Source organism: Stegostoma tigrinum, chromosome 2 (genome assembly GCF_030684315.1).
Source record: "Stegostoma tigrinum isolate sSteTig4 chromosome 2, sSteTig4.hap1, whole genome shotgun sequence".
Classification (NCBI taxonomy): Eukaryota; Metazoa; Chordata; class Chondrichthyes; order Orectolobiformes; family Stegostomatidae; genus Stegostoma; species Stegostoma tigrinum.
The window spans coordinates 109,321,622-110,453,422 of NC_081355.1; the positions used below are offsets into that span (position 1 = coordinate 109,321,622).

The 1,131,801-nt window shown below is 42.0% G+C and overlaps 6 protein-coding genes, 3 long non-coding RNA genes and 1 pseudogene across 35 annotated transcripts; 2 read left to right on the top strand and 8 right to left on the bottom strand.

Moving 5' to 3' along the window:
• Positions 1-4,043: 4,043 nt before the first annotated feature.
• LOC125448570 (uncharacterized) lies at positions 4,044-58,750 on the bottom strand. The gene is made up of 4 exons (XR_007246735.2): positions 58,658-58,750; positions 29,828-29,968; positions 12,090-12,228; positions 4,044-6,800 (listed from the first exon to the last, which is right to left on the bottom strand). It is a non-coding gene; the product is annotated as an uncharacterized LOC125448570 (long non-coding RNA).
• Positions 58,751-141,223: 82,473 nt separating this feature from the next.
• On the bottom strand, positions 141,224-200,860 carry LOC125447454 (frizzled-1-like). Of its 7 annotated transcripts, XM_059638444.1 has the most exons (5): positions 200,695-200,860; positions 198,935-200,615; positions 194,914-195,033; positions 165,552-165,710; positions 159,527-161,791 (listed from the first exon to the last, which is right to left on the bottom strand). In XM_059638444.1, exons 2-5 carry the CDS (start codon positions 200,559-200,561, stop codon positions 161,742-161,744), a joined length of 1,956 nt encoding a protein of 651 aa, XP_059494427.1. In that variant the 5' UTR covers positions 200,562-200,615; positions 200,695-200,860; the 3' UTR covers positions 159,527-161,741. The 7 variants fall into 7 exon arrangements, with proteins under 7 accessions (XP_059494440.1, XP_059494427.1, XP_048377770.2 ...); XM_048521813.2 differs by having other exon boundaries at positions 198,935-200,860; XM_059638457.1 differs by lacking the exons at positions 159,527-161,791; positions 165,552-165,710 and adding an exon at positions 141,224-141,270 and having other exon boundaries at positions 198,935-200,860.
• Positions 200,861-229,140: 28,280 nt separating this feature from the next.
• Positions 229,141-821,260, bottom strand: cdk14 (cyclin dependent kinase 14). Of its 12 annotated transcripts, none has more exons than XM_048521834.2 (15): positions 820,691-821,260; positions 820,142-820,173; positions 669,317-669,562; positions 637,723-637,817; positions 624,574-624,653; positions 604,270-604,364; positions 587,028-587,090; positions 551,038-551,161; positions 500,839-500,959; positions 486,771-486,864; positions 438,459-438,522; positions 413,107-413,155; positions 381,275-381,414; positions 369,879-370,024; positions 229,141-232,715 (listed from the first exon to the last, which is right to left on the bottom strand). In XM_048521834.2, exons 1-14 carry the CDS (start codon positions 820,779-820,781, stop codon positions 369,909-369,911), a joined length of 1,410 nt encoding a protein of 469 aa, XP_048377791.1. In that variant the 5' UTR covers positions 820,782-821,260; the 3' UTR covers positions 229,141-232,715; positions 369,879-369,908. The 12 variants fall into 12 exon arrangements, with proteins under 12 accessions (XP_048377791.1, XP_048377849.1, XP_059494466.1 ...); XM_048521892.2 differs by lacking the exon at positions 820,691-821,260 and adding an exon at positions 820,407-820,477; XM_059638483.1 differs by lacking the exon at positions 820,691-821,260 and adding an exon at positions 820,279-820,341.
• Positions 255,313-255,413, bottom strand: LOC125449221 (U6 spliceosomal RNA; annotated as a pseudogene).
• Positions 821,261-875,124: 53,864 nt separating the features above from the next.
• Positions 875,125-928,817, bottom strand: LOC125467091 (pituitary tumor-transforming gene 1 protein-interacting protein-like). The gene is made up of 7 exons (XM_048562509.2): positions 928,641-928,817; positions 927,476-927,528; positions 925,076-925,184; positions 918,399-918,528; positions 911,186-911,251; positions 899,316-899,359; positions 875,125-876,511 (listed from the first exon to the last, which is right to left on the bottom strand). Exons 1-7 carry the CDS (start codon positions 928,735-928,737, stop codon positions 876,462-876,464), a joined length of 549 nt encoding a protein of 182 aa, XP_048418466.1. The 5' UTR covers positions 928,738-928,817; the 3' UTR covers positions 875,125-876,461.
• Positions 928,818-929,015: 198 nt separating this feature from the next.
• Positions 929,016-935,535, bottom strand: LOC125467098 (uncharacterized). Of its 3 annotated transcripts, none has more exons than XR_007250570.2 (3): positions 935,359-935,535; positions 931,842-932,086; positions 929,016-929,117 (listed from the first exon to the last, which is right to left on the bottom strand). It is a non-coding gene; the product is annotated as an uncharacterized LOC125467098 (long non-coding RNA). The 3 variants fall into 3 exon arrangements; XR_007250566.2 differs by having other exon boundaries at positions 935,287-935,424; XR_007250567.2 differs by lacking the exon at positions 929,016-929,117 and adding an exon at positions 929,653-930,084 and having other exon boundaries at positions 935,287-935,424.
• Positions 935,465-969,429, top strand: dus3l (dihydrouridine synthase 3-like (S. cerevisiae)). 8 transcript variants are annotated; one of them, XM_048562424.2, is made up of 14 exons: positions 935,465-935,566; positions 936,146-936,257; positions 941,199-941,532; positions 943,634-944,359; positions 945,285-945,326; positions 950,191-950,343; positions 950,814-950,930; positions 951,343-951,408; positions 951,507-951,617; positions 957,903-957,999; positions 959,451-959,553; positions 964,871-965,059; positions 965,164-965,292; positions 965,611-969,429. In XM_048562424.2, exons 2-14 carry the CDS (start codon positions 936,181-936,183, stop codon positions 965,681-965,683), a joined length of 2,217 nt encoding a protein of 738 aa, XP_048418381.1. In that variant the 5' UTR covers positions 935,465-935,566; positions 936,146-936,180; the 3' UTR covers positions 965,684-969,429. The 8 variants fall into 8 exon arrangements, with proteins under 8 accessions (XP_048418381.1, XP_048418410.1, XP_048418439.1 ...); XM_048562453.2 differs by having other exon boundaries at positions 935,471-935,566; positions 936,149-936,257; XM_048562482.2 differs by having other exon boundaries at positions 935,471-935,561; positions 936,149-936,257.
• On the bottom strand, positions 965,490-1,012,035 carry LOC125467078 (sorcin-like). Its single transcript, XM_048562504.2, has 8 exons — positions 1,011,896-1,012,035; positions 993,934-994,098; positions 982,986-983,055; positions 980,568-980,611; positions 977,844-977,991; positions 974,281-974,394; positions 970,545-970,603; positions 965,490-969,189 (listed from the first exon to the last, which is right to left on the bottom strand). Exons 1-8 carry the CDS (start codon positions 1,011,917-1,011,919, stop codon positions 969,163-969,165), a joined length of 651 nt encoding a protein of 216 aa, XP_048418461.1. The 5' UTR covers positions 1,011,920-1,012,035; the 3' UTR covers positions 965,490-969,162.
• On the top strand, positions 993,023-996,360 carry LOC125467111 (uncharacterized). Its single transcript, XR_007250572.2, has 3 exons — positions 993,023-993,139; positions 993,689-993,754; positions 996,270-996,360. It is a non-coding gene; the product is annotated as an uncharacterized LOC125467111 (long non-coding RNA).
• An 82,870-nt stretch (positions 1,012,036-1,094,905) lies between the features above and the next one.
• LOC125465537 (metalloreductase STEAP4-like) lies at positions 1,094,906-1,115,954 on the bottom strand. Its single transcript, XM_048559175.2, has 5 exons — positions 1,115,822-1,115,954; positions 1,109,390-1,109,862; positions 1,108,692-1,109,219; positions 1,098,383-1,098,547; positions 1,094,906-1,096,507 (listed from the first exon to the last, which is right to left on the bottom strand). The coding sequence occupies exons 1-5, from the start codon at positions 1,115,859-1,115,861 to the stop codon at positions 1,096,259-1,096,261; spliced, it is 1,455 nt and encodes a 484-aa protein (XP_048415132.1). The 5' UTR covers positions 1,115,862-1,115,954; the 3' UTR covers positions 1,094,906-1,096,258.
• Positions 1,115,955-1,131,801: the final 15,847 nt, after the last annotated feature.

A 1,131,801-nucleotide genomic window follows, 5' to 3' on the forward strand; every position in this document is an offset into this window, starting at 1 on the left:
GTATCAAGGAGACAAGTATAGGTTTGGGATCAGCACTTGGCAACTCATTTGGCTGCAAGTGACGGGCAGCCAGACTAGAGAAAAGGATTATGTATGTGTCAGCTCCCCAGAGAATGAGACTGCAGAAAAAACAAAATGTTTATAGGGGTCTCAGATGAAGACCTTGATGGGATGGCATGAACAGAGTGTGTAGCTGGATGTGGCAGGACTGCAGGGCTTAGATTTGATCCAAAAGGCCTCATTCCCCAGAACAGTTCTTGTGAATCTTTCCAATGCCTTCACATCCTTCCTAAATTTCGGTGCCTCATACTCTGACCCCTGATTCTGGGCATCCACATCGGGAACATCCTGCCTGCATCTACCCTGTCCAGTCCTGTTAGAATTTTATAAGTATCTATGAGGTCCCCCCCCCAATTCAACTGAGCTCCAGTGAAAACAATTCTAACCTAGACAATCTCTCATCATATGTCAGTCCCGCCATCCCCGGAATCAGCCTGGTAAACATTCGCTGCACTCCCTTGAGATTGAGAGCATCTCCAGATGAGTTGAAGTTATGCCTTTTAAACTCCAAAACAACTTCCTTAGTCTTGTATTCTGTGGCCTGTTAATAAAGCCTACAATACTGTATGCTTTATTAATGCTCTTCAAACCTATGCTGTCATCATTAATGACATTTGGATACTTTGCCTCTGCACAGTAATCCAGTAGAGTGGTACACTTCATTTTGTATTGTCTTTTTATGGTATTCCTTCCAAAATGTATCATCTCTCACTTCTTCAAATTTAACTTCATCTGCTATCAATCTGCCTAATCCACCAAATAGTCTATATTGTTTTGAAATTCTCCATTATCCTCCTCAGTGTTTTCAATGCTTTTTTTTTCCAAACTCCAAATCATTGTTGGCAACATCATCTAAAAATATAGTATAACCCTAAACATGTCTAGTGGTAATGTCGCCGCTCTTGATCCTCTCACTTCATCTATTCTAATGGACTTCTTGTCCAACATCCACCCCTGTGCTACACCTTCAACTCGAAAAGGCTGACACCATTGACTTTGCCGTAGAACATGAACAAAGTATCACTGCCAGATTGCATCTGTGCTCAAAACCTTCCCAAGCTGCAGTGCTGTTCCACATCGCTTGCTGAGTCATCTGAGCCCATTTTCTTCAGAAATGCAGGGTACAGTGCCCATCAAAGAACTTCATCATAGTGCTGCAGTGCTGGGGATAAAGCTGGCCCATCCCACTTTTTATGGCATTACTTACCATAAGGTGAGTATACAGGTTCAGTGTGGACGTTACCAAATGGATGATATTAGTGAAAATTTGAGTTAGATGAATGAGCAATAGGCTGCATGATAGGGGGTTAGGTAGAGAGGTTAGTGGGGAGTGTTGGATGAGATGAGTTGATAGGGTGGAAGCTGGATCAGTAAGGTCAGAAGAAGTCAGATCAGGTTGGTTATGGAGGGTTAGTCAAGTCAGAGACTGGTCGGGTTGGGATTGAGAGGCAGGTTGGCGCTAAAATGGTTCAAAGAGGCAGTCGGGTAGGGGATAGCTGGAGTGTTAGGAGTTAGGGAGGTCAGGGGGAATAGACTGAGAATTGAAAGTAGTTGGACAGATATTGTAGGGAGAGTATTTAATGGAACCCAATCAGTTGGCTAATGGATGGGAGGTAGTTAAGGATCTGAGGCTACTGTTGGGAGTTTGGGAAGTAGTCAGCAGACCATGGCAGATAGCAAGAGAATCATAAGGGTGGCCAGGTGATTGAGGCTATAATTGAGAGAAATAGGCAGCAGGAGATTGGGGGTTGGAACTTCAAGCCTCTTGGGCGATTCCTATAGAGTTGAAAGCAGCACAGTCCTGATGCATATCATTGGTGATGAGTTCAGAGGCTGACTTGTCATCATCTGAACTTCACAAACATCAATGTTTCCAAAATTCTGCCTTTTGCATGCTATCCCCTGCCAAGTGTGACTCTCATATTATCTTTGCGCTTGCTCTTGGCCTCTCTTTACGTTTCACATTTTCATCCTCAGGTTTAAATTGTTCAACACCTTGCCTCTCCATGCTTCTCTGTATCACTGCCTCCTGTTCTAATCTCTACATCTCTCAGAATTAGCAGATGTGTTTTCATCCACTAGAAATTATCCAGAATTATCATCTTCCCTTAATCCTACCACTCTCTGCTTCATAGATACTACATTATAATGCACAAATTTGCTCCAGCTTATCGCTCACTCAATAATTCTGTCCTTTTGTCATTATATCACTAAAGCATCTTGTATGCATCTGTTTCTGGGAACTTTCCCAGAACTGATCCTATTCAGCCTCCTGAGCTTCCCTAGATTCAAAGTGAAAATTATGATTTTAGGGGGTTTCTGCTGTATCGCCTGTGAAGTAGTGACAATGAAATGAAAGTAACTCAGACAACATTTTTAGAACATGTCAAAGACACAGTACAAAGCAAATCACTGTTGACAATGGTTTATGACCAATTAGATCAATGTGTTTTTCATTCACTGCTGAATTATGTGCCGTATCATGCTGTGAACTCACAGCCAATGTGTTAACACTGCCCGAAATGTTTTGGATTTGGACATTCTTAGCAATAGTGATTGTTCAGTCATAGAATTCAGCACTGAATCAGAAACACATTGCACTAATTGGTCCTGTCATCCTAAATGTTATAGTAGGAGATATGTGTATATCTTTCAGCATTATTGTGCTGTGTTAATAATTAAGAACCATCTGAGATCAAATATTTTATATAGAGTGTCTCCTGGTGGAATATTAGACAGCTCCCTGATATGCGTGGTTTTCAGAATTGCAAGATTCTGCTGTAATTTGAAAAAGATCATTATCAGCTTGGTGATGGACCGTTTAGATAGTTAACCATGATCTCTTTGGGATCAAGGCGGTTCCACATGACAAACGTAGTGCTGGAAAATAGGCAAGTTTGGAAATTCAAGGTTCGAAGCGTATATGTGCAACTTTGGTTCAGTTTTAACATTTTTAACTTAGCTGCAGTTCAAGACGTAAGTGCTATTGGAGGAATGCTATGTTGCTGAACAAAAATATCCTGTTGAAGTAATTTATCTTGCATTCATCTGGATAGGCACGAGAATGCTGAATTTCAATGCAAGTAACTATTTATATTGCAGGAGAAAAGATCATGGATTGATTGCCAAGTGAACTCTGATTGGTCAAGGTATTGCCATGGAGAATGCACTAGAATAGCACTTATTATTTCTATGCTGATTGTGTTATTAATGTTAAAGATGTTCAAATGGAAGGCATTAAAAGTTCAAGTATTTTGAGGACATATAAAGGGAGATTTCTGGGACACTGAAATTTGCCTAGGGAGAAAACAAATATTTGTAATGTTAGATTCTGAAAATTATTCTTGTAAAAATTACACCGTTGGTGTCTTGTTTCCTCCTCCATCAATTTCAGAAAAAGCTTGCAGTGACTTTCATGCATGGGACTTAGTTAATCAAAAACCACAATCACAAGGAAAGGATTGCAAACTCCTGAAAATATTAAAGAAAGAGCAGAGCATACTTTCATGATAAAATTTTAGCCTCAGCTACAGCTATCATGAAGATTAAGAATAAAATCCATAAATGCAGTAAGGATACAATGTGAAGAACGTTATTACTTATATGTATTGTGAGCCAGTAATGCTTTATGTTTACACTGGATATAAATATAGAAAAGAGTTTCATTTCCCAGCCTAGACATCCTTCGCCTTGATGAACATTCAAAAAAAGTTACCAATATGGAAATGACAGCAATATACTCACAATTTTGCAATGGAGAAATACTTTATTGATAAGCTGAAGCTGCAAAAACCTTGGGTGTAGCATGTCAGTTTTGGGACCATGTATTACCTCAGAGCTGGGCAATTGGGCCTCCTCTCCATCAACACCAAACTGTTAAACTCTTTCTACAATCTACAATGTAAAGTATGCTTCTGAGAACATTATTTACATTGAACCTAAATGTCAAAATCTTGTTTCAGCTCCTCCTAAGTACCATTGGAAATTATTTTATTTGTGAGACTCACACCAAAGCATTATTCACACCACTCTGTTTTAATGAGCTTTTAATTAACGGCACTAAGCAGAATAGTGATCATAAGTAAAGTCAGAGTCAATCATCCACACTTACTGTAAATATTTCATTGGTAATTGCTGAGGCAAATTAACTGTTAGTGCTGTGAAAGCTACTGAATCGAAAGAATGCTAGTAACAAAACCAAGGTCCAAACTTCTTTGTTGAATTTCTTTCTCTTAGAACAATGGAGCTAAGATTGACAGATTTCCATGACTACCACTGCCCCATAGTATCAGCATGTACAACATGTGGACTGTGTGGTTTGAGCAAGCTGTTCACTACCATCTTATCACCACCTTCTCAAAGACAATTAGGGATTGGCAATAACTACTGATCTCTCCAGTGATGATCACAACTCATGAATAAATCAAAATATTTTTCAGTGCATGTTACTTACCCTTAGTCAGAACATCTTTTAAAATTTGTTTACAGTATAATGTAATATTGAAGTGATGAAGAGGATTGATGAAGCTACAACTGTGGATATTGTCTATAGGGGCTTCAGTAAGGTTTTTGACAAGGTTCCGCATAGTAGACTGGTTAGCAAGGTTAGATCACAAGGAATACAGGGAGAATTAGCCATTTGGATACAAAATTGGCTCAAAGGTAGGAGAGAGAGGGTACTGGGAGGGGGTTGCTTTTCAGACTGGAGGCCTGTGACCAGTGGTGTGCCACAAGGTTCGATGCTGGGTCCACTGCTTTTTGTCATTAATATAAATTACTTGGATGTGAATGTAGAAGATATCGTTAATAAGTTTACAGATGACACCAAAATTGATGGTGTAGTGAACAGTGAGGAAGGTTACCTCAGAGTACAATGGGATCTTGATCAGATGGGCAGATCGGCCAATGGGCCAAGAGGTGGCAGATGGAGTTCAAGCTAGATAAATGTGAGGAGTTGCATGTTGGAAAGGCAAATCAGGGCTTGTATATTTAATGGTAAGATCCTGGATGGTGTTGCTGAACAAAGAGACCTTGGAGTGCAGGGTCATAGTTCCTTGACAATAGACTCACAGGTAGATAGAATAGTGAAGAAATAGTTTGGTATGCTTGCCTTTATTGGTCAGCACATTGAGTATAGAAATTGGGAGGCCATGTTCCAGCTGTACAGGACATTGGTTGGGCCGCTTTTGGAATATTATGTTCAATTCTGGTCTCCCTGCTACAGGAAGGATGTTGTAAATCTTTTCTGAACTCTTTCAAGTTTCTCAAGGATGTTGTCAGGGTTGGAGGGTTTGCGCTTTAGAAAGAGGCTGAATAGATTGGCTATTTTCCCTGGAGTATCAGAAGTTGAGGATGACCTTACAGAAATTAAAACCTTGAGGTGCCTGATAGGGTAAATAGCCAAGGTCTTTCCCCAGGGTAGAGAAGTCAAAAACTGGAGGACATATGTTTAAACTGGGAGGGGCAAGATTTAAAACGGACCTAAGGGACAACTTTTTTAACACAGAGTGTGGTGTGTGTGTGGAATGAACTGGCAGTGGAAGTGATGGAGGCTGATACAATTACATCATTTAAAAGGCATCTGGATAGGTATATGAGTAGAAAGGGTTTAAAGGGATTTGGGCCAAATACTGGCAAATGAGGCTAGATTAATATAGAAATATCTGCATGGCATGGACAAGTTGGACTGAAGGTCTGTTTCCATGCTGTAAATCTCTATGATTCTATCAGGAGATCCAACAGGATGAGCTGTACCAGATGTGGGCAGACCATGGAAATCTAGTAAACAGGGACCCCTTCTCATACTACCACCACACCCCTCCTCATCTGTTTCACTACACAGACATTTGAGCTCTGTTACTATCCGTTGGCAATCTGGGGGTTGGATCATTATTCTTTCCTTGCCAAGGATTTTATCGAGGAAAAGCATAAATAAAAAAGAATGAGAATTTAAATGATTTTGCTTTGAAGCTGTTTGAGCAAATGAAAAAGCCTTGAAGAAAAAGCTAACAACTTTCTGAAAATGCCAAACAGCTGTTACTAATTTTATCCACAGGGGGCCCATTCTTATTTTTCTGAAGCCTATGGATAGCCAAAACCAAAGTGCTTCAGGTATATTTGTAAAATTAGTTTTTCATTTTTTTGTCTTGCCTGTTGATCAATTTTGAATGTTGTTGTAACTTTTCATATGGTTCAAACGTTTATGACATTTATTTAATAATGTTAAAAGCTACTATTTCAAAGGGAGTTCAGCAAAGTACTGCTAGGGAATGTAGAATGATTCAACAGAAGCCCTCGATTATGCAACGATATACATGAAGAAGTTATTGTGTATTTTTTCTGGTCTGTCACAAAACCTATCAATCTGACATTGCTATAACTGTTATATTATCAATCTGTACACAACTTCCAGGTTTTCTGATAAAATACTGGACCATCTGTTTTAACAACTTATAATATTTCCTGCTCGTTATTACAATATCAGTAAACATCTGTAAATGTATAAAATATGCAACAAGAATAACCATCTATATGATATATTTAAACAGGAATCCCAGTTGTTTCAAAACCCTTGATTAAGAAAGTTTCCATTGTATTTTTCTCGGAAGTCTGGATCCAAAATGTGATTAATGAGCAGATATTTTTGGCTTCTGTTTCAGCTTACTCTTGTAAGTAAATTTTCACTCTCTTTGTCCTGTGGCTGTTTTCATTTGTCCCAAAAATGTCATTTCAGCAGAGCACTGCAAGAATGAACAATGCAAAGACAGGCATTTCCCAGTTACGGTTCTGCAGAATTAAGTTCACCAGACATTGGAAATTGATAGATGCTAAATTTCAAAAGGCACATTTGTAACCTTGTAGAAGATCTGGGTACAAATAAATCTTTGTGATTAGCAGCACCTGGCTTTTGTATTTTACATCACAGCTTTTCAAAATTCATCACCATAAGATGCATGGGTTACATAACAATTTTTCTCAGGTAATATATTTTTCTGTAACCTGTATACAATTATGTATAATTTCAAGAAGCTTAGACTTCCAACTGACAGCACCTTTGGTTAAGCCTCAGTTGGAAAATCAAATGTACAAGAGATGATAAGAAAGTACCAAATATTAACAGTTTTAGTTGGAAAGAGAGAAAGACTGAGCTATTTTCATTAGGTTAAAGAGATTTGAGATATGATCGAATAGAAATATTTAAATTTGTTAGAAATATTTTCATTATGATTAAATTTATCAGCAGATTGTCTTTGATATTGTTTAATGCTTTCGAGGTTTTGTTGAAGATCTCAATCTGGGCTTTGAGTCACAGAGTCATGCAGAGCACAAAGAAACTCCTCAGTCCAATTAATCTGGAGCCCAAGTTTCCCAAGTTAAATTAGCCTCATTTGCCTTTACTTCTAAACCTTCATATCCTTCCAAACCTTCATCATTCATGTACCTATCCAAATGTCTCATAGATCTTGTAACTGTACCTGTATTCATTACTTCCTCTAGAAGTTCACTCCACACACAAACCACTCTCCGTGTTAAAAAAAACTGCCCCTTATGTCCTTTTTAAATCTTTGTCCGCTAACCTTAAAATTAAGCTTCCTTGTTTTAAATTTGCACACCATAGGTGGTTGCTATTCACTCTATCTGTGCCCCTCATGATTTAAAAAAATCTTTATAAGATCATCCCTCAACCTCCTACACTCCAGTGGAAAAAAGTCCCAGCATGTCCAGCTTGCTTTTTAACTCAAACCCTCCAGTTCCAGTTACATCCTTGCAAATTTTTTTGCAACCTCTCCAATTTCCTAATATCCTTCCTATAGCAGGGCATCCAGAACTCTACACAGTGTTCCAAAGGTGGCTTCACCAATGTCCTTTACAACCGCAACATAACATTCCACTTCCTATACTTAATGGTCTGAGCAATGAAGCTAGTGCAACAAATGTCTTCTTTACCACCATGTCTACCATGAAACAACTTTCAAAGAACTACAATAATAAAATGTGAGGCTGGATGAACACAGCAGGCCAAGCAGCATCTCAGGAGCACAAAAGCTGACGTTTCGGGCCTAGACCCTTCATCAGATGAAGAGGGTCTAGGCCCGAAACGTCAGCTTTTGTGCTCCTGAGATGCTGCTTGGCCTGCTGTGTTCATCCAGCCTCACATTTTATTATCGTAGTTCTTTGAAAGTTGTTTCATGGTAGACATGGTGGTAAAGAAGACATTTGTTGCACTAGCTTCATTGCTCAGACCATTAAGTATAGGAAGTGGAATGTTATGTTCTAGGCCCGAAACGTCAGCTTTTGTGCTCCTGAGATGCTGCTTGGCCTGCTGTGTTCATCCAGCCTCACATTTTATTATCTTGGAATCTCCAGCATCTGCAGTTCCCATTATCTCTGATACTACTTCAAAGAACTACGTACCTGAAGCCCTAGGTGTCTCTGTTTGACAACACTCCCAGGGCCCTATCATTAACTGTATAGGCAACCTTGCATTCATCCAAATTAAACTCCATCTGCCACTCGTTGGTCCATTGGCCCAATTGATTAAGATCCTTTTGCAATCTTAGATAACCTTCTTCACTGTCTACTACACCACCAAATTCAGTGTCATCTGCAAACTTATTAAATTCCTAAATTCTCATCTAAATTATTACTTGTTATATTTGTCCAGAACTGTGTCTCTATGTTGAATTTCGATTATGCAGTCTGAAAACATGCAAAAGATTGATTAGTAGTTATTAAAATCATTAAAACATGCTCAATAAATCTACTTGAAAATCCAGATTGAATGAGCAGATTTTCATCATTACCTACAGCAAACTGCTCACATTGTAGCTATTATTGAAGGTAATTAATTAAATCTGCTGGTTTGTTGAAAAGACACAAACTATATATTGACATGACTATGATGTCATCAATCTCAATTAATAATGACTTACAAATTGTACTGTAAAGAGCAGTGCTCTTAGTTTAAATAAATATCATTGTTTCCAATCTGTTCACAATGTGCAGAATTGCTGGTGAAACTCAGCAGATCCTGCAACATCTTTGAGGAGAAAGCAAGTTAATGTTTCAAGTCCAGTGACTCTTTATCAGGAGTTCTGATGTGACCTAATGAAGAGTCATTGGACTCAAAACATTAACTCTGCTTTCTTAACACAGCTGCTGCCAGATCTGCCGAGTTTCACCTGTTTTTCACAAAAACGCCTGTTTTTGTTTCAGACCTCCAGCATCTGCAATTCTTTGTTTTATGTTCACAGTATAAATGCCTGCATTAGTTTTAAGGTATGCAACAAAAAAAATCTTGCTCTACAATGTAAGCCTAATTGGACGCATGACCTGTGAAATATGTAGTTATCTTTGGGAGGAACCAGTCACTCTCATTGTATAGTTTCAAAATATGACATAATTGGGGTTTTTATTGTGCAATTTTGGATCTGTTGTAAAAGATCAATAATTTTAATACTACCAAGTCTTCAATACAGCTGTCAGAAAGTTGCTGGAATAGCCTTTGCTATATCCAATGCCTTCTGCTATTTCTTGAGATTTCATGGACCAAATCCAATTGGGTGAAAACTGCCATCAATGATGTTCGAGACCTGGAAGGAAATTGAGATGGACAATCCACATGATAGTTCTGGTTGAGGATGGATGCAAATACTTTAGCCTGGTCTTTTTCACTGATGTGCTGGTCATCCACTTAATTGAGAATGGGGATATTTGTGGAATCTCCTTTTCCTGTTAGTTGTTTGGTTATCACCCACCATTCACAACTGGATGTTGCATGATTTCATAGGTTGATGAACCACTTAGTTCTGCCTCTTGCATGCTGCTTCCTCTGTGTGACATACGAATAACCCTTGTTGAAAGTTCACTAGATTGACACATCATTTTGAGATGTGTTTGGTGCTAATCCTGGCACGCCATTCTCCATTTTTGGCTATATTATGGTTAATCTCTCAGCATGATGATAATAGTAATGATACAGTGGAGTAATATGCCATACCAGATTATAGTTGAATACAATATTGCTGCTACTGCTGTTAGCTAACAGAGCTTCATGAATGCCCATTGAGACCATGTCATGACAGGGCCTGTCATGTTGGTATGGGTAAAGAACTAGGTCATGAACTCATGGACGTTCATATCTTTGCTATAAGGATGACAGTAAATGTGGCTGATTATTGACACTGACAACTGTGAGGTGATTGCTGATGGCCAGAACTTCTATAGGTTGTCTATTTTTAATGGTATTAAAAGCAGTGAGCATTAATAGAAAGCTAGGCTGAATATGAAGGGGACCCAAAGAAAAATAGAGGAAAGTAATAATACACTTGCTCAACCCTGTATCTTTGCAGCAAGGTGCCAGTGGCCATTATGCCAGGTGGGAATCCTGAACCACACCAAATAATGCATAACACAGAGTTGACCACTATGTCACAAACGATGGATGTGCAAGACAAAAGGCTGGCAGAAGGTTTGGTGTGAGTTTTTTTGAAAATATCTGGAAATAAGAATCTACTGATGGCCATGAAATCATTGCCAACTGTTGGAAAAACCCATCTGGTGTGCTAATGTCCTTCAGGGAAGGAAATCTGCCATCCTCCCCTGGTCTGGCCAATGCGTGACTTCAGATCCACAACAATGTGGTTGGCTCTCAACTGCCCGTGAAATGGCCTAGAAAGCCAATCAGTTCAAAGGCAAAAAGAGCAACAAAGGACAGGCAATAAATACTGGCTAACCAGCGAAGCCCATGTCCCACAACTGAATTTAAGAAAAGGTTTTGGCAGGTCCGACAGCCAGCAGTGCATTTTACGTCAAAGTTTAACTTTGCAAACTGCAAAGCCAACGTTGCCTGTCCACACAATCTATTTAAAATCTCTATAAGCCATTACCACAGATAGAACAGATTAGGGATTTTGTGAATTCTATGAATAACTGAAACAGACGTAAATTCTCAAAACACGATAACTTCTCCAAAATGCAGTAAAGGTGTTACATACCCTATTACTTCAGAAAAATCAATTCCAGTCACTTACTATCAAGATTTGATTAACAATCATTTTTATTTTACCTGGAGATATTGGTGACCGTGTATGCAGCCATTTCTTTCTCACAGTTCTTTGCTCGTGTACATTTAATCAGAGTGACTAGACCACCAGACATCACAGAAGATTTCTATCAGGGACATCAGGACTCAAGACTTCAATTTATTAGCAGCAAAAATCTAATTTAACCTTCAAAGCTGACAATTTCCAGAAATGTAAAGCCTGGCAATGCAACCTGTTCTTTGGTTCTCCCTTAAATCATAAATACATAAACTCAGCCAAACCTGTGGCATTACCTGATGTGAATATCTATCTCAGAGAGAAGAAAAGAGAAATGATGGACTGTGACAAGCTATTTGCATACACAATGGGGCACTGGCAGATGCCTGGAAACAAATGTTTCTCCTCCAACCAACTGGCTATTTTACAGTTTGTTGAGGAAGAATAAAATGGAGAAGAAACCTGAATCCAAGAAAGTAACAGAGATAGTAGGGACTGCCGATGCTGGAGAATCTGAGATAACGCAGTGTGAAGCTGGATGAACACAACGGGACAAGCAGCATCAGAGGGGCAGGAAAGCTTGACGTTTTGGGTTGGGACCCTTCTTCAGAAAAGCTTCACACTGTGTTATCCAAGAAAGTAATGGCAGGTTTCGAAAAACTAATGAGTATCAGCTGGTATGGATGTAAGATTCATACAATTTGCCACATATTTCTATATCCGGGGAGATAACGAAAGGAGATCAAATATGTCTCTTAGGGGAAAATGTGGAAAAATCAGACTGAGAGATTCTTCCTTCCCCATTTCAACCAAATCATTTTCTCACTGCCTCAGTTAAAGGCTGCAAAGTAATCTCTAATTATCTTTTTTTTTCTTAAAAAAATGGAAAAAAAGAAAATTAGAATAAAATTACACATAAAAAGAGAAAATACATAATAACCCACATGTCCAAGTCCTTATTAACAAACTGAAATGATTTATACATACATTTGGAAGTGTTTAATTTTCCTTTTGAATTGCATCCATCCAGTTGTTGATGTTAAAACTCTGGGACTCTTGTTCTGCCAACAAAGATGTGACAAAGCCGATCTCCCATCAAACCATGGAGTATGTTGCAAATCCAAATCTGTTCAAAATTTAAAAAATTTAGGAAAGGAAGTGATTGATATTTTAAAATGTATCAGTTCTTTTTCTGAGATCAGTTGCTTTTCTGTGGGTCCTCCTTGGGGCATCAGCAAACCCATGCTAGCTCACAGTGGAGCAAGGACTTTCTTGCTGCCAGGCAAAGATATAAACAGGGAGACTGTGAATTCTGCCCCTTTCACCAGGAGCAGCTTGGAGCCACATCACCTTCCCACAACCAAACTTCATTTAGCATAGAGCAAACATCTTGTGAATGCTTTTCCATCTTACCCAACTCAAGTTGTACAGTATTTACCAAAACCACCCTATCGAATATGTCACAGGCTCAAAGGGGTCAAGAGTCAATCAGACAAAAAGAATGATGGTTGACTCATAGCCAACATCTGTTAATCGGTTCATATTTCATCAAAGAGGGTGTAATTGATTAGATCAGTGACCTGGGAAATACTAAGCCAAATAAATCTCTCTCTTTTCTCAAAGCTGGCAGCAAATGCTATAAAATCAAACAACTAAACTACATTCTTCTTCAGTGGCTTTTACCATCACTGACTTCTTGATTGGACTTTCCTCATCTATCCTGCCTTAATTTGGAAAGTTTCGAGATAGTAAAAGAATGGTACTGGGATAGGTTGGTCTATCAACAGACACCTGCCCATCAGGAATAAAAACCGAAAGAACAGCGGATGCTCTAAATCACGAACAGAAACAGAAGTTGCAGGAAAAGCTCAGCAGGTCTGGCAGCATCTGTGAAAAAAAAAATCAGTGTCAACTGCTACTAATCAGTAGCAGTGACCCTACCTACCCCTCAGGACACTGGTTTGCTGCAACCATCAATACAGCCTTGATCCCCTTGCCTATCTAACTAGGGTGGACTGGCAATCAAATGTTTACATTTTTTTAAGAATTGTATAGCAACCAAACAACGTTAAATTTAAATTCACAGACGAATATATCATGAATAGTAATCCAAGAACCTAAGGCAGAGATTGAACTAATCAGAGCTGTATCTGGTTGACAGCCATGCAGTACAAACATTTTGATTGGTTCTCCTTCCACTTTTCAAACGTTATAGGGATTCAAAGCTCAGGCAGCTAAGCTTCTGCTAAGGGCAGGTGGAAAGGAGGGAGAAAACTCAGCAATGTCTGGGTTCACTGACACCCTAAAGCTAAAGCTGCAACTGCTACACAAAGGTACAAACACACAGATAAGGAGCATGAGTATGTCCTTCAAACCAACTCCATCGTTCAACATGATTACTGATGAACTGATTTACTCCAGTTACCTGCCTATCCATGATAAATATTCACCTCCATTTCCTTCCGACCAAGAACCTGACTCAGCAACAGATGGAGGTGGAGGTCATTGATTTAGGAAGCTGAGCAGCTCACCAGGATCTTCACCAGCATTGACAATGGTGAGGGAAGGCAGTGGGTGCAGTCAAACAGATTTTCACTGAAATAAGAGGGTGTCTTTGGTGGAAGGCTACAGGCTACTAGACTAGACTAGGTGGGATTGAGGTTCACAAGGAAGAGGTATTAGAAATCCTACAGAGGGTGAAGATAGATAAGACTTCTGGGCCAGATGGGATTTATCCTAGGATCCTTTGGGAAGCCAGGGAGGAGATTGCCGAGCCTTTGGCATTGATCTTTAACTCGTCATTGTCTACAGGAATAGTGCCAGATGACTGGAGGATAGCAAATGTGGTTCCCCTGTTCAAGAAGGGGAGTAGAGACAACCCTGGTAATTATAGACCAGTGAGCCTTACCTCAGTTGTTGGTAAAGTGATGGAAAAGGTTATAAGGGATAGGATTTATAGTCATCTAGAAAAGAATAAATTGATTAGGGATAATCAGCATGGTTTTGTGAAGGGAAGGTCGTGCTTCACAAACCTTATTGAGTTCTTTGAGAAGGTGACCAAACAGGTAGATGAGAGTAAACCGGCTGATGTGGTGTATATGGATTTCAGCAAGGCGTTCGATAATGTTCCCCACAGTAGAATATTGTACAAAATGCGGAGGAATGGAATTGTGGGAGATATAGCAGTTTGGATCAGAAATTGGCTTGCTGAAAGAAGACAGAGGGTGGTAGTTGATGGGAAATGTTCATCCTGGAGACCAGTTACTAGTGGTGTACCGCAAGGGTCGGTGTTGGGTCCACTGCTGTTTGTCATTTTTATAAATGACCTGGATGAGGGCGTAGAAGGATGAGTTAGTAAATTTGCAGACGACACTAAGGTCGGTGGAGTTGTGGATAGTGACGAAGGATGCTGTAGGTTGCAGAGAGTCATAGATAAGCTGCAGAGCTGGGCTGAGAGGTGGCAAATGGAGTTTAATGCAGACAAGTGTGAGGTGATGCACTTTGGTAGGAGTAACTGGAAGGCAAAGTACAGGGCTAATGGTAAGATTCTTAGCAGTGTAGATGAGCAGAGAGATCTCGGTGTCCATGTACACAGATCCTTGAAAGTTGCCACCCAGGTTGACAGGGCTGTTAAGAAGGCATACAGTGTTTTAGCTTTTATTAATAGAGGGATCAAGTTCCGGAACCAAGAGGTTATGCTGAAGCTGTACAAAACTCTGGTGCGGCCGCACTTGGAGTATTGTGTACAGTTCTGGTCACCGCAATATAAGAAGGATGTGGAAGCTTTGGAAAGGGTGCAGAGGAGATTTACTAGGATGTTGCCTGGTATGGAGGTAAGGTCTTACGAGGAAAGGCTGAGGGACTTGAGGCTGTTTTCATTAGAGAGAAGAAGGTTGAGAGGTGACTTAATTGAAACAGATAAAATAATCAGAGGGTTAGATAGGGTGGATAGGGAGAGCCTTTTTCCTAGGATGGTGACGGCGAGCATGAGGGGGCATAGCTTTAAATTGAGGGGTGAAAGATATAGGCAGATGTCAGAGGTAGTTTCTTTACTCAGAGAGTAGTAAGGGAATGGAATGCCTTGCCTGCAACGGTATTAGATTTGCCAAGTTTAGGTACATTTAAGTCATCATTGGATAAGCATATGGACCTATATGGAATAGTGTAGGTTAGATGGGCTTGAGATCAGTATGACAGGTCGGCACAACATGGAGGGCCGAAGGTCCTGTACTGTGCTGTGATGTCCTATGTTCTATGTTCTAAGATGGTGAGAAGGGGGAGCAGATAGAAAAGGATATTGTGCAGCCCAATATAATCCATAGGATCATTCCATGTGAATACTGTAATTAATTCCTTGTTTGTCCTTAATTTCCCTTCCTCTTGACAGTGTCCTTTCGCTACTGGAATAAAAATTCCCTGTTTCATGATTGTTGGACCTTCCATGTGTTCAAATTTCATGTTGCATCTGTCTTAAAAATGTTCAAAATCTCAGATTCCACCAATATTTGAGAAAGAAAGGGAGATCCAAAAGCTCCCAACCTTCAGTAAGAAAGAAATTCAGTCTAAAGTGGTGATCCCTTACTTTTAAATGGTGACCCCAATGTCTAGATTCTCCCACAATAGGAAAAATCCTTCCCATATCCCTCTGTCAACAGCCCTCAAGATCTTGTATGTTTTAATAATGACGTACCTTTATTATAATTGAGGAATTACAGGAAGTTATGGTATGAGGGACATAAGCCATTTTGTACGCCACTCCATAATTAGTTGGTTAAACACAGAAACATAGAAGATAGGGGCAGGAGGAAGCCATTTGGCCCTTCGAGCCTGCTCCACCAATCTCACGATCATGGCTGATCATCCAACTCAATAGTCTAATCTTGCTTTCTCCCCATAATCTTTGGTCCCATTTTCTGTTGGCCTGTTCTGTGCTGTACTGTTCTATGTTCTATAGGGTGCATACATGAGGATCAATGGTCGGCACAACATTGTGGGCTGAAGGGCCTGTTCTGTGCTGTACTGTTCTATGTACTGTTCTATGTTCTATTTTCCCCAACTGCTACATCTAACAGCCTCTTGAATACATTCACTGTTTTAGCATTAAATACTTCCTGTGGTATTGAATTCCATGGACTCACCACTCTTTGGTGAAGAAATGCCTCCTCATCTCCATCTTAAATCATCTACCCTGAATCCTCATACTGTGACTCCATGGTTCAAGCCATGAATGGTGTTGTATAACTGAACAACATATATGGAGGAGGAGGTTCCACAAATATCCCAATCCTCCCAATGGGGGAGCCAAGCACATCAGTGCAAAAGATAAGGCTAAAGCATGTGCAACAATCTTCAGCCAGAAGAGCCAAATGGATGATCCTGCTGTCTTCCCCAGTATCACAGATGCCAGTGTTCAGCCAAATCGATTCACTCCATGTGATATCAAGAAACACTTGGAGGCACTGGACTTTTGTCAAGTCTATGGGCCCGATCTATATTTCAGCAATAGTACTGAGGAGTTGTGCTCCAGGACTTGCACCACCCCTATCAAGCTCTTCCAATACGGTTACAACACTAATATTTACTTAACAGTGTGGAACGTTGCCCAGAAATGTCCTGGACAGAAAAATCAGGACAAATCCAACCCAGCCAATTAATGCCTCATTGGTCTACTCTCAATCGTCAGTAAAGCGATAGAATGTGCCATGAACAGAGCTAGCAAGTAGCACTTGCTCAGCAATAACCTGCTCAGTGATGCCCAGTTTGGGTTCCACCAGGGCCACTCAGCTCCTGATCTCATTACAGCCTTAGTTCAAACATGGACAAAAGAGCTGAATTCCCGAGGTGAGGTGTAATTCCCCTTGACATCAAGGCTGCGTTTGTCTGAATGTCTAGGAGCTCTGGCAAAACTGGAATTTGGGAGCAAACTCTCCTAAGTCAGAGTCATACCTGGCACATGGGAAAATGGTTGTAGTTACTGGATGTCAATCATTTCAGCTCCAGGACATCTCTGCAGGAGTTCTTTGGGGTAGTGTCCTAGGCTCAGTCATCTTTAGCTGCTTCATCAATGACCTTCCCTCCATCATAAGGTCAGAAGTGGGGATGTTTGGCAATGATTGAACAATGTTCAGCATCATTCATGACTCCTCAGACACTGAAGCAGTCCATGTATAAATACAGCAAGATCTGGACAATATCCAGGCTTGGGCTGAAAAGTAGCAAGTAACAGTCATGCTATTCAAATAGCACACGATGACAATCTCCAATAAGAGACAAACAATCTAACCAACATCCCTTGACATTCAAAGGATTCAATACCATCACTGAACACCCAATTATCAGCATCCTGTGGTTATCATTGACCAGAAACTAAACTAGATTATTCACTTGACTGCAAGAACAAGTCAGAGGCTAATGTAGTGAATAACAGATGCAGATGATACTAAGATTGGTGAAGGGGACCATCAGAAATTACAGCAGAATATAGATAGATTGGAGAGTTGGGCAGATAAATGGCAGATGGAGTTCAATCCAGGCAACTGCAAGGTGATGCATTTTGGATGATCAAATTCAAGGGTGAACTATACAGTAAATGGAAAAGTCCTGGGGAAAATTGATGAACAGAGAGATCTGGGTGTTCAGGTCCATTGGTCACTGAAGGTGGCAACACAGGTCAATAGGGTGGTCAAGAAGGCATACGGCATGCTTTCCTTCATCAGACAGGCTATTGAGTACAAGAGTTGGCAGGTCATGTTACAGTTGTATAAGACTTTGGTTCGCCCACATTTGGAGTAGTATGTACAGTTCTGGTCGCCACATTTCCAAAAGGATGTGGACGCTTTGGAGAGGGTACAGAGGAGGTTCACCAGGATGTTACCTGGTATGGAGGGTGCTAGCTATGAAGAGAGGTTGAGTAGGTTAGGATTATTTTCATTATAAAGACGGAGATTGAGGGGGGACCTGATTGAGGTCTATAAAATCATGAGGGGTATAGACAGGGTGGATAGCAAGAAGCTTTTTCCCAGAGTGGGAGACTCAATTACTAGAGGTCATGAGTTCAAAGTGAGAGGAGGAAAGTTTAAGGGAGATATGCGTGGAAAGTTCTTTACGCAGAGGGTGGTGGGTGCCTGGAACACGTTGCCAGCGGAGGTGGTAGACGCAGACACATTAGCGTCTTTTAAGATATATTTGGACAGGTACATGGATGGGCGGGGAGCAAATGGACACAGATCCTTAGAAAATAGATGACAGGTTAGACAGAGGATCTCGATCGGCGCAGGCTTGGAGGACCGAAGGGCCTGTTCCTGCGCTGTAATTTTCTTTGTTCTTTGTTCTTTGTTTCAACTCACCTCCAGACCCCCCCCCCCCCAAAGCTTGTTCCTCATCTGGAAGACATAAATGAGGAGTGTGATAGTATCCTTCATATTTGCATGGATGAGTGCAGCTTTAACAACACTTAAAAAGCCTGACACCATCCAGGACAAAGCAGCCCACTTCCACAAACAGTCACCCTTTCCACCACCAATGGTCAGCAGCAATGTGTACCATCAATTAGATGGACTGCAGAAATTCACCAAATATCCTCAGTTAGCATCTTCTGAACCCACAACCGCAACAATCCACAAGGAAAAGGGTAGAAGATTCTTGAGGACAACACCACTTACAAGTTCCCTTCCAAGCCACTTACCATCCTGGCTTGGAAATACATTATTGTTTCTTCACTGTTGCCAGGTCAAAATCCTGGAATTCCCTCCCTAACAGCATTGTGGGTCTAATTACAGCACACTGACTGCAGTAGTTTAAGAAGGCAGCTCGCCACTGTCTTGTCAAGGGAACTATGGAAGACAATAAATGTTGGCCCAGCCAGTGATGCCCATGTCCCATGAATGGTTTTTTTTGGAAAATCCTATTTGGCAAAACAACGAAGTAGCACAGCCCTGCTCCATTGCAATCAATGATAAATTTGAATTTGTTGAATTCTCACCACTGTGATCTTCATGGTCCTTTGGACCATTGCAGAATGACTCAGGAGATCGCTGTAAACATTTCAAACACTCAGTATCTTTCAGCACAGTTTGCATAATATTTCTGTTAAACACAATTCTAGTGCGAACGTTTGAATGGAGGCTTTTATTCAAATGTTTTGGAAAAAATTGGTTACATGTCGAGAGTTTGTGCTGATTTCTTTAAAAACATTAGTCGAGTAAACAATGGTGCAAGGGATTCCTGACATCATTTAGAACAAATCAAATGAATCTCCTTTCATAATGGCACAGCTCATTATCAAGAAAGGAAAAATAAACTATTTTACTAAATGCCTTCAGTCTTTGTTGGAGCTACAGTGCAAAAAGAAATGGTTAGTAAGTTTGCAGATCAAATCAAAATTGGTGGTGTAGTGGACAGTGAAGGTTATCTTTGGAGTACAGCGGGACCTTGAGCAGATGGGCCACAGAGTGGAAGATGGAGTTTAGTTCAGATAAACATGTGGTGCTGCATTTTGGAAAGGCATATCAGGGTAAGAGTTGTACACTTAATGGTACAGTCCTGTAGAGTGTTGCTGAACAAAGAGGCCTAATGGTGCAGGTTCGTAGTTCCTTGGAGGTTGAATTGCAGATAGACAGGGTAAATGAAGAAGGCATTTGGTCCACTTGCCTTTATTGATCAAATATGAGTAGAAGAGTTGTGATGTCATGTTGTGGCTGTACAGGACAGTGTTAGGCCACTTTTGGAAATATGTGTTCAAGTCTGGTCTCCCTGCTATAGGAGAGATATTGTTAAACTTGAACAGGTTAAGAAAAGATCAACAAAAATATTGCCAGATTTGGGGTTTAAGCTGTAGAGAGAGGCTGAATAGGCCAGGTCTATTTTCCCTGGAGCATTGGAGACTGAGGACTGATCTTGTAGAGGTTTATAAAATCATGAGAGGCATGGAGAGGGTGAATAGCCAAGGTCTTTATCGCATTGTAGGAGAGTCTAAAACTAGAAAACATAAGGTTATGGTGCGAACGGAAAGATTTAAAAGGGGCCCTTTGGGGGAACATTTCTACACAGAGGATGATGTGGGTATGGAATGAGCTGCCAGAGGGAGTGGTGGAGGCTGGTACAATTACAGTATTTAAAAGACATCTGGATGCTAAATGCTGGCAAATGAGACTAGATTAATTTAGGATATGTGGCCGGCATGGATGAGTTGACCCGAAGGGTCTGTTTCCAAGCTGTACATCACTATGACTCTATGATTCTACAATTGAAACTGCAGCATTCAACTAATAAAATATCTGGCACAGGATGACCCTGAGTCAGGGATGGAATGGGAGTGACATAAGCTGGCATCTAATGGAGCTGTGACTTGTATGCATGAGAAGATAGCAGCTCCTGTCTTGCTCTATCAAGCTGGCCTTACTTTCATGTCATAGCATTGTTTAAAATAAAGCAACCAGCCACTTACTGACAAGACAGACTGACTGATATTAAAATAGACTGCACCAGAATTTACAACAATAGTGACTGGACTTTATTTTGGCTGACTGCTGCTGTCTGGCACCATCCTGACTGCAAAAAGGAATTACAACAAATATAAGTAAAGGCTTAACACCATTTATACTAAATAGATTTTTACATTTGAAAATGAGAAACCTGTACAAATTGTTTAACTCAGCCACTTCTATGAAAGTTTTAAATTTTATATCAGGCGCTGTCAATAGCTTGGATGTGTAGGAGACATTAATTGTGTTGCTCTTGCTGGTACCGACCTTTTGTGACTAGTTTGGACTATTTTCTCAACAAATTAAGGTGGACATTCATAATTGGAGTATCCAGAGAAATTGTGGTCCCCATTGACCTCATTTGCATTTGTCAACGTGTGAGCCAGTGACTACTACAGAATTTATTTTTAATATTTATCAATGGGATGCAGCTGTCACTGGCTGGAGCAGTAATTGTTGCCTGTCCCTTACCCACAATAGTTGGTGGTGAGTTGCGTTCTTGAACTGTTGCAGTTCATCGAGTAGGTAAATTCCATTTGGGACAGAATTTGACCCAGTAACACTTAAGGAATGGCAATCTATTCCAAAGACAGTGAATGACTTGGAGGTGGTGGTGTGCCCATGTGTCTGCTCCCCTTGTCCTTCTAGATGTAAGTGGTCATGATTTTGGCAGATGCTGTCTGAGGAACCTTGGCGAATTTCTGCAGTCAATCTTGTACACACTAAGTGTCAGTCATGGAGGGAGTGGATGCTTGCTTCTTTACGTAGAGGGTGGTGGGTGCCTGGAACACGTTTCCAGCAGAGGTGGTAGAGATGGGCACAATAACATCATTTAAGATGTATCTAAACAGTTACATGAATGGGCAGGGAGCAGAGGGGTACAGACCCATTTCCTATCTACTAACCTCATCCCTCCCCTTTGACCTGTCCATTCTCCCTGGACTGACCTATCCCCTCCCTATCTCCCCACGTATACTCTCCTCTCCACCTATCTTCTCCTCGATCCATCTTTGGTCCGCCTCCCCCTCTCTCCCTATTTATTTCAGAACCCTCTCCCCATCCCCCTTTTCTGATGAAGGGTCTAGGCCCAAAACATCGGCTTTTGTGCTCCTGAGATGCTGCTTGGCCTGCTGTGTTCATCCAGCTCCACACTTTGTTATCTTGGAAAATAGGCTTCAGTTTTAGATAGAGGGACTGGGTCAGCGCAGGCTTGGAATGCTGAAGGGCCTGTTCCTGTGCTGCAATTTTCTTTGTTCTTTTGTTCTTTGTTCAGATGTGGTGCAAATGAAACAGGCTTCATCCTGGATGGTGTCAACCTTCTCAAGTGTTTTTGGAACTACATCCAACTGGGCAAGTGGGGAGTTTTCCATCCAGCTCCTAACTTATGCCTTATAGATGGTAAACTGGTTTTGTGGAGCCAGGAGGTGACTTATTTCCTGCAGTATTCCTAGCTACTGATCTGCTCTTGTAACCATTGGTTAACCATCCATCCATTAAATGGATAGTCAAGATCAGAATGTGGTCAATGGTAACCCACAGGAAGTCGATAGTGGGAGATTCAATGAAGGTAACACCATTGACTATCAAGGGGTAATAATTAGATTATCTCTGAGTGGAGATGGTCTTTGCATGGTACCTGTGTAGTCTGAATATTACTTTGCATTTTTCAGCCCAGATCTGGCTATGGTCCAGATTTTGTTGCACTTGAACATGAACAGCTTCACTACCTGAGGAATCACGAAAGATGCTGAACATCAGCAGATATCCCCAGTTCTGACTTAAATAATGGAGTGAAGGCCAGTGTAGCTGCAGATGGTTGGGCCAAGGATACCACCGTGAAAGAGTTCTGCAGCTGAGATGGCTGACATCCAGGAATAATAGCCATCTTCCTTCTGCCAGATATGACATCAACTAGCAGAGCTTTCGCCCCAGTTATCATCAACTCCAGTATGACTTGGGGTCCTTGACACCACTCTCAGTCAAATGCAGCCTTGATGTCAAGGGCAATCACTCTCACCCCATCTGTGAAAATTAGTTTTTTTGTCGGTGTTTGAACTGAGACTGTAATGAAGTCAGGAGCTGAGTTGCCCTGATGGAACCCAAATTAGGCGTCACTGGGTAAGATATCACAAAATAAGTGCTGCTCAGTGATGTTGTTAATGATACCTTTCATTACTTTGTTGATTCAATTTGGATCAGTAATGCATTTAGGAAAATTTAGACTGAGATTTATAAAATCTCATAGTTAAGTTGATCAGGGCAGAATGAGGTGACCCTGACAGAAAATCTAGAAACTCTGAATACACATAGTAGCAGATTTTTAACATTTTAGTTTCTATTTTAGCTAATTTGCCTAAAGACACCATACAAGATCACATGGTCAGCGCTGTTTCAGATATCAATTTCCCATCCATTTTCAGAGGCTTCTCAGAATCTGGTCCAGCCTGTGAAAATCTTTGTATTTTATTATCATTGTGGCGAATGAAAGAACCAAGAAGTAAATGGATTTCCAATATGTTATCACATTGTCACTGACATCTTCCTTTGGCACAATAGCCTTATTTACATATTTAAATAGAGACTTTCTCTCTATTGACCACCAACACATGAACATGAAAACACTACACTGTCTTTCGCCTACATAAACCTGCCAATAATCTCAGTGATGGTAGCATCACCGCACTGGTACAATCTTTATAATAGATACATAATTACATAGAACATAGAACAGTACAGGCTCTTCAGCCCACGATGTTGTGCCAACCTATTATTCCATTAAGGTCAATCTCCCCTGCATACCTTACATTTTACTATCCTCCATGTGTCAATCCAAGAGTTGCTTAAAAGTCTCTAAAGTGTCCGACTCTACTACCACTGCCGGTAGCGCATTCCACACGCCCACCACTCTCTGTGTGAAGAACCTACCCCTGACATCTCCCCTATATCTTCCTCCAATCACCTTTAAATTATGCCCCCATGTAACAGTCATTTCCATCCTGGGAAAGTCTCTGACTATCCACTCTATCTATTGCATCTCATCATCTTGTACATCTCTATCAATTCACCTCTCATCCTTCTATCGCTTCAGTGAAAAAAACCCTAGGTCCCTCAACCTTTCCTCATAAGACCTGCCCTCCAATCCAGGCAGCATCCTGGTAAATCTCCTCTGCACCCTCTCCAAAGCTTCCACAGCTTTCCAATAATAAGGTTTCCAGAACTTAACACAATATTCCAAGTGTGGTCTAACCAGGGTTTGAAAGAGCTCCAACATAACCGCATGGCTCTTAAACTCAATTCCCCTTCTGATGAAAACCAACACACCATACTGCTTCTTTACAACCCTTTTAACTTGGGTAGCGACTTTGAGGGATCTATAGACATGGACCCCAAGATCCTTCTGAGCCTCAACACTGCCAAGAATTCTGCCATTACCCCTGTATTCTACATTTAAATTCGACCTTCCAAAATGAATCACTTCACACTTTTCTGGGTTGAATTCTGCCACTTTGCCCAGCTCTGCATCCTTTCAATGTCCCATTGCAATCTACAACAGCCCTCCACCATGTCCGCAACTCCACCAACCTTCCTGTCATCAGCAAACTTCCTTACCTACCCTTCCACTTCCTCATCCAAGTCATTTATAAAGATTACAGAAAGCAGAGGTCCCAGAACAGATCCCTGCAGAACACCACTGGTCACTGAGTTCCAGGCTGAATACTTTCCATCTACTACCACCTTCTGTCTTCTATTGGACAGCGGGTTTTGTATCCAGGGATAGTAGGAAGTGCAGATGCTGGAGAATCTGAGATAATAAGGTAAAGAGCTGGATGAACACGGCAGGCCAAGCAGCATTAGAGGAGGAAGAAGGCTGACATTTCAGGCCTATACCCTTCTACGTCAGCCTTCCTGCTTCTCTGATGCTGCTTGGCTTGCCGTGTTCATCCAGCTCCACACCTTGTTATCCCAGTTTTGTACCCAGACAGCCAGAATTGCATGCCTCCTTACTTTCTGAATAAGCCTACCCCGTGGAACCTTGTCAAATTCTTTGCTAAAATCCATATACACCACATCCACTGCTCTACCTTCATCGGTGTGTTTTATCACATCCTCAAAGAATTCAATAAGGCTTGTGAGGTATGGCCTGCCCCTCACAAAGCCATGCTGACTATTTCTTCAAACTCTGCTTTTCCAAATAATCGTAAATCCTATCTCTCAATGTTCTCCAATGATTTTCCCACCACAGAAGCAAGACTGGCTGGTCTGTAATCTCCACGATTATCCCTATTCCCTTTCTTGAACAAGGGAATGACATTTGCCACCCTTCAATCTTTTGATACTACTCCAGTGAAGATGCAAAGATCATCGCCAAAGGTGCAGTAATCTCTTCCCTCATTTCCCATAAAACCCTTGGGTATATCCTGTCTGGTCGAGGGGACTTATCTATCCTCGTGTTTTTCAAAATTTCTAGTACATCCTCCTTCCTATTATCAACCTGTATGAGCATATCAGCCTGCTTCACACTGCCTTCACAAACGACAAGTTCCCTTTCACATAGTGAATACTGAAGCACAGTATTTATTAAGGTCCTCCCCCACCTTCTCTGACTCCTTACACAAGTTCCTTCCATTATACCTGATTGGCCCTACCCTCACTTGGCTATCCTCTTGTTCCTCACATAAGCAATTCAAACGTCCATCTGATGAAACTACATTCTCGTAAACTTTGGGACCCTAGCACCTCCACATTATTTTCTTTTGATTAAATTGGATCGGAAATTGGCTTGCTGAAAGAAGACAGAGGGTGGTAGTTGATGGGAAATGTTCATCCTGGAGACCAGTTACTAGTGGTGTACCGCAAGGGTCGGTGTTGGGTCTACTGCTGTTTGTCATTTTTATAAATGACCTGGATGAGGGCGTAGAAGGATGGGTTAGTAAATTTGCAGTCAGTGGAGTTGTGGATAGTGACGAAGGATGCTGTAGGTCGCAGAGAGACATAGATAAGCTGCAGAGCTGGGCTGAGAGGTGGCAAATGGAGTTTAATGCAGACAAGTGTGAGGTGATGCACTTTGGTAGGAGTAACCAGAAGGCAAAGTACTGGGCTAATGGTTAGATTCTTAGCAGTGTATATGAGCAGAGAGATCTCGGTTCCATGTACACAGATCCTTAAAAGTTGCCACCCAGGTTGACAGGGCTGTTAAGAAGGCGTACAGTGTTTTAGCTTTTATTAATAGGGGGATCGAGTTCCAGAACCAAGAGGTTATGGTGAAGCTGTACAAAACTCTGGTGCGGCTGCACTTGGAGTATTGTGTACAGTTCTGGTCGCCGCATTATAAGAAGGATGTGGAAGCTTTGGAAAGGGTGCAGAGGAGATTTACTAGGATGTTGCCTGGTATGGAGGGAAGGTCTTACAAGGAAAGGCTGAGGGACTTGAGGCTGTTTTCATTAGAGAGAAGAAGGTTGACAGGTGACTTAATTGAAACATATAAAATAATCAGAGGGTTAGATAGGGTGGATAGGGAGAGCCTTTTTCCTAGGATGGTGACAGCGAGCACGAGGGGGCATAGCTTTAATTTGAGGGGTGAAAGATATAGGACAGATGTCAGAGGTAGTTTCTTTACTCAGAGAGTAGTAAGGGAATGGAACGCTTTGCCTGCAACGGTAGTAGATTCACCAACTTTAGGTACATTTAAGTCGTCATTGGACAAGCATATGGACGTACATGGAATGGAATAGTGTAGGTTAGATGGGCTTGAGATCGGTATGACAGGTCGGCACAACATCGCGGGCCGAAGGGCCTGTACTGTGCTGTAATGTTCTATGTTCAATCCTGAGCATATAGAAAGTGCAGGAAATATGTGCTGATGCTTTGTTACTCGTGTTTATGGCATTATGGGTCTATGGCCCTTGACACTGTGGCTTGTGCATGAAAGGACACCACTGCTACAGAGATCTCTAAAAGTAAGCTTCTATATCCTTCATCCAATGTCCAATGAGTGAGTATTGGGGGGAAATCAACACACTAAATAATCTCCAAGAAATTGATTAAGAATTGGAAAATAAACTATGAATGAAAAATAGCAAGGAAGATAAAGGTGGACTGAATAGTTATCGTATATCATCAATACAAGAATCACCACCCATTCACCATCATGGCCACCATCAGCATGATCAACACAGTTTGATCATAATCAAAATCATCTCGATCATCATCAATATTATCTTCATTACCACCATTATTATCACTGTAATCATCATCATATAAATGGATAAAGACAGCAGAAAGATGCAGCACTGAGGAATTTGGATCCTTGTGCATGAATTGCAAACAACTAGCAACCATTTCAGAGAATAATAGGGAAAGTGGATGGAATGTTGGCCTTTATTTCAAAGGGAATGGAGTATAAAAGCAGAGAAGATTTGCTAAAGCTAAATAAGGTACTAGTCATTCCACAGCTAGAATAATGTGAATGAATTTGAGCCCCTTATCTCAGGAAAAATATACAAGCACAGGGGACAATCCAGAGAAGGTTCTCCAGTTGGTCCCAGAAATGGAGGAGAGGTTGAGCTTATATTGATTGGAATTTAGAAGAACGAAAGGAAACCTCATTGAAACGTTCAAGATTCTTAAGGCCCTTAACAAAGCAGATTCAGAGAGGTTGATTCCATTTGTGGGAGAGTCCAGTATCAGAGGGCATAATGTCAGAGTAAGGGGGCACACATTGAAGACAGAGATGAGGAGCTTTTTTTCTTTCAGAGGGTAATGAATCTGTGAAAGTTGTAACAGAAGAATGCAGTTGAGTCTGGGCCATTAAGTATATTCAAAACTGAGATCTACAGACTTTTGTTTAGTAAGGGAATCAGGCGCTACAGGTAAAAGGCATGAAAGTGATAGATTATCAGATTAGCCATGATCTCCTTGAATGGTAGAGCAGATTAGAAAGACTAAATGACCTACTTCTGTTTGTACATCTTATTGTCTTATCACTAACATCATTGCCTTGTGTCTAAGATTTGCTGTGGTGGATCTGCAGGAAATTATAAAAGAGGTATAAATGGTGAAGAATGACTTCCTCTGGATCAATGCTGCTGAGTGAATATGTGAAAGGTTCTGTCGTTGTGATCTTTCAAGGTGACCAAATGCTTGTCATCTCCTCTCGGTTTGTCTCCCTGGATCTGATGCTGGAGACTGAAGTTTGAGATTCAACTGACTGGATAAGTTTATTTTGAATAATTGACATCATCACAACTCAATTCAAAGATATTCTAAGTCACAATTTTACTGTTTTTTTTTGGTTTGTGTGCAATTCCAGACATTGGGCTAAATTATGAAGAAATTAAGAGGCTGCGTAAACTGTGAGATTAATGACAGTGAACATGGGCACTGACATCTACGCTACAGTTGCTGATACTGTGACTTCTGGAGGCCAACTGTTTGGAAGTTCATTGCAAGAGGAAGCAGAATCATGAAGCTCATCTGTCCAAGAAAATGGGTCGGAGAAACAAAGGATGGTAAATGGCACTTTTTCAGCCCACCATCTTCCTCTACACTAAAAGCAGTAAGAATTACTGTGCCGGGGTGCGACACCCAAATCATACCATATGATGTTGGACACAGTTGAACTGCATAGCACAAAGCATTGGCTTATGGGTTAGAAGGCCTGGCCCTGATTAACTCTGTACATTGTATATAAACTGGAATGTTATTCCAGCATTCTAAAATAATATCTAATTGGAAGAAAGCGATAAATGAACCACTGGTTTCGCTGAAATCCTGAAATTTTATATTTATTCACCACATTTGCATCAACTTCTTTTTTTAACAGCCATACAAATGAGCACAATAGTTTTTTCATGCAGGGAATTGAATATATTTCAATTATGTATTTGAAAATTCCCAAAAGGAGGAACCAATTGCAAATTAGATTTTTATTGTTGAATCATAAAATACATGGCAGTTTCACGACACAGTGAATTTGCAATGTGTCTCTCTCACAATACTATGATTAATTATCACTTAAATGAGTAACTTATCTTTACCACCTGCAGACTGCACGGCTCCTACATGCTTCCTGCAGTGAACCAGAAGCATTCCATGCATTTTAATTTCTATTTCATATTCACCAGCAAGCAGCAAGCGAGAAAGCTTGAAATCATTTCCAGTACTTAGTGGATTTGTATTCTAGGTGCAACAAATATTTTACAAATAAAATCTGCACTTCAAATAGTATGCAACCAGACCACATCAGATCATTAGCTTCCGATATGATGGAAACAGTAATGAAATTTAACAATTAACCTTCAAAATTTGTTTTAATGATTCTATTGTAGCTGCAAATATAATATAATTCAGGTGTAGGAAAGACAAATAACTCAGAATTAACGAATTAAAGAAAATTCAGAAATAAAGATCCTTCAGTTCATCAAACGTACTCCACATAAAATTTATGTTTGGCTGTGCGATCAACTATCTTGTCCACAATATCTACTGATTGATCTCTCGTTTTAAGAAATACCAAGAAGCTAAAATTCCATTGTAGAAATTAGAGAAACAAACATTTGCTGCCTTAAGGAAGGATATAAAACAAATATCAGTGGCCTTGCACCTGATTTGAACTTGCTCCAACACCTCCTGAGGTTATACTCAGAACAGGAATCCCCTGCTCTCTCTTGGTACAGCCCTCTTTGCAGCATTTATTTGATTGCCACCTCATCAATTCAGATGTGTTCTGTCTTTAGCGTGATATTATCATTGTACGCCTGTAAAATCCGGTCATCTCGTATTCCCATGGGTATGCAACCAGCAGAACTATTATTAAAGTGTTGTGTCTGACCTCATGGGATGATTTCAGAGAACTTTGCGTAGAAACGGAGCATCACTGCATTCATAAAGCAGGCAAGATGAGCTCAAATGCTGTACCAAATGCACAGCAAGATAGTTTGCATAACACAGTTTTGTGTCATTTTCTAACATCCTTCGTGGTTGCTTAAAAATATCTTGTATGGCAGTGAAAAGATTTCAGCAACAACTCAAACGCACATAGAGAAGAGAACTTTTCTATAGAGAATAATTCGGGTAAGTCCAAGTCACGTATGCGCCGGGCTGAGACATTAAATTCAAGTCCTTCACTATCATCCAGAAGAATTTCCAGAATTGCATCCTCTATAATTTGGCCATCATAACAACAAAGGGTTTTCTGAGCAAAAAAAAAGGACTATTATTAAACAAATTCATTGCCAAGCTTACCAGATGGCTTTGTAAGCTTCACCAAATTCCAGCTTTTGCAGTACCCTCCTCCTCTTTGTAATCACTTTGCTGTCCACCCTTTCCATCTCTTCATGATGATGCTTATCAAACTCCTGAAATGAATTTCAGATTGCCTGAGATCTGTTCAGAGACATGGAGCACTGATTACAAGAGGCAGTTGTAATATCCAAGTTATTATTACTACTGGCTGGAAAACAAACATTGACTTGTGGTGCTGTTAATTACAAATAAGCAGTAGAAGATGAACACACACGTACACACATACATCCCAAATGTATACTGGGTGGCCTTCTAAAGGGGTCAAGAAATTTAGCAGAGGATTCCAGGATAAACGGGGTTTATAGTTCATGAATGAACCAATTGACATCTCATCGTCAATTAAATAAACTATGAACTGCCAATGGCTTCCGACTTAATCTAGGAAGATTGTCTCACAGCCAGGAGATGAGCCTCTTCCACAGTAAAGTGGGCCCAACTGCCGTGGTTCCTGCTACAATGAGTCACATTAAATGCAGACCATTCCCTTCCATTTCATACAGGTAGGACATGAGGCTGTGTATAAACTGTAAATCCAATGACCTTTCCAAATCTTATAATTCCAGAAAACTGCTGCTTTCTTTCCTGGTGCTGCTGGTTGCCGATGGGAGGGGGGATGAATGCAGTGGCTTGATTAATTAAACTGTCCATCACCTACTTTATATGTCTTCTTCTTTCTTTGTGAGATGTGGGCATCATTAGCAAGGCCAGAATCTGTTGCGCATCCCCAACATTGCTGTTGCCTGGAGTCACATGTAGACCAGACATAAAGGAATATAGACTGCCTTTCCTCAGGGGCATTTGTAAAAATCCACCCTGTTTACAACAATGGTGGTTGTTATGGTCACTGTCTCTGAGACAAGCCTTACATTCCAGACTTTTATTAATTGAATTTGAATGACACTAGCTGCTGTGGTGGGATTTGAGCCCATGGTTCCAAAAAGCATTAGTTTGGACTACTGAGCCAATGATATTACCACTATACCACCATTTCCCCCATTGATTGATATGCATATTACTACTGGTGATACTGCAAAATTATGTAAAGCCTAAGCAGTTAGACATTACAATCTTGACAGCCATTCTCATATGGGCCATCTGATTGGTGGTTATATATATGAATATGACTGTTACTTCACATTCTCCCTTGTGGATTGCAACTGTGAGAGGTGTGTGCTTTTAAATATCATGTGATAGACATGGTAATGATAGCTGATGATTTGCAACTATCACAGTGTGATAATTAAACTAACACCCAGAACATAAAAATGAGATGTGGGTTATATAGTACTGAAATATTCAATTAAATCTTGTTACAGCACCTGATGTCTGCAAATGTATATTATAATCATAGATACTTCCTCGTCCGGGCTCCAGCTAAATAATTTGGATGCACAATACATGCTTTCCTCTTCATGTTATGTTGCAAGAGGTCTTGGCAAGAGAGATACTGAGTCCTTCATATTATTAGGTCACATGCCATGTTATAGTGATAGCATCAAGAACATGTCTTTTAAAAGTATATTACATATTTGTTGAGAGAAATAACACATCACCTTTCTCCAAAAGAGTAGAAATCCATGTGTTTTAATTCAATAGTTGTATAGATATTTAAAAAGTGTTTACAAGTTTAATCATTCAAAACTGCAATACAATGTTTTGGAGGTTGGGCAACTTGTGATCATCATGCAAATGTATGTATCATTTTAGATCGCTCTTGGCTGACAGAATCAAATATTAATTATTCAAAGTGAAATTGTAAACAAACAACTTGGGACCAACAGTAGGCCACACAACAAAACCCCCAAACCGTTCCATGATATAATTAGTACATGGCTGATGTACCTCACTTACACTGACCCACCTTTGATTCATGTCAGGCAATGTCCTTACCAAATAAAAGTCTTTTGATTTCAGCCTGTAACATTTCAATTAACTCAGCATTGGCAGTCACATAGGGAAAAGGGTTTCATCTTTTCACCATCCCTTTGTAAATGTGGTCATACCTCCAATTTTAAAACTATGGCCCGTTATTGCATTATGTTATGCTCCTCATGTAAATTCTATACCCACAGTCATAGCCAATCCCTTGACATCGACATTTCATGTGGCCTTGCTGGTCTCATCCCATCAATTATAGGGAAGATGATTTTAATCACTTGTGTATCACTATCTACTTTGTCTTTTTGAATCTGTTATGGAAAATATGATCCTCCAATAAAAGACATTACAACAATTGACAATAGTTTCATGTGACAACTAATTGAGCTTTTAATTCCAAAATTAATTGAATTCAAATGTCACCATCTGCCATGGAGGAATTTGAGCCCTGACCCCAGCGAATTAGCCTGTATCTCTGAATTAATAATCCAGTAACAAAACCACGATACAGTCACTTCCCCTCTTCTGGCACAGTCCCTCTTTCATTCACATCAACGGGCATCACACTTCGCAAAGATCCAAGCCTCATCTCCTTTGTCCTTGCAAATGACTCTGATCTCCAGAGTCTTTGAACGTGTTTTCCATTTCTTAAGTCTCCGAACCATTCCCTCCAACCAGGTTTCAACCCCAGCCACAATGCTGACTCATCAATATCCTGAATGACTATCTATGAGACTGCGAAAAAGGTAAGCTTTCCCTTCACTTCCTTCTCAAGCTGTCTACAGTCTTTGAGAAAGTTGACCTCATCATCTGATTCCCGTATCTGTGCACTGTCAACCAGCTCGGTGAGACTGATCTTACCTGTTTCCGTTCTCATCTAACTGTAGCCTGAAAAATCTCTTACAATGGCGCCTCTTCATGCTCTCAGCCTGCTACCTCTGGTATTTTTCAAGCACCAGTGTTTGACCCCCTTCTATTTCTCACCTACATGATAACTAACGCTCCCTCCCAGCAGTGTGGCTGCTCTGAGAGTCGGCTCACAGCTAGCAACATGCTGCTGCTGTTTGTGGCATTGCCTTGTGCCATGCCAGAGAAAACCAAAATTAATGGGAACACTGATGATTATCATCAACAAAATCATCCAAAGGCACAGGTTTTGCATGTACCCAGCAACTACGTTTACTTCAAGTATGGTTCTGTAATGGATTTGGTGAGATGTAACAAAACTCTATGGATTAAGTGATCCAAATTGACATGTTTATTGGCAGTTATGAATATATCTATGTGTAAAGTAGCGATGAAAATAATAAGCAGAAAATTTATGTATTGAATGTTAACTATATGTTAAACAGTAGATAACTATTTGCATATATGCAAACACACAAAGCAGTAAACGTATATTAACAATGAGCTTCACACAATTTGTGTAATAAGAACCCTGCTTTACAACAGCTGGTCTCGAGGACTTGAAGTTCCTGGCACCGTTCCCAATCCCGGTCCAAGATGAAGTCTGACAGCAGGTAACACTCGTATAGAAAAAACAAAGTAAACGCTTCGGGATCTGAGGAAGGGCCACTGGACCCGAAACATTAACACTGTTTATGCCTTCACAGATGCTGCCAGACCTGCTGAGCTTTTCCAGCAACTTTGTTTTTGTTCTGGATTGACAGCATCTGCAGTTCTTTTGGTTTTTAACACACGTTTGGAGTAACAAGTCTCACTGCCTTCATACAGTCGCAAATCCCAGCCTGAGGTAAAGTCTCTGAATCAGGCTAAGTCTCTGATATTAGTATTATTCTGTATCTAAGGTTACATACTGTTTCATCATCCTGTGGCACTTTCTTGTACTTTTCCAGATTTTCCTTGGTACAGAAAAACATCTCCAGGTGGCTCAGTGTGATGGCCCAGCACAATTCTCACAGGCAGTTTAGCATCATGTATTAAAACAGGCTGTTTTTGCATCAGGCCTGTTTTCCACGTACTTTTCCACTTTATTTCAATTGCTCATTGTCATGTCCAATTCGCCCTCAACAAGCTGTTCTCAAGCGATCCTTTTCAATCCTGCCACTACACCTCAACACCTTCTCTCTCCAAATTTCTGCTGCCTGTATGGCAACTCAAAGGAATTCCTTTCTCTAACACCGCTCTGTTCACTAACTGACATTGCATGAACAGGTGCCAGTCAGGTTCTGAAATTCTTATCCTCTTTCTGGAATCCTTCCACTGCCCATCCCTAACCCTGTAATCTCCTCCAGCTCCACAGCAATCCAATACATCTGAGCTTCTCTAATTCCAGCCCATGTGTCCTGAATTTTAATTATCTCACCACTGTTACCTTGATTAGCATAGGCTTCAACAGCTGGAATTCCCTTCCAAAACATCTTCACTTCTCATTCCCTTTGAGAAATCCTTGATACCTAACTTTTTTACCAAGCTTATGGGCACCTATCAAATATTGACTTCTGTGGTTAAATGCGATACCTCATTTTTTTCATGCCCCTATGAAGAACCTTGGGACTGTGCATTATGTTAGAGGAGCAAGATGAATATTTGTTGTTTTAGAATGTCCAGAAGGAAGCAATTTTTTTGTATTGGCTCCATTGAATCCTTTTATCATTTTGAACATGTCAATTAGATTACTGAGCTTCCAAGAGCCCAGGTTAAGTAATAAAACTCAGAAAAAATGTGGACAAACTGGACAGCAAAAGAAATAAATACAGCTTGTCTGAACTAGTAAGAAATAATCTGACTGGAAGCTTGAACAAAAATAACACCAACATGATTGAATACTTTTGATAAGCCTCCTCTTTAAATGTTAAAACACTTTAAACATCAAATCTGTCATCAGTCACATTAACAGTGACAAGTTTCTTGTTCATTCTGCTGACTTTAATTTGTAACTTGTTAAAGTACAGCAATCCTCTACAAAACAAACTAAACCACCCAGCATTAGGGGAAGAAATCCTTGATAGACGAGTATAATTTAATGTTTGTTGCCACCTTCAATATCATATTGTATGTGTCTCATTCCCACAGACTGAAAGAAAAACCCAGTGCCTACAAAAAAAGGGATACAAAATACAAAAGCACAGATAATGTAAGGTCAATTTTCTATTCAAGATTGTATTGAGTTCAAATTTCATTATCTGCAATGGTGGAGTTTGAACTTATATGCCCCGACATTACCTTGGTGTTCTGGATTAGTAACACAGTGGCATTAAGAACAGAAACAGCTCATCTATTCAGTCACATAATAACCTTATTTTTGTTATTTGCACTGAATTTTATTTTAGGGTTTTCTTTTTTCATAAGTTAGGACAGCACAAATACCAAAGATCGTATACATACATTTCATTAAATCTTTTAACTTGGAATTTTTCAATAAAGTTTTTTTCTTAATTCGTGATAAATTATATATTCCATTTTCAATTTCAAAACGTATCACATACATATTGTAATTTATCCCACTTCCCCCTGAGTATGCAATATTGTTGCAGAATTTTGCATTTTTTCAGAAACACCACCAATGATGAGAATTTTCCTAAGTTTGGATCAGCAATACATTTTAAACTACTTTAATGAGGGCTTGTTCAGCTAGTTTTCTTAATGGATCAAAAATAAGTGCCTTTTGGAGCATTTGGTCAGCTTTTTGTTTCAGCCACCTTGGTAACACCAGTATGCTGTGACTTCACAACATGACCATTGATGGCCTTGTTTAATGCAGTAAAGCCATCTTTTGAAGGAAATTTGAATCATTCCCTGAGTTTAAATTTTAACTCAGCGTTCTTGAAAATACTAAAATTGTAGATGACTTGGCTCTTTGTATGTGGATGAATATCAATTGGGGCATCCTCAAAATTTCGGGAAGTAGAAAAGATCTTAACAGGACTTTTATGTACAGTAATGTAGCAGCAATTTGTAAGAATCCCCTCTTCCCCCACCTTTCCAACACTTGGGGCTTTGCTTTACCATCACATTCCCAGTACGCAAGCTCTTCTTCCCTCTCCCAACACTCCCGAGAAAAAATAAGCTGCACTGCCTCTTCTACCTGAAAAAACTGCTTTCCCCTCTCACTTACACCACAACCTGATTCTTTCTATCCATCCATTATTTCTTCCTCAGTCCACCGAGTTGATACTCGGGTTCAATACAGCCTCAATTGGTACATACCTCTTTGCTCTGACCTCCTGAAATATTGCTGCATTTGATTTGACAAATGGGAAGTTCACTCTGTTTCATCTTTGCTGCTTCTCCAATCACAGCAATTGCTTCAAATGGAGCAACAAGAGTTGGCAGAAGGGAACCTGTGATTGGTAGGGCTGAGCAGCGTAATGAAGAATATAGAATTTGCTCTGAGGAGGGGGTCACTCAAGCCGAAACGTTAACTCTGATTTCCCTCCACAGATGAAGTTAGACCTGTTCAGTTCTTCCAGCAATTTCTGTTTTTGTTTGAGACAGAATTTGTGATTTGGAGGAGCAGCTTCTCAGAGATTCCAACCCTGCCACATTTCTCTGATTGGTCTGATTGAAATTTTAAGGACAATTTCAAGAATACATTCACCCCCTGTTTTTTTTAAAAACATTATTGTGAAATATTGTTTGTCCTTAAAGAAGAGAAGATTAAGGGAAGACTTGATGGAGGTGTTGAAAATCAGAAGGGGTTTGGACAGAGTAGATAAGGAGAAATTGTTTCAGTGATGGAAAATTCAAGAACCAGGAACACCAACTTAAGGCAACGTAAGCAACGGTGTCATGAGGGAAAAATTTCATTACACAACAGGTAATTAGGATGTGAAATTCACTGCCTGAGAGTGATGTGGAGGGAGATTCAATCATAGCCTTCAAAAGAGAATTGATGATTATGTGAAGAGAAACAAGAATCCTGCGGGGTTAAGGGGAAAGGCAGAGGGCAGATCCAAGATGAGTAGTACTTGCAGAGAATCCATACAGACTTAACAAGCCAAATGACCTCCTTGTGTGCTGTAACCATTCTGTGCTTCTGTGAACTTATGAGAAAAAAAATGGCACGTGTTCAGATTACTCTAAAAACAGGATGTTTTTTTCAGTGAAGGGGAGACTGTGTGGGTGACAATGCAGGTAGGAATGAAGTGCTACGGACCTTTAGGAAAGTTGGCATTACTTGAAAGTACAGTAGTGCATTTAGAAGCCAAACATGTGTAAAACATTAGAATAATAGGAATGCTTGCAGTATGGGACTAATATGTAATCTGAACATTCAGCACAAAACAATATACCGATGTTTGATCTGCAAGCGACAAGAGATTTTTATGATTAATCAGGCATATGCTAAGATTACTTGTTGACTATTAGACAAAGTCAACAAAATATTTTACATTTCCAGCTTCCAATGAGAGAAAATAACATAACATCTGCTAGTGGCATGCATGAAATCAAAAGCTCATTGGATTAAAAACAATATCAAGATCTTAAAATTGTCATGAAACTTAAAATGAATATGATTTTATAACTTTGAACTAACTTAGAATTGAGAACTAAATGGATTTACTTTGACTGCCTTAAGTGAATCACAACCATTTTCAAAACTTTGTTCACCAACTCAGTCATGGATCCCTATGTTTTAAACATTGGAGGAAACAAAAAGAATTTTCAGCATTCCAGCCTCAGGAAAGGAAGCAGATTCTGATGAAGTGGTTTTTAAGGGAGGGTTTGAGCCTTGGTTTGAAATCTTGATCCAGTGGACATCCCACCTAATTTAAAGCTGCAAGGTAAATGGGGACCTATCTTTTTCCCCTGGATTTTGATTGCCCACAAGGCGCCTGTCCCTAATTCAACGGTGCAATGGGGTGAGCTCCTCGGCTGGGCCCCACTCATTCTCAGGTTTGGTCTGTGTGGGGTTTTGTTCATAGCAAGATATATGGCAGACCCATTGCTAAGAATTTCAATGGATTTATGAAGCTCCAGGTTAAACTGTAACTGATGACACAACAAATATTTCCCAGAAATGTCATTAAGGGTTTTCATTGTCTGATGTAATCTTGGCAGGAGAGTGGTAGGAACCTTGACCCAATTTTCCTGATGGAAAAATGGTCATGCAACTGTGTAAACTAGAGCTATGCATCAGGACAATTCGGAGGATTGAATGCAGCTGACTCCATGGGAATTACCTAGGGAGGTAAAATTTACTTAGGACAATTATTAGCATTCAAACCCTGTGAAGAAGTCCCAGGACTTGAATCAAAGTCAATGATTTGGGATGTTTTTCCAAGCTTAATAGTTTATAAAAGGTTAATAATGAGGATGATAGAGATCAGAAATAAAACTGGAGATGCAGGAGAAGGTCAATGGGTCTGGCAGCATCTGTGAAGAGAAAATTGACAATATTTCAAGTCCAGTATGACTCTTTCAGAGCAGAAAGTCATTGCAAAATTATCCTTATTATGCCATGGATAGAGGGAGATGCTTAATTAGTGGAATTGGATTGGAAGATGCTCAGAGCCGAAACCAAATTGGTTGCTAACGGTAATGAAAAGAAGATAAAAATGTAAAAAGTGTGTTAATGAAGGTATAAAAAGGAATTTTGTGTGTGTGTGTGTGTGTGTGTGTGTGTGTGTGTGTGTGTGTGTGTGTTTGTGTGTGTGTGTACGTGTGTGTGTGTGTGTGTGTGTGTACGTGTGTGTGTGTGTGTGTGTGTGTGTGCGTGTGTGTGTGTGTGTGTGTACGTGTGTGTATGTGCCTGTGTGCGGTGGGGCAATGAAGGGGGATAGTGGCCCAAGAGGTGGAATTTTATGTGTAAGAAAAATTGAGGATGCAGGCTCGGAAGGTGCGGAACTCAGAATTGAGTTTGTATGGTGGCTAAGTGGAAAATGAAACCTTGTTCCTCTCGCTTGCATTGCACTTTATTGGAACAGAGTAACAGGTCCAAGATTCTTTTTAAATCTAGAACATAGAACATTACAGCACAGTACAGGCCCTTCGGCCCGCGATGTTGTGCCGACCTGTCATACTGATCTCAAGCCCATCTAACCTACACTATTCCATGTACGTCCATATGCTTGTCCAATGACAACTTAAATGTACCTAAAGTTGGCGAATCTACTACCGTTGCAGGCAAAGCATTCCATTCCCTTACTACTCTCTGAGTAAAGAAACCACCTCTGACATCTGTCCTATATCTTTCACCCCGCAATTTAAAGCTATGCCCCCTCGTGCTCACCGTCACCATCCGAGAAAAAAGGCTCTCCCTATCCACCCTATCTAACCTTCTGATTATTTTATATGTTTCAATTAAGTCACCTGTCAACCTTCTTCTCTCTAATGAAAACAGCCTCAAGTCCCTCAGCCTTTCCTCGTAAGACCTTACCTCCATACCAGGCAACATCCTAGTAAATCTCCTCTGCACCCTTTCCAAAGCGTCCCCATCCTTCTTATAATGCGGTGACCAGAACTGTACACAATACTCCAAGTGCAGCCGCACCAGAGTTTTGTACAGCTTCAGCATAACGTCTTGGTTCCGGAACTCGATCCCTCTATTAATAAAAGCTAAAACACTGTATGCCTTCTTAACAGCCCTGTCAACCTGGGTGGCAACTTTCAAGGATCTGCGTACATGGACACTGAGATCTCTCTGCTCATCTACACTACTAAGAATATTACCATTAGCCCCGTACTTTGCCTTCTGATTACTCCTACCAAAGTGCATCAACTCACTCTTGTCTGCATTAAACTCTATTTGCCACCTCTCAGCCCAGCTCTGCAGCTTATCTATGTCTCTCTGCAACCTACAGCATCCTTCGTCACTATCCACAACTCCACCGACCTTAGTGTCATCTGCAAATTTACTAACCCATCCTTCTACATCCCTCATCCAGGTCATTTATAAAAATGACAAACAGCAGTGGACCCAACACCGACCCTTGCGGTACAGAACTAGTAACTGGTCTCCAGGATGAACATTTCCCATCAACTACCACCCTCTGTCTTCTTTCAGCAAGCCAATTTCTGATCCAAACTGCTATATCTCCCACAATTCCATTCCTCCACATTTTGTACAATAGCCTACTGTGGGGAACCTTATCGAACGCCTTGCTGAAATCCATATACACCACATCAACAGGTTTACTCTCATCTACCTGTTTGATCACCTTCTCAAAGAACTCAATAAGGTTTGTGAGGCACGACCTTCCCTTCACAAAACCGCGCTGACTATCCCAAATCAATTTATTCTTTTCTAGATGGTTATAAATCCTATTCCTTATAACCTTTTCCAACACTTTACCAACAACTGAGGTAAGGCTCACTGGTCTATAATTACCAGGGTTGTCTCTACTCCCCTTCTTGAACAGGGGAACCACATTTGCTATCCTCCAGTCATCTGGCACTATTCCTGTAGACAATGATGAGTTAAAGATCAATGCCAAAGGGTCGGCAATCTTCTCCCTGGCTTCCCAGAGGATCCTACGATAAATCCCATCTGGCCCAGGGGACTTATCTATCTTCACCCTCTGTAGGATTTCTAATACCTCTTCCTTGTGAACCTCAATCCCACCTAGTCTAGTAGCTTGTATCTCAGTATTCTCCTTGACAACATTGTTGTTTTCTAGAGTGAATACTGTTGAAAAATATTCATTTAGTGCTTCCCCTATCTCCTCTGACTCCACACACAACTTACCACTACTATCCTTGATTGGCCCTAATCTTACTTTCATCATTCTTTTATTCCTTAAATACCGATAGAATCTCTATATATAAATCTTTACCTCAGGAGATAAAGCCTTTGACAAGATTCTGCATGGAAGGCTAATTCATAAAGTTAAGTCATATAGGATTCAGGGTGAGCTTGCCAATTGAATACAAAATTGGCTTAACGGCAGGAGACAGAGAGTAATGGCGGAGAGTTACTTTTTGGACTGGAGGCCTGTGATCAGTGCTGTTCCACAGGGCTCAGTTCTGGGTCCTCTTTTGTTTGTCATTTATATAAATGATTTGGATGAGAATATAGAAGACATGGTTAGTAAGTTTGTAGATGATACCAAAATTGGTGGTATAGCAGACAGTGAAGAAAATTTTCTAAAATTACAAAGGAATCTTGACAATGGGTCAATAGCTGAAAAATGACGGACGGACTTCAATTTGGAAAAGTGCGAGATATTGCATTTCGGTACGACGAACAAGGGTAGGGCTAATACAATTAAAGGTAGGGCCAGAGTAGTATTGTAGAACAGTGGGAGTTATGGATGAAAGTACATCATTCTTTCAAGTTCGTGTCACATATAGACTCCCTATGTATTTCAGAACCCTCCTCCCCTCCCCCATTTCTGATGAAGGGTCTAGGCCCGAAACGTCAGCTTTCCTGCTCCTAAGATGCTGCTTGGCCTGCTGTGTTCATCCAGCTCCACACCTTGTTATCATGGGCAGGTTGGAACCTTTTTTCACTGGAGCATAGGACATTGACAGGCAACCTGATAAAAGTTTATAAAATCATGTGAGGTATAGATAGAGTTAATAGTAGTTGTCTTTTCCCTAGGATGAGGGTTTCAAGACTTGGGGGTGCATTTTTAAGGTGAAAGGAGAGAGATTTTAAAAAAAGATAAGTGGCAAATTTTTTTACACAGAGGGTGGTTCGCGTTTGAAATGAACTTCCTGAGGAAGTAGTGGATGTGGGTACGATTACAGCGTTTAAAAGACATTTGGACAGATACATGAATAGGAAAGGTTTGGAGGGATATGAGCCAGGAGCAGGCAGGTGGGACTAGCTTAGTTTGGGATCATGTTCGGCATGGACTGGTTTGACTGAATGGTCTGTTTCCATGCTGTATGACTCTATGTGCAGGTTATATGGATTCGACATGGTAAATGCGGAGTTACGGGAATAGGTCTGAATGGGATACTCTTGGGTGGGTTGGTGCAAGTCAAATGGCATCTCTTCATACTGTCAGGATTCTATGATTCTATGGTCAGAGGACACCACTACAGTCTTTCCAGGCAAAGGTCATAATGATCAGCAGACTATCTCCATTGTAGCTTGAAGGAAGGGTGTTGCACACATTATAGCACTGGGAATGGACAAAAGGAATCTCACATTAGTTACACAGGGACTCATAAGAGTGATTGCTTCAATTTGTTAGGTCAATAAACAGTTGTTCCTTGCAACCGAGGCTACTTATTGTTTTGCCTCACTTGTATCTCATGTCTGATATCTGCCACATCAAACCACACACTATTTCCACAATAACTCACCACTCAAGATATCCATGGAAATACAGGCATCCCCTGTGCCATCTATAAAAGCCTGTTGTACACAAGTATTGTCAGTCTGGAGCTGCACTGCACAGTTTCTGATATTTGCCGTGGACACAGCAGACCTAGGGGGTGGAGGGGTGGGCATCAGCGCCCGCTTTTCAGGTAAGGGTTGGGAGGTCCTCCTGGAGGCAGGATTTCCTCTTCCACCAGGACCAGCAGTGGAGACAACAGCAGCAAACCATCCCAGGCAAGTCTGAGGTTAAAGCGCTCTTAGGTGTCTGGAGAAATGCTCAGCAAGCTAGGAAGAGGATCAATGCCCACTCTCCACTCTTCCAGGGCATGGTCCATCAACCCGAGGCAGTTCCCACTGCAATTTCTGATCCATTTCTTTCAAAAATGTTACAATCAAATGAGGATCTTGCATCATGAAGGGCTTTCCAGATTTCGAAAACAGGACAAGAGCAAAATGAAAAGAAAGCTAACCGAACTCAGAATTTATCATCATTTCAAGGTACAAAAAAAAGGATAGACCAAGACAAAATGTCTTTAATCATTTGAAGTTAGAAGTCACTGTTATAGATTTTGAGCTAAAAAAACACAACCAGAAACAAAGTAGTATGGCACACTGACCTCTATATCGCCGAGGCCAGACGCCAGCTCTCTGAACCCCCTCCCATCACCCCGTTGATCATGACCCCACCCCCAAGCACCAAACCATCATCTCCTAACCATCCACAACCTCATCACCTCAGGTGACCACCCACCCGCAGCCTCCAACCCCACACCGACTGCTTCTATCTCCTTCCCAAAATCCACAAACCTGACTGCCCTGGCCGACTCATTGACTCCATCTGCTCCTGCCCCAGCAATCCTATCTCCACCTACATGGACTCCATCTTCTCCCCCTTGGTCCAGGAACTCCCTACCTATGTCCGTGGCACCACCCAAGCTCTCCACCTCCTCCAGAACTTCCAATTTCCCGGTCCCCAACACCTCATCTTTACCATGGACATTCAGTCCCCACGCAGATGGCCTAAAGGCCTCCCGCTTCTTCCTGTTCCACAGGCCTGACCAGTCCCCCTCCACCGAAACCCTCATCCGCTTATCCAAACTCGTCCTCACCTCAACAATTTCTCCTTTAATTCCTCCCACTTCCTACAGACCAAGGGGCTGGCCATGGGTATCCTCATGGGCCCAAGCTTTGCCTGCCTCTTTGTAGGATACATGGAACAATCCCTCTTCCAAAGCTACACTGGCCCTATCCCCCATCTCTTTCTTCGTTACATTGATGACTGTTTCGGCGCAGCCTCGTGTTCCCACGAGGAGCTCGAACAGTTCATCCACTTCACCAACACCTTCCACCCCAACCTTAAGTTTACCTGGACCATCTTTGACACCTCTCTCTCCTTCCTGGACTCTCTGTCTCCCTCTCAGGCAACCACCTGGAAACTGATATCCATTTTAAGCTTACTGACTCCCACAGCTACCTAGAATACACCTCCCCTCACCCACTTTCCTGTAAAAAAGCCATCCCCTATTCCCAATTCCTTCGGCTCTGCTGTATCTGCTCCCGAGATGAGGCATTCCACTCCCAAACATCCCAGATGTCCTCCTTTTTCAGGGACCACAACTTCCCCTCCACTGTGATGGAAAATGCCCTCGACGCTGTCTCCCGCATTTCCCGCAACTCATCATTCACACCCCCATCCACAATAGTAACCAAAACAGAATCCCTCTCATCCTCACATACCACCCCACCAGCCTCCAAATCTAACGCGTCATCCTCCGACACTTCCGCCATCTGCAATCCGATCCTACCACCAAAGACATTTTTCAGTCCCCACCCTTATCTGCCTTCTGGAGGAACCATTGTCTCTGTGACTCCCTTGTCCGCTCCACAGTCCGCTCCAGCACCACGCCCCCCCCCTCCCTGCCCCACACCCTAGCACTTTTCCCTGCAACCAAAGCAAGTGCTACACCTGCCCCATACCTTCCCCCTCACCCCCATCCCAGGCTGTAAGAAGACCTTCCACATCAAACAGATGTTCACCTGCACATCTGTTAATGTGGTATACTGTATCTGTTGTTCCTGTTGTGGCCTCCTCTACATTGGGGAAACCAAGTGGAGGCTTGGGATCCGCTTTGCGGTCAGTTCGCAACAAACAACTACACCTCCCAGTAACGAACAATTTCAACTCCCCCCGCCACTCCTCAGATGACATGTCCATCCTGGGCCTCCTGCATTGCCATGACGATGCCACCCAAAAGATGCAGGAACAGCATCTTATATTTCGCTTGGGAACCCTGCAGCCCAATGGTATCAATGCGGACTTCACAAGCTTCAAAATATCCCCTCCCCCAAGCCCGGCTGGACCCTGCCTCCCTAACCATTCCTCCCACCTCAAGCCCCACCCCCATCTCCTACCCACTAACCTCATCCTGCCTCCTTGACCTGTCCGTCCTCCCTGGACGGGCCTATCCCTCCCCTAACTCCCCACCTACATTCACCTTCACTGGGTCTAACCCTGCCTCTTTGACCTGTCTGTCTCCTCTCACCTTATCTTCTCCTTTATCCATCTTCTATCCCCCTCCCCATCTCTTCCTATTTATTTCAGAATCCTCTTCCCCTCCCCCAATTCTGAAGAAGGGTCTCGACCCGAAACGTCAACTTCCCTGCTCCTCTGATGCTGCTTGGCCTGCTGTGTTCATCCAGCTTCACACTGTGTTATTTCAGATTCTCAAGCATCAGCAGTTCCTTCTATTTCTGTAACAACCAGAAACACAATGTCCAGTTTTATGATGAAAGTGCCTCTAAACTGGGTACCAGATTGTGTACTTACTCTGCAGTTAACTTTTATTTCTCACAGGAGACTGTCATCTACCTCCGACGTAATATAACTAGTTACTAAGTAATAAGTCATAAACTTACTTTGTTTATCAAGACTCAGACTATCTTCTGCCAGAAACTCTTTCATTGTTTCCTTCCCTATTTGGTATCGATAGACTGATAAGGCAACCCAGGATGACCGCAACAACATTGTTACTTTTAACTGCTCTTTTAACAAAGAGCCCTATTCAAGCAGATCCCCAGTCTTACTTGTTTAAAGGTTTTACATCTGGTAGACAATTATGAAAAAATGGAAAGGTCTTGAGGTGATAAAGTGAGTTTCACATCCCCAAGGCACCTGCACCGACAGGACTTCACATGGAATGAAGTACTTTTTAACCTGTCTTAAGCTTTTAAAATTTGGTCTTTGTTGCTAGAGGTTTTGAGTATAAACACAGGAAATTCTTGTAATGGCCATACAGGGTAATGGTGAGGCCACACCTGGACTGCTATGTACAGTTATGGTTTGTGTATTTAAGAAAGGATGTATTTAAATTGGAGGCAGTTCAAAAGGGATTCACTAGACTGGTTCCCAGGATGAAGGAGTAGACTTCTCAAGAATGGTTAAACAGTTTAAGATGTTATTCATGAGAGTTTAGAAGAATGAGTGGTGGTCTAGTTGAAACATACAAAATCCTGAGAGTTTGACAGGTTGAATGTTGAGAAAATGTTTCCGCTAGTGGGGGAGTCTTGAACTAGGGGACATTGTTACAGAATGAGAGGACACTTACTTAAAACTGAGACGCAAATGAATTTCTTCTCTCAGAGGTTAGTGTACGTCTGGAATTCTCTAACCCACAGCGATGTGGTCTTGCAGTTATGGAGTGCCTAGATTACTGGAAGTCTTTAAAGAGGAAGAAGATACTTTTTGAAATATAAGGAACTTGAGTGCGATGAAGAGCTGGCACAAAAAAGGAGTTGAGATCTGGAGCAGATTATTGAATGAAAGTGTAGGATTGAAGGGCCGAACAGTCTACTCCTGCTCCTGATTCTTGTGTTCTTACGTATTTGCTGCTATAAGAAGGAGAAGACTAATTTAGTTTGATTACAGCCAAGTTCCATAAACAGGAACAAAATAAGTGATCAAATGGTCTACTTTTAATGAGGTCCGTGACAGATAATGGGTGACTAGGATAGAGAGGGACTCCTGTGCCATTCTTTACTTGTGCCACGAGACCTTTTATACCTATCTGAGAAAACATGTAGATCCTTTTCTAAGCTTCCATCCAACAGGCAAAACATATGAAAATGCATTCCTTTCATGCTTAAAATATGATGCCCCGTTGTGTACTCAAATTCTGGCATTGAGTTTGAATCTACAGTCTTCTGCATTAAACATGAAATTGCTATCAATGAACTTAGGCTAACAATGATCAGATGATTTTCATGGTTCTATTTCATCCAGAAGTGTATGAGGTACACTGACTACAGTATTGTCCAATGATGAAAAATACCACAAAAAAATCATAATTTTCCAGTGGTGCATTGAATATTTCACATTTTCATTTTTAATTTCAGTTTTTTTTATTTTCAATTTTACTTCATGGATGTTGCTGATTGTGTGTCTGACTGCCTGCTCACATGTTAAGAGACTATCCTGTGCAAGGTGAAAATTTTATCAGTGATATCATTCAGTCACCTCGGAGAAGTGATTGATATAAACTAATGTTGTTAAAACTGAGCATGAAATGATTCATTTAATCCTATCAATTGTTGTTTATTCATAGCGGCATCACTGGTTATTGGCATTACCAAGAACATGAGTGAATTGACATAATCAATGGCCATTGTTTCAGAAGACTTGTTCTTCCCTTAAATGAGAGGGACGATTTGATGAGTACAAAATATTATGAGTAGTGCCTTCCTGGGATTCTGATTTCTACTGTTGGTTGGTGAACCTCTAATCATTTTGTGCAATTCACTCTATGACAGGTTCCAGCCACAGCCCCTGTAAAATTCACACTTATCTGCAAAAGCAATTTAAGCAAAGCCAAATACTTGTCTAAACGTCTATCTCAGATTTACACCCATATGCACCCTAAACAGATTTACAGGGCCCTCGTTCTAGTGGTTCAAGTACCAACTTGTCAGCATTACATTCAATCTTGTTTCTTTTCGACTTACATAACCTTCACTGCTTTCTTAAATCAGCTATTTATGCAATTCTTCCTTAAAAGAATTGACAAATGCATGATTTAAATAAATTAGCTGAGCTTCTTACCTACAACTGTACGCTCTTTTTATTTCTGAGAACAGATCAAACTTTGGGCCAGATATGATATATAATGTAAGTTATTATAATGAACCTTCTAGACTGTTCTGCTGTATTGCCAACAAGAGCTCAGTGAAAATTGTTTTTATTTCAGAAACATTATTGGATTTGCTCTAAGTTAATAATTGCTTCTGATGGTTCCCTTTGTTGTTATTTATTTGCATTTAAAAGAAACAGGCAAATCAAGATGAAAATAAAAAGCAGACTTATTTTATTGTAGTTTTCATGCTTTGGATCTGAACTGAACAAAAAAGCAAAAACTGGCATCTTCAAAGTTCCAAAAGTATTTTAGATGTAAATCCCTGCTGTGGAGCACAGTACTGTACATATGTTTTCATTGTTAATATGTGCCAAACATTACATAAACCTGCATTATTTCATCAGGTATTTTTCCTTGCCTATCTTATTGTAAGAACAAAAGGGTTTTTTGCTGAAGAGAATTGAATCTATCTGTTCTGGTATTCCCAGAACACAAATAGTAAAATAAATAGTTCAGTTTGGCTGCTCAAATTGCTAAGTGGCTCTGTGCCATTAGTTCAGTGGAACACTTTGGAGTTGGTTCCAAATAAAACTACCAAAAAACAGCTTGTCAAGATGATGGATAATATGCCCACATGTACAAAAGTAAAACAAATAAAAATATAAATCTTCAATATACATCATATTTAGTACATTATTATTTGCATAAAGCTATTTTTTCTTGTTATTTCCTTCTTCTACAAGACTTAATTGAGATTGTTAGCCTGTGCATTTGCAAGGCATTAAAACTCCAAAAATGTAAAATAGTTTATTAAGTGCATTTGGCCCTCTCAGACTTCTGAGCTGTGGGGTAGTCATGATTTTGTGCTTTGAAGTTAATGGAAATTAAAATTGGAAGAAATATATTGAGCTGCCAACCAGCTACAACTAATTTAATCGGATAGAGTCATAACCTATCCATAGAACCTTGAACGCGCATAATCTGTATTAAATTATTTTGCTCATTTTCCCACTATTTCCTCTTTATCCCATTAGTAGACCTGGTGGTGATCAGAAGGCAGAATCCCAGTGAATTCATGGGTTTTATCAGCTGAAAGAATGCCTTTTGCCACATTAGCAGTTTTAAAATCTGTAAATGAATAAAATAAAAGATATTTGGCCAGGGTTTTCTCTATAGTGGATGTCATGCCTGAAGTGCATTGGAACAGAATATCCAGCAGTCCACGTCCTTTATTCCCTGACCCCAAGGGATTCTGAACCCAGGTTCTGCTTTTCCTGTTCTTTCATGAGATGGGGGTGTCAGTGACAAAGCCAGTATTGACTGCACATAGCCGTTGCTGAGCTGTGATAATAAACTTGTACCACTGCTTTGTCCATCTGCTTTAGGTAAATCCATAATGCTATAAAGAAGAGAGTTCATCCAACAACAGAAGGAATGTTCCAAATCAGGATGGTGTGCAGCTTGAATAGGAATTGCAGGCTCCTATGCAATTTGCTGCAGTATCAACTAGATCAAAGAGACTGGGGATTTGAAAGTTGCTGCTTTGACAAATTGCTGCAGAGCACCTTGTACACGGTATACACTGTGCCACTCTGCATCAGTGGTAGAAAAATGAATGTTTAAAGAAGTGAATGGATTACCAGTCAAGTAGGCTGCTTTTTACTTATATAGTGTTGAAATTCTTGAGTGTGGTTGAGCTGTGGGCAAGTGGGCAGTACTCTCTCATACTCCTGACCTGTGCCTTGCAGACAGTGGAAACGCTTTAATGAATCAGGAGGTGAGTTCACTGCAAAATACAAGCTACTAAGCTGCTCCTGTCAGCACACTTTTTACTTGACAGCTGTAGTTAGATTTCTGTAAAATGGTAACACCCAGGACGCTGAGAGTGAGGGATACAATGGTGATAATGCCACTGAATGTCAAGAGGAGATAATTAGGCTCTGTCTTGTTGGAGATGATTATTACCTGGCACTTTTAAGGCATGAATGTTATTTGTCACTCATCAGCCCAAGGCTGAACCTTTTCTAGGTTGTGTTGCATAACACAGAAACATGGAAAATAGGAGCAGGGGTAGGCCATACAATTCTCCAGGCCAATGCCACCATTCGTTATGATCATGACTTATCATCTAAATTACATAATTTACCCTGTTCTTGCTCTCTCCCGTACCCTTTCATCCCTTTAGCCCAAGTCCTATATTCAACTCATTCTTAATATCACACAACGATTTGGCATCGATTGCTTCCAGTGGTAGCAAATTTCACAGGCTCACTACTCTCTAGGTGAAGAAATTTCTCCTCATCTCCATGCATCTTGAGACTGTGGACTTCCCCACCATCAGGAACATCCTTCCTGCATGTATCCTGTCTAGTCCTGTTAGAATTTTAAAGGTTTTCATCAGATTCCCCCTTATTCTTCTGAACTACAGTGAGCTTAATCCTTACTGATTCAACATCTCTTCATATATTCGTCCCACTATCACAAGAATCAGTCTGATTAACCTTCACTATACTCTCTCTAAGAAGAAAACACATTCTCAGATAAGGAGACCAAAACTACACACAATATTCCAGGTGTGGCCTCATCAAGGCCCTGTATAACATGAATTGTTTCAGTATTTGAGGAATTGCGAACGGTACTATCATTACACAATCACTGAACATGCCCACTTTTGATGAATGATAGAGGGAAGATCATTGATGGCGTAACTAAGAGATGGTTGGATCTAGGACACTACGTAAGGAATTCCTGATATGAGGGCTTGGGTCACCTTTATTTTTGTGCTAAATTCTGGAGTGAAACTTGAATTAGGAACATTAAGGTGCAGCTGAGATCACAAGATAATTAGTAAGAAGAAAACCATGCTAGCCTCATTAATTCAGTTATTCTAAAATTCAAAATATGTACGCTAAAGAATATTTACAGGCTGCTGAGGTAAGGAAAACATTAACTTTATTTAAGAAACGATGCAGTTTATGGCTTTCTGTATCTGTTTAACTTTCCCACAGATAGTCAGGTTCATGTTGAGATGATGTCTTAAAGCTTATTTACAGCACTGTTTTATTGGCTACATTATTATGGTTTTACACACAGAGTCTGGATTGTGTGCTGACTCTTGCTACTGTACATTACATAGGCATAGCCCACTGAGTGAAGACACTGCATTAACTCCAATACTGACAGAGTTAATGATGGTGAGAAGGGTACTTTTATACTTGAACCACCATGTAGAATCCCTACTGTGTGGAAACAGGCCCTTTGGCCCAAGTCCACACTGATCCTCACAGCATCCCACCCAGACCCATTCCCCCATAACCTACACACCCCTGAACACTATGAGTAATTTAGCATGGCCAATCCACCTAGCCTGCACATCTTTGGACTGAGGGAGGAAACCAGAGCACCCAAAGGAAACCCATGCAGACACAGGGAGAATGTACACACTCTACACAGACAGTTGCCTGAGGGTGGAATTGAACCCAGGTCCCTGGGGCTGTGAAGCAGCAGTGCTAACCACTGAGCCACCGCACTGCCCCAATATATTAAGATATCATGCACTTATCTTCACGACGTGTGTCTGTCTGGTCAGGAATCTTCTGTAATATAAAAATAAACAACTTACTGTGGATCTATCTTGACAAGAAGCTTCAACAAGACCATGTGACATTACATCGCATCCTATGATATTGTTTACTGTGTCCCTTAATATTACTGTGGTCATGCTTAACCCCTAATACTACATTTCCCAGATCACCCCAACGTACAAATCTCTGATTTTACTCATTTTATTACGTTAACTTCCTGTGTTCCATATCTCAAGTCTCTAATTTTAATTTAGTTTTTTGCAGGGATAACCACTGTTGCACTTTCACTATATACTCCTATATGCATTCAAATCATTGGGAGGAGTTTGGGATTATGAAGCTTCTTGAGATATCTCTGACGCTGCTGGGCGAAGGAGAAACTGTGGACGTCTCCAATTCAGCTATCAGGATATTAAGGATCCCTCAGTGAATGAAACATCTTGAATCTGTTTGAATGCTGATGAGTGCTTGAACTGTGTAGAAGGTTGCTTCCTTGTAGAAACTAGTGTATGTCTGTTACATCAGATTGCACTGCTTTTGGTTTGACTGAGGGACCATTGATGTGCTGTTTGGTCAACCACTTCAGACCATAAGAAACAGGAACAGGAGTAGGCCATTCAGCCCCTCGAGCCCGCCCCACCATTCAATAAGATCATGGCTCATTCAATTGTACTCACATCCACCTTCCTGCCTTCGATTCTTTTACTGATCAATAATCTATCTCAGCCTTAAATATATTTGCTTATAAGGAGCTTGTCTAGAATACAAATTATGTTTCTGGGTCGGAGGTCCGATTGGCTGTGTACTTTGTAACATTTGTCATAGTCCCAAATATGAATGGAAACATACTCCTCTTTCTCCTTCACCTTTTCAAGCCATTAACTTGCACATCTTGAGCAGATATTGGAGAGTAGGAAGTTACATTCTCAGTCTTCTTCCCCTGAGGAGTTCACATAAAGCTAGAACCATTTCAGAATTGATTTGAACCATAGCTCAATGGAGCAAATTGCGCAAATGGGACAGCACAGTGGCTCAGTGGTTGCAATTGCTGTCTCACAGCACCAGGGACCCAGGTTTGATTCCATCCTGGGATGACTGTGCAGGATTTGCACATTCACCCCATGCCTGTGTGGGTTTCCTTCAGGTGCTCCGGTTTCCTCCCACAGTCAAAAGACGTCCAGGTTAGGTGGATTGGCCACGCTAAATTGCCCATAAGGCCTTGGACATGCCGGGTTATAGGGATAGGAGAGGGGGCGGGTGGGGTGGAACACTCTTGGGATGGTCCACGTGGACCTGATGAGCCAAATGGCTTTATTCCACGCTTTGGGGTTTCGATGACACTATGAAAATGTTGATGTGCCTCAAACAATGCTTTCATGTACTCATTCCTGTTTCTGCTTCACAGTGGTTTGAGAATATCTTGAGTAGCCTAAGGATCTATCCACTTGATGTTAATACATCTTTAATGTACTCGCTGGTAAACCATAGCCCATTGTCTGAGATTATCAGCTCTGGGGTACCATATGTCCTTTATTTATTGCTTCAAATGTGTACCCTACATTTGCTTGATTTCTATTCATCTGGCACAATAATCCAACATGATCACAAACACTTTACTTCTGTCTTTGAAAAGACTCTTTGCACGACATTTCCATAGTCTTGCCACAAAGGAAAATGAAATCAACATTTCGTTTGCCTAATAATGATGACTAGGGTAACATGGTGCCTCAGTGGCTAGCACTGTTGCCTCACAGCACCAGGGACCTGAGTTTGATTTCAGTGTCGCGTGACTGTGTGGAGTTTGCATGTTCTCCCCATGCCTGTGTGAGTTTACTACGAGTGCTATGATTTTGTCTCACAGCGTAAAGATGTGTAGGTTAAGTGGATTAGCCATGCTAAATTGCCCTTTAGTGTCCAGCGGTGTATAGGCTGGTTGAATTAGCCATGGGAAACATGGAGATGAGATGGGTCTGGGTGGGATGTCCTTTGGAAGGTTGGTGCAGTCTCGATGGACTAAACGAATTCTTTCCACGCAGTAAGGATTCTATGAATAGCACATACAAGACAGTTGATCATCGCTTAATTTTGAGAGGCCTGGCCACCAAACTCAATGTTTTGTGACACTTAGATGCACTTGGTACAACCTTTGCAGTATATTGAGGATCGTAGTCGTACGTGTGCAAATCATCTGCTACACTGAGGTGTCCCCATTGCTTATAATACTGTCAGAGAATGGGATTGTGTTGCATGTATGTAGGCCATCCTTGTTTTGAACACAATATTGAGCCTGGAGGTCTGTAGGGTCCCCAAGCGGAAAGTGAGGTGTTGTTCCTCCACTGAGGTCTCCTCTACACTGGGGAAACGAAATGTAGACTTGGCGACTGCTTTGCAGAACATCTACATTCTGCACGCAAAAAAGACCCTGACCTACCTGTTGTCTGTCATTTCAACGCGCCACCCTGCTCCCTGGCCAACACCTCTGTCTCTGGCTAGCTGCAGTGTTCTAGTGAGGCCCAATGCAAGCCAGAGGAACAACACCTCATTTCCCGCGTGGGGACCCTCCAGCCCTCCGGAATCAATATTGAGTTCAATATTTTTAGGGCCTAAACTCTCCCACGTCTCAGCCCCCTACCCCACACACCAGGCCTTGTTACCACATAGCCTGCCACTACACACCCCCTGTTGTTAGTCACTAACAGTCCCCATTAACAACTAGTCACCCTCCCAGCCTGATCGTTAGCAACTCTTTTGTCTGACCAACTGTCTTTCTTTCTCTTTGGGGTCTATCCTATCGTTTACTCCCTAACCCATCCACCTCCCTATTTTCCACATATAAACTAATGTTTTCCCAGCCACCATCGGTTCTGAGGAAGGGTCACCGGACCTGAAACAGTAACTCTGACTTTTCCTTCACAGATGTTGCCAGACCTGCTGAGCTTTTCCAGCAACTTTGTTTCTGCTCCTGATTTACAACATCCGCAGTTCATTTGGTTTTCATTCAGTTGCTAACCTGTGGCTAGTAGGCATGTGATTGTTAACGATATAAAGATTTCCACTTCTTCAAAGAAACATAACTTCTTTTTCAGGCTTGACAAAGGATACAGGACAGAGTAGCTCCTTCATACTGCCATTTTCCTGGAACAAACACTGTCGCTACATTAAATTTTATCACCCTCAATCTGGTTCATTGTAATTATCTAGGCATTTTTGTTAACTTAGAACTTAAAAGTGTCACCAGCATTTTGTGGCTTGTCTCTATCTTAAAGTGGAGACCATGAGCATAACGTGTAAATTGTCTACAAACCCATGAAGCAGTATGGCTTCTTTCTCTATTACTGCATATCTCTGAGTTCTATCCGTGAACAGGATGTGTATTTATCTGGACCACATTCTCATCCAGCTGTATACAAAAGAGTCCTATAGAAGATGCATCTGCAGCAGTGAATGGTTCTAGGTTACTGCGGGTCATAGCACATTACACCTTACTTTGCCATCTCCATGAATTTCTGGAGATTAATCTCAGTTTGAGGTGCTGGAAATTATTTGATTTCTCTCATCCCCTACAGATCAACTCTGGCATATTATAGATGCATCCATAATATGCCCAAGGAACATGACAGTTGGCTGAGTGAATTTGTGTTTGCAGTTGAGGGTAAGTCCTGCTTCCCGTAGGTCTTGCAGCATAGTTCACTGCCATTCTTCATCTGAGTGCATCTAAAGAACAGGGTATGTCATGTGACATATGAATCCATCCACTCCCTCTAGGCAGTTTGACATTATCCACTGCAAGATTTCTGGTGCTGATGTTATACTAAAAGTTAATACATTGAAACAAAACATTCAAAACAGTATGATGAAGGTTATGAGCAACTTACAGTCTTCATCAAGGAGTATTGCCTAAAACAATTATTTATATCTGGCCTCAAATGACTAAACCCTTTCCCAATTTTAATTTGATAATATTGCCAATCTTTCATCCACAGATAACATGAAATGAATTTTCAACAAGTGTTCAACTAATTTGTTCAACCTTTACGAAGATTATGTTTTGGATTGTGTTTGTGTTGGGTTTTGGAAGTGAGACTATCCCTGAGTTCCAGATTGTTGGTTCTGTTATCACTGTAATAACACTTTACTTCAACATAGTCAATTTCCCTCTTTACTTTTGACAAGATTGGATGAGGAAACTTTTGGGTGTATTAATGTACTGTCTTTACTTCAGAATATTATGTGATACAGTGTGCAGTTTTCAGATTTCCTACTTCTGTGAAGACCTGTACAAATTCAGCTCTTCAAGCTTTTAGGCTGATCTTGGCTTTCCAGTTTCTCTACTGTGCCAAACAGATGTAGGTGGGTACAGACTTCCATGCATGACAGCGAGCAGCTCTGGTTTAGGATCACAAATGTTTTCACTGATTTGTTTTCATTCTCTATGCTGAAGCATTGCATACATTGTCCTATGACCTTGAGTTCTAGATCTTTTTGGCCCATGTAGTTTGATATGTAATAGCTGAAGATTACTTTTTTCCAGCCATAGAGGATAATATCAGAAATAACTAAAACCAGAACTGGTCACCAGACCCGAAGCATTAACTGCGAGTTTTCTTCACAGATGCTGCCAGACCTGCTGAGCTTTTCCAGCAACTTCTGTTTTTGTTCCTGAATGGCAAGGGTCTTTTTCCTTGGGTGGGGCATTTCAAAACTAAAGGGCATAATTTTAAGGTGAGAGGAGAAAGATATAAAAAGGACCTGAGGGGCTACATTTTTACACAGAATGGTTTGTATGTGGAATAAACTGCCAGAGGAAGTGGTGGATGCAGGTGCAGTTACAACATTTAAAAGACAATGGGATAAGTACATGAATAGGAAATTCTTGGAGGAACAAGGCTGGTTTGTTTTGGGAAAATGGTTGGTGTGGACTAGTTGGACCGAAGAGTTTGTTTCCACACTGTATGACTCTATGAATCTATAACTTCTGATACCTAAAGTTAAAAGAATAATTATTTAAACTGAATTTTCAAACAGGAATTGTGCCAGATGTCAACTATTAAAACAGGCTCAGATCTGTAGTTTCTAATTCTGCATCTTGAAAATAAGTAACTATGGAAAATCAGACATGCTTATTGTTAAATATTGCAAAGCATACATAAACTATCAAAATTTGTTATTTTGACCCTTTCTAGTAACTGTTCCTTTTAGGAATATTCAAATTGCATTAAAATGATCAAATAATCTATTTGTGCTTCTTCCTAATATTACATTCTTTGTCATTTCCATCTGTATAGTCATTAATGTTTGCAATCTCAGAAAAATGAAGTTATTTTAAAATGGCTGACTGTAACCCAGCTCTTGACAATAAAAGTAATTCTGTTTTTATTAAATTAGCCGCAGCTGATGTCCCTCATATTTTAGTATATTCTATATTCAGAATGCTCCAGATGATGTTTCCCTCAAGTTGATAGAATATCCATGGAAACTCAATTCCTACAATATTAAAAACATTAAAAATACCAGAATTCATCTTAAAGAATCAGTAAATACAACCAGCAAACAGACATTAAGACTACTGGCATGACTCACAGGAAGAAATTTGACATTTGGTAGCAATTATATCTCACTTTATAGTAAATAACAACTTTTACACTAAATAAAATTCAAAGAAAAGCCATAGTTCAAAGATATTTCAAAACACAGCACTTAAACATATAAAAGAGGATAGCAGAAACAAAAAGCATTAGCACTCAGTATTTTAATTTAACTGATGTACAAGCTATTCAGAACAATTTATTGGAATGTAACTCTGGTGGATCACAATAACCAGCAGAGTTGTATAACATGCAGATGTTTAAGTTAAGGAGTAGAAATGAGTTGGGTTGGAATTCAAGTGATGGTCATACGAGCACAGGCATCTAATACACATGGGCTGCCTAATTCTCCCCTAAATAACATGCCATATGACACTACCACAATATGACTGAATCATGCAAGCACATGAACAGACTGAATATATTTCAGCAGTCAATCTTCAGTGTTGATGCCAAACTTTCCATGGAGACTACGTTATTGTTGTAGGCTGCTAATGGAACAAATTTACAGTAAAGTTCAAGATAGTCAAATATTGCCTTTGGCTGAAGGGCTTTATAAATGAAGGGCTGGGAGAGAAATGAGGCTGGATTTGACAACAATATACAAAATGTAACATGGACTTTTCAGTGATCATAAGACCATAGGACATAAGAGCAAAAGTAGGCCATTCAGTCCATCAATTATGGTCCTCCATTCAATGAGATCCTGGCTGATCCAGTTGACTGACTGCCTTTTCCCCATAACCTTTGATTCCTTCCTAATTAAAAAAAAAGTCTATTCCCTTCTGTCACCAGCTGTTGAATTTTAGACAGCTCAGTCCTGAACTTTCTGCACATTCTTGGAACTTCCTGATTTCGTCCTTTGTTTCAATACCTTACAAATCAGGTTAAGGACAGAAGTGTCTTCTTACTGCAGGTCCAGAAGGATTCTGTTATTGAACTTAAAACTGTGGGTGTCAATGATAAAATTGTTTCAAAAATTGAAATCTTACACAACTGGGAAGTTTGGAAACTTAAGAGGCCAAATCTCAGATCATTTATGGTCATGCACTTATAGTTAGCAGCAACCTTCTTAGTTGACAAGCCAATACACATTAACACAGAGATCATAATTCATGTTTCTGACAAAGAAGAAATATGTTGTACATATTAGTGCAGAGATAGTAGGAACTGCTGATGCTGGAGAATCTGATATAACAAGGTGTAGAGCTGGATGAACACAGTAGGCCAAGCAGCCAAAAGTCTAGGCCCAAAACGTCAACCTTCCTGCTCCTAAGATGCTGCTTGGCCTGCAGTTTTCATCCAGCTCTACACATTGTTATATTGTACATATTGATGCTTATGCTCCAGGTGATGTTTCCTTCAAGTTTGTAAAATATCCATGGGAACTCAACCCCTTACAAGCATGCATAATTTTGCTAGGTTTTATCTAGTCTGAATAAAAGATTTATTCGCTATATAATTTTTATTGTAACCAAATTTCCAAGATTTTTGTCAACTATAGGTTTATAATTAAATTACTGGGATGTTTTGGTAGGAATGGGCACACTGATACCTTTCTTTCAAACATTTGAAAGAGAACTAAATCAGCCACTTTCAACAACATCCTTTCATCAAACAGCTAAGACAATTAAATTCTCTGGTATTTGTCAATAATAGAGAATGGTAGTTAGAATCTGATCAGACAGCACAATTTAGGCTTATTTTGCTGAATTTTCTGGCCGGATTATTTCTAATGCCTTGTGACATTGCAGTGCCAGAGCTGACAATCATGAATATTTGCTTAAGGTAAATAAAACCTACTCCAGCTAAGGCATATCATCTTAACATAATCTATTAAGCTATGTTGACAGATGACATTATCTAAATATGACTGTGCATGATCATTTCACATCTGTATGTTTTGAGAAACGCTCCGGCTAGTTTATCACGTATTCTGCTCATTACTGCTACATTGATTTCAAATAAAAAACTGGTATTTTCTATGATGGATAGTTAACCTATGACAACAATTTCACCTCCAGACAGCAGGTTGAAATCTTATCTCGATGTTTACTGTTAGAGGCCTGAATTTTTATGGGAAGCTTTAATCTTAAATTCACTGTATTCTCCAAACTGTCCCCTCATCTGAGCAGACTGCTGATTGTACTATATGCCTCTAGCTTGCAATTGTATCCAGAGCTAGCAGCCTTGTTAAATGATTGACAAAAAATTGTTATTTTATGACTTGCTGAACACTCCACCTTTTCTGTATGTTAAAGGAAATTATTACTTATGAAATTCTCCAACAAGCTGTTTTAGAAGCAGTTAATAGACTCTGAATTTTCTTTTGCACAGGGCAAAGTAAATTTGCAAAATTGTACCTGTTATATGTTCCTTAGCCAACTCCCTTGAATCACCACTTCATTACAGTGAAGCTACTCCCACAATGATGAGTACACTCAGCTTTGCACTGGTGATGATGAGGAATGATTAACTATTTCAAAGAGTTGGAAGGGAATTTTAAAGTGATAGTGTTTCCATACACTTTTAGGACAAGATAAAACATTTGGCTTTCTTCCCTTAAGGACATTTGTGACCTGTTGGGGTTTGTAATAAAAATCTGAAAGATTCCTTATTGGCACGAGCTTTTTATTACTCATTTATTTCATGAACCAAGTCCAAGTTCACTAACTGCCATGGTGGGATTCAAATGACATCTCTCAGATTATTGATCCAGTCTCAGGACTAGTTCACTCACTTAAATACCACAGTACCCTGCCTGTATATGATATTAATCTGTAATAACGCCAGCAGCTCTGTTGTAATCTGTTGGCTTGTTTATGAAACCAAGACAGAATAACGGGAAAGAGTTAAAACAATCAAAGCTACAAAGGTACATTGTTTCAGTAATAAATCAAACTATAAATCAAGTCATGTATGACATAAGGGTGGAAAGTTACACTGCAAATATGCAACACTATAAATTCTTTATCTTGTAGGGTCATAAAGATCTGTCACCTTCATATCCTATGCACATCAATCGAAGGGTTCAATTCATTGCTTGAGGATGTTTTGCCTTTTGCGGCACAGCAAATCCATATGTGCAGTTATTAAACCCCAGCCCGGAGGCATCAGTCCTATGTATATCTTTCTCTTCAGTCTCTGTTGGAGTTAGAGTCATGGAGGTTGACAACACGGAAAAAGGCCCTTTGGTCCTTCAGCTCTGTGCTGGTCAAAAACAAGCACGTAAGTATTCTACTCCTGTTTTTTAGCAATTGCTCCATAGCCTTGTATGCCTTGGCAACTCAATAAATATACATATAAATAAACATCCAAATATTTCTTAAATATTATGAGGGTTTCTGCATGTACCACCTTTACAAACAGTGTGTTCCAGATTCTCAACATCCTGTAGGTTAAAGAATTCTACCTCAAATCCCCTCTAAACCTCCTGGCCCTTACCTTAAATCTATGCCCCCTGGTGACTGATCCCTTCACAAGTGGGAAAAGCTCATACAAAGCAGATCTATGCCAAGGCATTAGTAAATCAATTAGACTTTTCTGACAAGGTGGGAGAGTCCTTGTAATGATATTTCCTGGTGTCTGCCAATAAATAATTAAATTTAGTGAGTTCAGTTTTGTTTAGTTCATTCACAGGACATGTGTTTTGCTGACTAGACCAGCATTATTACCTGTACCTAATTCTCCTCGAGGAGGTGATGGTGAGCTGCCTTCTCGAACCATTGCTGTAGGTCGACACACAAAGTTGTTAAGGAGGGAATTCAAGGATTTTGACTCCATGACAGTCAGGAATGGTGATTGGCATAGCAGGGAGCTTGCAGGTGGTGATGTTCCCAGGTATCTTTTTTTAAAGGAATCCCTGCAATGTGGAAACAGTCCATTCGGCCCAACAAGTCCACACCGTCCCTCTGAAGAGCATCCCAGCCAGGCCAATTCCCCTACCCCTGATTTCCCATGTCTAACCCACCTAACCTAAACATCCCTGGGCACTATGGGTAATTTAGCATGTCCAATTCACCTACCCTGCACATCTTTGGGCTGTGGGAGAAAATCGGAACACCCAGAGGAACCCCACGCAGATACGGGGAGAATGTGCAAACTCCACACATACAGTCACCTGACGCTGGAATCGAACCTGGTCCCTGCCTGCTGACCTTGTTCTTCTAGATGGAAGTGGCTGTGGGTTTGGAAGATGCTATCTAAAGAGCGTTGGTGAATTTCTGCAGTAGATTTTGGAAATGAATGATCAATGCAGATACTGTCCTTTGGTGGTGAAGGGAGTAGGTGTTTGTGGATGTGGCATCAATCATGTAGGTATCTTTATCCTGGAGTTGTCAAGATTTTTGAGTGTTGTTGAACGAGCACTTATCCACGCATGTCGGGAATCACACTCCTGAATTGTGTCTGGTTAACGGTAGATAGGCGGTGGGGAGTCAGGAGGTGTGTTACATGCAGCAGTATTCCTAGCCTCTGACCTGCTTTTCTAGCCTCACTATTTGTAAGGCTAGTTTAGTTCAGTTTCTGGTTTTTGTTCAAAGTCTAGAAAGCATATAAAATAAATGAGATGCAGTAAAATGAAACCACGAACAGCTGAATTTACAAGTGGTGCGTGGGGATTTAGTTTTGACCATTGCAAGCAGGGTTTACATATGGAAAATAATTCAGTGCAAGTCCCTGGAAGCTTTGTTTTGAACTTGGCAAATAATCTGTAGAAAGGAATTTTTAATCATATATGTATATTGTAATTCTATCCACTACTTCTAACGTTTTCTTCTAGAACTAACTTCTAACATTCATTTTTTTAAAAAATTCAGAAAATTTTGGGAATTTGAATAAGGTTCATGGCTCAGTCCAAAGATGAAGTGAGATATTCCCTATATCAAAGAACAAAAAGCCAAAAACAATACAGCACAGGAACGGGTCCTTCAGCCCACTAAGCCTGTGCCCATTCTTAATCCTTATTTAGACCCGTTACTTATTGCCCATGAGCAGAATCTATCCATCTGTTCACCTCCTGTTCATGTATCTTTCAAGATACACTTTAAACATTGCTAACATGCCTGCTTCCACCACCTCCGCTGACAGTGTATTCTGCGTGAAATCTTTTTCCTTCACTTCTCCCCTAACCATTCTCACTCTCACCTTGAACCTGTTCCTTCTTGTAGTTGACTTTTCCACCCTGAGAAAAAGCCTCTAACAATCCATCCCCTCAATGCTTCTCATAATTCCTCCATCAGGTCACTCCTCAGCCCCTGACATTCTGGTGAAAATTATCTGAGTTTGTCCATCCTCTCCTCATAACCAAAAGCAAGACCACACCATACTTCTCTTTCTATTCTGCCACAAATCCTGCCATAGCCCCTGTCATTCAGACCCCTATAGAATACAGCTCAATATATTTGTTACAAGTGACTGGATGCAAAAATCTATTGTCTACATTACCACAGTGATTAGAATTCAAAACTATGTCATTAACTGCAAAACATTTTGGGATGTTGTGAGAATGTTGAAGACACTTTATGAATGAAAGTCCTTTCCTTTCATTAATGCCAAATATTTAACTTTGAAGCTTGCCTGCTTCAGGACTCATGGTTCGCAGATAATCAGATTTGGTATTGTCACAGATCTGTTATTAGCAAAAGATCCATGGGTTTTTAGACATTTACATTGAGTTGAATTTTCTGTTGAATCCTATTGCAATTCTTCTTGTAAACAAAGTTGAGTTATCCCTGTGCAAGTCTTCAGAAAAGAAGTAAAAGACAAGTCAATTTTATCTACTCTACACTACCATTGAAAAGATTTGCATTTTAATCCGTGGAGTTCCTTCAAATCCAGTAATGAATGCTACCAGCTCACAAATTTGCCATCTAAAAAGAAAATATTTCCCAAGGGTTAGGAGATTGACTTCACATTTCAAGCTAATTTAAAAGATTTCCACAACCAGCTCAACTGATAGTGGCAAGTGATTTTATGTAATTTGATAGAAGTCGACTTATACTTTTCTCTCCTAACCAGATAAGCTACTGGCAAGGTACAGTTTATTTTATTTTTAAGAAAATAAAATACACTCACCATTATAATCTGCTGAAACAATCTGATGAAAAGAAGACTGTACATTTCTAGAAGTTTAAAGTCAGTGTTTACTTGATACTTTGAAGATCAGTCACAATAGAATTTTCATTATAATCATTATTTAAGGCACATAATGCATGCAATCTTCTTTTAATCTGTGTACCCAACTTTTATTTCCAAATTCCTTAAAAATCAGAAATTACTCCAAACATTGTTTGGATGCAAAAGCACAGTGTATTCATATTTGTACAACGAATTGGTTGTCTAAAGCTTGCACTAGCATTTCTTCAAACAGGATCATATAATTATATAATAGTTAGAGCCAAAAAGAGGCCATTCAGACTGTTTGTCCCATGCTAACTCTCTGCAAGAGCAACTCAGCTGATTCCTCTCCTGGTTAAGGACAAACAACTGCAGATGCTGGAATCCAAGGTAGAGAAAAAGGATGCTGGTAGAACACAGCAAGTCAGGCAGCACCTGGAGGAAAGGAGAAGGGTAATACCTGAAATATTGATTTCTCCTTTCCTCCAGGTGTTGTCTGGCTTGCTGTGTTCTTCCAACCTCCTGTTAATTCCTCTCCGGCACCTTCACCCTAGAGCTCTGTAAAGTTGTCTGCAGGTGCTTATCTAGTTTTGTTTTGAAAGCCACTTTGGAATCTGCCACCAATGCATTCTGAAACGGTGCCTTCCAATCACTCTGTCAAAAAAAAAGCTTCTCCTCTTCTGGCATTTGTTTCCTTTGCCATTCCATTTCAATCAATGTTGCCTCTTCTGCCAATGGGGACAATTTCTAATGATCTTCTCATCTCCAGATTCTGTGGTTCATCCAAGTAAATGACGTTCTTCAACTTTTGAACAATTTTTGTAAACCTTTTCTGTATCCTCTGTAATGCCTGCACATCTTCCCAGAGTGTGGTGCACTGACTATTACATAGAAACATTGAAGATATGAGCAGGAGGATGCCATTCGGACCTTCGAGCCTGCTCCGCCATTCATCATGATCATGGCTGATCATCCAACTCAATAGCCTAATCCTGCTTTCTCCCCATAACCTCTGATCCCATTCTCCCCAAGAACTATATCTAGTTGCCACCCAAATACAATCAATGTTTTGGCATCAACTACTTCCTGTGGCAATGAGTTCCACAGGCTCACCACTCTTTGGGTGAAGAAATGTCTCCTTATCTTTGTCCTAAATGGTCTACCCTGAATTCTTGTATTGTGACCCTTCGTTCTGGACACACCCACTATTGAGAACATCCTGCCTGCATTTATCATGTCTATCCTTTGAGAATTTTATAAGTCTTTATGAGATCGCCCTCAATCGTCTGAACTCCAGCGAAAACAATCCTAACCTAGTCAACCTCTCCTTATACGTCAGACGCTATTGGCACGCATGATAATCATCGAAGAGAGAAGGTAAATAAAAGGACTAAAATGCTTTCACAAACAATACCAATGTTAATATTGAAGGATTATAAAACATTCCACACTCCTTTAGAGTATCTCAAAGCCATTGAGATAAAGCCACAGCTAACAGTTTGTCTGCTTACTCAATTTGCCGTGGAATAAGGGTGCAATACAGCAAAGGAGATCTCAAAAATGAGGCAACAAATCAATAAAAAGATGTTTGGAACTATGGCTCAACAGGAATGGGTTTCTGTACTTTCAACTCAGTTTGAATCTGGCAGCAGAATTAACCTCCGTTTTCATCGCATAATTTTAATACATAATGACTACAAAATTAATTTTTCATGAGGAGCTTATGTAATTAATAACATTACAAATGAAAACAAAAAGCTCTCTTCTTCTCGGTTGTCATTTCAGTTGGAAATTATAGAAAATTACTTTAATTATTTCCATTAATTGCAACCTGTTAAGTGTAGCTCATGTCAGATTACTGCAGCATGGGTTGAAAGATGTCTGAAATGGTATGACTGAAGAAAATTTATTTCTTTATGTTGCAATTCCCACACATTCTCAATACCAACATTGAAAGTGCCAAAGCTTGATGACAGGCCTAACTACAATTACAAAATACTGTCTTTCATGTTAACTGCAGCTTGCCAGGAACAATGGAATCTTTGCTTTCATGCTTTACCTTTTTTTCAAGAAGAATAAATGTAAAAGAATTTCTTCAAAAAAAAGCACAAAATTCAGCAGTTTAAAAAGGGCTATGAGATAAATTCAGCAACAAAGGCTACTGCCTAGCTTCCTCTTTATGTTGTCACTAAAACCAATCCCACTCTTTGGTAAAGTATGAATATTATTCAAAAATTGAATGTACACAAATTTTAAAACTACTTTGAAAGATTAACTTCATAACAAATAACAATCTAGATAGTGTATTTCTATCATAAATTTGTCTCCATAATTATTAAAAATTCATAAAATATACCTGTAAAATAAATATGTTCTTCTTGACTTCTCTTTGGTCATATGTATTCACAGGGAAATTTGAGCACTCTGGTGTTTAATTATCAGTGAAGCAGTGACCATATATATCAGCAAGGCGGCTAAACCCGAGACTCTACAACTGTAGTGTCTCCCACCCGCCCTCCTCCTCTCACCTAGTTCATAAGGTAAGGTTCATTCTAAACTTTCTCTATTGAATATAAGTTTGATATTAATTTGTTATTATTACTTGAACTAAGCTTTCTACTTTAGTACTGAGTGGGTGTTCAGATAAGTGGGGTATGGATGCTAGGGCAGTTGCTTGCTCCTCCTGCAGAATGTGGCAGTTGGGAGATGTGGCACATGCCTCCGCTGGCTACATCTGCGGGAAGTGCACCCAACTACAACTCCTTGAAAACCGTGTTAGGGAAATGGAGCTGGAGCTGGATGAACTACGGATCATTCGGGAGGCAGCGGGGGTAATTGAGAGGAGTTACCGGGAGTTGGTCACTCCTAAGGCTCAGGACAAGGATAGATGGGTTACAGTTAGGGGGAGGAAAGGGGACAGACAGACAGTGCAGAGATCCCCTGTGGGCATTCCCCTCAGCAATATGTATACCACTTTGGATACTGCTGGGGGGGATGACCTACCAGAGGAAAGCCATAGTAGTCAGTTCTCTGGCACTGAGCCTGACACTGTGGCAAAGAAGGGAAGGGGGCAGAATAGAAAGGTACTCGTGGTAGGGGACTCGATAGTTAGGGGAAAATTGACAGGAGATTTTGTGGTCAGGATCGGGATTCCCGGAAGGTATGTTGCCTCCCTGGTGCCAGGGTCCGGGACGTCTCCGATCGGGAGTATAAGGTTCTAAAAGGGGAGGGCGAACAGCCAGAAATCGTGTTACATATTGGCACTAATGATATAGCCAGAAATAGGATTGAGGATATAAAAAGTGATTTCAGGGAGTTAGGATGGAAGCTGCAGAGCAGGACGAACAGAGTAGTGTTCTCTAGTTTACTACCGGTGCCACGAGATAGCGAGGCGAGGAACAGGGAGCAGGCGCAGCTTAACACGTGGCTACGCAGCTGGTGTAGGAGGGCGGGCTTCAGATATGTAGATAATTGGGATGCCTTCTGGGGAAGGTGGGACCTGTACAAGAAGGACGGGTTGCATCTGAACTGGAAGGGGACCAATGTCCTGGGTGGAAGGTTTGCTCGAGTAGTTCGAGAGGGTTTAAACTAGTATGGCAGGGGGGTGGGAACCTGAGCTGTATACCGGAGGTGAGAGTTGATGCAGGTGAGGCAGTAGCAAGAGGTAGACCAGCTAGTGGGAAGGATTTTCCTGGGAAGGAACCAAGGGATCAGTTAAAGTGTGTTTGCTTTAATGCAAGGAGTATCAGGAATAAAAGTGATGAACTTAGAGCATGGATCAGTACCTGGTGCTATGATGTTATGGCCATAACAGAGACATGGGTTTCTCAGGGGCAGGAATGGTTGCTGGATGTTCCAGGGTTTAGAACATTTAAAAAGAATAGGGAGGGGGGGAAAAGAGGAGGGGGTGTAGCACTACTAATCAGAGAGAGTATCACAGCTACAGAAGCTTCTATTGTCGAGGAAGATCTGCCTACCGAGTCAGTATGGGTGGAAATTTGGAACAGCAAGGGAGTCGTCACCTCATTAGGGGTTTACTACAGGCCCCCCAATAGCAGCAGGGAGATTGAAGAAAGCATAGGTCGGCAGATTTTGGAAAAGTGTGGACGCAGTAGGGTTGTTGTAATGGGTGACTTTAACTTTCCTAATATTGATTGGAACCTCCTTTGAGAAGAAGATTTGAATGGAACTGTTTTTGTAAGGTGTGTTCAGGAGGGTTTCCTAACGCAGTACATTGACAGGCCGACGAGGGGAGAGGCCATTCTAGACTTGGTGCTCGGAAATGAGCCGGGGCAGGTATCAGATCTTGTGGTGGGAGAGCATTTTGGTGATAGTGACCATAACTGCCTCACATTCTACATAGCTATGGAGAAGGAGAGGATTAGGCAAAATGGGAGGATATTTAATTGGAGAAGAGGAAACTATGACGCGATTAGACATGAGTTAGGAAGCATGGACTGGGAGCAATTGTTCCATGGTAAAGGCACTATAGACATGTAGAGACTGTTTAAGGAACAGTTGTTGCGAGTGATGAGTAAATATGTCCCTCTGAGACAGGCAAGAAGGGGTAAGATAAAGGAACCTTGTATGATGAGAGCGGTGGAGCTTCTTGTGAAAAGGAAGAAGGTAGCTTACATAAGGTAGAGGAAGGTAGGGTCAAGTTCAGCTAGAGAGGATTACACGCAGGCAAGGAAGGAGCTCAAAAATGGTCTGAGGAGAGCCAGGAGGGGGCACGAGAAAGGCTTGGCAGAACAAATTAGGGAAAACACAAAGGCATTTTACACTTATGTGAGGAATAAGAGAATGGTCAAAGAAAGAGTAGGGCCGATCAGGGATAGCATAGGGAACTTGTGTGTGGAGTCTGAGGAGGTAGGGGAAGCCTTAAATGAGTTTTTTGCTTCTGTCTTTACGAAAGAAACGAACTTTGTAGTGAATAAAACCTTTGAAGAGCAGGTGTGCATGCTGGAATGGATAGAGATAGAGGAAGCTGATGTGCTGAAAATTTTGTCAAACATTAAGATTGACAAGTCACCAAGCCCGGACCAGATTTGTCCTCGGCTGCTTTGGGAAGCGAGAAATGCAATTGCTTCGCCACTTGCGAAGATCTTTGCATCCTCGCTCTCCACTGGAGTCGTACCTGAGGACTGGAGAGAGGCAAATGTAATTCCTCTCTTCAAGAAAGGAATAGGGAAATCCCCGGCAATTACAGACCAGTAAGTCTCACGTCTGTCGTCTGCAAGGTGTTAGAAAGGATTCTGAGGGATAGGGTTTATGACCATCTGGAAGAGCATGGCTTGATCAAATGCAGTCAACACGGCTTTGTGAGGGGCAGGTGATGCCTCACAAACCTTATCAAGTTCTTTGAGGATGTGACTAGAAAAGTTGATGAGGGTCAAGCTGTGGATGTGGTGTATATGGACTTCAGTAAGGCATTTGATAAGGTTCCCCATGGTAGGCTCATTCAGAAGGTCAGGAGGAATGGGATACAGGGGAACTTAGCTGTCTGGATACAGAATTGGCTGGCCAACAGAAGACAGCGAGTGGTAGTAGAGGGAAAATATTCTGCCTGGAAGTCAGGGGTGAGTGGTGTTCCACAGGGCTCTGTCCTTGGGCCTCTACCGTTTGTAATTTTTATTAATGACTTGGATGAGGGGATTGAAGGATGGGTCAGCAAGTTTGCAGACGACACAAAGGTCGGAGGTGTCGTTGACAGTATAGAGGGCTGTTGTAGGCTGCAGTGGGACATTGATAGGATGCAGAGATGGGCTGAGAGGTGGCAGATGGAGTTCTACCTGGATAAATGCGAGGTGATGCATTTTGGAAGGTCGAATTTGAAAACTGAGTACAGGATTAAGGATAGGATTCTTGGCAGAGTGGAGGAACAGAGGGATCTTGGTGTGCAGATACATAGATCCCTTAAAATGGCCACCCAGGTGGACAGGGTTGTTAAGAAAGTATATGGTGTTTTGGCTTTCATTAACAGGGGGATTGAGTTTAAGAGTCGTGAGATCTTGTTGCAGCTCTATAAAACTTTGGTTAGACCACACTTGGAATACTGCGTCCAGTTCTGGTCGCCCTATTATAGGAAAGATGTGGATGCTTTGGAGAGGGTTCAGAGGAGGTTTACCAGGATGCTGCCTGGACTGGAGGGCTTATCTTATGAAGAGAGGTTGACTGAGCTCGGTCTCTTTTCATTGGAGAAAAGGAGGAGGAGAGGGGACCTAATTGAGGTATACAAGATAATGAGAGGCATAGATAGAGCTGATAGCCAGAGACTATTTCCCAGGGCAGAAATGGCTAGCACGAGGGGTCATAGTTTTAAGCTGGTTGGAGGAAAGTATAGAGGGGATGTCAGAGGCGGGTTCTTTACACAGAGAGTTGTGAGAGCATGGAATGCGTTGCCAGCAGCAGTTGTGGAAGCAAGGTCATTGGGGTCATTTAAGAGACTGCTGGACATGCATATGGTCACAGAAATTTGAGGGTGCATACATGAGGATCAATGTTCGGCACAACATTGTGGGCTGAAGGGCCTGTTCTGAGCTGTACTGTTCTATGTTCTATGTTCTAAAGCGGATCCTGCTCCTATTGTATTCACTTTCATACGCTGCCCTTATATTTTATTCACCATTTTCAACATTTTCTGCCCTTCCTGTCACCAGATTCTTTCTTTGGTCATACTAAACTACAACTCAATATTTCACAGGGTATGAACGTAACTGGGAAGAACTGAATTCCAGCTTATCTTTGATGTGGGAAAACTAACAATGTAATTCTGCTTCGTAAAGCTATTTAAGATTTTCAAGTAAATTGAACCTGCAATGATTACCAATCCAGTTTGAGAGTGGTAACTCTCAGTTAAGAAACGCAACACAAGTGCACAAAATACGACACGGTGATCAGTGTGATGTTGCCTAAAAAATGAAGGCAGCTATTTAAATTTGAAGACCACAGGGAAAAGAAAACTTGAGAGACAATAGGATGCATTTTAGAAGTTACATTTACACAGCACCTCCAGAATGCTGGAAGGGTAGGGAGGAGGGATTTAGTGTGTGTGGTTAGGGAGAGGGTGTTTATAGAAGATCACTATGCAATCAACACTGGCCAGACAGCAAGTATTTGGTTTCTGAACTGGTCAGATTGGTAGTAAATCAGATCTCAATCAAACTGGAGAAGCTACAGTGCTTTCCTTGCAACCTTGGGTGCCATGCCCTTGACTGAATAAAACAAGTGGAACCACATCGGGTTGAGAGATGTATTTTAAACTTTAGGTGGGTAGGAAGGAAATGGGAATACTGTCTTTGGGATAGCCCTAATGGACAAGGGGCACCATCCAATAACAGTGCCATCTACTTCCTTCCTGCCAATTAAGGAAACATCTTTAACAAATGGACTGCCTACCCCACCTGCCCACATCAGCCATAATGGATTGTAGGCAGGGTAAAATTGAGGTGAATCAAGGTTTCAACAAGCTTCATAATGACCTGAAGTTATTTATTTATGTACTTGTGTGCGTTGCTGTTTTCATCATCTGTACATCCTCCACATTTCATGGGTGAGATCAGGGTTGCGTGAGAAACTGATGAGCTATTCATCTATCCTATTTTGCACAACCTCACACTAAAAGCTCATCTATCAGAGAATTGTGAACTCTGGTCTGACTTTGTGATCTATCTGTTAGTCAAAATCTTTTCCTGCAGCATACAGGCTGAATTACAGAAAATACTCCTGGATACTGATGTAAATCAATGATATTACTGTGGTAGGGAAAAGCAAAGAAAAGCATGACTAAAATGGCACTGTACATATTAACTTTTCCAACAGATTTAAGACAGTGCCTAAGGAAACATCACATATGTGTAGGAGGATGTCTAGGAAAATGAATGTTCAGCAGCAGCCTGTATCCTAAAGTAACACATCCCAAGAAAGAAGACAATCCTGTCTGTTTACATATCTTGGAAAGCACTAGAAGCATACATCATAATTGCAAGAGGCAAACAGTTGCATTTGGGTTCAAAAATATCAGTTGTGAGCACAATCCAATTATTCCAATGTAAGGTATGAAACATTGCTCTGTTATTCGATATGACACAATTTGATGTGTACCTGTTTGATAAGCAAATCACTGAAGAAATCAATCACCAAGCACTCGAAATGATTAGATGCAAACCATTCACAAGCATGCCATTTAGACTATGTCTGAGCAGTGCCTCTAACTGCTTCTTAAGTTTCTTGATAAGCAAGCAAGTGAAAGGTTGTAGGGGTCAGGCAGAATTGTGGAATTGTTAGATCAGTAATAATCTTACTGAATGGCAGAGCTTGCTCAATGGGCCAAATGGCCTATTCCTGCTCATAATTTGCATGTTACTGTGTTACTAAAACCGCATGTTACTAATGTGCATGTTGGGTGGCACAGTGGCTCAGTGCCTCACAATGCCAGGGACCTGAGTTCAATTCCACCCTTGAGTGAACGTCTGTGATATTCTCCCTGTGTCTGCATAGGTTTCCTCCAGGTACTCGGTTTCTGCTCACAGTCCAAAGATTAGATTAGATTAGATTCCCAACAGTGTGGAAACAGGCCCTTCGGCCCAACAAGTCCACATCGCCCCTTGGAGCATCCCACCCAGACCCATCCCCCTATAACCCACACACCCCTGAACACCACGGGCAAATTTAACATGGCCAACCCATACAGCCTGCACATCTATAGACTGTGGGAGGAAACTGGAGCACTGGGAAGAAACCCACGCAGACATGGGGAGAATGTGCAAACTCCACTCAGACAGTTACCCGAGACTGGAATCAAACCAGGTCCCTGGTGCTGTGAGGCTGCAGTGCTAACCACTGAGCCACCATGTTGCCCCCTAATGTGCAGGTTAGGTGGATTGGCCACATTAAATTGTCTATGGGTTATATAGAATGGGTCTGGGTGGGATGCTCTGAGGGTCAGTGTGGACTTGATGGGCCGAAGGGCCTGTTTCCACATGGTAGGAATTCTATGAAATGACTTCAGGTAAAAATGTAGGCATATTATTTTAACATCTGCTCCTAAACTGGCACTGAATGTTACCTTGGACACAATGAGCAGATTGCCAAATCCAAATAAGAAAACTGAAATTTGAAATACGCTCACAAGCAGGCAGCATGGACTTGGAAATGGAAGATGTGCTTTTTTATTTCTTTATTCATTCATCGGATAAGGGCTTCGCTGGCCAGGCAGCATTTATTGTCCATCCCTAATTGCCGAGAGGATGGTTCAGAGGGCAATCTGAAGAATTCTGAGGAACACATTTGCAACCGGCTTCGGGAATGAACGGTTAAAGATCTATGACTGAAGGAGAAATAAAGTTTATAATAGAAGGATGCCCTGACATGATACAAAAAGTGCCAGACATCCTCTAACGTTTTTGACTGTTCAAGATGAATAGATATGTCTAGAGGTACAATTTCCGAAGGGAAATGGGCACCTGTTCCCAAAGCTTTTCTTCAGGAGATTTTGTCACAGTCACATTGAGGAGATACAGGCATCCAGCAAACAAGATGCTTGGCCCAGAATGCTGTGTATTGACCAGGGATTAACAATGACATTGAGAAGGCAATGAGGATGTGTGAGGTGTGTCAGAGTGACAAAACAGAGCGACAGAAAGAACATCTTCACCCCTACAAGAATCATGGCAGTAGTTCTCTGAGTAACCAACTATTTCTCCAAATTTCCAATTGTCAGACAGTTAAAGGTCACTTCAGGTGCATTCGGGATATTTCAGGTGCATTTCTGATGAAGAGCAGGATAAATATCTATGGGGAGCAGGCAGGAGAGTGGAGTTGAAATCAGGATAAGATCAGCCATGATCATGTTAAATGGCACAGTGATCTCAAAAGGCTGAATTGTTAACTCCAGGAGTAGGGTCGCAGCTCTACACTTTGTTATCAATTGCTGACTCCAAATGCTTGTTGCTATGTTTCCATATTGTACTCTTAACTTACATAAACTATTTTCACTTTGTAACTTACTCATGTACGTGAATTCTTGAATGAATTTCTTTGTGAGATTCAGAGAGTTTTTTTTATTTCAGTCGAATCTAATAAATAATCTCTTTTCATTTTAAAATGTACAAGAAAGCATGAAACATGGTGAAAATTATCGAGAAGCATAACAATTGGGAACGTTTTAAAAACCAGCAGAGGGTAACTAAAAAAAGTAGTAAGGGGAGGGAAGATGGAACATGAGAGTAGGTTAGCTAGTAATATAAAAGAAGGTTGCAAGAGTATTTTTTTAGATGTATAAAAGGCAAGAGAGAGGCAAGATTAGACATTGGTTTGCTGGAAAATGAGGCTGGAGACATAGTAAAGAGGAACAAGAAAATGGCGGAAGAATAGGCTCTTTGCATCAGTCTTCACAGTGGAAGACACTAATAGCATATGAGAACTTCAAGAGAGTCAGGGACAGAGGTACGGGTACTGGCCATCATGAAGGAGAATGTATTGGGGAAGCTGAAATGCCTGAAAGTGTATAAATCACACAAACCAGATGGACTACACCCCAGTATTCTGAAGGAGAGAGCTAAGGAGATGGTAGACACATTGGTGGTGATCTTTCAGGGATCACTGGAGTCAGCGAGGGGCCCAGAGGACTGGAAAATGCCTAAAGTAAAACTCCTGTTGGAAGGAGGGGGAGCAGAAGACAGGAAACTATTGGTCAGTTATCCTGGCTTCAGTCATTGGTAAGGTTTCAGAGACCATTATTAAGGATGAGATTGCAGAGGACTCGGAAGTTCATGGTAAGATAAGACTGAGTCATCACAGCTTCATCAAGCTTCATCACCATGCCTGATGAATACATAAGAATTCATTGAGGAGGTAATGGACAAGTTAGACAAAGGAGAACAAGTGTATGTGGTCAATTTGGATTTCCAGAAGGCCTTTGACAAGGTGCTACATGGGAGGCTGATAAATAAGATAAGAACTCAGGGTGTTAGGGGCAAGGTCCTGTCATGGATAGAGCATTGCATGTCTAGCAGAAGACAGAGAGGGTTTTTTCTCAGGATGGCAGCTGGTGATTAGTGAAGTTCCGCAGGAGTCAGTGTTGGCACCACAAGTATTCACATTATACATTAATGATTCAAAGGAGGGACAGGTAGTAGTGAGGAAATGGGAAGGCTGCAGAAGGACTTGGACAGGCTAATAGGGTGGGCAAAGAGGTGGCAGATTGAATACAACATAGGAAAGCATGAGGTTATGTACACCTAGGAAAGCATGAGGTGTAGATTATTTCCTAAATGGGGAAAGGCTTTGGAAACCTGAAGCACAATGGCACTTGGAAGCCCTAGTTCAGGACTTCTTTTAAGGCTAAAATGCAAGTACAGTTGGCAGTCAGAAAGTAAATTCAATGTCAGCATTTATTTCAATTAGGCCAGTGATCAGACTTTAGAATGATATTGAGATTAGAAGCAGGCATTTAGCTAAACCTGAATGAAATTGTCTTATAATTGGGATTTTGGGTTGAAACACTCAGCTGGCGAGACAATTTTGATGTTCCATCATCAGAATCATTGTGTTTTGTAGCAGATAACTGCAGAGACATTCGTACTAACTCAAGTTAGTGGATTTCAGTGGTCTTCTTTGTTCAGAGCTGCCTAAGGTAGACATCTCGTCTACTGCACCAGTCCTGTGTGTTGGCTTGGTTAGAATGTTCGTACAATGTAACAAGTGTCACATTCCAGGAGGAGATAAGCTTGCTTTTGTCCTGATAATTACTGGAAATTTCTGAAAGCAACACCTTGCTCATTCTGGTTTGATAGCAAATGCTTAAAACAATCTTAAAAAGATTAAAGTTTCTGAAAAAGTTCAGAGGATAGTCGTCAGAAATCTGAAGCACAAAGGGACCGGGAAGCCTATGTTCAGAATTATCTTAAGGTTGACTTGTGGGTTTAGTTGGCTGTAACAAAGGCAAATTAAATGTCAGCATTCACTTCAAGAGCGCTAGAATACAAGAGCAGAAATGTGCTGCTTAGGCTGTATAAGGTTCTGATCAGACTGCATTTGAAATATTGGGCAGCACACAGCTCAGTGGTTAACACCGCTGCCTCACAGCACCAGTGAACCGGATTCGACAGAACTGAATACAATTCAACCAGTCAGACGTCACTTCTGGGAGTTTTATTCTTTTCGAAGGATTCGAGGGACTTGATCAGCTCATCCAGAGATAACTGGTCGTCCAATCTCTCCTCTGCATACTTTCTCATAGATCAAGCTACACAGGCCCCAAACCCCACCTCTTCCTCCGTTACATTAATGACTGTATCGGCGCCGCCTCGTGCTCCCACGAGGAGCTCGAACAGTTCATCCACTTCACCAACACCTTCCACCCCAACCTTAAGTTCACCTGGGCTATCTCTAACACCTCCCTCACCTGCCCGGACCTCTCTGCCTCCATCTCAGGCGACCACCGAGAAACCAATATCCTTTTCAAGTCCACCAGCTCCCATACCTAACCAGAATACACCTCCTCCCACCCACTTACCTGCAAAAATGCCATCCCCTATTCCCAGTTTCTTTGCCTCCGCCGCGTCTGCTCCCAGGATGAGGTATTCCAGTCCCGGTCATCTCCGATGTCCTCGTTTTTCAAGGACTGCAACTTGCCCCAACAGTGGTCGAGAACACCCTCAACCATGTCTCCCGCATTTCCCGCAACACATCCCTCACACACCGTCCCTGCAATAACAACCAAAAGAGAATCCCCCTCGTCCTCACATACCATGCCACCAACCTTCGGATCCAGCGCATCATCCTCCGACACTTCTGCCATCTACAATACGACCTCACCACCAAAGACATTTTTCCCTCCCTACCCTTGTCTGCTTTCCGGAGAGACTACTCGCTCCATGGCTCCCTTCTCCGCTCCACACTCCCTTCCAGTCCCCACCAGACCTGGCACTTTACCCTGCCACTGTAGGAAGTGCTATACCTGCCCCCACACCTCCTAACCTCATCCCCATCCCAGACCCCAAGAAGACTTTCCACAGCAAGCAGAGGTTCACTTGCACATCTGCTAATGTGATATACTGCATCCACTGTACCCATTGTGGCTTCCTCTACATTGGGGAAACCAAGCGGAGGCTTGGGGATCGCTTTGCAGAACACCTACGCTTGGTTTGCAATAAACAACTGCACCTCCCAGTCGCGAACCATTTCAACTCCCCCTCCCATTCCTTAGACGACATGTCCATTCTGGGCCTCCTGCAGTGCCACAAGGATGCCACCCGAAGGTTGCAGGAACAGCAACTCATATTCCGCTTGGGAACCCTGCAGCCCAATGATATCAATGTGGATTTCACAAGCTTCAAAATCTCCCCTCCTCCCACTGCATCCCAAATCCAGCCCAATTCATCCCCGCCTCCCTAACCTGTTCTTCCTCTCATCTATCCCCACCTCCCACCTCAAGCTGCACCCCATTTCCTGCCTACTAACCTCATCCCGCCCCCTTAACCTGTCCGTCCTCCATGGATTGACCTATCCCCTCCCTACCTCCCCACTTACACTCACCTTTACTGGTTCCATCCCCGCCTTTTTAACTTGTCTGTCTCCTCTCCACCTATCTTCTCCTCTATCCATCTTCAATCTGCCTCCCCCTCTCTCCCTATTTATTTCAGAACACTCTTCCCCTCCTCCATTTCTGATGAAGGGTCTAGGCCCGAAACGTCAGCTTTCCTGCTCCTAAGATGCTGCTTGGCCTGCTGTGTTCATCCAGCTCCACACATGGTTATCTCCTGCATGCTGTCGTTAAACATATCTCACCCTAGTCCCTAACTCCTAATGCACGCCTAATGCCATTCCCTCACTCCTATGTCCCTCATTATATTTACTCATTTACTCATCCATTTAAGAAACAGAACTCACAAGCCCTCTTTAACAGTTGGAATTCTTGGAAACATCCTTAGGCTTCTCCAGGTAAACAAAAAAGACTAAAGGGTTAAGAGTTAATGTTAACAGAGTGAAATACAGTTGGGCAGTTCAATTGCTGCCAAGAGATGATAAAAGCATTTTAGAGCATAAACAGGTAAGCAGACTTCAGAATTGCTATTACAAAGATCATATTTGTCATGATACTATGGTGGTAAGAGGTGTATTTTGGCCTTTTTTTTAATGAAGAAATTTTGAAACAGAGGTGCTGAGTGGTCTTCTCAAATAAAATAAATTAAACAGCTTATGAGGCTTTTTTAAAATTTAAGTTGGAACAATAGAAGCAACCTGAATGGATGGGGTCAAGTTCCCACAGAACCAGAATTTTTAGCTTTAGCTTTCAGCAGTTGCTGGGCTCTTGAAGCTGGATGTGGAAACTCTTATTCCTCCTCTGTTACGCCTAAAAGCTGGGGGCCTCTTCCTGTTGTTAGAAGTCCATGTGAGACAATCTAGTTTATTGAATTTGCCTTTACCAAGGTTGTTTCTGTGGGACATTACTATATTGGAATATCAGTAGCTATTAATACATATGTATAATTTTGTTAAGCATTTTGGTAGAGTTATAGTTAAGCCAATTCTTTTCTTCTTTTTTCATATTTTCCCTATTTTAACTGTAGTGTAAGAATAAAGTGTGTTTAGCTTAAAGCCGAGTAGTTTGACCAATCAAATTACATTTGGGAAGTAACACGTTACACCTTTCTGAGGAAGGGTCCAGACACAAAACATCAGCCTTCCTGCTCCTCTGATGCTGTGATAATGGGAACTGCAGATGCTGGAGAATCCAAGATAATAAAATGTGAGGCTGGATGAACACAGCAGGCCCAGCAGCATCTCAGGAGCACAAAAGCTGACATTTCGGGCCTAGACCCTTCATCAGAGAGGGGGATGGGGTGAGGGAGCTGGAATAAATAGGGAGAGAGGGGGAGGCGGACCGAAGATGGAGAGAAAAGAAGATAGGTAGAAAGGAGAGTAGAGGTGGGGAGGTAGGGAGGGGATAGGACAGTCCAGGGAAGATGGACAGGTCAAGGAGGCGGGATGAGGTGGTAGGTAGGAAATGGAGGTGCGGCTTGAGGTGGGAGGAAGGGATGGGTGAGAGGAAGAACAGGTTAGAGAAGCAGAGACAGGCCGGGCTGGAGTCCATTAGGGATGATCCAGTTCCGTAGGCAGGTGCTGAGGAAGGTGAGGTGACTGTGGTACCTGGTTTGCTTCAGGACATGGTCAAGCAGTTTCAAGGCTGAAGAGATTACAAGAGAGTTGCAGTGGGAGAGAGATTCCCTGAGGTTGGAGGGTCTCAGCCCGAAACGTCAGCTTTTGTGCTCCTGAGATGCTTCTTGGCCTGCTGTGTTCATCCAGCTCCACACTTTGTTATCTTGGATTCTCCAGCATCTGCAGTTCCCATTATCACTGATACAATTTTAATCCCACTGCGAAGCCTCTTCCAGGGATGCCTAACCTGAAGAAGTTACCCTCCTCCCTCCGGACCAACCTCAGGGAATCTCTCTCCCACTGCAACTCTCTTGTAATCTCTTCAGCCTTGAAACTGCTCGACCATGTCCTGAAGCAAACCAGGTACCACAGTCACATCACCTTTCTCAGCACCTGCCTACGGAACCGGATCATCCTCAATGGACTCCAGCCCAGTCTGTCTCTGCTTCCCTAACCTGTTCTTCCTCTCACCCATCCCTTCCTCCCACCTCAAGCCGCACCTCCATTTCCTACCTACCACCTCATCCCACCTCCTTGACCTGTCCATCTTCCCTGGACTGACCTATCCCCTCCCTACCTCCTCACCTATACCCTCCTCTCTACCTATCTTGTTTTCTCTCCATCTTCGGTCCGCCTCCCCCTCTCTCCCTATTTATTCCAGCTCCGTCTCCCCATCCCCCTCTCTGATGAAGGGTCTAGGCCCAAAACATCAGCTTTTGTGCTCCTGAGATGCTGCTTGGCCTGCTGTGTTCATCCAGCTCCACACTTTGTTACCTCTGATGCTGCCTGGCCTGCCGTGTTCATCCAGCTCTACACCTTGTTACCTTTCACCAACCTTTATAATAAGAAAATGTCAGATCTCGGCTACTTTCTTACTATATTTTGACAGGGTTTGGTCTGGCCCATAACAGACTGAATACGTAAAACCAAAGGGAAAAAAATTCTAAATAATTACACTTAGTTATCGTAGAAAACATATCCTTTCAAAAATGTGACCATTTTCTCCGTTAGCATCCTTTAAGTCAAGGGAAAGCAAACAGAGGCTCGAAGACTCCTTTGTGGACAACCTACGCACGGTCCACGACAAACAACACCTCTCAGTCGCGAAAAACTTCAACTCCCCCACCCACTCCTTGGATGACGTGTCCATCCTGGACCTCCTCCAGTGTCATTACGATGCTACCTGAGAACTGGAGGAACAGCACCTCATAATGCACCTTGGAACCCTATAACCCAATGGTCTCAATGTGGACTTTACGAGCTTCAAAATCTCCCCACCCTACCTCCTACCTACACTCACCTACTAGCTTCAATCCCACCTCCTTGACCTGTCCGTCTTCTCTCCACCTATCTGCGCCACTACCCACCCTCTATCACTGCCTCCCCCCTCTCCCTATTTATTTCAGAGCCCCCTTCCCCTCCCCCATTTCTGAAGAAGGGTCCAGACCTGAAATGTCAGCTTTCCTGCTCCTCTGATGCTACCTGGCCTGCTGTGTTCATCCAGCCCCACACCGTGTAGTCTCCATTAGCTTAATGTTTTCAATTTATCTGAAGACTATATCAAATTTATAATATTGATCCATTTCTTGAACCCCGACCAACTGGCAGGATTAACTAATCTGGAAAACACATTAAAATGTAGTTACATCTTCTAATGACAGTACTGACATAACTAATTTTACCAATAATGGGTACAACGCATGCTACAGCATTGAATAATTAACTGCAACAAAGGCAAATACAATTACTTACCTATTCTCATCACCTATCCATGGCTTATACATCCATGCAGGTGACATAAAGCCTAATATTTGCAAAAGTCTTGCTGACTCCATGAAAATTAACATCAAGCTTAACTGGGATGGAGTCTCAATATTGTCCCTTGCCTGGTTATTGGTTATTAGGACCTGGCTGATTCGAGGGCATGTTCCTTCCACCAGCCTCAGGAAAATAACTGAAGACAGGAATGGAGGCAGGACCTGTGCCACTCCAATTCAGTCGATATTTTTTAGTCTCTCTTCCATTGGTGCCAATCGGACTCATGAAAGTCTGCCTCTATATTTTTGTATTCACCATAGAAGATACAACATAAGCATTCAGAAGTATAAGAAAAATCAGGATCTCATGAAAATAAGGAACTTATGGAATAAAGAATTTAACTTTGTACTATTAGAGAAATAGTACTGGTCAAATGAAAGGGGATAAAACCTAACAAATGTCCTGGACCTGATGACCTATACCCTAAGGCAACTACTAAGATAATGCAATAAACACTTTGACTTTAACTATAGAAACAATGAATACTGTGTCCCTGAAATTAAAACGGATTACCACATATTATGGAGTTTTTCAATGACCTATTCTTGTACTGAAGGAATCATACAGTGCTTACTGCACAGGAGGAGGGCATTTGACCCATTGAGAGTGTGCTGTCTCTAAATGTAAACTTATTGAGCTTTCAAAATGGGATCTCATTGTCCTCTCTGGAATACATATCCAAGCCTTTGGATAATAGTTGAGAAACATTGCCACAATGCTACTTAAGCGCTCCACAATTTTGATGCATGTAACTATGTACTTTTAATTTTCTTGATCCTTTTGGTCCCTATTGGCTGAAAACAATTTACAACATGCACTGCAATAAGCCATAAAGGTTCATTTGACAACCAACCTTCCAGCCAACATGTTCTCCTCTTTCCCCAATTCTCAACCGTGCTCCTTTCCTTCCTGAACTCGCCTCCTCTTCCACCAAGAGACCTGCTCCTCAGCTGTGGCAATGAGCCATAGGTTTTCTCATGTGGCTGTTAGCCGGGTTGGCTACCTGTCTGATAGGAAGGCTGACGGAAATGTTTAAGATGCGTCTAACAGTGTATGCCCAGGAAATCTATACTTCCAGATTTTTTGAGTTCTTAGCACCACTGACAGCTCCCTCCCTACTTTCCTACAAATAATTGGGCCATCACTGCAATTGCTATTGAACAATCATCTGCAAGTGCAATCAGCGTAGGATGTGTTGCTTCTTTAACAAGAATTTTTTTCCATGATTAATTGATCTTTTTGCATTATTCTTAACTGAAATATCATGGAGCAGAAATAAAATTTCAAGCATACAAAGGAGGAAAGCATTTCAGTAAATGATTACATAAAGTAGCTCATTGTGTGCTAATTTCTCTCTGAGTTGTTTTTCAAACCGTCATCATTTCAGGCCATAACAAATGCAAGAAACAAGCACTTTGAAGAAATTGCTTGGAACACATCAATGGATGTGCTAAACGTAATGCACAGATGCCACGAAATCAAGCTGGCAGTAATCCAATATGAAGAAACAATATGTGCTTGGTATTTAAGTGGTTGCCATTCAAAAGATTCCAGAGAAAATGTTACATATGTACAGTGTGTTATTTACCTCTGAGTGAAGTAGATCATCAACATTGCAGCGGCAAAGTTGGAATTAGATTTGAGGATTCCTTTGTCAACTTGCAATGCAATGTTCTTTTTATAAAAATTGTGCTTTACAATTCCTTAGAATTTTAAGTAGTTTTTAAAAGATATGGAATGTTATTGTCATATTGTCAGTTTTTTTTCTCATGTGAGAGAAACACTATGAATTAAAATCATGGCTACCATGGTGACAGGCTGAATGCTTGTACATATTGAAGGCCAGTGTGAGGATATTTGATTGATACTCTTTTCAGTGTTTGAAGTCACAGCTTCACGTGGGCAGCTCTTCAGTACATCACACAGGGGCGCCTGGCTAAGTTTCATCCCAGGGTTATTCAATGACTGCTAACATGTATCTTCCAGCAGGGCTCACTCAACTTGACATCTTGACTGATTTTTCTTTTCCTCTTCCATATCTGAGCAGTACTGGTCTCAATTATAGCACTCCAGCTAAGATCAACATGTCAAAGTATGCTGGAACTGAACTCATAACCTTACTGGTCTGTGTGCTTTGCATCGCAAAATATAACAGTGAGACAGCACGCAAATGATTTACCCTTTGGTCAGCCATGTTATTAAGCTTGACCCTGGGAAGCACTGAGGATCAGACAGACTTTGGTGTGCTGGTTCACCAGTTGCTTAAGATATCAGGACAGGTAGATAAAGTAGTTAAGAAAGTATACGGGATACTTGTGTTTATTAGCTAAGGCTTCATAATGGAAAATATTGAAGTTGAGTCTATAAGCAGAAGGGTAGGTTTCTGTGATGATGAAAGGATCTGGATATGAAAGGATCAGTGGAAGTGATTACGGTGCGAAGATGTAAATAAATAGTCTTTGGAATGGAAAAAGATGTGCAGTTTGTTATTCATTTTCTTGTTTGCCCGATGGCAGATTTCCCTGTAGTCTGAGACAGTCATAGAGGTTAAGATCATAGAGACTGTGCTGGAACTGTATAAAATGCTGGTCAGGCTACAGTTAGTGATAATGAGAACTGCAGATGCTGGAGAATCTGAGATAGCAAAGTGTGGAGCTGGATGAGCACAGCAGGCCAAGCAGCATCTTAGGAGCACAAAAGCTGACATTTTGGGCCTCGACCCTTGGGTCCACATTTTGTTATGTAGGCTACAGTCAGTGTTTTGTTACAGTTCTGGAATCCACATTATAGGAAGGATTTAATTGTGTTGGAAAGGATGCAGAGGAGATTTACCAGGATGTTATCTTGGATGGAAAATTTTAGGCATGAAGAGTGATTGGCTAGTCTGGAATTGCTTTCCTTGGAGCAGAGGAGCTGAGAGGAGACATGTTTGAGATGTGAAAAATTATGTGGGGCATAGACAGGAAGAAATCTTTCCTTTTTGTGGAGCAATCAATTACCACAAAGTATAGATTTGAGGTAAGGACCAGGAGGTTCAGAATGAATATAGGAAAAATCTTTTCACCCAGAGGATGATGGGAATCTGGAACTCACAGCCGGTAATGGTGGTAGCAGCAGAAACACTCATAACTTTGAAGAAATATTTACATATGCACTTTCGATGCCAAGATATAAAAGGCAACGAGCAATTGCTGGAAAATGAGATTAGAATAATTAGCTGATTGTATCAGAGATAATGGGAACTGCAGATGCTGGAGAATCTAAGATAATAAAATGTGAGGCTGGATGAACACAGCAGGCCAAGCAGCATCTCAGGAGCACAAACGCTGACGTTTCGGGCCTAGACCCTTCATCAGAGAGGGGGATGGGGTGAGGGTTCTGGAATAAATAGGGAGAGAGGGGGAGGCGGAACGAAGATGGAGAGAAAAGAAGATAGGTGGAGAGAGTATAGGTGGGGAGGTAGGGAGGGGATAGGTCAGTCCAGGGAAGACGGACAGGTCAAGGAGGTGGGATGAGGTTAGTAGGTAGGAGATGGGGGTGCGGCTTGGGGTGGGAGGAAGGGATGGGTGGGAGGAAGAACAGGTTAGGGAGGCAGAGACAGGTTGGACTGGTTTGGGGATGCAGTGGGTGGAGGGGAAGAGCTGGGCTGGTTGTGTGGTGCAGTGGGGGGAGGGGACGACATTCCCCCCACAGTGATCGAGAACGCCCTTGACCGCGTCTCCCGCATTTCCCGCAACACATCCCTCACACCCCGCCCCCGCCACAACCGCCCCAAGAGGATCCCCCTCATTCTCACACACCACCCAACCAACCTCCGGATACAACGCATCATCCTCCGACACTTCCGCCATCTACAATCCGACCCCACCACCCAAGACATTTTTCCATCCCCACCCCTGTCTGCTTTCCGGAGAGACCACTCTCTCCGTGACTCCCTTGTTCGCTCCACACTGCCCCCCAACCCCACCACACCCGGCACCTTCCCCTGCGACCGCAGGAAATGCTACACTTGCCCCCACACCTCCTCCCTCACTCCTATCCCAGGCCCCAAGATGACATTCCACATTAACCAGAGGTTCACCTGCACATCTGCCAATGTGGTATACTGCATCCACTGTACCCGGTGTGGCTTCCTCTACATTGGGGAAACCAAGCGGAGGCTTGGGGACCGCTTTGCAGAACACCTCCGCTCGGTTCGCAACAAACAACTGCACCTCCCAGTTGCAAACCATTTCCACTCCCCCTCCCATTCTTTAGATGACATGTCCATCATGGGCCTCCTGCAGTGCAACAATGATGCCACCCGAAGGTGCAGGAACAGCAAATCATATTCCGCTTGGGAACCCTGCAGCCTCATGGTATCAATGTGGACTTGTTGAGCTTCAAAATCTCCCCTTCCCCCACCGCATCCCTAAACCAGCCCAGTTCGTCCCCTCCCCCCACTGCACCACACAACCAGCCCAGCTCTTCCCCTCCACCCACTGCATTCCCAAACCAGTCCAACCTGTCTCTGCCTCCCTAACCTGTTCTTCCTCCCACCCATCCCTTCCTCCCACCCCAAGCCGCACCTCCATCTCCTACCTACTAATCTCATCCCACCTTCTTGACCTGTCCGTCTTCCCTGGGCTGAGCTATCCCCTCCCTATCTCCCCACCTATACTCTCCTGTCCACCTATCTTCTTTTCTCTCCATCTTCGGTCCGCCTCCCCCTCTCTCCCTATTTATTCCAGAACCCTCACCCCATCCCCCTCTCTGATGAAGAGTCTAGGCCCGAAATGTCAGCTTTTGTGCTCCTGAGATGCTGCTTGGCTTGCTGTGTTCATCCAGCCTCACATTTTATTATCTTAGAATAATTAGCTGCTTGTTTTTGACTGTAGACTTCTCTGACACTATGACTACACCAGACTGTATTGCAATCTGCCATCGGGCAAACAAGAAAATGAGTTATAAAACTGCGCATGTTTTTCCATTCCAAAGACTATTTACTTACATCTTTGCAGCATAATCACTTCCCCTGATCCTTTCATGTCCCATCATCATAGACACCTACCTTACTGCGGTTGTAGACTCCACTTCAGCATTTTCTATTCCGACTCTCACATCCCACTGTCTAAAAACTCCAAATTACTCAAAACATAGCAAGACTTATCCTGTGCCACTCATCCACTATCCCTAATCATGTTGAACTACAGAAGATTCACATTGAAATGAATTTCAAAACTTTACCATGGTCTGTAAATCTTTTCATGCCACACCATCTATCCTTACTGTCTGCATCTATAATTCCCTTCCAGTCAGCCTCTCATCATCTCATTACTCAGTTACACTGGCAAAGCTTTCCACTATCTGTGTCTTAGGCTGGAATTTTCCCCTCCCAAGCCAGGACAGGAACAGAAGCAGGACCACAAATAAAAATGGCCCCTGCAGCTAGTCTACTGCCTCCATCCTGATTCAGAGAAGTTTCCTGAGGATTGAAAGGGTTTGGGGGTGGTGTTGGGGTGGGGTGGGGGGGGTGGTGTTTAGCGCTGCAGAGTGAACACCTAGCTGGTGCCTCAAGGTCATTATTGAGCTTGTTATGGGCTGCCCTTCCAACCCACTAACATTATTATGAAGTAGACAGGTATAAGGGACTCTCCGAGAAGTTGTACACTGACAGAAACATGGGTAACAGGACTGAGACAGTTTATCAATGCTAAAAGAATGAATATTCGGAAAAGAACATGCAGAGCATTGATCGCATTTTAATTACCACCCTCTCCCTAGTCTAACCTGGATGCCAACTCTCCATTTCCCCAAACCACTTTGAACATGAAGATCCTCTCATATTGCCACACACATGCAGCAACCACAGGTTTGATCCAGAAAACAGGCCCCTTCCCTGGTAGCCTACTTCAATTCTCAACCTCGTAAAAAGAGCCATTTAGAAGTCATTGCCTCTTAGTGCAGTTTCTTTTAAAGTGTATCATTTCACAATTAACTGTATTACACTGTGGGCCCCTTTTCACCATATTGTCAATGCTTTCTTAAGGCTTGCTGTTCTCCTGATCATTATCTGCTGTGGTGCCAGGTTTCAAATCATCTATAAACTTCAAATTATCCTTCCCATTTCCAAGACCCATGAATTGCCAGTATTCCTGAGTCTACACCCTGTGAGACACCACTGCATTCCTTCAGTCAGCAAAACAAACATTCATCATTTCATTCTGCTCTCAATCCTTTGACCAATTTTGTATCCAATTCACCAGCATTCCCTTAACACCCTGTGCTTCAATCTTCCAAGTAAATCTGTTGTAAAGAAGTTATTTAAGTCATCAGTAAGAAGAAATAATAACGTGTGTTTTGTTTGTGCTGTTTTTCGGCAATGTAGGTTATTTGAATTTATGATCAGAGATAATGGGAACTGCAGATGCTGGAGAATCCAAGATAACAAAGTGTGAAGCTGGATGAACACTGCAGGCCCAGCAGGTTTGATGAAATTTTAGAAAAAGGATTTGACTACAAGCGTAATGATTATTTAATTGCATAAAACTTTGGTGATTCTGCAACTGGAGTACTGTTTAATTTGGTCTCTTTAACTACAAAGGATATACTTTAAAATTTATTCTGGGGTGCATGTACCACTGGCTAGGCTAAAATTTATTGCCCATCCCTAATTACCCTAAAAAAGTGATGGTGAAATGCCTTTTTGAACCGCTGCAGCTCAATTAGTTTGGTATGTGCACAATGATGCTGGAAACCGAGTTCTAGGATTTTGACCCAGTGATAATGAAGCCTAGATGGTGTATGCCTTGAAGAGAAAGTTACATGTATTTGCTGCACTTCTTCTAGATGATTGCAGATGTGGGTTTGGGAGTTGCTGTTGGAGGAGCCTTGGTGAATTTCTGCAGAGAATTTGTCTAGGAGAAAGTATACGCAGCTGTTTCTGAATGTTAGATGTGGAGTGTGTGAATCTTTGTGGATCTGGTGTCATTCAAGCAGGCTGCCTTTTACCTGGATGGTTCCAAGCTTCTTGAGTGCGGTTAGAACTGTACTCAGCCAGATAAATGGGGAGTTATCCTGACTTGTACCTTTAGATGGTGGGCAGGTTTTGAGGAGACAGGTGCTAAGTTATCTTGAGTTTGAATGAATTTTATTATCACACATACTTGGGAAAACACAGTGAAAAGTGTTGGCACCATTTTGGATGACAAAATGAACAAAAAGTAATTACTTAAGTAGTGCTTCAATTTCTATTCAATTGACAGAAAAATATAAAGGCAGGAAAGTAAGAAAGAATGTTTAACTTTACAGTCCTTCTTGTCAAGCAAAGCTCTAGATTTTCTTGAGGTCTCCAGGGTTTCTGTAAGATATCTAAGTCTCTGGGCAGCAATGAATCCCCATTCCGGGACCAGCCGGTGTCCCAGGATACCCAGCTCCACTGCTGCCACCTCACCGACATCATTGGGAGCCCCAGTCTGGGCCCACCACACAGCTAAACCTGCAACCACCACCTCACTGACACAGCTTGGAGTCCTCGTTCCAGGCCTACTGCAACCATGAGAAACTGCTGAAGCCACCAGGATTCCTAGCTCTTGTGGCTATAGTATTTATATAGCTGGAGTAACCCCCAAGATGTTAAGAGTGAGGGATTCAGTGATGATAAAGCCATTGAATGTCAAGGAGTAATGATTTGATTCTATCTTATTGAATAATGGGCATTGCTTCGCACTTCTGTGGTGCAAATGTCACTTACTACTTGTCAGCCCAGATCCGTAAACTATTTTTAGGAATTCTAATTTAAATTGCCCCAGTTTGACTGGGTTTGCAATTTGTCCACCCTTGTATATGAGTTGAAGATCTGAGCGTGCTCTCTCTGACTTAATAATGAATGATCTTGACTTTAAATGTTTCTGTAGTAGTACCCTCTTTGAACTGGAACATAGCAGTCTAATGCCCCTTTACCTTCAGGTGGTTGCCCCATACCTGTGAAGTCAAGTTATTAATACTGGAGAATACAGACATTGGTTGCCATACCATCTCTGAAAGAACTAAGACCCCTGTTCAGTGTGCAGTTTAAAATTTGCTTTGTTGCAACTGACTATCACATCCACAAATCTGACATTGTCCCCAGCATCACCCACTTTTCGGGCAGTACTAGATCCAATTGGTCTCCTTTTAAGTTTCTGAGCTGAGAACTTTTATTTCTGTGGCACACTGTTCTAAAATAGCCTCTGAAATGTCCAGCAGTGATGATAATCTTTGTTTATGGTGAGTAGCCCTTGCTCTTCTCCTATGACACCAGGGACAATAGCAGCTATTGTCCCCTTCTGTTTTTCCCTTTGCTTGTCAGCCAGAAAGTATCTGTGGGTCTACTAGTCATCGGATTGTATGTGTGCTCAAAGACAGATATGGAGCAAGTAACCAGATCCTTTTATTGCACTATATACAACATACACATAGCAAAGATGGCCCTTGACAGTAAATTCTTCTGCACATTACCTATCACATGACCTAGCATCATCAAGAGTGATGTCATCAGCTATTCTACCGATGACCTATACTGCACTAAATCCAAAGCCATTCATATCTGCAGCCTTAAAGATTTTGAATGTTGCAACTGATGTCAGGCTAAATAATTTCCTCCATCAACGCTACGAGCTCAAACCCTTCCTGCTTAGAGAGTCCCAGTAGCATCCTTTCACATATTAGTAACAGAGTCATGTGGTGGGGCTAATGTAACCTCCCCTAAACTTCTCAGTGACCCAAACTCACAAACGAGAAGAGAATTCAGCCTGTAATGTAACACTAAAGGTCAAATAGACTCCTTGCAGTTTTACTTCATTGACCTCTGGGGTGAGAAGAAAGAATCTGCAGAACATTTCCTCAGAATATCAAATAGATTATGGAGAGGCTCCATGGGTGTATCACGTATGGAAGAAGTGGAACTGATGGCTGAAGTGTATTTTTTTAAATCATTTTATATGTTCTGACAGTTCTACTCTGCACAACTGAGGTCCCAGCATTACTTTTGGTGTCAGAAGATCAAAGAAATGACTGATATCCAACAGCTGCTCCACTTTTATCAAATCTAGTATATTATTTCTCAGGACAGAAGGAATTCAAGAAAGTCTGCTATAAATAAACTTGATAGCCAGAGACTCAGTGAGTGGAGTGCACATAAAGTAAAGCTCTCTGTAGTGTTTTAATCATGCTGGATTTTCTAGGCTAATACTATTTTGCCATCTGGATTTCTTTGTAAAATAAGAATTATGGCCATAACTCTGCACAAGGTAATGACTGCGATTCATTTACAGATGTAGAATAGCGTTTAATCACATCCTGTAATCTGATCTAAAGCAGACAGTGACAGCTGTTCTCACAGAATTGATGAACTGTATACATCACAGATCACTGCTTGGCTAAACTCAATACTGATACATGCAGGCAAGTTTCAACAGTACTGAAAATAACTTAAGAAAGTGTTAAATAGCAAGGATCTAACGTCATGGAATTACCTGCCTGTAAAATACCTGTTCATCTTCATTACACCAGCTTTTACAGACCAGAAATCTCCAAACAGGAACTGACAGAAAAAATTGACACATCTGTCAGTCTAACAACACAAATGTTTCCTCATTCAGCAAGTGTCAGAAACTTGTTGTAAAGTGAACTGAGGCAGTGAACAAAGGGAATTTAATTTTATGTAGCGAAGGAATAATGCACCTGAACTAAAACACCTGCAAATATGCCAATAGTTCAATGAGGATTAGCAATGAGCTACATTGAAATAACACATTTTACACAAGCATTGGAAACTACGGCTTTACAGGAGATTATCATGCACCACTAAAATTTGTGTGTCAGCCCAAATGTTGTGGGGAGTGTTGAACAATACCTTTTTTAAATATGTTGTCGTTGACTACTTGTTTACTGAAAATTGTCAACAGAAATGCAGCACTGATCTGCAGTATCTAAATGGAGCAAAAAGGAAAGATTTAAATACTGATCTGAATTTACTGCGGGTGTAAGACTTGGCCCAGTGGATGACATTCTAACCTCTGAGTCAGCAGGCTCCAATTCTACTAAAGCAATTTGTATGTATAATCTAGATTGACACTTTTGTGAAATATTAAGGGTATGCTCCATCGAATCTTTTCCTAGGCCTCAGTATCACTCACCATGCAAGGAGTTCAAATCTGGACTCTGGAAGCACATTGAGGAACCAGACCAGTACATTGTCAACCTGAGCTCACATCTAGCAATGCTTCTGAGAGGGTGATAATGGGAACTGCAGATGCTGGAGAATCCAAGATAATAAAATGTGAGGCTGGATGAACACAGCAGGCCCAGCAGCATCTCAGGAGCACAAAAGCTGACGTTTCGGGCCTAGACACTTCGTCAGAGAGGGGGATGGGGTGAGGGTTCTGGAATAAATACGGAGCGAGGGGGAGGCAGACAGAAGATGGAGAGAAAAGAAGATAGGAGAGTATAGGTGGGGAGGTAGGGAGGGGATAGGTCAGTCCAGGGAAGACGGACAGGTCAAGGAGGTGGGATGAGGTTAGTAGGTAGGAGATGGAGGTGAGGCCTGGGGTGGGAGGAAGGAATGGGTGAGAGGAAGAACAGGTTAGGGAGGCAGAGACAGGTTGGACTGGTTTTGGGATGCAGTGGGTGGAGGGGAAGAGCTGGGCTGGTTGTGTGGTGCAGTGGGGGTAGGGGACGCACTGGACTGGTTTTGGGATGCGGTGGGGGAAGGGGAGATTTTGAAGCTGGTGAAGTCCACATTGATACCATGAGGCTGCAGGGTTCCCAAGCGGAATATGAGTTGCTGTTCTTGCAACCTTCGGGCGGCATCCTTGTGGCACTGCAGGAGGCCCATGATGGACATGTCAACTAAAGAATGGGAGGGGGAGTGGAAATGGTTTGCGACCACGAGGTGCAGTTGTTTATTGCGAACCGAGCGGAAGTGTTCTGCAAAGCGGTCCCCAAGCCTCCGCTTGGTTTCCCCAATGTAGAGGAAGCCACACCGGGTACAATGGATACAGTATACCACATTGGCAGATGTGCAGGTGAACCTCTGCTTAATATGGAAAGTCATCTTGGGGTCTGGGATAGGGGTGAGGGAGGAGGTGTGGGGGCAAGTGTAGCATTTCCTGCGGTTGCAGGGGAAGGTGCCGGGTGTGGTGGGGTTGGAGGGCAGTGTGGAGCAAACAAGCGAGTCACGGAGAGAGTGGTCTCTCCGGAAAGCAGACAGGGGTGGGGATGGAAAAATGTCTTGGGTGGTGGGGTCGGATTGTAGATGGCGGAAGTGTCGGAGGATGATGCGTTGTATCCGGAGGATGGTGTGGTGGTGTGTGAGAACGAGGGGGATACTCTTTGGGTGGTTGTGGCGGGGGGGGGGGGGGGGGGGGGGGGGGTGGGGGGGTGTGAGGGGTGTGTTGCGGGAAATGCGGGAGACGCAGTCAAGGGCGTTCTCGACCACTGTGGGCGGAAAGTGCAGTCCTTGAAGAACTTGGATATCTGGGATGTACGGGAGTGGAACGCCTCATCGTGGGAGCAGATGCGGCGGAGGTGGAGGTATTGGGAATAGGGGATGGAATTTTTGCAGGAGGGTGGGTGGGAGGAGGTGTATTCTAGGTAGCTGTGGGAGTCGGTGGGCTTGAAATGGACATCAGTTACAAGCTGGTTGCCTGAGATGGAGACTGAGAAGTCAGGGAAGGTGAGGGATGTGCTGGAGATGGCCCAGGTGAACTTGAGGTTGGGGTGGCAGGTGTTGGTGAAGTGGATGAACTGTTCGAGCTCCTCTGGGGAGCAAGAGGCGGCGCCGATACAGTCATCAATGTACCGGAGGAAGAGGTAGGGTTTGGGGCCTGTGTAGGTGCGGAAGAGGGACTGTTCCATGTAACCTACAAAGAGGCAGGCATAGCTGGGTCCCATGCGGGTGCCCATGGCCACCCTCTTTGTCTTTTTCCCCCCACAGTGGTCAAGAACTCCCTTGACCGTGTCTCCCGCATTTTCCGCAACACATCCCTCACACCCCGCCCCCGCCAAAACCGCCCCAAGAGGATCCCCCTCGTTCTCACACACCACCCTACCAACCTCCGGATACAACGCATCATCCTCCGACACTTCCGCCATCTACAATCCGACCCCACCACCCAAGACATTTTTCCATCCCCACCCTTGTCTGTTTTCCGGAGCGACCATTCTCTCCGTGACTCCCTTGTTCGCTCCACACTGCCCTCCAACCCCACCACACCCGGCACCTTCCCCTGCAACCGCAGGAAATGCTACACTTGCCCCCACACCTCTTCCCTCACCCCTATCCCAGACCCCAAGATGACTTTCCATATTAAGCAGAGGTTCACCTGCACATCTGCCAATGTGGTATACTGCATCCATTGTACCCGGTGTGGCTTCCTCTACATTGGGGAAACCAAGCGGAGGCTTGGGGACCGCTTTGCAGAACACCTCCGCTCGGTTCGCAATAAACAACTGCATCTCCGAGTCGCAAACCATTTCCACTCCCCCTCCCATTCTTTAGATGACATGTCCATCATGGGCCTCCTGCAGTGCCACAATGATGCTGCCCGAAGGTTGCAGGAACAGCAACTCATATTCCGCTTGGGAACCCTGCAGCCCAATGGTATCAATGTGGACTTCACCAGCTTCAAAATCTCCCCTTCCCCCACCGCATCCCAAAACCAGCCCAGTTCGTCCCCTCCCCCCACTGCACAACACAACCAGCCAAGCTCTTCCCCTCCCCCCACTGCATCCCAAAACCAGTCCAACATGTCTCTGCCTCCCTAACCTGTTCTTCCTCTCACCCACCCCTTCCTCCCACCCCAAGCCGCACCTCCATCTCCTACGTACTAACCTCATCCCACCTCCTTGACCTGTCCGTCTTCCCTGGACTGACCTATCCCCTCCCTCTCTCCCCACCTATACTCTCCTCTCCACCTATCTTCTTTTCTCTCCATCTTCGGTCCGCCTCCCCGTCTCTCCCTATTTATTCCAGCACCCTCACCCCATCCCCCTCTCTGATGAAGGGTCTAGGCCCGAATCGTCAGCTTTTGTGCTCCTGAGATGCTGCTGGGCCTGCTGTGTTCATCCAGCCTCACATTTTATTACCATGCTTCTTAGAGGGAATTGGTTTTCAAAGTATTTCCCCTTTAACGTCCTTACAGAAGGTTTCTTGCTTTGACATTTAAATTAATATAGCACCTTGAACAAAGCAACGCTGTCTGTGCTGGACAAGCATCTAAACCATTCCGCCAACATAGAAATCTTCCTTTTATCCTTGTTTCAATGTCACCTTATATAGGATATCCATTAGCATATTGCTCCATAGCAGAGCAACTACAATTTGAACTTCACAAAGCCATATATCAATAGATTTTTAAAAATATAAATGAATACCCACCTGCTTTGTGTCGTTTCATACAATTACAGGACTACCTTCTGAAAAAATCATGCTATTTGACACAGTACTTCATCACAACATGATGAATGCAAGCACAGGCACGTTTTGTCTAATTGCTTAATGTGATGCTAAACATATTGACATGGTTTCCACTTCCAAAACCTAGTCTTCCACAAATTTGAAATTTCTTTTAAAAGCAAAATTTTACAACAGTTTTCATTAATTAAGACACATTGACAACAATAACAGCTTATATTGATAGTCTCCTGTAACACACTGAAACAGCCTAAGGCACTTCACAGGACCATTGTAAAACAATGTATAACCACACCAAGAGTTCTTAGATTGGATGACCAAAATCTCAGTTAAAGAGGTTAAAGAGGTAGGTTTCAAACAGTTTCTGAAAAGAAGAAGGCAACAAGGGGGTGATGGAGAGAGGAAGGGAGAGTATTCCATTGGTCTAGGCTTAAACAAAAGGTAGAGGTGGAGCAAAAACAATCTTGGGGGCACAAAGTGCGAAAATTAGAGGAGTGTCAATATCTTAGAGGTTTATGGGGATGGAGGGGATTATAGAGGTAAGGAAAAATAAGGTCAGAGAGGATTTGAAAACAAGGTTAACAATTTAAAATTAAGGCTTTTCTTTACCAGGATCCAAGGTGACGTGAGCATGAAGGTCAGAGATAATGGGAACTGCAGATGCTGGAGAATCCGAGATAACAAAGTGTGGAGCTGGATGAACACAGCAGGTCAAGCGCATCTTAGGAGCACAAAAGCTGACGTTGCGGGCCTAGACCCTTCATCAGAAAAGGGGGATGGGGAGAGGGTTCTAAAATAAATATTTATTTCAGAATCATCTCCCCATCCCCCTTTTCTGATGAAGCGTCTAGGCCTGAAACGTCAGCTTTTGTGGTCCTAAGATGCTGCTTGGCCTGCTGTGTTCATCCAGCTCCACACTTTGTGAGCATGTGGGTAACAGGACTTGCTGCAAGTTAAAACATGGGCAGTAGGCTTTTGGATGCTCTCAAGTTTACATTAGACAGAATGTGGGAAAACAGCCAAGAGCATGTTTTAATAGTCAAGTCTACGGGTATCATGGTCATGAATGATGAGTGGAAAGATCACTGTATCTTATTATGATTTGGAAACATAGGTTCTAAAGCATACAGAACCATATATGGCATTAATTTTGAATTGTATTTCTATATTGTGTGTATTAAGAGAAGGGCCTAATTTGAATTTCATTTTTAGGTTCAGAGAATGATGTTGGGATGCCTGAAATTTTGTTTACATACACAGTGATGGCAGCCGTGGAGGGAGTGTTCTGGCTCTCTGCCCATACTCTCCTGCTCACCATGTTGACTGCATTATTGTTTGTATTATTTTTGGTTTTATTTCTTCATTTCTGTTTTGAATCAAAGTTCATGATTTTTTTGTGGCTGTGGTGGAGGAAGGTGGTTGCAGGGGCCTCAGCTTTATCAAGGCACCATGATAACCATGAATCGATTGTCGATTGTCAGAAAAACCCATCTGGTTCACTGATGTCCTTTAGGGAAGGTAACTGCCGCCTTATCTGGTCTGGCATACATGTGACTCCAGACGCACAGCAATTAGGGATGAGCAATAAATGCTGCCTGGTCAGTGGCACTCTCATCCCATGAATGAATAAAAGACTCACTGTCACTTGTAGTTATGAAAATACAGTGAGATGTGTATAAGTAGCCACAATTTGGCACCATTTTAATTAGAGAAATTATGAAAGGAAATAATTGAAACAAATTTGGAACAAAGTTTATCTTTTGTTTCCTCCTCAGCAACTTGCACTTATGGATTGGCTACGGGATGCCACTGCCAAAGCCGCTCCTGAGCCAGCAAAGCAAAGATTTCTGGACTGTTCCCACTACGCTGCCACTGCTGAAGCCAACACTGAAGCCACTGCATTGCCACCATTTCAAGAAGGGACAGACTGGAACCACCAAGTCACCGACACAGAAGCCGTCGCTCAAGCTATCTCCGTTTCAGAGATGTGTTATGACATCTCTGAACAGATCAATTAGAAAAAAAAATGAGGCAGCTAATTCCCTCATCACAAACACCTGCAAGTAGTAATGTAATGATGACCAAATCCATTTTGTGATACTAATTGAGGAATCAGTATTGGCTGTCTTTTAGAATAGTGCCATGAGATCTTTCACATCTATATAAGCAGACAGATGAGGCATCGGTCTCATCCAAAAGTCACCTCCTGACTCCCCAAGCCCTGTCCATCATCTACAAGGCACAAGTCAGGGCTGTGACAGACTACTTCTCACTTGCAAATTCAACAATATTCAAGAAACTCACCACCATCCAGAATGCTTGATTAGCAAGACAGTCTTTTTGATTAGCGCCACAGCCATCTCCTTAGTGCCTAAATTCATTCATCACCCGTGCATCACGCCTGTGTTGTGTGGCACCTAAAAGATGCTCTATTGCACTCAAAGGCTTCATTGACGACACCTTGCAAATCCCGAACCTCTATTAGCCAGAAGCACAAGGGAAGCACATGCTTGGAATTATGTTGCTGTTCCTTCACTGTCATTGAGTCGATATCTTGGAACTTCCTAAAAAACAGCACTGTAGGTATACCTATATGACACGGACTTCAACGGTTCAAGTTGGGAGTTCACCAGCTCCCGAGGGTGATAAGTACAGGTTTTGCCAATGGCATCCCTAAAAAATTAAAAATTAAATACTTAGTAGGTTAGCCGCTCTGACTTCTCTTATTTGGGATTCTCAAACTCCGATTATTCATAGTACCCATATAATGTAGAAAGAGGCCATTCAGCTCATTGAGTCTGCACAGACCCTCTGAAGAATATCCCAACTACTCCATACAGAAATTTTACCATGGCTACCCCACCTAAACTTCACACCCCTAGACAAGAGGATGCTTCATCTTGTGGGATCTAGGCAGGTCAGTTTAACAATTAGGAGCTTCCCAAATTACAGCGACATGAGAAGGAATTTCTTCTCCTCAAAGGTCAATTAGTCTTTGGAATTCTATTCTATAGGGAGCAGTGGAGGCTTGGTCATTGAATATGGTGGATTATCAAGTTTGAGGCCGAATATGGTGGCGATGCAGGTAAGAAAATGGAATTGAGACCACATTCAGATCAGTCATGAACTTATTGAATGGTGTGGTATGAACATTTGCAAGACTAACCTATTCATTGCTTCTACTTGTTACAATCTTATGAACCAGACAGAAGACAGTATTTCAGTTTGTAGAACAAGGTCTAAAGTAACAAAGAGCAGAGGAGAAGACTGGGCTACAGTGTCAGGAGAGTGATAGTAAGACTACATGAACAGAAAAGAGCATGACTGTGTCTAATTGATGGGAATAATAATGAAAGCGGTAATGATGGGTTCTCATTTGTCAGGCATAGAAACTTTTTGATCGAAAAGCTAGTTTGGGAATTTAAGGTCAAGATGTGTAAACAGAAATTGAAAATTCTTCTTTTAAATTGAATTATCTGATACAGTGAGTGAAAATATTGGAAGCTCATAGAAGTTAGTAATTTTGCTTCTGTAATGGGGAATCTGGCCCAACCATCTGTTACTGTTATCAATGTCATTTTAATCATATCCCTGGGCAATCAGAATCTGTGCAGACACAATGAGCTGAATGGCCTCTTTCTGCATTATATGGGTACTATGAATAATCGGAGTTTGATCGAATAATCGGAAAACATTCAATCTGGCCAAACTGGATGTCAATGTCCAAACTAGTGTGTCAAATTCTTCATGGCTCATTGTACCACAGCTCCCAGCATATTTGATATTTCCCGGGTCACTTCATAAACCAGCCGTGAACTGGTCCTAGCTTAAACCTTCCTGTCCCATCTGACTGTTGCTGTAGTAACAATCCCAATTTCTGATCCCTGCGTCAGCCATTGCACCATTTGTTTAGTACAGCCTGGTTTTCATTTTTTTTAGTCAGCTAGCAAAGAAAAATGGTAAAAGATGAAACGGGAAGAGTTGAATAAATAAGAAATGAATCAAAACTTCAAGGGTATGCTTCATGATGATTAAAGGGATAAATTGAACTGAACAAACTAATGAGCATCATGAAATGATGGGACAGCAGTGTAACATATGATATAAGAGGGAGATATAACTATAACTGAGATATTTCATGACATTTTATATTGTATAATGAGTATAATTAAGCATAACAAGCATGTAACATTCATACACAGTGCTGCAATGTCAATTTAGCAAATTGAGGGAGTGCTTACTCAAATACTTGTTATTCCATAAAATTATATTACATTTAATTTCAGATCTTCTAGACTACTGTGAATGGATAGTCCAATGTATGAAGCATTGCTTTGATGCTGACCTGCTAATCTGTCCTGTCTCTTTAAAATTACTGCTCAACTACTTATTTCTGGTATAGTACTTTCCACCATGGAGCTCTGCAGGTGGAGGGTTTTGTCAGAAATCATCAATAGGCTCCCCCCATGATACCCCATCTGTTACAATTAAAAGATTGAAAATCCAGACAGGTTCACCTACTATTTCCCCATTTGTGCTCCCATTAGGCAAGACTTCTTTGTGGGAATAAATTTTCATGAAATTAGACTTATATTTCACAGACAAAAATCCATTTACTTTCAATACCAACTACTAAACTTCAAGCTTCAGGGCAATGACTGATGTTACTTGTCTCTTTCCAAGAGTGGTTTTCAACTGCTAGAAATTGTATAATTTCTCATGGATGGTATCTGAAATTTAACATAACACAATGTCTTCAAGGTGACAGGTATATAGTAGTGCAAGTATTTAATTTAAAGTTGTGGTGCTGCTAGTGTGGCACGGAGACTAGGCAATTGTGTAACGGCAGGAAATAGGTATGATTTAAGAAAATATATTATGTTTTTTAAAGGCTGCTATTTAAGTGAGAATGTTGGTTAAATGATCATAAAATAGAAAAGTAACAGAAAATTTACACAGAAATCAGAATTAAACCAATTGAAAATTGAGATTTGATTATATATGAGCAGGTTTAATTTTTTTAACATTTAGGTATACAGGAGATAAGTAGAACATGTCACTCAAAAAGAAGTTGTTTATCTAGAGGTATTTATATATAGCATAAATTACACACACATTTTGATGTCATTAATTTGGTCTGAGTTTCCTGCTCACTTAATGGGAATTCTTCAAAGATCTATCTCTGAACATGCTGCTGCTGGCTGTCATTTTTCTCCAAATTAGCTTTCATTAGCATTCCCTATTTGCTTCTGACTTCTGTTTCTTCATAGTATTTATTTTTATTACACTTCACTTCATACAATTAGACAAACTCCCCCAGCTTATTTTGATATTGCATGCTCCTCAAAGCCCTCAATCTGTTCCACAGACCTTAATAATGTAAAAAATAGGAGTAGGAGTAGGTCTGTGATAACGGGAACTTTAAAATCTCCCCTTTCCCCACCGCATCCCAAAACCAGCCCAGTTCGTCCCCTCCCCCCACTGCATCCTAAAACCAACCCAGCCTGTCTCTGCCTCCCTAACCTGTTCTTCCTCTCACCCATCCCTTCCTCCCTCCCCAAGCTGCACCTCCATTTCCTAACTACTAACCTCATCCCACCCCCTTGACCTGTCCGTCTTCCCTGAACTGACCTATCCCCTCCCTACCTCCCCACCTATACTCTCCTCTCTACCTATTTTCTTTTCTCTCCATCTTCGGTCCGCCTCCCCCTCTCTCCCTATTTATTCCAGAACCCTCACCCCATCCCCCTCTCTGATGAAGGGTCTAGGCCCGAAACATCATCTTTTGTGCTCCTGAGATGCTGCTTCGCCTGCTGTGTTCATCCAGCTCCACACTTTGTTATCCTGCAGCTTTATAAGACTTTGGTTAGGCTGCTATTAGAGTATTGCATTCACGTTATAGGAAGGAGGCTTAAGAGAGGGTATAGAAGAGGTTTACCAGAGTGCTCCCTGGATTAGTGGGTATGAGCTAAAAGAAGCAGCTAGAAAAACTCAGGTTGTTTTCTCTGGAGTGGTGGAGGTGGAGGGAAGACTTGATGGAAGTCTATAAAATTATGAGATGCATGGATAGGGTTGACAGTTGGAATCTTTTTCCCAGAGTTGAAATGTCTCATACCAGGAGGCATGCATTTAAGGTGAGAGGGGATAAGTTCAAAGAAGATGTGAGAGGTAAGTTTTTTTACACAGTGTGGTTGGTGTCTGGAATGTGCTAACTGGTGTGGTGGTGGAGCCAGATACGATAGGGGCGTTTGAAGGGCTTTTAGATAAGCACATAAATTTGCAAGGAATAGAAGGCGATGGACCACAAGCAGTCAGAAAAGTTTAGTTTAATCTGGCATCATGTTTGGCACAACCTCACGGGTCAAAGGGCCTTTTCCTGTGCTGTACTGTTTTATGTTCAATAATATCACTGCTCATTCTTCTGAACTCAAGTTTTACATATAAGCTCAACTTTTCCTCACGACACAAGCACTTCACCTGGATAATCCTAGTGAACCCTCCCTAAACTACTTCTAATGCCAATGTATCCCATCTTAAATAAGGAGACCAAATTCATACTCTACATGTAGTCTCACCAGTATGCTGTATGATTGGCAAGATATTGCTAAATTTACACTTGATTCCCCCTTTCAGTTCCATTTGCCTTCCTAATTACTTGCTGCATGAGGATACACAAATCTTTCTGTACTGTAGAATTCTTTTTACTGAATAATCTGTTCTTCTATTCTTCCTACCTAGTTGATTACCTCATATTTTCCCACATTATAATCCAAGTGCCAATTCTTTTGCTCACTCATTTAACTTACTTACTGCAAGGAGCCACTCATTGAGCTATTTGCAATGATGGAAGAGTATCTGAGCCTATAACAAAGTAATGGGCAGCTATTCTCTGTGACATTGGAGGTCATAATGGCGCTGAATTTCTAAGCCTCAGGATTTGTGGGTTTTTAGGCAATAATGGAGGGACTTCTGTCATCTCTGGCTTATTGCTGAATCGAGATGGTTATCACTGGCATGGTTGAAAGGACCAGTCAATATCTGGAGGTTCACACTGAGCCAGATAGTCAAGCTAAGAGGGCTGTAGAATTCAGTGCTGATTAACTATCTACCTCTTGCTATCTGCCTTGGGAGCAAAATTCTAGTCATCCATGTCCATTTGGGTGTGTTCCAAACTCATGGCCATCACTTTTATTCCCCCATTTTACCTCTTCTTTGTCCATTCCCCCTCTTTAACAATCAGTTACGTTACCACTGATTGCTCATCTGTTAGATAATTTACCTCCCTTATTCATAGCCTAATATTTTGCTTTTCTCCTGCCTTTCTGCTAAACCGCCATCATCCCTGCATTACCCTCACTTTAATAAGGCTACATCTACCCTCTGAACCTCTCTTAATTTTTTCCAAATGGCCCATTGAACAAGTCCAATGTTTGGCTTACTAACTTCAATCCAATTTCACAAAAGATGTGGAATATTTTTTCCAAAATTGGTCCTTGCTCAGCTGTTTTATTTCCATTAATTGTTGCAAACAAGTTCAATTTCCACTCTAACAATAACAACAATAACCCCAGATAAAACTAGATCTTTTGGATCCCTTGTCAGTTACTTACTTCATTAAAGTTTCTGCCATGTCTTTCCCATTCACAAATGCATAATGAATTACATTTTACATATAATCTTTCACAATCTTTTTAAAACATGTGCATCACATTTTCTAAAGGCAGTGTTTGTTTACCCTATGGAACCCCATGTGCATCAAAATTAATTAGTTAAATGCTAGGCATAAATAAATGATAACATAACATTTTATTAATTGGATTCAATGCATTGCAATACTGCATTTTGGTAACTTGGGACAGTCAATGTTTTGTACAAAAGATCCAAACGTTCAATTTAAAATGTTGTACTATTTTCTAATCTATGGGTTCAGCACAACACAGATAGTGTCCATTCCTTAAATAGATGACTAAATATGAGTGCATGCCTTTGTTGCAAAATGAACCTAGATGTGTAGAAGATAGTATAATCAGAATATATTGAAGAAAGGGATCAAGACAGTGTGAATGAAGATTAGACTCAAAATGTTTTATCCTTGTGTCAATGCATGCTAGGCAGAATAGGGGGCCAGGCAATACCATGATATATCCAAGGCTGTGGTGTATCAGTGTTTTGCTAAGGGATTAAAGGGTGGAGAATATTTCATTTAAGTTTGATAGTGATAGAATGTTTCTGACGTTTTTTCTTTTCACCATCTTGACATACAAGTATAATGTAAATATATAATTTTGAGATTCCCAATGCAAACCATTTTTCAGCCTATTCATGAACTAGTGGATTATTTGGCAATGCTCTGGACTTGTGAAGTTGAGTTCGCATTCAGGGCTAGAGCCCAACTCCACAATGGAGGTGGTTTGTAATGAACAGGCCAGTTAGAAGCCAGGATGCGTATTTGACATCCACTCAAGGACTGGACATGTGCTCCCAAGACTGACAATAGGAAGCAATTCAACATTGACAGACTAGCAATCCCTCAGCTGGTAGGTAAGAGAGAGAGAGAGGCTGCCTCAAGATGGAGGAATTTTCCAAAGAGCTTTTATAATTTTTTTTAATGAAGGCCGCAGGGCCAACATAATGGAAGGGCAAACACCACACTGGATGGCCGATGGCTACAGCTCACAGAATCAAAGAATTGTTACACTCAGTGCAGAAGGTGACCTTCCAGCACATCACATCTGGGCTGGCTTTCTAAGCATTTTGATTTAGTGCAAATAGTCTGTTCTTTCCCTGTATCCTTCACATAGGGCTAAACTTTATGAAAATATAAAGTGCTGGAGATCACAGTGGGTAGGGCAGCATCAATGGAGAGAGACCAGGGTAACATTTTGAATCTAGATGATTCTTCATCAGAGCTGATGAAGAGTGATCTAGACTTGAAATGTTAGCTTGCTCTCTTTCCATTGATGCTGCCCGACCCACTGTGATCGCCAGCACTTTTTGTTTTCAGTACAGGTTCCAACATTTACAGTCATTTGCTCCTACTATGGCCTGAAATTTTTGTTCTTCTTTTAGCTAAGTTTGCGTTGCGTTGAGTTGGGTGGTTTGATGTTGTGTTAATGGTCAATGGTTGAGTTGGATGGCTTGTCATCATGAGTTCTCTTGCTGGATCTTTTTAAACTCAATTCATTAATTGCCTATCTTGCTCCTATGGTGTCTCTCCTGTCAGATTTATGTTCCATTTTACTATGCTGTCTCCTCACAACTTACCACTCAATGGGCATCCAAAAAACACCAGCTTTCCTTAAGGCTGCAATGAGATAAACGTGAGGAGAATGCATGACATTACATCTACATCCAGTCTTGCACAGGTATTCAGTGTTGCCCTGTTTGGTCAAGGGCATGTCAGTGAGATGTTGAAGAAGGGGAAGATAGCACTATGGTTCACTCACAGGGATCTGGAAGTTCTCACTTTGTACTTCAGGTTTCATCTATCTTTGCCACTGCACCCAGCTCCTTTGAAGGTTCTTGCCCTAACACTCTCATTGTTGATGCCAACATCCTCCCTCACTCACTTTCCCCCCTCGGACTCTCGTACCACTACTCCTGTATGGCTTCTGCACTGCCTCCTCAATCCCTCGGCAGATCGCTCCACCTTTCCCCCACATGTAGCAGTACTAACAGCTGTGCCACCCACTGTCATGTCACTCATTCTCCCCACTTTTATTTCTTTGTGGGGGAAGGAACCCCTGGTGGTGCGGAGAGGTCCTAGATGGTCATTCTGCCAAAGCTCCAGGGTTAACTGCCTCTATATCAGGCAAGCTCCCTCTACCCCAGCTTGGAACCCAAAGAGATGTAGTGGGAGAGAAAGAAGAAAACAAGCTGAGAATTAGTAAACTGTCCTTTTTTTTTCAAAAATTACACATAAATGGTGCTGCCTGGAACTTTTAGATTAGATTCCCTACAATGTGGAAACAGGCCCTTCAGCCCAACAAGTCCACACCGCCCTTTGAAGCATCCCACCCAGACCCATTCCCCTATAACCCACATGCCCCTAAACACTATGGGCAATTTAGCATGGCCAATCCACCTAGCCTGCACATCTTTGGACTGTGGGAGGAAACCGGAGCACCCAGACGAAACCCACGCAGACACAGGGAGAATGTGTAAACTCCGCACAGACAGTCACCCGAGGCTGGAATCAAACTTGGGTCCCTAGAGCTGTGAGGCCTCAGTGCTAACCACTGAGCCACCATGCTGCCCTAATAGGCATTTACTTTTGAGTCTTTCTGTGTGGGTGCTCAACACATTGCTATACCAACTAACAGCAGTTCATAGATTGAGGGATTTGCACTGAAATGACAAAAGCAGCAAGAATCATGGGGAACAATGTGTAGATATGACTTTCTGTGCTGTTAGCATCTTTGGACTTAATGGATGAAAGTCTGCAATGTTTGGATCCCTCTTTGCACAAACATGGAACATACAAAGATTTGTCCAGCAGTGGCTGTGCTAAGGGAGTGCCATCTTCAAAAAAGATCAATGCTGTAGAATAGCCAGGGAGTATGTACCTATAAAACTCTGTGCTAGGCCTTTCAGGGGCTCTATGATGTATGGTGCTCTCCTTAATGGCCCTGTGTGGAGAAACCCCATGCTCACAGCTCGAGTTACTTACCCATCCACTCCCAGTGTGGTCACTTCCTTCCTACTGTGCCCTTTCAATTTCCAGAGTGATGGAAGGCAACAGTAAGCATTCATCCTTCTCCAGCAAATTACAGCTTCAGCACAACTGTGTCATTGAGCCTCCAGACATCCACTTCCACTTCCTAGCAACCCATTCATCAATCCTAAAGGATTCACAATTTCACAAGCCTCCACCACCCAATCCATCAACATTCACCTACACTGACCTAGGCATATGAGGTGAAAATGCCAGGTCAGTCACCTGGCCCCTTGAAGGCCGGGGTGCTTCTGACTGATGGCCAACACCACCTCCCTCATGACACCCTTCCCAGCCATGCTTTGTAGTATCGCTGCCTTTGAAATCCTGCTGTACTGACCCTGCACTTCAAAATTGCACTGTGACCTTGTCCAGATCCAAAGGCTCCAATCCAGAAGTCTAGCCTGGCAAGGCTAAATTGCTTGTCTACAGTCATTATTTCATTCCCCAGAACATGTCCTCAGATTGAGGAAGGGTTGCCGGACCCAAAATGTTAACTCTGTTTTTTCCTTCACAGATGCTGCCAGACCTGCTGTACTTTTTCCAGAAACTTCTGATTTTGTTCCTGATTTACATCATCTGCAGTTCTTTTGGTTTATATTCTGCTGGCATATGGAACAGATGTAAGATTAATGTAGCACACTGCCGTATAAGAAGATGTACTTCCCCAAGACTGAGGATATTTATAGCAGCAAAGCAAGTTCCAGTTCTCCTCAAACGAAAAGTGCCCAGTCAGGAACAAGGTGGGAAGCTGGTATGCTGATCAGTTATGGAAATTTCCAGGTCACTTACCTCAGATCTTACCTCATCATGTAAATGAAAAATCTAAAAGTTCAATGTTACTGCAAGAATAATGTCATAATGTTTGAGAAAAAAATTTGCCTTCAGTACTCATGTTTTATTGGCTGCAAATACATTCCTGTATTTACATAGGATTGTTATGAAGATTTTCTGAATGAAATTTTGAATGAAATGAAATTTTCTGAAGAAGGGTCTAGGCCCGAAACATCAGCTTTCCTGCTCCTCTGATGCTGCTTGGTCTGCTGTGTTCATCCAGCTCTACACCTTGTTATCTTTGTAAAAACAATTTGATTTTTTCTCTAAAGTGAGCTCAAGCAACCAAGATGAGCACTTGTCTGGAACCATATGATTTCTACGTAACATCTTGTTGAAAAGAAGCTGCATTGTGTCTTTTAAGTGTCCTTTGAACAAAAATTATCCACAATCCATCAAATATCAGTTCACAAAAAACATTAAATATTCATCAGTTTATTTGAGAAACCTTCAAACAACTCTAATGTATTACAAATCATCAGGGAAGTGATAGGGAATTCAATGGAAGCCCGGAAGAACTGTCACAAATTTTTGTTGGTATCCTGTAAAGATAATTGCAGACTAAGCATTATAGGCAGCAATTGAAGAGGATGTCAACCCCATGCCAAATCCCGGGGTTGGTTTCATTTTAATCTTAGGAGGAGGCTGTCTTCACCTCTACCTATGCAACAGCAAGGTCCACCACGAATCCACAGATGCAGCTAGTCCCTCCAGCAGGATGACCTAGGCCGTTATCAAAGTAAAGAGTTAGACAAAGATTAGTCAAGCTTACCTTAAGGGAAACTGAAGTCTTCACCCTAAAGAGACAGATTGCAGCTATCAGGAATTAGGTCTGGGCCCTTGGTAAAAGAAGCAAAAGATTTGCTTGAAGTTTGTTGATTGAAATTTGGAAGACAGATGTCTAAAGAAAGAACCAGTGGAAGTGGGATCCCACCAAACTTTTGACCTCATAAGTATGTCCTACTGCACCTCGGAACTTGAGAGTTCCACATTCCATGATCATGTTCATGTGGCACATCTCCTGGGGTTTAAACATTTAATCAGCTGCACATTGAGTTTTTTAACTTATTGCATATTTGTCCTGCAGTTCATATTTTATTGTTTTGCTGCCCAATATTAATTTTCTTCTTTGCACTAAGTTGGAAACATATTCTACTTCATTGAATTTTCTTGTTGTTTCTGCACTTTGAGTCTTCAAAAGTACGTAATTTGAATAAACGTGTTGGAATTGTGGAAGCATCAAGACCTAATTTCTGCTGCAAATGCTTTAATGAATTTTCCCCTCAATTTCATGATTATGGCTGAGTCAATTTTGGAATAACCACATGCGCCACAATTTTCTTTTGCCCAAGCCATTGCATTCATGTGTTCCAATGAGTATCTCTATGTTCAGCTTCCAGTATCTTTATGATGGTTATGTGAAGCAACAACTAAAGAGTTTTAGGAAAATTAACAAAAGCATTGTGCTTCTATTCAACAGATTATTTATGGAGAGATTAGATTTATTAACTCTGCAGAGAACCTCTATTTCCCCATCTACCAATACTGGCAATATTTTAGAGCTATTTTTCTGGTATTAACACTGGGTCTGTAAATCAGAGTTTTATACATTTTTGAACATTTGTAATACATTAAGAGTGAACTGCACACTCAATCCATAATAAAGTTACTGTTACCCATGAATCCACCTTAAAAATGTCGTGCATTGCCATCTTAAGATGTGCATCCCAGACCTTATGTCAATGTAAGTTAAAATGCTCCTTCCTTAAGGAAAATACTTTCAGCTGTTGTTATGAAAACCATCACTTATGTATTTATCAGCAGGAACAGAGTGTACTAGCCTTCCAGCTTTCTGTACTAGCCTTGTGTAAATTAAAGCAACCTTAGAAATTTCTACGTACTTTTAATCAAAAGAAAAATCTACTTTGATTTCTTGGTGAGACTCCCTTATCCAGAGATCTGTACAGTTCTCTGTACTCACATAAACTAATGCTGCCTTAAGGTGAGAAACTCTCTGCCTCAATTCTCTGTTGTCCAAAGATGCTGCCTGGTTAGTCTTCAATTAATTTTTCAAACAATTGGCACCAAGGTGCCAGAGCATTTTACAGATGCTTACAGCTGTTACCATGTGTGATCTTGCATCCAGAAAAGGCCTGATATAAAAATACTTAGGTTATCTCACATAACATAGGAACCTGATTGTGGAAGTCACTGTATTGAAGAATTCAACACAAATTTGTTACAATTAACTATTATGTACAAACATTACGTACTTCAGGCGTATTAGTGTCTTGCTTTATTCCAGTACAGTGATACACTTCAGATGATCCACAGAATGATGCAGTATGATATATTATAGTCTCAGGTCACGTGCTATGATATAGTGATGATGCCATGAGATACTTATTAAAGGAATACAGGCTTACTGACTGTGAGACATTACACAATATCTGACATCAAGCACATTAGAAGGATTTGCAGGCTAATTATCAGCCTATTTAACAATGTTATAAATGCACCTACTACAGTCATCAAATGCCTAAACTGTGACTTGAACCCAGAGCTTCTGACTACTACTATGTCACCAATTACCCCCACTGCTATGCTTTGATTTTGTTTTCCTCTTTTTAGATACATACACTAGGTTTGAAGTTGGGCAGGTGAACTATTTGTAGTCTTGTGATAAAGAACGACCTTAACCTAACAAATCAGATTTGCAAATCTTGAATACCAAGGAATAGGTTTTTTTCTTTACCACTTGACCACTAAGCATCACTTAATTACTTAGGTTCATTTCATTTAAGCAATTCTAAATGGCCAGGTGATGTGAGCAAAATGCTATATCCAAGGTTATAAATCCTGAAAACTGTCAGAACAAAGCAAGATCATTTTGTCTTACACTCATTCAATTTAGGCTTTGGATAAAACTAGCATGTATTCCTAGTTTTTTGAAATGGAAACATAGTTCATGCAATAAAAAAGGGCCAGACCCTATATATTAACCTGAAAAATGTGACTTGAAAAGTGATGGGCTATTTCTCCACTAGGCTGTAGTTATTGGTCTTGTCTCAAACCTCTCACTGTTCCAACAAATGTACCCTTCTTTTGCTACTCAATGTTCCTCATTCAAAAAAACCAATAGCTCTTAACAATATTTTTAAACATACTTTATTGCGCTTAGCCAAATATGTTCGTTTCACAAGAAAATGGTGAAATATTGAGGACTAAAACTGCCCTTTCCCTATCAAGAAATACTATTGTTTTATTTACAAGTCTCATTCCTGTATTTTCTCTCAATCTCTCTCATTAGTGTCTCTGATTTCACTTTTAGCTCCAGTTTTGTTTCTGCTTCTTTCACCTGAATGCTTTTACTCTTGTATCTCACAACTATCTTTTCTTTGAAACACACCTGACACATTATAGCCTTTTCTTCCTACATTTTCAAAATTCTGTGCCTGCCTGCCTCCGGCATTTTTCTCTCTCACTGATTTGCCATTCTCAATCCAATTCTTTGCAGACCTCATAAGTTTCTTTTCTTTTTCATGTCTGCAAACACTGCAGCCAATCCAACCATTACTGAACTTGATGTACAAAATTAACATGCAGTGAGTCATGAGATATCCACATCAGAATCAATGCTCAGGTGCCCAAAGTTATAAATTGTTATTATGCTATCCTAACTTCGTGAACTTAACTCACAATTTTATTACCAATCGTACATCCGACCTGAACTTGCTAGATTACTGAAAAGAAGCCTAATTGGAAGAGATATAGAATGATTCAATGCAGAAGGTAACCATTTGGCTCACTATGCTTTTTGATAGACCTGTCTAATTAACCCCATATCTCTGCCTGTTTTCATTCAGATGGCAAACATTTGCTTATCAATTATTTATTCAATTTTTCTTCTGAAAATTATTGTTAAATCTGCCTCTACCACTCTCGCAGGTAATTGCATTCCAAATCATAAAATATGCTGCCTAAAAATATTCTGTTCACCTTGACACCAATTCTTTTGTTAATTCACTTAAACGTGTCCCCAGTTAGCAACTCTACCACCACTGAAAGCAGTCTCCCTTTATTTACTCAATACACCACACAATTTTGAGCATCCATGTTAAATCACTTCATGACTCATGCATGCTAATCACAAGTCAGGCATGGACTATGTCTTCACCATCTTCACCATCTTCACCATCCCCCCAGACCTCCCACTGACTGAGGACGAACGGTCAGTCCTGAGCAAGGGGCTCACCTTTGTCCCCCTACAACCACACATCAACGAATACCAGTCACGGTCGGACATAGAGCAGTTTTTCCGCCATCTTCGCCTCCACGCCTACTTCTTCAACCGGGAACCCAACCCTCCTTCCACTGACCCCTTCACCCGCTTCCAACACAAGTCCTCCTCCTGGACACCACCCCCAGGCCTCCTACCCTCCCTCGACCTCTTCATCTCCAACTGCCGTCGAGACATCAACCGCCTCAACCTCTCCACCCCTCTCACCCACTCCAACCTCTCCCCCGCAGAACGGGCAGCCCTCCGCTCCCTCCGCTCCAACCCCAACCTCACCATCAAACCCGCAGACAAGGGTGGCGCAGTGGTAGTATGGCGCACTGACCTCTACATCGCCGAGGCCAGACGCCAACTCTCCGACACCACCTCCTACCGCCTCCTCGATCATGACCCCACACCCGAGCACCATACCATCATCTCCAACACCATTCATGACCTCATCACCTCAGGGCACCTCACACCCACATCCTCCAACCTCATTGTTCCCCAACCTCGCACGGCCCGTTTCTATCTCCTTCCCAAAATCCACAAACCTGCCTGCCCTAGTCGACCCATCGTCTCAGCCTGCTCCTGCCCCACCGAACTCATCTCCACCTATCTGGACTCCATTTTCTCCCCTTTGGTCCAGGAACTCCCCACCTATGTCCGTGACACCACCCACGCCCTCCACCTCCTCCAGGACTTCCAATTCCCTGGCCCCCAACACCTCATATTCACCATGGACGTCCAGTCCCTGTACACCTGCATTCCGCATGGAGATGGCCTCAAGGCCCTCCGCTTCTTCCTGTCCCGCAGGCCCGACCAGGCCCCCTCCACCGACACTCTCATCCGCCTAGCTGAACTCGTCCTCACACTCAACAACTTCTCTTTTGACTCCTCCCACTTCCTACAGACTAAGGGGGTGGCCATGGGCACCCGCATGGGCCCCAGCTATGCCTGCCTCTTTGTAGGTTACGTGGAACAGTCCCTCTTCCGCACCTACACAGGCCCCAAACCCCACCTCTTCCTCCGGTACATTGATGACTGTATCGGCGCCGCCTCTTGCTCCCCAGAGGAGCTCGAACAGTTCATCCACTTCACCAACACCTTCCACCCCAACCTTCAGTTCACCTGGGCCATCTCCAGCACATCCCTCACCTTCCTGGACCTCTCAGTCTCCATCTCAGGCAACCAGCTTGTAACTGATGTCCATTTCAAGCCCACCGACTCCCACAGCTACCTAGAATACACCTCCTCCCACCCACCCTCCTGCAAAAATTCCATCCCCTATTCCCAATTCCTCCGCCTCCGCCGCATCTGCTCCCACGATAAGACATTCCACTCCCGCACATCCCAGATGTCCAAGTTCTTTAAGGACCGCAACTTTCCCCCCACGGTGATTGAGAACGCCCTTGACTGCGTCTCCCGCATTTCCCGCGACACATCCCTCACACCCCGCCCCCGCCACAACCGCCCCAAGAGGATCCCCCTCGTTCTCACACACCACCCTACCAACCTCCGGATACAACGCATTATCCTCCGACACTTCCGCCATTTACAATCCGACCCCACCACCCAAGACATTTTTCCATCCCCTCCCCTGTCTGCTTTCCGGAGAGACCACTCTCTCCGTGACTCCCTTGTTCGCTCCACACTGCCCTCCAACCCCACCACACCCGGCACCTTCCCCTGCAACCGCAGGAAATGCTACACTTGTCCCCACACCTCCTCCCTCACCCCCATCCCAGGCCCCAAGATGACATTCCACATTAAGCAGAGGTTCACCTGCACATCTGCCAATGTGGTATACTGCATCCACTGTACCCGGTGCGGCTTCCTCTACATTGGGGAAACCAAGCGGAGGCTTGGGGACCGCTTTGCAGAACACCTCCGCTCAGTTCGCAACAAACAACTGCACCTCCCAGTCGCAAACCATTTCCACTCCCCCTCCCATTCTCTTGATGACATGTCCATCATGGGCCTCCTGCACTGCCACAATGATGCCACCCGAAGGTTGCAGGAACAGCAACTCATATTCCGCCTGGGAACCCTGCAGCCATATGGTATCAATGTGGACTTCACCAATTTCAAAATCTCCCCTTCCCCTACTGCATCCCTAAACCAGCCCAGTGCATCCCCTCCCCCCACTGCACCACACAACCAGCCCAGCTCTTCCCCCCCACCCACTGCATCCCAAAACCAGTCCAACCTGTCTCTGCCTCCCTAACCGGTTCTTCCTCTCACCCATCCCTTCCTCCCACCCCAAGCCGCACCCCCAGCTACCTACTAACCTCATCCCACCTCCTTGACCTGTCCGTCTTCCCTGGACTGACCTATCCCCTCCCTACCTCCCCACCTACACCCTCTCCACCTATCTTCTTTACTCTCCATCTTCGGTCCGCCTCCCCCTCTCTCCCTATTTATTCCAGTTCCCTCCCCCCATCCCCCTCTCTGATGAAGGGTCTAGGCCCGAAACGTCAGCTTTTGTGCTCCTGAGATGCTGCTTGGCCTGCTGTGTTCATCCAGCCTCACATTTTATTATCATGGACTATGTAAGCTGTTTCTAGATTGCTATACAATTACTTGAGGAGCTGTACTTTCCTGATCAGGGTGGGGTTTAAGTGGGCTGGGTCTTCTACCTTCAGTTCTGACACTGTCTTGGATCAAGAGTCTTGCCATATGCATTGCTGTCCAGAACAAGAGAAAAGTCCTGACAGTGCTGCAGAAGTGCCACCATTGCAACTTTTGAACAGGTGGCAAGGGAATTTTTAAGGGATAAAAGATCCAATGACAATATGACAGACCTTTTTTTCCTAGGCTTTGCCTAAGGTTTAGACTTAGTTAATATTACCACTTGTTCCTAGGAACAGTGAAAAGTGCATAATGTTGCCACATTCCGGAGCCATCTTGGATTACAGGATGAATTACCGAATAAATTGTCCAAATGGTAACATACTGAATAAATGAATGTTAAATTGATATTATTAAAACTGAAACAGGTTCAAAATTCATCTTTCCCTCTCCTCAGACTTCAGTCTCTCTAGTCCTCCAGTCGCCACTGTCCGACATTGTCCCTGCGGTCCCGGTAATGTGCTCCTTCTCTGCCACCACTGGCTTGAGACCATAAGACCATAAGACATAGGAGTGGAAGTAAGGCCATTCGGCCCATCAAGTCCACTCCACCATTTAAATCATGGCTGATGGGCATTTCAACTCCACTTCCCTGCACTCTCCCTGTAGCCCTTGATTCCTTTTGAGATCAAGAACTTTTCGATCTCTGCCTTGAAGGCATCCAACGTCCCGGCCTCCACTGCACTCTGCGGCAATGAATTCCACAAGCCCACCACTCTCTGGCTGAAGAAATGTTGTCTCATTTCAGTTTTAAATTTACCCCCTCTAATTTTAAGGCTGTGCCCACGGGTCCTAGTCTTCCCGCCTCACGGAAACAACTTCCTAGCGTCCACCTCTTCTAAACCATACTTCATTGCTTCTGTGTCCTCTGCCTCCGAGCTGGCCACGGTCATGCTGTGTGAGTCCCGCAGGCTCCTCTGATGCAAGTCGGGCCCTGGGTCCGGGGTCAGCTGACCAGATCCTGGCTCATCTAATGATACCGCCATCCAAGATAGAGCGGGGATGGAGTTACGCAGCCCCAGCCTCCTGCAGGAGGACAGCAGCAGGAGGCCCCAGGGCACTAAAACCAAACAAAACACAGCCCCGCTGGAAAGACAACAATGAAGCCATGTGGATGCAGCCAGTCCCATCATATGAGCCCACGAGCAGCCAAATGACATGCTCAGGAGCTGAATGCTGCTGTACCCACTGCTACCATCATGGATGGGATGGATGAGGGACAGCCAACCAACAGTGAATTGGTTATGCAGAAGGAGATTTGAACTTGTAACAGTCAGAATTCAACATTTTTTTTCCCATTTCAGGTGGGATTACGAAGGAAAATGGGAAGAAAAATTTGAATTTCAATTCCATATTACATTCTGAAGGTATATGCTTTGCTGAGGTGTGCCTCTGCACGAGTTGCAAGGAATGGCTGTAAGACTCTTTGAGGCTTGGCATGGCATTGAGTATATGTGAAACAGTCAATTTTTTGTTGCATATAGTCTTTGGGTTGGGTGGTCACTGAATGTGCCAGTTTTGTTTAATTATGCAATCTTCTCCATCTGTTCCGAGGTCCTACAGGACAAAGTTTCCAGCCTAATTACTAAAAATAGTGCTCTGCTGTTTTGAATTGCAAAATTGCGTAAAACAGAGCCTTTTTAATTCTTTACCGTACTTGAATGCTGAATTTCAGTGACATATGTAGATGGGTTAATTTTGGATATCAGCACTTCACATTTTACCTCTATTCCCCCTGGCAAACCGGATGATACAGCATTTATACACATTATATTCCACCTTCCTGCTTTTTTGCCCATTCATTCAGCCTGTCCAAATCCCTTTTAAACTGTTTTGCATTGTCCTCACAACATAATTCCAGTGCAAGATGGTGGCAGAGTAACGGTGCTGTGCGTGGGGTCTTGCCAGGAATCTGTTTGCTCCCATCTGCTTGCCGTCTTTGCTTTAGTTTCCTTTTCTTTTGGCCTTTATTTTCTTCTTTTCAGTGGCGGGTTGGTTGGCAGCAGTAGTGTGGCAGCGAGGCGGGATGTGTGGGGAATGGCTGACATGGCTTCTCATGACAATAAGAGGCAGCAGCAGTGAGGACATTCTCCCAGCACTCAGGGCTGGCAGCAGTGTCAGCAAAGCTCCTCCAGCGATCAGGGACAGAGGACTCTTCAGGATGGTGGCACCATCAAGGCAACATCGGCAGCCGAAGCGGAACTCGTGGCCTGGCAGCAGCCTGGCCTGGCAGAGGATCCAGGGACTCTTGGTTGCTGGGTGAGTGTGGGTTCAGCAGCATCAGTGAAATGAGTCCAGCAGTCAAGCAATGGCACTTAAAGTAGGCAAAGCCTATGTTGGTGGGTCGGATGCCAGCGGCAGCAAGGCAGTAGAGGTCTCCCTTGAGACTAAGTGCTGGCATGGGCAGGGTCAGAAAGACTGATGTTCTGAACTTTTTACTTCTTTCTTTTCCTAATTTATTCCTGTGATTTATAATGGTGGACAATATCTTTATTTACGTCTCTAATTTTTTTTTGTTTCCTAAGAATTTGATCTGAAGTCTTTAGGTCCTTTTGTACCTAAGATCGTGCTGCAAGTGGCAACTGTAAACTTTTCACTGTACGCACCTGTACCTGTGACAATAAAGCTAATTCAATACATCTACAAACTTGAAGTGAGGCTATAAATTGTGTTTTATTTAACAAATTAAATGTCAAGTTTAGAATTATCACTCAATTATCTGCAGCTATTTTTAGTAGTTGAGCTGTAAATTTAATGCACCATTTGCATCTCTGCATCACTGGTTCATACTTCTGTCCTTAATTAGAGGGTTAAAATTTGAAAACTAATCATCAATCATATATCTGTGCACCTAACCAATGTATTTGAAAATTCAGCAGCTACTGGAGATTGATGGAAAAGTATAAAAAACAGTTGTTGCTGGGAATGCTCAGCAGGTCCGGCAACATCTGACAAGAAAAAAAGTCAGAGTTAATATTTCGGGTCAAGTAGCCCTTCCTCAGAACTTGAGGAAGGGTCTGAGGAAAGGTCACTGGACCTGAAATGTTAACTCTGTTTTTACCTTCACAGAAGCTGCCTGACTTGCTGAGCTTTTCCAGCAGTTTCTGTCTTTGTTCCTGATTTAGAGCATCCACAATTCTTTCAGTTTTTGTAAAAAGCAATTTCCCTATTCCCCCTTCTGTGAGGAATTCTCACCGGCATCATATTTGAAGTTAGCATTTACTGTTCATCACACTTAGGCTTGCTGCCTCCACATCGTGCTCCCATTCTGTATCATCAAAAATCCTACCAAGCTTTTAGACACCCTCCTAATAATGCTTTCTTTGATTTGGTGTCAATAATATTCCCCAGTTACACTGTTGTTAAGTGACTTGGAATGTTTTACAATGTTAAAGGTCCTATATAAATGTAAGTTTGTGATGAGATAATTCCCACTACTTGCTGACTTTAATGAATCCAGTATATTTGTTTTCTTCTGTTGCTTCTTTCAGTTCCACTCTTTCTCTAAGTCAAAATAATACTATGTTTGCTCTTAGCTTTCCAACTTTCTCCAGTTTTTTTTCCTGTCTGCTCTATTTCCATCTGAGATCACCCTATCCAGAACTATTTTTACGAGACAGCTGCTACCTTAACTGATATTATTAAACACACTCTCTCATCTAGTCCTATCTCATTCTCCTTTGTTTCCTTGGCTCCATCCTTTATCCCAGCTATTTGCAATTTGCTGCACCTCAGCTATACATCCAAAAATCATGGGCAGTTTTCATTTCTTATGTATGCTGACTATATCCACCTCCACCCTTCCTGTATCTTTTCTTGTCTGACTGCTTGCCTATAATGGAGCATTGGCTTTTAGCAGAACTTTCCTTCAATTAAATATTAAAAATATTTTGTCTTTGATACCTGTAACAACTTAATTTCCTCACCACCACTTTCTCCCCTCTCCCCTGAAACTGTCTGAGCCTGATCCAGACTGACCTTGGTGTGACTTAGAACTGAGATTCCACGCCATTACTGAGACACTCAACTTTCATCCTCCTCAAATCACATGATTTCTATCATGTCTCAGCTCACTTGCCGACATCTGGCCTCCCTGCACTTTTTATTTCTGTCGTCTTGAATATTCCAATGCAATCCTGGTCGATCTCCTGCATTTTACCCTCCACAAGTCTGAGATCGTTTAAAGTCCTAACATGTACTAAGTGACATTTACATAGTTCTGATGAAAGGTTGTTGACTTAAAACATGAACTTTATTCATTTCTCCAAGATTTTGCCAGACCAGTTGAGGATTTCCAATATTAACGCTTTTCATTTCAGATTTCTAGTATCTACAATATTTTGCTTTGGTATTAAAAATTACATTTTGGATGCCACCAGTTACTGAGACCCACTTGTTGGAGACCAGTTGCAATACCCTGCTGTTAAATCCAATATGAACCATGATTAAAATTTAACAAAGCTTAAGCTATACTTCAACAAAGACTTCAGTGTCTATTTGATTTCAGTGATGCACACTAGTAACTGTAACAGCTAGATAGATAATGATTGATTTAACGGGGGGTTATGCATCAAGATTTCGAGCCATACTCATTGTTTGGATTTAAATTCTTGAATGAAGGCATGAATGACATCCATTGATTAAGTAATATAGTTGAATAAGTATTGACTGACATGTACAAATATGTCAAATAAAGATGAGCTACTAACAAATCTTACTGCATTCCACACCATATAAGTCTCAGAATAAGTTATCAAGAATTAATTAAGAAAGTAGAACTAGGATTCATGATGCTCCTGCATTACTGGCCCTCAGCTGGCGGCATGCAAATGAGATCAGGCAGGACACCAGCATGATTTTCACCCAATTATCATGTCTGCAATGGCACTCAGTAACTATTGTATGGGTGTAATGGCTCAGTTCACTGTATGGGATGCTGCTGATGATGAAGGTTGCTGCCACATATCCTCTTTAATGTAGGAAACTACATGACTTGCATGATAGAGGAGATCACTTCCTGGCCTGTCCAGAAACATCTCTTATACTTGTTATAATATAGTTTATTGAGGATTACATAAATATGATGGATATTGTTGCAGAGGTTCTGAGGAAAGCCAGATATTATGTATCAATCCTGCAAGATCATAAGTTGTTTGCCCACAAATCTATACAACATCATCTTGGAAGGTAATATTTCTGGCACTTCTCAGCATTAACACTTTCAAACCCATACACAATGTCTATGAGATGTTGGTTTTCAGCTTGGATAGCACGAGAAAGGATATTTCAAGGAAAGACAATGGGTGGAATTTTGCAAAATGAATTAAAAACCGAAAGGACTGTGGATGCTGGAAATCAGAAACAAAAACAGAAATTGCTGAGAAAGTTCAGCAGGTCTGGCAGCGTCTGAGGAGAGAAATCAGAGTTAATATTTTGGGTCCAGTGACCTATTCTCATAAGCTTGGGACGATGAACAGGCACCACCAAGATTGTGTAGTAACAAGACAAATTCACGGTGATGCAAACAGGCCAAAACTGACTTCACTCCACATGGGATTTGAAACTCCAATTGCTAACTTAGGACGCCGAGTGCCTTAACTATTAGGCCACTGGTGCTATGCTTTTGCCCCAAGTACTTTGTCAGTTCAATTGTTCTTCGCTCTCCTGGAGATCTGTCTCAGAAAAAAAGATTCTGAGGAAGAGTCACCAGACCCGAAACATTAACTCTGATTTCTTCCACAGGCGCTGCCAAACCTGCTGAGCTGTTCCAGCAATTTTTGTTTTTGTTGGAGTGGAGTTTTACATTCCCTTGAGCTTCATGGGGAATGGTGAGAAATGTTGGAAAGTACGGCAACAATGAACAAATCAGAATCTCAAAGTCAAGAAAACATTTTCCAATTTTCCTTTAAAGTTTTAAACAGTGAGTTCCAAGTCTTACTAGTGAGTGACAACCACGTTATTTCTGTACTTTTACATGTTATGAATAGACCAATTCAACCAACTTCTATGTAGTTTTCAAATCTCCATTCTATCGCCAATGAATTAGACAGCACTAATTCCCAATACAAAAGTCAGAACAGTAAAGGGAAAGTCACCATAGTCTTACCAGAGTAGAAGGCTTCTCTCTGATCAGAGAGAGGTGGCTGGTGCTGGTTTTACCTAAGGGTCACCATACCTCAGGCAAGGAGAGACATTGGGAAGCAAAGCGCTTCATATTAACCTCAACCAGTTTGGGAATTGAACTGTGCTGTTGGCATCACTGTGTGTCACAAACCAGCTAACCAACCCCTCTCCTTCTGCCTCATAACACATCCGTCAGTCCATGATTCTGTGAAGTGGGGTGCTTTGCTGGTCATCCAGACATAGAACCACCCTACGGTCTACCATCCTGTCTACTAGCACCTCCAGGTCCCTGTCAGTGAATCAATGAGCTATCTTGCCTTTCTGAGCATTATCATTCAGGATGATGCTGCAGGATCACAGTGTGAAGGGAAGATCCTGGCTTGGAATGTGAAAATCAGTGATCATTTGGGATTTAGATATGGTTCTAGCAGTGTGCATATCACAAAGAACCGAGATTATGTCCACCTCACTTAATGCAAGACTCCATGAGATGGGTAAGTGGAAATTTGTGTGAGAAAAGTCAACCGTAGACCGTGGAAAACCAAGTGCATGAATTTTACTCAAAGAAATTTTGCAATAAATGGAAAAATTTTGCCCAATGTGAGAAATTTGGTACCCAAGTTTTAAAGAGGTGTCCACAGCATCCATGCACATTTACAGTGCAAAGCAGGTCAACCAGAACATTATCCAGCGGACACACAATGATCTGTTCCTGGAAGGACACAGGGAAGGGGTATCATATAGTCAATCAGCATGCAAGGTTGATTTGACATCAGCACTTCCATATTGCAGCTCAATTGTCTGACCATGTCTTGTGTTAGCCTTGCAAAACTGAACTTGTATTAAACAGCAGCAAGGGCCTCCAAATATTATTACTGAAAGAGGCTTGGGGAAGATTTAAAGGATGGTCGGGTTTATTGATCCACCACAGAAAATACCAGCAGGAAGATCAACCTCATTCTGGAAGGCTTCCCCAAAACTGTTTAATAGACTTGGAAATATTAATTCGCTGGAGGTTTGTCTTCTTCCTTCCCTTTGTGTAGGTGATCCTACTTCCACGAACTACTGGCCATCTGATTGGCTGATAGCTTTCTGATAGCAGCAATACACAATATACTTCCCATTTAAGTACTGCTGGTATGGTTGAAGTAATGTTAGCAAATATCAAATTTTAGCCATCCGTAAGCAATCAACATATTACATTTTTGCAAACATCTAGATCATAATCTGAATGTTTAAAAATATAAATTTCATAAATGGAGAGATCTGGTTAAGGCAGGTTTTTTTTATTGGCTTCAGGGACGTGGATGTTGCTGGCTAGCTAGCATTAATTGTTCATCCCTACTTGCCCTTGAGAAGGCAGTGGTGAGCTGCTTTCTTAAACTGCTGCAGTTCATGTCCCTTAGTGAGTGAATTCCAGATTTTAACTCAGCAACAGTGAAGAAGCAGTGATATATTTCCGAGTCAGGATCATGGGTGTCTTAGAGGAGAACTTGAAGGTTGCATGGTGATGTTCCCATGTACCTGCTGCCCTTATCCTTCCAGATGGAAGTGTTTGTGGGTTTGGAAGGTGCTATCTTTCATGAATTTCTGAAGTGTATCTTGTAGATAGTACACACTGCTACAACAGAGTGTCCGTGGTGGAGGGAACACATCTTGAGTAAATGGTACACACTGCCATCACCGAAAGTTGATGGTAGAAGGAGTGGGTGCTTGTTGATGTGGTACCAATCAAGTGGGCTGCTTTGTCCTGGATGGCTGCAAGCTTCTTGAGTATTGTTGGTACTATACCCATCCAGAGAAGTCAGGAGCATCCCATCAAACTCTGACTTGTGCAATGCAGATGGAGAGGCTTTGGAGAGTTAGGAAGTGAGTTACTCGCTGCAGTAATCCTAGCACTGACCTAGTCTTGTAGCAATTGTGTTTATTTTGTGAATCCAGTTGAGTTTCTGGTCAGCGGTAGTCCCAAGGATGGTGATAATGGGGGATTCAGTGATGGTAACACCATTGAATGTAAAAGGGCAGTGGTTAGATTCTCTCCTATTGGAGATGGTCGTGGCCTGGCATTCGTGTGGCACTAATGTTACATGCTACCTATCAGCCCAAAACTGGGCATTATGCAGATCTTGTTGCATTTGAAAATGTACTACTTCACTATCTGAAGAGTCACAAATGGTGCTGAACATTGTGCAGTCATCAGCGAATGTTCCCACTTCCAACTTTATGATGGAGAGAAGGTCATTGATGACGCAGTTGAAACAGGTTGGGCCTAGGACACTAACCTGAGGAACTCCTGCAGAAGTTTCCTGGAGCTGAGATGACTGACCTCCAACATCCACAATCATCTTCTATGTGCCAGGCATGACTCCACTCACTGGAGAGTTTGTGCCCTGCTACCCATTGGTTCCAGTTTTGCCAGGGCTTCTTGATTGAATGTGGTTGAATGTGGCCTTGATGTGAAGAGGTGTCACTCTCACCTCACATCTGGAATTCAGTTCTTTTGCCCATGTTTGAACCAAGGCTGTAATGAGGTCAGGAGCTGAGTGGCCCTGGTGGAACCCAAACTGGGCATCACTGACCAGGTTATTGCTTAGCAGGTGCTGCTTGATAGCACTATTGATGACACCTTCCATCACTTTACTGATGATTGAGAAAAGACTGATAAGGTGGTAATTGGCTGAGTTGGATTTGTCCTCAATTTTGCCATCAGGAAATACCTGGGCAATTTTCCACATTTTTGGGTAGAGACTGGTGATGTAGCTGAACTGGAACAGGTTGACTAGGGGAGTGGCAAGTTCTGGAGCACACGTCTTCAGTACAATTGCCAGAATGTTGTCAGGGCCTGTAGACTTTGCAATATCCAGTGCCACCAACTATTTCTTGCTGTCACATGGAGTGAATCAAATTATTTGAAGACTGGCATCTCTGACGCTGGGAACCACTGGAGGAGGCCAAGGTGGATCATTCACTTGTCATTTCTTGCTGAAGGTTGCTATGAATGCTTCAGCCTTAGCTTTTGCACCAATGTATTGGGCTCTTCTGTCATTGAGGATGGGGCTATTTCATGGAGCCTCCTCCTCCTGTGAGTTAATTAATTGTCTACCACTATTCGTGACCAGAAGTGGCAAGACTGCAGATCTTAGATGTGATCATTAATTGTTAGATTGTTTAGCTCTGTCAATCACTTGGTAGGCATCTTGAATGAATACACTTTAAATGAGTTTGAAGTTAATTAGAGTTTAAAGCTAATTTACAGGTCAAGATAGAAGTGCAAAACTTGAACAATTAATGATCCATCTCTGGGCTTATAATGGAATCAGAAGTTCTATACTTAATTTGATAAAATATTTTTAAATTATGTATGTAGTTCCTTGATCAAAAAATGATATGCCCAGAATATAGATGAGACAGTTACTTAACAAGACCAGAAGGGGCTTGAAGCTCATCTGGCAAAGTAAATTATTCATTTGGCTATAGAATCAAAACGTTGTGCTCAGAAAAAATAATGCATTTGCACTTGTGTTTGAAACATCCTCAAGCATGCCACATTGCCAGAGAGATTTTGATTCAAGTTAGAATGTTAAAAGGTCTTTCATTTAATTTGAGTGTGTATTTTTGCCAACAGGGGTAAGCAGTATGGTATGGGAGACCAGACAGAAGGGTTGTGTCTCTGTTGTGGTGTAGACCATATTGCATTGAATTAAGGGCAGGAGAATCTGAGATAACAAAGTGTGGAGCTGGATGAACAGAGCAGGCCAAGCAGCATCTTGGGAGCACAAAAGCTGACGTTTCGGGCTTAGACCCTTCTGTGTTCATCCAGCTCCACACTTTGTTATCATTGATAGTCAGTTCCGATTGCCATTCTAAGTAGAGAAAGTACTTCATCGTTCATTACATGGAATGTGGGTAGAGGTTGTACATTACTTTTGACTTCATGAAGGAGCATCACATCGAAAATTTGTCCTAGGTTGCTACTAGTGGAAAAAAATCTATAATTATCTTTGTAGAGCTTTCCATCTGTCAACAGTGGAAGCTTGAAATGTGATAATGGGAACTGCAGATGCTGGAGAATCCAAGATAATAAAATGTGAGGCTGGATGAACACGGCAGGCCCAGCAGCATCTCAGGAGCACAAAAGCTTTGCGGCTTGGGTTGGGAGGAAGGGATGGGTGAGAGGAAGAACAGGTTAGGGAGGCAGAGACAGGTTGGACTGGTTTTGGGATGCAGTGGGTGGAGGGGAAGAGCTGGGCTGGTTGTGTGGTGCAGTGGGGGGAGGGGATGAGCTGGGCTGGTTTTGGGATGCGGTGGGGGAAGGGGAGATTTTGAAACTGGTGAAGTCCACATTGATACCATTGAGCTGCAGGGTTCCCAAGCGGAATATGAGTTGCTGTTCTTGCAACCTTCAGGTGGCATCATTGTGGCACTGCAGGAGGCCCATGATGGACATGTCATCTAAAGAATGGGAGGGGGAGTGGAAATGGTTTGCGACTGGGAGGTGCAGTTGTTTATTGCGAACCGAGCAGAGGTGTTCTGCAAAGCGGTCCCCAAGCCTCCGCTTGGTTTCCCCAATGTAGAGGAAGCCACACCGGGTACAGTGGATGCAGTATACCACATTGGCAGATGTGCAGGCGAACCTCTGCTTCATATGGAAAGTCATCTTGGGGCCTGGGATAGGGGTGAGGGAGGAGGTGTGGGGGCAAGTGTAGCACTTCCTGCGGTTGCAGGGGAAGCTGCCAGGTGTGGTGGGGTTGGAGGGCAGTGTGGAGCGAACAAGGGAGTCGCGGAGAGAGTGGTCTCTCCAGAAAGCAGACAAGGGTGGGGATGGAAAAATGTCTTGGGTGGTGGGGTCGGATTGTAGATGGCGGAAGTGTCAGAGGATGATGCGTTGTATCCGGAGGTTGGTGGGGTGGTGTGTGAGAATGAGGGGGATCCTCTTTGGGCAGTTGTGGCGTGGGCGGGGTGTGAGGGATGTATTGCGGGAAATGCGGGAGACGTGGTCAAGGGCGTTCTCAACCAATGTGGGGGGAAAGTTGCGGGCCTTGAAGAACTTGGACATCTGGGATGGGCGGGAGTGGAATGCCTCATCGTGGGAGCAGATGCGGCGGAGCCAGAGGAATTGGGAATAGGGGATGGAATTTTTGCAGGAGGGTGGGTGGGAGGAGGTGTATTCTAGGTAGCTGTGGGAGTTGGTGGGCTTGAAATGGACATCAGTTACAAGCTGGTTGCCTGAGATGGAGACTGAGAGGTCCAGGAAGGTGAGGGATGTGCTGGCGATGGCCCAGGTGAACTTGAGGTTGGGGTGGAAGGTGTTGGTGAAGTCGATGAGCTGTTCGAGCTCCTCTGGGGAGCAAGAGGCGGCACCGATACAGTCATCAATGTAACGGAGGAAGAGGTGGGGTTTGGGGCCTGTGTAGGTGCGGAAGAGGGACTGTTCCATGTAACCTGCAAAGAGGCAGGCATAGCTGGGGCCCATGCGGGTGCCCATGGTCACCCCCTTTGTCTGTAGGAAGTGAGAGGAATTGAAAGAGAAGTTGTTGAGGGTGAGGATGAGTTCGGCTAGGTGGATGAGGGTGTTGGTGGAGGGGGGCTGGTCGGGCCTGCGGATCAGTGTGCTCCTGAGATGCTGCTGGGCCTGCTGTGTTCATCCAGCCTCACATTTTATTATTAAGCTTGAAATGTAGTGGGGCGGAAATGTGTAACTGCCAGAAACACAACTTTTCATTTGACTTCCCTCCCTATCCTTGGTTGCAGCCCATAGGATTTTGTGGCTGATTAATTGATTAATTGAAGTGATTAAAATTGAGGATATTCAACAGTCCAAAACTGAAGAAGTGCAAATATGTCAGGGAACCAGAAGACTACACTGAGTAAATGAATGAGTGAGAACCTGGGGGGGTTTGGAAACAAGGATGAGAATTTTGAACTTAAGACATTGCTTAAACAGGAATCAAAGTAGGTGAGTGAACACAGGTAATTGAGACAACATGATGTGATATGCGTGAAAATCCAGGCAGCAGTATTCTGGATGATCTTTAGTTTATGGAGGATAGAAGACGGGAGCTAAGTTGGGAATAGGTTAGAATAGGAAAGTTTAGGTATAACAAAGCCATTGAAAAGGGTTTTAGCAATGGATGAGCTGAGACAATGGCACAGTAAGGTGGAAATAGTCAGTTTTAGTGGTCAGAATCCACCTTTGTTTTTAAGATGATGTATATGTTGTGAACAGCTCAGTTTATCTTCAGACAGTTGACAGATGGAGAAGGATGGAGAGTGTGTCCTGGATGCAGATTTCAAAGAGGGAGGAAAAATGGGATTAAGAGTGACATAAAAGCAAGTTGAATGTCTGTGTTTAGACTTGGTGTGTAGGTGTGAGTTTTAGCTTTGTTTCAAAAGTCCCTCAAAATCACACACATCTCAAAGAATTTGTCAAAAAGGATATATATTAATAATGGAGGCTAGCTGGGCTAATGGAAGTGCAGAAAATTGATGTATTGACCAGCCAGTTTACCTGTCTAGGATCCTACAAGATTTTGCCTGTTCCGTTGCGACGTCAGGGTAGAAACATCAGTCATTAAGATCACATTACATGGAAGATGTAGAGGTATGGTGACAGATATATGAATTCACTACATATTCTAGGAATTGGGGCGGGGGAAGTTCAGCTCTATGGAAAATTAGAAAATCAAAGATAAAGAATTGCAGGTTAGTAACGGGCTGAATGTTACCAGAAGATAAAAGGAAGAAATAGTATATGTGATCCCATATTGCATCAAGGAACCAGAAAAGTGTGGCAAAGTTGTTAACAGAACAAATTTAAAGGCTTTATAGCTTACTGCATAAAGCATTCAGAATAAAATAGACAAACTGACAACATAAATCGAGGCTATCAAGTTGAAACAAAAGGCGTATAAGCTTGCAAAAATCAGTGATAATTTTGGAGACTGGGATAAATTCAAAATCCACCAAAGGAGAGCTAAAAAGATAATAAAGACAGAGAAAATAAACTGCAAGGGCAAACAGGCAAAGAATATTAAAACTGACAATGAGAACTTCATTAAATATATTTATATATTATATATATAAAGGAAGAGAGATGTCAAATGAACATAGACCCTTTAGAAAATGAATTTGGGAAAATTGTGGGGTAATGAGGAACAAGGAAATTGCAGAAGCGTGAAACACATATTTTGTATCAGTTTTTACAGTGCAAGACACACCAAATATAATTCCTCTTCCACATTCTTTAGCATTAATGAGTACCATTACCGTCAGTAGAGAAACAGTATTAAACTTAAAGATAGGGCTAAAGATGGATAAGACCCCTGACCTTTATGGCTTGCAAACCTAGAATCCTAAAACAGGAAGCTATGGTGATAATGGGCATATTGGTTGTAATTTTCCAAACATCATCAGATCGTGGAGAAGTAGCAGAGGATTGGAAAATGTGGCATCGCTATTCAAAAAGGGAGGGAGGCAACAATCAGTAACTACGTGCCAATAAGCCTAACGTTAATTGTTGGAAAAGTATTGGAATGAGTTATTAAGAAAGTAATAGCAGCACATTTGGAAAATCATAACAGAGTCTTGAGTTACAGATCAGGTGTGATCTTGCTGAATAGTTATATAGGTTTCAGACGTTAATGGTTTCCTCCTGAATTTGTATCTTTACTATGTTGGAAGTACTTATAAATGTAAGTTGTTGTTAAGAGGCTCCTGCCAGTCTGCATTTGTTTTCTGATTCCAAATGTGGTTGCATTTATTATTCTAAAGGGAACTGCTCCTTGCTAAAAGTACAAATTATTTGTTATTGCAGTAAGATGTGTTTCAGATATTTAGTCTGTGGTCTGATAGCAATCAATTTATGGGGAGTGACACTCTCAATAGATACAAAAGGTGTTTGCTGTTTGTGACAAGCCTGTTGATCACTTCTTGCCCTTTCCCATACTTTCACCTTCACAATAATGAAGCAGGATGAACACAAGAAAAACAAAAGCCTGACATTTTAATAATTACTTTCACTACAAGACACTCCAAAGACCTTGGTAAACACATATACCCTTCTTAGAACAGTAGCAGTGAGATCATTATCATCTAACAAGAAGGGAAGATTGTGCATCATCAATATTATGTCTGTCTCTGATGTTTGTATAGGCTTTATTCATATTTGTGTTTAATTATTGTTGTTTCAATCTCAGTGATGGAGTTGAAAATAATCTGAACCAGTTGACTCAGGAAATGTTCACCTGCACTGGTGCTTTCAATGTCCTCAGTATTAATGGACTGGTCTTTACAAAAACAAGGGATTTGCCTCTCTCATCACCTATACTCAGAATGGACATATATCATGTCTCACCTGTACACACATTTGAACTTGCAGCCCCCACCTCAAATCTGTACATGTATTAGACTACTGATTCTCCAAATGTATACATATTGAATCTAGCTACATAACATCTGTCCAGAAGTTCTTTAAAATTTATTCCTTCATGAATGTGGGCTTTACTAGCTGGACCAGCATTTATTGTCTGCCCCTACTTACCCTTGAGAAGGTGGTGATGCGCTGCCTTTTTGAAGCTCTGCAGTCGACGTGATGTAGGTAGACCCGAAATGCCATTAGTGAGAGTATTGCAGGATTTTGACTCAGTGACACTGAAGGAAGGGTGATGTGTTTCCAAGTCAGGATGGTGAGTAGCTTCGAGAAGAAGTTGCAGGTAGTGTTTCCGTGTATCTGCTGCCCTTATCCATCTAGATGATATTGGTGAGACTTCTGGAAGGTGTTTTTAATAGAGCTTAACAAGTTATTGCTGTGCAACTTGTGTATATTCCCTTTCAGTGATAATGGGAGCTGCAGATGCTGGAGAATCCAAAATAACAAAGTGTGAAGCTGGATGAACACAGCAGGCCAAGCAGCATCCCAGGAGCACAAAAGCTGACGTTTCGGGCCTGGACCCTTCATCAAAGAGGGGGATGGGGAGAGGGTTCTGGAATAAATAGGGAGAGAGTGGGAGGCGGACCGAAGATGGAGAGAAAAAAAAACACCTATCTTCTTTTCTCTCCATCTTCGGTCCGCCTCCCCCTCTCTCCCTATTTATTCCAGAACCCTCTTCCCATCCCCCTCTTTGATGAAGGGTCTAGGCCCGAAACATCAGCTTTTGTGCTCCTGAGATGCTGCTTGGTCTGCTGTGTTCATCCAGCTCCACACTTTGTTATCTATAATCCCTTTCAACCGCTTTTACTGGGTGTCAGTGGTGGAGGGACAGAATTGGGTGTCAATCAAGCAGGCTGCTTTAAATTGGATGGCGTTGAGCTTCTTGAGTGCTCTTGGAGTTGCACTCAGCCAGGCAAATGGGAAGCAGTTCATTACACTCCTGACTTGTGCCTTCTCGATGGTGGACAGGCTTTGGGGAGTCAGATGGTGCATTACTCCTTGCTGGATTCTTTGCTTCTGACTCGCTCTTGTCTCCATTGTATTTACATGGCTAGTCCACAGAGCTATACAGCACAGAAGAGGTCCTTCAACCCAACAGGAATGCAGTGACCTATCTAAACTAACCCCACTTTCCAGCTCTGAATATGATGGCATTTCAAGTTCTCATCCAAGTATTTTTGAAAGGATGTGACGTTTCCTTCCTAAACATCTCTACCAAGCATTACACTCCAGATTCCCATCACCTTCCTGCCTTTTGCCTCAAAATTATGTTCCCTTGTTATTGACCCTTCAACTAAGAGGCACACTGCTTCCTATCCTGATCGCGGCCTTCAGAATCTTATGCAACTCAATCAGATACCATTTCAGCTTTCTCTGCTCTAAAGAAAATATTGTGGGTATGTTATCACAATCTACCTTTAATTCAGCTGCTTATAAGGAAATCTTACAGACAATCAAAACTAAAGGAGGTATTTGAACTTTATTGCATGTCGCAATCAGAATAAGATCCCTCCTGTAAGCAACTTAAGCCTCACAACCAAATTGGGTATTAAATGATTAATGATGGAGTTTAGCCATGATTCCCATCAACAGTGTCTCATGTCTCATGGATTCCCAGGGTTTGTTCCTTTGCAGTATGTTCTTCAATGTTCTACTGTTGTAGAATCCTGAAATTGCACTCTTATGGTATTTCCTATCCGTCAAGTTTCTGCTGTGACATAATTAACATTCCTTTTGATTCTTATGTCTACAGTATTAATTACTCTTCCGGAATCCTCAAGTCTGTAGCTTACATCTTTATCAGAAGTAATTTTCCTCTTCCTTATCATATTTGGTGTTAGCTCTCTGTTTGAAACACTGACTGTCCTGTTATTAATTCATTCACCTCAGTACCTTCCTTCTGCTGGCAATCTTAAGTATCCTTGTGACATAAGGCAGCCAGTTATCAAGCATGTTTGTTCATGTAGCTTTGACTCCTTCTTTTCCCAGGGATGGCTGATTACTTTGGGGAGCGACGTACAGGCCTCCTAGCAATAGTCAGGATGTGGGAGAAAATGAATCAGGAAATAGAAAGGTTCTTGATCAGATAGGTCAATGGACCGAGGAGTGGCAGGCAGAGTTTAATTTAGATAAATGTGAGGTGTTGCATTTTTGTAAGACAAATCAGGGCAGGACTCTTACACTTAATGGTAAGGTCCTGGAGAGTTGTACCAAACAAAGAGACCTGGGGGTGCAGGTGCATAGTTCCTTGAAAGTGGAGTCGCAGATAGAAGGGGTGATGAATAATGCTTTGGCACACTTCGTTGGTCAGTGTAGATTTTTGGAGTGGGATGTCATGTTGCCATACAGGACATTAGTAAGGCCACTTTTAGAATAATGCTTTTAATTCTGATCTCTCCGCTACAAAAAAGATGTTGTTAAACGTGAATGGGTTCAGAAAAGATTTACGAGGATATTCCTCGTCTTCCAGTTTCCTCTGGTCTTCAACGCTTAAGCCAATAAAAAATGTTTTTCCCTGTCTATAAATGAGAGGTGCTGCATTTTCGAGTCAGAGTTCTACAGCATGGAGACAAGCCTTCAGACCCAAACTGGCTCATGCCACACCAACTCCAATTCCCTGCACTTGGCACATTTTCTTCTAAACTTTTCCTGTCCATGTATTTGTCAAAATGCCTTTCAGAGTGGCACAGTAGCTCAGTGATTAGCACTGCTGCCTCACAGCCCCAGGGACTTGGGTTCAATTCCACCCTCGGGTAACCGCCCAAAGATGTGCAGGCTAAGTGTATTGACCATGATAAATTGTCCGTAGTCTTCAGCGTTGTGTAGATTCGGTTGGCTGCGATGCTGTTTTGGGTCGGTGTGGACTTGTTGGGCCAAAGGGCCTGTTTCCACACTGTAGGGATTCTATTCTATTCCTAGGTTTGGAGGGTTTAAGCAATGAGGAGATGTTGACTAGGCTATGACTATTTTCCCTGGAGTATCAAAGGCTGAGGGATGATCTTATAGAAGTTTATAAATTCATGAGGAGCATGAATAGGGTGTGTGGCAATGGTCCTTTCCCAGGGTAGGAGAATCCACAACTAGAAAGCGTACTTTAGTTGGGCCAAACATGGAATATTAAGTATAGTTCTGGTCACCACGCTACCAGTAAGATCATAAATCATAGAATCTCTAAAGATGTGAATGCTATGGAGATGGTACAAAAAAGGTTTCTAAGGACATTGCCTGGTGTGGGGGATTTTATTAATGAAGGAAGGTTGGATAGACTGGATTTGTTTGACATGAATGCAGGAGGTTGAGGGGTGATCTGACAGAAGCTTATAATATTGTGAATGGCGTAAATAGGAAATTATGAGGCTTTTTCCCAGGGTGGAGGGAGGGGTCAATTACTTGGGTCACAGGTTCAAGCTGCAGGGAGTTGTAAGTTGAAAACAGAAGTGAGACAGGTTTTTCACACAAAGGGTGGTGAGTGCCTGGAATGCCCTGCCAGAGGAGGTGGTGGAAACAGACACAATAGCAGAGTTCAAGAAGCATCTAGACGAATACATGAAAAGGAAGGGAACAGAGGGATACGGACCTTGTAAGTGAAGACAGTTTTAATAAAGAAGGGCAAAATGTGTTGGCACAGGCTTGGAGAGCTAAAGGGCCTGTTCCTGTGCTATCAGAGATAATGGGAACTGCAGATGCTGGAGAATCCAAGATAACAAAGTGTGGAGCTGGATGAACACAGCAGGCCAAGCAGCATCTCAGGAGCACAAAAGCTGACGTTTCGGGCCTAGACCCTTCATCCGAGAGGTTCTAGGCCCGAAACATCAGCTTTTGTGCTCCTGAGATGCTGCTTAGCCTGCTGTGTTCATCCAGCTCTACACTTTGTTCCTGTGCTATTTTGTTTTTTGTTGTTTAGGGTGAGAAGGGAAAGATTAAGAAGGGGCCTAAGGGGCTACTTTTCACACAGAGCGTGGTGTGTGTATGGAGTGAGCTGCCAGAGGAAGTGGTGGAAGCTAGTACAATTACACCATTTAAAAGGCATCTGCATGGGTGGTATGTTGGCTCAGTGGTTAGCAGTGCTGCTCCACAGCACCAGGGATCCAAGTTCAATTCTAGTCTTGAGAAACTGCCTGTGTGGAGTTTTCACATTCCCCCCATGTCTGTGTGGGTTTCCTCTAAGTGCTCTAATTTCCTCCCACAGTCCAAAGATGTGCAAGTTAGATAGATTGGCTACGTGAAATTGCCCCCCGTGTCAAGGAATGTGTAAGCTAGGTGGTTTAGCCATGGGAAACGTAGGCTTTCAGGGATAACTTGGGGGGCCTGGCTCTGGGTGGGATGATCTTTGGAGGGCTGGTGTACACAAGTGCCACACTATAGGAATTCTATATCAATAGGACGTGTTTAGAGGGACGTGGGACTAGATCAGTTGTGGATATCTGGTTGGCTTGGACAAGTAGTTTTTTTTTGCTGAATTAGTCAAGCAGAGTCAGCATGGTTTCATAAAGGGACTGGGAGGTACTTGTGCACAAAACACTGAAAGCTTGCACACAGGTGTAACAGGTAATCACTAAGATTGGTGGAGTTGTGGACAATGTAGAAGGTTGTCAAAGGATACAATGGGATATAGATCAGGTGCAGATATAGGCGGAGAAATGGCAGATGGAGTTTAATCAAGGTAAGTGTGAGGTGCTGCACTTTGGGAAGTCAAATGTTAAGGAAAATTATATAGTAAATTGCAGAACCCTGAACAGCATTGATTTCCAGAGGGGTCTTGGAGTTCAAGTCCATAGCTACCTGAAAGCGGCCACACAAGAACATAAGGTAGGAAAGAAGTTACATGGCATACTTTCCTTTATTTGTCAGGGAATTCAGTAGAAGAGTCAGGATGTCATGTTGCAGCCTTATAAGACTTTGGTTAGGTCACGCTTAGAGTATGGCATTCAATTATGGTTGCCACAGTATAGAAAGGATATGGAGGCTTTGGACAGGGTGCTGAAGAGGTTTACCAGGATGCTGCCCAGATCAGAGGGTATAACCTATTAGGAGGGGCTAGAAAAATTTGGGTTATTTTCTCTGGAGCAGCGAAGGCTGACAGGAGACTTGATTGAAGTCTATAAATTTATGTGATGCATATAGATAGAGTTGACAGTCAGAACATTTTACCCAGAGTTGAAATGTCTAATAGCAGGGCAAATGCATTTAAGGTGAGGTGGAAAGTTCAGAGGATATGTGAGGGGATAGTTTTGTACACAGAGAGTGGTAGGAGTCTGCAACATGCTGCCAGGTGGTGGAGACAGATACGATAAGGGTGTTTAAGGGACTTTTAGGTTAGCACAAGGACATGAAAGGAATGGAGGGATATGGACCAAGGGCAGGCAGAAAGGATTAGTTTAATTTGGCATCACCTTCAGCACAACAATGTGGGCTGAAGGGCCTGTTCCTGTGCTGTTCTATGATCAGTGTTCTAAGACTAATAGAATCTTGACACTTATTTCAAGGAATTTGGTAGATAAGAGTAAGGAAGACTTATTATAACTGTACAAGGCGCTGGTGAGACCACTGTGTCTAGTTTTGATCCCTTTATTTGAGATATTATTTCATTAGAGGTAGTTTAGAGAAGTTTCACTAGAATCATTAGCAACTTGGAGAGATTGTCTTGTGAGCAAAGGTTAAACAGATTGGGACTATACTCATCGGAGTTTGGAAGAATGAAAGGTGTTCTTGTTGAAACATATAGGATTCTTAATGGGTTTAAAAGGATAAATACTGAGAACAGGTTTCCCCTTGTGGGAGACTTTACCACTAAAGGGCATAGTCTCAGCATCAAGAGGCATCAATGTAAGATTGAGATGAGGAGGAATTTATGAGTCTCTGGAATTTCTTTTCACAGATAGCCGTGGAACAGAATCCTTGTATAAATTTAAGGTCAAGACAGATAGATTCCTGATCAGTAGGGGAATCAAGCTTTCTGGGGAAAGAGCAGGTAAGTGCACATGATGGCAGCCATTATGTAATTAGAATTCATGGGACAGTCCAGCACCTATGAAAGATAGGTTTGATGACCTTAGGTCCGTAGGAAGCCAGGTTAAATGAATAGATTCACAATATTATTCATAATTGTTATTATGTCATTGTTGTCCAAGAATAAGTGTTCATTTAGAAAACCTGGTCTTGCCTAAAACTTGAAAAATAATTTAATTGAGTTTAAATAAATTTCTTAACATTCATATGGAAGGCAAGCTTGGAGGAGATGGGTTGTTCAAATGGATGATTCTGAGTTATAATTTTGAATTTGTATGTAAAACTATAATTACACTCTCATGTTGTAACAAATCTATGAATACAAAAAGACAACATAGTTTTGTTACATAGGATACTGGTCCACAATATTTGCAAACCTGTCAAATTTTACTAGTTCAAAAATTGGCTGAACTCAGAAGCAATGGATGATGCAGGTTGACCTAATCAGCATAACTGGAGATAAATAATGGAGTATCTTAGTGATAGTGCATAGCAGTTGTAGTACAAACAGAAACAAAGCTCTCCCAAGACTAAAACTAATGACATTGTGACTGGAACTGCAAATGACTGGGAAATTTCTGATCAAATATCGAAAAATCTGGAGAAATTGAGGAGCTTGACTAAAGAGCAGTGAAAATCATTTATTGTTACCAAGTACAAAGTCATGGATTAGGCAAAATTAATAAACTGACAGCATAAGGTATTATTCTGCAGGATATAAGAAAGAAGGGTGAGTTAAGATACTAGCGAACTGAACACAAATGTTACCGAATAGTGTAAGGCAGCAGTATGGAGAGTAAACAGAATTTTTGGCAGTATTACTAAAGGAGTAGAGCCCATGTGTAGAATTAATTTTTAGTTTATATAAAGTGGGAGTTTGATCTGACCTGGAGGACTCCGCACAGTACATCTGGATTAGCATTAGGCAGGGTTCTAGGGTCAAGAAAAAGAGCAGCAAGAGGCTACACAATTAATAGCAGAGGCATTCTACTCACTGCCTATGTTGTGAGAAGATAGTCAATGTTTGCACTTGAGAAGCAAAAGCTTGGAGTGACATTATCACAATGTTCATGGTTTTAAAAAATATGGATTAGCTAAATAGGAAATTGGTGGGCTTCACTATGGGCATGCCATCTGCTTCAAATTTCATCCATGGAATTATTTGCAGCAAAGCACAAATGAAGTAAGTTTGTTCCAATCTACTCAGCAAAGTCACAGATTTGACCACAAAAATGAATATCTTCACACTTATAGCAGAATGGGTAAAAAGAAAGCTTATATTTAATTATTGTACACAAAGGGTTAGTGAATGTATGGAATGGATTTCTAAGCAACATGGTGATCTGGGTTATATCAGTAATTTTAACAAAGAGTTTTATAAGTACCTGAAAAAACTTTATTCAAGGGATATAAAATTATTGTGAGGAATGATACTAGGGCCGGCTAGCCGGACTCCAACTGCCTTTTCCTGTCCTCTTATTTGCTATGCTCCAATCATTTACTTCTGCTTTGGTGATTTGAGCCCTAATATACATTATTAATATTCCTTTCATGATAAACTGGTACTAAGCATGTTTCTTGTTTCTAGACTGCTTTATCTTTCTATACAGCCTTGCAACCTATGACTGTTCCAAAATATCTTCCTTGAATTGGATTTTGAATGGCTGCACTTCAGCTACAAAGATTTAAGAGTTTAGTCTTTGCATATCAACAGCAAAGGGAGCTCACATATTGGAACAGGAAGTCATTAAAACCCCAAGCATTCAAATGACTAGCTCATTTTAGGGAACCACTGGAGAACTCTGCCAGATGAGCGAGTGTGAGCATCAGGCTAGTCACAAATGCTGACTTTGTCAGAGCACCTCCATTTATATAGTTCAGCGGCAGTTCCAGCAAAATTTATGAGTGGTCAATCCATTTCTGCAGTCACAAAAGTCCCCATGGGTTCAGGAGCTATTGATTATACCCAACTGGTAACACATATCCTAAATGTGAACAGATAATGATCACATCAAAGACTTTAATTTCCTGAGCATGAAATTATTACCATGAAAAACATGAAGTGCAATCATAGGCACAAATTCCTTCATATTAATTTGCATTGTGATTGGAACTGTGATGGTACTATTGTCACAGACAAGACCGACAGGTGAATTGATTTTACTTATTTATTTTTACGATCCTCCTTTCCACTACAGAACAGTTTTCAATTTTCTTTTCATTTTCCCTGTTGAAAATATCCTAAGGTATTTGTTTCTCCAAACCCTGTTTGTGCAGTTGAACTGAAAATGACTCACAGTAAAATCATTACGGTTAAAACCTGGAGGTGTGGTTTGTTACACTCATGGACATTTACACGTGGGGAGGCAATGGGGTAATGGTATTGTCACTGGACTAATCATTCAAAAGTCCATGTTATTCATCCAGCCTCACATTTTATTGTCTTAATTTCCAGGATATTGGTTCAAATTCCACCATGGCAGATGACAAAAAATGGATATAAATCTGGAACAAAGGTTTTCTGAATTAGGCAGCCTAGTTTATTTTCCTTTCATTGTCTATGCAGATTTCCTTAAGTAGGAACTCAGATGCTGCTGAATTGCTGATGACAGTGCAGTAGATGGAAACTGGGAATTGCTTCACTTTGCAGGTGATGCACAAGTTTCATTTCAGCAATCAGACTTTAGAAGGATAATAAAATGTGAGGCTGGCTGAACACAGCAGGCCCAGCAGCATCTCAGGAGCACAAAAGCTGACGTTTTGTGCCTAGACCCTTCATCAGCTTTTATGTTCCTGAGATGCTGCTTGGCCTGCTGTGTTCATCCAGCTTCACATTTTATTATCTTGGATTCTCCAGCATCTGCAGTTCCCATTATCACTGAGACTTTAGAAGGATATCAAGATTAGAAGCAGGCCCTAAGCAAAGCCTGAAGTTGCCATGCAATTCGGACTTTGCGTTGAAACACTCAGCTAACGAGATGCTTTTGTTGTTGCTTCATCAGAACCATTGTGTTTTGTAGCAGATAACTGCAGAGGTATTCATATGAATGCAAACAATAGTATGTGTTGTTGGTGTCCTTTGTTCAGAACTGCCTAAGGTAGACATCTCGTCTACTGCACTAGTCCTTTGTGTTGGCTTGGTTAAAATGTTCTTACAATGTAAGAAGTGTCACATTCCAGGAGGAGATGAGCTTGCTTTTGTCCTGATAATTACTGGAAATTTCTGAAAGCAATCACTTTGCACATTCTGATCTGATATTTCTGAACAAGGGTCTAGGCCCGAAACATCAGCCTTCCTGGTCCTCTGATGCTGCTTGGCCTGCTGTGTTCATCCAGCTTCACATTTTATTATCTTGCCTGTGGTCTGCCTTGTTTATTTTTAACTTTATTCTTTTAATTTTTTAAAAATAACTCCTATCAAATCAGGGATAACGAAGTGTAGAGCTGGATGAACACAGCAGGCCAAGCAGCATCTCAGGAGCACAAAAGCTGACGTTTCGGGCCTAGACCCTTCATCAGAGACGGGTTGGGGATAGGGTTCTGGAATAAATAGGGAGAGGGGGGAGGCGGACCGAAGATGGAGAGAAAAGAAGATAGGTGGAGAGGAGAGTATAGGTGGGGAGGTAGGGAGGGGATAGGTCAGCCCAGGGAAGACGGACAGGTCAAGGAGGTGGGATGAGGTTAGTAGGTAGATGGGGGTGCGGCTTGGGGTGGGAGGAAGGGATGGGTGAGAGGAAGAACAGGTTAGGGAGGCAGAGACAGGCTGGGCTGGTTTTGGGACGCAGTGGGGGGAGGGGATGAGCTGGGCCGGTTGTGTGATGTAGTGGGGGGAGGGAACGAACTGGGCTGGTTTTGGGATGCGGTGGGGGAAGGGGAGATTTTGAAGCTGGTGAAGTCGACATTGATACCGTTGGGCTGCAGGGTTCCCAAGCAGAATATGAGTTGCTGTTCCTGCAACCTTCGGGTGGCATCATTGTGGCACTGTAGGAGGCCCATGATGGACATGTCATCGAAAAAATGGGAGGGGGAGTTAAAATGGTTCGCAACCGGGAGGTGCAGTTGTTTATTGCGAACCAAAACCAGCCCAGCCTGTCTCTGCCTCCCTAACCTGTTCTTCCTCTCACTCATCTCTTCCTCCCACCCCAAGCCGCACCTCTATTTCCTACCTACTAACCTCATCCCACCTCCTTGACCTGTCCGTCTTCCCCGAACTGACCTATCCCCTCCCTATACTCCCCACCTATACTCTCCTCTCCACCTATCTTCTTTTCTCTCCATCTTCGGTCCGCCTCCCCCTATCTCCTTATTTATTCCAGAACCCTCTCCCCATCCCCCTCTCTGATGAAGGGTCTAGGCCCGAAACATCAGCTTTTGTGCTCCTGAGATGCTGCTTGGCCTGCTGTGTTCATCCAGCCTCACATTTTATTATATTGGATTCTCCAGCATCTGCAGTTCCCATTATCTCTCTCAGACCACAGGCAAAGCCCGACATTGTCTGGAAGCTTGGTACAGATGTAGGCTGGGTTGGAAGGACTGTTTTTGAACTTTTTATTTTTTTTTAGCTTTTGATTATTTTGTACCTAAGATGGTGTGAAAATCTGTAATGTTGGACTTTCTTTAATTTCCTTATTCCTATTTTTTTCCTATAGTTTGTTCTTAAGAATCTGTACCTCAGTACCTTCTTTCCTAAGGTGGTACTGTAAGTGGCAACTTGTAAACTTTTCACTGTACACATGTGAATATATGTGACAATAAAACTAATTCCAATTTTAAGTCAAGGGAAATGGTTCAGAAACCTGGAAGTCCTAGTTCAGAGATAATAAAATGTGAGGCTGGATGAACACAGCAGGCCCAGCAGCATCTCAGGAGCACAAAAGCTGACGTTTCGGGCCTAGACCCTTCATCAGAGAGGGGGATGGGGAGAGGGAACTGGAATAAATAGGGAGAGAGGGGGAGGCGGACCGAAGAAGGAGAGAAAAGAAGATAGGTGGAGAGAGTATAGGTGGGGAGGTAGGAAGGGGATAGGTCAGTCCAGGGAAGACGGACAGGTCAAGGAGGTGGGATGAGGTTAGTAGGTAGCTGGGGGTGCGGCTTGGGGTGGGAGGAAGGGATGGGTGAGAGGAAGAACAGGTTAGGGAGGCAGAGACAGGTTGGACTGGTTTTGGGATGCAGTGGGTGGAGGGGAAGAGCTGGGCTGGTTGTGTGGTGCAGTGGGGGGAGGGGACGAACTGGGCTGGTTTAGGGATGCAGTTGGGGAAGGGGAGATTTTGAAACTGGTGAAGTCCACATTGATACCATTGGACTGCAGTGTTCCCAGGCGGAATATGAGTCGCTGTTCCTGCAACCTTCGGGTGGCATCATTGTGGCACTGCAGGAGGCCCATGATGGACATGTCATCTAAAGAATGGGAGGGGGAATGGAAATGGTTTGCGACTGGGAGGTGCAGTCGTTTGTTGCGAACTGAGCGGAGGTGTTCTGCAAAGCGATCTCCAAGCCTCCGCTTGGTTTCCCCAATGTAGAGGAAGCCGCACCGGGTACAGTGGATGCAGTATACCACATTGGCAGATGTGCAGGTGAACCTCTGCTTAATGTGGAAAGTCATCTTGGGGCCTGGGATGGGGGTGAGGGAGGAGGTGTGGGGACAAGTGTAGTACTTCCTGTGGTTGCAGGGGAAGGTGCCGGGTGTGGTGGGGTTGGAGGGCAGTGTGGAGCGAACAAGGGAGTCACGGAGAGAGTGGTCTCTGCGGAAAGCAGACAAGGGTGGGGATGGAAAAATGTCTTGGGTGGTGGGGTCGGATTGTAATGGCGGAAGTGTCAGAGGATGATGCGTTGTATCCGGAGGTTGGTGGGGTGGTGTGTGAGAACGAGGGGTTCCTCTTTTGGCGGTTGTGGCGGTGGCGGGGTGAGAGGGATGTGTTGCGGGAAATACGGGAGACGCAGTCAAGGGCGTTCTCGATCACTGTGGGGGGAAAGTTGTGGCTCTTGAAGAACTTGGACATCTGGGATGTGCGGGAGTGGAATGTCTGGTCGTGGGAGCAGATGCGGCGGAGGCGGAGGAATTGGGAAAAGGGGATGGAATTTTTGCAGGAGGGTGGGTGGGAGGAGGTGTATTCTAGGTAGCTGTGGGAGTCGGTAGGCTTGAAGTGGACATCAGTTACAAGCTGGTTGCCTGAAATGGAGACTGAGAGGTCCAGGAAGGTGAGGGATGTGCTGGAGATTTCCCAGGTGAACTGAAGTTTAGGGTGGAAGGTGTTGGTGAAGTGGATGAACTGTTCGAGCTCCTCTGGGGAGCAAGAGGCGGCGCCGATACAGTCATCAATGTACCGGAGGAAGAGGTGGGGTTTGGGGCCTGTGTAGGTGCAGAAGAGGGACTGTTCCATGTAACCTACAAAGAGGCAGGCATAGCTGGTGCCCATGCGGGTGCCCATGGCCACCCCCTTAGTCTGTAGGAAGTGGGAGGAGTCAAAAGAGAAGTTGTTGAGGGTGAGGACGAGTTCGGCTAGGCGGATGAGGGTGTCGGTGGAGGGGGACTGGTTGGGCCTGCGGGACAGGAAGAAGCGGAGGGCCTTGAGGCCATCTGCATGCGGAATGCAGGTGTATAGGGACTGGACGTCCATGGTGAAGATGAGGTGTTGGGGGCCAGGGAATTGGAAGTCCTGGAGGAGGTGGAGGGCGTGGGTGATGTCACGGACGTAGGTAGGGAGTTCCTGGACCAAAGGGGAGAAAATGGAGTCCAGATAGGCGGAGATGAGTTCGGTGGGGCAGGAGCAGGCTGAGACGATGGGTCGATGAGGGCAGGCAGGTTTGTGGATTTTGGGAAGGAGATAGAAACGGGCCGTGCGGGGTCGGGGAACAATGAGGTTGGAGGATGTGGGTGTGAGGTGCCCTGAGGTGATGAGGTCATGAATGGTGTTGGAGATGATGGTTTGGTGCTTGGGTGTGGGGTCATGATCGAGGGGGCGGTAGGAGGTGGTGTCGGAGAGTTGGCGTCACGCCTCAGCGATATAGAGGTCAGTGCGCCATAGAGGATCCCCCTCGTTCTCACACACCACCCCACCAACCTCCGGATACAACGCATCATCCTCTGACACTTCCGCCATCTACAATCCGACCCCACCACCCAAGACATTTTTCCATCCCCACCCCTGTCTGCTTTCCGGAGAGACCACTCTCTCCGTGACTCCCTTGTTCGCTCCACACTGCCCTCCAACCCCACCACACCAGGCACCTTCCCCTGCAGCCGCAGGAAATGCTACACTTGCCCCCACACCTCCTCCCTCACCCCAATCCCAGGCCCCAAGATGACATTCCACATTAAGCAGAGGTTCACCTGCACATCTGCCAATGTGGTATACTGCATCCACTGTACCCGGTGTGTCTTCCTCTACATTGGGGAAACCAAGCGGAGGTTTGGGGACCGCTTTGCAGAACAGCTCCGCTCAGTTCGCAACAAACAACTGCACCTCCCAGTCGCAAACCATTTCCACTCCCCCTCCCATTCTTCAGATGACATGTCCATCATGGGCCTCCTGCAGTGCCACAATGATGCCACCCGAAGGTTGCAGGAACAGCAACTCATATTCCGCCTGGGAACCCTGCAGCCTAATGATATCAATGTGGGCTTCACCAGTTTCAAAATCTCCCCTTCCCCCACTGCATCCCTAAACCAGCCCAGTTCGTCCCCTCCCCCCACTGCACCACACAACCAGCCCAGCTCTTCCCCTCCACCCACTGCATCCCAAAACCAGTCCAACCTGTCTCTGCCTCCCTAACCGGTTCTTCCTCTCACCCATCCCTTCCTCCCACCCCAAGCCGCACCCCCAGCTACCTACTAACCTCATCCCACCTCCTTGACCTGTCCGTCTTCCCTGGACTGACCTATCCCCTCCCTACCTCCCCACCTATACTCTCTCCACCTATCTTCTTTTCTCTCCATCTTCGGTCCGCCTCCCCCTCTCTCCCTATTTATTCCAGAACCCTCACCCCATCCACGGCTCTGATGAAGGGTCTAGGCTCGAAACGTCAGCTTTTGTGCTCCTGAGATGCTGCTTGGCCTGCTGTCTTCATCCAGCCTCACATTTTATTATCTTGGATTCTACAGCATCTGCAGTTCCCATTATCTCTGAGTCCAAGTTCAGAATTCACTTAAAATTAACATGAATGTTCAGTTGGCAGTTAGGAAAGCAAATACAATGTTAGCATTCATTTCCAGAGGACTAGAATACAAGAGCTAAAACTGCATAAGGGCCAAGTCAGACTGCATTTGGAACATTGTCAACAGTTTTTGGCCAAACATCCGGGGAAGGATATGCTGGCATTGGAGCATGTCCAGAGGAGTTTTATCGGAATGATCATGCGAATGAAGGGCTTATTGTATGAGGAGTAGTTGAGTTTAGAAGGATGAGGAGGGATCTCCTTGAAACTTACAGAATGCTGAGAGGCCTGGATAGAGTGGACGTGGAGATGTTTCCAGTCGTAGGAGAAATTAGTGAGGGGGTGGCCCTTTACAACAGAGGTGAGGTGCTCTATCAGTTCAATGTCTCTGTAAAGCATGTCAAAGGACGACTATCTGGTGAAAGATAAGAACTGATTTCTGTGCATATCACCATTAGCAGAATTACCAGTGCTTCAGCATACATCTTGCAACCATTACTATCTCATTTAGAGCCAGGCTTTGCAAACTCATGTCCTCCTGTGGAGACATCCAAAGAGAACAGCAAAAATGTTGCCTGTGTTAGAGTCCTGAAGGAGTGATCTGAGGAAGGGCCACTGAACCCAAAACGTTAAGTCTGTTTTTTCTTCACAGACGCTGCCAGACCTGCTGGGCTTTTCATGCAACTTCTGTTTTTGTTCCTGATTTACAGCATTTGCTGTTCTTTCTGGTTTTATTTAGTATTTAACTCACTGCCACATCTCTTCTAGGTGTGCCCATCTTGAAGAAGTTCTGCTCCTCTCTCCAAGAGGATTTCCGTTCCAATCTTTCTTCTTGCCCACTGACATTAATTTCACTGTCACTCCTGGTGTTTGACCTGGTATTTGCTAAAACTCGTTTTCACAGCCATATCATGTTCCTCAGTGATAATAGGAACTGCAGATGCTGGAGAATCCAAGATAACAAGTTGTGGACCGACACAGCTGGCCAAGTAGCATCTTAGGAGTAGGCCTGTTCCTAAGATGCTGCTTAGCCTACAGTGTTCATCCCGCTCCACACCTTGTTATCTCACATTCCTCAGTGACTGCCTCCGGCTCAGACTCACCCCACGTGGATTCCAACTAAAGTTTCATCCCTCATGTTTTGAATCCTCCCAGATAAAAAAAAGTTCTGAGGAAGGTTTACCAGATCCGAAACGTTAACTCTGATTTTATCTTCACAGATGCTGCCAGACCTGCTGAGCTTTTACACCAACTTCTGTCTTTGTTCCAGTGATCCTATTGGGAATAAGATAACATGCTCACTAATTTGTGGCAGAATCAATCTAATAAATTCAGAGCTCCTTAACCATGTATCCTTTAAAGCCTTCCAAAATACCACCCCCATATATTTTAAGAGCTATTATCTATTTTGCCTTGTCCCAGTGGTCCCTCCAGACCAGCAGCTCTTTATTCAGTGGCTCTTCACTGACTGACTGTGAATAGTTGGAGCCCTTGATATGCATGATTGCAGAAAGATGGTCCTATGGATGCCATGCCTTCCTGGGTATAACTCCCACTCAAGATGGACCACAAAATGTTACTGAAATCCCAGACAATAGTCACAAATCTTGTGCAAAGTTGGGCAATATTTCCACCTAGATGTGATGCTCTACTTATATCCTGATGTTGGCAGGTTTCTGGACAAGGTCACCTACAAGGCTAGAAACACAGCCTGTTACCACCATTTTACACTTTCACTGTAATTTCTATTTGCCAGTGTTCCCTTTACTTGAAATGTTATTCCCCCCAGGATATGATCTATAAGTAAGCCAATATGTGCCTGAGCGTAAATGAAGTTGTGGGTGAATCAGTGGCCAGAGTTTGAGGGTGTTAGGCTGCACCCCAGGGTTCTGTAGGAGATAGTTGAGGAGATTGTGAAAGCATTGGTCGTGATCTTTTGAGAATCACAGGAATCAGAAGACTGGAAAATGGTTTTTCAGGGTGGCAGCCAGCAACTAGTGGAGTTCCACAGGGTTAATGTCAGTGTTGGGATGCAGCTTCAATTGGCACTTAGGAAGGCAAATGCAGCATTAGCATTCATTTTGAGACTGATAGGCAACAAGAGCACAAATGTACTACTTAGGTTGTATAAGCTCTGGTCAGAATGCATTTGGAATATTGTGAGAAGTTTTGGACTACATATCTAAGGAAGGATGTGCTGGTTTTGGAGTAGATCTAAAGGAGGTTCACAAGAAATTCCCGGGGGTGAACAGCTTGTCATATGAGGGATTGTCATTCAGGATTCTGGGTTTGTACTCAATGGAGTTTAGAAGGATGAGGGGGATCTCATTGAAACTTAGAGAATATTGAAAGACCTGGAAAGAATGAGATGTGGAGGAGACGTTTCCACTAGTAGGAGAGACTAGGAACCGAGGGCACAGCCTCAGAGTGATGGGATGACCAGGATGAGATGAGGTAGAATTTCTTCAGCCAAAGATTGCTACATCAGTGGAGCTCATTGCTGTAGAAGGCTGTGGAGACCAAGTCATTTAAGTCAGACATAGACAGTTTCTTGACTGGTAAGGACATCAATAGCCAAGGAGAGAAGGCAGGAGAATGGGGCTGAGAAACGTATCAGCCATAATTGAAAGGTAGAGCAGACACAAAGGGCTGAATGGCCTAATTCTTCCACTATATCTTATGCTCTTACCGTCTCTGGTTTTATCTTCAATCTCTTGCTTCCTGCATTGCAACATTTGGAACTTATGACGAGAAAGAAATCAGGATTGCAATAGGTCTGCAGTTATAGTAGGCATTCTTCATCGGTTCTTTTGATAATTTCAGTATAACACATTAGTTGTATGAACATTCCTGGAAACATATTGGCAAAGCTTGGAAGATTGACTGTAGGCTCACTGTCTCCCACTTCGACATCCACAGCTGCAAGGGCAAGGTTTGTACCAAAAATTCCAGAGTTCTTTCTTATGATGCATTATTGCTCCTACGTCTGGAGTCTTTCTATTACAGTTGTGACTTCTTCGCATTCTGTGCATGAAGAATGATTATTCAGATTGACAGCAACAATTCCAAGATCTCGTTATAGCATTCTGCGAACATTCAAAGAATGATGACTACCAAGATAACAAAGTGTGTAGCTGGATGAACACAGCAGACCCAGCAGCATCTCAGGAGCACAAAAGCTGACATTTCGGGCCTAGACACTTCATCAGAGAGGGGGATGGGGAGAGGGCTCTGGAATAAATAGGGAGAGAGGGGGAGGCGGGCCGAAGATCGAGAGAAAAGAAGATAGGTGGAGAGGAGAGTATAGGTGGGGAGTATAGGGAGGGGATAGGTCAGTCCAGGGAAGACGGACAGGTCAAGGGGGTGAGATGAGGTTAGTAGGTAGGAGATGGAGGTGCGGCTTGGGGTGGGAAGAAGGGATGGGTGAGAGGAAGAACAGGTTAGGGAGGCAGAGACAGGCTGGGCTGGTTTGGGGATGCAGTGGGGGGAGGGGATGAGCTGGACTCGTTGTGTGATGCAGTGGGGGCAGGGGACGAACTGGGCTGGTTTTGGGATGCGGTGGGGGAAGGGGAGATTTTGAAGCTGGTGAAGTCCACATTGATACCATTGGGCTGCAGGGTTCCCAAGCGGAATATGAGTTGCTGTTCCTGCAACCTTCGGGTGGCATCATTGTGGCACTGCAGGAGGCCCATGATGGACATGTCATCTAAAGAATGGGAGGAGGAGTTAAAATGGTTTGCAATTGGGAGGTGCAGTTGTTTATTGCGAACTGAGCGGAGCTGTTCTGCAAAGTGGTCCCCAAGCCTCCGCTTCATTTCCCCAATGTAGAGGAAGCCACACCGGGTACAATGGATACAGTATACCACATTGGCAGATGTGCAGGTGAACCTCTGCTTCATATGAAAAGTCATCTTGGGGCCTGGGATGGGGGTGAGGGAGGAGGTGTGGGGGAAAGTGTAGCACTTCCTGCGGTTGCAGGGGAAGGTGCCGGGAGTGGTGGGGTTGGAGGGGAGTGTGGAGCAAACAAGGGAGAGAGTGGTCTCTCCGGAAAGCAGACAGGGGTGGGGATGGAAAAATGTCTTGGGTGGTGGGGTCGGATTGTAGATGGCGGAAGTGTCGGAGGATGATGCGTTGTGTCCGGAGGTTGGTGGGGTGGTGTGTGAAAACGAGGGGCATCCTCTTTGGGCGGTTGTGGCGGGGGCGGGGTGTGAGGGATGTGTTGCGGGAAATGCGGGAGACGCGGTCAAGGGCGTTCTCGACCACTGCGGGGGGAAAGTTGCGGTCCTTGAAGAACTTGGACATCTGGGATATACGGGAGTGGAATGCCTCATCCTGGGAGCAGGTGCGGCGGAGGCGGAGGAATTGGGAATAGGGGATGGAAATTTTGCAGGAGGGTGGATGGGAGGAAGTGTATTCTAGGTAGCTGTGGGAGTCGGTGGGCTTGAAATGGACATCAGTTTCTAGCTGGTTACCTGAGATGGAGACTGAGAGGTCCAGGAAGGTGAGGGATGTGTTGGAGATGGCCCAAGTGAACTTGAGGTTGGGTGGAAGGTTTTGGTGAAGTCGATGAACTGTTCGAGCTCCTCTGGGGAGCAAGAGGCGGCGCCGATACAGTCACATTGCCTTCCTCAGCCACCTCCCTCAGAACTCTAGGATGTAGCGCATCAGGGCCAAGAGATTTATCAATTTTTAGACCTTTTAGCTTTTCTTGCACTTTCTCTTTTGTAATGCCTACCATACTCAACTCTGCCCCCTGGATCTCCCTAATTGTTGGCATACTACTCATGTCTTCCACTGTGAAGACTGACGCAAAGTACTTATTAAGTTCTTCAGCTATTTTCTTATCTCCCATCACTAGCCTTCCAGCATCAATTTGGAATGGCCCAATATCTACTTTTGCCTCTTGTTTGTTTCTTATGTATTGAAAGAAGCTTTTACTATCATTTCTAATATTGCTAGCTAGCCTACCTTCATATTTGATCCTCTCATTCCTTATTGCTCTCTTTGTTATCCTCTGTTTGTTTTTGTAGCCTTCCCAATCTTCTGATTTCCCAGTGCTCTTGGCCACTTTATAGGCTGTCTCTTTTTCTTTGATACATTTCCTGAATTCCTTTGTCAGCCATGGCTGTCTAATCCCACCCTGGATAATCTTTCTTTTCTTTGGGATGAACCTCTGTACTGTGTCCTGAATTACACCCAGAAACTCCTGCCATTGTTGCTCTTCTGTCTTCCCCGCTAGGCTCTGCTTCCAGTCGATTTTCGTCAATTCCTCTCTCAATCCCCTGTAATTACCTTTATTTAACTGTGATACCATTACATCCGATTTTGCCTTCTCTCTGTCAAACTGCAGACTGAACTCTACCATATTATGATCGCTGCCTTCTAAGTGTTCGCTTACTTTAAGGTCTTTTATAAAGTCTGGCTCATTACATAGCACTAAGTCCAGAATAGCCTGCTCCCTTGTGGGCTCCATCACAAGCTGTTTTAAAAAGCTATCCTGCAAACATTCCATGAATTCCTTTTCTTTGGATCCACCGGCAACATTGTTCATCCAATCCACCTGCATATTGAAGTCCCCCATGATCACCGTGACCTTGCCTTTCTGACATGCCCTATTTATTTCTCGGTGCATCTTGCGCCCCTGGTCCTGATCATTGTTCGGAGGTCTGTACATAACTCCCATTATAGTATTTTTGCCTTTGTGGTTCCTCAATTCCACCCACACAGACTCCACATCTTCTGACCCTATGTCATTCAGTGCCGTATTTATTTCATTCTTAACTGACAAGGCAACCCCACCCCCTCTGCCCACCTCCCTGTCTTTTCGATATGTTGTGAATCCTTGGATGTTTAACTGCCAGTCCTGAACTCCCTGCAATTATGTCTCTGTGATGCCTATCACATCATAATCATTCAAGAGGATTTGTGCTGTTAATTCATCTACTTTGTTGCAAATACTATGAGCATTTAGATAAAGTGCCTTAATGCTAACTTTCTTGTCATTATTAGAGAGGTTGGAAATCCCAAGATGTCTTCAGCTATCCTTCCTTTTTGCTGTATTCCTAGTCTGCCTCGAGCTAAAATCCACCTGTAGACATGGACTCCAGCAGATTTAATACAAAAGTCATTGGAAAAGTCTTTATTGTTTGTGATGGATTAAAAAAAGTCTTGAGATTTGTCAGTGCTTGGAGATAGTAATGCAATGCTACCACTCTGTAGAAAATGGAATTAATTGAAAGCTGGAAATTGCTCATAGAATCTCTACAGTATCTCTCCTGTTGCTTATCTTTCCATTTAACTTCATACTCCCTGTCTCTTTCACTTATTGGGCTGAAGGGCCTGTTTCCATACTGTAGAGATTCTATGAGCATTTCCAGCTTTCAATTAATTCCATTTTCTACAGAGTGGTAGCATTCCATTACTATCTCCAAGCACTGACTTAAATCTCAAAGACTTTTTAAAATCTATCACAAAAAATAAAGACTTTTTCAATGATTTTAGTTATAAATCTGCTGGAGTCCATAGGTGGCTGCAGGATGCATACTCTCAATGATAGACTCTCTCCCTCTTACATCTAGCTGTGATAGCTCAAAGCCTAAGCAACATTCTTTTTTTATTCATTCATGGGATGTAGACATCATAGGCCAAGCTAGCATTTATTACCCAGAGGGCAGTTAAGAGTCAACCACATTGTTGTGGATTTGGAGTCGTATGGTATTTTCCCTCCCTATAGGATATTCATGAACATTAGTGACATTAGCGTTGTCTCACAGATGGCCACAGAGAGGGTCTCATACTTATTGTTTGGCAGGGAAACTTGTAATTTGATCTCACCAATGTCTTCCCCCGCACTCTTCCCGTGGCAATGTGAAACACATCAACTTTGCATCAGTGGTGCAATCCTTGCAGAAATGCAGTCATTAATGCCAATTCCCTCTCTCCGCAGATGTTAGTGGACAGTTTACAAAACAACTCCTTACGTTCAATACAAAAACATCTTGCTGGAATTTTGGGAAACTCAAGAGTTTTATTCAGAAAAGTTAGTGAATGTTGAAGTTGATGGATGGGTCACTAAATCAAGTGAACTGCTTTCTCCTGCATAGTGTCAAGCTTCTTGTGCTTTTTTTTGAAGCTGAACTCATCCAGACAGGTACAGACTTCCCATCACACTCTTGCCTCATTGATGGTTGACTTCTCATTGAGAAGACACGGGGGTGAATTACTCACTGCAGGATTTCTAACTTCTGACCTAACAGCAAGTTCTTTAAGGACCGCAACTTCCCCCCCACGGTGATTGAGAACGCCCTTGACCGCGTCTCCCGCATTTCCCGCGACACATCCCTCACACCCCGCCCCCGCCACAACCGCCCCAAGAGGATCCCCCTCGTTCTCACACACCACCCTACCAACCTCCGGATACAACGCATTATCCTCCGACACTTCCGCCATTTACAATCCGACCCCACCACCCAAGACATTTTTCCATCCCCACCCTTGTCTGCTTTCCGGAGAGACCACTCTCTCCGTGACTCCCTTGTTCGCTCCACACTGCCCTCCAACCCCACCACACCCGGCACCTTCCCCTGCAACCGCAGGAAATGCTACACTTGTCCCCACACCTCCTCCCTCACCCCCATCCCAGGCCCCAAGATGACATTCCACATTAAGCAGAGGTTCACCTGCACATCTGCCAATGTGGTATACTGCATCCACTGTACCCGGTGCGGCTTTCTCTACATTGGGGAAACCAAGCGGAGGCTTGGGGACCGCTTTGCAGAACACCTCCGCTCAGTTCGCAACAAACAACTGCACCTCCCAGTCGCAAACCATTTCCACTCCCCCTCCCATTCTCTTGATGACATGTCCATCATGGGCCTCCTGCACTGCCACAATGATGCCACCCGAAGGTTGCAGGAACAGCAACTCATATTCCGCCTGGGAACCCTGCAGCCATATGGTATCAATGTGGACTTCACCAGTTTCAAAATCTCCCCTTCCCCCACTGCATCCCTAAACCAGCCCAGTTCATCCCCTCCCCCCACTGCACCACACAACCAGCCCAGCTCTTCCCCCCCACCCACTGCATCCCAAAACCAGTCCAACCTGTCTCTGCCTCCCTAACCGGTTCTTCCTCTCACCCATCCCTTCCTCCCACCCCAAGCCGCACCCCCAGCTACCTACTAACCTCATCCCACCTCCTTGACCTGTCCGTCTTCCCTGGACTGACCTATCCCCTCCCTACCTCCCCACCTATACTCTCTCCACCTATCTTCTTTTCTCTCCATCTTCGGTCCGCCTCCCCCTCTCTCCCTATTTATTCCAGTTCCCTCCCCCCATCCCCCTCTCTGATGAAGGGTCTAGGCCCGAAACGTCAGCTTTTGTGCTCCTGAGATGCTGCTTGGCCTGCTGTGTTCATCCAGCCTCACATTTTATTATCTCTCGTACTATCAACAACCTGTTCCACGGTTTAGCTGAGAGTCAGCTGATAGGGTGGAAATTGCTTGGCTTGAATTTGTCCTACTTTCTGTGGACAGGATATACCTGGCCAATATTCCACAATTCTGCCATTGATGATGACTCACACCATCTCATGAATGGTAGTTCTCAGTTACTAGTTATGTTCAAAGGCTATCACACTTAGCATGATGGCACTGCCACACAACATGATGAAGGGTATCCTCAATGTGAAGAATGGATTCCATCTCTATAAGGACTATGTGGTGGTCAGTTCTATTGGCACTGTCATCTTGGATGCATCTGAAGCTGGTAGATTGGTGAGGATGATGTCAAGAAAGTCTATCCTCTTTGCTGCTTCCTTTGCTGTAGCCACACACCCAGTCAAGCAGCTATGTCCATCAACACCCAGCCAAAACTGGTGCCATAAAGCCACTGTTGACAATGGACATAGGATTCCCCTATGCAGAATACATTCTGTGCCCTTGTCATCCTCATGTACTTTCTAATTAGTGTTCAACATTGAGAAATACCACTTCATAAGTGAGAGGGCTATAGTAGGTTGGAATGAGCAAGATCTTGCCTATATTTGATCTGATGCTAATAGACTTCATGGCATCCAGAGTCAATGTTGATGAGTCGGTGAGCAACTGCGTACCTCTGTACTGCCACTTCTGGTGTGTTTGTCCTATTGGTGGGACAAGAAACATCCTAGCTTGGTGATGGCCTTTTCAAAGTCATGGTCTGTAAGGTATGATTCTGACAGTACCATCATGTATGGTTGAACGAAGAACAATACAGCACAAGAACAGGTCCCTCAGCCCTCCAAGCTTGTGTCACCACATTTTGCCCTTCTATACTAACTGCCTTCACTTACAAGATCTGTATCTTTTTGTTCCCTTCCTATTCATGTATTTGTCCAAGTGCTTCTTGAAAGCCACTATTATGCCTGCTTCTACCACCTCCTCTGGCAACACGTTCCAGGCACTAACCACCCCTTGTGTGAAAAACCTCATTTGCACATTCCTTTTAAACCTTCCCCCTTGAGCCTTGAACCTGTGTCCCTGAGTAATTGACCCCTTCACCCTGAGAAAAAGCCTCATACTTTCCACTCTATCTATGACATCCACAACCTTATAAACTTCTATTAGGTTGCCCCTCAATCTCCTACATTCCAGTGAAAACAAACCCAGTGTGGCCAACCTTTCTTTATTGCTGAAATCACCCATACCAGGCAACATCCCAGTAAACCTTTTCTGTACCCTCTCCAAAGCAGCCACCTCCTTCTGGTAATTTGGTGACCAGAACTATACTCAATATTACAAAGTGTGGCCTAACTAAAGTTCCACAGAGCTGCAGCATAACTTGTCTATTCGTGCACTCAATGCCCCTTCCAATGAAGGCAAGCATGCCATAAGGTTTTTTTACTCCCTTATCTACCTATGCTGCCACCTTCAATGATCTGTGGTCTTGCGCATCCAGATCCATCTGCATATCAATACTCCTAAAGTTCTGCCATTCACTGTACAATTTCCACCTGTACTTGACCTTCCAAGATGCATCACCTCACATTTGATCAGATTAAACTCCATCTGCCATTTTTTCTGCCCATGCCTCCAATTGATTTATATCCTGCTGTGTTCTCTAACAATCCTCCTCACTATCCGCAACTTCACCAATCTTTACATCCCCTGCAAACTTATTAATTAGACCAGCTACAACTTCATCCAGATCATTTATGCAGTTTACAAACAGTAAAGGTCCCAGCACTGATCCCTGTGGAACACCACTAGTCACAGACCTCCATTCTGAAAAGCACCATTCCACCGTTATTCTCCGTCTCTTATGATGAAGCCAACTCTGTATCCATCTTACCAACTCATCCAATACCATGTGGCTTCACCTTTTGTACCAGTCTGCTTGGGAGACCTCATCAAAGGCTTTATTGAAGTTCATGTAGACATCATTAACCATTTTTTCCTCATCAATTATCCTCACCATCTCCTCAAATAACTCAATCAAATTAGTAAGGCACAACCTCCACCACACAAAACCATGTCACCTATCGCTAATACGCCCATTTGCTTCTAAATGCATTTAGATCTTGTCCTTGAGAATCTTTTCCAATAATTTCCTTACTGCCGGCGTGAGACTCATAGGCCTGTAATTTCCAGTATTATACCTGCTACCCTTCTTTAACGATGAAACAATGAGAGTGTTGTGGATAACATGTATGGAGAGGAGATCACACTGCAGACTAGGATCCCACAGGCAGGAAGGGAATGGGTGACCACCAGGCAGAGCAAGAGGGCTAAGCAGGTAGTTTGGCTATTCCCCTGCAAAATAGAGACAGTGCTTCGGATACTATTGAAGGGACTGTCATCTTAGGGGATAACAGCAACAGGAAAATTCATGGCACCATGGTTGGCTCTGCTGCAGATGGAGAGAAACACAGGCATAGAAATGGTTATAGGAAATTCAATTGTCAGGGGAACTGATATGCATTCCTGTGGCTGCAAACGAAAGTGCAGGATGGTGTGTTGTCTCACTGGTGCTGGGGTCCTGGATGTCTCGGTGCAGTTGCAGGACATTCTGGAGGGAGAGGCCAAACAGCCAATAGTAATGGTACACAGTGGTACTAACGACATTCGTAAAGAAAGTGATAAGGTCCTAAAAACAGAACATAGAGAACTAGGAAGAAGTCAAAATATAGAACCTCAAAGGTAGTTATCTGAGGATTACTACCAGTGCCACCAGCTAGTCAGAGTAGAAACAGCAGATATATAGGATGAATACATGGCTGTAAAGATGGTCTGAGGTGGGGGGTTTCACATTCAAGGGGAATTGGGACCAGTTTGGTGGACATGGGACCTGTACAAATCGGACGGGTTATACCTGAGCAGGAGATGTCCTTGTGGAGGGGGAGGGGGCAATGTGCTAGCCAGAGTGATTGTGGAGGGTTTAAACTGGTGTGGCGGGAGGATGGGAAACAGAGGAGTAGGGCAGTAGAGGCAGAAATTCAGGGAGAGGTAGAAACCAGGGCAAACATGACCAAGAACAGGAACAGGCAAGGAAGCTGCTGAAATCAGCAGGGGAGGTGGTCAGAAATGCATGTTTCAATGCAGGAAGTATAATAAGCATGCTAGATGAACTTAGAGCTTCAGTTAGTACTTGGAACTATGACATTATTGCGATTACAGAGAATTGGCTAAAAGAGGGACAAGCCTGGCAGCTGAATGTCCCGGGATTTAAATGTTTCAGGTATGATAGAAAGTGATGTAAAAGGGGTGGGGTAGTTGCATTACTGGTAAAGGAGCATACTCATCCAGGCAAGTGGGGAGTATTCCATCACACTCCTGACTTGTGCCATGTAGATGGTGGACAGGTTTTAAGGAGTTAGGAGATGAGTTACTCACCGCAGTATTCCAAGCTTCCGACCTGCTTTTGTAGCCACTGTGATTATCTGATGAGTGCAGTTGAGTTTCTGGCCAATGATAACCCCGGGATGTTGATAGTGGGGATTCAGTGATGATAACACCATTGAATGTCAAGGGGTGGTGGTTAGATTGTCTCTTATTGGTGATAGTCATAACGTGACATTTGTGTGGTGCAAATGTCACTTGCCACATGTCAACCCAAACCTGGATATTGTCTAGATCTCGTTGCATTTGAACACGGACTGCTTCAGTATCTGAGGAGTCACTTTGCGTTGGTATTCACCAAAGAGACGGCTGTTGCTTGATGAGCCTGTGGAATATTTCCCCAAGTTTTGGCTCTAGTCTCCAGATATCAGTAAAGAGGATTCTTCAGGCTTGGATTTAGCCATTATTGATTCAGGTGCCTTGGTTGCTACCAAGAAGTCTGTTTGGTTTTAATATAACAAAGTGTGGGGCTGGATGAACACAGCAGGCCAAGCAGCATCTCAGGAGCACAAAAGCTGACGTTTTGGGCCTAGACCCTTCAGCATCTCTGATGAAGCCGATGTTTACACATAATCACTTCATCAAATCAATGAATACTAATTCCATACACAAACCTGTGCCAATATTTACACTCCCTAGTGCCTCAATCATCACTCTGGCTGAGTTCAACATAAATAAGATTGAGCCTAGGGTTTCCCTGATTCACTCACTCACTTACTGGATCAACAATCTGATCTTTAAAAGTACTCCTATTTTATTGAAAATATATCCATTGGGTGCATTGTCTTGTCCTTCCTTCTAACATAGACTAGTGACTATTTGGAATGTAAATGACATATTTGAATGCTGTGTCCCAGTCCTTTAGAGAATTACAATGATGTGAGAAAGTTACATATGGTGAGTGTTAGATAAGTGCTTGGGAGATAGGCTACGTTGTTGTAAGGTATTAAGAAGGAAGGAAAGCATTGAGTATTGCTTTTTAACAAGTGTCCACTTTATGAATGAATGAATGATTTTATTGTCACAAGTATTTTACAATAAAGTCCAGTGAAAAGCTTTCATTCATTGCCATAATATGGCACAATTTTAATAGTTATAATAATACAAAGACTAGATTAGATTCCCTACAGTGTGGAAACAGGCCCTTCGGCCCAACAAGCCCACACCGCCCCTTGAAGCATCCCACTCAGACCCATCCCCCTATAACCACACACCCCTGAACCACTATGGCCAATTTAGCATGGCCAGCCAATCCACCTAGCCTGCACATCTTTGGACTGTGGGAGAAAACTGGAGCACCCAGAGGAAACCCACGCAGACACGGGGAGAATGTGCAAACTCCACACAGACAGTCGCCTGAGTCTGGAATCGAACCGGGGTCTCTGGCGCTGTGAGGCTGCAGTGCTAACCACTGAGGCACTGTGTCGCCCCAGTAAAAGACATTGCTGAAAGAGCAGTCAATTAATGTTCAAGTTCTGAACCGGCTCAGAACAATGACTGCCTTGCCACCGTCTATGCCGGACCCAGCTAACGTCAAAACTGCTAATAGCCAGGTGCCATCTTTCGCTGCTGGGCCAATTCTCCTCTGAAACCTTCTCACCACCATCTGCACCAGTCCGACCAATGTCATAGTCGTATCTCTCATCACTGGGCCCATCTCATCGATGTCACTGTGATGCCCTTCTGCCACCATTTCATCACCACCAGCACTGGACCCAAATAATGGCAAAGTCGCCAATCCTCATGTGCCATCTTTTGCCAATGCACCTACCTCGCTAATGCCACCTTCACCAATGTAGTAGCTACTGATTCCAATGCTGGGTCCTGTGCTTGCCCCAGAAATGTAGGGATCCATTCACTGCTGCAATGAGATCTGCGCTGGGGCCACTCATTCCTGCCATGAGGTCCATGCTGGGCTCACTCTCTGGATTTCTATTTCAGTATGAAAATCAACTGTTTTTTTCAGTCATATTATCTATTGGTAGGAGTTTACATGATGTGAGTTCTTATCTTGGGTATCCTCATCCTGGTAACTAGACTTCCCTCAGTGGATGGCAGTCTGAGCACAATGAGCTGCAATGGCACTCATTCCATTGATTAGCAAGAGTATCATTAATAGTCGGATGTCTTGTGCTCTGATAATGAAAAATGGCAATGTTCTGCTGCTGGTTCAACATTTCCAGCTTCAGGTTATATTAGGAGATGATGACCTACTGGTATTATCACTAGATTATCAATTTATCAATTCAGACAGCATCTTCTAAACACACAACCACATCCATCTCGAAGGACAAGGGCAGAAGATACATGGGAACACCACCATTTTCAAGATCCTCTCCAAGCCACTCACTACCCTGACTTGTAAATATATTGTTGTTCCTTCACTATCACTGGGTCAAAATCCTGAAATTTCCTCCCTGATGGCATTGTCGGTCAACTCACAGCAGAATGCCTGCAGTGGTTCAGTAGGCAGCTCACCACCACCTTCTCAAGGGCAACTGGCATAGGCAATAAAATCTGGCCAGCCAATGACACCCACATCCCACAAATGAATAAAAAAAAAATCCAGAGTCCCAAGTAATGTTTGGGGGACTCAGATTCAAATCCTGTCAAGGTGGAATTAGGAGTGTAATGATGTCCAAGAAACCATTGTAAGTGGAAAGCCTCATGTGGTTCACTAATATCCTTTCAGGAAAGAAACTGCTGGCCCACATGGGATTTCAGACCCAGAGCAATGTGGCTGACTCTTAGCTGCCCTCTGGGCAATAACTACTGGCCTCCTCATGACATCAACATCCTATGAATGAATAATAGAAAATGTACACACTTCTTCATATATGCTCACAGTATTTTCATGCATGAAGAATGGAAATGATTACATAAGCTGCAAAACTTGATTTTAAGTACACTTCAACTGAAAGTCGATGCACCTGGAACTTCCAGAGGTAGTTCAATTTTCATCAACGCTTGAAAGAAATGGTCCACATACTCAACCCAGATGCTGGGAAGATGGATGGAAAATAATCTTGGAAATTAAGAATGTGGTAATCTTGATCACCGTAGGGTTTGTGTTTACCGTACCTACTTCTCTTTCTGTTTAGCTCTCTTATACATCATTCATATTCATTCATATCCTGAGCATAACCCTCCGCAGCATTGCCAATTGCTCGGTAACAAACTCCACATGAACTCTTGTCCCTCACTTCGACATTCATGTGATCAAAAATTTCATGGTTACTTTAATACATGAATACATATCATAGAGTCATAACCAGTTGTCCAATTGCTGATTCGCTACTATCATCTTCTAAAACAGTAGAATTACAAAAGAACTAGCAAAGGAGAGCATGGTTTCTGCTGAAAATACAACAGCAGATTGGGTATTGCTTAATGGAAATACTTTACCTCTTTGCTCCAAGAGATTCTCAAGGATACTCAGATGATGTTTTTGTTTAGTAAAAATCAAAAGCACTGTGGATGCTGTAAATCCGAGTTGTTGGAAAAGCTCAGCAGGTCTGGCAGCAGCTGTGAAGGAAAAAACAGAGTTAACATTTCGGGTCTGGTGACCCTTCCTCAGAATGTTCTGTTTTTACCTTCACAGATGCTATCAGACCTGTTGAGCTTTTCCAGCAGCTTTGTTTTTGTTCATGTTTTTGTTTAGTCAGATTATAAATGCTTCCAAAATATTACAATTCCGTCCAGCAACAAGCAGGGAGCTTTGGAATGCCATACCTCATCTGGGTGCACAGAGACATTTTAAAGATGATGGAGATGCAAGGGATGCTGGGCTTTCAGCAGATCTCCATCGAGCTGCGAGTTGTTCCAGAAATAGCACATGCTAAGATAGAGCTATGTCAGAGATGCCCTAAAGTGTGATGGATAATTAATGAAACAGAGTGAGAAACCTCACTAGGCCTTGCAGTAAGAAACCCTCCAAAAAATTCAACACGATTTGGAGTGAGACCAAAAAAGTGTAACATTCAGCCCCAAGACATTGATTAATATCACAGTTACTTTGGCTATTGCTAGGAACATCAGCATTCCTGAATATTGCTGCCTTGTAATTTCTTCAATTCCAGTTTCAAATTATATTCATCACAATGTTATTCATTACAAATACAGTTGAATTGAAAACACATAATTCTCATGCAGAATTGTCAATATAAAGTGCCTGGAACATCCTACAGCCTCAGGGATTTCCAATGAGTCAAGCAGCACTTTTTACACAAGTCTAGGCTTGCCTAGCAATGGCACCTCAACTAGTAGTGGCTCTACTGAACTCCCAAAACAAAAATGCATCTCCTTAAACAATGAATAAAAGAGAGTTTTGTCCATTTCAATTTAATGGGTACTATTTTCAAAAATAGTTTTATTTTGTTCTTATCTAACCCATTTTAACACAATCAACTTTAAAAGAATTCAGTTTTTCACAACAGTCGCAATTTAATGTACTAATTCTAAACTGACATATATAAAGCTGATAACTATAACAGTTACAGACGAGACAAGTGTTTACCTCAATTCAATAGAAGGGTAGACTTTCTGCAAGGGTAAGCACTAACGTCAACAGGTCATTGACGAACAGTCCAAAGATGTGCGCGCTGGGTGGATTGGCCATACTAAATTGCCTGTAGTGTTCAGGGGTATGTGGGTTATAGGGGGACGGGCCTGGGTGGGACGCTCCGAAGGGCGGTGTGGACTTGTTGGGCTGAAGGGCTTGTTTCCACACTGTTGGGAATCTAATCTAGTGAACAACACAGTTTCCGTCTCCATTTTTAACTGCTGGGGTGAAGGAGCAAGAATGGCATGTGTGAGCCAGAAGTACACAGCAGACCTGGAGAGTCTACATCAGTAGCCTTATCTCAACATTAACCTCTTCTTTTGAGCAGATGAATGTGACAATATTTGAAAGAAATCAGAAATTTGTTAATAATGCAGATTGTATTCTATTGATGCATTATTATTTGGAGGCACTAGTGATGCAGCAGTGATGAACCCCATCCCTGCCCACTATGCTCCACACTCCACCGACCGTTGGCAGACTCCTAAGACCAGGTCTAACAAGGGGTAGATCATGGGCTAGAAGAAGCTGGGAAGGTAAGTTTTAAGACATAATTTGATGTTTCCTAACATGTTTGGAGGAATAGGAATGCAGGCAATAAAAGCTTGTAGACAATCAGAAGAAGCATCATTGGTATATTTGTTAATTACTGTAACTTCAGAATTCCCTTATCAAGGTGGGGTGGAATTTTAAACTACTTCATATTACAAAACAGCAATTGGCACCTCCAAAACTTTCAACACCTACCATCTTGTCCTACCAACCTGTATTATTTGAGAAGATTCCAATCAATCAAGCACTTTGCTCTTTTTTATAAAATGACTTAGAAAATGCCGTGTATCCAAGTCATTGTTTATTGAGTTCTAAGCAACAACAAGTGACCAATATCCTCTAACTACAGACCTTAAAACAAGCCCAATTGATGATACAGCATAATAACTTACATTTCTATGGTGCCATTTACATAGTAATGGGTTCCAAGTTGTTCATAGGAGTCATTATCATTACCTTCATCACAATGGTAGGTTTTGAGAAGTCTATATTAAAAGAGGAGAGGGATGGATGGTTTAGGGGCAGAATGCCAAAGTTTACTTGTCAGCTGTGGGAAGTGTTGCTAATGAAATGCAGAAAATTAAACCAAGAAATCAGAACTGTGGGACTACAGTGATCTTGGAGCTACTGTAGAGGTGAAGGAGGTTACAACGCTAGGAAGGAGCAAGACTATGGAAAGAAAACAAGAGAACAGTACAGTAAATTCACCATAGAGCTTCCCATAATTCTATGTTTTTAAATTAATCTCCATAAGTAAGGAATTTTGGAACTGATGGTACTGATTTCATCCCTTACATGTTGATTCTGGCCCTATTATAGCATAATTTTTCACTTTGACACTCTTCTTCAAATGCATTTTCATGTTGCTATTCTAAACTTATTTTAGATAAGCTCAGATAAGATAAACTTATTTTAATTCAAAATCCATCTGCCATTCCTTGGCCCAAACACTGAATTAGTTTGGATTCCTTGCTATCAGTCACCCTCAGATACATTAAAAGGCAACATGGCTTGTTGTCACGATGAAACTTTATAGTATTACAAGAATGAATAGGATGAACAACAGGGATTTGTTGTTCAGGTCTCTGTGGTATTCAACTGTATACTATTCCGCTGAGTTTTTTCACTTTTCATCACCTTCCGTTTCTGCTGCTGAGTCAGATTTGAATCTAATAAGTTGATGTACCAATTGTTGTTGTCAGTTCCAACCAACTATCACTTTTTGCAGCTGCTACATCCAGGAGTACTAACATCATTTTACAGTACGTTCACCCAGTGATTCAGCAGGTATCAGCCATTCTTGAAAACATTTCTTTTGGCACATATTAAGTTTTTAATTGTATACTTTAAACAGAACAGCTTGTTTTGTGAGCATTTTAATTTGCAAATGTCAATTAGAGACTATCAATAACAGATTGAACACAATGAAACTGAACTGAGTGGATTTTAGTTTTTATTTTCCTGTGTAACATATCTTTAAAGCCAGATTTCCTACAGGGTAACCCACCAAATACATCTTAACCAGTTTAAAAGTCTTGTAATCACGACTTGCACGAAAATGATTGCAACGCCATATCGATACAGATTCTTGAATGATTGTGCTGCAAAGTAATTAATATTAAATGTTCTGTTGGGCATAACTGAATTCGTTTTAGTATCACAGCTTGAATGTGCACAGATAGAATAAATTGTCTTGAAGATAGTTGTCTTGAAGTCTTGTTGGTTAGCATTGCTGTCTTACAGTGCCAGAAGCCAGGGTTCAGTCCCATCCTTGGGCAACTGTGTGAAGTTTGCACATTCTCTGGGTGTTCCAGTTTCCACCCACAGTCCAAAGACATGCAGGCTGGGCAGATTGCTCACGCTAAACTGCTCATGATATGCAGGCTAGATGGATTAGCTGTGGGAAATGCAGAGTTATAGGGTGAAGGGGTGGCCCTGGGTGGGCTGCTCTTTGGAGGATTGATGTGGACTCAATGGGCTGAAGGGCCTGCTTCCATCCTATAAGGGACTCTATGATGAGGTCACCTTTTCTTATAATAACCCATGTTATGCTAGAATCCTTACTATTTCAAATGCAATCTATTAACCACTGCAATTTGGAGGATCAGGGATGATCCTGAATTTACGTTTGGACGTGTATGTGCAGTAGTCCCCTTCAATGAGAATGCTGCTTGCACATGACAACATCCTGTGCATGGAATCTCTTAATGTGGGGAGTTTGTTATGCTATAGTAACCACACAATTCTGAGCAGGCAAATCTCCCACTTTTACAGCATGCTACATGCATGACGGAAAGATTTTACAAATTGATGTTTGACCAGTTTGGCCACATAATGACATTCTCACTGCAGCACAAGCTCAGAACTGGGTGTAGAGTTATGGGGATAGGAGATAGTACTGATGTGGCAAAGGGGAAAGAAGATCCAAAGAGGATAGCTAGGAGTCTAACAAATAATTTAGATAAAACATTGACGGGACAACAGTTGATAAATTTTAATATTGTCAAGTAAAAAGTATTGTAAAATGGACAAAAATGTGGATAATATGAACAGTAAACAATACCAATACATCAATCAATAAAGTTAACAAATTTAGGAATATTTGGTAAAGGTTTCTTGTAGAAAGTGTTCAACTTTGAGCAATCTAGTGGAAGCAAACCATTTCAGATTCAGTTTGTCGTTGTAATAGGGGTTTATAGATTTATTCTGGACTGATAAGCTGAAACGGATCAAATGCCTTTCATTTAGCTTGTGGTGTCGCAGCATTTGAGAAACCACCTCTATGAAACTACTAATTGCTTTTGACTACTCATATATTCAATGAATGTGTTAATTATTCAAACACACTTATTAATTTAAATTTATGAACATTTAATTCAGAACTGAGAAATGAATGTTTAGAAATTCAAGTTAGCCACTCTCAATTGCACATACAAATGTTCTGTGTAGTTGAGTGAAATGGTAGAACTTCTCACACTAAATTATAGAAAAGGCCACAGTTCAAGTATGCACACTAAGACATCATAAGGAATTTACTGCTGCATGCATAGTTATATATGCATCAATATCTTATAGTGAAAACTGACAAGATGCTAATATTTGCTTAACTGGTTAATTTCCATTGTCAACTCACAACAGTATTTCATTAAACAGAATTTTCTTCTGCTACACATGAACATGCAGGCTAAATGGTAACGACATATTATACATAATATATTTCAGGTCTGCTAAGGATTGGGAGAAATCAAATTGTAAATTGCAATGACCCAGGTTGTAGAAAACTTGGAACAGGCACAATATATAAGTTTTTTAACTGGGCTTCCCATCATTTCACTTATTTTGTGAATTAAGAAATTATAAATTGCCCAAATAATCTCAAAATTGGTGTGAAGATGTTGGTTGTGTTTTTTAACACGTGAGATCAGGTGAAGGACTCACTATTTAATTAGGAGTGGTTTAGAAAGATCAGAATCATGGGTAGTTTACATGGTTGATAGAAAAGAGAAATATATTACCCAGCTCACTCGCCCCCATGCCATGATTTTGTGCATAGGGAAAGGGAAATCAAAGTCAGTAAGGTTGTTAATGAATAGAAAAAAAAGGAAAGAAAAGGAGGAAACATATATGACACTAATGGCACTTTAACATGACAATCCAAATAGCCGTTTGTGCATAAGGTAGAATATCCATGTAGCAAGGCAATTTGTCCACTGCCTGTGATTCACTAATGCATGCTCAAGACATCATGGTGAAAACCTTAAAAAAACTTTAACTGTTAAGTTTGATAAATTGAATGAAAAATATTAGTGCTATTTTAATTACATTTCTTAAATTCCTATTCCAAGGAGGAGAAATTCATCTTGTAGTGTAAAAAAAATCAATGAAAGTACAAAGTTCTTATTTCATATTTAAACTGATTCATCTGGGGAACAAGTGAGGCAGTCTCTAAGAAGTGAATATGAAGGATCTAAAATTCCTTAAATCACATACAATTATATCAGGGGCTCAGAAATCTGGACGTGTTTGTGCGCAAGTCTTTGAAGTGACAACTCGTTTTTTAAAATTCATTTTGTGGGATGTGCTTTACTGGCTGGCCACCATTTATTGCCCATTCCTAGTTGTCCTTGAGAAAATGGTGGTCAGCTGCCTTCTTAAACACTGCAGTCAACCCACTATGGGTTCAGCCACAATGCACTAAGGGATGGAATTCCAGGACTTTGACCCAAGTTAAAACTCAAGTTAACAAAACATAAGGGGTTCAAGGATTGATGGACAGAGGCACAGCAACTTATTTTAACTCTGTACAATACATGCATTTTTATTTGTTAGAATTTCACAAAAGCCCAAACAATATAAAAGAGAAGTTTTACCCCAGTAGTGGTACTGTTTCATTTGTAATATACTTTTGAAGGATGCAAAGTCTTTGAATAATTTGCAGAGATGATTTACTAGAATGACCCAGGTTTATGTTTTGGGAACATCCCAATCATGGCAGCTGATCTGGAGTATAAAGTTAGCCTCAGTAAATGCAGCCATGACAACTAACATCATTATCATAAAACTCCAACTGGTTTACTAATGTTCTTTAGAGAAGTAAACCTGACCTCTCTGATGAAGGGTCTAGGCCCGAAACGTCAGCTTTTGTGCTCCTGAGATGCTGCTTGGCCTGCTGTGTTCATCCAGCCTCACATTTTATTATCTTGGAATCTCCAGCATCTGCAGTTCCCATTATCTCTGACGTCCTTACCTGGTTTTTCCTACATGTGCCTCCAGACCCAGAGCAACGTGGTTGACTTTTGACAACTCTCTGAAATAGCAAAGTAAACTGCTCAGTTCATGGAAACAAATGCTGGCCTTGCCAGCAACACCCACGTTTCACATAAAAACAAAATGTTAACTGGAATATCTTAAGTCCTGAGGGCTTACAGATACATAAATAGATTGAAAAAAATGAGGATGTTCTTATAGAAAGGCTAAGGGGAGATACGACAGATATATTTAAAACCATGAATAATTTAGACAGAATAAATAAAGAGAAACTGTTCAAATGAATTAAACCGTTCACATGAACATAGACTGAACGTGGCTAGTAAAAGAAGCAGAAACAATGCCAGGAAAACTGTTTTTGATGCAACAAGTATCATGAACAACCTGAAAAGATAGTGAGAACAGCTTCAATAATCGCCTTCGAAAAGAAAACTGGAAAATTAATGGAAGGCATTAAAACTGCAGCAATATTGTGAAAGGGCAGAAAAGTAGGACCAACACGATGGTTCTTCAAAAGACCCAGCACAAACTCAATCAGTTGAATGACCTCGTTCTGTGCTGAACTCTAGTAGCATACAGTAGCTGTTTACCTGGCTTCCCTTGAAGTTCCACCAGTCAGAAAATTGATTTACTTTGGAAGATCAGAGGTATTATTGCAGTATTTCAAACAGTACACAAATTCTTACTTGTTTCCATCAGCGCTCAGAAAAATAATAGCACATTTCAGACTCATTGCCTCTAATGCTGATGCTAAGATTTCTGCTATAGCATAACCATGGAAATAACATGGTGTAGAGCTGGATGAACACAGTAGACCAGGCAGCATCAGAGGAGCAGGGAAGCTGATGTTTTGGGTCTGGACCCTTCTTCAGAAATGGGGAAGGGGAAAATTGCTAGGGGTGGTGGGGCTAGTGGGGAGTGTGGAGTGGACGAGGGAGTCACGGAGACAGACAAGGGTGGGGAGGGAAAAATTTCCTTGGTAGTGGGATCAGATTGCAGCTGGCGGAAGTGGTGGAGGGTGATGCATTGAATCCGAAAGGTTGGTGGGGTGGTGCATGAGGACAAGGGAATAGGGGATGGCATTCTTGCAGGACGGTTCATGAGAAGTGTCTTCTAGGTAGCTGTGGGAGTCTGTAGGCTTGAAATAGATATTGGTTTCCAGGTGGTTGCCAGAGATGGCAACAGAGAGGTCCAGAATGGAGAGAGAGGTATCGGAGATGGTCCAGGTGAACTTAAGGTTGGGGTGGAGGGTGTTAATGAACTGGGTGAGCTGTTCGAGCTCCTCGTGGGAGCAAGAGGCGGCACCGATACAGTCATTGATATAACAGAGGAAGATGTGGGGGCTAGTGCCAGTGTAGCTGCAGAAGAGGGATTATTCCACATATCCCTCAAAGAGGCAGGCTTTGTCCCGTGGGGTACCCACGGCCACCCCTTTTGTCTGTAGAATGTGGGAGGAGTTGGAGGAGAAGTTGTTAAGGGTAAGGATGAGTTTGGCTAAGTGGATAAGGGTGTCGGTGGAGGGGGACTGGTCAGGCCTGCGGGAGAGGAAGTGTGGAGGAAGGACCCTTTAGGCCATCTGTATGGGGAATGCAAGTATATCAGGATTGGAACTCCATAGTGAAGATGAGGTGTTGAGGATCAGGGAATCAGATGTTTTGGAGGAGGTGAAGGGTGTGGGTGGTGTCACAGACATAGATGCGGAGTTCCTGGGCCATGAGGAGAAAATGGAGTCGAGATAAGTGAAGATAAGTTCAGTGGGGCAGGAGCAGGTAGAGACAATGGGTCGACCAGGGCAGGCAGGTTTGTGGATTTTGAGGAGATAGAAGCGGGTGGTGCGGGGTTGGGGAACGATGAGGTTGGAGGCTGTGGGCGGGAGGTCCCCTGAGGTGATGAGGTTGTGGATGGTCTGGGAGATGGTGTTTTGCTGGTCGGGAATTGGGTCATGATCAAGGGGATGGTAGGATGAGGTGTCAGAGAGTTGGCACCTGGCCTCGGCGATGTAGAGGTCAGTGCGCCATAAACAACTGCACTTCCTTGTCCGTGGGTTTTATAGTGATGTTAGGGTTGGAGCAGAGGGCTGCATGTTCTGCGGGGAGAGGTTGGAGAGGATGAGAGGGGTGGGGAGGTTGAGGCAATGGATGTCACGAAGGCAGTTGGAAATGAAGAGGTCGAGGAAGGGTAGGAAGCCTTGGAGTGGTGTGCAGGAGGGGGAGATATGTTGGAGGTGGGAGAAGGGGTCAATAGATGGCGGGGGGGAGGGCAAGTCTAGGCTTGCAATTAAAGAAGTAAGCGTGGAGGCGGAGGCGGCTGAAAAACTGTTCGATGTCTAGGCGTGTGCAGTATTCGTTGATGTTCGGGTGGAGGGGGATAAATGTGAGTCCTTTAGTGAGGACTGACTGTTCATTCTCAGTCAGGGGGAGGTTTTGGGGGATGGTGAAGACCTGGCAGGGCTGGGTGCAAGTGTAAACTGTGGAGCTGCTGGCTGTGGGGGCAGTGGGCGGAGTTGGTGTCAGCGATCGGCGGAGAAACATCGGTGTCGGACAGACCATAGAAATATGCTTTTAATTAGGTTAAAGAGGTGCAATGGTGTCCACTTTGTGCCCAAGTGACATATACCAGCAATTCCGCAGTTATTATTTCATAGGATATGGGTATAACTGCCTGGCCCAGCATTTATGGCCCACCCATAGTTGCTTTTGAGAAGGTTGTGGTGAGCTGTCTTGAACCACTACAATCCATTAAGTGTATGGTAACCAACAGTGCTGTTAGGGAGAAAGATCCAGGAATTTGATCTCGTGAGACTGAAGGATGGTGATATATTTCAAGGTTTGCATGATGTGTGGCTTAGAGGGATACTTGCATGGGGTGGTGTTTGCATGAAATTGCCACCCTTGTCTTCCTAGATGGAAGTGTTTGTGGGTTTGGATATCACTAGCTAAGCTGCCTTGGTGAATTGGTGCAGTTCACCTTGTAGACGGTGGACAGACTTCAGGGAGTGAGGATGTGAATTACATGCTGCAGGATTCCTAGTCCATGACCTGCTCTTTTAGTCATTATACTGTTCCTTCTCTGGACAATCATAATATGTTGATAATGGGAGATATAGTGGTGGTACTATCATTAAATGTCAAGAGCCAATGGTATAGTTTCTCTGTTATTGGAGGTGGACATTGCCTGGCATTTGTGTGGCACGAATGTCATTTGCCACATTGCAGCACAAGTCTGAATATTATGCTGGTCTTGCTGCATTTGAACATGGACTGCTTCAGTATTTGAGGAGTCATGAATGATGCTGAACATTGTGCAATCATCAGCGAGCATCCCCACTTCTGACCTTATGATGGCGTGAAGTCATTGATGAAGCAGCTGAAGTTGGTAGGGCCATCTGAGGAATTCCTTATTCCTTACTTAGATAACTGACTTCCAACAACTCATTTGTGGAATTCAGCTTTTCACTTCATGTTTGAATCAAAGCTGTAAGAAGGTCAGGAGTCGAGTGGCCCTGCAGGAACTGAAACTGAGCGTCACGGAGCAGATTATTGCTGAACAGGAACTGCTTGATAGCACTGTTGATGACACTTTCCATCACGTTAATGATGATTGAGAATTGACTGATGGGACAGTACTCTGCTGACTTGGATTTGTTACATTATGCATTACAAGCAGTAACCATCACTCCTCTGATGAAAATGAGGAGCTGCTCTGTTTGATTGGTCAGCAGCTCTTAGTGGATGGGACTAATCTGCAAGGCATTCAGTCCTAGTGAAAGGCTAGCAGTAGGCAGTTAAGTCACTGAATACCTTCTGGGCTCCTCCACGGAACTGGCAAGATTTCTCTGGAGTTCTTTGAAGCTCCCATCAAGCTGACTACATCCAGCTGGAGGAAGGTCATATATCCTGTACAAATGGCTGCACCTCGTTTGGGATTATGGATGATCATGACACTTAGCGTGAAGATCTCTAAAAAAGGAAGTGAAAATTATATGGATTTATATTCCGAATGGCCACACAGTGGCCTTGGATGGAATAGGACCTGTTAAAATTACAGGGGAATACAACAGACTCAGTTGTGATGGCTTCTACCGAGGTCAAACAGTTAACTATCATTTCATTGTCAATGCACCCATGTACATGATGGTTAAAGCTGACTTCCTTAACTTTAACGAGCTGATATTACAAATAGCGTGCCCCTGGATAAAGCTTCCACAATTCTGAACACAAAACTGGAAATTACGGGTATTTCTCAATTTTCTGTCTATTTCTAAATAAGAACTTTCATTGGATACAGTTTTTTGTACACAGTTTTAGTTCCTCAGGTTGGCTTTTAAAATCTAGTCTGCATTCCTGCAGCCTAATTTCTATTCTAGTCCAGGGTTAGGAGGGTAGACAGGAAAGCGAAATTGAGACCATAACCAAATCAGTCTTGATCTTACTGAAATGCACAGCAGTTTCAGGAACTTATGTTCCTAAGGTTCATGATCCTGTGTCTGATGTTGCAATTAGGATAACACAGCAGGGTGAACTTCATGTCTGAAAATGTATTTTTAATCACATTCAGATTAATGGAATGAACACTATTCCTCCTGCTTAGTTCTATATTGTTCTCTATATTTTTTGTAATTTAAAATTCCATACTGGTAAAGCAATTTAAAGGTTAGCCTTCAATATTTTCTGTTCAGAGATGCCATGGCACATCTCTGGAGCTTGGAACCCAGGCCTTCTGGCGGAGAGGTAGGGACAAAGGTTATCCTTAGATATTTTCCTAATCAACCTGTTCAGAGATATTATTACACACCTCTGAACACGTGAGGCTTGAACCCAAGTCTACTTGTCCAGAGGCAGGGATGCTACCACTGTGCCACAAGAGCCCGAAGGTAAGCTTTAGTTTTTCTCTAATCAACCTGTTTAGAGATGTTTTTACACACCTCTGAAACTGGTAGGACTTGACTCCTGCTCCACTCGTTGGTACATTATCACTGTTTCACAAGAGGACCCAAGGTTAGCCTTAGTTGTTTTGTTTTATTTAAATTAACCTATTTTTCTAATTAACCTGTTCAGAGATGTTATTACATAACTCTGGAGCATTTGGGACTTGAACCCAAGGTTAATGTTAGTAACAATTGGGCGCATGTATTCCAGATGAATAATTGGCTGACGATCCTTCAATAAGAAGCATTGTAATTAATTCTGAGGACTAAACGAAGTTCAGCAAGGATAATGAAAACATAGTGCAATGGGAGAAAAAAGCAGTAAACAGAATTCAATGTTGTTGTAATGTGGTATATTTTGGTTTTTTTATACAATTTGAAATTAGAAAGAGTTCTTTCATGTATCCCCTTTCAGAGCTCTAAGACATTGTGATACCAATTACCACCAATGAAAATCAATTTTGAGTACCAGAGCTTGATTCTTCGCTTAAGCATCCATCTGTAACAAAAGAATATCCTGCAATAACCTCTTCCCACTGCTGCACTATTACCTCTCAATTACCTCAATGATTTAGTCTTGGTTCCCTCCTTTTTCTCAACTACATGTTGCTTTTTGATTCGATCAAAAAAGACAATATCATGTTCCTGTGCTCAACATAACAATATCTCTCTCCATCCACTGCAATGTTTCTGTATTGTCAGTCTGCTTGTCCAACAGACAGTCCTTAATTGCGTGAAATATCCTTCAATTAAACATTGCAAATATAGAAACTGTTATCTTTGGCCACTGACCAGGCTCTGTTCCCTGGATACTGATTTCAACCCACATAACTGGCTAATGCCTCAGGCTAAATAAATTGGTTCACAAACTTTTCATCCCTGAGTTGAACTACTAACCCAAAGTCCTCAACTTTATCACATTTCTCTGCCTTCATTTCAAATCCATCTGTGATGGAACTGTCACCCATACTTTTATCATTTCCAAAATTGACAATTCTTATTCTCTCCTGGCTGATCTCAATCTTCCTAAATTTGAACTCACTCTGACCATTGCTGACAGTATCCTAACTCACATTATACTCTATTCAAGATAATAAAATGTGAGGCTGGATGAACACAGCAGGCCCAGCAGCATCTCAGGAGCACAAAAGCTGATGTTTTGGGCCTAGACCCTTCATCATGCTCTATTCATGTGTTAAAATCCTTCCATATCACTGTAACCACATTCAGATCTACAGTATCCAAGACATTTAGACACTTATGCATCCCACTTCCTTTGCATAAAAATTAACATTGAGCTTTTAATTATCAAGGCCATAATCTCTGAAATTCCTAAATATCCCTGCCACTCCACCTCTCTCTCCTTCTTTAACATGCTTCTTTAAACCTACGAGTTTAGCTAATTTTCTGACTATCTATTCTGACATCTGCTTTGACATAGTGTCAATTTTTGTAACTGACCTTGAATATTTTATCATATCTAATATACTGCAGAACTTCAAGTCTTTAGTTTCATTAAGATATTTGAAATTATGCAGAGATGGGACTTAGTAAATAGAAAGGGGCTGTTCCCAATAATTGTGGGTCTACGGACATAAGATTACATTTACAAGATTTAAACAGAGAGTTTTGCACAGAAGAGTGTGAAGCTGTTGAATGTAATTAGATTGAAGTAACAACCATTTCACCATTTAATAGGTCAAAGGTGTAGTAAGTCCAACATCTGCTGAAGCGAATTTATTGCAATCTATAAATAAGGACAGAGTGGTTCAGACAGAAATTTGATCTGATTAGAGAGAAACGGGATGGGTTTTCTAAAGGTTAGATAGAGACTAATCGGATGCCTAATCAAAATTCTTGAGAAAGTAATTAAAGTAGAAGACAGGGAAATGTCTACAAATGTAGTTTATACAGATATTTAGAAGGCATATGATAAAATTCAAAATAAGAGATTGTTAGCTAAATTCAACGTCACAAAATTGAAGATAAATGTTGACCTGATGAGGGGCTTACTTAGGCAGAAGTTAAACAGTAAGGATGTTGAGTATGAACTCAAATTAGAAGGAAGAGTTAGAGTTATTCTAGAAGGCTCTGTCCTGGGGCTTCAATGATTCAGTATGAGTTTAATGGCATTCATGATGTTATTAGCTCAATACTGAGCCCCATGTCCAAGTTTGCTAGAAACAGAGTTTCATAAAAAACGTCAATTCAAAGGGACTATTGGCTTGGGCCAGCAATTATTGTCTATTGTAACTGTCATTGGACTGGCTGGTAGCAAATTAAGTAAAATTGATGGAACACAAAATTACAAACAACCATTGTTAAAGTAGGAGTGTAAAATTTACAGGAGATTTTAATCTGTGAGCTCATCCATTTTTCAACAATAGAAAGTGAATCCAATAATGAAAATCAAGGAATATCAAAAATCCAAAGATATTTAGGGCCCATGTATGAAGATTAATAAAATGTAGTGATCATGTACAAAAGTAGTCAATGGTCTAATGGAATATTAGCCTTTATATTTTTAGGACAAGAATGTAAAAGGAGAATATTTTTCTATTGTTATACAAAGCCTTAGTTAAATCACCTCTAAGACAACCCATATAATACTGATCACTGCCCCAGGGAAAAGAAAATCAGCCCTTGAATATCAGAGATAATGGGAACTGCAGATGCTGGAGAACTCCAAGATAATAAAATGTGAGGCTGGATGAACACAGCAGGCCAAGCAGCATCTCAGGAGCACGTCAGCTTTTGTGCTCCTGAGATGCTGCTTGGCCTGCTGTGTTCATCCTGCCTCACATTTTATTATCTTGCAGCCCTTGAATATGTTGAGTAGAAATTCATAAGAATGACACTGAGGAAATCTGCTTCTAACTGTCTATAATGTGAACAACTATCTTTGGGGAATAAGTTGTTTTTCTTCTTCAATCCTGAAGGAAGGTGTGAAACCAAGTATTATCCCTTCTTTTTATCAGGTGGTAACATGGTACTGTGTAATACCATCATTTTCTGCTTTGTTGAAGAATTAGTCGCCACTATTCATCAGGTGAGTTAGGTGTAGCAAATCATTGATCATCAAATAAATGCCAGAGAGTTCTCTCTGAAGCGGTCCTTTCTTTCCTTTGTCCAACAATGTTCAGCATATTATGTTGGAGTCTCTTTCCCTGATTTCTGAAGATAGCTGCACACCTATAATTTCCTATACTAATTCACAAACGATTTCTTTATATCCCTTATGATGTTTTTTTTTAATTCAATCACAGAACACAGGTGTTCGTGACTTGGGCAGCATTTGTTGCTCATTCTAGCTGCCCCTGGTTAACTGCCTTCTTGAGCCACTATAGTCCATGTGCTACAGGCACACTCACAATGCAGCAAGGGCATTCTACATTTTTCCCAGACCCTCTAATAGTCCAGATACCTACATCTGCAGAGCTAAATGACTGCTCCCATACTGATGATTCATTATATTCTGGAGCAGTCAGCATCTCCAACAGTGCTGATTAGTACATGGTCATTGTGAGTGGCTTTGGCTAGATTTTGGTCAAACATTTTCTGTTGAGAAAATGAGCTGGGAGTTGAACTACAGACACTGCAATGCATCAGAGAAGGGGCACGTTACCTAGATTCTTTGCACCAGGAGGCAGTCATGCCTGGAGACAGTAAGGACTGCTGATGCAGGAAGCTAGAGTCAATAAATGTGGAGCTAGAAAAGCATAACAGGTCAGACAACATCTAAGCAGCAGGGAAGTCAACGTTTCAGGCTGAAACCCTTCTTCAGTACTGGGGAGGGGGAGGAAGGCCCAAAAATAAATAGAGGGAGTGGGATGGGGCTGGGTGGGATGGAGATAGGTGGATGCAGGTAGAGGGTTATTGTGGTTGGTCAGTGGGAAGGGTGGAGCAGATAGGTGAGTAGGAAGATGGACAGGTTGTGGGTGGAGAGATTTGGAAGCTGGTGATGCAGGTAGAGGATTACTGTGGTTAGTCAGTGGCAAGGGTGGAGCAGATAGGTGATTGGGAAGATGGACCAGTTGGGGGTGGAGAGGTTTTGAAGCTGGTGAAGTCAATATTCAGGCCATTGGGCTGAAAGCTCCCAAGGTGAAATATCAGGTGTTGTTCCTTCAGTTAATTTTTGGTCTCACTCTGGTAGTGGAGGAGGCCAACAATGGACATGTCACCAGGGGAATGGGAGGGGGAGTTAAAGTGGATGGCAACTGGAAAGTTGGGTTGGTTGCACGTGCAGAGTGCAGGTGCTCTGTAAACCAGTCCCTGGGTCTACATTTGGTTTCCCCAATATACAGGAGACCACATCAGGAGCAGCAAATATAGCAGATGAGGTTAGATGAAGTGCAGGTGAATCTCTGCCCGATCTGGAATGATTGTTTGGGGCCTTGGATGAAGGTGAGGGGAGAAGTGTAGGGAAAGATGGTAGGGATCGTGGGGCTGATGAGGGAGTCATGGAGTGAATGGTTGCCCCCAAAAAGCAGACAGACGTGGAGAGGAAAATATCTTTTTGGTGGTGGGGTCTGATTGTTAGTGGTAGAAATGTCAGAGGATGATGCGTTGTATTCAGAGGTTGATGGAGTGGTATGTGAGGACTAAGGAGGCTTTTTTTTTGGTGTTGTGGGGAGAGGGTTTATGGGTAGAAGCTTGGGAAATGGGGCAGATGTGACTGAGGGCACCCTTAACAATAGAGGATGAGAAACTATGGTCCCTAAAGTAGGAGAATAGCTGTGAAGTCCCAGAGTAGAATGCCTCATCCTGGGAGCAGATGCGACAGAGGTGGAGGAATTGTGCGTGTGAGATAGCATTTTTGCAGGACGGTGCATGAGAGGAGGTGTATTCGAGGTAATTGTGTGAGTCAGTGAGTTTGAAGTGGATGTCAATGGTGAGTCAGTTACCAGAGATGGAGACAGAGAGGTTCAAGAAAGAGAAGGAGGTGTCAGAAATGGTCCAGGTGAATTTGAGGGCATGATGGAAGGAATTGGCAAAATTGATCAGCTGTTCGAGTTCCTTGCGGGAGCGTGAGGCAGCACTGATACAGTTATCAATGTAGCAGAGGGAGAGGTGTGAAATGGTGCCAGTGTAGTTGCTGAGAAGGGACTGTCCCACGAATCCTACAAAGAGGCAGGAATAGCCTGGGCCCATGCAGGTTCTCATGGCCACCTCTTTGGTTTGTAGAAAGTGGGAGGAATCAATGGAAAAATTTTTGACATTGAGGACAAGTTCCGTCAAGCAAAAAGGAGTGTCAATGAAGGGGGACTGGTTGGGCCTGTGGGAGAGGATGAATTGGACGGCTTTTAGGCCATCCTCATGGCTGATACAAGTGTACAGGGACTGAGCGTCAATGGTGAAGATGAGGTTTTGGAGACTGGGGAATTCAAAGCTTTGGAAAAAGTGGAGGGTGTGGTTTGTATCCTGAAGATAGGTGGTGAGTTCCTGGAACAATGAGGAAAGAACAGAGTCGAGGCAAGAAGAGGTGAGCTAGGTGGGGCAGGAGTAAGCAGAGGCAGTGGGTCGACTGGGGCAATCAGGTTTATGGATTTTGGGTAGGAGATAGAAATGGGTGGTGCGTAGTCAGGGAACTATCAGGTTGGAGGCTGTGGATGGGAGATTTCCCAAGGCAGTGAGGATGTTGATGGTCTGGGTGATGATAGCAGGGTAATCAGAGGTGGGGTCGTGATCAAGGGGGCAGTAGGAACAAGTGTCAGAAAGTTGGCATCTGGTTTCAGTAATGTGGAAGTCAGCTCATTGTATTACCACTGTGAACCCCACCCCCGACTTGGTTGGCAGGTTTACTGGTGAGTTTTGGTTTGGAGTGAAGGGAGCGTACGGCTATGCATTCCGATGGAGAAGGTTGGAGTAAGTGAGAGGGGTGGAGGGATTCAGGCGGTTGATGTTGAGTCAGCAGTTGGAGATGAAGAGGTTGAGGCAGGGGAGGAGACCAGAAAGATGGGAGTTTGGTGGAGGTGGGAGAAGGGGTCATCAGAGGGTAGGTTGGGTTCTCATTCAAAGAAATAGGTGTGGAGGTGGAGGCTGCTTGACATCCAGGCATGAGTGGAATTTGTTCACGTGTGGGTTCAGGGAAATGAAGGTGAGTCCTTTGCTGAGGTCTGACTGTTCAGCCACAATGAGGGGGAAATCTGGGAAAGGGGGAGGGGGGGATGTGGTGAATACCCAGCAAGGCCTGGGGCTTGGGCCAGGGCTGATTGTTGAGCTGGAGCTAGGAGCAGGGACGGAGACTGCAGCTGGAGGGGGTGTGTGTTGGGTAGGGTGTTCTGATATGGTGAGTGGTCAGACGCATATGATTGCAAATGAGGCAGATAGGGTGGGGTAAGAAATATGGGAGCATGTCAAAAGGCTATAATGATCATGGGGCATTTTAAACCACAACAGAAGAAATAGTCTCAAGGAATTCACAAAATACTTTCAGGACAATTTCTTAGACCAGTATGCTATGGAGGCAGCAGAGAGCAAGCTATGAACAGACCTAAAAACAGGATCTCAGGAGCACAAAAGCTGCTGTTTCGGGCCTAGACCCTTCATCAGAGAGGGGGATGGGGTGAGGGTTCTGGGCTAAATAGGGAGAGAGGGGGAGGCGGACCAAAGATGGAGAGAAAAGAAGATAGGTGGAGAGGAGAGTATAGGTGGGGAGGTAGGGAGGGGATAGGTCAGTCCAGGGAAGACGGACAGGTCAAGGAGGTGGAATGAGATTAGTAGGTAGGAAATGGAGGTGCAGCTTGGGGTGGGAGGAAGGGATGGGTGAGAGGAAGAACAGGTTAGGGAGGCAGAGACAGGCTGGGCTGGTTTGGGGATGCAGTGGGTGGAGGGGAAGAGCTGGGCTGGTTGTGTGGTGCAGTGGGGGGAGGGGACGAACTGGGCTGGTTTTGGGATGCGGTGGGGAAGGGGAGATTTTGAAGCTCGAGAAGTCCACATTGATACCATTGGGCTGCAGGGTTCCCAAGCGGAATATGAGTTGCTGTTCCTGCAACCTTCGGGTGGCATCATTGTGGCACTGCAGGAGGCCCATCATGGACATGTCATCTAAAGAATGGGAGGGGGACCTGAAATGTTCACGACTGGGAGGTGCAGTTGTTTATTGCGAACCGAGCGGAGGTGTTCTGCAAAGCAGTCCCCAAGCCTCCGCTTGGTTTCCCCAATGTAGAGGAAGCCACACCGGGTACAATGGATACAGTATACTACATTGGCAGATGTGCAGGTGAACCTCTGCTTAATATGGAAAGTCGTCCTGGGGCCTGGGATAGGGGTGAGGGAGGAGGTGTGGGGGCAAGTGTAGCACTTCCTGCGGTTGCAGGGGAAGGTGCCGGGTGTGGTGGGGTTGCAGGGCAGTGTGGAGCGAACAAGAGAGTCACGGAGAGAGTGGTCTCTCCGGAAAGCAGACAAGGGTGGGGATGGAAAAATGTCTTGGGTGGTGGGGTCGGATTGTAGATGGCGGAAGTGTCAGAGGATGATGCGTTGTATCTGGAGGTTGGTGGGGTGGTGTGTGAGAATGAGGGGGATCCTCTTTGGGCAGTTGTGGCTGGGGCGGGGTGTGAGGGATGTGTTGCGGGAAATGCGGGAGACGCAGTCAAGGGCGTTCTCGACCACTGTGGGGAGAAAGTTGCTGTCCTTGAAGAACTTGGGCATCTGGGATGTGCGGGAGTGGAATGTCTCATCGTGGGAGCAGATGCGGCGGAGGCAGAGGAATTGGGAATAGGGGATGGAATTTTTGCAGGAGGGTGGGTGGGAGGAGGTGTATTCTAGGTAGCTGTGGGAGTCGGTGGGCTTGAAATGGACATCAGTTACAAGCTGGTTGCCTGAGATGGAGACTGAGAGGTCCAGGAAGGTGAGGGATGTGCTGGAGATGGCCCAAGTGAACTGAAGGTTGGGGTGGAAGGTGTTGGTGAAGTGGATGAACTGTTCGACCTCCTCTGGGGAGCAAGAGGTGGCACCGATACAGTCATCAATGTAACGGAGGAAGAGGTGGGGTTTGGGGCCTGTGCAGGTGCGGAAGAGGGACTGTTTCACGTAACCTATAAAGAGGCAGGCATGTCCCAGGCTCCAAGATGACTTTCCATATTGCTGCTTGGCCTGCTGTGTTCATCCAGCTTCACACTTTATTATCTTGGATTCTCCAGCATCTGCAGTTCCCATTATCACAGACCTAAAAACAGACCTGGTTTTGACCAAGGTAATAAAATGTGAGGCTGGATGAACACAGCAGGCCAAGCAGCATCTCAGGAGCACAAAAGCTGACGTTTCGGGCCTAGACCCTTCACCAGAGAGGGGGATGGGGACAGGGAACTGGAATAAATAGGGAGAGAGGGGGAGGCGGACCGAAGATGGAGAGTAAAGAAGATAGGTGGAGAGAGTATAGGTGGGGAGATAGGGAGGGGATAGGTCAGTCTAGGGAAGACGGACAGGTCAAGGAGGTGGGATGAGGTTAGTAGGTAGCTGGGGGTGCGGCTTGGGGTGGGAGGAAGGGATGGGTGAGAGGAAGAACCGGTTAGGGAGGCAGAGACAGGTTGGACTGGTTTTGGGATGCAGTGGGGGGAGGGGAAGAGCTGGGCTGGTTGTGTGGTGCAGTGGGGGGTGGGGATGAACTGGGCTGGTTTAGGGATGCAGTAGGGGAAGGGGAGATTTTGAAACTGGTGAAGTCCACATTGATACCATATGGCTGCAGGGTTCCCAGGCGGAATATGAGTTGCTGTTCCTGCAACCTTCGGGTGGCATCATTGTGGCAGTGCAGGAGGCCCATGATGGACATGTCATCTAGAGAATGGGAGGGGGAGTGGAAATGGTTTGCGACTGGGAGGTGCAGTTGTTTGTTGCGAACTGAGCGGAGGTGTTCTGCAAAGCGGTCCCCAAGCCTCCGCTTGGTTTCCCCAATGTAGAGGAAGCCGCACCGGGTACAGTGGATGCAGTATACCACATTGGCAGATGTGCAGGTGAACCTCTGCTTAATGTGGAATGTCATCTTGGGGCCTGGGATAGGGGCGAGGGAGGAGGTGTGGGGACAAGTGTAGCATTTCCTGCGGTTTTGACCAAGTTAGGATTAATTACTGACCTCGTCGTTAAAGCGCCCGTGGGTAGCTGTGACCACAATATGATTAAATTTTACACTCAATTCAAGTGAGAAAGTTGTAGGTCCAGTGCTATTATTTTGAATCTAAACAAGAGTTATTATGAGGGAATAAAATCAGAGCTAACAAAAGTGAACTAACAATTTAGGTTAAGGGATAGGTTAATACAGACGTAGTGGTAAATATTTGAGGGGATATTCCAAAAAGTGCAGAATAAATACTGTCCAATAAATAAGAAGAATTCTGAAGGAATTCTGACAGACCCAAATCCTGAGGTTGACTAAAAAAATTCAAAATCAGCATCAAACTGAAAATACATGTAATTGTGCAAAGATATATGCCAGGTCAGAAAATTGAACAGAATACAAAAAACATCAAGAAATGCTAAAATATTGCTAAGGAAGGAAAAATTAGAGTATGATATAAGAAACACGGAAACATAGCCAACAGCAGGAGCAGGTCATTTTGCCCCTTGAATTTGCTTTGGCATTCAATATGATCATGGTTGTTCATTGAGCTCAGTACCCTAATCCACCCCTTGCTTATATCCCTATATCACCACATCCATGGGCACTCTCAATCAACTCTACTAGTTATACCCTTGAAGAATTCTGGTAGTTTAGTCAAAAATATTTTTAAAAAGTAAGAAAAGATTCCTCGGATATTTAAAACGTTAATTAGTAGGTGTTAATCTGAGGATAAAATAAGGTGGGAAATTAGTAATAGAGGAGAAAGAAATGGCACATGAATAGAACAGACATTTTTAGGTAAGGTTGGTTTCATTCCTAGCCTGACCTCCTCCTATCTTCCTTGGACTAAGGTTGAGCCTTTGGCTTGATTGTAATGTAGTTGTAAGTGAGATATGCTAGGCTATGAGGTTGAAGATTGTGGTAAAATTCAATTCTCTGCAGCTGATGGCCCATGGTGCCTCATGGATACCTGGTCTTCTTCATTTGCAGGATCTGTTTAAAATCTATCCTATTTAGCATGGTGGCAGTGCCACAGATCTTGAAAAAAGAGGATCCTCAATGTGAAGATGCGACTTTGCCACACTTACCAATATTAGAATTAGAACTAGCTTTACTGCCACATATACTCACATGAGTTCAGTGAAAAGCTTACAAATGATTTCTGGAAATTGAGATACCACACGTGCAGAATGTAAACTATAACCTTCATGGACTTCAGTAAGGCATTTGATAAGGTTCCCCATGGTAGGCTCATTCAGAAGGTCAGGAGGAATGGGATACAGGGGAACTTAGCTGCTTGGATACAGAATTGGCTGGCCAACAAAAGACAGCGAGTGGTAGTAGAAGGAAAATATTCTGCCTGGAAGCCAGTGGTGAGTGGGGTTCCACAGGGCTCTGTCCTTGGGCCTCTACTGTTTGTAATTTTTATTAATGACTTGGATGAGGGGACTGAAGGATGGGTCAGCAAGTTTGCAGACGACACAAAGGTCGGAGGTGTCGTTGACAGTATAGAGGGCTGTTGTAGGCTGCAGTGGGACATTGACAGGATGCAGAGATGGGCTGAGAGTTCAACCTGGATAAATGCGAGGTGATGCATTTTGGAAGGTCGAATTTGAAAGCTGAGTACAGGATTAAGGATAGGATTCTTGGCAGTGTGGAGGAACAAAGGGATCTTGGTGTGCAGATACATAGATCCCTTAAAATAGCCACCCAAGTGGACAGGGTTGTTAAGAAAGCATATGGTGTTTTGGCTTTCATTAACAGGGGGATTGAGTTTAAGAGTCGTGAGATCTTGTTGCAGCTCTATAAAACTTTGGTTAGACCACACTTGGAATACTGCGTCCAGTTCTGGTCGCCCTATTATAGGAAAGATGTGGATGCTTTGGAGAGGGTTCAGAGGAGGTTTACCAGGATGCTGCCTGGACTGGAGGGCTTATCTTATGAAGAGAGGTTGACTGAGCTCGGTCTCTTTTCATTGGAGAAAAGGAGGAGGAGAGGGGACCTAATTGAGGTATACAAGATAATGAGGGGCATAGATAGAGTTGATAGCCAGAGACTATTTCCCAGGGCAGAAATGGCTAGCACGAGGGGTCATAGTTTTAAGCTGGTTGGTGGAAAGTATAGAGGGGATGTCAGAGGCGGGTTCTTTACACAGAGAGTTGTGACAGCATGGAATGCGTTGCCAGCAGCAGTTGTGGAAGCAAGGTCATTGGGGTCATTTAAGAGACTGCTGGACATGCATATGGTCACAGAAATTTGAGGGTGCATACATGAGGATCAATGGTCGGCACAACATTGTGTGCTGAATGGCCTGTTCTGTGCTGTACTGTTCTATGTTCTATGATATTTCACAGCCACAACAGGGATGGTGTTGAACTTGGGCAAGGTCGTAAGTCACTAATTGTCCTTTATTTTCCTTTATTATTGAAGTCAAGCAGAGACTGTAAGCTAGAGGCTAAGCTCCTGACATGTATCTGGTGTCCTTTCTGACATTGAATTCAGCATGCATTCACATAATTTGGCCATAACAGCTGAAAATTCTCCAACACCCAGACCCCAGTGAACTTGCAGCTGAAATTTCAAGCATGAGGGCAGATGCCTCAGTAAAGCATAACCTGTTTGCCTGCTCCCGTGGTGCATGTTAAGGTTATGTAGTACTCTGTAACCCCAATCCAATCCATGCATCAGAATCTTATCTTTGGCAGGCCTAATGTTTCCTCCACGATGGCCCCAGTGGAAGAATGCACTATGTTCTAGTTATTTTTGGTATCAGCCCAGGGGGTTGTGTATGAAGTCACCAGCTAAGGTTGCAAAGGCTTGCCCTGGCCTCCCAGTAACCATTCTTTTAAGGCATCTTCATTTAATCAAATGAAGCAGGAACATAGAACATAGAACATTACAGCACAGTACAGGCCCTTCGGCCCTCGATGTTGTGCCGACCTGTCATACCAATCTGAAGCCCATCTAACCTACACTATTCCATGTACGTCCATTTGCTTATGCAATGACGACTGAAATGTACGTAAAGTTGGCGAATCTACTACCGTTGCAGGCAAATCGTTCCATTCCCTTACTACTCTGAGTAAAGAAACCTGTCCTATATCTTTCACCCCTCAATTTAAAGCTATGCCCCCTCATGCTCGCCATCACCATCCTAGGAAAAGGCTCTATCCACCCTATCTAACCCTCTGATTATTTTATATGTTTCAATTAAGTCACCTCTCAACCTTCTTCTCTCTAATGAAAACACCCTCAAGTCCCTCAGTCTTTCCTCGTGAGACCTTCCCTCCATACCAGGCAACATCCTAGTAAATCTCCTCTGCACCCTTTCCAAAGCTTCTACATCCTTCTTATAATGCGGTGACCAGAACTGTACACAATACTCCAAGTGCAGCCGCACCAGAGTTTTGTACAGCTGCAGCATAACCTCATGGTTCCGGAACTCGATCCCTCTATTAATAAAAGCTAAAACACTGTGATGAAGGGTCTAGGCCCGAAACGTCAGCTTTTGTGCTCCTGAGATGCTGCTTGGCCTGCTGTGTTCATCCAGCTTCACACTTTATTATCTAAAACACTGCATGCCTTCTTAACAGCCCTGTCAACCTGGGTGGCAACTTTCAAGGATCTGTATACATGGACACCGAGATCTCTCTGCTCATCTACACTACCAAGAATCTTACCATTAGCCCAGTACTTTGCCTTCCGGTGACTCCTACCAAAGTGCATCACCTCACACTTGTCTGCATTAAACTCCATTTGCCACCTCTCAGCCCAGCTCTGCAGCTTATCTATGTCTCTCTGCAACCTACAGCATCCTTCATCACTATCCACAACTCCACCGACCTTAGTGTCATCTGCAAATTTATTAACCCATCCTTCTACGCCCTCATCTAGGTCATTTATAAAAATGACAAACAGCAGTGGACCCAACACCGACCCTTGCGGTACACCACTAATAACTGGTCTCCAGGATGAACATTTCCCATCAACTACCACCCTCTGTCTTCTTTCAGCAAGCCAATTTCCGATCCAAACTGCTATATCTCCCACAATCCCATTACTCTGCATTTTGTACAATAGCCTTCTGTGGGGAACCTTATCGAACGCCTTGCTGAAATCCATATACACCACATCAACCAGTTTACTCTCATCTACCTGTTTGGTCACCTTCTCAAAGAACTCAATAAGGTTTGTGAGGCACGACCTTCCCTTCACAAAATCGTGCTGACTATCCCTAATCAAATTATTCTTTTCTAGATGATTATAAATCCTATCCCTTATAACCTTATCCAACACTTTACCAACAACTGAGGTAAGGCTCACTGGTCTATAATTACCAGGGTTGTCTCTACTCCCGTTCTTGAACAGGGGGACCACATTTGCTATCCTCCAGTTGTCTGGCACTATCCCTGTAGACAATGACGAGTTAAAGATCACTGCCAAAGGCTCGGCAATCTCCTCCCTGGTTTCCCAGAGGATCCCAGGATAAATCCCATCCGGCCCAGGGGACTTATCTATCTTCACCCTCTGTAGGTTTTCTAATACCTCTTCCTTGTGAACCTCAATCCCACCTAGTGTAGTAGCCTGTATCTCATATTCTTGACAACATTGTTGTTTTCTAGAGTGAATACTGTTGAAAAATATTCATTTAGTGCTTCCCCTATCTCCTCTGACTCCACACACAACTTCCCACTACTATCCTTGCCCTAATCTTACTTTTGTCATTCTTTTATTCCTTAAATACCTATAGAAAGCCTTAGGGTTTACCCTGATCCTATCCGCCAACAACTTCTCATGGCTCCTTCTGGTTCTTCTGAGCTCTCTCTTTAGGTCTTTCCTGGCTACCTCGTAGTCCTCAAGCGCCCTAACTGAGCCTTCACATCTCTTCCTAACATAAGCCGCCTTCTTCCTCTTGACCAGAGATTCCACCTTCTTCATAAACCACGGCTCCCACGCTCTACAGCTTCCTCCCTGCCTGACAGGTACATACTTATCTAGGACACACAGGAGCTTTTCCTTGAATAAGCTCCGCATTTCTAATGTGCCCATCCCCTGCAGTTTCACTCCCCATCCTATGCTCCCTAAATCTTGCCTAATCTCATTGTAATTGCCTTTCCCCCGGCTATAACTCTTGCCCAGTGGTATACACCTATCCCTTTCCATCACTAAAGTAAACATAACAGAATTGTGATCGCTATCACCAAAGTGCTTACCTACTTCCAAATCTAACACCTCATTACCCAGTACCAAATCTAATGTGGCTTTGCCCTTTGGCCTATCTACATGCTGTGTCAGGAAACCCTCCTGCACACACTGGACAAAAACTGACCCATCTATAGTACTTGAACTATAGTGTTCCCAGTCAATATTTGGAAAGTTGGAGTCCCCCATGACAACTACTCTGTCTCTCTCACTTCTATCGAGAATCATCTTTGCTCTCCTTTCCTCTACGTCTCTGGAACTATTCGGAGCCCTATAGAAAACTCCCAACAGGGTGACCTCTCCTTTCCTGTTTCTAACCTCAGCCCATACTACCTCAGTTGACGAGTCCCCAAACATCCTTTCTGCAACTGTAATCCTGTCCTTGACCAACAATGCCACACCTCCCCTCCTTCTACCATCATCTCTGTTCTTACTGAAACATCTAAATCCCAGAACCTGCAACAACCATTCCTGTCCCTACTCTATCTATGTCTCCGAAACGGCCACGACTTCGAAGTCCCAGGTAATAACCCATCTGCAAGTTCACCCACTTTATTCCGGATGCTACTTGCGTTGAAGTAGACACACTTCAAACCAAGATAATAAAATGTGAGGCTGGATGAACACAGCAGGCCAAACAGCATCTCAGGAGCACAAAAGCTGACGTTTCGGGCCTAGAACCTTCACCAGAGAGGGGGATGGGGACAGGGAACTGGAATAAATAGGGAGAGAGGGGGAGGCGGACCGAAGATGGAGAGTAAAGAAGATAGGTGGAGAGGGTGTAGGTGGGGAGGTAGGGAGGGGATAGGTCAGTCCAGGGAAGACGGACAGGTCAAGGAGGTGGGATGAGGTTAGTAGGTAGCGGGGGGTGCGGCTTGGGGTGGGAGGAAGGGATGGGTGAGAGGAAGAACCGGTTAGGGAGGCAGAGACAGGTTGGACTGGTTTTGGGATGCAGTGGGTGGGGGGGAAGAGCTGGGCTGGTTGTGTGGTGCAGTGGGGGGAGGGGATGAACTGGGCTGGTTTAGGGATGCAGTAGGGGAAGGGGAGATTTTGAAACTGGTGAAGTCCACATTGATACCATATGGCTGCAGGGTTCCCAGGCGGAATATGAGTTGCTGTTCCTGCAACCTTCGGGTGGCATCATTGTGGCAGTGCAGGAGGCCCATGATGGACATGTCATCAAGAGAATGGGAGGGGGAGTGGAAATGGTTTGCGACTGGGAGGTACAGTTGTTTGTTGCGAACTGAGCGGAGGTGTTCTGCAAAGCGGTCCCCAAGCCTCCGCTTGGTTTCCCCAATGTAGAGGAAGCCGCACCAACTTCTTGCTTGCCGGTGCCATCTTGTGTCCCTGAAACTTTATTTCAGACCTCCCTACTCTCAACCTTGTCTATACTCGAAACAGAGGCGTTCTTAATTATATCAGTTCACAGGGTTCTTGGCATTGACTCCCAAGATGTGCTACTGATGTTCGCAGAAGACTGTTATATCGATGGAATGAAATCTACTTCTGTTGATGAAGTCTGCTGTATTATGATTTGGCTTCTCAGTACAAAGTATACATTGTCTATTGGCCCCTGCACCTGAAGTACGCCAGCTTATGTTGGCAAAACCTACCATTGTGGTCTGGAGCACTGACCTCATGATGGGGTAATGAAATGAAGCAGTGTCATGTGACACAATTGGCACCATGGAGTCATAAGGTTGAACAGCACAGAAACAGACCGTTCAGTTCAACTCGTCTATGCCAACCAGATATCGTAAATTAATCTAGTCCCACTTGCCAGCATTTTGTCCATACCCCTCCAAATCTTTGTATTCATACACCTATCCAGATGCCTTTTCAATGTTGTAATCGGACCAGCCTCCACCACTTCCTCTGGCAATTCAATCCATACACGTGCCATACTTTGTTTGAAAAAGTTATCCCTCAGGTCCCTTTTAAATATTTCCCCTGTCACCTTAAACCCATGTCCTCCAGTTTTGGACTGCCCTACCCTGGGGAAAAGACCTTGGCTATTCACCCTATTCATGCCCCTCGTGATTTTATAAACTTCTATAAGGTTACCCCTCAGCCTCTGACACTACAATGAAATAGCCCCAGCCTATTCAGCCTCTCCCTTTAGCTCAAACCCTTCAACCCTGGCAACATCCTTGCCAATCTTCTCTGAATCCTTTGAAGTATAACAATGTCCTTCGTACGCAGGAAGACCACAACTGAATGCAATATTCCAAAAGTGGCCTAACCATTGTCCTGCACAACCACAACATAAACTCCCACCTCCTATACTCAATGCACTCTCCAAGAAAGGCAAGCATTCCAAATGCCTTCTTCACTATTCTGTCTACCTGTGACTCCACTTTCAAGGAATTATGAACCTGCACTCCAAGATCCCTTTGTTCAGCAATATTCCCCAGGGCCTTGTCATTAACCATTACAAGTACTGCCCTGATCTTTTTCTGCCAAAATATATCACTTCATAGTTATCTAGATAAAACTCCATCTGCCACTCCTTGGCCCATTGGTCCATCTGATCATGGTCCTGTTGTATTCTGAGGTAACTCCTTTGCTATCCACTGTACCACACATTTTGGTGCCATTTGCAAATTTACAAACCGTGCCTCCTACATTCACATCCAAATCATTTATATAGGTGACAAATGGCTGCAGACTCAGCTTCAAGCCCTGTGGCACACAGCTAGCCACAGGCCTCCAGTCCAAAAAGCCACCCTCCACTTCCGCCCTCTCCCTCCTACCTTCAAACCAGTTCTGTATCCAAACGGCTAGTTCTCTCTATATTCCATCTGATCTGACCTTGTTAACCAGCCTACCATGAGTAACTTTATCAAATGCCTTACTAAAATCTATAGAGACAACATTCAATGCTCTGCCTTCATCAATCCTCTCAGTCACATATTCCCAAGCACAAAGCCACGTAGACTATCCCTAATCAATCCTTGCCTTTCCAAATACATATGAATCCTATCCCTCAGAATCCCCTTCAACAACTTGCCCACCACTGATGTCAGGCTCACTGGTCTATAGTTAGCTGATTTTTCCTTACAACCTGCTTAAATAATGGCAACCTCCAGTTTTCCAGCATCACACCCTTGGCTATCGATGACACAAATGTTTCAACAAGGGGCCCAGCAATCACTTCCATAGTTCCCCACAAAGTTCTAGGTACACCTAATGTGGTCCAGGAGATTTATCCACCCTTATGCATTTTAAGATATCCATGGGTTCCCAGCCCATAAAGCAATCAACAAACATATACAAATATGGATCCCATATACAAACCCATACAGAACAAAACCGGAAGTGATACTACTCACCGTAATGTACCGAATAATATAAATTCCAAGCAGAGGAGAACAACATCGCATCATCGAAGGCCGCGCTGATGACATTACTTATCGTGGTGATGAAACGGCTTGAACAAAACCAAGCCAGCTCGGCAAGCAAGTCAACCTCACCCACAACCCAAGCTACAAATCTTTGTTAAAACCTTAAATACTTCTACTTATACTAAGTAAGTACACTCCTCTAGGCATTCACTTGATTTCTGCTGTCTGTACCTGACATATGCTTTCTTCTTTTTCTTGAACAGTATCTCAATTTCTCTAGTCATCCAGCATTCCCTACACCTACCAACCTTGCTCTTTATCCTAACAGGGACATACTGTGTTTGAACTGTCTTTATCTCATTTTTGAAGGCTTCCCACTTTCCAGCCATTACTTTACCTGTGAATATGTGTCTCCAATTAACTTTTGAAAGGTTCTTGCTCAAACATTATCAAAATTGGTCTTCCCCCAATTTAGAACCTTCACTTTTAGATCAGATCTATCCTTTTCCATAACTAGGTTAAAACTGATTACGATCACTTGGCCCAAACTGCTTGCCAATTGACACCTCATTCACTTGCCCTGCTTTATTTGCCAAGTGCAGATCAAGTTCGCTCCTTCTCTCATTCATCCACATACTGAATAAGAAAATTTTCTTGTACACACTGAACAAATTCCTCTCCATCTGTTCCCTTAACACCATGGCAGTCCCAGCCTATGTTTGAAAAGTTAAAATCCCCTACCATTGCCACTCTATTACTCTTACAGATAACAGATCTCCCCACAAATTTGTTTCTCAATTTTACATTGACCACTGAGGTAATCTATAGTACAATCCCAATAAGGTGATCATCCCTTTCTTATTTCTCAATTCCACCCAAATAACTTCACTGGACATACTCCCCGGAATTTCCTCCCTAAGTACAGCTGTAATATTACCCCTAACCAAAAATGCCACACACTCTTGCCCCCACCTCTCTTGCCTCCTTTTCTATCCTTTCTATAGTATCTACACCCTGGAACATTAATCTACCAGTCCTGTCCATCCCTGAGCTATGCTTCTGTAATAGCTATGATATTCCAGTCCCATGTTCTCAACCATGCCCTGAATTCATCTGCCTTACCTGTCAGACCTCTTGCATTGAAATAAATGTGGTTTAATTTATCAGTCTTACTTTGTTTTCTGCTTTGCTCCTGCCTGCCTTGACTATTTGACTTGCTCCTTTTCCCAACTGCACCAGCCTCAGACTGATCCCTTTTCTCAATATCTCTCTGGATCCACAAATCTATCCCCTCAAAATAAATGGTGTAAATGCTCCCGGGTGTTCCTAGCAAATCTACCAGTGACAGCTTTGATACATCTGGATGTGAGTTTGCTCGCTGAGCTGGAAGGTTAGTTTTCAGACGTTTTGTCACCATTCTAGGTAGTATCATCAGTGAGCCTCCGACGAAGCGCTGGTGTAATGTCCCGCTTTCTATTTATCTGTTTAGATTTCCTTGGGTTGGTGATGTCATTTCCTGCGTTGGTGATGTCATTTCCTGTTTTTTTCTCAGGGCATGGTAGATTGGCTCCAAATCAATGTGTTTGTTGATGGAGTTCCGGTTGGAACGCCATGCCTCTAGGAATTCTCGTGAGTGTCTCTGTTTGGCTCTACCTAGGATGGATGTGTTGTCCCAATCAAAGTGGTGTCCTTCTCATCTGTATATAAGGATACGAGTGATAGTGGGTCATGTCATTTTGTGGCTAGTTGATGTTCATGTATCCTGGTGGCTAGCTTTCTGCCAGTTTGTCCAATGTAGTGTTTGCAAGAAAAACGAACGTCATTTACAAAATACCTTGCAAGAACTGTGACAAGCATTACATTGGACAAACAGGCAGAAAGCTAGCCACCAGGATACATGAACATCAACTGGCCACAAAACGACATGACCCACTGGACAAACTGGCAGAAAGCTAGCCACCAGGATACCTGAACATCAACTGGCCACAAAACGACATGACCCACTATCACTAGTATCCTTACATACAGATAAGGAAGGACACCACTTTGATTGGGACAACACATCCATCCTAGGACAAGCCAAACAGAGACACGCACGAGAATTCCTAGAGGCATGGCGTTCCAACCGGAACTCCATCAACAAACACATTGATTTGGAGCCAATCTACCATCCCCTGAGAAAAAAGAACAGGAAATGACATCACCAACGCAGGAAATGACACCACCAACCCAAGGAAACCTAACCAGATAAATAGAAGGCGGGACATAACACCAGCGCTTCGTCAGAGGCTCACTGATGATGTTACCTGGAATGGTGACGAAACGTCTGAAAACTAACCTTCCAGCTCAGCGAGCAAACTCACATCCAGAACCTCAACCTGAGCTACAAATCTTCTCAAAGCTTTGATACATTTGTAGAAAGGACCTAGTGGATCCTTGGAAGTAGCCAAATGCTTAAAAGTGTAGTGCAGCTGTCAACTTGACGGCCATTGAGATAGGAAGTGCTGTACGATTACTGATATTTTGTCTCCCCACCTCCATCTTTCACATCACAAAGAAAGGTTTTGATTGCCAACACATGTTGGTGAATATGTAAAATTCAAGGTGATATGAAATCAGCTCCAAGCTCTTGCACAGTCTATGAAACCTTGCATTACCTTTGGTGGTCCTTGTACGCACTTTTAAAGTTGCCTATGACTACTCCAGCTTCACAAAAGTGACTATGGTCGACGTGTAATGACCAATGACATGGTCAAGATTGTCTGTGACAAGGTCTTATATCCACACAATTGGGAAATGCACAGATTTGATATTCAGTATAGTACATTTACAGATGTCTTCAACCTATACTGTGCAAGTGCCTAATTAATGCAATTGCCTTTCAAGTGCCTCACATCACTCACAAGTAGAAGCCAGATGACAGAAGAAGAGCTTATCCCACCCACTCTGTTCACAGCAATTTTCTATTTCCTTTGCTCATTTATAATTGTATGAGTATGGAAGGCAATGGAAATTGCACTTGACATCTCCAGTCATGGGCTCAGCCGTGTATTCAAAGAACATCCCAAATCTCCATGTCCTTTTCCCTGCTCACCCTGTTGAGACTATCAGTACTGAGCTTCCCAATGCTTCACGTACCCCTTTGAATTATATATTCATCTCCCATCATTGCTCCATGAATCCAGGCCCTACAGTCCATATCATCCATTGTGCCGCATTAATCCCAATCAATGCCAGGGTGCTTGTGGCTATTGATCAGATTCTCCTCTGCCTGCAGTAATCCATGTCCTCCAAGGCACCATCATCTATCACCCTTTATGTTGGGAAACCCCTTTCACAATAACTCCCAACTCTGAATTCCAGCATGCTGCCTCCAATTCCCACAATCAACTTCTACAAGTTCCCTACCACAGTAGTGGCATCTGATAGCCACCCTTGACTTTGACTGACTAGGTCCCTGGACCGAATGTGCCCACCCTCTGGACCCACTTGGATGGCCAGCCCTGACTGACGAATGATTGGGCCTCTGACTGATCTCTGTGCAGCTCACCAAAAAACTTATTATAAATCTTCATGTTGGTTGCATGGATCTACTGGAGTGACTGTAGCCCAATCCCCAGATTTTAGTGAAACAGACTCTTTGACTCCTCCTGCCCAAGGAGCCAAATGACTGTATCCAAGCTGTTAAACTGAAAGGAGACACTGTCTTTGACTTATTGTGCTGGTACAGTCTGACTGAAGGTTCTCTCCCTTGACTTGACCAAGGATTATTCCTCATAGGCTTTGAGACATGGCCATTTGGTTGAAGTAGTCACAACATGTTTGCTGCAGAACAAAAACTGAAGTTTCTGGAAAAGTTCAGCTAGTTTTGCAGCATCTGTGAAGAAAACAATCAGAGCTAACGTTTCGGGTCTGGTGACCCACTGAACCCGAAACATTAGCTCTGATATTTTCTTCATAGATGCTGTCAGACCAGCTGAGCTTTCCCAGCAACTTCTGTTTTCATTCCTGCTTTACAGAATCCACAGTTCTTTGAGATTTTACATTTGCTGCAGAAGCTGCTGGTGTGTGGTGTAGGTTTGACATTGAAGAAGGGTAATACCCGAAACATTGATTGCTCCTTTCCTCCAGATGCTGCCTCGCTTGCTGTGCTGTTCCAGCTTCCTGTCTGTCTGCCCTGGATTCCAGCATCTGCAGTTATTTTTAAGCAATAACATTGAGAAGTAACAGGGTAGTAGCTCACCAATGTGTCCACCCCCTTGTCTGCTCACTGACAACCATGACAAACTGCCTGACTTTGTTCTCTGCATTAAATGACAAGGTGACACAGAAGTACTTTGAGTCTTCATTTCAGAATGATGGAGCAAAACATAAACCAGAAGACAAGGCAGAAAGGAAGTGAGTGTGCAAGTAGCCATAAAGTGAGTGACTATTAGCCGAACAAACAAGTAGCCGTGAAAGACATCATCGTCCAATTATGAGGTGGCTTTTTGTCCTGTGCACAAAGTGACCTAGCAACTGTATTATAATGAAAGATGCCAACACATCCAATGTTCAGCATTGAACTGGAGAGCTATATATTAATAGGTCAGAGTTGTGTCATAAGGAAATGAAGAGGCTGTTACATGTCCAATGCCAACCTTTGTGGAAAGGGACGGTGGGTGGTCTTTGCCCATGGGCTGTGCCAGAGTTGTTGAGGACTGCTGTGCAAGATGGAGGCACAGGAAGTTGGAGTAACCAGGTACCCACTCTTGACTTTCATTTCAGAAATGTTTATTATTTAGCTTCAGTCCAGTGCATAGGAGAATGAGAAAATGTATACAATGAAGCAAGGTTAGGAACCAATGGCATGGAAAGGGATGAGATTCTCGTCTCATTGTTCAAATCATTGCTCTAGAATTGGACATGTTTCCTTGACCCAAGACATTCTTCTCCATCAATCTCACTGTTATTTCCCAACTGACTTGCCAGCACCCACATTGTTCAGGGTCTGGGATAATTCTACTATAAGAATTGTATTATTCGAGATCCTTTGGTGAAAATTGACTGAAAGTTGTCACAGCACGTGCATCCACCACTCTGAACTCATACCTTATGACCAATGGAATAATAAAGTGAATATTTGAACACAATTACTTGTTAGCATACAAGAGTATGCCATTCAGCCGCATCAGTGTACTCCAACATTCAATAAGATTATGGCTGGTCTGATTACCCCACCTTTCTGCCCAATGCCAAAAACCTTTCATCCTCTTCTTATCAAGAATGTATCCACATTTGCCTTAAAAATACTTGAACAATTTGCCTCTGCAGTCTTTTAAGGATTAGAGTTCCAAAAACTAATGATCCTCTGAGGGAGAAAATCTGTACTAAAGACAAAAGAAGGGTATTGGCAGTGCTAACAAAGTAAATCAGAAACGGATGACAAAGCGTTTTGAAACTGGATGCCTGTCAATTGAATAATGATGAACATTTCTCTTATATTAAGCTTACAGGATTAAAGTTACATAACTGATTTACTAGGAAGAGGTATGAAGTATGGTCAGACAAAGATTTTGACAGACACTCCTAAGAGTCAAATCTGTTTTTGGTTTGTTAATTGTACTACTAATATTAAGATTATAAAGATAGTGGACACTGATTTACTACACAGAATCATTGAAAAAAATAAGAATACCAGTAGGTCATTCCACCCTTTGAGCTTGCTCCTCAATTCAATGTGAACACGGCTGATTCTTCTACTCAGTACCTTGTTCCCGGTTTTGCCCCATATCTTTTGGTTCCTTTAGACCAAACTGTTCTCTGTGGCAGTGAACCCCACAGGCTCACTACTCTGTGTGTGAAGAAGGTTCTCGTCTTCTCAGTCTGAAATGGCCTACCCAGTAAGCTTAAACTGGTTTCTGCTTCTGAAATCCCTGGCCATTGGGAATATCCTTCTTGTATTTGCCCTGCTTAGTCCTTTTGGAATTATACAGGCTTCTAAGTTACTCTCTCATTCTTCTCAGCTCCAGCAAATATATTCCTAATCAATCCAGTCTCTATTCATATGTCAGTCCTGCCATCCTGGGAATCAATCTGGTAAACCTTTATTGCACTCCCTCCATGGCTACGCTGGTTCCCGGTGTGTACATGCTTCCTCAGATAAGGAGACAAAAACTGCCACAATACTTCAGTTGTGTACTCACCAAGGCCTTCAACAATTGCAGTGAGAAAGCTCTGTTGATTCACTCAAAGCCTTTCTTGCTGTGAAGGCCAATATACCATTTGCTTTCTTCATCACCTATTGCAACTGCAAGTTTACTTTAGCATCTGGTGTCCAAGGACACCTAGGTCTTTGGACCCCCCCTCTTCCCCATTCTATTGCTATTCAGATAATAATGTCTTCCTGTTTTAGCTACCAAAATGGAAACCTCACATTCATCCACTTTATACATCATCTGCTATGCATTTACCCACTCACTGAACTTACTTAAATCACACGGAACCATCTCTGCATTCTCCTCATAGTTTGACCTTCAGTACTGTGAACACATAAAAATACAGCCTTCTGGAACATTGGCTAGAGGAAGCAGGCAATTGCAATGTTACAGACTGTAAATAGATATAATGTCAAGTGAAAAGGTTGGATGTGCTTTTCTAAGTCACCAATGCATGTGGAATGAATTAACAGAAGATCTCATGGGCAATTCCTAGTAGAGATCAGGGAGGAGTTTCTCATGTTCTGGCAATCAAAAGATCCCTAGGCCACAAACCTAAAATACATGATTTGGTCATTTGTTTGTCAGAACTTGCAATGCAAAAATGGAGTGTTACTTTCCCTGTATTAAAGGTGAATACACATCAAAGGTACTTTTATTGATTTTAAAGCACTTTGGGATGTCATGAGATCTTGAAAGATGCTACATAAATCTAAAATTTACTTTCCATTCTGACTCAGTATGTTTCTTGTACTGTAGCAAAGTAGGATTAGCCATTATAAGCTGCCTGTATAAAAATCAGGAACCAAACTGAAGGCCCTTGCCTATTCACAAGCAACACCATCGGGTATTTACTCATCTTATATGGATGTTTTACTGCTATTATTTAATTTTAAAATTCTTATTTTCAATTTTGTGACCTAAGATATATTGACAACGTAGCTACTTTTTATAGTTTATCACTACCAAATTAGTCATGTATCACATAAACAAGGTACTGCATTTATTCAATAGTATGAACAGTTTTCCGATTGGTTTAAAATATTACTTTCTTCCTATCAAGTCAAGTATAATGGCTTCTGTCATTGTTAGTGTAAGCCATGATGTTGTAACTCTTCAAAAAAATTGGAAATATGTCAACATTTGCAAATACAACTTGATTGGGTGAGTGGATGCATTTCCTGGTTCACAACCTTCATGTTCTGATGACTGCATTGCTTTGTTTATGCATTGTTATTTCAATAACTGATCTGAAGTGCATAACAAGGCAGTTACTGATAAATTTGTGTCTAAGGTTGAAGCTGAAGAAATTGACACATGTACCTCTGATGCTGCGCTGTAGTTGATTAATCACTCTAGCCTTAATTCAATACTTAAACAGAATGATCCTCCTCCTTTCTAGCTTTATATGTGAAGTTGCAGCATTTCAAGAAAACAATGCAACCAAATTTAAGAACACAAGTCACTAGTTGGCCAGATCACACATACCATGAAATTATGTGGAGAGCGTGTCAGGTTTCCAAAGTATGCAGAGCTACCAGGTGTGGCTTCCTTTTGGGTTTTTAAAAAAAATTGATGGAAACAACCCACAATAATTTTTCCGATTTGATTCGCCATCTTAAATCCTTGATGTGGTATGCCAGTTTAAGTTCACATGACATTTTTCCTACATTCTTTTTAGAACAGAAAGAAAGCCATGCAGCTTCTGTCGTATGGCACAATGCTTTATAAATGTCACCCTTACAGTATGTGACAGCAAATTCCATGGCACGTAGATAGCATACGCTTCAACTAAGCGGTTGTCTGAAAGTCAAAGGGGAGTAGTTCTTAGTCCAGTCAAGGGGAATCATGCTTGATCAGGAGCTACTCGCTCCTCAGTCAAAAAATGGAGTGAATTGTCCCAAGTGAGTAAATAGTAAGCACAGAGGAAGTGGTATCAATGAAATATCTTGGAGAGTAAAAGGGAGGCAGGGGAATTCTTCAGCGGGAAATCCGAAGGGCAGAAATAATCTTGACAGATAAGGTCAAGGAGAATCCAAAAACATTTTATAAGTACATTTAAGAGCAGCTAGGGAGAGAACAGGGTTCCTTAAGGATCAAAGAGGTCATCTATGTGTGGAACTACAGAAGATGGGAGAGATACTAAACAAATATTTTGCATCAGTTTTTACTGTGGAGAAAGAAATGGAGGCTGGGGAACTCAGTAAAATAAATATTCACATCTTGAAAACGGTCCACATTACAGAAGAGAAGGTGCTGGTGGTCTTTGAAAGACATAAATCCCCAGGATCTGATCGAGTGTGACCCAGGACATTGTGGTAAATTAGGGAAGAAATTGTGGGACCCCTAGCAGAGAGGTCTGCATCATCTACAACCATGGATAATGCCAGAGGACTGGAGGGTGGCTAATGTTGTGTCTTTATTAAAGAAAGCTGTAAGGATAAACCTGGAAGCTACAGACCAGCCAGTCTTACATTAGTGGTGGGTAAGTTGTTGCAGGGAATTTTGAGAGATGGAATTTATGTGCATTTGTAGAGGCAAGGAATGATTAGGGACAGTCAACATGGAAAATGGTGTCTCTCAAACTTGATTGATGTTTCTGAGCACATAAGCAAAAAGATTGATGGAGGTAGAGTGGTAGACATTGAAAGCCTTGTTAACATCCTTGTAGACAACAAGGTTCTACATGGTAATCTGATGAGTAAAGTTAGATTACCTGGGATTCAGGGAGAGCTTGGCAAAGATAGAAAATTGGCTTGACGGAAGGAGATAAGTGGTGGTCAGAGATAATGGGAACTGCAGATGCTGGAGAATCCAAGATAACAAAGTGTGGGGCTGGATGAACACAGCAGGCCAAGCAGCATCTTAGGAGCACAAAAGCTGACGTTTCGGGCCTAGACCCTTCATCAGAAGGGGGGGATGGGGAGATGATTCTGAAATAAATAGGGAGAGAGAGGGAGGCGGACTGAAGGTGGATAGAGGTGAAGATAGGTGGAGAGGAGAGCATGGGTGGGGAGGTAGGGAGGGGATATATCAGTCCGGGGAGGTGCTGGAGGGTTGCTTTTCACACTGGAGTCCTGTGACCAGCGGTGTGCTGCAAGGAAAGGTGCTGCGTCCAATTGCTTGTAATTTATATCAACGACTTTGATAAGAATTTAGGAAACTTTGTTGCTATGTTTGTGATGATACCAAAATTGGTGGTATAGTCAACAGTGAAGAAGATTATCTAGGATTACAATGGAATCTTGATCAATTGGGCCAATAGGCTAAGGACTGACAGATGTAGTTTAATTTGCATAAATGGTAAACGAAACAAAGGCAGACCTTATACAGTTAATATTAGGGCCCTAGGTAGTGTTGTCGAACAGATAGACCTAAGTGTTCAGGTACATAATTCTCTGAAAGTTGCATCATAGGTAGACAGGGTAATAAAGAATGCTCAGACCATTGGATACAAGAGTTGGGGCGTACTATTGAGGTTGTCCAGGACATTGGGGGGGGCCACTTCTGGATGCAACGTACAGTTCTGGTTACTCTGCTCTAGGGAGGGTGTTATTAAATTGGCGAGGGGCAGAAAAGATTTATCAGAATATTGCCGGGGCTGGGGGATTTGAGAGACTGGATAGGTTGGAACATTTTTCATTGGAGCATAGGGGATTGATGTGATAGCGATGGTCACAGGTCATGAGCCTTGGATTGTGATGGGTGCAATAACAGATTAAGTGTCAGGTAGCAGAGAAGGGGCTGCCCTTATGCTTAATGCAGTATGTCATTCATTTTATTAAGGCACTGGTACAAATTCCCAGATGTACCTCATCTGGGTAGCAACTTCAGATCAGGAGGGCAGCATCTGACATCATGGTCTCTTCTGATTGTTGTCAGAGAATGAAAACAGCCCTCTTCTCCACCACCTGGTCTGCCAGGATCTTGAGGCTCTTGTCTGTGAAGTGAGGTGCCAACCTGGTTTCTCTCAGCCATGTTGTTTTGATTTGCACTGTTAAGATACTAAGGGCTGTTACTGGCTGGCAATGTTTAAAATGGTTCACAGCTGGTGTTTAAACATGTGGCATAAATGGAGCAATGTCCCAGTACAAGACAGTGCAACAGCAGCACTATGGAGATGAGGCGCATATTCAATGAGGTGAGATATAGAGAATTGTGACTTCAACCTATAATTGTTTTTTCAAAGATAGTAACTGATTACAATCCCAAATTTTTGGACTAATACTGTTCTTGACGCATGGCTTCCAGGATTTAACAACTTTATTTTGCAGCCACCAAAAGCCTTGAGTTTATTTCTATGTGAAACTGCCCTTTGGAAAATTTGGTCTCCAACGGACCTAAAAATAATAACGATCAAATAAGTCATTTTATAGGTAGAAAACTAAAAATCAATAGTCTCTCTTACCACATATTACTATATCTATTACAAAGTACCTTTGCTTTGTAAGTGAATTCGTGGAATTCCAAGGCAGCGACATAGTATTCCTCCCTTGTCAGGAAAACAGCATGCGAACATTCTTGACCTAAAACAACCTCTGACAGTCTTTTTAAAAGCTGATAAAAAAAATTATAAAACGTAGATTAGCTATTACTTCGCTCATAAGAAGTATTTCATCTGTGGAACAAAAAGCCTGACAATTATTGATCAAGTAAGATCATTTAAAACAAAATGATATGTAACATGTCTGCAATTCAGTAATTTGCAAATTAGAATCTGGTTTCTGGAAGATCCCACGAGCCAGAATATTAGTAGTAGTGAAAATACATCTTGGCGTCAGTTTTTTTTTAGTCAATGTTATTCCTACCAACAGCGGCCGAAGATTGAGTGGAAGTGAAAATATAAGTTAACAATTTGCCTTTGGTATAATGAAATAAAACAGCCATGCATCAGGTATTTAACAATGTTTAAGATTAATATTTTGAACTAAATGAAATATTTTAATATTCAGACATTTGAAAATAATGTAAATCCTGTACAGTATTCTTCGATTTGAAACCTTATAAAAAATATATACTTACATTTGGATTAAAATTTTAAATTCAGATTATTTTTGAAATGGGAAGAATCAATGATTTTTTTTAAAATTATAGTTAATCAATAACCTGTTTTAAACTTGATTTTTGAGGATCTGATTCTTTAAATTAATTATTTTTACAATTTGTACAAATTTTACCCATTATTCAGCTAATGTGCACGTCTCGGAATATGCATGACACACACATGGAACAATTTGCAGCTCAGTAATTAGCTTTGGACAGACTTAAAACTGTACAATTTAAATGCAGAAAGACACCTCTGTGTGCCTGACTATTTGAAGATGAAGGAAAATGAAGCTTTGCAGTACTATTTAATGACAAACTTCCAAATATAGGATCTTAGAACTAAATGACAAACTAAAAATTTATTTACTAAAAATCTAGTGACATGCTTGGAATAATCTGCCACTCCCTTAGGAAATAAACAAGGATTAGAGTGCCCATTCTGTATGGGATATGCATAAATATATCTACAGATTAATGGAGTCAATAATGGTCTATTACTTTTGGAAAAGCATCACAAAACAGCTGGTGTGTGACCTTGACATATGCATACATTTATCTTCATAAAACCATAACGATTGCTGCAATGAAATTAATTACACAGACTTATGAATTGCAGATTTGTAAAGGGTTCGCGTCATAAACTTGAGATTCTTAAGCAGTCCGAGAAGATTTTATGTTTAAACGGGGAACTTTGAGTTAATAATTTTGGTGACAATTGTGATTTTAAATATTCATTCTCAATAGTATAAATAATTTCCTTTAAATACATAACCTGCAATCCTGGTGAGATCACTTAGCTAAGTGCCATTCAAATCTATATTTGGAAACTGTCAAGCCAGGGTTAAATTTTGTCACAACTGTGATGTATAGGTTTTCAATAATTTAAATGATTGAGTTGGTCATATATAAATTACTTACCTCCAGAACATTTGGATTGCATACATATTGTGTAACAGAGACAGAAAAACTTGCAGATCACAGCATTTTTAAAAATATGTAAATCAAACAATGCAGACAAAACTCTTGATACATAGGGTTCCTATAGCATTCATCTGTCCACTCTAAAATTCAATCTAGCGACTGACATTTTTGTTTCTGAAAATAAATGTCTGCTGCATTTAAAGCTTCTATATTCACCTGACTCTGGTGGGAACAGTGCTTTATATGTATACATTCTGAAATCAATTTATTGTTAGAATGTGTTCCTAAGTACTTGAAAAGGCTTAAAAACATCAAGTTACACAGACAGAAATGCAATCCCAGAAAAACGTTTGTTTCATTTTAAATTGTTTGATGAACAAAATGCATTGTTTTAAGTCATATAAATTTGTGGGGGAAAAATGTTATTTAAACAGAATGTCCCAACATCATAGGGTAATGTATGACATTATGAATGACAATGCAACATTATAACCAAAAAGGTTTACTATTCATGTGCTCTGGTTTCAAAGAGCAGATACGTACATGTAAACACAGCCAAGAGAACATTTCCTAATAGCAAACCAAGGAGCATTCTGTTCCCACCCACCAGAAAAAATTAATACCACACTGCATAATACATCATACCAGTGTGTTCCTTTTTTTTAAAAGCACGCAAACTTCTGTAAAGGCAGACTCAATTTAATTTTTGTACAAAAAATTGGAAGTTTTATTTCAAAGAAATTAAAAATATGGAATATATAAACTTTTCTATTGCTCTATAAATATAAAGGATTCTGTAATGGTGAATAAAAATAAATGAATACCAAGTTCAGACATTTTTTTTTGCTCATCAGGGACTTGAAGACAATAATGAATTTCAACCATGTGTACAGGCTTGTATGATGTTATGGCTACAGACTCCTATTCATTATTTCATGACATTCATGCAAATTATTTAAAATGCAGTACAATAAAAATGCCTGTAGGTGCAGTTATGGTGTTTTTAAAACACTTGTACTAAAAATGCTTGTAATATAGTACATGAAAAAAGTGAAGGCTCTTGCTATTTTCAGAGAGAAATGGCCCACATTTCAATAAATGGATTAAATGTGATGTGTATGCTACTACAGATTATTTCGACACACCATTTGATTTCTGGACCATTCATTTGGAATAGAATGGAAGTAGGTTCTTCTTAGCACTAATAAAACAGTCTTATTATGCTCTACCCTAACCAACACCAACTCTGGGCTTTAACATTAGTCTCAGCTCAACCTGCTCAGTAATGCTCACATGATCTTGAAGGTCATCATTCCCCTGTTTTCTAAAAAAAAAGTTACCAAGGATATTAATTTTGATTATTCAGCTGCTTAATGCCACTAAGTACAAACTGTGTCACCTATTCTCCGGGATTTCAAACAATTCCTTGCAGTCACCATCCACAAAACCTGTATTTTGTCTCTCCAAAAAAATGTTCAAAGTCAAGTCAAAACAATGAACAACAAACTTGTACCTTAGGTGATCTTTCAATATAGTTAAATTAAGATTATAGTGGAGAGATTTTTCCCAATACACCAGGCAATAAAATTACTACTGACAATAATGAGCAGTTAATCAAAATAAATAGGAAAATTAAGTGCTCCCATGCACTGAAAATTTTCAGATTTCAGGCTAATTTTAATCCGAATTAAATGTATAAATCCATTTGGGGTGGATTAACATTGAAGACTAAAACAGCTAAAAAATAATTAATTTTTTTATTATTTCGAAGCAGGGTGCCCATCAAGTGAGATCGTGCTAGGTTGAACCTGGGCGTCCAGTGGTAAAGGTAATGCATAAAGCCATTGTTTAATCAGTTTATTTTGTGTACCCTCGCCCTCGAATCAATTGTTTTGAAGTTGTGTAACGAATAGCGATGTTAACTTAGTTGGCGTTAGGACCCAATGGAAGCCTTTCGTTCCGGGGTAAGATTAATCGTCCTATTTGCCTCCGGGTCCAATTTATGTCTCGAAAGGTTCAGCATTCAAACATGCGAGTTGGCAGGCACCAGGATTAACTTGAGAGTCTGACTCACTTGCAGTTCCGTCTCGATTTTCGACTACAAGCTGAATTACAACAATCCTTGGTTTCCGAGCACTGAAACAACCAGTGCGTTCCCCCCTCCCCCACCCCAATCAAGAATTTTTTTAAAAATCCTCCACACATTGGGGAAACAAGACACACCTCTGGAGGTGATATTTTAAATACAAATATATAATTACAAAAATCTTACAGATGCTATTTACAAGGTACAGTACTTGAAAGAGTCTGTCACATTTCAAAGTTAGGACTTTGTGTGTGTGTGTGTGTGTATAATCTCCCTCCCTCTCGGAGGGAGAAATGTTTTTCTTTGATAAAATAAAAAAACGTTTTTGTTTTCACACCGTCGTCTCGCCGTGCTTACTGTTTGTGAGTCTAGTGTAGAACTTGCGCCATGAATGTAAAGTCTTACCGGACCAGATCCAAAAGCCTGAAGTGATGCCCACTATAAGTGTCATGAGGTATTTGATCATGTAGACGGTGAAATCCGGCCTCATGTGGGGCTGCTCGCCAGAGGGGCAGGGGATAGCGTAACTTTTGCAGGCTTGGCTGACCCAACTTTTCTCCCACTGCTGGCGGAAAGCCTGCTCGTAGAAGTAGCAGGCGATGACGATGGTGGCGGGCACGGTGTACAGGACGCTGAAGATGCCGATGCGCACCATCAGCTTCTCGAGCTTCTCGGTCTTGGTGCCGTCGTGCTTCATGATGGTGCGGATGCGGAACAGGGACACGAAGCCGGCCAGCAGGAAGGAGGTGCCGATGAACAGGTAGACGAAGAGCGGCGCCAGCACGAAGCCGCGCAGCGCGTCCACGTTGTTGAGGCCCACGAAGCAGACCCCGCTCAGCACGTCGCCGTCCACCTGGCCCACGGCCAGGATGGTGATGGTTTTGATCGCCGGCACCGCCCAGGCCGCCAAGTGGAAGTACTGCGAGTTGGCCTCGATGGCCTCATGACCCCACTTCATTCCCGCCGCCAGGAACCAGGTCAGCGACAGGATCACCCACCAGATCGAGCTGGCCATGCTGAAGAAGTAGAGCATCATGAACAGGATGGTGCAGCCTTCCTTCTTGGTGCCCTGCGCCACCGTCTTGTAGCCGTCCTCGGCGAACCTCTCGTTGCAGACCACCCTCTCCTCCAGCAGGAAGCCCGCGATGTAGGCGGTAGCTACCATGGTGTAGCAGCCCGACAGGAAGATGATGGGCCGCTCCGGGTAGCTGAACCGCTGCATGTCCACCAGGTAGGTCAGCACCGTGAACAGGGTGGAAGCGCAGCACAGCACCGACCAGATCCCGATCCAAATCCGGGAGAACTTCAGCTCCTGCTCACTGAAATACATCAGGCCGTTGGTGCGGGAGGGCTCGCAGGGCGCCCCGCAGTCCTTCTCCCCCAGGAAGTGGTAGTTCAGGTAATTGGGCACTTTCAGAACCCGCGGGCAAATGAACTGCCCCCTGCCAGAGGAACCCCGCGGGTGTATGGTCCCGGTGTTCGGTAAGGACTGTGTGGGATCCAGGGTCGGACTGCCCTTCTCGGTGTTGTTCTGCCCCACGCACAAGTCAATAGATCCGTGGACGGGAAAGTTTTCGCAGCGCAGGCTCTCGGGCCACTGGAAGCCGAATTTGTTCATGAGCGCCTCACAGCCCTGCCTGGCCCGCTCACACAGCGATCGGCACGGGGGGATCGCCTGCTCCAGTACCGTGCACACCGGCGCGTACATGGAACACAGGAAAAACTTCAGCTCGGGCGAGCACTGCACTTTCACCAGCGGGTAAAACTGGTGAACCTCCAGGCCGGCATCTTCCTGGTTCGTGTGCCCCAACAGGTTCGGCATGATGGTCTGGTTGTAGGCGATGTCTGTGCACAGGGGGATCGAGATGGGCTGGCAAAAGCCGTGGTCCGGGATTGAGATGCCCCTCTCGCTATTGTACTGTCCCTGTGGCCGCACAGGTCCCAGTCCTTGGAGAAACAGATGCAGCACAAACAGCCACCGAGCGCTCGCAAGTTTGCACAGATCCAGATGGAAACAATTAATCACAGCCATACTTTTCTCTCGTTCTTCCCCTCTCTTCAAACTACTTCGATGCAGGAAATGATCCTACGGCATTAAATACACAGAAGTTTTGTTTGTTGTCGTTCTTTTTCAGAAAACAAAAAAAAAATTGTTGAGCACTTACGTTTGAGAGGGGATATGATTTTCACACTGGAAACGATTCGGATGCCAAAACAGCCCCGAACCGAGCAGCAACCCAGCGCCAACTCCACTGTCCATTTGTGTCACTCCATCAGCTCCCTGCTGCCTGTTTCTAGGAGCCCCCAGCCGCCTGGTTCTGCGCAGTGTCGGCAAGAGACGCCTTGAAACCGGCTCGAGCCTCTGCGATCTACAAATCGGAGCCAATCACGATCTGATTCCAGCCCAGCCCCTGTGAGAAGGAGCGCAATGATTGGTTGACATCCGTATGGTAATTTGAATAATTGGCAGCTTTTGGGGGCGGGATTGAGGAGAATTTGTACAGGCGTCCCCGGGGAGGCTCCCTCCTGTCTAGCCAGTCAGAGGGAGGCATTCCAGGTTCCTTTGGTCAGGATGCTGCTTACCCCCCCCCCCCCCCCCCAACACACACACACACACACCCCAAGGCAACTGAGAGGTTTTGGGAGGGAAGGGGAACGGATGAGGAGGATACTGAGCGCAGCCACAGTCAAAAGAATGAAAGAGCCGGGAGTTTGTAGAAAGGAATGTGAATGCAACTTGTCCTGAGCATCAAAACCTAGAGGGAGCTGAGCTTTGGAGTTTACTGGGAAGGTGAGAACCAGGAAGCTACAAACTTCGGGGACATGGGGCTCCACAGATGAAGCTCCGAGATTCAACTAGGCGGTCTTCAGGAGTGGAAGGCGTAAACTTTGAAAGGGGTAACAAGGGCGTGTCTCAGGAACTGGAAGTGTTCGGAACTGGAGGGTGAAATATTCGGCACTGCAACTTTGCCAGATGGTGTTTTGAAACTTCGGAACTGAACAGCAGGGGTGGGAACTTAGGGGAGCATGGTACTAGGGAAGAAGGGCGCACAATCGAAATAGCATTATCTTAGAACCTTTATTTATCCAGGGAACGTAAATAGAGAATTCGGCCACTTTTGAAAGTTCAGGTTTTAGATACAGTCGCCTAAACTACTACACGAATCTGGCAGTATGGCTGCAACTATGACTGAACTGAGTTGTTACAGTCTTTGTTTACGAAACTATCAGAGCCGATTTTTTTTTTGTTTAAGTGGATATTGAAGTAAGTCACTGCGTGAAATAACAAACTTTAAATCCTATATGAAATTGGAAAATACATTTTTTTCTTGTTATAAGCAAGATAGAATGAGAGAATTATAAACCATAACCCTACTATTATTTCGTCTACCAGATGATGCAACAGATGTGCACAAAATAATTCAATTAGATTGCGCTAAACCGATTTTTAAAAATGATGCAAGTAGCAACACGTTGCTGACGATTACGTACATTCCTGTTGCCTCTAAATATTAAATCTCGTTTGCCAACATCTTCCAGCGATTTAACAGCAAATGTTTTGATAGCCAGTTTCATTCACTGTCATACGGTACTATCGAAATAAGGTAGTAATGCATGTATAATCGTTGGGTCTTTCCTCAACTATGAAGAGTCACCGCCTCGAAACGTTGAGTTTAGTTTCTTCCCTTAGATACTGGCAGATTTGCTGCGTTTTCCTAGCAATTAGTTTTTGTTTCAGCTCTGCATCGTCCGCAGTACTTTTTTATTTTACTGTCATCAACTCTTGTTTCGCAAGCGCACCTTTGAGGAAACTTGTGCGTTACGGTGACGAGGCCAGAAAATACGGTCTTGCGGTGATCATTGTAAATACTTCGATCGATTAAAGTCACAGTGGAACGTAACCATTGCCCTGGCAATTAACTCATCCGTTATTAGTACTTGGATATATTCGCCTCCCGTTGTAAAGATGGCAGTGGTGAAAGACATGCATTTCTATAGTGTTATCACGACCGCTGGACTTGTCCTGTTGCTTTACAACGAATGGAATACTTTTGGACGGTAGCGGCCATCATAGTGCTGTCAAAGTGAGAAGGAGCTTTCACAGTCAGCAATATGACAGTCTTGACTCGGGTACCAGGAATAATACCGCTGTTGTTGAAAAGGATTGTTTGAGATTTCCTTTTGTCCATTGGAAGGAGCAGATGCTATTTTTCAGATTAGGTGTTAAACCACACTTTGAGAAGATTTAGATTGTTGAAAAATCATGAAAGCAAGTTCTGAGTTATGACAGAGAATAGTAATTTTTCATTTAGGGCAGTCACTAAAGTATAAGATAATGAGCAATCATCCTTTCAGCAGAGAAACATTTACAAAGATAGAGCATAAGAATTAAGAACAGGAGTTGCTGTTCAGCCCCAGAGTCTGCTTTGCCGTTCTACACAATCGAAGCTGATCTGACTTTCTTCGTGTTGCTGTATTGATCAATAATTCTTCTACCTTAGCCTTAAATATGCACAAAGGTTCTGCCCCACAACTCTTAATGGCAAGGTATCAGTCACTCAGCTCTCGGAAGAAGTTCCTCCCCATCTCAGTTTTAAATGGGTGGCCCTTTACTCTGAGATTATGTCCTGTGATCCTAAACACTCCCATGAGGGGAAACATCCCCTCAGTATTTACCTTGTCAAGCCCCTTATGTATGTTTCAATGAGATCACCTCTCATTCTTCTAAATTCCAATGAGTCTTAATCTCAAACTTTTAAACTTGCAATCTGTTTAGCTTTTGCTCGTTATACAGTTCCTCCATACTGGGAATCATCCAAGTGAATCTTTTCTGTACTGCCTCCAATGAATTGAAACCTTTCTTAAATAGGGAGACCAAAACTGCTCTCAGTACATCAGATGTAGTCTCACCAGCACCCTGTGCAGTTGCAGAATGCTTCCCTATTCTCCTACTCCAACCTCCTTAAAATAAAAGCCAACATTTCATTAGCCTTACTGATTTAGCTGTTGCAATGGCACAAGCTGTGTTTTGTGCATAAGAGTCCCTAAAGTCCTGACAGGTTGCAGCTTATTTTAAGTAGTATTGTTATTTTGTTCTTCCTCCCAAAATGAACAACTTCATATTTTCCCATTTTATATTCCATTTGCTAACTTTTTGTCCACGTACTAATCTGTTAATAGCTCTCTAACTGTTTGCATTCCTTTAACAGCTTGCCATTCCACCTACTTTTGTTTCATCTGCAAATTTGACTACAGTTTCCTCCTTCCAAGTCATGAATATATAATATAAACTGTTGCAGTGCCAGCCCTGATCCTGATGGAATGCCAGCTGTTACAGATTGCCAACCTGAAAATGAACCCCTTATCCCCACTTGGTGTTTCCTCCCCATTCGAGAAACAGCAATTGATATCAGTATACTACCTCCAATACCACCAGCTCTTATTTTAGACTTAATCTGTGAGGTACCTTGTCAAGTGGCTTCTTCTCAAATACAACACATGTACTGGTTTGCCTCTATCCACTCTGGATGAAGCTTCCTTGAAAATTAAAAAAAAATCAACCATGACTTCCCTTTTATAAAGCTATGCTGACTCTCCTTGACTCAATTTACAATTTTCCAAACGTTATTGAGGATAGATGATAAACTTCCACATCCCTTGAACAAATGACATGGATTAAAACGTAATATGTTACAAAATGCAGGCCTCCTTAATTTACAGAATTAAATGTCTACTGCATTCTGAATTTTGTAGTAAAGCCCCAGGACCATTTGTTTTCAGGTTAAATTTCATCACAGTCTTAGTTGTTTACATTCAATTTAACTTTAGAAAGCATTGGAAAAGGCTGTCTTATCCTTTAATCATTTTGTCTTATTTGTGGAATGATGCGTTTTCTTCTTAAACCAATAGCAAATGCACTTTTATACAGCTGTTATAAGAGGGTGTGGCAATGGGTTAAAGAGTTACTTATTGAAGTCCTAACAGCCTATTCCACCTGACAGCAAGGAAACACACATTTAAGTGGCTTGTTTGATTGTCTCAAAAGAAGCTTTGTGTGTGTATTATCCAGGATCAGTCAGATTTAGCCATAGAATCCCTACAATGCGAAAACAGGCCCTTTGGCCAACAAGTCCACACTGACCCTTGGAGCATCCCACCCAGACCCACCTAATCTACAGACCATGAACACTATGGGCAATTTAGCATAGCCAGTCCATCTCACCTGCATATCTTTGGACTGTGGGAGGAGACCCACACAGACATAGGGAGAATGTGCAAACTCCACACATATTCGCCGGAGGGTGGAGTTGAACCCAGGTCCCTGGCACGATGAGGCAGCAGTACTAACCACTGTGTCACCCTATCAATCAGCACTAATTCAGTCAGGTGCTGTGGTGTCAGCTTGGACTACTTATGCTGAAGACATGGACTGGAACTTGATTCTAGTAACTTGTTGCTGAGTAAGGAACATATCACATAACCCTGGAAGACTCACCTGGTTAGCAATTCCCAGGCTATTTTCCAAAATGACTTCAATTTTCTGCTGTTAGATTAGCAGGACTTGGGGTGCCAGCAAAATAAGCAAGTTATTTGTTCAGGGGATGTAGTTGTTGGGGTTAGGCCAGCATTTATTGGTCATCTCTAATTGCCCTTTACAAGGCTCTCTCCCTGAATGGCATGGTGGCTCATTGGTTACTGGTGCTGCCTCACAGGACCCAGGTTCAATTCCAGCCTTGGTTGACTGTACAACCTTCACTCAGACATTCTCCCCATATCGGCTTGAGGTTTTTTTTTGGTGCTCCATGTCTTCTCAGTCTAGGGATGTGCAAGTTAGATGGATTGGCCATGTTAAATTGCCCCAGAGTATACAGGGGTGTGCAGGTTACGTAGATTAGCCACAATAAAGGCAGGGTTATGGCAAATATGGTGGTGGATGTGATGGTCTTTGGTGGGTTAGATCTGATAGGCCAGACAGCCTCTTTCTGCACTGTAGGGATTCTGTGATTCTAAGGTGAGGCCCACTCTACATAACATAGGTACAACCACAATGCCATTAGGAATTTGACCCATTAATAGTGAAGGAAAGGTTATATTTGGGAGGTACTGAACAAGGGGCTGGTTGAGTGAAGTAGGATATACAACATATTTGGATTTTCAGAATGTGTTTGATAAGATGCCACACATTTGACTAATTAATGAGACAAGAGCCCACGGTGTTGGAGAGAGTATGTTAACATGGATAGAGGACTGATGAATAAAAGGCAGAGTTGAGATAAGAGGGGCATTTTCAGGTTGATAATCTGACTAGTGATGTGCCACAGAGCTCAGTGGTGTGGCCACAATTATATATATTATGTATACCATTATACATAATATATATAATTATACAATTATATATAATATGTATTAATGACTTGGATGAGGAATGTGAATGTGCTATAGTCAAGTTTGCAAATGACCCAGATATAGGTCAGAAGGCAAGTGGTACGGATGACGCAGAGTCTGCAGAGAGATGTAGATGGATAATGTGAGTGGGCAAGAACTTGGCAGATGGAATAAAATGTGGAGAAATATGAGATAAGGCATTTTGGTAAGGAGAATAGAGGAGCTGAATATTATCTAAATGGAGAAAGATTGCAGAAAGCTATAGAGCAGAGAGATTTAGAAGTGCTTGTCCATGAATCATAAAAGGCTTACATCTGAGATCAGTGGATAATAGGAAAGTCAAATTGAACATTGGCTGTTATTTCATAAGATGTGGAATATAAAAGTTGGGAGGTTTTGCAGAAACTGTAAAGCACTAGGGCCACAGCTGGAATACTGTGAACAGTTTTAACAAAGATATACTGGTATTGGAGGCAATCCGGAGAAGGCTCACTCAGCTGATACCAGATATGGAAGGATTGTCTTATAAGGAGAAGTTGTGTAGGTTGGGCTGTACTCATTGGAATATAGAAGAATGTGAGGCAACCTTATTGAAACATACAAAATTCTTAAAGTACTTGGCAGAGCTGATGCAGAAGGTTGTTTCCCTTTAATCTCAACTTCAGAATAAGAGGTTGCAAACAGCTGAGGAGGAATTTCTTCTGAGGTTTGTGAATCTGTGAATTCTTTACAATAGACAGTTGTTGATATTGGGTTATTGTCTATCTCAGCCTTGAATAGACTTCAAGTTTTAATCAGAAACAAAAACAGAAATTGCTGGAAAAGCTAAGTAGGTCCAGCAGCATTAATAGAGAGAAATCAGAGTTAAAGTTTCAGGTGGAGTGACTCTTCCTCAGAACTGATGATAGCTAGGCAAATATAAGTTCATTTGCAGAAGATAGGGTGGGGGGAGGGATCAGGTAGAAATTAATAGGTGGAGGTAGACCCCAAAGAGAGAGAGAACATTTGGACAGATAAGGGAGTAGATAATGATCTTACTAATAATGCTGTGTGTGTGGTAGCAGGCTTTGTGATAATAACGTCTGATGTGTGGGGTTCGGGTATGTCCGTAGGAGAGCTCAAGCCGAAAGTTGTTGAACTCAATGTTGAGTCCAAAAGGCTGAGAGTTCCCACGTGGAAAATGAGATGTTGTTCATCCAGTTTCCCCTGAGCTTTACTGGAGCACTGCAGCAAGCCTGAGAGATTTTGGTCAGGGTACAGAGTTTTAATTAGTAAGGGAATCAAGGGTTATTGAGAAAAGGCAGGAAAGTGGACTTGAGGATGAATCGATCAGCTGTGACCTCGTTGAATGATGAACAGACTTCATGAACGGCCCACCTCTGCTTTTATGTCTTAGGGAATTGTTGCAATGTATCTTGCAGATGATATAAACTGCTGCCACTGTGCATTACTGGTGGAAGGGGTTATCAGCCACTTTTCCCAATTTTGTTTCACTTCAGCATGCTCACTCAGTAACCCTTCTCCTTAAGGCCCACTCATTCAGCAGCCTCTGATCCTAATTCCACTCGTCACTGTGATCTTTCAAAAGTCACTGGAGTCAGGGAAAGTCCCAGATGATTGGAAAATTGCTGTTGTAACCCCCTTGTTTAAGAAAGGATCAAGGCAAAAGATGGAAAATTATAGGCCGATTAGCCTAACCTCGGTAGTTGGTAAAATTCTTGAATCCATTGTCAAGGATGAGATTTCTAAATTCCTGGAAGTGCAGGGTCAGGTTAAAACAAGTCAGCGTGGATTTAGTAAGGGAAGGTCGTGCCTCACAAACCTGTTAGAATTCTTTGAAGAAGTAACAAGTATATTAGACCAGGGAAACCCAGTAGATGTTATCTATCTAGACTTCCAAATGGCCTTTGATACGGTGCCTCACAGATGGCTGCTGAGCAAGGTGAGGGCCCATGGTGTTTGAGGTGAGCTACTGGCTTGGATTGAGGATTGGCTGTCTGACAGAAGGCAGAGAGTTGGGATAAAAGGCTCTTTTTCGGAGTGGTGTCCGCAAGGTTCAGTGTTGGGGCCACAGCTGTTCACCTTATATATTAATGGTCTGGATGAAGGGACTGGAGGCATTCTGGCGAAATTTGCTGAAGATACGAAGATAAGTGGACAGGCAGGTAGTACTGAGGAGGTGGGGAAGCTGCAGAAAGATTTAGACAGTTTAGGAGAGTGGTCCAGGAAATGGCTGATGAAATTCAATGTGAGTAAATGTGAGGTTTTGCACTTCGGAAAAAAGATTACAGGCTTGGACTATTTTCTAAATGGTGAGAAAATTCGTAAAGCAGAAGTACAAAGGGATCTGGCACTGTTAGTCCAGGATTCTTTAAAAGTTAACTTGCAGGTAGAGTCCGTGATTAAGAAAGCAACTGTAATGTTGTCGTTTATCTCAAGAGGGTTGGAATATAAAAGCAGCAATGTGCTTCTGAAGCTTTATAAAGCTCTAGTTAAGCCCCATTTAAAATACTGTCTACAATTTTGGGCCCCACACCTCAGGAAGGACATACTAGCCCTGGAGCGTGTCCAGAGGAGATTCACACGGATGATCCCTGGAATGGTAGGTTTAACGTATGATGAACGGATAAGGATCCTGGGATGGTACTCATTAGAGTTTAGAAGGTTGAGGGGAGATCTAATAGAAACTTAAAAGATAATGTATGGTTTAGAAGGGGTGGATGCTGGGAAGTTGTTTCCGTTAGGCGGGGAGACTAGGACCCGTGGGCACAGCCTTAAAATTAGAGGGGGTAAATTTAAAACTGAAATGAGATGACATTTCTTCAGCCAGAGAGTGGTGGGCTTGTGGAATTCATTGCCACGGAGTGCAGTGGAGGCCGGAACGTTAGATGCCTTCAAGGCAGAGATCGACAAATTCTTGATCTCACAAGGAATCAAGGGCTACGGGGAGAGTGCAGGGAAGTGGTGTTGAAATGCCCATCAGCCATGATTTAAATGGCGGAGTGGACTTGATAGGCTGAATGGCCTTACTTCCACTCCTATGTCTTATGGTCACTGTAACTCACTCAGCCAACAGCCTCACTTCTTTTCTCCCCTTTTGGCTAAGCTGATAGTGCCTTTTAAGTTGAGCCCACAGCCCAGGATAAGGTGCCTTTATAATAGGGAGGAGCAGTAATACTGTAAAGCTTGAAACTGCCACTCACCTTCTTGTACCTGCCATCAGATTTTTCCACATCTGGAAGTGACAGAGTTACTGTTGCTGGCCTTGGCCTACGCCAAGTCAACACTTAGACATTCCTTTTTCGCTTGTCCCACTGAGGGAGCCATTTCATTTGTTCAAGGATGATTTGGGCTCACCATCTCTTTGGCAGCATCAATCCAGCAGATTAAAGGCCGTGGAGCTAGAGCATCCAGACTGAGCAGTCTCCATTGCTGACCTGGAGGATCTCTGTGACCTTGTTGGGGTTGTGACCCATAATTTGTGGACCTTTGCAGGGGTATAGATATTTTAAATAAATAAGTTAAACAGGATCTCCCTCCCCACCAAGCCATGTTGGCTCTACTGAATGGTGTTACCTTAAATCTTTCCATGTTGGATACTCAGGCATACATTTGAAAATGCACGTTGGGGTCATGCAGAAGCCCTTATGCGTTGAACATGTGATAGCTGCCTGGGAACTTAAAACCTCTAATGGGCAATTACCCAGCATCTGGAACCCTTGTAAAAATCCCCAACTTTTCACTTTGAATAGTTTCAACTGACTTAATTGTATGGTGAACAGTCAAGAATTGTAACAGGAATGAAAATTTGCCTTAAATCCTGTTAACTATGAAACTGACTCTCCAAATACTCATGTTGACCTCCCTCTACCTCTGCCACTTCTCCACGACTACCTAACATCCTTCCCTCTGACCTTGTAGTCAACTCAGCCAAATCATAAATGATTCCCAAGACAACCCTCCTTGTCCTAACTGGACCTGCCCCAGCATCCCCTGACTGCTGTCCTGTCCCAACTACCTGAGTACTTAATCATCTATATGCCACCCTACTCCCTGTCCTTACTTTCTCTTAACAACTCTCAAAGTGCCTTCAGGACTTTATATCTTGGATTATGGTGTCAAATGTCAAAGAGAGGCCATGGTTTCAACACTAATCCACCCCACAATGTGCTGCATGGATTTCCTGCCAGACTATAATGCTTCAGCTTGGAAGACTCCTGGTCCAGAAGTTCACATATAGAACTGCTCCAAAGGCAAGAATATACTTTTTGTTCAATCAGCATTGGAAATTATCACCATGTTTGGAAGGTCAAGTCAAATATGGTATTTTGTTTTCTGCTATAACATTCTTAACAATGGATTCTCACAATTTTTTTGATGTTAGTCTGACTAGCCTGTAACTTCTGCTTTTGATTTTCCTTCTTTCTTGAAAGAAGTTTTCAATTTCTTAATTGTTAATCTACTGGAATCCTTGCAGAAGCTTGGCTATTTTGGAAGATATAACTAATGCTTCGATTGTCACTGCAGTCACTTCTTTTAGCTCCCTCAGACCCCAGGTCTTAGGTCTAATCATTTTCCCAGCACCTTCCCCTGGTGTTGGTCATTGTTTTAAGTTTTCCACTCCCATTTGTCTCTTGATTTTCAAGAATCCTAGTGAATTTTCTAAGGCAACTATAGTACAGACAAACACAAAATTCCTGCCTAATGCCTCTGACATTTCCTTCTTTTCCATCTCAGAATCTCTAGAGCATCAAGATGAACTTTAGTCACTCTTTTCCTATTTAAACACTTACAGAAACTTACCATTTAAAAAATAGCTTCTCATTCTTTATTTTTAGTCAGTCTTTGCTAGTTTTTGAAATCTGTCTAATTTGCTCAGATATGTACTGTCTCTTCCAATTTTATTCTATTCTTACCCTCCTTATTCAGTTCAGATGATGCATCTTTTTCTAAGAGTCTTTCATTCTCACTGAGATGAATCTTTGCTGACAGTTAGGTATTTCCTTAAAATCTGCCACTCTATCTCAACTGCCCTGCCTTTTAACCTAGTTTCCTACCTCATTTCCTTGTTGTTACCATTATTCAGGTTCAAAGCAGAAGTCTTAGACTACTTTTCTCACCTTCAAATTGAAAATGAAATTCTATCAGCGATGATCATTGTCACTTAAAGACTCCTTTACCATTTCATTATTGACTTATTCTACCTAATTGTTTATTACCTAAACTAGAATAACCTACTCTATATTATACCTATAGTAGAATAATGTACTCTCTCATTGGCTGTAGAATGTACAGTTGTTAGTTTCCAAGATTTACATGTAGACTGAAGATCCCGTGATTATTTAGTACCCTTCTTACATGCACCATTTACTCCTATTTGTATACTTTGTACTACAGTTACTACTGTTAGGTGGACCTCAAATAACGCCCTTAAGTGACCTCTTACCTTGACCCAAATTGATTCCACATCTTGCTGGCGTCCTTGCAGAGGATTACAGCTTCCATCCAAAACAGATTTGCTCAGTCTGTGGTAACAAAGTGTGGAACTGGAGGAACATAGTAGGCCAGGCAGCATCAGAGGAGCAGGAAAGTTAATGTTTCATATCAGGACCCTTTTTCAGGGAGTGGGGGGGGAAGGAGGATGGGAGGGACTGGGGAGGGTAGGTGAGGTGGTGATAGGTGAGTGCATGTAGGCAGTCGTTGGGATTGGTCAGTGAGGTGGGGGGGGCGGATAGGTGGGAGGGAAGACGGGCAGGTTGTGTTAGGTGAAGGAAGCGGGGTGAGAGAGAGGGTTGGTCATGGGATGAGGCTGGGGGTGGGGAGATTTTGAAATTGATATAATCCATATTTACACCATTGGATTGTAGGTTCCCGAGGCAGAATAAGTGGTGCTGCTCCTCCAGATTTTGGGTGGCGTCATTGTGACACTGAAGGAGGGCTAGGATGGACATGTCACCCTGGGGGCAGGAGTTAAAATGGTTCACGACCGGAAGGTGTTGTTTGTCAAGTACAGAGTGTGGATGCTCTACAAAACAGTCTCCGAGTCTCTGCTTGGTCCCACTGATGTACAGGAGGCCACATCAGGTGCAGCGGATGCAGTATGTCGCATTGATGGATGTGCATGTGAACCCATGTTTGATGTTGAAGGTTTTTTTTTGCTCACATTTACAGCCATTTATTGTTTTATAGTAAATTACCCCTTATATCTGTGAAAAAGTTAAGCTTTCTTCAGTCATCCTTTCTGTTTGCAACTTCTGAAATGGTTGACTACACCATCTGCTCAAGCACCTCTCCACTGCTGTCTAGCTTGGTGTGATTGGACCTTCCTGGATCCATTCTTATACAGTTGTTGTCAGAGAATCACTTACAATGGCTGCTCATCGTACTCCTACACCATTACTTCTGGTACTTCCAAGGAACTCGCATTGGCTCGCTGGCTATTTCTCATCAACATACTACCTTTGTGTGATGTCATCTGAAAGCAGAGCATTTATTTTCATGTTCATTGATGACACCCCATCAGTACCTCTCTTGATGCCTTCACTGAGGCTAAATTACCAGACTGCTTATCTGACATCCAGCAATGGGTGAGCACAATTCTACAATTAAATATTGGGAATGACTGAATTTTTTTGGTCTCTGTTCCAACATTCCTTGGCAATAGTTTGAAATCTAGCCAACATTGAAGTTACATTTAACTATCACTAAGGCTGTCTATTTCTATTCAGTAACATCACCTGATTTGGGCCGTGTTGGCTTGTGTTACAGAATTAGCCACAACTCTAGTCAAGGTTTTCCAGTACAGCCACAACAATGGCATCTATTTGACAAGTTTGAAAAATTACTCGGGTATGCCCTTTCCACAAAAAAAACAGAACAAATCCAATCCAACCAATTACCACCCACCAGCCACTTTCAATCATAAGTAAAATGATATAAAGTGTTGACAGTGCCAGGAAGCTGCACTTTATTAAAAACCTGTTTGTCACTGTGACAAACACTACATTGGACAAACTGGCAGGAAGCTAGCCACCAGGATACATGAACATCAACTAGCCACAAAACGACATGACCCACTATCACTTGTATCCTTACATACAGATAAGGAAGGACACCACTTTGATTGGGACAACACATCCATCCTAGGACAAGCCAAACAGAGACATGCACGAGAATTCCTAGAAGCATGGCATTCCAACCAGAACTCCATCAACAAACACATTGACTTGGAGCCAATCTACCATCCCCTGAGAAAAAGAACTGGAAATGACATCACCAACCCAAGGAAACCTAACCAGATAAATAGAAAGCGGGACATAACACCAGCGCTTCGTCAGAGGCTCACTGATGATGTTACCTAGAATGGTGACGAAACGTCTGAAAACTAACCTTCCAGCTCAGCGAGCAAACTCACATCCAGAACCTCAACCTGAGCTACAAATCTTCTCAAAACTCGATGGCAGTATATTTCAGTTCACGGATGGCATTGCCATTTGCCCACTTCAATCAGGTAGTAACTCTAAGATTAACAGTTGACATTCAGGGTATTCATGTCACCCTTGCAAACATCATTGAGGGAGTCTTGTATAGCACCCGCAAATATGTATCTTTCATATTGAATGTCATGTTTTCTACAAATTTCCTAAATTTCAAAACAGACACAGGCAATAGTCCCTTGATGGACAAGACTAGTACACAAAAGACCCATTTGCATACTACCTTCTTAAAAGAAACTTGGGTGCAGTTTGGTGCAGAACTTGCTCTAAATTTTAGGATTGGAAAGCAATTGGTACAATCACCTGAGATATCCAACTAAAATTAACTTATTTATTACAAAATTACAGTGATTTTCTAATAAAAAAACAAAAAAGAAAAATAAAAAAGGAGTATTTACTGGTGTGTTTAGATGTGTGAAGATTTCTGACCATCAGGGATTCAAGATACTTAACAGTGCAATTCAGGACATGACTTTCTGGAATGCAGAATAGGTGACATTTATTAATAAAAATGGCAGCACTACAGTACAATTTGTTTTAAGACAATTATCTATGGATGATTTCTGCCCTATTGCTTTAATCCAATGGCATTACAAAAATTTCTACTTCTCTGTCAAGGTTGAATAATTGAGGAAGAATTGTTAATAAAACAACCACAGATCTGGAACACAAGCCTAGATTTTTTTTTCATCAGTGTTTGTTTAACATTGGTGGCAATCCAGTTAAAATAATATAAATTAGTAAATCCATGTTCTAATGTTCTGGGTCATTAACTCAGCCTGTTCCATGCATCAATCAGTTCCATTCAAAACATTGCTACATCACTGGAGGTTTATTCTGTACAAACCCATGATTTGTAATCAATTCCATGACTGAATTGCAGGTCATATTTTTGACATGATTTTTCCACAGCAGACAGAGAAAATTTAGTACTTGGTAATTTATCTAATTGGCAGTGAGATTGTGCTCCAGCATGTTCACTAAAACTGAATATAATCAACGTACAGAAATAGCATCTTATCCATTGGTGAGATTCTATTTATATAACTTCCATAATCATAACTTATTACAGTCCTCATGGAGACTAAATTCAATCTTCATGTGAGAATATCACTATTACTGTGCTCACTGGATTAAAATTAAAACAGATTCAGCAACACCATACTGGACATCCATGAGACTCTGGGCCACTAGCAGCAGCAGAATTATACTCCGAACCACAATCTGCATAGCCCAGCATATCCCCCATTCTATCATTACCTTCAGGCCAGGGACATACTGTGCCTGGTCAAAGAAGAGTGCAGCAGGACATGCAAGGAGAAGCCCAAGGCATATCCAAAAAAGAAGTGTCAAAGCAGTGAAGCTACAAAAAAAGACCTCTTGCATATCAAACCACATAAACTGCAAGTGGTGGACAGAGATAAGCAATTCCACAACCAAAGGATCAGATCTGTTTAGATCTCTGCAGTCTGCTACGTCTGCCATGAATAGTGGTGAACAACTAAACAACCCACTGGAGGAAGAAGATCCACGAATATCTCCTTCCTCAATGATGGAGGGGCCCAACATATAAGTGTGAAGGGTAAGGCTAAAACATTTGCAGCGGTCTTCGATCAGAAGTGCAAGCAGATGATCCGTCTCAGCCTCCTCCAGTGTTCCTCAGCATCACAAAAGCCAGTCTTCAACCAATTCAATATTCATTCCACGTGATATCAAGAAATGATTAAAGGCATTGAATGTTTCAAAGGCTATAAATCTTGACAACATTCTGGCAATAATACTGAAGACTTGTGCTGTTAAATTTGCTGCACCCATGGCTAATCTGTTCCAGCACAGCTACAACACTGGCACCTAGCTGACAATGTGGAAAATTGCCCATAGAAAACATTAACATAGACAGCAAGACAAATCCAAACCAATCAATTACTGCCCCATTATTCTAGCCTTCGTCAGCAATAACATGTTCAAAGTATTGGCAAAGATCTGTAGCTCGGGTTGTGGATGAAATTGCTGACTTGCTCGCTGAGCTGGCTCGTGTTTGTTCAGATGTTTCATCACCATGCTAGGTTATGAATGAACTCTCCTTAATATCGGTACAATGAAGGCCATCAGTTTAACTGGGAGAAGGTAACCATAGGAGTTCAAGCCAATCATAGACACGCATGGGAACTCCAAGAGTTCTCCACCCATATTTCAATCAACAAACATATAGAATTGGACCTCATACATAAAGTCAGACAGCTCAAAACTGGAAATGACAGTACTCACCATAATGGACTGGACAGTATAAATTCCAAGCAGAGTAGAATAACATTGCTTCATCGGAGGCTCCACTGATGATGTCACCTAGCATGGTGACGAAACATCTGAACAAAAACAAGCCAGCTCAGTGAGCAAGTTAATCTCATAGCCTGCTCACTCATGCTCAGATTGGCTTTTAATTCTTCATTCATGAATGAGATGAGGGCGTTGCTGGCTAGGCAGCATTCGTTGCCCATCGCTAATTGTCCAGAGGGCAGTTTAGAGTCAGCCATGTTACTGTGGGTCTGGAGTCACATGTAGGCCCGACCAGGTAAGGATGGCAGTTTCCTTCCCTGAAGGATATTAATGAACCAGATGGGCTTTGCCAACAATCAGCAACAGCTTCATGGTCATCATTAGATTCTTAATTCCAGATATCAAATTTAAAGTCCACCATCTGCCGTGGCGAAATTTGAACCTGGCTCCCCAGAATGTTATCAGCGTCTCTGGATAATACCACAAGGCCATCGCCTCCTCTTCTGCCAGGACCACTCGCTCCCTGACCTTGTAACACCTTTGGGAGGAAGAAGCACAAAAGAACTGAATACCAGAGGTAACGTGGGAGTCATTACCCTTGACATCAAGGTTACATTTGATTGAGTGTGGCATCAAGGAGTCCTACAAAGATGACAGTCAATGGAATGGGAGGGGGTGGGATCTTTCTGCTGTTTAGTCATTCCTTGCACAAAAGACGCTGGCTGCATTGTTGGAGGCAAGTCAGCTCAACTTTAGAATATCTGCAGGAATTCCTGAGAGTAGGATCCAAGTTGAATTGTCCTCAGCTACTTAATGACCTTCCCTCCTTTATAAGGTCAGAAGCGGGGTTGCTGACTGATGACTGCATATGTTCAGTACCATTTCAGGTTCTTCAGATGTTGGAGCAGTGTGTGTCCAAATATAGCAAGTTCTGGACAATATTCATGTTTGGGCTGATGTGTGGCAAGTAATAGTCATGCTACACTTGCCAAGTGAGCATCTAACTAACACATCTGACATTCAATTTTATTATCATTACGGAATCCTCAACGTCTTCCTGGGAGTTTAACGAGAAACCAAATTTACCCAGCCATTGTAAATACAGTGGCCAGGACTCATGCAGAAAGTAACTCAAATATTGAATCCCCAAAGTGTATCCACCATCTGCAAGGCACAAGTCAGGAATATGATGGAATACTCCTCACTTGTCTGGATTAGTGCAGCTCTGACAACAATCAAGAAGCTCAACATGATCCAGGACAAAGCAGTCCACTTGATTGGCACCACATTCACAAATATTCACTCCCTCCATCACTGATGCTCAGTAACGGTAATTTATTAGAACAAAGGAAACTACAGTACAGGAACTGTCCTTTTGGCTCCCCAAGCCTGCACCAACATGCTGCCTGTCACAAATAAAACCTCCTACCTTTCCAAGGACCGTATTCCTCTATTCCTATTAATGTATTTGTCAAGATGCCCTTTAAAAGTCACTGTAGTGCCTGCCTCCCCTACCTTCCCCAGCAGCGAGTTCCAGGCATCCACCACCCTCTGTGTTTAAAACTTGCTTCGTACATCACCCTTAAACGTTGCCCCTTGCATCTTAAACCCATGGCCCCGGTAACTTGCTCTTCAACCCTGGGAAAAAGCTTCTGACTGCCCATGCCCTTTATAATCTTGTAGACCTCTATCAGGTCGACCTTTAACTTCCATCATTCCAGTGAGAACAACCCAAGTTTCTCCAATCTCTCCTCATAGCTAATGCCCTCCATACCAGGCAACATCCTGGTAAATCTTTTCTGTACCCTTTCCAAAGCCACTACATCCTTCCAATAGTGTGGCAACCAGAATTGAACACAATATTCCAAATTCGACCTAATTAGAGTTCTATAAAGCCACAACATTGCCTGCCAATTTTCAAACTCAGTGCCCCAGCCAATGAAGGCAAGCATGCCGTAAGTCTTGTTGTGACCAGCTTTTCCACCTGTGGTCCACTTTCAGTGACCTGTGTACCTGTACACCCAGATCCCTCTGCCTATCAGTACTCTTAAGGGCTCTGCCATTTACCGTATATTTTCAATTTGGATTAGACCTTCCAAAATGCATTACCTCACAATTTTCCAGATTAAACTCTAACTGCCATCTCTCTGCCCAACTCACCAACCAATCTATACCTTGCTGTATCCTTTTACAGTCCTCATCCTTATCCGCAATTCCACCAACCTTTGTGACATCAGCATACTTACTAATCAGACCAGTTACATTCTCCTCCAAATCATTTATATATATTAGAAACAGCAAAGGTCCCAACATTGATTCCTGAGGAATGTTACTAGTCACAGTCCTCTATTCAGAAATGCACCCTTCCACTGCTACCCTCTGTTTTCTATGACCATGCCAGTTTTTATCCATCTTACTAGATCACCTCTGACCCCATGCAACTTTACCTTCTGTATCAGCCTGCCATGACGGACCTTGTCAAAGGCCTTACTGAAGTCCATGTGGATAACATCTACTACCTGACCCTACTTCCTGAAAAATACTCAACCAAATTAGTGAGACATGAGCTCCCCTTCACAAAACCATTTTTCATCTGGCTAATATGCCCATTGATTTCCAGGTGGGAGTAAATCCTGTCTCGAAGAATCCTCTCCAAAAAATTCCCTACCTTTGACATAGGGCTCACTGGCCTGTAATTAGCTGGATTATCCTTGCAACCCTTCTTAAACAAAGGAACAACACTGGCTATTCTCCAATCCTCTGGGACCTCCCTGTAGCCAGTGACGATACAAAGATTTCCCTCAAGGCCTCAACAATTTCCTCCCTTGCCTATCTCAGTATTCTAGGGTATATCCCATCAGGCGGGACGTGTCTACCTTAATGTTTTCAAGACCACCAATACTTCCTACCTTTTGATCTCAACATGACCCAAACTGTCTACACACCCTTCCCCAGACTCATCATTTACTAAGTCCTTCTCTATGGTGAATACTGACACAAGTACTCATTTAATACCTCATCTATTTCCTCTGGCTCCACACATAAATTCGCTTCCCTGTCCTTGAGTGGGCCAACGCTCTGCCTGGCTACCCTTTTGCTCTTTGTGTATGTATACGGCCCCTTTCCTCCTTTGACCATCTGTTGCAAGAAAATATGTGGATAATGTTAATTCAGACCAAGTCAGTAGGCAGTGCTAGTGAGGTGCAGTGTTGTCAGAGGAGGTGTCAAGAGAATATGAGAAGTAAATTAGGCCATTTTGAGTGTCTATGAATTGGTACCAGAAACATAGCGACAAATGTTCAGAAATATAAGGAAGGAACAATTTAGATGTGTCAAGTTTGAAAGAATTAAACACAGCAACTTCGATATTTGGGAGCATTAAAGATAGAAAAGGCTTATGAAGATCTTAGATTATTCTGCTGAAGGAGTTCAAAATCTCAGTTCCGCAGATAAGAGTTCATGTTGAGGAACAGAAAGTTATCAAAGTAAGTACCTAACTTGTAGGAGAATTCTACTGCCATCTGAAGATACACAAAGCCCACACACCTGGACATCCCATTGTATCAGGCAACAGGACCCTGTGACCCACTCTGGCTATGTCGAGGGCATCTTGAAACTTATCATACAGGGAATCACCAGCTTCTATCACGACACTACAGACTTCTCACAGAAACTCAGCACCCACAGGCCAGTCGAACCAGGAACATTCCTTGCCACAGTGGATGTTTTGACACTCTACACCAGCATCCCCCACGATGACGGCATCACCACAACAGCCTCAGTACTCAGTACTACCATCTGTCAATTTCCAGAGGCCATCCTACAACTCATCAACTTCATCCTCAATCACAACATCTTCACTTTCGACAACCAGTTCTTCATCCAGACGCATGGAACAACCATGGGGACCAGATTTCTTCCCCAATATGCCAACATTTTTATGCACAGGTTCAAACAAGACTTCTTTGCTGTGCAGAATAAACACTATACACCAGATACATTGATGACATTTTCTTCCTTTGGACTCATGGCAAGGAATCACTGAAATAACTACATAGTGATATCAACAAGTTTCATCCCACCAGCAGACTTACTATGGACTACGCTTTAGAATCAGTTTCATTCTTGGACACACACGTCCCTATCAAGGATGGACACCTATGTACCTCACTCGACGACAAGCCCACTAAGAACCTCACAATGTTGCACTTCTGTAGCTTACACCTGAAACATATTAAAACAGCCATTTCCTATGGACAAACCCTACACATACCCAGGATCTGTTCAGAAGAGGAGGAACAAAATGGACAGCTGAAGGATGCCCTCATAGGAGCAGGATACAATGTTTAACTCATCGATTACCAGTTCCAACATGCCACAGCGAAAAACTGTAATGGTGTTCTCAGAAGACAGACATAGAATACGTCCTATTGGGTACCCTTCATTGTTCAGTACTTCCCAGGAGCAGAGAAACTACACCATGTTCTCCACAGCCTTCAACACATTATCAATGACAATGAGCACCTCGCCAACATCTTCCCTATGCCTCCACTTCTCACCTTCAAACAACCGCCAAACCATAAACAGACCATTGTTCGCAGCAAACTATCCAGCTTTCAAGACAACACCAACCACAACAGAATACCACCCTGTCACAGCAACCTCTGCAAGACATGTCAGATCTTCGACATGGACACTACCATGTGCACAGCAGATACTCACAATTTCTCTAACATTGCCTATTTCATACGCTGCAGGCAAGGATGCCCCGAGGCATGGTACATTGGTGAAACCATGTAGACCTTACGACAACAGATAAATGGACATCGCACAACAATCAGCAGACAGGAATGTTCCGTCCCAGCAGGAAAACACTTAGGGGGTCAAGGACATTCGGCCTCAGATCTTCTGGTAAATATCCTCCAGTGCAGACTTCAGGATACAGAACAACGCAGAGTCACCAGAGGTTGATAGCTACATTTGAGAATGCCCTAAAATGGGATCTTGGGTTCATGTCACACTACAGGTGACTCCGCCACACTGTACACTCTCGCACATGCAGACGCAGTCTGTCCTACGCTCTCACTCTCTCTTGCTCTCTCCCTCCCCTTCCCCCGCCACGCATACACTCTCATCGACCCCCCCAAACACACGTACACACATGTGAATCTATGGAGTGAAAAGAGAAATCCAAGAGCGTGGAAAAGAGGTGAAAGGCCTTCGGTGTTTCCACTGTAATACTGAGGTGCAGACAAAGTCTCAGTGGAGGGGGATTAAAAGAGGCACTGGCAATAAGAATGTAGTAAAAGATGCTAAACCAGTGGGATTAGTTGAAGTAGTAAAGGAAATTCCAAGAGAAATCCAGGATCTCCAGGAGAGTGTACAGCCTAATCACAGGCTGGATAGTAACATAATAAAAATCGAAAGAACTGTGGATGCTGTAAATCAGGAACAAAAACAAAGTTGTTGGAAAAGCGCAGCAGGTCTGGCAGCATCTGTGAAGGGAAAAACAGGGTTAATGTTTCGGGTCCGGTGAGGGGTTCGGGTTCGGTTCTGAGGAAGGATCACCGGACCAGAAACGTTAACTCTTGTTTTCTCCTTCACAGATGCTGCCAGAACCGGATAGTAACATAGTCCCCGATATTCTTTTCAAAGACTTCAATTCTATGGGTAAGATTTACTCAAGTGGAATAGGATGAGAAGGTAAAGAAGTTAAAATATTGAGAAATATGGGAACAGGTCAGTCTAAAAAGTAAGATATCAAAATATTTACACGGAAGAGTGATGATCAGTGGAATAAATGAAGAGAGATTTAGCATTCCTTTGTGTAAGATAAGGCTAGAAAGTCCAATTAAGACTCGGGGAGTGACTGAATGAGGAGCTATCCCAGGAATACAGTCTGTTCTTGGAAACAACCAGCAGGATCAAAGGTAGGAGTGATGCCCCTTGTAGTGGAGAAGCAGAACAAAAACCAGGGAACTAAGGTGTTAAAGCAAAAATACCGTGGAATTTTTCCAGACTGTGTGGTGACAAGATCCCACAGTAACAGGTTAAAGCAAACTGGGAAAACCAAAGAGAAAGAATAAGGAGTTGTGGTCCAGTTATCTGACACCATATTTGGCAAAATGGTAAAGGAAAAATCTAAGCAGGTAGAGGATCAGGCAGAGGTATTTAGTTCTGAAAGACTAATGGAGTTACAACAAAAAGATGAGACAGGAAAAGATTTATATGACAAGACCTACTCAGAAAAGGAATCAGAATATATTCCCAAATGTTAGTACCTTAAGGCAAAAATGGAGACCTTGGCAGGTTTGTGCAGAGGAGAAATGGGTGGAAGCTCACCAGATTGTCCGAATGCTACTGACAACACAGAAAGCGTTGCAGGTATCACATGAATTACCTATAGGGGGTCATCCAGGAGTGAGGAAGACTCAGGCTAAGATAGAGAAGCATTTCTGTTGGCCTGGATTACATAAAGATGTGGTTCAATTCTGCCATACCTGTCACACACGTCAAATGGTAGGAAAGCCACAGGCAGTAATACAATCAACTGCTTTGATGCCAATTCCTGCATTTGAATAATCTTTCACACAGGTTATGATTGATTGTGCAGGGCCCTCCCTGAGACCAAAAGTGTTTGATAACTATAATGGATGCATGAACCAGATTTTTGGAGGGAATTCTATTATAGAATGTCAAGGCAAAAAAAAAGTTGTGGAGGAGTTGCTCGGTTTCTTTACATGTTATGGACTATCCAGGAAGATTCAATCAGACCAAGGGTCCAATTTTACTGCCAGATTATTTGAAGTAGTCATGGATAGTTTAGGCATCCAACGCTTTGAATCAAGTGTGTACCATCATGAATCCAAGGGAGCGTTGGAAAGGTGGCATCAGACCCTAAAGACTATAGAGACGGCTTATTGCCAGGATTATCCAAATGACTGGGACAAAGGTATCCCATTTATATTGTTTGCTACTAGAGATGCTCCAAATGAATTGACTCAGATTACTCCATTTAAACTGATACCTGGACGCTAAGTAAGAGGGCCTTTAAAATTAATTAAGGCAAAATTGATAGGTCTGAAGCCAGAGATCTCTCAGTTGGATTATGTATCTGATGTGAGAGAAAGATTAAACAGAGAAGGTGAATTAGCTATACAGCGTCTGAAGGTGGCATAGCGTCTAATGAAGCAAGAATCAGATAAGAAATCTAAAATCCATACATTTGCCCATGGGTATAAAGCATTGGTGCTGTCACTAGTGTTACGGGATCTCTTCAAAGCAAGATTTAGTAGTCCCTGTCAGATTGAGAAGAAGTTAAGTCAGGTGAATTATCTGGTACAGATGCCAGATAGGGAAAAAAAAAAACTTTATTGGGTATGTCATATGAATATGCTGAAACTTTACTATGATGGGGAAAGAAAACTGGAGAAACAGGTATTAGTTACTGCCACTCAGAGTGAGGAATCAAATCCAGATGAGTTGGATTTTGATGTGCTTCAGAAATAAATTGCATAATAAGGAAGTCCTGAAAGAGTTTTATAGAGTAGTTAGCTATGTGTCTCAAGAACAGAGAACTGAATTACAAGGCTTGTTGCAGCACAATGAGGTTGTATGTAGCAATAGAGTGGGGAGAACTTATACTTTTGTACATGAGGTTGATGTAGGGAATGCTGTTTCAATAAAGGAGTGATCCCAAACAAGGCTTAATCCCTCAAAGCAGCAGAGGTACAGAAGGAAGTGGAAGTGATGCCCCAAAATGACATTATCGAGTTGAGTCAAAGCCAGTGGATTTTGCCGGTCATATTGTTTCCAAAACCTGATGGTACTCAATGATTCCGAGTGGATTATCGGAAGGTCAACAGTATGACAATATTAGACTCAGACCCAATTCCAAGGCTGGAAGACTGTGGAAAAAGTTGAACTTACTGGCCAAGACCTTTGTCAGAGAGCATGAAAGAGGTTTCTGTGGTTTGTAATCCCAAATAGGCTGAGTCAATTTAAAGTAATGCATTTGGAATGAAGAATGCACCAGTGACATTTAGAAGACTTATGACCAGGAGTTGTGATAGGATTGACTATTTGTGCTGCCTATACAGATGACTTAAATGATCTTTAGCCGTTCATGGAAAGATCACATGATGCATTTAGCAGACCTCTTTGAAAGACTATGGAAGGCAAAACTAGTCATAAGTTGAGCAAAAACTAAATTTGCACATGTGGAAGTAATGTCCATAGGACACACATCTGTCATGAAAGGATCACACCAAGGAACAGGAAGAGAGGGCCATTGGGAATTTCCATGACCATACTTGAAGAAGGAAGTGCTACACATTTTGTAAAAAGAACTGCAGATGCTGTAAATCAGGAATAAAAGCAAAGTTGCTGGAAAAGCACAGCAGGTCTGGCAGCATCTGTGAAGAGAAAAACAGAGTTAAAGTTTCAGGTCTAATGACCCTTCCTCAGAAATGATGGTGGCTGGGAAAATGTCAGTTTATATGCAGAAAGTCGGGAGGTGAGTGGGGTAGGGAATAAATGATAGGATAGAGCCTAAAGAGAGAGAAGAACAGTTGGACAGTCAAAAGGAGTTGATATTGATCAGGCTGGGAGGGTGAATAGTTGTTAATGGTGACTATTAATAACTAACTATCAGCTTGGAGGCAGAGATGGGGGGAGATCAGCGGATAAAATGAGATCAGTTACTTAGTGGATACAATGGCCTGATGTGCCATGGTGGGGTCATGGTCCAGGGGAAGGTAGAAGGAGGTGTCTGAGAGTTAGTGCTCAGCCTCTGAAAGTTCAAGGTCAGGCTGAGTGCCAGCTCTCAGACACCTCCTACTACCTTGCCCTGGACTATGACCCCACCGTGACACATCAGGCGATTTTATCTACTACGGTAACTGATCTCATTTCAGCTGTTGATCATTTTTCTCCTAGGCTTGTCTTGTGTTAAGGCAACCAGCTTGAATATCAGCCAATCAACGTAATCCAGGCATTTAAAGACCGAAAAACAATTTAATTTAAATCTGACGGTGTTGACAACCTGGGAGCAATTCTGTTATAAGAAAATTGGTCATCAAGGGTATATAACATGACAGTTTTTGAACATCAGTGTGAGAACAAATTTCCATTGGAGGAATAAAACTCTGGCTCTTACAGAAATCTTTAAGCTCTCTGATTAAACATCAACTAAAAGGTAACATGGCACTCTTAGCTAATATTCCTGATACAAGGATTCAACGATGAAAGAACTCACGACTGAAGAATAGCAGAAAAGGCATAGAACATTCCAGAAGACACATCCTGACTGCAGTTTTGAGAGTCCAAGTTTTAATTTATTGTTCTTCATTACTTTGGTTTTTATAAGTGGAACTTACATTTATTGGAACAGCATACCATTAGAATTTTGTTTTATTTGGGAATTGTTAGCAGTTAGGGAGGAATTGTTCAGTTCGTTAGTAGTTCTGTTGATTGATCAATGTTAGAGTTAGATAAATAAATTGTAACTTGCGGATTGTAGATTGACTGTCGGGGAGTTCATTTCATTTAACTAGCCCCTCTGTAACTCATAGTATTATGACACTTGCAAGAATAGCCTGGTTGAGTATGATCAGCATCCGACCTGGTGCAAAGGGTCATTGGGACATCTTGTTTGACACAGCCCACCAGTTCAAAGTACAAACTCCATTCCCAGCATCACATTAGCATGGGGACCAAAATTACATTATTCTTCAGTGTGGAAAGCAAAGAATATTTTTGGTTTGTTGGCAGCATCTGTTACTGGAGAAAACCTACAATCTGCCAAGTAGCAGTGAGAGACTGCTAGCTTCACCTGTTGTACAAATTTTGTAAGATTATTCCCTGGTAATCTGAGGTAGACTGATCATAGTTCAAGGTTAAACATAGAGGACAGAGACTCATTCATGAGTTTGACCAATCTACAGTGAGCACTGATTTGCTCATGGTTGCTACTTTTGTGATCTTGGCTTCCAACTTACAACATGAGCAGATGGCAAGGACCCTGGAACAAGGTTGCCAATGAAATTGATCTTGTAAAGTATGGAATTGTAAGAATCCCAACGTATAGATACAAAATTAATATAGGGCAGGTGCTGAAAATAAGAAATGAAGCAGTCTTTATTTCTCTCCATAGATGCTTCCTAGCCTGCTGAGTAGTTAGCATTTTGTTTTTAATTCAAAATCTGTAGATGCCCTTTACAGAATCTAAACAGCTTAATCTCAAGGCAATTAAATAGTTAATTGCAAACCTATTACAAGTGATTCAGTCTGCATGTTGTTTATAGTTATTTATTTTTTGATGTGTTTCTCCTAGGTATTGTTTTGCATTGACAACATCCCTCCCACCTTCATATTCTGGACCTGACTATTCAATATTGATGAATTTCTAGACTTGCACAGTGATTTCAAATGTCAGTAATATTTAAGAGATAATGGGAACTGCAGATGCTGGAGAATTCCAAGATAATAAAATGTGAGGCTGGATGAACACAGCAGGCCAAGCAGCATCTCAGGAGCACAAAAGCTGACGTTTCGGGCCTAGACCCTTCATCAGAGAGGGGGATGGGGAGAGGGAACTGGAATAAATAGGGAGAGAGGGGGAGGCGGACTGAAGATGGAGAGTAAAGAAGATAGGTGGAGAGAGTGTAGGTGGGGAGGTAGGGAGGGGATAGGTCAGTCCAGGGAAGACGGACAGGTCAAGGAGGTGGGATGAGGTTAGTAGGTAGCTGGGGGTGCGGCTTGGGGTGGGAGGAAGGGATGGGTGAGAGGAAGAACCGGTTAGGGAGGCAGAGACAGGTTGGACTGGTTTTGGGATGCAGTGGGTGGGGTGGAAGAGCTGGGCTGGTTGTGTGGTGCAGTGGGGGGAGGGGACGAACTGGGCTGGTTTAGGGATGCAGTAGGGGAAGGGGAGATTTTGAAACTGGTGAAGTCCACATTGATACCATATGGCTGCAGGGTTCCCAGGCGGAATATGAGTTGCTGTTCCTGCAACCTTCGGGTGGCATCATTGTGGCACTGCAGGAGGCCCATGATGGACATGTCATCTAGAGAATGGGAGGGGGAGTGGAAATGGTTTGCGACTGCGAGGTGCATTTGTTTGTTGCGAACTGAGCGGAGGTGTTCTGCAAAGCGGTCCCCAAGCCTCCGCTTGGTTTCCCCAATGAAGAGGAAGCCGCACCGGGTACAGTGGATGCAGTATACCACATTGGCAGATGTGCAGGTGAACCTCTGCTTAATGTGGAATGTCATCTTGCGGCCTGGGATGGGGGTGAGGGAGGAGGTGTGGGGACAAGTGTAGCATTTCCTGCGGTTGCAGGGGAAGGTGCCGGGTGTGGTGGGGTTGGAGGGCAGTGTGGAGCGAACAAGGGAGACCACTCTCTCCGTGACTCCCTTGTTCGTTCCACACTGCCCTCCAACCCCACCACACCCGGCACCTTCCCCTGCAACCGCAGGAAATGCTACACTTGTCCCCACACCTCCTCCCTCACCCCCATCCCAGGCCCCAAGATGACATTCCACATTAAGCAGAGGTTCACCTGCACATCTGCCAATGTGGTATACTGCATCCACTGTACCCGGTGCGGCTTCCTCTGCATTGGGGAAACCAAGCGGAGGCTTGGGGACCGCTTTGCAGAACACCTCCGCTCAGTTCGCAACAAACAACTGCACCTCACAGTCGCAAACCATTTCCACTCCCCCTCCCATTCTCTAGATGACATGTCCATCATGGGCCTCCTGCACTGCCACAATGATGCCACCCGAAGGTTGCAGGAACAGCAACTCATATTCCGCCTGGGAACCCTGCAGCCACATGGTATCAATGTGGACTTCACCAGTTTCAAAATCTCCCCTTCCCCTACTGCATCCCTAAACCAGCCCAGTTCGTCCCCTCCCCCCACTGCACCACACAACCAGCCCAGCTCTTCCACCCCACCCACTGCATCCCAAAACCAGCCCAGCCTGTCTCTGCCTCCCTAACTGGTTCTTCCTCTCACCCATCCCTTCCTCCCACCCCAAGCCGCACCCCCCGCTACCTACTAACCTCATCCCACCTCCTTGACCTGTCCGTCTTCCCTGGACTGACCTATCCCCTCCCTACCTCCCCACCACACTCTCTCCACCTATCTTCTTTACTCTCCATCTTCGGTCCGCCTCCCCCTCTCTCCCTATTTATTCCAGTTCCCTCTCCCCATCCCCCTCTCTGATGAAGGGTCTAGGCCCGAAACGTCAGCTTTTGTGCTCCTGAGATGCTGCTTGGCCTGCTGTGTTCATCCAGCCTCACATTTTATTATCAGTAATATTTAAGTTGCTTTTTTATATCCTTGGAGGTCTGTTCAACAGCACATCAAGAACAAAACTCTCACTTTCATGGTAATGCCAAATATCTTATCAACAACAGACACCTTGCATATTTCCAGACCCCAGTAAATGCCCACATTTATGATCTAACCTCCTGGGCGTAGTAGGTTCGCACATGCAAGCTGCCAGCAGTGCTAAGGGATTACAAAGTGAATGATCCAATTTGTTTTTTTTCCTGGTAATTGGAATCATATCGATAAGAACATTCAAATTTAAGACAGACATGACGTACGGACGGTAAGGAAGAAATTTTCAGAGGAAAAAAAAGCCTAACCTAGACACCACTTACTGATGCAAACAAACATTTTGAATTCCAGCGGTTATTACAGAGCTGATTAATGGAAAGTGGCAAAGAAGAATCTTGCCTGCCCACCATAGATCTGGTGTAAAGCTGCCAATTTGTTTAATCATATTCAAATAAAGCTCATTAACATGTGCTGATATGACATATAAATCCAAGTAAGTCTCTGAACTGGAACTTTGTGAGAATGCAAAAAAATCCTGCAGCATGACATCTTTGTTTTGCATTGGAGGGTCACTTCATTCATTTGTCTCTCACACAGTAACAATTACTCATTTTATGTAACATTTTCTTTTACAAACACTTACTAGCACCCCACACCCTTTCAGTATTTTTTTCTCCCTGGCATGAAGCTCCAAAGGTTGCCCCTTACAACTGAGAACTTTGACAATCAATTTCCTCCATCCTAGACAAAGGACCATTTGTAAGTGACAGTGGTGAGATTGGCTGAGTCAAAGCCTAAGAGTCATCCTGGTCTTTGTTATTTAGTACCATAATAGGGAGGGTGTTTAGACAATAGAATAGCAATTCAGTAGATTTGCATATTTTATACTACCAGAAATATATCAAACTCATTGAAAATAAATCAAATGTAACATGTATTTTGCGTATTAATCTTACTAGTTATGTTGAAATAAAAGCTCAATATGGAACAGCAATTATTGCATTATGTCATGAACTATTAAATATTAACACCTGTTCTGCCTATTAGCATGTCAAAAGCATTAACATATTGTACTTTTTCAAAGAAGGCAAGAACTAATTCTCACTCATTTAAAATACAGACATATTTTATTTTCATGTACCAAGAGACCAACAGTTACAGAAGGACATACCATCAATACATCTGTAATAGTACATTACATATAATTTGTAACAAACAATGCAACATATATACTATTACTACATTCTAGGTTTTCTTAATGTTGGCCATTTGTTTGTATTTCATGAATATTTTTGTCTCTGTACCAAACTACAGCATGTCAAGGAGACGGATTGAAGAGATACGTCACACACACACAAAAAGTCATTGAAGCGTACTTGTGCAGTTTCTTTGAACAACACATCACAGATGCATATTTGGGATACTTGCCTTTACCTCTGTGCTCAAGGAATTTACAAGACAGTACAGCATAAATATTCAAAGATCTTAATATAAATGACTATGGGGAGACGTTCAAAACTGAGATACCTTGCATACTGGGTTATCTCAATCACTGACCTATCATTAGACTTGAGAGGAACAGTTTAATCTTTTGCTCACCTCTTTTGTAAAGATTTGTCAGGGAACATAGTTCTTCAAAAAGTTACAAAAAATAAATATTCACAGGACATTTTAGCAGTTTAATATACGAGACTGCACATTCCATGATGCGGACAAGTGAAGCGAACAGATTAACTAGACTGATTATCACACAAGCTGCACAGTGACTGCTTAAATGTTTCTCCATTCTTGCTGTTTACCAAAGTTTAGTTGACTGAGAATTAGTTATCAAATAAAGCTCATTAACATTTGTTGTCACATAAAATTTCAAAAATAATATTGTATGCCCAACATAGTATCACTGTGAAAGCATGTAAAATAATATTTACAAAGATAGTTAATAAACGTGTTCACTTCATAATATATTTCCAAAGTTTCTAACTCCTAGAGTTTGCTTTCTTGTGCAAGTACCAACATAATTGAAGTACTCAGTGCACCATTAAATTCCTTTAAATTCTAAGCTGTATATTTTCAGTGATTGTAAAGTCAGCAAAACACAGTGCAAACTATTTTATAGAAAAATCAGGTTGATAAATAAAAAGAGCACACTTCAATCAACTATCATAACCACTGTTACAAAGTAACTATGCTACAGGACAGTCAATTTGCTTGATTTTTCGGTTGATTTTAATACTTACAGAAAACGTATTCATGAAATTAACATAATGTCTCATACACATTGTATAGGGATCAAATTACAAACAAGTATTGTAAATGTGTAATTTACCATTGATAATGACCTTGAAAAGACATATCTATATTAACAGACGATTTTAAAAAAACCTTCAGAAGATACTCTCAAATATTTTTGCCTTTTAACTTTATTTTAAAAACATTTATACACTAATTTTTCCAAGACCTTCATACGTAACTAATAGTATGTTGCATCAGGAAAATGTGCTGAAATTTGTTCATTTAATAACTGTTAGAAATTGATGCATCCAAAATAAACTTGCAATCAAAGGGATGGTTAGAGTGGAAGTTATGCATATGAAACTGCTGATGCTGAGTGACATTTGGGAAGGTGAAGTAAAACATTACAAATTGATGTCATTCATCACATTACACAATGTAAAAACTGCAAAGAAGATTTTTACTTCAACTCCCACTATAACTTTCCTTTGTCAGGAAGGATTGAATCTAAATTTAAATTTCTGTGACATCTTTTATTTTCTCACAGACATATAAGCAAATGAGGCTAACTGTTCTAAGGACATTTACAATGTTGAAAGTTATCAATCACAACAGTGAATGCAAGTATGTATGTTCTTTTCACATTTGGGGTCTGCCAAAAACAGTATTAAGTAGACAGGCTGCAATTTTATGTTGAAAAAGATCACGGAAAGAGGAATTTTGATTGGGATATAAAAGAATTATAAAATAAAAATAAGCCTTCTTTGGTGTGAAACTAGATATTAATTGGAAAATCTGAGAAGTTCCCTCATTTGTTTTGTTCAATTATTATGGAAAAAGAAACAAAATTAAGTCCATCTGTCTTCATTCTGAATCTTTTAACTACTGTCCCATTTACTGCTACACATTTCTGGATAAAATAATCAAAACAATTTTTAACAGCAAATTTGGAATAGTTCACAGTCCCTCATATTTTTCTTGGCCGATAAGCAATGAAACACTATAGGCGTGTGCGTGTTTAATGTACAATTCATACAATATTTATTCTACAGACTCCAATTATGTTGTTGCAATAATTGAATATTCAGAATGCTAGTATCTTTTTCTTTTCTCGGCTGGACATAAGAAAATAGGATTTTGTCAGATGGCTTAAAATGAAATAAAATGCAACTGTTATTATGTTGCAGAATTAAATATATTTAAGCTCAACTCCAGAACATAATCCCTTAGAGATTTTAAGAAAGAAAATAGCAACCAATAGCCTGTGAAATGGCAAAGAAAAGGTTTAGAACAGTAAGCAGAGTCTTAAAATGCTGCAAATAAAAATTTGGACATTAAAACACTTGTAGCTGAAGGTATCTATTTATAGTTATAGTGGGATCATGAGTGTAAATGCAATGTGTTTACAATTTCATTATGAACTGAAATAAGCAGAAATTTTACTGCAGCATTTAATCAGTATTACCAAGTGTAATTTTTTTTTGCGTATTACACATTTAACTTTATATTAGAATTTGTTCGGTGTTGTTACCAATACTGAGAAAAATAGATGGTCTGAGGCCACAAATTAAAAAGGACAAAAACAGTATTTGAAGAACACATTGGTTCCTGTCCAGTACATGGTTACAACCTCACACATTTTAGATATATTTTTCGAATGAGTCACTCCATCACAGAATGTTTAAACTGAATAGACAGACAGCAATAATGCTTTTCCAGGATCTGAATTGACAAAGAAGTGGGTTTAAATTTAAGGCCAGACCTCATAGGAACTAACGAGATTCCATTAAATACATGGTTTTTGTATTCTTCTAAAAAACTAAGCAGATGATCATCACGATAGTACAAACCATTTTAAACACTGCAGCTCACCCCATCAGCTGTGGATTTATCTATGTTCCTTGCAAGATCCCAGCTGGAGCACTGTCAGAAATGTTCACAGTGGTTCACTAGCTATTTCATTTCAACTGTATACAAAAGTATGCTGATTTTTGTAAAACATATGCAATGTCTTTCATGCCACTGTTGATTGCTTTGTAATCCTGACATCAGAGGATTTCCTGGCATGCCCACAAAAGTTAAAAAAAATCTTCAGAATTTCAGCGTTAACAGTGAAATCTGAATGAGCTTTACAAAAATGCTACCCTAGTATAGAAAATCAAAAGACTGACAGACAAGAGCCTGTAAAGCAGCATGGATCATTTATCAGCAAAGTGGATCTCTAAACAAACTACATTTAAAAAAGGTGGTTCTTGCATGCCGTGGTTTAGCATTCAAGATGTCAGATTCAGAGTACAAGCACACGTAATCCCACACAATGCTAATGTAAAGAACTGTACCAAAAACAGCAGCCATTTGCTAACATAACTACAACAATAGGAGAATAGGTTCTTGAATTCCTTTGCTCTTCTGCTTCTTTAGCTGCTCTTTGGAACAGGCGATGGAGTTAACCTTCAATAAAAAGAAGAAACAATCACACCACGGTCATTATCAGAGTGAACCTTTCAGGTTTATCTTTACCAATTTAAGTCAATATAAAGAAGTATTACAACGACTTTATCGAGACTGAGAGGTTTGAGTTATAAGGAGAGAATGGATAAGCTGGGACTTTGTTCCCCTGGAGCATGCTGGCGGGTGACCTTATAAAAGGTTTATGAAATTATGAGGGACACAGACAAGGTGAATAGTCCAGGTCTTTTCATAAGGGTAGGGGTGTTCAAAACTAGATGGCATAGGTTTAAGGTGAGAGTGAAAGGATTTAAAAGGTACCTTAGGAGGAACTTTTTCCACAGAGTGGTGCATATATGGAATAAGCTGCCAGCAGAAGTGCTAGGGGTGCTAGAGGTGGATACATTACAACATTTAAAAGGTATTTGAACAGGTATACAGATAGGAAAAGTTTGGAGAGATCTGGGCCAAACCAAGGCAAATGGGACGAGATGAGTTGAGGAAACCTGGTCGGCTGGACAAGTTGGGCCAACAATAAATTCTAATTCTAATTCTAGAAGGGTCTGTTTTCATGCTAAATGACTCTATGATGTTGGGAACCTTAGTGTTCTCTAAAATGCAGGAAATGTAGGACTGACAATGATGAAATTAAAACAATATGCTCATGTTTTGGACCACAATTTACAAATCATTCACATTGGACACATGGTTGAAAAGTAATAAGTTCTGACTATTTTGACAAGCTCTTGCAAAACAGGAATAACATCATATATTCCTCCTCCTTCCAAAAGGTGTTGATTTAGTCCAGTGTAATAAAGAATTGCTGTTGAACTCAAATATATCTGACATTTTTACTAATGTATATTCACTGTGGTTTCATTACAGTGAATGAATAAGAACATTTGAATAAAGCAAATAAGTATAGTGTTTGGTTTCTCTTGTTTATATTTTTAAATTAACTATCATTTTGCTGTCCCTTTTAATTCTCCTCTGTCTTTCCATTAGATTCTATGAATCTTTGCAAATATGGTACTTGAAAATTAATATTTATGAAAATCCAACTAATTATTTTCTGCCAATAAGCCTACATATTAATGATTCAGTTATTCAATGATTCTTTTGAAAATTAAGGACACTGTATTTGTAAATCCACCCAAGTTGAGGTGAAATTATATAGATCACAAACAGCTTCAAACTAGCTACCATAAATATCAATGCTTGAGTCTTTGAAGCCCCCAAAGATTGTTCAACAATAGCACTTGACTTATATGTCAAGTATGAAATACACACCATTGGTGTGGGGATAGCCATGTTGAAATATAAAGATACAATGTATCTGTAATTGATATAGTAATGCAGCACCGTTCATTGAATGTATCAAATGTACAAAGAAACCTTTGAGAAGATTTGTAGCTCAGGTTGAGGTTCTGGATGTGAGTTTGCTTGCTGAGCTGGAAGGTTAGTTTTCAGACGATGTTTCATCACCATTCTAGGTAACATCATCTAGAAAATACCTTGCAAGAACTGTGACAAACACTACATTGGACAAACTGGCAGAAAGCTAGCCACCAGGATACATGAACATCAACTAGCCACAAAATGACATGACCCACTATCACTCGTATCCTTACATACAGATAAGGAAGGACACCACTTTGATTGGGACAACACATCCATCCTAGGACAAGCCAAACAGAGACACGCACGAGCATTCCTAGAAGCATGGCATTCCAACCGGAACTCCATCAACAAACACATTGATTTGGAGCCAATCTACCATCCCCTGAGAAAAAGAACAGGAAATGACATCACCAATGCAGGAAATGACATCACCAACCCAAGGAAACCTAACCAGATAAATAGAAAGCAGGACATAACACCAGTGCTTCGTCGGAGGCTCACTGATGATGTTACCTAGAATGGTGACGAAACGTCTGAAAACGAACCTTCCAGCTCAGCGAGCAAACATACATCCAGAAACCTTTGAGCACTATTAAAGCATTTTAAATGCTCTCAAATTTAGAGTGTTTGATATTCAATGTAAAGACTTCTCTGAATTTATTGAGTCCCTTTGATCATGGAATCATTGTAAGGATTCTACCCTCTATTAGATATGGTAGTTTGCACCTTTACGTTCCACAACAAAACATCCACCTTTCTATCTTCAAATTCATTAAAAAAACACACTCATCTACTAAAAATATAGCGTAATTTAATGATGAAATCTCACAAAGCATAAAACGGGGCAGTGCAAATATCTCCAGTCTTTGTGAAGTTATTTTGTTTGTCACTATGTATCTACTTTACTCAACACAAACAGAATCCTTGAATAGTTGCTAAAACACACATTTAAAGGTTGAACTGTGGATGGTAGACACCTATGATTTGGGAATTTTTTTTTGCAGATGCCTCTTGATCTCTGTGAATATGTGGGATTTCAATAAGCCCCACACTAACAAGTTTCATTCTTTATGTAGGCTGCCAGGATACCCATTCCACACATTACTGATACATTAATTCACCCCAATCTTGGTTGTGGACACGCACAAGAATTCTTGCAGGGAATTAGATTTTCACCATGGTTTTACAATTGAAAATTAGCTTAAGATTTAATTTCATTCCATTGGCCTTAGAAGCTAGTCGGGAAATTTAAATGGTTTCTCATGTCCATGGTTTTCACCAGAACTGCTTTTGAACCTTTTCTCTCCATAGACTGGTTTTTGGCCACAGAGAAAGGTCATGGGGACTTCATTTATGTGGGCGATTTAGCAGAATGTGTATTATGTTTTTGTCACAGTCTGAAGCCAAATCGGGATAAAAATTACCAGTTTCGAATGAGGTATTTTGATCTTCTGCAATACCAGGCATTTATCAACTAGCTGTTATTCTGACATTGTTGCTGAATTCAGGGGTTGATTCAGCCTACTTAAGTGTGTAAATCAGTAAGGTCTTACTGGTGACAATTAAACCATTTGGACGACGCTTTAAGACCCATTCTGATACATGCTCCAGAAGATCAGGCGAGCAGTTGGTCTTTGTTTGAATGGCACATGAGTGTGTCTTGGGCATCCTTTTGATTTAGGGTGGGTTCCATTTTCCATGAGGCTTCCTCCCCCCACCAACAAACACCCAAATTCCTTTCCGCTGGTTCAGCTGTTTGGTGAATGCGCATATGCTATGACTTTTAGCTTGACACCAGCTTCACGCTCAATTCATTTTTGTTGGAGGACTCATTTCTCTTCACCATTTACCATGTGGGGTCAGTTCTCTGTGGCTGTGTGTTAAACTTCCATACATCTTCACAACACACAATTATGATTATTATGATGAGTCCTCACATACAGGAGTACAGTGAATAGTATACAAAGTCATCATTCTTCAGTGCCATTTTAGGTTCAGAAACAGAAATTTTAAAAAACCATCTTAGATATAAGAACTAAAACAACCATCTAAGATACAAAAACCAGCATTAAAAGAAAGCAGCAATACAAAACCAAAAAAATCAGCCACGAAGCAAGAGTGAAGCGTCCAAATCTAAAAGTCTTAACTCCATAAAGGTGGTCTTCGCTCCATAAGGTAAAACTCCGAGGTAGACTCACAGCCATGTCAGTATAGCATGTTGTGGCTGAAATTTGGGGTGGGGGGGCCCTTTGACTTGGATGCAGAGAATATGCAAAAACACAATTTGTGGCTTGCAAAGAAGGGGGTAAAATCATATATACCACAACCTCTGCGCAATCTCAAAACTAGTCACAAACCTATGTGGTCTTTAACTGCAGCAGTTGTTACCTACACTTTCTAACATTTGTATTCAGCTGTTATCCTATTGCAACTTGACAAGCACAAAGTGCTGAATAATTAATTGGCTCATCAGTACCCATAATGCATTCCCATCCTGACCTACATGCACTTTGAACTAAATATTTTTTTTGTCGCCTCTTTTCTTAGAACCAGCTGACAGCACCACATGATGGAAAAGATGAAAAATTAAAACGAGCGCTCCTGTAGGGTAGGTGAGTGACCTGTGGGAGAAAACTCAGCCGGAGAAGATTTTCGCACCTAGCATCAGACAGCTACAAATTGATTAGTTAGTCTGAGGAACTGCCACCAACCAGGCTCGCGAGACTAATTAAAGAGAGTACTGCCTGCACAGACACCCCATTGACACTAAATTTGCTCAGCTGGGGCCATGAGGGAGTCTGCATTATCTCTACAGCTGTGGTTTCTCTTGTCTGACTTACATTATGGATACGAGAGGAGCACTGCTCTCTTCGCTTTCCCTAAAAAAATTAAATTGTAAATATCCTTGTCAGCGCTTTTGAATGCCTGATCCAGGTTAGTTAAATATGTAAAAAGTTAATTGGGTGACAGGTGCTAACGTCAACCTGTATGAATCACCAGAACAAATTACGACATTGAACAAAAGCATACAGATTTTAAATTCAATTTTAAGGAGCATTTATTCAGGGCACTTTTTCCCCTGAGGCAATTGTGCCGAGTTAGGAAATTGCCCAACTCTGCACACGTGCCTTGGAAGCTAAAATCAGGCTTTAACATCGGCCTGTTTCTTTTCTTAGAGCAATAGGAAACACTGAGAAATATAGGATTCTTTACGGGCTAGACAGGGTAAATGCTGAGAGGATGTTGTCCCCCTAGGGAGAGACTAGGGCCAGAGGACACAGCCTCAGAATAAAGGGCATCTATTGAAGATTGAGATGAGATCAGGAGGAATTTCTTCTCTCAGAGGGCCGTGTGTCTCTGGAACTCCTTGCCACAGAGAGCTGTGGGAATAAATACCTTGTGTATACTTAAGGCTCAGATAGATTGATTCCGTATCAGAAGGGAACTCAAGGGTTATGGGGAAAGGGTAGATAAGTTGGCAATCCTATTAGATGGTGGAACAGGCTTGAGGGGCTGAATGGTTTCCTGTTTCTATTTTTTACAATCTTACGGAAAAATAAATACAAGTATCAATGATCAACAATGATACTGAAATCAGACACCCTTATATGTGCATGCATTTCGGAAGATTTTCCTGAGTTTGAGGAAGGGTTAGCTACAGAGCATAAGTGAAGAGATTAGTAAATAACTCTCAGGTAATGATCGCAGTTTCAGCGTGCTTGAGTTTTTACTGAAGTTACTGAAAAATGTTAGAAAACATGGCCTACCTACATTGAATTGCAACTTCACAGTTGCAGAAGTGTTATGGTGCTGATGGAGGCCACTCGGCCCATTGTGCCTGCGCCACCTCTACAAGCGAGCATCACGACCTAATGCCAATCTCTTGTTTTGGCCCTATATGTTGCAACATTATTTTTCTTCAAAAGTGTCATCCAATGCCCTCTGAATGTCTGAATTGAATCTGCCTCCACAACACTTGCAGGCAGTGCATTCCATTCCCTAACTACTCACTGAGTGAAAAAGTTAGTTTTAATCTCATTGCCCTTGCAACATTCTTCTGCTAAAGATCAAGACATTGCAATTTGACGTTAAACGTATGTAAGCATCAATAGCAACTTGAATTATGCAGATAGCAGTCAAGTATATCACTTCAATATGATGCCATGGTTTCCATGAAGGTTTTGAAATCCATCCTCAAACAAATCATACAATCATAGAGATATACAGCACAGAAACAGACCCTTCAGTCCAACTTGTCCATGCTGACTAGACATCCTAAATTAATCTTGTCCCATTTGCCAGCATTTGGTCTATATTCCTCTAAACCCTTCCTATTCATGTACCCATCTAGATGCCTTTTAAGTGTTGTAATTTATCACCTCCAGCACCTCCTCTGGCAGTTCATTCCATACATGCACCATCCTCTGAATGAAAAAGCTGCCTGTGCCCTCTAGTTTTGGATTCCCCTACCCTGGGGAAAAGCCCTTGGCTATTCATCCTACCTCTGCCTCTCATGATTTTATAAGCCTCAATGTTCCAGGGAAAATAACCCCAGCCTATTCAGTCTCTCCATAAAGCTCAAACCCTTCAACACTTGGCAACATCCTTGTAAACCTTTTATGAACCCTTTCAAGTCTCACAACATCCTTCCTCAAGCGGGGAGATCAGAATTGAATGTAATATTCCAAAAGTGACCTAACCAATGTCCTGTATAGCCGCCACATGACCTCGCAACTCCTATATTCAATGCACCGACCAATAAAGGCAAACATACCATTTAGGAAACAGCTGCATCTCATAGCTATGCAAAGTTCTGTGCTTGTACTAATCTGTAAACGGAAGAAATTCTCTTGGAATCAGAGTAGCACAGGACCAGTTGCTGGTCTTTATGACCTCAGCAGGTTTGTGCTATCAGCTGACATGCCCAAAGAACAGCAGATGAACTCTTTAAAAATGAAGAGCCACAGCCAGACTGGAATAATAAACCTGTAAGGCTAAGGTTAGCTGCTGTTTTATCTGCAACTGGTCAATTAGCTCTGCAATTTCCCCTCCAGTGGTGCTCCAGGCAACAGTTGGGCAGATAAACAACCAAGATGGGGAGGATCACAACACAAGAGTCAAAATGCAGCAACATAATACACTAAACCCTGCATCAAGATGAGAAATTGAACCTGATAAACCTGGTATGTTATGGGTTAGTGCTAATATAAGAAATGACTGTGAAAGTTGCTAAATTGTCATAAAACAAAACTGATTCAATAATGTCCTCAGGCAGGGCAACTTCCTATTCTTACATGTAACTCTAATTTGGCACAACATAATTAACCCAATTCCCGAGCAGAAACAAAGCCAATAAATATCGTTAGTGTGCCAGCATCCTGAGAACATATGAACAAGTGCATAAATTAAAATGTACTAATTGAATATGGCTTGGAAAATTTTACTCTAACAGAACAGCGAAATATACTTACAGGGAGACAACAGCCTACTGGTATTATTAATATTAAATCTGCAGACACATATAATATTCAGCACATTTGCATTTGAATCCTGCCACAGCCGTTGGTGGAATTCAAATATAATAAAAATCTGGATTTAAGAGTTTCGTGATGACTGTTAAACTATTGTCAATTCTAATCAAACTTATCTAGTTCACTACTGTCCTTCAGGGAAGGAAACTGCCATCCTTACCTGGCTTGACCTACATGTGACTCCAGACCCACAAGAAGTGCCTCTGAAATGTTTTGGTGATCCACACAGTGGTAATTGTTGGTGTGTCTCAAAACATAATAAAATTGGACGGACCATCAAGCTGGGCAAATGACAATGGCAAAGACTGTCAATCTTGCAAAGTCTTCCTGGTTAGCATCTGGGGTTTAGTGCCAAAATAGGGAGAACTCTCTCTCAGACAAGTGAAACAAGAGCCTGACATAGTCACACACTTGGAACCATACCTGACCAGGTATAACCCATCACCACGGCTGGAGATCCTGGCCCTCCAGGAAGACACATCTGTGTGCATAGTGGTATACAGTCAGGAGGAAGTTGCCCTGGGAACCCTCAATATTAGTCCTGGATATCACAAACTATTAGAGCATCAGGTCAAACACATCCAAAGAAACCACCTGTTCATTACTGTTTACTGTCCTCCCTCAGCTGATGAATCAGTACTCCACGTTGATCAACACTCAGAGATAGCACAGAGCACGGCAAGGGTTCAAAATGTACTCTGGGTAGGGGATTCAATACCCACCGTGAGTGTTTCAGCTTCAGCTGCAGCATCAACAATCAAGCTGGTGAAGACCTAAAGGGCCTTGCTGATTGAATGGGTTTGTAGGAGGTGGTGAGAAAACTAACAAGAGGGAAAAACATACTGTGACTGCCCTAAACATCAAGGCCACATTTGACAGAATGTGGCATCAAAAAAGCCCAAACAAAACTCAAGTCAATAGGAATTGGAGGGAAATGTCCAATTACTGGAATCTTAACTACATAAAAGAGGATGGTTATGGTTTTTGGGGGTCAGTCATCTCAGCTTCAGGGCATCTCTGCAGGAGTTCCTCAGGGTAGTGTTCTAGGCCCAACCATCTTCAGCTACTTCAATGGCCTTCCCTCCATCATAAGGTCTGAAGTGGGGATGGCCGCCAATGATTGCACAATGTTCAGCCCCATTTGCGACTCCTCAGATATTGAAGCTGTCCATGGTCAAATGCAACAAGATTTGGACAATATCTAGACTTGGGCTGACAAGTGATTAGTAAATTAACACCACACAAATGCCAGACAATGACCATCTTCAACGCAGACCATCTAATCATTGCCCCCTGGCTTTCAACTGTTGTTACTTTCACTGAATCCTCCAGTATTAACATCACGGGGATTACCACTGAACCAAAACTGAAGGTGATTAGCCTTATAAATACAATGGTTATAGCAGGCCAACGGCTAGAAATCCTGCAGCAAGTAACTCACCTCTCGACTCTCCATAGCCTCTCCACCATTTACAAGGCATAGGTCAGGAGTGTGATGGAATACTCCTACTTGCTTGGATGGGTGCAGCTCCAACACCACTTTTCAGGATAAAGCAGCCTGCTTGATTAGCACCACATCCACATTCACTCCCTCCATCATCACAGTACTATAGGAGACAGCCATTCAACTCATCATGTCTACATCAGCTTCCAAAAGAGCTACCCAACTGGTCCTATCCTCCAGCCCCAAATCCGTAGCCCTCTAACTTCATCACTTTCAAATATACCTCCAGCCCTCGTTTGAAACCTCCTATTGAATCCGCCTCTATCACTCTCCCAGGCAAAGCATTCTAAATCCTAAAAGCATTGAGTAAAGAAGTTTCTCCTCATCTCACTCCACCTCTCCCCCTAGAATCTTGAAATTGTGACCCATAGTCACTGCCACACCAACTAGTGGAAACAAAATGTCCCTGTCAAACTAATGAACAATCTGTTCCAAGAAGCTTAAGCCCAATTTCTCTAATCTTTCTTTGTACCTAAAAGCCCTCATCATTCAAGTAAATCTCCTTTGCAGTCCAGGGCTTTAACATTCTTCCTTAAATATGGTGCCTAGAACTGAAGACAATATTCTAAATGTGGTCTGACCAATGATTTGCAGAGGCACAGCATCACTGTCTTGCTTTGAAACTGTATGCTGCTATTATTAAAAACAAGGATCCTATAAGACTTCTTGACAACTGTTTCAACTTGCCTGACCATCTTCAAGTAATAACATACATGAACCCGAGGACACTCTACTCCTGTACTCCTCTCATAGTTGTACCATCGAGCCTACATTGTCTCTCCATGTTTCTTCTACCAAAATGCATTACTTCACATTTCTCAGCATTGCAATTCATCTACCAGGTGTCCGACATTTGGCCAACTTGCTAATGTCCCTCTGAAGACATTCATCATCATTCTCACAATTCACTATTCTCCCTAGCTTACTATCATCTGTCAATTTAGACATTTTACCCTCAACACCTGTCTCTAAGACCTCCATAAAAAAATCAGAAGCAGCAAGGGTTCCAACACCAATCCCTGGGGAACAATTTTCAACTCATTTCCAGTTTGTGAAATGCCCATACATACCTATCTTATGTCTCCTGTCTTTTTGACAACGTTTAACCCATGGTGCCAAGGACAAATCAATCTCAAACATTTCTAATATACTAACCAACACGCAGTGTGGCACTGTATCAAATGTTCTCTGAAAGTCCAAACTTGCACAGCGTTATCTTATCCACTGCCTGTTAAAATCAAAGAACTCAATTTGTCAGACACAACCTGCTCTTGACAAAGCCACGTTTACGATCTAGTATTAACTTATTTGCCTTCATAAGTAAATTTACCTTATCCTATATTATGGTCTCCAACAGCTTTCCCATTATTGACATCAAGCTGACAGGCCTGTAGATTTCTAGGTTATCTTTGGCCCCTTACTTAAAGAACAGTGTCACATGTGCAATCCATCAGTCCTTGTGTCTGATCCTTATTCGGAGGTTGGAAAATTTCTGTCAACATCTCCACAACTTGTTCCTTTACCTCTGTCAGCAATCTAGGCTGCATCCCATCTGGGCCTGGTGACTCCTTTACCTGGAGTTTCTTTTCAGCACTTCCTCTTTATCTGTCACTAAAATGCTCAGTTGCTCAATACCTGTGTTTTCAACTAAGCAATAATGACTATTTTCTAAGTCAGTAAAGAAAGAAGCAAAGTGTCATTATTACCTCTGCCATATCCTTTGCTTCAGTGAGTATCCAACCCTACTCATTCCTTATGACTGCATTCTATCCTCACAAAGCTTTTACTATTATTACGTTGGAAGAATATGTTACTACTTGTTTTGGCACAGCCAGTATCCATTCCTCATACTTCCTCTTAGCCTTTCTTATTCCAGCCTTCAGTTCCTTCCTGCATTTGACGTGCTCTCCCTGATTTCTATTGCTATTATTATTCTGACATTTCTACCTTATTTTCTCATTAATATCATGGGTCCTCTACATTTGAATACCCCATATTTGTTTCTCTTGGGTACATACTTACCTTGCACCCTATTCATTTCTGCTTTGAATGTCTCCCATTTTTCATCCATAGTTTTATCCACCAAGACACATTTGTAATCAACCTGCTCCGGTTCAACTTTTAGACTCCTAAAATCTGTATTATTCCATTATGGAAAATGAACCATTGACAATTTGTGATAGTGATAATGGGAACTGCAGATGCTGGACTTCACCAGTTTCAAAATCTCCCCTTCCCCCACCGCATCCCAAAACCAGCCCAGTTCGTCCCCTCCCCCCACTGCACCACACAGCCAGCCCAGCTCTTCCCCTCCACCCACTGCATCCCAAAACCAGTCCAGCCTGTCTCTGCCTCCCTAACCTGTTCTTCCTCTCACCCATCCCTTCCTCCCACCCCAAGCCGCGCCTCCATTTCCCACCTACTAACCTCATCCCACCTCCTTGACCTGTCGGTCCTCCCTGGACTGACCTATCCCCTCCCTACCTCCCCACCTATACTCTCCTCTCCACCTATCTTCTTTTCTCTCCATCTTCGGTCCGCCTCCCCCTCTCTCCCTATTTATTCCAGAACCCTCACCCCATCCCCCTCTCTGAAGAAGGGTCTAGGCCTGAAACGTCAGCTTTTGTGCTCCTGAGATGCTGCTGGGCCTGCTGTGTTCATCCAGCCTCACATTTCATTATCATTGACAATTTGTTCTCTTTTTCCAGCTTAGTACTGCTGGCACAAAAATTGGTAGAGTTGTGGATTGTTAGGAACGATATCAAAGGAGGCAACAGGATATTAGATCAGCTGGAAAGTTGGGTGGCCAAATGGCAGATGGAATTTATTCTGGACAAGTGTGAGGGGACACATTTTGAGAGATCAAATGCAAACAGAATGTATACTGTAATGGCAGGACCTTTAGGAGCGTTGATATATTGAGGGATCTTGGGGTCCAAGGCCATAGTTTTCTGAAAGTGGAAACACAGGTGGATAAAGTGGTAAAGAAGGCGTACATCATGCTTGCCTTCATCAATCAGGGCATTAAGTAGAAAGGTTGGCAAGTCATTGTGCAACTGTATAAAGACTTTGGTCAGGCCATATTTGGATTAATGTGTGTAGTTCCACTTGCTGCACTATAGGAGGGATATGGAGACTTTGGAGCGGGGGCTGGAGGTTTATGAGGATATTGCAAAGATTGAAGTGTATTAGCTGTAAGGAGAGGTTTGACAAACCTGGATTGTTGGCACGAGGGTCAGAAGCTGAGGGGCGATCAGATATAAAATTATGAAAGGCATGGATAGGGTGGATAGCTGGAGTCTCTTTCTCAGGGTGGAAATGTCAAATACTAGGGGACATGGATTTAAGGTGAGAGGAGAAAAGTATAAAGAAGGATCGAGAACCAATTTTTATTTTATTTTTAAACAGAGGCTGGAAGGTGCTTGGAAAGGATTGCCAGGGGAAGTTGCAGAAGCAGATATGACAGCAAAATTTAAGAGGCATTGAGGCAGATACATGAACAAATAGGAAACAGAGGGGTATAAACAATGTGTAGGCAGATGGGATTAGTTTAGAATCATGTTTGGGGCAGATTTGGTGGGCCAAATGGCCTGTTTTGCATTCTTTTTATATTAAAGCTGCTATTTCGCAAAAGCTCACCCATTTTGACATTCTCCACTTGGCCTGTGTCATATCCTTGGGCTAGATCCCTCCCTGGTAGGATTAGAAATGTACTGTTCCAGAGAGTTCTCCTGAGCACATTGCTGGAATTTCTCCCCTTCCATGCTCAATGCTCCACATTTTTCCAGTGTACTGTAGGGTAACTGAAATCACTAATTATCACAACCAATGATCAGTGGCAGCAGCGTATACAATCTACAAGATGCATTGCAGAAATTCATCAAAGTTCCATTCAAACAGCTCCTTCTAAACCCATGACTAGCTCTATCTAGAAGGCGGAGAGCAGCAGGCACATGTGAACACCATCACCTGCAAGTTTCCTCCAAGCCACTCGCTGTCCCGAATTGGAAATATATTGCCTTTCTTTCACTGTCCCTGGATCAAACTCATGGATTTCTGCTCCTAACAACACAATCAATCTATCTACACAAATGTACTGCAGTGATTGAAGCCTGCAAGTCACCATTACCTTCTCAAAAGCAATTAGAGATAGGCAATAAATGCTGGCCCAGCCAGGGACATCCACATCCAATGAATGAATTAAAATCTTTTAACATACATGACATTCGAAGGCACTTTATTAAACTGGGTGTGTCAGAGAGGAATCAGGAATGATAATGAAACATTAAACATTGGCATAAAGATGAGTAGGGTTGAGTGAAAGCTTGGTTAAGATGGTTTGTAAATGTTGGAGCAAGAAAGTGACCCGAGGAGGCATTTATTAGGGAGTTTCCCTGTTTCAGACCAAGGAGACTCTATCTGCTAGTGGTGACAGGACAAGAAAGGGGATGCACTAATGTTCAAAGAGGACCAACGGGTGCATCAAATTTACAAACTGCAAATTTAGTTTACAAATACCGATACAGAATTGTGCATGTCACTTCTTTTCTTTATCCACTTTCATGACTTACCTTTGAAGCTTTATGAAGATGCAGCTATAGTTTTCTTTGTCCAACCTTTAATAATTTTTAAAAACCTACTTTTTGAACAGCCACAATTATCAGAGGAATGCTTTCTACCAGACCAACAACACTGTTTATCTAAGTGCACATTTTAATGAATATGCCACAGCTCATAATTAACTAGTCTGCTGTTTATAACTATTGAAACTGTAAGAAAAACTTTGTTTTTTTAGGATCTTATCATAGGCAAACTTTATGTAGAAAGCTGTACATTTTGGCAAAAATCGTTATTTGAGATCATTCTAACAAAAACGCAGATGAATTCAGTTAAAACTCTCCTCCTTATATATGCATTGGTGATGTGAATTATTTCTCAGTCAGAATTCCCATATCACCCCTCTCCCTCCTTCCCCCGATGCACCGCCTCATCTTCCAGCAATCCAAGACATTATCAGGCTTCAGCTGTGTTTAAGTGGTCATTCATAATGAAACATAATACACTGTCCAATGCAGGCTTGAAGAATCCTTTCTTTCCCAAAGGCTCTGACAAGAATCTCTATATTCTCCCACTATTGCTGAAGACAAGTATTGCCAATGACAGAAAATTACAAAAACAAGTAAAGGTTACATCATAGCCAAAGCTGAACATGTGTACCCTATCAAGAGATCAATGAACACCTTAAAATGATTAATCAGAGGAATCATACTGCTGCCTTTGAAAGTACAAAGGTGAACAAAGGTATTCCCACATAACAGTGACTTAAATTATCACAGATCATGAAAGTTGAGCTAATTTTCTTCGGATGGGAGTGGTCTCATTGAAGTTTTCACAATTTTGAAAATGGTAATATATCATGCAAATAAATTGTTCACTGACTTAAAATTTAAAATGTTTTATACAGTTACAAACTTGTATATTAAGAAAGCAAAAGTTTGATCTTGTTCACAAAAGACAAATGTAGCATTGAGACTTGGTACTATCAACATCCTGGGTGCTACTATGCACCAGAAAGTCTACTGGATCAACCAGTGCTCTGAGAACAGTTCAAAGGCTATGAGTTCTGTGGTGAGTAATTTATCACCTCTTCCCAGTACCTGTTCACCATCTTTTCGTCACAAGTCAGGAGTGTCATGGGATATTCTCCATTTGCCTGGATGGGTGTAGCTCCATTAGCATTCAAGAAGCTCAGCATCATCCAGGACAAAGTAGCTCACTCGACTAATAGATTCACTCTCTACACCATAATGCACCGTTGCAGCAGTGTGTACCTTCTACAAGATACACAGCAGTGAATCACTGAGCACTTTCCAAACTCATCGCCTCTAATACCTAGAAGGACAAGGACAGCAGATGCATGGGAACATAACGGCCCAGAAATTCTCCACCAAACCCTCACCATCCTGACTCTGAATTCCTTGAAATTGCCATTCTTCACTGTCACTGGGTCAAAATCCTGGAACTCCCTCACTAATAGCATTGGTGGTAGTCCTATACCCCAAGAATTGCAGCAGTTTAAGAAGATAGTGGATGCTCAATAAATCACTTGCTTAACAAATGATATCCATATTGCAGGAAGGAATAAAGAATTGAAGGCCCTTCATATGAATGATCTCCCTTCATATGATATGCTTTCTCCTAAAATCATGCAAGGGGTCCTACTGTAAAATCTTCTGTCCAAATATTCATCATTACTTGCAATTCAGTATAAATGATTAAACTCCAGAAGTACAGGAAAAAACATTCAGACTCAGAATATTAAAGTATGGTTTTCAGATGAAGGCTGTTGTATGAGGATAATGTTGAAGTTTTGGCATCTTGAATTAGGAATAAACGACTGCAGATGTAATTCAGCATTGTATTCTAATCCCCAAGTAACCGAGTTGGCCGAGAGCTTTAATATTTCTTGCGCACTCTGCTCCTATAAAGTTGGCATAATATTTCTCACTTATCAGACTTTTGAAAGGCCATATACAAATACTTACTCTTAATTCAATGACAAAATTTACTTCAACAGTAGCCAAATCTAATACTTTTTTTTCACCCTCAAGTAAGATCTGATTTAATATCTGTGCTGCTACACACCAGAGTTGCTCAACACTGTCAATGTCATTGATGGATCATGCTGGTCTTTTCAGAAATTCCATTCACTACTGGCTGTGATTTGGAAGCAATGAGTGTCCCTTCAATATAAGAGCAAATTAAGTTCAAAACAGGTTTTGTACACGCACAAATCATTAACAGTATATTTTACCTTGCACACTGGAGAAAAGTTCCAAAACAGAGCCATGAGACAAGCTTAAAGTCATATTCCATTTAGCACGATTTTAATTACAAAAGTTTGGCAAACCAATAAAACAACAGTAGTAATGGCCTCGCGGTATTATTGCTGGACTCTTAATCCAAAGACCCAGATAATGTTCTGGGGAGCCAAGGTCGAAACCCACGACAGTAGATGGTGGAATCTGAATTCAATAAATATCTGGAATTAAGAATCTAATGATGACCATTAGTCCATTGTCAATTGTCGGAGAAACCCATCTGGTTCAACTAATATCCTTTAGGGAAGGAAACTATTATCCTTACCTGGTCTGGCCTAAATATGACTCCAGACCCACAGCAATGTGGTTGACTCTCAACTGCCCTTTGGGCAATTAGGGATGGACAATAAATGCTGCCTGGCTAGTGATTCCCTCATCCGAAGAAAAAATGAAATCTGACTTGATTTAGCTTCTCTGAGTTGTGAAACATGACTGCATTCAAGGATGGTCATGTTATCAACAAAACAAAGAAAGATCAGGAAAATAAGATGTAATAAACCCCACTGACTTCAGACCTCTAGACAGACAACTTTAACTGTACTATCTTTTTGAAGACACTCAGAATATGGGACCTACATCCTCAAGAGATTGACTAACATTCATTTTTAACGCGTATAGGATGCACTCAACAGTGAAATGATAGAATCCTATCAAACTACAAATCAAGTCAACACAAAAACAACTGCCCTAATTCAAGCAAAACAGTAAAATCAAACTCATTTTCAAAATAAAATTGCTCACAGCATAACATATATTCTTTACAACTCCTAATTACCTAATAAAACAGCGTCAGACATCTACTGGCAAGTTGCAAAATGGGAAGGGTATGTGGTGAAGAGAAATACAGTAGTTCACTTTGAGGAAATTGACAATGGAATTTGTTGTTTCAGGGGCTAACTTAGTAGGAACAGATGTAAATTCTGTGCTGCAACGTGATCAAAGTAAAGCATAACTTCAATCCAGATGGAATCAGTGGGAGGGATTGTGGAAGGATTTGGGATGTGGTGTGCCCAATTCAGCCAGCTGGCGTTCACACCAACAAACAAGCAAGAGGTGCCTCTGGTACTTAAAGAAGATAGAGTTCCAATAGAGACTGGGGAAGATTCAGTGCCATGGCCAGTGAAGGGGTTGTGAGGTTGCATATGAAAAAGGAAAGCCTTGCATTTCAAATTAATCCCAGATCAGTTGGCTATTGCTCACTAAGTGAGCTGCTTCTGAAATTAGCTGCATAGCCATGCATCTGGATTTTGTTAAGTGCATTTCATGGCCACTCCTGCTGCAATTACAAAAATCCGACATCACATTTTCCATAACCAATGATATCCTCACATTGGTATGTCTTGCCTGGGTCACATATTATTAAAACTGAATTATCATGGTGTATTGCCTTTAAACTTTTCAAGTTCTGAGTCTTATTTTTACACAAAAAAAACAAGTAAGCAAACCAGTTTAAGGTACAACATGCTAATTTATCTGTTCAGAAAATGCTATTTAGATGTTGATGCAAGGCTGCATGACAGTGCCTACCCAATGTGCCACCAAGTAGCAGGATTTAGGTTTAAGTCTAAACCAAGCCATCCAATGTATCCACTGAGCAGAGGTCATGAAATTAATTATGTTATTTCAGTAGGTTTTTCCATCCAGGAGTATTCTTCCATTGCTAATTTTCCTTGTTATCTTGCTCTGCACCAGCCTTTGATCATTTGGGTTAGATTGTGGAGCAAATCACAGAGGAAGGGTCACTGGACGTGAAACGACAACTCTAATTTCTTTCCATAGATGCTGCCAGAATCTGCTGAACGTTTCCTGCAATTTCGCTTTTTGTTTCTGATTTACAGCATCTGAATTTCTTTCAGTTTTTATAAAAACAAAGGTCCCGGTTATGAATTTGTAAATAGACGTCTTGTGGCAAAATGGTAGGGCTCCTACCTCTGGGTCAGGAGACATTGGTTCAAGTCCTATCTGCTCCAGAGGTCCTGTAACATGTAGGTTGATTAAAAATGTTCATATTTTTGAAAATCAGCACATAAAACATCTCTTTACTCATTCCCCATGAGAACATGTTCCCAAATAAATGGGCAGAAATGAAAAGGATTTTTAATGTAAAATGCTAAAAAAGAATAACCTGGGCACAGCAACACAATTTATTTTATTGTAATAATTAAAACATTAATTCCATGGAAGTTATTAAATATCTAATGAAGATAATGAAAAACAAAATCTTAACTGGTGGAAAAATGAAAGGTAAACAGAAAATGCTGGAACTGCAAAGGAATCAAAACATCGACTGAAAGAGCAGGATAGGGTTATGGGGACGCGGGGGACGGGGGGACGGGGATAGTGTGAACATTAATCAGAACCAATCCATGACACTCCAAATATCAGCTGTCTTTCTCTTTCCAGTGAATCTGCTACACTTTGCAGTTTTTATTAAAAAAAAGAATTCCCCATTGTGATAGTTATGGCCTACTGAAAATATCTCAATTTATATATTATTCAGTCTTGTGAAATTTCTGTGTCAAAAAATCCATAACTAAGTTAAAAAAAATCATGAAACTGAGGACACATGAACAGCACTGGGTAAAATGAAGAAGTATATATAGCTCCTCTAGGATTCTTTTATCTTAATCCACAGGATTCATTAAAACCATACTTACTTACCCTTCACTGCTGTAGAATTGCGATTAGAACACATCACTGTCAGTTCCAGATAAACACATACCTGATGCTTGCACAATAATGACCAATACATTCCAATTCATCATAGCTCTCCCACTCACTTACCTTGTGTGGATTTGTTGACACAAGCATTACAGTTAAACACAAAACGATCATTCACACACAATACTTTATTCAATTATCTAGTTGCATCTATCTTCCTGGAAAAAGAGAAATCTACGCATTATACTCACCCATAATTTATAAAAGAATTGAGGACATTTACAAGCTGTCTAACTGAATAATGAAGCATTACATCTGTACAATTTTCTCTTTAGTTTTTCTGTTGGGAGCAGAGGTATTAGTTTATTCCTGTTTCCATTCTTTGGCCTCGCTCCGATAACAGTGGCTTGCCTATCAATCTTCCTCTCCAGCTTGTGTAGTCCTGTCTTCCAATGTGATGCCTGCATATCGCACTGGAAATTGCGGACATGAATGCACCATGTACCTGTGACACAATATCCTGCTACATTAACACCTCCCACTATGTGGTAGTGTGTTATTTTGACCATTGCCATTTTCTTCAAAGCTACATTACAATGCAGTGTTTTCAAACTGATGTTTAGACCGCAATAGTTAGTTACTTTGATTTTTGCCCAAACTGGTTAAGCTTTTTAGGAATTTAGACAGAGGCAGCACAAAGATCCGGTGGCTCGAAAAGTCATTTTACAAAGCTAAAGCCTGCACTAATAGCCTAGAAAAATGAAATAGATCGTGGGGATGTGCCCTGTTTGCAGAAAGGTCCTGTGGGATATGGCTGGAAGGACAGTCAATGGTGGGGGAGAGCAGAGGATGGTCAGAGATGCGTTTGGCAGTGCTAGGAGGGGGTAGGGAGGACACATGGTCAGGGAGGAAGAGCACACAGTAGTCATGGGGAGATGGTGATCCAATTGTTGGCAAGGTGGTGATAACAATACAATTCAATTCAAAACAATGCAGGAACCGGCCCTGTGACCCAGCAGGCCTGCACCAACTCAATCATTATTTAGACTTGCTACTTACTGCCCATGTGCAATTTCTATTCCTCTGTTCACCTCCCATTCATGTATCCTTCAAGATGTGCCTTAAATGTCACTAACATACCTGCTTCCACCATTTCCACTGGCACTGCATTCCAGGCGCCTACTGCCCCCGGGGAGAAAAACTTTCCCTGCACTCCTCCCCTAAACTTTCATTCTCTCAACCTTGAACCTGTCCCCTCTTGTAGTTGACCTTTCCACTCTGAAGAAAAAGCCTCTGACTGTCAGAGCTCTACAGGTTACCCCAGCCCCCCAAGCCTCCGTTTTTCCAGTGAAAACAATCCGAGTTCATCCAACCTCTCCTCATAACCAAAACCATCCAGACCAGGCAACATCCTAGTGAACCTTCTCTGCACCCTCTCTAAAGCATCCCTGTCCTTCTGGTCAAGTGGTGACCAGAACTGCATACAATATTCCAAACGTGGCCGAACTAAAGTATTATACAGCTTTTCCCTAACTTTTAGATTCAATGCCCTGGCTGATGAAAGCTAGCATGCGGGGAGAGAATTTAACAAGTTAAAACATAAAAGGCTGGGATTATACATACCTCCTCCTTCTCAACCTACAAGTGACTCTGTGAAGACATTAACACAACCTCATTTCAGCTGCCAAATTTCTCAAGGTTTGGGAAAGTTAGCTACCTCTGGTTAAAAACAGAATGATTGTTAAAATGAAGGCACAAAACCTTATTATTGTAATGAAATTGCCAACCTGCTTCTCTCCCCTTCTCCTACCTCCATCACAATTGGAAGTGGCTAAGTTCAAAATGCGTTCAATTCTTGTTCCAGTGCAAATGCATAAACTCTATCACATCTCCACACTATCCATTTTTGGGATCAGAGATTCTGCCAACTGGATGCAAGCTCAAAACCCTCTGAAGAAGGGTCTAGACCCGAAACGTCAGCTTTTGTGCTCCTGAGATGCTGCTTGGCCTGCTGTGTTCATCCAGCTTCACACTTTATTATCTCAAAACATCCACTGATTTTTCTAACTGATTGTTGAAAAGCTTTCTTAGTGTAGCATTAAAAGTTTTTTGTCAGCAGTTTATTTTATATGTCTACAATACCACCGATATGTATGCTATAAATAAGTTTCCCTGCAAAGCTATTGGCTTATCTTACCTGGCATCAGCTGAATGAATAACTCATCAAAGCAAGCAAGGAGTCATTCATTAGTGTGCAACATTCTGAGGACATAAAGGATGCCAAACTGATGCAACTTATGCCAAAACATTGAATGTATTCAAGGGGCGACTAGATATAGCACTTGGGGCAAATGGAATCAAATATTATGGAGAAAAAGCAGGATTAGGTTATTGAGTTGGACGATCAGCCATGATTGTGGAGAATGGAGGAGTAGGTTCAAAGGATCAAAGGCCTCCTTCTGCTATCTTCTACGTTTTTGTGTTAATACTTGCCAGAATTCTTTAAGGGCACAGTATCTCATACAGGTTCTAGAAAACCTGCCAAGGTATGACAACTTGCATGGATCGGCGGTGTTGTGGTTACCTTACTGGGCAAGTAATGCAGAGGATCAAGAGACACACGTTCAAACCTCACCAGGTCAGCCGGAAAATTTAAATTCAGTTAATAAAATAAACTGGAATGAAAGGACAACACTTGGCGTCATGAACATGCAACAGCCAGATTATTGTAAAACCCATTTGGCCCAATCACTGGCTTCCTTTACAGAAGGAAATCTGCATCCTCACCTGGTCTCATAGCAATGTGTCAACTCTTAACCATCTCCAAAGTGGCTCCATAAGCCATTCAGTTAATTCAGAATTTAAGGATGGGCAATGAATGTTGACATTGCATGCCAAGCCCATATCCTGTGAATGAATTAAAATAAAATCCTAATACTGTAAAACAGCTGGCAAAGTGGAACCAGGGAATAGATAGGAAATCGATTAAAGAATGTTAAAAAGCTGATATTCAACAGATGAATTGGAAGTCGGAATTGGGATCTCCCAGATTTCAAATTAATACAACGGTCTAGATTCAGAAATACAGTGGAAATTGGTAAAATTAATTTATAGGAATCTAGAACAGGCAATTTGTCAGAGAAGACCGAAGTAACTAAAAAAATGAACAGGAAAAGTATTTCAAAAGGCCCAACAAAACAAAATCTCACCAAACAGATTAATGTTTGGCTTGAAATAGAGTGGACGTGGAGAAGATGTTTCCACTAGTGAGAGAGACTAATACCAAATGGCACAGCCTCAGAGTGAAGGGGGTGACCATTTAAAACTGAGAAGCGGAGGAATTTCTTCAGCCAGAGGGTGGTGAATCACAGAATTCATGGCTGTAAAAAGGCTGGAGGCCAAGTCATTGGGTACATTTATGACAGAAAGAGATAGGTTCTTGATTAAACCTGGAGGGCATAGGTTTAAGGCAAAAGGGGAAAGATTTAAAAGGGACCTAGAGCGAATTTTTCATGCAGAGCCTCATGTGTGTATGGAATGCAAAGAAGTAGTGGAGGCTGGTACAATTTTAACATTTAAAAGGCAAGTGGATGGGTATATGAATAGAAAGGGTTTAGAGAGATATGGGCTAAATGCTGGGACTAGATCACTTTAGGATATCTGGTTGGCATGGACAAGTTGGACTGTTTCCATGCTGTATAACTCTATGAATCATGCTAAAGCATGCCATGTTACCATAGGCAATGATTCAGGGTGGAGCCTTGGTTAGAAGATTTTGTTCAATCTATTTTATTTGTTTGCTGACAAAAATAAGCAGTTCACTTCTAGGAACAGACAGAAGCAGCTGTAGCTTTGCATTTGTATGCATCAACTATTACTGGCTAAAGGGCAGAAAGCAGATGAGAGTCAGGTCAGCCTTTGCATTAATAGAGAAAACGGTAATTTAATCATTCACCTCATGCAGCACTGGTAGGATAAAAAATCTCAGTTTTGATTTTGGAAGGGAAGAACAGGTGATAGATCTGCTGTATGGAGTAGCTAGTGCAAGAAATCTATAGTGGCCCTCAAAAGGCCTTATGGCAGAAATCCAGAGGACAGCTAACCTGCAAAGTTGTGAGAAAGGTAGCTGGGTTATACTGGCATATTAACAAGGGATCACAGGTATGCACAGTCAGAAATCAGCGGTGGATCACACAGCCAAAATGCCAGTGAAAGGACCCCACAGAATCTTGCCTTCCAGGGGCTGGAATGCGGGGCATAAATAAAATTATTTCTGGAGGGCTGAGACATACCTTTGGGTTGGGAAAAGTGAATGAATCTTCAAGATTCATAAGATAAAGGACTCTTGGAGGAAATGAAAAGGAGAACTGACTTTAGAGCTTCAGCCATGAAATGCTGTAGTATTGTTAGGGTGCTTACATAGTTTGATTTCTCTTTCTTTAATATGATGGTTTAAAATGTGAAATCTTGAAGCATTGCTCTGTCAGGTAATTGCTGGGTGCTCAGATTTCTTCCTTCAATATTAACTGTCCATTATAGGATCATAACAACTGGCAGAGTGACGGGCTAACATGTTACCAATATTAGTGTTGTGTTCTAACCCGCTGAGCTAAGAATCCACACAAAATAGGGTGCATCACTTCAAAAATGTACATCATTCTTGTGCAGGTGCCATGCTCATCCATATTATTCCAATTTTATAGTGTACGCACTGTCACAGCAATGGCACAAACTTGAGAAGCTGGATATTTTATTCACTTAGTGCTATGAAACTAAAACGGTGAATATTAGAATTCAAAGCAAGGTTAGGTATGCAATAATAGAAATCTGTATATGACACACAAGATAAGAACAGAGGTGGGGTAAGCTTTGGTATCAAAATATAACTCTATTAAGTGAATGAGTTCAACATTTTAATAATCTTAGAAGTGTAATATCCTCACTTTCATCAATAAAACTCTTGTTGCTAACCTTATGAGAGTGTGTGGTCAGTTCTCCCAATGACCTTCTCTCACATTGACTTCAAAGTAAACAATTCATCCAAAGCCAAAACAATGTTGACATAGTCAAAAAGAAACATTCAGTACCCGAAGCCTTCTTCCCCCTCCATCATCCCACTCCCCCTGCAATATCCCTTTAAACTGAATTTAGCTTTTAATTTGTAGCCTGTTGCCTGACAAGAGACTCTGTTGTGCAATACATTGGCGAAGACCAAGAGAAGCTTCAGTACCTGATTATGGATAACAAGGTAAATAGTTAAAATAAAACAAAATCATATGGCTCATCTAATTAGAATCTGCCTTGAAATACACAAAAGATGTCCTGGATCAAATGACAGACACTCCACAGTACAGACTGTATAGAACGAAAATACTAGAAAGGTAAAATATTGATCATATATTCAAATAAAACCCTCTGGTAATTCTCTTGGATAACCACATATATTTGCAACATGAACTGCCTAAAGTCAATGAATGCTTGTCGACTACCAATAAGAATACTTCCATTGCCCTCACACACTGAAATGCATAAAAATCACGACATGGATATGGAAATGTGTTATTTATTTCCTGCTGACCCAGCAGGCTTTTTCTGAAACAGAATAATTTTCCATTTGTCAGGATTTCTTTTATTCCAAGATCAAATATTTCTGGCTGTAGAGCATCATTAGCAGAAAAGATGTTCTTCTCACCAATTGCTTTGAGAAATATTGCTAATTCCAGTGCCTCTTAACTCCAACTCCACAAAAAAATTATGCCGCACACAAAACGTTAACAATTTTTGGCAAAAATAACTTTCCTTTCCATCTAAACTTCCAGATTCTTAAAAATAGCCTCTTGATTTTCAAAAAGCTGAATGTGAAAGCCCATGGCATTTCATATATTTACACAGTTCCATCAAATATTTATATTTCCTCTTTCAAGGATATTGGCATAATTAGAGACCAAAATATGGGACTAACTGTAAATAAATGATCATGCACACAGCTGCGCAACCATATTAAAAGGCTGGCTGCATTGAAATCTCATGAGATTAGTTCTGCTATTGCCAGTTCATTAATCAACCTGGGTGACCACTCATATTATGCTTAAATTTGAGCGGGAGATAGTAAGTTTTTTGTAGGATTGTAAAATCAAGGAAAAGTTTATTGCCAGTTGTAGAATTTGCTGTGGAACTTCTGCAGCTGATGATAGCAGATTGACCAACTTCCCCTCTCACTTCTAGAATAGGCATCAACGCTAAACAAAACTAACAGGACATGGGGTGGGGTGGACTGGGTTGCGGCAGAGGTGTGGAGCCGCACATGAAGCAGCAAAGCTTTAGGCTTCAGACATAATTAGTCATGATCCTAATTAGAATAGCATGTTTCTTTATCTGCAATTAAATGAAGCACAGCAGTTGGAGTTTAACGGATTCCATACAACTGTACAGCTAACATTCCAACAGTGAAGGGAGATCTCATCCCTTTCAAACATGATTTATATTTCATACTGAGGGAAAACAATATCTCTGGTTACTGCTGATGTTGAAGCAACATAAAATCACAATGTTACAGCACAGGACCATTACACTCATTGCAATGGCTTTAATACCCTGATTTCTTTGCTAAACTCTGCACAATTACTGGACTCTGGCAGCTGTCTCGAAGGTGTTGATCGATTCACCCATGGTTCTGGGCTTCACCAGGGTGGCACCCCATTTCGAAACAGTGCTTAGTGCTGCACCTGACAACATCTTAGGCCCACAGTGCCTCAAAGCTGTCCAGATTTTAGTTGTTATATCTCTTCAAAATCTATTCAGCATGGTGTTCGTGCCACTCAACATGATGAAAGGAATCCTCAATATGAAGATGTCTCCACTGAACTGTGCACTAGTGACTGCCATCAGTACTTTCATCGATGGACACATCTGCTACAGGGTAGGTTGGTGCCAACAAATCAAGTAGATTTTGCTTTTTTTTGCCATTTCAGAAGGCATTCATGAGTCAAATATGTTGCTGTGAATCTGGGGTCATTTGGAGGCCAGACTTCTTCCCTGAAAGGACAAGAGTGAATATGATGAATTTTTATTGCAGTCAATGTTTATAGGATCACCATGAGGCTAGCTTTTAATTTCAGATTTTCACAAATTCAAATGTTACCATCTTCCAGGATGGGATTCGAACCAACAGCCCCAGGCCTTTAAGCCAGTGGGTTTGGACTACTAGTCCAGTGATACTACCAATATATCTCCAACTTTCATTTGCAGATAGAGAACAGAAAATAAATGGGATTAAATAGGAAACAGCTATTGGGCTATAGACAGACTAAGAGGTAGGCTGACGAAAGGGTTGCCCAAAATGAGAAAGTATATAAAGTTTGAGAAAGAAATCAATGGGACTCAGTGAGATAGTTTCAGACAGTGAGGCCAAGGGAACTGAAGGCTCTGAAATCAACAGCCAAGTATTGGGGGAAGAAAGGATAAATACATAGAAAGCCAATATCAGAATGTGGGAGAGCAAGACTAGAAGAATTTGTAGAGGAAGGGCAGAATCTGTACTTGGAAGGATTTAAAGATTTTAAGATGGTGAATGGTACAAGGAGTGAATGTACATCAGTCACACAGTACTCACTGGCAAACCAAGGTGAACACAGCAGATATAATCTTGTGTCATGGAATCCTTGCATATTTACCTCATGAAATAGAACAGAATTAATCAGTGTACTGTACAGACCGTCTTAGTACAAGACACATGTTGGACATCTGAATTTACAGACAGTGAGGGCTAAGATACCAGAAATGAGGAGATTGCATTTTTTTCCCAATGTAGAAGTTAAAAAATGTATGAATGTGTTTTAATACTTAGAGAAGCTAAGTGTTGTACGAGTAGAAGGAACGTGGAGTTTGAAATTCATCTCGAGGCAAAAAAGGATGCCGTGGCTTTGCAGCATCTGATTGCGTCTGAGAGAGTCAGCAGGGAAGGCTGAACTCAGTGCAAAGGAGAAGAATTTACAACCCGCGCAAGGTGCTGCCTTTCAGATGAGACATTAAACTGATGTCCTGTGTGCCCCTTTGTGTCAAAAATCCAATGGCATTATTTTACAGAAAAGTAGACTCACCCACCACCTCTGGTACCTTGGCCAACATTTACACCTTTAGTCAACAATCATGAAAAAAAAACCTCTCCTGCTTGTATCACAATGCTGTTTGGCAGAACTTGTTAGCAAACTAACTCTCAACTTTCCCACATTACTTTTAAAATACTGGGTTATTCTATGGTTATGAAAAATGCTAAACATATGCACATCTTTCCTTCTGTTAGGACTTTCTAATGTTTGGTTGGATAAAGCCTGGGCTTTTTTTTGCTTTCGCCGCTCAGAGATTATATGTTGCACTGAAGATTTACTTTAACCTGGATGAGAAAACTACTGGTATCACTATCAGACTGATCCTGCAATCAAGCATTTCTGATGAGAGCACAGCTTCATTAATGGATGGAAAATTCAAAGCTGCAATTTGCAATTTTCCATCAGTGCTCCCTGCGAGTACCACTCCTCACTGAGAGCTCCTAATTGTGGAGTTTGGTCAAATGAGGCACACATTCAATGGAATTCCAGGTGGAGTTTAAAACAGAGATACTAATTTGGTCTACTGCCAAAGATGAATTATACCTCTGTCTTTTCCTTGCTAATACAGGGCTTTTGTTGAATTTGTACCAAAAGGGATTGTAAGAAATTATTGTAGATATTTACAAAACTATAACAATTGATGATACATTTAAAATTCACTGCTAAGAATGCAAATATGTTTCTCCTTTGCTTCTACAATGAAACAGTGACAAGTCAGGTACAGCACAAGTTGAATACAGAATATCACTTAAGAACCGTACAAGCTTAGAGGCAAATGGAAATAGTTTACTCCCTCAATTTGAGCCATATTGAAATGCAGGTCCCAAATACTGGCATGGCTGATGTGCTAGGCATTCTGACTTTGACTACTTATTCATAGCTAAACTGTAGAAACTGCCACAGAAGTTTAAAATTCAATAATAGGAAAGCAAAAGAAAGTTGTCACCAGATTACAATCCCTAATCTCCAGATGCAGTTGAATAAAACATAAATAGCGGCATTATAATGGCATAATAAAATGTTTATCTACTGTACCTTAGTATGTAACTTATCGCCGTATTTAAAAAAGCTCAGTAGAACAGATGTTCGAGGTGTAGCACTTAACAATAATGGGGCAGCACGGTGGCTCAGTGGTCGGCACTACAGCCTCACAGCGCCAGGGACCCGGGTTCGATATCAGCCTCGGGTGACTATGTGTGGAGTTTGCACATTCTCCCCGTGTCTGCGTGGGTTTCCTCCGGGTGCTCTGGTTTCCTCCCACAGTCCAAAGATGTGCAGGTTAGGTGGATCGGCCATGCTAAATTGCCCATAGTGTTCAGGGGTGTGTGGGTTATAGGGGAATGGGTGTGGGTGGGATGATTTAAGCAGCGGTGTGAATTTGTTGGGCCGAAGGGCCTGTTTCCACACTGTAGGGTATCTAATCTCAGTCAATCAGTAGAATTCAAGGCTGATTCCCATTCTATGATGTATTATCTAATTGCAGCCTGTGAAACATTGAAAACAGGAACAGAAGTGGGTCATTCACCCATGAAATCTGCTCCCCTCTTCACTACCATCATGGCTGAGCATCCATCTCAGTGCTCTGTTCCCATTTTTTCCTTATTTCCATTGATCTCTTTAGTCATCACAACTATATCCAACTCCTTTTTGAAAACATTCAATATTTTAGCTTCAACCATTTTCTACCAAGTCCCCAGGGAAAAGCAAGGTCAAAGACTGCAGCTTATCAATGAAATGTACAGATGATTGTTATTTGTGCATCTGCATGGGTGAGGGCTCAAATTAGGCTCAGCTTTGTTACTTCTCCACATCTGAATAACTTGCTGTAAGTTACTGTCTAAAATGGTCTGCATCGTTTTTGATTTGGGTAAAGTACTGCAGCATTGCAGACCATACAAAACTTTATCCTAATAAAAGAACTAAAATAATTTCCTTTGAGACTAGGGAAGAAGGAATTCCTAGTAAAAAACCCAATGATGAAATATTTTGTTTCTTCTTTAAGCATCAGTGTACCATATATTTCATTGTATTTGTTTAAAAGTGATGTGCTTGAGATGACCTTTAGACTTTCAAAAACATCAGCCAGGGAAATTGTTTTAGTATCCAAGGTAACTGATAAATGCCTGAGCCTTAAAGTTCAGCTGCATTGTGCCTGCTATAAACGGCCATTGATGTCCAAAATGACATCCGTGGCACATGGGTATATTTCAGACTGAATTGCACTAGATGCCATTTGGCAACAGGGTGTTAGTGTGGGCAGTAGAGGTTCAGAGAAAGTATGCCGAAGTAGGCAGTTCATAATATTGGACAATGTGGAATGCAATTCCGGGAGGAGACTTCTCCTGATGCAGAAACTCACTTGGTGAACAATATGCTTCATCTCTAAAAGGATTTCACTCCCTCAACATTCACTTAGTGTGCAACCATACACTGAAGATCATACAGATTAATGATTAGCATCCCTATTCTGGAAATTGGTACGCTGCTTTCACTCTAAGCTAGTTCGCTGCATTTGTGCCGCTGTGATAAGCGGAAAGTTGGCGACCGGGTAAACATGCGTATCAGGAGCTGGAATAGGCAGCTCTTCGAACCTGCTCCACCATTTTAGGAGATCATGGCTGATCTGGTTGAGGCCTCTACTTTCCTGTCCACACCCCATACCCTTTGACTGAACTGAGGAAATTTTCTATGCAACACATGATTATTTGCATGTTGAAATGATCATAATCATTCATTCATTATTTTATGCTTCATTTTAATGGTTTTCCATAACCATTTGGATTACTTGGTTTATTTGCATTGACATCACAATATAGCACCTGCTGCCATGGTGATTTCTGAATAAAATAATTACCTATATAATGCATCAAATATCCATTAATATATGTCCACATCCACGTTCATGATATCATGCTGTATGCAGACGTACGTGCTTTCCTCTAAACTATATTCAGAGAATAACCACACTGCCAACTGTGGCCGTGATGAAAAAAGTAGGAGAAAGCAAGAGGAAAATGTTACCTGCACATTGTAACTCAGAAGTGATTTGGGGTAAGCAGATGAAAGAATAATATACGAAGGAGGATTTGGGAGGAAGATATCACCATCTTCATCTTCAGCCACCAACTACACCCTCAATGCTGGCTTCTTCAGTGGTATCATGACCCTCGCCAGGAATACGAACAGGTATTCACAACTGCTCTGCATTTTTCAATGTATTTATTGGATGTAGGCATCGCTGGCTAAGCTAGTATTTGCTGCCCATTACTGTGTGCCCTTGAGAAGAAGCAATGTGCTGCCTTATTTCATCACTGGGCTCCTGACAGTACCTTGCCGTTTAATAGAGGGGAGTGTGTCAGTGAGTGTGGTACAGTGTGGTTATCACTGTTGAATTGATGGCAGCGTGTGCAAGCTGTTGTGTTTGGGGATAAGGCTTGGAGCAGTGCTAATTGTTTGAAAGTAAGGTGAAGCTATGAATGTCAGTTTGAGTGGTGATCAACAGATTGTTAGTAAGTGAGTGAGGGGATCTGGTATAGCAGGTGAAATAATGGTATCTGAGGATCCATTCAATGGCCGTGACCATCCCCAAGGGGTTAGCAGTATTGCATCTGGATCCTCAGGGCTCGATTCCTGGTATAAATCTCGGTGGCTATCTGGTCTCACCGCCTTCACAAAGTTTGGCCAGGGAATTTCCTGGGCTCTGTGAGTCGGCGATATTTCTTCTTTTCTTCACCTCCTGCAACATGACCTCCAATACATAGTTGGAACATCCTGAAGCTTGTTTTCTGCCATGTTCTGTCATTAATGAACATTCTCCATGTTCAAATCAGTTTTAGAATGACTTTCAACACCTCATCAGATATCACCTCTTCTTTAAAAAGTACAGGTTGACTTTAATTCATGGCAGTATCTCACAATCTGCATCCCTTGCAACCAATGAACAGCAAGATTAGCAGTAGTTGCATACCCCAAGCACTGAAATTGGCGTCATTAGCAATCCAGTATCCATTTTTGGCTCCTGTTCAACATTTTCTCAACAGAGTTCCTTGGTCAGTTTTCATTTAATTTTCCATGGCCTCTGCAAGTCTGAATCAATATATTTTCCCTTTACAGCACTTCAGTTGTACAGAACGTTCAGTATCGATCATGAAAAAGCAGCTTGAATGGAAACATTTACATTCATGCATCTATTTTTAAATTAAGGTTAACTGTATGAAAACCAAACAATTCATTTCCGGCAATACTATTAATATGTGATTTGACAGGATCAATATGCAAGTCACCTTATGCATTTACTGCAAGATCTCAGAAATTCGACAGATTTAAAATCTGACAATCCCTCTGGTCCTCTCTCTTGGATAATCCAAGTATCACTGTCAAATGGGAGCTACAATTTATGACCTAATTAGCTTTTAGATTTGATTGGATGATTCCACCTACACTCCCTTTTGATTTTTCCATCAAAACTGATAAGCACAAACGTGCAGATTATAATCAGCAGCTTTTTATTTTGTTTAGCAGTTTGTTGTTTCTTGGTATATATTACCAGCAGCATTTCTAGTGCAACATTGCAAAAAGAGAATAAAGATTAAAGACTCAAACGAACAGGTTAACTCTGAACAACTGCTTTGCTGCATTCACAGCCACATAGTCCATTTTGTCTATTTATCTCTGATCTTTGTTTTCTGTCTGCGAGGTTTCCTTTCCACATGGCAGGCAGCTGTCAGCATCAAGAAGGGGGAGGTAAGGGTCAAAGGCCAATACAGCTGTCTTGTGTAATCATCAGGCTTCATCGACGAGCCATGAATTCCAGCAGAGAGGCAACTAGCTAGCGATAGTACACATAAGACCACCTCTTTTCTCAAGTGTGCAAGGCAATGAACATTGAGGCCTCTTCTGCTACCCAAAGCAAAACTGATCTGAAATTATTGTGCAGACAGTCAGAGTGGGGAGCTGACCTGGCTTGAGTGGGTCAATGGCTTAAAATTAATTATATGTGCTCCAATTTCCCTTGAGCTCAGATAATACAATAGCTGCACATGAGCTGCTAATAAGGAGAGCTGCAGGTTTTATTTAAGCAAGTTATATTTTGTCCTGTTGCCAATGGTAGTATTTCAACAAGCAGCTGACATCAGACTTAACCTGTTCCATAAGTGCGCACTGACCGTTTTGGTAGAAGCAGCAAGACAGAGGATGACACTATATTTGGGGCGGAAAGAGTCTGCCCGTGACCAGTCTGCACAAGGTATGCCAACAGTTGGTATCGTGAGTGAATGTCACGTTCCATCTGTAATCCAAGCCAGCAGGCAAGAAAATGATTCTCTGGATCTAACGAGAGCATCAATGTTAAAATGCCTGTAATTTATGCCCATTGTATGAGCAACACATGCTGGGGGCCTCTAGTATGATGTAACATCATTGGATCAGAATCCTTCCTCAAATCTCTCATGCTTAAATTTCCAGGTTTGTAACGCTTCACTGTGTACTTTGCAACTGCCTAACAAAATGCCTCATAGTGTGCAGCTGAATGCCAACGATGAGTGCTGTGGTCACTGCTGAACAAGCAGCTGCTGTCAACAGATAAAACCTCTCTACAGGAGGCCTGATTGCCAAAAGGCAACAGTAAACACCAACACAAAGTAATGCAGTCACAATAATGCACAGATTGCAGTTGCAAAGAAACTCACAGCTGACACACTGTCAAATTGTCAATCACTTACTTAAGAATCCAAATGTCCAGACCAGTGCAATCAAGCCTTAAAAATGGTGAACAAAACCACTCATTTAAATTTCATGGACAAACCTGTACATGTTCTTAGCATGATCTTCAAAACCATCAGAAAAATATCAAATCAGTGTCCAGCAAATGATCTGATCAGATCTACTTATCTTAACATGCAATGCAGGTTTGTGAAAAGCATTTTTCAATGCACTACAGTGGATTCTAACTTACTGTACGAATATGCAGACACACGCTCAGTAAAACCCATAGTTTATTTTATCCATATCCCATGTTAAGAAATCCAAACATCTCCTCCATGAGGTTGAAGGAGGCACAGCACTACAAATCAGGACATGCAAGGATGTTCCAGCATATGCTTGGTCCAGTATTCCTTATTATTTTAGCAACTGTAGAGATATAGTAGGGTTTGGCTAATCTCAGCGTATTATTCCTCTGTGGTAGTGGGGGGGGGGGGGGCAGTGGTTGTGGGGTGGCAGTTGAAAGGAAACATAACTGTGGGACCTGCGACAGCCCCGAGAGTGAGCACCAAGACAGTTTAGTGATTGAGATACAGGAGGAGGAGGAGGAATAGACTTTATGCAGGACAGTGATGCTGTTAGCTATGCTGTTAAACTGAACATCACTGACGATTCCCCGGCAGTTAAGACTCCACTGGGAAAATGGCAGACAGCTGGTAGTTGTTCTGGGGAGAGTTGGGGTGCAGAAGCAGTATTCATTTGGCGCAGATGAGAAATTCTGAAGCAACCAGTGGCTGTGTCAGCTTAGTGAAGTTAGCTGTCTATGGAACTGTACTGAGAATAGAATGTATTCTCAGGAGAAGTGACTGAGCTACCAGGATATGAGCAATCATTGAGGCAGTCCATGGTGGAGCAGCTTTTGAGAGATTTCTAAAGCTGAACCGTTGAGAGTGAAGAACTGAAATCCTTTGGAAAGGACACAAAGTTTTAATGACATTTGGTGTCACTAGCGATCTTGTGAGGGGCTACCGTAGTGTTGCTGAGAATTCTACGGGTCCATCTTGACTGCATCTGCCATTTACTGTGCTTCGTGGAGTCTTCAGCCATGATTTGTATGCTATCCTATAGTTACTTTGTGTTAAATCTGGCTGTTGGAGTACAAGTTATATGTATATAGTAAATTGTTTTACTGTTCTAATTTTGTATGGCAAACTGTAGTATGTTTGCTCAAAATCATGGAAAATTATGGCTTTATTCTCAAAGTATGTACCCTCAAACGTCAAATATCTTCAACTTAAAATAAGAAAAGTTACCAGTCTCAAACCACTAACACAAATTTGGCAGTCTCATCTGGGATTTTAACATCTTGTAAAGTTAAGGTATACAGAGGAGTGTAGTGAAAGCAAGTTTCCATATTATGTCTTTATTTACTTCCAAGAAATGTCCATGTGATCTGGGGTTGCCAGGGGATGAATAAATATGGAGCAACGGGCAACTAGAAAGCAAACTGAAGTGGTGTTGGGTGAGCCTGTGTTTGCTGTTTGGGAATTCAAAGCACACAGAGAATTCATGCAAGAGAATGCAGGTAAGAGAAAATAAGCAAGGTGCTGCTCTCTAATGAAATAGCTTTCGCATTGGCAGTGTTTGAAGAGATCCTCGAGCTGAAGGTGGTCTCTGAGAATAATGCAACAAACATGTGGCCATGTGAGTTCTTCAGCTGGAAAGGATAGACAGCTGAAGACAGAAAAGGCACGTGATTATGGACTGGACAAGCCCCATGAATTCTCTTTTAGGCCCTTTGCCAGGGCCTACCAGATCATGGAAAGGGGTAAAAATAGAGAGTTTCTGGGAATTTGGAACTGTAATGTCTCAGCTGAGAGAGGATTTGTATACTCGTGTATCATCAGTGGTAACAGAGTCTTCATTGGAATACAGCTGCACGTGAATGCAACTCAAGGGCCAGAACAATTTCATGGTAAGATATCCTTCACAGTGGAAGTTGCATTGGAACAACAGACATTGAAAGGATGTAGGTGGTGCCATAATTTTGCAGGAAGCAATACAGCTATGTTTGCAATTACAGGGAGCAGAGGGTGGGCATATCTTTGTTGTATGGAGTTTTTAAATGCTCAAATTTTACCCACATCTATAATATCCTTCATTTGCTAATTGATCTGTGGATGACATTGATTTTAATTTGTTATTCCGGTAAAAGTTTTAAGTGGGATTCTTTTTGTTGGCATCATTGTATCTCTTTCTTTTAAACTGTTGTTGATCTGTACAGGTGTTGAAACGTTGTTTTTAATGATTGTATTTATTATGTATAATTGTTGTAATACATCACTGTGCAGTTCACCATGTCCTCACATTTGCTTTCTTAAGATCACTGCAAATACATGAACTTCATTAGCTATTAGGTTGACTGCACGGCACAACCTCTGGCACCTGCTGAGAATTCCAAGGGTGAACTAAGAACTACAAACGAAGGAGCTCCTCTGTGGCACAGTGGTAGTGGCTCTATCCCTGAACCGGGAGGCCCGAGTTTAAGTCCCACCTGCACCAGAGGTGTGTAATAACATCTGTGAATGGGATAGTTAGAAAAATAGGTTAAATTAGAAAAAAACTGCAAACTTGATCACTTGTGGTGCAGAGGTAGTATCCCTGCCTTTCAGCCAGGATTCTAGTCCCACCTACTCCAGAGGTGTGTGACATCTCTGAACAAGTTGATTCAAGAATATAAGTAGAAGCAAGGTTAACAGATCACTTCATTATGAATGCGTGGCAAAGCTCCAAAAAAAAAACAAAACTGAAAATTACAAACTGATTTAAAAGAGAAAACTGCAAACAGAGGGGGTTTTTATGGCATAGTGGCAGTGTTCCCTATGCAGCAGACCCAGATTCAAGTCCCATCCTGATCCAATGATGTGTAACAACACAGAGTGATAGACTTAAGATATTAGAAAATGTTTACAATCAATAACCTTGAGGAACACACCCAAACACAGCCTAGTTGCTATGTTCCAAAATTACTGTATAAAAGGAAAGGGCTCTTATGCCACAGTGCGAGTGTCCCTATCTCTGAAATAGGAGACCCGGGTTCAAATCCCACCTGCTCCAGAGGTGTATTTTTATTGATTTTTAAAAAACTACAAACGGTTGCAAACGCAAGCAACTTAGTGCTGGAAGATATAAGGGAAAAACTGAGATGATTGAAAGAGAAATGTATTTGTGCGTGAAAGCACTCTGGGTAAAGAGGAAAAGGAAAGAAACTACAAACTGCAATTCAGACTGCTTACTGTTCACTAACACAGCAGCCCTGATGGCAGCCACTAAAATTAGACATTGCAAGGCCAACTGAGTTAGGTGTCAGCTGTTTGAGAACATATTTCCAACTTACTGTCAAACAATATGCCCCCTTGGTCAGTTTACTCTGTTCATGCCACGCAATGAGTAAGCTGTGTCAGAAAGCCTCAATGCAGGCAGTGGATACGTTTAAGGTGACACATTAATGCAGTACACAGTCGCTTATTGTGATACTTCATTGCTACATATGCTGGCCTTCACACTAGATGTCGCATCGAGATCCCATTCAACTGGACTTGAAAGACCCCATGACACTATTCACAGAAAAGCAATTCTTCTCACCAAGGTAAGGGAACTTCAACAGTGAAGACATATCTTCTACAATGAGGCAAACAGATCGTAAGCATAGCAACTGGACTGCTTAAAAGTAAAAACCCAAAAAGAACTGCAGATGCTGTAAATCAGGAACAAAAAACAAAAAAACATGTTCTGAGGAAGGGTGACTGGATCCAAAATGTTAACTCTGATTTTTTTTTCTTCACACATGCTGTCAGACCTGCTGAGCTTTTCTAGCAACTACTGTTTCTATTTCTGCTTAAAAGTAAGGCAAGAAATCTACCCCTCCTTGCTGAAATGAATTAGGCAACCCTCCACCTAAGATTATGAATCAACTAGTCATTCCTTTCAGAGCTGTTTGGTAGAAGCTCACTGTAGGATTATACCAATGTTTGCAAACAATTAACATTTTCTAATTCAAAGTAATTCACTGTATATTCAGTGCTTTGGAATGTTTTCAAAATACAGGATGATTTGTGAAAAAAATTCATGAGTTATCATTTTACAGTATACATTTAATATTAACAACCCATTGGGTTTTCTATAGATATATTAAAGTGCAGGAGGCGGCCATTTGGGCCATTATATCTGTACTGGATGTCCCAGTGAGCATCACAGCTTAGTACTATTCTCCTGCTTATTCCCCACACCCTTGCACATTGGCTGGTGAATTAAAATGAAACAATGACCACTTGAATGCCTCAGCTGAACCTGCCTCCCATCATATTTCCAGGCAGTGCATTCCAGATCCAAACTGTTTATATGAAAAAGTAGCTTCTCACATCACATTTTCTTCATTTTCAAATTACTTCCAACCTATGTCCTCTTGTTTTTCATCTTTTTAGAGCACGAACAATTTTTACTATCCATTCTATCTCACTCTTCATGATTGTGAAAATCTCAAACATATCATCTTTTAGCCTTCTCCTCTATAAAGGGGACAGTCTCAACCTCTCCATTTTGTCCTAATAACTGAAAGTCCATTCATTTTACACTTCTGGCTTGAATACAAAAATTATTACGAACCTCTGGTGTGACATATGCTCATACTACATGTAGCAAAGTGGAGAATTTGGTCTTTGTAATAATGGAGAAACTTTGCTCGATTCAATAATATTACTGACAAGATTGGCAATGCAGCAGACCTTTTGCTTTCTAATGCAACAGAATGAAAGAACATATGTTGCATTGGGACATCTATCCAATTCTGGTATTACATTTAAGGTGTGTGCACATAAAAGCACTTATTTGTTTCAACTCTAGTAAGTAAGTACATACAAAGACCCAGGTAGTGCTCTGGGAAACGCAAAAACTATACAGTAAAAGATAAATTCTGAAATTAAGTTTAGTTCCATATTCAATCATCTACAGCAATCATGTAGTCTTTACTGATTGTTAAATAGGAGATTTGGGAAATAAGAGTGCCGAGTTCACATTTCCTCCCAAGAGATAAAGAAAGGATCGGCCTCAGCAACTACAATAGTTAAAAAGTAACTGCAATAGGTAAAAATTAGGCTGACTGATAGACCAATGTGACATTTCGGTCAGCTTGTTTCTTCAAACAGACAGCACTCCCCACTGTACACCCAAACTCTGGAAATGCTATATAGATGACACCTTCAAGATCATCAAACACACAGAAGAAACCCACCGACACAAACAACTTCCTCACTGGAATAAAATTCACAACAGAAGAGAACAACAACCATTTACCCTTCTGAGACATAGCAGTAGAACGTAAGAACAATGGGGAACTCCAGGCTACTGTATACATAAAGACCACACATGTGGACCAGGTACTTAATTACACCAGCAACCACCCCACTACCCATAAATGGAACTTCATCAGGACATTATCCAAAAGAGCGACAACGCACTGCAGCAATCTGTAATTGCACAAAGCAGAACAGGAGTGCTTATGTGGAGTTTTTAAAGGGAATGAACAACCAAAAAGCACAAACTGCCATTACCTCCAGAACAGGCCACAACAAAACGACACACCACGACCAGACGCTAGTCACCCTACTGTACATCAGAGAATATCAGAGATAACCACAAGACTACGCAGGCTCCTAGGTAACATTGTAGCCCACAAACAAATAACCACCCTGCGACAGCTACTGACGAACATAAAGGATCCCATACCCACAACCTATAAAACTAATGTAATATACAAAATATCATGTAATGTTTCTCACAATCCTTACATAGGTCAAACCAGAAGAAAACTGACAATGAGGATACACAAACACCAACTAGCCACCAAGAGACACAACCAATTCTTACTGATCTCAGTACACACGGACAAAGGACATGAATTCAACTAGGGCAACATATCTATAATAGAACAAGCCAAAGAGAGACATGCCAGGGAATTCCTGGAGCCCTGACATTTCAACTGGAACTCCATCAACAAACACATTTATCTGGATCTGATATAGAAACCACTGAAAAACAGAACTGGAAGTAATACCAATCACCCCAGCAAACAGAGGCATATGAATAACAAGCAGGATAGAACACCACCGCTTCACCGGAGGCACACTGGCAATGTTACCCAGCAGGGTGATGAAACGTCTACAATCAAACGCACCGGCTCAGCGAGCAAGTCTACAACCTCATCAACAACCTGAGCTACAAATCTTCTCCAAAACATTTTGTTTCTTAGTTATTTTCAGGGGCATGAAACTGGGTAATGAGTTTCAAGAGGCAATTGTTGGTTCTGGTACTTCATGATTCTTTTTATGCCTACATAGTGTATAAATTTACACAAAAAGTACATGTATAAAATATCTACGTCTCATAGATACATAAAGAAAAAGCTAAACACAAAACTGCAAAATGTGATTTTTAATCAGGTTAAACACAATTGCTTACATTTCACGACAAACACATTTTCAATTGTGGTCATAAAACCGCATCATGTGCTCCCTCCGAAAAACATTAATGACTTGTTTTTAATGCGTGGCAAAAAATAAGCAATTACAGTCAATTACAATGCTCATTAAAATTTTACATTTATGGCATTGCAACTGAGTTTAAGGGGTAATTTGAACAACTTCATTTCAGAAAATGAGTGCAATTGGAAATGTCATCTAACCTTCCAACTGTTCCCAAAACAGCAGCTCTACTTCAGTGTCTTCAATAGTAGTCAATACCTCCCTCTTAATATAGGCAGCAGATAGAATGGGAGGTTATTAATATCTGCAAGGAATGCTATTTTTATGTATTCTGCAGTAATTTTGAAGTCAGTGCCTTCTAACATTGTTTGAGACATTGCAGTAACTTATTTTACTGCAGCTCAGTGAACAGTTATCAAAACTAGAAATGAATCATTTCGGTGACAACACTTAAATTTGAGGCACGCCCAGAAGAAAAAGCGAATGTCACTGCAAAAAGCAATTTTTTTTCTTTTACAATCCTACTGCGATTTCTTTTGAAATGCAGACTGCCAAGTCAGAACAAAATAAATCATCCTGAACTGGTGATTGTGGTTTATTGAAAACTTAACTCATAATGGAAAAGTTATGGGATAAGCCTCAAGCGTACTATATAATCATTTGCAGTTTGATAGAGAGTAATGGATGGTCAGGGCGAATTACATTTGCTTTTGTGGCTCTGATTTGGTTTTTGCTTTAGTCTCATATGCATTCATAGGTCCCAATTCAACAAAAGAAATGTTAAAATTATCTCTAACCATTATTTTTGTCAGATGTAGCAAAATGCTTTTGTTCTACGTCATAATGGGCACCAGGATAAACAAACAAATTAGACAATCACAACTATTAAAATCAGAAAGTGTTGTGAATGTTGCAGTATTACAATTGGTGGATGTCAGAAATCTGCATTTAACATGAGAAAGTGCACAACCTAGACAGGATTTTCAGTGAGTAGCATGACAGGAATAAACATAAATTCACATGTTTTTACACAGTTAACATTCAAGCATCACAAGAATTAGTAATGATCACACACTCATCTGCTAAAGTTGCTCGCTATGCTGTTATCCTGTAATATGAGAATAAATCTTATTTTCATGTCACAACGGCAAACTGTCTCATTAAACACCTGATAGCGTCAGATCATATAGCATGGAAACACACGCTTTGGCCCAATTCCATGAAGATATTGTCAATGCTTAATGATTAAGCTCTAGCCTCCAACATAATGGACAGTAGGATGTTTGCACAGCACCTTTCTCTCCCAATTAGTTGTGTATTGCTCCATCATTATTCATGACAAGAACTGACAGCAGGCCCTTGATCTGATCCAGTTTTTGTGGTATTGTATAGGTCCACCTATAGCATGTTGTTTCTTGTGTATAGTTTACATGTTGGAGAAGCAGCAGGTTGAAACATTGCTTTTAGATGTACTTGGTACTACGGTGGGTAGGATATGGGCAACGCTAAATAAGCCGGCATTTATTAACAATCACTAATGGCCTACAGGGCAGTTAAGAGACAACCAACTTGCTGTGGGTTTGCAATCACATGCAGGCTAGACCAGGTAGTGAGAGCTGATTTCCTTTGCTAAAGGATATTAGTGAACCAGGTTGGTTTTTACTGACAGTGGTTACATGATTATCATTAGGTTCGTTTTTATTCTAGTCTTTTTTTTAAAAAGAAAAACACTGAAATCAAATTTTACCATCTCCCATGATGGGATTCAAATACATGTCCCCAGAACATTAGCCTGGGGTTCTGGATGACTAAGTCCAGTGATGTTACCACTTTGCTATTGCGCCCCCACCCACGCATCGCCCCCCCAGCCACACCCACGCACCCCTACGCCCAAGGCGCTTCTGGCTGATTGAAGTGTGTACTGTCCTGGGTATTTCAATTAGGTTGGGAGTGATTGAAGAAACCAGAGCCTGCAGGTGGATGTCCAGGATGGGTTTGTAGGCATCAGTGATGCCTACACACCTCAATAAAAATATTGGCTACACCATGGGAACTTAATAACATTTTTTAAAAAATGTTTAAATACATAAGTGTGATATTTGGGGGTTGTAGTGGGTGGGGGGGGGGGGGGGGGAGCGAGGGGGTGGGATTTTTCCAATGGAACAGCCCAAAGGAGCAAATAAAAAGACTTCGCTGCAGAAATATATCTGCTCTTTTAAGAGTAATGGCATGGAAAAGGACACATGAGGCAGAGGTCGCAAGAGGGACATAGTGAGTGATGAGAATGGGTGAGAGACTGAGGAGGTGCACGAGAAACAGTGCAGGAGAGAGCGCGTGCAACAGGGGGAAATGAGCAGGAACGATAGGGAATAAGAGGGCACACACAAGGGCGAGAAAGAGAAAGAGAAAGAGAGGGCACACACGAGGGCGAACAAACCCGAGAAAGAAAGAAGAGGGTAAGGGTGAGGGTGGGCAAGGGTGCGAGAATGAGAGAGATAGCACGAGAGAGAGAGAGAGAGAGAGAGAGAGAGAGAGAGAGAGAGAGAGAGAGAGACCACTAAGTGTGTGTATGTTTGCTTATGTGTTGGTGTACGTGTGTGCATCTGTCTGTCTGCACATGCAAGGTTGAGGGAGTTGGCTGGTAATGTTTGAAAGACATTTGGACTAGTTCAGCTTCCCAACTGAAAAGGAAAAAAGAAAGTCGTTAGCTGTGATGATTGTCACATTATATCCATAATGTTTTATTAATTACTCATTTAAATTTATAAATTATTGCTTTGGATTTTATTCTAGAAATTCACATTTACTGCTGCTTTCCAAGTGCGAGAGAAATGGAAATATGGCCCCAGATGCAAACTGTTTGGAAGGTCCTGCTACATCGCCACTTTGGTGAAAATGGTTAGTAATCCAGAAGGGGTAGTAGGAAATGCCCATGCTGGAATCTGAGATAACAAGGTGTAGAGTTGGAGGAACACAGCTGGCCTGACAGCGTCAGAGGAGCAGGAAAGCTGATGCTTCGGGTCTGGACCCTTCTTCCCTACCCCAACCTCATCCCAAGACCAGTAGCCCCCCTCATTCCCACCTCCTTGGCCCTTCCATCTTCTCTCCCACCTATCCGCTCCTCCCACCTTACTGGCCAACCCCTACCCCCACTTCCTACCTACACTCACCTTTACTAGCTTCATCCCCGCCTCCTTGACCTGTGTGTCTTTTATCCCACCTATCCGTTCCTCCCCCCTCACTGACCAGTCCCCACCCCCACTTCATACCTACACTCACCTTTTCTCTATTTCCTCCTCTCCATCATTATTGACTGAGCTTTAATCCACTACACCAGAATCAGGAACTCTCTCATGCAATCCCTTTATCACACTAATCCTGCAGAAACAGGATTCAGTCACCTCCGTACATCTCTGTCCAGCTTCAAAAGCATCCTTAACATGTACTTCTGTCAGCTCCATAATCCTTCTAATCATGCTCAGATCTTACCCCAAAATTCTGTAGCATAGTGGAATATTTAGCCAATTTTAAAGGTACCAAGTAGAAAATGCTGGAAATACTAAGCAGGTCAGGTAGCATCTTGGAGTTTGGTAATGGGTTACAGCCCTGAGACCTGCAGTGTTTCTCAGATACAACTAAACCACACTAGGTGACTGAACTCCCAGATGCTGTCTAATTTGTTCACTATTTCCACCATTTTCTGTTTTAATCTCATATTTTCAAAGTACTTTATTCTTCTATGACATAAAAGTGTGGTTTTTGGATAAGCTCAATTGTTGTTACGCTAATGCTGAAGTGTTTCGTTCCTCACCATGTCCTTTGCACACTATATAACTAGCTTTTACAACTGAGCATATTGCTCTCTGCCGAAGGTAGGGTCAATGAACTAATTATATAATGTATCTGTGTTGTAACACTGCAAAGGCATGATATCATTTTCAATTAAACAGAGTCATCACACAGGAAGGATGTGATTATGACTGTGATCCAAATAGATGGAAGTGTTTGCAAGCTTCATCCTTCTTTTACATTGCTTAACTCTAACACTCACTTAGCAACTGAACTTTACCTTCCTTAGTTATTGTTCTTTTCTCATCCTACAGGGCCTGGATACACTTTGGCACACTACTGAGTGGTTCTTTTCATTTTACTAGTTCTTGTTTTTACCTATTAGCCACAAACAACATCATGTAAGAAAGTACAGGTTTCACAAAGATGATACTGTACATCAGGCCATTTCCACATAATGAATACCTCTCGTACACCCATTCATATGAATATCTATCTCATACTCCTGTACATTTTTACACTGTGCCTATCCACTGTAGACCTTCATAAACTTTTATATACAACGGACAAATCAAAACCATTCAGAAATGTCATCAGATATGCATCTTCTCTCTCTCCCCACAATATCCTAGAGGTTTCATCATATACCAACAACGTAATGAGCTACAGCAATGCAAGTCTGCCAATTTTAACCACTGACAACAGCAAACACAACTGCCTTAATGCTAGTTCGTCCTGCAATCCTATTTCCATTTATAGTGCACTACATTTCGGATGACACAGGAGACAGGAGCTTGTAATTAATGAAACGCCATGACACCCACGATTTATATTTTAGAACAAAAACTAATTGCTGGAGTAATGCTAGAGGTCTGGCAGTGTCTGCGGAGACAAAGTCAAATTAATGTTCTGGGTGACCCTTCACCTAGTGATCTCGGAATCTGAACTGCCTTCTCTCCACAGATGCTGTCAGACCTGTAGAGTTTCTCCAGCAATTTCAGATTTCCAGCAACAGTAGTTCTTTGTTTGATTCATATCTGAGAGTTACATTAAAAGTTCTCTCAAAACTAAAACTGGCGCTCAGCAAATAATAGAATGAGTTCAGTACTCTCTATTTATTGGAAGTGTGTAACTATTGGAATGGTCCACAGACCAACCATTCTAAGAGCCACCCTAGATTGCAAAACAGCCACACAACAGTTATATAAACAGCTCCCACATACATAAACTCGTCAAGTCAAAGGCTCCAGAAAATTGAAATCAAAAAGTATGTTTTGTTGTGAACAGAGACTATTCATTAAATAAATTAACAAGTTCAACAGTTTAGTGATCCAGACAAAATAGGATAAGAACCTTTAAAAAGGTAAAATGCAGATGAAGTCAAACAATGAAGAATTTCTAACCTGACAGCATTCTTCAAGTGGCAAGGAAATACATCAAATCAATACTTCCTCACTTCTAGAGCTGCTAACCTCCAGGTGATGCAATAAATCAGGCTGAGCTAAATTATGTAACATCTTTTGAACATATAATTTTGTCAACTTCACTGCTGATTAACATTCAGAAAATATATCTTACCACATCAAGATAGTTATTTCCATTCACATTTTGAAAGAACATTACATGTACCTTTATTTGCTAAACATTTTGGATATAAACTAATCTTTAAAATAAATTAATTTATGCACCATTTAATAATGTTTCAGAACTTTTTTCTCTTCAATATTTCAAAGCAATGCACAAAGTTACGTAATCAGCAGGACACTGCATCATATAACTGAATGCAGCAAATCCATTACACAAAGAAAGATCCCAAAAACAGCAATGAGATCAACACCTTCCACATCAACCTTCAGTTCACTTGGGCCATCTCCAGCACATCCCTCACCTTCCTGGACCTCTCAGTCTCCATCTCAGGCAACCAGCTTGTAACTGATGTCCATTTCAAACCACCGACTCCCACAGCTACCTAGAATACACCTCCTCCCACCCACCCTCCTGCAAAAATTCCATCCCCTATTCCCAATTCCTCTGCCTCCGCCGCATCTGATCCCACAATAAGACATTCCACTCCCGCACATCCCAGATGTCCAAGTTCTTTAAGGACCGCAACTTTCCCCCCACAGTGATCGAGAACGCCCTTGACCGCGTCTCCTGTATTTCCCGCAACACATCCCTCACACCCCGCCCCCGCCACAACCGCCCAAAGAGGATCCCCCTCGTTCTCACACACCACCCCACCAACCTCCGGATACAACGCATCATCCTCCGACACTTTCGCCATTTACAATCCGACCCCATCACCCAAGACATTTTTCCATCCCCACCCCTGTCTGCTTTCCGGAGAGACCAGTCTCTCCGTGACTCCCTTGTTCGCTCCACACTGCCCTCCAACCACACCACACCCGGCACCTTCTCCTGCAACCGCAGGAAATGCTACACTTGTCCCCACACCTCCTCCCTCACCCCCATCCCAGGCCCCAAGATGACATTCCACATTAAGCAGAGGTTCACCTGCACATCTGCCAATGTGGTATACTGCATCCACTGTACCCGGTGCGGCTTCCTCTACATTGGGGAAACCAAGCGGAGGCTTGGAGACCGCTTTGCAGAACACCTCCGCTCAGTTCGCAACAAACACCTGCACCTCCCAGTCGCAAACCATTTCCACTCCCCCTCCCATTCTCTAGATGACATGTCCATCATGAGCCTCCTGCACTGCCACAATGATGCCACCCGAAGGCTGCAGGAACAGCAACTCATATTCCGCCTGGGAACCCTGCAGCCTAATGGTATCAATGTGGACTTCACCAGTTTCAAAATCTCCTCTTCCCCTACTGCATCCCTAAACCAGCCCAGTTCGTCCCCTCCCCCCACTGCACCACACAACCAGCCCAGCTCTTCCCCCCCACCCACTGCATCCCAAAACGAGTCCAACCTGTCTCTGCCTCCCTAACCGGTTCTTCCTCTCACCCATCCCTTCCTCCCACCCGAAGCCGCACCCCCATCTACCAACTAACCTCATCCCACCTCCTTGACCTGTCCGTCTTCCCTGGACTGACCTATCCCCTCCCTACCTCCCCACCTACACTCTCTCCACCTATCTTCTTTACTCTCCATCTTCGGTCCGCCTCCCCCTCTCTCCCTATTTATTCCAGTTCCCTCTCCCCATCCCCCTCTCTGATGAAGGGTCTAGGCCCGAAACGTCAGCTTTTGTGCTCCTGAGATGCTGCTTGGCCTGCTGTGTTCATCCAGCCTCACATTTTATTATCTTGGAATTCTCCAGCATCTGCAGTTCCCATTATCTATGAGATCAGTGATTGTTTGATTGTGCGTGTATTCACAGGGGAATGTTGATCAAATGCCACAAACAATCCTGTTTTGTTTAGAGTTAAGGAGGAAGTTTGCAACCTATGTAGCTAAAGACAAAGGCATACACGGTGGAATAATTGTGGCTGGGAAACCACAAGATGTCAGAATTAGATGAGCACTGTTTACTGGAGAGCTGCAGGGTTGAAATTAGAGGTAGGGAGGGGCAAGATTTGAAAACAAAGAGTTAATTTTAAAAATCAAGGCATTGCATGACGACAAGTGGGTGACCACATGGGCGACAACGAAACAGGATGTTCTTCAAGTTAAGACAAGTTTAGTTTAGTAAGTGTTTTTTGGCTTTTCAATGTCTCGCTGAAAAATTATTCAGTCTCGGTGTTTTATTTTACATTTGAGCTGAACTTTAAGACCTTTGCCAGTGCAGCCCCTCCTTTGATACTTCACTGCAGTATTAGCCTAGATTACATGCTCACCCTCAAGTGGGTCTCAAGTAAACAACCTACTAATTCAGTGTCACCTACTGACCCAAGCTGCCATGGCTTGTTAGTAAATATTCGTCGTCACATCAGGCCATTTGGCTATCAAATTAAAACAAAGCAATGCATTTCATGCAACTGAGGGAAAATAACAATGTATATTCCCAGAGCATCCACAGGGAGTCCACAGGAGAATTATAAAAGAAAGGATGGCACTCACCCACAAAGGAGTTAGGTCAGATGACCGAAAGCTGAAGCATAAATAAGTTTTATTGGTTTGAATAAAAGGTGGAAAGCAAGGTACTGAGATGGAGAAGTAGGGTCACGGTTACAGTTAAGGAGGAAGTTTGCAACCTATGTAGCTAAAGACAAAGGCATACACGGTGGAATAATTGTGGCTGGGAAACCACAAGATGTCAGAATTAGATGAGCACTGTTTACTGGAGAGCTGCAGGGTTGAAATTAGAGGTAGGGAGGGGCAAGATTTGAAAACAAAGAGTTAATTTTAAAAATCAAGGCATTGCATGACGACAAGTGGGTGACCACATGGGCGACAACGAAACAGGATGTTCTTCAAGTTAAGACACTCGAAGCACAATTTTTGGATGAACTCAAGTGTAGGCTAGGATATGGGAGGCTGGCCAGGAAATAGCTGAGTTTAGAGGCAGTGGAAGCATGGTTGAAGATTTCATCAATGTGGTAAATGATGTTTTGCAGGTTGAAATAGGTGCTCCTCGCAATCACTCAGTAATAGGCCATTTCAGATCAAATGGGAAAGGGAACGAAAACAACATTGCTGGAAAAGCTCAGCAAGTCTGGCAGCATCAGTGAAGGAAAAACAGAATTAACGTTTCGGATCCGGTGACTCTTCCTCAGAACTGAGGGAACTATTTTCTCCTCACAGAGGGCTGAGGACAATGTTTCATCTAAGCTGTGTGCATGACCAGCCATGCCAAAGTCAAGGCACCAATCATGGCATTGACTCCTGGTCCCATAAGTCACTGCTGTGCCTCAACCTTAGAGGTTCATGCAGTCAGGAAGAAAATTAGAAGGAGTGCTGATTAAGTGTCTTTGGAACTCCCTTTCTTAAAAAGGCAGTTTGATGTAAATCTTCAAGGCTTTTTAAGATAATGGTAGATACATTCTCAATTACTAAAAGGGATGAGCGCCTATCAGGAACATGCAAGAATGTACAATGGAGGTTAAATTCAGATCAGCCATGCCTTTTTTGTCCCATGAAGCAGGCTTGAAGGGCCGAGTGGCCTGCTCTTGTTCCTTGTTCATATGATTGGCTACTTGGGCGTGTTACTGCTGTCTGCAGCTGAGACAGAACCTCAAAGGCCGCATTGCCTACCTACCACCTCAGTTCAAGATCTCTCTTCTGGGCTAGACAAGAACTTGAGAGTGGGAGGGGATGGATCCTGTTGTCACGGTCCACATTGTTACCAATGACATAGGTAGGACTGGAAAAGAGATTCTGAAGGATCACAGGCAGTTTGAGGCTAAATTAAAAAGATGAAACACAAATGGTACTAATCGCAGCGTTCAGAGATAACAGGAACTGAAGATGCTGGAGAATCCGAGATAACAAAGTGTGGAGCTGTATGAACACAGCAGGCCAAGCAGCATCTTTGGAGCACAAAAGCTGACGTTTTGGGCCTAGACCAGAAAAGATGAAGGGTCTGATGAAGGATCTCGGCCCGAAACGTCAGCTTTTGTGCTCCAAAGATGTTGTTTGGCCTGCTGTGTTCATCCAGCTCCACACTTTGTTATCTCGGCTAATCGCAGCATTACTACCTGAGCCACAGGCAAATTGACAAAGGGTAAACACAAGTAAAGAGGGAAATGCATGGCTGTCAAAGATTGGAGTGTGAGAAATGGATTCCAATTCATGGGGCACTAGCACCAGTACTGGAGAAAGGATTTCATTTAAACCATGAGATGACCAGTGTCCTGGCAAATGCAGATGGGGCTTTAAACAAATTAGAGGGGGTAAGGTTCAATTAGAGAGAAGGTTAAACAAATCAAAAATTAACAAGATAGCACAGATACAGGGTAGCAAAGAGGCAAATGATGAACAAAGTGTGACAGGAAAGGGCAGAAATAACAAGCAGAAGAGTGCAGCAAGAATTAGAACCAACATCAACAATAATGGTATAAAAGTCAAAGCATAAAGCCCTTTACCTGAAGGTATGCTGTAACTAGATAGATGACCTGACAGCACAAAAAATAATAAATGAAGGCAGCTTGCTTGTTGTGGTAGAGACATGGTGACAAAGAACTCAACATTCAAGGAATTCGACTCTCTGGAAAAAAGCAGGCTAAAAAGGAAAAGAGTTGGAATAGTTTCAGAGACAGTAGGAACTGCAGATGCTGGAGAATCTGAGATAACAAGATGTAGAGCTGGATGAACACAGCAGGCCAAGCAGCATCAGAGGAGCAGGTAAAGGATGGTATCAGTATGGTGATGAGTAGTGATATAGGAGCAATAGATCATGAAGTGGTATCACGAGTGGAAATTAGGAATAGTAAGGGAAAGAGGTCACAGTTGGCAGTCATCTATAGGGCCCCAAAGAGTTGCCTCACTACAGTACAAAGCATAAATCTGGAAATAATTGAGGTGTGTAAGAAGGGCACTCCAACTGTCATTGGTTATTTTAATCTGCATTTGAATTTAGGTGCTTTTACCATGCAAATATAGTGAATTTAGCTTGTTTGTTGCATTTCAATGGGTCAAACAATAAAATCATGGAATCCCTGCAGTGCAGAAGCAGGCCATTCAGCCAATTGAGTCCACACCTGACCTTTCAAAGAGCAGACCCCACCCAGACTCATCCCTGTAACCCCACATTTTCTATCGCTAATCTAGCTAGCTTGCAGATCCCTGGACACTAAGGGGCAATTTAGCATGGCCAATCCACCTAACTTGCAAGATAACAAAGTGTGGAGCTGGATGAACACAGCAGGCCAAGCAGCATCTCGGGAGCACAAAAGCTGATGTTTCGGGCCTAGACCTCTCTGATGAAGGGTCTAGGCCCAAAACGTCAGATTTTGTGCTCCCGAAATGCTGCTTGGCCTGCTGTGTTCATCCAGCTCCACACTTTGTTATCTTGGATTCTCCAGCATCTGCAGCTCCCATTACCACCTAACTTGCACATCGTTGGGCTGTCAGAGGAAACTGGAGCACCCAGAGGAAACCCACAAAGACGCAGGGAGAACGTGCAAACTCAGACAGTTGCCCAAATTTGGAATTGAACCCAGGTCCCTGGAACTATTACGCAGCGGTGCTAACCACTGTGCTGCCCCAATGAGATGTTGTTTTCACAAAGTTAATGGATGGTAGGCATCTCTCTATTGACAAATTTATGAGCTTTTTTTTATATTTAAGCACACGTCTTTGATCATTAACATGAATTCATTTTGAGAATAATTAGCCATTATTTTTAATCTAAATATTTCATAAAAGCAACTGTAATTTGTCATTGTTTCCTCAACAGAATTTTCCTAGTGCAATACATTCAGCTGAGAGGCAATGATAGATGACCTGTGTTTTAACTATTCCCAGCAGTAATCTACAGCCAGCCACTTAGGACTCAGAGCAGTGACTTAACTTCTAATTAATAATAGGTCAGAGCAGAGTGATGTAATATCTGACTTGACCTTTCTTATGTCACATACATCCTATGGAATTCTTAGGTGTCTAAGAATTTAAAGAAATACTCGTGATATTTTCCAGAATCTGAGTAATGTGGAATCCTCTGCAAGATATTTTAAAGTGGAAATATTACTCAATGGAAAAAGTAGAAGGTGAATGTTTAATTCCTTCACCTGAAATGGGTCCCTACACCTTATCTGCACACATATTAATATGTTTATTTTGAATTAATAGTACCAAAATAGCAGAAAGAAATTTCAAATCATTCTATTAACTTTTTGTTTATTTCCCACAAGGCATTTTCAGAGTTCCAAGAGATTTTTTGATTGAAGGTGAATTTTGACGTAAAATATAAAAGGATTAATAATGAAGAAATGTTGTGCAAAAAATTGCCAATTTAGCAAACAGTGGCTACTGACAGATTACTTACAAGGAAAGAAAGATTGGGTTGCAATGCTCTTTATAAAAAGTGTTTACCCATCACAACATTCTTAAGAATTAAAGCCATCTCCTACCTATAAAGTTATTCCTTTTCTTAAAAAAAAACTAAAGTAGCTGTCTTAAAAAGGTAAGTATTTCATAATGAGTGAAATAATTTGAAGCTTTAAAAATGATGAAGAACAAATCCAGAAATTGCCCTCATTAGCAGCGGCAGGGGTTTAACTGAGTTACTCCGGAGGCTCAGAGCATTTATGTTTATATTGCAATACAACAAGTGCTTCTTTCAGTGAGTGCACATTGCTGGGTAAACTACATACCCTGAACCTTTTTATTAACCAGTGTGGGATTCTGCCACCAAATTAATATTCAGCAATATTCTGCTATGCCTCTGGGCAGTAGTTTTTAAAAATGTTTAAAGCACAGAAAATGTGATGCCCTGGAAGGGTTGAAGAAATGGTTCTTGACTTGTCTGCCACTTCCCTCTGGCACTCCAGATCATGAATCTTAGCGTCTGTGTAGCATTAAATAATTTTACCACTATATGTAACGTTATGAAAAATCAGATTTTCACTTTGCAACTGGCGGCAAAAATAGCACTTATGTGACATTACAACCTCTGGCTTCACTAGTTATATAACCAGCAGCAGCTCAAAAAAAGTTGTGCAAGCTTTAGTTTTATTTATGGACGCTCAGCTGTGGAATTATTATAGGTCTGGGGCTCATTTACCGTGAAATTGTTCACAGATTTGCTGTTATGTCAGGAATTTGTTTTGAGAGTTATTCAGGAAAGAATGGTTCCCTTTTGTACATCCCTAAGAAAAGTGCTAAAACCTCAACACTGAATGAGCACCTGCTGTGGAAGAAGAATTAAACATATTCTTACCACACTTATCAGAATATGCAAAGAGGATTTTCTGCAGAAGGTTAATGTTTTCACAAGGTAGGTAGCCACAGTGTTGCTAACAGGCAGCTTCACCAGGGGCTTTGCTGCTGCAATGCATAACAGAGTACAAGGCTTTGAAGTTGAAGTCTTTAGACTTTGAACTATGCAAGGCTGCCCACTGCATATAGATTAACTGTGCTGCCAACAGTTTCAACTAGCTCTGCATACAACTGAAAGAAGAATATTTTCGAAGTCTATTCTCCCATCACAAATATACACATCAGTACTAGTATCATGACCATAGATTTATGACACCAAAATTCCATTGTTAATAGCAAAAATTACTGATGTAATTTAAAGGCAAAACATTTGGAAGGACAAGGAAAATTTTATTTTCATATTATAGGCATGTCACCCTGATATCAATCCTTGTGGATGATTATTTTTATTCTTAATGTCACTTTTCTTAATGTTGTAAATTATGTAAAGTTATTTCTGCAATTATCTTTTTGTTCTTAATGATGAAACTTTATGGTGCCCTCAATTAATAGGTGAAATAGTGACTATGCTCTTGAAGCTATACTTGCATGTAACAGGAACATTTATTAAGGGTATTCTTAAATACTAATGTAAATCAGTCATCTACATCCCCTTTAAAAATCTTAAGTCAATTTTTAATTGGAGAGTTGTCATCACTTGGACATAGGTGGTGTGAAGAAGTAGTTTGCAGATGATACAAAAATTGGCTGTATGGTTGACAATGTAGAAAGAAGGTATAAACTGTGGCAAGGTATCAATGGATTAGTCATGCGGGTGTAACAGTGGCACATGGAGTTCATTCTGTAGCAGAGAAAGTTGACACATTTGGAGAAGACGAACAAGACAAGGAAATACATAACGAATACAATGACACTGCCAAGTGTACAGTATCAGCCCACGGATTTCTGAAGCTGGTAAGTAGACAAGGTCATCAAGGTGGCATATAGGATTCTTCCCTTTATTAGCTGAGGTACAGGATAGAAAGGCAGAGAGGTTTTGCTCGATAAAAACTAAAAGAACTGCGGATGCTGTAAATCAGGAACAAAAACAGAAGCTGCTGGAAAAGCTCAGCAGATCTGACAGCATCTACGAAGAAAAAAAATCAGAATTAATGTTTTGGGTTCGGTGACTCTTCCTCAGAAGTGATTGTAGCTGGGAAAGCATTGGTTTATATGCAGAAAATAGGGAGGGGGATGGGGTAGGGAGTAAGCAATAGATAAATAGAAAAGGTAGAGCCCGAAGAGAGAGAAAATCAGTTTGATAGACAAAGGAGTTAATAATGATCTGGCTGGGAGGGTGAATGGAGACTATTAGTGGCTAACAATAGGTAGTGTGTAATGGCAGGCTATGTGGTAACAAGGCCTGGTATATGCGGTGGGGAGGGGTTGCTGGGACAGGGGAGAATTTAGGCTCTAAAATGATTGAACTCGATATGGAGTCTGGAGGACTGCAGGGTCCCCAAGTGGAAAATGAGGGGGGAGGGGGTTGTTCCTCCAGCTTGCGTTGGGATTTGCCGGAACACTGCAGCAAGTTAGTGGCAAACATGTCGACCAGGGTGTGTTGAAGTGACAGGGAACTAGAAGCTCAGGGGTCTTTTTTGCAAGCAGAAAGCAGAAATTCTGCGAAGTGATCACCCAGTCTACGCTTCGTTTCCCCAACGTAGAACTTCGTAGTTCGGCCGGCTCAGGTAAAGCGCATGATGTTCCACTCAAGTCACTGCAGGAAAGATATGATTGCACTAGAGAGGATACAGAGGAGATTTACAATGACAGTTGTGTCCACTAAAGAATTTTAGATTTTAAAGTCAGACTGAGTATGTTAGGATTGTTTTCTTTGGAACAGAGAAAGCTAAGAAGAGAGCCATGTGATGTATACGAAATCATGAAGGGTCATTTCAGAACAGACAGGGAGGCTTTATTCTCCTTCGGTGGTGTGTCCATGCAGGGTCATTTATTTAGGGTGAGTGATAAGAGGATTAGAAGGGATTTGAAATGTTTTCACCCAGAGGTTGGTAATGATCTGGAACTGTTGCGTGTGAAAGAGGGTAGGACTGGTAGGGGCCCTTATGATGTCTGTTAAATAGTTGGATATGTCTTTGAAGTACAGTAACCTGTCAGCCTAAGGATTAAGAGCTGGACAGTGGCATAAGGTTGGGTTTGTCCGTTTTGGCTAGCATGAACACAGTGGGCTGAACAGCCTCCTCCTGTGTTGTAAATTTCTGTGATTCAGTTCTCTATAACTTGAGGGGCAAACCATGCGGGAGTCATAGAACTTCAGACTCCAATCCCAACATTGGGAAGGTGGGGTCACTGTATCACAGTCACTGCCCTGTCTTTGAAGCCACTTGTTGATCTACCCGTGACCTCCCCATCCCATCCTGACTGGACTGTGCCAGCGATGGTCCTTTGTGAACTCCCTGCAGCAACATCTCCAGTAATATCTCACCTGGTTGTGTGAGCGTACAGGCAGAACACAAGTGTTTTGCAAAGTGGGGACACGGTCTGCGTATCATTTCCCCTGCGTAGAAGAATTTGCGTTGTAAGCAGTGAATACAGTAGGATAGATTGAGTGAAGTACAGGTAAATCATAGCTTTACCTCGAAGGTGCATCTGGATGGTGAGAAACGAGGAAGTAAATGGTTAAGTATTACATCTTCTGCAATTGCACGGAAAGGTGCCTTTCGGGGTGTGGGGAAGTGTTGGCAGTGGAGGAGGAGTGGACCAGAGTGTCCCAGGAAGAACAGTCCCTGCAGAAGGTGGGGTGTAGGGCGAAATGTGTGGCTGGAAGTGGTAAAAATATCAGCGTATGATATTTTGGATGCAGGCGCTGGTGGGATGGATAGTAAGGACCAAATGGCAGCACGGTGACTCAATGGTTAGCACTGCTGCCTCACAGCACCAGGGATCTGGGTTCGATTCCAGCCTTGGGTGGCTAAGATTACCTACAGTGCCATTTGGTCCAACAAGTCCACACCACCCCTTGAAGCATCCCACCCAGACCCATACCCCTATAACCCAAACACCCCTTAACACTGCGGACAATTTTCCCATGGCCAATCCACCTAGCCTGCACATCTTTGGAGTTTGCACATTCTCCTTGTGTCTGCGTGGGTTTCCTCCGGGTGCTCCGGTTTCCTCCCATACTCCAAAGATGTGCAAGCTATATGGATTGGCCTTGCTAAATTGCCCATAGTGTTCATGGATGTGGAGCTTAGGTAGGTTATAGGGGGATTGGGTCGGTGTGGACACGTTGGGCCGAAGGGCCTGTTTCCACACTGGAAGGATTCTATGATTCAAATAAATACGGAGTTAAAAACTGTTTCTTATTGTTAACTAACATAATCCAAATGATGCATTTAATCCAAGGCACATTCTGTGGAAAAAATAGTTCTATACAAAGTTCTTGCTGACAAAGACGGATGAATGTGCCTTCAAGTCAGGCAGCCATATCAGCAGAAACAATATTAGCCAAAGTAAAATTATCATGAGGCAGAAAACCAAGCAATAAATTTCAACCCACACGATAAAGTGGACGAATACTGCAAAGCCGTGGGAGCTTTGATGCCAATAGCTGGCTGCCAAGGAAACAAATGCAAACAGACAGTATAGATCAATGAAAACATGAAGGTAGTAATTGCTAGACTATGAATATTGGGAAATTAGGAGATTAACTTTTTTTTCCAGCTCATCTTCTCTTTACGTAGTATTTTACAATTCCACAAGTCTGATTTGATTTTCTTTCCAGCTGAATGACAACCTTGTAGGATACAGACATGTTTACTGCAGAACCTAATTAGCTATGTGTTTTACAGTATTAAACAGCATATTGATCTCTGTAGATTCAAATCAGCTCATGGCAGCATGAAGAATTGCTGCTGACAACCAGATATCTGTCTCCCAGCAATGGCAAAACCCTCCCCGATTAAAAGGGTGAAAGGGGCTTATGTGGGATTCTTGGTTACTGCCTGCTGAATATCAATTAGGCTCATCGATTAGCCAACTGACATCCATTATCTACATTATCAGTATCTAACATTCATGAATAGGAAGGGCCATAAAAGGTAGAAGTTTTAATCAAGGTTGCAACTGGTGCAACAGTTAGAGCTGATCTTGGTTCAGGGCATCCGAACGTGGAATTGATTTGGGTGGACACAAGGAATAGTATGTGTAAAAAGTCACTAGTGGGACTGGTCTCTCGACCTAACAGCAACCACAATGTAGGTTAGTGTACACAAAGAGAAATAGTGGGTGCTTGAGAGAAAGGGACAGCAATAATAATGAGTGATTTTCATCTACATGTAAACCGGAAAAAGTCAGATTGGCTTTGGTAGTCTGGAAGAGGGGGTTCATAGGATAACTGAGGTAGTTTCTTGGAGAAGCATGTTCTTGAAACAGAAAGCAGGTTATATATACTTGGTATTGTGTAATATGGCTGATTTTAAAATATAAATAAGGGCATGTTGGCATTGAAGCTGCACCAACTAAAGTGAAATGGAGGCTAGACTACAAGATCAATCAATTGGGAAGCAATGGCTGACTTTTAAGGGTATACTTCAGAACAGTAACTATATCCTCACTCGAAAGAAAAGTTCCAAGGGAAAGTTAGGGGATGCATCACATTTCAGGAAAAAGCATAACTGCACAAGGATGTGTGGCAGTCAGACAATTGGTCAGAAGACAAAAAATGACAAAACAATTAAGGTTAATCAGAAGGAAAAAGTTTGGATATGAGATGAAGCTAACTAGGAATATACAAATGGATATCAAAAGTTTCCCCATTTGCTGGAGGTTGGTAGGAAGCGTAAGGACTGACCGCTATCAGTCCAGAAAATGTAAGGAGCAAGGGGAGATGTTATTAAGGGCCTGAATGATAGGTTGGGTGTCAGTTTAAAAGCTACCTAGAAGAAAGTCAAAGTTTTCAGTTATCTAACCTTTTCTTGATAAGTATTAACAGAAGGGAAACTCTCAAATCACCAATGTTAAGGGATTTTTAAAAAAATTGGATGCATCCAGATATAGAGGACTGTCCATTGGAATCTTCCAATTCTTGGGCAATTCCCAGGGAGTCTGCTGCATTTTCAATTCCACATGGTCCAATAAAACAACTCTAGTCTGTGTTGCCATGGATATCGAGCCACTGAAATATCCAGGCACGTTTCAGTGATTTGGATAGCGACTTCCACTAAGAAGGCAATGGTTTGTAATTAATTCACAGGTATTGAATGATTTTCCAAAGATGAGCAGAAATTAATTTTGGAATGTTATCTTTAAATTTTTCTGCTTAGTAAAAGAACAAGCTAAGTCTGACAGAGTGCCCACAATGCAGCAGCATCAGCCTATTTTCTAGTTCTTTGAGATGGCAATGTGACAATATTATGGTTTTAAGAGGTGTGTTCAGTCTTTTATTCTTTAAATGGAGAGAAGTTGAGACAGAGGGAGGAAGTGGTCTGTTCCAAGCCAATAAAGTAAACAGCTTGTTAGGCCTTGAGGTTTTTTTTAAAAGAAAAAGAGGTTAGAACAATTGAAGCAGCATGAGTGGGTGGGGTCAAGCTCCTACAGAACTAAGATTTACTTTCAGTAGCTGTTGGGGTTTGTAAGCTGCTATACATCTCTCCTTGCTAGAGCAAAAGGTTTGATTTCTCTCTCTCTCCCCTTGCCCCTGCAACCCACCACCAACACCCCCCCTCCCCCCCCCACCCCCGAGTTTGGTCATGATGTTCTTTCTACCTGGCCTGAGAAATTGCATGTGAAACAATTTATTTTACTGAATTTGCCTTTGCCAATGGTGTTTATGGGAGGTTACTATATTGGAACAGTTGCTGTTTAGAAGTTAAATAATCTATTTTTCTGCTACGTTTTCCAACAGAGTTAAGATTTTCCAAACCTTCCTTCTTTTGTTTGCATTTTTACTACAGTATAAGAATAAAGTGCATTTTGCATCAAGCCTGGTAGTTTTACTAATCAAATTGCATCCAAAACAAGGCCTTACATTTGCCTTGAAAAATAAGAACAAGTTCGGGTCTAAACTTTCTTCTTAATATATTTTGAGGGCATTGATCTGGTGCATAACAGTAGGAGTCACAGGTTTGAAGGCACTATCAAAGAAGCATGGAAAAGTTGCGGCAGCACATCCTGTGGGTTCACAATGCAGACAGTGGTGTAGGGAGAAAAAGATTATGGTGGTGGATGAGGGATGCTTCCATGCCATTTTCCTATGAATGAGCATACACTGAAAACAAAGCCTCAAACAGACACCTAAGAGTCTGGGCACATTTGCATATTCTCATCCTTGAGTGCTTCACTCAGTTGCTTTAATGAGCACCATTACACACATATTCAAACTAGATCCTCAACTGCAAACCAGCTCAGCTTTGAAACAATTCTAGATATTGACTGAATGAATTTAATTGACACTAAAGACAACTGAATGCATTCTTTAATTTGCACCTAGAATGATATTTTGTCCACAAATTAAACATGCCCACATAGAAATGTTTTAGCCTTATCCCCAATTTTCACAGCTCCCTCTTTAAATGGTTTATTCCACTCTGCGCACATTTTTATGGGCACTGACCTCCTCCAGCTTCTACAAAACTGTTTTTAACAGGTAGTGAGTAGCATTATGCCTATCTTTAATATTTTCTCTTATACTTTTCAACAGAACCTATTAGTTTATGATCACACTCAAATCTTTGTCTTTTCTCTAGAACATTAAGACCAATTGCAATTCCCTGCCAAAATTAGCAAACACACCACAAATCAGGACTCAACTGATAGTGTTTTAGTCTGTGAGGTTGAATCCTCACAATTGACCAACAGGATATTAACTGAGGGCTTTGGAAGGAAATCCAGCATCCTTACCCAATCTGGCCTATATGTGACTCAAAATTACCGGGTCCTCCGAGCAATTAGGAATGAACTTAGCCGAGAACACCCATATCTCTCAACTGAATAATAAAAATATTACATCACCATACAAGTACAGTGAATGATTTGTTTTACGTTGGCACTAAAAATACTCAAAATACGCTGTTTTAAATTATTCTTTCATGCCTGGCAAGCATTTGCTGCTCATTCCTAATGGGAAAGTGATGGTGAGCTGCTGTGGCCCATCTACTATTAAGGAAAAATAATATCGGTGATAATGGGAACTGCAGATGCTGGAGAATCCAAGATAATAAAGTGTGGAGCTGGACGAACACAGCAGGCCAAGCAGCATCTCAGGAGCACAAAAGCTGACGTTTCAGGCCTAGGACCGAAACATCAGCTTTTGTGCTCCTGAGATGCTGCTTGGCCTGCTGTGTTCGTCCAGCTCCACACTTTATTATCTACTATTAAGGAAATTGGATCCAGTGCCAGTTAAACATTAGCGAAATTGTTCCAGACGACAGTAGTTTGTTTCTTGGAGGGGAAGCTGCAGGTTTTGGTGTTCCCGTATACCTGCTGCCCTTGTCTTTCTAGATGGTAGAAGTTGCAGTTTTGGAAGCTGCTGGCAAAGAAGCCTTTGCGATAGGTGTTATGTACCCTGTACATGAATGGATGTTATTATGCTTCTATAGTAATCTATCATATTCATGCTGAGCCACTATGGCCAAAAAAAAACTACTGGAGTTTACGTTCATCTTAGTTCATCTCTGAAGTGCAATGCTGTTAACCGCCCTTCCACATGGTCTGATTATTTTGTGTTTAGATGTGTGCAAGTCCAATACATCAGGGTAAAGCAATTATGTTCTAAATAAGACATTCACAGCTTAAACCAGTGCATCTCAACAAATCTTTTCCAAGGCAAGCAGAAGAAATATTTGTTAAGGTGAGGAGAGATATGAAGTCTTAGCCTTTTTTTTGGTACAGGGACGCAGATGTGATTGTAATTATACCAACTTATTTTACCAGAATCACATTTCTGGATAACAAAATAATAACATCCTTTGCTACCCCACATTAATGCAGCATTGTGCTTGACCTAACACAATATTAATTCCTATCCACCATGCTGCATCTAAACAGTCTGGTCTCAGTGAAAGCTTGTGCTTGTAACTGCTGTTTAAAATCTGACTGACTGTGCCCACAGCCTATCTGTCAGCCAACCCTTTCTACGTGCCAGGATGAAGCATTCTCCCAGGAAGAATTTATGGAATTTCCAAGTTAACTTGATTCAGGTTACCATTTAATCTTTATGGATGGGCATTTAAAAGGCAGTTTGTTATCATATTAACCAGCTTCCTCCCTAGCATCTTTTCTTCCAAATTGTGTGAATACACAATGCTTTAAAATACAGAAAAGTGTTCTTGATAAAAATGTTCACAAACTTCTGCAATGAGACATACCTGGAGGTCACAGCAAATCAGCTCGCTGGAATTGCATCTTGTAACAGATTATGTTAAATAATACTGTCTCAGTGAATTCATATTTTCTTTAGTTTGTTATGCCGTTACTGTTAAAACTGTTCCTCTGCCTCCAGCTATTACCATGAGACTTGTTTAATGACTAGGAATTTCTAGGCCAGCATCAAAATGTAAGCAGTAGTACTGCATTCATTTCAGACTCAAATATATAAAGACAGATGAATATTTGCATGTAAATTTAAGAGTGCCGGATGGTTCAGTCATTCTTCCACGACCAAACCTGCAACATGAAAGCAGATTTACACTGTGGGAGCAACTGTAACCCTGTATAAATGAGTGGATATTGAGACTTTAAATCCCACACAGTGTTCTACATAGTCCTCTAAACACAAACTTATGCTATTAATTTTGGTGTCCTTTAGTGATCATTGAAAATGTCAGAATTATGAAACAAACATTCGGCTTAAATTTAATGAATTTTAAAACAATTTCGAACAGCTGTAATGAGTTAAGAAATAAAATTTTCACACTTTTTTTTGTCAAGGTAACTCAGTAGTAATAAGTTGTGTATTATAAATACTCCAGTAACTGACCAATGATATTTTTTATTATTAACAATAAACACTTGAACCTTGTCAATTTGTCTGGGTGAGAAAACATTTACAGTTTCTATCCAGAGATAGCAAGGGCTGCAGATGCTGGAGTCAGAGATAACAAAGTGTGGAGCTGGGGCTACAACTGTTATCACTACAATTTCTGCTGCGGTTTTCTTCACTGTACTACCACTGGTTGGTTAAACTTAGCCTGTAATTGTATATTCAGTTTTTCCCTAAAGCAGCAGATTGCGAGAAATGTAAAACAAAATGACACAAAGGCACTTCACTTTCTGGTCGGGGACTATATTTTGTTATGAGGGATAAGGAAGGTTTAGATTCTCTCTTAGGACTGTTTGGTTTGCCTTTCAATGATTCAAGTTTGAATTATTATATTAAATATCTGCCAGTAAGTTAACAAATACCTGAAGTAGTGCAGGTTTGTGCTGCCGGTCAGCATACCGAACTGATTGTCACCACATATTTTAAATTACACAGGGTGTACCCAATCTGTTCTGCCAAATGGTTTACTGGGCAGCATATGGGACAAGAACGGCCGTACCTGGATGACATTATATTTGAATTTATTTTATATAAACACTGTCTATGACTCAGATAACATCTGTCCATAAAGCACAGCAAATCATACCATCGGTTGGTGCTTCGTGATTGAGGATGACTCCTTCCACTCTGGTTCAAATGGGTTCTGAGATGATTGATAAACTCAATCCCTGCAGATGAGCTATTCGGAGATTCTACATTCTCTCTGACATGAGTTCATCTCCATATGACCCCAACAAAGTCTCCTTAATGGTTTGATGTCTTTCCGAATGAAACCTTTCCATTGTTGTCAGGCATAAGCCTGACTCTCCCATACCTTGGCAGGTATAATGACCTCTTCAAGGAAGTTTTGACAACATCCCCAAAGAATTTTTTGTTTTCCTGGTTTTGAAGGATTCCCAAGTGGAGCTGTGAATCTGCTGTCAGGCATAGGAAAAACATGCCAAGTCCGGGAGACTTGCTTTTTGAGTGATTAGTGCCTTGATGCTGGATGTGTTGGATTGGGAGAGGATGAAAAGGTTTGACTACTTTTCATCCTACTAGATTTTGGGGATCTTAAAGGCACTACTGATGGTACTTTTCCAGTGTTTTGTGGTGCCTGGTATAGTTTAAGACAGTGAAGAATATCAGAGAACAGGTATCACAGCTGCCAAGTAAACCTCCATTTTAGTTTTGGATTTGAGATTCAGGTCCTGCAATTTCATTGTTTCAGACAGCCAGAGGCTAAGAGATCTTTAATAACAGGGTTCATACTTCTATGCAATCCAAGGGATAGTTTCAGCCATTGATCTGATAGAAATTCCCAAACTGTAATTTAGGTAATTGTTCTTAGACCTGGAAAATTGATTTCCAAATTCATTGAGTTCTCATTTTATTTTTAAAACAAACAACATTCATTTCTAACAGTCAGAGGATTTGGTATAATTTAAAACACGTGAAGAATTTTACATACATGAATTGTTTCTGGGTATGAAATTAGTAGCCAGTATGTTGGAGATGACATTACTACTTCTGAACATTTTGTAGATTCCAGATGAACCCCAATTTAAAAGTTAAAAATCAAACTGGATACTTATGTCCTTTTCTTATCTCTCAATTTTCCATCATTACATCTCTCTCTCTCTCTCCTCTCTCTCTCTCTCACACACACACACTTTCATCATTCACTAAGCAAGACAGAAGGTACCAGACTTCCAAGCATATATAGCTGTCAAAGAAAATTCTAACTCTTTGGGACTCTTGAGGCACAATGACAGTATCGCTGCCTGAGAGCCAGGAGGCTCAGATTCAAGTGCCACCTACTCCAAAGGTGTCTCACAATACATCTGAACAGACTGTTTAAAGATAACTCTACACACTGACAGTCTATAGAGCAGCCACCTGGAGCCTTGCCTGCTCCACTTATGGACATAAACAGCATTCCGTCTTCTGGCCATATTCTCCCTTAGAACAAAACCAATGCCTACAGGAGGGAGAGGAAGAAGAGACAAAGGGAAAAGCAAGAGGCAAAGAATGTATGGAAATACATGGAGTATATGAGAAGTGCAAACCCAAATCACCATGACACTGATTCCTCGCACTTGTTTGAGTGCTTTTGTAGAATGTGCGCGCAGAATTAAGCAAAACATACAAGAAAACGTTATTGTTCTACAACTTTTGAAATAAGCAAGGAATTCTGACTGGTTAATGCTAGTAATACCACTTACATATGATAAATAACTCCATAAGTCAATGATGACAGCACAGAACCAACATCCCAAATGATTGCGACCATATGCAAAAGTGAAAGCAAAAATCCAAGGTGCACCTTTTCACAAATGAAAAAAAATCCCTTTGAGTTCGCGTCAAATTTTTATTGCCCCAATAATGCCATTTTAAAAAGATGTGTCAATTTGATGCCTTGCTCACTACAAAAGTCTCGCTGACTTTTCAGCAGAAGTACAATTTTCTCTGACCTTTGAAAGTTTCATGTTAAAACTATCGAAATTAAAATCTCTATGCTACCTCTTTGGACACTATGGATGGCTTTGCTAGAAAACACAGTCCTAAGATGACTGAGAAAATCACAGTTTTAATGGAAAATCACAGAAAAATTTCAAAACTACATAGCAACTGCAAACAGTTAGATTTAGATTGTTTCTATCACTGTTCAATTAGACACCAGTTGGATAATATCCCTTTTATACAAGTCCTTCTAAAGCTTAAGTAACAAATTAGAATATTTTGTTTATAAATCCACAAAAATATTTCATATCCAACCTCAGTAGGATCGAGGTATACGAACGCAGATGATCACGTTGCTGCCAGTGACTGAATCACAGAAATTGCCAATTTCAGGAGTTGACATTTGATCAGGATGTCATGGAAAGCTAGGACATTATTGTCAGAGATTCAATCATCCATCAGATAGTGAACCACTGAGTCTTACCAGACTTTGCTCAGTATCCAATCCCGAAGCAGTCAAATGAATTTTAAAAAATCAGTTGTTTTTTAAAATCGGGCTTGATGTAAAACATTCAAAAAAATTATTCCTTTCTGAATGAGATGCATCTAGATTTTTAAACTAAGTTCTTAAGTACTGCTAGATACCAACACTTGTCCTGACATGCAAAGCTTACAATACGTAACATAAAATTTATCCAATTTGATATTTAAAAATTGAATATTTTGTTTTAAAATTTTTAATTAACTGTTAGCATCTATCCAGCATAGATGTGATCATGTTGCTACCTGGAAACCTACATGCAAAATGACAGATAATCAACGCTCTGACCTTCCTCTTTTGTAACAGGATTGGTTACTTATTCAGTTTGTTGACATTGCTGCTGCTGTTCACCTGGAGATCCCAATGACTTAGTGCCAGATTTAAACTGCCAACAAGAAACGGGTAATCCACGCCTGAGATCATTAGATTTTTGTGGACAACCTTCTTACAGTTCAGAGTAAATACCATTGCTTTGCTGCTGCTTACAAAATTCAGGCTATTACGCAAAATTCTCAAGAAAATTATGAAATAACTTCTTATTAAAATGGCCTGTATTGATTAAGTTAATGGTTACAGCAAAACACCTACATTCCCTGGGATTACACTGCATTAAAAACATGTATCATTAAAATAAGAGATTACAGAGACAGAACATTAAATCAAAAAAGAACTTGTAGCTATTCTCTGAAATTTATGGCTTCAACATTCCCCTACTCTTCCCAGCTAAAAGAATATTTGTGAAGTCGTCATATCTAACAAGCACACGCAGCTCAGAAATGGCAATTAAATAACTGAACATATTATTTGTTTTAAGGTGCTGGTTGGCTGATAAATATTGATCAGTACACAAACAGTATACCATCTCTGCTTTTCTTCCTGAGTGCCAAGAAATCTTCTGCATTCACCTGAGTGGCAAAAAGATCATGATTTAGCACAATGTACAAAATACAGCGTCTCAGAGTGTGATATTCACACAGTACTGCGCTGAAATCCCAACATGGTTATCTATGTTCCTTGAGATTTTGCAATGTGGAATAAACCCAGGATCTTTGGTTCAGACACATTAATGCTATCACTGGGCCAAGACTGACACTCATCAAGCTAACCAGTAAGTATCAGGATACGTCTTGCATTCACCCAGTAGGCTGTAGTTGTGGCAATGGACTGACTCTGTTGGAATGCACTGTCTACTCTGCAATGACTCCATGTACTGTCTACTTTTTATTAAGTTGTTTTTCCACCAATTCTAAGTTTGATGGTGCAGAACTTCCGTGTTGCAGAAAAGAGATAAGCTGTTGAAGTTCTCTGTCTTGCTCTAATCAAGACAGACTTGGAAGAACACCAAATCTCAAGGGAAACAACAATTTGTATTGCTTGTAAATAGAGTGCTGATTAGTAGGCAAATGGATTCTATTTGGTCAAGGCATTTCCAGGGAGAATACAGGTTTACTCAGTACCCTCTTCTCATTATACAATTTGCTGCCATGAGGTCCATACCATCACCTTTTACATAGGAAGGGATACCTCTAGTTATTGTCATAGAGATGTGCAGCAGAGAAACAGACCCTTCGGTCCAATTCATCCATGCCAACCAGATATCCTAAATAAATCAAGTCCCATTTACCAGCATTTGGCCCATATCCCTCTAAATCGTTCCTATTCACATAACCATCCAGATACCTTTTAAATGTTGTAATCGTACCAGCCACTAACACTTCCTCTGTCAGCTCTTTCCATGTATGCACCGCCCTCAGTGCAAAATTTGCCCCGAGTTCCTTTTTAAAATCTTGCCTCTCTCACCCTAAACCTATGCCCCCTAGTTTTGAGCTCCCCACTCTGGAAGGACGACTTTGCCCATTTACTCCATCCATGCCTGTAATGATTTTATGAACTTCTATAAGGTCACCCCTCAGCCTCCGACACTCCAGGGAAAATAGCCCCAGCTTATTCAGCCTCTCCCTATAACTCAAACCCTCCAAACCCGGCAACATCCTTATAAATCTTTTCTGAACCTTTTCTAGTTTCACAACATCCTTCCTCTCGCAGGGAACCAGAATTGCATGCAATACTACAAAAGTGCCCTAACCAATGTCCTGTGCAGTCGCAACATGACCTCCCAACTCCTATACTCAATCCCTGACCAATAAAGGCAAGCATATCAAACTCCTCCTTCACTATCCGATCTACCCGTCACTCCACTGTCAACAAACTAAGAACTTGCACTCCAAAGTCTTTGTTCAGCAACACTCCCACCTATCATTCTCAGCTGATGAATCAGCACTCCTTTATGTTAAAAACCAGCTGGAAGTTGTACTCAGGGTAGCAAGGGCACTGAAGTCTACCATTGACTATGTTCAATGTCCATCAGCAAGACTGGCCCAGGAGTAGTATAAAGGACTGAAAACATCAGATATGCTGCCAGACTGGGCTGTAGAAGATAGTGAGAGAAACAGCATCAGGTATAAAATTTCCTTGCTCTTGTTCTCATCAAGTTGCCTGTCACATTTATATCTTTCAATAGCAGTTTTTATAAGAGCAATCCCAAACAATTCTTACACAGACAATTATCAGTCTTCATACTAGAATATGTGCGATTATGTTATTTGACAATACCATGCTACATAGGATAAATTCAGAACAGGTTTAACAACTCAGACTAAATATCTGTGCTTTCAGCCATCCCCAGAACTGTGCCCCACAACTGCTTGCCTCTTAATCTTGCATGAGCTTGAAGACAAGCAACCAAACCTGGCCCCATCAATTGTGTGAAAGAGCATGCAAGGAGGAGCACCAAGCAAGAGAGGTGCTACCCTTATGAAGATAACTCACAGGACAACATGGATGTTTAGCAGAAGTAGAATACTGTACTGACAGGGAAGGTTCGGTAATGATGTCAAATTTCTCACTTTCATTCTCTGCAATCTGAAAAGGTGAAAATCAGGATTGTGATGGAATACTATGCTGTTGACGGAACATGAGCACCTGCAATGACACCGATGACGTATGACACCTTCCAGGGTCACAGGAGTTCCCTTGACCAGTACCCCATCCAATCCCTTCGCTGGCCATGCACTGTCTGCTGTGTGCTGTCTAAAGAATACACTGCATCATCTCACCAGGGCTCTTTTGACAACCTACTAAATGTGCAACTGCATATTTAAACAGATGGTGCACAGGATTGCCACAACCTATAACTTCCTCTCCAGGATATGACTCACCATTTTGAATTAAAAATATAACTCCATTCTTCAGTTGCCATTGAGTGAAACCCTTGGAACACCTGATCTAATAACAGTGTGCAAGCACCTTCACTACAGAGTCAGTGGTGTTTAAAAAGGATGGCTCACCAAGCTCAACTGCAAGGCCCACAAACAGGTGGCTGGAAGGACACAGCAAGCCAGGCAGCATCTGGAGGAAAGGAGCAGTCAACATTTTGAGAATCACCCTTCTTCTGGTTCTTGCAGTTTTTTTTGTCAAAACTGCAAGGCCCCTCTCATTATGAGCTAGTGAAATTCTACACGTGCAAACTCCACAGAGCACTGTCGGGGACACCTAAAGATTAACTAAAGTGAATGAGACAAATGTTCGACTTGGCTAATTGTAAACCCTTGTATTTTGTTTCGTACTGGTTGAAGTTACAGATATTTTCTAAACAACCTGTTCAGAATTGTTAATACGCACCTCTGGATCCTCTTGAGGCTTCAGCCCAAATATGTCATTTGGCAATGGCCTAGTGATAGTAATACTTGACTACTAATCCAAAGTTCCAGGGCCTCTGAATCTCAACCATAACAGATGGTGAAATTTGAATCCAATAGAAATCTGAAATTAAGAGTCTTACGATGACCATGAAATAACTGTCGCCTGTTGGAAAAACCCATCGGTACACTAATATCCTTTAAGGAAGCAGCCATCCTTTGCTGGTCTTGTCTACATGCAACTCCACATCACTGTGGTTGACATTTCAATTTCCCAGAGGGCAAACTGAGATGGGCAACAAGTGGGCTGACCAGCAACAACTACATCCCATGAAAGAAAAAAAGCTTTCACACTATTTCTTTAGCTTGTCAACACTATCCAATACTTTTTATGGTCATTTGCACCTTTTTTGTCATTCACACCTTTTTTGTCATTCATTCATGGGATGGGATGTGGGCATCATTCACGATACTGGCATTTATTGTCCTGGAGATGGTAGTGGTGAGCTGCTTTCTTATAACTGCTGCAGTCCTTGAGGTGTAGAGATGCACTCATTACTACTAGGGAGGGAGAACCAGGGTTTTAAACCAGCACAGTGAAGCAACGGCAAAGTAGCTCCAAGTCAAAATGGTGTACGAATTAGATGGGAATTTCTCGGGTGGTAGTGTTCCCAAGCATCTTCCTGGTAAGTAAGACAGTTTTGTGCATTATAATGAGCTGTCAAATGAAACTTTGAACATTACTGCAGTGCATCTAGGAGATAGTACCTACTCCCACCACTGTGCATTCATTGTGACAGGAGTAAACATTGAAGGGTGGTTGTGGTGCCAATCAAGTCAACTACTTTGTTTTGGATAGTGCAAGTTTCCCGAGTGTTGTTGGAGCTGAGCATTTAAGGGGAGACTTGTAGATCTTAGATAGTCTTTGTGGACATAGTAGGAAAGTCACTCACCACAGAATTCCTCGCCTTTGACCTGCTCTTGCAGCCACGATATTTACATGGTTGGTTCAGTGCAGTTTCTGGTCAATGGTAACCACCAGGATGTCAATAGTAGGGAATTCAATGAGCACAGTGCCATTAAACATTGTATGAAATGCTGGATTCTCCCTTGTTTGAAATGGTCATTGCCTAGCCCTTGTGTGGAACAAAATTTACTTGGCAATAACGTTCTCAAGTCTGGATGTCGGCTAGGTCTTACAGCATATCTTATGGATTGTTTCAGTATCTAAAGCACTGTAAATTGTGATGATTGTTACTTAATCACCAGCAAACAATCTCATTCTTGACCTTATGATGGAGGGCAGGTCATTGATAAAGCAGGAGGGGATGCTTGGGCTTACAATACCACCCTGAGGGACTCTTTATTGAGACATCTTTGTACAGAGATAATTAACCTCCAGCAATCCGAACCACCTTCTTTGTACTAGATATGACTCCAGCAAATACACAGGCTCCTCCTAAGTCTCTGAATCCATTGTCTGGTAGAGCTCCTTGATGCCATATACTTTAAAATACTGCGTTAGTCCAAAGGAGTTGCAGTTTAGCTCTTTTCTTCATGTTGAGGTCAGGAACCAAATGGTCCTGACTAAATCTAAACTGACAGTCAGTGAGCAGGTTATTCTTTCATAAGAAATGCTCAATAGCAAATGTTATTATGCCTTCCATCACATTACTGACAATCGACAGTAGACTGATGGGATGGTAACTGGCCAGATTGGATTTATCCTACTGCTTGTGGACAGGAGATACCTGGGCAATTTTTCACATTGTTGGGTAGATGTCAGCATGGTAACTGTATTGGAATTGCTTGATGAGGGGTGCAGATAGTTCTGGGGGCAACGGTACTATTGCTGAGATATTGGCAGGGCCCATAACTATTTCAGTATTCAGTACAATTTACCATTTTGTGATTTAATTTGGAGTGAAATGGCTCTCAGGAGGAGACCAAGATGAATCACCCACCCTGCAACTCCCTTCACACCTTTGAACATATTTCAAGATCACTGCATAATACACTTGTACTACTTACCAAAGAAAAATCTACCTTAAAAAAGCATCAGTATATTTTGACATGTTCATCGATCTATTTCAAGCTGCAGCATGCAAAAGTGTATTAAGGGTTAATGATAGCCACTGGCTGCTCGATTTCCTGGATGGGAGTAAATGTTTTAATCTATCAGCCTTATGAATTGGTAAAGGCAAGCCAACATCTTGTGCACAGCATCTTCAACCCAGATCCAATCCTCACCTGCTGGGCAGAGACAATCCCCCTCACACTCAGAATCCAGCATGCCCTTAAGCTGCATGCTCTGTAACCTTGGCAGCCCAAGCCTTACACTGTTCTGAGCATCTTGCAATCAGGCATTGCTACATAAAGGCTGCAGCATCTTATTAGCCAACAACTGAGCATGAAATCACTACACTGCCATCCTCATGCTATGAGTCAATCCAGCCTTTTTTGTATTTGAAACATGTACCTGGTGTGGGCGGGGGGAAGAGGGGAAAGTCATAGGTTTTCTGTTTATTTGTACTCCATTAACTACCTACAGGATGGGTTTTCTCACAGGGACTGTCTCAGCAGGAGCAACATAACATACAACACTTTTTGTTCAGACTAAAAAGAATGGAATCCCAATTATATTTACAGATCAAGTATTACAATGTCATTCATTGATCATTCAAAACAGCTTATTATTTTTCAGAACAAACATTTTGCAGTTTTTCAAGCTTTTACAAAATCAGGAAATAACTGAAGTCTAATCGTTCCGGATCACTGAATACATACTTAGTAAAATTGGCTTTAAATGACCTATCAACCTATATGCCTCAAGGATTATTAAAATTGAGTTTCCATAAACAAATTTGTTAGCGTATTAATCAAAATTTATAACTCTCATGAACATTTTAAATTGCCTCAACCACTGGAAGATGCAATCTCACTAAATTGAACCAAAGACTTGTCACCAACATACTCACAGATTCTGGCAGCTTTGCCTCTGAGCAATTATTTCCTCTTGCTCACCCGCACACTGTATGAACAAAAACTTTGTGCCAGCTTTGATTGCTGAAGCATAGCCAGAATGAATAAATTGTACACTATGGAAAACAAGTGCATTCATTCCAATCACGGTGGTGAGGGGCAGCTTTAATTAAAGCTTATCAAAAGCCACATAATGAATAAACTCAAGCTCCATCCCAACAAAGAATATTTTCATCTATTTAGTTTCAGCTTGTAATTGCCAGGCAATAATTAGCCACTGTTTGTGGGTTAAAGAGTTCAATTGTACTAGGGTTGGTGAAGATTTCATTACCTCTATTATCTGGAGACTGTTGGTTGTATGCATATCAATGATAGGCTTGGTTACTTTCACCCTTGGTTCTGCGTGTGGGTGTGTGTACGCGTGTATTTATTTAGACTTGCTCTCCTTGAAACCAAGGTCTCTAACTGTATATCATAGGCTCCATAATGAATGCACACAGTGACATGTGCAACTGTTGTTTCAATTTGGTGTAGCAGCTTGGACAGACAGTAGGGATCGTGGCAGAAAATAGACTGGACCTCAAAAGTTTGACCTTCCTGGTGGGAAAGTGAACATGGCACAGTGCTCAACAAGACTCACAAAGAAACATATTTAGTCCCCCAAAATCAGACACGCTTCTCACAAGAAAAAGAAGTCTAAAAAAGGGTTTACCCCTTTCCAGCAGGCAATAGATTAGAGCGAATGTTGGAACTGAACAATTCTTACAAGTTTAAAAAAGAAGAGCTGAAGCCAATGAATTCATTGCTATTGAAATGGGAAAGTAAAGGATTGTGGACTTTTCCAGCAAGATACATTGTCTGCAAAGTTAACAAACTTTCAAACGTCAGATTTACAAATTAAAAGTGATTTCCTTTGTTTTTCACATCTATAATGAAATGTGTGTGCAAATAACCTGTGCAAACATCTTGTACAGTCAGCAACATCCATTGTTTGGAGAAACCTGCAATTCTAAATTAAAAGCAACCAAAGTGCTGCTGGTAAGCCTTTCACAATATTAACATAATTGATAAATTGAGTAAGATTTAAGTACTCAGGGTGGCCCAAATATCGTAAAGCAGGAAATTTTTATGTGGCTAGTGTGTTTGGATTTTATAAAGATTAACAGAAATTAAAGCTAAAACTGAGAGAATAGAGTATTTACATTGGATTGAACCTTCGTTCATATTTGATTGAGGAATCTTTCATCCCTTTTTCTCCCCCACCCTGTGAGGTCTCTGCTTGACAAAGGCTCCCCTTTCTTCAGAGGGGGTCTCACGGACACTATCCATCTCTCGTATTCAATGTTCTCCAATAACATTGCCACCTACTGCTGGAGATGCTGTTCCACGCATCACTTATTGAAACTGGTCTTCCTAACAACTGCACATAGCACGCAGCAACTGTTCAGTAAGCAATAATGTCTTCAGCAGATTTGGTTGTGTCATGTTGTCTAAAAATCTACGGGTCATATTAGTGATAGCAAGGTGTGGAGCTGGACAAACACAGCAGGCCATGCAGCATCAGAGTAGCAGGAAAGCTGACGTTTTGGGTCTAGACCCTTGGGTCCAGACCCAAAACATCAGCCTTCCTGCTCCTCTGATGCTGCTTGGCCTGCTGTGTTCATCCAGCTCTACATCTTGTTATCTCTGATTCTCCAGCATTGGCATTTCGTACTATCTCTGAGTCATATTAGTCACAGCATTCTCTTCCAAAATTGCTGATTTGGACAAATGGTAACCTTAGGGTGATATCCTGCAATTTCTGGAAAGGACCTTCTCAACGTCTTCTCTGTTCTGGTACTTTCCACGTGATCCAGCCTCAATGTGGATCACCCAGGTTGGTTAGGTCTCCAGGGGTCAGAGCAGCAATAGCATGACTTGTTTCAGTTTCCCAGCAGGTTGTCCCCACCTTTCTTTCAGGGCTGGAGTAGGTCTCCTCACAGGCTGGATGCACCACCTGAGATTCACAACACAGCTCATTCCACAATTCCTCATTGCTGTCCACTTCTTTAAGTCATCATATACTGACATTTTGGTTCTGAATACAGCTGAGTGAGCTATTTGTCTCCATATTATTCACTAGATTTTGAGCCTCACGCAAATCAAAATGGTGAAGTTGTCTTTTGCCCACTGGTTGAAGAAAGATAGATAGATATTCCTGCTTGTGTCCTTTTCCTTCCAATCTGTCCTGTATGCCTCTCAATCTTATACAGCTCTATCAGATCCTTGATGACTCATGGGATTCAGAATCCTAGCCATCCTGTATGTTATTGCAATCCCAGATATTCTGCTTCTAAGGAAAATGCCTGTGCCAATTGGAACATCAGTTCAGTGAGCAGTACAATCAGCCCATGGCAGTGGGCTGGGTTCCATAATAAACATAAACTTGCTCCGAAGATATTCAAACCAGTTATGTTTGCTTTCAGGAGGCAAGATGAACAAATAAACAGTCATACAGAATACAAATGAATTATTCATACTGTCCACTAACCTTTGGATGATAGGGCACCTTGCAATTTCTGATGATATCATGACCTTGCAAAGTTTCAAAAGGATCTTGCTCTCAAAGCTGCACCCCTGATCACCATGGATCTGACAGAAAATACCAAAACAGATAAACCAAATATGATCACTGTCGTTGAATCCTTTTTCTCATGGGTGGCAACCAGAGAAAATGAGAACACAAGTCAGTCATTTGGCCTAGTGAACCTGCTCTGCCATTCAACTGGCTGATCTTCTATCTCAACTCCATACTTCCACATACTCCGTTTAATCTTGATGCCTTTGCTGTCTAGCAATCTATCAATTACACTTGGTGAAGACATCCCTGATGGAGAGACATGCTTGGTCCCCATTGCTGCTAGAGTCAAGATTGGAGAAACCATTGCAAGGACATCTACAACTCTTTAAACCAGGCATCCCATGTTTAGGTGAAGTCAATTTTCTGGTTTGAGCCAAAGTACCACTCCCACAATCTCAACAGTAATTATCAGTTTTAGCAGCCATGCCTGGCCAGTCATGCTGCTCTCTGGTTAAGCCACTTCTGTTGCTGGATATCCTACTTGATCATGAACTGTTAAAAACACGAGACTGTCAGGAAGGTTGTGTTGCTTCATCTGCCTTTCTCTCATGATGACCCAGTCAATAGAAGACCCCCCCCCAGCCTCACTGATCCTCTTCCAGCACCTCAACTGGTTTTGACGCCCTGACCAACAGCTCTGAGCAAGTGGATGTTGAGCCTTCCAGCAGTCAATGTCAATGTCAGCATGTCAATTAGCTGAATGCCTGAAGTCATCTTATGAGAGAGATAGCAAAGATGAAACCACATCTAACTCTGCTCCTGTGGACCTGGTTAGAATCTCACTCAGAAGTGCATCATTGATGCTTTGCAAAACCTTTGCCTAAATACCCTAAGGAATCAGGTTTGGAATGCTGCCTGTGACTTGGGGCATCAAAATAACATAGCCCTCTCCAACCAGGCAGGGGCGGGTTCCCTCCTTTGTTCTTGGTCAGATGACTAAGCATCAGAGTTTCTATTACTTTTGCCAAACATGTACTGGATCTGGAATCAAAACCGTGCAACTGACTGCATTTCAGCAGTCCCACAGTCTCTGTTACTCTGGATTCTTGTAAGTAGCTGACTGGTTTGGCACCTCCAAACAGTTTGAACTCTACTCCAAGCAGGATGTCTCTGAACTGGGAAATAGTCTGCCTCAGTTCGAGCAATTTGAGGTTGATGCTGCTGTAACTCAACATATTCCTCTCGTTCAGATTGAGAATGACTGCCACTCGTGATAGCCACTCTTTACTGCCTCTGAGCCTGTGACAATCACCACTCCTATCCAAGGAGATAGTGTCATTTCCCAGTGTGGAAGGGAGCTGGGAATCACAAGTCATCAGACAGGCTTCTGCTCAAAGACACAGAAGTCTTCAAATGCTGAAACTTGTGATGCTCTGTAAAATGTCATGCTTTGTGCACCCTTTTCCAGCAGTTCCTTCAGCATTCTTTGGCTTCCTCAAAAGTCATAGAGTGGAGCAACCAACTCTGTATGACTTACATAACTATCCCATCATAATGAGCAGCAACACATTGACCTCTACATTGCTAAGGCCAGACGACAACTCTCCGACACTTCCACCTACTGTCCCCTGGATCATGACTCCACGCCCCGAGCGCCAAACCATCATCTCCCAAACCATCCACAAACTCATCACCTCAGGTGACCTCCCACCCACAGCTTCCAACCTCACTGTTCCCCAACACCACACCGCCCGCTTCTATCTCCTTCCCAAAATCCACAAACCCGCCTGCCCTGGTCGACCTATTGTCTCTGCCTCCTCCTACCCCACCGAACTCATCTCCACCTATCTGGACTCCATCTTCTCCCTCTTGGTCCAGGAACTCCCTACCTACATCCATGACACCACTCACGCCCTCCACCTCCTCCAGGTCTTCCAATTCCCCGGTTCCCAACACCTCATTTTCACCACGGACATCCAGTCCCTGTACACTTGCATTCCCCATGCAGATGGCCTTAAGGTCCTCTGCTTATTCCTGTCCTGCAGACCCGACCAGTCTCCCTCCTCCGACACCCTCATCCGCCTAGCTGAACTCGTCCTCACCCTCAACAACTTCTCTTTCGATTCCTCCCACTTCCTACAGACAAAGGGGGTGGCCATGGGTACCCGCATGAGCCCAAGCTATGACTGCCTCTTTGTAGGTTACGTGGAACAGTCCCTTTTCTGTACCTACACTGGCCCTAAACCCCACCTCTTCCTCCGTTACATTGATGACTGTATCGGCGCCGCCTTGTGCTCGCAAGAGCTCAAACAGTTCATCCACTTCACCAGCACCTTCCAACCCAACATCAAGTTCACCTGGACCATCTCCAACACATTCCTCACCTTCCCAGACACCTCTGTCTCCATCTCAGGCAACCACCAACAAACCGATATCCATTTCAAGCCCACTGACTCCCACAGCTACCAAGAATACACCTCCCCCCACCCACCTTCCTGCAAAAATTCCATCCCCTATTCCCAATTCCTTTGCCTCCGACACATCTGGTCCCAGGAGGAAGCATTCCACTCCCATACATCCCAGGTGTCCTCGTTCTTCAAGGACTGCAACATCCCCCCCGCAGTGAAAAACACCCTCGACCATGTCTCCCGCATTTCCTGCAACTCATCCCTCACACCCGTCCCCGCAATAAGAGGATCCCCTCGTTCTCACATACCACCTCACCAACCTCCGGATACAACGCATCATCCTCCAACACTTCCGCCATCTACAATCCAACCCCACCAACAAAGACATTTTTCCATCCCCACCCTTGTCTGCCTTCCGGAGAGACCACTCTCTCCGCGACTCCCTTGTCCGCTCCACACTCCCCTCCAATCCCAACACACCCGGCACTTTTCCCTGCAACCGCAGGAAGTGCTACACTTGCCCCCACACCTCCTCCCTCACCCCCATCCCAGGCCCCAAGATGACTTTCCACATCAAGATGATGTTCACCTGCACATCCGCCAATGTGGTATACCGCATCTGCTATACCCATTGTGGCTTCCTCTACATGGGGCGAAACCAAGCGGAGGCTTGGGGACCGCTTTGCGGAACACCTACACTTGGTTCGCAATAAACAACTGCACCTCCCAGTCGTGAACCATTTCAACTCCCCCTCATGTTCCTTAGACGACATGTCCATCCTGGGCCTCCTGCAGGGCCACAATGATGCCACCCGAAGGTTGCAGGACCAGCAACTCATATTCCGCTTGGGAACCCTGCGGCCCAATGGTATCAATGTGGATTTCACAAGCTTCAAAATCTCCAACCCCCCGCCCCCACTGCATCCCAAAACCAGCCCAGCTCATCACCGTCTCCTTAACCTGTTCTTCCTCTCACCTATCCCCTCCTCCCACCTCAAGCCGCACTTCCATGTCCTACCTACTAACCTCATCCCGCCCCCTTGACCTGTCCGTCCTCCCCGCACTGACCTATCCCTTCCCTACCTCCCCACCTATCTTCTCCTCTATCCACCTCCCCCCTCTCTCTATTTATTTCAGAACTCTTTCCCCATCCCCCTTTTCTGATGAAGGGTCTCGGCTCAAAACGTCAGCTTTAGTGCTCCTAAGATGCTGCTTGGCCTGCTGTGATCATCCAGCTGCACATTTTGTTATCGCGGATTCTCCAGCATCTGTAGTTCCATTATCCCAGCAACACAAGCAACTCAGTCTTAGGCCAGGTGCAGCTCCTGGTCCACTTGGACTTACGTGTTGTCAAAAGCCGTTCTTGGTAATAAAGTACTCAAGACAATATTTGCATGGCCCCTTGCTCAAAAGGCATCCAAGACTTCCTGCCCAACATTAGGGCGTAATCCGACAACAAGGAAATTTGGATTTACCTGCATTTGACAAGTCCATATGCCTCCCCCATAGTCTTTGTGAACAAGAAGGGCAGAAAGCTGAGGACCTGTGTTGATTACCAGATACTCAGCACAATGATTCATTGGGATACTTACTCCCTCACTAGAGTCGAGTAGGCATTACAGGTTTCCAAGGTGCCAAGCATTTCAGTGACCTTGATTTGACCCAAATTTATTCTCAGTTATCCACTGCTGACAAGATGTTGAAAACATAGCACTTCAAACATTCACTGGGGCCATTTATGAATCAATGCAAGTGTCAGTTAGTTCTGCATTGCCCCTTGCTATCTTTGTCTGTGAGATGGACAAAGTGTTTGGTCTATTTTTCCTTTGCTCTTATCACAATATTATATTGTATGCCTTACGATACCAGCACTGACAATAGCAGCCCTCCTAATACCCCCAGAAAATAACTTCGATGGAAGCGGACGGCACTAGGGATTGGTGAAGTGTGTTGCACTCCAGTTTATTCTGAACTTCAATTTTATGCATCCTGCACTATTTCTACATATAAAGGTGCATCAAATTTTATACAAGCACTGTCCGACACTGACAGTCAATACAATTGGTATAATTCAATGTTCCCTTGCTGAAGTAATGAAAAGGGTTAACAACAGAAGGGTCTAGGCCCGAAACGTCAGCTTTCCTGCTCCTGAGATGCTGCTTGACACGCTGTGTTCATCCAGCTCCACACCTTGTTTTCTCACATTCTTCAGCATCTGCAGTTCCTATTACCTCTGTGACAGTGAGATTGTTTGCTGTACCAATGCACCAGTGTTTTTCAGGTTCTGTTCAAAGGGTTTTTTCAGACCTTAATCAGCCAGATGAGGAAAATCAAATAGCTCAAAAACAATCAAAACTCAATGCTTTTCCAAATGCTGCACATTGAAGAATGCATTCAGTAGGAATCCAGACATTGAGAGCCCCACACATTTTTTTGATGAGCCTGGACACAACTACAGGATTTTACTTAATAAACTTACAACTTGTTCGACATATCTAAAATCCATGTGACATATTATACGTTACTACACAAGCCCAAATAATCCTTCATTCACTTTAAATAGAGCAGGGCTGTCAACAACAAAATGATGAGCCTGAGTCACTCAGATTTTGTTGGCCAATTCTATTCAACCCATTGCAGTCTACATTCCCTGCTCCTCAGCTAAACCCCGTTGCTGTTCTGAAAGTCCTATAAATGGTGAGTGGTTCAAATTTGTGAACTCTACTCCATGGGTTTCGGGGGCGTACTTGCAATGTATCACCAGGTTACAGCTTAGTAGTATTATCACATAGTACTGGTTAAAGTTACAGATATTTTCTAATCAACCTGTTCAGAGGTGTTAATGTGTACTTCTGTAGCCTCTTGAGACTTGAACCCAAGCCTCTTGCATCAGAGATACAGGCACTTCCACTGCATCACAACAGCCCTTTGCACATTATAATGCAAAACTACTTTACTTTCTTCTTCTCTGTATTGTTTGCCTGACAGCAATATGGGGATCAAATATTTCATATGGGCAATGGCCTAGTGGTATTACCACTAGACTATTCATCCAGAAACTCAGCTAATGCCCTGGGGACCCGAGTGCAAATCCCACTATGGCAGATAATGAAATTTAAATTTAATTTAAAAAAATCTGGAATTAAGAGTCTATTGATGACCATGAATCCATTGTCAATTGTTGTAAAAACCCATCTAACCCACCTAATGTCCTTTAGGGGAGGAAACTGCCATGTTTACCTAATCTGGCCTATATGTGACTCCAGGGTCTCAGCAAAATGGTTGACACTTAACTAACGTGTCGGTAATCAGAGATGGGCAATAGATGCTGGCCTAGGTCAGAAGCACCCTCATCCCATGGTTGAATTAAAATATACTTACAAGTAACTCATGTAGATTACCCAAAAGATATAGAGGGCCAGAGGAAATATCTAGTTTCATTGGATTTTTAAATCTATAAAATTGGTCAGTTATGAACCATGTGTGTTTTCCTACCTAGGAAAAAAAACACATTATTGTACTGCACAGTGTAGAAACAATGAAGCTTAGCCAGTTATGGAACAGTCAATGAGCTATTTAACATGTCAATACGGGTATGGAAAACATATGGTTTAATCCAAAACCTATATTAAAGGATTATCTCTCTGCCTCTCCAAAATTACACTGCAGAGAAAAGGGAACAGTATATTAGTATATTCCCTGTTGCTAGAATCATACTATTGCAATCATGCTGATGATAGCAGCATGCCATGGCTGATGCTGGTAGACTCCTTGACTTGAACGGCCAAAGTAAATTTGGTAAAGTAATAGGTCTTCAATATATAGTCTTGACAGTAATGGTGCAATACGTCTTGACACAAGAGCTCAAGAATCAGCACTTGCTTACCTTTGTATATTATCTTTCTCAACCACTCTAATTCATCCCCATACAGTCAAAATGTACTTGTTCATGAATTGCTAAATATGTCCAGTTCACCTGCAAATGATGACATGTTTCAGCTTTTGCAGCTGGTCACCCTCCGATGTAACATGTTTAAGTCGTTCTGCTTGACTACGACCAAAGTGGATCAGATCAATTTTTACGTCTGTAGTCCATGGTACCACAGCAGACATTTTGCTACCTCGTGGATCATTCAAATGCAGAAGCACCGTAAACTATGAGGAGGACAATGTAGAATTTAAAAGGAACATTGATAACTTGATGGAGTACATGGACATATGGCAAATGAAGTTTATTATGGAGAAGCATGTAGTGATACACTTTGGTGGAAAGAACACACAGAGACAGCATATAATAAAAGGTAACCATCTAAGAGTGTGCAGGGCAGACAGACCTGGTTGGATAGATATGCAAGTCATTAAAGGTGGCAGGCTAGGTACACAGAACAGTTAATAATGACATACAGTATTCTGGGGGCAGAAATTACAAACACAGGGAAGTTGAACTGAAATTACATAGGACACTAGGTAGGTATGAACTAGAATATTGAGTAAACTACTCAATTCTGAGGATAGACTGGAGAAATTGGGGCTGTTGTCTTGGAGATAAGAAGCTAAAGAGAATTTTGAAAACTTCTAACAGATCTCAACAGAGTGGAGAGGGAGAAACTATTCACACTTGTAAGATAATCAAGAACCAGAGGGAATGAGCACAGAAATTGCTGGAGAAACTCAGCAGGTCAGGCAGCATTTGTGGACAGAAAGATGAGCTAACGTTTTAAGCCCAGTGACCCTTCTTCAAAACAAAGGGTACAGGTTTGAACTGTTTTGGAAAAGAATCAAAAACCTTTTGCACGCAGCAACTAGCTAGGACTGGGATGCACGGTGGAGGGAGGTTCAACTGAGGGGACTAAAGGTTTGTTTTAATAGAAAAAAAACAAGAACTACTGGGGGGAAAATGCAGGAGGTTGGCATAAAACTAAAATGCTCAGATCTAGTGCAGATACCGATGGGCTGAACTGCTTTACTGAAAAAATTCTGAGATTCTGTTACAATATGGAGATTTGTGCACCACCAGCAACACAATGGATGAAAAACCTATTTTCATAATGTAGGAAATTTCTGGCATCCATCCAGCAGAATCATATTGATAGTTGGGTGAACAACATTAAGACATTGAATCTTAGCTCCAATAACCTGATCACAAGAGAGCTTCATCTCACAATACCATTCTCCTGCATGCAACTCATCTGAGACTTGCAAAAGGATAACCTTAGCACTCATATCTATAGATTTTGGCTGATCATTGAGTTCACCATTTTTCCTCGAATACATAATCTTGATTGTAGTGGACACATCACCTCTGCTAATATTATCACCATTCTCACATCATCACAAGATGCATGACTTGATTGGCTTATCGACTGTCTTTATTGTTGCTATTGTTGCAGAGTATGGGCACTTGGAATGATGGGCACAAACTTTCATCTATCTTCCAACTGCCCAACAATAGACTGTCCTTTAGTCTTGAAATGGCTTAACTAATGTTGGAGCTGTTAACAATTCCATAAATCTTTCAGCCAGTTCTTCCTCCTTGAAGTCATAGTCACTGTCTTTGCACCAACATCTGCCAACAAAACGGTCAACCGCTTTGCTCCACTGTTCCTAGACATAAATTTAAGTTTCACACGTCTTCTTTGCAAAATCTAAATGACAGAAATTGAGTGATAATTTGATGAAAGGCAGCTTTGAAAAGCACAAAAGACCTTTGCTGGCAGGCCGCTTAATGCACGTAAGATGTTTTTTCTGAAGGAGGGTCTAGGCCCGAAACGTCAGTCTTCCTGCGCCTCTGATACTACTTGGCCTGCTATGTTCATCCAGCTCTACACCTTGTTACATCAGACCTCAACGTGTTGATTAGGAACTGTACCATTAATCAAATGCTGCTGCTTTTTCCAGTAGGAATGCATTGTTTCAGCTACAATTCTGCTTATTGTTTAAACTAGTGGGATTGATACACTGAAGCACATTAACTGGAGGTTAATTAATCATCAGATCTTTGAAACAGAATTTACTCATAGACCTTCCTACTCCCAAGGGGAAAGGCAGCTGAAGTACTTTGAGTTGATTGGCCCTCACTTTCATCCTGGAATCATTGATGTCGTTACCATGATGACATTGGTCATCTAGAGTTAATTCATTTTTTTTAAAGAAGAGCACTAGCCATGGAACAGTCTTCCAAATTTTTTTCCCCAATGCTGCGCCATTAACTGCTATCATGCCATATTCCTTACAGTTATTACGGTGACTCTGACAACATTGACAGAGTGGAATTTTAGTGAGAACAAGCATCAGGAAAATTATACGTAGAGCAACCAAATACATTACAACATAGTTATAGACATTGACATTGTTAACCAGCTTGAACCAAGCCAAAGTGATTGCCCTGATGCTTACAATGCACTACAGTAGCCATTCAATACGGAGTTGATACATTTACACAAGAATAACACGTGGCATAATATAACCCTGATATCATCATTTATTTTTCTTAAAGGTAAATACAACATCACAACACAAAGAACTTCACAGTGAAAATGTACATATTAATGCTTGCATTAGGAGTTCTGGCTACTTACTCCAACTACCCAGTTAATAAAAAGCCTCTGAGTTAACAAAGAAAAATCTAAATATCCACATTTAATGGCGTGATTCCACTAAAAGCAACAGCTTTCATCCATCAACTATGCTGCTTAACATGTTTGGCATTCCCTTCAGTTCAGGAAGTTAAGTGATGATCTAATTGAGGTGTCCTCAGGAAGACGATTTGATGGTGCAGATACAGAGATGTTATTTTCTTTGGTGGGAAGAACAAAGTGGCTTAACATAATGGCTTAATTCGATTTCAACTATTTAGGATGAAATCAGGAGGCATCTTGTCATACACTTGCACACAGGTTGAGTCAGTAGTCAGCAAGGCAAATGCAATGTTGGCATTTATTTTGAGAGGGCTTGAATATAAAAGCAGGAATGTATTACCGAGGCTTTATAAGGCTCTGGTCAGGCTACATTTGGAGTATTGTGTGCAATTTTGGGCCATATATCTTAGGAAGGATGCACTGGCCCTGGAGCGGGTTCAGAGGAGGTTCACGAGAATGGTCCCCGGAATGAAAAGCTTAACAGATGGAGGAATATTTGAGGACTCTGGGACTAGACTCATTGGAGTTTAGAAGGATAAGGGGAAATTTGATTGAAACTAACAGGATACTGAATGGCCTGGCCAGCGTGGATAACGGTGTAGAGCTGGATGAACACAGCAGGTCAAGCAGCATCTAGGGTCTAGGCCCGAAATGTCAACTTTTGTGCTCCTAAGATGCTGCTTGGCCTGCTGTGTTCATCCAGCTCTACACCTTGTTATCTCAGATTCTTCAGCATCTGCAGTTCCTACTATCTCTGGACAGAGTGGATGTTGGGAAGATGCTTCCATTGTTAGGCGAGACTAGGACCTGAGGGCACAGCCTTAGAATAAGGGGAAGACCTTTTAGAACGGAGATAAGGAGAGATTTCTTCAGCCAGAGAGTGGTGAATCTATGGAATTCACTGCCACAGAAGGCTGAGGAGGCCAGGTCATTGAGTACATTTAAGACTGGGATAGATGGGTTCTTGATGATCAAGGGGATCAAGGATTACGGGGAGAAAGCAGAAGAATGGAGGTGAGGAATTAATCAGCCATGATTGAACAGCGGAGCAGACTCAATGGGCCGAATGGCCTAATTTCTGCTCTTATGATCTAAAGCTGTTACGAACATCCTGTTCAACTGAAATCTATACTGATTCAATAGGTTTTGTTTGGTGGATATAATTGGATATGGACCAATGATTGGCAAATGGAGTTAAAATACATATCAGCCAATGATCTAACTGAACAAGTAGTAAATAAATAACGGAATTGCTTCATATTCTTACAAATGTTCATGCACATCAGAATGACATCTGAACACAGTAGGTATCATCACCCCGTTAGGCAGATACATTCCACGCTTGGGCAGTAGACAAGTAACTCAGAAAAAATCTGATGCCAAAATCAAGCTGGTGTTGAGAAAGGAGAGGTGGTTCTGGGATGAGGAATGACTATTTGGGTTGAAGGCGGGAATTAGTGCGCTTAAGTAAAGTACAATGAATCACTGATTTGGAAAGTACGTTATTTATTTGTCTGTTTCCATTTTGTATTATGCTACAAATACAAGTTACATTGTTCAAACTAAGGAAAAAAAAAATTTGTAACTATTGCACTGCATATTTGCATGTAGTGAACAGTTTAATCATTCCAATCAAGTTTCCAATTGTTTACTTGGTCACTTTTGGAGAGATTGAAGCAGAACATATGCAAGACTATCCACACATGAAAGCACGGGGATGTCACTATTAGTTTTGAATACATTATTGCATAAATGGACAATGAACCATTTGAGGCAAATGCTGTAAAATGTGCGATGCACAGATCATGTTTGGGAGTGAATAGTGCCATTTAACCCACATACCTATTGATGGGAGACTTGAATTTTTAACAACAGCAATGAACCTCTGTTTTCAGGAGGAGGAAAACTATTGGACCGAAGAAGCTATATCTCACTCAATTAATAATTTCCTACATAAAACGATTCTATCCTCTCCAAACAAGCAGATACATGTGCGCGCACACACAAATACACCGACAATTGCAGGGATGGAAGTGGTTGGTGGCAGTGGGGAAGGGTGGAGAGAAAGATTACATTAATTTTCTGCCTCTCATCTCAATTTGGTAAAGAAATGATAACCTGCAAAGGAGCAGATTAAGTTTATGCCATTCAATTAAACAGAGTTAACACTGTCTAAATGCTTACCTGAAGGAAAGGAATTCAGCCATTCGAAATAGAAAACCTTTTCTAGTTACTCCTACTGCACAAAATGTGATCTAAGCATAAATTTAAAATGCAAATAATTATACTTAAATATTCCCCAGTTACTTCTTAAACAATTTCCACACAACTATAATCATTCCATTGTAAGACTGCAACTGGAGACAGTGCAGAGAGCAGTACATCAGAAGTCTAATCACGTTTGCTTAACATGTATATTTTGAGAGTATTTCCTGTGTTCTGATTCAATCGCTGAATCAACAATTAAATGGGCTGCTAAACCGTGATTTGCAAATTGGCCATTTTTACCCTGAATTTATAGAGATCCTGAAGCAAGCATTACAAATCCCGTAATCTAGTTGCATGTTTATCAGGATTCAGCTGTACTTGACTTATTCCTTCCATCTTTCTGTGGCTGCATACCTTCCCCCACCCTCAATTGCTTTGATCTTTGCAGTTCTTTCTCTACTGCCCCCTCCTCCTCACAGTTTCACAATCTGCATTTTCTATTCTCACTGAAACCTCTGACCTCTGTTGCTTTTTCTTTTACTCTAACAGCTTTGATATTTGTCAGTTCATTGCTCTTCAGAAAGCTCCATTTCTAACCAGTATAATTTTGTTTATGTACCATCCTGAAAATTACTAGTAATTTAACCTTCACTCTGATAACTTCCCCAGCCTTTCTCCTCCAATCTCTGATGCTTTCTGACTCAAGTTTTGAACACGGGAATACAGGTGTATAGGAATAAAGATTGGAAGGAAAATAATAATAAAACATAATTAATTTAAACAGTTTCTACCAAATAATTATCCCCACCACCATACTTACAAAGTTTGAAAAATATTTTAAAAATGCACGCTGATGATTGGAAAATATGTTCAACATTATTCACGGCTCCTTCAATACTGAAACAGTCCACGTCCAAATGTAGTAGAACTCAGACAATATCCAGGTTTGGGCTGGCAATAGCAAGTGATGTTTGCACAAGTAGTGAACAATGACCATCTCCAATACAAGGGAATCTAACTAACACCTTCTGATCTTGAGTACACACGATGACAAAATGTAAATCGAAAATGTGATTTTCAAATGGTATTATCATCACTGAATCCCCAACTATAAACATTCTAGGAGTTTACCACTGGCCTGGAACTGAACTTTGCTAGCTGTACAAACACCAAGGCTACAAAGGTAGGTAAGCAGTTGGGAATTCTGCAGCAAGGAACTCACCTCCTCACTCCCCCAGCACCTGTTCACAACCCACCAGGTACAGATCAAGACTGTGATCCAACATTCCCCACTTCCCTGGATGAGGGAATTTTGCCAAGGTTGGAGGTTTTGAGCTATAGGGAGAGGCTGAATAGGCTGGGGCTATTTTCCTTGGAGCATTGTAGGCTGAGGGGTGGCCTTATTGAGGTTTATAAAATCATGAGGGGCATGGATAGGGTAAACAGACATGGTCATTTTCCTGGGGTGGGGAGTGCAAAACTAGGTTTAAGGTGAGAGGGGTAGCTTTTTCCACACAGAAGGTGGACAGCACATGGAATGAGCTACAGAGGAAGTGGTGGAGGTTGATACAATTACAACATTTAAAAGGTATCTGGATGGGTATATGAATAGGAAGGGTTTAGAGGGCCATGGGCCAAATGCTGGCAAATGGGGCTAGATTTATTGAGGATATCTGGTTGGCATGGATGAGTTGAACTGAAGGGTCTGTTTCCATGCTGTACATCTCTATGACTCCATAACAGCATGTCCAAGAACACTGGAGAAGCTTGACACCAACAAGGTCAGATCAGCCTGCTGGATAGGCAACACAGCCACAAACATATATTAATTCCCTCCACTACCAATACTCAGTAGCAGCAGTATATACAATCTATGATGACCTGCAAAAATTAACCGAGGCTGCTGAAGCAGCACCTTCCAAAGCCATGACCGTGAGTAAGCAAGCAGGATAATGACCTGCAAGTTTCCCTCCAAGCCAAAAGCCATCCTGAGTTTGGAATATATTGCCATTCCTTCATTATTCCTGGGTCAACATCATGGAATTGTCTCCCCAATGATAGTGTGGATCGACTTGCACCAAAATGGAATACAGTGGTTCAAGAATGCAGCTCAGCACCACTTATAAGGGAAATGAAAGATGGGCAAAAACCACAGGCCTCGCCTGTGATTCCAACACCAAATGAATTAATAGAAAAAGAATGTTTATATGTTGGCTCTGCAACATCACCTTAGCTCAGTGTCATTATAGCACAAACGGACACCATTCACTCTTCAAAAGCCGGCTTTTTAGAAGAATAATCCAGTTTGTTCCAATCTCCTGCTCTATACTTATAGCCATGTAAATCTATTTCCCTCATGCTCTCATACAATTTCCTTTTGAAGTCATTGATTAATTTTGCTTTCACCGCCCTTAGAAGGAGAATGTTCTAAACAATTGTTGTGTATGGTGTAAAAATGTTCTTCCTTGTAATGCTCCACTTCTCTTGCCAAAAGCCATGTTAACAACAGATGCCAATTGTAGGTAGTTACCCACTGTTTCACTTCAGCATGTAAAATAGATAGTTCAGACTCTCGTGGAACAGTTGTAGCGTAACACACGGAAAGCCTGGGTTCAAGTGTCATATCAGGAGACGATAGTCATGGAAGTATATCACAAGACGTGGAAATAGATTGATAACTTTTTTGGCAATACAGACACAAAACAAAATAGTGGAAATGGCTGAGATGGAAGGTATACGCTTGTAATGTTTCGCTTTGTAAATAATTGGGCGACAGTACTGATTAGCTCCGGTATCCTTCATCTGCTCACTTTCTAGAACAGAACACCTTTACTTCCATCAACTGACGGAAGCAACTTTTTGTTATCTAAGTTAATTGAACCAGTCATAAACTTGTAGATTTCCATCAGATTTTTGCCTCAATATCCACCTCCAAGGGGAACATCCAAAGCTTCTCTAATGTAATCTTGTAACTAAATGCCTTCATTGCTGCAACCATCCAAGTTAATCTCCTCTGCACTTTCTAAATGATAGTGACCACAACTGGACACAACACAATAAGCCAAGACCTAACCAGAGCTTTATATAGGTTCAGTATAACCTATTTGCTCTTGTGCTCGATACCTCCAACTATGAATAAATATCTCAAAATGATATGCAAGCCTTTCTCTTAATATGTTGTTCCACCAAAGTTTGAAGCATATGCACCCAGAGGTCATTTAATCCCTGAAGTCTCATACATAATGCTTTTCCTGTCCTTTTTGGCAAACATAGTACTGAGAAGTGAGAGGTAGTATGTTCCATTTTCCACTTGTCTGCCCATTCTTCTCGTCTATCTAATATATTCTGTTGCACGTATTTGGTGTTATTACACCACTCAAGTCCTGTAACATCAAATTTTGAAATTTGCTCTCTAATCTGACATCCAACATCAAATCTATCAAACAAAGCAGTGGTCCAGCATTTAGATGACAAATTGTGTTAGTCACCTTTGTGACCATATCAGGATGCTATACTGTGCTGAAAATGCTACACAAGCTCTCACCACAAATTTTAAAACAATGACACAATAAGGAGAAAGTGTGAACAAGTGACGAGCCCAGACTGGGCAATGAAGAGATAGCATGGGAAGAGGCAGTGAGTCTGGTGACAGGGAAAGGGATGGGAGTGGGAAGCCACATGAATGCCAAAAGTGGGTGAAAGTAGGAGACTGGTGCAAGTTTGTGGGGCAGGAGAAGAGATTGGTGAGATGGGTGTGGCAAGTGTGTTAGTAGTTTGAGAAAACACTGTTGAGATGGGGTATGGAGGAAAATAAAAGGTGGGGGCTATTTAGAGTGGGTGGAAAGAGACCACTAGGGATAGTAAGATGGGTTGTATGAAACTTCAAAGAAATTCACAAGAACAGGGAAGAAAGGAAACCGTAAAGACTGGCTTAACAGAGAGCTAAGGTTTTGGGTGACCTGTCCCTTTGAATTCTGCTCTGCTTCTCTTTTTTTTAAAAAGACTGATATCCAACTCTCCGAAATTTACAAGGTTTCATTGTAGATTGGAAAACTAGTATAATCATCAGACATCAGTATAATCATCCCTGACCAGAGGCCAACACTCCACTAGAGGAGAACCTAGTTCTTTTTAAAGCAACCCACCATTGTATGAACCAAATAATCCAATTCATTAAATCGCAAACATGGCCCACCAGGGGCAGCGAATCATCCAGCTCTTTTTTATTTTGAAAATGCCACTGCCAAGTGATCTGAACAATATTCATCAAATTTATCAAACAACGTAGAGAAACAGGGCGGGAAATAAGCCAAATGCACTACAGTCGTTTTGATGCTCAGCTATCTCAAAAGGCCTCAAGGTGGATACTGCATGCTTCCTCTCCACGGACACACAGGCACAAACGCAGATGCTGAAGCAGCAGACAGCTGGGAATTCCAAACCCCTCCCTGGCCCACTGCTCGAATCTGTTGACGGCTACTTTAGCCAGGTCTAGGAGCATGCCATCAAGGATGTACACCTACCTGCCCACACTCTCTATGCTCTTTTAAAACATAGGTGCTAATTAACATGTTCGGAGAGGTTATTACACACCTCTGGAGTACAACTGACTTGATTCTGGGTCTCCTGCCTGAGAAGTATGGACACTACAAGTATACAGTACCTTCTGAATGCCCAAGCATCCAGCTCTTGATTTTTAACATTTATTCTATTAAGACATGTTATGACACATCTCTGGAGTAGGTGAGACTTAAATATCCGGCCTCTGGAATATGAACAAAATCACAGTTTATTTTCAAGGATTCCCATCAGCAGCTAAAAGCAACACATAAGAGACCTGCTGATCTGCTCAGAAGAGAATTCTTTTTTGGAAATTATGCAAACACAATAATTAAGGCTCTAGAACTTCACACTCAAATGGTTTCCTAATGCTGACCCAACCAATAGTTTGGAATTCACATTATTTTGAACAACGTTTTGTTCTTACAGATTAAAAGATATAGGATGCTCTTACGGAAAAAAAGTAAGCCAGCTTGGAAAGACAATACTGCAATGCATGTGTCAAATAAACAAGTTTTCTGATTTCTACTCTCGGGCTCATTGATTTTGAATATAAAATAAATCTTATGATGGCTTGTGCTTCACCACACTGATGTGCATGCGTCTTGTGATATAACAACACAACACATCAGGTGAATAACAATGTAATAAATACTTTTACTGAACCAAAACAATCTTCCAAAACTCATTTGAAATTATCTTTCTGCAATAAATCAACCAAAATGCAGGCAAGGTAAACACTATCTTTTCTCTCATAATTTTTAAAAATGTTGCTGCTTCAAAAATACACTGGTATGGAAAATCTCATCAGGAAATACTTCTGCTTGTCGCATTCGGCATTTTAAACGCTCTTTGGAAAAAGAAGCATGGGTGTGTAATGGCAAAAAGCCTGACAAAGAGTGAGAGGGATAAGGTTCAACAATCCCTGAGCAATATTAAAATGTTCTGAACTTCGATGATAAGAAGATAAGGTATCAAAGATTTTTAAATCTATCTCGAGACTGGAGCAACCTGTGGGCGAAGACAGAGGCTCCAGGTCCCTTCAACAGATTTTTTTCCCCTCTCTCTCCACACTCTTCATCCCTTAACAAAGCGTTAGCTAACAATATGGAAATCTCTTTCCCTCTTTGGATTAAATCCTTTAGAGAAGTATGCAAATGTTTTGCTCTGTTCCCTCAACTGAGGCTGCTCTGAGAATAGCTATCTTTTCACTGTCTTGTTTTACATCTCAAACGGCCCATCCCACTGGCTGACAAGGAGACCAGCCTTCCAATTCAATATCCTTCATAGCATTGACAGTTGAAACCCTGAGCCTGGCACTGACTCTAAAAGAACTCATTTAGTCATAATTAACTATTCCTTGCATATTCCACTAGGTATGGTAATTGTTAAAATAAAAGCCAACAACTGAAGCATTCATTCCGTGTTTCTTTTAAATGTTTCACAGCAGCTTTATTTTTTTCTCTCTCTCTATGCTTCTTCCCTAGTAACATTTCAGGCTCTGTGGTGGAATGTGGGTGGAGACAAGGCGGCACCAAAACCCTGGATGTAAATACTTCACATGGCAGATGGGCCAAAATAAATCTCTGCCATAAGAAATGCAAAGTTGAATCAATCAGGCATGATTTTATAGCACAGCATGGAGTCAGCTAAAAAGTCATCACATTTTATCTGATCTTAATATGAACATATGTTACTCAATATACTGGTCCTCCCCTTCATCTCGATAGCCTACGGCAACAGATTTTCTGTTTTATATTTCCTAATACAACTTTTCTGTGCACATTCGTAAGCTATAAAGTCATTTGGCAATTAAATAGGGACCCTGTCTCGCAACTGCAGCGTGAAAAGGAAAGAGAGGCCACAATGGGGTTGTTCTTTTCAGGCCCGCAGTGCGAGACACAACACAAATACACAGCCATAAAACGTTGGTCCTTCTCAGGATGTCTAGGCAATATAAATCATAAGCCTAAAGGAAAAAGGTTGCAGGGATTATGCAAGTGGAAGAGAGTCCAACTATCAGTAATACAATTCAACACAAAAAGAAAGTAACATTCAGGAGCCTGCCAGTTGTTTAAAAAGGGTAGATAGCAAGTTAACTGAATCAAAAATTATGCATCACATGTTGTTACATTTTAAAAGCTGTTTCCCGTTAAAATTCTGAAGGATCTGTCTCCTATTGCTACACCCATTGTTTTTTTTTAAAATCATGGTTTGGATATTCAAAACTTTCTTAATATGGTTTTGTACATTCCAAACGTGCTGCTTTTGTTTTTATTAAGTTATCACTTGCAAAGCTTTCTCTTCCTGCTACTTTATCATTTCCTCTGGTATTCTCCAGGGATCTATCTTTGCACCCACCCCTTCTAACATCTCATCCAAATGCCACCCACAGCATAGTTTTCACATGTGCACTGACAACACCCAGCTGTAATTCACCAGTATCTTCTTCTGACTCCTCCACTGCTGCCAAACAATCAGGCTACTTATCTAATATTGAGTACTAGATAAGCAGAAAACTCAAACTAAAAATAATAAACTAAGACAGAATATGTTAGAAATATTCAGCAGGTCTGGCAGCAGCTGTGGAGAGAGAGGCTGATTATGACGTTTGATTAGAACTCAAAGTTAGAAGCATCGTCATGATACAGCAGAAGACAGGAGCCTTAAATGACAAATGACTTGGTAGAACAGAGTCAAAGAGAGAAGTAAAAGGACAAATAATGCAACAAAAGATCAGTTCAGAGCAGTTGCAAATAACTGAAAGCAAAACCAAGAAAAACAAAGTTGAGACTGATGCATGCTAAGGTAAAAGAAACAGAAGTGACAGGGAGTCCAGTCTGAAACAGTTGAATTCAATGTTGGTTCTATTTGGCAGAAAAGGGCCTAAATGAAATATGAGGTGCTGGTCCTCAAGATTGCATGGTAGGCCATAGACAAATGTCAATGAGAGAGCAAGATGGAGAATTAAAATAATAGGCCACCTGAAGCTCAAGAGCACACTTGCAGATTAAAATGGAAATGTAGAAAATAGGAGAAATAGACCCTGTGGGCCTTTGAACCTGCTCTACCATTTGATATGATCATGCTTAATCATCCAACTCAGCACCCTGCAGCCACTTTCTCTTGATAGTCTTTGATCAAGTTTGGCCTAAAAACTAAATCTAACTTCTTGAAAACATTCAATGTTCTAGCTTCAATCACTTCCAGATGCAGAGAATTCCACAGGCTCTGGGTGTAAGGATTTCTCCTCCTCTCAATCCTAAACAATCTATCACATGTGCTTAAACTGTGGCCCTTGGTTCTGGACTTCCCAGACATCAGAAACATCCTTACTTCCTGTTTGCATTGTCTAGTCCCATGAGAATTTTACAGGTTTCTGAGTTATTCCTTATTCTTCTAAACTCTAGTGAATATAGTCAGAACAAACACAGTCTACCTCCTTGCTTCAGTCCTGACATCCCAGTAATTAGTCCGGTAAACCTCTCTTGAATAGGCATTACCCTCAGAGCATTCACTCAATCTGCATCAATATCACTGAAGGGAGAGGGGCCTTGGATGATGAGGAGAGAGGCAGTAAAGGGACATGCTTAATATATTCTGCATTTGTATGGAATGGTGCTGTAGGAAGAGCACGAGGTGTTGATGGTGATAGAGGAGTGCAGTAGATTGCCACAGATGAAATATAGTTTCTTCAGAATGCTGAAAGGGGCGAGGATGTATCTGGCAGTAGCATCATGCTAGAGGTGGCAGAAATAGCAGCACATCATCTGTTGAACGTGGAAGCTGGTGAGGTAGAAGGTGAAGATGAGGGGAACCCCATTCTGGTTCTTGGAGGGAGAGGAAAAGGCAAGAGGGGCTACGTGCAGAATTTGAGATTACCCTATCAACCATAATTGTAAGTTATGGTTGGGTATGTGAAATCCTCAGTCAAGGAAGGCATATTTAAAACACAGGTGTTTGGTGGCTGTATTGTCAGAACAGATGCAATTTGCACAGACATACCTGGAGAATGGAATGTAATCCTTACAGGTTTTGGGGCATGAGGTAGCATATTCAAGGTAGTATGGATGTTAGCAGGTTTTGAATTTTAGTTGATCCCCAAAATGAAGACAAAGCAGTTGCAAAAGGAAAGACTAAAGTTTTGGCAAAGATCTGTAGCTTGGGTTGAGGGTGAGGTTGTTGTCTTGCTCACTGAGCTGGTTTGTTTTTGTTCAAACATTTTGTCACCATGCTAGGTGACGTCATCTGTGGAGCCTCCAATGAAGCGATGTTATTCTACTCCACTTGGAATTTATCTGGTCTGTTATGGTGAGTACTGTTATTTCCAGTTTTAATCTGTATGGGTTGTTTGTATATGGAGTCCAATTCTGTATGTTTGTTGATTGCTTACAGGTGGAGAACCATGCCTCTAGGAACTCCTGTGCTTGCCTGTGTTTGACTTGGGCTATTATGGTTACCTTGTCCCAATTAAACTGATGGCCTTCATTGTCTGCGTGTACCAATAGCCCAAGCCAAACACAGACACGCACAGGAATTCCTAGAGGTGTGGCTCTCCACCTGTAAGCAATCAACAAACATACAGAATTGATCCCCATATACAAACCCATACAGATTAAAACCAGAAATGACAGTGCTCGCCATAATGGACCAGACAGTATAAATTCCAAGTGGAGTAGAATAACATCGCTTCATCGGAGGCTCCACTGATGATGATACCTAGTATGGTGACAAAATGTCTGAATGAGAACAAGCAAGCTTGGCAAGCAAGTTAACAAGCTCAGGAAAGGAAAGAATCAGAGATGGATCATGTCATTGTGAGAGAAAGGGAAGAACTGGAAGCAAATTCAAGATGCAAAATGGCACCAATACAACCATCACTCTACCTGGAAAGGATTGGGAGTGGGGTCTCTCCAGGTAGCACTGGAGCAAGAAATATTGCATAAAAAACAGACATAGCTAAGGCCCAGATAATGAGGTGTAGAGCTGGATGAACACAGCAGGCCAAGCAGCATCTTAGGAGCAGGAAAGCTGGCGTTTTGGGCCTAGACACTTCTTCAGAAATGAGGGAGGGGACGGGGATTCTGAAATAAATAGGCAGAGGCAGGGAGGCAGACAGAAAATGGATAAAGGAGAAGATAGGTGGAGAGGAGACAGACAGGTCAAAGAGGTGGGGATGGAGCCAGTAGAGGTCGCTGTAGGTGGGGAGCTATGGAGGGGATAGGTCAGTCCAGGGAGGACGGACAGGTTGAGGGGGCGGGATGAGGTTAGTAGGTTGGAAATGGGATGCGGCTCGACGTAGGAGGAGGGATAGGTGAGAGGAAGGACAGGTTACAGAGGTGGGGACGAGCTGGGCTGGTTTTGGGATGCGGTAGGGGGGAGGGGAGATTTTAAAGCTTGTGAAATCCTCATTGATACCATTGGGCTGCAGGGTTCCCAACTGAAATATGAGATGCTTTTCCTGCAACCTTCGGGTGACATCATTGTGGCACTGCAGGAGGCCCAGGATGGACGTGTCAACCAAGGAGTGGGAGGGGGAGTTGAAATGGTTTGTGACTGGGAGGTGCCGTTGTTTGTTGCAAACGTAGGTGTTCCTAATGCTTAGCTGATGGGTTCAATACCACCATTTTAAATGGTGGAGTTTAATTTCAATGAATCGATCTAGAATATAAAGCAAGAGTTGTTTTGTTTTTACATAATCTGATTCACCTAGTGTCCTTTCAGGAAAGGAAATCTGTCACGCTTACCTAGAGATTTGGCCCACATCCAACTCTGGACCCACAGCAATGTAGATAACTCTTAATTGCCCAAAACACTCAGTTCTAGGGTAGTTACAGCTGTGGATCTTGCCAGCAGTGACCACATTCCATGAAAGAATGAATAACAGTCTAACTTTCTTAACAGATAGAAATTGCTCTCAGTAGATATCTGTAATGTGGCGGAAATATTTTATAAGTTGGCCAAACAGATGACCAAATGAAACTTCTTTTTCAACAACTTTGGTGGAAATGCATATTCTTCGTTCATTTTGTTACATAATGACAGTTGCAATAAGATTGGAGAATACTGGAAATTGAAACATCAGTCAACAACTGGAGAATGGGCATCTATCTAGATTCATTAACCACCTTACAGAAGTCCAACTGTTTCACAAATAGCAATAGGGAACTGCCCAACACATGCACATTCTATATTGACAGACTACAACTGAAACAGGCATTGGAAACATTAATTATACAAGTAAGGAAGCTAAAGCCTGTTACGGTTCCCTTTGTAAATAGAATATAGGATATAGAACAATACAGTGCAGAACAGGCCCCTTGGCCCTCAATGTTTCGCCGACCTGAGTGTTAATCTAAGCCCATCCCCCTACACTATCCCATCATCATCCATTTGCTTATCCGAGGACTGTTTAAATGCCCCTAACGTGGCTGAGTTCACTACACTGGCAGGCAGGGTGTTCCACGCCCTTACCACTCTCTGAGTAAAGAACCTGCCTCTGACATCTGTCTTATATCCATCACCCCTCAATTTGTAGCTATGCCCCCTCGTACAAGCTGACATCATCATCCTCAGAAAAAGACTCTCACTGTCCACCCTATCTAATCCTCTAATCATCTTGTATGTCTCTATTAATCTGTCCATATGCAGGCTAAACAGTGGCCTATAACAGGGAACTGTCAATAAGATTTTTAATAAAGAAACCATTGCGCCAGAACTTCCTTTTGGCTCAGGTGCATTGCCAGCTCCCATGCAACCTCACCTGTGACGTGACATGACCATCCCACATTTCTCAAAGCATGACTCCAAACCTCCATAAAATGGATAAATGCAGATATTTTTTCCAAAAAAAAACAAAATGCTAACTGGCAAATTGTCCACACTCTTGCCATTTGTTGTTACAGTTTAATAGACTTTTATTTCAATTTAATTCAACTGAGCTTTAGAAAAACAATATAACCATAATGTTGCCATACATCAGTTCTTGACGATTCCTTTTCAACTGCTTCACTCCTACACCAATTGTTCAAAATGTAGGTGAGAAATCTTTCTGTAACAAACCTAAACATGAATAGCATTTTCTGTTCATGTTTATGGCTACTGGAGTTCATGTTCTTTTGAGCAAAACCTCATTTCAGAGATTATGTTAATCAGTCCCACTTGCTGCCAACAATCCCCCATGCTCGCTTCACATTTGGGAATGGCAGTTTTTAGCCCTTGTAGTGATCCACAAATTATACATGAAATCAATTGCTGCTCACAATAATTTTCCCCTTTGGGTATTACCTTCCTCTCCTTCTCTCTTCAGTTAAACTTGCATCCTGTACCTTGCAAATGAGCCAAGGGACTTCCATTCCACAGAACACCAGCTGCCTCAAAGTCATGACACTTTCCATTTTGAATGCTGTTGGCATTTCTCAGTTGCTCCTGTTAACTAGCCTTTTTGACCTACAGATAAGAGAAACTCATCTGATCGAATACCCCAAACTGTCAATCATCCTTGCATAGATCTTTTACAGTTGTTCCCAAGACTGGTGCTCCAGGGAGGAAGGACAGAAGGTGGTGGCAGAGAAAAAGGAAGTTTAAAAATTGGTTGTATTTAATTATGAATTAAATCTCAAATTAAATCAGCTTTGGTGTAGGAAATAATAGTCGATGATAAAAAAACACACTGAAGCCAAGAAATCAGCAGCTCCATTTAGTAACTGGTGAGAGTTAATTTGCTTCAAAAAGGCTAAAGCAACAAGGTAGCAAAATTATTACCTTTCAACTTCTTTATTGTTACATTTTTAAGATTATTCCTCTTTCAATCAAGGTATATTTACAAAGAAAGAAATCAAATGATCATTGCCCATCTTGTTACAACTTTGTTATTCAGCTTCCAAATAATCCGATAAAACTAACACTAATCTACAAGTAAAGGGAAAATAATGCCACAGTGAATGCCGGAGAACTTTAAGAGACACTAGATCAAACAGGTGGGCAAACACAGAATTTCAGTCGAAAAGGAGGCATGCAGGGAGGGGGAGAAAAAAAGCCAGATGCTAACATAGAAGTAAACTGGAGAGCAGCCAAGTGTTTTAAATAAATCATTGCACAGCAAACATTAAGTGATTTATAAAGGAAAAATAAGCCATAAAGGAAAATAATCCTAGAAATATTAGTGAAAGTAAATCCTCAATCTAAATTACTAACAGCAAAATTCTAAAATAAAAAATGCTTTATTAAAATTATAATTTTGGTTTAATCATCTCAATTATATGTTGATCCGCAGCAAATTCCGGTGTGCATACAAAATCCCTTCACTTATTTCAACTGTCTGTGCAATTTAACCAAATTATTCAAAGGCAAAAACAGTATCCCTATTTTACAGAAGAAATATTAAAGTACCAGAACCTGGCTCATTGCTTTATTTGAAAGGGATTATGTGAATAAAAAATACTTCATATATATAATATACATATTTATATATTTAATACACTTATATACAAAGTCAAGGGTGGAATGATTCTGCATGTATAATCTCAGTTGTGTAAAGCACACCTTGGGCTCCATCAGACATTGAGTCAAACATGATAAAATTACCTGAGGAAAGGGAGTTCCAATTAATAAGAGACAATGGTTATCAATCTGAGATAACAAGATGTAGAGCTGGATGAACACGGCAGGCCAAGCAGCAGAGGAGCAGAAAAGCTGACATTTCGGGTCTGGACTCTTCTTCAAAAAAATGGGGGAGGGGAAGGGGTTCTGAAATAAATAAGGAGAGAGGGGGAGGTGGATCAAAGATGGATAGAGAAAAAGATAGGTGGAGAGGAAACAGACAGGTCAAAGAGGCGGGGATGGAGCCAGTAAAGGTGAGTGGAGGTGGGGAGTTATGGTGGAGTTTGGTCAGTCCGGTGAAGACGGACTGGTCAAGGAGGCAGGATGAGGCTGGTAGGTAGTAGGTGAGGGTGGGGCTTGAGGTGGGTAGAGTGGAAAAGTGGGAGGAAGCACCAACAGGTTGGGGTGGCATGGACAAGCTAGGTTGGTGTGGGGATGCGGTCGGGAGAGGGGAGATTTTGAAACTTGTGAAGTCCACGTTGCAGCCCAAGGGTATCAGGGTTCCAAAGTGAAATATGAGGAAATATGAGATGATGTTCCTGCAACCTTCAGGTGGCATCGTTATGGCACTGGAGGCGGCCCAGGCTGGACATGTCGTCCAAGGAGTGAGGGTGGGGGGGGGGCGCGGGAGAGTTTAAATGGTTCACAACTGGGAGGGTGCAATCATTTGTCGCAAATCAAGTGTAGGTGTTCCACGAAGCCGTCCCCAAGCCTCCGCTTGGTTACCCCGATGTGGCCTCCTCTACATCGGGAACAGCAGATACAGTATACCACATTAGCAGATGTGCAGGTGAATGTCTGCTTGATGTGGAAAGTCTTCTTGGGGCCTGGGATGGGGAGGTGTAGGGGCAGACTAAAATCTTATTATCTTATAACAAATTGATAAAACCATCAGGACATACAAATGTAAAAGGTCCTGATTTGGTGCTAAGTTAGACAGTATCTGCTGAGGCATGTATAAAGGACACTAAAATTGACTTCAGTATCCTGGGCAAGGATATAAAACTTAATGATTCACTTCATTCTTTTAGTCAATGGTAATTATGTACTGAGTTTGAGAGAATCAGTCGAAACGTTTACTTGTCCCAATTATAAAATCCACTCCGGGTACAAAAATGTTTTCACAAATTTTTTTGAACAGATTTTAAGTTTTTCACAAGTCACAATGAAACAAACATGATTAGGGCAGAGATTTCACAGTTGATCCACTTTGGGGCTCTGGTTTTTTGCACTGTTTGACCAGGCACAGGTCCTTTGCTTTTTTCTGTTGAATGAAGTTCTCTTGCTGTCTTTAATCTTCCTTCTGTGCATTGTTTAAACGTTATCTGTTCTTTCTATCTTGTCCTTATAGAACTAACTTCTATCACTAATTTTTAAATGTTGTCAGCTTTGCGATTCAGTCCAGCTCCCCCCTGCACTTGGGAAATCAACCTTGGGGGCAGTAGCAATCAGCACAGCTTGGGATTGGCTGCTGATTGGTCACCCCCTCTTCATGCCCAACCAACATTGCAGTATGAGCCAACCCAAAGAGGGAGTTAAACCCATGACCACAAAACAGGGGCAAGAAAAAGTTACAATTTTGAGTGAAAAACGAGGAGCCAGAATTGTAAAACTAGGAACAAAAACAGAAGTTGCTGGAAAAGCTCAGCAGTTCTGAGGAAGGGTTAACTCACCCAAAACGTTAGCTTGGATCTTTTTCTTCACAGATGTTGCCAGACCTGCTGAGCTTTTCCAGCAACTTCTGTTTTTGTTCCTGATTTGCAGCATCTGCAGTTCTTTCAGTTTTTATTGTAAAGACAGGCTCTGCAGCCCTGTGTGGGGAGTTGGAGATTAGAGAAAGGATTGCTCCCAGAGAGAAAAGTTACGGTGAGTGACCGTTTGATAGGGAAACATGGAGAAATTGCATGATGAAAGAACAGAAAACTGTGCCTGGAGCAGTTCAGGTTGACTGGAAAACCGTTTCTGGCAAGAAGCTGTATTGTGAGTACCCAATGAGTAGGGTACCATGAGAAGATTCCCCAGAAGGGACAAACCTAACTCAAACTCTTTCAAAGACTTAAGCTCTTTAATCACCAAATTGTCGGAGAGCAGCTCAGAGGGTTTTGGCACATTTGGAGGTTGGAACTGCTAGCCAGAGGTTCAAAAACCGAGTCTAGCCACATGTCACATCACCTTGCTCTCTTTCTATCTTTAACTTAATATCTAACCTCCACTACTAACTTTTTGTCTTGTCTGTCAGCTTTAAGTGCCATCATTGTCATTCCTAGAGTTTCGTAAAGTACTTTTCATTGGTAATAAACAGTATTCCTCTTATACATTAAACAAATGGTGTCAGAAATCTTTGAAGTAAGTATAGCTAAGGGGCAGTAAATTAAAGGACAGTCAATTGAGAGGAGTTACTGCGATAACTTCACAAAACTTTCATTGCATGTTACAGACCTGCAGTTCTCTACTTTGAGTTTGTCTATGTAGTTAATTCAGTGTCCATGACAGCAACAACCATGATTGACCATTTCTCCTTAACTCTTTCTAACCCTTGACCACAATTAGAGACATCTTGAACATTCATTGTCAATGCATTGTCAGCCTCAGAATGGCTAGATGGTTTATAACCAATTCCAAATTGTTTTCATTAAAAGTAAATGATCATCTTACTAAAATAATTTTTGTCTCCCGTTTCATTCTTTGGCATGCCACTCACTTTGCAAAATTAATGCTATTGCAACAGATCATCTTTCTTGACTTATTGATTCCTTAGATCATAATCTAGATAAGTAGTCTTGAACAATAGGGTTAGTAAGAACTGCAGGCACTGGAGTCCGAGATAACAGTGTGGAGATGAAGGAACACAGCAGGCCAGGTGGTATCAGAGGAGCAGGAAAGTTGACATTTTGGGTCAGGGCCCAGCTCCACACTGTTATCTTCACCAATATGTGCCTGCTTAGAGTGAGTAGTGTCTCTTCTTCATAGTTAACTACCATCCCAAATGTTTCAACTGATGGATCTAAAAAAAGTCAAGTTAGCCACAAGACTCCAGCATAAAATTCAGTGCACAAGGCGGCAGGCTACCTAATTCCAAGGTAATAGTTAAACACCTACTCAAAAAAAACATGCAGCTACAGATCTGTTGCATACTTTACAGTACAAAGCTAACCCAATTTGAAGCACTGCAATACGCTTAAGTCAAAGCCTTCAACCTCAAATCATTTTCACATTTGTCAGCCCAAGTTTACACTATTAAGAGCTGTAAAATCATTCATAAACCATAAACTAATAACCTTACTTTAGATCTGAGCCATATATATTTGTTCTTTCCAGAAACTGTTTTACAACTAACCAAAATATGATTTTAATTCCTTACTTACTGAGTCAAGTCAAAATGATTAACTACTGTTAAGACTAAGATAGGAAGAATGTGCTGGTTATCAAATCTCACTACTGCATGAATAACACCATTAGGATATATGTTTTCATTCAATCCCCAAAATTTCCAGCTGTTTCCTTTTTGTTACTGCCATCCCAAAACAAATGTTATCATCACCCGGTTGTTCAATGAGCCCAAAAATATTTTGTGTTGTAAAGCAACATCTATTTCTAAAAAAGAAAACATCTCAAAACTGTTTAACATCCAAATTTTAATCTGGAATTTGTTCTAAACCCTCAAAATCCCAAGCCATGAATAATACAAAAGACATGCGTCTGTAGAGATTTTTTTTTATGGAAAGGCGCAAAAGTAATAACACACTAATTGGCTAATAGTCTGAGAAACAAAAGTGAGAATTTGATGAATTTTCTCAGTCCACTGGGTTTCTTGTTGATTAAATTGAATTGCAGATAACTATACACTGATGGAAGATCTTCCAAGAAAGCTCTGTTTCAGATGGGAGACTTGTTCCAGATCATTGGAAAGTGATTACAGTTTGGCTTCTCAGTGTTCACAAGGATGTTAAATGCTGAGATATGGGAAGTTTATCAGCTTCTCAGGGTGGGATGGAGGGGAGGGGAAGAGAGACCGCATGCATGAGACACTTGCAGGTTCATTGTTCTTTCCTCATGATTCCTTAGATTTTTGAAACAAAAACCAGGATCAGAAAGGGCTGCCAGGCAACAATCAGCAAAGGTCCTTCCCAGCAATCACAAGCCATAAATATTAAATCCCTAAAACCTTTTCTCAGCCATTTTGCCCAAGCCACTTGACTTTCAGTAATGAGCAGATTGATCATGTTGACATTAAACTGGTGACCTAATTTTGAGGCAATCACACGGATTCCCTTCGCCATCCAGTACAAACCCAGAGTCCTCAATTACTCCTCATATACCAAGCCCATCATCCCTGGATCATTTTTGTAAACCTCCTCTGGGCTCACCAATACCAGTGCGGCCATCCTTCAATACAGGATATAATATTCCAAATGCCGCCTGACTAGCGTCTCAAAGACTAGCCATGATCTTATTAAGTGGCGGGGCAGGCTTGAGGGGCCAGATGGCCTACTCCTGCTCCTTATTCTTATGTTCTTACACAGCCTCAGCAGTACATATCCACTCTTGTATTCAAGCCCTCACAAAATGAATGCTAACACTGCATTCACCTTCTTAAGTGCCAACTGAACCTGCATGTTAACCTTAAGAGAACCCTGAACTAGGACTCGCAAATCCCTTTGTGCTTCAGATTTCTGAAATCTTTCTCCATTTTGAAATTAGTCTATGCCTTTTTTCTACCAACTAAAGTGCGTAATCTCACACTTTCCCCATATTGTACTCCATCTGCCATTTCACTGCTCACTCTCCTAGCCTATCCCAAGTTCTTTTGCAGACTTTCAACTGCCTCAACACTAACTCTTCCTCCACCTATCTTTACGTCATCTGCAATCTTAACAATAGTGCCCTCAGTTCCTTCATCTAGATCGTTAGTATATATTATGAATAGCAGTGGTCCCAATACAGACTTCTCTGGAATTCCAACGATCACTAGCTACTATCCTGAGAAAGACTCCTTTGTACCGACCCTCTGCTTTCTGCCAGACAGCCAATCCTCTATCTATGCCAGTACCTTGCCTCTAACACCGTGGTTTCTTATCTCACTGAGCAGTCTCCGGTGTGACACCTTGTCAAAGGCCTTCTGGAAATAAAGACGGAGAAAAGCACCACAGAGTCAAAGTAAAAACAATCTTTGTAATCTTGTCACATCCAATAATAGATAATGGTCACCCAAGGTACAAAGAACAGGAGAAGGCTTAGATCAATCTGTTGACGATCTGCATCCTAAATCATCAGGGAGCACAGCATGAGAGAATGCACATATCAAGGTTGGAATATTTGTTACACTGAAGCATCCATCTCAGCCTCCTCTTCAGTGTCATAGCCTCCTCTTCAGTGTCATAGAAACCATCTTCAGCAACATCAATTCTTTTAGTTCTCCATATTTAGCATTTTCTGAGCAGCATGACATCTCAAGTACCCGTGTAACTAATCTTCTAGAAATTTGGATAAGTCTTTGACAAATGAAAAGAAAGGGCGTTAAGAATCACGAGAATCAGAGAGGTTATGATCTATTGGACTGATGTGAATGACTTATTAGTCTCAATCTGCCTTATTATCAGTATAGTGTTTGACAAAATAAGATGTTTTGATCTTGAAAGGAATAGCAGCTGATTTCAAATGGAGGTTTGACCTCTTTGGGGCCAGAGGCATTCCTCATCAAGGGTCCTTGTAGATAGGAGTCATCAAGCAGCTGTTTTCTGTAGATGGAAGACAGACCAGACGAGGAAGAGGAAGAGCCGGAGAAATGTCCCTAACCCCTCGATTAGAGTTTTGGATACTGATTTCACAACTTGAATAAGACCGACACATCCGAGACCAACAACCTGTTTGCCCTCCAGTACCACTGAACCTGCCACAGCTGACAGTTAGATACTTTCATTTCCTAATTAACCAATGCATTATGTCTAAACTGCTGCTTCTCAACAAGTTCAACAAAATCATTGAAAATTGTCTACTAATGGTCTCCCGCTTATATTGTATAGTTGTGATAACGAACCTCCAAAATCTGACTTGATACCAAGAAATGGCTGAGTGCACAGGACACAGCAAAAGCCATGGGCTCAACAACATTCAACCTTCAATGCCATGGACTTTAAAAAAAAAACTAACTATACATTTAACCAAGCTGTCGGCATCTACTTGGCAATGTGCAGAATTGCCCAGATATATCCTGTCTCTGATAGGCAAGACAAATCCAAATGAGTTAACTGCTTCCCCAGCATCAAAAATTAATATATTGCAAACAGCATTGTTACAACAATAACAACCTGATTACTCATTGCTCAGTTTGGGATTTGCTCGTGCCACTCAGCTCTAGATCTCATTAAAGCCTTGGTCTAAACGCATAAAAACAGAGATCCCTGACATCAAAGGTACATTTGGCTAGAAGACCAATCATCTTGGTTCCATATCACGGCAACAGGAGTTCTTCAGGGTAGTGTCCTAGGTCCAACCATCTTTTGCTGCTTCAGCACAAGTGGCAATGGTGGCTAAAGACTGCTCAATGTTCAGTACCATTCATAACTCTTCAGGTTCTAAAACACTCAATGTCAATAAACAGAAAGGCCTGGATATCATTCAGGTTTGGGCTCACAGGAGGCGAGGAACATTCAGGTCACACAAGTTGTAGGAAGAATATAATCATCTCCTCTTTACATTCAAGGGTAGCATCATTACTAACATCCTGTAGTTTCCTATTGACTAGAAACCTAACTGGTCTCGCCACATAAATACAACAGCTACAAGTGCAACCACAGGATGGGAATTCTGCTGTGATTAATCCACCCTGTGAATCCCTAAAAGCCTGTCTATCTAAAAGGCACAAAATCAGGAACACAACAGAATATATTCACTTAAATAACAAAGTGTGGAGCTGGATGAACACAGCAGGCCAAGCAGCATCTTAGGAGCATTCACTTATCTGGATGCATGAAGCCCCAGTAATGCTCAAGAAGTTTCATAGCTTCTGGGACAAAAAAGCCTGCTTGATAGCCATCCCATCCACTAACTTAAACCATCTCCACCACTGGCAGAATAAGGCTGCAGTCAGTGCTAGCTTTAGAATGCAACAATTCAATCAGGCTTTTTTAACAGTGCCTTCACAACATGCAACCTTTCCCACCCTGAAAGGCTAGGACTACAGACAGATGGAAACGTTATCACTTGCAAGTTCCTCTCCAAGAGATAAACCATCCTAAGCTCAGAAGGATAATTGTATTTTGTTCATCATCACTGGGTCGAAGTTCTGAAACTCTTTTCCAAATAGCTCCTACTCTACAGGGACTGCCACACTTTATGATGATCGCTAACCATCACCTACTTGATGGCTTTCAGGAATGGGCAATAAATGCTGGACTCAGCAACGCCCGCATCCTCCAAATAAATTTTAAAATGCATCACATTAGTAACTCAGCAATTAGAACATTGCAAGTGATTGGAATAGAACTACCACATTGTATACTGCAATTCCACATACAGCAAGTAGATAACATGTACATCCACCTGTTGTTTATGCACTCAATGTACTGGTGAACCCATAGGTCATTTATTACTTTCTTTTCCACCACTGGCCAGACAACGAAGATGACATTAGTGAAGTGGTGAGGGTGAACATAATGAATTGTTGGAAGATTTGAAGAGAAAATGACGATAGTGTCCTGAGCAAACAAAATAGAGTCATTATATAGTCCTAGAGCACAGAGACAGGCCCTTCATCCCAAATGGGTCCATGCCAACCAAAATGTCTAGCTACACCAACCCGAGTTCCCACACTTTGTCCATATCATTCTAACCATTTCCTATCCACGTATTTGTCCAAATGCCTTTTAAATGCTGTTAAATTACCCGCCTCAACCACTTCTGCTGGCAGCTCATTCCATTTGCTTACCACTTTCTGTGTAAAAAGAGTTTCCCCTCAGCTTCCCATGTATTCTTTCCCTTCTTATCTTAAACTGATGCCCTCTAGTCCTGAATTTCCCAACCCTGAGACAAAGGCCGAGTACATTCTCTCTATCCATGCCTCTCAAGACCTTGTGCACTTCTATAAGATCTCTCCTCAGTCTCCTAAGCTCTAAAGAAACAAAAGTCCTTGCTTGTCTCTCTGTAACAGTCCCTTGATTCCTGGCAACATCCTCGTAAATTTCTTCAGCACTCTTTCCAGTTTAGTAATGTTCTTAGTAAAAACTGAAAGAACCATACATGCTGTAAATCAGGAAAACAAAGGAAACCTGCTGGAAAAGCTCAGCAGGTCTGGCAGCATCTGTGATGAAAAAAGCAGTTACTGTTTCAGGTCTGGTGACCCTTCCTCAGAACTTGGGCCCGAAACATTAATTCTGATTTTTTCATCACAGATGCTGCCAGAGCAGCTGAGCTCCCAGCAACCTGTTTTTGTTCTATGTTCAATGCCCTGGCTGATGAAGGCTAGTGTGCCAAAAGCCACCTTCTCTGTCCTGTCTACCTGTGACTCCACTTTCAGAGAACCGTGCACCTGAACTCCAAGGTACCTGTCTTCCACTATACTCCTTAAGGCCCTACCATTCACCATGAAACTCCCACTTTAATTTGACTTTCCAAAATGCAACACCCTCACACTTATCTATATTAAACTCCATTTGCCATATCTCAGCCCACTTACCTAGCTGATTAAGAGGTTGCTGCTGTAATTTCTGATAACCTTCCTCACTGTCCACAATATCATTTATTTTAGTGCTATCCACAAACTTACTAGCCACGCCTTATAAATTCTCTTCCAAATCATTAATATGGATAACAAACAGCAATGGGCCCAGCACCGACCTCTAAAGCACACCACTAGTCACAGGCTTCCAGTCTGACAAACATTCTTCCACAATTACTCTCTGCTTCCTACCATCAAGCCAATTATATATCCAATTTGCCAGCTCTCCCTGGATTCCATGCGATCTAACCGTCCAGAGCAGCCTACCACGTGGAACTTTATAAAAGGCCTTACTGAAATCCATACAGACTACGTCTACCACCCTGCCCTCATCAACCTTCGAGGTCATTTCAAAGAACACTAACAAATTTGTGAGGCATGATCTCCCACGCACAAAGCCATACTGACCACTCCTATTCAAACCAATTTTTTCTAAATGCATGCACATCTTATCCCTCAGAATCTTCTCAAGTTAAAATAGCATGTTACTTGGTTTATGTCAGCATTAAGCAGTACAACACAAGTACTATATCTGAACTGGCAGAAGCACAACTTTGGGGAGGCATTTCAGTTTGTAACTGTTTGTATGTGACATTTATAAATCTGATCATTTATAAATGCTTGAAATTAAACACTTGGCTATCTGTCCTCTATTTCTCACTTTAAACTAGGAGGTTGATCAATAGTCAGGAAGTTGAAGTGAAATGACCACTTTCCTCTGAAACAGCACTACAAATGAAAGTTAGCAACCTGCCTTTGCAGCTGTCAAGTGAGATCCTTGATGCCTCTGAGGCACGAAGAAATGAAGAAACTGGCAGGGGAAAACATTTGAACTGAATGACAATGTGTAATTATTGGCATGATTCCATGCCACGATAAGTGTGTATATGACAGTAATTAAGTGTTAATCAGATACGCAGACATATGGGCACCTCAAAATAAGATCTGGCATTAAACCCAGCTGTATGTTCCCTAGTTAGTTCTCAAATTTTCACGTTACCTTTATCTGCAAAAGGTGCTATAAGTCTGAACAGAAGACAGCAGCTCATCAGACAGCCCGTCTCCATGGGTACGGGTCCTGTTTCAGCACAACAGCATGCGCTTTGTTCATGGCCTTAGATCAGTTTCTCCCCTTCAGTGATTTCACTTTTAAGAATAGGGTAGCAGGCATCACATGACAGATGCTCCCAAAATGAAGTGACCAGTCTTCAGACACGAGGACTGATGGGCTTTCTCAGTAGAAACAGCTCATTGCGGTCATTATCATCATGATATAGTCCTTAGTGCATTCATGTGTTGTCGCAGACTGTCAGCCACTTCAGCTGAAGGAGGCTTTTATGCTGAGGCACTTCTCACACAACAGCACACAAAAGGCTGATGCTCAGTGCCTACAGGGACTTTGCAGTGAACCTTTCTTGGCTGATGTCTTCGTATAAATAATACAATAAAACACTCTGGGTCGCAGCAGAATTACAATCTGCTTTTCCAACTCCCACTGCATAGCCAAGTATGCACATGCACATCAGAATAAAATAAAAGAACGATTCTGTACTTGTATGAAGCTTTATCATATCTTTGTGATTTCCCAAACCATACAACATCCAATGAATTACTGTTGATACAATGTCATTAATATGTTGGCAGGTTATTTGCATACAGGAACTTAAGAAGCAAACATGATTTTTAAAAATGCATTTTTTGGGACGTGGTCATTGCTAGCTAAATCAGCATTTATCGTTTGTCCCTGGTTGCCCTTGAGAAGGTGACGGTGAGCTGCCTTCTTGAACCGTTGCAATACACCTGCTGTAGGATGACACACAATGCCATCAGGGAGGAAATTCCACGTGCTGCACTTGAGCCCAAGCTACAATTCTACTCTAAAACATTAGGGAATTCCAGGATTTTGACCCAGTGAAGATACAGCAACATATTTCCAAGTCAAGATGGTGAGTGGCTTGGAGGAGAACTTGCAGGCAATATTGCTAGGTATTTGCTGCCCTTGTCCTTCAAGGTGGAAGTGGTCGTGGGCTGGGAAGGTGTTGTCTGAGGAGTGTTGGTGAATTTTTGCAGTGCATCTTGTAGATAGTACACATTGCTGCTACTAAGGGAATGGACGCCTGTGGATGTAGTCACAATCACACGGGCTGCTTTTCCCTGGATGCTGTCAAGCTTCTTGAGTGTTGTTGAGCTGCACTCATCCAGCTAACTGGAAAAATTCCATCACACTCCTGACTCATGCCTTGTAGATGGTGGACAGGCTTTGGGGAGTCAGGAGGTGAGTTACTTGTCACAATATTCCAAGCCTCTGACCTGCTCTGGTAGCCACTCTGTTAATGTGGTCAGTCCAGGAGACTTTCTGGTCAATGGTAATTCCAAGATGTTGACAGTATGAGACGATTGACAGCAAACTGAATGGGCAGAAATTGACTGGGTTGGATTTGCCCTGCTCGATGCTTTAAAAAATTGGACACAGAAAAGCTGCATGCTCTCTCATGCTATGTGGCACTATCACTGCACTAAATGGGACAGACTTGCAACTCGAAACTGAGTATCCATAAAATACAGCTGACCATCAGCAGCAGCAGAATTGTATTAAACTTCAATCTATAACTTTAAGGCTTGACATATATCCACTCTTTTGTTACCATCAAGTTGGGAGATGAACCCTTGTTTAATGGAGTGTGCAGGAGGACATGCCAGGTGCAGCATCAGACATACCTAAAAATGAGATATCAACTTGGCGAAGCTATTTGCATGTCAAAGATCAGAAGTAGCATATAATGGACAGGGCTAAACAATCTTACAACCAACAGGTCCAGGTTAAACTCTGCAGTCCTTTCATGTCTAGTGATGAATGGTAGAAGACAGTTATACAACTAATAGAAAGTGGAGGCTCTACAAATATCCCTGCATCCTCAATATTTGGGAAATTCACTGAATTAGTGCAAAAGGCAAGGCTGAAGCATTTGTATCCCTTTTCAGACAGAAGTATCAAGTGGATGATCCATTTCAGTCTCCTGTTGTTATCTCCAGTTTCATAGATTCAACTCTTCAACCCATTTTCTTCACTTTATGTGGTATCAAGAAATGGCAGAAAGCAGGGGATCCTGCAAAGGTTATGGATCCTGATAACACTGTGACAATTGCGCAGCAAACTTGCGATCCCTAGCTAAGTGCCACAGTTGTGACATTGGAATCTATGTGACAATGTATAAAATTACCCAGCGACAGACTGTCCGCGACCAATTGTAAAATCCAATCCAGGCAATTACTGACTATCTCTCAATCCCACACTTAAATTCAAAGATGTTATCCTAGCCGAATCACCCACTAACAACATGCTGGGGTGCCACCGACCAAACATCGAGCAGTATTAGCCTTATCAATGCTGTGGCTACAAGAGTAGGTCAGAGGTTAGGAATGGGTAATTAACTTCCTGAATTCCCAAAGCTTGTTCACCATCCACAAAGCTCAAGTCAGGACTGCAATGGAATGCTCTCCATTTGCCTGGATGGGTGCAGGTTGAACAATAACCAGCGGAACTTGTTTCTTCCAGCACAAAGCTTCCTGCTTGATTAGCTCTGCATCGCCCTTCATCACTGACCATAGTGGAAACTGTGTACACCATCTGCAAGATGCAGTGCAGCAACTCACCCAGACTTCTCTGGCAGTACCTTTCAAACCCGGGACCAAGACGGAAAAGGGGAGCAGATGTATTGGAATGCTGCCACCTGCGAGTTTCCCTCCAAACCACGTACCATCCTTATTGTTGTTGGGGGCATATCCTAGAAATCACTTCTTAGCAGCATTTGATCTGATTTGATTTAATTTATTTAATGTCAACTGTATTTTGTAACTAAGTGAAAAGTGTGGTGTAGCTCACCACTCGCTGGTGCCATCTTAAAACACAGAAAAATAAACCAAAATATAGAATATAAAGGCAGAGAAATTAAGAAACAGGAAAAAATATTGAACTTTACAGTTTTTCTTAACTGATCCAAGAGGGGCCACAGGCCTGGTGGCCATGCACGAGTCCCTTTGCCATGCTGGAACAAAATGCATCAGTGCTATCCTTGCCTCCATTGCCATAATGAGTCCATGTTGGACCTCACCAATGCAAATGCTACCAATGCTGCTGGGTAATGCACCAGCCCAAACTTGCCCCATTGCCATGAGTCTGCTTTGGGCCTAACTTGCTGATGTGGCTGCTTCTGATATTGCTGGGTCTCGTACTGAGTCCAAACTCGCTCCCCACATCCATGAACCTGCACTGGACACAAATGCAACCCAGGAACCCAGACCCACCTTCGCCACAGCAGCCACAAGTCGACGCTAGGACCACCAAATTCATTGGAGTCAGTCTGGAAGTTAAATACATGTGCATGTGGCCTTAATGTTGGGAGAAGCAGCTGGGAACGCAAACTAACCTCCGATGCCACCGCCACAAGTCCATGATGGGCCTACTTGCTGTCGCCGTGACCACGTTTTTAACAAGAGGTAAGTAAAATAAAAAGAGAAAAAAAAATTAAATGAGAAAGGAGAGGGGGAGGCGGGGAAATGAAAATTAAAAGAAAAGCAAACGGAACGGATGAGCCCTGAGCTCAGAAACCCCTCCACTGCCATCTTAACACAAGTCCCTGCGCCTGAATGACTCAGCAGTTCATGATGACAACTCAATGCCATTTCACTCCCAAAGCAATTCGGGATTGGCAGTAAATGCTGCCTTAGTTAGTGATGTCCACATCTCCTGGATGAACAAAATAAAAGCTCTTTTAGATTAAAGCAACTTCCCTTTCTTACAGGGGAACTAAAAAGGACTCAAAATTCATGAGTCAATATCTTTCTATAAAGAGATATCGTCAGCTTTGAATGGGTCATCCTAAAATAAGGATACTGACTGTCTCACACCTCAGATGCATTTACCTACAAAAACGGACATGGGCTCAATGCGACTACCACTCATTATTTGGAATAAAAAACCCTTCAGCTTGCAAGCAACCATACTGCACGACAGGCAAACTTCCTTTACTTGTTTAAAGACCAGCTCAAAGCTGTTTGGACGGGCCAACGATTCTGCCAGTCTGTGAACGAGATTTGGAAACAAGCTGTGATGCACCAGAGACAGTGCACCAGACAGCTAAAGTACATATCCTGATCCAGTAAAGGTTCCGCTGAAAAATTAACCTCCCAGAATCTTCACTATAAGAACCTCACCACATACTGTGAATCCTTCACTCTGCAAGACTTTCATTTCAACCTCCATTTGAAGACATTGAAGAGAACACAGGCCTGCCACGTTGGAAACTGAAGGTTGTAAGTTCATGCTTAAGTTTCGAAATACCCTGAAGGTGCTGGATCGGCAGATCAGACAGGCAATCAGGAGTTGGCTTAGTCTCCCAAAGGATGCCCCCATTGGGTTTATACACTCTACTCTAAAAGATGGTGGGTTAGGGATCCCTTGTTTGTCAACTGTTATCCCGATTGAAAAAAGGAGGCAACTGGAACGTCTCTTGGCCAAGGATATACCCTGGATGCGCACGTTGGCGACACTGGGTTCCTTCCAACCGGTTTGTAGAAAGATGACCAAATTAGGTAAGGTTGGAGGGATGGAAGTTTCCACAGTAGAAGAAGTTAAGGAAGGATGGAAGAGACACATGTTGTCCCACGCGAACTGCAGAATACTACAGGGTGCAACAATAGACCAGGTGTCGCATAGGTGGATCTCAAACGAGAGGATGTTCCCAAGCCTATTCATAAGAGTGACCCAACTAAGAACAGGGTCGCTTTCGAAGACGCGGAGATCGCGGGGAGCTCGTGGAGGGGGCGACTGTAAATGCCGCGGTAATTGTGGCAATCCGGAGACTCTACATCATGTACTGCAGAGCTGTACGATTACACACGACGCATGCTGCACACGACATAACCGAGTGGTGAAACAACTGGTGCGACAGCTGCGTCAGGTGAAGGAGGCGAAGGTGATGATCGAGCCGCGAATCCCATTGGAGACATCATTCTGCAAGCCAGACATCGTTATGATCGAGAGTGAGACTGCCTATGCCTGTGATGTGGCAGTGCCACTGGAATCACGGCTAGAGGAGACCTGGAAAACGAAGATGGAAAAGTATGGATGTGAAGAAGTGGTAGCTGCCACACACAGGTATCTGGCAGCGATTGGCCACAATGTTTCAACGATAAAGCAAATTCCAGTGGTGATATCCTGCCATGGTCTCATCTATAACAGAAGTGCAAATTACCTCAGAAGGTTGGGTATCTCCAAAATATCGATAGGAGACCTGATCACAACAACAATGGCGGGGAGTGTCAAGTGTTATGACCACTATATGCAAGGTGCATATGGTTAAAGTGGTGTCCATTTCAGCGCTGTACCTCGATCTGTACCGTCCTGTTTCACAGATAATCTCTATGATGTGCTAACCGCCTGATTTCGCATTCCTCTGCGACAATAGCACTACGGTGCAATTTTAGGTCAGGATCGTCCGGCTGGACAGCCCTTCAAATAAATGTTATGCTAAACTTTGCATGTGAGTGAGCGAGTATATATATGAGAGAGAGAGAGAGAGAAAGAAAGAGAGAAAATTAGAATTGGTACAGTAAACAACCTTTGTCGGTTTTAAACGCACTTCGGTGGCAAACATTTGCATTTGATTAGGGTTACACGCTTCATGGGTAAAATGATCCTTTTCCTCATAAAACACCCTAATCATGGGCAGTAAGACAATACATATATTCTGTCCATGTCTGTGTTCAGTCAGAAGTTCAGGTCAAAGTTCTTTCCTCAACATGTTTAGAATGTAAAAATAAGGACTATATGGTGTAGTTGAGACCAATTGCACAGACATATTTAAGAAAAAACAAGATCAATGTATGACACAAAGTAATTGAAGGATATGTTGAAGTAAAGTGGGAGGACAGGGATGTGGAACATGTGACAAAATAGCATGTTTCAGTGCTATAAATTCTTAGTACATGTGAATCAGCTGAAAGGGAGGTCTTGTAGAAACAGTTATCCAAATACACCTGTCAGAGATACAGCTGTTTTCATCACTTGCAGTGCGTCAAAGGAAGGCTGATGCAAAGTGATACTTGATCCATTCTTCCAGATTCCCAAACTGTTGTTCTTAACAACCCCAGAACTTTGAATTTTGAATTCCAATTTTTGGCAATGTTTTCAAATTCACTGCTCCCATTACAATGAAATCATCTACATGCATCATTAGGCTGCCTCTCCTGATGTCAATAAAACATGGCAAAGCCTGCTTTTAACTGAAGCCATCCCAATTTTAGCAAAGATAGAAGTACCAAATCTAGCAGCAACACTGAGGCCATATACACATCTATTTAACTTCCAACAAACTCCAATGAATTTGATGCCTCTTTGGAGGCCAAAGAAACCACCTTTTTGAATTGATCTATCTGCAGAATGCTGCTTTAATATCAATTGATTTATGTTTCCAAACATTTGCTGCCAAGAAAGTTTTCAAAATTGCTTCTCCTGCTATTGGTGAATCTATACATGCCTTGGTCACCAGTTTTTCTTCAAAACGTCATGCTTGCTTTATTCTTTTATCACATGAAAAGAAATCTTTTTCATACTCATTCACCTGTGCTTTAGGGCTGGTTGACCCCATCTGCCGTTTCTGCGTACACCATAAATTCTATTCGGCTTTTGTGCTCTTGTTGTTTGACAATCTTCATTCACTTGTTTTCTCTTTGTTTGTTGCTGTAAGATATCCCAATGACAAGGACTCTGCTCCTGGTGGTATTCCTCGCTCGTAAGATTGTGGTTGATCATGAAAAAACTATGCCCTTCATTTTGTTTTTTCTGCCTCTTTCTGGACTGCTATTCAACTTTCCTCCTATCAAGAGGGTTCCTTTCAGGATCTCTTTCTAGGGGGCAGGCTCATTCCCAGACCCACCATTTGAGATTAACATGTCTTTGGTTGCCTTCCAACTATGACTGCGTTACCCAAACCATGCACTCAACCTTCTGCCCTCACTCTGCATATTCATCTGCTTTTTGTGTAATTGTTCTATTTCTCCATTGACTAGCCCCTTCTTTAGAAATTTCTCCACCTCCTACTTAACCATCGGAACTCATTTCTCCATCATCAGATAGCAGCATTTGATATATCCCACCTTACAATATTTAGGGTGGCGTTCTGAAAGGCTACTTGCTATTTTCTATCACTTCTTCAGAATCTGCAAATATATAATCCATACCAAGTAACCTTGAGAAGTGTACCTGAGATGTTTTGTTTACATGGTCACAATTTTTTTTTCCTGTCTTTCTGCAGGTTTTGCCGTTCTTTAAGCCCCTGTCTTCTAATGAATCAAATCTTCCTGATTTCAAATGACTTCTGATGGCCTCACTTTAATTCATTTGTGGGACATGGGCATCACTGCCCGGCCAGTATTTATTGCCTGTCCCTAGCTGCCACCGAGAAGGTGGTGGTGAGCTGCCTTCTTGAATCGCTGCAGTCCAAGTGCTGTACGTTGACTCACTATGTTGTTAGGGAGAGAATTCCAAGGAATGGTGATATATTTCCAAGTCAGGATGGTGAGTGGTTTGGAGGGAAAGTTGCAGGTGGTGCTGTTTCCTTGTATCTGCTGCATTTGTCCTTCCAGGTGGAAGTTGAATTCGGTTGGGAAGGTGCTGTCTCAAGATTTTTGGTGAATTTCTGAGTATGTCTTACTAGTAGCACACAACTTCAAGCCTTCGGTGTAGATAATGGATGCTTGTGGATATGGTGCCAATCAAGCGGGCTGCTTTGTCCTGGATGGCACCAAGCTCCAAGTGTCATTGACGGTACACACATCCAGGCAAGTGGGGAGTATATTCCTGACTTATGCCGTGTAGATGATGGATGGGCTTAGGAGAGTCAGGTGGTGAGTTACTCACCGCAGTACTCTTGGACTTTGACTTGGTCTCGTAGCCAGTGTTTATGAGGCAAGTCCAATTGAGTTCCTGGTCAATGGTAACTCCATAAATGTAGATAGTAGGGGATTCAGTCATGGCAACACCATCAAATAGAGGAGTGGTGACTAGATTGTCTGTTATTGCCCTGATCTTGTTGCATTTGAATATGGACTGCCTCAACACCTGAGGGGTTGTGAACAATGTTGAATACTGCACAATCATTGCCAACATTCCCCTCCTGACCTGATGATGGAAGGAAGGTCATTGATAAAGCAACAGAGGATGGTTGGACACTACCTAAGGGACTCCTTCAGAGATATCCTGGAGCTAAATGACTGACAACCATGACCATCTTCCTATGTGTCAGGTATGACTCCAATCAGAGTTTGCATCCCGATACCCATCAAATTCCAACTTTGCTCAGGCTCCTTGATGCCACTCTTGGCTGAATGCAGCTTTGATATCAGGGGCTGTCACTCTCACCATCCCTCTGGAATTCAACTCTTTTATCCATGTTTGAACCAAAGTTGCAATGAGTTCAGGACCTCAGTGGCCCTGAGAGAACCCAAACTGGGTGTCACTGAGCAGGCTATTGTTGACTAAGTGCTGCTTGACAGCACTGTTCCTTCAACCTTCCATCACTTTGTTGATGAACAAGTTTGATATGGTAGTAATTGGCTGGGTTGGGTTTGCCCTTTGTGTACAGGATATGCCTAGGTAATTTCCCATATTGTCAGGTAGATGCTGGTGTTGTAACTGTACTGGAAGAGCTTGGCTAGGGGAGCAGTAAGTCTTTGGCACTGTTGCTGGAATGTTGTCAGGGCCCGTAGCCTTTGCACTATCCAGTGTCTCTAACTCTTTCTTGATATCATGTGGAGTGAATTGAATTGACTGAAAACTGGTATCTGTAATGCTGGGAACCACTAGAGGAGGCGGAGATGGATCAATGACTTGGCATTTTTGGCTGAAGTTTGCTGTGAACACTTCAGCTTTATCTTTTGCACTCATGTGTTGGGCCCTTGCATCATTGAGTCTGAAGATATTTGTGGCGCCTCCTCCTCCAGTGAGTTAATTCTCTACGATCATTCACAACTGGATGTGGCAGGACTGCAGAGCTTAGATGTGATCCGCTGGCTGTGGGACCACTTAGTTCTATCTATCAATTGCTGCTTAGCATGCAAGTAGTTCTGTATGGTGGGTTTACCACACTGACACTTCACTTTCAGGTATGCCTGTTGCTGCCTTTGGCATGTTCTCCCATACTTTCTACTGAACCAGGGTTGATCCCCTGCTTGATGGTGATGGTTGAGTGGGGGATATGCCAGGCTGTGAGGTTACAGATTGTGGAGTATAGTTCTGCTGCTGTTGATGGCCCACAATGCCTCATGGATGCCCAGTCCTAGATCTTGTTGCTAGATCTGTACGAAGTCTGTCCCATTTAGCACAGTGATAGTGCCACACAACACTATAGGGAGGTTGTTCTCAATGTGAAGGCAGGACTTTGTCTCCACAAGGACTGTGCGATGGTCACTCTTACCGATACTGTCATGCACAGATGCAACTGCAACTGGCAGATTGGCAAGGATGATTTTTCCCATTTTTTTGAGTTCCTGCTGGTGGGAAAGGGATAGTGATTTCAGGGGCACTGCCTGTAAGGTATGATTCTCAGAGTATAAATATGTCAGGCTGTTGCTCGACTGGTCTGGGAGACAGCTCTCCCAATTTTGGCATGAGCCCCCACATGTTAATAAGGAGGACTTCGCATCATTGGCAGGTCTGTTTCTGCCATTGTCTTTTCCACTGCTTAGGTTGATGTCAGGTGGTCTGCCAGTTTCATTTCTTTGTTGAGGCTGTGGCAATTGACACAACTGAATGGCTTCTTAGGCCATTTCAAAGGGTAGAGGCCAGACCGGGTAAGAATGGCAAATTTCCTTCCCTGAAGGACATTAGTGAGCCAGATGGGGTTTTCCTGACAATCTGCAATGGTTTCATGAGAAGATCAGTAGGCTCTTAATTCTGAATTTTGTTTTTGAGTTCAAATTCCACCATCGGCTGTGGTGGGATTCGAACCTGAGTCCCAAAAACATGAGCTGAGTTTCTGGCTTAATAGTCCAGCAATACCACCATTAGGCCACGGTCTCTGTGTCATAAAGTTTACTGAGTACTCTGAGACACTTCAACTTTAATGAAAGCCTTTCGGCCTGCATGCAGTGCATTTAAATACACCGAGAAAAGTTGAATTAATTATAGCCCTGTGGTGGGGCCTAATCACTTACTAATAATGGAACTTTAGGATTCTGACCGAAAACTAATTGATATGAACCATGTCCTCCTACCATCTGCAACAAATTCTTATCATCCACAGCCTATATTATGCAGATGATTTACAGTTTGGCTTTTCTGCAAAATTTTTACGAACTATTTTGTCTGTTACTGCAGCATTCTATTCATGTACCCACTAATAAAGGAGTTTTCTCTGCTGCAATCATAACTACAATGTTCATATTCACACACGTGAGAAATTTTGTCAGTGATCCAAGTCAGGTCCCTATCCACTTTTCCATTAACTAATTGAAAATTATTTTCTTCTCTTACTTAGTATTATTGCTGACTGACAACACCAGATTGCCAAATATAACACCATTTCTTTATTTCTGTCTCCAATATCTATAAGTCCATTGTCACTACCAAGTTGAAATCTCTTACTAAGAGCAGGCTTACTGTAGAAGACTGTCCTTCGTTACTTCTTACAAATCTCACAACTTTCATTTGACGCTTCCTTGAGTTTATCATACTGCCCTCCCTCTATTCCTGCATTCTTTCGCAAAATATTTAACTATTTAAGAGGATGGTTGGGCCTTTGTAATTGTAAGACAATTGCCTTTTTGTCTTCCAAATGTGTACGCCCTGACGTTAATAAGACTTCTTTAATTTGTGGAGAGACACTAAAAATCCAAGGATTACAACAGTGGCCCAATTGTATATACTGCAAATTCACAACTTCCATAAACAACGTCTTTGTCAGTTTCCATATCCAGTTTCATCTGTACTTTCGTAAAGTCAACCCAATAACAATGGTATTTCACTGGACAGTACATCCATGCTGATAAGAAGATTGATTTTCACTGTTTTAGAAGGAATAACCACACTTTTCAAAGAATTTTGTGCATCATCCAAAGCTGAAATTGGTGAAACTCTCAAATTCATTAACATTAATTGGATCTTTCTTATTCAGAGTAGAGGTCACATTTTAACCAGTCTGTTTCACAAACCATAGACATGTATGCATTGTTTAATACTCACCCAAAGACTCCACCAACACATTTATCATTGGGCACAAACTTCTTGTGACCAAGATGCGACGTGCCTGTGGTGGACTGTTCTTGTGGCCAATACAATGCCCTCTCTTCGTTCTGTATCCTCCATCTCCTTCTTCCTTTGCTTCATGATTGATTTTGAATATTCTGTCATTCCCTTTGGGTTAGTTCATGTGGTACTTTGTTCAGTTGTGATTCATAGCTTGACCACACACTGGGCATTTCTAGTGTTTAGCTTCTTACTGGAAAACCCAAATTTTCTTCATTTACCAAAATTACCAACAGCGTTTCTGTCCGAATTACTTTTAGCGACAGATCTCCTTTAACACTGTCACCTGTGATCTATATTTATTCTTGCAAATTGGATAATATTACATTCTCCACTTCTTGTTGCATTGCCAATTTGCTATTTTGCAATACAAATATTGCCAGAAAAAACAACTTTTCCAGTGCTTCCAATATTTGTTCAAGAGATGTATGTTTATCTGCAAATTTAACTCCTGTCAAAAATAGAAGTTTGTCCATACTTGATACTTGAATACTGTCCAATAACTGAACTTCCAGCACAGATTGCGACATTTCTGGCTGAAACTTCTGTACGCCAGCATGCAATCGACTGAATTTCGTTCTGGCCCCTCCCATGGTACTATCCACAGTCCAGAACCAACACATCAGATTGAAACTCTGCAGTGTTGCCAAATCCAGTCACATATGGGTGGGCAATTAAACAACTTGATGGAGGAGACTGCTCCACAACTTTTTCTATCCTCAATGATGAGAGACCCCGACACATCGATACAGAATACAAGTCTGAATCATTCACAAAAACCTTTGGCCAAAGGCTGAATGGATGACCCATTATGACCTCCTCCAAAAGTCGTCAACAAAACAGATCCAAGTCATACATGGCGCATTGGAACATGGTTATGAGTGTGGTGGTTGGAGCGCAGTCATCTCAGCTCCAGGATGTCTCTCAGGAGTTCCTCATGGTAGTATCCTAGGCCCAAACATTTTCAGATGTTTCAATGACCTTCCCTCCATAAAGTCAGAAGTGTGGACACTCGCTGATAAGAACATAATGTTGAATACCATTTGTGGCTCCTCTGATAGCGTAGCAGGCAGTGTTCAAATACAGCTAGATCGGGACAATACCCAGACTTGGAGTGAAAAGCAGCAAGTAACACGCACATTATGTAAACTTCAGCCAACAGCCGGCTCCAATAAGAGACTATCTATCCATCACCCTTTGACATTTAATGGCATTACTATCACTGAATCACTCACTGTCATCCTCCTGAGCATTACCATTGAGCAGAAACTAACCTGGACCAGCCATATGAATATAGTGCTGACTCCCCAAAGTTTGCTCAACATCTGCAGAGTACAGAGAGACAGACGGTGTACAGAGAGAGAGTGTGTAGAGATTTACTCAGAGTGGTAAGGATGTGGAATGACCTGCCTGCCAATGTAGTTAACTCAGCCAAATTAGGGGCATTTAAACAGTCCTTGGATAAGCATATGGATGATGGTGGGATAGTGTAGGGGATGGGCTTAGATTAGTTCACAGGCAGAGAGTAGAGAGAGCACGTGTGGAGAGCGAGCGTACAATGAGAGAGTATATACATGTTAGAGAGAGAGGGAGAGGGGGAGGGGGAAGAGGGGGAGAGGGGGAGAGAAGGGGCGGGGGGAGAACGGGGGGGGAGAAGAGAGGGGGGGGGAGAAGGGGGGGGAGAAGAGAGGGGGGAGAGAAGGGGGGGGAGAAGAGAGGGGGGAGAGAAGGGGGGGGAGAGAAGGGGGGGGAGAGAAGGGGGGGGAGAGAAGGGGGGGGAGAGAAGGGGGGGGGAGAGAAGGGGGGGGGAGAGAAGGGGGGGGGAGAGAAGGGGGGGGGAGAGAAGGGGGGGGGAGAGAAGGGGGGGGGAGAGAAGGGGGGGGGAGAGAAGGGGGGGGGAGAGAAGGGGGGGGGAGAGAAGGGGGGGGGAGAGAAGGGGGGGGGAGAGAAGGGGGGGGGAGAGAAGGGGGGGGAGAGAAGGGGGGGGAGAGAAGGGGGGGGAGAGAAGGGGGGGGAGAGAAGGGGGGGGAGAGAAGGGGGGGGAGAGAAGGGGGGGAGAGAAGGGGGGGGAGAGAAGGGGGGGGAGAAGGGGGGGGGAGAAGGGGGGGGAGAAGGGGGGGGGAGAAGGGGGGGGGAGAAGGGGGGGGAGAAGGGGGGGGAGAGGGGGGGGGAGAAGGGGGGGGGAAGAAGGGGGGGGGAAGAAGGGGGGGGGAAGAAGGGGGGGGAAGAAGGGGGGGGAAGAAGTGGGGGGAGAAGGGGGGGAGAAGGGGGGGAGAAGGGGGGGGACAGAGAGTAGGGGGAGAAGGCAGAGAGTTGGGGAGGGGGAGGCAGAGAGTTGGGGAGGGGGAGGCAGAGAGTTGGGGAGGGGGAGGCAGAGTTGGGGAGGGGGAGGCAGAGTTGGGGAGGGGGAGGCAGAGTTGGGGAGGGGGAGGCAGAGAGTGGGTAGGGGGGGCAAGAGAGAGTTGAAGCGGGGGATGGTTTCAGGACAGGAGGCGGGGGGGGCTGGAGAGACACAAATGAGCATGTCCTCTTCTCGCAGCCCAAAAGCTGCCTGTTCTCTGCTGGCAAAATCCATTGTAAACTTGAAGAACATTAGTTACCTTTCCTGCTGCAGTTGATTTAAACTGTGGCTTTGAATTGTTAAATCAGAGATATTTCCTAAGTCGTTAAGTAACTGAGTTTTTCTACAAAGCAATGGAAGCTTCTAGAGAAGACAACTGGAAAGCAAGGGATAACGGGAACTGCAGATGCTGGAGATTCCAAGATAATAAAATGTGAGGCTGGATGAACACAGCAGGCCAAGCAGCATCTCAGGAGCACAAAAGCTGACGTTTCGGGCCTAGACCCTTCCTCTCTGATGAAGATGCTGCTTGGCCTGCTGTGTTCATCCAGCCTCACATTTTATTATCTTGGAAAGCAAGGGATCTGATCAGCTGAAGATTCGTCATCTCAACATCATAATTGGGAAACAAAGAGCACTAAACTAACTTTCCAGTTTTTCCACCTCTAATAATAGTTAACTTTCCTTATTTACTTATCTGTGCATGTCTGTGCACGTGTGTGTATATAAGGGAAAGTTTGAGGAAATTAGAGTTTCACTTAGGATTGCTAATGGTTTGTATCACTGATTACTCATCGCTGTAGCCGAATGACTTAAGTTAATTAGTAATTAGTGGTTAGTGCAGAAACCTAACCCATACTTCAACAATCCTTGGTTTGAAAGTCTGATAAATTGTGGTAATGTGCATACTTTAAAACACGGGAACATTCTGAATGATTCTGCGAATAGCAGGGCTCAGTTTATGGTGTGCTACCTCAGTGAGTCACAGAAGATAGGCCATACCTTGTTTCCTCTCGAGAAGAAACAGAGATATAACCTAGGTCCGTGCTGTAACTTCATTCTTCCAATAGTCACTTGGCTTATTTTCAAACAGGCAGGGATGGGCAATCGTGCCCCAGCGCTTCACCTTTTAACTCAACCACCCTCTGCTTCAATGAGGTGGTACCGGTATTAAACAGAGATAGAAAAAGTCAGAAGTCACATGACACCAGGTTGTAGTCCAACAGATTTATTTGAAATCACACAAGCTGTTGGAGCATCATTTCACTTGATGAAGGATCAGTGCTTCAAAAGCTTGTGATTTTACAGAAATCTACTGGACTAAAATAAAAACACAACAAAAGCAGGTGCTGTAAGTCAGGTAAACAAACCGAAGTTGCTGGAAAAGCTCAGCAGGTCTGGCAGCATCTGTGAAAGAAAAAACAGAGTTAGCATTTCGGGTCCGGTGACCTTTCCTTTGTTCTGAGCATTGCAAAATCAAGTAAACATACTCAGCTGGTGGCAAAATCCACATCATTTCCAAGCAATTACTTTATTATTTACACTTTTACTTCAATGTAATTTATTTTAACTTCTCCAGCTTTGAGTATTTCATAGTTTGGCACACATTTTTTGCACTACGAGTTTTTCTTTGAATTCCCTTAGGCAAAAACAGATTGAAAGCAGCAGGCCCCAAACCCCACCTCTTCCTCCGTTACATTGATGATTGTATCTTACAAACCTTATCGAGTTTTTTGAGGATGTGACGAGAAAAGTTGATGAGGGTCGAGCTGTGGATGTGGTGTATATGGACTTCAGTAAGGCATTTGATAAGGTTCCCCATGGTAGGCTCATTCAGAAGGTCAGGAGGAATGGGATACAGGGGAACTTAGCTGCTTGGATACAGAACTGGCTGGCCAACAGAAGACAGCGAGTGGTAGTAGAAGGAAAATATTCTGCCTGGAAGTCAGCGGTGAGTGGAGTTCCACAGGGCTCTGTCCTTGGGCCTCTACTGTTTGTAATTTTTATTAATGACTTGGATGAGGGGATTGAAGGATGGGTCAGCAAGTTTGCAGACGACACAAAGGTCGGAGGGGTCGTTGACAGTGTAGAGGGCTGTTGTAGGCTGCAGCGGGACATTGACAGGATGCAGAGATGGGCTGAGAGGTGGCAGATGGAGTTCAACCTGGATAAATGCGAGGTGATGCATTTTGGAAGGTCGAATTTGAAAGCTGAGTACAGGATTAAGGATAGGATTCTTGGCAGCGTGGAGGAACACAGGGATCTTGGTGTGCAGATACATAGATCCCTTAAAATGGCCACCCAGGTGGACAGGGTTGTTAAGAAAGCATATGGTGTTTTGGCTTTCATTAGCAGGGGGATTGCGTTTAAGAGTCGTGAGATCTTGTTGCAGCTCTATAAAACTTTGGTTAGACCGCACTTGGAATACTGCGTCCAGTTCTGGTCGCCGTATTATAGGAAAGATGTGGATGCTTTGGAGAGGGTTCAGAGGAGGTTTACCAGGATGCTAGCTGGACTGGAGGGCTTATCTTATGAAGAGGGGTTGACTGAGCTCGGTCTCTTTTCATTGGAGAAAAGGAGGAGGAGAGGGGACCTAATTGAGGTATACAAGATAATGAGAGGCATAGATAAAGTTGATAGCCAGAGACTATTTCCCAGGGCAGAAATGGCTAGCACGAGGGGTCATAGTTTTAAGCTGGTTGGTGGAAAGTATAGAGGGGATGTCAGAGGCAGGTTCTTTACGCAGAGAGTTGTGAGAGCATGGAATGCGTTGCCAGCTGCAGTTGTGGAAGCAAGGTCATTGGGGTCATTTAAGAGACTGCTGGACATGTATATGGTCACAGAAATTTGAGGGTGCATACATGAGGATCAATGGTCGGCACAACATTGTGGGCTGAAGGGCCTGTTCTGTGCTGTACTGTTCTATGTTCTATGTTCTATGTATCGGCGCCACCTCTTGCTCCCCAGAGGAGCTCGAACAGTTCATCCACTTCACCAACACCTTCCACCCCAACCTTCAGTTCACTTGGGCCATCTCCAGCACATCCCTCACCTTCCTGGACCTCTCAGTCTCCATCTCAGGCAACCAGCTAGAAACTGATGTCCATTTCAAGCCCACCGACTCCCACAGCTACCTAGAATACACCTCTTCCCACCCACCCTCCTGCAAAAATTCCATCCCCTATTCCCAATTCCTCTGCCTCCGCCGCATCTGCTCCCACGAGGAGGCATTACACTCCCGCACATCCCAGATGTCCAAGTTCTTCAAGGACCGCAACTTTCCCCCCCAGAGTGGTCGAGAACGCCCTTGACCACGTCTCCCGCATTTCCCGCAACACATCCCTCACACCCCGCCCACCGCCACAACCGCCTAAAGAGGATCCCCCTCGTTCTCACACACCACCCCACCAACCTCCGGATACAACGTATCATCCTCCGACACTTCCGCCATCTACAATCCGACCCTACCACCCAAGACATTTTTCCAACCCCCCCCTTGTCTGCTTTCCGGAGAGACCAATCTCTCCGTGACTCCCTTGTTCACTCCACACTGCCCTCCAACCCCACCACACCCGGCACCTTCCCCTGCAACTGTAGGAAATGCAACACTTGCCCCCACACCTCGTCCCTCACCCCTATCCCAGACCCCAAGAGGACTTTCCATATTAAGCAGAGGTTCACCTGCACATCTGCCAATGTGGTATACTGCATGCATTGTACCCGGTGTGGCTTCCTCTACATTGGGCAAACCAAGCGGAGGCTTGGGGACCGCTTTGCAGAACACCTCCGCTCGGTGCGCAATAAACAACTGCACCTCCCAGTTGCAAACCATTTCAACTCCCCCTCCCATTCTTTAGATGACATGTCCATCATGGGCCTCCTGCAGTGCCACAATGATGCCACCCGAAGGTTACAGGAACAGCAACTCCTATTCCGCTTGGGAACCCTGCAGCCCAATGGTATCAATGTGGACTTCACCAGCTTCAAAATCTCCCCTTCCCCCACCGCATCCCAAAACCAGCCCAGTTCGTCCCCTCCCCGCATTGCACCACACAACCAGCCCAGCTCTTCCCTTCCACCCACTGCATCCCAAAACCAGCCCAGCCTGTCTCTGCCTCCCTAACCTGTTCTTCCTCTCACCCATCCCTTCCTCCCACCCCAAGCCGCACCTCCATTTCCTACCTACGAACCTCATCCCACCTCCTTGACCTGTCCGTCTTCCCTGGACTGACATATCCCCTCCCTACCTCCCCACCTATACTCTCCTCTCCACCTATCTTCTTTTCTCTCCATCTTTGGTCTGTCTCCCCCACTCTCCCTATTTATTACAGAACCCTCACCCCATCCCCCTCTCTGATGAAGGGTCTAGGCCCAAAATGTCAGCTTTTGTGCTCCTGAGATGCTGCTTGGCCTGCTGTGTTCATCCAGCTCCACACTTTGTTATCTTGGATTCTCCAGCATCTGCAGTTCCCATTATCATTGAAAGCAGCAGGCAGCCACTTGACCAAAGGATAAATCTGGGTGCCTGTTGAAAATAACTCTGAATAAAAAGGTTCATTGCATTGTCCCAAAGTAATAACTGTTGCATAAAGCCAATTAATACTGATCCTGTGCTATGTTTAATTACTCTGCATCAGATTTTCTAACTACAGTAATTTGAAATGGCTTGTTAAAGTAAAACAACTTTGACCAAATAGGCAACATAAGAAAGCAAACAAAACTACTGCACAAAAGATCATTTTGATAAGAAGTGATAATATGGTGTATTAAATAATAGTTGCAATGAAAAGAAAACAATTTCTAAATACATTTATAGGTCTGACTGAGATACAGGTTTAGAAATTATTATTGATCACAGTAAGTACTGAATTCACTAAGACAGAAGTAAATCATGTGAAACTGTTAAATTACTTCAAATTATTCATTAGTACCTTTGTTAAAAACAACAGGCAGAGTGATATAAATAAATGCACTAAGTGCTCATCTGCAATGCTTGTCAATAATAATTTCTAGATAGAGTGCTGACATAAAGCTAAATTTTGAACAACACATATAGCATTTGTTTTTGATTTTCCAGCGATTGAAATTCATTTGCAAGGTTCTGCTCTGGGAGCAGAACACAGCCTTACAGAATTGATCCTTTTGTCTAAAACTAAATACACAACAGCTGCTGACCTGCATGATGATTTCTAACACACAGAGCGGTTCGTCAAACTCTGCCAGTGGCAATGTAATTGATAGCTATTCTTGACTCACAATGAACTTTTAGATGTCTCAAGTTCTACCATTACCTGATAACTTTAACAGAATATATCAACTTTGCTGCAACCTGAGGAAATGCAATAATCACAATATCATGACTGGCTATTCCATAATTTTTTGTGTGACAGGTTGCTTACACGTAAAATGACATCTATTTCAAAGAAAAAAAACTGCTTTCTATAATCAAAAAGTCTTTATTCTCTGAACATTCAAGTATTTTGATATGGCAAAATACCACATTGTTTGCTGGCAGGTTTCCCAGTATCCTGTTGTGATTCTTTCATTCAGTCTCAACATGCAGTTTATACTCAAGGTCTGAAACAGATCTGAGCCTCGTGCCTGGAGAGGTAGGGGCAGAAGATGACTAGCTTGCATCAATTCAGGTTATTGGCTATCAATCAGAATCTACTCCATCTTTGGGAAAATGATAGAATGCACATTATTGCTTTATTGAGTACATTGCAGACCAGGTCAATGATTTTGAAAGATCCAAGGCTGTCATACATCTGTGCAAAGTTGTGCTCTTAATTCTGAAATTGTGATTCAACCTTGCAGAGATAAAACTAATGAAACTGATCATTAGCAACAGCCCAGGGCATTAGTGAGTTCAAAACCTAAGCTGGCTAGGTATAAAACTGACTGTTAATATGCTTTAAGAAAAAAGCCAATTATTGCAGATGTCAGGAGTTCCTCAGGGTAGTGTTCCAGGCCCAATCATCATCAACGTTTCATCAATGACCCTCCCTCTATCAAAAAGTCAGAATTGGGGACATTCACTGATGAGCATACAATGTTCAGTACCACTTGCAACACCTCAGATACTGAATCAGTCCATGTCCAAATACAAGAAGACTTTGACAACATCCAGGCATGAGCTGAAAAGTGGCAAGTAACACTTGCACCACATGAATGGTAAACAATAACCATCTCTAATAGGAGACAATATAATCTCCACGCTTGACATTCAATGACATTTACCATTACTGAATCACCCTCCATCAAAATCCTTGGGGTTGCCATTGACCAAAACTGAACTGATCAAGCTGTAGAAATACAGTGGCTGTAAGAGCAGGTCAGAGGCTAGGAACAATGCATGGAGTAACTCATCTACTCCCCAAAGTCTGACAACCACAAGTCAGGACGAGATGGAATACTCTCCACTTGCCTGGATGGGTGCAGCTCCAACAACAGTGAATTCCTCTAGAATAAAGCAACCAACTTGATTGGCACCGCATCCACAGGCATCCACTCCCTCCATCACAGATACTCAGTAGACACTACTGCTACTATCTGCAAGATGCACTGCAGAAATTCACCAAAGATCCTTGAGCAGCAACTTCCAAATCCATCACCACTTCCATCTAGAAGGCCAAAGGCAACAGATACATCAGAAACACCAGCACCTTCAAGCTTTTCTTCAAGCCACTCACCATCCTGACTTGGAAATATAGCACTGTTCCTTCATTGTTGCTAGGTAAAAATCCTGGAACAAGTCCATTATTGACACTGTAGGTCTACCAACAGCACATGGACTGTAGTTCAAGGTTGCAGCTCACCACATTTCTGAAGGGCAGCTGGGGACAGGCAATAAATACTGGCTAGACAGCAATACCTACATCCTGCGATTAAGTTTTTTTAAATACTGCAAGACTGAAAATTAAAAAAACTAGAAAATGCTGGCGAAAACTTAGATGTTTGGCGTCATCTGAGGAGTGAGAATCAGAGTTTACATTGAGTCCTATATGAATTTTTTTTATAGATACTGAATCTCACCAATTTTTCTGAAGAAAAGAAAGAAAAACACGGTCCGATAAAAGTATCGGATCCTGCTGGAGTAACAATAAGCGAAGTCTCAAAATACATTACACCTCTTAACCTCATGTAAATAAAAATACATGGACAAATGAAATCACAGGCAGAGCAATTTATTACAATCACTAAAAGATATTAATCAAGTAAATCAATTGTTCCAACATCCCTGAAAGTGGCAACACATGTAGATAAGACGGTAAAGGCGGTATACGGCATGTTTGCCTTCATCAGTTGGGGCATCGAGTATAAAAGCTGGCAAGTCATGTTGCAGCTTTCATTATGCTACGTTTGGAGTAGTGTGCGTAGTTCTGGTCACCAGACTGTGGGATGGATGCGAAGGCGTAGCCGAGGGTGAAAAAGAGGTTCACCAGGTTGTTGCCTGGATTGTAGTGTATTAACTATAAAGAGAGGTTAGGCAAACTTGGACCGTTTTCGCGAAAGCACAGACTGAGGAATGGCCTGATGGATGTATATAAAATATGAATCTGGACATGGTGAATACTCAGAGTCTTATTCCCAAGGAAGAAGTGACAAATATTAGGGGACATAGGTTTAAGGTGAGAGGGGGCAAGTTTAGAGGATATATGCGAGGTAACCATTTTACACAGAAGCTGGTAGATGCCAACAATGCACTGCCAGATGAGGTGGTAAAAGCAGATATGGCAGCAACATTTAAGATGCATTTAGACAGACACATAAACAGGGAATAGAGCAATAAGTGCAGGGGATAGGATTAGTTAAGAATGGCATCATGATCAGCGCAGATATGAAGGGCTGAAGGGCCTGTTCCTGTGCTGTACTGTTTGATGTGGAACCCTCTGCTAATAACTAGAAGATTGTAAGAACTATTTCAAAAGTAATAGAGATCTTCATTTTACTGGTTTGGCTGAGATCTCAAACTCATAAAAGAGCTTGGTCATACAAGGAGCATGAGTTGACATTGAAAGTACAAAGGGTCATTGTATTTGATAGCAAGCTTGGGTTGGCATGGACACATTTTGAGATTTTCTTTTAGAATCCAGACTATATAGTTTATTTCTTCTCAGAGTGGCTGTGAATAAACAGTCTTCCCAGATCTGGGCCTGACTCTACAAGAATGTTTGGTTGGAGCATGGGTTCTAGATGTCTTCTATCTAGACCACAGCACCAAAGCCAGGAGTACAGGATGGGAATCCCAGTGTCATGGGTCTTAAAATGGGTTTGCATTTGTTCCAACCTCGCAAAGATGTTGGCCATGCTGTTACCCAGTTCCATTTCTTTTTTGTTTGGAGCTGTTGGTCTCTTATACAGAGATAACAAGGTGTAGAGCCAGATGAACACAGCGGGCCAATCAGCAGAGGAGCAGGAAGGCTGACATTTCGGGCCTAGACCCTACTTCAGAAATGGGGGAGGGGAAGGGGATTCTGTTGACGCACAATGCCAGAGACCCATGTTCAACATGTATGTGGAGTTGTCATGTTCTCCCCGTGTCTGTATGGATTTCCAGCAGGTGCTCCGGTTTCCTCCCACAATCCAAGGATGAGCAGGTTAGGTTATTAGCTGTGGTAAGTATGGACTTACAGGGATAGGGTGGATGACTGATTCTGGGTGGGATGCTTTTCGAAGTATCAGCAGAGACTCAATGGGTTGAATGGCCCCCTCCTGCACTGTAGGAATTCCATCAGATCAAGTGACGTGACCTGATGCTGCCTTAATTCAGCAAAACTAGCTTGAACTGAACCTTAAATGCAAATGTCAAAATTGGGTGGTGTTTTAAACCATATTTTTGTCACGTTTTAGCCAGTACAAAACACCAATTCTCAAAAAGATTGTGATAGAATTGTGACTTGAAGCAGGGGTTGCTTTTCTGATTTAAAAATTATGGATTCCCAGTGTAACAATCCACCTTAGTATCTGTTCCTGGAATTAAGCTGTGGATGTCTTACCGAATTTTGGCAAATAATGACTGAAAAGTTTTTTTTGAAGAATAATATAGCACCCTTGCATGTTTAGAAGTCTCAATTACCTTAATAATGCACTTTTCCTCTCAAGAATTAGGTTCTGGAAACCTTCAGAAATTTGTCATGAAATCTATTACTTCTTACCGCTTGCAGTTTGATCTCTATGATCAGGAAGCAGAGTTCTGCTTTGCCCAGCGATAGGACTGGGACTTGTTGAAAAGGTTTAAACAGCTCACTAAAAAACAGTTCAAAAGTCATTTAAGGCAGTTCAAAAGGTACAACCAGTTAGAGGAGACAGGCAGAAACAGAAGCAGGCTCCAGGCACAGAAGAACAAAGTAAGCTACATTACTGTAAAGATAGCTGAATGACGCTCCATCTGTGTACTTAGCAGTTGGATAGCTGACGTACTGTTAGAACCTAGATGAACATTTGAAGTGTCATTACATTCAAGGCTATAGGCCTAGTATGAGAAAGTGGAACCACTGCAGATAGCAGCACATTTTTAATGGTACAGACTCAAAATGTGCTGTATGATTCCATGAACTTAAGTAATTGTTTTAGGAGTTAGTGGACAGTGAAGTGTTGGAGCCAGGCTGCCAGTAAAGTCTTGGTAGCAGGGGGGAGCTCAGAAGCAGTGCACCATTTATCGTTCAATTTAGTAACAGTGGAGAGTAGGGTTTGAACACTCAATGCCATAATCGTTCCTTGCAACTGAGCCAGATTAGAGCTCTGATAAAGAAAATCTAGTGGCAGAACTAGTTTAGTGAAGGTACCCATGTCAAAAGCTGGATTCGTGCACACATTGTCTACTTTTAAAAAAAAGTTACTTGCCCTCAGGCAGGGTTGAAACTAAGTTTGGCTGCCTGGTATGGAATTATAAGGTCTAATTGGACAAATGTCTTTAGAGTGCCATTTATGGCACATTGTTTCAAGCAAAAGAACACAACATCAAGCTCATTATCATTAAATTAAAAGATCGTGTTTTTATCTTTATCTCATCCACAGTACAACTTGGAATTTTTGGATGATCACTTGGGTAACTAGGCACCATTGTGGATGGACAGGCTGCTTGCAATATATGAGTTCTTTTTTGTGACATTATTTACAAGCTTGCAGTCCTACATATATCATTTTCTTCTAACTACAGTTATGTAGTCAACTGGTATGAATATCACAAAACAATTTGGCATTCCTCAGCTTGTGCCCCATCCCATGAATAAAGTACTAGACTGCAGTGAATTTTTGAACCAGGTAAACATAAGATTTTATTATTAAATAGTATCCCTTGAGTGTGGAAGCAGCCATTCAGCACATCGAATCCACTTTGACCCTCTGAAGAGCATCCCACACAGACAAAGGAAGAACATGCAAACTCCACACAGACAGTCGCCCAAGGGTGGAATCAAAGCTGGGTCCATGGTAAGTTAGCCAGCAGTGCTAACCACAGCCATCAAGCTGAAGAGAAGCAAAGATAAATACTATTCTGGTAGTTGAACAACTTTTGTTTTCCCAAAAACCAGAATGTGAGATTACAGCAAGATAACAAAGCCGTTTCCTCACCACTCTATCAATCTCTATGCTCAGAAAGAACTGCATTTGAAAAGCTGGTCTGTTCTTCAGCAAATGGGAGCTGTCGGTCTCAGTGAGCTTGAGTTTTAAGACAATTTGCTGCCAACTCACAATTTACGAGGTTTGTTCAATTAAAATTTCATAAATAGCCATTAAGGAAACTGAATTGCAGCCGCTATTCTCTGCCATAACCCCTTACTATCATACACGTTAATAGTAATGTGGGTTTTAAAAGGAACTGGCCTACTATCATTGCAGACATATTATTGTCCACTTTTGTTTAAAAAGCTCCCAACCATTTTTCAGCTTGGACACCTTGTAACATGGGGAGGTGGAGGGGTTTGGCGTAGCAGTAGTGTCATCAAATGCAAATTCCAGAATCACTAGTGAATGTTCAGAGTTTGATTCCCATCATGTTAGACAGTGAAATTTGAATTACATTTTTTAAAAAAATAATCTTGTATAACAAGCTAGCCAATCATCAACAGTGTTCATCAACCGGTTCTTCCTCTCACCCATCCCTTCCTCCCACCCCAAGCCGCACCCCCAGCTACCTACTAACCTCATCCCACCTCCTTGACCTGTCCGTCTTCCCTGGACTGACCTATCCCCTCCCTACCTCCCCACCTACACCCTCTCCACCTATCTTCTTTACTCTCCATCTTCGGTCCGCCTCCCCCTCTCTCCCTATTTATTCCAGTTCCCTCCCCCCATCCCCCTCTCTGATGAAGGGTCTAGGCCCGAAACGTCAGCTTTTGTGCTCCTGAGATGCTGCTTGGCCTGCTGTGTTCATCCAGCCCCACATTTTATTATCTTGGAATCTCCAGCATCTGCAGTTCCCATTATCTCTCAATCATCAACAGTGCTGATTTTTGTAAAAACACATCTGGGTCACTTAAGTCCTTCAGGGTAGGAAATCTTCTGCCCTTACCTGGGCTGGTTTACATGTAACTCCAGGCTCACAGCAATGTGTTAGAATCCGAACTGCCTTCTGTGCAATTCAGGATAGCCTATCAATGCTGGCCTAGCCAGCAAAGTCCACAATAAGGATTTTCTTTTTCAAAAAAATAAATCACAAAATAACTGGATTTCACGATTCCGATATGAATCACTACCTGCTACACACACACACACACACACACACACACACACACACACACACACACACACACAAGAAAAGCCAATGAGGAGCTGCCCAACGGAAAGAGTTGACAGCTATTAGGTTGGGGACTGGATTATTACCCCTGAAAAGACAGGAAATCCACCTCAAGGAGCTGCTGGACAATTGGCTGGATGGCAACAGTAAAGCCAATAGTTCCAGGCAGCACAGTGGCCTCTGCTTGAAGTATGGGAAGTCCCCAATACATAAAACTTGAAGTGGGGGCAATGGGTGAATTTGGCCAGGATCAGGTTGGCAGCCTTTCGAGAGAAGAGGTCAGGCACAATGTTAGAGAGGCCAGAGACAGGAGGAAAAGGGAAATTCTAAGGTGCGCCTTCAACTCGGCCTGCTTGGGGAACAATTAGCACTGGCACTTATTAGTTGGGCTTTTTAGAGCCTCAATAGGCCTGATATGTGAATCTATTGTGCCAGGCAATTTGATGACACCACATCCTATGGTAAAACATCACCGAATGGGTACCCTACAGAAAGGCTGGCATTAAATGTGATCAAGACCCCTATTTTTAATACTGCATAGCAGGGGAGCATAAATCTACCCCTATGACACACTATGGCTCAGAAGAAACCAAAAAGGGAACCCAGATCATGGTTGCTAATTACAGTAAGGGGGCTTTCTATTTGATGCAGGTAGCACTTCACTCATGTCAAACGTACAGAGGAAAAAAAAACAAGTGAGTAACATAAATGTTAAGCAAAAACACCATATTCATTTGCTTTCAGAGATTATTTAAATACATTTCAAGTTGACAAAGAAAGTACCAGAATTGAAAGGTGACCCATACCGAAGCAAAAGAGCTTATACAAGAAGGGAAACTTAAGTGGAGTATCATAGAATCCCTATAGTAAGGAGAGAAGCCATTTGACTCTTCACGTCTGGATTGACCGTCCAAGCAGCATCCCACCCAGACCTAGCCCCACCCACAACCCCACATGTACTTTGGCTAACACAAGCACTGCTGCCTCACAGCACCAGGGACCCAGGTTCGATTCCAGCCTCGGGAGACTGTCTGTGTGGAGTTTGCACATTCTCCCTGTGTCTGCGTGGGTTTCCTCCGGGTGCTCCGGTTTCCTCCCACCATCCAAAGGTGTGGGACTTTGGTTAGCTGGATTGGCCATGCTAAATTGCCTGTAGTGCTCAGGATGTGTAGCTTACGTGGGTTATAGGGGGAATGGATCTGGGTGGGATGCACTGAGGTTCAATGTGGACTTGTTGGGCCGAAGGGCCTGTTTCCACACTGTGGGGGTTCTAATTCCAGTTTTAACCCAAGTAGCCTGCACAACCCTGGAAACTATGGGCAATTTAGCACGGCCAATCCACCTAACCTGTACATCTTTGGAATGTGCGAGTAAATCGGAGTACCTGGAAGAAACTCATGCAGACATGGGGACAGAATGTGCAAACTTTACACAGGCGGTCACCCAGGGCTGGAAGCGAACCCAAGTCCCTGGAGCTGACAGGCAGCAGCGTGAACCACTGTGCTGCTCATCGGTAGCTTGAAAATCTTCCTCATTTCAGAGCAGACAGAGGAATTCTCACTGTTAGAATCACAGCATCCCTATTGTGCGGGCAGAGGCCTTCAGCCCATCAAGTCTCACCAAGCCTACAAACAGCATCCTGCCCAGACTGATAAAGTAGGGTCCGATCTTCAAAATGGCCCTGGCTGGGACCCATGATATGGTAACAGACATTTGGCTACCGCAATCTCCTTGTTTTTCAATAGTTTATTTTCTCTGAAGATTTCACTTTTATTCATCAAACAAAACTGATTCAGTATTACTGCTTGCGTACCCACCAGGTTTTCGCTGATCAGCTTCAGAGAGCTCCTAACAGCTGTCCATAACTGTGGAAAATCTCAGTCAGATGGTGAGTTCTTAATTTGTTCTCTAATGACTTCAGTATATCCAATTAGTGGAACGGACAACTTCCCCTATCCCCGGAAACGTCAGAGTTGAGAATGGAGGTAGCAAACCAGTACGCAGGCTCCTAGCACCATTTCTTCCATGTTCTTGCCTCCATTCCATCCTGATTGGGACTGGAAAATCTAACTTTCAATTGCAGTCATTTTGACACTAACAAACCTATTGGATTAAAACAGCCAGCAAAAGAATTTCAGGCCTAGTACCCAAACTGAAGTTGGCATTTACAGGATTCTAGGAACTTTATTCAACAATCATTTTACAGAGGGAGAATATTATCATCAGGTGAGACACAACACAGACAGAGGGTTAAGGTGGATGGCAAAATGCCTGACCTTCCATAGTGAGGTAAAAGGGAGATTTCAATCTTTAATTGCTCTGCCAAAATTTGCACAAGGTGATTGCGCAGCCCCGAGTAGGATTTTGAGACAGGAGGCTGATACAGAGCACCCAGACAAACAACTCCTGGCTCCCAGCAAAGGCCCCGCACCAGCCTTGTAGACTGTGTGCAGAGGCAGAACTAATGCGCCTCAGGTCAATGACCCATCTTTGTAAAATTCTGATAAAACAGCATCAAACTGAAATCTGTCTCTCTCTCTCTCTCTCTCTCTCTCTCTCTCTATATACATATACCGGGATACTGGATGTGTTACCAACATTTTTTGCTTTTAATGAACAAAATGAAGGTTCTTGTTCAAATGAACAGATCTGAAAGGATAGTCGGAACTGCAGATGCTGGCAAATCTGAGATAACAAGGTGTAGAGCTGGATGAACACAGCAGGCCAAGCAGCATCAGAGGAGCAGAAAGGCTGACGGTTTGGGCCGAGACCCTTCATCAGAAATTCTAAAGGACCTCGATTTGGAATGGATTGTGAACAAAGGTCAATATACAATGAAAAAACACAGATCATAACGCTGTCAGTACACTTTTTACAGCCTGAAAATAGATTTAAAAGTGACAAAACTAATTTGTTTTTTTTTCACGTTTTGCTGCTACAGCAGATCCCTGATCCAAAATGGTGAATACAGCACCAAAATATTAAACGGTCGCACATTAAAAAGCCATGACCATAGAGTAAGAACTAGTCCATTAACACATTCAGATTGCACCCTTAGCATGCAAAACCCCTTGGATATTTGATCAAAAACTTGCAAACATGAAGAAATAACGCATTTCAGACTTGTAATACAAGTCGTGTGGAACAGGACACATTTTGTTGATTAACACAAATCTATAAGCCTCATCTTGCAAGTATTTCTCCCATTTGCAGGGTATTTTTTTAAAAAATCATTCCTGTTATAAATAAGACGTCAAATAGCAAATAACTGCAATGGTTCAGCCCAATAAACTAAAAGTGGCCTCTCCAGCAAGAGCATTCCATTTCATCTCTTGTACGGTGTTGTTTTAAAAACAGAAATGTTCATATAAGCAATGGCATCCTTGGTATAAAGCTTGATGTTCCACCATTCAGTGCCAAAATGTTTTGACAGAGAATCAATTAAAGCCCATGAATTGGCTTACTTAAGTTGAAAAACAATTTTTGTGGTAGAGTCAGGTGATATCTAGTGAATAAGTCATGGCTCCACTGAAATCAGAGCGTTGATCAACGTGAGGAACAATACAGTTTATGGAGACAAACCAGCAAAACAGTGTGTTGAACGTATTTTGTTTGTCATTACATTTGATCAAAGAAAATACAACTGCCATTCTACTCCAATTTGTGATTCACACTATTTTGTGAGAAAGTAAGTCCTTAACCATTTTTTAAAAAATCATTTCAATCACACTACTTCTATTAAGTTAGCAAAATGATAGGTAATAAAATGTTTCTAGTTCTGACATGATTTGCTCCTTTTTTAAAAATCCTCCTCCTCCATCCTAACCTTTGATTTTTTTTCCTATGGAGGTTATTTTGCTGGAAACACATTAGGGCAGAACACCTACGCTCGGTTCGCATTAAACAACTGTACCTTCAGTTGCTGACCGTTTCAACTCCCCCTCCCATTCCTCAGACAACATGTCCATCCTGGGCCTCCTGCAGTGCCACAACAATGGCACCCAAAGGTTGCAGGAACAGCACCTCATATTCCGCTTGGGAACCCTGCAGCCCGATGGTATCAATGTGGACTTCACAAGCTTCAAAATCTCCCCTCCCTACTGCATCCCAAAACCAGCCCAGCTCCCCCTGCCTCCCTAACCTGTCCTTCCTCCCACCTCAAGCCCCAACTCCATCTCCTACCTTCCAACCTCATCCCGCCCCCTTGACCTCTCCGTCCTCCCTGGACTGACCTATCTCCTCCCTAACTCCCCACCTACACTCACCTTTACTGGCTCCATCCCCGCCTCTTTGACCTGTCTGTCTCGTCTCCACCTATTTTCTCCTCTATCCATCTTCTACCCGCCTCCTCCTCTGTCCCTATTATTTCAGATCCCCCTTACCCGGCCCCATTTCTGAAGGAGGGTGTAGGCCCAAAACATCAGCTTTCCTGCTCCTCTGATGCTGATTGGCCTGATGTGTTCATCCAGCTCTACACCTTGTTATCTTAGGGCAGAACAACTGTCTTTCAGTACAACCCTGGCCATGGTCTCTTTTACATCACTGGATTCACTAGTGGTCTATAATGGCAAGCCTCAGCTAGAGGTGAAAAATTTGGGGAATTCCAACTCTGCAACATTTTAGAAGGATAAGCTAGCATTGTAAGAAGAAACACATTAGACACATGTCTGTAAAAACAAGTTTGAAAATGTTACAGCACAGCTCAAATTCTCTACTGTCACAGTCTTCTCTATATTACACTAAATCAGGGAAATATAGTTGGAGATTAGTTGGGGCTGCAGGAATGCAATCACCAAAAGAATAGTTCAGTTACAGTGGAAGGAAGTGGCCTTAAGAATAAAAGGTGCACACTCAGTAATTCAATGTACCAGTGTTCAACAGCTTCCAGCATAGCAATCTCACTGAACTAAACGAAAGTATCGCCAATTACACTGTGTAATATTGCAAATCAGAGTTCCAGCTTGCACGTCTGTGTTGACCATCATCTACAACTGCACAAATATGCTCAGTATTGAAATCTTTCACAGTCAATTCCAACACTTGGATATGTCATTTTACTCTTAGCCCAGCATGAAAGGGAGTTGTAAAAGCCCCACATTACAGAGGTACTGTTTCCTCAAATTAATATCTTCAAAATGATTTTCGCACAGAGGATGCAGAATGCATTGCCGTAGCATGCAGCTGAAGCAGAATGTGCCAATTTTGATTTTTGCCTGGAGGTGGAGGAGGTCAAATAATACAAATAATTTATTCACACTGCCAAAAATCAGACTGAGACTATCGTGAGAAACTGAAACCAAAGGTTTTGCTGCAACAAATATTTGTAAAGATTGCGCAGCCAGTGAGTTTTATTTACTTATAAAGTCATAGCTATCACAGTTCCAAATATCAAAGATACAACAGAAAGAAGGACAGTGCAGCCCATTCAAATAATTTGTTGATAGGATAAACTTTTTTTGAATGAATCATTGGTAGTGTTATTTTCTTACCTTTGTACTGTAGGTGAGGGCAATAATCCCTCAGTGTTTGTGGTTCAAAAAACTTTTGCCATGATTGCTGCTTCTTCCATAAACCTTTGAACTGTCACCTATCTCAGGCTGCAGCTTCACACCGGGCACAATGAAAACAGAAGACACTGGTGAAGGAGGAAAACACATGGATGAAATTAGTATTACTGCTACAGAGATGATTTACATATTCTAGTTCAAAATTGAGTTGAACAGATAGCCAATTCAGTTTTTCCAATGTCGTCTTTGAGATTCCTGGCTTCAATAAGGAACCATTGACAAATATATTCAGGGTCTCTCTACAGGGAAACAAATCATTTTTCATGAAAAAGTGTAACTTCTATCACCTTGTCACTCGTTTGTAATACCAATGTACTCAAAAAACAAAGGCTGAAATGTACTAAGAGATATTGAGAGCCCATTTTAGATTAATACAACTCTATTTTTGTTAATGTTGCAACCATATTTGGAAGCACATAACTTTTACAAGATTTACGCTGATAGCTTTCTTCATCATTTAAAATACAGGCTTGATACTCATTTTCCTTCTGTAAATATTCTAGCTTATTTTCACATTCAGCAACAACTCAATCACATCAGTCAGCACTCTTCACTATAGAGTGATAGGACAGTTTATTCCTGTGGACGTTCACACTAGAAGGTGATGGTTTCAGTCAGGGTCCTTGGAGAAAGATTCATCCAGAGGCAGAGAGTTGTGGAAGTAACAGAATGTGCATTGTCTACCATTCTCCTTTACATGAAGCATATTGTTCACAGGAGTTGCCGACTATCAGACGTTTTAATTGAGGAATGGCAAATAGTGTCAACTTAAAAGTGTGGCAGCAAAACAATGAACTTTTGACACCGGATTAAGACAAATTGCTTTTCCCTTTTTGAAGGCATAAACTAGTTCTAGAATTTATGATCTGTAGAACCATATCAGTGTTAACTGCCTGCGTGTGTAGTCTTATCAGACGTGTTGCATTATGTACGAAAATATTTTTAAAATTCTAGGACACCACTAACTAGACAGGAATGTAGACCTCTCATTCTATGTGTAGGGCAGTGAATTAAATAATATCATAATTAAATGCCAAGTCAGTTTGGCATCTAGACAGTTAAAAATGGGCAAGTTTCATTTTCTTGCCATAATTATCTACAGAAAGCAGAATGTTACTTCACTACATCTAAACATTTCTCGAGGCTCATAGTACTGCTTTTATTCAAAATATGTAGATTTTCATCTTCAGTCTGGCCTTCAAGAGGATTTGCATCAGTCACTGTTTAGAACTCCACACAGACCCATTCTGGAAATGAATATCACCTAACGGTTATGCTTGTGCAAATAACCTGCTGAGTGCTGATAAAAGGATTAATACAGCAAGAATCTTAATATGGAAAATAACAAATTAAATTCTTATATTAAAATTACCACCCTTGAGGTATTTTCTCTCCCAATTTTAATTCCCCTCTGGTGTTCTGTAGAGATTGTGTCTGTTAATGATTGGAACAAGCATTTCTCTGCTGGCAGCCTGTTACAGTGCGATAATACGGAGCATTAAAAAATATATTATAATTATATACGGGCAGATCTGGGCTTATCCGCATGATAACGAACTGGCAACTGATTAATGACAAAATTAGCTGACAAGTCCCACTATAGTTTTAAAATGTGTGGGGCACCACACGATTCTCGAAATTTTGGCAATTCTTAACCATCTCCCTCATCCCTTGAGAGAAGAAGATTGAGATGTCACCACACAGCATGAATCTGGTTAATTTATTTTACCCAGCAAGGGGCGACAGTCTAATACCTCTCACTATCTTTGCTATTTATGAGTGAAACATTTCAGCTCAAATGCCAATGACCAATATAGCTGTTTAAATGGGAGGTACAACAAAATCCCAGAAACTGCCGTGTTAGGCCAGCTAAAATGACAAAATGCAAAGCTTATTTTGTGTATTAATGAAATCCTAATTAATTGATCATATTGCTTAGAAGAATTTGTAACTTCTGTATCAAATATTCTAAACAATCTGTAATGTACCTAACTATACACAGGCTAACTAATATAATCTTCAAACAGCAACTAGCACAAAATACACTCCTATGAATGCAAAAGAATATTGTATGTGGTCACAATTGTTTCTAAAATAAAATGATGGATGAATAACAGTCTACAAGAATATAAATGCTGATTTGTTTTATATTTTAAAATTAGGCAGGTGTTGATAAATATGAATGTCATTCATCATGTTGGTAGTCAGGCACACAAATGAATTCTGAAATTATCAGATGATATGGTCTGCATCACTGATTGTATTAATATTTATAGGATTAGAGAGGTGTTATACAATTTGAATGGCTTTAAAAGCACAAGGTATGCATACCTTTATCAGCCAAAGAAAACAAAGTCTGCTGAAGAGTGTCAGGCCACAGAGTGAAAACCTAGCTCATAATTCATCTGTTTTAAGATAAGGCTTCCAGTTTCAGAAATAAAATTTTCAGATTCAAGGTTGAAGTTTTAAATAGAAGCGAAGTAGACACCAAACTGAGAAGAATTGCAATGTAAATACAATTTTAAAAGTCTCAGTTTATCACACTTAAAGGATAGCCTATATTTATCTGACAACGTCAAAGCTAATAACACAAAAGCATTTTAGAAAGTGGGTGGCCCATTTGTGGACCAGAACCAGGACATTTATCATTATCGCCATAAAAGCCCAAACCTGGAAATTCTGAGAAAAAGCTTGGCAAAAGCCATTAGAAATAAAATCTTGAGGGGCATAGATAAGGCGGCTGGCAAAGGTCTTTTCCCTAAGGTAGGGGAGCCCAAAACTAGCGGGCATATTTTTAAAGCGGAAAGGAAGAAGATTTAAAAAGGCACCCAAGGAGTAACTTTTTGTTTTACACAGAGGGTGGTTTGTATTTGGAATGAACTGCTGGAGGAAATGGTAGATGCAGGTATAGTTACAAATTCTAAAATTCATTTGGACAGATAAACAAATAGGAAAGCTTTAGAGGTTATAGGCCAAAAGCAGGCAAATGGGGCGAGTTCAATTTGGAAAACTGTCACCATGGATGCTTTGGACCAAAGGGGTCCATGACTGTGCTGTGTCTCTATGAAAGAAAAATAATTTGTTTGCAGTTTGAACCATCCCAATGCATGTCACAAACAGAAGAAAAATTGCTGGGAAAACTAAGTGTGGCAGCATCTATGAACAGAAGCAGAAACAGTAACTCTGCTTTCTCTCCACAGATGCTACTAGGCCTGTTGAGTTTTTCCAGCAATTTCTGGTTTCATTTTTGGTTTCCAGCATCTGCAGTTGTTTTGTCCAATGCAAGTCACGTTGCCATAAACATGGTGATTCAGGATGGAGCCTTAGTTAAACAGTTCTTCAGTTGAAGTTACCTGTGCGTGTTTACTAACAGAACCAAGCAGCTCAGTTTGGGGAGTAGACAGTTGTGGCTTTACATTGACATGGGCTTTCTCAGTCTGGTGAGAAACAGGCTACAAGAGATGAATCAGTGACGACTGCCCGCAGGCAAAGAAAATGCTAACTTCCTAATTCATCATGTGGAATACAGCCTGGATGGGGTAGTTGAGGGGTGGGGTGTAAATTGCTCACAATATGCGAATATTTGAAACAGAATGTGGTCATGCTTTGGCCTGTCGAAGTGCCAAGAATTTTGTCGTGTTTACCTATTAGCCTTTCTCTGTTCCCTGTTTACTGAAGTGGTTGTTTTGAGGCTCTGTAACAGAACATCTGTGACCTCTCTATCTAGCAAGCATGTGCTTGAACTGTCCTTCTCTTGGCTGCAGTAACTTGTGCCCACTGTCTCACCACATGCGGATCCTGTCTCTGAGGTATCCTCAAAAGGCATATGCAGTGCCTGGATCTAAACTGGTGGGTGCGACAGTGAAAGCCAGTGATGCTGTCACTTCATCAGTTTCCTCTTGTTCTTACACCTCTGATTGGCCAGCTCACATCTTTTGGAAGACTCCAAAAAAGAGGCAGGAGTCTAGATCTGTGGTGAAAGGTGGGGAATGTAGAAGCAAAAGTTAAAAGCATCTACAGATAGAGGACTAAGGTATGACAGAGAAATGTGATGTGAGGTGGAAGATTAGGTATGAAGATGCCCCAAGCTCCATCACTTCTTGGGGAACGTTCTAATGGTGGATACAACCTTCCCCAACATCACAAAAAGATAATTACTGTACTACACCCAATCAAACAAACAATCTGTTTGGGATCATGGAATTTCCACAGAGTTGGTGGGCTGTGTACACACAGCAAGAAGTAGGTGTGATGCTCACAGTAGTGCTTAGGTGAGATGAAACAATAGAATTTAGAAATAAAATTGTGATTGATGTGAGTTGTTGGTGACAGGTTGGTATATTGAGCAGAGTGAGAGGCTCGTACTGCAGTCATTGGAAGCCTGATACTTGAAGACATCTTCACTGATGACCGCTGGTTTGAGATTCTTGCAAACACTGTATTTGGGTCTTTGAGGCTGGATCAAGCACAACAGCAACATGGGTCCCTTGCCTCAGCAAAGTTAATCTGCAGTGCCTCTGAAACCCCATGTAGATAACTGGCATTGATCCTGTTTGCGGTCTCCTGCAACAAGGTCTCCATGTACAGTGTTAGGAAGCTTCAGAGCCCATACTCTGCCATGTTGGTCCCAGATCATTGTTTGTTGTATAATGACTTCCAGCATATATTCCAGCTAGAATGCACCCCCCTTTAAAGCCATCCAACCTCTATTACAGGTTAATGGAACTAATACTAGCCTCATGATTTTGTGTCTCCTGCCAAGACATGCACCATGGCGTTTGCCTGCTACATACATTGGAAGCAATGGGTATCAAGGAATCCTGCACTGTGATTCCTACAGCAATATTGATTCAGTGAACCCATACCATGCGAATGGGATTCAGTCTCAGCAGCAACAAAAAGCACACAAATTATAAAAAATTGCACAAAATGCCCTGCATTGTCGAGGCCTGCAGACCGTCTTCAATTTCTGAATGTGCTGCTTCATTGCTAGTGGCAAGGATGGCTGCACTGGGCCATCAGCGATTACTCGGGAGCCCCATGGACTGGATTTTACACTCCCCAGGCAGTGGGTTCGAAAGCTGTGCAGGCAGGCAGGACTCACTACCCTCTGTCCCCAGCACAATTTTAGCAGCAACGGTTGTGGTGTTGTTGGCTTGTCTACCTTAAGTGGGCAATTATGTCCATTTAGGGCCTTATCTTGTCACCAAAATGGAAGTGATGGGGGGACAGGAGATGCCCATGTCACCCAGCCAGCCCATTAGTTTACGTTGTGTCTTATTCCCTCTGCACAGTCTGTGTTTCTCTTTCCCCTTGTTTGTGTCTCAGATGTAATGCACTTTGTGGCAGCCTGTCATTGGTCCAATCCTTGCAACTGGCGTTGAAACAGTACTTTTGAGAATGTGGGAGGAGGCAGTAAGGCTCAGGCAGAGTAGTTTGACTACAACACGAGGATTCTGTGCTCACAGGTCAAGCATAAAAGGGGTTTGTCAGGGTTGAAGGTAGATTTTGAAGTCTATCTTACAATGTCTTACCAGCTTTGAATGAACAATTGCATTCTCTTTATTGAAACAATGCACTAAATTAATTTAAATTAAAATTTGGCAGATGTGGAGAGGGCTGGGAACAGTGTTTGCAAGCAGCCTTCCGAACATAGCAAAAAGCAGATTATATGATATCCAAACTGGAATTGTACTGAAAAGTAACACACCACAACTTCCTGCAAAGCAAAAATAATATCATCATGAATAATACTTACCTTTTCCCAGCAAAACACTACAAACATTTAATTTATCATCTACTCTCTGCTATCTCCTGAATGCCACATAAGCTCCACTGGTAAAATCTGTCTGCAGGAGCTGTCAGTCAGCTTACAGAGCGAACCTTAGGAACTGACAACTGAAAATTCACACAAAATAACTACAATGATGATTGATGATTTAGATTTGTGTTCCCTACATCCAATTTTAAATGAAATGTGTCAATTTTTCCAAAGTTTGAGATACCAGTAGCTGGTTCCAGTATAAATAAAACATATTCTGTTGTCAGACTAATGATGTATATAGTATAAAGCTTAACTGCTCCATTCTTCAAAAGAATGAAACATACATCACAGAAAACTTAAATATCTTCTTTAGCTAAGACTTTAATTAAAAAAAGGTATATTTGTTACAATGTGTAACCCCATGCTCCTTTGAAAGCTAAACGCTGAACTGCAAGAGATCTCTCTATCGGCTAACATACCGTCAACTTCGAATTGAAGCAGCTGGACTACGTGGGTCACTCTGTCTTCTAGTGCTCCAGGCAAACAATTAGAGTGACAGGAAAGAGGGACATGACTGATGAAATGCTGTACTTCACAACAGAAACATCAGGAGCACGATGCTGATTCCTAAACCTGGCCTGCACCATACAAATAAAAAACAGGGACAAACAAAAAGAGCCTGTGAATGTACAGTAGCTGTCCAAAACGGGGGCTTACTAATGAAAGTCCCGAAATACCACAGATTTGATGGAACAATCCAATGTTAGTTTAAGGTTCACTCATTAAATTTGATGCAACATTATTTTTGATGAGGCACACAGATCCAAGAGCACAATAGTCTATTGTGTTAAAAAGCACAGAGTAGATTCTACAGGAGTAATTGTTTGCCATCATTGTAAGTTCAGGCAATGCAGCATCTTCACCTGGAGCTTTGCCAAAGGGGAGCAAGTTTAGTAATAGTTTTACAAAGTTCTTTCACTGTTGGTTCAATTTCGAGCTGCTCCATTTCAGGCAGGCTCTAAGGTGTTGAGAGCTTTCCTGGTGATGCTGTGTTCCTTTCAGTTTCTCTTTTCCAGAAGGAGGAGGCAATGCATCAGGCTGTGTGCACAATACAAAGATTATAACCTTGTACAAGAACAAGGGCAACCACAACTACTGTACCGACTACCGTGGTTGATTCCTTCCAAGTACTGTCCATATTGCCCTTGAAAGACTGCTGATCATGGCTGAAAGGACTACCCCGAATCCCACTGTGGTCTTAGAACTGGAAAATCAACAATTTACAATTCTCACAACTGCAAGAGAAATAACATGAACAATGGAGATATCATAAATTGCCTCAATTGACTTCAACAAAACTAAGTCACACAGCATACAATAATTATTAAGGGCAAAACCAGAAATTGCTGGAAAAGCTCAGCAGGTCTGGCAGCATCTGTGGAGAGAAATCAGAGCTAAAGTTTTCAAAACATTAATGGAGCCAAGTCACATTACTGAACCTCCCTGAAACTGAGCACAAGCCCTTTATTTACTGGTGGGAAGTCTTAGCAGATTGAAGTTCAATTCACATAACCATAGAATGATTACCAGCAGAGGATCAGGACGTTTTGGCAGGGTACATTTGGTTGATTATTCCCACAAAAATGCATCCTGCCTCATGCATCCAACTGCCTTGTATCTTTTAAAAAGCAGCCATTACTTCAGGTTTGGCATGGATTAATACTAATGATTGATGATAAACCACAAATTACAAACGGCCTTTTGGGTGATCCAATCAATTCTACCAGCAAAGAAGATGCAGCTACTGACATCGGAGTCATTCCATAGTAGCAAGCTTCATTGGGCTATGACCAAAGCTACTGCTTGCAAGAGGAAAAAAAGGGAAAGTGTTGATTAAGTTTCCACTGAAAGAGGAAAATTCACAAGATATGTTTTGTTGAGAAAGACAACAGAAAACCAGCCTACCCAATTTGGCTTCTTGTGGCACTAACTAACAGGTTAGCACAATTTTCTGTGGAAAATGGAACCTTATCTAATTATTCAACAGCAACGCTTAGCCTGACAAAGGATATTTTAAAATTCATTCGCGGGATGAGGGCTGATTAGGCTAAAATTTATTGCACATCCTCAATTGCCAAGAGAGCAGTTAAGAGTCAAACACATTGCTGTGGGTCTGGAGTCACATGTAGGCCAGACAAGATAAGTATGGCAGCTTCCTTTCCTAAAGGACATTAGTGAACCAGATGGGTTTTTCCTGACAATCAATGGTTATATCATTATCATTAGACTCTTACTTCCAGGCTTGTTTTTTATTGAATTCAAATCTCATCATCGGCACCCTTAGCATTTTGATTTCAATGAATAGGTCATGAAAACAAGCTCTTTGTTGCTTTATGCTAAACTGTAGAGAAGCCTGTAGTTAATTTTGTATTACTTTATACATATGTAATATTATTCTTCCATCATGAAAATAAAAGACACAGTCTCAAATCTAGACCTTGTACTGAATGTACTAAAAAGAACTGAGGCAGGGGATGTATTCAATGGGACACAGGGCCCTTTGGGGTCTAGGCAGGGGGCTGCCTCCTATGCTCAGGTTGGGGATGGAGCTGCTGAGGTTGAGTCAGGGTGAGGCCAGTCTATTTTTAATTAATTGTCTCATTTTACTCGAGGCAGATGCCTGCAGCCCTTTGTGCAGGGCCAGTCAGGAAAAATTTCTTGCTCACAGTAAAACCCAATGAGTCAAAATCCAAGGGAACCACCATAAACTTGTGTAAAGTAGAACTTAACTCCTAAACTGGTATGTTAAATAATCGGGCTTACGTTTGGGTTCATGAATCAAAAGGGATCCAAGTTTGCCTCACTATTTTGCTACTTCAGATTTGCTTATCATTTATGGCCAGGGCATATGCAACTCTGTCTGTAATGCTTAAATTGCTGCAATTCATATTTGCACATAGCAAGGGTGATACAAGCAGAAAATCTTTTTCAAAGTAGCTAGGTTATAAATGAGCCACTTGGAAAATGTGGTGGAGAAAGGTTAAATAAAGCCATTCAAGAAGCTGTTGGATGGTTATTTGGATACTAATGGTGTTTGGGTCATAGTGGCATAGTATGTGAGGGAAAAGGCAGAAAATTGACTGTGGTTAATGGACCCAATGCAGGAATGATGGGCTGAAAGGTCTCCTTCACTGTAATAATTCTGAGGTTGTTCTTCAAAAAGATGAGCCTTTTTCAAGGGGAGGGGAGGGGAGAGACCAAAGGTGTATGAAATTGATCTCTGTCTTGTTATAGTCAGCCTTTAGCAAGAAAGAAAACGGGATAAGATGCAAAATACCTCATTTTATAATCCAGCAAAAGACTCCATTTTTACCCTCTGTCGTAAACTGGGAGATACAACCAAAGAGACAGAACACTTGCTGATCTGGGGAAGGAGGTTAATTGTTTGGCATGGGGTGTTTTCTTAAATGCATAATGAACCACTGTTCATAAATATTATCTTCAGAGCTAACTTGGAAATGATTCATCCCCCACCCTTATTAATTGGGACAATTCTGGTGAAATGAGTGACACCATGTTTGTACATTTGGTAGCCCTGATAAGAATTACTGCTGTTATATTGCTGACAACTCAAATACACAGTGAGCTGAGATGACATGTCAGCGAAATTACCAATAATATATTCAATCCCGTACTCTGGTGGATCAGCGATAACATGCAAGTTTTGCTGTGCGGTCAACTGTTCCTTATGTCCCTGCAGAACTGAATTTGCCAGGTCTCTGGAACTGTGTTGCAGTCATCACATGCATGCTGCTAGACATGCTGCTTTGACTTTCTGGAGGTGGAATCACTCCCTGCTGAGCTTTGAATGACCAGATAACTAAAAAAAGGTTAGAATTTTGGCAATCACAACCAGAACAGCTGGAGTCACCAAGGACCCATCTAAATCAGATTCTACTTGAGCCTAGACGTAGGAGTTGTGTCCTCCCCCAGAGGGAGTCAGGTAATTGATCCTGGGCCAGTACAGCTGTTTCCAGTCCTGGCTCTTCTCCTCCTCTGTGGTTGCATCATCCTCATCCTCCTGATCCTCATTTGACAGCACAGTTGTTGCTGGAACTAATGTAATATGTATTTGCTCAAAATCATTAAACAGGCAGTGTTTAGACCTGCAGCAATAGCAAAACCTGGTTTCACATGGACTGAAGACAGAAACAGAATTAAAGCTTCTATAATAGCCAAACATTTTCTTCCAGCTGAACTGAATGGAGTCTGTTTCCCAATATTTGGCATTCGTGTTTTTAGTAAGGATTTAATACCATCTTAAGTCCATAACTGAAAATTCCACATTCAAATTCCTCACAGTGAAGGACTGTTTTTCTGACTGAAGGTCCGTGACCACTGCTGTTCTGCAAGAACCAGTGCTGGGACCTCTGCTGTTTGTAATTTCTATAAATGAAATGTCCACAGTGTAAGTTCACAGACACAAGAATTATGGGAGTTGTGGATACTGAGGAAGGTCGTCAGAGGATACAGGAGGATACACAGCAATGGGAAAATTAGAGGAGGAATGGCAGATGGAGTTTAATCTGGACAAGTGTGAGCTGATGCATTCTGGGGTGAGTAAAAGGGAGTGCATGGTGAACTGTAGGATCTTAGGTAGTACAGAAGATTAGAAGGACCTGGGTATGTATGTCTAAAATTTCTTAAAGGTAGCAAAACAGGTAGAGGTGGTGTTTAGGAATGTACTGGGGAAATTGTCCTTTATTAATCTAGCATTAAATACAAGAGAAAGGACATTATGATGGAGCAGCATACAATGTTAATGAGGCCACAACTGCAGCGTGTACAATCCTGGTCTCCATGCTACAGGCAGATTGAGGAGGATTTGGAGAGAGTACAGAAGAGGTTTACCACAATGTTGCCTGGATTGGAGTGTATTAGCTATAAGAGGAGTTTTGCTAGTGTGTCAGAGTTTCAGAGGCGACCTGGTAGAAGTATATTAAATTATGAGGCAAAGATAGGACGGATAGTCAGAATCTTTTTCCAAGGGTGTAAATGCGAATACTCAGGGGCATAGGTTTTAGGTGGGGGGGGGGGGGTAAAGTTTAAGGGAGATGTGCCAGACAAGTTTTTATTTTTACAGAGAAAGTGGGGAGGTGCTGAACGCACTACCAGAGATGGGAGAAGCAGATACAATAGTAATGTTTAAAGAGGCATTTAGACAGAGAGACAAATGGTCAGGACATAAAAGGGGTACAGACCATGTGCAGACAGATGGGATTAGATCAGAATGGCATCATGATTGGTGCAGACACGGTGGGCTGAACGGTCTGTTCCTGTGCTGTACTGTTCTATGTAAACTGACAAGCAAAATGGTAACTTGAAGACTGCTATTTTTGACTCGATAATTGATGTTAGCGCCAGAACTTTTCAAATCCAAGGAGCAAAGAAAAATTTTTAGTAATAAGAATTCAACTAAAATAATACCCAATGTACGTGCATCTTGTGTAAACAGATTTAGTAGAATCTGGATTAAAGCTGGAAATATACTCACTGTCTGGGAGCTCCCAAAGCCGCGGAGGAAGATCACTGAAGTACTCATGGTTCAGGGCAGCATGAGCTGACAGTCTGTTTTTTGGGAAGCACTGCAGAAGCTTCGAAGCAAGATCTTCAGCATGGGGCACATAATCTAGTCTGAAATGCAAGGTTGTAAAAGGATATAACATCCATTTCAAAGGCATCACCCAAAATAAGATCAGCACTGTACTAAAAATGAAAATAGCAGCAGAGACTACAAAGCACAGCAATAATTAGTTGCAACATGAAAGCACTACTTCTGTTGAAATACTATGCACTTTTTGCATTCATGAGAGCAAAAACATGCTACCAAATAAAAATACTGTAATCAATATAAATTCACTAAAATGCCTGAAAAATAGATAAAAGGGAATTGATGCCTATATCAAGGTAAATAGCATATTGCAGCAATGGAATCGGCAATGATTCTTAGAGGTTTCTCAGTGTTAATGGTCATAAGGTATCTAAGAATATAGAATGCTTACAACCATGAAAACATTAAAGCAGTTTCATAATTCATTCTCAGATTCCACAGATATAGTGAACCAAATTTTCAATCAGGAGTAATGGGAGCACTCTGATGATAAAACAGTCCTGCTTTATTCTTATAACAAGATGTAACCTACTTGACAACCCCGCATAAACAATATAGCCCAGTTACAAGTGTGAAGGTGCTGCACATGGCAGTTTTACTCAGTAGAAATGCATCCTCAGGAAACAGTAGAACATCCAAAATTTTCCACATTTCACTAATCAATGAAGAGCTTCCTGCTCTAGTTTCTATAGTTTCCTTGCCCTATAATGTACTCAAATCAATGATAAAATTATGAAGCTTTCTCAAATAATGTGTCAACACAATTTTAATACTTCATTGACTCTTGATATATACATTCAGGTGGTTTACATTCATAAATTTAGTTCAGTCTGACAGAATCCTATAGAACAGAGATCTTTCAGCCAACCAAATGTGCACATCAAAAATACATAATCAACACTAGGCCCATTGCCTTGAATGTAATGACACTTCAATTGTTCATCCAAGAACTTTTAAAGATTGAGAGGTTACCTGGCCCAACTACCCTCCTGGGCAATGCACCACTCTCTGGGAGAAATTGTTTTCCCTCAAGTCTCCTCTAAACCTCCTGCGTATCACCTTAAAAATGTGCTCCCTTGTTATTAACCCTTCAATTGAGGGGACTAGCTGCATTCAAGCCACCCTGTCAATGCTGCTCATAATCTTGCACATCTGTATCAGGTTCTCTCTCAGTCTTCTCTGCTTCAAATAAAACAACCTGATCTTTTCCAGCCTCCCTTCATAGCTAAGATGTTTCACCCCAAGCAACATCCTGGGTGAATCTCTTCTGCACCTCCTTCAGTGCAAATACATCGTTCCTATACTGTGGCTGTCAAATCTGCACACAATACGTCAGCTGTGGTCTAACCAAAGTCCAGCACAGCTTTAACATGACCTCTCTGCTCTTATAATATATGCTTTGGCCAATTACCTTCTTAACCACACAGTTAACCTGTCCTGCCATCTTCGGGATCTGCGGACAAGCATCCCAAGATCCCTCTGTTCCTCTGAGCTTCCTAGTTTTAAATGTATCCATGTATGGAGCTTCTGTCATGTTTGCAGTTTCATAAAGGCCCTCTGAGTGACAACTCCCAGGAATCAACAACAACAATAATCAGACTATTTCCAAGTATTGTGATATTATTTATGATTTCAAAAGCCAGCAACTATGCACTTAATTCTACTAACTGCAGCAACGCACTCTATTGGGGAAGTGCTGTTGTCCTCACATCCTAAGAAGCACTTTTGCAGGATATGCATTACTGGCTTCCATGTCTATTACTATTCAGCAGTTGCAAATTTGCGAAAGTATTTATTCCTTTTGGCACTCTGTTGTTGTATACACTCTTAAGCAAATTAAAATGTTTTTGCATTGACTATCCTTTTGCTAAACATCTGCCCCTGGTGAGTTACACTGAATGCTTGTTTTTCAGACTTGTCTTGCAAGGGTGAAAAATTCCATTTCAGAGAGTTGGATATTTATTGAAGCCCACAATATCCCTTTAACATAACCAGCAGGACGTCACCATTTATATTGAACAATTTACATGATATGACTACAAAGTGGATCCAAAAGTCAGATCATGGGTGACCTCAAAAGAGCAAGTACAAATCACTGAGTTAAGATGCTATTGGGAGTTTTTTTTTCGGAGGAGGGTTGGAGGGACGGAGGGTCGGAGGGTCTTATAGAAGCTCATACAATCATAAGTTGCATAGTTAGGGTGAATGTACTCAGTCTTTTTCCCCAAGGTCAGGGAATTGAGGACTAGCGGGCATCAGTTTATGGTAAGAGGGGGAAGGATACATGAGAAGCTGAGGGACAATTTTTTAAATGCAGAGGGTGGTAAGCACATGGAATGAGCTGCCAGAAGTGGTTGAGGCAGGTACATTAACAACATTTAAAAGACATTTGGATGAATACATGGATAGGAAAGGTTTAGAAGGATATGGGCCAAGCGCAGGGAAATAGGGTTAGCGTGAATGGACATTTTGGTCAGCATGGACCAGTTTGGGCGGAAGGGCAAACTTCCGTGCTGTAGGGGACCCTGACTCTGAATGCTCAAGACATGTCATGACTCTGGTTGTCATGTGGTTGTCACAAAATGGATGAAGATGGTCTAACAAGAATGATAGCTAAAGCAAACAAGTTTCTTGGAAGAACAATTGGGAAGGTGGGGGGAGCGCAATCACTAGTTGATAGTTTTCTGTAGTTTTACCGTGGAGGCAGTAGTAACAGACCTATTCCTTAAGATTCAGGTGAAACAAAGCAGTCCACTGGTCTAATTGCACTGTGACTGACAAAGCTGACTGCTGTATTAATTATGGGCCAAAGGTAGGCACCTAGATGATCACCCCTAACTGATACCAGCGATAAGTCCTGGTGTACAATGCGCATGCATTCTATCTTGGCTCCTTCAATGCCCTCGTCAATCCAACTTCTCAGCCATTTTCTCTTAATTCCAACACTGGCAAGGAGATCATAAAATGCTTATTACAAAAAAAAGCATGAAGGTTGAAGAGCATTTTTTTTGCTTATTTTGTTTCATTCGTGGGTTGTGAGCATGACTGGCAAGACAAATACTCTTAAATACCCTTCAGAAATCTCATTCTCACTTTGCAGTGAATTTATACGACTCCCCTATCTGTTCTGCAGAAATTTTCAATTTATCCAGAGTTTGTAAGAAGCAGCTTCATTTTCCAAAATGCTGCAGAAAACTAGTACAGAAACTCATGAAATAGAAGGTGTATGTTGCAATACAGACAACAGGTTTTGGTGCCTAAAAGGGAGTATAACATCCTGATTCAGTTAGTCCGAACCATGAAGAGTGCACAATTCCAGTGACCAAAGGTTGAGAGATCAAACATGGAAATTGCACCAAAAAGCTAGAACATAATTTTAAATCAGGTGGTAAAGGCCATCAAGTTTTTGAACATATGCCAAATGGTTCATTACTTCAAACCGCAGAATATTTACTACATAAAACTAGCCAATAAAAACAATTACCTTTAATTTTCGAATACGTTTATAATACCACAATCCTCTTTACAACAGCAAATAACACTAAGTCCAGATGCAGATCCTGAATATTCTCTCAAGATGGGTTAACTATTTCTGGAAGTAGCCGCCTCTCGTAGCACGGACTAATCACTGTATGGAGTCCAACTTGTGGAACCAAACTCAGATGAGTGAGAAATTGGGTGGTCTGTTTAAATTTGCCAAGAGCATACTTAAAATATATTGGCAATAGGCACTCTGCTTGGGCTCTGAAGAGTTTTAAAAATTTAATGCCTACGAGCAGAGCTCTGCTTGTTCACGTACGTGTGGAGCACTCTGCTGGATTACAGCTAGGCAGTACCAACAAGATTCTGTCCTAATACTACTGGTAGTCAGCAAGTAGCGATATCTACGATCCTCAATTTATCCATTACAGTGCATTAGAAAAGGGAATAGTTAAGACATGTTTTGCCAAATAAAAAGCATCTAATTAACAACGGATACTTTAAACCACAAACGAATCACTTACTGTTGTTACAAATTTTGGGTCTACTTTCACTATTGATGTTCAGAGATACTTGTTGTACTTATAAAACGACACACATATTCACCCACGCTACCCAACATCTACTCGTACAATGATATAAATTGCACGACAATGGGCCCCTGGTTGTATGAATTGGATGGTAGATCTTTCACACATCCCTACACAGGTGTTCCTCCAATTTCGTACAGGTGGACTGATTGCAGGTAACTATATGTTCCTACACAAGTTTATCAATTTTTGATTCATAATTACACAAACTAGGAAGCATTCAAGGAAAACCTCTGAAGTAAGTTTTCAAAATGGACATGTGTTGTAATCAAATAAAATGTATAAATATATCTTAGAGATAGTAAGAACTACAGATGCTGGAGTCAGTGATAACAAGATGTGAAGCTGGAGGAACACAACAGGCCAGGCAGCACAAGAGGGGCAGGATGGTTGATGTTTTGGGTTGGAACCTTCTTCAGAAATGGGAAGGGGGAAGGGAGCTCTGAAATAAATGGGGGGGACAGGTCGGGCTGTGGAAGGTAGGTGGGATGGTGACAGGTGAATGTAGGTAGGCAGTAGTGGGGATTGGTCAGTGTGATGGGGGGGGATTGGATGGGTGGGAGAGAAGATGGACAGGTCAAGGGGACAGGGATGAGAGGGAGGGTTGGTCATGGGGTGAGGCTGGGGGGTGGGGAGATTTTGAAACTGGTAATATCCACATTTAGGCCATTGGGCTGTAGGCTCCCAAAGTGGAATATGAGGTGCTGCTCTTTCAGTTTCCAGATAGCATCAATGTGACACGGGAGGCAGCCCAGGACAGACATGTCACCCAGGGAGTGGGAGGGTGAGTTGAAATGGCGTGCAACCAGAAGGTGTTGCTGTTTGTCGTGAACAGAGTGCAGGTGCTCTACAAAGCTGTCTCAAGCCTCTGCTTGGTCTCACTGATGTGGCCTCCCCTGCATCGGGAGCAGTGGATGTAATAGACCACATTTACAGACGTACAGGTCAACCTTGGTCGAATATGGAAGGTTTGTTGGTGCCTTGAATGGAGGTGAGGGGGAGGCGTAGGGGCAGGTGTAGCACGTCCTGCGGTTGCAAGGAAAGATGCTAGGGGTGGTGGGGCTAGTGGGGAGTGTGGAGCTGATGAGGGAGTCACAGAGACAGCGGTCCCTACAAAAGGCAGATAAGGGTGGGGAGGGAAATATTTCTTTGATTGTGGGGTCAGATTGTAGGCGGTGGAAGTGGCAGAAAATAATACATTGGATTGAGACGTTGGTGGGGTGATATGGGAGGACAAGGGGGATTGTGTTTTTGTTTTGTGGGGGGGGGTGGGGAATTCGAAGGCAGAGGTGCGACAAACGCAAGAGATGCGGTTGAGGGCGTTTTCGATCACAGGAGGGGAGGGGAAAGAGAGTGGTGGTCCTTGAAATACGAGGACATTTGGGACGTGCAGCAGTGGAATGCCCCATCTTGGGAGGTGATGCGGTGGAGGTGGAGGAATTGGAATAGGGGATCGCACTTTTGTGGAAAGGTGGGTGCAAGGAGGTGTAGTCTAGGTAGCTGTGAGAGTTGGTAGGCTTGAAATAGATATTAGTTTCAAGGTGGTCACCAGAGATGGAGACAGAGATCCAGAAAGGAGAGAGAGGTTTGCGAGTTAATGATTTGGTTCTCAGGGGTGGTAGAAGGTGGTGTCAGAGAGTTGGCACCTGGCCTCAGCAAATATAAAGGTCAGTATACCGTACCTCTACTGCACCTCCTTATCTGCGGCTTTGATAGTGAGGTTAGGGTGGAGCAGAGGGCTGCATGTTCTGTGGGGGAGAGTTTGGAGTGCATTTCTTAGCTTTCTCTGGGGATTGCTCTTACCACGAAGTTTGACCAGTTAGCTAAGTCTAGCTGCGCTTTCTTTGCTAATGAAGCATATGTACCTCGCTCAGCAGCCATCATTGAATGTTGGCCTCGAACATTTGCTTCACTTTCCTCTGATCTCTGTGTTTCCAGGAAACAAGGGATGCCAGGCACTTGACTGCCAATTCTCCTCTGTCCAGAGTTTGGTCAGTAAACCTCCTGGTTAAAGTAACTCTTCACCATCAGTCCCACCATAGTGGTGAAGACTTGGTCAGATTATCCCATGTTGCACATCAATAGATGACTTCAGTTTCACCAAGCCTTGAGTGTGAATGTTTACCAGAATATCTGACCAAAAGACAGCAAGTGAGGGACTTAAAAAAATATGAAGAAATGAAGATAATTACCAACAGCTGAGAAAGAGGATTAGAGAAATTTAAAGGGTCAAATATATCAATTCTCTGGAACTTGATTGTCTACACCCTGGGTTTCTAGATGGTTCTCCTATATTCCTTTGATTTTAGAACAGTTTGATCTGATTGGAAACTAAAGGTAATTGTAACAGCATTTTCTCTTTGAAAAGCCTTTTTTTGAGAATCTAGCCATTAGTAAAGTAGATAAAAGGGAACATATTAAAATTAGATTTAAAACACTAGGATTTACAAAACAAAGTGTGAATCAAATGTTGATTGTCAGTGAGACCTGGATGTGTTTGTACAAGGACCACAAAAAGTTAATATACACGTACAAAAAGCCATTGGGAAGATAAATGAAAAATTGGTTTTTATTGTAATGAGATTGGAGTATAGGAATAAAGTCATCTTGCCACAATTACAGAGGGTTTGGGTGAGACCAAATCTGGAGTATGAGATGGTAGGAACTGTCGCTGCTGGATAATCCGAGGCAACAAGGTGTAGAGTTGGATGAACTCAGTAGAATGAACTCTAGACTACAAGCTTCTCAAGGGCAACTAGGGATCAGCAATAATTCATTCCCCAACCACCCATATTCTCCAAATCAATAAAAAAAATCAATCCTGCTATATGACCTGTTATTAACCAAATGAGTTATGAAGAATAAACACAGATTATGAAGTGCTAAATAAAAACATGTTGCCTTGCTCAACCACTATGGCTGCTCTGGGAGAATTAATTGCCAAAATATCGATGCCTGTAATGAGTTAAACATCTCAAACGTCTAACATTAACTGTAGTAGCATTCAGTGCGGAAGTACCATCAGCTGTCAGTGATGTGTCACTGGATTTGGAAAGGAATCTGAGTTACAAGGGAAAGGTCCAGAGGGAACTCTCAAAGAACAGGACTATTAACCTCTTTGGTTTGTTGTTACAGGTGGCATGACAAGGAAAATGGGAGAAATTACACGGTAGGAATAACAAAATAGCAAGGGAGAATATAGAACATCATGTTGGAGGGTAAAATTACAAGATAGATAGAAGAAACCCTTTCCTGCTAGCATCAGAGATTCTTGTTAACCTAAAATTACAGGAAGGGCCTCATATTGGATTGTCCTCGATACCAAGAGGGAATCGCTTGTGTATCACTTGCTGCTTATGCTGTTTGGCACGCAAGTAGATTTGTCTGATGGCCTCACCAGCCTCATTTTTAGATGTACCTGATGCTGTTCCTGGCATGCCCTCCTGTACTCTTCACTGAACCAGGGCTGATCTCCTGGCTTGAAAGCAATGGTTGAGCAGGGGATATGCCAAGCCATGAGGTTAAAGACGCTGGTGGAGTTTGATTCCATTGCTGTTGATGGCCCACAGCATCTCAGAAATGCCCAGCCTTGAGTCACTAGATTTATTCGAAGTATAACCTTTTTAGCATGATTTATGGTGTTATGTGACAACACACAGAACATTCTGAAATGTGAAGGTGCAACTTGATCTGCACAAGGACTGTGCGATAGTCACTAACTGATATTGTCATAGACAGATGCATCTACGCAGGCATATTGGTAAGGCTGATATTGAAGACCCTCGTCCAGAGTACAGTACCCTTGCAACCTTCAATGCTTCCAAGGACTGCTCAACACGAAGCACAAATGGTTCATCAGCCAAGGGATGGTGGCATGTGGTATTCAGCAGTAAGTTTCCTTGTCCATGTTTGACCTGAAGCCATGAGACTTGAGGGTTCAGAGACAGTACTGAGAACACCCAAGGCAAATCTTACCAATTTTATTCAATTGTGCTGCCACGTCAACTGGCTGCCTGTTTCCTGGGTGGTGTAGGTCAGAGACTGTGTTGTTGTCTTGGACATCATCCATAAGGCACAAGCCTGAGAGTATGACTATGCCAAGCTGTTGTTTCACTTGTCTGTAAGACAGCTCTCCCAACTTTGGAGCAAGATATTAGTAAGGATGACTTTGTAGGGTTGAGAGGGTCTTGTTTTCTGATTTCCAGTTCCTAGGTTGATGCCAGGTTGTCCGCTTAGTTTGTCTGCTTAATGTTATATTTTAGGGTCAGGTAAATAGCATCTGCTCCTAAACGATCCTGGGTATTGAAGACTATAGACTATGGACTGTGTGTTGAGTACTATCAGAATATTAAATAGGGAACCTAAGGAACAATGACAGGTTAAGTAAAAATTAGATTAAGTACTGTTAGCTGAGCTGGTGCCTGCATGTCTGAAACCTGTATTGATTTATATTGATTTATGTCGATCAAATCTCCATGGCAGACTGATCATATCACAAACACAATCAAGACTGGAAACTGATGGAAATGTGTATGTGACAAGGACAGTATATAAATTAGCTTGGTTTTGGGTTTGGGGTAGATGACTTGCAGACCAGTCTCACCAAGTGAACAATGCCCAATCAGGTCATTCAGACTCAACATTACCAATGAAATGACCATGATTCATAGTTATATACTCTACTAGCAAGAAGGGAAAGGCAGCTAGAAAAAAAAAAGGAGTGATGAGGAGAATTTGCTGACTAAGTTTTGCTGCTTCAAAATACAAAACAACAGAGTTAAGCACACTAGATTAAGCTCCTCCTTGTTTTGCTCGGGTGTAAACTCACGATAATTCCTGAGCTTGTTGAAAGCAATCCTTGGCAGTAAAGCTCCTTACAGCAGCGACATCCATTAATTACCTATTTACTCTTCATACTTTGCATTTTCAAAAAGTGGAAAAGATTAAAATATTTCAAGTTTGAACTATCGTATATTTATGCCAATGTAAATTGGTAATGCAATAAAACCAATGATTTCATTGCCAAGATTTCTTTTATGCATTGGCAATGACTTCTTGTTGACATCATCTTCTTGCAACATGGAGGTATTTTGCACAAGACTTAAAAATGTAGCTATGTGTAATTCAAATTCAGAAAGCAATATCTTTCAATTGTATGTCATATCTATTATTAAATGTTTGAATAAGATCATCCAGATGGAACAGTGAAGGAATTTTGACAGTTTTTCCAAACAAAAATCACTCAACCATTCTTCATCATATTATACCATGGCAACACTAAATAAACACATTTACGGATGACATAGTGAAAATAAACATGTAAAAGACTGAGATTTTGTAGGCAAAGGTAAAACAACAGCACTAGCTGCTGACCTCAAAACAAAGCTGCCTACAAAGATCCAGCAATCTCGATGGTATGTGTATCCCCTTTCCCAATACCAGTTTGAATCTAGTGCTAAAACATGGGGACCCCCAGGCATCGCACAACAAGCTGCTCAACCAGCCGGCTAAGGAGCAGATCAGACTGAAATATTCTCCTACTAGCTAGGAAGTAAAATGCACTGAATATCCCTCACTACATTTATGTTTTATAAATGGTAGCCATGATGTGGAGGTGCTGGTGTTGGACTGGGATAGACAAAGTCAGAAGTCGCCCAACACCAGATTATAGTCCAACAGGTTTATTTGAAATCACACAAGCTTTCAGAGTTCAGCCCCTGATGAAGGCACAATACTTGGAAAGGTTGTGTGATTTCAAATAAACCTGTTCGACCATCACCTAGTGTCGTGCGACTTCTGACTATATCTTACAAAGGACAAAATGTATCATTTGGAATGGACATGTTGGAAGCTGAAACATCTGAAGCAAACTGTTAAAAATGTTCACAAGTTTCAAGTTATCAGAATAAAAAGTGTGACATTAAATATATGAATTAGTTTCTTAGATCCAGAATGATTTTTCAGAATAGGTATGACTAAGTATACCATTAAAAATTCACAGCAGCTCACTAAGCAAGACACAGCTTTTTCAGGGGTTTTTTTAAACAATGGCATTAAGTTTGTAGGAATTCAAAGATTTCTGATTGATTGCAGTCTGTAGGTACTTCAACTGTGCCATAAAAAGAAGGAAAGTTCTAGATCTGGAAACAACTGGAACTGAGTGGACTACTGCATAAACTAGGTTCAAATAATGACATCAAAGAGATGCTCATTGTAATAGGTCTGGGTAGGGATGACAGATTTTTCTCTCATGTGGATTCTGGTTTCATGGGCACCTTTACGGACACTTTTTGTTCCAAGTTTATTTAGTTATTTTGTCTCATTATACTTTGTGAAACCCCTCAAGATTTTTATGACAACCAGATATAAATGAGGGGCAAGCGTGGGGCGAATAACCAAGGTCTTTTGCCTAGGGTGGGGAGTCCAAAACTACAGGAAATAGATTTAAGGTGAGAGAGAGGAAAGCTTTCGAAAGGACCTGAGGGGTAACTTTTTCATGCAAAGGGTAGTGCATATATGAAACAAGCTGTCAGAAGAGGTGTGGGAGGCAGTTACAATTACAACATTTAAAAGATATCTGGATGGGTATATGAATAGGGAGGCTTGAAAAGGAATATGGGCCAAATGCTGGTATATGGGTAGAGGTCAGGTTGGTTGTCTGGTCGGCACAGGCGTGTTGGACCGAAAGGTCTAATTCCAGGCTTCATGACTCTAAACACAAATGGTCGTTAGAGGCGCTTGGGAATTTCTGTTGCAGCCTGCCTCTACCATTCCAAACATGAGTGCTTAATGCTGTTAGATGATCATGAAGTTGTGCAATGTATCTGTTGGGACAGAGCTGTTAATATTTCTGCAGCACTGTCAGCTCAGCACTGTGGAGAAATAATCTGTTTGTGCTGTAGTAAATGAATGCCGAAGCAGCCGACATTTACACTCAAGTTCAAGCATAAGGTGGTGCTTCACTGATTGCTCCTCCTTTCCAATTAGGTAACAAAAGACCCAGTTCAAGTTAAAATGAGAAGACATCACTATTTTCTATTTCTATGAGTAACACTCCCGACTTTATTGCCTAGCAGCATGCACAACAGCTGTTGTTTACCAAGTGTGCACCAAAATTCTTAGTGCATTGCCTGAGGCAAACATGCAGCATAAACAACGATTAATTATTCCACAGTTATCTAGAGTGTTTAAGAATATGCTCATAGTAAATAAAGTTATTTTCTTTCGCAGATATTCCAAAAAGAATTTACAATTAACAAACAGTCTGATCAACATTTACCAGGCCAAAACTAAAACACAGTGCATCAGATCATTAGGGGAACTTTAAATGGCAGTGTTCAGTTTTCTGCTTTGTCAACCTGCCAAAAGCTCACCAAATACTTCAAATTGTTATGCAGCTATCATTCTACAGAGCTATATTATCTTATCTTCTCAATCATGCTCCTTACCAGCCCAAACTTGATTTTATAAAAGCTGCCCTCAACACAGCTATTACTTGAACACAAGGCTATCCTTCGGTTACAAACATAGTTAGACCCTAATGGCTTATATGAACTCTTGTACAACCTGGCACGTGATAAAAAGAAAACTTGTCACTGTAGTTGACATTCCACAGCATTCTTTCTTCACATATTTATTTCCTCACAGATTGGGCCCGAGCCAGAATTTACAAGGAAGGCAGAAATAAAAGGCTGGCACGCAATGCAGTCAGGTTCTTGTTGTTGTCAGTGGTTGCAATGGCTGATCTCAAAGAATTTTCACAACCTTAAAAAGAATTTTTTTTGAGAAAATGATCATGGAGAACAGCTGCTGCCTGTAGTAAACATGGTTTGTCCCATTAGATCACTGTAAAATGCAGCTGTCTGCAGAGCAATTTCTCATCTGGGTTTTGAAAGCATGGTAGGACCTATAAAAATTTCAATAACGTTGTGTAAATCCTGTTCCTCTGACAGAGATGTTTCATTTAAGAGTTTGAAAAAGGCTGTCTCTCTCTCTCTCTCTCTCCCTCTTTAAAATGTAAATAAGAGCTTGAGAGCTGCTGGTCTGTTTGTTCAGCCCTTCATCAGAAATTTGCTGGAATTCTACAAAATGCTGCACTAAATAGTTTGCAGAGATGACCTCTGGGAGCCAGGAAAGTCAAAGATCATTTATCACAGTTAACCTCAAAATCAATGCTGCAGGGGCCTCACATCTGTCAGCTGCCTAACAGTAACTACTTGTCTTGAAAGGATTCTGCTTTCTTGCTGTTGACCTGTCTTTGCACCATACAAATACAAAAGGCATAAGCAAGAAAGAAACTATAATTAGGTGTACGTATTTGAGAAGGACTCGATCCCATCTGACTTTTACAAAAGCCTATGTTGAGGCTACTTTCTCTGCAACCCCCCCTGCCCCCACATGTAATTTTAAGGTTAATTTTCCCTCGATGGTACTGTTGAAAGAAATGGACATTTTTTGTACTGCAGCAGTTCTAAGTGTGTACTGCAAGAATACTCCAGCTAATTTGCAGGCTGGCTTAAATACAAGTTTCCCTGGCATGCAACATCATAGCAAAGACCAGGCCTGAACTTTCATTCCCATTGGTTACCCAATGTGCAGCACTTCTACGGAGTTGGTTCATTAGATGTGGGCATCCCCAGCTAGGCTAGTGTTTGTTATCAATGAAAAGGTGGCAGTGAGCTACCTCTTGAACTGCCTCAGTTCATCTGGCATCCAGGATCAAGAATCCGCTTCCCTGATCCAAATACGAAAGATTGCTGTTAGAAAGGGAGTTTCAAGATTGTGACCCCCAAACAGTGAAGGAATGGTGCTATATTTCCAAGTTAGAATGGTGCATGCCTTGGAGGGGGACTTGCAGGTAGTGCTACCAAAAATCTACCTCCATTGTCCTCCTAGGTCAGTGGAGGTCACAAGTTTGAAAGTTGGTGTTCTAACAAATGGCTGAGTTACACAGAGCAAATGTTGAGGCTGGTGGATGAGGTGCTATTCATGCAAGCTGCTTTGTCCAGGTTGGTGCTTAAAGTATTGGGTGTTGATAGAGCTGTACTAATCTGGGAAACTGGAGAGTATCTGTAGCATTATCAATGGTCCCTTCCATCACTTTTCTGATGATCAAGATGAAACTGATGTTACTAGATTGTATTGTCCAGCTATTTGTGTACAGATCTTATCTGAACAATTATCAGGTAGATGCCCAATGTTGTAGTTGTATAGGAAGAGCTTGGTGAGTGCACAAGTCTTCACTACTATTGCTGAAGTGATGTGAGAGTCCTTAACATTTGCAGAATGTAGTGCCTTCAGGTGTTTCTGAACATTCCTTGTAAGGTGAATTGACTTTTTTAGAAACTGGTACCAGTGATGCTGGGGACCTCTGAAGGAGGCCACAGTGAATCAACAACTCCGTACTTCTGGCTCAAGGCTGTTTAAAATGCTTCAGCCTCATCTTGTGCACTCGTGTGCTGGACTCCCCGTTCAGTGGGTCATTCTATCATTCACAACTGGATGTGGCAGAACAGCAGAGCCTAAATAAGATCTGTTAGTTGTTAAATTGTTTCGCCATGTCTGTTACTCTACTGTCTGGCATGCAAGTAGGTTTGTGTTTTAAGTATACAGAGCCTTGAGGTTACAGATTATCGTTGAATACAATTGTGCTGGTGACGGCCTCATGAATTTCCAGTTTTGAGTTAAAAGGTCCAGGTCTTCTGTTTGGCATGCTGTAGGGCCACACGATGTGATGGAGGGCATCTTCAATGTAAAGATGGAATTAATCCCGACAATAACTGCATGGTCATTGCTCTGACCTATTTTGACAGGGAGATTACAAAGTCAAGACAGCCTTTCCTTCATGTGGGCTTACTCACCATTTGATAATGATTAGTCTACCGGTCACCTGTTAAGACTCATCCAGGTCAGTCAGTAGTGTTGCTAATGATAATAAAATGTGAGGCTGGATGAACCCAGCAGGCCAAGCAGCATCTCAGGAGCACAAAAGCTGACGTTTCGGGACATTACACAGAGTACACTCTCCACCTGTGCTACCCTTGACGCTCCCTCCAAGTGGTGCTTAATATGGAATAGACTGAATCATCAGCCAAGGTACCTGCAGAAGGTGGTAATCAGCATAAGGATTCCTTGTCCATCTTGCCATGAGAAATCATCATTGTTCAGAACTCCCAAGGCAAATCCCTCCTGACTGTGTGCTATTGTGCTATCACCTTTGTGGGTAAGTCTGTCCCGCTGGTGAGAAAGGGATAGTGATTTCTGGAACATTGCCAGTGATGTATGATTTTGTGAGTATGATTATGTCACGCTGTTGCTTGGATTAGCCTATGAGACAGCTCTCCCAATTTTGGCACTAGCCACCCACCCCCGCCCCCAATATTGATAAGGATTTGGCAGGGTTGACAGGGCTGGCTTTGCAGTTGTGACTTCCATTGTCGTAAGCAATGTCAGCTGCTAGTCTGGTTTCATTCCATGGAAAGAATGAGTATCCATAACAGAGAATAATAAGATTAATCATGCTTCTAAAACTTTAAATGTTGATTTTTTTTTGTTAAACTGATGCATTAGTTCTCACAAATTATTGGAACAATATTGACTTTTTTTCAAATCGACATGTTTTCTCATAGTATTAACATTTACAAGAAAATATCTATACTTAGCTCCTGCCCTGAACTCTGATCATATTTCAAAAACTTGCACAATACATTTTGGAGAAAAGCAGTAAATGTTTCCTCTTGTGAGTCAGTCTTTAAATGAAAGTTCATCCTTTCAGGATAGAGATGTGAAGATTTTTTTTATGTACACAACTCAGAGTTGCATAGGTTTGGAACACTGTCACAGAGGGGGTTGAAAGGGGTCATTGAAAATTTTTCAGGCAGAGGTGGATAGATTATTGCTAGGCAGTAGAAATAAGGGTTTGTGGGTGGTGAATGGGAATGTGAAATTCAAAACTCAAACAGATCAGCTATGATAGTATTGAGGAGCAGAGCAGGCTCAAGAGGCCAGTTTGATCTCACTTCACACATTCATTGCGTGCACATGTCTATAGCATCTTTATATCCTTCTTTTCAAGTCAATTTTCTGTAAATATTCACTCCTGTTTAATTCAATTCCAGTTCTAGATGTACCTATTACCCTCTGGTACTTATATTAGTTCGCAATTCCTTACTCAGCGAAAGCTGCCAGATTGTCTGACAAAGACCTGGATAAACTCAAATGGCTGATTTTCTCCTCAACTCTGGGGCTAACTGTATTAGCTTTATTAGTGTCCCAGTTAATAGCAGCAAACCAGGTGCAGGCTGGTAAAGGGAGTTGTAAAGATCTCGGCTGACAGATTACTTACCAGCTCAACCTGAACAGCTCTCTGTATAGAGATAACAGGAACTGCAGATGCTGGAGAATCTGAGATAGTAAGGTGTAGAGCTGGATGAACACAGCAGACCAAGCAACACCAGAGGTGCCGGATAGCTGACGTTTCAGACCTGGACCCTTCTTCAGAAAAAGGTGAAAGGACCTATCAACGTCATTTTCTGAAGAAGGGTCTAGGCTTGAAACGTCAGCCTTCCTGCTCGGCCTGCTGTGTTCATCCATCTCTGCACCTTGTTATATCAGCTTTCCTTTGAGTATTAAAAGAAGCTGCTAAATAAATTCACTAGTCTTCATGAGTGTAAGTGTAAAGCAGAAATTATAAAGTATTATTTCCCCAGGATTGAAAGACTCAAAGGAACAGCATTAACTACTTAGAATCAGTAGCAGAGCTCAGCTGAATGCCAATATAGAGGTAATCACAGAGCCTAATTAGAATAAGTAGCCATGTAGCTGTCTTCCAAATTAAGTCCGTGAGAATACTTCTATTCTCTAGAGTTGTTGAAAGGATCAATTGATCTTAAAAAAATTACCAAGTGGACAGAATCCACAATTGGAAATATTTGTTACCTAATGTCCTTTGCAGGGTGCACAAGTTGCTCACTATACCAATGGCTGGAATTATTTACACTGACACCATCTGTACTGTGTGTCAGGGCTATCTCTTTGCTGTCCCTCTGCTACCACAGATTTGGTGCAAGGAGCACACCTTACCATTTTGAGGATTCTCCAACATCCAAATTTTGCTTCTGCCTCTCGAATGATCTTGGATTGCAAGTTGAAAAGGAGAACAGCCGGCTTCGCCTCCACGCTTACTTCTCTAACCATGAGCCTAACCCTCCCTCCACTGACCCTTTCACCCGCTTCCAACACAAGTCCTCTCCTGGACACCACCCCCAGGCCTCCTACACTCCTTCGACCTCTTCATCGCCTACTGCCGTCGAGACATCAACCGCCTCAACCTCTGCACCCCTCTCACCCACTCCAGCCTCTCCCCTGCAGAACGTGCAGCCCTCCGCTCCAATCCCAACCACGCCATAAAACCCACAGACAAGGGAGGCACAGTTGTAGTATGGCGCACTGACCTTTACATTGCTGAGGCCAGACGCCAACTTTCCGACACCTCCACCTACCGCCCCCTTGATCATGACCCCACCCCCAAGCACCAAACCATCATCTCCAATACCATCCATGACGTCATCATCTCATGACCTCCCACCCACAGCCTCCAACCTCACTGTTCCCAACCCCGCACTGCCCGTTTCTATCTCCTTCCCAAAATCCACAAACCCACCTGCCCTGATCAACATATTGTTTTCGCCTCCTCCTGTCCCACCGAACTCATCTCCACCTATCTGGACTCCATTTTCTCCTCCCTTGGTCCAGGAACTCCCTACCTACATCCATGACACCAACCACGCCATCTACCTCCTCCAGAACTTCCAATTCTCCGGTCCCCAACATCCCATTTTCACCATGGACATCCAGTCCCTATAAACCTGCATTCCCCATGCAGATGGCCTAAAGGTCCTCCGCTTCTTCCTGTCCCACAGACCCGACCAGTCCACTTCATCCACCTAGCTGAACTCGTCCTCATGCTCAACAACTTCTCTTTGTATTCCTCCAACTTCCTACAGACAAAGGAGGTGGCCATGGGTACCCACATGGGCCCAAGCTATGCCTGCCTCTTTGTAGGTTATGTGGAACAGTCCTTCTTTCGCACCTACACTGGCCCTAAATCCCACTTCTTCCTCCTTTACATTGATGACTATATCGGCGGCACTTCACGCTCTCAAGAGGAGCTCGAACAGTTCATCCATTTTGCCAACACCTTCCACCCCAACCTCAAGTTCACCTGGACCATCTCCAACACATGCCTCACCTTCCTGGACCTTTCTGTCTCCATCTCAGGCAACCACCTACACGCCGAAGTCCATTTCAAGCCCACCAATTCCCAGAGCTACCTGGAATACACCTCCTCCCACCCACCTTCCTGCAAAAATTCCATCCCCTGTACCCAAATCCTTCGCCTCCGCCGCATCTGCTCCCAGGATGTGGCATTCCACTCCCGTACATCCCAGTTGTCCTCGTTCTTCAGGGGCCGCAACATCTCCCCGGCAGTGAAAAACACCCTCGAACATGTCTCCTGCATTTCCCACAACTCATCCTTCACACCCCGCCCCCGCAATAACCACCAAAAGAGAATCCCCTTAAGTCCTCATATACCACCCCACCAACCTCCAGATACAACACATCATCCTCCGACACTTCTGCCATCTACAATTTGACCCCACCACCAAAGACATTTTTCGATCCCCACCCTTGTCTGCCTTCCGGAGAGACCACTCTCTCCAGGACTCCCTTGTCTGCTCCACACTCCCCTCCAACCCCACCACACCCAGCACTTTCCCTTGCAACCGCAGGAAGTGCTACAGCTGCCCCACAACACAACCTCCATCACCCCCATCCCAGGCCCCAAGATGACCTTCCACATCAAGCAGATGTTCACCTGCACATCCGCCAATGTGATATACTTCATCCGCTGTGGCTTCCTCTACATTGGGGAAACCAAACGGAGGCTTGGGGACCGCTTTGCAGAACACCTACGCTCGGTTCGCAATAAACAACTGTACCTCCCAGTCACGAACCATTTCAACTCCCCCTCCCATTCCTTAGATGACCTGTGTATCCTGGGCCTCCTGCAGTGCCATAATGATGCCACTCGTAGGTTGCAGGAACAGCAACTCATATTCCACTTGGGAACCCTGCAGCCCAATGGTATCAACGTGGATTTCACCAGCTTCAAAATCTCTCCTCCCCCCACTGCATCCCAAAACCAGTCCAGCTCGTCCTCGCCTGCCTAACCTGTTCTTCCTCTCACCTATCCCCTCCTCCCACCTCAAGCCACACCTCCATTTCCTACCTACCAACCTCATCCCGCCCTCTTGACCTGTCTGTCCTCCCCGGACTGACCTATCCCCTCCCTACCTCCCCACCCACACTCTCCTCTCCACTAATCTTTTCCTCTATCCATCGTTGGTCCGCCTCCCCCTCTCTCCCGATTTGTTTCAGAATCCTCTCGCCATCCCCCTTTTCTGAAGAAGGGTCAAGGCCCGAAATGTCAGCTTTTGTGGTCCTAAGATGCTGCTTGGCCTGCTGTGTTTATCCAGCTCCACACTTGGTTATCTCACAGCCCAAAGTACTTCAGTTTCTGTTTGCCCAACTGACCTGGTTGGGTTCTTTCACCTAAATTACTTTCTAAGAACTCCATCGTCTTTCTCAGTTCAATTGTATGTAAAACATCAGAAAAATCTTAAAAAAAAACTATAAAACATCTTTAGTGACATTGTCGGCCTCTTTGACTGCATAGACTACCGTTTTTTTACGATACCAATAATCATTTAATTTATGATATTTAGTTTAATATTGCCATATCAAATAAGAGCGAATCCAATACTCTATGGTAGTCAGTGAAGAATCATTTTCTTCTCTTAAACCTCAAAATATCATGGGAGATTTATTTGTGCTTTTTATTGAAAAGGAAAAGTTGTTTTACACAGTGTTATAATTCCATTGGAAAGAGTGATCAGAGGATTTCTTCTCCCAATAGATACAATTGTCACTCTTACATTAGTGTTAGCCTACCATACACAATGATGATGTGTTTTTGGACTAGATACACAGAATTGCTCAATCAGCTTTACATCATACCACGTTGACGATGGAATGCCAACAGCACTCTAGGCAGGGCTCAACTAGTTACCACTCTCAATCTTTTTTATTCTACTGCATTTTTTTTTAACATATGGAACAGTTGCTGTTATGTCAAAGTTCAATTTCAATTCTGAGGAAGTATCACTGAACCCGAAATGTTAACTGATTTTCCCTTCGCAGATGCTGCCAGACCTGATCTTTTCCAGCAACTTCTGTTTTGGTTCAGTTTCTGTTGGTTTATGAGATACCATCAAAACAAACAGAACATAACCCAAAAAATGATGAAATTGTTATTTCCATAGGACGGACCATTCAGTAAGAAAGCACCAATTAGGAAACTGAACAATATCAAAGGGTTAGAATATGGCCACTTTAAATAAAATTTGCAATTCACATCCAGTCCAAAAGGATCAGGTGAAGCTTCCAATAACTCAAAAGAAATCATCCTACAACAAATTTATGAAGTCTCAACTCTAACCACACCAGATGCCTGACACTGGTCAACATGAATTGGAGACTGTGTCAGGATGGCAGTTGTTGTTAACTGAGAAAAGGCAAGAGATCAAATTGTGTCCAAAACCAGGACAGAAATATATCATTAAAAACAATCTTAGTTGATTCTGAGAGAGCAAGTTTCCATATCTACAAACTTAGACAAAGAAATAAATTTTATGCCTTCACACACCAAAGCTTATTTGGGGACAACAAATAATCAAAGCATTGCTCAATATGTGGTACAAGTCTAAGAGGTCTGCACAATCGGGAGAAACCTGGCATTCTATGTGGAGAGATCCTGGAACAGTGAACAACAGGTGGTGAAGGCAGGATAGGGTATATTTTATTTGTCAAGGCATAGAATGTAAAAACAGGGAGGTTATGCTATATCTGTATAAAACACTAGTTCGGCAACAACTGGAGCACTCTGTTCATTTCTGATCAATGTACTACAGGAAGGCTGTGATGACACTAACTAGAGGAATGCAAACTCTTTGCTTGTACTGCACCATTTTGCTCAAAATGCAATATTTCAGCTATTAGCAAAGGCTAGATAAGTGAGGGTTGTTTGGTTTGGAAGGGAGCAGGTTGAGGGGAATATTTCCGGGCCTTTTAAAATTCTGATGGGGGTAGACAGATTTGATAAGAAAGACCTGGTTACCCTGAGGGACGTCAATAACTAGGGGGTGGTGATTAAAGTAATTGGTAAAAGGATTAGAGGGAATTGAGCATTGTTTCTGTGGCTAAACGTGTAGGCATCTGAAATGCTCTACTTAAAAGCATGCTAGTTGGAAAAACCCTGTCACATTAAAAGACATTTAGATATACTCCTGAAGTGTCTAACCTCTGTGATGTAACATGGAGAAGGGCACATCAGAACCATCTTTATTTGTACAACAGAATAGTGTATGGGTGGTATGCAAAGTAACAACATCTGCAGTTAACTGATCAGGCTTAGCAAAAATGACAAAACCGAGGCTGAGAGATGGCTCTAGGTTACAGCCTATCCAAGTGTTTCTTAAAAAAAATGTTGGGAAGTGGATTACCAAAGTTGAGAGCAAATTCTGTAACAGCTTAAAAGAGGGACTGGTGAATTATTTAAAATAACAATAAAATTCCGTAACTGAATCTAAAGGGAAAGCTCAGAACCAGTACAAATACCAAGAACAGACTAGCTTATTTTCATACTATGAAACATTACAATTATACAATTTAATCCAACATTTTGGTAAATTAACAAGAAAGATTATTTCAGTCAGTTAATAACTTTTACCCTTGTGATAAATACTCATGACCCATGCAGATATGGCACTCTGAAGAGTGTCTGACACTCACCTTTCCAAGTGTGACATCTTTGCAAATGATGGCACAATGGTCATATGCTTTAAGTAGCTGTACTAATTAGGAACCTTCATAAGAGGTGATAAAGATAGCTAGTGCAGATTACAAGCATCACACATTGGAGAAATGGAGGGGCACTACTGGAAAATCTCTTTTGGATGTTGGTTTGCCGTTCTCTCTGTACCACAAGCTGAGCAAAGAGCTTGTTTATTCGTCAGCTCTTATACTAATCATTTCACAGAACACACATATTAATAAATATAAACTTGGTTCTCATTTCATTACAGTTTTCCACGCAGAGCACCTAGCTAAGAGGGCTGGCTAGCAGATCGTTCATGCTTAGTATCACCTTTCTCTTCAACTTTGCTGTGCAGATCAATCTGTCACAGTTAAAATATTAATAATGATATCAACAATAGCAATTGTGCTAGGTTCATTGCATCACCGCCAGTCAGAGCACTAGGCTGAATGTAATTAGACCATAAGACATAGGAGTGGAAATAAGGCCATTCAGCCCATCAAGTCCACTCCACCATTTAAATCATGGCTGATGGGCATTTCAACACCACTTCCCTGCACTCTCCCCGTAGCCCTTGATTCCTTCTGAGATCAAGAATTTGTCAACCTCTGCCTTGAAGGCATCCAACGTCCCAGCCTCCACTGCACTCTGCGGCAATGAATTCCACAAGCCCACCACACTCTGGCTGAAGAAATGTCGTCTCATTTCAGTTTTAAAATTTACCCCCTCTAATTTTAAGGCTGTGCCCACGGGTCCTAGTCTCCCCACCTAACGGAAACAACTTCCTAGCGTCCACCCCTTCTAAACCATACATTATCTTGTAAGTTTCTATTAGATCTCCCCTCAACCTTCTAAACTCTAATGAGTACAATCCCAGGATCCTTAGCCGTTCATCATACGCTAAACCTACCATTCCAGGGATCATCCGTGAGAATCTCTGCTGGACATGCTCCAGGGCTAGCATGTCCTTCCTGAGGTATGGGGTCCAAAATTGGACACAGTATTCTAAATGGGGCTTAACTAGAGCCTTATAAAGCCTCAGAAGCACATCGTTGCTTTTATATTCCAACCCTCTTGAGATAAACAACAACATTACATTTGCTTTCTTAATTACGGACTCTACCTGCAAGTAATTGCTTTTTAAAACACGTGATATTATTATTACGTTGATGAATTCATCTCACAGTCTTATTTACAAACACACAGCACTTTCCTGACAAAGGCAGTGCTCTCTTTTCAATGACCAATTCAAATAAAATGACAGTGTTCAAAAGAAACAGAAAGACATTGATCTCAAACTGGCCTGAGACCCAATCTTCCTGTGGGAGAAAGATATATCGAAAGTCAGGAGCATACGTGACTCAGATTCTACCTGTCTCTCCAGGCTGCTGGAGTATTGTGATTTTGTGGCCCCCGAGACCTGACTGGTCTGGAGACATAGTGCTGCATCAACAAATCTGACCTGGAACTTAGGGCAGAGACAATGAGCTTGATCTAAATCCCACCTCAGCTATCACCTTTCTCGAAAGAAGAAAGTTTGTTTGATATCCATTCTGACAGATGCTGAAATAGCTGCAGCTTAGAAAATGCATCTGATTTTCACAGTGCAACACTTGAATGCTTCTCTGAAAGATGGCCCAGCATCATTGGAGACCTTATGAAATTGTTGAATCTTTGTAGACTTTCCTCTGTTGTGTCAGTTGCTCCCACATCCTAAATGTGGTTGCATATTTTTAATGTTAAAATGCCTCCCTTTCCAACTCATTACTATAATAAACCAAAAGCTGATCACACCCTTCAGACAGGGAGACACCAGATGCACATTGCCTTGTCACGCCAGGCCAATGGAAGTGTCTATCCCAAGAACTCATTCCTCAATGGCCTGTACTTATGAATAGCATGATAACAAAGCCTTTACGCGGCCCACCTGCTTGTAAGAAAATCACGACTCATTAGCTCCTCACATTCAGTGGCTAGTACTGTTGCCTTAGTGCCAGGGACCTGGGTTCAATTCCCTTGGACGACTGTGTAGAGTTAGCACATTTTCCCTGTATCTGGTTGAGTTTTCTCCCACAGTCCAAAGATATGTAGGTTAGATGGATTGGCCATGCCAGATTGCCCTGTAGTGTGTAGGGTGGATTGACCATGGGAAATGCAAAGGTAGCAGGTGGGTCTAGGTGGGATGCTCTTCAGAGGGTCATTATGGACTCGATGGGTCAAATGGCCCTCTTTTCCATTGTAGGAATTCTATGATTCTCCACAAAACCCGACTTTTGTAATTTGTGCACTCCAATGCCAGAGTAGCTTATGTCCTGACTGCTGTCTGATGCTAGCTAAAATATGGTGCTCTAGGTGCTCATCGATGAGGTCACGCACATAGGGAACATCATATTGTAATGACCAAGGTCGGAGGGCTGCACTTATTTTTTAAGTGCCCCATTTTATGACTAGCTGTACCAAATTAAAATTTACCAGAATGATGATGAACCCACATATAAAAGGCGAAGGCTGTATCTGGTTTATTGGTAGAAATAATTCAGCCACGTTTGTTTAAAGAGTGACGAGATTATTACAAGTAAAACCTCCACAAACAGGCAAATATCACTAACACAAAAACATTTAGACTGTTTAAAAATAGTTATGATTTATATTTTGACATCTCAAACATGACATGAGGCAAATATGGGTAACGTGCAAACAGTGCTTGAACCCTTCGACCCCATCACTGGCCATATCAAATAGCTAATACCGTGGAGACAGGTTGCATATATTTTGCAGCTATTCCCCCTCCAACTTAGTGACACTATGGGTCACCAAATCCTATCAACACTTCATGAAGCATTTGGATGTTTCACTTTTGACAAATTGACCTTGATGTTCCCCTAAGACCCACTCTGGCATGGCTCATCTCAATAACGGCCCTTATTCAGGTGGCTCACCTTCTTTTCTTGGGACTATATTTCTGTGGAATCAGAAAACTGCACTCTAGCACTTACTCTCAGCGTTTCATAGATAGCTGACTGTACCGTGCCTATTCTGCACCTGAATTGCTTTTTGATCGAAAACTCAGGGGCACCAAACAATGAAATGTGAGGCTGGATGAGCACAGCAGGCTCAGCAGCATCTCGGGAGCACAAAAGCTGACGTTTCGGGCCTAGACCCTTCATCTGATGAAGGGTCTAGGCCCGAAACGTCAGCTTTTGTGCTCCTGAGATGCTGCTGAGCCTGCTGTGCTCATCCAGCCTCACATTTCATTATCTTGGATTCTCCAGCATCTGCAGTTCCCATTATCACTGGCACCAAACAATTACTGTTTGCAGACTTTCGAACCCCAGTTTCTGCACACTGATCTATTCATCATCATTACAGCTCAGAAGAAGGCAAAAACTCCTTGAAGTCTTCCTGAACCCTCACTTCACCAGTGAGCTATACCTATCAACTCCTACAGCTTCTTCCCAAGTTCTGACTATACAGAGCCAGTCGCTGTAAACGCCACCTCAGCTGCACAGCTCAACAGATTCCCACAGCACAGATCCTGCTGTTAGAAGACCTTCATGTCTATTTGTGAGCAATAAGGAGAAACTAGACTGCATCATTGGAGACTGTTAATATTTGCCACTGAACATATATGTCTACGCTAAACAATCATTTCCTTAGTGCTGGCTGCCTCTCCTTTAAACGTATAAAGTACAATTAATATCTACCTAATGTCTGTCTACATTATTACCGCCAAGAACTTAATAACAATCAACAGAAACTATTAAAATATTAACTTCCCCTTTTATGTCTCCTAAATTAAGGATGCAAACAATAGAGGACTCCTGGCCTCAAAGTGAAGCCCAGTGTGGTGTCACTACTTTAAAAGGATTAGAACACTGAACTTTCGTGTTTTTTTCCAGTTTTCTAATTTATACTGAAGACTTTTTATCTAAGTATCCTTGTCTCCAAGTTGGTGCCAGAAATGGCAACTTTGTATACTTCTCACTATACTCATGTATCTGCGTACTGGTGTATATGACAATAAATCTAATTCTAATTTAAATTATCCCTAAGAAAGTACACAAAGTTTTGCAATGTTCAACTTCCAATCTCCAACACAATTCAAATGTTGAAAACAAAATAATTTCAATAAGGTTACATTAATATTCTCATTTTCTCAAATTTCATTATAACACAAGATCACTCTTCAAGGATATCCAATAATTTCTTTGACCAACACTTGGAAATAACCTTACACCAGATGACTTCTATTAACCCATACTATTTCACACTTCTGGGATAGGTGGGATTTGAACTACCGAGACACTATCACCGCACCTCAAGAAAATGTACACTTTGATAATCGAAAGGACATGGATCAAAATTGTACCAAGTGTCAGGGTCACGGTTAAGCATTGCTTGATATCGTTTGAGTGCTTCTTTAACTTCCTGCAATGGTGGAAAGATCAAGATCTCAGAAGTAGGCTAGGCCCTTGGCCATGCAGCCTGCAACATGCCCTGTCACTGATCCCAGGCTGCATGGTGCTGTCAGTTTCAGAGACACTTAGTTGCCATTGAATACTTGGCTGCATTGTTATCTGTCCTCAGAGAGACTACTTCAAAATGCTGCCTCCTGTATGTGCATCATGCTCTTGATCTTGCAGGAGAAACTGATAAAATATCCACAGGAAATGGTTCCAGTCCAGATGGTGGGTGTGTGTGTGTGTCAGATCCTGGAGGAGACAGCTACCCCTCCAAATATACAGATGGGGCATTATCAGTAGAGTTCACAACTAGCCCCTCCAAGATGAGGACACCTTGTCTTCTGAGCTTCAAAGCCAGATGAGCCAGTACCTCCATCACTTGTGAACAACACCACATTAGAATGCCCAAATATGGATTAGAAGGCCTCCCTTCTAATCCTTCTTTAAAATTACTTGAAATCCATGCCCTTAGTTCCTGCCCAGACTGGTCATGGAAGTTGGTTCCTCCTATCCACACTCTCGGCCTATCATAAATTTTATATAATGTAATATTTCATGAAGCAAATCAAAGCACAATTTCAAGGGCGCCTCAAGTAAATCACCCTTTAGATTCTCCAATCATCCTTCATAACTGAAACTCTTCATTTCTTGTAGCATCCTTCTGAATCTTTGTAGTATCATCTCTAAAGTTCTTACATCCTTCCCGTAATGGGAGGAGTTGAACTGTGCATTGTGCTGGAGTTGCAGTCTAAGTTTGTCTTACACATTTTAGGAAAAACTACCTGCTCTTATATTCTATCCCTTGACCAAGAGAGAGAGTATCCCTTGTGCTTTTATATTCAAATTATCAGCCAATCCAGTTATTTGCAGAGATGTGTAAGCATGTACTCCAAGGGTTCAAGATAATAAAATGAGAGGCTGGATGAACACAGCAGGCCAAGCAGCATCTCAGGAGCACAAAAGCTGACGTTTCGGGCCTAGACCCTTCCTCCAAGGGTTCCTCTGTTCCTCTACAATTTTCAGACTTCCTTGATCATTTCTTTCCAAGTGCACTATCACACAATTATTGAATTCTACTTGCCACTTCTATGTCCACCTGACCAATTCATTGATCTCATTCTGTAGTCACAGCTTTCTTCTTCCCTTTTCAACCACACAGCCATTTTTCCAACTATCGATAAATTTCTTAATCATGAACTTACACTCAAGTTTAAATCATTGTTATATATCATGAAGCGCAGTAAAGAGCTTTGGGAAATCCAACCAGTAATAGCCTTCCAAACACAAACCCATTTGATAGCAAATACCAACAGTTTTGTACCACTGAGCCAATTTTGGATTCAACATTAAATTTTCTGACCAAATGGAATCTCATCCATTTGTCTTGCTAAAATGCATGTAGACCACATTAAACAGGTTATCCTCACTGATCTTTTTTCTTCCCTTGTCAAACAAATCTAATCAAGTTAATCAAACACAACCTTAAAAAAATGACAAAAATTGGTGGTGCTTTTGATAGTGAGGAGAATGGCCCCGGGCTATAGTATGATATTTATCAGCTGATAAACCGGGCAGAGCATGGCAGGTAGAATTTAATCCTAAGAAACGTAAAGTGGTGCATTTGGGGAGGTCTACTAAGCGAAGGATATACACAACGAATGGCAGGTCCCTAGGGAGTACTCAGGAACAAACCTTGGTGTACAAGTCCACAAATCCCTGAAGGTGTAAGCCCAGGTAGACAGGGTAGTGAAGTAGAAGGGAAGCTTGCCTTTATTAGCCGAAGCATAGAATACAGGAGCCAGGAAGTCTTGTTACAACTTTATACAACATTGGTTAGGCCGCAGGCAAAATACTTTGTGCAGTTCTGTTCACATGATCATAGAAATGTGACTGCCATAGAGAGTGCGCAGAGGAAATTCCCCAGGATGTTGTCAAGATTAAAAAGAAAACTCAGTTATGAGGAGAGCCTGGGTAGGCCGAGTTTGTTTTCCTTGGTGCAGAGATGAAAGTGTACAAAGTAATGTAAATTATCTAATTGGGGTAAACAAAATTATGACAGGCATAGAAACATTATCATCATAGAATCCCTACAGTATAGAAACAGGCCATTACGCCCAACAAGTCTACACCATCCCAACTCATTCCCCTACCCTTACATTTCCCCATGTTTAACCCACCGAACCCAAACATCTCTGAACACTACGGGCAACTTAGCATTGCCAATCCACCTACCCTGCACATCTTTGGACTGTGGGAGGAAACCCACGCAGACACAGGGGGAATGTCCAAACTCCACACAGACAGTGCTGAGGGTGGAATTGAACCCGGGTCCCTGGCACTGTGAGGCAGTATTGTTAACCACTGAGCACTGTTTGAGCAGGTAATGGAGGCAGGTACTCTCGCAACATTTAAGAAGTGTCTTAACGAATACTTAAAATGCCAGGGCACAGAAGGTTATAGACCAAGTACAGATATATAGTATTAACGTTATTTGGTGTTTGTTGATTTGCATTGACATGGTGGCCAAATGGCCTGTTTCTACATGTTATGACTAGGAAATTCTTGCAGACTTTCCTTGATTGTTCTGTGCCTAAGGCAAAGGACTGAAGAGGAGGATATCAAATTCCACTGTTGTATGGAAGGAGTTAAATATTTAATGATTTACCCACATTATTAAAGTCCATCATGTTTTGAGGGATTCACACAGATACACGTACAAATGGCAAGAGATAATAAAAACTTGTATTTTGCAATGTCCGTCACAGCTCGACTGTTATATCTCATTGAACAGAACAGAAAAAGGCTGTCACAATGCAGTATTCACGTCTAATTGACACAGACAAGTATAGTAAATGAAGTGTGACTAGTCTTTAGGAAACACATGGATGGTTCGTAATGTGTGGAGTTCAGAAATCCTAAATAATTTAAGTAGTCAGAACCTCATCTAAAGAATGCAACTGCATAATTACGGTGATTAGATCAAGTCATAATTTCAAAACATTTACTTTTTGTCGCTAGCAACAAAAAAAATTGATGGATTACTGCATCACTTTGACAATGTGGAGTATGACTTTTGGAATCTCACACCCATTGCTAAATTTCTCACTTCAAGTGTTACAAACATGTGCTTTCCGAATACATGTAATAGATATTCAATACATTAAGCCATTAAAGCATTTTATATTCCCTTCATACTTAGGGCTAATTTTTTTCCAATAAGAAAGTCAATGAATTCTAAAACCCTTGGTATATTTTGTTAAGTGCAAAATTTAATTTCCACCACAAACAAACACCTTTCTATTTGATTTTTAAAACCGTTCAGCAGTGAATTACAAACCTGGCCAAATCTCATCCCAAGTATGGGTTTACATATTATATGAAAAAGGTTTATCATTTGCACTATCATTGCAAAAGAAAGCCATATGGCTGTGTCATCTTCCTCCACATCAATACAGAAACTGTTCTAGACTATGCACTTGATTCTATGAGCAAGCAAACTTTATCAAGTTTCTAATAGACAGTGCTGTCAAGTATTCAAATGTTATAATTTCATGATTGCTAGTTTAGTAATACAAATATTGATCTGTTCTGGACTTTAACTTGTAATCGATTAACCTCTTCAAATAAGTGAAGATATGCACGCTTACTGTAGGCAATTTGAACGTGTACATAAGTTGTGAACTGTATCTTTAAAGAAATTGCTGATTAGGTTTCAGAGATCCTGCATTTTCAGTTCAGCCCACAAAAATTCCTCGCTGTCAATTTTTAGAGAAAGCAAGCACAGAACTGAAGAATGCATGTGTCTTGGAAAAGAGAATTCATTACTTAGCAAGAAATGTGGGCTTGACGGTTCCCAGGTCAGTCTTGCCTGGTCATGGGCCTACACACCACCAAACAATTTCTACAGCTTAATTAAGATGTTCACCTACAGATGTGATAGCAAAATATAAAACTGCTACTCACTATAAGAGCAAGGGAGAAAAAAGAGAATTACAGGCCAATTAGCATGGCATCATTCTTTGGGAAATGTTAATATCTATTATTACATGTCATCAAGATGCTTAGATAATCACATTGCTAAAGTCAGAAAGTTTTTATGAAAGGAAAGGAGGGTTTAACAAATCTATTGGAGCCTTTTGCAATACAACTCTCAGGGTAAACAAAGGAGAACAAGGTCTACAGCATGGCAAGATTGCAACAAAGTTATTGCGCACAATAAGGGTTCATACTATCACAGATTGGTTAACCATCAGAAAGCTAACAATAGGAATAAGCAGATAATTTTTTGGCTAGCTGACTGTGACTAAATGGGTGTCAAAGGATCAGGGCTATTTATGACTTAGCTAAAAGGGGACCCCGGAATATATCCCAGTTTGATGGTGATACCAGTCTAAGTGGAACAGCAAGCTGTAAAGCGAACACAAAATAATAATTAAATGGGTTAGTGGATGGACAATAAATTGTTGGATGAAGTATTTTGTGAGGAAAGACAAAGGTAGAAGGAAAAACAATAATGAGGAATTATTAAATGTTAATGTTGAGAGATATTTGGATATTTTCTTACGAAGGGGAAAAAGGAAAGTTAGCATTCATGTACAGAAAACAAATGATGTTTTGTTTTGCTGCAATGGCTAGTGTGTAGGAGTTAAGAAACTGGCTATGATCGTACAGGGCTTTAGTGATGCAAGTCATGAAGTACTGCACACAGCTTTGGTCTTCAGTTCCAAAAAGAAATCACAAATACTTTGAAGGCAGTGCAGCATATGTTTGCCAGATTGGTTCTTGGGATCATTCTGCTTTCTTATTATGACAGGCCGAACTATTGGATTTATACAATCTGGGCTTCATAAGAACGAGAGGGAACTTCATTGAAACAAAAGATTCTGATGGTAGATGTAGAGTTGATGCAAAGATCTTGATTTTCCTGGCTGATGAACCTAGAGCAAGGGGATACATTCTAGATATACCAGGTTGATATTATATGATTAAGGTGACGTGGACTTAATGGAATCAAGAGATAGGGGGATTGAGTGGGCAAGTGAAATTAAGGTCAAGGATCTGCCATGATATTGAAAGGCAGTGTAGGCTCATGAGGTGGAACAGCTTAATTTGGCTCCTCCTCCTCTATGTCCTAACATTCAAAGATAATCAAAACATTTTCCATCTATTATGCTCTGTTAACAATTTATGCCTGACAAATGCCCTATGTACCAGACAAAGCAAGGAAGGTGTATGAAAAAGTTCACTAACACAGCACATTACTCTAACTGCTCATAACAAATTGCTTAAATGGGAAAAACTTCAAGAGTCCAACAGATCGAAGAGCTTTGCCATTCATTTTCTCACAAATGAAGTTGGTGTCAATACATATCATTTGCTCCTAACATCAATATTTATTAGTTACATAATAATAGATAAATATTTTCACATGTATACGGTTTTCAGGCTCCTCACCAGTTATCTTCATCACTATTTCATTTTACATTCAAATTACTTCATTCAATAAAACAAAGAATTGATCCTGAATCTCAGTATCAGATTCTGCTGGAATGCCATTCTCTGTTCCATGAGCTTGGCCACATAATGTACAAGGCTCTCCCCTTGTTAGTGTAACTCTTGATTTGTCCTTGCATTAGAAAAGCATAAACTGTCAGCTATGTAACCATCAACACACCTCTAATAAAGTTGGTTTGTTAATCAAGGATTACCACTAAATCATAAGTCTTTCAGCAAATGATTACTTCAAACAAAATGAGAACTATATATATAAGACCACTGGATGTACATTGTTATTGTTTTCCCCAATCTATTCACTTTAAAGGAGCCATTTCTATCTGCTGTACGATTACATAATTAAAGTTGGTGAAATTTGGAAAATATCAATATAAATATGACATAATTCGAAGTATATCTAAAGGGTTACACTTCTGATGTTATATTTGGCAACTGCGTTGCCATCTATGTATGTGAAAGTGTCCTCTTCAAAATGACAGCATTAACTGTTTCACTGAGGAAATTGATTCCAATTTACAATTGTATAGACTTTCAATATTCATCTTGCCATTGCATCTATGGTGACTAATGTAAGATGTGTTTCTATGAAAATAACTTATTGCCAAATATACGCATTGTATCCATTTTCCACAACAAAATGAAACAAAGCAGCAAAAAGTACAATTGATGGAACCGGAAAAGACAAAGATAAAGATAAAGGTATAAAGGAACTACAATCTATAAAAGACTTACTTATTCCATGCATGTCGAAGTTTTTTAGAACTATACTGTGCGAAACGATCTGCAAGAAAAAGAGATGGGTTACGTGTTTTCTCACAATCAACTATTTAACTTAATCAATATGCCATTACCTTGAATATAAAGACAGAGTTTCAGATAAGATTCAGAAATTATCATGAGATGCTCATATTTGTAATGCTTTTCATTTACAAACATATAAGTCTATATAATTACAACATTTATGCAAACAGCATAAAGCATAAGACACTACACAGGAAACATCAGACAAATTTTCTCCTGCATCTGAAGGTGCTTCATTCAGCACCTTTAATGATTGAAGGCATTTAGATCATTGTTCATTCACTATGTAAATCTTATTAATTTATCCTGCAGAATTTACCTGAGCAGATGCAGTTGGATCATTAAATCAGGACTACACACCGATATTCCCAGAATTTTCGCTTTTTTAAATTACCACAAATCTAGCATTTTGCAGAATGCAATTTGTGTTCGCTGTAATGCTAGTCGATAGCTAACTATACTAATTACCTTGGAAAGACTCGACAGTATAAAGTGATAACAGGTAACACAAGCCTGCAGCATTACTAGATAGTACAACAAAGTGGCTTAGTGGTTAGTCCCTGGCATTGTAAAGCAGCAGTACTATGGTTCAATTGCAACCTTGGGAGTTTGTGTGGAGTTTACATGGTCTCCCTGTGTGTCAGTGGGTTTCCACCAGGTGCTCCAGTTTCCTCCCAAAATGTAAAGATGTGGAGGTTAGGTGGAATGGCAATGCTAAGTTGTCCAGTGATGTACAGGTTAGGTGGAATAGCCATGGTAAATGCAAGGTTACGGTGAAAGGGTAGGGAACTGGGTCTGGGTGGAATGCTCTTCGGAGGGCCAGTGTGGACTTGTTGGGCTGAATGACCTCTTTCTGCACTAAGAGGATTCTACGATTACTCCTATCCAATGTACATCACACTTACGAAGAAACAATCAAATTGCATTTGCAGAGAGACGAAATGTGAATTGCATGAAGTTGTACTTCTGCTTTTTGAGGCCTGGGCCAGAGCCCGCTTGTATCAAATGACTGCAAATTCAGTCACCTCATCATGAAAAGGACTTGACTGTCTTGAAAAGACATGTTCAACAAGGAAGGCTTTGATGTATGAACAGTTAGAGTGTATATGGAGGACGCTAGACTGTATTATTTAGAAAAGTGATACAATTGAAGTTTTCATAAATATGAATGACATTGACAAATTTGATGCTGTCAAAACTTCACTCTAACCAGAAATTAGTAACCAGGGAAAGTCACTGAAGTTGACAAAACAAATTTGGGACATAATTTGGTGGTGTCTAAGCAGAAAACGTTGACGAGTGAAATGAGACAGTGGGAATTTGAAACAAAAAACAGAAACTGGTTTGTTAGACCTTTTTCAAATTTATTCTCAAGGTATTTGAAAAAGGCCGGGCTCTTTCCAATAGCTACCCCATGCTGTTGTTGGACTTTTCTTTAAGTGTTGAACCTTTGCAGTAACAGGGTTGCTTGATTAGTTAGGTATGAAATTATTAGATACTAATCCAGTCATAATGAAGGAAAAAGATTATATGTCCAAGTTAGAGTGATGTATGACACAGGAACTGCGGGACTCATGACATTAAGGCTCCTGATCTTCAGAAGAGTAGACAGCATGGAGCTGAGAAATGTTGTCAAAATATCCACAGCACACTACTGCAATCCACAGTCTTGCATCACAGTAGCAGAACTGCTGATCAAGTTTGTACTGAATGTGCTCAGCTTCTGCAAGCTGCTGCAGTAGCCCCTACTAGGGCAAATAACAAATTGTCAAATAACATGTCCTGAGACATGTAGAAGGTTTTAAATTGTGGAGAAGGCAGGGTAGTTAGCTCAGAACACCCAACCTCTGCCTTTCTCTTGTAAACACAATTTTCTTATGATCAATGGAGAGCTCCATATCAATGGTCAAGGTTTCAGCAATGATTAATCCACAAAATATCAAGTTTTTTTTTGGTGGGGACAGTTTGCAGCTGAGGTGTTTCAGATGGTCATAACTTGACATTTATATCATGCAATTTGCCACTTGTTGGCCCAAGCCTCAACATTGTTCAGTTTCTGGTTACAACTTGTGTGGACCACTTCTGTATCAGATGGTGATGTGAATGAAGTTGAATACTGTGAAAAATGTAACTAACTGGCCTACAACTGACCCTTGTTTCTGCTTCTTCTTTAATTGCAAGGCACAAACAGTACCCATCACAATTCCACCAACGTCTAGCAGAATCCATTTTCACTTTGGGGTCAGAAGCAAAGTTGCTCAAATGTGAAAAATTTAATCAAATGTATTTCCAATTTCAAACCTTCTGTTAGTTTCACTTGGCCTATCACAACTCTTACCTTCTCTTTATCAACTTCAGTCTCTATCTTGGAAATAGGCTTTAGTACAATACCCACGATAAGTCCAAGGGCTCTCACACGGTTATCTAAGCTACATTTCAAACAAAGACTATTTCATTCTCTTAGAGTCTGTCTCCAACATGTCTGTCATGATGATTTCACATTCTGCGTCACTGCTTCCAATTCTTACAAAGGAAGAGCAGAGGTTGGGTGTTCTGAGCTAAGCACTCTGTCTCCTACAGCCTTTAAAGCCTTCTGCATGTCCCAACACATTATTCCAAACCAACAATTCCACTTCCCACAACCAAAAATGGCAGACCCCTCAACCAACTGTTCAATTTTGCACTCCTACTTTGACCCCTTCCCCTCTTCTCAGTATCACAGTAACGTTTCCTTGTCCTCATCTTCTCCCACAACCAAACATCTTTCCTTCTAATCTGTGTCCAGCAATACAGAGAAGTCATTATTCACAATACACTTTCCCATGCCTCAATCATTACTGTCCCAGGGGAACTTCTAGACAACTGCAAATGCAATAGCATTGGTACTTTCTTACCTTCTCTTTTCACATCATTTAAAGCATCACACTCTTCACAGTCAAATAGTGAATTGCCTCTATTTCTCCGCTTTTGAATTTAGAATACTTTATTCAGAGCTTACAGCACTCCGAGCCAACCAAGCCAGGCAGTCAATTTCTGGTTGTCATGTTAACTCTTCATCCCACTACCAATCCAGCATCTCTGTCTTTGAACTCGAAACTTAATTCCAATGAGATTTCAGGAAAGCCTGAAAAATGACACTGCCTCTTTCAATTAGAAACTTAGGAACTTTCTAGAGTTGGCCAAATAAGCCAGAATGAGGAGGAATGTCTTCTCTCAGAGAGTCGTAAATCTGTGGAATTCCTAATTGTAGAAGGCTCTGAAGCAGATCCTCAAGTAAATTCAAGGCGGAGATATATGAATCAAGACTTGTGTGGAAAAAGCAGGAAAGGAGTTGAGCATTATCAGATTCAGCCATGACCTCATTCAACAGCAGACTCAATGGGTTGAATAACCCACTTCTCCTTCTATACCTCATGGTCTTATGGACTCAACACTGACTTCAACAATCTCAGATCACTTTTTTTCTGAAAAACAACTATCGAAGATGATTCTATTCTTTTTATTCATATGCCTCTGCACCAGTCCTAACCTTTACTCCTTCAGGTCCTTTATCATCTCGATTTGCCTTAAGTCATCACCCTTTGCGTCACATCATGGGCGGCACGGTGGCTCAGTGGTTAGCACTGCAGCTTCACAGCACCAGGGACCCAGGTTCGATTCCAGCCTCGGGCAACTGTGTGGAGTTTTCACTTTCTCCCCGTGTCTGCGTGGGTTTCCTCCGGGTGCTCCGGTTTCCTCCCACAGTCCAAAGGTGTGCAGGTTAGGTGGATTGGCCATGCTAAATTGCCCGTAGTGTTCAGGGGTGTATGGGTTATAGGGGGATGGGTCTGGGTGGGATGCTTCAAGGGGCAGTGTGGACTTGTTGGGCCGAAGGGCCTGTTTCCACACTTGAGGGAATCTAAAAAAAAAGTTATTTCTCTTGCTTTCTACTTTATCAAAAACTTTATTTTATTTTCCTCCTCTGCTGCCCACTTTCCCGGATTCTTCAAAACTTGTTACAACCAACATTTTACATTTCTGCCCAACAGTTAAATAACTAGAAACAGTGGTCAAAATTTAAGGGCCAACATTTCCAGTTGACATACGAACTCCTAAGCAGAATGTAGATAGCCATAGAAGCCAGGGTCATTGTTCAGTAGTAGACAAAAAGGAAACTGGAAGAACACAGCTGGTCATGAGGCTGCATCTGGAGGAAAGGAGCAGTCAACGTTTCAGGTATTGCCCTTCGTCATTCCTCCAGAAGCTGCCTGGGCTGCTGTGTTCTTCCAGCTTCCTGCCTGTCTACCTTGGATTTCAGCATCTGCAGTTTTTTTGTCTAATCATTCAAAGGGACAGACACCACTGCAAAACAAAAGTGGTCACAATGCAACAGTGGCCATTGTTGTGGGTGGGTGGATGGGGGCAATGAATCCTCCTCCTCAATGCCCTTAATCTGATCTCACCCACTTAGGGCTGAAAACTTCTCCACATACTTCAGCAGCATCCATTTCTGACAGCAGGGCTACCAATCTTGCAATGTTAAAGGACTTCCACTGGACCTCTAGACCTGGAAGCCAGCACACTGCCCCGAGTTGGACAGACTCCAGGAGTCACTTATTTGGACGCCTCGTCCATCACTCTTGCAAGGTCCTGCCACCAATATTTTCTGGTTCATGACCCACAGTTCATCCTGACAATGGAATCAGAGCTCAGTTAAAAAATCCCTTCCCACTGATTGAACTTATCTCTACACAGAACCCACCTTAGTTGTAAGGTATTTTTTCCCCCTTGTTATTGCAGATTTCTAGTGCTTTGTTTTTACATTATAAAATGCAACATTTTGTTTTGCCAAACAAACATCAGTTTAGCAAAGTGGGTCAAAATGCGTTGGATTATTTCCTCAAACAATGTTACTGGCACAAAGTACAACACTAAAAAAATGTTTTACAATTTGGAATTTACTTAGTTATGTAGTTAGTTTTAGATGAACAATTAATAATTTAGCAAGTATTTGATATGCGGGATGAATTTGTCTCTATTTAAAATAGGTTTACTGCATAGAATCAGAATGCTAAACCACAGAAACAGGACATTTGGTTCACTCAATTAAGAGTAAGATGGCATTTCACTCCATAAGAAAGATTTAGTAACAATTCCACTCTCGCTTGCTCCTTGTACTTTTCAAATATTCCTTTTTCCAGTATTGACTTTTTTTTTTCAGGATACAGCTTCAACACGTTTGCAGGAGAAGAAATTCACATCCTGATCAGTGTGAAGGAAGTTTCTCCTCAATTCCTTCTTCAATTAGTTTATCATCTCAAATGGTATCTTACCAAGAAGGAAAACAAGCTATTAGTCCTACGCAACTTAATTCTAAATGACCTTGATGACCTTAACAAGTTCACCTCGTAAAAACTGAAAGAACTGCAGATACTGTAAATCAGGAACACAACAGTTGCTGGAAAAGCTCAGAAGGACTGGCAGCATCTGTGAAGAAAAATATCAGAATTAATGTCTTGGGTCATTGACACTTCCCCAAAACTGATGGTAGCTGGGAAAATGTCAGTTTATATACAGAAACTCGGGAGGGGGATGGGGTAGGGAGTAAACAATAGGATAAAGCCTGAAGAGAGAGAAGAGCAGTTGGATGAACAAAGGAGCTGACAATTATCTGGCTAGGCGGGTGAATAGTTATTAATGGGGACTGTTAGAGACACCTTGAGATATGTCTCTCTAAGTGATGCAGAGCATCAAGTGTGCTATTGTAGTGGCCAGTCTGCTTGTCACCTCTTGCTTTCAACTCTAAGTGCTGGTTAACAATATAAACTACGATGGGAAGACAGCTGAGTTTGTAAGCCTCTCTCACCAGTATGAAGCAAGCTTTATGTAGTGTCTCGTCACAATGACACGCTTTAACTCTGAGTCACTTGCAGATCCAGACAAATCTACAGGGACCTGGAATCTGAGAGCAGGCCACTGCCACCACCATCATCCCTAGATTTACCACTCGGAATCTGGGATGGTACATGGGTGCAGAGGCCTAGTAAGCCATTCAGTTCTTTCAAAACTGCTACAAAGTTTAAGGGAAAAGAATGCAACCAGACAGACCATTTGACATTGCCCTATGCAGTAGAAATGAAAACAAACTTAAGCCTGTTGACTGAGTAACATATTACCAACATCTGGGGATTCTGCCAAAAATTGGAAAAGCTATCCCATAGACTAGCCAAGTAACAAATTAGCTATAATCATACTCCCACGATCATTTCTCACAGACGTCCCAGATATCACCACCTCTGATTATATGCTGTCACACCTGCGGGCCAGATCCAGATATAGGAAAAGTACAGTGGTACATAGTCAAGAGGGAACTGTTCTGGGAATCCTGAACATTCACTCTGGACACCGACCCAACAAGTCTCTAACATCCTGCGGCTTATAACCATTGATTAGAAACTGAACTAGACCAGACAGATAAATAAATAGTGTGCCGACAAGAACAAGTCAAGAGTGGTTAGAAATTCTAAACTCCTGTCTTCCCAAACTCTGTCCACCAAACAAGGCACAATCAGGACTGAGGTGAAAACTTAGCTGAGTAAGTATAGCTACAACAAAACTCAAGAAACTCGTCACTGTTCAGGACAAAGTAGTCAAATGATCGAGAGACAGTAAGAATGGCCGATGCTGGAGTCTGCGATAACAAGGTGTGAAGCTGGATGAACACAACAGGCCAAGCAGCATTCGAGGAGCAGGAAAGCTGATGTTTTGGGTCTGGACCCTTCTTCAGAAAAAGAAGGGTCCAGACCCAAAATGTCAGCTTTCCTGCTCCAGTCAATTAATTGACATCCTAACCCTCAACATTCATTCCCTTCACCACCACTGCACCGCGGCAGCTGTATGTAACTCAGTAAGCCTCCTCTAAAACCAAATTCAAAATCAGTGATCCGTATCACCTTGAAGAATGAAGGCAACAGATGGAGCAGAATACCTGCCAGTTGACCAACGCAGCAGCCTGACTAGAAATTTATCACCATTCCCTCAGAGTCACTGGGTCAAAAACTCTCTTCAAAACAATACTATGGCCAACTCTACATTCTAAGTTCTGCAGCTGTTTGAGAAGGCCACTCACCACTGCCTTCACCAGAGCATTTAGGGATAGACAATTAATGCTGATCCAGCCAGGGACACGCATCTTCCATGAAAGAATAACTAAGTTTGAATGAGTAAGGGGTGTAACTGGCTCAGCAGCAACCAAATCAGCTCCCTTGAAGACAAAAATGATCACTGCATCTGGGAAGCAGCTGGAAAGATGGACAGAGCAGTACCTGGAATTCCAAACAATGGAGAATGCAGTCACTGAAGAAGCTTTCAGTGCCATTCCAGACTTTCACATCATGGAGGTCACAGACATTGCTCTCACCAGCTCAATTCACTCACTAGGAAATGACAGAGTTCTACGTGAAATGATCAAAGTGACTCTGGATTTGCATGTTTTTGCTTTTGTAATGTCTCTTCAGATCGAAGAATTTGGTCTGTTCTTCATACACCATATCTATTAGCATTATATGTAAGATTAGATCCTTAGAACAAATGGCATAGTAACAGGGCCAAACAAGGCACTGCTCCTCAAATCTCCTCCCATCATTCCTCGTAAGCCTCAGTTTCCCATTATCCTGATCTGATTGTCTAGCTTCCCTGAATTCCATCTATACTACCTGGCTGATCGGATTGTGGCCTTAATTTCACTTTGCTGCCTCTCCTCCACAACACTCAACTCCTTTATCAATTAAACATCTGTCAACTCCACCCTGAATATATTCAGTGGCACCATCCTTAATAACAGATTCCAGCATTTAGTAACATCAGATGCTAGGCCAATTGGCTCATAATTTTCCAATTTCTGTCTCCCTACTTTCTTGAATAATGGTGTAACCTTTACGTTTTTCAAACTGTTGGGGCCTTTCCCGATGTCTCACAGCTTTGGATGATTACAATGTACTCACTTCCTCAAACCACATTTTTTTAAGTTCCTGGGACACAGGCTAATTGGTCCAGTGGTGAACAGGGAACGGTACAGACCCTTTGGCCCACGATGTTGTGCTGACCAATTATCCCCCTCTAAGATTAATCTACCCTGTATACCCTACATTACACTATCCTCCATGTGCCTATCCAAGAGTCGCTTAAAAGACTCTGAAGTATCTGACGCAACTGCCACTGCCAGCAGCGCATTCCACACGCCCACCACTCTGTGTGAAGAACCGAAGAACCTACCTCTGACATCTCCCCAATAACTTCCTTCAATCACCTTAAAATTATGCCCCCTCATAATAGTCATTTCTGCCCTGGGAAAAAGTCACTGGCTATCCACTCTATCTATACTGCTCATCATCTTGTACATCTCTATCAAATCACCTCTCATCCTTCTTCGCTCTCATGAGAAAAGCCCTAGCTCCCTCAACCTTTCCTCATAAGACCTGCCCTACAGTCCAGGCAGCATCCTGGTAAATCTCCTCTGTACCCTCTCTGGAGCTTCCACATCTTTCCTATAATGAGGTGACTAGAACTGAACACAATACTCCAAGTGTGGTCTAACCAGAGTTTTATAGACTAAATAGTTTTCTCAGTTCTTTTTCTTTAGTGAACATCATTTATGTAGATGTTCCAATCTTTCACTTCTCTTTTTTTGAGATTTTGGAATTTTTTTTGCAGCCTCTCCTGCAAAGATGGATTAAAAATAATGTTCAAACACTTCACTAAATCCTTATTTCCTGTAATTAATTCAGTCTCAATTATCAAGGGCCCCAACACTCACTTTAGCTTCTTTTATTTGATTTATGCAAATATAGAAGCTTACACATTTATATATTTCTCACTAACTTTCTTTAAGACTTGAATTTCCCCTTGTAGTATTTTTTGGTCACCCTTACACTTTGGCTTCTGAAACTGCCCCAATCTTTTCACCACCACTAGATATTGAGAGGCAGAGAGGTAGATTTTAAAAATCACGTTACATGGATAGAGCCAGACGAATAAGAGAATTTTAGAGGACTGGGTATATGCAACTGTAACCACGGCCTTTTGATGGTGGAAATGAAGGGAACTGGGAATGTTAACATACCTGCAAGATGGATAGGACTGAAGGATAACATAGCAATGCAGAAAAGCGAGGAAAAGGAGAGAACTGAAGACAAGGATGAGAATTTTACAATTGTGGTGTTATTCAACCAGGAGCCAATGTTGATTAGCGAGCACTGGGTCAAGGTATGGATGTTATTTCTTTGGAGGCAGCTCAGAGAAGGTTCACAAGTTTGATCTCTGGTATGGAGGAAATGTCTTATGAGCAAAGGCTAAAAACTGGTTGGAACTCTACTCACTGGAGTTTAGAAGATTGAGAACTGATCTCATTGAAACATATTGGATTCTTGCAGAGGTTGGCAGGATAAATTCTGAGAGGATGATTTCCCTGATGGGAGAGTCTACGACCAGAAGCATAGTCTCAGAATAAAGGGGTGCCATATTAAGACTAAGATGGGGAGGAATTGTTTCTTCTCAGATGGTGAAGAATCTTTGGAACTCCTTGCCACAAAGAGCCATGGGAGTACAGTCCTTATACATATTAGTTGGGGAACCAAGAGTTACAGGGAAAATACAAGAAGGTGGACATGAAGAATATCAGAACAGCCATGATCCTACTGAATGGCAGAGCAGGCTCAAGGCCTGAACGGCCTACTTCTGTTCCTATTTTAGTTGGTCATATGGATGGAATTTGTGAAGTTATCAGACCACCTTCTTGTTTTGGAGCTATCATAGAACCTCTGCTGTGTGGAAAGAGGCCCTTCAGCCCAATAAATTCAAACTGACCCACCCCCCTATAACCCACCTAATCAACTCATCCCTGGAGACTATGGGCAATTTAGCATGGCCAATGCACCTAGCCTGCACAGCTTTGGACTGTGGGAGGAAAGCCACTCAGATACGGGGAAAATGTGCAAACTCCACACAGATAGTTGCCAGAGGCTGGAATCGAACCCTACAGTTCCTGGTACTGAGAGGCAGCAATGCTAACCACTGAGCCACTGTGCTGCTTAGGACATAAATTCAACAATGTTATGAGATGCTTGAGCCTTCATGTTTTATTTATATAGCACCTTTTGAAGTAATAAAATGTTTCAAGACATTTCATAGAATAATAAAACAAAGTGTGTTATCAATCCAGGTAGGGAGATAAGTCAGTTGAAGAAAAATTAGATATTGAGGACTGTCTCAAAGAAAGGTGAGGCAGACAGAAGTAGGGAGAGCATTCCAGAGTGTCTTAGTAGTTAGCACTGCTGCCATATAGTGCCAGGGATCCACCTTCGATCGGACCTTTTGCCACTGTGTGTGTGGAGTTTGCAGATTCTCCCTGTGTCTGTGTGGGTTTCCTCCCACAGTCCAAAGATGTGCACGCTAGGTGAATTGGTCATGAGAAATTGTCCATAGTGTCCAGGGATGTGGAGTTTAGGTGGGTTAGACATGGGAAATGCAGGGTTACAAGGATTGCAGAGATGGGATGCTCTCCGGAGGGCTGGTGTGGACTCAAATGGGCTAAATAACCTGCTCCCACACTGTGGGGATTCTATTCTATGATTCCAAAGCTAGGTCCATGAAAACTGAAAGCAGAATCTTTCAAGTAGCAAACTAGTCAAAACTGGGGATTCATGAGAGGTGAGAATTAGGGGAGTCTGGATATCTGAGAGCTGAGAGCTGGGGACAAGGAGGGGGAAGGCCCCAAAGTGTTTGCAAACAAAGTCGAGTGTTTTAAAATCATGGTGTTGTTTTACTGGGAGCCTTTGTAGTTCATTGAGAACAAGGTGATAGGACATGGCTTGCTGCAAATTAAGACATAGGCTGCCAGAATGGCTGCAGGTGTGCGGAGGATAAGATGTGGGAGACTAACTGGGATTGTGTTGAGCCTTGTGATGATAAAAGCACAAATGAGGGTTTCAGCAGATGACAGGATGTTGAGCAATGTTATGGAGGGTGATACAGCTGACGATAGTGATGACACCGATGGGGTTGGACGGTCACCTCCAAGTAAGATGTGACACTAAGGTTGTGATTAAACTGTTGCCAGGGAGATGGATAGAATTGGGAATTAGTGACTCAGGGTAGCATCGCTGTCTTCAGCTGGACTAAAACAGCCTGGGATACATGTGAAAGTAGATACTTATACATCATCTCAATACTCTTGGGTAACTCCTAACAATGAAGCAATCTTTAAGGAAAGGAAAAACTTCAAACATTCATTATCATAGTAGATGCCGTAGTGCAGTAGCATCAGGGTTAGGCTAAAAGATTTATATTCCTGTTTGGTGTAATGAGAAGCTAAGAAAGACATCCATCAGCTTGTATTTTTAGCTGATGTCACGAGCAAATTCACAAACTGTAGACCTTAGTGAGTTTCTATGAAAAGGTTTACTTATTTATGTGGCTCATAAATGAAAGTGGTAGATTGTTAAACTATATTCGCACTTTGACAGTAGTTCATCTTTAGTCTAATGATACAGCTTGTTAATCTTTGCAAATTAAAATTCAGAGCACATTTAGCACTGATGTTGTTTCCCACAGTGTATCGTCACATGCCTTGAAATTGAGAGAAATAAAAAAAATTGCAACTGTAGAGAAAGTAGTTGCGTGCCTGTGGTTAATAAAACAAAAATAATTCTTTTCATCACAAAATGAAATTGATGGATTATTACTAGCAGCTTGTTATTGAAGGTCTCCAGTTTGAGCCTGTCACTAGTACATGGAGAATGTGTTTGCATTTACAATTGTGATACTTGAAGTACAGACCTGTTTCAGATATCTAGTTATTATTTCCATTCAGCTCAGTGTGTAGGTCTCATTGGGTTTGCATTGCTGACAAGTGTCAGAGGCTAATATAAAATTAGACAACTATATTTTTTCATGACATAAATAATGGTAGGTCTTTAGATCTGCATTGGGTGGGTGTGTGAAGGAGGTGGAAATTCAGTTTTAGGGCACGGAATAGGTAAAGCAGATTAGCCAATTGTGTATCAATCCCAACATTTTCCTTTTTTCTGAATTTACAATTTAATTCAATTCTTAAGATGGCATGGCAGTTTAGTTATGGTTTTCTGAAAGTGTTGTGGAATGAGATCAATTAACAGCAATCAATACAACTGCAATTAAAATTGTTTTATACACTAAACTTGTCAGGTTTTAAGGTTCAAAGAAAGGAAAGGTACTTGTGAAGCAATATTGTTCTTACTCTAAACATAACGTAATTAAAGATTGGTAGGTTGAATGTAGGTGTGGATAGTTTGCAAGCATCAAGCAACAATAGAAGATCCTTTGCCTTGTATTTGATGACATGGTAATTTGGAATCCAATTTTATTTTATTGTTCACTGTGTTTAATGCTTATTTATTAGTTACATATGTTAACACATACTTTGAACGTAAGCTCAGCAGTTTGTTCTCGTATGAGATTTATTTATTAACTATCATTGAAATACATATATATGTGTAGCTAACAGACATACTGATTATAAATTGATTTGGTGCGTTTGATTATTTGCTAAGTTATTGATACCTCACGATAGTCATAAAAACTGCATTTTGTCTTCATTAAAATAGAGTAGAATCTTCAGCTTTTAAAAAAATAATTGGCAGGATTTTAATGTGGCGATGAAACTAATAAATAGTATTTTAGAATATGAAAGTGTTATTAAATTGAAGTCTTAGATAGGATAGAAAACCCTGATTGATACTTGTTTTGGCACTTTGGTTGGTAAAATTAACAGGGCAAATATCAGCTCCTAAATCATTACCACATCTCTCCACTGAGCAACTAGTGCAAACAACAAGTTGCATTGTAATTGCAAAGTTGTTTCTTCAAAAAATTGTTCTGTTGATTAAACTAAATTAAATTCTATGAAAATCTTCGGCAAAATTTAAGTCACTCTCACATATTTGTATTAATGAAGTGCTTTCATCTGAGGATCAGTGGCTTAGTGGCTTGAAACCCGTTGACCTTCCTGAAGATTATTTACTGTGGCAACCTAACTCAGCAGTACATAGCAAAATCCAAACTTCATCAAAGGATATTTACATCAATAAAACAGGTTTGTTTCTGGGTTTTTTCTGAACCAGTTGAAAGTCAATGACCATGTGCAACACCCCCACAGAGTCTTTCACATTGCACTGAAGTCTAGTGGCTTACACATAGCTTGGGATGAAACCGAACTGTAGCTGCTGCTGAGGTTGCAATCATAATTTTCACACTATTTTACTTAATAAAAAAAGTCAGTTGTTCAAACCTTCAGTTTTTATCCCCCCAATTGGAATCCAGTAACACTACTGAAAGCCCCTCCTGCATTCTGTGTGAAGAGCCCCTGAACAAAGGAGTTAGCAGATTGTCTGTGTACAGACATTTATTAGCACTGTAGCTAGGTACTCTGAGAAGCAAACTGACTTGCCTTCTGATGGCATTCGTTTCTTAGAAAATCTCCATGTTCAGCTGCAATTAAAATCTGTGACAAATTTTAGTCTTTGCATTCATTCGGCTAGCTTGCTTACAGCTGAAACTGATAAAATTGATGTAAATTTATGCTTGGGAGTAAAACTTACTTTATAATCACATTTCAAGTGCCCTTCCTGACTGAAATTCAGTATATTGGAAGAAGAAAGAATAGCGAAAAGAAAATGAACATTTTTTGGGCAAAGGTAGCAGGAACTGCAGATGCTGGAGAATCTAAGATAACAAGGTGTAGAGCTGGATGAACACAGCAGGCCAAGCAGCATCAGAGTACCAGGAAGGCTGAAGTTTCAGGCCAAGACCATTCTTCAGAAATGCGGGAGGGGAAGAGGGTTCTGAAATAAACAGGGAGAGAGGGGGAGGTGGACAGAAGATGGAGAAGATAGGTGGAGAGGAGACAGACAGGTCAAAGAGGCAGGGATGGAGCCAGTAAAGGGGAGTGTAGGTGGGGAGGTTGGGAGGGGATAGGTCAGTCCAGGGAGGACAGACAGGTGAAGGGGGCAGGACAAGGTCAGTAGGTTGGAGTTGGAGGCGGGTCTTGAGGGTGGGAGGAAGGGATAGGTGGGAGGAAGGACAGGTTAGGGAGTCTGGGATGAGTTGGGCTGGTTTTGGGATACGGGGCAGGGGAGATTTTGAAGCTGGTGAAATCCAAATTGATACAATTAGACTGCAGGGTTCCCAAGCGGAATAGGAGTTGTTTTTCCTGAAACCTTTGGATAGCATCGTTGTGGCACTGCGGGAGGCCCAGGATGGACATGTCATCTAAGGAATGGGAGGGGGAGTTGAAATGATTTGCGACTGGAAGGTGCAGTTGTTTAGTGCGAACTGAGCGTAGGTGTTCTGCAAAGCAGTCCCCAAGCCTCCACTTGGTTTCCCCGATGTAGAGGAAGACACAACTGGAACAACGGATGCAGTATACCACATTAGCAGATGTGCAGATGAACATCTGCTTGATGTGGAAAATCTTCTGGGGACCTGGGATGGGGGTGAAGGGGGACATGTAGGGGCAGGTGTAGCACTTCCTGCGGTTGCAGGGAAAAGTGCCAGGTGTGGTGGGGCTGGAGGGGAGTGTGTCAGCGGACAAGGGAGTCCTGGAGAGGGTGGTCCCTGTGGAAAGCAGATAAGGGTGGGGAGGGAGAAATGTCTTTGGTGGTGGGGTCGGATTGTAGATGGCGGAAATGTTGGAGGATGTTGCATTGGATCTGGAGGTTGGCGAGGGGGATTCTGTTTTGGTTTTTATTGCGGGGAAGAGGTATGAGGGATGAGTTGCGGGAAATATGGTGGAGGGCGTTCCCAATCACTGAGGGGCAGACGGGGTGGGGGGGGGGGGGGTGGGGGGGTGCGGTGGATGTTGCGGTCCTTGAAAAACAAGAACGTCCGAGATTTATGGGAGTGGAATGCCTCGTCCTGGGAGCAGATGCAGCCGTGGCAGAGGAATTGGGTATAGGGGATTGTATTTTTGCAGGAAGCCGGGTGCTAGGTGGTGTATTCTAGGTAGCTGTGGGAGTTGGTGGGCTTGAAATGGATATCGGTTTGTAGGTAGTTGCCAGAGATGGAGACAGAGGGGTCCTGGAAGGTGAGGGATGTGCTGGAGATGGCCCAGATGAACTTAAGGTTGGGGTGGAAGGTGTTGGTGAAGTGGATGAACTGTTCGAGCTCCTCTTGGGAGCATGAGGTGGCACCAATACAGTCATCAATGTAATAGGGGAAGAGGTGGGGTTTAGGGCTAGCGTAGGTACAGAAGAGGGATTGTTCCACGTAACCTACAAAGAGGCAGGCATAACTTGGGCCCATGTGGGTACCCACGGCCACCCCTTTGTCTGTAGGAAGTGGGAGGAGTTGAAACAGAAGTTGTTGAGGGTGAGGACGAGTTCAGCTAGGCGGATGAGGGTGTCAGTGGAGGGGGACTGGTCGAGTCTGTGGAAGAAGCGGAGGACCTTTAGGCCACCTATATGGAGAATGCAGGTGTATAGTGACTGGATGTCCATTATAAAGATGAGGTGTTGGAGACCGGGGAACTGGAAGTTCTGGAGGAGGTGGAGGGCATGGGTGGTGTCACGGATGCAGGTAGGGAGTTCCTGGACCAAAGGGGAGAAAATGGAGTCGAGATAGGTGAAGATGGTTCGGTGGGGCAGCAGCAGGCGGAGACAATGGGTCGACCAGGGTAGTCAGGTTTGTGGATTTTGGGAAGGAGATAGAAGTGGGCGGTGCAGGGTTGGGGAACGATGAGTTGAGTTTGGAGGCTGTGCGTGGAAGGTCTCCTGAGGTGATGAGGTTGTGGGTAGCCAGGGGTGGGGTCATGATGGAGATGAAGTGGTTGAGGGAGGGTTGGAGGCCGTGGGGTGGCGTCCAGGAGGAGGGAGTGTGTTGGAGGCGGGAGAAGGGGTCAGTGGAGGGAGGGTGAGGCTCACGGTTGAAAAAGTAAGCGTGGAGGCAGAGGCAGCGGAAAAATGCTCAGTGTCCAAACATGACCGGTATTCTTTGATGTGGAGGGGGGCAAAGGTGAGCCCTTTTCTTGAGCAACATTTGGAGGGAGTAATAGTCAACTGTTCACTGAAGAGGTATCTGGACTATAGAATGTGCAAGTTTGAGAATAGCTGGACCACCCCACTCAGACAAGCCAGCTCAGTTATTAAGTTGGAGGGCAAGTTGCAGGGACCTACAAGATCGGAGAGGTTTTATCCTGAGTAAAGTCATGTCCCAGAGGGGGAAAAGAATACAAGCTCAGGAACGGGAAGATCTGACTGTTAGGGAGCCAGCTATCAGCGATTTTCAGAGAATGTTGAGATGGAGGTCCTGCAGACACTGATCCTGCCCATCAGGCACAATGTGCAGACTCTTTCCAGGATCTGAGCAACATGGGATGCGACAAGATGTATGGCAGAATCGGTCAAGATCTCCTATAAGGCCTTTCTCACGTTAGGCGTGTATCACTCCATCTTTATGCTTTTCACAAAGGGGTGAGCTGAGTTTCTCACTACACAGTGGCAATTAAGGGGGATTATTTCTTCTTAAATGCTTTGTTGATGGCCAACTGGCCTCATTACTATTCAATTCTCCATTTAACTAAACTTGCCAAACCAGCTAGATGTTGACAGTTAAACCAGAACAGGAGTGCTGATGAATTCAGTTTCCTGCTTGCTCTGAACAACCTCAGTATTGGACACCAAGCACTAACATCTCCAAGCACACTGCATGGGCACATGCAGCTCATGTCCATGGACACTGTCTTGTGAAAATGTGCCAGCTTCTAACAACTCTCATGGCATTTCCCCAATTCACTGAGGGGACACTTCTGCATTTTAATGGTACACTTTTGCCTGAGCTGCATTGTAATGCTGCTGCAGGGACACACATCCAGCTCATTGCTGAGCAATTCCCCACACAACTGAGACTGGCCTGATCCACATGGCATCCTCAGACTAAGCTGGCATCATCTCCAGACAAACTTCAGGAACTGTGCAGGGAGATGCAGACTCACTTTGCTTATTCGGATGCACAACGAGCTTTAAAAGAAGACACAGGCACAAGGTATGCTGGTGATCTCTGGGATATCTGCCAGGTGGCAAGCTGTTCTGGGACACTGTGTGGTCAGAAGAGTGTGTGATTAAACATCAGACAGGACCTTGGAGCAAGGCAGGTAATTGCTGAGGTACGGCAAGGGAATTCAACTGGCCCCATGAGACAAACACCAGCCCCTAGCAAACCCCATCCCTCCCAGGGGCACACAGGCACAACCAGACATTGCAACATAGAACTTTGTCATTCAAAAAAGAAAGATTCAGTCCCGTGTAACTTGTGAAGACAAAAGGAAAGACTGCAAGGAAGATAGTCACAATGCAGCCCAAAGCACAATGTTTCTGAACGCAGTCCAAGGGAAAGCAGCATGAAACAGAAATGTGGTAGTAATATGGGGCTCTATAGTTAAAGGAATAGGTGGAGTTCTCTGTTGTCAAATGCTGTATTACCAGTGTAAGGATGTCTCATGGCACCTGGAAGAGAACTTGTAAAGGGAAGGGGTTAAGATAACAGAGTGTGGAGCTGGATGAACACAGCAGGCCAAACAGCATCTTAGGAGCACAAAAGCCGACGTTTCGAGCCTAGACCAGGGGTTAAATTCAGTTGTCAGAGCCCATATTGGAACAAGCTAATAATTCTGCTAAAACAGCGGTAGGAGTTGGGTAATAAATTAAAAAGCAGGACCCCAAAGGTTTTCCCAAGCCATGTGAAAATTGGTGGATCAGGAGGGTTAGCACATGGTTGAAAAGCTAGCGTGGGAAAGAGGGGCTTCTTTTTGTGGGACATTGACAGCAGTTCTGGGATAGGATGGAGCAGTAATAATAGGATATGCTCTTCCTGAACCAATATAGTATCCACTTTCTAACAGAAAGCGCAACTAAGAAAGTCCAAAGCCTTTAAAAGGATTGGGGGAGGGGAACTTACAAGAAATGTCAGTCGGGTAAATATAGAGAAAACTGCAAAGGAGAGTAAGGAAGAGCAAACATACATGGTACAGAAATAAACTGTTATAAAACTGGAGTGCAAGAAGTCCCTTAGACATGAAATGAGGGGTACTCCGATTAAAAATTAATGGAAAAGTCTGTACATCAATACACACTATCTACATTAAACAAAGGGAGCTGGAGGCACCAGACATACTGAAAATTGTTGAGGTTGCTACTGAAAAATCAGCTGTGAATTAAAAATTCCAGGATATCCCATACTTAGATTCAACAGAAAAGGTGAATGTGTAGATAGAGTAACTATACTTCCTTCCCTGGCATTATACAATATCCATCAGCAAGATTAAAACAGAACTCCCTGTGGATAGAGGTATGAGATAATAAAGAATCACTAAGAGGTGCAGTCTACAAACCATCTAACAATCGAAGGAAAATTCTCATGGCATTTCCCCAATCCACTGAGGGGACACTTCTGCACTTCAATGGTACACTTTTGCCTGAGCTGCATTGTAATGCTGCTGCAGGGACACACATGAACTCATTGCTGTGCATTCCCCACACAACTGAAACTGCCCTGATCCACATGGCACTCTCAGACTAAGCTGGCATTATCTGTTGATAAATTTCAGCAGCCCTGATATTGGATGAACAGAAAAGTTTTGTAAGGAGGGTAACTGGAATGAATTCCAACAATGGATGCAGGATTGCTCACTACTCGAATATGCTGAAAGCCCAATAAGGCAAGGTTGGCTATTAGATGAAGGAGGAGCTAGAGAGGTGAGACAGAAACAGACTGGCTGCAGACCTGAGTGACAATGAGGTTAAAATCAGCAGTGAGTGTGGAGAGGTCCCAAATGAAGATAGACTGGTGGTGGACCTGTGGGGGAGTTGGGAGCGGCAGCTGTGAGAAAGGCTGCAGAAAGCTACGGCACATTTTCCTTGAATAATCACAAATGTTTAACATTTTATAAAGTGAGAAAGACAACTAAAGGAGATATGGGATGAACACAACAGTTCCCATTATCTCCAAAGGAGATATGGGTAGTTCTGTAAATGAAGGAGAAATGATCTTGTTTCAGAAGTTCAAGTTGTAGAATAAATTTGGATAGACTTTAGTAATTGGAAAAAAGACAATTTATAGACCACTGATAGTAGGTACATTGTGGAACAGAATGAGTCATTATTTAATGGGTCTTGTAAAATAAGGAACTGCAAAAAGTGTAATTGATTTTAATTTTCTCATACACTGAATGAATCAGATCAGCAGAAATAGCTCACAGAATATATTCAGGGTTGTTTCGTAGAACAGGGTGCTCTGGAACTAACCAGGGTTGCATTATTTTAAACCTAATGAGAAAAGATAAAATTAATAATCAGAGAGAAAAGCATCCTTTAAGCGAGATTGATCATAAGAGTGGGATTTCATTTTAGTTTCAGACTAAGAAATACAGGTCCATTACAAGTGCCTTAAACTTAAGGCTAATTCAAATGTATGAAGATAAATATTAGCTAACTTGACTGGGTGAATCAGTTTAAAGGTAGGATGGTGTCATATACAATGGAGTTGTTTAAGCAATGAAAATCACCTTTCAGAAATACAATATCTCAGTATGTGGTGGGGGGGGGGGGGGGAGAGAGAGAGAGAGAGAGAGGAGGTGGTGCGGTGGATGTTCCATCACCGAATATGTTCAAGGCTGGGACAGACACAAGGTTGTTCTTAGGGGATCACAGAGCAGGTGAGAAGGTGGATTTGAAGCCGAACGGTGGGGCCGGCACAGTCAACATTATGGACTACTCCTGCTCCTGACCCTGGGGTTGTATTTCACTGTAAGAAATGTTGAAATTCAAATGAAATATCAAATCAAGCTCCAATCTTTTCTCTCAGGTGAGCATGAAAGGTTTAAAAGAGGAACAGTGGTGTTCTCCTCATCTCCTCATTCTTTAATCAATATCACCAAGGCAGATTAGCTGGCCATTTATCCCACTCTTGTTTGAAAAACGATACTGTGCACAACTTGGCTGCTACATCATAGAACCTACAGTTCCAAGTATTGACTGTAAAGTACTTTAGAACTTTACATGGTTAATCAAAACTTGTCTTATGTTTTAGTGTTTTTAATGTTTCTTTTTCCCCCAGTAGTTCAATAAGAACCAAAGCCCGGTACTAATATCTGTAGAAGGGGGTAAATAATCATGGTAAAGAAACATAACTATAAGAAACACCATGTCAGGAATGTGAAGGATAGTGAAAGGACAAGTGGGATCCAATGCAAGAGACTAAGTTGCAGAATTTATTTTTCAAAGGTATACATTGAACAAAAAGATCCAACGTTCAAAATAACTTTCATCTTCAGCTCATTTAATGTCAAAGCTACATTTCTGAGAATATTCAGCCATGAAATTGGAAAATCTTGAAGTTACATTTCAGGGTTTGAAATGTGATGGTATCTATTGCCACCTGCTGTTTAATTTTGGGTATACATTTAAATACACATTTTGCATATGGCTAGCAATAAAATAAATACATTTTAAAGTATTCTCATAAAGATGCATTTGCTTAAAATATTTTGAAGGTACGTTAAATGTTATAAATACAGCCAATATGCTTTTGTCCTACACACTCAAAACATTGATCAATATTTTTTCTATTTTCTGCTGTTGCATCAAATAATTCCCCACTGGCGTAGATCACCAAGGCTTTAATTATTATGGCAACTTTCAACACTGAAATTCAATACAGTGTATTGAGATGCAAAGTAATTCACGGGAGATCTGATAAGAGTAAATATTGTGCGGAGTTTACACATTCTCCCCTTGTCTGCCTGTGTTTCGTCTGGGTGCTCCAGTTTCCTCCGACATTCCAAAGATGTGTAGGTTAGGTGGATTAGCCATGGGAAATGCAGAGTTATGAGGATTAGACAGGGGTGCATCTGGGTGGGATGGTCTTTCGATGGTTCACATGGATTCAATGGGCCAAATGGCCTGCTTCCACACTTGTGAGGATTCTATGATTCTAACAAGACACTTGGGTGTTTGTATTAATGAGATGTGCTGTAGATTTACCTTTGCTAACTTAGAGAAAGGAATTGATTTAGCCAGCTTTAGAGCAGAATTGCTCACTTCCTGAATCTGTTTTATGCGGTTGGAGATGTTTTAATTCATATTGCATTTCTTGATAGGCCAGTTCAAGTTAGTTCTTGTCACACGTTGCCTGTTTTTACATTGTCCACTTCTCGTGTTTTTAATCTTTAGGTGCATTCAAATGATTTCACCTCAGTTTGGGTCTGGAAGTCATAAATTTGCTGAGTACACATGCAGTTTGTGTGCTAGTGTTCGAGAATGTGAAGGATGTTGTTAATGGCTTGAACAGCTTGCCAACACACGAACACACACGTCAACCTACTGTCAATATACCGAGATAATAAAATGTGAGGCTGGATGAACACAGCAGGCCCAACAGCATCTCAGGAGCATAAAAGCTGACGTTTCAGGCCTAGACCCTTCATCAGAGAGGGGGATGGGAGAGGGTTCTGGAATAAATAGGGAGAGAGGGGGAGGCAGACTGAAGATGGAGAGAAAAGAAGATAGGTGGAGAGGAGGGTATAGGTGGGGAGGTAGGGAGGGGATAGGTCAGTCCAGGGAAGACGGACAGGTCAAGGAGGTGGGATGAGGTTGGTAGGTAGGAGATGGAGGTGCGGCTTGGGGTGGGAGGAAGGGATGGGTGAGAGGAAGAACAGGTTAGGGAGGCAGAGACAGGTTGGACTGGTTTTGGGATGCAGTGGGTGGAGGGGAAGAGCTGGGCTGGTTGTGTGGTGGAGTGGGGGGAGGGGACAAACTGGGCTGGTTTTGGGATGCGGTGGGGGAAGGGGAGATTTTGAAGCTTGTGAAGTCCACATTGATACCATGGGGGCTGCAGGGATCCCAAGCGGAATATGAGTTGCTGTTACTGCAGCCTTTGGGTGGCATCATTGTGGCACTGCAGGAGGCCCATGATGGGCATGTCATCTAATGAATGGGAGGGGGTTTGGAAATGGTTTGCGACTGGGAGGTGCAGTTGTTTATTGCGAACCGAGCGGAGGTGTTCTGCAAAGCGGTCCCCAAGACTCCGCTTGGTTTTCCCAATGTAGAGGATGCCACACCGGGTACAGTGGATGCAGTATACCACATTGGCAGATGTGCAGGTGAACCTCTGCTTATTGTGGAAAGTCATCTTGGGGCCTGGGATAGGGGTGAGGGAGGTGGTGTGGGGTCAATACACCAAGCTAATCAAACATTCACTAGAAGTTACTGTGCACAGTGGCTTATGAAATGATTGACTGATTGATTTATTTATTTTCAAGTATAGCCATTGTACAGTGAAAAGCTTTGTTTACCAGCAGTACAGGCAGCTCACACCAAGCAAAGGATGTCCAGATTGAAAAGACTTAGAGGCAGACAGGTCACATTGCAGGTTAAAAGAACATTATTAGTAATTTTTACAGGTTTAGAACTTCTGTTTAAAAGTGTGGAACAGTTATGAGAAATGTTAGAATTAGGCCTGGTCTGGGAGCTAGCAAGGAGTTTGTCTGGTGTAACAGCAGTTTACATTACTTGGAATCAAATCATTAAATGAGGAACTGCAACATCTCTGCTCTTGCTCACATTTAGAGGGAGATGGTTATAGTTGTTGGGGGTCTATCATCTCAGCTCTACAAAGTCAGATCAGGGTAGATATTTTCTAATCAACGTCCTCCGAGATTTCATTACACATCTCTCGAGCAGGTGGACTTGAACCTGGGCCTCCTGGTTGACATAAAGATACTACCACCACAACACAACAGCCCACATGCAATGACCTGGGGCCAACCAACTTCAGGTGTTTTATCAATGACCTTAGAATGACAAAGGATGGGGAAATTATACTTGGAGCTGCAATGACATTGGAAAACCACCATTAACCCAGGTTCCAAGGAAGGGTCATTTCAGACATGAATTGTTAACTCAGTTCCTCTCTCCATAGATGCTGCCAGTCATGGAGTTTCACCAGCACTTTGTTTTTATTACAGGTCTCTAGTATGCCAAGTACTTGGTTTTTATTTCAATGATAAACATTCTTATTGTGTACAATAGGTAGGTTCCAGAAAATGTGTCAAAGTAGTTTACGGGCATAGAAAAGCGAAAGGTTAAAAGGACTGCCCACACAAATACATAAATGAGTTTGAACAATCTTCATCCAGTCGAAGATGCATGCAGATTTTTCTCTCAGGGAAATCACATCAAACATTTTGGCATGCAGACATTTATGCCAATGGGTGTCTGATAAGTTTCAAATTAGACAAGGGACCAAGTATCATAGTGTTGTCAGCTTTAGTCGACAAAACTCTGCTTACAACTGACAGAACTTCACACACAGAGTCTGGAGATGTCACACTGAACATTAAAGGCATGGTGTAACAACTCTACAACACAGGGGATGCCAAGCAATGGAAAACCTCAATACGGTTCACAAACAAGTGTGTTTCCTCCTGGGTAGGAGAGTTTGTCATTCATTGTCAATGTCATTAAAACGGTGCGAGACACTAAACAAAAGGTCAAATAAAAGCTGGTAGAAAATTTAGCCAAGCTCCATAAGCTAATGATAGATTTTAAACAAGAATCAGAATCTTCAGAGATTAGTGACGTTGGAGCGAAAATTAAACCAAAAGAGTTGGAAAGGCCTGATTGGCATAGTTTGGCTGAGATTTTTTCCCACTGCTTTCAAAACTGAAGGAAGTTCTGAATCCGAGTGGAAAGATCAAGAAGTGGCATAACAGGCAGCAACTGAATAGTCTACATCATTGAAGGGGATTACAGTAATGGAAGCATCTGCAGTTAAAAGGAGTCAGAACCCCATGCAGCAGAGCGAACAACCACCTATCTCAAATTCAACTTTGCCATGAGGGGATGAGGTGATTAGAAAGGGTTGTGTTCAAGCAAAATGTTTGACTGCTCATCTTCCAAGGAAGAATTACCAATTATATAGAGGGACATCAAACTCAAACTTATCTCCTTGTAACACAAAAGCATGTTTCATGAATAATTCAAATCACTGCGAGGGAAGGACAAAACCTAAAATATTCGAGAAATTAAAGTGATAAGTCCATCTAATTCAGCACAAGCTAAAGAAGAATGATAATCAAACTCTACTGGCAAAACTTGCTCCAAAGATACTGCTAAGAAGAGATGAAAAAGATATAAAGATCCAAGGTACTGCTAAGAAAATAAAACAAACAATTGTCTGCCACAGCAGGAACCATACCAACAGTTATAAAGAATAAGCATACAAAGTCCTCAGCGAAATAAATGCAAAGTCCCTCCAGCTCAAGAGAGAACTACAGACGTGAGACTGTCACAAAGACACTCCACAGCTTCTATCCAACAAGCTAGCATTCTAACTCAAGGAACATGTAGCTAATCCATGACAGAATGTCAGGCAAACTACCTGGCTACAGAGTGGATCTGTTGAGAGGGGTATGGAGGGTGAAGCTGTATGTTATCAGGGTACATGTGGCACCTGGTCGATCAACTTTAATGTATCCATTAATTCTGCTGTCAACATCCTATCCTGCATCAAGCATTACTTATTCATCAGCCCTCCGTGCTGATCCAATTGGCAGCCTACCTCCTAAATCTCAAATTTACAACTTCTAGCAAACCCCTGCAAAGCCTCTCCCTTTTGTAATCTCTTTCAACTCCTTCCAGAATTCCATGTTCATCCAATTCTGGTCACTCATGCAATTTCACTTCTTTTACCTCACCAATAGGCATCAGCCAGGCCTTCTCCCATCTTGGTCGTATGTTCCATGATTCCCTCCTTCACCCTTTCGAAATTTGTAGCAAGACATTTCATAAAACCATATTGTGTGAGAGCTTTTAGCCATCTCTTATAATTTCCCTTCCTTTAACTTGATAATGGTTGCTGCTGAACTACACCTTGATGAAGCATCTTGACATTTGTCATTCAGTGAAGCTATGTAATTAACGCAAACACCTCATCACTTTAGTCAATCTGATTTTATTTATTTTGCAACCCAGTAAGTCCTTTCTCTAACTGTTGATTTTCAGCCCCCTCGTGTTTTCAGTTATGACAAAGACACAAGAGATAGCGGCTGGTGTGCTATGAACTTCCACCTTTTTAAACCACCAATTAAGTTTATACAACACCTGTGCTATTAAAATATTTAACAGGCTTAGAAAAAAATGACCAGCTATTCTTACTTTGAATTTTTCTAAAAATCTCAAGTGCATTTTCATTTGCAATGTAAATTCCAAAGAGATTACCTGTTTTCAAATGTGGTAGAGAGTGAACACCAGGCCAAGTTTCCTCTGTTGGAGTGCCCAAAACCTGCAATTAAATGACAGGGTTGTAATTACCTATAATTACATTGTTTACAGTTGATAACGTTGGTTAACGGCACGTACTTAACTTGCATGCAAAAGTATTTGATTTCCAGTACAGCTGTAAATAGTCTTTCCAGAGACTAACTTCCACAATAGAATGTGTATTAGTTTACACTGTTAGAGAGGCAGACCAAGCAAGAAAGGGAGACTACAATATGGAGAATGGGGCAGGTGAGTGAGAGTGAAGGTGGAGAAAAGGGAAGTGGTGAGACAGGTAGGAAGAGGAGAGTGTGGACGTGTAAAAAGGAGTAGGCAGAAGGTTGTTAAGATGTAACGGAAGAGAAAGAGAGACAGGGGGTAGGATTTGCTGGCAAGGTGGGATGGGATGGGGAGGGAAGATGGTGCAGGGAGAATGCATATGAGCAAAGAGCAAATGTAGGCCATTCAGGCCTGCTCCATCATTCCACAAGATCAGAGCTAATGGGTTTCCATTCTGAATTCTATATTCTCCTCTACACCAGATAACCTTGGATTCCCATGTCTAATGCAAACCCACCCACCTCCACCTTGAAAATATTCACTGACCCTACACTTTATTACCTAAGGCACAGAGTTCCAAATGTGCACAACCTTCAACCACAACTTCCCACATCTCAGTCCAAAGTGGCACTCATTCCAGACTAATGAACGAGAGTAAATATCCTTTCTACATCCACCCTGTCAAGACCATTCAGAATCTTTTAACTTCAAATTAAAATCACCCTTCACTCTTCCAGACACTAGTGAAAACAAGCTCAGCCTATCCAATCTTCCTTCATAAGACAACTCACTCATTATAGATAGCAAACTACTCAACCTGTACAGCCTCCAATGCATTGGCATCACTCCTTAAATAAGGAAAGCAAAACTGCACACAGTAAGAGAGATGTGGTCTCACTGATGGCTATTTGGATGGGTGGGGCTGATCTTGCCTGCAGTCCCAGGCTAGGACTAGAGGTGACCTGTGTTCTGGGTCTGGGGAATAGCAGCTTAGCCCAAGTCACAGACCTACCTGGGAGGAACATTCCCAGGTGGAAGAGGAGAGATGCTGCAGATGGGAGCAGGCTAGAGGAACAATATGGGGAGTCCGAGGAGTGGGGCACGGGGTATCGGGTAAGTTGAATGTGGGATGATGAAAGCGGCCTGGTTTTGTAGCTGGGTGACTCCCAATTTCCCTGGACAGCAACTCGGAGTGCCTGACCCTGGGCAAAACCCAAGGCAGAATGAAGAAGGGTCTAGGCCTTAAACGTCAGCCTTCCTGCTCCTCTGATACCGTGTTCATCCAGCTCTCCACCTTGGTACCCTTAATTTAGTTCCTTATTTAGTCACCTTGGACAAGCAAGCCAAAATAAATCAAATGAATTCTGGAAATACATGGCAGATCAGGCAGTCTCTGTAGCAAGAGTACCAGTTTTTGCATTTCAGGCCAACAAGCCTCAGTTGGAACTGCAATATGTTAGTGATTTAACAGGTCTTGAATAAGCACCGGGAAGATAGTAGATAAGGGGGATGAGAAAGCAAAACGGAATGTGTGCGCTAGGCAGGATTGATTAACAACAAAAAAAGTCTCAAACCAAAGTGAAAGACAAAAATCAAAATCAACGGTGCTGTCCTAAAAGATGGGAGCACAGGTTAGAGCCTGAAATTTTGAACTCAATGTTGTGCTGAGTAAACATTAAAACATGAGATGCTATCCTCCTCACTTCCATTAAGCTTCATTGGAGCAACATCTGATACCAAGAAGCAAATACCAAATATAAAATACAATATATGATTCTTAAAATTGAAGCAGTGTCTGGGTCCTTGCGAGTTGGAAGGGAGATGCAAGAGCAGATATTGCATCTCCATCAAAGAGGCTGACAAACTAGGAAGAGGCACCAATCAATTTTTTTTAAAAAAGCAGATAGTACTTTTGAGCTGGAGACACAAGATTGTAGAATCAAATCCAATTCTGAGGTCTCGAGTTCAGAATACTTCAGAGTAGTACTGATGGAGTGCAGCATTTCCAAAGACACCTGCCTTCAAAAGGTATTGTTACATGCTCTGTCCTCTCGGGAGGACACTAAAGATCCTAAAGCACATTTCAAAGAAGAGCAGAAGACTTGTCTTTGCGTCCTCACCGATTTTTCTTCTCTTATGCAATACAGAATTGTGGAGTAGTTTTCATCTATTGAGTGAAGCTTTGGTCTCCTTGTCGAGGATAAATTTTCTAGCTTTGGAGGAAGTGAAATAAAGGCTTGGGATTCCTGGGATGATGCATGTTACGAGAGACTGAATTGGTTAAAACAACATTCACTCAAATACCAGAAGAATGAGGGAAAATCGTGTAGAAATCTATAAAGTTCTCAACAGAACTACTCAGAGTAAATGGAGGAAGAATTTTCCTGATGACTGAAGAGTTTAAGGATATGGGTTAGGACATTTGGGGCCAACGATGTGGTGATTCTGTGGAATTCTCTGCTGCAGAAAGCAGCTGAGGCCAAAACAAGCGGAAGTTACTTGTAATTCTTAGGGTTAAAAGGGATCAGAGGTACGGCATTAAAGTGGGAACAGGAGACTAAGTTCGATGATCAGCCATGATCATACTGAATAGCAGAGCCGGCTCCAAGAGCAAACAGCCTACTCCTGCTCCAATTCTCTATGTTTCTATAAATACAGACGATCATCTGTTTGCATTGCTAGAGGTTGCTCAGTGCAGATTTGGCTGCTGTGCTTCATACTTAACAAAAGTGTGAACTCTTCAAAGACCTTATACCCATTGGCCTTGAAATAGGTGTTGGGTAAGTTTTTTTTAAACAAACAAGTACAAGTGGAGCAAAACACAAGGTGAGGTAGGCAATAAATTAGGGTGACAAATTATACTCATTAGAAACAAAACAAAACCAGAAGAGACAGAGATCAGTATCTTATGTTTAAGCAAAAGATTTAGAATCATGTATATGAAAACCACTCATGTATACAGACATGTTGGTGGAGAGGGCAGATAGGTGGTGGGTGAGGTTCAAAACCGAGAAATGAGAGATAATGTACTTTGGTCAGAGATAGCATAAAGTAGGGGATACAATTCTGGAAAAGAGTTGCAAGAGCAGAAGGATCTGAGCGTATATGTGCACAGATCATCAAAAATGATAGGACAGGTTGAGAGAGCAGCAAATAAAGTATGCAACGTTCTTGGCATAGAGTGCAAGAGAAAGAAGGTGATGAACTTGTACAATATACTTGTTGGTCCACAGTTAGAATGTTGTATACAGTTGTAGGCGCTACATTTTAGGGAAGATGAGAATGGATAAATGCGAGCTCAGAAGTGAATCACTGGAATGGTTGCAGGTATGAGAAAGTTAAGTTAGGAGGACAGATTGAAGTTGGGAAACTTCTGTGGAAAGAAAGCCGACAACAGGAGATCTGGTTGAAGTTTTCAAAATCATGAGCAGGCTGGACAAAGACAGGGTGAAGCAGTTTCTGCTTGTAAATGAAAAAAGAACAGGTGAGCATGGATTTAAAGTGATGTGCAAAAGAGCAAGGGTGATGAGGGGAAAACAAAGTACTTTTCACGGAACGAATAATTTGGGTATGGAAACGTACGGCCTAGAAATATAGTAAGAGCAGGTTTGACTGAGGTATTCAAGATGGCTTTGCATGTTTTCTTTGGATAGATATAGCATGCAGGAATCTGGGGAAAAGGCAGTAGGTTGACATGAGATGATAGAGCTAGTGCAGGTACAATGGGCTGAATGGTCTCCTTCTATAGTGTAACAAATTCTGCAATTCTGTAAGCATATGGAGATGATGCTACCAGTATCAGCTAATAATGAACGAACATGAAATTGAAAATAGATCTTTCCATCCAGCCATGCAATGCTTTTTGTTTAAATAGTTGAATGTTAGTATTCAACTACATTTTAGCTTGATCTTTAAATGGATTTATCTGGTGTCTACTGAAGAATAAGTTAATGAATACAACTCCACCAATTTCAATCCATATGCAGAATGGTTAACCCATCCATAGAGGGAGCCACCGCACCATATACCAAACACTGCTTTCTATAATTTACCATCCCTACCTTGCACACAGAAACATGACTTCTGCACAGGAAATGTCGCAGAAATTCCAGGTGTTTAACAGGCACATTAGAATATCAACATAAGCTAAAAGCAGAGCAAGCTTTAAAAGAATTACTGGATGTGGAAAATATGAATACACTTACATGTGCAACATCTTACATGTCACCATGAGCTAACAAAATAGGAGGCGGTGGGTGTCATAGATAGTAACTCCAGGGAGGTAGTTATGCTGCAAGTTCAGTCAGGTGGATGGGTGACTGCCAGCAGGGGCAGCCACGTGCTGCAGGAATCTCCTGTTGCTATACCCCTATCAAACAAATATACCATTTTGGAAACTATTGTTGGGGCGGGGGATGCGGGGGACAGAATATCCTCAGGAGAAACCAGCAGCAGCAACCACCAGATCTTTTGGCACCATGGCTGCTTCTACTATAGAGCAGGGCATGGCAAGCTCTAAGTGAGAAATTGATGGGGGATTCTCTCATCAGGGTCACAGACAGGCACTTCTGTGGCCATGATGCAGACCTTAGCATGGTGTGTTATCTCCCTGGTGCCAGGGTCAAGGATGTCTCTGACTGGTTACTGCAAATTCTCAAAGGGGTACATTAGCAGCCAGAAGTCAATGTACACATTGGTACGAACGGCAGAGGTAGGAGGAGGAATGAGACATTATGGAGTGAATGTCAGGAATTAGACAGTCAAAAAGCAAGACCTCAGAAAAGGCAGTAGTCTCTCAATTACTGCCAGTACCTTGTGCGAGGTGAGTATCAACAGGAGGATAGGAGGGAACAGGGAGTCTGATTTTGGACCACTGGGATCTCCTCTGGACAAAGTGGCCTGTACAAGAGGGACAGGTTGCACCTAAACAGGACAGGGACCCACATCCTGGGGGGAGATTTGCCAAAGCTATTTGGGAGGGTTTAAACCACTCTGGTGGGGGCAGGGAACCCTAAACAGTAGTGAGGCAAGAGAGAAAGTTGAGGCTGGTACACAAGTTAGAGACAGCAAGTTAACTAGATAAGACAAGCAAGTGCACAGCAGAAAATTAGGGAAGAGTGATAAATTAAAGTGCATTTATTTCAGTGCATGAAGCCTGACAGGTGAGGCAGATGAACTCAGCATGGATGGGAACATGGGACTGGGGTATCATAGCTGTTACAAAACATGGCTGAGGGAGGACCAGGCCTGGAAGCTCAGTATGCCGTGGCTAAAATGCTATAGGAAGGATAGAGGGGAAAGTGACATTTTTGACTATGGAGAACACAACACTGTATTTTGAGAGCATATGCCTGAGGGATCAATGAAGTTATAGGAGCAGAACTCCCCAATAGGAAAGGGATGATCATCTCAATGAGATCAAACTATAGGTTCCCCCAGTAGTCAGTGAAAAATTGACAAATCAATGTAGGGAGATGGCAGATAGCTTTGTTAATCACAACGTTGTAATACTAGGGGATTTTAACTTTCCAGACAGACTGGTACTACCACAGTGTCAACGGCTTGGATGGGGAGGAACTTGTCAAGTGTGTTCGAGACAATTTTATCAATATATGCATTTACTTCTATAGAAGGGGTAAATCCTGACCTTCTCTTGGGAAATATGGCAGGGAAAATTACTGAGGCTTAAGTGGAGGAGCACTTTGGAATCAGTGACCGTAATTCTATTAATTTTAAAATGGCTATGGAAAGTGACAGGCCCAATGCACAAGTTAAAGTTCTAATTTTGCATAAGGCCATTTTTGATGGTCTTGGAAAGGAGCTTTCAAAGTTGTTCGGGAGAGGGTCTTCACAGGTAAAGGGCCATCTGGCAAGTGGGAGGCTTTCAAAAGTGAGATACCGAGTGTTCAGGGCCAGTACATTGCTGTTAGTGTGAAGGGCAAGGCTGGCAGGAGTAGGGAACACTGAATGACTAGATATTGAGGCTCCGATCAACAAAAAGGCAGCAACACATATCAGGTACAGACAGCCGAGACTGACTGAATCCCCTAGAGGAGTATATGGGCAGTAGGAGTATACTAAAAGGGAAATCAGGAGGGCAAAGAGGGGAGATAATAAGAACTGCAGATGCTGGAGAAAGTGTGGAGCTGGATGAACACAGCAGGCCAAGCAGCATTTTAGGAGCACAAAAGTTGATGTTTCGGGCCTAGACCCTTCAGCAGAAAAGCTTAGGGTCTAGGCCCAAAACGTCAGCTTTTGTGCACCTAAGATGCTGCTTGGCCTACTGCGCTCATCCAGCTCCACACTGTTGTCTCGGGCAAAAAGGGGATACGGGTTAGGTTTGGCAAATATAGAGTTAAGGAGAATCCAAAAAGATTCTACAAGCATATCAAGGGCAAGAGAGTAATCAGGGAGAGAATGGGGTCCTTTTAAAGATCTATGAGGCAGTCCATGTGTGGAAGCATAGGAGATGGGTGAGATTACTAAAGGAGTATTTCATGTCACCATTTACCGCAGAGGACACAGAGCCGAGGGAACTTAGAGAAATAAACAGTGGTATCTTTAAAAAGAAAACAAACAAACAGTCTGTTTTGCAGAATGGGTGGTGCTGGAGGTCTTAAAATGCATAAAGGGAAATAAATCCCCAGGATCTGATCTGATGTTTCCCAGAACTTTATGGGAAGCTAGGGAAGAGATTGCTGGATCATTTGGTGAGGTATTTGTACCATCGACAGCTACGGGTGAGGTGCCAGAAGACTGGAGGTTGGCTAATGTGGTGCCATTGTTGAAGAAAAGCTATAAAGAAAAAGCCAGTGAACTATAGGCTTGGTGGGGCGGGGGGGGCGGGGGGGGGGGGGGAGAGACGAACTACGGATGCTGGAGAATCCAAGATAACAAGGTGTAGAGCTGGATGGACGCAGCAGGCCAAGCAGCATCTTAGGAGCAGTGCTTGGCCTGCTGTGTTCATCCAGCTCCACACCTTGTAATCTCGAACTATAGGCTGGTGAGCTTTGTGTCAATTGGTGGTTCTGGTCAACATGGACAAATTGGGCTGAAGAGGCCGGCTTCCATGCTGTGTGAATCTTGTCTCTGACTCTGTGTTATATCTGTTTCCATCACAATTTATTCTCCCACCCACTTCTTCCTATGTTTTATTCTCTTCCTGAGCAGTTTCCACTTTAATGTCAATTTTATGTTTAATTGATTGGTGCACAAAGTTAGTGAGATAAATAATTAACAGTCAATATACAGTATATGCCCGGTAAACCTGTATTATCTGAAAAATGAACGTTCACCATTGGGGGAGCCAACGCTCAATGCAGTCTTCATATCAAGGCTTGTGACGAGGTGGGACCATGAAGAAAGGAGAAGGCAGAGCTGTGTGGGGCAGGGTTGAGGCTGTGGTGAATAGAGGGGGCAGGCAGATTGCGAAATCAATAGGCTGGAGAGTGGTGACAGGAAACAGCAATTAGAGGTACATAATGGAACTGTCAAGAATAAAAATGAAACTGAACAAAATAAAATGAAGAGGAATGCTTCATTGATTTAAAACAGTTCTAGAAGAGCAGCACAAGGTAAATGATTTGAAGTAACTTGACTATTACTCACGGCAATGAACTAAACCATTTGAGAAAATAAACTTGCATCTTTATTTTCAGTTAAAGAATCCTGACACAGTATCACCATCATTAAAAATACCAAACAGGATTTCTGGGAAAATTATTCAAACCAAGAGTCATTCGGCACAGAAACAGACCCTTCGATCCAACTAGACCATGTTGACTACGTTCCCAAACTAAACTAGCCCCACTTGACTGCATTTGACCCATATCCCTCCAAACTCTGCCTATTCAAATGTACTTATTCAAATGTCTTTTAAAACGTTGTAACTGTACCTGCGTCCACCATTTCCTTTGGCAGGTCATTCCACATGCAAATCACTCAAAAAAAGTTGTCCCTCATGTACCTCCTTCTCTCACCTTAAAAGTATGCTCCCTAGTTTTGAACTCACCTTAAAAGTATGCTCCCTAGTTTTGAACTTCCTACAGAAAATACCCTCGCTATTAATCTTATTTATCATGATTTTATAAACCTCTAAAGGTCACCCTTCAGCCTCCGACAGCCCCCACCCTGTGAGTAAAGTCCCAGCCTGCCCAGCCTGCCCAGCCAGTATCATCCAGCTTTCTCCTTCTGGCAGCAACAGCAGCAGCAAGTGACATACTAAGACCAGAAAGACAAATCAGTTGGGTGAGGGCAGCCAAATGGACAGCCACAGCACATACAATGGCAGGCAAGCCCAGGCAGCTATTTAACACTGATTGAGAAAGGGGAAGCAGCATGGCAGTCGGTCTTCAACAAAAACAGGTGCTCAGTGAATCGGGAGCCAAACTGCCAATAATTGACAAAAAAAAAGATAAAACATGAAACAGGGATCTCTGTGGGCAGTGAGGGGAGTACAAGAGACCTACCTTCAGGTGCAATCAGCAAGGGGCATTGCTTTTGGAAAACATGTTGGTGAAGCACCACCCTGTGGCAGATGCTCAACACTGCAGCTAGAACACATGCAGGTCTGGCAGTCACCTAACTCTGGGAGATAGCAAGAGCAGCAGATGCTGGAGTCAGAGACAACACAGTAGGTCAGGCAGCAGAGGAGCCAGAGGGTGATGTTTTTGGCTCTTGCTTTCTCAGAGTGAGTTATAACCGCATTGCAAAGCCTCTTCCAAGGATGCCCACCTTGTAATTATCCTCCTCCTCCCTCCGGAGGAAGAAGGGTCCCGACCTGAAACATCAACTTTCCTGGCCCTCTGATGCTGCCTCACCTACTGTGTTGTCACATAACCATTGGAGTTATTTTGTTACATTTACAGCCTCACAACCTAGAGGTATAATTTCATGGTGAATCTTCAGGGTATTGAGACCGTTCACTGTGGCTTGATTAGACAGTAAGTTTTCATTTAATGTTCTGGATCTGTTTTTGAAATTGGGATTTTAAGTGAAAGTCAGTCACCCTCATGTTCCCCTTGAGTTCATCACTTTTGTCCATATTTGGGCCAAGGTTGTAATGAGATTGAGTGCTGAGTAACTTAGGCAGAACCCAAACTGACCATCAGCAAACAGATCATTGCTGAGCAAGTGCCGCTTGATAGTACTGCAATAACTCCTTCCACCATTGTGCTAATGGCTGAAACAAGAATGATACGGCAGCAAGTGGGTGGATTGGATTCGCCCTGCTCTTCGGGGACAGGATATGCCTGGGAAAGTGTGTGCATGCTAGACAGATGCTAGTATTACAGCTGCATTGTGTCTTGATCATTGCCCAGGCCAGGCCACCAACTTTGTGTCATAGGAACATTATACAATCACTTTATGATGTTACTTTTACCTAACCAGAGGATAATCTTCAAAACCAAAACAACTGTGGATGCTGTAAATCAGGAACAAAAACAAAGTTGCTGGAAAAGCGCAGCAGGTCTGGCAGCATCTGTGGAGGAAGAAACAGTTAACGTTTCGGGTCCAGTGGCCCTTCCTCAGAATTTATAACCTTTGTTTTTTTAAAAGTAAACAAAAAGAGGATATCCAGGGGACATACAGAGAGAAGCCAGAACATTTCAGAGTTTTGGGTAAACAACAATAAGCTTCATTACACAACATTAGTACATTAATAGAACAGTTATGCAATCAACAGTACATGTACAACATACGTCTCACAGAAAAAGCAACATGATAAATATGGGTCATAGACTGTGATCAAATACAGTGCACACCAAATACATTCAAGACTGATCCTACAGATTTCTCAGCAACACTCCACAGATGATAGTAACGCAGTGGATCATCAAATCTCATGAAACTTCACAAGGGATTTATAATTCTTCCTTTCTGTCAAAAGTGGCCTTGAAATTCTCTGAATAGTCATCTCCATTGTGGAATGCCTCAATAACTGCTGCTGTTCTAACCAGCCACCAGCCTCTCCTGGGTCTAGACTCCTCTGGACTCTAAATTACACCACCTGTAATTGCCATTACACAATTGGGCTTTTGCTGACACCGAACTTCACTGAAATGAACTCCAATCTTGCTCAGTTGCATCAAGAAAACAGCACTTGCAGATTTTCAAACCCACTCTTGTGCTATACTGATTTATTAACAGCATCCAGCCGCTTGTGAGCCACTGACACTTCCAAATCTTTTCCTGGCTGCAATACCTAACTTCTAACAATGCCTAGAACTTGTCCTACATTCCACCACAGAGATATCCAACTGATCTTGGGACTTAGCTCACTTTGTTCCTCCAAAACAAATCCCACGTAGTTCAGAGATAACTGCAGACGCTGGAGAATCTGAGATAAAGTGTGTAGCTGGATGAACACAGCAGGCCAAGCAGCATCTTAGGAGCACAAAAGCTGATGTTTTGGGCCTAGACCTTTCATCAGAAAAGGGAGATGGGGAGAGGATTCTGAAATAAATAGGGAGAGAGGGGGAGACAGATCGAAGATGGATAGAGGAGAAGATAGATGGAGAGGAAACAGACAAGTTAACGGGGCGGTGATGGAACCAGTAAAGGTGAGAGTAGGTGGAGAGGGAGCGAGAGGATAGGTCAGTCCAGCGAGGACGGACAGGTCGAGGGGTCGGGATGAGGTTAGTAGGTACGAAATAGAGGTGCAGCTTCAGGTGGGAGGAGGGGATAGGTGAGAGGAAGAACAGATTAGGGAGGCAGGGACGAGCTGGGCTGGTTTTGGGATACAGTGGAGGGAGGGGAGATTTTGAAGATTGTGAAATCCACATTGATACCATTGGGCTGCAGGGTTCCCAAGCGGAATATGAGTTGCTGTTCCTGCACTCTTCGGGTGGCATCATTGTGGCATTGCAGGAGGCCCAGGATGGACATGTTGTCTAAGGAATGGGAGGGGGAGTTGAAATGGTTCGCGACTGGGAGGTGCAGTTGTTTGTTGCGAACTGAGCATAAGTGTTCTGCAAAGCAGTCCCCAAGCCTCAGCTTGGTTTACCCAAAGTAGAGGAAGCCACAACTGGTATAGCAGATGCAGTATACCACATTGGCAGATGTGCAGGTGAACATCTGCTTGATGTGGAACATATGCTTGGGGCCTGGGATAGGGGTGAGGGAGGAGGTGTGGGGGCAAGTGTAGCACTTCCTGCAATTGCAGGGGAAGGTGCCGGGTGTGGTGGGGTTGGAGGTGAGTGTGGAGCAGGCAAGGAAGTCCTGGAGAGAGTGTTCCCTCTAGAAAGCAGATAAGGGTGGGGATAGAAAAATGTCTTTGGTGGTGGGGTCAGATTGTAGATGGCGGAAGTGTCGGAGGATGATGCATTGTATCCGGAGATGGTGGGGTGGTATGTGAGGACTAGGGGGATTCTCTTTTGGCGGTTATTGTGGAGACAGAGTATCAGGGGTGAGTTGTGGAAAATGCGGGAGACATGGTCGAGGGTGTTCTCGGCCACTCCAGGTGGGGGAGCTGCGGTCCTTGAAGAACGAGGACATCTGCAAAGGAATTGGGAATAGGGGATGGAATTTTTGCAGGAAGAAGGGTGGGAGGAGGTGTATTCTAGGTAGCTACTGTGGGCTTGAAATGGATATCAGTTTCTAGGTGGTTGCCTGATATGGAGACAGAGGTCCAGGAAGGTTAGGGATGTGTTGGAGATGGTCCAGGTGAACTTGAGGTTCAGGTGGAAGGTGTTGGTGAAGTGGATGAACTGTTTGAGCTCATGGGAGCACGAGGTGACGCCGATACAGTCATCAATGTAATGGAGGAAGAGGTGGGGTTTAGGGCCAGTGTAGGTACGGAAGAGGGATTGTTCCACGTAACCTACAAAGAGGCAGGGACAATGGGAGCTGCAGATGCTGGAGAATCCGAGGCAACAAAGTGTGGAGATGGATGAACGCAGCAGGCCAAGCAGCATCTTAGGAGCACAAAAGTTGACGTTTCGGGCCTAGATATCTAGGCTCAAAATGTCAGCTTTTGTGCTCCTAGGGCTCTACAAATAGGCAGGCATAGTTTGGGTCCATGAGGGTACCCATGGCCACCCCCTTTGTCTGTAGGAATTGGGAGGAATCAAAAGAAAAGTTGTTGAGGGTGAGGACAAGTTCGGCTAGGCGGATGAGGGTGTTGGTGGAGGGGGACTGGTTGGGCCTGCAGAAGCGGAGGGCCTTTAGGCCATCTGCAAGGGGAATGCACGTGTATAGGGACTGGGGAATTGGAAGTTCTGGAGGAGGTGGATGGCGTGGGTGGTGTCACGGTCATAAGTAGGGAGTTCCTGGACCAAGGGGGAGAAAATGGAGTCCAGATAGGTGGAGATGAGTTCGGTGGGGCAGGAGCAGGCAGGTTTGTGGATTTTGGGAAGGAGATAGAAGCGGGCGGTGCGGTGTTGAGGAACAATGAGGTTGGAGGCTGTGGGTGATAGGCCACCTGAGGTGATGAGCTAGTGAATGATTTTGGATATGATGGTTTGGTGCTTGGGGGTGGGGTCAGGATCCAGGGAGCGGTGGGTGGTGGTGCTGGAGAGTTGGCGTCTGGCCTCAACAACAGAGGTCTGTGTGCCATACTACAACTGTGCCTCCCTGGTCTATGAGTTTTATGGTGTGGTTGGGATTGGAGCGGAGGGCTGCCCGTTCTGCAGGGGAGAGGCTGGAGTGGGTGAGAAGGGTGGAGAGGTTGAGGTGATTGATGTCTTGACAGCAGTTGGAGATGAAGAGGTGGAGGGAGGGTACGAGGCCTGGGGTGGTGTGCAGGAGGAGGACTTGTTTCCATGTGAACTTGAGGTTGGGGTGGAAGGTGTTGGTGAAGTGGATGAACTGTTCGAGCTCCTCTTGGGAGTATGACGCCATGCCGATACAGTCATCAATGTAACAGAGGAAGTGGTGGGGTTTAGGGCCAGAGTAGGTATGGAAGAGGGACTGTTCCACGTAACCTACAAAGAGGCAGGCATAGCTTGGGCCCATGTAGTTCAGTTGCTTTCCCTGCAATAAAGCTAAAATTGAGCACTCCCAATATGGTATAAGCTTTCTGTCTCTTCCACATATTCATTAAAATTCTATCTATATTGTTTTGAATGGCTCTTCAGCAACTACTGAACTGACGCAAGCGACTTACTGAAAACCTCGCAATAATTCCTTCCCTGTTGCTAGGCAGATTTTGGAACTACCTATTCCATTAAATGTTACTAGTCAGAGATTGCTGACTTGCTCAGCACTAAAAAAAGCATAACTGAAACAGCTTAGCTAGAGGCGTAGGTATTTCTGGAGCAACAGTCTTCATCTGGTGCCCTGAATGTTGTCAGGGCTCACAACTTGCAGCCATATCTTGATATCATGTGCTGTGATTAGAATTGGCTGAATACCTCTGGGACACCATGCACCTCAGGGGAGGCAGAGACAGGCCATCCACTTGGTGTACCCATTTGTATTTGTACATCTCCACACATGTACAATGACGAATTCCTCAGTTTCAAAAGACCACAAGACACAGGAGCAGAAATTAGGCCATTTGGCCAATCGAGCCTGCTCTGCCATTCAATCATGGCTGATAAGGTTCACCATTCTCCTGCTTTCCATCAAAACTATTGGCCTTAATTATCAGAACTCCTGGGTCGCAACTTTTCAAGCAGCTTTTAAAATCCATACAATCCACATCTCCAGCATTTCTTTTGTCACCAGACAATGTTATTTCTCAAATAGCTCTTAGATTTGACAGACTTGTTTTAACAAATCTCTGCTGGCTGTCTTTATAATAAGAAAATGTTTCTTAGTGATATCAAATTTATTGAGTATTATTAATTTGGATGTGTATCCACTATTGCTGTTAGGCCTACTAGTCTACCATAATTCTTATCACCTTCAAAATGATTTCTAGGTAGACACTACACTCACTTCCAAAGGCAATATTCTATGTCACATTACCTACTTTAGCTGGTAGTCTGCTCTTCACATCAAAAATTCAGAAGGGAGAAATAATTGTAATCCCTTGCCTTGTTAACATTATTTTCAGGTTCTTGAGGGCAGAACTCAAATTCCAAATTAAGTAACCAGTTTGCGCAATTACCTTTTGCATTTTAAAAGGCTGTATCACACTCCTCTCAATCAATCGTCGCCCTGTTGTAGGAAGGGTATTATTAAACTGGAGAGGGTTCACAAGGGATTTACCAAGATATTGCTGGGAATGGAGCGTCTGAGAAATAAAAATAGACCAGAAAGGCTGGGACTTTTTCCACTGGATTGTAGGAGGTTGAGGGGTGACTTTATTGAGGTTTATAAAATTGTGAGGGCCATAGATATGGTTAATGATAAGGGTCTTTTCCTTGGGTTAGGGTATTCAAAACTAGGGGGCATATTATTAAGGTGAGAGGAGAAAGATTTACAGGAAGAGGAGGGGCAACTATTTTACACAGTGGCTCATGTGGTGGATACAGGTACAGTTACAGTGTTTAAAAGACATTTGGATAAATTCAGAAATAGGAAACATTTGGAGGGATATAGGGCAAACACAGCCAGTTAGAACTAGTTTAGTTTTGGAACATGGTCAGCATGGACTTGTTGGACTGAAGGGTCTGTTTCCATGCTGTACGATTCTACCTGCTCTCTAATGAGAACTTCTGTATTCCGAGTTATTGCTAAACATTGTGGATTGAGTAGCATATACGGAGTTTACTTGAAAAGCTCAAAAAGGTTTAACAACAATCTATGCTTGAATTTGCAGATGCAAATAATTACCATTTGCAACCTCCTGGTAGCATGTTTCTTGCTAACTGCATGTGGCAGTTAGTCACGTGGCACACAATCTAGATCCCATTTTATTAGCATTTCAATCTCTGAAAAACCACACAAGTTTTAAAGCAATAACACTTGGCACCTTCAGTCAAAACAAGTTTGGCAAATCTATTTAAGAAATAACTGTGTAATGATAAAGGAAATGCTGTGAGGAGGAGCATATGGATTTTTTTTAAAAATTGTGACCTAGGAGTTTTAAGAATTAAATTGAAGCAAAAAGTTGTGAAGGAAGCTGACGTGTACATTATAGTACATGTGTACAGATGTACAAAAGGGTATACCTGATGGTAGGGCTTCAATGAAAACTGTTGCAAGTGAACGAGTACATACGGCTTACAAATAAAATACAAGCATGAACCAGCCACAATTAGCGGCCCACCTCACACCATAAACACTCCTCTGCTTCTTTACTCTCCATCTCAACCTGTCATCAGGAAATTTAGATTTCACATCTTGCTGAATTAACTCTCAAAGCACACAATGTTTCTTGCTGTTGAGCGCTCCACATATTCCCCTCGGAAACAGTTTCTCCCTCCCAAGATACTGCCAGTCATACAGAGTACTGCCTGCATTTTAAAAAATATTTGTTTCAAATGTCCAGCATCTACCAGTATTTTCTTTCATGGTATTAAGTCTCCAATATGCTGACCTGACCATCGAATGTTATCAAAACCACACCAGACAAGAACAAAAACAAAAAGGATCTTTTTATTCACCTACCTTAATCACCAAATGGATAGAAGCATTTATGACAAAGAAAACCACTCATTAAATCAAAGCTATTGTACTTTCCATTTGCACAAAGACAAAAGGAGTAGATGAGTATGATGTTATAGACCAGTATTACATAGTCTGTAATGGACCATAAGGCACAGGAGCAGCTATTAGGCCATTTTGCTAAATGAGTCTGTTCTGCCATTCAATCATGGCTGGTAAGTTCCTCAGCCACTTCTCCTGCTTTCTCCCTGTAACTCTTGATCCCCTTGATAATCTAGAATCTATCTCAGTCTTAGATGTACTCAATAACCTGGTGTCCACAGCCTTCTGTGGCAGTGAATTCCATAGATTCACCACTCTCTGGCTGAAGAAGTCTCTCCTTATCTCCATTCTAGAAGGTCTTCCCTTTACTCTAAGGCTGTGCCCTCGGGTCCTAGACTCTCCTAACAATGGAAGCATCTTCTCAACATCCATTTTGTTTAGGCCACTCAATACTCTGAAAATTTCAAAGTGATCCCCCGTCATCCTTCTAAACTCCAGTGAGAATAGTATCAGAGTCCTCAAATGTTCCTCATACATAGGAGGTTTTCAATTCCTGGGACCATCCTCATGAACCTACTTTGAACCCCCTCCAGGGCCAGTACATCCTTCCTGAGACATGGGACACAAAACTAAACACAATACTCCAATTGTGGCCTGACCAGAGCCATATAAAGCCTCAGTACATCCCTGCTTTTATATTCAAGTCATCTCAAAATAAGACAAAATCCCTTTCAAATATATTCAAGGAGATAGCCTAGACCCTAACATTTTTTCTTTAAAGGCAAATGTAAGGTGCAATGTTCCAGATCTAATTCAACTGGTTACACTACTCAGTTTTAAGAAAAACACACTGCGCTAAGTTAAAATACAAGCAAAAGAAAGAAGAAGAATTGATACATTAGCTCAGTTGGAAAACTAAAAAGAATAACAAATTATTTTACAGCAACAGTTCCAATATACCTACATGCCATAAACACACCCTTGGCAAAGGCAAGTTCAGTAAAACAGGTTGTTTCATATGCTATGTTTTTCCAGTCCAGGAGGAAAGGGCATCAAGAGAAAATTCTGGCCGAGAGAGAGAGAATTTTGCTGTAAAAGGGAGAGAGGTGTGGCAGCTTCAAAACCCCAACAACTACCGAAAGCTGAACTAAAACCTTGGTTCTATGGGAGATTGACTCCACTCATTCATGTTGCTTCTATTGTTCCAACTTTCTTAATAAAAAATCCCATCCAGCTCCACACTTTGTTATCAAGGCCTCAAAAGTTGCTTACTTTATTGGCTTGGAACAGACTGCTTGTTACTACTGTCTTAACCTCTCTTCCTAAAAAGAAAACCAGCAGAAAATACACCTCTTAAAACCACAGTATGGTGGCTCATGAGATTTAAGTCAACGCTATACACAAGACAACCCTATTTTTCTGGCTTCAGAAATAATGTTTTCTCATCTATTCAGAAACAAATTAATTCTCTTTTCAGCCTCAGCATGCATACTCTCAATTAAAATCTGCCTCAATTTTTTTGTACAAATGTGTTTAAATTTAAAACTTAAAACCGAGTCCAAGGGATCAAGCAGGCAACACAGGCTTCCCTGCAATGATGCACCATACTGAAAACAGCTACAGAGCAGACTCAGCACTGTAAACAGCAAAAAGAATGAGGCTTCAAAAAAAAATGAAGTGTGAAGTTCATTTCAAGTCATAGCATTTGCTAACTCATTAAATTTGTGAAGAAAGCAAATTCGGCATTGGTGCAAAACTGTTGCATTAATGGAAGGACGATAAATGGGCCCTAAATAATTGCCTGAGACTAAATATACCATGCGAATTGGGACCAGCCATTGGAATGGTTTTGAGATGCATGTATCACAATGGGTCCTTGAAATTCATTTGAATGGTTATACAATCACCAGAAACATTTTGCTCTTGTGCACATGTAAAAGGGCCAAGTTAAAACTAGAAGGCAGAAAAGATTTCAAAGCATCATTGAGTTGGTGGGGCTATTTGATGGAACAACAGAGACTAGTGTTACTGTAGAAGACAAAGGTCACTAACAGAGAGTAATAAAAACCTTGAGGCCGAAACTGCTGGTTTCCAACAACTCATCATTAGATGCAAAAATACAAATATCCAGTCCACCACATCAGCAACATAGATGACGCATCAATGAATTTCAATCTGCCCAGAAACTGAAGAGTGAAAAGGTTCAAAACAATTCTTGTGAAAAACACAAGCTGTGAAAAGACAAGGTTGGGAAACTGACAGAATCTGATCAGGCAGAGTAAACCCAGGGTGAAGAGCCTCCTTCTGCTCCTGTTTCCTTGAATGTTCTCACCACCATAACAAATAAACTCTTCCAATGGCTGCAAGTGATCCATCCAGCAGGAGGCAAGGCAACTGCATTATAGACTGTTCAACTTTTTGTACAATTTTCAACAATATTTGGGGTGGGCATTGTTCTGGTTTTTGGGGTTAGCAAGTGGTGAGTTCTTCCTGTGTGTTCAAAATTAATACTAAACTACAGCTACTCCTATGACCTTAATGATGCAACCTGGCTGCAGCCAGAATGGGTTGGTTCACAAACAGACATTATTTAGTTTAGATTGTTTATGACCTAGCAAGGTACATAATGGGGCTTCAAAAAGGTTTTGCTGGAGCCCTCTGGAATTTGCTTGTTTTGGAAGCACCCACAATGGAGAGACTTTTATTTTGACTTGCAACTTTTTGAAGATTTTGGGACAAGATGGCCGTGTAGAGCAGCTCTCCCGAGAGGGGAAGGATAGATTTAGCAAGTTAGGTTACATTGGAATCAAAAGTTAGTGTTAGCCAGAGACCAGAAATGTTGGGATAACATCTTGGAAGTGATTACCCAACCTGAGTATTTTGAAGTTTGTGTATTTGGTAGCTCCAGGACGCTACTGTAGTTCCAGTCTCAAAGTTGAATCTGCAGCTAACTTAAGCCTACCAAAGTGTTAGATGTAGTGTATTATACAAATGGTGTTTTTGGGAACTGTACCAGGAGTGGTATTCAAAAGCTGTTTTGTTTTTTTTCAATTTATAGGGAAGCGTTTTGGGATGAATGGGATTACACTTTTAGCGTGTTTAACCCCTTAGAATCTGTTTTAAGTTAGATAGGTTGGATTTTTAAAAATTTTTATCTTTGTTTCTTTTGTAATGCATTTCATTTTGTTGTTAAAGCAAAATCCGCAGCAATGTGTGCTTATGGTTCAGACAGACCACTGCGGAAAAAGTCAAAACTAATAAAATCTGTCACGCCAGGTTCCCACCCGAGATCTGACTTGTCCAGAAATAACAACATCTGTTGGGACTATAACAGAAGTTCTTGATACTGAAGGCCACTTGCCCTCTGTCAGACTTGCCCATTTTGAATAGATGATAGGCCCTATCACAAAGAAGGGCCTATGGAAACTAACAGGAAAGATCTGAACTTAAAGCAGTGGTATTGATAAGTCTGTGTGTATACAGCATGCTAGAATTGAAAGCCCAGATTCACAGCCTACTCCAGCACTCAAGTGAAAATTACATTTTTAAAAATACCTTTCCACACAGCTCATTGGTCTGACAGTAGAATTAACCCTGTGACTCTTCTGTACATGATTTCCATTGCACCTCAGTAAACAGAACTGAACACATCGTTCAAGAAGCAATCCCATTAACAGTAGTATATCAATTCAGTATGACAACCTCAGGACTTGTTTTTTATTGATTTAACAATGTAGTTCACTATTTGGCTTGCTTCAATGACTGTGATTGTCAGTTAATAACATTGCTAATGCTGAGTGAAATATCAGTCCTAGTTTTTTTGAGCATGTCCCCTAGGCGGTTCAACACTAGTCATTCAGTAGGCCTCACTTCTTTTCTTTTCTTACAATGTGTAGTATCCTGCACTAGCAAGATATAAATTTTGTTTGACATAATTGAAGGTGAGCTAGACAGCGGTCTTCAAAATCCAGTTCAGAAGTTTTACTTGCCTGAGCACGGAACAAAACTGAAACAGTACCTTCCTGTTGATGTTGTTCTTTAATGAAAAACAGGTCCAGGGAGCAAAATTGTGTGCATTGGCTCTTTTCCTTTTTCTGAGCCTCTTATTCCAACTCCTTCCTCCACTTCTTTAACCCTCCCCCTCAAACACTTCAGCTACCCAGAAGGGGAACCATACACACAGTGGAATCAAACTATTTTTAGAGGTTAAGCAAACTGTTACATTTATACTATATGGATCTATTTACCACACATCTGTTACAGTGCAGGAAGCAGTGATTCAGACCATTGTGTCTGCAGTGGCTCAATGTGCATTTTAATTTAGAACCAATCTCCTGTCTTTTCTCTGTAATTCTGCATATTATTTCTATTTAAAACAATCATCCAATGACCTCTTGAATGCCTCAATTGAACGTGCCTCCACATCATTTCCAGGCAGTTCATTCCAGACCCTAACTACTCGTTGCTGTGAAAAAAATTTCTCACCTCACATTTGCTTCTTTTGCAAAGCACTTTGAAACTTGTCCTCTAGCTCTTGATTCTCAACTAAGTGGGAACAGTTTCTCACTATCCATGCTAACCAGATCCTTCATGATTTTGAAAAATTATATCAAATGTCCTCTTAGACTTCTCTCGAAAGAAAACAGGGCCACGTTTTCCAACCTTTCCTCTGAGCTAGCATCTCATTCCTAGAACCATTCTTGTAAAGGCCTCCTGCACTGTCTCCAATGTTTTCAAATCCTCCATATAGTGTGGTGCCGGACTGTACACAATATTTCTACCGAGATCTAACCAGTGATTTATTATTATTTAAATTGATCAGAGCCTTCCTGCTTTTGAACTCCCATGTCTCTACTTATAAGTCTCTCTGCACACGTGTCATCAGGCATTTCGAGCATTTCTGACAGTTCACTTATCTACTGGAATCAAGCTGACCCCTTTAACTAACTTCGCAAAAAAAAACAAATCTGACTTCATGTCTCTCATTCCCCATCAGTAAGAAATCCATCAGCTGTTACCAGAGATTTCATTTAGCATGACATTGGATATTACTTACAAGAAAAAAAGTGTGATTTAGAAATCATAACTTGCTGAGAAATTAGCAAGACTGACTGAGAAAAAGGTGCAATTTCAGCAGAGCTAATTTTTAGAGAGAGGAGGGGTGGGGCTGGGGAAGGTAGGTGGGACGGTGATAGGTGAGTGCAGGTAGGGTATGGTGGGGATTGTTCAGTGAGGCGGGAGGAGTGGATACGTGGGAGAGAAGATGGCCAGGTCGAGGTGGCAGGGATGAGGTCGTGGGCTGGTCATGGGATGAGGCCAGGAGTGGGGACATTTTGAAACTGGTAAAGTCCACATTGAGACCATTGGGTTGTAGGCTCTCGAGGTGGAATATGAGGTGTTGCTCCTCCAGTTTCTAGCTGACGTCATGGTGACACTGGAGGCGGCTCAGGATGGACATATCACCCAGGAAGTGGGAGGGGGAGTTGAAGTTGTATACAAATGTCATTTGAAAGATGTGCAGGTGAACATCTGTCTGATGTGGAAGGTTTTTTTGGGGTACTTGGATGGAGGTGGAGGTGAGGGGGCAGGTGTAGAACTTCCTGCAGTTTCAGGGAAAGATGCCAGGGATGGTGGGGCTAGTGAGGAGTGTGAAGCCGACAATGCCAGTTCTGCCCCCTGCCTTCTGACCCCATAACCAAGGATACATTTTCCTCCCCACCCTATTTGCCTTCCATAGGGACCTCTCTCTCCTTGACTCCATTGTCCGCGCCACACTCGCCACTAGTCAAGTCCTGGTCACAAGGGAAGGGGAGGTGCCTGGGCTCAACAAAGCAGTTGTATGCAACTAACATTGAGTAAAAATCAGGTTATATCAAGGACAATGTTTCGTGAATTTTACCAAGGGTCCCACAACTTCCTGCCACTCCAGTCCTTGCTCAGATCAACAACAGTACTCAACAAATTTATTGATAGTTTAGTTTATATTTCAGAATTTATCTCAGATCGCTAGAACATATTTTTTTCTTTTAAGTTCCCAGTTGATATTTGGCATGCTTCCAAAAATCGAAGTTAACAGCTGTTAAGAGATAACAAGGTGTAGAGCTGGATGAACACAGCAGGCCAAGCAGCAGAAATAACTCTCAGATGTTAGTTAGTTACTGGTGCTAACTGAAATTTAAAACACCCTCCTAAATATGTTCTCAAGTGGAGTTATACTGGACTCAAAACCAACTGTTTCTTGCTTACAGACGCTACCAGACCTACTGAGTTGCTCCCGGATTTTCTGCATTTTATTCAGATTAGCAGCATCTGCTGTATTTTGCTTTTGTATTGCTCTTAGTAGGTGCTTCAGGGCAGCACTGAATAATAAAGAGGAGGATTTTTTCCCCTAATATATCACAAACTATGAACTAAAAAAAGCAAATAAAATTAAACTTCTTCCACATAAAACTATCCACTTTTGACAGGTAATGACTGCTTGTGAACAAATTCTTCAGGGAAGCCAAACATGGCAACAAGTAATGATCAATATTTCATAAACATTGAATGCTTTTGAGACAATGTTCCATTCCCTTAAGGTGATTTCTTTCAATGATATCAAATTCCATACTAAGACTTCCTTCGCCTTTTCAAGTAACATTTAACATCGTATTGATCACACAAAATTAAGCCATGACTAGGAAGTGAACTTTAAGAGGTTCGTTTTCATCTAAACACTCTAGAAGTCAGAGGATAGTGCTGCAAGAGACAGAAGAGTCACCAATTTTGATTTGATAGAACTTTAAACCATGCTACGCCAGAGGAATGGGCAACGTTCTTCATTTTGTTGGATGTGCATCACAGAATCACAGAAGTATTTTGTTGCAGGAGTCTACTAAGCTTATCAATTCCTGCACTAACTGGTCAAAATGACTAGGTAATGATACTAGTCTCCCACTTTTCCCAATATGTTCTATCCAAAATGCTCTAATAAAGTATAGCAATGATTCCTATGATGAATTAGTTAGTTGAAGCTGCATAGCCGAGATACGTGGTTCACTGTTCTCCCAGAGTTCAAACCTTTTACTATGGGACGTCAATTAATCTCAGTCAATATATGGAACGAGCGCTATAATTTATCTTGAGGACCCTTAGAACAGAAATGAAAAAAAATCAACTAGTAAATAGTATTAATAAAAGTAAATATAGATGGCAGAATTCCTAGATGTTATTGCAAAGATGTGAAATGGAAATGAGAAAGTGTGTCAAAATGCAGCAGGCTGCATGGAATATTGACACTTGAGGGAAATGCTCAAGACAATCAAAGGTGGCATATTAACAGTAACTCTATTTATTCTTCATTTATAACCAAACAATTGCACTGGAAATGGATTTCTCCAATTCTACACATATAAACAATCAATTTCATGCTGCAGCACTGAACTGAAACCACAATAAACGTCATTATAACCATCTGAAATTAGGTGACTTTTATCCTCGTAAAACAATTTTGTTTTATTTTGTGCAACTTCATTATAATGTTCCCTCCTGATGCATTGAATAAAGCAATTTTCATTTAGTTTAGGTTCATTGGTTCAAGGTCCAGGCTCACTCACGAAGGCCACATTTACACAAGTTAATTTTGGAACGTGTGTTAAATTATCATTCATTTCATAATTTCATTTCAAGAGTAGTACATAACTTCTAGATTTCCAAGGGAGCGTGTGAGAAGGAGAGAAAGGGAAAGAAAAAGAGGGAAGGAGAGAAAGAGAGAAAGATATCCAGATTCATACTATACATTGTAAAAAGTTTATAATATGCACAATATTTCAAACCTTCAGCATAAGCAATACTGGAGTAACAAACTTGGGCCCAAGCTTCCATGTAGCAGTAAACTCAGTTTCAGACCGTACAAAATCAAATTTTGGACACAGCACAAATTGGAAGAGACACTGCTGGTTAGACTGCACACCTTTTAGTTATTCTTATTAAGAACTGTAAAGAAACAGTCCTTAATTTCTAAATATTCTTTTGACCATACTGTGTCATTGGTAGATCTATTTTTATTCACATAGGAAAAGAGGAGATGGAGGATAGTGAGATTTGTGGGGAGCATGCTTATATGCTACAGCATATTGAAATCAAGAAAGAAGTGATCTTGGATCCCCTGAAGAGTATCAAGGTAGATAAATCCCCAAGGCCCAATAATATCAACCCCAGGTTATTCAGGGAGGCATGAGAGAAAATTGCTGGAGTCTTGATAAAGATCTTTGTGTCTACATTAGCCACAGGAGGGATCCCAGAGGATTGGCGAGTAGCTAATATTGTTACTCCGCTCCAGAAGGGAAATAGAGATATTCCATAAAACAACAGATCAGTGAATATTACATCAGGAGCTGGAAAGCTATTGGAGAGGACATTTAGGTACAGGATTTATGCGCATTTGGAAAAGCATGGCCTAATTAGGGACAATCAACATGGCATTGTGCAGGGCAGGTCATGTTTTCATTAAATTGATTGAATTTTTCTGAGGAGGTGACAAAGATGATTGGCAAAGGTACAGCAGCGGATATTGCCTGTATGGATTTTAGTAAGGCTTTTGACAAGGTCCCCCTCACGGTAGGTTCATCGACAAGATTAAGAAGTTTGGGTGTCACAGTGACTTGACTGCATGGATTCAAAATTGGCCTGCTCATAGAAGGCAGATGTGGAAAGGTATTTTTCAGGCTGGAGAACCGTGACCAGTGGTGTGCCGCAGGGATCTGTACTCGGACTCTGCTGTTTGTGATTTACAGAAATGACCTGGATGAAAATATAAGTGGGTCAGTTAGCAAGCTTCCGGATGATACAAAGGTCAGTGGAGTTGTGGATGGTGTGGAAGGTTGTCAAAGGATAAAGCAGAATATAGATCAGTTGCAGATAAGGGCAGAAAAATTGCAGATGGAGTTTAATCCAGGTAGGTGTGAGGTGATGCACTTTGAGAGAACAAATGTTAAGGAAAAATATACAGTTAAAGGCAGGACCCTGAACAGCACAGATGTACAGACGGATCGTGAGGTTCAAGTCCATAGTTCCCCAAAAGTAGCCATGCAAGTAGATAAGGTAGTAAAGGTGGCACATGGTATGCTTGCCTTTATTGGTCAGGGAATTGAGTACAAGAGTCAGGACGTTATGTTGCAGCTCTGTAAGACTTTGGTTACACCACACAGAGTACTGCATTCAGTTCTGGGTGCCATATTACAGGAAGGATGTGGAGGTCTTGCAGAGGGCACAGGAGAGATTTACCGGATGCTGCCTGGATTAGAGGGTGTGAGCTATAAGGAGGGGCTAGAAAATCTCGGGTTGTTTTCTCCGGAGTGGCAGAGGCTGATGGGAGACTTGACAGAAGTCTATAAAATTATGAGATGCATAGATAGCGCTGACGGTCAGAACATATTTCCAGAGTTGAAATACCTAAATAAAAACCGAAAGAACTAAGGATGCTGTAAATGAGAAACACAAACAAAGTTGCTGGAAAGGCTCAGCAGGTGTAGCAGCATCTGTGAAGGAGAAAACAGAGTTAATGCTTTGGGTCTGGTGACCCTTCCACAGAACTGACAGCGACTGGGAAAATGTCAGTTTATATGCAGAAGACAGGGAGGTGGGTGAGGTAGGGAGTAAACGATAGGATAGAGCCTGAAGAGAAAGACAGTTGGACAGACAAAGGAGTTGCTAACGATCAGGCTGGGAGGGTGAGTAGTTGTTAATGGGGACTGTTAGTGACTAACAACAGGGGGTGTGTAATGGCAGGCTATGTGATAACAAGGCCTGGTGTATGGGGTAGGGGGCTGGAACATGGGAGAGTTTAGGCCCTAAAATTATTGAACTCAATATTGAGTCCAGAGGGCTGTACGGTCCCTAAGCGGAAAATGAGGTGTTGTTCCTCCAGCTTGCACTGGGCTTCACTGGAACACTGTAGCAATCCGGAGTCAGAGATGTTGGCCAGGGAACAGAGTGGTGCATTGAAGTGGCAGGCAACAAATAGTTTAGGGTTTTGTTTTGCGAAGCGGTCACCAAGTCTACACTTCACTTCTCCAATGTAGAGGAGACCACATTGTGAGCAACGAATGCAGCAAACCAAATTCTGTGAAGTGATAATGGGAACTGCAGATGCTGGAGAATCCAAGATAACAAAGTGTGGAGCTAGGTGAACACAGCAGACCAAGCAGCATCTCAGGAGCACAAAAGCTGATGATGGCATCTTCTTGCAGGAGGTGGAAATGGCATCTGATGATCTTTTGGATTTGGATGCTGGTGGGATGGCAGGTGAGGACAAGGGGAACCCTATCACTGATTAGGCAGGGAAGAGAAGGGGTGAGGGCAGAAGTGCAGGAGAGGGTCAAACTTGGTTGACGGCCCTGTCGATAACAAAGGTGGGGAATCCTCGGTTGAGGAAGAAGGTGGACATTTCAGAGGGTCCCTTGTAGAAGTTGGCCTCATCTGAACATATGCAATGGAGATGGTGGAATTGAGAGAATGGGATGGAGTCGTTACAGGAAGCAGGGAGAGAGGATGTATAGTCCAGATGGCTGTGGGAGTCAGTGTGTTTGTAGTGGAATATCTAAAACTAGGTGGGCATGAATTTAAGGGGAAAGAGGGGAAGTTCAAAGGAGACATGAGGAGAACAGTTGTTTTTAAAAACAGAGTGGCAGGTGTGTGGAACACGCTGCCAGGGTTGGTGGTGGAGACAAATGTGATAGGGGGGTTTAGGAGACTTTTAGATAAGCACATGAATATGTAAGGAATGGCAGGATATAGACCAAGGGCAGGCAGAAGGGATTAGTTTAATTTGGTGTCACGTTTGGCACAACATTGTGAGCCAAAGGGCCCATTCCTGCACTATATGGTTCGATGTTCAATTTACTGGATAATGGAGAGCTGTCCTGGTGGCAAGATAAAGATGGATGAAACACATTTCACCATCGAGTAGTAGATAAACGACACCAGTATTTATCAACATTACATTACAATGAGCAGGGAAGAAAATATTATTTTACCTTGAGATCGGTGCCACCTTTGAACTCATTTATTTGTGCCACATCAAGATTATTTGGCAGGGGAGAACAGACGGGGAGAAGTGGATGGGGATTTATTTGTTCAATTAGCAGAAAGAGGCAGTGACATTCTATTATGTTTCTAGATTAAGTATGGTAAAAAAGATATTATCTTTTGGATTGGAGATTGAGGTCAGCGACAAAGTGATTATGGGATTTTTTTTGTTGTCCAGGAGTGGGACAAGAGTTTCGAGAAAAGTGTTGGGCGTTTCAAACAGAGGGAGAGCAGGTAAATGTTCATTTATCCATTTCTGACAAGTTTATTTCTTTTGCAATCAGCAGGGAAACACAATTAATTGCTAAAACCCTTGAAATAAAACTAAAGGTAGTTCAATGATAATAGCTAAAGTCAGCAGCAAAATACAAATCTCAAGTATCAAGGCTGTAGTTTTATTTCCAGTGCACTAGCATCAAGGAAAATAATTATTTTTTCAGGGCTGATGAGGCGAAGCATAATTGGAGCGTTTACTGAAATCTGAAAGGAAAGGTAAGTAGTGCTCCAGTTGAAAAGTTAACCGCTCATTTAATTACACAAGCCTGCTGAAAAGAAATTTGTTTAGATTATGCAGCATGAAGGCAGTTTTTCAAGAAACACAATATTTATTCATGAGATGTGGGCTTTGCTGACTGGGCCAATATTTTCTGCCCATCTCTAGCTTCTCTCAAGGAGGTGGTGAATGACTGAATGGTAGTAAACTACATTAGCATCTAGTACATCATTAACGCACAAGTGAAGAAATACACACTGGATTCCCAATTGAAGAGGCAACTGCTGACTTCAGGTAATTATCACAGATGCCTCACTACCTCAACCACCCCTTCAAATTACCCCAGGCTGAAAAGTATGGTGTGGGGTGGAGTTCTGCTCAGATGCCATGAAGGAGTTGGCTAGATGCCAACTTGGTTACTGAAGGTGTGCTCCACAGTTGGAACAATGTTGTAAACAGGCTGAATTGCCTAACCACATGACTTCCATCCCTCATTCGGGTTGATGTGCCACATTTGGAGGCTACTGGCCAGCAGCACCATGAGCTCACTAGTGGGTGATGCTGGTACTGCAGGTGAGCCCACAGAGAGGTCAGCTAGACCCTAGCCCATGTGAAGTCGAGTGTGTTGGGTTGGTGAGAAATTTGAAAGCTTGTGGAGAGAGCATGCGAGGTTGAGTGGTGGAATTTGCAAAGTGGAGGGCAGGAATGAAGGCTCGTCATATACCATCTTCAGGGGGATGAGATGCCTCTGAAGATAGTCCGACTACCTTTCTTTGCTTTTTCGTAAAGAACTATTGATTCCAGGAAATTATTACAGATACCTCACTACCTCAACCACTGCTTCAAATTACCACAGACTGAAAAGAAGTGTTTTTTTGGGAGGGTGGTGGTTGGGGTGGGTACTGAACATCTAATGTTAATTCTGCTTTTTCTCCTTGAATGCTACCAGACCTGAACTTCTCCAATAGTTTGTTTCATTTTAGATTCCTAGAATCTGTAGCTCTTTATTTAAGCTTCCCATCTCCCTTTCTACCCTCAATGCCAGCTGGGGCACTTGCATGTCTATTCACCCATTATAAAATACAAAGGAACCCTATCATGACAAGTTGCTTTTAAAAATATTCAAAAATTGTTACCCATACACGCCTTCCCATTTTCTAAAAGTGACCAAGCCACTTTATACGTTCTTGGCCCAGTCATCTACCAGAGTGCTGAAAAACTAAACATGAAAAACACATCTAGGGGCAGGCTATTCGACACCTTGAGTTTCCTTTGCCATTCAATGGCTGGTCATCAAGCTCAATACCTTAATCTCACCTTCTCTCCATACCTCTTGATCACTTTAGCCACAAGAGCCATATCAATAGACAATAGACAATAGACAATAGGTGCTGGAGTAGGCCATTCGGCCCTTCGAGCCAGCACCACCATTCATTATGATCATGGCTGATCGTCCACAATCAGTATCCTGTTCCTGCCTTATCCCCATAACCCTTGATTCCACTATCTTTAAGAGCTCTGTCTATCTCTTTCTTGAAAGCATCCAGAGAGTTGGCCTCCACTGCCTTCTGGGGCAGAGCATTCCATATATCCACCACTCTCTGGGTGAAGAAGTTTTTCCTCAACTCTGTTCTAAATGGCCTACCCCCTATTTTTAAACTGTGTCCTCTGGTCCTGGACTCACCCATCAGCGGAAACACCTGCCTCCAGAGTGTCCAATCCCTTAATAATCTTGTATGTCTCAATCAGATCCCCCCTCATCCTTCTAAACTCAAGTGTATACAAGCCCAGTCGCTCCAATCTTTCAACATACGATAGTCCTGCCATTCCAGGAATTAACCTTATGAATCTACGCTGCACTCCCTCAATAGCAATGTCCTTCCTCAAATTGGGAGACCAAAACTGCACACAATACTCCAGGTGCAGTCTCACCAGGGCCCTGTACAGCTGCAGAAGGACCTCTTTGCTCCTATACTCAATTCCTCTTGTGATGAAGGCCAGCATGCTATTAGTTTTCTTCACTACCTGCTGTACCTGCATGCTTGCTTTCATTGACTGATGTACAAGAACACCTAGATCTCGTTGTGCTTCCCCTTCACCTAACTTGACTCCATTGAGATAGTAGTCTGCCTTCCTGTTCTTGTCACCAAAGTGTATAACCACACATTTATCCGCATTCAACTGCATCTGCCATGCATCCGTCCACTCACCTAGCCTGTCCAAGTCACCCTGTATTCTAATAACATCCTGCCCACATTTCACACTGCCACCCAACTTTGTGTCATCAGCAAATTTGCTAATATTATTTCTAATGCTTTCGTCTATATCATTAATATATATCGTAAACAGCTGCGGTCCCAGCACCGAACCTTGTGGTACCCCACTGGTCACTGCCTACTATTCCGAAAGGGACCCGTTTATCACTACTGTTTGCTTCCTGTCAGCCAGCCAATTTTCAATCCAACTCAGTATTTTGCCCCCAATACCATGTGCCCTAATTTTGTTCACCAATCTCCTATGCGGGGCTTTATCAAAGGCTTTCTGAAAGTCCAGGTACACTACATCCACTGGCTCTCCCTTATCCATCTTCATAGGTACATCCTCAAAAAATTCCAGAAGATTAGTCAAGCACAATTTCACCTTCGTAAATCCATGCTGACTCTGACCTATTCTGTTACTGCTATCCAAAGGAGTCGTAATTTCATCTTTTATAATTGACTCCAGCATCTTTCCCACCACTGACGTCAGGCTAACCCGTCTGTAATTTCCTGTTTTCTCTCCTTTCTGTAATTTCCCTCCTTTCTTGAAAAGTGGGACAACATTTGCCACCCTCCAATCGCAGGAACTGATCCTGAATATATAGAACCTTGGAAAATAATTACCAACACGTCCACAATTTCTAGAGCCACCTCCTTAAGTACCCTGGGATGCAGACCATCAGGTCCCGGGGACTTATCAGCCTTCAGACCTAACAGTCAATCCAAGACCATTTCCAGCCTAATATAAATACCCTTCAGTTCGTCCATTACCCTCGGTCCTTCAGCCACTACTGCATCTGGGAGATTGGATCTGACTTCACTAGGGAAGACACAGGCAAAGTACCTATTCAACCCATCTGCCATTTCCTTGTTCCCCATAATATATTCACCCGTTTCTGACTTCAAGGGCCCAATTTTAGTTGTAACCATTTTTTTTCTTTTCACATACCTAAAAAAGCTTTTACTATCCTCCTTTATATTTTTGGCCAGTTTTCCTTCATAGCTCATTTTTTCCTCTGTGTATTGCCTTTTTAGTTATCCGCTGTTGCTCTTTAAAAGCTTCCCAGTCCTCTGGCTTCCCACTCATCTTTGCTATGTTATACTTCTGTTCTTTTATTTTTATACAGTCCTTAACTTCCCTTGTCAGCCACAGCTGCCCCCGCCTCCCCTTAGGATCTTTCTTCCTCTTTGGTATGAACTGATCCTGCACCTTCTGCATTATATCCAGAAATACCTGCCATTGTTGTTCCACTGCCATCCCTGCGAGGGTATTGTACCACTGAACTTTGGCCAGCTCCTCCCTCATAGCTCCATAGTTCCCTTTATTCAACTGCAATACTGACACTTCCGAATCTCCCTTCTCCCTCGCAAACTGCAGATTAAAACTTATCATATTATGGTCACTACCTCCTAATGGCTCCTTTACTTTGAGGTCCCTGATCAAATCTGGTTCATTGCACAACACCAGATCCAGAATTGCCTCCTCCCTGGTAGGCTCCAGTACAAGCTGTTCCAAGAATCCATCTCGGAGGCACTCTGCAAACTCCCTTTCTTGGGGTCCAGTACCATCCTGATTCTCCCAGTCTACCCGCATGTTGAAATCTCCCATAACAAGTGTAGTGATACCTTTGTGACAGGCCAATTTCAACTCTTGATTCAACCTGCACCCTACCTCCGGACTACTGTTTGGGGGCCTGTAGATAACTCCCATTAGGGTCTTTCTACCCTTAGCATTTCTCAGCTCTATCCATACCGACTCTACATCTCCTGACTCTATGTCCCCCCTCGCAAGGGGAACCGAATATCATTCCTCACCAACAGGGCTACCCCACCCCCTCTGCCCGCCAGTCTGTCCTTTCGATAGCACGTATAGCCTTGAATATTCATTTCCCAGGACCTGTCCACTTGAAGCCACATCTCAGTTATCCCCACAACATCATAATTGCCAACTTCCAACTGAGCCTCAAGCTCATCCACCTTATTTCTTATGCTTTGTGCATTCATATATAATATTTTTAGTTTGTTTCTCCCCTCACCCTTCCTATCAATCCCTACTTCACTTGGCCATACTGTACGATCCCTTCTTGAGTTTTCTGCTCTGTTCATTCTGTTGTCCTTCTTAACGTCTCTTATTCTCACTTTGCCTTTAACTTCATTCTTAAATTTCCAGTTTGGCCCCTCCCCCCCCATTACTTAGTTTAAATACACCTATCTGGCAGTGGCAAACCTGCCTGCCAGAAAGCTGGTCCACTGATTATTAAGATGCAAACCGTCCCTCCTGTACAATTTATTCTTACCCCAAAACATACCCCAGTGATCCAAGAATTTAAATCCTTGCTTCTGACACCAGTCCCTCAGCCACACGTTCAGGTCCATTATCTCTCTGTTCCTGCCCTCTCCAGCCCGAGGAACTGGAAGCAAACCAGAGACAACCATCCTGGAAGTCTTGCTTTTCAGCCTTCTTCCGTGTTCTCTGAAGTCCCGCTGTAGAATGCTCCTCCTTTTCTTCCTGATGTCATTAGTGCCAACATGCACCACCACGTCTGGGTCTTCACCTTCACCCTCGAGGATGCTCTGCACTCTATCAGTGACGTCCTGGATCCTGGCACCAGGAAGGCAACACACCATCCTCAAATCTCGCCTGTTGCCGCAGAAACTCCCGTCAGTCCCTCTCACGATGGAGTCCCCTATTACCACAGCTCTCCATGATGTCTGACTTCTCGGCTCTGCCTCTACAGCAAATTTTGACTCGCAGACCTGTCCACCTCTCGGGCTGGCAGTGTCGTCTGTCTCGGCAGTTTCCAAGACAGTCAGCCTGTTTACAATAGGTGCTTCCCCTGGGATCTCTTGTACTTCATTCATGTCTTCCTTTGTCATCAATATCCCCCTTCTCTCTTCAGGTATCCTCTGTGTAGTGACATTGCTGAAGGTCCTGTCCAGAAAATTCTCATTCTCTCGGATGAGCCTGAGGTCTTCTAGTTCTTTCTTCAGTGCTGCAACAACCTCCTTCAGAAGCTGAATGTGTACACACTTACCACAGCTATAGGAGCCAGCAACATCATCAGTGTCCCTGACCTCCCACATCATGCATGCAGCACACTGAATCAGCTTGGCAGTCATGTCTTCACCCTCTTCAACAGTGGCATAATCTCCTCACTGAGCCTCTTCACCGAAAACTCGCACTTTACTCACCAGGCACTTCCCTCAGCCCTTGTGTGTTTGCTGTGAGTCTGTGGACTCTTAATTAGGTTCGAGGAGGAGGGTGGGAGGGAGGCCCTACCATGTAGGACCTGGGGCTGAGAACACACCTACTTAAATAGCACTCCGCTGCAAACTCCCACTCTTGAAAACACGATGTTCACAATGTTAAGGCCTTAACCACTTTCTGTGGTAGCGGATGTCACAGGCTCGCCACTCTCTGGGTGAAGATGTTTCTCATCTCCGTCTTAAAATTATTTCCTCAAACTATGACCACTGATTCTGGACTACACCACCGCTCCCCCCCCCCGCCCCCGCAACCCCCACCATCAGGAACATCCTTTCTGCATTTAACAAATCGGGTCCTGTCAGAATTTTATAGGCTTCTAGAAGATCTCCCCTCATTCTTCTAAATTCAAATGAATTAAATCATAATTGACTCAATCTCTCCTCTTACGTCAGTCTTATCATCCCAGGAGTCAGTTTGGTAAACCTACACTGTACTCATTCTATGGTAAGAACATCTTTCCTCCAATAAAGACCAAAAATGCATACAATATTCCAGGTGTGCCCTCACTAATGCCCTGTATAAATGAAACAAGACATCTTTGTTCCTGTGCTCAAATCCTCTCGCTATGAAGGCCAACATACAGTTTGCTTTCTTTACTACCCAACCATCCCGAGCTACTCTAAGCCTAAATTTGGCGGATAAGATATTGTTGTCATTAATGCCCCATTGTATACCTGTTTTGCTCAACTAAACAACAATCAATGATGTCTTTTAGCATGCAGGGTCAGTCATGTATGGGATTTCTATTTTTAGGCAGTGCTAATAAGACAAAAGCTTTGGCTCCAAGGATTTGCATTGTCACGCAATCTACCAAAAACTAAGTCTGTTACAAATTTTAGAACTAACTGTAGGCAGGCTGCAAAAATAACGACAAAACAAAGAGTAAGTATTGAGTTATCATCAAGAGAATTTCTACACAGAAAATCAAACTTTTTTGCTGCCCCTAATGTATGTGCGATACTTTGCTTAATCGTGGACCTGCCTTTGTTTATTCAGTTGCGTGTGAAAGACTTGACAAGTTCAAAATGATACCAATACTTTTGTTGACCCTTTTAATACAGAATAGCACTAAGCTTCCAAAAGAGGAACTTCTGTTCTTACAGACAAAACAATTCCCAGAGGGGAGCTTGCACTTAGAAGAGGAGTGCAATACTGTCCCCCCGATTTCTCAGCAGACACATGCACCTCCCCAGTGGGACAGCAGGAACGTGAAAGTTGCCTGATAAAAATCAGCGACAAAACGGTTCCACAGTGGCAAATGTATATGTAAGCAATTGAGAGACTGCATCCACAACATTCTAGGAAAATATCCATGCAAATTGAGCCCTATTTTGTGGTTTGTAAAGGATTAAGTCAATATTTGATGACTAGATTGGAGGCAGCTGCTCTTCCTTTTCAAGTTAAGCAGTAAATAGGAAAAGAGTTCCTGATTCTGCCTTGGAGAACTGATAGAACTTTGGGAGGGAAAAAAACAACTTTGGAATCCATACAAAATTGAAAGTATACTGTCACTGAACTACAACCCACACACAGGCTGTTGAAGACTAAAAGTTGTGATTTCAGAACAGCAGCCTCCGCACATTAAAGAAAATACGTATTTGTAAGGGCTAGGTTGCTATGAGCAAGTCAACACTATTCAAAGCTGATTGTTTGCATTTGAAACAGAATAATAGATATGTAAGAGCAAGATGCACGAACGCTACCTAATTGAGGGGATCAAACAATGGCAAATGAAAGAATAATCTCACAGTCATCATTTGAATTGTAATAATTGGAATTCACAATTTTATTTTCACTGACTCACTTCTTAAAGAATAACCCGAAATATCCACTTGCACAGTAATGAACTCACAGCTTCAACCCACAATAATTTGGGGGCTGACGATATCACTGAAGCATTTGAGAAGCGAACAAAATACAGGTTGATTTTTAGCCCACACCTAAAAGATACTAGTAACAAAGTGAGAGCCAGCTATATAGCTATAAGGTACAGCACTAAATTTATTTAACAGCAACAGACAGACGATAACAGCAAAAATATAAGTCTAATTATTAAAATGTTCAACAAAATCAAAACAAAAATCAGTATTTACCAGAGACAGTAGGAACTGCAGGTGCTGGAGAATCCGAGATAACAAGGTATAGAGCTGGATGAACACAGTAGGCCAAGCAGCGTCAGAGGAGGAGGAGAGCTGACGTTTTGGGCCTAGACCCTTCTTCAGAGTGTTCCTGCTCCTATGATGCTGGTTGGCCTGCTGTGTTCATCCAGCTCCTTGTTATCTCAGTATTTACCAGTATCATTTTCAAAGTTTAAATGGGATATAGGGGAAACCACAACTAACTTTATATTTACTCACAGGATGTGAGCATCTCCAGCTAGACCATTATTTATTGCACATTCCTAACTGCCCAGAGGGTAGCTGAGAGTCAACCACATTGCTGTGGGTCTGGAGTTACATGTAGGCCAGATCAGGTAAGAATGATCAGATTTCTGATGAAAGCAGAGTTGCTGGATTAATTGTCTAGCGATCGTACCAATAGACTGTTGCTTCCCCATAAACTTGGTCAGGAATGGAAATTTGCAGCTGGTAAATGCAAGGACACAGACAAAAGGGCTGATAGATTAACTAATCTAGGGTTCAGCACATCCTGAAAGACAGGAAGCTAATAATTGCAAAGGAAGTGCTAACAATATGATTGTACACACCACTGTGGCATAAATCCATAAGCAGACCAATGAGGCCACTAACTATCCAGATGGCTAGCCTTCAGGATGGTCAAGAGGAAGGCACCGCATGACAGTTGCTACTGTCAAACAGAAACAAAAGATACATTAAGAGAGAAAGATGTGCAAGACTGTGAATGACAGAATTGTAACAGTACAAGAGGAGTCTATTCAGACCATTACACCTGCACCAATTCTACTACCTAGTGCCAATCTCCTGTCTTTACCCCATATCTCTGCACAGCATTTTTATCCAAGTTCATCCAATGATCACTGGAATCCATAAGCAAGAAGACATCCTGCTCATGGATCAAATTGCAGACCTTGTGGAAAGGCCAATAGTCAGGCAATGATATGCAGAAGCAAGCAAAGTGGGGCGCCCTGCAATAAAGTGCATGAGTTTTTGTTGCCTGCCAGATGCCAGGGTTCAGGACATCATGAATTTTCAATGTGAGATTAATAATACCTTTGCTTAATAACATTTTAAGAGATACAGAGTGAAGACAAGTATATGGAGTTAAACCACCAGATTAACCATGAACTCATCAAATTGTGGAACAGGCTGGAAGGGACTGAATGGCCTACTTCTGTTCCTATGCCCTTATTTACTTAGGGCTACAGAGGAGTGGAGGATCCAGTTATCATGGTCCATATAGGTACCAACATGGGTGGGACATGGAAAGAGGTTTTACATGATTTGTTGCCTATTTCCCATATGAAGAAGCAGAGTCTGTAGTAGATGATAATCCTTAGAGTATTAACTGAGCCAGATGCAAATTAGCTTGGCATAGAGCACATAAATTTGAATAAATAAATACAGAGCTCAAAAGATTAGAGCAGTAATATGGGGTTCCAGTTTGTGAAGCCCTGACAGCCATACTGGGGAAAATGGGGGCTGTCCATTAGGACACAGTACACCCAAATTAGCAAACCACGAAATGAAGGAAGCAGAACAAGTTTTAATCTAAATAGTGTTGACAAGGGATAAAACTTGCAAAAGGTGCGGTAAATCAAAGAATGTAGAAAATATAATAAAATAGTATTAATATGGGAAATGATAAAACAAACAAGGGATACAGATTACCAATCTAGGAATAAATCAACAGTAAGTTTAGAGATTACAAAATGTGTAAAAGCATAAAATGTATCTGATTGCACATAGCATTTGAAACAGAACAGATAAGCAGACAGGGTAATTAGAAGTAGAAAAGAATGATCTGAGAGCTCTTACAGAAACATCACTGTACGACGACACAGACTGGAACCTGAATGTTAAAAAAAAGTACATGACAATTAGCAAAGTCAGGAAACCAGCAAAAGTCAAGTGGCTCTGTTAATCAAAGTGGTTTCAGCAAAATAGAGGAGGATGAGCAAAGTTCAGGAAACAAACATGTATGAGGCTTTTGAGTAGAGATGAAATGTAATAAAAGCAAGATACTACTTGTAGGAGTGGTAGACAGGCCCCTAACAGAAAAATCCGGCAGCCATGTTTCTGTAATGGCTACCAATCATTCTTCGCTACTTTTACTCTGTATCTATTTTGCGTCAAATGCTTTGTGCAATCAGTTACATTTTATCCTTTTATACTTTTAACAACTTCCGGTCTTTTCTGTTGATTTATTCCTACATTAAGTACAAAACAAAAATGATGGAAACTGGTCAGAAAGATGCAGAAATAATCATAGGGATATTAATCTTGATATAAACTGGAAAAATCAGACAGGTGAAAGGTAGTTTCTTGCGGCAGCACATTCTGGAGCCAACAAGAAAGCAGACTGGGCTAGATCTTGTATTGATTATTTGGTCTCATAGTGAAGGTGCCACTGGGCAGCAGTGATCATAAAGCCATGAGACATAGGAGCAGAGTAGGCTATTCAGCCCAACAAGTCTGCTTCACCATTCAATGAGATCTTGGCTCATCTGATAACAATTCCATTTTGCTGTCTTTTCCTCAGAGCCCTTGATATCCTGGCTGCTTTTCGATCTGTCTATCTCAGCCTTGAGCATAATTAATAATCTAGCCTCAACAGCCCTCTCCAGTGAGGAATTCCAGACTGTCAACACTCAGAAGAAATTCCTCCTCATCTTTATTTTAAACATGCAACCAATTATTCTAAGGTTATGTTCTCTGGTCCTAGATTCCACCAAGGAAGGGAAAAATCTCTTTGCATCTACCCTGTCAAGTCCTCTTGTACACTTGCAAGTTGCTGCTCATTCTTATAAATTCCAATGGGTATAGGCTCAGCTTATTAAACCTCTCTTAAGACGACAGTCCCTCCATAACTGGTATCTGCAGAGTGAACCTTCTGTGGACTGTCTCCAAAGCAACACATTTTTTCTTATGTAAGGATATCTTGGCATCATCAGCAAGTATTATAATCATGCATTTGCTCCCTTTATCCAAGTCCCTGACATTGATTTTAAACTAGTGACTCTGCTCAATGTCACAATATCATTTTGCATGTCATTGTTTCATCAATACTCCTTGATTGTATTTTTTTTAAGAAATAACTCCCCCAATTTGGTGGATTTCCACCATCACTGCATTTACATCAGCTTTTCCAGTTGACTTGATAAAGTCTCTTATCTCATTTGAATGTCATCTTGCATTGTTATGCACTGGGAGAGCCTGCACCTTTGGCATTGCATCAAATATGTCTTTACATTATTCCCATGGTATATTTTCAGGCTTACCTATTAATAGTTCAGCTCAATTTCCACCGATCAAACTGTGTTATCACTTCAAAGTTTAGTTCACAACTTTGTTTACATCCATTATCCTTTCTGTCATTCAAATGCAACATGTCGAATCGTTTTGCAGTTACTATTTTCAGGATGTCCCCTAGAGAGGGATTTTAATTAATTTTACTCATACTAACCTAATATTTTGTTCCCTTACAATGAAAGCAAAATACTGCAGATGCTGGAAATCTGAACAAGAAAGGAGCTTAACCAGTCTGACAGCATCTGTGGAGACAGAGCAGAGTTGAAGCAGCAAGTCCGGTCTGACTCTTCTTACAAAGTGGTTTTTTTTGAAAAGTGTTTCCTTGTCAGTTCTAAAACATTTGGAACCAGTTCTTCCAATTACCATTTGAACAGATTCAATCAATGGGGGCCTATTTAAAAGAATATCTATTTATCGGTCAAGGATTTTTCCAGCCAAGATTCAGACTCTGGCTTGTTAAAAAAAAAGCATCCAGAGAAATCTAGGGAGTTAGGATCACAGGCAAATATGAATCCCTTCTTCAGCAACATTAAATCCCAATACGGCAGCAAATATCTACAGGCTGTTTGACAGTGACGAGGGAAGACAACTGTGTAAGGCAGGTAAGTAAGTTAGGTGGTGAGGGGGGTCATTTGGAGGTGAGAGAGGGGGTAGGGACCAGGTCAGTGGATGAGTGACTGTGGTGGGTTGGGGGTAACAGTTAGATCAAAGGAAGTGGGCTGGTTCTACTAGGAGTTAGAAGTCCTAAATAAACTTTGACACAGGCTGAGGAAAGGTGAGCCAAATGTGCAAAGGACATGGTGCCATATGGGCAAGGGGGGAGGATGCCAGGTGGGTGAATGACTGCTAGCAGACAAGCAGAGTCAGATCACATGGTTGGCATAGTGGGGACAAATGGATGCATTAATGTGGGGGCAGATATGGAGAAACAACTTCAGTCCAGCAGGGAGTACAGTCCAGATTGCAGAGGGTTCTTCAGTGGTTCTTTGGAGGCTCACTCTAATAGTGACAGAAAACAGAAGATTTTTAATCCTCTGTTTCTAGGCAGCCATTATTATGGAAAGGTTTTGGACCTTCTGGATACCCCAAAGTGCTCCCCCCCCAGTGTTCCCGTCACAGGATAATTAACAATCAGCAGTCGCAACTTTCCAGGCAATTCTCACCTGAGTCAGCTGCATCAGAGACTCCACGTGATCCTGCTGAGATTTTCCAGCAACTTTATTTTTGTTCCTGATTTACAGCATCCACAGTTCTTTTGGTTTTTAATTTGCAATTTCCCCCTTTTTCCATTGCCCCTCACGATAAATCACTGCTATTGGGAAACTTACAACTTTGCTCACATTGTTTTTGCTGACCTTACGGAAATTCCCTCTTTTTAATATGATTGATTGATTGATTGATTGATTTATTGGCACATGCACCAAAATACAGTGAAAAGGTGTTTTAACGAATGGTACAGGCAGACCATAGTAAGCAAAGGATGTACAGATCAACACGACTTAGTCAGTGGCATACACGTTACGCTGCACAGGGTGTGCGCTAGACAAGATCAATGTTATTTGAGACTAGAGTCCATTCATCAGTCTGATAACAGCTGGGAAGAAGCTGTTCCTCAAACTGCTCATGGAATCCATGATAATTGTGTGTGTTCACTATTGCTGTTTCCCTCCCTTTTACAATTTCCTTGTCTTTTGTGGCTATCCTTGACCCTAAATTAATTAGCTCCCAACAGTTCAGTCAAATCCCCAAGCTGAATCATTGAAAAAAAAGCAGTTAAGAAAAAAGTTTCACACCCTATGAAAGCTAATACACAGAATTCAGTTTATCTATTCATACCAGATGTTTTCTCACCTTATACTTTTTAAACGTAGTGGGATGTTTCTTCTCCTACCTCTGCAACTCATTCAAATTACTCCCTCCAAATATTACACCACAAAAACTTTTGAAAACTGTCCATTAGCTTTTCTTTGATAATAAAATGTGAGGCTGGATGAACACAGCAGGCCCAGCAGCATCTCAGGAACACAAAAGCTGACGTTTCGGGCCTGGAAGGGTCCAGGCCCGAAACGTCAGCTTTTGTGATCCTGAGATGCTGCTGGGCCTGCTGTGTTCATCCAGCCTCACATTTTATTATCTTGGAATTCTCCAGCATCTGCAGTTCCCATTATCTCTCATTAGCTTTTCTTTCATTCTTTGTGAAAAGTCAGCAAATTATGACAGACTAAGAAAGAAACCAAGAAGCACAAAGACCACCTATGCTGTTTCAGCAATATCTCTGAAACACTGGTACAATGTATGCCGAAGCACTATGCTGAAACTGTTTATGTATTTTTGTTTCAATACTGTCTGATCATGACTTGCCAATTATAAAAGGAAGGGAAAAGGAAACTGGAAAAAATTACTAGACTAGTCCAATATTTTGAAGATGCTTTCAACCAAGTAACTCAAGTAATAAGAATACCGGGCTCCTCCGATGGGTTCAATTAAGCTTTTTTTAAAAAAAACGTTTCAGCATTGTTGAGCATTTTTGACATGTTTGCCCATTTGAGCAAATTTCGGCAGTTCTTATTTCAGTCAGCAGATGGAGCAATACACGGCAATTTACAATTACCAAAGACCAGCGCTCTCCTCATATGTATACACAGTCTTTAGATTCTCTACAGTGTGGAAAACAGGCCCTTCAGCCCAACAAATCTTGTTTTAGGAAAGCAACAAACTGAGCTTTGGTACTAGAGGACAATCTGCTTACCAGTTCCATTCAGAGGCCAATACCTCAATCTTGCCTTTGCTCCAATTATGGAAGAGTTCTACAAGCTATGAACTAAAAATACATTATCTTGTGGATTACAACAGCATGAACAAGAATGAAATGTGTATTTTCAAGAAAAAGAAATAAATATATGCTGACATGTTCTGCACCTTATGTAACTCAAAAGCTGCTCACTGAAATATACAGCCTCCTACGTGCTAGATGGGAAAGGAATCAACATTTTTTTCAAACATGTTATGAATTTTGACTCAATTACTGACAAAGCAATACTGCTATTTAATGCCAATTACTGTCATTTAGGTAAGGGTAATGGTGAGCTGGATCACATGATGCTGATAAATTAATTTTGAAAGAGCCATTGTCTGTTCAGTAAGCACACATCAATGCCTAGTTATTTCCCCGTGAGACCTGTCCAAATCCACATTCCTTTCTTCTTGATAATCAGACCACTGCTGAAATGTGGAGACATCTACCTCCATTCTCAATGTTCTAACAGTAAAACACAAATTTATGTGTCTTGCTCAGCTGGGGTACTCCCAGAGGAGCATAATTTGCTGTGAACCTACTTATTAGGGCAGGAATTAACGGCACAATCTGGTACAATCCAAATGGAGGATCCACAAGGAAATCTAATTAACTTCGAAAACAATAGAAATGTTCACCTTTCTCATGAGTCCCTCTCCCTGCATTTTTATTTTATCTAGTTCGTGAAAGCAATTACAGATTAGATTTATTTTGCAGTTTGCCTGGAAATGGCTGGATAAAACGTAAGGTATTTTCATTATTTCTGTCCCCAGTTCAATATAAAAGGGGTTTTGATGGTACTACTTTTACCAGTATAGAATTGTCAAATGCAAGTTTGGAATTGGGACCGTTAGAAGAAATAGGTGAATGCATTTGTTTATAAAATAATGAAAGAATCAATGAAAAAACTCAATGCTTTAAAAATTGGAGTGATGTGATGCAAGGCCAATGTCTCAAGAACAATATTCCAGCAAAAATTTGAGGAGGAAGGGTAAGAAAAATTGACAACCTCAGTGCAAACGTGTACAATATTATTCCACCTTTTCTGACTGTTTATTTTGCTTATTCAATACAAACAAAATACATACAAAATATAGTGTCCACTATCTGTGGAAATATGTGACCAAGGATTAGAGTTTGAGGAGACAACTGAATTAATTTCTATATTAAAGAGACATGTATTTGTGCAAAATTAAAAGATGTACAAGCAGTCATGTACTGAGCACCCATTAGACTCTAAATCAACAATTTTTAAGTTTTATTCTTGCATGGGATGTCAACGTCATTGACAAGGCCAACCCTCATTGCCCATTCTAACTTGCCCATATTAAAGGTGCTAATGAACCATCCACTTGAACTACTGCAATCCATTTGGTGCAGCCAAACATTTGACACTGAGAGGAAGGGCATTACAGGATTCTGGTTTAACACAATGACAGAACAAGGATGGTGTTCCAAGCTACGAAGGTGAACGACTTAAAGGAGAACTTGCAAGTGGTGGCATCCCCATATATCTGCTGCCGTTGCTCTTCTAGGTGGTGCTGGTGAGATGACAAAGTTATATGGAACAGATGCATTTTAAGAGTGGGCTTAAGTGGCAATTAGGTAGAGATGCAGAACATTTTGAAAAGAAATTTAAGAGTGTGTGGTGCAGGTTACAGAATGCTGCCGATTTTATAATGAAAAGAAATGGGAAATTCAAAAAAGATAAAGCTGGAAAAGTTTACAGTGAAGAAGCCATATAGATACATGGAAAAGTGTTTTAAATTTGAGGAATCAAGAGGTAGTGCAGGTCAGCAAGTGATGGCTAACTACACTGTAACAATCAAGTCAGGAAGTGCCAAAGGATTTTAAAATGATTTCAGCAGCAAATGGGTGAGGCAGGGAGGAACACAGATAACATTAAAGAGGTGGAATCAGAACACTTTCTAAAGACAAGGACATGAAGTTTAGCTTGGTCCTATGTGAATAGTTTACAGCATAAAATGATGGAAAAAATTGCTAACAAGAGCTTGTGATATGACAGAACATACTGGCTTTGTCTTTATAATGTTTAATGGGAAGAGATTTTATTCGTCCAGGACCAAATGGTGGACAAACAGTCCAACAGCACGGGGGCAACGACTGGACTAGGGAAGGCGAGGTGGTGTGGGAGTGGAAAACATTGTGTAATATTTCGAAACATCTTCAGGATTATACAAATATTAAAGTGCAGGTTTAACAAAGATAGTTGCTAATGTTAAAATCAAAGAAACTTATCTTTGTTGCCCACGTGCTAATCAGAGTTGTGAGCTGCTTTTGTAGAATAAGCTGGAAATTGTTCAGTGTGTTCATCATGAAATCAAGATAGATGGCTAAGCCAGCTGTGTTCCACATGCATCCAGGAGTGTGCCCCCAGAACGTGACAGTGCTAAAGATCAAGTCCACTAAGGGGACTGATCTGGCGAGAAGACAGCAAGAGTTTTTACTGTATTGGGGCGGTAAACATGGAGATGGGGGTAACTGTTAAGATTAACGTCACAATAAGGATCTACATCCCAGACAACCTAGAAATAGTATCACAATGACTCTATATAAACACATCTAGCACACTTGGGTAACAAGACTGTATAAAACATTAATTGATGGGCATACACAAGATGAAGTAAGCTTATTAACTGGGAAATAAGAGATCGGATTAAGCTGTGGCTTGATAAATTGCCTGCATGATCGCTGCTGTTTTTCATTAATCCTACTGAATAATTATTCCTCTTTATTCTATTTTCTGTGATACAAAAATGTCTTTTTTTTAAAAAACAGTAATATCACAGAGCTGTCTGAACAGCACGAAAGTATAATGATCTCTACACATAACTCAAATTTCTAGACAAAGGAGCACCTGCCTGTTTAGTCTTCCCAGAAGTATTCCTTTTCAGTTCTGGTATCATCTTTATAAATCCGAGTTTTACCTTCTCTCATGATTCTATATTCATTTTGTAGAATCCCTACAGTGTGGAAACAGGCCCTTTGGTCCAACTAGTCCATACCGACCCTCGGAGCATCCTATCCAAACCCATTCCCTATAACCCACCTAATCTACACTTCCTTAAACATTACAGGCAATTTAACATGGCCAATTCACCTAGCCTGCACATCTTTGGACTGAGGGGGAAAACTGGAGCACCAGGAGGAAACCCATGCAGAGACGGGGAGAATGTGCAAGCTCCACACAGGCAGTCACCCGAAGGTGAAGGTGAACCAGGTCCCTGGTGCCGAGAGGCAGCAGTGCTAACATCCTTGTTATTTATCACATTGTTGAACATTACTAATTTGAAAGTGGGACTAGGTAAATGAATGAAAAGAATTCACTGCCTAACAAGCATTTGAGGTACCTAGAGTTGCTGTGAAATAACGGAGTACAATTTCTTCATAATTTTGGAAATTAGGTTTCTGTTCAATTAGCACTAAATTTCAGGATTATTTCAGATAAGCTGACACCAAGGTTATTGAATGCAAGTTATTCAGAATGTAAAGCAGGGCTGTGCATTTGTACATCATGGGATATAATAGGGGTCAATGATAGTTTACTTTTTCAAAATGCACACCAAAAAGGGTGTGTTTTTTTTAAGTATTCACAACATATTGAAACCCTGCTCCAGTTTTTGAACATGCTGGCAATGCGATTGCCATATAACCAAATGCCTCATTCTTCCGAAAAAGTTTGATCGTCCACTGTTTCTCAACATACAACTATCAGCTTACATGTAAGGTGTCCTTACGTTGCAGTCATCCAAATCTTGGAATTAATATTTTACTCTCCTATTTAATCTTTCAAATGTACCAATAGAAAACCAGACAGAATGCAACAAATTTTCACTCACCAGTCATCTATTGTACAAGTTAACAGCATGTCCTTAAAATGGGCATATCTCCAGGTAGAAAATTATAAAAATGCATTTATCTCGTTAATTGCCACATCATACAGTAGGCAGTCATTCTCCATGTCTTTCAAGTTCTTCTAACCCACGCTCCAAAATTATCTACATTAGATTGTCATTTAGCATTTGAAAACCTAACTGGAATTCTCCATGTTTCTAAATACTTAGTCTCCTCCACACATTTTATATCATTCTGTCAGCAGAAAATACAGAAATGTTCCTATTAATCTCCTTATCCAGATTACTTGCACTTTAACTTCTGAAGTTGACAGATTCCTATAGAGGGTCTGTTTTTTTTGCGATTTTTATGATAAATGTTTCCAAACCTCTAAGATCTAATACCTGGTTCTAAACAGCACCTTACAGCACAATGATGTGTAGCTTGGAGGGGAACTTGCAGATGATATTATTCCCATTCACCTGACCTTGTCCTTCTAGATGTAAGCAGGAATAGGTCTGAGTGTTGCTGTCTAAAGAACCTTGGCGAGTTGTTGCATTGCATCTTATAGATGGGACAGAATGCTACAACTGTGGGTCCATGGTTGTGGAAGTAAATGTTGAAGATGTTAGATTGAACAATAATCAAACAGGGTTTTCTTTTTTCCTGGTTGGTGAAAAAATATGAGTGTTTGCTGGATCTGCAATCATCCACAGGAAGCCCCCTGGAGGGGTGAGAAAATGGTACTGGCTCAGAATTCTCAGCTTCTGACCTGCTCTTGTATTCATAGTGTGTATATGGTTGTTTCCAGTTCAGTTTCTGGTCAGTGGTAAAACCCAGGATGCAGACTATCTTGACAGATGAGAATTTTTATTTTTGCAACTGTTTAACCATAATGGTCTATCACTGAATAGTCACAAGAGGCTGCCAAATGTATTTTTGACAAAACAGCAAAGTTCATTACACCTAAGAAAGAAAAACAAAGTACTAATTCATTCCATTCCATAGAAGAACTAGTTGAAATAGTCTTATAAAAATAATTACAAATAAAAAGATTCTTGTTATGCTAAACAACAATCTTACACTGATTCTCAGACTTCAGTGAAGGATCAGTCTGCTCCACTTTCAACTACCTTCTTCAGTGGCACACTTGTACAAGCCATTTAAAAACAATTGGATTTTCTGATTGAATGAGGTTCAGAGCCCGCTGTACAGATGGACAGAATGGTCTTCCTCATCCATAGCGTCCTGGTAGTTTTTAATCAACTTGGTACAGTCGGTTCATGGTGTAAAATGTTGTGTTCAAATCTAAAGTCTCAACATTGACAAACATACTTCCCTTGATATCTGCTCCAAAAGTAGCCTTTCAAGTAAATTCAGAGAATGAATTCAATGATACAAAGATGAAAGAAAAACAAGAAAGAACAGTAGGCCACTCAGCCCTTTCAGCCTACTCCATCATTCAGTAAGACCATGGCTGATCTGATTTTAACCTCAGCTCTACATTCCTGCATATCTTCAACAATCTTTCATTCCCTTGGGAATCAACAATCTACTTACCTATGCCTTAAAAATACTTTAAAAATTCTGAAGTTATTGCTTGTTGAGGAAGGGAATTCCAAAAACACCCAGCCCTCAAAGAAATGTTTCCTCAAAATGTCTTAAATGGTTGACCTTTTTTCAAGCTATAACTCCTTGGTCTAGATTCTCCCACAACCAGAAATTCCCTTCATAATCTACCTGGTCATATCCCCTCAGGTTTTCGTATGTTTCAATTAAGTCTTCTCTGGCTCTTTTCATCACAGCAATACAGGGCTAGCCTGTTTAGCCTTCCTCAAAAGGCAAATCGCTCACTCCATGTACAGTATTAGTCCAGTAAACCTTTCCTGAACCGCTTTCAGCACATTAATATCCTTCTGCAAATACGTTGATCAGTGCTGTGCACAATGGTCCAGATATATTCTTACTAACGTCTCAGATAGCTGAAGCATAACCTCCCTATCAGTGCATTCAATTTCCCTCACAATAGGGCATGACATTCTGTTGATTTTCGTAATTACTTGCTTTACCTGCATACTAAATGTCTGTGATTCATACATTCTGCATCTCAGAGGTCTTCAATCTCTCAACATTTAGAGAATAAAAAAGATGTGCACTTTCTGCCAAAAACTGACAATTCCACAATTTGCCACATTGTACTCCATTTGCCAGATCCATGCCCATTCACGTAACCTCTCACAGTCCCTTTAACAACTTATATCCCCTTTACACAACCTACTTTTCCACCTATCTTTGTGTCACTCGCAAATTTAACTACCATACCTTCAGTCCTGTCTTCCAAACTATTTATATAAATTGTGAAGAGTCGAGGCCCCAGCACTGACCCCTGTAGCATAACACTTATGAAATCCTGTCAGCCTGAAAAAAACCCATTTAGTCCCACTGGCTGGCTTAGCAGGATGCAGACAATCTTCTATCAAGGCCAATATGCTATCCAGATTGAACATCCCTCACGAAGAAGACAAAGTTCTAATACAATCTTGTGCCACAAAGTGTCACTGGTGTCAGGATGACTGCTGAAAAGTCTGTGGGATCTGTTTGGATCGCAGCTGCTGAATGATGTTCATTGTGGAATGTTTGTTATCTCATGTTTACCTCATGTTAATTCTGCATATAAGAGTATAATTTGTATAATATGCACTATTCTGTTTTTCTTTTTAAACCTTGCATATTAAAACTCTTCACCAGTAAAGTCGCTTTATTTTCCAAGTAACTGAGTTTCCACGTCTTATGTACTTTGAACAAGAAAAACAATTATTGGTCTCAAACTGAATTATAAATTAATTTGGCAGGCACCTCCATGACGTTAAAAAGAAGTAACCTTGCTGGTGATCATAATATTGGGAAGGGAGGCAGCCAGTTTGACTACAGCAAATGATGTTTCCATAAAGAAAAATAAGGTAAATAATCATTATGATTTTTTTTGTGTATGTTGGTTGAAGGATAGCTACTGTCCAGGGCAGTGGACCACTTTTCTTTTACTCCTTGAAAATTGCCGTGGGATCATTTAGATTTGAGACGGTGGACAAGATCCATGTTTATTACTTCGGTCAAAGACAGGACCATCCGCAGCACTTTGTGGAACACTGCACCAAAATGTCAGTCAAGATTCAGCGCTTAAGCCTCTGAAATGATATCTGAAATTGCTGACTCAGATGCAAGGAACATAATACCAGCATCAAATCTCTCCTCAAGTCAAAGATAATATTTGCTGCACCTATTGATGCTGGTAAGTATTTATTCCAAATAATGATATTTCAAGGTTGCAACATTTGATTATTGATCAGAATGTCACAGACCAAGTTTGTAATAACAAATCAAATTCACAGTTTCAGCACCCAAAAAGTACCTAGTGAAAACCAACAGTATAGAACAAACATCCATGCCTTGTTTATCATCCCGAATGAAGCATTCAGAATAGAGCTACTAACCAAAAATATTCTTTCTAATTGATCCTGAACATCCTTCATTCCTGGAAAAGCAGCAACTCCTTGAATCATTTCGACAAAAATGCAACCCACACCCCTGGAAAAAGAGAGAACAGAAAGTATTATTGCATGATTTATTTCAAATTTCTAAATTGCTGAAACATGAACACTAGTTGGCAGAAAGTAGTGACAAAATATGACATTTTAAATAGTAGAACCACTTTTATTTAAAGCCACAAGAGCAGAATTAAGTACAAATGTACCCCCTTGCTGCCCAATAGTATAATAATTTATAAAAAATTAACATATCACATTCTCACGTTTTTAATTGAATGTCAAGAAGAAAAATAATTATTGTAATTTGTACTTAGCAATGTGTGCAGGATAAACCATTAAGAACCCCCTTGAGTAGTTACAAAGCACAAAACGGATTATTGGAGTTAAAATCTGCCTAATCCTGAACAAAGGGGGATCTATTGACCAAATTACCACACATCATTTACTTTTATTAGAGCAATGTTAGACAAAGGCAGAAAACATAAATCTTGATCAGTATTCAAAACCATAATTCACACTTCCTCTATTAGGGAGCAGTGACTGAGTTTGGAATAGTTCCATCAGTCATCTTTGCCATTAAAAAATATCTATAACACCACAGGTTTGAAAGCTGAGCAAGGCCGGGCGAACGTGCAAGAAACTAAAAGTATTTTCATCACATATAATCCAGTTTTTAAATCGTGGCAGCTCTTATTGCAGCAGACCACAGAAGTAGGGCACAGATTTAGAACCTCACTTGTTTACATGGTGACTTCATTAAATCAGTCAGGCTCAGAAAATGCAGCATATTCTACAGAGAAGGAGGGAGAAGAAAAGTCAGCGTATAAGTCTCCTTTGATAACAAAAGTATGGAACTGGATGAACGCAGGTCAGGCAGCATCGTAGGAGCACAAAAGCTGATGTTTCGGGCCTAGACCTAAGTCTCCTTAGGTCACTTGTACCCGTTCCTAAACAGTTGCACAGCAGTACTGATAACCACAGGTATGTTTGAAAGTGGGTTCTGAGAAAATTGTTTGCAAACCACAAGATTGAAAATAACTGGTAATTTATATTAAACAGGTTAAAAGGGCAAATATACATAAATACCAAGATGCTGCAGTAATTTTATTCTATTATGAACATGAGGATCAGCTTTGCAGAGTGCAAGATGGGGTGTTGGAGAAGAAAGAAACAGACACTGGGGAGGTGATGGCCAATGGTATAGTCGCTGGACTGTTAATCCAACAATCCAGGTAATGTTCTAGGCTCGAAGGTTCGAATCACTGCCATGGCAGATGGTCGAATTTGAATTCAATTTTAAAAATCTGCAACTAAGAGTCTACTGATGACCGTGAATCCATTGTTGATTGTCAGGATAAACCCAGCTGTTTTACTCATGTCCCTCAGGAAAGAAAAATGCCATCCTTACCTGGCCTGACCTACATGTGACTCCAGACCCAGGGCAATGTGATCGACTCGGAACTGCCCTCTGCAATGGGTAATAAATGCTGGCCTAGACTGCAATACCCTCACCATGAGCATGAAACATAGTCAAGCTATGGTAGCTACTGCTGACTGTCTTCCAGATTTTATATTTATTCTTTCATCCAAAACTTACTCTTCTCCCTGCAGCAGGATCAAGCGCAGCAGCAAAGGCTTCCTGCAAGGCATAATGCTGGCAAAGTCACACTAATTTTTAATATCCAATAGTCACATGCCCTTAGCATTTAGTCTTCAGCTTGAGGCCTGTTCAATTTTACTTAATGATTATTAACATTTTCAAACACTCACGGTACTTTTTACAAACTGTTCTGAACTTTTACAGAACTTTAACAGGCACCTACCAATTTAAGATAACAAGGTGTGGAGCAGGATGAACACAGTAGGCCAAGCAGCAGAGGAGCAGGAAAGCTGATGCTTCAGGCCTAGACCCTTCTTACAAGCCAATTCCACAGCACTGATACAACAACATAGGCATTTTGCAAAAGAATGGTTCACTGCCTTAAAGTCTTCACGATCTAAAAGGCATACATCAGTAGTGCAGCGAAGCATTTACCACGTAGCTGACTGGATGAAACTGGCAAAAACAAAATTATGAAGCTCAACAACACAAAGCAGAGCAGTTTGCTCAGGGCAATGTGGAGTGGAAAATCAACGTGGCACACGTGGTGCCACCTACATCCTGACAGCTTGTTAAAAGAATTCCTTCAAACTCTGAACTAAGACTAAGGCTATCAAAATGAGTCTTAATGGGTGGAAAATTCAAGCGAGCAGCTGAAAAATGTGAAGAATGGAGTCACACGATGGTACTAAAAGGGGGCTGGAGAAAGACTGCAGTCCACCAGCATTTGTGAAGAGATAATGTTAACATTTTGAGTTTGACATAACTTTTCCAGCATGTTCTGTTGTTATTTCAGAGTACTTTGCTTTTGTTTAAGCAATTGGATTGGCCTTAAAGGCTTTGCTCATAAACTGTGACAGAATAAGAAGAATACCAATAAGTTTTCCACTCCTAAGCCACAACACCTACTTGAGACAAAAGAAGGGCATTCATAAAAAGGAGCAGCACCATGGCTCAGTGGTTAGCATGCTGTGTGAAGTGCTGGGGACCCAGGTTTGATTCCACCATCAGGTGACAGTCTGTATGGATCTCGCACAGTGTGTCTGCGTGGGTTTCCTCTGGGTGCTCCGGTTTCTTCCCACAGTCCAAAGATGTGCAGGTTAGATGTGGATTGGCCATGCTCAACTGCCCACAATGTTGGGGAATGTATAGGTTAGGTAAATTAGCCATGGGAAATGCAGGGTTACAGGCACAGTTCAGGGAGGTGGGTCTAGGTGGGATGTTCTTCAGTGGGCTGGTGGGGTGTTGATGAGCCAAACGGCCCACTTTCAAACTGTAGGGATTCTATGATTCATCCAGATTACATATTCAGAAATCAGATTCTTCACTACAGACAACTTGCAATTTGGAGACCTGTCTCTTCAATGAAAATACATCTACAAGCTGTTCCATTGTCCAATTCGAAATAGTCTCTAAGCATTTCAATTCATTTCTGAAACTAGTTTCTCCTTGGTACATGTTTGCTATAGAGGCTCTGTGGCTTTGATATGGTCTGAAAATTGCACATAGCATTAGGACGACAGTCTAAAGACATCAAAAGCTCTTTGTTCTTAAAATCGACAATGCTCTTTCTGACCACAAGTAGTTTTTATATGTTCCTGCACTTGTATTTTCAGGGAATTACGCATTTCAGCCTTAAGATCTCAGTTGATTTATATATTTTAGTGCCTTTTCAATGATTGCATACTTTTTCTTTGATTTCACAACCGCACCTTTTGTTTTACATATTATTCTTGGATATATGATTAACCCTTACATTGCTGAATGTTCATTAAATCTCGAATCATAGAATTTCTACAGTGCAGATAGAGGCCATTTGGCCCATTGAGTTTGTACTGACCCTCCAAAGAGCATTCCCCAATCCACCTAACCTGCACATCTCAGAACTGTGGGAGCACCCAGCAGAAATCCACGCAGTCACAGGGAGAACCTGTCTTTCTGGGCCGTCACCCAAGGCTAGAATCGAACCCAAGTCCCTGGCACATGATGCAGCAACACTAAAGACTGGGCTACTATGCCAGCCTTCTGTGGCCAGTTATTGATTTTAAAACATGCCCCTAACTACTGCAAGACCAGTGGCTTTTACAGATGTGCATGATCCTCCTGTCCATTCTTGATGCTATGTTTTAGATTGAGATCCTTCCAGTCTGCAAGAGTCACATGCACATCGAAGAAAAACTTAAACATCAAATGATTGTGTCAGCTATATTAGGATTCTTTTCGCATCATTAATTCTCATTGTTTTGTCTGAATGTTTTATTTTCCAGTTTTAATTTACATATCTCAACCTTTGAATGTACTTCCTTTGTACTTGAAACACAGCGAAACCTAAAAATTATTGACCCCTATGGTATTGCACCAGACATAATTTATTTGGTGTCCTTAATTTTGAGGAGACAATCATTTGGGGGTTAAAAGGAGAGAACCAAATATTCCAGCATTGGCAGGATCTCCCGCAGTGTGCTCCTTTCTTTCCTACCCTAGCCTGGAATCATGATTAATTCTGGCGACCTGCCACCAGGATGCAATTTTAGTTCATTTGCTGGTTGTTTGGTTTCCCAGGCCCTTGCCTGCCAGATCTCTCAATCAAGGTGGTGATGTCTGGTTCTTATGTTGGCAAACTTGACAGGGTCAAGTGGTTGCTGCAGGGCTGGACTGTCTAGCAGTCTCCAGCCAAATTGCAGGTCACATAATGTCTCACAGACATGTGCCTGGCATCACTGCCTACAACTATTAACATCTGAAATGCTAGGGAGTGGGTAGTGATCTCTTGGTACATTATCAGCATTCAGTAGCAGAGTTCCCAACTCCGGAGAGAAGTTTTCCTGAAAGTTAGATCATCATATGCTGACAAATGTTATTGGATAAACCTTATAAAGATCATGTTCCCACAGTGCGCAGTCTTTATGTGCAGCTTTCCATTACTAATAATATCCCCATGTTTCTCTGTTCCAGTAGTCCCTCGACTGCCCAGTATTTTCAAAATGTTTCTTGCGAAGGTAGATACAAAATATCTATTCAGTGCCTCTGCCATTAGAACTCTACATTACAATTTCTATCACCTCTGATTAAAACAAATGTGTCTTAAAGGGAGCCAATCTCTTTCTTATTACTTGCCTCTCATTATGTTTTGCTAGCTTAGTTTCAAACTTTCTGCACTACAACAGCTTAGCGCATAGGCTCATGACAGGCAGAGAGTTAATAACAACACAAGCCATTGTGACGTGGTAAGCAGTCAGCATGGGAATTTTCAAACCATCAAACATCTGTAAACATTCCAAATTAGTGTCGTGTCCAAGCTGTTTGGTGGATTTCAGATGCTTGCATCGCCAATGTACATAATTATAAAAACAAAAAAAAGGGAGATTCCAAGTCTGTTGCACAGCAGGATTCTGACCAGGAAAATGACAAAATTATACAAAACAAATTTTACAAGTTTTAAAAAGTATGCTACAACAGCACTCTCACAGAAAGTACTAAGTAGCCTTTAGCACACATGTCCAATATTTAAATATTCATCTTATCCAGCATACCACCAGTTGGGAAAAGGTCAGGACTGGAATCAGATATAAATCTGGCTATTTGAATTTGGCATTTCACCTGGATCTATGCTTCGAACCACTTGGGAAGAGTGCAACAGATGCAATGCAAATACTTAAAGGCACTCAGTTTTAGTAACATTTATTAGATAACTTCACAAAGAACGACATGGACTACAACAAGGGAGAAATAGGTTATGTGCTTACACTTTTGGGCTCAATAAATTCTTCCCTACACCATTGCTTTGCCCTCTGCGCACCCGCACCCCCCCCCCCCCCCCCCCGCAAACATATCACATTCCAATTGATTGGTCTATATTATGAGCTGGGGAGAGTTAGTCATTAGTTACATTTTCAGTTCTCTGAAGGAACAAATGAAGTATAAAAATATCCTCTAGCCATAGTCCACTGGGTACCCACATTTCCCAGCAGTCACAAATTGCAGATATAACAGCTGGTGTCATGTACCATTGCCCCAGCCTTGAATCCTCTTTCACATCATCAATCATGTATCCAGATGTCACTTGGAGTCTTCTCCTAAACATGCGTACAGAAGGACATGCTTCGCAAGGCTTCTTATACTGTTAGATGACTATATTTCTGGCATAACTGCAGGTGATTATAGAATAGCATTCTCTTAAAAGATAAATACTTGAACAATGGGAATATACTACAAGCATATACAAGTTTAATGATGAATTATAACATGCTGACAAAAGTTTTAAGTGTATTTCAGCAGCTAATTTCAAACAACTCTTGGTTTTTCCAGTCAAATGCTTCGGTTTAAGTTAACCATAACCTTTTAACTGATGACTAATAGAATGGAATAACGCTGCTCTTTTTTCTGATAAATGCAAAGAATATACAGGCGAATAGCTCTGCTAGGACTGAAATGCCAACATGTACGAACGACCTTCATGGCCTGTCATCATATGACCTCTTCAAGGCACAGACTGCAGGCTGCCATCTTAGAGGCACTTCAATTAAGACTGCATTCTGATCCGACTGCTGCCTTGTGAATGCACAACTACTATCAAAAAAGTGAAGCTAAGATTGTGCGCAGAACAGCTGTAAAAGGGCATCGCAACTGACAGAGACAGACAGGAATGTTCAGAGCCATGAAACCTTTGTGAAAACTGCCATAAGCAACTGAAATAAACTTTTTAAAAAAAAACAAAAAGATAGGTCACAGCTGAAACACCGAGTGAGAGAAAATGGCTGTAATGTCCCGCTCCCCGCTCCAGTTGTAATACGAAGCAAACTTGGCAGTTTTTCCACAAGAAAAATGATGAAATAGCAACAGATCTGTTTAACAAGCCAGAGCAGCTGCGCAGCACAAGACAGTTTCAAAGTGTATTCTAACCTGAATCTCTGTGTAGCTAGAAAGACAGGCTGAAGAATTTTTGCAAGTCTTGAAGGCATATTTTGAACCCCGACTTAAAGTAACATATGAATGGTAAGCGTTCAATATTAGGACCCAACGTGATAAAACGTCTATGTCAATATATTAAAGTCAATAACCCAGCTTGCAGGATCTTCTGAATTTATGCATCTAAAAAAGTGATGTAACTGAATGTGTATCTAATACAATCCCAAGAAATCCTGCAATGCAAGCACGTCTACTAAGAGAGAAAACAAATCCTCAGGAAAGCGACTGATGTATGGAGCAGTGTTAAGGTCTTAATCAGCAGTGTAAAGACCACACCTTTTCATTTCCTTCACTTTTGGACCATGCACTTAAAAAAAATGCAAAGTACTTCTTTAAACCAATATGACTGCCCAAGTAGGTGGTACAGTTCCAAAAACCATGCTTACAGAAGCCCGACCGAAACGTCAAACTTTCCTGCTCCTCTGCTGCTTTCATCTAGCCTCACACTGTTATCTCGGATTCTCCAGCGTCGGCAGTTCCTACTATCTGTCATACCGGAGCACAGTATGTTTTACACAATGTTATTTGCTCCTAGAACAGGGAGAGCAAAATGCAGACAGCAGAAAACTAAATTGACTTTAAAACTAAAGGGAAAAACTGCCTGACATGTTGACTGACTTCTGACCAGGTGATCATGGCTTTTATGCATTTGGCATGCACCTAGCCTACAAAGAGAAAGCTGCAGGAAATCTCTCTCTGGGGCACACATACCCTCTTTCTCTCATGTGCAGTACTGAAAAGTCTCCAGTGGCAGCTCTTGGTCTTCTATTCACTTTTCTCACAAATCTCCTGTTAAAGGAGGAATAAAACACCTTTAAAGAGAGTGAAAGAACAGATCCTCAACCAGAGAATGAAAGACAGCATTGGTGTGCAAACAGAGGAGATAGTAAGAAATGCAGACACTGGGGTCAGAGACAACTGTCTTTATGTGCAGCTTTCCATTACTAATAATATCCCCATGTTTCTCTGTTCCAGTAGCCTGCTTGAAGGTAGGGTTGAAACTGTGATGACCCAATACCAATGCTGAGAGAACAAATTTCTGAGTGGCAAATGCAATAAAATCAATGAAGATCTAGACTTCTAGATCATAGTGGCATTGAAGCCAGAGCAAGTTGATTTGATTTGATTTATTATTGGCACATGTATGAAGATAGTGAAAAGTATTGCTTTGCGTGTTAACCAGACAAATCATACCTTACACAAACACAACAGGCTAATTGAACAGGGTGCAGAATAGAGTGTTACAGCTACAGAGAAGGTGTGGAGACAGATTAACTCTAATATAGGAGAGGTCTGTTCATGAGTCTGATAACAGCAGGGAAGAAGCTGTTCCTAAATTTGTTGGTACCGGTTTTCAAACTTTCAATCTTCTACCCAATGAAAGAGGGTGCAAGAAAGTATAACTGGGATAAGAAGGAACTTTGATTATGTTGGCTGCTTTCCTGAAGCACTGGCAAGTGTAGATGGAGTCAATGGATGGAAGGCCGGTTTTCATGATGGTACTGAGCTGCCTCCACAACTCTAACTTGTTGGGGTCTTGGACAAAGCAGTTGCCATACCAAGCTGTGATGCATCTGTATAGGATGCTTTCTATGGTGCATGTAGAAAAATTGGCAAGCGTCATTGCAGATGTGATTACTTCCTTAAAAGGCTAAGGAAATTTGAGGTGGTGGTGTGCTTTCTTGACTGTAGTGTTGATGTGGATAGACTAGGATAGATTGTTGGTGATTTTATTCCTTGGAAATTTGAAGCTCTCTCACATTTCGACCTCAGCACCATTGATACAGACAGGGGTGTGTCCTCCACTCTGCTTCCTGAAGTTGATGACCTGCTCTATTCTTTTTGCTGGCATTGAGGGTAAGACTGTTGTCTTTAAGCCAGACTACTAAACTGTCTGTCAATCTCCTTCCTGTACTTGGTCTTGTCATTGTTTAAGATCTGATCCACTGTGGTGGTGTCATCAGCAAACTTGTAAATGGAGTTAGAGCTGAAATTGGCCACAAAAAGTGGTGGCTGTTTAAGGAGTATAGTAAGGGGCACCAGTGTTGAGGAATATTGCAGAGGTGGTGTTGTTGCCTATCCTTACTAAGTGCGATTTATGGCTCTAATGCTTGGACAGTAATCCTCAACATAGCAAAATGAATTTAGTAGCCTTATAACTACATTCTGGGTGTGGTCCAGGAGATGCAGCTGTCGCAACGGCCCTTTGACACATCCATGCTCCAGAGTAATATTCACCATAAGCAAGAGTTAGTGAGTGATAAAGGAATTAAGGGATACCATGAGAACGTGGGTAAGTGGATCTGAGTCCACGACAAGATCAGCCATGATCTTATTGAATGGCGGAGCAGGCTTGAAGGGCCGAATGGCCTACTCCTGCTCCTAGTTCTTAAGTTCTTATGTTATGTTCTTATAAGCAAGGGAAGCAGATGTACATGGTAGAAACACCGTCAAGAGCAGCACTCCCCAAAAAAAGATGATTCAACAACAAGAGCGTGAAACCTTTGAGAAAGTGGAGTTGCAGGTAGATACAATTACGAAGAAGGTGTTTGCTATTCCTGCCTTTTTGGTCACTGTATTGAGTATAGGAGTTGGGATGTCATGTTCCAATTGTACAGGGTACTGGTTAGGCCACTTTTGGAATACTGTGTGCAATTCTGGTCTCCCTGCCATAGGAAGGATGTTGTGAAACTTGAAAGGGTTCAGGTAAGATATACAAGGATGCTCCTGGGGTTGAAGAGTTTGAACTATAAGGAAAGGCTAAATAGGCTGGGGTTATTTTCCCTGGAGCATTGGAGGCTGAGGGATGACTTTATAGAAGTTTATAAAATCATGAGAAGCATGGATGGGGTAAATAGACAAGGTCCATTTTAATTTTCCCAACATTGACTGGGATTCACTCAGTGTTAGGGGTCAAGACGGAGCAGAATGTGTAAGGTGTGTCCAGGAGGGTTTTCTAGAGCAATGTGTATGTAGTCCAACTCGGGAAAGGGCCATACGGGACCTGGTGCTGGGGAATGAACCCGGCCAGGTGGTTGATATTACAGTAGGGGACTACTTTGGAAATAGCAACCACAATTCTGTAAGTTTTACAATACTCATGGACAAGGATAGGAGTGGTCCGAAAGGAAGAGTACTAAACTGGGGGAGGTCCGACTATGCCAAGATTCGGAAGGATCTGAGGAATGTAGATTGGGAGAAACTGTTTGAAGGTAAATCCACATTTGATATATGGGAGGCTTTTAAGGATAGGTTGATTAGCGTGCAGGAGAGACATGTTCCTATGAAAATGAGGAATAGAAAAGGCAAGATTAGGGAGCCATGGATGACAGGTGAAATTAAGAGACTAGCCAAGAGAAAAAAGGAAGCATACATGAGGTCTAGGCGACTGAAGACAGACAAAGCTTTGCAAGAATATTGGGAATGTAGAGCGAATCTGTAAAAAGGGATTAAGAGGGCTAAGAGAGGACATGAGATATTGCTGGCAAACATGGTTAAGGAAAATCCCAAAGCCTTTTATTCATATATAAAGAGCAAGAGGCTAACTAGAGAAAGGATTGGCCCACTTAAGGACAAAGAAGGAAAGTTATGCGCTGAGTCAGAGAAAATAGGTGACATTCTTAACGAGTACTTTGCATCGGGATTCACCAAGGAGAGGAGCATGACGGATGTTGAGGTTAGGGATAGATGTTTGCTTAGTCTAGGTCAAGTTGATATAAGGAAGGAGGAAGTGTTAGGTATCCTAAAAGACATTAAGGTGGACAAGTCCCCAGGTCCGGATGGGATCTATCCCAGGTTACTGAGGGACGCGAGAGGGGAAATAGCCGGGGCCCTAACAGATATCTTTGTAGTGTCCTTAGACACCGGTGAGGTCCCAGAGGACAGGAGACTTGCTAATGTTGTCCCCTTGTTTAAAAAGGGCAGCAAGGATAATCCAGGTAATTATCAACCGGTGAGCCTGACGTCAGTGGTGGGGAAGCTACTGGAGAAGATACTGAGGGATAGGATCTATTCCCATATGGAAGAAAATGGGCTTATCAGTGATAGGCAACATGGTTTTGTACAGGGAAGGTCATGTCTTACCAACTTAATAGAATACTTTGAGGACATGACAAAGTTGATTGATGAGGGAAAGGCTGTAGGTGTCATATACATGGACTTGAGTAAGGCATTTGATAAGGTTCCCCATGGCAGGCGGATGGAGAAAGTGAAGTCACGTGGGGTCCAGGGTGTGCTAGCTAGATGGATAAAAAACTGGCTGGGCAACTGGAGACAGAGGGTAGTAGTAGAAAGGAGTTTCTCAAATTGTAGACCTGTAACCAGTGGTGTTCCACAGGGATCTGTGCTGGGACCACTGTTGTTGTGATATATGTAAATGATTTGGAGGAAGGTGTAGGTGGTCTGATCAGCAAGTTTGCTGATGACACTAAGATTGGTGGAGTAGCTGATAGTGAAGGGGACTGTCAGAAATTACAGCAGAATATAGATATACTGGAGAGTTGGGCGGATAAATGGCAGATGGAGTTCAATCCAGGCAAATGCGAGGTGATGCATTTTGGAAGATCAAATTCAAGGGCGAACTATACAGTAAATAGAAAAGTCCTAGGGAAAATTGACGAACAGAGCGATCTGGGTGGTCAGGCCCATTGTTCCCTGAAGGTGACAACGCAGGTCAATAGGGTGGTCAAGAAGGCATATGGCATCTTTTCCTTCATTGGGCAGGGTATTGAGTACAAGAGTTGGCAAGTCATGTTGCAGTTGTATAGGACTTTGGTTCGGCCACATTTGGAGTACTGTGTACCGTTCTGGTCGACACATTACCAAAAGGATCTGAATGCTTTGGAGAGGGTGCAGAGGACGTTCACCAGGATGTTGCCTGGTATGGAGGGTGCTAGCTATGAAGAGAGGTTGAATAGATTAGGATTATTTTCATTAGAAAGATGGAGATTGAGGGGGGACCTGATTGAGGTCTACAAAATCATGAGGGGTATAGACAGGGTGGATAGCAAAAAGCTTTTTCCCAGAATGGGGGGACTCAATTACTAGGGGTCATGTGTTCAAAGTGAGAGGAGGAGAGTTTAAGGGAGATATGCGTGGAAAGTTCTTTACACAGAGGGTGGTGGGCGCCTGGAACGCGTTGCCAGCGGAGGTGGTAGACGCAGACACGTTAGCGTCTTTTAAGCTATTTTTGGACAGGTACATGGATGGGCAGGGAGCAAATGGACACAGACCGTTAGAAAATAGATGGCAGGTTAGACAGAGGATCTTGCCCGGCGCAGGCTTGGAGGGCCGAAGGGCCTGTTCAAGTGCTGTAGGTTTCTTTGTTTTTGTCTTTTCCCCATGGTAGGGGAGTCAAAAACTACAGGGCATAGGTTAAAGGTGAGTTGGACAAGATTTAAAAAGGGACCAACGGGCAACTTTTTCCACACAGAGTGGTGCGTGTATGGAATGAGCTGCCAGAGGAAGTGGTGGAGGCTGGTACAATTACAACACTTAATAGGCATCTGGATGGGTACATTAATAGGAAGGGTTTAGAGGGATGTATTGGGCAAATATTTAGGATATCTGTTCGGCATGGACAAGTGGGACTGCGGGGTCTGTTCTCTATGACCCCTTCCAAAGTGAAGCAACAGCTCATCATGATCTGGCAGTGATCACCATAGCAGAGACACTATGTGACTAACAAGTGCCTTGCTTAAATCAAGCAACAACCTAATAAGATGTAACGCTCCACGTGCTACATAAAGTAATAATAAAAGGTTAGACCTGAAGTATGAGCTATAACTGTTTCTGTACAAGTATATTGAGCAAACAGAAATGGACTGGTTGCATAAACATGTCAGTTTGGGCGAAAGAAACAGTGACATTATGCTGAAGGAGTTGCAAAGAAAGTTGCTCAAGTGTAACCTTGCAAGCCACCATGGAATTGGGTCAAGGCTTAAAGGCAAGACATGTGGTCAACTGGCCAAAAATAAATAACAAAATCAAAGACCATGCCACAGCGCAGTGTTTGTGATGTATACCAAACTAAGCTAGTTAGACAGCTGACAACAGCAACATCCCTGACAGAGCATGGATGAAAGTGGGAGCAGACCTCTTCATAACTACAGGAACTGATCATCTTGTGATTGTACATTGCTCAAAGAGTCTCAAGCCGAAATGTCAACTTTCCTACTTTTCTGATGCAGTCTGGCCTGCTGTGTCCCTGCAGCTCCACACTGTGTTGTCACCTTTATTGATATTCTGATGGCTGGGAGGTGTGCCAAAAGAATTTTAATTAGTACTGCTGAGTTCGTTAAATGCCTGAACACACACTTCTAACGTTCCCAACATTGTCAATTCTGACATTGGTCCGCAGTTTGAGTGAAAATCATAAATGCTTAAGAATTGAGAAATTTAATGCCACAAATCTCCACATTAACACCAGTCAAACTGAAAGGTTGAGAATGTAGTGAAAATCACTAAAGGGATAAAGAAACCAAACAAGTCTATCACAGGCATACAAATGGCAGTCCTTATGTGGAGGAATGCACCTATTTAAGGCATAGAAAGTAGTCCAATACAGAGACTGATGTCACCTGCACACCAACTACTGATCCAGTAGTGAAGGTAACCTACCAAAGTAAAAATTTAACCAAGTATGTGTAACAAAATCAAGCTGAAATGGCTGAAAGACAATTTTCATTTTGGCATGACTACTAGAACGCCGCAGTGGAAAGCCAATCAGGGTATAAACCTTCAATGCTCTCAAAAGTCAGGCTGAGTGACAGCTTAGGACCTGTACAGAGCAGTTATCATCTCAATCTCACGTGGAAGTAAACAAACTGATATATCACTACGACTGCACATACTCACGCACAGTTGGAGAAGCTCTTCCTCAGCTATAGTTGGACAATTAGGAAGATAGGAATGCATCACCTGCACAGACAAAGGTCAACCAACCCAGAAGTCCACAGAAACCCAATCGAAATGAAATAACAGATACCATGACAACATAGGGATGACATTCCCTGAGGATGGAATATCACCTATAAACAGTTACCAACAGACACATACTATTAGAGTCTAACTGATTTAAAAACACATGAAATGCATATGCAGAAACCAATGAGAATAATGACTGATGGAAAACTGTCTTACGTATTTTGGGTAATGTGGATAACTTGAAATCCATGCTATGTTGTATGATGATCTTGGCACTGAAATACAATCAATGCCCAAACATCCTGCCTGATCTGCCAGTCACATGACTTTTACCCTGGCACACAGCCATTTTAGAAGCTCAAAGACTCCACTCTGACAAACTACCGTTTGCCAACACAGAACAAGTGCCAGTATTCATTTTATGCAGAACCTCACCTCTGGGCTCAGTTCAAACTTAATTGTAACTTACCAACACAAGGAAAAAGTTAAAGATATCACAAACATGCAGGCAAATGGACCTACCACATGTCAAGGCAGGTGGAGTACTCAGTGGAGCCCAGGAGGACATCTGGAGGCCTGTACCACAGGGTAACCACCTCATTGGAGTACGTGTGGCTGGGTACTGACTTGGCTCGGGCAAGTCCTGCAAACAAGATGATCAGATGTTAAAATAGTGACCTTTAGCCTCAAACAAACAGCTCCAACCTTTGTCAAGACCTATGTTAATATCTGGCCATTGCTTTTGAAATGGGACTATGTATGCTATTTACTCAACATTTGGACACGCAGTTCCAATGTTCTAAAATATGTGGATATTAATATTTGAGTGAAAATATTTGTCAATTTTTCAACAATCACACATTAGTTAAGTGCTCAGGCTTCATTCATGGACAATTTAACAAATCATTGCCTTAGACTGTCCAAATGGAAATATTTTCCAATCCCAAAAATACCTTTATAAAAAGGTATATCCCGAAATGTGACAATCAACTTTACATATTTTATCTGAATGAGCATATGTAAATCTAAACGCAAATAATTAATAGTGTCTAAACAGTAAAATTACACCATGTTCCCATGCTGTCGAATATTATTGCTGTGAGAAACATTCACAGTAGTGGTCAACAAAAAATAAACAGCAATGAGCTGGAACATCAAATAACTGGTCTACACTGTTTAACTATTTGTTGTAGTTCAGTTCAACTAAAAGCACAGTTAGTTCCTGATAAAGGTCCTAGATGAAAAACTGAACAGTCTTCAGGAGCTTCAGTGCACAAACTGGGATTGTCTTTATAAGCCATAATGTAAATGACAACAATTAACGTACTGAAATATTTACTTAAACATTTGCTGTCACAATTATCCCTTTAATTTTTAGAAAAACGCTCCTGGTTACTATTAGTTACGAAGGATGGTCCCTGGATTTAAAACATTAACTCTGCTTTCTCTCCATAGATGCTGCCAGATTGGAGTTTCTCCAGCTATTTGTTTTTGTTTCCAATTTCCAGCATCTGCAGGTCATTATCCATTATCTCTAATTTTGCTCGTTTTAGAAACAAAGAGGTCAAACAAGAAATGGTAGCTGCATAGGAGAAATATGAATTCTACGTGACAATATTAAGCCACACGTGAGAAAATATAGGTGGAAAAATTGAGTTTTTTTTCTTAAGTTGGTCGATTGCTCACACCAAATTGCCCAGGAGGGCAGCTAAGAGTCAACCACTTTGCTGTGAGTCTGGAGTGTAGCCCAGACCAGGCAAGGTCAGGAGATTACATTCCCTAAAAGATTAGTGAACATGATAGATTTTTATAACAGTGTTTACATGGTGGCCATTTGTATTACTGGATTCAAATTTTATCATCTGCTATGATAGGTTTTGTACCCATGCTCCAGAACAGTAGCCCAGAGTTCAGGATTACTAGTCCACTGACATTAACACTACATCACAGTCTCGCTGGCTGGCACTCAGGACAATGATAGTTATGGAAATGCAATTTTACAGTATATATTGGCTTACAGTTCACCAATTGCTTCATGGAATATGTTTAAGAATTAGCAAATCATCAATGCCACTTTCAGGAAATGTTGTTTGTTATTGTATTTACAGTCTATTCTTCCATTATCATATGCACTTTCCAAAAGATAGCAAGGTTTAGCACTTTAACAAAGGATCTTACTTGCAGCATTTGGAAAAATGGTGTAAGAGATCACGTAGCAACGTAAGACCATTAGAAATAGCAACATGAGTAGGCCATTCATTCCCTTGGGCCTGCTCGGCCATTCATTCCCTTGGGCCTGCTCCTCCATTCAACATTATCATGGTTGATTCAACATTTCTCACTCCCACTTTCCTATCTTTTACCATAACCCTCGACTCCCCTACTGATCAAGAATTTATTTACATCCACTTTAAATATCTAAAAGGACTTTGTCCTCACAGCTCTCTGCAGCAAGCAGCTCCAAAGACACTCAATCCTTAGAAGAAATCCCCCCTCATCTCAGTCTTAAGTTGGCAGCTTTTTTTTGAGGCTTTGCCATTCAGTGAGAGACTCTCCCACAAGGTGAAACATCTCTCAGCATTTACCCTGACAGGCCCCTTAAGAATCCTGCATGTTTCAATGAGATTACCTCTCTTTCTTCTCAACTCCAGTAAGTACAGTCCCGATCAGTTTAGCCTTTGCTCATGGGACAATCCGAAATAGCATGGATCATTCCAGTGAACTTTCTCTGAATTGCCTCCAATGAAATGATATCTTTCCTTAAATAAGGACATGAAAACTGCTCTCAGTATTCCAGATGTGGTCTCACCAGCAACTTGTACAGTTGCAGGAAGGCTTCCCTACTCTTATACTCCAATCCCATTGAAATAAGGGCTAACATTCCATTAGCTTTCCCAATTGTCTACTGCACCTATGTGCCCCAAGTCCCTTTGTGTCACATCTTTCTACAGTTTTTCCTCCATTTAAATAAATCACTGTTTTCTTTCTCCCCCTTCCAAAATGAACATTGTCATCAGTGGAGCCCATTTTATACCATTTCCCACTAAAATAAATAAGACAGCTGGAGAAAGAAAATATTCATTCTCAACTTATGGACATAGCTGGAAAAGTCAGTCTTTCTTTCCTACCACCAATTTCCCTGAAAAGGTGTTGATACTCTGTAAATATTCCACTCAGACAGTAACTGTGGAGAAAGAAACAGTTAGCTTTTCAGGTCCGTGACCCTTGATCAGACTGAGTATCTTATTCGTCCTTTAAGAGCCGTAAGGAATGAATCATTTTCCGAGATTGATGATAAAATTCATTCAGATCAGATTAATGCCGTTTAAGGAAGACAATGTCTTAAATATCCAAGATGTTCAATCAGATAACATCTTGCATTACTGATCCTGGCCCCTCTGTTTTTTAGAACTTCCAGCTTTTAGTTTGCTTTCATGTAAGCAGCATTGAGTGAATGCCAATGCTAATTATTCTAGTAGCAAAGAACGCAAGAACACAAGGACCAGGATGAGTAATTTATCCGGCCCTTCATGTCCACTCTGCTGTTCAATAAGATCATGACCGATTTTTGGGGGCCTCAGTTCCATTTACCCATCTTCTCACCATAACCCTTAATTCATTTATTGTTCAAAAACACTACCTTTGCTTTAAACACATTCAATAAGGAAGTATCAACTATCTCACTGGACAGGGAATTCCATAGATTCATAGTCCTTAAGTTGAAGAACTTCTTCCTCAATTCGGTTCTAAATCTGCTCCCCCTAATTTTGAGGCAATGTCCTCTTGTTCTAATTTCACCCACCTGTGGAAACAACCTCTACCTTATCTATTCCCTTCATTGTTTTATATGTTTCCAGAAGATGCCGCCCAATTCTTCTAAATTCCAGTAAATATAATCCCAATCTACTCAGTCTCTCCTCATAAATCAACCCTCTCAACTCCAGAATCAACCTAATGAATCTCCTCTGTACCCCATCCAGTGCCAGTAGGCCCCTTCTCAAGTAAGGAGACCAAAACCACATGCAGTATCCTGGTGTGGCCTCACCAGCACCCTGTAAGCTGTAGCATAATCTCCCTGCTTTAAAGTTCAATCACTCTAGCAACAAAGGACAAAATACCATTTGTCTTCTTAATTACCTGTTGTACCTGCAAACCAACCTTCTGTGATTCATGTACAAGGGCACCCAAGTCCCTCCGCACAGCAGCATGCTGCAATTTTCTTTTAAACTGTTCAAGTAATAGTCCTTTTTACTGTTATTCCTACAAAACCAGATGACTTCCCATTTATCAACATTGTACTCGATCTGCCAGACCTTTGCCTAAATTATCTATATTCTTCTGCAGACTGAGTTAGAACATAGAACATAGAACAGTACAGCACAGAACAGGCCCTTCAGCCCACGATGTTGTGCCGACCATTGATACTCATGTATGCACCTTCAAATTTCTGTGAGCATATGCATGTCCAGCAGTCTCTTAAATGTCCCCACTGACCTTGCTTCCACAACTGCTGCTGGCAATGCATTCCATGCTCTCACAACTCTCTGTGTAAAGAGCCCGCCTCTGACATCCCCTCTATACTTTCCTCCAACCAGCTTAAAACTATGGCCCCTCGTGTTAGCCATTTCTGCCCTGGGAAATAGTCTCTGGCTATCAACTCTATCTATGCCTCTTATTATCTTGTATACCTCAATTAGGTCCCCTTTCCTCCTCCTTTTCTCCAATGAAAGAAGTCCGAGCTCAGTCAACCTCTCTTCATAAGATAAGCCCTCCAGTCCAGGCAGCATCCTGGTAAACCTCCTCTGAGCCCTCTCCAAAGCATCCACATCTTTCCTATAATAGGGCGACCAGAACTGGACGCAGTATTCCAAGTGCGGTCTAACCAAAGTTTTATAGAGCTGCAACAAGACCTCACGACTCAAACTCAATCCCCCTGCTAATGAAAGCCAAAACACCATTATGCTTTCTTAACAACCCTGTCCACTTGGGTGGCCATTTTAAGGGGTCTATGTATCTGCACACCAAGATCCCTCTGTTCCTCCACACTGCCAAGAATCCTATCCTTAATCCTGTACTCAGCTTTCAAATTCGACCTTCCAAAATGCATCACCTTGCATTTATCCAGGTTGAACTCCATCTGCCACCTCTCAGCCCATCTCTGCATCCTGTCAATGTCCCGCTGCAGCCTACAACAGTCCTCTATACTGTCAACGACACCTCCAACCTTCGTGTCGTCTGCAAACTTGCTGACCCATCCTTCAATCCCCTCATCCAAGTCATTAATAAAAATTACAAACAGTAGAGTCCCAAGAACAGAGCCCTGTGGAACACCACTCACCACTGACTTCCAGGCAGAATATTTTCCTTCTACTACCACTCGCTGTCTTCTGTTGGCCAGCCAATTCTGTATCCAGACAGCTAAGTTCCCCTGTATCCCATTCCTCCTGACCTTCTGAATGAGCCTACCATGGGGAACCTTATCAAATGCCTTACTGAAGTCCATATACACCACATCCACAGCTCGACCCTCATCAACTTTTCTAGTCACATCCTCAAAGAACTCGATAAGGTTTGAGGCATGACCTGCCCCTCACAAACCCGTGTTGACTGCATTTGATCAAGCCATGCTCTTCCAGATGGTCATAAATCCTATTCCTCAGAATCCTTTCTAACACCTTGCAGACGCCAGGAGGGGGCACGAGAAAGGCTTGGCCGAACGGATTAGGGAGAACATAAAGGCATTTTACACTTACGTGAGGAATAAGAGAATGGTCAAAGAAAGAGTAGGGCCAATCAGGGATAGCATAGGGAACTTGTGTTCTCTGCACACTTTACTCTACCGCTCATCTTAGCATCATCTGCAAACTTTGACACACTGCATGTGGTCCCCAACTCCAAATCATCTATCTAAACTGTAAACAACTGTGGTGCCAACGCTGAGCCCTCAGGCACACCACCAGTCACTGTCCGCCAATAAGAAAGTCACCCATTTATCACCACTCTTTGCTTCCTTTAGTTAACCAATTTTCAATACATTCTAATAAATTGCCTGTAATGTCATGCACCTTTGACTTATGCAGCAGCCTTTTGTGCTGCACCTTGACGAATTCCTTTTGGAAATCCAGATACACTACATCTACTGAGTCCCCATCGTCTACCATGATCATAATGTCTTCACAGAATTCCAGCAAGTTAGTTCAGAATGACTTGCCTTTCATGAACCCATGCTGCGTCTGCCCAATGGGACAATTTCTATCTGGATGTCTTGCTATTTCTTCCTCAATAATAAATTCAAGCACTTTTTCCACTATAGAAGCCAAGCTTATAATTCCCCATCTTTTGTCTACCTCTTTTTTTAAAAATAAAAGAACAGTGGTTTCACATTTGCCATTTTCCAATCTGCTGGAACTGCCTCCGAGTCTAGCTAATTTTAGAAAATTACCACAAGCACATTTGCTATTCCTCCCACCATCTCTTTTAGTACTCTGGGATGCATTCTATGATAGCCAGGGGACTTGTCTACCTTTACCTCCATTCACTTGCCCAACACTACCTCTTTCATGATAATGACTGTGTTTAGATCCTCAACTAACTTAGTCACCTTGTCATCAATTACTGGCATGTTATTCGTGTCCTCTACTGTGAAGGCTGAGAAAAGCCATTATAACTCAATACCATTTATATCATATCCAAAAATATTGCATCTTGAATACAAGCTGTTCACCGATCATTGATTGAATTTCTAGAATGTTTGAAATAATGGTCTCGATCTGCCTTCGGTGTCCAAGTTGTGGTTTATACCAGTAACTCAGTTTAAAATATGTTCTGACCTTTTCTAGCTGCAACAATAAGTTTGTCTCTTGCTCTGGTGTGGTTCTAATAGGGAGATAATTTGGGACTTGCAATTCCAGCAGCCACTATGATGTCATGAGCTGAAGATACAGCCTTTGAAGAATATCCTTCAGTTCAATGACATTTTGGGTTTTCTTAAGTGTTTACAATTGCTTTTTACTGTTTATGGAAGAATACAAGTCCTTTTAAGTGCATTCAAGTTTTTACAGCTATTTACAGAAGTTCTTTTAAAGGCTTCCCAGTGTTCACTGGTGCTTTTGAATACTTTCAAATGTTTCAATTTTCATTTCTCACTTTGAGCTCACACTCTACCATCCTTCCATCTCCCAGACTCTGTTTGTCTCTTCCTTTGCCTAGCCTTATCTTTGGCGTCCTCTTGTTCGGCTCACCTCTCTGTCACAACACCTGCCACCTGCTCCCCACACTCAGCTTGACGCAGACAGAATCTGGAGTGCACAGGTGGGCTTGTTGTGGAAAGTGAAGAAAAAAAGGAACGATATTAACGATGGGGCGTTTTGATATCATTACAATGTAGGAAGCTGTGAAGTTATGCACTAAGAGGTTCCAAAGGAGCCATCAACATTGGCACCGTTAGACTCACTTTTACACAGAATTTCAAGTTCTAAGTTCCAGAACAAGTTGGCAAGTTCCCCAGAAATGCTTTGTTTTTCCGCAGCAGGGTCAGCATCTACCATTTTTGGGACCAAAAGACCTGGGCCAGTAGTTTTTAATATTATTAAACAGCTGCTTGCACAAAGTTAAAAATCCATCATATAGTATCAATTTAAAAAATCCCTTCACTTGATTACAAATAATACACTGCAAACTACACAAGACGGACAAAAGACATCCATTTTGTGAAAATACTAGATGTAAAATTCATTTTAAATAAAACTACATTCTTGCTAGTAAAATGACTGATACCAGGTTGACAGATAAGGCTTTAAATGTACAATTCCGCCCTCAGCTTCTCAACCCAAGTCACTTTGGACAAAACAGCTGAATATTGTAGCAGTAAACTAACCAATAATTGCAAAATATGAATCCTGCTTTGGGGTTTGACATACGACATCAAAAAAAAATAGTGTGAAGGTCAGGGAACGATTCAAAAATTGCATTCACTCCTTTAAGGTTTTCTGACCTTTGAAAGGTGCTTCTTTGAACACTTACATCATATCAACACAAAATCTAAGATCTCGATTATGTTAATATACAAAGACACATATTCTGAATTTATTGTAGTTCATATTTGTGTGAAACACTCAAAGCCACAGCACAGGATATTCTTCAAAACAAAACACCTGGCTACAGGTAGCAATAGGCTGAGATTAATCTTCACAGCATGTATAGTGGCTTTATTCCCTGTTTCCTGAACTGCTACTATGACTACACCGTAGGGAGGTATGTTTTATCTTTTGAAAGGATAGAGCTTTTCAGCTGACATTAGAACTGGTTATTTTAAAGGGTCCAAGTGAATTGAAATGTACAAGAATGATATCTGAAGACTCCTGGCTGTGCAATCAGTGTGTGTCACAAGAAAGATTTCCTCTGGCCCATTAATTTATCATACTGGAAAGACTATCCATTGATCATCATAGGCTTGGTGCTCTGCAGAAAAATATATCATCTTTATCTTTGCTCTGACAGATCTCACTCCACACTGATTTTTGGACATATTTTTAAGACAGCAAAAGACATGTCAGTGTTTATTTGCTCCATTAGGAGGTTGAATACTTGTGGCTGAATGTGTGCAGCTCCACTTAAGTTCATTTCCCAACAAACTTTCAAATTGTTCCCAGCCCTGTTGCAGACCCAGATATTAAAGCTTTGTCCTTGTTTGCAGATCTTTTCAGAAAGCTATTTACTTGCTATTCATTTCCTTCTACATGGCCCTGCCAGAATCCAGCTGGAATATATGTGCTATAAATCTCCATTAAAATTGTTTCACCACCACAAATAGATACACATGAAAGAAGATCAGTAGAGAGATTTCATTTCACTAGTTACTTACATTAAAGAAGCATAGACTTGAAAAGAGTAAAGGATTTTACAATAATGAAGTGATTGCAATGAATGTTAAGGTTATTTGAGAGAGTTTAGCACTGCAGGGCAAACACGTGGCATCCCTCAGTTTTGCTCTCCAAAAGTCGATTATCAAAATACGAAATGGTTATGAATTTGTTTTCATCCTTTCAGGAAACATGACAAGTTTAAGTGAAGAGTGAATACCCAGGCATCTTTGCTAATTGTTTCAGCTACTGGATAAAAACTTACATTTTTCTCTTTCCCCAGAGAATGCTTGGTTGGAAGGTGGTTTATTGGTGAAAATTGCAATGCCTTTGGACATGTGGTGGGTCTGAAGATTTCTCCCCCTCCCTTCTATGTTTGCCCATATTTAACTTGACACTTTTCAGGGTCACAATTCTTGGGTCTCGTTCCTTCACTCCACAAACCAATGACAAAGATGAAATCTCTGGCAAGCACTATTTGCATTCCACTTAAAGCATCATGCTACTTAAATTTACATAAATAGGTTTCATGACTTGCATGCGCCTTGCGTTTGGGTTGCCTTTTTTAAAAAAAATCAACATTACATCTCAATTTAAGTAATTTCAATTTTGTCAAGCTGTATACTGCAGTATCTATATTTTTAAGAACTAACAAGGTTATTGGTGTTCTTTAAAACTCACTCATCTACCTGGACACTCACATTTACATAGCTCTCTATTCCATCACTGTTTTGGATTATTTTCTCATTTAAGGCATTATGATCATACTGTTAAATCAGATATTCCATTTATTTGGCTTTTCCACCATTGCGTTGGTGACATTTTCCATTTTCACAATCCTCATTGTTTGCTGGAGCCCTTACATTTCTGTGAACAGTAAAGTTCAATATTATCCTTCTTACCCCCAAGTTAAAATCATCTTTAGAAACTTTTTAAAAAGTCTGTGTGCCATTTCTAATGAAATAATAATTTGCTTGTAATGAACTTAGATTGAGCTGAAAATAAATTTCATTGAAGTATTTTTTCTTGCATTCATCAGTACAATTACCAAGGATATCAGTATAAAGCAGGACAACATGCTTATACTGTACGAAAATAGCACGTAGACTGGTTGCAACTGAAATCTGACTTGCGGAGGTATTGCCTTGGAGAATGCATCAAATTGTGATATTATAGTTTAAGACCTTCAATAATTGTTCATGGATTGAATTAAACAACAAAAGACAAACTGTTACACATTGAAAGCAGCAGCAATAACTGTGTCTGGAATAAAATATTAAAGGACAAGGACAAACCTACACAGGAATTGAAAACAATTAGCCATGCCTGGTGTCCAAAGATGTGCAGGCTCAGTGGACTGGCCATGCTGAAAATGTCTGTCGTGTTTAGAGATGTGTAGGCTACATGGATGAGCCATAGGAAATGTTGGGATAGAGGGCAAGGTGGGGGCTGGGGTCTGGGTGGAATGCTCTTCAGATGGTCAATGCAAAGTCAGTGGGTCAAACGGCCTCTTTCCATACTGTCAGGATTCAATGATTCTATGCCTGAGAAAAATCGCAGTGGTGGCTACATAAGCAAAACAGCTTTAACACCTACTTGATAAACCAGATACAATATTGCCACAAAGGACAAGGATTAGCCTGCAGAAGAAACTGAGGAGTTAATCACAGGATAGCTGTCTTCAAACAGTCAATGCTACATGTAACATGAAACAAAGAAACAAAAACAAAGCTGCTGAGCTTTTCCAGCAAGTCAGGCAACATCTGTGGAGGAGAAAACAGGGTTAATGTTTCAGGTCCAGTGACCCTTCCTCAGATCCCAGTTCTGAGGAAGGATCATTGGACCCAAACCATTAACTCTGTTTTCTCCTCCACAGATGTTGCCAGACCTGCTGAGCTTTTCCAGAAACTTGGTCTTTGTTCCTGACTTACAGCATCCGTAGTTCTTTTGGTTTTTATGAAACAAAATATACTCTTGGTAAGACAACAAGCTGAGAACTTGCAGTTTAGTAGGAACTGCAGATGCTGGAGAATCTGAGATAACAAGGTGTAGAGCTGGATGAACACAGCAGGCCAAACAGCATCAGAGGAGCAGGAAGGCTGACATTTCAGGCCTAGGCTAAGAAGGGTCTAGGCCCGAAACGTCAGCTTTCCTGTTCCTCTGATTCTGCTTGGCCTGCTGTGTTCATCCAGCTCTACACCTTGCTATCTCTGAAAACTTGCAGTTATTTGGATGAAAGAACTTAAAGAAACATCAACTTAAAGAATTTGACTGAAGGACACGAATTTCTGTAAGAATTGAACACCAGAACTCCATCTTTAGCAGAGCTTCAAAGAACAGCGCTGCATAAGAATTGAGCCCTGGACACTTCCAGAGAGAGGCACTGTGGGTGGAATCTGGCCAAGTTCCATCAGTAATTAGGTAGTGGGCGAGTTAGGTTGAGGTTTACCTTGCTTACATGAGGGTTTTTTTGGTTTGCTACATGCAATAAAATTTAAATCACTGTTTCACCAGTTGATTACCTGTGACATTTCTTAAAAAGTAGCCAAATTAAAAAATGTAGTTCATGGTGATTTACCCACATGATAAATGACTGTTACTGCTAGACGTCGCTCGCATTTAAACTGGGTTCATTCTCTGGTGACTGGTCGAAGCATTAGTGAGGAATGAACCAGAGAATGGCTATCGCCAATTCCATTCAGTTAGAATGGGCAGTGTACACACACTTTCTGTCTGTAAAGAACATTGCCCCGTCTCTCAATAAATGTACCTTCCAGTCCATGGAATGCGTCTGACCTGACAATTCTGAATTGATTTCCACAACAATTCTCATCACAATCAGGGATTTTAACTAATGCTGTCCAATCACAGAGTCACATCCAATGTTGGACACTGTTTAGAGATTTTTCAAGGAGTGGTTACATAGATATGGTCAGTACCCTGTCTACTGTGACCACATGAACAAACTTGCTACTTGCTTTGACGAGGCAATCTTTCAGACTTCCAGTCAACATACCAAGCATCACAGGGGTACTGAAATTCATACATCACATTACTCATTTGCTTGTTAATAAATATATCTTCTTGGCTCGATTGAGCATCCTTGTTTGAACAGGAAATACCACTCGTGTTGCTACCGTGCAGCTACAGCAGCATGAAACAGCTAGCCTCCGGCTGAAATTTCAATTGCATGGGTTCATGTACTCATTTGAAATTATTAGCCCATTCACCAATGTATCACCCAAAGAAGCCATCAACATTTATGCTGCGGCACTAAATCAAGACGATGATAACCCACCTTCCATTACTATTCATTACAATACATAACTTTGAGAATTGCACAATTGATTTCTGCTTTAACGCACGCATATTCAAATGTGTCTTGTTGCCATGGGATGGAGGTTGCCATCTAGGCCCAGCTCTGGAAAATATCTTTGTTGTTGCCTTTTATGAAAAAAATCTATCTTCAAAGGAAATGACACCTAATCTCCAATCTTTTGTATTTTCCCCCCTGATATGTAGACAATACATTTGATCATTTAGCTTTTGCTAATGCCAAAACAGGTTGCAAAGGCATCCTACAGGATGATTGATTTCCTGATCAGATTTGTTCTCCATACATTGAAAAGCATCTCAATGCTCTGTATATCCAATGTTTAACATGTTCAATTCCTCCTCCTAAAAGATAATCTCTCATTAGCCTTCTTGATTGTGTGCTATACCTATGTACTAAATTCGTGACTCAAACAGAGCACTTAAATCCCTCAGATTCTCCAGTTGCTCTGTAATATTGCTTTTTTTTCATTTGAAGTGAAAACTCCTCATTTAACCCACCTTAAAATCCTTGAGGCAGAATTTTGGCCACACAATGTGTTTGCAGCCTCCTGCTTTCCTCACAACATTCTTTCCTACCTATAGTGGTAGGATTTGCAATTTGTTACCACTCTGTCACTCCTTTCATCTAAGTTGATAAAAATAGTAAAATGTCAAGGTCCCATCACAGACCCCTCTGAGACTCCACTCAACACAGCTTGCCACATCAGCCAATGGCCCAATTATGCAGACTCCAGCTCCCACCAGCCAACTATCCAATCCTCTATCCATCCTAATGTGTTAGCCCAATACCATAAGTTGTTACCTTCCACAGTAAAATTTTCACATGGCACCTTATCAAATGCTTTTGAACAAATCCAACTAAAAGCATGTTCACAGGCTCCCCCTTCTCAGTGGTGAAAAACTGGTTAAAATACAATTTTCCTTTGGAGGAAACTACACTGACTCTTTCCAATTACCTAGAGTTCCTCCAAGTGAACAGCCATAATTCCTTGATAATAAAATGTGAGGCTGGATGAACACAGCAGGCCCAGCAGCATCTCAGGAGCACAAAAGCTGACGTTTCGGGCCTAGAGCCTTCATCAGAGCTTTTTACTTGGACATCTGGGATGTGCGGGAGTGGAATGCCTCATCGTGGGAGCAGATGCGGCGGAGGCGGAGGAATTGGGAATAGGGGATGGAATTTTTGCAGGAGAGTGGGTGGGAAGAGGTGTATTCTAGGTAGCTGTGGGAGTCGGTGGGCTTGAAATGGACATCAGTTACAAGCTGGGTGCCTCAGATGGAGACTGAGAGGTCCAGGAAGGTGAGGGATGTGCTGGAGATGGCCCAGGTGAACTGAAGGTTGGGGTGGAAGGTGTTGGTGAAGTGGATGAACTGTTCGAGCTCCTCTGGGGAGCAAGAGGCGGCGCCGATACAGTCATCAATGTAACGGAGGAAGAGGTGGGGTTTGGGGCCTGTGTAAGTGCGGAAGAGGGACTGTTCCACGTGACCCACAAAGAGGCAGGCATAGCTGGGGCCCATGCGGGTGCCCATGGCCACCCCTTTAGTCTGTAGGAAGTGGGAGGAATCGAAAGAGAAGTTGTTGAGGGCGAGGGCGAGTTCGGATAGGCGGATGAGGGTGTTGGTGGAAGGGGACTGGTCGGGCCTGCGGGACAGGGAGAAGCAGAGGGCCTTGAGGCCATCTGCATGCGGAATACAGGTGTATAGGGACTGGACATCCATGGTGAAAATGAGGTGCTCTTATGAAGGGTCTAGGCCCAAAATGTCAGCTTTTGTGCTCCTGAGATGCTGCTGGGCCTGCTGTGTTCATCCAGCCTCACATTTTATTATCTTGGATTCTCCAGCATCTGCAGTTCCCATTATCACAGCTATAATTCCTTGTCTGACTAATTCCAACACCTTTGCCAAAATAGCAACCAAGCTAACTGGCATTTTGATTCCTGCTTTAGACTTCTCTCCTTTCTCAAACACAAGGGAGAGAATTGAGGCTTTCCCGAATCTAGGGAATGTCAGAAAATTTATACCAACAAGTAGTATCTTAATAGTGACCTCTTGTAAGAACTTAGGATGAAATCCATGAGGATGACCTGTTAGCCTGTAGCTCCAGTGGTATTGTGCCACTTCCCTTGTAACTAAATTTCACAAAGTTCCTTTCTCCCTTCCTAGTGTTACTGGAAAGTATTTTGTATTGAAGACCAAAGCAAAATTGATTTTTCTCAAGTGCTGTTTTCTTATTGTCTACTGTTAAATCCTCATTCTAAATTTATGCAGAACGTAAATAGTAGAAGCAATTTGACTACATTGGGTGGGAATGGTGGATAAGCTGGGCTTGCACCTACTGAAATTTAGAAAACTAACAGGCAGTTTGATTGAAACGCACAAAACCTTGAGGATCCCTGGAAGCAAGTATGGAAAGGGTGTTTCCTCTTGTGGAAGAATTTAGAACTAGATGTGACTCTTTTATAATAATTTAAATAAGGGATTTCCCCATCTAAAACAGATCAGAAGAATTACTTTGCCAAACGGCATTGTGAATCTTTGGAATTGTCTCTTTCAAAAGGACAGAAGTGGGGTCTCTGAATATTTTTTAGGGCAAAGGTAGTTCATTTGTCGAGGATTGGTGGGTATATGGCGCAGAGTAGCTATGATCTGATTAGTTGCCAGAGCAAGCTCAAAGGGCAGAGTGGACTACTCCTGCTCCTAATTTATATGCTTGCACTTTCATATCAAACATCACCAATAGATAGAAGCAGTGATAATGGGAACTGCAGATGCTGGAGAATCCGAGATAACAAAGTGTGGAGCTGGATGAACACAGCAGGCCAAGCAGCATCTCAGGAGCACAGAAGCTGATGCTTTGGGTCTAGCAGTGTTTGGGTTTACCAATAGGTTGCACAATTTATGAATTAATTATCCATCCAGTCAAGGTTTTGCCTCAACATTAAAAGGAACACATCATAAAAGTCAAAAGGGAATCAAAAGGACATGAGTTCAATGGAAATGAGTTAAAACTCATTGTAAGATATTTTGTTTCTATTACCAGACTTCATCTATTCGACAGATTGAACACACAAGCTCTAAATGTTAATGTACCTATTAATGCAATAGATATTTATTACAAAACACTCAGGTGTTGAGTATTTATTGTTCATATTCTTGTCTGATGCACAAAGTTTACAAATATGTTTTCCCTAAAATAGCAGCCACACATTCAACAAAGTAGTTCTGCTGTAACACACATTTAGAACATCTCAGCCATTGGTCACCACAAAAATGTAGTCTCCTTTCTTCTTCGGTTGTTAAAAAAATCTTTGCAGAGATAATCTGTATATCCTGCAGTTCTACTTTGTCATTAACACATTAAAATTCTACTTTCCAGTATCAACTTTCTAATCAGCACCATTCCATTCCTATTTCCCAATATGTATAAAATACATATTTTTAGGAAAGGTGATTTCAAGATCTATTTGCTTAATTGGACTATTGTAGATAAAAACTCCAAAAAAGGTATTTTTTTCCCTACTGTAGGTTACCAGTTTATTTTCACCTGACAGCAGTGATCAATTCATAACATCAGATTTTCATTCATCGCCAACAATGATGAAATACGACTGACACTCATAACAAAGCTACATTTTGACAAGAGTACTGGTGATAGACAACTACAGAAATTAAGTTTATCCATTTACTGGAAAACAGGACAGAAGAAAATCACCTAAAAGGCCGAGGCACAAATATCGCAGCAACACAATATACAAATATAGCACAATCAAATGACAAATTTGCCTTGCCATGTAATCTAGTTAAACCTATCAGCTGTTGTCACCTGGTTCCGTTAGGCAATTTACACCAATCAAGCTTTGAAGGTAAGAAAAGAATCTTACCCTGCAGCAAGGTTTCCATTATACATCCCAAATATTATAGAAGGAACCTACTCTGCTTACAAAACTACTTTAAAAAGGTAAATATTCCCAATTAAAGCAACTTGACTTATCTCCCAGAGACTCCCTGCTTCTCCAGTTTTGGGTGTTCTGACAAACACAAACACAAAACAAAGGATCAGCTCCTACAGAGAAAAATGAAACAGCAATAGGAGTATTAATTATCTGAAGTTAGGAGGCTCGCAATGACTTCTAGATATGATCCAATCATAAACTGAGGGTCAATTTCAATGGAACACATGAGGTCATGGGAAAATATACTTGGGGTCAGCTTCCACTCCAGGGATTCAGCACAAAAATCAAGGTTTACGCTCCTGTACCATGCTTGGATGGTTGTAAAACATTCTGTGACACTATTCTGAAGAAATATAGAGGATACACAATCAGTGTCCCAGCCAGTATTTATCCCTCGATCAAAATCACTAAAAACAAACAGATTATCTGGTTATTATCACATTGCCGTGTGTTACTTTTGGGCTGTTTACTTCTTACAGTCTAACAGCAACTGTATTTGATATAAGTACATCATTGCCTGTTCAGCACTTTGAGATATTTGATTGTGATTAAATATCCTATGTCAATACAAACCTTGTTTTGCTCCAGCCACATCCAGATATTGCAAGATTCCACACCAGTGGTGAACCATTTGATTAATTGGCTGAACATCACAATGTTAAACCCATCTCATTCTCCAACATGCCAGATTCTCACACTGGTCCAAACCTCTTCTGCAGAGAGTATGAATTGATCTTGTTAAAATGAATAAAGCCTTCCACTTACATTAACAAGTCTTCCTATGACCATCAGGGAAAACAAAACTTCCTGGACCAATTCATCAGTTATTAGAACTGGAGTCTTAAGCCAGAAGGCAGACATGAAGGATCGTGTGAAAAATGAAATGAAAAAAGTTTTCATTCTTGCAAACACAAACACAAAGCAAAGGATCAGCTCCTACAGAGAAAAATGAAACAGCAATAGGAGTATTAAATTATCTGAAGTTAGGATGCTCGCAATGACTTCTAGATATGATCTTGCAAGAAAGTAGGTAGATATTCTTTGGCTCCCAGCAAACACTATTTTAATAATTATACAATCAACTATTTCCCAAGTAATTGACAGTACATTTTAAATGGTCCAATTACCCCAAAGCTTAAGGGTTGTTAATATAAAAACTTTTGTTATTTAGATAGCAATGATTGTACTTTATCATTCTCAGTTATTGAAACATATAAATAGGTAACCATAGCCTCAAAACATAAAAGAGCTACCTTGACATTTTCTCAGGGTGACTAATCAAGAGGATTAATAGCTCTGAAGAAATATCTAATCAATACGAAAATCTTGAAAGTCTGATTTTCAAAGATCTTATGCGAAAGGTCTCAGTGAACCCTGTCGATGGAGGCCATTGAACTGCTTCCCCAGTTTTTTTTACCATTCACCTATAACACTAATGCTTTTGGCCGTCTGTGCCTGTCTGCAGGTATGTGTAGCAGGGTTTAGAAGTGGGTGGGAGTTATAGCCTCCAGTTAAGACAACAGTTCACAGTTTCTGTGGTTACAATTTAGTTATTTGTAAGAAATAACAATTCTCATTACGCACAGGAGCGTATTCGACTTTTGATATTCACCTCGGTGCATCGCACATAGAAACTGGAGACTTTGTGTATCTAGACAAAATGTTTGACTCTAGGAATAGCAGAGCTTGATTTCCAGTGCAGGAGCAAATTATTGCAGATGCTGGAATCTGTACTGAAAACAACAAATGCTGGAAATCAGAGTGGGTCAGGCAGCATCCATGGAGAGAAAGCAAGTTAACTTTTTGAGTCTTGATGACTCTTCAGAGCTGGTGAGGTGTGGAGGATGCAGCATTTGTGCTATCATTGTGGTTTGGGTGGAGGGGTGTAGGGATTAGATTAGATTAGATTACCTACAGTGTGGAAACAGGCGTTTTGGCTCAACAAGTACATACCGCCCCTTGAACCATTCCACCCAGACCCATACCCCTATAACCCACCTCCCCCGAACACTACAGGCAAATTTAGCACAGCCAATCCACCTAGCCTGCACATCTTTGGAGTGTGGGAGGAAACCGGAGCACCCAGAGGAAAGTCACGCAGACACGGGGAGAATGTGCAAAATCCACACAGGCAGTCATCTGAGGCGGGAATTGAACCTGGGTCCCCAGGTCGGTGAGGTTGCAGTGCTAACCAGTGAGCCGTGCTGCCCCATGGTGGGCGATGGAGTGTTGGTAGAGAAAATGCATTGATATGGTGACACAGAATGTAACAGGTAAAGCTAAAAAGAAAGAAATGGGAGTTGGTTCACAGTTTGAAGGTGTTGAACTCAATATTAAGTCTAGAAGGTTGTAAGGTGCCTAGTCTGAAGATGAGATGTTGCTCCTTCAGTTTCTGCTGAGATTCACTGGAACATTGCAGCAAGGCGAGGACAGACACGTGAGCACAGGAGCAGGATGCTGTGTTAAAAATGACCAACTACGGGAAGGTCGGGGCAATTGGCTGGAGGTGTTCTGCAAAGCGGTTTGGTTTCTCCATTGCAGAGCAGGCCACATTGGGTGCAGCAAATACAATATACAAGGTTGGAGGCAATACAAGTGAAATGCCACTTCACCTGGAAAGACTACTTCGGCCCTTGGATGGTGAGCAGGGAGGAGGCGAAGGGGAATTTCTGTGGTTGCATGGGAAGACAGGGTGGGAAGGGTAATGTTATTGGTGGTTTTGGAATGGACCAGGGGAGTCCCAGAGGGAACAATCCCCGTGAAATGCAGACAGGGAGAGTGAGGGAGATATGTTTGGTGGTGGGTTTCTGCTGGAGTTGTGTGAAATGGCAATAATGCTCACTACAGCTCATCACAGCCCACATGCTGTAAAGACTCCATCCAATTCTCCGAGTTCTTTCGCCAATGTCGTCTGTTTTGACACTGCCACCTTCCAAATCAACCCTGCTGACATGGCTTGCTTCCTTCAGAACCACAGTTTCCCACCCACTGTGGTTGATAAAGCAGTCAGCCACAGGTGACCTATCACCCGTGCTTCTACCCTTGCTCCTTCACATCAGTAACATCATGATCGGGTCCGGCCCATCCTCCCTTTTCACCGCTTGAGCCTCTGCATTCAAAGGATCACTCTCCACCATTTCAGAAAACTCCAGAATGCTAAACACATCTTCCTCACACCCCCATGGGCAACTGGGGGGGGCGGGGGGGGGGGGGGGGGGGGGGGAGATATTCCCTCTGGGACTCCCTAGTCCATTCTACGACCACCAACACCATCCCTCTTCTCTTGTAACCATAGTCTTTCCAGTTAAAGCAGCATTTCACCTGCACATCCTCCATTCTTGTGTACTGTATTTGCTGCACCCAGTGTGGCTTACTCTACATTGGAGAAACCAACCATAGACTGGGTGACCACTTTGCAAACACCTCCGGTCTGTGCACAAGCAGGACCCTGACCTTCCTATAGCTGGTCATCTCAACACAGCATCCTGCTCATGTGCCATGTATCTGTCCTCAATGTGCTGCAGTGTTCCGGTGAATCAATCCTTCAAGCCTGCTCAACTATTCAAAATGATCATGGTTGATCATCCAATTCCATTTCCTGTGCCTGCTTTCTTATTATTTGATCCCTTCAGCCCTAAGAACTATATCTATCATCCTGCCTGAAAACATTGCAATTTTTTGGCAAAAACTGGAAGAACAATATCTCATCTCCAGACCAGGCACCTTACAACCTTCTGGACTTAATACTGAGTTCAACGCCTTCAAACTGTGAATGAACTCCCACTTCTTCCCTCTTTTAGGTTTACTTGTTACATTCTCTGTACCATGCCCTCTCTCCCCTCCTGCCACCCAGTGGGACAGTCTGCTCTTTCAAGTCTTGCAGTAAACACCATTGTTCTGCCATTCTCACATTCTGATCACTTAATCTGAACTATCAGCATCTTTTCTCCACCACGCTCCAACATTTACCATCCCCACCGACCCCGCTCCCCTCAACTATAGCGTGAATGCTGCTCCCTCCACACTTCACCAGCTCTGAAGAAGTCACCCAGGCTCGAAGTGCTGGCTTGCTCTCTCTCCACAAATGCTGTCTGACCCGCTCTGATGTCCAGCATTTATTGATTTCCAGTGTGCGACCCCAGTGAGGTGCTGACACTCACTTTTCCATTCACCATCATTTGAAATCACTTTATTCCCATAACAATAAAGATGTGGAAATTCTGGACTTCAGGAGTTTTAAAATCAAATTGATTATTTCCCTTCGCAAATCAGCTATACACGTTTAAGACTGGACAAAATGCACTGTTTGTTGATAAATACATTCCATTTAAGCAGCTGTAAACTGACAAACCAATACCTGTCCAAAGTAAACACGTTATCACGCCAATATCTTACATCAGTTGCACGAGATAGAATGCTAACTTTCTCTGATGAAACTACTTATCTTCTCATGTTATTTTGATTGTTTTTTTGAACATGTACAGGTTTCACATTTTGCTTTTCCCAAAGTTGTCATTGTTAGATCCAACTCTTCCAAGCTCAAACTATTCACAACTGCACATCATATGACATAATTTTGAATTACACAGTGAATTATATCAATGCTTTTATATCTGAAATCTGTTAGGCTAGATTGGTTGAATCACTCAGGATATTGCAGTAAAAGCACTATCAGTCGCCTACACTACAGATCAAAACAAAATCATTGGCATAGGGCATTGAGTATATTTTGTGGTGTTCAACCACCTAATAAACAAGCAGATGTGAGGGCAGCTGTTCCTGGATATCAGATCTGACAGGAAATTATACCTTATTGTATTAAACACAAAGGATCTCCAGTTTGTGCAAGAAACACTTGACAAATAGCAACAACAAAAATAGCAACAGCTGCATAGAAAATGCTGTAACTAGTCAAGTGAAGTGACTACAGTAATCTTCATTCTTTAATTACTCAATTACTTAAGATTAGTCATTGTGATGAGAAGAATTTGCTGCATGAAGTGCATGGCAAGCCTGTAGAATTCTCTGCCAGAGAAGGTGACAAAAGCCAAAAAAATGCATGTTTTCAAGAAGAATGATAGATATAGTTCTTAGGGCTGAAGGGATCAAATAAGAAGAAAGCAGGCACAGGAAATGGAATTGGATGATCAGCCATGATCATTTTGAATAGTTGAGCAGGCTTGAAGGACTGAATGGCCTACTCCTGCTCCTATTTTCTATCTTTCTATTGATTACATCTCATGCTCTGCTTCTGATGTTTCTCAGAGTCCTTTGGCACGCATACCACCTCTCAATCCCAGAGCGTATCTTTTTCTATAACCAGGATAATTTCCACGAAGCCTTAAAATATAAAGGAAGACGCAAGTACGAAAGTAAATAAATTCTTTCAGCAAACCTAAATTGATAAACAGATTATTTAATTTAATTTTTGAAAAGAAAGACAAACTGTTGAAGTGTTTTGTGTTGTACTCAGACATGTCTCTTTTCTCAGCAACACCAGTAGTGCTACCAAGCAACTATTCCCTTTGATAGAATTCATTCTATGCTCAAGAGGATGGGTTGCATATCCCAGTAAGCATCATTATTTCATTGTCAACATAAATCACATCAAATGGTGTTTTCAAACCTTAGATCCTACTTTTACCTTTCAGTTAACATGTCACTTAGCATTCATTAAGTCAATGCATTTCTATTAATTTCTTCAACTTGTACCTCTTTCAACATCAACTGAGGAGAGGGATGATCTGTAGCTCCATACACGTTCATGCTTTCGTCTATTCTGTTCGCCAACCACTTTCCAAGCTAACGTTAACTGCCTGAATGCAAATATATGAAAACCTAGGGGATCTGAATCTTCCAATTTGTTTTAGAGTCCTTGCTATCAAAAATCAAAGTGTGCCCCCTGACATTTGGAGCTCCCCAGCTAAACTCCAAGGCCAGAGGCCTTCTCATCAGAAACAGCAATCCCCACATGTAGCGGCAGAGACTGGCATTAAAATTCCGACCATCTTTGTCAGCAGTAACGGCCATTTTTCATGTTTAAAGATCCAAATCCATTTTGCCAGCCAACAGAAGGTAAGCATATCAGCTAAAGGAGACGATAAGGCAGGAGGTGGGTAAGGGGTGTTGGGCACTGGGTGGGTAACAGGTAGTGTGCCAGGTGGATGGAGCTACAGGTCAAAGGCAGGTGAGTGTGGCAGGTAAGGGCCATAGGACTTGGCTTGGTGTAGATTAGCAGGGTGGAGGAGTCAGATGCCATCAGGTCAGTTCCAGCCTGTGAGGTGGGGGACAGGAGGTGTCTTGCACAGTGGATGGAATGAATGAGTTAGGTCAGGTTGGGGTGGGAGGTGGCAAGGGGAGAGTTGGAGGGAACCTGGGGTCAGCGTAGGGTCTGCTTCACTGTTAGCCTCAATCTAGGGACCAAGTACATGATCAACAGATCAGCAGTGTTATCTATTATTTTCAATGTGCCAGAGAGTTATACAATGCACAGTAGACATTTCACATCCGTGGACAGATATCATGAGTGAAGCTTTCTTAAAACTCTACAAATCCAATGTCAGGATAGATGCACCAGGATCTCTCAAATCAACACCCCTCCAGGATTATGGTGCATGTTGCTGCCAATGGTCCGTAGTGGGCTGGCCACATGGTGTGCCTGACACAAGGGCTTCCAAAACCATGTCTTTACTTCATGATGGCAAGCTGTTATCACGAAGGCACTGAAAATACTTCAAGGATACCCTCAAAAGGTTCCACGGAGAAAATTTGTAACATCCCAGTGACTCATAGAAATTTCTTGCCTAAGATCACCAACCATCTCGACAGCTTAGGCAGGCCAAAGTGTACGCTAAAAGGGTAAACAGTGAAATAAAGCACACAAAGACCCAAGCATCCTACATACCCACCCCTTCCACCAACACCTCTCTCTCTCTCACAGAAGGGTAAGTAAATCTAGCATTGGTTTGCTTAGTTGACACAGAATCCACAATGGTAGTTCTTCCTCCAGGAAAGGAGCAGCCTACCATCATAAGACTATGAGGCTTAGGAGCAGAACCAGGCCATTTGTCAAATCAAGTCTGCTCTGTCATTCAATAGGATAATGGCTGATCTGATCATCCTCAACTTCACTTTGCTGCCTTTGCCCTATAGTCTTTGTCTTCAGGAAAAGATCATTTACCACATCTTTGCAACTCACAGCTCAAATACATAGCTTTGTAGCCTTAAGTCTTTTCATAGTTAACTTGGCACAAAGATAGGTAGCAATCAGCAGATTTAGAAATGTTTACCTTATATCCTTTCATCTAAGACAGACATGAAATTGTCTACCACTGAGGTCCCAACACCGATCTTCATAGCACAGCACTCATTACAATTTGCCAATGTGAAGACAACCCATCAATATCTACTGTCTGCTTCCTGTTGCCCAGGCAATCGTTTATCTATGCTAGTTTGTGACCCACTCTACCATAAGCTTTTATTTGCCATAACTGCATTTAACTTGACACCTTATCAAATGCCTTCTGGAAATCCATGTACAATATATCAACTGGTTCCCTTTTATCCACAGTATGTATCCATTTCTTAAACAACTCCATTACATAGGTCAAACATGATGTTTTCCCCCCTTCAAGATAGTGTTGACACTGCCAGATTACTTTGAACTTATCTAAGTGCCCTCTTATAGCCTATTTCATAATAACTTGTAATGTTTTCTTTATAATAGATGTTCAGTTAACTGGCCTGTAGTTTCATGGTTTCTCTCTCCCTCCCTTATTGAGTAAAGGAATTACATCTGTCATCTTTTAATCTAATTAGGCTATCCACATTTCCAGGGAGTTATGAAAAATTAAAACAAATGCATCAACTATCTCACTACACACTTCTTTTAAGTCCCTAACAAGAAGTTCACCAAGATCTAGGCACTTGCCAGCCTGCAACTCAAACAACTGGCTTAGTATCACCTCTGGTGATTGTGGTTTTCGTGACTTCCTCCTTCCTTTCCATTTCCCGTTTTATCACTATTTCTTGGATGTTAGTCATGTATTTTATAGTGAAGATCAATGCAAGGAGACCTCTTCAATTAATCTGTCTTTTCCTGATTTCCCATTAATTCTCTAGCCTAATGTTCCATAGGAGCAAAACTCACCTTGTTAATTCTATTTAAAATTTATAAGAGATTCTTATCGTCTGTTCTAATTCTTCTAGTTAGCTTTGCCTCAATTTTTCCTTTACTCATTATTCAGTCATACTTTGCTTTTGTTGAAATGAAAAAGAATATTCCATCCAATCTTTCGACTTGCACAATTATTCACTTTTTCTTTCAGTTCATTACTGGTTTTAAGACGTCTCGCTAACCACAAATGGTTAGACAGTCCTTTGGAATTTTTCTTACTCAATGGAATTGTATTTATTCTGTGCAATCGAAAACATTTGTTTATATGCCTGCCACTGCACCTCTATTGAGCTATCCTCCAATTCAATTTAGTCAACTCTGCTTACCTGCCCTCAATTTTCCTCACTTAAATTTTTTTAAGAGTAGTGTTGAACCGTCTCCTCTCTCCCTCAAACGGAATGTAAATTTCAATCAATTATAGTTGGTACTACTGAAAAGCACCTTCACTATGAGATCATCGGTACCATGCACAATACCAAGTATAGTACAACCTGCTCTCTGGTCGGGTCCAGACAGAATGTTCTAACAAACGACATTGCAGAATTCATAGAATATCTTCATCGAGGCTACCTTCACCATTCTGACTTTTTCAGCTGAATGCGAATTGAAATCTCCTATGATTATTGCCATGCCTTTCTGATAAGCTACCATTATCTCTTCCTTGATGGTACCTTACCATGTGGTAACTATTAAGGTGTTTGTACTCCACTCCCACAAGTGAGTTTTTGCCTTTTCTTACTTCCAATTTGTTCCCAACATGTGAAATCAGTTTGAATTTCTGAACCTCCCTCATGTGCGAACTAAAAGAGCCATTTCTCCACTCTTTCCTAGCTTCCTACATGCTTCAAGAATCAACTCTCAAACCATGTAATCCTACAGCCATTTCTCTATAAGAGGCTACCAGATCATACGTATTTTTATTTGTGCTTTCAATTCATCTATTTGGTTTTGAATGCTACAGGCAGATACTGAATCTTGAATTTCACCTTTTTACTCCCTTTATAAATTCTAATTTCATCAGTTGGTTGACTCAGATTCATACTCGATCCCTTTCTATCACAGTTTATAATTTCCTTTATTAATACCTTTGGTCTTAACTGTACTCTTTCATTTACCACATCTTCCCTTATCTCAACAAAAAGAGTCATTAAAATAACAAGAACAGAATAATGGAGAGATTGCACCGCTGAAAAAGTGTCATCTCAAGAAGTCAGGAGATTGGGGTGAAAGGTGACATCTATCAAAGTCCATCACCCTTAAGAGAAATTAGAAAGAATCACACATCCCTTAGATAAATTAGAAATGAGCCTCTCCTCCCCCAAGGCTAATCAGAACAGAATGACATATTTGATCATGCTGTGGCTTGTGATTCAGAAAGGGTTAATAAGGCATACTTTTCAATCATTGAGTGTACAGAAAGACGACAAGATAAGACAGCATCCAGCCACCTGAAGATCAGTATTCTTGTGTGGAACGGTTGCGTACCCCCAACCTGGTTGTGCATAATTTGGGTCATACGCACTTCGTTAATGTAAAATTGGTTAACCTTGTCTAAATACATTTGTACCCAGAATGCTCTGGTACAGTTAGATCTTGAGTCAGTCTGGACTGAGTAGATTGTTAAATCATTCAACGTAGGACCTTGGAATCCAACAACAGTGCCGCGGTCACTTAACGGAGGCTCACTAAATAATTTCCTCTAAAGGGCGTTGGGGGTGGGGGGGTGATCAATTGAAGGCTGAAAATGTAGGGAAAAGCAGAAACAGCCTTCCCTTAGAATCCCGACAGTGTGCAAAGAGGCCATTCAGCCCATCAAGCCTGCACCAATCCTCCAAAGAATATCCCATCCTGCGCCCAGCCACCTACCATATCCACATAACTGTGCATTTACCATGGGTAATCCACCTAACCTGCACATCTGTGGACTATGAAAAGAAACCAGAACACCTAGCAGAAACCCAGGTAGACACCACGAGAATGTGCAAACTCCAATCACCAAAGGCTGGAATCAAACCAGAGTCCCTGGCACTGTGAGGCAGCAGCGCTAACCACTGAGCTACTGTGCTGCCCCTTTTCCCTTAGCTATCTTAACCAGATTGAGAATATTGAGGATATTTGTAAAACATAAAATAGACTAGACTTTCTTCGCAAAAGAAAACAAACATTTAGCCCTAAATCAAACCGAGTTTGCTAGCAGAATTTATAATCTCCTAAAATATAGGGCCTAACAGATTCACTCAGTGCAGTTTCAGCTGGTTCATAATTAAGTTGCTCTTTTACTGGAGACCTTTTTTAAACCATAATTATGGCCAGTAATATTTATATAGCTGGTTCCACTGTTCATCTTTGTTTACGAAATCTACAAAAAGCTGCACATACTGAAAATCCAAATACGAAGTTGGAAATACTGAGTCAGTCAAACACCAGTGGTGCAGACCCAGCAGGCTGTCAATGACAATATACATCAAGTCCTTTTTTTCAAAAAGCTCAATCACAAGGTTAACCAGGATTTTTTCCTGCTCTTACCGCCTGCCATTGGCATATGTTGAAAGGATTTAAGTGATACTCAACCTGTTTGGCCATGTTACAAACACACCATCCTCAATACCATATCCTGGAGTGAGATTTAAACCCAGAGCTTCTGGTTCACAGCTAAGGTCAATGCTATAACAGTACAAGGCATCCCTAAATCCAAGTCTGACTTTACAGAGCATAATCCAATACTGAAAGTTACAGTTTCTTCTTAAAATATTTTACATTGCCATGTTTAAAGACTTAGTATTAAATAATTTCTATCTTTTTTCTTCTGAGTGGAATGAGTACCAAATTTAAACCAATGCAGATGAAATTTATCTTTCATAGCATCAAGTAGTAGGCAATAAGGTGGTTCTTGTGGTGCAATGGTAATGTTCAGACCGCTTGACCAGGAGGCCTGGTTTCAAATCTCATCTACTGCAGCAATGCATAATGATAAAAATACAGGAGGTTGTAAGGAGCTCTTGTGGCATAATGAAACTGTCCTTGCCCTGAATTAGGAGGCCCATGTTCACACCCCACCTGATCCAGAGGTGTATAATAAATTCTTTGAACAGATCAATTAGAAAATAAAAGAAAAGCAGTGGGCAGTAAGAAATCAACAGCTATTCTACCTCAGCAGCTGGTGTAGTCTGTCAATCAACACAAAATAAATTACTGCAAAGACCAATTTAGTTCCTGACGTTTCAAAGGTAATGACACCCAAAATTTTGTAACTCAGCTTTAATTTGATTTTGCTCGCAGAGGCTTTTAATAAATAGATGACAACAGACTGTAAATAATACTTAAATCACAAAGTTCAAATTCCTCCAGATACATAGCTAACATCTAGACAGCATGCGTTTTCAAAACTGAACTGAATGTTCCTAATATACAATATCGATCTCAATAAATAAGAAAATAATTTTTAACCTGCAAATTCAAATGATCAATTTAGGTTGGAATCTTCATTCAATCCATCTGACTGAAAAATGTGGGAGATCGAGCAAACAACATTCCAGATAAAACCTTAGAAAGAACTGCTAATGATCAAGGCGGCGGGGGGCGCACACTGTTTCCTTTCTTAGTCTCACTCTTGCACTAATCAAAAAAAAATTACAAATTTAACCAGGTTGGTAAAGCACCCAATTGTACAGGTCTCAAACTGTATCAGATTCAGGATGAAAAACAGGTTTAAGAGGTTTCTGAAGTCAGCCAATCAAATATGGCTTACTATCAAAATACACTTATTCAAACAAAGAGGCAAAAGATTATTAACAAGCATTCTGGACTAAGCAAATACATACATGTCCTTTTAATAAAGCTAACACTACATCAGAGGAGAATCAAGAAAGAGAGTCTTGGACAAGCATTAGCTTGAAAGTACTTGGGACAAATGATCATTAAACTCATGAATAAAGGGCATATCACAGATTGTCCAAAAGACCAGTTTGAAATCAGAGTTATTTTGGCAAATAGAGGAGCAGGGGACTGTCTTCTGGGAGTAGTTTTACCTCGTTGGATTGCCTTTGCTGGAGATCTTGGTGGGTAGATTCCAAGAAATTCTCGCCAGAAATCCTTTAGTGGTAAAGATGATTTCTGGTGACTGAAGGTCTCGTATTTTGTGGAAGAGTTCAAACAAAGAAAAGGAGCAATGGGCTGTGCTTCTCTGCAGATAGTTTTAAAGGGATATTACCTGAATGAGATTTTGGAGACATGGTTGCTAGGTGACAATATTGTCATGAAGGGTCATTCAATAAACTGGGGTCATTCTTGGAGACAACTTTCTGTGATGCATTAAACACTTTGAACTTAAATGGTCTGAATGTTTTGCTGTAGATCAGAACATTTATTTCCAGCACAGAACGTACAAAAGTTGACCACTTGTGTTTAGTGTAGGTTTTTTTTGAAAAGTTAAACAAGCCAAAAGCTTTCCCAGCTAAAACGGTAGACAGCCCCCAAGGACCTGCACAGCCAGCTGTGGAATGAACTGGTCTGAAACCACACATCGCTGCCATGCCATTGTTTTTCAGCAGCGAGTGCCGCAGTCTGTAATTTAAAGGTGCTTAAGCCACTTTGACACCTACCAAGAGATGTTCCATGTGTGGAATGGGAAGTACAGGCATCTGCGGAGTAGGTGAGGCCTTCGGGCACAAGGAGGCATAGGTTAAGTCAAGAGTGTTAGTGATGAGACAGCTAGGGGAGAAGAGGAAGGCTATGCTTGAATGGTTCAGTTGGTCTAGACAGGGGAGTGGGAAGGGGAGGGGGTAGTTTTACAGTTAGGCAGAAATTACAAGTTTTGCTACTCTAGAATCTCCCAGGCAACCATCTGGGCTAGTAAGTGAAAATCTTCTGAATTCTCCAACTGTAACACAAGTGTCTGATTTTCCCCAAACATTTGCTGCTCTTTTCATAGCTTCAGCAGGTCTTCCAATGTGGGAAAAAGGCCCTTTGGCTCATTGCGTCCAAGCCTGTTATTAAGCACCTCTCCCCTCTAGTCCTATTTCCCAACACTTAGCCTATAGCCATATATGCAATGAAACTTCAAATGATCACCTACATACTTCTGAAATGTTGTGATGGTTCCCATGTCTATCACCATTACAGTGTTCCAGATACCTACTATGCTCATCCTTCTAGGTGTTAGAGGTCAGCAGTTTGGGAATGTGCTGTTAAAGAAAGCCATGCTCCTGAGATGCTGCTTGGCCTGCTGTGTTCATCCAGCCTCACACTTTGTTATCTTGGATTCTCCAGCATCTGCAGTTCCCATTATCTCTCCCATGCAAGTTACTGCTGGGCGTCCTCTAAGTGGTGCATACTGCAACCACTGAGCATTGGTGTTGAAAAGAACTGACGTTGAAGATGGTGGATTGGGTGCCAATTATGCAGCATTAGATTTTCCATGCAGAGTGTCAAGTTTCTACACAGTTGTTGGAATTGCACTTATTTCAGGCATCACACTCATTTGTACCTTGTAGGAGGTGCAGAGGCACTGGGGAAACCGGTAGTGAGTTACTAGCCGCAAAATTCTCTGCTTCTAACTGGCTCTTGTGCAAACAATATTTACGTGGCCAGTCTAGTTCAGTTTCAGGTAATGATAATCCCCAGGATGATGCTGGTGGGTAATTCATGATCTATTCTTACTCGGGGCTCCCACATAAATGAAAAAGTACATCACCGGAAGTTGATCCACGTCATTTTTGATCGGATAACAAAAAGTTGAGTTTCACACAATAAGTACTTATAATTCAGTTCTGCTAGATCTGATCGGGAGCTCGAGCAAATCTTTCAGGAGGTGGAAACAAATGTGCATACGTTGGCGATAACACAGGGTACAGCTGGAGGAACAACTCAGGTCAGGCAGCAGAGGAGCAGGAGAGCTGACGTTTCGGGTCAGGACCTTTCTGAAGAAGGGTCCTGACCCAAAACGTCAGCTGTCTTGCTCCTCTGATGCTGCCTGGCCTGCTGTGTTCCTCCAGCTCCACGCAGTATTGCCTCCGACTCCAGCATCTGCAGTTCTTACTATCTCTGCATCTGCTGGCAACTTGTATGGATGCAGGAGCAAGAGTGAGCGATCTATGAGACAGTTACCATGTCGGGGAAAACAGGCCATCAATAATATGAGCCATTGAGGAAGTAGACAACAGCAATGTTGCTGTAGGCTGGAACAGAAATTAAACAAAGCAAGTTCATTGAAAAGTGAGCAGGTATAATATTTTTGATGGTAAAGGTGGTGGAATGATGTGTTGGCAGCTGCAAAACAGCACAAGAGAGAGTGAGCAGGAGAGGACATGAGTGCATTAGCGAAAGAAAGTAAAGTCAAAGACAATTCATTGAACAACTCCAGAGATAATATACCTTTACGTTAACACATTTTACATGTTCCCGGTTAATCATCCAAAACTGGAAGAATTTACAAACTACTTTGCAGATGAGAGTTGTATTTTTAATCACATGAATTGCTAGCAAATACTTTGTTCCTTGTGAATTTGCTAGAGTAGTATGGCACCTTTAAAAGGCCAAAAAAAATGATGGTCTCTGAAGATAAAAATCATTTCAATCATTGCTCAGTCAACTGTAGTGAAAGGACTGCATAGTCATCAAATGCCTGTGATGCTCTTCTGCAATTTAGCAATTAGCGTCACGCAGATTGTAGCTCTCCAAAGCCTTATTTGATCCTTTCACACTGAGTAAACACAGCTGTTAATCACGGTGGCTTTAATCAAAGGGAAAACTAAACAATGCATTAATACTGAAATTGCCAATTACCTTGCAAGATTTCCTCATTAAACACTTCAAATTGGTGATATTTGGTACCTTATGTACAAAACAACTGCAACCTGTACTTGTATAGCATTTTTACCATAATAAAATTTCCCCTGGCACTTTCTTAGAGAGGTATAAAACAAACAAGACAAATGACACCAAGTCACAATGGAGCTAACTGAATAACTAACCAATATCTTGAGAAGAGTTCTGTTGTGAAGAATAAGGCACAGGAGGAGAAGTAGACCATTTGGCTCATCGAGTCCACTCTGCCGTTCAATCAGATCATGGTAGAGCTCGATGCTCAACTCCAGTTACCTGCCTTATCCCCATAACCACTGATTCCTTACTGATTACAACTATCTACCACAGACTTGAATACTCTCACTAACACAGCCTCAACATCAGACTGCAGAGAATTCCACAAATTCACTAACCTCTGAAAGAAGCCATTTCCACTTTATCGTATGAATAGATGGGCTCTTACTTTGAGACGATAACCATCCAGTGTCTCATAAGAAAGAAACAACCACTCCACATCTACCCTGCCGTGTGCCCTTAAAAACCCCATGTTTCAATAAGGTCTCCTCATTGACAAACTCCAATTAGGAAAAGGTCAACTCACAAAACCTCTCTATGCATGGAGGGATCCATGAGTAGAGACAAACCAATGACCCTCTGTGGACTGCCTAAGATGAAATGTGTATCATTCCTTAGATAAGGGGATCAAAACTATTCACAGTATTCAAGCTGTGGTCTGACTAGTGCCTGGTATCATTTTACAAAGACGTCCTATTTTATTTCAAAGGGAATGGAATATAAAAGATCAACATTCCATTGGCTTTCCCCACTACGTTTAACTTTGCACACTTTCTGTGATTCATGCACGAGGATTCAAATCCCTCTGCATTGCAGCTTTCAGTGATAGGGATATGGTTAAATATAATATTCAGCTCTTCTATTCCTCTTGCCAAAGTGCATAATCTCACATTTACCCACATTATATTCCATCTGTCACATTTTTGCCCAATCACTTAACTTCAGACTTTGTGCCATCCTCAATACTTGTCTTCCACAAAGGTCTAGGCCTGAAATGTCAGCTTTTATGCTCCCAAGATGCTGCTTGGCCTGCTGTGTTCATCCAGCTCCACACTTTGTTATCGCAGATTCTCCAGCATCTGCAGTTCCCATTATCTCTTATTGTAAATTCGTTTTCCTCATCCAAGTCATTGTTATATAAGAATTATTTGTGACCCCCAGCACTGATCGCTATGACACTCCTAATAATCAGAGTTTGCCAGCCTGAAAAAACCTTTATCTTAACCCTGTCTTCTATTATCTAGCTAAAATTTTAAACTATTCCACAACATTTTGACTTATCAAATAGCCTTGTGTAGAGTACCTCATCAGAACGGCCTTTGGGAGTCTAAAAATATTAATCGTCCTGGATTCTCTGTTTACTGTGCCTGTTATCACCTCAAAGAAGTGTAATAAATTTTTCAGACATGATTTCGCCTTCATGAACACATGACAATTCTGTTAGACCATGTGTTTCTCAATGGTCTACTATGTCCTTCCCTCTCCAAGCATCACCACCTTGTGGCAGAGAGAATCATGCATACCTAGGAAACCAAGAGCTAAACCTGGAGCCCAGCTCCTGGCAAGTAAGGTCAAGAGGCTGGTTCCAGACAAAGTGTAAGCAATGAAGACCTTTAGAGTGGAGCAGAGGATGACAGCTGTACTTAAATCCGTGCATCACAACAGTCATGAAGGCAAACAAAGACTGTAACAGAGAAGGGTCACCAGGCATTTGTCTCTATCTGCCAAAGTCTGTGGTGGCTGCCTGTGCACAAGGACCACCCTCCCCCAACCACGTTAAACAATGTCACACAAAGGCGCCCTACCAAGAGGTACCACTCCTACATACATCCCAGACAGAGGTCCTATGGCAATCAGACAGTGGCAGAGGGGGTAGGACTGTGATATTTGGAAGCCCGTCATCATAAACTGATACAAAAAGTTAGTCAGTGTCAGATTCAGTTGTCTTACTCCTGAATGAGGCAGATAGAGCATTTCACCAGCTACGCCCACAACTAAGCAGCCCTGTTTAGGATCCAATCTGCTCATCCCAGCAGAGGAAGGGGCTGGAAAAGGCACCCTCAAAATAGCCTGCCTTGAAACTCCTGCTTGGGATTACCCACATGCAATCAGGAATGAAGAATAATAAGCGTTGAGGCCTGAAATGTAAGAGTCCTGATAGACCCAGCTAACAGTGACCGATCTTTGCTTGTGGAATTCATTGCCACGGAGTGCAGCAGAGGCCAAGATGTTAGATGCCTTCAAGGCAGAGATCAACAAATTCTTGATCTCAGAAGGAATCAAGGGCTATGGGGAGAGTGCAGGGAAGTGGAGTTGAAAAGCCCATCAGCCATGATTTGACGGCAGAGTGGACTTGATGGACCAAATGGCCTTACTTCCACTCCTATGTCTTATGGTGTAATGGTCTTATCTGAGAGAAGATCTGCGATCATAGCCAGAGAACTAAAGTGACAGCAGACCAACCTAACTGCTCTTTCCAAAACCCACCTTACAGAAAAAGGGCAAGATGAAGAAGGCAAAAGGTTGTTATACATTCTTCAGGAAAGAGAAGGCTGCTGATGAGGTCAGAACTCATACAGTTGGATTCACAATTAAGAATCAGTTCATCAGTTGCCTTCGCAATGTCCTGTGGGGATCAATGGCTGACTCATGACCATTCACTTGATCCTTACCAACAACCTGATTACCACAGTTGTGAATGCTTATGCCCCAACCTTTGACTCAGTTGAGGAAGTAAAGGAGGCTTTCTACATCAAACTTGACACACTTGTCAAGTATCACCAAGGTTGACAAGAAAATTCTTCTTGGGGACTTCAATGCCAGAGTTGGTTGGGACTACAGCATTCAGAATGGCACCAAGGAAGTCCTCCTTCTCACAAAATACACTGAATACAACCTCACCATCACAAACATACTCCATCAGGAAAACAAATTCAAAGCATCTTGGAGGCACCCACACTTGAAACATTGGCATCTCAATAATGTCATTATTCACCCCAGGGGACATGTGGGATGCGAGTGTCACTGGGGCTATGACCAGCTTGGATGATCACCACTTTATTCATTCCACAATGTCTGTCAGACTACACTGAAAGGAGACGGTTCAGACAAAACAGATCTGGCCAAGTTTCAACAATGGACTGCCTGGGTGAAATGGTCCCCATGCAACATCTACAAATCTCACGTGCTAAAAACCTACCTCAGGAGTACCTAGAGGACAGAGGAGAACATCAGAGTCTGGTTAAAATCAACCATTCACAGTACCTGCAGTAATACCCTCAGGTACAATTTCAGAAACCATCAGGGCTGGGTTGGTGACAATGACGAGGAAATTAAACAGCCCATCTCCAAGAAAAGGACACCCTTCTGTGACTGGCAGAATGACATCAACTGCAAGACCAATAGAAGAGTCTGTGCCAAAGCTACGGCTGATGTCCAGGAGGGAGGGGAGCTGAGAAACAAATGGTACATTGAAAAGGCCTTGGAAATCCAGCAGTTGGCAGATGCCAGTGAAACAAGCAGCCTCTTCAGTGCCAAAGCAGCATACAGTCCAAGCTACCAGGGTCTAAATCCCTGAGCTCTAAAGACAGTCAAAAACGAATTAAGAACAGCAGGACAATAAACACCAACTGGAGACAGCATTTCCAAGAACTCAACCATAATAACAATATTAACTTGGAAGTCAACAACAAGATCCCCCAGACATTCATGCAAGGTGACATGGGAGAACCTCCCAGTGTGACCAAAGTACAGGATGCTATGAGGACCCTAAGAAATAACAAGGCTGCTGGTCCTGAGGGGATTCCTGCAGAGATCCTAAAACAGGGTGGTCCACAGCTCCATTAATACATACATGCTTTGCTCTTGAAGATATGGCTCAAAGTGCTACTCCCAATGCTCAGATTGTGATCATACTCAAAAAGAGTTGCAAGGCTGACTGTGGAAATTACAGAGGCATTTCCCTTCTGTCAGACACTAACAAAGTACTTGCATGTGTCCCTGCCAATAGACTTCTGCTGTTATCTAAGGAATTACTCCCTGAATCATAGTGTGGGTTCTGTCCATCCAGACGAATAACAGATGTAATCTTCACTGCACATCAAATTACAAGAAAATGTCAGGAACAGAAACAGTCGCTTTACTGACCTAAGGCCTTTGACACAGTTAACCACCTGGCTCTCTGGTAGATACTGTCATGCTGTGATTGCCCTGGTATGTTCATCAGGATGCTGAGGCGGCTACATGATGACATGTCTATGGCAGTGCTTAGCAACTGTGGGTTGGAGTCTGAGCCTTTCATCACAGAGACATGGGCCAAGTAGGACTTCGTCATTGCACCCATCTTGTTCACTATCTTCATTATCACCATCCTCCACCTTACTGGCCAGAGCCTGGGCATGGGAATTCAAATGATTTACAGTATAGATGGCAGAGTGTTCAACCTTAATGGGTTCAAGGGCAAGGGCAAGGGCAAGTTCTCCACCCCCTCTATCTTGGAGCTTCAATATGCTGGCACCATTGTAGCACTGCCTGCAGAAGATCTGCAGTGCATTTTGGATGGCTTTGCCAAGGCATACAAGCTCCTAGGCCATATCAACTTAAAATGCCCTTGTACTGCCAACACCCCCAACAAACCGTCTTTCTCTTCTACAATAAGGATCAGCAACCATCCCCTTGAAAACGTGGATCACATCCCATACTTCGGCAGCCTTCTCTCCTCCAGCGCCAACATTGATGCAGAAATACAATACCCTCTGAGTGGTGCCAGTGGAACCTATGCCTGACTGTGAAGAAGGGTGTTTGAAGACTTTGACTTCAGGCTCAGACTAAACTTGTGGTCTACAAAGCCACAGTCTTTCCCACACTGCTACACGGAGCTGAAACGATAGGCACCTTGAAGCACTGAAACAATATCACCAGAGATCCCTAGAAGAAATCCTGTGAATCACCTGGGAAGACAAGCACACTAATATCACCATATTGGAGGTGGCTACCAAAGCCAGCATCACCACCACCATAATTCAACTGCAACTTCTGTGGAACAGCCATGTCATCCGAATGCCCAAATCAGACCTTTCAACACAGATCATGCACTCCCAGCTGAAGGTCAGTGTCTCTCTGTTGGCCAAAAAAAATGCTTCAATGGCAATCCTGGAACAACCTCAAGAAATTTCACAACAACATCAAAAATAACTGGGAGGACATGGCTACAATCCAGAGTCACCAGAGGACCATCATCCAGCAGGGAGCTATGTGCCATATCATGCCATGAACAAAAGTGACTCTTGCACATGGAAAGACAGAATAGGAAGGCCCACCCACCACACCCACACTGCAATAGAATCTATGGAGGCTGGACTGACCTCTTCAGCTATGTGAAGAGCCACAAATAGATGTGCTTATGCAGGACAATCATACTTGACCCGAGTTATTACTGCTGATGATTACATCTTTTGAAAGAAATGGCCTTCTGTGGGGTGAACTGGCCATTAGGTCATAAACTTCTGGACTTTGCAAGCAAGAGGCTCTTGCATCATATCATGCAATTTTTTTTAAAAAAAGAGTAGGCCATTACAGTCCAAACTAATATAAGATAAAAGGCAGCCAGGGACAGGACAGCAAGCAATTTAGAAGGCAAGTGCAATATCAGATTTTTTTTTACAAGAGGGACTGATCAGAAAAGTATTGAGTCTTGCTCAAAATTCATAGGGTATTTATGGGACTTTAAGGAAGACTACAAACAGCTTTGATTCCCTTATATTGCAGGCAGTTCAGAAAAGGTTCACAAAGTCAATTTGTGGAATCAAAGGTTGTCCTAGAAGGATAAGTGATCCTACTAGAAAAGCAGCTTTAGAGTGGGCTTAACGGGGTAAATGCTGACATGATATGTATAGCTTCATAGATATGGGCTACCCATTTAAGAAACAGATGGCGAGGTCATTCTCCAGTGCTATTAATCTTTGGAGCTTTCCACTCCAAACAGCAGCACAGGTTGTTTTACCGAATATATTAAAGACAGAGTTAGACCTACTCTATTTTTTTTAAAATCTACACAGGAGTTCATGCTTATAGGAGGCAGGGAAAGAATAGAGTTAAGGTCACAGTAAGATCAGCCATGGATGAGGAAAGGCTGAGGGACTTGAGGCTGTTTTTGTCAGAGCGAAGAAGGTTGAGCGGTGACTTAATTGAAACATATAAAATAATCAGAGGGTTAGATGGGGTGGATAGGGAGAGCCTTTTTCCTAGGATGGTGACGGCGAGCACAAGGGGGCATAGCTTTAAATTGAGGGGTGAAAGATATAGGAAAGATGTCAGAGGTGGTTTCTTTACTCTGACAGTGGTAAGGGAATGGAACGCTTTGCCTGCAACGGTAGTAGATTCGCCAACTTTATGTACATTTAAGTCGTCATTGGATAAGCATATGGACGTACATGGAATAGTGTAGGTTGGATGGGCTTCAGATCGGTATGACAGGTCGGCACAACATCGAGGGCCGAAGGGCCTGTACTGTGCTGTAATATTCTATGTCCTATGAATCACGTCAGAAGTCACCAGGTCAGAGTCCAACAGACTTATTTGAAATCGCAATCTTTCTTGTGTGCTGCCCAAGAAAGTGAAGAAAATCAGTCAGGCACAGATGTTATAGGCAGACAGATCAATGGGCAGAGATCAAAAGATCACAAATGATGAGTGGAATGTCTATCGGCTAGATAATAAGTTGCTGCTGATGATCAAAACTGTCAGATAGTGAGTAAAATATTAAAAGAATGGCACACGATGCTCAACTCATCAGATGCCAGTTCCAATGTGTCACAGCAAGAAATGGCAACCACGTCCTCAGTAGACAGACACAGGACATGACCAGTAGGGTACCCTTCGTTGTTCAGTACTTCCCCGGAGTGGAGAAGCTACACCATGTTCTTCACAGCATTCAACAGGTCATCGATGACAATGAACATCTCACCAAGATCATTCCTGCACCCCCATGCCTTACCTTCAAACAATCGCAAAACCTTAAATAGGCCATTGTTCTCAGCAAAGTACCCTGCCTTCAGGGAACCATCGACCACAACATCTCACAACCCTGCCAGGGCAACCTCTTCAACAAATGTCAGATCATCGACGTGGATACTACCATCACAAGTGGTAACACCACCAGTCATATATACAGCAGATTCGCATGCAACTCGGCCAATGTTGTCTACCTCACACGCTGCAGGCAAGGATGCCTTAAGGCATGGTGTATTAGTGAGACTATCCAGGTGCTACAGAAATGGATGAATGGACGCCATGCAACAATCGTTAGACAGGAATGTTCCCTACCAGTCAGGAAACACTTCTGTCAAGGACATTCAGCCTCTGATCTTTGGGTAAACACCCTCCAGGGTGACAATCGAGATACAGAACAATGCAGAATCACTGAGCAGAAGCTGATAGTCAAGTTCTGTACACATGAAGACAACCTCAATTAATCTTGGGTTCTGGCATGCCACATGTGACCCTGCCACACTGTTCTGTATTTATAAAATCTTTCTCACTATCCTGTTTTAACAGAATCATCTTGATAACCTGTTATGATTACTCTCCCTGAATTAGTTTGTAAAGTTTTGGAATACTTATTACTTTGGTTAGACCTTCAGCACGTGACTCTTCCACCTATCATGTTTTATTGCTATTTGGTTTGTCTCCAACACCAAGGTTTTTTTTTTAAATTTTTCTGTAATCATTTGCCTCAATTAATGGGATGACAGTTCATCCCTTTGACTCTCGCAGCTGCTGACACTTTACTCACACCATCTGACACTTCTGATCACCGGCAGAGACTTATTCAGTTTATAGACACCCACACACCATTTGTATGATCCTTTGATCTCTCTGCCTATAAATTCTGTGCCTGAGTGTTTTTCTTCACTTCACCTGACGAAGGGGCAGTACTATGAAAGCTTGTAATTTCAAATAAACCTGTTGGGCTATTACCTCGTATCATGTGACTTCTGACCTTGCTACCCCTATCTACCCAACTCCAACCTGGCACCTCTACATTTCATAAAGGATTAGATATAAAAGACAGAATGGCTACTCCTGCTCTTATTTTTGATGTTATGTTCTAGTTCTCTACTTCAGTGTCTTTGTAACACTTCATGTCAATACATCAGAACTAGCACTGGTTTAGCCAAGCACTTGAACAATCAAGTCTCATAATTGCTCTGCTCTTCTGTTGCAATAACAATCACATTTCCATGATGACATTGCACGATTAAATTGTGCTGTGAGTAACAACCAGTTATGAGGTTGTCAATTTAAAAAAACTGCAAAGTATCAAAACTAATTTTTTTTAAACAGCCTTAAAATGCCAAACATCCAATTTTAAAATTTCACTTCAATATTAATGCGATTTCAGATTTCACAAACAATCAAAAAGTGGCAGACGTTTGGTAGGAAGAACCAAAAGACAGATTTTTTTTAAAAATGGAGATTCCCAAAAAAGATCCAGCACAGAGGGATCGGCATGTTCTGAAGTACAGAAATTGAGCCTGCAGATACAGCAATTAAATTGGATAGTAATTGGAATTCCAACCTTTATTATTAGGGGATGGAGTGTAAAAACAGAGGAGATGTCTTGTTACAACTGTATAGGCTGTTGGACAGGCTATACCGAGAGTATGGTGTATAGTTTTAAAATATACTGGCATTAGAGGGCCTGGTGAATCTCTTTTGAACAGCCTATGAAAAGTTTGACATGTCGAGAACAGCTAAACAGTTTAGGACTTTAGTAATTACAGTTTAGAAGAATGAAGCATCATCTTATTGAAACATACAACATTCTGAAGACACTTGACAGGATGAATGTTGACATGAAGTTTTCACTTGTGGGGAAATCTCAAACTAGGGGACAATCATTTCAAACTGCTATGCAAAACAATTTCTTCTTTGAAAGAGTAGTGAAGGTCTGCAGTTCTCTGATCCAGAGAGTAGTGGATGCTAAATAAAAGTATCTGAAGAGGAGGTAGATAGAGTATTGAAATCAAGTTGATGGCTAGTATGAAACAGCAATTGATGCCTCAGGTTAATGAGCCTGGCAGAGTAAGCTTGGGAGGCAAAATAGTCCATCCAAGCTCCATTCTTTTTATGCATCATAAAGAAGTGTTCAAAAGCTCTCCTTTATATCAATGAAATAGTGTTGGATACATATTGGCAACAGTCTATTTTCTGCAAAACAAATCTCACTGCAAAACAATATTCTGGCCAACTGATATTTTCCATACTTTCATTCGAAATCGACAATCTCTTCAGAAGTAATTTTCTGAAAGTTAATCATAACTTACATGCTCCTGTTTTCTATACACCTATTAAAGATACAATATTGTGCTTTATTAACTACTACTACTGTCCTGTAAATTTATGGACTTGTGCACATTTGCACCCACATCTTTCTGCAATGTGTACCCAGATGGATAGCACCTTTCACTTTATTGTCTCTTCATGCTCTATGAATATGCCGCATTTGAATTCATCTATCTTCTCATTCTACCAAATTGTTAAATTCCTTTCATAGTTTCGCAATGGCTTCCTCACAGTTTACAATGCTTCCACGTTGCATACTCCTGCAAAGCTGAAACTCCTCCCCATCTACTAAAGTTTAGATCATTTATACATAATCAGGGACATCAAGAGTCCAATTCCCAACCCCCAGTGAAGTCCACAACCAACTTTCTTCCAGGTCAAAAAAATCCATTAACCAATGTTCTTTGTTTCCTGTCCCTGAGCCAACTTTGTGTCCAAATTGCTGTTGTCCCTTTCATGCTGTTAGCTTTAATGTCTGACAAGTCTGTTGTGTGGCACTTTGCATCAAATCCCTTCTAGAGGTCTAGGTACACCACTTCAACAATCACCCTATCATTAAACCTCTTGCTGCCATTTCTAAAACCTTCAACTAATTTGTTCAACACAACCTACCCTTCACTCTTCCATGTTAGTTCTTCCTGATTCTTTACATGGAGGGCTGTAGCAGTTGTTACATTGGGCATATTCAAGACTGAGACAGACAGATTTAAACAAGTGAGGAAATCAAGGGTTTATAAGGAAAAAGGCAAGAAATTAGAACCAAGGATTCTCAGATCTGCCATGATCTCATTGATGGGCTGAACATAGAACATTATAGCACAGTACAGGCCCTTCGGCCCTCAATGTTGTGCCGACCTGTCACACCGACGTCAAGCCCATCTAACCTACACTATTCCACGTACATCCATACGCTTGTCCAATGATGACTTAAATGTACCTAAAGTTGGCGAATCTACTACCGTTGTAGGCAAAGCGTTCCATTCCCTTACTACTCTGAGTAAAGAAACTACCTCTGACATCTGTCCTATATCTTTCACCCCTCAATTTAAAGCTATGCCCCCTCGTGCTCGCCATCCTAGGAAAAAGGCTCTCCCTATCCACCCTATCTAACCCTCTGATTATTTTATACGTTTCAATTAAGTCACCTCTCAACCTTCTTCTCTCTAATGAAAACAGCCTCAAGTCCCTCAACCTTTCCTTGTAAGGCCTTCCCTCCATACCAGGCAACATCCTAGTAAATCTCCTCTGCATCCTTTCCAAAGCTTCCACATTCTTCTTATGATGCGGTGACCAGAACTGTACACAACACTCCAAGTGCCGCCGCATCAGAGTTTTGTACAGCTTCACCATAACCTCTTGGTTCCGGAACTCGATCCCTCTATTAATAAAAGCTAAAACACTGTATGCCTTCTTAACAGCCCTGTCAACCTGGGTGGCAACTTTCAAGGATCTGTGTACATGGACACCGAGATCTCTCTGCTCATCTACACTACCAAGAATCTTACCATTAGCCCTGTACTTTGCCTTCTGGTTACTCCTACCAAAGTGCATCACCTCACACTTGTCTGCATTAAACTCCATTTGCCACCTCTCAGCCCAGCTCTGCAGCTTATCTATGTCTCTCTGTAACCTACAGCATCCTTTGTCACTATCCACAACTCCACTGACCTTAGTGTTGTCTGCAAATTTACTAACCCATCCTTCTACGCCCTCATCCAGGTCATTTATAAAAATGACAAACAGCAGTGGACCCAACACCGACCCTTGCGGTACACCACTAGTAACTGGTCTCCAGGATGAACATTTCCCATCAACTACCACCCTCTGTCTTCTTTCAGCAAGCCAATTTCTGATCCAAACTGCTATATCTCCCACAATCCCATTCCTCCACATTTTGTACAATAGCCTATTGTGGGGAACCTTATCAAACGCCTTGCTGAATGCCTACTTTAAACCAAGATTTTTCCATGTGACTAAGAATCACATGTCAAATAATTGTTTCAAGAAATTTCTTCACCACTGAATTTCAACTGATTGGTTTGTTATTGCTGGGGTTAATTTACAACATTTTTTTGAACATTTGGAATTCTCAGGTCCTCCAGCACCATCCTCAAATCTGCAATTCCTACTCTCACTTCCTCCAATATCCCAGGATGAATTTTTGCTGGATAAGTCAGAGCCCAGGATCAGGGGCCCTGCACAAATGGGTAACATCACAGGTAAACTGCAAGTTCTTTGGTTGGTGATAGTTACTAATTTGACTGTTATAGGATATTACAAAATTGAAGGTAATTAGGGGAAAATATTTACTGGCTACAAATGACATTTCTAAAAATCAAATGAAGAAGTAATTAAAATAGAGATGTTGGACTACGAAATATGTTGTAACTGTGACACTGGTGCTGGTGGATCCCATCGGGGGTTTACAATGGCCAGATCTGCAGCAAGCGTTGGTTGCTCAAGGAACTCTGGTTCAGGCTGGATGAGCTGGAGCCTGAGCTTCAAACACTGTGACACATCCGGAAGGGCAAAGGTTACCTGGATGTTGCGTTTCAAGAGTCAGTTACACACCTTAGATTAACAACCTCATTCGGTCAACAGTCAGAGAGAGCAGAATGCAACTATGAGCGAGGCTGGTAGCGAGATCCAGGAGGCAGTGCTGAGGAAGCCTTCGCCGTTGAGTTTGTCCAACAGATTTGAGGTTCCTGCTATGAGTGGATAATATATTTCATACTTCATGTCAATCTATTAATCTCATGTGCAGCAATTTTTAACCAATTTATCAAAAGACACATCTGGCTAAGCTAGGAGTTTGTAAGAACTGCTGATGCTGGAGTCAGATCTTCTGAAGAAGGGTCCCGACCCAAAACATCAACTTTCCTGCTCCTCTGAAGCTGCCTGGCCTGCTGTGTTCCTCCAGCTCCACACTGTGTTATCTCTGGCTAAGCTAATTGTCTGGCACGGATTATAAAAGCAGGGAGGTTATGTTTGTGCTGTACGAGACTTTGGTTAGGCCACAACTACAATATGGTGTGCAGTTCTGGTCACCACACTATAGGAAGGATGTGATTGCACTTGAGGGAGTGCAGAAGAGTTTCATTAAGATATTGCCCGAGATGAAACATTACAGCTAATGAAGAGCATGATAAGCTCAAGTTGTTTTCTTTGGTGCAGAGAAGATTGGATGGGGGACCTGAGAGAGCTGTATCAGATGATGTGGAGTAAGGATAGGGTGAATAGAAAGCAGCTACTCCCCTTAGTTGAAGCGCCAATACAAGCAACATATTTTGAAGTGAAATGCGGGAGGCTTGGGGGACATTTGAAGAAAAACCTTTACACCCAGCAGGGGTCTGAAATGAAGCCTGGGAGGGTAGTTAAGGCGAGAAACCTCATCCAAGTATTGTTTAAAGGTTGAGCACTTAATGTGTCAACACTCAACATTCAATAACATTCAAGGTTATGGGCCTAGTGCACAAAAGCAGGGCTTGTGTAGGGAGTAGTATATTTTTGGCAGTACAGATTTGATGGTCTAAAGGGCCTTTTCTATCCAGTATGATTCTATAGAATTTGAAGATATTTTCTTTCCCTTCTAATTTTTATTATTTGATGCCTGTAATTATTACGAAAATATAATAATGCTGTGCCTGGGTTAACTGCGGATTCACTTGACTTTACAAAAACAATAGCTTGAAATTCCATTCCAAGTTCCTGTTGTGCAACATAATTGTAGGTTTATTCAAAAACATAGGTATCCCACTATAACAGTGCTTGGAAAATGGATTGCTCTAACCTTCTTGCACTGAATCACGATTTTTTTTTGTGCTGTTATGATTACCAAAAGCCAGTGCTTTTGGAAACAAAAACAAAAAAGAACTGCAGATGCTGTAAATCAGGAATACAAAGAAAGTTGCTGGAAAAGCTCAGCAGGTCTTGCAGCATCTGTGAAGGAAAAAACAGTTAGCGTTTTGGGTCCAGTGACCCTTCCTCAGAACTGATGGTGGCTGGGAAAAATGGCACTTTATACACAGCATGTAGGGAGGTGAATGGGGTAGGGAATAAAAGATAGGATAGAACCTAAAGAGAGAGAAAGACAGTTGGACAGACAAAGGAGTTGCTAACAATCAGGGTGGGAGGGTGAATAGCTGTCAATGGGGGCTATTAGTGACTAATAACAGGTGATGTGCAACGGCAGGCTACGTGGTAACAAGGTGTGTTGGGTAGGGGGCTGGGACATGGGAGAGTTTAGGCCCTAAAATTATTGAACTCGATATTGAATCCAGAGGGCTGTGGGGTCCCCAAGCAGAAAATGAGGTGTTCTTCTTCCAGCTTGCGTTGAACTTTGCTAGAACGCTGCAGCAAGCCAGAGACACAAATGTTGGCCAGGGAACAGGATGGTGTGTTAAAGTGGCAGGCAACTTAGGTTTACAAGGATCCTTAATATTTAGTGCATCAAGGCAACATTTCAACTAATCTTTCCCACATACTGACAAAGTGCAAACACTGCACAGTGAACTCACCCTTGTATACATTCAACGTCCTACACTTGCTGTTTTTACTTGCTGTTTTTATCGGGGAAGAGGGAACCCCAAACGCAAACAATCCACAGAGGAAAAAAAAACTCTACAGGTCTCTTAAATAGAAAGCCTCGTATTTTGAAATGGCACCAATCCCACCCCCACCATTATCTGCCCTGTCAAGCCTGCTCAGAATCTGAAGTTTCAATAAGATTACTCCTCGTTCTTGTAAATGAGAAAGAGTACAGGTCCAACTTGCTCAATTTTTTCTCAGGAGACAATCCCTTCGTTCTGGGAAGCAGGCGAGTGATCATTATCTGAACCTGTCTACAATGCAATATGCCTTTTCAAACAGTACACAGTGCTCTACATGTGGTCTCACTAATGCCCAGTAGGGTTGTAGAAAGACTAATTTTCTATTTCATTGCCTTGTAATGAAGATCAACATTCTGTTCGAATTCCTAATTAATTGATCTGCACGCTGGCTTTTTGCGATTCATGTCCTTTTATTTTGCAGTATTCAGCAGCCTTTGTCCAAGCAAATAATATTCTACTTTTCTATTCTTGTCAAAATAGACAACTTCAGAATTACCCATGTTGTATATAAAGTGCTAATTTTCCCTGCTCAATAAATCTGTCAATATCTCTTTGCAGACTGTATCATCCCCACAATTTTCTTACCTTCACATCTTCATAAGTCTGCAAATTTGTTTAAATTTGTTCATTCTCTTCCTTGGAATCCTCTGCATTGTGCATCATTTTGCAGAACATTTTCCTCTGGAGTGGTTTATTACAATGATATTTTAAGACACACTTGAAATTTTCAACTATTCCAAGATTTAACTCACCTATTATTACTAATAATTACTAATTACTAGTATTACTAATAATATATTCACAATTAATTCAAATTTCATGTCCATATAGATCCATTGACTGTGTATTAAAACTCACTGAAATAAGACCATAAGGAACACTAACAGGAGTAGGCCATTCAGCCCCTCACGCCTGCTCCGCCTTACAATTGGTGAATTCGACATTTCTTATATCCATTTTCCAGCCCTTTCCCTGTAATCCATGATTTCTCCTACTGATCAAGAATCTAACTATCTCAGCTTAAACAGATACAAAGGCTCCGTCCCCACAGCTCTCTGTGGCAAGGAATTCCAAAGACACTCAACCCTGAGAAGAAATTTCTTAACAGTCTTAAATTGACAATCCTTTATTCTGAGACCAAATACCAAGAACGAAACAGAGAAATTATATCAGCAATGTAGAATTTTAAACAGTGTAAGAGACAGGGGCAGATGCAACAGACTGGAAGACAGAGGAAAATTTCAGGTTTGAATATTCCCTCTTTCTGCCTGATTAACAGGGCCAAACTTGCTTCTTTACACAAATATGACCCAACAGGATGTCTAGGCTTTACCCTGGGACATATCTGTGTCCCCCGCACCAGACATAACTGGTGTGTTTGAGGGAAAAGTAGGCGACGTGGATGTGGAGCTTTATGGAACTGCCTATCCTTAGTTGGTCACAGTCTGTTCCAGGCATTTGGCATACTTGATGTCCTGATAATTCTCATTATCAAAATATGTAGCAACATGACAGTGATGTTATTTTCTGTTTCTTATATGGGGAGATATTGAAGATATGCTTTTGAAAGTCCAAGCCTTGGAGACTGACAACTTGCTCTGGCCCTAGCTAGCTGTAGGGGAGAGATGTTACCAGTTCTCGAGTGCCCATCATCCCTCTGTATAGGATTAGTTTCCAGGCTGACACTCTGCTTCCTTCTGCTTATACCCAGAATAGCCAGTTCTGGTAACAGGTGTTTTCATACTCATTTACCTGCCTTTAATATCATGACATTGATGCCTATATCCACTATTTTGACCATTTTAATATCAGATCATCAAACCCTCTTCTTTTTATTACCAGGGTACGTCCCAACCGTACCTCAAAAGGTTGAAGGATGCCTGTGTCCTAATACATTTTGAAGGCAACAAACATCTAATCCAATACAGTGCCCCACTTTGAGAAATGAACACCAATTAGAACCAGAAATTTCTCTTACGAGACACTCAAGCACAGTACAACAATTAAATACTACTACTGATCTTGGGATTCTCAAACTGAATGTTGTTCATATTGTCTACAATCTGTTAACCTCCATGAAATGTCCCTCCATAGAAAGATTGTCTGTTTTCCAAAATCTATCCAAGTCTGACCATAATTTCATAGGTATTTAACAGATTGCCTGTTTTGTAAATGTCATCCAAGACCTCCTGTACCACGATCCCACCATTGAACATCAGGCTATCATGTCTCCAATGGTCACAAATCTCATTTTAGCTATCCGATAATCATTAGAAATTATTGATAAGTGCTAGAGTCAGGAATCAGCAGCAGTCCTGGGGAGCTGTCAAAGTAGGAAGCTTGCTGGAAACAGAGGGGCTCAGAAGACACTTACAAGTATTAATACCTCAGGGAAGTTCGAGAAATTGCTGGTTAAGATGTTGATAAGCATTTTTTACTTGATGAATATATAAGCAACTTTCAAACTCAGGTGGTGGGGTGGCGGTAGAAATCAACTCGTGAGAGGACTGCCTCATTGAAGTTCGTGATTTGAAGAGCTGCAGTTAGATTTTAGAGTACTGCACTGCAATTGAGTCTAGAGGAGCTTAACACCTTGAGAAAGATAATTGACCAGAACAGGAGCAGTTATTGATGCAGTGGAATCTTGTGGCATTTTCCCCACCCTCTTCCCAAGGCCCCTTGTTCTCTCACACCTCTTCATTTTAAAACTGGTGGTGGGGGGGTGGGGGAGGGGGGGGGGTGGAGAGAGAGAGACTTATGGGTCCCTACCATCTCCAAAAATGAATCTGGCAGTCTGGTCCAGGACCATGACAATAAGGGCCTGTGAATTCCCAGTTAATGCTCACTAGCTGCATACAATTAAACAAAAAGTAAATATTTTATTAACAAATAGGAATTGGAGGAAGTTGGGAGATGGGTGACAAAATTTTGGATGGCCTAACATTAACTCATAGTAGAATATGGGTGATTGGCCAGGAGAAATAGTCAAATCCACAATTAGCAAAGGCTTGGACGAATGTTTCAGCAGTTTAGCTAAGGCAAAAGTGGAATCAGACAGTCCTAGTGAGTGATGCCATAGAAGTGTGATTGGAAGTTCATCTCAAGACCAATGTGATATGAAGGTTGCCAACAGTTTTGATCAACCTGAGACAGCTACCATGGTGAGGTTGAAGTTGGTGACTTTAGTGCAGAAGCAAACTAAACAAAAAAAATCAAACTTGAGAGAGATAAATAAAAGTTGCTACTTGTTTTTTTATACATTGTCCAAGCCACAACACGAACTGTCAGGAGCAAATAGTAAAATAAGCAGCTTTAAAAGGACCCTGGTAAGGCTCTACTTCCTGAAGTAGAAAAATGATCTTGTTTTGTGATGACTACCAAAGAGACAAATAACTGCTAAAGATAAAAGAAAAGGCGCAAAGCATTTCTACACTGCTTCATGTGAATATTTTGAAGGACATGCTCTATACAATTAATTATGCTCAAATCAGAATCAAATCAAAATCAGGAAAAAGGTTATAAGGGATAGGATTTATAATCATCTAGAAAAGAATAAATTGATTAGGGATAGTCAGCACGGTTTTGTGAAGGGAAGGTCATGCCTCACAAACCTTATTGAGTTCTTTGAGAAGGTGACCAAACAGGTAGATGAGAGTAAACCAGTTGATGTGGTGTACATGGATTTCAGCAAGGCGTTCGGTAAGGTTCCCCACAATAGGCTATTGTACAAAATGTGGAGGAATGGAATTGTGGGAGATATAGCAGTTTGGATCGGAAATTGGCTTGCTGAAAGAAGACAGAGGGTGGTAGTTGATGGGAAATGTTCATCCTGGAGACCAGTTACTAGTGGTGTACCGCAAGGGTCGGTGTTGGGTCCACTGCTGTTTGTCATTTTTATAAATGACCTGGATGAGGGCGTAGAACGATGGGTTAGTAAATTTGCAGACGACACTAAGGTCGGTGGAGTTGTGGATAGTGACGAAGGATGCTGTAGGTTGCAGAGAGACATAGATAAGCTGCAGAGCTGGGCTGCAGAGAATGCAGACAAGAGTGAGGTGATGCACTTTGGTAGGAGTAACCAGAAGGCAAAGTACAGGGCTAATGGTAAGATTCTTATAGTGTAGATGAGCAGAGAGATCTCGGTGTCCATGTACACAGATCCTTGAAAGTTGCCACCCAGGTTGACAGGGCTGTTAAGAAGGCATACAGTGTTTTAGCTTTTATTAATAGAGGGATCGAGTTCCGGGACCAAGAGGTTATGGTGAAGCTGTACAAAACTCTGGTGTGGCCGCACTTGATGTATTGCGTACAGTTCTGGTCACCGCATTATAAGAAGGATGTGGAAGCTTTGGAAAGGGTGCAGAGGAGATTTACTAGGATGTTGCCTGGTATGGAGGGAAGATCTTACGAGGAAAGGCTGAGAGACTTGAGGCTGTTTTCATTAGAGAGAAGAAGGTTGAGAGGTGACTTAATTGAGACATATAAAATAATCAGCGGGTTAGATAGGGTGGATAGGGAGGATAGGGAGAGCCTTTTTCCTAGGATGGTGACGGCGAGCATGAGGGGGCATAACTTTAAATTGAGGAGTGAAAGATATAGGGCAGATGTCAGAGGTAGTTTCTTTACTCAGAGAGTAGTAAGGGAATGGAACGCTTTGCCTGCAACGGTAGTAGATTTGCCAACTTTAGGTACATTTAAGTCGTCATTGGATAAGCATATGGACGTACATGGAATAGTGTAGGTTAGATGGGCTTGAGATCGGTATGACAGGTCGGCACAACATCGAGGGGCGAAGGGCCTGTACTGTGCTGTAATGTTCTATGTTATGCTATCTATGTTATGCGAACTAAGGTCATGTCTGTGGCCTCAGAGTAAAGGCCACATTTAAACCAAATTGAGGATAAACACAGTCAACAGGGAGAAAGAAACTAATCATAAACCCAATTTATTTTTCAATGTGCCATAGAAATTAACAATGATAATCTTATTTTTGTTCGTAACTTAAAACAGCATGTTCCCCATATTCAGAACACTATGTTAAAATCACAAACTATTTGGCAAGATGGATAAAGGTACTGCACCGAATCAAATCTCAACCATTTTCAAATAGCAATGTAACTGACTACATCATGTTGCTCCTTCATTCCTTCTCTCTCTAAGCACATTTCAAACTACCTTTTAGATCCGTTTATATTGACTGCTACCTCGGAAGATCATTTATAATTTTTTAATCACTCATTCAAAATCTTTAAGTGCATTTCCTTTAGTTTTAACACCCTAATCTTTAAAACCTGTGCTCTTTCACAGTGACAGCACGCAAAGAAAACAGTTTCTCGCAATTCTATTACGAAGCTTTAAACAGACCGTTTCAAAATCTGATTTTTTCCAAAGTAAACAAAACTGATGCGACTGAATTTTTCTATCGTCAATTTCTGTTTGCTGTCTTCCTACTCATTCAAAAGATGATGAAAGTTAGCAATTAGATTGCTATCCAATTAAGTAAAAGAATTACATTTCCCCTCCACCATTGGCCTTTACTTAAACTAACTGCCTCCTCTTACCAAAGTCTGCCAGTTTCAATTCGCCATTATCACTGATGAGCAAATTCTGAGGCTTCAAGTCTCTGTGCAGGATATATCGTTGATGAATGTAGGACAGGCCCCGCAGCAACTGAAACAAGAAGAGCTGAAAAGACAAACAAAAAGGCAAAGTAATAAGTAGGCAGCCTGAAACATCGAAACAGCTCAAGGAATTTAATTTTTTACATTAAATACAACGATTATAAATCTCAAATACTATTACTTTTGCCACAAGACAAAGTTGTGTCAAATTTCTGAACTCCACTCCTTTGAAAGTGGCGAATAGCTTTTAAATGGAATTACCACTAAATTCTGGGGACCAAATGAATAACATGGAATTTCAAATCAGGTGCAAAATTATTTCCGCCAGACAGCTCAGCTGATACTGGCTACAATTCATGGAAAGAGAGAATCTATGAACTGGAGGACTGACTGACTGACCTTAGTAGCCCAATTCAACCAACCTCTGTTGCAACATTGTTGTGGCTAATCCCAGTTACATGCCCTGATGTTGAAAACCGATTAAGTTTTCCCAAAATACGGCACCAGCCAGGCGTAACAGTACATATTTCTTGGGTCTCTAAGACGGTAAGATGTAGAATATGAAAGTAGGCCATTTGGCCCATTGAGTCTGTGCAGCTATTTAATAAGCTCATGGCTGAATAAATTATCAACACCTCCACATTCCTGCTTTTTCCTGTAAACCTGGATTCCCCTACCAATTAAGGTATCTGTCAAGCTTTGAATATACTTAAGTGACCTAGCCTCAACAGGTCACAGTGGTAAAGAATTCCACAGGTTCACTTCCTTGGAGAGCTTAAATTCCTCATCAGTTTGACCCCTTACTTTGAGATTATGCCCTCTGGCACTAGACTCTCCAAAAAGGGCAAACAACCTCTCTGCATCTTCCTGTCAACCCTGCTAAAAATCTCATATGTTTCAGTAAGGGCACATATCTTTCTAAACTACGAGTACAGGCCTCTAGGCTGGAAAAATACATTTCCAAATGAAATCTATTTGAGGATTTGAAATAACAGACTGCATTGCCATATGCTGAAGGGTACACAAAGATAAAAATAGGGATGATGTGGCTGAGACCAATGCCACTTGGAACTACTATACTAGTGTACTCTTCATATAAGATGACTGTACTGCCAAACAGTCTTCCAGCCCCATGAATTTGTCTGCGTGGACGTAGGCTTATAAAAGCATCACAGGCAGCCAGTGATCTGTCCTGCTGGCTCAGAGCGGGTGGTACTGAAAGCTGATAAGTGTGGAGAATTGGGACACAAACAGAGAACAGAAAGGGGAGTGTTAAGAGTTTCAGGGCAGAGTTAAGTGGCGCAGCCCCCAACTTATGCTGTGGGTCATAGTTGGGGAATGATCAGCTGCACAAAATGTTGCTTCAGGGCCGCCAAGTCTGGTCATGCTCACTGTCACCCAACACCCCCTGTCATACCCAGCCACTTACAACAGGCTTTCTAGAGAGATCTGGGGTGTGGTGGGGTGGGGGTGGGGGCGGTTGTTGATGAGAGAAAGTGGGTGATTATATGTAATCATGTGCATAAGGGAATGTGAGCAAGCAGGGCCAGAGGGAGTGTTGGACAGGCAAGGGAAATGAACAAAATTAAACATTACCACCTTTCACACTGGACCTGCTTCCACACTACACTTTTTTCCAGAACTAATCATATTGAATTTAATTAATTTTATCATATGCACTCAAATGAGCAGTGAAAAGTTTACAAGTCACCACTTACGGCACCACCTTCGGTACAAAATTTTCAGTACGAGTTCTTAGAGAAAATTAGAAAACTAAAGAAATAAAAAGTCTAGCATTACAGATTGTAGGAATAAATTAGAAAATACAAAAATAGAAAGTTCAGGACAACAATCCATCCAAAACAGTCCACATTGGCATCTAGCCTCTAGACTACTCTAGGCCTTGACTCCAGAATGTCAGGCTTCACCTCTAGGCCAGGAGATAACTGTGGAATCACCAAGGCTGGAAGTCCATGCTCAGTGGACAGGCTGCCAAAAGGACCATGCCTGGTCCATGCTGTGGCCAGGAGTTCAGGACGTTGCCACAAAAGAAGACAGGAAAAAAGAAGACAAAGAAAAATATAAGTGGACAGAACAGATGAATTCCAGCTAAAGCAAAACTACCCCACCACCATCTTGGATAATTCTCTATTTTTAAAGTCAAGTCAGACACTCAGACATTTACCCATGTAGGCTGATGGCAGTAGGTTGTATTTTGGTGGCAAGGATATTTATCTGGCTACCTCCTATCTGCTTTCTTTGGATTTCTCCCCAGGCTTTGAAAATTCTGTAGACGTTCTCACATCATTCCTACACTTGACCAATGCTGAATATTTGTGGCTGCAATCTTTTATTAATCACAAGGATTCCATGTAGATATGTTGCTGATGCAGTATGATTTGAACCCATCTGACTGAACTTTGAAAATACTTCCCAAACCACATGAATGGAAATAATTCATATACAAACAACTTTAAGATCTGATCAAAGTCACAGAAATGCAATATGCTTCTCAGTCCATCAGTTGACCATGAATGAGCAGGACATTCTTGAAATGCTGTAACAAAATATGGAATACCTGCACTTTATACTGAGTGTGTGAGACACACTGTAGGCAGTGTGTCATTTTGAACTATGTTTTTACATTCAAATCATAACAGCCACACTGAAAAAAATAGCAAAAGCTGGATAACAGTTCAGAATGGCACTGACATGGGAAAAGTAGTGGCCTATATTTTTAAAATTAAGCTGTGGATATGCACAAATATTTTTAGGGTATACTGTTTGGGGGGAGGGGTAAAGGTGTGATAAATACAGGAGGGTTAACAAAAACTCCAAATGTTGAAGGCACAAAATTGGTAAACCCCAAAGCATGCTCCAATTGAACAATTAAAAGGGATGCATTCTGCAACGTATTTAAGAGATTCAATAAGTATCACATGCAACAAATACACACAAGGGAGGTAAGAAAAACCAATTTCCCTGCTGATTTCTGTCAAACACTGACAGTTGGACCAGAAAATCAAAACAATGCAGGTATGAAATCCTGACAGTTAGTATGTGCATATTCCGCATGAATTAAACATAATGCTGCAACCATTGATTGGAAAGTTAGATTCTGAGTTTGCAATATCAATTTTGTCCTTTCTTCCTCAAAAAATTCAACAATGCTAGAAGAAAATGACAGGCAAGTTTTTTTTTTGTAAATTGCCTCCTTGAAAATTTGAGCCAGATGATATAAAGTCTATTAGGATTCCAGGAGGATTTAGAATTGCACATTTTAAGGAATTATCATAAAATGATTGATCAGATTTAGTTTGACAGTCAAGAGATTTCGAATGTTTAATCAAGCTCAAATTAACGAGATGTAGCACATATCAGAGAAGAGAGCCATACACTCACTGTGGTACAACTACAGTATCAGCCAGCCAGTGACGTTCTGTCACTTCCCTCAGTATTGCTGGTTTACTCAGGGAGAAATGTCAAGAGCAATAGTGGAAGATTTGGTCACCTTGTATTGTGATGTGGGGCATCTCGGTGTGACAATTGATTGTTTTTGTTCCATTCTTTTCAAATTACAATCGCAATTATAAGTCCTTGGTTAACTGTGGTGTGTTTTAGGATGCCCTTTGGTTGTTAAAGGTGCAACACAAATGCCAACCTCCCTTTCTGTGTATTGAAATGCCTATATTTTATTAAATCCATCTGTTACTTGCACAAGTCAACAGTGAACAAGAATGTGCAAAGGTGGAGATGCTAAGAAGATTCCCAACATTTGTGCCAGTTATCCTGACAACATGCACTACCCGTCTATCCATGCCAGTGTCAAAGTGGCCAGACATGTCTGCAGTCTGGAAAACAACTGTTCAGTAAACAAACATTTCAATATCAGTGCTGTAAATTTCAGGAGATTTTCCCTGCCAACTGCCAAAAAAGCCAATGATTGGAAGATACTGCTGCCAAAGCTGTGCACAGAATAACATAACAAGGTTTATTTTACAACCAAGACGGGAGTTTGCGACTAGTAATTTAATAAGATTGATTCAGAGGTATTATCCTAATTACCATTCAGCCCTATGAAGATTTGCAGTCATTTTATTGCCTACTTCATCCTGTTAGAAAGCCATGACAGATGAATGGCAGAGGCAGACAAGCAAATGCGCATTCAGATACAAAATGCAGCTGCCAAAGACATTAGAGTTAGAATCATGTAGAGTAACTGGGTGTTACTTACTGATGTTGCAGTGCATTGTAAAATAGGTTTGATGATACGTATTTGCACACTTACCCACGGATACCTCCGGGCACTTTCTAATCTGTTCCACAAATGTGATTTTATGGATTGGAAAGATAAGTGTGGTTATAATTTGTTACATTTAGAAGGCAGAAAAGGAGCTATTTTCTTTTTGCAAGTTTGCACAAATTTAATTGCACAAAAGCACCAAATTCGAAAGACTGAATACAAGGAACAGATTCAATGTCTCTTTATAAGATGAGCAATGATGAGACTTTGACAGGCTGAAAGTTAAAGTAGAAAGTGAACACAAAAACAGAAGTGTGCCCAACTAAAAGCACCTTTTACGTGCTACAGAGCATGAAGTAGGTCAGTTATACAAAATGCAAATCTCTTGGAAGATGCCACTTTTTAAATGGCAAATGCAGATTGGATAACTTGATGTTTTGCTAAAGAGTATAGGAATTTGACACCAAACTATAAAGGGCAGGGCCTGAAAGTGTGACATTTGCAAATACTAAATGTGAAAAACTTTTATAGTGATTCCTTTACTGTCATTTAATCAGAATATGGAATTCTGTAATATTTTGGTGGGTCTAACTGTACCACATGGTCTGCAATGGTTCATAAAAGGTAGCTCACCTCCACCTTCCAACGAACTCAATGCTAGCCTAGTCAACAAGATCCACATCTTATGAGAGAATATTGTCAAGAAAATGGAATGAAATCTTTATTATCTAGATAGTATACTTACTCATTATCAGGATGTGACTACTACCGGAAACGGTGGCACTTAATACTCAGTCAGTTGGTCTGGGATGATGGTGATGGACCTTTTTGATACAGTGGTTTGAGCCCGTGGTCGTGGGGGGTAATATATTAGTGTGGCTAACTAACAGAAAACTGAGTTGAGTTAAAAGGGAATATATTCAGAATGACAACCTCCATCAAGAAATCAGTGGCAGGGACACTATTTATATTCGATACCAATGACTTGGATGAGGGAAGTGAACATGCTATCATAGTTTTAGCGGATATTACAAAAATAGGTGGGACATAGTGAGGGTTAAACAAAGGAGTCTACTGAGGGATGTACACAGTTTAAGCAAGTTGGCAAAAATGTACCAGTTGGAATATAACGGAGGGGAAATGTGACGTTATACACTTTAGCAGTACAAATAGAGCCGAAGGTTGTCTAAGTAAGGGTAGACTACGGAAAGCTGCAGCAGACAGATCTAGGAGTCCTCGTGTGTGATTCACAAAGTTAACATTCAAGGTCAGCAGGTCATTGGTAAAGCAAATGGAGTCTTTGCCTTAATTTCAAAAGGAAATGAAGTATACATGCAGAGGTGTCCATGATCTCATTGAATGGCTGAGCAAATATGTTTGGAAAATTGCCTACTTCTTCCCATTGCCCATTAGAAAAAAACAGACTTGCTGTGCCATTTTAAAGGGCAGTTAAAGACACATGAAGGACTATAAATGTATAAAACAGGGCATTCAATCACTGTACACAAGGGTTAGAGAAGGAGATAGACTAATACATTCCTCATAAGAAGTGCAGTTTCACGTTTTCTTCTCCCCAGTGTTGTTACCTCAATTTTCAAATGCTATCATATACTTTCTAAAACATTGGAATCTGTAATGTCTGCATTGGGGCATAGCTAACCCACCTAGCCTTAACACCCTTGGACTCGTGTGCAATTGAGCATGGCCAATCCACCTGATCTGCATATCTTTGGAATGCAGGAGGAAACCAGAGCATCTGGAGGAAACCCACATAGACAATTAATTCTTAATTCTTCAGCCTGTTTCACAACTATTCAGAAACAGATAGAGTGCAATTTTTCTTTTGCTGGAGGAGTCCAAAAAGTCTGCTGTAAATAAAAATACACAGTACAAAATTAGAACCGACTCCTTCCACCTGTTGAATGGCTGCATCGCGCAAATACCAAATGTAAAGTTTAGGCATCCACTGCCCCCTTTCAAGCAATGTTCCAAAAATCTTAATCATGCACTAAACAAAGGAGACCAGCGATCACCAGGTCACTAGTTCTACTTCCTAACATTTGCTCCAAAGAAAACAGATATAACTCAGGCAAGGGATTAGGAGTATCAGTCCTGATACGTACAAAAAATGGCTGGTGGAAAAAAAAACATTTATGCAAGATTTGCATGCTTTACAGAAATATTTTCGCTGCTGCTGAAAGTGGCACACCAAAAGCCTTAATAGAACAGCTTTTTTTTAAATAAAGGAAAACACCTAATTTACTTCAGGATTGCTCATACATCTGACCAATAAATTCTAATTTTTAGATGCAGCTTAGTCAAGGAGAATAGTAGTACATCAGGCAGATTCACCTCTGTCTAGGTTCACTTATAGAAAGGCATTGTCAAATGCCTTGGATTAAATTCTACTCAATCTTACCATCCTGAAATCAGTGAAATGAACATATGAATTAGAAACAGAAGACCATTCAGTTCCATGAGTTTGCTCCACCAATGCAATCATGGTTGGTTGATTGATCTGCTTGTGACTTCAAATCCACAGTCATGCCTACATTGATAATTTTTCCAATCCTTGTTTCACAAGAAATCAACCTTCTTCTGCATTAAAAGTATTCAAGGACATTGCCTTCATCACCTTGTCAGAAGATATCACCCGGGGGAATATAAAATTGCCTCAACTCTCTTAGACAGGCAAGTTTGAGTTTTAAACAGAGACCACTACTTCTAGATTTTCTCATAACAAGGAACATACTCTCCACATCTACCTTGTCAAGATTCTTCAGGATCTTGTGTATTTCAACCAAATCATCTCCTACTCTTCCAAGCTCCAGAAGATCAAAGTCTAGCCTACCAATGTTTCTTCACAAGAAAATCCCTCTGTAGTTCTACCTGTAAGTCTAGTGAACCTTCTCTATAATCCCTCCAACGTACAAGGACTGCAACAGTTCAAGGTCACAGTTCACCACTACCTTCAAGGGCAACTGGTAATGGGTAATAAATGTTGGCCCAGCCAGTGACAAATGTACCCTGAATAACTAAAATAAAAATAATAGATGTATCCTTCCTTCAATAAGGTAATGAACCAGAGAAAACCTGGCGAAACTAAGAATGAAAGAAAAAAATTTAACTTTCTCTATTAAACTTAAACTGCATCATAAGTGTCCCAATTATTTCCAGGGAACTTTCTTGGTCTCTTAACAAAAAGGTACTTAAACTCAAACATTTCTTTATAGATAACTGTCCTGAGAAAATGGATTTTCTCAAATCACAGATTACCTATACAGTCACTGATGACAGCGCCTTGTTAGCCGAGTACATTGCCAAGCTAGAAACCTTAGTACTTTCAAGTGTACGAATCTTCTTGTATCAGGATACATACACATTGGGTTTCTTTTTCAAAGCACTAACTGGAATTTGAGCTCTATTGTGGGGAAGCCAATTATCAATGTTTTGACAACATAACCTTCAATTAGGTCTAACAAGTACAGTGTATAGAGACATTCAAGTGTTGTGTCTTTAAAAAACAAGGACCAACTAAAGAACTTCACCTTGAATAATTTAACTAAATGGAAACAATAAAGACTGCAGATACTGGAGGCTCGAGTCAATAAATATGGAGCTGAAAACGCACTGCAGGTTACACAGCATCCACAGAGCAGGAAAGTCAACATTTCGGGCCGAAACCCTTCAATCCTATCAAAGGTTGAAATGTTGACTTGCCCGCTCCTCATGTGTTGTCTGACCTGCTGTGCTTTGCCAGCTCTACATTTATTAAATTAACTAGATGCTTTTTTGTGATTTGCAGGTTTCAGCAAATACAGCTTCAATGATACCTTTAATACCAATGCTCACTTGGCTGCTAAAGTTATCAATTTTGGAACATGGACTGTATCCAATTTCTTTCGTCTTTTGAATTTTTGTTGTTCTTCTGTTTATGTCTAACGATGTACACGGGATGAGCTAGAAATGGCTAAGCGCATAATTGTGTGCAATTCCAAAGGGAGCTGTCACGTCAATTATTCTATCTGAGATCATGAGTACAATCTGCACAGTGCAAATGCCTGAGGAAGATGGCTAATAATTCAGAGAAAATGCTCGACAAATAAAAATTGGAAAACACCACAAAATTTGGTTTTAAAGAAGTTTCCATAAATATGAAAGAGAAAAATATCACTGTTACAAAGTAGGACACATGAAAGATTATTTACAAACCAGCAAGATCCTACATACATCACTGAAATAAATGATCAAATCACCTATTTAATGTTAACGGCCAGGGACAAAATTACAGAGAAATGCTTATTCTCTATTCATGAAAGATGTTCAGAATTTTTAGATCGCAATTAATGACAATAATAGGAGAAAATAAATGATGATGGTGATGTAATGGCACTAATGCAAGATAGAAATGGAGAATTAGCTGACTCCTGCTGAAAAGGTCGCACAGATTCCCAGTGGATTTGTCAAGTGGGATTATTTGCCTCACCCAGAGAATTAAAAATTTAATGAATGAGGAACACTGCTGTCTTGTTGAGCTGTAGGGACAACCAGGCAATATTAAAACAATTCAGTTTAAAATCTGAGGCACTTCAACAACAATAATAAAATTCCATGCCAAAATAGAGACCTTGAGAGACACTGAAAAGAATTGCACCTACAATGCAATTTACAAGTGCGACATCAACCAACAAGCATCATTCATGAATACATTAAACCAGAATTGTAACCTGCTTTAACCAATTTGACAATTTTAGCTATTTCTAGCATCTTGTATCGAAACCAATGATATTAATTAAGATGAAACCTAAATATTTGGTGACTACTCATTTGAAAACAAGTTCAATTAGCAGAGCTGAAATCTTTTCAGAGCTAGTCATCTACCTTTGGTATCACAATTAAAAATTGCTTGATGTACTGGAAAAAAAATTATGTTTGCTTACTCAAGAGTGAAACTGGGGTGAAATATCGCATGTATAGCCTAAAAACAACTGGCAAAAATGTAAAGAATATAACTGAATAGAGCTATCCAAAGCTAAACATTCAAATTTTGCAATTAAATGATTGAATATATTCAGGCACAATGAAAGCTGCAGACAGGCAATCTCACATCTTGGGTTGGGGGGGTGGGGGGGAGGGGGGGAAGAGGTGGAAATAAAATGTCATTCCATTCGAACAGCATTTGTACCACCCAATGAGCTTCTCATTCTCCAATCTATTCTCTTCACCATCTGTAAAAGGGAGCTTAATTTGGCATAACATTTATTTATCAGTGATCCACCTGCTTGTGCTCTGGCCTGTGAATGAAAAAGTAGAAATTTGTTTAACTGCAATGAAATTCATAGCTGTGTAATGAGCATATCCATTGCATCAGCGAAAAGGCTGTTCCATCCGAGCACCCACTCTGCCACTTCATTATATGCCCCATCTGCCAAATTTTCTGGTCATGATGTGGCCATATACACTTGGCTTTAACTAACAGCAGAGTGGGAGTCTTGGAGCTCTGGGCAATAAATGAAGCATTAATAACAGTTGTTTAAGTGGCTAAATGTGCATTTATAAGGTGCAAGTAATGCTAACTTCACCGTGAGGTTTAGAAAAGTGTGCAAAAAAAAAATCAAAGCACACAGTTAATTGAAGTAGACATTAGAACACAATGGACAATCTAGAAAATTCTAGATCAAAAAACAAATTTGGCAGCAGTTGAAATTAGTTGTTGCAATTGTGCATTTAAGCCTCAAAATGGTAGTGTGTTCTAGAGTCTACCAATTATGTTCAATTCTATCAGTTCTCTGTTATACCCATATCAAAGTACAGTCTACTCATGCCATGCGTTATTACTAATCAACTAATAGGATGCAGCCATAACCAACCTGCCTACTAGTTAAAGGCAGCTTGAGCAGCTAAGGGGAGTGGAGAGAGAAAGCAAGTATGTACTACAAAACACAGATAAGGAAATGCACGTGAAATAAAGACCTAGATGTTTGATGCTCATGCTCCTCAATGAGTGGGAGGGTTTGAGGTCGGTGGACTGGGGTGGAGGGAGAAGAATGTTACAACATTGGGAACCCCCAAACAAACCCCTTCCCACACATCAGCACTGGTTATACTTTTTACAGGGACAAATCATGCCACTACTGAAGTTCCTGCTAACAGTAGGCAAGGGGCTATTTATTTCAAAAGACCATCTGTTGGCCTGAGGAGTGGTGACTCGGAAGACGGTGGGTGCAGTGCAGGTGGTGGTGAGGCAGAGGAGGAAGAGGAGGGGAGGAGGTTCAGGTGTTGGTGGTGAGCTGGCCCAGGGCTCACTGAGTTGGTGGTGGAACAGAGATCTCTCTTTCAGTCATTTATTTTTATTCTATTGTTCTTAAACTAATCAAAATGGTGCCCTTTTACTGTATTACTTATTGTGAAACACAAGTGACAATATTCAATTCAATAATTACAAGGAAGCCTTCAATCTCTTTCCAACTCCTTAAATTCTACACCCTATCCTCATCACTGACTGCCATCACCATCCGTTACTCCCCAATTCGAAGATGACGCAGGTCATGCATTTCTCACGTGCCTTCATAGAGTCAGGGTTTTATATAATGAAGAGACCCTTCGTCCTATCTGGGCTATCCAATTTTAAACCAGCTAAAACACTAATGCCTCCTCTTGCTTAATTGTGATTCGTTCAAGTATGGCACAAGCTATCTCCCCAATTTCTACACCATCCTTCTCAATAGCAAATACAGATGCAAAGTACTCATTTAGAACATCAACCATGTCTGCCTGCTGCCCACACAGTTTGCTACTTTGATCCGAAACTGGCCCTTCTCTTTCCATGCTTCTCCTCTTTCCCCCAATATTTGTAAAACGCCTTTATACTTTCTTTTATGCATTTTTTCCCACCCCATGTCCCCTCTTCACTTTACTAATTGCCTTCGGTAACACCCTGCACTGTCTGTAGAGATGACAGGAAAGGGATTGTCTCTGCTGTGAATGCAGTAAAAGGAGTGCCATTGGGATTAATAGGTTCGTATTTTACCAGTGTGTTTTAAATCTTAAAATTTGTTATATGTAAATAGTTTAGTTTTGTTCTACTGTGATTTTCATTTTTTGTGCATAAGCATCTTCTGGTTTATTATTCAAGTCCAATCTTTAACGTTGCACGCTTGTGTTTTATTGAAGAACATCTCATTAAAATCAGAACAAAACATGATCTATCAAACCAGATTTCAGTCCGGGATCTAACTGGTCCAGTGGTAATATCTGTTAGGATCATGGCACAAGAAGGCAAGGCATTAATACGGTACATGTTAAACAGTCACCGTCAGGAAGAGATACAGAATATGAACCCAACTGTAAGTCAATAGGTAAGGCCAGACATCACAAAAATAATGAAAACAAAACTGAAGGCCCTGTATCTGAACGTATGTAACATTCGAAAATAAACAGGCAAATTAATAATGCCATGAGAAATAAATATGTACATTCTGATATCTGTTACAGACACATGGCAGCAGGATAATAGCTCAGGGCCTGAATATTGACGTGTATGTGGCAATTGGAAAAAGGACAGAGAAGGATATCCTAAGTTCAGGAAACCAGGATGTCAGGTAGAAAATGAGAAATAATAAGCACAAAAAGTCACTTGTGAGAGCAAAATACAGACACACCCACCACCAACACCTCCCAACACCCATAATAACCACTCAGTACAATGGAATACAAAGAAGGAATAAATGGAATCATGCCAGCAAGGCAGTGAGAATCATGGGGCATTGTAATCTACACATAGACTAGATCAAACATATGTTCAAGAAAATTTGTTTTAATCAACAGGTGGATGCTCCTACTAACAAAACTAGACCTACTTTTGGGCAATAAGGCAGGACAAGTGACAGAAGTAAAACTAGGCGAACACTTTGGGTCCAGCAATCATTATGCTATTAGTTTCAAAATGGTTATGGAAAAAGATAAGCCTTCCATAAAATGTGAAAGTTTTTAAATTGGAGTTAGGCAAATTTTAATGGTATGAAACAAGAACTTTCAAAAGTTGATTGAAGTAGACTGTTCACAGGTAAAAGTATGCCTGATAATTGGGAGGCATTCAAGAATGTGCTAATGACAGTTCAGGCTAAGGATGGTAAGATTAAGGAACAATGGATGAATAAAGATACTGAGGTTCTAGTCAAGAATAAAATAATTTTTCTAAAGAAACAGACAACTTGGTTCAATTGAACCTCTTAATCAATATAAAGTGTAGAAGCATTCTTAAGAGAGAATGCATGATGGCAAAGAGGGGATGAGAGATTGGATTATTCTTAACCTTATCTGCTAATCCTAAGAGATTCTACAAATAATTAAAGCAAGAGGGTAACTTGAGAGAAGGTAAGGCCTCTTAAAGATCGACGAGGTCATCTTTGTGTTAAACCCCAGTAGCTGGTAGAGATACTAACTGAATATTTTCCATCAGATTTTACTGTAGAGAAAGAAATGGAGTCTATAGACTGCTGAGAGAGAGAAACTCTGATGTTTTAAAAATAGTTCACATTATAGAAGAGGAAGTGTGGGAAGACCTAGAGAATGTAAGGGTGGATAAATCTCTAGGATAAGAGCTAAAGTATCCCAGAACGTGTTGCGGAAAGGGAGGAAATTAAGGGACCTCTTACAGAAATATTTGCATAATCCATAACTACAGGTGAGGTGCCTGATGATTGGAGGGTGAATCTGACTTTCCTCCAATTTCCCCACAATGTAATTCTAAGATAGGATCAAATAAACATTTAGAAAGGCAAAAATTGATTAGGAATAGTCAGTATGGTTTTGTGCAAGGAAAATAGTATCTCACAAACTTGAATGAAGTTGAGCACATTACCAAGAAGATTGATGGTGGCAGCGCAGTAGACGTGATTTATTTGGATTATAGTAAAGCTTTCGACAAGGTTCCACATGGTAGACTAATTAGTAAAATTAGGTCACATGGGATTCAGGGTGAGTTTGCCAATTGGATAAATAATTGGCTTCATGACAGAAAACAGAATAATAGTGGAGGATTGCTTTTCAGACTGGAGGCCTGTGACTAGTGGTGTTCCAAAGGAATCCATTCTGGGTCCTCTTGTTTGTCATTTATACAACTGATTTAGATGAGAATATAGAAGGCATGGTTAGTAAGTTTACAGATGACCCCAAAATTGGTGGCATAGTAGACAGTGAAGAAGGTTTTCTAAGACAAAGGGATCTTGATCAATGGTCTGAAAAAATGGCAAAGTTCAATCTAGATAAATGTGAGGTATTATATTTTGATACAGCAAACAAGGGTAGGATTTATACAATTAATTGTACGGCCTTGGGTACTGTTGTAAAACAGAGGGACCTAAGGGTGCAGGTACATAATTCTTTGTAGTTTGCATCACATCTAGACGCAGTGGTTAAAAAGACATTTGGTATGCTTGCCATCATTGTTCAGTCCTTTGAGTACGTGTGTTGGGGAGTCATGCTGAGGTTGTATAGGGCATTGGTGAGACATCTTCTGGAATGCGGTCTAGTTCTGTTCACCTAGTTACAGAAAAGATATTATCAAGCTGGAGAAGGTTCAGAAAAAAATTTACTAGGATGTAGCCGGGTCTGGAAGGTTTGAGTTATAAAGAAAAGCTGGATGGGTTGAGACTTTTGTTTTCACTGGAGCATAACAGGTTCAGAGGTAACCTGATAGAAGTTAACACAATAATGAGGAGTATAAAATCGAGTTAATGGCAGTTGTCTTTCCCTAAAATTGGGGCTTTCAAGACTAGGGGACACATTAAGGTAAGAGGAGTGATATTTAAGAAAAGACATGAGGCAAATATTTTACACAGAGGATGGTTCATATTTGAAATGAACATCCTGAACATGTACAATTAACATTTTAAAAGGCATTTGGATGAGTATATGAATAGGAAAGGTTTGGAGGGATATGGGCCAGAACCAGGCAGGTTGTACTAAGTTAGTTTGGAATCACGTCCGGCATGGGCTGGCTGGACTGAATGTCTGTTCCATGCTGTATGACTCTAAAGGTATTTGAGATAAAGGAGATCATTGGATGTTTTTGGATTAGGTCGTTATTAGAGCCAACTAGAAGACAGGCTATTGCAGGCATGGTAGTGTGCAATACAACAAGGTTGATTGATGACCTTGAAGTAGCAGTGCCCATGGTCGTAGCAGTTGTAATGTCACTGAATTTTGCATTCCTTTCAAGGGAAAGAAGAGAGTGTGTTGAAGACTGATACCATCATTGTCTTGATTTAAATTTAAAGTAACAGGAAAGGAGATCCGGCTAAAAGTGAACTGCAAATCACGTTGAGGGATAGGTCAATGCTGGTGCAGTATCAGACATTTAGGCAGATATTTCTCTATGTACAGAACAGATATTTCAATGAGAAAGAACTTTTTTCCAAAAGGGAGGACCAATTATCTAGGATAAACTAAAAAAGTTAAATAAGTATCAAACTTAAAGGAATAAAATTGTGACTTGGCAACAATCTTTGCAAAAAATGAGACAGAATATGGATCATTCTGTTTATTTTAAAGGAAGGAAAAGCTATCTAAAACTTGATTTTGAGTATCTGTGGGAACTTTTACAAGCAGTTAAACTTAGTATCGGTCCTATAGAAAATGTGTCTGGGGAATTAATGCAAACTAAGGACATTGCAGATGAATTGAGCAGGTATTGTGCATCAGTCTTTATTGCAGACAAAACAAGTAACACACGAATTTTACAACACCTGCCCATCCAGAGATCTATGTGCTTCTCTGTATCATTCACAGCCAGAAACTCTTCTACTACCCAATGACTATGGAATTCTCATCAGGCTGATGACCTTTGGGAATTGTGACTAGTTGCACAAAAATCAGTCAGACACTGATTGGTAGCCAAATCTCACTCTGCACATATCTCCTGATGAAAAGCTGTGTACAAACAGCTTCTCCCACTGCCTGAACAAACCAGCAGTGTAAGCATTGCACACAATCAATTTCAGTAACTTTATTTTGAAAACGTGCAAGAATTCCTTCTATAATTCAAGTTTTGAACCAGCTCTTTCCCCTCTGGCCATTTGTTTAGCACTACCTCCCTTTAACAAATTCATGCTGCACGAAGAATCATAGAGTTACACAGCACAGAAACAGACTCTTCAATTTAATGTATCCAAGTTGACCAGGTATCCTAAACTGATCTAGTCCCACTTGCTAGCATTTGGCCCACATTCTTCTAAACTCTTCCTATTCACACACAATAACAACACTTAAAAGGCATCTTGGTGGGTATCAGACTCCACCATGTCCTCTGGCAACTCATTCCGTACACACAGCACCCTCAGCGTAAAAATCTTTCTCCTCTCACCTTGCATCTAAGCAGTTTTGGACTGCCTTACCACAGGGAAAAGACCTTGGCTACGTGCACTATCTTTTCCCCTTGTGATTTTATAAATCTCCATAATTTCACCCCTCAGCCTCCGACACTCCAGGGAAAATAGTCTGAGCCTATAGTTAAACTCTCCAACCCTGGCAACACCCTTGTAAATCTTTTCTGAACCTTTCAAGTTTTGCAACATCCTTCCTATAGCAGGGAGACCAGAATTGTGCACAGTATTCTAAAGTGGCCTATTCAATGTCTTGTACAGCCACAACATGATATCCCAACTCCACTACTTAAAGTACTGGCCAATAAAGGAGAGAGAGTGCCAAACTCCTTCACTATCATATCTACCTCCAACTCCACTTTGAAGGCAATATGCACCTGTACCCCTAGGTCCCTTTAATTGGCAACATTCCCAAGGAACTTAACATTGTGGGTATAAACCTTGCCCTGATTTGCCTTTCCAAAATACAGTGCCTCCCATTCATCTAAATTAAACTCCACCTTCCACTCCTCAACCCATTGGCCCATCTGATCAAGTATCTATTGTACACTGATAACGTTCTACACTGTCAACAACATCCCCTATTTTGGTGCCATCTGCAAACTTACCAACTATACATCCTATATCCACAACCAAAATATTTATAGAATGAAAGGAAAAAAAAAGTGGACCCAGCACCAACCCTTATAGCACACCTCTGGCCATAATCTCCAGTCCAAACAATGAGCCGCCACAACCACGTCCCCAACCTTCAAGCCAACTTTTACCCAATTAGCTAGCTCCCCTTGGATTCCACGTGATCCAAGCTTGCTAACCAGTTTAACATGCAGAAGCTTGTCAAACGTCTTGCTGAAGCTCATCTAGACAACATCCATCACTCTACCTTCATCAGTCTTCATTGACACTTCAAAAAACTCAGTCTAGTTCGTGAGACATTATTTCCCCACACACAAAGCCATGTTGACTCTCCCTAAGCTGTCTTTGTCTTTCCAAATACATGCAGATCTTGTCCCTCAGAATCCCCTCCAACAGACCTACCTGTCACTGACGTCAGGTTCACCGGTCCACAGTTCCCTGTCTTTTCCTTACTACCTTTCTAATCAGGTCCTGGGGATTTATTCACCTTTGTGTTTTAAGACATCCAGCACTTCCTCTTCTGTAACATAGATTCTTTTCAAGACATCAATATTTTCCCAAGGTCTCTAGTTTCCATGTCCTTCTGCACAGTAAACACTGATGCAAAATACTTGTTTAGTACCTCGCCCATCTCCTGGGGCCTCCATGCATACACTGCCTTGATGATCTTTAAGGGGCCCTACTCTCTCCCTAGTTACTGTTTTGCCGTTAATGTATTTATAGAATCCCTTTGGGGGACAGGATTAAGGAGAATCCAAAGATCTCTCATACTTTTTCTGCCCTCCTGATTTCCCTCAAGTCATGGGTTTCCTCCAGGTGCTCCAGTTTCCTCCCACAGTCCAAAGATGTGCAGGCTAGGTGGATCGGCCATGCTAAATTGCCCATAGTGTTCAGGGGTGTGGGGGTTATAGGGGGATGGGTCTGGGTGGGATGCTTCAAGGGTCAGTGTGGACTTGTTGGGCCGAAGGGTCTGTTTCCACACTGTACGGAATCTAAACTTCTCCTGCCCTTCTCAAGGGATTCACTCTATCCTAACTGTTTATTCCTGACATTGATTACTCTGGATCTCCAAGTGTGGATGTGTTCTGTCCCTCAAAAATTATAAGAATTTCCCCTACCAATATTAGGCTAACTGGTCTACAATTACCTCTTTCCCTCTGTCTCTCGCTTTTTTTGTTAAGGACTGAAATAGCCTTTGCAGTCCGCCAGTTCTCTGGAATCTCCGTTGTAGACAAAGTATTTGAAAATTACTGTCAGTGTCTCTGATACCTTCACCTTTGCCTTCCAAAACAGTCTGGGATATCTCAGAGCCAGGCTTGCAGATTTATCCATGTTTAAGACTGCTGAACCCACTACCTACTTTGCACTCTCTCTCTCTCTCTCTCTCTCTTCTGGTATTTCAGTGCTCCACCCTGATGTCCGTACCTGCATCGTCCTTTTCCGGTGTGAAGACAGATGGAAAGTATTTATTGAGGACAATGTCAACTTCATTTAACGTCCACACACAGATTACCTCTGTGATCCTTACTAGACCCTACTCTTGCCCTTTTTTTGCTCTATATATTTAAAAAACATTTTGTGCTCACTAATACTTCCTCAAGCATTTTCCTTGATTTACTAATTTCCTTTTTAAAAAAGTTCCACTTGCACTATTTCTAATTCACAAGATCACAAGTACTATGAGCAGAAGTAGGTTATTTGATTCATCAAGACTGCTGTGCCATTCAATTACAACATGACTGAATTGGTAATCCCCAATTCCACTTTCCTGCTTTAATCGCCATAATCTTTGATTCCCTTAAATGATAATAATTCTATCTCAACCTTAAATATGCTTAATGAGCCAGCTTTGACACTGCTTTATAGTAAAGAGCTCAAAAAATTCACTACCCTCCAAAAAAAAAGCTCCCCACTACTCCCTGAAAGGTCAACCCTTACTGAAATCATGCCCTCTGGTACTAGACTTTCCCACAAATAAAAACAGCCTCTCTGAATATACCCTGCAAAACTCCCCGGAAATCATATACACTTAAGAACAAAGAACAAAAAATTGCAGCACAGGAATAGGCCCGACGGAGCTCCAAGCCTACGCCGATCAAGATCCTCTGTCTAACCTGTCATCTATTTTCTAACGGTCTGTGTCCACTTGCTCCCTGCCCATCCATGTACCTGTCCAGATATATCTTAAAAGACGCTAACGTGTCTGCGTCTACCACCTCTGCTGGCAACGTGTTCCAGGCACCCACCACCCTCTGTGTAAAGAACGTTCCACGCATATCTCCCTTAAAAACTTTCCTCCCCTCACTTTGAACTCATGACTCCTAGTAATTGAGTCCCCCACTCTGGGGGGAAAAAAGCATCTTGCTATCCACCCTGTCTATATCCCTCATGATTTGGTAGACCTCAATCAGGTCCCCCCTCAATCTCAGTCTTTCTAATGAAAATAATACTAATCTACTCAACCTCTCTTCATAGCTAGTGCCCTCTATACCAGGCAACATCTGGTGAACTTTCTCTGCAATCTCTCCAAAACATCCACATCCTTTTGGTAGTGTGGCGACCACAACTGTACACAGTACTCTAAATGTGGCTGAACCAAAGTCCTATACAATTGCAACATGGCCTGCCAACTCTTGTACTCAATACCCCGTCCGATGAAGGAAAGCATGCCATATGGCTTCTTGACCACTATTGACCTGCATTGCCACCTTCAGGGAACAATGGACCTGAACACCCAGATCTCTCTGTACATCAATTTTCCCTAGGACTTTTCCATTTACTGTATAGTTCGCTCTTGAATTAGGATCTTCAAAGTGCATCACCTCACGTTTGCCCGGATTGAACTCCATCTGCCATTTATCTGCCCAACTCTCCAATCTATCTACATACTGCTGTAATCTCTGACAGTCCCCTGCACTATTTGCTACTCCACCAATCTTCGTGTCATCTGCAAACTTGCTAAATCAGATCACCTATACCTTCCTCCAAATCATTTATGTATATCACAAACAACAGTGGTCCCAGCACAGATCTCTGTGGAAGACCACTGGTCACAGGTCTCCAATTTGAGAAACCCCCTTCCACTACTACTGTCTCCTGTTGCCCAGCCAGTTTTTTATCCATCTAGCTAGCACACCATGAACCCCATACGACTTCACTTTCTCCATGAGCCTGCCAATGGGAACCCTGTCAATTGCCTTACTGCAATCCATGTATATGACATCTACAGCCTTTCCCTCAATCAACTTTGTCGTGTCCTCAAAGAATTCTATTAAGTTGGTGAGACATACCTTCCCTGCACAAAACCATGTTGTCCATCACCGATAAGCCCATTTTCTTCCAAATGGGAATAGATCCTATCCCTCACTATCTTCTCCCGCAGCTTCCCTACCACTGACATCAGGTTCACTGGTCGATAATTACATGGATTATCCCTGCAACCCTTCTTAAACAAGGGGACAACATTAGCAATTCTCCAGTCCTTCAGGACCTCACCCGTATTTAAGGATGCTGCAAAGATATGTTAAGGCCCCAGCTATTTCCCCTCTTGCTTCCCTCAATAACCTGGGATAGATCCTATCCGGACCTGGGGACTTATCCACCTTAACGCCTTTTAGAATACCCAACACTTGCTCCCTCCTTTTGCCAACTTGACCTAAAGTAATCAAAAATCTATCCCTAAACCTCAACATCCGTCATTTCTCTCTCCTTGGTGAATACTAATGCAAAGTACTTAAGAATGTCATCCATTTTCTCTGACTTGATGCATAATTTTTCCTTCTTTGTCCTTAAGTGGGCCAATTCTTTTTCTAGTTACCCTCTTGTTCTTTATTTATGAATACAAGGCTTTGGGATTTTCCTTAACCACGTTTGCTAAAGCTATCTCATGTCCCCTTTTAGCCCTCTTTCACTGAGATCTCCCTCATTCTCCTAAACACCACATGACTACAGACCCAACTCACTCAAGCTCTCCACATAAGCCAGTCTCTGACATACAGCAGCAATGTATAGTAATCAAACCACCCATGAAGGGGATGAATGGCCTACTCCTGCTCCTAACTTTTAAGGTCCTTTGTAGTTTGGGAAAGGCAGTGATTAATATGGCTGAATCATAATACTGGTATTAAAATCTATTTCTTGGAATAACCAAGTTGTGAAGTGTGTTGCTCACAGTACGCAGTCCCAGCTGAGCACCTGCAAATTGCTCACGTGGCAAATATGTTTAACATGCAAACACAATTTTAATTCAAGGCCTAATTTAATTAGTATTCAACTTCACTCTAATATTTCAATCTCCTATATTTAAAAAAAAGAGGGCATTGATGTGTCTTAAATCCTTTTATAGATTAACTTTAATATTCGGAGGCACTTGATTTTGTAATAAACTGTATGGCAGCTTCACTGTTTAACATATGAGAAAACGCACGCAGTCAGGAGTCTCACTGTCCAGTAGCAAACAAGCTCAAGCCAAGTGGAAAACATGTTTCAAGGAAACAGATTTTTGAGTATTAATTCATGCAGTACCAAATCCTCAGGGTCGCACACTGCTATTATTTCATAGTTGAAGAAGCAGCTGAGAAAAAGATATAGTATTGAGGAATTTTGTGATTGCCAGTATTTAACTGCAGGATGGGAACAATTAATATAGCAAGCATAATGACACAAAAATCACAGGAAATTATGACCAGATTGATAATAATTGCACAAGTCATCAAAACAATAAACTCCAAGGGTCCTGTTACCATAAAGTGACAAACAGAGAAAAAAAAATTCAGTTCGTATCTCCAGCAGCGCTGCACAAATGAATCAACTTTGATTACATCCTCAAGTTTAAAGCATGGAGATTTTAAGGAAGGGTCGCTTGACCCAAAACATTAACTTTGATTTCTCTCCACAGATGCTGCCAGACCTGAACTTTTCCAGTGTTTTTGTCGGAGATTTTAAAGTTTTTTTTAAAAATTCAAGAAGGTTGAAACACAACTTTCTAAATTGGAAAAGAAACTCTCAGCCATGCAGAGCTGCCACTGGAAGTTTGCTATGCACACTAGGTGTAAATTAGCAAATCTGAATGGCAACTTTTCACAAATTAAAGTACTGGAATGGAGTAAATTAATGGAATAAGTAGCTTGAACTGTTGTGAAGAAAGCACTATCAAAGGGAAAATATTTAAAGGAAAGAATCCACTAACACAGGTGGCATTCTGTGGATGAAAAGATATAATGGAACAGGAAGGAGGCAAGCATTAAATAGATAGACAGAAGGGGTCAGTTTGTGAAGCTACTCATACGGTGCACCTTGGATGCAAATCTGACAGTAGCAACATCAAGCACCTTCAAATCTTCCTAATACAAACATAGCACAAGACAGAATATTAATGTACAGTTAGGACCATCCTGCTGGATAAGTGGTGCTGGGGTGGTCTGATTCTCGTTTGCTTCTTGATTAAATTAGACCTCCCTTAGATTCTCCTGCTGCTCCTGTATTCCCACCAACAGATCATGTCAAGTGGTTCATCCCTTGTGCACCTCTATATACTATTAGAGTATGCTCATGAATTCTCATGAAATAAAACTATTTCCGAGATTCTAAAACATGAAGACTTTCTAAGCATGAGAATGGCTTTTAATTTTCTTTAAACCCGTAAAAAGATCAACGTATGGCTAAAGGTGTCCATAAGCAATTTAAAATCAGCTCTATTTAATCAAGTACTTTGGCTTGACAAGGTACTGACAGATTGAACATCATGAATGTTGTCAAATTTATGGAGAGTGCTAGGCCCAGAACTGAGAATGGGCAACATCTTCAAACCTAATTCCATCATTGGCATGCTATCGGATTCAGTTTATTTTTCAAACAATTAGTTTCAGTTTCAGTTTAGCAATGTGCAATTATCAAGTAAGTTCAAAATTAATAGTGTGTTCAAGTTAAGAACCTCGGGCAACACTATATAGGCCTTTGTCTGCAGCTGCATCTCTGCTCAAAGAAGAGGTGCACAGTCATGAGATTATAGTTCTTACTACTGGAAGGAAGAGACCCACTACTACATTTTATGGTGATTACAGAACACGTAGACCACTTAGTAGGTTAATTCTCAAAGCAAATTGTAGGTTGAATTGTGTGGCTGTAGTAGTGCCTCTACCTCTGAGCCAGGAGGTCTAGTTTCAAGTCTCGTTTGCTCCAGAGAGATGTTGTCATACGTCTGAACAGGTAGATTAAAAAAATGTAATTGTATAAAGCATTGTTGTAACCAGTCAAAGCTGACAGACCCTTTTTTTAAAACTGACTCTTCCAACTCAAGTCAACGACAATTAACGTTAAGTTGAACACTCCAAATCTTAAATGGCTACCACTTTGGTGGAACCTTACCATAAATTGAATGAAGGAACGCCTGGCATCCACAAAAATAACAAATCTTGACAAATGTCTAGTCCCAAACCAAGGAATTTGAGTTCTACAGTTTGTTTCTCTATTTTCTCTTTGCACCTTGGACTATGGCTGCAACACTGTAGAATTAGATGCAATGTTTAAGTAATTTTGCTTTAATCTTCCTTTCATTCCTTCCAAGTATAATCTGCTTGTTTTCAGTGCTCTAATTTTTGATGCTTGGGTCAACAGTGGATATTTCCTTTTAATTTAGTTCAAATACACAAGGTAAAATGTGTGAAAGCCAACATGTCGAAGTGTTTTGTTTAAAATTCATCATACTATAATCTGTATACACAATGCTGTCACACATGATTCAATCTGTTTCTCTATTTCGCAGGAAACACACAAAGAAAACATCTCAGTTGCTAATTGAGAAAAACACTGCTGATGTGTCTTTCCCATAAAGACAAAGATCTAGAAAGTATAGGAGCACATCATGGATACATAGCAACTACTGAACAACAATCGAACAACATCTAAGGAAATGATGATCTGATGATCTGAATCATCTGAGGAAAATAACTTGTCATCACTCAGCCATGCCTTGGCCAGGAATTTCAACAAATCCATTTATTAATCTACTTGCTAAACGTAATAACACTGAGCCCTGCTGATACAAAGAGTAGTAGATAAAACTGATAGGTTTTTTCTATTATTTCAAAACTGAGGGACAATCATATTGTTTTAAGGATTTTTAAAAATGATTTTCTCTTTACATTCTTAAAGGACAGACAATGCAAATTTTGTAAAAATCCAGATCAAAAATCAAGTAAATGAAGGTTTGAGTACCCACTACAACTTCCCATTAACAATCTGAGCAACTGCACCAAAACATTGAAAGCAGCCTTAGGTCAACAGTTCAAAAAAAGGCATATTTCAGTTTCACAAGATATGAGCTTGATAGCAGGGCAACAAGATGATGAAAATTACAGGTGGAATTCCTGAATAAAAAAACTTTGAATGACAAAACAACCTAAATAGGCCAAAGAGCTAGCCTAATTTCTACTGCCACCTAATTATCCACGTAATTTTCTAACTATGTATTTAATAAGCTTTGGGTCAGCTCACTGATAGACGTGTGTCACAATAGCTGCAGTTCCTCCCATGATGAACTACAATATGAATTTTTGATATGGGGAAACCATTGACAAACAAAATGGTCAGCAAAATTTCATTCAGATTGTTAACTAGAGTCTCAACCCAACTGCTTGAAGAAGCTGTGAAAAAACATTGTATTAATAAAGGATAGAAGTCACTTCCAAAGACAGGACATCTTTCCCAACACCAGGACATCATGAAAGTACCTCACACCGGACAATACATTTGACTATAGTCACTGCCGTTATGTCAGTAAATATTACAGATAAGTTACACACAATAAGCTTCCACAAACAGCAATAAGTGAAATCTATTTTCCCCAGATTTTGAAAGCATACAGGGAGGGCATCTGGTTCACCACACAAATTCACTGCTTTGTTCTGATACATCATGTTCACATTCATACAGGCCATTTCATATTATAATGGGCCAATCCAATCTTGAAAGCTTTCTGGAAAATTCAGAAAATTGATGTATTAGTCTGAAATTTCCAGTCAACAGACAAGTGACAGAAAATACTCAGAAAATCATGACATTGCAGAACCTGCCTATGTTTTAATTGGTTTTTTGTTACATCAGCTTAAGTAGTCCTGTGGTTCTTGACCCTTCTGCTAATGGAGTAAGCTCCTCTCTCAAATCTCACTCCATGATTCCGAGTACATGAAACGTCCTCAAACAATTCTTCTTTCAAGAGAAGAGCTCCAGCTTTTCCAGTGTAACTGATGCTCCTCATCCTCGGCACCATCCTCAAACACTTTCAGCACCCTGAACAATGCCAGTACATCCTTTCTAACCATGCTTCATTCCAATGCAGTTCTCAGTATCTCCACTGGCAGCATCATTGGACATTTCTAACCCCAGGCTGTAACACGTCTTCCTTCATGTTTTGAAGGTATTGCTGGCATGTCCATCCCCAGAGAAAGAGTCAGCACCCCCGAAGCTACCTTCTCAACCTCTGGCGATGAAAGAATAGAGGCAGCAGTGGCAAGGCTGCCTACTGTATGCCCCAGACCAGCCCTGATCCTAACACTTCGGTGGGAACACATGCCTTAACAAATCCGGGAGCACAAGCTGGAGATCAAGTCATCTGCAACAGGTCCACAGCTGGGCAAGGAAGAAATGCCCAAGGTTGCTGGCAGTCAGAGGACAGCCAGAAACTGGGCACCTGCTCATCCCCAGGCAGGAGAGGATCTTGTAGTGTCAGAGTTCATCCACACGCACAGGGAGGAACAGGAGCAGCAGACAGGGATGTGGGACACAAATGGCCTTCACTGCCCAGAAGATGCAGCAGTGCACAGTCACGTGACTGTGTCTCCATGGACAGGTTGACATTGGGCCTGGCTCTCCTTGGCAACACCCTCAGTCTGCTGGAGAGAGACAAACACAAACACAAACTCTTCCTTCCCTCAGCATCGTTCAAAGCATTTCACAAAGACTGGATGAATTGACAACTTTAAAATTTAGCAGCTTTTCTAATGTTTGTTCTATAATCTTTGTGTGATTCCAGTATCTCAGCTACTTCCTCTTTCTCTGATTTTGGCAGCATTTTTCACCCCCACCCCCTCGGCATATGTATATACCAAGTCCTGTACTCATTTCACCCTACTCCCTGATCCTGCTCCTCAATCTTACTCTTCAACACTTACACCAGAGAACTATTGTTTGATGAACTTGCAGGATGTTTGCCATATAAGCTGCTGGCACATGGTGCACGCTTGAGATTGATGCAGCACACTGCTGTACAGCAAGGTGACCGCTCCCCCACTGACTGACTGACTGAGGATTGCTGACCAGCACAGCAAGCTGCCTGGTCGTGTGACTAGGATGCTGTGAGCATGCCGGTGAGTATTACGTCAGCGAATGGTAAGAGACAGAGAAAGCAGGCCAGAGATGCCGCCTGGTCCATTAGTAAGCAGGAGTGGAAAGGCAGCAGCCTTTCAATGCTAGCTGCAGGTCCGTGCTTCCCGAGCAGCCTCTGAGTGGATTTGAGAGATGCCATGATGTTTACGAGGGGCCAGCAAACATCAGGTATAAATGCATTTGGACAATGGATGCATCCAGATTGTGCCATGTACTGTGCCCCAAGATGGGGCTGTTCACAGCCAGCAACAAGCTGAAGGCACCAGATACTTCCTCCGACTTCCATGTCAACATTTCTTGATGTCTAGCTTGTTCGATGTGTTTGCTAAAAACAGAAGCTGAACATTAAAGAGACAAATTGTGCCCCTGATTGGCAACTTGTTGCTGTTGCCTCATGAGAAACTTACCTCAACCTTCAGCAACACTGCAAAAGATGCAGCGAGATGCTCCCAAAGGAAGACAGGCTTTGTTGGACTCTTAGTCCCAGTTTGTCACTAATGGTGCCGAAGCCAATGATGCTCAGGCCCCTATGATATCACCTGTCCTCTTTTACATTTTCAAACTAGCAAGCACATCCTTTTGAAGAGCGATTGCGGCAGTCAAACATGGAACGGTTGAAGGAGGGAGCCATCTGACACCACCTCACCCATCAGCAACATCAGAAGAGAAACGAAACAACTCTTCACTGTATTCTGCATTTATCCAGCTGCTCCTGTTCCTTTTTGTTTAAGGGTTGGAATTTAGAATACCAAGAGGCCTGGATGGAGTGGAAACAAGATGTTTCCGTTGTTAGGAGAGATTAGGGCACATGGGCACAGCCTCATGGTGAAGGGACAACCCTTTAGAACTGAGATGAGGAGGAATCTCTTCAGCCAGAGGGTGGTGAATCTGTGGAACTCATTGCTGCAGAGGGCTGTGGAGGCCAAGTCATGGAGTGCATTTAAGACAGTGACAAACAGGTTCTTGATTAGTAAGGTGATCAAAGGTTACAGGGAGAAGGCAAGAAAATGGAATTGAGAAACTCATCAGGTGTGATCGCATGACAGTAGTATTGATTGGCCAAAAGGCCTAATTCTGCTCCTCTTTCTTATAGTCTTTACTGGCAGGTACAACATGCATTTTGACACTAATGTTGTGTATCAATCACATTACCTTCCTGAATCCCATTATCACATCGTAAATCTCAAACCAAGTTAATTAAATAATTTGCTTTGAACAAAAAAAAATCCATGCTGATTTTCTTTAATCCATAACCGTTCAAGCAAGTGTCAATCTTGTCCTGAATTATTTCTAAAAGCTTTTGCAGCTCAGGAGCTAAACTGACCGTCCTGCCATTTCTATCTGTAGCACTGCATCCCTTTCTGAACAAGGGTGTTATATAATTGCTGCGCTCCACATTCTTGCATCAAACCTCGAAGAATATTTGGTAGAGTATAACCAGGGCTACCATAACTTCCACTCTTACTTCCCTCAGCATCCTTCATAGCATTTCACCAAGACTGGATGAACTGACAGTTTTAAAATTAGCAGATTTTCTCATGTTTGTTCTATCATCTTTGTGCCATTCCAGTATCTCAGCTATTTCCTCTTTCTCCATGATTTTGCCAGCATCAGTCCCCAACCCACCCTCCTTGGTATACATAGGTACTGAGTACTGTACTCATTTCACCCTACTCCCTGATCCTCCTCCTCAATCTTACTCTCTAACACTCAGAGAACTACTGTTAAACTTCGGAAGGTTTCAACTTTCATCATCTTTGGCAACTATACATTCAATAGTTACCCAATTCCACACTTGACACAGATACTTATTTCCACAAGTCAGAAAGCATAACATTCCCATCAATGGGGACTTGCCAAATAAAACTCCCAATAATGGAAATTCCTTAAGTTGCTGTTCTCAACTTTTGTTCCATTTCTGTAAACCATCTTCCAACTTAATAATCACCATCTTTGCAGAAGCACTGCATGCTTTTGCACTCAGATCATATTTGTGACTAGTTCAACCAAAAAAGGTCATTGCAAGAAATCTGAACCAAATCTAGTTAATTTTGCAATAAATAAAATGCAACTTCCTGCACATCATATATAGATAACAACACTGCAACTATCATTCAAATATTTTGAAGCCCCACTTATAGAATGACTTAGAAGGCCTTCAGTAAATATCACCAGATCAGCAAGAGGTTCCTTCTCCCCAGCTGCAGCAATAGTGAGGCAACATTTCACCATACGACAGTGACAGACAAGCAGACTAGGGTGGCGCAGTGGTAGTATGGAGCACTGACCTCTACATCGCCGAGGCCAAACGCCAACTCTCCGACACCTCCTCCTACCAACCCCTCGATCATGACCCCACCCCCCAGCACCAAACCATCATCTCCAACACCATTCATGACCTCATCACCTCAGGGGACCTCCCACCCACAGCCTCCAACCTCATTGTTCCCCAACCCCGCAGGGCCCGTTTCTATCTCCTTCCCAAAATCCACAAACCTGCCTGCCCTGGTTGACCCATTGTCTCAGCCTGTTCCTGCCCTACCGAACTCATCTCCACCTATCTGGACTCCATTTTCTCCCCTTTGGTCCAGGAACTCCGCACCTACGTCCGTGACACCACCCACGCCCTCCACCTCCTCCAGAACTTCCAATTGGCTGGTCCCCAACACCTCATTTTCACCATGGATGTCCAGTCCCTATACACCTGTATTCCTCGTGCAGATGGCCTCAAGGCCCTCCGCTTCTTCCTGTCCCGCAGGCCCGAGGAGTCCCCCTCGCCAAACTCGTCCTCACCCTCAACAACTTCTCTTTCCATTCCTCCCACTTCCTACAGACAAAGGGGGTGGCCATGGGCACCCGCATGGGCCCCAGCTACGCCTGCCTCTTTGTAGGTTACGAGGAACAGTCCCTCTTCTGCACCTGCACAGGCCCCAAACCCCACCTCTTTCTTCGTTACACTGATGACTGTATCGGCACCACCTCTTGCTCCCCAGAGAAGCTCGAACAGTTCATCCACTTCACCAACACCTTGCACCCCAACCTTCAGTTCACCTGGGCCATCTCCAGCACATCCCTCACCTTCCTGGACACCTCAGTCTCCATCTCAGGCAACCGCTTGTAACTGATGTCCATTTCAAGCCCACCAACTCCCACAGCTACCTACAATACACCTCCTCCCACCCACCCTCCTGCAAAAATTCCATCCCCTATTCCCAATTCCTCTGCCTCCACCGCATCTGCTCCCACGATGAGGCATTCCACTCCTGCACATCCCAGATGTCCAAGTTCTTCCCCCCTACAGTGGTCGAGAACGCCCTTGACCGCATCTCCCGCATTTCTCGCAACACATCCCTCACACCCCGCCCCCGCCACAACCGCCCAAAGAGGATCCCCCTCGTTCTCACACACCACCCCACCAACCTCCGGATACAGCGCATCATCCTCTGACACTTACGCCATCTACAATCCGACCCCACCACCCAAGACATTTTTCCATCCCCACCCTTGTCTGCTTTCCAGAGAGACCACTCTCTCCGCGACTCCCTTGTTCACTCCACACTGCCCTCCAACCCCACCACACCTGGCACCTTCCCCTGCAACCACAGGAAATGCTACACTTGCCCCCACACCTCCCCCCTCACCCCTATCCCAGGCCCCAAGATGACTTTCCATATTAAGCAGAGGTTCACCTGCACACCTGCCAATGTGGTATACTGTATCCATTGTACCTGGTGTGGCTTCCTCTACATTGGGGAAACCAAGTGGAGGCTTGGGGACCGCTTTGCAGAACACCTCCGCTCAGTTCGCAATAAACAACTGCACCTCCCAGTCGCAAACCATTTCAACTCCCCTTCCCATTCCTCAGACGACATGTCCATCATGGGCCTCCTGCAGTGCCACACTGATGCCACCCGAAGGTTGCAAGAACAGCAACTCATATTCCGCTTGGGAACCCTGCAGCCCACTGGCATCAATGTGGACTTCACCAGCTTCAAAATCTCCCCTTCCCCTACCACATCCCAAAACGAGCCCAGTTCGTCCCCTCCCCCCCACTGTACCACAAAACCAGCCCAGCTCTTCCCCTCCCCCCCACTGCATCCCAAAACCAGTCCAACCTGTCTCTGCCTCCCTAACCTGTTCTTCCTCTCACCCATCCCTTCCTCCCACCCCAAGCTGCACCTCCATGTCCTATCTACTAACCTCATCCCACCTCCTTGACCTGTCCGTCTTCCCTGGACTGACCTATCCCCTCCCTACCTCCCCACCTATACTCTCCTCTCCACCTATCTTCTTTTCTCTCCATCTTCGGTCCGCCTACCCCTCTCTCCCTATTTATTCCAGAACCCTCACCCCATCCCCCTCTCTGAAGGGGGTTCTAGGCCCGAAACATCAGCTTTTGTGCTCCTGAGATGCTGCTTGGCCTGCTGTGTTCATCCAGCCTCACATTTTATTATCTTGGATTCTCCAGCATCTGCAGTTCCCATTATCACTATTCAGTACTGTACGAATCATTGGCAGTTCTCCTCTTAACAATGCTTACTCTCTACTTCCCTCAGGGACACATTCAGTTCAACAGACAAATATAGCCCAAGTTGATTCATAATTGGCCTCAATCTCCCCTGGATACCAAAACAATGACAAAATACTTGTGGGTCATCTGCATAACTGGTAGAGGATAAAGGGCTAGACTTTGCCCATTTGCAGCTGAAGTGTGGGGGCAAGTTTCATGGTGTATATGTAATCGTCGCTCAGAGTTAATTTTGTCACATAATATTCCACTTCATTCATTACACAACCAAGATGGTGGACACATTCCTTACAGAATCTCCAGGTGAGCAAATGCAAATGCCGGGTCCTTTTGGCCTTCATATTTAAAATGCAGCTGCACAGCAGATCAGATGTTGCAAGCTGGGAAAGACCCTTGCCGTTGTGGTGTTCGAGCCTAAACGGTGATGACATGCACCCCCCCTCCCCCACCCCCCACACCAACAAATAACACAGAAGTCTATCCCTTGGCAGAGACCTGGGAGGTGCTGGTGGATTCAGTGCAGGGGAACTGGTTTACCATGTTCACATCAGGCCACTGCAAGGGTCCACATCATCAGATCCAAACAGCCTGAACTGAGATAGCAGCACAAGTCCCACATGGAGCAGAACACCAACGTCACAAAAAGGTGAATTATTTTGTACCCTCTTCTCTCTGGTACTTCTCAGTCCAAGAGGCAGCACTTTCACTCTGTCATTGCATACACATCTCACCAAAGCCGAAGGATTCTAATCCTTTGTACTACATGCAGCATGTTCACTTGAGGGCTTTCACCTACCATGCCAATTAGCTCAGTTGGCTGGATGGCTGTTGAGAGGCAGAATTATGCCAACAGCATGGGTTCAATTCCCAAAACAGTTGAAGTTACCATGAGAGAATCTTATTCTCAATCTTTCCTCTTGACCAGAATATGCTGACCCTCAGATTAAGGCACCACCAGTCATCTCTCTCTAACAAGACAGTTGTCCTAGCGTCTCATAAGACTATGGTGACTTCACCTTTTACCACCTTAGATCCAAGAAATGCTACAAAAATACTCACTTTCTAACTCAAAACAATTATAACCATGACTTCACTTATCCTTCAGTGTCTCATGATACCATGTAATCATAAAAGCATTAAAGGGCCAAACAATTAGCACAGTAATTTGACTAACGAAAACAGACTGTAAATCATTGCCCACAATAAGAGCTTTTCTTCCAATGGACTGGAGCTGAGCCATGCCCTACTGTTTCAGAACCAAACCAACAGGAGTCAGCCTCCTGTTTACCACTTATCAGCAAATGGCAGTCACATGTAAAAATAAGAGTACATTTTGAGACATATTTTATACGATTAATGAACTTCTTAGCAGGAGTTGCAAATACATTCAGGATTTGCACAGGAGTTGCAACTTTCTTTACGGAACCTCTAAGACTTCTCAATGCCACAGGGTATTCACCAAGGGAATAACTGAGCCAACCTATATCAGTTCAAAGCTCAGTGCGTGCTACAGCGGGTGTGGACAAACTACTGACTGAGACCTACATCCAGCCCACAGGAGCTTTAATCGTGTCCACAGTTGTAGCACCAGTGAAAGCAGCATACACCTCGTGCATATGTACTACTGTCTGTTAAGCCCGTTGAGCCTCTGAAGCTAAACAATCAAAATTCTGATCTAGAAAGCTCCAAAAGTACTTCAAGGCCAAGCGAAATACTTCTAGGTGAATCAGTGTTAGTCAGTCAATGATCAGAGGCTAGGGCTTTTATTCTGAATTAAGTGTGGCTACCATGTTAAAGTGCTGAACGTACATACATTGTATACATTGTCATATACATTGACAGCCCGAGATAAAAGCACATGCAAGACTGCCTAGAGTTTACCAGAGCTTTGATGTATATTTTGCTTTTCCAAGAATTTAAATGGCAATAGCAAAACTTGAAGTTACAGTCAGATTTTAAGATTTTAAGACTTTTTTTCAAAAATTCAACTCGTGTGGAATTCTGTTAGTCCCCACCATTTCTCTAATTCCTTCACTGCTTGCTGAGTTCTGCTGCATTGTGTGTTGGGAGTCCAGGACTTGAACCAGGAATCTTCAGGTCTGCACTGCAACAATACTCTGAAGGTTTCACTGACAGTTGTGACATCATCTTTGGTTCCTGGGAGAAGCTTGCCTAGGATTGCTGCCTCTGGCACAACTGAATTTAAAAACTGTGCAGCTTCTTTCAAAAACAAATGGGGAACAGAAACAGTAAGAGAATACAGGCAGAGGAAATCCTGGGCTAGCAACTCATCCAGAGCAAGTGCCTGTAGTATTCCGTACTATTTAACAACAGAATCATTTAGGCATTGGGTGATCAGCTACTTACCCAGTAGAGCCTTATGCAATCTTGCAGATGACTAACATGACCATCTATGTCTCAAAATGCTAACGTCAGAAATAGCAAGATGCTGCTGAGGGCCTTTATTCATTAGAATGATGGTATATTCATTCTCTATAAAAACAGTTTGAACTAGTGTGAGCCTTGTCAGCTTTTTACTGTTAAAAATTCCTACAGATGCATTTATAATGGTACTGGGGGACTTCTGTCTACTGAGTCAATTTGGTGTTCTCATTTGCACAGAGAAATAGGAAAGTAGCTTTGTTCAAAGCTTTCAAATTCTTGAATGATACTGATATGGTAGATTGGGGGAAATGAATTCTCATGGCAGGAGAGTTGGTTACCCAAGGACACAAACTAGAATTCGCAATTAATAAAGAGGATGGCAAATTTGTAAACCCAGCAACAATCTTTGCTATTTTAGTCCCTTGCTCACCAGCAAAGCACAAAGGGTGCAGCAAGATCCAACAAATCCTACTTATTGACTACAGTTTGGCCTTCAACACAATAATTCCAAAACAAACTCAGGTCTAAACTCTGAGACTTTGGTCTCTGCTCCCCGCTCTCTAACTGGATCCTCACCTTTCTGAGCCATAGGCCACAATCACTAAGAACTGGCATCAACACCTCCTCCACAGTAATCCTCAACACTGGTGCACCACAAGGCTGTGCACTCAGCCCCTTCCTGTATCTGTTATCCACTCTGTGGCCAAATTCCACCACAACTCCATTTTACAAGTTTACTGATGACACCACTGTTGTAAGTCAGCTCTCAAACAAGAGGAGAATGCAGGAAAGGAGATTAAGTGTTTAGCAGCCTGGTGTAAACACAACAATCTCTCCATCAACATTAGCAAAACAAAGGAGCTGGTCATTGACCTCAGGAAGTGGAGTAGAGGGCATGCCCCTGTCTGCAACAATGGTGCTGAAGTGGAGACAACTGAATATGTCAAGTTCCTGGGAGTGATGATCACTAACAATCTGTCTGGGCCCACCCATGTTGACATGACAGTCAGTCAAGAAAGCAGATCAACATCTGTAATTCTTTTGAAGGCTAAGGAAACGCAGCAGGTCCACAAAGGTTTTTACCAATTCTTAGAATTATTGTATCATAGGAAGCACCCTACCTGGATGCATCACAGCGTTGTATGGCAGCTGCTCTCCCCAGGACCACAAAACACTAGTGTTGTGAACACACAAAACCAGCTTTCCTTCCAATGACTCCATCTACACTTTCTGCTGCCTTGGGAAAGCGATCAATATAATGAAAGACCCCTCTCCCTCTGGTTATACTCTCTTTCACCCTCTTCCGTCAGGCAGAAGATATAAAAGTTTGAATCCATGTATGAACAGATTTTAGAACAGCTTCTTCCCTGCGACTATCACACTTTTTAATGGATCTCTCCAAAGTTAATTCTGATCTCTCTCTCTCTCTCTCTCGGCAGCCTCTTATTTGCGTGCTGCAGAATAACACTTTTCATTGTCTCAGTACATGACAACAACCAAACTCAAACTCAAGAAAGTCTCTACTAGCAATCTCTATTCAACATTTTGAGATGACCACCTCAGGTGATTAGTTATTTATACATCACTGAAAGTAGGATCTGAAAGCAAAATTCTCTCTGCTGCCCATGCAGCTAAGGTTTAGATTTTTTAAGAAAATGGTCGACACCTATAATAGAAAGTATAGAAGTGTGTGGCTTTAGATTTGCATTTTGAGAAAGCTAGAAACTATGTGCATATCAGGTTACAGATTGCAGTTGCTCTGTAGAGCATCTCAACTTTGCTGTGAGGTTTTTAAATGCTCAGCTCAAAGCAGCATCACAGGTGGACAGGATGCTGAAGGCAGCATTTAGTATGCTGGTCTTCATTGGTCGAGGCATTGAGTATAGGAGTTGGGACATTATGTTACAGTTGTACAAGTTGTTGATGAGGCTGCTCTTGGAGTATTGCCCACAGTTTCGGTCATCCTGTTATAGGAAAGACATAAGTAAACTGCAAAGTGTGCAAAGATATTTGAGGATGTTGCCAGAACTAGTAGGCCTGAGTTTTAGAGGCAGTTTGGCCAGGATAGGGCTTTATTCCTTGGAACATAGGAGAATGAGGGTAACACCTTGAGGTTTACAAAATCATGAGGGGCATAGATAGGTTAAATGCATATAGGCTTTTTCTCAAGAATGGGAATTGAAAACTAGAAGGCATAGATTTAAAGTGAGAAGTCATAGATTTAAGGAGGATCTGAGGGGGAACTTCTTCATGCAGAGAGCAGTGCATATATGGAACAGGCTGCCAGACAAAAAGTGGTTGAGGCAGGTACAATAGCAACATTTAAGAAACATTTGAATAGGTACATGAATGGGAAAAGTTTAGAGGGATAGGGCCTATTGGAACTAGCCGAGTAGGCACCCTGGTCAGTATGGACTAATTTAGGACAAAGGGTCTGTTTCCATGCTCATTACTCTATGACAAAGAATGAGATGTGAACACAGATCATTATGCTCCCCACACGATGCAGGGAGTCCTTCAGGTACCTTTTGACTTCTCCACATTCCTTCTCTTTTCTTGAGAGTTTTTCCCTGGGTAGTCCTTGAGTACCAAATTTGTAGATCACAGCAAAGCAGCATTTTTTTTTCGAAGGATATAATACAAAATACTGCAGATGCTGGATATTTGAAATACAAATAGAAAAGGCTGGAAGTATTCAGCAAGTCAACCTGTATTGATGGGGGAGGGGGGGGTGGGGGGGGGGGGTTGGCAGAGATACCAGACTTATTGCTACTGTGAAGATGTAAAGAATGGGTGACTCATGGCCCCCTTTAATTTCAAGCCAAAAGGGCATTGAAAGAGAACACATCAGGATTTGTTACATAGTTATGATGAGACTATCATGCAATGCACATGCTTTTAGGCATCTTTATCGTAAGATTAATATCTTGAGGTTTTGTAAACCATTTCACCCCTAACTACCAATACAATTTTCATACCCAGATGTAACTCACTAGTTGAAAAGGTTTGCAGGCCTCTGGTTCTACAGTAACTGATCTTACTCAGATCATAATGGGGTCACTAAGTCCACCGCGCTCAGAGTTTGTGGGGATAAAAACAGCCAGCATTCTCACCGTCAAAACAGTATCCACCAAGCGCTATCAAGAGTGAAAACTGATGTTACAGTAAAATCTTGTCAACATACTCAGTATCAAATTAAGTGAGAATATCCAATGTCAAAATCTGCATAAATGGCCAACTGGACGATTTCCTGGAGTATGATAAGTATCTATGGAACCAAATCTGAAGAAGAGATGAAAATTGGAAAAAAAAATTGAACAAAATGTATAAGATATTACCACTTGCAGGGTTGAGTAGTTATAATTCTTACCTTCACATTATCTGGAAGAAGTCCCCCTGGGTGTTTGTCCATATACTGGCATAGATCTGTATGCTGGAACAATAAGAAAAGGTAAAGATAATTGTTTTATATTCATTAGCTTTTTAATCATTTAACTGTCTCAGTATATTTTGCATTTAGTTGATGCCAAACTTGTCATAAGTATTTCATTTGTTCTTTATATTTCTTCAAATATATTAGGTATGTACATTTATCAGCTTTTACAGGATCTTCAGGTCATGCGAACTTTTCAAAAAGGTCATGAAGGCCATCAAATAATCTCATCTTTTCATTAAATTGTGATTCGAGTTAAAAGTAAAGTTTAGAGATCTTGGACTACACAGATATTGCAAAACATGGTTTTACGATGTATTCTTAATTTTTGTATAAGGAAGAATATGACAAAACCTTAAAAGCATGGAGTAACTTTTAAAATAAAAAGGGGCTGAAAAGCACTATGATTATTCGCTCAAAAAACATTTATTAGCAATGCCATTGAGCATCTGTCCTCTACAGTAGACAGTCACAGAAACCAGAATTGAAATGTCTCAAGAGCAGAGTATATTGTTTAGAGCACTCTGGTTCAACCATTCCGGTTATATCTAGAAAAGACTCTCAATAATGCAATGAGAAATAAATCCATTGCAACAAAATAACGGAATCATGCACTCAATATTTGACAATATTTTTTTCTTTCTTGGTTTCTTAGAGGAAATAACAATTAACACAAACAATAAATAGGTCTTGGCTCTGATGACATATCTAATTGAAGATGTAAATGTGCAAAATTTCCAAATTACATAAGACATAGTTAGGCAACTGTAATGCAAAAAGATGACAAAAACACATTCAAGGACAAATTCTCAAAATGGAATTTTAGAAGATGATAGTGACATTATATCATGCCTAATCATAAATGAATCTAACTGAAATCTAACAAATGAACTGAATTTAAGAAAGAAGCTAGTACTTCCAAGTAAAACAGAACAATGTTTAGCATTAGCCAAGGGCCATTTTGCCCTTCAAAATATTTTTGGCATCATTTTTCTACATGTACAAAAATACTTGAACTGATTTTACACATATATCAAATATTTCATGCGTCAGAACAGCAGCAGGATGATTTTTTTAAAATTTAGTATTCAGCAAAATTATATTTGTTACAATAAATTGCATTGATACTGAAACTCAATTATTTCAGCAGAAATTTAGGCTTAGATATCTACGTATTTCTGGAACCAAAGTCATCAGAACAGAAACCCAATTTTTTCTCATTTCATATTTTCCAAATGCTCCACTTAGTTCCCCCTAAGTAGTTGCCATGTAATGAGCAGGATTAATCTTAATTACTATAAGAGATGCCAATGGAGGTGGTAAATTTCCTCTCTCATTTTTGAAACTTTTTGTTTGTTTTGTAGCAGGTTTCCTCATTTCTACAACTAGTTCAAAAATAATGCTGGGCTCAGTAAAGTAAGGGGAATTGGATCAAAATAAAAGGAACATAGTTTCCTCATTGATCTCAATGCTTAAATGTAACAACAAATGTGACATGATGAGGCGCACTGGTGCATTTTTTAAACAGGACAATGGAAATCCATCTTCATGGAGTAGTTGACATCTTGCCATTCCAGTAATGATTTCATATGTGTGACATTGTGAAGTAACTGATGATAAAATCATTTAAGTACAAATCCTCCAATTAGTGATGGGTATTATTTCCATAATTACATGTCAAAAGCCCATGTGAGAAAGTCCATTATGTATGATTTATTCTCTTAACAGCTACATTAATGAGCTGGCAAACTATTTCTATTAGACGTTTTAAAAAACAAAAATAAATCAATGTTTGGTCACTGAAATATTTCATGCATAGTCTTAACCTTATTATTCATACTTAATTATATAAAATAACGCATGGCTTTTTAATGTTATGGAGATTGTCAATAAATTTTGTTGCCATCCCATTCAATAAAATATTGATAATTTGTCCTAACTTATCAAGGATCATTACCTCTCAAAATGCAGGATCAGCATAATTAATTAATTAATTTTCACCACCAAAATTAAGAGAACACAAGGAGATTTTCAAGTAGTGGTAAATAGCTAATGGAAGCTGAAACCTTGAAAGCAGGCTGGAGAAATATACAAGATAATGAAATGTGAGGCTGGATGAACACAGCAGGCCAAGCAGCATCTCAGGAGCACAAAAGCTGACGTTTCGGGCCTAGACCCTTCATCAGAGAGGGGGATGGGGTGAGGGTTCTGGAATAAATAGGGAGAGAGAGGGAGGCAGACCGAAGATAGAGCGAAAAGAAGATAGGTGGAGAGGAGAGTATAGGTGGGGAGGTATGGAGGGGATAGGTCAGTCCAGGGAAGACGGACAGGTCAAGGAGGTGGGATGAGGTTGGGAGGTAGGAGATGGAGGTGCAGCTTGGGGTGGGAGGAAGGGATGGGTGAGAGGAAGAACAGGTTAGGGAGGCAGAGACAGGTTGGACTGGTTATGGGATGCAGTGGGTGGAGGGGAAGAGCTGGGCTGGTTGGAGCCTAACCCTTCCTCCACTGACCCCTTCACCCACTTCCAACACATCAATATCTTGGATTCTCCAGCATCTGCAGCTCCCATTATCACTGGAGAAATATACATTTTTCCGCTTTGAAAAGTGGTATTTTTAAGAGCCGATATAAAAGTTAAATTTTTAAAATTAAGATAGACAAAACAGCCACAGGCTCAAACTACGTTGATCAATTTTAGGACAGATACCAAAAAGATGGTTTCTTAGTGACTACCTAATACATCTTTTATGATAGAGGGAAAAAAAGCACAGAATCATGTAGATAATGTCCACTCTGAACTGTGGAAAACCATAAAATGAGCAATATAATAAAAGCTACAACATTTTCAATCCATGCTAGCTTTTCTCCTCTCCCCTCGCAGGATCCCCCCATCAATGCATTTGGTCTTTTTCAACCTGCACGTTTTTAACTTTGAAGTAACTGAGCTGAAACAATCACAATGGTGTGAAGAGCCATTTTGTAGACCCCTCCTAGTGTATACATGACAAAGCTTTCCCACACTGGTTAGCACTGGTAGTCAACCCCATACCATGTTTTTTGGTCACCAAAATCAAAATGTCGATCAGTACTGATTTCCCCAAAATCTCTCCTAGAGTTCTTTTTAACGCATTCTCCAATTAAGGTGTATCTAGCTTAATAGGGAGAGCTAACCCATCAGCAAACAGCAACAGATGGTATTATCACGTGTATGAAGGGCAATAATAGCACAAACATTCCACATGTCCTAATAGCCACTATTACCAGCCCACTATACCCTGTAGCCAGAGGCAATTCATAAGGGACAGGCAGAATGTTATTTCTTTTTTTCACACCTGCTTCCCTGCAACTCTCCCAGTCCTGACAATCAATGTTCAATGCTTCACCATATGTTTCCTCATTCAAATAACTATACACTTGTCACAAGATGTTTGCGATAGAAATGAAGCTTGCTTCAAATATGTATGTTGACGATTGGAGTTCCACTGTTTATCGTCTCTGGAAGAGTGCTGCAGAACACATGAGGGTTTCCTTCACTATGCGAATACTGCAAATGAGATATCATGAACACTTGGGGTTATTATATTATTACATGAACTATTAAGAACCCATGCACAGTGTGCAAGGCTATGTTGATGAACAGAGTATAAATATATGCTTAATTTGGGGCATACCAGATGTCCAAACTTAAACCTCCCTCCCTATTCACCTCATTAATTGTACAATCCCTTAGCTGACTGAAGTTAACAGCATCATCTCAGATGTTCAACCACATGTTCTGCTGGCTGTTCTCCAAATGTGGTTTTGATCCTAAATATCACAGGAGCATGAATTAAATTGAGAGATTTGGGACAGATATCTATGTCTCAAAATAATAAAACAATTTTACATCCCTCCTAACTGTCACTCAATCTTGCGTCAGTCTGCATTTTGTTTCAAATCCAATTTCTGCCCTTTGTTACTTTCCGATCTTATTCTGACCAATCCTTCATGCTGCCTGAAAGATTCCAGAATTATTCCAATGCTACATGATAGTCAAACTAAAAAAAAGTAACGTTCTGGCTGTTTTGTCATGCTGTATTACAATTTCTACCAATTTTCAGCAAAATAGGCCTTTCAATTTTGAATTGTACAAAAGAATCATTAATTGAACAGTTTCATAAATGATTTTTAAAATGTTTATTGTTAGGTGAAATTTTTTAAGCAGCACAGAGAAGCATATCTGAAAGCGGCCACTACTTTGTTGCTGAAGTAGTTGCAAATTATAACAATACCACTCTTTCAGCTAATCCAGAGAAAATTATCTTCCTTTAAACAGGAGACAATGGGAGCTGCAGATGCTGGAGAATCCGAGATAACAAGGTGTGGAGCTGGATGAACACAGCAGGCCAAGCAGCATCTCAGGAGCACAAAAGCTGATGTTTCGGGCCTAGACCTGTGTTCATCCAGCTCCACACTTTGTTATTTCTCTTCCTTTAAACGGGAATGCAGTTATTACTGATATTTTGAACGAAAAGCCAATCAACTTAAAGTAAGTCAAAATTTTTGTGTCCATCTTCCCTTTGTTATTTACTCCCATCCTCTCTTTACTCACGCTGTCATGTTACTCACGGGGATCATCAGCCCCTCCAGGATATCAGATAAGTGGCCAATCTGTAAATGAACCAAGCAATCAATGGCATGCAATTCAAGTGTCATGGTTCATACAAAGAAGCTGACACGCTGGATTGATGACTGGCCTCTTCAATGATAGAACTGACTGGTTCCATTATTTGTGTGTTGCAGATGGCACAGTACAGAAGTCTGGTGCCATGGAATAATGTTGAGTAGGGGTCATGGGGAGGTGCAGTGTTGGGAAAACACTTGCAAAAACAACTACTTTTGGATTTCTCGGCCCTGCTTGATAAACTCAGAAGACAGCGAGCAACATGAACAACCAGTATCGAAGCACCCAAGCTTATCCTTGGTGTTTTGTTTTACTTTACATTGAATTCAACTATCACCATCTGCTATAATGCGAACTGAACTCGCGTCCTCAGAACATTTACCTGGGGTTCTAGATTACTAGCCCATGGATAAGATGTAGGAGCAGAAACAGGCTATTCAGTCTATTATGCTTGCTTTGCCATTCAATAAGATCATTGCTGACCTGATAATCCTCAATGACACTTTCCTGCCTTCACCCCAAACCTTGATTCCCTTACTGATTATAGGTTTGTCCATCGCAGTTCTGTCAGTTAACTTTCCAATGTTGCCTTCTAAATTATCTCTCATCTCTGCAGAAGTGCAACGTGCGTAAGAGAAAAAGAATTAACAGCAGAACTACTCAAGATTCCTGTAGTGCTTTGTTAAATAACCCGCTTTAATCAACCCTGTGGGCCATCTTCTGACTAGAAAATCTGAGTCTGGGTATCCCTCAAGTAGTTCACTTCTGAAGCAAGACTGCAACGATCCAATAACTTTAAACAAATTTAACAATGGTTCCCAAATCCAAAAGGTCGTGATTAATAGAGCACATTTGATGGGCTGAATGGCCTACTTCTGTTCCCATGTCTTATGGTCTTATCCTTGATCAATTTAGGTCAGAATTATTCACTTTGCAAATTATGTCAACTGAACTGGTTACTATAGATGTTGTATGGATCCCATGAGATGAACTAGATCACATTAAGTGGTACCAGCATCTTCGCCCCAACCCTGGACAATGTGCCCCAGTGGTCAGGTTCTCAGTCAAGACATGGAACAGGGCAGGAGTTAGATCCAAGAGGAAATCTTTCCCAATCCAGAATGCCAATCCAGCCAAAAAGTTTGAAACCATTCACATCAGTGACTACCTTGGAGCAATTCTGAGAGCAAACTGCCAAGACTGGGCTAGATGTAGACCCTGACAGGTGAACTCCCCTCATGTCCAGAATACAGGGCTGGACCCTCATTCCTTTCTATCACTGTGCTTTCATTCTGGCCACAAACCTTAAGAATTGGACTCTCACTTTGGTAGGGATTCGTTTTTTTTAAAAAAACAGTTGGATGTGGGCAGCATCACTGCCAAGGTCAGCATTTACCATCCATGCAGAATTTCCCTCAATACAGTCGTGATGAGACATCTTTCTGGAATGCTGCCTACATAGTGACAGTGCTCCCACATAGCTATTAAGTGACAAACTCCAGGATTTGGAAAAAGCAATGAAGAAGAAACAATAAAAATATAATGCTGATCAGGATGGGGTGGAACACATAGTTGGAATGTCGGGAGGCATTTGTATTCCCAGACAGTTTATGACCTTTGAAACAGATGTCTCAATTTACAGTGACAGCAGAGGTCAGTATAATACCCTAGTCCCCAGAAATACATTTATTTGCACTGAGCAGCGCTGAAGCAAAATCAATATAAAGTTTACCTTCCCTTCAAGGTGGGGTGGGACGATAGACTTTCAATTACTTTGTTACGCTTGAAGAGTTTTTCAAAATATTTTCAAATCAAGTATTCTCATTTAAGCTGACCAAAATGAAGCAAAGCTTAAGTTTCAAAATTAAGATGTTTGACAGGGAAACGGTTTTAAAAATCCTAAACAATTGATAAATTGTTTTACCACGACAAATAACACACTGTCATAAGCAAATTTCACAGAAAAGAACAAAATTTAAGAACAACCTCAATACACTGGTCACCCATCACATTAGGATACACTGCAATGTGTTCCTGCTGGTTTTTTTGCTCATGACCAAGGCCTCGAGGTTATTTACTGCACCAATGCTGGTTTCTCTTTACAGGAATTACTTTTCTTAAAGTAACAATATGTGCATGTACCAGTGGCATTGGAGCATTACAGTCCTTAATCCATTAGGAAATTAGATGTCAGATCTAAATCTGTAGTCACCCAACTTCCTATAAATCTTCAAATCTATTTGTCCTATCATTCTGCTTAAGTGGATGCAGCTGCCATTTATAAGTCTCAAATGGATGAGCAGCCTAGAGCTTATGAATGGGCTACAGAACCTTCCAACTTCATTCCCATCACAGAAACCAATAATATGAAAGTACTGCCAATAAAGTCTAAAAGTACTATTTGATTTCTGGCAATGACCTCATGCAGCCGCCAGCTTGTAATGTCTCAACAAAAACAGAGACTGTTGTAGTTTTTCCGCCGTGTTAGTTTTTCATCCATTAAAGTGCACAGATCTTTCATGCCCCATCAGTCCTAGTCACTGTTATACTTTTCTTTTCTCCCTGATAACGGACTGTTCAAAAGAAAAAGTGCACCTCAACAGCTGTGATGGAACATGACTTGTCACTATAAAATGCAACTGTAACAAAACATTTTGGGTTCTTTATAGGCTAATATATATGATTGTGTGCAAGATTTTGCATACCTTTTAAATAGCTGCCCACTGGATTGAGAGCTTCAACTAAAGCTTATTAAAACAATAATTAAAATTCACATTAGCTTCTTTGCATTTTTCCTGTCAATGTTTCTCCGAGAGGACAAAACACATGCTTGGGTGAAGTGTTAACTGCACTTGCTGCACCCTAGTCATTCACTGTTGAGACTAGACAGTATTCTTCAATTCATGGAACATCTCTTACACCAAGCACAGTTGAGTCCATGATTAAGAAAGTGAATGCAATGTTGTCATTTATCTCAAGAGGGTTGAAATATAAAAGCAACGATATGCTTCTGAGACTTTATAAAGCTCTAGTTAGGCCCCATTTAGAATACTGTGTCCAATTTTGGGAACCCACACCTCAGGAAGGACATATTGGCACTGGAGTGTGTCCAGCGGAGACTTACACGGATGATCCCTGGAATGGGAGGCCTAACATACAATGAATGGCTGAGGATCCTGGGATTGTATTCATTACCAGTTTAGAAGATTGAGGGGAGATCTATAGAAACATACAAGACAATGCATGGCTTAGAAAGGGTGTGCGCTGGGAAGTTGTTTCTGTTAGGTGGGGAGACAAGGACCCGTGGGCACAGCCTTGGAATTAGAGGGAGTCAATTTAGAACAGAAATGAGGAGGCATTTCTTCAGCCAGAAGAGTGGTGGGCCTGTAGAATTCATTGCCACGGAGCACAGAGGAGGCCAGGACATTAAATGCCTTCAAGGCAGAGATTGATAAATTCTTGATCACACAAGGAATTAAGGGCTATGGGGAGGGTGTGGGTAAGTGGAGTTGAAATGCCCATCAGCCATGATTAAATGGTGGAGTGGACTCGATGGGCTGAATGGCCTTACTTCCACTCCTATGTCTTATGGTCTTATTTTTCACAAAATTTACAATATTTCAAAATAACTGCAACTCAAACAAAAAAAGTGATAGAATTTCAAAGGAGCTTAAAACTCAAAAATAAATGACCCCACACTTACAGAATTTTAGAAAATATGATTGAAAATGCCTCAAAGACAGACCTGCATACACAAACACACATTTCAAATTAAAAATTGGCTTTGAAAACTTTCCTCAAGGCACTACTTTTTTTTTCCCACTCATACATTGTCATGGACAGACAAAACAAAACTAGTCTGGCTGAGATTTAGACCACACAACAAAAAAACCAAGAATAGAAGCACTCAATGGAGCATAAAACTCTGCAGGGCACAATTTGTTTTATGCAGTCTGTCCACATATCATGCATTGACATGGAAAATAGCAGCTAAATCTAGCTTCCAATAAAAGGACAAGACACAGACCAGTAGCATATTGTTTCAGATGCATGATTTTATAATGGCAGCTGCAGGAAAAGCAATATGAAGAAAAATACAAGGAAAGGGTGAAGGGGCTATTTCAGGATACCATAATGCAATTTCTAGTCATCACTAATTATATAGTGCAACTAAGTGCCCAGTAACAAATCTCCTGTGGACTCGCTTGGCTAAAACGGTGCAAAGAAATTATTAAAAATAAGGCATGAGCTTTAAAAATACAAGTTAATGCAAATATATTTTGAGCTGCATTTTTATTCAGATTTCAACTTCAAGTTTTGGAAATGAGTACCTATTAGCATGTCACATTTCCTTACTTTTAGAATGACAGCATTCTGCCTGGAGAGAAGCATACAATAATAAAACTCTAAAGATCCAATTTATATACAAATGAGAATGCTTTCCCAATTTAAAAAACAAACAGCAATACTACTTCATCAAGGCAAATGCTGAATTAAACCGGTATTCCCACGAACGTGGGCACACTGACATTGCAAGAGGCCCAAAGTGAAAACAAGTTTGACAGCCGCATTACTCCTGCCTATGGATGTCAGTCAACAGGCTAAGACTGCTCAGCGTTAGTGGTTAACTGGGTCTGAATTTACAATCTCTGTAAATACCACTGCTTTATTTTTAATCCAACAACTTCCGCAACACTTACTGCAGTGAGAGGAATGAAAGTGAAAGAATTTGCACTCAGTTGATGATTTTCTTTACAACCAGAGGAAGAACAGGTGTGGAAAATGGAAGTATTGCAATGTGTTTGTATGGGTGAAGTTAGGGTTCATGTTGTACCACGGCACTTTGCAGGGAACAATGTCTGCATCTGGATCAGATCCAGAGAGCCTTCCCACTCATTTATATAGATGTGAATGAGGTCAGAAGGTTCTGCAATTGTCATGAAGTGGGAACTAAAACTGGAAGACAACAGAAACTAGCCATAGCGCAGACATCAGCACGACAATGTGGAAAACTGTACTAGTGTGTCTGAGAGACAAGAACACAGGTCAAATCCAACCTGGCCAATTAATGCCTCCATCGACTCTCACCAATCAGTAAAGTGGTGGGATGCGTTATCACCAGTGCTACTATGCAGTACCTGATTAGTAATAGTCTGGGCAATGATGGTAAGTTTTGGTTTTGTCATGGCCACTCAGCTCAGTCGCAGTTCAAACATCAGTGGGGAGGTGAAAGTGACAGGTCTTGACATCAAACAGCCCATCAAAACTGGAACCAAAGGCAATGGGAAAATTGTCCACTGGCTCGAGTGACACCTGTCAAAATGGAAATGATTATGCTTGTTGGAAACCAGTCATCTCAGCTCCAGGGCATCTTCAGGGTCATGCCCTAGTGCAGCCATCTTCAGCTCTTTCATAAATGACCTTGCCTCCATCGTAAGGTCAGAATTGGGGATGTTGGCAATAATTGGACAGTGTTCAGCACCATTTGCAACTCCTCAGTTACTGAAGTAGTCCATATTCAAATGCAGCAAAATCCAGGCTTCCGCAGATCAGTGAAAAATGCAAGTACGAGGCAATGGCCATCTCCAATAACAGACAACCCAACCATTGCCCCCTTGATATTCACTGACATAAGCATCAGAATCCTCCACTTTCAACATCTTGGTAGTTACCATTGACCAGAAACTCAAACTGGTTTAGCCTTAGAAAAAGTGGCTCCAAGAGCAGGTTCGACAATTGGTATCCTGCAGCAAGCAACTCACCTTCTGACTCCCCAGAACCTGCCCACCATCCATAAGGCACAAGCCAAGAATGTGACGAGAACAGTTCCAACAACATAAGCTTGACACCATCCAGGACAAAGCAGCTACTTGATTGGCACCGTATACACAAATACTCAGTCCCTCCACCACTAATGCTCAGTACGTGTGTGTATCTTATGCAAGATAATCAAGGTTCCTTAGACATCACCTTCTAAACTCATGAGTATTACCATCTAGAAGGACAGGGGCAGCGCATACATGGTAACATCAGAGTGCATGGTCTGCAAAGGGCAAGAGTAAATGGAAGTCACAAAGTAGTGAAAGGTGTCACACAGGTGAGAGTGCGAGGGCAGAGGGAGGAAAGGGTGGGCAGGCGGCTGGACAGATGGCCAGGTAGAAGGACGAAGGGATCTACCACTAGGGGGGGTGCAGTTGTAAACCTTTCATTAAATGGAATACTTTGATGTTATTGAGTTAATGGATACATTGCAAACTGACACGTTGGCTGAAGTTCAGGAACTACTAGATGACAGAAAATAAAAGTGTGGTAGGAAGTGTTCCAATGAGTGTTATCACAATTGGATAATACAGTATTGAATAACTTTGTTTCATTAAGATTTGTATTTGCGCTAACACATTTCATGATGGCTCAGTGGTTAGCACTGCTGCCTCACAGCACCAGGGACCCGGGTTCAATTCCAGCCTTGAGCCGCTGTCTGTGCGGAGTTTGCACATTCTCCCTGTGTCTGTGTGGGTTTCCTCCGGGTGCTCCAGTTTCCTCCCACAGTCCAAAGATGTGCAGGCTAGGTGGATTGGCCATGCTAAATTGCCCAGTGTTCAGGGATGTGTAGATTAGGTGGGTTATAGAGGGATGGTTGTGGGTGGGATGCTCAGAGTCTGTGGACATGTTGGGCCAAAGGGCCTGTTTCCACACTGTAGGGATTCTATGATCTATGATCTCAAAGCATTTCACCTTGCAAAAGTTACTTGATGTAGGGTGATTATGTTTTTTTTGGGGGGGGGTGGCAGGGGAGGGAAGTATGTTTGACTAACTAAAAACCTGTTGGTCTTCTGATTTACATATTGCATCCCAATTTTTAAAAACAAAAATCAATATTTTCCTTGTATATCGTGGCTTTCAAAAGTTACTCCATTGTACTGATTGTTTATATTGTTAAATTTGTCCAATTCTGCTTCCTTACGAGCCCAATCTATTAAATGGGCACAAATAACAAAAGTAACATTACCACGTGAGTGTATAACTAAATAAAGCATTTTGTGAAAATGAAAAGCAAGCTAAGAACCAAAAGGTAGCTCCTAAAAATCAAACAATAGTTCTTGAGAAAATCTCTGGAGGACTGCTCAAAAACAAAAATCATTTCTACTTGTCTCTATCATTCCACCCTTGACAATCAGTTAATTCACTTGTCTGGAGCAAACTAATTGCTTCCCTAAAGACCTCACTGCCTCGCTATTCACTTTCTCCTTTCAGAAACTCTTCACACATGTTAGCCGACCTAACATCATATCTCATGTTGGCTCAGTACCAAACTTTGATAACATCCCAACACCATCCCCACAATGCTTTGGAATAATTTGCCTAGTTATAGGCACTGAATAAATGCAAGTTCTTATTATTTGACAAGAAAACATCTAGATGAACGTCTGTTGCTAATTCGAAGGTTAAAAAAAAGCCATATCAGATATCACTCTAAGCTCCAAAACTACTGTAACAATAGTGCAACAGTATTACAGAAAATGAACAAAAAAGGAACAAGGTAATAAATCATTTTTCATACTATGAAAACATCAAATGGGACAGGTCAGCCACTTTTTCATGTTAATTATAAATCAGTTATTTGCTACGTGACAGAATATTGCCTCAAGGAAAAGTCACATGTTATTCAGAAAATAATCATACTGTGGTTACATTAATCCAAAGAGTTGACATGAAACATCAGTAGGAATGCTTTGTTCATCATCCTACTGGATTTTGAAATGTACTCCTCGACAGTGCCACTACCTGAAGCTAAAACAATGATATACAGATGTTGAAATTGCTGATTAAAGTTTAAAAAGCAGAGAATGATTTATGCCATTAGGTAATACAGGTTTACAGAACACCACGCTTACAAGTCACATTGTTCTTCTGGAAGTCTCCATTCTGCTCTAAGCAGGCATTCCAATCGAAATGTAATCACGGATTGAGGTGATGTTGTGCAAATTGTAAATCTACATCTCTCCAATGTAGCCAAATTACAACACATTCAAGACTTGCTGTGCCTCTGAAACAACCAGGATTATATTCAAGAGTGACTGTTCATTGGGACAGTTGGCTCATGCAATATCTAATAAATAAAAGAAAGAATTGAAGAATTGGGAGTTGTTTCCTCTTTTGAATCATATCTTGGTCACAAAAGGTTGTTTCTGTCCCTTTCTAAGTAAAGCCTTAAAGCCTTTGCGATGTAAGATGCTATTAAGTACTCAGGGAAGCAACCTTCCGGAGGCAGGGATGACACCAACTACTGCTGTGCTTATTTTTATTAATAGTTGCTCATGACTAGTAAAGAATGTCATGGGAGAACAATGAAAACAGTAATGTTTTAGGCACAGAGCTTTACAGGCTGGAAATGCATATCAGAAATTTAATAGCTACAAATTTCAATTCTTACTGTAATAAGCATGTGGGTTTTTACTTGATTTAAGTTAGGTACATTGTATGTTAAATTGTACCTCTGGATCAGAAAGTCGCATGTCACTTTGTGATTGGCAAAAGAGCAAAACCAGGGAATTACAGGCCACACAGCCCAACAATTTCCCCATGACAGATGTTACAGTCTATAATCAAGGATTAGGTAACTGAACACCTGGAAAATGCTCAGTTAATCAGGGAGAGCCAGCATGGATTCGTGACAGGTGGATCATGCCTGACAAACCTCTGAATTTTTTGAAGAAGTGATAATGTAGTGGGAAGGGAATGTCTGTGGGTGTTGTTTACCAAATGCATTCTGGACACTCATATAAGTCCCATTTAAAGAAACTTAACTAAAGTAGAAGCCAATGGATTTGAGAGCAAATTACTAACATTGCCACTGAACCAATTTCCCAGCTAACAACCATAATTAGGATAATGGGTAGGTACTCAAATAGGCAGGATGTAACTCGTGGAGCCCCACAAGGATCTGTTAGGGCCTCAATTATTCACATTATTTATTAGTAGCAATGGCATAGAAAGTCATGTATCCAAATTTGCTGATGACACGAAGTTATGCTATCATCTACAAAGCTGAATAAAATTACAAAGGGATATTGATAGATTAAGTGAATAGGCAAAATTGTAGCAGAGGAAGTTCAATGTAAGCAGGTGAGAGATTATCCATTTTGGGACTGAAACAGCATAGACCTGGGTACTAAACAGGTGCAGAAAATAATTAAACTAATGGAATGATGGTCTTTCTATCCTTTTGATCCTTCGCAATAGCCAAATGGATTCATTCCCTCAACCTTCTGAAACACCCACTTTCCCCACCACTCTTGCTTTTGTTTTCCCCTAAAAATACTTCCTTATTTTTTCTCCACACTTTGTAACCAGGGGCATTTAAGAGCCTGTCCTGCCCTTCAAGCTAGGTATCAGTTATTGCAGCCACATCATAATTCCAAATGGCACTCTGCCCACTCTTACTACCTACATTCATGTATTCACATAATGCAGTTTAACTTTGGAGTTTTGCATCATTACTTTCTCCGAACATTTTCTATTCTCATGTTACCTGTCCCTTCCCACATCTTGTGTGGCCTAGTATTATGCTAATGTTCTCTTTGCTCAATTTGCCTTGTACAGATGCCAATGCCCCCACCCCAACGCCAATTTCAACGTCACTGGAATCTAAAGCCCTACCCCATGGCATTATTTTTGGAGCCATACATTCACACTTGAAGGCAGCACTGGGAGTAATCTGAAGACGAGATTGGAGATCCTACGTTACAAATTTTCTACCTGGCTGCCTAAATTCTGAGTGCAGTATTCCAGTCCCCTTCCTATCCATTTAATTCACACCAACATAGGACACGGTGTGGCTGTTCCCACACCACCTCCCTCCAACTCAACACCAAGAATAATATCCTGCTGTCACTTTGTAGCATCCTTGATCCTAGCACCAAGGAGGCAACATACAATCCTGTTTGATGGCTACAAAAATCCCTGTCTGTTCCCCTAATCAATCTCCCATCAGTACTGGCCTTTCACACTATGTCTTTTCCACCTGTGCATCTGCACCACTAGCAGTGCCATGGACTTGGCTTTTACTGCAATCCCCTAAGTAATCATCACCCTGTCAGGTATTCAAAATGGAAAACCGCTTAACAAGTGGGATGGTTGGGTGTTTTTGTTGGAAATTTGGTGGTCACCCATTTCCTGTCTGCCTGTTTGCCCCCATTTGCAGCATAACTTCTGAACATGCATTGTACATTGTCTCTGCATTGCGGTTTAACTTTGAATTTGGCATCATTACTTTCTCCGAACATTTTCTATTCGTGTTACCTGTCCCTTTCTGCATCTTGTGCAGCCTAGTATTAATGTTCTCTTTGTTCAATTTGCCTTGTACAGATACAGTGACTCCAGCCACCACTCAAGCTCCAAAATGTATGCTTTAGCTTATGCAGTTGGTGACACCTCCTGCTTATATGACCATTGGGTTCACGTAAAATATTCACGGCTCTCCAAAGGATGGACGTTCCACTTGGCTGAGTTGCTCTACCATACCTTAAGATCATTTCTAATTTGCTTTAACTGACTTTAACCTTACTCTATAACATTTACTATAAACTGGAAATTACAAGAAAAAATTCCTTCACTCAGTCCGCTGTCTCTCCTTTTAAAGTCTTTTCTTGCCTTGTGCTAATTTATAAACTGTACTCGAAATTGCTTGCTTCCAATCTAACTCCACTGGTGACTCCATTATGTAAATAATGCCAAGACCAAGATCTTTCTGCTACAGTACAGCAAACCTGTTCCAGCCAAGAAAATTACAACATTGACGCAATGTCACAGTTCATCTTCTGCTCCATATGCAGTCTACTCTCTCAGTAGCAGCAGTTAGCCCCAAACTCCTCTGATCTTTCACCCTCTCTCTTGCTGGTTTTTTTAATGGTTCTGACCTCCTTTAATCCCTGTGTTAATATAGCGGCTTTCACATAGTAAAATCTCCCACCTTTTAACTTATTTCACTTCAGTAACAAGGAAGTCAAGCAATGAATCCCAATAGTATACATAGAGACTGCTTTTTGCATGTATTCTGGTGAGTTATCTGTAGTTTTAATCTTAGTAACTATAATTTCTTGTCAATAACTTCGCTTCTACATCCCTAAGGAACCTTAAGTAATCACTTGTAATAATTGTTCAAGCATAGCTTCACTGTCGGTCTACTTCAACTCGACTCAGAAAGAAATTAAAAATGAAACTTAGATTAGCTACGTATGTCTACACTTCACTGACCACGTGATGGACAAGGCTGCTTGACAATGACAACATCCATCCTTTAAAGCCTAAAAAAGCTGGAGGGTATTATTTTTTGGCTTCAAATGATTTAAATGCAAAGATTAGTGCACAAAACACTAAATAGTTCAGCTTAACTTTAATGACCTTGACTGATTATGAATAACCCACAAAACTGCTGGAAAAATTTGACTAGCAACACCTCCATCACACTCTCCAAGGATGGCAGAACTGCTGGGGAAAAAAGGCAACAGCTCTACACCGATTCAGACAACACACCCGCAAGAAAGATGGATCAGACATGTGTAAACATGTTGAAAGGTGACTTCCCTATCCGGTGGTGATGTTTTCTCAACTCACAAGTGGCCGGCTTTCCAGGGAAAAGTAGTAAAAGCTACAGTGCTACTTTGAAGGTCTCCTTGAAGATGGCTGTTTATGATCAATCATTCAAAATGGCAACACATTAAGCCCAAACACCTTAAATGATGAGGCACAGCAAAGGCAAATGAGAGAAAAGAAAAATATCTAGTGTTCTACGTCCATTAGCTTATGGGACTTGCCTCATATGCCCACAGGGTTGGGAATTGGCCTGATCAGTCAAATGAAGGCTTGTAGCAGGAATGTGCAGCTCTTGAGTAGTGCCATTCTTGAGTGAAGTTTGAATCACTGACAGTCACCAACCTTCACAAGGGCAACTAATGATGGAGCTCTAAATGTTGACCATCCCGGCAGCACACATATTCCACAAAATGAGTTTTAAAAAACGACTGCCTAGGTTAACAGTGGAGCTCAACTTGTCATAAAAAGATACTGTGTGCATAACTTGTGGTTTTGCAGATAAATATTTGAATCAAATCTACAAACATATGCAAGTCAAAATTACAATTACGAAAACTGCAGCTGCGAACTGTTTTTGTTTGAGATGCAATGGTAACTTCAAATTACACATTTGGCTGAAAAGCAAACCATTTAAAAAGCACTAATTCAGTAAACAACAGTTTGTGCTTACTGACACAATCAATCCACCAGCAATTAACAACATTTAAAAATATATACAGCTTACAGTCCCTATAGGGGATCCTGCCAACCACACAATGCTCTACACTTGGGATGGGAGTAGCATAAGGAATATATGCAGACCATGACAAAGACTGATTAGCTTGTAGATAAAACACTCACAAATGTAATCATGTTGTAATTTTAATCCAAGCCATTCCAAGAGTGACCAGCTGGTCTTAACTGGAGATGAAAAGCACTTACCACATATTCAAACACAAGGGTCAGGGTCTCCTTAGTATGAATGATGTCATGAAGCAGAACTATGTTAGCATGTTTCAGCCCTTTCAGCAAGGAAGCTATAAAAGAAATGAAAAGGAAACTTTTAAGAAATGATATAGGTAGACTTGACAGAGACGATTGATCACTGGCCAAAAGCCTCAGGTGCCAACAATTCATTTAAAAATCAACATTAAGCTGCACTGGTGCACAACTGTGCAACATTAAAAATGTTACGCAGCTTTTGTTCTGTGGAAGTGATGTGTGCGTCTGGGCACAAGAAAATTTCAAGGGAGAACACACTGGAAAAAATGGGTTACGCACTACTGAATTTTACTGGGAAACATGGAAGAATAAACCAATTTATTAACTTAATAAAATGTACATTGTAAGGTCACTAGTCTAAATGGATTTTCAAATTTTCTATATTATAGCATGACATTAGAATGCCTAACCACATCAGATAAATATTGCTCTGAATTTTAAAAACTGTGACAAAACATTATAAAAATCAGTAATAAAAATATACTGCATCTTCCACTTTTTCCACTTCACAAAGTCCTGCAGTAAAATGGTGCCAATGACACTGAGGAATGTTTGGCTCAGGCCAAAGTTTTTCTGAACAACTGGTTTTTCCAAACTAGAGTGTGTTTTGGTCTGGAGAAGTTGCAATATATTTATAAAATCAACCTTAACAATGGACAAATAGATGGGACAGTGAAATAAAGTACTTTTTTTCCCAAATTTAAGTTCCAAATAAAACCCAAACCACAAAGATGGATGTCATCACCTCTTTTTACCCAATCGGGGTGAGACAAGATATGCCAAACAATGGTGATACTATCAGATTAGCTATCCAGAGGCATGGATGAATGATCCATAGACCAGGAAAATTTAAATTCAAGAAACTGAAGAGATCCCCAAACTTTTGTTTTAAAAAGGAAAGTGAAGACAAGACACAGAAAGCAAACCTATAATTACATTTGCATTTCTGTTATTCTGCTGATAGAACCACAAAACATACAATTAACTTTATAGCATTGCATTTCTTTAAAACAGAGCTTCATGTCAACATACATGTAATAAATTTGGGTGCACAGCTCATTGATTCCACAAGTTGTTTGGATTTGCTACTTTTATTAAAAATCAATGAAAATTCTCTTAAAAAATGTAGTGAATTTAAACACGCAAATTTCCAAATAAGTTTTCAGTACACAACCTCTGCACTGCAAATCTATCTGATATGACATTCCGATACAATACCTAGAAAGTATCTACACTCAAACTTGAGAAGTAGATTTACTCTTCACAATGTACAGTTTTTCTTCCTCATTTTCAAGTTAGATTTAGGCAAAGAGAATTTAAGAAATAAATGTAGCTCACTTTACACGTGCCAGGGCCTAAAACTGAGTATAGCAAAAGTGTAATGAAATAATATCAGGAAAGTGAATGGAATTGGACCAAAAGTGAAATCACAGCAACATGTTAGTTCCGAAATCTGCCAAATGATGCTATCATTCAAGTTACTTTGCCTTGACAACACCAGTATTATTGGAGATAATGGGAACTGCAGATGCTGGAGATTCCAAGATAATAAAATGTGAGGCTGGATGAACACAGCAGGCCAAGCAGCATCTCAGGAGCACAAAAGCTGACGTTTCGGGCCTAGACCCTTCATCAGAGAGGGGGATGGGGGGAGGGAACTGGAATAAATAGGGAGAGAGGGGGAGGCGGACCGAAGATGGAGAGTAAAGAAGATAGGTGGAGAGGGTGTAGGTGGGGAGGTAGGGAGGGGATAGGTCAGTCCAGGGAAGACGGACAGGTCAAGGAGGTGGGATGAGGTTAGTAGGTAGCTGGGGGTGCGGCTTGGGGTGGGAGGAAGGGATGGGTGAGAGGAAGAACCGGTTAGGGAGGCAGAGACAGGTTGGACTGGTTTTGGGATGCAGTGGGTGGGGGGGGGGGAAGAGCTGGGCTGGTTGTGTGGTGCAGTGGGGGGAGGGGATGAACTGGGCTGGTCTAGGGATGCAGTGGGGGAAGGGGAGATTTTGAAACTGGTGAAGTCCACATTGATACCATATGGCTGCAGGGTTCCCAGGCGGAATATGAGTTGCTGTTCCTGCAACCTTCGGGTGGCATCATTGTGGCAGTGCAGGAGGCCCATGATGGACATGTCATCAAGAGAATGGGAGGGGGAGTGGAAATGGTTTGCGACTGGGAGGTGCAGTTGTTTGTTGCGAACTGAGCGGAGGTGTTCTGCAAAGCGGTCCCCAAGCCTCCGCTTGGTTTCCCCAATGTAGAGAAAGCCGCACCGGGTACAGTGGATGCAGTATACCACATTGGCAGATGTGCAGGTGAACCTCTGCTTAATGTGGAATGTCATCTTGGGGCCTGGGATGGGGGTGAGGGAGGAGGTGTGGGGACAAGTGTAGCATTTCCTGCGGTTGCAGGGGAAGGTGCCGGGTGTGGTGGGGTTGGAGGGCAGTGTGGAGCGAACAAGGGAGTCACGGAGAGAGTGGTCTCTCCGGAAAGCAGACAGGGGTGGGGATGGAAAAATGTCTTGGGTGGTGGGGTCGAATTGTAAATGGCGGAAGTGTCGGAGGATAATGCGTTGTATCCGGAGGTTGGTAGGGTGGTGTGTGAGAACGAGGGGGATCCTCTTGGGGCGGTTGTGGCGGGGGCGGGGTGTGAGGGATGTGTCGCGGGAAATGCGGGAGACGCGGTCAAGGGCGTTCTCAATCACCGTGGGGGGGAAGTTGCGGTCCTTAAAGAACCAGTATTATTGCAGCTTATAAAATTACATGGATGTTACTTTCAACAGTCAAAACAAACTGTCTTGAATATGGAGGCATTTGAAAATACTCTAATTAACCATGGGTTTGATGTAATCATTTTATATGTTCCTATGTGCATTTTCAAAACCTTAAAACAGTCCAGATTACCAACTCGGCATTTCCCACAGGTTTTACATCAACAAAGAATAGAGCTCACTGATCATTACTTGTTACCACACAAGACCTAACAATATTTTGCCTACAACATGATATCAAAGTCCAAAAAGAAAAGCAATAAGAAGCAACTTTAACTTAACATCAGCGTGTCCATTAACGTCGGTGTCCAGGTACACAGATCCTTGAATCGGTGTCCAGGTACACAGATCCTTGAATCGGTGTCCAGGTACACAGATCCTTGAATCGGTGTCCAGGTACACAGCTCCTTGAAAGTTGCCACCCAGGTTGACAGGGCTGTTAAGAAGGCATACAGTGTTTTAGCTTTTATTAATTGAGGGACTGAGTTCCGGAACCAAGAGGTTATGCTGCAGCTGTACAAAACTCTGGTGCAGCCGCACTTGGAGTATTGCGTACAGTTCTGGTCACCGCATTATAAGAAGGATGTGGAAGCTTTGGAAAGGGTGCAGAGGAGATTTACTAGGATGTTGCCTGGTATGGAGGGAACGTTCTACGAGGAAAGGCTGGCGGTCTTGAGGCTGTTTTCATTAGAGAGAAGGTTGAGAGGTGACTTAATTGAAACATATAAAATAATCAGAGGGTTAGATAGGGTGGATAGGGAGAACCTTTTTCCTAGGATGGTGACAACGAGCACAAGGGGGCATAGCTTTAAATTGAGGGGTGAAAGATATAGGACAGATGTCAGAAGTAGTTTCTTTACTCAGTAAGAAGGGAATGGAACGCTTTGCCTGCAACGGTAGTAGATTCGCCAACTTTAGGTACATTTAAGTCACCATTGGACAAGCATATGGACGTACGTGGAATAGTGTAGGTTAGATGGGCTTGAGATCGGTATGACAGATTGGCACAACATCAAGGGCCGAAGGGCCTGTACTGTGCTGTAATGTTCTATGTTCTATCGAAAATGTCAAGAATCAAAAATTTGTCTGTAATCCAGTGGATAGCTTAAGTGTATTCTTATGAAAGCATAACTGAAATGTTCCCAACCTAATAACTTCTTAAGTCTCTTGCTAACCATTTGAAGTTGAACTAGACTGTTGACAAATTTGACCCCAACATGGATTTTTAACTATATGCTGAAACTAGTCCTAAAAATGCCTGATCCACCTCCATAACATCTCTCAGCTCTTATCTCTCAGTTCATCTACCACAAAAGCTCTTATCATTTAGCTTTTGACATAAGCACTCTACTGCATTCCCTCTAGTTTTCCATGCAATACTTCAGGGCAGTTAACATTCTGCTGCTGATGTCATAACTCGTTCAAAGTCCTGTGCGCTTATCAATCCTGTGTTCACAGATGTGCACTGACTTCTGTTTAAGCAACACCTTTAGTTATAAAATTGTCAACCTTACTTTTAGATCAGAAGCTGGTAGTACCTATGTCCATCTCTCTAATCTCCTCCAACCTCAAAATCATCTAAGATACCTGCACTCTTCCAATTCTGACCTTCCAAATCATTCCCAATTTTAACCTCTGTGCTGCCAACATCCTAAGCTCTCTTCCTTCTTCAAAACCTACCTATCTGACCACATTCTTGTTCAATTGCTTGACACTTCCTTATGTGACACCGTGCCACATGTTGTCTCAATACTCCTCTGCAGCACCTTATGTTTTATTATGTTAAAGAAGCCATATAAAGCAAGTTTGTTGTTTGTCAACTTCAATTTTTATAAATCTATTAGATGAAAATGCATGTTTAGTGCTTTTACATTTAAAAGTGAATTTAATATTCAGCTGTAACTGCTGTTGAATACAGTTTAAAGCACAGAAACTGTGTATCCAAAATTATGGTCAACCCTGGGATGATAATAACTATCGGGAAAGAATGGTTCCGAAGTTATGTTCAAGAACTGATACAGGATTGGAGCACAAAAATAAAAGGGGAACACTCCAGTGTCATATTAAGGTTGCATTGCAATGTCAGAAATGCCCTGTCAAGAAGATAAAAATGATTTCAAGCACTCTTTCAAATAACTGCAGTTATCCCTGATACCCATATCAATACTTATCCCTTAAATCAACATCAAAAATCAATTACCTGTACGTTACCACACTGATGTTTGTACAATTTTGTGAGAATGTGTTGGCTGTCACTTTTCTCATTATAAAAGTCATTGCACTTCAAAAGTACTTCTAACGCACAATGAACATGAAATGTATTGAGAGAATTCAGGTCTTTATTTTTCTTTTGAAATTCGTTTATCGGTGTTATTAATCTACACAACCTTGCTTCCACATTGTTTCATTAAATCTCATGAATATATTGATAAGGTTCCCCATGGAAGGCTCATTCAGAAGGTCAGGAGGAATGGGATACAGGGGAACTTAGCTGCTTGGATACAGAATTGGCTGGCCAACAGAAGACAGCGAGTGGTAGTAGAAGGAAAATATTCTGCCTGGAAGTCAGTGGTGAGTGGGGTTCCACAGGGCTCTGTCCTTGGGCCTCTACTGTTTGTAATTTTTATTAATGACTTGGACGAGGGAATTGAAGGATGGGTCAGCAAGTTTGCAGACGACACAAAGGTCGGAGGTGTCGTTGACAGTGTAGAGGGCTGTTGTAGGCTGCAGCGGGACATTGACAGGATGCAGAGATGGGCTGAGAGGTGGCAGATGGAGTTCAACCTGGACAAATGCGAGGTGATGCATTTTGGAAGGTCGAATTTGAAAGCTGAGTACAGGATTAAGGATAGGATTCTTGGCAGCGTGGAGGAACAGAGGGATCTTGGTGTGCAGATACATAGATCCCTTAAAATGGCCACCCAAGTGGACAGGGTTGTTAAGAAAGCATATGGTGTTTTGGCTTTCATTAACAGGGGGATTGAGTTTAAGAGTCGTGAGATCTTGTTGCAGCTCTATAAAACTTTGGTTAGACCGCACTTGGAATACTGCGTCCAGTTCTGGGCGCCCTATTATAGGAAAGATGTGGATGCTTTGGAGAGGGTTCAGAGGAGGTTTACCAGGATGCTGCCTGGACTGGAGGGCTTATCTTATGAAGAGAGGTTGACTGAGCTCGGTCTCTTTTCATTGGAGAAAAGGAGGAGGAGAGGGGACCTAATTGAGGTATACAAGATAATGAGAGGCATAGATAGAGTCGATAGCCAGAGACTATTTCCCAGGGCAGAAATGGCTAGCACGAGGGGTCATAGTTTTAAGCTGGTTGGTGGAAAGTATAGAGGGGATGTCAGAGGCAGGTTCTTTACGCAGAGAGTTGTGAGAGCATGGAATGCGTTGCCAGCAGCAGTTGTGGAAGCAAGGTCATTGGGGTCATTTAAGAGACTGCTGGACATGCATATGGTCACAGAAATTTGAGGGTGCATCCATGAGGATCAATGGTCGGCACAACATTGTGGGCTGAAGGGCCTGTTCTGTGCTGTACTGTTCTATGTTCTATGTTCTATATCTGCTTATTCCCTAAACGCATCCATGCTATTGACCTAATGCATCATGTGGAAATGAATGCCTTTTTTTTAAACCACAGGGTAAGGATGCTTCTTCAAATTCCTTATTGACTTAATTACCATGCATTATGCTTAAGATCCTAGTTATAAGCCTAAAATATTAGACAAGTAAAGTTCCTGACAATGATGACCCTCTCTCAGATCAATTACTGTAAGCCTCTCTGTTGAGCACCACTCAGGAAATGCACTGGCCAACACGATAATACATTCCAGATGGGGAAGTTCCAATATCCATTAACAAGTGAGGATTTTTGGACATACTTAACCGAACTAACCAAGCCCTGAAGAAGACAGCTGGTAGACTTGGCTTCTGCAGGTGGCAAATGAACAAATTCTTTGAAAAATATTGAATATTTCTCCAAATTTGCAGTTGACACAAAAAGAGTGTTACGGCCAGTGGTGAGAATGACAGTCTACAGAGGGATATAGGCAGGTTAAGTCAGCGTGTATAAATAGGCATGTGGAACATAATGTGGGAAAACGTGAGGTAATGGAATTTTGGCAGGAAGAGAGAGGGGAGCTGGATATTATTTAGGTGGAGAAATATTGCAGAAAGTTACTGAATGGAGGGACTTGGGAGACCTCATACATGAATCTCAAAAAACATAGCATTCAAGCTCAGTGGCTAATAGGGAAGGTAAATGAAATGTTAGCTTTTATTTCAAAAGGAATAGAATGTAAAAAGTTGGGAGATTTTGCTAAAACTATAACAAGGCACTGCTCAGACCACAGCTGGAATACAGAGGGCAGTTTTGGCTCCTTACCTAAAGAAATATACGCTGCATTGGAGACAGTCCACAGATTTACTAGTCTGATACCAGGTATGGAAGCATTGTCTTATGGAGGAGAAGTTGAGCAGGTGGTTGGGCCTGTGCTCATTGTAATATTGAAGAATACCAAAAACTTATTGAAACATGCACAATTCATAGAGGACTGGGCAGGGTAGATGTGGACACATTATTCCCTTGTGTGGAACAGTCCAGAACTGAAAGGTATAATTTCAACAATGGGTTGCACATTTATAGAAGTGAAGAGGAATTTCTTCTGAGGGTTGTGATCTGTAGAATTCTTTATTGCAGAGTGCTATCGAGATTGGACCAAGTAGATTCAAACTGAGATATTCAGGTTTTAAACAAGGGAATCAAGGGTATGGAGTAAAAGAACAGCTGGAAAGTAGAGTTGAGGATAAGATCAGTTATAGCCTCATAGAATGGCAACTCAATGGGTTGAATGGCCTACTTTTGCTCCTACATTGTTATGGTCATCCTCACCAACTGACTTGTCACTACACTGCTGTCTATGATGACATTGTCTGCACAGAAACAGTGACAAAAGTGCCATTTTCACAGTGAGGACAGCCCTGTCACATTGTCCAACATTCCCACTGCTGAATATCAAAATCACCACAGAAACAAGGTATTACCATATTGTGCACATCAAACTCCCACAAACAGCAAAGCTGCTATTAGTTCTACATTATGACAGGCACTGTACTACACAAAGACCTTTGAATCATGACAACTGTGGTGAAGAAAACTGCACTGTAAACAATTCCTTTTTATTGATACCAGCTTTGCAATGCTAATTTTTGAAAAATCATTGAGCTTTATTCAGTTTGTTCAATTGCTATTGTGCAACATGAACTGATGTCTCTGGGTGGATACGGAAACAAAGTCGCTGGAAAAGCTCAGGAGGTCTGGCAGCCTCTGAAGAAAAATCACAGTTAACGTTTTCAGGTCCAGTCTTTCGTCTGGATGGATTGGCCAGTCACATAGTCGCTATATTGCTGCAGCCTAGGCATTATACACATAGTTACCAGTAATGTTTGCTAAACCAGCTGGTGTCTCTATGACAAGGATTTACATTGTTAAATATTCCTGAAGTTCTCAATAATAACACAACACTTTTCCATAAGAATACATATTATTAACAAAAAAGATTTAATATTTTGAGAAAAATGGTAATTATAAACTTGATAACAAAGTGTGGGGCTGGATGAACACAGCAGGCCAAGCAGCATCTCAGGAGCATAAAAGCTGATGTTTCGGGCCTAGATCCTTCTGGTCCGAAACATCAGCTTTTGTGCTCCCGAGATGCTGCTTGGCCTGCTGTGTTCATCCAGCCCTACACTTTGTTACCTTGGATTCTCCAGCATCTACAGTTCCCATTATCTCTGATCACAATTATAAACTTGTACAGTTTTTAAAAAAAAATCTGAATCCATGGAATGCTAGAAACATCCTTATCCTTTGTGAAATCAGAAATTTGGCAGCAGTGGAACTTATATTTAAAAGTTCTCTCACTGCAGATATATTTCTCCACAAGAATTAAGAACTGTCATTCATTTGATCAAGTCTGCTCTGCAATTCAATACCACAGTTGATCTGCTTGTGGGCCATAGCTCCATTACACTTACACACACACACACACACACCTGATCAAAAGTAGCTTTGACTTCATTCAGCCTCCACTGTCCTACGTGGAAGAGAATCCAACAAAGCCACAACCCTCAGAGGCAAAAAAAAGCACCCTTTTACATTTAAAGTGTATGATGAGATCTCCCATTTAAAACGGCCTTATTTCTGAACTCCCCAACTAGGATGTCATTGGCTAGGCTAGCATTCATTGCACATTCCTGACTGTTAAGAGTCAACCCCATTTCTGTGGGTCACGTGTAGGCCAGGTAAGGATGGCAGTTTCCTTTCCTGAAGAACAATAACGTAGCAGTTGGGACTTCTCTGACAATCAACAACAGCTCATGGTCACCATTACGCTCTTATTTCAAGTTCCACTCCCTGCTGTGATGGGTCTTAAACCCTGGTCCCAGGGCATTACCTGGGTCTCTGGATTAATAGTCTAGCTGCAACACTGTGAGGATACCACATTCCCTTACCTTACATCGATATCCTGGTTTACTGATCCATCCACCAAGGGAAAAAGTTACTTCCCACTACACTTATGCTCATTCAAATGTTACACATTTCAATCATGTCCCTTCTCAATCTTCCTTGCTCCAATGGGTAGGCTGGGGTTGTTTTCAATCACTCTTCATAACTAAACCTCTGCAGCCCAGGCAACATCATCCGAATTCTCCTCAGCACCCCCTCCAGTGCAAACACATCCCTCCTATAAAAGTGGATTCCAGAACGGCACAATATTCTAGCAATGCCCTAACCAACTTTTTAAACAGTTTCAACATTACCTCCGTGCTATCAAACTTTATGCCTAAGCTAAAGTCAAGTATCCCAAAATCCTTCTTAACTAACATATCTACCTTTATTTCTACTTTAAGGGACCAGTGGAAATGTGCACACCAAGGTCCAGCTGATCCTCAGGTGGTTCCCAAGATGCCACCATTTATTACAGTCCTTGGTTCGGTTTGTTCTGCCAGGACGTATCACCTCTCACCTATCTGGACTGAAATCAATTTCCCATGGAGTCCCTATCTGACCAGTCCATCTACACCTACTGCAACCCAAAGATACCCTCCTCACTATTTATCATCCCACCAATTTTCATATCATCCACAGCTTTACTGATCAACCTTCCTACTTTTAAGCTCAAATAAGTCCTGTATACCACAAACAGCAACAGTTCCAATGTTAATCCCTGTGCAACACTGCTGGACTGAGGTTTCTGGTCACAACACCTCAACCATTAGCCTTTGCTTCCTGTCATTCAGCTACTATGGATCCAATTTGCCAAAATTTCCTTGGATCCCATGTGCTCTTGCCCTCACTATCATGTGGGAACATGTCAAAAGTTCTGAAGTTCAAGCAGACCATGCCAAATACATTACTGTTGTCTACACAACTGGTCGTCTGAGGAATTCAATCAACTTGTGTCAGATATGATACCTCCTTAATGAAACCATACTGACTGTTCTTTATTAACCCCATTTTTCCCCAAATAATTCTATTCCTCAGTATTGCTTCCAATAGTTGATAAAGGAACAAGGGTTTGTGCTGTTCATTGCATAATTCTTGAATTTGCCTTATAGATCTCATCTCCAAACAGCTGAATCTTCCAACTAATGTTTTTCATAAACTTGCATCTGTAGTCCTGGACTTCACCAAAGAACAAGAGACGGAATTGCTTAAACCTGCCAACTCAGGCTATAATTTTGCCTTCACTCCAAGCCCCAAAGATGAAAATACCACCTTTATTAGTTGTCGATTGCTTTTGGAGAATTTTGAAATCCATGGAATTATATGGCAAAGAAAGAGGCCATCTACTTCCGTGGGAGCTCAAAAGAGCTATTCAAATGCATTTCTACTTTCCTACTTCTTCACAATGACCCTGCAGATTACTCCTTTTCGAGTATATATTTGATTCACTTATGATGGTTGGCATTAATCTGGTTTCCAATTCCTTGCGGTGTAATTAGTTTTAAATCTTAATTCAATACAGATGCTTTTTGTCAATCATTACAAATCCTTCTGAATGCCTTCTGGTTACTCACAAAAGTGGAGATAATTTGTTCCCCCCTGTATTCCTCATTAATTTGAATAGCTCTCCTAAATCATCCCTTAGAAGTATCCAGTACAAACAGTAAACCTAACAATCTAAGATCAATACACGAGTCATCAGATTATAACATCTTCAGTAATATCTCTAATACATTCAGAGTCATATAGCACAGAAACAGACCCTTCAGTCCATGTTGGAGTACTGTATGTAGTTCTGGTCACCCTGCTGCAGGAAGGATATTATTAAATTGGAGAGGGTGCAGAAAAGATTAAGGATGTTACCAGGGCTGGAAGGTTTGAGTTATGAGAAGCTAGATAAGCTTGGGCTTTCAAAAAAAAATCTGAAGCGTAGGAAGTCGAGGAGTGACCTTACAGAAGTTTACGAGACCATGGCAGCTACAGGTAAAGTGAATAGCAAAAGCTCTTTTCTCCAGGGTGGGGGAGTTCAAAAGTACAGGGCGTATTTTTAAGGTGAGAGGAGAAAACTTTAAAAAGGGACTCAAGGGGCAACTTCTTCCACAGAGGGTTGATCGTGTGTGGAATGATCTGCCAGAGGAAATATTAGATGCAGGTACAGTTACAACATTTAAAAGACTTTTGGATAGGTACATGATGGATGAAAGGTTTAGAGAATAAAGGGCCAAATGCAGGCAAATGGGACTAGTTTATTTTGGGAAATTTGTCATATCTATTTCTTTATATCTAATTCTTCAGCAAATTCTCACAATAGCAATAGGTTTGCAGGAACCTTTCTTTTGCAATCAAAAGTCTGGTGCATTTAACATTTACCTACGTCTTTACACTTTCTCGTAGTATCTCAAATGATTCCCACATCATTGTGCAAAGGCAAGAACTAAAATGGAAAGAAAGAATAAAAACAAAACTGCATTTGCAGCTTTTTTAACCTCAGTACATCGCAAAACATTCCAGAGGCGACTTCTGAAGTACAGTTGATGTTGGGACCTGCGGAATCTTTGAAACAAGATTTCAAACAGGAATGAAAGAGAGGTTAGATAATAAAATGTGAGGCTGGATGAACACAGCAGGCCAAGCAGCATCTCAGGAGCACAAAAGCTGACGTTTCGGGCCTAGACCTTCTGATGAAGGGTCTAGGCCCGAAATGTCAGCTTTTGTGCTCCTGAGATGCTGCTTGGCCTGCTGTGTTCATCCAGCCTCACATTTTATTATCTTGGATTCTCCAGCATCTGCAGTTCCCATTATCTATGAAAGAGAGGTTATCCATTTTGGCTGTGGGATAGATGCTTAACAGGTTACTACATCTTCCTGGCCATCCCTTTATCTAGTCGTAACAAGGAGTTATTTTCATCCTGAGGGTGCGACACTGAAGTGGCAGCTGAGATCATGTGCTCAAACCAACAGTCAAAACAGCAACATTCAAATGAGATTAATTCTGAATTCGGGAACATATCAGAAATCAAGGGAGACAATGGTTAGCAAATCTGACGGCCAACATCCACAGCACAGTCACCATTCCAAGACACTAGCGAGTGGCAACTCAAGGAATTACCTGATGACATTACTTTGTTTTTGATAACATATTAACAATCTCAAGCTAAAAAGATTAACTTGCACCCCAAAACTAGCAATTCCCTTCAACAAATAGTTTTTGCACAGGCAGCAACTACCTTGAGAAGGTCCTGGAAAGGCCTCACAGAGGGAGTGGGTTCTGGTAAGGCCTGGCATCAGAAACACAGTCTTTGTTCAGCCTTACAGAAATAAAACTTATTTTTGCTGAAGCTCTTCATCAGGACAATTTGCAAGAACACCAATTCGATGACATAATACTTAAATGGCTTGAGTGTGCATGGAAGGCCATGCAGATGTGCACTGTACCTGCTTCAAAACACGAAATAAAATGGGTGACCACCATTCGCTGGTTCATTTCTCAAGATAATGTCGAGACTAGAGTCAGTCTGATTGATTTAAAATTTACACAAAGCTTTGCAACTAACTGTCAATTCTCAGCAAAGGGAACATTCTCAATGGCAATGCTACATCTTCTCCTGCAATATTCAAGTTCCATTCTACTAAACAAGTAGTTGCAGCCTTTGTTGACTTATCCTTTGTCTGTGGTGTACAGGTGTGCTACTGAAACTCTCCAAAATCATTGGAGTGAAGACCCTATAAATAATCACCTCTATTATCAGCAATCAACAGTTACATACATCCTAGAGATCAAATCAGCTGCCTACACATAACCAGTGGGCTCTCACAGGGATCTGTCTGCACATCAGCTCTCTCAAACGTATATACCCGCAACTTCCCTCACAGCGTCACAGTTCGTCACATATGTTGATACTTAGCTCTCCAAGCTAAAGAACTACACAACACAATACATTCTCTAGAAGCAGCAGATTCCACACTGCTCCACCTGGTCCATTCAAAAGTTGAGTACTGCTTTAAAGGCGGATTGAGGAACTGCCTCACAACATGATAGGTATCTACGTCCTGGCAGAAATGAAGATCATTTCAGGGATTTTGAGATGAAAACAGTTCACATGGCTTCCTGGGCTGGCACTTATCAAACCTGCTAATATATCCTCCCCAAAAAAAAGCAGGCAACAGCTAGTGCAGCAGTACCACTGACACAGGACCTCAAACTACCCACTCATTTCACTTCCCAGCTGAAACATGGCTCCACACTACAAATTAACAATTGCCCTTTCTCTTGGAGCACCAGCTGACACATTGTAAATAAACATCAACTGTAATATGGTAACTGGACCAAGTGGTAAGGTTCTAGGCTTCAACCCTCCAGAAAATCTAGACAACTCTCAACTACTTGCCAATGGGCTAGAGAAGGGGGAACACGAGGAATAGCTCAATGTAATTGCGGCCATCCAAGTCAGATCATTATTCAAAAGCCACCCAAATGAAACTCAGCCCTGTTAGATCCATTCCAATATCTCAACAATTAAAATTCTGTTATCTGAAACTTTTGAATGGATTGTTAACCTGGATATCAAGCAATAAGTGGTTCACCGGCTACAAGTGAAAAACAGTCCTCTAAACCAAAGTGTAAACTTTAAACCAGCTGCCTTGCGATTCAGGCTCGAGTACTGCCATTCAACAAACAACCTGTACACACACTGAAACTGTGAAAACTGCTTTAATTTAAGCATCCTACGTCAATGCTAAACGGAAGTGTTTTTAGTAGTTTAAAATTTCCATTTATTGTTCTCTGGCTGTTAAAATTGAAAGAAGTTTAGATCTTTAGTTAGAATTCATTTCCAACGACAAATTCAAATTAGGTTTATAAAATCATGACGGTTGTGAATAGCCAAGATCTTTACCCCAGGGTGGGGTAGGGGAATCCAAAATCAGAGGGCATTGGTTTCAGATGAGAGGGGAAAGACTTGAGAGAGGACCTGAGTGGTAACTTTTTCCACAGAGGGTGGTGCATGCATGGAATGAGCTGTCAGAGGAAGTGGAGGAGGTTGTACAATTACAATATTTAAGAACATCTGTTTGCAGTATATGAACAGGAATGGTTTAGAGGGATATGGACCAAATGCCGGCAAGTGGGACTAGGTTAATTTAGGATACCTGATCAGCATGGACGGGTTAGATCGAAGAGTCTGTTTCCACACTGTTTAACTCTATTTATTCAGGTAACTAATACAGGTCTTAACTCAACAAAAAAAAAGGCGTAAGTTCTGCAGTCAGGACATGTTCCCAAGTATCCCTGTGCAGGTTGGCAATAATGCCCAATGACTGGCATTGTAATAATATTAAGTGTGCCTGGGCAGCTCTTCACGTAAAAGGAACATTGTAGCTCTGATGCTGTGGAATGGCAACAGCAGCAATTCTTTGGAGGGATACAGCGCAGTTGATTTATTTCGTGTGTAACTTGTTACACGATACTCTGAGAAGTGTGGTGCAGCACCACCACCACTTTGGTGCCATTTTAAAAACAAAAATAAACTTAACAGAATATAAAGGCGGATAAAAGAAGAAAAAACTGTCCAAATTTACTGTCCCTCTTGTTAAGTGCTCCATCGCGGGCCACAGGCCTGGTGACCAGGAACACATCCCTTTCACCACGCCATCGCTGGGATAAAAGTCACCTCTGTTTAGCACCATCTCGCCTCCAAGAACACAGTCACCGCTTTGTCCTCACTAGACCTCGTCAATGTAGATGCCACCAGGTACCGCTCCAGACGAAATCTGACAGTGCCTCAAGCCCACTTTGGGCACAATCTCGCTGATACAGCTGGGTATCGGTTATGCAACTGGCCCAACCTCACCCTCACCACCACCAGCTCTACCTCCATTAATCTGTTTTAGACCCAGGTACTGCCAGGAACCCAACTCACCTCCAATATCACTTCCATTTGGCCGTTCTGGTGGCATTGAATGGGCCCAGCAATGCTGTTGCTGCGACCAAGCTCTTCATCAAGAGGTAAGTAATAAAAGATAGCAGACAGTAAAAGAACGAACAAGAGGGGGATAAAAAGAAAAACCAAAAAGAAAAGCGGACAGGTCCCAGGCACAGAAACCCTACTCCACCACAATCTTATCAGACGGCTCATTGTTTGACAGTGTTGACAGATAATATACTGAGCATCAACATCTCCAACAAAAAAAATTAAAGCTTTTACAGGAATCGGTCACCCCCAGAAAGGTGGCATTTTTCGCACTTTCTGGACCTAATCCTTACTGTTGCAGAAACGCTTAGCATGCCTTTCCTAATTCCTCAATTTATTAATCCCCTCATTTGTAAACTTCAGCTCAAACTCTACAGTATCTATTGTATCTGCTAATAAAATCTTGCTCTTCCTCTGTCCTCACTCCCACACACTAGAATCTGCAAAACCCACAACTTAAAAACTTTTAATTTTTTAAACTTCTCTATCACTTCACTCCTTCCCTATCTGTAACTTCTCACAGCGCCACAAACCCCAAATCTCCGCACTCCTCCAACTTTGTCCTTGTCTAATACTCACACCTTTCTCATCACTACTAATGTGCAGAAACCTGGTGATGCAAATAACAGGGAAAGTGACCTTCACAGTAAAGTGCTGTCAGTTATAATAGACCATGAAATGGAATGGAAAACTGCCCAATTCTCATCTGAAATGTAACCACCATGGAAGAGAATTCAACAGCATAAAAGGGCAATTACGTCAAAACAGAAAACAATAAAGGGTCAAATTTATAGAAAATTGCCAAAATACCCATCACCGATTTTTCTGCACTACTGAAATAGCCATGTATACTAGTTAGCTTGCAATTTTAATGGATTGCTACAGATGTGAAATGCTTTTTATTTATACAAATACAATTCTGTAATGGCTGTAGGGATTAGCTATGTCTACCCAAATAGTCACAAATACCAACAGGTTTGATTATATTGTGATTTAGAATTGCTTCACAAATAAGATAGAAAAAAACAAGTGATTTTGAGAAGCACTACACATGCTCTAGCCCAACTTCCCCTCCCCAAAATACAAGAAAAACAAATGCTTAGAAAACATTGAGAGTATCCATGAATTGAGGTGCAAGCATTTAGTAAGGAGGGTCTCCCAAATATAGAAGATCCACAGGGTGACATGCTTTCATTTCAAAACTAGTGGAATCCTGAAACCTTCTTCCAAAAGGCAACTGAGATTGGAACAACCAAACATTTTTCTTTAAATTGCACCTTAGTCCTAATTTCTGGAGAACCATTTATTCCCCATTTCTTCTGCTCAATCTGGTGTGGCTTCGAGCAGATGGCTAATTTACTGCAGAACCAATTTTGTTAAAAATCAGACTTAATACAGTCAAATTGAAATTGCTCAAATCTATTTTATTCACAATCTATACTAAAGAGGAAGGGAAGACTTTCACCTTATTTTCTGCTAGATTCACAAATTAGATCCAAGGTTTAAATGTATTTCCTGCTCAAGGCGCAAGTGCAGATATATGTAATGACAAGAGAGTGCATAGAAAACAAATACAGGCAGTAAAAAAATCAAAATGACAGTGAAGTGTATAAAACATTGTGTTCATTTTCTAAAGATGCATCAGATTAGAACTTAGCCAACAATTTTTTTTAAAAAGAAACTTGGTTTTCAGAACAATGATATTTCCAGAAATGAAGACGGTACAGATGCTTTCCAGAAACATCCACACACTTCCAAAAGAACTAATAAAGCATATAAATATTCTACATGTGCTTAATTCATTGAGATATAATGGATATTAACTGATTATATTACAATAGCCCTTTTCTAGTCATACCAGCTAACTGAAAAAACAAAGCTATTTGACTAATCATAAAACACTTCACATGTTCATAACCACATATGCCAATGAAGTAAGGTTAAACAAGATTTTCACAACATGCAATGACTAAATCTGCAATTGCCCAACTATATGACTGAGTTCATTACAACCAAATTACCAAGTTAAAAGAATGCAATTTTCAAAATTACTGCTGCTACAGCTTCCTTCAGCAAAAGAAAGAAAGAAATAACCTTCTCTTTTTAGCTTTAAAGCACTGGTAAATAATTATTTTGTACCTTCGCAGAATTTAGTTCAATAGTACAAAACTGTGCATGAAATGATACCCACAAATAGTTAAAAGCGTCTTAACCGTTGTTTGTGGAAATAAAATAGTCCCGTGAGTAGCAGAAGTTAACACTAGAATTGAACATTTTGAAAAAGCACAAGTAAGGAACTGAAAACAAGCCAGAGTTGGTCAGATGAGGAAGAAATAAATGGATTATGTGGAAGAAATATACATTATGGATACAGCCACAAGACAGTGCTGCAGGCCACAATCAACTTTAAAACAGCATCTTTGACCACATTTTTGCCTTTAACCAAAAACCCTCTACAAATCCCTAATGACCAGCAGCTAAAATAACATGCTACGAAGATATACACATCACATCTGTGGAAAAATGAATCCGTATACACCCATCCAAGTTGTAACTTGAGAAGTCAAGTACTCTTAGCAATCACTTGCATTCATTTAATAACTTCAATATAGGAAAATCCCAAAGGCCTTTAGAAACAAAAAGAAGTGAAAATGGAAAAACAGTGATAAATGGATAATGGCACATAACAGTGATTAGGAGAGCAATGGCTAAAAATCTGTTCTGAAACAAAGGTTGTACAGACGTTTCTAAAAAAGTGGATGGCAAAAAATATTTTGTCGTACGTGGGTCTGAAAGGGTTAAAACTGAACACTACTATTAGCACTGCCCGCAAAAAAAAACGACGTCATTGATTTTGTGGACAAAACATTTTAATACCTTGGCGGAGCCAAACCTAACCTCTGGTCTTCCTCACTTTCTTTGTAACCAGTTCTGAGGAAGTGTCACTCGACATGAAACAAACTCTGATTTCTCTCCACAGATGCTGCCAGACCTGCTGAACTTTTCCAGCATTTTGCTTTTGCTTCTGATTTACAACATCTGCTGCAGCTGTTTATGTTTTCTTTGTCATCATACCTACCGTAACCCGTGTTACAATAGAGTGGGTTAAAATATAAAAAAACCAAAAATTTTAAAATATGACCACTCTTCACCTGGTTGAAACACCCATAATTGGCTGCCAACGTGTAACAAACAATATCTTGTTAGCCACAAAAGACTTTTCTCATTAGACCAAAGGTGGTTTCTCTCCACCTCATTTGTCAAATGGGTCATGCAGTTTCCAGCACTTCAACAGGATGTTGGCTGCAAACAAACATCGCCATGAGCAACAGCTCCCTGTAGCCTAGTGACCTGGCATGACCATACCATATGGTAGGCAACAGTGCAGATTTAATTTGACAATTCATCCAACAGAAAGTGAACAATGGTGTGAGATCTTCAAGTTGCTGGCTGACAAAGCACAGTGAGTGAAAGATTGTTTCCTTAAATTTGCTTTTTCAACAGTTGCAGTCTTCTAAGATGTGCAGAGGAATAAAAAATGAATATGAGATCCAGCTCCTGTTATTGCAAAATAATTTCATTTCACTTCTCTCAATGCACAAGAGTAGCTTTTGAAAGAGTTCATTTGTGGATTCATGAGTCTGGCACTGTTGCCTCTCCAAGCTGGATATTCACACTCAGACAATTCATGAAATGTGAAAATCAATTTAAAAACAGCAGATGCAAATTTTATGATGCTGACTTGGTTGCCTGGTTTCAAAGTTTTAGAAAAAAGGGACATTTATATTCAGACAGTTTACTGTGGTCTAGATATCCTCCTGGACTTGCCTCAGTCATAGGCAAGCAATGCTGGCATCGACTTTATATCAATATTTATTTTTGTTTTTAAAAAGAACACATTTTAGTCCATAGGTCTCAGGTATGAAAGTCAGGTAGCAGAACTTAAAGTATGAGTGGCAGATAATGAAGACTATAGATGCTAGTAGTTAGAGTTGATAAAATGTGGAGCTGGAGGAGTACAGATCAGGCAGCATTGGAGAAGCAGGAAAGTCGACATTTTGGATCTGGACTCATCAGGACTTTGTGCTCCTCCAGCTCCACATTTTATCATCTTAAAGTGGGAGCGTCTATATTTACCAGAATGATCACAGAGCAAAATATTTGTTTAACATTAAATTTAAATTCTAAAGAGAATTAAACACAAGTTATGCTAACTTAAATTTATCTTTAGTTATCGTAGCTATTTGCAATAAACAGAAGTAATCATCATGAATCATTAATGATTCTATAAATGGAATACGTTGAAATGGTATCATTTGGGAATCATTTATGCAAGCTCAATACTTGAAATGGTGCTTCAAAAAGAAATTTCACCATGCCATCACACTCCCTACCCCTACTTTCTAGTCCTAAGGCATTACTTACAACAAAACTTAATTGATCACTCCAAAACATTACATCCTAATGCATATTTACCCAAACCATGGGTTGAGTCAGTAATCAAATGACAGAATTAGCAACAGAACTGCACAACACAAGATTCTGGTGTTAAGACTGCCTTTGTACAATACTACACGTATATTAGGGCATTCAACAGAGTTGAATGTTTCAACGTACCTCAAGCACAAATTAATAAAAACATTTTTTGCATCTTTTGAAACTTGGTATCAAGAGGAAACATGTGGAAATATGCACAAATATATCATAAGAGATGAGTTTTAAGGGTCACATTAAAAAAAAGTCTGATCAGGGCAATGTGGTTTGGGAAGGTTATTCCAAGGTTTAGGGCCAAGCCAGCTAACAGCAAGGCTGCCAGTGATGTTGTAATTAAAATCAAAGGAGTCTAACATGCCAGCATTAGAGTTAGTCAAAACCTCCAAGGCTTAATTGTAAATTTGCAGCCAGGTACACTGATAGAAAAGGGTAAGGCCCTGAAGGAATGCAGACACAAAAACTGCACAATAGCACGTATCAAATGTGGCATTTATACTATAGTAAAATGTTACCTTCTCGAATTGCTGTGAATGGGGTTCCTTCCTCTTCTTGTAGCCTGATGACCTTTAAAGCTACCAACTTCCCATGAACCCTGAGTTAAGAAGAAAATATTAGTATCAGATAGCCAACCAAAACAAATACGTTTACTAAGAATAATAAAATGTGAGGCTGGATGAACACAGCAGGCCCAGCAGCATCTCAGGAGCACAAAAGCTGACATTTCGGGCCTAGACCCTTCATCAGAGAGCTCTCTGATGAAGGGTCTAGGCCCGAAACGTCAGCTTTTGTGCTCCCGAGATGCTGCTGGGCCTGCTGTGTTCATCCAGCCTCACATTTTATTATCTTGGATTCTCCAGCATCTGCAGTTCCCATTATCACGTTTACTAAGAAGATATTTATTGCTACAAATAAAATATTTCAGAATTTTCAAATAGCCATGCTTTCTTGAGATGCTATTATTTTTTAATTCTACCTCAAACATTAGTTCTTAATTAAAATGTTAAAACACAAATTAACATACAACTGTTTATACAAGGACAAATATTGGTGGAAACCAGTTTCAATCGTAGTCGAGGATCTCAATGTGACATTAACAAATGGGTCACCTTTCTATCTGGAGTAGAGATCCCCAAAACACATGGGGCTTGTTCCTTTTGTTCTAACAATGGTCCAAGCAATATCCAGTTCAAATTCAAAGTATATGGCGTTCACAACTTCTATAAAAATAGTCGCGTTATTGAAATGCTTGGAGTGATCAACTGATCACCCTTTATCAGCAAACTTGTCGGTCACTTGATAGTTTAATGTAAAGTATCCAATTGTGCACAGCTACTTCTCACTCTTCTGTACTTTTCTCAAAATACACGAAGAACATTTAAACAATTTCTTCGAAGCTCTTGCTCAAATTCAGTATCAAGACACCTTCCATTAAATGGAAAGCTTCTCCAAACACTTGAGAACAATGATAGAGTGATGGTGGGGTTTCATCAGGCTCCCTTTTTTTTGGGAAAAGCCTTAGCCTGGGACCTTCCACTGCAGAAATATTGGCTCATGATGTCTGAACCACAGCTCAATTTGCCGCAGGGCCTCTTCATCAAAGGTCAGAAATGGCAATGTCTGATGCTTGCATAATGTCCAACACCATTCACAAGTTCTCAGATATTGAAACAGGCCATGACAAATGCAACAAGACCTGGTTAATAGAGATAACAAGGTGTAGAACTGGATAAACACAGCAGGCCAAGCAGCAGAGGGGCAGGAAAGCTGACGTTTCGGGCTTACGCCCTTCTTCAGAAATGGGGGAGGGGATGGGGGTTCTGAAATAAATAGGGAGAGAGGGGGAGGCGGATAGAAGAGGGATAGAGGAGAAGACAGGTGGAGAGGAGATAGACAGGTCAAAGAGGCAGGGATACCACATTGATACCATTGGGCTGCATCTGGGTCTCCTGCAGTGCCACAATGATGCTACCTAAGGGTTGCAGGAACAGCAATTCATTCTACTTGGGAACACAGCAGCCCAACGGTATCAATGTGGATTTCAGGAGCTTCAAAGTCTCCTCTTCCCCTACCGCATCCCAAGACCAGCCCAGCTCATCCCGCCTCCCTAACCTGTCCATCCTCCCACCTATCCCCTCCACCCACCTCAAGCACCACCCCCAAGCCTCATCCCACCCCCTTGATCTGTCTGTCCTCCCTGCCTCTCCACCTACACTCACCTTTACTGGCTCCATCCCCACCTCTTTGACCTGTCCGTTTCCTCTCCATCTATCTTCCTCTCTATCCATCTTCTATTCGCCTCCCCCTCACTCCCTATTTATTTCAGAACCCCTTCTCCCCCCACCCACCCCACCCCATTTCTGAAAAGGGGGTCTTGGCTTTCTGCTCCTCTGATGCTGCTTGGCCCGTTGTGTTCAACCAGCTCTACACCTTGTTATCTCAGATTCTCCAGCATCTGCAGTCCCTACTATCTCAGACCTGGTTAATATCCAGGTTTGGTCTGAAAAGTGACAAGTAACATTCACACTACACAAGTGCCAGGTAATGACCATATCCAACAAGAAAAAATCTGTTACCCCTTTATTTTCAATGGAATCATTATTAATGAATCCCCCAGTGACAACATCCTGGGGGTTACTGAACCAAAACTGACCGGACTAAACATATTCATAAACATTTATTCCCTCCACCACTGAGAGTACAGTCAGCAGCAACAGTATATCTATAACATGCATTGCAGAAATTCAAAAGGTCCTTAGACAGCCCCTTCTAAACTCACAACGACATGCATCTCGAAGGACAAGGGTAGCAGATACATGGGAACACCCCCACGTAGAAGATGCCCTGCAAGCTGCTAACCACCCTGAATTGGAAATAGATCACCATTCCTTCACCATCTCTAGGTCACAATCCTGGAATTCATTCTCTAAGGGCACTATGGATCTACTAAAAACAGACTGCAGCAGTTCAAGGCAGCAGCTCACCACCACCTTCTCAACAGTGTCTAAGTGATAGACCAGACAATAGCACCCACATTGCTCAAAGTTACTTACTTTCATGCAATCTCTTGGAGGGATGAACCACACCAGCGAGCTTGCAAAAGGAGCCTGAAAAGTACATTCATTTTCCTTTTGGACTCTGCTTACACCAAGATTAGGTCCTTTTGTAAATGACTGTTTGTAGAACGGAAAATCGGACCACCAGAAGATTTTCTTTTTAAATGAATTGCTGACCAGCGACAATATTATGATTACTCGAGGTACAAATGATGACAGCGAAAGAATAAAGTCTATCTACCATTTTATTTATTTCACTGTTATCATTGTTGGTTAAAGCGAGCTGGCACCCTGCCCACAACACACGCCCTCAGCAACATCTCATTTTAAAAGCTCCTTGTGCTGAAACCATGAATCAGCTGGCAGAAGGCGGTATGCTAAAAAGATGAGTTAACACTGTTTATGCAGATGTAAAATAGTGACTGCAGCTCATGTACATCAGTCAGATATCTGAGTCCATTGCAATGTTTATCAGCAGGAGGAATTTCAGAATTCTCCAGTTATTGCAGTTTGAAGCTTCTCCTACTGAGAAGTTCAGATTCTAAATTATAGAGTAGCAAATGGCTTTTAGAATAGCACAGAAAAAAAAACAGAAACATGTCACTGATATTCAGTGCGAAGATTCTTTGTTTAAACAGGTACCAACCTACAATTTTCCAGCCTGTGAACAAAATTAAGATATCAGACACTACAACAAAAACTGCAGTGTAGATAGCAATTTTTTTTTAATATCTCTAACTTCACTATACTGTTTGAGAGTCTACTGTTGATTGCTCGTATAGCAAAATTTTTTTTCAGAAAAATAAAACAAGCTTACAAGAAGCTGAAGGTCCAGACATTTTCAGGAAATCCTGTGCTGCAGTTTAGCCAGTTATTTATACAAAGTCATCACTGATTTCAAACAATGGCACCATATCAGCCATTACCGAAGCCACAGTGTAATTAAAATCACAGCCCCACCATTCTATAACATGGCAGAAAAAACAAGTATGAAACTGAACCATAAGGCACCCAAGTTCAATCCCTAGTTGATAACTTATCAAACTTAGCCGTCAGGGACATGAAAAACAGAGGTAGGAAAAATTATGGGGAGAAGAAAAATGAAAAAGTTTCTGATAAAGTGGAAGAATAGCAAAAGGGATAATGGAGTAAAAAGGAGATGGCATTGGGACAAGTAAAAGAAGCTAAAGATGAGTCTAGAGGAGGTACAAAATCCATAGAATAGAATCAACGACCATCTACAAAAGAAAGGTGTTGGTGGTTATGACCTGACATGGTTGACAGTCTAGAAGGCAGTAACATACCCAATTGGACAACAAAATGCTGTTTGAGCTCACACTGAAATTTTATTGGCACATGTAGAAGGCTAAGGACGGAGTGAGCCAAAAGAATGAAAGAGACGGACAACTGGAGTTTGGGCAGTTCCACAAGATATCAACCAATGTTTGGCAGAGGTCACATTGTGTAAAATGGGTACAGTAGTAGATGTTGAAGAAAGTACAAGAAAATTCCTATTGCACCTAAGAGGACTGTGTCAGGCCTGGAATCGTGTGCTGCAAAGAGTTAAATGGATAGGTACCACAGAAATTTGGGAAGGTCAAATACCTCAGATGGTATTAAGCCTGGAAGAGATGGCAAAAATACCACCCTATGGATGAGCCATACTAATAACACGAAAGCCTTGACATTGCAAGTGTATATCTAAATACTTCATAAACATTAGGAGGATTTCTGCCTCTATCATCTTCACTGGTAATGAGTTCCATATTCACACTAGCCCCTAAGTGGGGGGGAAAAAACCTCCTCACATCGCCTACGAACCTCCTGCCCCTCACCTTAAAAATACACGTCCCGTGCTCATTAACCCATCTATCAAGTGGGAAAAGGTCCTTCCTATCTAGCCTGTCTACATCTCTCAATTTTATACATTGAAATCAGGTCTTCCAGACCCCATTGTCTCCTCTGCTCCAACAAAAAACAACCCCAATCTGTCCAACCTCTCCAGAACTAAAACTGTCTAGTCCAGGCAACATCCTGGTAAATCTCTGAACCCTCTACAGCACAATCACATCTCTCCTATGATATGGGAGATAATGGGAACTGCAGATGCTGGAGAATCCAAGATAATAAAATGTGAGGCTGGATGAACACAGCAGGCCAAGCAGCATCTCAGGAGCACAAAAGCTGACGTTTCGGGCCTAGACCCTTCATCAGAGAGGGGGATGGGGTGAGGGTTCTGGAATAAATAGGGAGAGAGGGGGAGGCGGACCGAAGATGGAGAGAAAAGATGATAGGTGGAGAGAGTATAGGTGGGGAGGTAGGGAGGGGATAGGTCAGTCCAGGGAAGACGGACAGGTCAAGGAGGTGGGATGAGGTTAGTAGGTAGATGGGGGTGCGGCTTGGGGTGGGAGGAAGGGATGGGTGAGAGGGAGAACAGGTTAGGGAGGCAGAGACAGGTTGGACTGGTTTTGGGATGCAGTGGGTGGAGGGGAAGAGCTGGGCTGGTTTAGGGATGCGGTGGGGGAAGGGGAGATTTTGAAACTAGTGAAGTCCACATTGATACCATTAGGCTGCGGGGTTCCCAGGCGGAATATATGAGTTGCTGTTCCGGCAACCTTCGGGTGGCATCCCAATGTTTGGCAGAGGTCACGTTGTGTAAAATGGGTACAGTAGTAGATGTTGAAGGAAGTACAAGTAAATCGGGTGATGCCACCCAAAGGTTGCCGGAACAGCAAAAGAGAAGTTGTTGAATGTGAGGACGAGTTCAGCTAGGCAGATGAGAGTGTCGGTGGAGGGGGACTGGTCAGGCCTGCGGGACAGGAAGAAGCGGAGGGCCTTGAGGCTATCTCCATGCGGAATGCAGGTGTACAGGGACTGGACGTCCATGGTGAATATGAGGTGTTGGGGGCCAGGAAATTGGAAGTCCTGGAGGAGGTGGAGGGCGTGGGTGGTGTCACGGACGTAGGTGGGGAGTTCCTGGACCAAAGGGGAGAAAATGGAGTCCAGATAGGTGGAGATGAGTTCGGTGGGGCAGGAGCAGGCTGAGACGATGGGTCGACCAGGGCAGGCAGGTTTGTGGATTTTGGGAAGGAGATAGAAATGGGCCGTGCGGGGTTGGGGAACAATGAGGTCTCTTTTGACTCCTCCCACTTCCTACAGACTAAGGGGGTGGCCATGGGCACCCGCATGGGCCACAGCTATGCCTGCCTCTTTGTAGGTTACGTGGAACAGTCCCTCTTCCGCACCTACACAGGCCCCAAACCCCACCTCTTCCTCCGGTACATTGATGACTGTATCGGCGCCGCCTCTTGCTCCCCAGAGGAGCTCGAACAGTTCATCCACTTCACCAACACCTTCCACCCCAACCTTCAGTTCACCTGGGCCATCTCCAGCACATCCCTCACCTTCCTGGACACCTCAGTCTCCACCTCAGGCAACCAGCTTGTAACTGATGTCCATTTCAAGCCCACCGACTCCCACCAGCTACCTAGAATACACCACCTCCCACCCACCCTCCTGCAAAAATTCCATCCCCTATTCCCAATTCCTCCGCCTCCGCCGCATCTGCTCCCACGATAAGACATTCCGCTCCCGCACATCCCAGATGTCCAAGTTCTTTAAGGACCGCAACTTTCCCCCCACAGTGATCGAGAACGCCCTTGACCGCGTCTCCCGTATTTCCCGCAACACATCCCTCACACCCCGCCCCCGCCACAACCGCCCTACGAGGATCCCCCTCGTTCTCACACACCACCCTACCAACCTCCGGATACAACACATCATCCTCCGACACTTCCACCATTTACAATCCAACCCCACCACCCAAGATATTTTTCCATCCCCTCCCCTGTCTGCTTTCCGGAGAGACCACTCTCTCCGTGACTCCCTTGTTCACTCCACACTGCCCTCCAACCCCACCACACCCAGCACCTTCCCCTGCAACCGCAGGAAATGCTACACTTGTCCCCACACCTCCTCCCTCACCCCTATCGCAGGCCCCAAGATGACATTCCACATTAAGCAGAGGTTCACCTGCACATCTGCCAATGTGGTATACTGCATCCATTGTACCCGGTGCGGCTTCCTCTACATTGGGGAAACCAAGCGGAGGCTTGGAGACCGCTTTGCAGAACACCTCCGCTCAGTTTGCAACAAACAACTGCACCTCCCAGTCGCAAACCATTTCCACTCCCCCTCCCATTCTCTAGATGACATGTCCATCATGGGCCTCCTGCACTGCCACAATGATGCCACCCGAAGGTTGCTGGAACAGCAACTCATATTCCGCCTGGGAACCCTGCAGCCATATGGTATCAATGTGGACTTCACCAGTTTCGAAATCTCCCCTTCCCCCACTGCATCCCTAAACCAGCCCAGTTCGTCCCCTCCCCCCACTGCACCACACAACCAGCCCAGCTCTTCTCCCCCACCCACTGCATCCCAAAACCAGTCCAACCTGTCTCTGCCTCCCTAACCGATTCTTCCTCTCACCCACCCCTTCCTCCCACACCAAGCCGCACCCCCAGCGACCTACTAACCTCATCCCACCTCCTTGACCTGTCCGTCTTCCCTGGACTGACCTATCCCCTCCCTACCTCCCCACCTATACTCTCTCCACCTATCTTCTTTACTCTCCATCTTCGGTCCGCCTCCCCCTCTCTCCCTATTTATTCCAGTTCCCTCTCCCCATCCCCCTCTCTGAAGGGTCTAGGCCCGAAACGTCAGCTTTTGTGCTCCTGAGATGCTGCTTGGCCTGCTGTGTTCATCCAGCCTCACAATGTAATTTTTCATGTTTCTTCAGCTCCTAAATCTTCAAAGTGCCTCTATTATTTACTGTAACAATTGTGACACTTGGTTGGTCCCTTATTTATAGCCTCTACTTTACAGATTTTGACATTTAATGCCAGAGAAATCAAAGCACATATACTTTCATTCAGGCTGCTACAGTAGCTTAGAACATTACAGTTGTTGCTATTATTCAAGATTACTTCATTTTCAAGGTCTTAGCGATAGATTTGTGTAAAAGGAGTATAAACCATGTCCATGATGTAGCATTGAAAAAAAATTACATTCGATGCTGGTTTAAGATGATAAGAACAATCAATTATCTCAGAATGGATCAGAAATACTAGATTGCTTCAGTTATCTCAAAAGCTTTCAGTGCAGAAGTTAGCCATTTGTCTTACATTAGCTCTGAGTAGCTGCAGTCAGTCCCAAATCTGTGCTTTTTCTCTCCCCATTCATAATCTTACAATTCCTCACCTTCCATGCCTGTCCTTTCAAAACAATTTATAGGATAGATTGCCAGTAGCTTTTCAGATTATCATATTCCAGATCTTGAACGTTCAAGAAAAAGAACTAGTTCATCTCTCTTGTAGATAATTTTACATCCATCACTTCGAATTCACTATCTTTGCTGACTGACCTAATTTCCGTAAGGAATTTTCTCCACACTCCGTGAAGCTCTACTGTGCCATATTTTGCTTGCTCCAAGGATAACATCCGCAATATTCCCTCGTAGCTGAAGCTTTTCATTCATATGAACTCTGGATGAATCACCTTTTGCAGACGCAATCATAAGGGCCAGCACTTACTGCCCATATGAATTGCCCACAGTAACCAATGGTCTTTCCATCTTTTCTGAAGTACAGTACTCAGAAACCCTCTCCAGTGCTCCAGGTGAAGCTTAACCACCAGAGATTTATGCTTGAATCAGACCACAGAAAATGGATCACATTCAAACAGGCAGTCACACAGCCTGCTAGATCAGTGCTGGTTTCACCGTAATCTCATATTTAGAGATTTTAAATATCTGCCTGAAAAACATCCAAGTTTCCATGTTAGTCCTTCTAAAGTTCAGCACTTCACACTTCTTATCATTAGATTCCATCTACTACTTTTCTTCCCAGTTCAGTAACCTATCCATAGCAGTCTCAAAACCATAACAATCCTCATCATGGCCAACGGCATGGCCATCTTTCATAAAATCCACTACCTTTACCAACATGCTGCATCCCTGACAGTCATATATAACTTTTGGAGAGGGAAATGGGCTTGGATGATCTTTGGGAGAAAACTACTTCCCAGCCTGAAGTGAAAAATACCCATCCATCATCATTTTCTTCCTATCACTGAACCAATATTACATACATTCTGCTGTTTTTCCTTCAACTTCATGCACTATCATCTACTTAATACGAATGATTAGCAAGCTTGAGATGATACAAAGTTAGGAGGTATCATTGATTGCAAGGAAGGTTAACAAAAATTACAGAGTGATCTTGATCAGATGGGGAAGTGGGCTGAGGATTGGCAAATGCAAAACAATACAGATAAGTGAGGTGTTAAACTTTGGAAAGTCAAACCAACGTAGGCCTGAGACAGCAAATGGTAAGGTCCTGAGGAGTTCTGTGCAACAGAGGGGCCTAGGTGTACATAGTTTGGTGAAAGCAGTGGCACAGGTGGACAAGGTAGTGAAGATGGCCTTTAGCACACTGGCCTTCATAGGCCAAGGCACTGAGTATAGGAGTTGGGACTTTGTGTTACAGTTATTCAAGTCATTGGTGAGGCCAAACTTGGAGTATTGTCTACAGTTTTGGTCACCATGTTATAGGAAAGACAATTAAACTGCAAAGTGTGTAAAGATGATTTGAGGATATTGCCAAGATTAGTAAGCCTAAGATATAGAGAGAGGTTGGCCAGCATAGGACTTTATTTCTTGGAACGTAGCAAAACGAGGACTAACCTTATTGAGTATAAAATCATTAAGGATAGATACAATGAATGCATATAGTCTTTTCCCCCAGGGATGGGGAATTCAAAACTAGAGGGCACAGGTTTAAGACAAGAGGGCAAAGATTTAAGGAGGACCGGAGGGGCAACTTCATGCAGAGAGTGATGTGTATATGGAATGGGGTGCCAGAGAAAGTGGTTGAGGCAGGTACAATAGCAACATTTTAAAAACATTTGGATAGGTGCATGGACTGGAAATGTCTTAGAGTGATATGGACCAAACATGGGCAATTAGAACTAGCTGAGCGGGCGCCATGGTCAGTATGGACCAGTTTGGGCTGAAGAGCCAGTTTCCATGCTGTATTACTCCATGACTCTACTCCTATGACGCTATAACATAGTATAGTATTTTCTCTATTAGCTTCTGAAAGTCCAGTTGCACACCATTGACTGCATTTCCCTCATTAACCTTCAGTTACCTCAGAATTCCAAATAAGTCAGCCAGATGTCAGACGCCTTGAACAAATTCTTGCTGTCTACCTTCTATTAACAATGGCCTTGTCAAATGAAAGCTCAGTTTATCCTCAATAATGACACCAATAGCTTTTTCATTACTCATGTTAGACTGCCTCGTCTGTAATAACTTGACTTATCCCACTCCTGTTTCTTAACTGGTCTAACAATGCCAATCTTGCAGTCCTCTAGCACTAACTCTGTGCCCAGACAGCAAAATGAAGATTAATTCCTCTGCAATTCTGAGACAAGCAAACGAGGATATGTTCCCTCTCGACCAGCTGATTCAACAACTTTCAATGATAGCTCCATCTGACGATTTTGTGTCTACAAATTCTCTTGGCTTTTATTCTAACACTCAAATGATCTGCTTTCTTTACAAAAGCAAATGTAATCATTTAATATGTTGGCTATGTCTCCATCCCACTATGTGAAGATTGACCCATGTATCCTTAACAAGTCTGACCTTTCCCCCAGCCAACTACTTGACCTTCACATACTTATTAATAAATAATCCAGTGTCATATTGCCTGTTAATCTTTTCCCATAACCTCTCCATTTTCCATGTTAACTTTTTCCAACCTCTGCTGTACTTTGCACATTCTTAGAGGTTATTAGTAGAATCTTGCTCCTCGCCTTTGGCGCAAATCTCCTTTTCCTGTTTCATTTCGAACTACATTTCTGCCATTTTCCAGGGCAAATAAGTTTCGTTTCTCTCCTCTCTTCCTCAAAAAAGGAATATGCATATTTGTAGCCTAACCTTCTTTCCCTGAATGCCGTCCAAATCTGCTTCATTCTGGATTTCTTTGTTCCCATCCACTTGGACGCACTTCCTTTTCATGTCACTAAAATTAGATCTTGAACAGTTGTGCATTTTCAACCTCAACATCTTCTAGTCTCGTTCCAGCTCACTTCAAGCTAAGCTAAGTTGTGATCGTAGTTAGCTGGATGATCTCCAATTGTAACTTTGACCTAGCTCATTTCTATGAACCAAATCTGGAATTTCTTCATTCTTTGCTTGACAGACTGGAAAAATATCAATCAAGCAAGTTCAGGACAAATTCACCTTTATCTGTATTGTGAAAACTATGTAGTTCCCATTCTAGAGAAGGGAAATTAAAATGTCCTGGTTAATTAGCTATTCATTTTCATTGTGACTTAAAGACATTTTTATTTCAATGGGAGAGAATTGATATCCCCAAGTTAAAAACGTGCGACTTAGGAATGCTTGCGATTGTGAGCCCATTCATTTCCGGGGCTGTAATTCAAAAGATCTGACAACGTGCAAACATTTAAATATATTTACGAATGGGTATTTTACATTAGCTTGTGTTTTGTTCCGGATTGTGTCCAAATCGAGTTGCGAACGCACTTGAGAACGGAACCAATTTGCAACCCAGGGCCTGCCTCTATAATATCCTGGGTGTTTGTTTTCTTTCTATCCAGATGCTCATTGGTTATTATAAAACAACCAGATATAGTGCAGAATTGAAGTGACATGCTACAATAAATTTGTTCAATTAATGTGGATAAATTATTTGACTTTGTTTCATCAATTATACATTCTTTACTCTCTCATCTTAGATGTTGATGTTTAAGGAGCGTAATGCAATTAAGCTGCACTGCAACTGAAGTCTGAAAATTGGGTGAAACTGTAAAAACTGCGAAACTAAAATAAACAAAAGGTTCAACCATCTTTTTGACTTGAGCTTAAAAGATCAATTTTAAAAATCATAATGGAAAATGCTGGCAACAGACAACCAACTCAACAACATGAGAGGAAATGAAACACACTTGTCTTTGTAATAGTGTCTTCCATAACCTCAGGACATCTCAAAGCACTTTACAGCCAAAGTGCCTTTTAAATATAGCCATTCTTGTAAACAACACATCAGTCAATTTGCACATGAGGTCACCAAACACAGATGATCGCAAAATAAGTTTTAGATATTGGTTGAGGGATAAATGGTGGCCAGGATGGTTGGGGAAAACTTTGTCCCCTTAAAAATATTGTTCATGGAGCTTTTGTTACATCCGAGCAGAGAAAGCAGTTCTCATTTTAGCATCTCATCCAAAAAGCAACACCTCAAACAAAGAATTCTACCAATCCTCGGGTATTTAAACAAATTCTGAACACACATTTCCAGAGTTGGATTGAACGTTCAGGTCCTGAGGCACATTGCTACTAGCTGAACCAGGGTTTATCAATATGCATACCTTTCATTAAAAGAAGTTTCATGTATAAATGGCCCCGTTTTGTATTCTGAGCAATATTTGCATATGCTGAAGTCCTTCAGTCTTAAATTTAATTTTGCAACCTAACCAATTTACATATTTAATGTTTCTAATTATTTGAAATTTGAATTAGACTTCCTAGAGCGTGGAAGGCCGCCATTTGGTCCAGCAAATCTGCTCCAACACTCTGAACAGCATCCCACCCAGACTATCCCTGGACACTATAGGGCGATTTAACATGACCAATCCATGTTTGGACTGTGGAAGGAAGCCAGAGCACCCTTTGGAAACCCATGCAAACCATGCAAACTTCATTCGGACATTCGTCCAAGGCTGGAATAGAACCTGGGCTCATGGCGATGTGAGGTAGTACTGCTAAACACTCAGTCACTGTGACATCAGGAAGCTCATTTTCCTTCTACAATACATTACGATATTTCACAATGTTTGTTGTGATATAACAAACATTAGATTCAGATCACAAATAAATTAGCTTTACAATACATTACTTTATATGTATAAATACTAACGTTTCCTGACAAATGACAATTAGTTAAACTATTTTTCATATGAGGAGCAAAAGATGATATCACATATGCAAGCAACACAGGGAATGCACACAATTGACAGAGCAAGTAGGAGAGCAGGTGGTAAAGAGAGATACATATATGTAGCATTATTATATTCTTTAAAGAGATCGGGTGCCCCAAATGCTGTTAAGTGTGCAACTTTTAAAGGTACAGTATACAGTTGTCATCTAGAAAAACAGTAGTCATTTTGGAAATGTTAAAATCCCACAGCCAACAGTAAACCAAGCTTAGTTATGTTAATTCAGCAATAAATGTTAGCCAGAACATTAGTAACAAGTTCTCTATCCTTCAACAGAGTGCTCCCTGGCATTTTACATGTAGTCAAGGGCTCCATGAATCCTTGGTTTAATGCCTTGCTGATTAGACAATAGTTTTCAACAGTGCAACACGCTCTCAGTATCACACCAAACGTCAGCCCAGGCACATATGGAGATGTGAAAATGAAACAGCTTGACTCAAAGTCAAAATTGTTGTCAATTGACAATTGATACCAAGAATACAATTCAACCAAATGCTCATACCAAGTCAAAACACTTACTTGCTTTTTCCTTTATACACTGTAGCATAGGACCCTTCCCCCAGTTTTTCTAATTTTTCATAGGAGTCAGCTTTTCCAAATTTGGGGCTCGTTGGCTAAAAGGGGGAAAAAAGGGAATAGATTTGAATAAACAGTTTTAAGTTTCAGAAGTTTAACAATTTTATACTTCAGAATTGCTTCAAAATCTACCAAAATAATGCACCCTTCAAACATAGAAACATAGAAAAGTACAGCACAGTACAGGCCCTTCGGCCCACGATGTTGTGCCGTGGATTAATCCTAATCCAAAAATAAAATAACCTAACCTACATTCCCCTCAATTCACTCTTGTCCATGTGCATGTCCAGCAGTCGCTTAAATGTCACTAATGACTCTGCTTCCACGACCACCACTGGTAAACTATTCCACGCACTCAACTCTCTGGGTGAAGAACCTCCCTCTTACATCTCCTCTATACCTTCCTCCTAACACCTTAAAACTATGACCCCTCGTGGCAGTCAATCCTGCCCTGGGGAAAAGTCTCTGGCTATCGACTCTATCCATGCCTCTCATTACCTTGTACACCTCAATCAGGTCACCCCCTTCCTCCTCCTCTCCAGTGAGCAAAGTCCGAGCTCAGTCAACCTCTCTTCATAAGACAAGCCCTCCAGTCCAGGTAGCATCCTGGTAAACCTCCTTTGCACCCTCTCCAAAGCTTCCACATCTTTCCTATAATAGGGTGACCAGAACTGGACACAATATTCCAAGCGTGGTCTCACAAGGGTTTTGTAGAGCTGCAGCATAACCTCGCGGCTCTTAAACTCGACCCCTCTGTTAATGAAAGCCAAAACGCCATATGCTTTCTTAACAACCTTATCCACTTGGGTGGCAACTTTGAGGGAGCTATGCACTTGAACATCAAAGATCCCGCTGAGAATTCTGCCTTTAATCCTATATTCAGCATTTAAGTTCAACCTTCCAAAATGCATCACTTCGCATTTATCCAGGTTGAACTCCATCTGCCATTTCTCAGCCCAGCTCTGCATTCTGTCAATGTCTCGCTGAAGCCTGCAATAGCCCTCGATACTATCAACGGCACCTCCAACCTTTGTGTCATCAGCAAACATACTAACCCACACCTCAATCTCCTCATCCAAGTCATTTATAAAAACTACAAAGAGCAGAGGCCCAAGAACAGAGCCCTGTGGGACACCACTCAGCACTGACCTCCATGCAGATTACGTACCATCTGCAACCACTCTCTGCCTCCTGTCAGCCAACCAATTCTGAATCCAGACAGCCAGATCACCCTGTATCCCATACCTCCTGCTTTTATGTATGAGCCTGATGTGGGGAACCTTATCAAATGCCTTGCTGGAGTCCATGTACACCACATCCACTGCTCGACCCTCATCAACCTGTCTCGTGACCTCCTCAAAGAACTCAATAAAATTTGTGAGGCATGACCTGCCCCTCTCAAAGCCATGCTGACTCCCTTTAATCACACTATGCTTCTCCAAAATCATAAATCCTATCCCTCAGAACTCTTTCCAAAACCTTGCTGACCACAGACCTAAGACTGACTGGTCTGTAATTTCCAGGGCTTTCCCCATTCCCTTTCTTGAAAAGAAGAACAACATTTGCCTCCCTCCAATCTTCCGGTATGACTCCCGTGGAGAGTGAGGAAGCAAAGATCTTCGCCAGCGGCGTAGCAACCTTCTTTCTCGCTTCCCGGAGGAACCCAAGATAAATGTGGTCTGGCCCTGAGGACTTATCAATCAATGTTTGCCTTAGTGGTGACATCATTAATCAAGATAAAAGTAACAACCGGAACTGCACAAAAATGGAAAGAACAACACTGTTGCCTCGCATAACTGACAATTTCAGTTCTCTCTAAAATTGACACTAGGTCAATTATGAATGATAGAAATCTGAAGTAGAAGCAGAAGATACTGGAAAAGGTGTGGCTTGGGTGTTGGAGACGGCAATTCTGGTAGCTGTTATAGTCGGGCCCAGGGATCCCCAACATGGACTAAAGCCATCTAAACATCGCCACCTGGTCTCTGGGACTTGGCTCTATTCGATTTCTTAACGATTGTGTCATATAGCACCCCCCACTCTGAAAATCTCATCTCCCTGCATAATGCGTCCCCCTACATTCCAACTAATACCATAAGCCACACCCAATGGCCTCTCACCCTATGCCCTCATCTGCACACGCGCCCCCCCCACCCCATAGCCCTTTATTAGCCATGTCAACATGGTGCAAACCGATGCCAATTTATGGCCCCCAATCACCACTCTTACTTTAAAGCTGCATTCCATTGTTTTCTCCCTCCCTCACAAGGGCAAATATCCTTTCAACATCCACTCTGCCATTCCTCTCAGGTTCTGATATGTTTCAATAGGATTGCCTCTCATTTTTCTGGACACCAATGATTACAGGCTCAAGCTGCCCAACCTTCCCTCAAATTGATCTCACCATACCACCAGTTGTCAAGTGAACCTCTCAGAACCCCTTCTAAAGAAGTTATTTCCTTTCTGAAATAAGGAGACCAAAACTGCAACATAGTACTTTTAGTGCAATCATACCATCACCTTGTACAACTGTAACAAAGCATCCTTATTGCTATAGCTCATTTTGCTTGCAATGATCTTCATACTGGACTTCCTAATCTTTTATTTTACCTTGTCTACTAATATTGTGATTCATGTACCAGAAGCCTTTTATATCACAGAACTCTTCAATATTTCTCATTTAAATCATATGCTGTTTTGATTCTTATTGACAATGGGGACTAGTTCAGTTTCCCACATTATGTTCCATTGGCCACATTTTTGCCCAGTCATTTAAAGAGTCTATAGAGATATGAAGTGATTATGTCCTTTTGACAACTTAGAATTCTATCTATCCTTGAATTATCAAGAAATGTAGTAACCACACTTTCAAGCCTTTCACAAAATCATTCATACAGATTACAAATAGTTGAGACACCAGCACTAATCTTTGTGGCAGGCCACTACTTACAGCTTATCAAGCTGAAAATGATCCATTCATGTCTGTCTGTTTCCAGACAGCCAGGAAATCCTTTATCAATTTCAGAATGTTACCTCTAAACAATGAGTTCTAATTTTGTGTAACAACCTTTGACATAGCACCTTGTCAAGTGTCTTCTGAAAACTTAAGTACATCACATACAAATTCCCTTTTTCTCCCCCCTCCATGTTGCTTGTTACTTCCATAAAGAACTCCAGTAAATTGGTCAGAGATGATACCCCTTTCACAAAAACAAAACCAAAGTCATGTTACAGTGAGATTCAAGTGTCCCATTTTGACCTCTCTAATAATAGTTTACAGTATTGACACCACTGTTTTTCTTCATTTTTGGTTTGAAACAGAGCTCAAGTTGAGAGTTAACCTTTGGGCTTTAAGCAGCAGCTTGTGTTTTTACAGAAGAGTGTGTGTGAAGGACAAACACTGATAATCGTTTCTGGGAACCAGCCAAGAAGGTTAATCGCAGGTTGATTATTGACCTAAGAACACCGTAGACATCTCTGCACCCGAGGTGCATTATGTTCAAGGATAAACAGCTGCTGCTATGTCAGAGGGGCCATCACAGGCAGAACAGTGCTGATCAGTCAAAGAATGTTGAAACTAAAAGAAAAACTACACGCATCTGCTTTTTGATAGGCAGAAGCCAGTGTGGTTATGAAAGCTGCTGGACTGAGTTTTGTTTGCTGTACAGTTATCCTCCAGTTTTCAAGTTATTGAACATTTTGAGAAAAAAAATCCCAGTTGAAGGAATTAGTGATTATTCCTTAATGCATGCTGGGAAACTGTTTGCACGAGTTGGAGACTTGAAAATTTAAGCAAGGCGTACAGCTTATTTGGTTGTGAATAATTCCATGAACTAAGGATTTCTGAAAGGCCTGGTTCGCATCACAGAATCGTTGAACTGGCAAATTACAAGTCTTTTTCTTTTAGTTTATTCCTCAACTATGTCTATCTAGGAAAGAGTGCAGGAATTGTTAACAAAAGAGACAGGGTTTAAAGTACAGACATTAGACTACCTTGCTGGTTAACTTTGTTCTGCTAAAGTCATTCATACAGATTACAAATAGGTGAGACACCAGCAATTACAGTCTTAACAATAGCTTATTTATTTCTGTTTAAGCTACAAATTTGGTTTCAGATATCTAATGTTCATTGTAAAGTCTGGTTAGGAACAGATGAGTGATTTTGAGGGTCACGGAATGTTTTAATTTTGCTGCATTGCAAATCCAGGGATAAGGAGACTAAAATGGTTCAGCTTGCTGTCCCCATGCTGTAACAACAGTACCTTCGTCACGACAAACTATCTGCCGATATCATCCTTTTGTGTCCCTACTTTTTTTTAAAATAGAAGTTACCTTTCCAGAATCTAGGGAATTTTAGAAAATTGATATCAATGAACCTCCTATCTCACCAGCTTTGAGACTCTAGAATGAAGTTCATCAGGACATTGGGACTTGTCAACTTTTAGATACAATAATTTAAACTGATCCTCTCTTTGGGCAATTTGAATAATTTTCATTTCATCTTTCCCTACTACTTTGACTTACAATTATTTTTCGGAAGGTCCTTGTCCCAGTCTAAAAATGATAAACACGAAAAAGACTTTCCTATTAATCTATTTTCTTACTTTTACACTATTTTCCTCAGATCCATATTGAGGGCCATTGCTATCATAATTTACTCATTCCTTAAACACTTGTAGAAACTTACCATCTGTTTTTAATAGTTCTAATTAGCTTCCTCTCATTCTCTAATCTCGCCCATGATTATACTTAGTCATTCCTTGTTGCTTTTAATATTTTGTCCAACCTTCTGACTTACCAATAATATTCATGGTTTGGAATAATTTTTTTTCCTTACAATTTGATACTAACTTTCTAGTCACCTACAGATTGATCATCTGTCTACTTAAATTTTCCTCTCTCACTGGAATGCATCTTCACAGGGTGGTAAGGGCCTGGACTGCACTGCCTAGGAGGCTAATCAAGGCAGAAAACTTCACGCCCTTCCGGTTTTGTTTTGAACCAGCACCTGAAGCTTCATGACATTTCTTGGCTATGGGCCTTACGCAGGCAAGAGGGACCAGTGTAGCATATTTGTAGTGACACAGACTCGATGGGCCAAACAGCATCTTCTGTGCTGTGTGGTTCTATTATCTCCTTATACCAAATAACTGTTCTCACCTACCCCTTAAATTTCCACAGTTAACTTCAACCAGCACTGTTTTTGTTTGAATGCTGTATCCTTTTAAGTTTTCAGGGGCTGTACCAAGAAAAAGCAAAACAAAAATGGAAAAATTTCAAGACATCTATTATAGACTTCATTGTGTCTATGTTTTAACTTTCATGATAGTACATTCAATACATCTAAAGCTCAAGTATTTAATCCCTTATAAAAATGTGGATTCATAACCCTCCACGCATAGAGTCAGAGTAATACATCATGAAAACCAGCTGTTTGGTTCATGGTGCCCACTCAGCTAGTTCTAATTGCCCTCATTTGGTCCATATCATCTAAAACACTTCCAATCCATGTACCTATCCAAATGTTTTTAAAATGCTGCTATTGTACCTGCCTCAACACTTTATTTGGCAGCCCATTCCATATATGCACCACTCTCTGCATGAAGTTTCCCCTCAGGTCCGCAAATCTTTGCCCTCTCACCTTAAACCTGTGCCCTCTAGTTTTCAATTCCCCATCCCTGGGAAAAAGACTATATGTATTCATCGTATCTCTGCCTCTGATGATTTCTAGTCTTCCTTCTGCTAGGCATTTCCTATAACATGGTGACCAAAACTGTACATAATACAGTGAGGTGTTCACCAGCAACTTGTACAATTATACCATAATGTCCCAACTCCTATACTCAATGCCTCAGCCGATAAAGGCAAGCATGCTAACGGCCTTGTTAACCACCCTGTCTCCCTGTGACACTGCTTACAATGAATTATGTACTTGTACGCCTAGGCCCATCTATTCTACAACACTCCTCAGGGCCTTACCATTTACTGTCCGAGTCCTACATTGGTTTGACTTTCCAAAGTGCAACACCTCACTTATCTGTATTGATTTGCTTTTATTAATCCTCAGCCCAGTTCCCCATCTGATCAAGATTCCTCTAATTTTTAATAACCTCCCTCGCTATCAACGATACATCCTAATTTTGTATCATCCGTAGACTTACTAATGACACCTTGTATATTCAAATCCAGATCATTTATGTAAATAGCAAATAACAAAGGTCCCAACACTGGTCCCTATGGCGCACCACTAGTCACAGGCCTCCGATGTGAGAAATAGCCTTCAACCATCGCCCTCCGCTTTTCACCATTGAGCCAGTTTTGAATCCAATCAGCTAGCTTTCCCTGGATCGCACGTGACAACCTTCATGACTAGTCTTCCATGCAAAGGGCAGATAGACAACATTCACTGCCCTATCCTCACCTATCCTCTTGGTTACCTCTTCAAAAAAAATTTGGCAGACATGACTTCCCACACACAAATGCATACTAACGATCCCTAATCAGACCTTGACTATCCAAATGTTGGTTGCTCCAGTTGCTCAGTATTCTCTCTAATTACTTTCCTACCATTGATGTCAGGCTCACTGGCCTATAGTTCACTGGCTTGTCTTTGCTACATTTCTTAGACAATGGAACAACATTAGCCATCCTCCAGTGTTCTAGGACTTCACCGGTTGCAAAACATGAAGCAAAAATCTCTGCAAAGGCCTCTGCAAATTCATCCCTAACCTCCCATTACAGCCAAAGATGGACTTGAGCTGGCCCAGGGAATTCAATCACACTTAAATGCAATCTAAGGCTGCAGTAACGAGCATGTGGTCTGAAATATCCCCACTTGTTTCCCTTCTTTCCTTTGCACCCATGATTGTCTCCCCAATAAACACGGAGAAGAAATATTCATTAAAAATCTCCCATACCTCCTGTGGCTCCACACATAGACTGCCATGTTTATCTTGAAAGAACAAATTCTCTCCCTAGCCACCCTCAATCTTAATATAGCTATAGAACCTCCTGGGATTCTCTTTAACCTAATCTGCCAGATCCATCCTATAGCCTCTTTTTGCTTTTCCGATTCCCGCTTAGATGTGCTCCTCAGCTTTTTCTAATCGCCTAGGGATTCATTTGAGCCTGATTACTTAGTCCCAATGTATGTCTCCTTTTTCCTGACCAGAGCCTCAATATCCCTCTTCAGCCAGGGATCCCTAAACCTGCCAGCTTTTCCCCTTCACCCTAACGGGGACATACTGTCCCTGGACTCTGGAGATCACACTTAAAAGCCTCCCATTTGCCAGTCATTCCTTTTCCTTCAAACAGACTCACCCAATTGACTTCTGTTAGATCCTGCCTAATGACCCCATAATTGGCCCTGCTCCAGTCTAACCTATGGACCAGTCCCAACTTTTTCCGTCATTATGTTAAAACTGTGTCTGTTACGGTCACTGGGCCCAAAATGCTCTCTGACTGACATTTCAGTCACTAGCCCAACCTGGTTTCCTATGAGGTGGTCCCTCTATATATTGATTTAGGAAACTTTCTTGGGCACATTTGACAAATTCCACCCAGCCTGGGCCTTTTACATTGTGGGTGGCCCTGTCAATACAGGAGAAATTAAAATCTCCAACCAATGCAATCTTTACACATCTGCTCCTCTAATACCTGCTGGCTATTTAGGGGACCATAACAGTCCCAGAGTGACAGAGATAATGGGAACTGCAGATGCTGGAGATTCCAAGATAATAAAATGTGAGGCTGGATGAACACAGCAGGCCAAGCAGCATCTCAGGAGCACAAAAGCTGACGTTTCGGGCCTAGACCCTTCATCAGAGAGGGGGATGGGGAGAGGGAGCTGGAATAAATAGGGAGAGAGGGGGAGGCGGACCGAAGATGGAGAGTAAAGAAGATAGGTGGAGAGAGTGTAGGTGGGGAGGTAGGGAGGGGATAGGTCAGTCCAGGGAAGACGGACAGGTCAAGGAGGTGGGATGAGGTTAGTAGGTAGCTGGGGGTGCGGCTTGGGGTGGGAGGAAGGGATGGGTGAGAGGAAGAACCGGTTAGGGAGGCAGAGACAGGTTGGACTGGTTTTGGGATGCAGTGGGTGGGGGGGAAGAGCTGGGCTGGTTGTGTGGTGCAGTGGGGGGAGGGGATGAACTAGGCTGGTTTAGGGATGCAGTGGGGGAAGGGGAGATTTTGAAACTGGTGAAGTCCACATTGATACCATATGGCTGCAGGGTTCCCAGGCAGAATATGAGTTGCTGTTCCTGCAACCTTCGGGTGGCATCATTGTGTCAGTGCAGGAGGCCCATGATGGTCATGTCATCAAGAGAATGGGAGGGGGAGTGGAAATGGTTTGCGACTGGGAGGTGCAGTTGTTTGTTGCGAACTGAGCGGAGGTGTTCTGCAAAGCGGTCTCCAAGCCTCCACTTGGTTTCCCCAATGTAGAGGAAGCCACACCGGGTACAGTGGATGCAGTATACCACATTGGCAGATGTGCAGGTGAACCTCTGCTTAATGTGGAATGTCATCTTGGGGCCTGGGATGGGGGTGAGGGAGGTGGTGTGGGGACAAGTGTAGCATTTCCTGCGGTTGCAGGGGAAGGTGCCGGGTGTGGTGGGGTTGGAGGGCAGTGTGGAGCGAACAAGGGAGTCACGGAGAGAGTGGTCTCTCCGGAAAGCAGACAGGGGAGGGGATGGAAAAATGTCTTGGGTGGTGGGGTTGGATTGTAAATGGCGGAAGTGTCGGAGTCCCAGAGTGACCTTTGTTTCTACATTCTAACCATATGGCCTCATTTGATGACCCCTTAAGAATACCCTCTCTCAGCACTGTTATATTTAAAATCAAGATTGAACATAAAGAAAGTACAATATTACAAGAGTTCTACCAATTCAGTTGGTAACATCATTGAAATGGTAATCTGGGAGAGCAGGCTAATAATAATGCAGGGATACACCTTTGTCCCAGCTAAAGCAATCCTGCAGTTAGCAAACATCACCCCGCTACTTATAGAAAGGACACGAAAGGGAAAAACAAACAGGAAACAGCAGCTCGTTAGCCTTGCATTCATGACAGGCAAATACTAGAATCTAGCGTAAAGAACATGGCAAATGGACACTTGGATAAAAATCATCTGATTGGGCATAGATTTGCACATGGGAATTGGAGTTTTTTTCAGGCTATTACTAACAAAGTTGATAAAAGGGGAAATTTGATGGACATAGGATATTTGCACTTCCAGAGTGCTTTTCAGGTGGTCCCTATAACACGACAGTTAGAAAACCTAAAGTACATAAAATGCTGAAAGACTGGTAGTTGGCTAATGTAATGTCATTATTTCAGAAAAACTAAGGAAAAGCCAAGGTACTATAGATCGGTGAGCCAGACATCAAATGGTGGCTATACAGACAGGATCCAAATGCATTTGGGAAGGCAAGGACTGATTGTAAAGAGGCAACATGGCTTTGTCGGTGGGAAATCATGTCTCATTAACAATATTGAGTTTCTTGAAGTGACAAAGAAGGTTGAAGGCAGAGCAATGGACATTAAACGCTTTACTGAAGTTCCATATAGACAATGTTTCACATGGTAGACTGGCTTGCAAGATTAGATCACATGGGATCCAAGGGGAGGTAGCTATTTTGACACAACATTGTCTTGAAGGTAGGAGAGAGAGAGTTTGGTCACTAAGGGATGTTTGTTTGGAGTGAAGGCCTATGGCCAGTGGTATACCACAAGGATCAGTGCTGGGTCCACTGCCTGTCATCATTTCTATAAATTATTTGTATGTGAATATAGGTGGTTCTGTTAATAAGTTTGCAGATGACACCAAAACAGATGATGCACTGTACAGTGAAGGTTATTTGAGTACAGTGGAACTTGATTAGATAGGCCAAAAGGACCGAGCAGCAGATTGAGTTCAATTTAGGTGAATTCGACCTGTTGCATTGTGGCAAGGCAAATCAGGACAGGACTTATACACTGAATGATAAAGTCCTGGGGACTGTTCCCAAACAAAGAGACCAAGAGCTGCATGTGCCTGGTCCCTTGAAAGTGGAGTCACAGATAGACAGGGCAGTGAAGGCAGCATTTGGTACGCTTGCCTTCATTGGTCATTGCATTAGGTATAGGAATTGGGATGTCAAGTTGCAGTTGTACAGGACATTGGTGAGGCCAATTTCAGAATACAGAGTACAATTCTCACTGCCCTTCTATCGGAAGAATGCTGTTAAACTTGAGAGTGCAGAAAAGATTTACAAAAGGACATTGCTGGAACTGGAGGGTTTGAGCTACAAGGGGGCGTTGAATTGGCTGGACCTTTTCCTCCCTGGACTGTTGGAGACTGAGTGATCTTATCGAGGTTTATGAAATCATGAGGGGTATGGATAGGGTGAATAGCCTTTTTCCGAGGTTCAAGTGGTTTGATAGGCTATAAAGCCTCCTCCTTCTCCCAATGTTGGCCACATGGCTTATGCAACCTTTACTTTAGAAAGAAAGTTGAGGGCAGCTGACTCACAGGAACACCACCTTCAAGTTCCTCTCCAAGTCACACACCATCCTACCTTGAAAGGATATCAGCATTCCATCACTGGGGTAACATCCTGGAATTCCCTTCCTAACAGCACACTGGGCGCAACTAGACCATACGTACTACAGCAACAGCTCTGCAATATATTCTGCTGTGCAGAAATGGGTGAACAAATGTTACCCATGCCAGTGATTTCGATTTTTATCCTTTCATAAGACAGAAGCAAAAAAATCTAGCTTTTGGCAATTCTATTCTATATATTATTCCATGCAGATGAATCATTTACCAGCCTGGATATTGAAAGTGAGTGCAACCATTTCAAATGCATTTAACATTAGATATGTAAACAAACGATGCAACAAATGATGGTCAGGGCATCGCAATGGTTCAGCAGTCAGCCCTGCTGCCTCAGTGCCAGGGACAAGGGTTCAATTGGGAGGGAGGGAGGGAAGTTCGCACATTCTCCATGCCTCGTGGGTTTCCTGCCACAGTCTAAAGATGTGTAGATAAGGTGGATTTGCCATGGGAAATGCAGGGCTGGGGGCATATGGTACAGGGTTTTGGGGGGGGGGGGGGTCTAATTGGGATGTTCTTCAAAAAGGATTGGTGCAAACTCGACAAGCCGAAAGCCCTGTAGGGGCACTGTAGGGATTCTATGGTTCATCCATGATCTGATTTCCTGAAGGATGCTTCAGTCAAGATCAAGAAACAAAATGTTTAAATTGAATTTTAAAAAACTGTACTTGGTTCTAAAATTTTAATATCTAATTCTGCAGCAAATAAGATTGGAAGGTTAACAAGAGACTTTGTTAAGGTTTCAGCAAAAACAAACAAAGGATGTCCCTGTTTCCTCCCACTGTCCAAAGATGTGTAGTAGGTGGATTGGCCATGGGAAATGCAAGGTTGCAGGGATAGCTTTTCTAAACATCTTGCAATTTATTGCTTTAATCAGAGATACTAGCATTTTCCCCAATGACAAATGCTAAACGAACTGGCTTATAGTTTCCTGCTTTCTGTCTCTGCCCCTCCTTGAGCAGAGATGTTTAATTATGCTAGAACTCTCCCAGAATCCATTGAATGCCACTTCCTTTAAAACCCTTGATGTGGTCTATCAAGTCCTGGCAACTTGTCTACCTTTTGTCCCATTAGTTTGTGAAATAATTTGTTCTTTGAGATAGAACCTGTTACAAGAATTTTCCTGTCATTACGATCACATAATTGTTACCGCCTCGAAGAATGTCATTCAACCCATTGTGCCTACCCGCAGTTTTATTACCTGGTGCCAACTTCTTGCCGTTTCCTCATATCCCTGAAAAGCATTTATATCCCAATGGCCATCCGGTGATATCTTGAATGCTCATTTGAAGCTGCCTCCACATTTCTGACTAGTGCATTCCATACCTGAACTGCTCCCTGCAAGCGATTTTTCTCAACACATTCACTGCATTTGGAATTCACTTCAAATCTATGTGCTCTTGGAAAAGAAAAAATGAACAAGTTTCCCCTCATCTATTCTGTCTAGCCTACTCATGATTTTGAAAACCACTATCAAATCTTCTCTCACCCTCCTCTCTCTCATGAAAAGAGTTTCAAGTACATTAATCTATCTTCATAACTGAAGGTTCTCATTCTTGGAATCATTCTTGTGAACTACTACTGTGCTCTTTCCAATGCATTCTCACCTTTCTTATAATATACTATCCAAAAGACAATACTCAAGCTGAAGTCTAGCAACTAAGTTGTAGAAGCTCACTGTCATCTTCTTGCTCTTATACTCAATGCCCCATTAAGCAAGCCAAGGATACTGGTCTGTCCATTTGTTCTGCCACCTTCAATGATCTGTGCACACTTATATCCATGCCTCATTCTTCTTGCACTTCCTTTAGAATTGTACCATCTATTTCACACTTTCAATGTTCTTCTTAGCAAACTTCATCAACTCTTCTCTGCACATCTGTCACCTAACTCCCTCTCTGACTGATCAATGAATGTCTTTTCAGAGGTCCACACTAAACTCGTCTCAGTTTACAATTTCAAAGCACCTTGATTATAGTTATCTTTGGCATTTTTTTTAAACTGTCATCTGCCATAAAGATCAATGCAAAATATTGTTTTGATATTATCCATTTCCTACTCCCAGTTATCCGTTCTCGAGCTGCATTCTCCAAGGGTCCCACACCTACATTCATTACTTTCTTTTTATTACTGAAAGAAACTCTTGCTATTTGTTTTTGTATTTCTTACAATTTTATTTTCATAAGCATCTTTACCCTCACATTAGCTTTTCTTAATTTGCTGCTCTACCCTTGTGTTCACCATTTTGTATTAGTTTTTGATTGGCCAACAGATCCTTAATTCAGTCTTCAACCTTTTGAACTATACAAAAATAATTCTAAAATAGTACAAAAAAGATCAACAGTTAAAGCATATTAAATTTGTTTTGTTCATCATTAATTTTGTAACTCCTTGTAAATTAAATTTGCGCACCCAAGTAAATTTTCAATTCTATTAAACTTTTTCTAAAAGTAGACTCATGCTATTATTGAACAAGTTTGTATGACATCACTAAGCTTTTGCCTACAATTCATAGCTGAAAATGTCATGTATACTTCATTCTGTCGACCACGATACTGCCCTTTTACAGCATCACAAAATGTACGCAAGGAGAAGACTGAACAATGTACATATCCTGAACAGGTTATTAATAAGTTAGGAATTTATACAACAAATTTTCCCTCCCTATTTCTCCTCAGATATTACTTTCCAGTTAGCTGGAAGCACATAGCCTAATTGCTGGACTGCTACGATGAGACACAAAACTGACAGGTGGTTAAGTGTAAAAAATGTCTACAAACTATTCAACCACAGGAGACACATACAAAATCAATTCTACTGTCGTCTCATCCATTTAATACACAAGAGTCAACAAATCAAAATTTGGTGCGTAATCCCTGGTCTAGTTACCCTACAGCACAGAGTTTGAGCCTCTTGTCGCACCAACACTGCAGCTTGATCTGATTGATTTTATTTATTGTCACATGTGTCTATGTATGGTGAAAAGCTTTGTCTGTGAATGTTACAGGCAGATAGATCATAGTAAGCAGGGGCACACAGATTGTAGAGTACTTGGAGAGAATGAGACAGATGGTGAACTTTGCATTGAAATATTCCAAACTGTAAATTCCTTGATGAACGTGTCAATGCTCTTGAACATGGTCAGTTAGTCAAATTGAAATTAACGCAAGAGAAATTTATTACACAGGAATAAAACAGCAATGGACTGTCCAGACATAAGACTGTAGGTGTACTATCTGCCTTGGCACCAAGCTATCTAGACAATGATGATTCTGATTAAATTCCTGATCTACACTGAGTTAGTGGACCTCAACCAGGGCAACAGTGGTGGACGACAAATGACTTAAATGTTCAGGTCTAGGCACAAGTTTAAGAAGTCGCAGTGTTTATGTTGACAATTGATATCTAATAAAAATAAAAAACGTTGCAAGGGTGCACACGCAAGAGGTCAGTTGTGAATGGTATCAGGTTCAAATTAAATAATCACATTTCAGTTTTCTCACTGTACAATAACGAATACAAATTGTTTAGTGTGTTAGGGACATGGTCACAATGACGTCAATGGTTTATAGTCTCCTTTAGTATCACTCCCCAAAGGCAGAAATGTCTTTAGAAAACAAAAAAAAGGGTATAGAGGAAGGGAGAGGGGAGTGGGAATATAAAAATACCCTGAGGGAAAGGAACCAGTCTTGAAGTAGATCCGACACAAAAAAAATGCAACAGGCTCGGTTTTGTAACTTTCTCTTGGATGTAGACTATGTACTTCCACAGTCAGTTTGTTTCACTGTGAAAACCACAGGAAAAGGTTGTCATTTCAGTATTAAGTATGTTTGTTAAAGTATAAATTGGGTGATGGAAAGAGAACCAAATTATGTAATATAATGAAATCAAACCTCCAAATTTAGATTCCGCTCTTACTACAACACAACCCTCTGCAAATTTTCATTATTTGGGTGTGAAGGGCTGAATTAAGTACTGGAAGAATGATAAAAGTTAAAACATATTTGTTCCACATCTGTGACCTGGATTTCAACTCGGCTCCTTCAAGGGGATGGAATATCCTCTCCCCCAGCTGTTACAGATCTCAAGTAAAATGGTTTTCCATTGTCTCAATTACATATTCTGATGGACATAACATCCACTTTTCCAAATATCAAAGATTTGCCAACTATTCAGCTATCTCAGGGTCCATAAAAATACAGAATGAGAAATGCAAATCCCACACTTCAGCGAAGGCACTTCTAAAATAAGATCAGTCACAACTGTATGTGTGAAGACACTCCCTATTTGATTTTGGGTATGCTATACCCAATCAGCTTCTGATGGATACTATGTAGAAATGGGAACATTATACAGAAAGGGAAACTCAAACAAAACAAAATACAGCATAAGGAATTTCATTTTAAGTCCAGTCAGCAGGGACTTTAACATCAGAGCAGTAAACATGTTTCTCTTAAACATCTTGATTTTAGCAGGGAAAACAATCCATTTAAAACCAACAGATAACTTCTGCTAGAAAAGTACTTCCATACACAGCTAGAGATTAATTTCAGGCTGGTAGTAAACTCTGTATATGTATTCTATTTTCATTAATTTTATTTGTAAATCAGAAGTTCTCTTTTTAACTATTTACTTTGTTTTGCAAGTTTTGATACAAGTTCATAAATTCTAAATGCCCTTATCAAACATTGTAGATTTCCCAGTTATTTTACACCTCTAACACCAGAATTCTAATTGCTACTGAAAGCACCATCACATGGAGTCTACCCATTCTGATACATGCAAGCCATCTGTTGCAAGCAGACAGTGGAGACGGCGGGGGCAGGGAAAGTAAAAGATGCTGCCAATGTATCACGGATAGCACTTATTTGTTTTTCACTGGCAAAAATGTAGCTTTGGACATAAGCTAGCGGCAGGCACAAAAGTCCTAAGTTATAATACGATGAGTGCTTCAGTGCATCGACATATCAGCTCATTTTCTCATTAATTCATGGGCTTGCTGGTTATCTGACTGAGCAGATCAATTATCTTGTTTAAAAAGCATCTTGATTTTTTTCCCCCTCTGACTTCTAAGGGCCGAAAGCCTGTTATTTACTCACTAGACTGGTAACCTGTTGTGCTTGCTTATCACTGAAATTCAAATCTATCCCAATTTATTCCTAAGAAGTATTCCACACACCAGTCACTTTAATTTTTTTCTTTATTGATTCACAAGATGAGGGCGTCACTGGCTCGGCAGTGTTTATTTCCCATTCTTAATTGCCCAGAGGGCAGTTCAGCGTCAACCACATTGCTGTGGGTCTGGAGTCACATGTAGGCCAGACCAGGTAAGGATGGCAGTCTCCTTACCCAAGGACATTAATATCTTGATAGAGGTGATTTGATAAAGGTGTACAAGACGGCAACAGGCATAGATACAGTGGATAGTCAGAGACCTTTGTCCCCATGGAGGAAATTACTATTACGAGGGGGCATAATTTTAGGTGATTGGAGTAAGATACAGTGGTGATGTCAGAGGTAGGTTCTTCAGAGAGCGGTGAGCATGTGGAATGCGCTGCCAGTGGTGGTGGAGTCAGATGCTTAAGTGTCTAAAGTAACTCTGGGATAGGCACGTGGAGGATAATAAAATGTAAGGTATGCAGGGTCGATTAATCTTCGGAGGATAATAGGTCAGCATAACATCATGGTCTGAAGGGCCTGTACTGTATCTGTTCTATGTTCTAATGAGCCAGATGGGTTTTTTTCCAACAATTGACAATGGTTTAATGGTCATCATTAGATTCTCAATGGCAGATATTTACTGAATTCAAATTTCACCATGTGCCATAGCGGGATTCAAACCCGGGTCCCCAAATTGTTATCTGGGTCTCTGGATTAACAATCCAGTGATAATACCGCTTGGCTATTGCCTGCCCCTGTAATACACAGGATCAAGTCACTGAATCGTAAGATAACATTATGGGCAAAAGAGGAAGCTTATACAAAGATTCCTCAAAAAACTTCAAAAATTACACCAGACAGCAAGTGATGCATTGCATCCTCTTCATCTCACGTCCATACGTGATCCTCCCCATGGCCATGCCGATCTGGTGTGTTGCCTGTCACTAACTGGCTGGCTGGGTAGAAGCTCTGAGCAAAGCTCAATAAAAAATTCCACTCACTTCACACAACACTACCACCTGTCACTGCCCTAAAGTCTTTTCCTTGTCAAGCTGAGAGATCTCACAGCTGGCTGCATAAGGACTGTCGTTACAAATAAGTCAAAGAATTTGCAATGAGCTTTGGTTGGAAGTAATGACTTTGTGATCCATCTTGGCATCCTGTGGTGATCCTTTGCACCGCAAATGCTGGTCTTCAGCCAGTTTGATTAATTGTACAAGACAGAGAAAGAGCTGGAGGCACTAGCCACTGCCAAAGTTTATGGACCCTAACAACCTGCCAGCCATAGTAACGGAGACATATGTTCCAGAACATGTCACATCACTAGCCAAAATCTTCCCCAACAACCAAAACACTAGCTCCAACCCAACAATGTGGAAAATGCTCAGGTATGTCCTGTAAATACAATAAGCAGGACAAATTCAAAATCAAGCCAATTGCAGCCCCTCAGTGTACTCTCAAATCAGTAGTAATGTTATGGAAGATGTGAAGCTGCTATGAAGCAGCACTTGTTTGGCAATAACCTGTTCGTTAATATTCAGTTTGGGCTCTGTCAGGGCGATTAAGCAACTGATCTCATCACAGCTTTGTTTGAACATGGACAAAAAGAGCTGAACTCCGGGGGAAGGCACAAGTGACTACTGACTACAGTCAGTAGGGATCAAAAACAGCATTGTGCAGGTTGGAATTATCACCTCACATAGGTTGTTGGAAGTCAGTCATCTCAGCTCCAGCACATTTCAGGAGTTCTTCAGGGTAGATACTTTTAAAACAAAATCTCTTCAGCACATTTCTAGGGCAGCAATGATCCAGGCCCAAATATCTTGACAGGTTTTCTAGTGTAATGCAGCACAGGAAAGACTGTTTCTACATGCTCAAATGCTGCTTGTGGAAATTAAACCACACTTATCCACAAAACTGCAAGTATTGAAAAGATGCAAATGAATCACTCCAAATTTCATGGAAAAGTAGACAAGCTCTGTGGCAAGACAATCTAAAGTGCTCAATTTAAAAAAAAACAAAAAGAACTGTGGATGCTGTAAATCAGAAACACAAACATTGGAGATTGCTGGCAAAGCTCAGCAGGTCTGGCAGCACCTGTGAACAGAAATCAAAGTTAACACTTCACGTCTGGTGACCCCTTCTCAAATTGTTTTCATTTACTCCATATCATTGTAGCCTTCCAACAAGACAGCTTGTTTGAAATAAAGCAATCTGGAAGTATTAAAGAAGTGTTTATATAACTTGGGAGTCCCTTGCTCTGCTAAATGAGGTGGTGTGCCTATTTTCACTGTGGAGAGTCCAACAAATGCAAATTGCTTTTCAATCTCAATATTTCACTGAAGAATTTAATTGAATGCATCACGAAGCAGTAGACATAGCATGCACACGCTCCTACCCTCCTGAAAGCAACTGTAGCTACACCAGAAGTTTGAAATATACTAACAAGAGGCAAGCCCAACAGTAAGTAAAGTTCAGAAGAAACATTAAGATCACAAGAGGAGACAAACTGTGGAGAGACTGGCTTTTTTGGCAGCTTGTTGTCACAGCTCAAAATTTTTTCCCAATAACGTATGGCAGCTCAGAACACTGATGAGAACATAGTGGCTTCAAACTCTCGTTTCCATGCTCCACAAAGCTACTTGTCAGTGCTTTTGTGAGCAGCACCACTGTAATTACGTTATTCTGTTCATTGTAGATCCCATTGAGCTCCACAATTCAGCAACCAGCCAAAAACTACTTGCAGTTTTATTGAAGTAATAAAATATTTCAACAAGCTTCATGAGAGAGCAGATGTCAAGCAATAAGAGGGGAATTAGGTGGATGTTCTGGTTTTGCTTTCAGCCAGAGGATAAAGGTCAGAAAAGCAGTGGAATGAAGAGGTTGACTGCATGAGTACCAAGGGGAAAAAGGCAGAAGCAGCTTGAAGACTTGCCACTGATAATACAGCATCAGGAAATGAGGAAAACACTAAAAGAAAGTTAATTTCAGACAAACTAAGATCATAAGCTAATCCAATGCTAGGGCAATTGTTACAAAACTGGTCAATTCAGAGTGGCAATATCCTGCCATGGCAATTTAAATCAAAACATAAGCCACTTTGGAGTTGTAATTTCATAACAAGGTTACATTCCATTGAGGCTGCACCAGTTCTTTGAAGGAAAGATTTCATTTGTAATAATCAACCTTTCGCCCATATCTACTTGTTCATTTACTTTTAAATAGGTGCTCAGAATCCCTTAACAGAATCTATTTCCACCACCTTTTCTAGCAGTGCACTCCAGACTGTGATCACACAATGTGCAAGGAAGATTTTCCTCATGTTGCTTTTGATTCTTTTAAATCAAGTTAAATATACCCATGGGCTTTCAAATCTTCTGCAAGACTCTTAATGATGGTCAAGAAGACCTTTAATGAAATCATCTTGAACCTTTCCTAAGGGAAATGGACATGGGTTCTCTTGATCAGACATTTAAAAGTTGCTCCCATGACGGACTTGGATTGAAGAAACAAGAAGAAAATGTTCTAATTTGTGAAAGGATCAACTCATTTGTGAAAGCAAAGTGGTACACGGAAAACGTTTCCACACAGTGAGTGGTTAGGACCTTAAGTAAACTAAATGTGGGGTGGAGGCAGTTTCACTTGAGACAATTGAAAGTGAATTAGATAGTCACTTGAAAAAGGATGTGCAAGCATATGGGCGGGTGCTGGGGGAGAGGCCAAGGCACAAAGCATTAAGAGAGCTGCTCAGGAGAATGGCCTTTTGTGCTGTAACAAATCAGAGATTCTGTAACCAAGTTTTGTTTTTGCTGAAACTTTCAGTGTTTGGTTTGATCGTGAACAGGATGAGGGCGTTGCTGGTTAAGCATTTATTGTCCATCCCTAATTGCCCAGAGGTCAGTTCGGAGTCAACCACATTGCTGTGGATCTAGAGTCACATGTAGGCCAGACCAGGTAAGGATGGCAGTTTTCTTCCCTAACGGGCATTAGTGAGCCAGAAGGGTTTTGACAACAATGGAGTCATGGTTATCGTTAGATTCTTAATTCCAGATTTTCTTTTGAATTCAAATTCCACCATCTGCCACGGCAGGACTCAAACCTGAGTTGCAGGAAGTTGTTATCTGGGTCTCTGGATTAACAGTCAAGTAATAATAGGGATCCTTAAGGGGGAGGGGGAGCAGCCCCAAGTCGTGGTCCACATAGGCACCAACGACATAAGGAGGAAGAGAGATGGGGATTTAAGGCAGAAATTCAGGGAGCTAGGATACAAGCTTAGAGCTAGGATGAACAGAGTTGCCGTCTCTGGTTTGTTGCCCGTGCCACGTGCTAGTGAGGCGAGAAATAGGGAGAGAGAGGAGTTGAACACGTGGCTACAGGGATGGTGCAGGAGGGAGGGTTTTGGATTCTTGGATAATTGGGGCTCTTTCTGGGGTAGGTGGGACCTCTACAAGCAGGATGGTCTTCACCTGAACCAGAAGGGTACCAATATCCTGGGGGGGGGAAATTTGCTAAGGCTATTTGGTGGGTTAAAACTGATTCAGCAGGGGGACAGGAACCAAAATTGTAGTTAGAGTACAGAAAAGGTTGAGAGTAGGGAGGTCCGAAATAAAGTTTCAGGGATACAAGGTGGCACCGGCAAGCAAGAAGTTGGCTTGAAGTGTGTCTACTTCAACGCCAGGAGTGTCCGGAATAAGGTGGGTGAACTTGCAGCATGGGTTGGTACCTGGGACTTCGATGTTGTGGCCATTTCGGAGAGGTGGATAGAGCAGGGACAGGAACGGTTGGTGCAGGTTCCATGATTTAGATGTTTCAGTAAGGACAGAGAAGATGGTAAAAGAGGGGGAGGTGTGGCATTGTTGGTCAAGGACAGTATTACAGTTGCAGAAAGGATGTTTTGGGACTCGTCAACTGAGGTAGTATGGGCTGAGGTTAGAAACAGGAAAGGAGAGGTCACCCTGTTGGGAGTTTTCTATAGACCTCCGAATAGTTCCAGATATGTAGAGGAAAGGATGGCGAAGAATATTCTCGATAGGAGTGAGACAGACAGGGTTGTTGTCATGGGGGACTTCAACTTTCCAAATATTGACTGGGAACACTATAGTTCGAGTACTATAGATGGGTCAGTTTTTGTCCAGTGTGTGCAGGAGGGCTTCCTGACACAGTATGTAGACAGGCCAACAAGGGGCGAAGCCACATTAGATTTGGTACTGGGTAATGAGCCCAGCCAGGTGTTAGATTTGGAGGTAGGTGAGCACTTTGGTGATAGCGATCACAATTCTGTTGTTATGTTTACTCCAGTGATGGAAAAGGACAGGTACCACTGGGCAAGAGTTATAGCTGGGGGAAAAGGCAATTACGATGAGATTAGGCGAGATTAGGGAGCATAGGATGGGGAAGGAAACTGCAGGGGATGGGCACATTAGAAATGTGGAGGCTACTCAAGGAAAAGCTCCTGTGTGTCCTAGATAAGTATATACTTGTCAGGCAGGGAGGAAGCTGTAGAGCGCGGGAGCCGTGGTTTACGAAGGAAGTGGAATCTCTGGTCAAGAGGAAGAAGGAGGCTTATGTTAGGAAGCGATGTGAAGGCTCAGTTAGGGCGCTTGAAGGTTACAAGGTAGCCAGGAAAGACCTAAAGAGAGAGCTCAGAAGAGCCAGGAGGAGACATGAGAAGTTGTTGGCAGATAGGATCAGGGTAGGTGGCGAGAGTTACTGATTTGACCATAAAGGAGCCCCAGGAGAAGTTGAGTCAAAAGGAAACCTGGGAGGGAGCAATCACCATTGGTTAGGGTCCTACCTAGCATGAAGAAAGGCAGAGGTCATGAAGATATCCTAGCATAAGATGGTGGCAGATCTAGATTATCATAATATAGAGCACTGCAGTGCAAAGGTCAATGGTTTCTTGAGTGGTACATGGGTGAACAGGGTCAATGTTAAATGAGCACATGGATCTCTAAAAAAATCTCATGTTGTAGTACAGTCTTGGGTAGGAATTGGAAGAATAGGTCTCAAAGGGCACAGATGCGTGTTATTTGTGTCTCCCAGCCTTTGGAACAATGTTTAGCTCATTGATACAACTTCTGCCAAATTGACATCACACACTAAATTACAGCTCTTTAAAAGACAAGAGCGTCTTCTTGTTAATGCTCAGAAGTGGTTATGCCTCTGTTGCTGGGAATCAAAACTGCCTCTGATCTAGTCAAGGAGGGGGGATTGGCCACATCCTTCTACCCACAAATATCACATTCGTGGTTTTGTTTTCTGCAGTTGACACTGTTGCTAATTACTGCTTTTTACTTTTGGAAAGCATTGTTTTTGAATCACTCCTGTGTAGTTTTCATTATTAAGTGAATGTAGTCCTAATTGGAAGCCTACTACAATCTTTCAATTACATGGGTAGCCATTAATAATGGCAACAACTATGGGCTGCAAGCCTAATTGAGTGATTGCACATTTCTCAGAAGAGGTTCAGACAGCATTTGGCCCTACTCCTGCCTTGATCTCATCTTGGGTCCCCTATCTGTGATCACTTCACTAAGTCTTTTGCTATCATGAAGTTGGAGAGCTTGGTTAAAACCTCAGCAGCCATCATCTCCTGCACATTATGTTCTATGCCTGTTTGCAAGCACTATATGTTCCTCAAAGTCCTGCCAATACAAAGAACCCCATGGCAATACCTCCATTGCTGATCTGTGGCCTGTCTGAGCCAAAACCTGTCTTTTTGCTGGAGAGCTAGTACATTTATATTCACAGCCACTTTTCATAGAATACCAAACTTCCTGAATACCAAAGCAGAAAATTTTCACGTGATCATTTGCAATTGGGAAGTGGGCTAAGCTCTCAGTAATTCGGAGAACATGTTTTATTATAAAAAATGCACAATTTATTATGATAGATTTTCAGGGCTTCAGATTCAAGAGGAGGAAACAAATAGCATTATTGTACAGATTGTAACTTATTTTTATATTCAATATTAAGTCAATTATGCAGTTCAATGCATGCATTCAAATGTATTAAGTAGTGTCAATAATTCTATGTATATCTGTTCACATTCTTTTTTGACTTGCTTTTTAGAAAATAAAACTCAGTGCCCAACTTGGTATTTTTACCCATCAAACACCCTAATTGGCTAACAAACCGCAAACTCCAGACCTGATCCAATTAGGCTGCAGAAAATACAGTAAATTCTTGACAGCAACTGGACAATTTTGTGGACAATAGGTGAGTCATTGCAAATACTTAATGTTATCATACTGCAAATTAAGGAAGAAACTACACTATACACTGCTAACTGAGGGCAAAATGTTTGCCAACCTATTTTCCAGTAAATACTTGAGGGGTTGGATGGTTAGCTTTCTATTTTAAGAAATTTTGTAAATTAATTAGTTATTGTTTAACTACAAGGACACATCATGTGCCATTATCTGTTTCTTTTTAGAAGTTTTAAACAATCCAATTTTGGGGTTATTGCGACAAATTTATTTATATCTGAAATGTGACTCTCCTCAATGCAAGAGCCAGAAAATGAGAGCGTATGGAATTTTTATTACTAATTGATCTCTGTGATGTAGTTCATAAAGATTTTGAATGATACTATCTTAAGGGCCTACATTTTGTTGCTGGTTATGGTAAGCAAGCAGATGGTGGTTAGTTAGATTGGAGAGATTTATCATTTTTAGAAGTACAGCACTATGCATAATGATTGCTTTGGAAAAGCACAAAGTCTCACCTGCTGTCAGCTTAGAATGTCAAGTTAATTCTTACATTTGAAATGTGGAGAAGGACTTTTTTAAAAAAATACATTTACAATACTGACCAGAAGGGGGAAAAATAATTAAAACAGGAATTCACTTCGATTATTCATTTCAAAGCTAGGGTTTTTGCAAAACAAAATTTGAGCACCTAAAAAGTCATGTCTAGATCACTAATTAAGAAGGACAAGCCAACAAAACGTTGGCTTAAATTTATTTAATTGACACATTGACACCTGAAGTGTAAGTTATTGTCAGTGCCGTATTGTTTAGGAACTTGTGTTTCTTATTCACTATCATATTTGCACTTAACATTTTATTTTCCCTAGTTCTATGTCATCACATTTAGTAAATTAACTGCTATGTAGTAAATTTTAATCAAGATGATCAATGTTAATTCTTAACAAAACGCATGTTAGAATTCAATTCTAAATAGTCATTTTCTTTTAATAGATAGCTTGTGTTACACTATCATACATTTATGTTGAAAAAAGGTTCTTCTGTCACAGCTAATTTCATGGATCAGATAGATTTAAAGTAATTAGAGGCACAAATACAAATTATACAATGACAGGGGCTGAGAGATTTTGGAAATGAAAGGTCTTATTATGTGTTCTGACATGACAATTTGTTAACATCTTCACTACAACTAAAATTAAAAGGCACTCACTAAATTCAAACATCTGTGCTGAGTTTAAAAATTTCTAAAATATTTCATATTTTTGAACCCCATCACAAACTGCTTGTTAAAAAGAAATGTATAAATGTGTTATAAAGATGTGCTATATGGGGTATAATTGCGCAATTTCAAAAACTGGTCAAATAACACATACACAAATTTTAAATAACAGATGCTTTCACGGAAAAATGAGACTGATTTGAAGTATCTACTATGTGAAGTTACAATCATTCCATGGAAATACAATACTTCAAATGAAAGATTGGATAAGCTATAGTAGCTTTCCTTCGAATGGAGGAAGCAGACTGATCCAGAATTCAAAAAGGAAAGAGGGGATTGGTTAGCGTGACAGGTTAGAGTACTGGTCTCCCTGAATGGTTCAGTTACCTGAGGGGAGAGATTTAAGGTGATCAGTACAACGATTACAGGGAACATGAGAAAAAGGTTCTCTCGCCCAGAAGGTGGTAGGTGCCTGGAATTTGCTGCTCAGCAGATCGTTGAGGTGGAGATCCTCAATTCATTTAAGAGGAACCTGGATCTGGGCCTGAAATGTTGTAACCTACAGGGCGACAGAACAGGTGCTGGTAAGTGGGGATTGGATGGTTTTTTTTTAAGCCATGCAAGCACAATGGGCTGAATGGCCTCTTTCTGTGCTGTAGCTTTCCCCATGACTCAAATGTAAATGAAAAGAAATAGAACCTCTTGGCATGTGAACAGCTCCTCTGTACCTCACGAAATCAGAAGGTTGATCAAAAAGGAGTGAACATCTAGGATACTGACTGTGGTAAAACAATGCAGGCTAAGAGCCCACCCTATATTTTTGGAATATGTTACAGGTGTAGAATGGTTGTGCAATCTAAACTGTTGTATACATGCTGGAATTGCTTTCTGGGCAGAAAATACATACTGCGAGAGGGAGTGTCTTTCCATGTTGTTTTATCAAATTCTGAATCCTATCTTGTTGCAAAAGTGTCTACATCATCACAGTAGACAACAGACTTTCTGTGAAAAGGAAATGGTTCAATTTCCGAAACACTGAATCCAGGAAAAAATGATCAAATGACTTGGATGGGGAACCAAACTATATTTCCAAATTTGCAGATGATACCAAGTTAAGGATCTGTCCAGCTGGATGAACACAGCAGGCCAAGCAGCATCTCAGGAGCACAAGAGCTGACGAGTCTCTGATGAAGGGTCTAGGCCCAAAACGTCAGCTCTTGTGCTCCTGAGATGCTGCTTGGCCTGCTGTGTTCATCCAGTTTCACACTTTATTATCTTGGATTCTCCGGCATCTGCAGTTCCCATTATCTCTAAGGATCTGTCCAGGTTTACTGGATGAGTAAAAACATGGAGGTTACAATATAAAATGAAAAAGTATGAGCTCTGACCAGAGTACTACTTAAGTGGAGACTGGCTGGAAAGTTTAGGTGCTGAGAGACTTGATGCCTTGTCAGTAAATCTCTGAAGGCTAACATGCAGGTGCAGCAAGCTATTGGGAAGGCTCAGGAATGGTAGCCTTTACAAGGCGAGTAATGATTAGTGAGGTTATCACTGGTGTAGGATCTTGGTTAGACCACAAAGACTATGCTGTGCAGTTTTGATCTTGTTACTGTGGGAAAGATGCTACTTCCACGGGAGTATTGGGGAAAAAGTAAACCAGTCCTCACTTCCTCACCCAGTTAGAACAGATACGTTTGTAGACTGAATCTATAATTAATCTTAAAACAATCCAGCATTAACAGCTTCATTTTGGCAAGGATATTCTGCACTTTTTCCAAATTTGTTAAATCCAAGGAGGAAAGCCAAAGATCATAATGCAACATGCCAGCTTTGAAATGAATCCGACATCCAAGCTAGACTTCCACGGGCTACACTTTGATTCTTCTTTCTACAATGTATTTTTTGTATAAAATGTGAAGTAACTAAGATAAAAAGCAGTGAAATAATTTTAACATAGTCAAAGATAAAGTGTGGAGCTGGATGAACACAGCAGGTCAAGCAGCATCTTAGGAGCACAAAAGCTGACGTTTTCGGCCTAGAACCTTCATCAGATAAAGGGGGATGGGGAGAGGGTTTTGAAATAAAATAGGGAGAGAGGGGAAGGTGGGCCAAAGATGGATAGAGAAGATAGTTGGAGAGGAGAGTATGGGTGGGGAGGTAGAGAGGGGATAGGTCAGTCCGGGGAGGACGGACAGGTCAAGGAGGCGGGATGAGGTTAGTAGGTAGGAAATGGAGGTGCGGCTTGAGGTGGAAGGGAGATAGCTGAGAGGAAGAACAGGTTAGGGAGGTGGGGACAAGCTGGGCTGGCTTTGGGATGCAGTGGGGGGAGGGAGGTTTTGAAGCTGGTGAAGTCCACATTGGTACCATTGGGCTGCAGGGTTCCCAAAGCAGGATATGAGTTGCTGTTCCTGCAACCTTCAGGTGGCATCATTGTGGCACTGGAGGCGGCCCAGGATGGGCATGTCGTCTAAGGAACGGGAGGCGGAATTGAAATGGTTCACGACTGGAGGTGCAGTTGTTTATTGCGAACCAAGCGTAGGTGTTCTGCAAAGCGGTACTGTATCCACTGTGGCTTCCTCTACATCGGGGAAATCAAGCAGAGGCTTGGGGACTACTTTGCAGAACACCTACGCTCAGTTCACAATAAACAGCTACACCTCCCAGTCACAAACCATTTCAATTCGGCCTCCCATTCCTTAGACGACATGCCCATCCTGGGCCTCCTGCACTGCCACAACAATGCCACCCGAAGGTTGCAGGAACAGCAACTCATTCCGCTTGGGAACCCTGCAGCCCAATGGTAACAATGTGGATTTCACAAGCTTCAAAATCTCACCTCCCCCAACTGCATCCCAAAACCAGCCCAGCTTGCCCCACCTCCCTAACCTGTTCTTCCTCTCACCTATCCCGTCCTCTCACCCCAAGCTGCACCTCCATTTCCTACCTACTAACCTCATCCTGCCCCCTTGACCGCTCTGTCCTCCCCGGACTGACCTATCCCTACCTCCCCACCTACACTCACCTCTACTGGCTCTTTAACTTGTCTGTCTCCTCTCCACCTATCTTCTCCTCTATCTTCAATCCACCTACCCCACTCTCCCTCTTTATTTCAGAACCCTCTCCCCATCCCCCTTTTCTGATGAAGGGTCTAGGCACAAAACGTCAGCTTTTGTGCTCCTAAGATGCTGCTTCGTCTGCTGTGTTCATCCATCTCCAAACTTCGTTATCTCGGATTCTCCAGTATCTGCAGTTCCCATTATCTCTCAACATAGTCAAATGCTGGAAGCTGAAAAAGGCATCACAGGAGGAGATAACGTGAAGCATTTTGAGAATCAATGACCAACAGTGTATGAACGAGGGCTGAAAATTATGTTCAAGCAGGAAGTTAAGGAAGCCTTAAGCCAATTAAAATTGAACAGGCTTGTGCTTGTGATTTCAATGATTTACAAATAATGTCAATTGAAAGTGTAGAAAAAATATTTCACACTACATCAGAGGAACGTAGAGAACTGATGGATAGAAAAATACCAACGAACCTGTGCAGAGGTTGGTCAGTCATCGATACAACTGGTGTCGTATTTTTTTTTTAGGAGGCTTGAAGAGAAAGAAAAATTGCAGCCACTTGTGGGGTAGTGGGAGGAGACACTGGGCAATTTTCATCCAAACTCTTTATCAATCAAAACTAATCCAGAAGAACACAAGTCTAAGATTTATTTAGCTGCCCCTCATATGACAATCTCTGACAGCGAGAGACAAGTCTATTTCTCAAAAGAACTGCCAATTGGCCATTACTAAGTCATTTCAAAGATTGAACTCAGGAGAAAAAAAGATCTACCATCTTGTATTTAACCTTATTTTGTCCATACATAACTTGAGATGCAATTCCTAGTTCACACCAATCTACCCAGTTTAAATGACGCATCTTTATAGACACAATACAATGATATTTTATAAACTTCAATCAAATCGCCCCTTGGTTCACTCTTTCTCCAAGTACACCTGCTCTAATGACCCAGCCTGTAGGAATAAGGTACTTTATACAGACGATTAGAGTTCTTTTACTTTCTTCACACATCCTCAATATTTCTGACTATCTTAAGAATCAAAAGTTAACCCAGTACACTAATAATTTCTAACCAAGATCTTGCGCAAGAATTATCATTGAAACAGAAATAAAATTTATAAGGACACACACGCGTCAAAGATCAAATGAGATGAAACCTTATTTGTAAATAGGGATTTATTAAAATGACACGTTTTTCCAATGTACCTTCACACCAACTGTCCTTCATGCTATAATAAAATGTCAAACTACTTTGGTTTCTTTATTGGTTTGCTGCAGCTCTCCTCCTTTAAAATGATACAGATAATCCAAGCAACATTAAATGAGATGGCAAGTTTATTATTAATCCAAACTCAACATCCTTGGCTCAGAACAGCCCAGGAGTGTATTATGTGGCATTGTTGTTATTGTGGGCAACATTAAAGTGAAACAGTTTTACATTTATTTAACTCTTTGAGTAACTGAATATTACCAGCAAACATAATGAGTTACTTGGAAAAACTGCATTATAAAATCTCACTAAAAATTGATCATTATGCAATTGTTGGGTTGAACTCTGCTTACTGTCACAACACCAGATCTTAGCCAAAATGTCTTCTGGACAGTGCACTTTAAGGTAAGTTGGTTTGTTCATGAGACTGAGACGTCCAAGCTACAAGTGGCCAAGAATGTGATGCAGTCACTGGCTTGGAAATTCCTGAGTGGACTGCACTCAAATTTTGAAACATAGAAATAAGAAAATAGGAACAGGAGTAGGCCATTTGACCTCTCAAGCCTGCTCTGCCATTCAATAGGATCATGGCTAATCATTCTGCTCAGTACCTTATTCCCATTTTCTCCCCATGCCATTTTATGCCTTTAGACCTAAAGAACGATATCCACCTCCTTCTTGAAAACATTCAATATTTTGTCCACAACTGCTTTCGGTGGAAGTTTACCCCACAGGCGCACACTCTCTGGGTGAAGAAATGTCGCCATATCTCAGTCTTAAATGGCCTACCTTGTACCCTTAAACTATGACCTCTGGCTGTAGACACCCCTGCCATCAGTAAAAACCTTCCTGCATTTAGCTGGCCTTGTCCTGTCATGAGATTGTATTGCCCTACCTCGGTATTCTAGATTCAGGTGGAGCAGAAATCCCCAAAATGGGATCCCTTCTCCCGAATGCTATCCAGTGCCCCTTGCTAGAAGTGAATGTGTAGATTTTAATTGAAGATAAGAATGGGTTTTGCTGTGAAAGTCCTTGCAAATCAAATAAGTAACTGATACTCAATAGGAAGGCTCACCCACAAATAATGACCACTTGAGGGATGAAGTGCACCTCATGAAATCATATCCCAGAAAGGAATTAATGAAAGAGAGGAGGGATATGTTACCAAAGTATTGACGTTAAATTGTTCTATCTTTCCAAATACAATGGGAGGTTTACATTTCATTCATTTTAATATAATGAACACACCATGAAATAAAAAAGATTTGGTGGCTATTTGAAATTTTAAATATTATTGCAAATTTGCCAGCACTTAGTAACTTGCGTAGATTTGATTTTCTGTGCTCTTCCCTATGCCTTGGTATTGCCTTCAGCCATTTTCCAAGTTTTGCCTTTATTCACATTAGGTACTCTCTCCTTGTATCAGCAATTCTTGGTATCATCTTTGTACAAAATCCTTCTACAATGTGTATTGATGTGTCGAGAACTAACATGTGCCATTTCCCAAGTAAGATGTCAGGTGTAGACAATTGCATTTTAATCATGTGGAGACAATTTTACATCAATCTATGTTACATTCATTCATTATGATGTTTCATTTTGGGTTTCTGCTTTAGTTGCAGGGATAGGGTGGGTCTGGGTAAAATGGTATTAGGATTATTCCACGGAACAACATCGTGGGCCGAAGGGCCTGTACTGTGCTGTACTTTTCTATGTTCTATATGAGATGCCCCTCATTCTTCTCCACTTCAGTGAGTATAATCTTAACCAATTCAGCCTCCCTTCATGTGTCAGTCCTGCCAACCCAGGAATCAGTTTATCAAACTTTTAGTGCATTTGCTCCATAGCCAGATATTTTTTCCTCAGATAAGGAGGCCAAACCTGCACATAATACTCCAGGTGTTGTCTCACCAAGGCCCTGTACAACCATATTAAGACATCCTGCTCCTGTACTTAAATCTTCTCACTATGAAAGCCAAAAAACCATTTCTTCACTGCCTGCTTTGTCTGCATGCTTAACTTCAGCAAACACTGAGAAGGACACCTGGAAGGGTGTGAAGGAATTTTAGAGAGTCACTTCAAAATAAAAAAGGAAGAGATACAACACAAACACTATTAGCTGAGAGTTACATGTGCAGATTGTGGACGTAATCCAAGGCAAAAGGTATGTCTGTGTTTTTTCTCCTGCCAGATACACAGAAAAGGAGATTAAAAACCAACTGCACCTTTACAGTGTGAGAGTACACTAATCTGGAGTTCTGGCGCTACTGGTTTAGAATGTGTGCTGTGAAGGTTACTGCTGAAGGACAATCTCAGACAACAATGCACCCAAAAGGTTAAAAAAAGAAAAGAATACAAAGTCTCCATCAGATTGCAGGAAACAAATCACCAGTCAGGAGCCACAATTGAATATGAAACAGGATAACTCCTTTCAATTAACCTGCAGAACTCAGAACCTCCAAACAAACTGCTGAAATGCTTAAGTCAGCACTATTGTAGTCACAACTTAAAATGGTCAGAATGCTCTACTATCTACTCTACAATTGACAAACCAAAAGACTAGTTCCAATCTCTTTCAACTTTCCATCCATGGGCTAGGAATACCTGTAAAGCCTCGACCTCACCATCTGTCACTAGCACACCACTGAGCTGCTGAACCCACTGGGAGACAACTAAGCCTTCCCTTGGCTGCGTTCCATGTAGCAGCATGCTCTCCTAAAATGAGTAAAATATTCTTGGACGTGGCAAGAGTCTCTTCTTTGGTAGTAAGATGACAACAGGCTGTCACCCAAGACCCTGAGCATATCCCACACCCAGACCCCAACCACTTCCACCAGTCTTTCAAGCTGTTGAAGGTCTGGGAAAATTCACCCATTACAAAGCAAGACATTTTCCCTGAAGACAGGTCACAGGCCTGAAAATGTCAGCATAATTTCTCTTCACAACTCTTAACAGGCCTGCTGCACAGTTTAAGCATTTTGTGTACTGATAATCCATTTGTGAGAATGTGACACAATAATAAAAAGGCAACAAATTAAAATGTTTATTAATAAAAAGATGCAATGTTCAAGTAACGATAACTTACAGAACTGGGACTGGAGTGTCGTCTCAGTTTTGGAGACTCTTTACCACTAGACGAGCACTTTGTGTTTATGCAAGCATTGTTCTCAGAGTGAACCCTCTTCACTTGGCTTGTTGGTTTGTCAAATGGATCAAAACTGCTCTGTGTTCTTTGCACTCTGACTTTTCTGTCCTCAGGGATGGTGTCCAGTGGTTTGATGACTGAATCGACGGCCTGGGAATTGTGTGTGGACATCTTTGCGACACATATCTGTGTGGGAAAAAGAAAAATAGTCCATTCAGTAAGTGAAAACTGATGTGCTACAACATCTTGATATTGTTTTTAGCTCACGTACTGGCCATTCCATTATGTTGAAGAATGGGCTCAACTTCATGCGAGACGGAAGCAACGTGCCTTCCAAAACCTTAACAATCCTCCCGAGTCTCTTTCAGTATGCAGTATTTATAATTTATACAATAGGCTGCCGTGGTGTAACTGGCTTCAATTTCTCTTTCAGAACACTGATCTAACATGTTAATGATCAAGGAAGTAGTCCATCAGAGCATTAGCATTCCAGCAAATTAGAAAACAACTAAGCTGCAGGCCCTGTTCTGAACAAGCATCTAAGGATTTGGTTTCAATTGTTAATATTTAAGAATGATGTTAAATCATGCATGTTAGGTTGATCAACTTGACGTAGCATAACACTACTATTCAATAACACTTTGACAATCACAAAGCACAAGATCATGTTGATCTTACAGGTTAGGATTAACATGCTAAATTACTTAATGCAACCACCCGAGATTCTGTGACTCTTGCGGTATCGATGTGTTTCGAATCTCAAAATCATCATTCTAAGTTCAACAAGTTAAGTGGACTGGCAACTGTGAAAGGCCTCAAAACGCTGTTCTAGGTTCCCCATACAGCGGCTCCTAATGCTTCACAAGAGAGAAATAGGCAAACAGCAGAAAAATGGACATACAGCAAGTCTGAAGAGGAGACTGGACAGCAAATGTCCCAGAACAAATGTAAAAGACACAAGGAGAAAACAGTGACAAGTGGGAAAAAAAAACAGCAGATGGAACAAGAGGGAGAGAAAACAATTCAAGGAGAAAAATAAGTAAAGACTAAAAAAACAAAAAGGAAGATCAAGAAGAAACATCATCTCAGTGGACACAAGATCATTCAAGCCCACAAATCTCCAAAAATTAGAAAAAGGATGGGACTAATTCTAAGACTTTTTAATTTGTTTATAGATTTCAGTAAATCTGGCCATTTATTAGCATTTATTGCCCATACCTAATTGCCAAAGGCAGTTAAGAGTCAACTGTATTGCTGTGGGTCTGGTGTCCCATGTAGGCCAGGCCATGTAGGGATGGCAGATTTCCTTCACGCAAAGATGCAAGTGAACCAGTGGTTAATAGTTGCCTTGGTTTTGGCTAGCTTTTTATTCAAAATTTTTATTAAATACAAATTTCACCATCTGCCATGATGGGATTTGAATCCATGTTCTCAGAATTTTATCCAGAGGTTCTGGAATTGCTCATCCAGTGTCAGTGGATGACACCGTTGGATTGCACTATGGCCTACCCGTACAAATTCTTCCATCTTAATACACGGGTGGTAAGAGTGTATGTTCAAACTCAAAACCAGAGATTGTATTAGTTGTGATTATTTTCTGTCAGAAGAGTATCTGTGAAAAGTTTCCCTTTAACTTGAAAAAAATTTGAAGCCTTTTCAAATCATTTGATTCAAATGCCACCACAGCAAAAGAAAAAAATCCTAAACCATAATGCTCAGGGTTACTGGAAGACTGCCCATGAGACAAAAACTCGAGACATGGCCTTCAAGCATTATTGCAGCATCATTAATTCTTTAAAGTAAAGGAAATGGATAAGAAAAGAAACTAAAAATGGAAGAAAATCCCACTGTAGACATTAAACAAGGACAAATGTAATAGAAAGTCAATATACACAAAAAAACGTATTGCTCTGTGTCTTTGAAACACAAACAATGCATAAAATGGGAGCCAGTTCAGTGTTGTGGACATCCGCCAATCTAATTGTGTTGATTAGATTTACAACTTTGCTGAACAGAAACATCTATGCCAGTGTTCTCAGTCACTCATACTCGTGTCGGCAATAAATATTGCTTGCGACTACAGCAGCATTGCATTGGTGATCAGAAACAAAACACTTATCAATATTGATGGTCCGGAGACAATAGGTTTCCTGCAATATGCATAGAATCAGTGAATCCCTCGTGAGGAAGCAGGCTATTCAGCCCACCAAGTCCACACTGATCCTCTGAAAAATATCCTACCCAGAGCCAGACCCAACCCCCTGCTGTATCGCTGTAACCCTGCAATTCCCATGCCTAATCCACCAAGCCTGCACACACCCCAAACGCTACAGGTAGTTCAGCATGACCAATCCACCTAACCTGCACGTTTTTTGGACTGTTGAAGGAAACCGGAGCACCCGCAGAAACCCACACAGACACAGGGAGAATGTGCAAACAGAATCGCCCAAGGACGGAATCAACTCCAGGTCCACTGTGAGGCAGCAGTGCTAAACACTGTGCCACTGTGCCACCCTAAAAGAATTCCAAGTACATTGATGCTTCATATTTAAACAAATCCTAATCTTAAAAGCTAGAAAACAGACAGAAGTTCGGTTGATGTTGATATTTAATATTAATGCATATAGCTTTAGGCATTCTCAGCTGTCTGTCATAGGAGCAACAGTCCTGTCTGTTCTCCAGAAACAATTGCTATACTGAAAACATTCTGAAATCCCTCATCACTACATTGTGAAACCGATATCGGTGGCCGTCCCCTGTGTGATGCAGCTGCAATCAGATTTCAGTGCATCAGGATTCCAACTGTCTAACTGCACGTCTTTCAGCTCTCCTGAGTTGTTTTGTTTGGTAAGGAGGAATCCATCTGGCCTATACGTTTATTCCTGACGGGCCAGATGTTCCCTTCTCAGTTTTCCACAATAGTACCTCCTTTTTTCTCCCCCCTGCACTCTTTGTACTCACTGCTGATTGCAGTTAATTTTAAGTTTAGCAGGAGATCTTCCACTACACCAAGTCTACTTTTCACTGTTATGAAATAATCCTACTGACCCACGATACTATTCAAATCCCTAGCTGTTGCTTTCCTCTCTAAATACCTTCTAAATTTCCTGCTTGCTTCTCTGCACTTTGCTGTTTCTTTCTCATTTCCTTTTTGCCTTCCCAATGGGAGTTGACAGTATGTGGGGAAACATACTGGTGAGAGCTGCAGACTAGATTTCCCAAATCGGAGGATGTGGACAAAAATATGGGTATGCTTGTGATCACGAGTGGAGAGGGCTCAAAGCAGAGCAGATGCAAAAGTACAGCAGAATAAATTGCCAAAAGGACACAGTTGGTAACACAGCCATCAACATAATCCAAATTATCTCTTTCCACTTGCGGCCAAAGCAAACTGAACGGGGCTTATTCCGCTGACAGCAATGATTCAGAGTGACCTGCAACAGGCCAGTTATCAATACACTATATAGCTTGGCCTATAACAAATCAAGTGGAATGAGAAAAAGCAGAGTCAGGAAATTCAAATCTGACTTCCGGTCGATCAGCAATATTACGAATTGAGGTTTTCTTGCCCTTATGGAATGTTGAGAGATAGGACAGAACATTCCCAGCAGAAACGTTTTGAGGACACATCAAATGACTTAACATAGTCAAGTGCTTACAATTAGCTAGGCAGAACTGAATAGTTCAAAGTGTGGGTGGTTGTTGGAGAGTGGCAAAACAAGAAAATCAGGCAGTGAAAATGCCTGTGATGAAGATGCAATGCATGAAGAAACAATTCAATTAGCCATTAAATAAAATCTAAACTACACTTGATTCCTCATCAGAATTGGCTAAAAAGGAGATAAGGGACTCGTAATGCATCATGACCAATAACTGGTACAAAGACCTGACAACAATGAGCATTGTGCTTGGAGCAGCCTGTGTAGTGATTCAAGAGATTTGCAGCTTCCGCACCCCATACTATTCCCTGAATAAGTGTGACTCAGACTAAACCACTAGATGAAACTTCCCTTCAAAACAGATTTTTAAATTTTGACGTCAGTGACTGGAAACTGGGTTTAATGTTTCTCATTCTACCATCTATGGTGTCCAAACAACCACAAAATTATGACAACCTGAACATAAAATATTCAGAACATCAACTCGAACATCTCATTCAAAAGGTTTTAAACCTAGGTGTGAATCTTAAATAGAGTTCCAGCTCAATTAAATTCTCTTCCAGAAACAATAGTCTTAACAAATCTGGAGACTTCAAATTGTCAGCTCTTGCATGCACAGAAAACAGATAAGACGACTAGTCATATATACACACAAGGCAGTAACCCAGCAGGCCTCAAAGAGCAGAAATTAAGAATGAAAAGCAATTTAGGAACATCTGAATTAGAAATTAGATTACTGCCTTGAAACAGTTGCTGATGAAGTCAATTTAGTATCTATCATTTGTTAATGCATGTGGGAGAGCACACAGAATCCAGATTGAGTGCTTTGTACATTCACAGCACATGATCTGTTTTTTTTAAAACACAATTATATTCACTGGAGGCCTTGTAATATTCATGCTTCAGACCAACCATGAAGGAAGCTACAGTTCATACTGGGAAACTAAGTCCAGTTTCTATGTAATTTTTCTTAATACAATAGCCAGTGCATGTTCAAATAGTCACAAAACATTCAGGTAGCCTGAATTCGATTCATTCAGCACAGCACATAAACACATTTCACTCTTAAAGATAATCACATTGACAAAGCTGCTGTTACAATTGTCTTTTTTTATGATACATTTTCTTACTTGCAAATCCCACTAAAGATCCTGAAAACAACAACTGTGATCAAGATGTTGAATTAATAAAAACACATCCATCACATAAGAAAACATCATAAGAACATAAAGAACCAGGAGGAGTAAGCCATCTGGCCCCTCCAGCCTGCCCTGCCATTTAATAAGATCATAGCTGAACTTTGAGGTTCAGCTCCACTTACTCGCTCACTCTCCATAACCCTTAATTCCCTTACCGTTCAAAATTTTATCTGGTCTTGCCTTAAAAATATTCAGTGAGGTAGCTTCAACCGCTTCACTGGGCAGTGACTTCCACAGATTCACAAGCCTTTGGGTGAAGAAGTTCCTCCTGACCTCAGTTCTACATCTGCTTCTCTTTATTTTAAGGCAATGACCTCTAGTCCTAGTTTCATCTGTTACCGGAAACAACCTCCCTGCCTGCACTTTATCTATTCCCTTCATAATCTTGTATGTTTCGATAAGATCTCCCCTCATCCTTCTGAGTTCCAATGAGTATAATCCCAGTCTACTCAGTCTCTCCTCATAATCCAACCCTCTCAACTCTGGAATCAACCGAGTGAATCTCCTCTGCACCCCCTCCAGTGCTAGTATATCTCTTCTCAAGTAAGGAGACCAAAACTGCACACAGTATTCCAGGTGTAGCCTCACCAAGACCATATACAGCTGCAGCATAGCCTCCCTGTTTTTAATCTCCATCCCTCGAGCAATGGCAGACAAAATTTTATCTGCCTTTTTAATTACCTGCCACACCTGCAATCCCACCTTCAGCGATTCATGCACACAGGCACCCAAGTCCCTCTGCATAGCAGCATGCTGCCATTTTTTACCATTTAAAACATTCTCCATTTTGCTGTTATTCCTACCAAAACGGGTGACCTCACACATATCAACAGTGTACTCCATCGGCCAGACCTTTGCCCACTCACACAGACTATCTATATCCCTCTGCAGACTTTGAGTCTTCTACACACTTTGTTCTACCACTCATCTGCAAATTTTGACACGCCACATTTTAGTCCCCAACTCCAAATCATCCATGTAAATTGTAAACAACTGATGTCCCAATACTGATCCTTGAGGCACACCACTAGCCACTGACTGCCAAGCAGAAAAACAACCATTGACCCCTACTCTTTGCTTTCTTCTGGTCAACCAATCACCACATCACACGTAATCTCCAGGAGTTCTCTTGTCCAGGCCTCTTCTCGTTTACACACCTTGGGCTGCCTGTTTCTCGCATGTTAAATCGTGATAACTCTAGGACAACAGAAGGCTATGTTCTTTATATTAAGTAAAGATGCCTCAGAATGAAATTCTTTTTAAAACAGGAGAGTCTTCCATCCCATATTCATCCCCACAATTAGAAACGTAATTGTTTTAAAACATACATGTGTGTGATTATATTTATGTTCAAAAAATACAAAACTACATTAAGGCCATCACAATCTTCAGGATTCAACCACAAGGACTTTTGGGATGGTTTCAAATTCCACATTTCCATTGGGAGCAAAGTACACAACTGAAATAGAACCACACTATTTTAATATTATAACTGATTTCTTTTTACCATGTTGTTTCTGGAGATCACAAAAATTAGACCTCTGACACTGAAGTTATTCTAGTCTACATTCATATTTTAACGTCTAGGTGTTCAGGAAAGAGGATAAGTTAGTTAATATTCAGTTACCAGCAATGCTGTCATTCAATAGGATATTCAAATACAGGTTTTTGCACTATTTTGTCTGTTCACTCAACTCCTATCATTTTCAATCTGATTTTTTTTTGCAGGAATTTAATCTGATCAAGATACTACAAACTGTAAAATGACTATGCTGAAATATTCTGTCACAAACATATGTATATTTAATGACAAAGACATTTGCAACTTGTTTTGACCTATCCTCTAGATTTAAAATTGTTAACGCAAGATATCTACAATTTAGAAAGCCATCTACTTCAGTAACAGTGAGAAAACTGCTGTCATTCACTACTATATGGCAGTACTAATGTTTTTTTTAAAAAAGTCCTCACTGGTGAGAAAACTTCAAAATTTAAGTCTCAGTAATCTCATTCTAATAATCCAACATGACAGCTGTAACTAAAACTATCTGTTTTTACCCTGGTGTTTATGAGATGAGTGGACAAGGAAAGTAGAAGAGTACAACTGCTAAATGAATAAGTCTGCATTCTACAAGGCACATTTCATTGGAGGCATTTTTATGTTCAATCCACACACTTCAGTGGAACTCGTGTTGAGAGAGCACTTATTATGCATTTAAAAGATTACAAAATGATAGCAATTTGATCCTGTAGTCTGCGTGAATAAAGAACACTGTATACATTCAGCATGCAGATCTTGAACATCAATCACCAGAAATGACGGAGCAGTAACAAAGGCTGTTATTTCAAAGCTGTTTCCATCCAGGCCTCCATTAAGGAACAAAAAAGTGGGACAACATTAGCGAACTAAACAAGTTCACTTTAAAGAAATTCCTTGGAATGAGGTATGAACTAATTAAAAGCTGTAAACATAAAATATATCTAAACATTGAAAAGCAATAAAAAGGTCTCCGATGAGTATTACTATCCCAATAAATAGTGGGTCATATACATGAGACACCAGGCTGAAGCATGCAGTTTCCTGTTTACAGTTAAAAGGGCTGAGTACCAATTTGCGGTGATGCCAAAGTCCTCAACATATGTTCCCGATTGAGCCACATCACATGAAGTAGTAGCCAGTGTGCAAACTCAGCACGGGTTCTGGTCACACACCAGCTGTAGTGTTGAAGCTGTCCACTCACCTTCTCAAGCTTCTTAACTACTGGTATTACATTGATATCTACCCAACAATGTAGGAGAACAATTGTCCAGGCATTTCAAATCACATATTGGCTGGCTGAGATGTTGGCAGTGATCACCCTTCAGCCCTCTCTCAACTAGTAAAGAAATTGAAAGAATTATCAGAACACCAATTAAGCAATAATTAAGCACCGTAGAGACACACTGACACACAGCTTGGGCTATTTGGTTATTACAAGCATCTTTGACTTGGACAGTGTGAATAACTGAAGAAATGGAGCAATATTTGGTCCTTGACACCTCATGGAGCAATCGAATGACCATGAAACTTGAAAGAAAGAGCAAGTAAAACAGAGGTCACAGATGTTACAGAAATATCATTATGACTACTGTCACAAAGGAAAATGGTCACAGTGGTTACATGATGGACCATCGCAGTCACAAGACAGTGTAGTGTCTTCATTTTTAGATCCAACGTTAATGACTATTGCTTCACGATAAAGCCATGCTTGTTGCTGGCTGGCAATTTTCAGTGCTCTTCATTTGCAATTGCTACAAAAATAAAGTCATTCCTAAACTGGCTAAAACAGCTGACTTTTCAGCCTGTAAACTCTTACAGCCTGACTGCTACAAGCATGTAAGTACCTCCTGGGCAGCCATCCCACAGAAGGCAAAAGGCAAACTACCAGAGTTAGTTACCATGGTTAACATGGGGCAGTCTAATGGGAGACCATGATTCAAAAGATGGCCAGGAGTTGAAACATTCAGCACCTTAATATCTTAATACACACCAAATACAAAAATCAGCCTGATTTAAACCTGCCTCCAATTTAAAATAAGTGAAAGCCCTGCAATGTCAGGCCCCAAAACTGAAAATACTACTATGAAGCAAAGTCACTGCTGGAAAATACAACTACTAAATAAGTAAAAATATTAGATTAAAAAAACACAAAGCAGCAACGCCACTGCGCACTCTCGCCTGGCAGCTTTTGTAGTGTTGCTCTCATTCATTCTCAGCACCTGTGGCACACCAGGCATTTGATCACGTCAATCGAAACTTCTTTATAACCTCATGGCACATTTGGTAGCCAATATTAACACATTCCAAATTAAAATTTCGTCAGGTTGCTGAATATTGTTTCACAAGGTCAACTGTTCGTCAACCTATTTCAGGAATTTAATGCATTCAGCTGTGTATCTAAATTTCCCTTCATGATAAACCATCCCTGGGTGTTGAGTGACAAACACAAATAAATTAGTCCATTTCAAGAACATTCTCTCAATTTACCAATTATCTTTTTTTGCTTTCTATAGTTTGTCTTACAATGCATCAGAAGTTTTGGTGCTTGGCTACATGTTAAAACTTCAGCCAAATTGTTCCGATCACTGTCTGTTCCAGTTTTATCTGGTTACCTGTCAACTTTCAAATGCTGGAACTACTTAACCTTGACTAGGCATCAATCTTTGAAATTAGCAAAAATATTGAACTTGCACATTAAAACTGCAGTTTTAGGTTAATAAAGTAACGTTTATACAATTGTTATGTTGTTGACTGTTCCAGCCTCTTTTTTGCTGGCGGACAAAGAATTAAGATATATTCTAGGTTGACACTGAAATACAGAGTTTGAGGAGGGAACATCTTTCATGAGGCATTACATTGAAGGCACACCTGCATTGCAGGTGGTTTCAAAAAATCTGATAAAGACGATCAGGGTTGTCAAAGTGTTCATTTATCGTTCAACCATCCATCACTGTTTGCAAAATAGATTATCAATCAGTTCATAGTTTAGAACTTGAGTATTGTTGAAATGAGGACATTTTGTCAAAGCTTTTCACCTCACGTATATTAGAAAACTTCACAAGAACACATATCCAAGCCTAAGAACACACTAATTGCATTAAAGGAAAGGAGTGTTGATTTGTTCACAGAGAGCTGACAGGTTGGCTGCATGGACCCATGGTACATTGCACCTGGAAATATCAAGGAACCTTTATGCAGAAAAATAGCAGGCATGCTAGCCAGTGTGATGTGACAAGGAGAATTACTGAGGGGATTGACTAACTTTTCTCCCTCAGCAGAACCCCACCTCTTGCATTTTTATGTTTTGGCCTGTTGAAAAAAAGTTCACAGCTCGTCTGTGCACAGTAGTGAACAGAGGCATCCATGTCTTATTATCCTGGGTTCACAGCACACTTGAGCTGTGGAGGTCACAGCTGAAGAAACCACTCACTAGTCACTCCTCCATTACAGATTTAGAAGACTCACCCTGAGTGCGAGAAGCTAGAGATCTATTAAACTAGGAAAAGGGAAAGGGGGCAATAGAAGACCTCTAGCTCAGAGGCCTGCAAACCATAGAGAAAACAAAACAGGACAAAAAGGGTTTCAACCAACTGCAAAGTCAAGAATCCCAAAATTAACCATTCAACTATCCATAGTCCACTATCTATTCTTCACAAATGAGCCAAAGAGATTGTTCTGTGCATCACATTTTGCATAAACATATTAGCATGAGCATGCACAAAGTGGCAACAAACTCACAAAAGCATGATTGAAATGGTTCCTTTTAAAACAAACTCATTTAGTCTGGGAGAAAGGCACCAGCAACTGAGAGATCCGTGTTAAATTTCCTTGTTGTGACCAATCCAGTAGGGAGGTGGGCAAAGAAGAGAGGCCAATTAACTTCTCAGTTGGGAAGTTCGGGTTATCCATCGGGAACCAATGAACCTGTAATGAGCAGAGCTCCAGTGGGGTGGTAATGTGGCAGCTCCATGCCACTTTCTCCAGGACACAGTTAGGGTTTAAGTAATTAATGCTCACCTAGCTGGCAGCACCCACATACCTTGAACTAATAAGAAGACCATTTGCACGAGAGATAACAAGGTGTAGAGCTGGATGAACACACCTGGCCAAGCAGCAGAGGAGCAGGAAGGCTGGCGTTTCAGGCCTAGGCCCTTCTTCAAAAATGTGGAAGGGGAAGGGGATTCTGAAATAAATAGGGAGAGGCAGATAGAAGATGGATAAAGGAGAAGATAAGTGGAGAGGAGACAGACAGGTCAAAGGGCCAGGGATTTGGTAGCCAATATTAACACATTCCAAATTAAAATTTCATCAGGTTGCTGAATATTGTTTCACAAGGTCAACTGTTTGTCAATCTCTTTTGGGAATTTAATGCATTCAGCTGTGTATCTAAATTTCCCTTCAAGGTTGGGCTTGAGGTGGGAGGAGAGACAGGTTAGGGAGGTGGGGACAAGCTGGGCTGGTTTTGGGAAGCGGTCGGAGGTGGTGGTGGGGGGTGGGGGCTGGGTTGGGAAGATTTGAAGCTTGTGAAGTCCACATTGATACCATTGAGCCGCAGGGTTCCCAAGCGGAATATATATGAGGTGCTCTTCTTGCAAGCTTCAGGTGGCATCGTTGTGACACTGCAGGAGGCCCAGGACAGATATGTCAACTAAGGGGGAGTTGAAATGGTTCGTGACTGGGAGTTGCCGTTGTTTGTTGTGAACTGAGCGTAGGTGTTCCACAACGCGGTCCCCAAGCCTCCGCTTGGTTTCCCCCAAATGTAGAGGTAGCCACAACGGGTACAGCGGATGCAGTATACGACATTAGCAGATTTGCAGGTGAACACCTGCTTGATGTGGAAGGTCTTCTTGAGACCTGGGATGGAAGTGAGGGTGGAGGTGTAGGGACAGGTGTAGCACTTCCTGCAGTTGCAGGGAAAAGTGCTGGGTGTGGTGGGGCTAGAGGGGAGACCCACTCCTTAGACAACATGTCCATCCTGGGCCTCCTGCAGTGCCACAACGATGCCAAAGGTTGCAAGAACAGCACCTCATTTTGCTTGGGAACTCTGCAGCCCAACAGTATCAACGTGGACTTCACAAGCTTCAAAATCTCCCCTTCCCCCACCGCATCCCAAAACCAGCCCAACTTGTCCCCACCTCCCTAACCTGTCCTTCCTCCCACATATCCCCTCCTCCCACCTCAAGTCCCACCCCCATCTCCTACCTACCAGCCTCATCCCACCTCCTTGACCTATCTGTCCCCCCCTATACTCAGCTTTACTGGCTCCATCCCCACTTCTTTGACCTGTCTGTCTCTTCTCTACCTATCTTCTCCTCTATCCATCTGCCTCCCCCTCCCCCTATTTGTTTTAGAATCCCCTTCCTCTCCCCCATTTCTGAAGGGTCTAGACCCAAGACATTGGCTTTCTTGTTCCTCTGATGCTGCTTGGCCTGTGTTCATCCAGCTCTGCATCTTGTTATCCTAGATTCTCCAGCATCTGCAGTTCCTACTATTTCTGAAAGCATTTTACTTTGGACTGGCCTACATTTCAACAGGTTTGTGGGGTGATCTAATTCTTCAGCTGCACCTCCCAAGGGCACCCTTTTGGATGAGAATTAGAGTAATTTCTGCTAACCTTAGCTCTAAATGGTCATGCCCTTCTTCAGATACTTTGACCCCATGTTCTGGATTCTCCAACCATAGGAAATATTTTCTCAGATGTAATGCAGGCATGGAAGAAGGGTGCTAATCTACAAATTGACTGGGCAAATCAAGTGAGCAGGGGTAACAGGGCAGACAAATTTGTAGAACACGTCAGGGATTGTTTCTTAGACCAGTACGTTATAGCCAGAGACAGGCTTTTTAGACCTAGGGATGTGTAATGAGGTAGTGATGTGATACGACGAATGATCACGGTTTCAGGGAGTGCTTGTCAGGTCTCAGATCGGCATCCTCAACTTCAATTCACTCAATTTCAGAACATTTGTTAACAGCAGAGTGCTGCGGAGGTTGCACCTGGAGCAGTTTACTGTATTGGGCCCTGTAATTGAAGGAAACATGTGTTAACATTCCATCCAGTTCAAAAGAGACTTATTCAGCTGATTCCCGACAGGAAGGAGTTGACCCAAGAACAGTCAAACAGGTCATGACAATATTCATTAGAGTTTAGAAGAATGAGGGACAATCATGTTGAAACTTGCAAGGATACTAAGGGCGCACAACAGGGTAGATGCTGAGATGTCTCCAGTAGTGGAGTCTTGAGTTTAGGAACCAGTTACAAAATAAGAGAACACATATTTAAAACTGAAATGCAAAGAAATTTCTTCTACCAATAAGGCAGTGAATGTTTGAAATTCTCTGTTCCAGCCTGTCACAGAGGCTAGATCATAGGAAATATTTAAAGACGAGATAGATTGATTTGTGAAATAGAGGAGTGAGGGCTATCAGGAGCTGGCATGAAAGAGGAGTTGAGGCCTTAGGCAAAGCAGGCACTATCTTTGGAACAGCAGAGCAGGCTCGAAAGACTGAATGGGATCCTGCTGCTCCTACTGCTCATGTTCGACTCAGTAAAGTCCTTTAAGAATTTTGAAAATTTCAGTTCGACTAGATCACATGTCATTCTTGTAAACTCTAATAAAAATGAGCCTTGGTTACTCACTTCTCCTCCAAAAGAGAGCTGCCTTATCACAGGAACCAATCCCTTGAATTTTCACTACAGATCCCCTTTTCCCCTAAGAATGTCTTTTCTTCTGAAAAGACAAAAACTACATAGACAACATCAAGTGTGGTTTCATCTTACAATGAAGATTGCTTCATTTTTATATCTTGGTCCCTTTGCAACAGTAGCAAACATCCCATCTTTATTTCCCCTCAATTGAATCTCGAACCTGCCTTTAAACTGTGATTCCCACCAAATGCAAACATTTCTCAGCTTCTCAACATTCAAGACAAAGTTTGTTTGTATATTCCTACCAAAACAGATAACTGCATTATTTTACATTTCGTTCCAAAGCTTTTCAATATAACCTCTTTGCTCTCATTTCATGGCTAACTTTCTGACCTAACTTTGTTATCAACTGCAAACTTATTGCTATCCTTCTCAAAACTCCCAAAGATTTGTATCATCCCCAAATTTAGAAAGTTGTCTGCATGAGTAAGTCTAGATCATTAACAAAGAGAACCATGGATTCTGACAGTACTTGGGAACTCCACCACAAACCTTCTTCAAGCCCAAAAACAATCATCACTGCTTCCTGTCACTTTGCCAATTTTATTGCGATGCTGCTACCAGCCTTTTCATTCTATCAGCTCTAACTTAGCCCAAGAGCCTGCCATGGTACACTTTATCAAGGCCTTTTGGAAGATCATCTACACTGCATTATATGTTTTAACCTCAATCATTTATATAGAGTGCACCTTGTCAAAATATGCTCAGCTGCCACTATACATCAGGGGTGAAGGCAGTGAATGTTGAAGGAGGGGCACTTTGTCCTAGATGCTGTCAAGCTTCTCCAGTGCTGTTGGAGCTGCACGCAACCAGGCAACCTCAAATATAGTCAAGGTAAAAAGCACAATATACCCTTTGTGGATTTTCACAAATTAATCCAATTAATCAAAGTGATTGCTCATTTGCACCTGAAATGTCATTTTGAAAAGTTGTCTCACGACAGGTTTCACTAACTGGACTTATCCTCATGTCCTTCTTTAAACAACATTCAAACATCTGTAAATGTTTCTAATTAGCCTTGGAAGTCTATGGCCAGTGCCTCCACAATCTCCACTGTTCCTTCTCTCAATATATTCAGGAGCATCTTATTCAGTCCTCGTAACTTATCAATTTTAGATACTGCCACTGATAGCTCCTCTACCTTTTAGAACTTCGTCAATTCAGGAATAGTCTATTTTGATGAACCAATACGATTTCATGTTCAATTTTCCAAACAAAGATGAGTGAAAGTAAACACTGAATTACGAACTATTAATTTAACATTTGTGGTAGGGAGTATATGAGACAGTAATTAGTTTAAAGAGCCTATTCTGCGATGTTATGACACACCTCCTAGCAGGTGGAATTTAAACTCAGACTTTCCAATGCAAGGTAGAGACATTATCACTGTGCCAAAGGCTGTTAGTAATTAGAATACAAAAAATGGGTGACTGGCTTCATAAAGACTTTTGGAGCTGATTAGAGAAAGGTAACAATGAGAAAATAAGTAAACTGGGCTTGCCTACTATACTGTATAGAAGATTAAAGGGTGATTTAATCCAGTTCATCAGGATTTCTAAAGAGCGCATACAAGCCTTTTCCATTAAAAAGGAGTCTCAGACCAAGTAACAACTTTCAAGTGGGAAACAGTTCATTCAGGGGAGAATCAAATTCATGCAAGTGTTAGGTGATGATAATTTGTCCCATCACTTCTGCACCAGCTCACCAAATGAGCATTGTGACTTAATGTCATTCTCCTGCCCTTTCCCCATATCTTTGCACATGGGTAGAAATAATTATCCAATGCCCTCTTGAATTACCCAGGTGAACTTGCCAAGCAATACGTCCCATGATCAAACCACTTGGTATGAAAAAAATGTTCTCGCTTGCACCATGCTCACTTCTGCAAAAAAAAATCACGCTAAACCTATTTCTACTCACTTGATTCTTTTACAAGTGAAGACAGTTTCTCCCAACCTACTCCATCCAGCCCACTCATGATTTTCAAACCTCTATCAGATTTCCTCTTCACCTTGTTGAGAACAGTGCCAATCTCTCCCCAACAGAAGTTTCTCATTCATGGAACCGTTTCTGTAAACGTCTTCTGCTCTCTCACCAATGCTTTCACATTCTGCCTTTAGCGTGGCATGCAAAACTGCACACAATTCTCCAGCTGAGCTCACTCTTTTTGTAATAGTTCAGCTCCACTAAACTTGCTTTTGTATTGTCTGCCTCTATTAATCAAACCAATGACATTTACAAGCTTGTCTCCACCTACTTTGCCACTTTTGCTGATCTGTTCACATACACAGCCTTTGTAGAATTCTAACACTTATTTAAATGTTGCCTTTCCTACCAAAATGCATCACACTTCTATGCATTGAAGATCTGTTACCTATCTGCCCACTCCACCAACTTGTCTATGATCTTTTGAAGCTCTATATTAGCCATCTTACGGCTTTCAATGTTTCCAATTCTACTTCAAACTTTGAAATCATCTACTGCACTCAAGGCTCTTGAATCATTAGCACAAAAATCAGGAAAAGCAAGGGTCCCAATTACAACATCTGGGGAACCCTATGACAAACTCACCTCCAGCCCCAAAAAAAGCCATTGACAATTACCATTTTCAATCACTCAACCAATTTTGTATCCATGTTGCAATTGTCCCCTTTATTTCATGCACTGTAAAGTCAAGTATGTTGTGCATCTTGGTTTTGCCATATCAATCCTACACACATTCTCCACATTAAGGACGTCTTCGCTTAAGTCTGAGGCAGAAACTGATGAATGTGGACTGCAGGCAACTGTTAGAGAATAAATCCACATCTGGCATTTGGGAATCCTTTAAAAGGCCAGTTGATTATAGTGTTCTGGAACAGCATGTTCCTGTGAAAAAGAAGAATAAGGTTGGCAAGATTCAGGGACCTTGGATGACCACTGATGTTGAGAGCTTAGTCAAAAAGCAAGAGGAAGCTAATTAATATTCAGGGAATTGAAGGCAGGCAGAATCCTGAAAGAACACACAAAGTAGGAAGGAACTCAAACAAGGAATTAGGAAGACTATATAGCAGCCATGAAATATCTTTGGCAAACAGAACTAAAGGAAAATCCCAAGGAATTTTATGAGGATCAGGAAGGTGGCTAGGAAAAGAGTAGGTCCATGCAAGGACAAAAGGAGAGAATGTGTGTGTGGAGGTGGAAGAAGTGGGTGAGGTCCTTAACAAATATTTTGTAGCAGTATTTACAAGAAAGGAGCACATGGTGTTTGGTGAATATCAGGAGCAGTGTGTAGACATTCTGGGGCACATCAATCTAAAAGAAGGGTGTTGGGTGTTTTAAAAAGCAAAGCATTAAGGTAGACAAGTCCCCAGTACCCAATGGGATCTATTACAAAATGCAAAGGGGGGCAGGCGAGGAAACCACTAGGACCTTGTACAAAACCTTTGTATGCTTTTTAATCACAGGTCAGAGGAATGGAGAATAGCCAACATTGTTCCTCTGTTTAATAAGGGCAACAGGGATGATCCAGGAAATTACACATCAGTGAGCCTTGTCAAGTGGTGGAGACATTATTGGAGAAGATTCTTAGGGATAGGATTTACTCACACTTGGAAGATTATGGACTTTAGTGATAGGCAGTATGGGTATGCGTGCTTGTGAAAGGTCATTTCATTTTGCACAATCTTGATTGAATTTTCTGACAAAGATTATTGGAGGAGGACAAGGCAGTGATGTTGTCTCTATGGGCTTTAACAAGGCCTTTGACATGGTCCCTCATGGTAGGATGATACAAAAGGTGAAGTCATATGGGATCCACAGTGAGCTGATAATATGGATACAGAACTAGCCTGGGCACAGGAGAGTGAGTAGTAGTAGAAGGGTGTTTTTCTGACTGGAGATCTGTGACCAGTGGTGTTCCAAATAGAGATACACATAAATAAGTTATTTGGACACAAACATAGGCAGTCGGCATGTGTTGCTAAGTTTTATGGACAAAGATTAGGACAGCTGCAGATGAGGAGGATTGCCAGAGAACACAGCAGCACATATACAGGCTGGAAACTTGGGTGGAGAAATGGCAGATGGGCATTAACCCAGCCAAATGTGAGGTGATTTATTTTGGAAGGTCTAATGCAGGAGTGAAATGTACAGTAAATGGGCAAAACCCTTAGCACCAACCTGCAGAGAGATCATACAGCTTCATAATTCCATCAGAGTGGCAACACGTGGAGAAAGTGGTGAAGATGGCATATGGTATGCTTGCCTTCATCAGTCAGGACACAGAGTATAAAACTTACCAAGTCATGTTGCAGCTTTATAGAACTTCAGTTGGTCCACATTTCAAATATTGTGTACAGTTCTGGTCACCATATTACCAGATGATATGGAGGCTTTGGAGAGGGTACAAGAAACAGTTTACTAGGATTTTGTATCAGAGATAATGGGAACTGCAGATGCTGGAGAATCCAAGATAATAAAGTGTGAAGCTGGATGAACACAGCAGGCCAAGCATGGCCTGCTGTGTTCATCCAGCTTCACACTTTACTAGGATTTTGCCTGTTTTTTTTGGGTATTAGCAAAAAGGAGAGATTGGAACAATGGTATGTTTTCAGTTGAAATGTTGAAGGCTGGGTGGGGGGAGGGGTGGGTGTTGAGGGGAGTGGCAGCAGCAACCTGATAGACATTTACTAAATTGCAAGAGACATGGATAGAATGGACAGTCAGTCAGTCTTTTCCCCAGGGTGGACATGTCAATTACTAGGAAATTAGTGTAAGATTCAAAAAAAAGGAGGCAAGTTCAAAAATGCGAGAGGAAGTTTCTTTTCCCCCACATAGAGTGTGATAAATGCTTAGAATGTACTGCTAGAGGTGGTGGTGGTGGTGGCAGAAACAAATGTCTAAGAGGTCTCCATAAGATATCTAAGCAGGCAGGGAACAGAAGAATAGATACCACATAGAGGCAAAAAGCCCTGACATTAAGTTTAGAAAGGGTCACATTTTGACAAAGTCTTGGTGGTCTGAAGGGTGTTGCTGTGATAACAGGAACTGCAGATGCTGGAGTATCCAAGATAACAAAGTGTGGAGCTGGATGAACACAGCAGGCCAAACAGCATCTCAGGAGCACAATAGCTTTTGTGCTCCTAAGATGCTGCTTGGCCTGCTGTGTTCATCCAGCTCCACACTTCGTTATCAGGGTGTGTTGCTGTGCTGTTTTGTTCTTTGTTAACCATGCATTTGCAAACAAACATATATCTTTAGGAAAGGGAAAGGTTTAGGTAAATTCATTCCAGTTATGTGACTTGTAGGGTGGACAAAGGGGCACCAGCAGATGTAGTGTGTGACGAGCCCCAAACAAGAAACAGCTTCCAAGAACCAATTAAGGTGATATTCATGTGAAATATTTGTTTAACGGATGAAATAAGAAAGCCCATATGGATGGGTAGATATTTTTATATCAATTTGTTGAGGCATATTGAATCATATTTGAGGCAGAGTTGACTTCAACCAAGACTTCTGGCCCAAGGCAGATACTGTATCTGATGAAGGGTCTAGGCCCGAAACGTCAGCTTTTGTGCTCCTGAGATGCTGCTGGGCCTGCTGTGTTCATCCAGCCTCACATTTCATTATCTTGGATTCTCCAGCATCAGCAGTTCCCATTATCACAGATACTGTATCACACTGGCACAAGAGCCCTCTGCTACTAGACAGGTTATCTTAATATTAGCAAACAATACTGCAAAGACTCAGCAGTCTGACAGCATCTGGGCAGAAAGCAGCTTCAAACATTAAGACAACCCAAAACAGTTGAAGACAAGTCAAAAGCGCAAGTGCTGTATCATTGTAAAGAACCACAAATATGTTCAAATATATGCATGACCATTTATATCAAAGTTCCTCAATTCTCCTCAGTGATCGAGATTTTAGTGATAAAGTGAACTGGTCACCCAACCGAAAGTGAATTAATGGCAACACGCGTTTTCATGTGGATTTCATTTTATTTTAAGAAATGAAGACAATTTGGGAGGCAGTTCTATTAATCAACTTACATTTGAAGGAGCAAGTTATGTAACTTGCTTAATGAAGACTCAAAGCACCAATTAGCTTCCATTATTTCTTACATAAATCTAATTTTACCATAACATTATCTGCAAAGCTGGTCATTGTGGGATTCTGGCATGGTGATTCAATTAGTCCCTTGATTCATAGAATAGTTTTCTTCCTTCGGCCCACGGGCAACTCCTGAACCATAACAGAACCAAGCTCTAAGGTGATTTAGGTCAAATAGAAAAGGCAGAGCACCGCCCCATAGAGCTCTATCACTTAATAACCTGGAAGTAGTACTTAATTTCATTCTAGCCTAACTGAATCAAATAAAAATTCTTCTCCAGCTGCTTGATTTAGGTTAACACCATCCAGTAGAAGTTATACATTTGCCATCTTGAGGAGAAGCAAGTTGGCTGCATAAAGAAATTTTGAGAAGGTCCTGGGGAGATGAATTTTGTTGATTTTTATCTTTAGTTAGACCAACAGCAACCCTTCGAAGTTTACTTTCCACTTTGAATAGGGATTGGATGGGGAATGGAGGAAGGGTCTAGGCCCGAAACGTCAGCTTTTGTGCTCCTAAGATGTTGCTTGACCTGCTGTGTTCATCCAGCTCCACATTGTGTTATCTTGAATTCTCATTATAATCAACCTGTTGAGGCATATTGAATCATTGAAGCTTCATTAATAATTGCTTCATTCAGTGAAGTCAGGTACTGAATCCTGGTTTAATTTGTAAACCAGGTACACTGGTGGGATTCCAGGACTGCATCTATAAGTGGTCATTTGGCTAGACTGAGATTGCTACCATTTGCTTTTAAAGAAAGCTGGTGCAATAACAGGAAAAACGACAGTGAGCTTGTCTTTAATGTAGAACATGCGCCAGGAGGTTGGTGGTCAGAGGTCAGTAGGAGTCACAAGCAAATTCAAAATATCCCTTACCACATTTTGGAAAGAAAACGATGCACTTAACCTGATATATCAACTCAAATTTTGCTCTCATCCAAAATCAAAATCCAGATGGGCACTAAATTACATTTTATATCTGACTTGACATGTGATAACAATGTGGCATTAAGAGATGTATTTTGTCCTTGTCTTAAAAAAAAATTGAGAGATTAAAGACAGACGAGTTGTACTGTCTACTATAAGCCAATAAAGTAAACAGCCTGAGGCCTTTTTGTTAAAAAATAAAGTTGGAACAAGAGAAGCAGCTAGAATGGGTGGGCTCAAGCTCTGACAGAACCAGGATTTTGGTTTAACTTTTAGCTGTTGGGGTTTGGAAGCTGCTGTAGATCTCTACTTTCAATAGTAAAAATTCACATACGCACACACTTCTCTTGATGTTCTTTCCTCCTGGACTAGAGAATTGCATGTAAGACAAATCTATTTTACTGAATTTGCCTTTGCCAAGGGTGTGTTTATGGGATGTTACTATATTGGAACAGTTGCTATTTAGTAGTTAAATGATCAATTATTCTGTTGTGTTTTCCAATAGAATTAAAAAGTTAGAACAAATCTTCTTCCCTGTGTTTGTATTTTAACTGAAGTGTAAGAATAAAATGTGTTTTGCTTCAAGCCTGGTAGTTTGAACAAATCAATTTGCATCTGGAACACATCACCTAACACTTGCCCTTAAAAATAAAAGTTGGGGTCAAGGCTATCCTAATATATTGAGGTGGTTTATCAGAATTGCTACAGTGGGGAAACAGGCCCTTTAGCCTAACAAATTCACATCGACCCTTCGTGCATCCCACCCAGACCCATCCCCCTCTAACCCACCTAATCTACAGACCTCTGAACACTATGGGCAATTTAGCATATCCAATCCACCTCACCTGCACCTCTTTGGACTGTGGGAGGAAACTGAAGCACCCAGAGGAAACCCGCACAAACATAGGGAGAATATTTGTGTGGAGTCTGCATAGTCACCAGAGGGTGGAATCGAACCTGGGTCCCTGGTGCTCTGAGGCAGCAGTGCTAACCAGAGCCACCATGCTCAGTCTATCACACACTAAAGCACTTAAAACTGGCTGACGTACTCTTTGATGTCCCAAGATGAAAAAAAATGTGGTAAATGAAGCCAGTGCTTTGCTTTTCTTAACTGGTTCATTTGTGCACAACTGAAAAAAAAGTTTAGGAATTGCCACAATTCAATCATTGCCAGGGTGGTTAGGAAACAGAATACACACTTGCGCATAGGAACATTTAAAACACAGATTCTTCAAAAGTTTATTTTCAAAACTTATAGGATTTGCTGCACAGTTTTGAATGTGCATTCCATCATCTAACAGAAAGCAAGCTTTGGGGACTGGCGCTACTAGGTGTGCTATTATCTACCTGACGTCAATATTTGGATGAAAAACATGAGAAGGAGAACAAGAATATGAGGGGGGAAAAAAAAACAAAAAACAACAATTCTCAGATAAAACTGTGCAATTTAGGGAATGGTACAAAGTGTCAAAACAACACCTTAAAGAAAAGCCTCCAGTACAAAAATGGACAAAATTCCTTTTAGGATCTTTCCTTACTATTTTAATGAATGTGCCATTTTATGAGTACAGTGTTTTTCAATGAACATCACAATCATAACCCACATTTTTTGAATGGTAATCACTGTCCCTGATATTAAGGAGTAGTTGCACAGCTCATGCCATTTTGATTAAGACTTATAGGTTACTCAAGTTCAACAGCAAAATGGAAAAAAAAGCCTTTTCAGGTTTCAACTCTTAAAAATGAGCAAAGATCTTTTACTTTAACACAATTATCTTAAATGTCCTTGAAAGAGAAACATTTCACTCGAAAATATCAGAACTTATTCCATCTATAGATTGTACGTAGCATCACACAAAAAAAACCCTGAATAAAATATTAGGATCAAACAAAAGTAGATCCATCACCTCTAAGAAGGAACAGCCAACAAGAATGAGCCCCCAAGCGCAATAGGACGGAGTCCCTACCACATATCTTATCCATTGTCGTATTATCATTTCATTAATCTCATTTTTGTAATTCAACCCTTTACTCATCCTGAATATGAAGCCCGCAAATTCCATTTACTCACAACAACCATGCTTGTTATCTTCCCACCCACCAGAAGTGCACTACTACTGCATAGACTGGCTCATTTTCAAATGTCACCATTCTCCACTGGAGAATATTTAACCCTCTCTTTGGAACCCTGCACAAAGCCCAATACAGAGATACACTTGATAGATTTGGGAGGAAAGTGTTACAGTGGAGTAATTATGAAGTAAGAAATGCAATTAAAACAATCCATTAGTGATGCACTATTTCACTTTAAATATCTAATAGTCTAAACTGTTTAAGATCAATCCTACCACTACCTCAGTGCAAAACTACATATGCATCTCTCAGTTGTACAGAAATGCTGCAACGTTACTTCAACTTGCTAAGCAATCACACTGGAGTCAACCATAACACTGGCTAACAGCTGCTGCCTCTTTTTAATTCTGTTTCAATGGTAGTAACACTATCTCATGACAGCTTGTCTTTTCAGATACCTCAATAAAAATTGTTTCAGTTTCAAATGCTTAAGAAATCACATACGCACTGTGCAAAGAACTTTAACACTGATTAAGAATATATTATATGCATGCAGTATGTAGGATTTAAAGAATGCATCCACTTCACTCAATAGTATTCAACCATGTACAAAAGGCGAGAACAATATATATTGCATACAAAAATGGGCCATTTTCTTACTTACTATAATTCAGAGTAGGTTTAGTTAAGCATACCCTGACAAGGTAGCATCCAACAGCACATCACAATTAGACAGAGGTAAACAAACCAACATAAAACAAATCTTGCAAAATGACTCATAATAGTATTTCAATGCCTGCCAATTATTCATCATACTGGTATTATCTGCAGACCAATGCTGGAAAACAGATTTAGAATTTTACAATTAGGACAACAACAACCATTTCTAGGGCCAGGGACACCAACTGCATCAATATCGCAGTCCTGGATGTTGCACTTGCGATCTGTGTTGGGAATTCTGATTCGAGCTTTTCCATGACACAGTTCATGCTTTTAAACAGACAGTGTTACCTTTAGGCCCTAGGTACTTGACAGGATTCCTTCACTTGTACTTCAATCTCTGAAAATTCTGATGAAACCCAGACAGGCCAATCAGGTTCAATAAATGAACTCAAAATATCTCCCTGCACTAGCAGGCTGAAACGGTACGGTTGTACTACTTTTGGAAAAGGGGGAACACAATGGTGGGAAACAAGATTTTCTGTTTAAAGTCAGTCAAGTCTCAGCAGTGGTTTATTTACAAACCAACAAGCACTACTAAGAAAAAAACATTAGACAGGAAATGCAGCCCTTTTAAAAATATACAGCCTCATACCAACAATATTCTGAATAAAGAGACCCTATGATGAGATGAGACAGTCTGTATAGTTCGAAGGAAGCTGAGGCAGCCTGGCTCTGCAGCATGACTGCAGTCAGAAGTACCATGTAGATTCCTGTCTTGACAGTTATTGCATAGTATTCATTATTTTGAAACATTCAATTGGAGATCAATTTGCAGCCCTGTGTCAAACAGTTTATAAGAATGGTGTTACAACGTCAGAAACATTTGTAACAGAATAAAGCAAGAGCGACACAGAGCCAAAGGGCATTTGCCCCCGGAAAGCTACAGGCAAAGCTGACATATGAAAATGGATGGAGGTCAGACATGCAAATATTCTTATTGTTCTTATTAGGAAAAAAAGTTGTAGTATTAACATAGGTGTGGATATTTTGCAGTGTATATCTCCAGAAAGTTGTTTCAAAATACATTCACAGAAGCAATCGATACTTAGTGTAAATTGTAGTATTGAAAGTGAAGAGCACAGCCCTATGGGAGCTGTGGGGTAAGAGTTCAACTTAAATTAAAGATATACTTGCACATATGTGTTCTTTACAACTACTGGATGTCTCAAATCACGTCACAGCCTGGCTTAGCTAGTGAGTTATGAAATACCTAACACTTCATTAGGAACATGCTGTTTGTCTCTTGATTTCTTGCATCAACGGTACGCAATCACATTAAAATGAAGTTTACCAACTCATCATTGCAACTTTAAGCAAATTGCAAAGTATTTGCTTTTCATCCAATTGTCATTAAACAACAGAAAGCCACATTTTGACAATTCACAGTAAGCATCTCAGTAAATGACCAGCAAGGATGTTACAAACAACCACTGGAATGTCAGTAATGTGCCGTGATTGAGGGAATGAATAATACGAGGAACTAACCAACACAGTGAGCCTGTTCACAAATTGTAAAGCTGTTCCTGACCCATGCACACAAGCTACATTTTTAACACTTCAGTTGTGAGATTACCTCTGTTCTGCAATTTCAGTTTTCCTATTAAGGCCAATTACTGTAACTTTTGCTCTCGTATTCAAAACAGAAATCGAAAACCTTAAAGCCTTTCAAAAAAGTAGCACAAGCTCAAAATTAAAACTGTATTAAATACAGCTGTTCAGTATTTCTCTAGTCTGTGGAAAATCGTGTCAAAAAGTACTTTTGAGGTGAATATACGGGCATTTTAATTAGCATGTTGAATAACCACCGCCAGCTTTGCATGTATCCCAAACCCAAAAAAAACCCAAACTTACTGTAGGCAGAAACTCAAGTCATTTACTAAAAAAAACTGGATGCTTGATGTGTGTCTGCGTCCAGGCACGTGAGAGACAGAGGTGGGTAAAAAAGGTGAAGGAGAGGCGTCAGAAGATTAGGAGTTCTGGGCAATTGAATTAAGTGGGCCAAATGACTTTCTACAAACACTGAGTACTGTAATCTGTCTTTATTAATTAATCCCTACATTTGCAAATTTCAAAAGTTTAATGATTTGTATTGACATACAATAAATTCAGGTCTTCAAAGTCAAATCGAGGTGAGTAGCTTGGTATTTTGCATTAAATGGCAGCTGTAAAAAATGAAAATTGAGCTATTCTCAGCTGCAAACCCAATGTTTGAATTTTCAGCTGAAGATGACTCATACAACTGAGGATCTTCATATGCTTCACAAGTTAATGAAAAACTCAATTTTGTGATTTAAATGACAAATAGTCTTCACACTAATAGAAATGGCTCCAGAAATTGTTTTAAAACGTCAGCACTGTACAACCGAGGCTGAATCCTGACAACACCAGTTGAATTTTAAGAAACAGTTAAAACTCAGTAGGTCCAGTCACATTTTGGTGGACTCAAAACGAAACTCAGCAACTACAACTTCCAGTCCTGAAGGGGAATACCCGAAACACTGACTGCTTCTTTCCTCCAGCCTCCTATTTGCCTACCTGGATTCCAGCATCGGCAGTTTTCTTTTGTTTCTACAACTTTCTAGTCAGTCAATCCCTGCTGCAGCTTGTTCAATAAGATCTTGTATAGAACACTTCCATTCTTAATACCAAACGTTCTCATTTTTAAGTTTGTCTCAACTGGTATGTGAATGGTTTACTGCTGGCAGAATACAGCTGTAGCTATAAACCTAAAATTTGCTGGGTCAGTTGAAGTTAGCTTAAAGAAAAGTAGTACATATGAAGTCTCCTCTATGGAAGAGTTAATAATTAGATGATGACCTCATGATTAGAAAGGTCCCTGATTTTCATGTGTTTCTGCCTTTGAGAGAATGTGTTTGGATAAAGTGCTGTAATGGAGTAAACTGCCATGTAACTCAACAGCTGGAGCCATGTTTAACAACACACACTAAATCAGCTGTGTAATATGATTGTTTAGCCAATAAACAGACTGCTTGATCATAAAACCTATGCTAAGTATCATAGAACTCATCAGAAGACAAAATGTGACAAAAGTATGGGCAAGCTAAGCGCAGAGGTCAAAGCTCACTGAAATCATGAGATAAGCCTCTTTCCAGAGGAAAGAAGCAAACTAGTTCACTGGAGGCTGTAAGCATTATACAGTAAACTGAAGATGTATTACTTAGCGGTATTTTGAACTGTTCTTGGCTTTAATAAAGAACATTGTGCACATTCCTTTCTTTGAGATGCTTTGGATTACTGATGCCTGGAGTAAACTCAACACACCAGGAAAGGTGGGTACAGAAGCTTTAACAGCCTTCATCAAGCTTCGTCACAACTTAATAGACATTCTTCAAAATCAAACATGAGCTGACTGACTAACTAACTAGATACACATGCAGTATATGAATCAGACCAGCTTACAAGAAGGAAATTCATAGAATCCCGACAAATTCTTGACTGCAAGAGTATTTTTTCCCCTCAGTCAATTGTAACTGAGTCCAGATTGGAATCGTTATTGTAATTAATTTTATACTGATCATGGATCTGCTAGCTTGTCAAAATATTTAGCTAATAACAGAAGACAGAAGTAGGCTACACTAGCATAATGAATAAGTATAAAACAGCATCACTAACTTGCAAGTGCCACAAATTGGTAATGCCATTTTTTTAAAAATAGAAAAGCAGATGAGTACACTTGGAAAGTATTTCACTGACTGTAAAATGCTTTGGAACATCCCGTGGTTATGAAATGGCATTATATAAATACGAGACTGGATTAAGTATGGATTAAATTATCTCCTTTGATAGGATTTTCAAAATTAGCCAATTACCTTAGATTCTTTTGAAAAAGATTTTAATGAGTAGTGAACACTACTAGCAAGGCAGAATTTGTTTTCCACGTCTATTACCCTAGAGGAAATGATTAGCTGTCTTCTTGAATTATGATAGTCCATTCAATGTAGGGACACCCACAGTGCTATCCGGGAGACAGTAAAAAGATTTTGACCCAGCAACAGTGGAGGAACAGCATGACGGTGTCCAAATATGATTTGTGTGGGACTTGAGGGGAAAATTTCGCAGGTGGTGGTTTTCCGATATATCTGCTGCTCTTCTGGTGGCAAAGATTGCAGATTTGCCAATGGCAAACAGTAATATGTTTACGATGATAGATTCAGTGCCAATCTAGCAGGTTGCTTTGTCTTACAAAGAACAAAAACTGAAGTTGCTGGAAAAGCTCAGCAGGTCTGGCAGCATCTGTGAAAGAAAAAAAAAAGTTAAATGTTTCAGGCCTGGTTCTGAGGAAGGGGCACTGGACGAGAAACATTAACTCTTGATATTTTTTCTTCACAGTTGCTGCCTGACCTAAATATATAGAATCTCTACAGTGTGGAAACATGCCATTCAGCCCAACAAGTCCACCCCGCTCCCCCCCCCGCACCGAAGACCATCCCACCCAGACCCATTCCCCTACCCCTGATTTCCCCACGGGGGCAGCAGGGTGGCTCAGTGGTTAGCACTGCAGCCTCACAGCATGAGGGACCCGGGTTCGATTCCAGCCTCGGGTGACTGTCTGTGTGGAGTTTGCACATTCTCCCCCTGTCTGCGTGGGTTTCCTCCGGGTGCTCCGGTTTCCTCCCACCGTCCACAAATGCGCAGGCTAAGTGGATTGGCCATGCTAAATTGCCTGTAGTGTTCAGGGGTGTGTGGGTTATTGGGGGAATGGGTCTGGGTGGGATGCTTCAAGGGGTGGTGTGGACTTGTTGGGCTGAAGGACCTGCTTCCACACTGTAGAGAATGTAATCTAATCTAAATCTAACCTAACCCACCTAACCTAAATATCCCTGGGCCCTACAGGTAATTTAGGATTAGATTAGATTCCCTACAGTGTGGAAACAGGCCCTTCGGCCCAACAAGTGCACACCGCCCCTTGAAGCATCCCACCTAGACCCATCCCCCTATAACCCACACACCCCTGAACATTACAGGCAATTTAGCATGGCCAATCCACCTAGCCTGCACATCTGTGGACTGTGGGAGGAAACCGAAGCACCCGGAATAAACCCACACAGACACAGGGAGAATGTGCAAACTCCACACAGAGTCGCCCGAGGCTGGAATCGAACCCAGGTCCCTGGAGCTGTGAGACTGCAGTGCAACCACTGAGCTACCACATCGCTGTGCATTTAGCATGGCCAAATCCACCTAGCCTGCACTTCTTGGGACTATGGGAGGAAACTGGACCACCCAAAGGAAGCCCATGCAGACACAGGGAGAACATGCAAACTCCACACAGACAGTCGCCCGAGGCTGGAATCGAACCCAGGTCCATGGTGCTGCAAGACAGCAGTGCTAACCATTGAAACACCGTGCCACCCCTAAAGCCACCTGCTAAGCTTTTCCAGCAATTTCCATTTTTGTTCCTGCTTTACAGTATCTGCAGTTCTTTTGGCTTTTGTCTTGCACTGTGTTGGCTTAGTTGGAACGAGTCACTCAATTAAATAAAAATTATTCCATCATATTCTTGATTAACATCTTAATATTGGGCAAGTATTGAGAAGTCAAATACCAATTAACTTACAATGATACCAGCGGAGAACTGTTCACCTGATTCCAATGGACTTGAATTTTACCACAGCTACTTGATGCTGTACACTGCCACTCAAGGTCACATGTATTATTGATATTTAGAACAAGGCTGTACTGCAATGATATCAAGAGCCAAGTGGACCCAGTGTAGCATCAACGAGCAGGTTAATGTTTCACAATAGAAACCTCAATGACACATTGTATCAATTTCCTAATGATCACGAGTAGACTCAGACATAATTGGCCGATTTGGATTTGTATTTTTGTGGTCATGCATACCTGGGCAATTTCTCTCATTGTTGAATAGTGCCAGTGTTGTACCTGCACTGGAACAGACTGACCAGGAAATCAGGTATTTCTGGAGCCCAAGTCTTCAGCTTTACATCTTCATTGAATCTTGTATTCACTGCCACTTAATGTGTTGCATGAGTAAGAGTGTCAGAAGGTTGCAATCTGTGATTGAGGCAGCCAAAATAGATCATCGATTCGTGTCTCTATCCAAAAATGGTTGCAAATGTTTCAGCCTTGTGTTTGAGTTGACATGCTGGGCTCCCCTACCAGTCACAATATGACTATTTTCCCAGCTACTCTAGCAAACCAAAATATGAACTTTGTTCACTAATTGTTATTGGTGAAGGTGATAGCCATTAAAAGAACGAATGATGCAAATGACAAAAAGAAAGGAATGAAAGATGCATAGAATTGATCAACTAAATACCAGATAGTTTAAGGTGGGTAAATTGCAGATGGGATTTAACCTGGAGAAGTGTGACAGTATCCACTCTGGATGCATGGAAGTCAGATGAGTAATTGCTAGATGAAGACAAGTGAGAAACTGTAAAAGAGCTAAGAAATTGTGCAAGAGCCAAAAAACCTAGGGATACAGAATTCATTAGAAGCCTCTGGACAAGTACATAGCAGTTAAAATAATTAAAATAATTAAGAGTAATAGAATCTTTGCAGTTATCTTGAGGGAACTTAAATACAAAAAGGAGATTTCATTTATGGTAATTTAAGCAATGAGTTATACTCTATATTGATAACTGCTTTCAATAATGGGCTCTGCATCTTAAAAGTTCATACTAACTTCAGAAGGGATGCTTTGTAGGTCTACTAGAGAGATATCGGGGTAAAAATAGTTAATTTAACAAAACAGGTTTGAAATGCTGCAAGGCAAGCTTAAATAAATCAAGTGTCTTTTTTAATTTGTTTATTAGGACATGGTGCTGTTGACCAGGCCAGCATTTATTGCCCACCCTTAACTGGGCTTGAAAATTCTTACGGCGATTCAGGGATATGGAGAGAGACAAATATTTCTTCTTTTTCAAATGGGGTGGAGGGAGCAGGGTGTGCCCAGGGCAGACAGGTAAAAGAATCAAAACATTTGAACATAGCCAGTTGGCTGGCACAGTGACTCAGTGGCTGGTACTGCTGCCTTACAGTGCCAGGGATCCAAGTTTGATTCCAGCTTAGGGCAACTGTCTGTGTGGAGTTTGCATGTTCTCGCCATGTCTGCAAGGGCTTCCTTCAGGTGCTCCAGTTTTCTCCCACTGTCTGGAAATGTGCAGATGAGGACGACTGGCTATGCTAAATTGTCCCGTAATATCTAGGGATGTCTAGCCTAGGATCTGGGTGGAATCCTTTGGAGGGTTGGTGAGGACTAAAAATGGGCTGATTGGCCGCCTTTCTGCACTGTAGAGAATCTAAGATTTGGGATGATGTCAGGAGGGGAAAAAAATTTGTTTTTTCAATCAGCAATAGCTTTTTAAAAGGAACATCTCCAGATGATGTTGATCATCCAACAAAAATCTAAGAGCTACAAAACAAAGAGCAGGTCGATAGAGTTAAGCACAGATTAGCTCTTCAGATAAATCATGGCTAAACATGCCAAAGATCTGAATAGCTTACTCCAACACCGTAGAACACATCTCAGCTGTATAGCCTGGATGTTGCAATCAAAAATTAACAAATCATTGTGAACAGAAAACGTTCAATTCAATTCATGTGGTTTAACATGCAAGTACTTAGCTCAACATTTTACCACAAATAAAAGAGGATAATGCAACTTGAGCAAATTCATCTAGCAATTATGAACAACTGATTCAGCATTTTAATGCACTTCAATTGAGGCACTGCAAAAGGGTCTGGATTTGCATCACTTATAATTTAAAGTCTGCTTAGTGTAAAACTGTCAAGCTGACAGCCTTTAAAAAGGTAGCATTACACAACAAAAATAAGCCCAAACAAAAACAAAATAATAAAGATATCTAGGATATCTTTCAGCAACTAGTGGTGTCAATAAACTAGTTGTCTTGCGAGAGGGGGAGTGACTGACGACCTTTGGGGTGATTTTCATCACACTCCCAACATGTGCCCTGTAGATGATGGACATGCTTTGGGGAGTCAGGTGGTGAGTACTCCCTGCAGTATTCCAAGACTCTGACCTGCTCTTGTAGCCAGTGTTTATATGGTGAATCCAGTTGGAGCTACTGGTCAATGGTAACAAGGGTGTTCATCGCAGTGGGTGGGTGGTGGGGGAATTCAATGATGGTAACACCATTGAATGTGAGTCTCAAGTTGAACAGTCAACATTAAAAGTCCAGGGGAAGGTAAAATCTCTATTTAGACCAAGGTTGTGACTTTCAGAACTCACTACACCAGAAGACTATGCATGTTCAGTCCTCTGGAGTACAGTGAAAACAGAGAGATCTTCAGACTCTAAAGGGGTCATGCAGAAAGATGGAATTAAGGTCAAAAAGATCAGGAATAATTCTACTGATTGCACTGCAGGCTCTGGCAGTCGCATGGCTACTCCTGCTCATATTTATTCTGTTACAGTATGGACTTATGTCAGAATATCCCCATTGTAGCAGCTTTATTGCATTATAGCATATGAGCAATTCAGGCATTCAAACAACTTACAATAAAAAAAGTTGAGGCGAAAAATTTAAAAAATTTAGTTTAATTGAAAATAGTAAAAAAGGGTGCTACTGCGATTGTGGCACCAGTGTTGACCTGTATTTTGTGGTCAATAAGAATAAAGCCAGCTGTTTTACCACACATGCACATATCCATCTGAATTTGTAAAGGCATTTCGTGGTATTTGCAACGATTAAGAAACCATATGGTACAGATTTTCTATACAGCTTCTGAGACCAAGAGGACTGGGCTGTTATAATGCACTGGTGTGGCACACTGGAAGTCAAAATCCACTATTCTTTCATGTTATCATAAAAAGTTAAAACGTTTATCATTACATAAATAAATTTGGATAGACTCAGGTTAACAGAAAACACGATTGGTTTTTGCACTTAAGAACTATTGATTCTCAATAAATAGATTGTAACCACCAGGTAAACACCTTGTGTTGACGTTCAACTTAACCACTAACCAACATCTAAAAATCGCTTTCCTTCTCTCCTCCCTCCTCCACCCCCAAAAATGTTCAGATAGACAAAAAACACATTGAAAACACTGAATGGAAAAGAAGCTTTTGAGACGTTTCAATAGAAACATTCCTCGGGTTTAGACCGAGTGACCCTTTTGTTTCCCCAATTCTGTTGGTTCTTTGATCTTTATCTTAAGGATCTTTCACTTCTTTACAGGAGACACAGAGGACTGGTTCACAAATTATAAAGTCTGACTTATCTGTTGAAGGCAACAATTTACAACAACTGGTGGAGGCAAATTACAATGCATGGATGAGAGCACGGGTGAGTGTATGAGTAAGAGTATAAAAAAACTCGACAACTGGTCACAACTCCACAAACCAGTCTGCAACTGTTATTGGCCAAACCTCACTGTAGACAGACTCAGGGCCAGGCTGTTCCCTCTTAGACCTACACTGCTGCTGTGCAGAGATAATGGGAACTGCAGATGCTGGAGAATCCAAGACAACAAAATGTGAGGCTGGATGAACACAGCAGGCCAAGCAGCATCTCAGGAGCACAACTCCTGAGATGCTGCTTGGCCTACTGTGTTCATCCAGCCTCACACTGCTGCTGTGCAAGCAGCTGGTGGAAGTCTATCTTACAATGAGTTTCAGTTAGCTGCTCTTTAAAAATGTACAACATTCCCTCCCTTAGTCCTGTTGTAAAATGCTCCTTTTCCCTATTTCTCCAATCAAAAAATAGAAAAAATAACTTTTACAGAATAAGCAGAGGAGCATCAACACAAGCAGCCTGAAGAGTTATTAATAAGTAGTCCAAAATCTGAACAAGAAACTCATTTCAGAAATTTAATGCAATGTCAATCACGTACAGTCAATGAAAAACATGAAAACAATGATGGAACTCATAAGAATAAATACATTTTGCATTTTAAAAAAAACTGGCCAAACATTAAAATCTGAATAATAATAATAATAATAATAATAATAATAATAATAATAATAATAATAATAAAATAATAAAATAATAATAATACACACTAGTGAATTTCCTGGATCAGAGAGGACAGGTGTGATTTAATCCATGATACGCTACTCCTGACAATAGGCAAAGAGCAGATAGCATTTCCACCCACATCACCCTAATTGAGATTTAAAAGAAAATTAAAACTCCAAGCGCCAGTGGCAGTTTACCTTTGAGTGGGTGTCAGGAGATGAAATAGGAGAATGCATGTGATCATATGAGGAGAAACCTTTTCATTGGGGTAACTCATCATCAGTTGGCAATGCAGCAGGAATGGGTGGGCTATACAGAAACCTACGATACAAAAAAATATGTTCCGTATCATGGCCACAACCTTCCTGCCAAACTCCAATGCCTCAGTAATCTTGTTGTTTTGTCAATTCAACAGATCATGACCCTTGGACAATCTAACCAGCAGGTATGATATTAACAAATTACTCACAGATTGCCATCCATTGTCAAAGTACATGTCCTGATTTATTGTTTTGTGTAAATATAAGTGACCTACTAAGCAATTTCATTTACCAAAATTATAATAATGTTTGTGATAAATTTGGCTAATAGGTAGAACATTAAATTCCAGAAACATTTACATAATACTATCAAAAAATATTTTCCCCTTTTATCACTGGTCATTCTGGTCTCCTTTCACTTTCACCATTAACTACATCAGTACAAATTAAGCACCGATGTTGCATATTCATATTTTTTTTTACTCCAGCGTAGTCAGAAGGGTTCACTCTCTTGAGAATCCAGCCAGCTGCATGTTTATAGAAAGAGCCAAAAGTTAGATTCTGTTATATATAAAAACAACATTGCCCCTGTCAAATGTCTTCGCTAGACATGCATGGGCTACCAACCCAAAAAATGGCTTTGAAAGGGACAAGAGAGAAATCCTCTGAAGTTACTGTCTAGTAATCAAAAGTGAAGCATTTCCCTTACTGTGTAATTCTTCCTCAGCGAACAGCTCTCAGAAGTTGTCATGGCCAGAAAAATTTCCTGCGTTAATATAAATGGTGCTTCTGGTTCCAAGAATCCAGATTGCTTTCAGAAGAATAGCAATAAGGAGGACTAAGAAGAATCTGTTTTGCAATGAAAATTATGTTCATTTGACTGCTTACATACCTATTGTAAATTGGTTTTCTTTCACAATTCATGACAGTCGCCCTGTCCAAGACCTGAAAAAAGGTTGGCATGAAGATTTTCGTTCAAGACCATGCAGTTCCAATCAAGTGGAATTGCTTGTCAATTCATGGAGAAACAAATACCAGCAACTGGATAAAAATCAAAGTCAACTCCTAATTATGTGCTGGAACAATATTCAGGGTCAATTTTTTTTTAAAAAGGGGGCCATATCAAAGCTAAAAGGATGTCACTTGACAGCTTAGTTTGTCTGAAGTGTTATGGTGATGTGATGTGATGATGGACTAACACTTTTGGCATTTGGTTTGCCTTTGGAGTTGAATCACAGCTAATGAAATGTTCATTACAAGAAAAGCCTAAAATAATCAGTCAATCCAATACGACAAACTCGGTCTTCTATATGTAATTAGACGAAAAAGCACCTGAAGGAAAGTACTGAATCCAAATTATGCAAACACTCACTTATTCAAGTCACTATTTTAAGATCAGCATTTTAAGCTGCTGTATCCCTTAACTACATGAATCAGCATACTATATGTTTTAACTCTTTGCCCACAGCTCTTTATCTATTGAAATTTGCTGCCTGTGACTTTATAATCTCCTGCAAAAAAAAAGATTTGAACCCTACACTCTTACAATTACTTAAAACAACAGGATCTTCAGAGACAAAAGGTTGCACAATTTGCAAGGAAATTTGTATTTTTTGCATGATTTTCATAACAATAAAAATTACACTGTCAAGTCCATGATGGGAAAAGTGCATTACTCCACAGGCCCTTAGAAATGTTTAAATGACTAACTAAAACCAAGGTAGTTAATTTGCCTGACCTTGACCACAATCTGGGACAAAAAAAACTCAATGGATTTCATACAAACACAAAATGGTATTTACAATGAACAAGTTATTCTTTACCAAGTGGCAAAATATACTAACTACTATTCAGCAAAGTTAACCTGTATGTTTTAAATTCAAAACACACAAATTCATTCACAAGACAGACAGACAAGAAATATCATGAGTGGAAAACAGATGAAAAGAAACAAGTTCAGTGGATCAGAAGTCCCAAATCACAAAGGGTGGAATGAGTTGATTTTCTTTTCCACCCCCTTTTTTTTGGTTTATGTTGATGGTGTCACATTGTTGTCAGCCTGGATAAAAGGTCCTCAATTTGGGAGCTAGTAGTTGAACGTAGGGCCATGCTGGCGTTAGCAGCTGTTCCTTCCCAAAATGTTTAGGTATTACAATTTTTTTCCTCCAATTGCAGACAGTGCATTAGAACATAGAAAAGTACAGCACAGTACAGGCCCTTGGGCCCACGATGTTGTGCCGTGGAATAATCCTAACCCAAAAATAAAATAACCTAACCTACATTCCCCTCAATTCACTGCTGTCCATGCACATGTCCAGCAGTCGCTTAAATGTCACTAATGACTCTGCTTCCACGACTACCACTGGTAAACTATTCCACGCACTCAACTCTCTGGGTGAAGAACCTCCGTCTGACGTCTCCTCTATACCTTCCTCCTAACACCTTAAAACTATGACCCCTCATGGCAGTCAATCCTGCCCTGGGGAAAAGTCTCTGGCTATCGACTCTATCCATGCCTCTCATTACCTTGTACACCTCAATCAGGAAAAGTCCAAGCTCAGTCAACCTCTCCTCGTAAGACAAGCCCTCCAGTCCAGACAGCATCCTGGTAAACCTCCTTTGCACCCTCTCCAAAGCTTCCACATCTTTCCTATAATAGGGCGACCAGAACTGGACACAATATTCCAAGTGTGGTCTCACCAGGGTTTTGTAGAGCTGCAGCATAACCTCGCGGCTCTTAAACTCAACCCCCCTGTTAAATGAAAGCCAAAACACCATATGCTTTCTTAACAACCTTATCCACTTGGGTGGCAACTTTGAGGGGGCTATGCACATGAACACCAAGATCCCGCTGTTCCTCCACACTGCCGAGAATCCTGCCTTTAATCCTATATTCAGCATTTAAGTTCGACCTTCCAAAATGCATCACTTTGCATTTATCCAAGTTGAACTCCATCTGCCATTTCTCAGCCCAGCTCTGCATTCTGTCAATGTCTCGCTGAAGCCTGCAATAGCCCTCGATACTATCAACGGCACCTCCAACCTTTGTGTCATCAGCAAACATACTAACCCACCCCATTAGTGACTATCAAATCTGTACCTCTGGAGTCAAAGTTCATTGAATCTCGAATCTGTGCCAAGCTGTAACTTAAAAATCCAAAAGGGTTGTTGCTGGGTAGCCTTCCAACTCAAAATGCTTCTGCCAGCTTCTCCAAAAAGGTACATGACCTTTAGAGTCGTGAAAACCCACACCTGGTGCATTCTCTGCAAAGAAGCAGCACCCAAATTCTGACTTTTCCCAATTTGTATTCCAATATTGAAAAGGTCATCTTTATAATTATCTGCTTTTTTTCTGAAAAAAATTAAATCACCTAAAGAAATGGATGGCTGAAGTGAAGCGAAACTTTTCAATTTCACACATTTTGCATTTTCATTTCTCTTAGGTGTGTGTAAAACTAAGAGGAATATTCAAATCCAATATATTTCAACATTATCTTCTGGCACTCTGTCGACATGCAAAGAACTTTGTACACAAGATTCTGAATCTCTGCCCTACTCCCAAACCTCCTAATTCACTTTCTTCTGTTTCTCTGGAGAGTAAAAGGAGTTATTTAAAAATCCTACAGAACAAAATATCATTGACATGGCAGTAGGAAATCTGTTCCCTCAAAATTAATACTACAGATTTTCAACTCACGACAGCTTGGTAAAAATTGGCTCCTTTTAAAGGATAGATTCAGTTGGTTTGGGAGAAGTGTTTCCGCAAAGGAAGGGATCCTTTGCAAATTAAACTTGTAGTGTTCAACTGACAGAGGTAAATAAAGAAAGGTTGAGGGGGGTGGAATTCATTTTTCTTCAACTGGAAAGCTTGACAACTTGGGATATACCGTTTGAAACCTTAGTAACTACGGGGAAGCTCTCCAGCGATCTGGTCATAAGTGTGCTTTGGAATTGTTCTTGGTAAATAACATTTTTAAAGTTAAATACTTGCAATGAAAAGAGTAATTCAGGTAAGAGAAATTAATGCATGCACTTTTCCAAAGTGGGAACAAGCTCCAAGTTATAATGATTCATCTGTTTAGAACACAGGTTCTAATCGAGAGAGCGCCAAGGAATTTTAGAAATATTTGACTAGGCAGTACATCAGCTTCCTTACCTCCATCTCTGCAAGATTTACTGCTTTACAAAAGTTGCTAGTCAAGCAATCACATAATTGGGGTCTTTCTGCAAACTTGACTGTGTCAGTGAAGACATATCTGTTCATATATTTCGACAAATGCTTTTGGGGCATTTTCAATTCAACTTTGAGCTCCAAATGTTAACCACTACCATTTAGAATTCATGAGCTACAAAACAGTAGACAAAGTAAAACATTTCATTTATTCCCCATAAACTATTGTTATTGATCAAATACATTGTCATACATTCCATTTATGAGAAAGGAACAAAACTTTCAAACAGGATTTGTGATTGATTTGTGAATGGCCAGTCTTGGTGTACAATCATAGCTTGGGAGATGTAGCTTACCATCTTGTTAAAGTAGATTCAGGTCGCAACATTGAGCCTCCTAGACTGGGGTTTTTTTTAAAAAAGAGAAGCATACATGTCTAATGGACGCCCTCCACCAACTAAGCTTGTGGCTTACCTTTCCAAGACACCTCAAATGGACCAGTAATATCAACATTTGGGAATGTGGCAGTGAGACAGAGGCCAGGTACTTTACAAAACATCACAAACTAGATTTCTCAAAACCACTCCTGCATCGAGGCATGTAGATTTTCATTGTGTGCTGTGTATTCCATCAATCTCAGTTTTAAGTTACTGCAACAATTGTAATGATTCCTTTCTGTATAAACAGCCTCAAACTCCCAATTTCCTTACTCAGCTTCTCTACTTCTTCACTTCATTCCTCATTACTCCATACTGAACAAGTTTTTGATCACTTAACCCAATACTTGTGGTTTGATGGCATTTCTTTCTGCAAGGACATCAGCTCTCTCAACATGTAATTAAATGAGAATTCCCAGCATATCATGAAACCTTTCAAGTAGCCAATCACATTAAAGGATTCTCACGGACAGCAAATAAAGAAACAAAAACGATTAATAATTGCATCACTGTTTTACAGACAAGTTTAGAACATACATGGGGTTTGTTTAGAATTTAAAATGTCACTTTTCTTTTCTTAAAAAAATAACAGTTATGGTTAAGTGGGGACATTTAACCACATTTCACAAATAAGATATTTTTCAGAGCCAGACGAGTTGTTCAGTAATTATTACTCAAACTACTTCTTAAAATAATGTCCGTCCAACAGAACATGACCTGACCTTTTTAAAAAAGGGTTTCAAAAATGATACAAGGCTGCAACAGGAAAATTTCTCACCAAATTAAGTTTGCTGATTGGCAAATGGAGCAAGATGGGAGGGGGAGGGGCAAAGAACAGCCACAGTACTGTGTGATGAGCAGTGAATAACCAACGATAACTTACATTTCTATATTATTCTGTGTGCGTGCTAAATTGTTAATCAGATGTAGAAGATTTAAAGCAAAGAAGACAGAGTTTGTAATTTCATAAACCCAAAAGATCAGCAATATTACGTGATACATAACGCTGTGGGAAAAATTAGATTTTTGGAATCAATCTCTAATATGCTAAAGGACTTAGATGTGTGGAGGATGAAAGATCATCAGGGATATGCAGAGATGTACAGCTGAGGTTAAAATCAGATCAGCTGTGATCTTACTGAATGGCAGAACAGGTTCAAAGGTCTGAGTGGCCTACTCTTGTTCCTTGATCATATACAAGGCATTTCAAAACCAAGGCAGATTAGTAAAGGCTGCATATATTGAATTGCAATTCATTCTTTCACCTGGGCTCAAAGACTGAGTTAGAAGCTAGGAAATTGTTCAGTATGTGTATATACACTCTGGCATCTCTCTTCAACTAAGAGTGACATTCAGATAGGAAAAAAATTGGATTTGATTTTCATCTGTTGGACAACAACTTTCCTCCTGAAAAATGGCAGACAGTAATACACAGGTTCCTATTGTTTCATTCCCAGATAATACTAATCTTGGGCAGGTTCTATGCCAGAGACAACATGTATTTTCTTTTCCTCTTGTGTACCAAGGATGTCAGTCACAAGAGACTGCCAATACCAATTTAATGAAATAGTTTATTACTCAAAAGAAAAATCATGAACTATATTACATAACAGATGAACAATTAAATATCAGAAAGATTGAATCCTTTTACACTAGCAATAACCTTACAGACACTCAAACCTTCGTTAAAAATCATCCCTAACTTCCTGCTCAGCTGTAATTGGTTTCATTTTTGCAAATTACTGCATTATTTCAACTACTATTTTGTTTAGTTAGTGGCTCTTCCCTAGTCTTTCAGAACAAGCTAACACCAATCACCATTACCCGATACAGGTTTCTCTAAATTCACTTCAGCAGTTTTATAGGATCAGTTGCACTGACTTTAATACAACAAGAGTTATCCCCCGTCCTGGCTGCCTGGAGATTGCTAATAACAGCACACCTACTGTTAAGTACCCTTCCCTCTGAATCACCCAACTCTGGCCTCTCTTCCTGGGTCATAAAACTGGAGTTGGCAAACATGTTTGCAATTATCTCCATGGGTGCCTTGCCAGTCATATTGTTAAAATCATATGACTTCTTGAAAATATCTTATCTTGGAATTCTCCAGCATCTGCAGTTCCCATTATCTCTGACTTCTTGAAAATGCTGTTTTGAATTCAGTGGGCATTTAAACTGGGAGAGTTGTCGGCCCACCTGACAAATTAATCAAATTCAGAATTGTTCATTTCAAAAGACAGAATGAGACAACTTGACAGATGTTGCCTCAAAATGGTTCTTCAACAGCTGTCCATTCCCTTCTTTCTTCAAACCCCTGCTAAGTTTGTCCTTTAAGCATACATCCAACTCACTTCTCAATCTCCCATTGAAATCGGCTTTCATCACACTGAGATGCAGTACATTTGAGACAGCTTGCTGAGTAGAAACAAAGTCATTGCAACTTCTCTTTCTGTGCCGTTTTCTTGCAGCCACTTGTTGCTGACCCACAGAATTTTGTTTTAATTCATTAACAGAACGAGGCAGTCACTGACCAGGCAGCATTTATCGCTCATCCCTAATTGCCTGCAGGGCAGTTGAGAGTCAACCACATTGCTGTGGGTCTGGAGTCACATGTAGGCCATACCAGGTAAGGATGGTGGTTTCCTTCCCTAAAAAGGGCATTAGTGAACCAGATGGAGTACGATTAACCATCAACTTTGAGCACCACTCTAAACTCATTTCAGAGATAGTAGGAACTGCAGATGCTGGAGAATCTGAGATAACAAGGTGTAGAGGTGGATGAACTCAGCAGGCCAAGCAGCACCAGAGGGGCATGAAAGCTGACGTTTCAGGCCTAGACCCTTCTTCAGAAGTTCAAACTCATCTACTTTAATGACGACAATCTCTGACCTAATCACTAGATGATACCAGGCTTCCAAGGGTTAAATTATGTAGGGCCATTGTATAAACCAGGTTTGTAGTTCTGAAAACTGGGAAACTAAAGGATTACTTGATAGAGCTTTTTCGATTCAATAAGTTGAGGGGAAAAGGATCAAGATTTTAAATTGCTTCTGAGGAAGTCTAGAACCGGAGGAAAAGATATTTCTAGACTATACAGGAGAAAAAAGGAGGAAATACGTCTTCTCAAATAAACAGCAGGAGAAATGCACATTTCCTCCCACAAAAAAGAAAGCAATAGATGCAGCTCAATTTTTTTTGGTACAAAAGCTCATCACTTAAATGGCAATTATAAATCAGTGATGGTGTCAGAATAGTAGAGTGAATTCAACGGGTTGTATGATTTATTTCTGTTGTGATAAAATCCATTTCCCTGAGTCAGAGGGAATAAGACCTTCAGGATACAAGAGCTGCAAGGTGGCAGCATACAATTCTGGCCAGGGGTTGACTGAAGAGGATTTCAAGCATCACTGATAGTCAGAGAAAGTCACACTCTCCCTTGCTGCTATTAGCTATACTGCTGGGAAGGCCGATGACCAATCCAGATTGAGGCTGCTGTGAAACTCAGTATTAATTCACAGAACTTCTCAATAAGTGTTGGAGTCAGGGTCAGAGCTCCTAGATGCCATGAAGAACTCAAAAGGCAGCTGTGCACAATTACCAGTTCAGTACATTGAAGTTGGGTTGAAAAAACACAAGCACAAGCACAATTTGCTTGATACACGATTAGAATTTGGATCATCCCGGGGAATGTTTTCGTTTGTGGAATAGCTACTGGTGAAGAGTTGGAGTTATGCTTCAAGTGTGATACAGCAGTTTGGAGCACAGGAAAGGAGAGAAGATGAGAACACAGGACTACAGCAGTTGTTGAAATAATCCACGAGGAACAACTCCACATGGAGTATTAAGGCCAGATTGGCAAAAGTTGTGAATCATGATGCCTTGATAAGTACAATGAGATCCGACTACCCACCGAGTCATTAATGTCAGGGATGCAGAAAGGAATGCTGAAAACTCTGGACTTGGTCTTGACTCGAACAGTTGATGTTGATGGATGTGAACAATAACAAATGTAATCAATAACAAAACCTGGCCAAAGAAACACTGACTACACTATTAGAAGAACAGAAGACACATACACCAGACACCACCAACCTCATCAGTAAGGACAACATCATCAAGCTAGTGGACCTATGCCTCACCACCCACTTCACTTTCAATAACAAAACCTACAGACAAACCAACGGTACACCCATGGGAGATAATGGGAACTGCAGATGCTGGAGATTCCAAGATAATAAAATGTGAGGCTGGATGAACACAGCAGGCCCAGCAGCATCTCAGGAGCACAAAAGCTGACGTTTCGGGCCTGGACCCATGGGTACACCCATGGGATCTCCGATATCAGGGTTCTTAGCAGAGGCAGTAATGCAGAGACTCGAACAAAGAGCTCTGCCAGTCATCCAACCCAAACTTTGGGTCCGCTATGTGGACGACACCTTTGTCATCACTAAACAAAACAAATTAGAGGAAACCTTCAAGACCATCAATAATACCCTTTACTGGCATAACATTCACAAAAGAGGAGGAAAACAACATCAAACTGCCATTCCTAGATGTCACAGTAGAGCGAACAGTCAATGGGGAACTTCAAACCAGCGTCTACAGGAAAACAACACATACGGACCAAATACTGAACTACAGGAGCAACCATCCCAACACCCACAAACGAAGCTGCATTAGAACATTATTCCAACGAGCCACCACACACTGCAGCACAGAGGAACTAAGCAGAGCAGAAGAAAATCACCTATACAGCGTATTCAAAAAGAACGGGTACCCTATGAACACAGTCCGCGGATTTCTCAGCAACAAACCGGGCCCAGAAACCATAACCACTCTCCCCTACACCAAAGACATCTCCGAAATGACTGCCAGACTACTCGGACCTCTTGGCATCAGGGTAGCCCACAAACCCACCAACACACTAAAACAGCAGCTAATGAATTTAAAAGACCCTACACAGACAACAAACAAAACGAACGCCATCTACAAAATACCTTGCAACAACTGTGACAAACACTACATTGGACAAACAGGCAGAAAGCTAGCCACCAGGATACATGAACATCAACTAGCCACAAAACGACATGACCCACTATCACTCGTATCCTTTACATACAGATGAGGAAGGACACCACTTTGATTGGGACAACACATCCATCCTAGGACAAGCCAAACGGAGACATGCACGAGAATTCCTCGAAGCATGGCATTCCAACCGGAACTCCATCAACAAACACATTGGCTTCAAATCAGCCTACCATCCTCTGAGAAAAATAACCGGAAATGACATCACCACCAACCCAAGGAAACCTAAACAGATAAATAGAAAGTGGGACATAACACCAGCGCTTCGTCGGAGACTCACTGATAATGTTACCTAGAATGGTGACGAAACGTCTGAAAACTAGCCTTCCAGTTCAGCGAGCAAACTCACATCCAGAATGATCTTCCCATATAAGCTGGAAACCAGCTTTGAGAGAAATTAAAGCTTTTATAATACAAGGTTTCAGATGAACTCAAAGGGTCATTTTATAGATAAATAGAAATCATATTAAAATGTTGTAATGCATTAATCAGGTTAGGTTCCAATACATCAGGATAAAGGGAAATTTGCATTCAACTGCTTTCTGAAACCTAGAGAGATCATGTGGAACACCTGTTACAAACAATGAGTGAAAGAGAATTCTGTTCACTTTTGGCTCACTACCCTCCTAATATTTAGGTAACTTGCCAAATCATGTTCATCATAGTAAAATGGGAGGGGATCAGAGCAAGGGAGCCACTCAAAACGCTAATGAAAAGTAGTTTAGATTGCCCTAAAATATGTCTAAACATCTTCTGTCAGTCCATCCAGAAAGTCTGAAAAACTGACCTCAAATACGTAACACTTTCCGTGCGCTTGTTACCACAATCAGAAGACACGCTCATCAGGTTCAGGTCCATTATCTGCATCAGTGAGCTGAGTAACCAATTAGAAAGATTGCAATAAATGGTGTTCAACCAGAGTGTCAAAGACATGTAAACGCTCTCAGCAATATCCAGCTGTGACCTGGCACATTGCTGCAATGAGTGAGAAAGACCTAAAGACAGCTTCACTTGGTTAGTGGAGTCCTTTCAATTATTAACTTTTACTCTCTGTATACAGAGTACTCTCCAAAAAGGGGCAGCGAATCACTTCAAGATGTCTATTTCAGAAAACATGAATTGATTTCTTCTATTGCTTTAATGCCAAGCTTAAAGAGGTCAAACTTATACACAACATCGAAGTTAAATCTAAAATTATGGCGAGAGAGAATGGGAACTGCAGATGCTGGAGAATACAAGAAAACAAAAAGTGTGGAGCTGAATGAACACAGCAGGCCAAGCAGCATCTTCGGAGCAGGAAAGCTCATGTTTCAGGCCTAGACCCTTCATCAGAAAAGGGGAGGGGGAGAAAGTTCTGAAATAAATAGGGAGAGAGCAGGAGGTGGATCAAAGACGGATAGAGAAGATGATAGATGGAGAAGAGATAGACAGGTCAAAGAGGTGGGGATGGAGCCAGTAAAGGTGAGAGTAGGTGGGGAGGTATGGAGGGGATAGGTCAGTCCGGGGAGGACGGACAGGTCAGGGCGGGCAGCGGAGAATGAGGTTAGTAGGTAGGAAATGGAGATGCGGCTTGAGGTGGGACGAGGCAATAGGTGTGAGAAAGAACAGGTTAGGGAGGCGGGGACAATTTGGGCTGGTTTTGGGATGCAGTCAGAGATGAGATTTTTGAAGCTTGTGAAATCCACATGGATACCATTGGGCTGCGGGGTTCCCAAGCAGAATATGAGTTGCTGTTCCTGCACCCTTCAGGTGGCATCATTGTGGCACTGCAGGAGGCCCAGGATGGGCATGTCGTCTAAGGAATGGGAAGAGGAGTTAAAATGGTTTGCGACTGGGAGGTGCAGTTGTCTATTGCAAACCGAGCATAGATGTTCTGCAAAGCGGTTCCCAAGCCTCCACTTGGTTTCCCCAATGTAGAGGAGCCACAATGGTTGCAGTATACCAGATTGGCAGATGTGCAAGCGAACATCTGCTTGATGTGGAAAGTATGCTTGGGGCCTGGGATGGGGGTGAGGGAGGTGGTGTGGGGGCAAGTGTAGCACTTCCTGCGGTTGCAGAGGGAAGTGCCGGGTGTGGTGGAGTTGGAGGGGAGTGTGGAGCGGACAAGGGAGTCACGGAGAGAGTGGTCCCTCCGGAGAGCAGACAAGGGTGAGGATGGGAAATACGTCTTTGGTGGTGGGGTCAGATTGCAGATGGCAGAAGTGTTGAAGGATGATGTGTTGTATCCAGGGAGGTTGGTGGGGTGGTATGTGAGGACGAGGGGGACTCTGCAAAATCTCCCCTCCCCCGAATGCATCCCAAATCCAGCCCAGCTCATCCCCACCTCCCTAACCTGTTCTTCCTCTCGCCTATTTCCCCCCCCCCCCCCCACCTCCATTTCCTACCTACTAACCTCATCCCACTCCCTTGACCTGTCGGTCCTCCCCAGACTGACCTTTACCTCCCCTACCTACACTCACCTGTACTGGCTCCATCCCCGCCTGTTTGACCTGTCTGTCTCCTCTCTACCCATCTTCTCCTTATCCATCTTGGATCCACCTCCCCCCCTCTCCCTATTTATTTCAGAACCCTCTCCACCTCCCCCATTTCTGATGAAGGGTCGAGGCCCAAAAGCATCAGCTTTTGGGCTCCCAAGATGCTGCTTGGCCTGATGTGTTCATCCAGCTCCACACTTTGTATCTAAAATTAGTGTGCACACTTGACATTTCTGGTTCAAATAAACAATACAAAATCCAGTGATTTTTGTCCCATTAGCAAAATGCATGGGCAAAACATGCCAATGCTTCACTCCTAATGCTGTTGCACAACTTTTCGTATGCACAGTGCAACAGCTCTTCACACCACAATGCCAATAAACAGGAGAGAGAAATCCATTCCAAGAGATATCCCTGGGACATTATACAGACTTTGCCAATTTCTGGAGGCAAACAGTTCTATCATCTGTTACTATCGGGTTTGCATCATTTTCTTAAAAAGGGCATCCATGAATTGTGTCCTTACCTTTTTCAAAGTGCAACATGGAGCTCTGGAGAGTCAGCACAAGAAGAAACTCTGCAATAATTTCCCACTCTTGTGTTTGTCTCATTTCCTGTTATCACAGATCAAGGTAAAAACAAGGGCAGCAGTTCAAACCAGGGACAAAAAAAAAGTGAGCAGAGCCAAGCAGCCTGTCCACTTTATTCCTTCTGGTGGGAGATCCGAGCGACGTTGTGGCTGCTCCTTGGTCATAGGATGTCTGGCAGGTTGAGTCTAGGACAAAATCCTCAAACTGGATGAGAGCGTTATTTTGTTTGCCCAGGAGAAATTCAATTCTTTGATGTAAAAAGAAAGAATTTTAAGACAGCCCAAGATGCTAAATAGCAAAAATAACTTTTGAAGTGTTATCATTATGGTAACTAAGAAAACATGGTAGCCAAATTGTACACCACAAAGTCTCTCAATTAATAACATGGGAATGACCAGTCAGTCAATTTGCTTTGGTGACAGTGATTTGAGGGTAAACATTCACTCTTGGACTCAGGAAACGCCCCTCCTCTCCTGTGAGGTGGATCTTTAACAACCACCTGAGATTTAAGAAGGAGCCTCGCTTTAGCCTGTCAACTGAAGGGCAACACCTCTCAAGCAGCACTGAGAGGTCAAGTGACAGTCTGGAGTTTACACTCAAGTCTCTGGAGTAAGACTCAAACACACTTTCGGTCAAGGACAGAACACTGCCAGCTGAACTAGCGTGGCTTAGCTTGGCTCTGCAAAGTATTTCCTTGGCCATTTTGAGCAATCTTCAGCAGCAACTGCCTGTTGCAAGCTGACATAAAACCAGTCTGAGACTCAAATTTGCATATTTAAGCATCTCTCCTCTCCCCCACCCATCCAACCGGTACCTTTCAGTTGGAGCACTCGCCTGAAAACTGCATTGTTGAAGCTACTAACGTCAACTCTGCATCTCCGGTCCTTCCAACTTCCAGTCACCTGATTTTCAAGCGGTTGAAAATTCATCCCCAGTAACTTGATGCTTTGCGCTCCAAGTATGATATATTCAGAACCAAAGGGTGATCTTTGGGGGATAGTGCCCTTGCTTTCATCCCACTTCCTGATAAGGATACGAGAATCCCAGGATATGGAAAAAGGATACGGGGTCAGAAAGTCACTTGGCCCTGGCAGCTGGATTAAATCCTGACAAGTTTAAATTTTAAGCAAAAGCAAAAAAAAAAATTCAAAGCGCTCCACAACCTCTACAAAATATGAAATATTGCAATTTCCTATAAAATTGGATGTAGCTGAAAAACTATAATTACATGTTTCAAGAAATTTATTCACTGGATAATAAAAAAGTATCAGAAACTTGAAATTTAATAAAATGCGACTTTGGCCAATACAGCTAATAAACCCACATTGCAACGCACAGATTTGTACTCATTATCTTAAAAGGTCGACCATACAACAAAAGCAATTGCAGTGTTTCACCAGTGGTAATGCAATAAAAAATATTTCCACTTTAAGTTGGATGGAAAGGGAAACCAAGTCAGAGAAAATAAGCAAAAACAAAAGAGGAGAAATTATAGCTAAGGTCTTTGAAATAACTCCAGAGGCTGGTATCCTGTCAACAAGTCCAAGTCCATCTTTTATTTACACAGGCAATAATCACAACACTGACGCAGCTTGCTCAGAACCAGCTCGGAGTGTGAACCGAATCTATGACACTCGTGTTTATCCATCAGCTAGGACCACCTGATTAATCTGGTTCAATCAATCAAGGAACTCATTCTATGAGGTCTCCTTGGCTGACCTTATATTAAATGCAACACCTTGCATTTATCCAAATTAAATTCCATCTGCTACTCCTTGGCCATTTGCTCGATTGACCAACATCTCTTTGTAATCTTAAATAACCTTCTTCACTATCCACTATACCACCAATTTTAGTCCCATCCGCAAGTGTACTAGCCACAGCCTATATTCTCATTTAAATAAATGACAAAACAGTGGAACCATCACCGATCCCTGTAGAACACCACTGGTAACAGGTGTCCAGCAAACAACCCTCCACCCTCATTCTGCCTCTTGTTGTGAAGTCAATTTAATATCCAACTGGCAAGCTCAACCTGAATCTTGTGTTTTAACTTTGTTAATTAGTCAACAAATATTACATCCACAGCAAACAAATTGGCAATATTGATCTTTAAATATTAAGATGGATCAGAGTTGGAACAAATATAGGTAATGGGGATTAAAATTGCAAATATAATTGTGAGATGTCAAGGCTATTTACACTTATATAGCCAACAGTCCTACTGGTGAGGACGAGAATAAAAGTCAACTCATTACTGAGGATAAAAAAGGTGTCAGGAGGAATAGAGAATGAAGCTTCTAATCCTGAAAAGTTGCAAAAATTTACATTTATAAAAAGCAGGACGAGAACAGTTCTTGCATCACTGAAGGGAAAATTTTCCCCAGAAGTTTCCTGATCTTTTTTTCTAACTTTAGTTGAAGTACTCTAAAATAACCACTTTTGCCATTTCTCAGGGTTCCTGCTAATCCCCAAAAATACTTTAGGAAGAAAATATTGGTGCTGGTAAGTGCACCGGTTTTACGCTGATGAAGACCATTTAGAACCTAGAAATAAATGGAGTGAAACAAAAACAAGATAAGACATTTGATAATACTAACACCAAGTACTCACTAGCTTTTTAGCTAGAAACGAATATTTCTGAACAAGTTAACTGCCCCAGGCACGTTGATACGATGACTGGCACACCAGAGAACACAGTTTGAAATGGAACCAATATTGAAACAGACAACAACTTTTAGCATCTTAAAACCAAAGACAGCTCGATTTTTTTTTTCCCCCCCCTACAATTCTAATGATCGATTTCATACAATAGTTCAGAAAACAAAGGCACATATTAAATATTTGATATGCAGTTCACATAGCTCCCCCTATCCCCAAACCATTCTCTAACTGATGGTAAGAAAAAAAAAAGTTGTCTCAGCCAGATGCTGGCTTATGCATGATTCAATCAATGTTCCTTTGCTCCTTGTAGAACTTGTTCAGTCGTTCATGCCCTTTATCACAATGGCTTGGTTGAACTCAGAAATCCTCCATGCAAGGCGTCAATACAGTAAATTGCATCAGTCAACTGTACAGAGCTGTGCAGATGATCTTTGTCCAACAAGCTTTTAGAATCTGCTCCATAAATATGTATTCCAGTAACAATAAAAAGGTACGGCTCAACAACTCTGATGCAATGTGAAATAACTTCAGCACAGATGGTGATATATAGGGAAACCTCACAGGTAAGCTTCTCTGCAGACAGAAGTGAGATTTTTAATTACTGTAACATTTGGATTGCAAACCATCTTGCAGCCCTAAATATTATATTGGGCAAAGCATCAAGTTGAAACTAGATCCTCCCATTTAGATAGGAAAACAAAATTTGAGCAAGAGTGTGAGATACAGAAGACAAAACTGCATCTAAACATCATGGGAATATCATCACCATTACATCTCTCTCCAAATCATCCATGCAGATCATTTTGTTGTTTCCTCATCACAATTTCATCTACAATTTCCCACGTGATTTAATTATGGACAGACCCATTACACCTCAAAAGAATGCTGGAGCTTACAAAAATGGCCTACTATGGCAAGGCAGGGGTTAAAAAATGTCACATGCAACTGGGCAGGATGAAGCTGTTTCCACTTTTAAAAAAACAAGAACGAGACGACACAGATTTAAAGTCATGTGCAAATGGAGAAGTGTGATACCAGAAAAAAAAATTCACCAAGTAGCTAGGGTATGGAATTCACTGCCTGAAAAATGCAACAAAGGCAGATTCAAATGAGCCCTTCAAGAGAGTGTATTGAACAATTATTTGGATAGTAATAGTGCCTAGTGGCATGAGGATAAAGGCAAGAGATTGGCACTAGATGGTACCAGGCACAATGGGCTGATTAGCCCCTTTTCCCAGCTGTAATAATTCTGTAACTCTCGTCAACTTGATCAATGTCAGAATACATATTTTTTTTAAAAAATGCACCCATAATAAAAGCATTGGCAGAGAGCTAGGAGCTGGTTAGACTAATTGCCCAGTTAGGTAGCTATGCTCCTTTGAGATAAAGAAGTGTGAAGCTGGATGAACACAGCAGGCCAAGCAACGTCAGCTTTTGTGCTCCTGAGATGCTGCTTGGCCTGCTGTGTTCATCCAGCTTCACACTTTATTATCTTGGATTCTCCATGCATCTGCAGTTCCTATCATCTCCTTTCTAAGTCTCTTTGTAAGAAAAAAAAGAGAAGAAGATCTAAAGAACTACAGCCTCAAGAGTGGTTTAGCAAATTGAACAAATACCTGCTCCAATTCACTCAGAAATACAGCCCTAAGCCAAAAAAGTACTAAGTAGCCCTGCTTCAAATTAAATTTGCACCAGATGGGTTGAATTCAGTGCTATTTAAGAATTTAGATTTTTGGGAAAGGAAGTTGTATTATATAAATGCTCATATCCAAAAATCCTCAACATCATGAGCCAATTCATTTTCATCCAAGATATCCCAAATATAAAACAGTTTCTAAGACTGAGGCGAAATTAATCAAAAAAGGAGCTACTCATACATTTCACATCAATTAACTTTCTCCATCTCAAGCCTGGGGAGAGGGTCCTGTAGATCACAACTCAAAGTTCTTGCTGTTTAATACCCCTGCACAGAAAGTACCACATTGATTTCATTTCAGCTGGTTTGAACACATTAGAAAAAAAGTGCTGCTGTTTTCCAGAATGCAGGGTTCTTACGAAAACCTCCTGTGGTTGTTACACAAATGGCACCACAGGTTAAAATGATTTCCCAGTTGTTCTGATACGTTCATTAACTCAGTATTACTTCTTTGCCCTTGCTCCTGCAGTGAAACATTAAACAGCTTTGTATGTCTGTTGACTTATTAACAAAACCATGGATCAAGAACTGTTTAAAAAGGTGTGGAGAAAAACAGGATTAAATTGAAAAATGTTGCAAAAATATAATTGGATCTGTAAAAAGACTATAACCTCTCATGTGATGAAGATATTTAACTTTTTTTCAAATTATACGTCTTTAAAAATAAAATTGAGGTACATGTGCATCATATGGAATAGGAACAGGAATGCACTTTAATATCAGTGTGGAATTTAATGTTGAATGCTGTGATATCTGATCCTGTCTTTTTATAAACCAGTATATCTTGACGTTAAATCAGAGTTCAAGTGTGGCTGAGTGTAACAACAATGAATAAAACTATTTGTAATCTGTTCCAGATTGCTGGCTCAGTTGAAGGTCAAAGCAAGATGATATTACAAAACGAAGTAGTCACATTACATAGAGGAAAACTTGAAGTTCAGGCTTTTTATTTCTTTCCTGCCAATGCTGAGAAACTCAAGATTTGACCTCAAAGGGCTTTAGCAGTGTGGGGGGGAAAAAAAATGTGTTAAAATACAGTGAAATAGTTTTCACTATTCCAGATCAGAAATTAAAGACTGCTAATTAATAACTGAAAAATCAAGAGTAGAATAAAAGAAATTCATGACAAGTCTGTGTTTAGAACATTGAAATCCCCATTCTGAAGGAAAGTCAAAGAATTGTCCGGAAGGAAAATTGGATCAATGCTTCCAGGGGGCTATCCAAAAACGAGGAGGACAGGAGTTGGATTAGAGATGATAGCTGATTTGGATTAAATTGCATACTTGACAAGTCTGTTCTGATTGTATAATATTATAACTGAATTGAGTTTATATATGGCACAAGAAGTTGCACTGCAGCAGGTGGAAGTTCAGAGTGAACACTCCCATTCCAGTTCCTGATCTCAACCACATTGTCCTTCTGACTTTGGTTTTCGAAGAGAGAGCGAGAGCGCGTGTGCATGGCAGAGGCGTGGAAAAAGCTCACTGACTAAAATTCGTACAGAGTCAAGAAAACAAGGAGTATTCATTTGATGCAATGAATTGTTAATATTAAACATTGCTGGTCAGAGAATCAAACTGGATTTATTACCTTAATGATTTCAATGGAAAAAGTGATTAATAGAAATAAACTAGCTTGCTTTAAGTTTCACAATGATATCTGATCAACTAAAGGAGACAAGCAAACTCTCCAGTTGAATTCACAGTTGTCAGTGTGCTACATTTCACCTAGTAACTCCTGCTTAATCTTGTGTCAAAATTATGGGAATACTAATGACACTTCCTGCTTTTTATGGACAAACCACACATCAGACAAGGGATAGATGTGCAGCTAAAATCAAATTGCAAATTTGCTCTCCCACTTCCTTCATTAGTCGAGGCATAGAGCAAGCGCTCAGAGGTTATGCTAGAATAGCATAATACAGCCAATAACTGCTATACACAGCCCTGGTCACCTCATTACAAGGAGGATCGACTGCACTATCAAGAGGACAAGGCTTTACAAGGATTTTGCCAAGATCGGAAAAGTGCAATTAGAGGAAAGACTGGATAGGCTGGGATTGTTTTCCACGAAACAGGAGAGGCTGAGTGGATATTTGATTGAAAATGTGCAAAACTAAGGGGGAAATAAAGAGTGAATAGGAAGTAACCAGTTACCTGAAGCAATGGGAGTAGTGAAGGAGGGGTTTGGAATTAATGATTGGTAAGATGATGATAGAGGAAGGAGGAGGAAAAATATTTCTACCTAAAAGGGCAGTAGGAGAACCTTGCAAGGCTATTAGACAGAAACACTGAACCACAAAAGTGGCTTTTTTCTATAACTTAAGCATCCAGGTGATTCCAAGCTGCCATGCTCCAGTGTTCACAGCATTTGTCAGGAAAAGACTACTTTGCTCCTCATATAATTCAATGCCTGAATGTATAATTTGGGTGATCTGCAATTTAATTCCAACCTCCTTTAATATCATTGCTTAAGAAAGTCAAGCAGTTTTAATTTGAGCATGAACAAACTGATCAACAATTGCTTTTTGTATTAGAGTGTGTCTCAAACTTCCACCACTCTTCATGTACAAGTGTTATCTATTTCACTCTGAATGACCTGGCTCTAATCTTTAAGACAATGCCCTCAAATACTAGCTCACCAAACAGTGGAAAACATAGTATTCATGCCATACAAACGCCAGGCAATAATCATCTCCAGTAGCAGACAATCCGACTACCACCTCTTGACAGTCAGTGGTGCTATCATCACTGAACCCCCACATTCTTAACACGGTTGGGGGTTAACATTGACCCCAGAAACTCAACTGGACTCAGCATATAAATACATTGGCTGCAACAGCAGGTTAGAGGCTGGGAATGCTGCAGTGAATAACTTACCTCCTCACTGTCCAAAGCCTGTCCATCATCTACAAAACACAAGTCAGGATTGTGATGAAATAATCCCCACTGCCTGGATGGGTGCAGCTCCAGCAAAACTCAAAAGAAGATTGACACCATCCAAGACAAAGCAGCCTGCTTGATTGGCACCACATCCATAAACATCTGCTCCCTCCACCACCGAGGCTCAGTAGCAGCAGGGTATACCATTAACAAGATGCCCGACAGAAATTCACCAAAGATCTTTTGTCAGCACCTTCCAAACCCAAGACCACTTCCATTTGGAAGGACAAGGGCAGCTGATACATGGGAACATCGCCAACTGGAAAGTTCTCCAAGCCATTCACCATCCTGATTTTAGAAATATATCACCATTACTTTACTGTTGCTGGATCAAAATCCTAGAATTCTGTCAAAAGGCATTGCAGGTTTACCCTACAGCACTTGGATTGCAGCAATTTGGGGCTACAGCATGCTACCACCTACTCAAGGGCAACTAGGAATGGGCAATAATTGCTGGCTGGCCAGCAATGCCCACATTCCATGAGTGAGAAAGAAAGAATAAAAACCGAAGAACTCGAGTCCACTTCACTTCTTGAAAACTTGGTTCAAATGACACCTAACCTTCTCAGTTCCATTGTGGACAACCTTTACTGACACAATTTCTCCTTTTATTTTAATCTTTGCAGTTCAAGTATCATTCTGGTAAATCACTTTTGGCAAGGCCAGTATTTGTTTCCTATCATGTTGTATCCAGGATTGTTCATAGTGCAATGTACGTAGTCAAAATAAGGCATTGTTCAGCTGTAGCACAACTCTCAACCCTGTATTACCTTGCCACTGCTACGATCTCAACCAGCAACTTGTTTTGGAAATGTAAAAAGTCTTTTACTGAGTACCTGGTTTAAGTCACAAGATTTGCTACTTAAAACAAAAAAATTTAACTACACAAAAATCAAAAAGATATGGGTACCGACAACTATACACTCAAAGTCAATTACATTCTAACTATTGAAAATACAATTAACAGTTTCTTTTACCCTGAAGCAGATAATTTATTCTTCTACATTGAGCTTCCTTGGTGTTCAACAAGCTGCATGGTTTACTCTTGTTCCTATTTCTCGTGTTTATAATTTGAAATCGTACATTCTTTCACATTATAATATTTGTGCTAATGCATATACTATTTCACTCATGCACTCAAAACCTAATGCTTAGTTACATCAAGATGGACACTACAAAACTAAAACTTAAACAAGATTTTTATAAAATTACATGATTGCAAACTAGTTATCTTTCTGTTCAGATTATTTAGCACAAAGGAAAATTTTCAGTTTATAAATGGATCTTACAAATATTCTCATCTAAAAAGGAAAACATAAAAAGATTCACTCTTCATGAAACTGTCCTGGCTTATTTTGGTGATCAGTCTGTGTTCAATTATGTGTCGCTATGAAAGGCTGAATGAATTATATCTCAAATTTGCTGTCATAACTAACAATGTTGAAAAGATTTATTGAAAAGACTAATCTCTGCTGGGTACTTGGAATGATAAAACTTATTGCAACCTTGAAGCCTCCTTGCTTTAAGACGATTACTTGATTTTGATTTTTGATCTGAAAAAGGTTAACTCCAGAACGATGTGGCAAACATCAAGGGCAATAATGCTAATCCCAGTTCTGTGTGCAATCAAATCTCTAAACTATATCCAGGAAAGGCATTATACATATATTTAAACTAACATGGAGAGTTTGGTGACAACATATTTCTCCCATATCACAAGATTGACAGCATACTAAAGCGGCCCAATGTAAATACTCCGCACCCATTTTGTTTAAAGAACATCACAATTAACATTCTAGATAAGCCATTCACTTTTTCCACCCACTGTGGATAAACTGTTGTATCATGTACTGGCAAATCAAAACCTACATTTGTGTTTTTAAAATCGCCGATATTTGATATTCACTGATCAACATATAATGCTGATATCGCGAACTAAAATCCTTTTTCCTTCACCTAGACCTCTCCCATTTAAAACTTGGAAAAACTATTTGTGTTTTCTGATGAGAAACCAGACTATGGGTCTAGGCCCGAAACGTCAGCTTTTGTGCTCCTGAGATGCTGCTTGGCCTGCTGTGTTCATCCAGCCTCACATTTTATTATCTTGGAATCTCCAGCATCTGCAGTTCCCATTATCTCTGACCCTATCCTTAATTGTTGCCTTCCTTAAACCAGAAACTAACTTAACAGAGAGTTATGTTCTCTTCACGATGTGAAAAGTGCATATCACTCAGATTTTCTCAAATTGCATTGAGACAAAAATCTTTGTATGTTAACACATGAATTTTAACACCTTTGGATAATGAATGACAAGCAGCAGATCCCTGCCTTCAAGTCCATATATATGGTGCATTCTGCTGTCAAAACAAACTTCTGGAGAGCATGAACACAAACATGCTGCTTGCCAATGAACAAGATGGAAAACAGGACGGCCACATCATTAATATTTGTTAGCATAATTTGTTTCAGACTCAGTTTTACAAAAAGGTTAATGCCCTGTATGGAAGGAACTCACTGTCATCCATGTAGCTCTACACACAGCAATGCACAGATTCTTGACTGCCCTGATAAACCACTCCTTTGTAACAATCACCAGAAAGTCTTTTTTATGAAAAAGAAGGAACAAAACCAGCCAGACAGAAAATCTGGCATTACCTAGGCACCAGAAATAGCAGTAAGCTTACACAGTCCTATCAACCCTGCAAGGTCTGACTTAAACATCTGGGGGCCAGTCCAAAATTGAGAGCACGGTCTCTCAGACTAGTCAAGCAACAGCCTGACAATCACACTCACCAAATCATGCCTAACAATGTTCCAGAAACCACTATCACCGTCCCTGGATGTGTGCTGTCCCAGCAGTGATGGTAACAGTGGTATACAGTCAAGAGGGAGTTTCCCCCAGGAGTCTGAACAATGACTCCGAACTCTAAATCTCAGCATCAGGTCAAATGTGGACAATCCTGCCGATTATCACATTCAGGTCTCCTTCGGCAGATGAATCAGTATTCCTGTGTTGATCAACACTTGGAGGAAGCGCTGTGGGTCACACGGGTACAAAATATACTATGGGTGGGGGATTTCAGTGTCCAACATCACAAGTGGCTTGGTAACAGTACTACTGATTGAGCTGGTCAGGTGCTAAAAGGACGTCACTGTAAAGACTGGTTCCCTCACCATCTATTTTCAGACCCAATGGTAGGGTAAAACATACTTGACCTCATCCTCAACAATGTGCCTATTGCAAATATGTGACAGAACTGTTAAAAGTGATCATTGCACAGGCTTTGTGGAATATAAGTCCTGCTTTCATATTGCAAATACCATCTAAATAGTGTGCAACATTGTTATCATGTTAAATAAAATAGGCTTTGTTCTGATCTGGCAACTCAAGGCTGGGCATCACGAGGTGCTGTAAGCCATCAATAGCAGCAGAATTGTACTCCAGCACAATCCGTAACCTCATGGCCTCGTATCCCCTATTCAACGATTACCATCAAGTCAGGGGATCAATCTTGGTTCAATGAGTGTGCAGGAGGGCAAGGAAATTAGGTGTCTACAATTCATCCCTTCGAGCCCACTGCACCATTTAACATGACCATGACTGGTCTTAATCCACTTTTCTGCCTGCTTCCTATGGCCCTTTATATCACTTTTAATCAGAAACATGTCAATTTCTTTCTTGAATCTGTTGATTGATTCTGCCTCCACGGCACTCTGGAGCATGGGTTCAATAGATTCAGAAACCTGAGAGAAGTAATTTCTCCTCAGTTTTGAGCTTACCTCCCCTCATTCTATATCTATTCCCCCTTGTTCAAGACTGCCCCAAAAGGGGTAACATCAACTCTACATCCCCCTTATCAATCCCCTCTAGCATTTTATATACTTCAACCAGAGTCCCTTCTTTCATCTGAACTCCAGCAAGTACAAGACAAAAGGTATTCAACTGCTCCTTGTACATTAGCAGTTTCATCCCTGGAATCAATGTAGTGAACAACCTCCTTACTGGAGGATGGATGTGATGGCACTGGAAGCACTTCAGAGACCAGACCTGGACACAGTATTCCAGGTATATCCTCAACAATGCCTTACATAATTATAACACCATCTTGATTTTTATAAATCTAGGCCTTTTGTGAGAAACACCAGGACTCCATTTACTTTTGCCTCTTATATGCTGCACCTGCATACCCACTTTCTGCAATTCATGCACAAAGAAACCCAGAATTCCTCTGCACTGTCACATTTTGAAGGTGTTTCCCATTTAAATAATAATTTGCCTTTTATTTTTCTACCCAAAATTGGACAGCCTCACATTTAATCAATATTAAACTCCGTCTGCTAGCTTCTGGCCCATTCTCCTAGATTATCAATACCTAACTGTACACTATCTCCTCATCACTACCTGCCATTCCTGCCTTTTTTGTTATCAAGCACCAACTTTGCCAAGTTATGCTCCAATCTGCAAACAGGGACATTTATACAGAATGAAAATAGTTGCGGTCCAAGAACTTAACCCTGTGGTATCCCACTAATTATAGTTCACCATCCAGAGAAGGACCCATTTATTCCAACCTTCTGCTTTTTAAATCAGTCAGCCAATCCTCAATCCAAGCCATATCTACTGTTAACACCCTGGGATCTAACCTTCTGGATCAATCTTTTATGTGGCACCTTGTCAAATGCCTTCTGGAAATCTACATACCACATCCAGTGAAACTCCATCTACCTTGCTGGTCACATCCTCAAAAGAATATTAAGTTAGCGAGTTTTGAGAAGATTTGTAGCTCAGGTGGAGGTTCTGGATGTGAGTTTGCTTGCTGAGCTGGAAGTTAGTTTTCAGACGTTTCGTCACTTTTTTTATTTGAAAAAATATACTTTATTCATAGAATGTACAGAAAAAATAACATTTATACACCTACACAGTCATGCAAGCCGCTCCAGGTTACCCAAGGGGTACGTACACCAACTAAAGGCAAAAACAAAACAAGAAAAAAAAACAAAGCAAAGAAAATACCCCGGCAGTCGTCTCCCCACACAGTCCCCGTTGGCCCCCTGACCAGTTGGGGAAGGCTGCCAAAGTCAATAGGGGTAAGAGCGAGGCCATGTTCTTCGGGAACTGGGACGACCGCTCCTTCATCCCCTTCACCGTCGGGACAGAGTACATGAAGGTGCTGGGTGTTTGGTTCGGTGGAGCTGGGGCGTGCACTAAGACTTGGGAGGAGCGTATCACCAAACTGAAGCAGAAGCTGGGCAGGTGGACGCTACAGACCCTCTCCATCACGGCTAAGAATCTGGTTGTCAGGTGCGAGGGGCTTTCGGTACTGTTGTATGTGGCACAGGCCTGGCCTATTCCCTGGACCTGCGCCGCTGCGGTCACCCAGGCCATCTTCCACTTCATTTGGGGGTCAAGGATGGTCCGGGTCCGCAGGGACACCATGTACAAAGACCCGGAAGATGGGGGAAAGGGTGGCGTTCAGTACACCCTCGCCCTGATGGCTACCTTTGCGTGCAGCTGCATCAAGCTGTGCGTAGATCCTCAGTACGCAAACACCAAGTGTCACTACTTACTGAGGTTCTACCTGTCCCCGGTGTTGCGACGGATGGGCCTGGCCTCGTTGCCGCGGAACGCTCCGAGTAGTTGGTCCGTCCCGTACCACCTGTCCTTCGTGGAGAAATTTTTGAAGGGAAACACCTTTGACCACAAGGCTGTCAGGCAGTGGTCAGCACGTAATATCCTCGAGACCCTTCGGGAAAAGGAGAGGGTGGATCCCGTCGTGTGGTTCCCCATGCAGACTGCCAAAGTCGTTTGGCAGAATGCCTCATCGCCAGAACTTTCAAACAAGCACGAGGACATTGCTTGGCTGGCGGTGAGAGGGGCTCTGCCAGTGAGATCCTTTATGCACGCCCGGAATCTCTGCGCCACCGCACGCCGCCCTTGAGGCGGCTGCGGGGGGGGGGGGGGGAATGAGACTGTCAATCACCTCCTTCTGGAGCGTGCCTACACACAGGTGGTCTGGAGGGGGATGCAGTAGTATTTGTCGAGGATCATCCTGAGCAGCTCCGTGACACGGGACTCCGTGCTCTACGGGCTGTTTCCCAGGACGCACACTGAGACCAACATCAACTGCGCCTGGAGGACCATCAATGAAAGTGAAAGATGCTCTTTGGTCTGCCCGCAACTTGCTGGTCTGCCAGCTGAAAGAACTGACCCTGACCGAGTGTTGCAGACTGGCGCACTCCAAGGTCCAGGACTACGTGCTGAGGGACACACTAAAGCTTGGGGCAGCCACTGCCAAGGCGTAGTGGCTAAGACCACCGTATGAAACCCCTCGTCCAGAATGGTAAAAAGGGCCCTATCTGGTAACTGGGCCGAGCTGGCGCCTTCCCCAACTGGTCAGGGGGCCAACGGGGACACGACTGCCAGGGTATTTTCTTTGCTTTGTTGTTTTTTTGCCTTTAGTTGGTGTACGTACCCCCTGGGTAACCCGGAGCGGTTTGCATGACTGGGCAGGTGTATACGCTTTTTTTTTAATACATTCTATGAATAAAGTATATTTTTTCAAATAAAAAAGGGACGAAACATCTGAAAACTAACCTTCCAGCTCAACAAGCAAACTCACATCCACAATATTAAGTTTGTCAAGAACGAATTGATCTTTATGAAACCATGCTGACACTGGTGAATAGAGCTTTATTCTTCCAAGTGTTCAGTTATCACCTCCTTCATGACTGACTACAGCAACTGGTCTGCTACAAAAAGGTCAAACTAACTGGCATATAATTTCTCACTTTTTGAATAAGGCTGTCAAACTAACATGTTTCCAATCTACTGGTACGTTTCCATAAACCAGGGAATTTTGGAAAACCATAACGAATGCATTTACTATCTCTACTGCCACTGCTCTTCATACTGGAGGGTGCAGGCCACCAGGCCCCTGCGACGTATCTGCCTTTAATCCCTTCAGTTTACTTAATACCTTCTCCATAGTTATAATCATTTCACCAAGTTTCTCTAGGATCTGCAATCTTTTAGGAAATTATCTTTCACTGAAAAGAGAAAGAGAGAGACCAAGCATTGATTTAGTGTGTGTGTGCCATTTCCAAGTTTCCTACTTTTGCATTACCATTTTCATTCTTACTTTCACTATTTTCTTCCTTTTTATACACTTATAGAAGCCTTTATGTCAGTGGTTATATTTTCTGCTAGTTTCCTTTTGTAATTCATCTGAGCTCTTTTGATTACATTTTTAGTAATCCTTTGCTGTCATTTAAATTTCTTCCTATCCTCCAACGTGCCACTTTTGCAGTACAAAATGCTCTAGCTTTTGCTTTTATGTTATTCTTGACTTCCTGATTAAGCAATGGATGATTTTTCATTTTTTTTTACAATTCATCTTCCTTTTAGGAATATACATCAAGTTAAGGCATTTTGTATCTCCACAAGCATTTGGCACTGTTCATGCATTCTGCCCTTTCATACTTTTGCCTAGTCTACTTGGGCCAACTCTTTCCTCAGGCATGTATGATTACCTTTGCCTAACGCTACAACTCTCAGACACAACTGTCTTTATTCTTTAAAACAGAATTTGAAACCCCAGCATGTTGTGGTCACTCCTTCCAGGAGGACCCTTAACTGCATGACCATATCAATCCTTCCTCATTACATAATGCCGAACCTAATGCAACCAGTTGTAATGCAATCCAAACTGTGCAGGCTTTTCACTCCCCTTTGCAGTCTCTGGACTAAAGTCAAAATGCAATCATTGAATATTTCATAGTTACAGTAAATAGAGTTCTATGCAATTGTCATGCTGATTTCAAAGAAGGATAGTATGTGCGTACCCTGGAGGGAAAGTACTAGTGCTCGCGCTGCACTAGCCGCATGGAATAGGGATAGAGATGGTGACAAAACAGAGTTTATGATGTATGTCAGGGGAATTCTTCAAGTGCAAACTTTGCCAAATTAAAAAAAAGAGAGAGAATGTGAGGTTAAGTGAGAATAGGTAGGAGTACAAGATCAGCATCCTCTACCCACGTATAATTATTCAACAGGCAAGAGGTAGGGTGGAAGATATTAGTGGCAAAGGACGTGACATACTCCGAGACTTAAACAGAAGCTAAAATAACATGTAGTTCATACTTGTGGAAGAAAACAGTGACAAAACATCAGGACATCACAGATGGCAGAAATAACAAATGGGATTAAAAACTCACTGCTAATGGGAACTGCAGATGCTGGAGAATCCAAGATAATAAAATGTGAGGCTGGATGAACACAGCAGGCCAAGCAGCATCTCAGGAGCACAAAAGCTGACATTTCAGGCCTAGACCCTTCATCAGAGAGGGGGATGGGGTGAGGGTTCTGGAATAAATAGGGAGAGAGGGGGAACCAGCCCAGTTCGTCCCCTCCCCGCACTGCACCAAACAACTTACCCAGCTCTTCCCCTCCACCCACTGCATCCCAAAACCAGTCCAGCCTGTCTCTGCCTCCCTAACCTGTTCTTCCTCTCATCCATCCCTTCCTCCCACCCCAAGCCGCACCTCCATCTCCTACCTACTAACCTCATCCCACCTCCTTGACCTGTCCGTCTTCCCTGAACTGACCTATCCCCTCCCTACCTCCCCACCTATACTCTCCTCTCCACCTATCTTCTTTTCTCTCCATCTTCGGTCCGCCTCCCCCTCTCTCCCTATTTATTCCAGAATCCTCACCCCATCCCCCTCTCTGAGGAAGGGTCTAGGCCCGAAACGTCAGCTTTTGTGCTCCTGAGATGCTGCTTGGCCTGCTGTGTTCATCCAGCTCCACACTTATCTTAAAAACTCACTGACAGGTTATACTGTCAGTAGAACCTAGTCCAGATGGCTTGCATCCCAGATACTCTCAGATGTAGGGGTGGAGGTAATAGCAGCACAGTCCACAAATCATTCCATTTTTCCTATATATGGAGGAAGACGTGCCAGACAAATGGAAAAATGACCAAAGTAAATGTGGTAATCACAGGCAAGTTAATTTAGCAGGCAAGGTTGGAGAAACAATAGCTAGGGTTGAAAAAAAAGCACAATTCTTGAATTTTGTTTTCATGAAGATTATCAGCAGAAACTTGGAGATAATTTTTTTTGAATGAAGCAGAACATGGATTAAGGAACTGCAGTTAATGCTGCTGAAACAGATTTTAAGAAACCTTGGAAAAGTACTACAAGATGAGAATTTGAAGAAGTGATACAGATTGCATGCAAGAGTTATTTTGCACTGCCAATGCAGGAATCTGGAATACACAGCATATGAAGGTGGAATAATGAACAGAATACTTTTTAAAATGAAACTGGGAGACTACATGGACAAACCACAGAGTGGACAAGACCAAGTGCACTGTGCAACAAAAGAACCATGAACTCTTTTCCGTGCAGTAACAATGATTGAATCCACATGATCCATTTGCATTAATCCTAAAGAAATAAAGACTATTAGATTAAATATCTTGACATATTAAATAACTGTAACTAACAAAGTACTTAATACAATGGGATACATGGTATGGAAGAAGGTGGAGGAGACTGACCATGTAATAGGCATTGTTCCAGCCATACCATGTGTAGGACATTAACTATGGTTTGTTTGTCACTTTGTCAGTAACAGACTATTTCTTCCATGACTGTTTTAATAAACACTTAAAGTTTTCAATTTCTTTTAAAGTAAGTTGCTGCTAGGTTGCAGACAAATATGAATTGGAATACTGTTTGCATCAGATTAACATACTTGTAGAAATTTCAAATAGTAAAAGGTGACAAAATTAAGATTCTTATAGTGCAATAGCTGTAACAATTGGCGATATAAATTATACAGGTAAGTTTTGGATGAACAAGTAGTACCTATGATTTATATTAGAAATTCTGTCCACAAATGTCATGTATTGTTGCTTCTGTCAAGACAGCTAACAAATTATAGATGACTAAACAATTAATCAAGTCTTTTACAGAATTATAAAGATCAAGCATCCTTCTAGTTCCGAAGACAATAATTTTATTCTTTTTGATACATAACACTAACAATAGCTCTGCCTCGGCAAACTATAATTTAGGTATCAAAATGTTAATCAAAAAATAATTGTGAAGGCTACACAAAAAATAAAAACTCACCTCTGGCTCTTCTTTGCTGTTCATCTGGCCCATAACTCTGAAGTCAAACTACATTTCACCTTTTCTGTAGTTCACTAAAACATTGTAACATTTCAGATTCCCTCTTGCTTTTGCAAAGTGATCACCAATGACTGTCCACAATTTCAAAACCTCATTTGACTCAACAATGTGAATGCAATAAAACAAATCACAACTTCAGAAATCCAATTTATCATTTGAAACCTAGGCATTCTGACCCAAATGAAGGTTGAAAACTAAATATATACACTGCAGTTTGATAGTTTTCCATCACATTAACATTCCTTACAGTGTCACATGAGTGAGTGTAACAGGGATGGTGTGTTGTGGAGTCACCCAGAGGTTAAATTTCCTGGAACAGTTAAACCAGTTTGTGCCAAGGCTCTGTCAAGATATTTGCAGCAGTATAAACTATGCCATTCCAAAGGACATACTAAAAAGGAGCATCCGTCTGATCACAATGCTCAAATAGATGACAAAGCATGTTCTTCCTTATTTTTCCTAGGTCAAGTTAACCCTCTAACCTTGCACTTATGGCAGGCATAATGATGTTGATTAATGTAGTCAAACACAGGCAGAAGGCTTAAAAATCAGTTACAGTAGGCCTGAGGTATGTTCAGTAAGTAAGTGGCCTCTAACGCTGACAGACCATCTAGCTTAAAAAGTAAATAATACTCTTTGCGACATTAATTTGCCAAATGTTTTGCCATCAAGCTAAGTGGGAAAAGGGAGGGAGAAGAAGAAAAACAACTTTTATATTCGGGTATTAGAACATAGAACATAGAACAATACAGCGCAGAACAGGCCCTTCGGCCCTCGATGTTGTGCTAAGCGAAATAACTAAGTGAATCTTGGATTCCCATAAGAGTCAACGTTAAAGCCAAATTTCAGTATTTTTCTTCTCCAGGCAAGGCAGAGTCCAAAGCAACCTACGTTCTTACCATACATGGGCAGAGTCATGTATTTCATTCTTTAAGAATGCACAAAATACATAATTACTATCCTGCAATTAAAGTATAAATATACATACTAACAGAAGAAAGAAAGCATTGCATCAAGCATTCAGATAACTACTTTGGAATTTTCTCATGGTTGGTTTGTTTCAAATTTACTTATTTTCCTAAGGTTAGTTTGGCAGACTTTAAATAACCATGTAAACAATTGCGTGTCATTACTATGAAAGAATTCAAATTTAATGTACCCAATCCTTCAGACATGACTGGGCGGCAGGAGGGGGGGGGGGGGGGGGTGGAAATCCCTGATATACAGAAAAATGCTATTCCAACTGCTTGCAAAGGGGCAATTGTAAGTCCACAAAAAGGCATGTGCCCAATCCAATAAAATTCATTTCAGTAGCTGCATCAGTCCTTCAACTATGATCTCTGCACAAGCAGATTTCTCTCATGACTCCAAAATCAGAACCTAGCAGACATGGGATGATGTGGTGCATACAGCTGAAAGTGTCAACATGTATCAACAAAGCACCCTCTCCACACTCCCAAAAAAAACTTAAACAACTAACTGGGACAGTAAAACATGCACCACATGCATAACTGCACCCTCAGGATACGCATAATTGCTTTACAACCTAAGACTTTGACGCCTGTGAACCACAAACAAGATCAACCACCAGCTGAGTTGGCAAAGTGTGAAGCTGGATGAACACAGCAGGCCAAGCAGCATCTTATGAGCACAAAAGCTGACATTTCGGGCCTAGACCCTTCATCAGAAAAGGGGCATGGGGAGACGGTTCTGAAATAAATAGGGAGAGAGGGGGAGGCAGACCGAAGATGGATAGAGGAGAAGATAGGTGGAGAGGAGAGTATAGGTGGGGAGGTAGGGAGAGGATAGGTCAGTCCGGGGGAGGGCAGACAGGTCAAGGGGGCGGGGTGAGGTCAGTAGGTAGGAAATGGATGTGCAGCTTGAGGTGGGAGGAAGGGAGAGGTGGGAGGAAGAACAGGTTAGGCAGGCGTGGACGAGCTGGGCTGGTTTTGATATGCAGTTGGGGAAAGGGAGGCTTTAAGCTCGTGAAATCCACATTTGATGCCATGGTGTTGCAGGGTTCCCAAGCAGAATTATGAGTTGCTGTTCCTGCCACCCAAGGGTGGCATCATTGTGGCACTGCAGGAGGTCCAGGATGGACATGTCATCTAAGGAATGGGAGGGGGAGTGGAAATGGTTCACGACTGGGAGGTGCAGTTGTTTATTGCGAAACAAGCACAGGTGTTCTGCAAAGCGATCCCCAAGCCTCCGCTTGGTTTCCCCAGTGTAGAGGTAGCCACAATGGGTACAGCGGATGCAGTATACAAACATTGGCAGATGTGCAGGTGAACATCTGCTTGATGTTGGAAAGTCATCTTGGGGCCTGTGATGGGGGTGAGGGAGGAGATATGGGGGCAAGTGTAGCACTTCCTGTGGTTGCAGGGGAAAGTGCCGGGTGTGGTGGGGTTGGAGGGGAGTGTGGAGCGGACAAGGGAGTCACGGAGAGAGTGGTCTCTCCAGAAGGCAGACAAGGGTGGGGATGGAAAAATGCCTTTAGTAGTCGGCCCAGTCGCGAACCAGTTCAACTACCCCTCCCATTCCTTACATGACGACATGTCCATCCTGAGCTTCCTGAAGTGCCACAATGATGTCATCCATGGACTGCAGGAACATCAACTCATTCTGCTTGGGAACTCTGCAGCCCAATGGTATCAACGTGGATTTTCACCAGCTTCAAGGTCTCGCCTCCCCCCACTGCATCCGAAAACCAGCCCAGCTTGTCCCCACCTGCTTAACTTGTTCTTCCTCTCATCTATCCCCTCCTCCCACCTCAAGCCGCACCTCCATTTCCAACCTACTGACCTCATCCTGCCCCCTTGAGCTGTCTGTCCTCCCCAGACTGACCTATCCCCTCCCTATACTCCCCACCCACACACTCTCCTCTCCACCTATTTTCTCTATCCATCATCGGTCTGCCTCCCCCTCTCTCCCTATTTATTTCAGAATCCTCACCCCATCCCCCTCTCTGACGAAGGATCTAGGCCCGAAATGTCAGCTTTTGTGCTCCTGAGATGCTGCTTGGCCTGCTGTGCTCATCCAGCTTCACACTTTATTATCTTGGTTTCTCCAGCATCTGCAGTCCCCATTATCTCCAACCACTGACTGATTGGTTTTAGACAGCAATGGTTAGAAGAAGGAGGAAGGTCGGCTAGTACAACAGGAGATTGTCAATGCCAAAACAGATCCGTGGTTTAATGCACAATTCAGAATAAGTATTACCTCCAAAAAGGTACAGCACCATGTTGACTGTAATCTAGATCTCCTCAAACCTCTGCATGAGCACTATAACCTTCCAAAACAAGCACAGTGTACCAACTGAGGCAAGCTGACAGGATTTACGTGAGGGACAAACTCTTCTGTGGCTTTTCGTTAGTTCTGGAATGGACTATTATAATTCAAAATCGTATATAGCACTTCAATGGGCCAGCTTTTCAACTGCAAACTAAAATAAACAAAATTAGATAGGTTTCAACCGAACAGTAATTTGCAGGTCATCTAATGAAATACCTACTTCGTTCAAGTCAGAAATGACATGACCCCAGGTTATAGTCCAACAGGTTTATTTGAAATCAAGTTTCAGCACTAGCCCCTTTGTCAGGTGAAGTGAGGGGAAAATACACAGAACACAATTTATGGTTAGACAGCAAGAGTGAGAGCGAGTCAGAGAGCGCGAGAGCGAGGGCAGAAAGACCGTGCAAATGGTGTGCATGGCAGTGCCAAATAATAAGTCCCTGCAGGTGACCCAAAATGTTAGAAGGTGCGAATAAAAAAAGAAGTGTCACCAGCTGAATGACAGGTGAAGGGATAACCTATAATCTGATTAAATGAGGCAGAGACACAATTACAAAAATTCAAAATAAGGCGGTGCTGGAGACAAACCAAATGGCTGGAATAACATGACAAGTGTAAGTCACATGCCAAGGCTCCAACCAATGTCAGTCATCCAAAATTGTACAAGCTAATTAAGCCATGGGGACCAAATTTTCACGCACATATTTGAGCACGACTTCTTTGCTGAACAGGACCTCCAACCAACACTACACACCAGATACATTGATGATATTTTTTTCCTCCAGACTCAGAGCAATATAAACAAGTTTCATCCCACAATCAGACTTACCATGGCATGGACTCTGAAGAGTAGTCCATTCTTGGACATGTCTGTCCTTGATGGAGACACATCTCAGTACCTCACTCTACCACAAGGCCACAGATTACCTCATGATGCTGCACTTCTCTAGCGTCCACACCAAGCATGTTAAAAAGAAGCTAATCCCTACAGACAAGCTCTACTAATGCACAGGATCTACTCGGAGGGAGGAACAGGACGGACACAAAGATTTCAAAGGATGCCCTCATAAGAATGGGATGTGATGCTCAATTCATCAGTCGCTAGTTCTGACATGCCCTCAGAAAGAAACCACAACAACCTCCTCAGGAAACAGGCATAGGACACTCTTCATCATCCAGTACTTCGTGGAATCGAGAGACTATGCCATGTTCTTCACAGCCTTCAACATGTCTTCAATGGTGACAAGCATCCATATGCCTCCAAAGCTTAGACTATTGTTTGCCGCAAACTACCCAGCCTTCAGGACAATTTCAAACACACATCATCCAGCCAAGGCAACCTCTACAAGACATGTCAGATCATCAACATGGATATCACATCACACGTGGCAACACTGCCCACCATGCACATGGCAGATACTCATTTGACTCCGCCAATGCTACCTCTTTCATATGCTGCAGGCAAGGATGCCCTGAGAAAGAGGTATATTGATGAGACCATGCAGATGCTACAATAATGGATAAATGGGCACTACACAGGAATGTTCCCTCCCAGTCAGGGAATACTTCAGCACTCAAAGACATTCAGCCTCCGATCTTCAGGTAAGTATCCTCCAAGACGACCTTCAGAATAGGTACCTAACAATGCAGAGAGCCGCAAAGCAGAAAATGACAGCCAAGTTTGGTACCCACAAAGACAGCCTCAACCACGATCTTGGGCTCATGTTGCAAGACATGCAACCCCCACCGCACCGTTTGTATCTGTAAAATCTTCCTTACTGTCCTGTTTGTCACTGTCACCTGGACATGGTTATGATCTCTCTACCTTAGTTTTTTTTACAATTTTGGATCACTTATGACTCTGGTTCGACCCTCAGCATGTGACTCATGCACCTATCACGTTATCTTTGACATTTGGTTTGTCTCCTTATTTTCGATTTTTTTTTAATCACCGCTGTGCCTCATTTAATCAGATCATAGGTCATCCCTTTGCCTGTTATTCAGCTGATGACATTTCACTCACACAGTCTAACACTTCAGTTCACCTACAAGGAGTTACTATTCAGCACTCCACTTACTCCATTTGTATGGTCTTTTGATCTCTCTCCTTCTCTGCCAATAAATTGTGTTTGTGTGCTTCCCTCTCACTTCACCTAATGGAGGGGTTATGCTCCGAAAGCTTGAGATTGAAAATAAACCTGGTGTGCGATAACCCAATGCTGACTTCTGACTTTGTCCACCCCAGTCCAACACCAGCACCTCCCTATCATACTTCAATCAAGTCAGTAAAAGGGTTACCATGTGTTGGCATTGAATTTATTGTAAACAATTAACTCTCAATTTGGTTGACAAAACATCACCATGCCTATATTTAGCTTTAATAAAAACCAAACACTTGAATACTGAAACTCAATAAAGGCAATTACTTTAAAAAGAAAGCTTCCAGAGGACTAAATAAAAGGTAAAAGATTTGCTGGCACATCCCTTCCTTGAGAGAGGAAAAAGAAGTGCATTGATTTAAAACAAATATCAGTTGCTTGTGAAAAATGTCAGGAGCTCTCATTTTAGGTTTTCCAGCCTAGAAGCTATTGGGATCTTTTGTCTGTTGTTAGAGATCATGTGGGATGTCAAAAAAGTGTCACAGCAATAAAATACTGGTAATTGGAGAGTTGCTCTTATAAACTTAATATAATGAATAATTTTGTAAACGCTAATTCAGTTTATAACAACATAGCCAAAGGCATTTGGATAACAAATTTGGTGCCTGAAATTGATATTCACATCTATAAATAAAGCCAAACCAAAATTTCTACCTCAGTAAACATTGTAAATCAGACCAAAGTACAATAAAAAAAACTTTTCCACGTGGGGACTGTCTTCAGTTTTCACAACAGTGGTTAAATTCCACCCATGGGTTTGCCAAAGAGGAAACCTGAACAATAACTTAAATATTGACAAAAGAAGTTAATCCTTTCTAGAAAGTGTCAATTGATTCAGCTATCAAAAGGCTAGCAGGATTAATTGGTTTTGTATTCTCAGTGCAGAGCAGTGCAAGTTTCAATTCTTCAGCAGACTATGAAACTTGATATCAATGTATTATTATTTGGAGAATTTTAATACTAAAAAAGGAGAGGAAATAGTGCATTCAGTTTCAGTGTTAAGATCTGACCTATTTTAGGATCAGAAAGTAATTTAAGATAAAATTCAATAAAAAAGGGAATTCACAAGCAGTTGGATTTCAGCTAAATGACTAGCAAGCCACCCATCATCTGGGGTCATATCTATGGATACTGCATACTATGCGCTGCCCACTCATTCAGCAGAGCAGGACCAGAGTTCTAATTTCAGGCCCAACGAAAACAAAGTTGCTGGAAAAGCTCAGCGGGTCTGACAGCATCTGTGATGGAAGAAAAAAAATTAACGTTTCGGGTCCAGTGACCCTTCCTCAGAACTTCAGTCAACTCTATACCGAGCACTTATCCCAATGGTGACGAAGGATGCCGTAAGTTGCAGAGAGACATAGATAAGCTGCAGAGCTGGGCTGAGAGGTGGCAAATGGAGTTTAATGCAGACAAGTGTGAGGTGATGCACTTTGGTAGGAGTAACCGGAAGGTAAAGTACAGGGCTAATGGTAAGATTCTTGGTAGTGTAGATGAGCAGAGAGATCTCGGTGTCCATGTACACAGATCCTTGAAAGTTGCCACCCAGGTTGACAGGGCTGTTAAGAAGGCATACAGTGTTTTAGCTTTTATTAATAGAGGGATCAAGTTCCGGAACCAAGAGGTTACGGTGAAGCTGTACAAAACCCTGGTGCGGCCGCACTTGGAGTATTGCGTACAGTTCTGGTCACCGCATTATAAGAAGGATGTGGAAGCTTTGGAAAGGGTGCAGAGGAGATTTACTAGGATGTTGCCTGGTATGGAGGGAAGGTCTTACGAGGAAAGGCTGAGGGACTTGAGGCTGTTTTCATTCGAGAGAAGGTGGTTGAGAGGTGACTTAATTGAAACACAAAATAATCAGAGGGTTAGATAGGGTGGATAGGGAGAGCCTTTTTCCTCGGATGGTGACGGCGACCACGAGGGGGCATAGCTTTAAATTGAGGGGTGAAAGATATAGGACAGATGTCAGAGGTAGTTTCTTTACTCAGAGTAGTAAGGGAATGGAACGCTTTGCCTGCAACGGTAGTAGATTTGCCAACTTTAGGTACATTTAAGTCGTCATTGGACAAGCATATGGACGTACATGGAATAGTGTAGGTTAGATGGGCTTGCGATCAGTATGACAGGTCGGCACAAGTTCTATGTTCAGTCCGGCATGTGCACCTGGTCTAATGGGTCCTTGAGACAAGATCATCTATTTGTAGATGTGCATGGACTAAATTTGAATTCTTGGTGTTATATTGTTAAACCTGTGCAAATTTTTTTTCTTTACAGTATTCTAGCCAATTGTAAAATACCACAATTTCACAGTAAATGCATTCAGCTATTGCAGCAGCTGCATAAAGTCAGCATTTTGTAACCTTCATTATACATCAAAAATAGTTGCCTGATATCTCCCCATTAACTGCCTCATGTTTAACGACCAATGAAAAACTAGAACAATTCAAAATAGCTGAATCTGACATAGTCTTGTCAGGAAAAATAAGACTTTTTCCCAGAGCCCAAGCAGTCAAGGGTAAAAGGATAATTGGGTCATCTAGGGAGAAGGCATTCCTCTAACTACTGTAACCCCTTCCTTCCATTTTCCATAAAAGGCCTTTTGAGAAAAAAGTGATCTCCACACAGTCTCCCACATTTCCGGCAACTCATCCCTCACAGCCCCTCCCTGCAATAAGAACCAAAATTGAATCCCCCTTGTCCTCACGTACCACCTCACCAACCTCCGGATCCAATGCATCATCTTCCAACACTCCACCACCTGCAATCTGATCCCACTAAAGACAGTTTTCCATCCCCACCCTTGTCTGCTTTCTGGAGGCACCACTCTCTGCGACTCCCTTTTCCACTCCACACTCACCTCCATCCCCACCACACCCGACACTTTTCCCTGCAACCGCAGGAAGTGCTATACCTGCCCCCACGCCTCCCCCCTCACCCCCAATCCAGGCCCCAAGACAACTTTCCACATCAAGCAGAGGTTCACCTGCACATCTGCTAATGTGGTATACTGCATCCGCTGTTCTTGTTGTAGCCTCCTCTACATCAGGGAAACCAAGCAGAGGCTTGGGGACCGCTTTGCAGAACACCTACGCTCGGTTCACACTAAATAACTGCATGAACCATTTCAATTCCCCCTCCCATTCCTCAGACGACGACATGTCCATCTTGAGGCTTCTGCAGCACCACAATGATGCCACCCAAAGGTTGCAGGAACAGCAACTCATATCCTGCTTGGGAACCCAGCAGCCCAATATTATCAATGTGGACTTCACATCCCCTTGCTGCATCCCAAAACCAGCCCAGCTTGTCCCCTCCTCAACCTGTCCTTCGTCCCACCTAAAGCCGCACTCCAATTTCCTAACTACTAACCTCATCCTGCCCCCTTGACCTGTCCATCCTCCTTGGGCTGACCTATCTCCTCCCTAATTCCCCACCTACACTCACCTTTATTGGTTCCATCCCCACCAGCTATCTTCTCATCTATCCATCTTCGATCCCCCTCCCTGTCCCTCCCTATTTATTCCAGAAACCCCTTCCCCTCCCCTATTTGTGAAGAAGGGTCGAGGCCTAAAACATCAGCTTTCCTGCTCCTCTGATGCTGCTTGGTCTGCTGTGTTCATCCAGCTCTACACCTTGTTATCTCTTGGTCTCCTCACGTGCCCAGTTTGTAATTAAATGGCACATGATTTCAATGCTTAAGTTATTTAACTCTTTAGAAAGCTCACTTGCTCAACTACCGGCATGCCACCAGTTTTTGAGCTCATCTACCCATTAGTGTGTATGGGTCAGAGTAGACAGTGGGCTTGTTACTCCTATTGAAAACAGGCCCAATAGTGGACCGCAAGATCCAGTCCATCAGCTATTATCAACTGATGCTGTAAATAGCCAGTAATACATAAGTAGTTTGGAGTCTTCTATTGAATGAAGTGCAGTGTTTGACTACTGTCGTATTAACTGATGAAAATCAGTGTTCACAACTTTCAGGTTTCCCTTCAGATTAGGAATACTATCCAATTGTATTGGAGAAGGCAGCAATCTGCAAATGGTAACATGCAGAACTCAGGTTCAAGAGTTGCTAGCTAGCAACATTCAATTCTGTCCAGCAACAGGGAAAGGGCTTATTACAAGATTTTCAATAGGTAACAGGATATTTGGGGAATTCACTGCAGGGGAATTCAAGCAACATTGGGCAACTCAGGGATCTTGAGAGAGATAGAGCAAGATGTTGATCCCAAATTAGGCACTGTTGCATTTAGCTGTATTGCTGGGGAGATACAGAATTCTATCAGATTCTTCACAGGTAACTTATTGAGAGGTTAAGGGCACTTAAATATCTCTGTACTGTTAGAACTTAAGATGAAGTTCTACAAGTTATTCGGTAGTTAAATGTCAGAGTCAGGACTCAGGATTCAGGAGCTTCGGGGATCAAAAGCCAAATGTCATAAATTAGTTCAGTAAGGAAGGAGTTTGAAAAGCTTTCACACACGTTTGCTTGATTGGATTGGAGGACACAGAGGCTCAGGGAAAAAAAAATCCAAGGGCAGTTGTTGCTTGGTGAGGATGGCCATCAGCAATGCACAAAATTGTGAGGGACATAGAAAGTTCCTCTTGGTGGAGGGATCAGATGACCAGGAAGAGGCATAGATTTCAGTTAAGGGGCATGAGATTCAGAAGGGATGTGAAGAAGAATTCTCTTTCACGGGGAAGGTGGTGGAAATCTGGAACACACTACCTGCAAGGTTGGTAGAGTAAAAAAACACTCAATATTTAATTATGGAGATGTACACTTGTGATACCAAGGCATGCAAGGTTATGCTCTGGACCAAGTGCTGAAAAATGGGATTGGAATAGGTGGTCATTTTGACTGGCACAGACTTTATAGGCCAAAAGACCTTGTTCTATGCTGTAGACCTGTATGACTTCGGCTGAAGTAAAGATAATAGATACATTTTTAAAAATGCAATTAGTGAAAGAACCAATAAGAAAGTGACAAGGAGTTTGTAACCACATTGTAGCAAAATTTGGAACAACACCCGAGAAGTCATTAAGAACGGATTGCGTTGAAAGCTCAAAAACAAAATGGACATTTACTTTAAACAGGGCAAAAATTAAGTGCAACAGGGGTATTGCAATAAAATAGACTGGATGGGCTAAACAGTCTCAGGTGTGCTGCAGTACTCTGCTTGTCCACTCTTGCAGTTATTTAGAGATTTAAAGATTAAAACACCTTTAATATTCTTGAGCACAGCCATGTTTATGAACCCAAATGAGATGGCAAACTGCTACAAGACCGATTTCATGATACGATCTAGCCGGGAACCAGTCATGAAATTTTTAAACAAAGATCAAAACTCCAAGCAGGGAATAAAACCATACTTTCCACTTTTTCAAAGTAAAAAAAACCTTAAATATGCAAAATTTCGCAAAGTAAAATGTACTCAAATCTGCACGATATACTTGAGCATCGAGAGCCAACATGAGGTTAACATGAAGTAATCACGGGTTAACAGACTAAGTGATTGAAAAACTTCAAAACATATCAAACAGCAAGTGCAGTCTTGAAAGATTCCACCCATCCAGATGATGACAAAACTGAGTCAATTGCAATAAGATCTGGATAATCTACTGGAAATTAAAAATTCATGCCACAAAAATCTCCAATCAAGAGACACAACCTCACCTCCACTCCTTGATATTCAATGGTGTGATCATCACTGAATCCCCCACTAATCAACAGGTTACTATTGACCAAAAGCTCAAAAAGACTCACCACAAACTCAGCATTTACAAGGAGCATTGTAGCAAGTAACTTACCCCTGACTCCCCAAGATTGTCCACCATCTACAAGACAAGTCAGGAATGTGATGGAATATTCTTCACTTCCCTGGATGGGTGCAGCCCCATCATCCAGGATGAAGCAGCCACTTGATTGCCAAATCCTAAAGCATCCACTCCCTCCACCATTGCTCAGTAGCAGCAGTGTCTACTACCCAGAAGATACACTTCTGAAACTGACCAAAGATCTTTTGCGAGCACCTTCCATTACCATGGCCACTTCCATCTAGAAGGGGAAGGGCAGCAGATACCTGAGAACACCACCACCAGTATGCTCTCCTAGCCACTCACTGTCTCAATCAGAAATAGCATCTTTCCTTTACTGTTGCTGGGTCAGAATCCTATAATTGCCGTCCTATTTGCATTGTGCATCAACCTACAACACAGGGGCTGCAGCAGTTCAAGGCAATTCACTACCACCTTCAAAAGGGCAACTAGGAACATGCAACTAACGCTGTCCCAAGCAACACCACCTATGTCTCAAGTGATTGTTAAAAAATAAATCTCCTTCAGATGGGATTTTTCCACTTACAAGGATCTAGCATTGGAATCCCCTCAACAACTCCTATTTAATCTGGAGTGCTTCCTATTCTAGGGGGCTCAAACTTAGGATGCCTCAACAACTGTTCATTTCCCAACATTATCAATTTCATCAGATACCCTCACTGGTTGCCTGAAATCTTACTCCAGAGCTTACTTACAAGTACCAGTCTAGCTCTTTTGCAGACAGCTAGCTTCACAAAGTTGACACTGGCCATATTTCACTCATCTCAAAGCTACACAAGGCAAACACACTTAGCTGCTCCAATTCAAGAGCACCCAAGTCCTTCCAGCCAGCAACAGCATACAACTACTTTCTTCAATGACCACTCGACTGACTAAAACCGCCTTACCTTGAAATGGTTGCTCACGCATTGATCCAAGCGACCTATCAAAAGATTTACTCCCTAAAGACTAGGAAGAATTGAATGAAACTAGCAGTGGAACATGCTTCACCCAATTACAATCTGCACAAGTGCCAGATTTCACAGCAAACAGGACTACAGAAAACGAACTTTATCACACATTGGAGTTTCTAATCTATTAACTGGAAATTTCAATCACTGTAAATTGTTCTTTAACCCCAGTGAGAATACCAATATTCTGAAATGAACACTGAACAGCTATATATGTATTACTTGTGAAAATAAGTGTTATGTTTATCCCCATTTGCTGAAATCAATTCTACAGTTTACTAACAGCAACATTGCATCTCTTTCCCTGACAGATCAAATTTAAAATTTCTATCTAGATTCAGAGGCTGCAAATTTCCCCCTCAATTTCATTGTGTTTCACTTTACAAGCGTACTCTCGCTTATCTCTCATGCATCCTCCACTTTATTCCACTGTTTGTGGTCAGCAGCAGATGCTGACTCAATCTTTCTAACATGCTCCCCACCATCTCTGCAACTTTTCTTTTCCCTTCCCATCTGCAGTTCCTCTCCACAAATGTGCAGCCTGCTACCTCACCTCCCCCAGGGATTGCCCTCGTACCCTCTTCCCACTTGTGCTTCCTCCAACCCTGCTGATAGCTGCCACTCAACTCATTCCCCAATCACAAGCTGGTTCTCCACCACACTCATTTCTAATAGCATTGGTCATCTCATGGAAGTATTGTCCAGAATGGCTTTGCAGGCAGATCCACCTGACAACCCCAATTACCTTCAGCACTTTCCTCCATGTACATGTAGTCACTGTAGCAAGAAAGATAACACTACCTCTAGAATACTTCATTAGTTGTACAGCACTTTGTAAAGTCCAGTGGTCATGAAAAGGCACTACAAAAATGCATGGCACTCTTAATAAAATTCCCTATAATGCTCAATTTCTCATTTCCTCTTCCTTTTAAAAATCTCCTCAAAATCTAAGTTTTTGATCAAGCTTTTTAAAGACTATTCCCTTGCTTGGCTCAATGGCAGTTTGTAATTTGTGCCTGGGAAGTACTTCAGGGAGAAGGTCCATCAGTAATAATTGATGAGGGAGGGGCTGTAGAAGGAGTTTATATGGACCTCATCAAATGCCTTACTAAAGTCCCACATGGCAGATTGGTACAAAACCTAAAATTATATGGGATTCAGGGTGGGCTGGCTAGGTGGATAGAGAACTGGCTTGGTCACGGAAGACTGAGGGTAGCAGTGGAAGGGTGTTTTTCAGAATGGAGACTGGTAACTAGTGGCGTTCCACAGGAATCAGTCTTCTATATACACACTAGAAACAGAGGGTCTATGATGGGTGGAGTTGCTGATAGTGCTGATGATTGTGAAAGGATACAGACTGACAACTTGGGAACAGAAATGGCAGATGGAGTTTAATCCAGACAAATAAGAGGTGATGCACGTTGAGCTGGAAGGTTAGTTTTCAGACGTTTCATCACCATTCTAGGTAACATCATCAGTGAGCCTCCGATGAAGCCCTGGCGTTATGTGCCGCTTTCTATTTATCTGTTTAGGTTTCCTTGGGACTACGAAGAGCAGAAGAAAATCACCTATACAGCATATTCAAAAAGAATGGGTACTCAATGAACACAGTCCGTGGATTTCTCAGCAACAAACCCAAACAAAAAACAAACAAAAACGGGCCCAGAAACCATAACCACTCTCCCCTACATCAAAGACATTTCCCAAATGACTGCCAGACTACTCAGTCCTCTTGGCATCAGGGTAGCCCACAAACCCACCAACACACTAAAACAGCAGCTAATGAATTTAAAAGAGCCTATACAGACAAGCAAAACGAACGTCATCTACAAAATACCTTGCAAGAACTGTGACAAACACTACATTGGACAAACAGGCAGAACACTAGCCACCAGGATAAATGAACATCAACTAGCCAAAAGACAACATGACCCACTATCACCAGTATCCTAACATACAGATGAGGAAGGACACCACTTTGATTGGGACAACACATCCATCCTAGGACAGGCCAAACAGAGACATGCACGAGAATTCCTCGAAGCATGGCATTCCAACCGGAACTCCATCAACAAACACATTGATTTGGAGCCCATCTACCATCCCCTGAGAAAAAGAACAGGAAATGACATCACCAACCCAAGGAAACCTAACCAGATAAATAGAAAGCGGGACATAACACCAGCGCTTCATCAGAGGCTCACTGATGATGTTACCTAGAACGGTGACTGATTATCTGGGAATGAACCTTCCAGCTCAGTGAACCAGCTTACATCCGGAACAAAATAAAGACCCACTCTTTTGTGGACCGACAGGAGGAGAGGGTGACTATGTTGGAGGTGGAAGGAAGACGTCGGGTTGGCTGTGCACCCTTGCAACTGGTGGACCTTAATGCTGGCTTCAGCCTAACACTGGTTCAAGGGAGCAGCCAACCTGCAACGATGGCTGTGGTGAGTGCTTGTGCCCCGGGTCACGGGGTCCGGAACACCACCCACATTTCCGTGAAGGTGGACGAAGGCGCACCTGTGGACCGCACCTTCTTTGTGAAGGGAGTCCTGTTGGACTATTGTGGGTTCACTGCTGCGGACATTTACTGCCTGCAGGATTTCACTGGAGAAGGTTTTTACCGTGTCACCTTCAGGAGTGCCAAGCTTTGCGAGCGCTTCCTAGAGGATTTTAAGGAAAAAGGAGGTGAGGGCCCCCTCTCTGTACTGACCACTGTCCCGCTGTTCGTGATGCTGGTGCAGAGGAGCCGTATGGTGACTGTACACATGTACAACCCGCATGTGCCAGCAGTTGATGTCCTGACCTTCCTCAGAAGGTAAGTGAAGGTGGAAGGGGACCTAACCAACATCATGGACCCCTTCGGCATCTGGACCAGTAAGAGGCAGGTCAAGGTGATGCTTAGAATGGGAACATCATACACCCAACGTCCAGCTTTGCGATCGGCAGGAGCAAGGGCTACCTGACCTACGCAGGGCAACCTAAAGTCTGCCATGCCTGTGGTAGGTCAGGTCACGTGGCGGCCGACTGCAAAGCCAACATCTGCAGGAACTGCAGGGAGGAGGGGCACCTTGCAAAGGATTGCCCAAAAGAAAAAAGTTGCAACCTTTGCAGGGAAGTGGGCCACCTCTATAGGGCATGCCCGCAGTGGGGGACCACCTACGCCCAGGTCGCCGGCAGGGGCAATGCGGGGCCAGCCCCCACCGGAGGAGAGGAAGGCACCAGGCCCCTGCAAGGACCTCCCTAATGTGCAGGAGGGCCCAGCCCGGCAGGACGGACCCGAGGCCAGCAAAGCGCCCCTGCAGGCTCCGCTCCCCCCCAACAACCCGGAGTCGATGGAGGCGGCGACAGGTGACCCAGGGGAGCGGACGATGGTCCAGAAAGCGAGGAGGAAGGCGGGCCGGCGGGTCCTGGCACCACAACCATCAGGTGGGAAGATGCAGCTACAGGGGGGATAGAAGAGCTCCTCCGACGAGGCCCGCCCAAAGCAGAAGCTAAAGATCTCAAGGGAGAAGGAAAGCAGCACACCGCTTCCAGGTGATGGGAGGTGTCCTGAGGCTCCCTTCGACACCCAGCCACGCACCTCTGGGGCCCTGGAGGCCCCCCCGCCCCCCCCAGAACCTTCAGGTGGGAAGCAGGAAACAGCGCGTCTGCAGCCTAACCCAGAGCCGGATTCTCCTGCCTCCATAACCCCGCCGGGGGCGGGGGGGGACGATGCCACCCGGAAGGCAGCACAGACGGTTTCCAGAGCCGGGACAGCGTCCAGCAATTCACCCGGGCAATGGGCATGAAGGGACAGATGGAGGGGCTGGACCTCGGACTCAGCAAGGGTACTGCGGTCACTGCCCACAATGGGGGTAGGAGTTGCGAGCATTAATGTGCGCAGCGTCAAGTCCACCGCAAGATGTGTGTCCACGTTGGCCTACCTGACCACAAAGGCAGACCTCCTGTTTCTGCAGGAGTGCGGGATACCGCACCTCAGCAGGTATGGGAAATGGTCCGGCGCCTGGACCTGTGGGCCTTCGATCTGGTCGGGGGGTAACGACTGTTGCTCCTCGGGCTTGGCTATTCTGCTGCGGGGGTGCAACTTCACCATCTCTCAAGTTCAGGTGGTGGTGGGGGGGTGGGGGGGCGCCTCTTCGTAGCTGATGTCACCTACAGGAACGCTCCCCTGAGGCTGATCATCGTGTACGCCCCAGCGGTACGGAGTGAGCGGTTGGCCGTGCTGCAGTGGCTTCCACCCCTGCTGGCTACGTCCAGGCCGGTCATCTTAGGCGGAGACTTCAACTGCATCATCAATGCAGATGGAAGATTCGGGGTCAATCAACTGGACGTCACGTCCAGATTTCTGATGGGCACGGTGAAGGACGCCAAGCTGCTCGACGTCTTCAGCACCCCTGCAGACAGAGCGCAGCGGAGATATACCTGGTTGGGGCCAGACAGGTCTATCCGCTCAAGGATAGGCTTCCTATTTTTGTCACGGGCATTCTCGGTCAGGTCCTCTGGCGTCGAGCCGGTGTTCTTCTCTGACCACTGCCTCCTGCTGGCCGACTGTTACTTACAGGACGACCAGCAAGCCGGCAAGGGGACGTGGAAGCTCAACATGACTCTGTTGACCCCAGAGAACGTCGAGGAGCTTAAGAGAGAGTACGCTGGTTGGAGAACTGTGAAACCCGAGTCTCCGGGCGACTGGTGGGAGATGGTGAAGGAGAACGTCAAGAGGTTCTTGGCCCTCAAGGGTGTTTGGGGCGAGGGCGAGGGCGAGGGCGAGGGCGAGGGCGAGGGCGAGGGCGAGGGCGAGGGCGAGGGCGAGGGCGAGGGCGAGGGCGAGGGCGAGGGCGAGGGCGAGGGCGCGCGAGAGAGCTGGTCCAGGGTCCGCTCTGTGGAGCAGGATGAGACGTGCTTACGTTTCTTCTTTCAGAAGGTGCACAACGAGAGCTCTGTGCTTAGCCGGCTGAAGGAGGACGACGGCTCGGTGGCATCGTCTCGGCCCGAAATTGAGGATCAGCAGATTCTTCTATGCCGGACTGTACGACACGAAGCCCGCAGATAGCACAGCCTCCAAATCGTTCCTGTCGTCTATCACAGATGTCTTAGACGACGGCACGAGGGAGTGGCTGGACTGGCCAATATCCCTGGATGAGCAGACCAGAGCCCTCAAGTCCTTGGAGTGGAGTAAGACTCCCAGGAGCGATGGCTTACCAGTCCAGCTGTATTCCACTCTGTGGGACCTGGTCGGCCAAGACCTGCTGGAGGTGTACGATAGTGCGCTTCAGGCAGGAGAAATGTGCAAGTCCATGAGGAAGGGCATCATGACCCTCATTTACAAGAGGAAGGGGGAAGAGGGAAGAAATTAAGAATTGGCATCCCATTTCACTATTGAACGTGGACTACAAAATCCAGGCCAAGGTCATAGCCGACAAGGTCAAATCTGTCCTGGAGTCAGGGATTCACCCTGACCAAACCTGTGCTGTGCTGGGCAGGAAGATCGCTGAGAGCCTCGCACTCAGGGATACGATCGCCTACATGCAGGACAGGCGGGTGGACACCTGCCTCGTCAGCCTGGACCAGGCGCAGACCTTCGACAGGGTCTCATGCTTACATGAGGGACGCCCTCTCCAAATTGGGGTTCGGGGAGGGCATCTGCAATTGGATCCGGCTGCTCTACACAAACATGGTTAGAGCAGTCTCGATCAACGGGTGGGAATCGGACAGTTTTCCTGTCAGATTTGGAGTCAGGCAGGGCTGCCCACTTTCTCCTGCCTTGTTCGTGTGCTGTGTGGAACCCTTCACCGCATCCATCAGGAAGGACGTGAGCCTGAATGGCGTGAGTATCCCAGGCAGCGGAGGCCTTCAGGTCAAGACCTCCTTGTACATGGACGATGTCGCTGTCTTCTGCGCCGAACATTGTCGGTGAGTAGGCTGTTGGGCATCTGTGGCCAGTTTGAACTGGCCTCAGCTGCCAAAGTCAATAGGGGTAAGAGCGAGGCCATGTTCTTCGGGAACTGGGACGACCGCTCCTTCATCCCCTTCACCGTCAGAACAGACTACCTGAAGGTGCTGGGTGTTTGGTTCGGTGGAGCTGTGGCATGCACTAAGACTTGGGAGGAGGGTATCACCAAACGGAAGCAGAAGCTGGGCAGGGTGGACAGTCCAGTCCTCTCTATCGCGGGTAAGAACCTGGTTGTCAGGCGCGAGGGGCTTTCAGTACTGTTGTATGTGACGCAGGCCTGGCCTATTCCCTGGACCTGCGCCGCTGTGGTCACCCGGGCCATCTTCCACTTCATTTGGGCGTCGAGGATGGACCGGGTCCGCAGGGACACCATGTACAAAGACCTGGAAAATGGGGGAAAGGGCGTACCGAATGCCACCCTCACCCTGATGGCTACCTTTGTGTGGGGCTGCATCAAGCTGTGCGTAGATCCTCAGTATGCAAACACCAAGTGTCACTACTTACTGGAGGTTCTCCCTATCCCCGGTGTTGCCAAGGATGGGCCTGGCCTCGTTGCCACGGAACGCTCCAAATAGTTGGACCGTCCCGTACCACCTGTCCTTCATGGAGAAATTTTTGAAGGGAAACACCTTTGACCACAAGGCCGTCAGGCAGTGGTCAGCACGTAGTATCCTCAAGACCCTTCGGGAAAAGGAGAGGGTGGATCCCATCATGTGGTTCCCCACGCAGACTGCCGAAGGTGTGTGGCAGAATGCCTCATGCTGCGGGGGGTGGGGGGGCAGCTTCATGACACGGGACTCCGTGCTCTACGGGCCGTTTCCCAGGACGCACACCAAGACCCACATCAACTGCGCCTGGAGGACAATCATTGCGGTGATAGATGCTCTTTGGTCTGCCTGCAACTGACTGGTCTGTCAGCTGAAAGAACTGACCCCGACCGAGTGTTGCAGACTGGCGCACTCCAAGGTCCAGGACTACGTGCTGAGGGACGCGCTAAAGCTTGGGGCAGCCGCTGCCAAGGCGCGGTAGGGAAAGACCACCGTCTGAAATCTCTCATCCAGAATAGAAAACAAAAGGGCCCTATCTGGTAATAAAATGTGAGGCTGGATGAACACAGCAGGCCAAGCAGCATCTCAGGAGCACAAAAGCTGACGTTTCGGGCCTAGACCCTTCATCAGAGAGGGGGATGGGGGGAGGGAACTGGAATAAATAGGGAGAGAGGGGGAGGCGGAACGAAGATGGAGAGTAAAGAAGATAGGTGGAGAGAGTGTAGGTGGGGAGGTAGGGAGGGGATAGGTCAGTCCAGGGAAGACGGACAGGTCAAGGAGGTGGGATGAGGTTAGTAGGTAGCTGGGGGTGCGGCTTGGGGTGGGAGGAAGGGATGGGTGAGAGGAAGAACCGGTTAGGGAGGCAGAGACAGGTTGGACTGGTTTTGGGATGCAGTGGGTGGGGGGGGAAGAGCTGGGCTGGTTGTGTGGTGCAGTGGGGGGAGGGGATGAACTGGGCTGGTTTAGGGATGCAGTGGGGGAAGGGGAGATTTTGAAACTGGTGAAGTCCACATTGATACCATATGGCTGCCCTATCTGGTAACTGGGCCCAGCTGACGCCTTCCCCAACTGGTCAGGGGGCCAACAGGGACTGTGCGGGGTGACGACTGCCGGGGTATTGTCTTTGCTTTATTTTTTTTCCTTTTGTTTTGTTTTTGCCTTTAGTCGGTGTACGTACCCCCTGGGTAACCCGGAGCGGCTTGCATGACTGGGTTGGTGTATAAATGTTTTTTTTTGTACATTCTATGAATAAAGTATATATTTTTCAAATAAATAAAAAGGTGACGAAACGTCTGAAAACTAACCTTCCAGCTCAGCGAGCAAACTCACATCCAGAACCTCAACCTGAGCTACAAATCTTCTCAAAACTCACTTAGAGGTGATGCATTTTGGAGAATCAAATTTAAGTGTGAATTATACTGTAAATGGCAGAAAACCTGGGAACAATGACATACAGACAGATCAGAGCATGGAGGTCCACAGTTCTCTGAAAGTGGTAACACTGTTGGCCGAGGTGATTAAGGTGGCATATGGCATGCCTACTTTCATGGCCAGGGCACGCAGTACAAGAGTTGGCAAAATATGTTGCAGCTACGTAAAACCCGTTAGGCTGCATTTGGAGTATTGTGCGCAGTTTTGGTCACCACAATACTACAAGGATGTGGAAGCTTCGGAGTGTGCAGAGAAAGTACAACAGGATGTTGCCCAGTCTCGAGGGCATTGGCTGTGAGGAAAAAGGTTAAAAAGACTAGGATTGTTTTCACTGGAAAGACAGCGACTGAGAGGAGACCTGATGGAGGTCTGCAAAATTGTGAGGCATGTATATGGTGGATAGTCAGAGGCTTTTTCCCCCAGTGTTGAAGTTTCAATTACAAGGGGGCACAGGTTAAGGTTGAGAGAAAGTTTAAAGGGAGATATACAAGGGGAAGTTTTCTACGTAGAGTGGGAGGAGCCTGGAACGCATTGCCAGAAGATTGATGGAAGCAGGCATGTTGGCAATGTTTAGGAAGCATCTGGATGGTAACATGATTAGGGAGGGGAGGGAAGGGAAGAGAGGTTTACAGACCAAATAAAGGACAGAGGTTTGTTTTGCTTTTTAAATTCAGCTAGGGCACGATTAGCAGCATAGGCCTGCAAGGCCAGATAGCCTGTTTCTGTGCTGTACTTCTCTTTTGTTCCTTTGTTAAAGTTGCTGTATAAAAAATAATGAGCTAGTTAGTTGAAATGCTCTCTTTAAAGGAAAGTATTTGCAAAGACACTCATCAGTCTGAATATGGAGGCAGTACAAGTTCCAAGTATCCTGCCAATATTTCACATGGAAATAGATTACTCTTTGGTGCAGCAGTTACTCAAATTGAAGTCAAAAGAACACAGAGTCTTGGCACCAGTTTTTACTTTCATTGAACACTGCAAAATGACACTGGATTATTTTACTTGGCTGCACAAATTGTTCCAAGGCATAGACTATAGATTTACCTGTGTCCCGCTCCACAATTCCACCATATTCTCATTTTTCAAAATTATTTTTAGTAAGGTATTCAGCAAACATTCGCCTGTCAGGGTATAATGGCCTCAGGTTTATTCAGGACTCGGATTATGCTGTAGTTACTCAAATCAGGGGTAGCTTCTGTGTTATGTGATTGAACAGAATACAGTAAATAAAACTAGAGAGTTACAGGTACACTTGCCCATGTGAAAATATAATGCTGTTGTTGTGATAACACTGGTCTGGCTCAAAGGCAGGCTGCTAAAATATTCCTGGTACAAAAAAGGTGTTCAGAAAAGAAAGAAAGTGAAGGAAAGAAAGAAGGGTTGGCTGCACTGCTAAGGACAGCATTGCACTGCTGGAGTAAAAGAATGTCTTCAAAAGGTTCAAAACAATAATCAATTTGGTTTGAGTGCAAGAACAAAAAGGGCACAATTATATGGCCAGGTATCTGTCCATAGTGAGAAGGGTGCAGAGGAACAAATCTACAAGGACATTCCAGAGATATGCCCACATCAGAGCAGATATTATGGGGGATTTGAACTACCCCAATAACAGACTGGAGCAAGCAGACGGGCCAGTGAGGTGCAAGTGTTCCTAATTTCAGGAGAGTTTCCAACAGCAGCATGCGCCCAGTCCAAGAATTGACCTGGCCCTTGGAAACTAGGGGAGTCAAGTGGATCAAGTGTCAGTGGGGAAATATCAAGCAGACAGTGACCACTGCTTCATAAACTTCAGGGATTATAGTAAAGAACAACATGAGCCAATTCAGAGCATGAAAAATAAATTGGCAGAGACTCAAGAAAGGAGGTGGGCACTGTAACTGAGCAATGGGCTGCCTGCAAGGAGATAATGATGATTTGGGTGCAGCTGCAACATAATATTTCAAATGATAAAGGTTTGACAAACAAATCCAGAGAGAGATTTCTGGGTGTCAGAGGAGAAAGAAATCAAAAACAAGGTAACAAGTGAACAGTGTGCTCATGACAAGTACTAGGTAGGTGAGTAGAGTAGGCCTGATTAGAGTCTGAAGGAGAGATTTACACCTGGTGAGGTAGGAATCTTGGCTGTGGTGTTAAATGAATACTCTGCACCTGTATTTGCCAAAGAGGAAGGTGCTGCCCAGGCCACAGGTGGCAGATATAGAAATCCTATCAATAGCTATATTAAAAGTTGATAAGGAAGAAATTTGAACAGACTTTGGTTCTTAAAATTTGACAAGGCACCAGGAAAAGATGAGCTGTATCCAAAGGCATTGAAGGATATGAGAGGCAAAACTGCAGGAAACTGACCATAATCTTTGTCTTCAAGACTTGGGACATGCCAAAAGACGCAGAATTGTTAACATTATAGCTTTGTTCAAGAAATTTTCTAATAATAAGCCGAGCAAATAAAGACCAGTTACTTAAACTTCAGCAGGAGGGTACTTTCAAGGAACAATTATTCAGCACAGAAATTCTAGTCCCATGGAAATTGGTATGTTGATTAGGAAAAACTTAAAGGGAAATCATGCTTGGCTAATTTAGTTTTTTAGATGAGATGACAAAAAGATTCCATGAGGGTAATACTGTTGACACAGTGTACATTCACTTCCAAAAGTGATTTGATCGTGTCACTTGACAGACTTGAGAGCAAAGCTAGTAATGGAATTTTTTTTTTAAAAAAAGGGACAGCAGCAACATAATACAGAATTGGCTGAGTGATAAGAAACAAAAACTGATTCACAAAAGCAGCAAATACGATGTGAGAAAAAAATACTTTCAGCTTGTGGTTAGGCCATGGAATGCACTACCTAGAAGTGCGGTGGAAAGAAGTGCTATTGAGGCATTGAAGAGGCTAACAGGTGATCATTTGGATTAACATAATGTGCACATTGTAGGGGCTAAAAGCTGTGGTTTAGGCATCAGGTAATGATGTTCATTTGAAGGGCAGGTGCAGCAATTGGCCAGTTGATTTTCAGTGCTATAGAAGTGATTCTGTCACAGCAATGTTGAAACCCTAAATGCTTTTCAGGGAGAGGGGGAAAGGGGGAGGAGGGGGGAGGGGAGGAAAGCAAAGCTAAAATGCAAAAATTACCGTTCACTACTCAGTGCTTCCCCACAGAGTGAACTGAAAGTTGCCCTGGGGCTGCAGTTAAATAGAGAAAAAAAGCCAAATGAACTGACAACAATCTGAAATTATTGCTGCGAAAAAAATATCCCTGAAGAAGGTACATTGCATCAAAAAGTAGTAAAGTTGGGTTTCTGACATCCCAAAGTCGATTAGTTGCTCTGCCAAATGCAGGCAATTGGGACTAGTTTAGTTTGAGAACATGGTCAGCGTGGATGGGCTGGACCAAGGAGGTCAGTTTCCATGCCATATGAATGAACCTATGATACCAATCAGGACTACATTTCATATGGAAAATAAACAGAAACACAAACAACCTTTACAAAGACTGCAGCCTGCACGTAATTCCACATTACATACCCCAAGCAGGTCCCAATATACTGTGCATACTTCCTCTACAAATTACAGCCAATTGTTAAAAATAAAACACTTTCAGGTAGGAAAAGCGAAAAAAAAACCTTCAAGAGACAATGGTTCCAAAAAAATGAAGCCGGTTTGAGGATGGAGGACTATGCCAAAAATCAACAATTTAAATGCAAGTTTGCTTATATTTGTCTCAATACATTATGAATACAATTTCACAAACTTCCACACTTGAATGCAACACACTACATGTGTTAGAACCCGTGATGGTTTTTCTTTACATTTATCATTTTTGCTTTGGAGCTGAGACCCATGAGCAGAGTGCCGAAGATGATCTTTGAGTTGCGAGCTGCAGCTGGTTTTAAAAAGTAGAACATACTAACATTCACCCGAGGCGAGACCTAGTAGTCAATTGCAGGCAAATTCTTGTACAAATTACTTGAGACATTTTAAACTCCAGAGACACTATTACTCAGAACAAATGGCAGATGTTTGAATCTTGACACCAACCTCCCTGCAAGGCATTTAAGAAATGTTTGGAAAAAAAACAAAGAAACCAAAGTTTGCCTTGGTTTTTTGGGTCAGGTTGTTACTACCAAAAGTCTGAGGTCTGATTGCTACCTGGTCATGTTCCCATGATCAACTTCTTGCAAGATCAGAATCTCAGTTATTAGTATTAAGTGAATATTTCTCAGACCCTACTAGAAGCTGTTTGTATTGGCTAATGCATATAGAAGCCAAGCAAGATAAAAATCTAATGTGCCTGAGATATTACAGATCATGGAAATAGCTTAAGTGATATGGTCAGTTACATCTCTCAGTTTTCTTTCAATTTGTCCCTAACCATGTTGGTTTGTTTATCCTCCCCTTTTTGGTAAATACAGGTACAGAGTATGTATTTACCACCACAGCCAGCTTCCTACCTCCCCAGGTGTAAATCTCTTTTTCAGACTCTAATCAGCCCTAATCTGCTCAACTACCTGATAGTTACATAGACACATAGAACATTACAGCACAGTACAGGCCCTTCGGCCCTTGATGTTGTGCCAACCTGTCATACCAGTCTCAAGCCCATCTAACCTAGACTATTCCATGTACGTCCATATGCTTGTCCAATGACGACTTATATGTACCTAAAGTTGGCGAATCTACTACCGTTGCAGGCAAAACATTCCATTCCCTTACTACTCTCTGAGTAAAGAAACTACCTCTGACATCTGTCCTATATCTTTCACCCCTCAATTTAAAGCTGTGCCCCCTCGTGCTCGCCGTCACCATCCCAGGAAAAAGGGTCTCCCTATCCACCCTACCTAACCCTCTGATTATTTTATATGTTTCAATTAAGTCACCTCTCAACCTTCTTCTCTCTAATGAAAACACCCTCAAGTCCCTCAGCCTTTCCTCATAAGACCTTCCCTCCATACCAGGCAACATCCTAGTAAATCTCCTCTGCACCCTTTCCAAAGCTTCCACATCCTTCTTATAATGCGGTGACCAGAACTGTACACAATACTCCAAGTGCGGCCACAGAGTTTTGTACAGCTTCACCATAACCTCTTGGTTCCGGAACTCGATCCCTCTATTAATAAAAGCTAAAACACTGTATGCCTTCTTAACAGCCCTGTCAACCTGGGTGGCAACTTTCAAGGATCTGTGTACATGGACACCGAGATCTCTCTGCTCATCTAAACTACCAAGAATCTTACCATTAGCCCAGTACTTTGCCTTCTGGTTACACCTACCAAAGTGCATCACCTCACACTTGTCTGCATTAAACTCCATTTGCCACCTCTCAGCCCAGCTCTGCAGCATATCTATGTCTCTCTGCAACCTACAGCATCCTTCGACACTATCCACAACTCCACCGACCTTAGTGTCGTCTGCAAATTTACTAACTCATCCTTCTACGCCCTCATCCAGGTCATTTATAAAAATGACAAACAGCAGTGGACCCAACACCGACCCTTGCAGTTCACCACTAGTAACTGGTCTCCAGGATGAACATTTCCCATCAACTACCACCCTGTCTTTCAGCAAGCCAATTTCTGATCCAAACTGCTATATCTCCCACAATTCCATTCCTCCGCATTTTGTACAATAGCCTACCATGGGGAACCTCATCGAACGCCTTGCTGAAATCCATACACACCACATCAACCAGTTTACTCTCATCTACCTGTTTGATCACCTTCTCAAAGAACTCAATAAGGTTTGTGAGGCACAACCTTCCCTTCACAAAACCATGCTGACTATCCCTAATCAATTTATTCTTTCCTAGATGATTATAAATCCTATCCCTTATAACCTTTTCCAACACTTTACCAACACGTGAGGTAAGGCTCACTGGTCTATAATTACCAGGGTTGTCTCTACTCCACTTCTTGAACAGGGGAACCACATTTGCTATCCTCCAGTCATCTGACACTATTCCTGTAGACAATGACGAGTTAAAGATCAATGCCAAAGGCTCGGCAATCTCCTCCCTGGCTTCCCAGAGCATCCGAGGATAAATCCCATCTGGCCCAGGGGACTTATCTATCTTCACCTTCTGAAGGATTTCTAATACCTCTTCCGTGTGAACGTCAATCCCACCTAGTCTAGTAACCTGTTAGAGTCAAAGATGACTGGGTTTAAAGTCAGTCATTAGATTACCTTGTTACTTCACCAAGCTCAGCTAAAGCTGTATTATTAATAAATTTATTAATTATTGTGTTTCAGCTATAAAATTGGTGCCTTGAATCAGTTATTCACAAGTCTGGTTCGGAACCAATTGAGGGTCATTGAATGCTTTACATTTTGCTGTGTTCTGAATAGAGATAGGGAGGTCAATTTGATTTGGCTTTCTCTGAGCTTAAGAAATTAGATGATTTGTAGTTCAGTCCCATCTGAAGCTATTTTTGTTTATACATTTCCAAATGAAAAAACAATAGCACATGTAACTGAAAATTTCAGTTTTGTACCATTTAATATTTTCAAGCAAAAGGCTTCTCATTTTGAACAATTATGTTTTGATGCAGACAGACGAACAGTGGTGACAGTAGCTCTTATAGCATGGATCTATTTGATTAATAACCAGCTCAAGTTGCAAATAATTTGTAAAATCATAAATTACAAAGTATAAAGTCAAAGACCAGATACATTAAGAACACCTCTTGGAATCAAACCATAACAGAATCAGCCCTATATTACATGTAAAAGATTACATTCTTCACCTAGGAGTGTTTACATTTGCTACGACTTTGTTATTTTTCCAACAAGCTATCGTACCACCCATAGGTTGCAACAACAGCAACTCCTATTTCGCTTGGGAACCCTGCAGCCCAATGGGTTCAATGTGGATTTCACCAGCTTCAAAAATCTCCCCTCCCCCCACTGCATCCCAAAACCAGCCCAGCACGTCCCTGCTTCCCTAACCTGTTCTTCCTCTCACCTATCCCCTCCTCCCACCTCAGGCCGCACCTCCATTTCCTACCTACTGACCTCATCCCGCCCCCTTGACCTGTCCGTCCTCCCTACCTCCCCACCCACACTCTCCTCTCCACCTATCTTCTCCTCTATCCATCTTCGGTCCACCTCCCCATCTCTCCCTATTTATTTCAGAATCCTCGCCCCATCTCTCTTTTCTGGAAGAGGGTCTAGGCCCGAAACATCAGCTTTTGTGCTCCTAAGATGCTGTTTGGCCTGCTATGTTCATCCAGCTCCACACTTTGTTGTTTCATACTACTCCAGATCTTTTACAATGAATAAAACAGTAATTGCTCGAAGTGATCAATACTTAAACAGAGTTTGACATGTGTCATATCGGTTCATAGGGAAAAAATTATTATTAATAATAATAATAATAATAATAATAATAATAATGATATTCATTTATAACGGAACCTTCACATGACACTCCTTATGTGTGGTAATCCTCATCATCTCTCCATCTACATGAAAGATGCATTGAATTTCTTGCAAGTAAATTGTACTTCCAGTGTGTAGTAAAATAAGACACGGTCAGCAAAGCTCTGTTAGCCCATTGGGATGACAAATTATCAAAAGCAGTTCATGAGGCAACTGTGTCTTACTGCATAATCTATGTTAAGATTCATCAATTTTAAAAAAAAACTTCACTCCAAATCTCACAGGCCTAATAAAATTCTTGCTGTGAAAAGTGAACAAGGAATGGTTGCATACATATGCTTCACAGAGCAAAACAACCCCACTGGGCAAAGTGATAAAAGGGGCAATTTATGCACCAATAACCAATTATTTAAGAATAAAAGGCTTGGAGATTACAAAAACATTACATTTTCAGTACAAGCATACTTGCAGCTGTACTAAATGCAATGCTTAAGGGGTGGACTTTGAAGCAGTGGACTCCGATGGATGCAGGTGTCCTGCCAATAAAATGGCTCAGGGCGAGCAGCAAGAACTCCTTCTATAATACCCTCTTCCCACGTGCAGGCGATCTTATGGAGGGGCTCTGCAGCCACATAATAGTTTGGCAGCAGTGGCCACATTTAATTTCAAGTCTTGAAAATATTTTAAGAGATGTCTCTATCTTCAGGTGCCGTTCATAGACCTCCTTTCTGCTTCAGCACACCCACCCTTTGACCTTGGGTTGTTGTCCTTAATTGGCTAGTCTTTAAAACAGCTACTTACATGACTCTCTCTGCCAATGCTCCCTCCAAGTCCACTGCTGACATTTGTAGATTGCCTTTTGTCCCAAGCCTGCTGTTAGGTGGCACAAGTGCTCAATTCAGCTGAAATCTGTTTATTCCACAACTTTGAGCTAAGACATTGCTAACTCAATGAGAGGTTGCTTCAATTTACAAGATCATTCATTGCTTCCGCATTCTTATTTAGAAATTAACTTGTCAAAAAAAATTGTAAATACCAGAATCAGATGGAATTGAGTGTACCCTTGCTGCTGGCCTCAAACCAAATTCAACTGAGCAGACTTTGCACAGGTTTATTGTGGACATTCAGCACAAAGCAATCCAGGTCATCAAAAAGAAAGGAAAAAAAAAAATCAGAAATTGATTCTGCAATGCAGAAACTTTCATGTTCCCAGTCTGGAGGGCATTTAAACACATCCAGTATAACAGGAACCTCAGCCAAAAATATCATACACTTTCTGTCTAGCATGTTGGACATTTAGGAGGTTGGTTAGCACTTGATAAACAGACACTGAATTTCTGAACTGATAGATGCTCACTGGATTTACTTCACCATAAACAGCAGCAGTTCAGAAGTTTGGGTGGCTTTTTTGCAGGTATTATAATGGAAGTGCTTCATTCTGAAATAAATAGTTGCAGTCATTTGTCACTAAGCTTTGTAAGGGCTTGGGCACAAAATGAGGCCTGTTGCATTTTTAGGATAATAAAATGTGAGGCTGGATGAACACAGCAGGCCAAGCAGCATCTCAGGAGCACAAAAGCTGACGTTTCGGGCCTAGACCCTTCATCAGCTCTGATGAAGGGTCTAGGCCCGAAACGTCAGCTTTTGTGCTCCTGAGATGCTGCTTGGCCTGCTGTGTTCATCCAGCCTCACATTTTATTATCTTGGAATCTCCAGCATCTGCAGTTCCCATTATCCCTGTTGCATTTTTGTTTTGTTTACAACACTGGCAACTTCAGTAAAGATGGTGCTGCTATTTCAGGACAGCCAAGACATTTTAGGGAGGAGGCTTTCAGTGACAGTTGATAAAAAAAAGGTACAGAAATGACATTTTCAGGAACTTATCTTAAAAGACAATGAAAGCACATTGTCATGTTATAAATAAAATTGAGAATGCCTGCAATAATAATTGAAATGCTTAAAATTTAGAATTCAATATTAAGTTCCTCTGGGACAGATATTGAAAGTACCAAAAACTAACTAGTTCTTCACCACCTCATTTTTAGATTATGGCCCAGGCTAGTTGTTACTCCAGGTGTAGATGGGTGTTCCACAAGGACCCCACAGAATCTCCATTGTAGGGAACTCCACAAGAATTAGAGAAATTAAACGTTCTGCTGGAGTATTTCTTTACACCCAGAACGCTCTGAAAGTACCCATGTTTTTAAACAAAAAAATCAGAATTTGGAGTTCTGTAATATTAGGTAAAGAGCCTAATTCCTCCTGAGTAAATACTGAGTATTTAACTCCTGAGTAACTATTTAACTGACCTCAAAAGCTTACATCTGAAACCCCAGCTACGCCTGCCCAAAAACTACTTACTTACACCTAAATTCTGACCTGATAACCCCTGCCTCACTCTTTCCAAAGACCAACTGTAACCAATTTCCCCTAGTTTCACAGATACTGTACTTAAACTCTGAAACAATTGATAAAAGGTATCTGATTCAAAAGGTCTTACCTGGGCTGATCCACTCCAGACCCTCAAAGTGGTTGACTCTTAGCTGTCCTCTGAAATGACTAAGTCGCTTATTTTAGGGGTAATTAGGTTAATTAGGCAACAAATGCTGGCCTTGCCAGCAATGCCCAAGTGAAAAGTTTAAAAGAAATTTTGGTTATATCTTTCTGCTCTGAAGTACAATATAAAATCCTAAGACATAAAAAAGCGAGGAGATTCCCCAGTATCCTGGGCAACAACACTAATTCAGAGCCAGATCACCCAAACATTTATTTTATTGCAGATCTTGCTGAGCAATGTGTGTACATCTGCTCCTTACGTTCCAGGCAGAATACGTCAAACGGAAGTCAATTCATCCAAGAAGCTGTTTGTTTATTCCGGAAGGAGAATTATTTTATATGTTTATTCCAGTTTGAGAGAAAGTATTGAGCCTTGCTAAAATTAAAGGGGAGAAAGCAGAGTATTCTTTGCAGAAATTTTCATTCAATTTAAAAAATTCAAAAAACAGAAAAGCACCAGATTACACAAAGGAGATAAATATGTTGGGAGATTGTTTTCTGAAAATGCTAAGCAACAAAATGAGTGAATCATTTACATTTGTACTTTGATCATATCTTCATGCTATCATTAGCTTTCGATCCCCTGGATCAAAAAAAACACTAAATTAGGGTTCTCACTCAAATTCAGCAATTAGTTTGAGAATTGGATTGAGCTCAGCTGGGAGGGCAGCTGTGACAAGAGTTTGCCAGGACTCAGCATCAAAAGGTTCATACACAAATATCATTCTGTCGACCACTGTGCTCAAAGACACCTGCTATATGTGAAACCATAGGCCAATCAACATTTTGAATAAAGGATAATGGAGGTAATTGCCAGAGAAAAATTAACCACTAGTCAACGAATGATTGCTAGTTTCCGCAACAAGTCCCAATATTATCTGCATCCAATTCTTCTTTGTAATCTTTTGAAGTGGAAAGATTGTCTAATTATTCAGCCTGAATCACCTACCCAACCAAATAAATTCCGCTTACCATACTAATTGCTGTGCACATTATACCTTCCAGTATGTTAATAATGCTATAGAAAAAGTACCATCCTGGTGGGGCAGCCCATGGCCAGAGGTGGCACAGGATTTGTGCCCATAGATTTTTAAGTTGGCATATAAAAGATGGAGAAGATTTTTAGCTGCAGTAACAGAATTAGCTTGCCGAGGAGTTCAGAATTAAAAGTGAGATCCTAAGTTAGGACAAAGAGAATAAGATAAACCGCAAAAAAGGCATAAGATTCTTTGTTCTATCTATTACATTTAAATACAGGAAGTCCTGTACAAACTCTCAGTGGCAGAGACTGTCTGATAAAAGATATGAAACAGCCTAAAGTTTGTAGTTTAGGAGAATTAAAAGAAATGTACGGTTCCACAATACTGGAGACTCTTTACATAATTAGGTATTGAGAAATTAAGAAACATTACATTAGATATAGGTTACGAGATTTGCTTGGATTTCTTTAAAACAAAGAGCTATGGATAGTGGATTAGAGGCCCCATCCCATTGGCAAGAGGGGCTAAATGACAAATTGGTAAGCAGATGACCTTTTAAGTTGCGCCAGCTTGAATCGGCAAAAATAAACAATTCAACTTCCCAACTTAAATAAGTGAGCAAGGAAAGGTAGTTCAGCTTCTTCAACCAAGTCATATAAGTATTTATTGCAAATGACTGCGGCCTCAGTTTGGACCTGTGGCACCTCAACTAATTACAGGTTGTCATCCCAAAAATGCCTATTAGCCAAACTATCTTTTCTAAGTGTGTTTGCCAATCCTTGATTCACGTTAATATTGTAGCTCCAGCACAATAGGCTCTGATCTTATCAGATATCAGAATGCGCAACACCTTTTCAAAGCAGAAAATCCAAAATGTGTTATAGCCACCCCATTTGTTAATTCTGGAAAGAATTCTAGTAAAGTGTGTCAGGCATGATGGCCCCTTCTTAAAGCTATGCTGACTCTGCTTGAGCATATTATGTACTTTAACATCCTTGCTATTACATCCTTTATAATACTCTACAATTTTCCCAAATCAACATATTACAACAAGTGGGCTAAAATTATTTTTCTTGATGTCCTTCACATTTTAAATAGGTGTTACATTGGCAGATTTCCAGTAATCTGCGATGTTTCCAGAATCAAGATTCTTGGAAGATTAGTGCTGGTACATCCATTATCTCTGTAGCTGCTTGTTTTAAAATCCTAGGATCAGCCTTTAGACCCTTTAGTTTCTTGCATACTTTTTCCTCCAGTGATAGAGTATTTATTTCCTCTCCTTTTGCCCTTTGCATCAGCTTTGTCACAAGAAAACAAAGAATTTGTTCAAGTTTTTTGCCACTGCCTGGTGCACATTCAATAAAGAAGCTCTTGCTGTCTTGTTATTACACTTGCCAGTTAACCCTCGATGTTTGTCTCCCCCCTCATTATTATGTTGGTTTTCAAATTTAAAAAACTCCCAGTCCTCTGACTTAGCACAAAACTTTGCCACATTAAATGACTTTTCTTTCAAAAAGGATGCTTTCCTTCACTGTCCTGGTTAACCATGGCTAGATTATCCACTTCCTAGCATCCATCTCCATGTGAAAAACATGTCTTTGTTTTGAGCCATGAAATATTTCTTTAAACATCTGCCATTGTTCCTTAACTACCTTTGCTGCTAAACTCCTTTCCCAGTCCACTTCAGCCAGCTGTGCTCTTACTCCCTTGTGATTAAGCTTATATAAAAGTTAGGAACAACTATGCTAACCCAAATTCCTCCCTCAAACTGAATGCTAAATTCTACCATGTGACAGTCACTGTTTCCAAGGAGATTTTTCACTCCAACATTTATTGAATCAGCCTCCTTCCACGTTACCCAATCCAAGACAGTCTGGCCCCCTGACTGGATCCACAACATTTTTCTAGAAAATTGTCCCAAATACACGTTAATGAATTCTTCCTTATGACTAATGCTATCATTTGACTTTCCTTAATCAACTTGGAGATTAATGTACTGCCTTTTTAAGACACCATCATTATCTCCTGATTTCATTCTCTGTCCCAACACAGGGCTACTGTTAAAAGTGGCATAAAGACACCCCTACTGGTGTGTTTCTCCCTGGTTATTCTTTCCCTCCTCCTCATTTCACATGGTAGATTGTTTGCTTACAATTAACACAGCATCATACTCTTGAATAATGAGCTTTTAAAATATCCACCCAATTAGGTAAAGTATACATGAATATTAAAATTGTGTGCAACGCTCAGCAAGTGCTTGCAATATAAGGCTTAAGAGGCTTAGCCCAGAAATGTTACTGTACTTGGATGTGGTCATCTTCACTGCACGTACTGTAATCCAAAGAATTAAGTCTTGTTAATTAAATTTTGTTCATGGGTTTGTTGTTACTTATACAATTTACAGTTACATCATCCCTTCAAATCAATACATTGAAGGTATTGTTTTAGCTTGCAATATTCCAAACAATGACGATGCTGGTTTTATTTACATTAATATCTGCAATGAAAACAGCATGCTGCCAAAAATGTTGTTTTCTCAAGGTGCCTGCATTGTAACAGCATGACATTGTTAAATAAAAACTGAAGCCCAAACAATGAACAGGACAAATCCTAGAAGGATTCTTGTGTACATTCTGTGCTTCTCTTTGGTACCAGCTGGGGTCAAAAAGAGAAAGGAAAACCCAGAATTATATTCTACCATGAGAGAGTGAAATTTTAATATTTCCAAGTTAGAGCCAGTGGCTAGTGTGGAACCATGAGAGATCAGTCATGGACCCTGGTTATTCACAATACATGTTAATGATTTAGGTGAGGAAACTAAATGTAATATTGCCAGGTTTACAGGTGTCAAAGTTATTTGGGAAGGTCAACTCTGGGGAGAGTATGACAATTCTCCCATCGGATTTGGACAAGTTGAGAGAGTGGGCAAGTACATTGTAGATGAAGTGTTACATGAAATGATTTCGATTCCTGGGAAGTCAAAACTGACAAAGAGATAGAGATATGAATCAGTTAGGACTATTTTCAATGGAATTTAGAAGAATGGGAAGGGTTTGGGGGGTGTGTAGAGAAACCTCAGAAACCAATAAAATTCCAACAGAATTACAGATAGTAAACTCAGGGAGAAGGTTCATCAAGACCAGGAAGTTCAGAACCGGAGGTTGCAATCTAAGGATACAGCATAGTCTACTTAGGGCTGAGACAAGGAGAAATTTCTTCACTTAGATTGGTGAGCCTGTAGAATTCCCTGTGACTGAAAAATTATGAAATGCCTACAGTGCAGACTGAGGCTGTTTAGCCCATTGGGTCTGCACTGACAGCCCTGGAACTCCACAATTCCCATGGTGAATCCACTTGGCTTGCACATTCCAGGAAACTATGGGCAATCTAGCATGGCCAATCTACCTAGTCTTCAGAACTTTGGACTGTGGGAGAAAGCCCATGTAGATGCAGGGAGAGTGCGCAGATTCCACACAGACAATCACCCAAGGTTAGAATCAAACCCAGAAACTTGGCATCGTGAGGCAGCAGTGCTAACCACTGTGCCACCATGTAGTCAAAACAATGAATATTTTCAAGGAGGTCGTACATCCAATTCTTCGGTCTAAAAAAGGGATCAAAAGGGAGTGGGGAGAAACCAGATATGTTTGGAGTGGAAAGGTAATGAGACAGCCAAGCTTCAGAAAGCATAAACATTTTCAAAGTTTATAAATCTGCCATTACTTAAGTTAATTAGAAATCAAGTATTTCAATTCTAGCTTCATATTTACAAGAAATGTCAACACAAGACAAAAAACCCTTCATCAAATTCTCAAAAACAACAGAGCAGGTAGAACTTAAATTTAAGTTTCCACAGCTACCTGTGGTCATATGGCATTTCCAAGTACAAATGTGGTATCCAAATTCATCATGTGACAACTAAGAACATGCTAGCAGGAAGCCAAGTGGCAGATTGGAATTGCATAGAGATACTGAATTTTTAGCGTCAATAGATAAAGTGCTCATGCATATAAAGTGCTCTTACCACCTGCCTGTGCTGTTCTCCTCAGATTACTATTAATACCATTGGTGTTCCTGAAAGGCGGGGGGGGGGGGGGGGGGGGAGATTATAAAAGTGTAAGAGAAATACCGACACTTTCCTGAATGCAAGAAAATATATATGAGCCTGTATTACAGTCAGTGAAATACCCATAGATTGACTCATTGCATATGAAAAATGTGTCACTGATGCAGGAGAATGGTACCCTTGTTCACAAACTCATGATGCGTCCATTCATTTCAACTGAGATAAAGCCAAGGTATATTGCCCAGGACCACATTTCTGGACCAACTGCACAGATTGTAGATTGACATTAGCCAGATAAGCCAGCAGCCACACAGTTGTTCAACTAACTGCACCATAAATGGGTATTTGACGAGAGTCCATTCACACAGCGTTCTCAAATGTTTCTGTAAGTGACCCTATTTTAAAATATGTGATGGTATGACAGTGAGAAAGCTTGAGTTGAAAGAGATGGAGGGAGTATGTGTGTCCCTCCATCACCTTGCCCTGCTACCTCATTAGCATTGCTAAAAACACCAATTAACACAAGTAACAAACTATGTTCTGAAACTGCAGAGCAAATCACCTGAACTTTTAAAGCAAAATGCACACTAGCAGGGTACATGTTTGCTGCTACCATTCCTCCACCTCAAGTAAACTTTGAGCACTGTGTTTAAGCATTTTGAGTGGATTGCTACAACTGGCTCAAGAAAGAAGTCTGCATTTAAACAGCACCTTTCATAAAACTACAAACCTTTTCAGAGCCAAAGAAAAAATAAGTACTTAAGTGGTTTCACTTGTGAACAGGTGCAACACAACACGCTGCAGACTCTCTCAAACAGCATTCACACAAAAATGTTTCAGTCATTGATCTTAAAAAAAGTGGGTGAGGAATAAATGCTGACCAGAAAATTGGATAACATCTCTACTCTTCAAATGAGACATCTGTCCAGAAGGACTGATAGGATTCTCTACCAGAGATAGTGGAGATCAAGTCACTGAACATAATTTACAAAATAGATTGATTTCTTAAAGCTAAAAGGCATCAGGGGCTATGGGGAGAATGCATGAATGCTACATTGAGAGAGAGAAGATTTATATGTTAAAAGGCCTACTCCAGGTCCTATTTTCTATGTTTTATACTTTATGATTTAGTGAATTTTCATGTTCCAGCTCTGTTCACTTTATCCCGTTCCTTCAAAAAAAAACCTCTTGTAAAGTTTGATTCTAACAATAGTATGTGGAAGGATAAAGAATTACAGGTTGGCTAAAGTCAAAAACAAGCAGGAAATACCAGCAGAACAAATGCAAAGCTAACCTTGTTGTAAACTGCACCAATTGAATTCATGGTGTTGTTTGCCAAAGCACATACTCAATGCCTCAACTCACTGGATTCAAATATATCTTAAAAATAATGTCATGCTGTATTCATTTTAATGGACTTGCAATGTATTTTAATGTTCCTCTCAAGCTCACTTCCAGGCTTCTACCCAAACAAAAGCATAATAAGTGAATGGCTTTCTAGTTGTTTTGGTGTATGGACATAGGTGTTGAAATGACTGCAACAGCAACTTTACAACTCCTAGAACACTGCATAAATTAACTGGGATGGAATTCTCCATACCTAATACTATAATGCAGAAAGCAAGAACAATCCTATAACCTAGTCTTTAGCTATCTTGGGGCACACTCATGCCACTAAGCTGCTTGTATTAATTTTCAGACAGTTTAGGCCAATGTGTTGAAACCATTCCATTCTGCATGCTGAATCAGATACTTCTGTAACCCTGTGAAGCTGTTTACCAAAAAGGTAAAGCAGATGGAGGGGTCTTATCCAGACAAAGTTTTTGAGAGATAATAAATATAATTGCTAATTGATTCCATTTTATCTGGATTCCAATGATTATTCTTCAGACAAAATAACACTCCACTGTGGATAACAGCATTTTAATTTTTTATCCTCCCCACACTTGATAACCAACATTAGGTGTCCTGCAAATTATATAGTTAAATCATTTGTTGACCTTGGGAATAAATTATTTATGCCTTAGTCAAGTTTAGTGCAGCAGTGTGTACCATCTAGAAGATGAACTGCAGCAACTCAAAGCTCCTTCCAAACCCATGAACTTTACCATGCAGGAAGATCAAGAACAAGAGGCAGAACGTTACTTACTGTCCCACTTCCAAGCTACACCATCCTGACTTGGAATTATATCTAATTCTTCATTATCACTGGACCAAAGTCCCAGACTCTTTTCTTACATCACTGAACATGCACAGAATGTCACAACTCTAAAAAAGGGAGTGCACTGAAAAATCAAAGCTTGATCTTCCTAGATTCTCCACAAACAAAGAGAACTAACAGAGCTAACAAAATTCAGAGTTCATCTTCCATGTTGCTGCCCACGATAGCAGTAAATCACTACTAGAAGTTTTATTTTTGAATATTCAAAGTTTAGAAATTTATGCTGAACCCAACAGCAAATTAACACTGTCCAGAATTCAGCAAAGGGTGCTCCCACTGTTGAAGGTGGAGAAGCAATGGGACCCTAAAACAGAACAAGCATAAGAATCCTGCACAGAACAAGTACAAATAAAAAACCAATACGTAGATACATTGAAATGGAGCTCTTGTTTTCATACTGTTAAAGCTTTATGAGATGTACTGCTATTCAGCATGCTACTAGAAACAGAGCACACAAGCTTAGTTCAGTCCACTCTCTCAACCAATGGCAGAACATTGGTAAGTGTCACACTTCTCTGCAAACATTACTGCAATGCAGATCCTTTCAGAAGAAGTTACTATAACCAATATTATGATTTCAGCTGTTAATGCAGCTGAAACCAGCTAAAAAATACAAAATAAAAAACACCTAGGCCTTTTCCTCTGGCAAGATGCTTGCAATAAATTGTATAATGAAACAAATTGTAGAATTTAAATGGCACAAGCCTATTAAAGATGCTTAAAGATTAATGCCTAACAGGGTTTGAAACGATCATGAATGTAATGCTCTTCTCTCTCTCTCTCACACACACACACACACGGTTCTGACCATTAGTTTGTAGTGTAATAAATCAAATGCTTCATAGTGCAGTACAGAAATTTAGATCTTCAATCTGGCTTGGATTTTTTTATTTTAATCAGGTGACCTTTCACTGAAGCAAGAACAAAAGGCTGCAAGTTGTTACAAAAATAAACACATCTATTCGGGCAGAAGAAATAACTAAAATAGAATAAACTAAGACAACAAAATGTGAGGCTGGATGAACACAGCAGGCCAAGCAGCATCTCAGGAGCACAAAAGCTGATGTTTCGGGCCTAGACCCTTCGTCAGATCTCCTCTCTGACGAAGGGTCTAGGCCTGAAACGTCAGCTTTTGTGCTCCCGAGATGCTGCTTGGCCTGCTGTGTTCATCCAGCCTCACATTTTGTTGTCTTGGATTCTCCAGCATCTGCAGTTCCCATTATCTCTGGAATAAACTAAAACTTGTTCTGAGAAGAATTTGAAGATATTGAATCACATAGTGAAATATACCTAAATCCAAACTGCACATCAGAAGGAATTCCCGATCATATCTGTGGCATTTAATTCAACAGCTGATTTAATTCTCAGTCCGAAGAATCTATAGCCTCTTCCTGGAGTCTTCATTCAACTGTTTTAATTTTCTCAGCTTCAAACATTCTCTACAATTTTACCCAAATACTTCTGGTTAAGAATTTAAATATTAAATCCCTCATGCAGATTACCATTTTTTAAAAAAAAGTTCAAATTACCTCCCATTTTCAGAAGCAACTACTTTACATATCCAGTTTCAGCTAAGACTTCTGCAAACCTGAAACCATATTCTACATGCTCACCTCAAGCTAAAAAGTAAGAAGAAACAAAATCCATCTGAAGTCTAATGCACATCACTGTTTCTGCTCCCATCAGCCTCCAAGAACACACTTGTTCATACTATGTTTTGAAAAGAGATCACCCTGCCAGAGAAATATTTTGAATCACGAAATCCCTTCAAAAGGCACAGACATAATCTAAAATGAAGTGATATCAAACAAAATCACAGGTTGAATCATCTCTTTCACTGCCTACCAATTACAAAGGTTATCATTGAAGCACTTATGGACAAACGCACTTCTCAACTATGAAACAAACCTGATCTGATATCCAAATCAAAATGTCATGCTTGATCAGTAAAATTGTTTAATTCTTTTAACTTGAGTAATGAAGATGTGACCCACTGAAAATATGTATTTCCTTTCCTGAAGCTGCATACTAACTTCTCTTCTTCCCTCAAAAATTTCATTTTTTAATAACTCTAACTCCTGAAGGAGCAATGGGAACGTAACAGATGTCCTTGTTAGAGACTTTCTGTACTGCACCACAAAACATTTGATTTATCACGTTACAAGCTAATGGATGGAACAGACTGTGCAGAAAGAGCATCACCCTCATGATCATTTTATCCATAAACAATAGATCATGTTTCACACCCTGTTAGGCATTTTCATGAATCTTAGCAAATGTTTTAACAGGTTTCTACCTGTTCAATACAATAATTTGTTTCTTCATATAATTAATGGCAAAAATGTTACTAGTGGGAAGGACCCAGACATCTTTTGACAGTTTAATATTACAATGTGATGTTGGGCGAATAATCCCAACGTTTCTCAATGTATCTAACAAATCAAGGCACAGTAGGAGGACGACGCAGCTAGTAGCCAGGAGAAAACCCAAATTGAATGAGAATGCGCTGCTCTCAGGAAGCAAAAAAGGTACTAAAGCACACCTTAATAAAATGTGAGGCTGGATGAACACAGCAGGCCAAGCAGCATCTCAGGAGCACAAAAGCTGACGTTTCAGGCCTAGACCCTTCATCAGAGCCTCTGATGAAGGGTCTAGGCCCGAAACGTCAGCTTTTGTGCTCCTGAGATGCTGCTTGGCCTGCTGTGTTCATCCAGCCTCACATTTTATTATCTTGGAATCTCCAGCATCTGCAGTTCCCATTATCTCTGATACTAAAGCACACCTTGCCTGACACCCAGTCAGATTGCCCAGTCCCAGCAGTGAGCTGCCATCTGAAGGCTGGAAGCTGCATCTGAGGGACTAATGGGAATGGCCTCTGGTGCAATTTGCTTTGCCTAAAATTTGAAGCAATACTGCCTTGTAGTTCAAGGTATGACGGTGAAGTCGTCCAACTTGCTCAACTCATTGGAAGGTCGACAAGAATTACACAAGTTGAGGGGCAGCTAACAATTTACCTCTAAGTATAGCAGGATCACTCCAATAAATGGTCCAAGTATCAAATGTTCAGGAGCTTCTATTGTGACCAACTGCTAAATACACATTGTTGTTAGGACTCCATAACTGGAACTAGATATCAGATCTTTAGTACATGCCCACCCACAGAATTACATGGTTTTGCTTTATAGACAGCAAGTGTAAACAAGAAGTCATTACAAAGTACCTTGATCTAACTAACAAGAATTGTGCACGAGAAGGAGGAAAACAATGAGACCACCACAGTTGTAAATTTTCACTTCATTAATGTGTCGGCCTAATTTTGGTCTGGTTAGGTCTTTGTTTCAAACTGCTAACGGTCAGGTTTCACTTGACTAGGCAAAAATGTCTCCACAGACTTAGCTGGGTGAGTATAGCCAATTCCTTTTGCTTTCACATGTGGAGCTGTACCATAATCCATGATTTAAATATTCCTCCAACCAGTATAATTTTAAAGTTGCTCAACCAACCTATAGGGAACAGAAAAGAAAACAATAGGTCCATATGCATATGTCAAAACCAGATTAGGCTATTTTTTGAAAAAAGGTCATCTCAGAATTTGGTTTGGGAAAATCTAAGGATTAATCAGAAACAATGATCACCAGCTGTTTTCAGAATTATGTTGAAGGAATAATGGCATCTGATTTTAGAAATGGCTCAAAAAAAAAGACTCCAGCGCATTGACTAACTGTCCGAGGAAATTATCACTCAAGAACAAATTTTTTCACATGCACTGATAAAATTTTTATGCTGTCACTGAACATCTAAAACACAATATAGCATAAAATTCTGGTCCATTAACAGTTTGTCATGTCTTAAGACAAACTTACTTGTGCAAATATCTGTACAATAGGATGGCATAACTGTAATAAGTACCTCCATATAATACAATACTTGGAAAATAATACACGAAGTTCTGTTGGTCTAATGTTCAACTAAAGCAGGCAATGCAGAGACAAAGATAATAAAATGTGAGGCTGGATGAACACAGCAGGCCAAGCAGCATCTCAGGAGCACAAAAGCTGACGTTTCGGGCCTAGACCCTTCATCAGAGAGGGGGATGGGGGGAGGGAACTGGAATAAATAGGGAGAGAGGGGGAGGCGGACCGAAGATGGAGAGTAAAGAAGATAGGTGGAGAGAGTGTAGGTGGGGAGGTAGGGAGGGGATAGGTCAGTCCAGGGAAGACGGACAGGTCAAGGAGGTGGGATGAGGTTAGTAGGTAGCGGGGGGTGCGGCTTGGGGTGGGAGGAAGGGATGGGTGAGAGGAAGAACCGGTTAGGGAGGCAGAGACAGGTTGGACTGGTTTTGGGATGCAGTGGGTGGGGGGGGGGTGGGGGGAAGAGCTGGGCTGGTTGTGTGGTGCAGTGGGGGGAGGGGACGAACTGGGCTGGTTTAGGGATGCAGTAGGGGAAGGGGTGATTTTGAAACTGGTGAAGTCCACATTGATACCATATGGCTGCAGGGAACCCTGCACCACACAACCAGCCCAGCTCTTCCCCCCCACCCACTACATCCCAAAACCAGTCCAACCTGTCTCTGCCTCCCTAACCGGTTCTTCCTCTCACCCATCCCTTCCTCCCACCCCAAGCCGCACCCCCCGCTACCTACTAACCTCATCCCACCTCCTTGACCTGTCCGTCTTCCCTGGACTGACCTATCCCCTCCCTACCTCCCCACCTACACTCTCTCCACCTATCTTCTTTACTCTCCATCTTCGGTCCGCCTCCCCCTCTCTCCCTATTTATTCCAGTTCCCTCCCCCCATCCCCCTCTCTGAAGGGGGGTCTAGGCCCGAAACGTCAGCTTTTGTGCTCCTGAGATGCTGCTTGGCCTGCTGTGTTCATCCAGCCTCACATTTTATTATCTTGGAATCTCCAGCATCTGCAGTTCCCATTATCTCTAATGCAGAGACAAAGTTTTTTTTAAAAAGGATTTGGTAAAGATTTTTATCGGAGATAATTTTTATACTTCAACATTTTACATCAGTTTTAACTGTTCTACACAGTTCACAGATAATTCTAGCTTTCAAAACAAACATTGTACAGAAGTCCCACACAAGATTGGTTTGGCCATTCCACTCTTAAAGATAAACAGTACTTAAATATCTTGTCATGATTACAAGAGCCTAAGCAATCAGGTATCTTCAACTTGGCTAATAATGGATTACCTTCAATATCTAAATATAATTGCACGACATCTAACAAATTCTACCTGGAAAAAAAACTTTATTCTTGAAAGCAGTAACTTCCTATCCTAAAATAATGTTTTTTTCATCTTAATTAAAAATGTAATGAATCTAAATTATTCCCATACAACTACTACACATCACATCATTAGCAGCTCTCTAAATTTCTTCGCTTGTAAATTATAAGCACTGCACTAATTGATGTGATCATGAATTTTATTGTGCGTTGGGCCATTCTTCCTCAGATGTCTCAATGTCAGTATGGCTTGTAAGGATATAAAAAGTTATCCTTCATCTCTTGACTCCTCAGGGATAGCTACTATTTGCTACATACATCTCCCATCATAAATTCACTTCTGGATGCCCAATGTACCCTCATGACCACAAGGACATTGATGTTTTCAGGCAATACTTTCAATATTATTACTTGCAACATTGAGTTGCATCATGATGATTAGTTCCACTGATTTGTACAAGATGCTTGTCTGTTGGATTCAATGTCTCTGCTGGAATGATGACTTCCAGAGCATTTCAAGCTGTTGTTTCACATTAGGTCTGGAAAAAGCTTCATGATGCCATAACATTCTCAACTTTATTCATTGGGAGTGGTGCTCTTAACAGCATTGCTGCACTGTACATCTGTTCAGCTTTCTCATGTCACATCCAGATGTGTTCTCTCCAACTGAGTTAAAATTCGTTGCGAATACTGGAGCGCATAGCAGCAGCATGACCACAATGTTTGGAAGTGGCTTGTGACTGGAATCAACCTAGAATATTGTGAATAGTTTTATTCACCCTACTAGGAAAATATTGTTTTTGGAGGCAATTCAGAGACGATCCATTAGGTTGATCCTAAGTTTGCAGGGACAGTCAGATGACAAGATGTTGACTAGGTTGGGCCTGTACTCATTTGACTACAGAAAAATGAGACCACCTTACTGGAGCACACAAACAAAAAGGCTATAAAGGGACAACTGTATGGAACTGAAGGAACACACAGATCAGGCAGCAGAGGAGCAAAGTTGACATTGCAGGTCAGGACCCTTCTTGAAGGGTTATGAAACGTCAACTTTCCTGCTCCTCTGCTGCCTGACCAGCTGACGAGCAGGCAAGTTGACATTTCGTGACCCTTCAAGAAAAGGTCCTGACCTGCAATGTCAACTTTGCTGCTTCCCTGATGCTGCCTGACCTGTGTTCCTCCAACTCCACACTGTGTTGTCTCTGACTCCAGCATCTGCAGTTCTTGCTAACTCCAAAAAGGCTCTTAGGAGGGTTTGTCGGAGTAGATATTCAGAGGATGTTTCCGCACGTGGTAGGGTCAAGGACCAGAGGACATAATTCCTTCTCAGATGGTAGTGAATCTGTGGAATCCTTTACCACACAGAAGACTGTCAAAGCTAGGTCATTAAATATATTCAAGACTGGGATAGACCCAATTTTCAAATCAAGAATTATTGAGGGAAATGCAGCAAAGCAGAACTGAGTATTATCAGATCAACCCTGATCGAATTGAACGGAGCAGGAGACAGTGGTCAGAGAGTCGGAGTCCCCTACAGCACGGAGACAGGCCCCTTGGCCCAAACCGACCAAAATGTCTATCCACACAAAGCCCATTTCCCTGCTCTTGGCCCATATCCTTCTAAACCTTTCCTATCCATGTATTTGCCCAAATACCTTCTGAAATGTTGTTAAAATGTACCCAACTCAACCATTTCCACTGGCAGCACATTCTATATCTGTACTACCCTCTAAAAAAGTTGCCCCTCAGGTTCCCATGTATTCTTTCCCCTTACTTTAAACTGATGCCCTCTAGACTTCAATTCCCCATCCCTGGCAAAAAGACTGAGAACATTCACCCGATCCATGCTTCTGATGATCCTGAACACTTCTATAAAAGATCCCACCCCCCTCAGTCTCCAGCACTCTAAAGAGAAAAGTCCTAGTTTGTCAAACCTCTCCGTATAACTCAGTCGCTCTAGCCCTAGCAGCATCCTTGTAAATTTCTTCTGCACTCTTTCCAGTTTAATAACATCCTCCTTGTACCAAGGTGACCAAAACTGAATACAATACTCCAAGTACAGCCTCTGGTACAAATTGCATCATAACTTTCTAACTTCAATACTTTATGTTCTGACTGATGAAGGCCAGTGTGCCAAAAGCCTTCTTCACTGTCCTGTCTACCTGTGACTCCACTTTCAGAGAACTGTGTATCTGCACTACCAAGGTCCCTCTCTTCCACTACATTCCTTAAAAAGGTCATAATGAGCTATCTCTGTTCCTGCCTTATGGTACTCAAACGATGAAAATGTCTACAACATAGTTAGGAAGCTGTTGCTTTCAGCAAGTTCAACTCGCCAGTAACTGGTCTTTGGATCAAAGAAAGCTTTTTACCTTAGGTTTGTGACAATTCCTTGGGTAGCTGGAATGGGGTGTTGAGGTTAGAGTTTGACTTACCCCTTTTGGTTAATGACTGTAAGCAGTTTTAAGGTTGTTTCCCTACTATCACACTGTCAATCCTTCCTGTAAGACTGCCACTTGATCTTTCAAGGCAGCCAGAAATTTCCTTGGCAAATGTTGAACTGGGCTCAAACACTTAGCTGCTTTAAAAAAACAGATTTTCACCAGAAAGACATCCCAACCCTGTATAACACATTGTTGTACTTCGCCAGGATTGTTTCACCCTTAATAGTTTAGTGTGCTATGACAGGATATAAATCTAATTTGACATATTGAGGGTTCACAGTCAAACCTCTAGACTTGCTGCGGCAGAGATGAGTGGCTTTTGCCTGCCACCTATGATCAGGAATTTTAAATCTCCTTGTCGTTGCATAGGGCTCAGAGTACTCTATCCTCTTGGCTTGCATATGGTGCTATCATGCAGCCTGAACATCAATCGCAAACCAAAAAAATGCATCATTTTTAAATCACCACATTGAGCTACTTTTACACACATCTGTGAAAGTCATTCTTCTGCAATGATGCACTGGTGCCAACACCACTGACCCTTGTGCAGTCATCGTCCCAACAGTTACAAACCATTTATCAAACACTGACTGGACTGAAGAAACCCCTTATAGGCAGTGATCTACCTGAATTTTCACAGCATCTCTCAGGTGGCCATCTATACTTGTTTGTAGTGTTTCCCTCTGGGCAAACACTTACAGGCAAAATGAATCACTTTTTTGCATCTTTTTCTTTGGAGTCATATCCTCCACAGGATCCTGCACCTGTGTCAGGGATCATTCAGCCTGGAACATAACTGACACAGCCAGAGACTTTTCCCCAGGGCAGGACTGACTGCCACAAGGGGTCATAGTTTTAAGGTGTTAGGAGGAAGGTATAGAGGAGACAGAGGGAGGTTCTTCACCCAGAGAGTTGTGAGCGCATGGAATACTTTGCCAGTGGCAGTCGTGGAAGTGGAGTCATTAGTGGCATTTAAGCGACTGCTGGACATGCACATGGACAACAGTGAATTGAGGGGAAAGTAGGTTAGGTTATTTTATTTTTGGATTAGGATTATTCCACGGCACAACATCGTGGGCCAAAGGGCCTGTACTGTGCTGTACTTTTCTATGTTCTAAAGGTCTAGTCTGTTGTGTCCATATCAATCACTTCCCTGAATAAGTATCTCTTAGGAGATGAAACATTATCACTGCAGGATGCCACATATTTAATTCAATCCTGCCTTTATCTCGAACAACTTGTAGCACGACAAATTTACAGGATTCTAGAGAGTTATTATTGTTGTCACATACCAATTAATAGATTCTTTCCCACCTCTGATCCTGACTTGGAGTACACATTTGAAGTTCCATTCATTTGGGGTTCAAAACATGGCTTCAAGGTTTTCAACATTCCTGTACTAGAGACACTTAGGGTGGAATACACTTAGCAGTTTTTAAGTGCAGCAGTTCATAGATGCTCTGGCTTATTAATTAAGTTTGTTGCAGTGTTGTATTTCAGTCACTCCAAGTGGAAAACCACCAGCTCTGTTCCATATCACCTTTCATGTTGATGGTTTCCCAGACAGGAACATTTGCCATTGTTTTACCAAGTGTTTTCAACCTTCATTGTTGCCTGTGATTTTCAGCAGTTTCTACAATAACTTTGGAACATCCATGTACTCCTTAGGTACTCTGCTTCTTCACAGTTCTGCAGTATTCAACTAACTCCATTCTGACATTGTTATAAGATCACAGTACCAGAGTCTGGTTTGTACTCTGCTTTTACTGAGCAGGCTGGAAAATAGATACCTGCAGAGCCTCACAACAAAGGCCACTTTATTATGGAAAGACAGGAAGTACATCCATACACATTGCATTTCTTGCTCAAATAGTATTGGCATATTTAGATATATGGCTCATGTTTTAGCATATTTGCTAAATGAATTGTGTCTCCATTTATCTTAACTAAATGCATACCTACTGTGAATTAGTTCTCAGGCACACTTAGTGCAAACTATTTGTAATACAGTACATGGTACTACAAGAAAAGGGTAAGAAAGGAATTATTCAAACAACCAGGTATCAGGTTGTCTCAAGTGTACAGCTGCTACATTGTGGAGACACTTTTTATATTCAGGACAAAGCACACATCATAAAAGTGTGATAAACATTTCCAGTAGACACCTGCTTATGAAAAACTCAGGCTTCTACAGTGGATAGTTTCCACTACAGTGAGTGACCACTCCACAATTGTTATTTAGGTCCCAAGAGTCACTGTTACATTTGAACTCCTGCACTGAAACTTCAAGGAAGTCAAGACGTTTCTGTCAAATTGAATGAAAGGATCAAAAAGAATAGAAAATTTGACCAAACAACTTTAAAGTGACTCACATTAATGTTCACCTGCAAGACCATGCTAAGGTAAGAGGCAAAAAGAACCCATTAGATAATCAGTGATAATGGGAACTGCAGATGCTGGAGAATCCAAGATAATGAAAAGTGAGGCTGGATGAACACAGCAGGCCCAGCAGCATCTCAGGAGCACAAAAGCTGACATTTCGGGCCTAGACCCTTCATCAGAGAGGGGGATGGGGTGAGGGTTCTGGAATAAATAGGGAGAGAGGGGGAGGCGGACCGAAGATGGAGAGTAAAGAAGATAGGTGGAGAGGAGAGTATAGGTGGGAAGGTAGGGAGAGGATAGGTCTGCCCAGGGAAGACGGACAGGTCAAGGAGGTGGGATGAGTTTAGTAGGTAGGAGATGGAGGGGCGGCTTGGTGGGAGGAAGGGATGGGTGAGAGGGAGAACAGGTTAGGGAGGCAGAGACAGGCTGGGCTGGTTTTGGGATGCAGTGGGTGGAGGGGAAGAGCTGGGCTGGTTGTGTGGTGCAGTGGGGGGGGGAGGGGACAAACTGGGCTGGTTTTGGGATGCGGTGATTTTGAAGCTGGTGAAGTCCACATTGATACCATTGGGCTGCAGGGTTCCCTAGCGGAACATGAGTTGCTGTTCCTGCAACCTTCGGGTGGCATCATTGTGGCACTGCAGGAGGCCCATGATGGACATGTCATCTAAAGAATGGGAGGGGGAGTGGAAATGGTTTGCGACTGGGAGGTGCAGTTGTTTATTGCGAACCGAGCGGAGGTGTTCTGCAAAGCGGTCCCCAAGCCTCCGCTTGGTTTCCCCAATGTAGAGGAAGCCACACCGGGTACAGTGGATGCAGTATACCACATTGGCAGATGTGCAGGTGAACCTCTGCTTAATGTGGAAAGTCATCTTGGGGCCTGGGATAGGGGTGAGGGAGGTGGTGTGGGGGCAAGTGTAGCATTTCCTGCGGTTGCAGGGGAAGGTGCCGGGTGTGGTGGGGTTGGAGGGCAGTGTGGAGCGAACAAGGGAGTCACGGAGAGAGTGGTCTCTCCAGAAAGCAGACAGGGGTGGGGATGGAGAGACATCTTGGGTGGTAGGGGTCGGATTGTAGATGGCGGAAGTGTCAGAAGCTTCAAAATCTCCCCTTCCCCCACCGCATCCCAAAACCAGCCCAGTTCATCCCCTCCCCCCACTGCACCACACAACCAGCCCAGCTCTTCCCTTCCACCCACTGCATCCCAAAACTAGTCCAACCTGTCTCTGCCTCCCTAACCTGTTCTTCCTCTCACCCATCCCTTCCTCCCACCCCAAGCCGCACCTCCATCTCTTACCTACTAACCTCATCCCACCTCCTTGACCTGTCCGTCTTCCCTGGACTCACCTATCCCCTCCCTACCTCCCCACCTATACTCTCCTCTCCACCTATCTTCTTTTCTCTCCATCTTCGGTCCGCCTCCCCCTCGCTCCCTATTTATTCCAGAACCCTCACCCCAATCCCCTCTCTGATGAAGGGTCTAGGCCCGAAACGTCAGCTTTTGTGCTCCTGAGATGCTGCTGGGCCTGCTGTGTTCATCCAGCCTCACATTTTATTACCATTAGATAATCCATACCTGCAGGTCTGCCAGGACAAACAATCAAATCAGCCCAATCTTAGGAATGAATCATTTTCCTTAGCAACTGGAACAGCAAAAATAAGCAATTTAATTGGATATTGTTACAAATTTGTTTTACATGCGCCAACTTAAACAATGTTTTATCACTCAGTGAAGAAGTGATATCAAAACACAAGAAAACAGAAACCTCTGCTTGCTAATGCTACAACAATTGATGAAGCTGATGAAAATATGATTTGGAAAAATAAACATCCTAGGGCTCAACAAAACAAATATTTAGAGCAGTTATCTAGCTTATCGTCATTGACAAGATATCAATATTCAGTTGTGACTATTAAAATAGTGTTTCACAGTCATGCTATCCCCATGATAACAGCCAATGTCTAAAATTTTTTTTGGTGGGGTAGGGGTGGGGAAGAAAGAAAACGAGTGTGTAGTTGTGGAGAAAGTATTAGATTAACCACGATTAATCTATCAGCTGTATCAGGTTGAACACCTTTTCATGATCTTATTTCAACAGGTCTGAAGCGCTAAAATCCTGTTATCACAGAACGGCAGTTAACAGCAATCAGAAATCAATCTGCCTGAAAATGTGGGATAATATCTCACACCTCCAAGATTTGGGGAAAAGGGACATCAGCTGCAAAGAGGGCAACATGGCTTACTGTGGGATTCCCATCTCTCCCCGTGCCTGTTATACCGACTCCTGGGAGACTGCAAACAAACAATCCAGGATTTGATCAGGCATCCCATACAGGGTTACTTCACCAGCTTCAAAATCTCCCCTTCCCCCACCGCATCCCAAAACCAGCCCAGTTCGTCCCCTCCCCCCACTGCACCACACAACCAGCCCAGCCTGTCTGCCTCCCTAACCTGTTCTTCCTCTCACCCATCCCTTCCTCCCACCCCAAGCCACACCTCCATTTCCTACCTACTAACCTCATCCCACCTCCTTGACCTGTCCGTCTTCCCTGGACTGACCTATCCCCTCCCTACCTCCCCACCTATACTCTCCTCTCCACCTATCTTCTTTTCTCTCCATCTTCGGTCCGCCTCCCCCTCTCTCCCTATTTATTCCAGAACCCTCACCCCATCCCCCTCACTGATGAAGGGTCTAGGCCCGAAATGTCAGCTTTTGTGCTCCTGAGATGCTGCTGGGCCTGCTGTGTTCATCCAGCCTCACATTTTATTATCTTGGATTCTCCAGCATCTGCAGTTCCCATTATCACATCACCCATAAAGGGTGTACACTGCTTCTGACTGGGTTAGTACCAGCAGCACAAAAGAAAAGCACATAACAAGGCTCTTAAGTGATCAAATTGATGCCCGTGTAGGAAAGCTGCTTCTCCACCATGGACTTAAATCAGGTCACGGGATGGGGAACATGCCAGGTCTGTACCCGAATTCACCTTCTCCCACCTAAAGTAAATACCCTCCAATCCACCAAACTTGTCCATTGTAGAGGTTGAATGATTGTAGTCCTAGATTTAACATTTTAACAATACTTTGCTGTTTTGGAAGTAATCTCACGTGCAACGTATTTGCCTGCTGTATTATTTTCATTCAACAGAAAGCCCACCTTCAATTGAAATTTCACAGGAGTTCTTTGGGGATTAAGTGCTGTTGTTACTGTAGTCAAAGACTCTTTAAAGAGGTCATTATTCCAAACATAGAAGTACTGCTCATTCCCTGAATTGTCACTGAGGACATCAAAACTAGTGACAAAAAAATGCACTCAGATCTATCAGCTGTTCAAGATTAAGCTGAGCTATTGCATTTTCAGTAAAAAGTGCAAAGCTACCAAAAGCTTAAAAACAGTGTTCATGAGTAGCAGCTATTCAGCAAAATATATTGAAGAGAAGTAAAACAGAACAATGCTCTACATTTAGTTATTAGACCTGCGTCTTAGTATTGTACAATTGTTATGCAAACATTCCTTGGATTGGAATGTGAAACTAATTTGAGGAACACAGTTTAGTGAGAGGAGTTCTCAGCGTAGAATAAATTAAACATGCACTAGAAATTGGGTTTCCCCAATTCTCACGTTATGGGGTCAAATTTAAAAACAGGCTGATTAAAAAAACAATTGCACAGTACTGAACTCACATTTGGTGAACCCATTTCATTGCTAGTAAATGCAGCATCAGGCCAAGTAGATCCAGCATTGCAATCTTCATTTTAACACTGCCACTTTCCTCTGCAGTTAGCAGAGTAGCCAAGTTCCAACGGTGCAGGTAGCTTGTTCTTAAAGTTCCCACTTTAAAAGACAGTGTGCCAAAGAGTACAGCCAAAATGTACAAAATTGCCAACCACGTTCACCTACCTCTGGTCCCTGTTATCAGCACTTCTTTCTCCCTGGTAATATCTTCCTTCCTTTTGCCTGCCTGACCATCACTTCACGAGGATTCATCTCCACCTGTCTGCTCACTCCATTACACACCCTGTCCAACCCACTGTTTTCAGCATATTTTCCTACCAACTCTCAGGTCTGAATAACTAACTCTGCACAGATACTGCCAGACCAGAGGTTTTCCTGAAATTTGTTTTTGTTTGATTTCCAACTTCTGCTGTTTTGTATATTTTATACAAGTTATTGCAAAGCACACACTAGGGCTGTGACAGCAAGTTAGGCAGGAGGACAAACACAAAGGCTTTACGCAGGTGGGGTCAAATCTTAGAATTTGGGCCTGCCAACTCTGCCACAAGAAACATTAATTACCTCGTGCAAATGATCAACATCAGTGAATGCATCTCTCAAAACATCAAAATCTCTCACTATTACTCAATGCAATACAACCTTATCACCAGTTCATGGGCACTCAGAATGACGAGCACAAAGTTACCTACCTCACCATACCAGCCTCCTGCCCATCTCATGATCCACACATCATTCCAACTATTCAGTTATGACAGGTACATTATTATGCAGTCACTGACATTCCACCCTCACTCTTGCAGGAGATGGCAAAGGAAAGCCAAAAGGGGACAAGGACAGCTACTCTACAGAGCAGATCGTTTTCCTACATCATAGGATCACATCATGGGATGGCACTGCATATTGTTGAGAGCAGCAAGGATATGTTATGTTCTTTTTGAACAAGGAATGGCCCAGACTAAGCACATGATATCTTCAGAAGGTTCGGACCCATTTGCATTGTACAGGCATTCCAGCTAAAGCTGATTCAAAAATATTTAGATACATGCTGCCTGCATCCAGGAAGGAGGAAAACATCAAGATCTGAAACAAACATTGAGGGTTTTTGTTATCTCAATGTGACAATAAAGCAAATTCATTCATTCGTCCTGCAATGGAAACTCGGATGAGGGTGGCAAAGATACACCATTAGTCTAACAACCTCCCATTTAACCCAATGAGACAGGTCTTCAACACCTTAAATATCTATCTATCTTCAACACTAGCCTGAAATCAGTTACGTTGTTCTTACTTATAAATGTACAGTTCTGCTATTTTAAGTCAGTTGTTGTTTAACCTGGGGTGGCACGGTGGCTCAGTGGTTAGCACTGCAGCATCACAGCGCCAGGGACCCGGGTTCGATTCCTGCCTCTGGCGACAGCGTGCGGAGTTTGGACATTCTCCTTGTGTCTGCATGGGTTTCCTCCGGGTACTCCAGTTTCCTCCCACAGTTCAAAGATGTGCAAGCTAGGTGGATCGGCCATGCTAAATTTGCCCGTGGTGTTCAGGGGTGTGTGGGTTATAGGGGGATGGGTCTGGGTGGGATGCTTCAAGGGGCGGTGTGGACTCGCTGGGCCGAAGGGCCTGTTTTCACACTGGAGGGAATCTAATCTAAAAAAACCTTCTTCAGGAGGATGTGCAGCATTCTGTGCGTCAGATATTTCACCTATATCCAGGATACTGGCTGGAAAGAAGCCCACACAAAAAAAAAAGAGAAAAGTAATTGGGTCTAGCTGGCTGCAGAAACTATGAAGTGATATTGACCTCCGGGGAGTTGTGACTCATGAAGTGTTTTATTTTTTAAAAAGATACTTCTGGCTTTGCCAAACACATTTAATTGACAAACCTCTCCCGTCCCATCTTTTTGTTTTCCACACGCCCATGTGTATGGCTGCAAATGGAAAAACCAGTTAACTCCCAGTCTGAATATTCGTTAATAAACCTCATCTTTGATTTGATCTTGAAAAGCTTTTCTGTGGATTTATTTCAAAATTGGAACATAAATTAGATTTTGAGAACATGGTTCTATAAATCTCAGCAAAGGAAAGGGGGAAAATCAAATACTAACTCCATATATCATAATATAAATTCACTCATCACCCTTTTAATCTGAAATGAGGAAAATAGATCAAGCTAAGAGAATGGTCACGTGATCTGACAATTGCAACCTGTCAGTTGAGATACTGGCCATACAAATGCCCTGGGGACAAGCTGAGCTGGGAGCAGCACATGGCAAGTTGACGGGCATGAGTGGGTCACAACTAAGTTGATGATAATGGCTGGATAACAAAGTGTGGAGCTGGATGAACACAGCAGGCCAAGCAGCATCTCAGGAGCACAAAAAGATGCTGCTTGGCCTGCTGTGTTCATCCAGCTCCACACTTAGCCAGCCTTTATCATCGATGATGACAAAGGCTGGCTGGCGGGCTTGCCAGGGAAGGGGTGGGGAGAGAACACAAGGAAACAGCAGCATTCCTAGGTAAATTCATGAACTCACACAGAACACTCCAGAGTCCTTATGGGCATTTTACAATCAAAAGAGGCTTCAAACTTTTGTGCAATTTGGGTGTCTGGCCTGTAAGTAACTCTAAAGCAAGGCCTACTTTGCAGTTGAATGTTTTTGCTTTGTGCAGAGTAATCAATAAATCTGTTGCGGGTTTAGTGCTAAATAAAATCTGGGTTATAAAATCAAGTCAGTTAGCTGGGCTGCAATATTTCAGAACAGTGACAATGCATACTGTCAAGCACATACTGGGATGTCCCCTTTGTATAGCTGATACCTCAATCTCACAAAGCAGCCAGCGATACAAGGCACCCAACATCAAATCAGCATTAAGCTTCTACGGTATCACAAAATTGGTGCTTTTAGTGTGTTTTGTTTTTAAGCAGAAAAGGTTTGGCTTTGCCACATCCTATTGTGGAGTTTATTTTTGGCTCATTGTGTCATTATGTCTTTTTTTCCATCAGATACTTCAAAAGGCCATTAGACTAAAGTTTTGTTTCACTCCACGTGGAGACTTATTGTCAAACAGCAAACAAAAAGCACTACAAATTGCATACAAACTATTTTCCAATGTTTCCTCACTGTTTTCAAAATACCTGTTTAACTCACATTATCCAAGGCTGCCAGAGGTTTACAGAACCCTTCCAAGTACTACAATGTAAAAGAGATATCCCAGTCAACACCACCATGATGAATCACTTCACAGCACCAACTGACATGAACATACAAATGCTGGGTGGAATCAGATGCACTTTGGCATTTTTCAATGACCTGCCATTAAACCAAAAATTTTCTACTTACATGAGTTATTGCTGGCTGCAACCTAACGTTTCAGAAGCAGGTAATGAAAAATTGAACACGTCCCATTTTGAAGCTTTTAGTCTCTGACTAGTAAATGCATTGTATACTTCTTAGGTATAATGATATGGTGAAATTAAACAGAACTAGCAGAAATATATTTTAAAATCAAGCTCAAAGTCAGAAGTCACACAATACCAGGTTACAGTCCAACAGGTTTATTTGAAAATCACAAGCTTTCAGAGTTCTGCTCCTTCATCAGGTGAAGTCTGACTTTGTCCACCCCAGTCTGACACCAGCACTTCCACACCACATTCAAACAGGTGCATTAGCAGACTGACTACATACTAGAGACTTTCAATCCAGACACCTAGGCTAAACCTGAATAAAAATTCAAAAAGGGTCAGTTTCTTTTTAAAATTTGGTTTGTTTCTGAGAAATCTGTATGTAGAGCTATGTCAAAGTTTTATTGTCAAATGGAAGGTGCTAAGAGTAAAATCTGGTAGGTCTTAAAATCGTCAGAGCTGATCTGAAGCTCAAATAAATCAGTCATAAAAGTCGGACTCGCTCACCAATTCCTTTAGATAAGCAAATCTGTAATCCTTATTCAAGCTGTCCTATTTAAAAATTCCACCTTCACATCATTGCTGTTCCAGCATGCAACTCTGTTGAATCCTAGGATTGAAAAATAAATTCTGATCATGCCACTGATACCTACGACCTGGGAATGAATTTTGAAAATTGTTTTGAAAAGAATTTATGAATCAATAATTCTTGCATTTTAGAGATTACACAAAAGGAGTCTAAGAATTCAATGCACCACTCTAGCCAAGACTTTTGTATTTTTCCAAAACACCATATTGAAAAAGAGGAATGTAGCACTGGATGCCAACAAGGACCTTGACAATGCCTTGCAGCAAACTTAAATGTGACCTCAAGATAACAAACAGCATCTAAATGCACAGAGGTCTTCGCATTATTTTGTATTTTCTGTTCTCCGCATCATTTATCCAGTCTTCTATTTGGCTTTGGAGCAACATTTCATAAACTGACTATTATGGAAAAACATCTTCTGGAATCCATGCTGTAACTGTCTGCAACATAAAAGGAGATGCTATTTACAAACTGACTTCCAGAGGGGCAATTAGAAAATCCTTCAGAAGATCACCTAAAAATCTTTAAAGGGAGCAAATTATGACAGAATTTGCCTCCTATGCAGAGCTCAACTGTTTACATTAGATCTCAAAAGACTGATTCAACAGTTTAAGCAGGCCTAGGGCACTAGTTACTTTACTAATCCACACAGGTTCATTGTGAACTTCATTAAAATGTCCAATCATTTTGAGCTGAAATATTTACACTATTGTTTCATTATTTAAACTTTGGATCACATCCCAGAAATTTAAGAGCGATATTCATTAAAAAGGTACCTCATTGAGACGGATACGAACTGAGTTATACTTAGCTTTAAAACCATTAAGTCTGTGCTTGATTAAACATGAATTGTATTTAGAACTAGAGACAAAGGCATATTTGAGCACAAAATCTGAAGAGAATCGACAAATTCACTAGTCCCATTTTTTGCCTGCATTATTCACGTTTTAAAAAAGTCAACACATAGCTTGACTCAGATTGAATGTTTGAACACTCCTGCTTTACTTGTTCTTTAAGTCAGATATCATTGTTATAATTGTCATGTTGAGGTTCACTAGTATCAGAAATAGAATGAAGTAGTGGAGAGTAAACTTGAACAAAGAATACTTTATTGTAGTTCTCTCAGCTCCCTAGTCAATCTTAGCCAGTCCCTTTCTCCTACCTTCAGGTCACCTGACCTGCTCCCTTCCAGGAGTAACACCCACCCAACTACAGACATGACATTAACAGATTTCCCTTAAGGTTTCAAAGAAACTTGCCTAAAAAGCAAAGCCATAGTATTAAGGCAGAACCAGTAAGAGGTGTGAATATAGGGGAAATATAACTTGCATTAATTGGTGAATTTTTTTGGCAAGAAAAGCTAACTGCACTGCTCTCACAATACACCTTCAGACATATTTGGTCTTTGCAAACTGGCTACAGAGCACAAGCCTGGCATTGCTAACATCTTTTGGCCACTTGTGCTCCTCAATGTCAGAAAGACTAACATCAAATCAGCAACTGACTCTTCCAGGAATCTGATTTGCAGGAAACACCACAGCTTAAGATTTGAATATCAGCAGATATCATGCATTAGATCAAATACAAAAAGCTTTGGATACTACTCAGAATCCTTGCTTATCATGGCTACAGAGCCAACCTACAGTCAAGGAGCTTTAAACTTGCTTTCCTCAGCTAAAACACCAGATGCTGACAGCATACACAGAACCTCAACTCAAGCATTGCGAACAGTCACTCCCTCACTATCTGTATGATTTTCTCTACTGATGTTGAGGGCAGTGTCCCAGGACGTGCATGACGCAAGGATTGTGGCAGTGTACTAAAGCAAACCCTACCAGAGGATTTACAGGAATTAAAGTATCACCCCCACATAGCGCAGTGGGGGAAATATTTGTCCACCTTATCCTTGCCAGACAGACAGTGGATCTTGGCTAAATACATCTAATTCAAAACCCAGCATCATTTCAGAACTGGAAGATCTACAACTTATGCAAATCATCTCAGTCCAGAGCATGCAAGAGCATAAACAAAAAAGGTAGCCTCTAAATATTGCTACCATCTAATTTTTGATCATGTCAACAGAGGTGATCAATTTAAATGGTTTAACATGATCACCCTCCCCATTACAAAATTATAGGCAAGGTCAGCTGCAGCAGAGCAATATGAGAACTCTTAGAATTTTTAAAAAAAAAAAATCAGCAAATGGGGTTAAAAAGGGTTGCACTCTGGCAGCACAAGCTATCAAAAGGTGAAAACCAGAACAACTGAAAGCTGAGATAATAAAGTGTGAAGCTGGATGAACACAGCAGGCCAAGCAGCATCTCAGGAGCACAAAAACTGACGTTTCGGGCCTAGACCCTTCAGAGGTAGGCCCGAATTGTCAGCTTTTGTGCTCTCAAAATGCTGCTTGGCCTGCTGTGTTCATCCAGCTTCACACGTTATTATCTTGGATTCTCCAGCATCTGCAGTTCCCATTATCATGATTACAACTGAAAGCTGCTTGCCTGGAGACCCATAACAATGGTGCACCTACTTAAGAGTTGTTACACACTGCTGATGCCACACTAACATTTGAAGACCTGAAGCAAACAGAAAATTTCTTACACGTTCAAAAGCTTGGTTTGAACAATTAGAAACAGGAAGAGGTAATGATCCAGGATATTGGCATATTAACGTGCTGATTGACATCATTTTCCACAATCACAGTAGTTTCTCATTTGATGCTGAAAGCAATGTGTATCACAACTGCTGCAAATGTTACACCCAAGCTGACAGAGTATACAGAACAACAGCAATTCAAATGACACGTGCCTGCAAACCTATTAAGCCTTTTCCCTCACTGAAGAGGACTGCACTAAGGCTTTGACAAAAAAATACCAGGCTTGGGGAGAGGGGTGAACTGTTGCCAGCTTTGTTATCTCAGGTGCTTCTTTTCACATTTCCAGATAGATCAAGCTCACACTCTTAGGTTCCAGAGCAGGTAAATCCCTAGAGCATACACATGCCAATTCAAACATTTTTATTTGCTTAGCCACATTCACCAGATGGACACAGCCATTTAGCAAAGGCCTCCTGTTGGGTGATCCGGAGGCTGGGTTATAAACTTCCTGGGCTTCTACACTTCTGCTAAAAGAATACATTACAAGTGAAATGTGAACAGTGTGGGTGTTGACAGTAGTCACTGCCTGACGGTAAAGATACTCGAAGACTAAATGGTTGGAAAGGCATTTGAGAATGTGTAAAGAGAAAACAAAGCAAAAAACAAACTTTGCTGGCAAAGAGAACCCAGACAATTTTGTACGTTCAGTCCAGTTTGTTCTCCACAAAAGGACATGCCAAATTGAGGATCCTGAGGGTCACCAGGGAAAAGCTTAACAAAAGCTCTTACAGGATGGAAGTGTGTCACAGTAAACAGTGGATATCACAGAAAAAAGGGCATAAGAGACATTCATTTATATGGCTCAGAGAACCTTGCAGCAAATTAGTCGAAGTCACTTGTAATTTAGATATCATGGCCACCAATTTAAGCATGTGATGCTGACCACTTGTCTACATTTATTGAAGTTGAATGGCCAGAATTCAAAGTCAATTGCTCTTTTGAAAGGTGTCACAGGTTATCCATAAGGAGATAGCAACAATTGCAGATGCTGGAGTCAGAGACAACACAGTGTGAAGTTGGAGGATCACAATTTTTTTTCCCTGAAAAGGTCCAGACCTGAAACATCAACCTTCCTGTTCCGGATTCTTTTTTTAATTCATTCTCGAGCTTTGGGCATCGCTGGCTAAGCTGGCATTAATAATGCATGCCTAAATGCCCAGAGGCCAGTTTAGAGTCAACCACATTGCTGTGGGTCTGGAGTCACATGTGGGCTAGACCAGGTAAGGATGGCATTTTCCCTCCCTAAAGGGCATTGATGTTCAAGCGGAGGCTCAGGGACCGCTTTGCAGAACACCTCCGCTCAGTTTGCAATAAACAACTGCACCTCCCAGTCGCGAACCATTTTATCTCCCCCTCCCATTGTTCAGACAACATGTCCATCATGGGCCTCCTGCAGTGCCACAAGGATGCCACCCTAAAGTTGCAGGAACAGCAACTCATTCCGCTTGGGAACCCTGCAGCCCAATGGTATCAATGTGGACTTCACAAGCTTCAAAATCTCCCCCTCCCCCACTGCATCCCAAAACCAGCCCAGCCTGTCTCTGCCTCCCTAACCTGTTCTTCCTCTCATCCATCCCTTCCCCCCACCTCAAGCCACACCTCCATTTCCTACTTACTAACCTCATCCCACCTCCTTGACCTGTCCATCTTCCCTGGACGGACCTATCCCCTCCCTACCTCCCCACATATCTTCTTTTCTCTCCATCTTCGGTCCACCTCCCCCTCTCTCCCTATTTATTCCAGAACCCTCTCCCCATCCCCCTCTCTGAAGAAGGGTCTAGACCCGAAACGTCAGCTTTTGTGCTCCTGAGATGCTGCTTGGCCTGCGTTCATCCAGCTCCACACTTTGTTATCTTGGATTCTCCAGCATCTGCAGTTTCCATTATCTTTGATGTTGCCTGTCCTGCTGTGCTCCTCCAGCTCCACGCCTTACGGATATATTTGTTCCCTTTCTGTCAACACAAAGAAAGTCTCCTCTGAAAGATAGTTGAAGAGTGTGCTTTAACATCAAGGTGAGATATTGTAGAAGGTGCACAGTGGGATATAGTGCAGTAAGTTAGTCAGCTGGCATGAATGTTTCGGGCGGGGGCAGTGGAAGTTTTAAAATCACGCTTTGCAGCCAAAGTCAGCATTCTCTCTAGTTTCCTGTCTGCCTATGTGGATATCCAACATTCACATGCAACAACTTCTGGAACTGAAAGTCAATGTTGTGATCTACATAGCAATCAGCATCAGGATGCTATGAACCTTGGACTAGACGCACACACGTGACCGAGAGAGAACAGTAACAGCAGACGGTTTAAGCTTAAAAAAAAAGGAGGAAAAGGTCATTAATAAAGCAGTTGGGATGGTTGGGCCTAAGGTTCCACCCTGATGAACTCATTTAGCAACACTCTGGAGTTTAACATTTATCATGAGGGCAATTTGAATATAAAAAAGGTAAGGGAATTATACTTCAATTGTACCAGGGCATGGTGAGATCATGAGGTAACAAGGTGTTGAGCTGAATGAACACAGCAGGCAGGCTGACGTTTCGGGCCGAGACCCTGCTTCAGAAATGGGTCACAGCCTGAAACGTCAGCTTTCCTGCTCCTCTGATGCAGCTTGGCCTGCTGTGTTCATCCAGCTCTACACCTTGTTACCTCATTCTCCAGCATCTGCAGTTCCTACTATCTATGGTGAGATCATCTCTGGAATACTGGGCACCGTGTTGGTCACCTTATTTGAGAAAGAAGCAAGCATAAAGCAGTGCAGAGAAGGCTTACCAGAATGATAACCAAAGTGGAGTGGCTATCTCAGATTGGACAGGCACGTCTTTTACTCCGAGTTTCTCAGAGCATGAGAACACAAGACTGAAATAAAAGGATCCTGAGGGATGTCAAGGATGGTTGTGGAAAAGCTATTTCCACTTAATACAGAGTTCAGCACTGTTTCAACAAATGAAGAGTTGCTCGTTTAGGGCAGATAGAGATCTGTGGCTAGCAAATCAGTTGATAACAAGGGCTGGGTTTACTGACATACTAACAGGAGCCCCTTTCTTTAGTTTTCCTGAAACCGTTTAATACGCCAAGTGAGGTACTAGAATCACTGAGAAGGTAGTCATCTGACAAAGAAACCAAGATGTACTTTCTGGGTTTTTTTGAGACAGTCAAATCCAACTGCTGTGTAACAAGTTGTATCTCCAGCAAAGACAAGCAGGCCTGATCAGCCGCAAAAAAAAAATTACCAAATGGAAAGTGAACAGAGCCCATACTTTATGGGAAAACGGAGGTGCAGGCCAACACAAGGCAAGAAGTACGAAAAAGAGGAACCAGACACCCACAGAAAACAGAGCCATTATTTAGAGGAACAAGACAATAAGCACACTATTGTAGAAACAGAGCCAGCCAGTCATTCACAGTAAACAAACAATAGCCAAAATAGACTACAGAAAGTATTCAATAAACATGCGCCAGCATGGCAACCAGAACAGCTAATGGAAAAAAAAACTCAAACAGATTGTGTTACCAGCAGAAAGAATAACACAATAGTTTGTGCCAATTATCAGTGAATTGTAACTGATAATTCTGTAACTCTTGGACTTTATACTTGCTATCTGCTCTGTTGCAAAGGTAATTTTACTTAAAGTAAATTAATCTGATTAATTATGACCAAATAAGAAAGGTATACACTTTGAGATAAGGAAGCCCCTCTGGGTCACGTGGCAAAATTCCTCAGTTTTCTTTTGAAGCAGGTAGTTATTACATTTAAGTGAGTAGATCCAAAATGGAACAGACTCAATTCTAAAAGGTTTTGTGGAGTACTATCTACTACACCAAAAAATTGCAACAATAAAAGGCACAAGTACAGATAATGAGTTTGCAAAGGTGGTGGGGTGGATGGAAGAGGCGTGTCTTGAATAGAGAAGATTAAGGCCACAGTTATAGAACAAGACAGCACTCCTGGTGTTGAGAAAAAAGAAAAAGCCCTGACCAAAATTCAATTGTTTACTTGTTAAACAAACCAACAAGCAACAAACAAGAAGAGGTCTGCAGATCGAGTTTGCAGTGGCCAATGATTTCCTTTTACCCCCCACCCAAATTCCTCCTGTGTCGAGAGGGATGCCTAGTATCCTTGCTTTCACTCTCATATCAACATACAACTTAGACCTGGGCCAGATCAGTCAAGATCTTATTGAATTTCAGGGCAGGTTGCATTTGGCTCATGCACTTTGGTAGGAAGAATCAAAAGGCAGACTATTGTCTGAGGGGACAGAGGCTCCCAAAAGTGCAGCGCACAGATCTGGTGTTCCCCCGCTCCCCCCAACCTGAAACAAAGTTATGAGTCAGCAAGTGAAACTTCTGCCTTTGTTACTAGTAGCTTCGAACAGCAAGGTCATGTAACAAATGCATGTGGCGTTGGCAAGCCACAAAGATTTTGTGCAGTTTTAGTCCCCATATTTAAGAACGGTTACACTGGCGTTGGAGGCTGTTCAAAAAAAGAGATTCACTAGCTGATTCCTAGGATAAAGCGGCTGACTTATCAAGAACAGCTAAACAGGTTAGACCTTTACTCATTAGGATTTAGGAGAAATAGGGGTGATCTATTGAAACATAATGAAGATTTTGAGGAGAGACAGTAGGAACTGCAGATGCTGGAGAATCTGAAATAACAAGGTGTAGAGCTAGATGAACACAGCAGGCCAAGCAGCAGAGGAGCAGGAAAGACAACATTTCAGGCAGAGGCCCTTCTTCAGCCCGAAACGTCAGCTTTCCTGCTCCTCTCATGCTGCTTGGCCTGCTGTGTTCATCCAGCTCTACACCTTGTTATCTCAGATTCTGAGGAAGTTTGATAGTGAAAATGCAAAGATATTTCCACCAGTTGGCAAATTTCAATGAGAGGACATTATCTCCTTTTTCAGGAACTCTCATTGAAAACTGAGATGAAGGAATTTCTTCTATTGGAAGATAGTGAATGACTGGAACTCTTTATTGCAGTGTTAGAGGAAAAATAATTGCTGAAAGCATTTAGAGGGGTACAAGATAGTATTTTCAAAATACTGAGGAATGGACTGCTAAGGAGCTGGCACAAAAGAGGAATCAAAGACCTGGGCCAGATCAGTCTGATCATATTGAATGGCAGAGCAGGTTCGAGGGGCCACATGGTCTACTCCTCCTCTCACGTTCTTATTGCAGAATGACACACACACAGAAAAATTCAAACTAACAGACTTAAAAATCAAATCTAGAAATTGTAGAGAAAAAAAGTTGAATTTTCAAAATACTCAAATTCAAAGCATTGTCATGAGAACATGAGATGTAGCCAGGCGGGCCAATTGATTCATTGAGCTAGCTCCATCATTCAACAAGATGATAGCTTATCTGATGATACTCAACTCTAACCTCCTGCCTTTTCTCCATACCCCTGGATTCCCTTACTCATTGAATAGTCTCTCAAACTTTAATATCTGTAATGACCCAGCAAGCAAGGAATTCCACAGATTCACTCCCCTCAAAAAAGTACCCCTCATCTCTGCCTTAAGCGTGTGATCTCTTATTCTGAGTGTATGCCCTCTTGCCCTCAAGCCTTCTGAAAAACACTAACCTGCAAACCTTTCATTTTACTATCATCCACATTCCAATCAAAGGGTCACTTAGATGTCCCTGACTCCACTACAGAGTGGTGGGTGGATAGAACGCACTACCAGTGGTGGTAAAGAGCCTACCTCTGACATCTCCCTCCAATCACCTTAAGATCACACCTGCTCATGATAGTCATTTCCGACCTGTGAAAAAAAAGTCTCTGGCTACCCACTCTGTGCCTCTCATCATCTTGCAAACCTCTAAAAAGTTACCCCTCATCCTTCTTCATTCCCATGAAAAAAGCATCTCAGGTTCCCTCAACCTTTCCTCATAAGGCCTGCCCTCCAACCCAGACAGCATCCTGGTAAACCTCCGTACCCTCCCTAAAACTTCCACATCCTTCCTATGAGGCGACTAGAACTGAACACTATTCAAATTCAACCTTCCAAAATGAATCACTTCACACTTTTCTGGGTTAGATGCCATCTGCCACTTATTTGTCCAGCTCTGCATCCTGTCAATATCCCTCTGCAAACTACAACAGCGCTCCACACTACCTACAACTCCACCAACTTTCGTGTCATTGGCAAACTTACTAACTTACCCTTCCACTTGCTCATCCAAGTCATTTTATAGAGATCAAAACAGCAGAGGTCCCAAAACAAGGTGTAGAGCTGGATGAGCACAGCAGGCCAAGCAGCAGAGGAGCAGGAAGGCTGACATTTTGGGCCTAGACCCTGGTTATCTCAGATTCTCCAGCATCTGCAGTTCCTACTATCTCAGAGGTCCCAGAACAGATCCCAGTAGCACACCACTGGTCACCACGCTCCAGGCTGAATACTTTCCATCTACTACCTTCTATTGGACAGCCAATTCTGTATCTAGACAGCCAAGTTTTCCTGAATCCCATGCCTCCTTACTTTCTGAATAAGCCTACCATGGGGAACCTTAAATCAAACGCCTTGCTAAAATCCACATACACCGCCTTCAATGTGTTTTGTCACATCCTCAATGCATTCAATAAGGCTTGCAAGGCAATGACCTGCTGACTAGTTCTAACCAAAACTGCTTTTCCAAATAACCACAAATACTACCTGTCAGAATCCATTCCAATATTTTGCCCACAGACTGACTGATCTGTAATTATCAGGATCATCCTTATTCCCTTTCCTCAACAAGGAAATAATATTTGCCACCCTCCAATCATCTGGCGTTGCTCCAGTGGGCAGTGAGGACGCAAGTATCATTGCCAAAGGGGCAGCAATCTCTTCCCTTGCTTCCCATAGGGATCATGGGTGTATCCTGTCTGGCCCAGGGGACTTATCTACCTTCATGTTTTTCAAAATTTCTAGCATATCCTCCTTCCTAATTCTGCGGGAATACTGTTTAAAAGCCAGAGCAGCTGGTGCTTCAAATTTTCATTTTTAAACCTGGAATGAAAAGGAACAAAGTGCATTGGTAAGCAGAAAACCATTGTCAGTTGTCATAAAGCCCATCTGGTTCATTTAAGGTGTAAGAGATCCATTATCCTTACCTGGTCCAGACCACATGCAACTCCAGACCTACAGCATTGTTACTGGTTTTTAATTGACTTCAAATAATGCAACAATCTTTGAGAAGGTGACCAAACAGGTAGATGAGAGTAAACCGATTGATGTGGTGTATATGGATTTCAGCAAGGCGTTCGGTAAGGTTCCCCACAGTAGGCTATTGTACAAAATGCGGAGGAATGGAATTGTGGCAGATATAGCAGTTTGGATCGGAAATTGGCTTGCTGAAAGAAGACAGAGGGTGGTAGTTGATGGGAAATGTTCATCCTGGAGACCAGTTACTAGTGGTGTACCGCAAGGGTCGGTGTTGGGTCCACTGCTGTTTGTCATTTTTGTAAATGACCTGGATGAGGGCGTAGAAGGATGGGTTAGTAAATTTGCAGACAACACTAAGGTCGGTGGAGTTGTGGATAGTGACGAAGGATGCTGTAGGTTGCAGAGAAACATAGATAAGCTGTAGAGCTGGGCTGAGAGGTGGCAAATGGAGTTTAATGCAGACAAGTGTGAGGTGATGCACTTTGGTAGGAGTAACCGGAAGGCAAAGTACTGGGCTAATGGTAAGATTCTTGGTAGTTTAGATGAGCAGAGAGATCTCGGTGTCCATGTACACAGATCCTTGAAAGTTGCCACCCAGGTTGACAGGGCTGTTAAGAAGGCATACAGTGTTTTAGCTTTTATTAATAGAGGGATCGAATTCCGGAACCATGAGGTTATGCTGCAGCTGTACCCGCACTTGGAGTATTGTGTACAGTTCTGGTCACCGCATTATAAGAAGGATGTGGAAGCTTTGGAAAGGGTGCAGAGGAGATTTACTAGGATGTTGCCTGGGCTGAGGGACTTGAGGCTGTTTTCGCGCGAGACAGCGCGGTGACTTAATTGAAACATATAAAATAATCAGAGGGTTAGATAGGGAGAGCCTTTTTCCTAGGATGGTGATGGCGAGCACGAGGGGGCATAGCTTTAAATTGAGGGGTGAAAGATATAGGACAGACGTCAGAGGTAGTTTCTTTACTCAGAGAGTAGTAAGGGAATGGAACGCTTTGCCTGCAACAGTAGTAGATTCGCCAACTTTAGGTACATTTAAGTCGTCATTAGACAAGCATATGGACGTACGTACATGGAATAGTGTAGGTTAGATGGGCTTCAGATCGGTATGACAGGTCGGCACAACATCGAGGGCCAAAGGGCCTGTTCTGTGCTGTAATGTTCTATGTTAATCCACTCAGTTTAAAAAGGCAATTAAGGATGAGCAACAAATACAGGCCTTTCCAGAGTTACATTCACTCAATGAGTAATTTAAAAACTGATCAGCTAAATTCAATGTTATTAAAAAAACTTGAAGAGCAAGACTAAATAACATTTGAATTGCTGCCTTTGTTGTTGCTTAGTCAAACTGAGGAAGAGGAGGAGTCAAATGATTGCAATAAAAAGTGCAAATCTGAATAGTATGCATAGTCAAGTCATCTAATAGCTCCACTGGCCTGCTCTTTCAGAAGTACCCTGCATTTTTCTCCCCAACTTTCAAATTTTTATCTCATTGCCTTTCGCAAGTTAAAGTTCAAATTGCTTCTGCTACCCTCAGGCATAAATCAAGAACATTTCACAGTGTGAGAAAAAGGCTTCCTCATCACCTGACTCTTCTGCAGTTCTTGAAACTGCAGTCAACCATTCAGACACAAGATCCAGCAAAGAAATTCAGTGCTGAATGCCCTTAGAAACTTCCATAAGTTTATTATCCTTAGCAACAAGCTTCAATCAAATGCAATCAACTATTCAACTGCATGAATGTTATCAGTTTCTCTCAATGCAAAAATCTGAATTGCACTTGCTTGGTTGCAAATAATTCCTCACAACAGAAATTACTGGCAGGCTTTCAAAGTAGCACAAGCAAGCATGAATTGTGCTTGTTGCAATGGAAAGCTTGTGGTTCACAACTGCCTTAAAAATTAAATTTATTGCTATGACAACCAAATCCAACAGGACTGAATCCAAGTTGGAAGCACTGGTCAAATACAAGGTGGTTTCTCACTTCCATTCAGTCAAAATCTTGGCTGCAGGGACACCATTCCACGAGTTGCATGAATAGTCTACATTGGCTCACTAGATAAAAAAAATTATCCACAGACTTTGAAGAATTTACATTTGCTTCAGACAACGTGCATACCAAAGACATTCCAACCTTGGCAATGTTGTGTTTTTGTCTATTATGTTTAACAATTTTGTTTCACAAGGACAAAGTTTATGCATGTGCTGACTTGTACCAACTCAACATTCATGTGTAATCAGATCTCCCGAGTAAATATAAACACTAGAGTCTTCTGTTCGGTAGTGATATCCTTACTTGTTACAATGGAGACAAAGTCGAAATCAGAACAACTTACTTTTTTGACCTGGCATCTTCAAGTGCACAAATACGAGATAAAAATCAGTTATAGTTCCTATCAACAGTTTTATTTGCTCTGTTCTAAACAATTATCTTCTTGTGTGGTGATTATTTAACAGGATTTTCAGTGTGACTGCATGCTCTAGAAATGAATCAAAATGTGGATCTGTTCATTGGCACAGATATCAAATGTCTTAAGTAGAAGCTTCAAGTGTCCGTACTTCCTAATTAGTGATCAATGACTTCCCTTTTGCAATCATTAGCAGGTGTAACTAGTTAATAAATGCCCAAAATTAAATAAAAGAGCATAAAGCAGGAAATTAGAAAAGCCTATTCATATTTGATCCAGTAAAGCAGCTCCACACAGGCTTTTGATAGTCTATTTTGTTAGTTGATGTAACGGACACCAGGGAAAGTGGAATAACCCTAATTAAAGGAAGGCAATAAGGCAGGCTAACCACTTCAAATCTTTCAGAAAATTTGCAGCTCAGATTGTGGATGAGGTTGTAGACTTGCTCGGTGAGCCGGTGTGTTGGACAGCAGGGTGACAAAACATCCGCAAGGTAACATAATCAGTGTACCTCCGGTGAAGCACTGGTGTTCTGTTCCACTTGCATCCAGGAATTCCCTGGCATGTCTCTGTTTGGATTGTGTATTACGAATGTGTTGTCCCAGTCAAATCTGTGTTCTGTGTTCTTTGTCCATGTGTATTGAGACCAGAGAGAACTAGTCATGTTTCTTAGTGACTAATTGCTGTTTGCAGATCCTTTTGTCAGTTTTCTTCTGGTTTGGCCTCTCACAGGCTTTGCATGGTATTTTGTATATTGTTAGTTCTATTGGTTTGTGTATGGGATCCTTTATGTTCATCTGGAGCTGTCGCAGGGTGGTTGTTGGTTTGTGGGCTATCGTGATACCTAGGCATCCGAGTAGTCTTGTGGTTATCTCCATTATGTCCCTGACATACGATAGGTTGACTAGTGTCTAGTTACAGTCTGTCATGGAGGTAACAGCAGATCATGCACAACAAGATGACATAACATGACCAGACCCCTGGGTATCACGACACCCACAAAACCATCAGCCACTCTGCGACAGCGACTGACAAAAAGGATCCCATGCCCACAACCCAATAAAACTAATGTAATATACAAAATATCATGCAAGGCCTGTGACAAACATTACAGAGGCCAAACTGGAAGAAAGCTAACAATAAGGATACACAAACACCAACTAGTCACAAAGAGCCATGACCAATTCTCTCTGGTCTCAATACACATAGACAAGAGGAGGACACAAATTTGACTGGGACAACACACCCATAATCGCACAAGCCAAACTGAGACCTGCCAAGGAATTCCTGAAGGCCTGGCATTCTGACTGGAACTCCGCCAAACACACTGAACTGGACCAGAGCCACTGAGAAACAGAACCAGAGGTAATACCAACCATTCCAGCAAAGCTAAGCATAAATAACAAGCGGAACAGAACAAAACTTCACCAGAGGAACGATGACAATGCTAGCAATTACACATACCAGCTCGATGAGCAAGTCTACAACCTCAAGGCTACCCACCTTTTAGGTGGTGTGTCATCATGTTTGCGTGGAAAATTGGATCATCTCATTCCATATCAGTGAAGTATATACTGTTCCTACTATATTTATCTACCTACCTGAAGGAGGGAATCGAGAGATTACTTTGCACCATGCCCAAGGAGATTTCTCAAACAGAAAGCATTTCCACATACAGAATGAAATATGTGAATATGCTAATGGAGTGTCTTAGCACAGTCATAATCAGACTTTTACAGCATGGAAAACAGCCCTTCAGGCTATTGTGTCCACAGTGGACATTCAGCATCTCAGTTCCAATCCCATTTTCCAGCAATTAGCAGATGGTCTTGTATGCAATGAAAATTCAAATGATCATCAAAACACTTGACATTTTTTACTAGTTCCCACGTCTCCCACCGTTTCAGGCAGCAAATCCCTGATACCCACCATCCACTGGGTCTCATCTTAAAATTCATGCCCTTGGTTATTGATCCCTCACAAGGAAAGGTTTCTTTCTGTCTGTGTCCCTCAAATTTTGTACATCTCAGTAATCAGCCCCCCCCCCCCCCCCCCATTCTCTGCTTCAAGGAAAGACAACACCAACCTCTGTCTATCTTCATAGCTAAAGCACTCCAGCCCAGGCAACATCCTGATCAAGATCACCACCACACCCACTAAGGTAATCACATTCTTCCTATTATATGCCATCCAGAACTGCATGCAGTTCTGCGGCTGTGAACCAATTAACATCTGGTAAAGAGATAATGGGAACTGCAGATGCTGGAGAATCCAAGATAATAAAATGTGAGGCTGGATGAACACAGCAGGCCCAGCAGCATCTCAGGAGCACAAAAGCTGACGTTTCGGGCCTGGACCCTTCATCTGATAAAGCACCATTTTAGCCTTTTTGTCTTCTATTCAAGACTTTTTAAACCAGTTTCTGGCAAGATGTTGGCTAAGTAAGATGCTTCTGCTAGAGCTCCGCTGCTCCACTTGTGCGTGTTTTTTTTTAAAAAATCCCCCTCTCCCCTCTGCCCTGGAGGCGAATCCTGTAGCAGTGGCAGGCACAGGGTCCAAGGCCCAGAGCAGCGCACGGGCAGCAAGGACTAGGCAGAGACTGGTACAGGGGAGGCTGTCCTGGAACTTACCGCACAGCAGCTGAGTGGAGGTACAGAGCAGCCTGGAAGCTTGGAGTGGAATGGTGACAGCTGTTGCATTGGGGGTCTGGTGCAGGCTGTCAGACAGGCCACGTGCAGAGGCCCTGTGCTGAGCTGCTGCAATGTAATGCTCATTTCAAATTTTTTACCTGACTAATGTCAATCTTTTAAAGGAAGACTTAGTCATTAGAGTTTTTTTTAAAATTACGTAAAGCAAGTACTTTTGTATTCATGATTTGTATCTGGGTACTCGTACCTAAAATGGCACCATAAGGCAGACATTGTGGAAGTGAAAAGCTTTTACAATGGATACACATGGCAATAAAAGGATATATTCTATTCTAACAGACAAGTACCCAATATGCCTTAGCCACCTGTCCCATTGCCTTCAACGATCTGTGAAAATGCACACCACGGGCCGTCTAATGTTCCAATTTTAGGGTCCTACCATTCAACATTCACTCTCTTGCCCGATTTGTCCTCCCCTCTCACTCTTCAGGACGAATTCCTTTTCCTGCCATTCTGCTGGTATAAATAGTCTATCTGTATCCTCCTTCAGTCCAAAATTTTCCAGTTCACTAAGCCACACCAGCAATTCTCATGTCATCTGTAACTTTATTGATCAAGCTTCCTCCATTCATGTCTAGCTCATCAACATATACTGAGAAGAGCAAGAGGCACAGCTTCAACCCCTGCTGTGTATCACCATATACAAGACTTCTAGTCACAAAAACATCACCTTCTAAATTCTGCAGCTAAACTAATTTCAGATCCAAATTGAAAATTGCCCTGGATCCCAAAAACTTTTACCTTATTAACCAGTCTCTTGTGATCATGTCAAAAACCTTACTGAACTCCACACCCACTGCACTATCCTGATCCAGACATTAGTCTCCACCTCACAGAACTCAAACTTGTCAGGTATAATCTCCCCCCTTACAAAGCCATGCTGACTATCCTTGAATAACTCTTAGCACTCAAGTGGAGATTAGCACTATAACATCTCCAACATAAATGCTAGATACACTTGTCTATTGTTCCCTGGATTCTGAGTAAGAGCGCCACATTAGCAGTCCTCCAATCCTTTAGCACCTGCATTCATTGTCCAGAGAGGATCTGCAACAAGATGCTACAGCACAGATTCAGCTCACACCAATGGTTTTGTCTTCAGATCCACTGCTATGGATAAACAAGGGGCTAGATACTGCCAAGACTGGAATGGAGAAGGGAAAAAGCAACTTGGAAAATTGCACAGTTACAATAGTTTGTTGTCAATTGGAAAGACATTAAAAAGACCATGCTGACATTTATTCCAGAACCCTCACCCCATCCTCCTCTCTGATGAAGGGTCTAGGCCCAAAACGTCAGCTTGTGTGCTCCTGAGATGCTGCTTGGCCTGCTGTGTTCATCCAGCCTCACATTTTATTATCTTGGATTCTCCAGCATCTGCAGTTCCCATTATCACTGAGCATATTGCTCATTTCCCCCTCCCAGACAGATCAGAATTGTCAAGGCCATCTGCCCATGGGGTCAATTAGGTCAGTTGGCTGGATGGCTGATTTGCGATACAGAATGATGCCAATGTGGGTTCAATTCCTATCCCTGAAGGACACCATGAAGGAATCTCCTTCTCAACCTCTTCCTTCCTATGATCTGGTACAATTATGCTGATTTTACCTTTACCTGACTTTAGAATAAGACACAGGATTTTCAGTCTATTACGTTTGCCCAGCTGTTTGAAACAGAAACAACTGGGAATACATCACTTATGTTCCTGCACTACACTGATCTAATGACATGACTAACAGGAATGATTTGTATTGTTAAACCTTCAAATAAAGTACAGGCAGACAAGATCTATAAAATCAAAATGCTACACCTTAAGACTACACTTCAATGCAAACATGCAATTACCAACAGAATTCAGGTTTGGCAGATGTGTGTTAACAAACTGACAGCCACTTAGCTACACTTCCATAAGACAGGGAATCTCTTGAGAGAAAAAAAAGGGAAAGGAATTAAATACATAGGCAAAGAGTGTCAAATTTAAAGTTGGGACAAACAAGCTTCAATTCAGCATTCCAGAGAGGCACAGAAAGTACACGACGTGCCAAAATGGTAAAGTCATCCCAGAGGAAAATTCATTTTGCATTTGAGGTAATGCTGCAAATGAGATGGAACAGGCAACAGATACAAAATTCTAAGCTGTAGTGCAACATCATTGCATCCAGGTGAAGATTCTAGGCAAAATGCAAAGCAACAAGCAATCATAACACTTCACAGATCACTGACAAAATTGAAAATTCAAAAGCTGAAGCTCATATTGTACTGACAAAAGTTGAAGCTGATTCTATGTTGTAACTTGGTTGAAATAATTAAAGGGGGAATTATTCATTTTGAAAAGGTGATTGCTATAGTACACTCTCAAGTTGGTGTTTACATTACAAAATATCCCTTTAGTAATGTAGCACGAGATTTAGTCTGTTTGGAGTAAGGTAGAACTCTTTATCCAGTATAAAGCTACCAACTTCTCAAATCCCTAATAAATGACATGAACTTGGATATTTGTGTTGACCAATTCTCTCATGCTGATCTGTTAAAACAAGCACAAGGAGAAGTAAATGCAATAAAATAGTTGTCACGGAATGAGGAGTAGGAGGTATATTAAGACTCTAAACACATTTACCATTTCTTTTAACTATTGCTAATTTCCGGCCAAAGAAGTCTCATTGTTGAACCAGATTCTTTCAACAGCCTCTTCATTCACTCCTCAACTCGAACATGGAGTGCCTCAAGTTACTGAATGTACAAGGTGAAAGAGAAAGCAAGTATCTGAGATTTGATAAATAATAGGACAGACAGCGTATCTTCCTAGTCAACAAGATTTAAGTGCTGCCAAACAGGAACAATTCGGAAAAACAAGAATTATGTTTACAACAGGAGAAAGAGGAGGATGAAACAAAAAAGAGAGAAAGAGAGAAATCAAAAAAAGTGAACAAATTTTCTGTTGCCAAGATCTCAATTTACTCTCAGAAAATGACAGTTCAATGTTTAAAGTGTGCTTTGTGAGCTGGAGAAATCAATTGAATTGCAGGAATCTCATGTGAACAGCAAGTATTTATGTTATCAAAAATCAGACTTAACCATTTGGAGAAAGTATGATGGGAATTAATATTAACTGCAACAAACTCATGTAACTCACAGGAGGTCAGCGAGCTGCCATTTTTGGCAGACAAAGTGACACATTTCATAGGGTCTCTCTACCTTGCCACAAGTTGCTGGTAATTTGCACGTTAACCAGAATGAACGCTATTAAACTCACTTAATTTGGCAGCAAAAATCAGAGCCTAAATTGCATCAATTGCACAAATGGTCTTGAGCAGCAAAGGCCTTGTCTAATTGTTGGTTGAGAAGTTACAGCACAATTTCTGGTGCCCATCAATTGGCCTATGTACTTGACTCTGCAGTGCAAGAGACATTTTTATTTCAAGACTATTTTCCAGAGATATTACAGGAAACAACACACCCTGCATTCAGGATTAGATGATATCAGAAGCTAGGGTAGTCAAGACTGTCATCCAGTTCAGGAGAACAAAGATTTCCTTTCAGCAGTCATCAAGCATTGAACCAATGCAAACAAAAAAAGGCCAATTTCAAAAAGAATATCATTAACCAGAGACAAGATCACAATGCTAACTATAATAAACTACTTTGTGACTCATACTGACTCCATTTCAGTAAATTACAAAAGCCAAAGTTCCATACATTTTAATTTTTTTTTAAACACACACAAAAAGCAGACTCTTACCACCCTGTATTTTGTGGAAACCATGTCATCAACCACTAATGATTGTTATATAATGAGTGTTGGAATCTCATCAACAGGAAATTATTATGATTTCAAAGGGTCAACAATAATGATACAAGGTCATGAACAGATGAAATGTTTCTCTCTCAATTCTATTACAAAAGATATTCTAATATTCTAAAATGGCTATCCCTAAAAATTACTGATATAATTTTGAAGTTTGCAGATGGTACTAAGCTTTTCACAACCGTTAGCATGCCAGAAGATTTCAGGAATTTTATACTCAAAAACAGCAGACACCTCAAAGCTGATCATTGTTAGGGGTACAGTGATTATGTTCCTAGTCATAGTAATAGAGATGAGAATCAATCATAATTGAAGGACCATTTCTGTGGATTGAAAGTTGCTAATTTTCATCGTCTCCTGAGGAAAGGGGTGGAGCAAAACCAGAAAGTTCAACTGGCCTACGTCTGGTTACAGGGAATTATCCGAGTCGAGAAATAAGGATGGAGTGCCCAAAGAAATGGAGATTAGCATGCTTCAAATCAGCAAAATAGTGAGGCTTGCAAAATGTAGATCATGGGTGATTTAAATTAAGGGGTGACTGAAGCAGTAGACAGAAATGTTTATAGATGTTATTCATCTGGATTTCTAGAAGGCAAATTCTAAAGTCGCTTAGGAAACCGGCAACTGAATTTGAAGCCTGGTTAGAAAATGGGTGTAGTGGGACAACAGGCAGCACTATAAACAACATAGATAGAAGCATGATGTTTAAAAGCTATTGATATGTTTAGATGATACTGATTTGGTAAACTGGGGAAAATGGTTTAAATGCAAATGAGAGGCAACCAATTTCAGATCTGTAAAGGATGAAAGAGTTAGAAACTGCAGAGGCACTGGAACATAAATGTGTGCAACTGTAATGATCTAACGTTTCACTGAAAAAGCTAATCTTCATAGCGAGAAAACTACAAAACGAGGGAGTAGTCATCTTGCTTTAGTTGCACAAAGTATTGGTTAGGCTTCACTTGGAATACTGCTAGCAGTTTTGAGCATCATGTCTTGTGTGGGGTTGATTTACCAAGACAACATCAGGGCTTCAAGGGTTAAGCAACAAGGACAGATTACAAAAACTGGCAATTGATTCCAAGGAATTTAAATGGCTAAGGGTGGATTTGATGATAGTTTGAAGATAAGGGGCACAAATTGAGTAGCTCAAAAGGAAGTTATTTCTGCTGAATGCAGGTTGAGTCGTAGGGTACATAAAAAATTTCACAGCCAATTTGAGAATAAATCGGGAAATACAAAAAGTGGAAGAAGATTTGAACTGTTAAGCAAGTGCCAACTGTTGTTAGAGCAATCTTTAAACTTATGTGAAAGATTGCTATGTATGGTTGAAAAAAAGAAATAAAACAAAAATGACAAAGATATGCGTATGGAGTCAGGCCACCACTCAGCCATTGGAACAACAAAAGAAAATAGCCTACACCTGTCCATGAGTCATCAGGTATAATGATCAATAGACATTGGTTCCCCATTCCAAAACTGCACGTAATGGAATCAGAATAATTTAAACAACATAAGGAATTCTGAAAAACAGCATATGATTATGGAAGGGAATCTGTCAATTTATCTTGACTGTTTCATGAGTCTCTAGTAACACAGCAATTAACCCTGAATTTCTTTCCAAAATAGCTCACAGCATATTGTGCCACCAATTTAACCAGGTATGCACTGCAAATCTCTAACAAAGTCCAAAGTCAATTTTCCTGTCGTTTACCATTCATTTTCGTGTGCTCATACTTCTCAATTCAGCATGTTATATCCATGTCAAGTCACTGCTGATGTTCAGTACCCCACTAAGAACATTTGTGGCAATCAAAGTTGGTAATAACAACAGCTGCAAATCTTGGAGGTGGGGAAAGCAATTATTTCCACAAATATCACTGTCATTTGCATTACAATTCATTGGGGAAGCAGACTGGAAACAAAGCTCCACCAGTCATCACAAACCTCAACATGTTTTAAGTTCCCCAAGTTTCAGACACACTGGACCAGGTTTCTGTACTGAGCAAGATTTACAAATATTGGAAGTAATTACAGCCTGCAGGCCAGTAAACAGTTATAAACCAATCAGCAACTATCAGTAATTTAAAAACAAATGGAATTACATTTTAAGCAACCCCTTTCACAGACAGGCAAACCAATAGACATATCAGTCAACAGCAGAGGGGAAGAAACCTGGAAAGAAAGTTCAGTCAGCTTTGTTCCCAGATTCTGTTGGTCAGATAATCATTTTGACTACTGTTGCTGGTCTGCATGTGACTCCAGTCAGCTTTCTGCAGATGCTTTGACTGGTTGGAAAGACAAGATGGCCAATTCGATTGGTCAGTTAAAAACTTCAGTTTCCAAATGTTGCAGGAAAGAAACTGGTTTTCTTCAAGGTCACAGTAGGATTTTAACAATAGAGAACAGAGACTCTCCTGGGCTGGGGAGGGACTGAACACAAGTTCTCTCTCTCTCTTGTTCTAATTTGTTCCCAGCATCAAGCTGTTCAATTATCCACGAACCAGTTTCTGTCATTGTCAGGCAAAAGGTCTATCAATCACTCACTGATCACCACTCCATGCAATCAACTTCTCACTGCTAATGAGAGCAGTGTTCACACTGGTTCATCTGCAACTCAAACTTCAATTGTTGTTTGTTCAAATAGTTACTTGCACGATGGGTGCAGTAGAGATCAGATCACCAGTTTTTCAAACTGCAGAATCCTTCCCAAAACACTGACTTAAAAAAAAGCTTTCATTTCAGAAGTTTCTTAAAAAGAAAAACAAACAATGTCCCTACACAGGCACAACTCACCTCAGTTTGCTTCAGTCTTAAGGAGCTCTGGAAGTTCTAGACCAACACAGTGGCCTATCCAGCGAAATGCCAAATGATCTGCATTACTGAATGGATTTGCGATGACAATCCAACACAACTGCACCAACATATATGGACTTTCCACAAAGAATGCAAGAACAAAGAAAATCATAAGGAAGAAAAGCAACACTCAGACTGGCACTGTGCACCTTCCAGCAACACGGTTGAAGAACACTGTTGGTAGAGGTTTGTAAGGATGATTATAAAGGAACTGAAAAATACAGCGTTTCTGGCTTGGCTGAGTTTAAGTTACAAGCAACTGTTGAAAGATTGTCTGCAGTTTGCATTCCCCACATTTTTGGTGCACTCGCCACAAAGGATTGCTGACATTCCTTAAGCTCTTCCTCTCCCTAAAACTATACCACTTAGTTGCTATAGGGATATTTTTACAGTCATATCTAATAATATTAATATTACTGACCACAGTCCAGTGTTTCTACCAGAAAAGATTTTAAGATACTTAGTCAAGTTGTCAGACTGCCATTCATGAAAATCCACATTATGATCTTGGAGGGACTGCTGATCAGTAAAGATTTTTGGTAGCAAATTATTCTGAAAAACATGGAAATAAAATAATGTACTTAGAATTACACTTATTTTCCTACGTCAGCTAGACATGAAATGCAATAACCTGTGATACAGTAAGTGACTTTTCCAGACAATTAAATTTTGAATGCAAACTATTCTGCTTCAGGCTTAGTACGAAACATTTAAAAGTTAATTGAAATTCAACTTTGTGAATCGCACAGGAGAATCAGTGACTCAAAAACATAGAACATAGAACAGCACAGCACAGAACAGGCCCTTCAGCCCACGATGTTGTGCCGACCATTGATTCTCATGTATGCACCCTCAAATTTCTGTGACCATATGCATATTCTGTCTCTTAAATGTCCCCAATGACCTTGCTTCCACAACTGCTGCTGGCAACGCATTCCATGCTCTCACAACTCTGTGTAAAGAACTCGCCTCTGACATCCCCTCTATACTTTCCTCCAACCAGCTTAAAACTATGACCCCTCATGTTAGCCTTTTCTGCCCTGGGAAATAGTCTCTGGCTATCAACTCTATCTATGCCTCATTATCTTGTATACCTCAATTAGGTCCCCTCTCCTCCTCCTTTTCTCCAATGAAAAACATACATATACAATGTCTTCCTCTCAAACCCATGTCCAAAAATTGATGTTAATTAATTCAAATACATTCTTACTTCATCCATCAGCCATGATCAAAAATTTATCCCAAAACCACTCTGGAACAAGTCAGCATATCTCAAAATTATAAAAAAAGGTCACAAGCATCAGAAAATTTTCCTCCAAATGAGGAGTCAGTTAGGGAAATAGTAAAGCCATGTTGACTTTAAATGCAGTTAACTTCATTTACACAGCACTCTTACTGGGGCCAATGATGGGCAAGGAAGTTAACCCTTGCAAACAACTTTAGCAATGTCAAAAACACTAGGTAGCCAAGCACACAAAACACCAATTGTTTCCAAGACAGTGTACGAACAACCTTTCATCACAAGGACAATTCCATACTGCAACAATCTTTCAAAAGGAAATAGGTCACAGCCCATCACTGAAGCAAATCTTTTAAAAATGTGCAAATTTAGGAAAGGGGTAAAATAAAAGAAGTGTTTACCATCAACTGTAAAAAACAGCAATAATGTCAATGCATATTTTAGTCTTTGCAAGAGTTGCTAATTAACTGTTTGGCACAATAAATCTTGGAGTTAAACACTATCTCACCTAATGAAGGAACACTGAAACACACCAAACTCAACACCTTAGCCTCTTGCCCCACTCCCTCAAAATCTCAAATTACTTTACCACTTGATTGATAGGTGGCAATGGAAACACAAGGTGACAAAAACCAGATGAACTGCAGATGCTGTAAAACAGGAACAAAAACAGAAGTTGATAGAAAAGCTCAGGTCTGGCAGCATCTGTGAAGAAAAAGCAGAAAGTTAATGTTTTCAGTTCTAGTGACCCTTCCTCAGAACTGGGGAAGTGTCACCAGACCCAAAATGATAATGCTCTGCTTTTTCTTCACAGATGTTGCCAGACCTGCTGAGCTTTTCCCAAGCTACTTATGATAAGGTAATAGCTGTGGCAATATCACTAAGAGGAAACATGATAATGAACAAATTACCAGGATATGGAGCATGGTGACCAGCAACCACTCCACACACAGTCTAACATACAGTGGAGTGCAGTGCTTTCTTGTAACAATAGATGGTGAGCCTTTTTGGCATGCATCTGCCTGATCAGTACTCCATGTCCAAAGAAATAGAACCTATATTTGGTTAGCAGTTCAAGGACAAGATTGATTTGCTTGTTTAAAGTTGCCACAAGAAGGAAGGTTATCCTGATTGCAACTCTAGATCACCTTACCTATGAGACCCTTGATGCCTGCTAGGTGGCAATTGATAACTCAATGTCACAACAACTGATTGTACTACAACTGAAAATTTCCGTTTATTTTTCATGCTGACCACAAGTGTCCATGCAGATGAGACAGCTGCATCCAAAAAAGTGTCTATAGCCATTTCTGAAGGATTATTGGCAGGTAGTTAAGTCTCTGCATGGAAATCATGGCAGAAATAGCAGGATGGGCATAGTTTTCTACTGACCCTGGAGGACATCCTTCCATTGCACTTCTTCCTTTACAGCCCACCCTCAAAAACAAACGCACTCAAATAATGCAATTCTCTCTTTTGCAGGATTGAGGTTGGCTACTTTCCAACGACAATGCATTCTGCAGAGGAAAAATAAAGTCAACTACATAGGACAAAAGTAACATTTGATGACAGTTACAAATGTAAAAAAAAAGCAACACCATAACTGGGGTCAGTTATGTGTCTCTAAAGAACAGTTGCTTTTTTGGAGGAGAGTGTGGTGGACAAAGTAAATGGCAGGAGTCAAATGACTTGGTCAGGAGGTGGAAGTATTGACAGATTTAAAATGCCAAGGATTTTGAAAGAGGTTTAAGTGGGGGTAAGGGACAGTGCACAAAGACATGTAGAGGTAAGAGTAAAGAATAAAGAGAACATAATGCAATGACTACAAATAACAAAAAGAATATTGTAAAATCGTTGAAAGTGAGCAGCATGGCAAGTGTTTCAAAGCCTACCAGATAATACTCCAAAAAGACTAATTTCTTCATATGTTTAAGACAGCAACTTCTATTGAAACATTGGATATTGATAGATATTGCTGTAGCTTCATGCTGAGCATTATTTGAATAAGACCAGAAGAGGGCCAATCATCAAGTGCTGATCCATTTAAACAAAGGGTCAAAGTAGCAAACAAAATGGCAAAGCATTGCTCTGAATTTCCACTGGAAAACGCACTAGTCTGCAATTAAGAATTTTTATCTAATGATTCTTTATTAGAATAAGCTTAACTCCTTTTAGGAGACAGTTTGGTTTGCCAGTATCTAAAGAAAGGAACAGCTACTTCCTGTTTTCAAAGTGCCTTTGTCAGGGTGACTGGACATTTATCAAACTTGGAAGTTCACTTAATATTTCCAGCAAACTTTTGATCAGTCAGTATTGTTGAAACAACTGCAGTGTGTGTTATGGACCAGACCAACCCCCTCAGAATATGTTAGGATAGCCTGGAAACTACCTCTTAAAAAAAAAACAGAGAAAGCTGAGTACTAGGTGTTGCATTCCAAATGCAATTGGATTGGTCAAGCTACAAGTCTGGAAGCAAAATATGCTTTATTTATAACTTGTTAAAATAAAAGAAAAAATGACAGCTATTGGAAAAACAACTTAACAATGAATAATGGATTAATTAGAACAGTTACACTTGAATAATACAGAAACATTTCATAAACCACATGCTTGGCACAGACAAATTCAGTAATATAGATTGTCTCACTTGTAATTCTAATAGCAGGAAGAGACCCCCAGCTTTTAGTTGTGACAGAGAGAAATCAGAGCTTTCACATCCAGGTTTCAAGACTCCAGCAACTGCTGAAAACAAACTACAAATCCTGATTCTGCGTGAGCTTGACCCTACCCATTCAGGCTGCTTCTATTGTTCCAGCTTGAAAAGTTATTGGCTTTGGAGCAGACTGCTCAGAATCTGTCACAACTTTTCATATGTTAAAAACAAACCCAGGATAAAATGCATGTTTCAAAGCCATTGTATTGTCACACATCATTCTGAAGAGATGATTTGTTCCCAAAATGAAGCTCTACCTGTTTAAATCTGTTTTAAGCAGAACTTAAGAGTTTGTAGTGTGAGTCCTGAATTAGTGAGGCATATCAAACTAGACCCAAAAGAGATGTACAAATGGTATTTGTCTCGAAGCTGTTAAAATCAAGATACCCAGGAACAAGAAAACAATGCAGAACAAAAATGTAGCATTTGAAACTGACAGTTAAAGTTTCTACCAGAATGAGAATTTGTATCAAAATTAAAATCACCTCTTATTGTAAGTAAGAAAAAGAGGGTGATGATTGTTCTAAGCTATCAAAAGCTACTTTTATAGTAGTCAACAATTTTTTTTAAAATGAAGTTTGTACTTTTCTTAATCATCTTGATAAAAGAACATGAAGGAAGAGCCGTCAGAGGCTCACATTTACAGTCAGCCAAAAAAAAACATGGTTTATTTGAATGGATCTTTAACTCTACTTTGTTTCTACTAAAGTCAACCCCCAATAAACCTGGACTTCTTTGTCAACTACAAGTGTCAAACTCAGCCTTGTATCTACTCCAATGATTCAGCCCACACTGCTCACAAAGGTAGTGAATTCCAAACACCAATGGCCCTTAGGAAATAAATTCTTCTTAGTACTCCTACATTAGACAGTTTGTTATTTGGAAGATATACACCCTAGTTCTAGATTCCCCCAAAAAGGGAAAACATTTCAGCAATTATCGTGTCAAGGCTTTTAAGATTTAAAGTATTTCAGTAATATTATCCTCATGTTTTTTCTAAACTCCACTGACTTAGGCTCAAACCACCCAACCTTTAATTACATGATAATTTCCTTTTCCAAAAGGAAGCTCTGAACTGCTTACAATGAAAGTAATTCCCACCTTAAAATGACATACCATGTGTCCAGATGTGGTCTCACCAGTGCCCTGTGCACAGACGTAACAAAAGACTTTTCTACTTTTACACTCTAACCTCTTGCAATCAAGGTCACCATTTCATTTGCCTAATTACTTGCTTTCTCTATATTCTGACCTATTGTGCTTCACATACAAAGGGCACCCAAGTCCTCTGCAGCCTCTATTTGAATAAATATTCTGCTTTTCTACAGTCAAAAGTGGACAACTTCATATTTCCCACAGTCTGCCAAATATTTGCCCACTCATTTTATCTATCCTTTGCAGATGCTCTGGACCCCACACTTGGTTTTCCTGCCCATTATCATATCAGTTAAATTTGAATAAAACTGTTGATCCTTTTATTCTAGTCATTAATATTGATCTTAAATAGTTGAGGCCTCAGCACATAGCACTATGACACCCCATTAGTTGGTCTTCAATTCAAGGGATCCATTTAGCCAACTCCTTTTCCTGTTAGTTGGTTCCCAACATATAATATTTGATACAATATAGTAAACAAGTATATTGTATGTGTATAGACTCTTTACATTTCCTAAAGATCTTTAAGTTGGCCATGAAAATTCATTACAAGTGTGATCTTTTGCTTCTGTAAATGGAGAGCTTGAAGGCAGAAAGGGCACTTATTTGGGCAGGATGGTACCGCACCCACATTTTTGTCATTTTCCCAACTCCACCAGAATAAAGCACCTAGGACAGGAGTGTTGATGGTTGACCTTCCCATCTCGCCAGCTTAAGGACAGCAACCTCTATCACTGGGCAGGACTTCCATCCGCGAGGTCTGTTTTCCAACTGAAGGCCCACTATTGGCCTTGCCAGTGTCTGACTGGCATTGGATTCAAATGGCCTTCCCTGAAAAAGACAGCACAGCTCTCACTGGCTGAGCAAGATTCCATCTACATTTACTAGTTTCCCCTTAGCCACCTACTTTTTACATCCTCAAAAAAAAAATGATAAAAAGAAACAATGTACTAACTGTGCTTGATTGTACAGGGATTATCTAAAAATCCTGACCTGCCCATACCTTGAAACAATAAATGCTCTCTGATCAGATATCAAGTTCATTATGGCACAGTTTCCTGCTTGCCACCTCCTCCTGTCTTGAGTGGAGTTGCCACATTTGCAGTTTTCCAATCCACTCTGATCTTTGCACAACTTAGGGAATCTTGCAGGATTATATTCAAAATGCATCTAGTAGCCTGCAGTTACTTCTAAGACTCTAGACTGCAAGCCATCTGGTTTTTCAGCCTTAAATACAACTGGAATTTCCATTTCATTCTCCCCGTTGTATTTAGGTTCACCAACCACGCACCCCCCCACCCCTCTTCTTTTAATACCAACCTTAGGACGATTTTTACATCTTCTGCCATGAACACTGATACAAAACACTTGTTCAAATCTTCTGTCCTGTCTTTGTTTCCTACCCTCTCCAGTCTCACCCTCCAAAGCCATTTACCTGTTTGTACATTTTTAAACAGTTATTCCTGTCCAACTTTAAATATTTTCCTACCTTTCTCATCATGCTCCAATTCTTTCCCCTCATTACATTTCAAAAACTTTCTCAAATGTTTGGCCTACTATCAAGTCATCATAGCATTGCACACCTTTTATTCTAGTTTGAGCCAATCCTTATCCATCTTAGTTAGCTAATGATTGTAAGGATGCACAATACGGTTCATTTCTGCTCACCAGAATATTGCATGCCTTTATATGGCAGGACCCATCCTCTGCAAGGGGAAAACAGATCAAGACTTTTCATTTAATTCCAAAATTGGCCCAAGTAACTGTTCTTTATGGCAACACGTATAACCAAGCTTAACTAGCTACTCAGCACCCTCCTCACAGAGTATAAATTTTTGCTTTTTGAAATATGGCATTCTTGCATCTCTCCTTATGAGTGCAAGATAAAGCCATTGGTAGCATGGGTGTTTATTGTTTGTTTTCCTGCCTCCCCCCAGAAATGCTTAAATTCTGTATTATCAAAGTAACTAATAGCAAATTCTCTTGAGCAACTTTTTAAAATCTTTTTGTGACCCATATATTGCACAGCACACACAATTTTTCCAATGCTGCTACATAGCAACTCATTTCAGACTCATGGGAATCTCCACTTCAGAGCTGGAGTTTCTACCATGATTTTAGAGAAGAAACATACCTAGAGAGAGAGTGTTCAAAACACGTTTCAGTGGGCCTCTGTGGAACGGACAAAACTGTTGTTCATAGAATATTTTGATTATATCACAGTATTGCAGAACAAGCGATAAAGTAGAGATTATTGAAAAATAAGTGGAACACTATTGTAGCTGTCATGATTTTATTTTTAACATATGATTAATAACTTCCTTCATTATACCAATTGCTTTCCAGTCTATTAAAGACTTTAACTGCAATGTCCTCCATGTACTAATAACCCTTAATTGACAGAAACCATACAAGTATTCCATCCAAAGCATCATTCTATACCGCGAAACCCATTTAAAGACTCTTCCACAACCATCAATACAAAACTAAATACAGCACACTAATCCAAAGAATGCCTGAAGTTTTAAATAGGTCACTCATCTTTTCCAAAGCATATTCAAGATCAAGAGAACTTGAAACCACAGTATTGGTAAGCTCTTCACAGCACCGAGAGGTACTGTTGGCATGGGCCTTTTATTTTAAAAAAATAACACTACCAAATGTTAAAATGACTACAATTTTTTGTTTTAAAAAACATACATTCACTATGGAGGCAATGAACACAAAAAAAAAGAGGTACAGAATTCAAATTCTACAGCCAAATATTCTGCACTCCAACACTGGACATGTGGGCAAAAACACCAATAGGTGAATTTCTTCATGCTGCATTCAATGTTAACATACCATTATAGCTACATTAAAAGCAGGATTTACCACCCCACCCCCTCCAACAATTGTGTTTCTAACAGTCATTTTCAGTGGGAAGTTGCTATAGTCACCAAATACAAGACTGAGGAGTGGGTACATTTTTCATGCTGTCCAGATTTGCATATTTTTCCACGTACTAAACCAAGAACAGCTTTGTTTTGAAGTTTCTTTTCCTCGAGTGCATCACAGATCATCTGTCATGTGAACTAAGAATGTACAGATCTGAAATACCGATTATTATAAATCACATTATTTCTCTCAGGTCCGCTTACCGGAAAAAAAAAAGGAGCCACAACTCACGGCTTTGTTAGAACAAAGGAAGGAATCATTGCTAATCTGTATGTAATGCTGGCTATTACCTCCAAATATTGCACAAGCTTTGAAACATTGCTTGCTTCATACCGATTCTGCAAAAACTAATTATTTGAATGAGTGGACAGATGATGGGGCAGGTGATTGCTGTTTAAAAAGTTTGTAAAGAAAGTAACTTCTTTTTTTAAAAAAATGTGACATACCATACCTACTCTCAATGTGTCCAGTAAAATATGGAGTGAAAAATCAACTGAGCTTACCCAATATTTCTTAAAAACACAAAAGAGATTAAACATTGAGTTATTTCACAATTATAAGCTGAAGAAACTGTAAAAAGAAACAGCTGATGCAACATTCCATTGTCATATAATGACAAATTTAGATTGACAGAAAAGCACTTCGTTCAATGAATTTTTGTGGATTTGCAGCAGAATGCTAAAAAACCTTTTCAGGGCAGCATTTTTTTAAGCCAAGAAGGTAACTTCAAAATTTTAAGTTTTTAAGTGTCATAATAGAAGTCAGTCAAATTCAAATTTGAATTTAATTGACACATGATAAAGTAGGTGATATTTGAATGAGTTTGATCATTTGTAATGTGAAACATCTGCTAATAGAGCAGCAATAAAAATTCCTTGTTAAAAAGGAACATTACAAATTAAGCGTTGTACAGTTTTTGCATCTCAAACCAGTTTGAATTATATCACAAGTGAATGGGGTCATTATTATTTCAGATTGGCAGAAATTATCCTAACAATGCTGCCCTGAATAACCACCTATATATTTTAAAGAAAACAAAACCAAAACAATTTTTTTTGTTTATGTGCACAATACCAGAATGAAACAAATTGAGAAATCCAAAAGAGCTGCCAATTGTATGAATATCAGTAATAGTGATATCTATTTAGATCAAGGTTCAGGGTTATCTAGAGCAGAGAACAAAGAATTCTGCCTCAAAAGAAACATAGCTAGCCTTACAGGTTCCATTAACCGACCAAGGTTACTGATCAATCATCATTACCTTGGAGTACTACAGACCTGCCTGGATCCAGTATCAGATTTTGATTCTGCATACCAGGCATCTCCTGACAAGCTCATCACTCTAGGACTGTAATCACGCCAAAACAGATGCTGTTTATGTATCTTCTTTAACCCTTATCCAGGAGAAAGTCACCAAGTTCTCAGAACAGATAAATATGTTTGAAACTGGTCTCAGTGGTCAGTAAATTCCAGAAATAAACATAAGGGAGAGTGCCATAAACCGCCTTCACAAGGCATGAATACATTAATGCTATCCTCATATCTACAGTTGATGCACTGCATAATTCATTAAATTATGCAAACATAGTATGTTTATGCAATTAAAAAAATTCAAATTAAACCCCATCCTGTATAATCTTTCCTTTCTATGGGAAAGTGCCTTCATTGTGAAATTAGGAGTGGTAAAAATAAGGGAATGTTGCCATAACTTCCATCCTATTCAAGGATATTTTTGCTCTCTCCTGGACATTCTATTGAAAATTGTTGATTCTTTACAATATTTATTCACATTGAGTAAACAAGACGATCTTATTTTAAGAGATGAAGTATATATCTAGATATATTTTGATAATTTACAAAGTTCATTTCACTGTCCAAAGGCATTGCAGTAACAATTCTCTTGTAGACAGGTGAAGTCCCAATATCTCTACCGTAAAACTTTTCAATGAATGAGGATTGGTGGCACAACATCTACACAGAGAGAGCTTTTATTTCAGAAGTGTTGAATCAATTTAACCCTTTGCACTCCCAGGACAGAATGGACAGCTGGACACTTACAGTACACACAGGAAATACCCAGTTTCCCATTTAGCCTTCAAAAATGTCTTGTTTATATCAATCAGCTCACAGTTAATCCTAGTTTCACCCACAAAAGCGATTCTATAAACCATCACTAATACAGGTCTTAGAATCCAGAGCAATGTTATAATTGCAAATCAGACTAGTCCAGAAATGTTAAATCTTTCCAATTCCTTGAATATACTACAAAAAAAATAGGAACTACATTGGTCAATTTGAATGTATTTTCTGAATCACAATGTATTGTATTCAACATGCTCAAAAAAGTAAAACGTGGGGTGGTGCTGAATAACAAAATAAAATCCTCCACGGATCCACTTAACATAGCTTCAGACTGCCAAAAAGAGTTTGATCTAGATTTGAATTCTGGTCACAAGGATAAAGGATAATGTCTTACACAATGTCCCAAAAGAAAACAGTAACTTCTATTCAATACTTCACTGCAAATACTGTACCTAACACATTTAGCTAAACCGTGTATCTTACCTCATCGAAGTTATTGTCGTCTTTCTTCAAGGCTAAAACAAAAAGAGAAACAGAAACATACGGTAAATTAATGCCTAGCTTGCGTGTAACTTCCCAATAATCCAAGTACCTACACTCACTTTATACCCATTACCCACATGGGCAAAGCAGAGCTTTTAGAAAACCTCCGTTCTGATTTTTTTTTAGAAGGAATTCTTCTACGCTTAAGTGTCTTTATAATAACCCAAGCCATTTCATTAACGGTATTGCGGATTATAGTACGCACAAAAGGTTCAGAATATTGGGAGGTTTCTTATGTAGTAGAGTATATCAGCAGCTTGTTTTATGAAGCTAGCACCGCACAGAAGAGAACACTGTGATAACTGCGCCAGCTAGCTTTACCACTGTGAAAGTGTTCATCTTTAAGGGAGAGGAGGAAAAAAAACTAACAGTCAATGGACATATTTTTAAAAACCGAAAGAATGAACACACTTTCCAGAAAGCGAAACTAAAGGCTACATTTCACCAAATAGTTAAGAGATCAAAAACTTCAGTAAGTAATACACTCACCTAAACGACTGAAACTTTCAGACAAAGTTCTTCTCAACTTTTTCATTCTGCCGATTTTCTCAGTCGACTGCTCTGAAATCATGTCACACATCTCCGGCAGAATGATCCAATCTGGTGCCTCGCTCCGAGTCCTCGGTAAAGGTCTGAATGGGGAGTCGAAAATCAAAATAATGGGTTTCCCCTTCCCTCTTTAAAACAAATAGCAGCAAGTGAGAGACGAAGCAGTGGGCTTAAGTTTGAAGGCTTCCCTCCATCCTCCTGTCAAACACAGGAAGTGTTTCACAGCCTCTCGGCGTTCTTTTTCCCAACAAGTTCGAGATTTTCCCTCTCTCTCTCTCGAGAAATCTTGGCACGCCACGAAGACAAAGTATTTCATCCAGATAAGCGGCGCTGGAATCAATTCGTCTGAATTTCGAACAAGGCGGGAGAGGAGGGGAGGGGTGAGAGAAAGAAAGAGCGAAAAGGAAGGTTTGCTCTTTGAGTGATAACCACTGTCAGCTCCGAGCCAACAGTGAACAGGCACTTCAGCCTCTCACAGACTCACGAAGCTGGGCTGTCATTTTCTCCACAAGTCGGAGGCACTCCGGTGCGCCAAAACCCATCCCCTTTCTCTCGATTGGCTCTCTTCCGCAGCCCTTCTCCCAATCTATGGACCGGCAGCACGTCAATCATTCTGCAGCCCGCCCCCTCGAGGATGCAGGCTCCAAGAGTTGGTTGCCACCCAGATATTTCTCTCAATTTTTTTGTGGTTCAACTATTTGGCACAGTGGAGAAACATTGTTCAGCTGAAAACGATAGGGGTTACTACCTAATTAAATTGGAAACGATTTATTTAAAATAGATGTGGAGTGTTTATAATTTAATTAAAAATTGTGTTCAGAATAAACTGTGTAGAAAGCCTCCCAGACCCAAGCACTCGGTTGTAAATCATCTCCCATTTATTTATTTTGGATTAGGGAATGGCCCAATCTCATTAACTTGATGACATCACGGCTATCGACATTCGTGCTTGACTAAAAATTACAGCTATCAGAAAGTAGCCTGCAGCCAGCCTGGTAACGACACAGTAATAACATCCTTAACATAGGACAGATTTAAATTGTCTGCTTACCTAATGATGCTGATGCTCCTCGTAGCTGTGAAAACACAAATAGCAAGAAAACACGCTCCTACACTTTTCCTCCTTGCTCATGCTAACTCTATTAGTTTCCTTTCAAGTTGGCCCGCCCTCCGCCTTGGGCATTTCATCTGACGTTTCAAAACAAATCAAACGATTCCTAACTTAAGTTTATTCGTTTTAACACAGTAGCTACATCAGGTCACATTTTCACTGATAAGGTGCGCAGCTAACGTTTCTTTGTTCAATTACAAGGGGGATGTTGGGGAAAGCATATCTCCGCATACTGACAGCGATATTTTGTTTCGTCTGACTTTTAATTAGTAACTTCCGTGTCTGTTTTATTCGTCTTAGAAAGAGATACATTGATAATATTCAAAGTTGGCGAACTTCAAACTGTTTTTATAAATGTATACCGAAGAAGACGTAACGAGGATGTTTAGTAATTGCATTCTGTTATTTTGGGCCCTCAACCCCCCACCCCCCATCACAGAGCTGATGGCAGGGGAGACTAGGGGAAAGTTCACAAGGGCAACATTTCCTCCAGGCTGCAAATTACTTCATCATCAACATCGTAATTCAATCATAAAGTGGTTAAGTGGGCCACGGAGCATCAAAGCTTTTCAGTTGACATGGATAAGGTTCTCGATCTGTAAGTATCTATGAGGACAGGATTCTGCACATTCTTTTATATCCTGGGGAATCTTGTCATCCTTTGTTATCTGATTCTTCATTCTTGATAAAATGCTAATAAGGTTTTCTTTAATTATACAAACAAAGGCTAATTATCAAATCTGCAATAAATAGGGCATACTAGTAGTCATTTATCAAGGTCATTAATTGAATTTTAAAAATTCAAAATGTTTTCATTATAGAGAGAATCTTTCTGTTTTTTTGGGGCTGTTATCAACATGTACTTCCAGCCAAGTATGAGCATTTGCATCAGGCATGCTTCAATTCAAAATTTTCCCGACAATTATACCATTATGACCCCACATAGTTGACTGTCTCTAAGTTGCATTTGTTTCCAGAGAACATCATGACTATTTGTATACATTTCAGTCTTCAAAGGAATTTCAAATAAAACAGACAACTTTGGCTTTATGTTGTTTTTCTCCCAATATATTTCCTTACCAATCTGTTCAAAGATGTTATTACATGAATCTGGAACAGCTAGATTAGATTCCCTACAGTGTGGAAACAGGCCCTTTGGCCCAACAAGTCCACACTGCCCCTTGAAGCATCCCACCCAGACCCATCCGCCTATAACCCACACACTCCTGAACACCCTGGGCAATTTAGCACAGCCAATCCACCTAACCTGCACATCTTTGGACTGTGGGAGGAAACCGGAGCACCTAGAGGAAACTTACGCAGACACTGGGAGAATGTGCAAACTCCACACAGTCAGTCATCCAAGGTGGGAATTGACCCCGGGTCCCTGGCGCTGTGAGGCTGCAGTGCTAGCCACTGAGCTGCCATGCCACCCAAAGCTAGGCCTTCAACCTGGGTCTCTGGCTCACTGAGATAGAGAGGGATTTAAAAGAGGTCATGTTATTGCTAAAAGACAATATCATAGCTGCATGGAGGGAGGCCATCTTGAGGGCCCATCCAGTGATGCCATATAGGTAGAGCTGAGGAATAGGAAGAGTGCAGTCACTTGGATGGGTTTATACTACAGGCTTCCCAAAAGCCAGTGGGTGATACAGGAACATGGAACAATACAACGCAGAACAGGCCCTTCAGCCCTCGATGTTGTGCCGACCTGTGACCTAATGTAAGCCCATCCCCCTACACTATCCCATCATCATCCATATGCTTATCCAAGGACTGTTTAAATGCCCCTAATGTGGCTGAGTAAACTACATTGGCAGGCAGGGTGTACCACGCCCTTACCACTCTCTGAGTAAAGAACGTGCCTCTGACATCTATCTTAAATCTGTCACCTCTCAATTTGCAGCTGTGCCCCCTCGTACAAGCTGGCATCATCATCCTCGGAAAAAGACTCTCACTGTCCACCCTATCTAATCCTCTGATCATCTTGTATGTCTCTACTAAATCCCCTATTAGCCACCTTCTCTCCAATGAGAACAGACCCAAGTCCCTCAGCCTTTCTTCATAAGGCCTTCACTCCAGACCAGGCAACATCCTGGTAAATCTCCTATGCACCTTTTCCAATGCTTCCACATCCTTCCTGTAATGGGGTGACCAGAACTGCATGCAATATTCCAAGTGAGGCCGCTCTAGCATTTTGTACAGTTGCAGCATGACATCACGGCACTGGAACTCAATCCCTCCACCAATAAAACCTAACACACCGTAAGCCTTCTTAACAGCACTATCAACCTGGGTGGCAACTTTCAGGGATCTATGTACATGGACACCAAGATCCCTCTGCACATCCACACTACCAAGAATCTTTCCATTCACCTGGTATTCTGCCTTCCTGTTATTCTTCCCAAAGTGAAGCACTTCATATTTATCCATATTAAACTCCATTTTCCATCTTTCAGCCCAATTCTACAGTTTATCCAAGTGTCCCTTCAACCTGCAACATTCTTCCACACTGTCCACCACTCTACCAACTTTAGTGTCATCTGCAAACTTTCTAACCAATCCACCTATGCCTGCGTCCAAGTCATTTATAAAAATGACAAATAGCAGTGATCCCAAAACAGATCCTTGAGTCACATCACTCTTAACTGGGCTCCAGGCTGAATATTTTCTATCAACGACCACTCGTTGTCTTCTTACAGAAAGCCAGTTTCTTATCCAAACTGCTAAATCTCCCTCAATCCCATGCCTCCGTATTTTCTCCAGTAGCCTACCATGTGGAACCTTATCAAAGGCTTTACTGAAGTCCATGTACACCACGTCAACTGCCCTACCCTCATCCACATGCTTGGTCACCTTCTCAAAAAACTCAATGAGGTTTGTGAGACACGACCTGCCCTTGACAAATCCGTGCTGACTATATCCAATCAAATTGTTGCTTGATGCAAGATGATAATAAATCCTATCTCTTATAATCCTTTCCAAAACTTTTCCTACAACAGACGTAAGGCTCACTGGTCTATAATTACCTGGGTCATCTCTACTGCCCTTCTTGAACAAGGGCACAACATTTGCAATCCTCCAGTCCTCTGGTACTAAACCTGTAGACAATGAAGACTCAAAGATCAAGGCCAAAGGCTCCACCACCTCCTCCCTATCTTCCCAGAGAATCCTGGGAAAAATCCCATCCAGCCCAGGGGACTTATCCACCTTCATGCCTTCTAGAATTGATAACACCTCCTCCTTACTAACCTCAATCTTTTCAATTCTAGTAACCCATAACTCAGTCTTCTCCTCTACAATATTCTCCCTTTTCTGAGTGAAAAAGATGAGAAATATTTGTTTAGCACCTCTCTGATCTCCACAGGGTCCACACACAACTTCCCACTTCGGTCTTTGACTGGCCCTATTCCTACCCTAGTCATCCTCTTATTTATCACATACTTGTAGAACGGATAAAGTGGACAGATTATGGAAACATGTGAAAACAATAGGGTAGTTGTGATGGGTGATTTTAACTTCCCTTATATTGACTGGGACAAATTTGTTCGGTGCATCAAGGAGGATTTTTGAAACAGTCCCAGTGGGGAAAGAACCGTACCAGTCCTGGTATTGAGGAGTGAGCCAAGCCACATGATCAAAGTTTCAGCGTAGGGGCATTTTGGGAACAGTGACCATAATTCTGTAGGTTTAAAATTACTTATGGATAAGAGTACTACTCAAGCGAAAGTACTCAAATAGTGAAGGCTAATTACCACAATAGTAGGCAGAATGGGGGAATATAGTCAAAACAGTGTGGAACTGGAGGAACATAGTAGGTCTGGCAGCATCAGAGAAGCAGAAGAATCAATGTTTCAGGTTTACACCCTACATCAGGACTGGCGAGGAGGAAGGGAGTGAGGCTAGGGTAAGGGAGGTGGGATGGTGATAGATGGATGCAGGTTGTGGAGATAGGCCATGGGAAGGGTTGGGTGGAAGGCGAGAAAGAAGATAGACTGGTTGTGTCAGGTTAAGGAGGCGAGGATGAGAGGGAGAGTTAGTCAAGGGATGAGGCCGGGGCTGAGGAGATTTCAAAACTGGTGAATTCTATGTTGAGGCTATTGGGCTGTAAGCTCCTGAGGCCAGAATATAAGATGTTGTTCCTCCAGTTTATGTGTAGCATCATTGTGACAGTGGAGGAGGCCCAGGATGGACATGTCACCCAGGGAGTGGGAGGTCAAATTAAAATGGCAATTGGAAGGTGTTGTTGATTATTGCGTACACAGCGCAGGTACTTTCTGAGTTGGTCAATGAGTTTCAGCTTTGTCTCACCGATGTTGAGGAGACCGCATCAGGAGCAACAGATACAGTAGACCAGGCTGGAGGACACATAGGTGAATCCTGTCAGATTTGGAATAACTGTTTGGTGCCTTGGATGGAGGTGAGGGGGGAGGTATAGGGGCAGAAGTCGCACTTCCTGCGGTTGCAGGGAAAAGAGCCACAGGTTTTGGGGTTAGTGGGGAGTTGCAGATGAGAAAGCTGCGGAGAGAGCGCACCTGTGAAAGGCAGAAAGTGGTGCGGAGGGAAACATCTCTTTGGTGGTGGGGTTAGTTTGCAGATGGTAGAAATGGCGGAGGATGATGAGCTGGATTTGGAGGTGGGTGGGGTGGTCTGCTACGAAGAGGCAGGCATAGATCAGACCCATGCTAGTGCCCGTTGCTACCCCTTTAGTTCGTAGGAAGTGGGAGGAGTTAAAGAAAAATTTTTTGAGGATAAGGACAAGTTCTGTTCAGCAAAGGAGAGTATCGGTGGAGGGGAATAGGTTAGGCCTGCAGGAGAGGAAGAAGCGAAGGGCTTTTAGGCCCTCCTCATGGGAGGTAATAGTGCAGATAATGGATATCCATGTTGAAAATGAGGTGTTCGAGGCTGGAGATTTGAAAGTTTTGTAGATGGGGAGTTCCTGGACTGGTGCGGGGAGGGATAAAATGGAGTCGAGGTAAGTGGAGATAAATTCAGCAGGGCAGGAGCAGGCAGAGACTGTGGATTTTAGGAAGGAGGTAGAAATGGGTGTTGCGGGGTTGAGGAACAATGAGGTTGGAGGCTGTGGGTGGGAGGTCTCCTGAAGTAGTGAGGTTATTGATGGTCCAGGAGATGAGGGTTTGGTGATCAGGGGTGAGGTCACAGTCGAGGGCAGAGTACAAGAAAGTGTCCGAGAGTAGGTGCCTGGCCTCGGAGATGTAGAGGTCAGTACACCTTACCACCACTGTGCCTCCTTAGCTGCAGGTTTGATGGTGGGGGTGGGGGTGGAGCAGAGAGCTGCACATTCTGTTGTGGGATGGAGGTTGGAGTGAGTGGGAGGGGTGGAGAGAATTAGACAATTGATTTCACAACGGCAGTTCAGATGAAGACGTCAAGGGAGGTTAAGAGGCTGTGGGTTGGTATCCAGAAGATGGGGTTTACTGGAAGCAGGAGTATGGGTTGTTAGAGGGAGGGTTAGACGCCTGATCAAAGAAATAGGTGCAGAGGTGGTGGAAACAGCACGGAGGAGGAGGCAACAGAAAAGCACTCCAGCACCTAGACGTTTTGCTATCTTTGATAATGGGAACTGCAGATGCTGGAGAATCCAAGATACCAAAGTGGATTTGGATGAATACAGCAGGCCAAGTAGCATCTCAGGGGCATAAAAGCTTCTCCCACTTCATTGATAACTGTATCGGCGCTGCCTCTTGCTCCCCAGAGGAGCTCGAACAGTTCATCCACTTCACCAACACCTTCCACCCCAACCTCAAGTTCACCCGGGCCATCTCCAACACATCCCTCACCTTCCTGGACCTCTCAGTCTCCATCTCAGGCAACCAGCTTGTAACTGATGTCCATTTCAAGCCCACCGACTCCCACAGCTACCTAGAATACACCTCCTCCCACCCACCCTCCTGCAAAAATTCCATCCCCTATTCCCAATTCCTCTGCCTCCGCCGCGTCTGCTCCCAGGATGAGGCATTCCACTCCCGCACATCCCAGATGTCCAAGTTCTTCAAGGACCGCAACTTTACCTCCGCAGTGGTCGAGAACGCCCTTGACTGCGTCTCCCACATTTCCCGCAACACATCCCTCACACCCAGCCCCTGCCACAACCGCCCCCAGAGGATCCCTGCCATTCTCACATACCACCCCACCAACCTCCGGATACAACGCATCATCCTCCGACACTTCCGCCATCTACAATCCGACCCCACCACCCAAGACATTTTTCCATCCCCACCCTTGTCTGCCTTCCGGAGAGACCACCCTCTCCGCAAATCCCTTGTCCGCTCCACGGTCCCCTCCAACCCCACCACACCCGGCACCTTCCCCTGCAACCGCAGGAAGTGCTAAACTTGCCCCCACACCTCCTCCCTCACCCCTATCCCAGGCCCCACGATGACCTTCCATAATAAGCAGATGTTCACCTGCACATCTGCCAATGAGGTATATTGTATCCATTGTACCCGGTGTGGCTTCCTCTACATTGGGCAAACCAAGCTGAGGCTTGGGGACCTCTTTGCAGAACACCTCCGCTCGGTTCGCAACAAACAACTGCACCTCCCAGTCGCGAACCATTTCAACTCCCCCTCCCATTCCTCAGACGACATGTCCATCATGGGCATTCTGCAGTGCCACAATGATGCCACCCGAAGGTTGCAAGAACAGCGATTCATATTCCACTTGGGAACCCTGAAGCCCAATGGAATCAATGTGGGCTTCGCAAGCTTCAAAATTTCCCCTTCCCCCAGTGCATCCCAAAACCAGCCCAGTTCTTCCCCTCCCCCCACTGCATCAGTAAACCAGCCCAGCTTGTTCCCTCACCCCACTGCATCCTAAAACTAGCCCAGCCTGTCTCCACTTCCCTAGCCTGTTCACCCTCTCACCCATCCCTTCCTCCCACCTCAAGCCGCATCTCCATTTCCTACCTACTAACCTCATCCCGCCTCCTTGACCTGTCCGTCTTCCCTTGACTGACCTATCCCCTCCCTACCTCCTCACCTATACTCTCCTCTCTACCTATCTTCTTTTCTCTCCATCTTCGGTCCGCCTCCCCCTCTGCCCTATTTATTCCAGTTCCCTCTCCCAATCCCCCTCTCTGATGAAGGATCTAGGCCCAAAACATCAGCTTTTGTACTCCTGAGATGCTGCTTGGCCTGCTGTGTTCATCCAGCTCCACACTTTGTCATCTATTCCAGCCTCTGCAGTTCTTGCTATCGCCATTGGGGAATATGAATTGGGGTGGCCACTTGAGCATCAGTCCACATCTGTCATATGGGAATCTTTTCAAGGCCAGTTGATTCTAGTTCAGGACTTGCAATGTTCCTGTGAAAATGAAAAAAAAGGATGGCAAAATTTGGAAATTTTTGTTGACAAGAGAAATTGAGATCTTAATCAAAAAGACAACGGAAGCATATATAAGATTTAGGAAACAAAAGAAAAACCGAGGTCTCAAAGAATACAAAGATAACAGGAAAGAACTCAAACAAGGAGTTAAGAGGAGCGATGAAACGTCCTTGGTAAGTAGAATTAAATTAATAATGTGTGAATAGGCTGGAAATAGAGGTTTACGGACTGCATAGAAGCAGAGATAATGGGAACTGCAGATGCTGGAGAATCCAAGATAATAAAGTGTGAAGCTGGATGAACACAGCAGGCCAAGCAGAATCTCAGGAGCACAAAAGCTGACGTTTCGGGCCTAGACCCTTCATCAGAGAGGGGGATGGGGTGAGGGTTCTGGAATAAATAGGGAGAGAGGGGGAGGCGGTCTGAAGATGGAGAGAAAAGAAGATAGGTGGAGAGGAGAGTATAGGTGGGGAGGTAGGGAGGGGATAGGTCAGTCCAGGGAAGACGGACAGGTCAAGGAGGTGGGATGAGGTTAGTAGGTAGGAAATGGAGGTGCGGCTTGAGGTGGGAGGAAGGGATGGGTGAGAGGAAGAACAGGTTAGGGAGGCAGAGATAGGCTGGGCTGGTTTTGGGATGCAGTGGGGGGAGGGGATGAACTGGGCTGGTTGTGTGATGCAGTGAGGGGAGGGGACGAACTGGGCCAACAGAACCCTGCCCACGGCCAACGCCAAGGGAACCCCGCCCACGGCCGACGCTGACGGAACCCTGCCCATAGTCGACCACCTCATCGCTCCGCCCACAACCTCCACAGCCAGCAACCCCAGAGGAGACAGCCACACTGAGCCCTGCCGTATCTTCACCATCCCCCCAGACCTCCCACTGACTAAGGACGAACGTTCATTCCTAAGCAAGGGGCTCACCTTTGTACCCCTACAACCACACATCAACGAATACCAGTCACGTTTGGACATAGACCAGTTTTTCCGTCGCCTTCGCCTCCACACTTACTTCTTCAACCGGGAGCCTAACCCTCCCCTTCCACTGACCCCTTCACCCGCTTCCAACACAAGTCCTCCTCCTGGACACCACCCCCTTGGCCTCCTCTCCTCCCTCGACCTCTTCATCTCCACCTGCAGTCGAGACATTAACCGCCTCAACCTCTCCACCCCTCTCACCCACTCCAACCTCTCCCTGCAGAACGGGCAGCCCTCCGCTCCAACCCCAACCTCACCATCAAACCCGCAGACAAGGGTGGCACAGTGGTAGCATGGCGCACTGACCTCTACATCGCCGAGGCCAAACGCCAACTCTCCGACACCACCTCCTACCGCCCCCTTGATCATGACCCCATCCCCGAGCACTAAACCATCATCTCCAACACCATTCATGACCTCATCACCTCAGGTGACCTGCCACCCACAGCCTCCAACCTCAATATTCCTCAACCCTGCACGGCCCGTTTCTATCTCCTTCCCAAAATCCACAAACCTGCCTGCCCTGGTCGACCCATTGTCTCAGCCTGTCCCTGCCCCACCGAACTCATCTCCACCTATCTGGACTCCATTCTCTCCCCTTTGGTCCAGGAACTCCCTACCTACATCCATGACACCACCCACGCCCTCCACCTCCTCCGGAACTTCCAGTTCCCAGGCCCCCAACGCCTCATTTTCACCATGGATGTCCAGTCCCTATACACCTGTATTCCGCATGCAGATGGCCTCAAGGCCCTCCGCTTCTTCCTGCCCCACAGGCCCGACCAGTCCCCCTCCACCGACACCCTCATCCGCCTAGCTGAACTCGTCCTCACCCTCAACAGCTTCTCTTTCGATTCCTCCCACTTCCTACAGACAAAGGGGGTGGCCATGGGCACCCGCATGGGCCCAAGCTATGCCTGCCTCTTTGTAGGTTACGTGGAACAGTCCCTCTTCCGCACCTACACAGGCCCCAAACCCCACCTCTTCCTCCGTTACATTGATAACTGTATCGGCGCTGCCTCTTGCTCCCCAGAGGAGCTTGAACAGTTCATCCACTTCACCAACGCCTTCCACCCCAACCTCAAGTTCACCCGGGCCATCTCCAGCACAACCCTCACCTTCCTGGACCTCTCAGTCTCCATCTCAGGCAACCAGCTTGTAACTTTCCATATTAAGCAGAGGTTCACCTGCACATCTGCCAATGTGGTATATTGTACCCGGTGTGGCTTCCTCTACATTGGGCAAACCAAGCGGAGGCTTGGGGACCGCTTTGCAGAATACCTCCGATCGGTTCGCAATAAACAACTGCACCTCCCAGTCGTGAACCATTTCCACTCCCCCTCCCATTCTTTACATGACATGTCTGTCATGGGCCTCCTGCAATGCCACAATGATGCCACCCGAAGGTTGTAGGAACAGCAACTCATATTCCGCTTGGGAACCCTGCAGCCAAAGGTATCAATGTGGACTCCACCATCTTCAAAATCCCTCCTTCCCCCACCACATCCCAAGACCAGCCCAGTTCGCCCCCTGCCCCCACTGCATCACAAACCAGCCCAGCTCATCCCCTCCCCCCACTGCACCCCAAAACCAGCCCAGCCTGTCTCTCCCTCCCTAACCTGTTCTTCCTCTCACCCATCCCTTCCTCCCACCTCAAGCCGCACCTCCATTTCCTACCTACTAACCTCATCCCACATCCTTGACCTGTCCGTCTTCCCTGGACTGACCTATCCCCTCCGTACCTCCCCACCTATACTCTCCTCTCCACCTATCTTCTTTTCTCTCCATCTTCAGTCCGCCTCCCCCTCTCTCCCTATTTATTCCAGTTCCCTCTCCCCATCCCCTTTCTCTGATGAAGGGTCTAGGCCTGAAGCGTCAGCCTTTGTGCTCCTGAGATGCTGCTTGGCCTGCTGTGTTCATCCAGCTTCACACTTTATTATCTTGCATAGAGGCAAAAGCTTTTCAGTTTAGAAAGGCATCATTTGTCAGTGCAGACTTTGTGGGCTAAAGTATTTTGTTCTTTTGTGCTCAGTATGGTCTCTGCCAGTGCCTTTAAGCTCCTGATCTCATTTTGGCCTTGGTCCAAACATGAGTTGAAAAGCTGAATTCCAGAGTTGAACTGACAGTGACTGACCTGGACATGTGGGCTGCAATTGACAAGTATGGCATCAAGGAGCCCAAGAAAACTCGAATGAATGGGAATTCGTGGGTAAAATCTCCACTGGTTGGAGTCATACCTGGCACAAAGAAAGATGGTTCTAGTTATTGGAGGTCAGTCATCTCAGCTCCAGGACATCTCCACATGCATTCCTCAGGATAGTGCTCGGCACCAACATCTTCACCTGCTCATCGATGACTTTCCCTCCATTATAAGGTCCGAAATGGGAATGTTTGCTGATGATTGTACAATATTCCGCACCGTTCATGATTTCTCAGATATGGAAACATGTCCAAATGCCAGAAGACCTTGAGAATCTCCTGGACAATAAATGGTAAGTAACATTCCTGCCACACAATGAACAAGCGATGACCACCTCCAACAAGACAAAATCTAACAAATACTCCGGTGTCTATTCTCCTGTCTAGTGATAACAGGGTACAATTCAGGAGTGTTTTGGAATGCCTTTCACCTGCCTGAATGAGTGCTGCTCCAAAAACGCTCAAGAAGCTTAACACCATCACAGACAAAGTATCCTGCTCGACTGGTACACTGTTTGTATCCTTTGACGTTCATGCACCCTGCCCCCCCCACCACCCCGCCACCATCACCTACAAGATGCACTTCTATAGCTCACTGAGGCCTGTATAACAGTAACTTCCAAACCCTTGAGCTTGGTGACCTAGGGTGAACAAAGCCAAGAGATGGATGTAAGTACAACAAGTAACCCTCTAAGTCACATATCACTTGGAGCTTTATTGCGTTCTTTCACTATCACTGGGTGAAAATGCTAGAACTTCCTTCTGAACAGCACTTTGGGTATCTCCACACCACAAGGACTACAATGGTTTAAGAAGCCAGTTTGCCAGCAGCTTCTCCATGGTAATTAGAAATGGGCAATGAGTGCTGGCTGAGCCAGTGTGCCCAGCTTCCCTTGAATGAATATAAAAGACAATGTACACTTATAAAACCTAGTTCCAACTCACATTACCCCTCTGAATCCCACTATTATTGCTAAATTTTCACACTGGTTATCAGACATCCAGTGAGCAGAAATTTCCTTCACCACATTAACACAGTGGCTACAAGAACAGGCCAGAAGCTCGGAATACTGAAGCGAGTAACTCACCTCCTGACTCCTCAAAGCCTGTCCACCATCTACAAGGCACAAGTCAGGAGTGTGATGAAATACTCCCCACTAGCCTGGATGAGTGAAGCCCCAACAACACTCAAGAAACTTAGCACTGTCCAGATAAAACAGACCACTGGATCGGCAATACATCCAGGAGCATCCACTCCCTCCATCACCGACTCTCAGTAGCAGCAGTGTGTACTATCTACAAGATGCACTGCAGAAATTCACCAAAAATTCTCAGACAGCACCTTCCAAACCCACAACCACTCCTTCTAGAAGGACAAGGGCAGCAGACATATGGGAACACCACCACCTCCAAGATCTCCTCCAAGTCACTCACCATCCCGACTTGGAAATATGTCGCCGTTCCTTCACTGTCACTGGGTCAAAATCCTGGAATTCTCTCCCTCATAGCATTATGGGTCAACCCACAACAGGAGGACTGAAGCGATTCAAGAAGGCAGCTCACCACCACCTTCTCAAGGGCAACTAGGGATGGACAAGAAATGCTGACCCACCCAGCAATGCTCATATCCCACAATGAATAGAGAATTAAAAGAATTTAAATACTGGGAACATTAAGAAATTGTTTTTGGTCCAGTCACCATTATCTATCTGCTGAGTCCACTCACTTACCTCAGCTAAAACCCCATTGGTTGCAATCTTGGGTTTATATTTGATCCTAAGCTGAGCTTCTGACCACAATATTACTAATCCTACCTGTTCAGATCTCTATCTATCATCCAACTTAACTGATTGATTGATTGATTTGATTTATTGTCACATGTACTAAGTGAAAAGCTTTGTTTGCGAGCAGGACAGGCAGATCATAGTAAGCAAAGACATACAGATCATAGGATGAAAAAAAACTTGGACAGAGCAAAGCATATGGGCTACACTGCATGCTAGGCAAGATTGCATTGATAAGATCAGCATTATTTGAAGTTAGAAAGTCTAATAACGACAAGGAAGAAGCTGTTCTTGAACCTGCAGGTAGATGTGTTCAGGCTTCTGTATCTTCTGCCTGATGGAAGAAGTTGTAAGAGAGCATTACCGAGGTGGGATGGGTATTTGATGATGTTGGCAGTCTTTCCGCAGCAATGAGATGTGTAAATGGAGTCTCCACGGATGGCAGGTTGGGAGATGGGAATTTCGCCCCTCCCTTACCTCACCTACTGAATAACATCACACTTGTGTGGGACGCCTGAATGGAACCAAATGGTCTTTTCCTGTTTGTATATACAAATTGTAAAATCCTTTAAGATACTTCTTAAAGCCTACCTCTTTGCTGAAACCTTTAGCCCTAACATGTGATTTGGCATCCAATTTTGTTTTATGATGCTCTTGTGAGATAATTTGGAATTTTTATAACAGTAAAAGGTGTAAAAATACAGGCTGTTATTGTTCTATTCTGACAGTTGGAATTAACAGCCTGAGGTAAAGACCTAGAGGTGGCCCTGGAATACTTGTTCTTTCACTTCTATTGATGAAAAATCACATTTTTTGAAGCTATCGAGCAACAAAATGCTATCAGTCTTTTTAGTTTCTCAGAAAAGGGATCATGGCTCGCATCTATCAGCTTGCATAGTATACCACTTTGCAATGTGAACATATAAACAGGAAAAGACTGATCTGCCCACACAATTGTAATATCTTATATATCACAATCTGCACTCCATCTAAAACCATGTGATCACCTTCTTAATTCAAAGAAAAATGAAATGAAAGTCCTGCCTACTCTATGTGATAATCAAAACCAATTCAGGAGATTATGCTGGCCCTGATTCTGCAGTATCCATATTCTATATTGGGGGATCTGCACCCCCTAGATGGAAATGGTTCCAGCTCTTGCTTGAAAAAAGTCAGCAAATCAGCATTTGCTGCATAAGTTGGCAGCCTGTTTCACAGCACCACTTTTCTCTAAGAAAGAGCCACCTCCTCACATCGATTTAAAATCTTGTTTTGCTTGAATTAAAATCATGACTGCTGGACCATGACAGAAGCTCTGACAAGAAGGTGCAGTTTTTTTTAACATTCTGAATTTGTTGGCAACCATCAAAGAAGCTGTATTTCAAAAACCAAAAGAACTGCAGAGGTTGTAAATCAGGAACAAAAACAGAAGTTGCTGGAAAAGCTCAACAGGTCTGGCAGCATCTATGAAGAAAAAAAATCCAAGTTAACATTTCGGGTCTGGTGACCCTTCCTCAGAACCCTTGTTGTTGTTGAAGCAGTATTTTAGTTGAATTATGAACAAAAGACTTTTATCGTTCTCTGACAGTATGTTTTTTGGATTCAGCTTTGTTTCCTGTCTCTATTTTAGACCCTCGCTCTCTGAAACTATGAGGCTGAAGTTCTACTGGGGCACATTTGTAGTAATACATTCTATACTCCAGTGCATAGAGAGAAACCTCACAGGGTGCAGAACTCCTACATTTACATACTGCTATTATGTTCCCAGTGGAATTTGGAGTTACACGTGCAGACACATAGAGGTCAGGGTTTAGGATTTCCCAGAGAGGCACTTTGTGTGCAGGTGCAGTGCCTGATTTACTTAGCACATTGTGGACATTGCAGGGGAAGCAAAACCGGCCTATTGCAGCCAACAGGACATCTGCGGCTACACTTTCTATTGGCTACAAACTGGCCAAATCTGCTTCCTCTGCTGCATAGTGTATAAAGTTAAGTTACGGTTCTGCCAATTTCCAAGGGGTAGAGAAGGTAGAGCCCATTGCTGAGAGAACTCTGTGAGGGTATACTGAAGGACGCAGGGTTCCATGTCATTTTTTGACACAAGCAGGGCCCTCTTCAATAAGCTGTTCATAAGGGTCAAGCTGGTGAATGCAGTTTCTACAGTTAAGGGGTCATCGTCCCAGTTTGGAAAGAGTTCCAGTGCCTTGGGTAAGTTTGTGAAGGTAAAGGACAGCTGTACCATAACTGCAACACAGAAACTGACCTATTCATCAACCATGGGCTCATTGAGGCACAGAGGATCGTAACTCTTCAGAAGGAAATCCAAAATCAACCATACCACTACTGTTACTTTGCTATGAAGTTATCCCCTCAATGGTCACTTGAAATGTCAAGCAGAGAGCTGAAATGCATCCCACAACTGAGCTTACTGGGCAGTTTGATTTGATATATTTTATGGAAAAACAAGAAAGCAGATAACTACCTGAATGGCTGTAAATCGGAAGTAGGGATGTGCAGCAGGACCTGGGTGTCCTTGTGCACCAGGCGCTGAAAGTAAACAAGATAACAAAGTGTGTAGCTGAATGAACACAGCAGGCCAAGCAGCATCTCAGGAGCACAAAAGCTGACATTTCGGGCCTAGACCCTCTCTGATGAAGGGTCTAGGCCCGAAACGTCAGCTTTTGTGCTCCTGAGATGCTGCTTGGCCTTCTGTGTTCATCCAGCTCCACACTTTGTTATCTCGGATTCTCCAGCATCTGCAGTTCCCATTATCGCTGAAAGTAAACATGCAGGCGCAGCAGGCGGTAAAGAAGGCAAATGGTATGTCGGCCTTCATTGCAAGAGGTTTCAAGTACAGGAGCAGGGATGTGTTGTTGCTGATATATTTGGCCTTGGTGAGGCCACACCTGGAATATTGTGTGCAGTTTTGCTCTCCTTTTCCGAAGAAGAATACTCCTACTCTTGAGGGAATGCAACAAAGGTTTACCAGGCTGATTCTGGGGATGGCAGGACTGACGTATGAGGAGAGATTGTCTAGGTTAGGGTTGTTTTCGCTGGTGTTCAGATGAATGAGGGGTGTCTCACAGAGATTTATAAAATTCTAACACAACTAGACGGGGTAGGTGCAGGGCATTATCACAGGATGCTTCCAATGGTGGGTGTGTCCGGAACCAGAGGGTCACAGTCTGAAGATTTAGGGTAGACCATTAAGGACAGAGATGAGGAGACATTTCTTCACCCAAAGAGTGGTGAACCTGTGGAATTCATTACCACTGGAAGTAGTTAATGTCGAAACACTGATTGTATTGTAGAGGCAGCTATATATAGCGGCAGCTATGTATAGCACTTGGGATGAAGGGGATCAAAGGTTATGGGAAGAAAGCAGGATTAGGCTATTGAGTTGGACGATCTGTCATTATCATGATGAATGGCCTCCTCCTGTTCCTATCTTCTATGTTTCTATGACAGGCCTCTAATCATCCCCCTTATTTTGTAATAATACAGCATGTGGCTACATTGTACTGGGCTGATTCACTTCAGCCTTCTCCATCATCTTTAAGGGAAAACAAAGCCAGTGATATCTCCCGGGACATTAATCATGAAGTGTTGAATATTGAGCCACTCGGGGTATATAATTTCATACATAGCTAATTGGCTTTGAGATGGTGGACTAATTACATCTGCAGGAGTAACAGCTGCTATTTTCAAGACTGGTCTATTTTTAAATGCCTTTTCAGTAGATGTTTCAAAGCTTCATGAATGGTAGCGCTTATGATACTTCCTATCTCATGGACCATGACCATAGACCAACAAATGGCAAGAAGCGTAATGTGAGAAATGACCAGGATCCACTTGATTTGAGTAGAGGTAAATATTTCTGACACTCTCCTTGTGGCAATATTTTGCTTACTTTCATGATACTTTCATGTATGGTCACAACACAGAGCAGTTCTTCTGAGCCACTATTGGGAAGATGTCTCCATTGCCAACCTGTACAAGGAGAAATAAGCTCTCCAACTTCTAATAACCACAGAGGAATTATCCCCTCTCTATCACTGACAAAATCATTGCCATAATCCTTCTGAGCCATTTAGTTCAACATCTCAACTAGGATCTGCTGCTGGAAAACAGCACGTTTATGGAATAGGTCGAGAAACCTCTGATATACTGCATGTAACTATCTAGTTCTCGGAAAAATGCCAAGAAATGAACATGGCATTCTCACGATATTTGTTAACGTGACTGAAGCCTCCACACAGTCAGCACTAGCAGCCTTCGGAAATAATGGAGAAATTTTATTGCCCAGTGAAATTTGTCATAACAATTTAGCAGTTCCATGACAACATGCCCACCTGTGTCATGGATGATGGTGAGTCTACTGACCCATTTCAGTCATTAGAGGAGTTAGGCTGAGGTGGGCACTTGCACCAATCCTCTTCATCATGATTTGTTTAGATTTAGGGCATTAATTCATTACGGACAGGAACTTTTGTGGCCATAGTTGTAACTCCAGGATGGTAAATTTCCTCTCTGGTTAGGCTCCTGCAGTGTGGCTGTAGGACATTGTTCTAGGCAAGGCTGAACATGCAGAGATCATGGTGCACAAATAAGTGAATAGTTGGGTAGGAAGGGGGATGTGGTCCTGCAATCAGACTTTAGAGAGCTAAGTGGAAATTTAGTTCTGCAGGAACTCAAATGTTGTTATCTCTGGATTACCAGTCCAGTGACAATACCATTATATTACTGCCTCCTGCCTCCTATTTCTGTAGTCACTTGTACATGGCTCTGGGAGTAATCTAGTGAGGCAGATAATATTCTGGGGAGTCCTGATTGAAATGACCACAGCAGATATTTTATTTTGAATTCAATGAACATCTGGAATTAAAAGGCCAGTGATGACCATGAAATCATTGTCAATTTTTCTAAAAATCCATCAATTTACTGATATCCTTTCAGGAAGGAAACCTATCGTCATACCTGGTCTGGCCTACATGTGACTCCAGACCAACAACAACACGGTTGATTCTCAAGTGCCCTCTGAAATGACCTAGCAAGCCACTCAGTTATATCAATCATTAAAGGTATCAAGGAGGAATGAAACTGACTAAGGCACTGAAACTAACAATGACAAGCACGGCTGTGATGATCCTGCAGTGTTCTCCTTACCAACATCTGGGGGCTAGTGCTAATACTGGGAGAGCTGTCTCACAGATGAGTCAAACAACAGCCTGACATAATCATACTCATGGAATCATACCTTAGAGACAGTGTCCTAGACACCATCATCATCATTCGTGAGTCCATCCTGTTCCATTGACAGGACGGACCCACAGACCTTGCGGTACAATGATACAGAGTAAGTGGGGTGTTGCACTGGGAATCTTCAACTTTGACTACAGACCCCATGAAGTCTCATGGCATCATGTCAAATATGGGGAAGGAAGCCTTCAGCTGCCCATCACATGTCTCCACCACTCGCCTGATGAATGAGTGATCCATCGTGTTGAATAACACTTGGAGGAAGCACTGAGGTTGGAAAGCATGCAGAATCTACTCTGAATGGGGGACTTCAAAACCTATGACTAGGAGTGGCTCAGCTGCAGCACTACTGATACTGTTATATCCGAAACAGAAGAAGACATTACATCACTGCAATGGAATGGCTGTTCCAATTCAAAAGATTTAATACTCAGTTTTATAACTTTTCTTTCCCTTAACGGTTTTTCTGATTGTGGAATTCACTGCAGCTACAGCCAAGGTAAAAAAAAAATGACCTCAAGTTCATGCAGTCGGATTTTTAAAACCTCTGTGTGACATGAGATTTGTATGTGAGAGACAACCCAAAGATCATGAAGCAAAGGAAATTAAGGGCTATAAAAGGATATACTTACAGAAAGTATATGGAGCGGCCATGTGCGCATTGAGCTGAAGAATTCCTTTTGACTTTCCTTCCTATGAGCTGTTTCCCACTGGAGACATACTTTCTTCTCAGAGAGAGACCATGTGAATGCTTCAGCTTTTCTATCTCACCATCACTAACTTCTGCTGGAGTTTCTATTATATATGAACAAAGACGTAAACTATCCAATCAATGTATAGGTTGTTTTGCCCCCAGTGCACAATTTAAAGCAGGAAATAGTTATTTCAGTGGATGTTAATCTGGTAGCCTGTTGTGCCTGCATTAATTTTAAACACTCGTGCACAGGTAGCAGAACTTGGGAATTGAATTTCATTCATTCTTTTTCTCTGTTTGCACTTCTTAATTTCTGTGTTCATCTCACTCCATGGAGACGTTTAGTCAGCTGGAAGAGATGTTGGCTGCACTGGGGGATTTAAATCACTTCAGTGTTCTGCAGGAGCAATGCTAACCAGGTCAATTTCAAAGATTGCTTTGGGGTTAGATCTGAACATTGTATGATCCTGTTAGTGGTTTAGGAACAGGGGGATGACTGTAAGGGGTAAGACAGAGGGACATTCCCCAGCTACTAAAATGCTGCAATGGAGATCAATAATAGCTGACCCAAAATTCCTCCACATTTGTCACAGTCAACCAAGGTACACCTAAATCTGGATTTTAACAAAAATCGTGTTTTTCTTGCATCATTTTCTAACCCCAAAATGATGGCATTGGATGCAAGAGGAGGTACTCATCTTTTGACACCATCCCCTTCCATGCATGGAAATGTGAGTCACTTGAATATGATTCAAATCTTTATTCTACAATAAGACGGAAAACATCACAACGAATGTGTGATTCTGCGTGTTTATTGCTGCAATCTTAAAGGGAGGAGGGAATAGAGGTTGGGGTGGCAGATGGAGTTTAATTTAGATAAATGCAAGGTGTTGCATTTTAGTAGGGCAAACCAGGGCAAGACTTACACAGTTAATGCTAAGGCCCTGAGGAGTATTGATGAACAGAAAGAATGAGGGGTTCAGGTACATAGTACTTAAAAGTGGCATCACAGGTAGACAGGATAGTGAAGAAGGTAATTGGCACACTTGCCTTCATTAGTCAGAGCATTGAATATAGGAGTTGGAACATCATGTTACAGCAATACAAGACATTGATGAGGCCCCTTTAGAATACCGTGTTCTATTCTGGTTGCCCTGCTATAGAAAGAATGTTGCTAAACTGGAAAGGGTACAGAAAAAATTTACAAGGAGGTTACTGAGACCAGAGGGTTTGAGTTATAAAGAGAGGCTGGATATGCTGGGATTTTTTACCGTAGAGCATTGGAGGCTGAGAGGTGACTTTATAGCGTTTTATAAAATCACGAAGAGCATAGGTAGGGTTAATAGTCAAGGTCTTTTTCTGAGGGTAGGGGAGTCCAAAGGTAGAAAGCGTAGATTTATGGTGAAAGGAGAAAGATTTAAAAGTGACCTGCAGGGCAATTCTTTCACACAGAGGGTGGCGTGTGCATGGAATGAGCTGCCAGAGGAAATGGTAGAGGTGAGTACAGTAACAACATTTAAAAGACATTTGAACAGGTACATGAATAGGAAAGATTTAAAGGGATATAGGCCAAATGCAGGCAGATGGGACCAAATGGGGTCAGAATGGACAAATTGCACTGAAAGATCTGTTTCATTGCTAAATTACTCTATCTGAAGATGGAGAGTGAGGGAGTAGGGTCTGATAGCATGGGGAGTCAGGGGTGGTAGATGTGCGGGTGAGAGATTCAGGAGCATGTGAGGTACAGACCTCTGGGGGCAAACAGTGAGCCTATCACCAGTAAATGCAGGTGAGAAGCAGGCTACGTTTGGAGGAGGAGCTGGAAATGTAAGTTCAGAGATAGTGGGGACAGCCGAGAATCTGAGATAACAAGGTGTAGAGCTGGATGAACACAGCAGGCCAGGCAGCATCAGAGGAGCAGGAAAGCTGATGTTTCAGGTCCAGATTTTCTGAAAAAGGGTCTAGACCCAAAACATCAACTTTTCTGCTCTTCTGATGCTGCTTGGCCTGCTGTATTCATCCAGCTCTACACCTTGTAATCTGGGAATATAAATTGCTGTGTGAGCATGCTGCCAGGCTTATTGTGGGCTGTGTCCAGGTCTTGTGGGTTTTGTCATGCACTGAACAGCCCATAAAAGGGTCTGCAAGGGAGAACAGAAGAAAGGGGCTGCAAAGGAAGGGGAAGAAAAGGTTGCACAGCTTGTTGGAGATAAAAGCTACTGGCTTGTGGGTGTGGGGGCTGGCGATGGATAAGAAAGGTGTCAGTGGAAAAGAGAATAGAAGAAGGAAGCTGTAAGTATTAGTAGGTCTGGGATGGGTTGTGGTGTGGTGTGGTGGGGAGCAGGCATAAAAAGATAGTGAGAACTGTTTAAATCCTGCCAACAAAAAAATATTCAGCTAATCAGGGGCCAGGAAAACTTAAATTGTGAACAAACTAATTAATATTGACCTCACCAATTTGTAGAAGATGTGTTTAGAGTGATAGACTTTTCGTGTAGAAGTGTGTGCCAGTTAATTTTAAAACAATTGTTGTTAACGTGTAGAAAACGGAAAGAATTGCAGCTGCTGTAAATCAGAAACAAAAACAGAAATTGCTGGAAAAGCTCAGCAAGTCTGGCAGCATCTGCAGACAGAAATCAGAATTAACATTTTGGTTGAGTGACCCTTCCTCAGACCTTTCTGAGGAAGGGTCACTTGACCCAAAATGTTAACTCTGATTTCTCTCCACAGACCTGCTGAGATTTTCCAGCAATTTCTGCTCTCGTTGTTGTTGTTAACTTATGTCTGTTGTTTAAAACGTCACTCACCAAGAAACTTTCAGCGCCTCCCTTTGCATTGGCACCCAACTAGCCAAGCATCCAAAGCCCCTTCTGCATTCTCAGGCAATATTGTCATGTAAATGGGCAGTTAATGAAAAAAGAATGCATTAATTAATTGGACAGATTGTGAAATTATTCAGAAGAGAATTAATACGAAATCTGTCTTCACGGTGTTGTCTCTTATCAAGTATTATCTAAAAAATTATGAGATATTTCAAGGAGATTATGCTATAACATTTGAAGTGATTAATAAATCATTTATTATTTTTTTCTCCCAGGTTCTTTATTTTTTGCATCACTTTAGTAGCTCAGTTTTATTTTTATTCCTTTATTTTTTCATGGGGTGAGGTCATCAGTGAAACGGCCAGCATTTTGTACCCGTTCCTAATTGCCCAGAAGGCAGTTCAGAGTCAACCACATTGCTGTGGGTCTGGAGTCATATGTAGGCCAGACCAGATAAGATTGGCAGCTTCCTTCCCTAAAGACATTAGTGAACCAGATGGGTTTTTCCCAACACTCAACAATGGTCATCATTAGACTCTTAATTAATATGAATACAAATTCCACCATCTGCTGTGCTGGGATTCAAACTCAGGTCCCCAGATTGTAGTCTGGGTCTCTGGATTAACAGTCCAGTGATAATACCGTTGGGCCATCACCTCCCTGTATGTCATATATTTTAACATTAGGCTTTTGCCATATTACTTATTAAAGCAAAAACCATGCCATTAAACACATCAAATTCATTACACAACACATAACAGAGTGCTAAGATAATAAAATGTGAGGCTGGATGAACACAGCAGGCCAAGCAGCATCTCAGGAGCATAAAAGCTGACGTTTCGGGCCTAGACCCTTCATCAGAGAGGGGAATGGGGAGAGGGAGCTGGAATAAATAGGGAGAGAGGGGGAGGCGGACCGAAGATGGAGAGTAAAGAAGATAGGTGGAGAGAGTATAGGTGAGGAAGTAGGGAGGGGATAGGTCAGTCCAGGGAAGATGGACAGGTCAAGGGGGTGGGATGAGGTTAGTAGGTAGCTGGGGGTGCGGCTTGGTGTGGGAGGAAGGGATGGGTGAGAGGAAGAACCGGTTAGGGAGGCAGAGACAGGTTGGACTGGTTTTGGGATGCAGTGGGTGGAGGGGAAGAGCTGGGCTGGTTGTGTGGTGCAGTGGGGGGAGGGGACGAACTAGGCTGGTTTAGGGATGCAGTAGGGGAAGGGGAGATTTTGAAACTGGTGAAGTCCACATTGATACCATATGGCTGCAGGGTTCCCAGGCGGAATATGAGTTGCTGTTCCTGCAACCTTCGGGTGGCATCATTGTGGCAGTGCAGGAGGCCCATGATGGACATGTCATCTAGAGAATGGGAGGGGGAGTGGAAATGGTTTGCGACTGGGAGGTGCAGTTGTTTGTTGCGAACTGAGCGGAGGTGTTCTGCAAAGCGGTCTCCAAGCCTCCGCTTGGTTTCCCCAATGTAGAGGAAGCCACACCGGGTACAGTGGATGCAGTATACCATATTGGCAGATGTGCAGGTGAACCTCTGCTTAATGTGGAATGTCATCTTGGGGCCTGCGATAGGGGTGAGGGAGGAGGTGTGGGGACAAGTGTAGCATTTCCTGCGGTTGCAGGGGAAGGTGCCGGGTGTGGTGGGGTTGGAGGGCAGTGTGGAGCGAACAAGGGAGTCACGGAGAGAGTGGTCTCTCCGGAAAGCAGACAGGGGAGGGGATGGAACTGTACCTCCCAGTCGCAAACCATTTCCACTCACCCTCCCATTCTCTAGATGACATGTCCATCATGGGCCTCCTGCACTGCCACAATGATGCCACCCGAAGGTTGCAGGAACAGCAACTCATATTCCGCCTGGGAACCCTGCAGCCATATGGTATCAATGTGGACTTCACCAGTTTCAAAATCTCCCCTTCCCCTACTGCATCCCTAAACCAGCTTAGTTCATCCCCTCCCCCCACTGCACCACACAACCAGCCCAGCTCTTCCCCCCCACCCACTGCATCCCAAAACCAGTCCAACCTGTCTCTGCCTCCCGAACCGGTTCTTCCTCTCACCCATCCCTTCCTCCCACCCCAAGCCGCACCCCCAGCTACCTACTAACCTCATCCCACCCCCTTGACCTGTCCATCTTCCCTGGACTGACCTATCCCCTCCCTACCTCCCCACCTATACTCTCTCCACCTATCTTCTTTACTCTCCATCTTCGGTCCGCCTCCCCCTCTCTCCCTATTTATTCCAGCTCCCTCTCCCCATCCCTCTCTCTGATGAAGGGTCTAGGCCCGAAACATCAGCTTTTGTGCTCCTGAGATGCTGCTTGGCCTGCTGTGTTCATCCAGCCTCACATTTTATTATCTTGGAATTCTCCAGCATCTGCAGTTCCCGTCATCTCTCACATAACAGAGTGCTATCTCTTTTTCAGGCTCTGCTCGTTATTTTGCAAGTCTGATTACAATCTTCACACGTGGCAAGATACTAGAAGATGTGTATTGTTGTAACAATTAGCCATGACTAAATCGTGAAACACTCTTTAAAGTAGGTGATACTAAACATTCTAGCTAACATACTTATAGTCCAAAGGTGTCAGCTATGCTCAATGTTAGCATGCTCGTCCATCGTTAACAAGGCCCTGGGTTCAAATTCCATGCTGGAAACTTGAGCAAATAATCTAGCTTGGTATTTCACTAAAGAAGGGCACCGTTATTCGAGATGTCACTTTTTGTATGAGGCATTAACAGAGGTCTTTTCTGCTCCGTCAGTTAAAACAAACAACCGTTAAATTATTTGCAGAAGAATAGGAGAGTCCTTGTGGGGTCCTTGCCAACCTACGACCATTACTAATCAAAATAAGTCACAAATCTCATTATGTTTCTGAGGCTTGGCAGTGTATGTATTTTCTGTTTTATTTACTTTCATTACGACAAAGTGGCTCAATAGCTGCCTATAAAGCATTTTGGTATGCTCTGGAGCTGTGAAAGATCCTACATAAATGCAAGTAATTTCCTTGTCTAACCAATGTGACAAAGCAAGATTTTATGAAAAAAAACAGAACTTGGCTTTGATCATAGAAACATCAGATAAAAACAAGCTGCAGTTTACCAAAAGACTCTTGGAATTATCAGTCTGGCCCCCTTAAAACCAGGATGTTTTAGACTGTAATTATGTCGGGGAAAGGAAACAAAGTGGGCAAACTACGACAAATACTCACAAGGACCAAACACCCCATACCTATGACATGCAGGACCAACGAAATGTACAAAATACCATGCAAGGACTGCCAAAAACATTACATCAGCCTGACAGGAAGGAAACTAGACATCAGGGTATATGAACACCAGCTAGCAGCAAAAAGATATGACGAACTTTACCTCATTTCAGTACATGCAGAAAATGAAGGCCATCAATTTAACTGGCATGATGTGACCATCCTAATTCAAGCCAACCATAGACACACACAGGAATTCCTAGAGGCCTGGTTGTCCACCCATAAAGCAATCAATAAACATATGGAATTAGACCCCATATACAAACCCTTGCAAAAAGGAACCGGAAATGGCACAAAACACTTCAACAGACCAGATCGTATAAATACTAAGCGAAGCAGAACTACATCACTTCATCGGAAGCTGCACTGATGATGTTACCTAGCGTGGTGACGAAACATCTGTACAATAACCAGCCAGCTCAGCAAGCAAGTCAACAACCACACATGACTTCATAACATCAACTTAGGTTTCAATTACATGACTAGATGGTTAAGTTCCAAATCATCTTGGCTGTATGATTTTGGATCTGCTTCGATCAGATATGACTGGTTATATCTTTAGAAAGTCAGCAGTTCTTTTGTAAATTTAGTCAGTTGGCAAAGTGTTCAGGCTTTTGGGCAGCTATTTAGATCTTGCTGAATTGGATTAGCTTAATCTGCCAGTTCTTTCTGAATCATATTGCACAAAACAAATGTAAAAAGGGTTGGCAATCAATGTTGAAAATTGCCAGTAGGATGATACCAATCTCAACTTGGGATGTGAGTTACTACATTACCGTCCATCAAAGCTAATCATGCATAAAATAAGAAAATGCATTCATGTCTGAAAGGAGGAAGAGAAGCTTACATTTTATGTTCAGACCCTTCATCCAGACATGGAGGAAACCAACATAATCCTCAAGGACAGGAAAGTCCTTTGGCAAGAACTTTCTTTTTTCTGTTTTGTGGTACAGAGGTAGTGTCCTTACCCCTGAACCAAGTGACATGGATTCAAATCCCACCTGCTCTAGAGGCGTGTAATAATGTCTCTGAACAGGTTGATTAGGCAAATAGGTTAAATTCTTTCTAAAAAAAAAACAAAGCAGACCCTGAGTGCTCTTCCTGTGCCTTGGTAATAATCTCCGTTTCTGAGTCAGAGGGTCTGGGTTCAAGTCCCACAAGCTCCAGAAGTGTGCCATAACATTAATGAAGAAGTTGATTTAAAAAAAATAAAAACATCCCTGGGTCTACGGAACAGTCTGTCCTAGGCTGGGACTTGGCTATGAAGGCCACAAGTGTGTGGTACTATTTTGGTGTTCAACAATAAATGAAGTTCCTTTCCAATTGGCTTCCTAAGTTATTACAGTTTTCTTCCTGCCTTATTAAAGACACCTGTAGAAGCATCCAGAGCATTGAACTCAATATTCACAAGAAGGTTAATTATTTGGACAAAAGACCTTGATCATCTGAAGAAAGCTCTCCAGATGAACTAATGGAAGTTTTGATCGAGACGGTGAATTAATTTTGAACAATTACTGGCTGCTGGTGAGGAGTTATATGAGAAGCCTAGTTCTTTGTGTGTCTTCTTAACACATGTTGTATAAGAAAAAGAACATGATTTGGAGTAGGAAGCTCTTTCTCTCCCACAGCCATCAGAAAGTGGCCTGAAAGTTAAATATGATTGTGTTTTCATTGGTGCAGCAGACAGGGAACTTTTACAGACAGAATCAGTTTCATAGCAGCATCTCTAGAAGAGACAAAAATAGCAGCTATTAAACCACTTCGGATGAAAGAAAGGCCTTTGGAACTACATCTGAATCAGACAGCAAGCTGCAACATCAATCCTTCCTCATCCTTTTTATTGAACTTTGATTTACTCAAATATATATATACACCCTGTGGTCTATATTTACACGTGTTCTTTTTGAGTGCCTTTGTGTGCAAGTGGGTTGCATAAGTTACATTAATGCTTTTAGCTAGAGGAGCTAGAACCAACAGCAAGGATTAATATGTTAGGGCACCACTGTTTTAAACTGGTTCAGTTTTAGTGTAACAAAACCAGCCCTTACTTGTTAAAGTCAAGAAAACATACCTGACCTCTTTTTTCAATCATAGCACATAAACAGTTATATACACATACTAAAATAGCAAGTACATTATTTAAAATGTTAAAAACCCTATGAAAAACTATACATAAGCCATTTGAATTCTCTGGACCAAGTTGCAACAGGAAACTGACCATCATAGCTTTCTGCGGTACTTCCATAGTTATTAATACATGATGAGTGTACTCGGTAGAGTGCATATCTCTGCCATGCTGTGCTAACTCAATGTTGGATGACATTCTAACATTTGAACATTGCTGAAAAGAGAGACATATTGCTGGAGATTTCACCTTTAAGTCATCAAGATGAATGCAAAGATGTACAACACCAAATGATCACAATTTACGTGGAGAAAATCATGCTGATTGGTTGACAGATTGTGTTTGATTGACTGTGGCGTTGCCACGGAGAACACAGCAGGGATCTATACACTTCCCAAGTCTTTGAGTTATTCAAAAAAAGGCACATGGCTGGCAAATATTCATTTTGTTTGAGAGTGTGTGCTTGAACAAATGTTGCTTCTAGTCCAAGTACAAATAATCCATTTTACAAGCTCAGCAGATCATCTTAAATTGATGTTAGTGTGCTATTAGCACATTCAAGATTATTCAGTAAATGATGTCCAATTACAGAATCCTATCTATCAGTTGGCATTTTGTTTGGATGAATATAGGCTGTGACTGTGATATATGAACAGCTGAAGGAACAGGCTGTTTGATTCAGCGAGACAATTGTTGAGACACACAGCCTTTATACCTGACATTGCACAGGCACTGAAATTCACATGTGACTTTACCCAATTATGTGTTTTGGACCTAAAATACGACCATAAGAAATTGAAGCAGTATAAGGCCATTCAGCCCAATGAGTCTGCTCCACTATTTGATCATGGCTGATATGTTTCTGAACCCCATTCTCCTGCCTTCTCCTGGCAATCCTTGATCCCCTGACTAATCAAGCACCTATTTATCTCAGTCTTAGATACACTCAATGACTCGGCTTCCACAGCCTTCTGTGGCAATTAGTTCCACAGAGTCACCACTCTCTAGCTGAAGAAATTCCTCCTCATCTCAGTTCTAAAGGGCCACCCCTTCATTCTGAGGCTGTGCCCTCGGTTCCTCATCTCCGTACTAGTAGAATCATCTTCTCCATATCTACTCCATCTGGGCCTCTCAGTATACTGTGGCTTTCAACAAGATCCTCCCCCCTCCCCCCCATAGTATCATGTTAGTGTAAAATACCACCTGGGTAGATATTGCAAAGTAGCAGAGAACTGCTGTTTAAATATTATAGATACCACGCCTATCCAGGTAAATTTGATGTAGACTAGGCCTTTGGCCAGTTTGTGAGGTTACATGATAGACAGCAAACAATGATCTGAGCGGGATAGACATTGTCCCACAGAATAGCTTTAATGCAGTCTATTGCTGAATCTGCAGCCACATATAACATATATACATACTTCAATACGCCACATGTACAGTCCTAACTTCGCTTGTGTGGTGGTGAAGCCTAATGTGCTCCAGTTTCCTCGATGTGAGGGTTAAATTGATCATTTTTGATTATGGCAAACATGTCTAATGACTTGGATGAAGTGACCACCTGTATTGTACCTACATTTACAGATGATACAAAGAGAACTAGGACAGTGTGCCATGAGGAGAATACAAACGGTCAGAGAATGGTACAGACAGAATAAACTGATAGGCAAATTAATGGAGAATTGTGCAGGAAAATGTGATGTTGTCCACTTTGGCAGGAAGAACAGACATGCAGAATATTATCCAAAAGGAAACTGCAGTCTTGAAGGATCTAGGTGTCTTCACACGTGAATTATAAATAAAGCAAGCAACAATTATAATTACTGAGTAATTGGTGAGGCAGATGGAATGTTGGACTTCATTACGAGAAGGTTAGAGCAGAAAAACAAGAATGTTATATTGCAAATGTACAGGACATGTTTGAGACTGCAACTGATAATACACAATTTTGATCCCCTTGGTGGGAATTACTTCATTGGAAACAGGTTAGAGAAATTTTGCAAAGCATGTACATGGGATGATGTGTTGTATAATGAAAAAAAGCTGAACAGTCCAAACCATGCTAATTGGAGTTTAGGAGGATGAGAGGTCAGCTTCTTGAAATTTTTAAGATTTGGAGAGATCTTGACAAGGTAGTCAACGTTTGCCCCACATAGACATTGTCCCATAGGATATACTCTATTTCTGCAGCCATGTAAAAGGCTTCCATCATACACTTCAGTGTATCACACGTTCAGTCCCAAGTTCAGTTTTGTGGTGGTAAAGTCTAATACACTTCTGATTCCTCAATGTGAGAGTTGAATTGATCATTTTGGTTATAACAAAAGGTAACTTGTGGATGCCCTGTTTCCTGCATGTCGAGTAAATTAGAACGCTGGGGTATAATTTAAAAATAAGGTGTCTTTGTTTAAAGATATTGATGAGGAATTGCTTCTCCCAAAAGGCCTTTAGTCTTTGAAATTCTCTTCCATATAAAGTAGTTGAGTCTAAGTTGTTGAATATATTCAAGGTTGAAACAGACAGAATTTCACTAGAAAGAAAATCAAGGGTTTGCAAGGTAGACAGCACAGCAGAGTTAAGATCACGACGTAGCTATGATCTTACTGAAAAGCGAAGCAGGCTTGATGGCCGATATTTGGTTTTATTGCGTATGGCCTAAAATACAATCACAGCTTGCACCATACAATCCACTTATTCAGTGTCTTGGCCGATCTTTTCCATTACAGATAAGTGCTGGAACAATCTGCTCTTTGAAGTTGGCCCATTGTTCAGTTACTGGCTTGTCCCGCTATCTCTTATTCCAATCAATCCTGCTCAGCTCTGTTCCTCTCCCATTATTTCCCATTCTAAATAAAGCCTCACACCTGACATGTATCATCTGAATCAAAATGTCACCTGCTTTTATGCTGGTAAAACCTTTGGTTCTCTCAGGACAGTGACGAAAGGAATTTAGGGATTTACATATGCATACTAATCAATTAAAACCTTCAAACTGACTAAAGATTCAACAGCATCTTAGGTTTGTTTCATACATCCTCATCATGGTGTGACCCTTTGATATTTTCCTGATAAATTCTATGTCTGATACTATCTCTCTCACTAAAACCTGAAAAAGGAGCAAAGCTCGGAAAGCCCGTGTTTTCAAATAAACCTGTTGGATTATAACCTGGTGTGATCTGATTTCTGAATCTGTCCCATTAAAATCAGCTCACCACCAATTGAAGTTAAAATCTACAATCTGACCCCACCACTAAAGACATTTTTCCATCCCTTCCCTTGTCTGCCTTCTGGAGAGACCACTCTCTCCGTGACTCCCTTGTTCAATCCACACTCCCCTCCAACCCCACCATACCCGGAACTTTCCCCTGCAACCGCAGGAAATGCTACACTTGCCCCCACACCTCCTCCCTCACCCCCATCCCAGGCCCCAAGAAGACTTTCCACAATCAGCAGATGTTCACCTGCACATCCGCCAATGTGGTATACTGCATCCGCTATACGCATTGTGACTTCCCCTACATTGGGAAAACCAAGCGGAGGCTTGGGGACCGCTTTGCAGAGCACCTAAGCTCAGTTCGCAATAAACAATTGCACCTCCCAGTCGCGAACCATTTTAACTCCTCCTCCCGTTCCTTAGACGACATGTCCATCCTCGGCATCATGCAGTGCCACAATGATACCACCCGTAGGTTGCATGAACAGCAACTCACATTCCGCTTGGGATCCCTGCAGCCCAATGGTATCAATGTGGATTTCACCAGCTTCAAAATTTCCCCTCCACCCACTGCATCCCAAAACCAGCCCAGCTCATCCCCGCCACACTAACCTGTTCTTCCTCTCATCTATCCGCTCCTCCCACCTCAAGCCGCAACTCCATTTCCTACCTAGTAAACTCATCCCACCTCCTTGACCTGTCCGTCCTCCCTGGACTGACATATCCCCTCCCTATCTCCCCACCTATACCCTCTCCTCCACCTATCTTCTCCTCTATCCATCTTCGGTCCGCCTCCCACTCTCTCCCTATTTATTCCAGAGCCCTCTCTCCATCCCCCTCTCTGATGAAGGGTCCAGGCCCAAAACATCAGCTTTTGTACTCCTGAGATGCTGCTTGGCCTGCTGCGTTCATCCAGCTTCACACTTTGTTATCTTACCACCAATTGATTTTCCTTTGCTTTGATTCCCTTGCATAATTTATAGACATGAGCATGGTCCTCCCTTTTTAAATTAAATAGCTTGTGCACAATCATGTTCTGTGATTATTTAATAGCCCTTAATCTTATACTCCTAGTTTAATATATATGGACCAAAGTTATTTTAGCCTGTATGAGTAACTGAGGTGATTTAAACTTGGCATTATTATCGTGCTAGGAGAAAATGGTGCATTTTCTGTTGTATTTGTACTCCTGTCAATGTAACACAGAACTCTAATTATTTAGCAACATAAGACTGAATGCCAATTATTTAGCTGTAGCTTAATGCAAAAGAATATGGCCTCGTATTAGCAGGCGAGCATGGAAATCACACAAACACTAATATCTCATATCCATGAAGCTTCTTTGACTGCCATTTTGATTGCAGTGCTAACACATTTATTTCAAATGGTTCTGTTAAAATTGCAGATAAAAAGACCTCCACATTAATTGGATACAAATATCACACAATGTAAGTTCAGCTCATTCATAAAAGAATCATTGTTTCACCTGTGAGAGATAATGGGAACTGCAGATGCTGGAGATTCCAAGATAATAAAATGTGAGGCTGGATGAACACAGCAGGCCAAGCAGCATCTCAGGAGCACAAAAGCTGACGTTTCGGGCCTAGACCCTTCATCAGAGAGGGGGATGGGGGGAGGGAACTGGAATAAATAGGGAGAGAGGGGGAGGCGGACCGAAGATGGAGAGTAAAGAAGATAGGTGGAGAGAGTGTAGGTGGGGAGGTAGGGAGGGGATAGGTCAGTCCAGGGAAGACGGACAGGTCAAGGAGGTGGGATGAGGTTAGTAGGTAGCGGGGGGTGCGGCTTGGGGTGGGAGGAAGGGATGGGTGAGAGGAAGAACCGGTTAGGGAGGCAGAGACAGGTTGGACTGGTTTTGGGATGTAGTGGGTGGGGGGGAAGAGCTGGGCTGGTTGTGTGGTGCAGTGGGGGGAGGGGATGAACTGGGCTGGTTTAGGGATGCAGTAGGGGAAGGGGAGATTTTGAAACTGGTCAGTCTCCATCTCAGGCAACCAGCTTGTAACTGATGTCCATTTCAAGCCCACCGACTCCCACAGCTACCTAGAATACACCTCCTCCCACCCACCCTCCTGCAAAAATTCCATCCCCTATTCTCAATTCCTCCGCCTCCGCCGCATCTGCTCCCACGATAAGACATTCCACTCCCGCACATCCCAGATGTCCAAGTTCTTTAAGGACCGCAACTTTCCCCCCACGGTGATCGAGAACGCCCTTGACCGCGTCTCCCGCATTTCCCGCGACACATCCCTCACACCCCGCCCCCGCCACAACCGCCCCAAGAGGATCCCCCTCGTTCTCACACACCACCCTACCAACCTGCGGATACAACGTATTATCCTCCGACACTTCCACCATTTACAATCTGACCCCACCACCCAAGACATTTTTCCATCCCCTCCCCTGTCTGCTTTCCGGAGAGACCACTCTCTCCGTGACTCCCTTGTTCGCTCCACACTGCCCTCCAACCCCACCACACCCGGCACCTTCCCCTGCAACCGCAGGAAATGCTACACTTGTCCCCACACCTCCTCCCTCACCCCTATCCCAGGCCCCAAGATGACATTCCACATCAAGCAGAGGTTCACCTGCACATCTGCCAATGTGGTATACTGCATCCACTGTACCCGGTGCAGCTTCCTCTACATTGGGGAAACCAAGCGGAGGCTTGGGGACCGCTTTGCAGAACACCTCCGCTCAGTTCGCAACAAACAACTGCACCTCCCAGTCGCAAACCATTTCCACTCCCCCTCCCATTCTCTTGATGACATGTCCATCATGGGCCTCCTGCACTGCCACAATGATGCCACCCGAAGGTTGCAGGAACAGCAACTCATATTCCGCCTGGGAACCCTGCAGCCATATGGTATCAATGTGGACTTCACCAGTTTCAAAATCTCCCCTTCCCCTACTGCATCCCTAAACCAGCCCAGTTCATCCCCTCCCCCCACTGCACCACACAACCAGCCCAGCTCTTCCCCCCCACCCACTACATCCCAAAACCAGTCCAACCTGTCTCTGCCTCCCTAACTGGTTCTTCCTCTCACCCATCCCTTCCTCCCACCCCAAGCCGCACCCCCCGCTACCTACTAACCTCATCCCACCTCCTTGACCTGTCCGTCTTCCCTGGACTGACCTATCCCCTCCCTACCTCCCCACCTACACTCTCTCCACCTATCTTCTTTACTCTCCATCTTCGGTCCGCCTCCCCCTCTCTCCCTATTTATTCCAGTTCCCTCCCCCCATCCCCCTCTCTGATGAAGGGTCTAGGCCCGAAACGTCAGCTTTTGTGCTCCTGAGATGCTGCTTGGCCTGCTGTGTTCATCCAGCCTCACATTTTATTATCATTGTTTCACCTGTGTTCATTTTGCTGATAAGAACGAGAAGAGTAATATGATGAAAATTGTACAATTTTAAAGAGAACAAGGTATCTGAGACTCCTGGGGGTATACATTCGCTCTTCTTTGATGGTGTCAAGACAAGTTGAGAATTCTGTTTGTAAGGCACAATGCAACCTTGGTTGTATAAATGAAGGCATGGAATACAATCATAGAGACTAGGCAGCTGGAAGATTGAGGTCAATTTTGGGCACAAAAATGTTAATCATGGAATCCCTACAGTGTGGAGTCAGGTCATTCAGCCCATCAGGCTTACACCAACCCTTTGAAGAACATCCCACTCAGACCCACCGCCCCACCCCAATGGGACCTGCATTTCCCATGGCTAATGGTCACCTAGTTTCCATATCCATGGACACAATGAGCAATTTAACATGGCCAATCCACCTAACCTGCATATCTTTGGGCTATTAGAGGAAACCTGCACAGACATAGGGAGAATGTGCAAACTCCACACAGATAGTTACCCTAGGCTAGAATCAAATCCAGGTCCCTGACGCTGTGAAGCAGCAATGCTAACCACTGAGCCAGCCACATCTCAAAGAGATTGCAGAGATTTACTAGAACAGTGTAAGGGATCAAAAAAAGGTATGAAGAGTCTAAACAAACTGCGGTTGATCTCACAAGAACATGGAAGCTTGACGGGAGCTCTAAAAGAGATGTTCACAACTCTGAACAATTCTGCAAGAGAAAATAAGGAAGAACTGTGTGTTCAGTAGCTGAAGGCTTGGCTTCTAGAGACCCAGATTTAAGTTGTTTGCCAAAAGAATAAAATTACACACTCACCGTTCAAAGGGGGAATGGGGGTGAATTTAAATTAGGATTGCTTTCCTTCTCTTAAGCACAATACAGCAACGTATTGTGTGATATACTACTTTCCCTTTATACTCCTGTTCCTCAGCACACAGGAAGTGGACCTGTGTGAGATGGACAGCTGTGGGGGAGATAAAAACTGGTAGCACAGTGTCCCTTTAAACTGGTTTGAACAGTTAGAGTCCAAATGTACCATCACACAGAAACAGGTAGGTGATTAGTGAGTATTTCTTCCATGTCGCCTTTGAATGGCCAAATGGTTTTAATCATGATATGTTATTCCAGACGATGAGTACAATTAGAAAATTGATTAAGTTAATTAATTTTTTAGAATAGAGACGTGTTGCATCTGAAGTCTGTGAGAGCTGGTGGGCACCATTACAATCCAGGTGACCACATCTGCAACTTGAGAAATTCTAGCTGGTGCCTGTGCTCTGGACAGTGCCATATATCAGGGAAGAAAATGTTAACTGGGCTCAGTTTCAGGAGATGGTCACATCTCTGGAATTAATTATCGCAAACTTGATTCAATGTCAGTGACCAGAGGGTATGCCTGTGAGTGAATCAGGTACGGAGATCCAGAATTTAGCTTTGGAGGAACCTCAGCCAGTGTGCTTATCCACTCGGTGAAAAATTCTTGACCCAGATATAGATAAGGGCACATACTGCAGGGAGTTGAATGAACTGGCCACAATACCATGGTGCAGAGCACCATTCTAGTGGGGGAGGAAAGAGAAATGTAGAAGTAACAAGGGATGACATAGTTAGAGGAATGCAACAAAGACAGAGAGGCTCAAAGGCTGTGATGCCTAGTTATGAAGTTTAAGGACATCTTTATAAGACTGCAAAATAATTTGGATTGAGAGTCATAGAAACACACAGCATGGAAACCAACCCGTTGGTCCAAGTCATCTATGCCAACCATGTTTCTCAACCTAAACTCACCCCATTTGCCCGCGTTTGACCCATGTCCCTCCAAACCTTTCCTATTCGTGTACTTATCCAAATGTCTTTTAAATATTGTAACTGCAGCTGCATCCACCAGTTCCTCTGGCAGTTCATTTCACATACAAACCACCCTCTGTGTGAAAAAGTTCCCCTCAGGTCCCTTTTCAATCTTTCTCCTCTCACCTTAAGATTATGCCCTTTAGTTTTGAACTCCCCATACTGCAAGGAAAAGACCTTTGCTATTCACCTTATCTGTTCCCCTTATGATTTTCCAAGCCTTTATAAGGTCACTCCCCATCTCCAGTGATAAAAGTCCCAGTTCATCCAACCTCTCCTCAGAACTCATACCGTCCAGTCTGGGTAACATCTTTGTAAAGCTTTCCTGCACCCTCTCCAATTTAATAATATCCTTCCTATAACAGCTGATGTGCAAAATCATAGGTACGACTACGCAAGAGCTTCTGCTGAAAGACCACCAGCAGCTTGAGGTTAAATTAAAAAGCAGAATTAAAAAGGTAATAATCTCTGATTTACTGTCTGAGCCACGTTCAACTTGATTCAAGGTAAATAAAATTAGTGAGGTAAATGGCTCAAACACTGACTTGGAAGTTATCAGTTCAGATTCATGGGAGCACTAACACAGTACTGGGGAAGGAGATAGCTGTTCCATTGAGACAGACTTCATTTTAAGCAAAGTGGCTCCAGTGACCTGGAAAATCATGTAACTAAGGTGGTTAGAAGAGATTTAAATAATTGGTGGAGAGGAAGGTTCAATTTAGGAAACTGAAATGAGACAAAGCCCTTGAGGAATGTAAAAGAAGAATTAAAGAACTAAAAGTAGTCATTAAATATCCTTGGCAGATAGGATTAAGGAGAATCCCAAAGCTTTTTATACACGTATTAGGAGCAAGTGTGTAGATAGGAAAACGGCAGGACCACCCAAGGGCAAAGGAGGCTAATTGTGTTTGGAGCCAGAGGAGGTGGGTGAGATCCTTAATGAATATCTTGTATCAGTATTCACCAAGGTGAAGGACATCGATACTGGTAAGGTTTGGGTGGGGTCTGTTGATATTCTGGAGCATGTGGTTTATTTAGAAGAAAGGAGTTGTTGGGTTGTAGCCAAGTCCCCAGGCCCTGATGGGATCTATCCCAGTGTATTGAAGGAGGCAAGGGAGGAGATTGATGGGTCTTGACAGAGATCTTTATATGCTCTTTAGCTACAGGAGACATCCTAAAAGACTGGAGAATAGCCAATGTCATTCCTTTGTTTGAGAAGGACAGCAGGGATAATGCAGGAAATTATAAGCCAGTGAGCCTTACATCAGTGGTAAGGAAATTATTGGAAAAAATTCATAGGGACAAGATTTACTTGCATTTGAAAAAGAATGGACTTATTAGGGATAGTCAGCATGGCTTTGTGCAGGGGAGGTCCTGTCTCTCAAATTTGAATTTTGTGAAGAAGATGATTGAGGGTCAAGCAGTGGATGTTATCAACATGGATGTTGCTAATGTGAGATTGTTGACTTGCTAGAATTTAAAAATGCTAAAGTATTTGACAAGGTTCATGTAGACAGGTCAAGAAGATTTAGGCATATGGGATGGTAAGTTGGTAAATTGGATACAATAATCCTGGTGTGGTCTCACCAAGGCCTCAGACAATTTCCTTAAGGCACCTCTGCCCTTATGCTTGGATCTTATTATTGTGATGGTCAACATACTATGTGCCTCCTTCACTGCCTGCTGTACCTGCATGCTTACTTTCAGTGACAAGTGTACAAGGACACCCAAGTCTAATTATTGCCTTGCTTTTCCCAGTCTGTTGCCAGACAGGCAATATTTTACTTGGGTTCAGATGCAACAGGGAACTACTTTCCACTTTCAAAGTAGGTATCTTATGCAAACAAATTCTGCTGTTAATGGCTCTAAATGATGACAGCCAGAAAGTCACTCCCTGCAAGGATTGTATGAAGCTTGATGTGCAAAAATGTTTTGCAACTGAGGTAAAACCACTTCCTTCAGTGTAATTTATTCTTTGATACACAGAATTTTGGCAACCACCACCCACTCCAGATGAGTTGGATCCTGTTAATTAAAATCCGATATTGTTGGAAGATCTCTTGATTGGTTGAAACTGGCACTTAGATATTTCAGCTGTATTTTCAGCAATTGCTGAAGAAAATATAAATTTTGAAATCAGCGCTTGGCTGTATAATGTAGCCATTTCTGACAAATTAGCTGTTTACAAATTGGTCTGATTATGACTCTGCAATTGAAGCTAAATGTTTGCAACATTGCTGCATAATAAACAGGTTAGATTGCATGAGCCAAAACCATAGAAATGCACCCTCATAGAATGAGATGCTATTTTCATTTCATACATCTCACCTTGGAAATATCAGAACTCATTTCATTTCTGACCTTTAAAATTCTCTGGAGAGTGGTGATCTTTTCAGTGTTCTCACAATAGGATGAATTTTAATCCAGTTTTATAAAGCTCAAGGCATCTTAAATAACTGAAAAGAAGAGGGCAGCAAGATTGCTGAATATACCTGAAGTAGACCACAAAACTACTTGTAGTACTTAAATTATGTGTATTACTGGAAATGTTTTGTAGGAGACAGGAGGATATAAAAGGGAATGGAAAATATTTGATTTTGTATAAATTTGAAATGGAATTTATTCAAACATCACCTGCATCAGGAATTTTGAATGTTTTTTTGATATTTTGAGAAAATAAAGGCTTGCTTTTGGATTAACAGACTGTAAATATGATTAGAATTAATGAGCTGTGATTCAGTGCATAAAATGATATCATGGTATTAGTATTAGAAAATTGTTGTGCTCTCATTCAGTCATTATAGGTACTTCTGCAATCAAATTCTTCTGTTCAGGTGACTAATATATAATATTTTAAAAACTAATTTCCTGCTAGGACTTTGTATTGAAGTCCCTCTCCAAACTGACATTACCATATGACACTAAGTGACTCCTGTAGGCAAAAGGTAATGTATTTTTGACGAGATATTAAATTTGCTCAAGTGAATACAAGATCCGTTGACATTGTTTGAAGAGCAGGACAGGTTCTGCCAATATTCTGGCTAACCTTTATTCAATCTATTCATGACAGATTAACTTGGGCATTCATCTAATTTGTTATCATTAACATGTCTTGCGTAAATTAAATGCCACGTTTACACACGGAGTATTAGCAATCAGACTTCAAAAGCAATTCCATTCCAGTGAACTGGTTTGAAATGTCCTCAAGATATGAATGATGCTATATAAATGCATGTTATTCTTTCTTTCAAGCTGCTTGGGTAAAAGACCTGGCAAGTATCTTTTAAAGGGCAATTGCTGGACAGCAATTGTCTTGAAAAATGTAAAGGTTCTAGTTATTGAATAGTTAAGGATGGAAGTGGAATGCAAGAACTGATTTGGGCTTCTTGTGGATGCTCCTTTGAAATTTCTACTTCAGGAGCAGTCTCTATGGAGCTGACATGTATCCATCAACCGGGATCATTGCTGAAGCTGCCTGTGTGAAGGCGGATGAGTGAATGTCTCTCATATCAATAGGTTACAGGAACAAATGGAGAAGAAATGTTGTGAATTCTGAAATGTTACCATGGTGAAGTACCATTATTTCCCAGTTTTTACTAGCTTGCCTTAAATCGAATGTCAATACAATTCCACTCTGCCCCTGGCGCCACAGCATTAATGCAGCACACAAACCATTCGGGCAACCGCTTAGCTCTTCTGGCACACGCACATCCATGCTCCTGCAGAGCGCATTACATTGCTGGCACAGAAATCTGCATCCAATCTTGCAGAAAATCTTGCACATCAGGATTATAGAGTTTGTTGCCAGCCTAAGCTCTTTGCATCATGATAAACAAAGAAACAAAGAAACCTACAGCACAGGAACAGGCCCTTCAGCCCTCCAAGCCTGCGCTGATCAAGATCCTCTGTCTAACCTGTCATCTATTTTCTAACGGTCTGTGTCCATTTGCTCCCTGCCCATCCATGTACCTATCCAAATATATCTTAAAAGACGCTAACATGTCTGCGTCTACCACCTCCGCTGGCAACGCGTTCCAGGCACCCACCACCCTCTGTGTAAAGAACTTGCCACGCATATCTCCCTTAAACTTTCCTCCTCTCACTTTGAACTCATGACCCCTAGTAATTGAGTCCCCCACTCTGGGAAAAAGCTTTTTGCTATCCACCCTGTCTATACCCCTCATGATTTTGTAGACATCAATCAGGTCCCCCCTCAATCTCTGTCTTTCTAATGAAAATAATCCTAATCTATTCAACCTCTCTTCATAGCTAGCACCTTCCATACCAGGCAACATCCTGGTGAACCTCCTCTGCACCCTCTCCAAAGCATCCACATCCTTTTGGTAATGTGGCGACCAGCACTGTACACAGTACTCCAAATGTGGCCGAACCAAAGGCCTATACAACTGCAACATGACCTGCCAACTCTTGTACTCAATACCTCGCACAATGAAGGAAAGCATGCTATATGCCTTCTTGACCACCCTATTGACCTGCGTTGTCACCTTCAGGGAACAATGGACCTGAAGAGGATGAAGAGTTTGAGGTTTAATGAGACAAATTTTTAAAAACTCCAAAAACAGTGAAAATTCTATTCCACTATCTCTGCTTTTCCAAATTCAAAAATATATTTGTTTGCATTTCCTAACGGGTGAAGGTGTAATCGTATTAGGTAGGAAATGACAGACGACCCACCCTCCCCCACCCCCGGATGATAAAAATTTGGTGATCTATGCCCCAAGTCACGAGAAAGATAGGAGGGTGCTGCTTTATCCTGGCTCATGTGGACCTTCTCGAACATTGTGTGTGCATCCATTAAAGGTGAGGAGGGAGTATTCAACCACGTTGAGCCTTGAAAAGAGTCAAGAAGCTTTATTAGGGCAGGAAGCAAGCGGTCTGTCTCCTCTCCACCTATCTTCTCCTCTATCCATCTTCTATCCACCTCCCCCTCTCGCTAACTATTTATTTCAGAACCTCCTCCCCCTCCCCCACTTCTGAAGAAGGGTCTAGGCCTGAAATAACAAAGTGTGAAGCTGGATGAACACAACTGGCCAAGCAGCATCTCAGGAGCACAAAAGCTGACGTTTCGGGCCTGGAAAGGTCTAGGCCCAAATAGCCAGCTTTTGTGCTCCTGAGATGCTGCTTGGCCTGCTGTGTTCATCCAGTTTCACACTTTGTTATCTTGGATTCTCCAGCATCTGCAGTCCCCATTATCTCTAGGCCTGAAATGTCAGCTTTCCTGCTCGTATGATGCTGCTTGGCCTGCTGTGTTCATCCAGCTCTACACCTTGTTAATTATCATATGCCCTCCTTTTGTAACTACCTTACTGATATGTACAGTCAGATTCTGCTCAAAGGACAAGGCATCCACAATAATGCCATTAAAAAAAAGGATAGATAGAGGCTCTATGTTGTAAGTAGTCATTACTTGACAGTTAGCTTGCACAAACACATAGTTTGCCTTCCTCACAAGGGGACATCAGTGCAGAAGACATTGTGTAGAACTTTGGTGAGACCCCACATAGAGCATTGTTGCAAGGAAGGATATACTTGCTTTGGCAGCAGTTCAACAGAGGTTTTTCATAGACCATAGAATCCCTGCACTGTAGAAAAAGGCCGTTGGGGACAACAAATCCACACCAACCCACAGAGCATCCCACCCAGACCCATCTCCCTATAACCTACCTAATCCACACACCCCTGAACACTACAGGCAATTTAGCATGGCCAATCCACCTAGCCTGCACATCTTCGGACTATGGGAGGAAACCCACGCAGACACGGGGAAAATGTGCAAACTCCACACAGACAGTCACCTGAGGGTGGAATTGGACCCAGGTCCCCGGTGCTGGGGGGGCAGCAGTGCTAACTACTGAGCCACCGTGCAACACCTGGAATTGTAGGATTATTTTGAGGAGATCTTGAGGAAACTGGGTCTGTATTGTTTAGAGCTTTGAAAAATGAGAGGTGATTTATTGAATGTTACAACATTTGTACAAGGTGGTTGCAAAGAAAATATCTCTCCTGGCTGGTAAATCCAGAACCAAAACATATAATCTCAGAATAATGGGCAATTAATTTAGAACAGACGTGTAGGAATTTCTTCACTCTCAGGACAGTCAATCTTTGTAATTCTCTGCCCCAGAGAACTATAGAAGCTTAATCACTGAGCATGTCTACATGGAAATTGACAGACTTCTGGAGACTGAGATTGAGGGTTGCGGTGACAATGTTGGAAAATGACAGAGGAAATGATCATCAATGATCTGGAATAGCAGGACTTGTTGGATGGACTGAATGGCCTACTGCTGTTCTTGTGTTCCTAAATGTTTCCCTCCACTTATCAGCGCAAGTTTCTATTTTATTAAGGTCTTGTTGTACGCTGCCAAGGGTTATTTCATTGCTATGAATGTAATTGAATATTACAGACTTGTCAGTATTCAGTCACACTGCTTACTTTATGGCAGGGCAGAAGTTGCTAAAGAAGTAGCTAAAATCATTGCACTGAGACTACTGCCCTGAGTATCTGCTGCAGCCATTTCTTTGAGATGTTTCTCTTTTGGCTTCATGACCACCTCATTTAAACTTCATATTTTTGTGCTATGCTTGAAGATCACGCGCTGAAGCCACTTATCCAAATTGAGAATTAAACAGTTATAAAAATAGTACTGATGAAAGGTCACTGGCTGAAATGTTAACTCTGCTTCTGTCTCCACGGATGCTGGCAGAACTACTGAGTCCTTCCATCATTCCCTGTTTGTTTTTCAGATATCCGGCATTCAAAATATCATATTTTTGTACCTCTAAGCACATTAATTGGAATTTTATTTCTATTTATATTATGAACCACTGGAGCTACCATGCATTTTCAATCAGTGCATTGTCTCATTTGTAATTTTCCTGAGTGGCCGCAGAGTTAGCTCAGTTTTTGGGTATAGCCCTCATAGCTGGATCTGCCAAGCATACATTGTTGGTGAGTCCATAAGAAGCCCACACTTCCATGGCTTGTCATTATGGCATTTCTCGCTCAAATGTGAACAAAACCTCACAGTTATGTTTCACATCCATAGCATTCAGAGCTCTGAGGCTCCTGAGAATACATGTCCTAAAAATGAGTCTTAATGCTTCCAGCAACACTGTCTTACTGTGTTTATTTAAAATGTTGTTTCCCTTGTTGTTATGGGTACCTCAAGTAAATAGTTATCAGATAGCGAAGACTCAACATTGTGTTTATCCTTCCCAATGTTAGGTAATAAATACAGTACATGATAGTCCAACATGTTAACATATTGAGAAATATAAACAATTTACTTTGAATAAACATTACTTTAAAGGAAATGTCTGGTATTTAAAACTTATTAAATTGACTGTTATGAAACATAATTATCCAGTTTCATTTAGAGCTTATTTTGGAATGCTTGTGTTTTGTGTTCTGCTGCTTTAGATTTCCTAGCACCTCTTAGTCTATCACCTGGTTATGGAGCTACAACAATGTATTTATGAAGTGCGATAAACTCCTCTGCACAGATTGAGCAAATTAATATTATCAGTGAGGGTATTACATAACATACGGTTTAATAACTCATGTATAGAATTCAAAACATTATTATAATTGAATATTTTCCTGTAGGGGTTCTTAAAAGAGGAGAATATGGAAGTTAATGAATGAGAATTTTAAAAATTAATTTGTTAATGATACATTGTTCTAAGCATTTCTACAGAATAAATACAAGGAGCACAAATGCAATATACTCTAAGGAGGCCAATATCAAAATCTACACATGGATGACTGAACAATAAATTGAAAACAGATATAGAGAAAATGCCATTTTTTAAAAATGATGTAAGGAATCAAAGATTTAGGAAGTACAGAAATGTAGTTTAGAAAATATTAGCCATTAAAAGGAGAGAAAATTAGAAAGAATAATTTATCTGATTATGGTTCTTGCAGGCAAAGACCAATTCACAGATTGTGAGACTTGTAAAAGGGGTGGACATAACTAAAATTTTAAAACAGTTTCCTCATCGGTTTTCACAGTAAATTATTTTTCAAGTATTCCCAATCCTGTGTCCACGATGTTAAAGACTATGAAATTAAGGAATGTCACCAAAATTACAATTGGTAGTGAATTATTACCACTGAGTCAGTACCAGATGACGTGCATCTATGTAAATTCTGCAAAGAGCTGTGATTAGGCTTAGTAACTTGGTTTGGGAATAAAGGACTACTCAGAATTCTCATTTCAGTTTGCTACCCAATATCCTCATCTGAAAGTGTACATGTGCGGACATCAGGTGAGGATTGAATGATACATACAAAGAACAGGTAGTTAAGAGAAATATGCTGTCCTCTACAATAAGGAAGAAACTGAAGATCATCTAGCCACACCACTGATCATAAATGGCAGCCAGTGAGTGTGACTAATCAAGATAATCTAATAAACTTACACACTGCAAAAAGAGGGAAAGGAACAAAAGGAAGAGGTGAAAGGGAATGGAGACATGGAAGAAAGAGGAAGAACATGCAGCTGAGTGGGGGATGTTGGTGGTGGGGAGGTGGGGGGGGGGGTGCAGTTGAAGAAGTGCAGACAAGCAGAAAATGGAAGAGCACAAAATGAAGGGAAGTTGGAAGTGCATGAAATGCAGAGAGGTGAGAGAAGTGGAGAAAACCAGAAGGAAAAATGTGAGAGAGGGATGGAAGTTGGGTGAGGACAGGAGAGGAAAGGAAGTTAGGGGTAGGTGGACAGTGTAGAATTGAAGATGAGTGTGGGAGAGATGGAGGAAGAAGGAAAGTAGAGTCAAAAGATGAGTATAGGAGAGAGGTGAGACAGAGAGGAGAAGACAGGGCAGTTGCAGATAGTGGAGGGTGAAGGAAAAGGTGGGGGAGTAGGGAGGGAGGAGCAAGATATAGAACAAGGAATACAAAGAGAGGGAAAAGAGAAAAGAAGAGGGAGAGATCTTTTCAGATTGGAAAGACATAAACAGTAGGGTGCCACAAGGATCAGGCTGACGGCTTCAATTATTTACTTATATTTTATTAACTTGGAGGAGGGGGCAGTGTGTAATGCATCCAAATATTGCTAACAACAGAAGAATAGGTGGGAGGGCATGTGATGATGGCATAAACAATCTATAAGTTAGATTGAGTGAGTGGGAAAAAGTTGGCAGAGTTTAATGTAGGAAAGTGGAAAGACATGCACTGTGGTAGAAGGAAGCAAAAGGCAGACTATTATTCAAATCGACAAATTCTCTAAAACACTGCAGCTCAAAGGGAGATAGTAGGAACTGCAAATGCTGGAGAATCTGAGATAACAAGGTGTGGAGCTGAATGAACACAGCAGGCTAAGCAGTCTCAGAGGTTTTTTTTTCTTCAAGGTAGGTCAATTTTCTGAAGAAGGGTCGAGGCTCGAAACGTCAGTTTTCCTGCTCTTCTGATGCTGCTTGGCCTGCTGTGTTCATCCAGCTCTACACCTTGTTATCGTAGCAAAGAGGAATGCTGGTGTTTTGGTGCATGAAACACAAAAAGTTAATATGCAACTTTAAAACAAAATGTATTCATGGTACATGGGTGCCAGCATTTATTACTTCTCCCTCGCTGCCCTCGAGAAGGCAGTGGTAAGCTGCTTTCTTTAACAGCTACAATCCACATGCTGAGGTTGATCAACAATGCCCTTAGAGTGGGCATTCCAGGATTTTGACCCAGCATCAGTGAAGGAGCTGTGATATATTTCCAAGTCAAGTTGGTGAATGGCTTGGAGGGGTTCTTGCAGGTGCAAGTGTTCCCATGTATCTGCTGCCTTTGTCCTTCGAGATGGAAGTGGTTGTGGGTTTGGAAGCTATCGTCTAAGGATCTTGAGTGAATTTCTGACGTTCATCTTGTAGATAGTACATACAACAAGTAACTCAGATAACAAATAGAAATGTGGCTTTTATTGCTTGGTGTTTAAAAATAGGAAGTCTAGTTAGAACTGTAGAACGTGTTAGTGAGGCCATACCTGGCATACATGTAGAGTTTTGGTCCCCATATTTAAGAAAACTATTCACACAAGACAACTCAACCGGTCAGGCCCTTATCTATTAGAGTTTAGAAGAATGAAGGATGATCTTTTTGAAACGTACAAAATTCTGAGGGGCATTACAAGGTAGATGTTGAGATGATGGTTCCATTAATGAGGGGAATCTCAAACTAGGGGACATGGTTTTAAATGTAATCCTGTTATTCTATAACTGAGATACAAAGGAATTTTTTTTTCTCTGAGGTACTGAATGTCCAGAATTCTGCACCTGGAGAATTTTATAGGCTAGATCACTGATAGTGCTTAAAGAGGAGGCAGGTAGATTTTTGAAATATTGAGGAATTGAGGTATATGAGGAGCCAGGGTGAAAGAAGAGTTAAAGCCTCAGGCAGATCTTATAGGATAGTGGAAAGGTTTGGAAAGCTGAGTACCATCCTCTTATTTATTACATTCTTGTGTGTTACAAAGTTGAATTGCAGACATTTTATTATGAGCCATCCCATTTAGACCTTTTTTCATCCTGTTCTCTCCAAATTAAGTATCAGATTTTAGCACGGTGCACATACAGGGTATGACTGTAGGAAGAACTGATTTGGTTTTGGCAAAGATGCAGATCCAGATCCAGATTCAGATCCTGGATTTTCTTTTATAGGATCCCTTAATTTTGGGAAACATGGAAAATTGCCCTTCTTCAGTGAGGGGAGGGGAGATTTTGAACCTGGTGAAGTCCACATTGATACCTTTGGGCTGCAGGGTTCCCAAGTGGAATATGAGTTGCTGCTCCTGCAACATTCAGGTGGCATCATTGTGGCACTGCAGGAGGCCCATGATGGACATGTCATCTAAGGAATGGGAGGGGGAGTTGAAATGGTTCGTGACTGGGAGGTGCAGTTGTTTACTGCAAACCGAGCGTAGGTGTTCTGCAAAGCAGTCCCCAAGCCTCCGCTTGGTTTGCCCAATGTAGAGGATGCCACACCGTGTACAGCGGATGCAGTATACCACATTAGCAGATGGGCAGGTGAATACCTGCTTGATGTGGAAAGTCATCTTGGGGTCTGGGATGGGGGTGAGGAAGATGGTATGGGGGCAGGTGTAGCACTTCCTGCGGTCCCCTTCCTCCACTGCATCCCAAAACCAGCCCAGCTCATCCCAGCCTGCCTAACCTGTTCCTCCTCTCACCTATCCCCTCCTTCCACCTCAAGCCGCACCTCCATTTCCTACCTACTAACCTCATCCCGCTCCCTTGACCTGTCCGTCCTCCCGGACTGACCTATCCCCTCCCTACCTCCCCACCCATACTCTCCTCCCCACCCATCTTCTACTCTATCCGACTTCAGTCTGCCTCCCCCTCCCTATTTATTTCAGAATCCTCTCCCCATTCCCCTTTTCTGATGAAGGGTCTAGGCCTGAAACGTCAGATTTTGTGCTCCTGAGATGCTGCTTGGCCTGCTGTGTTCATCCAGCCCCACACTTTGTTATCTTGGATTCTCCAGCATCTGCAGTTCCCATTATCTCTGGAAAATTGCCCTTTTCTTTTTAAATATGTGTGCATTGTCTCAGCTGATGTGGTGGAACTTACCATGACTGCTGAAATATAGACAGAATTTTCACAATTGTGTTAACTGTGGGTTGGCCTTAAGTCTCCTTTGTGAGATGAATGCCTTCAATAAAATATTTCATTTTCTAACTTTATAGTTATAGAGCATCAAGCATTATTGTAAAGCATCATGGAAATGTTACCTAATTTTAATAAAGGAACAGCAGTGGTGAAGTTCATTTAATTGTTTCCTTCTCCTTTGTCACTAAAAGTGACACAAGGTTATGATTTCCATTCCATTTGTTTGTAAACAATATATATATTTTATAATTATTTAGACCAGCAGTAATCTTCCGTATTACCTATGCCTTTTTAAAGTAATAAGAATGTTAACTGTTTCACCCCAGTTTCTGTAAGTGGCAAATAAAATCCATGTCATATAAGTGCCAAGCAATGACTATGTCCAAGAAGAGAGAATTTTACCTTCAGCATTTGATGAAAATCACCTTTTGCTGTACAATTTGGAATTGTCTGAAGGGTTTTTTTTACAGGTATGCTCAAATCAGGCAATTAGGAAAAGGCCTAAATACCTTTAGATACAGCTGTTCTAGATAAACTGCTAAGTGTGGCTTCACAAATCGCATGTTGCTGAACAGTAGCCTTTGCTAGCTCTAGATATAGATATATGGGCAACAGACTGATGATAGTATATTCGTAAAGATGTAGCCTTAGGGTGGCTGCAGTCGGAGAAAAGCATGTTGGTCTCACTTCCACTGTCAGAATGTTCATGAAGACAGTGTTTTAACAATTTCTGAAGAAGGGTCCCGACCCGAAACGTCAGCTTTCCTGTTCTTCTGATGCTGCCTGGCCTGCTGTTCCTCCAGCTCTAAAGTTTGTTATATTTTGACAAACGGCTTCTTTTTGCTAAATGAATTCCCAAGAGCTTTGATTTTGTAGACAAATGCTCTAAGCAAGCATGTATAGAATAAATGGATACAGGCCAACTCCTAGGAAATGTTCTGAATGCTTCTTCGTTGTACAGTCATTGTGAAATGTGTGACTGTACTTAAGAGTTTCCCAAAAGGTTTCAGATCCTGAAGACATTTGAAGTTTCAAGGCTCTTTGCCGTATCACAAAGCCAGAGGGATAAAAATCCCTTCTTCCTTGCTCAGAGAGACCCTTTCTGTTTGAGTACACACTACATTCATCGCTTTGCATTGGAAATCTACCAGAGTTTAGCTTCCTTGGTGATTAAAAATATTTTTCACTTTATTTAGTTAATCCTAACACTCAATTTAAAAGGTGCAACTGGCTGGGTTCTTCATTTTGGGAGGGTTCTTGGTTTGCCTGAAAATCCTGCTAAGTGTTTTCTGTGAATATTGCATAAACTATGGTGGGATTAAAGGCAACAATGAGGACAGGGTAACTGACAGTCTATCTTGCTGCATTCGATGGTGCTGTGAATCTTAACTGTGGCAGGAACAATAGACCAAGAAACACCACTTGGCCAACCAATATCTATGCAAAAAAGACTCAGTGGTTTGAGTCCTCAGAAGGAAGTGGCTAAAACTAGCAAAAACTTTGACAGATCATTTTAGCTTTCCATGAACAGGATGGGGAGTGTGTTTAGAGGAAATATAAGCATCTGCCACATAACAAATGGCGTCCTTATTCAAGCTTTAGTTAAAGGACTGAAGAGGCTCATGATTTCTATCTCTGAGTGAGTTATAACCCCTCTGCAAAGCCTCTTCCAAGGATGGTCACCTTGAAGAAGTTGTCCTCCTCCCTCTGGAAAGACCTCAGTGGATCTCTTTCCCACCACAACCCTCTGGTAATCTCCGCTGCCCTGAAATTCTTCGCATCTATCACCATCTCACCTACCTACCCCAGCCCCGCCGTTACTCTCTATTTATTTCTCAGCTCCCTGCCCCCTCCCCATTTCTGAAGAAGGATCCTGACCCGAAACGTTGACATTCCTGCTCCTCTACTGCTGCCTGACCTGCTATGTTCCTCTAGTTCTACAGTGTGTGTTATCTCTGACTCGAGTATCTGCAGTTCTTAATATCTATAAGAAAAGCATTTATAGTTTGAAAAAGTGACACCATATGTTGAAACAACGCAACACTTAAAAAATAATTCATTGGATTGCTCTAGTTTTTTTTCATAACACCAGAAACTTCTTACAAAAAACTCTCTCATAATTTTTTTTTCTCTGGGAAATATTGGAGTGTTCCTTGAGCATACACAAAGAAAATAATAAGTTTATCTAGATACATATCCCTGAACATCATGTAATGAGGATTAGAAACTTCACTGGTTTCACAGAAAAAAGTTTCTAAATCAGTTAAAGTTCCAGCTGAAAATTGTAGGTATTTGATTTTCTTAGATACAGGGAATCACAGGAAATTTAAACTGAAATATAGTGATTCAAGGACATTTTGCTTGTGATGTCAGTCAGGAATGTAATTACATTGGATATTAGAGATAACAAGGTGTACAGCTGGATGAACACAGCAGGCCAAGCGACATCAGAGGAGCAGGAAAGCTGACATTTCGGGCCTAGACCCTTCATCAGAAATGGGGGAGGGGAAGGGGGTTCTGAAATAAATAGGGAGTGAGGAGAAAGCAGATCGAAGGTGGATAGAGAAGATAGGTGGAGAGGAGACAGACAGATCAAAGAGGAGGGGGTGGAGCCAGTAAAGGTGAGTGTAGGTGGGGACTTAGGAAGGGGATAGGTCAGTCTAGGGAGGACAGACAGGTCAAAAGGGCAGGGTGAGGCTAATAGATAGGAGATGGGGGTGGGGCTTGAGGTGGGAGGAGGGGTTAGGTGGGAGCAAGGACAGGTTGGGGAGGTGGGGACAAGCTGGGCTGGTTTTGGGATGTGGTGGGGGAGGGGAGATTTTGAAGCTTGTGAAATCCACATTGACAACATTGGGCTGCAGGGTTTCCCAAGTGAGATATGACGTGTTGTTTCTGCAACCTGCGGCTGGCAATTGTGGCACTGCAGGGGGCCCAGGATGGACATGTCTGAGGAATGGGAGGGGGAGTTGAAATGGTTCGTGACTGGGAGGTGCAGTTGTTTAGTGCGAACCGGGCGTAGGTGTTCTGCAAAGCGGTCCCCAAGCCTCTGCTTGGTTTCCCCGATATAGAGGAGGCCGCATCTGGAACAGCGGATACTGTATACCACATTAGCAGATGTGCAGGTGAACATCTGCTTACTGTGGAAGATCTTCTTGGGGCCTGGGATGGGAATGAGGTGTGGGGACAGGTGTAGCAGTTCCTGCGGTCGCAGGGGAAAGTGCCAGGTGTGGTGTGGTTGGAGGGGAGTGTGGAGCAGACAAGGGAGCCAGGAGATAATGCTTTCTCCGGAAAGCAGACAAGGGTGGGGAGGGAAAAATGTCTGGGGTGGTGGGGTCGAATTGCAGATGGTGGAAGTGTCGGAGGATGATCTGTTGGATCTGGAGGTTGGTGGGGTGGTATGTGAGGATGAGGGGGGATTCTGTTTTGGTTGTTATTACGGGGAGGGGGTGTGAGCGATGAGTTGCGGGAAATGCGGGAGAAACGGTCGAGGGCGTTCTCAACCATTGCGGGGAGTGGGGGAGAAGTTGTGGTCCTTGAAGAACGCGGACATCTGGGATGTGCGGGAGTGGAATGCCTCATCCTGGGAGCAGATGCGGCAGAGGCAAATGAGTTGGGAATAGGGGATAGCATTTTTGCAGGAAGGTGGGTGGGAGGAGGTGTATTTTGGATAGCTGTGGGAGTTGGTTGGCTTGAAATGGAAAGCCAGGTTTCCAGGTGGTTTCACTCTTCTTGGAGGAATAACCTGTGGTCATTCCCTTTCCCATTACCATAGGATTAAAGGCAGGTTTCTCAGCAGTGTGGAGGAACAGCGGGATCTTGGTGTTCAAGTGCATAGCTCCCTCAAAATTGCCACCCAGATGGATAAGGTTGTTAAGAAAGCATATGGTGTTTTGGCTTTCATTAACAGGGGGATCGAGTTTAAGAGACGTGAGGTTATGCTGCAGCTCTACAAAACCCTGGTGAGACCACACTTGGAATATTGTGTCCAGTTCTGGTCACCCTAGTATAGGAAGGATGTGGAGGCTTTGGAGAGGGTGCAAAGGAGGTTTACCAGGATGCTGCCTGGACTGGAGGGCTTGTCTTACGAGGAGAGGTTGACTGAGCTCAGACTTTTCTCTCTGGAGAGGAGCAAGAGAGGTGACCTGATCGAGGTGTACAAGGTAATGACAGGCATGGATGGAGTCATTAGCCAGAGACTTTTCCCCAGGGCAGGATTGACTGCCACGAGGGGTCATAGTTTTAAGGTGTTAGGAGGAAGGTATAGAGGAGACATCAGAGGGAGGTTCTTCACCCAGAGAGTTGTGAGCGCATGGAATAGTTTACCAGTGGTAGTCATGGAAGCGGAGTCATTAGTGACATTTAAGCGACTGCTGGACATGCACATGGACAGTAGTGAATTGAGGGGAATGTAGGTTAGGTTATTTTATTTTTGGATTAGGGTTATTCCACGGCACATCGTGGGCCGAAGGGCCTGTATTGTGCTGTACTTTTCTATGTTCTATACCCTATAGTAAGGTAGTCTATGCAACTACAATTGAACAATTCATTGAAGGAAAACAAATGTCTTAAACAAAAAGAAACATGTTCAAAAACCAACTAAAACACCTGCTATCAGAAGTCATCCAACAAATAATTACTATTCAGTTTCAGGAACACAAATGCTGAGATCGAAACTAATGGACATAAACGTTTTGAGAAAAAAAATACAGTAGGCCTGCTCAGATTGCACGGATCCTTTATGCTTAAAATCTTCCACTGCTGAAAGCAGAAGAGATTTTTTGCAACTGCTCAGAAGATTGTTTTAATTGAAGTATATACACATTTTATTTTTGTAATAATTTTTTGATAAACAAGTTGGATGAAAGATGAAAATTAGGCTTGAGCTATGTATTAGTTAATAGGAAAGGATATGCCTTGAACACTTTAGATATTTTCATATTCAACCCTTAATAAAGAAGTGTTCATTGTCAAATAATGAAACAAACTATCCATAACATTTTTATTCCTCAAGAATAACTAGTTCACATATACCAAGTTCAGAAAAAAAGCGGTAATGACTTCTAATGCTAGCTCTCCCGTTTATGTTGTCCAAAGATACTTCAGCTCAGGGGCTATAACTGAGCCTGCATTTGAATAGACAAGCACAGGATTTGTATGAATGAAACAGAAGAGTGTGTTCTGTATCTCAGATTACAAAGTGTGGTGCCGGATGAACACAGCAGGCCAAGCAGCATCTAAGGAGCACAAAAGCTGACGTTTCGGGCCGAGACCCTTCATCAGAGAGGGAGAGGGTTCTGAAATAAATAGGGGGAAGAGGGGGAAGGAGGACCTAAGATGGATAGAGGAGAAGATAGGTGGAGAGGAGAGTATACGTGGGGAGATAGGAAGGGGATAGGTCAGTCCGGGGGTGACGGACAGGTCAAGGAGGCGGTATGAGATTGGTATGTGGGAAATGGAGGCGCGGCCTGAGGTGGGAGGAGGGGATGGGTGAGAGGAAGAACAGGTTAGGGAGGCGGGGACGAGCTGGGCTGGTTTTGTGATGCAGTGGGGGGAGGGGGAGATTTTGAATCTTGTGAAGTCCACATTGATACCATTGGGCTGCAGGGTTCTCAAGTGGAGTATGAGTTGCTGTTCCTCCAACCTCCGGGTGGCATCATTGCAGGCTACACTTGCCCCCACACCTCCTCCCTCATCCCCATCCTAGGCCCCAAGATGACTTTCCATATTAAGCAGATGTTCACCTGCACATCTGCCAATGTAGTATACTGTATCCACTGTACCCGGTGTGGCTTCCTCTACATTGAGGAAACCAAGCGGAGGCTTGGGGACCGCTTTGCAGAACACCTCCGCTCGGTTCATAGTAAACTGCACCTCCCAGTCGTGAACCATTTTAACTCCCCCTCCCATTCCTTACACAACATAAAAAAAATCCTCCTGCAGTGCCACAAGGATGCCACCCGAAGGTTGTAGGAACAGCAACTCATATTCCACTTGAGAACGCTGCAGCCCAATGCTATCAATGTGGACTTCACAAGGTTCAAAATCTCCCCCTCCCCCACTGCATCCCAAAACCAGCCTAGTTCATCCCCTCCCCCCACTGCATCACAAAACCAGCCCAGCTCGTCCCCACCTCCCTAACCTGTTCTTCCTCTCACCTATCCCCGCCTCCCACCTCAGGCCGCACCTCCATTTCCCACCTACCAACCTCATCTACCTACTAACCTCATCTCGCATCCTTGACCTGTCCGTCCTCCCTGGACTGACCTATCCCCTCCCCACCTATCTTCTCCTCTATCCATCTTTGGTCCGCCTCCCTCTCCCCCTATTTATTTCAGAACCCTCTCCCCATCTCCCTCTCTGATGAAGGGTCTAGGCCCGAAACGTCAGCTTGTGCTCCTGAGATGCTGCTTGGCCTGCTGTATTCATCCAGCTTCACACTTTGTTATCTTGGATTCTCCAGCATCTGCAGTTCCCATTATCTCTTTTCTGTATCTCACTACTTTTTCTTTTAATGCAGAGGAGGTAATCTACGTACAAAGTGTAGATAACAAAGTGTGAAGCTGGATGAACACAGTAGGCCAAGCAACAAAGTGTACCCAATAGAGTAGCAGGCAACTGAGCCAATTCCTCAAATTCAGCTATAGCTCAACATGGACAAGGTCTCAGTGCACACTGTTCTTATCAGGAGGCTAGAACCACACATTTCAGTACAAATTTTACATAAACAATTTATATTTATTAAATTGAGTGGGAAGTAATACACAAAACAATTACAATTCATTGAAAATATTTAGAAAATACAATGTTGGGGAACAGATGAAATTTCTCACTCCCTTTGGCATTTATTGGGAAATATCTCTATTCTAAAAGCAATCAAATCTGTTTATCAATTTCATTTGTACAAAAAATACATTGTAAATTACAACAATTTTTCTCATTCTTGTAACTGAATATCACAGTGATTTAAAGTATATCAGAATGTGATCTACCAATATGCAGAGATTCTGCCCAGCATAAACATTACAAGTCTGAATTGTTTTGAAGCTTTGTCATTTAAGACTGGTATTTTAAAGGTGACATTTATCCCATTATGCAAATAGTATCACCCAAATAACATTTGTTTTTGACCACAGCAATACAATATGCAACTAAATTTATTATTTGACAATTACCAGAATAAACTGTGTTTTCAAAACTTTCTACTAGTTCAAGTTAAAGTTCAGCATCTATTAGTGATCTCTTTGGAAACAAGGTATTGCAACGTGCATAATACAAAATAAGGTACAATAATGCGGATTAAGTTTGATGAAAGGTCATTAAACCTGAAACACTCATTGTTTTACTCCACACTGATGCTTCCTGATCTGCTGAGTATTTCCAGCATCTTCTGTTTTTATTTTATGCAGTAGACTGAAACGGCCTCTACATTCATTATTCTAAACAGTGTGTGACTTTGAAACCAACACAACTCCACCTGGAATCTTTTATTTTGAAACAAAAAAAATTTCATTATAACATTTATCAGACTAGAAATAAACTATGTGAATCAAATCCAGCATTTTGGGAATATAGTAGGGCTGGTATTTGTATAATGTCAAAATTAGATAATGCACAACATCAAAACAAAACGAATACAGCATTAATTTTAATTATCTTTAACAATACTGTGCAAGTAAGAAATCTCTAAGGTAAGCAGCTAGGAGGACCTCTCATCATAATTGACACTGTTGAAAATATAAACTGTATCAGTTTCCATACAAAAGTACAAATTGCCACATGACAGTTGGCAATCAGAAGGGATATAGCAACTTTGAAAAGACAATTTGACATTTTTCTTATAATAACAGTCCAATAGAATTTCAGGGCTTTTGACAGTACAAATGCAGAAGTCAATACTGAAGAACCATGATATGAAAACAGCTCGATATGATTTTAAATGTAAAATAAATGTTAATGTGAAGATAAACTGCTATGTTTGACAGCTTGATTGAATAGTGGGTTGCAACAGATACTCAGGCACTCTTGAAGGCCCAGTTGAAGGCTGGGTTTGTTTATTCATTTTCAAACTTGCTATAGAGGTGATCGGAATTCTGAAGAAGACCTGAAAATTAAAAACATGATTAAGGCCAAGAATAAATCAATATAAAATGCATACACACAATTCAACATAATATTGGACTACATCAGGAACATTGCAAACTAGTAATCTTTATTTGAATATTAAACTCTGATCAAACTCCAAAATATTAAGTTCTGGCCATAATTTAAAATTTCCATTTCTTTTTGCTTTAATTTTGAGGGGCAAGAGAAAGAAATTGAGATATAAAGCCACTCTACTGACAGGCTAATTCAATTGCTTAAAGACGAAGCAGTGGAATTTAATGAATTGAGATTTTGTGTCATCTGTTGGCCAGGGTGCATTTCTGATAAGACAGAACTTCTACCTGTTGCTAAGATACCCAAACAATTCTGGTACTATTTGGTGCCCAGCAACTATTTATATCTGAGCTAGTCTCACTTCTAATCTCAGAATCATAGAATCCCTACAGTGTAGAAAGAGGCCATTTCTGAAAAGCATCTTCCCCAATGTGCACTTACCATGGTAAATGCACCCAACTTACACATCCCTGGACACGATGGAGCAATTTAGCACGGCCAATCTACCTAACCTATACGCCTTTGGACTGTTGGAGGAAGCCAGAGCACCCAGCAGAAACCCACACTGACATAGGCAGGTGGTGCAAACTCCAGACAGTTACCAATGGCTGGAATCTAACCCAGGTCCCTGACAGTGTGAGGCAACAGTGCTAACCACTGAACCACTGAGCTGTCCCCATCACCTGAGATTTGTTGCAGCCTGATACAAAGGGGATGCGGAAAAGTTATTTCCCTTTGTGGTAGAGTCTCAGTCCAAAACGGCATAATCTCCAAACAAGCTGTCCCAGATTTAAGATAAAGTTGAGGAGGAACTTCTATCAGAGGATAGCAAATCTGTGGAATTCTTTACTGCTGAGGGCTGTCAAGGCTGGGTTAAGTGTTTACAAGGCTGAGATGGCTATATAGATTTTTAACTAGTTAGAAAATCAGGGTTGTAGGGAAAAGGCAGGCAAATGGAGAGGTTTATTAGATCAGCCATGATCTCATTGAATGATAGTGTAGACTTGATGGGCTGAATAGCCTACTTCTGCTCCTATACCTTATGGTATTTATTAATTGAGATGGCTAGGAGCTGCACTTTAAAGTTTGAGAATTTTGTTTTATATCGGATCAGTTCATGAATGAGAAATTCTCAATATATCCATCAAGCTCCAAACACTTGATTCCAGCAGACTTCCCCTAACATTTCAAAAATGTAAAAAAAGAGGAAACATTGTGAACACTGCAATAAATAGAAAGACAAAATGCTGTCAGTCAGTCAGACAACATGCGTGTTGGTGTGGGGCAGGAGGTGTAAATTAGAATGTGAATGTGACTTGCCCTACTATCTCCTTTCAAGCTGCCCCCATAATCCAAGGACAGGAAAGGGATCAGTTTCGCCCTTGCACCTTAGGGTTGGCTGAAGCCCTTAGAAGGTTAATTCCACATGCATTTTATAAAAGGGTGAGCAGGAGAGGGCGGAATGCAGGAGACCAGCCAGCTCTTTTGCAACCTCAAAGTGAAAAAGTTGGAAGGAACAGCACAAAACGTCCTTTGGAGGGTAGGGACCCACCTAATGTCCATAAGAGACACCCCCATAAAATGGCACCCCTAACCTCAGTGCCTCTCTTCCTGGACTTCATTTTTTCTTAGCAACTCAGCTACCAACCAGATTGATCAGCAGCTCTTTCAGGGCTGGGGGCTTGGGCCTGAGTTCTGGGAGGAAGGAGAGAGTTAAAAAAAGCCAACTTGTTTGATAACAACAATTCAATTGGGAGTGCAACAAATAAGAACATGGAGTAGAGGTGGGCCATAAAATCAGGCTGTAAAGTGGGTTGAGGCACAAACTCAAAGAACAGCATCTTGGTTTCTACTTGGGGATCCTGCAGCCTCTAGGACTCAGTTCAACAACTTTAGAGGCTGATTCCACCCTTGTGTTGTGTTCTTTACCAATCCCCACACCCAGTACTGTCACAGCATGGGCTACTTTCAGCACAGCCTACCCATTCTTTCCAACCCTCATCATCACTTACTCAGATTCTCGTGTCCTGGCCTACCAATAATCTCATCTGCCTACCCTTTTCAATCGCTCTCTCGCTCTGGTGTCCTTCTCCACTTATCCATCCCTCTATTCCCCAACACACCTTCTTCAGCAAAAGTAGCACTTTTTCTTCACCACTATCAGTTCTGATGAAGAGTCATTGGATTTAAAATGTGAACTCTGCTTTCTCTCCACAGATGCTGCCAGATCTGAGTTTTGTCAGCAATTCCTGTTTTTGTTCAAATCTTTGTCTTACAGAAGTAACCATTATCTCTGCACTGAAAATCTTGGAAGTGACTTCCAAACAGCACTGTGGATATAGTTACACCCACAGCACTACAGAACTCGAAGAAAGCAAGTCACAATCACATTCTCCAGGGCAATTAGAGATGGACAAGAAATCCTTTGAATTAAAAAAAAGTTGGCAAAAACAAGCCTAAGTCAATAGGTTTCAGCATTAAGGCTAGAACTTCAGTGTGTGAATGCAGAGTACAACTCTGTTGGAAGAGTTGACCTTCAACAACTTGCATTGTGTGGTGGCTTCAATGTAATAAAGTATCCCAAGATGACTGCTAGAAATATTAGCAAACAAATTTGAACAGTTGTTGGGACAAATAACTAAGAGTTTATTTCAAGAGATAAGAATTTACGTGCACCTTAAAAGGAGGAGGAAAACTTACAGGCAGAGATTCATGTGAATTCTAGGACTCTGAGCTTAATGTAACAAAGCTGCTAATGGTGCAGTGATAAAAATTAGGGAAACATAGAAGACCTCTATGAGTATTTACTCAGGTAGGGAAGGGTGAAGGAACAGAGTGGTTTCAAAACAAAGGTGAGGAATGTGAATTCAAGGCATTGTCTAACAGAGTCAATGGGCATCAATAAGGACATGGATGATGGGTAAATGTGACTTGGTGTAAAATAGTGTGGACGTTGGATATTTTGATGATTTTGAATAATTGAAGGCAGGAAATTGGCCAGAAAAGCACTGGAATATAGGTGATTCAGGCAATGGACAGGGTTTCAACACCAGACAAGCCAACATAGTAATAGAGATGTGCTATTTACTGGTGGTAGATGTTTACAGTTTTGTTGGAGATGATTTATAGTAAGAAACTCAGTATCAAATAGAACACTGAGGATGAAAAAAGTTAGGGAGCTTGGGAGAGGGATGGCATTGATGTTACAGAATTTAGTTTGAGGCAGCAAATGGAGATAATGGTTTCAGTTTTCCCAAAAAAATCATTGCATGAAATTTCTGGAGAGCCAACATTTCAGATGTCAGACAAGCAACAGGAAAAATTAGACAGTGAAAGTGAAGAGAAGTGGCTGTAATATTGGTGCAGATCTGGATCTAAGTATTTTAAGATGATGCCACCAAGCAGAATCATGCAGATGATAAACAGAAGTAGCAAACTACAGATCCATTGGGGCGACCTTAAGCTGTTACAAAATTACCTTTTTTTATGGAATGTGGACTTTACTGGCTGGGCCAGCATTTTTGGCCATTTGAAGCTCATTTTAAGGTGAGCTATTTTTTCAAGGTTAACTAGAATGGCCAATAAATGCTGTTCCAGCCAATGAATGACACATCCCGTGAATGAATTTTTAAAAATGATGAGATAGGTAAAAAAACTAAACCAGACTGAGACCCAATCGAGCTGTTCAAAAAAAGTTATACTGCACTATTGAATGCTACTTCTTTCAATAATCTTTAAAGCACAACAGCAGCTCGTAGATCACAATGAAGCACTTTCAAAAGAAAAAAAAAGTTTCTTCTGGAAAATGGAGATTGATGGGTATAAGATTATAGTATGGTTTGATATAAATGTGGGAGACTTTAGCAATTATTTCCCACATTGATTTGAATCAATTGGGTGAAATTCAATAACTAACACATTTAATAGGTTCATGTGCCATTCATATATCTTGCAAAAAGCAGAAGGCAGCTTTTTGCAATGTGTTTTACTGAATCAAATTCGATCGATTTATATTGTGTAATTTTCAGTCCGTACATCAAGAATCCCAAATTATTCAAACTATATAAGTGCCAGTTGAAGAAAACCAATTAACAGTTTCAGAACAGCTGACAGCACTTAAACTCTTAATTCATGATCAGCCCAGAGAATAAGGCGAGGACAGATGAAAATTAGTGAAAAAAAAAGACTTGAACTTGAGCAGAAAAAGGTAACCAATATTTCGTTTCTATAATGAATGGTTTAAGTTGTTGAATGCTGGTGGCACATTTCAAGGAGGCAGCAAGCAAAATAAAAGACATGTTTTGACTATTTACACACTCATTCTTATCTCCCTGTTTATACTGTCTCTTTCCTCTCTGCTCCCTAATTTTCTTTTATTGCTTCCTGGGATGTCAACATTACTGGCAAGGCCAGCGATATATGTGCCTTCTCTGCTTGCAGCTGAGATAGTGAAGCATCACTTAGTACTGCTTTCCATCCTTCAAGCCGGGTATTCTTCCACTCAGAAATACCCCCCTTGCCCCTCATTCAAACCAGCATTTGGTCTAATTCCATCCAATTCAATCTAGCACTTCTCATTATAACTGATATTGGGATTCTTTGTCATCTCCCTATATTCTTCATTTGAAAGCTGACATCCACGTCTGTGCACACATTAATGCATTTCTCTTAATCCCTGTTCCTTTTGTTTTATCTTCATCATTATCTATTTCCTCTCCTTTATTAATAAAAGGTCCAACTCCACATTATTCTTTCTTCCATCCTGCTATAAAACATTTTAACCATTGCACGTTATGGCCAGGCAATCTGTTTGTGTGAAATTTCCTGCTAACACTGTCAAATATTAGTAAATCGAAGAACTGCCCTTTTGTCAGAATGTTTTTTGAGAGTAGCAGCCCAGACTGCACTGGTTTCTGTCCACCAAACACTGATCTGACTGAAATGACGTATGAGGCTAATATAAGTTTAAGTCAGAGACGAAACACATTGGATTATGTAACATATGCAAGAGTAACATAATTAGGCATTGTGCTTTTCAAAACCACTTACAAGTTTCTCAATTCTAGATTATATGCTTTCAGAAGACATTCTTAAATAATTAAGACCCAAAGATTGAGAGAGAGAATGTGGGACTGAAGGCACTTATGAGGAAAACAAGTAGCAGTGGCAAAATTAATGGGGTTGAATGTTGACAAATTCACAAGAACTGATGACCTCCACTTAAGCGTTGAGAGAGATAACTGCAGAGATAGATTATGCATTGGCAAGCATCTTTAAAAATGTTATCATTCTGCAGCAACAGAATTAGAAAATTGCGAATGAACAACTCTGTTGAAGATAGGAGGGATAAGAAATCAAGCAGCTATAAACTTATTAGTCTGACCTTAGGGAAAATATTAGAATCAATTATCAGGGATGCGATTGCTGTACATTTAGAAAATAAACATTTGACTGACAGTGAATATAGATTTATGAAAGGGAAAATTACGCTTGGCAAACCTGTTAGAGGTCTTTGAGGATGTTATTAGCAGAGTTGATGAGGGGGAACTAGTTCATGTGTATTTTAATTTTCAGAGTGCTTTTGATAAAGTCCCTTACAGGAAATTATTGAACAAAATTAAAGTGCATGGGACTGGAGCTAACATATGAGCATGAATTAAGAATTGATTCAGAGGCAGAAAGCAGAATGCAGGAATAAACTGGATGTGTTCAGATTGGGAGGTGGTGACCAGTGGGGCACCACAAGAACCAAGACTTGGGCCTCAGCTGTTCACAATCTATACCAATGATTTGGCTCAAGGCACACCTGCTCCAGAAGTACGTAATAAGATCTCTGAACAGAATGAATAGAAAATACCTGGATACGGACCATATGGGCTTTAGTGGCACAATGGCAGTTTTCCTACCCCTTGCAACAGAAAGCCTGGGCTGAAGTCCCATTTGCTCCTGAGGTATGTTACAACACATCTGTTAAAGTTGATTCAAAATAGTTGAAAGGGGAGGGGTCAATTGTGATTTTTGCAAGCTTGCTGAAGATTAAAAAAAGTGTACAAATGAGATTTTTGAGGAGGATTCAAAGAAGGTTCAAGAGGATTTAGACAAGCTGAGCAAGAACATGGCAAACAAAATATTATGTGGCTAAGTATGAGGTTATCCACTTTGGCAGTAGGATCAAGGTGCAGAGTATTTCTTAAATACTTTCCAATCTCCCACCATTTATGTCCAAAACGACCTGGATGTCTTCACCCAGAAGCCACTGAAAACCAGCATACAAGTCCAGCAAGCAATTCAAAAGACAAACAGTATTTCGTCTTTATTGTAAGAAAATTTTAATACAAGAGCAAAGAAGAAGTCTCCTTTGAACTGCAAAGACCACCGGTTTGACTGGATCTGGATTACTCTGTCCAGTTTTGGTCCTCCTGCTTAAAGAAGGGTATGCTGCAATTCTTTAATGGCAAGTAAAGATTCACCAGACAGATTCCTGGGAAGTATGGAAACTATCCTATAATGACGGTGTAAAGAAACTAGACCAGTATTTTAGAAGAATGGGAAGTGATCTTGGAGAAATTTATGAGATTCATCAAAGGGCTGATGGAGTAGTTGCAGCAGGGACTTTTCCCCTGGCTGTGGTGCAAGCCAGGCAGGATTGACTTGAGGAGAAAGCTCACTTAAGGGGTAGTGAATCTTTGGTTTTCTGTACTGCAGAGGCTGTGGAAGCTCAATCATTGACAATAAGCAAGATGGTAATTGATCAATTTCTGGAGACTAATGACATCAAGGGATATAGAAAGAGTGTACAAAGTTGGTATTGATCAATCTTGATCTATTTGAATGTGGAGCAGGCTCAGTAGGTTGAACGGCTTACTCCTGCTCCTGTGATCCTATCTTGAAGAAAAGCAGGTGAGTTAGTTATCCTGGGTATGCTGGCCAATATATTCCCTTTGACAAACAAATGAACAAAAACAGGTATGCAACCATCATTTGCTGCTCTTTCTGGGATCTTGCAATGTGAAAACTGGCTGCCATGCATCACCAATTATAGCAGTCATTACAAGTCCTTCATATGCTGAAACGTGATTTGGGATTTTCCATCGTTCGGAAAGGTGCTAACTTCTGGTTTATTTTCACACTTTTAAAGCCACAAAGATCAAAAGCTTTCACGGCAGCAATTAAAAATTCCATGCCAGAAGTACAGACCACCTTTGGAGCCCAGAAGTAAGATTATTCTAGAGCTGTTGCATACATTTGCATTACAGGTGTTGAATATCTATCTACGGTCATGCAGCAGAAACTGGCAGTGGATTCTTATACTTGTTACCATTTGCCATATATTGTCACAGATTGCATTTTAAAACATTGCTAAGTAGAAATCAAAAGAAAACCAAAAAGTATTTCCAAAATATATTAAGCAATTTATTTGAGGAGGAACACCACATGAACATGGTTATTAACAAAAACAGTGCACTTGGCTGAACAAAGGATGGAGTGCTATCGATCTTATAGTTAAAGAGAAGCCTGAAATAGAGGTGACGAACATGTGGAACAAACATTAAAATTGCAAACTATGAAAGTGGATCAATCACCAGGACCAGGTGAAATACATCTCAGTGCCAAGAGAGGCAGAAGAAACAGTAAAGCTCCGACCATTTTTCTCAATCTTTGCTCATTACAGATGTGATGTCAGAGGTCAGCTAACACTATGCTATTGTTTTATGGCGCAGAAAGGAAAAAGTTGTACACAAGCAAATCAGTCAGCATAATCTTGTGGTGGGATAATTATTGCAATAAAGTTCACAGTAATATTATAGTTAAATGTGGCAATGAGTTCATTAAAAAAATTATGACTGACATTCAAAAAAAATGGTAATAGAAACGATCAGTGAGGATAAAGTTTGATTCAGTCAACATGTTTTTTTACAAGGTGCATCCCATAGCAGACAAGTCAGACAGCAAGTATCCCACAAGATCAAACTGTGTTCAAACTCTTGCTGGGAGACCTACATTTGGCCCAAGTCTGAAAGTTTCCAATTATTGGATTGCTAATCATCCTTCTTTAAATTCCAGGGACCAGAAGATTGGAAAGGACTGTTGTTAGTGCAGTTGCCATGTTGGTTCAAAAATCATAAAATCAGAACTCTGTGCGTTGAGCAACTTTGGAGATACATAAATTAATCAACTTATTAATGGCTTCTGAAGTTATGCATGTATGTTAGCCCACAAAAAGGAAAATCTTAGACATTCCTTCTTCAATTCTTTATAAAGGCACTAATCCCATAGTGTAGTAAACTATAAATTACAACTAACCACAGCCTAATCTCCAAAGTACTAACACTTTTGTAGAAAACTTTTACAGCAGATTGCTCATGGATCTTTTAGACGTGCTACAACAATATATATGCCATTCATTAGTGTACCTAAGCGAGGGGCTAAGTATGTTATAACATGTACTGTGCTCCTTTCTTTAAAGTGAAACATATGCTCACAGATCTCTAAAATGTGCATTTATATAGCATCTTTAATGTCTCAAGACATTATACAAGAGCATTATACGACAGAATGGGACACAGACACATTAAACAATATTAAGGCAGAATATACAGTTTTTAAAAAAAAATCCTCAGCAAGAAACAAAAGTTAGAATGCAGTTCAGCAAATGCAAGCAGTAGTGGAGAACAGGACTTGGTAGCAGTAAGGAGAATTTTGTCGCACCTCAAATTTTGACTGGTAGAGTGTGGGAGGCTAGCCAGGAGGACATTAAATAAGTTAAGTCTCGAGGTGATGAGGTTATAGATGAGTATTTCAGCACTGGATTAAACAAGGCATAGGTGGAAATATGCAATGTTACAGAACTGAATATAAGCTTTAGTGCACATTTGTGGTCAGAATTTCATCTTGGGGTTCAGTATAAGATCAAAAGTTATGAAAAGACTGTTTGTTTTTGCCTAAGAATTATGCCAAGACTCAGGGAGTTCAGAGGTAAAGGAATATAATTTCTAGCACGTTGCAATCCCTGTAGAGACTTAAGGCATATGAAATAGGATCAAAAATTAAGCCATTCACCAGCTCAAGCCTGTTAAAACTATTCTGTAAGATCGTGGCTGAACTGCCATAGCTCCTCTGCCATGCTTGTTCCTCTCACCTGGAAACTCCTTGTTAGTTCAGAAATCTAGCTATCTTCTCTTCAAATACTTTCAATGATCTAACCTTCACAACTCTCGAGGTAGAGAATTCTAGACTTTCAGCACTTTGAGAAAAAACTGCTTCGCATCTCAGCTTTAAGTAACCCCTTGTTATGAAATATTGTCCTCTAGTTCAAGAACCCTTCACTAGTAGAAACATGTTTTCAACATCTACCCTGTCAAGATCCTACCAAATTTTCTATTTCAATAAAGGTCATTTCTCAGTGTTCTAAATGCTAATGACTATGCCTAGTCTATTTCTCCATTCTTGATAAGTCATCTCCTGAATCAACCTAATGAATGCCTTTTGAACTGTGTCCAATACTAGTACATCTTTTCCAAATACATTTAAAAATAAAGAGGTGCAGCATCTGTGGAAAGAGAAACAGTTAATGTTTCGAGTTCAGGATGACTTGAGAGTCGTACCTGACGTGAAACGTTAGCTTGTTTTCCTTCTTTCTCTAAGTTTCTCTAGTGTTCTGTTTCAGATTTCCAGCAACTGCACTACTTTGCTGTTATTCAAACATTTGAAAAGAAATACAATCTTCCAATTAATAGCTAAAAAGAATCATACGGTTTCAATAAGATTTTTGCACAGAAACTAAAGACACTGAACTAAACACTTTTTGCAGGCAACACTTCGTTCAAAGCCAGAGGAAATATTCCTCTCTAAATGTATCTCACCAGTCATAACAAACAGGCCTGTCATTTCCAGTTTCCCATAGGTTTCAAGTTCTCCAGTTTCATTGGGTGCTGACCATACCAACTGTTGTCCATCAGTGACAGTGACATTCACTCATTTCTGGGGAAGTCTGTACACCAATCTTGAAAACGGCTCTGTCCTCTTCCTCATGGCAATGTGAAACACATTGGCTTTTAGTTAGAGATAACAAGGTGTACAGCTAGATGAACACAGCATGCCAAGCAGCATCGAAGGAGCAGGAAGGCTGACGTTTCGGGCCGAGACCCTTCTCCAGAAATGTAGTTTTTAGCTTTTAGTTAGCTATTGTTGACTCCAATGCTGTCTCATCATTGAAGCAAATAGACAGTTTGTAGCTCAATTGTTTACAATCTCACACCTAAAATACATTGAGGATGTTGGGAGAGCCAGTTTTGTAAGATTGAACTAGTATCCAGCAATTAATATTTTGATTAAGCAAGTGAGGAATTAAATTATAATTTTATTTGTTTGATTTGTTGTAAAACACTTCCTGGCATTTAAATTTGGTCAAACTTTAGGGCTCAGACAAATACAAACATGGCACCACACTGAAGATATCCTCCATCATGTTGCGTGGCACAATTATGCTAAATAGGATACATTTCAAACAGATCCATCAAGACTGCATATCTATGTGGTGTGAAAGGTTATCAGCAACAACAAAATTGTACTGCAACAATCTGCAAAACTTGGCCTGCCATATCCAAATTATACTAATGCCATCAAGCCTGAGGATCAAACCTGATTCAATTAAGAGTGCAGGAGGGTAAGCTAGGAGCACCAGCACACAGCTAAAAAAAGTCAACCTGAAGAAGCTGTGACAAGAGATCTACTAGATTATGAAACAGTCAAAGCAGCAAGTGATAGACTGGGCCAAGTGATTCCACAACTAATGGATCAGATCAAAGCTCCACTAAATCATGAACAGTGGAGGACAATTAAACAACTAACAGGAAGAGGGAAACCCACAAACAGAATTAGATTTTATTGTCTCTTAAGTACAAGAATATAAGAGTGAAAATTGCCCTGTGGTACCAACTTAAAGTTCAAAACCAGAACTTAAAAAAGAGAAGGAATAAAAGAAGAGAGAAAATAAAAAGAAAAACATCTAGACCGTAAAGTTCATTCTCCCTAGGCCTAGGCATGGCCTGGGGTATCAGTCTGTGGTTTTGTGGAATGCATTGCTGGAGGGTACTGGTGTCAGCCTCATTAGGGGCATTTAAGCAGCTATTAGGTAGGCATACGGATGACAGTATAAGGTAGTGGTGAAGGTTAGCTAGACCTTAGGTTTCGGATAAAAGTTCAGCACAGCATCGTGGGCCGAAGAGCCTGTACTGTTCTGTTCTATGTTCAGTCTGCCTCTTCCTGGAACATGCTCCAATCGACAGTCTTTGCTACAGCCAATGCTGTCACCAGTTGTCAGATGTAGCTGCCTTTGCTTGTTGGGATGAGCCGCCTCAAATGATAGGGAAACCCTGCATGTCAGTACAATAGTTAAGACTAAATGATTTGCAAGAGGTTCCAAATTGGTATCTCTGCAGGACTTCCTCAGGGTAGTGTCCTCAGCCCAACCATCTTCAGCTACTTCAAAGAACTTCCCTCCACCAAAAGTTCAGACATGTGGATGTTTGTTGATGGTTGCACAAAGTTCAGCATGATTCATAACTCCTCCAGTACTGAAGCTATCCATGTCCAAACGTAGCAAGACCTGGGCAATATTCATGTTTGGACTGACAATCGTCAAACCATGACCACTCCTACAAGAGTTAAACTAACCAACACCACTTGACATTCAATGGCATTATCCTGAGAATTACCACTGACCACAACTGAACTGGACTAGCCCTATGAATATTGTGTATACGAGAGAAAATCAGAGGCTAGGAATCCAACAGTGAATAACTCACTCTGTCTCTGAAGCCTGTTTACCACCAAGGCACCAAGAGTATAATGGAATACTCCCCACTTGCCTGGATGGGTGCAACGCAACAATACTGAAGAAGTTTGGCACCATCTATGCCGCTGCAGCCTGCTCAAGAGTGGCACCACATTGACAAACGTTCACTATCTCCACCACTAACACTCGGTAGTAGCAGAGTGTACCATCTACTAGTTGCACTGCAGAACTTCAAAGATCCTCAGACAACACCTTCCAAACCCACAACCATGAAGGATGAGGGGAAGCGGATTTATGGAAATACCAGCACCTTCAACTCTCCCTCCAAGCCATTGACCTTACTGACTTGGAAACATATCACTGCTGATTCAGTATCACAGGGTCAAGAAAAATCCTGGAACTACCGCCCTAACATTACGGATGCACTTAATACCAAACGAACTGCAATGTTTCAAGGCAGCAGCTCACCACCTTCTGAAGGGCAACAGGAAGAGGGTAATAAAAGGTTAGCCTTGTCACAGAAGCCCACATCCCACAAATGAGCAAAAAGAAAAGAACTTTGGCTAACAGAAGTGAGAATGCTCCAAGCTAGAATTATTTTAATTAGAAAACACAACTTTGTTTTGAAGTACATTTGATTTTAGACTGTTAATATTTCAAGTGAAAGTGTACATTAGTTGTGTGGTTACTGAGAGCTTTAACTTCCTTCAGGTATCACAGTTACTGTGTAGTCAGCAATGATTCTTTTAGTTCAAGATATTAACAGATTTTGGAGTACACACATTTGTAGCTTGGGAGAATAATTATGGCGCGGTGATATTACATAGTCTTAGATGCAGAAATGGTTTTACCGTTGCCACTTTAGCATGATAAAAATACATGGAGATGGTAAGCTAAGCAGGACAATGCTTAAAAAGAGTTGATCTTACAAAGCGACTAGCATGTTAAAGAATGAATCAGGAAACAGTAAGAAACAATGTCAGCAGGATGACCATTATATGTAAAAAAAAAATTAGCGATCTGTATACACGGTTTAGCTAAGCTGAGATTGTTAATGTGCTGTTCATCGACTGGCAAGCAGATTAGTATTCAGGATATCTTTTATCATGCAGAGGCGATAGTGGAGGAGAGCTCAAGACAATTGCATTAGTGATAATGGGAACTGCAGATGCTGGAGAATCCAAGATAATAAAATGTGAGGCTGGATGAACACAGCAAGCCCAGCAGCATCTCAGGAGCACAAATGATGATGTTTCGGGCCTAGACCCAATAGAGAGGGGGATGGGGGGAGGGTTCTGGAATAAATAGGGAGAGAGGGGGAGGCGGACCGAAGATGGAGAGAAAAGATAATAGGTGGAGAGGAGAGTATAGGTGGGGAGGTAGGGAGGGGATAGGTCAGTCCAGGGAAGACGGACAGGTCAAGGAGGTGGGATGAGGTTAGTAGGTGGGATGAGGTTAGTAGGTAGGAGATAGAGGTGCAGCTTGGGGTGGGAGGAAGGGATGGGTGAGAAGAAGAACAGGCTAGGGAGGCAGAGGCAGGCTGGACTGGTTTTGGGATGCAGTGGGGGGAGGGGACAAACTGGGCTGGTTTTGGGATGCATTGGGGGAAGGGGAGATTTTGAAGCTGGTGAAGTCCACATTGATACCATTGGGCTGCAGGGTTCCCAAGCGGAATACGAGTTGCTGTTCCTGCAACCTTCGGGTGGCATCATTATGGCACTGCAGGAGGTCCATGATGGACATGTCATCTAAAGAATGGGACGGGGAGTGGAAATGGTTTGCGACTGGGAGGTGCCGTTGTGCATTGGGGAAACCAAGCGGAGGCTTGGGGACCACTTTGCAGAACACCTCCGCTCGGTTCGCAATAAACAACTGAACCTCCAAGTCGCAAACCATTTCCACTCCCCCTCCCATTCTTTAGATGACATGTCCATCATGGACCTCCTGCAGTGCCACAATGATGCCACCCGAAGGTTGCAGGAACAGCAACTCGTATTCCGCTTGGGAACCCTGCAACCCAATGGTATCAATTAGGACTTCACCCGCTTCAAAATCTCCCCTTTCCCCACCACATCCCAAAACCAACCCAGTTCGTCCTCTTCCCCCCCAACTGCACCACACAACCAGCCCAGCTCTTCCCCTCCACCCACTGCATCCCAAAACCAGTCCAACTTGTCTCTGCCTCCCTAACCTGTTCTTCCTCTCACCCATCTCTTCCTCCCACTCCAAGCCGCACCTCCATCTCCTAACCTCATCCCACCTCCTTGACCTGTCCATCTTCCCTGGACTGACCTATACTCTCCTCTCCACCTAGCTGCAGAAAGATTTAGACAGTTTAGGAGAGCAGTCCAGGAAATGGCTTATGAAATTCGACATGAGCAAATGTGAGGTTTTGTACTTTAGATAAAAGAATACAGGCATGGACTATTTTCTAAATGGTAAGAAAATTCGTAAAGCAGAAGTACAAAGGGATCTGGGAGTGTTGGTCCAGGATTCTCTAAAAGTTAACTTGCAGGTAGAGTTTGTGATTAAGAAAGCAAATGTAATGTAGTCGTTTATCTCAAGAGGGTTGGAATACAAAAGCAGCGATGTGCTTCTGAGGCTTTATAAGGCTCTAGTTAGGCCCCGTTTAGAATACTGTGTCCAATTTTGGGCCCCACACCTCAGGAAGGACAAACTAGCCCTGGAGCGTGTCCAGCGGAGATTCACACGGATGATCCCTGGAATGGTTGGTTTAACGTATGAAGAACAGCTAAGGATCCTGGGATTGTACTCATTAGAGTTTAGAAGGTTGAGGGGAGATCTAACAGAAACTTACAAGATAATGTATAGTTTAGAAGGGGTGGATGCTGGGAAGTTGTTTCCGTTAGGTGGGAAGACTAGGACCCGTGGGCACAGCCTTAAAATTAGAGGGGGTAAATTTAAAACAGAAATGAGGAGAAATTTCTTCAGCCAGAGTGGTGGACTTGTGGAATTCCTTGCCACGGAGTGCAGTGGAGGCCGGGACGTTAGATGCCTTCAAGGCAGATCGACAAATTCTTGATCTCTCAAGGAATCAAGGGCTATGGGGAGAGTGCAGGGAAGTGGAATTGAAATGCCCAGCCATGATTTAAATGGCGGAGTGGACTTGATGGGCCGAATGCCCTTACTTCCACTCCTACGGCTTATGGTCTTGTGAAGTGTTCATGTAGGAACCGTGACAATTGTTCACATTCCTGGTACAAAAATGAGAAAGGTGGTCTAACCATGGCTCAGTAGAGAAATTAGCGATAATACTAGATTTAAGGCAGGGGCATACAAAGTAGCCTGAAAAAAAAAAAGCAGCAAACCTGATGATTTAGAGCACTTTAGATTTAAGCAAAGGATTGATTAGGACGGGGAACAATAAGAGTACGAGAGTAAGCTTATGATCGCAAAAAGCTTCTATGGATATATGCAGAGAAAAAGATTAGTAAATACAAATGTAGGACCCTTAGGTGAGAAACAGGGATTTTATAATAGGGTAAAAAGAGATGGCAGATCAATTATTTTGGCTCAGTCTTCACAAACAAGGCCAACATACAACATCCAAAAATGTTGGTCGGTATTAACAAGGAAATGATATTGGGGAAACTGATGGGATTAAAACCTGAAAAATTTCCAAGCACTGATAATCTACCTCCCAGAGTACTTTAGCAAGTGGCTCTAGAAATAGCGGATATATTTGTGGCCATCTTTCAAGATTCCACAGTCTGGTACAGTTCCTATGAAATGCAGCATAGCTAATGTAGCCACACTATTTAATAAGGGAGACAGAGTCGAAACAGCAAATTATAGACCACTGAGCTTGACATTGGTCGTGGAAAAAAATAGGAAATAAGTCTATTATAAAGGATTAACAGCAGAGCACTTTTAAATTAGTGATAAGATTGGAGTCAGCATGGAATTACTGAAGGGATTTTTTTTTTGAGCATGTAACTGGTTGATAAGGGGGAACCAGTGATGTGGTTTACTAGGGACTTGCAGAAGGCATTCCATAAGATCCGATCTAAGATTAGCATGTACAATAGGGATAATGTACTGAAATGGACGCAGAAATTGATGTGAGATGTAATTCAGCTATTTTAGAAGGACAGTTTCACTAAAAGCCATGACAATGGCTAGAAAATGGATAATATTAAAGGTCAAATATGTGCATTTGCAACAGTTATGCACTCTTTTCGGGTTCAAGAACACATGGTTAACAAACATCCAGAACTTTATAATTAAGATGTTGAAATAAAAAAGGTCCAGGATTAAATCAGAGCAGACAAAGAGAGTAGGTAAAGGAATGGCATGATGATTGTAGCCCTACTACCCTGCCCACTGTAGGTTCAGTTGAAGGTACTTAAAATGTCAATTTTCAGCTTATTTTTTTCTAACTGATGTACAGCTTTCTTCATTCCATTTAAATGATAATTGTATATTTGTTATGCAGTACAGATGTTGGTTACTATTATCTTTCCCTTGGGGTATTGCAGTAGTTAGTTTGTAACTTGAGAATCTTCCTATTGATGATAAAAAAAATCTAAATTTGCAAAACATTCTGTTGCACAATATAATGCCTCAGGAAATAGATTGAGTATGTTGCCTCATTACTTAGATCTTAAAAACTTACACAGGGCAAATACTTGCTGTACTTGCATTAGACATGCCCAATATGCTAGTTGTATGACCAGAAATGAAATGGAACAGGCAGTGTAAAGAATTGTGAATTTTAGAATGGAGATAGTAAGTCCGAAAAAGCACAATACATTTCCAGGCCTACAGATATTATTTATAATCCCGTATGTTGTTCCCTGCTACATGATTTTTGTTCTAAACCCGGCTGGCCTTTTCCCCCCATTTCCTATCGTTACTGTTTCATTTGCTGAGGTTTAGGATTGGCTTACCTCACTTTTAAACTCTTTCAAGAATTCTATCATATTGCAGCCACATTTTCCTAAAGGTCCTCTCTCAGCAAAGCTGTTGATTATGTTGTTGCATAAAACCAAAGCTAGAATATCATGTTTCTTAGTTGACTCTTCAAAGTACCGATTTAAAAGGAACAATTTTGCACACACTTCACAAATTCATCCACCACAATATTCTTGCTAATGTAGTCGTACGTCCAATTTACATGTAGATTACAATCACCCAAGATTATTATAACACGACTGTCACATGCATCTCTAATTTCCTGAATATTGCCATTTCCTAACTTATTACTCCTGGTTGGATGCAAATAGATAGCTTCTACTCCTTTCTGCTTATTTGCTCCATCCACAATAGATTTTGTGCACAGATTATTTCTCATGATTGCACTGACTTCAACTCTGGCTATCAATGCCACCTCAACTCCTTTACCCTTTATATAAAGTGTTTCCTAATAGTAAACATCCTAATATGTTCAGTTCCCAGCCTTGGTCTCCTGCAGCGATGCCGCCTTAATCACAGTCACATTGTATCGATTTGCACTGTGATTTGTCAAACTTATTGCAAATGGTCCATGTGTTTGAATATAGTATCTTCAGACTTGGATTATTGAGCTTTTTCCACTTCTGTTGTACTACAGTACCATTTGTTTCCACCCCCCCCCCCTCAATTCCTCTGCTTTACACTTTTGCTTTCTTCTCTTCTATTATTTCATTTTCATCTCTATTTCCTCTCACTCTCACCTCATTACTTCGATTCTTGTCCTCCTGCCACTGCAGTTTAAAGCCACCGCTCAGTACTGACAAATACCCCTGCAATGACACTGGTACTGCTGGGTTGTGACTCATGCTGCTTGTACAGATTCCATCTTCCTCAGATTCAAACCTTCTCTCAAGCTTCCCTTCTCCAAGGAAAACATCCTCAGCTTCTGCAATCTATCAACACAACTGAATTTGCTTCTCCCTGGAACTATTCTTATAAGCCTTAGCTGCATCACCATTAATACCTTCATAGTGAGTCTGGCTTCCAGAATTTGATCTAATGCTGCAGGTAAGACTGACCTTTTTTTTAAATGATAGTTTGTTATAACTTCCTTGATTTTATCTATACATACAGTTGTATTTATAACGTCCAAAATTCAACGTGCCTTACTGTTTCTCAACCTGTCTTGCCACCTTCAAGCATACATGCATGTGTATCTACATCTGTGCTTCTGAACTTCCCTTTTATACTTTAAAAAATTAGTTCTCTTCTTTCTTCTGATCAAAATTATCACTTCTCTGTATTAAATTCCATCTGTCACACTTCACAATGCTTTCAACTTTTTAAACTCTACCCTAAACAGACAAGTCTATGCCATTAAGTATATATGATAAGCTGTATCAATAGGACCAACACCTCTATGTACCTTCCTCTAACATTATAGAGCCTTAGTTTTATGCCACACAGCCAGCTTTGTTTTCATGACATCACTGCTCTCTTCTCCAATTACTTGAATGCTGCTAATTATCTTGTTATGTGGCACTTGATCAAATGCCTTTGGAAGTCCATGTACACTACATCAATTACCTTCATGGATAACAAGGTGTGGAGCTGGATGAACACAGCAGGTCAAACAGCATCTTAGCAGCAGGAAAGCTGATGTTTTGGGCTTAGACCCTTCAGAGGTGTAGGCCCGAAACGTTAGCTTTCCTTCTCCTAAGATGCTGTTTGACCTGCTGTGTTCATCCAGCTCCACACCTTCTTATCAATTGCTCTCATTTGTCTTTTACCCCATCAAAAACTCAATGAATTCAGGTCAACGCAGTTGCCTTGAATAAATTTGTACTGGCTTTCCTTTTTTAATCCATATTTGTCAATGTGACTTTAATTTCTCCTGATTATCATTTCTAAATACATCCCACCAGAGGTTACATTGATTGAGCTGCGTTTACAGGGTTTACTGCTCCATAATTTTTGAAACAAGGATGCAACATCCATAATTTTCTAATCCTTTGACACAACCTCTGCATGCAAGGGGAGCATGCAAGTGGTGACAGTCAATACAATTCTAGCCCATATAGAAAAACACATCTGATCCAGTCCAGGTGAATTATCAAATTTAATTACAATGAGCTTCCTCATCTCTCCTCTATTTTTAATCCTTCAAGTACATCAACTACCTTCTCTTTCACTACGCTTTTGGCAGCACCTTCTTTCCTTATACAGAGGGATGAAAAATACGGATTTAAGGCCCTGAGCCATGCCTTTTATCTAATGTATAAACCTGGAAAATCACCATACCTGGTTTACCATGTACAATTTTGGCTCTGTTACCGAAGGAAGGATATACTTGCTTTACAGAGTATGCAATGAAGCACTGAATCCTGGATAGAGGATAGTCTTATGAGGACAAGGCCAAGACCAATATATCCTCTTGTTGAAAAGAATATAAAAGTTAATGTTATTGAAATGTTAAAATTCTAAGCAGGACAGAAACTAAGATCATTTCCCAACTAAGAAATCAATAACTAAGGGCTAACGTCTCAGAAGAAATAGTTGGTCATTTAGTATGGCTGTGAACTTTGCATTCAAGACAGAAATAGATTTTTGGAACTCAGGTTTTGGAATTCACTAGGAAATTAAGAAATTTCAGAACATGAAGGGATGGTTCCACCAAAACAGATCAGCCGTATTCTGTTGAATGACATTGCAGGATTTTGAGGCTAAATAGCCTGTATTTTCCCAAGCGCTCATGTTCGTAACTGAGCAAAGGGAAAGGTATTTCAAATGAATAAAATGTTACATGTTCAAATATATGTAAGTGCATTTATGAAAGTCTGTAATTTTCAATAACACTGAAAGATGTTGATATTGAAATAGTGGGTTTCTGATAGACAGACTTTGCAAATCACAGGGAACAAGTCACACAATACATAACAGTGCTATTAGGGTTTGAACTTATTATTTTAAATATTTTATCTTTATGTTCAACCACAGCCTACAGCTTAGAACATAATGCACCGTACTGCCACCATGCCAGATTTTCTAATTTTGCATGATGCAAACATATACTTTCTGAATGGCTGATCTGCAGTAGCATCATTTCAGGTTTGTTTGGTGAAATCTGATTTTAAAAACCTTAATCAACTGAGGTGAGAAGTACACTTATGCACCTTTATGGTAATCTAGCATTAGCATCAGTTAATTGTGTTGAGGAAAAGATTGTGGTGTAGTATGTAAAAATTTCAATGTTGCTGCAACAAATGATTGAAGAAATGGAGCAGCAGCACCTAAACAAGCCAAACTTACTAACAGGCTATGCATGCATCCAGTATATTTGATATTATTGTGCAACCAAAATAAAACAGAAATACACTATAAAGAAAAAAGATTGAAATATTTGAATATTCTGAAAGGAAGTATTATTTCAACAAAATAAAAGGAAATATTTTGCTAATTAAAGAGAGATGTTATTAAATATTAGATCTTGCAGTCATCAAGACAGATACAGGAATGCTAAATTTCAAAAGGGAGCAACAAACTTTACGAATGAGCAAAAGGTGCTGACTGGTTGGCAAGTTGATTCTGATTGGTCAAGGTCCTATTGTGAAAAGTTTTGTTCTCCACACTTCCGTTTAACTTAAACGAGGCACAATAACTGGACTTGTTCTTTTACCAGGCAGAGGATGGTCCCTTGCATGTGAAAACAAAGCTTCCAGTAAGCACAAGTGAGAAACAAGTACAAATGTGAAACATGTTATTATAAATCTGCATTGCTGCTATATACACAGTTAATCTTGTCACAAAACGCGTTTAGAAGCCAGAGGAAGTCTGCTTAAAAGAAACAAAGATTTTCTCATCTTCAAAAGTACCAAATTAGCGCCACAGTAATTTAATCACCCAACTGCCAGCTGACCACAAAAACTATCACCTTCCTTACTCATGGATCCACATGAACCAAAGCCACAACTCAGTCTTTATTCTTTTAAAATAATTCATCACGTGCCCAGGGAATTCAGTACATCTCATTTCAGTTCTGTTACCACCATAATGAATAAAACCTAATTTAATCAGTTTATTCAATACATTCTTCTTTAATGAGCTTCCCTCATTCACTATCATAGCTACTTGTTAGATCGCTCTGGTAGAAAACGAAACAAAATAGTTTTCTTTTTAATGTTTCGGCTACCTATTGTTATTTTTGATGTTATTCTGTCTGCCCTTTAATCCTGTTCCCATTTTTATTGATTTTCCTGTGAAATGTTATACTTTTTGCTTCATGTTCAGTGAAAATCTAATTTCCTTTTGGCATTGAGTTTTTCTCGACTTATCTCCTAATTTCTTAATATGCTCTCCTGGATGATGCGCTCTCCTGATGTCTGTATAACTGAGCTATGCCTCTTTCCTGATTTGCAGTTGCTCCCTATGTGTTTGTCAGAGTATAACCGGTGCTTAGGTTATTCTCTCTTTTAGCAAAAAACGTTTTCTTGCATTTTTTGAACACTGTTTTAAATGGCACAACATCGAGGGCCGAAGGGCCTGTACTGTGCTGTAATGTTCTGTGTTCTATCTTCTATATTTGACATCAAATGTTTGTCCATATATTTACCCATTTCCATGATCAAATTTTATTCTCAGATCCTCAAAAATCACTTACTCCAATCTATTAATGGATTTGCTTCTTATTTAAGTCCTTCTCTATCACGTTTAGGCACATTAAATTACGGCCACTGTGGCATTCTCGTTCCCCACATTTCTTACTTGCTTTGATTCATTCCCTGATACAAAATACAATTGTGACTTTTTGTTTATATACTGGATTAGAAAGACATTATACGCCTATTGAAAGTAGTCAAAACCCTTACGGTCTTCACTTAAATTTTCTGTTTGGATAATATTAGCTGGTTTAATACTGCCCTCAAATTGACCACAGTACAGCATTACACAGGGGCCATTCCATTTGGGACAATAAGAAATGTAGTAATTAAAAGCAATAATATAGTCATGAGGACAGATGGTATACTTTTTGTTAAAATCATTTAGTTTTATATTTCTTCACAGGATGTAGACATTGGTGTCTATAGCAGTATTTATGGCCCAACTCTAATTATGCTCAAGGTGGTGTTGGTGAGCTGACTTTTTGAAATACTGAAATCAATGTGGTGTAGGTACACAGTGTGATTGGATGGCTGTAGCCTGGTTTGGGAGAAATGGATTTCAATTCATGGGGTCCGAGATATGTACGAATGTGCGCATGATTTTAACTGGTGGATTTACCTGTCCTTGGAAGCGTGAACCAAATGAAATTGCTACTAGTTCAGGCATTATTTCTAACCACATCCAACAATTGTCTTTAGCTTGCTATCTTATAGATTCATAGAATCTCTACAGCACAGGAAGAGGCTTTGGCTGAATGAGCCTGCACCAACCCTCCAAACGGCATCCAACTCAGATCCATCCCACTACCCTATCCCCACAAACCAAGGGATTTTTACTATGGCTAATCTATCTATCTTGTATATCCTTGGACACTACAGGGCAATTTAATACAGCCCACGCACCTAACCTGCACATCTTTGTGGGAGGAAGCCCACAAAGACATGTAAACTCCACAGAGGCACTCAACACTGGAAACAAACCTAGGTCCCTGGCACTGACAGGCAGCAGTGCTAACCGCTGTCCCTATCCTAATTAAATTTATCTATAATAATGAAATCCGAACAACTCAGAATTAACTATGACAATTCCAATACCTAATATATTAGATTCAAAACCCAAAATGTATATTGAACACAACTTCAGTTATCACTTTCAAGAACGAACCATATCACTATTTAAAACAAAACATTTATGGGACCATGGGTAAAATGTCAAGGGAGCAACAGGAAATGAATTGCTCCTTTGGGGGTCAACTTATACAATAGTAACTGAATGGCCTCCTTTTCTTCTGCATCTATGCCATGATTCAGTACAACAGATTTTATCTTAATATTTTATGCATTACTAATTGATAATGCAACTTGATATGTTGACGTACCATATTTCTTGCAAAATTCATAGCCTGCTTTTTTATGAGCATCCCTGAGAAAAAAAAGAGAAAGAAATTAGATTTTCAAACCAGTAAAATCAAAACCTCAATGAAAGTTACATTAAACTGCAGGAGAAAGGAACAGCAGTAGGCCACATGGCCCCTTGAGCCTGCTTTGCCATTCAATAGGATGACAGCTGATTAGATACTCCTCTCATCCAATTTTCAGTCCTTTCCCTATAACTCTCGATTCTTGATCAGTTGGGGATTCTGTCCCTACAGTTTTCTGTTGCAAGGAGTTCCAAAGACTTACAACCCTCAAACCAGTAACTCCTTCTCAGCTCTGTCTTAAATTGGTCCCCCTTAATTCTGACTCATGTACTCTGGTCTTAAGACTCTCCCAAACGGGAGAAACATTCTCTCAGCATTACTCTGGCAAGCACCCTAAGATTCCAATGATTAAATTACAGCATGTGTCATTCTTCAAAATTCCAATCAGTAGAGTCCCAATCTGTTTAATAGTTGCTCTTAACAAAATCTCTCCATATTGGAAATCATCCTAGTGAGCCTTTTCTGAACTGCCTACAACGAAATGATATATTTCCTTAAATAAGGGAATCAAAACTGCTGACAGTACTCCAGATGTGGTCTCACCCGTAGCTTGTATAATTGCAGTAAGAATTCCCTACTCATATTCAAACTCTTGAAGGGTGGGCCAACACTACATTAACCTTCCTGATAACCTGCTGCACCTGTGTGCTGGTTGTGTGTTTCTTGCACAGTATTTTATGTTGTAGCATTCTGCAGTCTTTCTCCATTTAAATAATACTGCTCTTTTGTCCTCCCTTTCAAAGTAAGCAACTTCACGTTTACCCACATCATACTCCATTGCCAATGTTTTGCACACTTAACCCATCAATTTCTCTCTGTAAACCTTTTATTCTTGACAGTAGCTGGCAGTCAATAAAGTGGAACAAGACCTTGTGAACAAATCGGTTTTCTTTTTGAAGATATTCTTAATTAGACTTACTGCAGCAATTTATATTTTCAATTTAACAAAATGCAGTATTTTAAAGTCAAGCCCAAAAAACCATGAACAGCATCTTATTAAAAAAAAAGTCCTTGCAGCTCTCTCCTTTTCTCACCTAACAGGAATTCATTTGGATTATGCAGCTTTTAAAATACAGAGGCAAACATATGTATGGGATAACAAAATTAGATATGACAACTTGAAGAACAAGACAGGGCATATAACAGCATGGTAGAACTAATCCAAAGTTTAAACGGTCCTGATTTTGATCTAAACAGCAAAGAAATGCCTTTGTAATTCAACACGTATGACTTTGCGCACACTGTTCACTGCTAGGCAATAATGCAGTGACCAAGAGTAGGTCAAACAGCAAAACCAAACAGCCGGCTAGAAAGTAGGAATTAAAGCAAACTAGAAATATAAATTACACTTAAATAATGGTAAGGGAAGCAAATCAAAGATTGAGACATATACATGTGATAAAGGGAACATAAAGACAAAAACAATTATCACAAAGAAAAGCAAATTATTGCAGATGCTGGAATCTGTATATTTTTATCATTAAAAGCATTTAGTTTTTAAAAATCTGTAACACAATGGGAGATGAAATATAATGCAGAGGGGTATAACATAACAAGAATAAACAAAGCAGAAATTTTATTTAAATGTTTCAAAGCTTCAATGATAGACTTGGGAGGGCTTGTACAAGGAATACAACAATAGCCCGGAATTACAGCAGACAAGTGTGTGCTGATCTTTTAGGGAATAATGTAATCTTACAGGATTTGCAGAGTTTACACCAGGAGTACTGTGTGTAGTTTTGGTCTCCACATTCTTCCAGTGGAGAGTGTATATTGAAGGTTCACTATACGGATATGCACGATGGGCAGGCTGATCCCATGGAGGGAGACTGGGTAAATTAGGCAGAAGTATACTGGAGTTTAGAACAATGAGAAATGATCTAAATGGAACATAGGTTTTTGAACAGATTTTACAGAACAAGCATTAAACAGTTGTTTCCATGGCTGGAAAATCTAGAATAGGAGGGCACAGTCCAAGATAAAGGGATCAATCATTTAGAGCTGAGATCAGAACAATTTTTTTCCAAATCAAAGGTTTGTGAATTGCTCGAACTGTCTACCTTAGATATTTTACAACCCCAGCTGTCAGCAATACTGGACAAGTCAGATGCTGAAGTGAAATGTGGCTTGATAGACCAGAAATTTAATTTACACTATTTTTCCCCCCCCCACTGTGGTCAGTCACTGAACATATTCACAAAACACTGCCAAAAGATCTAAGGTTTTGAGACAAGAAAAAAAAAACACCATTTTACACCATACAACAACTATTTGAAATAATCTTATTACATCTATCAGAAATAGATAACCCTTTTGTCTTCAACAATAACATTTCAGACACCTGAACCTGAATGAAGGATCATCCTGTTCCCACTTTCAACTTCCTTGTTCAGTTGGCATTGGCTGTAATTGGTTTCTGGAGATTTCTTCTTGTTGACTCTTAAACCCGACTTCCATCAGTTTTATTTCTGGAGTTTCCCTCTAAACCATACAGGGTTATTTTTCCAACCCTGACATTCTAGATATGGCTAAATTAAAAGCACCATTTTGCTCTGACTGAACTTGGACAGACTGCCTGTCTGACGTTCTGGATGAACACAGCAGGCCAAGAAGCAGAGGAGCAGGAAGGCTGACGTTTCGGGCCTAGATGAAGGGTTCAGGCCCGAAACGTCAGCCTTCGTGCTCGGCCTGTTGTGTTCATCCAGCGCTACACCTTGTTATCTCAGGTTCTCCAACATCTGCAGTTCCTACTATCTCTGACATTCTGGGTGGTTATCGTTCTGTGATATTGACTCTTGGCACTATGGAATAGCACTTTTTTCCTATGTTATCCTCGTTTCAAATGCATTGAAGTCTTCACCTTAAGCTTTACTCCAAGGATGTAAACCCTCATTAAAAATATATGCAAATATAGGGGCAAGTCAGGAGTACGACGGAATGCTGCCCACTTGCCTGGATGACTGCAGTTCCAACAACACTCGAAGTTTAACACCATCCATGACAAAGCAGCCTGTTTGACTGGCAGTACATCCATAAGCAGCAAGTCCCACCACCATTATAGCACTGTTTACTAACTACAAGACGCATTGCAGGAAGTTAAAATCCAAGATTGTCCTGAATGGTGGAGCAGGTGCAACAGCTCAGATGTTCTACTTTTGCTTCATCTTGTGCTCTATTGCAACAATTTTGTTCTGACAAAACGAGACACGACGTTTGAAATATTCTTTTGTCAGGATCCAAAGTACTAAACCTGTTACTGTGTATTTAGGATTTTAGTAACAGTGCAATAAATGGAACAAAAACAAAGATGCTGGAAAACCTCAGCAGGTCTGGCAGCATCTGCGAAGGAGAAAACAGAGTTAACATTTCAGGTCAGGTGACCCTTCCTCAGAATGGATGATGGCTGGGAAAATGGCAGTTTATATGCAAAAAATAGGGAGGTGGGCGGGTTAGGAGTAAATGATAGCATAGAGCCCAAAGAAAGAGAAAGACAGTTGGACTAAGGAGTTGCTACTAAGCCGGCTGGGAGGGTGAACAGGTGTTAATGGGGACTGTTAGTGACTAACAACAATGGGGGTGTAATGGCAGGCTATGTGGTAACAAAGCCTGGTGTGTGGGGTTGGGGGCTGGGACAGGACAGAGTTTAGGCCCTAAAATTATTGAACTCAAAAAATTGAGTCCGGAGGGCTGCAGGGTCCCCAAGTGGAAAATGAGGTGTTGTTACTCCAGCTTGCGTTGGGCTTTACAAGGAATTCAATGGACATGATATATGGAGATTTTCAGAGTCAAGGAAGGTTACAATGAGTCAGAAAATAGTGAGTTTAACTCCTACTCTTTTTACTCAGAGTAGTAAGGGAATGGAATGCTTTGCCTGCAACGGTAGTAGATTCGCCAACTTTAGGTACATTTAAGTCGTCACTGGATAGGCATATGGAGGTACATGGAATAGTGTAGGTTAGATGGGCTTGAGATCGGTATGACAGGTCGGCACAACAGCGAGGGCCGAAGGGCCTGTACTGTGCTGTAATGTTCTGTGTTCTCTGTTCAAAGAAGGAGACCAAAAATGGGAAACCACAGGCTAGTTAGGTTAACATCCATCTTAGGGTAGAGTTAGAAATTTTATTAAAGACATTATAGCATGCAGTTAGTAATCAGGCAGAGGCAATGTGGTTTGTTAAAGGGAAATCATGTTTACTGACTTCCTTGCGAATTTAAAGTAATGTGCTGTGGCTAAAGGGGAACTGGTGATAGTTAGCACTTAAGTTTCTCGACGTAACTCATAAGGTGACACTTCAAAGGTCATTGAGGAAAATAAAACTCATGGTACAAAGGGTTACTATGGCATTGATAGAACAGCACAGCGCAGTACAAGCCCTTCAGCCCTAGATGTTGCGCTGACCTGTCATACCGATCTCAAGCCCATCTAACCTACACTATTAAAGACAAAATTAAAGTCAAAATACTATAGATGCTGAAAATCTGAAACAAACTGAACACTGGAGAAACTCAGCAAGCCTCATAACTCTTGTTTCTCTTTCCACAGATGCTGATGCTTGGAGTCTGGATTGACTTTTCATTGATAGATTAGCTAAGTAGCAGGAATTGGGGGCAGTAGACATTGAGGAGTCACTTTCTGGTTGGCAAGACATTAAGAAGTGGTGGGCCAAAAGAATCAGTGCTGAGCTTCAACATTTTACAGTTTATATGAATGACTTAGATGAAAGCACCAAAAGCACGGTTGCTAAATTTGCTGATGAAAGGGGGTAGGAAAGCAAGTTTTGAAGAGGAAATAAGAAGGCTACAAAGGGATATACCTTGAGTGGAAGAGACGTGAAACTTAAAATATTAAGATTGAAAAGTTAAAGTGTCTATTTTCGCAAAAGACTTAAAATGAAAGCATATTAAATGGTGAAAGATTGCAGAATCCTGAGATCGAGGGATATAGGTGTTCTAATGCATGAATCACAAAAGGTTAGAATGCACGTACAGCAAGTGAAAAGGAAAACTAATAGAATGTTGATCAGAGATAATGAGAACTGCAGATGCTGGAGAATCCAAGATAACAAAGTGTGGGGCTGGATGAACACAGCAGGCCGAGCAGCATCTCAGGAGCACAAAAGCTGACGTTTCGGGCCTAGACCCTTCATCAGGAAAGGGGGATGAGGAGAGGATTCTGAAATAAACAGGGAGAGAGGGGGAGGCAGACTGAAGATGGATACGACGAGAGTTGCAGTGGGACAGAGATCCCCTGAGGTTGGTCTGGAGGGAGGAGGGTAACTTCTCTAGGTTAGGCATCCTGGAAGAGGCTTCGCAGTGAGGTTAAAATTGTGATCAGAGCTAATGAGATTTAACCTCACTGCGAAGGATGCCTAACATGAAGAAGTTACCCTCCTCCCTCTGGGCCAACCTCAGGGGATCTCTGTCCCACTGCAACTCTCGTTGTATCCATCTTCAGTCCGCCTCCCCCTCTCTCCCTATTTATTTCAGAATCCTCTCCTCATCCCCTTTTCTGATGAAGGGTCTAGGCCCGAAACGTCAGTTTTTGTGCCCCTGAGATGCTGCTTGGCCTGCTGTGTTCATCCAGCCCCACACTTTGTTATCACTAATAGAATGTTATTGTTTATTGCAAGGAGACTTTAACATAGGACTAAGATAGTTATGCAGTGTTGAGACCATATCTGAAGTATGGTGTAGTGTATTGATGGCTTTACATTAGGAAGGATGTATATGCATCGGAATCAGTTCAGTGAATGTTTACAAGACCATGACCTGGAGGGGTCAGTTCTAAGGGGAAAGGCTCAATGGGTGGAGCTTGTAATTGTTTTGAGTTTAGAAAAGTAGAGGTGACTTAATTGAAACCTATAAAGATCCTCAAGGATCCTAATGGGGTGTATATGTGTGAAGAAAGCTTCCTCTTGTGAGAGAAACTGGACATGGGTAGAGTCACCGTTGTAAAATCCAGGGGCTGCCCATTGAGAGATAAGGAGAAGTTTTTTTCTATCAGAGCGCAGCATGTCTTTGGAACTTTCTTACTTAAAACACGATGGTCACAGTTTATGGGTTGTTATTGAGGCAGAGGCAGTTGGACTCTTCATATGCAAGTGCGTAAAAGACTATCAGTCAGGAATATGAAGTGATCAGACCAGCCATGCTCCAGATGAATGGTGAAACAGGCTCAACTAGTCAAATGCCTTACTTCTGCTGTTAATTTGTATATTCATATATGGTCATTCAACTGGTTCTGTCAAAATTCCAGAATTTAAAATATTAAATTCAAAACATTAAACTATCATTTTCAACTGGCTGAGATAAGGAAAACTCGTCATTACATTTAAACAAGATCTCTTATTATATTATTTTTCATTCATGCCACCAACTGAAAAATAGAATAATCATGTTGGGGAGGCACAAGATTCAAAAAAATGTTTGATAGTCCGTGGTGGTCTCCTGGTAGCTGGAGAGGCTTCACTGTGGACTTCCAGCCTGGGAGGTGAAGCCTGAGGCAGTCTGGAGGCGAGGTGCCAGCACAGACTGGGTTGGAAGGATGGTTACTTTGAACTTCTATTTCTTGATTTTTGCAATGTATTTCTACAGTCTGTAATGTTGGACTTTATTTCTGTATTTTTCACCCCTAAGAGTTTGTACTTAAGAATCTGTACCTAGGTACCTTCATACCCAAGATGCACCATACGTGGCAACTTTAAAGATTTGAGTACATGTAACAATAAAGCTAATTCTAATTCTAGAAGTTTAGGCAGATCAAAACATTCAAAATGAGAATAATGCTACATTTCTGAGGCAAGTTAGAAATTCGTCAAACTTTAAACACCTTAAAGTTAGGATCCGTTTGAATCTGGTGACGTTAATACTTTTGAAGCTTTTTTTTAGCAAATCAAACCTACAAAGCATAATATAACTTCAATGCATAATGATCCCACTTGCTAATTGTTTAGGATTAATTTACTTTTACACAAGTAATTCGTCAAATTGAAGGATTTATCTTCATGAAATCTATCTGAAAACACTGTGCGCAATAACTTGGCAAACTGTGACCAAATGCAAATCAAATAGTTTGAGTTTGTCATTGGCTATTTCAATTAGACCTACGAATTCAACCTGTACAATGTGTCTTTGTGAAATAATACAACAACGTGCCCTCAATAGTGGGTCACCATACTGAACTTCAAACAAGATGTGAACTACCGTGAGGACAGATCAGAACCCGGAAGCCTATTCAAAAAAGGATTAAAAATCAACTGTAATTCTTAGGTAGTATCTGTTAAGAGCCCTGAAGTACTCGTATGTAGATTAGTGTGCTGTGAAGCTTGAGACTAACTTTACACATCTCTGCACTGCAGGTAAAATGGAAATTTAAACCTCTTACTGAGTGCTATCAGCCAGCCACCATTGAAAGGAACCAGGACAAAAGACTGAGTCAAGTTGTAAACAAGATGAGAACCTCAAAACTGACCGTTCAATTGCTGGCGTTAAGGCTACCAGTTCCATTCCATATAAAAGGCATAATGTCCTATTATCTACTTTTTACAAATGACTCAAATGATCCCTTTTTCTTTCAGCTTTTATCTTTTTGGAGTCATTTCCTCATTCTAAAAACTGTGTTTGTGTGTTATTATTTCTTTTCTGACAAAAGCCTGGTCAGATCAGTTACTTTTAATTCTTCAATTTATTTGGTTTGGGTGAGAGATAGACACAAAGGAAAGGATCACTTTTAAATTAACCTTGTTGCCATTAACTAAGAGGGCAGATGAATAAGAGGTAAGCCAGTTCTTCCCAGCCCATCCAGGAGCTTCATGATTTAGGACATTCTTTCTAGAACCGTAACAAATTGAGGAAACTCGACTGGAAGCTGTTTGTCATACTCCAAGCTTTCTTCTAGAATTTTACATCTTTGTCTCAGTGGAACTCATCATTTCTTTCCCTTCCATAAACCTGACAGTACACATACATTGAAAGACAGCTTTGCTCCAATGCATAGGTTATATTTCTCTGTTCACTAGACCTAAAACATTAACTCTGCTTTCTTTCCACAGATGATGCCAGATCTGCCGAGCTTTCCCAGAATTTGTGTTTGTCAGGTTCATTTTCCAAATTCAAAATTTATCTCGGGAATCTAAAAAGATACTTATGATTCTGCTTCTATCGCTTGAGGATGTAAGTTCCAAAGATTCATAATCCTCAACTCTAACTTAAATGGAACATCCTTTATTTTTAAACTGTGATCTCTAGTTCCAGTGTCACCCACAAAGCTAACAATCAATCAGGTAAACATTGTTTAAACTGCTAACACATTTGTATTCTTTCTGAAAGATGGGGATTGAAATGTAATTATTCGCTTCTGATTAACAGTTTTATTGTTGGAATGTCATTTTCAAGAAACACTACAAGAACAACTTTACAAAATATCTATTACCAGTGGAAAGTCTCATCTGCCCAACTGTGCACTTTGGAAAAAGCAAGCTACTCACAAATTTCCTTCATTAATTATAACAGACTGCAAACTTTGAACATACTGTCAGCTCTTTCCTGAAGAGCACCTGCAGAGAGTAGGCAGAAAATCAGACAATTATTGTCAGAAAGGTCAGCATGAGGGACAGAGAGGAGATAGATTGGAGTTTGCAACTGGACACTTCAGAGGAGATTCGGTGAAATTGGAAAGACGAGGTGCAAAGGCAATGGAAGAGTTGAGGTTTGAGAGAGATTGTGGCTTATAGGATAAAACATCCATAGGTAACAGAGGAATGGATTCGAGATTTGATATTATAACATCCCTTCAGGTTTAAATCACTCATTTTGGGAGGGGTGTGATCAAAACTGCCAGCTATCACAGGCGAGCATTCTTCATTCTGATCAATTAGACAAACATTCTGTTGCTTGCCTTATTCACAGTGCAAATCCCTGGAAATGAGAAAGGATTGACAGGGAATTCTATGAATTTGAAGCTAATGTGAAAAAGACTATGAAACACCTGTGGGCAATTGTAAACATTGTTTCTAGCAAGTACAATTCTTTTGCCTTTGACTGCACAATTTAAAAAATGTGATGCCCCTGTTCAAACAGCCTGAATCTTACAGCAGTGAGTCATGCCCAATTACCACAAACTGTATGAGAAGAAATGCTTCAAGTAGCCATGCCCTCAAATTAGCCTCAACTCATTTGAAAACACTGACTGAAATTTTAAATTGACCTTACTGTTCGAAAAGCAATAAAATTTCTAACAGGAAAAACAGAAAGAAAAAGTCTTTAGAAATGATTAAGACATCAGTGTTCTCCCTCCTAACACTGCAACCATACTTTATACTTCAAACTTACCTCAGAGTCAATTCTCTCCTTGCCACCTCCAAAAAAGTTTCAAGAGGAAGTACCAAAAGGAGCATTACGGACAATATCTTTGAGATGATGGGTATGGGTGTAAAAATCCAGAGGAGGAGAGATGAGACCAAAAGGCCAACTGGCCTAGAAAGTTTTCTCCATAACTAACGGTTTCCCATGTTTTCAAAAAACTTAAAGGTAGTAATTTTATTAATGGAGTGCTTCTTTTCATGAAATTTGATCAGTGTTTACAAGTGGTCCTTATATGAATTCTAGACTTGCACAGGAAACCTTTAACAATATATTAATTAAATTTAACTGCCATACTTTTAACACACTCAAAACAAAACAAGTGGTATTTTGCTCAATCTTCAGCTCAATGCTTTGCACAATGGCTAATGGATACTACATATAAATCTGGTACACTAGTCATGAGTTTCCAGCTAAGTTTCTATGTCTGCTCTGGTCATGCGATACTGTTATTACAAAATAGATTCAAAAATTTGAAAGCAGTTACATAAAGTTTGTTTTTTAAACAAGTGTTAAATAACTTACTAGGCCACAAGTAGGTATATGCTTGCCCAGAACTATAGTGTGTTTCATATTAGGAAAAGAAAGAAAGGAGGTATTCTTTATCCAGATGTTGGACTTTTAGCAATTGCAAATAAGAGGCTCAAAGTTTGAGGCTGCCTCTGCAGCAGTGGCTTTCTGGAGGAGCCACTGCCTGTACCAACTGCAATCGTGAAAGTCAGGACTTAGAACTCCCTGCAATCTACAATCAAAGGCTTTACATTTTTTGAATCAAATGTGGAACTTAGAAATGCATGAATATTCCTCCTGACTCAAAAGTTAATGAAAGTTCACTTCAGTTCCAGAAGGTTGAAAGATAGCCCTTTTTTTAAATCCCATATACTCAGTCAAATTGGGTGAAAGAATGAAAGCATCCATGTGTACAAGGGATGGGAAGAATGTCTTATCATTTAACACTTAAAACAAACAAGTTATATTTTGAAAACGAACAAGCCTGACTGAAATAGATAAGAAAAGCATGTAAAAGAATAGTTTCCTCTCACTGCCTACCATCGGTACGGATTGAGAAGTAATGGTGATGAAAGATTAAGGGTAATGCAAGCTACATGAAGCATGAGGGGCAATGGATGTGGCTGGATGGAAGGTTAAAAGATGGTAGAAATAGTTCGAGTTCATGGGAAAGTGAAGGTGGAGGATACAGAGTAGAAATAAGTTGGTGGCTCTTAGCTAGTAATTGAGAGGCTGGGAGTGAGGTTTGTAATTGGGATAAGACTGGAAGAGGTGCTGTTAAGAGCAAGATTTTATTGTCAACTGCCTAAATTCACTTGCAGGTATTTTGTATTCTTTCTCAAAATGATTACAAGTCACCCAAGAGGTCAAGAAAATGAGAAAGGAAAAGTATAATAAAAACAGAAATTGTTGGGGAAATTCAGCAGAACCCTTTAAGGGGAGTCACTGGAGTCAGACAGGCATGAAGATGTACACCATGGAAACAGACTCTTCAGTCCAACATGTCCATGCCAACCAAATATCCTGAAGTAATCTAGTCCCATTTACCAGCATTTGGCCCATACACTTCTAAACCCTTCCTATTCATATGTACATTCAGATATCTTTTAAATGTTGTAATTGTACCAGCCTCCACCATTTCCTCTGGCAGTTCATTCCATACACACACTACCCTCTGCATGAAAAAAAAACTACCCCTTAGAATTTGTAAGGAACCTTTCACTCAAATTTTGGATTCCTCTACCCAGAGAAGACGACCTAACTATTCACCCTATCCTTGCCCTTCATGGTTTTATGAACCTCTAAGACCACTCCTTAGCCACCAAGACTCCACAAAGTAAGTAGCCCCAGGCAATTCATCCTCTCTCCATTGCTCAAATCCTCCAACTCTGGCAACATCCCTGTAAATTTCTCCTGAACCCTTTTAGGCTTAACATCTTTCCAAAAGAAAGGATACCAAATTGAACTCAGTAAGGCCACTTTTGGAATACTTTTATTCTGCACAGCCACAACACGACCTCCCGATTCCTATACTCAATGCATTGACCAAAGAAGGCAAGTATACTTGTCTTACTTCTTCGTGATCTTGTCTACCTGTTAACTCCATTTTCAAGGAACTATGAACTCGAAACATTAACTCTACTTTCTTTCCATAGATGCTGAGACCTGCTGAGTTTCTCCAGCAAATTCTGTTGTTGTTTCAGATTTTCAGCATCCGCAAGCCTTTGTTTTATATTAAGGAGTAATAGAAACAAGAGATATGGATACAGCAATGGTAAGTGAAATAAAATTACAAAGGTCCTCAGAATCAGCGCTTCTAAAGTCTCAAGGAATCAATGCACTGAATAAATAAAATTAACTGTTTAATGCTCAATTGTAAACCACCCCCCAACCCTTACCTTTTCTTCCTGTACTGTTTTCTTTCCTCTCGCTGCTTGGCCAGTCTCTCCTCCTCTTCATCATGACTGTGAGAAACAAATGGTAAAATACTTATGAAAATAATTACTCTGATTATCTCAGCAAAATTCATTTGAGAAATTCACTTCAGTATGACGTATTTATTTTTGTTATTTAAATTGACATAACTAACCTTATTTGCTATGACTCAATGTTTAGACTATGAGCTGCTTTCATCATTGTTCTTATCTTTTGCTATTACTGGATTTGTTAAGATCAATTAAACGTGGAGTGGATCAAAAGACTTTGTGAAGCTGTTTACAAGCCTTATATCATATAATCATACAGCACAGGAAGATGCCATTCGGCTCATGGGAAGGTATCAGCTTTCTTGAAAGATCTATCCAATTCGATTCAACTCCCTGTTTCCCCAAAGCTCTGATTCTATCCCTTTTCAGTCTACATACAATTCTGTTTTCAAAGTCTCTATTGATTTCAGGGTAGCATGGTGGCTCAGTGATTAGCACTGGTGCCTCACTGCACCAGCGACTCAGGTTTAATTTCGCCCTCGGGCAACTGTCTGTGTGGAGTTTGCATGCTCTCCCCATGTCTGCATGGGTTTCAGCTGAGTGCTCCACTTTCCTCTCACAATCCGAAGACATGCAGGTTAGGTGGATTGGCCATGCTAAATTGCCTCGTGTTCAGGGATGTGTAGGTTAGGTACGTGAGAAATGTAGGATTACAGGGGAAGGGCAAGGTGGTGGGTCTGGGTGGGATGCTCTTCAGAGGGTTTTTCTGTTTCCACACTGTACAGATTCTATGATTCAGATTCCGTCAACATGGCAGAGCTATTACACAGGACTAAATGCATGCCAAGTAGTGGATGTTTTCAACCGAGCTAAATATTCCCCCAAACAACATTTCACAAAGTGCTGCAATCCTCATGCGCTCTGTCAAAGGCAGTCGACAATTATACAAAAAAAATGCTACATGAGCATCATGATCTTCAACAGTGGCAGAGCCCAGCACATGAACCTTGCTAAACAAAGTTGGTGTTTACAATCAGGTTCAGTTAAAAGTACTAAGTTAATGCCCATCTCCTCCAGAGGTCCTTACCGAAGCTAATCTTCAATCAAATTGAATAATCCATGTACTGTCACAAAATAGATGAGTGTATGTGAGAAAGCAAAGACTCTAGCAATGAAGGCTTACACACTAGATAGAGTTAGCTGCCCACAGGCTTAACTGTTCTGAAACAACACTTATCTATTTAACAATGTGTAAAATTGCCAAGATGTGGAGGTGCTGGCGTTGGATTGGGGTGGACAAGATCACAAATCACCCGACACCAGGTTACAGTCCAACAGGTTTATTTGAAAACACAAGTTTTCGAAGTAAGACTCTGAAAGCTTGTGTTTTCAAATAAACTCGATGGACTATGAACTGGTGTTGTAGAATTGCCGTGGTATGCCCTGAGCACAAATGCAGAGCAAGTCAATCTCATCAACTCTGAACTGAGTTTTCAGCAGCAAATAACTCACCTCTTGACTCCCGAAGCCTTTCACCAGCACAAGTCAGAAGCAGGGGTAAAAACAATTCTGCACACATGAAGTCTTCACCAAATGCAACTTCCATGGATTGAAAAGATCACAACTAATTTATTTATTTTTCTGAAGAAGGAGGGCCCAGACCCAAAATGTCATCTTTCTTGCTCCCGTGATGCTGCCTGGCTTGCTGTGTTCATCCAGCTCTACACCTTGTTATCAGAGCTAATTCACGTTTATGTTACAAAGCTAGAACATTTCAGCCAGACAGACAGTCATTATGCATTTTGTTGCTTTTCAGATTTAAATGTAACAATGTGATAGATGGGCTTGACTTCCAATAAAACTAGCAACTCAAGACTTGACATCTGATGGGTTTTGGGGCCATTGGCAGCAACAGAAATGTACTCCAACACAATCTCCAATCTCAAGGAATTGCATATCTTTTCTCCAGCATCACCATCAAGCCACAGGAATTAATGCTGGTTCGAAGAAGAGTGCACATGGGCATGGCACGAGCAGTACCAAGTATGCCTAAAAATGAGGTCTCACTTAGTGAGGCTACAACGTTGCAGTACCTGCTGCTTTTGCTGTTTAGCCCACTCATGATACACTGACCTAAACAATTCCATAAACAAAGGATTAGATCTTGTCAGAAAAATGGGTCACCCAGTAAGGGCAGGAATAATGACAAATTTCTTCTCTCAGAAAGGAACAAATTTGTGGAATTCTTTACCACAGGCAGCTCTAGTGGCTGATTTAAGTATATTCAAAGCTGAAATAAAGCTGATTAAAGATTTTTAATCAGTGAGGGAATCAGGAGTTATGGGGAAAAGGCAAGAAAAGTGAAATTGAGGATTTTCAGATCAGCTATCATCTCATTGAATGGAAGAACGGACTCGATGGGATGAATAGCCTATTTCAGATTTTACAAATGGTCTCTGCAGTCTTGCAGCATCCAATAGTGAACTGTGGTCAGCATTCTTCATTCACTCCACACAACATCAAGAAAGGGTTGAATGCATTGGATATTAGAAAGGCTATAAGTCCTGATAACAGTCCAGTAATAATACTGATGAAGCATGCTCCAGAATCAACCACGCCCCTAGGCAACTGGTCAAGTTCAGTGATAATACTGGCACTTACCAGACAATGTGGAAAATTGCCCATCAACTTCCTGCACGTTACAGGACAAATCCAACCCAGGCAATTACTGCCCCTTCAGACTCCTCTCAATCATCAATAAAATGATGGAAGCCATCAAGACAGCTAGCAAGCAGCATTGACTTAGCAATAAATTACCAACTGACACTCATTTTGGGTTCTGCTTGGGCCACAAAGCTCCTGACCGCCAACAAAATTCAGTAGATGAAACGCACACCTTCTAGAAGATACACAGCCGAAATTCACAGAGGATCCTCAGAGAGAACCAGTGTGACTGAATCCAAATTCTGGAAACCCTCCCTAATGGTAATGTGGATGTACCTACACCAAAAGTCTGCAATGGTTCAACAAAGCTTTACACCACCACATTCTCAGGGCAACCAGAACAGACAGTAAGTACTGGCCCAACTAATGTTATCCATATCCTGTAAGTTCATTTTTTAAAAAATTAGCAGTTTTTATTACAATATACCCAATATATTTCAACCATATAACTAAACTTTCACAGCCTTCAGCAATGGATGCACATTCTTTTACACATTTTTTTTATCTCAGTGGTACCATGATTTCGGTCTTTCAATTTAGCTGAATATTTGGTTTGTTTATGTTTAAAACTGTTCTCTCTTCTCTGTAGTCTTTATCACCTTCTTCCTTTCCACCTCCCATCCCCCCTGCCACCAGGGTGTCTCTTACCCCCCCAAACGTCTTTCTAGTTCCCTTTTTCCTCCCAACCTTCATGTAGCTTCCTTTCCTCCCCCAATCCCTCTTACAGACGCATTCATCCCATGCGACTGAGGAGACAGTGCTCCCAGCATCATTCCCCACCTTGGCAAAAAAACTCCTCACAGCTTTGGCAACAGGCCGAGCAACCCCAGATGTGGTTTATGGTTTACCTGGCTCCCCAGTATTCCTGCCCACAGGCCCAGTTCCTGACTGCAGCAAAAAGCAGCACAGAACTTGCTCACTGCCAGGACTTAACAGTCAATTTTTCTTCCGAACAGAAGTTGTTTCTTTCCCAATTTGCTGTTGATAAGGTTCACTTATGGCTTTCTTCAGATTGGCCACCTCTGTACTTTAAATCTCCTGGGTGTGTGTGTGTATAATTTGCCGGTCTCCCTTGTATATTTTAAGTATGGGTAAGCGATGGCCGAGTGGTATTATCGCTAGACTATTAATCCAGAGACCCAGGTCACATTCTGAGGACATGGGTTTGAATCCAACTGAGGTAGATGGTGGAATTTGAATTCAGTAATAATCTGGAATAAAGAATCTAACGATTCTTGCTGATTGTCAGAAAAAAGCCCTTCTGGTTCACTAACGCCCTTTAAGGAAGGAAACTGCCATCCTTGCCTGATTGGGCCTACATGTGACTCCAGGCCCACAGACTGCGGTTGACTCTGGCTCTGAACTGCCTCTGGGCAGTTAGGTATAGGCAATAAATACTGGTCCAGTCAATGCTCACACCTCATGAACAAACTAAAAAAAAAATCAAAATCGTTGATTGAAAAGTGTAATGAAAACTTTTCAGCGGTCCAGACGAAAGTGGTTCCAAAAGTTTGACAAGATGTCCAATGCCATATGGGATAGAATGGCATACTTAACTGACACCCATTTACCATTTTAATCATTCACTTCCTCCACGAAAGATACTTTAGTGCACATCATCTACAAAAAAAGTCCTCAGACCCTAGCTCCTAAAAGGACAAAGGCAGATGTCATGTAAGCGGTTGTGTTCCCGCAAGTTCCCATCCAAGTCCCAACCAGGGTAGCAAAATAGAGGGACTGGTGGAAAAGCATTGCCAGATGTTGAGCAGAATGCAAGTGGAATGCAAAGGAAGTCAGAGTCAGAGAGATAAAACGCGAGAGAGATAATGGGAACTGCAGATGCTGAAGAATCCAAGACAAAAAAGTGTGGAGCTGGATGAACACAGCAGGCCAAGCAGCATCTCAGGAGCACAAAAGCTGAAGTTTTGGGCCTAGACCCTTCCTCTCTGATGAAGGGTCTAGGCCTGAAACGTCAGCTTTTGTGCTCCTGAGATGCTGCTTGGCCTGCTGAGTTCATCCAGCTCCACACTTTGTTGTCTTGAGATAAAGTGTGCGCTCTGGATCATGATTCAATTGATTATAGAAATAGGAAGCAGAAAGCATGATCAGATTTGTAAGTGAGAATAAGTAGTCTGAACTTTGCTGTGGGGAAACAGAAAAGCTGAAAGTCAGAAATGTGAAGACAAACAGCAAGATTTTGAGGGTAAGACAAAATAGGACAGGATAATTAAGGAAACATAGGCCAAGATGATGTTTTCGATAAGTTGCAATTTGCAGCGGAGACAGATTTTAGGAAGTTGGCAAAAAATTCACAGGAGTGAATCAAGACATGACAAAAAGTGAACAGAATTTTAACAGCAGAGGCAATAATATAGGCAAACAACATTCATAACAGCTCTGCTCCACTTCAAATTACCGTAGCTTTAAATGCACTGGAACATGCTTGATTTCCTTGAATTAAAATGCAGATAATAAAAGTATCCTGAGGATAGCCTACGAGATCTTTGTCAAGAAGTCGCAGGGAAATGGCATTTAAGGAAAGTAATGTTCTTTGCATTTGAGCGAACTGGGGAAACTGGCAAGAACTCAATGTAGGTAGAAAAAAAGCGCAATTTATAGCATTACAAAGTGGCAAAAAGAGTATAGTGATTTAAAACCAACAAAAAAGGGTTCAGCACAGCTCTGGTGGGTGTAACTTTACATGATTTGTTCCTCACATTTATTTCTGTTTCTTTGTTCCCCACTTGAATTACTGCATAAGAACTCTAATATACAGCTGTTTTCAAATAGGCGCCAGCTGATTCAACAGCCATTTTTATTTTCAATTTGTTGGTAAAACAACTCAAAGGATTTCTGAAGGAGGGTCTAGGCCTGAAACATCAGCCTTCCTGCTCCTCTGGTGCAGCTTGGCCTGCTGTGTTCATCCAGCTCTACACCTTGTCATCTCAGGCCACATAACTGTTCATTTAATGTTGAGCCAAGCTATGAACACAGATTTTAGAACATAGAAAGGTACAGCACAGTACAGGCCCTTCAGCCCACGATGTTGTGCCGTGGAATATTCCTAATCCAAAAATAAAATAACCTAACCTACATTCCTCTCAATTCACTGCTGTCCATGTGCATGTCCAGCAGTCACTTAAATGTCACTAATGACTCCGCTTCCACGACTACCACTGGCAAACTATTCCATGCGCTCACAACTCTCTGGGTGAAGAACCTCCCTCTGACGTCTCCTCTATACCTTCCTCCTAACACCTTAAAACTATGACCCCTTGTGGCAGTCAATCCTGCCCTGGGGAAAAGTCTCTGGCTATCGACTCTATCCATGCCTCTCATTACCTTGTACACCTCAATCAGGTCACTTCTCTTGCTCCTTCTCTCCAGAGAGAAAAGTCCGAGCTCAGTCAACCTCTCCTCGTAAGACGAGCCCTCCAGTCCAGGCAGCATCCTGGTAAACCTCCTTTGCACCCTCTCCAAAGCCTCCACATATTTCCTATAAATAGGGCGACCAGAACTGGACACAATATTCCAAGTGTGGTCTCACCAGGGTTTTGTAGAGCTGCAGCATAACCTTGCGGCTCTTAAACCTGATCCCCCTGTTAATGAAAGCCAAAACACCATATGCTTTCTTAACAAGCTTATCCACCTGGGTGGCAACTTTGAGGGAGCTATGCACAAAATCTGAGTAATGTGCACTAGACCAATACTATGTTGTTCTATGGAGTTTTGTAGTATTTATTTGTGCTATTTCAGTGCCCCAATGAGCATGCAAGTCATGAACAGTGAAAACTGGTCACTTGTAAATATTATTGCCTTTAAAAAATGCAATTTTCTGTCTTAACATCAGGCAAGGAGCAAACATATTGAATTTTACATTTTTGGCATAACTAATGGAGCCAGACGTTTCAGTAAGCATCGTTCAAAAATGTTGAGCAGCAAATTTATAAGCTCAATTTCTGTTTTGTAATAGGAGGTACGTTCAGGGTTTGAGTGAAGATTTGTAGCTCAGGTGCTCGCTGTAGGTGTTGGTGTGTTCGATGAGCTGGAAGATTTGAGAGCAAGATGTTTTGTCCCCTTACTAGGTGACATCTTCAGTGCTGTGGAACTTGCTGTGAAGCGCTGTTGGCTTGTGCCAGTTCAAATTTACATGTATGCCATCAAGCCTCTCAGCTCAGTGAACACAGCAACATCTATAGTAGGTTTGTGCCTGGGAAGGATTTTATAAATGGTGCAGATATATTCCTTTTATGAAAAAACAATTGTCGCTTAGCATCGTCTAACGACATTACATCAGCAAGTCAGATCTGCATGGCTGACAAATTCAGATGCATTCCATAAGCTAAATATATTTAACAGTCAGTAATATGTGGCCATTTATGAAACTTATGGTTTCAAGAGCTGTAAGTGACTCAGACTAGACGGCAATGCATGCTCAGAATATTTATAAAAAGATAATTACCCATGGGATTTTCTCTTGCAACAGCAACATACTTTCTTCTTGCAACAGCAGTAACAGCAACAACATACCAACGGCAGCAGAATGAGTCCTCCAATCACAGACATTGCAATGATCAAACATTCAAAGTTCACTGCAGAACAACAACATTAACAGAAGTCAGGACAAGAATAACTTTGCACTGTGATCAAAGCTGTTTCAAAATGACTAAAATGTCCCAATTTGTTTTCAGTATTTGATCAGGATTTCCAATACACGATTTGCAATTAAATTCATTTCCTTTATTGATGTCAACAGAATCAAATTGATCCCTCTTTCGTTTCAGGTGAGCTTGTTATCAATTTCTGCAGGATTCTCATGACCTGTTGTTCTATTTATGTTCAGAAACAGAAAATTGTGGAAATGAGGAAAAGTAAAGAGATATAGACAGAAAACAAACCAACACACACAGATACTATGACAGCAGCTCAGGACAAATATCTTGTTTGCATGTTGCACTGTACACATCAATTTTCCTGGTCTTCTAATTTTAATATGGTCAGGAGAGTTATTTAACAGTCTCATCATCAAACCTGAAGGAAAATAGCCATAGCACTTAGACTTTAACAACCTGACATGCAACACAATGATTATTTCAAAAACTAGTTAGTTGGAGTTCCACATTTAGTCATTTCAAAATGAACACAATACAAGTTATGTTAACTGACCGAATTTAAGAGAATTCTACGAATGCTCTATCATAGCTTCCTGTTACAAACAGGAAGGAAGTCAAGTCCAAGAAACTCAACATAAAAGAAATGCTCATCACAGGTTAAAGTATTTGCATGGACAAAAAAAGTAAAAAGGACAAGATACTTAAATCTGCTTTGCTAAATTTAAAAAAATGATTAAGAAGGAAACCAAACCTAAACATATAAATCAAGTTATGAGATTTGCTTATTAGAATATTCCTACAGATGTTTGCATCTCAATCACAAAAGCATGGTATGAATCTAACTCACACAATTCATGAAAGTGGTTCCAAAAGCAGACCATGTAGTATCCTTTGATCACAAACGAATTTAGAGTATGAGCACCAACATGCTTCCTTTAATTGTTTGCACTTACAACAATACAAAAAAATTTGAAGTCAGTGCCTCAGAAGAGGTGGGTTTTATTTTAAAACATTGCCCCAAAATTACACCTACTTTCTTCCAAGACAGTGGTAATTAAATCTATTCTGCAATCGTTTCCAATAATTCTGAGTCACCTGTTAGAAGGCCTAAGAAGTTCAGAGGAAAGGAGGGATCTTGGGGTGCTTGACTACAGATCCCTGAAGGCAACAGGGCAGATTAATAGGGTGGTTAAGGCAGCATACAGGACACACGCCTTTATCAGTTATTGTATTGATCATGAGGTGTGCAGTTCTGGTCACTGCACTATAGGAAGGGTGTGATTGTACTGGGTGAGGTGTAGAGGTGATTCACCAGGATGTTACCTGGTTGTAACAATTTATGTATGAGGAAAGGATTAGCTTGAGTTGCTTTCTTTAGAGCTAAGAAAGCTAAGAGTCCTGACTGAGATGTCTAAGATTATGAGTGGCATGGATAGGAAGTAGGTGTTAATCTCAGTTGATGGGTGAATACAAGGGAGCATAATTTTGAGATAAAGGGCAGGAGGCTTAGAGGAAATTTGATGTAATTTTTTTTCAGCAGAGGGTCATGGGAGCTGTAATACACGGCCTGGGAGAGAAATGGAGGCAGGAAATCTCATAACCATTAACAAGTACGTGAATGAGCACTTTTTACAATATCCAAGTACTGGGAAGTGGGATTAGCATAGACAATCGATGGTCTTTGGCCTATTCTATACTGTGTGATGCTAAAAAGGTGCACAAAAATGGCCTCCCAAGTGACTTTACGGTTACCTTCTCCCTCAATCCATAGTCTGAAATAACCGAGTAGTGTTCATCACATCCCCAAATGATGGAGGTGACGGTGCAGGGGACAGAGAGAGACTGCTCTGTGTCGTCCCAAGCTTTGGACATTATAAGCTCTATCCTTGCTCGTCATTTAGTATTGGTAAAGAAGACACTAATTGTGGACATCTGAAATAAAGATAACAAAATGCAGCTGCAAAGGTCATTATCGAATGTAAAAGAAATAATTTAATGTTGTGTTTCTAATTTTTTGTCATTTGTGCTGCACTTGAAGGTCAGTCACATTCTTCTCATCCATCTAATAACTCAGTGTATGGTACTGTATTGTACTGAATTTAGTCATGATTGTTCCTTTCTTTGGTAAGGAATGTTACAGAAAAACAAGGTCAATCTCTAAAAACATTAAGTAAAATTTACTAATTTAGGCATAAATTTCAAAACAAGAATTATTTCATTTGACATTTTTTAAAATGTGCGTCAGGTCTACATGGAAAACTTCAACCAACGTCAGATTTCCTCCGATTTTCCTACAATACATAACATGCCCACTTAGTGGAAAATATTGACATTTTAGTTTCCCTCTGCTCAGGTGTAAAGGAAGCCAACTGAGTCTATTTGCACCTGATCATTAAACCTCAGAAACCTATTCTGTAGAGATTAAGAGCAGTAAAGCTGCAACAGTAGGGATGTTTCCAAGACTGGAGGCTTCATTTTTTTTGTTGAAGTATAGTTCTGCCACCTAGTGTTTTAATTCCTTTGTTTATTGGCAAAAATTATTTCAGTGACATACTCTGTTGTATTACTTATTATTGACTGAAACAGATAATTGAAAGCAAAAAAGAAGCAAATAGTACATTTATATACTTAATGTCTCGTGCTCATCTGAAGATAGATAATTTCTTCTCTATTCGAGCAGTTCACTGCTGCCAGTTGAGAGACTGGGCTAAGACAGTATGTGAAACTTGCATACGAACAATTTTTCCCTCCAAGATGTACAAATGGCTGGGGTACAGTTGTTTGTGGGGGGGTGGGGGTCTTTCATCTTCCTTTAAGTTCAGTTACAAGATACATGCAAGTATGACAGTCACTGTACTACTTCCAAACAATACAAAAAAAAGAGTGAATTACAAAACACTTCAACAGTCAAAATCATCAGAGAGGTCATCGTCTAGAAGAAATTCTGGACACTGCGTTAAAAGCACTTCATGAATAGTCTGTATGCATTAGGAAACAGCATATACTCAAATCCCACATGGCTTTTGTGGTCAGGAATAAATATGAATGCATACACATTTTTTTCTATTTTCAATTGTATTTAAATTATCACCCAATCAGAAGTGTGCTGATTAGTTGAACTGATCAAATGAATACCTTTTGAGGCAAGAAAGCATAGCATTGAAAGAAAAGCTTGGATTTTGCTGAGAATGAACTTAGAAAGTAAACATTTTCAGATACTTTATCACAGCTACAGTACTGGGCTAAAGGCTTGCTGTATGCCTAAGATTACAGAGCTTATTTAATACTGTTTATGTGAAAAATTGCCCTTGAACCTTCTAACTTCACTCCTTTTTCAATGTATGAAGGAATGAGCTTCCTGGACTTGCCAGACTGGGACAGCTGATACACAGTCTCTAATATGCCAACAAGTAAATAGGTTACTCATTACATTCAACTAAGTGCAAGATCTTGCATGAATCAGGTCCTGAGGAGATACACAATTCTAGCCGTGTCTCAAAAAATTTAAGAATAAGCTGGATCTATTTTTAACCGTCAGTACTGGGCATTATTTAATCAAATATTGACAACCTAGGCACAGTGGTTAGCACTGCTTCCTCACAGCACCAGGGACCTGGGTTCGATTCCACCCTTGGGCAACTGTCTGTGTGGAATTTGCATGGTCTCCCCACGTCAGTGTGGGTTTCCTTCGGGCGCTCCGGTTTCTTCCTACAATCCAAAGATGTGCAGGCTAGCTGGATTTGTCATGCTAAATTGTCCAGTGCTCAGGGGTGTGTAGATTAAGGGAAATGTGTTTGGGTGGAATGGTCTGTTCTGAGTGTCGGTGTGGACATGTTGGGCTGAATGGCCTGTTTCCACACTGTAAGGATCTATGATAATCTCTAGCATACACACTAATGATATGTATCTATTAGTCTTCTTATAAAGGTAATGACATAACCACTCGAAGCAGGCTGAAGAAACACTAAAGTCTGCCCCTCTTCAAAGAAATTGTCTTAAACTGCAACAGAAGCTGCTGGAAAAGCTCAGCGGGTCTGACAACATCTGTGAAGGTAAAGCACAGTTAACGTTTCGGGTCTAGTGACCCTTCCTCAGAGCACCCAAAATGTTAACACTGATTTTTCTTCACAGACACTACTAGGCCTAAGCTTTTCCAATAACTTAGGTTTTTGTTCCCGATTTACAGCATCCACAGTTCTTTGGGTTTTTATTTTGTCTTAAACTGGGCCTTGGGAAAGCATGTTGTCAGGCATTGATATCTAATATTCTGCTTAATAAAATGTGAGGCTGGATGAACACAGCAGGCCAAGCAGCATCTCAGGAGCACAAAAGCTGACGTTTCGGGCCTAGACCCTTCATCAGAGAGGAGGGTGATGAAGGGTCTAGGCCCGAAACGTCAGCTTTTGTGCTCCTGAGATGCTGCTTGGCCTGCTGTGTTCATCCAGCCTCACATTTTATTATCTTGGAATTCTCCAGCATTTGCAGTTCCCATTATCTCTAATATTCTGCTCGTCTTCTTAAGGTAGAAAATCTGCCATTCCAAATTAATTGTGCTCAAGCAGTCACCGATTAGTCACTACAGCTCTGTGGCACATATAAAATGCTAACTCTCTAATTTAAGTGACTGTAAAGGAGGCACAAGTCACTAGCTGCTCTTTCAATAAGCCCACTCTCACTGAGCTTCACATAAATGAGAGGACGGTAGAAGAGATGCCTACGAGAGAAGACAGACTAGGAATGTTGCATTTGTTGGAGGTGCAGACAAGGTCAAAGACAGAGGGCTGGGTCAAGAAATTGCTGGAGAGGGCAACAGGGGTGGTTTGGAAAGCAGAGGAGCATTCTGATGTATTTGGTTTCATTTTTACTATGACGACCTCAACTGTTTCTTCTCTGTCTCCCCGTCTTCTAAGTCGTCTGTGCCCTAAGTAATACAATATCCTGTTAATTAACTGGCACCACCCATTCCAAAAGCATGCCAAATTGCACAAGTTTAACAATATTTGGGACACTTCACACTATATGAATGTTTCCTAATAGTTTGGGTTTCACTCCAGACTTGAAAAGCTAATGCCTAAACAACTTCATTACTGGGATTCCTCCTTCCTTAAATCAATGCACTTCTTAAAAATCCTAATCCAGTTTCTTAATATGAGAAGAAAGTCGATAAAAATAATCAAGTTCAACTTCCATGGTATCTGAAGAACAATTATAATTAGGTGCAGTAGATACTGTGGAAGAATGTTGTTGAGAACAGTGACACAGGGTGGATCCAGTAAACCTCAAGATCCATGTTTCGCCATACACAGTCAAGTCCCCATTATCCAACTCCCAAGCATGCAGGATTCTGAAGCAACTGGCAACCAAGATTCAAAATAGGAATGACAAATAAGATGTTACTGGTATTTGCAATTGGAAGGGAATAATGGGTTAGATGCATTATTAAAGCTGGCACAAGACCGACCTTACCGATTAAGACAGATTCATCTAATGTGACTAGGTTCACTGGCTTTGGTCCTGGCCACTTATTTGTAAAATGCACATTTATCACATGGCAGCAACAAGTTGAGTTATTCCAGCCATCTACTACTATTTCTCATGTTACTGACATATTCAGCTAACTGGAACTTGCACTTGATCATGCTGGATACCAGGGAGATTACTGCATTGCGGAGCTTCCACAGGATTTGTCTTTTGGGCCTGAATGACAAAATGCCTCCCAATCATGTCTGGTGTTTTCCAAAAGTGTCCCAATTGTTATTGGAATCCCATCCTGAGGGTGAAAAGGTTGCAAGTACAAGGAGCACTGCAGATGCATGGTTTTGTCTCAAAGCTATTTTCACCTTGCTGCAGTTGAAGTTTCCTGGAGGAGTGGGGAACACAGCCAGCTACAGTAATATCTTTAAAGGTTAAAATCCAGGCTTCCAAACTCATGAAAAGCACCAAATGCCTCTGGGAGTGAAGTGGTTGTTGAGTGCACCACCTCCCACCGCCCAGATTAGCAATGATGCTGCCTGGATTAATTGAGAGAATTGCATTATCTGTATGCAACTTCTCACGCACATCAAGACAGTTCTCTCTCAAATCATCCTCTGATGAGGTCTAGCAAGCCATGCAGCCATGTCTGCTCCAAAGCATAACATGTTCTACTTGATAGCATTCCTGGCTACACAAAATGAAATGATTCAAGGTGACCTATGAGCAACTTCACATGGCAACTAGAAATAGCACTGAATTCCAAATTTGCCAAAAGACATCTATTTAAGGCAGCAAGTCACAAACAGTTAAAAACTACAAAACCTTAGTCAAGGTATACGAACTTGGATCCTGATAATGAATTCAGATTGCTATTCTTATTTTATTACACTTCGGATGGTGTTGGTCAAGGATTATTAGAACTGCTGTGTGTAGCCTCAGGACAATATTATGTCTGCTGTATCACATTACACCTTTGAATAGGAATTGTGTTCATTTTAGACTGTTACCACATATTTAGACATTAAGTGAAAAATGCATGTTATATTCTTACCCCAGCAAACTCCCCAACGAGCTTGGTCTAAAGGGCATATTGAACGAGGAGGAATTATAGTTTCAACAGGATACTTCATGCAACGTTGATCAACAAAACACCACAGGCACTGGAAGACAAGGGTTCAAAACATGTGTTAAAGCTGCCCAAAAAGCTCTCAATAATGACACAGTAAACTGAAGTTTCATGAGTGCAATCTGTGCCACTCTATACCCACTTAAATTTGAATCACTGTTTCTAAACTAAATACACAAGATCTACCATATTTAAGTTAAACATACAAAGTCTTTTGAAATAATGAGATGTTCTGCTCTGCATAAAAAAAACAATTCCAGTTGACATCACAACTTTTGAGGCAGTATTTACAAATGCTGTTCAGGAAAACTCAAAAACAGCTCAAAACAAAGTACAAGAATTAGTGCAAAACTTATTTTCTCAATTTCATTTTTTTTTACGATATCAGTGTGAAACTCCAACTAGATTTTACAGTGTATACCCTTTAACTCCAATCAAAGAATGCACTTGTATACTGTTGACATTGCTTTGTTTGATCTGCAATGTTTAGTGAAGTAGTTTCCTCATTGAACAATGTGCTAATTTACATATTTTAGTTGTCATGCTCAGAACAGTAAGGAATACCTCAAATGTAACCGGTGGCCCCCAAGCTCTGACTTTTCAAAACAAAACTACAGTCTTAGTTGTAAACTTGCAATATTGTGCTTTTTGAAAAAACTCTTTCAAATCTAACTTCTACTAAAAAGCTTGAATTATTTCAAGATGTTTAAAGGTTCTAAATGGAGTAAACTCAGGCTTTTCAGACAAGATTCCTAATAAATGCAAATTCACAGACCAAAACTTTTCAAAGTCATTACATTGCAACGAATTTTGCAAGTTTATTTCAGATACTAAAGGGGCTGGCAAATGGCAAGGGCAGGACTTTTGCAAGGATGGATTTTAATTAGCAGAGAAACATATTTGTGAGGAAAGAATGGGATTGTCTGTTTATTTTTTCAGAAGTGCAGAAAATTGTTTTTAAACAAGCAATGACATCATATTTATAGTGACTAAAATGCACCTTGTAAACATCAATAGAAATGAAAAAAAAAAGAGTGCTGCTGCAAGTTTGTCTTTACAACACAAGTACCTTGAAAGTAGATAAAATTCTCCAAACTGGGCTTTGAATTCTGACTTCACTGTGTTTGACAGGAGTTATCTGTTTACATTCAGCAATATGCAAAGGTAAACAGATACCAACCATCTAGAACAATGAAACTAATCTGTCAAAAAAGTAAATGAATGGTTATTTGACAGATTCAGTTTAATCAATGCCACTGCAATTGAAGGTAATTTCCTTTTATTTCAAAATATTTCTAATATAATGAAGGAATCTCAGTTTGAAATTAAGAACACACAGAAGAGATCAATAAGTAAATACATAAGCAGTAGAATACAATTGCAGTTCTAAATTATTGTTGTAAGAAAGTTAAACTGCAGCATTTAAAACTAATATGACATATTTGACAAGATACCAACTGAACATATTTGCCGTTTCAAGACCAAAGAAAGAGTGCCATGCAAATTATTATACAAATCCTACAGTGTGGAAACAGGCTCTTCAGCCCAACAAGTTCACACCAACCCTTGGAGCATCACACCCAGACCCATCCCCTGACAACCCACCTAAACACTATGGGCAATTTTGCATGGCCAAACCACCTAACCTGAGTTAACAAGGTGTAGAGCGAGATGAACACAGCAGGCCAAGCAGCACCAGAGGAGCAGGAAAGCTGACCTTTCGGGTCTAGACCCTTCTCTTTGGACTATGGGAGGAAACTGGAGTACCCGGGAGGAAACCTATGCAGACGTGGGGAGAACGTGCAAACTCCATACAGACCGTTGCCCGAGGATGGAATCAAACCCAGGTCCCTTGCACAGTGCTAACCACTGAGCCACCGCGCTGGCCCAAAATTGTAATGACAATTTACAGAATGTTAGAATCAGATTTTCAAAACTGAAATCAACTGATTAAACAACTTTATTCAGGACACGTGCATGAGGTAAGAGACCTTGGCTGAGAGAATTTGGAACTGTATATCTTCACAGAGAAGGTGAGATGAGCACAAGAACAGTACAGTTACTGACAGTGTTGTTGCTCTTTAAGGCACAGGGTGGGGGTGGGGGGGGGGGCTGGTGGTGGTGGTTGTGACTTTGGAGGAAGGAGGCTCATTTTAAAAGGACATGATCCTCATTGAAACTTCATAAGGAAGTGACATCTGTGCTAATGAGTTTCATACCTCTAAAGGGCCAAATTATTTTTCTCTCCAACAAATGAATAAAGATTCAAATCTATATATTTCAGGATATTCATTAATAAATTGATTAAAAACTTGTCATACTTACAGTGACGTTTTCCAAGCACCGTTCACAAGACGTATTTGTAAAATCTGAGCAATCTATACAAAAACAAAGAAAAACTAGTGGCAGAAGGTACAGTTTTGTTTTCTTCAGTTGCTTGAACATGACATCATAAGAAAATTAGAATTCAATGGCAAGAATAGGTAAATAGAAATATCAATGGAAATTCACAGGTTTGACGTGTACTAACAAAAACACGCAAGTGTTATTGTAACATACAATTTTTTCTTGCAGTTATCCACCCCTTATCTGAAACACCTGTAAACATTATACTCTGGGCTTAATCACCTTCAAATCAAAGAATTTCAACAAACCATTCAAGGAATCAACATCAGACCAAGAAGCGACATACTTGAAGTCTTCATTCTAGTTTACAATTCATGCTGAAGCGTAAACTGAAAACTATGTCTGGCATGGTTTTGGAAGCTCTTCTCTTTACCAGTTAGCAGAATTTATATCCTAAGTGAAATAATCAAGTAGCTGTTTCAAAACTCTTTATTCTTTCACTTGAACCTGTCAACTTTTCGATAATAACTGACACAACTGTTTTATTCATCACACAAGTGGATGAGTGGTTTGCGTTATGGGGGGGGGGGGGAGAAGAGAATTGCTAGTGGGAGGGTGGATACGGCGGGGGGGGGGAAAGAGAATGGGCAGGCGCTAATGTGGGTGGGAGGTGGTTGGGGAGATGCTGGAAGGGAGCCTGGATGTTTGTGGGGCATTGAGTGAATAAAACTGAGGGGGTGTGCGCTTGGTGCTGGTCGGAGTGGATGGGTACGTGAACGGATAATATTGGGAGGCCGAGTGATACCAGGAGGGTGGTTGCTGGTGAGGGAGAGAGTAAGTGATACTGAAGGGGATGTGCGTGCTGGTTTGAGGGGCAGAGTGATACCGAGGGATGGTGGTCCTGAGTTTTGTTGGGTGGAGGTGCGTGTTATACTGGAAGGGTAAGAGCTGGTGTGGTCGAGGAATGGGTGTTACTGGGAGAGGGCAAATACTGGTTTGAGGAGGTGTGGGTGTTACTGGAGGAAGATGGTACTGATTTGGGGGAAGAGGGGAGGGGCAGTGGGAGACTTTGAGGGAAGATGGCTCTGCCCAGGGTCGGCACGACATTTGAGAACGCACAGCCCAGGGAAGGCGGCACTCTTACCTCGCACCGCCGGTCGGAGGGTGACCTGGCTCCCGCCGGACACCGTAAAGAGGAGAGAGAGAATGACGAACATTGCCTTCGCTCCCAACAACTCCATGTCGTCACTTTCCCTTCCTCAGCGGCCGCGAAACCCCACCCCGGCCAGAGCGGTGCGCAGGCGCTACCCCGCGCGAGCATCAGAGCCACAACAGTGAAACTATTATCCGCAGTACGCGCGTGCGTGTGTGTGTGTGCATGTGTCTATGTGCGCGCAATGCTACCATTTGCCCCGAAGTGTTAGTGTGAAAGCTGAAAATGTTACAAGACACTCGGCAGGTCAGGTCGTACCTGTGGAGACAATGAGATACAGTTAACTCGTCAGATACATCACCTTTCCTCCAGACTTCAAAGCTAATGTGGATACAGGAGTCTCCCGCTGTCCCTGCGGACCCAGTTATGTCCCAGCTTGTATGCAGATCTTAAAAGTCAATTCGAAAGCTTTAGAAAACAAAAAAAAACAAAATGCTGGAAATTTCTCAGACAATATCGACTGCATATAAAGCAAAGAACTGTGGGCTGCTGGAGATCTGAAACAAAAGCTGTAGAAACCCAGCAGGTCTGGCAGCAGACATAATGGGAACTGCAGATGCTGGAGAAGCCAAGATAATAAAATGTGGGGCTGGATGAACACAGCAGGCCAAGCAGCATCTCAGGAGGACAAAAGCTGATGTTTCGGGCCTGGACCCTTCATCAGAGAGGGGGACGGGGAGAGGGTTCTGGAATAGAGAGGGGGAGGTGGACCGAAGACGGAGAGAAAAGCAGATAGGTGGAGAGGAGAGTATAGGTGGGGAGGTAGGGAGAGGATAGGTCAGTCCAGGGAAGACGGACAGGTCAAGGAGGTGGGATGAGGTTAGTAGGTAGGAAATGGAGGTGCGGCTTGGGGTGGGAGGAAGGGATGGGTGAGAGGAAGAACGGGTTAGGGAGGCAGAGACAGGCTGGGCTGGTTTTGGGATGCAGTGGGGGGAGGGGAGATTTTGAAGCTGGGCTGCAGGGTTCCCAAGCAGAATATGAGTTGCTGTTCCTGCAACCTTCGGGTGGCATCCTTGTGGCACTGCAGGAGGCCCATGATGGACATGTCATCTGAAGAATGGGAGGATGAGTTAAAGTGGTTCACGACTGGGAGGTGCAGTTGTTTATTGCGAACCGAGCGGAGGTGTTCTGCGAAGCGGTCCCCAAGCCTCTGCTTGGTTTCCCCAATGTAGAGGAAGCCACAGCATCTGTGAGAAAAAAGCGGAGTTCACGTTTCGAGTCCAGTGACTCCTCATCAGGACCGGTTCTCAGAAGTGTCGCTGGTCATGAAACATCAACTCTGCTCTCTTCCCAGAAGTAATATCTACGATATTGTTGTCAACCCTCCAGGACCTGCCCTTGAGTCTCCAGGATTTGCTAGTTGCTGTGTTTAAGCCTGGAAAAAAAAATCACAGGAACACAAAAGAGTACTGTTTTTGCCACTGTTTCCAACTTTCTCCTACCAGGTGCAAAAATACAAAAAAATCTGGGGGAAGTGGTGGAAAGGCTCATTTGGTTGACAGTTAAGCATCATCCATTTGGATAATGTCAGAGATAATGGGAACTGCAGGCGGAATATGAGTTGCTGTTCCTGCAACCTTCGGGTGGCATCACTGTGGCACTGCAGGAGGCCCATGATGGACATGTCATCTAAAGAATGGGAGGGGGAGTGGAAATGGTTTGCGACTGGGAGGTGCAGTTGTTTGTTGCGAACTGAGCGGAGGTGTTCTGCAAAGCGGTCTCCAAGCCTCCACTTGGTTTCCCCAATGTAGAGGAAGCCACACCGGGTACAGTGGATGCAGTATACCACATTGGCAGATGTGCAGGTGAACCTCTGCTTAATGTGGAATGTCATCTTGGGGCCTGGGATAGGGGTGAGGGAGGAGGTGTGGGGGCAAGTGTAGCATTTCCTGCGGTTGCAGGGGAAGGTGCCGGGTGTGGTGGGGTTGGAGGGGAGTGTGGAGCGAACAAGGGAGTCACGGAGAGAGTGGTCTCTCCGGAAAGCAGACAGGGGTGGGGATGGAAAAATGTCTTGGGTGGTGGGGTCGGATTGTAAATGGCGGAAGTGTCGCCTGGGAACCCTGCAGCCTAATGGTATCAATGTGGACTTCACCAGTTTCAAAATCTCCCCTTCCCCAAATGCATCCCTAAACCAGCCCAGTTTGTCCCCTCCCCCCACTGCACCACACAACCAGCCCAGCTCTTCCCCCCCTAACCCACTGCATCCCAAAACCAGTCCAACCTGTCTCTGCCTCCCTAACCGGTTCTTCCTCTCACCCATCCCTTCCTCCCACCCCAAGCCGCACCCCCATCTACCTACTAACCTCATCCCACCTCCTTGACCTGTCCATCTTCCCTGGATTGACCTATTCCCTCCCTACCTCCCCACCTATACTCTCTCCACCTATCTTCTTTACTCTCCATCTTCGGTCCGCCTTCCCCTCTCTCCCTATTTATTCCAGTTCCCTCTCCCCATCCCCCTCTCTGATGAAGGGTCTAGGCCCGAAACGTCAGCTTTTGTGCTCCTGAGATGCTGCTTGGCCTGCTGTGTTCATCCAGCCTCACATCCAATCTATTCACCGTCTCCTTATAATTCACATCCTCCAGTCCCAGCAACATCCTTGTAAGTCTCTTCTGGACCCTCTCCAACTTAATATTACTGGGGGAGTCAGCATACTTTGTCAGGAGCGATCAGATCGGACAGATTTGATTTAAGTTTTTCAGGAAGGTGACAATGTATGAGGGTAGAGCAGTGAATGTAATCTACATGAACTTTGGTAAGGTCAAGTGGCGACAAACCCAGGAGATCCATGGCAATTTGGCAAATAAGATGTAAAACTGTCTTAGTGGCAGGAAGCAGGGAGTGATAACCAAAAGCTTTTTTTGTGACTGGAAGCCCGTGTCCATTGGCATACTGCACAGTTTGATGCTGGATCGCTAGCTGTTGGTGCTGTACATCAATGTTCTATATATGAATGCAGGAGTTTGATCAGTAAGTTTGAAAATTCCGTGAAAATTGGTGGTAGGTTAAATAGGAAGGAGGAAAACTTTAGAATATGGGATAATATAGATGGGCTAGTCAAAAGGGCAATATGGTGACAAATGGAATCTAATTCTGCAAAAAGTGAGGTGATGTGTTTTGGGAATACTAACCAGGTAAAGAAGTGGTATGATCAATGGTTGGATCCTAGGAAGTAAGAGGATCAGAGGGACTTTGGTCGAAGGGGCTTTCTGCACCAGTTATAATCTCCTCCGTTGCAGCCCTTCTCACGCATACATTCTCCCAGTCTGCTTCGCAGTGATGCTGACTTTTTGCACAGTCCTCCCAATCTCAAAACCTTGAGCAAACATTGGAATTGGCTGTCTTCCATTTTCCATTCAAGTGTGACAGTTGAATGCTGAAAAATGAACAAAATGTTAGTTGCTACTTGGTGAAAGAGGTTGAGAAGAAAGAGGGGCTGCTTCTCCCCTGTTCGCAACACACCTGATGGGTTTAGTAACAGAGATAATAGGAACTGCAGATGCTAGAGAATCCGATACAACAAAGTGTAGAGCTGGATGAACACAGCAGGCCAAGCAGCATCTTAGGAGCAGAAAAGCTGACGTTTCTGGCCTAGACCCAGATGTTTTAGGTTACTATACTGCATTGATTTATAATTTGGTATGGGAATATGAAAAAGCAGAACAATTTGAAGCTGGTAAGCTAGTTAGTGGCAAAAATAGCAGGATGCTGACTCAGAAACAGGAAACCACACTAAACAACCACAAGCTTGTAAGTTGCAGCGTCTAAAGAAATGTGAAAATATGAAATAGACAATAGGTGCAGGAGTAGGCCATTTGGCCCTTTGAGTCAGCACCACCATTCATCATGATCGTGGCTGATCATCCACAATCAGTATCCCATTCCTGCCTTATCCCCATAAGCCTTGATTCCACTATCTTTAAGAGCTCTATCCATCTCTTTCTTGAAACTATCCAGCGAGTTGGCCTCCACTGCCTTCTGGGGCAGAGCATTCCACATATCCACCACTCTCTGGGTGAGGAAGTTTTTCCTCAACTCTGTTCTAAATGGCCTACCCCTTATTTTTAAAATGTGTCTTCTGGTTCTGGATTCACCCATCAGCCGAAACATGCTTCCTGCATCCAGAGTGTCCAATCCTTTAATAATCTTATACGCCTCAATCAGATCCCCTCTCATCCTTCTAAACTCAAGTGTATACAAGCTCAGTCGCTCCAATCTTTCAACATATGATAGTCCCGCCATTCCAGGAATTGACCTCATGAACCTACCCTGCACTCCCTCAATAGCAACAATGTCCTTCCTCAAATATGGAGACCAAAACTGCACACAATACTCCAGGTGCGGTCTCACCGGTGTCCTGTATAGCTGTAATTACTTTTGAAAATTTGATTATTGTGTAAAACTAATGCCAAGATCATTGTAACTTCCCACCCCAACACTGAATATACCAATGCAACAATCAGAATGTTGTCTATTTCTAGCATAGCTTGTTCTTGGTTTTAGAATTCATTGTTATGATTCTAGTAACTTGATTCACAATTATTAACAAAAAAAAAATTTGAATGAAATACCAATGAAAGTCAGTTTCCACAATTTGGAAATTTATATTGTTCCACTTTCTTGTATATTTGTAATATGGTTCATACAGAAATAACTGGGGCTCAAAAGCACAGTCTTGGGCTTAATGTGAACATTAGTTGATTGATTGATTTATTGTCATGTGAACCAAATTACAGTGAAAAGCTCTGTTTGCAAGTGGTACAGGCAGATCATAGTACGCATAGGATGTACAAATCAAGAAATATGTTTATGCACAGCATCCATAATTTTACTTCGGTTGTGACAACATTGTCTCCATTCTGAAACTTACAGAAGACTTTTGTGAGATTTTTAAGTGTTTATGAATCAATAAACTTATTGTGTCATTGTTAGTTGTCTCAATGGTTATCACAATCCTAGACCAGGTGTCTCTGTCTTGGAAAAGATTTTAAACTAAGATCATGCCTGTGTTCTCAGGAGAATATAAAAGTTTCTATTCTGAGGAAGGGTCACTGGACCTGAAACGTTCACTGTTTGTTCCTTCACAGATGCTGCCAGATCTGCTGAACTTTCCCAGCTGAAGGGTCCCAACCCGAAACGTCAGCTTTCCGGTTCTTAGATGCTGCCCGGCCTGTTGTGTTCATCCAGCTCCACACTGTGTTATCTCAGACATTGGCAGTTCTTACTATCTCTGAGCTTTTCCCGCAACTTTGTTTTTGTTGTTGTTGTAAAAGTTTCTGCCACAATTTGTGGAATAATAAGGTGGTTAATCGTTTGTCCTGATCAACAGTTGACTCAACTATACCAGAAAAGGAGACGAGCTGGCCATTTATCTTATTGCTCTTAGAGGCACATTTTTAGCAGAAATTCCAACCTGAAATTAAATTAAATTCTTGGATTTTCAGGTTTTATTGTATGAAAATGCATAACGAAGTGATTGGAGTACAACAAATTTGTAAACAGGTTCAGAATATATTTCAGTTTTTGGGCGTTCCTACGGCGCTTTGGGTGTATTCCTCACCTTCAAACCAAGGAACCTGGGCTTTCGGGAAGGACCACTCTCTCTATGACTCCCTTGTCCGCTCCACACTCCCGTCCAGCCCCACAAACACCCCGCATTTTTCCCTCCAACTGCAGGAAGTGCTATACCTGCCCCCACTCCTCCTCCCTCCCCCCATCGCAGGCCCCAAGAAGACTTTCCACATCGAGCAGAGGTTCACTTGCACATCTGCTAATGTGGTATATTGCCTCTTCTACATCAGGAAAACCAAGTGGAGGCTTGGGGACCGCTTTGCAGAACACCTATACTTGGTTCGCAATAAAAGCTGCACCTCCGAGTCACGAACCTTTTCAACTCCCCCTTGCATTCCTCAGATGACATGCCCATCCTGGCCCTCCTGCTGTGCCATAAGGACGCCACCCGAAGGTTGCAGGAACAGCAACTCATATTCCGTTTGGGAACCCTGCAGCCCAATGGTATCAATGTGGATTTCACAAGCTTCAAAATCTCGCCTCCCCAACTGCATCCCAAAACCAGCCCAGCTCATCCCTGCCTCCCTAACTTGTTCTTCCTCTCACCTATCCCCTCCTCCCACCTCAAGCTGCACCCCCATTTCCTACCAACTACCTCATCCCGCCCCCTTGACCTGTCCGGCCTCCCCGGACTGACCTATCCCCACCCCACCTCCTCTCCCACACTCACCTCTACTGCTCCATCCCTGCCTCTTTGACCTGTCTTGTCTCCTCTCCACCTATCTTCTCCTCTGTCCATCTTCAATCCGCCTCCCCTCTCTCCCTATTTATTTCGGAAACCCCTTCCCTCATTTCTGATGAAGGGTTTAAGCCCGAAACGTCAGCTTTCCTGCTCCTTTGATACTGCTTGGCCTGCTGTGTTCATCCAGCTCTACAACGTGTTATCTTGGGTTCAAGTTCTACCGGCTTCAGGACCGTGTAATAAAATCTCTAAGCAGGCTGACTGAAAAAAAAACATATATAACTGTAGAGACATTAATAAAGATCATCGTATATCAAAGAAACCTAATGGCGGTGTTTCTTGGTCGTTCAGTTGCGAATATCAACCACAAAATAGAACCTCCAGCCAACACATACGTGAATAGGGGAAGTAGCTGCTGTGGTGTGAGGTGAGAAACGGGACGTTCTTGCGGACGCACAGAAACAGTCACCGTTTGCCGCGGGAGCCTCTGGGCGGTTGCACCCGGAAGAATGTGTGACGCTAAGTGTGTCCGGCTCTGGGAGCGTGGATTCCGAAGTGGGAGCAGCAGTCTTCGTTCGCCTTCAATTTAAACATACAGGCAACGTAATATTTAAGCGGCTGCTTTTGTATTTTGCTCGCCGCCTCTCGGGTAGAGTTATTGTGTGATTTGATGCGGTTTGCTTTCTGTCCGGCCGACGTTGTTTTCTCACGAAGGATCGCTGGAAGTTTAAATTGGACTCCCTGCCCAAACCCCCACGCAAGGCTATTAGGAACTGTGATGGCTTTAATCGTAGTGAAAGATTATTTAAACTGTTTTAATTATTAGAAACCTGTGGTACTTAAGTAAGTATTCTTTTTTGTTTGTGGAAATGGTACTTCTCCTGGACTAGGTTAACATTTTCAGGAAATTGTAGATCATGTGGCGGTCAGGGTGCTTTGGCACCTTCCCATCTACCAGAGACGATTAATGCCTTCATTTGATGCACTTTTGCTGATGGCTGCAAAGGCCAGTTCTTGGCGATCCTGCCTCAAGCGCGATACGTGTCGCTGCTAAGCGAATTTGCAAATTTTTTTTCCTTGCGAAGGGTCTGCTGCCAAACTGCTGTAGGATCAGTAAAAAGTTGAATTAAACGTCTGTGTGATAGCACGCGTCTGCTAATCATATTATGTTTTTCGCACCAGCAGTTGCAAGCCTTAAACGTTAACCCAGTTAAAATATGGCTGAAACTGGAGATGCCACCAACTGTGTCAATGAGAGTGTGAGCGACCCAGGAGTAGCAGCCATCAAGCTTCAGTAAGTCTGAGAATTTTGTTTTAATGGATTAAAATTTTCTGAAATTTGCATTTATTCGATATTTAAAAAAAAATTGACAATGGGGAACATGTTGACGGTTCTTTTTACTTACTTATATCTTTGCTTCATCGCTATCTCTCAATCTTGTGTTTCTTTCTATTTCAAATTTCTGATTTCACATGGAAAGTGGTGGCACGGTGGCTCAGTGGTTAGCACTGCAGCCTCACAGCACCAGGGACCTGGGTTCGATTCCAGCCTCGGGTAACTGTCTGAGTGGAGTTTGCACACTCTCCCTGTGTCTGCATGGGTTTCCTCCAGGTGCTCCAGTTTCCTCCTATAGTCAAAGATGTGCAGGCAAGGTGGACTGGCCATGCTAAATTGCTCGTAGTGTTAAGGGGTGTGTGGGTTACAGGGGGATGGGTCTGGATGGGATGCTTCAAGGGGTGGTGTGGACTTGTTGGGCTGAAGGGCCTGTTTCCACGCTGTAGGGAATCTAATCAAAAGAACTAATGTCAGTTTGCACTTCTGAGTCAGATTCTGTGTGCAAGCTTTTCATTCCCAGGTCCTGGTCCTGTGATTACTACAAACAGCTGGTCAGGACCCTGCCCCAGTCCCCTGATGGAGATTGTCAAGCAACTGGGCATTTAAGATGCCTCTCCTTGTAGCCCCAATGAATGAGGATAATTAACTGAGTCCTCAGCTTTGACAGCAATTTGGAGTACCTGAGACTGTGTAGATTGGGTCTTTTGTGTGCTCATAATTGTAAAATGGATCTTGAGATAGATGTTCCTGCTCAAAGTAATATATGGCCACACTGTCAGATCAGTATTTCTGCTGTGTGTAGTGAAGGGTTGGGTGAAGGGATGGCGAGGAATCTGGATGTTATTGTGACATTGCCAGTCTTTCAAGCTACTCCTGGGAAGGTGTCTTTATTTGTCCAGTAAGTTCAGCTGTTACATGGTGCGTGGATGCTGTTGAAAAATTCCACTTGAATAGTATGTGCCCTTAATGGGCAATTTAATTGGATAGCTGTTCTGGTCTGCACTCCACCAGTGCACCCATCCTTGAACTTGCCACCTTCACTGAAAATTTATTTGTTAAAATCTATGAATATCCTTCAGTCTGACTGAAGACGTACATCACATAGAATCAGAGAGATATACAGCACAGAAACAAGCCCTTTGGTCCAACTCGGCCATGCCAACCAGCGACAGTAAATTAATCTAGTACTATTTGTCAGTAATTGGCTCATATCCCTCCAAACTCTTCTTGTTCATATACCCATCCTGCTGCCTTTTAAATGTTGTAATTGTACCAGTCTCTACCACTTCCACTGGCAGTTCATTCCCTACAAACACCACTCTCAACAAAGATCATCATAGAATCCCTACAGTGTGGAAACGGGCCCTTCGGCCCAACAAGTCCACACCAACCCTTGGACCATCCCACCCAGACTCATCCCCCTATAACCCACATATCCCTGAACACCACGGATCTGTGTGAAGCACATTGAGAGACACATAGCCTTTCACATAAGCTGAATGCCTAGTATGAATGCAGTGATCACTACTTTTTAATTCATTCATGGGAAAAAGTTGTCACCAAATGCTTGGAGAAGTTGATGAGCTGCCTTCTTTAATTTCTGTAGTTCATGCAGTGCACCTACACTTGTAGAATAGCTTAGAAGGGAGTTCCAAGACTTTGATTCCACAGCAATGAAATAATTAATGATTTATTAATGCCTTTTGGTGAAGAAAATAACGCTCCTCAGCAGGTCTGGCTTACATGTTACTTCAGATTCACTGCAATGTTGTTGACCCTCAACTGCTTTCTGCAGTGGCTGAGCAAGCCACTGTATTGAATCAAACTGCTACAAGGCCTAAAGAAAGGAACAAAACTCATTGGACCACCTGGCATTGATCTAGGCATTGAAAACAACGATGACAAACATGCCTCCGTCAAATCTGCAAGGGCGTCCTTACCAAGATCTAGGGATTTGCATCAGAATTGGGAGATCTGCCCCACAGACTAGCCGAGCAACAGCCTGACATAGACATACTCACTGAATCATATCTTACAATGTCCCAGATACTACCATCACCATTTCTGGTAAGTCCTGGCCTGGAATGGAGGTAGCCGCTGAGAGAACAGGGATTTTTAGAGACAGAGCACAACAATTATAACTTGGTCCGATTTTCTACGGTGGCCATTGTTACCTCAGAGCTCGCGTCTCAATAGGGGTCCCAGTTCCTACTTAGGGAAACCAAAATCTACAAGACATGAGTCAGAGGTGTGTTGGAAAACTCTCCACTTGTCCGATGGATACAGCTGTAGCAACACTTGAGGGTCGATGTCACCACCAAGATAAAGCAGCCTGCCTGATTAATATCTTATCTACCACCTTCAACACTTGCTGTCACCACCATCATAGCACAATAGCAGCAGTGTGTACTATGTATAGGATGCACTGCAGTAATTCACCAATTCAGCTTCAATTGTACCTTCCAAACCCACAACCTCCTAACACCGAGGACAGGTCAGCAAATGGGAATGCCACCACCTACAAGTTCCTGGCTTGTAATTATATTGATGTTCCTTTACTGTCACTGAATCAAAATCCTATAAACTCCACCTTAAAAGCACAGTGAGTGTCAATATCCTCCAAGAATTGCAACGGTTCAAGAAGGTAGCTTGCTACTCCTTTCTCCAGGACATTTGGCGATAGGCAATAAATGTTGGTTTAGGCAGCGTGTTCAATGTCCTATGAATAGTTTTTTGAAATAGCAACATAATTTAAAATCGCGATGGTGAATGACACAGAGATGAGCTTGCAGTTAGTGATATTTTCATATGTCTGCTGTCTTTATTCTTCTATAAGTCACAAGGTTGGAAGTTGCTTTGGAAGAAGCATTTTGTTGATGTGCACGCTGTAGCCACAGAGGATTAGTGTTGGACGAAGTACATATTCAACGTGCAAGGTGCCATCAAGTGGCCTATTTTGATCTGCCTGAAAGTATAGTAAATTGTGAAGCGAATAGCCATAGACTTCAGGAGGATGTGGACAGATTAGTGGAATGGGTGGATTTGTCAATTGAAATTCGGTGCAGAGAATTGGAAAATAACGAAAACAAGGAGAGGCAATATAAAACTAAAGATACAATTTTACAGGGCATGTAGAAACAGAGAAACCTGGAACTGTTGGTGCATAAATCATTGATGGTAGCGGGGTAGTTGAGAAAATGGTTAAAAGGTCTTACAGGGGCTCTGTTATAATGTTTGTTTCATTAACGTGAATTGACTGTAATGTGATTGATGAATAGTGGCTGCTGTTTGGATACGTGAACTTTCTTCTAGCGATTTCCCTATAATGCGATTTCCTATAGCGCAAGGTCACACAAGAACACAACTATCATGATACGGGAGAACTGTCTATGTACTGGATCCAGAGCTTAATTGAATCAAAAAGTGCAAAAGCAAGGGATGTATAATGAATCTTGTTAAGAGTAGTTACACCTAAAATTGAGAGACTGGTTCCACGATGAAGCAGTGCAGTTATACAAATAGATTGGAGAAGCAGGTTTTGTTCTCTTTTCGGGGAGATTTGATGGCGATGCTCCAAATCACCAAAGGTCTTGGCAAAAGAGATGGCAAATTAGATTGTTCTCATAGTGGAAAGTTTGAGAACGTGAAGAGACAGATTTAAATTGATTGGAAAATGGTCAATAGTGTCATGGTAACAATTTTGCCCATTGAGTGGTTATGATGTGGAAGAGTGCTCATAATGCATAGGGACAATAGACAAATCCATCTGCAAAACGTCTGGGAAAATGCATTCACAAGGCGACCAGAATCTCAATTGTTCAGGAGCAGATGGAGGCTGTTCAGCCTGTCATATCTGCATCAGATCCGAGTATTATAACTTTTCTCTGATTGATGTAAAGTTATCTGTAAGCTGAATGGAAGGGAAAGCTGCTCTTCCAGTGGCTGGTCCTTTTCCTGATGGGACCACTTGGCAGCTTAACAACAACAAACCTGGGAGAAAAACAACTTGTGATTGGAAGAGTCGACTGTAGTTGGAGGTGGGTGGGAGCAGGGAGGAGTCAGGGCGGTTTTGGGTTCCCTGGGGAAACTGAGATGCTGACTGGGGGCACAGAAAGCCTGCTGAGTGGGTGACCTGGGTGGAGATTGAGAGGCCACAGGGTAGTGGTGTGTGGGTGTAGGTGTAGTTGGGTGTTGGGGTTTGCAAAGAGATGGAAAGTCTGCAAAGTGGTGGCTATTGTAGGAAATTGGTCAGAAATTTTCTAATTCTGGATGAGTCCAATCTTTTTTATCAACATAAATACAGAAGATAATGTTTTACTGCATGACAGCCTAACTTAATAAATTAGTTTTTGAGAAGGATAACGTAGTTCCAGAAAGCCACAGAAGTTGCCTTTGATAAAGAACTTAAATGAAAATAAATTTCAAAATTGTACTATAGGGAATGAGATGGATGGGAAGTTATATTAAACAGAAGTACTGTGGGTGTTAGACCACGCAGGTTGCCAGACTACAGAGTGGCAGAGGAGAGACTGGCTTTTATCTGTGCTGTTTATAGGCTTGTTCAGTGCATCCAGCCTGTGCTAGTGATTATGCTTCTCCCATTCTTTCTCATCTAATTATCCACATAACACTGTTTGCCATTTTCCCTCATATGCATTGTTTTGCTTCATCTTAAATGTATCTGTGCGATTTGTTTCAACTCTGGAAGTGAAATTTCACAATTTCCTGGGTGAAAAAGCTTTTTCTAATTTCCTGTTGTTTTCTTGATCACCATCACAAATTGATTTCTAGTTTTGCTCTTCCCCACAAGTGGAAACACTCTGCTGTCTATTTTTCAATGTATTTTCGTGCCTTCAAAGACCACTATTAAATCATTTAATCTTTAATTTCTTTTTCTAGGTATCGTACTACCAAAGATCATTTTCATGAATACATTAATAGTGGAAGGGATGAAAACCTAAAATTTACTGACAAAGATCTTCATCAGTTAGATGAAGTTACTGAAGGTGCTGCAGACTATGATCTCCCAGAGCACAAAGCAAAAAGAATTAGACTGGATGAAAACAGTGAAAATGTTAATAAAAAATCTGAAAAGGATAATAGTGGATCATGTCAGAAAGAAGAGGAACACAAACAAATTAACAAGAAAGCAAGGGGCCAAAATAAAAACAGACCTCATATGAAGCCCAAACACTATGAACATGATCAAAAGTTGTGCACTTCAGTTTGCCAGGTAAGCATTACAATTTAATCTGATGGAATACATTGCACTATACTTTCCTGGGTGACCAGCAATGCTAAAGTTTGGCACTATTCAGGACAAAGCAGTCTGTTAAATCAACACGCCATCCACCAACTGAAGTGCTCACTCTGTCACCACTAGTGTGTAGTGGCAATAGTTGTCAGCTTCTAAGTGCACTGCAGTAACTTACCAAGGATCCTTTCATGGCATCTATAACCTGCGCCAGCTTGAAAGACACAGGCATCAGATACAATAGAGACATCCACCTGCAAGTGTCTGCCCAAGCCACATAGCGACTTGACCTGGAACTATTTTGCAGTTCCTTCACTGTCATTAGACTAAAATTCTGGAACTTCCTTCTGAGAGCATTGAGAGTGTACTTGTTGGGCTCCAGCTGCTCAGGAAGGAAGGTTACCACCACCTTTTAGGGCCAGCAGAGATGAGCAAAAAAATACTAGTCTTGCACACGTCCCATTGACTGATTTTTAAAAAAAAAAATCCATTCTTCTGTCCACTTCCTACGGACATCAGTTTTCTGTGAATGGTCAAATCTCGGCTTTAAATATATCCACAATGGAGCATCCGTAGTACTTCAGGATAAAGACTTACAAAGATTGACAAACTTGTTAAATTGTGCCAAAAATTGTACTTAATGAACGCTCAAACTATAGTAGCAACTTTTACATAGTTTCTTCAAGATAACGGAGTCCTTCCCAGAGGCATTTTATACCAATCACAATGTTGAGCCTTATAAGGAGATAACAGGTGAGATTACCAAAAGCTTGATGAAGGAGATAAATTTCAAGGATGTTTTAAAGGAGGAGAATGTGAGGAGAGGAAAATCAAACTGGAGGCCTAGACAACCAAAGACGCAGTCAGAAAGAGTAGTGCAGTTGTGATTGGGTGCCACAATGGGGTTAGAATTAGAGGAGTGCGAATATCTTAAAGGCTTGTGGAATTTTCAGACATTAGCCTTTAACACTACGGAGGGATTTGAAAGTAAGGATGTGGATTTTAAGGAAGAAATGTTGCTTAACTGAGAGCCACCACAGGTTAGCGAGATTATGTAGAAGTGATGAAGCACCATGATTTGCTGTGAATGAAAACATGGGCAGTAAGATTGGAATATTCAGCTACCTTCTGACCCACTACCTGACAATTACTGCCTCAACTTTCAAGCTAAAATTAGGATTCATTCCTTGTTTGATAGCTTAATAAAGTCGTTTATATGCTGACCAGCCCATTTTAACATTCAAGACACCTAGCCCAAGGTAAAGGAATAAAATGGTATAAAGAACTGAAACTTGTAGAAATTCTGTTAAGAAGATGGAATTGTATGCAAGGCTGATTAGGAGAATGCACCATGAGTGGATGCATCTTGAGAACCATTTAATCATTGGGCAAAAAGAAAAGGTTTTTGTTGAGGAGTCAGAAATGTTGAAACTGAAGCTGGTGCTCCACCTTAGTCATGAAAGTCAACACCAAAATGGAAAAAAAATCAGCCTGCACCCTGATCACTTGACCAATTATTATAGGACGGCTTTATAGATAACAATGTGGAACTGAATCCCCACCACTCCCTACCTGCAACCAATCTCCACCATTCCCTACCTGCACACTCATTATCACCATCTCACCTACCTTCCCCAGCACCACCCCCTTCTCTGTTCATTTCTAAGCTCACTTCTCCATCCCCATTTCTGAAAAAGGGTCCCAATCCGAAATGTCAACTTTCCTACTCCTCTGATGCTGCCAGGACTGCTGTGTTCCTCCCACTGTGTTATCTCTGACTCCAGCATCTGCAGTTCTCACTATCTCAATAAGAAGGCTTTACGTAGGCAGCAGAAGTAACCCTGTAGGCGTATCACTTCTTTGCACATTATCATCTTATGAAATAAATAAGTCCATCAGAGGCATATCTCGTGGTTACTCTCCAGACCTTCTCAATGTGAGATTGCTTTCTATCCTGTCAGTTTCTGCATCTCCCTCTCATTATAGTGTTCGTATAACCTTCTATGTTGTTAGTGTATCTATTTAGCACCTTTTATTGACAGACACAATAATTTGTCTTTCTCTTCCCCATCCCACCAAGGAACCTCCAAAGAAATGTTACTTTGGTGAAAAGTGCAGATTTTTGCATGATCTGTCAAAGTATCTGGAATCCAAGCCTTCTGATCTCGGTGACCATTGCCACTTATATGACACATATGGGAGATGCCAATATGGTGTTACTTGCCGCTATGCAAAATCTCACACTGGGCCAAATAACAAGAACTTAATTAATGAAGATCTTATGAAGACATGGGAAGGAACACAGATTGTGAAGAATAGTCTAAGTAAAGATCTGCAGCAGACCCTACGTAAAAAGAAGTTCCACTTTAACAAGTCTGAGCAATATTTGAAACAATTGAACAAAGGCAATACGTGTGAAAATCAAAGTGACACAGAAAAGAAAACCTTTGCTCAAACAAAATGCATTGAAGAGAAGGTTACAGCAAGTAATTCAACAGAGATAAAGTTGCCTGTTGACATTTCAAATAGAGCCATCGAGGAAAAGGATTCTTCTGTCGGATCACAGGACTATATAAAGGCAGAATCACCAAGTGTATTTTATTCTGAAAACACATTGAATAATGGTCAGGCACTGGAATCAGAACAGGGGAATATTGAAATAAATGAGCTGAGTACTTTTTCTAGAACAGGTACAGACATAGCCGAATCTGTCAAAGATGACAATGAAGAAATAATTTCCACAAAAACTTTGGGAGTTGTGACTGATGAAGATATTATAAAAGTACGATCCTGTGAGAAGAAACGAGTAAGTCTCCTTTTGTAATTTTAATTTGTTTAGGAAAACCCAATTTCTTTAATTATCAAAATAGAAAATAATCCTTAATGGCATATAATTGTTGTGATGGGTTTTCCAGCCAAAATATGAAATCAGAAGTATTGCATGCAATGGGTAATTCTCCTGTTCACTTGCTTTCTTCTTATAAATCTCTCTCTGCTCTAATGTAGTCATAAACTTTTATTTTCTCAATATTTTCTCTTCCTTTCTTGTCCAAACCAAGCTGTGGGGGAGTATGAGACAGGGTACAATGGAAATAAATTCACTAGGAAAGCTTGAGGTATATTAGTTAACGGGAGATACATGAGAAGCGTTGGTGGAGTGTCAAGGCATGAAGTGAGAGATGATTATAATGTGAGAAGAAATTCCAACTAAGGAAATATTCCTAAGCTATAATGTTTGTAAACTGTGGTTACAGGGATGGGATAGGTAAGGTCATGGGATGGTAGAGAAAATTCTTAGAAATAATGTCATTTTTATGTTGAAAACGAATCTTATTCTGTGTCCAGAGACTAAATCAAAATTGAGGTCCTGTTTTATTGTTTATCTATCTTGGTCTGTTTTCACCGGGCATATGTAGCAAAATATCATGTTTACGGACAGTACACTGTAATCCATAACATGTCACACTTAGAAGGTTTAACTAACAAAAGTAAATATACTGCTGCTTGTGTTGGGGATGATTGAGTAGGTAGGGAAGATTCAATACTTTGATTTGATCAATATTTACCATTACAATGAAAATAACTACTGCCACAAATTGACAATATTACAATTTTGCATTTGTTGAATTTTAATTTGAATTGTAGCAGTACCGCTATGTATTATTTTGTTATTGCTTATATATTTAAACTTAGTAGTATTTTCGTTATAAACAATTATTTTTATTTTGCAGCTGAACTTCAGGGATAAGCTTTATCTTGCTCCACTAACAACAGTGAGTAGCCTCTTTTTTTATTAACAAAAAAACAGTCTTTAATGTGATGTGGGTGTCCTTGGAGCATTTGTTGCCCATCCTTAACTGCCCTTGACCAGCAGCTTGCTGTGCCATTTTGGAGGATAATTCAAGAGTCAATCACACTGGGTATCTGGACTTGTATATAGTCCAAATAAGGTTGGCAGATTTCCTTCTCTGAAGGTTAAGTTCTTATAACCATAAGGCAAAGGAGCAGAGGTAGGTTATATAGTCCATTGCGTCTTCTCTACCACTCTCACTGAGATCATAGCTGTTCTGATAATTCTGAACTTCACTTTCTTCCCATATCTCTTGATTTCCTTACTGTTTTAAAAATCTGTCTGAGTCTTGAATATACTTAATTAACCAGTCTCGATAGACCTCCTTGGTAAAGAATTCTGAGAAAAAAATCCTCCTCATCTCTGACTTAAATGTGTAACCCCTCATTCTGTTCCACTGCCTCCCAGTCCTGAACTCTTCAACAAGGAGAAACAAGCTCTCTGCATCTTTCCTGTCAAGCCCCCTACAGTCTTGTACATTTCAATAAAGTCTCCTGCTACTCTTCTAAACTCCAGTGAGTACAAGCCCAACTTGTGCAACCTCACATAAGAAAACCACTCCATAACAAAATCAACATAGGGAACCTTCTTTGGACTGCCTCCAATGGCAGTACATATTTCCTTAGATGAGGGGACCGAAGCTGTTCACATGCTAAGTGTGGCCCAACTAGTGCCTTGCATAACTTTAGCAAAACCTGCCTATTTTCTCTCCTTTAGTTAGATCATGCCAGGTAGAATGAAAGATGGTTGTTTGAGCTGTTACAAAAGTTCTTCAAGGTGATGTCCTAAGCCCAATATCTTCATTTGCTTCATAAGACCATAAGACATCGGAGTGGAAGTAAGGCCATTCGGCTTATCAAGTCCACTCCATTTAAATCATGGCTGATGGGCATTTCAACTCCACTTCCCTGCACTCTCCCCGTAGCTCTTGATTCCTTCTGAGATCAAGAATTTGTCAATCTCTGCCTTGAAGGCATCTAACGTCCTGGTCTCCCCTGCACTCCTTGGCAAGGAATTCCACAAGTCCACCACTCTCTGGCTGAAGAAATGTCATCTCATTTCCATTTTAAATTTACGCCCTCTAATTTTAAGGCTATGCCCACGGGTCCTAGTCTCCCCGCCTAACAGGAACAACTTCCTAGCGCCCACCGCTTCTAAGCCATACATTATCTTGTAAGTTTCTATTAGATCTCCCCTCAACCTTCTAAACTCTAATGAGTACAATCCCAGGATCCTTAGCCGTTCATCATACGTTAAACCTACCATGCCAGGAAGCATCCGTGTGAATCTCCACTGGACACGCTCCAGGGCTAGTATGTCCCTCCTGAGGTGTGGGGCCCAAAATTGGACACAGTATTCTAAATGGGGCCTAACTAGAGCTTTATAAAGCCTCAGAAGCACATCGCTGCTTTTATATTCCAACCCTCTTGAGATAAACGACAACATTACATTCACTTTCTTAATCACGGACTCTACCTGCAAGTTAACCTTCAGAGAATCCCGGACCAACACTCCCAGATCCCTTTGTACTTCTGCTTTACGAATTTTCTCATCATTTAGAAAATAGCCCATGCCTGTATTCTTTTTTCCAAAGTGCAAAACCTCACACTTACTCACATTGAATTTCATCAGCCATTTCCTGGACCACTCTCCTAAAGATGATTTAAATGGCGGAGTGGACTTTATGGGCCGAATGCCTTACTTCCACTCCTATGTCTTATGGTCTTATGAATCAAATGAAGATATTGGGCTTAGGACATCAAAGGTCTTCAGTCCAGTAGAGAGCCACAGATTGAGGAGGTTTCAGTATTTGGGATATTATAAACTGGAAACAGAACCAGACCAGTTACATAAACTATGTAACTACATTGAGCGGTTCATACCTTAGGAATTCTTTGAGTAACATGCCTCCTGTCTTTAAAAGCCTGCTTACCATTTATGAGACACTAGTCAGAAGTGTGATGAAATACTCTTCAATTGCCTGAAGAGCACAACTCCATCAATATCCAAGTCAAAGCAACCCAATCATTGGCATCCAAACTAGCACCTTCAACGTTTATGCTTTCACAGTCACGCAGTGACAGTAGCGTGTATCTTCTACAAGATGCACTGAACCAAGGTGCGTTTAACAGCTCCTTGTAAGCCGGCAACCTACAAGGCCAAAGTTAGCAGAATCATAGGAACCACGATCTGCCACCTTACCTCAAAGCTGAGTAGTATCCTAACTTGGAACTTAATTGCCATCCCTTCACTTCCACTGAATCAATGTACTGATGATACTTGCACTGCAGGGAGTGATGTGGCTCAGGAAAGTGGCTCACCACCGCTACAGCCTCAAATTCAATTGAGGGTGGACAAAAAAATTTGGCCTTGCCAGCAACACCCACAGTGAAGTAATAAAAGTTCCAAGAAATATTTTGAATTGAGAACTGGGTAATAAGAATTTTTAATTTTTCGATTATGCCCAATTGAAGCGTATGCTTTAGTCTTTTTATATTATTTCCTAATGCATTGCATTTGTAACACTATAATTACTGAACTTTCAGAAGTACTTTAGGTTTAAAGTGCTCTGTGATATCTGTAGCGATAGCAAGAACTGCAAATGCTGGAGTCAGAGTCAACACAATGCAGGGCTGGAGGAACACAGCAGGTCAGGCAGCATCAGAGGAGCAGCAGAGTTGATGTTTTGGGTCAGGACCCTTTATCAGAACTGGGGAGGGGGAAGGGACCCGGGAAATAAATAACGGGAGGAGAGGGGGATGGGGGAATGTAGGTGGGATGGTGATAAGTGGATGCATGTAGGGAGTAGTGGGGATTGGTCAGTGGGAAGGATGGGCCGGATAGGGGAAGATGATGATGGACAGGCTGTCAGGTCAAGGAGGAAGGGATGAGAGGGAGGGTTTGATATTGGATGAGGTTGGGGGGTGGGGAGATTTTAAAATGAGTGAATTCTGTGTTCAGGCCTTCGGGCTGTGGGCTCCTCCTGAGGCGGAATATGAGGTATTGCTCCTTCAGTTTGCTGGTGGTGTCATTGTGACACTGGAGAAGGTTTAGGATAGACATGTCATCAAGGGAGTGGGAGGGATGTTAAAATGGTTAGCGACCAGAAGGTAGTCTGGATTATTATGTTGAGAGCGCGGATGCTCCGCAAATTGGTCCACGAGTCTGCGCTTTATCTCACTGATGTAGAGGAGGCCACATCGGGATTAATGGTTACAGTGGACCAGGTTGGACGATATGGAAAGTTTGTTTTGGGGCTGAGAGGGGATGTGTAGGGGCAGGTGTAGCACCTCCTGCGGTTGCAGGGAAAGATGCCGGTGTGATCGGGTTAGAGTGCAACGGACAAGAGAGTCATGGAGTGAACGGTCCTACAAGAAGCAGATAGGGGTGGGGAAGATGGTGGGGTCAATTTGCAGGTGGCGAAGAGGCGGAGGATGATTAGCTGGATACGGAGTTTGGTGGGGTGGTATGTGAGGACCATGGGACTCTGTCTTTATTTTTGTTCGGGGGGGCGTGGGGTTTGAAGGCACAGGTGCAGGAAATGCAAGAGATGTAGTTGAGGGCACTTTTGATCACCAGAGAGGAAAGGTTGCGGTCCTTGAAATAGGGTGATGTCTGCGAGGTCCAGGTAGCTGTGGGAGTCTGTGTACTTGAAATAGACATTGGTGTTGTGACAGTTACCAGAAATGGAGATGGATTTTAGGGACTTACGCTCAAGGTGTAGATGAGGTTTTGGGGGCCAAGGAATTGGAAGCCTTGGAGGAGGTGGCGGGCATGGGTGGTGTCCCAGACATAGCTGGGGACTTCCTGATCAGGGGTTGGAAAGAGTCAAGGCATGCAGAAATGAATTCAGTGTGGCAGGAGCAGGCAGAAAGAGTGGTTCGGCCAGGGCAGTCAGGTTTGTGGATTTTGTGAAGGAGTTAGAAACGGGTGATGCGGAGTTGGGGAACGATGAGGTTGGAAGCTGTGGATGGGAGGTCTCCTGAGGTGATGAGGTTAGGAATGATCTGAGAGGTGATGGTTTGGTGATCAGAAGTGGGGTCATAATCAAGTGGACGGTCAGTGTTGGTGTTGGAGAGTTGGTGCCTGGCCTCCGCAATGGAGAGGTCGGTGCGCCATACCACCACCCTGCCCCCTTATCCGCGGGTTTGATGGTGAAGGTGGGCTTGGAGTGGAGGGTTACGTGTTTTGTTGGGGAGTGGTTGAAATGATTGAGGGGGTGGAGAAATTCAGTTGATTGATGTCGCAATGGCAGTTGGAAATGAAGAAGTCAAGGGAGAGGGGGAAGCTGTGGGGCGGGAGGATGAGGTTTGTTGGAGGCGGGAGAAGGGGTAGGCAGAGGATACATTAGATTCCAGGTCAAAGAAACAGGTGCAGAGGTGGAGGCAACAGAAAAATCATTCAGCATCCAGACTTGTATGGAATTTGTTGATGTTTGGGTGCAGGGTAATCTGTGTTGGCGCCTGGCCTGAGCGATGCAGAGGCCAGTATGCCATACCACAACTGGGCCCCCCTTAACACTGCCCAACACTGAGTTTTCTTTTGAACCTACCAACTCCGACCGCTCCCAATTCCTCCACCTCTGCCGCATCCACTCCCAAGATGGAGCGTCTGACTGCAGAACATCCCAGATATCTGTCTGTTTCAAGGACCACAACCTCCCCAGCTCCGGTGATCAAAAATGCCCTATACTGCACCTCTTGCATTTCTTGCACCTCTGCTGTCTTCAACTTTCCTGTCATCTATAAGTTGTGAAAAGTACTGTGAAAGTTTGTATTTTGTTACAGTGTGGTAATCTCCCTTTCCGCCGAATATGTAAAAGATTTGGAGCTGACATCACCTGTGGAGAGATGGCAATGTGTATAAAACTTTTGCAAGGACAGTCTTCAGAATGGGCGCTGTTGAAACGGCATTATACAGAAGACCTCTTTGGAGTCCAGGTTTGTGTTCTTAGAATTTACTTTATCTTTGAACATCCTTAGTAATGGAGTTTAGTCTAGGATTTAACATCTGTCGTGCAGATTTACGTCTGCAGCGTTTGAAGCAAAGACTGCACTCAATTCCATAAATGTGTGAAACGACTGCACCTGTTTGAAAAGTTTATTCTAGCCCCCTTTTCCTGACAAGTGTCAATTGGTGAATATGGAGTTTCATTTTCATTTGCAGTTAACTAACTAACTTAGCTAACTAACTTCCAAGATCTTAATGACATGATTGATTTCTTTTAAAAAGGCTTCATTAATAATAACAACTGATGATGCTATTTTATTTAAAATTGTATTGTATCTGTTGTAGGATGCAAATAAATAATTACCATTAAAGGCCATTTGGTACATACCTTTGTTCCAACAATGTGTTTTCCATGCAATAATTGGTTACACATAAATGTAACTGAAGATTATCTTTACAGCTAGAGGGAGCTTTTCCTGACACAATGACAAAATGTGCCGAGCTTCTGAACCAAAACATAGATGTAGACTTTGTTGATATTAATGTGGGCTGCCCAATTGATCTAGTATATCATAAGGTGAGTTGTTTAATTCTCCTTTGTCTAAAATTGAGAATTTTGCAAAAGGTGTACATCTGTTCGTTTTCTTAGTTTTACAAAACATGGAACTTGTAATTTGGCAAAGCAGAATATCTGCTCATAATTGAACAGCCGAATTTTATTTGGTAACTTGAAGTAAAGATGCAGATATTTCTTTGAGTACTTAAAATATTTTCTGCGTTTTAAAAGGATTTAAAGCTATTCAACAAATATGTACAATTTAAACTTGTAAGTGATTGCTGTAGATTTGAGTTTTTGATTAATGTTCTCAATTACTGTGGTTTTATAGTCTAATCTATAAACATGTAGCATGCTTTAGAGCGTATATTTTGCTTGCAACTGTAAGCATACATATTTTTAAAAAGTTCTTTAAATCTTGCACTATTCACAGGGAGGTGGATGTGGTTTAATGAATCGTTTGAGCAAGTTGGAACAGATCGTGAAAGGAATGAATTCTGTGAGTAGCTTCTGTAGACCTACACTTTACTGATGCCAATGTGCTTCTTACTTATGTTACATGTTAATTGGATTTGATTGTTCTTTAACTTGGTGTAGGTGTTGGATGTTCCTCTGACTGCAAAATTACGGACCGGTGTACATGAGAAAGTGAACATTGCCCACAAAATAATACCTAACCTTCGAGATTGCGGGCTTTCCCTTGTTACAGTAAGTTTTATTGAGCATTCTGCTATTCTTTGAGTCATTTGTATCTTCCGTTTACTAATTAGCAGCAAGACTTCAAATATTGAAAATCAAGTGCACAACATAAAGGTCCAGATCATCTTGTCAGCAGCGGTGTTAGGACAATTACCATTGACTGTGAAGATTACTGCAACCCAAAATTTTTGTGCCCTTGTAATCTGTCTGTCCCCGCAACTCGTTCTGCCCCAGCTGTAGCAGAAGTAATTCATTGGAGGAGCTGTGCAGAGCAAATGCCCCCTTTGAATATGGAACCACGAAGGCTTTTAGGGAATGGGTGGATTTGGGTTTCACTGTCAATCACTACATTACATCAGAGATGAAGTAGTATTCCAGTTTTCGGGTAACTGTCTGTGTAAGCAGTGCACTTTTAGCCAGAGTGACTGACAATCCAATGTAAGGGATACACAGAGAAGATATAGAGCAGTGCAAATTATCCCACAAATTGTACAGGAAGTTTAAACTTCCTGAGCAAATACAGCATTTGTATGTGCACCAGGATCTATGATTTTGAGTCCTAAAATGCTGTCAGCACAGACATCTTAATATTTGTTGCTTCTGGCATCAGAAGATCTTGGCAAATGTCTTGATTTCCGACTAAGGTCTAGCAAAATTACAGTTTAAGGCTATGGAGTCAATTACTTTGTGAAAATCTGATTGCAAATGGCAAGTTATCTGATGAGATAGTAGGAACTGCTGGAGAAGCTGAGATAACAACTTCTTCCAAAGAAGGGCCTCAACCGGAAACGTCAGCTTTCCTGCACCTCTGATGCTGCTTGGCCTGCTGTGTTCATTTAGCTCTACACCTTATTACCTCAGTTATCTAACGACCCCTTCAGGTTTTGTCGAAGAGTGATGTTAGCAAATTAATTTTGCAGATCACTGTGTCAACCAAGTATTTTGTTGAGATCTGTTCTGAAGAATGCTGCACCATGTGTGTTGGGATGCAGATACATTGTTTATCCACATGAGTCTTAAGTTTGCAATTTACATATGGGCAGTTGCATGGATTTTTCAGACAGGGATAAAAGGCTGGCTTGGTTGCAAAAAAAATCCTGTTGGGCCTTTATTTTCTTTTATGAGGTCTTTCTACATGTTGTGTGGAATTTAAAATAACCCTGATCCTAATTGAATTCTTTTGGCGTTTTTTTTATTGGAGATAAACAAAAGTTCAGGGACCATGTTTAAATCAACTTAGCTATGATCTCTCATGCAAGCTGTGAATTGCAGCTTGGAGGCATATGTATTGCCAGTCTCCTGGAAGCCTAGGTTTTATTTGTATTTTTTTTCTCTCAACTTATCTGTGTGCAGATTTGGACTACTCCAAATTTGCAATATTGGGTTAATTTTGCTTAAAATATTTTGTGTTTATTGGAAGAATCTCTCATGTGTTTCTCCTATTTGCATATTATTAATAATCTGGAACCTGTTTAAACTGTTAACATTTTCTACTTCTTAACTTCATTCATGCTTGATAAAACTATCAGTCACTCCTGCAGTGAACACGTGTCTCCCGACTTGCATTTAAATTCTGACTTAAATGTTTACATGCTGGCACGCCAAATCAGGAATATACTGAAAAAGAGACCAATGGGAAGGCAATGGCCTAGTGGTACTATTGCTAGACTATTAATCCAGAAACCCAGCTCATGTTCTGGGGACCTGGGTTCAAATCCCACCACGGCAGATGGTGGAATCAGAATTCAAACAAAAAAGTCTGGAGTTAAGAATCTACTGATCACAGTAAATTGTTGCCAATTGTCAGAAAAAAACATCTGGTTCACTAATGTCCTTCAGCGGAGGAAATCTGCCACCCTCACCTGGTCTGGCCTACATGTGATTCCAGACCCACAGCAATGTGGTTGACTCTCACCTGCCCTCTGAAATGGCCGAGCAAGCCACTTTGATGTATCAATCGCTACATAGACTCAAAGAAATAGAACTGGATGGATCACCTGGCATCGACCTAGGCACTGGAAAAGACAACGGCAGAAATAGCCTCGTTGACCTCGCAAAATCCTCCTAACATCTGGGGGTTCATACCAAAATTGGGAGAGCTGTCTCACAGACTAGTCAAGCAACAGCCTGACATAGTCATACTCACAGAATCATACCTTACCAACAATGTCCCACACACCACCATCACCGTCACTGGATATGTTCTGTCTCAGCGGCAGGACACACCCAGCAGAAGTGGCAGCATGGTGGTATACAGTCAGGTGGGAGTTGCACTAGGGGTCCTCAACATTCACTCCGGACCCCCTGAAGTTTTATGGCTTTAAATTAAACATGGGCAAGGAAACCTGCTGCTGGCTAGCACATACCGTCCTCCCTCAGCTATGAATCAGTATTCCTCAATGTTGAGTAACACTTGGAGGAAGCGCTGAGGATGGCAAGGGCACAATATGTACTCTTGGTGGGGGAGGTGGATTTCAATGTCCATCACCAAGAGTAGCTTGGCAGCAGTATTACACATTGAGCTAGTTGGGTCCAACAGGACATAGCTGCTAGACTGGGTCTGTGGCAGGTGGTTTGGGAACCAACAAGAGGTAAAAACATACTTGACCTCATCCATACCAATCTGCCAGCTGCAGTTGCATCTGTCCATGACAGTATCGGTAAGAGTGACCATTGCATAGTCCTTGTGGAGACGAAGTCCTGCCTTCACATTGAGAACAACCTCCATAGTGTTGTGTGGCTCTGTCACCATGCTAAATGGGACAGACTTTGCAAAGATATAGCAACTCAAGACTAGGCATCCATGAGGTGCTGTGGGTCATCAACAGCAGCAGAATTGTACTCCATCACAATCTGGGCCATGAGCTTACAGCATCTCCCCCTTTCAACCATTTCAATCAAGCCAGGGGATCAACCCTGGTTCAATGGGGAGTGCAGGAGGGCATGCCAGGAGCAGCAGCAGGCACACCTGAAGACGAGGTATCAACCTGGTGAAGCCACCAAACAGGACTACTTGCACACCAAACAGCAAAAGCAGCAAGTGATAGACAGAACTAAGCAATTCCATAACCAACGGATCAGATCTAAGAACTGCAGTCCTGCCACTTCCAGTCGTGAATGGTAGTGGACAATTAAACAACTCACTGAAAGAGAAGGCTCCACAAATATCCCCATGTTCAATGAGGCACAGCCCAGCACATCAGAGCAAAAGATAAGGCTGAAGTATTCGCAGCAATTTTCAGCCAGAAGTGCCAAGTGGATGATCCATCTCGGCCTCCTCCAGTGGACCTCAGTATTACTGACACCAGTCTTCAGCCAGAGATAATGGGAACTGCAGATTCTGGAGAATCCGAGATAACAAAGTGTGGAGCTGGATGAACACAGCAGGCCAAGCAGCATCTTTGGAGCACAAAAGCTGACGCTTCATCAGAGAAAGGGTCTAGGCCCAAAACATCAGCGTCTGTGCTCCTAAGATGCTGCTTGGCCTGCTGTGTTCATCCAGCTCCACACTTTGTTACACCAGTTGTTAGCCAATTCGATTCACTCCATGTGATATCAAGAAACGGTTGGAGATGTTGGATACTGCAAAGGCTATGGGCCCTGACAACATTCCGGCAATATTACTGAAAACTTGTGCTCCAGAACTTGCAGCTCCCCTAGCCAAGCTGTTCCAGTACATTTACAACACTAGTATCTACCCGACAATGTGAAAAATTGTGCGAGTATGTCCTGTACACAAAAAGGAGGACAAATCCAACCTGGGCAATTACCACCCCATCAGTCTCCTCTTGATCATCAGTAAAGTGATGGAAGGTGTCAGCAACAGTGCTATCACTCAGCACTTGCTCAGAAATAACCTGCTCAGCGACACCCAGTTCGGGGTTCTGCCAGGGCCACTCATCTCCTGACCTCATTACAGCCTTGGTTCAAACATGACAGAAGAGCTGAATTCCAGAGGTGAGGTGAGAGTAACAGCCCTTGATGTCAAGGCTACATTCGACTGAGTGTGGTATCAAGGAGCCCTGGAAAAACTGGAATCAGTGGGTATCGGGAGCAAACGCTCTTGTGGTTGGAGTCATACCTGACACACAGGAAGATGGCCATGGTTGTGAGAGGTCAATCATCTCAGCTCCAGGACATCTCTGAAGGAGTTCCTCCAGGGTAGTGTCCCCAGCCCAACCATCTTCAGCTGCTTCATCAATGACCTTCCCTCCATCATAAGGTCAGAATTGGGGATGTTATTTGATAATTGCACAATGTTGCACACCATTCACAACTCCTCAATGTTCATATGCAACGAGCTGGACAGTACCCAGGCTTGGGCTGACAAGTGGGAAGTGACATTTGTGCCATGCAAATGCCAGGATTTGACCATCACCAACAAGAGATAATCTAACCAACGCCCCTTGACATTCAATGGCGTTACCATTACTGAATCCCCCACTGTCAACATCCTAGGGGTTACCATTGATCAGAAACTCAACTGGACTCACCACATTAATACAATGGCTACAAGAGCAGGCCAGAAGCTGGGAATACTGTGGCGAGTAACTCACCTCCTGACTGCTCAAAATATGTCCACCATTTACAAGGCACAAGTCAGGAGTCTGATTGAATACTCCTGACTTGCCTGGATGATTGCAGCCCCAACAACACTCAAGAAGCTTGACACCGTCCAGGACAAAGCAGCTCGCTTGATTGGCACTATATCCACAAGCATTCACTCCCTCCACCACCGACGCTCAGTGGCAGCAGTGTGTACTATCTACAAGGTGCACTGCAGAAATTTACCAAAGATCCTCAGACAGCACTGTCCAAACCTGCGGCCACTTCCATCTAGATGGGCAAGGGCAGCAGATATATGGGAACACCATCACGTCCAAGTTCCTCTCCAAGTCACTCACCATCCTGACTTGGAAATATATCGCCGTTCCTTCACTGTCACTGTTTCAAAAACCTGGAATTCCCTCCCTAATAGCATTGTGGGTCAGCCCACAGCAAGAGAACTGCAGTGTTCAAGAAGGCAGCTCACCACCATCTTCTCGAGGGCAACAGGGGAAGGGCAAGAAATGCTGGCCAGCCAGTGACGCTCACATCCCATAAATGAATTAGAAGAAAGTGTAACTTATTCAAAATCTACTTGGGGGCAAGACTTTTGATTATATATCGTCCCAGAAGGCACATAAATTTAATTGGGAGATTAATGACTTGACCATTGTGCTTGACCAGAGACTCCAGGCCTAAACAAGTTTTAAAGCAAGACAACTTCTATGCTTTAACTGTTTGGTTCCTCATAATGCAACGGATGTAACCATTTCCATCTATTACATAAAAAGACACCAAGTCAAATAACACATACTTCCAACTACATTACATATGTTTGAGTAAAACACAGATTAGTAAACTGTTGTGATGACCTAATACAAATTCACCCAGGTGTATACTGTAGTAAACCATCTATATTGCATTTGTGATAACGGGAACTGCAGATGCTGGAGAATCCAAGATAATAAAATGTGAGGCTGGATGAACACAGCAGGCCCAGCAGCACCTCAGGAGCACAAAAGCTGACGTTTAGGCCCGAAACGTCAGCTTTTGTGCTCCTGAGATGCTGCTGGGCCTGCTGTGTTCATCCAGCCTCACATTTTATTATATTGCATTTGTTATGTAATTTGTATTCAGTGAATGGCAGTTTAAAAATTACAACCAGAAAATAGCTCTCATTAGTTTTGAGTTCCTTATTTGAAAAACTATGTAATCAGTATTTAAAGTAAGTTAAACTTAATAACTTTTGCTTTATGATACACTGTAATTATTAGGCAACATTTGATTCAATGTAAACAGTAAATGAATTGAAGGACTGTATTGGGGTGCTATGTTCCCTAATTTTGAACAAATGAAATGAATAAAATATTGTTACATGAATAACAGAGTAGGATAGGATTAGCGAAGAGAAGTAAATCATTATTGTGGGTTCATCTACAATGATGCAGCCTTTTGTGCTCTCAAGCTGAAATACTGGTTGCTAAATTGGATAGCTACTGAAAACGGGCAAGGGTTATGACATGCAGTTGACTAATATTTGTTAACTTTAACACAAGCACAGCGTCAGCTCAATCCCTGGTTGGTATCTCAAACAGTTTCCCCCAAACTTTGTCAATATGTGGACTTTTGAAGTTTTCGCAGCATTTGGATTCTTTTAATACCATTTCACTAAAGTGTGTGTGTACCCTGGTGAATCAAATATGATTGTGGAATTCCTTATTGTAACATCTCCAGTTCATTTTTCTTTAGCTCCATGGCAGATCCAGAGAGCAGCGTTACACTAAATTATCAGATTGGGACTACATTGATCACTGCGCTCAACTGGCTAATCCAATGCCACTCTTTGGTAAGTTCTAATTATTTTTAATGGACCAGTTTATACAGTAGCTGCAGAAAGATTGCAGTTGTTGTTGGGGTGACAAATATAAGAGCAATCTAGAGTGACACTTCTTTTTCACTTGAGAAGTTGCATAACTACATGATTGAGAGGAAGAACATCTCATATAGGGAGGTATAGTCTTTGTAGTCATCTAGCCCTGGACAGGAGTACATGATTTGATAAGCAGACTTGAGATGACACTCAGTAAATGTCATTACCATGTCCTTACTTCACTAACTGTACAATGGGTACCTGGCTTCAAAATACTAAAAGGGTATACAAAGCACATCTTACATTTTCTTTACTTGTGACTGTTGCAGTAAATTTGGACAATCAGCCTTGCTCATCTCCAACTGTTTTATCAATACCTATTTTGGTAAAGCTTTCCCATTGACTTCCTCTCTGTGGGCTACCTAGTGATGGGTTTGTGTAGAGCAGAGGCCTCTTCCTGCAGGTCCCCTCCCTTTACACCACACCTCATGTCGTTCTACCATGCATGCTTTGGAGTTCTAAATATGCAAGAGAGCTATTTGGACATGTCCTGTGTGCCACAAGATAACTTCTGACATTGAAGAAAAATCAAACAAGTTACTTGCCTACTTTTAATGTAGTTTCAAGGGACTGTGTTTGGGCTTACAATATGTCACTCTGGTATGAATGTGAATCAGTAATCACATCAGAACATCCCTGTATCATCATACCAGTAGCTCAAATGAATAGCTGTAAAGCTCTCATATGCTATGGAATAAAAGCTGACATTTTCTACAGATTATTTTACTGTTCAAGTTGAGTGAACTAGTGTGTTTGCAGCCAAAAGCACAAGATTGTTTGGTGTATTTATTTGGTGTGCTTGGAATCAATCACACATGAAAAATACTGTATACTTTCAAAAATGTCTCAAGTAATCCAAATCTGGTCCTTGTGATGTTTTCCACATTTATGAAGACTTTAACTAGGATGATTAATGTTTGATTCCTCTATGATAGATTCAATTTTCAGTTTCTCAAATAGCCTTACACAGATAATCATGACCACATCATCATGGCTATGATGGTATGCCTTAGTACAGTACCTGATCTTACAGGTATTTTGCCTTCAGATCTGCAGCTGTCTGCTCAACCATTTTAACAACTGAACAAAATACTAATGAAGCAGTGTATATATTCCACTGTTTAAGATACCGACCCAGCATCAAGAGAAAATCTATGTGGAGCTTTGACTGTGCGAAGGGGGAAAGAAAGCATTTATGTTTATAAACCCCTGATTGTAAAATTAAGCTCTTTACATGTAGTGGTAATGGTTGTAATTGGCTATAGCAGCTACTTTAGCACTTTGCCAATGCATTTGAATTAAAAGTTTGTTATTTGTTTATAGATCATTTGTGCCCAGTATGTAACAAAAATATTAATCTTCTACAGGGAATGGTGATATACTATCATTTGAAGATGCTAACAGAGCTAAGGCAACAACTAGTGTTTCTGGAATTATGATTGCAAGGTGTGTAATCTATAGAGTAATACGGTAGGTTGCTGTTCTGCATTAGAACTTCAACGAAAGCTGAGAAGCCCTTCACTCTTTAACATTCCCTCACTTTCTGAAATGCCATTCTAACATCAGTTGTGCCGACTGTATGCATAACAGAAGCAATGCTTATTTATTTGGTGTGCTTGGAATCAATCACACATGAAGTTCCATGCTATATGATATTGTTCATTTACATTGGGAATATTTTTGAAAACTTTTGAACAGCTCATACTGACAAGAAAAACTGCTAAAATTATAAGAAAACTTTCAGCTAATCTTAGACAGCCTCCTACTCAATTCATATGGCCATATGATTAACTATGTTAAGAGCTGTAAGGAAGCCTTGTGCAGTTTGGCTTAAATTACTTTAATGCATTTCTGAAATTAGAGGAATGTCTTTCCCATCAAAATCATCCCAAATAAAGATACCTGTCTTCCCCAAACTGGCAGTATTGGGTGCCCAAGAATTGATACCAGAGGCTGGGCAGTATGCTAAATAGCTTCTTTTTGTCTCATAACTGATAGGACAATTATTGTACTTTGGATATGTGATTTTATAGAAATCCAAAAGAATATCTATTTTACGGTGATCATCATCTTTTGAAGTATCAGGAGTTGTTCCCAGACGTGAATTTGTAAGCCTGACAAAAGTTTTGATGGCATTTGAGAACATGAGCTAAAGCTGATGCTAACTTAGATCCAAATGTTGTACTGCCCAGTCAGCTAGAGTCATAGTTATACAGCACAGACATAGACCCTTTGGCACAACTCATTCATGGTGACCAGATATCTTAGACTGATCTAGTCCCATTAGCAGGCATTTGGTCCATATTCCTCTAAATCCTTCCTATTCATGTAGCCATCCAGATGCCTTTCAAATATTGTAATTGTACCAGGCTCCGCCACCTTGTCTAGCAGCTTGTTGCATACATTCATCACCCTCAGGTCTCTTAAATCTTTCCCTTGTCACTTTAAACCTATGTCCTCTAGTTTTGGACTTCCATACTCTAGGAAAAAGACCAATCAGTTAATATTAGTTAGGTAATTATTTTTTCTGGTTTGTGTAGTTCTCGTCGTGATAGCCTCATTGACTTGCTGGAATCTGTTGCTGAACGGTATTCTCCCTAGTGACTTTGGAACTGATTTCTATTTACCAAACTGCTTCCTGCCAGATTGGAAGAACTTCGGAATACACTTTAAGGGGCAAAACTTGGTCTCCTCTTGGGAAATAAGACAGTGTTTAGTGTTCGACCAGTGACCACAATTCTGTTAGTTTTAAGATAGTTACAGAGAAGATTAGGTCTGGTCCACTAGTTAAAGTTCTAAATTAGGGCAAGGCCAATTTTGGCAGTACAAGACAAGAACTTGCGAAAGTTGACTAGGGGAGGCTGTTAGTAGGTAAAGGAATGTCTGGCAAGTGGGAGCCTTTCAAAAACAAGATAATGAGATTTCAAGGTAAGTATGTTCCTGTTAGAGTGAAGGGCAAAGCTGGTAAGAGTAGGGAACACTGGATGTCTATCGATATTGAGGCTCTGGCCAAGAAAAAGGAAGAGGTATATGTCAGGACAACAAGGACATCTATGTCAGATTCCTTGTCTTGACTACAGGTCTGTCTTGAACACCATTATCCCCACCAGACTGATCTCAAAACTGAGACATTAGGTCTCAGCTCTGCCCTCTGCAGTTGGTTCCTCAGCTTTCTGACCCACAGACTGCAAACAGCGTAGACAAACACTGCATCTTCTCCACAATAAAACTCAATACTGGAGCCCCCCAAGGATGCATTCTCAGTCCCCTACTGTACTCCATGTACACCCCATGACTGTGCCACATTCTGAACGAACGCCATCTAGACATTTGCTGACGACACCACCATAGTAGGACAGATATCAAACAACGACGGGTCAAAACACAGAAAGGAGCTAGAGAGCTTGGTGATGTGGTGCAATGAGAACAAACACACGCTCGAGCTCTCTCTTTCTCTCAGTGTCAAAACTAAAGGACTGATAATTGGAAAGAAAGAAGGAAAACATGCTCCCGTCCGCGTCAATGGAGCTAATGTTGAGAGGGTGGACAGTATCAAGTTCCTGGGAGTGACGACATTTAGATGCATGGGAGGAAGGCACAGCAACACTGCTTCTTCAGGCAGCTTGAGAAATTTGGCATGTCCACAAGGTCCCTCACCAACTTTTACCACTGCACCATTGAAAACATACTATCAAGGGGAGTAACCACCTGGTACGGCAGTTGCTCTGCCCATGACTATAAGAAATTATAAGGCTGTATGCACAGCCCAGACCATCACGGAAGCCAACCTTCCATTCATGGACTCCATTTACGCAGCCCTTTGCCATGAAAGGGTGCCAACATTATCAAATATCCTTCACAGCCAGGCAGTGCTCTCCTACAACCTCTTCCATCAAGAAGATACAGAAACTTTAATGCATGCACCAGTAGGTTCAAGAAAGCTGCTTCCCATTACCATTGCCATTATCAAACTGATGAGTTGACTCTCTAACTTCAAATAATGCTGATCTTGCTTATTGCACAGGACTTGTGCTGCAAATTGTATGCCTCTATCCTTTTTTTTCTACCCTCTGATCTATCTGTACTGCTTATAAACAAAGCTTTTCACTGTATTAGGATATTCTTGACAATAAATCAATCAAATCAAAGGTGTAGGACAGGTGAGATCAAGTGAAGCCCTTGAGGAGCATAGGGACGTGTACAACCAAGAGGGAAATCAAAAGGGCAGAAAGGGGACGTGAGATAATGTTGGCAGATAAGGCGAAGGAGAATCCACAATTATATTAAGGACAAAAAGTAATTTAGGGAGAGAAGACAGCACCTTAGAGATTGAGGCCATTTAAGTGTGGAACCACAGGAGATGGGTAGGATCCTAAACAAATATTTTTTTGTCAGTATTTACTGTGGAGAAAGACATAGAAGCTAGGAAACTCAGGGAAATAAAAGTGATGTCTTGAAAAGCATTCAAATTACAGAAGAGGTGGTGCTGGGAGTCTTAAACTGCATAAAGGTAAATAAATCCCAGGACCTGATCAGGTGTATCCCAGGTCATTGTGGGAAGCTAAGGAAGAAATTGTGGGCTCCCTAGCAGAGATATTTCTGTCATCTTCAGCCAGAAGACTGGAGGGTTGCTAATTTAGTGCCATTATTTAACAAATATGGTAAGGAAAAGCCAGGGAACCACAGACCGGTGAGCGTGATGCCTGTGGTGATAAGTGTTTGGAGGGGATTCTGACAGGCAGATTCTCTAAGTATCTGTAAAGGGAGGGACTGATTAGGGGTAGTCAGCGTTACTTTGTGCTTGGAAAATTGTGTGTCTCACAAACTTGATTGAGTTTTTTGAAGAGGTGACCAAGAAGATAGATGAAGACGGAGTGGTAGATATTATCTACGTGGACTTAAGCAAGGTTTTTGACAAGGTTCTGCGTGGTAGACTGGTTTGTAAAGTTAGATTACACGAGATCCAGGGAGAGCAACCCAATTGAAGACTAAATTGGTTTGAATGGTAGGAGGCAGTGGCAAGTCCACTGTTACTTGACATTTACGTAAACGATTTGGATGAGAATATGGGGGGCGCTGTTAGTAAGTTTGTGGAATTGGTGGTACAGTGGACAGGAAAGAATGTTCTCTAAGACTACAATCGGATTTTGATTAACTGTTGCCAGTGGGCCAAGGAAGGGCAGATGGAGTTTAGAGAAGTGTGAGATGTTGCATTTTGCTAAGACAAATGGTTGGGTCTTGGGGAGCCTTGACAAACAGAGGGACCTAGGATTGCAAGTATGTAGTTCTTTGAAAGTGGCGTCATTGGTTGATAGGGTGGTGAAGACGACTTTTGGCATGCTTGTCACAGCATTGAGTACAGGGCTTGGGACATCATGTTACAGCTGTACGAAACATTACTGAGGCAGCATTTGGAGTACTGCACACAATTCTAGTTGCCCTACTGGAGGAAGGATGTTATTAAACTGGAAAGGATGCAAAAAACATTTACAAGGATGTTACCAAGACTGGAGGATTTGAGTTATAAGAAGCTCGATAGGCTAAAACTCCCCCCCCCCCCCCCCCCCCCTCGGGGGTATCGGAGGCTGAGGGTGATCTAGTAGAGGCTTATAAAAACATGAGGGACATAGATAAAGTGAATAGCCAAGGTATTTTCCCCAGCGTAGGGGAGTCCAAAACTACAAGGCATAGGTTTAAGGATGAGAGGGCATAAAATTTAAAAGGGACCTGAGGGACAAAGTTTTCACACAGAGGGTGGTGTATTTGTGGAATGAGTTGTCGGGGAAGTGGTAGAATGAGCACAATTACAACATTTAGACACCTTCGTGGATAGGAAATGTTTAGAGGGATATGGGCCAAATTGGATTAGTTCAGTTGAGGAAAACTCATTGGCATGGACAGGTTCTTCAAAGGGGATCCCACCCAGAATCATACCCCTACCCTATCCCCATAAACCTTCATTTTCCCTGGGAAATCCACCTAAAGTATACATCCCTGGATACTATGGGCAATTTACTTAGCCATAACCTACACATCTTTGGACTGTGGGAGGAAACCAGAGCACTCAATAGGAAGTACACAGACACAGGGAGAATGGGCAAACTCCACACAGACAGTCACGAGAGGTGGAATCAAATTCAGGTACCTGGCACTGTGAGGCAGCAGTGCTAAACAAGGAGCCAGTCTCACCAGCTGTTAGGGAATAGAACAATTTTTCAATGAAAAATCCATGAATGAGGATTTTTTTCAATTTATTGATTTCAATTTAGAGCACAGAATACATTCCAGTAAAGTAGTTGTAGACATCATTGTAGACGGTTGCAAATGATACGAAACCAGATTTGTATCCATTCACTGTTCCTGAGCACTTAAACTTACTGAAGACCCTGGAGTTGTCGTATGATCTCTGAAAGTCTCACTTATTTATTCAGAAGTTTACTATTCTGACATCCATTATTTCCAACCTGTCAAAATTCAACCCCAAATCCAGTATTTTGGGCTGAATTTTAATTTGGTAAATTGATCAAACTTTGAACAATATCATTTTTACACACAAAGCTTGGTATTATCTAACATAGATTATAAATAAAGTTGATTTTTTGACTAACATCAGTTTTGACATTGAATTTTGGTCTAATCTCATCTAGAAAACTAAGTATACAGCCTTAAACTGTTGGAATGAAGATTAAAATATCTGAGATTTCTTTGCTGTTGCAGAAGTGACTTCATAAAATGCAAAGAAGCAAATGCTATAAATTTACATTTGTCATTTAACTTTGAATTACAGAGGGGCACTGATTAAACCTTGGATATTTACTGAGATAAAAGAACAACGACACTGGGATATTTCCTCGAGAGAGAGATTTGAAATTCTGCAGGATTTTAGAAATTATGGGCTAGAGCACTGGGGATCTGATACGCAGGGAGTAGAGAAGAGCAGAAAGTTTCTCCTGGAGTGGCTATCATTCTTATGCAGGTAAAGGTTTGCAGACTGGTGTTGAAGAATTGCCCAGCATACTTCAATTGAAGTCATTAACAAATAGACCAACAGTTATTTTTCCTCCTTTACTTTCGTCCCAGGTATATTCCGATAGGTCTCCTAGAACATATACCTCAGAAAATCAATGAAAGGCCTCCTTATTATTTAGGTAGAGATTATTTGGAAACTCTGATGGCTAGCCAAAATGTATCCGATTGGATTAAAATAAGGTAAGCTCAGATGCTGTTTCAATGTTAAAGACTTGATCAGTTATTTTTCTTTGAAAATGACTTGACGTGTAAAGTCTTTGCCTGGATCCGAATATAAATGCTTAAGTCAAGTAAACTAATACATTGCTTAGCCAAATTTTTTAAAACTAGCTGTCTCAACAGCAAGCTTCCATTTGAAAAAATGAGGCACTATAATGTTTCTTGATTTTTACAGGACTACAGTTTAATAAAGGAAAGTTGAACTTGTGTTTTTAAAAAGTACAAAAACTTGTGCATAATCACTTATTCTAAGACTTGTGAATTTTACCTTGATTTTAGTGAAATGCTGTTGGGACCAGTTCCTCCTAATTTCAGTTTCCTGCCTAAACATAAAGCAAATTCCTACAAGTGAAAACGATGCCCAACAGCAGAAGCTGCAAGAAACCTGACTTTTTCACCTGACAACTTCAGTATTGAATTCACTTTGTGATTATTTATAAATGAATGAAAATAAAATGCATCAACTGCAGATCAGAGGGGATGGGCAACTACTTACAATGTATCAGGTCTAACACATTGTACAACAGGCCAATCTATGTACCCTTGAAATTTTTCTTGGAAATTTTTAATAAATATTGATATTGCTTTGTTTCCATGTTGTTTTCCAGAATTCTGCTCATAGATTACTAGGTATTTATGGCTATTTTATCATCTTTTTGTACTGAACAATCCATTGAATTTTATATTTTGCTTCTTTGAGTGGACGTGGGATGAAGATTTCTTGCTTCCAGTATGGTGTCAGGGGTGGCTCAAAATTCACACATTTGTAATCATTTATGAGGAATGGAGATGAAGTTGGCTTCTGTGCTTTTGTTTGAACAATGCTGCTGCACTTGTATGGTGTAGAAATTGTTAAAATTGGAGGAACTGAAATACAGTTGTTACTGTTGCCTTTAATGTTCATTTCCATTGCCGGAGAACTTTGTTCAGGGGAGCTGGAGTCATCTTTGCTGGTGAGAACATCCCAGAAGGAGGGATAGAGGGGTACTGGTAATTCATAATGGAACCATTCTAAATGTCCATAAGTTCTTATACCAGGGAGCATCTTTGTTAGGTGTCTTTCTGCATGAGCTGAGCATATCAATGATGAGTTTGCAGACACTCTTTCTTCATTCATTTTGCTGGTGTCAGTGGTATCATCTGAAAACTTTGAAGAGTTAAATTCTTGTTCAAACACAGAGGGATGATCTCTGTGTATCACCAATGTTGATAATCCAAATGCACTATTTGTTTCCTTCAGTAAAGTGGGTAGGAAACCCACCTTAACTTGTTTATGGAGAAATCTTCTGGTTTGTGAGTAGGAGTGATTCAACAGCATTCTTCTTCTGTCCATATTTACTCTTTCACAAATGCTTTAGGACTTCATTGAAGAATGGTGGAATTTGACAATTAATGATTTGCTTTCTTTCCCAGGCATTCATTTCTTAGATTTTCTCTAGATATTTATTTCTGCTTCTGCAGAAGTGACTGCAGAATCAGTTCTGGAATATAGAATAGTTACTGTAGAATTTTGTTTTCATTCTTTACACCTATTACATCATAGAAGCTTGTGATTCCATACTGAATCAAATTGTAGTTCTGAGGAAGGGTCATCAGACCTGAAACATTACTGATTTTTTTCTTCACAGATGCTGCCAGACCTGCTCAGCTTTTCCAGCAACTTCTGTTTTTTGTATCCATGCTTTAAGTAATGTTAAGACAATGCTATGTGAAAGTTGACTAATCTTTAAATTCTTCTGTCATCTGATAGTTATAATCAACTGCCTTTGCTGTAGCTAGTGCCTTCAGCTGTTTGTCTCATATGAATAGAATTGGCTGAAGACTGGCATCTGTGCCCCTCTTGGCTGCTGGAGGAGTTTGAGATGAATCATCCATTCAGTACTAATGAGGATTATTGCAAATCCTTCAGCCTTATTGTTTTCACTGATGTAATCCCAATCATTAGAATGAGGATGAGAACGTACAAATTGCCTAAATTGTTTGTTACATTTCAGTGGAATGTGGCATTACTGCAGAACTTAAGATCTGATCTACTGGTTGTGGAATCTTAGCGCTGTCTGTCACTTGCTGTTTTGCATGCAACTAGTTCTGTGGCGTAGCTTCACCAGGTTGCTACTTACTTTTGCTGCTGTTCCTGCTGTATCCACCTGCACTCCTCGTTGATGGGAATGGTAGACTGTGGATATGCAAGGCCAGAAGGTTGCAGACTGTGCTGGAATGTAATGAGGCATCTTTTGCATGCTCAGTTTTTAAACTGAGATTTAAAAATTAGATATTGAACGTCTATCCTCTTTCACATAATGATGATGATTACACAACATGATGAGACCAGTTAAGCTTCAATGGTAATTAACACCTTATTTGAGGCCCTGTTCAGGCTTCAGGTAATTAAGTCGCCCAGTGAGCTACCTTATTAATCTTTTCACCAAACTACTGAATTTTAAACTCTTAAAATGGAGAAAGAAGAAAGTTACCAGTTTTATTCTCATTGTCACTAAATTGCTGAATCCACTTGGGAGGACCACAAAGCACCTGAAGTAGCAGTAGTACACTGGCAGACCATTCCTGCCACTGGACATTCTCAAAATTGGGGAGCTGCAGATTACAAACCAACCCTGATATTAAGTGATGTTTGGAGGCTGCAGTTCAATTTTCTCTTGAGGTCTACTTATTAACATGGGTGATTTCCTCAAGGCTGCGGGACCACGCCGAGGAAGCCTGTGTCATGTAGTAGTAGCAATTGTTTTTTTTTAAAAATGGACTTTGCACTGTTTTTACATCCTCTGAAGTATGGGAGATACAAAAATCAACTTTTGACTTAGGATAGTTAAGTTGAAAAGCTTTTACGTCAGCTGGTTTTTTGTTTGCTTAATATCATATTATGGGCACTACAGACTCCCCTCCCTGACTAAGAATCACACAAGTGACAAACTTGAGTTAAGATCTGAGTTCTAAGGAAGGGTTACGTGACCCGAAACGTTAACTTTGATTTCTCTCCACAGATGCTGCCAGGCCTGAAGTTTTCCGGCAATTTCTGTTTCTGTTTCTAATTTATAGCAGCCACAGTTCTTTCAGTTTTTATTAGAGTTGAGATCTATTTCATGTGATTCTTTCTGCAACAAAAACTGACTTTTTGGCACAATTCAATCTTTAGCTCAAATATCTCAATTTAAAATCATAACTGACAGTACAGCCATTCCTTGGCACTACAATTAGGCTGAAACTTTAATCTCACTCGCTATTTTGGAAGAGGGGGTGCTTAAACCTAAAATCTTCAGACCCAATGCCAGATAACCAACAGTCAAATAAGTACCTGGTGAAAGGCATTATAGATGCAGTGTAAAAGATATCCAACATGTCCACATACTTATGCATAAATTAGGAAGAACATTGATGTAAGTGTCATCTGCAAAAGGAGGATGGTTTTTGTTCTACGATACATTCTAATGACATGCATACTTCAATTATTACAGACCAAACATGCAACATTTGGGTTTGTACTATGTATGTATTAGAAATCAATACCATCATTAGGGAAGCTACATCTTTTGTACTCATAAGCTTGCAAAAAATTCAATATCAAACCAAGCATTATTTGGCAGAAGTCAGTACAAAAATCAATATCCATCATTATTTTAAAAAAATTAACTGATTTAACAGCAGTTTAGTGCAGCATTATATAATCAGCCAAAACTCTCATTCCAGATCATGCACTTCTCTTTACATACATATCGTATAACATTGCATAACTTTGCAGCTGGTTATTAGATTGGGCACTCAAAGAGGTTAAGTTCTTTTGGAAACTACAGTTTTCTTTTCAATCCGGTTCAGTTAAATAGTCATGGTGCACATGATGAACTGAAAAAGAAATTGCAAAATGTTTAACTTTCAATTACAAATCAAACAAAATTAAACAACAATAAATCTTTCCTTTTACAGTTGACTCTTGTTGTGATGCTTTCCAGGACCTTACTCAATGACTCATGAGCTTTGACAGTGAATGGTGGTAGTCTGTGCAATCATGGGATAATTAGAGCAACGGCCAGTTTTGTGCAATGTGCCCAGCAGTAGTATCAGATGAGCAAGCTAGAACCAGTATCATGGCTAATTGCATTACGCTAATTGCATTACTCCACTTGCAGAGATGGAGATCAGATAGTTTAGCAGCTAAAGGATTCAACTTTGGCTTTGCATTTGTTCCTCATATACTCTTTTCACAGAGTAAGTTTTAAACAAGTGATTGTGAAAGACTCATGAATTGGTATCTCTGAAGGTTGGAATTTACTCAAAACCACCGAGTGCAGAATTACACTATGATACTCCAACAGGAGAATGAAGTTGGTGAAATGGCAAATCTAAGATATTAGTTTTACCATGAATGTCTCAATGTTTTCAAGCAGGGTATCATTTCAACATTGTCCATTAAATATTCTGTTAAATAATTTAGGAAACATCTTTTATCTCATTTGTGCATTAAGCAAGGATTCGTTCACAACTTGTGGGAGACTCAATCAAAGCCAGTTATTGTTTATCCTAAGAACTCACTGACCTATTAGAACATTTCAGGAGCAATAATCAACTACAACATGTGGTTGATCTCACAAAATACCTTCCTGGGTAGGGGTGCCAGCCTCTAAATGCCAGTCATGAACTAGTTGTGTTATGAACAACTATTCAGCAGTTTTTAAATGGAGAGGATATTTAAGAAGTAGCAACTGACTGAATGAAATAGAGAAGGGGTCAGATATAGAATAGATAACCTGCAGAATCTGAAGATAAAGGTTCTTATTCCTTGACAGGATAGAGAAGACGGGAAAAAGGTGCCTGATAAGATTATGGTTGCCATAAGTGAAAATATGTTCGACAGCACAACTATTAAGCTACAGCCTGCTTGCTTTCCAATGTTTAGCAACTAGGTATAGAAATTTAAATGATGACTCATGGCAATTAAAAAGAAAGCTATTTTCCATAGAAACAGTCATCAGAAAATGATCATAATTACACATTAAATAAATGAAAATAATTACACATTAGATCTTTACTATTGATACTCCCTTTATTAATTGTGTTTGAATCCCGAAGAAACATCGCAGAATCCTTAACCAGCTGAAAATAACATTCAAGTCAAACACAAGTCCCCCCCAATTACATTACTTTCAACACCTGACTGCTATCTAATTCTCTAAATATAAAACACAAATTTTTGCACTCACATCATCATATGCAAAATTAACAACCCCTTGTTGGGAAGCATCTCGTCTTCTGAAGGCCTCTGGTGGGAAACAAACCAGAACACACATGATCAGTATCAAAAATTCATGATTTACGATGTGTGTAATTTAGCTATGTATGTGCTAGTGTATGACTGCTTAGTCTAGAATAGGAGTTTCCAAATTTAAACAGCACTCTCTCAAAATTGTGTTTTATGTCCTATCCATCCTACCCAATGCCCATATTTTTGTATAGACCAAAAGGATTTTATTTTGTCACCCAATGATGCATTATTAAGAACACAAACAACATAAATAGCATTTATTCACAGCATGTAGATGTCACTGGCCAGGCCAGTGTTTATTGCCCATCCCTAATTGCCCAGAGGACAGTTAGGTGTCAACCACATTGCTGTGGATCTGGAATTATACGTAGGTCCAGACCAAGTAAACAACAGTTTCTTTCCCTAAAAGATATTAGTGAACCAGATGGATTTTTTCCTGACAATAGTTTCACGGTCGTCATTAAATCCATTATTCCAGATTTACTGATTCAAATTCTACCATCTTCCATGGTACGATTCAAACCCAGGTCCCCATAATTAACAGTCCACCTCCCCTTAAGAACTGTTCGGAACGCCATGAAAGTACTATGCGAACGAATAGCCAAGTAATGTTATACACAGGTAGAAGATGCTTCAAATTCAGAAAGAACTCCCACAAAAACCTTATCACATACACTTAAAACATACAAATTCGTATTAAGATATCTTTGTCTACTATTTCAAATAACTATGGTTGTCACATGGTTTCGAGAAGGCAGCTTTGTTTCAGAAGTCAGGAAACCATGAAGGCACCTCAAACCTAAAAAGATGACAAATATAATTATCTAAACAGCAGAAACTTTAATTCAAGCACAAGAACAGGTTCAACAGACTGATTCCCAAGATGGCAGGAGAGAATCGGCTTGGCTTGCGTTCACTAGACGTTAGAAGAATGAGTTGATCTTAGTAAAACTCAGTTAAGTTACAAACTTATTTTGCACTTTAGAACCATTTTTTTTTTGTATGTTGCGGCTAATGTGCAAACATTGAGGCACAAGGAGGGCATGGCATAGCATTATCTGCTTTGATTTATGGCAACAAGAGTCTTAATTTCAGACTGTGTAAATAATTCCCCATAAACCAGACCGGTCAGGACCATTCAGCTACAGATCTCACCGTATGTGCACTAAACAGCTGAATTCAAGAGGAGAGGAGAGAATAACTTCCAAGTTTTGTTTAAATTTAATCAGGTAGGTTGACTGGTTAGTCAAGGCATTGCTCTGAGAAATGAACTAGGGAGTGAATGGTACCCTCTTTGAACTGAAACAGACACAATGTGTCTGCGTAGTCAGAACATTCAAACTGGTGCATGCATCCATAGCATTGCCTCTTTCAAACGGAGTCCACTTGCTAAATTCAGCACTCTCTTCTTAGTATAAACTGTTGCTTCACTTTCCACTTGCACTCTTCAAGACAATTTGCAAAAGATGTACAGTCAACAGAATGGAGGTAACAAAGTGTGGGCTGGATGAACACAGCAGGCCAAGCAGCATATCAGGAGCACAAAAGCTGACATTTCAGGTCTAGGCCCGAAACGTCAGCTTTTGTGCTCTTGAGATGCTGCTTGGCCTGCTGTGTTCATCCAGCTCCACACTTTGTTATCTTAGATTCTCCAGCATCTGCAGTTCCCATTATCTCAGTCAACAGAATGGATCTACTTTCAGAATACTCAGCTTTTGTCTGACTAAATGACATAAGACCAAAATTTGGGATGTTTCCTGGTGACAGCATAGTGTTAATGTCATTCACAAACCCCTCAAAAACTAAAGTAGTCTTAGCTCACAGGCAGGAACATTCAGATTTGGGCCAATAAGTTCTACATAACATTTATACAACACAAGTGCTAGGTGGCAACTTTTTCCAATAAAAGAGATGCTGACAAACTTGATGCTCAACATTATTTCCATTGCTAAATGCCTAGTCACCAACAAATTTCAGCAGAAAGTTAATTAAACCTGCCAAATAAATAAGATATTGACAAGGGCAGATTGGAAGCCTTCACTTGTACCTAGTCTCCTAACTCCACAAAACCTATCCACCAACAAGACAAATGTTCAGAGTGTAATGGAATGTTGTCCATTTACCTGGATGAGCATAGATCAAGCAACACTCAATCTTGACACCATCCAGGACAAAGCCACTGGCTTGACTGCCACGTACCTTGTTTCTTAGTCTATACACCAGTGGCAGCAATATGTATCAGATACAAGATGCATTGTAGCAACTCACCAAAGCCCCTTTGACAACATCTTAGGGACTCAAAACTATTACCATATAGAAGGGCAACAGATGTTTGGGAACATTACCTCCAAGCCAAAGACAATGCAGTATGGAACACAGCAGGTCAGGCAACATCAGAGTAGCAGGAAAGTTGACGTTTTGGGTCGGGACCCTTTTTCAGAAGATTTTCTCTCAAGGATGGTCCTGACCCGAAATGTCAACTTTCCTGCTCCTCTGTTGCTGGCTGACCCGTGTTCCTCCAGCTCCACACTGTGTTGTCTCAGATTCCGGCATCTGCAGTCCTTGCTATCTCTGACTTCAATGCCAACACCCTTTGACTTAGAACTCTACTTCTGTTCCTTCACTATTGCTGAGTCAATATCATTGAACTCTTCCTCCAGTTGCACTTGCAGATGGAATTACATCACTGATTCCAGCATCTCAAGGTCAGTTAGGATGATATTAAATTGCAGCCTTGCCAAAGATGTTCGTATCTCATTTCCAAATTACTAACATGAACATGATCAAATAAAAAGTCATCTTAGAAGAATACGTGCTAGTTTGCATTTTTATGCTTTGCTTTAGTGTTTTATCTTTGCAAATTAAATCTTTTAAGAGCAAATTATATTCTATATTTAGTTGTCCTGCAAATCCTATATTCATTCACAGGATGACGGTGTCACAGGCTAGGAAGCATTTATTGCCCATCCCTAATTGCCCAGAGGGCAGTTAAGAGTCAATTACATTGCTATGGGTCTGGAGTCACATGTAGGCCAGATCAGGTAAGGATAGCAGTTTCCTTCCCTAAAAGGACATTGGTGAACCAGACGGGTTTTTCCTGAAAAATCAGCAATGGACTCACGATCATCATTAGATTCTCAATTTCAGATATTTATGGAATTCAAATTCCACCATCAGCCTTGGCGGGATTCAAACCTGGGTCCCCAGAACATTATCTGGGTCTCTGAATTAACAGTCCAATGATATACCACTAGGCCATCACCTCCCTTCGCAATAGAATATTTGCTATTGCCAACAATAACGAGAATTTTTAAAACCATCTGAAAGTTACAGATGTTAGGTTAGAATGTCTCTCTCGCTCTCTGTGTCTTTTGGGATAATCTGTAAGTCTTGATGACATGTAAAACAAACAAAAAAAGAGCTTGGAAATATTTTGTCTGAACCATATATGACATTGACAACGTAAGTACTGCCGATGCTGGCAATCAAAATGAATTGAATGTAATATTCAAGAATCCTTGCAACATCTGTAAAATAAAAAGTCCTCACCCCAAGTAGTTTACAAACGTTACCAGACCAACTAGTGTATTTTCAACATTTTCCTATTGTTATCTCCAACATATTGTGTTCACAGTGTGCTGTACAACATACCACATTCCCAGAGAAATTCATACCTGTCAGAGCACGGAGTCTCACACAACAAGCTACATAATCATCAAAGGAGATCTTCCCATGGGTGCTATATCGCTTTACAATTCCATTCAAACTTTGAGGAGACAATCTGTACCCTAGTCAATGAAATGAATAGAAAACATTTCAGACCATTTATAATCTTTATACATCTCTGGAAAAATAAAATTATTTCGTACTCATTCAATGGATACGGGCATCTCTGGTTAGGCATTTAGTGCCAACCCTAACTGCCCAGAGAGCAGTTAAGAGTCAACCACATTGCTGTGTATCTGGAATCACATGTACGTCAAACCAGGTACAGCTGGCAGATTTCTTTCCTTGAAGGCAATTAGGAAATGAAATCGTTTTTTTTTTCCCCCCCAGACAATTGAAACCAGTTTCACAGTCATTACACAGTTAATTGCAGATTTTTAAATTGAATCTAAATTCCACCATCTTCCATGGTGGTATTCAAACCCAGGTCCCCCAAATCGTTACTGGGATTTCTGGATCAATACCACTAGGCCATTGTCCCCCTTTTTGGCTGAACACTCCAGTTACAAAATAATTGGATAATTTTTTTTTGGAGACGGGAATTCTTGTGGGGAGACAAGATTTAAACACAAATTCTGAAAACATGTCATGTAATGCCTATTTAGGACAGACTTTATAAGTACTAGTACTTCACAATTCATTGATTATTTTAAAACAGCTGTACTTTTAGGATTGTGATCTGAGGTGCTTTCTGCTCAATACACACAATATTGCCAGACAGATAGTCTTACCTGGGCATTTCCTGTGTGTTTTTTTTTTAAAAAGCAAAACTAAAATGTATTACATTCGTACCATACTAAAAGCCTAATTATTTGCAATCCTGCCTGTGGATGCAAAGCATCTGTATTAGAACAGAGAAAAGTATTTCAAGCAATACCTTTCTTTCCCTCATTGACCCATCAATCTAAATAAGGAAAAAATGACACCAATAAAGTATAAAATATATGAAGTAAACATCAACTTAAGATCTGTGTCTACTGATAGTAACGTGGAGCGAACTGTTATTCTGATAGCTCCAGAACACTGTTCAGGTTATCCAAGGTCTTGTACAGGTCTCCAATATACAGCAGTAGCAAACAGCCATTTAATTTCTGACTCTATGAATTTAGTTTAATATTCTCAATTTTAAAAGTTCCTTTTTTGAAAATTTCCATTTTACATTGTTTTAGTGCTCTGATTTCTAAATAAAGCAAGATCAATGTTTTCCTTATTGCTTAATACTTAAAATCCATGCCTTTAAAGAGAATACTCTTGCCTGTAATAGTAAATCACATTTACAATTGTACATCATTTGGTAGTGAGGGTCACTACACTTCAGATTTTCTTCCCTCCTGTTCGGGAAGCAGACTATAAAACTGAAGCAATTATTAATTCCTGTATAGATGGTTATGAATTAATTGTGAACATGCTGAATTTCAAAAGTCATCTGAAGTATGGAGTGTGAGGCTGGATGAACACAGCAGGCCAAGCAGCATCTCAGGAGCACAAAAGCTGACGTTTCGGGCCTAGACCCTTCATCAGAGAGGGGGATGGGGAGATGGAACTGGAATAAATAGGGAGAGAGGGGGAGGCGGACCAAAGATGGAGAGTAAAGAAGATAGGTGGAGAGAGTGTAGGTGGGGAGGTAGGGAGGGGATAGGTCAGTCCAGGGAAGACGGACAGGTCAAGGAGGTGGGATGAGGTTAGTAGGTAGCTGGGGGTGCGGCTTGGGGTGGGAGGAAGGGATGGGTGAGAGGAAGAACCAGTTAGGGAGGCAGAGACAGGTTGGACTGGTTTTGGGATGCAGTGGGTGGGGGGGGGGGGGGGGGAAGAGCTGGGCTGGTTGTGTGGTGCAGTGGGGGGAGGGGACGAACTGGGCTGGTTTAGGGATGCAGTAGGGGAAGGGGAGATTTTGAAACTGGTGAAGTCCACATTGATACCATATGGCTGCAGGGTTCCCAGGCGGAATATGAGTTGCTGTTCCTGCAACCTTCGGGTGGCATCATTGTGGCACTGCAGGAGGCCCATGATGGACATGTCATCTACAGAATTGGAGGGGGAGTGGAAATGGTTTGCGACTGGGAGGTGCAGTTGTTTGTTGCGAACTGAGCGGAGGTGTTCTGCAAAGCGGTCCCCAAGCCTCCGCTTGGTTTCCCCAATGTTTAGGAAGCCACACCGGGTACAGTAGATGCAGTATACCACATTGGCAGATGTGCAGGTGAACCTCTGCTTAAATGTGGAATGTCATCTTGGGGCCTGGGATGGGGGTGAGGGAGGTGGTGTGGGGACAAGTGTAGCATTTCCTGCGGTTGCAGGGGAAAGTGCCGGGTGTGTGCCACAATGATGCCACCTGAAGGTTGCAGGAAACATCATGGGCCTCCTGCAGTGCCACAATGATGCCACCCGAAGGTTGCAGGAACAGCAACTCATATTCTGCCTGGGAACCCTGCAGCCATATGGTATCAATGTGGACTTCACCAGTTTCAAAATCTCCCCTTCCCCTACTGCATCCCTAAACCAGCCCAGTTCGTCCCCTCCCCCCACTGCACCACACAACCAGCCCAGCTCTTCCCCTCCACCCACTGCATCCCAAAACCAGTCCAACCTGTCTCTGCCTCCCTAACCGGTTCTTCCTCTCACCCATCCCTTCCTCCCACCCCAAGCCGCACCCCCAGCTACCTACTAACCTCATCCCACCTCCTTGACCTGTCCGTCTTCCCTGGACTGACCTATCCCGTCCCTACCTCCCCACCTACACTCTCTCCACCTATCTTCTTTACTCTCCATCTTCGGTCCGCCTCCCCCTCTCTCCCTATTTATTCCAGTTCCCTCTTCCCATCCCCCTCTCTGATGAAGGGTCTAGGCCCGAAACGTCAGCTTTTGTGCTCCTGAGATGCTGCTTGGCCTGCTGTGTTCATCCAGCCTCACATTTTATTATCTTGGAATTCTCCAGCATCTGCAGTTCCCATTATATCTGAAGTATGGAGGTCTTTTTACATGCAAGCTTGTGTATATACACATACCATATGATAATTATTTTAAATAAATCATGCTAAGACTAAGACTTGGATTTACACAGTAATTCTCATGACCACCAGCTGTTCAAACTGCTTTGTATCCAGTGAAGTTCTTTTTGAAGTTTACTTATCATTGCAAAGTAGGAAACAGCACCTCATTTGCACACAGCAAATTAACGAGCAGGCTTGTGATAATGACACTTATTCCGAATATCTGGTCATTGATTGAGTACTAAATATGGGTCAGGAGATGACTCCTGTGCTCTTCTCTGAGATATGATAGTAAATCTTTTATTTCCACAACAGCAGGAAGATAGGGCTGCACTTTAACCTCTGATCCAAAATATGGCCCCGCTAAATGATGGAGCATTCCTTCAGTACTTCACTGGAATGTCAACCTTGAGGTTTTTTTTAAAAGCTCAAGCCTGAAGGACCACACACTCATGGGACAGACACATTGTCTGGGGAGGTTAGTTCAGAAATCATTAACATACTGCATCAAATCTGTTGCTTACCCATGGCACCAATAGCTTGTTGTAGTTCCTGGGGTTCTACAGTTCCACTCCTGTCTCGGTCAAAAGTAGAAAAGTTCTGCCGCCAGTTACTCAAAACTGTCCACAGCTCTTTGAATTCTGGAAAACCCATTGTACCAGACATATCTCGCTGGCAATTACCATCAAGGAACAAAAACCTTTGACAGTGAGCATATGTTACTGAACAAACATAGAAGTCAACAGTCAACTGTAATATAGTACTAATCAATGAATGCAAAGCTTACAGAAGCAACTTGACAAAGTTACCTGCATAAGAAAAATCAATTGTGTATCTAATTAAAAAAAGAGAACATGACGAAGCACTCGGTGTACAGCATGTAACCAACCTGGAGTCACTTCTTCTCTGGACTGAGTATACGAATGAGAAAACAACTAAAATAGATGTTGATGGAATCAGACAAGTTAAGGTGGCCAGACAACTGTATGTAATGTAAACAGTAAGTCAGGCTAGTTGGACCCAATGGCCAATGAAAGGTGCAAGCATCTTAGTTGGGCAGCACGGTGGCTCAGTGGTTAGCACTGCTGCTTCACAGCACCAGGGACCTGGGTTCGATTCCACCTTCAGGTGACTGTCTGTGTGGAGTTTGCACGGGTTTCTTCCGGGTGCTCTCGTTTCCACCCACAGCCAAAAGATGTGCAGGCTAGGTGGACTGGCCATGCTAAATTGCCTGTAGTGTTCAGGGATGTGTAGATCAGGTGGCTTATGGGAGGATGGGTCTGGGTGGGATTCTCTGAGGATTGGTGTGGACCTGTTGGGCCGAATGGCCTGTTTTTACACTGTAGGGATTCTAAGTCTAAACAACACCCAGAAAGGCATTGCTTCTAACAAACCAGCAGCCTCTAGAGCTGCCTGGAGTGTGAACCTTGGAGCCGCAAGCTCTGTACATTGAGTCACCTTTGACCTTCACTTCAACACACTTCTGCAATCCTTAAACCACCCCCATCAACCTTGTCGACTATTCATCAGGAGCTATACCCTTCCGCTCCTGTTAATGTTCAACCTGCCAACTATCATTCTCGACCCTGTCTGTTTTTGGTGTTCGTTGATGCTTGCAGCCTCACCATGGGCTTGCCTTTAATCTCTCTTCTATTCTGCTTATGCTTCCTTCAGTAGAGATTGACCTTTTCTCTGCGGGCTTTCGTGCTGTCCCTTCGATCCTTATTCGGGCAGTCACAACCCAAAATCCTTCCTATGAGCAGCCATGTCCTCAGCTTCCTGGAGAGCCACAACCTGAGCTCAATGTAACAGCTCAGCCTCATCTCGCCAGCACAAAGCTCCCTGTGGAAGAAAAGCAGCTCCTACTCCATCTAAATGCATCAGGAAGACTAAATTGTCTGCTGCATGCCACCTTTACACAAATGTAAATCTGAAGGCACATTTCTTATTTGCTGCTGATTAAATGGCAAAGATATATTTTTTAATCTGGCCATCATTCACAATAATGAATATAGATGACATTGCAATGCATTAAGAGAACATTTTAAAAGGCAACGTGGCAAACAGTGGAGATGACACATAGCTATAACTGAACGCAAATTGCATACAAGTGGCAGATGGAATTTTATACAGACCAGTGAGTCCGTGTAGGAACAGAGGGACTTTACAGTGCATAACATGGGTACTTAAGAGTCAAAAAGGACAGAGTTTGTGAGCCAGCTGGGACTATGGGTGGAATACTTCTGGGCATTGAAGTGGCAGGATCCAAACAGGAAGGGCAAATAATTGTACACATTGGCCCAGAGAAATAACCACCTACTTCCTGTCACCAGAGTTATTATTTGCTGAGCCAAAAGATCCTTGGTTGACCTTCCCAAATGGGACCACTTAAAGCCTTGAACAATTAACAGCCGATGTAAGGGTCTCAACCTGCCCAACTGACTTTGTTTTCGGTAGGCAAGGACAGCGTCTGCCTTCCTGACTGGGAAAACAGGCTGGTCTGCCCAGCTGGGGAGTCGGGGGAGGCAAGGAAAGACACCGACTCCCCGAACACCTTCGCTACCCCAACCCTGTAATCCCCTCTCATAAAACAGGTCCTCTTCTTCTGCACTGTTCTACCGGGAGCCCGAGCCTGAGCCTGAGCCTTCAACGGGTCACTGCCGCTCCGTGGCTGCCAGCGTCTGATTGGCTGGCAAGTTCCGGCAGGGCAAGGCATCCCAACTTAGTGACCTCACTGACCAGGAAGTCCACCATATTGTCACTTGATCTGTTGAGATTTTTCACCTGTGGGACATTTCTTATTCTAAAGATGCCTGCCCACAACATCCTGGGTTCAAAATGCAATTACTCCAGAATAACACTGGTTAATTGAAAATATCTAAGTTATAGGTTCACTGAGTGTAATGCTCTTTGTGGTACAGGGAAGATTATGTGGGCCATTGACTCCATGCTGGCTCTCTGTTAGGCAATGTAGCCAGACTTATTCCAGTGCTCCATTCCCGTAGCCCAAAACATTTATTTACTTTAAGTGCCCATCCAATTGCCTCGTGAATTCGGTGACTGCCTCTGCTTCCTTGCACACAGGAGATTTAAAGTTGTTTCCATTTTCTGCACATAATCAAGTAATGGAACAGCTTTCTTTTGCATTTGAAAATTAAACTCGTCAATCTCATAGCAAACAGGACTGTTCATATTTTAAAAACAGCATCATTTTGCATTGTTGGAAGACTTTAGTATTTTAAGGATACATCTAACATGGAAATCATTAGCCTGCAGGTCTCCATGCTGAATGCTGCAGAGAGACAATGAGAACACAACATAAAATTCACCGTAATCAGCTTTGATAATGTACATTCTGTAGTAAAAGTCTATTTATCTGTCTGCAGACTCATTGATCATTTGCACTGATTATCCAATTTATTACTTCACTCCCCTGTGTTAATGAGCTTTACAGCATTCTTTAATCTAGCGATCAGTTTTAACTTTTACAAAAACCAGTTATTTAGTGGTTTTCACTTCAGGTAATCCCAAAGATTACAACAACCAATAGTACTTTTGGAATGAAGTCACTATTTTAATGTAGGAAATGTAGAAATGAATTTGGATGCAAACAAAAATCCGTGAGAATAGCAAATCAGAGGATTTTCAGATGATCTGTTTTAACGATGTTGGATGGAGGGAAAAATATTTTTCAGGACACCAACAAGGTATACAGGATCCAAATTTAGCAACTGAAAGTGTAGAGAAATTTAAAAAATGCAACAGGAGTTATATGGCAAAGGGCATTATCATTGTTCGGAACATCAATAGATTGGGAAATGGGGAGATTCACTGAGACCTGGGTGTCCTTGTACACCAGATGCTGAAAGTAAGCATGCAGGTGCAGCAGATGGTGAAGGAGACAGATGGTATGATGGCCTTCATTGTGAGAGAATGAGTCCACAGGTAGGGATGTCTTGCTGCATTTGTGCAGGGCCTTGGTGAGACCACACCAGAGTATTGTAAATAGTTTTTGTCTCCTTATTCAAGGAAAAATGTTCTGGATATGGAGGGAATGCAATAAATCTAAAACTATAACATTCTCACAGGAATATACAGGGTAAATGCAGATGGTTCCAATGACTGGAGAGTCCAGATCCAGGTGGTCAATGTATAAGGATTCTGGGTAGGTCCTTTTAGGCCAAGATGGAAGAAACCTTTTCACTCAATGGTGAGTTTGGGAAATTCTCAGTCACAGAAAGCAGTCAAAGCCAAAAGTACTGAATGCTTTTAAATACTAATTGAATATGGGTGTTACAATTAAACGAATCAAGGGTTATGAGGCTGAAGTACGATCAGGGAATGGAGTAGGATGATCAAACATGTTCATATTGAATGGTGCAGCAGGCTTGGTGGGCTGAATGGCCTACTCCTACTTCTTTCTGGAGAAACAGCAATGCAAGTATTTTGAGGGGATCATAGTCCGTGATCAAACTAAATATAATAATAACAACTCTCCAAGCTAAAGAGCTATAAATGATACTGTGGTTTGTCATGAATCAGCTTGGCATGATTCATGACTAGTAATGAATTTGAAATGTAAGCTTTGCATAAAAAGAGTAATACACCTTGTTTTAGAATGTCAAATATTAACATAATGGAATGAAAACATACTAAAAGCATTAAGTGAAAGGAGACAGTTTCATGTATGCTTTTACCACCTAAATATAGAGAGACCAGAACATGTTCCTACAGTTGCATGCCTCATATGATAATTCACTTCCAACAGTTATGAAATGAAGCTCATAAAATGATAAACAAAACAGCTGGCACAATTTAAACCCAAAATAAACTGTTTAATACCAAGAAATGTTAAGGGTGAGTCATCAGTTGTTTAAAAATTTGGAATCTTAAAAGTCAATGAGCGAGATTGGGGGATTTTTAATTGTACGATGCAATGTAGATGCGCACAGATTTTAAACTGTGCATCAATAAGTCTCAAATAGGCATTTCACACAGTGCCTTTCAAAAACATAATTCAGCGCATGTGGTGATGGGAGGGGCGGTGACAGCCTCTTGTTTTCAGAAAGATCCCACAAAAAGCAATTAGTTATTAGTTTACCTACTCTTCGGGTGATGTTAGTTGAAGAACTCTTGGCAGTGAAGCATTCCCTTAATATTTAATGTAGGGTCACTCTGAACCACATGCTCAGATTCTAGAGTGCTTTCTGACTTATTGACAGGTTTGTTTCCAAATGAGTAAAATGACAAAGTAATTTTAGACAAGTTGGCTTGACAAGTTTGACTTGAATACATTGGCAACAATTTTTATTTCAAAAAGGCAATTAGTCTATTTGCAAAAAGTGCAATGCTAATTCTTGTCATATTATACATGTGTACATTAGACTGCATACGAAAGGGCAGACATAGCCAATTGGAACAAGGGCAGATATTATTCAAAAAAGCCGACACTATATGGTTCCTAACAGCACTGAAAGACAACTTCTGTCACAAGGACCACAAGCAAATTAAAGTTTGCACAGTCTGTTACAATATTCAGCGAACATAAGAAACAAATAAAACTAGCTGACATACTTCCAATTTATTTTTTGCTTTTTGGATTAGATTGTAATCTTAAGATTATTATTTCAGTTTTTGGTATTTGTTTTAAAACATTTACAACTCACGTTTGTAGGTGCCGCTGATGCCAGATTGAGTAAGACATCTCTGAAGTTCCTCAGCATCTATCTGACCATCCTACAAAGAAAAGTCACATATCCGCATGAACAATGCTACTGGTACGTGGCTTGGGCCTACTATTAGGTCCTGGTTAACAGGAATTTGATCATAAGGATTTTGACACTTTCATAAGGCAATTGGTTGAATAGTCTCCAAATATGATTTAAGATTATTGTTCTAAAAGAGATAGAAATAAAAAAATTCAAGTTAGAACATAGGAGGGGTAAGTCATTGCCCTACCTGAAAACAGGAGGCAGGTGTCAAATCAGTAAACAATGTACATGTGAACATAACACCATATCACATAGTAGCAGACAGGAATATGCTTTGTTCACAAGATCAATTTTACAATGAATAACCATAAAACAATTTACTCCTTCTATTCATTATCTACCTTATGAATAAGTTCACCATTAGAATAGTCAAAATTCTGAACTACCATAAACAATGGGAAGAAATTGTTATTGTGAAGTCAGTGAAAGCAGTCATACTCCGCTGATGTGAATGGGTGCAATGTCAGGGCCAATACGGCACCATGTCACTCCATCATTGAACCAGTGACATGCAGGGACAGTCAGAAACTGTTAAGATGGACAGAATTTTCCAATAAACTAAAATATTGGCTGAATTAGTGATTCTGATAGGACCAATTCCTTTCTGTAGCCATTGCCTATAACCTTCTCCACGGCTATGGTCTAAAGCTGAACCAAATTATTCTCACTGTGGATACCTTTCTGAGCACTCACAGAGAACCCAAGCCCATATCCTCGATCACATCTCCAGGTCTTGCCACAACCCAAGTTAATCTGGCGCTGAAACTCTCACCTATACTTTTCTTATCAGTAGGCTCAACTATTCTCACACGATCCTGGCTATTTTCTCAACTTGAACTTCTTCAAATTTGAGCTCATCCACAGCTCTGCTTCATGCATTTTATCTTGTGCAAAGCTCCATTCAACTCAAATCTAGGCTCATGTGACCAAGCTCAGAGTTCAGCAACTTCTGGATTTTCAAGTTTCTCATTCTTGTTTTCCAATCAGAAGAACGCAAGAACTAGATACAGAAGACTGTCACTCCAAGTCATTTGGATCCAAGACACCAAAAATACAGGCTTAAATGTATTCAGTGATATTCTCTGGATTATAGAATTCCATATATTCACGGGTCTTTGAGTGAAGCAATCTACCCTTATATCAGTACAAGGCAATGGGCCTTGTATTCCAAGGATATGTCCCTGTGTTTTTCTTTCTGGTCTCTCTCTCACATCTACTCTATCAAGCCCTTTAAGAGCATTGATGGTTGTAATGAAATCACTTCTCATTCTTCAAAAGCTCCAGAGACAAGGGGGCCAAAATCCTGGCATTCCCTCCCTAATGGCATTTGGGTCAAACCACAGCAGGAGGATTGCAGCAACTCAACAACATGGCTCACCACCACCTTCTTAAGGGCAACTAGGGATGGGCAAGAAATGCTGGCCAGCTAGCGATGCCCATGCCCCACAAGTGAATTGTAAGGAAAACAATTTATTCAGCCTTTCTTCCCAAGACAACTCCCGAGAAAACCCCATCACAGGTACTAATTTTTTTAATCCTTCATTGCGTCACTATGTCTAATGAGATAAATGGCAAAATGGCACCTAACCCGCCATGTCTCAGAATAATTTTGTCATGCCGTCTCCTATTAATCACTTCATTAAGTATACGGTTGGACTCTTCAGCACCCGTTTTGTGGGATCATGCAGGAAGAACTGCAAAAGCATCTAACACTGCCAGGACCTTGCATACTCAAACCAAAGGCATGCTGTAGGTTGCGGAGAGACACAGATAAGCTGCAGAGCTGGGCTGAGAGGTGGCAAATGGAGTTTAATGCAGACAAGTGCGAGGTGATGCACTTTGGTAGGAGTAACCGGAAGGCAAAGTACTGGGCTAATGGTAAGATTCTTGGTAGTGTAGATGAGCAGAGAGATCTCCGTGTCCATGTACACAGATCCTTGAAAGTTGCCACCCAGGTTGACAGGGTTGTTAAGAAGGCATACAGAGTTTTAGCTTTTATTAACAGAGGGATCGAGTTCCGGAACCAAGAGGTTATGGTGAAGCTGTACAAAACTCTGGTGCGGCTGCACTTGGAGTATTGCGTACAGTTCTGGTCACCGCATCAAAAGAAGGATGTGGAAGCTTTGGAAAGGGTGCAGAGGAGATTTACTAGGCTTGGGGACCGCTTTGCAGAACACCTCCACTCGGTTCACAATAAACAACTGCACCTCACAGTCTCGAACCACTTCAACTCCCCCTCCCATTCTTTAGATGCCATGTCCATCATGGACCTCCTGCAGTGCCACAATGATGCCACCCGAAGGTTGCAGGAACAGCAACTCATATTCCACTTGGGAACCCTGCAGCCCAATGGTATCAATGTGGACTTCACCAGCTTCAAAATCTCCCCTTCCCCCACCGCATCCCAAAACCAGCCCAGCCCATCCCCTCCCTCCCACTGCATCCCCAAACCAGCCCAGCCTGTCTCTGCCTCCCTAACCTGTTCTTCCTCTCACCCATCCCTTCCTACCACCTCAAGCTGCACCTCCATTTCCTACCTACTAACCTCATCCCACCTCCTTGACCTGTCAGTCTTCCCTGGACTGACCTATCCCCTCCCCACCTATACTCTCCTCTCCACCTATCTTCTTTTCTCTCCATCTTTGGTCTGCCACCCCCTCTCTCCCTATTTATTCCAGAACCCTCACCCCATCTCCCTCTCTGATGAAGGGTCTAGGCCCGAAACGTCAGCTTTTGTGCTCCTGAGATGCTGCTGGGCTTGCTGTGTTCATCCAGCTTCACACCGTGTTATCTTTACTAGGATGTTGCCTGGTATGGAGGGAAGGTCTTACGAGGAAAGGCTGAGGGACTTGAGGCTGTTTTCGTTAGAGAGAAGAAGGTGGAGAGGTGACTTAATTGAAACATATAAAATAATCAGAGGGTTAGATAGGGTGGATAGGGAGAGCCTTTTTCCTAGGACGGTGACGGCGAGCATGAGGGGGCATAGCTTTAAATTGAGGGGTGAAAGATATAGGACAGATGTCAGAGATAGTTTCTTTACTCAGAGTAGTAAGGGAATGGAACGCTTTGCCTGCAACGGTAGTAGATTTGCCAACTTTAGGTACATTTAAGTCATCATTGGACAAGCATATGGATGTACATGGAATAGTGTAGATTAGATGGGCTTCAGATCGGTATGACAGGTCGGCACAACATCGAGGGCCGAAGGGCCTGTACTGTGCTGTAATGTTCTATAAAATTGTTTTTTTAAGCAAGGCCGCCCATCACTTCAGACTTTGTAAACTAGGAGCTGAGTGTCACATCTTGGGTGCTCATCCAATATCAGTGAGGACATGCCCAGTGAGGAGTACTGACACTCCGGGTCCCTGTGTGTGAAGCAGTGATCTTGGTGGATGGGGCAGAGGAGAGGAGGGCCGTCCTTCTTCCATCAGACCACTACAGAAGGCCAAGTCACCAGGCACTGCCAGCCACGACCCAGATAGCAGCCTAGGTCAAGGTTGTGTCCCTGGTCAAAAGGAATGCTAAGCAATGCGCTTCAATGATTTTCTGAACTCCACGAAAGTTAAGTCCCACCAGCTCTCTGCTACTTCATTCACGGAGCAACATATATAAACTTTGACACCGCACACATCTTACCAAACCTTCTGGACAACAACTAATTGCTAAAGCACGTATCATATCTATCAGGTTTTTTCCTCAGTGTCACAAACACCACCACCCCCACCCATCAACCATTCCTTTCAATTTATGAAGAGTACTTGAATAGAATACGCAAACCTTTTAAAAATTAAGAAGAGTGTCATAAGAAATTGACTCGACAAAGGGAACAATTTGCCAGCATTTGCACAGCAGTGTTGCAACTGAACAGATATGTTGAAACAAGAATATTACACAGAAATCAGAATAGAAAATGAAACCCAGGAGGTCTGGCAGCACGTGTACACAGAAAGAAACAAACAGGGTTAACATTGAATCTCAAATTTCTTTGGAACTGTTAGCACCTGGAAAATGTTGGTTCTTACGCTGATGTTAGAGGTGGTACCCAGAAAACAAAACGGGATTGCTAATGGTCTTGAGAGAGACATAGAAATGTAAAGAGTGTACATGAATATGAGAAGAGATGAAAACAGGTCCGTTCTGCTGAGTAAACAAGACAGAGCCTTTGGGTGGAGGTGAAGGAATGTAATAGAAGTGAAAGTCAGAGGTTGTGCTCTGCAGCTGTGGAATTCAACACAAGTCCCAGAGGCTATAGAGATGAGATGTTGTTCCTCCAGGTTGTGCTGTGTTTTTCTGGAGCACTGTAGCAGACTCTTCCGGGCAGGGATGAAATCAGACAGGAGTTGATTCAGAGACTCCAGGACAACGAAGGTGATGCTGTTGCTGGTTCCAAGGATGGTCAGGGCTTAGAAAGTTCCATCTGCATTTGGCCCCAACCCCTCCAAATCCTTCCTATTCATATACCCATAAAGATGCCTTTTACCTCTTCTGGCAGATCATTCCACTAACGCACCACCCTCTTTGAAATGCTGTCCCTCAGGTACTTTTTAAATCACTCTCCTTTCAACTTAATCTGATGCCCTCTAGTTTTAGGCTTCCCCACCCTAGAAAATGACCTTGGCTATTCGCCCTCACATTACAGGTTCTATCAGAGCATGGATTGGTTGTGCTGAAAGCAACCAATTTTCACCAAATCATCGCCCCCCTTTCTCACCTCTCTACCTTCTCTTCCCTGGTTTACAATCAACAATCCCTTCGCCTGCTTAACATTTTTGGCCCTTTCTCTGCATTCTGTCTCCACTTATCCACTCATTCCTTTTCTCCCCAACCTCTGTCACCAGCATAAATACCACTTTTTCCAAGATGCCATAATTTCTGAAGAAGAGGCTTGAAACATTAATCTCTCCATGGAGTGTCTCTGACAACTTCTGTTTTTGTGCCTGATCAATACCTGTTGTGTCAGTGGATAAAATGTTAGGTTTTACAGCAGGTTTACTGTCAGGTTTACAGCAAGCAGAGTAAACACATTAAGGCAATCAATTTAACTGTGATTTCACTAACAGAAGCTTCAAAGTTTTAGTTCAGAAGAACCCAAAATTGCATTCATAAGTGGGATTAATTTCTTCTAACGGGGGAAATCAAATCAGTTCGGGGGAACCAGTTGCCTCAGAAGATGCTTCCAATCGGTGGAGCTTCCAAGCCAGAGAAGTTTGTATAGAAATCAAGTTGTTAGAACTGAGAAAGTTACAGTCAGTAGAATTGTGAAAGTTTCATGCCAGCACATTCAAAGGACTCGTGATATTGTGTCCATACTTCAAGAAAAAGAAACTGGAAAAAGACAGTTACCATCCAGAGAATCACGCAGCACAGAAAAAAGCCCTTTGGTCCATCAAGTCTATACTGCCAAACTCCACTAATCTAGATTTGTCCCACTTTTCAGCATTTGGCACAAAGCCTTGAAACGTCATGATGTTTCAAGTGCTGATCCATGTAGCGCGATTGAGATTTCCTGCTCCAACTACCCTACCAGGCAGTGCATTCCAGATTCCTACCACTCTCTGGGTGAAATCATCTTTCCTCAAATCCCCCGACTTTCACCGAAAAATTCCGCCACCTTGTTATTAATGCTTCATGGGAAACAGTTGCCTCTTAGCCACCTTGTCCATGCCTCTCAATCTAGGACACCATTATTAATAAGGTGACACCACTTCCTCATTTTACCTGTTACACCGGGGCTCATTCTGGGGTCGGTGGGACCTCTACAAGTGGGATGGTCGACAGCTTCACCAGAGGAGTACCAATATCCTGGGGGGGATATTTGCTAACGCTCTTCAGGAGGGTTTAAACTAATTCAGCAGAGGGCTGGGAGCCTGAATTGTAGCTCCAGTGTACAGGAGGTTGAGAGTAGTGAGCTCATGAATTAGGTTTCAAGGTCGCAGGAGTGTACTGGCAGGCAGGAGGGTGGTTTGAAGTGTGTCTACTTCAACACCAGGAGCATCCGGAATAAGGTAAGTGAACTCGCAGCATGGGTTGGTACCTGGGGCTTCGATGTCATGGCCATTTCAGAGACATGGACAGAGCAGGGACAGGAATGGTTGTTGCAGGTTCTGGGCTTTAGATGTTTCAGTAAGATCAGGGAAGGTGTGGCATCGTTAGTCAAGGACAGTATTACGGTGGAAGAAAGGACGTTTGATGAGCACTCGTCTACTGTAGTAGTATGGGCTGAGGTTAGAAACAGGAAAGGAGAGGTCACCCTGTTGGGAGGTTTCTATAGGTCTCTGAAAAGTTCCAGAGATGTAGAGGAAAGGATTGCAAAGATGATTCTGGATAGGAGCGGAAGTAACAGGGTAATTGTTATGGTGGACTTTAACTTGAAAACATTGACTGGAAAAGCTATAGGTCGAGTACTTTAGATGGGTCAGTTCTTGTCCAATGTGTGCAGGAGAGTTTCCTGACACAGTATGTGGATAGGCCAACAAGAGGCGAGGTCACATTGGATCTGGTCCTGGGTAATGAACCAGGCCAGGTGTTAGATTTGGAGGTAGGTGTGCACTTTGGTGATGGTGACCACAATTCGACTACGTTGACTTTAGCGATGGAAAGGGATAGGCGTACACAGCAGGGCAAGAGTTATAGCTTGGGGGAAAAGGCAATTATGAAGCGATTAGGCAAGATTCAGGATGCACAAGATGGGGAAGGAAACTGCAGGGGCTGGGCACAATTGAAACGTGGAGCTTGTTCAAGGAACAGCTACTGCGTGTCCTTGATAAGTGTGTATCTGTCAAGCAGGGAGGAAGTGGTCAAGTGAGGGAACCATCGTTTACTAAAGAAGTTGAATCTCATGTCAGGAGGAAGGAGGTTTATGTAAAGATGAGGCGCGAAGGCTCAGTTATGGCGCTTGAGAGTTACAAGTTAGCCAGGAAGGACCTAAAGAGAGAGCTAAGAGGAGCCAGGAGGGGTCATGAGAAGTCTTTGGCAGGTAGGATCAAGGAAAACCTTAAAAGCATTCTATAGGTATGTCAGAAACAAAAGAATGACTAGAGTAAGATTAGGGCCAGTCAATGACAGTAGTGGAGTCCGAAGAGATAGGAGAGGCACTAAATGAATATTTTTCGTCAGTATTCACACAGGAAAAAGACAATGCTGTCAAGGAGAACACTGAGATACAGGCTATTAGACTAGACGGGATTACTGTTCGTAAGGAGGAGGTGTTAACAATTCTGGAAAGTGTGAAAATAGAAAAGTCCCCTGGGGCGGATGGGATTTATCCTAGGATTCTCTGGGACGCTAGGGAGGAGATTGCAGAGCCTTTGGCTTGGATCTTGATGTCGTCATTGTCTACAGGAATAGTGCCAGGAGACTGGAGGATAACAAATGTTGTCTCCTGGTTCAAGGGGAGTAGAGACAACCCTGATAATTATAGACCAGTGAGCCTTACTTTGGTTCTGGGTAAAGTGTCGGACAGGATTATAAGAGATAGGATTTATAATCATCTAGAAATGAATAATTTGATTAGGGATAGTCAATACGGTTTTGTGAAGGGTAGGTCGTGCCTTACAAATCTTATTGAGTTCTTTGAGAAAGTGATCAAACAGGCAAATGAGGGTAAAGCTGGTGATGTGGTATATATGGATTCGAGTAAAGTGTTTGATAAGGTTCCCCACGGTAGGCTATTGCAGAAAATACATAAGCATGGGATTGAGGGTGATTTAGCGGTTTGGATCAGAAATTGCATTGCTGTAAGAAGACAGATGGTGGCGGTTATGGGAAATATTCATCCTGGAGTTCAGTTACTAGTGGTGTACTGCAAGGATCGGTTTTGGGGCCCCTGTTGTTTGTCATTTTTATAAATGACCTGGATGAGGGCGTAGAAGGATGGGTTAGTAAATTTGTGGATGACACTAAAGTCGATGGAGTCGTGGATAGTGCGGAAGGATGTTGCAGGTTACAGAGGGACATAGATATGCTGCAGAGCTCCGCTGAGAGGTGGCAAATGGAGTTCAATGTGGAAAAGTGTGAAGTGATTCACTCTGGAAGGAGTAACAGGAATACAGAGTACTGGGCTAATGGTAAGATTCTTGATAGTGTGGATGAGCAGAGAGATCTCGGTGTCCATGTGCATAGATCCCTGAGAGACGCCACCCAGGTTGATAGGGTCATTAGAAAGGCGTACAGTGTGTTAGGTTTTATTGGTAGAAGTATTGCGTTTTGGAGCCATGAGGTCACATTGCAGCTGTACAAAACTCTGGTGCGACCGCACTCGGAGTATCGCGTATAGTTCTGGTCACCGCATTATAGGAAGGATGTGGAAGCATTGGAAAGGGTGCAGAGGAGATTTACCAGGATGTTGCCTGGTATGGAGGGAAGGTCTTACGAGGAAAGGCTGAGGGACTTGAGGCTGTTCTCGTGAGAGAGAAGAAGGTTAAGAGGCAACTTAATAGGGACAAAATGATCGGAGGATTAGATAAGGTGGACAGTGAGAGCATTTTTCCAAGGATGGTGATCGCTAGCACGAGGGGGCATAGCTTTAAATTGCGGGGTGATAGATATAGGACAGATGCCAGAGGTAGGTTCTTTACTCAGAGTAGTAAGGATGTGGAATGCCCTGCCTCCAACGGTAGTGGACTCGCTAACTTTAAGGGCATTTAAATGGTCATTGGATAAACATATGGATGACAATGGAATAGTGTAGGTTAGATGGGCTTCAGATTGCTTTCACAGGTTGGCACAACATAGAGGGCCGAAGGGCCTGTTCTGCACTGTAATGTTCTATGTTCCGTACCCTGAGTAGAGTTACCAGTCCCGCCCATCCCACAACCACGTCTCTACGATGGCAATATTGCAATTCCACACGCTTAACTCAGCTGTCTCAATTATAACATCGTATCATTAGAGACCATCCAGCCTCACTTCCTCTGCCTTTGTTCCTTTACTAATGTTGTGACCTTCGTGAGTAAAAGCCATAAGCCACTTAAACAAGTTTAAATGCTTCTCCACAGCACAATAAACCTATTTGCAATGTTGATGATTCCGGTTCAGGTGCAGATTGTCTCCCTTGTACAGGTCCCAGCTTCCCCACATGATCCCAGTGATCCAGGAATCTAAAATCCTCCCTCCTGCACCACCCCAAGAGCCATGCAGTCATCTGCCCCTTTCTCCTTTTTCTGTACTGTAAGATTATATTTTAAAAGAAATGCTGAGATAAAGTAATATTTCCAGGATTGGGTCTCTACCAGGTTGGAGGTTTCTTCTGATAGTGATATTAAAATACTTTCCAATTGTCTTCAACATGTGTATATAGCTTTGTTTTTGTTTTGTTTTGCACAGTAAACTAGTATTCTGTTGTTAAAGAACATCTGCAGCCTGAATAGTACCCAGGTCCTGATGGACTGCATCTTAAAATGGTCTTTCAGGAATAGGCGACTGAGAGAGCTAATAAAACAAAAACAAAGTGCTGAGGAAACTCAGGACTGGCCGCATTCGTGAAGGGAAATGCAGACGACATCTTTGGAATTCTATGGCGTTGGAAAATGTTGGCTTTTATGCTGTGTGTGTGTGTGTGTGTGTGTGTGTGTGTGTGTGTGTGTGTGTGGGGGGGGGGGGGGTGGAGTTGGAGTAGGGGGTAGAAACAAGTGGAATAGATGGTGAGTGCGCCCAGAGCAAGACACAAAAGGAGGGCTAAGGGCAGGAAAGGAAATATCTAGAAGTAAAAAAGGCGACAATAGCAAGTATATGCAGTTGAACACAAGTCAGCTTTTCAGAGATCACACCCATGTGAAAATTGTCACCTGGCAACACCAACCTTTTAAAATGAGGTTTCAGAATCAAAGAGATTCAGCTTCCTGAAGTTTAAGCACTAACTCCCCAGACTGGAGCGAATTTTGAGTGACATCTTTCACAATACTTACAACCTGCTCTATACCCTTGATACTTCTACTGCCTCGTGTGAACATTGTTTCCTTTTCCCACAGCAATATACTGCTCTCATCAGTCCAGGAATGTGTCTCAACATAAACCACAGCCTCATCTGTTCTTCCATGAATATGTTCCAGGTAATGATTGACGACCTCAGTTCCTGCACGTTAGTTGCTTTTCTCATGAAAACTCTCTCCTTGGTAGATTCAGTCTCAAAGCAGGACCATTTATTCCTAAGACAATCAATTACTGAGCATCTTTCAGTAGTTAAAACTCTCGGATTCAGTTAGATGTGACAATTCCTTCACATATGCATCAACAGTTTCCCTTTCGTGTGCTCCAATGTTGAAACACATACCATTGATAACATTAATAGAGCCAACCTTTCATTAATGCATCTTCAAAGCCGTTCAGTATCTGTCTGCTCCTTATTGAGTTTTAGAATACAATAGATCTTGTGGTTTAATTCACACAGCACTGTTAACAGGGTGCTAATATTTACTAGTTTAGTCTTTCTTACTTTACTCTATGGCCATTTTAGCTTTCCCACTGAGGCTAGAGCGAATTCTAATTCTCGCACATCCTTTTCATTTTCACAGCAACAGGGAGTGGAAAATTCAGTCATTTTGAGACACTTCAAGGATGCAGATTGTGGTTTTAATATGTTCTTGTATTTTTCACAATAGCTGGCTCTCGAACTGCCCTGAAAATTCACTTGATCTCAGCTTCACACTTGCAACAGAATGCTTCAGGTAAATGTATTAGCAGATATTACAAGCTAAAGTGAAAGCAACTTTAGAAGAGGAAAAGATTGCATGTCAACAGCAGGTTAGCTGCTATGTTACATACAAAAAAATTTCTCCAGACATATCCTGTTCCAGGGCCCTCAAAAGCTTACAAGTCCTAATTTAGACAACATAAGTGAACTTACTTGACCAGCTACTGCAGCAAAGTATCCATAGAGTGGGTCCTGCTGTTGGCCCGGGAATGCACCATAACCTCCACCTCCAGGAGCTCCTGGATATCCTGGACCCCCAGCTCCAGGATATCCTGCACCACCAGGTGCTCCTGGTGCACCACCATACTGAGGAAATTGCTAAAGAGAACAAAAATGGTATTATAATATGCCACAACGGATCAGTGAATGTTATGTCAAAATATTTCAACTGCAAAATTAAACATGCTTAATATATTGTGGTATTGTAATGTGAGGACTTAGTGCTAGTGCATACCTCTAATAGTGTAATTTGTTGCAAGTCTAATGTATTCTTTCCAATTTTAGGAATAACAACACACAAAACAAATCCTGCTGCTCTCACCAACTTGTTAGGTGTAGCCATGGAGTTTTGTCTTTACAGAGGCTGTATCTAGGGGGAGGCAATGACCTAGTGGTATTACCACTGAACTGTTAATCCAGAGAACCAGATGGTGTTCAGGGGTTCTGGGTTCGAATCCTGCCATGGCAAATGGTGTAATTTGAATTCGATAAACATCTGGATTTAAGAACCTAACGATGACTGTAAATCCATTGCTGATTGTTGAGGTGGGGGTAAGAAAGAGAGGGAAAAAAAGAACCTGACTCACTAATGTCTTTTAGGAGAGGAAACTGCTATCCGTACCTGGTCTGGCCTACATGTGACTCCAGACCCACAGCAATGTGATTGACTCTGAACTGCCCTCTAGGCAATTGAGAAGGGGCAGGAAACAGTGGCCTGGCCAGCAACACCCTCATCCCATGAATGAAAGAAAAAAAAATTCATTTACCAAATAAAAACAATCCATACGGCTTGTGGGAAAGATTTTGAATTCATTAAAATGTAGGGCAAAGCAAATTTGGGATTTCTTAATTGAGAGAAGAATCTCATTAAAGATTAAATAAGGCCACACTTCGCACAGTTAATCAAATTTAGCATAAAATTAGTACCACATTTTCTGGCCAAGCACAAACTAACGGTTATACCATAAACTTGCAGAAAGTATTTTAATGCTTTTTGTCAACTTAGATTATTCTTTACGATGAAGTTATATTCACTTTAGAATTTTACAGTCTTATAAAAGGCTTCAGTAAAAAGGGCACTTAAAGATATTTTTCTTTATCTTGCGAAGTTTCTCCATGCTCACCAAGAACCCTGGCAATGAGCTGAACACCTCAAAGGACTCCCAAGAGATGTGTTGAATGGGCAAACTCTTCTCATATCCTGTGGCCTATCATATGTTGTGAAACAACCAACTCCCACTCTTATATAGCACAACACGCTTGTGCAAATCATCACTGTAGGTTTTGTATGCTGTATGTAGTCAAAGCTTAAGTTAACCCTTTTTTTTGAGGGCCTGTGAATCTCTATTGTTAATTTGTTGCACTGTCTGACTGTTTACTTGCATTTCAGAATTTGGGTCAAGCAACATTGGCAGTTACCTGTACAGCTTGCCAGTCAGTGGGGGCTGCTCAAAATTTTTTCCCAAATACCACAACCATAAAACTTTGATAAAATTGCTTCTTTTCAGTATTGGTGAGCCAGAAAATTCTCATATATTAAAGCCGTTGCATCTTTAAAGGAAATACACATGCAAATCCCAGGGAGATTAGATTTTCCCGGTTCCATAATTCTATTGGTCCACTTAAACAAATAGGCTCCATTTCCTGATTGGAGCCACAAGTAGGTTCGGCAAATAATCATAGAAATCCAAGAGCTGGGTTGCCTAAATGGTTTGCGAAAATTGAAAGAAACAAGTAGTATGGCCTGAAACATCATTTAGAAAAACATGCATTATTGTATTATTGGTGATACTCAGTCATTAGATGTTATGACAAAGATTTATTAACTTTTTTAAAAACAAAATAGCGGAAATGTTCTCTTTTAAAACGGTGATAACCAAAAAGAAACAGAACCAGATTCAAAAGAAACTTGAAACCCAGCTAAATTCACTTCTCATAAAAAAGGATGTGGAGGCTGCTGTTAATCTTCAGTTACTTATTACCTTCAAAAGTTCTGGCCAAATTTGTATATAGCTATTTTATTTTTAAGTGTAGCTCTTCCATTGGCAATCTCATAATTCTGGAATTACCCACTACTTCCAATACAATTGGAAGTCTCTGAATTCTTTGACCAATTTTACTGCCATGCACTATATCAGTTTCCCACTAAGGTCTGCTCAAGCCTAAGACAGCTTAATTATTTTACCATTAAGTAAAAAGAGTCACTCAACAGTCATGACTAAATACATTCTTCATCCAACTAACTCTTTCTTATGTTGACTCTATTCTAGCTGCAGGGTCTGAAACATCTAGCATCAGAACGTTTACTATAGCAAACCTCATGAAGAATCTGCCTTCGTTGGTCACAGTGCTAGAACCCACTGGTTTCAAAGAATGCAATTTTTAAGCTGGTGTAATTCTGCTAACGCAGACGGTGTGCAGTGCTTTATCAGCTTTGACTTTAAAAGAAAGCTTGTTAAGCTTGGCACAGCAAGTTACTTTACTGTATCCACCAAATGAAACCTAAGAACTGGCTACCACCATTTTAACCATATGTGACCATACAATCAGTTCTCAATCTGAGCTTTATTCACAAAAACACCTACGTCAGATTCGTGCTTGTTGATTAGAGCTCTACCTTCAACACCATTATCTCTCCAGACTGATTTCAAAACTGCATGACCTTAGTCCTTGGCTCCATCCTCTGCAAATGGATCCTCGGCTTTCTGACCCATAGACCTCAGTGAGGCTAGGTAACTGACCTCTTCCACAATAACACTTAACGCTGGAGCTGCCACCAAGGATGTGTCCTCAGTCTCCTACTGTACTCCCTGTACACCCACGACTGTATACCCAAATTCCAAACAAATGCCATCGACTTGCTCACTGATGACACCACTATAAATGGGAGGTATCTAACAACGACGAGTCAAAATACAGAAGGGACTTAAAGAGTTTGGTGACATGGTGCATTGAAAACAACCTCAAAGTCAACAAAACTATAAGAACTGATTGTTGACTTCAGAAAGGAGGAGAACATGCCCCCCATCTGCAAAGGAACCAAGATTAAAACAGTGAAGACCATCAAGTTCCTAGGAGTGATGATGACAAATGGCCTGGCCTGGATGACCCATGTAGACAAGACTGTCAAGAAGGAACAACAACGCTTCTTCTTCCTCAGGCATCTCAGGAAATTGACATGTCCATAAGGTTCCCTCACCAACTTCTACAGCTGTACCATTGAAAGCATACTGGTCCGGATGAAAAAAAACACCTGGTATGGCAATTGCTCCGCCCAGGACCGTAAGAAACTACCGAAGGTGGTGTGCACAGCCCAGACCATCACAGAGGCCAACTTTCCATCCATGGACTTCATTTATATGGCTCGCTGCCACGGAAAGGCAGCCAACAAAGACCCATCACATCCCAGTAATGACCTCCTACACCCTCTTCCATCAGGGAGGAGATACAGAAGCCTGAACACATGCACAATTAGGTTCAGGAATAACTTCTTTCTGGCTGTCACCAGACTGCTGAATGGACTCTAAACTCAAATAATGCAAACTGTATGCATCTAAGTTTTTCTGATCTATACATCTTTTGCTTGCTATCATCTGCCTATGTTGCTCATAAACAAATCTTTTCACTGTTTATCAGTATGCATGACAATAAAAATCAAAGTAAAGTGAAAACTGGATGACTGCATCCATAGAAAAAGGGGATAACCAAAAAGAAACAGAACCAGATTCAAAAGAAACTTGAAACCCAGCTAAATTCACTTCTCATAAAAAAGGATGCGGAGGCTGCTGTTAATCTTCAGTTACATATTACCATCAAAAGTTCTGGCCAAATTTGTATATAGCTATTTTATTTTGAAGTGTAGTTCTTCCACTGGCAAACTAACTGATTAAATAATTTCCTGTAGCATTTCCTACAGGACTAACTGGATGACTTCATCGAGGCTAAAGTCAATTCCCTCTCAAACAACATAATCCACTAGTTGAGAGAAAATGTGCTCTTGTATTCCACTGTTTTCTTTCTGGGCAGCTATTAGGTTACTAAACATGTACTAGTGTGCTTGCGAATGAAAATAACTGTTATTTCACATGTTTAAAGATATTTAGTTTGGAAACAGTAACACATGTAAATTTGAAAAATGTACTGTTCCCTTAGAGGAAATAGCTTTTCCTCAATCTTAAAAGAAGTCATATTCCTTGCCCACAAAAATCAATATTTCCAATTTAAAACATTCAAATTTAAAATGTGATTGAAATGCAGAACACTTGGTTCCAAATAAATCTAGTTTTCTTGCTCTTGTATCGAGAGCTGCTGTCAGGTTGCTGCATATTGAAGACAACATTGCAGGAGGAGCTGATAGATCATTTGACCTTTCAAGTCTGCATTGCAATTTAACAGAAAGTAATGGTTGATCTTTTACGCTCCGACACTAGCCTGAATCCCTTAATTCCTCCAAGATCCATTTCAGGTAATTTGGAATTACACGAAGTCTCACTTAATTCCCTATAAAAGAGAAAGTTGCCTTCCTCGTCTTTGAGGTGGATAAAATTTCAGCTATATTTTTAAAAATAAAGGGCCTTTTTTTCTATAAAAGTTAGGTCTCCAAAATAAAACGATTGCATTTTCACTTTGTCCCACCAAGTTGTTTTTGCACAGAGTGCACATTGTGTAAACTACACATCTGTTTGAAATTAACACGTTTGTGCTTCTAAAATCACTCAAGCATATTTAAAAATGGAGGATGCAACTCAGAAGCACACTTTTTATAGCATTAAAATTCAAGATGCAATCAATGTGCAAGTCTATAGTTTGGGAACTATGAAAATAATTGCTCCCAGAAGTTACCACTATGATCTGTGCAGACCAATATGGTTATCAACAGAAACCGTGAAACACATTAATGAGGGGCAGTTTTCAGTGATGTTTTGCAGCAAACAGCTAAGACCTCCAGGGGCTTCATAGCGCGCTTGACATATAGCAGCATGAAGGGCTTGGTTGTGGGCCCCCATATTGATGGATAGACTGCCATTTCTCTTCAAGGAAAGAATTTAATCATGTTTGCCATGTGACTAGTTAACGACAAATGTCGCAATGCAGCAGGTACCTAATCAGTTCAGATAATACATTTGTGCAAGTAATCCTAAGAAGAAAAATATTTTCCTTTCAGCTGATAAACCCTGAAATCTGTATGTAAAGCCAAAGAGAAACATGTTCAAATCCATGGGTTTACAAGAATAACAGCATGTTGCAACACTCCACCCCATCTCCATGCTGGAGCGGAGCTAATCTACAGGATGAGTAGGAAAGTGTTCAATCTTTGTTGCCTCCAGGCCAGGAGCAAGACCACCCCAACTTCTGTCATCAAGCTGCAGGATGCAGACAATGCCTGTCTGTGCATACACCAAGGCCAAGCGACAAACCATTGGGTCGAGCGAGGGAACAGTGGTTTACTAAAGAAGTTGAATCTCTTGTCAAGGGGAAGGAGGCTTGTGTAAAGATGAGGCGCGAAGGCTCAGTTATGGCACTGGAGAGTTACAAGTTAGCCAGGAAGGATCTAAAGAGAGAGCTAAGAAGAGCCAGGAGGTGACATGAGGGGTCTTTGGCAGGTAGGATCAAGGAAAGCCCTAAAGCTTTCTATAGGGATGTCAGGAATAAAAGAATGACGAGAGTAAAATTAGGACCAGTCAAGGACAGTAGTGGGAAACTGTGCGTGGAGTCCGAAGAGATAGGAGAGGTGCTAACTGAATTTTTTTTGTCATTATTCACACAGGAAGACAATGTTGTCAAGGAGAATACTGAGATACAGGCTATTAGATTAGACGGGAATAAGGTTCATAAAGAGGATGTTCTGGAAAGTGTGAAAATAGATAAGTTCACCGTGGGGCAGATGGGATTTATCCTAGGATTCTCTGGGAAGCTAGGGAGGAGATTGCAGCAGAGACTTTGGCTTGGATCTTCATGTCATCATTGTCGACAGGAATAGTGCCCGAAGACTGGAGGATAGCAAACGTTGTCCCCTTGTTCAAGGAGAGTAGAGACAGCCCTGGTAATTATAGACCAGTGAGCCTTACTTCGGTTCTGGGTAAAGTGTCGGAAAGGATAAGAGATTGTAATAAATCCTATCTAGAAAGGAATAATTTGATTAGGGATTGTCAACATGGTTTTGTTAAGGGTAGGTTGTTCCTCACAAACCTTACTGAGTTTTTGGAGAAGGTGACCAAACAGGTGGATGAGGGTAAAGCGGTTGATGTGGTGTATATGGATTTCAATAAAGCATTTGGTAAGGTTCCCCATGGTAGGCTATTGCAGAAAATACGGAGGCATGGGATTGAGGGTGATTTAGTGGTTTGGATCAGAAATTGGTAGCTGTAAGAAGACAGAGGGTGGTGGTTGATGGGAATTGTTCATCCTGGAGTTCCGTAAGGATCTGTTTTGGGGCCATTGCTATTTGTCATTTTTATAAGTGACCTGGATGAGGGCGCAGAACGGTGGGTTAGTAAATTTGTGAAGGACACTAAAGTTGGTGGATAGTGCGGAAGGGTGTTGCAGGTTACAGAGGGACATAGATAAGCTGCAGAGCTGCGCTGAGAGGTGGCAAATGGAGTTTAATGCAGGAAAGTGTGAGGTGATTCACTGTGGAAGGAGTAACAGGAATACAGACTACTGGGCTAATGGTAAGATTCTTGATAGTGTGGATGAGATCTCGGTGTCCATGTGCATAGATCCCTGAAAGTTGCCACCCAGGTTGATAGGGGTATTAAGAAGGCGTACAGTGTGTTAGGTTTTATTGGTAGAAGGGATTGAGTTTCAGAGCCATGAGGTCACGTCGCAGCTGTACAAAACTCTGGTGCGGCCGCACTTGGAGTATTGCGTACAGTTCTGGTCACCGCATTATAAGAAGGATGTGGAAGCATTAGAAAGGGTGCAGAGGACATTTACTAGGATGTTGCCTGGTATGGAGGGAAGGTCTTATGAGGAAAGGCTGAGGGACTTGAAGCTGTTCTCGTGAGAGAGAATAAAGGTTAAGAGGCGACTTAATAGGGACATACAAAATGATCAGAGGATTAGATAGGGTGGACAGCGAGAGCCTTTCTCCGTGGACATTGACAGCTAGCATGAGGGGACTTAGCTTTAAATTGAGGGGTGGTAGATATAGACAGATGTCAGAGGTAGGTTCTTTACTCAGAGTAGTAAGGGCGTGGGATGCCCTGCCTGCAACTGTAGTAGACTTGCCAACTTTAAGGGCATTTAAATGGTCATTGGATAAACATATGGATGATAATGGAATAGTGTAGGTTAGATGGGCTTCAGATTGCTTTCACAGGTCGGCGCAACATTGGGGCCTGTACTGCACTCAATGTTCTATGTTCTATGACGCATTCACCGAAGTGCATGAGAGAATGGGCCTCGTACTAAATGGCTGGAAAACTTTGCCAGGCCTGCTCCTGCTACACAAAACTATCCCACAAACATCAAAATCCACACTGAGCCCTTGGGCAACAATCATTCCCCATACCTCCAGTGTGAGCAGTCAGCAACACGGAATTCCAACGTTGATACCAGTGCAGCCTTCAGATGCCCGAGGAACGGTGTTCAAAGCCCGAGATCTCAAATCCAGCACTAATTTCACGGTGTTCAGAGCAGCCATGGTCCCCAGCCTCCACTGTGCATCAGAAACAGTGTACAGTAGACACCTCAAATCCGTGCAGCGTTATCATCAGCGCTGCCCTCACAAAATCGTGCACGTCAATTGGTAGGATAGATGTACCAATGTGAACATCCTCTCCCAGACCAATACCTCCAACAGAGGCACTGATCACATGACCAGCTGCAATGAGCAGCCAATGTCGTCCACAAGACTCCCTAAAAAAAGAGTGCCCCACTCCAAGCTCCGCAATGGTAACCGATCACTGGGAGGGCAGGCAAAATGCAACAAGGATACCCTGAAAGCCTCCCTAAACAAACACAACATCCCCATTGATGTAATGGAGTCACTTGCCCTAGAACACACTTAGGCTTGGGCTGATAAGTGACAAGTAACAATCATAGCACACAAATACCAGGCAATGGCCATCTCAAACAAGAAACCATCCTCCCTTAACACTGACTGGCAATACCATTGCTGAATTCTGTATTACTTACGATCACAAATCTAACTGGAACAGCCAAACACTGTAGAAAAACAGATCAGAGACTGGGAATTCTGTGACAAGCAATTCACCTCCTGACCCCCCACTGCCTGCCAACCATCTACAAAGCATTAGTGTGTTAGAATGCTCCTCCCTTATCTGGATCACTGCAGTTCAAACAGCTCCAGGCATCCAGGTTAAAATCACCACTTTATCAGCACCTCACCCATAAGTTTACTCCCTCTGCAAACTACACACCATGGTGGCAGACAGCACCATAGGTAAGACGCACTTCAAACTGCTAAACCGCTTTTGACATCACCTTTCAAACTCGCAACTTTTACCACCTACAATAAAGGACAGCCAATCCATCGAAATACCACCCTCTTGAAATTCCTCTCCAAGCAACACTGTCGTGTCTTGGAACTGTATCATCATCATCATCATCCCTTCACTGTCACCAGGTCAAAATCATGGAATTCCCCTCCTTCCACCACTGTACCTATACCTACAACACATTAAGGCTATGACACTAAACCCCCATCTCGGTGATGAAGATGGAAGATCAACAAATGCTGTACAAACCAAAGATACTCATACCTTGAAAATAAGTCAGATTTTCAATTTTTCTATGCACACTGATCTGTTCCATTATACAATTCAGCCTGTCGAAGTTTTTTTTAAAAAAGAAGATTGAGACAGACGATTTTCCTCATTTGAAGTTTCATGTCAACATCGCCTATCTTAGCTGTTGAAAGATTGGCAATTTGCAGCTTTGCTGTACTTTAATCCCAACCCATACTCCCCCTGCCCATGTGAGCCAGAAAACAGCAGACCTAAATCAGGAGAACATGGCTTTTGTCCACTTGCCTGTCATCTGCACTTCTTGGATGTGAGAGCCAAGGGATCTCGAGAGCATGCCCACTTCAAACAGGCAGGGATCCATGCAAGCGACTGCACACTCATTTCTCTGGATTTTCTACATCAAATCTGCACCCCCAAGCTGTGTTCCCTCTGTAGTAGCTGGGGATACTTCACAGAATACCAGAGGTACGCTCAACATCAGGGGCATGTCATAAACTATGTCACATACAGCGTGGGACCAATGAAGAGATGAATGACAAAGTAAATTACACCTTTCGGTTTGAAAGTACATTAATTCTATGGCATTTGGTAATGCATTGGATTTTAGTTTAGTAACTTTTAACCAAATCTCTCCATCAGGAAACTGATGGAATGAGACAATATTGGGTTTACGATCTACCCAATTATTAGTCTCTAAAGGCAAGCAGCAGTAATCTCTGGCTAGGAGCAAAATCACCATTTTGTTTCTGTGGGCTTCTCAACTGGAAGTTAGGTTAAAATGACCACTAAACCCACAACTAGCTTTAGATTCGTTAAGTTCTTCGAGTGGACCCAGATGTCATTGTGCTGAAGGACTCTTACAGTAATTAATGGGAAATCTTAAAGAGTCTCAAATATGTTCTAATCTGCACATTAAAATACTACAAAGTGTGACAAATTAAAATATAAAAAAACTCGCCCATTGTTTACAAGTTAAAATACTATACTTTGACAAATATACTGACTTACAGTGGAGGACTTGCGCAACAAATGCAACATTTAGGTAAAAATTTAAAATCTGGATATACAAGGGTGTAACTTTACTGAAGTTGCTAAGCATCTTCTGTTTGAAAACCAGACTTTATAGCATTGATGTTTTAATTTGTAGTCAGGCTTTCATTATTATATACCAAATGTAAATATAGAAAGTCCAGTACTTTTGAATTAAAAAAAATTAGAGATTTGGAACAGATACATTCAAAAATAAGACAGTGCACACTTTCCTCAAGGACTGTCTTGGGGAGGGAAACGGCTTTTTGATTTGCCATGAAAGATTTGGGACAACAGACATGTGACTGGAGTTTTCATTCTGTGACCTGTTGTCCTAAATGCTCTACCGCAAATCAAAAAGCCTTTTTCCTCCCATTCCCAATGTGTTTACCACTAAAGAACAAAAGTTTGAAAAACAGGGGTTCATATACTTCTTTCAGCTCTTTCCTTTCTTTTTTAGGTTGTTAACATCAGCGTCCTCAATTCCTGAAGACAACCTTACAATTTGGCAATCAGGACTCAGGTTCAGAAATGTCTGGACAGTCTTGATGCACTCACTGTCACTAGTGTTTCCAGATCAAGTGTCACGTCTGCTAACCCTATATCAAAACAGGACAAGATTTGGAGCAAACGTGGGCCATTCCAACCATCAAGTGTGCTCTACCATTCAACGGGTTCATGGCTAATCAGATAATCCCCAACTCCATTTTCTCATCTTTCCGCTATTAGTCAATTCCCTTATTCTTTAAAAAGGAGTCTCTCAGTCTTGAAAATACTTAACAATTCAGCCTCAACAATCCCATGTGGTAAAGAAATCCACAGATTCACTACCCTCAGAGTAGAAATTCCTCATCCATATGTTAAGTGAATGAACCCTTACTCCGATTACACCTTCTGGTCCTAGACTCTCCCATAGGGGAAAAACAAAGCTCTCTGCATCTAAGCTGTCATGCTCCTCAAAAATCTTGTATGCTTCAATAAGGTTGCTTTTCAATCTTCTAAACTCCAATGAGTACAAGGCCAACCTACACAGAAGAAAATTCCTCATGCTCAGGATCAGCCGAGTGAGCCCTCTCTGGGCTGCCTCCAATGCCAGTACATCTTTCCTTAGATAATGGCGACCACAACTGTTCACAGTATTCTAGGTGTGGTCTAGCTAGTGCCCTGTATTGTTCTAGCGATACTTCCCTATTTTTATACCGCATTCCCTTTGGAATAAAGACTAACACTCCATTTGCTTTCTTTATTACCTGAACATGGATGCTCACATTTTTGATTTGTGCACAAGGACAGCCAAATACTTCTGTGCTGCAGCTTGTGCAGTCTTTCACCAATTAAATGATATTCAATTCCTCCATTCTTCCTGATATTTTAGGGTAGTAAGCATGTACACTGGTATTTCAGGGTGCCAACCTCAGGCAGAACACTGCTTCCTTTAGCAGCCACTCCATGACTTTTGCTTGTGAAACTGCATTTGACAACCTGTGGTCAAACTTACTTTCCATTGAACAGAAATTGTTTATTTCTATGACTACTGTTAAAACTGACAAAGACGACTGAGTCATTCATAGGAACTACATTTCAATGTACCAAAGGTCAAAGAGCAATATCCAGCCCGTTTGATCATTTAGCTATATTTTTCCACAACGAAAAACACATACTCGCTCTTATCGAGTCACACATAATTGAAAATCAAACAGAAAAGCTGCCATGTCTGTTAAATTGTTATGTTGGCAGGAAATTTATCAGTGACGGTAGGAGTTATGGTGATTGTGGCATCAGTTATAAAATTACAACCGTGAGAAGTGATTTAGATGGGATTCAGAGAATGAAGCTACTGTAGTTTGTGCCCCTTCAAAGACCACTGTTCATACAATTTTCATCCACTCCACAGTACAATTCCTTCAGATTTTTTCGTAATAACGCTACATATATGGGACTAATACAAGCAGACAATCTGACAGAACAGTCTGGTAAATGAAAATCTGTAACCCAACTAGCTTAGCAATGTACTCTAGTAAGTTCTCATTGTTGATTCCTTGTTTTTCCCACCTAAGCTGAAACAGCAAGTCCAGAAAAGCTCTCACTACTCCTAAAGAATGTAGCAACAAGGATCACCCAGTGTCTACACGCCGGATAATTATATAGGGATTCCAGCTGTAAGTACACATTTGGCCATCCCATGAAACAGCACAACAGCTCCGCTTGCATTTCCCAACTGACAGATGAGTTACTGAAGACCACCTAATGCCTTTGGAACTTTGCTTCAGTGATGGTGAGACTCCTTCAGGGCATTATCAAGCCACACATAGGTGAATAAAGCTTAACTGATGCATTTGCTAAATAGCTTTATCACACAGCATCTCCACTGAGTTTACACATTTCACAGATAAAACAATTATTACCTTCCTGACTTGAATTAAATGTCACCTGTGCTTGCTGGCCTTGACTGGCAATGTTTAAGATTCTCATCCCGATCCTCAAAATCCCTGCATGACCTCACACAGCCCTCCAAGATCTCTACGTCCCTCCATTTCTTGGCAACTGCATGTTGCTGGTGCTGTTTAATTCTACTAATTGCTTAGTCTTGGATATCTTCTAATTGGCCTGCTCAGAGTTCTGGAGCAGGTGAGACTTGAATCCAGGTCTTCTGGCTCAGACGTGTACACTCCCCTTGTTCTGCATCTAGTATTCCCAGTCAGTCTCCCATCCAAGACCCAAGTCTGCAGGAACACTGGCAACTTTTTAAATCAGGCGCGTTTCTAGAGCGAAACAATAAGTTTCAAATCCTTGATTTTTTCATCAGATTTCCAGCACATGCAAGATTTGTTTTTGACTAATTCTGATGGCTGTGTATCAGATTTTGTTTTAATAACATTCTAGCAAAATATATTCCAAGCAGTTAAGATGTTACAGCAACTGTACAAATGCAAGTTGTTGCAATGCACATGTTACACACACCAAGATGCATCATTTCTCTGCTGTCACAGCCCACCGGATGAAGATGTTGTTGCAAGCTGGAATGTAACAATGGTCCTCCACTGGAAGTGCTGTCACACATGCAGACTGATTACACATTCTTGTGATAGTTCCAGTCTTGCAATCGTACCTAGGATTATTTTGTACACAGTAGCACTGGAAATTATTCATTGATAGTCATGAGGAGATGGACAGTCTCAGTTAGGCTGTTTATTTAATCAAAGATGGCAGAGTAACAGAGCAACCTAACTTTTCTGGAAAACATCGCCATCCTACGACTAGTTTAAAATTCCTGCCCCCTTTACTCACATCGGTGAACAAATTTTAAATTAAGAACAAACACTCTCCATTTTGCACATTCACTCCCAGGTTCTCTGAAACTAAGCGTATAGACATTATTCGGTATTTAGTATCATCTTTCGCCAATATGTTAGTATCTGTCTAAACTTGAACCAGCATCTAAACAATCATTGAGGTCAGCTTAGCTTGATGCTACTTCTAATTTAGTATTCATGATTGTACTAGATTATAGTGTACAGCTGAATTCTGACTGTAACTTGTGGCTATATCAGTTCTACTACAATAATTGTACGGCCAGCACACATTTCAAAGTTCACCAGGAATCTTGAAATTCGATGGATGGTAAGAACAAACACATCCATCTCTAGTCATTTCAAAATGTCTTTGACCCCTCTTTCTTCTGAGCATTTTGTTAATCATAACACAATTTTGAACAGCTCAATGGAAAGACAAAACAGGAAAATAAACAGTAACAATTAAAAAAAACAGAAGTCAACATTTTAGAGGACAACAGAAACAAGAAACACTTTCAAAAGCATTTACATATTTTCTAAACCATTCTGTTCAAACATGTTATCTCACACCCCTGGAGTAGGTGGGACTTGAACCCAAGCCTCCTGACTGAGGTCGGACACATACACCACTCCACAACAGTCCTTTAAAAAAAGGCCTAATTTATACACAGCCCATCACAGAGACATCAGCTGCTTCCTGCCAGGGAATTGAACCGCAGTCTCCCATGTGAAAAGCAGAATACTAACCCATACGAAGACGAATATAGACATATGCAGGTAGATGGAGTTAGTTTAGAGTGGCATAGTGGTTAGCACAGATATGATGGGCCAAAGAGCCTGTTCCTGTACTGTACTGTTCCATGTTCACTATATTAAAGAAGAGTTGCTTACAATGGGGGTCACAGACCACAGAGGGACAAAAAAGAAGTTCTGCAGAGGAGGTCCTGTCAGTGTGGTCTACATTGGTGGCAACTTCCAGGAATTCCAGTATTTGTTGTCTTCATCGACTTTCCCCAAACTGTAACTGACCTGAGATGAACTCAGGTCTTAATTTTTACTTTTTTCTTCTTATCTATGACTACTGTTATTAAATAAGCACAGTGATGTGGCAACTTATAAAACTTTTTTTTTGTAAAGAATGCACGTGACAATAAATTGCTATTCTATTCTAGAACCCTCATTGGTTTTTCATTATCTTTTTTATTTTATCAATTTAGAATTATAAGCTGGAAATGACTGATTTCTTTTCCCACAATCTGTCCCAAAGTGAAAGTAACAAAGCTTATTTGATCTGTTATTTGAGAGGCCAGGCCTGGAGGTTAACTGCAAGCTAAGTCTTGATGATAAGGTTCAACACAAACAGCAACCCTGGGAACAGCATTGTGCAAACCAATAGCAGAAGTTGGCTATTAATTTGGTCACTATCTGGGACAGACTCTCTGTTCAAATGGCAGATACTGATTGGTAATTGAGACCTCTGGAAGCACCAGTCTATCGGGCAGAACCAGAATTGAAGGCTTTTTTAAGCTAAGTTTTCTGAGGGACGGTTCTGGGCTGTTGCTGAGACAGCATGAAGATCTGAAAGCTCCCTGCCTAATCTGATACAACATTTTTGAAACGCCCAAAGAGAGGAAAGCCGAGTTAGAAATATTGCCACCTTCATCTGGTAAACAGAGAAGGTGACCCTAATCAACTTTACAGAAAAACAGTCTGAAGGTGTGAAATCCATTTAAGTAACCTGGCCAAGTTTTTCTTATTTATCTCTTAATCATGCTGGTTTGTCTGCGTGTCTTGTGTGACTGGGCCTGGAAAGAAAGGTTTTGGGTTTAAAGAACACGCACTAATCAGCTTACTGTGTCTCAATTTTCTCTTGCAGAAGGTGGTGCGTATATGGATCAAGTTGTCAAAGTAAGTGGTGGAAGCAAATAGAATTACAGCACTTAAAAGGCATCTGGAGGGGTATATGAATAGAAAGCATTGAGGGATATGGATCAAATGTTAGCAAGTGGGGCTAGGGCAGATTGGAACATCTGGTCAGCGTGTACAAGTCTTAGAGGCAGAAGGAAAGGCTACAATACTTAATGTGTTCTTCATTTTAGGGTTTGGGAGGGAAGAGTCAATGAAATATCAAAAAGAGACGGAATCAAAAGTGAGAAACAGGAGTTACAGGAAAGAATGACCATGCTTACAGTAGATAAGTCACTTGATGCAAATGCCTTGCATCCCAGGTTACTAAAGGAAGTGAGGCTGGAGTTAACAATAGGGGTCACCATGCACATCTCAACTTCTCCAGATATGATGGAGATGCCAGAGGACATGATCAGAGAAAGCACGTTTACACATTCAAAATAACCACAAAGGTCAGGTTATGTCAAAGGTAAGACTTTAGAAAGCAAGCAAAGAGGTTTGATTATGGAGAAGCAGCACAGATTGGTAAAAGATTGTGTTTGACAAATTAATTGATTTTTTAAAATGAGGTTAAGAAGGAAAACTGTTGAGGGGTTTACAGCAGATGTCTTCATGAATTTTAGGAAAGCGTCTGACAGAATATGAAAAAAATTGCTGGTTAACAAAATTGATGGTCATAGAATAGGAGGGTCAGTATCAGCTTGGCAAATAAAATGGCATAAAACAACAAATAGTGATAAATTGTTTATCCAACTAACTGTGGGATGGTAGGCAGTGCTGTTTCTCATGAGGCAATGGTGGAACCGCTGCTCGTTCTCACATTCTTTGAAACAAATGTCGTCAATACAGGAATGGAGTCAGATTTCAATATCAGCCAATGATAGCAAACTAGGAAGAATGGTGCAGAATAAAAGTGATACCAACTGATTGCAGTAAGACAGAAAGAAACTGACAATTGCAGATGGAACTTGGAGAAATTGGAGTGACGCTCTTTGGAAGTTGGAAAAGACAGCAACAACTTAAACTGAATTGCACCATTCTAGAAGAGTGTACAGGAACAAAAGAACCTAGGTTCACTTGCACAGATCTCTGATGGCGGTGTAACGTACAGACAGTACAAAGTTATATGGGATCTTGTGCTTTAAAAATTGGAGGTATTAAATATAAAAACAGAGAAGTTACACTGAACTTTTAGTGGAGCTCTGGTTAGGCCACAACTACAATATGGTGTCCAGTTCTCAACACTTCACTTTAGGGAGGATATGAACGCCCTTGACAGGGTGCAGAGGACATTTACAAGAACGGTTCTAGGGGATAGGAATTTTAGTGATAAAGTTAGGTTGGAAAAGCTGGCATTGTTCTGTTGGAGCAAAGGTGGTTCTACAGGGATTTAACAAAAGCATACAAAATTATGACAAGTTTAAAGAAAGTAGACAAGGTAAATCTGTTCCCACCATCTGATGGTAAAGGATTAAGGGACACAAATGACGTTTTGGGCCAGAGTTAGAGGGGGATGAGAGGACTTTTAAAAAAAAAATATAGCAAGTGGCAAGATGTCTCCGTGGATGGTAAGCAGAGGAGGTCCAAGATTTTAAAAAGAAAGCAGTTGAGCACTAGAGGTATATAAACTTGCAGCACGAAACAGATACAATTAGTTAACGGAATGGACTAGATTGCTCTCAAATAGCATCAAGATGTATGGGTACTGGAGTCAAAAATAAAATCAAATGTCTGGAGAGACAGTTATTCTTAAAGAACAAAATCATCACCCAGTCTGTCAAGGGAAATGAGCACCAAATACAGTGGGTCAGAGTGAAGAAAGTGCAAGTTAGTTGCTGCTTTACCTGGAAGGGGTTTTTGGGCTTTTGGGCAGTGAGGAGAGTCAAGGTAACGGCAGATGCCACGTGGTTGCATGGCTATCTGCCATGTTGAGTTGAGGGGGGCAGTCAAAGAGACTTGTGGGAATGGGGCATGGATAGACTGAGATGTCCAGTGGATGGGGAGACAGATGGAAAGACATTGGTGGAAGAGATATTGGAACTGGAAATGGGGAAAGATGAAGAGGTGTTGAAGGAAGATAAAGTACTACTGTGGGCAGGGGAGTGTGTGAAGATGAAGTGATATTGTGGGGAGGGGAAGAGAAGATGATGAAGTGATACTGTGGGAGGGAGGCAGGGAGGAAGATAAAGTGATACTGTGGGTGTGCGAGGAAGATAACGTGATACTGCGGGAGGGAGGGGGGAGATGATGAAGTGATACTGTGGGTAGGAGGGAGGGTAAGATTAAATGATACTGTGGGAGGGAGGAGGGTAAGATTAAGTGATATTGTGGGAGCGGGGACGATGAAGTTATGCTGTGGGGGGCGGGGAGAGTTAACAGATGAAGATGTTGGGGGTGACGGAGTAGTCGACCAGAGAGACGCAGAGGGAACGGTCCCTATGGAATGCCGACAGGAGCCTTCTCTAAGTCAAATCTCGTTACGAAAAATCCAGAAGGCACAACACAGCAGTGCTGCACAAGCAGGGGGTTCCACAAGTGAAATCCCAGTAGGAGGAAGCGGGGCTGAGCTTGGAGACAGCAGTGTAGACGGATCCAGTGCACACGAGAAAGCCACGCACCAGTGGCCTTAGGCCGGATTCGCGGAAAATGCTGTGCCCCCTGCTCCAATTTACATCCGAAATAACAACCTGGGGAGGCCGCCAGTCTGAAAACAATATCCCAAATGGGCGGGGGCGAACATCTGCACAAGAATTGGTGCAGGAACGGTACGAACTTGTACAGGGCGAGTAAAAGGAAAGAAAATGTGAAATGAAAACAGCGCCTCCAAAATCCCCGCCATCCAAGAGAGAAAATTTACATCAACTTCTGGCTGAACGTCCGACTACGGGCGGTCTCTTATAATACAGTTGAACCCCCCCAGTTTGCACTAAGATCCCTATCATGTCTAATACATACCGCCCCATATCCAGGATAAGCCATACTCAGAGTATAAAGGACCGAACTCCGCTACAGAGACAGACAGAGAGCTGCACTTCCTCTTCCCCAACTCCGAGCAACATACGCCAGGCTCAACCATTACCCAGAGCACTGGGGGTGGGAACCGTAAAACTCCTCAGAATCAAACAATCCTCACACACAGGACGTTTTCAATCATTACAGAGCGTTATATTTGATTCACTCAATTTCATTTTGACGGGCATGATTAGTTGATCCGGGCCTGTCTATGTTTCACCCCGCCGTGTTTCCCCTCACCTCTTACCCCCCTCCCTTCACTTCCGGAGTTGGTATCTCTCCCACCATGTATCGGGTGTGGTTTCCCACAGCCGCTGCCGGGGAGCTTAGGGGAATGGCATGTACGTTTGTTGAGTGGATAGCCTGTCTCGGGGAACAACTTTCGGATATGTCTCATGTTGTGGGATGATGGTTTTTTTTATTTCGTCGTTGCATAGGAACATCTTATGTTTAATTTAAAAAGTATATGTTGGAAATAATCGATATGTTTTGTAGAGGGAGGGAGAACATACGCACGAATTTTGTTACAGTTAATCTACATCTGTTTTGAGGCTGGATGCCTGAAGGGTTAGCTTGTCTGTCGATTGAGCATTTCCATCTGTTTCTCTCTGTTTGGATTTTCTCCATTTCAGTTTTTATTTTACTTTTTCTTGAGTTTTAATTAGCTAAGACAGTCCACTTCTCAGTATAAAACGTGTTCCTAGGGCTGGTGTTTTTATTATCTGGCCATAGAAACAATTTGGCCTACTCAGGCTCTTCAGCGTGGTGTGTATTTAGTTGAATTGTGGCTGATCGCTTCAGATTCATTTACCTGCCTTTGCTTTTTAGTGCTCGTACAAAATGAACTAACGATCCATTTTAAAGTTAATTGATTCGTGCAGCACAGAAGAAGCCCTTTGGACAAGTGAAAAGCACCTCATCTTTGACCTAAGAGATAATGGGAACTGCAGATGCTGGAGATTCCAAGATAATAAAATGTGAGGCTGGATGAACACAGCAGGCCAAGCAGCATCTCAGGAGCACAAAAGCTGACGTTTCGGGCCTAGACCCTTCATCAGAGCCCGAAACGTCAGCTTTTGTGCTCCTGAGATGCTGCTTGGCCTGCTGTGTTCATCCAGCCTCACATTTTATTATCTTGGATATAAACCTAACTTGATGAACCCTTAGTAAGATTCATCCCAGAAATGAGGCATGAACTTTCCTTGAAAGGCTTCTAAACCATTTATGCACTTTTTTCAAATAAGGAGAATAACACTTAGACAATATTCTAGTTGTGATCTCTGCCGCACCTAGTACAACCTCTCTCCAGACCTTTATATTCTGTTCCCCTTGCAATAAATGACAACATCTTAGTTGTTTTTCTAATCATTTTCTGTAGTTGCAAACTAAGTTTATGTGATTCTTGGAATTGCCTAAGATCGTGGCGGAGTAGCTTTTCAGGTTTTTTTTGCCTCATTTCTCAGTTTTTTTTTAAACCTATCTCCTATTGTAGGGTTCAGTTGAGGAGTTGGTATCGGTGGTGAACGGGCTGTGTGTAAACGCGAAGTGAATCCAGCATGGATTTACAGCAGTCGGCAACTAAGCCCAGCGTGGACACAAAGTGAGCCCAGTGTTTCTGCATCATCAAAGTGTTTTAGTTCCGACTCATGGCTGCTGTGGCAGAAGTGAATTTAGATTCTCGGTGGAGTCTGTATCGAGCGCAGATCTGTGGAGGCTCAGGCGAGTTTGGGCCCAGTATGAGCCCCAGCATCAGTGGCTACAACAGCACGGTGGGGCCAAAGTGGACTCATGGCAGCAGGCAGGGTCGAGAGTTTGGGCTGGGTGTGGCACACAGGTGGTAGCTGTAATTGTCGAGTTCCAGCAAGGACTCATAGCGGAGGGGGCATTGATGGAAGCGTGATGGTGCTGAAGATTTGTGACTCTTGTTCCAGGGGATAGGTCAGTCCGGGGAGGATGGACAGGTCAAGGAGGCGGGATGAGGTTAGCAGGTGGGAAATTGAGGTGAGGCTTGAGGTGGGAGGAGGGGATAGGTGCAAAGAAGAACAGGTTAGGGAGGTGGGGACGTGCTGGGCTGGTTTTGGGATGCAGTGGGGGGAGGGGACGAGCTGGGCTAGCTTTGGAATGCGGTGGGGGAAGGGGAGATTTTGAAACTCATGAAGTCCACATTGATACCATTGGGCTGCATTGTTCCCAAGCGGACTGACCTATCCCCTCCCTACCTCCCCACCTATACTCTCCTCCTATCTTCTCCTCTATCCACCTTCGGTCCGCCTCCCCCTCACTCCCTATTTATTCCAGAACCCTCTCCCCATCCCCCTCTCTAATGAAGGGTCTAGGCCCGAAACGTCAGCTTTTGTGCTCCTGAGATGCTGCTGGGCCTGCTGTGTTCATCCAGTTTCACACTTTGTTATCTTGGACCACAATATGGTGTCATGTGACCTCTGACTTTGTCAACACTAGCACCCCCACATGATGACTGTCAGCCGTATACATGTGACAACAAATAAATAAAAATGTACAAGGACGTTACGGTTTCTCTAACATGGAATGTTGTTGGTTTTATCAATCAGGACATTGTGATCAGGAACAAGAAGGTTATGTTGAACTTGCACATTAAGCAATGGTTTGTCCTCAACTGACTTATTGGGTTCACTGTGGGCAGAACACTTACAGAAAAATGTGAAGGTTTTAGAGAGAGCAGAATAAAAGTCACAAGAATGATCCTCATTGATGAATTTCAGTTCTGTTAATGCATTGGAGAAGTTGGGATAAATTTCCTATTAGAAACCCGCCTGATCGCATTACTTGACAAGTCTGATCCCAGACTGAAATCTTGCTTTTAATATGATGACCTTTAACTGAAACACAAAGATACCATGCTGCAGTTTAACCATAAGACAGAAATATATTGTGCAAAAGAAATGATGATAATGTGGAATAAATACATTTGCTTGGAGCACAGTTTTAAAGATTTCAAAATACATGGTAGAGTACAAGCCATTAATCCCAAATGCAGTCCTTCTCAGTGCCCACGCCAGCGAGAGACACCCTTTTACTTTAATATCTACAGAGCTTAATTTAACTATGGTATCAATTCCCCAACTTGAAAATCTAGTAGCCTATTCCTGGAGGCTTCATACAATTGAGCGTAGACATTCTCAGCTTCAAATAACTCCTTCAGAGTTGTGACCAAACACTTCTGGGATGGGACATTTGTCAAAAAAAACTCCTTTTGCTGAGTTAACCTATTTCCTAACACTCCTAAACAACCTCCCTTTCTTAGGAGCAACTGTTGTACACATTTAGCTTCAGCCAAGGTTTCAAACAATTGCCCCAGATGGAAACTAAGAAGCTTTTATTTTCTCTGAATGTTTCCCCTAAATTCCCCCAAAATTACAGAATCTTCTGTCTGAAAATCTAAGAGATCATATTGTTTAATTTGTTCACTCAAAATCCCCAAAGTAAACAAGTTCGGATTAGACTCTCTGAACTAGCTCTGTCAGACTATTATAAAATGTAAAATCACCATGGCTGCAGAAATTCCTACCAATTCATCATCAAATCCTACAGACACACTGAATTATACTCCAAAATTATACATAGATCACATATTTTACATCACACTTGGAGAAGATTGAGTATACATTTGATTGATGTACTCATACAAAATGTAGAAAATAGGAGGAGTAGGCCATTTGGCCCTTTGAGTCTGCTCCATTTTTCAATATGGTCATGGCTGATTACCTAACTCAACACTGTTCTCCCTTTCTCCAATATCTTTTGATCCCTTTAGCCCTAAGAAATATATCTAACACCTTGAAAATATCCCATGTATAGCCTCAACCCATTTTCTGTGACAGAGAATTTCATTGGCTCACCACTCCCAGGGTGAAGGAAATTTCTCCACATCTCAGTCCTAAATGGCCTATCCCATATCCTTAAACTGTGATCAGAGATAATGGGAACTGCAGATGCTGGAGAATCCAAGATAATGAAGTGTGGAGCTGGATGAACACAGCAGGCCAAGCAGCATCTCAGGAGCACAAAAGCTGACGTTTTGGGCCTAGACCCTTAACTGTGATCCCTGGGTATGGACTCCTTGGCCATAGGCTTGATCTTTCCTGTATTTATCCTATTTCATCCTGTTAAAATTTCATAGGTTTCTATGAGACTCCTGCATTCTTCATAAGTGAATAACTTATCCAGTCTGTCTTCATATGTCGGCCTGAGAATAGCAGGAAGCAGTCTAGTCATTTTTTGCAACAGCTGTTGTGAATAGTTGGGGTCAAAGCACTGTTCCCTGCAGTAGCCCACTCATCACTAGGAAAAAGAATAATTTATTTCAACTCTTTGCTTCCTTGCTGCAAACCAGTTCTCTACCCATGTTCGTACACTACCCACAATTGCATTTTAATCTTATATGGTAATCCTAGGTGGAACTTTACGAAAAGCCTTCTGAAAGTCCAGGTAAACCATATCCACTGGCTCCTCCTTATCAACTCTACAATCTACGTTCTCAAAAATAAATCCAGTAGATTTGGCCATACGTTCTGCAATTAAATCTTTTATAATGAGAGCCAACATGTTCCCTACTATTGATGTCAAGTTAGCTGATTTGTAATTCCTCTTGATTTAAGTAGTGGCATGATATCAACTACCCTCTAATCCAAAGAAACTGTTCCAGAGTCTATAGATTCTTGACCACCAATACGTCCATTATTTCGAGGGCCACTTCCTTGAGTACTCTGCGATGTAGATTGTAGGGCCCTGAGGATTTATTGTCTTTAATCCCATCAATTTCCCAACACCATTTCCGTACTAATATTGATGTCCTACAGTTCCTTCTTTCAACTAGACCCTGCCTTTCCCAACATTTCTGGGACATATTTGTATTATGCTATGTGAAGACAGAACTAAAATATGTTAGCGAGTTTTGAGAAGATTTAAAGCTCAGGTTGAGGTTCTGGATGTGAGTTTGCTTGCTGAGCTGGAAGGTTCGTTTTCAGACATTTCATCACCTTTTTAAAATTTTTTTTATTTGAAAAAATATACTTTATTCATAGAATGTACAAAAAAAAACGTTTATACACCTACCCAGTCATGTAAGCCAAGGGGTACGTACACTAACTAAAGGAAAAAACAAAACAAAGAAGAAAAAAACAAAGCAAAGACAATACCCTGGCAGTTGTCACCCTGCACAGTCCCCGTTGGCCCCCTGACCAGTTGGGGAAGGCGTCAGCTGGGCCCAGTTACCAGATAAGGCCCTTTTTTCCATTCTGTACGAGGGGTTTCATACGGTGGTCTTTCCCCACCGCGCCTCGGCGGCGGCTGCCCCAAGCTTTAGCGCGTCCCTCAGCACGTAGTCCTGGACATTGGAGTGCGCCAGTCTGCAACACTCGGTCGGGGTCAGTTCTTTCAGCTGGCAGACCAGCAAGTTGCGGGCAGACCAAAGAGCATCTTTCACTGCATTGATGGTCCTCCAGGCGCAGTTGATGTTGGTCTCGTTGTGCGTCCCGGGAAACAGCCCGTAGAGCACGGAGTCCCGCGCCACGGAGCTGCTCGGGACGAACCTCGACAAATTCCACTGCATCCCCCTCCAGACCTCCTGCGTATAGGCACACTCCAGAAGGAGGCGATAGACAGTCTTGTCCCCCCCGCAGCCCCTTGAGGGCAACGTGTGGTGGCGCAGAGATTCCGGGCATGCATAAAGGATCACACTGGCAGAGCCCCTCTCACCGCCAGCCAAGCAATGTCCTTGTGCTTGTTTGAAAGCTCTGGCGATGAGGCATTCTGCCAAATGACTTTCGCAGTCTGCGTGGGGAACCACACGAGGGGATCCACCCTCTCCTTTTCCCGAAGGGTCTCAAGGATACGACGTGCTAACCACTGCCTGATGGCCTTGTGGTCAAAGGTGTTTCCCTTCAAAAATTTCTCCACGAAGGACAGGTGGTACGGGACGGTCCAACTACTCGGAGCGTTCTGCGGCAACAAGGCCAGGCCCAAGCTTCGCAACACCGGGGACAGGTAGAACCTCAGTAAGTAGTGACACTTGGTGTTTGCGTACTGAGGATCTACGTACAGCTTGATGCAGCCGCACACAAAGGTAGCCATCAGGGCGAGGGTGGCGTTCGGTACGTCCTTTCCCCCATTTTCCAGGTCTTTGTACATGGTGTCCCTGCAGACCCGGTCCATCCTCGACGCCCAAATGAAGTGGAAGATGGCCCGGGTGACCACAGTGGCACAGGTCCAGGGAATAGGCCAGGCCTGCACCACATACAACAGTACCAAAAGCCCCTCGCACCTGACAACCAGGTTCTTACCCACGATGGAGAGGGACCGGAGCGTCCACCTGCCCAGCTTCTGCTTCAATTTGGTGATACGCTCCTCCCAAGTCTTAGTGCATGCCCCAGCTCCAGTGAACCAAACACCCAGCACCTTCAGGTAGACTGTCCCGACGGTGAAAGGGATGAAGGAGCGGTCGTCCCAGTTCCCGAAGAACATGGCCTTGCTCTTACCCCATTGACTTTGGCAGCCGAGGCCAGTTCAAACTGGCCGCAGATGTCCAATACTCTACTCACCGACCGACGATCAGTGCAGAAGACGGCGACGTCATCCATGTACAGGGAGGTCTTGACATGAAGGCCTCCGCTGTCTGGGATAGTCACGCCCTTCAGGCTCACGTCCTTCCTGATGGATGTGGCGAAGGGTTCCACACAGCACAGGAACAAGGCAGGAGAGAGCGGGCAGCCCTGCCTGAGTCTTGATCTGACGGGAAAACTGTCTGATTCCCACCTGTTGATCAAGACTGCGCGAACGATGTTGGTGTAGAGCAGCCGGATCCAATTGCAGATGCCCTCCCCAAACCCCAATTTGCAGAGGACGTCCCTCATGTAAGCATGAGAGACCCTGTCAAAGTCCTTCTCCTGGTCCAGGCTGATGAGGCAGGTGTCCACCCTCCTGTCCTGCACGTAGGCAATCGTATCCCTGATGAGCGCAAGGCTCTCTGCGATCTTCCTGCCCGGCACAGCACAGGTTTAGTCAGGGTGAATCACCGACTCCAGGACAGACCTGACCCGGTTGGCTATGACCTTGGCCAGGATTTTGTAGTCCACGTTCAATAATGAAATGGGACGCCAATTCTTAATTTCTTCCCTCTCCCCCTTCCTCTTGTAAATGAGGTGATGATGCCCTTCCTCATGGACTTGCACATTTCCCCTGTCCAAAGCGCACTATCGTACACTTCCAGCAGGTCCTGGCCAACCAGATCCCATAGAGCGGAATACAGCTCGACCGGTAAGCCGTTGCTCCCGGGAGTCTCAGTCCTCTCAAAGGATTTGAGGGCTCTGGTCAGCTCGTCCAGGGATATCAGCCGGCCCAGCCACTCCCTCGTGCCGTTGTCTAAGACCTCCATGATAGACGACAGGAACGACTCGGAGGCCGTGCGTCCATGGGCTTTGTGTCGTACAGTCCGGCATAGAAGGATCTGCTGATCCTCAAAATGTCGGGCCGAGACGACATCACCGAGCCATCGTCCTCCTTCAGCCGGCTAAGCACAGAGCTCTCTTTGTGCACCTTCTGAAAGAAGAAACGCAAGCACGTCTCGTCCTGCTCCACGGAGCGGACCCTGGACCAGAAGATTATCCTGGAGGCCTCTGCGGCGAAGAGCGAGGCTTGCTGGCCCTCACCTCGCGGAGGTCCTCTGTGACATCGACCACCATCGACTGCAGAAGGATCAGGTTCTGCATCCTTTTCTGGAGTTGCGACAGCTTTCCCCGCCTTTCTCTCACTTTCCGAACACCCTTGAGGACAAAGAAGTTCTTGATGTTCTCCTTCACTGTCTCCCACCAGTCGCCCGGAGACTCAAAGAGTGGTTTTCATGGTTCTCCAACTGGCATACTCCCTCTTAAGCTCCTTAAAGTTCTCTGGGGTCAACAGAGTCGTGTTGAGCTTCCACGTCCCCTTGCCGACCTGCTGGTCGTCCTGTGACAGTCGGCCAGCATGAGGCAGTGGTCAGAGAAGAACACCGGCTTGACGCCAGTGGACCTGACCAAGAACGCCCGTGACACAAACAGGAAGTCTATCCTTGAGCGAATAGACCCGTCTGGCTGCGACCAGGTGTATCTCCGCTGTGCTCCATCTGAAGGGGTGCTGAAGATGTCAAGCAGCGTGGCATCCTTCACCGTGCCCATCAGAAATCTGGACATGACATCCAGTTGACTCCCCCCACCCGCTGTCCCCATGCCGGATCTTACATCTGCATCGATGATGCAGTTGAGGTCTCCGCCTAGGATGACCGGCCTGGACGTAGCCAGCAGGGGTGGAAGCCGCTGCAGGACGGCCAACCGCTCACTCCGTACCGCTGGGGCGTACACGTTGATCAGCCTCAGGGGAGCATTCCTGTAGGTGACATCAGCCACTAGGAGGCGACCCCCCACCACCTCCTGAACTTGCAAGATGGTGAAGTTGCGCCCCCGCAGCAGAATAGCCAGGCCCGAGTAGAGACACTCGTTACCCCCCGACCAGATTGAAGGCGCACAGGTCCAGGCACCCCACCATTTCCCGCACCTGCTGAGGTGCGGTATCCTGCACCCCTGCAGAAACAGGAGGTCTGCCTTGACGCTGGTCAGGTAGGCCAACGTGGACACACATCTTGCGGTGGACCTGACACTGCACACATTAATGCTCGCATTCGTACCCCCATTGTGGGCAGTGACCGTAGTACCCTCCCCGAGTCCAAGGTCCAGCCCCTCCTTCTGTCCCTTCATGCCCATTTCCCTGGTGAACTGCTGGATGCTCTCTGGGCTCAAGAAACCGTCCGTGCTGCCTTCCGGGTGGCGTCCCCCCATCGGGGGTACGGAGGCAGGAGAGTCCGGCTCTGGGTCAGGCTGGGGACACGCTGTTTCCTGCTTCCCACCTGAAGGTTCTGGGGGGCCCTCCAGGGCTCCAGCGGCATGTGGCTGGGTGTCGGAGGGAGCCTCAGGACGCCTCCCTTCACCTGGACTTGGGCTGCTGCTTTCGTTCTCCCTTGAGATCTTTAGCTTCTGCTTTGGGCGGGCCTCCTCCGAATCTCCCTCATCAGAAGAGCTCTTATAGACCCCTTTTGCTGCCTCTTCCCACCTGATGGTTGCAGTGCCGGGGCCCACCAGCGTGCCTTCCTCCTCGCCTTCTGGACCGTTTTCCACTCCCCTGGGTCACCTGTCGCCTCCTCAATCGACTCCGGTTTGTCCGGGGGGAGCGGAGCCTGCAGGGGCGCTTTGCTGGCCTTGGGTCCGTCCTGCGGGGCTGGGCCCTCCTGCACAACCTGGCCCTCCTGCACATTAGGGAGGTCCTTGCAGGGGCCTGGTGCCTTCCTCTCCTCTGGGGGGGCTTGCCCTGCATTGCCCCTGCTGGCGACCTCGGCGTAGGTGGTTCCCCCGCTGCGGGCATGCCCTATGGAGGTTGCAGCTTTTCTCTTGTGGGCAATCCTTTGCAAGGTGTCCCTCCTCCCTGCAGTTCCTGCAGATGGTGGCTTTGCAGTTGGCCGCCACGCGTCCTGACCTACCACAGGCATGGCAGACTTTGGGTTACCCTGCGTAGGTCAGGTAGCCCTGGCTCCCACCGATCGTGAAGCTGGACGATGGGTGTACGATGTTCCCGCCCGCGCCCATCCTCAGCGTCACCCTGACCTGCCTCTTACTGGTCCAGATGCCAAAGGGGTCCATGATGTTGGTTAGGTCCCCTTCCACCTTCACTTACCTTCTGAGGAAGGTCAGGACATCAACTGCTGGCACGTGCGGATTGTACATGTGTACAGTCACCATACGGCTCCTCTGCACCAGCATCAGGAACAGCGGGACAGCGGTCAGTACGGAGAGGGGACCCTCACCTCCTTTTTCCTTGAAAACCTCCAGGAAGCGCTTGCAAAGCTTGGCACTCCTGAAGGTTACATCGTAGAAACCTCCTGCAGGGAAATCCTGCAGGCAGTAAATGTCCGCAGCAGCGAACCCACAACAGTCCAACAGGACCCTCTTCGTGAAGAAGGTGCGGTCCACAGGTGCACCTTCATCGACCTTCTTCACGGAAACATGGATGGTGTTCCAGACCCCCTGACCTGGGGCACGAGCACTCGCCGCAGCCATCGTTGCAGTTTGGCTGCTCCCCTGAATCAGCGTTAGGCCGAAGCCAGCATTAGGCCGAAGCCAGCACTAAGATCCACCGGTTGCAAGGGTGCACAGCCAACCCGACGTCTTCCTTCCACCTCCAACACAGTCGCGCTCTCCTCTTCTCGGTCCACAAAAGAGTGGGTCTTTATTTTGTTCTGGATGTAAGCTGGTTCACTGAGCTGGAAGGTTTATTCCCAGACAATCCGTCACCATTCTAGGTAACATCAGTGAGCCTCCAGTGAAGCGCTGGTGTTATGTCCCGCTTTCTATTTATCTGTCCAGGGAGGATGGACAGGTCAAGGAGGTGTGATGAGATTAGTAGGTAGGAGATGGGGGTGGGGCTTGAGGTGGGAGGGAGGAATAAGTGGGAGGTCCCTCCCCTATTTCTGAAGAAGGGTCTCAGCCCGAAATGTCAGCATTCCTGCTCCTCTGATGCTACTTGGCCTGCTGTGTTCATCCAACTCCACACTTTGTTATCTAAGAAAGATCCAATTTGATTTGCTCAACATTTTCAATTACAAAATGGTTTCCTGAGTGAAACCCTAATTAAATACCCAGAAGCTTTTCTGTAAGATCTTGGGACTATCAAAGGAGTCAAGACCATCTTGCATGTTAACCAGGAAGCAGTTCCATGATTTTGCAAGGCCTGCTTGTTGCCATTGGACTTTTGAACAAAAGTAAAGACAGAATTCAGAAGGCTGCAAAGTGAAAGAATCATCAAACAGGTCCAGCTTGCGGAATAGGCAGTACTGATTGTGAGGCCCATTGGGTCAGTTTGCCTTTGTGGGGATTTTAAACAAACGGCAGACTGCTTCCCGGCCGTATAAATACCCAATCCCTCACATAGAGGGTTTATGCACAAAACTGGCAGGGAAGCTGTCCTTCACAAAGTTGGACATGAGCCATCCATACTTGCAATTGCAGTTAAATGAGGATTCCCAGAAGTATGTTGCAATTAATGCCCGTAAGGGTTTGTACCCATATAGGAGACTGCCATTTGGAGTATCATCAGCATTTTCAGTGGGTGATGGACAACATTTTACAAGATCTACCACAGACTGCCTTTTGTCTAGATGATGTGCTAATTACCGGAAAGACCAATAAGGAGAACTTAGAGAACTTGAATATAGTACTTTGATACTTCTCCCAGTTGGATGCAGGCTTTAGAAGTGAAAAATGTGTGTTCCAGACACCCCAGTTGATCTACATGGGCTACAGAGTTGACAAGACTGAGATACACCTGCTGGAAGATAAAGTGAGGCTGATCAAAAGTGTGCCCCGGTTCTTATATCTGTACCAGAGTTTAGGTCTTTCCTTGGACTGGTGAATTATTACAAAAAGATCATATCTCACCTGGCCTCCATCTTGTCTTCTTTGCATTAATTCTTAATAAAGGGTCAGCTTTGGAAATGGTCACGTAGCCAAGCCGAAGCTTTCAGTAAAGTGAAGAAACAGCTACCAGCCTCTGAGGTGTTGGCACACTATGATCCAAAGCGAGATCTGGTATTGACATGCAATGCCTCCTCTTACAGCATTGGGATATTAGCCCATAGTCCAATGGAGAGAAATGCCTGATAGCGTATGCATCCAGTACTTTGGTTAATGCAGAGCATAATACATCCAAATAGAGAAGGAATGTTTGTTGGTCGTAATTGGAGTCAGAAAATCCCACCAATACCTTTACAGACAGAAGTTTGTAATAATAATGGACCACAAACCTGTGCCAGGTCTACTTAAAGGGGACAAGGCAGTGCTGCTCACAGTTCAGGCCAGTATCAGTAGTGGACTCTAATACTAAGTGCGTATATATAAAAGTTAGAACTTCATCCAGGAAGCCAAGTAGTGAATGCGGATGCATTGAGCCACCTCCTGCTGGTGGATCCACCACCAGTGGTGGCACCATTGGAAGAGTCCATAATTGCTTTAAATTTTCTGAACAAATTCCATGACACAGTTGACAATATTAAACTTTGGACGCAGAAAGATCCGGTCCTAGCAAAACTGAAACAACTGGTGGCGGTTGGGGGTAGCCAAAGGGCCATCACAACCAGAATTGAAGCCCTTTTGGACTCGCAGAGACCAGATCACAGTAAAGGAGTGCTTATCATTATGGGGAGCATGAGTGATTGTCCTGAGCAAAGGTCACTGCCATTTACGGTTTGAACTCCATCGGGGGATTCCAAGTTTAAGATGTTGATGTGGAGTTATGTCTGGTGGCAAGAATTGGATGAAGACATTGCAATGTTGGTGGGGCAGTGCCCTGTGTACCAACAAGGACAAAGACTACTGCCCCCCCCCCATTTGTAGGAATGGCCAGGTAAATGCTGGACTCAGTTATTTCTTAGTCACTGTAGACACCCACTCAAAGTGTCTGGACATGTATAGAGTTCATTCATCAAACCGGGGCTGATGACATAAAAATTGAGTGCATCATTTTCAATATATGGACTTCCAAATGTTGGTCAAAGATAATGGGACATAACTTTCCAGCATGGAATTCAAGTATTTCCCAAAGTCAAGTGGTATTCAACAAATAAGGACAGTACCTAACCATCCATCATCAAATAGCCTGGCAGAAATTGCAGTCTAAACTTGGAAGGTAGGGTAAGAAATAGCCTACAGCTTAAAAGATACTAAACTGGCCCAGTTCCAACTTGATTATAGGACCAGCCCTCATGCAGCTACAGAGATAGCTCCAGCAGAATTGCTAATGGGGAGAAGACTTGACACCAGGTTAAATCTGGTCCTCCTGGACCCGTGTCAGGAGGATGAAATGCCATCAAGAATGTGATGCTGGACACAAGACTCCGCTAAGTGAGAAAGACAGCTTACTTATGGGAATGAAGTTTGGTGTAGGAACCACACGAAAAGGCCCTGCATGTGTGAGAAGCATAATCAACACAGGGTCAGGTCCAGTGACATATAAGGTTCAAGAAGCTGCAACAATGTTGAAAAAGCACACGGACCATACGAAAGCTGCAAACCCTCAAACAGTGCAGGAGCAAAACGTTCCCGGCTTCAGGATAGCCTTTCTGACTGTTCCGGACCCATGGATTCTCCCTCTCCATCAAGCATTGAAAATACCTTAGGATTTGAGATGGTTATGGTAGATGTAGCTGCCTCAGCACCATTGCCACCTGAAGAGGAGAATGAATTTCTTCTGAGATGCTCCAGGCACAAGAGGCGAGCTATTGTATGTTACACGCTGCCCGTATCAGAGGTGGAGTTGGAGATACAAGATCTATTGCTAAAATCCAACCTGATCCAGGAGGAGTGACAAAAGTAAGAGCATAAGAACATAAGAAATAAGAGCAGGCATAGGCCATCTGGCCCATCATATCTGCTCTACCATTCAATTAGATCATTTTGTGGACTCAGCTGTACTTACCTGCCCACTCAGCAAACCTTTACTGTTCAAAAATCTATCTATCTTTGCCTTAAAAGCATTCAACAAGGTAGCCTCGACTGCTTCAGAGGACAGGGAATTCCACCATTGTCCTACTGGATCACAGGGCTGGTCTCTCAGAGAGAGAGAGATGAAGGTCACCGGGAGTCAGGCAAATGGAGGGATTGAAGAGAGTCCTTCATGGGCAGGAATTGTTGGCAACAATTAGCTGAGACCATATTGTTTCCAAGAAGAGCCCTGTTTAAAAAAGTGTCTCAATGTGTCCTTTTTACAAAAGAAATCAGGCAATCTCCACAAAACCTGAAATAAGTACATTTTCCCACAATCTGTCAAAACTCAAGCCCCTCAAAAACACATGGAGTGTGAAACTTTCAGAACAATGTGGAATTTAACATTTTAATAAGTTACACATTGTTACATAGAAGCTACAACATGATCAGATGTCTTCTAACATTATCCATGTAGCAAAGCCTGCACTCTGTTCAGAATTAGGCAAAGTGGCAAATAGCACTCGCACCACTCAAGTTCCAGGCAATGATCATTTCCAACAGAAGCTTGACATTAAATTGTTTAACCCCAGCCTCAATCTTGTGAAGAACACTATTAACCAGGTATTGAACTCAGAAGGCCATGTAAGTACCGTAGCTATCAAGGGAGGTCAGGCACTGTGAAATCTGCAGCAAGTTACTGATTGGAATTTTCAAAGCTGTTCATATCAGGAATGTGACGGAATATATTTTGTATGAATCTGTGCAGTTCCAACAGCACTCTGGGATTTGACAGTGCCAAGACAAAGCAGCCCACTTAACTGACACACCTTTACATCATTTACATCAGCCCTGGTACACATTGGCTGTTGTGTGTGTACCATGTACATAAGACCATAAGACATAGGAGTGGAAGTAAGGCCATTCGGCCCATCAAGTCCACTCCACCATTTAAATCATGGCTGATGGGCATTTCAACTCCACTTCCCTGCACTCTCCCCGTAGCTCTTGATTCCTTCTGAGATCAAGAATTTGTCGATCTCTGCCTTGAAGGCAACTAACATCCCAGCCTCCACTGCACTCCGTGGCAATGAATTTCACAAGCCCACCACTCTCTGGCTGAAGAACTATCTCCTCATTTCCATTTTAAATTTACGCCCTCTAATTTTAAGGCTGTGCCCTCGGATCCTAGTCTCCCCGCCTAACGGAAACAACTTCCCAGCATACACCCCTTCGAAGCCATACATTATCTTGTAAGTTTCTATTAGATCTCCCCTCAACCTTCTAAACTTTAATCAGTACAATCCCAGGATCCTTAGCCGTTCATCATACGTTAAACCTACCATTCCAGGGATCGTCCGTGTGAATCTCCGCTGGACAAGCTCCAGGGCTAGTATGTCCTTCCTGAGGTGTGGGGCCCAAAATTGGACACAGTATTCTAAATGGGGCCTAACTAGAGCCTTATAAAGCCTCAGAAGCACATCGCTGCTTTTATATTCCAACCCTCTTGAGATAAACAACAACATTACATTTGCTTTCTTAATTACAGACTCTACCTGCAAGTTAACTTTTAGAGAATCCTGGACCAACACTCTCAGATCCCTTTGTACTTCTGCTTTACGAATTTTCTCACCATTTAGAAAATAGTCCATGCCTGTATTCTTTTATCCAAATCGCAAACCTCACATTTACTCACGTTGAATTTCATCAGCCATTTCCTGGACCACTCTCCTAAACTGTCTAAATCTTTCTGCAGCCTCCCTGCCTCCTCAGTACTACCTGCCTGTCCTCCTATCTTCGTATGATCGGCAAACTTCGCCAGAATGCCCCGAGTCCCTTCATCCGGATCATTAGTATATAAGGTGAACAGCTGCGGCCCCGACACTGAACCCTGCAGGACACCACTCGTCACCAGTTGCCATTCCAAAAAAGAGCCTTTTATCCCAACTCTCTGCCTTAACAAGATTCATTGTTCCCACATGCCAAGGTTCCTTATACAGTAGCTTGCAAATCCGCAAACTCCAAATCCCAGAAAGACAAGGGCAAAATATGGAAAGCCACACCACCATATACAATTCTCGAGCAGAATTGAAGGAATTCAAGAGGTTACGGTAATACGGATATAAAACTGGCTAGACGAGATGCACAGGGATGCTCCCAGAAATCGGAATTAGGTGCACTACTCCTTTTGATATGTTTTAGCCTAGACGTAGTTAAAAGGGTCATAACTTCAAGGTGTGCACATGACACAAAATTCAGAAAAGTAGTCAACTGGAGAAATATAGACTTCAAGACGAGATAGACTGTTCAAATTAACAATCACATGGCAATTGTGATTTAATGGAGGGAAGTGCAAACTAATGATGATTGAAGGCAGAAATGGAGAGGTCATACAGACTAAATGGTACTTTGGTAGAAAGGGCACATGGTCAGAGAGACCTGCTGGTTCAGATGCACAAATCTTTGAAGGTGGCAAGAGAACTTATAGAGTCATAGAGTTATAGGAACAGACCCTTTGATCCAACTCATCCATGCCAACCAGATATCCTAAATAAATCTAGTCCCATTTGCCAACATTTGGACCATATTCCTCTAAACCCTCCTCCTTCATATATCCATCTAGATAACTTTTAAATGTTGTAATTGTACCAGCCTCCACCACTCCCCATGGCGGCTCATTCCATTCATGCACCATGCTCTGTGTGAAAAGCTTGTCCCTTCGGTGCCTTTTAAATCTTTCCTCTCTCACTTTCAACCAATGCCCTCTAATTTTGGACTCCCCCACCCTGGGGAAAAGATCTTGTCGATTCATCCTTGACATGCCCTTCATAATTTTATAAACTTCCATCAGGTCACCCCACAGCCTCTGATGCTCCAGGGAAAATAGCTCCAGCCTATTCAGCCTCTCCCTGTAGCTCAAACTCTCCAACTCTGGCAACATCCTTGTAAATCCTTTCTGAATCCTTTCAAGTTTCATAACATCCTTCCTTTAACATGGAGACCAGAATTGCATGCAGTCTTCCAAAAGTGGCCTAACTACGGTCTTGTACATGATCTCCCAACTCCTATACTCAATGCACTGACCAACATAGACAAAAATGCCAAACACTCTCCTCACTATACTGTCTACCTCAACCCTACGTTCAAGGAACTATGCACATGCACTCCAAGGTCTCTTTGTTCAGCAACACTCCCCAGGAATTTATCTAAGTGTACAAGTCCTGCCCTGATTTGCCTTTACAAAATGCAGCACTTCATATTTTTCTAAATTCAACTCCATCTGTCACTCTTCAGCCCATTGGCCCATCTGATCAAGATCCCATTGTACTCTGAGGTAATCTTCTGCACTGTCCACTGCACCTCCGGTTTTAGTGTCACCTGCAAACTTACTAAACATACCTCCTATTTGATGAGGCTATTTTAAGAATAGGAGATCATTAACGTTATGGATAGAAATGTAGAAGACAAAGCAAAGGGTTTATGTCACACCTTGAAAAATCACAGGTTAGGCCTCTGATAGGTCATTGCATCTGTTTTACACATCATACTCGAAAGTGAATGATAAGATCATGGAAATAGTCATTGAACCATACAGCATGGAAACAGACTATTTGATTCAATTTGTCCACACTGACCAAATTTTCCAACTGGTCCCATTTGCCTGCGGTTGGCCCATATTCCTTCAAACGGCACGGTGGCTCAGCGCCAGGGACCCGGGTTCAATTCCAGCCTCGGGTGACTGTCTGTGAGGAGTTTGCACATTCTCCCCGTGTCTGTGTGGGTTTCCTCTGGGTGTTCTGGTTTCCTCCCACAGTCCAAAGATGTGCAGGCTAGGTGGATTGGCCATTCTAAATTGCCTGTAGTGTTCAGGGGTGTGTGGGTTATAGGGGGATGGGTCTGGGTGGGATGCTTCAAGGGGCGGTGTGGACTTGTTGGGCCGAAGGGCTTGTTTCCACACTGTAGGTAATCTAATCTAATCATATAAATTGAGGATGAGCAAATGAGTCTGTGAGAATGTGACTGTGCTAAGAGCAACCCATGCCATAACAGGACCGGCTGTGGGATTGGTAAGAAACCAAGGAAGGATGAAATCAGGCTGTAAGATTTTTCAACTCTATGTTGAGTACCGGAGATTGCAGGGCCCCCAAGCAGAAAATGAAATGTTGTTCTTCAAGCTCATGCTGATGCGTGCTGGAAGACTGTAGCAGGTCTGTGGTAGAAATATTAGCGTGTGAACACTGTGGTGTGTTGAAGTGGCAGCTAACTGAAAGTTTGGGATCATTTTTGTCTCCCCAATGTAGAGCAGGCCAAATTCTGAACAGTGAATACAGTAGACCAGATTGAGTGAAGTGTAGGCAAATCACTGCTTCATCTGGAAGCTGTGTTTGGGGCTTTCGATAGTGAGGAGGGATGGGATAAACAAGCAGTATGTTCTTCATCTGTGCCCTTGGCAAGTACATACCAGCCTAGAAGAATAAAAGTATCAGAGTAGCACACACAGACCCAGGGTTGAAGTTATTTTTAACTCCTTTTCCTCTACCCTGGAAGAGAAAAATGTAAACATTCCTTCTGTCCAGAACTATTTTCTTTTATCTTGCAGTTCATCCACTGTCAGGGATATAACACTTAGAGGATGGTTTCTGATGAGTTGATCATTGACCTCCATTATTGCTATAAACGCAAGAAATACAGTTCAGTTTTGTATCGCTCCTTTTGAAATGTCTCCATCTGAAGTTCTAAAAACCAACCAGATCCATGAACAAAGTCATCTAGAGGGACAAAGGTAGCAGGTCCCTGGGAACACCTTCACCTCCAAGTTCTCCTCCAAACTGCTCACCGTCCTGACTTGGAAATATATAACCGTTCCTTCAATAACACTGGGTCAAAATCCGGGAATTCCCTCCCTAACAGTACATGAATCTATGTACAGGACATGGACTGCCGTGGTTCAAGAAAGCGGCTCATCACTGTCTTCTCAAGGGCAATAAGGTGTAGGTAGTAAATGATGACTACCAGCAATACTTACGTCCTGTGAATGAATAAAAAGGTTCCTTGTTACCTTCCTGGAGTGATATTCCATGATTTCTCTTGGGACTGACACATTAGATTCCCGCCTGAGGCTGTAATACTTATCTGATCAGAATTTCAGTCTTCTGACTCCAACAGGAGTTGCTTATCATGAGCATTTTTCCACTAGGTAAGGTGGATTATTCTGATTTTGGACAATAAAAGCAAGTGGATGCTTCAGGTTAATTTCCAGGAAACTGGATTGAATGTAAACTCTGACAATATCCTTCTACCTGAGTCAATATGGCAGCTATATGTTTCTGTGGTGTGTACCTCGTGTTTCAATGCTTCACAAGAGATGTTTTATCACTTTACTGTTGCTTCTAACAGACTTCACTCCTTCTCAATTAGAAATACTTTAGTGTGAAATGATGGATTATAAATCCAATGCTCAGTCTAGGAATTCAAATGGAAAAGAGATCCAGTTAAGCATATTAATTCCTCAAGTAATATGGCATAAACTTACATTTTCAAGCAGTAATGCCATTGTTTAAACTTGAAACTCTCTTGTTTACAGTTTAAATGCCGCTGGCAAGAATTGTAAAGGGATTTGTCATGCGTGCTAAAATATCTTCAGGATTTTTCAAGTAACTTCAGCATTCAGTTGGTTAAAATTTAATTGATAAAATTAATCATTATTTGCATTGAAAGACCACTAGATGGCGTTTATGACTGAATTTCTGGTTAAAGCTTAAGACCTCTATGTTCATTTTAGGAGTGTACACTAGATGGCGCTGCTGTCCTTCCTTGGATATTTACTCAGCGGTAAGGGGAACACAGACTGTGGGAAGAGCTCATGTAGCAATATTGGGACAGATTAAACCTATAGAAAAAAACGGGTGTTTTGGAAGCCAACTTCAAACAGGCAATGTACGTGTTTAACTCCAGCATATTTGTTTAGTCGTATTTACTAAATTTGGATGATGGTTCAACATTGTTGTAAAGTTAACATTTTGCCAATAGCTCTCCGTTGGCAGCAAGACTTAAGAAGACAGCATAAGGAGCTTGATAAAACAAGCTCCTTGTTTTTTAATGGCAATAAATACTGGGAACATGAACTGCAGTAGTATTCCTGAAAATGCAGCTTCAAACAAAATTATGTAAGTGATTCAGATTCTCTCATTATAAACAGTACACGGTTAATTTCTGTTGAAATAACTCCACAAGAGGCCAGTATCCCATCACCAAGTCACGTTTTATATGCACTGATCCAGCTCCCTCAGAGCCAGCTCTCAGAGTGAACCCAACCTATGACACTCCATTTATATCAGTCAGCCAGGGCTCCCTGACTGTACCAGATCAACAGCCCCAATCAGGGGACTCATCTTCTGTGAGATTCACCTGACTGACTTTGTTACAATCACTTCATTTGTGGCAAGCCTTTCATCAGAAAAAAATCATTAAAAATCATATTCTACATATTCAAATACCATTCCTGTATTCTAAGGCTCCCTGATCCTCCTGCTCCCTGACCATTCCACTCCATGATCCTCCCAATTCCCAATGCTGCAGCCTCCCGATCCTTCCCTTCTTTGATATCTCATTTGCCCAATCTTTCTTCTCCCTGATACTTCCTGAATCTCAATCCAAACCACCCTGATACTCCAACTTCCTGATCCTCTGAAATCTTTCCTGCTCCTGACCCTCCTGCACTCTGACCACTTTGGTTCCCAATCCCCTAATTCCTGAGTTCTCTCATCCCCGATGCTCAAACTTCCTAATCCTTTCAATCCCCAATCTCCCTCCTCTTAATCCTCCCATTCCTAGTTCATCCCAATTCCCTGATCATCCCATTGCTCAATCTTTGATTCACTGATTGACCCATTTTTCAATCCTCTCTGCTTCAAAATATTCCCACTCCCTGATTCTGCCATTCCCCGATCTTTCTGCTACCCAATCATCTTACTCCCAATCCTCTCCATCCTCCTCAATCTTCATCAGTGTTTCTCAATCCTTCTGAGCCTGCCACTGGTTCTTCCCCTCCCTGATCCAAAAACATGCCGTCCTCTTACTCACTGATCTCCAATTCTTTCACTCCTTGATCCACCTGCTTTCAAATCCTCCTTTTTTCTGATTCTCCCACTTCCTTGTCCTTCAGTTCCTTAATCCTCCTTGTCACTCAAACAACCAAACTCCTGGTGCTCTTCCATTCCCAAACCTCCTGCCCCTCGATTCTCCCTGATTTCCAAACCTCTTGCATTTCAATTCTCCCATTGCCTGTCCCTTCGCCTTCCTGCTCGTCCCATTCCCTGTGCCTCTGCTTCCTAGGCCTTCCACTGTCTGCTCCCTGCCCCCACTCACTGCTTCTCCTATTTGTCAGCTCTGTCCCCAAACCCTCAGTTCAGAGGTCCTCACATTCCCTCACTTGCATCCTCCATCGTGCTGCCCTCCTCCTAAGCACGTGCACTCTGTAGTGAGTATGTGGGAGCAAAAAGATGGGGTTGGAGGACAAGTCAGTTGGGGAAAGAGTGGCTGGGATTAGGGGGTATGGGAAGCAGGTTCGAGATTGAGCTTGAAGGCCAGGAAGCAGGATGGCTATTCAACAGCAGAATTGTGGAGCAGGAGAGTCAGGAAGCAGGAATCTCAGGGACCAGAAGATGTTGTGAATAGAAGAAGGAACTCCAAAACATCACAGGTCACTTTACACTCTGCCAGCTCCAGCATAAAACAAAACTAAAATGGAAATCCTAACAATACATGCGCATAATGTTAAAGTGGAACAATTTAAGTTGAGGCAACTTAAAATGGGAATTATCAGCCTCACACTTAGCTAATACTGAATAAAAATGTGTTTCCAGTGAAGCAGTAGACTAAGGTATAGCAGCAATATTAGATTTGATAAGTTCGATGAAGATAATGTACATGAAAAGTGAAGCAGTACTTCAGGTGCTCAGGGCTTTGGGCCAACTTCTGCACAGTGGAACTAGGGTAGGTTTAGTCTAGTTTTATCAGTGTAGACTCAATGGGCTGAAAGGCCTCTTCTGTACTCTATGATTAATCTTCTAGACTAGGTGGGAGGCATTCTAAATTACTGATGGAAAGAAAGGATGAAAATTACCAAAGTTCTGGCTGCAGTCCTCCGATTCTCATTAGTTGTAGAGAAAGCATCAGAGATTGGGATTATTCAAACTATTACATGCGATTTCAAAAAAAGTGGAGTAATCACAAGCTAACATTAGTGGCAGGACATTTTAGCGACAATGATCTGGCACTTATGTAATGATGATTGAAAGTCATGCTACATCTGTTAAATGTCAAATTTGAAAATCTCAATTGAAATTACTGGGAATTAATGGAAAACATTTCGGGTGATACATTTAATTTTGTGGGTATGAATTTTCAAAAAGAAGAATTTGATAATCTATCATATATTAAGTTTGTTAGCAGAACTTAAACCTGTGGGATTATGTGAACAGTAGCAGAAGGATACAAAGTCAACTAAGAGGCTGAAAATCAAGTGAAATAGATGTTTATAGAATTATACGTTGCTGTTTCCTAAGATTTGGTAATATGACCACAGTTCTTTTTGATATCTACTACTGACCTGGACTTAGGTACATGGGATATAACTTAAAAGCTTGCAAGTAGCACAAAACTTAGAAATGTAGTCAAGTTAATTCACAGACTTCCAGAAAACATAGGCAGATGGGTGAACTGGAAAACAAAATTTGATAGAAAGGAGTGTGAAATGAACTATTTTCGTTATAATTAAGGCTGAGAAGACACCTACATGGATGGAAATGCATCCAAGGATACTGGTGAGGTCAGAGTGCAAATTGTGGAGGCACTTGTGGGTATGAGTCTATCTCCAATAGGACGTTTTACCTAATGTGGTAATACTTATGTTATCACCTGTAAAATAAGAAACGAAAGAAACACAACATTGCAAAATGTAGCATTGAGGAATCTAACTGACATTTATCATAATTAACTGTCATATATAAACATTACATCCGTCAGGCACAAAAGTAACTGGCCTAACATTAAGCCAGTAGTTTCCAACAGAGAGGCATGCTTTCAGCAGAGTGTCATGCTTCAAGTGATCCAAAGGAAGATGGAATATGACACCTTTCTAACTTCCAGTTATTTTATGGTACAGTGATACTACCATGAGCATACCTCTTAAAGGCATTGACACATTGAATGTGAGACAACGCAACACTGGTAATAATTGTTCGGTTTTCCTTGGACTTAGGGATTGCAGCAGATGACTGGAGAATTGCATATAAATAGGCAGCTGTTGGAATTCAATATGGAGAATTGTGTGGTCATTAATTTTCATCAAAAGAATATTGAGGGACAATATAACACAAAGGGTACAACTCTAAAGGGGTGCTGTTACATAGGAACCTGCATGAATGTGTGCATAAACCATTAGAAATGGCAGGGTGGGTTAAGACTGAAAGTAATAAAACATGCAGCTTTATTCGTAGGGACAGGAAGTACAAGAACCGGGAGATTATGTTGAACTTGTATAACATGCTAGTTCAGTCTCAACTAGAAGATTGTATGCAGTTCTGGGTGTTGCCCTTTAAGAAGGATGTGAAGACATTGGAGTGTGTACAGAAGAGGTTTATAAGAATATTTCTTATGATCTATGATTTCCAAAGATGAAGAATATCAATTGTGAAGACATGGAAACTTGAGCAGTTTTCCTGAGAGAAGAAAAGGCTGACAGAGCTGATCGAAGTTTTCAAAATCATGAGAGGTCTGAACGGAGTAAATACAGGTTGTAGACAAAAATGTTCCCACTTGTAAAAGGAGCAAGAACAAAAGGGCACCAATTGAATGTAAATAGTAAAAGGAGCAAAAGTGGCATGAGGAAAAATGTTTTCATACATCAAGTGTTTCAGGTTGCCTCAGAGTGTGTTGGAAGCAGTTTCAGCTGAGGCATTCAAGAGGGAATTAGTTTGTTATTTGTAAAGGAACTACGTGCAGTGTTTCCTGGAGAAGGCAAGAGAATGGTATTTGGTGAGATGCTCATTTGGAGAGCTGGTGTAAACATGATGTGTCAATGGCCTCCTTATGTACTGTAGCAATTCTGTGGTAGCAATATGAACTAACTCAGAATTTTAAAAGAGTACAGGGGAGAAAGAAACTCAGGAATGTGCACTCAAATCTTTTCGGGTGGCAGGAGAAGTTGAAGATGCTGCATACAAAGAAACATATGCGATACTTGACCTTATCAAAACAAGGAAAGTTTGATATATCTTTCTGCAAAGCAATTTAGGTCTCATTTGAAGTATTTACATTTAATTCTGGGAGTCACATTTTAGGAAATGCATGCAAGTATTCGAGAGGATGCAGAAGAAAAATTACCTGAATGGGAGCAGAGATAAGTTACAAGCAGAGATTGGAGAACATACACTGTCTGACTTGTGAACCTGGTTATAGTTCACATTTCACCTTACTCTTTTTTTCTCTCTTTTGTACTAAATTTGATATGCCCTTTAAAAATTAGTGTTATCAAGACATTGGAAGAATTTGCCTTACTGTTCAGCAAACAATAACAATAGGATCTTTCTGGCTACTGGGAAAGGAAATGGGGTTTCTAGACATAATGCCTTATTTGAAGGATGGCAATTCTGGCAGTGCCAAGGTAGGCTTCTGCCTTCGTCTTCAACCTGCATTGAAGAACAGAAGAAGCAGGAGTGGATCACGCACCCGTTGATTCGTTGTTCATTCAACGTGATCATGAATGATCTTCAGCTTCAGTCCCATTTTCCTTGATTCCCTACGATACCAAAAGTCTGTCTATTTCAATCATGGAATGTCCACAACACTCTGGGATAGCAAAGGTTCCCTATTTCAGTCATGTAGAAAGCTCATCTTGAATTTTCAATGTGATCCTTCTTGGATCTTAGAGTCAAATTGTTGAAGGTTAAAATGTTACTGATTGAGTCATTCCACTTCATTGTAAATTACTGAAGCTGTGGCTCCGTTGTTGAATTTAAAGTTTGTGAGGAATAATCTCTATATTAGCACTCCATTAATTGCCTCTTAATTCTTGAATTCCCCAATGAAGTTGATTTCCTCACTTTCTAGTTCTTAAGTAGTGCTCTTCTTTTGTCCTTTGTTTGGAGGATAGAAATTTCTTGGTTTGAAATACCGATGTAAAATGACTGACTTTCCTACAGGGTTTTCTGGCAGAACTCAATGTGTTCAGACTCTCATTGAATTGTGGAATGATTATGGCACAGGAAGGAGGCCACTTTTCTATGCCAGCTCCCTGAAAGAGCAACTCACCTGGTTTTATTTCCTTTCCTTTTCCCTTTAGCTCTGCAAGTTGTTTCTCTTCTAATAAATGTCCAGTTCTCAGTTGAATGTACCTCCACCACTCACATGCAGTGCATTTGACATTCTAACTGCTCACTGCTTAAAAACGAATCATCATGTTGCTGCTTCTTCTTTTACCAATAACTCTGACTGGTGCCCTCTAGCTCTCAATCTTTCTGCAAACTAAGTAGTTTCTCTCCCTCTACATAGAACATAGAACAATACTACTCTACAACAACTCTACTCTGTCTAGGCCCCTCATTGATTTTTAACACCTCTATCACATCTCTTTCTCTTCTTCTAAAAACAGCTCCATCTCCTCCAACCTTTCCAAGTAACTGCAGTTCTTCATTTTTAGCACCATTTTTGTTAATACTTTTGCACCCTTTCTAATGCCTTCCCATCCTTTCTTTAGTGTGGTGCCCAGAAAGAGAGTTAATATTCCAGTTAATATTGAACCAGTGTTTTATACTCACTTATTATAATTCATTTGGTTTTGGACACAATGACCCTATTTATAAAGCGCCCATGCTTTATGAACTGTGTTCTCAATCTGGACTGCCACTCTGCATAATTCATGCGCATTGAAAATGGAAAATTCCATCCAACTTGTCAATTAAGATACATGGCACCAGGTCAATCTGGCTCAATGCAACACTGTTCTCTGTGCCTCACCTCATTAATTTGCACCCAGGTTCTTGGGTTCCTTCCTGCTGAATTGGGCAGCTTGAAAGACGGAACTGCTTGACACTGCCAGGGCCCTCTGGTGGTCACACTACTGACAGTGCATTTAAAGTCCAGCTACACAGCACTTCAGACGCTGCAAGCCAAGAACTGATCCTGGTGTGGTGCTTGATCATTATCACTATGGACAGAGGAAAGCTTGCTCTCCATTTCATGGACTAGGATAGAGAGGTCTTAGTCAATGGGGTGTTGGACAGGAGGACAGCTTTTCTCCTGAAGGCTGGTATAGGACAAAATGTCACCATCACCACTGCCCATCTGGATCCAAATTGGGTCAGTGCTGTATCCCTGGTGAAGCAGGATTCCAAGAAGTGCTGGGAGAAGGCCAATGATATTCTAAGATCGACAAGGGTAAGTGCCGCTATTTTCTGTCTGACAGGGACACCACTCACTCTAACTCTGCCACTGCACATGGCTCTCATCAACTATGACACTCACTTTTGCATGCATCATGTCCAATGGCTCAATGGCACTCACACACCTCCCCTTAACGAACCACTAATTCTTTCTACTCTCTGCACTTCTTACTAATTCGCTGTAAACACCTTATCACTTCTCCTGCTTTTGAATCACCACTAACTGTTCTTCCATCCACCTCCATCATACCCAATCTCTCCCATTTGCCTCTTTGTGGGAAACACTGGCCCAGCTTCTGGACTGATATTTCCACAGCACTTACCTTTAATCTCTGCACTGATTGCATTTGTCCTGCAGGACAGACCATGGTCCAGTTCCTGGACTTCAAGCACAAAGATCCTCACACTCAGGTAGGCCCGAGCCCAGAACAGAATCTTCTGTCAGAAATACAGAGCTCTCTTCTTTTGTAATAAAAAAGGGTTGAAGTAGCAATCCAGCCCATTATTTCCAAAAGATGAATAAATAATCATTCATTATTAATTATGAATAAGAAACAGAAAATCTAGCCCATTTTTTCTAAATCATTTACCCAAACAAAAGTTCTTGAAGATGTTATCATCTCTCAAAATTGACATCTGGCTCCTTCTTTAAGACCATCCTTAAAACCAACCTCATCACCCAAATTTTTGCAATCGTAACAATTTTCCTTTCTTAGTCTTGGCATTGATATTGCTTTTTGTTCTATGTAAAGTACCTTGGAATACTTTTTCTACGCTATCTGACTACAAATTTTGTTGACAAGAGAAACCGTTAAGAGTGCTCTAGTTCAGTCATTCAAAACAACAAAGGGAATTGATCGAATATTTAGCGAATGACTATTTTCTATTGCAGGCAAATCTGGCAAATCAGCAAGATAAGGTAATAAAATCATATGAAGCAGTTACAAGAAACCCAGGGGAGAATGTTGTGAGTGAAATGCTATGAGAATTTAATTAAATGATATGGAGAGCAAAGCAGAATGGAATTGAAAGGATAAAATGACCTTGACCAACAAAATGTTGAAGAGGCTTAATGGCCTGGGGTTTTAATATTCCTGTAATATCCTTTATACAGCAAGGTATAAGGAAATGCAGGATGGATATGTTTAAGAAAAAAGCATTGACTTGGATTTTCCTCTTGACACATCTCCTACACAATTTTAAGCTGCAAATTTATGTTCCTTCTTCTATTGGCATTATGAAGTACCTTAAATTATAAGAACAGACGGAAATGTAATCGTGTTCCAAGAATTATTTGCTCATGTTTTGCTTACTTTCACAAATATTACAAATATTGGACACACTGCTCTTCATGAGGTTTTAACAGGAAGCATTTGCAGTACATTCACACGAACCTCAGATGACCTTCACATATTTAATCATTCCCAAATCCAAGTCAACATTGCTCTTTGTTTCAATGTGAAATCCAACAGTTGAATAAACAATCCAAGTTATTTCAAAGGTTTGTGTAAACTTCTGGATCTTAGAAATTTATTTCAATGGAACAGATATCATAGGAGAACACAGAGTTATATCCATTCATGTTTCAGTTTGCCTAAATTGAAATGATAGTCTGTAAATGTTTATATAATGAACTACATCTTACAGTATAAATAAATACTGCTGTTCAAGATGCACGCCTCTGTTGGTTTTATTTATCTGTGCTCAGGAGGTGGAGAATGCTCCAGTTATTGCCCATCTCTAAGGTTTTCTCAGCCATTAAGAGCCAAGCATTGATGAATTATATGATGGCACAGTGAAGGTGATTAGTGCATGTTCCCTGAACTGTAGATCATTAATGAACCATTACAAACCGGCAGCTTACTTTTCTTTTGATCTAGCAGGAGTTATTTCACTAATTACCAGATTCATTAAATTTAATTTCCAAGGTGGGATTTGAACTCAATGTGTGATGTATTTTTGCAGGTTATGTTCCCACTTGTTACTTATGACTTTATTGCAAAGGTATAAAGATGCTGGGAACACAAAGTTTTTGTAGCTCTTCCAAGTGAGCGCAGAGAGAACGTGCAAGAACATCCTTTTGAAAATGTACCCAATGATCTCAGATGGTTTATACTTATTTAATGACACAGTTTATTTACAATTTCCCTTGCAGTTATTCAAGCTTTTCCCTTACTCCAGAAGGTGCTGACTCCTCTGGGACATGGTCTCACAACTCCTGTATCCCACCAGACTTTCTTGGAGAGTAATCAGCCATTCAGAGATCACAGCAGTCTAGTCAATCCTGTTCTTGTCTGATGTGCACTTAGTAATGCCTTCAGCAAAAATTCCTGAACAATAGCTACAATGCAGAATCCTGGCTGATTTTTCTCGTTTGCAGCCAAGGTAACTGAAACAAATCATAGCGCTCCCAGTGCTGTATTTCACTGAATGCAGCTACCTTTAATGTTCCTCGTGCTGTCCCATCTTTCCTACTCTGATTTCATTTTTAATTGTAACATTCCACTTTTGCAAAGTCAGTAAAACTGGACATTTGCACGCAGGTGATGTGCTCACGTACATCAGCTTTAGGGGGTCGTGTGTCATAATTGTAGAAAACAGTTCTGTGCTACAAATTCCCTTTGCGCCCATCTTAAACAAACCAACAGCCAGCTTTTAGTATGGACATCATAATATTACTTATCTTCTGGAGAGAGTTTGGTCATGGAGGAGGTGACTGCATCGGGGTCCAGAGTGTGGTATTGGTTAGGGCCGGGAGCAGAAGTTTGGCCCTTGGCCACGAGGCAGCTGGTGAGCCGGAGAGAACTTGAACAGTTGGCAGCATTGCAACATTGATGAGGTCTGGAGCAGTCGATGGCAAGGTGCCTGGTGAGCCCAATGGCAGTCAATTGAGAGGCTAAGATTTTGTATCTAGGCACCTTTGTACCTTAGATGGTGCCAGGAGTGGCAACTTTGTACACTCTTCACTGTACTCCTGTATCTCTGTACTGGACATAAAGCCTAAATCTAAATCTAATTAGAAATGGTTTTCAACGACCAATAAAAAAGTGCTGTATTGTGTGGGGCAATCCCTGGACCTTGGCTTGAAATTTTGAATTTAGGCATTTAAGGAGCAAATGCAGTGTATCTTCAACATGAGAAACTGAAAATTAGTTGGTCTCTCAGATGTTGCACTAATATACACTATTATATAAGGTGTGGTATTGAATCTGGCAGGAGACATGCCTCTGTATGGAAATGAGAGGTTCAAGAAGTCAAAATCTATTGTCTCATAAAATTCCTTGGTTTAACCAAGAATTTCACATGATATAAATGTAACCTGAAGAAGTACCGTGTAAGTTACAGGTAAAACTTTTCAGATTAGGGGGTGATTACATTCACCTCGTCAAATTATTGGTTGGATTTTAGTGCTGCAAGCAAATGGGCTAGGAAGGGTGAGGGTCACTATCATCTTCTGAAGGGCAATAAATGACAGCTACCCACATTCCAGAGAAGAAAAACAGAAACATGCAAGTGAAAAGAAACTTAGCAACAGATTGCGAAATTCTTATGAGGAGTTCCCAGGCCTCTGCCAGCGACAGTTCATACTTGAACTCTTGGCTGTATATGAGAGGAGTCCATCCAACTTCAAGGGAGACCAGCTGTCATTTGATCACCCAGCAGAGCTAAAATAATGTGAACGAATGTATTTGGGCTCTAAACTCATACTTCCTGTTTTGTACTAAAGATTAGGCACGTTGTCTTTACTTAAGGGTAATTAATGAATGAAGTTTGTTTGAAAGGGTATGGTGGCTTTGTGGTTGGCCTATTAACACAAAGGTTGCTTGTTTGAACCCCCATAACAAATTCTGATAATTACTTTCATAAATTTGACAGTGAAAACAATGACAGAAAAAGCTGGCTGATGGTTTAAAAGTCAAATTGGTTTACTTTCCTGTCTTCTGTTAAACTATGCCTCCATGTAAATTCTATTAAACATTTTATGGTATTGCCATTGGACATTGCTCCTTTGGTTCCATTCAGATCATCTCAGTCACAGACAATGTCACCTCTACTCACTGCCATCTTTACTGCCCCCTTGATAACTCCCTACACGTTCAAACCCTGCTGTTCCTTGCAAATGCATATCTTCCTCCATCCACCCTGGAAGAAGTTCTCCCCAAGTTACTTACAATGACATTTCCAATCCCTCAACCATCCAGCTTTTAGTCCTTCTTTCACCAGGACACTCTCTCCATTTTTAACATGCTTATTTGTGAGCATAAAACCCTTTCCATCCCATCCTGGTCATTCATTCACTGTGGCTGAATCTTCAACCCTTTAAATTGAAGGGATGCAGAAATTGTATCAAATATTTGTGGAATTCTGGGTGATTAATGTCAGAGGTTTGCACAAACTTATAAGTTAACAAAAATACCTTATTTTACCATCTATTAATTTAATCTTTACACATTGTCTGAGGGGAGGCAATTTCATGCAAATTGCCACTCTGTCCCTACATTTTTTGTCAATGGTGAGAGCTGCACATTTCAAACAGGGGATTCCCATCAGTGCTTCTTCAGAAATACAGAATCATATCTTCATTCTGACAGTTCTTTCATAGCTCAGACTATCAGAGGAAGACAAAGCAGACTGATTTTCTACAGCAGTTAGCTGCCGTACTCTAAAATTTAAATGTCCACAGTCAGACAGCCACTTTGCTGCTGTCAAATGGTCAGTGCGTACATGTGAGGTTGCTAAGTTGTTAGAAAGTAGAGCATCATTTAGGCATGATTCCAAGTGGGTAAGGGGTAGTATTCCAGAGAGTAGGGTACCATGTAGGGTTGGCTGCTAAGTGAGAAGGGGGAAGGTGCCAGGTGGATATAGTGCAAACTGGCAAGAGAACCAGGTATGTGATGCAAGATTCAGGGTAGATTGGAGTTGGTAGGGAATATTGGGTCTGGCACAGGATGGAGGAGGGTGAGTGTTCTGAGGAAGAGATGTGATCAGTACTGGGGGCCACAATGAGGGGAGGGAGATAGAAACAGATTGCATCTAGCTTGGGGAAAAGAGTGTGCAGTGGCCCTAGATTGTGAGGTGTTAAGTCCCGTGGAGAAAGGGACTTTGAATCAATGTCTGAGTAGTTTAAAGAATTTGAGCAAAGTGTAGTTGTGGGCATGACAGCTACATATATGGCCATTTGAACAGTTATCTGGAGTTAGACTGTATATTTCATAATTTCATCAGAATTTTCTGAACTTAAAGGATTCCAAATACAGGGAAATTGTCCAGCAGAATCTTTTCCTTCAGTGTGTTTTTTAAAAAATTCATTCACAGGCTGAGGATGCCACTGGTTAAGCTGACATTTTTGCTCAGCCCTCATTACCCAGAGAGCAGTTAAGTATCAACCACATTGCTATGGGCCTGGAGTCACATGTAGGCTAGACTGAGTAAGGATGGCAGATTTCCTTCCCTAAAGGACATGAGTGAACCAGATGAGTTGTTCTAATGATCGACAATGATTTCACAGTCATCTTAAAGATCTTAATTCCCAATTTTTATGTTCAGATTCTACCATTTGCCAAGGGAGGATTTGAACCTGGGGCCCCAGGCTGTGACCTGGGTCTCAGATTTACTTGGCAACTCAGCTATTGCCTCTCCCAGTTTGCAACCATGGTGATTCCAAAGGTCCAAATCCCACTGATGTGTAATAATGACTGTCTGGCATAAGGAAATTTTGGGACACAAATCTGCTGAATGATACTAAGCAGTACTGAGCCCTATTCTCCTCTGCCAAAACTATCAATTACTACATATCCTAGAGAGCAAAGGCAAATCCCAGCATCTTTTCTCTAATACCAACGTTCCCCTATGTTCACTACAAATAAAAAGTGCAATTTCCTAGAAAGTGTTCAGGTTTGGGGTGACAAGTGGCAAGTAACATTCATGCCACACAAATGCCAGGCAATGACCATATCGAACAAGAGAGAATCTAACTATTGTCTGTTGACATTTAATGGAATTACCATAATTGAATTTCCCATTACAAATGCCATGAGGTTAGCAATGACCAGAAACTGAACTGAATTAGTCTTGTGGCTCAGTGGTGAGATCATGATCTTTGAACTATAAGGTTTAGGTTCAATTTCCACTTGCTTCAGAGTCTGTCATGTCATGTCTGAACAGATTGACTAAAAAGATCTATAAACACTGTGGCTACATGTGCAGGTCAGAAGCTAGGGATCCTACCCCAAATAACTCATTCCCCTACTCCCAAAGCCGGTTCACCATCTATCAGGCATTAGTTAGGACTGTGATGGAATATTTGCCATTTGCCTGGATGAGTACAGCCCTAAAAACACTCATGAAGCTTGACACCATCCAGATTAAAGCAGTGCGCTCAACGGGCACCAAATTCACAAGCATCTATTCCCTCTGCCACTGACAATGAATAGCAACAGTGTTTAATCTATACAGCATAGAATCCCTACAGTGTGAAAACAGGTACTTCAGCCCAACAAGTGCACACTGACCCTCACACATCCGACCCAGGCCCATCCCCATATAACCCACCTAAGCTCCATGTCCCTAATCAATATGGGCAATTTAGCATGGCCAATCCACCTAGCCTGCACATAATTGGACTGTGGGAGGAAACCAGAGCACCTGGAGGAAACCCATGCGGGGAGAATGTGCAAACATCACACCGGCAGTTTCGTGAGGGTGGTATCAAACCCGGGACCCTGGTGCTGGGAGGTAGCAGAGCTAACTGCTGAGCCACCGTGCCACATGTGTTGCAGAAGTTCACAAAGATTTCTTAGGCGGCACCTTCCAAACCACAATCGGACAGCCATTTTGACGGCTGCTGTCAAATGGTCAGTGCATACATGTGAGGTTGCTAAGTTGTTAGAAAGTAGTGCATCAGGTAGGCAGTGTTCCAAGTGGGTAAGTGGTAGGATTCCAGAGGGTAGGGTACCATGTAGGGTTGGCTGCTAAGTGAGAAGGGAGAAGGTGCCAGGTGGATATGGTGCAAACTGGCAAGAGAACCAGGTAAGTGATGTAAGGTTCAGGGGAGATTGGAGTTGATGGGGAATATCGGGTCTGGCACAGGATGGATGATTGATCTAGAAAGACAAGAGCAGTGGGTACATTGGTCTTACACCACAGCAAGTTCCCCTGCAAGCGACTCACCATTCTGACTTGGAAATGTAAAACCATTCAGCATCGCTGAGTCAAAATCCTGGAGCTCCCTCCCTATTGGCAGTGGGTCTAGCTACCTAAATGAACTGTGGCAGTACAAGCCCACTCCCCATCACCATCTTAAGGATAACTAGGGACAGGCAATAAATTCTGGAATAGCCAGTGATACCTATATCTCATGAATGAATGAATGAAATAAAAGAACCTTTCTTCATTAAAATTAGGAACATTATTAACTGTCTCTACCTCCCCTAATTTCCCTTACCTGCCAACCAGCCAATATTTTTGCTAAGGTATCATCTTGGCCTAGCCCTGAATTGGCAACTGTCTTTAGTTTCCCTTTATTTTTCCCTATGACACTCCATATAGGAGTTCGACTTCTTACTGTATGAAACCATTGCTCACTAAACTATTGCCCACCCAACCTCTTTTCCTGACACCTTGGTAGCCAATGTTGCATCCTCAGCTATGGTCCCCCTCCCTTTCATAACTGTCTTCACCACCATTTCCTCAAAAATTCCAACTTTGACCCCAAGGTGCTGACTCTCCAAACTCCTTTTTTTTCTCCAAAATCATTGCATGTGTTGGCACCTCCTAAATAAATGCCTGCTGTTTCTGCAACTCAGTGCTTGAAATTCATGGTTGTTTCTGGCCTTGCCCGAGCACTAAAACAGCCTTAGTCAGTTACAAATAGCATGTCTGAGATAATAAGCATATTGCACTCTCCCTCCTTATCCATTGTGACTTCTCTTGAACCTTTGTTCTTCCTTCAGCAGCACCACGATTCATTGTTTAGTTAAATCAGACGGCCATTGCTATCTTCATTTGGTTTCTTCAGAGTCATAAGCAAAGAATTTCCTTCTCTGGTTTCCATTTCTTCCCTTGCAATTTTACCTCTCTAATGTTCCAAAGATCAACAGTCGGTCCTTTGATTTCTTTTCTGTATGCTGTCACTCAGAGATGGGACAAAAATTAACATCCAGTTCTACCTGACTACCAAATTGTTTGACTCTCATTCCTTGCTGTTAGAGCACTTACCAACATCCCGTCTTGTGGCAGCTGACATTTCCTTCAGTTAAACATTTCAAACTGAAGCCATTATCTTTGGTCATTAGCATGAACTCTTCTGCTCTCTGGCCGTTTCCCCAAGCTGAACCAGGTAGTTTTCCTTTTTGGTCTTGAGCTGGCTATCTGGCTCTTTCACTTATCAGTGTGCCTGCCATCCTACTTAATCTTAAACTGCCTTGCTGGGTTTTAGATTTGACAATGAGCCCTGGCAATTAGCCTAGCTCTTCCGAGATAGCTCCTGGTGCCTCAAAGTGTGTGAAACCCTTATCCAGCAGCATTCATTTCTAAACCCCCTTGAATTATCAGGAGAATTGAAACTTTTCAGCAAGAGAAAAAGTGGGCTAATGAGTTTGAAGTGGTACAACAAGCTCAGATAAAGGACGACTAAATCATTTAAGCCACTGATATGATCAAAGCCGTAGGAGTGTATGGGGAAGAAGGTCATTCCAGGTGAAATTCCAGGTTTTATAGCATTTATCAAAATTAATTTTTAAAAGCTATATATTCAGCCAGTTAGTTTTGCAACCTTCTTTCAGTTGTGTAAGAGAACTGTTCTATTGCAAATATAGAAAATAGAACTAGAATATGTTTTTCACCACACTTCACACACAATTTGTAATAGTTTTGTTTAAATGAGGAAGAGCAACACAATAAGCAATTCATTGACTCAGGGATGAAAATGACTTACTGGAATTTGAACTGTTGAATAAGAACAGCCTTGTTAAGATTAACTGGACAAGCCTAGAGCGTAATGGATGAATTGCTCATAATTTGTGGAAAAACCAAGCTAGGGAATGGTCAAGTGCTAATTCAATAATACCACTCCAGAACAAAAAAATTCAGAACACTAATGTCAATCTGACATTCTCGTAAAGCAGAACAAATACACACTGTTCAATTATTGCCTCACCTATCTGTTCAGAGAAGTGATAGAAAGTGTTGCCGACATTGCTTCGATGCAAGTGTTACTAATCATTAACCTGCTTAACAATGCTTAGCTTTAGCTCCACCATGACTACTTATCCTAGGCTTTAAAACAAGCTTGATCCATACTCAGGCAAAGGATCTGAATTCCAGATGATGACTATTCTTGGTATCATGCCTTGATATCTTGATATAATACGACCAAATGTGACACCAAGGATCCCCAGTAAATCTATACTTAATAGCACAGGGGTGGAGGCAGTTGTAGGGGTTAGAGTTGCAGAAGGAGGGGGGGGGGTGTGCTTGTGGGCAGGTAGGTATGGGAATTTTTCAATGGTTGGAGTCGTAGATAGTACAAAGAAAAATGGTTGTGCTTATTTGGAGGTCAATCATCTCAGTCCCAGGATATCACTGCAAGAGTTCATTGGGGACGGAATGGCCTATTGGTATAATCGTTGGACTGTTAATCCAGAGGCTTAGGTAATGTTCTGGGGACCTGGGCTCAAATCCCACCACGGTGGAATTTGAATTCAATAAATGTCTGGAATTAAGAATCTAATCATGACCATGAGTCCATTGCCGATTGTCAGGACAAACCCATCTGGTTCATTTATGTCCTTTAGGGAAGGAAACCCTTATCTAGTCTGGCCTACATGTGACTCCAGTCCCACGGAAATGTTGTTGACTCATAACCGCCCTCTGGGCAATCAGGGATGGGCAATAAATGCTGCCTAGCCAGCGACACCCTCATCCTCTGAATGAATAAAGAATAAAAAAAAGTATCCAAGGCTCAAACATCCATTTCTTCTTCAGGCACATTCCCACCTTCATTGGGTCAAAAAGGGAGAATGAGTTTGTAATTGTAGGATTTGGGTGGCACGGTGATTAAGAGGTTAGCACTGCTGCATCATAGTGCCCAGAACCCGGGTTTGATTCCACCCTCAAATGCTAGACCGTGTTTATTGCCAATCAGGCAGTTAAGAGTCAATCACATTGCTGTGGGTCTGGAGTCATACATAGGCCAGACCAGGTAAGGTCGGCAGTTTCCTTCCTTAAAGGACATTAGTGAACCAGATGGGTTTTTCCTGACAATTGACAACAAATTCACAGTCATCATTACATTCCTAATTTCAGATATGAGAACACTAAACATAGAACATTACAGCACAGAACAGGCCCTTCGGCCTTTGATGTTGCGCCGACCTGTGAAACCAATCCGAAGCCCATCTAACCTACACTATTCCATTATCATCCATGAGTTTATCCAATGACCATTTAAATGCCCTTAAAGTTGGCGAGTCTACTACTGTTGCAGGCAGGGCATTCCACGCCCTTACTACTCTCTGAGTAAAGAACCTACCTCTACCTTCTGTCCTATTTCTACCATCCCTCAATTTAAAGCTATGTCCCCTCGTACTAGCCATCACCATCTGAGGAAAAAGGCTGTTACTGTCCACCCTATCTAAACTTCTGATCATCTTTTATGTCTCTATTAAGTCGCGTCTTAACCTTCTTCTCTCTAATGAAAACAGCCTCAAGTCCCTCAGCCTTTCCTCATAAGACCTTCCCTCCATACCAGGCAACATCCTGGTAAATCTCCTCTGCACCCTTTCTAATGTTCCACATCCTTCCTATAATGCAGCGACCTGAACTGTACACAACACTCCGAGTGCAGTCACACCAGAGTTTTGTACAGCTGCAACATGACCTCATGGCTCTGAAACTCACTCCCTCTACCAATAAAACCTAACACACCGTACGCCTTCCGAACAACCCTATCAACCTGGGTGGCAACTTTCAGGGATCTATACACACGGACAACGAGATCTCTCTGCTCATCCACACTACCAAGAATCTTACCATTAGCCCAGTACTCTGTATTCCTGTTACTTCTTCCAAAGTGAATCACCTCACACTTTTCTGCATTAAACTCCATTTGCTACCTCTCAGCCCAACTCTGCAGCTTATCTATGTCCCTCTGTAACCTGCAACATCCTTCTGCACTATACACAACTCTACCAGCTTTAGACTCATCTGCAAATTTACTAACCCATCCTTCTACGCCCTCATCCAGGTCATTTATAAAAATGACAAACAGCAGTGGCCCCAAAACAGATCCTTGCAACTCACCACTAGTAACTGAACTCCAGGATGAACATTTCCCATCAACCACCACCCTCTGCCTTCTTACAGCTACCAATTCTGATCCAAACCACTGAATCAACATCAATCCCGTGCGTCTGTATTTTCTGCAATAGCCTACCGTGGGGAACCTTTTCAAACGCTTTACTGAAATCCATATACACCACATCAACCACTTTACCCTCATCCACCTGTTTGGTCACCTTCTCAAAGAACTCAATAAGGTTTGTGAGGCATGACCCACCTTTCACAAAACTGTGTTGACGATCCCTAATCAAATTATTCTTTTCTAGATGATTATTAAACCTATCTCTTATAATCCTTTCTGACACTTTACCCACAGCCGAAGCAAGGCTCACTGGTTTGTAATTGCCAGGGTTGTCTCTCCTCCCCTTCTTGAACAAGGGGACAACATTTGCTATCCTCCAGTTTTCTGACACTATTCCTGCTGACAATCACGACATAAATATCAAAGCCAAAGATTCTGCAATTTCCTCCCTAGCTTCCCAGAGAATCAGAGGATAAATCCCCTCTGTCTCCCAGGGGACTTACCTATTTTCGCATTTAAATATTTATTGAATTCAAATTCCACTATCTGCCATGGCATGGTCCAAACTTAGGTCCCCAGACCATTACCTGTGTCTCTGGATTAACAGTCCAGTGATAATAAACTTGGCCATTCCCTCCCCTTCAGTGACTGTGTGGAGTTTGCACATTATCCCCGTGTCTGTATGGGTTTCTTTTGGGTGCTCCAATTTCCTCTCACGATCTAAAGATGTGCAGGCTAGGTGGATTGGCTGTGCTAAATTGCCCATAGTGTCCAGGGATGTGTAGACTAGGTGGGTTACAGGAGGATGGGTCTTGGTGGGATGTCTGAGGGTTGATGTGAACTTGTTGGGCCAAATGTCCTGTTTGCACACTGCCAGGATTTTATATATGCTTATGCGATTTGGCCTGATGAAATACAAGATTAACATTTTGTTGTGATAAAGTTGACAGGGAATAACCAAAGACCATAACACCATAAAATTTAGTGGCCAAAGTACGCCATTTGGTCAATCGAGCATGTTCCTCCATTCAATAAGATCATCGATGAAGTGGTAATTCTCAACTCCATATTCTTGCTTTCTTCCCATAGCCCTTAATTTCCTTATAGATTAAAAACCTGTCTATCTCAGCCTTGCACATAGTCGATGACCCAGCCTCAACAACCTTTGAGCCAAAGAAATCCACAGATTCATTCCAGTATGAAAGAAGAAATTTGTCCTCAGCCCAGTCTCAACTGGGTGATTCCATGCTCTAGGATTATGCAGTCTGATCCTAGATTTCCCACAAGGGGAAACAATTTCTTCGTAGCTATGCTGTCAAGTTCCAAAAAAGTCTTAAATATTTCAACAAGGTCATGTCTCATTTTTCTAAACTCCAGTGAGTACAGGCCCAATCTACTCAAACTTTTATTCATATCCAGAATCAGCCTAGTAATTTTTTCTGGACTTTCTCCAATGCCAGTATGTAATTCCTTCAATAAGCATCCCAAAACATTTCATAGTATTCTAGCTGTGGTCTGCATCTCTTCTTGTGTAGTTTTAGAATGACCTATTGGTTCTTAGTCCCATTATTTTCCAGATTAACTATTGCTTTAGTGATAGATATTCTACTTATTTCCTCTCCCAAATTTGCCGCTTGATTATTTATTTTAAAATGCTATTAGTGTCTTCTTTTGTGATGCAAAGTATTTATTCAATTTGTCTGGCATTTCCTAGTACCCCAATATTATTTCACAACCGGGGGACCAATGTTCACTTGATCCTCTCCCATCCATTTTATATAGTCACAGAGCTCTTATTATCCATTTTGATATTACTTACTATTTAACCTTCTATTAGCTAACTAATATTATAGTTAACTTATTTTATCCTTCTCCTTTTGTTATCTTTTGTTGGCTTTTAACTATTTCCCAGTCCTCTAGCTTACCAATAATTTTTGCCCCACTATAAGTTTTTTTTTCAATTTGGTACAATTCTTAACTTCCTTGGTTAACTAAGGTTGGTTTCTTGCCTTCATTGAATCTTTCTTCCTCAGTAGGGTAAATCATTGTTACAAGTCTTGAACTATTTTCTTAAACATCTTCCATTGCTCATCAACCATATTGTCTGCCAAATTCCTTCCCATTTGACTTTGGCCAACTCTTCACTACTTTTTCCCTTATTGGCATTCAGCATTGTTGTTTCTTACCGAAGTTTCTCACTCTCAAACTGAAGACTAAATTCTACCACATTATGGTCACTGTTTCCTCGGGGATCTTTTACACTGGGATCGTTTATTAAACTTGTTTCTGGTCCCTATTTGGATATTTTACATATTGTTCAAGTAAACTATCACAAATACGTTTTTAAAATACTTCTTCAAAGCTACTTTAGCCAATTGATTTTCTAAATCAATATAAAGATTAAACTCACCTAAAATTAATGTACTGCCTTTTTACATACTATTGTTATCTCCTAATTTATTTTGTGTCCTACTGTATATCTACTCTTAAGGAGACTATAGAATGCACCAACAGTGTATTTTTTCCTTGTTATTTCTTACTTTCTCCAAATGAATTCTCCAACTTCCAATTCAAGATTATTTTTGCCAACATATGTATTCCATCTTATACTAAAAAAGAGAGACCCTGCCACCCTCACCTGCCTGCCTGTTCTTTTGAAAAGTGTATGTCCTGTTTACTTAGTTCCCAGCTTTTATCTTTGTTTAAACGTGTCTTTGTAACAGATATAAGATCATGCCCATTAACCTCTATTTGGGTAAAAAATCCATTTACTTTAATCTGAATATTACATGCAATTAAGTATTTTGTCCTTTTATCACTTTTCTCCCCTTCGACCCTATATGTTGCTTTACAATCTAGTTATTTGGCTGCGAAGGAAGCTGCTCCCAGTTCAAATGAAGCCTGTCCATTTGGCATAGCTTCCTTCTACCCATATAGCGGTGCCAATGCCCCATGACGAGAAATTCATTCCTCGCCCACCAAACTTTGAACCATACATTGAATTCCTTGAGTATAGTTACCCTGTGACTGTTTGCTCATGGCAACCCACAGATTATTACCTTGGAGGTTCTCCTTTATAATTTAACTCCTAACTGTTCAAAATCTTTCAACAGAATCTCCTTTCTAGCTGTACCAATGTTGTTGATATCAACGTGGATAACAATAATTGAATCCCTCCCATTTCACTCCAGGTTCCCATATTTCTGAGGAGATGTTCAATATGTGCAAAGAACAGTATCAACCATCATACCATTTCCAATAAGGGATTGTATTACACCACCCCTAACATTCAATGGTATTACTGTGATTAAAGCATTAGCAATTACCTTAATTGTGTTATAATTGATCAAGAACCTAATAGTTCCAATCACATCAATATTGCGTCTTCAAGCTCAAGTGAAAGGTTGTAAATTCTATAGCAGGTATTAGAGCTCCTGACTCCCCAAAGCCATTCTTGCAGTTGCAAGTCACAAATCAGGGGTGCATTGTAATCTGGAGTATTACACCAACAACACTCATGTAGATCAAAATCATTAAAGTCAAAGTATTTTCCCTTAATTGCCAACTCATCTGCCACCTTAAGCATTCACTTCCTGCAAGCCTGGTGTGTCTTAGCTGCAATGTGCACCACCTCAAGGTGCAATGTACAAGCTCTCAAAGAATTCTTCCAACTGCAAATCCTGAACTTTTGAATTTGAACTGAACCTAGACAAAGTAGGTATCCAGAATTTGGGAACACTACAACTTCCAAGGTGCACTCAGGTCTTGTACTAATGTCAAGACACACCCTTACTAGTTCAGAAATATATCACCATTCCTTTATCATTGCTGGGTTACAGTCCTGGATCTCCTCACCTAACAGCACTGTGGGAGTACCTTCGCCCACATAGATTGCAGATTTTCAAAAAGGTGACTCACTATTCCCTTTGTAAATCAGTTAGGAATAGCTAGTAAATGTTGACTTTGCCAGCAATGCCTAGATCACATGAATGAAAAGAACAAAACAATTTTTAGCAAAAGACTGTGATGGTCTAATGAGCTGTTCCCAGGTCTCTGCCAATGACATTTTGTGATTTATTCTATGGTTGTACAGAAGAGCAGGCCACTTACCCTCAAGGGAATCTAACTGTCAATGTTGACCCAGCTAAGAAATATATGAGAGAATGAGTTTTAGCTATAAATTCAAATTTGTTGCTCTTTACTAAAGATTACACATATTTCGTTTAGGTCAGGGCAATTAATCAAAGATTTTTATTCCAAACATGTTTTGTGGCCAGAAATTCCTGGCATGGGACTTGAATCTTCTGGCCCACTGTTGGGGAAATTGAGATCATTCATTCAGTTGCTTCTACTGTTCTCCTCTTCATTGAGAATATTGAATCCTTAGGAAGGTCCTTCTATAATGATCTGTCACTCCTCTTTTATCAACACCTCAAACAACAGCACTCTCCGTCCTCTCCAACATCTTTTTTAATTGGGTGGAGGCCATGGTGAATAACTCATCAATTCGGCCCATCGGTGACATGGTCCTCATAAAACATTAGGAGGGTAGACACCAAAATTGGCAGCCCACTTACTATTGCTAAAAAAAGAAATCAATGGGTATCTGAGTTTGTCAACAAGCCAATTAGACTTGAATATTATGCTATAGTACCAGTGGATGGTCTCTTGTGGTGTAAGGGTATTGTCCCTACCTCTGAGTTAGGGGACTTGGGTTCAAATCCCATCTGCTCCAGAGGTACGTAATAACATCTCTGAACAGGCTATTAAAAAATATCTGTAATATATTTGGCATGGTTAGGTGGGGTGGTGTTGAAAACCTGTTGTTTTAGTCCAACTGGTTAAAAGGCAGGAAAAAGAGGGAATATGCCTTTTTCAGGGTTGCCCTGTGCTCAATGGAGGGGGCACTTCCTTCAAGATAACCACTTTGTCAGTTCATGTCTGGCCACAAGAATCTGCATGTCACCTCCCTCAGTGATAATGGGAACTGCAGATGCTGGAGAATCCAAGATAATAAAATGTGAGGCTGGATGAACACAGCAGGCCAAGCAGCATCTCGGGAGCACAAAAGCTGACGTTTCGGGCCTAGACCCCCGGGGGTCTAGGCCCAAAACGTCAGCTTTTGTGCTCCCGAGATGCTGCTTGGCCTGCTGTGTTCATCCAGCCTCACATTTTATTGTCACCTCCCTCACCCTGGTCTTGGCTCCCTGACACCCTTCTGGCCAAAAAGCTGCCGACCAATCAGATTGGCTAATAGTTCTTGAGAATGGTGCCTAGAACATAGAACAGAGAACATAGAACAATACAGCGCAGAACAGTCCTTTCGGCCCTCAATGTTGCGCTGACTTGTGAACTAATCTAACCCCCTCCCTCTACACTATCCCATCATCGTCCATATGCTTATCCAAGGACTGTTTAAATGCTCCTAACGTGGCTGAGTTAACTACATTGGCAGGCAGGGCGTTCCACACCCTTACCATTCTCTGAGTAAAGAACCTGCCTCTGACATCTGTCTTAAATCTGTCACCCCTCAATTTGCAGCTATGCCCCCTTGTACAAGCCAATGTCATCATCCTTCGCATGATTGGATAGGTGGTCTTGTTTATTGTCAACTGACTTTTCTTTAGCAAGGGCCAAATATTATGCCTCCTCTCCAGTCAACTCAGTTCCTGGGCAATATTTTGCAAGATGGCAAGTAACATTCATACCATACAAATTCTGAATAAAGATCACCTCCAACAACAGAGAATCTAACCATTTTTATTTGATGCTCAATGACAATATCATCAGTGAATCCTTCACTGTTAGCAACCTAATATTGACCAGAGCCTAAACTATATCTGTCATATGAATAATAAGAGTACAAGACCAAGTTAGAGGCTGGGAATTCTGAGGTAAGTTATCCTCTCCTGGCTCACAAAAGTCTGTCCGTGATCTACAGGGCACATTGAGGAGTCTGATGGAATATTCTAAATCTACCGAGATGAATGCAGCTCAAACAATATTTGAGAATTCCAATACCTTCCAGGACGAAGTGGCCTGCTTGATCAGCACTTCCATCCATCACCATAAACATTCATTTGGGTCCATTGGCTGCACGCAGTTTCAACAGTGTCTTCCATCTGCATCCATGGTTCGCAAACTTCTCTCCACTGGGACGCCATTTCAATTGAAAATTGTTATAACTCCAATGCGGGAAATGTGGGACTGTACAGAATGGGTTTGGTGGAAATAAATGTGCAGTTTAGTTTTTGGGGGTAAGGGGATAGCAAATTATTTAATCATCAGGGACTTTTCAAAATCTATTATTTTGTTAGGCTTTTGGAGTAAGAGTCAGGCATTGAAGATTAATTGGTTAGGCTATGATCATGGAAATAGACACGAGCATTTAGAGGTGCCTCACAGGTGCCGCTCTACAACACCATTCCTACAAACCACATCTTTGGAATCCTCTTCTAAAAGATGGACTGCAGCATCTCTCCAAGGCTTCTTTGTCAATACTTTGCAAATCCAGTCTTCACCACTTTGAGGCAGAAAATGAATGGGAAAACTATCATCTACGGGTTTCCCCTCATGGATACACAAACAAAGAACAAAGAACAAAGAAAATTACTACACAGGAACAGGCCGTTCAGCCCTCCAAGCCTGCACTGATCCAGATCCTCTACCAGAACCTGTCACCCATTTTCCAAGGATCTGTATCCCTCTGCTCCCTGCCCATTCATGAACCTGCCTAGATACATCTTAAATGACACTATTGTGCCAGCCTCTACTACCTCCGCTGGCAATGCATTCCCACCACCCTCTGCTTAAAGAACTTTCCATGCATGTCTCCCTTAAACTCTTTCCCTCTCACCTTGAAATTGTGACCCCTAGTAATTGAGTCCCCCACCCTGGGAAAAAGCTTCTTGCTATCCATTCTGTCTGTACCTCTCATGATTTTGTAGACCTCAATCAGGTCCCCCCTCAACCTCAATCTTACCAATGAAAATAATCCTAATCTACTCAACCTGTCTTCATAGCTCGCACCCTCCATACCGGGCAACATCCTGGTGAACATCCTCTGCGCCCTCTCCAAAGCATCCACATCCTTTTGGTAATGTGGTGACCAGTACTGTACATAGTATTCCAAACGTGGTCGAACCAAAGTCCGATACAACTGCAACATGACATGCCAACTCTTGTACTCAATACCCCGTCCGATGAATGAAAGCATGCCGTATGCCTTCTTGACCACTCTATTGATCTGCGTTCCCACCTTCAGGGTACAGTGGACCTGAACACCCAGATCTCTCTGTTCATCAATTTTCCCCAGGACTTTTCCATTTACTGTATAGTTCACCCTTGAATTTGATCATCCAAAATGCATCACCTTGCAGTTGCCTGGATTGAACTCCATCTGCCATTTATCCGCCCAACTCTCCAATCTATCTATATTCTGCTGCATTCTCTGATAGTCCCCTTCACTATCTGCTACTTCGCCAATCTTAGTGTCATCTGCAAACTTGCTAATCAGACCATTGATACCTTCCTCCAGTTCATTTATGGATATCACAAACAACGGTGGTCCCAGCACGAATCCCTGTGGAACACCACTGGTCACAGTTCTCCATTTTGAGAAACTCCCTTCCACTACAACTCTCTGTCTTCTGTTGCCTAGCCAGTTTTCTACCCATCTAGCTAGTACACCCTGGACCCTGTGCAACTTCACTTGCTCCATCAGCCGACCGTGGGGAACCTTATCAAATGTTTTACTGAAATTCATGTACATGACATCCACTACATTTCCATCATCTATCGACTTCGTCACTTCCTCAAAGAATTCTATCAAGTTGGTAAAACATGACCTTCACTGCACAAAACCATGCTGTCTGTCACTAATAAGCCCATTTTCTTCCAAATATAAATATGTCTTATCCCTCAGTATCTTCTCCAGCAGCTTCCCTACCACTGACATCAGGCACTGCAGTCTATAATTACCTGGATTATCCTTGCTACCCTTCTTAAACAAGCGGACAACATTAGCAATTCTCCAATCCTCCAGGACCTCACCCATCCTCAAAGATGCTGCAAAGATATCTGTTAAGGCCCCAGCTATTTCGTCTCACGCTTCCCGCAGAAACCTGGGATAGATCCCATCTGGTCCTGGGGGTTTGTCCACCCTATTGCCTTTTAGAAGACCCAACACTTACCCCCCTCCTTATGCTAACTTGACCTAGACTTGAACTGACACCTTCCCGATTTGATCTGTTTTGCTATTTATTCAAATGCATCTGTGCTAAAATCCCGGAACTGTCTCCCTAGCGTCACTCTGGGAGTAACTGTGTCACATGGACTGCAGCAGTAAGGGCAGTTAGGCTTGTGCAAAAGTGCTTGGCTCATCAGTGATGCTCACATCCCATGAACGAATTTTAAAAAGTGACCTTTCGCGAGGCCTCTGACTGCTGTGCCTCTCTATCACCAAGACAGCCAATTTCCATCTCTGTAATTGTGCCTGTCTTTGGACAAGTCTCAGGTTATTTGTTCGTGAAATCCTCATCCTTGCCTTTGTTAACTCCAGGCTTAACTATTCAAATCACTTATAATTGGATTTCTATATTTTACACTTCATTACCTTGACCTCACATAAACTTCTGCTACCCCTAATCCCCATTAAGCCTCATTCATTTACCATTCCTGAACCTGCTAACCTACTTTGGCATCCAGACCAACCAGGCCTCAATTTCAAAATTCCCATCCTTGTGTCAAACCCATCATGTCTTTGGCCCTCTTAATCAGTGTTGCTTCCTCCAGCCCTATAAGAGCGCTGTGTTACGCCAGCTCTGGGTTCTAATACATTCCCAGTAATGATGGTTTTTCTTCAGTTATCTATGCCCAAAGTCTTGCCCACCTTAAGTCTCTCTGACTCTTCACTTGTCTTCTTTTAAAATAATCTAAAAATCATCCTTCTGGCCAAACATCCTAATATCTCCCTCTCCGATTCAATATCAATATTTATGGAATCATCCTCCTGTGAACTTTGTGAAATTTACTTTTACTATAGTATTAATAGGAGTTTCTTTTGAAATCTTCTCCAGGAAGAAAAGATTCAAATTCCTCTACCCAGCCTAATCCCGTAACTCCTGTACGCATCTGGAACAATAAAATGTGGGCAATAAATAGTGTTCCAGTGTTATCCTGAGAATAAGTAAATAAATTTATATTTTGTCATTGGTTTGCAACCTTACTAACAAAGCCAAGTATTTTTACAAGAAGAAATTTGCGCGGAACAAGTGTTAAAAGTTTTGCATAACCTAGAGAAGGGAGTAGGCGCAACGTTCACTACAATTGCTGCAATATTATGTGCTGGTAAACACATAGCTAACATTTCAGGGGAGACAGATTAATGTTATCCATTACTCAATATGAGAAGAGCATTGTTTCATAATCACAGCGATCTAATTAAATGTAAAAGCTGCATGGTAGCAGTCACAGTTTTGTTTATCTTCCAAGTTTCTTATGAATTATGCTTTTTCCAAAGCATTTAATGGAAAAACTACCCAGCCGACGATAGAGACTTGATTACTTCTGTCATGTTAGTTCATGAAGATAAGGGAATAATTGACCTTTTGTTTACCCCTGTCTCCTTCAAATGCTTGTGATCTTTTACATTTAAATGATCATTTGTTTCTCTCGAAATGGTTTTGCATTTTTCAACTTTTAGGACGACAAGAAATTCTGTAGACTTGTAATATTCTCCTATATCTTGCAGAATACAGAAGGACTCATTGAGAATGTAAATAAAACAACAGCGAAAACAGATGATAATAAGCTGAGGGTTTGAGGTCAGAGGCAGCAAGCAGACTTTGCCAATAACCTGTGCAGTCAGCAATCTCTGTTGGCACCAGTTTGTAAGGGATTATTGTAGCCTCAAAGTTTGCGATCTCTGCCATGTACTAACTACTGGGATCAGACCTACCGTAAATCATAACATTAGCTGATGATGTCATAGGACATGAAGTGATTCCATGTTAAACATCGACTCTATTGGATCACTATTGCCACCAACAGGATGCATGGTATGAGTTTCTTGTAGCAAGCAGTGGTTCTCTACAAGAAAAGACTTTATTGAGAAGCTATTAGATTTTGGGCATAGGGGAACATTTGTGAACAATAAAGAAATTTCTAAAAAAATAAACCACCATGTCAGGTACACAAATTTATATATATACTTAAAAGTAGGAAATATTAAAATGAAGCTGTAAATTGCAGGATCAGGCAACAGTTGGAATATTGTGTACAATTTTGGGAATTTTCTATTTGAAAGAATGTTAAGACTATAATAAAAGGGTTAGAAATGAGATATTAACATGCTCCTAAGGATGAGCAGCTGCAGTTATGAGAGAAAAGTAAAGGAATTGAGGTTTTTTTCGTTAGCACAAAGCTGGCTGAAAGGAAGTTCAGAAAGATGTTGCTACAACCAAGTGAGGGATACATCAGCTCACCGCTTTTTGACCTCCTTGGTTAGCCACAACAAATGTTGGAAGTTCCATTCTAGCCTGAGACTATATCTCCTGCCAATCAAAATGTAGTGGTCCCATATCTACTGTATCTGTAAAGAGCCAATTAAGACCTTTTCTCGAGTGTCAACAAGAGCAATTGCATTAACTGAGAAACCAAGAGAAGAATAATAAAGATGTGATGGCAGGCAGGTTTGCCTGCAAGTACGAAATCAAAGAAGTGTAATGTCCAGTTCAAAACAAAGATAGAAAGAATATTCTTAGAGTGTCCTTGAAGTATTAGATTTTAACCCGAGTCTGTGGTTGATGATTGGCATCTTGAATGAATAGCAGTTGTAGATATTTCTTTTATTTCATGAAGGTTGGAAGTTTATCTCCAATTTGTACTGTTATTGGAAACTTTGTCCTTTGAATAAAAACTAAACAGGCAAGAGGCCTTCTCTCGTTCTGTAGTCACAAATCCATCTCCTCTGCCAAAAATTGTTCTCTGAAATAGAAGCTGGTTCATATGTTTCAATTCTTGAGTTCATTGTTTCTAGGTTAGAAAATGACAGGTGATGTCTTTCATCTCCAGGTTGTGAAACAAATTGCACAGGTATAAAGCAAATATGGAAATGAGGGCTTCTTCATATGGCCTGAACATGGCAAACAGTGTGTGGTTGGGATGGTGGAAAAGCGGGAACTTCTGCTTCTTCAGAACCAGGAATGGATGTCACAACACCAGACAATATCAGGCTATCTGAGGTTGCCATCCATGTCAATGCACTCTCAGGCTTCTGGAGGAAAGCACAGCGTTAAAGGAAGATGTTCAATGAGCTTCTCCACTCTGTCAGCATAAGTGCTATTTTCTTCTCTTTGATACCTCAAAAACACACTATTTCTGCTACAATATCATCTTTCTACCAAGGCTCATTCTCTACCATTCTCATTAATGCCAGCAACATCTTCCATCACTCACTGTCACCTATCCGATCTATGATACCACTAACCCTGTCTGCCCTCTGCACTGCTTACTCACTCGCTGAGGACACCTCTCTATCTGTCCCAAAAGTAACAGCTGTGCCAACCACTTTCATCTCTGTAATACCTGCATCTCCCCTTTTCAAGGAGGAAAACAGCCAACAATAGAGTAGAAAGAGTCAAGACAGGTTGCAGGCAGCTCAATCTTTTGGTCCTCACAGCTCATGAGGAATGCATCCCTACCATCCCAAGGGGGAAACTGACCATGGACTGGTATTGGAGACTATCCTTGACTTACTGTGCCAGTACCCCCTGAACAAAGGCTATCTCCTTTATTTGACTGAGGCCTGCTGACAATCATGACAACTTTGCGTCTATGTTAACTGTGAGGCTGATCTGTTTAACTGATTGGGTAAATGTAAAAAGGAAAGGCAAGGCAACTGAAGTTGGGGATGCTGTAAGCATCTAGATAAGCTCAGAGAAAGTGTGTGAGCAAAGAGCTGGAGATGGAGTCTGGTTCAGCACATGAGTTGGGTGAGTGCCTCTGAATACACAGTGCCCTTGCTGCAGTATTGCAATGAGAATTGCTGGTGCAGCCTGAGTTTCAACAGTGAAGAGGTGAGGTGGATTGGAGATATGCAATCAGGGTTCTTAGAGGTTGGCACGTATTGGATGCCAATGTCTATGGACATAAGGTACATGTGGCTGATGCCCAAGGTGCCCTCAGATGTTAGTGCCCCAGTATACATGTTGGAGGTCCTCCAGGGCAAGCAGCAAGTTGAATTTGCTCGAATTTTAATGTGAACATTTCTTGATGTCCAGCCAATTTGATAGGTGTGATATGATAGGAAGTTGAATGAGGTGAGTTGGGCCATCAGCAAGGCACATACATTAATTCTCCTTAAACAGCAACTTGCCACTGCCTATTGAAAAATCTGCCTTGCCATTTGTGAAGTATATAAAAGATGGAGTGAGATGGTCCGAATGCCAAGATGGCCTTGACGGACTTCTCTGATTCTACTGCAAATTATGCCATATTCCACATTCCTCAGAAGCTTGCAAAATTCTTCCCAAACTCTTGAGGTAAAATGGTAATTTCAGTCTAGATGATTTCAGTTAAACTCTGTGATCAAACGATTGCTACTATTTTAAGTCAGCATTTCTTTCTTTACAAATCCTTGTTAGTCCACAAAGGAGTCAGATATTAAACTTAAATGATAGAATCCAAGAATGAACAGGCCAGATTTTATTACCATGTCAACAAATATTCTAATTCAAAAACTATTTCTTATGGTCAAATTGGGAACTGCAGGTCATAAATTTAAGACAACTGCCAAAGAAAAAAGGGAAAGAACAAAGGCAGTTTTTAGGCACAAGTTTATTTGAAAACAGAATGTTTTAATGCAAACAGTGGAGAAAGCAAAAAAAAAATCACTATTTCCCTCCCCCATAGACAAGCAAACTGAAACAGACTTCATTGCCTCAGTTCTGCACCCTTGAACATCAACTCCTTTTTACCTTCTAAGACTGGCAGCTCTGCTTGCAGGTCTTCAATCCTTATATGCCAAGCTCTCCTGCTCTAGAAATTACCCCCACCCATGCCTTGATTGATTCAGTTTCTTCAACCCATCTCCAAGATGCTGCTTAAAATTCAACTCTTGTGACAAAACTGTTTGTCATTCTTCATGACACATTGTTCTTTGGCTTGATATCTATTCATATCATTTTATACTGGTCTATAACAGTAGAATGTAAGACCAAGCCATTATTGAGTCATGTGAGCCCGAATCTGGATGATCTCCAAGCCTTCTTGTAAGCTGGAACAAGCTGCTTCACCATGGCAGGAGCTGGAAACACAGCCAAGCACTGAACTTGTCAACTAACAGCCACAGCAAAGACCTGACAGCTGTCAAGTCAGGAAAGGGCATGGTTGAAGCTGACTGGGGCTGACAGCACTGAACTCTAGGGGTGGAATCTTCCCAGGCCAGGAGCAACATGGACAATGGTGTCGAATTTTGGAAAATTGTGTGAGATATCAAACAAAGCCCCGACTTCAAGACTGAAAAGTCACATTTTCCAACCAAGTCCTGGAAGTGGAGAGGAGATGCTCCCTGGTGAGTGCTGAGAGACCTATAATAGAGATTATTGCTCATTATCACCCTCATTATTATTTAATCTTGCCTCATAAAGAAGCAGTCCCCAAATCTACCACCTGCCAGACAGAAATTTGACACCAAACATTCCCGAAATGAAATTCTGAGCAGGTACCTGGTGACCCCAATTGCCATTTGCTTTTTCAGATTTCCATCTTGGACAGTCACTAACACCACAGGGCACACTCAGTTTGACATCTACCAGTCTATTCATATCATTATAGCACAATCCAATCCACTTACAGAGTGCTTCCGCACTTCAATGCAGACATTTGAACTGCTGCTACAAGAACTGTGTGTGTGTGTGTGTGTGTGTGTGTGTGTGTGTGTGTGTGTGTGTGTGTGTGTGTGTGTTTGTGTGTGTGTGTGTGTGTGTGTGTGTGTGTGTGTGTGTGTGTGTGTGTTTGTGTTTGTGTTTGTGTTAACGCGGCCAGGCAGCCAGTTCAGGGACAGAACCAGGCTGCATCTCAGAGCTGCTTGCTCATTCTCTGAGAACATACCAATTTTGCACCTACCAGGATACTCAAAGCAGTTCCTTTCAACTGGCATTTATGTAATATGGAAAAAGAATTTTAACATTCATGTAACAGTGCTATGAAAAAGCACAAATACGCAGGGATTAAGTTCAGATTTCAAAAGAGAAAACAATAGCTTAGCATGAGGAATTCAACACAGTGTGACTGCTGGCATGAACAATAAGGCAGGAAAGTGCCATTATCTTGATGTTGTCACCTCACACAATGGCAATGGTGTGATGCTATGATGAGATCCCATTGAGGAAGGAGATGGATATTTCAAATCTTCATGCATCCGGATGTTGGGGGTTGTTGCCAACTCCAAACAGCAGCTGAGAGGGTTAGAACCATTGTGAACTGATCTTGACATCTGGACTGGTTTCTCCATGGAAAAGGATGACATTGTTTCACAGACCATAGAGAGCTAGATTGTGTGTGTGAAATAAACCAACGAAGATTAGCTTTCAAACATCCGGAACGACAAGAAGCTGTTAGATATTGTTGTTTGCATCACGATAAAACAGGACAAAATTTAATGAAATTTCAGTGGTGGGAAGAAGGATTAAGGTTGGTTGCTTGACACAGGCCTCCAATTAATGAATGGATCAGACATGTTGGGGATTATAAATGTTCCAGCCAAATCATGGTGATCCTGGCCTGGAGGGGTCTTCCGTCGGGAAGGACAGTCAGGAGCAATTGACTCTAACAATTCTCCAGGAAAGAATAACTGCGTGGAGGATTGTAAATGATTAGCCAATCTGAGTGGTCTTAAGGATGAGAGATTACAGTAACCAAAGGGTAATAGCCATATCTAGGGGGTTTAGGTCTGAACTGAGTGGGGTTTGGGCAGAAATGTATGGCTCTGCCTGTGGTTTTAGAGTAATTTTTCTAAAAAAAAAGTCATGGTGATTTTGTGTGCTTTGGTTGGGAACCAAACATAAATCGTGGAAGGATTTAAATCAGACTAACTAATCAGGGTTTTCTTGACCAGCTTAGAGGTTTTGTATTGGGAATCAGGAGGTTTATTTTATTAAACAACTTTATAACTGAGCCAAACCCTGTGTGTGATTCTGTTCTTTATTAAATCTGACATTCCAAGAACCATTGTCTGGACGAACTGGAAAAAGTTACACCTTCAGGTAGACCTTAAAGTCTCACAGTACTTCTGCGTTGTTTTGCTGCTTATCACAGTCACCAAGCCAGGCAACTTGTCATAAATGTCAGTGGTCATCAGTCAATGGGGTGGACATGTTATGATGCAGCTCTGTAGGATGTTAGTGTTGTACCTGCAGCATCTGCAGAAACACATTGCATGCGCTTCAAGCAAATGGTCATATCCTAAAATCTATAGGGAGTCATCCTCAGACAAACCCAAGAGACACTGTCCAGGCAGAGGGTCCCAGCACAGTAAATCAACACCGCCTCCCATATCATAGAACATAGAACATTACAGCACAGTACAGGCCCTTCGGCCCGCGATGTTGTGCCGACCTGTCATACCGATCTCAAGCCCATCTAACCTACACTATTCCATGTACGTCCATATGCTTGTCCAATGACGACTTAAATGTACCTAAAGTTGGCGAATCTATTACCGTTGCAGGCAAAGCATTCCATTCCCTTACTACTCTCTGAGTAAAGAAACTACCTCTGACATCTGTCCTATATCTTTCACCCCTCAATTTAAAGCTATGCCCCCTCGTGCTCGCCGTCACCATCCTAGGAAAAAGTACAGGAGTTATTTGCCTGCTCATTGTGGTCACAGTCAGGGGGTCTGTACCTCTACAGTCTGGGGAGTGGGTCATGGTCATTTGAGTGGGTCCAGTGTAACCAGCCTGAGGAGTCACCCAGACATGGCTGGGGAGATGAACAAATATCAGTCAGGAGTCTTGTCACTCATCTATCGGTATTGAACAGCTAATACTCTCAGGTTTGACTGTCATGATCAGCTGTATGGGTCTATCCACTAAAAGTCATGGGAGGGTTAACAGTGGTCACTGCACTGAGAGGGAGGCTGGGGAACTACAAAGTAGAAATTAGTGAAGGAGGAAGCTCAATACATAAGTCATAGATGATAGGTGTGGAAGGAAAAGGGGAGTACAGGAGGGGTTATCATCAGCAGCTCCTTTATTTGAAATGCCTGAGAGTTGGAGGTATAAAGAAGGCAGATGGAGACTAAGGCAGATGAGTTAAGTGGGGACCTGGAGAAGCTCAAAGCCACTGACATTGATTCACCCTTGTTCCCAAAGTATAGGCACCAATAAATTGGATGAGGTCCTACAAGCAGAATTTAGGGAGTTAGGAGCCAAGTTAAAAAGTAGGACCTCAGAGGTAGTAATCTCAGGATTGCTACCAGTGCCACGTGCTAGTCAGAGTAGAAATGGAAGAATAGGCAGGATAAATGAGTGACTTGAGAGATGGTTCAGGAGGGAAGGGTTCAGATTTCTGGGGCATTGGGACTGGTTCTGGAGTAGGTGGGACTATTACAAATTGGACGGTCTACACCTGGGCAGGACTGGAACCATTGTCTTAGGGGTGCTTTTGCTAACACTGTTGGGGAGGGTTTAAACTAATGTGGCAGGTGAATGGGAACCAAATGATGAGGTTAGTGGACAGTAAGGAGGTAGTACTAAAGCCATTAAAGAACTAGATAATGAAGTCAGTGGTGAGTAAAGGGAAGAGTAGGCAGAGAGCAGATGACAAACCCAAAGGGACAGGTGGTCTGAAGTTTTAATGCGAGAAGTGGAGTAGGTAAGGCAGATTAGGGCTTGGATTGGTATCTGGGAGTATGTTGTTATTGCTATTACTGAGACTTGGTTGAGGGAAGGGCAAGATTGGCAACTAAATATCCCAGGATATAGATGCTTCAGGTGGGATTGAGAGGGAGGTAAAAGGGGAGGAGGAGTTGCTTTACTGGTCAAAGAGGATATGACAGCTAAACTGAAGGAGGGCACTACGGAGGACTCGAGCAGTGAGGCAATATGAGCAGAGCTCAGAAATAGGAAGGGTGCGGTAACAATGTCAGGGCAGTACTACAGGCCTCCCAACAGCAAGCGTGAGATAGAGGTACAAATATGCAGACAGATTATGGAAAGATGTAGAGGCAACAGGGTGGTGGTGACGGGAGGTTTTAATTTTTCCAACATTGACTGGGAATCACTGAGAGTTAGGGGTTTAGATGGAGCAGAATTTGTAAGGAGCATCCAGGAGGGTTTTCTAGAGCAGTAGGTAAATAGCCCAACTCGGGAAGGGGCCGTACTGGACCTGGTGTTGGGGAATGAGCCCAGCCAGGTGGTTGAAGTTTCAGTAGGGGATTACTTTGGGAATAGTGATCACAATTCCGTAAGTTTGAGAATACTCATAGGCAAAGACGAGAGTGGTCCTAAAGGAAGACTGCTAAATTGTGGGAAGGCCAACTATAGCAAAATTCGGCAGGAGCTGGGGAATATGGATTGGGAGCAGCTATTTGAGGGTAAATCCACATTTGATATGTGGGAGGCTTTTAAAGAGAGGTTGATGAGGGTGCAGGAAAGACATGTCCCTGTAAAAATGAAGGATAGAAAGGGCAATGACAGGTGAAATTGTGAGACTAGCAAAGAGGAAGAAGGAAGCATACATAAGGTCTAGGTGACTGAAAAAAGACAAAGCTTTGGAAGAATATCGAGAAAGTGGGAAAGTTGGACCAATCTGAAACGATGAATTAAGAGGCTAAAAAGGGTCATGAAATATCTTTAGCAAACAGGGTTAAGGAAAATCCTAAAGCCTTTTATTTGTACATAAGGAGCGAGAGGGTAACTAGAGAAAGGTTTGGCCCACTCACGGACAAAAGAGGGAAGTTATACGAGGAGTCAGAGAAAATGAGTAAGATTCTTAATGAGTACTTTGTGTCGGTATTCACCGAGAAGGACGTGTCGGATGTTGACGTTAGGGATAGATGTTTGATTACTATAGGTCAAATAGGCATAAGGAGGAGGGAAGTGTTGAGTATTCTAAAAGGCATTAAGATGGACAAGACCCCTGGTGAAGTTGCATGGGGTCCAGGGTGTACCAGCTGGATGAATAGAGAACAGGCTGGGCAACAGGAGACAGAGAGTTGTAGTGGAAGGGAGTTTCTCAAAATGGAGAACTGTGACCAGTGGTGTTCTACAGGGATCTGTGTTGGAATCACTGTTGTTTGTGATATACATAAATGATCTGGAGGAAGGTATAGATGGTTTGATTAGCAAGTTTGCAGATGACACTAAGATTGGCAGAGCAGCAGATAGTGAAGGGAACTGTCAGAGAATGTAGCAGAATATAGATAGTTGAAGAGTTGGACGGAGAAATGGCAGATGGAGTTCAATCCAGGCAAATGCGAGGTGATGTGTTTTGGAAGATCCAATTCAAGAGCGGACTATGTGGTAAATGGAAAAGCCCTGGGGAAAATTGATGCACAGAGGGATCTGGGTGTCCAGGTCCATTTTACCCTGAAGGTTGCAACGCAGATCAATAGAGTGGTCAAGAAGGCATACGGCATGCTTTCATTCATCGGACGTGGTATTGAGTACAAAAGTTGGCAGGTCGTGATACAGTTATATAGGACTTTGATTCGACGACATTTGGAATACTGTATACAGTTCTGGTCGCCACATTACCAAAAGGATGTGGATGCTTTGGAGAGGGTACAGCGGGGGTTCATCAGGATGTTACCTGGTATGGAGGGTGCGAGCTATGAAGACAGATTGAGTAGATTAGGATTATTTACATCAGTAAGATTGAGGTTGAGGGGGGACCTGATTGAGGTCTACAAAATCATGAGGGGTATAGACAGGATGGGTAGCAAGAAGCTTTTTCCCAGAGTGGGGACTCCATTACTAGGGGTCATGATTTCAAGGTGAGAGGGTGAAGGTTTAAGGGAGATATGGGTGGAAAATACTTTATGCAGAGGTTGGTGGGAATGCGTTGCCAGCAGAAGTGGTAGGGGCGGGCACGATTGTGTCATTTAAGATGTATCTAGACAGGTTTATGAATGGGCAGGGAGCAGGGGGACACAGATCCTTGGAAAATCGGTGACAGGTTTAGACAGGTTGGAGGGCTGAAGGGCCTGTTCCTCATCTGTAATTTTCATCGTTCTTTGTTCTCTGTATCAATTAACTGCCATTTCTCCATTGCCTGCACATGATACCAGAGCTGCTCACTTCTCACCTTGAACTAAAACATTGTGCAGCATTAATGGGTGGTAGGTGTGGGAGTGGACCTTGCCCTAGCTTGAAGCCCATTGGTCTTGGGGGTTTGATCGGGTTACACCAGCGACATTTTTATGGAGGGTCCAGGCATGCTGAGAGTATCCTGTCCAAAAGCAGGTACACCCTCCTTGTGATAACAAAAGAAGGCCAAGCAGCATCAGAGGAGCAGGAAAGCTGAAGTTTTGGGCCGAGACCGTTCTTCAGAAAAAGTTTTCTGAAGAAGGGTCTCGGCCTGAAACATCAGCTTTCCTGCTTCTCTGATGCTGCTTGGCCTGCTGTGTTCATCCAGCTCTATACCTTGTTATCTCAGATTCTCCAGAATCAGCAGCTCCTAAAGTCTCTACACCCTATTTGACTTGACTCACTCCCGTTGAGTTTAAGGTAGTCTTGTAAGGCCTGGTCATCTGTGAATATCCTGAGAAGGGATGTCTGGGAGACTACTATGTGGATCCTCCCCTTCCTGGGTGCTTATAGATACTGCCCTGCCTCTTCTGAGGAAGGGGCACGTGGAATGAGCTCGAGGTCCCCCTTCACCTATTGCCTTATTATTGTTGCTGAGCTCCAAGGGCTCGAAAAATAGAATACAAGTCTGTGTGTGTATCTCACAACTCTGAGAGTGCTGGACCTGGCTCTCTATGGCAGCTGCCAAATCTGTCCCTGTAGGCAACTGGATACTTGTACACCTGAGACGATGGGAACTCCACAGCATTGCTGGAGTCCTGCTGCCTCAACGTCAAGCTGTCCAGTGCTCCTGGCAAACCTGACTGTGGCTCCATACCAGTTTGCACATGAAGTGCTCTCCTGCGTCGAGCTGAGCAACTGCCTGGTCTCCAGCTGGTCTCTGAGTGCCACTGACCTGGGCTTTTCCTCTTTGCCAGCTGCAGACGTGTAGCAGGGCTAAGGCCCACCCCTTGCAGGGAATGAAGAACAAATCTGACACTTTACCACTGACTGCCCTGGTTCCTTCAGTCCAATTACGGGCTTGTTGTCTCCTGTACTGAGAGATGGGGAAGGATCAGAGAGGTGAAAGTGCCTGGCATAGATGTTCGTGCCTCTGCAGGTGGAGACAAGGTTGTGGGATGTCCCAGGCCATGCAGAGGGCCCATGTTGTTAGTGATGTGGCAGATTTAGGAGGGGTGAAGGCAAGTGAGATACAACTTTACATCCTCTAGTGACAGTGGTAGGAGGGATAGAGGTGGGTGTAGTGGCAGAGATAGGGTGAGGCTGAGGTAGTAGAGAAAGAGGATGGTTTAGTGGAGTGAGGAAGATCATTGACTTTGCCAGACCATAGACACTTCACTGACCCAGGTAGAAAGGTCAGAGCAGGCTGACAGGCTCTCATTGCTTGCCCACTCTGCTGGTCTGGAGAGGAGGATGTCTGTCCTTGTCCAATCCATCCAGCAGGATGTCTGATCACTGTCCGCAAGGTGGGCTGCCAACTTCGCCTTCTGTGCCATGTTTGAGGCAAAAGGCATGAACTATGCAGGGTAGCTCAAGAGTGACAAAGTTTGGCCAGCTATACAAGGGACTTTTAAATTTAGCAATGATGCCAGGGCTGATGGTCTGTCCTGGATATCCTGGCAGTGGTAAGTATTTCCAACTAGTGGGAGATTAGATTGAGTATGGGAGGAGGCAGGCAAGGTAGGTAGTTAATAAATCGTGTTTAGGATGATTGTGCATGAAAACCCGCGAGGCTTAACAAAGAGATACCCTCTGTGAAAGACAATGAAAATGACATTTGTGAAACTCTGGTAAGATTCAGCTCTTGATAAATCTTGCAGTAATGACCTTGGTGCTGAAATTAATTTGTTAACTGCATACAATTGGAGGGTCTGCTCAGATAGTTTGAGTTTATAAATGTCTATATCAGGCTAGTGGGAAAGTGGCAGTAACAGCTGCATTGATGGCATTGACATGGCATTGAGGTAGTAATGGAAAGAGCAGAGAGAGAAGGAGACACAGGAAGTGGCAGGAAAGTTGGAAGTCTAGCGTCTAATGCTCTGCCTCCATCTTCTTTGTCACCTTGTCAAAAAACTCAAACAAATTTGTGATTTCCCATGCACAAAGCCATGCTGACTACCCCAAAGTGCCTTTCCAAAACATGTAGACCCTGTCTCTCAGAATCGCCTCCTTAAAGTGGTTTATAAAATCATGAGGGGAATAGATAAGGTAAGTTGCCTTTTACCCAGTGTAGGGGAGTCCAAAACTAAAGGACATAGGTTTCAGGCAAGAAAGATTTAGAAAGGACCTGCAAGGCAGCGTTTTCACTCAGACGCCAGTGCATGTGTGGAACAAGTTGCCAGCGGAAGTGATAGAGGCAGATACAATTACAACATTTAAAATACGTTTGGGCAGGAACATGGATAGGAAAAGGCTTAGAGGGATATGGGCCAAATGCAGGCTATTGGGACTAGTTCTGTTTTGGAAATCTGATCAGCATGGATGAGTTGGGCTGAAGGGCCTGTTTCCATGCTGTATGACTCCATGACTCTATAACCACAATTGGAGTGCAGCAGATTACTACTCCTTAACTTGTATGTCCAGCAAAGAGGATTAAATGAGCAATGACTATAACTCAGTGTATTAAGTTAGAAAACTGAGGTCTGACAAGAATGTTGTTGAAAGAGTACATGTGATAAAACAAGCTTAAGAAACAAAACAGACGAAGTCCATGATCAATGCCAATATATATTACGTATGTTTTATTTAAATAAATTGAAATTAGTGTTTGATTTTTAAATACGTATTGGAAAATTGGAAATTTGGTTATTATTTACATTGGCTTTGCACCAGATTTGCCTGGATTTTATTGTAGATATTGTTCCTGAAAAGAATATTCATTCTAATTGCATTGTCACATAAAATAACACTGGTCTACATAAAAATAACCTGATCTTTCATCATGGGCAGTCAAGACCAACTGCAGGCCTTAGGTGAAGTGATATTGGGAAACAGTTGACAAGAGCTCCATATCATACTTTTGTCCATAATTCAAAAGCAAAAATGTTGTCCTTATATTTATGAAGCACCTTGATTTAATATAATTTATAGTTAAACAGAAAAAAAAACAGTATTTGAGGAAGCAGGGAAATTGTGAGAATTTTTCATTCAATGAATTTTGTATCCATGTTGCAACTGCTCCTGTTATCAATGGCCTTTAAATTGCCTCACAAGTCTGTTGCTTTGCACTGTATCAAATGCCTTCTGGAAATCCATGTATGCTATATCAACAGCATTACTCTCACCAAGAGCCTTTCTATGATCTCTTGAATAAACCCTAACAAGCTAATTAAAAGTGATTTCCCCTTTAGAAATCCATGCTGACTCTTCCTAATCAACCCAACTTTACCATGTGATGGCTAATTTGATCCTAAATAATTGTTTCTGGAAGCTTTCCCACCCCCAAAGGTGATGATGAAGACATTGGGCTAAATGGTGGGGTCAAAGATTTAGATCATACCATTGCAGTTTGTGCTATTTAAGTCTTATTCATACACTGGGCAGCACCCTGGAAGGATTATCACACTATCTGGCTTTCATGCATTTGGTCGTTGCACCCAACTCTCAACATACAACAACATTTTTGCAACAAAATTGTTTTTCACTCACAAAAATGGCAGTATAATTGCAACTAAACATTTGAGATCGATTCTCTAAATAAAATGCATTAATCATAGTATGCTTATTTCTATAGTTTAAAGCAAAAGATCGGGTTTTCCAGCAATGATAATCTCATGCAGATTGCCACTCTGCTACTTCCTTGCAATGATAGCTCTGTACTTACAATGACAGATTTGATCAGCGCTCATTGAGGAATTTAGAGCTGAGCTTCCATTCTGACAGATCCCGCATATCAGGGAGACAAACCACCTCCCCTTTTTTTTATGGTGTTAGCTGCAGTATTCTGAAATGTAAAAGACCAAAATCACCAGACAGCCACTTTTGTAACTGTTCTCAAAGTGCAAGTAAGCACGGTAAGTGTAAAATTTGGGGCATCGGCAAAGCAGGGCGCCATAGGGTAGGGTGCCGGGTAGGGAAGAGATCAAGTGTGTACAGTGTCAGATGTTAGGCAGTTAGGGTGCCAGTGACAAGAGAGCCAAATAAAATAAGGTAGGTCAGGGTGATACGTAGATATCGGGGTCAACAGTAAGGAGAATCAGGTCAGGTCAGGTCCACGGGGGAGTAGGGTGTATTTATCAGATGTAGAGCAGTTGATGTTGAGTCTAGTGGCATGGTGGAGTGTTGGATCCAGGTGATGGGAAGTGGGGCATCTGAATGGTTGCTCTGCAAAGGATGTCAGCTCTGGAGTGGGGGAGAAGGAGGTTTTTGGATCTGGAATGGAGGAAGTGCATGTTGGATTCAAAGCTGGTAAGCACAGGTTGGTTCCTGAGCAGGGTATGTGAGTGTGCGGAAGTTTCATCTGGCTGTATGGCAATGCTGGAGTTGGGATGCAGATTGGGAGAACTGGGAGGTTGTTTCCAGAGAGGAGATGGTGTTGTGACCCAGGCGAGGTGGGGGATCAGGGAAAGCCAGGGCTGTGTCAAGCCCAGGAACATGTCAGTAAGAGTGAGACCTAGCATTGGGGCAGGTCTTGGTGGGGAGACTGTGTTAATCCCAGGGTAAAATGTCACCATAGTCCCACTCTCTCATTAGAGAAAGGCAATTGGCGATATTTTAAACTGAGGATAATCTCATCTTAGGTGAGGGGAGAAGTTGATAATGAGAGTTCTTCATGGGAACCTCAGCTAATGCAGGAATTGAACTCATGCTGTTGACATCAGTTTGCAGCTGTCCAGCCAATTGACCTAACCTACCCTGGGATGGTGCAATTATAGTGTCATGGAGTCATACAGCTTAGAAACAGACCCTTCAGTCCTCAATGTCTATGCTAACTAACAAACACCAAACTACATTAATCTCATTAACCTGCAGGGGAATTGAGTTAAAGAACTGTGAGTTTATGCTGCAGCTCTATAAAACTCTGGTTAGTCCACACTTGGAATATTGTGTTCAGTTCTGGTCACCACATTGCAGGAAAGATGTGGAAGCTTTAGAGAGGGTGCACAAGAGATTTACCAGGATGCCACCTGGACTGGAGGGCAGGTCTTATGAGGAAAGGTTGAGGGAGCCAGGGCTTTTTTCATTGGAGCGAAGGAGGATGAGAGGTTTTGACAGAGGTTTACAAGATGATGAGAGGCATAGATAGAGTGGATAGTCAGACTTTTTCCCAGGGTGGAAATGACTATTACAAGGGGGAAAAATTTTAAGGTGATTGGAGGAAGGTATAGGGGAGATGTCAGAGGTAGGTGGGTGTTTGGAATACGCTACCAGCAGTGGTAGTGGAGTCAGATACATTAGAGACTTTTAAGCGACTATTGGATTGGCACATGGATGATAGTAAAATGTAGGGGATGCAGTGTAGTTTGATTTTAGTAGAATAATAGGTCTGCAAAGCATCATGGGCCAAAGGGCCTGTACTGTTCTATGCTCTATTATTGGGTAGCTTCCTGTGCCCAGCTATTGGCGATGTGTCAGGAACGATGGCTGTCATTTGACTACTCCATCACAAGTTACTCCAGGTATTAAATAGCCTAAAGTTTCCTGAGTAGCTATTTACTTAGCTCCATAGGACCCTCGAAATTCTCCAATATAAGCAGATGTTTTCCCAGGGTTCCAGGCAGAGGGGAATTCACGAATGGAATATTTAACTTCCTGGACAGTTCCTTGGGGATACTGCTATGATCATGATTCCACAGAGTCCCAAAACACAACTCCTATCTAGCCCTCAGAAATAATTATCTGACCATTGGAAAATGTGGAACAAAATGTTTTCACATCAGTGGTTTAATAGAAGCAAATCCCAACTGTATGTAGGGTTGAATATAATGCACATGCCTGGCCAATTAAACTGCTTCAGACTCTGGAGTATTAAGGCAATAAGTTGGCTTTAATAAGCATACATTCTTTACGGCAACACTAACAAATTAATGACCATATTTATTTATGTTACTTGTCTCTTTGGCTCCTCGAAGGTTGCAAAGACCCAGAAATGTTTTGAGAGCATAACATTTTTTAAACTGCTAATCTGATGAGTTCATGTAAACAGGATATTTGTTGAATATAAATATTGTGGTTTGATGGAGGGAGATTTTAGTAACCTTTACAAACTTGGAATTATTGTTCTTTAAGCATGTTAGGATGAGTTTTGTCCTCGAAAGCCATGGAAGACTGAGTTATCACTTATTTGAATGCAGTTGGATTATTGAAGGTAATTTTCATAGTTTGGCTACTTGTCCTATCGAGTCTATTGTGCCACTCAATCATGTGTGATATGTTTCCTGACATTCTCCTGCTTTCTTCCCTTAACCCGTGATCCCCTTCCTAATCGAGAACCAAATACACTCAAAGATTTGAGATAATAGGAACTGCAGATGCCGATATAACAAGGTGTGGAGCTGGATGAACACAACAGGCCAAGCAGCATCTCAAGAACAGGAAAGCTGACATTTCAGGCCTAGACCCTTCATCAGAAAAGGAGGAGGGAAAGAGGGTTCTGAAATAAATAGGGAGAGAGGGAGAGGTGGATCGAAGATGGATAGAGGAGAAGATAGGTGGTGAGGAGACAGACAAGTTAAAGAGCAGGGATGGAGGCAGTAAAGGTGAGTGTAGATGGGGAGGTAGAAAGGAGATAGGTCAATCCAGGGAGGACGGACAGGTCAAGGGGGCAGATGAGGTTAGTAAATAGGAAATGGGGGTGCGGCTTGAGGTGGGAGGAGGGGATAGGTGAGAGGAAGAACAGGTTAGGGAGGTGGGGATGAGCTGGGCTGGTTTTGGGATGAAGTAGGAGGAGGGAAGATTTTGAAGCTAGTGAAATCCACATTGATACCATTGGGCTGCAGGGTTCCCAAGCGGAATATGAGTTGCTGTTCTTGCAACCTTCGAGTGGCATCGTTGTGGCACTGCAGGAGGCCGAGGATGGACATGTTGTCTGAGGAATGGGAGAGGGTGTTGAAATGGTTTGCGACTGGGAGGTGCAGTTGTTTATTGCGAACCAAGTGTAGGTGTTCTGCAAAGTGGTCCCCAAGACTCCATTTGGTATCCCTGATATAGAGGAGGCCACAACGGGTAGAGCGGTTGCAGCGTACCACATTAGCAGATGTGTAGGTGGCCCTCTGCTTGATGTGGAAAGTCTTCTTGGGGTCTGGGATGGGGGTGAGAAAGGAGGTGTAGGGGCAGGTGTAGCACTTCCTGCGGTTGTAGGGGAAAGTGCCGGGTGTGGTGGGGCTGGAGGGGAGTGTGGAGCGGACAAGGGAGTCACGGAGAGAGTGGTCCCTCCAAAAGGCAGACACTCAAAGATTTGGTCTCCACAGTCTTCTTGGCAATGAGTTCTACAGATTCATTGCTCCCTAGCTGAAGAAATTCCACCTCATCTCAGCTCAAAATCGCCATCCCTTCAGTCTCAGGCAGTCACTCCTATGAGTGGAAAACATTTTCTCCATGTCCACTGTATCCAGGCCTCTCATTATTTTGCTAATTTCAATGAGAACACCTCCCTCATTCTTCTAAACTCTATTCGGTAAGAACCAGGGTTCATAACCGCTGTTCGTATGACAAGCCCTTCAGCCCAGGATCATTCCTGTAAAACTCGTCTGGACCCTTTGCGATGCCAGCACATTCCTTCTTTAGAAAAGAGGTCCAAACTTCTCATAATATTCAAATGTGGTCTGACCAGAGCCTTATACAGCTTTAACAGGACATCTCTGCTTTTGTATTCTAATCCTTTCAAAATGAATGCCAATATTGCCTATATGTTAACTGTAAAAGAATCTTGAATTAGCACTCCAAAATCCCTTTGTGTTTCAGTTTTCCAAAGGCTTGCTAAAATACTATTTTAGAAATAGTATTTCTATACTGCTATGATCATTAATCCACAGGGTCCCAAAACACAACTCCAATCTGTATTCTTCTGGCCAAAGTGGATAATTTCACACTTTCCCACATTGTTTATAATCTGCCACTTCTTTTACCACTCTCCTAACCTGTCCGAGTCATTTTGTAGTCTCTCTCCTCCCTCAAATTTACTTGTTCCTCTACCTATCTCTGTGCCATTTGCAAACTCAGCAACAATGTTCTCAGTTTCTTTGTCCAGATTGTTAATATAGAACAAGAATAGCTGTGGTCTAATGCTGACCTCTGTAGAACTTCACTAGTCACCAGCTGCCATCCTGAAAAAGATCCCTTTACACCCATGTGGCATTCTGTCAATTAGCCAAATCTCTATCCACACCAGTACCTTATCTTATTTAGCAACATCCTGAGCAACACCTTGTTAAAGGTTATATACCAATAATTGATTCAATTGAATTTAGTCCATAATTCTTTAATCCCGTCCCCAGTCAAAATTGAAAGTTACCTCAAATCCCATCTAGAGTCAGTTATCTTCTTTTAGAGACGTTGCAATGAATGAGCTCCGGAAAAGATACACAAAGCATCAGAGGCTGTCATAACCATAGAAACCCTACAGTGTGGAAGCAGGCCACTCGGCCCATCAACTGTACACCAAACCTATGAAGAGAATCCCACTCTGACACACTTCCCTACTAGCGAGATTTGAGAAGATTTGTTGCTCAGGTTGAGGTTCTGGATGTGAGTTTGCTCGCTGAGCTGGAAGGTTAGTTTTCAGACGTTTCGTCACCATTCTAGGTAACATCATCAGTGAGCCTCCGACGAAGCACTGGTGTTATGTCCCACTTTCTATTTATCTGGTTAGGTTTCCCTGGGTTGGTGATGTCATTTCCTGTTCTTTTTCTCAGGGGATGGTAGATTGGCTCCAAGTCAATGTGTTTGTTAATGGAATTCCGTATCCTTACATACAGATAAGGAAGGACACCACTTTGATTGGGACAACACATCCATCCTAGGACAAGCCAAACAGAGACATGCACGAGAATTCCTAGAAGCATGGCATTCCGTACGGAATTCCATCAACAAACACATTGACTTGGAGCCAATCTACCATCCCCTGAGAAAAAGAACAGGAAATGACATCACCAACCCAAGGAAACCTAACCAGATAAATAGAATGCGGGACATAACACCAGTGCTTCGTCGCAGGCTCACTGATGATGTTACCTAGAATGGTGACGAAACGTCTAAAAACTAACCTTCCAGCTCAGCGAGCAAACTCACATCCAGACACTTCCCTACCTGATCCCTGTAATTTCCCATGGCTAACCCACCCATCTCTGGACATTATGGGAAATTTCTCATGGACAGTCCACCTAACCTGCACATTTTTGGACTGTGGAGTACCCAGACAAAGCTCACATGGACACAGGGAGAATGTGTAAGCTCCACACAGATGGTCACCTGAGGCTGGATTCAAACTGGGTCCCTGGAGCTGTGAGGCAGCAATGTTAACCACTCTGCCACCATGCTACCCTGATGTCAAGAGTCAACAGAAATGGGGTACAGCACTTCTTAATGGATGGCAAAATGTCATGTTTAGGTGCAGTTGGAATTGGGGGGTTCAGCCAATAGTTCAATGTAATTTCAAATATAGGGGAGGCGGTGACCTAGTGGTATTATTGCTGGACTGTTAACCCAGAGACCCAGATAATATTCTGGGGATCTGGGTTCAAAACCTGCCACAGATTGGGATTTGAATTCAATAAATATCTGAAATTAAGAATCTAATGATGGCCATGAATCCATTGTCAATGTCAGAAAAACCCATCCGGTTCACTAATGTCCTTTAGGGAAGGAAACTGCCATCCTTACCTGGTCTGGCCTACATGTGACTCCAGTCCCACAGCAATGTGGTTCACTGAACTGACGTCTGGGCAATTAGGAACGGGCAACAAATGCAGCCTAGCCAGCGATGCCCTCATCCCATTAATGAATAACATGACTCGCAACCACTTTCCTGCCCTTCCCCATAACACCCGATTTCTCTACTGATCAAAGATCTACCTTTGTCAGCCTTAAATATACACAAGGACTCTGCCCCTGCATCTCTCTGTGGCAAAGAGTTCCTATCCTTTGAGAGAAGAAATTCTTTCCTGTCTCAGTCCTGAACTGGTGCCCATTTTTTCTGAGACTGTGCCCTCTGACAATAGACAATAGACAATAGGTGCTGGAGTAGGCCATTTGGCTCTTTGAGCCAGCACCACCATTCATTATGATCATGGCTGATCATCCACAGTCAGTATCCTGTTCCTGCCTTATCCCCATAACTTGATTCCACTATCTTTAAGAGCTCTATCCATCTCTTTCTTGAAAGTATCCAGAGAGTTGGCCTCCATTGCCTTCTGGGGCAGAGCATTCCATATATCCACCACTCTCTGGGTGGAGAAGTTTTTACTCAACTCTGTTCTAAATGGCCTACCCCTTATTTTTAAACTGTGTCCTCTGGTTCTGGACTCACCCATCAGCGGAAACATGCTTCCTGCCTCCAGAGTGTCCAATCCCTTAATAATCTTGTACGTCTCAATCAGAGCCCCTCTCATCCTTCTAAACTCAAGTGTATACAAGCCCAGTCATTCCAATCTTTCAACATATGATAGTCCTGCCATTCCAGGAATTGACCTTATGAACCTACGCTGCACTCCCTCAATAGCCAGAATGTCCTTCCTCAAATTGGGAGATCAAAACTGCACACAATACTCCAGGTACGGTCTCAGCAGGGCCCTGTATAGCTGCAGAAGGATCTCTTTGCTCCTATACTCAATTCCTCTTGTTATGAAGGCCAGCATGCTATTAGTTTTCTTCACTGCCTGCTGTACCTGCATGCTTACTTTCATTGCCTCTGGTCCTAGCCGCTCCTATGAGGGGAAATATCTCTTAATATTTACCCTGTCAAGCCCCTTAAGAAACCAATATGTTTCAATGAGATCACCTCTCATTCTTCTAAACTCCAGTGAGTACAGTCCCAACCTATTTAGTCTTTGTTCATAAGACAACCACTCCATACCAGGGATCATCCCAGTGAACCTTCTTTGAACTTTTTCCAATGTTTCCAATGTTGGAGTTACATGGTGGCTCAGTGGTTAGTACTGCTGCCTCACAGCATGAGGGGCCTGGGTTTGATACTACTCTCAGGTGACTGTCTGTGTGGAGTTTGTGCTTTCTCCCTGTATCTGTATGGGTTTCCTCCAGTTTCCTCCCACAGTCAAAAGATGTGCAGGCTAGGTGGGTTGGCCATGCTAAATTGCCCATAGTGTCGAGGAATGTTTAGGTTAGGTGGGTTAGACATGGGGAAATGCAGGTGAATGAGTTGGGGTGGGATTCTCTTTGAAGGGGTGGTGTGGACTTGTTGGGCACTGTAGGGATTCTCTGATTCAATGAAATGATACCTTTCCTTAAATAAGGGGACCAAAGCTACTAACAGTACTCCAGATATGGTCTTACCAGCACCTTGTTCAGCTGCAGTAAGTCTTACCTACTCTTATATTCCAAACCCCTTGAAACAAGGGCCACCATTCTATCTGCCTTCTTGATTACCTGCTGCACCAGTGTGCTGGCTTTCTGTGTTTCTTGCACAGTAACAAATCCCTTTGTGTTTCAGCTTTCCACAGTTTTTCTCCATGCAAGGAACACTCTTCTTTTGTTGTCCTTTCCAAAATAAACAACTTTACATTTTCCCATATTATGCTTAATTTGCCAACTGCTGGCCTACTTATTTCACTTATCAATATGTCTGTGTAAACTGTTTATATTCTTCTTGCAACTTGTTTTTCCTACTATTTTTGTCTCATCTGCAAATTTTGCAACAGTAGATTTGCTTCCTTCTTCCAAGTCATTGGCAGGTATTGCAAACAGTTGCAGTCACAGCACTGATCCCTGTAGAGCTCCACTGATTACAGATTCCCATACTGAAAAAGCTGGGAGGCAGGGTGTGACACATATTTGTGTTGGGGGGGTGTATTTTGGAGAGTCTTTCCAACTTTTCCTAACTAAATCAACGATGGGGAAAGTCCAGGCTTGCCTTGCTGCTGTGGGACTGAGCTTATCTTTCAAAACTTAGTCATAGTTTGGTTATGTGTAATGGTCAAATAAGTGAGGAACTGAATATATTTTGTTCAATTTTGGTCAGTAAAATACTGCACTGTCATAATATTTGGCTATTAACTGTGCTTTCATATCTCTGTGTTAAATAGAAGGTGAAATATAGCCATAAGTTAAAATAAAGAAATGCCAGAAGAAATCCACTTTCTGGCTTTGTTATCACGGACAAATTTCTAATCGCCTTGACTTCTAAACAGCTTTAAGTTTCAAAGGCAAAGCTTTGTCCTAGATTGGTGTAGTTTTACAACTTAAAGCCTGTAACTGGCTTATTCATCACTTCGGAATTCGGTTCTGTCAATAGTTTTTTGTGGCTATTTGATGTTTATGTGTTAATGAAGAATATTTTTTCAACTTACTTTTTAAAGATTGATAATCTGATCCAGTTCAGTGAGAATTCTTGTAAGTGACACATATCTCCAATTCCCATAGTGAACGAAGGAAAGATTCTGTGAAAGATGGTTCTGTTTTTCTCAAAGGGACTGGGAAAGGAAGCAGTTAGGAGAAACGAGGAAGTGACATCAGTAAAAAAATGACAATTAAACTTCAGAAATCAACTAAAAGCTGTGCATATACCACCCAGCTAAATAGGGAAGGCGATGGCCTAGTGGTATTATTGCTGCACTGTTAATTCGGAGACCCAGATAATGTTCTGGGAGCCCGCATTTGAATTCCACCATAGCAGATATCTGGAATTAATAAATATGGAATTAATAATCTAATGATGACAGTGAATCTATTGTAACCCCTTTGGTTCACTAATGCCCTTTAGGGAAGGAAGCTGCCACCCTTACCTGGTATGGCTGACGTGTGACTCCAGGCCCACATCAATGATGTCTCTGAACTGTCCTCTGGGCAATTAGGAATGGACAATAAATGCTGCCTATCCAGCAAAACCCTCATCCTATGAATGAATAAAAGTTCATGCACTGGAAAGCCAGTCAGAGTTCAGGGTGCCTCCATGTAAATAGCAGTAGTGGCTAGCAATTGTTAATAATAAACCATAACTCATTGTGGTTGGTGAAATAACTCCACAGTGCCTGATATCCTGTCATCAAGTCGCTCTTAATTTATACATGGGAAATCCTTGATACTGATGTAGCTCTCTCAGAGTGTGAGGATGTCTGACGCTACTATTTTTATCTGTCAGCCAGGGCTCCCTGATTGGACCAGATTAACAGCTCCAATCATGGAACTCTAATTCTGAGGTCCATCAGGCTGGCCTTGTTACAATCACTAGAGCTAGGTCCACAATGAGGAGAGAAGACGGAGAACTTCTGTCAATAGAACAGAACAAGAGATAGTCAGCCAGTGGTCATGTGCTGGTGTCATAAAGCTGATAGCCAGAAACACAGTCTTATTAAAGAATCAAGCTTTTGTACTTATCATGATAAACTGTACAAATTTTGTATAAGTAATGCAAGTGTGTTATACAAAATTTGTGCAGTTTATCATGATAATGCAAGTGTGTTAGTACCTGAATTGGTCTTATAACTAATCAGGACTGAAATATCTTTTAGATTGCATCTCCCAAAACATGTAGGGTCTAGAATTGTAATGGACTTGAGCCTTACAATTAAGACAGAGTGAATCCTAAAAATTACATTGCTTCTAGTACGATTGAGGGTGACTTAAGGCCCTCAAATCCTACCATTTATATTCTACTAGTGACAAGGTGGGTTGGAAATGGTGAACTGAGAAATTTCAGGCCATTAGAACTCTGAGAGGCATGTGTCAATGGAGCCTGGAAGGAGTCATTACTGCAAAGTCTTAGTTGTCCGAGGGAAAAGTGTTGGAAAGCATCAGTTAAGTAAAGTTTTAAAAAGCTGAGAGAGGAGTGATAGTTCTTTGGAATTGAGAATCTGTAACAGATATTGATGAGTCGTAGGTTGACACATTGTTTTGATGTTTATAATAAGATGTAATCGTTCTCCATATATGCAGTTTTGTAATTTTTTTCTTATTTTTGTGTAATAAATTTATATCCTGTCGTTAGCCTCATGACTATTTTTCAGTGACTAACCACCATGGTAGCAAAATGCAAAAATTGAACAAATGCCACCGATAAGAGCCATCATACACTTGAGGGTAGATGATCAGATAGGATGGCTGCGCAGTCCTTCATGATGTAATATTATAAACTTCAGAATTATCATAACTGTTCATGAACTGAACGAATCAACAAAAGTGAACAATTACACACAGAAAGAAGCAGTAATAACCTTGTCCGGAATAAACTATTAATGGACAAGAACAAACTTACACAGGAATTGAAAGCAATTAGCCATGTCTGTGAAGAGGACGTTGAAGCTACGCGAAAAAAACTATTTTGCCATCTGCTTGTTAACTGCTTGCTATAAGCCACAAGAATAACTAATTGCCCTGCAGAAGAATTTGCAGAATTAATCACAGGAGAAAAAGCTGCATCTTCAAACAGATAGTCAATGCCAAATGTAGCAAGGAGTAAATAAGTTACTTCTGAAGTGAAGGCAGGCTGCAGACTTGCAATATGTTGGATGAAAGAATCTAAAGAATCTTCAAAATATTGCATCATAGACCTGTATACAAATCCTACACCAGAACAACTCAGCAGCAGAACTTTGAAGAACAATTCTGCACAAGGATTAAACCCTGGATACTTCCAGGGACAGTCACTGCTGATTGGAATTCTAGCTAAATTCCACCACGAATCAAATAATAGCTGAGCTGTGAGGTTTGCTTACTTGGGGAGTCTTATTTTGGTTGGCTACATGCAATTGAGTTTAAATCATTGATTGAATACTTGATTGTCTGTGAGATTTCTTAATAGTAGTTGAATTAAAGGTAGCCTGTGTGATTTAGCCCCAACAATGTTGCAGGTCTTGGTCCACCGACTGGTTCTTTGACAGTATTCTGGAACATTCCCACATTTCTAGTCTCTGCCAACACTGCACCTCATCACTGCATGTCAAGGATGATAGAATGTCCTGTCCATTTAGAAGGCTGTGCGTTCGTGTGTGTGTGTGTGTGTGTGTGTGTGTGTGTGTGTGTGTGTGTGTGTGTATGTGTGTGTGTCTGTGTGGGTGGGTGTGTGTGCGTGTGTGTGTGTGTGTGTGTGTGTGTGTGTGTGTGTGTGTGTGGGCACGTGTGTGTGTGTGTTGTGTGTGTGTGTGTGTGTGTGTGTGTGTGTGTGTGTGTGTGTGTGTGTGTGTGAGTGTGTGTGTGTGGGCACATGTTGGAGGGTGGCAGAAGAAATAGTCCTTAGTAGTAATGTGAGCACCTTAAACACTCCAACAAGGAGGGCGACATGGAACTTTGGCATTGTACCTTATTCCTATGAAGGCATCAGCAGTCACATTACAAAGAGACAGTGGGACATTGTAGATGCAGCATGAGTACTGCACCCTTCTCCTCCTAGCCCCAAGTCAACCACAATAGGCAGCCTTGCAGATAAGTGTGTGTTATTTTATGTTTCCAGATCAACTTGAGAGGAATCAGTGCAGTCTCACTGATTTGACTATGATCAAACTACAAAGGCCAGCGATATGGTCAAGATTGCTTGTGACCAGGATTTACATCCCATACAGTGTAAAACTGCAGGCCTTTCACATGCGTAATTCTACGGTTATAAATAAATTCGCCAGGACCGTGCAAGCACATGGTTGGTGCAATTGCCTTTTGAAGGGTTTCCCATCACTCAGAGTGGAGCCCACATGTTGGGACAGAAAGTAAACACCAACTCTGCCAACTCCAAGGTGTGGTTGTAGTCTTTTCCCATTCATAGGCTGGAATCAAGGGATAATGGAACTTGACACAGGTCATACTTGGTACCATAAGTCCCAGCTCAGCCTGGTCATCAGGTTTCCCTCCATGTCCCTTTCTTCCTGACACTATCTATCCGGACAGCCCCTCGCTACTGGTCCATCCCATGTTCCCACTCATCACTTGGGATTATGACAGCAACGCTCATTCTTGCTCTATGAACACATCACTACAGCTCAGTCCTACAAACATTGCAACATACGCACATGCCCCTGGTGGTAGCGACAGCCTATAACATATTATCCATGTCTTCTCATGCATTACCAGATATGCCCTATATGTTGAATTTCTCCCCTTCACTGTAGTGCATTCCAATACCCCATACTGAACTGAACTGCCCCAACATCTCCCTACCACAATAATGTCCTCTAATTCAACGCCTAAGATTCATTCCACTGAACAGGACCTATTCTCTCCCCCACACCTGCCTGACTTGGATGGATAGCAGGGCAGATGTGAACAAATCCCTGACCACTCTCTGTACAGCTCCCTGATCAACAATCCGTGAATCCCCTGAATGAGCCATAGAGTCATACAGAATGGAAACAGGCAATTCAGCCTAAATCATCCATGCCAGCCCAATTTCTCAGACTGAACTGCTCCATCAAAACAGAATGCGGTACTGTCCTTTGGTTGAAGCACAGGCGTTGTGTTTCCTGCATTCACTGCTGATACATTTTGGATGCATAACCCTGGGGGAAATATCTTCTTATAGCAGCATCATAATGTTAGGAGCCAGTGTGTTACTTAGTGCAAAGGTAAGTGTAAAAGTGAGCTGTAAGTGGATTAGAGACATGACATGACAACTTGGAGAGACTGGCAAGTATTGTATGTCAGTGTCCATGGGCATAGAGTGTGTGTAGTTGATACCCATAGAGTACGCCCTCAAGTATTAATGTTCGGTGACCAAGTTAAAGCTCTGGAAGACTAAGCAGTGAGCTGGAGTCACCAGGTCCCTGCTCCAGTTTTTACATCAGGAATTCTCAGTGGCTGCTTTCTATCTAACAGTATCTAGAATAATAGATGCATATTTGGTTGTTTGGAGGCAGCTGTCAAAGAGCAGCAGGATGGTTGAATCCTCAGTAACGGCAAGAATCCCTCTGCGCATGTGGCAACGAATGTGGGGAAAGATGGCTCCAGCTCCTGAAATCCCATCAGTTGATGCTAACATCGCTGCCTGAATTCTCACCTTGGGTCCTGGGTTGGACAGCCCCACACTTTGCGTGAGTTAATCATCTGGTTATGGCAAAGTTGTGCATGACTAAATGCTGTGAAATCAAGGAGATATGTCATTGTTTTCTGGTGCCACAACTGGAACCTTCAGCCCTTAGTTTTCTTAGTCAGGTCATAATATGAATGGCATCATTGATATCTGAAGAGAAAATATCTCTGGATTTGTTCAAATTGTAATCAAAAGAAAAATTTAGGTTTAGCCCCGATTTGGTCAGGGCCAAGGAACTACTTCTAAAGGACATGAATAATGCTGGCGTACATTACAGTGTTCTTTTGAACTTCGTGAATGCCCATATTACACAAGGTTGGTACTTGTGCCATTACACAACAGAAGTTTCTTTCAGCTACACAATATTGACTAACTAAATTACTGTACAAGTTGCTTCGTCATAGAGTTGCTGTCTTTCTGGAAACAGTTTGCAACACATTCAGTGCAGCTGTTTCCATTGAGACTGTGCTAATCATTAGAATAACATAGCTACAAGTTGGAACAGAGCAGAAAAATGAAATGAAACCATGCTCTTACAATATCATTTCTATCCTGTACAAATTGTACGGTGCTGGCTGAACATGCTATACTTTACAGATTGCTTTCCATAAGGGAGTTTTTGTCATTCAGTACAAATACAAACAAAATATGAATAAAGACAGAAAAAAAAGATAGGAAGCAGATTTGAAAGTAACCACAGAAGCTCTGATATTTTGGCATAGAAACAGTGTGATGAATGAACTTCTAATATCTAATATTCTGATGTGATTTTTCTTAAATCCAACTGACAAAATACTAAGACATCAACAGAGGAAATTTATTGCTATTATTCAAGTGAAGAGACAACCAATTTTTGTTTCAATGAATAGTAGTCATTTTATTCAATGAATGGGCCAGCACAGTAGTCCAGTGGTTAGCATAGCTGCCTCATTGTGCCAGGGACCTCGGTTCGATTCCAGCCTTGGTTGACTGTGTGGGTGGAAGTTGCACATTCTCCCCGTGTCTGCATGGGTTTCCTCCGGGTGATCCCACAATTCAAAAAGCAGGTGTGTTCAATTCTGGCCTCCCTGCTTCAGGAAGGATGTTATGAACCTTGAAAGAGTTCAGAACAGATTAACAAAAATGTTGCCAGGTTTGGAGGGTGTGAGCTACAGGGAACGGCTGGATAGGCTGGGGCTATTTTCCCTGGAGTGTTGGAGGCTGAGGGGTGGCCTTATAGAGGTTTATAAAATCATGAGGGGCATGGATAGGGTGAATAGCCAAGGTCTATTTCCTAAGTGGGGCAGTACAAAACTGAAGGGCATTGGTTTAAAGTGAGAGGGCGAAGACTTCAAAGGGACCTGAGGGGAGAAATTTTTCACACAGAGGATGGAATGATCTGCCAGAAGAAGTGGTGGAGGCTGGTACAATTACAACATTTAGAAGGCATCTGCATTTGGAATATTGTGTTCAATTCTGGTTGCCTCACTACCAGAAGGATGTGGTAGCTTTGGAGAGAGTACAGAAAAGATTTACCAAGTATGGAGGGCATTTTCTATCAGGAGAGGTTGGAGAAGCTTGGGTTGTTCTCACTGGAATGACGGAGGTTGAGGTGCCACCTGATAGAGGTCTACAACATTATGAAGGGCACGGACATACTGGACAGTCAGAAGCTTTTTCCCAGGGTGGAAGAGTTAGGGGGCATAGGTTTAAGGTGCGAGGGACAAGGTTTAAAGGAGATGTACGAGGCAAGTTTTTAACACAGAGGGCATTGTGTGCCTGGAACTCGCTGCCAGGGGAGGTAGTGGAAGCAGATACTATAGCGACTTTTGAAGGGTGTCCTGACAAATACATGAATAGGATGGGAAGAGAGGGATGCGGTCCCTGGAAAGGCAGCATATCGGTGCAGGCTTGCGGGGTCGAAGGGCCTGTTCTTGTGCTGTAATTTTCTTTGCTCTTTGTTCTAGCTGCATTGGAGGGATTCTGTGATTCTAGTGAAATACAGAAAAGGCCAGCCAAAAGAATGGTAAGACATGGCTAATATGTTTCCATAAGCATAAGATTTATGCACCTGTGGGGCTTATTTTTATCTTTATCACTAGTGATGTAACCTTGATGTGGAGATGCTAATATTGGACTGGGGTGGACAAAGTCAGTAGTTATAGCTAAACAGGTTTATTTGGAGCACTGCCCCTTCGTCAGATGAAGTGATTCGAATGCTTGTGATTTCAAATGAACCTGGTGTTTTGTGACTTCTGACTTTGTGATGTAACCTGGCAGAACCATTGTCCCATGACAGAACCAGATCTTTATTGTAAGTAAGAGTAATGCCGTGAAAGAACACATTCATAAAATGTGAAGAAAGCTCCTTGTTTGAAATTTCACTGAAGAATGATTTCACCATTGGGCACCTTCCATAGGTAACAGCATCGCAGGGACCTTTCCTCAGACAATCATTGATTTTGTCAAGATATACTCACAGTCGAAAAAATGCCTGATTCTGAGCACTGGATTAAGGAGCTAACCCTTTGTATGCAGGGAACAGCTTATTAACACTGTAGCAAAGTAGTTTTCGTTTATTAATAAAACACAAATGACAAATAGGAAACATTCTGTTGTGCATGATATTAAAGATATATTGAGAAATTTCCTCTTTGCATTATGTGAAACAGCTTGTGCGCAATTTACATATTTATTAATTTCCCTATGCATTTTGCACATGATAGGTCTTCCCTGTTAGTCCTTTGAAGTTATGATGTTGAGGTGCCAGTGTTGGACTGGGGTGGACACGGTGAGAAATCACACGACACCAAGCTATGGTCCAAAGGGTTTATAGAAAAGCGAGGCTCTGAAAACTTGTGTTTCCAAATAAACCTGTTGGACTATAACCTGGTGATTTCTGACCCAAACATAAAGCCACTAATATTACAAAAGCACCATCTCCCTCACTGTTGCTTAATATTACTGTCACAAAATTTGAATTCTTCAGTTCTATCCTTTGTCTAAATAACAACTTGCCTCTGATTTCTCCGAAATGCAAATTACTGTTTCAAATTGATTTTTGTTTGTTCTCTGATGAAAGTTTAAATATTCAATTTGTCAATGCGCGTAGGAATCACCACCAATATTTTCCTGGAATAAACTAGACATTTCTCTAAGCAGTAAGTAGGTGTCTAATTATTGTTTTCACGTGGACATTTACCATGGCAATGACTGGGGGAATGAATGTCTTGTCTGAATAGGCTAAGACATGGCAGAAGTGAAGTTTTTAAAAAAATATGTGATGATCTTGCAGTTTTTCGGGATTAAATGTGATTGCAAGCACAGTAAAAATATGCATCAGACTCTCTCTGGCTAAACAGTGGTCATGAGAAAGATCAACCAAAATGGATACCTACTATTGTGCGAATAGCTCTTAATAGCAACGCTGGGATAGTAACAAGAAAGCACCTTAGGCTACTCAACATCCATGGGCAGAACGGGCTAGTTAATATTTCACACTTCTATGGCTATTCTTCTCTCAACATTTAAACAGAGCTTGCCACAGTTGTTGAGCAACCAATTGAATGTTTCCAGCAATTCCTGTACTTGCTTCCAATTTCCAGCATCTTACTTATCTGTAATCTGAGTCTATCTGGTTGCACAAGCTGTTTCTGGCTGTGCTGAAAGTTAAACAAAGGTCTGACTGTGTTACAAGTTCATCCCTTGTTTATTGTCAAAGGGAAACAGAATTGGATCAAGTATACCTTAATGAAATTGCTCAAATTAACAACTTGTTTTTCTCTCAGGAAACCAAAACTTCTTAGCGAAATCTCAGTCTTGATATAGTTACACTGAACCCCATACAGACAATAACAAAAAAATTAACTTTTGATTTGTTTAGAAGATTGATTAGCTCCCGGTTTCTCCAAATGCAAACATTCCTTCCCATTGTAATGTTTCTTTATCTGAAATTCCTTGATCATTCCTGAGCTACAAAAGGGTCAGTCATGTGAAACTGTTTTTACTTTTTGTAAACACAGTGCCCCAACATGAAATGGTATCAGAGAATTTGGGAACTGCAGATGCTGGAGAATTCCAAGATAATAAAATGTGAGGCTGGATGAACACAGCAGGTCAAGCAGCATCTCAGGAGCACAAAAGCTGACGTTTCGGGCCTAGACCCTTCATCAGAGAGGGGGATGGGGAGAGGGAACTGGAATAAATAGGGAGAGAGGGGGAGGCGGACCGAAGATGGAGAGTAAAGAAGATAGGTGGAGAGAGTATAGGTGGGGAGGTAGGGAGGGGATAGGTCAGTCCAGGGAAGACGGACAGGTCAAGGAGGTGGGATGAGGTTAGTAGGTAGCTGGGGGTGCGGCTTGGGGTGGGAGGAAGGGATGGGTGAGAGGAAATGCTACACTTGTCCCCACACCTCCTCCCTCACCCCTATCCCAGGCCCCAAGATGACATTCCATATCAAGCAGAGGTTCACCTGCACATCTGCCAATGTGGTATACTGCATCCACTGTACCCGGTGCGGCTTCCTCTACATTGGGAAAACCAAGCGGAGGCTTGGGGACCGCTTTGCAGAACACCTCCGCTCAGTTCGCAACAAACAACTGCACCTCCCAGTCGCAAACCATTTCCACTCCCCCTCCCATTCTCTAGATGACATGTCCATCATGGGCCTCCTGCACTGCCACAATGATGCCACCCGAAGGTTGCAGGAACAGCAACTCATATTCCGCCTGGGAATCCTGCAGCCATATGGTATCAATGTGGACTTCACCAGTTTCAAAATCTCCCCTTCCCCTACTGCATCCCTAAACCAGCCTAGTTCGTCCCCTCCCCCCACTGCACCACACAACCAGCCCAGCTCTTCCCCTCCACCCACTGCATCCCAAAACCAGTCCAACCTGTCTCTGCCTCCCTAACCGGTTCTTCCTCTCACCCATCCCTTCCTCCCACCCCAAGCCACACCCCCAGCTACCTACTAACCTCATCCCACCTCCTTGACCTGTCCGTCTTCCCTGGACTGAGCTATCCCCTCCCTACCTCCCCACCTATACTCTCTCCACATATCTTCTTTACTCTCCATCTTCGGTCCGCCTCCCCCTCTCTCCCTATTTATTCCAGTTCCCTCTCCCCATCCCCCTCTCTGATGAAATGGTATCTGCTGTTTGACTTGTGGTTTATAAGAGAAACATTGTCACTTGGCACACCTATCCAATATGAAATGTTTGCTATTTCTAATGTTTCATGCATCAAGTTTACTACAAGGAAACTATTTTAATAGCATATGGCCTGACTTTTTCCCCCTTCATTAATCAGCATGGCAAAATACATCATCCTGACAACATTGTGGCAGAACAACATTTACTGTTGCAGGTTCATATCAATCCTTAACCCAACACTGCCAAGCATATGTTGTTCACAGTTAGGCATTTTTGATTTAACTCTTTTCTCATACATCTCGAAGCTTAACTGTTAACATTATTTATAAAAGTGAACATTCTGGGTAATTGATGAATTTGAATTGAAAGACTGAGAGGCTTTCACAGTTGACCCTCATTTGATAATTGCTGGTCTGCTGCTCACCCATTTCGGGTAGAAAACAGCAATGAAAAAGCAAGAGAGATAGTAAGAACTGCTGATGCTGAAGTCTGAGATAACACAGTGTGGAGCTGGAGGAGCACAGCAGGCCAGGCAGCATCAGAGGAGCAGAAAGTTGACCTTTCAGGTTGGGACCCTTCTTCAGAAAAATGAAGAAGTGTCCCTACCCGAAATATCAGCTTTCCTGCTCCTCTGATGCTGCCTGACCTGCTGTGCTCTTCCAGCTCCACACTAATGAAAAAGCAACAATCCCTTTGTGGGCAGGAACACCAATCAGACATGCTAAAGGTTGTTGGCCAGAACTGTGAGATAGCTGCCTTTAGAAAGGGAAATCACATGACAAGACTAGCTAAGAGGGTCTCAAAGCTTTGGTGTGGGAGGTGCAGGGACATGGTAGAGTTTGGATAAAGAAGCTTGACCCATCCAGCTTGACCAGCTCCTTTCCAAACCCACCAAAGAAATGTTTGAACTTTGTTCGGTTAGTTCTGGTTGGCTTCCCGACAGTTTTATTTAGATAGGTGGCCATGGTGGGATGATTTAAGTTGGGGCCTCCTTGAAATTCACAATATTTATGTATTCAGGACGTTCCTGCCAGAATCCAGAGGGAACCTTAGTTTGTGAGGTGATTAAATTCAGCGATCTACAGGATGGTGGGATTGGAGGAGTGCTGGGTTCCCTAAGTATTGTTAAGTTGGAAGATCTTGTAGCTCGAGCTTTTGAAAACTGGGACTACAGCATTGATGAGGAAACTGACCATGGAACCATGTTACAGGAAGCCATTCAAGTGGGTGGAGTTAATAGGAATAGAGTGGTAGTAGGAGACATTATAATCAGGAAATGGACACAGTTCTCTGCAGCTGGCTCTCAGTTCAGTTCAGTTTGTGATCATTCAGGATAACTGCCCTGGGCTGAAGAGAAAATTCGTAGTGGAAGGGGAAGGATCCTGTTGATAATGTCCACTTAGGTACAACAAAAGAGGTGAGATGAAGAAAGAGATTATATTGGAGAATATGCGTAGCCATTGTTTGGGGGCTACTGTTTAAAATAAAGTGTAACCCATTAAAAACAGAGATGAAGAGATTTTTTTTCCTCATAGAGTGTGAGTCTTTGGGACTTGCCCCTCAGGAGGTGGTGGAAGCATTCTGAATATTTTTCAGGTAGAAGTAGATAGATTCTTGATAAGCAATGGGGTATATGGATTAATAAGATCAATCACAATCTTATTGAATGGCAGAGCAGGCTTGAGGCCCAGGTGGCCTATTCCGATGCTGAATTCAATATTCTTATGCTGTGCAGTTACTAATCTGGCAGAGAACAAGAATGAACGCTGAATGGTTGGGTTAAAGATGTAGAAAATGGATTAACTATCCCAGTAACTATCCCAGTAGGCTGGGGTACTCCTGTTTGCAGCAAGGAGTCAGTGAGAAACGGTCTCAGCCTGCCTTTATGACTCTGATTCCCCTTTTGACCTACTCCCTCAGATCAGGGGGCAAAAAAATAGGCTGTTATGCTCCTTGCAGGGTTCTAAATGCAAGGCTGACAGCCTGAGAGAAAAATTGCGACTGTACAGCAACAGGAACATCAATACTGTTTAAGCATCCACCAGGTAGCCATCTAGTAATGTTCCCCTGTAGGCACCCCAGGCCCATGTTATTTTCATGATTAGGATTCATTTTTAGTCACTAAATTATAAAAGGCATTGCTCAAATTTGCAAAGATTAAAATTGTCCAAAAACTTTTGTTACTTGCAAACGTGACTATTGCAACAGCCTTCCTGCTAACCACCATCTTTCAGTGTGTAAACCTGAGAGCTTATTCAAAATATATCATTGCCTCTACAGTGTGCTAATTCTGTAATCCCTTCACCCTTCACTATGCAAATTGTATTCTGGCTCAACAACCTCTTGACTTAAAAAAAACACATTGTTGTGTCCAAACCCCTTCATGACCATATCTCTCCCTATTTTAGTACTTTCCTACAGGAAAATTAAACCTGTTGGACAATTGCAATGGCTGATGATTCTTCAGTTCTGCTTTTGTCTTCCTAATAACTGCCTCATTAAATTACACCAATCTATCCCTGATAATGTACCAGATCTGATGAGTGTAGCTTAAAATATTTGACCACCCCCTGGAAAATAGTGCACAGATATCTTTGCACGTCATCCTCTGCCATACCCCCTCCCCCACCTCCAACGCTGTCGAATCTTGGTCTTCAGATCAAATGGGCTCAGTGATGATGTGCAGTCACAGACACTTACAGCAGAGAGTTCACCTTCAATCACACAAGTACCACATTCTGTCACCTTTATTCATCACCTGCCTGGCCATTGTTTTAGGATTTAATTAAATAATTGTTTTGCTGATTAATCTTTAATTAACATCTCTAGTCCGACCAGCCTTTATGTTTTTATTATTTCAAAAAATGTTATATTTACTCTGACGGAAATTCCTTAGTTAGAATGAATAGGGTAAACTTCCAGGATGAGACACTTCAGTTCTGAAGAAAGAATGGAGAAACTCAGACTTGGTTAGAAAAAGGCCGAAAGGAAATTTGGTACAAGTTTTCAAAGGCATGAGGCTCTGAATAGGATAGATAGGGAGAAACGGTTCCTTTTGTAAATGGATTGATAATTAGAGAGCACAGTCTAAAATGTTCAGCAGAAGAAATAAAAATGAGGTAGTTCCGGTCTGGAATGCACAGTCAGGAAGTATGGCAGAGGCAGGTTCAAGTGAGACATCTAAGAAGGCATTGGATAATTACTTAATTAGATACAAAGTGCAGTGTTATGGGGGAAAGGCAGGAGATTGGCACTAAGTTAAAATACTCAGAGAACCAGTGCAGATGCAGGGATTTGTATGGTCCACTTCTGCACTGTAAAAATTCAGTGGTACTGCGTCAAGGAAATACTCTGCAGTCGATTGAATAAGTTGTCCTATTATTTGTAAACCTTTCTAATAGTAATTAAATCTTAAAATTATAATTAACTAAATTTTGAAAATTGATAAAATACTCAAATGCTAACTGACTGCACTTTTCCTATGAACTCACACTTGTATTATTCTCTAAATTTGATTGATTGGCTGTGTCACCATTGACTGGACTGGATTGCACTCTCAGACACAGCTAATTGTCTCCAGGTACTTCTCTCTTCCACTCTTTTAGGTGCTGTTTGTCTCTCTCTGGCTCCTCCTTTCTCTCACTCGAAGATAAGGGCAAATATTTTTACCATGTTATCTAAGAAAACTAACTTGGCTCGATAGGCCAAACCAAGGGCAAGTACTGAGATTTTACAAATTCATATTACAATGGAGGTCCATCATAAACTTGAAAGGTGAAGTAATCTCACAGATGGGAGGAATGTGATTAAAGATGTGTATTGTGAATGGCAGATTTTTGACAGATTTTACTGGAACAGGATTGTAAGAGTATTTGATAGAGATTGAATACAATGGTAATCATCTACTTAATTAGCAATGTAGGATATGATAGAAATGAATTTATCTATAAATTTTGATGAGGTATGAGTTAAGGAACTTTATTGTAAATGTATACAAAATTACAACTTTATAATAAAAAATTTCAATTAAGTATTATACCAAGTTGATTATGACTTTTGATCATTTATGCTCCTGTATTGCACAGCTCAAAGGTGACATTCATTGGAGACTTGCAACTGCTTCCTATGACTCAGAGATACAGCATTGAATTACAATGTTAGATTTGTACAAAAACAATGAAAGGTTCACTGCATAAGGTTCAGGAAATAGATTCAGTAATTTTCATCTCATTTTTGTGTGATGACATTATAAATCAACACACCTTTTAACTTTTGGCATACAATGTTTATATGTATTTGATTGAATATAATTTTAAAGACTGCGTTGTACTAAATCTAAAATAAAGATCTGTCTCAATAACAATGTCACTGCAATACCACTGAAGCTCAACAAAAATGACATCCATGACCACAGTTCAATATTTAATCAATTTATTTGTATGTTGAGTAGTGGATAGCTGACAGGTTGATCTCCCACAACCCATCTGATCAGATTTCATGAAGACCCAAGTTACTTTAAAGGGTATGATGTATTAGAACATTATCAGCAAGCTGCCTTTAACCTGCACTTACTGACAGAGGTGGGGTGCTTTGTGGAGTTAAGGAAATCCAGCAGTTTCCGCAGGCCCAATTTTCACTTTAGCAAGAAATTCAGGCAAAGGAATTTGTGGTGAGAATTAGTGGGCCTGGGGGTTGTTGTGGAAGTTCAGGCAGGAAGCATGGTGCTTCCTCTGGGGCCAATGGGGGAGCCTTAAAACCTCCCACGTTTAGGAATTTCAAAGGCATTTCTAGTATTAGGCACTGCTAGTTTGATCAATGCATGTGCAGGCTTAATGGGTCTTGTGCATTGCAGATGCTGAGCATATCAACATCAAAATGGTATTGAGATCTAAAGCACATGCAAGAGAACAAATAATTTTCTGTTGTAATCACTTGGGAGATTACGTTAGTGTAGAACAGATGGTATTAGACTGGTCTCCAATCTCTCCTGATGCTCCTTAGCAGTGTTTTCAAATGCTGAACTGTTATTGTCACTCTTATATTGTCAGTAACGGTTAAACAAACTATTTTGGAAATATTTCAGAGATGAGTAGATATATCAACACAAACATCATTTATTATGTTTTCTATAATTTCAGTTCAGTTGAAGCGAGATAATAATTATATAGATCACTGTTAGATCAATGGAAATGTTAGTAACAGAATAGAGGGAATGTGAGGGGGGAGAGAGGGTATTGGGTTTTAATAGGATAACTTATTCTCTAGAATTAGTCAGGAATTAGAATATTTAAGAAACATGGATTTTTGCAGTGTCCAACATTTTTCCACTATTCTTATTTGGAATAGGCTAAATATAAACTTTCAAGGCAGTATTATTCAGGCAGAATACTTTTTGGTCAAACTTTTAGGTTGCCTGAGTCATTTCTTCTCCTTTCCCAACCCTGACGGATACTTGTGATCGTTCTATCCACACATGGAGTTATGAGAATCAGCTTTAGAATCAGTACAATGCAGGGAATCACCATCGACAGCATGTACCCTGGTGGAAGACCCCATTTATACATTGTAGATCTTAGAAACCGATTCCATCCAAGTACAGCAGCGTGAGCCGTGCACAGAAGCAGTGTGACGTGACCCAACTTTGACTGAAAGAAAATGAGATACATTTTAGGCAGAATTAATGAAGCAAATTTCTGGCAGAATGCCACATTGAGAACATTTAAATACTTGGTTTTCATTCAAAGTGAACACAGATAATCACAACAAATATTAAGCTACAAAAGAAAATTGCATTGAACAAACGCTGCTACGTAAATTGTAGCATCTTAATCCAGTCCAATGTAAGTAAAACCTCAAAGATACTCAGAATAAATAAGCTTAACATTTCTGTTTTCCAGATTGTAAAGATTCGAATTTGACTTCCAGAGATTTATTTTATGCACTGGAGAGAAACACTGCTGTGCATGCAATTGGCTGGAGGGAAGCACATTGTAACAAGGTATTAGTGAGACCCCACATGATGTATTGCGCACAATTTTGGCCCCTTTACTTGAAGAAGAATGTGGATGTATTGCAGGCAGTTTAGAAGGTGTTCACTAGTTTGAAACCAGAGATAAGGGGCTTGTCAGATGGAGATTGAGCAATATAAGCGTATGCTCTCCAGGGACTAGAAGAATGGGAGGAGGTCTCAATGAGGTAGAGAAGATGTTAAAGTAGATTGATAAAGTAAATGTAGAAAGGATGTTTCTTAATGTGGAGCAATCAAAAATGAGAGGTCACAGTTTTAGAATAAGGGTTTTAGATTTAAAACAGAGATGAGAAGAAATTACTTCACTCGAAGCATTGTGACTCTGTGCAATTCATAAGCTCAGAGTGTGGTCGATGTCAGCACATTTAGTAAATTTAAGGGAGAGATAGACAGACAGATTTTTAATTTGTAATGGGCTGAAAGGGTATGTAGAGTGGGCAGGAAAGTAGAATTAGGCTGAGATGAGATCGGCCATAATTGTATCAAATGCTGGAACGTATTTGAGGGGCTGAATTGCCTCCTCTTGTCATGAGATATTATATTCTTATGTTTGTAAAGCTCAATTATCTTTAATAGTTCGGCCTTATTAGAAAACCACTGGTTAATCTCCCAACAAAGAAGGTCAGCAAGTCAAGTAGACAAGTCTGCTTGTTGTTAAAACCAGGTGATATGTGATACCAACACTAAGGACAAGAGGAAATGGCCTTTATGAATTGATAGGTCTTTAGTATTGGTTGGAGTTCTCCTGGAATAGTTGCTGAGGAGATGAAGGGATGGTCAAATTGAAAGAGGTTTACAGTTCCTTTCAGGGGCCCAGAGACGACCCCTCCATAATCCAGTGCAGACAGGAGTTGTTAGTGCTGCTCAGGTTTCTCTTCTCCCACTTTATCAACGTTTCTGTTATTATTAATGCTTCCCTTTGACTTGCATTCTTACAGTGTTGAAATCACAGCTTTGACCCAAAGTCCTAAAAATAATTACTCTCTTTATATCTCAGCTTTGTTTACTTCTACACTTTACAGAATTTGATCTGGTGCAACTGGAATCAATCATTTCTGATTTACCTTATCTTTTCTCTTATTTTTCCAACCGTGACGGTGCCTGGTATTCTGACAGCTGGCAGAGGACCATAGGAATACAAGCACAGCATTCTACTGTTCACCTCATTCTCCCATTTAGTTAGATCACAGCAGACATTCATCTCAGGTCAATTTAACCCTCTGTGATTCATAGCCCTTGATAAGATTATGTAACAAAATTTTCTCAGTCTTGAAAAGCATCAATGATCCAGGATGCATGCCATTTTACTCAACTTAAAAACACTTTTGAAGACTAAAGCTCCTTTGCCTTCATTGGCTTACATACTTGTTCATATGTCTGGCAAGCTTGACAGGTTTGTACTACTTCTTAGTTATGTTCCCATTAATCGGACTCCTTATTGGATACAAAGCTACATATCAATGAATGGAGTTCTACAATGACTGAGGATCACCTGAACAAATCTGAATTCTTGCCAGTTCATTGTATTGCTGACAGATGGGAGGGATGTTACTCCAAGTAAGCAGAAGACAAAAAAGCCTAAAATTCCAAATGCATAGAACAAATCACCACGCCATGCCCATTCCATCTTCAGTTCTGAGGTTGTGTTCTTTTGCACCTGTGATAAAAACAAGGAATAAACTTCATGTTAAAACAAAATAATGAAAAAGGCATTTCCATTCCTGGCATGGCGTGTGCAGTAGAAAGAATATTGTGAAAATAAGTGAGATTTTTTAAAAATGTTGATGTTGGGAAATATTTTTTAGCATTCCTCCCAAGCCGTGAATGATGACCTCAAAATATCACCATTGAATGGTGATGACCTTATTTCGATGCATTTGCATCATGTTAAAGCTCAAATTAGACTTATTTATACACCAACTTCCAATTCCTCTTCCTTCCTTGTGAAAATAGATGGCACCAATTCCCGATATGTAAACCAGAGCCAGCGTCTGGAGGACTGTCTTGGCCATCATGTAACGACTTTTTCACAACAATCCCCCTGCCTGCTCCATAGCCAGTACCCTCCTCAACCCTTCATCTGCATGTATCTGCCAGCTTGCATTGCATACATCCCATGTACATGCACAGGATACCACTTGGCCTGCTTTCTGAGGAAGTTCTGAGGAAGGGTCACTGGCCCTGAAACGTTAACTCTGTTTATTCCTTCACAGATGCTGCCAGACCTGCTGAACTTTTCCAGCAAATTTGTTTTTGTTCCTGATTTACACCATCTTTTGGTTTTTATTGGCTCAATTTCACATTGTTTTTTAACACGCACACCCACTGACTTCAGCTTTGACTTAGAGGCTGCTAGCCTCCATGGCTCCAACTGCTTTTTTTGTGCACACAGTCTTCAGTGCTCAGTTACAGCTTTCTAGGGTCAGCGGCTGCATTCATTTTGGTGCAGAGGTAGAGGTGGGCGTCTTGTTATGGTTGTGAGCACTGAACAGTCAAGGGGATGGACATGTTGTTGCATGGCATCAGGCTCTGTCAATGTCACACCTGCTGCAAATACCAACCGTTTATGTGGCAAACATACTGCGTGTGCTTCAAGCAGATGGGCATCCGTGCAAGTTAAAGGAGATCAAATTTAGTAAGATCAAGGTGGATTATGGTCAATTGGAGCATATCATTTAAGTTAGTCGAGGGGCTCATCTGATTTAATTCCAGGGAGATTGGCAAATTTCAGTGATCAGTGATCTGTGACCTGGAAAAGGAAGCGGGTCAAGCCTGTGGATGTGTTGCATTGTACTGGGTCACTGAGGAATGGTAACAATGATAGAGAGCAATTGGACATAGCACTTTGGGCCCTCACAGTGAGCAGAAGAAGAGTGAGACCACTGAAAGGTGGTGGGGGAAGGCTAGGGGTGGGATGGTTCTCTCTATGTGGGGAGAGTGTGGGGCAAACAATTTTCAAAGTTCTGGGCTTTCCACATTATAATTTGATGCGCTGGCTGCAGTCATTAATGTCATGGTTCAAGGATCCTTGGCATTTGAGGTTTTCCACCATCAAGGAGTTGGTTTCTTGTGAGAGATGAACAACGCTTGGACACTGCAACTTCCTTCATCCTGGGGATATCGCAAGAGAACGCTCACATGACTGTGACATTAACCAGGTCTAACTGTGAAAATCACACTACAGCAGCTTACAAACAGCACAAGTGAAAATATATTTGCAAAAGTAAAAAGTTATTATCTATATTGCTCCATTTGCTTCACCGATGAGTCCATATTACTTCTCGTTGTTGCTCTACCATCTGTTACATCTGAATGCAGTTCTGCTGCTGAGCTGGAGGAAGCTTTCTCTGTTCACTTGGAAGATTTGGGCAGTTACATCCTGCTGACTTTGGGCTTAGCAGACACAGGCTTGCTGAACGTTTCCTGCCGGGGCAAGCTTGCCCTCTTTTGCTTGAACAATGCGAGTGTTAGATTGTGTCACAGCCCTCTGAGAGTGGGGTGGTAGAGAGAATATAGTGGCCCCTACCAACGCAGAGCAAAAAAGATTGTTGACCTTGGTTCGTCACTGATAGACATCCCCATTCAGCCAGGACACCATTCTGAACTGGGTTGTAGGCAAGTATGACGACTCCCACCCCCGACTCCCACTGCTTTCCATTAGCCCATCCACCAGCTCCTCGAGATCCCTGTCTTTGAAGACAGGAGCCAACTTTTCCTTCCATTGCCCCCTGTTGTCAGCATTTACAGTGAAGCACCATAACATAAGGGCCAGGTCCTGGCTTGTAACATTTGGAGAGATGTACAGTTGAGCTTTAAATATGGTGCTGTCCGTGTGAGCACTGGAAGATTCCTACTAGTGGTGAGAACTTTCAGCTCTCTTCCCATGTGATTCCTTGAGAAAGGCATCCAAGAATTTGATTGCAGAAATAAGAAGATGAGGAAAGTGTGACTGCATGAGAAAAGTTGTTCCAAGCCATGACAGACTGGGCAGCATAATTCTCATGCGATGGACTGCTTAACTGAAAATGGGCAAATTCTGCCCTAGGTACTACCTAGCTATTTATTAGGCTGAAGTTTGACAAAGCACTTGATGAGAAATAACCCCAATTTGACCAGGCTAAGCTTTCAAACCATTTTCTTGGACTTAATTTCTCTGTTTATTTATATCAGCTATTTTCAAGGCCTGACTCCACAGCAATCAAGCCTTCACCTATAATGTACAAAAACTGAAGTTATGAGGAAGGATCACCGGACCCGAAACGTTAACTTTTTCTCTTTACAAATGCTGCCAGACATGCTGAGCTTTCCCAGCAACTTCTGTTTTTGTTCCCGATTTACAACACCCGCAGTTCTTCTGGTTTTTATTTCGTATTTATCTGTAATGTATTGCAATCCGAAGAATCTGACAGCAGGGCTTAGGTCCATAAATAACCAAGGGCAGTAAAGGGACCATTAAAGAATATTAGAAACTAGCAGAACGTGTCAAAAATGCTGAAACATTCTAAGATTCTGTGGGTTCTCGAGAAAAAAATGTTCTGATGTGTTCACAGCATCCTTGGATGAACAGCTGAACTTGTACCAAGAGCCAGAATCTTGAATTGTCTGGAGTACAGAGGGGAATTGAAAGGATGGGAAGAAACATTAACCAGGCAAAATTACAATGCACAATGAACAAAGGCTTTAAAAATAATTACAGTCAGCAAGGTATCGACATCCTGTTGATAGCCAGCATTAGCACATATGCGAAGTGGAATTGGTCTTGGACAGCAGCAGAAAGTGCAAACTGAAATCAGACTGTGTGCAGAGCATGTAGCCAGGTCATTTTCACTTACTTTGCCCCACTGACAAAATTGAACTTCGCCCCGTGGTGTTCTTGAGGTGAGGTACAACATGAGAAACAAAATGCAAATCTGAAAACTCTTGAAGTGAAAATATTTCAAATATAGTGCTACAAGAATTAAGAAAGCACATGCCAGTCAGTCATTCTTCTCATTAATATAAAATGCTCATTTTGGCACATGCTTGGAGGCAGTGACAAGTCAATGGCTCAAGTTAAGTCTCACACAGTTCACAAGATTGAAGTTATCTATTCATTAGGAAGAGTGCCCAGTTTGAAGGACTGACTGGTCTGCTTCTGCTCCTAATTCATATGTTCATATTTTGATGTGATATGTTTGATTTATACCACTTTTAGTTCATTTGTTTTTGAGTTTAAATGCTTAAATTTTGAACCAGTTGCATATTGCTTATCTGTGGATATGAAGAGGCTTAATGATATGCTTATACATATTTCTGCAGTCATGGTGATATCCCTTAAACTACAGTGTGAGTTATAATTACCGCAGAGTTTTGAATTCATGTTTCCATTGGGAGAACTTTACAAGTGAACAAATTAAGCAGTAATGCATTAGGCTCTAGTTTATAAAGCTATTTTTAAAAATTTGATTGGGGAAATACTTGTAATTTGGAAAAAAGTTATTATTTTAGTCTTGATTTGAAACGTTCTTCAAGGTTCTTTGTTGAAGTTGAATGTGTAAAGCAGTTGCTCTTAGAACCGGAGAAGATTAGAATTGTTGAAAATATGTTAACTTAGTGTAAAAAGTTCGTAAAAGTTCTACACCAGAATTGTTTGGTTGAAATTCTGAAGGGGTTATCTGAAGCTGAGAAAGTTTAATCTTAGTTGTATGAAAGACCAGAAAGACATTATCAGGTTCTCAAGACCTGAAGTTGAAGTCACAGTTAAACTAAGTTTACAGGGGTGAGAGAGAAGGGAATTCTATATGGAGTGAGTACTGAAATGGGGTTCTTTAGGATTAATGGGATGATACTTCACAGCGCTTTTCAAAATATTAAGATTTGTTTTTTGCTCATTGCATTTTATCTTCATTTCTTTTGTGTAATAAACTTCTGTTTTGTCATGAAAAAACTGCAATGTTATGTTTCAGTGAGAGAATACTAAGTTAAAACCAAAAAAAATGACCAAACAAAACATGATCTATCAAGTCAAATTTCAGTGTGTGATCTAACTTGTCCGGTAATAGTATCAGTTGGCATCATTACAGAATGTTTTATTGGTAAGGCAATTTAGGGAAGAAAATCTGTTGTCCTTACCTCAGGTAGTCTGCTTGTGACATATGCTGCTTTCAACAATGATCAAGGAAGCCATTCAGTTTAAGGAAAATTAGGGATAAGTGACAAATTAGAACATAGAACATTGAACAGTACAGCACAGAACAGGCCCTTCAGCTCACGATGTTGTGCCGACCATTGATCCTCATATATGCACCCTCAAATGTCTGTGACCATATGCATGTCCAGCAGTCTCTTAAATGTCCCCACTGACCTTGCTTCCATAACTGCTGCTGGCAACACATCCCATGCTCTCACAACTCTCTGTGTAAAGAACCCGCCTCTGACATCCCCTCTATACTTTCCTCCAACCAGCTTAAAACTATGACCCCTCGTGTTAGCCATTTCTGCCCTGGGATATAGTCTCTGGCTATCAACTCTATCTATGCCTCTCATTATCTTGTATACCTCAATTAGGTCCCCTCTCCTCTTCCTTTTCTCCAATGAAAAAAGTCCGAGCTCAGTCAACCTCTCTTCATAAGATAAGCCCTCCAGTCCAGGCAGCATCCTGGTAAACCTCCTCTGAACTCTCTTGAAAGCATCCACATCTTTCCTATAATAGGGCAACCAGAACTGGACGCAGTATTCCAAATGCGGTCTAACCAAAGTTTTATAGAGCTGCAACAAGATCTCACGACTCTTAAACTCAATCCCCCTGCTAATGAAAGCCAAAACACCATATGCTTTCTTAACAACCCTGTCCACTTGGGTGGCCATTTTAAGGGATCTATGTATCTGCACACCAAGATCCCTCTGTTCCTCCACACTGCCAAGAATCCTATCCTTAATCCTGTACTCAGCTTTCAAATTCGACCTTCCAAAATGCATCACCTCGCATTTATCCAGGTTGAACTCCATCTGCCACCTCTCAGCCCATCTCTGCATCCTGTCAATGTCCCGCTGCAGCCTACAACAGCCCTCTATACTGTCAACAACACCTCCAACCTTTGTATCGTCTGCAAACTTGCTGACCCATCCTTCAATCCCCTCATCCAAGACATTAATAAAAATTACAAACAGTAGAGGCCCAAGGACAGAGCCCTGTGGAACACCACTCACCACTGACTTCCAGGCAGAATATTTTCCTTCTACTACCACTCGCTGTCTTCTGTTGGCCAGCCAATTCTGTATCCATTCGCTAAGTTCCCCTGTATCCCATTCCTCCTGACCTTCTGAATGAGCCTACCATGGGGAACCTTATCAAATGCCTTACTGAAGTCCATATACACCACATCCACAGCTTGACCCTCATCAACTTTTCCAGTAACATCCTCAAAGAACTTGATAAGGTTTGTGAGGCATGACCTACCCCTCACAAAGCCGTGTTGACTGCATTTGATCAAGCCATGCTCTTCCAGATGGTCATAAACCCTATCCCTCAGAATCCTTTCTAACACCTTGCAGACAACAGACGTGAGACTTACTGGTCTGTACTTGCCGGGGGTTTCCCTATTTCCTTTCTTGAAGAGAGGAATTACATTTGCCTCTCTCCAGTCCTCAGGTACGACTCCAGTGGAGAGCGAGGATGCAAAGATCTTCGCAAGTGGCGAAGCAATTGCATTTCTCGCTTCCCAAAGCAGCCGAGGACAATTCTGGTCCAGGCCTGGCGACTTGTCAATCTTAATGTTTGACAAAATTTTCAGCACATCAGCTTCCTCTATCTCTATCCATTCCAGCATGCACACCTGCTCTTCAAAGGTTTCATTCACTACAAAGTTTGTTTCTTTAGTAAAGACAGAAGCAAAAAACTCAATTAGGGCTTCCCCTACCTCCTCAGACTCCACACACAAATTCCCTATGCTATCCCTGATTGGCCCTACTCTTGCTTTGACCATTCTCTTATTCCTCACAAAAGTGTAAAATGCCTTTGTGTTCTCTCTAACCCGTTCTGCCAAGCCTTTCTCGTGCCCCCTCCTGGCTCTTCTCAGACCATTTTTGAGCTCCTTCCTCACCTGTCTGTAATCCTCTAGAGCTGAGTTTGACCCTAGCTTCCTCCACCTTATGTAAGCTACCTTCTTTCTTTTGACGAGAAGCTCCACCGCTCTCGTCATCCAAGGTTCCTTTATGTCTCAGAGGGACATATTTATTCATCACTCGCAACAACTGTTCCTTAAACAGTCTCCACATGTCTATAGTGCCTTTACCATGGAACAATTGCTCCCAGTCCATGCTTCCTAATTCATGTCTAATCGCATCAGAGTTTCCTCTTCCCCAATTAAATATCCTCCCATTTTGCCTAATCCTCTCCTTCTCCATAGCTGTGTAGAATGTGAGGCAGTTATGGTCACTATCACCAAAATGCTCTCCCACCACAAGATCTGATACCTGCCCCGGCTCGTTTCCGAGCACCAAGTCTAGAATGGCCTCTCCCCTCGTCGGCCTGTCAATGTAGTGAGTTAGGAAACCCTCCTGAACACACCTTACAAAAACAGCTCCATTCAAATCTTCTGCTCGAAGGAGGTTCCAATCAATATTGGGAAAGTTAAAGTCACCCATTACAACAACCCTACTGCGTCCACACTTTTCCAAAATCTGCCGACCTATGCTTTCTTCAATCTCCCTGCTGCTATTGGGGGGCCTGTAGTAAACCCCTAACGAGGTGACGACTCCCTTGCTGTTCCTAATTTCCACCCATACTGACTCAGTAGGCAGATCTTCCTCGACAAAGGAAGCTTCTGTAGCTGTGATACCCTCTCTGATTAGTAGTGCTACACCCCCTCCTCTTTATCCCCCCTCCCTATTCTTTTTAAATGTTCTAAACCCTGGAACATCCAGCAACCATTCCTGCCCCTGAGAAACCCATGTCTCTGTTATGGCCACAACATCATAGCACCAGGTACTGATCCATGCTCTAAGTTCATCACTTTTATTCCTGATACTCCTTGCGTTAAAGCAAACACACTTTAACCGATCCCTTGGTTCCTTCCCAGGAAAATCCTTCCCACTAGCTGGTCTACCTCTTGCTACTGCCTCACCTGCATCAACTCTCACCTCCGGTATACAGCTCAGGTTCCCACCTGGTCCTGTCTGTGACAGCTACTTTCCATTAAAGCAACTAAAAGAAAAACAAATCTGTCCCGTAGTCAGCTCATACCTGGCTTTCAAATTGACAGCTCCCACTCCCCAAAAAAGGACCTCATCATTATTCAGCATGTATCTCCAGAGCATGACATCTCACCTTCCTCACTATCCTCGGCTCAATTTATCCCTGTTCCACCCCCCAGATACCTCTTACCTTACGGACAGCTCATCAGTTATTCTGATTGGCTACAGCTAGGAAAAATCCTGAATGAAAATAAAACTTGTCTTGCTGTTACATTTGATAGGTATCACACATCTACCATCCATTCCCACATCACTGATGTTTGGAGCCTTTATTTCTATTTGCTCTGCCACTTTAAAAACTATGTCTGCATACAACCCAATGTCTCTCTGTTACTGGAGCATTTTAAAACTGTTCCACTCAGTTGCTGTTATCCGTCTTCTCTGCTCCCTCCCAAATGAATCTCTGCAGACTTGCTTGTGATAACTTTCATTCACCATGTGTCTGTCCATTTCACTTATGTGTTTTTGACCTCCTGAATTCTGTTAATGTCTTCCTCACTCATTACTAGAACTCTGAGTTTTATGCCATCTGTAGCATTTGAAATAATATCCTAAATTCCCAGGATATTTAGTTGCATCAAAAATAAGAACAGCACCAATACCAACACATGAACGACACAACAAAATAGCCCTTAATCTGGAAAATAATTGCTCATTAATATTCACTGCTTTCCGTATTTCGCCAATTTTGTGCACTCTACACCATTGATATTTCATCCCATGAATTGCAATGTAGTCAACAAATCTATGATGTGGTGCTTTGTCAAACATCTTTTGAACATCTTGTCATTGACACAATTTAATTTCTCTTACACCATCCTTCCATCTTATTCTAGCTCTTCACGTGATTAAAAACTGTTCATTCCTAACACCTGAGATAGCAAGGTGTAGATCAGAATGAACACAGCAGGCCAAGCAGCATCAGAGAAGCTGGAAAGCTGACATTTTGGGCCTAGACCCTTCTTCATTTTCTGAAGAAGGGTCTAGGCCTGAAAAGTCAACTTTCTTGCTCCTCTGATGCTGCTTGGCCTGCTGTATTCATCCAGCTCTACACTTTGTTATCTCAGATTCTCCAGCACCTTCAGTTCCTACTATCTCAGAAACATTTCTAACACCTTCTGGTTCTGAATTAGGCCATTAACATGAGACATCTGGGAAAAATATTAGCTCACAAAAAATACATTGTACAGAGTCACATTCAGGCCAATCGCTGCATGTATGCTGAATCCTCTGCTGATTTCTCTTCACAGATGCTGATAGATGTGCTAAGGTTTTCCAATGATTTCCATTCTTGTATGAAACAAAACAGCCAGTGACATTTGTAACATGGAGGCAAAGTAATGAAGGCTTTCACAATGCAGGTCTTTGTAAGGTAGTTGGGGAGAGAAAGAACAGGTAGAGGTGGAGCATTTTATTTCCTGAAAGCACAACTCAAAGGTTTAGTGATTTTTCTCTGGATGCAGTCTTTTGTTTAATGTTTCTGTCTGCTTTTCCGCCTGATCACAGTTCTCTTTGCGGATGTATTGATTTCGCATTTTAGGTGCTTGCCTGAATTAAACAATGGCATACGAAGTACAGCTCTGCAATAATCTTCAGAGTCATTGGAGCTTGCTGCTTTTTGCATTATACTCCAATATAGAAAAGGCGAGTGCTTCATCAAGCGGAAAAGGATGGCAATGATTAAAAACAGGAGATTGCAATGGGAAGGAGCTTCAAAAGGGCTGCATATTGAGCAGTGTAATGCCTATTGGTGCCTCATTAATTTTAGAAATGAAAATGATATGAAAGCAGGGCTTTGGAGCTATTCTGAATTTCAGTGAATTGCTTCGCATAGAAGAATAAAAATTTGCGAAGTACAATTAGATTGCTTGTATGATCACATTCCAGATTCTCAAAAAAACCTATTAGAATATTTATTTGAGAAAATTAGCTAAAATAATCACCCAGCTACCAGTACAATAAAGGTCTCTCATCCTGTGACAAGATATAGTTACATGTTCTTCATTACTTTTTGGCTTAGGAAATGCACAGGATGATGCAACATTTGGGTTGGAGAAACTGGATGAAAGAAACGTGAATTGAATAGACTTGTTTATCAGAGCTATTGCTTCACCTTTATAGATGCTACTGTTGATGTAGCGATCATGGATTGATGCAAATAAAGCAAGAGAATGTGAATGCTCTAATAAGTCATTATTTCTTGACTTTAAGTTTAGATCAAAATTACTGCTCCTGGGAATTTCCTTTGAGAGAACTATTGGGGTGAGGGATCTGCAGGGGATTTTTTCTTCTGTTTTTTTATTCTTTATTTTCTCTCTGCCCCTGCATGGAGTTATAGACCTTGACCTGGTATGTCCACCCAAAACAGTCGGGTGACATGATTAAATGGCAGAGTGGACTTGATGGGCCAAATGGGCTTACTTCCACTCCTATGTCTTATGGGCATGGAACCCACACCAAATTCTGCTACATTGCAGTGCTACATTTCAAATTTAATATGCTGCACTAGCACCGATAGAAATAATACTAAAACGGAAATACAATAATAGCATAGGAACAAGTCTCACCTGGTATACAATATAATTAACCTGGCTCCAATAAGATGCATATCTGAGTGGCTTGACCAGTGAGTAGAAAACATGAAGGAAGCCATAGGCAAATGATACAAGCCCAAGCTGCTTTCGACACAACATCCACCTGTCCAGCCAGTCAGGGAATCGCTTGTATTTTGTCCCTCTGTAGAGTTGAAGGAATGCAGCAATGACACCCGGCAGATAAACCAAACCAAGCAGAATGAGAGAGACAATTGGAAAAATATGATTTGGTATGGAAATCATTATCAGATAGGTCTGATCAGTGTTCTTAACCACATAAGAATAGATCACTTTAAGCACCACGTAGTACAAGAAGAAGAATACTGTGAGGCCAGCTGTTATATAAAGGGGTAGTCTCCACATTGGAAAGAGCTGAAGAGGGTAGTTCTCCAGTTCTTCAGCTGCTAGAAGGGATCCCTGGTCTAGAGGAGTGAGGCCTATGCTCCTGGCAACGTCCATCACCAATTGCTTAGAACGATTGTCATTCCCACAAACAAAAACCTGAAACACAGCATGATGACTTTTATTACCAGTGAAAATACTGTTGCCAAAATTCAATATATTTAGCACAATTCAATTTATATTGCTTTTGAAATATAATTAGCTGGACAGTGTTTACAATAGTCATCACCAGATCCTTTGCAAAAGAAGTAGACAGGACATGATCTTACCTGGCTGCTGGCATCCATGCTCCCAGACTGCAGAGCCCAGGCTGAAACTGTGTTGAATCCCTTCACCACATTTGCTTTGGGAGCCAACTGGGAGAGATACTGTGCATTGGATTCAGGATATTGATTCATTTTGAGGTTGTTGCTCACATCCACCAGCACCTTTCCATCCAGCTGGTCAGACAGGGCTGAAATAAACTCATAGTTTTCCCTGTGAACTGCCAAGAAAATGATCTTGGATGTATTCAGGGCCTCCACATGGCTAAACACTTGTGCTCCACTTGGCAGCAGGGTAGTGTTCTTTGGGTCTCGGCTACCATATACCACTGGGTAACCTGACTTGAGCAGTCTCATGCCCAAGGATCTTCCAAAATCGCCAGTGCCAAAAATGCAGATTGTCTCCCGCTTATTGTCCAATCTTTTTCTGGTGCTAGTCTGATGAAGAGGGATCAAGCTTGTTGAATTGATATCCATTTCTGAAAAAACAAATGCGGTACAAATATTACAATGTTCTTTCTAATCAGGCGGATCCTACAAATCAGAACATACCTAAGCTGTAGTCATGAAATTTTTCTATTTTTCCAATTTTTTTTTCTTAATAATGAATCCTAACTTTCAAATCTTAAAAGGTTTTTCGACTAGGGGTCCAATAAAATTTTTAAAGTCTTTTTGCTTTAGTTGTAAGCAGCCACATTCTTTTTATTTTGGACCGTAAACTGGAAAATGGAAGTTGGAATGCTAAATATCCATAAGACCCAGGAGAGCTGAGAGGATTGGCTTATGAGGAGAGATTGAGTAGATTGAGACTATACTCAGTGGGTTTAGAAGAATGGGGCGGGATCTTATAGAACCATATGAAATGATGAAGAGAATGGAGGTTGTTTCCATTGGTAGGTGAAACTAGAACAAGGGGGCATAACCTCAAAATAAGTTAGAGCAGATTTAGGACTGAGTTGAGGAGGAACTTCCTCACCCAAAGAGCTGTCAATCTGTAGAATTCCTTTGCTAGTGAAGCAGTTAAGGCTACTTTGTACTTAGTGAAGCAGTTAAGGCTAGCGGAACTCGTCCTCACACTCAACAACTTCTCTTTTGACTCCTCCCACTTCCTACAGACCAAAGGGGTGGCCATGGGCACCCGCATGGGCCCCAGCTATGCCTGCCTCTTTGTAGGTTACGTGGAACAGTCCATCTTCCGCACCTACACAGGCCCCAAACCCCACCTCTTCCTCCGGTACATTGATGACTGTATCGGCGCCGCCTCTTGCTCCCCAGAGGAGCTCGAACAGTTCATCCACTTCACCAACACCTTCCACCCCAACCTTCAGTTCACCTGGGCCATCTCCAGCACATCCCTCACCTTCCTGGACCTCTCAGTCTCCATCTCAGGCAACCAGCTTGTAACTGATGTCCATTTCAAGCCCACCGACTCCCACAGCTACCTAGAATACACCTCCTCCCACCCACCCTCCTGCAAAAATTCCATCCCCTATTCCCAATTCCTCCGCCTCCGCCGCATCTGCTCCCACGATAAGACATTCCACTCCCGCACATCCCAGATGTCCAAGTTCTTTAAGGACCGCAACTTTCCCCCCACGGTGATTGAGAACGCCCTTGACCGCGTCTCCCGCATTTCCCGCGACACATCCCTCACACCCCGCCCCCGCCACAACCGCCCCAAGAGGATCCCCCTCGTTCTCACACACCACCCTACCAACCTCCGGATACAACGCATTATCCTCCGTCACTTCCGCCATTTACAATCCGACCCCACCACCCAAGACATTTTTCCATCCCCTCCCCTGTCTGCTTTCCGGAGAGACCACTCTCTCCGTGACTCCCTTGTTCGCTCCACACTGCCCTCCAACCCCACCACACCCGGCACCTTCCCCTGCAACCGCAGGAAATGCTACACTTGTCCCCACACCTCCTCCCTCACCCCCATCCCAGGCCCCAAGATGACATTCCACATTAAGCAGAGGTTCACCTGCACATCTGCCAATGTGGTATACTGCATCCACTGTACCCGGTGCGGCTTCCTCTACATTGGGGAAACCAAGCGGAGACTTGGGGACCGCTTTGCAGAACACCTCCGCTCAGTTCGCAACAAACAACTGCACCTCCCAGTCGCAAACCATTTCCACTCCCCCTCCCATTCTCTTGATGACATGTCCATCATGGGCCTCCTGCACTGCCACAATGATGCCACCCGAAGGTTGCAGGAACAGCAACTCATATTCCGCCTGGGAACCCTGCAGCCCAATGGTATCAATGTGGACTTCACCAGTTTCAAAATCTCCCCTTCCCCCACTGCATCCCTAAACCAGCCCAGTTCATCCCCTCCCCCCACTGCACCACACAACCAGCCCAGCTCTTCCCCCCCACCCACTGCATCCCAAAACCAGTCCAACCTGTCTCTGCCTCCCTAACCGGTTCTTCCTCTCACCCATCCCTTCCTCCAACCCCAAGCCGCACCCCCAGCTACCTACTAACCTCATCCCACCTCCTTGACCTGTCCGTCTTCCCTGGACTGACCTATCCCCTCCCTACCTCCCCACCTACACCCTCTCCACCTATCTTCTTTACTCTCCATCTTCGGTCCGCCTCCCCCTCTCTCCCTATTTATTCCAGTTCCCTCCCCCCATCCCCCTCTCTGATGAAGGGTCTAGGCCCGAAACGTCAGCTTTTGTGCTCCTGAGATGCTGCTTGGCCTGCTGTGTTCATCCAGCCTCACATTTTATTATCAAGGCTACTTTGTTGAGTGTTTTTAAGGCAAAGATTGATAGATTTTGAACGTTATAAGAATTAAGGGTAATGGTGGGGGTGGGGGGACGGGGTGGTGGTTGAATGGAGCTGAGTCCACAAAAAGATCAATGATCTAATTAAATAGCGGAGTAGGCTCGATGGGCCAGATGGCCTACTCCTGTTCCTATTTCATATGTTCTTATGATAAGTGCCATTGTCTTGGGGGCACTTTGGCCACACAAGGTTATCTTACTTTTTGGAGCAGTCAAATGGATATTTTATGAGCAGAATGGCACCAGGCGTCTGAGTTAAGAAAAATAACCAACAACAGACTTTGGACTGGTTTAGCTGCAACTTGTTGCAGACTTGTTATCCTGCAAATAAGAAGCACCTCTCACATTTTCATTGTGCATGAAAAGGCACAAAAATCTAGAGACTCTAGAGGAATAAATCTAATACAAAAAAAGACTTAGATCCACCTGATCAAATATTGAACTGTAGCTATGCAGATAATATGGTGCCATCATTGCTAAAATCAAGAAAAGATATGGAAGCTTTCTGTTTTGTTCTCATCAGAGGTTCACACAAGTAGCAGACTTGAACAGAGATACACTATTTTTACGTAGCATGAGCAAATGGTGCTGATTGTTTGGTTCAGCATTGGCTTAGAGGTGGAGTAACAACAGTTACCTGTCAATCTTAATTCACAGACCAAGCAGGTAGGTTCTGAATATTACCAAGGGGATCCAGCAGAAATTAGCTGTCTCTATGAAAAAGTTTAGTGTATATACAACATCCTTTTGTGTGCGTAAAACCAGGTCCTGTGAATTTACATGTGTAGATTTAAACATGCGCAAATGCTTCACACTGCAAGACTAACTAATGATCTTAAAATGGATTCCAGTGTAACTCCTAGGGTAGTACAGATTATTTAATAAATAATTCCCAACAGCACAATCACTTGACTACGTATGTTGTATACATACTAGGATTTGTCCTCGTGGTTCACAATATTCTCACATGAATAGGTTACCCAGGATACACAAAAGCAATGTTACCTTATGCCCAATTCTAAACATGACTAGCTCTGAATTAGCTAAATAGTTGTGTGAGCTGTTTAATGTCTGTACTACCAGGCAACTTTTGCTAAGCGCAAAAGAACTTTGAGATAAAACACAGTCCACTTTGCAGTCTAGACATCTCTCTGACTAAATTTTTCCATCAAATTTAAGTCAAACTGTCTAAGATAACAAAGTGTGGGGCTGGATGAACACAGCAAGCCAAGCAGCAGCTTAGGAGCACAAAAGCTGACGTTTCGGGCCTAGAAACTTTTCTGATGAAGGGTCTAGGCCCGAAACATCAGCTTTTGTGCTCCTAAGATGCTGCTTGGCCTGCTGTGTTCATCCAGCTCCACACTTTGTTATCTTGGATTCTCCAGCATCTGCAGTTCCCATTATCTCTAAGTCAAACTGTCTGTTTCTTTTTTCTGTCTTATCTGTGAATGAATATGTGTGCATTTAGTGTTTTAAATGGGTATAGCTAAAGTCGCACAGCAGTGAATTTGTCATCCAATTTTTAATTCATTTGTTTTGTTTTGTGTGCAGTACAGGCAGATCATACTGTACAAAGTGCTTTAAGGTAACAGAATAGAGTGAAGAATACAATGTTACAGCTGAGGGAAGTTGCCCAAACAGCGAGATCAACATTTAAATTGAGACCCCACTCAGAAGTCCATTTGTCACCCAACTGAAGGATAATGGACAGAATAGCGAGGCTGGAGCATCAATAGGAAGGAACTGTCCAATTTGAAGTGTCACTGGGAGGCGTGAGTGATGCTGAAGGCGAATGAGAACTAGAAAGCACCTTAGAATGAAGGAACTCAGAAAAGTTTCCAGAACTAGTTAAAAGAAACCCCAGAATTTTGAGTGGTTTCATATTCCCTGCATGAGAATAGCTGAGGCTAGGAATAGAAGTTGTTGAGCCTAGGAGCAGCCTTTTTCATTCATTCACAGATAATGTTATATCCACCCACCAACAGCTGATGCTGGCTCTGTTGGATCCTGCCATCATAGTTGGCAGGCAACAGAGTTGGAAGGGTGGTGTGTTGGAGTAATTCTATGTGACGCTGAGGAATGTCTGAAAAAGGCCCTTGACTGAGGCCTTTGTTATGTTGATTGACTGCCTCTGCCAAGTGAGTTGCTTCTGCTGAATGGGCTGCCTTGGCTATCCAACATGAGGGCAGTACCACACAGTGAACCACTCAAGTGGGGTTTACTCTCTCGATCCCCTTCTCTAAGTTTGTATCCCAGAGGCTGTGAGGATTTTTTTGAATTGTAACACCAATCACAGTGCTACTAGCATCATTCTACAATGTAGATTTTATCATAATTTATCCTGCAATTCTTCATGTTCACCGGGATGATGAGGAATTCTTAAACATTGAGGAATCCCGAGTCTTATCTCAGTCTGAGCTTACTAATTAGGGAGCATTTTGAGTTGGGATGTTATATACCTGGTTCAGATGCAGTAATGCAAGGTTGCTAACTGGTACAAAAGTATTTGAAAAAGTTTTCAAGTGTTAGTGATTTTAGTGTGCCTTTATCTCCTAATGTCATGAAAACAAACAATCAGGGTTTATCTGTGCAATTTCCCTTGTTATTATATTGCCTCTATCTTCTTCACCCAAAAGTGTTGATAAAGGCAGGATCCCAACATCCAGCTCTGTGAAGTTGTGTATATAGGGTTGACAGAAGCGATCAAGGCTGTGGTGATGGCCGTATGTATGTTGTCCTACTGCCCTCAGCCATTCTGGAAAGTAGGCATCTGTCCACATGAAAATCTTGCTTCTGAAAACAGAAACTGATTTTATGAACTGCCTTAAGCTATTCTGTCAAATTTGCTGCTGAGTAGCTATCAATTGTTACATCTTCCTTTCTAACCAGTGGATCACAAAATTGACAAAGATTGAGTCTTGCTCCTTCCTGTAATTTTTTGGAAAGTGTCTACCCCAAAGCCTTGGAAGTGTCCGGCCCGCCTCTCAAAGGTAGCATGTAGACCTCCCTGAGCCATAGTTTTAAATCAGAAGAACAAGCTGGTGAAATGTTAGCACTATACTAAGTGTAGGTGATAATTTCTTTCATTTTAAGAAAAGGTTCTTAATATGCATAACTGGTTCCAAAATTTTTTTAAAGTACTGTCCTGTGAAGGAGACAAAAGTAAAAAGGGGATGCATTCAAAAGGTAGAACTACAATTCCAATTCAGAACATTAGGTGCTCTTCCCCATTGGGTACTTGAAGATTGAGAAGTTATCTGCATAACATTGTCAAAATGTGCAAAAATCTGAAACAGAAACAGACAATGTAGAACCAGATAGGAGATTATGAGAGACAGGATGAGTCAAAATGTAACAAAAGATGTGTTAGTCCATTGTCACATTAATGTTATCGGCTGTACTGAAGTTTTCACTTTAGTTGTAAAAGACATGAGTCCTAATAATGACATATAATGTGGAGGAAACAGAGGGTTTTAATTTGTCCACGTTATGAAATTATTTATGAATCATACCTTTTAACCACAATTTCAGCCAGTGAAGTAAAAACATTCATAAAAGTTTAAGAAAGTAATCTCTTGGAATGTACAATTGACTATATAGTAAGTTCTGAGAAAACAGAAATATATTAAAATATTCTTACCTTCGTTATTTTGGTTGGACTGACTGGAAAACGAGGACATTTCAAGAGTAAACAAAGTTTTCACTTGGGATGTTGTGTAGATACAGCCTGCTGGTGTTTATCTTTCAAACTGACCCTCATATTTAAAGAGTGTGATCCAGCTATTGAGATCAGTGGGCCTTTTGCTCCACCTCTTTGCATTTCTGCCAGCACTTGAACCCTGCAGCGAACTTTGACAGCATTTAATTCCCAATGAGTATGTATGACCACAGGAAAGGATTAACCCTTCAGGCCAAAAGTTTCCACAGGATTGCGCAAAATGAGCCTAAATGCCTCTGTAAAATCAGGGCTCTTCTTACGCTATGCTTTTGCACTAGAGTAATGACAAGTATTTATCAGTTTTGCTTAGTGTTGATATTTTTGCTAATGTTTGCATCACTGAATTTTAACAGACATGAATAAATATTTTATTTTTTGCCAGTTTTATTAATTTCCAATTAATTTAATCTAATTAAAATTACAAGGGAAATTACACTGATGAAGACTGTCAGATTGTTTGCTTTCATGACATTAGGAGATAAAGGCACACTTAAATAATTACTAATTTCATAAACTCACTAGCTCGTGAGACTGCTGAAGTGCATAACAACATACAAAATAAGAGCACAATTAGGCCTTTCAGCATCTCGAGCCTACTCCACCATTCAATAAAGTGATCTGTTTGTGTTTCAAATTCTGCATCCCCATCAATCCTCAATAAACTTTGATTCTCCCGCCGAACAAGAATCTATGTATCGCTGCCTTAAAAATAAGCCTGCTTCTGATATCTGCTAAGGCAGAGTTCCAAAGGCATGCAGCCCTCAGAGAGAAAGAAAATTCTCCTCATCTCAATTCTAAAAGGGCAACACCTAATTTTAATAGACTCTGCCTGGTTCTGGGCTCACTGATGTTGTACACTTCAAACATGTCACCCATCTCCTCTAAACTCCAGGAAAAACAAGTCCAGCCAATCCGACCCATCTTCATAAGATACCCCCTTATAGGGCAGCTTAGTGGCTCAGTGGTTAGCATTGCTACCTCACCAGGGACCTGGGTTTGATTCTACCCTCAGGTGAATGTCTCCGTATGGTCTGCACATCCTCCCCAAGTCTGCATGGCTTTCTGTTACACGCTCCAGTTTCCTCCCATAGACCAAAGATGTACAGATTAGGTGGATTGGCCATGTTTAATTATCTACAGTGTCCATAGATGTGCGTGCCAGGTGGATTAGCCGCAGTAAATATGGGGTTATGGGGATGGATGGAGGGGAGGAGAGTAGGTCGGCATGAGATGCTCTTTGGAGGGTTGGTGTAGACTTGATGGGCCAAATGGCTTCTTTCCATATTGTTGGGATTTCATTTTATGAAAACCCACTCATTCTAGTTGTTCATCTAGTATGCCATTAAATGGTAAACTTGTGAAGCTGGTTTTTAATGCTTAGATAACAAGGTGTAGAGCTGGATGAATACAGCAGGCCAAGCAGTTTCAGAGGAGCAGGAAGGCTGACATTTCAGGCTGAGCACCTTCTTCAGAAATGCTTAGACTTCTTTTTCCTTGACTCTGTTGCCTGCACATAATGGCTAGCTGCCAGATCATCAATCCTTATTCCTGAAGTTTGTTGACTATTTAAATCCTTTCCCCCTTACTCTGTCTCGTATTAACTTGGCTCTTTCCAAGTCTTTCAATTTCTTACATCCTATAATATCACTGCTTCTCAGTTACATCCATGGTACAGATATTTGCTGATTAATTTCTGATCTGGTCTCATTTGCTTATTCTCAGCCAGAGTTCAATCTCCCATATTGAGAGATAACATGAACATTCACCTTAAATCCACCAATTAAAAATAAATTTTAGTATATTTCATTTCTTTGCTGTGGGATCATTTCTGTTTGAAAAATGACTGTCTTGTTTCTACACAATAATGGTTATGTTAAGAACTAATTCAATAGGCTATATGTGAAATACTTCCTCTCTCTGGTTTTGTTTAAACCCTTCTATGTTCATTTCCTTACTAATAATGATTCATTTCTTCAGAGCAAATAAGTATTATTTGTTATTTTTCCTCATCAGAAAGGATTCAATTGTTCTTGTGGATGGTTTAGACGTTGGGCTATTTTTAGGCATTACCAGTATTAAGCACGTCTCAATGAGGAAATAGTCAATATGTCCTTTTTTGCAGCATGGAGAATTTATAGCTAAAAACGCAAGCACATCACAAATACTTGTGCCACATGAATTTTTATCACATGCAAATAGTGCAAAATATTTAATAGGTTTTAAAAGCCTGCAGAGCTAGATGTAGTTTAGAATCTTTTAGGGGCCTGAGCAACGTAGGCGATGGCAAGATTTGTGGCAAAGTCACATGAGAATTCAAGAGAGGCTTAGCTTGAGGTTGGGAGGCCTCTACCTGGCTGGGTAAACTAGTGGTGGATATGAGCTGAAATACTTAAGAGGGCGTTAAATTTCTTCAAATTTTCTTAAATTTTCTTTACTGAAGCTCGTTAATACATATTCAAAAGAATGGTAATCCCACGAACAATCATTTTGGAATTCTTTCTATGATGTTGTCTAGTCCAAAGCTCTACTCCCTTGTTTGCTCCACACTCCCCTCCAACCCCACCACACCCAGCACCTTCCCCTGCAACCGCAGGAAATGCTACACCTGCCCCTACACCTCCTCCCTCACCTCCATCCCAGACCCCAAGAAGACTTTCCACATCATGCAGGTGTTCACCTGCACATCCGCCAATGTGGTATACTGCATCCGCTATACCTGGTGTGGCTTCCTTTACATTGGGGAAACCAAGCAGAGGCTTGGGGGCCGCTTTGCAGAACACCTCCGCTCAGTTCGCAACAAACAACTGCACCTCCCAGTCGCAAACCATTTCAACACCCCCTCCCTTTCGTCCAAGACATGTCCATCCTGGGCCTCCTGCAGTGCCACAACGATGCTTCCCAGAATATGCAGGAACAGCAACTCATATTCTGCTTGGGAACCCTGCAGCCCAATGGTATCAATGTGAACTTCACAAGCTTCAAAATCTCCGCTCCCGCTACTGCATCTCAAAACCAGCCCAGCTCATCCCCGCCTCCCTAACCTGTCCTTCCTCCCACCTCAAGCCCCAACTCCATCTCATCCCGCGCCCTTGACCTGTCCACCCTCCCCGGACTGAGCTATCTCCTCCCTACTTCCCCACTTACACCCACCTTTACTGGCTCCATCCCTGCCTCTTTGAGCGGTCTGCCTCCTCTCCCCCTATCTTCTCCTCTATCCATCTTCGAACTGCCTCCCGCTCTGTCGGTATTTATTTCAGAACACCCTTCCCCTCCCCGATTTCTGATGAAGGGTCTAGGCCCGAAACATCAGCTTTTGTGCTCCTAAGATGCTGCTTGGCCTGCTGTGTCATAGAACATACTACATAGAACATTACAGCACAGTACAGACCCTTCAGCCCTCGATGTTGTGCCGACCTGTCATACCGATCTCAAGCCCATCTAACCTACACTATTCCATGTACGTCCATATGCTTATCCAATGACGACTTAAATGTACTTAAAGTTGGCAAATCTACTACCGAGCTGTCCATCCAGCTCTACACCTTGTTATCTCATTTACCACTACTCACCGTTTAACGCTCCTGTGTTAATTTTGTATCTACCTTCCCACTGGTCTTTTGTTTCCATGGACACTAATTTAATAAACAATTCTACTGTGAGGCCATTTGTCAAATACCCTTAGAAGCTACAGATATACAACGTTGACTACTTTACCTTTACCAACACACTTTGTTACTTCATTGAATCAGTGTGGTGTCAAAATCAGAGATGGTTGTCTGGTCCAGGCGAACATAATGGATTCCGTGAGAATTATGATCAGACAATTGTGGCACTGGATGTGAGTTTGCTCGCTGAGCTGGAAGGTTAGTTTTCAGACGTTTCGTCACCATTCTAGGTAACATCATCAGTGAGCCTCCGATGAAGCGCTGGTGTTATGTCCCGCTTTCTATTTATCTGGTTAGGTTTCCTTGGGTTGGTGATGTCATTTCCTGTTCTTTTTCTCAGGGGAATGGTAGATTGGCTCCAAGTCAATGTGTTTGTTGATGGAGTTCCGGTTGGAATGCCATGCTTCTAGGAATTCTTGCGCATGTCTCTGTTTGGCTTGTCCTAGGATGGATGTGTTGTCCCAATCAAAGTGGTGTCCTTCCTTATCTGTATGTAAGGATACGAGTGATAGTGGGTCATGTCGTTTTGTGGCTAGTTGATGTTCATGTATCCTGGTGGCGAGCTTTCTGCCTGTTTGTCCAATGTAGTGTTTGTCACAGTTCTTGCAAGGTATTTTGTAGATGACGTTTGTTTTATTTGTTGTTTGTATAGGGTCTTTTAAGTTCATTAGCTGCTGTTTTAGTGTGTTGGTGGGTTTGTGGGCTACCACTAAAACAGCAGCTAATGAACTTAAAAGACCCTATACAGACAACAAATAAAACGAACGTCATCTAGAAAATACCTTGCAAGAACTGTGACAAACACCACATTGGACAAACTGGCAGGAAGCTAGCCACCAGGATACATGAACATCAACTAGCCACAAAACGACATGACCCACTATCACTCGTATCCTTACATACAGATAAGGAAGGACACCACTTTGATTGCGACAACACATCCATCCTAGGACAAGCCAAACAGAGACATGCACAAGAATTCCTAGAAGCATGGCATTCCAACCGGAACTCCATCAACAAACACATTGACTTGGAGCCAATCTACCATCCCCTGAGAAAAAGAACAGGAAATGACATCACCAATGCAGGAAATAACATCACCAACCCAAGGAAACCTAACCAGATAAATCGAAAGCGGGACATAACACCAGCGCTTTGTTGGAGGTTCACTGATGATGTTACCCAGAATGGTGACACAACATCTGGGAACAAACCTTCAAGCTCAGTGAACCAGCTTACGTCTGGAACAAAATAAAGACCCACTCTCTTGTGGACCGAGAGGAGGAGAGTGCTGTGTTGGAGGTGAAAGGAAGACTTCGGGTTGGCTGTGCACCCTTGCGACCAGTGGATCTTAATGCTGGCTTCGGCCTAACGCTGATTCAGGGGAGCAGCCAACCTGCAACGATGGCTGCGGCAAGTGCTCGTGCCCCAGGTCAGGGGGTCCGGAACACCATCCATGTTTCCGTAAAGAAGGTGGATGAAGGTGCACCTGTGGACTGCACCTTCTTCGTGAAGAGGGTCCTGTTGGACTGTTGCGGGTTCGCTGCTGCGGACATTTACTGCCTGCAGGATTTCCCCGGAGGAGGTTTTTACGATGTGACCTTCAGGAGTGCCAAGCTTTGCGAGCGCTTCCTGGAGGTTTTCGAGGAGAAAGGAGGTGAGGTCCCCCTCTCTGTGCTGACTGCTGTCCCGCTGTTTGTGATGCCAGTGCAGAGGAGCCGTATGGTGACTGTACACATGTACAACCCGCATGTGCCAGCAGTTGATGTCTTGACCTTCCTCGGAAGGTACGTGAAGGTGGAAGGGGATCTAACTGACATCATGGATCCCTTTGGCATCTGGACGAGTAAGAGGCAGGTCAAGGTGACGCTGAGGATGGGCTCGGACGGGAACATCGTACACCCACCGTCCAGCTTCGTGATCGGCGGGAGCAAGGGCTACCTGACCTTATGCAGGGCAACCTAAAGTCTGCCATGCCTGTGGTAGGTCAGGTCACATGGCGGCCAACTGCAAAGCCACCATCTGCAGGAACTGCAGGGACGAGGGACACCTTGCAAAGGATTGCCCACAAGAGAAAAGCCTCAACCTTTGTGGGGAAGCGGGCCACCTCTATAGGGCATGCCCGCATTGGGGGACCACCTACGCCCAGGTTGCCGGCAGGGGCAATGCGGGGCCAGCCCCCCCGGAGGAGAGGAAGGCACCAGGGCCCTGCGAGGACCCCACTAATGTGCAGGAGGGCCAGGTCGTGCAGGAGGGCCCAGCTCCACAGGATGGTCCCGAGGCCAGCAAAGCGCCCCTGCAGGCTCTGCTCCCCCCCAACAACCCGGATTCGATGGAGGCGGCGACAGGCGACCCAGGGGAGTGGACGACGGTCCGGAAAGCGAGGAGGAAGGTGCGTCGACGGGCCCAGGAACCGCAACCATCAGGCGGGAAGAGGCAGCTACAGGGGGGCTATAAGATCTCCTCTGACGAGGGGGATTTGGAGAGGGCCCACCCGAAGCAGAAGTTAAAGATCTCCAGGGAGAAGGAAAGCAGCACCACAGTTCCAGGTGATGGGAGGCGTCCTGAGGCTCCCTCCGACACCCAGTCAAGTGCTGCTGGGGCACTGGAGGGCCCCCCGGAACTTCCAGGCGGGAAGGAGGAAACAGTGCGTCCCCAGCCTGACCCAGAGCTGGACCCTCCTGCCTCCGCACCCCCGACGGGGGGATGCCACCCGGAAGGCAGCACGGGCGGTTTCCTGAGCCCGGAGAGCATCCAGCAGTTAGCCCAGGCAATGGGCATGAAGGGACAGATGGAGGGTCTGGACCTTGGACTTGGGGAGGGTACTGCGGTCACTGCCCACAATGGGGGTACGGGTTGCGAGCATTAATGTGTGCGGTGTCAAGTCCACCGCAAGATGTGTATCCACGTTGGCCTAACTGACCACCATCAAGGCGGACCTCCTGTTTCTGCAGGAGTGCGGGATACCGCACCTCGGCAGGTACGGGAAATGGTCCGGCGCCTGGACCTGTGGGCCTTCGATCTGGTCGGGGGGGTAACGACTGACGGTCCTCGGGCCTGGCTATTCTGCTGCGGGGGCGCGACTTCACCATCTCTCAAGTTCAGGAGGTGGTGGGGTTCGCCTCCTAGTGGCTGACGTCACCTACAGGAACGCTCCTCTGAGGCTGATCAACGTGTACGCCCCAGCGGTACGGAATGAGCGGTTGGCCATCCTGCAGCAGCTTCCACCCCTGCTGGCTACGTCCAGGCCGGTCATCCTAGGCGGAGACTTCAACTGCATCATCGATGCAGATGGAAGATCCGGCGTGGGGACAGCGGGTGGGGGGAGTCAACTGGATGTCACGTCCAGATTCCTGATGGGCACAGTGAAGGACACCAAGCTGCTCGACGTCTTCAGCACCCCTGCAGACGGAGCGCAGCGGAGGTACACCTGGTCACGGCCAGACGGGTCTATTCGCTCAAGGATAGACTTCCTGTTTGTGTCACGGATGTTCTCGGTCAGGTCCACCGGAGTCGAGCCAGTGTTCTTCTCTGACCACTGCCTCCTGCTGGCTGACTGCCACTTACAGGACGACCAGCCGGCCGGCAAGGAGACGTGGAAGCTCAACACGACTCTGTTGACCCCAGAGAACGTCGAGGAGCTTAAGAGGGAGTACACCGGTTGGAGAACTGTGAAACCCCTCTTTGAGTCTCCGGGCGACTGGTGGGAGACGGTGAAGGAGAACATCAAGAGGTTCTTTGTCCTCAAGTGTGTTCAGAAGGCGAGAGAGAGGCGGGGAAAGCTGTGGCGACTCCAGAAAAGGGTGCAGAAAATGCTCCTTCTGCAGTTGATGGGGGCCGATGTCACGGAGGACCTCCGCGAGGTGAGGGGCCAGCAAGCCTCGCTCTTCGCCGCGGAGGCCTCCAGGATAATCTTCCGGTCCAGGGTCCGCTCCATGGAGCAGGACGAGACATGCTCGCGTTTCTTCTTTCAGAAGGTGCACAAAGAGAGCTCTGTGCTTAGCCGGCTGAAGGAGGACAACGGCTCGGTGACGTCGTCTCAGCCCGACATTTTGAGGATCAGCAGATCCTTCTATGCCGGACTGTGTGACACGAAGCCCACGGACAGCACGGCCTCCGAGTCATTCCTGTCGTCTATCACAGAGGTCTTAGACGATGGCACGAGGGAATGGCTGGACCGGCCGATATCCCTGGACGAGCTGACCAGAGCCCTCAAGTCCTTGGAGAGGAATAGGACTCCTGGGAGTGATGGCTTACCGGTCGAGCTGTATTCCGCTCTGTGGGACCTGGTCGGCCAGGACCTGCTGGAGGTGTACGATAGTGCGCTTTGGGCAGGGGAAATGTGCAAGTCCATGAGGAAGGGCATCATCACCCTCATTTACAAGAGGAAGGGGGAGAGGGAAGAAATTAAGAATTGGCCTCGCGCTCATCAGGGATACGATCGCCTAAGTACAGGACAGGCGGGTGGACACCTGCCTCATCAGCCTGGACCAGGAGAAGGCCTTCGACAGGGTCTCTCATGCTTACATGAGGGACGTCCTCTCCAAATTGGGGTTCGGGGAGGGCATCCGCAATTGGATCCGGCTGCTCTACGCCAACATCGTTAATGCAGTCTCAATCAACGGGTGGGAATCGGACAGTTTTCCTGTTAGATCTGGAGTCAGGCAGGGCTGCCCGCTCTCTCCTGCCTTGTTCGTGTGCTGTGTGGAGCCCTTCGCCTCATCCATCAGGAAGGACGTGAGCCTGAAGGGTGTGACTATCCCAGGCAGCGGAGGCCTTCAGGTCAAGACCTCCCTGTACGTGGACGATGTTGCCGTCTTCTGCACCGATCGTCGGTCGGTGAGTAGACTATTGGACATCTGCAGCCAGTTTGAACTGGCCTCGGGTGCCAAAGTCAATAGGGGTAAGAGCGAGGTCATGTTCTTTGGGAACTGGGACGACCGCTCCTTCATCCCCTTCACCATCAGGACAGACTACCTGAAGGTGCTGGGTGTTTGGTTCACTGGAGCTGGGGCGTGCACTAAGACTTGGGAGGAACGTATCACCAAACTGAAGCAGAAGCTGGGCAGGTGGACACTCCGGTCCCTCTCCATTGCGGGTAGGAACCTGGTTGTCAGGTGCGAGGGGCTTTCGGTACTGTTGTATGTGGCGCAGGCCTGGCCTATTCCGTGGACCTGCGCCGCTGCGGTCACCCGGGCCATCTTCTACTTCATTTGGGGGTCGAGGATGGACCGGATCTGCAGGGACACCATGTACAAAGACCTGGAAAATGGGGGAAAGGGCGTACCAAATGCCACCCTCGCCCTGACGGCTACCTTTGTGTGCGGCTGCATCAAGCTGTGCGTAGATCCTCAGTACGCAAACACCAAGTGTCACTACTTACTAAGGTTCTACCTGTCCCCGGTGTTGCGAAGGATGGGCCTGGCCTTGTTGCCGCGGAACGCTCCGAATAGTTGGACCGTTCCGTACCACCTGTCCTTCGTGGAGAAATTTTTGAAAGGAAACACCTTTGACCACAAGGCCGTCAGGCAGTGGTCAGCACGTAGTATCCTCAGGACCCTTCGGGAAAAGGAGAGGGTGGATCCCGTCGTGTGGTTCCCCACGCAGACTGCCAAAGTCGTTTGGCAGAATGCCTCATCGCCAGAACTTTCAAACAAGCACAAGGACATTGCTTGGCTGGCAGTGAGAGGGGCTCTGCCAGTGTGATCCTTTATGCATGCCCAGAATCTCTGGGCCACCGCACGCTGCCCTCGAGGTGGCTGCGGGGGAGACGAGATTGTCGATCACCTCCTTCTGGAGTGTCCCTGTGCGCAGGAGGTCTGGAGGGGGATGCAGTGGTATTTGTCGAGGTTCGTCCCGAGCAGCTCCGTGACGCGGGACTCCGTGCTCTACGGGCTGTTTCCCAGGACGCACACTGAGACCAACATCAACTGCGCCTGGAGGACCATCAATGCAGTGAAAGATGCTCTTTGGTCTGCCCGCAACTTGCTGGTCTGCCAGCTGAAAGAACTGACCCCGACCGAATGTTGCAGACTGGCGCACTCCAAGGCCCAGGACTACGTGCTGAGGGACGCGCTAAAGCTTGGGGCAGCCGCCGCCAAGGCGCGGTGGGGAAAGACCACGGTATGAAACCCCTCGTCCAGAATAGAAAAAAGGGCCCTATCCTGTACCTGGGCCCAGCTGGCGTCTTCGCCAACTGGTCAGGGGGCCAACTGGCACTGTTTGGGGTGACAACTGCCGGGGTATTTTCTTTGCTTTGTTTTTTTTCTTCTTTGTTTTTTTCCTTTTGTTGATGTATGTACCCCCGGGTAACCCGGAGCAACTTGCATGACTGGGTAGGTGTATAAATATGTTTTATTTTTTGTACATCTTATGAATAAGGTATATTTTTTCAAATAAGAAAAAGGTGACGAAATGTCTGAAAACGAACCTTCCAGCTCAGCGAGCAAACTCACATCCAGAACCTCAACCTGAGCTACAAATCTTCTCAAAACTCGCTAACAATTGTGGCATTTTAAAAGAATAAAGTGAGCAAACTGGCTTTTTCTCATACATTGTCCATGTTCAGATGACTCTTTTTCAGTAAGAAGGATATATTTTTCTACTCTTTTATGGTGTAGTGTGAGTAGCGGGGAGGATGCCATTCACTCAATTAACTAGACTAAGCTAACATGGATTGATTAAAGTTGACTTGTGACCTAATTCCTTCACCTACTCCTGAGAGTGGAAAGCAATGGCAAACTACCGCTAACAAATTCTGTTAAGAGAAATGGCTCAGGATATCACATGAGCAATGAGATAGAAGGCTGCCTTGAAGCAGAGCATACAAGAAATGAAATTCTGTCATGGAATCTGGGAATGATTCCCATTCCCAACCGCTGTTAAGGTGATGGTGAGTAGCCTTCCTGAGCAAAAAGTGACATGACTGATTCAGTTTAACTTTAGAAATGTCGAGAATATTGCAAGCTGGGATTCAGCAATTTTAGAGCTTTTGACTGTCAGAGGCATTTGGTTAGATTCTCTCTTGTTGGAGGTTTTTATTATCTGGTGTGAAAGTTCCTTGCCACTGGCCCAAGCCTAAATGTTGTCCAGGTCTTACTAAATGTGGTCACAGGTTGCTTTAGTATCTAAGAAATTGTGAATAGTACTGAGCACTGAGTTGCCATCAGTAAACATCTCCACTTTTGATCTAGGATGGCAGGAAAGGTCATTGAAAAAAAAACTGAAGGTGGATTGGCCCAGAACACTCCCCTGAGGACTTTTAACGAAAAGTTAGAAATCGGGTGTGGAGTTGGAAGGGGAGGGGTGCACGTTGGTCACTAGGGAATAAGCAATTCAGGATTTGGTGCTGTTTAATGAGGCAGACTTGATTAGGGAGCTTCAGGTGAAGGAACCCCGAGGGACGGTGACTATAATATGATAGCATTCACCCTGAAATTTGAGAGGGAGAAGCTGAAATCACACGTAACTGTATTATACTTGTGTAAGGGTGACTATAAAGACATGAGGGTGCTGGCCAGAGTTGATTAGAAGGCAGAGGACAGCAATAGTAGGAATTTCTGTGGGTAATTCAGGGGGCACAGCAGAAATTCATCCCAAAGAAGAAAGAACATACAAAGGGGAGGATGAGGCAACCATGGCTAACAAGAGACAGCACACAAACAAAAAGCAAAGGATTCAATGTGGTGAATATTAGTGAGAACCCAAAGGACTGGGAAGCCTTTAGGAACAAGCAGATGACAACCAAAAAAGCAACAAGGAAAGAAAAGATTAAATATGAGCGTAAACCAGCTAATGATATAAAAGAAGGTTGAAACAGTCGTTTTTAAATATATAAAATGTAAGACAAATGCAAGAGTGAACATTGGACCACTGAAAAATGAGGCTGGATAAGTAGTAATGGCAAACAAAGAAATAGTGGAGGAACTGAACAGGTACTTTGTATCAGTTTTCACAGTGAAAGATATATCAGAACTTCTAGAGTCGGTAGGCAGAGCAGTGTATAATAGCCATCACTAAGTAGAAACTGCTGGGGAAGCTGAAAGGCTAAAGGTGGATAAGTAACCAGATGGACTATACTCCAGGGTCTGAAGGAAATAACTGAGGAGATTGTGGACGCATTGATGGTAATCTTTCAGGAATCATTGGAGTCAGGAGAGGTCCCAGAGGCCTGGAAAATGGCTAATCTAATGCACCTGCATAGGAAGGGAAGAAGGGAGAAAACATAAAATTAAAGGCAAGTTAACCCATCCCCAGCTTTTGGTCAGATTTTAGGATCCAATATTAAGGATAATATTGAGGACTGTATTGGAAATGCATGGCAAAATAGGGATGAGCCAACATGACTTTGTCAAAGAGTGGTCATGACTGGTAAATACATTAGATTTTTTGGAGGACGTACTGAACAAGTTAGAGAAAGGAGAGCTGGTGCATATGATCTATTTGAACTTATAGAAACCCTCTGATAAGGTGCTACATTGGACACTGCTAAATAAGATAAGAGCTAATGGTATTAGGAGCAAGGTGCTGGCACAGATTGAGATTGACTAACTGGTACAAGCAGAGACTGGGGATAATTGCAGGATGGTAGCGTGTGACTAATGGAGTTCTACAGGGGTCAGCGTTGGGACCACAACTATTCATGTTATGCATGAACAATATGGATGAAAGAATTGAGGGCATTGTTGCTAATTTTGCAGGTGACACAATATAGGTGGAGAGGCAGGTTGTGCTGGGGAGGCAAGGAGGCTGTGGGAGGACTTGGTTAGGCTCTGAGACTGAGCAAAGAAGTGGAAGATGGTACAATGTGGGGAAGTGTGAGGTTATGCACAACAGTCGGAAGAATAAAGTTTTAGCTTATATTCAAAATAGAAAAAGGCTTCAGAAATCTGTTGCAGAAAGGAATTTAGGAATGCTAATGCAGTATCGTCTAAAGGTTAACATGCAGGTTCAGTTGGCAGTTAGGAAGGTAAGTGCAATGTTGGCATTCATTTCGAGAGGTCTGTAATGCAAGAGCAGAGATGCACTGCTGAGGTCATATAAGGCTCTGGTCAGACTGCATTTGGAATATCGTGAGTAGTTTTGGGCCCCATCTCTAAAGAAGACTGTGCTGGCAATGGAGGGGGCCCAAGGAAAGTTTACAAGAATGATCCCAGATGAATACCTTGTAACATGAGGAGGAATTGAGGGTTCTGAGTTTGTACTTGATGAAGTTTAGAAGAATGAGAGGTGGATCTCAAGAAAGTTTATAGAATACAGAAAGGCCCAGATACAGTGTATGTGGGGAACATTTTTCCAACAGTAGGAGGGACTAAGAATGAGGGCACTGCCTCAGAGTGAAGGGAAGACCCTTTAGAATTGAGATGAGGAGGATTTCTTCAGTCAGAGGGTGGTGAATCTGTGGAATCATGGTTCAGAAGGCTGTGGAGGCCAAGTCACCATGTATATAAATCAGAGATAGATGGGTATCCATATATGGCATTGAGAAACAAATTAGCCATGATTGAAAGGCAGAGCAGACACAATGGTCTGAATGGGCTGATTCTGCTTCTTTGTCTTATGGTCCCCTGCAGTTAAGACTTGATTGTCCATTTTCCCAGAGATCACTTGTAATCGATCAGGTCTGGTTTGATTAAGGACTGGATGAAGACTCCCAATTAGAAGACAGCTCTGAAGCAGTACCAGCAGGAGACACTGCTGCTGCTGACACAGTTAGAGGATCTAAGCCTCAGATGGATAAGTTAAATGAAAAATGAGTGATGGTCAAGGGCAGAGATAATGGGAACTGCAGATGCTGGAGAATCCAAGATAACAAAGTGTGAAGTAGGATGAACACAGCAGGCCAAGCAGCATTTCAGGAGCACAAAAACTGATGTTTCGGGCCTAGGCCCTTCCTCAGAGAGGAAGCTCTCTGATGAAGGGTCTAGGCCCGAAACGTCAGCTTTTGTGCTCCTGAGATGCTGCTTGGCCTGCTGTGTTCATCCAGTTTCACACTTTGATGGCCAAGGGCAGAAGGCTCTGCAAACCCAAATGGGAAAACCCTCCATATGGGCTGTGAGGGCTAGCTTTCCTGCCCATTGTTTCTCTGTTAGCCATGTAGCATTTAGTTCAGTATGGCCCCCTCAAATGGTTGCTGAGAGGCCACATTCATGAACCGCAGTGGAGACCTGGCCAACTGTCTGGAATTTGTAGTCTGTCTGACATAATTATACTTAATTGGACCTTAATTATAAAAATTGTTTGCCCATCTCATGGGTTGGGCTGCTGACCCACTCCTGGATGCACTGTTTCCCTGTATCCCAAAAGAGTGCAGTGAGGCATATTTTGGTGAGTGTAGATCAGTGTAGAAATTCATCATGTTGGTTGTTGCTGTTTTGCATAAAGTGAAAATAAATATATTCAAGCTGATGTAAAAACACACACAATCATTTCAGCTGAGTGTTTTATTGAAACTTGTTTTCAAAACATGGCTGTATTAATATACAGATGTTGAAGACAAACATGGGAAACTAACGCATGCTTTAAAACTAAAATGAGAAACTTCATTTGCAAGAGCTATGACATAGTACTTTGGTGCTGTTGGAAGAAATGATACACAACACTTAAAGATTGATTTGCATTAGAACTAACATCCTGAACATTACACTTTAGAATTTTATCATAATTTTATATAATGATACATTCAATAATAAAGCAATACAGGAGAGCATTCAGATTTTTGTTCTGTGTGAGCTATACATTACATCCATATCATCACTCCTTCCTGAAACTGTTTCCTTTTCCTGTTAATATTCAATTCTAGTTCGAATCTTACAACTGAATATGCTTCCAACATCCTTTCAGGCTTTGCATTTCAGTTCAGAGTTAGATACTATTTTAGAAAAGCTCATTGGGATTACCCTCTTCAGTTCTTTTGCCAATTGACTTCGATCTGTGGTCTTTGTTTAATAAGTTCACCTTGCCAGTTGAACATTTCACCTGCCTACGCATAATTATGAAAATCCCTGTTAAATTTCTTTTTTAGTTAGTTGATTTCTCCCTCACGTATCTAAAGGAGTCCCTTATCCCTCATATCTTTCTGCTACATCTCTTTACCCATTCTCCAAGGCCTTGGCATCCTTCCTTATGTATGGTACTTTTCATGAGGCAATATTCTCCAGCAGAGACCTCATTAGTTTATTATAAACATTTTATATATTTGTTAACCACTCTCTAATTGCAAAGCTCAAGGTAGGTATTCTTTTGAAACATCTTAATTAACTTGTCCTGCCACTGTCAAAGATTTGTGGATGTTAGCAACAGGTCTTTCTGATCCGATAATGAATATATAGATTTTGTGTTTAGTTCTTTAATTTTGTGTGCAGATTATTGAAGCTTTAGTTTATTTTTTGATGTCATTATATGACATTATAAATTCTGTCATTAAGATCATTAAAAGACACTTCATTTTCATTATCAGAGATAATGGGAACTGCAGATGCTGGAGATTCCAAGATAATAAAATGTGAGGCTGGATGAACACAGCAGGCCAAGCAGCATCTCTTGTGCTCCTGAGATGCTGCTTGGCCTGCTGTGTTCAACCAGCCTCACATTTTATTATCATTTTCATTATGCTTGTTCTATTTTCATAGATGTACAAGTATCAAACACACTTCTGGCATGTTAATTTGTTCCAATTGAGTTTGGTGTATGCAAACTTAAATTAACGGAAGATAAATCCCCTTTCTGGAGTGCAATACTGTTAAGTGTAGGAAAAAGAAGCTGGTTTGAACCTGGCTAAACTCATTTCATGTGGGATTCACAGACTAATTGCAAACAAATATTGTGTTGGAGAAGTCTGTGAAAGAAGCAATTTCTCGCTTCATTGGATGAACTTACAAATAAGGGTGGAGCCAGGGAAAATATGCTGACAGGTGCTGTTTTTGCTTGTTTAGATATTTATTTACTGATTTAAATATTGCTGGAATGTATGTGCCCAGTCGGGCCACAAGCACTTCATCCACTTCAAGAGAAAGCAAAGAAATCCATGGACAAGGGTTTAGAAAATTGGCAAACTGTGCTTATAGTATGTTAATTAAGTTGTTAAGAATAACGTGTAAGGCATGTTTACTTAAGTACTGATAGCATTTATAAAGACAGATTATTGTACTTTTAAGAGCTGCCTCTTGGGTTAATTTGGTTTTATTGAATTTCAAACAGCATAAAAGGAAGACAGCTGGAGCACTGACTTTCTCGTGG

Coding starts and splice junctions, on each gene's coding strand:
- LOC125467091 (XM_048562509.2), bottom strand. CDS start 928,737: ATGGAGTTGTTGGGAGCGAAGGCAATGTTCGTCATTCTCTCTCTCCTC. Junction 927,529..928,640: donor CCTCCGACCGGCGGTGCGAG/GTAAGAGTGCCG, acceptor GTTTTTGTATAG/ATTGCTCAGATTTTACAAAT. Junction 911,252..918,398: donor TGCAAGAGAAAATCCCATGG/GTAATTATCTTT, acceptor TGTTTCTCACAG/TCATGATGAAGAGGAGGAGA.
- dus3l (XM_048562424.2), top strand. CDS start 936,181: ATGGCTGAAACTGGAGATGCCACCAACTGTGTCAATGAGAGTGTGAGC. Junction 944,360..945,284: donor GATCCTGTGAGAAGAAACGA/GTAAGTCTCCTT, acceptor TTTATTTTGCAG/CTGAACTTCAGGGATAAGCT. Junction 965,060..965,163: donor TGGCTATCATTCTTATGCAG/GTAAAGGTTTGC, acceptor CTTTCGTCCCAG/GTATATTCCGATAGGTCTCC.
- LOC125447454 (XM_059638444.1), bottom strand. CDS start 200,561: ATGGCTGTGATTAATTGTTTCCATCTGGATCTGTGCAAACTTGCGAGC. Junction 195,034..198,934: donor AGGCTTTTGGATCTGGTCCG/GTAAGACTTTAC, acceptor TTTTTTTATCAG/CTTTTAAAAAGACTGTCAGA. Junction 161,792..165,551: donor TCCGTGGAGGAGCCCAGAAG/GTATTCAGTGAC, acceptor TTGCTATTTCAG/AGAGTTGTCAAAAGTCAACC.
- LOC125465537 (XM_048559175.2), bottom strand. CDS start 1,115,861: ATGTCCTCGTTTTCCAGTCAGTCCAACCAAAATAACGAAG. Junction 1,109,863..1,115,821: donor GTCCAACCAAAATAACGAAG/GTAAGAATATTT, acceptor TTGTTTTTTCAG/AAATGGATATCAATTCAACA. Junction 1,096,508..1,098,382: donor AAGAATTCAGATTTGTTCAG/GTGATCCTCAGT, acceptor ATTTTCTTTCAG/TCAAAGTTGGGTCACGTCAC.
- LOC125467078 (XM_048562504.2), bottom strand. CDS start 1,011,919: ATGGCTTATCCTGGATATGGGGCG. Junction 977,992..980,567: donor TAATGATTTCCATGTTAGAT/GTATCCTTAAAA, acceptor GGTAATTGCCAG/CGAGATATGTCTGGTACAAT. Junction 970,604..974,280: donor GAGACTCCGTGCTCTGACAG/GTATGAATTTCT, acceptor GTTTCCCACCAG/AGGCCTTCAGAAGACGAGAT.
- cdk14 (XM_048521834.2), bottom strand. CDS start 820,781: ATGTGTGACATGATTTCAGAGCAGTCGACTGAGAAAATCGGCAGAATG. Junction 820,174..820,690: donor TGAAAGTTTCAGTCGTTTAG/GTGAGTGTATTA, acceptor TTTTTGTTTTAG/CCTTGAAGAAAGACGACAAT. Junction 486,865..500,838: donor TCCACCTGCCTTGACATGTG/GTAGGTCCATTT, acceptor CTCTTTTTCCAG/GGGTGTGGGTTGCATTTTTG.